The following is a 1,153,433-nucleotide window of genomic DNA, read 5'->3' as shown; positions in this document are numbered from 1 at the left end:
TTTGCTTGCTTTCAAATGAAATGAAATGAAGTAGCACTTGTAAAGCGCATGGTTACCCGAAGGCATCCCAGCGCTAGGGTCGAACCACAGTAGAGTAGGGCAATCATTGTGGAAAGAGCCAGGTCTTAAGCTTCTTATGGAACATAGTGTGGTCTGATTCTTTATGCAGATGGAGTGGCAAGGTGTTCCAAAGTTTGGAAGCATTATAAGAGAAGAGACGTCCCCCACTTCTGGACCTCCTAATTCTGGGACGCTAGATGAAGATCATTAGAGGGTAGCTGTCTACACACTTTATAAGGTCGGACAAAAGATGAAATAATATCCGGTCCCTTCCCCCCCATCATCTAATGGGTAGTACAAAGACCTTTAAAATGAACCCTTTCCTGAATAGGAAACCAATGTAAGGATCTAAGGGCGGGTTTGGCTGATTGACGACTAGGGACTCCCTCAAGGATCCGGGCGGCATAGTTTTGCATAATTTGACGTTTTTTGAAGACCGCACCCGGGGCACCCAGATATATGCCATAGTCCAGGCGAGATAGAATGAGCGCCTGTACTACGGGCTTCTTTACTAAAGGAGGAAGCAGGGGCAGCACTTTGCGCAACAATCTTAAGATGCCAAAGCAAGAGGCAACTACTTTCCAGGCTTGAGTTTTAAAATTGAGTTCAGAGTCAAGCCATAAACCCAAGATCTTTATTTCCTATTTGGGCACCGGCAGAGGGCCCATACATGATGGCCAGATGGAATCAACCTCGAGGGGTTGCCGAGCAACATAAGCCCGGTCTTATCCCCATTCAATTTAAGATGGGAATGACACATCCATCTCATCACCTCCTCGAGGCAGGGGCCCAGACCAGTTAAGGGGGCACTTTATGATTGAATGACACCACTAATTGGGTATCATTGGCATACCTAATTATATGCACCCCAAATGGCAAGACAATCTCTGCAAGGGGGGCCATATAAGCATTAAAAAGAGTAGGACTCAGGGATGACCCCTGAGGCACTCTACAGTGCAAAGGTCTCGGACTTGAGATGGCTTCACCCCTGAAACCTTGTAAGATCTATCCTCCAAGAAGGAATACAACCAATCAAGCGCTGTTCCTGTTACACCCAACTCCTTAAGTCAGTGAATTAAGATACAGTGATTCCCCGTATCAAATGCTATGCTGAGATCTAACAATATCATGGCTAGAGATCCCCCAGCATCAAGGATTCTTCTTGAGTCCTCTACAGCGGACAATAAAGCATTCTCAGTCCCTTGCAAGGAGCGAAATCCAGTTTGGGTTGGATGTAAAAGCTTACCCACTTCCAGGTGCTTGGAGAGAGCCATATTAACAGACTTGTCCCCGATTTTACTCACTCAGGGTAAAAGTAAAATGGGGCGATAATTGGCAAAACAGTCTGGATCTAAACCAGGCTTCTTCAGCAATGCCTTTACCAACGCCTTCTTCCATAAGGGAGGAACCACTCCGGAGGAGAAGGAGAAGTTAATCATATCTATGGGGAATGGGCCAACATGGCCAACTATAGATCTAAGAATTTTAGGGGGGACCGGATCTCGATGTGATCCACTCTTGACCAGAGCAGAGATAGTGAGGAATGCTTCCTCATCCAAGGGAGGAAAAACTTCCAATGTGTGCGTCTCCCCCTTAGCAATGGTTGCTTCGGGTGGAAGATTAAATCAGGTTCGGTAAACAAACTGTGGATTGATTGAATTTTATTATGGAAGTAATCCGCAAGCTCATTACAGCGTTCATCGGGGGGATCAGGGGCATCAGGAACAACTATGCCTTGTGTGAGTTCCTTGACACTACGATAGGTTTCACAAGGTGAATTTGCTGCGCAAGAGATTTTTCTGCTGTAATAGGCAGTTTAAGCTTTTTTAATTTCCGTCTTATATACTTTGACAGTGTCCTAAATTCTTTTTTCTTAGAGGAGGAGATATCTTTCCTCCACACTCTCTCCGCCTTTTTACAAATGTGTTTTAATATCCATAGCAGGGGAGTGTACCAGGCCGATTTATTGGGGCCTTCCTTCACTTTATAGATCTTTTTGGGAAGAACTAGATCTACGGTGTCTTCCATCCAATGATTAAATTGGTCATTGGCCACTTCTGGATTTGGATTTGGATTAATTAAGGGTGTTCTGCCATCTAAGGAAAGGATCCAATGTTCTACCTGCAGTTTCCGCCAACAAGTGGTGGTTTTCATTACAGGTCAAGCTGACGGAATAGACACCTTGGGAGACCAATCAGAGGAAACTAAATGGTGATCAGACCAAGGGATAGGTATAGGTTTATGGCAGTGCAACTCCTGCTGATTTGAGAACATTGGGTCAAGAAGATGCCCTTTCACTTGGGTAGCATGAGATACTCTTTGTACGAGTTGAAGAGCTGCAGGATCAGCAGAACATTCTACAGAACTCTTAGCTGTAAGGTCATCAAAGTGAACATTCAAATCCCCTAAGATAACAAAATTAAAAGCTGTAGTAGCTAGATTGATAATTGCTTCAGTTAAAGAGGACAGAAACTGGGCCGAAGATCCAGAAGGAAGATATATGAGGATACCTGAAAGAGAAAGCGAAGGAGTGAAACCTACCGAAAAATGGAGGTTTTCACACTCCGTCAAAGGGCTTCCAAAAGTTCGACCTGTCAGATAGTTTTTTTTATAAATAATAGCTACTCCACCTCCTACCCCTGTCGGTTTGTCCAACCTTTGTATTAAATAGTCAGGCGGAAGGGTATGGATGATATCAGGACCAGAGTTGGTGTTGATCCAAGTTTCAGTAAGAAACAGCAAATCTGGAGTGTCAGAAGTTAATAGAATGTTCAGTTCAGCAGAATGCTTTGGTAGAGATCTACAATTAAGTAGAAAAATCTTAAATGTTTTTACAGGCAATTCCACAAGAGTTGGAGGAGGGAAAGATGTCTGTGTCCCAATCGGGCAATGCTGGCAGATTAATGCAGAACTATGGGGAGGGAGTGAAGGCAGTTCATCCCAGGGATGGAAATTGAGGGTAGATAACTGGGCTGAGCTATAACAGTATCTTACTGGGGAGGAAGTACCAGGGTTCGTGGGGACGGGCTTGCCTTAGTTGCGCCTTCGGTGCTCCATCGGCGCGCCAGCTGCGCGCGTCTGCTGTGCGGTAGCGACATTGATCAATTTATCCTTTAAGTCGGGTTTCAGCGACTAGAACGCTGACCTGAAAATGGCTGCCAAAGCGGAGCCTAGTCAGCGCTAAAACCCCCCACGAGCATTGAACAGAGCTCGGGACAGAACAGAGGGTGCAATCACATGTTGTGCAAGTAATTTTTTAAAACAGCATAATATTGTCCCTTCAGTTTTTAAAACAATCTATAACAGTGAGCTAACTGGCAATGATTAAAAGTGGCAACGCAATGTTAAGTAATGAGAGTAAGATTCTCCCGCTAAAGCTAAGCGATTTCAGGAACCCAACAAACAATACTAAGTGACTCACCTAAAACCACCTGAAGTGCATCACCTATCGACCGTGGTACAAACTCAATTTGGAATACTTAGAAACACAACTAACATCCAGTACAGCTCTGGAAACAATACATGCTGTTGAAAAACTATATGAGTGACTACAGGAAGCTTTTGATATCCTGATACCACTCAAAACCACACAACAGAAGAAAAGAAAACAAGCACCCTTGAGAAATACAGAAATAAAAGACATAAAACTACAAATTAGAAAGCTGCAACATGCCTGGCTCAAAACAAAAAACAAAGAACACAAACTTCACCTACTGAAAATTAACAGATTATACAAGTTAGCTATCAAAAAGCAAAGACAAGATACTATTCAGACAGAATTCAAGATGCTTAATGTGCAAATAAAGAATTCTATAAATTACTCAATACATTTCGTAAACCAAATTGCCTAGAAGGAACTCATCCCATTACTCAAGATTTCACTGACAAATTGGCAAATAATTACACAGACAAAGCAGACAATTTGGACTTTTACTTAAAACAGAGACAAAGCACAAGCATGACCCTTTTACAAAACAACAATCCAAGAATACTCAGCCTCTCCGTTCCTTCAAACACATTTCACACGATGAATTTATGGACCTGGTCAAATCAAGCAGGCTTGCCGGCAGCCCTTCTGATCTGTGTCCACCACAAACCTTCAAGAGTATTCTTCTAACAACCTCTGCTGCCACTCTAGTAAGAAAAATCATCAACGATTCCTTAACTACCAGAATATTTCCAGAAGAACTCCAAAAGTCATACATATGCCCTTTACTGAAGAAAACAAACTTGGACCCGCTAAACCTTGACAACTACAGACCCATTAGTAATGGACCTTTCCTTGGCAAACTGATATAAAGAGAAGCATTCGTCCAGATGTCACAATTCAATGAAGAGAATGCCATACATTCGGACTTCGAAACAGGATTTCGTCCGGGAAGAGGCACAGAATCTGCCCTCCTTGCCATCTGGGTTGACCTGGAGAACACAGTTGACCACAACAGGGTTGCTGCGTGAATATATGTTCTTTTTCCACAGGTTCTTATTCCTAAGGGAATCACAACATGGTTGTTACAGCGACCGCGTTGTGATTCCACATACCAATACTCCTCAAGTCAGAACAACAACTTGCGGGGGGGGGGGCGCTGGATGTTGGAATAGTATAATTTACTATTCCAACTCCAGTCTGTCCGGATACTAGGGAAGGTGTTGGATTTTAAATCCAACACCTCCCTCCCCCTCCGCAAGTCGTTGTTCTGACTTAAGGAGTAATGGTATGCGGAATCACAACGCGGTCATTATAATGACTGCGTTGTGATTCCCTGCGGGGAAAAAGATTTGTGGTAAATGTTGTTTACCTAGCTGCGCTACTCCTCTTTGACCTCTCGGCTGCCTTTGACATGGTTGACCATGATACTATGATACAAATAATCTACAAAGCCGGCATAGCGGGGACTGCATTATACTGGATCATGTTGCACCTTCAAAACAGAACTAATGTCATCCATACCCCACCTTTCTCGTCCAAACCATACTCCACAAAATCTGGGGTCCCTCAAGGCTCTATCTTCTCGTCCATGCTTTTCAACATCTACATGCACTCTTTAACGGTACTGATAAGTCAATCTCAACTCACGTGCTATAACTATGCATATGACATGCAAATGCTTCTTCAACTGGAATGCCCCAAAGACATTGGAAACTCACCAATTTTCAGTTGTCTCAGAGCCTTGGATTAATGAATGACATGGAGTCATCTCAAATTGAATGCTTCCAAAACGGAAATACTCACGTGTGCCGATTGGAAACATTATGACCCACTTGCCGCTTGGCCTGGTGAACTGGGATTACTGACTAAAGTATCGAAGGAAGTAAGTAACCTTGGAATTACCATGGACTCCAAGCTATTGATGAATGCCCAAGTGGACAACCTAGCACAATCAAGCTTTGTTACTATAAAAACTTTGCGACAAATCTTCCCACCTTTTGGGATTCCCAAACAAGGTCAAAGCTACCATCCCCCTTCTTCTGTCCAAACTCGATTATGACAATAGCCTCTACCAAGGATCACCTTTAACGACTTTGAAAAGACTACAACGTATCCAGAACTCGGCTGCCAGACTACACTTGCATATCAAACAGTGGGACCACATCTCCCCTGCTTTGAAAGCCCTGCATTGGTTACTGGTTGCCAGAAGATCCACGTTCAAGCTGCTTTGTATCACCCACAAAGCCATACATGGAATGGGACCGCTCTTCATCAGGAAAAAAATCACCAAACAAATTCCTCATAGGAACCTCCGCTCTAAAGTGGCACCGCACCTCAAAATCCTAAGATACAAGAAAAAAACATGGGTGGCACATCCTTCTCTGCTCAAGCAGCCAAAATATGGAACTCCTTACCTCCGACATAAGATCCACCCACAACCACCTTATCTTCTGAAAACTACTCAAGAATTGCCTCTTCCCCTCATAAGCACCATACACAAACAGAAATATACAACATATCCCTCTGTATATAAGCATTTATTTCTACTATAGATATGTACCTATATGTGTGTACTGCTTTGTATTAACATGTAGAATAATTATGTTTAAAAAAAAATGTAAGTACAACACTTGAAAACCATAGATTATCGAATGCATCTTTAATCTACTTATACTTGCTTCCTTTATGCATCTATATACCTTCATGTACTTGGATCTTTGTATTTATTACTTTCCTCCCAAATATATATATATGTATATATATATATATATGTATATTATATGCACTACCCTATTTTGCACCTTATACCTCTATCAATATCTTTAATCTACATATATATACTTCCTTCATGCACCTACAAACTTTTCATGTACTTATGGATCTATATATATTTATTAATTTCTTCTAATTCAGCATATCCAATGCACTACCCTATTTCTCACCCTATACCTCTCTCAATATATCTTCTACTTCAACTCTCTGACTCATCTCAAACCTCTTTCTACAACTCTTTCCAATGCACTAGCCTATTTTTCCCCTATACCTCTATCAATATATCCAGTACCTCCACTCTCTCATTCATCTCAAACCCCATGCCACTACTATGATCCCCAAAATAGCCCTTTCTAGACTCTCCTCTCCTCTACCCCTCCTTACAGCACCTGACACTCCTTTTACTAAACTGTTTCCCCAAAACAAGCCTTTTTAAACTCTTCCTTCTGACTCTTCCCTTCCACATCCCTTTTTACTCATCCAAATCCTCCCACTACTGCTATGACCTCCAAACAAAAAGTCTAAATCCTTCACTCTTACCCTCCCTCCACTATCCTTTTCACTCGAAATAACAGTCAAACCTGTCCACTTCTCAAACTTCATTTTTCACTATACTAATTCACCACTGATCCTTAATGGGTTACAGAGTAGCGTGCTACCCACGGAAAAAAGCACTTTAACACCTCATTAGGGGTAGCAAGGGCTATATAAATGCAATCCTTTTCCCTCTTCTATCCCTCCGCTATCCTTCTCAATCCAAATAACCGACTAATATCCACCACTCAATTTACCTTCATACTTCACTATACTAAGGCAACACTAATCCTTTATGGGTTCCGGAGTAGCATGCTACTCGCCGAAAAAGTGCGTCAACACCCCATTAGGTGTAACAAGCGCTATACATATACATATGAATACCTTTGTCCCTCTTCTATCCCTCTGCTACACTTCTCAATCCAAATAACTGACTAACATCCACCACTCAATTACTTTCATATTTGCTATACTAATTCAACACTAATCCTTTAATGGGTTCCAAAGTAGCGTGCTACTCACCAAAAAAAAGCGCTTCAACACCCCATCAAGGGTAACAAGCGCTATAGAAATGCAAACCTTTTCCCTCTGCTATCCCTCCACTATTCTTCTCAATCCAAATAACTAATTAATATCCACTATTGACTTTCATATTTCACTATACTAATTCACCCCTAATCCTTATGGGTTCCAGAGTAGCGTGCTACTCGCCAAGAAAGTGCTTCAACACCCCATATGGGGTAACAAGCACTGTATAAATGCTAACCTTTTTCCCTCTTCTATCCTTCCGCCTTGTCATGGGTAGTAAGTGATAAATAAATGCAATTACAATACAATTACAACAATACAATTCTTTTTTATTTTTTCTCCAAGATGTCATAAAAAATAAAGGTGTTTCTAAATTCAAGCTGTTCAGGAAAACCTAGGTCCTGATTATGATGGCGGTGAACCCGCCACTAACAGCCTGTCGGTGGCGGGTTCACTGCCATCGTGAGGCCATTTCCCACCCGCCAGATTCTGATGGCGGGCGGTCAGATGGTGGGTGGAAAGCCCGACTGCCGCGGGTCCGACAGTAGCAATCATTCCGATTGCCTGTCAGACCACCCGCGTCCCCAGAATGGTGGCGGTGCCTGCCTGATTAGGATCCTGGATCCCCGCCCGCCTTTCCATGGTGGTTCATCTGCCATGGAAAGGCTGACGGGGATGGACTTAGGGGGTCAATAGCGGGCCCCCCTTGCCCCGGACACTTTGATTTTCCACTTGGGGGCACCATATGGTGCCTGCCACTTAGTGCAGTTAAATGTAATACATGCCGTTTTTACATTTACGTGCTAGCAGCACCTGCCGCTATGTAAAATAAGGGGAATTCTACTGCCGTGCAGGCAGTCGCATCATAATTCCCCCTGTGGGACCGCCACTTTGTTGACAGGCGGTCCCACTTCCCGATACGATGGCGGATGGACTGCCATCATAAACACCCCCCTAGTTCCTTTAGTTGTCCTGTTTATTGGGCATCTTTTTAATGTTAGTTCTGAGTCGAGTCATGTGCTGCCGATGACCAGGGAGGCTGCATGTAATGGTCAGGATGGCTGCATTCAGCCCCCGGTCCATACTTTGAGTATCACTGCCTTAGAGTGTTGTGACTTTATAAAAGAGAAAGCCAAATCTGCACAGGATGTGGTCCACTAAGGCTGAGGGTGATAGGCCAGTGTAACAAATTATTTTTACTTTCAAAGGATTAAGGCAGTTGACTTTTTTTGTTTTTGTGGATAGCGGTGGGGTGAACATTACTATTTCCACTCCAATGAGTGCAACAGTAGGGAAAGGGTTGGATAGCGAAGGGATAACATTTACTATTCCCACTCCAGTGAGTGCAACAGTAGGGAAAATGTTGTATAGCGGGGGGTAAAAATTACAATTCCCACTCTAGTGAGTGTAACAGTAGGGGAAGAGTTGGATAAAAGAGGGGTCAAAATTATGATTCTCACTCCAGTGAGTGCAACAGTAGGGAAAGAAAGTGTTGGATAGCGGAGGGCTAAAAATTACTATTACCACTCCAATGGGTGCAACAGTAGGGAAAGTGTTGGTTAGCGGAAGGGTAAAGTGTACTATTCCCACTCCAGTAAGTGCAACAGTAGGGACATTTTTGGATAGCGGAGGGGTAACAGTTACTATTCTCACTCCAGTGAGTGCAACAGTAGGGAAAGTGTGGGATAGCAAAGGGAACACATTTGCTATTCCCACTCCAGTGACTGCAACAGAAGGGAAAGTGTTGGATAGCGGAGGGGTAAAAATTACAATTCCCACTCCAGTGAGTGCAACAGCCGGCAAAGTGTAGGATAGCGGAGGGGTTAAATTATTATTCCAACTCCAATGAGTGCAACAGTAGGGAAAGTGTTGGAAAGTAGAGGGATACAAATTTATAATCCCACTCCAGTAAGTGCAACAGTAGGGAAAATGATGGACAGCGCAGGGGTAAAAATTACAATTACCACTCCAGTGAGTGCAACAGTAAGGAAAGTGTTGGATAGCGGAGGGGTAAATTACAATACCCACTCCAGTGGGTGCAACAGTAGCAAAAGTATTGGAATATCTGAGGGGTAAACATTACTATTCCCACTCCAGTGAGTGCAACAGTAGGGAAAGTGTTGGATAGCAGAGGGGTAAAAATTACTATTCCCACTCCAGTGAGTGCAACAGTAGGGAAAGTGTTGGATAGCGAAGGGGTAAAGATTACTATTCCCACTCCAGTGAGTGCAACAGTAGGGAAAGTGTTGGATAGCGGAGGGGTAAATTACAATTCCCTCTCCAGTCAGTGCAACAGTAGGGAAAGTGTTGGATAGGGGAGGGGTAAAAATTACTAACCCCACTCCAGTGAGTGCAACAGTAGGGAAAGTGTTGGATAGAGGAGGGGTAAAAATTACAATTACCACTCCAGTGAGTGTAACAGTAGGGAAAGTGTTGGATGGCGGAGGGGTAAATTACAATACCCAGTCCAGTGTGTGCAACAGTAGCGAAAGTGTTGGATAGCAGAGGGAAATCAATTACTATTCCCACTCCAGTGAGTGCAACAGTAAGGAAAGTGTTGGATAGCGGAGGGGTAAATTACAATACCCACTCCAGTGGGTGCAACAGTAGCAAAAGTATTGGAATATCTGAGGGGTAAACATTACTATTGCCACTCCAGTGAGTGCAACAGTAGGGAAAGTGTTGGATAGCAGAGGGGTAAAAATTACTATTCCCACTCCAGTGAGTGCAACAGTAGGGAAAGTGTTGGATAGCGAAGGGGTAAAGATTACTATTCCCACTCCAGTGAGTGCAACAGTAGGGAAAGTGTTGGTTAGCGGAGGGGTAAATTACAATTCCCTCTCCAGTCCGTGCAACAGTAGGGAAAGTGTTGGATAGGGGAGGGGTAAAAATTACTAACCCCACTCCAGTGAGTGCAACAGTAGGGAAAGTGTTGGATAGAGGAGGGGTAAAAATTACAATTACCACTCCAGTGAGTGTAACAGTAGGGAAAGTGTTGGATAGCGGAGGGGTAAATTACAATACCCAGTCCAGTGTGTGCAACAGTAGCGAAAGTGTTGGATAGCAGAGGGAAATCAATTACTATTCCCACTCCAGTGAGTGCAACAGTAGGGAAAGTGTTGGATAGTGGAGGGGTAAAAATTACTATTCCCAATTCCAGTGAGTGCAACAGTAGGGAAAGTGTTGGATAGCCGATGGGTAAAAAGTGCTATTCCCATTCCAGTGAGTGCAACAGTAGGGAAAGTGTTGGAAAGCGGAGGGATACAGTTTACTATTCCCACTCCAGTCAGTGCAACAGTAGGGAAAGTGTTGGATAGCGAAGGAATAAAATTTACTATTCCCACACCAGTGAGTGCAACAGTAGGGAAAATGTTGGATAGTGGTAGGATAAAATGTACTATTCCCACTCCAGTCAGTGCAACTGTAGGGAAAGTGTTGGATAGCAGAGTGGTAAAATTGACTATTCCCAACCCAATGAGTGCAACAGCAGGGAAAGTGTTGGATAGCGGAGGGGTAACATTAAAATGTTCACTCCAGTGAGTGCAACAGTAGGGAAAGTGTTGGATAGCAAAGGGATAAAATGTACTGTTTTCACTCCATTGAGTGCAACGGTAGGGAAAGTGTTGGATAGCAGAGGGTTAAATATTACAATTCCCACTCCAGTGAGTGCAACAGTAGGTTAAGTGTTGGACAATGAAGGGGTAAAAATTACTATTTTCACTCAAGTGAGTGCAAAATTAAAAACAAACAAAATACCATCAACAGAATAAAAATATGTAAATATGTAAAAAAAATATGTAATTTTAAAATAATATGTTATCATGTTAAATACATATCACAAATACCTACAAATATTATAATAAATAAAAAAAAATAAACAAATAAGTATTTTATGTAGAAATTATTTAACAAAAACATTAATTATTACATAAATTGAGTCTATTTACTTCATAACTTATAACACCACACAACTCAAAACACACATATAAAAAAATGTATTTGCATAATTACCGTAATTTATTATCAATTAATCAAATATTATTAATTAAAAAACAAATTAAAATGCATAAAATGTAAATACCTTCCCACCCTTTAAACCTACAATCCCCACAACCCACACCTAAAATTAAACTGTAAAAATGAATTACACAATGAAAAATAATTTTCAATTAAATAACTACTTGTATTTAACAGCTAATTATAAAGTAAGTAAAATTAATTTACTCCCCACCCTACCCCCTATAAACCCAAAAAGTAAATATAAAAAAACAATTAAACAATTACCCTAATTAATTCTCAAATAATTAATTATCAACTAATTAGTAATTAATTAAAAATAAAATACTTCCCACCCTGTTCCCATAAAAACCCCACAACATACAACTAACATTAATTACATAATTTTCATATTTAATTGTTAATTAATGAATACATATTTATTAATAACTAATTATTAATTAATTAAAAATGAATTACTTTCCACCCTTTAGCCCTTATAAACCCCACAACCTGCACCTAAAATGAATTACACAATTACCATAATTAATTGTCAATCAATTAATCAATATTAATTAACTACTAATTATTAATTAATTACAAAATAATTACTTCCCATCCTTTACCCCTATAAACCCAACAACCGCACCTAAAATGTACCCATAAAAATTAAAAACACATTTAACATTATAAAATCTCAACTAGAGGCAAGATGCAGCAGCAGCAGTGGCCGTGTGAGGTGCTCAAAGCTATGCTCCGTTTGACTACTCAATAGACCCTCAACAACCCCTCTGGTTTGTCCCGTTCTCGGAGTGAAGCGTTCCTGAGGCGACAGTAATTCGCGGGGGGAGAGCACGGGTGCTTACCGTGCTAATTCAATTCCTGGCAACCTTTAGCAGTGGCGTTCTGTGGCGGTTAGTTGGCCGGCTGGCTCCTCACACCGACCGGTTTGTCGGAAGTCTGTAACGGGCTACAGCTGCGGTGGCTCAGGCTCATTGAGGCACGGCTGTGTTTCGCACGGAGAGAGCCTGGTTCGGCACGTTGAGCAGTATCGGGATTTGGCTGTGGAGCTCCGTGGAGTGTCCGGAGGGGAGCTCGAAAGGTGTTTGGACGCGATTATTTTCTGTGGTCCGTGGTCGGAACTGAACATTTACAGCTGTCAGATTTTTTGACAATGGCAAGGGGGAGAGGAGCCTCGAGAAATCGCTTAGGAACAGCTGTGTCCACCTCCGTGAGTACTCCCGTTGAGGTGATGGCAATGACTGTGGTAGAGGAGCAGGAGAGTGCTGAGGGTGGTGAAGGCATTAATCTCGGCAATGTCCCCCCGGATTGTACTGGAAGTGGCGATAGGAGCTGCAAAGTATCGCAACCAACTGATGTGCTGAATTCAAGAGGGCAGAGCGAGTATCAGGCTCAGAAGGGGGGCCAAATTCAACCAACTCAAGATGCTACATTGAAACAACGGGTTGTACCAGCAATATTTAATAAAAAAGGAGTTAAAGCTAAACCCGGAGTAAGTGCGGAGTCTCAAAACGTTCAAGTGACGGCGGTTGTCCAACATGCGCCGTCAATAGTTGAGAGAGCGAACCCCTCTACCGAACGCTCAATGCAGGTAGCTCCAGTGGACCAAGCAGGGGGAGCAGGGGGAGGGGACTCTCTAAGTGAACCTTCAGGGGAAAATGATGGAGTTACAACAGGAGAGGCCGGTAATTTAGAATTCACTAACGGTCCAGCAACCGAGACTGGTAGTGAGTCTGAGTATACTGGCTCAGACGGCAAGTTTTATTCCATGTCAGACTTAACAATGGTATTTGATAAAGAAAATGATGAAGACAGCCTTAGCAATCCAGGCGATTGGGGGAGCACGCCTGGCGAAGAAGACCAGAAGGATCAGGAGGAGCTTGGATATACATTGTCCCATGGAACAGTAAGGAGAGTCGCAGTGACGGAAGAGATTGTAGAAAACCCAGGGCATGATCAAGGCCCATCAGTGGCCCAGCTTAACTTGAATGAGGAGGTATTTGAGGAAGACTCAATAACTCTTGGAATGGTTTATAAAAGTATAATGGCGCATCGGAATGAGACCAGAGCTGAAGGCTTGCGTACACAAGGAGCAGTGAAAAAGCTCCAGAATACAGTTAGACGTCTGGTGAAAACCATTGCGGAGGTCACTACATGAGTGGTAGAGGTTGAAGAACGCATTTCCTCAGCAGAAGATACTTTGGCTAAACAACAGACAGATATTGAGAACCTGCAAAAATCCAAGTCAGATGTGGACTGGAAGCTCACAGACTTAGAGAACCGGGCAAGGAGCAATAATCTGCACGTATTAGGTATTGCCAAAGGAAAGGAAGGCTCAGACCCACGCAAATTTATCATCCAGTTATTCAAAGAAGCCTTTCCTGAACTTAATGCCTGGAACTGGGACATCGAAGTCATTAGGGCGCACAGGTTCCCATTTGTGATACGGCAACGTGGTAATGAACAAAACGCATATCCTAGGGCAATCATAATCTGCCTCAATAACTACCTATTGAGAGAGGCATTATATGACTTGGCCCGGCCTGAGCGAAAACGGAAAGGTGCTGGATGCGAATTCTTTGTGCGCCCTGACTTCTGCCCTAAGACGGTGCATGAGCGATGGCAATTGCGGAAGTTAATAGCACCTTTTCAAGCAAAGGGGGCTCAATGCTTCTTGCTCAATCCGGCAAAAGTAAAGATGATTTGTAAAGGCCTAACCCGATATTTCACTTCTTGTTCAGAGGCACAGGCGTATTTAAAAGAAATGGATAAACAATCAAAAAGTCCAAGCTCGAGTACTACAAAGAATAGAAAGGGCGCTAAAACAGAAATGGTTGTATTAATATTTGAAATGGATTGCTGGATTGTTGGGTTCCACCCGTACCGGGAATGTTATGTGATGATACAAATATATAACAGGGGCTCTCTCTCTTTCCCATAGGACTTATCTTTCTCTTTTTCTAAAAAGTCTTTCTCGTTTTTTGTTTTTTTTGGTTTGCCTTTTGTACCTAATGGAGAGTATTCGAGGTTGATATATGTAAAGATATGCAAAAGGGGAACAGATTTTCTAATTGATAGAGTGCCTGAGGTAAGGCTTATGATTGGGAGGAGGTTGGAGAGAGCCAGAGGGTGGGGGCCTGGGGAGTCAAACAGAGGGGCATGGGTGTAGGCACGTCCACGTCGCAGAGGACATGGTCCTTAAGCCTCAATGTGGGTGATGGAGGGGTGGGGGGAAGGTGAAGGGTTGGGTGGGCAGGAGAGGGGGGTAGTGGGAGGGAATTGGGTAGGAAAAAGAAAATAATACATGAAGCTAGGTTAGGAAAGAGTATTTTTGATAGAGCAGTCAGTAATGTGGACAAATGGAAAAAAATCAGACATGGCTAGATGGCAGGCAAGGGTATTAGGGTAGGCACGTTGAATGTGAGGGGATTGAACTCACTGGAGAAACGACGACGGGTCGCACAGGAATTGCGAGCTCTTCAATGTGATATAGTATGTCTGCAAGAGACTCACATAGTATGGTCAAAGAGACAAATGTTAGAAGAACTAGGATTTAACTTAATTACCTGTACTAAATACTCCGGTGCCGCAAGAGGAGTAGCAATTCTTGCCAACACATAGCTAATACTGGTAGGATATTATCTGATGGGTTAGGTTGATGGGCAATCGCAGAATGTTATGTGGGCCAGAGTAAATTTACGATTTGTGTAGTATTTGGAGCAAATTTAGATGAAGCAACTACTCTTGAGTTCTTGAATGTCGAATTAGCAACTTGGCCCACACCACTGTTCCTATGTGGGGACTTTAATATAAATTTAGCACCTAATATCCTAAACAACGAACAGCTGAGGTATACAGGCAGGAAACCGCGTGTGTTTAAGGCATTCCAGCATTAACGGGTGATCATGGGCTAGTGGATGCCTATTAAAGGGGGGGGGGCACCTGGATATACTTTTTTTCTTTTCCCCATCGGACGCTTGTCCATTTAGATTATTTTTTTATTTCTCAATCAATGTTACATCAGGCAATGATTCCGGTATATCCGAGAATCACCTCGAACCATGGCCCAGTAGTTCTGTCCATTGCAAGTATAGCATCAATTATGCGGCCAAGGGGCTTCGCTTTTGATAGTAAACTATTATTGGAACAGCAATTTATTGATCATATGAAACAATGGATAATATTTTTTTTTAATACTAACCGAGAAGTAGCAGTGTGGGAGGAGTGTGGGACTGCTTTAAAGCCACCTTTCGTGGAGAGGTGTTTCAGTTTATATAACCAAAAAAAGTAGGCAGCTAAAACAAAAGAATTATATCAGGAGCTGATAACAGCCGAGGAAGCTCCTATGTAAAGTATACAGGCTGGGACAGACCCAACGGACCAGGTTATGGCAGTGGCACGGCTTAAGGCAAGGCTAAATTTGAGTTGGTCTAAAGTGGCAGCAAAAAGGTTTTTTATTAAGAAGAAAATTCATTATGAGTACGGCGAGGCAAGTGGCAGATGTCTCGCCCAAAAAGTTAGATCAAGGGAGACTGCCCAGCGTATAGACGAAGTACTAGATGTGAATGGTGACTCTGTTAAGGACGATCAGGGAATCTTGGAGGTATTTAGACAGTTTTATGAGATTGTGTACCAAAATGAAGCATACGATGAGGTAGGCGCTGCCACTTTGATTACTCAATATTGTAAGCGTGATCTTTTGGTGGAAGAGATCGAACTATTAGAGGTTCCCATTTCATTAGAAGAACTTGAAAAAGCTGTAAATGGGCTAGCGTTAGGGAAGGCGGCGGGGCCAGATAAGTTGCCATTGGAAATATATAAAACCTTTTTCCCTGCTCTAAAGATAGATCTTTTGTTAACAATGTTAGAGGCACAGAAAGGCGTAGCCCCTAAAACATGGAATGAGGCATCTATAGTAGTGTTTCACAAAAAGGGCAAACCGGCGAATATGCCTGGATCATATAGGCCCATCTCGCTTTTAAATGCAGATGGGAAAATATATTCAAAGATTTTAGCCAATAGACTCTCCCTAGTCATTTCAGGATTACTTTCGACAACACAGCATGGGTTTATTCCTCAACGCGGTACAACAAATCACGTAAATCGTGTGATTACTTTTCTTGATTATGTGAAAGTTACTCGGGAACCATTTTGTTTAATTTTATTAGATGCCGAGAAGGCTTTTGACCGCGTTACATGGTGCTTTTTATGGGACGTTATGAGGAGTCGAGGCTTTGGACCACAGTTCATTAAATCATTGCAGACACTTTATCATCGACCTGTTGCTCGTATCAATGCTATTGGACTTGAGTCGGCTGAGGTAAAAATTTACAGAGGTACCAGGCAGGGTTGCCCTTGCTCCCCTCTTTTATTTTCTTTATACATCGAACCTTTTTTGAGGATGCTAGAATCTTGTTCGCGTATACCTCCTTTACTTATAGAGTCCTACCAATTTAAGGTACTAGCATATGCAGAGGATGTGGCTGTGGTCACACCCAATCCAGCTGTAGCAATGCTGGCAATCGACCAATTGGCTACAGTTTTTGGTAGATCATCTGGCTATAAGCTGAATTCTGCCAAGACTCAGTTACTAAGTGCAAATATTCCGAATTATGCTGACCCAAGGTTGTATCAAGAGGTTGTATATTTGGGGGGTTAAATTACGAACATGTATTTCCACTTTGGTCAAAGCAAATTGGGATCAGCTTTTGGTTGGAGTAAAGAAACAATTAGATCGTGCTGAATGCTTCCACCTCTCCTTAGTGGGGCGATGTAATTTATTAAAAATGATAATACTCCCACAAACGTTATATCTTTTTCGTAGCATACCCTTGGAGGTCCCTAAGGTTAGCTTGGCACAACTGCAAGCAACCTGTATGAGCTTCATGTGGTCAGGGCGCAAAGCACGACGGGCTAGGCACTTTATGATATTGCCAAAAGAGCTAGGAGGATGGTCGGTACTGGACTTTGTACTATACTATTATGCATGTAGGTTACAAGGGATGGGCATTTTGCTGATAGGGGCAGCACCGGCACAGCTCGCGGAACGTCCCTCGATATATCAAATGTTATTGGGGGCAAAAGCAAAAAATTGCTTATTCCTGTATCTGGAATGGAGCTATTACAAGAGAACGCGGTTCAAGACCCTGGAAGCAGCGTACAAGGTCTGACGCGCAGTTAGGGATATGTTTGGCTTCGAGAAAATTTCATATTACACACCGTTGGTATCGCCAACATTCCTACCAGTTGATTTATGGGACAGAGTGGTGTATATTTGGAGGGGTAGAGGAATAAGAGTGGTGGGAGATCTGTATTCTGATGGTTCTCTCAAATCTTTTGAACAACTACGGACATAATATCAGCTTCCCAGAGAGAATTTTTCTAAATATCTGCAGATCAGGGAGTATTTGGAGAACAGTGGTATCACTTTTCAACCAAATCCCCTGATCAAGGGTAATATAAGAGGGGCAAAGATTGGCATGCTATATAACCTTATGTTAAGCACTAAAACTAATGATATTGAGCAGCAGAATCTTAAATGGGGGGCTAAATTAGACAGACAGGATATTCAAATTGAAACTTCTCTTGGAATGGCGAAAGATTTATTCCTGTCTGCAAAGCTCTCTGCGCAACACTTTAAATCACTTTTTAATTTATATTACACACCGGATAAGGTGTCAAAATGGCCTGGTGATGCCATAGAGAAATGTTTTCGCTGCGGTTATATTTCCGCAGATGATGTACATATTTTCTTTGCGTGTCCATCTTTGGTACACCTCTTGTCGAAGATAAAAAGATGTCTATCGGAAAATGTAGGTAACCTAATTCAGTTGTCTGCAACACAGATCCTTTTAGGGGTAGAAATGGGTTCATTGGATATTGGAACTTCGAAGCAGCATGCTAAACTAATATTTGTAGCGACATCTGTTTACAGACTATGTATTGCATTGTTCTGGTTACAACAGGAACCACCCTCATTCGAAGAATGGCGGTCTAGGTTTTTTGCAATTCATAACATGGAACATAGTCTCTATGATCTTAAGGGTATACGGAAAAAGAAACTCGGAGATCAAATATGGGTCTTAGTCACACATTATCTTGAGTCTTAAAAATAGGGTATCATTTCTTTTTTTTTTTTTCCTTCTTGTGTCATCTGGTAGAAACAAGTTAAATGTCTGAATTCTTATTGTTCCGTAGATTAATGCGGTGTGCTTATTTCTTTGATCGTTCATAATATACAGTGTTAATGTCCTCTTGGTGGAGAATGCTCTGTTTTGATTTCTGTAGTATTTTAACATTTTATGATATGTTCTGGGATAATTTATATTGTATTAGAATTGACTTATTCCATCGATTCATGTATTTGGCAAAAAAAAAAAACCTCAACGAAATATTTATTAATAAATAAAAAATATTAATTAATTTATTATATTTAAATTACTTCCCACCCTAGTGCCCTGTAAACCCACAACCCACTATGGAACTAAAAAACTAAAAATGTAATTAAAATAAAATTAATAACTACAAAAAATGTAACACATATATTAAAAAGATAAGCAATACTTATACAAAAAAAGACATCACATACATTTAAAATATAAACTAAAACACATAAAACTAATTAAAAAATCTATATTTTTAAGAACTATATTTTTGTAAATGATATTAATGACTTCCATATTTTTAAAATCGATATTTCTTACTTTAAAGTCGATATTCTTGACCACAATATTTTTGCTGTCAAAATTTCTTTGTCACTATATTTAAAACTATATATTAATATAAGTCAACATTTGCAACTCGATATTTTGACTGAATGCCACCTACAGCGTCACTCCCAACTATCTTTATGTCTTTGTCAATCCAATGTGTCCTGGCAACAGATTATCTACCCTATGTTTCTAGTTCAATCAAATCACAATCATTACATTCATACATGCAATACAAAACTCTGTGGCATATTTAAAGCACCTATCGCCCTAGGAACATCTTTTTTAGAGATGCTCCTGTGGCGACATGGGCTTCGCCTTATTTACAAGGCAGCGTTAAGCCATTTTATGTGGTTTAAAGCTGCCTTGTAAACAAGACCCCCTTTCACATTATACTTAGCATGAAAGGGGCGGACAATGGGTGTTGTGGTGGGCGTTCCGCCACAACAGCCATTGATTTTGACACTGTCCCATTTTTAGCGCAAAAATTAAGGAAAGGAAAAACCTGCTCTTAAGCAGGCTGTTTCTATGTGTGCTGCGTTGTACAGCATACATAGAAACAGCAACATTATGCCATTGATTATTTATGTGCAGGAAGGTGACACTTCCTACACATAAACAGTCATTTAAAAAAACCAGAAATTTTGCAACTTCTATGTGTGATGCATTAAACAGCACACATAGAAGTTTCAAAATGCCATTTCAGATTTTTGATGTGCAAAAATAGACACCTTCCTGCACATGAACAATCTTCCCTGGCATTGGCGCCAGGCAGCTGAAATTAGCTCCAGTGCAGGGGGAAATGCAGGGCTGCACCGGATACTTCTAAATACTGTACAGCCCAGCATTTTGGAAGTGGCAGAATGCGGCATTAGCCAAGGTGGCTGACGCTGCACTCCACCACTCCCTAGTAAATATGCCCCTCTGTGTCTTTACACATGAAGGGTGTTGCTAAAAAAACACTTTAACATGGAATTTCAACCCTATCACTTCTTGAGCAAAAACAATCATGTCTATAACCAGGTGTAAGGGTGCCTGCATTGGTGCTAGGCAACAGTCTGTGCACCTTCGTAGGCAGAAGCCCGCTTCTCTTAAGACTGGTAGCAGGTATTTTTTCCTTTGGTCGGAGAAGAAATCGCAAAACATAACAAAATGTAAACTGTCCTGAACAGAAAAATTGTCACAAGTGCAGGGGGGAGCTAACTCAGGTTTCAACCAGGTATTAAAATGGCCCAAATAAAAATGAATAGTATTAAATCTGAATTTTGTTAACAAAAATCTATGGAACGGATTAGTGACGAAACATAAATAGGGTTCAATTGCAGGTGACTGGAGTGACAAATAATGCATTCGAACAGATGGTTTTGATAATTCGACTTCTTCTCGCAACATATATGCCCTAGACATAAACTGTTTTTTTATAAGACTCACATCCTGCTTTGTGATACACGAAGGGGAGGTGAAAAAATCTGGACGACCTAGTTCATTAAAAGATTTGTGCAAATACGCCATCCATGGTATCTTGTGACTATACTCTAAACTCATCACATCCCTCATGATCGTGTGATTTAACAGTAGTTCAGGATTTAACCAGGTCTTAAGCCAGTATATTAATGGGGCCAGTCTCAGTTTGTCCTGGATGTAATCCAAACCAAGTTCTGTATGGATGGAGAAAACCGGGGAGGATTGGGGGAGGGACAGGACTGAACGTAAAAAACTATTTTCGGCTACCTGGATTTCTTCTAGTCGTGCATAACCCCATAAGGAGGCACCATACAAGGCCACGGGAAGGGATTTGCTGATAACGCGCTCGAGCAGCATATCGTACCTGTATGTGCTAAGTATTTTTGATTGATGCCTACATCACATTCCTTGTACGGCAATAAGGTACTAACAGTGCAGTCCCCCTCATAATAATTCTATGTGTAGTAATCTTATGTATATTAGAAACTGCAGATTTACATTCAAGTGGGATTTTATTTGCTCTCGAAGACGTTCAAAACCCACCCAGTCTGCTTTTCAAAAGTGTACATAGCACGGAGGGTCTCCCTTTTAGGAGCAGGAAATGGCATCGTTGATGTTGCCCTTTGCCTAAAGTGATTTACAGGTTTGGTGGCCTAGTCTTTTGACCCTTCTGGGGGTTAGGAAGATGGATGGTCGTAGGGTGCAGTAGGGGCTGTTGGTAGTTTGGCAGACTGTCCTGTCTATGCCAACAATGTAATTCTAGCTCAAGGGCTTTGTTTCACAAACTCCTATTAGCGTTTATTATTGCACACTGCTTTTAAAGCTTACATGGTATAGTAAGCGTTTTTACTATTGTTGTAGGGTCCTATCTTCATATAATGAACAGGTCATAGATGTATTAAAAGCGGACAATCTAAACATGAGCTAGGCAAGGTGATAAAGTGCCTCATCCCAGCGAGTTAGGGCTCCCTCACAGAGGATAGGGTTGAAAGTCTGAGGTCTCTAGGAGCTAAGGATGTCCCAATCTGATGAAAATATACCTTTGCTCTTTCCCAGTCTTTGTGCCAGGAGGAATCCGTTACGGTGAGCATTTTGTTTGCTTGAAGGGCACCCATGCGAGTTGGCAATTTCTTTTCACAATGTGCAAAGCAAAAGAGTGCACCTTTTGGCTGTTTGGTAGATGTGATCTTCACATGAAGCAATTAAGGTGCGCCACTGGAAAAACGGATGGGTGTAGCTTCCATCTCACAATTTGCTTACTCACATTTCCATAATAGGTCACGAATGTCCCTCTAACAGAGTATGCACACTGCTATGATGATTAAGGCATATTATTATTGCATACCAGAACAGATCGGATATCTGGCTTTTGCCTGTTAGAGAGTTCATTGTTTAGGAGTGGAAAATGCGTCTGCGGCTAGTATTATTCTCCACAGAGTCCTTCTCTACAGCCCACAGGGTGGAAAAAGATGGGTCTAAGGCTATACATTGTAAAGGACTTGGACCAGTTGGCAATTACTATCTCACTAATGGATGCTTGGGGGTGGCTTTGGGTTCTCGAACAAAGCTATTCTCAAAAAGTGTCTGTCTTCTAGCCAATAAGGGAGAGGGCCTACGTTTTTAAGCACACTCAGGAAATGATGTATTCTTAAAAATTCAGTCCACTGCTCTGTAGAGGAGCCGTAATAATTGTGTAAACACAAAAAAGACCTGCCCCAAGAAAAATTGTGTTAAGTGATTGAGTTGTGAAAGTTGGAGCTAACAATGAGGCACAAGAATGATATTGAATATATTGCACAGGTGTTTTTCTTAAGGTCTCAGTTTTTTTTAATTTGACCTCTTCGTCAAATTATAAAGAATTAATGTACACTTGGATATTTCCACACAAATTTTCTTGGGTGATCCCATGGCAATGGCACAGTTAACGAACGCAAGTCAGACCCATAGTCGCCATACTCCATAGGAACTGGGATTAATGTATTGAATCACTCTCCTTTTGGACTGGGCCTTGTAAAATCAAGTTAAAAGGCCATTGGGAAGAGTTGCTGTAGACTTGTAGTAGTTCCAGCTCTGTCTTTCATCTTGCACTGCTAACTACGTTCTGTGATCTTAAAATAGGAAAAGATGAACTACGCTGGGCTGGTAAATGCTGTTATAAATACCTATAAAGCAGAGTGAAATTTGAAAGCATAAAAATGTCAATATTAGTGTCAATGGAGGAGCATTGCAAATAGTTTATCTGGACCTAAATTTACAAACTTTACTAAGGATTTTGTATGGTCCCGTTATTTGCCAACTGTGTCCACTAGGGGGAACAGCGTTTACAACGCAACTTTAACAACGCAGTACCTTTACGACGCAACCATTACAACGCAAGTCATTACAACGACTTGCGCTGTGGGGCGCTCTAGGATAGGGAATAGTTTTAATTTACTATCCAACACCTTCCCTACTATCCACGGGGACAGGAGTTGGAATAGTAAATTAAGCTAGTCACTATCCAGCGCCCCCAACGCAAGTCGTTGTAACGACTTGCATTGTAAAAGTTGTGTCGTAAAGGCATGCGTTGTTAAAGCATGCGTTGTAACGACGTACATCCGTCCATTGGCGGACTCGGAGCGGAGGAGGTCCATGCGGTAAGTCGTGAGGGGGTGACACCATGAGTTACCCGCACCGGGTGACACCAACCCTAGTGACGCCACTGGGACAAGTACGGACCAAATTGGATCTGGACAGGACCACCGCAGGTCAGGACCGGCACCCACAGCTAAAGTGCAACGCCAGCATCACACCCCTCTCGGCAGCTAACAGTCGGACCCCAATTGAGTTATCGAACTCTTTCCCAGACCCCGATTGGATTATCAAACTTCTTCTGACAGAGTGCTTTGCCAGCACCTCTGCTCTCGATTGCCTATTGAGTGCATTGGGTCAGTGACAGGCCAGCTATTCGGACAAGTCGGACAATCTAACTAGCTAAGCCTACCTTAGATATACCATTTTCCATGGCAATGCACCATTCCCCAATGTTGCAAGTTTGTGTATTCCCTCAATTTGATTGGTCAAAAGCGAGGAGAGGTCCTCACACCATACCAGTTATGACATCATTTCATTCAAATATTCAAATTAATGTTCCCTCCCATAATTTTATTTTCCCATGCACTTTTATTCCACCCAACAATGGATATTCATTAACAAATACAATGTATAAGAAGAACTGTAAGTTGTCTTCCTTTCTGAGGGTTAAGAGTTAATTTTTTCCAGGCGCATCGCAGGCAAGACAATCACTGGCACGAATTCAATGCCATGGCTTGTGGACTCGAGAGAATTCAGCACATGCGCGATGAGAGTTTCAAGATGGAGTTCAGCAATGACACATCAGGCCCAAATATGAGCTAATAGCAAAGTCAAAGACAAGCAATTTTAGAACAAAGAATAAATGAATGCACTGTATACCACTTATCTCTACTCTATTCCCATCACTTTAATTTAACTATAGCGGTAGTGATTACGCAGAACAAACAGGGTTTAGTGCAAGCAGCAGTGCAAGCATCAGCATGTGAAACATAGAGTAGCCGTCTTTAATTCTAGTGTGCAGAAGCAAAGGTTCCCCACCAAAACAGAGAGTAGGTCATGTCAGGCGAGTGTGACAGACGCACGCGCAGTTAAGATCCCACATTGCGGCGGCCATATTAGGTCACTGGAGTTACTGTTAGTAAAAGCACATAGAAAAGCTTCCCCTAGATACTAGAAATGTTGTGTGGTGCATTATTAGTAATAAGAAACATGTTTATTAATGCATTATTGTTATTTCGAGAGGATTGAATCCGAGTAAGTGTCTTAACGTACGAAACCTTGCTCCATCACAGTGCAGCAAGGTGTCTTGCTGCATTGTGTAAAATAATGATAAATATGGCACACAGCTTCTACTTTAACCACAGATGCGGAGGTAGAATGTATAGGAAAAACGTTTAAGTCCCCAAAGAAACCCATGTGATTTTCCCATCCTGAAAGATGTGAGCTCAGGTTTCCTTTTTGTACAGTGCACATCCTGAACGCATAAATTTCAAATCGCTCTCATATGTGCTAAGGACTTCATTTGCCCGTATGACAGATGTAGGACTTGGCCTTTTTGGCTAAAGTTCCCGTAAACTTTTTGCTTTCACCCTAGACCGTTTTCCTGACATTGAGTTGCCAATTTAGATGCTTTGGCTACTTTGCCACTGCTGATTAATGTCAAAGTACAAGTGTTCACTGTTTAAATGTAATTGGTTGGCCATGATTGGTATGTTTGCCTTACTAGTAAAGTCCCTAGTGATGTGCACTGTGTGTGCCAGGGCTAGTAATGCAAAGGCGTGCGGAGAAGGGAACTCAGGCCTGCAGGGTAGGGCCTGTGTGCAGTTTGCTAAGTTAGCATGTTGTCCTGACAAGTGCAACCACTTGTCAGGCCTTACTTTCCCTTTTTCATACACAATTTGCACCCCTGTGGTAGGTCCCGGGTAACCCCTGAGCAGGGTGCAGTGTAAGTAAAAGGCACGTCCACATCGCAGAGGACATGGTCCTTAAGCCTCGTTGTGGGTGGTGGAGGGGTGGGGGGAAGGTGAAGGGTAGGGTGGACAGGAGAGGGGGGTAGTTGGAGGGAATTGGGTAGGAAAAAGAAAATAATACATGAAGCTAGGTTGGGAAAGAGTCTTTTTGATAGAGCAGTCAGTAATTTTTTTTGATTAAATTGTGGACAAATAGAAAAAAAATCAGATATGGCTAGATGGCAGGCAGGGGGATTAGGGTAGGCATGTTGAATGTGATTGGATTGAACTCACTGGAGTAACGACGACGGGTCGCACAGGAATTACGAGCTCTTCAATGTGATATAGTATGTCTGCCAGAGACTAACATAGTATGGTCAAAGAGACAAATGTTAGAAGAACTAGGATTTAACTTAATTACCTGTACTAAATACTCCGGTGCCGCAAGAGAAGTAGCAATTCTTGCCAAAAAACACATAGCTAATACTGGTAGGATATTATCTGATGGGTTAGGTCGATGGGCAATCGCAGAATGTTATGTGGCCACAGTAGTATATGGAGCAAACTTAGATGAAGCAACTACTCTTTAGTTCTTGAATGTTGAATTAGCAACTTGGCCCACACCACTGATCCTATGTGGGGACTTTGATATAAATTTAGCACCTAATATCCTAAACAACGAACAGCTGAGGTATACAGGCAGGAAACCGCGTGTGTTTAAGGCATTACAGGCATTAATGGGTGATCATGGGCTAGTGGATGCGTGGGCCTATTTAAGGGGGGGCACCTAGATATACTTTTTTTCTTTTCCCCATCGGACTCTTGTCCGTTTAGATTATTTTTTTATTTCTCAATCACTGTTAAATCAGGCAATGATTCAGGTATATCCGAGAATCACCTCGGACCAAGGCCCAGTAGTTCTGTCCATTGCAAGTATAGCATCAATTATGCGGCCAAGGGGCTTCTCTTTTGATCGTAAAGTATTATTGGAACACCAATGTATTGATCATATGAAACAATGGATAATATTTTTTTTTAATACTAACCGATGGAGTAGCAGTGTGGGAGGAGTGTGGGACTGCTTTAAAGCCGCCTTTCGTGGAGAGGCGTTTCGGTTTATATAACCAAAAAAAGCAGGCAGCTAAAACAAAAGAATTATATCAGGAGCTGATAACAGCAGAGGAAGCTTTTATGCAAAGTATACAGGCTTGGACAGACCCAACGGACCAGGTTATGGCAGTGGCTCGGCTTAAGGCAAGGCTAAATTTGAGTTGGTCTAAAGTGGCAGCAAAAAGGTTTTTTATTAAGAAGCAAATTCATTATGAGTACGGCGAGGCAAGTGGCAGATGTCTCGCCCAAAAAGTTAGATCAAGGGAGACAGCCCAGCGTATAGACGAAGTACTAGATGTGAATGGTGACTCTGTTAAGGACGATCAGGGAATCTTGGAGGTATTTAGACAGATTCATGAGATTTTGTACCAAATGAAGCATACGATGAAGTAGGCGCTGCCACTTTGATTAAGCAATATTGTAAGGGTGATCTTTTGGCAGAAGTGATCGAACTATTAGATGCTCCCATTTCATTAGAAGAATTTGAAAAAGCAGTAAATGGGCTAGCGTTAGGGAAGGCGGCGGGGCCAGATAAGTTGCCGTTGGAAATATAAAAAAGCTTTTTCCCTGCTCTAAAGATAGATCTTTTGTTAACAATGTTAGAGGCACAGAAAGGCGTAGCCCCTAAAACATGGAATGAGGCATCTATAGTAGTGTTTCACAAAAAGGGCAAACCGGCGAATATGCGTGGATCATATAGGCCCATCTCGCTTTTATTTATTTTATTTTTATTTTTTTTATTTTTTATTTTTATTAAGTTCACAGCAGTACATGAATACATCATGAAAATAAAGACCAAAACTTTATACAAGCGATATAGACAGTAAAGCGTACTTCGTCCATCAAAGGGAGCAATAATCAAAAACAGTGCATATGCCAAGTTACTAACATATAATAATTCAAGTAAATCATTAATAACAAATATCTTACATGTTTGGCTACAATCTCAAACCTCATAGTAAGCTGAAAAGGCACTCCATATTTTCCTACCCATTTTCTTTTTCCTCCTTGATCCACTAATTGCGAAAAGCCCCCATTCCAATTTATATAAATTATACATTCTTGATTGCCATTGTTGGTAAAGAGGCGGCCTTTCCTGAAGCCACTCCGTTGCTATACATAATCGTGCAACGGTCATATAAAAGAAAATAAAGTGGCGGTGAGGATATAATCTTTCCAAGGGGGAATCTACAGGGATTTTCCCCAGTAGCAACATAGCGGGAGAAATCGTTACGGGGAAGTTAAGAACTAAAGAAATTAATTTTTCGATTCCTCCTATAAATTCATAAAATCTAGGGCATGAGTAAAAAATGTGAACACTGTCTGCATGATCAGCTTTGCATCGAAAGCATTTACCGTCAAGTCCCCCACCCCACTTAGCCATACGTTCAGGAGTGTAATATAAATCAAACAAAGTTTTAAAGAATTGAGCTTTTAAATTTGCAGACATTAATGCCTCTTTTGCCAATAAAAGGAGATCTTCTACCACTATATCTGGGTCTCCTAAATTATTAGTCCACTTTGCCTTCACCTACTCCAGATCATCAGTTTTCCCCCCTGATAATATTCGATACAGAAGACCTATGTTCACATGTCTGTTAATAGCCTCTATGACTGGATTAATCTGTAGGACTAACTTTTTCCTTACAAAAAAATCCCGTATTTGCAAAAATTTTAAAAAATAAGCTCTGGGGAATAAAAACTGCTCTCTCAGCTCTTCAAAAGATTTACATGTGCCATCTGCCAAACAAATATCACCCAACCACCTCACCCCTTTATTCTGCCAATTTTGTGACATCCCATCCGAGAATATCATAGGCAATATCCTAGATGCTTTAAAGGGTGTGTAGTAGGAAAATTTCCCAATACCTGTTGTTCTGACTAACCATCTCCAAATCTTAAAAGCCCCCAATAACACCTTAAAGCGAGTTAGCTTGTAATAGCTGCCATCAATTTCGATAAATAGGCTCTGCTTCGCGCAGGGCCCTAGTAAGAACCAAAAAAAGCAGGCAGCTAAAACAAAAGAATTATATCAGGAGCTGATAACAGCAGAGGAAGCTCTTATGCAAAGTATACAAGCTGGGACAGACCCAACGGACCAGGTTATGGCAGTGGCTCAGCTTAAGGCAAGGCTAAATTTGAGTTGGTCTAAAGTGGCAGCAAAAAGGTTTTTTTATTAAGAAGCAAATTTATTATGAGTACGGCGAGGCAAGTGGCAGATGTCTCGCCCAAAAAGTTAGATCAAGGGAGACTGCCCAGCGTATAGACGAAGTACTAGATGTGAATGGTGACTCTGTTAAGGACGATCAGGGAATCTTGGAGGTATTTAAACAGTTTTATGAGATTGTGTACCAAAATGAAGCATACGATGAGGTAGGCGCTGCCACTTTGATTACTCAATATTGTAAGCGTGATCTTTTGGTGGAAGAGATCGAACTATTAGAGGCTCCCATTTCATTAGAAGAACTTGAAAAAGCTGTAAATGGGCTAGCGTTAGGGAAGGCGGCAGGGCCAGATAAGTTGCCGTTGGAAATATATAAAACCGTTTTCCCTGCTCTAAAGATAGATCTTTTGTTAACAATGTTAGAGGCACAGAAAGGCGTGGCCCCTAAAACATGGAATGAGGCATCTATAGTAGTGTTTCACAAAAAGGGCAAACCGGGGAATATGGCTGGATCATATAGGCCCATCTCGCTTTTAAATGCAGATGGGAAAATATATTCAAAGATTTTAGCCAATAGACTCTCCCTAGTCATTTCAGGATTACTTTCGACAACACAGCATGGGTTTATTCCTCAACGCGGTACAACAAATCACGTAAATCGTGTGATTACTTTTCTTGATTATGTGAAAGTTACTCGGGAACCATTTTGTTTAATTTTATTAGATGCCGAGAAGGCTTTTGACCGCGTTACATGGTGCTTTTTATGGGACGTTATGAGGAGTCGAGGCTTTGGACCACAGTTTATTAAATCATTGCAGACACTATATCATCAACCTGTTGCTCATATCAATGCTATGGGACTTGAGTCGGCTGAGGTAGAAATTTATAGAGGTACTAGGCAGGGTTGCCCTTGCTCCCCTCTTTTATTTTCTTTATACATCAAACCTTTTTTGAGGATGCTAGAATCTTGTTTGCGTATACCTCCTTTACTTATACAGTCCTACCAATTTAAGGTACTAGCATATGCAGACGATGTGGCTGTGGTCACACCAAATCCAGCTGTAGCGATGCTGGCAATCGAACAATTAGCTACAGTTTTTGGTAGGTCATCTGGCTATAAGCTGAATTCTGCCAAGACTCAGTTACTAAGTGCAAATATTCCGAATTATGCTGACCCAAGGTTGTGTCAAGAGGTTGTATATTTGGGGGGTTACATCACAAACATGTATAACCACTTTGGTCAAAGCAAATTGGGATCAGCTTTTGGTTGGAGTAAAGAAACAATTAGATCGTGCTGAATGCTTCCACCTCTCCTTAGTGGGGCGATGTAATTTATTAAAAATGATGATACTCCCACAAATGTTATATCTTTTTCGTAGCATACCCTTGGAGGTCCCTAAGGTTAGCTTGGCACAACTGCAAGCAACCTGTATGAGTTTCATGTGGTCAGGGCGCAAAGCACGACAGGCTAGGCACTTTATGATATTGGCAAAAGAGCTAGGAGGATGGTCGGTACCGGACTTGGTACTATACTATTATGCATGTAGGTTACAAGGGATGGGCATTTTGCTGATAGGGGCAGCACCGGCGCAGCTCGCGGAAAGTCCCCCGATATATCAAATGTTATTGGGGGCAAAAGCAAAAAATTGCTTATTCCTGCATCTGGAATGGAGCTATTACAAGCGAACGCGGTTCAAGACCCTGGAAGCAGCGTACAAGGTCTGGCGCGCATTTAGGGATATGTTTGGCTTCGAGAAAATGTCAAATTACACACCGTTGGTATCGCCAATATTCCTACCAGTTGATTTATGGGACAGAGTGGTTTATAACTAAAGGGGGAGAGGAATAAGAATGGTGGGAGATCTGTATTCTGATGGTTCTCTCAAATCTTTTGAACAACTACGGGCATAATATCAGCTTCCCAGAGAGAATTTTTCTAAATATCTGCAGATCAGGGAGTATTTGGAGAACAGTGGTATCACTTTTCAACCAAATCCCCTGATCGAGGGTAATATAAGAGGGGCAAAGATTGGCATGCTATATAACCTTAAGTTAAGCACTAAAACTAATGATATTGAGCAGCAGAATCCTAAATGGGGGCTAAATTAGACAGACAGGATATTCAAATTGAAACTTCTCTTGGAATGGCGAAAGATTTATTCCTGTCTGCAAAGCTCTCTGCGCAACACTTTAAATCACGTTTTAATTTATATTACACACCTGATAAGGTGTCAAAATAGCCTGGTGATGCGATAGGGAAATGTTTTCGCTGCGGTTATATTTCCGCAGATGATGTACATATTTTCTTTGCGTGCCCATCTTTGGCACCCCTCTTGTCGAAGATAGAAAGATGTCTTTTCTGAAATTGTAGGAAACCTATTTCAGTTGTCTGCAACACAGATCCTTTATGGGGTAGAAATGGGTCCATTGGATATTGGAACTTCGAAGCAGCATGCTAAACTAATATTTGTAGCGACAGCTGGTTACAGACTATGTATTGCATCATTCTGGTTACAACAGGAATGGCGGTCTAGGTTTTTTGCAATTCATAACATGGAACATAGTCTCTATGATCTTAAGGGTATACGGAAAAAGAAACTTGGAGAACAAATATGGGGCTTAGTCACACATTATCTTCAGTCTTAAAAATAGGGTTTCATTTCTTTTTTTTTTTCCCTCCTGTGTCATGTGGTAGAAACAAGTTAAATGTCTGAATTCTTATTGTTCCGTAGATTAATGCGGTGTGCTTATTTCTTTGATCGTTCATAATACACAGTGTTAATGTCCGCTTGGTGGATAATGCTCTGTGTTGATTTCTGTAGTATTTTAACATGTTATGATATGTTCTGTGATAATTTATATTGTATTAGAATTGACTCGTACCAACCGATTCATGTATTTGGCAAAAAAATAAAATAAATAAATAAATAAAATAAAATCTCAACTAAGTAAATATTAATAAATTAAAAATATTCATTAATTTATTATATTTAAATTACTACCCACCATAGTGCCCTGTAAACCCACAACCCACTATGGAACAAAAAAACTAAAAATTTAATTAAAATAATATTAATAACGACAAAAAATGTAACACATATATTAAAAAGATAAGCAATACCTATACAAAAAAGACATCACATACATTTAAAATATATACTAAAACACATAAAACTAATTAAAACAATCTATATTTTTAAGAACTATATTTTTGTAAATGATATTAATGACTTCCATATTTTCAAATCGATATTTCTTACCTTAAAGTCGATATTCTTGACCACAATATTTTTGCTATCAAAATTTCTTTGTCACTATATTTAAAACTCTATATTAGTATAAGTCAACATTTGCAACTCGATATTTTGACTGAATGCCACCTACAGCGTCACTCCCAACTATCTTTATGTCTTTGTCAATCCAATGTGTCCTGGCAACAGATTATCTACCCTATGTTTCTAGTTCAATCAAATCACAATCATTACAATCATACATGCAATACAAAACTCTGGGGCATATTTAAAGCACCTATCGCCCTAGGAACATCTTTTTTAGTGATGCTCCTGTGGCGATATGGGCTTCGCCTTATTTACAAGGCAGCGTTAAGCCATTTTATGTGGTTTAAAGCTGCTTTGTAAACAAGACCCCTTTCACATTATACTTAGCATGAAAGGGGCGGACAATGGGTGTTGTGGTGGGCGTTCCGCCACAATAGCCAATGATTTTGACACTGTCCCATTTTTAGCGCAAAAATTAAGGAAAGGGAAAACCTGCTCTTAAGCAGGCTGTTTCTATGTGTGCTTTGTGGTACAGCATACATAGAAACAGCAAAATGATGCCATTGATTATTTATGTGCAGGAAGGTGACCCTTCCTGCACATAAACAGTCATTTTAAAAAAAAACGAAATTTTGCAACTTCTATGTGTGCTGCATTAAACAGCACACATAGAAGTTTCAAAATGCCATTTCAGATTTTTGATGTGCAAAAATAGACACCTTCCTGCACATGAACAATCTTCCCTGGCATTGGCGCCAGGCAGCTGAAATTAGCTCCAGTGCAGGGGGAAATGCAGGGCAGCAGCGGATACTTCTAAATACTATACAGCCCTGCATTTTGGAAGTGGCAGAATGCGGCATTAGCCAAGGTGGCTGACGCTGCACTCCACCACTCCCTAGTAAATATGCCCCTCTGTGTCTTTACACAAAACAATCATGTCTATAACCAGGTGTAAGGGTGCCTGCATTGGTGCTAGGCAACAGTCTGTGCACCTTCATAGGCAGAGAGACGGAATGCACCATATCTTGATAGATACTGTGCATTCCTGCCCTCTCCATTTCACGTAGCACAGTTGATAGAGCGCGGTCTCACCTGTTCGTTTTACCATACTCACCTGGGACCATAAAACCATACACACTTTGAAAAGGTAATCCTACGCTTAATCAGAATTTTAATTAACCTTTTTAGGACCTATGCCATTGACTTACCAATCCTTGTCACCGGTACCTATAGTCCTAAGGGATCAAGGGAGTTAGCATAATAGGCAGTAAATAAACATTGCATTCATAAAATAACCACAGACTCAAGAAAGGTTTAAACACTTTTTCTATGTAAATTCTTAAATGTCAGAGTCCATACCAATTCAATTAGAGATCGTTCAATTAAGAAGAAATTTTCAAAGCAAGATGATGTGAACATATTACGCAACTTTCTTTAAGCATTGAAACATAGGAAGGGTAAGAAAAGTGAAACAGTACAATGACATACCCACACAAATTTATATTTACCTAGTATGGTGTGAAAACCAACCCTGGCCACGGGCTGGAATAAAGGACAGAACCCCCAATAGTTCAGGTGCCATCAGGACAGGACAGGACAGGTGCAGACCGGAATCAGGACAAGTACGGACCAAATTGGATCTCGACAGGACCACCGCAGGTCAGGACCGGCACTCACAGCTAAAGTGCAACACCAGCATCACACCCCTCTCGGCAGCTAACAGTCGGACCCCGATTGGGTTATCGAACTCTTTCCCAGACCATGATTGGATTATCAAACTTCTTCTGACAGAGTGCTTCGCCAGCACCTCTACTCTTGATCGCCTATTGAGTGCGTTGGGTCAGTGACAGGCCAGCAATTCGGACAAGTCGGACAATCTAACTAGCTAAGCCTACCTTAGATATACCATTTTCCAGGGCAATGCACCATCCCCCAATGTTGCAAGTTTGTGTATTCCCTCAATTTGATTGGTCAAAAGCGAGGAGAGGTCCTCACACCATACCAGTTATGACATCATTTCATTCAAATTTTCAAATTAATGTTCCCTCCCATAATTTTATTTTCCCATGCACTTTTATTCCACCCAACAATGAATGTTTCAGTAACAAATACAATGTATAAGAAGAACTGTAAGTTGTCTTCCTTTCTGAGGGTTAAGAGTTAATTTTTTCCAGGCGCATCGCAGGCAAGACAATCACTGGCACGAATTCAATGCCATGGCTTGTGGACTCGAGAGAATTCAGCACATGCGCGATGAGAGTTTCAAGATGGAGTTCAGCAATGACACATCAGGCCCAAATATGAGCTAATAGCAAAGTCAAAGACAAACAATTTTAGAACAAAGAATAAATGAATGCACTCAATACCACGTATCTCTACTCTATTCCCATCACTTTAATTGAACTATAGCGGTAGTGATTACGCAGAACAAACAGGGTTCAGTGCAAGCATCAGCATGTGAAACATAGAGCAGCCGTCTTTAATTCTAATGCGCTGAAGCAAAGGTTCCCCACCAAAGCAGAGAGTAGGTCATGTCTCGCGAGTGTGACAGACGCACGCGCAGTAAAGATCCCACATTGCGGCGGCCATATTAGGTCACTGGAGTTACTGTTAGTAAAAGCACATAGAAAAGCTTCCCCTAGATACTAGAAATGTCGTGTGGTGGATTATTAGTAATACGAAACATGTTTATTAATGCATTATTGTTATTTCGAGAGGATTGAATCCGAGCACGTCTCTTTACGTACGAAACCTTGCTCCATCACAGTGCAGCAAGGTGTCTTGCTGCATTGTGTAAAATAATGATAAATATGGCACACAGCTTCTACTTTACCCACAGATGCGGAGGTAGAATGTATAGGAAAAACATTTAAGTCCCCAAAGAAACCCATGTGATTTTCCCATCCTGAAAGATGTGAGCACAGGTTTCCTTTTTGTACTGTGCACATCCTGAACACATACATTTCAAATCGCTCTCATATGCGCTAAGAACTTCATTTGCCCATATGACAGATGTAGGACTTGGCCTTTTTGGCTAAAGTTCCCTAAACTTTTTGCTTTCACCCTAGACCGTTTTCCTGACATTGAGTTGGCAATTTAGATGCTGTGGGTACTTTGCCACTGCTGATTAGTGTCAAAGTACAAGTGTTCACTGTTTAAAGTGTAATATAATTGGTTAGCCATGATTGGTATGTTTGCCTTACTAGTAAAGTCCCTAGTGATGTGCACTGTGTGTGCCAGGGCTAGTAATGCAAAGGCGTGCGGAGAAGGGAACTCAGGCTTGCAGGGTAGGGCCTGTGTGCAGTTTGCTAAGTTAGCATGTTGTCCTGACAAGTGCAACTACTTGTCAGGCCTTACTTTCCCTTTTTCATACACAATTTGCACCCCTGTGGTAGGTCCTGGGTAACCCCTGAGCAGGGTGCAGTGTAAGTAAAAGGCAGGACACATACTAGGGTGTGTGTTATGTCCTGACAGTGAAAAACACTCCATTCTGTTTATCACTGCTGAAAGGCCATCCTGCCCATAGGACAGAATGGGGGAGGCTGGGTGTTCGCCTAGTTTCCTATACGTTTGAAATGGAGAGATGAAGTTTAGTATGTATGAACTCACAGTGTCATAACACATCTTTCTGTGAAGGTGGTTTTGTCACTGTGTGTTCAGAAACCACTCTTTTAGAAAATGGCTGAGTTTTATGCTTTAAGTATTTCTGTGTGTCTCTACTGAATGTGGATTGACTGTCTGGATCTGAGAGGTGAGAGGAGCTGGGAGAGGTCTTAACACAGTGAGGGAGTGAGATGGCATCAGGATGTCCTGCATCTGGAGAGTAGGCGGAGGAGAAGCCCGGGAGGTGAAAAGGCCTGGGCTGGTGCTATAAACCAATTGACCCATCTCCTGCTGAATGATTAAGGATCCAGACCCCCAGTATCAAAGGGAGAAAGGTGACACTGGGAGGGAGACACCCAGAACTGATTCAGGGAGGGGTCAGGGACCCCTGAGCACAAAGAACTTCAAAGACATGAAGGGGGTATAACTAAGAGAACTGAAACCCCTAGAATTTGGTGTAGTTTTGAATGACGAAATGGACCGGTCAAGTCTGCAAAGGCTTTGACCTCTTTCGTGTTCAAGGAGAACCTCTACCAAGGCAGAAGTTGCTGAAGAGACTACTGGATAGGACTGACCCTTGCTTTGTGATCTGGGGCTGGCCTGCAGTTTGTAGCTTTTACTAAGGAAGAGGCAGAAGGGTCATTGCAGTGGGTGGTGTCCCCCCTTTGTGATCAGGACTGTGCTTTGTGTTGTGTCCTGAACCCCAAGGGCCCGAGGTGAGCTGGCTCCCTGTTTAGAAACACAGGAACATAAAAGTCCCAAGCAACGCGGTGTGCGCGTGCTTTTGCAGCTTGAGAGCCTCAGAAATTGTACCTTGTGATCATCGGCACACTGGCGTCAACTGAGTCTCGGACACGCAGGGTGCATGTCTTGGTGCAAGCCAAGGCATTGGTGAGTAGCGCCTGGTTGTTGTGTGCACCGGGAGAAGATAGGAGATTCGGGCGCGCAGGGTGTGTGTCGTGGTGCGAGCCAAGGAGCTGGTGAAGAGCGCCAGGTTGTTGTGAGCACCGAGCGAAGAAGTGAGCCTTGGTCACGCAGGGTGCGTGTTGCAGTGCACGCCAATGACATTGGTGAGGAGTGCCTAGTCGTTGTATGCACCTAGCAAAGAAGTGAGTCTCAGGCGTGCAGGGTGTGTGTCGTGGTGCAGCCAAGGCATTGGGGAAGAGCGCCTGATCATCATGTGCACCGGGAGAAGAGGTGAAACTCGGACACGCAGGGTGCGTATCGAGGTGCAAGCCGAGGCGTTGGTGAAGAGTGCCTGGTCATCGTGTGCAACAGAGAAGAGGCGAGTCTCGAACGCGCAGAGTGTGTGTCAAGGTGCAACCAAAGATGCTTGTGAGGAGTGCCTGGGTAGCATGTGCACCGTAATCGAAGTAAGTCTCCACAGTGCTGAGTGTGGGTCTCGGTGTCCACTTAGATTGCCGGAAGGAGGGCAAGTTCATTGGGCCCTCGGAGTGAAACAGTAGCGGTCGCGTAGGAGCTGAGCCACCGGCCCGAGCTCGCCATGCCCATTGATGGATTTCTGGCTCAAGGCCCAAGTCACTGAAGAAGGAAGGGAGAGTGGGGTCTCACCCCTCCAGGTAACGTGGATCACCACCTGGGGTTGGGTGCAGGCCCGGAGGGACACTCTCTTGGCCTCTCGCTTCTGTCAGCTGCGTAAACCTGTTGCTTCAGCTCGGATTGAGGCCCGTGGTGGCCCAAGGAGGGGCAGAACTGGGGCCGGGGTGAAAAGCAGTACTTTTGTGTCATCATTGATCCAGGTTGGGGGCAACTCTTAACAGAGCACCTAAACTGTCGTATTACACTTTGCATTATTGCTGCTAACGAACTATCGAACTGTTGTATGACACCTGACCTTATTTTTCCCCGACGAACTACATGCTTTGTGCGCTACACACAGCGTAATTTTTCCCTTGCAGAGTACATGATTGTAATGTGGCGCATTGCATTATTTCTTCATAGCACAGTACCTGATTATAATGTGGCGCATTACATTATTTCGTCATTCCACAGTACATGATTGCAACGTGACGCATTGCTTTGTTTCTTCCTTGCACAGGGCATGCTGGTAGTGATACGCATTGCACTATTCCTTCTATTGCAAAGTACATGACTGTGGCACAACGTATGGCATTGCTTCTCTATTGCACAGTACAGGAGTATATTGTTACGCACTGCAGTATTTCTTTTCTTTTGCAGCGTGTGTGATTCTAGCAAGACAACCTGCCTCACCTTGTGGAAATGGTTAGAAGTAAGCTTAACTGTTGGCTAGAAGCGGTGGTTGGGATTAGAACCTACCAGTCCACCGGAAGGAATACAACCCATTATTATATGTTGGTTTTGTATCATGTGGTCATATCATATATCTTCTGATATAAAGATTTTTTTTTTAATTTATTTTACTAGCATATAGAAAAGAACATTATAGAAAAAACAAAAAGGAATAAAAACAGGGGCAATCAGCACGGTCCATGGCAGTCCTCATAAATAACATAAAGAGGAGAGCTTGAGCATATAATAAACAATATCAAAAATACACAGGTAATGGAGTGACACATTGGTAGACAGCAAACTGCAGGTTGAGACATCTTTTATCCAGAGACCCTGACTCTGTGGAGATAGCACCATTCACCTTAGCACTCAGCAAGGGCACCTGTGGAACACGTCGCCAAGGTCCAGTACCTCCCTCCCCACCCGAGAGCAGTCAATATTGAATCGTTTAATAGCGGTCTCCGTCGTTGCAGTCAGAGCAGTGTCAGTCAGTGGGGGAGAGGTGTTCTCATCCGACTCATCGTCACCTGTGCGGCGTCTATCAGTAAACAGGGACCAGTAGTTCTTAGGCCTATTGCGCGGCGGGAGTAGGTTGCTATACAGTTCCGTCTGTGTGCAGCAAAAAGTGATTTCCCTAGTACACTGTGTTAATGTAGGGGCCGGGCCACGCATCCAAGTACGCGCAATACACCGTTTAGCAATAAGGAAAGCCATATCTACCAGTCTTCTATACCTGGGGCGAAGGGGTTTGGAGTATCCCAGTATGGCTAACAGGGGGTCAGGAGTCAGCGCGAGTTGCGTGATCTCGTTGACTTCACGGTACACTGAGTTCCAAAAGGCGAGGACACATGGGTAAGCCCAAGCAACATGTATAAAATCGGCTAGTAAAATCCCACATCTCTCTCAGAATCGTCGCGTAGGCTATATCTATGTAGTCTATCGGGGGTGTAGTACACCCTGTTGAGATATTTAAAATGCTGCAGCCTATGTCTGCCATTCAGAGATATTCTCCTCGTACTCGTGCAGCAATACTGCCACATCTCCTCCTCCAGTTCAATTCCCAAGTCAGCCTGCCACGCCAATCTCGGTTTGGTATATTCCGCTGCCCTCTCAGAGAGGGCAATGCGATATAGATTTATGATTAGTTTAGAAGGGGCCTTAGCATTGACAATATAGTCAAATGCTGTCACTATCACAGGTTCCTCCATGTCCTCCCCCAGTAGGCCCCTAAGGGCAAGCCGCACTCTGTGGAACTGGAAGCATGCTAAAAGTGAATGCGACCCATCCTCCGTCTCTATCTCACTCCAACTCCGAGCTGACCCCCCAGTAAAGAGGTCACCCATAGTATGGATCCGCAGCCCCTTCAGTGCCTCCACCAAACGTTTGTCCCTACATGGTGGCAACCAAGCGCACCACTCCACAGGAGCGATAGGGGCGTATAGGAGGCTACACGCCTGTATATCCATCATGTGATGCCAGGCAAGCTTGACAACATTTAGAGAATCAAGGAGACCTGTTCTGCGATCCGGGGGTCTGGATAACAGTGCCGGCAAGGGCGTAGGGTCTGCTACTATGGACTCTATACGTATATGGGGAATGTTCATTGGTCCTTGATTCCAGTGGTAAGCGTGGGCACATTGCGCCACACGGTAGTAAAGCTCCAAATCCGGTGCTCCCAGCTCTCCCGCCTCATATGGACGCACTAATATTTTCCATGCTACTCGGGGCTGCTTCCCGGCCCAGGCCAGTCGCAACATTGATGATTGTATCCGCTGGAAGAAGTGACGTGATAAAACCATAGGTATGTTACTGAATAAAAACAAAAAGCGTGGGAGAATGACCATTTTCATCAGGGAGATTTGTCCCATAAGCGATAGTGGGAACTCTATCCATCTCTCCACATCGTCCTCCAGCTTCGATACAGCCACCCCATAATTATCGAGGAGTACCACTTCCGAGTCCGTGTGGAGACGTATCCCCAAGTACCGAACTTTGTCCATGGACCACTGAATAGGATAGTCGGCTCAAAGGGCCGCGTGGCGGGAGTAAGCGGAAACATAAGGGACTTCTTCCAGTTGACATGTATCCCAGATAGCGAGCTAAACAGGACCACCTCACGGAGTACAGCCGGCACGTGCACCTCCGGGTCCCTAACATAGAGGAGGGTGTCGTCAGCGTACGTAGATACATTCAAATTATAGGTGGGGAAGCGTATCCCTCTGTGGCTATGATATTCCCACAAGGAGCAAGCCAAAGGTTCAGCAACAGGTGCGTACAATATAGGGGAGAGGGGGCATCCCTGCCTCGTGCCTCTGCTGATCCGTATAGGATCAGAGGTGAGAGAACCTATGCGTATGCGGGCAGACGGGTGGGTGTACAGTGTAGCCAGTGACTGCAGAAACAGCTCACCCACCCCCATGCGACTCAGAACATGGCGAAGGAAAGGATCGCCACTAAGATAGCTTCACGTAGAGTAGGCTGCATCGTGCCAGTGTCCGCCATGTCCTCGCAGAGGGAGAGGAGGTGTGGTATCAGTAATTCCGAATAGGCCATATAAAAGTCCACAGATAGGCCATCACTGCCCTATTCAACGATAGCGCCAAAACTATTTCTTCCCGTTCTATTGGCTGCACCAGGAACTCTCGTTCCACGTCAGACAGCCAAGGAAGCTTGATGTGGGTCAGGTAATCTAGTATACGCTCCTCAGATATAGGGTCTTGCGAAGCATATAGTTTTGTATAATACTCCCGAAAACGCTTCACCACTTGCTCATCAGGGAGTGGCTCCTCAGTTTTAGGGGACCTCATTACTGGGATCAACGTACTGTCCGGTCGGCGCTTAGCCAACTGTGCCAGAACCGCGCCCGGGCGATCCCCCTCCCCATACACCTGAGCTGTTGCGTATTTTCCCAGATGTTTTATCTCCGAGTCAGCCTCCTCATTGTATTCACCTAGCATGCTGGCTATCTCCTGAGCTAGTGCTACACTGCCATTGTGGACCTGCTTTCGCTCCAGCTCCTCCAGTTTGGATTCCAAAGTACGCAGCCTTCCCCTGATCGATTTTAGAACTCCCGCATGTTTCAACAGGGTGACCCCTCTAATGTACACCTTGAACGCCTCCCAGACAGTCTGGAACGAGTCCACGGAGCCCACGTTAGTTTAAAAAAAAGTCTCAATGGCCATCGCCAGCTCCTCCTTAAAGGAGGCGTCCAGCAGCGAGTACGGAGGAAAGCGCCAAGCAAACGGTGGGATGCGCTTCGCTGGGGCCACCAGCGTCAACAGAATAGGGGAGTGGTCTGAGTAGGTACGCGGTAAAACCGAGCATGCACGCACCATTCGAGTAAGGCTTGTTGTAGCCAACCAGTAATCTATCCTGGTGTGTATGTTGTGTGGGGCCGAGTAGTGTGTGTAACCACCATGTGTTGGGTGCAAATGTCTCCATATGTCACGCACATCTAAGCGGGCCATTTGAGATTCTAGTGCTCTGGCCGAGGCCGAAGGACGACGGTCGGGTCCATCCGATCTATCTAGGTGCGGTTGCTTAGTCATATTAAAGTCGCCCCCCCACCCCAGAGCATGTCCCCTTTTGAGTACTTCTACGTCGGTCTGAGTGCCTGTGCCAAAGTGCGTGTCTGGATGTACATCTCAACTCTGTGTTGTAGCCAAGATATATGAGGTGACCTAGCAAAGTTGCCCATTCGCAACAAACAAATTACACAGCATGAAAACAAAGCATAGCAACTCCCCACAAAAGTCAGACTGGGCCTACTCAAACTAATATGAACTGTCAGTGCCGTACCCAGAAATCTGAAAAGCATATCAAGCTGACTCAGCATAATCTGTCTAATTTTAGTGCAAATGCCTGTCCTGCCAAACATTCCCCCCCGAACACCCACCCACTCCTGCCCTGCCCCCAACTAGGCCGCGTACACCCTTCCGCCCCCCAAGTCCCGCCCCCTTCCCCCAACCCCTCACCAATGCAACAAGGCTCATAGCCAGAACAACTAAGTCAAACATCCCATCCCCTCCCCCCATAGCGCACATTAGAACTCAGTGGTTATCACGCAAGGGCAAAGGTGGCCCGCAAATGCAGTCTGTATTCAACAAGAAAAAATGAGTGCTATCGCCCCCTGACACCCCCCGTCTCAAAGAGGAAGCAAATTATGAGTTGTAAATACAATACAATCAGTACTAGAAACCCCACATAGCAAAAATATTAGAACAATGAGCCCCTGCAGCAGCAGCCAGGATCCAAGAATAGCACAGACCCCCTAGAGGATATAAAACTGCTATACCATCGATCAATAACCTTCAGTCACTACCCAATGGGCAGTAGAGCGGGGCATCACAACGCACAGCGGCAAGTGAAGTATGAAGGCATCTGCAGCAGCACATCGTACCTATCCTGACCATCAGCGGCGTGGGCAGTTGTTACCAGTCAAATCAGGTATCCCCCCAGAGCACAGACTCCCACAGCAATCTTCTGATATAAAGCTTATACTCGTTTTATAAAAACTTGTGAGGAGTTTATTTGTGTTGAAATCATTGGGTTGCTGTGAGTGTGGTTGCACATACTGTACACTCGTGCCTTGGAGGCAAGCCTGGCTGCTCGTGCCAAGCTACTAAGGGGGTGAGCAGGGCTATCTCATACAGTGTCCTTACTTAGCATAATGTTGATACGAGGGGTCCGGATCGCGCACCTGGTGACAGCGGTATGGGACAGGGACTCCCATCTCCAGCATTTGGTGGCAGCGGTGAAGGATAAGGACCCCCACTTCCAACAAAAGAGCTTTGAAATACATGACCTCAGGAAGTGAGTGTTTTGTACAGCGCACTTCCTGAGCTAGTGTATTTAAATGCACTCTCATTTGTGCAAATGCATTCATTAGCAAATATGACATCACCTACAAAAACAACTTGTCTTTGATTTAATAGAGTGTAGCGTTGTGGCTTGAATAATAAGAATTTTGGCCACGTATGGGATACACAAGAGAGCAAATGTGCATTTTAGTTAACAAATGGCATCTTAGTTAATCTTTAAAAACTATGGCTTGTAATATTCACGGTGCTCCCAAATGGTCTAATGAATTTGTTTGCCTATATAATAGTGCTTTGAAATGCTGTGAGTTCTGGTGGGTTCTGTACGAAAGTAATCCTTCTTTGTACAGCTCACTCCCTGAGATCATATATTGCAAGGAACTTTCATTGGGGCAAATTAAGTCATTAGCACATCTGAGAATGTCTTCAAATATGTGAGTTTAGAATGTGTGCTGTACAAAAAGGAATCCTTTTTGTACTGTGTATTAGTGCATTCGTTCTGGGACGTGTAGGTTTTAAGCTCTTTTAAAAAACTATACACTTTCAGAAATGGAAAATTGTCATGATGTGAAAACTGCCAATGCCAACTGGCCACTACTAGAACTGGGGGTCTCTAGTTGGCAATGGTATACACCTTTGCCCAAATAGGGACCCTTGCTTCTAAGTCAGGGAAAGGGGATTACACTACTGGATAACCCCTGCTCACACCCTTGGTAGCTTGGCACGAGGAGACAGGCTTATCTCAGAGGCAGCGTGTTAAGCATTTGTGAATACACACAGTAATACAGGGTAAACACTACAGATGGACACCACACAGGTTTTATAAAAATAAGTATTCTTTATAAAGACTTAACACAAGACCACAAACAACCAAAATCCACAATACTGTACTTAAAATAGTCTTAAAGATGGTAGAAGTTACATTCAAGTTGATGTTGAATGCAACAAAGTTCTCACAAAAGTACCTAGATGTGTAAGGCAAAACAAAGGTTCGCAGGAAGGGAGATGCGTTGGTTCCTTGCTTCGGGGGAGACAATGCGTTGCCCCTCAATGCTTGCGCATAGTAGAGGATGGGTCTTGATCCTTACCAGAGAGGAAGTGATGCGTAGATTCTCATGATGCATTCTGGTTGCGATGATCCGGTGCATTGCGATAAGATGGCGCCCTTGATACGACAGCGTGAAGACAATGCGTGCACACCGTGACGGCCATGCGGTGAACTCTGTACTTTGGAGCCGCGACAGGCCCTGCGACACGCTTCTCTGGTGATGCGACGGCAAACAGCTGCAATGAAGTCACGCTTCTCAGGAGTTGCGGTGGTGGCACGCTTCTCTGGCGATGCGACGACAACAGCTGCAGCGCCGACACGCTTCTTCTCATTGAGTGGTGCTTCCAGCTCCTATCGACATGCAGGCTTTTGCAATTAGAATTCCCAGTAAGGAAATTCAGAGGGGAGCTGGTGGTGAAGTCTTTTGTCCCTGAGACTTCAGCAGGAGGCAAGCACAAGTTCGGATTGGGGGTCTCTAGTTGGTTGAGGTAGGTACCTTTGACCAAATAGGGACCCATGCTCCTAGTCAGGGAAAGGGGATTACACTCCTGGATAACCCCTGCTCACCCCCTTGGTAGCTTGGCACGAGCAGACAGGCTTATCGCAGAGGCAGTGTGTTAAGCATGTGTAAACACATACAGTAATACAGAGAAAACACTACAGATGGACACCACACAGGTTTTAAAAAAATAAGTATTCTTTATATAGACTTAACACAAGACCATAAACGACAAAAATACTGTACTAAAAATAGACTTAAAGCTAGTAGAAGTTACTTAGTTCAAGTTGATGCTAAATGCGACACGTTTCTCACAACAGTACCTAGGATGCGTAACGCAAAACAAACAAAAGGTTAGCAGGGATGGTGATGAGTCGGTTCCTTGCTTCGGGGGAGGTGATGCATCGTGCCTCATTGCTTGCGTAGAGTAGAGGATGCGTCTGTTCCTTATCGGAGAGGAGGTGATGCGTTGATTCTTGTGCTGCATTCTGGTTGCAATGCGGCAAGATGGTGCCTTGATGTGATGTGACAATCCGGTGCGATGCAATAAGATGGCGCCCTTGATGCGATGCGACGATGTGAAGATGATGCGTGCCCGCTCGACGTCTCGCCGGCTATGCGGCGAACTCTGTAACTTTGGAACCGCGACAGGCCCTGCGACGCGCTTCTCCAGTGATGCGATGACAACCCTTGCGGCGGCGACATGCTTCTCCGAGGATGCGACGTCAAACAGCTGTGATGAAGAAACGCTTCTCTGGTGATGCAGTGGCAGCCTCTGCGGTGGTGACTCACTTCTCCGGTGATGCTACCGCTTCCAGCTCCCAGCGACATGCAGGCTTCTGCAGACAGAATTCCCAGCAAGAAAATTCAGGGGGGAGCTGATGGTGAAGTCTTGTAGCCCTGAGACTTCAGCAGGAGACAAGCACAAGTTCAAGCCCTTGGAGAAATATTCTGCAAGATGATGAAAGTTCTTTAAACTTCATTCTCCTTTCCTTGGCAATGAAGATACCACTGCAGGCCAACCCAGCAAACAGCACACTGGCAGAGGGGCAGTCCAAACTCCTGCAGCTTGCTTTGTTCTTCTCCTTGGCAATGGTTTGTCTTGTTGTTCCAGAAGTGATCTAAAGTCCTGGGGTCTCAGCCCCAATATTTATACTGCTAAATCCTTTGTCCTCTGAAGGCAAAGGTTCCTGTACCTAGTCCAAACCAGTTCTGTGCAGTCCTGGAGCACTTTGTTTACAGGACTCCTTAGTTTCTCTGTCAGGGTGGGCCAGGGTCCTCAGAGACACCACAGGAGGTGGAGCCAGCATTGTGGAAGGGAGGCCCAGCCCTCTTCAAGCCCAGTTGCTACTCCTCCCACCACTCTTCATGCAGATAGGTCTATTCAGCCCTGTGCTGACTCATCCTGTCTCCTGGAGACTCCCATTCCCTGTCACTCACAAAACCAGACATACCATCATCATCATCATGTTCTTTATTCGGCATTTCATTAACACCATAAAAGTATACTATTAAAAATATACAAACATTCCTTAAAAATGACATCCACTATAATACATCTCACTTAGTTCATCAGTCGTATATAAAAACGATATTTTAAATCAAGGTATTACAGTGTCATTTCTCCCGTTTCGATTGTAGCCCTTAATCTAATTGAGGTTCTTAAAACATGTGTCACACAAAATAGAGTCAGGGGATCTCTGGACACTTTTAAAATACAAGAGCATCTTTCACTAATCTAAGGTTGGCCTTTTTAAATAGATCTACTAAAAAGCGACGCCTGGGCATTTGATAAAATGGGTATAGTAGTACAAAATGAAGGGTGTCCTGCGGAGATCGATGATCGCAGCCACAGGGACCCTTTGACTCAACTGAATTAGTGAAACCCGCAGACACAGCTAATAAATGATGGAAGAGGTTGAGCCTAAAACGTGTTAATAAAAACCTATCCTGGGGATTATATATAAGGGCAAGGTAGGGCTCCAACCCGCTCCAGGACCTCACTACAGCATGTGCCTGAACTGACTGCTTGTTTCCCACATCCACTTCCCTTGCTGTAGCTTTATGTTTACAAAGCGAGTTATTTATTTTGGCTAGGTCCTGTTTAATAATACACATTGGGTTTAAAAAAAGATTTGCACAGCAAATACTCTCAAGGCCCACCTTCACATATTTCAGCCAAGGAATAGACATTCCTTTCTCCCTACTCATACAGTCTGTAATTATCTGCTGAGTCAGGTTTGCTTCCTGATTTACCCAAATCTTTAACCAGGCCACAAGGGATCTGTTCCTCACCCTGTCCTCCAGATACACACAGCCTAGTTCCTCATGTACTATGTGTGAAAATACGCATTGAGGAACTTTAAAGAGCCTCCTCAGGTATTTGTTTTCCTCTATCTGTAATTTGGTAACATCCGCCAACCCTGACAGTTCTGCCCCATATAAAACTTTGGTGGAAATGATCGAGTAATACATAGTCAGCATTTGCTCAGGGGACCATAGTCCCAATCTACAGCCAAAATTCATTAGAGCTCCTGAGCTAGCTGCTAACTTATTACAGTGTTCCTCGATCAATGGTTTAAAACTCAAAGTCCTATCAAATAAAATGCCCAAATATAAAAAGGTCTGTACCTTTGCCAAGCTTGCAGAGCCTATTCTATAGTTAACATTTTCCCAGAATGTTTTGGACCCACCTCCAGGAAATATGATTTTGTCAGATTGGCAGATAAGTCTAAACTGTTCAAGAACTCTACAAACCCATCTATCAGACGCTGCAGTCCCAATGGTGTGCGTGCCAGCAGGACCGCGTTGTCCGCGTAGAGCAAGACGGGCACTGATCTGCTTCCAATTCTTGGTGAGTCCACTTTTATATTAGTTAAAAAACTTTCTAAACCATTAATATAAATGGAGAATAGGAAGGGTGCCAATATGCATCCTTGCCTGACCCCACTCGTACATTTAAAAGACTCAGTTGGACCTCCCTCCAAGTTGTATCTCACTTTTGCTATTGTGTTTTGGTGAAGGGCTCTCAAGATATTAATGAGACCGACATCGACCCCAAGACCAGACATTATGGCCCACAGCTTTGTTCTGTTTACACAATCGAATGCTGCTGCCAGGTCCATGAAAGCTAGATATACTATTTCATTACTAGCTACTGTGTACTTTGTGACCAATAAATATAAATTTAAGCACTGGTCTGTCGTGGATCTGCCAGCCCGGAAACCATACTGAACATCTGTAAGGATATGGTGTTCCTCTTCCCAGCTCATGAGACGGTTCAGGATGGCCCTGCCCATTACTTTAGCTGTTACATCTATCAGAGAAATGGGCCTATAACATTGGGGGCTATCCCTACTGCCCTTCTTAAAAATTGGTACTATTGTGGCCGTTGACCATGAGCGGGGTAGGACCGAGACTGTGGCCGCATTTATTACTCTAGTCAATAACGGACCCCATAATTCTACGTTACTTAAAAAGAGGTCTGGCGGGATCCCGTCTGGACCAGGGGCTTTGTTTCAGGTGAGGCCGTTAATACCCCCCTCAATCTCCTTTAGTGTGAATACTGTCGCCTCTGAGCAAAACTCCCTGCTTACATCCTGTTCCCCATTCATCGTGGTCCCTCTATTGTATAGACCACCAAAATGTTCCACCCACTGTTCTGGGAGTACATTTGAAGCTATATTAGGGCTATTTCCGTCTTGGAAGCAGGGTCTGTTGATTATTGACCAGAAAGTGGAAAGATCCCTTCTTTCTGCTGCCTCACGTAGATCTTCCCACGTTTGGATTTGGAGGGCTTTCTTCCGGCGTCTTACTTCTTGTTTGTACTGTAATCTACAGTGAATAACCCTTAGACCATCTCTGGGTTTATGTTTAAGGGTTGCTCTAAGATTACTTTGGGCTAGAGAGCATCCTCCATCAAACCATATGGGATTAGTTATTTTCTTTCCTTTCCCTGTCGTGTGCATTAGGCTATCTACTAGCCGTCCTATTTCTTCAAATGCCTCGACCAGCGGGGACCTATTTATCTCTAAGTTTAGACACACCTCTAGGTGTTGTTTCCCCTCTATCAGTAGTAGTAATAATAATAATAATAATATTCACTTTTGTAAAGCGCACAATCACCCGTTAGGGTCTCTAGGCGCTGGGGGCCGTCGGGAAGATTAAGCAAGCTATTGCCCAGAGTCACATGGTGCTGGGCTAATCTGCCGCCGGTGCCGGGGATCGAACCGTGATCCCCAGATTCCGGAGTCAGTCGCCCTGGCCGCGGCGCCACACCTCTTCCATGTAGTGATTTGTAAAAGCTATATCCATCCAATTTTGCCCATTTTAGACGTCGGCCCTGGTCCGTAACCATCTCCCTAACCTCTGATGTTCTCATCCTTATTTAAGTGATCACCCGTGACACTGCCACTGTCACTGTTAGGGGGTTATAGTCACTGAAACCACTACAGTCAATATTAAATCCCAGAATCCGTTGTCTTAGCAAGTGCGAAACAATTACAAAATCAATGTAGGAACAGTACCCTCTTCCTTTAAAGGTGGGGTTGACCTCTCTATTGGAATTAAAATATAACAGGTCCATAGAATGTTCCAAATCGAAATTTTTCATCATCATGCTGAGTTTGACCCCTTGTACCGTATGGTCAAAATGGGCACCCTCCTCTATATTACAAGAAGACCAATTTTCCATGAAAGGTATCAACTGAGGGCACAAATGACAATTAAAATCCCCTGCAATTAAAATCAGTGGAGCCGAAGCATCCTTCCCCCGCTCTGTCTGTGTCCCTAGTCTTTCCTCCAGCTCCCCCACTCTACAACCGCCCACGTTGTAAAAATTAACTATAATCAGATTTAGATCCTTAGTTTTATACTGTACCGCTAACATATAGTCTGATTTCCAGTTAAGATCCTTCCAGCTCCATTCCAGAGTCAGACAGACCCACAAAGGAGGCCCCCTTTAGCTCTACCTGCCGTGGATCTGACAGCTGGGATTCCGAACATTATATACCCGACCAAATTAAAATTAGTCGGTTCGACTTCCCAGGTTTCTTGGGCACAAATTACATTATATTTATTTACATATTCCAGCCACTCAGTGTTTAGAAATTTGGCTGAAAGCCCCGCCACGTTCCAGGACAATAATTCTAGGGTCGCTCATCGAAATAGAACCAGTGGCAGAGGTGGGTCCGGTAACTATATTAGTATCACTTACTTTCCCTCATGGTATATTGACATGTGCCCCCTGTATCATATTTGGGAACACTCCATTTAGTATCTCATTATCATTTTTCCTTAACTGTGGGTTACTTTCCTTAGCTGTTGTAGTCTTGGATAGTCAGTCCACTTCGCTCAGGTGTGAACCCCAGCTCAGTGGAGCATATTTATTAAGTAGTGATATGGCACAACCTTCCCTTTTTTGGGCTTCCCAGCTCTCAAGTGTCTCTAACCCCTTGGTTTGATATACCGGGTTCTCATTCCTATCTCTATGTATCCAGCCCCTCCCTCTGTTAGATTGCTGTGTCCACCCCTCGGAGTCTCCCCGTTGCCATCCGGTGGTCCCAAGCTGATAGGGCTTTTAAAAATAACTTGGGTCTTGCATTTCTATGCTAGTACGCATATATTTCTGTTGGGCGGTAGTAGCATGCTGGACTGCCCTAGGATCATTAAAGTTTAGCACAATACAGTCACCAGTTTTATTTTTCCTATTATTTCCCACCCTTCCCACTCGCCTTAAGTGCAAGATCTTGCATTTTGCTTCTTGGGGCAGAGGCCTATTACAGTTTAACCAATGTATTGTTTTGTTTTTTAATTGGTCATAGGATTCCTCCACTTCTGCATTCATTTCCGGGACCCCCATTAGGACCGCGACGTAAGGGGCACAATCTGGGGGTACATTTAGATTAGGGTGTAATTTCTTTACACTGATCTTTCCTAGCCCTTCCTTACCTGGGCCCTTCTGTGAGCCCCCCCTGTTTTTTCCTTCAGTGGAGTTTTTACTGCAATGGGGGGTCTAGGTGTTGCATTAAGAGTTAGGTCTATTTCTCCCTCTCTTACATTCCCTCTCCCTATATTTTTCAGGAGGTCACCCCTCGTTAGCTTATCGTTTAGACTTCCTAAGGTGTCCTTTATCACCTCCTCTGACTTCCCAAGTCTATATTCAATAGCTTTAAGTCTGTCCCCCAGCGTTTCTAAGTGAGCTAAAAGAACAGCCTCCAGCTTTCTCCAGAATGAGTCCTCCTTTCCCGCAGAGGGCACCATTGTCTCTAGGGCAGTTCCTTCATCTTATATACCCTGCAGATTGTCCCCAGGTCCATTGTCCTCAATAACGGTTTCTGTCTGGGGACTTTTCCGGCCTTTTTTGCCTTTTTCCCTTTCTGGTCGGGACCTACTCGAGCAGCTCCACGCTTTCTTTTACCAGTTGCCCCCCTCAAACGTTCAACTAGTAATTCTGTTTCCTCAACGGTTTCATCCTCCTGCAATGATGAATTTGCGTCTCAACTCTTAGGGGTTTCAAGGTCCTGAGCGGTCTGGGTGACTGTGTTCTCCTCTTGCGAGACAGTTATTGTGTCACTTTGTCCTTGTTTGACCGGTGTACAGGCACGCTCAATGGCCCCCAAAGAAGATCTTTTTGTAAAAACTGGGTCCATTGAGAGACGACGCTCTGTCAGCTTGATCTCGTGCGCAAGTACTGAGGAAGCTCTTATAATAAATTGATCAAGGTTCCCTGCAACACTTCCTGTTGTTACGCCCTTCCTCCCAATACCAGTTCTCAGCGGCATGTTACTCAGGGGTTTTCTCAGTACCACACCAAGAATAATAGTAAATCCAACAGTCAAATGTACCTACCTGTTACCAAGGGTCTGGGGGGTAAGCCCAGCCCGGCTTCGACGGGCTAAAACAGGCCCGCCCTTGGCCCTCCCGCGCGCGCGTCCCGCGTCGCGGGGGGATGTGGGTAATTAATAAACCCCCACATCAGGGAGGGAGTGGCTGCTTCTCTGGACTCTGCCCCACTGCTGGCTGGGCCATGTAGTCCCGCGGTGCTCCGTTAGCTCAATCCACCTGTTAGATTCCACCGGCCCAGACACTGCAGGTACGTAGTATGGCCCAATCCACTACCCTGACTCAAATGTGACTCATAAGACACACCACCATGAGACAACACCTGAGCCCAGGACAGGGGGTGGGAAACAAAACAAGGGGAATAGACGTCAAGGCAACTTCACCCCACGACTGGACAGCAGATCAAAAACTTGCCACCACCTCCATGCTTCTGTACCTAAAGGAGTAACACACACAATTACTTCTTTAGCCCCAAAGTCTCACTAATAACCTCCCACCTTATCTATGACCACACTCCGCCATAAAACACACAACCTCCTTACTTGTTCAGTAGACAGGATTGGCCTCGGGAAGTGCAGGTGGCAGATACAACAAAGGTCTCCCCATCAATGATCTTCTTTTGTCCAGGGGAAATGTCCAAGACTTATAAAGGGTATTTTAGGGGGAAAAAGCCATATAACCGACAGAAAAAAAACCCTAATGACAGTCTATTAAGATATATGGATCATAGGCCTATCTTCCTTCACCTGTCCCTCTTCCCTAATAGCTACATGAATCCGGGAAAGGGCATCTGATTTCTTCTGCTGCGCAGCGGGTCTATAAGTTATGACAAAGTCATACTCGTTGAAAAATAAGACCCACCGCATTTGGCGAGGTGTTAACGCACGAGCAGATCGGAAGAATTCCAGATTTTTATGGTCCGTATAGATCGTGATGGTATGCCGGGCACCCCATAAATAATGTCGCCATTCTTCAAAGGATAACTTCACCGCCAACAACTCCCTCTCGGCTACCGTGTAATTGCGCTCTGCTGGTAACAGGGTCTTAGAAAAAAAAGCAATGGGGTGCATCTGGCCAGTCTCAACATCCCTCTGGGACAACACCCCACCCACAGCACACAGCGAAGCATCCGTTTCCACAAAAAATGGCAGGGCAGGATCCGGATGCACCAATACAGGTGCCGATGTGAACTTCTCTAACAATAGATGAAAGGCGGTCTGACCCTCAGCTGACCAGACAAAGGGAACCCCCTTCCTCAACAACCTGGTCATGGGAGCCACAATATCGGAAAAATGTGATATAAAGCGCCGATAAAAATTGGCAAATCCCAAAAGAACCTGGATGTGTTCAACAGTAGATGGTATGGGCCAGGTAACAATAGCCTGTATCTTCCTGGGGTCCATTTAAATGCCATCTGCTGAGATGATAAACCCCAAGAACTCCACTGTAGGTGTACTGAACTGACACTTCTCTAAATTGGCATACAGATGATGATCTTGTAACTTCTGTAGCACTTGTGTCACATGTTCTTGATGTTCAGCCCCTGTCTCTGAAAAGATCAAAATATCATCTAGATAGACGATGACACTTCTATCCAGATAATCACGGAGGACTTCGTTTATAAAGAACTGAAAGGCCGCCGGCGCATTGCATAAGCCAAACGGCATTACGCAATACTCGAACAAGCCGTATTTGGTCTTAAAGGCCGTCTACCACTCATCCCCGGGGCGAACACGTATAAGATGGTAGGCGCCCCGCAGATCCAATTTGGTAAACACCGTTGCTTTACGGAGCTGCTCCAGCAACACAGGATGAGTGGAAGAGGGTACTTGTTCTTTATTGTAGCCTTGTTCAGTGCTCTGTAGTCCACACAGGCTCTCAACGTCCCCTCCTTCTTTTTTTTCTTCCATGGTTAATGGGCCTCTCTAGCCACCTATCTCCATGGGTTCAGGAGCAGGCTTATGATCGCCAAGGGTTTTCACTTCAGGTTTCACATAACTCCCCCTGGACACCTGAAAACGGTTCCGTTCCCCACGCCTCTCAGACAACCTATGATTCAATTTTACCACAAGATCTATGAAAGCGGCACAGTCGTCTGGAGGATCTACTACCTGCGATACCACGTCCTTAAGTTCTTCACAAAGGCCCTGGTAAAATAAGGAAGTCCTCTTGGCCATTGGCCAGTGAGTCTCAGACACCAGCCTGTTAAATGTATACACATACGTTAGCAAATCCTGTCTGCCCTGTCTTAACTTTAAGAGTTCGGCATCGCTAGCCTGCATAAAAGCATGCTTCGCGAACAGCCCCCTCATCAACTCTTTGAATCCAGGATAATCGTACAAAACACGGTCATCACTATCTACAAGGGGGATAGACCACTGAGCAGCTGTGCCAGCCAAGTACGATATAGTAAAAGCCACTTTGGCGGTATCATCCGGAAAGGCGTTTGGCCTGCACATAAAATGCAGCTGACATTGGTTCATAATAGTCCCAAACTTATCGCTATTTCCTGAAAACCTCTCCGGGGGGGGGGGCTAAGAGGACAGGAACAGGTGATGTAACTGTAACTGCTATAGGGGCTCCTCCGCCCGAGCCTTGTCCCGTCCCTCCTCCGTACTGAAAAGTAGCTGGATGTATGATAGGACCTGGACCCCTATCTCGTGACTGCTCCCTTACCCTCACTGCCCCAAGCTCTTGTTTAAGCCCTGCATTTTCCTGCCGTAAATCCTGTACCTGAGCCTGTAAAGCCGCCAGAGCCCCCATTGCATCCTGCATAGTAGGCACGCTATGAGCTCCACCCGCATCCTCATCCATACTCATCCAGGCAGTGTATTAATTTGTGGGCTTGGTATTCTGTTAGATTCCACCAGCCCAGACACTGCAGGAACGTAGTATGGCCCAATCCACTACCCTGACTCAAATGTTACTCATAAGACACACCACCATGAGACAACACCTGAGCCCAGGACAGGGGGTGGGAAACAAAACAAGGGGAATAGACGTCAAGGCAACTTCACCCCACGACTGGACAGCAGATCAAAAACTTGCCACCACCTCAGCGCTTCTGTACCTAAAGGAGTAACACACACAATTACTTCTTTAGCCCCAAAGTCTCACTAATAACCTCCCACCTTATCTATGACCACACTCCGCCATAAAACACACAACCTCCTTACTTGTTCAGTAGACAGGATTGGCCTCGGGAAGTGCAGGTGGCAGATAAAACAAAGGTCTCCCCATCAACGATCTTCTTTTGTCCAGGGAAAATGTCCAAGACTTATAAAGGGTATTTTAGGGGGAAAAAGCCATATAACCGGCAGAAAAACCCCCTAATGACAGTCTATTAAGATATATGGGTGCTCGGAGGGAAGGAGGAAACAAACAAACGCCCGGGACGAACTCGCGCTCTTCAGCTGCTGCAGCGCGTCGAAAAACAACCAAGCGGCACACAACGACGTGAACGGGTACACCAAATGCGGAAGCCGATCTCGCTACTCGGCAGACTCGCCGCGTCTTCCTGATGACTCCCGTCTTCAGCCAGGGGAAGTCCAATATGACGCGCTTCTTTGAGTGTCCAAGGGGGCAAGAGCCCCTGCAATCCCTCGGCTGACCCAAAACGGCAGTAAACACAAAACGAGCTCCAAAGGCAGGGTCAACAAACATCCATGTAGAGACGGAGGAGGGAAAATAAACAGGACAAAAATAAGGGGAACAGGGAATCCAAGGAGGGGAACACAGAAACGGGAACCAAAGCACAAGATACTAGAAAGGGAACACGAGCCTGTGAACCCACCTAACTGGAGTCATATAACCCAGAACCTGGAACCCAATACAAAAAGTTACCAAGCACTGGCTCATGGGCAGGGCCATTCTTAAATCACAGCAAGGCAGGTCATGCGATGGCAAAGCGTGGCCATAGAAAGCAGACTGGACCAATTCCTAACACCACCGCACTGCAACATGATGCGTCTCCCGCAGAGCGGGAGACGCGAGAGTTAGATATGCTCCCGGTGTCTGGGAGGGAGGGGCTGCTTCTCTGGACTCTGCCCCACTGCTGGCTGGGCCCTGTAGTCCCGCGGTGCTCTGTTAGCTCAGGCCGCCGCACTGCAACACGATGCGTCTCCTGCGGAGCGGGAGACGCGAGAGGTAGATATGCTCCCGGTGTTTGGGAGGGAGGGTCTGCTTCTCTGGACTCTGCCCCACTGCTGACTGGGCCCTGTAGTCCCGCTGTGCTCCGGTAGCTTAAGCCGCCGCACTGCAACACGATGTGTCTCCCAGACATATAATACACAAGCTAGCAGAGGCAGGCTAGATGGTTAGGCAAGAAAATACCTACTTTCTAAAAGTGGTATTTTTTAAACAGAGAATGTTAAAACCAACTTTACTAAAAGATGTATTTTGTCATCCTGGGTTCAGGCATACTAAACTCGAATTTCTACCATGTTCCCTGGGTCAGTTAGGATTATAAGATGTTATAATCAAACTGCCCATACTGGTCTATGGGGACAGATAGCCTTGCAATAGTGAAAAATGATATAGGCTGTAATTCACTATCAGGTCATGCCACACACATCAGGGCATGACCTACCTTTTACATGCAATGCACCCTGTCCTAGGGGCTATGCTCGGGGTGTCTGATATGTAGAAAAGGGAAGGTTTAGGGACTGGCAAGTGGGTGCACTTGTCAAGTCGACATGGCAGTCACTGACTGCACACAGGCTTTGCAATGGCAGGCCTGAGATACACTTTACAAGCTGCTTCTGTGGGTAGCACAACCAGTGCTGGATTGGTGTCACTACAACGCATGCTTTTACATCGCATGCCTTTACAACGCGGTTTTTACATCGCATACCATTACAACGCATAATGCTTTTAGGCGCTGGATAGTGAATTATTTAATTTACTATTCCAACTCCAGTCCCCGTGGATAGCAGGGAAGGTGTTGGACAGTATATTAAATACATTCCCTATCCTAGAGCGCCCCCCAGCGCATTGCGTTGTAATGGTTTGCGTTGTAATGGTTGCGATGTAATGGTAGTGCGTTGTAAAAAATTCGTTGTAAGTGATGTTCCCCCCAGTGCTGCATGCCCACCAGCAGCAGTGATTTACAGGCCCTAGATGCACATGGTGTACTGTACTAGGGTCTGACAAGAAAATCAAATAAGCCAATCATGGAGTCACTAATCAATACATGGGTTTACAATCGGGAGCAAGCGCACTGTGGCACTGAATAGCAGTGGCACAGTGCCCAAAGCATCTAAACCAGCAAAACATATCAAAAACAGAGAAGGCAAATAGTAAAAAGTAGAAGGGAGACTCACCTCAATGGTACCAGGTCTAACACGTGTTCTCTCCAGCTGAATTGTGGGGAGAACTACCCTTCCCCTTGGAAGTTCTCTTTACTAAGGCGGAAAAATCTGGACAGACCATCAGCATTGGCGTGTTCTGTACCAGGGCGTTGTTTCACCGTGAAGTCCATCCCCCATAGCAAAATGGACCACCCCAACAACTCTGGATTCTCACCCCTCGTCTGCATCAACCAACTGAGGGGCCTGTGGTCTGTCTGACATCAGAAGTAAGTCCCCAACAAGTATGGTCTCAACTTCTTCAGTGCCCAGACCACAGCAAATGCCTCACGCTCAATTGCACTCCACCTCTGTTCCCCTGGAAGTAACCTCCTACTGATGAAGGCTACAGGCTGGTCTAGGCCCTCCTCATTAATCTGTGAAAGAACAGCCCCCACACCATGCTCTGAAGCGTCTGTTTGGACAATAAATACCCTTGAGAAGTTGGGCGCCTGAAGCACAGGTACTGTGCACATGGCAGTCTTCAGGGTATCAAAAGCCTTCTGACAGGTGTCAGTTCAGTTCACTTTCTTGGGCTGCTTCCTGGAAGTAAGCTCAGTCAAGGGTGCAACAATGTTGCCATACCCCTTAACAAACCTGCTGTAGTACCCACTGAATCCTAAAAAGGCTCTCACCTGTGTCTGGGTCTTGGGGTGTTCCCATGCCAGGACGGTGTCAATCTTGGGTTGTAGGGACTCCACCTGGCTGCTCCCTACCTGATGCCCCAAGTACACCACGGAACCCCGCCCGATCTGGCACTTACTTACCTTGATCGTGAGGCCTGCTATTCGCAGTGTCACTTCCCAGAGGTGGTGCAGATGTTCTTCCCAACTGGCGCTGAAAATCGCAATGTCATCCAGGTAGGCTGCACTGAAATCTTCCATTCCAGCCAACACCTGGTTGACCAACCTCTGAAAGGTGGCAGGGGCATTCTTCATCCCAAAGGGCATAACCCGGAACTGGTAGTGCCATCTGGTGTGGAGAATGCTGACATCTCTTTGGCCCCATCAGCTAAGGCGATCTGCCAGTACCCAGACGTCAAATCGAACGTGCAGATGTACCGTACAACCCCTAACCGATCAATAAGCTAATCAGCTCTTGTGATGGGGTGCACGTCAGTCCTGGTGACTGAATTGAGCCCTCGGTAGTCCACACAGAACCGGAGTTTGGCTGTTGGACCAGGCGCAGCAGCCTTTGGGACCAAGACCACTGTGCTGGCCCAAGGGCTGTTAGTGGATTTAATCACCCCTAGGGCAAACATCTTGGATACCTCCTCCTTAACCCAGTCAATCACTGGGTAAGCCTTGTGCTTAACAGGAGGACTGTCCCCAGTTTCCACATCATGGATGCACCACTCAGTGACACCAGGCACCAAGGAGAACAAATCAGAGAATTGTCCCAACAGTTGGCGACAATCTTGCTGCTGTTCAGGGGTCAGTGTCTCAGAGAGGCTGACACCATCCACTGACCCATCTTGCTCTGTTGCAGACAGGAGGTCAGGAAGATGCTCCGTCTCCTCCTCCATTCCATCATCTGTTGCTAGGAGCATGCCCACTTCAGACCTTTCTAAGTGGAGCTTCAAGGAGTTAACATGCAGGACCCGCAAAGAGTTCCTAGGAGACCACAAGTTCACCAGTTCGGTGATATCACTCTTGTCCTGTAGCCCACAAGGCTCTACAGGGGCCATGACCCAAACTTTCTGACCGGGCTGAAGCTCAATCAGAGTGGCATTCTTGTCGTAACACCACTTCATCTCTTCCTGGCTCGCTTCCAGATTCGCCTGAGCGAGTTGTCTGAATCACCGAGTCTGGTTCCTGAAGGCCAGCATGTAACTGTATACATACTCGGGAGGTTTCCTGGGAGATTGCTCCCAGCCTTCCTTGACCAGACTTAAAGGTCCTATTACCGGGTGGCCATACAGTAGTTTAAAGGGGCTGAGCCCTAAGGACTTCTGTGGCACCTCACGGTAAGCAAAAAGAAGGCATTGCAAGAGGAAGTCCCACTTACACCCCATAGGTTCTCAATACCCATAATTTATTTATTTATTTAATAGCATTTGTAGAGCGCGTGCAAATACCCGTAGGCGTCTCGGCGCTAGTAAACAATGCTGTCTATCCCTGATCAAGAAGATGGGGCTAGGTTTACTGATTAAATAACCACGTCTTTAATTTCCTTCTAAACTGAAGGAGGGTGGGGCTTATTTTGATGTGGTTCGGTAAGGTGTTCCAGATCTTGGGGGCAGCAATAGCAAAGCGGCGATCACCCCAAGAGACTGTTCTACTTCGTTGAACCAGCAGTTGGTTAAGTGAAGAGGAGCGAAGTGTTCTGGACGGGTTATAGGGAATTAGTAACTTTTTAAGGAAGCACGGTCCTTGATCCTGCAGGGTCTTATAAACTATGCATAATGCTTTAAATTTGGCCCTGTTTTGGATGGAAAGCCAGTGGTACTCTTTCAAGGTATCCGAAATGGGGGCGAATTTGGGTTTCTTGGATAGCACGCGTGCCGCTGCATTCTGCACAGTCTGATCATGTCTTTAAAGGTCCAGTTGAATCTCTCAACCAGCCCATTACCTTGGGGGTGGTAAGGAGTGGTGAACTTGTATGTAACACCGCACTCATGCTACAGGGACTTCATATAATTAGATATGAAGTTTGTTTCACGGTCTGACACCACCTCTCTGAGAAACCCCACATTGAAGAAAATCCCCATCAGTGCACATCCCACCACGGGGGCCGTCACTGTCCTGAGAGGGATGGCTTCCAGGTACCGGGTAGCATGGTCCACCAAGACCAGGATCAACCTGTTGCCCACGGTTGTCTTGGGGTCCAGTGGCCCCACAATGTCAATGCCCACCCGTTCTAAGGGGGTATTGTCTACAGGGAAAGGTTGTAGGGGAGCCTTGTGCTTCCTTCCACTTTTCCCACTTGCTTGACCAGTTTGACAAGTTCTACAATGGGTATCTGAACTCTTCCCCATCTGGGGCCAATAAAAGTGGGTGACAAGCCTTTCAAAGGTCTTGTCCTGCCCCAGATGTCCAGCTAAAGGTACATCATGAGCCAAACCCAGAAGGAAGGCTCTGAAGCCCTGGGGTACCACCAGAACATGGGCTGACCCAGGCTTAGCAACCTTAGGCTCGTTATACAGGAGCTCGTTCTCCCAGTAGATCCAATGAGATCCAGACTGCTCACCTGCTGCCTGGTTTGTGGCCTGTTGCTTCAAACCCACAAGAGAAGGGAACTTCTTCTGCTCTACACACAATTCTTCCCTGGAGAGTCCTCCATCTTGCTGCCAATGGGTCAGCTCAGGCAGGTCCCCCAGTTCAGCAACTTGTTTCCCTATAGGTTCCAGGGCATCGCCCTCAAGGTCTGCCTCCTCCTTGACTGTGGGAACAATGGCGGCTGGTTTCCTGGGCCCCAACCTCTTGTCTCTAAGGCAGGCTCCTGGACCATACTTTCAGGCTCCAGGACCTCTTGAACACCCTTACTGGCTGCCATAGACTGGGTGGTCACATATGCCCATTCAGGCAGACTCAACACCTCCAAATGAGCCTTTTTCTCCACCTTATCCCAAGGGGAGCTCTCTAAATCATTGCCCAACAGATAATCCCCCGGCATGGCTGGCCTCATATCTACTTGGAGAGTACCTGAGATCCCCCCACTCAAAGGGTAGCTGAGCCACCTTACACTGGCTCTCTGAGTTGTCCCTGGCAACTACAAGGAAGAATGCATGGGGGATAACCTGCTCTTTGGACACTAGCCAGCACCTGACAGCTGTCACACTAGCCCGGTGTCTCTTAGAGCTTCCACCTTATGGCCATTGATGGGCACCCACTGCTTGTACTTCTTAGTGTTATCAGGCAGCTGGGTCTTAGGGACCATGTCGAAGTCTCCTAAAGAGACAAGGGACATTTCTGTGTGACACCACCCACCTTGGGCATATATCTCCTCCCTCCCAGGGCTACACTTGCTGACTGACGGGGTGGTGCACAAAGTGGTGCTTCGGAATCCCTCATAGGACACTGTGCATCATACCAACGGTGGCCCACTTAACCACACAAAGTACTTAGAGGGGCCCCGGGAACAGGTTTACCTGTCGGGTCCTCTTGCTTTTTCTCAGGGGGAGGCTGGGAACCCTTCCCTTGGTTCCCTTAGGAATTACTTTGGGGCCCTTTCTAGAACTCCCTCTCTTTACCCTTGTCCCCCCACTCTTCTGCTGGGGACCCTGCCCACCTTTGGTGAAGTCTCCCACGTGACCCTTGTGGACCCAGGTGCTGACCCAGTGGTCCGCCTCCTCAGCAAGCTTCCTTGGGTTAGTTAATTTGCTATCAATAAGGTGCTGGCATAGCTCTGGAAAACAATTAGTAGACAAGTGCTCCCATGCAAACAAATCATAGAGCGCTTCAAAAGTATCCACTTTGCTACCCTTCAGGCAACCATCCATAGCTCTCAAAAGAAAGACACATACTCCACCCAGGTAGTTGCCTCCAGTTTCTTGCAATTCCTGAATCTCTGTCTGTAGAGTTCTGGGGTCAACCCATAGTTGTCATCAGGGCTTCTTTCATGTGGGCATAAGACATCCTATTCTCACTGGGTAGGTCTAGCAAGGTGTCCCTGCCATCGCTCACAAAGCGATCCCACAACCCCACTCCCCAATCCTTCTCAGGGACCCGGTGGGCCAACATTTCTATCTCATGGGCTGCAAACCACTGCCCAATATCTTCGTGTCTATGGAATTCTCTGATTACATCTTTGGAAATATAGACTCTGCCTTCTGCAGGCACAGATGGTGCGCTGCCACCAGAGGGATTGATTTCTAAGCTTTTTGCTTTGAGCTCTACCTCCCCCAAGATTCTCTCATGTGCGAATCTCATTCTCTCTCTCTCTCTCCAAAGACAAACTGCTATTCTCTAGGTCCCTCTGATCCTCCATCTTGAGCCTAGCCATCTCCAGCTTGTGCAACCCATTTCTCTTCCTGTCCGCCAGCTCTCTTGGGGACCTTGGGAGAGACGCTACTGCCAGGCAGGGACGGTACCCCTTCCCTGGCCGGAACCAATGGCCTATCCAGCTGCCCATCTGCATCCCCTTCTGTCTCCACCACCAGATATGGGGCATTTATTGCTTCCACCCAGGCCTTCAGCACCTTTTGATATTCATCCTTTTTGGCAATGCCTGGGTTAGCAACTTTACATTTTTTGCAGAATTGTTTTAGCTGTTTCACGTTGTAGGTTTCCAACCTCTCTTCCTCAAAATCTAGATCCATAGATGCAATGGATGCTGGTCTGTTCTTGGCAGTAAAGATTGGCAGTTCTCAGAAATCATAACAGTCCAATGGAAAAAAAAATCAACCAAAAATGATGTGGTTGCGTTTGGTCTGCAATCACTAGTAGTGTACACAAATCACTGTATATGAGTCACAAATGCAAGTCTAGAAAGGGGATTACACTCCTGGATAATCCCTGCTCACCCCCTTGGTAGCTTGGCACGAGCAGGCTAGCTTATCTCAGAGGCAGTGAGTTAAGCATTTGTGAACACATACAGTGACTGCTTCCGTGGGTGGAACAACCAGTGCTGCAAGCCCACCAGCAGCATTGATTTACAGGCCCTGGGCACACATGGTGCACTGTACTAGGGTCTGAAGTAAATCAAATAAGCCAATCATGGAGTCAATATCAATACATGGATTTACAATAGGGAGCACTTGCACTGTGGCACTAAATAGCAGTGGCACAGTGCCCAAAGCATCTAAACCATCAAAACATATCAAAACCAGAGGAGGCAATCAGTGGAAAATGGAAGGGAGATTCACACCAATGGTACTAGGTCTAACAATAATGTTTTAAACTAACCAATTCATCTGATCTTTTAATCTGTTTGGAGGACGAAATCTGTGATGACTGAATGATGAGGATTAGACAATCAATGTTCTCAAATTCATATTCTAGTGCAGTGTCGTATTCATAGGAGGCATTTCAAACGACATCAATAGATAATTTTCTGTCTGCTTTCGAAAAGTATTACTTATTTCTGCATTTTAATTTAAACTACTCTAACTTTGTTGCAAAGAAATTATGAATGTTTAGAAAACACAGTTGGAGTTATATGCAGGATAGATAACACTCCCAGTCAGCGAAAGGTTATGGCAAATTTAATTTAATTTAATTTATTTTAATTATAAAGTTTTGTATAGCGCGAACAAGACCCGTGGGTATCAGAGCGCTTAACATAAAAAGTAAGTTACAGATTAACAAATATGCTAATAATTATAAGAACAACAGATATGAGGTAGATGGTATACATTCATAACACATGTGCAGTTTGCGTTAAGAGGTAAGTTGCGGCTTAACTTATATCATAAGCCATATACCCAAAACATAAATGAGGTAGATCATTATAAGGTTTTTGTGGGATGCAGTTTTAAGTTCACATTGACATGAGGCTGCGGTAAGGATACCGTTGAGTCTTATACTTGGGGTCAGTCTCATGTCATCGATTAGCATTCGTATTATCCGTGTCGATGCTTCCCCTTCTGATGACATAAATGTTCTGTATTAGGTCAGCAATAGATCATAACAGTGATCAATAAGCTTCTCTATGTAAAGTATTTACTCATCATAAGGCTCTTCACTTCCCGCTTAAATGTTGCAATATTGTGAATCTTCCTAATGCTTGGAGGGAGGGAGTTCCAGATTCTGGGGGCAGCTCCTGAGAACGCTCTGTCATAAGACTTTTTCTTTCGGAAGATGGCTGGCCGCAACAGCAGCTCCTCGGCACTCCTAGCTGGTCTGTTACCTCCGGATAGCTCAATTTTCTTGGCTAGGTATCTTGGAGTGTTGTAGTGGAGCGCTTTATGGGTGATACATGCTATCTTCATTTGAATTCTGGCTTCATAAGGTAGCCAGTTTAATGCTTTCAGGTGAGGAGATATGTGATCAAATTTCCTTGATCCAGTGATAAGTCTTGCCGCAGCGTTAAGGCAGGCTTTTAGTGGTGCTGTGGACGTTTTTGGTAAGCCAGCTAAGGTGGTGCAACCATATTCAATCCTCGAGATAACTAAGGATTGGATTGCCAGTTTGAGATCCGCCTCTGAGATGAATGATTTCAATTTTCTTAAGTAGTTCAGGTGGAAGCGGGCACTTTTAGCCATTGAATTAATGTGGGCTTTCATGTCCAGGTTCTCATCTAAGGAGATTCCCAGCGATTTAGCTGAGTTGACTAGGGTTGGGGTGCAGTCTAGCGCAGTCACCAACTTGGTCCATTCCTTTATTTCCGTATGGCTCCTTGGTGGTCAAATTAGTAGGAACTCTGTTTTGTGAGCATTTAGCTTCAGATGGTTGGTAGTTAACCATTGCAGTGCCATTTTTAATGTCTCATTCATTAGTTCAATGTCTTCAAGGATTGGCGATCTTTATGTATATTTGCGTGTCGTCTGCATACATGTGGTAGAATATCTGTGATTTTCGGAGAATTTCTGTAAGAAGTTCGACATATAAGTTAAACAGATCAGGGGATGGCGTCGATCCTTGAGGGACTCCTATTGAGTTAGGGCATGGGGTGAGATTGATTGGTTGACCAGGAATCGTTGTTTTCTGTTCTGTATGAAAGAATCGAACCGTTTCAGCACATTTCCAGACAGTCCCTTCCTTTCCTGCAACCTGGTCAGTATGCTTCGTGATTTACCGTGTCAAAAGCCGGACAGGTCAAGGAGAATCAGTAGGCAAGCTTGATTTTGGTCTAGGGCTTGTAGTGCGTCATTAACAATATGGAGGATCGCTGTTTCCGTGCTATGCCCTGCTCTGAATCCTGATTGGCATTCATCTAGTAAGGAGAACTTGGTGATGTGTTGGCTCAGTTGGCCCTGCACGCATTTCTCAATTAGTTTGGCCAGTAAAGGGATGTTGGTCACTGGGCAAAAGTTGTTCGGATCTGTTGCATCCGCTGTAGGTTTTTTGATTATAGGAACAGCTTGACCTATTTTTAGGCAGTCGGGGAGGATTCCTTGTGATAGTGATGCATTTATTATTTTGGTCCAGATTGGAACCACAGTGTGGCTGATTTCTCTTAGGCATTTTGCGGGAAGGGGGTCGTGATAGTGGTTGTTAGGTTTGATTTCCGAGAGCGTTTTGGTGATCATGTACTGGTCATATAATTCGAATGTGTCCCAATTTGCCTTGTTTTTGTCTTAGTACACTCTGTTGTCGAGTTGGCCTCGCTCATAGGCAATGGTAGGATGGGAAGGTTAGCCGCGGCGTTTGTGAGCTCTACTTCAAGCGAGTTGGCCTTCTCGTGAAAAATGTGGAAAATTCCTCGCAGCTTAAGGGTGTTTTTGAGTTCTCTTGAACGGATTTAGCTAGTTTGTTTGATTGTTGCTTTAGGATTTCAAAGAGTTTTCGTGGTCTGTGTTTGGCATTGTCAAGTTCTGATCTTATAAATTCCTTTTTTGAATTGATGATCTTTTTGTTATATTGGTTTCTAATTTTTCTGAGGGCTTTCAGCTCGGGGGATGAAGGGTGTTGTCTCCATTTTCTTTCGGCCATTCTCAATTTGCGTCTGTCTTCTATCAGTGACCCATTAAACCAAGGATTTTTTGTCTTCTCCTAGAATCTTTTCAGTTTTAATGGCATGGTTTTGTTGACGATATTTCCGACTGATGTTATGTAGTGATCAGTCAACTCATTTACATTCTGCAGGTTGCTAGGTGGCTTTAGGTCTCTCTCACAGCTTTCAACCAGTAGCTCAATATTAGCCTCATTTGTGTCTCAAATCCATTTTTTGAACTTGAAGGGTTGCACGGTCATGCCTTTTTTCACTATGGGTATCACAAATGTTATGGCATGATGATCCGACCAGTCACACGGGGTTATGGAGAGGATTGATGTATCTTTGTTTCTTGAAATAATCCAGTCTAACGTCGCTCCTTTCGAGTGTGTAGGTTGCGTGCATGCTTGGGTGAGGTTTAGTTCAACGAGGAAATCTTTAAGCGTGTTGACCAGTTTGTCATTGCAGTCATTCCAATGTAAGTTGAAATCGCCTAAAAATATGTTATTGGCATCATTGTTAGAGTTGGCCGTTATGATCTCCATTAACTGCTCTGTGAACTTTGCGTTATCTCCTGGTGGGTGGTAAAACGCATGCAAGTTGCATCTTTGATTGCTTGCTGATCTTATATTAAGACCTAGATATTCGCAAGATTCTAGAGGGTTGGCTTGAATTTGGTTGACCTCTATATCCGATCGATGAATGCAGGCTATACCTCCCCCTAACTTTCTAAGTCTATCAAGTCTCATAATGTTATATTGCGGTGGTACTAAGAGATCCATGGTTGGAGATGATGATTCCGTTAGCCACGTTTCTGTAAGGATTACCAGATCAATTTCCTTGTTGATGATGAGGGCCGCTATGTCTGATGCATGTTTGGTTGCCGAACGACAATTGAGTAGCAGGCAAGTCAGAGGTTTCCCTGAGTTACTAAGGTTCACATTAATGGATTCGGTTGTTGTTAGCTGGACGTACTGTAAATTGTGAAGGTTGGATTTTCTATCATTCTTTCTGGCTGTTCTATTAGAATCGATTGGTACTGTTTTGATTCTCTCCTCTCTCGCGCGGTCCGGTAGTTCATATGTTCGGAGTATGGCAAGAGTTTCCTCCTTTGACAAAGATTTCGTCCTATCTAGTCGGTTGTGCCTATTTGCAAAAGGCATGGCCATCTCGTTGCTCTTTCTTTGTGAGGAGTGTACGAGATTTTGGATATGCGTGACCTTAGAGTGAGTGCTCACCGTCATCTCCCAAATTTTTTCAATCGCTTATAAGATGTTAATAGTGTCTTGTGCCAGGTTGCCAACTAGTTTCTGAAGCTCTTTAATATCTTTCTGGTTTTGAGGTGATTTCTTAGGGATGATTAACCTGTCTATCCGGGGTTTGCATTTTGCTCTTCTCTGTTTTAGATCTGTTCTCAGTTCCGCAGTCCTTTTCTTTGTATCCCTTGATTGGTTGTCAGTTCCGTTTCTATTTGAGATGTTGAAAGTGTTATCTAAGTTATGTGATGCTAGGAGTGTTTTTGTGGGTGAGGGTCTACAAGAGTCTAGTATTGTATTACAGAGAGGTAAAGGAAGGTTGGTATCTTCTACCTTATCCATTTCCCGGTTATCATAGAGTAATACACTCGTGGCCGATGTACGCTCTACGTGGGAAGTCTCATCGTTTGGAAGTGACGACGACTCTTCCCTTTGGAGCTGGTCCTGCTCTTTGTTCGCATGACTGGTAGACCTCTCCGTTCTTTCTGTCTCGTTCTTAGGTACTGTCATTCCTATTTCAATTATATCTCCCGAATTAGAGGTTTGAACATGGTGGCCCCCAGTTCGATTGGCGCCTCTGGTAGTAATATCGTTGATGCCAGGAGTGTCTACTGGTGGGGTCAGGTGTAGTTGGTATCTAGGGCCCTCTAGTGAGTCTTTTACCGTTTGGAATATCTTGTCAAACTTCTTTAGTTCTCTGTTTGCTGCTTGTATCAACACAATTCCAGATTTATATATGGTAATGCATAGTTCTACTCTGCATCTTTTTGATGGAGAGGTCATTATTTTTGTGCCATGATGGATGTTTTTCATAGCTTTTATGGCAAGCAATCTTGTGAAGGCATTGCGCAATTTAGCTGTTTTATTTGTGTAGAATATCAGGTCGTTCATTATAGTGCCTTTAGTTATATTAAAATATAGGTCAGAGAACAGTGTGTCCGGGTTTTTTCTCAGGGTGTCATGTTTGAACTTTTTAGCTGCATTTTTGGTTGAATTAGATGGATATTTTATGCTCTGGGCATTCGAGCCAACAGCCGCTAGGTATCTTTCGTCCATTTTTGCTCCGTGTTGTATGTCTTATGGTGACTCTTCTCTGTTTGACTCCGGATTGATCCACTACTGGTGCTGTATAGCGGTAGATATAGATTTCTTTTCCAGGTCTTATAGTGACTCTTCTCTGTTTGACTCCTAATTGTTCCAGTGCTGATGTTGAATAGTTGTAGATATAGTTTTCTCTTTCAAGTAATATTCGTCTGTTATCCCTTAGTAGTTGTGGTTCCATATAACAGTAATTAATTAACTGGCCCTTGGTATGCTCTGGGTCATAAGGTGTAGAAACTAGTCATTGCAAGATGTCTGCCGTTTTGGTTGTTCTTCTGTGGGCAGAGGACTTTCTCTCTTTCCACTCTTTGAATTAGCCCGTCTTCCCAGGTCGACTGGTCCTACTTCTCTGTTGATTATTCCCTACCTATTGTTATGTTTTATCCTAACATAAATATTTCCTGGGCTGCTGGGTAGGAGCTTTAGACCTTGTATAAATTAAAGTTAATTATTATTGATTCGTTTCCCACTCCTTTGTTCAATTGTATTGGCCGACGTTTTTTGTGTCAGACAGTGTAGTTCTGTTCATCTCGTCGGATGTATTTACCCTAATCAAAGTATGACTCCTTTTTGTCAGTCTTGTGCTTAGGCCCTCCTTTCATATCATTTCTTGAATGGGAGCGGTCGGTTAGTTGCTCTTTTTCTGTGATATTGCCAATTCCTCAATGTCCTATGTCTGCAAATGAGAAGGACATCCTTTTACACTTTGTTGAAAACAATGTAGATAAGATGAGACACAGAAATAAGGTGAAAGAGATGTATACCAACTCAAAGCAATGAGTGGTGCAGAGATTACCTATTTCCTGCATTTCCACCCAAGATTTTTTGCCTTTTGCTGGTCTGATGTTTTCTGGTATTGGCACTCTGTGCAGATGTAGACTTTGACAAAAAGGATGCTCTGTCACAATGGCGACCCCTTCTGCCAAACTCAAGGTTTTGTCACCTGATTTAAAGATGAAAATGTACCTTTGTAGGAGAAGCTTGTTTCGATGAACATTCATTGCCAAAGCTTCAAGCGTTTTTGAAATCTGGATATTAGGCATATTTTTGTCTTTTTTTTGTGTGTTTGAAAAGCTTTATTGAACAAACAGACAACTAGGTAAAAATACCAGCAACAAAATCAAATATTGAAACAGAAATATAACAAAAGATATGGTTAGAACAATAAAAGAAATAAAATCTATTTTTAAGGTTTTATATGGAATAGGGAGGGGAAGAAGGGAAGGAAGGAAGGAAGAGGGAAGGGAAAATATTAACACATTAATATAAAAGAAGAATGCATATGACATTGCATAACACAGCGAAATGTGAGTGAGGTATTGATCAATTAATAACATATATCAAATCATCTTGGATGGTAAAGAAAGAGAACAGAGAGAAGGTATTCAAGGAGGTTTAAGATTTTCCGAATTGAGGGAGGCGTTATGTTTTAAAACAATCTGCTTCAAATAAGTAGCAAGGGGTAACCAAAAAAGCTCTCTATTAAGTGTTGGTTTACAGGAGGAGGCAAAGGCAACGTCCAGTCTTTAAAAATGGCAAAGGCTATTCCACCAGTGTTGTGTAGAAAGATTAGTGAAAGTATTCCAATTGAGGGTAATGTGCTGAAAGGCTAGAGCAAGCATGAGATCAAAAAGACCGTGATAATGAGAGGGTATGGATAAAGAGTCAGAGAGGCTTCCAGTAAACAGTAGGGGTATAGAATAGGAGATAGAAAGTTTAAAGATATAAGAGATAGAGGACCAAACAGATTTCCAAAAGTTGGAGACTGAGGAGCAGAGAAAAAGAAGATGCATGAGGTTAGCCGCAGAAGAATCACGGGCCCGATTCACAAAACTAACTTAATAAAAAATCCTAAACTTACTGCCATTTTGGTATTCACAGAATGCACTTACTCATTTCGTTATTCACAGAAGTTAGGAGTCCTAACTTTAGGACTCCTAAATGCCTTCTGTGAATACCTAAAGTCATAAAGTTAGGATTTTTCTCAGTTTAGGAGTAGTAAAATTAGGACTCCTAACTTTAGGACTCCTAAATCTCTTTTGTGAGTACCGAAAGTCTTAAAGTTAGGATTTTTCTCAGTTTAGGAGTAGTAAAGTTAGGACTCCTAACTTTAGGACTCCTAAACTGAGAAAAATCCTAACTTTAAGACATTCGGTATTCACAGAAGGCATTTTGGAGTCCTAAAGTTAGGAGTCCTAACTTCTGTGAATACCGAAATGAGTAAGTGCCTTAGGTGAATGCCAAAATGGTACTAAGTTTAGGATTTTGTCTTAAGTTAGTTCTGTGAATCGGGCCCCTAAGGACCAGCAATTAGAATCTGAATCAGAAGAAAAACGGGCAATGGAGACAGTGGTAAGTCAAAGCCTATTATAGAGAAAAAACATAGAATGGGTAAGAAAGGCAGAGCGAGAGATTTTTAAGGATCTAGATCAAAGTTTGTCCCAAAAAGAGATAGTCCATTCGCATCCCAGGTCAGACTCCCAGGAGAGTTCCAATTTAGATTCAACTCGATATGGATTGGGGCTAAGAAATATTTATATATAAGAGAAGCTTTGGGTGAGGAGAGGAGAAGTTCAAGAAGAGAGATTTGGGACTCAGTAGGAGATGAGGGGGGAAGAGAATAGTATATATCAAGAATAATTGCCATGAGAGTGGTAAATTTCTGTAAACAGGAACGAGGACAGTGGAATAAGGCTTGAAATTCGGGAAAAGAATATGGCGAAAGACCATTAAAAAGGTGTTTAACCCAAATTAGGTTCTTTGATCTACAAGAATTCCAGAAAATGGGTCTGTTATTGAGAAGAATAAGATAATTATGCCAAATAGGAGAATCCAAGAAGGCATTACGAGAAATAGTGTTAGGTAAAACGAAAGGCTTCAAAAGGGACCAAGTATGTCTAAACAGGGGAAAGGATACATGAGAAGTTTTGCTAGAAAAAGCCATTACTTCCTTGAAAGAGAATGGTAATAATAGAGTTTGCTCAATGGATAGCCAGAGAGGAGTAAAAGGAGAAGGCTCGGATAAGAGCCATTTAGAGGCTTGACGAAGAGAAAAGGATTTATGATAAAAGCGAAAATCTGGAAAGTTCACCCCATCATTAGATTTGGTCTTGCGAAGAGAAGAAAGGGCAATTCTAGCATTCTTATTCTTCCAAAGAAATTTGCAAAGACATTAATCAATACGTTTCATATATATGGCAGGAATGTGGACGAGAAGCATAGAAAGTATATAAATTAAAATAGGGGTAATCATCATTTTATTTGAATCTAATCAACCCCACCAAGAAAGAAAAAGGGGATTCCAGGAAGAGAGTAATTTATCAATACGAGATAGAGCAGCAGTCATGTTTAGGTTAATCATAGAGGCAATAGATTTGGAAAACCATATACCTAAGTATTTTGTTTTTGAGTCATTACAGTCAAAACCAGTGGATGAAAAAGAATGGGGGAGACAACATTTTGTGAGGGGAAGGATTTCTGTTTTGTCCGAATTGATCTTGTAACCAGAGACCCGGGGAAAGGATTCGAATTCATGTAGCAAAGGAGAGATAGAGGTGTCAGGTTCGGAGATAAATAAAAGGATATCATCCGCATATGCGGAGAGTTTAAGTTGCTGGTCTCCAAATAGAAAACCAGAAATAGAGTCATTGTTACGGATAGAAGGCAGAAAGGGTTCAAGAGCTAGGACAAAAGGGCAACCTTGACGAACTACGCATTGAAGAGGAAAATAGGATGAAATACAACCATTAACTAATACCGAGGCTCTGGGGGCAGAACATAATAGAGAGATAAGTAAAATCAATTTGGGACCAAAACCATGCCAAAGTAACAAGGCAAATAAGAAAGACCAGTCTACTCTATCGAAGGCCTTCTCTGCATCAACAGATATGGCTGTTAGAGAAGTAGATAGAGAGGGAATTTTGTTTAGGACATTAAGGAAAAGTCGAGAATTATGAGAGGTAGGTCTTTCTTTGACAAACCCACACTGTTCTTTCCCAATAAGGTGGAGCATGAGAGGATCTAAACGTAGAGCAAGCATTTTAGCAAACAATTTATAATCAACATTTACCAAAGCTATCGGTCTATAATTTTTACAATATTTAGGATTTTGACCCTCCTTATGAATTAAACAAATTGTTGCTTCCTGAAAGGTACCTTCAGTTTTACCAGTTAAAAAAAAAAAGAATGAAAAAGTATTAAAGGTTTCGGAAGTAATAGATCTGAATAGTCAAATAAAATACAACAGAAAAACCATCTGGTACAGTAGTCTTCCTTTTGGTGAGAGAATTTAGGGCGTTTGATAGTTCTGTAAGGGACAAGTCAGATTCAAGAGCAAGAAGATTAAGATGGGATGAAGGGGGGGTTTATCCAATTTTCCTGTATGGCAGAAACAGAAGGGGGAGATTCTGTTGTGTAAAGATTTTGATAGAAGAGTTTAAATTCATTAAGTATTTCTTGGTCTTTATATAAAAGGGAGTCATTGGAGGAATATATAGCATTTATGAGGGTGCAGTCTTTGCGTGTTTTGAGCCAAAAGCTTCTCTGACTTGTTACGACCACCATAATAGCGAGCACTAATATGTAAAAGCACAGAGGACGCATTATCAGTAGTGGTTTTATTAAAAGCGAGTTTAGCTCGGATTAGCTCTGGCAAAACGGATTGTTTTGAAGAAGTGTAACATTTTTGCTCTAAAAGCTTGATATGTGCAAAGGTAGATTTAATTTGCTGAAGAAAGCGTTTCTTTTTTTTCTAAATGAAATCAATGATAAAGCCCCTTGCAGTAGCTTTAAAGGAGTCCCATATGATATGTGGAGATGAGTTAGGAGCAAAATTAAGATAAAATAATTCAGTTGTAAAAGAGCGAAAGGAAGAAGAGAAGAGAGAGTCTAAGAGGAGAGAGTTATTAAAACGCCAACAAGAAGATTTGAGATGCGGAGGGAGCAAATCAAGATCTGTTACTATTGGGGCATGGTCAGAAATAACAATAGGTTCTATAGAGGAGGATAGAAGATTTTGGGATAGAGGTTGAAAAAGAACGATATAGTCCAAGCAGGAAAGAGAAGCGTGGGGAGGAGAGAAAAAAGAGGAGTCCAAAGAGTCAGGGTGGGGGAGTCTCCAGGAATCAATGAGATGTGTTTGGGAAATAGTTTGTGGGTCTTAGTGCGAATAAAATGAACTTGAGATTGATGATCAAGAAATGGGTCTATAACTTGGTTACAGTCGCCTCCTAGTATGAAAAGATCATCCTGGAATTGGACACATTTTTGCATAACAATAGGCCAGTCAGGCTTTGTAGGACCATAAACATTAAAAACGGTTAAAGGAACATTATTAATTAACAATTTAACTAGTAGCCATCTACCTTCTGCATCAATTTCTTAAGATAAGACTTTGCAGTTCAATTTCTTATGACATAGAGTTCTGACACCATTCTTTTTTTATTAGTAGAAGGAGAGAATAGGACTGTACCCACAAAGCCTCTTTTTAACTTTAACGCTTCAATTTCAGTGATGTGGGTTTCTTGTAGAAGTACTAGATCAGGGTAATAAGAAGCAAAGTGGGAAAGGATTCTCTGTCTCTTAATTAGGTTAGTGAAACCTTTCACATTCCAGGAAATAACTCTGAATGAAAAAACATTAAAGCTTTATATAGAACCAAATATGCATTAATAGAAAAGTGAAAGACGAAACAAATAAAGAATAGGGAAAGAAAAAACAACTCTAAATGCAAAAACATTAAAACTGTACACTGAATCAAATATGCATCAGTAGAAGAATAAAGGGCCAAACAAACATAGAGTAGGGGAAAAGAATTAGGGAAGAGGGGAGATAATATTGGGAATAGAGGAGAAACACAAGGACAGACAGTACATATCCAGGAGTGACGACTGAAAAAACATACCTGAAGGGGAGGGAAACAGGATAAGACTGGTGCAATGGCAACAAACGGAAAATGGGATGTCCGAACAGGGAGTCCGAATCACACCAGGACAAATAGGGCAATGTAGACGGACCAAACAACTTTAAACTTTAAACTTTAAAAGTGATAGACGGAACCTGAATAAATATAAAAGGTGGTTAAACAAACATTGGAAATTAGTAAAAGATGAAAGATAAACATGTATCAAACACAATTTTAAGAAGTACAGAAAACAAATATAAACTGAGTAACCATATTTAGATAAAAGTGAAAGAAAAATAAAGGAGATAACAAAGGAAGAAGTAAGTGAGAGGAGAAGCACAATTAATAGAGCATGGAAATAACGTATAATCCAGAACAGAAAGAGCAAACATATAAGAAATAACATGAAAAACACACTACAAATCAGTGTATCATGGACGAGAAAAAGCGTAAGTGAATATTCCTTATTTAATAACTACAAAACTTTAGGTAAGGGAAGAAGCAGGAATATAGATAAACAAATTTAGGACACATACAACTGCATGAACATTTCATGTAACCAAGAAAAAGATGAGGGCCAATGTTAAATGTCAACTATTGGAGGGACCAGCAGAAGTATCCATGTTGGTTGAAGAATGGAAGTGTATAAACTTCCTAATCTCCGCAGGTTCCTCAAAGGAAAGAGTACGATTTTGGAAAGTCACCTTGAAGATACAGGGTTGAAAGAGGCCACAGCGGGCACCCAAGTGTGTGGTCGAAGATTGAGAAATTCTTTGCTTCTGGCAGCCATGGCGTAGGAGACATCTTGACAGCAGCAAGGACCGAGAGTAAGTCGGTGTATTTCAGGAAAAGGATGATGACACCACGGGGTCTGACTGAAGTTGGAGTTGAAGTTGAAGTTGAGGAAAGTGGAGGACGAGGCCCAAGTCTGTGAGCCCTTTGGATATTGAGAGATGTCGATGGAGACATATCTAGGAGCTTTGGGAGGAAAGAGTTGAAAAAAGCAACAGGGTCATTACCTTCCAAGGCTTCAAGTTGACCAAAAATACGAAGATTATTCCATATGTTGCGATTCTCCAAATCCTCAGTATGATGCTGAAGCCTACGAACCTCTTTCTCCTATGAACTAAGCCTTTGAGAGTCAGCTTGAACAACCGAAAGTTGTTGTTCCATTGTAGATACCCTCCCCTACATTGAGGACCATTTTTCCTCTAGAAATTGCATTTTGTTATTTGTTTCTTCCACAAATGGACGTAATGTGCGTATTTCATCTAGTAACAATTCCAAAGAAATAGTTGGAGATGATTTATCTGGAGGGGGAGAGTCTTGTTTTAGGTGTTTAGGTGTTGATGTAGGTGGGGAGGTGTTATGCTGCAGTGCCTGCGATGGTTGGTTATGATTAGAAGACACACCAGCCATGTCTGTAAGCAATGATGAAGCGTTGTTTATAGCTGGTATGGGAGGTGAAGGGATCACCACGGAGGAAGATTTGGGGTTGAAGATTAATTGAGGTTTACGTATTCTGCCCATTTACGAGTATCCCTCTTGCAAATACCAATATAAGGCAACAACAGAGTTAATATGGGTGAAAAGTATCTTCAAAATTTGAAAAAATTCAGGGAGTAGGAGAGTCTACTGTAAGAGTCCATGAAGAAGACAACTCCCAAAAAGTCAGCATATAAAATAAAAATAAAAATAAACTGTTAAGTGATGAAAAGGATAATCTTAAGATATTAAGGCATCCAGGGAAATCACATAGTGCTCTGTCAGGGTCGGTGACAAAAATATAGCACAGTGCTCCTTAACAGAACGCTTGGTAAACAGCAGCCAAGAGGAGCATTCTGAGGTAATTAGGAAACAAAATGGCGGCCGCTATGAGGAGCAGTGAAATGTGGTGAATATACGCTGAGAAACGCAAGAAACAAAGTACAAAGAGCGGCTCACCATGGTTTGTAAGTGTTTGCCATGGCAATATCCAGAGAGTCAGGATAATGAAGAAGAAGCATGAAAAGGTCTCACTCCGTGCACATAATACAAAATGGCGGTCATTCTGTGACGAGGTAGCAATTCTGAAAGACGAGCAGAAAAACGATGCGCTGACACTTCAAAAGCTGAACCCTAGGCTCACGGCATGCTCTGGTGCAAAGAATGATGAGGTCAGCGTATAAAAGGTGTGAGGGAACGCACATGCGGCTCGTGAGAAGACCCAGTGCGGCGGAGCTCAAAGCTCAGGAGGCCATCTTGAGCGGCGCCGAGACCCCGCCCACCCATATTGTTGTCTTTTTAAACCAAGGATTTTGTTATTGGCCGGTATCAAGTGTAACTTTTAGCCGCATACTGTATTCTGTAATTTCCTAGGTTCTGGGCTTTCACCTGGCAAGATGCACTTATTTTCTAAAAATGTGACAGGGTACCATTGGACAAAGAGAACAAGCAAGTAGTCCATTTATTTGCTTCTAATACTTTATTCTGTATGAATGCCTGGGGTCTTTGATTAAGCCTCCTTTAGCCATTGGTTTCTTTGGCTCAGGAACCTTCAGCATATGGCTTGAGAAACTGTCAAATCACAGCTTGGTTCTGTCCCATAATTATGTTAGTCTCACCTTTTTCCCTTGGTGTTTGGGTGTACTTACTGCTTGCATTAGAATACATGCAGATATATTTCACATCTGAAAAGTACATTATGTAACTACATATGTCGGTTTTATCTCATCCATGCTTTGCATTCACTAAGGAATCTTTTTTTTTATTGTTTTGTACTGATCAGGCATTTATTCAGCACTTACGTTTGAGTTTCAAACATATTGGCTTTGTTGGTGCTTGTCATTAGTTTCTCATTATTAGCATTTTCCCAGTTTGTTTCGAAAAATAAACAAAATGCTCTCAGATCATTTTTAAAGACAAAGTATACCTGCTAACAGCATCTAGCGAAATGTGGGTGTTAGAATTTATTACGTTAACAAGAGCACTAGTTTCTATGAATCACTTCCTTACAACTCACAAAATAATTTTCCTTTTACATTATTTATTCACAGCACAGGAGAATTTATCATTATCATTGCAGAATAAAACACATTGAAATGTCTTTGATGGATTTGAAAAAGCAAACAAAAAACGAAGGTAGCATTATTTAAATATTTGGGGCTAGATGTAGGTAAATGATATTTACAGATTCATAAATACCGAATTTTACCGATTCGGTATTTATGAATCGGTAAATATTAAGGGGGGAGATGTAGGTATTTCCAGATGTGGAAATACCGAATCGTAAAAAATTCGGTATTTACCGATTCGGTAAATACCGAATCGGTATTTCCTATTGGTTCCTATGGGCTGTGAAAACCATAGGAATCAATGGGAAATACCGATTCGGTAATTACCGAATCGGTAAATACTGATTCCAGCAAGGGTGCAGGGGGTGTCACTTTGACACCCTCTGGCACCACAAAAATAGGCATGTGCGCCATGTGGCACACAGACATGCCCTAAGGGCACACATGGATTCGGTATTTTACCACCCAATTGGATTGGATGGTAAAATACCGATTCTTAAAGCCCTGTGGCACTCTGACATGTGCCAGCTACATCTGCATTTACAGAATCTGTATTTTACCGAGTCTGTATTTACCGATTCGGTAATTTTACCGAATCGGTAAATACAGAATCGGTAAAATACCGATTCTGTAAATGCATGCCCTACATCTGAAAACCCTAATACCGGTCGGAAACTGCCAAAATCGGCCGTTTCCGACCGGTATTAGGGCTCCTACATCTGGCCATATGTTCCTATTAGCTGCTGCATTTTGATATAATATTTGCATTTTATATGTTTTCATCACAATCAGTAAAGGTACTGAAACCACATGTTGCAACATGAGAAGTTGTTCTTCAGAAACAATTAGTTCAATATTCTTCTATATTCTTTTTATACCTTACAATATGTTCAACTTTTTGCAGTCAACAAGTAGTGAGGTTAAATATATACCATAAGTGCAAACACCTGCTCACTCTCTCTTTATTTCTGAAATAACTTTTCACAAATACTGTTCCATCACCATAGTCTCCTTCAACTCAAGGCCATATGGAATAGAGGTATTGAATATAATGGAACAGGGTGCCTTCCTAGGTCTACCATACTGGGAAATCTGGGAATGCTTCAAAATCCATGGGTGGCAGGGTGGGAACTGCCACCCTTTACCCATGGACCAACTCCCTGGCGCAAAGAAACACAAGACAGTGACTTGCACTGCCTTAAGTTACTCCAGATGTACCAAGCACCACAAGGTCAACTCACACAGATTTGTAGATCTAGTTATAGGCTGTAAGGCACCCTGTGCTCCTTGATGTGGCACAAGGGTGACACAAACTCCTCTTTAAATATGCCCCTTTATTCTCAAAATGGAAGTCTACCAAGCTGAGAATTAGGTCGTGACAACTTCACTTGCTGAAAGCTTACAGCAAATTTGCACATTGCTTTCTTGTCAGTACCACTTAATTTGTGCTATTGATTAAACCACTGCTTTCCAGCAGGACAAGGAGTAACTCGCTGCATTTCCTGGCAACCATGATTAATTTTCAATCAAGTGCACAATGTCTTCATGCAGTCAAAAGTCTTATTTTTTTCTCTCACTACTACAGAAATGGGTCAGTGTCAGCCAAACCTAGCAAACAGAAAAACAAGAGCCATGAGTCAGTGCTTTCATTTGTATGATGCTACTAAATAACGCCACAGTGACTCGGCCTTAAGATCATATCTTTGGTGGTGGCCTTATTTTGGAAGATTGCTTCATAGCCTAAAAATTCCAAGCTCCCTTGGTGATTTATTTTGCATTGTGAAACAACACGATTATCAGGAGAGGATGATCTCAAGGAGATCAAGCACATATTTTAAGTATGGAGGGGCATATTTATCAAGGTTTTGCATTGTCCTTGCGCCATACAAGGAGTTGCAAGGGCGATGTAAAACCTAAGTGGGATTTATCAAGCCACACAAGGCCACCTTGCATGGCCCTGCATGGCATAATAAATCTAGAGTAACGATAAGCTGCACAAATTACAGCCTTGTGTTACTCTGTCTTGGGAGGTGTTCCATTGGTGAAGCTTGGGTGTTCCCATGCAGCCACCCATAGATTTTTGCACATTTTCATATTTATCATTAGTGGTAGACCTGTGAATGCATCAAAATGCTGCGCCTCCCCTGGTGAGGCGTAACGAGAAGTAATATCTTTATTTCTCCTTATTTTTTTACTCTTCCTATTTGTGCTGCAGAATTCAGCCCTCTCAGTGTTGTTTTGTGCAGGAAGATGATCCTTCCTCCACAAAAATAATCCTTCCTACAATGCATGCACCCTTGCAACATGACGCAAGAGTGCTTGCGTCGGCGCTAGGCAGCCAAATGTGCACCAATGCTAGGAAAGAACAGGAATGCACCATATAATGTTAAATATGGTGTGTTCTTGCCCTTTACCTTTAATGCAGTGCAGCAAGGTGGCTTGCTGCAGTGCACTGCATGAAAGATTGATAAATATGCCCCCCCATTTTACAGACCGTCTCATTTGGAACCTTACGTCTGTGGTTGACTACTCTCACCCTGTGCGTTCTTTACATTGGCTTCCTGTCCATAAAATAACTATTTACAAAATCTGCTCTCTAACACATAACTCACTGATGGGGAAAGGCCCAAGCTACTTATCTTCGAAGCTCACTTACTATTGTCAAGTCAGACTTCTAAGATCCAGTGATAAAGCTCCGCTCACTGTCCTGTGGGTCAGAAGGTACCGAGCTGGTGGTGGGACTTTCTCATATCTAACCCCTCTCTAATGGACTGAGTTTCCTCTTCAACTTTGAATGTGCACTGATTATCTTACATTTAAAAAACAGTTCAAGACAGTTAGGGTAAAGGAGAATGGTCCAGAGATCCTGAATCCAGAGATGAATCCCTAGAGCTCTGGAGGTACTTTGCTCAAGGCTCCGAACATTTTCAGCCTCGAAAGAACAAGTAGGGAAGGGGTTGTGAGCATATGTTCCTCCTTTTCAAAGGTGTATATTCTGGTCAATAGAGTAATTTGGTATTTAAATGCAATACAATACAAGTAGATGTGAGATAGAATAGTGAGAACGAGGCTGCAGGTCTCGTCTCAAGGCACCTCACGTAAAGGCACAGTCAAAGGAAGAAGATAATCGCACTCTCTCTGATTTGGATGCTATAAAAAGAATGTTCCGTTTACAATCTTCAAAATGTACAAATTAAACGTTGAAACAATGTTTGCTGGAACGATGTGACTAGCCTTGAGAAAGCCCTGGTTCTACCCGCCACACAGGGCAAAACACGTCTGCTGTTCTCTTTCCTTAACAACGTTTTCTATTAAAAATGTATAATGAGTGAAATTGATTTAATCAAGTGGTGAATAAAAAGAACTATTCTCACTGAAATCTACTTGTATTGTATTGCATTCAAATAAGGAATTACCCTATTGACCGGAATATACACCTTTGAGAAGGAGGAACATATGCTCACAACCCCTTCCCTACTTTTCAAGACAGTGTTGAAGAGGAGTGGCGCCGCGGCCAGGGTGACTAACTCCGGAATATGGGGATCACGGTCGATCCCCGGCACCGGCGGCAGATTAGCCCAGCACCATGTGACTCTGGGTAATAGCTTGCTTAATCTTCCCGACGGCCCCCAGCGCCTAGAGACCCTAACGGGTGATTGTGCGCTTTACAAATGTGGATATTATTAATTCAGAAGTTCCACTAAGCCTGCGATCTGCCCTGCACTGAGATGCTCAGACCGGCGTGATTTGTGTGCGATATCAAATTAAATTAAGATAACATAACTGTGATTAAATTGTGGTCAACATTTAACTTGGGGATGGCTCAAATCAATAGTAAAGCTGGATAGAAAGTATATAGAAAATGGGTGTTTCCTATTGCTGATCCCCGCAGAATATTTACTTATTTGTATCAGTCTGCGTCCATCTCTTTAAAAATGCCGAAGCAATAGCGAGGTGTGAAAAAGAAGTGTTTGGTGATTGGTGGCAAGTGGAGGTAGGTGCACCTCCACTGTATGAAAGAGAGGCGAGAGCTGACAGGCGGATTGATATAAACTGGTGATGGTTAATGATTCTGGCTTCATTGAATTATTCAATTGTCTGATATCAAATTATAATAATAATATGCAACAACAACATTAGCATGGCCACCATAATACAATAATCACAATGTTTGACTAAATAGAAAACCAGCTGGAATTTACCTGAATACATAGGTTTAATATAACCTTAGAGCCCACCTTAGCAGGCTTCACCAGCCATTAAAGGCCCGCTCTGGCCTTTAATGGCCAGTAGAGCACACTACGTAGTGCTCTAAGGCTATAAGAACACCCCGTTCCTAGAGGGCAGAATGTTCTAATTTGAAAAACAAAGGTCTCACAGAGCCCAAGTGAGTTGAAATCCCCTTTGGCTCCTTGAGGCCTTTGTCCACACCTGTTGCTTTGAACAAACATTGGAATGTTGATCCTTCGGGCTTCTACCAGCCCTTAGAAGCCTGGGGCACTACATTGTCTTCAATAGAGCGCTCAACATTCAAATGTTCTAATAGTTAGAGCGTATATTTTACTTTTCTGTTACGGACTACACTGTACAAATGTGAATGGAAAAAAACACAAATTTAAATCAAGCAGTATCAAAGGAATAGAGAAGATAAAAATTATTGTAATTCACAGAGCCAATATATGCTCATGTAATGAAGAGCGTATGTTAAAGCATTGTGGAATAGGTGCTCGAGTTCTGCAAGCTGGCATACAGAAACACAGTTCCCCCATACAGCAACTGGCAATGAATGTTGGCTTAACAGGATATATTTGGTTGATAAAATACATCAGCACTAAATGTCAACAACTTCTCGAAACCCAGAATATATATTTTTTTTAATTACATACTCAAGAGCCTTATTATATAAAAAGTTGTGTTATGTAAAGCACTCTAATGCTCTTGGGCCATGTTTGTGCTAATCAAAGCCGTAAAAGCAAAAGAGAGAGAATTCTGAGCTAGTGGTAAAACCTTACATCCTTTCTGACTGCAAGGGTCGACCTCATAACAGTCCCCCCCGCAGAAAGAGACGGAGGTATCTTACGCTGTTTGCTGACCCATGACAGATTGCAAACACCTTCCACCTAGTTAACAGCTTTTTTACCTACTGCATTCAAAGCACTAAATTATGTGTGAGTTTTTGTCAAATTAACACAATGCATATCTGACTTGGGTAATCCATTATGGTAGTACGCTAGAAAATAGCTTTAGGTAACCTATACCTTTATTTTAAAAAAAGGTTATTTATGACACATGATAAATGACAATACCATCCTCACATGTGTAGGTCCCCAAAGGAGTTGTTTTTGCTGAAACTTGATTTTTACCCCCAGTCAGGACTAGAGTCTAGATTGTGGCATTGCAGTGGTGTAACAAAATGTGAGTTGGGCCACCCTGCAAGATATGCTGGACAGGTTCCTAACATCAGTAGGGTCTAGGGGTGGCCTCCTCCAGTATGGGTAAGCCTAGGGGGACCTCCCACACCGCAGGGGCTGCGGGAGCCTTTGTTACGCTCCGGCGGCATCGGCCTTCGTTTTCTCATTTAAATATGAAAAACAAACCATAGTCGAAAAGGGAGAGAGACTTGATGCAGCTGTGGCCCTCTAGTTTGAACAAGGGAAGCAACTTTCTATCAAAAAAATCGGGGAGGTGTGTTGTGCATATGGTAGCTGATTTTCTGGCTGGCTTGCACTGTATCACTGAAAACTAATAAAGAAATGATATAAAAAAAACGTACCTACTGAATAGATGTAGTGCAAGGGGGCATGGCGCCACAAGGTGGCAGAGCAGACATACTAGAGGAGAGCTCCCTCGCACCACACTGCTATTCTGTGAGAACCTATTGCATTTTGGAGCTTCAGCTTATCCCTGAACTCACAATTGGGGACCAGCAGGAGAGGTACACTGTGTGGAGACCTTTGGGGCTGTGCCAGTTGCTGGAGCTGCACCTGCTGATGTTTGGCCTGGCAGCCAGGGCCGCGCCACTGCCACAAGTCCTGTGACCTGATCACAGGCTGGACACTGCTTCTCGTCAGGAGTGATGCAAAGCTGCAGGGGCCAACAAGGCCAGTGGCTTGTCACCTCTCTGCATTGGGACAGGCTGCAGTGTGGCTGACAAGCAGACCTGAAAGCAGCGACCCTGATTTGGAGTGCCGGGGTCCCATGACAGAGACAATGCAGCTGCAAGTTTGGGCCCAAGTAGTGTAGGGGTGAAGATGGGCCTGAATTACTGGACTTCCCTGGGAGATGAGCTGAAGGTCACCCCTGGTGGACCCACGGCACAAGGCGCAGACATTTTGGAGATCTGATGACTTGAAGAGGCAAGAGTGGGCTGCATGCAGAGACCATTCTGGAGCATCTGACACAGTAGCTCCCCCGACAGTAAGGAGGAGTGGGCTGCAGAGCTGGGCCCTTGCAATTGCACACCAAGCCCACCCCGGTCCAGGGAATAAATTGAAGTTCTGGTGCTGGTGCCCCATGCCCTGTGGATGCTAGTGTGACTCCTGGACCCTATCTCCTCATTTCTTTATTGGATCACTGCACATTTATTACTTTGGATCTCCTGATAGGAGAGGGCCCCCTGTGTTGTTTGTTCATGGCCTGAAGTTGGAGGAGCCCTGCTTGTAGCCCCTCCTTGATGCTGCATCATATGGGGTAGTTGCCTCCCTCCTCACCAGAGCATGCGTTTTCAGGACTTAAGCATCTTGTTTTGTCCCACATGATACTGCTACTTTCCCCAAAGCCACTCGCTGCATGTACTCGCTTAAGTCCACAGCATACTCTTGGCCCGCTGTGGGTGACTCTTGCAGCTGAATCACTGCAGCAGAGAGGGGTGTGCTGCTGACTTTTTGCTGGAGAAGCAGTCCCAGGGACTAAAGAGGATGATAAACCTAAGGTCTCCCTATTGGTGCCAGCAGCATGGGCAGCCTTTTCATTAACAGGCAAGAGATGCCGCATCGCCCTCTCTGCACTGTTAAGAAGGGCACACTTTGAGGGCATGGAAGTGGGTGCATCCCTGAATCTGCAGGGAACATGCATGTCAGCCGGCATACCCGCAGGGCATGATCCCCACAGCATACCTCTAGCACTTAAGCAGACGCTGGGTAAAATCCTGGTGGTAATTGTGAATTCGAAGGCCTCCCTTCCATTACAGATTGGATTTGTTACGGAAGAAGTTGGCCTCTTGCAGGCCGACCAGTGTAAACTCACAGACAGTTAAAGAAACTGAAGTAGCGTTGGAGGAACTTGAACTGGCCCAATGACTATTGCAGACTCAGGTGACAGACATTACTGCTCGGATGAAGATACTGGAACATTAAGCAAAAGACATCAAAGGCCACAACAGAAAGAACAATGTGCACATTGTGGGTCTACCCGAGGGCACTGAGAGTGCTGACATGCTTGCCTACTTGGAGGAATGGATGAAAACTCAAGTAGTCCTAGGAAAACATTCTCCCTTCTTTGCGCTGGATCGTGCACACTGGTTCCCAACATTGCCCCCACTCTAAGTCACCCCCCACAGCAGATAGAGGCCCAGATGTTGCATTATAGGTAGCATGACATCCTGTTGCAGAGAACCCACATGGCTGGCCCTTTTGAATAGACAATGTAGCAGTGACTCTGTTTCTGGACTTCACCATAGCTGTCCAGGGCAAGTGAGCATCCTTCGTCGAAATTAAATGCAAACTGTGAGAAGCGGTAATCCAGTATTCTTTGCTGTACCCAGCCAAGCTGCAGATAGTATAGGACGGGGTGAATTACAAGGTAGTAGGCACTGCCAATGGGGCACCTGAACAAACACCACCACCAAACCGGTGTCTGCAAGGAGGAAAGAGTGGTAGGCCAACTAACAAGTGCTCAGGTAGACAGAGCCAAAGCAGCACCTTTGATGGCAGCATCAGACCTCTCGGGCCATTGGTCAGCCCCTGATGTAGGATCCACTACTGACAAACACACTATGGACTCTGCCTCTGATGCCCCCTCAATGGACAAATTGAATCTGCCCTAGTCACTACGTGATCTGCGGATGACTTGATTTGACTCCTGATGTGGCTGGTGATAAGAGGAACATGATTGGATGTTACAATGACCTTTGATGTGTGTTATCTGTGTGTTGGAGGGTTTTCTGTTCACTGCTTGTTTTTGCTGTGACTATTTTGGCTGTGGTTTACCCACACAGGGGTGCCCTAACATTACTGATGTGGTAGACCACTTGAAAGGCTGGCTGGGGTTTGTCAGTGGGGGTCCTCGGCTCTGTCTGGCTACCTCGTGTCCTAGGGGAGCCCCTTGTTGAGCTGTACTGCGGAATGATGTGCCATGGAGGGTGCTTGCCTCTGCTCCTCCCTGTCAACCCCAACGCATTGACCTGGCCTGCAAGGTTCAGCTGCATCACTGTGATGGTGCCTGATGGGAGTCAGGGGCAGCTCTAGGGTAGGGCAAGCAGTGCGACCACACCAGGTGATGACTTTGAGTGGAAGGTAGTGTTTTCAAGTATATTATGTTTTTGAAAGCAACTGCTGCGATGATCCTGGCCTCCACCAATTTTCAGGCAATAAAAAAAATGTCAAGATAACTCCAGAGATGAATGTTTTTCCTAGAGTGAAATTTTAGGTTGGTCAGTGAACATTTTGACTCATGGTAAAGAAGCGTAGAGAGTTAATATGCCTGCTGCGGTGTATCATGCAGATCATAAAGTGCATTTTATATAAATAGGTCTGTTGTTGTCTGAGAGATCCTTTTGTTACTTGCAATTTATAAGTTAAAATCCTAACATAGAACAATAAGCTATTAACTGTCATCAAAGACCTACATGCAAACTGCAAAGTATAAATTAGAGCACCATGATTTTTCCCCCAGTCTTTTATTATCTTAATGTTGGAAAAAGGGATCCTTTGTATAGAAACCAATTCTGATTATTAAAGAGAACCCCCACACCATTGTGTTGCATTTTAAATGTGTGCTTCTCCAGACAAAGCACTAATAAACTATGTTATCTACCTGCATGGATGACATGTGACTTGTACACTTGTAGTTACCTGTCTTATGTAACATTTCTCATACTCTGATTTACACACCTATGATTGATTGTCTCTCTGTAGTGAGTGCGATGTAAAGTGCACTGACACCCTACACTGGTATGAGTGACGCTATAAAACGAATTAAATGCATCTGAGCAAGAGGGGCACAGTTAAAGGCTGAAGAAGGCTGGAATGCCAGAAACCGGTCCTCAGAAGCTTGTTTCCGGTCCAGGGAAGACATGGCTTGGCAGTTCGGGCTGGACTGTTCCCATGAGGCACAGGGTCAGACTGATTTGCATATAGCCATGTCTGAACTGGGGTGGCAGAGTGGGCTAAAGAACGGTGATGGATTAAACCCAGATCTTTTGACTGGGTGTGAGTGTTTGATTGATTCAGATGCTCCGTCCATCACCACCCCCTTTTGTACCGCTTTTGGCCGCCATAAGTGTGGCAGGGTATGCTCAGACGTGAGTCCCTTGCTCACTTTGCCACTGGATTCAAGAAAGCCGGGCTGAAGACGGCTGGAATGCCAGAAACCGGTCCTCGGAAGCTTGTTTCCGGTCCAGAGAAGACATGGCTTGGCAGTTCGGGCTGGACTGTTCCCTTGAGGCACAGGGTCAGACTGATTTGCATATAGCCATGTCTGAACTGGGGTGGCAGAGTGGGATAAAGAACGGTGATGGATTAAACCCATATCTTTTGACTGGGTGTGAGTGTTTGATTGATTCAGATGCTCCGTCCATCACCACCCCTTTATGTACTGCTTTTGTCCGCCATAAGTGTGGCTGGGTATGCTTAGACGTGAGTCCCTTGCTCACTTTGCCACTGGATTCAAGCACGCTGGGCTGAAGACGGCTGGAATGCCAGAAACCGGTCCTCGGAAGCTTGTTTCCGGTCCAGGGAAGACATGGCTTGGCAGTTCGGGCTGGACTGTTCCCATGAGGCACAGGGTCAGACTGATTTGCATATAGCCATGTATGAACTGGGGTGGCAGAGTGGGCTAAAGAACGGTGATGGATTGAACCCAGATCTTTTGACTGGGTGTGAGTGTTTGATTGATTCAGATGCTCCGTCCATCACCACCCCCTTTTGTACCGCTTTTGGCCGCCATAAGTGTGGCAGGGTATGCTCAGACGTGAGTCCCTTGCTCACTTTGCCACTGGATTCAAGCAAGCCGGGCTGAAGACGGCTGGAATGCCAGAAACCGGTCCTCGGAAGCTTGTTTCCGGTCCAGGGAAGACATGGCTTGGCAGTTGGGGCTGGACTGTTCCCATGAGGCACAGGGTCAGACTGATTTGCATATAGCCATGTCTGAACTGGGGTGGCAGAGTGGGCTAAAGAACGGTGATGGATTAAACCCAGATATTTTGACTGGGTGTGAGTGTTTGATTGATTCAGATGCTCCGTCCATCACCACCCCCTTTTGTACCGCTTTTGGCCGCCATAAGTGTGGCAAGGTATGCTCAGACGTGAGTCCCTTGCTCACTTTGCCACTGGATTCAAGCAAGCCGGGCTGAAGACGGCTGGAATGCCAGAAACCGGTCCTCGGAAGCTTGTTTCCGGTCCAGGGAAGACATGGCTTGGCAGTTCGGGCTGGACTGTTCCCATGAGGCACAGGGTCAGACTGATTTGCATATAGCCATGTCTGAACTGGGGTGGCAGAGTGGGATAAAGAACGGTGATGGATTAAACCCATATCTTTTGACTGGGTGTGAGTGTTTGATTGATTCAGATGCTCCGTCCATCACCACCCCTTTATGTACTGCTTTTGTCCGCCATAAGTGTGGCTGGGTATGCTTAGACGTGAGTCCCTTGCTCACTTTGCCACTGGATTCAAGCACGCTGGGCTGAAGACGGCTGGAATGCCAGAAACCGGTCCTCGGAAGCTTGTTTCCGGTCCAGGGAAGACATGGCTTGGCAGTTCGGGCTGGACTGTTCCCATGAGGCACAGGGTCAGACTGATTTGCATATAGCCATGTATGAACTGGGGTGGCAGAGTGGGCTAAAGAACGGTGATGGATTGAACCCAGATCTTTTGACTGGGTGTGAGTGTTTGATTGATTCAGATGCTCCGTCCATCACCACCCCCTTTTGTACCGCTTTTGGCCGCCATAAGTGTGGCAGGGTATGCTCAGACGTGAGTCCCTTGCTCACTTTGCCACTGGATTCAAGCAAGCCGGGCTGAAGACGGCTGGAATGCCAGAAACCGGTCCTCGGAAGCTTGTTTCCGGTCCAGGGAAGACATGGCTTGGCAGTTGGGGCTGGACTGTTCCCATGAGGCACAGGGTCAGACTGATTTGCATATAGCCATGTCTGAACTGGGGTGGCAGAGTGGGCTAAAGAACGGTGATGGATTAAACCCAGATATTTTGACTGGGTGTGAGTGTTTGATTGATTCAGATGCTCCGTCCATCACCACCCCCTTTTGTACCGCTTTTGGCCGCCATAAGTGTGGCAAGGTATGCTCAGACGTGAGTCCCTTGCTCACTTTGCCACTGGATTCAAGCAAGCCGGGCTGAAGACGGCTGGAATGCCAGAAACCGGTCCTCGGAAGCTTGTTTCCGGTCCAGGGAAGACATGGCTTGGCAGTTCGGGCTGGACTGTTCCCATGAGGCACAGGGTCAGACTGATTTGCATATAGCCATGTCTGAACTGGGGTGGCAGAGTGGGCTAAAGAACGGTGATGGATTAAACCCAGATCTTTTGACTGGGTGTGAGTGTTTGATTGATTCAGATGCTCCGTCCATCACTACCCCCTTTTGTACCTCAGTTAAAGGGAGGCAGTGAGGAAACCCATGGAGGTCATTGGGGGGTGCCAACAAAGATTGTCACACTGGGCGCCACCAGCACTAATGCCAGCCCTGATGGGAGTGATAACTAGCAAATTATGTTGGTCTAGTTTTTTCTACCCTCTCCCATGGGTTCATGACCGTTGGTTTTTGGGTGATGTGTACATGGTTCTTGTTTTTCTAATTTGTTCAGTGTAAGTTTGGACGGCTGGCATGCCACCGGAGGTCAATTGGGCCCCGTCATTGTTTCGCTATTTAGGCGTACTGGTCTATCATAGTGTAGAAGATCTACAGGTAGGTAATATTGGAGTAGTGGTGCTATCCCTTCAGTGATGTATGACCTTCTGCCGGGCGCATTTACTCCTATTATGGTGCAGATCGCACTGGCAAAGATCTTCATATTGCCTCACTTGCTATATTATTTTATCAACCTGCTGATTTGGGTAGCACCCTCTTTGTTTATGCCTCTAGACGCATTGTCGCAAGACCTTATCTGGGATAGGGAAGAAACAGAGGGGCATATTATCAAGAATGGGCGTTACATTATCGCCGCTTTTATCGGCAGGAAACTGCCGATAAAGCGGTGATAATGTGCTTGATAATATGCTCTATGAATTCCAATCGAAGCCCATGTTAGATGTGAAGACATCTAACATGGGCTTCGATTGGAATTCTTATCGCCGCTTTTATCGGCAGGAAACTGCCGATAAAGCGGCGATAATGTGCTTGATAATATGCTCTATGAATTCCAATCGAAGCCCATGTTAGATGTGAAGACATCTAACATGGGCTTCGATTGGAATTCATAGAGCATATTATCAAGCACATTATCGCCGCTTTATCGGCAGTTTCCTGCCGATAAAAGCGGCGATAATGTAACGCCCATTCTTGATAATATGCCCCAGAGTTTCCTTAGACAAGCTTCAACAGCCTATTTTTGGAGGGGGGATTGGTAGCACCTAACTTCGAGCTTTATTACCTGGCAGCCCGACTTCAATGGATGGCTTACTGGTTGCTTAGTAGTAACCTAGCTGAACTGGGCAGCGAATGTAGCTTCCCTGTTGAATGCCTGGGTAGGGCTTGAGGGAACGCTCTTAGAAACAGCACTCCGGTGTTGGTGGCATTGTGTGACTTGGACTCATGACCACCCGCTGTATGCCCCAGGTGGGGCTTTTCACCACCACCCAGATGGTGCCTTGGACAGAGGCTGGACTAGTTGTGGTGGGTGAGTGTATGAGGCTGACACATTAATGCCCTTGGCGTCCTGGTTGAAATGAGAGACATGTCTCCTGGGCAGTTTCTTGTCTATAAGGCTCTAGTTATGGCCTTTGGAGCTTTATGGGGTGGAGGAGAGCTCAGCCACAGCCACAATCAGTTTTGCAATTGCTGCTAACATTGGACATAGGCCGCCATTTGGTTGGGTGATTATATGGGGCTCTGAATGGGCTTATTCAGAAATCTCCGACTGCTCTCAGAGGCAAATGGGGAGCCCTATGGGTAGGGCCTAGTCAGACAGGGATTGGGCGTTGATGCTGGCGTCTCCTCAGAAGGTATCCTGCAACACCCACTTTAAGGTGACCCAATTTAATTATTTATATTAGAGTTACCTAACTAAAAAGAGACTGATTACTATAAACGGGACATGTCTAGGTGCTGCCCACGCTTCGCTTTCGAGAAAGCAGATTTCTGTCACATGACATGGTCCTGCCCCAATGTACCTGTGTCTCAGACTTCAGTGATACATTGGGTGAATGAGATGCTACATTCAGATCTACCCTGCAACTTGTAGGTTTGTCTGCTGGGTTTGTTTCCGTGCCCTGGGCACAAAAGAGTGGGTAATAGGTTTTTGGACCTGGCATTTATAGTAGCTAAAAGGCTTATTGTACTGACGTGAAAGGCTGCTGCTGGGCCGGCACTGGCGAGATAGGAATCGACAGATAGGGACTGGACTAAAGTAAAAGATCAGCTGCTGTATAGGGAAGAAGAGCGAGGCTTTCATAGACGCCCTAGTGAGCCATTGTGGACAGAGGAGCTAGAAGCATTTGATAATCTGGGAGCTCCTGAAGGATCACCTGGAGGTCTCGGTGTTTGAGAACGGGGATGAGGCATCGCCAGCTGAACCATATTGGAGAGTCAGAAAGGGCAGCTCGATGTATGGGTGCTTATAGATTAATTTTCCAAGGTGGTGAGTGTGCCGTGCCTTGGCGTTGTCACTGTATATCCTGTTATGCCCTGAATGCATGTGAAGTGTGTCTGCGATATCACCATGGGGTGGTCTTGACACATACCTCCCCCGGCTACTCGGCTCCGGCGGCAGGTTAGCCCAGCACCATGTGACTCTGGGCAATAGCTCGCTTAATCTTCCCGACGGCCCCCAGCGCCTAGAGACCCTTACGGGTGATTGTGCGCTTTACAAATGTGGACTTTACTTTACTTTACTCTTGCCCCCACCCTCCCACTGCACATTCTCCTATTTTGAAATCTAAGGACTTTGCCTCTCAGAACTCACTGTTTGTTTGCTTCTTTTATTGTTTGTGATTGTTTTACTCTTCTTTTATTTTTGATACTTTTTATTTAATTATACACTGCCAGCGAAACCACTGTCTTCATGTCATATTCTTATCAAATTCTACCTATGTCAATATTGCATTACATGTAATTCCTATGGTTTTGCTTGAACGGCTCTGTTTTCAATTACTGTATTATGGGGTATGAATAACCGACTCCGACTGGGATAGGAGGAAAATAAGTATGACATGATATTGCAATGTGTATGGTTATACCTGTTCTACTAATTAAAAAATGCTAATAAACATATATTTTTAAAAAACATGAATAGATCTAGTGCATATGGTCCAAAGTTGACTGTGTTTGTGAAGTGCCTAGGCTTGGTCATTTGTCAGCCATTCTAAGAAAATCTGATGGAACCTGAACCTTCCAGCAGTTAAAAAATAATAATAATAATCCACATTTGTAAAGCGTGAACCATCACCCGTTAGGGCAGAGGTCTTCAAACTTTTTGATGCCGAGACCCCCTTGTAAAACCTTTTTAGGCGTAAGGACCCCCTTACGACAAAAGATTCTAGAAACTGGTACTCCTCATCATCAACAACTATCGACAACCATAAATGCGCCTGTTAGACCTCATCACATCCATCCATCCATCATTCATCCACCCACACTTTCACACATCCATCCATCCTTCATCCATCCACCCTTTCATCCTTCCATCCATACGTCCATCCTTTACCTATCCACCCATCTATTCATCCACCCACCTTTTCACACATCCATCCATCATTCATCCATGCAACCTTTTACCCATCCATCCATACATCCATCCTTCATCCATCCACCCTTTCATCCTTCCATCCATACATCCATCCACCATTTCACCTATCCATCCTTCATCCATCCACCCTTTCATTATTCCATCCATACATCCATCCACCCTTTCATCCATACATCCATCCTTCATCCACCCACCCATTCATCCATCCACCCACCCATCATTCATCCCCCCACCTTTTCACACATCCATCCATGCATCCATCATTCATCCATGCAACCTTTTATCCACCCATACATCCATCCTTCATCCATCTACCTTTTTGTCCTTCCATCCATACATACATCCTTCATCCATCCACCCTTTCATCCATCCATCCTTCATCCATCCACCTACCCTTTCATCCATCCATCCACCCATCATTCATCCCCCACCTTTTCACACATCCATCCATACATACATCCATCCTTCATCCAGCCACCCTTTCATCCATCCATTCACCCATCATTCATCAACCCACCTTTTCACACATCCATCATTCATCCATGCAACCTTTTTATCCATCCATACATCCATCCTTCATCCATCTACCTTTTTGTCCTTCCATCCATACATACATCCTTCATCCATCCACCCTTTCATCCATCCATCCTTCATCCATCCACCCTTTCATCCATCCATCCATCATTCATCCATGCAACCTTGTATCCATCCATACATACATCCTTCATCCATCCACCCTTTCATCCATCCATCCACCCACCCACCTTTTCACACATCCACCCATCCTTCATCCATCCATCCACCCTTTCATCTTTACATCCATCCACTCATCATTCATCCACCCACGTTTTCACACATCCATCTATTCATCCCTACATCCACCCATCCATCCTTCATCCTTCCTTCAATCCATCCATCCACCCACCCTTCATCCTTCCATCCACACATACATTCATCCTTCATCCACCCACCTTTTCTGTGCCTCTCTCATGGGGGTGGGGTCAGTATCTCTCTGTGTCTTCTTCCTTCTTCTTCCTCTCTCTTGGGAGGGCATCTCTGTGCTTCCCTGCTTGGGGGGGGGGGGGGCAGACAGGCTGTATAAACACCTCACTGTGAAGAACAGTCTCAGGCACATTTCTCCTGCACAGGCGCCAGGTATGAGAGCTCGTGGGACTTGAACCAATGACTGTAATGTCCTTCTGCTGTTTACTATGTGTGTTTGCAAAGCGCTCTGATACCTACGGGTTAAGCTAGCGCTATATAAAACGTTAAAAATAAAAATAAACCCCACAGCTAAGTCCATTGATTGAACTCAAAGGGCTACAGCCTCCTCCCCCAGACACCCCCCCCCCCCCCCACTCCCCAGCACGTGTAAGTGAGCCCGGCTGAAACAGCTTCGGGACACACAGAAAGGCACACCCAAGTACTTCACAGGTCTTCAGAAGACCTTTACTTGTTAATGAGGCGTGAATTAGGCCTCCGCCGTGATCACCCGGCCTCAATCAGCCTGACGCCAGGAACTGCTGCACGCTCCAACAGAATCTGCGACCCCCTTCCCAGGACTCCACGACCCCCCTGGGGGTCGCGCCCCACAGATTGAAGACCTCTGCGTTAGGGTCTCTAGGCGCGTGGGGCTGTCGGGAAGATTAAGCAAGCTATTGCCCAGAGTCACATGGTGATGTGCTTATCTGCCGCTGGCCACGGGGATCGAACCTTGATCCCCAGATTCCGGAGTCAGTTACCCTGGCCACGGCGCCACACCTCTCCCAGCGAACGGATCTGCCAGTTATGTGTGTGCTCGTCAGCGACAACCCCTTGCACATACTGTGTCTCAGCTAATCAGCAACCCTATGCACCTTAAAGCCCCAGACGCTGACCTGTCATCACTTGCCACTGGGCGTTCACTTGAACACAGAAGACTCAGTTGTTTCACGGGAACAAATTCTTTTGAAAGTCACAGAACTCGCTCATTCTTAGTGTGAAGAGCCATCATGCAAATTTGAAAGTTTACATATGCATGTGACCATGGTTTGGCCTCACCCACCTATTAGAGCTTCACCCACATTTTAAAGTGATATGAGCATTTCTTGCTTTAAAACCTATGTTTTTTTACCACTTTTTAAAAAAAATTGTACCACCATGTTTTCAGATTTTTTATGGGTTGAACACATACCAGTACCCTTGCAAAATATCATATTTGCTAGGCACAACATGAAGCATTGAAATATTTCAGTATTATCTATACTGAACTGCCTGTAAAATATGTGACTTTAAGCAAATCTATTTGAAACTTACATTGGAAGATGCCCCAACAGACCCACGTTTCCAAGCTGTTGTCAGGGTTCAATCACCTCTTCTACCTGATGCAATGTTCTCCACATATGAAATTTACAAGCCACTACTGCTTTACTTAGTGTTCTGTACAAAACAGGCAGCCCGGAAATTATTTGTATAATATCAAGATTGAAGATACCAAACAATGATGACTTTCTGGATGTATTACAACTAAAATATTTTCTAACATAATGCTGCATATAACCTCAGAGTTCTGTGACTTTATTAAGGAGCAAGTCGAAACCGCACTGGGTGTGGTCCAGTAAGGCTGAGGGTGATAGGCCAACTTTAGAAATTATTTTACTTTCAAAAGAGTGAAGAAGTTGGCTTTTTATATGTGGTTTGAGAGCTGCTCATTGACCTGGAATATCATGTTTCTGTAAGGCAGTGCCTTATTTCATATGACACATTTGCTTTAATTTTAGTGTTGTTGATCACCTACAACATCACTCCCAACTACCTTTCATGTCTTTATCAATCAATGGTGTTCTGGCAAACGGATATCTAACCTCTTTTTCTAGTTTAATCAAATCACCATACAATCATACATGCAGTCCTTTAAGACTATGGGGTCCATTAGGATGACGGGCGGACTTTGTCCGCCCTCATCCTAGCGGGGATTGGGACCGCCCGCCATAAGGGCTGGGGTCCCGTGGGGGGCATTAGGATGTGCCCGCCACAGTGGCGGACACATCCTGCATTTGTAGCATTGTGGCGGGCGGTGCTCTCAGCACCGCCCGTCACAATGCTAGAAATGCATTTCAGCATTTGCATATACAAAGCTTTGTTTATGCAAATGTGGGGGGTACCAGAGGTACCCCCCCGTGTGCAGCCCCCACCCCTCCTTCTGTCTGGGGGCCCACAGGGTGAAGACCGCATGCCTTTCTGTGGCGGCATTGCCGCCACGGAAAGGCATTGTAAAATGCCCATGCTAATATGGCTGGCGGTGTCTGATAGACACTGCCACCATATTATTCCTTTTCCGCCCCGGTCGCAAGGTCCCCCCGGGGAAACTAGTGAGGATGTAGGGTGGATTGCACCCGCCAGGTTGGTGGTGGCAACCGCCAGCCTGGCGGGGGCAATCCGCCCGACATCCTAATGGGCCCCTATGTATCAGTACAGATGAGGGGTGTGGCTCAAACCCTTTCATATATGATATCAGCCCAGGCATACTAATTTTCTGTTATATTCGATAGCTCTATTCCATATTGCCTTGAAGTTAAGGAGAATATGGTGATGGCTCAGTATTTGTGAAAAGTGATGCTGTAAATAAAGATAGAGAGAGAGGTATTTGTAATTGAAGTCTATCTTTAACCACACTACTTGCTGGCTGTAAAAATGTAAACATCTGGTAAGTTATAGAAGAAAATACAACCAACTGTTGCTAAAGAACAACATCTTCTCCTTTTGCAACATGTGGGTTCAGTACTTATATTACTGATTGTGACGAGAAAATATAAAATGCAAATAATATATCAAAATGCAGCGGCTAATAGTAACCACATAACTTAAATAATGCAACCTTCATTTTTTGTTTGATTTTTACAAATACATCAAAGTAATTTGAATGCTTTGTTCTACAATGAGAAACCTATACTCTCTCCTCTGTAATGAATAAATAATGAAAACGGAAAATGATTTCACGATTAGTAAGGAAGTTATTCATAGAAAAGCGTGTCATTCTAAAGGGAATACATTCTAACACCCACATTTGGCTGGATGCTGTGAGCAGGTATCACTTCATATGCAAAGCTTAATGAGTTTTTAAAATGTTTTCAGCACCAAAGGAGAAAGAGGCCGAACAGTAGAAGACAATATAAATATGTCAATCAACAGCCAATGCATAATAATATATCTGAATTTAAGAAAACGCAACTTGATAAAGTACAAGCAGCTATCAAATTAAACGTTTTCTTTAAAAATAAAGCGAGGGCATTTTGTTGGGCATTTTGTTGATTACTCGAAAAAAAAGTGAAGAAATGTTAATAACGAAGCCAATAGGTTTGGCATTTGAATTCAAGAGCTTCACAAAATATGTTTAATGCAGTTGAAAACAATAAAAAAATGATTGAGTTGTGAATGTAAAGCATTACAGAGATAAAACTGGAGTATGTACTGGCAGAATGTACGTTTCAGATGTGAAATTGTCCCTAATGTATTCCAGAGCTAGCAGTAGGCAAACCCAAACCGCCTGTAGGGAGAAGGTGAGACTAACATAATAATGGGTGAGAACCAAGCTGTGATTTAACAATGTATCAAGCCACATGCTGAAGGTTCCTGAGCCAAAGATGCCAACGGCTGAAGGAAACTTAACCAAAGCCCCCTAGCGTATCTACAGAATACAGTATTAAAAGGAAAGAAATAGACTACTTGCTTGTTCCCTCTGTACATTAGTACCCTGTCACATTTTTTATAAATTGGTTGTTAGTGCATTTTCCTAGGTGAAAGCCCACAACCTAGGAAATTACAGACTAGGGAATGCAGCTAAAAGGTAAACTTGATATGGGCAAATGACGAAGCCCTCAGTTTGAAAACAGATTTTTTTTTACAGAATAATCCAATTTTGAAAACGTATATAGTTTTGGCAATGAATCAACTGTCTTCAGAAAGTAATCTAAACTGGCGGTTCTGATTCTCCTATTGAAAAATAAGCCTGTGACCCAATCTATAGGAGATGTGCCTGTCTTTTAAGAAGTTAGTGGTAGGACAGTATGATCTGTGACAAGTCCTGTAAGAGCCATATTTTCGCAATCATTCAATCAGGGATTTCTAGAGAGTACTAATCACCCATGAGGGTCTCAAGGTGCTGGGGGGGGGGGTTTCAGCTTTGATTCACCCAAAGAGCCAGGTCTTGAGGCTCTTCCTGAAAGTATGCAGAGAACGTCTGATGTTGAGCAGGAGTTTGTTCCAGGTCTTTGCCATGATGTAGTATGAGTAGGCGCTTCCACCCGCTCTGGCTACGCAGATGTGGGGGGTTTCGGCAAGGGCGAGGTCATCAGATTGGAGGCTTCTCGTGGGTGCGTGGAAGGAGACTCTTTCGTTGAGGTTTTGGGGTCCGGTGTTGTTGAGGTATTTGTAGTCGTGAGTGAGTAGCTTCAAGGTTACTCTCTTCTAGACAGGGAGCCAGTGCAGGTCTCATATGTGCTGGGTGATGTGGTCATGTTGTGGGATGCCGAGGACGAGTCTGGCAGCGGTGTACTGAATGGCCTGGAGGTTTCAAGCAAGGATTTGCTGATTCTGGTTTAGAGGGCATTTCTGTAGTCCAATCTGCTGGTTGTGAGCACGAAGGGTGACGGTTTTTCTGGATTCGGGGGGGATCCATTTGAATGTCTTGCGGAGGATGCAGAGGGTGTTGAAGCACGTTTGTCATTCTCAAAAGTGAAGAAGCTCTTCTACTTGGCATCTCCTCTTTCTGCTTGAAGTCACTGGCACACTTAAGGCTGCCTGCTGGGCTGGAGGCTCAGGCTGAGGTAGCTCCTGCCCTATGGGTCTTGTCCAGTTTGATCAGAGTGCCATCTGATTCATTCAAGAATGCGTTGAAAAGCCATTGCACATTTTTTTCAATGTTTGCCAGTACCCCTTATATTCGAATGTTCTGGAGACAGGACCTATTTTTTAGCTCTTTCAGATGGTTCTGCAGGTTTATATTTAGGTCCTTATCTGAAAAAAAGGATATTTTGCCTATGAGGCTTCCATTTCTTCTTCTCTACATTTTACAGCAAGGATACCCTTCCTCCTATATCTGCTGAGTTGATTCGGAGAACGTGTACATTTCTTGTGAGGTGTGTATTTGGATCTAAAAACCCCTCCTTCTCTACTGCAGGTCACTGGGTGGATCCCTTGTAAGCTTATACTTAATGTCTCTCCAGTGTGGCCTGTGCTCTCAATTCATTGGTTGGGCTGATCTGCTTAGCTGTCCTTGGCAGCCCCCAATATTGTGATCTTGACTAGGGTGCCGGGAATGGACTGTGCTGGAATCCACATGAGCACCGCCTCCTCAGTGTTTGTTCACTCAATTCTTAATTTGAGCCCAGCACAGCACTTAATCATCAACATTGGCGCTTTTCATGAGCACCAGTTAAGAACACATTCATTTATGGGTAGATTAAGTGATTTGCCAAGAATCACAGGATGTTTGGCGATGCTGAGACTCAAACCTATTTCTCCAGTGCTGAGGTCGGCAGCTCTGACCATTAGGCCACATCCTCTCTCTACTTTCATGGTTAGTAGTTAGTTCTGTTTTAGGCAGCACTAACATAAGAAATAAACTGGTGCAAGCTTCCTCCTGACGAGAGCCCCGTTTTTTTTTTTACAAAATAACCACTGCACTCACCACAATGTTTGGTCCATAGCATGGCTCCATAGCTTTGCCTGGAATCATACTGCAATTGTCACACGCTGGTTATCGCTGTCCCTGTCACAGGCCACCATGAGGATCTCTTGTGTTCTTGATGATGCTCACTGGTTGTGCCTTATAACACAGCCCAGGCACACAGCTAAGAGAGAAGGGAAAGCGACTTGCCTTACATTTTTGTGACGAAGGCCCTGCAGGGAAAAGGATGGGATGATCTGGTTTCTGAAATATGATGATTCGAGGCTGGTTTGTGCTGCAAGGCCAGCCTTCAACCCAAAAAGTCAAATCGCCTGCCTCAGGGGTGGGGAGGCAGCTTCTGTTTACCCTGGAGAGAAAGTGGCATCATTTCAATAGCGCCATTTGTGGTGTCCTTGTACCTACGCAAGTCTATCTGTCCTGCCCTGCGGTGCCCTAATTGTGTATATCTGTATACTCCTGCGAAGAAGATGGCAGTCCCCTCTCACAGATGGACAGGCCTCTAACCTTGCCCCTTTACCTCCAGTGTCTGAATACCCCTGTGGAGGATGGAGGCTGGGGGGCGGGGGAAGGGGGGTGTTAATATGGATTTAACGCTCTTCATATAGAAGTACTGCATAAAGGCAAGGTCACGTGCAGATTAGTGGTCACAAGTGGACCAGAGTGGATGATGCATGAGGAGTAGGACTTGGGCGCAGACACGGATTAGTCATGTTACAAGGAGAAATAAGGTTAACCAGAGATACTCGATATTAGCAAAGATTGCATCACTGCGGGCCCAGGAGGGCTGGATCCATGTCACATTTTCAAGATATCCACAGAAGGTAATTGAATAAACAAGGGATCCTAGTGGGAATCCTTTACTTAGCCGTTTATCTGGCTCTCCTGGTCCTAAGTTGGTTACCCCTGACCACATAGTTTATTATTTTTTAGGGCACGTACAGGGGCAGAGGCGCAACTGGAGCCACATTTCGGGGGTCAGGGGGAGGGGGCTAATTTTTCCAGCAATGGGCAGAGTGGAGGTGCAGGGGCTCTAAGAAGGGGTGAAAAAACAACAAAGCCTAGCTAACAAGAAAATGGTCTTATAAAGACCTGTGAAGTACTCGGGTGTGGCTGCAGTAGGACAGACGCCTGACCAGCCAGCCTACAGCAGCTCAAAAACTGTCTCTGTGTGTGCTCGGGAAGCGGTCTCAGCCCGGGCTGACACACAGGAAGGGGCCTGAAGCCCTTTGAGCACTATGGGCGTTGCGTGCCTGTACAGGGGTGTAAGGGCGTGTGTTTTATTTGTTGTAAAGAAGGATGGACTCTTGTAGTGATGGGAGAGGTGATCAGTGTATAAAGCTTTTAAGGTCGACAATGTGTCCACCATGAAAGCGTGGCATTGGGCACTTTTACAAGCATCTGCAGTGCAGTGCATATGCGAGAGTTTAGGCTACTGGCATTGTAAATGGCAATGTCTATTATTTATGTGTTAGTTTTTAAAACATAAATAGAAGGGACTGTTGTTTACAATGCCAGTAGCTTAAATTCTCACAAATGCGAGACCTTTTGCATTGCAAATGCTTGTTTTAATTCAGACAATGAATGACGAAAATAGAGGGTCTCGTCCGGTCATTGTTTAATGTCCATTTTTGGCACACACTGGCCCACTCAGAGGTCTGCTCCTGCTGTATTTTTGCACAGAAAAACATGCTAGCACTTCCTGGTGATTACATCGCTCTGTAAAACACCTGCTGTATTCCCACTACGACCATATCTATAGTCAATGTGTCCCACCCTGGATCCCGTATTCGAATGCAACATAGCCTTGAAATGAGTGCGGGGTAAGACAGGTTCAAGACAAACATCTTCTCTAATTATGTGTGACCCGAAGGCAAGTTCTTAACAGGCATAGGGTGGGTGTGTTTTCATTCACAACTCCAGCCTGTTATTTCAGGAAACTGCCACAGAATTTATACCAGATTATGTTTGTGTGAGCGAAACACGAGCCTCCCAGGGCGCCATGCCTGTGTAAACAGGATAATGATAAATTGAATAGTGAGAAAGTGTCAGTGCTGCTTTGCCTTATTTATAACTCAGCAGAGTCTGGGGAATCTTCACGGCAGCATAAATAATCTATATAAAAAAGCAGCCATGTAAATGAGACCTATCCATTCTTGACAGCTATGAAAAATACGAAAACAAAGGAAAAGCACATTTCTATTTTTCCTCACTAATTATGTTGCGTGCATGGTTAGTGATCCACGCGCACTTATTATTCACACCCCCGTGTCAGTGTTGCCCTCCTGAGCCTCAAAAATGGGGATGGTAGCACAAGTTATTCATATTAATTGCCCATCCGCTAATCAGATTGACTTAAATAAATGGATACATTATGACAGGTTGAAAGGAGACTTGTTGTTTCAATCAGAAAAACTTAATCAACTTGATGTTTCAATTATTCTGACTGGACAACTTTTGACCAATTGGAAGTGGATAACGTGCTTAGGCCATTGAGATTGGCGTCCTGGCTGCCAGTCGGAATGGTTGATATTTCCATGCCCCACAGACCACTTTGAGGTTAGAAAGGGGTGGTGCTTTGCATGAAGGGCGGGCCAGTAGACCAGCGGGCAGCATATCATGGTCTGTGTCATTTCTCTCAGCGGGTGCAGATTCACATCCATCCGGGAACCTATAGAGGCAAACACATAAAACACAATTCTGTCCACTCTTATTGGTACTGATGCACTGTACTGGGCTTTGTGCTGTGAGCTGGGGTGAATATTTACCGAGGGTCAAGGCATCATTCAAATACAGCTTCAACTTGTTCTCATTAGGGATTGGACCAACAACTCATATTTTAACACACAACTGAACCCTGTTCAATGGCTTAGACCGTATATTTTTACAGTAGAATATATTTCTGAATCCTCTTTAATGGCTAGCTTTACAAAGGTTTTTAACTTTGTAAATCTGGCCGTCCTTTCTGGCTTAAATAAATCAGATACAATCCATCATGGTTCTTGCTAAATTTGCGAATGTTTTCATGGTTGACGGTAAAAGGCGGCCTGTGGCTTAGAAAAAATCGCAGTATTTCTCCCTTTTGTTAATTTGTTACTCTAAAACCATTGTTTTCGACAGCTGTGGAAGAAAAGCAAGTTAATACTATATATTCTCAAAAACACAATGAATTACAAACTCCATACACCAGCAAATTCTCCTTGCTTGCTTCATGTTACTTGAGACCGAGAGTCATTTGATCTTTTTTTAAAAGAAGCTTTGGGCCATATTCTCAAGGATCTATTGCCGAGTTATCGGCACTATAGCGCAGCCAAAGTCGAGAAAAATATATCGCCCCATTCACAAGATGGTGATAACAGCCCATATCACCAGTTTACCTGCGATAGCAGCTGCAAAAAAACATCACCACAGATGACCCAGGCAACTAACACTAATGATATGCAGAGTAGGCATTCCCGTGCTTAAAGCAGCGAAAACACCACTTCACAACCTTCTCAACGACCAACCAGATCTACGATGAGAACACAAAACAGGCAATAAGGCTCATTAGCAGCAGGAAATTAACACCTGCTCTTACCTGGTGTAAAGTCGGACCACAACTTGCACCAGAAAAGGGAGCCCAACACAGAGCCACACCTGAAAGGCAACAGATGCCATGGGGCCAAAGATCATGCAGCTCGGACACACAAGAGGGACACACCACCCCCTCCGGACCCCACCCCGGGCCCTACCCCGGGCACCCCCCACCTCCCCCAGACCAAGATATTGAACTTTCAACGTCACAAAATCATGAACAAAGTATTCGCCTGATGTCGCACTTTTACAACAATTAACATTCATGTGAGTACAGAAAATCACCATTGAAAGTCCAAACAAAATATCACAATCAAATTTGTCTCCAAACAACTATTTGGAAGAGTCATGGTGGGGCATCCCTGGACAATATGTTAGACACAGCCTGCAAGACAATATCAAAGATAAGAAGGTGTGTCAGGCACTCATCAAAGGACACAGAGAGAGAGAAAGAGAGAGAGAGAAAGAAAGAGAGAGACTGAACAAGGAGGGCAACGCCAATCGGGCCCTTGGCTCATTCATACATGCCAACTGCAGCGTGTGTTTCGCAATTGGTGCACCCTAAATCTAAGGCCTGGCATGAATGTCAGCGTGAAGGCCACATCACATTTAAGAAATGCAAGCAGTTGTCAGACTAAAATTAGGTATGAAAGCTCCTTTGTCTCAATACACAAGGCGGAAGGACAACCAAACCTCCAACCATGGTCTTGAATGCGGCTGGCACACCCTGAGTGAGACACCATACCAGACCCCTAATGACTCCCACACCACGAACTGCGCTAATGAAAGACCAACTTGTCCACACCCCACACACACTTGTCCTTGCTCGAGGTACACCTGCAAGGGACGCCCTTGACACATTGGTAAAAAACAACCCATACGTCCAAACGTTGCATACACATACGACTCATTGCCCAGAGCCGTGGTATATCGTCCAAAGAACTGCATCCGGTCTGAGAATTGCCAGTGCTACGAGACCAACAAACGCAATGGTAGGCCATCCCGGGCACATGCACAATCCCTGTCACGTGGAACTGTACCATGCACAAATGCTGCATTTGTTGGGATCACTGACAATGGCAGTGTTGCAAATCATTTACCCTCTGAGTTTCCGTCATGCGTACGTCACCTGCGTCCAGCCCTGGTTCCACTATCTATCATGCACATTCGAGTGGTCCATGGAGGTCTGCCTATCCAACGCAACGGTAGGTGAACTGGATTATGACTTGTCTGTGCACCCCCTGTTGGCCCACGAACAGGAGTGTAACCGGGATACCCATGCATGGGATGCCTTGATCTTTGGCATATGTGCTGGCAGTCGTGCATGGGAGATTGCACAACTCCTCATGTGCAGTGGGCACATCGAGACGCTACCCTATTGGTCTGTGTTGCTGATTGGTGAAACGGCGAGGACGGAGAACAGCTGCCCGGACCAGTTGATGGATTGTCTCTCCCTCGTGTTCCTTGAATTCGACAACGACGTACTCTTGGAACAGATTGCCAATGAATCTGAGCTCGCATTGATGGACAAGTAACTACGCTCCTGCAGCCACAACTGATTGTCACCCACAGCACAGGTCCCAACACCTAGTTGCATCTTGGGGAATGGTCAAATATCCCACCACAACAGTGGACATGTCTGCCTTCGCTGGGCTCAGAATGCATGTGCGTGGAACTACGCGTGTGTACACACACCTGTGCAAGGTGATGCAGTCCCATGGGTGGAGCGGCACAGTGTCGTTTGGCAACGTTCCCAATTCAGACATACTGCTGGGGGAGAGTACACACATGGCAATGTAGTACGACATGTGACCTTGTGGGACCCTTTCACCTGCTCACTGTCAGGAGAGCAAAGAGTTGGTGCAGTCTGTTGGTACAGCACTAGGCTGTGAGTCGTGTCCCCTCACACAGGGCACTGAGCGTACGCCAAACATCACATGATTCATCCAGCAAGGCAAGGTGTGCTGAGCGCTATTCCATCCGTAATGATTTGTGTCAAGTTTTTCCTCCCCATTTCTTGCACCTCTACATGTTCCTATGCTGCCTGTTAGTGTCTGAAGCATTGGTCTGCATGTTGTGGCCCATGTCTTGCCCTTACTGACACGCACATGCTAATAGATTCTATGCAACTTCACTAGTGTTCAACTGTGATGAGTGTTGATCAGAATGACAAATTGTGTTCCTCAATGAGCATTGTCCGTACACAGGGAGGGACTGACTGACGCATGTACAATGGGGGTGGGTCCCTTATGACAGCTCCACCTTTGTGAGCCAGGCTTTGTGTTTGGGATAGTTGCTGGCAGACCTGTGCACTTACGTGTTTTCAGCAATGTGAGTATGGTGTCTAACTTTGTGCCTTGTAGAGCAATGTTATCCATCAAAACAGACTGTGTCCACACAAATGTGTGTGAGTAGGTATGCGAAGAGACGTTCTGTTGTCACATGTGATGGGGAACACCACTTCAGGCCTGCTACCGATTTTGTCATTTCTACACACAGCCCTATTTAATACATGGACGTGCGCCTACGTTGGGGGTTTGCAAGATTGTTGTTCATGTGCAATGAGGCCACAGCTAGTTCACACCTTCACAGTCATCTAATTGCGCATGTGTATCTGGGTCAAACATGCGCATTCATGTAATTTACCAGGGTGAACCTGTTAGTGCAATCAATGTCCCTACATTCATCCATACTTTTATACTTAAGTGAACATAGACCTGACACATCTGTGTGATTTGGAATGTTTTATTCACATTCTGGGAATGTCAGAGCTAGAGCAGTACATGGCCATGCCAAGCCCACATTACATGGTTGCCCAGTGGTGGGTCAACCAAAGTCCTTGTTTGAATGAAACCGTAATCTGAAGAGGAAGAGTTCAGTCCGCAGCTGGATTGCTGTGTTATTGGTAACCAGAGCAGATATGGCAGTCCATGTCGGGGTCCAGGTGAATGTCGCAGAGTGCTTCGGGGACAGTAGGAGGTGTTGTTCCAGGGCATGATACATAGGGCTTAACCAGGCAGGGAGAGGCCATATGGTGGGGATGGATGCTACTTCCTCCTTCCTCACACAATCATTACCCTCCACATCTTACTCCTCTGAGACGTCTTCTGTGTCCGGTGTGTCAGGAGTGTGTGGTGGTGTTATGGCTGCATCACTGTATTCCACCGACACATCAGGAGTCGGAGATGTGTGTGTCAAAGTTCCCACAGTAGTTATCTGGGACAGGTTCAGTGGCAGCAATAGCAAGATGAGGAACTGCAAGGCATGGAAGATCCCAGCTACATATCACTGGTGTTCAGCCATGGCAGCCATACTTCCAGCCTGCTTCAGCTCCATGGCCCCCATTGTCCTGTGCATCTGTGCCAACTCTGTGCTGTGATCGGTGGAGCCTGTCTGACTAGACAGTTCTTGTATCCGAGTAATGGCCCCAGCAATGTCAGCCAAGGATTGTTGGAGAGCATGGTGCAGGCAGTGGGTGTTCATTACGGACTGTAAGTGGTCCTTGATGGGACTCAGACACCCACATATGGCATCGAGTTTGGCTGCCATGAGGTCTAACCCCACCCGCAGCTGATCATCCATCTCCTCCTGGCAACACAACACACAGCGTTGGAATTTCATGTGTTGAATGTGGGGGTCCTGGGAGATAGCCATGGTGGTGTGTGCTTCCTGCCGTGTGGTCTGTGCATTGGACGGGGTCACCTCAATGCAACTGGGCTGTCCTGCTCCTGGGGGTGGGGTGCGGAGGGTGTCCATTAGCCGTTGGAGGGTGTCTGAGCAAATGTGCAGAGTGTCACATCACTGAAGAGATGTGTGGTCTGCTCTGCAGGAGGTGTTGATTGTCCCTCTGCAATGTAAAGGGGAGAAGCAGGTTAACAGTGTGTCCCATGTATGTTGACGCTTTGTAGATGTTTACATACAGACTGCATGACAATGTACATTGTGACTGTTTTGGTGGAGCTGGCTATTTGATGGGAGTCAGTGGACATTTCGACTACATGACAGATGTGTGGTTGTACTCATACATTATCATCTCACAGTGTCATGCAATGCCAGATGTGATTGGCCAGTTTCTACTCACAAGCGGCATCAGTTGTGTCCTCTGTCCTGTGGTGCAAGTGTTGGACTTTGTACCACATTGCCGTCAATGATGATGTGCTATGATTGCTATGTGTGTGTGCTGCATTGTGGGAGAGTCACCCCTAAAACTCAGATTTAGCGGCCCCTTATCCCTTTGAGGCAGTGTGCCTTTGAATTGTGTGCTCTTCGGCTGCTGGGATGTTGCGACTTGGCTCATTTGTGCTCTTGGACAGGTTTTGTGCTCTTGTGCATTGTTTGTCTGCAGATGTGTTTTTAACGTCATGGGTTGTAGGTGCACGTGGATGTGTCAGAGTGTGACCTGCTCCTTTACGGATGTGATCCACACTGGGCCACCTCAATGTTGTCTTGTACACTATGTCATGTATTTTGACTGCAGCCATGCTATTGGTCATGCAATGTCACTTGCATTGTCAGTGTGGCTCACAGAGCCGCTGCTTTTCTGGATTCTACACATGTGCATAGGTAGGTTGTGGCATTGGTGATATTGAGGGGGGCCCATTTGTGCACATTGTGCACCTGGACCTACTTGGTGTTTCTATGAGTGCTGCAGTGTGCCTAGGGTATCAGGGACATGTTTCACTATCATTGTGCATGTGCAGTGTGCTACGCATGATTGTGCATGTGTGCCATTGTGCTCATCTCCCTCCATCCACCCAGTCTCTGGTGGTTACTCACCATGTTGCTTGTTGATCAAGCTGTGTACAGACCCCCAACTCCTTGCACCGTCTCCACACTGATGACCGTGGCCACCATTTCCTCCAGCTCATCTAGCTCCTCCTGTGGCGCAGGACTTCCACCTCCTGTCACCTTTGCTGCCTTCCTGTTGGCGGCGAGTTTCTGTTTGGTCTGGCTTTGCACATCATGCCAGCGCCTCTTGATCTCTGCATTGACCTCCTCGCCACTCAGAGTGTATTCGCGTTGTTGACGATGGACTGCCATATTTTCGTTTGTATTGCCAATGACGTAGTGGAGGTGATGAACAGTTGTTGGTAGTGTTCTATCACCTCCGTGACGATGATCTGGTCTTCCTGCGGTGAACCCTGTCTTCCTCTTCCTCTTCTCCTTGCCCTTCCCTGAACACCGGTTTCCTAGCTGGTCCTCCATGGGGCTTGTGGGGTTTTGGTTGTCCTCTGCATTAGGTGCGGGTGCATCCATGGTGCTACGCAGTTTGCTTTGGTTTTGGTGTCGTTTTTTTGTTGCCTTTATAGTGCATTTTCCCGCATGACATGTAGGAATTGCAGGCCTGTTGCTGGATGTCGCTTATTTTTGCATCGCGATTTGGGACATTGCATCTTTTGTCAAGTTCGTGTTTCACATTTTTTCAGTGTCGCGTTAATTTTTAGGCAGGCATTTGGCACGTTATCCAGCTACTATCGCATGGTGCCGCCGGGTTGGGAATGCAACGTTAACACAGCGTTGTTTGGTTGTGATAGACTGCAATGTGAAGAGTTGCGTTAAGTTAATTTGGCGATGTTTATCACAATTTCTTGAGAATACGCCCCTTTATTTATAAGAACAATAAGGACATTATGATATATGTATGTACCTGTAAAGTTGAAACCTAGCTTGAACAACGGTCACATTATCAATTTCAGAAACATCGTTTGACATAAATATCGTGTCTTAAATATTGTTTTGAAAAATATTGTTCCATTGGGGATACATTTTCTATTATTAACCCCTTGCAGGCTGCCGCGATTCTGCGCCTGTGCGGCACTTTTAAAGAGTGGGCGGGTTCATGACGGCCCCCAGCCGTCATCAGCACACGAGCGCCGTAGTGCATGACGGCTGGGGCCGTCATCAGCATGTAAGGGGTTAACAGCAAAGGGACGGGGTTTTTGTAAACAATTTTTAGGGCACAATATTTATGTCATACTATAATATGACGATATTCCAGTACCACGACTGCACGGAAAATTAGAAAATTCAAAGATGATTGCTTTAATGTTTAGTGGTGAGGGGTTTCATGAAGAGGTGGGTCCTCTTTAAAGTAGAGAGCTTTTGATTCACTTTATTGCTGTATGTTGAGAAATGCATTCAGGTTTTGAGAACGAGGCATTGTGCACCTGAGTGTGTTGTATATATAATCATGCAAGAGGCGTTTTTAACATTCAAAAATAAGTTTACTACTATGGCCCTGTGCCATTTATTGTACCTGATAACATCTAACACAATGGGTTTTAGAATTTATTGGGCGCAATATATAACACAGTTTCTGAGTTTTGGGGGAATAACAAGGGGATTTTGGTGGTTAAGGCACCAAAATCCCTATGCTACATTAAAAACCATATTGTTTCCCCTGTTAAATTCTGACAGGTTTGACCTGCCAGAATATAATGAAGGGTGAGGTATTTAATGCTCCCGGTAATTACCAGATGCAGTTAATACCACCCACCACAGAATTCCTAACCATTGTTTGTGCAGGGGTCGGAAAACAGCAAGGCACTCATAAACCTGGCCTTTCTGTGTTATTTGACTGCACCCATTTAATTGTGTGAACATGCTAAGGTCTACCTTCACCATAGTCGGCCACTCACAAGAGGCAACTGCATAAATCTGAATGACCCAAAATGATCAGTGCTGTTATTTGCCTTAAAAAATAATTTGGTTGATTTCTCAATACAGTATATTTCACAATCATTATTGTTGCTGCAGTAGATGTACTTTAAAACAAATGATTTCCTTACAGAATTAAACAGATGTCCCTAACACCCCCTAGCCCCCTTACCGCTCGTGAGGTGATATGATTGAACTTCCAACATCTATTGTTATGTAGTATGTGGCCTAAGTCTCTTGTGCTACTCGGCACTGCGGAAATATGTTACTAAGTTATTTTTGCATCCGGATTCCCGGTGTCTTTTTTGTGCCATAGTATCTCAGTGCATATTTTACTCCTAGTGGCCCATTTATCCCTCAGTGTTATGTTGTCCCGAGTCCACTCCATCTTTCCGGTGCTGTTATTTCCCTTATTCTTAAGAAAATGTTCCTTTTACTCTGTAGACTGATTCGAGTGATCTTTATAGAATTCTAACGATGGCCTGACTCATAGTGAGAGCATTACTGAACATTATTTATTTCTGAATTAAGGTGCACTTTTGCTAAATCATAAGACCAGCAGGAAGGAAAATACTTTTCTGTATCCATGGTTCATTATCCTATTTTACAAACTGGAGTTCAATACATATGAAATTGTATCTCAGTTTCCAGTATTACCTATATTCAATCCGAGGACATATATTTCATAAAGTGCAATCATCATATTTACCAGAGGTACAGATTTAGTCAGGGTTTACTCAGCGAAACCCAGGTTCAAAGTACTTTTGCACGATAAGGCCCCTCACATGATCCACTGAAGTACAGATGCAACTTCCTTGAGCTGTTACTTTGACTGATGCTCTAAGAGTCATGCCTCTGATGCCAAGCTTTGTGTATCTAAAGAGTGTATGAGCACTGACCACGGAGAATAACACAACTGTGAGGAAAAACCATCCGGCCCGTGCCCTCCTTTAGGAACAGAAATCAGCATTAGTCAAAAGACACAGGGGCCTATTTACAAGCCCCTTGTGCAGCCGGTGTGTCACGTTTACTATGTGAAAAAGTGAAAAAGTCACGCACTGGCTGCGCAAGGGGCTTCTAAAAAAACCCTACACAGTCAGCGTGTGATATGGCTCCCTTCCTTTTTCTTTCAATGAGAAGCCTGATGGCCATGTGAGAGCAGGGAAGTCAATGAGAGCGTATTGTCACTACAGGGAGGTTGCAGATCTCAGGCAAACATCATGACCCCACTAATTACCACCTCCAGCAAAAACATTTATGAACTCCCTTTTCGATCACCATAGGTAGGCTCTAAAAGTTCTTCAGCTGGGACATGGCTTGGGCTCCACCATTATTTTCCATTTAATGTAAACTGCACTTAATGCTGTAGAGCACTGCCCACCCATACGAACTGTGCATGACATGGATTATTACCCAATGGGCTTTACAGAACGTTCCTTAATAATAAAATTGCAATCAGGGAATTGGCAACAATGCAAATTATGGATTAGGCTGACTTTGTGCCCTGTGCAATCCTTTGACTAGAACCAACAGTATTCTATTCTCAAATTGTACAGCCTTTGGTAATCCTTCACTTCACTGCCCTTCACCCATCATCAAGTACCTTGTAAAATAATCCACACAATCCACCCAGTTCTGATGGAGCAGCTTCTGGCGGTCCCTAAACTTCCGTCTGTACTTTTCTGGGGAGAAGCCATACTTACTCTTAAGGTTGTCCTTTATGAAAGATACCTTATCCTGTCCCACTTTCCCAGGACCAGCCGGGCATCCCTCCCTTCATTGGGAATGTGCCTCTAGAGACTAGCCCCCCAATCTTCTACAGGAACCCTATGCATCTCCAGAGCAACCTCATATCAATGTCATCCCCCATGGTAAAGTTAGGAACCAGATCCTTGGGAATGTGAGTACTCTTGCTTTCAGAAAGCACTGCGAGTATGCTGCCACCATTATGCTGTCTCTAATGTCCAGCTCTCTGAGGCTCCTTTCATGAGCAAGTTGCTCCAAAGCAAGTTTTTCCTCTATGCCAGTTTTTTTCAGTTAAGTATTTCTCAGCCTCAGCCTTAGCCTCTCCTCTGCATCTTGAGCTCTCTTTCAGCCTTTCTGTCCCCCAGCTCCTCTGGGGACAGACTGTTGGGAGATATACTGCCTCTTGGCATGGCAGGAGGCACTACCCCTATTGGCATGTTGTCCAACTCCTCCAGGTGTTGCAACGTAAGACCTGTGCCTAGCCCTCCTCTTGCTCCTCCACATCATCCTCCTCCTCCTGGTCTTTTGCTGCTGCCAGTGATTGATGAACTTCCACCAAGGCCATAATAGCCTTCAAGAGCTCCAGCATCCAGGTGTTATTTTTCGCTGGAAGTCCCCTCTCCTTACAGGACTCCTTGAGCTCAGCCTCAGTGTAGTTATCCAGGTTGACCAACTCAAACTCCATCCTTGCAAGTATGGCCACAGGCACAGACAGTTAGGTAGAATGAAAGTACATTTAGATAAAGCAAAAGAGCCATTCAAGGAGATTTAAACGAAACTCAAAATGGTGTCAAATTATGTATCTGGGATTTTAGTGTTGCACAAAATCACTGTATGGCACTCAACGAACACAAGTACTGAATCCCACCACTGAGCACCGATGTAGGAACTTGGGTCCCTGGTTAAGGGAGCTGGAACCCTACTCAAGCAGCAATCGCAATTCTTGCCAGGGGGAAATATAATCAAATCCCTAATTAAAATCAACCTGTGCTTAACCCTCTGGTAGCTTGGCACCAAGCAGGCAGGCTTAACTTGGAGGCAATATGTAAAGTATTTTTGCATCACTTCAAACAGTAATTAAGTTAAATCACAACACAAGAAAAATCCCACACCAATTTACAATAACAGAGTTAAACGTAAGAAAATATATAGGACCAAAACAACAAAAATCAAATTAGTAGAGCAGGAGATATGCAATTGTAAACGTTTTGTAGCAATCAGGGACACTATGAAGCAAAAAGGCACCAATCGTGAATGTCTAGCGACCATAGATTGGGACCAAGTCACAAGTTCAGGCAGACTGTGAATGAGAGTAGGTCATATACAGGACTAAGTTCAGTCAGCTGAAAAGTACCTTATCCCCTGGGCATCGAGATGGAAAGTGATTAAGTTGAGCTGCACTGTCCTGCATACAGGAGCTATCTATGCCCCTTGACGAAGAGCTATGATACAATGTCCGCCGTCATGATGCATCAAGCAGAGGTGGAGTCGAGCAGCCATCAATGGGTTTGTCATGTGAAGTCCTGCATCATCATCGACGAAGCCAGTGGAGCTTGTGTAGACATGGGCTGCAATGCATCGGAACCTGGGAAGAGATGCGTTGTCTGGTCCAGTGTCAGCTTCGGGTTACTTCAGTGTAGAAGAAGCCCTTGATTGTGTCAAAGGTAACTCCTCCTAAAATCCTGAAAAACCTGGGACGTAGAAACCTTTTGCTCCAAAAACTTCAGGAGGACCGTAACAAACCTGGTCCAATTAAGGTGCATTGCCACTGAGGTCAAAGATTCAGGCTGTTCCCGCTCAGGTCTTATCTACAGCACCAAAACTGTTTCAGTGTGTTACTGCGAGAGGGTATCGGACCTCGAGGAGGCTTGTTCAACTCCAGCTTGCAGCCCTGCCCCCCTGTAGGAATCCAAGCACTAAAAAAGTGACTAAGTCGGAAAGTAGAAATCTTAACTGGCGAAGGCATCAAAAGTACCGGGCTGGCAAAAGATCTTCCTTGTTCATGAATTTTGAATTTCTGCTACTGAGAGCATTCCCAACAAAAGAAAGTTGCTTCACTGGGACCTTGTTGAATGGGTATTTGGCCAAATTGCGCTGTTCTAAGCCACAGCCTGCAACTTTGCTCTGCTGATGATTTTTGACTTCTGTCTCCGAGAGTAAGTCAGAACATGAAACATCCGACCAGGACAAAATTGGTATCTGTATCCAACCCTGACTCCATTGCAGTCTGACTTCAATTTCACATATGTTCTGGTCTAGCACAACCAGATTACCAGGTTTGGCTCTCAAAACATTTCATGCATTTTTTATATTTAAGTTATATTTAAGTTTTTAAAAACTCATAGCGCAGGATTTTTGTTGTGATGGTGTAATTTTGTTTATTACTTTATTCCTAATTTGTATAAGTTGGAGTGGGATTTTATTCTGTTTTGTTTTACTTTTTAATTATATTTGCACTTTACAAATTTTCTTAAGTTAAGCCTGTCTTCTCTGTACCATATTTGCCAAGGGTTGCAGGGTGCTAGGTGGCGCACGGCCGTAATGGCTGCATGCCTGTGAGGTTCCAGCCCTACTGAGCTGGAAAATATCCGGTAACCTCATCCTACATCATCAATGCCAATAACCAACCTTATCACGAGTTTCCTGAAGTGTTGCTGTATCTAAAGATGCCGACTTTGTACGCCTAATCTGCAGTGCGGCTGAGAACGCATTTGCTGACCCCAGGTCGGACTGGAGCCTGCGGTGCAGAAGCCCTCATCAAGAAAGTCCGGGGCCGCGGGGACTTCAGCGTTGTGGATCCAGGTAGCTATTCACACCAACCTGCTTCCACCGCCCTTCTGCCAGTGAGTGGCGGACTTGCGGAGTGCGTCCCTGAGTCGGAACACCGGGGGCTGGGGCGCTCTTGCTGGGACCGCTATTGGAGCCTCTGGGGCTGGCAACGCAACCTGGGAGTGGGACGTGCCGCGCTGCGGGGAGCTGCAGAAGATTGTCAGTGGGGCTCCTCTGCAGCGGGCGGTCATGTGCCAATGACGGGGGAAGAGCGGACTTGCAACCGCGGCGCACACCAGTCTTCCCGCTATGTGCTAACTATTGAAGACCGATCCCTGGGGTGACGCCATTTACTTGCCATGAATTGTGAAAGTGAAAGCCGCCATTTTGTCCCCCTGGGCCTAAGCGGTGATGGAGCCACCCATACCCTGACCATCAGCTGTCCCTCCTGGGTCATCAGGCAGCAATTTGCCCCCCCTCCGAGGGGCCTGACCACCTGAAGCCCACTTTGCATCTTTGATGCCGCGAGGTACTGCTCCCTCACCCATAAAGGTGGCAGACACGATGCACATACAAGCAGCCTGAGAATATAGCTCCTGCTTAAATTGAATTTTACATTTGGGCACGGTCCCGCTATTACTTATTTCCATCCACCACCCTGTCTGGCGCCGGAGCCATGGGGCGCAGCCATATCAAACAAACCAAAATCCCATTTGAGGCGTGCAAGCCCCCTAAGTTGTGTTTGGAAGAACGCGAAGATTCGGATGCCACGGACCCGCTGGAGGAGGACTGAAAGGTGATCCTACTTCGCATGCAGCAGAGTCTTACATCTATTGATGCCAAAATGGACACGATGAACGCTCGGATGGACTCAGTTTTCACAAAGCTGGTGCAGCATGAACAACGCCTCAAGGAGGCAGAGACCAGAGTATCTGAATTGGAGGACAACGCTACGACAAGCAAAACCCAAATGTTGCAGATGGAAAAATGATTGCAGGTAATTGCTGATTATAATGAGGACTTGGAGGCGTGATCCCGAAGGAACAATTTTCGAATTCTTTGCCTGGTGGAGTCCACAAACACAGGGCGCATGGAAGACTTTATTGAGAAACTGGTGATTGAACTCTTTGGCAGGGAAGCATTCTCGGCACTTCTCACAGTCGAGAGAGCCCATGGATACCTGGCTGCCCGCCCACCTCCAGGGGCAGCGTCGCGCCCTGTGATAGTCCACTTTTTAAACTACCGCGACAGGGACACAGTACTACGCCTTGCCCGGGAAAAGAGACAGGTGCTATACAAAAACAAACATTGTCCTTCTTTCCAGACTTTACCCAATTGGTGCAAGACGCCAGACGAAAGTTTGCAGCAGTCAAGAAGAAACTGCAGTTACAGCAGATCCCCTATGCCATGTTGTACCCGGCGAAGCTGAAGATAACCCACCATGGATCGCAGCACTTCTTCACAAACTCACAACAGGCGGAAGATTACCTCCGACGCCACCACTGCTCGGCTACTACTGAATCAGAAACGAGAGATCGCAGGTCCCCGTTGCCTGGGTTGGACCCCAGCTGAACTGTATTATGGACAATGGTCTTTGTTGGAACTCTCACTACTGCTTTACAGAGGATGCTATGAACTACGTTGGTGATGTATTGACATTTTTTCTTCACTTTGGTGTGATGTCTGGCTCGGCAGCCTGCCTCCGTCCTGCTGCAACTGCTCGCCTATGGGGGGGTGTAGTGGGTGGGTGAGAGTAAGGAGGGAAGTGGGCAGGTCATGAGCCCCTAGCGTGTTCCCGAGAGGGCAAACCCCCAGAAGCTATGTTTTATGGGGAATGTAAAGAATCCCTCAATGTTGGGGTATTGGGAGGGGAGTTGGGGGAGTCGGTGTGGGTGGAGTAGGGGCATTTATCTTTGATTATGTTACAGGTTGTCCAGTCCACTGGAAATGAAATGAATTGAAATGAAATGAATTTGTATTTGTAAAGCGCACTTATACCCCAACAGGGGGTTTCCTGGCGCTGTACGCATACCGCTGTGGAACCCTTCCTGGCTTTTTCCCTGTGAAATGTCCACTCCTGGGCACCCTCAAGGTGAAGCCTGGCATCCCAGCGCTGTTGGGGCCGTTGTGGAGATTAAGCAAGCTATTGTCCAGAGTTGCAGAGTGGGACCCATGATTAGAATAGGCACCGAGACGAGAATTATCAGGTCCAAGGAAATTGAGCCCAAGACCCGCCAAGGTGGGAATTGAACCCTGGTCCCGGGCCAGACCTCTGCATCAGGGTCTGCCACTCTAACCATTGAGCCACACTTCTCCGAAATGTCACCGCATGGGCTTATGCTACATACTACACATGGTACAGTGATTGACGACACGCAAAGTAAAAACAACATTACTGAAGCATCGTGGAACATACAAGGATTAAATAATCCTAGGAAGAAGCGACAGATTCTAGGTTACCTTGATAGGCACCACATTTCGATAGCTCTGCTGCAGGAGACACACTTAAGCCCGGGTGCTGCTCCCCAGTTCGCCTCGAGATGGGCCTCACACCGTAGCTTTGCATCATATTCTGCATATTCCCCAGGAGTGGCTATATTGATTAAGAAATGGGTTGCATTTGTATGCAACGGGTCGAAAGCTGACGCAGAAGGCAGATTATGCCTCCTTGGGGCAGACTTTACTCTCACGATGTGACCATCGCTAATTACTATGGTCCCAATACTGATGACTCACAGGCCCTTCTTCATTTATGGAACAGAATTCAGGAGATAGGATCCACTTACATTATCTGGGGCGGGGATTTTAATACTGCCCTTTGCCCCTGTATGGATAGATCCAGTGCCACCCCCGCACATTACACGACCACCCAGAGAACGCTGCACAATATTGTTGAAGAGGACTATTTACTTGACTCCTGGAGACATATGCAACCCGTGCAGCGAGAAGGCACACATTTTTCGGCATTCCACTCAACCTGGGCCAGACTAGTCTATTTATTCGTATCCAAGGGTATGGCACACTGGTTGGGACGGGTTACTCATTTAGCTCGCACACACTCTGACCATTCCCCGGTTGTTGCTGAACTACAGGCACCCCTCAACCACTCCCCATATAATAGCTGGCGCCTCAATCCGCTGCTCCTTCAAGATGCGGCGTTCAGAACTGAATTAGAACAGGATATAAATGATTTTTTTGACCACAATCTAGACTCTGTTCCCAGCATCACAACTGTTTGGGAAGCATTTAAAGTTTCAATTAGGGGCTGGTGTATATCTAAAGGTGGGGGTATACTTAGGTCACTGTGCACTAGCTTGTCCATATTAGAGAAAGAACTTAAACAATTGGAAAGCAGTCTGGGCTCAGATCCCGACAAGAATGACACCAGAGCCACCACGTGCAGTAAAATTACGCAATATGAGGAACTGGCTGATAGAGAGTGCACATTTCGAGGGAAGCACCATATAGCGAGGATTTATGGCGAGGGGGATCGCCTGGGGAAGGCCTTAGCTACTGCGGTCAGACAACCCACGTTTTCCAACTATATGATGGAATTGCAAGATACACAGGGTACCATGGACAGAAATCTCCCTGACCAGGTGCGTACGCTTAGAGACTACTATAGTGCCCTGTACTCTTTCCATAGAGGCACTCCTATTGACCTGCCCGACTATTTTGAGGATACTGCCCTTGCCTGATTAGGGGACACCCAACGGAAATTTCTTAGTCTGGATCTGGAACTTGATGAAATAACAGAAGATATCATGCAGATGAAATCTGGTTGGACCCCGGATCTGACGGCCTGCCAATAGAATTCTATAAAACATACGTCTCTGTTTTAGCCCCGATACTGAAAGAGGTATACTACCCAGCGCTGGAGGAGGGAGGGCTGCTTATGACGATGCAGGAGGTACTTATAACTTCTCTATTAAAACCGGGGAAACCCTTGCAGTACTGTGACTCCTATCACCCATTCTCCCTCTTAAATTGCGATACTAAGATACTAGCTAAGTTTATGGTGACTCGTCTCAACTTGCTAATGCAACACCTGGCACTACCCGACCAGGCTGGCTTTATCCCAAACAGGGCCACTTCGCATAATCTTCGAACCTTGGCCGCAGTATTACAAGACATTGCTCCGAAGTGCTCGGCGGTAGCCGTATTCCTTGATGCTACAAAGGCGTTTGATTCCCTAGGATTACCTTCTGGGCACTCTGGGATATATGGGGATGCGTGCTACCTTTCTGCAGTGGATCCACTTATTACACGCTCGCCCGGTGGCCTCAGTACTCATAAATGGTACTAAATCCTCTCCTTTCCCTGCATCCAGGGGCACACGGCAGGGATGTCCCCTGTCCCCCAACTTTATTTGCCCTGGCCATTGAGCCCTTATCCGTTAAGCTTCAGCAGCATCACAATCATAGAGCGCTAATTTACCCATATAGGCAATTACTCATCTCGCTATACGCAGACGATATGACACTATATGTACACAAACCCCAAGATAATTTGAACCCTATACTTCGAGAGATAACTAAATTTGGTGCCATTTCTGGTCTAAATCTGCATTTTTTCCTCTTACTGATAAAATACTCCCCGACACCAGCTAGACATTCCCTTGGTCTGGGAAATGGATGAGGTGAAATACTTGGGAATACTTATCACTAGGGAACGATATGTTCTTATGCGACTAAACTATGGCACAGCGATAGATAAAATCACAGACACCATTACGAAGTGGCTGCGCCTTCCACTTTCCATGGCAGGGAGGATTTCTTTAATTAAAATGGTCATATTACCCAAGTTATTGTATCTCTTCATAAACATACCTTATCACCCTGGAGCATGTTTTTTTTAAATGCTCAACTCACAGCTTTTGAGACTTATATGGGGTGGGAAGCAGGCAAGGTTGAGCCTGACCACACTGACTTTGCCATACCGTCAGGGAGGGTATGATGTCCCTAATTTTGAGCTATTTATTACTGCGCACAGGCGCATTATGCTACGTACTGGCTTCACCAGCGGCCTTTTATGCCCCACTTGGCGGTGGAGGATGGCTATATGGCCCGACACCCGCAGCGTGCTATCTCTTCACAGCAGTTAAGAAGCGCGAGAGAGACCCGTCCACTGTAGATTGCACTATAATGGCATGGCAGCACATAACCCATAGGCTAAAGTTACCCGTGTTGTACTCCCCCAAGGTGCCACTACTCCGAAATCCGCTGTTGCAAGTCACTTATGAGGGGGTCTGCCGGAAGGTACTGGTGAAACTCAAATATAGCACTTGGGGGGACCTTTATGTGGGAGGGCAGTTCCGTACCAAGGAGCAGTTCTGTGAGGCCAACGAGCCGATGACGATGGATACATTCATATACACTCATCTTCAGCAGAGTGTCAAGGCCATAACTCCAGATTTCCCAAATGAGCCAGATACATTAGTACCACTACATGCTCTTCTGCAGGCATGTCTCTCCTTTTTCGGCACTCACGCACTTCGCCGTCTCCTGGCCAAACACGTGCTAGGCAGGAGTGGGATACCGACTTAAGTATCACTCTGACTGACGACCAGTGGGAGCTCAGCTGTGCGCAAACGGAAGCAGTGACCGGTGACAACAGGTTAGGCCTCATTCATTTTAATTTTCTGCATCAACTATATCATACCCCAGCCAGGCTATATAGATTCCACCTTCAGAACAGTGATGCATGCACACGATGTGGCCGGGAGGTCGCGGGGTTCCTCCACCTGGCGTGGGACTGCCCCCAGGTGATGGTCTACTGAACCCAAATGTTTCAGGGATTATCGACCATGTTAAATACCCAGATAGAGCCATGTCCTCTCATGGCCCTCCTGGGTCTCATCCAAGGTATACAAACAGTACACAAGAGGTTCCTATCAATGGGATTATTGATAGCGCAACGTCAGGTGGTGTGCAGGTCGGGAAGAGGCCATGGTCAAAATTTAAGGACTGAATTCGGACTATGTCCACGTGGCAAGATCACATGCAATCTTATGCAGATATGTTACCCATCACATCACGCCCAAAGAATATTTAGGGTCCACTCACCGCATATCTACTTGCTCAGGAGGCGGTCTGGGAGGGGGTGGAGGCCACGCCTGAGACTGAGGTTTGCCCCAGACCTCGCAGGAATCTTCCCCAGAGACATGGATACAAGAGACCAAGGAAGCCCTTTGATGGGGAGCTGGGAATGATGAACTGCTCATTGTTGCATTTAGCAGGGGGAGGAAAGGAAAGGGGTGGAATGATCTATGATCTGTATTGATCATGCTTGACTCCCCAGAAAGAAATTGTGGTGACCTCAGGTAAGGCATTATATATTACTACGCTTCTACCGACATATTTGGACAGTAATTCCAGAGACTGGACGATTTCGTTTTCATTGTTCTCTTCAAATCTAAGTTGTTTAGTGGGGTGGACGGGTGGAGGGCAAGTTTTGTTTGTATGTGAATCTGCCTGTTAACCTGTACTGCATATCTGCAGATATTAATGACATTGGTATGCAGATTATGATCTCTCCTTTCTTTGCATTGTAACACTGTGCATAACGACGATAAAGGTTTTTAGACAAAAAAAAAATTGTTGCCAAGGGTTGACCTTAGGTTTAAATCATTGAAACCTTTACTAGAACTAACACGAATAGTTACATTACTTGAGGTGGACTACCATCCATTGCAACAAATAATATACTCTCTCATACTAACCGTGATATAATGATAGTACTTATTAGTGATCTGTGGACATACCCTGCATGATATTTCCCATACTAGGTATAAGGCTGGGCATGGTATAATATTGAAAAGTTTGAGCGCACTGTGGTCTTCTTTTGCATGGGCGTGCTCCATGCCATAATTGTGGATATATATATATATATATATATATATATATATATATATATATATATATATATATATAACGCTCAAAGACTTCTCCGTGTTTGAAAAGAAGAAAGAGCAGCACTCCGGGGAGTTACTTAACAGCGTGCAGTTTATTTAGCACAAACAAACGTTTCGGCAAAAAGCCTTCGTCGGTGTCACAACCCGTTATCCAAAACACACATTTAAATAAGATCATGTGATAATTCATGAACAACAACAAGGGACTCGACCCTCCAGCAATACCATGAGCGCCATCTTAGAATGGTTTTTTAAGATCAAAACCATACAGATTTAAACCATGAATTGGTTAAATCAAAATAGGCAGAGGGCAAAATTCAATAATACATTCCAACAATTGTACAAAAAATACAGCCGTGGATCGGCAGGGGTCCCTTTATTGAAGAAAATAAACAAAATTCATGACCACATACAGTAATGTGCTGGAAAATATATATAGATATGTGCAAAATGGATGTAGCCTACTTCATATATCAGCAATCAAAACGAAATATATTAAGTGCTATAGATCCATCGTGAGTAAGTAGTAAAAAGAAGAAAGAGGTAATAAATCCTGCAACACAGCAAAGCAAACAGCTAGACGTCCGTCCAGCGGGGTACGTTCACTACACACTATATACAACTGGTCACAACTGTACAAAGAAGAATGGTCATATCCATGAAATCCATCCAATCATAAACTTGATTAGTGTAGAGAGTGATCAGGGTCAGAGTATATATACACAAACATACAGATATTAGGACAATGTAAGAGGCGTGAGAATCCGATACGAGACATAAAGTATATACATAATGATGGTAATCAAAGAATATACTATACTAGTGGAATCTAGTGATCACCGTAGGTGTATAACTTGACCATGTAATCTATACACTATATACACTATATGCATTTGTACATTTTCATAGATTGATATTGCTTTCAGATATTCAGACATAGTAGTATAGTGTACGGATGATATAGAGACAAGATAGGATATCCGATGCCAATGACTATGTACTCATATTCAACCCTTCATTTCCCCAGATGGACCACCATATCCTCACCACTATTCATACCCTTGGGGAACTTGGTAGACAGATCGATTATATATCTACACTCAAGGCGTCTAAGCCTTCTCAGTCTGTCTCCACCCCTATATATATCAAACCCTATTTTAAAAAAGTAGGTGTTTCAGGGAATTTCTTTACATTTTTAAGCAAAAGGATGCTTCTCAGTTGGGAACTAGAGTTTATTTTCCGAAATGAAAGATTGTATTTTTATCATAATATGCACATTCCCGTGACCAGACGATCTGATACTTAAGGGTAAATTACCTGGCTTCTAGATGTACATTTAGAGCCTACATTAAAGTACCACTGCTGTGGCACACCTATGTGTAGTTTTAAAACTGGTCTAAACTCTCTTCAGTGATGAATAAAGCCCCACTTGCCTCTCAATTCGTTCCATGACCACAGAACAATTTGGTAAAATTTGCTCTACTGTTTCCTGGTTGTGCATTTTGACTTTGCCAGCCAATGCTCCTTCCTGGCTCCACTGTTAAACTAGCGGCTTTGTTCCCCCGAGGCCTGAATAAGTACTAGAAGTGATGTATTCTTCTCTGTGGTCATGCTTTGGTGTGGTCTGTAGATCTCAGTTGAGAATCTGCTACTAGCTTCATGGGTGCTAATGAGCCTGCTAATCTCATAGTGACAGCTACATCCCCAAGGAGGGCTTATGAGACAAACATAGCATTCCTTAAACTGAGTCATGCCTCAGAAGTGTACTGAGTGTACTGACTTGTTTCATTTGCATTCAGCTAAGCCAAAAGTCATTTTTCCCCCATCATGCCAGCATTTCCGCTTAAGATAAAATGTACTGGAAGATTCAGAATTAATTAGTGCACAATAATGTTGCATTTTCCTCCATACGCTGACACTCAGGCCCATATTTAAAAAAAAATTACACAACACAATGCAATGCAGCAAGACAACTATATTATATGGCTCATTCCTTTTCCTCTCCTTGCACTGGCGCCTTCAGTGCAGCCTAGCACGAACGTAGACACTCTTTCGTCAGGGTGCAGGAGTGCCTTTGTGCAGGAAGGGACATCTTACTGTGGAAAAACAATCCTTAGAGGCAATTTCTTTTTTCTAGGTGTACTGCAGAATCCAGCATGTTTCGAAAGGGGATACAACAAGAATAAAGATATTTCTCCTTGTTGCACCTTTGGTGAGAAGACGTACTATTCTGATGCATTCCCAGATCTATCAGTGTTAGTAAATCTGGGAATGCATGAGAATGCATGGGTGGAAGAGTGAGAACACCCACACTCCATCCAAGTAATGCCTCCACTAAGCATGGGCGTAAAATCCGCTCCGATCGCGGATTTTTCGGATTTTCGGCAAATTCGCAATCCGCGAACTCTCGCGAATTTGTCGAAAATCCGAGAATCCGCTCGCGGCGGATTTTTTGCTTGGTTGCGGCACGCGGCGTGGAGCACGGCGTTCACTTTCCGTCATTAAACGTTTGCCGAGTTGTTTTTCTCGATCATATTTTGCGAGTGCCGCGCCATTTTGGATCTTGCTGCGTGATCCCGCGGGAGTTTGGCGCCCGCGAATACGTAATCGCGGCTTGCCACCTTGCACAGCACACCTCGCGAGAGTTCGCAATTGCGAACACGTAGTTGCGGCGGAAAGGAACAATCTCGCACTCGCGAAATAGAGATTTTGCAATTCTGCACAAGAAAATCACCAGCAAACAGGATAAACCTTCAGAAAATTATGATTTTTATCAGAATCACTCCTCAGGTTGACATTTGCATGGCCTTTTTTTTTGCAAGGAGTCCATTTTGGGGGGGGGAAGGAAGTGCCCCACAGTCTCCAACTTCCTGTTCCTGTCCAGCAGGCTCCTCCCAGTGCTTTGTCCATCTCCTGGTCACTTTCATTTGGATCTGGAGCTGGAAGGATTACTTTTTGTGGGTGCTGCTGGATATTTGGATTTGAGGCCTTTTTGACTTTCTTTGGATCACTTTTGGATTAGAAATCAACTTTCACAAGTAAGTTTGTTTGGGGCATTACAGTTGCTGCAACTACAATTTTGGAACTTTTTCAGAACATTAAATAAATTATATTGTGGGTAGCCACAGTATCCAGTAGGACCAGGGTTGGTTATGGGTGCATGATACAACTGTTTTGTTGAATTTAAACACCATTGAGGCCATGGATGGGCTGGGATTGTGCTGATTTTTGTTGTTTTTGTCGTTTTTTTGGGGCTGCTGGTGGGGCCCTTTGCCCAGGGGTGGTGAGTGTTGCATGGGCCTAGTCTTTCTGTGGGGTGTCCTCTTGAATTTAAACACCATTGAGGCCATGGATGGGCTGGCATTGTGCTGTTTTTTTGTGGTTTTTGTCGTTTTTTGGGGGCTGCTGGTGTGGCCTTTTGCCCAGGGGTGGTGGTGCATGGACTGAGTGTGCCTGTGGTGTGGTCTCACTCTCTTTAATGTAAACATCATGGATGGCATTGGATTGTGGTGATTTTTGGCTGTTTGTCTGTTTTTTGGGGGTGTACTGTTGATGTGGACTGGCCATGTGGGTGGTGGTGGTGGCCATCTTGAGTGCTGGCTGGTACAGGCAACATGTGCTTGGGGTGCAATGGGCCATTTTGAAGAGAGGCAGTGTCTGAGGCCTGCACTTATTTTGCCTACTTTTCATCCATTATGCCCAGGGGTAGTGAGTGTTGCATGGGCCTAGTCTTTCTGAGGGGTGTCTTCTTGAATTTAAACACCATGAGGCCATGGATGGGCTGGGATTGTGCTGTTTTTTGTGTTTTTTGTCGTTTTTTGGGGGCTGCTGGTGTGGCCTTTTGCCCAGGGGTAGTGGTGCATGGGCTGAGTGTGCCTGTAGTGTGGTCTCACTCTCTTTAATGTAAACATCCTGGATGGCATTGGATTGTGGTGATTTGTGGGTGTTTTTCAATTTTTTTGGGGTGTACTGTTGATGTGGACTGGCTTGGGGTGTAGGGGCCATTTTGAAGAGAGGCAGTGTCTGAGGCCTGCACTTATTTTGCCTACTTTTCATCCATTATCCCCAGGGGTAGTGACTCAGTGTTGCATGGGCCTAGTCTTTCTGAGGGGTGTCTTCTTGAATGTAAACACCATTGAGGCCATGGATGGGCTGGGATTGTGCTGATTTTCTTGTTTTTTGTCGTTTTTTTGGGGCTGCTGGTGGGGCCCTTTGCCCAGGGGTGGTGAGTGTTGCATGGGCCTAGTCTTTCTGTGGGGTGTCCTCTTGAATTTAAACACCATGAGGCCATGGATGGGCTGGGATTGTGCTGTTTCTTGTCGTTTTTTGGGGGCTGCTGGTGTGGCCTTTTGCCCAGGGGTAGTGGTGCATGGGCTGAGTGTGCCTGTAGTGTGGTCTCACTCTCTTTAATGTAAACATCCTGGATGGCATTGGATTGTGGTGATTTGTGGGGGTTTTTCAATTTTTTTGGGGTGTACTGTTGATGTGGACTGGCTTGGGGTGTAGGGGCCATTTTGAAGAGAGGCAGTGTCTGAGGCCTGCACTTATTTTGCCTACTTTTCATCCATTATCCCCAGGGGTAGTGACTCAGTGTTGCATGGGCCTAGTCTTTCTGAGGGGTGTCTTCTTGAATGTAAACACCATTGAGGCCATGGTTGGGCTGGGATTGTGCTGATTTTCTTGTTTTTTGTCGTTTTTTTGGGGCTGCTGGTGGGGCCCTTTGCCCAGGGGTGGTGAGTGTTGCATGGGCCTAGTCTTTCTGTGGGGTGTCCTCTTGAATTTAAACACCATTGAGGCCATGGATGGGCTGGGATTGTGCTGTTTTTTGTGGTTTTTGTCGTTTTTTGGGGGCTGCTGGTGTGGCCTTTTGCCCAGGGGTAGTGGTGCATGGACTGAGTGTGCCTGTAGTGTGATCTCACTCTCTTTAATGTAAACATCCTGGATGGCATTGGATTGTGGTGATTTGTGGGTGTTTTTCTGTTTTTTTGGGGTGTACTGTTGATGTGGACTGGCCATGTGGGTGGTGGTGGTGGCCATCTTGAGTGCTGGCTGGTACAGGCAACATGTGCTTGGGGTGCAAGGGGCCATTTTGAAGAGAGGCAGTGTCTGAGGCCTGCACTTATTTTGCCTACTTTTCATCCATTATCCCCAGGGGTAGTGACTCAGTGTTGCATGGGCCTAGTCTTTCTGAGGGGTGTCTTATTGAATTTAAACACCATTGAGGCCATGGATGGGCTGGGATTGTGCTGATTTTCTTGTTTTTGTCGTTTTTTTGGGGCTGCTGGTGGGGCCCTTTGCCCAGGGGTGGTGAGTGTTGCATGGGCCTAGTCTTTCTGTGGGGTGTCCTCTTGGATTTAAACACCATTGAGGCCATGGATGGGCTGGGATTGTGCTGTTTTTTGTGGTTTTTGTCGTTTTTTGGGGGCTGCTGGTGTGGCCTTTTGCCCAGGGGTAGTGGTGCATGGACTGAGTGTGCCTGTAGTGTGGTCTCACTCTCTTTAATGTAAACATCCTGGATGGCATTGGATTGTGGTGATTTGTGGGTGTTTTTCTGTTTTTTTGGGGTGTACTGTTGATGTGGACTGGCTTGGGGTGTAAGGGGCCATTTTGAAGAGAGGCAGTGTCTGAGGCCTGCACTTATTTTGCCTACTTTTCATCCATTATGGCCAGGGTTAGTGAGTGTTGCATACTTGCATGGCCCTAGTCTTTCTGTGGGGTGTCTTCAATGTAAACATCATGGATGGCATGGGATTGTGCTGATTTTTCTGTTTTGTCGATTTTTTGGGGTGTATAACTGAACTGATGTTCCTCTGTCTTCCATTGCTTTTAGGTGCACAAGACTCAAGAGAACCACCAGTGCCAGGAAGAAGTCCTGCAGCGGTGTGTGTGTGCAGCATAACGTCACGCGACGTCACGTCTGGACACAGACAACTCTGCAACTCGTGCAACTGCTGCCTGCTGTTCTGACCTGCTCTGAAGAAGATGGCCCCAAAAAAAGTTACCCGTAGCTCCTCTAGCAAGAAAGGTGCCAGTAAGGAGCAGAAGAAGCAAGTTACCAAGGAGACTGGTGTGCCGCCCGCCACTTTTTTTGGGAGTAAAAAAAAAAGTATGCCTGCAGCAGCAGCGGGATCTGCTGGGGACCAAGCTGGCAGCAGCACCCCCGCTCCATTGGGCTCAGTGCCACCACCACCACCACGCCAACTTAAGTCCAAGCCCTTGAGTGCTGCAGAGGCAGCCAGTATAGTTCTTCAATCACCATCGACCAGTGATGTTGGCTCATCGCAAGAAAGCAGCAGCAATGTCCCTCAATCAACACAGGTTGTTGTAGCTCATCTGACGAGTGTTGAACAACCACAGCCGCAACAACAATCACATGTGCAAGTACAAGCCCAAGTACATGTGGAAGGAGATGCGCAAGCAGAGGTGCATGGAGGGTCACAAGTGCCCACAATAGTTGTTCCTCCCGAAGTAGGGGCACATCAGGAAATCGACAATCAAGGCGAGGTATCATTTGAGGAAGACAATCCTCCTGATGATCATTCATTGGCTTCCACACCCCTAGCAAGGAAGAGATCAAGGGTGGTGTCTACATCTTCTTCAAGCACACCTCCTTCTGATGATACGGATCAAAATTGGGAACCAGCACCACTGCCGTCTGAGAGTGAGGCACACCATGATCTGACAAAGGTAGTTAAGCGTAAAAGGAAGCTCGTCCAAAGTCTCAGACTTATGGAGTGTGATGATGAGGCTCAACAAGAAGTGGCGGATACTGCTGCTGATGAAGACTCTGACAACAACGACCCAGTCATCATAAAGGTCACTGCAGCCCCAGCGGGCATGCAGCAAACAGACATTTTGACCCTAGCCCGAAAAGCTGCTGAGCGTGATGATGATGATGTTGTCGACAAGGAGGCAGTGGAAACACCACCACAATCATTGGAGTTAAGTAGTACACCAACTCGTACCGCTTCCATATTTCTTTCTGGCAAGAAGGGACCTCCATCCACCTCGACCTTAATTAGTGGCGGTGAAAGTGCACAACGTACAAAAGTTGGGCAATCCAGATCCTCCACTTCATCTGGCATTAGCAGCATGACCACCACCACCAGTATCGCCGCCTCCTCCAGGCCCCACAGACACTTCAAGTCCCCAGTTTGGGACTTCTTTACTGTTTGCCCAAAAAGGGAAAAGTTTGCCATTTGTACCCTTTGTAAGCTTGCAGTTAGTCGTGGTAAGTCAGGTACCAACTATGGTACCGGAGGCCAGAGAGGTCATCTTGAGAGACAGCACACTGTCAAATGGTTTGCGCACCTAGATGCGATCAAGGAAGCCCGAATTGGAAGTCAAGAAAACGTTGATGTTGCATCTGATGATGACGAGGAGGAAGAAGACGTGTCAAACACTTCACTTACACCCAGTACCCCTGTCAGCAGCACACCCAATGTGAGGCACACTAAGAGTGTTGGAGCGAGTGAGACACCAACGCGCAAAAGTTCACCAGCGAGCATAATTGGGTCAACGAAGTCATTATCATCCCGTAAATGCTTGGTCCAGGGCAACATTAGAACCATGTTTTCTTCAGACGCGCCATATGAACGCAACCACCCACTGACGCGTCTGTATAACACTAAGCTGGCTAAAATGCTAGCTGTGGACCTTCTCCCTTTTTCTTTTGTAGAAGCGGTAGGTTTTCTAGAATTAGTGGCAACGCTCTGCCCTAAATGGAAGGTTCCTAGCCGGTTCTATTTTGCCAGAGTTGCGGTTCCAGCACTACATGAAGATGTGCTGGAGGCGATTGGGGCAGCTTTGCAGAAGAGTGCTGTTCACACTATACATCTGACAACATACATGTGGACCAGTGGCGCAGGCGCTGATTACATGTGCATCACTGCACACTGGGTCTCTTTTTCAGGTGTTAAAGCAAAGCTAAACGCAGGTGTTGACCCGGACCAAGTTTTTAAAGCTGCTCGGAAACATGCAACACTAGCCATGTTTGGCTTGGAGAAAAGTCACACAGCAGAAAACATTTTGGACGAGTTTAACAAAAAGGTCTTTCACTGGCTGGCCCCAAAAAAACGCCAGATTGGTTATGTTTCCACGGATAATGGCGCCAATGTAGTTAAGGCCATGGATCTGGGTCACTATTTCAGAGTGCCGTCTTTGGCGCACTGTATCAACCTGGTAGTTCAAAAATTCTTGAGTGATACAGACAGTACAGCGTTCGAGGTAATGGCCACCTGCCGCAAAATGTGCAACCATTTCAGCCATTCTTTTAAGGCCCGGAAGCATCTGAGGAGCCTGCTACTTCAACGTCGAATGCCAGTGAAAGCACTCATCCAGGAGGTGGCAACACGTTGGAACTCAACCTTCTACATGCTTGAGCGTCTGTATGAGCAGTATACGGTACTCGATCACTATTTCTTAACAGAGGGTACAGCTCAGAAGGACCTGCGGATGGGTGCGGCGCAATGGGACATAGTTAAAAGCCTGACAGACATGCTTCGTCCTTTTGAGTTCTTCACGCGTGCAGTCAGCCAGGAGGACTGTAATTTGGGAAAAGCTATCCCATTGTTGTGCATGCTGGAGCACCAACTGAAGGCGGTGTCTTCTGAGTTTGAAAAAGATGAAAAAAAAAGACCCTTTTATTTTGTCGGAGAAATTATTAGAGCGCCTGCGTGGTGATAAACGTCTTAAAAAGATCAAGTCAGAACAGCATTACATTTGTGCTACTATTCTGGATCCACGCTACAAAAAGGCGCTGGCAGGCCAAGCATTCTTTCCTTTTGCTGATGAAGATGTTCAAAACTACAAACATTGGCTAGCCTGGTCAGCCAAGAGGTTTGAAAAAGAATGGCAGGATATTGAAGGAGAAGGCAGTACATCAGCATCAGCATCAGCAGGCCATCCCCAGTCAAAAAAATCCACTTCTGCACCTGTGGCTGGGGCACAAGTGACCTCTCAGCCATTAAAGACACCGGCAACCGGATCATCTGCACCACACACAACAGTAACAGTGGCTGCTGTAGAGGATTGGCTAACTTTGCTTGGGTATGGTTCTCGAAAAAATGTCACAGGCACAGCAAAAAGTAAGCAAAGTGGAGGAGCCGTTGCTGACCTTGAGTCGATGGTGCAGGACTATCTGAATGACTCAACATAGGTCTTTCTTAATGATGAGCCATTGCAGTATTGGCATGGGAAAAAACAATTGTGGCCACAGCTCTCCAACCTGGCTATAAACTATTTGTCTTGCCCACTCGCAAGTGTGTCTTCTGAACGTGTTTTCAGTGCTGCTGGTGGCATTGTAACTCCCAAACGGAGCCGCCTCTTGCCCAAAAATGTGGAGCGGCTGACAATGATCAAGATGAATCAGCACCTCATACCACCAGATTACAAAGTACGAGAAAGCACGCCGCATGAAGATGAGGAGGACGGCAACGCAGATGAGGGGATTTGCTCTCTGTTCGGTGACACTGACCTCATCCTGCCTGAATTCGCAGAGTATGATGACGAAATCTTCTTCTTATTCCCTAACACCGAGCCCAGAAAATGAGACAATGAATCAATAACTTTCTTTTTCGTCCTTATTCACTTTTATTCCTGTGTGTCTGTCTTTCTTTGTTTTGCACAGTTAATTTAATTCAAATTTTAATCACCTAATCCCAAAAACAAGCCCATCAGCAGAACTGTCTTCACTTGTTTGCTTATTGATTTGAAGGTGCCGCAGTCTACATTCCTCAGGTTCACAAGTTCTGAAGAACATGCTCCTCTATCCTCCTCCTCCAGACTCCGATTTCCCTCAAAGCAGAGGGCTGGATTACGCCCAATGAAGAAAGACTCAGCACTTGTGGGGGTGTTCTACTTCTTTGCGGGTGAGTTGACGGCTCTGGGCCCATTGCTGTGAAGCTCTAATAACGGATAAAAGTGTTTTGGACCAAATATGAGGCGGAAATATCTTGCCGTTTTTGCTGACTTGCTTGCCTTTGAGGTGCTCTTTGGCGGGGTTCCGGGTGTTTGTGGGTGAGTTTTGGGGTCTGGGAGCACTGCTGCGACAGTCTAATCTTGATTGCATTTGCTTTTCAGGAAATCCGTGGTGGAAAACAGGAGTTATGATGATGACCTAGCTGCACAGCGCGTTAGGACCGAAGGCCGAGAGATATTGTAAGTATGAGAATTTTGCTTTTTTGCTGTTTGGGGGTGTTGTCGCGTGCTTTTTTGCGGGTGGGTTGGCGGGTCTTGGGGCATTCCTGGGAAGGTCTAATACCGGATAGAAGTGTTTTGGACAAAATCCATAAGGAAAAGCCTTTTTTGTGCTATTTCTTCTGACATCTTGCTCAATGTAGCGTTTTGGGGGGCTTCCTGGTGTTTGTGGGTGGGTTGCGGGGTCTCTGTCGAAGCACTGCTGCGACAGTCTAATCTTGATTGCATTTGCTTTTCAGGAAATCCGTGGTGGAAAACAGGAGTTATGATGATGACCTAGCTGCACAGCGCGTTAGGACCGAAGGCCGAGAGATATTGTAAGTATGAGAATTTTGCTTTTTTGCTGTTTGGGGGTGTGGTCGCGTGCTTTTTTGCGGGTGGGTTGGCGGGTCTTGGGGCATTCCTGGGAAGGTCTAATACCGGATAGAAGTGTTTTGGACAAAATCCATAAGGAAAAGCCTTTTTTTTGCTATTTCTTCTGACATCTTGCTCAATGTAGCGTTTTGGGGGGCTTCCTGGTGTTTGTGGGTGGGTTGCGGGGTCTCTGTCGAAGCACTGCTGCGACAGTCTAATCTTGATTGCATTTGCTTTTCAGGAAATCCGTGGTGGAAAACAGGAGTTATGATGATGACCTAGCTGCACAGTGCGTTTGGACCGAAGGCCGAGAGATATTGTAAGTATGAGATTTTGCTTTTTTGCTGTTTGGGGGTGTGGTCGCGTGCTTTTTTGCGGGTGGGTTGGCGGGTCTTGGGGCATTCCTGGGAAGGTCTAATACCGGATAGAAGTGTTTTGGACAAAATCCATAAGGCAAAACCTTTTGCCACTTTTTGTAACTTAGGGTTCGTTAGGGTTAGCCCTAGCAGCAGGATTGCATGTGTTTCGGGGTGTTCTATTGCAACTCAGTTCTGGGGTTTTAGAGCACTCTTGGAGCGATGCTGGCTATGGATACTTTTGCTTGCTTGCAAGTGGTTTGAATACAATCCACGGTGGGTAAGGGTGTATTTGGGCCTACTTTTACTTTTAAAGTACGTTTTGTCACCATTTTTCTGCTAGGCCTCGTTTTTTGAGATCTGATTGGGGGTCTTCTACATTTGCGACTGGCTTTAGTAAGGGTCTTGGTGGGAGCATTGCTGGGAAGGTCAAATTTTGTTCTAAAACACAGTTTACAGTACACCTACCTTGAGGGGAAAGATCCGCTATAATATTTTGGCCATACTTATTTATCCTTAAAAAGGTAACTCAGACAGAGTACGCAATTTCAAAAATATTGTACTGTCTATTAGGGAAATCAAAGTGTGACTTTTTGCACCACACAGCTTACATACCTTATATTTATTTATCAGTGGTATTGTAATAGCACTTCCTGTTTTCCGTTCAATAATTACAGGCCAGGTTTCAGTCGACATCCGCCAGGCAGGCAGTGGACAGGGTGTCTTCTGTCAGTGGTCACCAACATTGATGGACGAAGCGTCAGCTGGAATGGAGGAGTGCCGCTAATAAGAGGAATTGTTTGCTGCATGCAACTTACTTACCAAATTCAACAGGACAACTCCAACAACATACAGAATACAGATACAGTATCCATTGTTTTCTTCTATGAGTGTGACTGCATGTGGTTAGCTTTGTACCGAAAGATTTCTTTATCTTCAATTATTGTTTGTCCATGCTGTGTTTTTTTTTTCTTCTCTCAACAAAACCTACCCAAAAAGAAACCCCCATTCCCATCCATTTTCCAAACCCTAACCCTCTTCCCCCGGGCTGTGTGGTTTTGCTTGATGTCTGACTAAATGACATCAATAATTCCACACACTTGCTGGGGAGGATAAGGTCATAGCAACAGGCTGGTGAAGGAATACGAGGATATCCTCTAGACTTACTCAGCTTCAGTACTATTTCTTGTAGTAGTAGGAGCCAATGTCAACTAAATTCAACGCAAGTACTAGTTATACTTGCAATACTTTACCATTTGTTAGGCTACATTGTGGCACTGTTCTAGTTTACTGTCACCTGCTATATTCTCGATCGTACCGTAACCGTTGTAATGCTACAGTAAGGACAAACCAAGTTTCGTTTTCTTTTTTCCCATAGGCATGCAACTGCCACTGTGTCACACCACTAGTGCCACCGCAATGAGGAAATTTCATCCGCCCAGGATTGCCAACCTTAATCCCCATTTCACGTGGAGCCAGCCCTGGGCCTAGCCCTAATTTCTAACACAAATTACAGGTAAGATAAGCGTTTGGTGGGAGGTAGTATAATGGAGTATTAGGACTAGACGAGACATTGACGGTAGTACTACTAAAGTCCTAGGACTCTTCAGGAAAACAAACTTACTGTTACACCCCCACCCACCAGACTGAAAAGCAATAAAAAACAGGTATGGTCAGATAAAGTTCAAAAAAGTATATTTATGTAGCCCTAACAAAATAATCTCCCTCAAGACCCTCCCTAACCCCAACGATTGTCTTTGAAAAGTCCCAAAAAGAACCCAACTCCCAAATCCCACCCCCCAAAAGTCTCTAAAAAAAGGGCAAGGGACACTCCACTACTGGAGGGTGCTGGTGAATTTTGCGGCCAGGGCATCATACTCCTTGCGGAGGGTGGCAAGTTCGAAGCGGAGGCCCTCCACCAAGTTCTTGTACCTAAGGACCTCCTGCTCCAGGTAAGACATTCGGACTCCTAGGCGGCGCTGGCGTGCCTTGCAGCTCCTGTGGGGGGCAGCTGGTCTTTTTGCTGCTTGGCGGTGGCGGTTGGCTTTGTTAGCCCGGCTCCGTACCGCTGGAGCACTGCGCTGGCTGGCAGCCCGTGGGGTCACAGAGGAGGATGCAGCTGTCCCAGTCGAGGATGTTGTGGTTGCACCGGTCGACTGCGTGTCCTCCTCCTCCTCCAGGGCCACTAGCCGCCGATATTCGGCGACAGTGTCATCCAGCCTCCGTTGCCGGGCCATTCGAGCCTGCTCCCTCCGTGATGTCGATTTGGAAGGAGCAACTATATGAAGAAAGAAAGACATAGTCTGTAACCAATGCTCCTTCACATTAATAACACAAAGTGATTGAGCCGAAAGTTGTGTCACAGTACAAGTAGCAAATTGAAAGCACAGTACATAACTATTGAGGACAGTATCTATCTAACCTCCCACTTCTGCATCCTTGCTCTAACATTAGTGGTAGTTTAATGAACAAATTCTACGACCACTATGGACTTCCATTACAGTCGACTATGACAGTACACCAGTCTTATTCTTCTTCTTCTCTCTTGTTTAGGAAAATTGGTACGTTATCTTATGCAAGCCGGCAGAATGGCAGCGCAGTGAACTTGCACCCGAGAAAAACAGACGCACACCATGATGAGTGAGACAGACTTGCGTTACTGTACCGGTCCAGTACATGCAGGTGGTGAAGCTATTACTTTTCTATTACGGGTGGCACTGAGAATACTCTGTTACAAGGGCTACTGCTTAATTAATTTACCTTTCACCCTACAGTGCAAATGAGTACTAGAAAAGGAAAATGAAGAAGCTAAATAATTAGATTATCTATCACTTCACATGGGATGTATTTGATGACATATGGGATGACTTTAGGTGCTTTGCTTATTATTGAGTGAACAGTGATACACCCACACATGAATGACGTACTACTACTACTAAACTAAAGTTATTAAGAGAGGTACGGAGTGTCCACCGTAATAACCGGATATATGCTGTGCTTGCAGTGCAATACAAACTACTGCTACTATTCATGGTAGTATTGGACAAATTTACAATTTCTTTTCCTTGCCTTCCCTACACTGGAACGGACGTGCGGGTGCGGTGTTACATGCTCTTCAAGGTAACAATTAGTTCATCCAGCGACCATCTACTCTCTCTAGATACACATGTGCTATCTAAGAGTCAGATATTACCATGCTCCAGGCATCCATCCATTCAAAGTATATGCACACATACAGTTTCTGTTTCACCCACCCAGGCTGTTGTCCTTCCACCCATCCATGCTTCATCATTGACCCAGCCATGCACCATACCATATTCTTTCCTTCCCAGCCACCACAGGGACCAAGCAAACACATATCATTCTTCTTTGCCAGCCAAATTTCTCGTCCTTCCACACTTACTTACACCCTTCTTTCACTTTTCGTTCATCCCATCCATCAAGTTCATCTCAGATCTTATTGGGATTCTTCTCGCCAAAAACTTCACAGCTAAGTCGAAGTACATTTAGAGGAGGCTACTACCTGGTTGATTTATAATACACCCGTGCAGAAAGCACACTATGCAGTCTTCAATCTCAATAAGTAAGGAATATATAGCTTACCTCTGCCCGCCACCACCGTGTGAACCCTCACAGGCACATTGGTGTCGTCCGGCACTCGCACCGCCTCCTCCCCAGAAGTGTTGTCCTCCTCATCCACCACCTCCGCGCTGGCCCCGCCACCAGATGTTCCACCTACAAAGTACATTTAAGAATGTTAGAATACACCACTCACTACTATATAATATTTGGTCTAGGAGGAATAAAGAAATAAAAAAAAAAAAGAAATACAATGTAATGATTTGTAACTGTATACTCTACAGTAAAAATGTCCCTTTTTCCAGGGAAGGCTGTTGTCTTCCTGCACTTTTTGGCACAACTGATGAATGCTTGCTTTTTATTTTTAGCACACAACACTTTTTCTCCTAACAGAAGCTTGACTTCTAAGAACACGATCAGGGTCAAGCTCAAGTTCAAACCAGGTGAGAGCTCAGCTCGACCACAAGAAATGTGTCCAATTAATCGTTAGCACTAAGCACTTTTCCATTTTCAGTTAAACGTTTACTTTTATGACAAAGTTGATTTTAATAAATGTGTTTAGTTTTAATAAAGCTTTTAAACTTAAATAGACTCTGTGGTTTTTGGTCCTCCAGACTAGAGTGGATGAGCTAAAGGTTTTGGAATTTTTGCAAGCATGAGTGCCTCTGACACTTCTGGACTGTGACTACGTACTTTTGTCCTGCGTAGGATAATCTAATGATCATTGGGGATCAATCATCGGTGACTTAGGGAGCTAAATGGCTCTGCCACACTATCTAGTCAGTAAGGAGATTGGGGGTTCTTCAAAGTCTGATATCACTGAGGTATGTGGAAAGAAAGTCTACCTGCGCCTATTATAATTGATAAACAATGCACTATTTAGTGTTCATAGTTCGGTTTGTGCAGATTTGTCCCTGCAACAGTAGTAGAATGGATTGTCCTCCTATCCAAACCAAAAGTAAAGTAGTATCTTATTCTTTCTTGGTGGTCATTCACCTTTTTATTGTTGGCAATTGTCAAAGCATAAACATTTAGAAGACTTGAAAAGACATTATGGACAATCCCAGAGGACTGCACTCAGTGCATAGAGCTATTGCTGACTAGAATGGGAGTCCAATGGAATTGCCAAATGTGCAATCTTAGTTAGCTACACAGACAGACTAATAAGAATAATCTAGTAATACCACAGGGAGTCATAGTCGAGGCAGGATAAGAATTTAGATCCAGTCTACAAGAAGATCAAAGACGATTTAGAAAAAATCGAATGAGGAACGCTAGGAAAAAATAGGTACTCTATATTAAAATTAAAACTTACTGGGGCCAGCAAAGGAGCCCTCGCCTGCCCGATCCTGGCCTGCATCCTCCTGAACAGCACCCTCCTCCTCCTCCTCCTGTGTCCTCTTGCCCTTGGGGGGAGCTGATGTACAACATGAAAGAAAGAAAGACCAGAAAACATGGATGAGATTTGTCAACCAAACCAAACATTTCAAAAGAACAATAACAAAATATTTTGGAGAAATAGCAAATAGATAGACAACTATTCCACGGGATATTTCGACCTATCTCATGTGGTATACTACGTTATTCGTATTGCCTGATTTGCGGACGTTGACTTTGAAAGTTCCTATGTAACTCAATAAACAGACTACTAAAAAGGTTTGCCTAGGCCTGGCAGGCAGCAGTCCGCAGCACGCGAAGTGACAGACAAAGTCCATCCTGCTTGCAGATCAGTGAATACTCAAACTATCAATCCACCGACCACCACCACTATTTCTTCTTATAGCCATGTGTCTAAAGGAAGGACTGGACTTCAGTCTGTTGGGGCTGATTTAGAAGTCCCTTGCGGCTCATTTTCCTCCATTGTTGCGTGACTTTTGTGACGCAGCGGCAGAACAAAAGAGTCGCCATGGTGCGGCGTATATATTAAAAAAAAATGCATATGGGAGATGCATCACGTTGTAAAGCCCTGCGCCATCAGGGGGCGTTCCGGCGCAAGGGAGGGCGTTCCTGGGCAGGAACGAATCCTAAAAGTGGCTGAGGGAAATCTACAAGATGTCAACCAGTCACTTTTAGGACAATGATGCGGGACTCAAACCCTGCGCCTGCTTGAAGCCGACGTACGGCTTGATGCAGCATTGGGGAGATAGGGCACCCCAGAGCATTGCTGGAGCTGCGCCATCGTTGGCACGCAACTCCATCAATGCGCCGCCTTTACGGCACAGATGCGTAAGGCTTTTGTGACGTTTTGGGCCAATGGGTGGTGGTGGCATGGCGCACAATTACTGCCGCATCCCTGCTACTTTGCAGGGATGCGCCGGTAATTGAAAATATGACCCTTAGTGTCTAGCATTACGCAGTTCTTATCTTTACACTACACTCATACATAATTTCTCAGGCCAATGAAATGAACACAAAATACAAAACAAATAAGCATAGTAGCAAGCAAGGCTACTGAGAAGGAGAGCAGTGCACCTGAAATGCATAGAAGATTTTGAAATATAATTTACCTACAATGTAATCGGCAGCATTATTGCTCTTGGTAAAGAACAAAGATTTGCAAATAACAGAGCCGGATAAAACAGAGTAGTGATGAATAGCTACTACTACTCACCAAGCCCGGGGACCTCTGCGCCGAGCGCGTCCAGCAAGTCCCGTTCCCGGTCCATGACATCCGTCCAGCGGTGGGTGGTCTGGTTATAGGTGCGCCGGACCCCAGAGAGCTTAAACATGGCCCGGCACAACTTCTCCCACCGCTTCCGGCGCTCCCGGATGCCATAGCCGGTTGCGATCTTGCCGCCTCCCAGGATGGTCTTGGGGAGGCGGCGCTGGACGTAGAAGATTAGTGCGCCCACCTCCTCCGCGCTAAAGATCTCCCGTGGCACCACTTGCTACCCCCTCAAACGCCCGCACGGGAGCCGGGCACGGGGTGCGGGACCCTTCCCCTTCTCAGGGTGCTTCCCGGCTCCCTTTACCATTGTCTGGGCAGAAATAAAGTTAAATGATAAAGAAGAAATAGAATAGTGAAGAAGAAAAGAAAAGAGTTTAAAAAAGTAGTTTAAAATTAACTAAAAGTAGCAGAAAACACAAAAATATAGAGCTAGAAAAATAGAGGGATAGATAATAAGTAAAATAGATCAAATAAACTTCAAACAAGCAAAGGATGGCAGAGATTCAGAGAGGATACAGAAAGCATGCCCAGAACCATAGCAATGAATGAGAAACAAGATGGCCGCGCCCATTCACGACCGCGTGGGTAAGTTCGCGCGAGATTTTCCTCGCGATCACGCGCGAAATTGTACTAGCGAGCAGCACACTTTGCGAGATTACACATAGCGGCCGGAAACGGAATTACGTCACGTAAACAAGATGGCCGCGCCCGTGTACGACCGCGTGGGTAAGTTCGCAAACGTATCACTACAAGCGCCTTGCGAACATGCAAAAAATCACGCGAACATACACGCCGCAAAAAAAAATTAATGTATTCGCACGCATTCGCGGCTTCCGAAATCGATCTCGCATGGATTCGCGCCCCGCGAATCGCGCGAAATTGCAGAAAAACGATTATTGCTAAACTGAAAGCAATCACCAGGTGCAAAAGTTCAAACTTAACATTAGTAACCATTCACTCTAGTGCTTCCTGAGGGGCCCCTCCAGAGTTCAGTTGCCTATTTGCAACTATTCTATGACCCTGGTATGACCCAAACAGCAGGCTCATAGAATAGCTACAAGTAGACCATAAAGGTCCTGTGAAAAAAAATTGCACTGCAACAGAAAGCAAATTACAGATAAGGAAGGAAGCAGGTGCCAGCCAGACTGGAAGTTTCAAAATCACTGACACATTAATCAACCCCAAATTCATTCATGGCAGTTGAAGCAGGGCAGGTGTGCTTGCTTTTTTTCACCCCCATAATATACAGTGATAAACAAACCTAATGGGTGGCAGTGAGGATGTACCAGAGGGTGGCATGGTTGTACCAGAGGGTGGCAGTGGTGAAACAGAGGGTGCTGTGAACCTGTGATGATAAACCAGAAATAGAAACAACATAGTCGCGGCCGTTGCGAGCCGAAAAGTAAGTTCGCAATTGCGAAATGGTCCACAAATCCTCGCGAACGCGCGCCAAAACAAGAAATGTAAAAATCCGCAAATCCGCGAGAGTTCGCGTATTTTTGCGGATTGCGAATCCGTAAATTCGCAAATTCGCGTACGCGAGATCCGCTAGATCCGCCCATACTTAGCCTCCACCACCAGTGTAATGCAAGGCAGAAACTTCCGTTAACTTGCGTTACACCAGACTTTCCAAGACACCCAGGGCCATGCATGGTGTCTTTGCGTGGCTTGGTAAACCTGGTTCTAGGTTTTTCATCAGCCTACGTCACCTTACGTAGGGCAAAGGTGATGCAAAACAATGAGCAAGCTGCCCCTCAATGTATTCAATATTGCAGATCTACCCTACGTGAGCACTTGCATTACATGACATAACCCTTTCTGAATTACCAGAACTGGTGATGCATCATGCCTGCTGGAATCTTGACTGGTGGTGTTGTTCACCTACTGGAGTTATAACAGGTGTTTTGTTCCAGTTACTGGCCTTACAACATCATTTGTAGTGCTGCTGTATGAACTGATGATATTACTGGGTCTTGCAGGTACACAAAAAGCATTACAGTCGGAGTTACTATAATTGCCTGTCCAAACGGGTCAGACCAGGAGATCAAAACAAAAACAAATCACAGAGTCTGTGCCATCCTGCCTCAGGTAGCTGACGGGAACTCAGCTGCTGACTGGAAAGCTGTGAGGATAGGAGATAGCAGGCTTGATTTGAGAGTGATAAAGCTCAAACAATATCTAAGCGGGGACACCCACCTTTTCCTTAAGGCTTTCTTTTGCTATCTTATATTTTGAAGTTTCACCCATGCACCATAAATTACCTTCAGAGAAACGTGTGCGGGAATGTTACAACACAAGCAACAATATAGGTAAATAATAAAGAACTTAAAACTAAAAACAAATTAAACAAAAGAAAATAATTGAATATATAAATAATATATAATATTTTCCACTTCGTATTTGTTTGTATGGCACTGGTGCACACGACAAAATGCTAGCTCACTTCATTTCTTCACGTTACTTGGCACTTTTTTGGGTTACTGGTTTAGGGAGGGGAAACAGTGTTATTAAGTACTATTCAAGCAGCAACCACAATCTTTTGTCAGGGTGAGGCTCACGCCTACCGTAAATCAGCCTGTGTTCAACCCTCGGGTTGCATGGAACAGAGCAGTCAAGCTTAATTTAGAGGCAATGTGTAACGTATTTGTGCAAACCTCAAATACTAATAAAGCAAAAAACACCATACAACAACAATCCCATGCCAGCTTAGAGAAATAGAATTAATTTCATAAATAAAACAAGACCAAAACAACAAAATTCCAATTTGTGGAACTGGACATATGCAATTTCAAATATTTCAATGAAAATAGCTGCATGAAGCACAAAGTGGAAACTGCGGATATCTGGTCTTGCTAGATTGAGACAAAGTCACAAGTTAAGGCTGACCACGATGGAGAGCGGGCCAACCATGGGGAACCAGTTATTCCTGCTGAACAAAGTACATTAAATCCTAGGTTTCAGAGTCTTGCGAGGTTCCGTGCTGAAGATGCGACACGCAGTGGAAGTGAGGTGCCAGTTATGGGATGCCAGCGGCTGCAATGCGAGGGCCTGCACCATTATTGAAGTTCATGTCAGCCGGGCCTGCAAACCAAAGTTCATTGTTGAAGATGTGTTGCACCGTCAGGGCGATGCGTCTGAGGGGCTGAGATGCGGAGTCCGATGTCGAAATCAAGGCTGCCGTTGAAGAGAGATTCAAGGGCCTGCAGCATGAATGGGTTGCACAGTGGTGGTTGCGATGAGGCTGCAGTCTGCAACTAGATGCAGGTCTTTGTGACAGGGTGATCCAGACAGAAGCAGCGTTGTGTTCGTTCTGCTTCGAGTTGTGCTGCATAGAAGATGTGATACAGTGGTGCTGCTGGATCCACAGAGTCTGATGGACATCTTAGGCCCACTTCAAAGGACCCAGGACTAAGCTGGTACCATTTGGCAGCAGTGGCGGCTCGCATGGGGCTGGCTGCAGGGAGGTAGGGCAGGGCAGGATAGGGGCAGGACAGTAAACTCCAACATACGACGGAACAGGGAAAAGTAATGATTGCGTTCCTCTGTTCTGTCGAATGTCCGAGTTTACTTACCCCCTCCGCCCTGCCCCTACCCCACCTCGCCTCACCGCCCGCAGCACACTCTATGCAAGCCACCACTGCTTGGCAGGGTAGACTCACAGATGGCGTGTGGGATCAAGGTTGTATCAGCCTTCTGTCCCTGAGGCTCAAGTCAGAAGGTCAACCAACTAGCCCTTGGAGTCGCTCTGTGGTCCTGGGTTCAACAAATGCAGGTCCAGTCCTTCTCACCAAGGCAAGAGGGCATCAGATCAATGCAGCATGGCAGCAGTCTTTCAAAGCACTAGTGCAGCAGAGTGGCAGTTCTTTCACCAGCACACCAATCCTTCATAGCAGAATATACCCAGGCACAAAGGTGTACTGAAGAGATGGTGTCTGAGGTCCAAAATTTATACCCAGTTGTGCCTTTGAAGTGGGGAGAAGCTTCTAAAGGTTTTGCCTTGAAATCCTCAGGCATCCAGCCTTCCATGACCTAGTAACAGACTAACTACAGGCAGTATTCAGCCCTTTGTGTGGAGGTAGAGCACAGCCTATTCAAGTATAAGTAGGGTAGTACCCAGCTCAGCCCGCCCATCCTGCCGGTGATGACTCATCCAGGCACACCTAAGGTCTCTATTGTGTGGGGCTGTCTAGGAGGAATACACAAAGCCCACCTGCCGACTACATCCAGTCACTTTCTAAAATTGGCATTTTCAAAATTGTAATTTAAACTTCAACTTCACCATAAGTTAGGATTTTTCATTAAAATTTTAAAGACACCAAACTTGATTTGGGTACCTGTTCCAATTTGAAAATGATACCTTATTAAATGTAGTAGGGTAACTCCAATCTTATCATATGGGTGAGGTAGGCATTGCAGTAGTGAAAAAAAAACAAATTTAAGAGTTTTTCACTACCAGGATTTGTAAAACTAAAATGCACATCTCAAACTTTTTAAGTACAATGCACCCTGGCCTCTGGGATGTCCGAGGCCTACCCTAGAGGTGACTAACATATAATAAAAAGGAAGGATTGGACCTGGCAAAGGATTTACTTTGTCAGGCCGAGGTCCTCATGCAGTTTAAAACTGCACACACAGGCTGCAATGGTAGGCCTGAGATATGTTTAAAGTGCTACTTTGGTAGGTGGCACAGTCAGTGCTGCATCTAGAGACTAAGGAGAGAACACAATCACTTTACCACTGTCTAGCAGTCCTAAAGCCAACTAAGATGAAGTCAGCAAACATTTGTGTTGAAGGCAAAACGTTAGGAGGTAAACCACACCAATTATACCAGGTCTAACAGATACATGATACAATTTTGGATATATCAATCTCTCCACAAAATTCATTCATAAATTTCTACACTACTTGAAAGTATTGTCCTGGATTTTTTCAAACACCAGATTTAAAGTGGATGTACATACAAGTAATTCGAAACTGATACTTATTACTCACAGGTAGCCCACTTTTTGAGCGTTGTGTTTCCTTTTTGGAAGGGCTACTACGCCTCATCTCAGCATGCATACAACTGCCAGGGTGGTCCACACTGTAGAGTTAACCTATTGTGTACTTAGCTTGGAATAATTGTTATATTGTTAATTGAATAGCCTATGCTTAAGTGTTTGAAAGTGACAGTATCACGTTAACAGAGGCTACAGTACATTGGAAAATACATTTAAATTAATCAACACAAACTGAGACAGAAACCTTAGCAAGCTTCACACACCAGCACAGGTCAAAAACCAAGGATCCATCAATACACTAATGTGTTCTCTATATTCCTTCTTTTCTCAGCCCCTCACCCTTCACCAGTAGTATGGAGTGACTGTACATACAAAAATGTCTCTATTGGATGCCAGGCAATTACATGCACCTGGACTTTGCCCAAATCACCGCACTGAAGTAGTACTGTAATTTGTTATGATCTGTATATTGGATGATTCAGAATAGTCCAATGGATCTCCTCAGACTATCAACCTATGAAGGCCGTAAAAAAGTCAACCATGGCATCTTTCTTAGTTTACTATGTGTGGGTGGTTTGGATCTCTGGGTTACCGCTGACCACGAGGGAGTGATTCCTCTTCAATCACTTGCACAAAATTAATGCAAACCCTTATTCTCACTCAGTCAATATGCAATGTTCGATACTTATATACATTCTTTGACTGATGCTATCCGGCAGTTTTGCAATATTTTTCCAAATTTGCATGGGTGTCTTGCAATTCAATAAACAATCAATTCAACATAAATCAAAGGCTGAATTTGGACCCCCTTGACATCTGTTAATTTTTCATCTTGCCCCCTAGACGTCAAGTGCAGGATGATTCACAACAAACTTTACTTCCTGACAAGCAAAACTAAATTATCCTCCTTGACACACTTCAACACACCCTTTGCAAAGGAGTGATTCCTTTGAAGTTCACCATGACCAAAGAAACCTCATTGCACTTTACTTGAATCCAAAGGTTACAGAAATAAACTGTAAAAGAGGTGTAAGTATCATCTCAGTTTGTTCTTACCCATATTGTGAAATTCTAAGTTGAGTCATTATGTATAGTAGACATAGCAACGCAGTTTTGTGCAGTTCAGCCTCCCTGCCGTTCTTAGTGCTGGATCGAGCTGCTTCCATAACAAAGCAGCCTTAATGACATATATTCTCACAATTTTCGGATACTCCAACCTAGCTTATACAAATCTAAACTGGGTTTACAGATCAAATCAATGCATCATCAACAAAATACCTCCGTTTGCCAGATCAATCCAGTTACTCACTCCAAACACATGTAGAATCATTGTGTCCATACTGCTGCTACTGCCATGACTGTCCAAACAAAGACATGGATTCCCTCAATGAATGTTGTGCTGGTAAAGAGTAACACCAGAGCCAGAATTACTGATCCAATCGGGTGCTTTAGTTACTTGGGGCCATACTTATAAAAAAAGTTGTGCAGCGCAATAAGTCACTTTGCTGAACTGCCCTGAATCTCTGGGTAAGGGCAGGAATGCACCATATTTAAGGTAATGTAGTCCAATCCTGTCCTTACCCCTGTTCTAGTACACAATGGGTGGCCTAGCACCAACCCAGGTTCCCTTGCACTGTGGTGCAAAGATGCCTGCGTGGCAAACAGGATTGTTTTTATAGAGGAAGGGGGACCTTTCTGCACAATAACAATCCTGAGAGGGGGTTTCCACTTTCTATGTGTGCAACAGAATGCAGCACACATAGAAAGAGGGAAAAAAGAGGAGAAAAAAGATAATTCTCCTTGTTATGCCTTTCCTGGGCAGGCCTACCTTTTTTGGCTCATTCCCAAGTTAACCTGTTCTTGCAAATCTGGGAATGAATCAGAATTCATGGATGTTGTGTGGGACCCACGAAACATCCATTGAAACACTTCCCTGGTGCAGGGTAAAGCAATGCAATGATTTGTGTTGTCTTACATTGCTCTAGATTTATAAAGCCATGCATGGCCACACAAGATGGCCTTCCATGACTTCATGAATCTCATTTTTAATTGACGTTGCTATTGCATCAAGTTGCGTGGTGCAAGATTGAGGTAAAGGGGCTCATAAATATTCCCCTTCGTGCAGTATTACTGCATTATTACAGGTTTTTACCTCTGCAACAGGGAAGACCTGCAGCAATTCATGCTTCAGCACTACATTCTACAAGCTTTTTTCACCCATTTTTCACAGAAGAGGGTTTTCCTACGCAAATCATCATCTGGGTTCAGCTCAAAATTCCCAATTCTACCCAAGTTGGTATCCCGTTTGAAATGGTATGAGAGTGTGTCACTTCAGAGTTCAAGCTTCTGCCTTATTTTGATCCTCATTCTAACCTTGTAAGGAAAAGGCAATTTTGCGACACATTTTTTTACCTCTAACATCCCTTTTTACTTTCCAACAATGCCAGACATTTTTCAATCAGCTAACTGCTTATATGGCCCTACCATCTTAGTTTTTTTACAGCCTCTTGTGCTCTCTCCCCTTCTTCTAGTCTTTTTCTTTCGTATCTTCCCTCAGTTGTATGACAAAATATTGTGATCACAAATATCGTGTGACATGAATATTGTTATAAATTATGATCTTTTGCATGACATTCCCACAGAATGTTGCCTTCTGTAGATGACCTAATTGTTTTAGCATTAGGACTCTTTATCCCTGCTAACGAGTGGTAAAGTGATTATGTTCTCTCTTCCAAACATGGTTCAATTGGTATAGATCTTATTGGAGTCTTCAATTACTTATAAGTGTGCTGCAACACTCATTGTGCCACCCACTAATGTAGCACAGTAGAAATGTCTCAGTCCTGCAATTGCTGCCTCAGTGAAGTTTCAAACTGCCATTTCTACCTGACAAAATAAACCATTTGCCAGGTATAAACATTCTATTTGAACACGTATAAGTCACCCCTAAAATAGACCCATCAGCTCAAAGGGAAGAGTGCATTGTATTTAAAAAGAAGGACATGTATATTTCATGTTTTACCACCTCATTATTTTTTCACTGTGGAAAGAGTGGTCCCCATAGATTAACTCTGTGTTACCATTACATTTAATATGTGGTAACTTCAGTTTGGGATTAGAGAGAAAATACTTTTTCCAATCAATTGAATTGTAATTTAAAATTATTCTCTTTAATGGTAAGGTTAGATTTGAAATTACTATTTTAAAAATCCCACTTTTAGAAAGTTTACCTTTTTCTTTCAAAACCAAACTTGCCTTTCTGCCAATGTACAGGGCCACATGACTGTTAATGGGTATCCTATGATGTGGTGTGTATTCCTTCCAGAAAGAGGACAAAAGGGCTTTGGGTGTGGAAAAGGCTATTCCGCTTTTGAGTGGGATGGCCTGAGGGTAGTTCCTAGCCCCATCCTGAGCTTCAAAGGGTTGCCCAAAGGCTGTGCCCAGCACCTTCCTGACCTCATAATAAGCTTGCCCTGTCACGGGCAAATGCAGCCTACACCTGGGACTGTGAGACATTCACTAGCAAGGCTGGGGCCCGTCCTAGGGGAAATGATTCAGTTTAAGGTCAGACAAAGGTGTGACCCCCACCTACAGGCTGCTACTGGGTATAAAGATGGCACCATCAGAACCTAAAATCAGAACACTTCTGGACATGAGAAGATTCAGAAGATGGACAACCCTGCTATCTGAAGAAGGAAGACTGGCCTGCTTGCCTTGATCCCAGGACCCCCGAAGTGACACTAAGGGTCAGTTGCCTAACTTTCAGGTTGAGCTACAGAGACACAAAGAGCTTACAGAGGTCTTTCCTGCCTTAGAGGTGACCAGACCCAACTGGACCTGATCTGGTGCCTTCTGCTGGAATTTGTCAGAGCCAGTACTGACAACAAAGTGCTGTTCTTAGGGTCCTGGGCCGTTGGCTGAAGTCAGAGTATACTTCTTCCTGCCTATCTGAAGGCTGCATTTGATATTTATTGTGTTTAAAAAGCACTCAGTTAATCCAAGGGGAGTCATGGTGCAGCGGAAATAGAGTGCCTATAAAATACAGAGTGAGGTGCTTGCAAAGGGGGTCTGACTAACTTTTTTGCTCGGAAATGAGCCAGGTTGTGTGGTGTCAGCGGAATCTAGATTAATTCCCTTATGTCCTTATGGAGAGATGCAGCTTGTTTTATTCCGAGAGGACTAGAACTGAAAATGGTCTGCCACCTCTGGTGGTCATCTTATGACTCTGGATGCCCAGTAAATGGGCATTAGGGGAGCATTAAAGTCTTTTGGTATGTGAGGAGCAATTCTCTTTGTGGGGTAGAGTGGCCAGTGCCTCGAAAGGCTTTGTAGGCCAATGTCAAAGGCTTAATTTGGATTCTCTAAGGGCAGGGAGCCAATAAAAGGTCAGAAGGATCCATCAAATCTGACACAAAGGTACACAGGGCCTCGCAGAACGCATAGCTTCAACTCGAAGGCTTCATTGGATCAGACACCAAGCAACACACAGCCCCACAGAACAATGCCACATGGACTTTGCATAAAGGACAGAAAGTACAACTCCCAGCAGGCAAAACTCCGACTTTATCCTGGTGCGGCATGACGAGATACTCGCAGTTTGTGCTTCGCACTTATTGGTGCTATTTCACCTAAAAATAAAAAAAAACCTCATACTTTTGGTTCTACTGATTGCATTTATACCATTTTAGGCTCAATTTATTAAAATAAAGTCTATCTTTCTAAATTGGGTTGGGGCTGTTTTTGTGCAGCATTTCTACTTTACTGCTATTTGAGTACTGCACAAACACTTTACACATTGCCTCCAAATTAGACCTGACTACTTTAGTGCCAAGTTACCAGAGAGTTAAGCACAGATTTTTTTAGTGACTTTTGTGGTTCACCCTGACAAGGATTGTGATAAGTACCAAGGAGTTGCTCTCACCTCTCTTATCTAATAACCCAATTTCTTACAAATATGTTGTCAAAAATAATTTTTACATAAATATCGTCTTATTATATTTATAATGTAAATGACAAAAATATTGTATCAAAAATGTAATGGAAGAGATTATCAACCATAAAATGTAAGACTATTGTTTTGAATAAGGCTTGATTTAAAACAAATGTATTTAAAATCGTTATTTTCAAATTAAATAATATTACTAAATGTTTTTATCATGTATTTAATGCACTATATATAAATATATTTGCATATATATGTATCTATATCCGTCGATGTAGATATATGTACATATATGCATATACATGAATACACATAAATATAATAATTGTGTTAATGTTATAAATATATCAATATGTGCTTTTAAAATAACACAATAGTAACTAAAAATTTGTTACAATAGATTTAATTTCAAACAGTAACAATAAAATAAAACATTACCCAACATCTCTACAAACAAAATAAGTAACCTTAATTAACTATTAAAATAAACATCTAACAGTAGTTTTATTTAATAAATTAAACGAAATATACATTTTATCTACATTATATATATATATATATATTTTAAAATCAACAATTTAAAACATTTACAAAAATAATATTATCAGGTACCGAAAATAAATTAAAAAGTATATATTTTCACAAATAATATTTAAAGTAATATAATGAATATAAAAAATGAAAAATCTAAAAATAATATCAGCATTTGAAAAACTGAAATTTAAAAAGAATAAAAACAAATAAAAATATAAAACGCTATTAAAAGTACTGTAACCAACATTAGGGAAACTGAAACTGCAGTACTTAAGAGGAACTAGATTTACTATTTGGAGGGGTACATTTACTCTCCCCACTTCAGTCTATGCAACGGTAGGAAATGTATTGGACTTCGGCGAAGATATCATTACCGTTTCCATTCACTGTATGCAAGAATAGGGAAAGTGTTGGACTTCGAAGAAATTAGAGTTACCATTCCCACTCCAGTCTAAGCAAGAATTAGGAAAGCGTTATACTTTGGAGGGTTTAAATTTACTATTGCCCCCTACATCCTTAGCAACAGTAGGAAAAGTATTGGACTTTGGAGAGGTTAGATTTACTATTTCCATTCCATTCTAAGCAACAGTATGAACAGTATTCAACATTGGAGGGGTTAGCTTTACTATTCCTTCTCCAGTCTAAGCAACAGTAGGGGAAAAGTTCGACTTTTGAGCTGTTATACTTACTGTTCTCACCCTAATGCAACAGTATGAAAGTGTATGACTTAGGAATTATTACATTAACCATTCCAACAATTTTTTTCTACAAAACTAAAATACCTAGAAAATACCAATTTTTTTTATAAAATTGTATATAAAATGCATGCGAGGTAAAATAAAAAAATTTCAATTGCTAAACAATTTACAAAAAATGATTTCCACTCCTACAATGCAAAAACCCCACAAATTACAAAACAAAATATAAGAAATATAAAATATTTAAATTAAAATTTTACCTAATTAAAACATATATGATTATTACTGTTTATTGTTTCAGCCAAACAAGCCATAACAATTAAAATTCAATATACAACTCAATTTATCATCAACATGTCATCAGATAAAATACGACAATACAATTAATAATCCTTTAAGAACTGTGCAGTTAATTTAAAATCATTTTAGTTCCTACACCAAAAGATTAGCTCCTGTTTCTTACACGCATAAGAATATCTACCACCCTTTCCATTGATACAATATAAAGCAAGATTAAAAGACAAGAAACCTTTTTGCTAGCTAATCATTTTGTCAATACACATACTTTCAACAATAATACCAGTGGCATAACTCGCTAACCTTGGCAAAACAAGCTAATAAATACTTAATATATAAATAGTATGTGTAAAATCTTGCGTGCTAACTTAATCTATGCAACTGCATTAAAAGATTGTCCAACTTGCATATCGACATTCAAATTTAAATGTGCAACTGATCTTTGTTTCCATGCTTCGTATATGTAGGATGAAACGGCCACTATAATAGCTCTGTCTTCAGTTCTCATACAGAGAGCCTCTGTCTCCATGCAAGTTTTAATATTAAATCTTAGAAAGATTGTTCACAGATAATATCTACGGATGCGGTAAGTGAAGTGGCACAGCAAAGGAATGTGTATTAACGTTTCACAGCCTCCAAGAGGGCAGGGACCCTGCTCCATTCTGCCACCTGGTGATTTCAACCACCTTTTCATCACAAAAGCCACTGGTAGACTACCTAATCTGAACTTAAAGTAAAGGGCTCTTTTTCCTGCTGGATAAATGTTGTCAAGACAATTAACTAAACCCAAATCTTGATTAAAAGAAAAATAGCGTTTTGATAATGCACCTAGGTGGCTCACGTTTATTCATTGTTTATAGTGCCAATATGCCTTTATTACCACATCGATGTGATCGTTTGCGATCCTTTGTGATCGTTTTAGGGTGGTGCTAATATTTATTTAGGTCAATACTGGTCATAACATCTGACAAATGAGCAATCCATGGTAGCTTGTGGTAATCTTGCTTCTTCATAATATCTTGCAATATAAGTCCATATGATACCAATTCAGACTTGGACCAAATGTGAACCCAATATCTTAAGGGAGTCAGTGCAATATAGTCTTCAATGTTGACTATACCTAAATCCGTCCTCAAAGCCAACATTGGCATACCAGGTCCATGTTGTAGTAAACGTTAAATAAAATTAACTTGAGTAATTTGTATTTTGGTGCTTTTCTTGTAACGCCAGACCTCAGTGCCAGATGTTCAAGCAGCCCTTGCTTTCATTTTGTAGGCCACAGTTGGTGATTTCACTGAATGTTTGCCCAGTGAATTTGTGAACCTCAATACCACTCAAGTTTGCTGTGCCAATATGATTGTACTTTTTGATTGCGGTTGGGACTGCTTAAGTTTATCATCCAATGGAGGCGTGGCCAAGCCACGGACCAAGAAGGCCACGTAGCTGTGGAGCTCTGTTGAAATCCCCAATTAACATCGGCCGCCTGGCGGTAGCGGCACCCCTAAGATCAAACTAAGCACTGGAGAGTACTGGGCTGATGGGCGTCACCATGATCCTGCCCTGGCTGTGAACGGAGGCATCCTGCCGGAGATACGAGCGCCCGTGTTTGCCTGCCTGGGAGAGCCATGGCGAGCGAGGATCTGGGCACTCGTGTCACTTGGTGACGGCGCTGTGCGTAGTGACTTGGTCCTGGGCTGGCATGGGGGCTTGATGTTTCCAGATCATTGAAATGAACATAGCCGTGCACTAAAATTATTGTGCCATGCACTGAAGCGGCAACTGGAGGCAGGACTGCGCTGACTGAGGCGCTTCCCTCCGGAACAAGTAAGCAAGCAGGGTTCTCCTTTTTCCCCTGGGGCCCTCAGAAGAATTGCAGGTAGTGAGGAGGAGTACTAGATGCCGGATGGCAGAGATGGCGTTGCGCCATCACTGGGCTTCCGGCCTGCATGCAAGCAGGACAAGGAGAGTTGCTCTGACCAGGCAGGGTGCCTCCCAGTATAGCGCACATAGCTGAGGGCATAAGACTGCCCAGTAAGGGTCAAGTCTGTATGCAGAATTCCCCCCCAGAAAGCAGGACACAGCACGCCTAAAGAGGAGAACTGGGCTCGAGGTGAAAACAGGGGGGTTGTGGCGCTTGGCACAAGAGCCCTACCGGAGAGGATGGGTTCATTATTGTGCTGTAGACACATCGACGCGCTGCAAGTGAATACTACAACAAGCCAGGGTGTGTGCGTTGGTCTAACAGATATACTGGACAAGGAGGGTCATAGGCAAAGGAGACCCCATGCAAAGGAAGCTCAACTTTGAGAAGCCGGGTGGTGGAGCGGACGCGACAAGCACATCAATGGAGGAAGGAGAGGACGCTGCAGGTCCCCACAGACAACATCCCAGAGTAACGAAGCCCTTACGTCTGAGTTGCAAGCAGGATTCAATGCGCTGGATACACGCTTCAACTCACTGGACAAATGGCTTGACAAAATGGGGTTGGCTGGATCAACCCGAAGGTAGGCAGGAGAAAGCGGAGGGAAGGATTTCAGACCTGGAGGACGGCACCATGCAAACCACTAAAGAGAGAATGGAAAGGCTGCTTAAAACAATAGCTTTCAAGAACGAGGACTTGGAGGCCAGAGGAAGTCAAAGCATTATGGGAGTGCCAGAGTCCACAAATACAGGCCGGTTGGATGGATTAGTGGAGAGATTGCTAGTAGAGCTGTTTGGCAGAGAATCCTTCACTGCTACATTCGCTGTTGAAAGAGCACATCGCACCCTAGGCACTTGGCCTAATCCTGGGTGTCGTTTGTGCCCCATAATGGCGAGGTTCTCAATTTTAGGGACTGGGAAACTGCATTGCGCATGGCTCGAAAGAAAGGAACGTTGTACTTGCAGGGATTGACTATAGCTTTGTAACCAGACTTTATGGTAATGGTGCAGGATGCACGTAATGGCAATGTATTGAGGATTTTCTGTGCATGACGTCAGAAGATGTTACTTGAGGGATGCAAAATCTGATTAAATTTTGGCTCCGTCCCCTGCGGAAAAAATACATTTATAATTTGAATTGTCCATTTTTTACTTTCCAAATGTGTAATTTGAATATTTGTATTTAGTATGGTGTCATTTGTTTCAACGTTTTTAAGTACAGAATTTCTTATCTATGTATTGAGGTCTCCCACTGGTCTTCCATGTATTTGTTTTGTTGCTGGCAGATGGTTTGTTGAGTAACCATCTAGGTCAATCATGTCTACAGACCACATTTCTTTAAAGCAGCAGATATCTTGCTTTGTAGGAAACGAAAGCCACACCTTGTCCACTACCTCCGATTTTAGACCTGCTTTATTCCAACGCAAACACTTTCAAACACTCTTTTTGACCAGTTTCTGGAGAGAACGTTCCAAATGTATCCTACAGACATCCATTTACTTGATTTATTGAGACAGATGTTAATAACAGTCTTGATGGTGGGTGAAGGACTTGGTGATGTAGGTTCTGAGCCAAGTTATTTACTATACGGAACTTTAGATCCGGTCAGTCAAGATGTTGAGAAAGATTCGTAACAGACCTTAAGGCGTAATGCAACACTGAAGTAGTATTTTTAGTAAGTTTACTTCTGCTCCCAGGACTATGTGGGATTCGTTTTTCCATAAATATGGATGGAGAGAGGTCAAGTTCCAGAGGTGGTATGTTTATGGTCTTCATTAGCATTTTATGACTAAGGATATCCTTTGTTATCGTTGGATTTGACCACGCTGTCTAAGTGGATTCTCTAGAGCTAAGCCTGTTTATTTGAACAAAACTAACCATCGGTAAATCATTGATCTTACATGCTGCATTCCTGGCAAGGAATTTACTAGATGCAAGATATTACTTCTGTTAAGGAAGTCTTGGCTCCCTCTTGAGATGTATTCTGGAGTAAATATGATTGTTGTCTGATCTTTGAGACTAATTGAAATGTCAACGTTGTTAGTATTTTCAGTGAGCCGTTGAACAGTATTTAACATATTTGCGTATAGCGCACTTTCTCTTCTTTTGAGGTTCCAGTCCAAAGCTCTACATCTGTATTCAGTTGATTGCTATGTATATATGTAGGCAGATTTTGTCTATTGGTCAGGGAATTGGTTTGCTTTATATAATTTATACAGTTTGTATAGCTTATATAGTTTTCCCTACTTCGCAGGGCTTCTAAGCCTGATTGCTCATATTGAGGGATTAGATTTGATGAGAACAACTGTTCTAAGGTACCATGAATGGCCTGTCTAAAATTAGATCCAATTTGCTCCAGCGTTGGATTATTTCGTGCACTTGAACATAAATGTACTGCAGTGTTTGTCTGTCCAGGTAGTTTTGGAGCTAAAGGTTGCTTCAGGTTGTTTCATGGTTTTACCTCCTGTTATGCCAGAATTGATGTGTAACTGCTCGGATTGCGGTAAAGAGTTAGTACAAGTACATTGGTTTGATATGTTTTCATGATTCCCCTTGCAGATTAGTCAACACTTGGTTGGTTCCAGATTCAATTATATGCTGCTCGTTTCCAAATTCTTGGTTTTGTATAGGGAAAGTTAGCCTAGATCCTGTTGGCATATGTTTTATATGGGAGTGGAGTGTACAGTCTTTTCTGCACAGCAATCCTGGGGTCTGATTCACAAATTCACCATCTGTATCAATGTTTTCTCTAACAAGGACAGAGCTAGCCATGTCACCTCCTTTTTCTTTCATTTTGTGTTCTACTGCCACTACAGTCCCCAGTTGATGTGGATCTGCTCCTTGTATATTTGGTTCAGAGATGGTGACATGCTTCTGTTTATTCAATGTATTTGTATTTAATCTTAGTCTCCCTCTCTTACTTGAGGTGCTCTTATTGCCTAATGGATTACTTCTTATTAATTTGAAGCTAGAGCTCTTAGTTCTAGTCTTCCTTTTATTTACAGTAGAGACATTTGTTGGAGGCTCTTGTAGGTCACATAATTCATATTTTAAGTCGCCAGTAATCACATGGGGTTTAGATGGAATTGTGACCTTTTTTCTTTTTTGCCCCAAAGACCATCTCTAAGTTGGTATCTGAAAATGTACATATAGAGGGTTCTCCCGAAGTCCATTGGAAGCTGAGTGCCTTTTCTAGATGTTGTCTGCAGTTCACAATCATTTTATTTATGACCGTTGGGACCTCCAGTAGTTTCTCTAATAGTGGAGCACAACTTTGGCACTCCATAGGTGCTTGAGTAGATTGCACTTGTAGCTTCTCTTCTACCGCTTCCTCAACTAGCGCCATCCTATAATCAATATTAATTATTATTGAAGTGAAGTGCCTAGTAAGATCTAGTTGAATATCACATTTTTAGGGATTGCGACGTAATTGCATTTGTGATTGAGTCGAAAGTAGTGCTCTGTCAAATTTGTTTAAAAGATTCTGGATCTCACTGGGTGTCCTTGAGATTAACAGGGTGTCATCAGCAAAGAGTAGACAGGGCACAGAACTGCCTGCTAGTCTTGGGGGATCACCACCACAATTGGACAGTTCTTCTATTAGACCATTGATATAGAGGGTGAATAGTGTCAGGGCCAGGTCGCAACCTTGGCGCACACCTTTCGGTACTAATATAGATTTTGTCAGGCTGCCTTCAGTGTTCCACCTAACCTTTGCATAAGTGTTGTGGTTTAAGCAAATCAAAATGTTAAGTAAATAGGCTGGGAAACGCAGTTCGCTCAGAGCAAGCCAACATTGGTTGCGGTCTATCGAATCACAGGCCGTTTTTAGATCCACAAATACAATGTACAAGTGGCCACCTCTTATGGTCACTTCCTTCCAGATTAGTAGGAGAAATCTGAAGACTTGATCAGTGGTACTTGTGGTGGCCCTGAATCCCGCTTGGAGATCTGACAAGATGTTATTATCCCCGATCCAGTTTTGGATCCTAGTCAAGATTATTTTACAGAAATTTTTTGGAGAGACAACTACAAGGCTGATCGGCCTATAGTTGCAGGGCAACCCCTTATCTCCCTTTTTGTGAATGGGAATGATCTCAGCACCCCTCCAGGTTGCTGGGATTTTGCCACCAGAAAGGATGGCGTTAAAAACTGCTTGTAATAAGGGGTCCCAGATTGATGGTTCAGCCTTGTACAGGTCGGTGATGACTGTCTCCTCAGTTAAAACTGTATTTGGTAGTCTAAGTTGCAAGCCCGGATCAAGAGTAGCACCCTGTATAACTCTTTAAAGTACTCATCCCACAAATGGGGCTGAATATGAAAATCTGTTTCTATTTTCGAGTTTGGGGAACCTTTGGCAAGAAGATGCCAAAATAGCTAGCAATTCTTTAGCATTGCCGCCTCGACGAGCTTGGCTCAGTATTCTGCCTCCCAATCTTTTTGGCCTTGGCTTGGGCTGATTTATATAGCTTCCTGCAGTTCTTGACATCTAGGGGAAGTTTTGATTTTACCGCCATGATTAAGGCAGCTTTGGCTTTGCCACATACCATGTTGTACCAAGGGGCTATGTTCTGTTTTGCGTGTTGGCAGTTTTGTAATTTACAAAAGACTGTTCCAATTATGGCGGTCAATTGAAGGAATAAGGCGAGGATGTCATCTATACTGGTAGCAGTGGTACTCAGATCAACAAGAGTCTGCTCCACCGCAGAATATATTTTAGAAAGGGCAGTTGGATCGACCTGCATCATTGGCCATTTGACTCTTTTGTTATTATTGCTAGTGATGACCAGACCACTCTTAGTCCCGGAATTGAAGTACAGTAAAGCTGGGCCCATGAGTGTAAGGGCCAGGGCATTGTGATCACTGTCTTCCCGTATTAATACGGCCATATCTTTTACACTAGGCCAAAGTTCAGTGTCAATCCTGGTTTTGGTTGCCCCCCTCTTAAACGTTTGGCATGCTTCTCTATCAGAGTCAGTCCTACCATTGCAAGCACGGACCACATGGGTGATGGTAAAAAATAAAAGCTGTTGCCCCACCCTAGTCAGTTTCTTAATGGGGGGTATCTGGAGCTTGGCGATCCCGTTAGCTTTGTCGCCATCTAGTATTAGTTCTTGTACATAGTCTACAGGTTCAAAAACTGTGTTAAAATCACCTGCAACTGTCAGTCGGTGATTCCCTTTGGCAGTCTCAAGGTAATTAGTTAGTGTTGTGTAGTGGGGTTGAGCCTTGCATTCATACAGTGTTAAGTTAGCATGAGCTTATTAGAAGTTTAAATGGCATTTTACCTTTTTGCTTTCTTTTGTGCCCACCACACACGTTAGTTATTGTTTCGCGTTAGGCTGAGAGTTGGCTTCACATGAGAATAACTTGTTTTTCTACATTGCTAGACTTGCTTCGTAAGCATAGTCTGAACAGTGAGTGCCGAGGCCTTCAAGTTTATCAACACTGTTGCTTTTGTTCAAACTGATGAGCGCACGTTCTAGACATAACATATATGCAGCTGTGGACAGCTCAGATACTGGCGCCTTTAATAATACACTGTGTAGGCATGAATAAACACTCTTGGAGAACATTTGTATGCTGAGAGCTTGTGCTGAACTCGATGTGATTCACTCCTGCTAAACTCTGAGATATGGGGTCGCCTATGCAAGCCTAATAGACCTTCTTTAGTTATAAAATAACCTACTAGCAAGGGAGGGTGAAATATAGGTATTTATTTAACATGTTTCCATTTTGCATTATAACATGCTTTCTCCCTTTGTATTTTATGGAATAGTAAGTATGCTGACAATCCTATTTCTTATCATATGTCTGCTTGTATTAGCTAAATGCTGCACCTGAGATCACGGTGTTGAATTACACATTTTAAACTTGCTCTTGTCTCCCTTTACTCCCTGTTCTGGGCTGGTATGAGAGTATAATGAAAGAGTGCTCATGTTTCCCACCTTACCTTACCTGAGGTATCCTAAGTCGCATGTTCGGGTTGTCTAATCATTGGTGACTTTGCTATAGGACGAAGAGCTGATGTGACACTGATGCTAGTCTGGTAGGGGATGTTGGGTACTAGGGTGAGTTTTGGTACACCCTAATTCACTGAGATCCTGAGTCTCTGTGCACAGTTCTGTGACTGAGCAGAATGCCTGCAACAGTTGTTAGTGTACAAGATGGTTTATGAGGAGTCTTAAAGCGATTATAGATATTAAATAACCTAACTTGAATGTTCCCTTTAAGAGGAGAGTTTTATCCCAATTATTTCATCAGAGCCGAGGTTGACAGACTTGATTTTACAGGTCAAGGTATTTTTGGCCCAGATTAAAAGGCCACCAGCTGGACGACCAACATTAGACTGCTTTGCTTCAATACTGTATGTTGTAAAACCAACGCTATGAAGTGGCAGTCATCCACTAGCTTACACCAATCAGGATCAGGTATCTTGGACCTTATGCCTGCCAAATTCCAGGATAGAAGTTTAATTTCCTGGAGTTCAATTATCGATTCCTGGGGGAGACCTGTATTAATAGATACCCCATTGACCTCAGTTTGTTGGTGAGGATGGCTATTCACATTGGCTTGATTACATGGGGCGAGATTATTGTTGAGGATCACTGGGGTGTCAACCTGCTGTGAGATGGATATTTCCTCAATAAAGCTTTTTAGGGGAGGAGGAACTACAGGTAGTCAATCTTGGGAGTCTAAGCCACTTAAAATTTGGAATCTATTTCTAGTTTCCATGGGAGTGCCTTCCAAATGCGTAGAGTGTGGCCTATGGGGTGGCCCATTGGCCGGTGGGTTCTCCCCTCTGTTATCTAGGTGCCTATAAATATACCCAAACGGTAGGATGTCAATCCCCTCGGAGAACCTCTGGTCTCCTAGAGAAGAGTCCCCATTAAGCAACTGACTAGCTAAAGTTGGAGAATTACAATTGATCACAATGCAATCACCAGTGTGGGATTTGCGTAGAGGGCCCACCCAGCTTACCCAGCTAAGAAACAAAATCTCATGACAATGTATGTTGGTAAAGCTTGTGTTTTTTTGCAGCCAGTAACATACTTTATTTTTTAACTGAGTCTGTGATTCATATTGGTTTTATACAGCTGGGGAACATTAGTGAGAATTGCCACATAAGGGCAATACTCTGGTGGGAGATGGAGAATCGCCCTATCATCTCGATTAGCTTGATTAGCAAATTCATTTATACGCGGCAGGTTAGGTGCCGTTTGTGGTTGCTTATAATCTACTGAATCCCATTGGTGAATGCAGGGGGTGGACTACGCCTGGTCTTACTGGGGGGTAAGCATACTGCGCCCGGGTGCCTAGAGCTTGAGGGCCCCAGTTGTTTTTGTTGTGCCACTCTGTCAGTATTTTTGAGGTAAGTAAAGACAGCCGGACAAGATAATGAATTGACACACATAGAAGAATTTCCCTCTTCAGGCCTAGTGTTCCCCCATTGAGTGACCCCCTTATCCCGCTCTTTCCCTTTCGCTCCAACCCCTGTTGTCAAATCAATAAGCAAAGTGTGCATTAGAGTCACTGTGGATTCTAATTTGTCAAGTCTTTCCAAGATAGATAAAAAGTTCTTACAAATATTTCATCAATGAGGTATGCAAATGCAGCCATGGTTTGTGGAGGATTAACCTCAAGGTGAGCCGGCAGCATAGGGTTTGGGCCATCCGGGGTGGAGGGACTTCTTGAAAGTTCAGCTTGGGGTATTGAATTCGATGACAGAGGTTTTTTCCTGGATCTAGTCTGCATGTATCGCATGGGTTCTAAATGTTCAATCTTTTTCCTCCTTTTACTTGGCAAATCTCCTACTACAGGGTCTTGGGGCGTTTTGCCAAGCAATGGGGCCGGTGAGGAGATTCCAGTAGATACATAATTGATTTGACTTATGTCATCAGTTCCATTATTTGGGTCTGCATGAGCGATGGTCACGACGGTCGCAACAGATGGATCGCCCCCCCCACCCCCCACAGAGAGCCATCGGTCCGCAACTTGAATCTCCATATCAATGGCCTTAGCTGCCCGGAGAAGAAAGCAATCAAGTGTAGAGTTGGACATTTTTGGAGTTGCCACCTTCCACCTCGTGTTTTTGTTGTAGCCACAATACTGATGCGAATCAAGATGTATACATAAAAACTTACTTGGACAAAAGGGAGAAACCAGCAATGTTTCTTTACTTGTCTCCAGTGTTACAGGGCCAAGGGACTTGCGCCCAGTCTTTGCCTCCCGGTGATGGGTGCAGACGGGCACACCCACGAGCATCCCGTGCTGCGGGAGCCCTGCTGGAATTTAAAGCGCCTTCAGGCGCGTGATGCGGGCGTCGGGGGCGGAATCATCCGCTGGGGAGCCTGGGAACTGCAGTCCTGTCGCCCTCCTGCTCTCTCCCTTCAAGAAGCGATGGTGATGGCAAAAAGGGCTTCCTATAATTTAAATAATGTCCCCTCCTATTCCCCTTCAAACCCCACAATCCGCTACCAAACCATAAATTACTGCTAAAATGTAAGAAATTACACATTTAAAATTCAAACTATATTAAAAAAAAATAATAACTAATATGCTAACATATACATTTCATATACTAACTAATATGTATTACATTATTAAAGAAAACTATATTTATTGCAACTGAATTAAATTAAAGAAAATTAATAGAACAACATTCTTAAACCCGCTATGACATAAAAAAATAATTTTCATACCTACGATATTGTGCTCCACAGTGTTTTCGTAGTCACTATGCTTTTGACACGATATTCATGTCACAAGATATTTAGGATCCGTTAACTTTGTCATTCACATTCCCTTTTGCACCTTGCACGGAAGCAGCATCTCCTGTGAGAAATGCATTACAAAATTCGCAAGAAATAATTAGATATATATGCATAAAGGTTTGCACCATCAGAAACACAGAAACCAAAAAAAGCATTCAAAAAACAAGCCTGGCGTTTCCCACATTTCCCAACCATTTGCGCAGTGATCTGAGGTAATCATGAAATAACATGCCGTATCTTACAAATCATGGACACAAGACAATGAAATGAAAATAAAATGACCCATAGTTCTCGTAAGCATAATATTTTTGGGGTATTACTTATAATTATATTTAGAAGCATATGGAAAACAAAACAACATGCTGGTCAAAATGGATGCACTATTGTAAACCAGAATATAAAAAGTACAATATACTTAATAAAACCTGAGAGAGTTGAATCTATCCCTTGAGTACACACGTTTGATACTTTTGCACATTCTTTCCTGATCGCCATTGGCTATAACAAAAAATAAATATTAAACAAAAAATAAAAACAAACCTTATTAAGTTAAGAAAAATTGCCCCTGCTAGGACTGTTTTGCAATATCGGCCATTGACACATCTCCCCAGTGGCATTTGATCTGACATTCTTCTGACATTATGGTAAGCGAAGAATCTCATGATGTTTTGTTAAATCAATTTAACCCTGCTTTGAACTTGCAATGACAAACCAGCAGTCTGCTGGTGCTGTGTGATTTCCTGATGCTCAGATGTCAAGAAAGATGTGCTTTAACATACATCATAGCATACTTTGTGTCGTGGTATCAGTGCTGATACCAACATCTGCTGTTTATGGCTCGCACGCACATCTGTCTCTGCAGCTCATTTGACATCTGGGCTCTTTCTTAGGAACTATAGTGTGCAAGGTCGTTATCAATGCTTTGTAGTCTGAAGCGCAATGTAATGTGTTTAGTTTTAGGAAATGTTGCTGTTCATTTAACAAAGCGCCTGCATTACCAGCTACAGCGCGTCTAACCACGCACATTTATAAAACACAATTAGACGGTATGCTCATCTAGGGTTTGACGGAGTGGGTGGGAGCCCTGACAACTTGGTTCATTTAGGGGCAGTAGAGCTGCAGCTTGCTTCCCCGCTGGAAGTACTTGGGGCCTCATTTATGAGGCCGTGCGTCACTTTTACGACGCCGGTGCGTCACTTTTTGTGACGCACCAGCAGTGTAAATAATGTGCCTTGTTGCACCATATTTACAAAGTGACGCATCTAGGTAGATGCGTCACTTTGTAAACCCCTGCACCACATTATACCTGCGCCAGGTATAATGTATGCAAGGGGGGCGTATTGACGCAAGAAAGGGTTGTAGAAGTGACGCAGTGAAATCTATGAGATTTCACTGCGTCACTTTTAGGACGCCGTTGCGTCAAAATCTTGCGTCTGCCTCACAGCAGGCGTAAGACTGACGCAGGCCCTTACACATGGGGCTTGCCCATTGTGAAAGGGTGCATTGCTGGAGTTGCGTCACTTTTGTGACACACTCCAGCAATGCGTCACTTTTGCACCTACAGATACGTCAGAAATACTGACGTATCTGTAACTCCTTGCGACATGATGCGTCATACATTAAATATGACGCATCATTGGTGTCGCAAGGAGTGCGCAGTGAAAAGTGACGCATCGCTGTTTTCACGCAGCGATGCGTCACTTTTCATAAATGAGGCCCTTGAGCTGGCAGCCCGTCCACCACCAGACTGCTGCTTCACAGCAGGGGGGCCCTCAGGATTAGAGGTGGGGCTGCCATCAATGAAGTTTCCTTCATGGGATCGATATGCGAGGCACGGCAATTCAAGGACAGCAAATGTGTGAATGTCCAGACGTGCAAAGAGAAAACGTCTTGCACATCAGGTACCTTTATCTTTTGCTTTTCAAAAACAACTCCCCACTTTTGTTGTCTGCTGCTGGAAAGCATAGGAGAATGCTTGCAGGTAGAAAGTACATAGAAGTCTACATCGTATTTACGTCTGATGAAAGTAGATCCTGGCCAAAGGAGGATGTAGTTTCTTCATAGGGAGTCTTATCAGGAAGACACTTAGACCCCAATTACGAGTCTGGCGGTCCGAGGACCGCCAGACTAGTGAGGGCGCAGCAGTGACAGTCTAGCCACCGCCGCACTGACAGTCTGAGTGCCCCATTACTATGCGGGCGGTAAGACCGCCCTTGGACCAACCGACGTTCCCTGGAGGTGGCATAGCGGTCAGAGGCTGCAATATGCTTGGCGGGAGTTTAGTCTCCATAGGTGGTGACATGGAGGTTTCTACTCCATGTCAAACCTGGTGGAGAGGAAACAAAGGGGGCAGTAGAGGACCCCTGTGCCTCCTCTACTTATAAATGCACACAAGGGGCATAACATATGCCCCCCTGTGTGCAAGCACAACAATTCCTGCACGGCATGGACTTTCGAGTCCATGCTGTGCAGGAACCTTGGGAGGCGTTCCTATTGCAATGATTTTTACAAAGGCACCACTGCCTTTGAATAAGGCATCGCCATGGTATACCCACACTGCCAGCCTGCCTGACCACTTCAGAGTCAAAATCTGGAGGGCGGAAAGTGGCAAGTCTCGAAGGTACAGGGGTTGCAGTGGTGGCGTACTGGCCACACTTGTATTGCTGAAGCTCCTAATAGGGCCTATAGAAGTCTGTTCCACATTTCAGTGTGATGAAAGTACGTCCTTGCCACTGAAGTATGCACTCTCTTCATAGAGAATCGCGCAAGGATATCTAATTGTGGTGGGTACTCCTCACCAGGGCACAAGATTCTGAGGTCTTTCGTGTGTTTCCTACCATGCATTAAACACAATACTCACTTTGGAAAATATACAATTTTTCTCAAGATTGTATTGAGGTGAGTACACTGCCCCCATAGCAGACTTAGATTTCAGTTGTAAGAAATGTGTTGACTATCATTCGTGAAAGAATACTGTACAATTGTTTGCCCCCCTTTGTAATTTAAAACCTCCTTTATTGGATCAGTAAAACAATTCTAAAGTCATTATTTTCCAATTATTTTGTGGTTGGAAGATTACAATTCTAATCTTTTAATAAATTGAGACTTTCATTATAACCACGTATATGTGAATACTGATTTTTTTGATATTCCTATTTTAAGTGACTCAGTACATTTAAAAAAAAGGTGGTGTCATAAAATGTTACATTATATCATGTTCAGCACAGTTGCTAATGGTACAGACATGTTTCTTAAAGTAGAAATTTGTTTTGAGAAAATGATTGCAAAAAAAGGCTTCACATAAGTTCTGCGGAAAGTGATTTGTTTGAACTAGAATGAGGAGGAAAGTGTCCAAAATCCTACTATCTAATTTTTAATAATTGTCTAGATGCCATCTTGTAAAAAGATTTTCTGAAATGTTGAATAACCTAGCACATCTATAAAATTGCATTTGATCACTGTAAAAAATTGAGTTATTAGTTGGGTAGGGGGGCAAATCCTCACAGGGCCAACAACCACAATCCTGACCATAAAAGCCTCTAACTTACCTGTTCTTAACCCTCTGGTAGCTTGACACAAATCAGGCTTAGCTTAGAGACAATATGTAAAGTATTTTTACAGCACGCAAATGGTAATAAAGGGAAAACACAACACAGGACAAATCCCAAATCAATTTAGAAAAATAGAGTAAAATGTAATGAATGAAATGACACCAAAACAAATTACATACAATCAGGAGAACCAGAGTTATGAATCTTTAAAGGTTTTAGTGCAAAATAGCACCTAGAAGACTAAAGTGCCAGCCTTGGGTACATGGTCGTGCAAGACCAGGGCAAAGTTAAAAGATAAGGCCGACTGTGATGGAGTTCAGGTCAGGTACATGAGTTAGATTGGGCCCAGTCTTGTCTTACGTTCAGACTTAAAAGAAATGTTTAACAAAAGTTCCTGAGAAGGTAGAGTTTAGTGGGTCAAGGCAGCAGGCCGTGCCTAAGGAGGAGGATACGTCATCAGGGAGACTCTGGACGAGGTAGCAGTGAAGACCTTTACCTTTGGACTTTGTCACTTTTTTTGGAAGTTAAAAATCTCCAGGGGAACAAAGCTGCTGGTTGTAGTTGATGAGGGCTTTCGAGGCCAGATAACTTCGCCGAGAAGTCCCACTGAACAGGATTTGCTGCTATGGAGTAGAACGCAGCAGGAGCTACCGTCAAATCAGGCCAACCAGCAATGCATCTTAAGTGGATCTGCTGGCAGGTAGGTCCTGGTCTTAAGTCAGTTCTCAAGGCACTTTTTGGAAAAAACTTTCCCATCTTTTAGGGTTAGACAGGAGCAGCACCATATCCAAGGATCCAGGACCTTGGGGGCACCACTTGAGCGAGTGGTGCAGAGGACAGGTCCAGGGTTCAAGGCCTCTGGAACTTTTTATGTCTCTTGAACGTACACAGGAAGGCAGCTAAATAGCCCTTGAAGTCACTTCCGGCCATTCTGGGTTCAAAGAAGTGGTCCAGTTTTCCTTCAAGCAGCAGGGCACTCCTCAGGGGGGCAGGCAGTTCTTCTGAAGTCTTCCACATGTCCAGAATTGTACCGGAGAGGTGTTCAATATTTATAACTGATGCTAGCCTTTGAAGTGGCTTGATTCCCTATGCTACCCCGACAACTGGTTCTGGAAAACTCTATGCTTCCTCTGCCAAGGTTCCAAGAAGACTGGGGCAACAAAATACTTTTTTCAGATTCCTATGTGTGTTCTGGAGGCAAGAACTTTGAAGTGTAATTGGGACAGAGAACACCATCCAGCCAACACCTAGTCACCTTTTGTCTCACTATCTGGGAGGAGTACCCAAAGCTCAACACCAGAGCCATACGCATACAAATAGTGCTGCAGGCCCCCTAGTAGCGTTTAATATGTGGTTAGAAGCAGTAAAGTGCACAGAGTACTAATCCAGCAAAGTACAAATCCAGCAAAAACAGAAGGGGTGAAGGCAAAGGTTTGGGGAAAGACTACACCAAAAATGGCAGGTGTAACAATCACCCTTAGGGAAGACACAAGAGGAAGGCACGCTCTTTTAAATCTGAACCAGAAAATGAAATATTCAAGTATTTGTTACCTATCTATCATAAAAGATAGAACAGGTAGTGGAACATTGTTATTGGGCCCCTAGCGTATTATCAATATCAAAAGTTAATGGATAAGAGTATTTGATAGCTGTAATACAATCATGGTAATAGTATCCAACCATGAGTTTTGAGTGTGAAACAGCAAGGTTCCTCTCAATGATAAGTACTCCAGGCTAATTCATAGTGAAAGTAAACAGAAAGAAATATCGATAATATTAGCAACACTATCTGGCATCTCCATGTTATCTATGAGGACCAGCTCTTTGCAATATTTCTGTCACAAACAGTATTGGTAGAGTGCAGCACTATCACCCTTGAATGTATCTGGGAGCTGGGTTGCGAGGTCTCTATTGAAGAGCCAGGTCCTGAGTTTCTTTCTTAAATCCGCAAGGGTGGGTGCTGTTCAGAGGTTGAGGGTGAAGTAGGAGAAGGAGCGGCCACAGCTGCAGCTGCGACTGATTCAGTGTGTGTGTGCGAGGGCCAGTGAGGTTGAGTGCTGGTGTCTGAAGGGTTGTTGAAGCTCTGTCGGTGGCTGATGTAGGCTGGTCCTTGATCATGTCAGTCCTTATAGGCATGTGTGGGGATTTTAAGCTGGCATCTCTTCTGGATAGAGAGCCAATGGAGGTTTCTGGGGTGGGGGTTAATGTGTGCCAGTTTGGAGGGGTCCCAGACAAGTTTTGCTGCTATGTTCTGTATGGTCTGAGGTCTTTTTCAGCAGTTGGGTGGAGATGCCGGCGTAGAGTGCATTGCTGTATTCGAGCTGGTCACAAGAGCCTGGGTGATAGTTTTCCTGGTGTTTCCTGGGATCTTTCTGAAGATTCTGCAGAGCATGCTCAAGGTGTGGAACCAGGAGGAGGCGACTCCATTAATTTGTAGTTTCATGGTCAGTTTGCTGTAGAGGATGACACAGAGGTTGCGTGCATGGTCTGTCGGCATGGGATCAGAGTTCGGCTGGCAACCAACTGTGGTCCCAAATGGATGTTTATATCCCAAAGATCAGTGCTTCTGTTTTGTCGGAGTTGAGCTTGAGGCAGGTTGCCATCATCCAGATGGCAAAATTGGTCATGGCATTGCAGAAGTTTATTCCGGATGTTGAAGGGGTTTTCGGTGAGTGCCAGGATAAGCTGATGCCAGATTGCTTTTTGATTTGAGGTTATAATCTTCAGAATTAGATTTGCAACATCTCACAAGTTTATACATGGCTCTTAGGATATTCCTTCACTCAAATCAGCAGCTAACACTTGGGACTATTTTTAAACCGATATTAGGGTTCAATTGTGTTTGGCTTTAAAAGATTGTAAATCTGGCTCCCCTTCAGACTGAATAGTTCTATATCTATAAACTCTGGTAATTTGCAAAACAACTATTTATGCCTAACAGTTCATCATGACGTGGGGCTCAGGTTCCTGAGACCTCAAGTAAGGGATCATCAGCCCTCTCCGGAAGAAACCAAGACTTGATCTTTCCATTATTAGCAATTATAGACCCATTACTTTACTACCTGCAGTTGCCAAATGCATGAAACACCATGTTTTTTTACACTTTATTTCTCATTTCACTCAATCACACAACAAAACTGTATTACGTGTAATACTCATTAACAGGGATTTAAATGTCACAGCATGGTAGCCCAAATCCACAATAGGTTGTACCTCTACAGCATCAATATATATATAGATGAAAGCAAATTTACCACATGTGACTACATGGCATGCAGCGCCTTCTTATAGGCCAGGATCAATTTCATATACAATGTGGTTTCACAAATTCACAATGTGAATTTTAGTTGTTTACACGGTTTTGGGCAGGTTTGTGTGCATGCCTTGCCCCGTGCCCTTGAGAAATTTTCTTGGGCGATGCCGGAAATCACTGGGGTGCAATGAAATTGGGCAGAGTTCACTCTGCTCATCACTATATATCATATTTACATGCCATTGTGCTTTTTTGGCAATAAACCTCTACCCTAATGAATGGCTACACACCTCTTCTGCAGTAACACAGCCATAGCTGTGAATCTACAATACGCCTTGGAAATGTTATAGTCATAACCCAAGAATGCCATATTGGGGTCTGATTCAACCCTTTTCTAGTACTAGTGTCCCCATACATACTCTGCCCTCCATTGCAGCCCGCACTATTAGGCAAAATAAAATCCCCCAATTTCTCCAAATCAAAATATGTGGATCTTGTAATGACAACCCTAGTGATCTGGGACTGACCGAGACGCTCAATGTCCCTATGTGTGTCACTACCTTCTCTGGTTACAGTCCCTATGAGATCAGAATCTCAGGCTTTTACCTGATGTTATATTGTCACAGTTGTGTTACAGTCCTGGTCTTGGTGGGCTTGGCAGTTAGAGTACAACCAGTCAATGCATGACTCGGGAATTTAGTGGAAGTGAAGGGCAGGGTTGGCTTGATTGTTTAATGGAGATGTAATGAGGGTTGAATGTAATGTTAATTCCCTTTTCTTTTTAACCTGTTCTCAGATTTCTAGTTTGAAGGTAACCATTATGCATTACCACAAGCCCTACAAGTCTGTCCAATAGAGCTCAACTTTATGGCAGCCCAGTAGACCCTTCACACAATTTATGACGTCTAGTGCCATTTTACCTGTAGCACCCTGGGAGATCAACAGGCATTGGCACCTTCTTTCTGCACCCATGGGGCACTTTGGTATTACTGAAGGGGGCCCCAGATCCTTTTGCAGTCCCTTCTGTTATTGAGATCACACAGGAGCACACATAGCTTGGTGCAATCATAAGGGGTATTATCTTATTTGCATAGGAAAATGGAGCCATGTAAATTAGGGAACTACTTTGCCTCTGTTTTCCTGCTGTATTATGGACGGGGGCATATGCAAAGAGGCTGTCAGAGGGCGCAATGAAATTGTGCTACAAAGAGGTGGTTCCACAGTCAGTGTGCCTTCCATGGGCATCACCTGCAAGGAGAAAAAGGAGTTCCATCGACCCCCACACATCCTCTTTTCAAAAGCCTGCTGGACGTCTGCACTGTTAAAATGCATCTGGGCTGCTTCAAGTAGCCAATCTATCTTTAACTAATGCTCTGTTACCATAGCAAGAGACATTTTGTGAGTGCCCTGGGGAACAGTGCATCTTCTGCAATAGGGCACACTAACCAGCTCAGCAACTTGTGAGCAGCTCAGAACTAGGTTCCCTGTATATAATACCACCCCAGATGTGGTCTGATAAGTCTAAAGTGGCCTTTACCATGGGGCCATGATGTGACTTTGCTTGGACTGCCATTATCCAGATGCTGAGAAAATCACCTAGCAGCTCCCATGCTGATGCCTCCAGACTGCACACTCTGTCCGCCAAAATGCATCACTCCTTTATTTACTTCTCCCGGGGCTTGGAAGCCCTAAATGACAACAGATATTTTTGAGTCCCTTCATCGACCACATGCCTGCATCTGGCTCCTCACAAAACCAGGCCATGCCATTTAGTGTAAAATGTGTATGTAATACTTACCTCTAAGAGTGCAAGTGCTAATGATAGAGGGGGAGGCGGGGCAGGTTGATCGCCGATAGCCAAAAACATGTGGTAGAGGTTGCAGTTATAATATGTATGACAAAATTGTAAAATAGAATGAAATTCCTATTACTGATCATATGTTACTCAGATCTCACTGTTGCAAAAGATGCATGCAACATCCCAGCTGCTTTAAGATTACATCATTTTTCCAATTATTATGAATATCTCCACGAGATAAACAGATGGCCCCTCACTGAGTGAGCCTTTGTTCCAAGAATAAACCTTCTGGTTGCTGAAATATGTATGGTGCTTATTTTGATTTTATATGTGCATCATGCTTGTGTATCTCTTTCAAATCATGGCAAAGTGCAAGTTTACAATGTTTGCAGTCGATAAAATACAGTGTATAATACAATAGTTAATAATGAATACATGTGTTCATTATGACCGGTGTAACATCAGTTCTTTCATATTCATGTTAAGTTGTTGTATTGGATATGCCCCCTAAAGTGCATGTGTTATAAATGTGTGACAAAAATATTGCATACACTTGATAATAAGACGATAAGCATAACAATTATCTTGATGATATACTGGTAGGAGATATACTCAATACATAGAAATAATTAAAGTCGTAGTGATATGCAATCTCTCCAACTAGGCATTGTTGGCATGTGTAAATATGCATCTGCCACTGGCAATAAAGCCACTAAAATACTCCAGGGCTCAAAATAGTGTCATAAAATTATTCCTATGCTCTACCCTTGATAGCTTGGCTGCAAGCAGACAGGCTTAACTTCAGATAGGTATAGAAAGCATTTAAAAACACCAATTCAGTAAATAATTAGGAAACAATACACAATACAAACCCATCACCAATGTATAAAAATAGGAACTATATTTATCTTTAAGATGACACCAAAACAAAACAAAATACAATGTAGAGAACTGACGGTATGAAATTATAAAGATTTAGCACTATATAGCACATAGAAACCTTTAGTTTTAAGCAGCAGACCTGAGAGGCTCTGCCCCTCTCAGACACTTAATCATTATTCTCTGGGATCAAGCGTGAGAGTGCTCCTGTCGAACGAGGTGCAGAGCATCACCACTTCCTCCAAAGTATGGCACAATGGTCTACCGGACAGCACAATTTCTCCAAAATTCAATATGGCTGAATTCTCAGCTAAGGAGCAGGAACTAGTTAAAACATCCTCAGTTTGGCTCATTTCGATTGCTCTCCTCGCCTGACATCTGCAAATTCCTTCCTTAAGCCTGCCATCTAGCTGGGTTCAGAGTGGATGGGGTAGATGGACCTGGCCTACTCTGCATGTCCCATTTTTCCCTTGAAGCTTGTACTTTATGACCCCTCCCCCTTGCATTGGCATTCCTGTGTAACAGAGCCCTCTCCTACTAGATAGCGTGTCTCCCAGGGTGCCTGTTATCAATTCATCAAAGCAGCCTGGCTAATCCTGTTAACTCTGACCAATTCTGGGAAGAGAGCAGGAATGCTGAAATTTGGTTTACAGTCAAGAAAGACTTATAACTTCTTTTCTGTATAGTTGAGGATAAATTCAATATTAGCATATTGTTGGATTTATCAATAGCATTCCCCTAAATACTTGAATGATATTTTTTGGTAATCCCAAGCGATAGTTATGAGTTCATAAACTATTGCATTGTTAACCTAATGTGGCTGGGATCTACAATGGCGAAAATGAAATGTCCAATTTCTCCAACACCATGGCCTACAACATATCATTAATGAGGCCCCTTCTTATAGCTACATGACCCCCTACCCCTGGGGCATCTAGGGGAGACGTTAGAGGTCTTTAGTATGCACAAATAATTTAGATCCTCACTCCACCCACAGTGCTCCTAGCACAAAAGTCGATTTTGGGTAGCACTTTACTACAATGGGGGAAGTGAATTGTGCAATTCCTCTATCCCAAGGGAATATCGCATATCTTTTAGAAGGGTCATCCTTATCTGTACCTGACCACTAAGACACCTAGAGGAGACTCTGGGGGTACCTAATATGCCACAATAGTGTAGTTTATCACTTTTTAAATGTCCCTATCTCCAAAATCTAATTTGAGCACAATTTCCGTTTAATTGCTGCAACACAGGGCTGCTTTTAAAATGACCTCAGACTCTCAGCGGTGCATACATGTAAGTGCAGAAAGGGTTGCTGGCCTCTAAACTCCCATGTCTATTATATAGTTGAGACTTACAGGTTTGCTGTAATCTCCCTGGCCTATTATCCTACTAGGGACTTACAGGGTAGGTCATGCCAATCCTAGGGGCAGGTTAGGTCATGCCAATCCTAGGGGTACCCTAACACATGGTGTACCCTAATGTGTGTGTGTGTTTTCACTTTGTTTTCACCATTGTACTGGTCCTGGGCCTGGATAAGCAGAACCCAGGGACAGTCAGAATCAGATGCCACCAGCACTAGTCAGCAATACATAGGGGTGGCCAGGGCACTGGATGACTTTGTAACAGGCATGTTGCAGATTAGTGTATTTTCATACTAGAGACCAGTTCTTTTCTTCCTTTACACAAGAGACAAAATCAAAATGTTTTACCTTAGCTATACAATAAAACAAATATGAAAGACTTGTAGCATTTAAGATGCACATCCATACAGTCAACAAGCAAAGTAAATATGCTTTTGTTCATGTGTATTTTACCTGAGGTCCAAGAAATAAAATACATGCAAGCATGATGTAAAAAATCTAATTCATAATAGCTCTCCTTAATATTGGGCTCGAATTCTACAAGGATGTGTGAAAAAATTAAACCTTTCAAATGTGTGTTCAATATGCTGTTAAGAAAGACATGTCAGAAAAAATGCAGAAATAATGTAGGTACTTTTCAAAACTGTGAACAATCCTTTCTGTTTGGGAAGGTCCGGTCTAAAGTTTTCTGCATATATAAAAGTCTAGGGCAAAACCGAATTCCAATGGAATGCTGCAGAAGGGAGTTGAAATAAATATTTCTGAACTGCCAAGAAAGTGTAATAGCACAAGTGCATTTATGCTGCACACTCTTATGACAAATGTAGAGTATTAGTCTGATAACTTCTCAATGCCAGTTTAAATATGCCATGCCTCATTTACAAGTCCATTGCACCACCAGTGCGTCACTTTGTCTGATGCACTTACTGCGCAGTGTGCCTGCCCTTATTTACAAGGCCACGCAAAGTCACCCTGCATGAATTTTCATGGCCTTGTAAATATGGTTCTCTTTCACACATTACCCTGCGTGAAAGGGGCGTTCCATGAGTCTTGCTGTGGGTGTTCCCATGCAACATCCATGAAATTTGACATAATCCTATATTTACAAAGATGTGTAAAGCTGGGAACAATGATTTTGCAAAAGCTTTACTCACACCCGTTATCAAAGTAAATATGCTTGCACTGTGCATGCTCACAAGAGGCACCCTCCCCAACCTGATGTCAAACACTCAATGGGGATAGATATGCTTACTAGCACCAAGGCCAACAAACATAGAGACACCAATGTGCACTTTATCCTAAGAAAAGGGAAAAGGTTCAGCCACCTCAGCTCCTTCCCGGAGTGTCGAGATGATCCGTCATGTGGGGCCCAAGAAAAAGGGGAGGTCCCAAAACACATTTTCACCATAAAAATGTCCATAGGTATTTTATCAGTTCTGGAATCGGAGTACAAAGAAATAGCTTGTCACAAATACTTAAGAGTTTTGCAAACAGCTGGAACACCCTTGAGACACAACCTCAGACTGGATGCGAAGGTCCCTGCACTCTGGAAACATGCCATGGTTTCACCTCTTCTTAAGAAACCATCGGCTGATCCGAAAATCTTGGCAAACTTACGTCCAATATCCCTCCTGCCCGTTTTCTCCAAAATTTTGGAGAAACATGTCCACGAACACCTTGCAAGGTTTGCGGAGGCTAATGACATCCTGCACCCTTCCCAATCGGGTTTCCGTCCCGGATTCTCGACAGAGACAACACTACTCGGAGTGATTGAAATCCTCCGCCTTCTGGTTGATAAAGGTGACTCTGCTACGCTGATTCTACTTGACCTCAGCGCAGCGTTCGACACTATTTCCCACAACATACTGCTTGATTCACTTCTTAACATGGGCATCAAAGGAAATGCATTGGACTGGATTGCATCTTTCCTGTCATTGAGGACTTTTCAAATCTCCTCTAGCACCGCGGCATCAAATATCCATCTCTCCCCTTATGGAGTGCCACAAGGATCGGTGCTAAGCCCCCTGCTTTTTAACCTATACGAAACCCCGCTCACCCAGATCGCTGAAGCAGCTGGTCTAATATGTTTACATATGGAGACGACTCACAAATTGTTTTTTCCCTCTCAAGCAGTGACAATGACTCCCCCTCCCTCCTGCAGACGGGCCTCAGGAATATCGCCACCTGGATGAGCACTAATATGCTAAAACTTAATGGCAGCAAGACAGAGGTCCTAATAGTGGGTCCAGATCAAAATCTCCGGAATCCTAGACACTGGCCATCAGAAATGGGCCCCCTACCTATCCCGTTGCAACAAGTCCGTAATCTCGGTATTACCATCGACAATGGCCTAACTATGGAGCCCCAAGTCAACAACCTCACTGCCACCTGCTTTACAATTCTGAGATGGCTTAGAAAAATCATTTGGATGCTCCCGGACGACACACAAAAGACTATAGTCAACGCACCTATCACCTCCCGGTTAGACTATGGTAATGTCCTTTATCTAGGGGCACCACAAGCAGTCTTGCGTCATCTTCAACTGGTGCAAAATGCTGCAGCCAGAATGCTATGCAAATGTCACAGAAGGGAACATATGTCCAGTCATCTAAAGGTGCTCCATTGGTTGAGAATCGACAATAGGATCAAATTTAAAACTCTTAGCCTCATGCACAGAGTAAAATGGGGCAATGCTCCCAGATACCTCCAAACCCTTGTGCAAACCTACACGCCGGCTAGATGCCTGAGATCCTCTACTCAAGGCCTCTTCTGCGTCTCAAATATACGCCAAGTGAGGATGGGAGGGAGATCCTTCTCCCTCCTAGGCACCAAGCTCTGGAACTCCCTCCCGCAATCTCTTCATCTGGAAACTCGATACACTAAGTTCCGCAAAGCCATTAAAACCTGGCTTTTCAACCAATAATCAGCCCACGTCTACTTCCTGAGTTTTTCTTTCTCCCCTCCTGATTCAGTAACTTTTTAGCGCCGGGAAACCCTTTTTGGGTAGCTGTCGTGCTCAATAAGCCCAATAAATAAATAAATAAATGCTGACTGAAATAATCATTTACCCTCCTCTGATGCGGGACATTACTGATGTCTTCATTTTGGAATGCTACACATTACACCGGGATGTACCACAGGTTTGGCGGTACGGGGTGAATTTATTTTAGTAATCTGTTTCATATCGTTTATTGCCACCCAAATTGACTTCCTCTAATGATTAGAAGCTGTGGCATTTTTTTTAAACCTTAAGGCTCTTTTGCCATTAATTTGCATTGTACTAAGTCCCACCACCCTCGTGGTGAAGGTGGGTGCATGTGTTTCTTTACAAAATTAAACCAGCATTGGCATAGCCAATAGGTCTCGCCTTTGTTTAGCCATGCAACAGTTGTTGTTGCACCAAGGATATTGGGCTGCATAGCTAAATATTTATAAGGTCCCAAAAGCTGGACCTATTGGCTAAGCCAATGCTTGTTAAGAATTGCTATTAGGGCACGCAAGACAATGCTCAATCCTTGAGTGTTTAAGCCATGAATGGTTAAGTCCAGAATTTGTTGATAATTATTTTTTACCTTATTTTATCTTAGTTTGTAATACTGTGTTTTGTAATTGTACATTTTTATTATCATTTATTGTTACTCTTCTCCTGTCATCTACATTGTTTTCATTATTTTGTACTGTTATGGATACCATGTTTATCCGAATAATGTTTATGAACTGAACATATCTATGGAAAGTTTGAAAAAGCTCGGCATTGCATCGTAAATATTATATTGTGTCACACTAGTAATATGTTGGTGTCTCAGATTCCTTTGACTATTTTAAAATATGTGCTTAAGTATGGTATTGAAAATGTAAAAAAAAATTATTTTAAGTGGAACCAAACTGTAATACTACATGGAGCAATGTAATCAGCACCCTTTACATTTTGTGCTTAGTATATATTAAATACATCTTACGTAACGACAACTAAAATTGAAGACTGTGAAAATAGAGGAGTGTAAAATGCTTGTCATTTAGCCATTTTATTTCTACACAAGCTTCTCAGATGACTTTGAAAATATTTACTCTGGATATTTATTAAGGTGATTTGTAAGGGCTAATTTCTGTAAAACCTTCAGGAAGTTCAGCAATTTTGGAGGGAAAATAGACAGTAAAACAGAAGATAAGGTTGCAAATAGGGGAGGTGATTAAATGCAATTAAAATTATGTAAATAAAAAATACCAGATTTTCTGGTTTTGGCAGAATGAGAGGAGGTCATTAGTGGCTTATACTTATACAGTACGTGATATGGACTCCAAAGATGATTGCCTCTTACAGAGAACTGTGCCATCTGTGGAGATGAATATGAAAAGTTGATTATAACATATATTATTGTCAGTAGATTGGAGAGCTTTCATTGGTAGATTGGGTGAGATCAAAACTGAAGTGTTTTAGGTGCATTCTTGTGAAGCACCTGGTTTATATGTCTAGTACTTTAAATTGACCATTATATCCAACCAGCAGCCAATGGAGCACAGTAGGGTATATTTAAATATTTATAATGCTCCCATGACCAGCATCACCATGCATAAGTCGCTCAACCAACACTGTAAAAGAGCAAAATAATCCTGGAGAAAATCATCCTCCAAGTCCAAACTCAAGCACTATAGAACTCTTACAATACATTGAAGCTACGTTCACAGCAAATGAAAAACACTTGGAATTTTCTAATTGGGTTTTAGGCATGAAGCACAAAACAAAATCGTTACTACATAAAGGCTAGAAACAGTTATTGAACCCCCAACTAAACAGTACGAATTATATTATCTTTCTATTGCATTAATCCATAATAGCCAGTCTGTTCTAAAATTCGAGTACCCCCATAGCACTATTCATATAGAGAAACCTCATAAGAAATACAAACCACATGGAAGCCAGTTATCCATGTGCCCACACTGACACCAAACAAGTACCTACCGGCGCCAGTTCAAGGGACGTTGCATCAAGGACCCCTACTGACTGAAAATGACAAAACAGCAGATGCAACGTAAGAGGTTCAGGAATGTCAGGTCACAAACACCGAAGTATTTTATATCACGAATAGATGGAAGAGGCCAGTCGGTTTGGTCCTTAGGTTAGCAGGAAGAGAGTTTAAGAAAGCAATTGCGGTGCCTGTGAAAGACTGTTTTAGATGTTATGAATGTTAGCACTTCAATGGAAAGATGTGCTGCTCCTGAATCCTCTGTATCTGTCTGAGATGGGGAGAAGGCTGGACAGATATAAAGGGGTTGTCTGACGGATGGTTTTATGAACCAGGCCATTGATTTGGAAATTAACTCTTACTTTGATGAGTAACTAATGTAAGTTGTTTAGGATTGGGGTGACGTGGTCCTGCTTTCTTGGAGACTTGCTTTGGAATATCATATAGACCTGAGTGGAATGAGGGACGATTGAAGCAGCCCTGCAAAAATGTAATTTCCAAAGTCTAAGTGTTGGATAACCAATGCCTGAGATGGTGTTGTCAGTTAAACAAGTGAAAACAGATGATCTTTTTAGAGTGGAGGTGAAAGTTGGCAGAGGAGCCCAGTTTTAACCCCACACTTTTGAAGAGCGCGATTAAGGTAAATCTTTCAGTAATAGTTAATTGTGCAAAACTGAATCAAATGTGTGTTTGTGCCTCTGTAGGACGACAAGGTATTCTGTTTTCTGAGAGATGGGCATCAAATTGTTGTATGCCATTCACAGCTGCAAATTATGAGACTGGTGTGTGGGTTGGATTTACGTAAAGAAAGTTGGAAGTCATTTATTTTAGTAGATGCAGACTCGGGGACCTCTGAACAATCAACTCTGGGTCCAAGATACAGAGTGGGGGCTAGGATGAAGCTCTAGAGGGAATGCTGCCTGTCACACAAGAATGATTTCCAATCTTTATTAACTGAGATCCGTTTGTTAGAACAAAGTAGAACGAGATCTGAAAGGCTGAGATCAACCCGCCTTGATCTTTTGGATCAAAAGCCCCTGCCAGATTGAGTGAATGACGAGACAGGACTCCCCAATCCAGTAATGAAAGCATCTCTTCTAGGATGTTTATGATTACATTTTTAATATGCCCACAGAGCGGAAACAAGATTGGTGCTCAGCTACAAGTCTGGCTTTGTTAATATAGGTGATAAGCTGGTTTGGAAATGTATCACCTGATGGTTTTTCCAAAGTCATAAGAGGTTAGGCTAGAGTAAAGACTGCTATTTTTCAGGATAGATGTGAGAATGTTCATGGTAGGAAGTACAGACTATTGTTTGTTGGTATGAGGAATTTCAGGTATAAGGTCCTCTATGCTGATAGCAGAAAAGGTACCCCATCTGTTGTTGGTTTAGGGAGTAAGATTTCACTGTTAGTGTAGATGGGGGGGCACAAAAATAAAAGTGGCCTCCATTAGCGAACCAGACAGCTAATAAAGTGGTCCACATTTGCAAATCAGGCCAGTTTTTTACTTCTAAAAAGACACGCTGCATGGGTATTTTGAAAGGTATGGGGAACTGTATGCATTTGTGTTTGCTTCACGCAGTTTTTGTATTACTATATGAGGAAAATCAACAGCAAAAACGTCCCACCTGGCCATAAAACTGGTCCACAAACTGCTAAAAAAAAACAGCCCCCACACTGATCTGTCAGACAAGACCATTGGGCACAGTGTGATTGCCGTATAGGTCAGTCTGACCCTGATTATCTCAGATAGATATGATTTTGTCTGTGAAGAAAAGAAATGTAATTTGTCAGCTGATGAACTTGGTAACGCATTGATTAGGTAGAAGTGTTTGATTGAACTTAAAATCGATTTACCAGGGGGAGGGGAGGAATCAAATACTTCTTGTCAAAAGTTAGCTTTGACATGATGATGCATTAATGATTCATATTCTCGTTTCAGAGCTTTAACCTTGGCCTTTTCTATGTGGAATCTCTTCTTTATTAGTTGATTGCTTCAGTGAATGAAGGCTGACCGCGGAGTTATAGCGCGTGCAACTGATGCGGAGCGAGAGCGCGTGCAACTGATGCGGAGCGAGAGCGTGTGCAACAGTTGCACACGCACATTGAGATGAATATTTTCCTACAATATTTTGGTGAATAGCTGCTAGAGTGTTGTCTGTCCCAGGTTAATTCACTATGAAAAATGTGATATTTTAAGAGGTATTCTGTAGCATTATCATTCAGTGTTTTCACACACCTAAAACGGAAGAAGCACAGGCTAAATATACATAATTTAAATTATGGCCTCATTTCTTGCCAAGCGTACCATGAGACAATATTTTATTTTCTCTAATCGAAACATGCTTTACAACAAAAGGATTACTCTAGCCAGACATAAAAATACAAAGGAAGAGAAATGGAAAAATCGAATACCAATGACCAAATAACGAACAAAAGTGAGTTACCTTCACTGTATATTAGGTAAATAAAAATGTGCATTATAAACTGAAGGAAATGTTTACTTTTTCTATTTGGGTAACCAATAAATAACACATAAAATCTACTGAATTAAATTTTCATGTCTTCACAACATAGGTTTCAATAGATAGTCCAAGTGGAGACGTGACCCGTTTTAAAGGTGCATGCATTTATGAACTGCCCTATTATTCATTATCAGATTGGCTAATCTAGAAGAACAACTCACCAAATGGCCTGCTGTAGTTAAGTAAAAGCATTAAATTAATTCCCTGATACCGCATACCCAATTGACAGAAACACATTAGGGTAATTACTGAACCCCCTAAAACAGTGGTTAAAAGGGAAATTAGTATAAACCGCATGTATATGAATCTGTGCAGCACTAGTTGAACGGTAATTACAATATTTGCTCCTCTTAACCTCTCAGTCAAGAACGGGCTGCAATTAATTCAATATATGAAGTCACTTGAGCAGCACACGGTTTTCTCAATTATCTTCCCTGCAGGAACCCTATTTCTCCACGTGTAGCTGAAACCCACGGGAAAAAAATGCACCTAACCAGGAGCCGTATTACATAAACGTTTTAATATTGCAAATATTTGTCTGTTTATGACAATGTGTAAAGTATTTGTGCAACACTCCGCAGAGTTACACAGTGAAAACACCACACAAAAATTAACCCACACAAAGTTAGAACAATAGAGCAAATTTAATAAATAAAACTAGAACAAAACTACAAAAATCTAATCAATAGAACAAAAGATATGATTTTTTTAAGAATAAAGTGAAAAATAGCACCTAAATACGTAAAGCACCATCCACGGCTATCTGGTTGCACTAGACCCAGGAAAAGTCAGGTGTTCAGGATGACTGCGATGGAGCGCAAGCCGATACAAGCCACGAGGAGCAAGGAAAGCGTTGCAGGAGGCTGTTGGGATGGCGCGAATAGCAGGCCTGTCAAGGTGGACGGGTGGGCAGGAGCGTCATGTTGATGGTCCCGCGTGGGTGGTCAATGCTGCTGTGTGATGAGACGGGCTGGTCGTGGCTCGCGCTGGATTTCAGTCTGAGCAGTGAGGTCTCATTGCAAATGGGCCCATTCAGGGTCACAAAGGTCCCAAAGTTTGACCTAAGAACCTGTCAGCCACACCAAGGGTATAGGACCTCAGAGGCACCACATGGGGCTCAGGCACATGCTACAGCCCGGTCCAGGAGCTTTTTGGAGAGCCTTTATTTTCTCAGCGGCTCAGATCAGAAGGCCAGCAGACTAGCTGTTTGCCTCACTCTGGAGTCCTGGGTTCAAAATGAGGTTGCAGATCCAGTTCTCCCTCCCCAGGCAAGAGGGCAGCAGGCAGCAGGTCAGCACAGAAGGGTAAAAGTTCCTTCAGAATAGCAGTCCACCGGAGTTGTAGTCCTTTTAGCAGCACAGCAATCGTTCTTCCTGGTAGAGTACGCACAGATCCAGTAGCGTACTGAAGATTTGGTGCCTGAGGTCCAGTATTTATGCACAGTTGTGCCTTCGAAATGGTGAAAAACTTCTAGAGCCATGCCTTTGAAGAGCACAGATGCTCTGTCTTCCTGGTCCTGTCTCCAAACTATCTACAGGGGGTATGCAGCCCTTTGTGTGGAGACAGGAAACAACCTATTCAAGTGTAAGTGGGGCTGTGCCTATCTCCTCCTACCAATCCTGCCAGGTGATGACCCATCAACTCACACCAAAACTCCCCATTGTGTGTGGCTATCTAGGAGGAATACATCAAGTCCAACAGTCAAATATACCCAGTCATATGACCCAGAGACAGGCTGCATGCACCAAATGGCTAAGGCTAGAATTTGCCAACTTTTTAAAAGTACAAATGTGGGGAGCGCGGGTTGCACGCTCCACTCCCAGTTGCACAGCTTTCATTGGAACTCCGTTCCACCAATTGCTCAACGTTCACCAGTATTCCATGTTAACTCCATTACTTCAGAAATCTTGTCATTGCTGTTATAAACTTCTCCACACTATTTACATTTTGGGTTTTGGAAACTTTTCATATTTCATGAATGAGGAATAAAATAGACAGAAGATTCCACATTTGAAAAGATCGAGGTTCGAAGCAGCAACAGTTTTAATGTGTTCAAGAATGGGGTGTCTTCACATGCAAAGAAATGAAGAATGTTTCAGAACATTTAATTAACATGTTTCAGGACATTGTTTTGAATATTTGCAAAAGGTTGACAATTAATTGTAAATAAATTAAGCGTTTCCGTCGTCCACAAGAGGACGATGGGTGTTGTAGTTGACTGGGACGCACAAACAGGTGTTGGTAATTAGGAAACTGGAGGGCGGTGCGTCACACATTTAAAGTAAGTTCGAATGCAGGCTACGGCACGAGAGTATTCTTTCAGATACGGATGGCGCACGCTGCGCGGTAGATTGTATATAGAGTAAGCAGGTAAGCGCTATAGAATGCAACTAAGTATGGAAATGTTTGAGTGCATAGAGGAAATATGATGTTTTAAACAGTTAGACAAGGGGAATTCATTTCCCCATTAGTGGAGAGTGGGATACGAAGTTAAAATATACATAAGATAAGGAAGTAGTTAACCTTTAAGCGCTTTGAACTGAATAATCATTCCAAAACATAGTTGTGAGAGGAGCCTAGAATGCCTGCAGGATATAGAGAGACGGATTTTCTGACTTTAGGAAGAACCGGGGAAGTTTAAAGGGGTGGCAATTTGAGCACTAACAGTTAGGATGTTACTTTGAAAGAGGGCAATCACGGTGATTATGGGGATAGGTAACTAGGAATACAGAAATGATTTATACATGTCACTACATACAAATATTGTACGTTTAGAGATAATTATGCGCAACAAATAGTGATGTAATTTTAATATTGTTGACTTTACAGTGACCCCCCGACGAAGGGTTTATAGCCCGAAATGCATTGGGTCTGAAATAAAAGAGATGCTGCTCTGAACCACCTATTGTGTTTGGATTGTATTTCCGACGAAGTCCGGATGGGCACACGAAAATATGAAAAGTTTCCAAAACCCAAAATGTAAATAATGTGGAGAAATTTATAACAGCAATGACAAGATTTCTGAAGTAATGGAGTTAACATGGAATACTGGTGAACGTTGAGCAATTGGTGGAACGGAGTTCCAATGAAAGCTGTGCAACTGGGAGTGGAGCGTGCAACCCGCGCTCCCCACATTTGTATGTTTAATGCAGTGCATTTGGGGCATAGCACTTCCTAGTCTGCACGCAACAGGACAAGACAAAAATACTGGATTGAGTTTGGACAAACAAGGTGTGCACACCACCCCTCTTGTGATATGAATTTAAATGCCCTTTGTTGGTGTTGCACCCGAATTAACAATATGAATAAGGAATAAAATAGACAGAAGATTCCACATTTGAAAAGATCGAGGTTCGAAGCAGCAACAGTTTTAATGTGTTCAAGAATGGGGTGTCTTCACATGCAAAGAAATGAAGAATGTTTCAGGACATTTAATTAACATGTTTCAGGACATTGTTTTGAATATTTGCAAAAGGTTGACAATTAATTGTAAATAAATCAAGCGTTTCCGTCGTCCACAAGAGGACGATGGGTGTTGTAGTTGACTGAGACGCACAAACAGGTGTTGGTAATTAGGAAACTGGAGGGCGGTGCGTCACACATTTAAAGTAAGTTCGAATGCAGGCTACGGCACAAGAGTATTCTTTCAGATACGGATGGCGCACGCTGCGCGGTAGATTGTATATAGAGTAAGCAGGTAAGCGCTATAGAATGCAACTAAGTATGGAAATGTTTGAGTGCATAGAGGAAATATGATGTTTTAAACAGTTAGACAAGGGGAATTCATTTCCGCATTAGTGGAGAGTGGGATACGAAGTTAAAATATACATAAGATAAGGAAGTAGTTAACCTTTAAGCGCTTTGAACTGAATAATCATTCCAAAACATAGTTGTGAGAGGAGCCTAGAATGCCTGCAGGATATAGAGAGACGGATTTTCTGACTTTAGGAAGAACCGGGGAAGTTTAAAGGGGTGGCAATTTGAGCACTAACAGTTAGGATGTTACTTTGAAAGAGGGCAATCGCGGTGATTATGGGGATAGGTAACTAGGAATACAGAAATGATTTATACATGTCACTACATACAAATATTGTACGTTTAGAGATAATTATGCACAATAAATAGTGATGTAATTTTAATATTGTTGACTTTACAGTGACCCCCGACGAAGGGTTTATAGCCCGAAATGCATTGGGTCTAAAATAAAAGAGATGCTGCTCTGAACCATCTATTGTGTTTGGATTGTATTTCCGACGAAGTCCGGATGGACACATGAAAATATGAAAAGTTTCCAAAACCCAAAATGTAAATAATGTGGAGAAGTTTATAACAGCAATGACAAGATTTCTGAAGTAATGGAGTTAACATGGCATACTGGTGAACGTTGAGCAATTGGTGAAACGGAGTTCCAATGAAAGTTGTGCAAATGGGAGTGGAGCGTGCAACCCGCGCTCCCCACATTTGTATGTTTAATGCAGTGCATTTGGGGCATAGCACTTCCTAGTCTGCACGCAACAGGACAAGACACAAATACTAGATTGAGTTTGGACAAACAAGGTGTGCACACCACCCCTCTTGTGAACTTTTTAAAAGTGCCATTTTAAGAATTGCAGTTTAAAATCTGACTTCACCATAAGTTAGGATTTTAAGTTGTGATTCCGGATATAACAAATATGAACTGACTACCGGGTTCCATTTGGAAATTACAGTTGTAAAAATGTAATAAGTCTACTCCAATGTTATCCTATGGGAGAGGTAGGGCTTGCAGTAGCGAAAAATAAATTTTAGAATTTGTCACTACCAGGGTATCTACTACTTAAAAGTACATGTTCTACCTTTTGAATACACTGCACCCTGCTCTCTGGGCTGTCCAGGGCCTACCATGGGGGTGACTTATATGTAGAAAAGGGAAAGGATTGTCAAAAGGTTTACTTTGCCAGGTCGATATGGCAGTTTAAAAACTGCTTACAGAGGCTTCAATGGCAGACTTCAGACATGTTCAAAGGGCTACTTAAGTGGGTGGCATAATCAGTACTGCAGATCCACTAGTAGCTTTTAATTTGCAGGCCCTGGGCACATGTAGTGCCACTTACCCAAGGACTGATAAGTAAATTAAATATGGCAATTGGGTATAAGCAATGTTACAATGTTTTAAGGAGAGAACAGAAGCACTCCATCCGTGGTTAGCAGTGGTAAAGTGTACAGAGTCCTAAGACCACTTAAAAAGAATTCAGCATACATGGAGGAGTGCAGGCAAAAAGTCTAAGGCTGACCCTACAGAAAGGTTCAATTCCAACATCAGTGCTAAGGAGAATCTAATCAGCAGCCCTGAGCAAACAAGGACCTCATTAAATTTCTATCGGTAGTTGTGTTTCCTCTATCTTGATCCTACTTCCTTTAGTGTCTGAGTCTCCACCTCCCTCCACAAGAAAGGAGGCAATACAAAAACAATGTCTGGGGAAGATGTCTACAACCTGAATCTTGTGCCATGTTAAACCAAGCCTTTTCAAAATGGAGCTCACTGGGCAAAGCTTTCACATTCATACCACAAAAAAAGTCCTACTACCATATATACAATCATTGCGTATATACATGCTCAACCTGCTCAGAGAATGCCAGTACAAGTTTCTGGGTTGAACATAACAGTGGATCTTTACACAAGAGCAGAAAGTAAACTTCATTTTTCTTTGGCATAAAGTAAAGGCTCTGATCACATTATTTATTCATAATCATGGTATGCAGGCACCACCACTTTATGTGATACACCTTTGCGATGGACAACAGTCTACTGCCTCCTACCAGGGTACTCTTGCTTCTCCCCCCCAGGTTACAGAACAGGTTCTGGACCTCACAAAACCAGGTAAAGGCCTAGACTACTGAACACATATTTGATTAGCCTTACCCTAGGGCCACAATATAAAGTTTCACATGCAGTTGGGCACTCGCCCAGGAGCATTTTATCCCAACAATAATACATGTAATTTTCCTGAAAATAATATGCAATTTAGCTTTGATCAAACCATTTCTTGAAGAGAATGATACTGGAGGGTGCGCCTAAATTACATATATCAAGCAAGTCACCTCTCTCGCTTTCTTTGTGCCATGGTGCAACCACAATATATTTAGTGTCACATGAATTTAGCATTATTAGTGTTTGCTTGGAACATGATCCAATTGGCATGAACCTTTGAATATGAATTTAAGAGGTGTTTCCCGCCTATTCTGAATTGTCTTTGTGCAATAGACTGCTCTGAATGCCGAAGCACCTATTAAATAAATTAAAGAATACAATTAATTACATGCAATGTGTATTAAATACAATGCTGAATATGTTCTTGCACTCCTTGCAACACTGCAAGTTTTAAGAAACTAATGCTTTGGTGGCTTGGCAAGCCATCATGGCGGCCGCGGGTTGATCATGCTCTGTTCAGCCCTATAATATCCTTCTCATTTATCCTGTTTCCTCGTCGCTGCATCTGCCCCTGAGCAGTCCCGCCGTGTCCTGATTACGGCACCATGCTCCTGAGCCGGATTTGGCCCTGCGAGAAGTCTGCTGATGATCTTGTGGGTGCTGAGAGGAAGACGCAGCCTGTGGGAGGCGTGCCCTTGTTGTAAGCTGGGGAGTCGCGTGATCTCCTGCCCGAGCTGAGGTGCCACCAGGGCGGCTGCGGAGGCGGCGAGTGGCGCATCGGCGACCACGTCAGCCTAGACTGGTGCTAGCAAAGAGGGTATCATCCTGGAGGTGTTGGTGGCCCTTGTCGTGTTTGGGCCCAGCTGTGAGGCGGAACAGCTCGGTAACCGGATCGGATTACGGAGGGGAGAAGTGGCGGCGGGGGTGCGGCGCGGCTGGCCGATCACCATCTTGGGGCCATAGCTATAACTTGTGGGTGGCCCGTTGGACTTCTGGAGGTGTGGGGGGCCCATAGCAGCATCGGAGGCCTCGCTGAACTTGAATGCCATCGATGGCCCAGTGTGCCTTATTAAGATTCTGGGAGGCATCTGCTGGCTGGCTCCCGCTCCCTACCCCCCTTGAGCCAGTGCCTGCTGGAGGTGTAGAGGTTGTGGCGGGCCGTAGGAAAAGCGAGGATTAATGGACTGACGGTGCAGAAGGGGCCCAATGGAGTGTTGGTTGCATTTGTTCTTGCGGGGCCCGGCTTGGGACCATACATTGGTCTGGGAGGTGGCCTCACTGGATCCCTGGGGTGCATGGGTCCCCCAGTGGCATTGGCCCATGAGCACTGACTCCACTCCTCCTTTGAGCCAGGGCCGGTTGGAGTTTCTGTGGTGCTTTTGGGCCGCAGCTAGAGTGGGATTTGTGAACTTGCTGTGTAGCAGGGGCCCCGGATTCCAACGGCAGGAGGGGGACAATCCTGAAGATTGTCCAGCGGGCTGCTCCCGGAGGCCGGGGCCTGCTGCTGCGCACTGTCACACTGCGACATCGGGGCTTGGTGGACAGTACTACTGGGGTGCGTGGCCTGGTTGTGGTTGGTGCCACGCACGGCCCTCGGTGAGGACGCATCTAAGTATCCTAGAGTAAGTCTGCAGTGGCCTTCGCCTGGTCTTGCGACTCCACTGGGGCCATTATGACACGAGACAAACTGGGCAGTGGCTCCGGCAAACGGAGCACGATGGACACATTTACGGTCCAGGGGGACCCCCCGCGGCTGCACCCGGGGGAACACAAAGTGCAGTGCCCGACAATGCGGCCCTCGTGGCCGCTATGAACCACTGGAGGCTAAGATTAGGGCGGTCGGCTCCGATGTCATGCTCTTGTGTCAAGATCTGAGGAACGCAGTCTCCCGCATCACTGAGACGGAGACGAGGATTTCGGGCGTAGAGGAAATGGTTGCCACCCTGCAACAAAAAAAATCATCCTTTAAGACCACGCAGCGGGGCCTGGCATTGAGAGTGGAGGATGTGGAGGGGGGGGCACGACGTAACAACATGCGGTTTGTTGACTTTCCGGAGGGCTGCGAAAATGCTAACATGGAGCGGTTTCTAACAGACTGGCTCAAGGGGTAGCTTCCCATTGAGGAGCTATCGGCATGTTTTGTGATAGATGGGCTCATCGGTCCCTAATGCAAAAGTCCCTACCAGGAGCCCGTCCGTGGCCTGTGATTGCCAAGCTCCCTAATTACCATGACAGGGACGTTGTTCTCAAACAGGCCAGAGCAAAGGAGCCGTTGCTGTTCGACAATTCTCGCATTCTGATCTTTCCGAACTACACAAAGTCAGTGCTGCAACGGCGGCAATCTTTCCTAGCGGCCAAGGCTCGCCTCCCTGAACTTAAGCCTCCCTACACGTTGCTCTACCCGGCCAGGCTGCAAGTGGTATACCGGTCCCGCACCCACTTCTTTGAATCACAGGAAGAGGTGTTCTACAGGACAGACGAGACGGTGCAGCTTCATCCCCACTCGCCGCCGGGACGAGAGTCTGACTCCTCCTCAGGCCGACCCACATGGATTCAACTCAAGCTGAGGGGAAGGGGTGGCAAGCGTTCTAAATCCAGACGTAGCTCTCAGTCGACAGGTGCCTCGGCGCATGATGGATCCACTTCATGACAACCTACCTCGGCGGACTAAGCTCAGGGTGCTTTCATATGGGCTTTGATCGTGATATTTGTATTGACTGGGGAAACACATACGAAGTCCACTCTCCTCGTGGGGCTCCCCGGAAGGAGAGAAGGCTGGTAGACAATGGGTGGTGTGCTGGGGATCCATTGCCAGGTGAGGAATGGGTCCTCCTGTTTGGGTCAGCCTGCTCTGCCTGCCGCAACAGGTACTTCACTGTTTTCGAGGTACAGGGATGGGGGATTGGTAGGGTTGTGTTTGGGGAGAAGGTTTTGTTGGTTTGTAGCGTTTTTGTTCGGGTTTTGGGGATGGTGTTCTGGGGGTCTTGTGGGGTTGCTGCACTGTCTTTGTGTGTTCTGGATTCCTTTCCGTCCTATGGAAGAAGGATGCTTCTGTCGTGGTATTGTGTAGGTTCTGCACAGAGTAGGAATTGCTGTTAGCTCACAGGAGGCCCCGGGACTTATTCGGGTTCTTAGCTGGAATGTTAGGGGGGCGCTAGACAAGATCAAACGGGGGGCCATTTTGAAGTCAGCTAAGCGAGCTCACGCGGACGTGTTATTGTTGCAAGAGACCCACCTAATGAGGACCAAGGCCTTGTGCTTCCAGCGCTTCGGATATGTTCAGGTCTTTCATTCTGGATTTCTAAGGGGGTCTATAGGGGTTGCTATTTTAATACACCGGAGAGTTGCATACACACATGTCTAAACTTGGAGGGATGCACAGGGCAGATACCTGTTCATACAAGGCATTGCAGGGGCTGAGACCCGCATATTAGGGAGTGTTTATGCCCCCGCCTTTTTCCTGGGGGTTGGTTGAAAAGATTCTGACCCTGTGGACAGACATACCGGAGGGCCTCGCAGTGGTCGGTGGTGATTGGAATGATGTAATGGATGTGGCCAGGGATAGATGGAGGTCCGGGGGCGTTGGAGGCCCACCATCCAACTAAGCTGAATTCTTTGGTGACGAGTCTTGATTGGGTTGATCCATGGCATAGGATGCATGGTAGTACACAGGGCTACACGTATCTTTCGGCGGTTCATGGTTCCTTCTCCCGGCTGGATTATCTGTTTATTCCATGGGTTTGCAACAGTGGAGGGGTGGTGGCTGACATACTCCTGCGCGGCCTCTCCGATCACTCCCCGGTGGCGCTTACTATATGAGCGGGGGGCAGTGGGCCATTCCGCTGGCACCTCTCCGTCTGGAATCTTCAGGAGGACTACAGGGAATGGATGGCAGATGCTCTAGATCAATATCTGGCTATTTATGTGGGCACGGTCACATTGGCGGAGTCCTTCTGGGAGGCTTTGAAGCACACCATTCGGGAAGTAGACATTTCGTTCTGTGCTGCGGCCTGGAAACAGTGCAGGGAGGCCCTGGTTCGGGCAGAGCCAGCTATTCTGGAGTTGGAGGTGCACGGCAGGGAAGAGGGTGGGCAGCTTGAGCGTCATCAGCTGCTATTAGTGCAGCAATCAATCAATCAATCAATCAGAGTATTTGTAAAGTGCACTACTTACACGTGAGGGTCTCAAGACGCTGAGGGGAGGGGGGTGCAGCTACTGCTTGAAGAGCCAGGTCTTGAGGAGTCTTCTGAAGGCGAGTAGGTCTTGGGTCTGCCGTAGGTGGGTAGGAAGGGTGTTCCAGGTCTTGGCGGTGAGGTAGGAGAAGGATCTGGGGCCGGAGGTCGTTAGTTGGATGCGGGGGACAGCGGTGAGGGCGAGGCTGGCTGAGCGGAGCTGGCGGGTGGGGCTGTAGAAGCTGAGTCTGCTGTTCAGGTAGGCTGGACCGGCGTTGTGGAGTGCTTTGTGTGCGTGGATGAGGAGCTTGAAGGTGATTGTCTTGTCAACGGGGAGCCAGTGTAGGTCTGTCAGGTGGGGGCTGATGTGGCTGTGGCGGGGGACGTTGACGATCAGTCGGGCGGAGGCGTTTTGGATGCGTTGTAGTCATCGTAGGTGTTTGGCTGGGATTCCTGCGTAGAGTGCGTTGCCGTAGTCCAGTCTGCTACTGACGAGGGCCTGTGTCACCATTCTTCTTGTTTCGGTCGGGATCCACTTGTAGATCCTGAGGAGCGTGCGGAGGGTGTTGTAGCAGGAGGAGGAGATGGCGTTGACCTGCTTAGACATGGAGAGGGAAGAGTCGAGGATGAATCCTAGGTTGCATGCATGGTCTGTGGGTGTCGGTGCTGTTCCCAGTGTGGTCGGCCACCAGGAGTCGTCCCAGGCTGAGGGGGTGGGTCCGAGGATGAGGACCTCCGTCTTCTCCGAGTTCAGTTTCAGACGGCTGCTCCTCATCCAGTCGTCGACGGCCTTCATTCACTTGTGGAGGTTTGTTTTGGCAGTGTGTGGGTCCTTGGTGAGGGAGAGGATGAGCTGGGTGTCGTCGGCGTAGGAGATGATGTTGAGGTCGTGATGGCGGGCCACTTGTGCGAGGGGGGCCATGTAGACGTTGAACAGCGTCGAGCTGAGGGATGAGCCCTGGGGGACGCCGTAGATGATGTCGTTGGCTTCGGATCAGAAGGGTGGGAGGTGGACACTCTGGGTTCTGCCGGAGAGGAAGGACGTGGTCCAGTCAAGGGCCTTCTTTTGGATTCTGACTTCTTGGAGGCGTGTCTTTAGAGTGCAATGGCAGACCATGTCGAAGGCGGCTGACAGGTCCAGGAGGACGAGGGCTGATGTTTCGCCGTTGTTTAGTTGGTGCCTGATGTCATCTGTGGCGGCAATCAGGGCTGTCTCAGTGCTGTGGATCAGCTGAATCTGGACTGGGATGAGACCAAGATGTTGTTGTCTTCGAGGTGGAGGGCCAATTGCATGTTGACAATTTTCTCGATGACCTTCGCCGGGAACAGGAGCAGGGAGATGGGCCGGAAGTTCTTGAGGTTCTTGGGGTCCGCCTTGGGCTTCTTGAGGAGGGTGTTGATTTCGGCATGCTTCCAGCTTTCCAGGAATGCCGCTGTTTCGAAGGAGATGTTGATGACCTTCCGTAGTTGGGGTGCGATGGCTGCGTCTGCTTTGTTGAATACGTGGTGTGGGCACGGGTCTGACGGAGATCCTGAGTGGATGGCGTTCATGACCTCGCGTGTCTCGTCGACGCTGGACCAGGAGGTCAGGCGGTTGGCGCTGGTCGTGTTCGCAGGGGAGGTGGAGTCTAGCGTAGTCGGGCGGTCATGGTGTTGAAGCTGTCGTGGATGTCAGCAATCTTGCGGTGGAAGAAGATGGCCAGTGAGTCGCACAGTTCTTGTGAGGGCGGGATGTTGTTGGCATTGGGGCTGGGGTCGGAGAGTTCTTTTACGATGCTGAAGAGCTCTTTGCTGTCGTGTGCGTTGTTATCCAGGCGGTCTTTGAAGGACTGCCTTCAGCAGGATTATTCTCATATCCTTCTTGATGAGGCCCGTCAGGCCTGGCTTGCTACCCATAGTAGAATTTATCAGTCAACAACAGTCAGACAAATCTGGTAAAATGCTCCACCGAGCCATGGTTCGCTTCGCCCTCAGGTTCTTTCGGGTCGGTGGAGCTGGATGGGCTCCTGGTATTGGGTGCATTGGCGGTCACGAGTAGTTTTGCGGAATATTATGCGCAGCTGTATGCTCCTGCGGAGTGCCTCCCAGCGGCGACCATTGACCGCTTCTTAGATGATCTCCCTCCGAGGGCACTCTCGGATGTCGTTCGGGAGGAACTGCAGGGCCCACTCACTGGTGAGGAACTGGGGACAGCTCTCGGTGACCTTAATTCGGGTAAGGCCTCGGACCCTAATGGCTTTCCATGCGAGTTCTTTAAAAAATATTTTTTGCAGTTGGGTCCGCACTATCGCAGGGTGGTGGAGGAGGTGAGGGACAGGGGGTGGCTGGCCATTGATTGGCGCCACGCGGAGATGGTTGTTTTTCATAAGCCCGGCAGAGCACCGGAACAACATGCCTCATATCGCCCTATCTCCCTCCTGAATGTTGAAGCCAAGATATTGGCTAAGGCATCGGCCAACTGCCTTCGCCCTCATATACTTATGCTGGTTCACCCGGACCAGGCGGGGTTTTGCCTCAGCGTGCAACCCGACACAATATTCGACGGGCGCATGTGGCGGTCTCGACCATTCAGGCTCGGGGGGAACGAGTGGCGCTTTTATTAGCAGATATGGACCGGGCATTTGATTCCCTGAGCTGGGTCTATTTATTTGCGCTCCTGCGGCGGCTACATTTTGGACTGTGTTTCCTGTCCTACCTCACCCTGCTCTACACCAATTTGGCGGCATCAGTGCGAGTGGCGGGCTTCGTATCTTCCTCGTTCTCCATTGGGCGGGGCACCAGGCAGGGGTGTCCACTATCTCCATATATTCGCCTTAGCAATGGAACCCCTGGCGGCCTGGCTTCGGATGGACGCTCAGGTGTCAGGGTTTGAATTGGCGCACGGCCTGTCCGACTGCATCGCCCTCTACTCCGACAATCTGTTGTTTTTTCTTACCAACCTGGAACAAATGGGGCCACGGCTGTTGCGTATCATGCAGGTTTTCGGGAAAACTTCCGGTCTATGCATGAACCCCCTGAAGTCCACTGTGTGGGTACTGGGAGGTCGGGGAGAGCTCGGCTCTTGGGCGTCGTCGGTATGGGTGGTACAGGGGGGCATGAAGTATCTGGGGTATATTTGTCCAATTATCCCTCCACAGCATGGGAGCGTAATCTCTCCCCTGTATGGGAGCGGGTATGCAAGGACATTAGAACCTGGTCCCACATGCCCCTGTCCATCTATGGCCGGTCTGCCATTTTCAAGATGGTGTCGCTTCCGCGATCATTGTATCAACTGCAAAACCATCTGTTATCTGATTCCCCCGCGGTGGTTTCGGCAGGTGAACTCGGTTCTGGGACAGTTTCTCTGGGAGGGAGGCGCGTTTAGGGTGGTGGTCCGGACGTGTTTCCCCTCTACATATTGTGGGGGACTGGCTACCTCTGACATATGGTCCTACTATGCTGCATCGCATCTACTTGTACTTAATGAGTGGTGGTATGGAGTTAGAGCTGACCCAGCATATGCCTTGGAGCAGCACTGCATGGGGGATCACCTCCTGCACATGATCCTTTATTCTGCCCTGTTGAGGTGTCCTCTTCGGCCGGCCACGCGGATTGTGTTCCAGATTTGGAGGCAGGCATTGCATAAGATGGGCTGATGGAGTAGATTAACTAAAGAAACCCCACTGTGGCGCAATGGCCGTTTCCCCGAATTGTTAGGTCTCTCCGGGTTCCATGATTGGGACAACATCGGAATATCCACTCATGCGCGGTACGGTGTTGAAATCTGTTGTAACTACATTTACAGCAGCTCAGCTAGTTTGCATGTGTCTGTGTGTATGGAACCTTGGGTGCATGATGACAGCGTGGAATGTTGGGTATGCCTGGGACTGGAGGAGTGGCAGTTGGATTGAGTGGGTGAGCTATGAAGATCAGCTCCTGGTGGGGCCATGTACTAGCTTGGATTTACTTGATACCATCTTGAATTGATCCTGTAACCAACATGAATTGATCCTGTAACAACTTAATAAATCTCTACTTGGATCTACCTCGTGACTACCATTTATACTTCATTTCAAAATCCTTCCAAGACATCCAGACAGAATTTCAGATGCCAAAGACTCTGTTTTTTAAATACTTACAGTTTCAGCATGCCATTTCTCCCAGCCTGGAGGGTCTGGACTCCTTGCCCGAATTTAGTCCGGTGGAAGTGAAGGTCTTTATGGGAGACCTCCTTGACCGCAAGATCTCAAAATGTATCAATCATTGGTTACGCATTGCTCCCCCACATTGCAGCATCTGCGGGAAGCCTGGGAGAAGGATGTAGGCCAGTTAGATGATGAGGACTGGACAGAAGCTTTGGCTTCCTCACGGGGGCGGCTATTGCGGTGCGCCTGCGACTCATCCAATTTAAAAACCTGCACCTGGTTTACTTTACCAGTGTTAGGCTCTGGAGGGCGGGCTTGGTGGCAACCCCCGAGTGTCTCCAATGCGGGCAGGAAGAGGGGACCCTGATACATTCTATATGGCATTGCACTGCGCTGCCTCGCTTTTGGAGGGGGGTGCTAGCTTGCCTTTCGGAGGTTCTGGGATGGGAGCTTCCGCACTCACTGAAATTTGTTCTCCTCCATGTGATGGAAGGTATCGGAGTCAACATCTATAAGCGACATCTCCTGCTCCTAGGCTTCACATTAGCAAAGAGGGATATAGCTAGGGCCTGGAAGGATGTGGTCACCCCATTGGTCTTTATCTGGACAAATGGCCTAGACTTTAGTATGGGCCTCGAACTCCCCATCTTTGAGGCTAGAGGGTCTCCTAGGAAACATTATAAGATCTGGAGGCGCTGGGCAGAGTATCAAGGTTTGGAGCTGGAGCTGCCGAGGGAGGACTGTGGTCGTGGCCCAGAGTAGCTGGTTGACTTCTCCTGTTCCTTGCGTCTCTCTAGGTTTGGATCATGACTGGTCAATTGATAATGGTGTGGCAACCTTTGAGCTCTTGGGAATACTGAGAGTAGCTTGGGCTAGATGTACGTTGTTTCGGACAATGGAGACGGTGCACTGGGGGGTGGGGAGGGAGGTTGGTGGGTTGTTGCATTGGATTTTATTTGTATTGCCTTTCATATTCTCCTATTTTTCGTTTTGTAAAATGGTCAAAGTCATTATTTTTTGTGTCCTATATGCGGCCGTTGTCTCTGGGATTCAGAAGTCTGCATTAAATGTGCTATTTTGACAAATAAAATCTGTTTTAAAAAAAATAAAAAAATAAAGCAATGCTTTTGTACTGTGTCCATCATTTAGGTAGGGCGCTCTATTGTGGGTTCAACATGTTTCTCGCCAGGTAGTTAATCAATCTGGTGGCTATTCATCAAGACCTAATAAAATAAAATCTATCTACACATGGGTGGTTGTATGGTGGGATCTACCCTTTTAAACAAACATAACACATGCTATGTGTAGTACCTGATAGCATATGACCAATCTGGTAAAGGAATAAAAACAGTTATTAGGATCAGATGTACCAGTAAACAACAACACTCTTGTGTTCCCTCTGACTGTTGGAAATTAGATTTCTGGTAAGCCAGGCAGAAACCACCTCTCTAGTCAGGGCAAGGGAGTTACACACTGAAGATAACCCCTGCTCACTCCCTTGGTAGCTTGGCAGAGCAGTCAGGCTTATCCCAGAGGCAATGTGTAAAGCATTTGCACAACACACTTACATAGTAGCGACACACTAGGCAGACTACAAAAGAAAATTCACACAAGGTTATATAAAAAAGCCTTTGTATTATCAATAAGAACACAATCACATATATCACTATGCCACTGTCACTAGTCATTACTTCACAGGAATTACGTAAATCACTAGGTCAATCAGGCGACTGTCATATAATATCACAATTAGAGCGACCAGTAACTACTGGTCAGCATAACATATTATGCACAAACATCAACACTGGTGCACTAGAGTAAATACTAGTAACGTGCACACAGTAGAAAATCACTTTACACTTAGTGTAACCTGTAACTACTGGTGGGATTGTGCATGTGAGAACACCCTGTATGGTCATAAACACCTGAAATACATGAGGAGGGAAAACACATTACTCACTTTGCCCCTTGACATCGTCACCAACATTACAATGCGTGCATCAAAAGAGCGGTGTTTATATCACCCACGTAGGGCCAGCATTATCCATATCTCCACATCATACAGCCATTGCACATGACACTTGTTACCCTAACAATATCAGCCGGCCTGTGAGGCAGCTGCCCGTAATGCATCAAGGGCACCTGCTGTGGGGTAGCACAGCGCAGTCAGGGAGAGGACCTCATCGGGTTCCCTTTTGCCAATCAGGCAACCAGGCTCACCTGTGGTTTGAGTCTCCTGCAGTTTAGGGAGCTTCACCGCAGTTGCCCTCGACTGCGCTGGTCAATTGCAACCCTTCAGCGACTCCGCCCCCTCACTCAGTGAGTCAGATGCACTGCGGCCCTTCAGACTTCAGCTGGGTCAACCTCAGTTGGTCCAGGCCTCCCGGGTGACCTCCTTCATCGGCCCTCACCGCTTTCTCGCTGCACGTCTCTCCTTCTGGGTGGTTGCTATGGCAACCTGTAGCCTGCAGCCTGGCTCCAAGCAAGTTCCGGGTCCCCCAGAGAATCGAACTGGGCCCCACCCAGCCACAGCATGTTGCTCGGCAATCTTGGAATGCCTAACTCGTGGCCGCGTCGGAGAGAACGAGACAGCGAATTATCCGAGCGGCTTCCGCTCATAAAATGCTGGCCAGGGCAGCCGGTATCACCGCCGCCTTCTTAGCCCCACAGGGACAGCTCTTCCTTGGTCATGAGCGCTGCCCTGAAACATCAGCAATGGGTTCAGGGCAACCTTAGAACCCAAGTTCTCAGCATGCTGGGTGAATAATTAAAGGCACCCAACATGCACTTGGTTTAAAAATAGAATGAGTTGAATAACACAGCTCTCACCATGCACTGTTGCCAATCAGCCAGGGCCAAAACAACAGTTGATGGACAGAATGCAGAACAATGTCATACATTAACCCCAGTACAGAGATCTGGGCCTAAATCCATCGTTTTTTTGCTCACCATGCCATTCCAGTTTGAACTGAGCCATAGGCAAATCAGTCTTGACCCTGTGCCCCATGGTAAAGGTCTAGCCCGAACTGCCAAGCCAGGTCCTCCCTGTACTGGAAACAAGCATCCTAGGACCGGTTTCGGGATTTCAGTCCTCATCAGCCAGGATAGCTTGATTCCAGTGGCATGGAGAGCACGGGACTCACGTCTGTGCATACCCATCCCACTCGGGGTGACAAATGCAAAAACAACAGTTGATGGACAGAATGCAGAACAATGTCATACATTCCCCCAATACAGAGATCTGGACCTAAATCCATAAATATTTTGCTGACCATGCCATTCCAGTTTGAACCGATCCATATGCAAATCAGTCTTGACCCTGTGTCCCAAGGGAACAGTCCAGCCTGAACTGCCAAGCCAGGTCCTCCCTGGACTGGAATCAAGCATCCTAGGACCGGTTTCAGGCTTTCAGCCCTCAGCAGCCAGGATAGCTTGATTCCAGCTCACGGAGCCTCAAAGCCCTGAGGGAACACTTGGGGCCCGAATAGGTGCAGACCCAGGCTGGCACACCAAGACAAAGTCCAGATGGCAGTTTCCTGATCTCCCAGCTATCCTCTGGGGCAGCATACAGAACCAGCAGGGCCTGGTTCCAAGCCCATTCAGTGTCTTCCTTCCCCAAGCCAGCTAAAAAAAACAGGGGGTCACAGCCCCTTATCTTAGAGTTACAGTTTCCTTTTTCACCCAGGCCCAGTTTAAACTATTTCTGGGGGCACTTTCACAACATCACCACAGTGCACAACACTCCCCATTGTAAGTGTAGGCCCTGTCCCCAGACACACCACAGGGGGTAGAACCATCATTGTGGAAGGCAGGCACAGCCCTATTCAGATGCAGGTGCTACTCCTCCACCACTCCAAGGTCAGACCAGGCCTATTCAGCCTAGCGCTGACTCATCCAGACTCTCTGGAGCCACTGCACCTCCCCAGTCTCTGTCACTCCAAGTCCAGACAGTCAATACACAACAAGCAGGCACAAAGACACATAGCACACAGAAATACCTACTTTTCAAAGTGGCATTTCTAAAATAGTAATATTAAATCCACGGACACCAATACGCAGCATTTATCACCACTACTCCAAACATACCAAACTTGATCACCCTACTCCTCTCATGTCAGGAATTACCACTGCAGTATATATAAGGGAATCCCCAATGTTTACCTATGAGAGGACAGCCTCACAGCAGTGGGAAACCAAATAGGATGTTTGTCACTACCAGGCATTCCACATAGTTAAGGCACATGTCCTACCTTTTACCTACACTGCACCCTGCCCATAGGGCTAGCTAGTGCCTACCTTAGGGGTGACTGATATGTAGCAAAAGGGGAGTCACAGATGTGGCTACCACTTTTTGTGCCATGTCACTGTGGCAGTAAACTGCGTGCACGGGCCTGCAGCGGCAAAGGCCTGAAACAGGTTTGAAAGGCTACTTTGGTGGGTGGCACAATCAGCGCTGCAAGCCCATCAGTAGCATTTAATTTACTGGTCCTGGGTATATGGGTTATCACTGTACAAGGGACTGACAGGTAAATTAAATATGCCAAACAGGTGTAGACCAATCTCACCAAGTTTACCATAGAGAGCAGAGAAGTGGAGAAGTGTGGCTCAATGGTTAGAGCGGCAGACCCTGATGCAGAGGTCTGACCCGGGACCTGGGTTCAATTCCTCTGTGCCTATTCTAATCATGGGTCCCACTCTGCAACTCTGGGCAATGGCTTGCTCAGTCTCCACAACAGCGCTGGGATGCCTGGCTTCACCATGGGGGTGACCAGGAGTGGATATTTCACAGGGAAAAGCCAGGAAGGGTTCCACAGTGGTATGCGTTACAGTGCCAGGACACCCCAGTTGGGGTATTAGTGCGCTTTACAGGTACAAATTACAAATTACATGCACTTTAGCACTGATCAGTAGTGAGAAGGTGCCCAGAGCCCTAAAGCCACCAACGACAGGTCAGAAAAAATACAGGAGAAAGGAAAAAAGTTCTGTAAAACGCTGCCAAAAGGGCCAGGTCCAACAGTGACACAGTGCTGTTGTAACAATGCTTTCAGATGAACGTCAGTGCTAAAAAAAACTTTTGCATGTAAAAGTTGGTCGGTACTATAGTTTGCCCTGCTTAGCATTGGACAGCAACACAAAAAATACGATGGACGGAATGCTGAACAATGTCAAACATTCACCCCCAGTCACAGATCTGGGTTTAATCTATAATTATTTTGCCTGCCAAGCCATTCAAATTTGGACCCAGGCATATGCAAATCAGCCTTGACCCTGTTCTCCATTGGAACAATCCAGCCCAAACTGTCAGGCCAGGTCCTTACTGGACCGGAAAAGAAGCATCCTAGACCAGTTTCAGGGCATCACCCCTCACCAGCCAGTCTAACTTGAAACTGGTAGTGTAGCGAGCACGGTCCCATGTCTGGGCATTCCCTTCCCACTTAGGGTAAAAATGCAACACACACAGACGATGGACGTAATGTTGAACATTGTCAAACATTCACCCAAAGCACAGATCTGGGTTTAATCCATCAATATTTTGCTCACCACGCCATTCCAGTTTGGACCCTGCCATATCCAAATCATCCTTAACCTTGTTCCTCAAGGGAACAGTCAAGCCTGAACTGCAAGGCCAGACCCTCCTTGGACCGGAAAACAAGAATCCTGGGACCAGTTTTGAGCATTACTTTGTGTTGGACCACCACTAGTGCCAAACCTTAGTAATTCTGATACCAGAGTTGCTCTTTTTCTAGTTGTATAAATAGTGCAAAATCACTTTGCTATACCTTAACAGCGGACATGCATTGGTCAGGTTGTTCCTTGGTACAACCATATGTGCCACAAAATGCCATTTTATTGTGTTATCTGTGATATATTGTTTGCATTTGTGTCACTATTGATTTTCAGCATTTTAGCAGTGGTGCACATTTTTATTTTAAGATATTAGGGACCATAGCACAATCTATTTGCTCCAGCTTGGAAAACCGTGTAAATGTGCATTATTCAATTTTAGCAATAATTATTATTATAACCTATGCAGATAAATTGCTGGCCCAGGGTGCGCTGCCACATCTCAATTATTAATTAGCAGTGTAATGTGTTAATTTAACAGTGTCGTGTTCTTACAGTGTCTGTATGGTGATAGCAGTGTATAAAAGTCAAGAGCAAAACGTTTAAAGAAGGAAATAATCAAAACCAGTTAATAGACACGAATGAACTGTGCAGTACTACATGTATGCTGGTGGTTGCAGGGGGAATCCCCTGGCACTTGTTTTGGGGTATCAGAACTTATTTTTCCTCATCAGACTTTCACCCATAGAAAGAGAGAGAAAAACACAAAGTGAGAAAGAAAGATGAAGAGAAAAAACAAGCATCTGATATTCTGAAAATCCACGTCTTCATCAATTTCCTGAACTGCCCCTCCTGTTCAATTACTCTAAGTTCCCTAGGCATACTATTCCAAGCCTTTGCTCCCAGAACAGTGGCAGATCTTTTGTCTCTGGTAGCTAATTTGAATGCCGGAACCTTGAGCAAGCTTGCAGTGGGGAACCTCAGTGTTCTTACAGTAGTGTGAGGCCTAAATCTTACTGAAAGATATCTTGGGCCCAGGTGACAATGGGCTCTAAATGTCAACAGTAGGAGTTTGAACAGGATTCTTTTATGGATTGGGAGCCAATGAAGAGCCTTCAATGCAGCCGAGACCGACGCCCTACGCGGCAATCCTAGGACCAGTCTGGCTGCCGCGTGCTTGACCACCTGTAGTCTCCTCAGGATGCGATAGTATAAGAGCCACCGCAACTGTCTTCTTGGCGGCCAGAGGAATCAGGTTAAAAAACCTCAATGTTTTTATAAGCCCAAAACAGGTCCCGGTCATTTTCAGAACATGAGGTTTAAATGAGGGGCAGAGTCAAACCACATGCCGAAATTCTTTGCAACTTCCACCGTCGATGGAAGCGCTGTGGTGTTATCTGTAGTACTGAAAGGTAGGGGTCTCAGTAAGAGAACAAATATACTTATAACTTTAAAGAAGATTCAAACAATACTAAATGAATTCGACATTGTTTTAATTCACAATGAGGAGCAATGTATCGAATACATTAACATTTTAAATGCATAGAATAGGTTGTACGGTGCCCAAAAGGGGAGGGGAGGAAGTGATAGTGTGAGGATGGCGTGGTGGAAACTTGTGACAATAAAAACAAGAATTATCCAAAAATCTTTGCTACAATTGTGTTTTCATTTCATTACACAAAGAATGAGTCGCTTTGACGATATATACATAAACAATGTCATACTCCAATACAGCAATTACTGGCAAAAATGTGGGGAAGGAGTTGACTATATGGATGATGTCGACGTTTCGACCCTCTGAATAGCGCAGGGTTGGTTGAGCCCTTGCCGTGGGGTCTTCTTCAGGACAGGGAAACGGGCAGGCAACCTGATAGATACGTATATATAGAGGATATTAATAATGAGAAGGCGGAATGTATCGGTTAATACAAAAACAGTATTTAAAATCACTATCGCACACATGGAAGAGCATACCGTTGTACTTGGCGCTCTATCTGATCTCTGCAATCGTCTTCCAAGTGGTTTGACGTACTGCAGATATGAGAGAAAATGGAACGTGACTTAGACTGGAATGTGAGCGCATAAGGCACTCCAAAGAAATCATGGTAATTATGATCAAATCTCACCGTTAGGATAAGTAGTCCATCATACATTCGAGATACATAATGGAGAGTTGGAGAGCGCGGCCGGCCGTGAGGCGCTGACACGGTTAAATTCTGAAAAGACGATATGCAAGTGCTTAGGTTATCTGGCCACCAGTCCTTTGGCTGAAAAAAATTGTTTTTACCAATGGGTAGCATTTCTGTTTTTATCAGTGTTGCAGCATAGATGATTATCCCTCATCCAATTTATTACTGTTGTAAAACAGGATTTAAAGTTTTCTTCCACATCGGTAGAATTCTTGTCTCGAGACAGGATCAATTGGGTATCGTCAGCGTACGACGTGATTTCAATCCTATAGTTCGAAATCAACTAAATAAGAGGGGCCACATATATGTTAAATAATCAAGGACTTAAAGAAGCCCCCTGAGGCACCCCAGTGGAGATGGCTTGTACTGGTGACAAGAAGGATCCCAGCGAGATCACCTGCTTCCTATTTGACAGGAAAGATTTGATCCATGCCAATGCGGAATCAGATGTACCGCAAGATATCAGTCTGGCTAGCAGGATGGTATGTGATATAGAATCAAATGCTGCTGACAAGTCTAAAAGGATTAAGACTATCTTCGTGCCATCATGCATTATAAATTTAATGCTGTCTGATATTTCAAGTAACGCCGACTCAGTTGAATGTTTTGTCCTAAAACCGGATTGTCGGGGATGAAAAATCTGTGCTGACTCTGAATAACTAGTGAGTTCCTTGTAAACTATTTTCTCCGTGATTTTGCCTAGAATAGGTAAGAGAGATATGGGCCTATAATTAGTAAGATTTGAGGGATCAATGTTCAATTTCTTCTTCAGAGGTTTTACTATAGCAAATTTCCATTCATCAGGCAGAGTGCCCGTGGCAAGTGAAGAATTCACAATATCGTTGATCACCGGGTTGACAGTGTCAATGATGTGCTGTAATAGCATCAGAGGGCAAGCGTCCAGTGGAGAGCCCGATTTTCAGGCCAATATTGCCTCCTTGGTCTGGGTGAGTGGCCAGTTGAAAAACGTGAAGGCCAGGTCTACCATCTCTTTTTCCAGACACCTGTCCCACAAAAGGCTCCAAGTAATTCTGGGTCACAAAGTTCTTTTGAATTGCCTTGATCTTATCTTCAAAGTACATTGCGATTTCATCACATAGCTTCTGGGAGGGAGGGATTTCTACATGCAGTTATAGTATTCAGCACCCTGATATTCGTAGGACTAACTGGGGTCCTCTGAGCAAAATCTTGGGCCCTGGCACTTCTTGTTTAACAAATTAAGCACAGACTGTGTCCCACTGAATTCACATCAGCAATATCCCCTCCTTCACCACCGCAGCTCTTCCTCACCCTGACCCCCTCCTCGCAAACCCAATGCCCTTCATCCCACTCCCTAACCAAGTAAGTAACACCAGTCCTCTCTCCTGACTCTGCTAGCCCACCCTACTTCATTGACCGTCCTCTAAACCCGTGCATTGAATCCCTTTCTTCCGTGGAGTACTCTATTATTTTGTGGTTTGAGTAACACTGCGATAGTCCACCGACATACACACATACTTAGGTACATTCACACCTGCATCCACAATCATACACACAAGTACGCATGCATTAGCCATTCATAATGAATGCATGCAAACAAAACCCTGTAGAATCACTGCCTGTCTTCACTGAACAGAAGGAAAACAGATGGGCAGGCTTGGATTAGCAGATAAGAATCTCTTCCCAGCATTTTAATCATTGCCATTAATCTCTTAATCTATTAATATCTTTTGGTAAGGTAGACCAATAATTAGTTTCACTGTGCAAAGCCTATTTTTAGCCATTGTTTTCCTGTGTGCAGAGAAAACATCTGTCTCCGGCACTCCTGCTGATCACTGAGAGCGGTGTTCACAAGATTGGTTCTTGAAACACGCTGACAAAGCTTTGATGGCTTGGATTTATAACATTCTCTTAATTATCTCATCTCTGTATTTTCACGAAATACTTTACATTGGTTTTCCTTTTCTTTCTTTTTTTAAGTAAGTGCATGCACTGTTTCCATTCCTGGTGGTTAATGTATGCAAAGCTATAGTTCAAGTGGATTATCGAAGTGCAGCTGATTAATAATCGGTAAAAAAAAGTAGATTGTATTAATTAAAAACTACAAACAAATGGTTAGAATTGCATATTAAACAATAGCTTCATTAAAATGACAGAACCAGCTTTTCCCATAAAACGTAAAAATGACAATTAATATTCATTAGTGGAACATTGTTTCATAGTGGTACACTGAAGGTGACAGTGCACTAATTTTACTGCCTCTTGGTTTAAATTTTGAATTCTCTTCTCCACCTAGATGGAACCTAGAATTTTCAAACTCAGCATTATAGTTATCATAACAAGATTACAAGAAATGTAATCAATGCAATGCTGTTTTAGTTGAAGTGTGGCATTGACCAGGGTGTGAAATATAATTAATTTGTGTAGTCAATCAATCAGTCAATCGTGTAGAGCGCAACTTGTCACCGCGTGGGGTCTCCAGGCGCTGAGGTTCTGTGAGCCTTGGTCGAAAAGCCATGTTTTGAGTTTACTCCTGAAGTCTTCCAGCGAGGGGGAGGTGCGCAGGTGGAGAAGGAGGTCAGTCCAAGATTTGGCAGCGAGGTAGAGGAAGAACGTCCTCCAAAATGGGCTCGACGGATGCGGAGGATGTGCGCTAAGCCGAGGGATGAGGAGTGGAGCTCCCTGGTCAGTCAATGGAAGGTCAGGCGGTGGCTGATGTAGGCAGGCCCAGTGTTGTGGAGGGATTTTTAGGCATGAGTCAGGAGCTTGAAGCGCCATCCGTACCGGACTGGGAGCAAGTGCAGGGTCCTGAGGTGGGGGATGGTGTTGGTTCTTCTTGGAAGGTTGAGAATGAGTCTAGCTGCGTAATAATATGAGATTTCAGAAAAATGATATCAATTTATGCAAAATTATATGAAAAGCAAATCTGTATTTGAAGCTCTATTTGTCTGTGAAGTAAGTCCATGAGGAAACATTTCGCACAAAAAAATAGAACAAAACACACAAGGTCCATGAATCACAGTCGTCCCGTTCTTTCATGTTATTCCCATACTAGTGCCAGCATTTTTAATTAAACAGACTTGAAATTAAGCGACGTGACATCATATGGTAATTTCGTAAATTTCACTTCAGAATCACAATGCGAAATGCTGGAAAACATGAAAGATTAAGCAATATGTTGCTTGGTCCCAAGTATAGTTCCACTGGTGCCTATGTCAATAACTAGCCTGTCTTGGTGGTTTTTAGTGATTACTATGATCTGAACAATAAATACGCTTTGGGTAATTATTTTTGTACAATTTTAGAAATTGGGAAATGCAGATAAATTTTTTTAATTATAAGAATGTAGGTCATGTGCTGATATATATTTGCCGCAATCTTTAAAACGTTTTTCTCTACACAAAATTGCCAGAGTACATGTAATTGCAATCACCATATAGCTGCTGTTTATTTGCAGACACTGAAATGTAATACACAGACATCAGTGTATCAATATTTTTTTATCTTTTTCAGTGAATGTGGCTTTATTACACCCATTTGAAGTGCCTCATTATGTGCCCCATTAAGTGCCGCATATGTGTCTGTGGTTGCCACATGGAACTCCAGCTAAACATGGCTAGATCGATGGCTTTATACAAGTGTTGTATATCTAACATGGCCAAAAAAGAGTAAAACTGTTAGATTAACCTTTACAATTGTGTATGGTATATTTTTTTAAATCACTCAGTTCTTGCAAATTTTAACTCAAACATGAAAGGGGTCGACTTTGGCAAATTCTCAGTTTTTGTGCTGTATTTGCTAAAAACTGTTCCAGTAGTTGTGGCTGTAACAGCAAGAAAAATGTAACGTGGATTTGTGGTATAATTTACAAAAGTTTTTTTTTCTTGACAAACGTTTGGCAACCAAATTAACCAGCCTATCCTGTTTCAAATTTGAAATACTAAACTACACGTAGAAGGACTACACTTATGACAAGAATTAGTAGCAAACAACCCTGAAAAACTTGCATAGCTTATGTAAAGTAGAACTTCATCGTAACCACAGAGGTATAATAATATATCCTTGTAAGAAAGAGGTTTAATAGTTTCTGTGGATTGGTGTCCACCACAAGTGATAAGATCATTATCTTGCTGTGTCCAGTCAAAGGTTTTAGTAATTCAAACCTGAGGTCAATCCGTGGTAGTCTTGTTATATTTATAAAATCATATTCTATTTTTCTAATCTGGTGTGGAGTTTTTTTGTGATGTTTTTACTGTGTTACTGTTTGAAGAGTTGCACAAACACTTTACATGTTGCCTGTTAAGTTAAACTCTGTGCCAAGCTACCAGAGGGTGTGCCCAGGTTAATTTACTGTGTGTATCTAACTTACCGTGATGAGGATTGTGGTTCCTGCTTGGACAGGGTGCATACCTCTGCCAACTAAAAACCCAATTTCTAACACAAAGGTATCATCAAGAAATGGGACGTTTCTGACCTATTCATGAAGGCATGTAAGAGTACATAAAATAGTACTCCTGTAGAACTCCTTTACTTATTTGTGAATACTTTTGTGAATTAGTACCACAGAATTATGTGTATGTGCAGTTACAGATTTACTGCTTTTGGTATTCACCAATATTCCAACTAGACTGCTAGACAAGTTGTACCTGGCTCAGGTATCCATGAATACTACTGGGATTATCAGATAATTCTTTCTGCTGGCTTTTTATCCTGTTGTACAAAGTTCTCCATGGGGAGAAGTCGACACATGGTGAATAGAGCCATATATACAAAAGTACACTATTATGCTCTGCTGGGAAAAGCAACGCCGGCTCCCTCATGACGCGGGGAGCTGGCAGGACCGCGGGGAGATTGGGGAACCCCACGGTCCCCAACAGAGAGGGCCAGCCCCGAGGATGGGGTCCCTGGGGCCATAAGTGACCCGGGAGGGGGGCCATGCAGCCCCCCTCCCCAATTTTAAATAAAATATATATATTTTTTTTTTAAAAAGGAAAGGCCGGCCCCGGGGGATGGGGTCCCCGGGGTCATTAATGGCCTAAGGAGGGCGGCTACACAGCTCCCCCTCCAGTAATTAATTTACATTTTAGAAAATGGCCAGGCCCCAGGGATTGGGTCCACGGGGCCAATTATGGCCTCGGGAGGGGGCCCGTACGGCCCCTTCCAAATTTTTATAAAAAAGGGGTCAGGCTCTGGGGGATGGGGTCCCCAGGGCCAATAAATTAGGAGAAGAAGGGGGGCCACACTGCCCCCCTTCTTAATTTTTTTTTTTAAAAGACCAGCATCGCGCTGGAGGCCCCGCCCCTTCCCTGCAGCACTCTGAAAACGCGCGCCCTGGTGCGTTTACAGATGCGGAACTAATTCCCCTTGAACACTGGGGGTCCCTGGGGGCCAACTAGCCCACCAGGAACCTCCAGTATGCGCCAGGGAGTTGCGTTGCAGAGAGGTGTTCTGAGGCCACGCTCCTTTTTACACCTCTCTGCAACACAGCTCTGTGGCGTTTAATGGAGGTACATGGTGGGCTAGTTACACCCCAGGGACCCTCAGGATTCAAGGGAAGTTAATCCCCCAACTTAAAACTCCCCACGGTGGTGTATTTTAGGTTGAGGAAATAATTCCCCTTCAATCCTGAGGGCCCCTGGGGGACAACTACCCACCAGGTGCTTCCAGTAAGCGCCACAGTGCTGTGTTGCTGAGAGGTGGTCCAGGCCGTGCCCCTTTTTACACCTCTCTGCAACAGCGCTTACTGGAGGTACCTACTGGGCTAGTTTGACCCTAGGGACTGTCAGGATTCAAGGGGACTTAATTTCCCAACTTAAAATAGGCCACAGGGCTTGTTTACACAGTGGGGAAGGGAGGAGACGGGGCCTGAGGTGACATGTGCAAACACACCCTGTGGCATGTTCTTAGTTGGGGAAATAATTCTCCTTCAATCCTGAGGGCCCCTGGGAGCTAAACAGGCCACCAGGTGCTTCCAGTAAGCACCAATGCGCAGCGTTGCAGTGAGATGGTCCAGGCTGTGCCCCTTTTACACCTCTCTGCAACACAGCTCTGTGGTGCTTACTGGAGGTACCTAGTGGGCTAGTTGGACCCTAGGGACCCTCAGGATTCAAGGGGACTTAATCTCGCAACTTAAAACGGCCACAGGGCACATTTGCACAGTGGTGAAGGGAGGGGATGGGGACTGAGGTGACTTGTATAAACACACCCTGTGGCGTGTTTTAAGTTGGCGAAATAATTCCCCTTCAATCCTGAGGGCCCCAGGGGCCAACTAGCCCACCAGGGGCTTCCAGTTAGTGCCACTGCGCTGCGTTGCAGAGAGGTGGTCCAGGAAGTGCCCCTTTGTACACCTCTCTGCAACGCAGCTCTGTGCCGTTAACTGGAGATACCTTGTGGGCTAGTTGGACCCAAGGGACACTCAGGATTCAAGGGGAGTTTATCCCCCAAATGGCCACAGGGAGTTTTTGCACACGCCATCTCAGGCCCCTCACTCCCTTCACCAGTGTGAAAAAGCACACTGTGGTGCATTTTATGAGGTAGTTTTAATCCCTCTGCCCTATTATGTACTAGGGTCTTACAGAGGAGGCTATGGTAATCACAGGGGTACCTCAATGCATAGTGTTCCCTAGTGTATGTAGGTGTTTTCACTGTATTCTAAGTGTCTTTTAGCATAGCACTGGCTCTAGGACTGGTTAGTCAGAGTCAGTTACCTCCAGTACCCATCTGAAAAAGTTGAGGGTACTGGATGATTTTGCAACAAGCCTCTTTTGGCTCCTCTGTTTGTTCTTTCTGCATGTATTCCTTCTTCCTGCTCTTTTATTCGTCTTTGAGTACCTCTGTTGCTTCTTTCTGTATTTCTTTTTTTTTCTTTCTGTGCATTTTTTACATCTTTCTTCACATGTCCTACCTCGGTAGGCATAGTTAGGAATTAGCATTTAAAAAACCTTTGAAATTCACTTAAAAACTATAGGTTTCAGTCACTTTATAGCTAGAAATTAGCATTTAAAAAAACCTTTGAAATTCACTGAAAGAACCATAGGTTTCAGGCACATTACAGTTAGAAATTAGCATTTAAAAAACCTTAGAAATCCACTGAAAAAAACATAGGTTTCAGGGGCGTTATAGTCAGGTGGACATTTCACTCATACAAAACCATAGAAATTCCCCTGTTATAGTTAGTTCCGCTAACTATAACTTGTGCGGCCACAATGCACAGCTGATGACGTCACATATTACATCACTCATGACATGGTCAGTGACATCACTCATGACATCACTGATGACATCATCATTGTGATAGAGTGGCAGACCTCATCTCACTCTAATATAACCTTTGATACACACACTCAAAAATAGATACTAACATTTTCACAAACAAATACCAGTTACAAACAAATACCAGTTACAACACACCCATTCAGTAATTCCAAGATCTACACACACAACCTCTCATTCAGCAACATACCTATACAGTCATTCATACATGTACTCACTCATCATATGTACTCATAGACCTATACATCCTGTTACACACCGCCACTCATCCATAGAGTTACTCACACACATAGTCACACATGCAAATAAAGTATCAAACATCCGTTTACTTGCATATACAGTTATACACACACCGCCACACGTACCTCTACAGAAACTTACACATACTGACTCTCTTTAACAATCACTTATAGAAACACATATTTATTTATACAGAAACTCTTCCAATCTCTCACTCTCACATATACTCACTTATATACACACCAATACTCACATATACTAGTGTAAAAATCATGTAGTTACTTATAAAGACACTATTGAGACAGTCATTCACTCACTGACACACCCATACACACACTCATCCACCCATACAGTCCTCCACACATGCTGTCTTCAACACATAATAAAGTGAGTCACTCATTCATGCATCCATGCGCTAAGTAATACCCCCCCACCGAACCATACAGACACTCATACTGATACTCAAAAAAACAACTAATAACCCATATAGGCACTCTTGTAGCTACTCACCAACCCATTCAGTCACTTTTACACAAAGTGAGAGACAGATACAGATATGTACATATTTAAACATTACTTGCTAACCCATGTATTCACTAAGATACACTTAATCAGTCGCTTATACAATCAACTTTACAAAAAAAATCATCCATTTAGACACTTATATACCCATTTATTCTTCCATCAAGCTTGAGATATACATATATAAACTTATTTAATTTTATGAAAAACACACATTCACTGGATGATGTCATCAGTGATGTCATCAGTGATGTCATTTGAGATGTCATCAGTGATGTCATGGGTGATGTCACTGACCATGTCATGAGTGATGTAATATGTGACGTCATCAGCAGTGCATTGCAGGCGCGCGAGTTATCATTAGCTGAACTGACTATAACAGGGGAATTTCTATGGTTTTGTACGAGTAAAATGTCCAACTGACTATAACGCCTCTGAAACCTATGGTTTTTTCATTAAATATATATATAGATATATAGAGAGAGAGAGGTATGCATTTACAGACATCCATGCATAAATACTGCACTAAAATGTTGTTCCATGTAAGAATCTAGGTCATCTGCAGGGTGAATATGACAAGTGACTTTTCTCTTAATTCAATAATGGCATTTTTTGTCATAACGGGGACTGTGGGACATGAATATTTTCAAGTTCATGTTTAATAAATGCCTAACAATGCAGTGATATAATTTGATGTTCAGAATTGAAATGCTTCTGTCTGTTTAAGAAATAAAAATAAAATAACATTTGAAGCGTTTGTTATATTTTAATATGGTATTTATTGCACAGTTCACATGATTAACAATTTCAGAGCTCAAATTGTGCATTCGTTCTTAAAGGCCAGCCACCCTTTCAGTTAAGCTCTGGCTCAACTCTGAGGGAGAGCAATGTATTGGCTCACCCAACTTTACATACATACATATTTTCACATATACACATATATAATCAGGAACATTAAATACTGCTACCCACAACCGTCAGGCAAATCAATAGAAAACAGACAGAGCGTGAATGCTGAACAAGAAGAAAAATCAAGCAAACTCGAGCTATAGGAACACGTTGAATTGTAGTAGCTTGCCGAAGCATGCATCAGCTAACAGTGAGATATTTATTTACTTCAGGTTCTGAACAAACTCTCTGGTAATACAGGGTTGCAGCACATATATGGGGGCAGAGACAAGAGGTGGATTGAAAGTATTGAGAAAGAGCCTGAAAAAGTTGAGACTGACAAACAAGGGGACATCAGAAAGGTAGAATGTGAGAGTGAAGTAAGACTGAAGGATGGAAAAGAGGGAACTAAAGAACCAATTGTTCGGTGTTCAGTTTTATTTTCTGTGCCAGTGTGGCCCTGTGTTAGAGTAAAACAGAAGGGAAACAGAGCGTGAAACCGAAGAGAAATAATTGCAATAGAAATGAAATGTGGTCGAGAGAAACACAAGGAAAAAGCAAAACAGCCATTTTACACAAGTTTTTGCTCAGGAGATTAATATGAGTATCTTGGTAAACTGTGGACCCCTACCTTATCCTCTGGTAGCATGGTGTACTCTGAGTTCCTGCCTCACAGACACACAGAAGCTGGACTTAGTATGACCCCTGCTTAGACCTGTACAGTGTTAAAGCCTAGGCCCCTTTAAACAAATTTTTCCAAAGGGGGGTCTTTTAGAAGCATGAGAGGTGAAAGGAGAAAACCACTTGTTAGCATCTCTATACAGTGTAACCAATGTGTCCACAAATTAATCCACTCGACTACTTGAGCTGAGTTTAGTTGGGTGTAATTATACATTTGGAAACAAATCAGTGTAGATCAATCTCAGCATAATCATATAAAAGTGCAAACAGTTCAGAATAAGTCCAATGTCCTGAAACAATTTACCCTATAAAGTACAAAGCAAATGACTAACTCTAAGATGATGATGCAGACTATCAGGAAAAATAAATTAAGGTTAAAATGCATCATATGATTCTCTTTAACAAGCAAGAGTAAGCTATCTTTTCCTACACTATCTTAAAGAAAGGTCTCAGCTGTCAGAGTCTTCAGTAGAAGGCACTCCAACCATGGGTCAAGCAGCATAAAGCCACGCAAGCAGAAACATAGGTTGCTCTCTATAAAACCCTAAGATGGACTCCAGTCACTCTATAAGTGCAGTATAATATCAATCGCAGTCACAGTAGAAATCCCATGTCATATTCTCCAGTGAATTTCCATTGCTCTGGCACAACTGGATACTTTCACCACTTTTCCCATGTCAACAAGATACAAGTTCGTTCACCCCTTTCATTCCTCTTCTCACCCTTGAGAACTCGCCTCCTTACTCGATACATCGCTTCTCCTTGCCAAATCCATTTTCTCATACCTTGCTATCTAGAGACACCAGGAAACCCTCCACGTCTAATCTAATGATGCTTTTTCTTTGTACCTGCAGTAGAAATAAAATACAAGCAAAAATGCATTCTACAAAGAAAGTCAAATGTGATATACAGGTCAAGTCTCTAAACGTGAGCATGAACTGATTTGCTTCTCAAAGCCTACACTTTGGATAAGTTAGCAGTGCACAGGGTTACATAATATGTGCACATATCTATACATTCCATAAATGCAGCTTCTTAATTCATGTAAAAAGAATTGCAAAAAACGTCAGTTCACAGGCACTTGTACTAAATTCTCTTTATACAAATAAATGTTTAAACATTAGTTTACACGCATTCTAATTTTATGAATTCACAATAAGACACATTTATATTAGCTTATCCTGTTACATTAACATGTAAATATCATGAGAACATTTAATATTCAAGTTGTTAACATGCATTTCATGTGGAATACTTAAGTATGCAATACTCCACTCCCTTTTGTTACGTTAATAACAGCAGAATATAAGTGCTGACTAAGCTTAAATATGAAGCACTCCTACAATCTCTCAGATGGGATCAAGATTACACTTCTTCAATAACTAGCAGGGCAGCAAAGCACATTAGAATTCTTACCAGGCAGGAGCATCACGTGGCTCCTTTACACACCATCACAATTTCACGACCCTTTTCAATTTGCCACAAAGTGGGGACACTGTATATGAGTGATGTACAGCTTTGATGCTGGGCAGCAGCATTGTAACACCCCAGGTTGGATTAAATCATCCAAGCTACAGTTTAATTTCACTCCTCCCTTTTCTATGAAACCCATGGGCCTCGGAAAGGTAAGCTCCACGTAGTGACGTAATTCCAAATGTTATGTGCACTTGTGCAGCAGTCTGCTGAAGGTGTGTTTCTGACTGCTTTTCTGTCCTTGCCTGTCTCCGGTCTGACAGTGAGGCACAATTATCGTATCACAATCTAATACCTCATCATGCACACAGATATTTATAGAGGCAACAAGCTGACATTGGGAGGAGTGGCGGGTCCGCTCTGCCCTAATACAAAAACCACCCTTGTCTATACTTCAAGCCCCAGATTCCATGTTGCTTTGTGCATAACAATGAAGGCCACCTTGAATTGCCTATCCAACTACAAATGTGCTGAAAACTTAAGGAGAGAAAATGTGTCTTGAGAAAAGGAAACACATTCCTCAGATTTTACTCTGGAGTATTATTCACCTGTGGGAGATGAACTTAACATAGGGTAAACATATGGTTATTCAGCCATTATCAGACCAGGGCAGCTAGTGGGGACATGAGTCTCACGCAAACTACTATGCCTATTTATACAGACCTTTGCAGTTGCATTACTTTGGCAACCTGGCCTTGAATATGGAAGAAAGACTGCAACTGCTGGTAAATCGTTGTTTTGTTACACGTGGGACAAGTTGACTGAGGTAATTTCTGATAGTTAATAAGGATCCAATATTATCCCCTACAACTGAGTTTCACCTATTATCAGAATCTAGGGAAGAGATTAGCGAATTGACCACTCATGTGTTAGTGACCTGAGGGTAGCTACTAATGCACACGGGAATAAGCGCTGGATCTATAACTTTGTGATTATTTAAAATTGATGCCCAGCAGTGTAGAAGATGGAAAACCAGAAGGTGAAAGAAGAATATGTTTCTAAAGACAATAAAATCATATGCTTGGGACTCCCAATCATTCCTGAGCTGGGAAATTGTGGAGAAGAGGTGATATTGAAACTAGACCAAGAGAAAATCAGGCATGGTTACTTTGCACTCCTCAGATTTGAAAAATCTCCTAAGGAAGGTTGCAGAAAAATTGAACTTTTTGCAAGATCCCCCTTTTGTGGATTGATTTTGGACTGATGCTGCTAGCTTTTTTTATATGTACCCTGGGACTTCTCTAACAAGCCCCAGTGCATGTGCTTGGACCTCTAATACATTTTGAAATTGGCTATACTCCTAATTGGCATAATTGACATATTCAACTTAGCTGTAAATCCCTAGTACATGGTTCAAAGTGTACCTAGGAGCTGTAAGTAATTTATATTTTAAAAATATTTTTGTTGCAATTTACTAAAAATACAGACAACACACCTACCCTCCTGTCCACCCACCACACCCCACACGCTTTACAATTAAGATGGTTTCATTTAAGTTAAATACAAAAGATCATACATCTTGACTAATCATTTAATCAGTTGAACCCTGTGTCCATATGATTTAAAGAGCACAGTGCAGAAATAGGGGTGTTCAGATGTCCCCTCCAAGGGACAGAAATCCCATTGAAAATGGCTCATCTCATCCCCTTGGTTAGAGGTGCCCATATTGTTATCCTTTCTTGGTAGCCTGGTTGCCTTTTCTGGCAAACACCACTTTTTCTAGGTTGTAGCTTGTTAATAGCCAGGCCAGCCATTGTTGGAACGATGGGGGTTAAGATCCAGCCATGCAGAGGCGACCGTTAATCTAAGGATAGCCATCAAGACACTGAGAAAGTACTCTACGTCCTGTTCTAGATCTTCTTTTTGGATTCCGAGTAGAATCAAAGTTTGGTTCAATGACACTTTTATCTCTAACTTGGAATACAAAAAGCTTGTGATTTCATTCTTCAAAGGGGTAAGGGTATTACATGTGGTGAACATATGTACTATGCCAGCACAAAACAAAGCACGCCAGGGACAAGTCCCTTTGCCCCCCCCCCACTTTGCAATCCTAGATGGTGTGTAATATAGCAGAAAACAGGTCCTAAGAAACTTGCGTGCAGAATAGCCATTAAAACGGTTTGAGATAAAGTACGAACTCTAAAAAAGTCAGATTCTGTTATTGTCAGTATTTCTTTCTACTATAAAAATGCTTTTCAAGATCATCTTTCATTTCGTAGTTCAGTTTATGATATCATGTCCCAATATCGCTTTTGCTCTGCGTTAATAATTTGTCTATCACATTTCTGAGAAAGACTGCTGGACCACCCCTTTGCATTTTAGATAATTCCAAACTTGAAAGTACTTAAAAAACTTCTTTTGACTAACACCAAACTCTTTCTTAAGATCATCGACTGTTACAATGCTGACAGGGGAATAGAATACACCTAATCCACAAATCCCTGCATTAAACCATCTTTGAGGTCACTAGTCCCTGGCAATCTCTGGTAGATTCACATTATCCTGAAGAGGCATATAGAAGTTCAATGTTACCAGACCCATCAGTCTATGCACCAATGCCCATACCTTATAAGCACACAGAAGGCACTTATATCATAGTTTTTATAATAAATACGTTCTAGTTGCCTCCACAAGCAGACTCAGTCCTCCCTGCCAATTAACAGCTCATATGCAGTGTGGATACATTTTTTCACCTCATCGGTAGGGTAGTTCCTGAAGTAAAATGGTGCTGTACTGCAACATTGTAGCCCAATAATACAGCTTAGGATTTGGTAGGGCCCACCCACCCTTTTCCCTAGGGAGCTGGAGATATTTCTATGCCCTTCTAGGGTTGGAGTAAGCCTAAAGGAACCTGGGAAATATAAGATCAAGGGCCAGATGTAGGTAGGCAAATACCGGTCGGTAACGGCCGAAATTCGGTAATTTCGGCCGTTACCGACCGGTATTTGGAAAATGAGATGTAGGTGGGCATTTTACTGATTTGGTAATTTACCGAATCGGTATTTTAAGGAATCAGTAAATTACCTAGGGCCCGATGTAGGTAGCCCTTTACCGATCGGAATCGGCCGAAAATACCGATTTCCGGCCGTTTCCGATCGGTAAAGGGCTATGGAGATGTAGGGGCACATTTTCGGTAATTTTACCGATTCGTTATCATTACCGAATCGGTAAATTTACCGAGTCGGTAATATTTACCGATTCGGTAATGATAACAATTCGGTAAAATTACCGAAAATGCAATGTAGGTAGCCTATGTTCCGGCAGCACATGGCTTACAGAATCGATATTTTACCATGGAATACAAATCCATGGTAAAAAACCGATTCCTGTGTACATGCACATCTGTGCATGTACACATGTGCCATGTGACAGACAGACGTGCCCTTAGGGCATGTCTGTGTGCCACATTGCACACATGGCCGTTTTGGGGGTGCTAGAGGGTGTCAAAGTGACACCCCCTGCACCCTTGTGAATTCTTAAATTACCGATTTGGTAAATACCGAATCGGTAATGCCTAATCATTCCTATGGGCTTCAAAGCCCATAGGAATGAATGGGCATTACCGATTCGGTATTTACCAAATCGGTAATTTAAGAATTGTTAAGGATTCGGTAACGAATCCAGATGTTGGGACCTACATCCCATTTACCGATTTTTGAATACCGAATCGGTAGGATTCGGTATTTCAAAATCGGTAAATGGGATTTACCTACATCGGGCCCTAATTCCTTAAAATACCGAATCGGTAAATTACCGATTTTGCTATGTAGGGAGCACTCAAATGAGTGCTTTTCCCCTTTTAGGATTCGTTATTTACCACCAGCTACAAGTTGGTGGTAAATAATGAAAACCTTGGAAAAAGCTGTTTTTTTGCTTTTCCAACAGTGCCATGTTGCAGACATGCATGCCCTTAGGGCATGTATGTCTGCAACATGTGCACCCATATACAATTGAGGGGTGCAACAGGGTGTCAAAGTGACACCCTGCCACCCTTCAATGTTTCCCCCTTTTACCGAATCGGTAAATACCGATTCGGTAATTGGCATTCATTCCTATGGGCCTCCATGCCCATAGGAATGAATGGCAATTACTGAATCGGTATTTACCGATTCGGTAATTACCGAAACTTACCGATTCGGTAATTTTTTAGGTAAAATTACCTACATCCCATTTGCCTGTTTTTAAATACCGAATCGGTATGATTCGGTATTTAAGAATCGGTAATCTGGGATTACCTACATCGGGCCCTAAATGTCTTAAGCCAATAGTTCGAAAATTCTAAAGAAATGGCTCTAAGAAAGTATAATACTTTGGGAAAAGAATCATCTTAATTATGTTACATCTTCCCACTATTGTGAGGTGTAAATTGTTCAATCAACAAGCTCTTTTTTATTCTTCAAAATAAAAGGATCCAGATTCTCTTTAACTATTTCATCTAGGTCAGATGAAATGATGATGCCCAGGTATACAGCATTTTTTACCAATTGATTATCTACCATCAAAATCTTAACATTAGTAACTATTTCGGTCATGACTTTGTTCAAAGAGTATCCTGAGATCTCCCCAAATTGTGAAGCTTCCGTCTCAATTATTTCAAGAGTAATTTCTGGTTTTGGGGTCACTAGGGTGATGCCGTCTGCGTATGCTAGGATTTTGGTTTCAGAACCTTGCACAATCACCGGTGGGATTGCTGCATTTCTCCCTAGTTTTCATATAAATGGATCAATATATATTGCAAACAAAAGCGAGAACAGGGAGAACCTTGTGGTGTCCCCCACGCAAACTAAAAACATTTGGTTGTATCACCTGAGACAAAGATATTTGCCACAGGTTTGTAATGAAGGGCTTTTATTGCCGGTATAAACCCTGGCCCAATACCATTCATCTGCATCATCTTCCAGAGAAACTGCTAGGAGACCCTGTCAAAAGCCTTTTCTGCGTCAAGCAGAATTAAGGCCATAGGGTCCGTTGACATAGCGCTGCATTAAAAAGAGAGATAACTCTCCTGGTATGATCTGTGGTGTCTCTACCTGAAAAAAAACAATGTTGTCGATTAGAAACTATCCTTTGTATCACCTGCACTAGACGTATGGCTAAGACTCTAGAATACGTTTTGGACTCTCTAATAATTAATGTTATTGGGCGATATGATCCAAGTTCTACAACAGGTTTGTTCTTTTGTAAAAAGACCACAATTTTGACTGTGGACCAAGAACCTGGGGGGGGAGACACCACAGTAAATTTGTTTGAATATTATCGTCATATTTTCTATCAATTGGGGCGTGAACATTCTCTACAATTTTGACGCGATGGAGTCGGTACCTGTGGCCTTGCCGGAGGGAAGATTGTTTAAGGTGCAATAAATCTCTTCCCATTGAAATGTCCCTTCCAGGGGCCCTCTCTCCTCTATGGTCAATTATTTAGAGGTATTGTCTTTAGAAACTCAGCTATTTTTTGAGAATTGCTTTTAGTGCTTTCAGGGTACAGCTGTTGATAATATGTTTGAAAGATACGCTGTAGTCAGGCGTTGAAGCACACCCGGGGCACGCTAGGTGCCACTAGGTGGGCCCGATGATGAAGCATGCCACCAACCAGGTTGGTGGGTGAGGGCTTTTTGAACACACCTGCTGGGTGTTCACACTCCGTGACAAAACATATCAGAGTCTTCCCCCTCCCCTAAAAGTAACTTGAGCTAGTCTCTTTTTGATTTAATCATATATTAACCGGGGACATGGACTAGCTTTCTGGTCCTACCTCTCTCTCTTGATTACGCATCGTACCTCTGTTGATCCTCATACAAATTCACTTTTCATATTATCTCTGGTCCTCATTCAGGTATCAGATCCCCCCAGCAGTTCCTTTAAATACTCTGGGGCCTCATTTTTGGACACAAAACTGCGAGTACGCCCTTTAATTACAAATTTCAGTTTAGTTGGATTTTGCAAATATAACTTGTCTCCTAAATTCTGAAATGGGGTGAACATTTGTTGCAAACGCCATCTCCGATCCACTGTAGCATCGGCATCGGCAGGTTTTGCGAAAAAGGACACTCCCTTGTGTCCTTGTTTATCATTTGGGCAAGCCTGATCGAACATACACTGTTTCTGAAGGAAGTTGCCAAAATATGCAAGCACAGCTCGTGGCCGTTCTGTGTTACCACCATAGAGATTTTAAAGCATTAGAGGAAAATGATGTGCTCTTTGTATTTGAATGAATGATGTGCATTTGTAAAGCGCACTGCTACTCAGAACGAGTGTCCCGGCACTAGCAGGCTCTGTCTCACAATCCACCAAAAACACCCCTAACCACTGAATAATCAGATTTTTAGAAGCTTCTTGAAAACAGCCAGGTCAGAAATAGATCTCATGGTTGCTGGGAATCACTTCCAAGCTTGGGCTTCTAGGAGCCTGAAGGAACTTTCTCCCGAGCTGGCTCGTTGTATTCTAGGAATACATGCCAGGGGCTCATCGTATTCTAGGAACGCATGCCAAGCACATAGAGGATGACCTCAGAGTTCTGACCGGCATGCAGTAACTAACTCTTTTCTTGAGATAGCCAAAGCCTTTACCATGCAGGGCTTTAAAAAACAGTACCAGTGCCTTGAATTTGATCCTCATTCTAAGCCAGTGCAGTGCCTTCAGGTACGGGGACATATGCATCCTAAGTTTGAGCATTAGAACCAGTCTGGCCACAGCGTTTTGAACCCCCTGCAGGCGCTGGAGAAGACACACTGGGAGGCTCAGGTACAGGATACTGGCATAGTCAAGCTTGGAAGTAGCTAGCACCTGGACCATGGTTTCCTGGTGTCTATTGAAAGTAGCGGAAGAAATTTCCTCAACATTCGTAAAAGGTCAAAGCAGGTGCATACCACAGACTGAAACTGGGATCTAATGGAGAGAGCATTATCAATATAAATGCCCAGATTTTTTACCGTGGTTTGCGCCAAGAGAGTAGAAGACATATCCTCAAGCCACCAGCATCTCCACTCATCTGAGGGCAGGGTACCAAAAAAGATAATCTCAGCCTGCTCAGAAATACATTACAGTTGGTTCCTCTTAAGCCATTTAAACACCGTATTAAAGCAAAATCTGATCTTATTACCCTCAAAGTTAGCTTCCTTTTCACAGGTGAAAATAAGCTGGGTGTCATCAGTGTATAAAATTATTTTAGCACCACAGGCTTTCGCAAGTGGTGCAAGGTGCAACATATATATTTTGAAAAGAGTTGGGCTCAGTACAGATCCCTGAGGGACCGCCACTTTCAAACTAGGAATAGAGGATGCAAACAGAGGAGTCCAAATTTCCTGACTTCTGTCCTCAGGAAAGAAAGTCAGCCATTCTAACGCCGATCCGCCTATACCGAGATCTCTCATCCTATCCACGAGCCCGTCATGGGGGACCGTGTTGAAGTCCGCTGACAGGTCAAAAAGAATTAGAATAACTGTACCTCCCTGGTCAAGTCTTCTCTTTGATCCCAGTCCCATTATGTGAGTTCTTGAAAGGCACCCTTTAAAAGGTTCACCACAAAACCTCTGGCCTTCCCCCCTTCACTGCCGTCGGGTGTCCCCAAAAGTCTCAAGTTATTTCCTGGTCTTCGAATATCATATCAATCTTCCTAGCTTCTTGAGATACCTTCTCGGTTTTCAAAGCAGCAACCTCCATTTCAAGGGTCTCTGTCCGTGCTTCTGCCATTGTCATCCTTTTGTGCTAAGTCAGAGGATGTTTTATTTATCTTCCTTGCCGCACCCTGCAACTTTTTTGATGCTTGTCTGCTCCGACGGCTGTCATTTTTCACCTCTTCCTGCATTTGTTTCTTGAAAGAGATAATTTCAGTAGGGGAATGCTCTACCGTATTAGTCAAATCTGATCCTATTCCACTGACTGCAAGTTGTGACTGACCTTCATTGGCCTCTTTCTCTGTTTTTCCCCCTCTAAGTTAGACAGCTGAATAGCGGAGTAGTCCCATCTCAATTTTGGAGTATCTCTCTGGTCCAATTCATCTTGTCGGGTGCTCCCTTTTTCCCTCTTCTTTTCCTCTCCTTTTCTTGTGATGTTTCTTTTCCTCCCCCACTCTTTCTTCGTGTTGATAACACTGATTCCTCCAAAGAGCTACTATTGCTTGAGTCAATATTGCTAGAGATGATTTCCAATAATTGTTCAATGAAAAGGAGGTTGTCCCCAGGAGGGTGGTAGAAGGTGTGTAGGTTGCAGATCTGAGGGTTCTTACTTGAGCGGCTTAGACCTAAGTATTCACAAGAGGAAGGGGAAAAGGACTCCACGTGAGAGATCGAGAGAGTGTTTCTGTGTATGCAAGCTATCCCTCCACCCATCTTTAGCGCTATATCAAGCGTAATAATTTAATAAGTGGGAGGAACTAGGAGGTCTAAGATAGGAGTGGAGGCGGGATTTAACCAAGTTTCAGTGAGTAAGATAATATTTAGGTCATTGTGTTGGATGTGGTCAAAGATGTCTGATGCATGTTTATTGGCTGATCTGCAGTTTAGTAGTACACATTTGAGACGTAGTGGATTGGGAGAGGCAAGACTCTGGGAGATGTTCACCATGGTGAGGTTGTCAGAGATGATCCATCTCAGATTGCGGGGAGGTTCTCTGTCCGAGTTGGCAAGGATGGAGTGAATTTGCCTTGGCGGGTTCATGTTCGAAATGGCAGTAGACGTAAGGTGGTACTCACTTTTCTTTTGGCAGGGTTGGGAAAATGGGAATAGGGTTCATAATGGGGGGGGTTAAAGGCTGACCTTTGTGCTCCCTATCCATGGTGGCTGCTCTGGGCCAGTTTGTAGAACTGAAAAAAGAGCTGATAAAGGGGAAAATATCATTTGCTACTCCTTTCAAGTCATTTAGCTCCGCTGTGAGAAGGAGCAATTGTCGAGAAATGCCCTCGAAGCGCATCATCAAATCTGAGTAGTGGGCGGGGGGTGTAGAGTGAGACGGCGAGTCTAGCATCGTCGGGGGAACTCGGTGGGAGCCTGTGAGGTTTGTGGTGGTATTGTATAATTCCTGAGTAGGGAACTGATCAGTGGGTACTAGGGGACCAATTGACGCTGAGGTTGTAGACTTCTCGAGACGTGGGAGGTCATTGGGATAAGGTTCTGGTAGAACAGGGGTCGAGGGGGAGCATTGCCCAGATTCTAACCTGACGAGAGGCACGGTTAACGGGATGGGTGATGGGGCATCATCATATAGTCGACGAGACTGTGGTGATTGAGGGGTCCAAACAGCAAGAGAAGCATCCTGTATCGGACAGATAGTCGGTCAGGGGATTGCATCCGGATTAATGTCAGGTGGCTGAGAGGGAGGACTAAATGATAGACCTAATCCTACCATGAGCGATACAATACTGGGGTCGCCAGACGGGGAGGGGTTTATGGAGAGGGGAGAACTCACCACTATTCGGGATGGAGCACTAGACAAACCCATTGTAGAGGTAGTGCTTGGGTAGGGGTCAGTGGCGTTGACATAAACTTCTGTTTTGAGGGTGGGGAAGATATTGGCCATCTTAGCTAGATTGTCATTAGATGCTTGTATTAGGATGATCCCATTATTGTAGAGAGTGATAGTGGTGGTGGTCTTGAGGGATGGCAAGGGTGACGTTAGCTTAATACCATGCGGTGTTTTCTTAGATCCTGTAATTCGCAGTGTGGCGTACAGCACAGTTCTCCAGCAAGCCCTTTCTGCGTGTATAGAAGATGAGGTCATTAACCAGAGTACCCTTGTTTATGCAAAAATAGGGGTCAGAGATTAGAGTATCTGGTCTATTTTCGAGGATTTGATGTTTATGTTTTTTTGCAGCATTTTTAGATAGATTAGATGGGTAGTTTATGATGAAGGCGTTGGGACCATTGGGATTGGGTCTTAAATCTATTTTGAGCAGGAGTGGGGGCACATAGAGGATAATATGGAGGAGAGAGGAAGCCGCAGCAATCCTAAAAGAAATCTCAATGGAGAAAGGAGAGGGGGCGTAAGGACAACACCATTGTAGGCGTAGCGGTCTCGTTAAGAAGATCCAGTGAGACGAACCTCCTATTTAAATCATTAGAAGGTGTGACATGTTTTATATATTAGCAGGCAAAGCATCCAGACCGGTGTTAAGACTGAGAATAGAGCTGGGGCACCCAGGGGGATCTAAAAATAAATATAAATATCACAGCACTTGAATATCTGAGAAAAGTACTGTTTCTAACCTAGCACCCCCTGACTTGCCATAGAGTGACCGAGGATGACTTAATTCTCCTGGGGGTACCGCCAGCTGAAACCCTTGTCCCCCAGTCTTGACCTGACTGTAGTGTGCAGGGTTATATACTAATGCTCTTCATTCACTCCCTCTGATAATATTTCGGGGAACAGCGTCTGTTACACATCTGAGGGTGAAATAATTGCTAAGACATCGTTGTTCTTATAATTTCTCACCTCGCTCTGAAATGCAGCCAGGCCCTCTGCAGGATTGGATTCAACAATGTCCGGGGCTGGTGTTGGGTCCAAGCTTTTTACTCCTGGTGACAGAGAATAAGTTCACTATCAACGGCTGCCCTTCTCCGGGCTCTGCCAAATTAATTCCACGGGCAGGCCGCTGATTCAACTTCTCCTCAGTGTCAAGCTCTGGTTTCCCTTTGCCTGCCACTTTGTCTCCCTTCCTTCCTCCTCTAACTTTGTTGTTAGCTTTGTGGCCACTCAGTACATGCGTTGTGGTGGCCAGGGACGGTGTGGCGGCCAGGGACGGTCTGGCTCCCCCAGTTGCAGACGCAGCCGCATCTGCTGCGGACGGGGTCTCGGCTTCCCCGATTTGGCTCCTCTCCCTTTAATCTCCCCAATCAGACTTCCTCTCTGAGCCAGAGCCTCAGAGAAAAGTCAGAGGAACCTTCAATTTAAATAAAAGGAGCTGTAAGTTAAATGTATGTAGTGGACTACAGCACCCATTGTACCACCCACTACAGTGACAGTGCAAACAGGACTGCAGGCCTACCATTGTAGTACATAAACAAAGGTGGTTCTGTCACATACAAGGTTTCAGCAGTCACCATAAGCAATGGTTGGACAAATACTCAAAACGTCAATTCATAAGTGGAAATAAGTCACAAATCATGTAGGCCCAAACAACAAAGCTATTGAGTGAATGACTTGTGTTTCATCGCCATTGAGCATCACTTAAATAATCAGGGGGATAATTACAAAATGTCTCTAGGGGTAAACAGTTAAAATGAATTTGCCTACCCTTTCAAGATCAACTACTCCTAAATGTGTCTTTGGACAGCCTCTCATAATCCAAATCCATCCATCAGGCCCTTCATTCAGGGATATTTAATGGTCTCAAAACAACTGAAAATCATTTCTCCATGCTGCTGATGTCTAGTCACAGGCATGGGCATCATTTAGTGATCGCCAGGGGTCGGAGCTGTGACAACCTGGCCTGCTCTTTGTAAGCCCTAGCTCTTCCCTCACGGTCACTAGCAGGCAGATACAACAAAATCAAAAACAGAAGGCAAATGGGATGATGATAAGAACTGTGTATTTTTGAAACTCCTTGTGTCATCCACTTTCTGTTTTGTGAAATAAGTGCAATCAGCCTGGCAATGTATATTCTGAACCACTTTGCTCAGTTGGCTGGATTGCACAGATTAATACAATAAATGATCCTTAAAATGTAATGCTTTATTTCACAATGTTGGCCAGATAGATGATAATAATCCAAGTGTAAGATCTCCGCTCTGCTGCTAGGCACAATAAGTTCCCTGATATATATTTATTTATTTATTTATGGAATTTTTAATGCGCAGCTACTACCCTGAGGTGTCTAGGCGCAGTGAGATACTCCAAGATACAGTGGTCAGGACACGATCTTATTGATTGAAGAGCCGGGTCTTCAAAGCCTTGCGGAAGCTAATGAGGGTTGGCGCAGTATTAATGTCTAAGGGGAGTGAGTTCCACAATATTGGAGTTGCTACCAAAAATCGTCTGTCGCCCCATGTTGCCGTTCTTGTGCGGGGTACAGACAGTCGATAGCTTACTGCTGATCTTAGGTTCTTTTTAGGAATGTACACCTGAAATGCCTCCTTTAGGAACTTCGGTCCAGTCTGTTGGATGGCCTTATAGGCAATGCACAAAGCTTTAAATTTGATCCTGCTCTCCACTCTTAGCCAGTGGAGCTGGCGTATGGCTGCCGAAGTGGAGTGACGTCTGGGTATGTTGAGCAGGATCCGTGCTGCCATATTTTGGACCGATTGAAGCTTATTCAGGATGCATTTATGCGTGTTGAAAAAGAGAGCATTTCCATAATCAAGCTTGGAAAACACTAAGGTAGTAATCAGTGTTTTTCCTGCTGATGCTGGTAAATACGGCAGAAGTTTTTTTTATCTTTTTCAGCATGAAGAACGCCGCAGAGACCACCTTGTTAACATGGTATCCGAAGGATAGCTTGCTATCAAAAATCACTCCTAGATTCCTGACCTTGGTGGCTGGGACCGGGGGGGGGGGGCCCATCTGACTGGGCCACCATGTCGGGGGCCACCATGTCGGGGACCACTCTGGAGAGATATTACCGAAGGTCATCACCTCCGTTTTCTCCGCATTAAGCTTCAAGCAGTTACTGTGCATCCATGATTGTATGTCCAGTAACCCCTCCTGAAGCTTAGCTGCTACCACTGGGCAATTCTTATGCACCGCCAGCACAAGCTGGGTGTCATCTGCGTAGGTGGTTAAACGCATCCCATGAGATTTGATGACCCTCGCCAAGTCCGCGACATAAATGTTGAAGAGCGTCGGACTTAACGAGGATCCTTGAGGAACCCCGCAAGGCAGTTTAGAAGTCGGTGAGTAATGGTTACCCAATTTGACTGCCTGCTTACGGTCAACTAAGAAAGAAGCTATAAGCTCTTTAGCCAGATGGTTAATCCCAAGGGCTGCGATACGGTCGACCAAGATGACGTGGTCGACCGTGTCAAAGGCCGCCGATAGGTCCAACAAAATAAGCACTGCCGCTCCTCCCGAGTCCATAATATCTCTGATTTCATCGGAGGCCTTTAACAGTGCTGTCTCGGTTCCGTGTCCCCTCCGGAACCCAAACTGAGTATCATCCAAGAGTCCATTTTGCTCAATAAACTCTGACAGCTGTTGGTTCATGATGGCCTCTACGATTTTAGCCGGGAAGGGAAGGCAAGCAATAGGCCTATAGTTGGCCGTAATGGTGGGGTCTAGGGAAGACTTCTTGAGCAAAGGTTTGACAATAGCCTTCTTCCAAATCTCAGGATAGACACCGGTTTTGAAGATGGAATTACAAATATCGGTGAGCGGCTGGGTGATGGTGTTATGTAAGTGGTTCATTATGGGAGGAGGACATGGATCAAGCGGAGAGCCGGATTTAATCCTAGCAACAAGCGTGCTGACCTGGTCTTCAGTAACTGACTGAAACTGAGCGAAGAAAGGGTGAGTGGGCGCTGGATGGATGGATAGGTCCATGGGTCCTCCCACCGGTTCTTTGGAAAATGTGGAATAGATATCCATTACCTTAGAGGTGAAGAATGTGGCCAGTGAACTACAAAGTTCCTGCGAATTCTCAGTTACAGGTCCAGTTGGAGGATTAGAAAGAGAGCTCACCACTTGAAAAAGCATCCTGGCTGAGTTCTGTGCTTGCTCAATTTGGCCAGTGAAAAAGATATTCTTTTGCGTAAAGACAGCTTTCTTGTATATTGCCAGTGCATTTTTATAGACTTGCTTAGCGGGGGGGCTGTAATGCTTTCTCCAACGCCTTTCTAAGTTTCTGCAATACTGACGTTGGAGTTGCAGCTCCTCTGTATACCACTGGGCAGATGGAGTGTCTCTATTTGATAAAAATTTTCAGGTGCAACTTGATTAGCTGCCTTCAGTATCCAATCCTGAAAATAAGTGGACATGGTTTCAGGATCACATGAACTTTCCGGGGCTGATGTCATTAGGAGATTAGTGAGGTGTGGAATGTCTGCATTTTTCCACCTCCGCGTCCCCACTGACGACCGGATTTTGATCTGAGAGGGTTTGGAGGGTGACGATCTAATCCTGAAAATAATAACTTGGTGGTCAGACCATACCAAAGGTAGCACCGCTGATAGATCAATGCCCGGATTATTGGTAAACAGGCCATCCAGTGTGTGCCCGGCCTCATGCGTAGGGCCCCTCACCAACTGCTGCAGCCCCATTGCCTGCATATCGGTGATGAGTTGGGCTGTGTCTTTATTTTCAAGGTTTTCAAGCGGGAAATTAAAATCCCCTAGAATCGTATAGTCCAAGGATCCTATTACTAGTTCAGTTATTTCTGTAAGTTCAGCTAAGAATTTGGTACGGGAACCCGGTGGCCTGTACACAAGTGTCCCTTTGAAAGCTTGCCTCTGCGTAAGATTGATAACAAATGCAAAAGCTTCGCAGGTAGTGCTTTGAATAGGCTCGAATTTTGCACGATAAGTGTCCTTATGGATATATATATACATTTATGTAATCAACCAAGCTTAGTGCTTTAATTTATTGGGCGCCTGGCAGCCTTCAGAATTGTTGCATGCACATACATAGATGCCAGTGGAACCCTTGTCATATGAAATGCTGGCAAGCAGTCCTAACTTTTTATTCAAAACGATTGTAATCAGGGCCTTGTAGTTTCCATTTTATCCCAAAACGCATGCACATGAAAATCACAGCAAGCAATCAACTGGTGGACAAAAAGTAAGCTCTGCTTGAAAGTACCTCACATGACATTCTGCATCTTTGTATATTTCTACCTCTATTCCTTTTATAATGCTCATAGTGTGAACAGTATTTGTGAGGAGTCTTGAATTGCTCGCTACTTCCCATCCTGTACCTAGTTTGTGAAGGTGACTTGCCCTGCTGCTATATACATTGCAATGTATGACGAGGTTTTCTAAGCTGTTACCCTTGCAGCATCAAAACTGTGAGAGCAGCTTGTACTGATGCTTGCTCCCAGTGCTGTACCTGTTTTTGAGATGTACCCTCCCACACATGGATGTCATTTGGAGGTCACACTTGGCTTTGGTTTCCACTCCCTTCTAGGTTGCTTGTGACCAATGTGCATTCTGGAGACACCATTGACTTGCTCCGAGAGAGGGAGGATTAAAGAAATCTGCTTTCAGGGTTGAGAGAACTATCAATCACAGCCATTGCAGCAGAAGAGTACAGAGGGCCAGCCAAGCCCTGCCTTTTTGCAGGACTTTTGAATGTGTTCAGCAGCACCCCATATTGCAATGCATTAGCTCTGAGGTCATGTCACCAGCTCTGGGGAACATCCTTTACAACGCGGATGTTACACATGTTGAATTTGATCCTCATTCTCATTGGAAGCCAGTGCAGTGCCTTCAGGTATGGGGACATATGCGTCCTAGGTTTGAGCATAAGAACCAGTCTGGCCACAGCGTTTTGAACCCCCTGCAGGCGCTGGAGAAGACACACTGGGAGTCTCAGGTACAGGATACTGGCATAGTCAAGCTTGGAAGTAGCTAGCACCTGGACCATGGTTTCCTGGTGTCTATTGAAAGTAGCGGAAGAACTTTCCTCAACATTCGTAAAAGGTCAAAGCAGGTGCATACCACAGACTGAAACTGGGACAACTTTTACAATGCAAGTTGTAACAACGAATTGCGCTGGGGGGCGCTCCAGGATAGTAAATAGTTTAATTTACTAACCAACTCCTTCCCTACTATCCATGGGGACTGGAGTTGGAATAGTACATTAAACTATTCACTATCCAGCCCCCAATAACACAAGTCGTGGTAACAACTTGTGTTGTAAAACATGCGTCGTAAAGTACTGCGATGTAAAACATCGCGTTGTAACGACGTACATCCCACCAGCTCTACATGTACCACAGCGAAATGAATGCAACAGGTCTGCTGTTTCCTTTAAGGTTCTCTTTTTATAAAGGGTTAATATATGGGGGTAATTTACTGATTACAGCAACATCTTCAAATGAAACAGTTTTGGTATTTCTTACAGGTGGTCTCCTGTGATGTAAATGGAGTACTGGAAGGTGATTTGTGTTTGCAAATCAATGCTGCTAGCTTTCTCGATGTCATTAGGGGTCCCCCTTTTTTTCAAATTACAATGCTTTGTAGAAGGAAAGGATGACTCTCAATAGGGTGTCCACGATGACATTGCCTTTCTGACAATCATGCTAGAAATTACTACCATTTAAGGGGCTGATGAAGAGGAGATTGCCCATCGGATAGATATTGGGAACAGGTCCACACTTGGAAGTTTTCACAACATTTTTCATAATTTCTGCGACACCCTACCAAGGACCAAAACTTCCAAGTCAGCTATGGCATGTTTGACAACTTCAGACAGCCCTGACCTTTGAGCCAATAGCACTTTGCATTTCTGGAGATGCTCTTCACTTCCCTCATATGTATGAGGTTAAAACCCAAAGCATTCAATGTGCTTAGCTGAGGAGCTAGAACTGGCTGAGTGTATCACACTTGCTAAGTATCAATCTCACATAGTTGTACATTTTCCCGCCCTGCCTCTCACTAGACTGCCCACAAAAACAGGCAGGGCATTAGGAATGCCATGATTCTGATGGTGCTGAGTCAAGGGATGCGCCCTGGTTTAGGACTATGCTACTAGGCTTCACAGGTAGGAAGAGACAATGAGGATACAGTGAGGCAAATGAGAGGACAACATAAATGAAGCATATAAAAAGCATGGGGAAACTGAGTGAAGCAGAGATAGAAGGACAGACAAAGAATGGGATAGAAAGACAAAGGAAAAAAGAGAGTTATAGAGGGATAATGAGGAGAACAGAGGAAGTGAAAAAGAAAAAAGAGAGTCGGCAGGTGCACAGAGAGCCAGACAGAGTATGAGAGCGATATAGATAGAGGAATATATAGAGAGGAAAAAAAAAGATGAAGCTGAGCAAGAGAGTGGAGAAGGAGATAAAAAAACAAGCAAGTGGAAAAGATAAAAAAGAACACAAGAATGAGACAAGAGAGACAGGAATAAGAAAGACATGTAGCTACCGACTTAAAGACCTAGTGAGTAGTAGCATAGGACTAATGCTCCCCTCTGGGCACTAATAAAGTCCTCCTAGAACACTCCAATTTTTCTTTTCCTGTCCCCACAGTTCAATGTTCTTAAACTGTATGAAGTGCAGGAACAGGTGCCCCATTACCCCAGTGCCCCCATCGTCTCCCTTTCTCGAAAAAATGTTAAAGGGGTATTTTTATTTCACAGTTAACTTTAAATGGTAATTGTAAACAATTAACACAGGTGATACAGTGCTTGCATTGCACTTACTAGCACAATCATGCAGCCCCAACCCAATGCTGGCATTATTGACCTTTAGGTTGTTTATGCTCTTTTGCACAGCGTGGGCATGTCTAGATGTACTGAGTGTATAACCTTTAGATGGGTAAACAAGGATATATATAAGTGGACATGCTCTTATTCTGGGCATTGATGTCCTTCTATGTGTGTGTGAATGACTGCAATCTCTTCCATGGTCGATGGTCACTGAGACCCTGAGCTGTTTCCAGCCCTTACATTTAGAGCCTACACTCTGCTTTCAAGCTGAACAAGTTGAATAAAAAAACTGGACTCAGACAAGTCTGAATCAGAGCTTTGATTGCCAAGACATTGGTAAAGCAAAAGCCAATTGAGCACATTGTATGTGGGACGTATTATGTTGCTGAGATCTAACATGTATTTCCAGTTTCATTGGAACTGATTACACAAGGCTGTGCCATCTCAAGTACACCCTCACTTATATAAGATAAAGCATATTTGTATAGTCAAACTGTTATAGAAACTTAGATTTATTCAAATATTCACATTATGCATTGTTTAACTGTTCATTTCTAACGTGGTTTCATGCAACTGGCGTCGGCCAAAGCGTTATAGAGACCTTGTCCATTTTGTTCCATGCCAGGCCTGATCACATGGCGGATGTGCGTTGTTACAACGCATGCTTTTACCACGCATGCTTTTACAACGCAGGTTTTTCAACGCAAGTCGTTACAACGACTTGCGTTGGGGGGTGCTGGATAGTGAATAGTTTAATTTACTATTCCAACTCCAGTCCCCGTGGATAGTAGGGAAGGTGTTGAATAGTAAATTAAACTATTACCTATCCTAGAGCGCCCCCAGCGCAATTCGTTGTAATGTCTTGCGTTGAAAAACCTGCGTTGTAAAGGCACTGCGTGGTAAAAGTTGCGTCGTAAAGGATGTTTCCCTCACATGGCTAGCACAGTATGTATTAATAGTCTAGCTTGTAATGGACGAGTTTATTATTGTGTCTGATGGCCAGAGAGATGTCCAGTGCTGATGCTGCAGGGCTGTCCCTGTGCTTGAGAGTATCTGTTTTAGAGACCAGTCGCAGGTTCGTTGGTTAGCACTTTTAACTGATAGTGCCTCCACTGGACAGGTGTGAGTGGCCAGGTGTGACTCAAAATGGAGGGGTAGCCCCCATGATATTATTATTTTCTGCATTTTCAGTTGGGACAATATTCCCTTTTTCACATATAGCATTGAATGCCTGTGCAAGGTATATATTCATATCTAAAAACACATTTATGCTGCTCCATAAGTTTGAATATGAACTGAAAGAAGTGAATGTTTGAGGGTATAAATGAGTGTGCATTAATGTCAACTTATGTTACAGAGTGGGTTTTGGATAGATTGCGCTATATTTCTCAATATGATGTAATTAATGTAAATAAAATTTCATCTCAACTTTTAGTTTCATAGGAATTGATGTAGTTAGTAACAGTATATGCTATTGCCATCCCATCCCACCAGTTTAACCTTCTATGCTGCCTTTGCCTGTGCCTAACACGGCCTTATTGGACACCTAAATCCAATGCTGCCACCTTTTAGGGTCCCCATCTCACCTTTCGCAGTCTAGGGCTTCATTATCTGCTTGCCTGATATGAAATCATGTGGCTTAGGCTTATGGCCTTCTTACGTATTTGTTGACCCTATGCACTGCTCCACTGCCTTTTGGCTGGGTGTGCGCTATATAAATACCATACATGCCTTCAGGCTTTACAAGAACCCTAAATGAATATATGAGTCTGTATAAAGTAGGAAGGTATATCAAAGAGATATGCCTTGGAAACAATGCTATGCGTTAACATGATTGTGGATGGAATGATTTGGGTGTTTTTTGCGACAATGAGAGGAGGTAAACTTCTTGAAAGAATGGAAAACTATACTTTGCTTTATGCTCCATTCACAAGCTGTCTGCATCTGATTATTTATTTTGCATTTTTCTGTGTTTCATTGTCACATCCTGTGATGCTGTCAGTTAAAATTGGCACCTGAGGTCACTTCCTGAGATGTCATCAAGGTTAAAAGTTATGTGATGTCCCTTCCTATAATGTCAAATAGAGTCAAAGTACATGTGTTATTGCTTCCGTTATCCCTTGAATTTTGGTGAATCGAAGCATATGGTCACAGAATGAAAGTTAATTAATGAGATATAAGGAATTACTCATGCAGACTTCCAAGGACTCTTAAAGATCGCGTTAATAAATTGTTGAAACACCCCATTACATAACCTGAATTTCTCCATAATCAAAGCTTTCCATTTACAAAAATGCAAGAATACATGCTCCTAGCTAATTCATCTTTTTAAAGGACTTGCTTTCCGCAACCAATCAAACTATCATCTAATTACCAAAAATGGATCCTTCCAAACAAAATAAACTAGAAGCGCCACCGTGATGCATGAAAGACAAAGTGAATTCTACTTTCCTCTGGAAACCATCCAGACCTATTATCTTTTGATCTGGCTGTAATTCAGATTTAGCCATCTCCTTAATTTTAGTCAAAAGATGCTCACTGTACCAAAAATGTGTTTAAATATTTATTTCAGTCCGCATTGACATACAACTTCAATTAGTTAACAGTTTTCCGATCAATGGGTCGTCATTCAAAATGCTGTCACTTTAGTGATCACACTTTGAGCTCATTGTTTTAATTTAAGAAGTTCTCTCCATTTGGATTAGAGCTGTTGATTTCTGACCAAACATTTCTTAAGCAGGTCTTCAAAATCTTGACATCTTTAATAGGATTGCCATGCAGCTGAACAATCTTAGTGCACATAAAATTATCTCCTAAATTGGCAATAAAGTTGCCACTTTAAATTGCCAATTCGAGAGCATCTTGGTGTTTTGTAAAATGAGCAACATTCCATTGGGACTTTAAAACTGCACATTTGCAGGAACTCTGCACATCAGATAAGGAAAGGGTATGAGCCATTGCCGTTCGTTGGTATTGACATATCATGTACTGCTTTTTAATGCATGAATTGTTATGTTATGGTAACTGCAAGTGTAGAGCTCAAATGACTCACTCCCAAATAAGTATCTTGACTCCTGGCGGAAGAAAACAGAAGGAGCGGCAGCTCTTCAAATGAGCCAAGTGGTCATCATTTTTATTTTAATATCTAAAATCAGAACAGGAGCGAATGTAAAGAGGGAGGGTGTTCCAGTGGCGCTAAATAAGAGAAAGAGCAACCACAGTACCTAGAGATACTAATACGGTTTGGCCTTAAAATGGCTTCATCCATGGTCCTTAAGTCTCAGCTGAGATGATATTAAGAAAGCCTGGCTTGCAAGTAGAAAGGACCAATTACCCTAAGTGAGTGAGACATAGGAATTTAAACAGCGGACATTTTCTGACTTGTAGGCAGTGCAAAGGTATTAGAGCAGGTATCAAAGGGGCACCTTTAGGGGCAAAAGGGCAGGTCTACAGACTATGTAGACCACTGTGTTTTGAACCACCTGAAGTTTGGAGAAGCGTTACATTAACTGCTGCAAAAGCGCATTGCCATTATCCAGATGGCTGGTGATAGCAGCTTGGACCAGTTTTCTCCAGGAGATCATAGGGAGCCAAGGGAATACTTTTTTAGTAGCTACAGTGTATTAAAACAGATTCCACAAATAGAGGTGACTTAACATTTCATGGATAAATGATTATCCACCAGGATGCCCAGGATTTTTTACTGCTGTCTTGGGGCAGGGAACTAGCCCTAGCTCTGTAGGCCACCAGTCATTTGACCAAAGTATCTGCGCTTTGCCTAACAAGAGAATTTCAGTCTTTTCTCCATTCAATTGAAGACAGTTAAGGGTCATACAAGTGGCCACCTTTCACAAGCAGTTGATGAATTTGGCTTTAGACAACTCCGGGTCCTGTCCAAAGGAAATTATCAATTGAGTGTCATCGGCATATGATATAATTTCAATGCTTCAAGCATTAACAATCTTACAAGCAGGGTAACATAAATGTTAAAGATAGTATGGTTCAGGGAAGACCCCTGAAGAACCCCTTTGTCTATTTTCATTGATCTGGAATTGAAAGGATGTAATGCAACCACTTAGGTTCTGTCTGCCAGAAAATCTTTAAACCAATCTAGGGCCTTCCAATCAGTATGAATGGAATGTGAGACCACATCGAAGGCCACTGACATATCAAGTATGACTGGCATGCTTTAGATATGTCTCTCCTGTAGAGTTGGCTAAGCCTTTGGAATACAAATTATCATTGACCACTCTATGTCTGCTATATTAGGTAATGAGTGAGTATTCAACCTATCATACCTGCTTCTCCCTATCAGCGAGTACTTAACAGAATGATTGAATAATTTAAGTCGCTAAAAGTTTGGGTGAAAACATGGTTTGACCTTGCAATGTGTCATTTCTTACTCACACAGAAGCAATATGGACCTTAAGATTTCCAGCAGAACAATCTGCAATGTTACTCTATTGGCTGATAGTCTACGCTCTGCTGTGAAAAAATGCAAACACACATGTGCTAATGTTTTGAAGGAGGTTTAGGGGAAATACTGGGCGCTCAGCTACGTGAGTTAGGGAGTGGAACGTTAAGGGAAGGCCCACGAGGACGAAGGGAGAGCCCTATAACCCTTCTGATAGGATGTGCTGAGCACAACACACCAGTACATAGGTATGGAATGTCCCCTGCACTCAAAAAAGTGGAACAAAACGCAGTGCGTAATAGGTAGTTAAATAAATAACAATCTGAATTGCTGGAGGAAAATGGAGATAAAAAAGAAACAGTGTTGACTTTGAATTGCTGTTGTTTAATGCTTGAGAGGTCAGCTTTTTTTTTTTTTACTTTGAAATTGTGTTGTTTATTGCTTGAGAGGCCAGCCGACACGTGTTTCGTCGCAATGGAACACCATTTCCGCGACTCTTCAGGGCTGGTGGAGATACAAAATTAAAGAGCAATGTACAACATAACATACATTGGATTACAGTAACTTTCAACAAGGGTGCAACATTGTGGGAATTATTAAAAGTATCAATTGCAACCCACGCCGCGGTGACCGGCAAGGTGAACAGGCCATAGTAGAGTGGAGATCAAGAATAGGGACGAAATGTGAATGAATATTAGGCGGTAGTGAAAAGTGAAAAAGATATGTGAGGTGCAAAAAAAGGTTAATATCAATACCAGTAAAACAATGGCTCTGCGAGAGTTCTAGAGCTAATATAGACAAACTCATTATTAGTTGGTAATGACATTCGGCATGAGTAAAAGTCCGCTATATGGTTACCGTGAGATATTTGCAAAAAGCTATCGTGTAGTGTAGGATGAAAGAAAAAACAAAACAAAAAAAAACGGTGAAAACAAAATCAAAAGTCCCTCATTTTCAATATGCATAAAGGTGAGCAAAAGTATGTGATCCCGAGACGTGCATAATATCAATAAATAAAGTGCTTGGTTAAAGAGTGTAGGTGCTAAAAAAAGACTGACGATACCTTTCCAAAAACTTTGTCAGTCAGTAGGGGTCTGTAGTGAAAGGAGGAAACGTAAGAATCTAAACTCATAAATAAAGGAGATTGTCCAATTAGAGATTAAAGGAAAATGAAAAACAGGGCTCACCGCCTAGCCGGTGATAGTTCCAACCCAGCTTGGCCCTTGACCGTAAGATCTGGTATCACAAAAACATGGTTGTCATTACAACTAGCACTGCAATATTAAAAGAAAGTAATCAGACAGGGATGTAGCAGAAAAAGCACGTTCTCTGGGGTACAGCAATGGTTAAGTCATCTTTCTATGACAGCTGTACTGCATGTTATATTTAGGAACATGCGCAGAATATATTGTATTTTAATACACGGACAACTCGAATATGAGTAATGATCCAATTGACTGGTAGTAATCAGGACAGATTCTGTGTAGGCTTATAGGTCTATGTACCCCTCTGTCTCATTGGGACTGGACATATATTATGAACGAGTGTTGTTACAGAATTTTGAAGGGCATCTATGGGAGCAAAGTATACCTGTGGGTCATGACTTACCAGATGTAAGCACTGTTAATCTTTATTTCAAAGGAAGAGTAGGTAGATACGTCGATATAAAGAGATCTGTAATCATAGTGTCAGGGAGGAAACAGAGAAAGATACAACTCAATTAACACATAAGTCAAGTCTACCAAAACCCAAGGAGGTTAACGCAAAGTTTTTTAAGAGGCATAAAATCCATAAAATCACAACACGAAGCAAAAGGAAAAACAGATCCACGTGTTGGGCCGCTTTTGATTGTTACCTTAAAGTTGTAACACTGTAATTTAGTGTTGAGCCCGCAGAGTGCAAACTGCGAAATCACGAAGTCAGTTTAAGGAGCGGGTCCACTCCTATGGGCACGAACGGGGGCCCTGCATAAAAACATGGGATACTCGGAATTACAAAGGGCTTTGCGTGTGAAGCACAATCGAGAAAAGGGGTGATGACCCATAACCGAGATGGTCAAAAAACGGACCGTCGTCGGACAGATTCCCGTATATTCAGGGATGCGGGCTCTTTCCAAACGATAGGTTCAGGGTGCGGACGCTGTCTGTGGTGCAGGAAGTGGGACTAAAGACGTCGGATATGACGTCAAACGTCATGTTTTAAAAAAGGCTGTCTGTAACGCTGATCTGATAAAGTCGTATATGGGAATCACTTTCCTTGTACGAATCCAAGTCTGGAATGAGAGAGATTGGAGGACCCTAACCTTCTAGTCTGCAAGAAAAGTATCCCATCGGGCATTTCAGAAATATATATAAAAGATATATATATATAAAGAAAGGGTTTCTGGACCGAAAAGACTTGGTGCACAGAATAAACGGATGTGCTATTAGTTTAATTGTGGCCGTGTCTCTGTGCAAAAGGCGTGCATTTACTGTTAGCAAGAGTGATTTGAATTAAAATATAAAATATATAAATATTTTCCAGAATATAGAAAACAAGCATTAGTAAGGTAAAGTTATAATAAGTGAGTGCATTTTTCTTCATATTTCCAAAGTGTAAATACCAGGTGTTACCTGGAGATAAAAATACAAATCCACATTTTTTTCTTATTACATAGAATTGTGTCATACTGGATCAAAAACTATATAGAATGCACATACACATATTGGTAAGCAGGCATGTAACATCCTCTTTGAAAACTAAGAAATAGGTGACATTACTGTATTGTGCCAGTGTAGCCACCTGCTATGCCACAGTGTAATATCGATGTCATGTTTTTCATGAAGACTCATCCAAATTTATACACAAGTTCATATCCTGATAACTAAGTAATAAGCATAATTACATAATAGCAAATAAAGGATTCACACATCTGAGATGAACAAATCCCATAACTAAGTAATAAGCATAATTACATGGTAGCAAATAAAAGATTCACAATCTGAGATGAACATACATTAGAAAAGGGATCCTCATTTTGCAAGAGCTAGGTAAACGAAGTATAGCGAACATACATAAGTTGTTCAATGACAAGAAAAACAACAGAGTAAGTGTGTGTTAACATTGAGTCACATTGCAGGGTATCATTTAATCGCCTATGAAGTATTGTAACTCCTGGTCGAAGTTGAGTCCCTGCTCTACAGAGCGAAGATGTAGAATCCACATTGCCTCTAGGCGTCTGAGCTTGAGTTCTCGATTACCACCGCAAGCATTGGCTCCAACAGTGTAAATCCCAAAGAGAGTGACTCTTTTGTCAAGAGTCTGTTCCCCACATGCAGCCGCATGTAGAGCAACAGGATACTTCGGGTTCTGCTTATGTATTGCCCTCATATGTTCAGCTATTATGTTTATGTTTATGTTTATGTTTATGTATTTATTTTTATATAGCGCATAAATCACCATTCGGTCTCAGAGCGCTTGCGAAAGGCTGGACTAGAGATAGACAGACAGACAGACAGGGGATTTTATATCAGTTTAAAAGAGCCAAGTTTTAAGATTTTTACTAAACTTTTTATGATTAAGGTCAGTTCTGATGGACAATGGTAGAGTGTTCCAAGTGGTGGGACCTATTTTGGAAAAGCTTCTATCCCCATCTCTGACCGTCCTAACCTTTGGGACTCTGAAAAGGTGTTTGTTGGATGAACGGAGGGTTCTCCCTGGACAATAACCCTGGAGTTTTCTCTGCAGGTATTTGGGACTATGTCCATTTATAGATTTATGCACCAGGCAACATATATTAAATTTGATACGTTTTCTTATTGGGAGCCAATGTAGTTTCTTGAGACATGGGACAGAGGGAGTGCGAGGTGGAAGATCGAGGGTCAATCTCGCTGCTGAGTTTTGGAGGGTCTGGAGCTTGGTTAAGGAGCTTTCGGTCACATCAGCAAGTAGCGCATTGTCATAGTCAAGGCGACTGATTATAAGGCCCTGAATAAGGGGTTTCCAGGGAGTAAGTGGAATCCACTTGAACATTTTTCTGAGGCTTCTCATTAGCCCAATGCTGGTGTGAACAACTTTATTTATATGTGGGGACATGGACAGTTTGTCATCGATGGTGACTCCAAGGTTCCTAACTAAATTTTTCGGGGCTGGACATGGGCCTAAAGACGGAGGCCACCATTCATCCGTCCAAATTTTATTAGCCATGCCAAACAGCATGATTTCCGTTTTTCCGGCGTTTAACATTAAGTAGTTGTTTGTCATCCACTCACGGATGGAAATCTTGCATTGTTGGAATCTAACTTTAGCTTCTAAAGGGTTGGGGCCTAATGTTATCAAAATCTGGGTATCGTCAGCGTAGGATACCGTATCGAAGCCATAGGCTTTGATTACCTTGGCCAGTGGTGATAAATATACGTTAAATAAAGTTGGACTCAAAATTGAACCCTGAGGGACACCTTTCTCGTTTTCCACATAAGGTGAAGAGAATGAACCAATTTTGACCAGCTATTCTGTCTTTGAGTGGCCGAATGGTGCTGCCCACATATTGTTTCCCGCATAAACATTCAATAATATAAACCACGAACCGTGTTGTACAGTTTATATTATTTCTGATTGTATAAGGTTCACCCTTTGAACCGAAAAATTGTTTTGTTCCATGTTTGCCCCATCTGCACATGGAGCAAAAACCACATTTGTAAAATCCCAAATTGCGTTGTGTTAACCAAGTGGTGGTTATGGTGCCTTGTGGAATGGTGGGACTCAATCTGTTCCTAAGGGTTTTACCCCGTCTATATGTAATTTGGGGGTGTACTGCAATGTGTTCTCGTAAGTTTTTGTCCGCCGTAAGTATGCCCCAGTGTCTGGTGAAGCTCTTGCGAATGGATTGATGTAGATCATTAAAGCCTGTGATCATTCTAATCCGTGATCTGTCATCTGGTTTCTTGACCTTAGCTAAAAGTGTGTCTTGTCTCTTAATGTTCTTGATTCTCTGAGAAGCCTTGTATAGTGTCTGTTCATTGTAGCCCCTCCTAGCAAATCCATCTCTTGTCTCCTGTAGATGTTTGTGGAATTCCGAGTCTTCGTTGCAATTCCTGCGGACTCTGAGGAATTCGCCATAGGGTATGACTCTTATTTGGTGAGGAGGGTGCGAACTGGAAGCGTGTAAAACTGCATTACACGCAGTGTCTTTTATAAAGAGTCTGCTGTGTAATGAGTCATCCTTGACGTAGATTTCCAAATCTAGAAATTCTATCTTGGTGGTACTCGATTGCATTGTGAAACTCATTTCCCAACTATTGTTACTGAGATGTGTAAAAAACTCATTTAACAACTCTTGTATTCCTGCCCATAGGAGGATACAATCATCGATGTATTGTCCCCCAAAAATTATTGCATCTACAAAACGGGCACCTTTAGGTCCCCAAATGAGATCAGCTTCTAGTGAACCCATGAATAGGTTGGCAAAGGATGGCGAGAATTTAGAACCCATTGCCACCCCTTTCTTTTGATTGTACCATTGGTTGTCAAACATGAAGTAGTTGTTGTTCAACATGAGTTCCATCATAGATAATAACATGTTGGTGTGTTGCCATAAAGAGGCCGGTCTGTTCTGCAATGTCTTTGTGAGTACCTGGAGACCCAAATTGGGATTGATGCTGGTATAAAGAGCTATCACATCTAAGGTGGCTAGAATGGTAATGGATTGCCATTGTAGGTCAGACAGGGTGTTGAGTATATGTTTAGTGTCCTGGCTGTATGATGGGAGGTTACGTACTAAAGGCCCTAGAAAAAGATCTACATATTCCGCCATTCTTTCAGTAGGTCCACCTATACCCGAGATAATGGGCCTGCCTGGGGGAAAGGGTTGATTTTTGTGTACTTTCGGTAATGTGTACAACCATGGATGGGAAGGCCTAAAAACCTTAAGGTACATATGTTCTTCATCATTAAGTAAACCCATTTCTTTCCAAGTTCCCAACCTCTTATTGATATAAAAAACTAGGGCCCACATGGGGTTGTGGTCAATGCGTTCATAACAGGTGCTGTCCTCAAATTGGCTAAAGGTTTCGTCAAAATAATCTTTTCTATTCATGACCACCACATTTCCACCCTTGTCTGCCTCCCAAATAATAATGTTGGGGTTTTTGGAAAGTGAGCTAAGTGCTGCCCGCTCACCTTGAGTCAGATTATCATTGTACTTGAAAATGTTTCGATTTCTAGTTAGATCAAGTTTGTCAATATCTTCGAGTACCCGTTTGTGGAAATTGTCAATGGTGTTTCCACCAGGTAGGGTTGGGATCCTTTTTGATTTCGACTTCAGGCCACTGACAATACTGAAGTCGGATTCAATATTTAATTCTTCTAGAAGTCTATCCATCTCGTATGGTGTCTGTTCTAGGTCAGTCAAGGAAAGTAACAGATGAGTAGCCTGTATGTCATTAATGGATAAAGAACCAGAATCAAGCTGAGTCGGGATGTTTTTAGTGCTTTTATTGGATACAGTTTTACCATCAAAATGTTTTTTCAATTTCAAGCCGCGAATGAACTTGAACAAATCAATCTTAAGTTTGCAAATATCTGTAACAGCATAGGGATTAAAATTCAGACCCTTACTAAGTAAAGTGATCAAGTCAGGAGTCAGATTGATGGATGAAAGGTTAATCACCTGTACTTCATCTGTTACAGTATTATTTAGTTCTTCGATGCTCCCGATCTTAGTTTCTTTTTGTACTCTTCTGAGCTTGCCCCTCCCACCACTGCGTGTTTTATGTCCCCAATTCTGTTGCCTCTCCATATGCGTTGAATCTCGCATAAAAAAGAGGACCTGTCATTGCCAGTGAGGTCTAGGCATTTAGGGTCGCTTTCACTGATGCTCGATGTGCTGAGGGTGGTGTTGCTGGATGATACTGAGCTTGGTGCAGTCCCTGTCATCCTAGATTTCTCCTGCTGAGTGGGTTTGTGAACCATATAGTCATATTTTGGGCATAGGGGAACACCCTACCCTCTCTATAATCAGTTGTGTCTCTTTTTAACTGTCTTGCCTTACTATTTTTGATGTCATTCTGGTGTTTTAAGAGAATCTCGTCAAGGATGGTGTAATTTTTCACAGTTGCCTCTGGAAGATTGAGGTCTTTGATCTCTTGTTCTAATGTGAGGATCTCAGATTGAAGTTTTGTAACCTTTCGATCAGCTCTTTCAATGAGGATGTCAATAAGAGTGTTGGAATTATCTGTGAGTGCCTCTTCCCATTTAGTAAGTAGATCTGTGTCCAGATCATCATAGGTAGGGAAGATTTGACCTCTAAGACCTCTAGGGATACGCTTGAGTCTTAGATATTGTTTCAAAGTGGTGCTGTCCCACCATTTGGAATTTTCTTGCTTTTTGAGTTTTTCCAATTTTTCCAATTTGATTTCAAGTCCCTGTATTTTGGGCACAATACCGCTAGTAGTGGCCTGTTGAGTAGACATGCCTTTCGCTAGATTATCGAACATTTCCTCTGCAGCTTTATCTCTGTTCATTATGATGTGTTGAAGAAAGTTGGGTGTGTCCAACCTGCAGATAGTTGAACGCGGCGGCAGCCCCCCCGAAAATATACACGATATCAGTCTATCGATAGGGTTTTGAAGGAGGTTTAGGGGAAATACTGGGCGCTCAGCTACGTGAGTTAGGGAGTGGAACGTTAAGGGAAGGTGCACGAGGACGAAGGGAGAGCCCTAAAACCCTTCTGATAGGGTGTGCTGAGCACAACACACCAGTACATTGGTATAGAATGTCCCCTGCACTCAAAAAAGTGGAACAAAACGCAGTGTGCAATAGGTAGTTAAATAAATAACAATCTCAATTGCTGGAGGAAAATTGAGATAAAAAAGAAACAGTGTTGACTTTGAAATGCTGTTGTTTAATGCTTGAGAGGCCAGCATTTCAAAGACATTCTATACACATGTGCTAATGTACAGCATAGCATGAAACATTCAAAACAAATCAGGTGCGATGACTTAACAAAAGTACTCTTTTGATGACAAACGGATCCTCTCATATACCTGCAATGGCTTGAAACAAAACCCAGTTGTCTGGCAAGAACTAGACCACTTAGCCAGTGTCCTCGCATTTTTCCACAAGTTATCTTCAAATTTCCTACAATATTACCGTGTCAAAGTGCTCTACCCCTTGTAGTATTTGTAAATTCAAGAACAGTACCTTTAACCTTATAGTCTCCAAATATTGTATCTCCAATTTTTATATTTTTATTTAGACCTCGGCGGAGATCAACAATATGAGATAGTTTTATAATCTATATAATTTATATAAATTTTTCGACTATAATACATGAAAACAGTAATTTTCCTTTTAAAATACAGATAAAAAATATTTCAAGAATTTATACATATTATAACAAACAAATTCATTCAGCAGAGAGTTCAGTAACACCATCAAGTCAGTTATAGTTGAAAGATTATACCTAAAACATATGGGTTTTAAAAGACGATTACGAGCCTCTACCAGAACATTATTGGAACAGAAGTAAAGCACACAAGTTAAATCCTCGACTAATCTGTTACATTTGTTACATATTCCAGTCCTTTTCCTTGTGTCACTGCAGCACTTTGTAAAAGCATTTAGGGGTAATATCCCTAGACGAAGCATAATCATGCATCGTCGACACTATGTTCAAGAGTGCATCACAGATGCATGAGAAATGTGTAGTGCCTGTTGACTATATTTGTACCAAATGTGAAACTGATGTGTCTTGCTCATCATGAAAAAGTTTCAATAAAAAGAGATATAGTAAAAAAAGAGTGTATCACAGATGTTTTTGGTGGGTCGTGTACTCAATAGTAGATACAAAAGATAGTTGATAACAGTGTGCCATATCGAGACCAAAGCTTAGTCGTGGAGTAATTTTAAAAAAAAATAGCCTCAAGTGTGCTGGAGACCAGGATTGCAAAATAATTTCAGTACATTGGAAGTACACAGGATGGTATACTTCCTTCTCAAGATTTTTGTTAAGAGTAAAGTGCTTTATTCTAGCCTTAAAAGTTTCATGTTTTATTAAGGCCCTTGAAGAACCTACTTCCACATGTTAAAGGTTAAATGCCCTTCTGATTACATTGGCCAAGGCTCTGAAATAGGCACTAGCAATAGAGAGCTCTCTGCAAAGTGCTTAAAAGGATGTGGCTTGCCTCAATACCTTCATTCATATTCAGAATGTGCCATTTGTTAGTAGGTATATATTTTGTTGCGTAAATTAAGGTAGGAGGAATTTTTGCCCATTACATTTCAAGAAGAGAATGAAAGTGTCTCATCAGAAGTGGAATAAAATCGCTTAAGGGCAATTACATGGGCTACCACTTTTAAATCCATATGCTGGAAGTGGGAAGTGGTTTCGAGAGACTGTGTAAATACTCACCCTAGATGGCTTGGAAATAAACTTAAGAATATCTAAAATGATGGCATTAAACCAGCAAAGCACAAAAAAACTCCCGAAATGGCGGCTGGGTGAGAGCGATCTTGAAGTGCTCAAAGACTACAAATACCTGGGAATAATCTTTGACAACAAGGGGTCGTACAACCAACAAAAAGAGGCAATTTAAAGGCGAGGGACACTCCTAGCAATCACCCTAAAAAATCTTAAAAATTAAATAACTGGCCCAAACCTACTCCCGCTGCTCGAAGTACTCCGAGTGAAACTCTTACCAACGATAACTTATGGCAGTGAGGCCATGCGAGGGAAGAAGACGTGTTGCACCTGCTGTGCATCTGCAATTCTCTAGACCGGGAGAGGAGAAAGTTGTTAAAACCACATTTTAATGAAATGCAGATCCAGACCTGCAGACAGGCAGTGAAGGCATCTTTTGACGGGTCCAATGTCAGACTAGTTTGCAGTTTAGTCTGTTTTATGATAGAAGTACAAACTAAACTAGGCAACGAAACTTGAGACAACCACCCACAAGCCAAGTGACTGTACACAGACTCCTTCTATATCAAGAAGGTCACTATAGGTTTATTACACGTACTTTTAATCAGTTCAAACCCTTCTTTTTAGAATACAGTAACCCTGTTTTAAGGAAAAATGAAATTGTGTTATATATGTGTTTTTTATAATCGTAATGGACTGCTAAGATTTTAATTAATCAAGCTTACTTACTTACTCACCCGAGATCAGTATATGCTCTTTCCGCCTTAACTGAAGTCCCATCTAATTTCCAATCGAAGTGGATATAAAGTTTCATTCCCTTAAATGGTACTACTTTTATTTTGTAGATATTTACTTTAAAAAACACTTTGCTTCTGTATATCTACTAAGGGTGTCTATACTACGCTGCAAACCAATCGGAGTGAGATCAAAAAGAACCACATTGTCGGCATACATTAGTACATGTATGTTTTCGACAGCTATTTTTGGAGGGAAACTCTTTAATCTTGTAAAGCAATCTGGTAAGTCACTTAAAAATAGTGAAAACAAGAAGGGGGCTAATAGGCAACTTTGCTTTAGACCATTCGAGATGGATATCATATGGGTCAAACCCCCCCATCTGGACTTTACACCATGTAGAAGAATAGAGGGTGACAATTAGCCTCAAGAGAGCATCGGGTATCCCGATTTTCTTTTATTTCCTCCACAGGGCCAGTCATCAACCCTATCGAAAGCTATTGAAAAATTGACAAACAGGCTATACACCACCTGTAATTTACTAGTAACATACTTAGCAATAATTAACTGTAAAATGCCAATGTTGTCGGTCACAGAATGGTATACCTTATTATCTATTTTCTTTTAAACAGGAATCTCGTTTTTGTGTTTATTGCTAAAACATGGCTTACGTTCTTGTTGAATAATTATCCCTAAATATGTAAATGGGGCACTTTGGTGCTTTGATATACCCAAACAGATATTGAGTTTCAGTCATTCTCCCTATCATGTATCCTACCGTTTTTTTTATTTTCCATTGTTCAGGTATATCTATGTCTTCATAATAAGGTGCACGTCATAGCTCAAGACCTAAAACCATATTCACAAAGACATTTGTGCGCCTAATATATTTACAAGTGCATGCATGGCCTGTGTTGCCTGTGTTTATTATTGTGTTGTGTTCTCGAGAGGAGAATGTACAATTGTAATGCAATTTAATCCCGTGATATTACATCAACTTGGTGTATTATTAAATGTTAGAATTCTCTGCAACAGGTAATGAGAGGAACTTTCTGGGTGATAATGCCTCTGAAGGCTGGTGAAAATCCACAGACGTGAATTTCTGGATAATTGCAAGCCTTTGTAAAACACATTCTATCAATGCTTTGGTCTGTCATATACTCAAGTTATTGGCACAAAGGTGTCCATAGGTTTGGAATGATGGGGAAACACTGCCAAGATTGGCGAGTGGGGAAATGGAGAACAGTCTCTGCAGGGAAAAACATTTCCCTGTTGAGAAGTAAACTTGTACAACTTGTAAATAGTGGCACAGATTTCCCAGAGTAATTGTGTAATTATAAATGATTCCCAGGTAGACAGAAAGGAGGTGAAATTCCTCAGCAGTCCTAAACCTTTTATACAAATGCAATAAAGAGTTGTAGTATTTTTTCTCTTTTCAATTCACTATGACTTTAAATTTTGAATGTGTTTGTTATGGGATTTGTTAGCACTCCAAAGATGCGCAAATCAGTTGAATCTCTATATTTTTCCTATTGAAGATGGGCATTGATTATGTAGATGAACCCTATGTTAAAAAAAGATAATAATACTTTTTTAGTATTCGGTCTATGCAACAGGCTATAATTTTATAATTTAATGGCCACTTAAATCAGGTAACTTTGCAATGCTAATTCAGCTTCTAAGATCAGTTAGCTAGGTCAGCATGATGACGAATGCACTATCTATCTACAAAGAACCATAAAGCCCAGCAATCGTGAGGAAACTGGTTAAATATCACTTTAATTCAAAGTTCACATAACATGGGGGGGAAATAAAAAAAAGAACAATGTGTTCTTCAACTTGAAAGTGTTACTGAAACAATGATGAATGCTGACATGACTAGGGAAACAATGTAATTAAAGTAAAGGTCCGAAGGCTTCAATAAAGCTCACAAAACCCTCAGTTATAGCATTAGCTGAATATCTACTGTGACTATGTATGAGGCAATTATCAAACAATGAATTATACTACACATTTTTTCATATTTTTGATTTTCCTTCCTAAAATCTGACTGTTTCAATATTTAGCACATTAACAACTTCAGATCTAGTGCCTTCGTTAGATACCCAAACTGGAAAAGCCCCTTCAACTGTGATGTATTATTAAGGAAAATACCATAAAACATGTCTCTCATTACAGGGAGGGCAGCTGTTAATGCTCCCTCAGACGGATGTTCTCTGCAAATTGCTTCGCCGAAAATAAATATCTTACTTGAACGTTCATCCTTCAGGCTATCGCTATCCTGGTGTAACCCCTCCCCCCTCCCCCGTGAGTCTTGATAATGGATGATGCAAAAGAGGTCCTCTGTCATATGCATGGTACAAATGGGTTAGTTAAAAAACAATTCAAGTCAATTCAAATGAAACAAACCACAAATTAAACAAAGAATTGGGCACATTGTTAGTACCACAGAATTTGAGTCACACTATTTGGAGAAGGAGATGGCATTTTGCTCAGCAGCAAAACCATCAGTGAAATATCCAGTGATAAGGATTTGTGGAAACATTTTCTTCATTATCCATATTATATGTCAGTTGCAAAGATGATGGAGCGATGCACTACCAGAGTATTATCGATAATAATGAAGCTTGATCAGTTCCTTCGTAGATAAAAACTTTATTTAGGAAAATCCAAATGCATAGACATACACATCAGCCAAAGTGTTTCTTTCTTGAAAAGAACTTCGTCAGGGCATGAATGTGTAGATGGGTGGTATCGTTGGTAAGTTCGTTCCGAAGATTCTAAGGTGACGTCGCTCAGTAAGGTCACCAAGGTGATGAAAAGGCCGCCATGATAAGGGCCAGCAAAGGAGAGCTAAAAAGTAGTCGTTGCGTAACAGCAAACCGGAAAGTAGCCATTACGCAATGACTACTTTTTAGCTCTCCTTTGCTGGCCCTTATCATGGCGGCCTTTTCATCACCTTGGTGACCTTACTGAGCGACGTGACCTTAGAATCTTCAGAAAAATCCTACCAACGATACCACCCATCTACACATTCATGCCCTGACGAAGTTCTTTTCAAGAAAGAAACACTTTGGCTGATGTTTATGTCTATGCATTTGGATTTACCTAAATAAAGGCTTTCTCTACGAAGGAACTGATCAAGCTTCATTATTATCGCTAATACTCAGCTCTGGTAGTGCTCCGCTCCATCATCTTTGCAGTTTTGTTTCCCGGCCAAGGGCTGTACCCTTCAACGGCGGGTACAGGAGCGGTCTGTGCACAGCATATAACTACGGACATGCAAAGCAACCATTGGGTAATAGATAGAGGTCAGTGCAGCATTTGGAGTCCGCCATTGGCCCTCTGTGTGTAGCGAATGTCCTAATAGGTTTTTGTAAATTCTTTTCAGAATCTTTACAGAACAAGATGGACGCCTCAAACCAGGGTGTGACTTTTAAAAAGTGAGAGCTCTGTGACAGAGAATTGAAATCAAGCGAAGGACATATTAAATCAGAAGGCAGTATCTCCTTTATAGAACAAAAAGCATAATGATACTGCAACCAAAAACCAAGCTAGACAGTGGTAACGAGCATACAAGCAATTTATTAAGCTGCAATCAGATGAAGTGTTATTACATGACATACATGCATATGTTAGCACCCAATAGTGTTTATTAAAGTAGCTGTGTGCAAGTATTATGATTTCTACCATTTAAAATGTAATATCTCGGCTGGCGTGGGATAAAATCACACCCTGGCGACGTTTTAATGATGTTCTGTCCAGAAAATGCGTGGTCGAGTAACATGACATCTGTCCTGACTAGATATGACAATATTCTTCATAGTTAAGCATCAACAACCGACAACAATAGACTCGAGTGCAATTATCAGCTAGAGCTCTAGAGCAAAGCACGGAGATTGGTCACCTACCTATCAAAAACAAATGCTCCAACACAGGTCAATATCTGTTCTTCTCCTGCTCCCGAACGAAGGGCAACTCGTTCCTCCTCTTCCTTGCACAAACACTCCTTTTTTTTTACCCCCAGGCTTAATTCATCCTTCTACCCTGGTAAGGTGTGACAAATCCAGCTTAAGCTTCAGAGGCTGCAGGCTGCTGCAGGTTGTCTGTGTGCAAGGCCTTTTTAGCGCAGTGTGGATCAATCTCAGCTCACTCCCACTAGATAAGTAAGTGGTGCTTTGGCTATTTTCTGTAGCCAAATGGATTTGAATCTCCGGTTATAAGCGTTGCTTCTGTACTCTCCACTGCAACCTATCTTATATCTTCCCTGACTTTATTTTGTGCTTGCTTGCTGACTCCTAGGTCATTCCTGTACCTTGAACAGTGCACTTATTTTGATTTTAGACCACTGTTCTTTTATAAGCCATAAGCTTATTGTCTTCTAATATTTTTCTTTGGGCATAATGGTGGCCTTTAGTGCTTATAACAACAAGGTATTTGTACTACCCTTCATCTTAAATCATGCCAAACCTCGTATCAGATAATAGTCCCTACTTACTTAGGGGCCAGTTCAGTTTGGTGGATCACGTAGTGTTCGTCGGGGTGCTGAGTACATTACCTCTGCCATCCCGAGGGTACTCCTCCTGCCAAATTTACATTTGACAACTAATCCAGCAGACAGCTCTGTACATTGAAGGGAACAGCTGTAACAGTTGTACATTAAAAGGAGCAGTCTTAATGGTGGCTCCTTCCAATGCACCAAAACTGTTTGATGGACATACACCAAACTTTTCAAAACATTTTGTTTTTCAGAAACAAACAAACTAATGACCCCCACACCCAAGGACATTACACTGTCCACCCTAAATCAGGTAGCTGGTTTCTTTTGACAGCTCTCAAAGGTTTAGTTATCCTCGAAAGAACAAAAACCTGTGATCCATAGGTGTCAAATATCTTTACAATACATCTACCAATTCATTGAGGTTAAACAGGGGCTGCCTGAAAAGTGTAACTTACCTTCTGATCATAAATAGAAATCAGGAAAACTATTCTGATTATTAGTCAGAAGGCTAGTATTTTACAATATACTATTTTTCCCGCTCTCTTCATTCTTTCCTATGCTTGAGCACCTCAACAATTTTGTGTACATTTACTCTAATAACCAATAGATCTACAGTTGATGCAGAAATATTTATCATGATATCTCCATAAGCAATTACAGTAAAAGTTATAAAAAGAGAGCAGTCATTTTATTTGGGAATAAAGTGTATGTTTACTGTGTAGGTTTACAGTAATGCATTCCTGCTCTCATACCATAGCATGCATTTTTAATTTCCAATTCACAGACAAAATTGAGCATCTCTTAAACTAACTGTTTATGTATAACTAGCCACACAATCAGGACAAATTAAAAGGAGGTTTAAACATTTAAACAGTCATTTTAGATTCATCTGTCACTTCAAGACCCATCCTTTGTAAATATATCTCATATTTACGAATACTTTATGTTGGTAACTGATTTGATAAAGTTATTATACACCAGCCAAATTCTGCAATCCTCTCATATTGGGAATCTTTCTAATAATTATATTTTTCTTCTTTAATTACAGCTACTTCTCTTCAGCTCCTATTTTCCTCAGTTATATAATTTGCTGTAATCTGTACCTTAGCTAAACAGGTTTATTGTTTCTAATATGCAAAGTATTTCACACCTAGCTCAACTTTGGTCTCGTGGTGTTCCGACTGGTTGTGTTGTATCCTTACGCTGTATACTTAAAGGGATATTTTTACGATTTAGAATTAGCACCTCATGGGAGTGCACGTGTTTCCTATTCCTCCGTACCCCACATTCTCTTCTCACACCTCCTCACTCAGGTCCCATTCTACACACACTGCACCCCATCCTGCTTTCTGCGATGAAATTATTATGTTTCTGTATTCCCTGCCCCATTCACTGATGCTCTCTTCCTTATCCCCGTCTTGCTACCTATCCCGCTCTCTATCTTGCTCCCTGTGTCATGATTATTACATTTTGTTTTTTAACGAAAGGCAGGCAACTGTAAAGTGCTAGTAGGTTTTTCAATTGCTTTTTTTGCTCTTCGCGCGAACTTCTGACTTTTTCTTCATTTTAATATACTGCTTGCTAGAAATGGGAGTCTCTAGTTTGCAGAGGTAGGTACCTTTGTCAAAATAGGGACCCTTGCTTCTAGTCAGGGTAAGGGGGATACACACTTTAGATAACCCCTGCTCACCCCCTTGGTAGCTTGGCACGAGTAGACCGGCTTACCCCAAAGGCAAAGTATAAATTATTTGTACTCAAAACTCACAGTAATACAGTGATAACACCACAAATGGACACCACACCAGTTTAGAAAAATAAAGTATCTTTATCACAAGACCAAAATGACAACAATCCAACATACAAGTAATAAGAAAAATGACTTTAAAAAGGTTTTAGCAACAGAGTCCCTAGAAAACTATGGATGTGTGATTTCTTGCAAAGTACCTGCCGTTGCGACAAAATTCACCAAGCCAAACAGCCGCAGCGATGGGAAGCGTAGAAAAACAAAGAGACATATCGTTTCCTGAGATCTTTGTGGATGGGTTACGACAGTTCTGCTGTTCACAGGGAAGCGATGCACCGGGTCCAGTCTGAAGGGGAAGTGATGCGTCAATTCTGAGACGACTCTGATGTGCGGGTGATGCATCAGGGAAAACTTACCGCACAGGGAATATGCATGGAAATCCATGAGGGACGCTGCTGCATTGATTTCTTCAGCTGCGATCCATCATTGAGTCGATTCTTGCTGTGGCCACAGGCACTGCATCAGTTCTGGCAGTGGAGCAGTGATGCGGGGAGATTCTTCTGCCACCACGGCGTTGCATTGGAAAACTGTTGCAAGAAGAGCAATGCATCAATTTCCTTGTAGTTGCGTTGCTTTTCCAGCACCCAACAGCAGAAACAACCTACAGAGCCCCATGACAGTCACAGGTACTTCCTGGCAAGTCTGAACTCCCAGCAAGGAAGTTCAGGGGAGCTGAGGGGTGATGTATTTTTGTTCCTGAGACTTCAAAACAGGAGACAAGCCCTACTCAAGCCCTTGGAGACTATCCTCAAGCAGGGGACACAGCAAAGTAATTCTACTTTCCTTGGCAGAAAAAGCAACGGCAGGCCAACCCCAGACACACAACAGGGGCAGTACTTCTCCTCAGTTTCTCTAGCTCTTCTGCTTGACAAAGGTTCCTCTTGATTCCAGAAATAGTCTAAAGTTTAGGGGTGTTAGGTCTAATACTTAAACCCCAAAATGTCTCTGTTCTCTTTGTGCAGACAAGCCCTGTGCTCAGTCAAAACCAGTTTTGGGGGCACTTTGCAAGTGTAAAACAACCTCCATTGTCAGTGTAAGCCCTGGTTCCAGGCACATCACAGGGGGGCAGAGCCATCATTGTGGAAGGCAGGCACAGCCCTATTCATGTGCAGGTGCTACTCCTCCCACCACACCAAATGCAGCCAGAGTCTGTTCAGCCCAGCTATGACTCATCCAGTAAAGGCAGGGCACACATCAACCCCCCCCCCCCCGGTGGCCTTTCTAAAAAAATGCCTGTGTCATTCAAAACCAGACAGTCAATACACAAACATCTAGAGGCAGACAGAATGGTTAAACAAGAAAATGCCTACTTTCTAAAAGTGGCATTTTCAAACACACAATTTAAAAACCATCTTTACTAAAAGATGTGTTTTCAATTCTGAGTTCAGAGACCCTAAACTTTATTTCTCTATATTGTCCCAATGGGAAGTTATATTTATAAGATGTTATTAATAAACTCACATTCTATCCTATGGGGCAAGATAGCCTTTCAATAGAGAAAAACGAAATTGGCAGTATTTCACTATCAGGGCATGTCACACACACACCAGTACATATCCTACCTTAACAAGCATTACACCCTGCCCAGGGGGTGCCTTGGGCCTGCCATAGGGGTGCCTTACATGTAGACAAAGGGTAGGTTAGGGCCCGGCAAGTGGGTGCACTTGCCAAGTTGACATGGCAGTTAACAACTGCACACATTCACTGCAGCGGCAAGTCCGAGCTAACCTTTAAGGGTTACTCATGTGGATGGCACAAACAGTGCTGCAGGCCTACTAGTAGCATTTGATTTACAGGCCCTGGCACACTCAGTGCACTCTGATAGGGGCATACCAGTAAATTAAACATGTCAATCATGGATAACCAATTATGATAACAATTTACACAGAGATAATATGCACTTTAGCACTGATTAGAAGTGGTAAAGTGCCCAGAGTCCTAAAACCAACAAACACAGTTCAGGACAAAATAGGAGGGAGAAGCAAATAGTTTGGGGATAACCCTGCAAAAAGGGACACGTCCAATACTGCTCCAATATGGTTGTCCGCCATGTTCGAATGGTAAATAAAAAATGGCTGAATGTGTCATGATGTATGCATGCATGACAACGCACACATATGCATTTGTCACAAAGAATATTTGTGCATAAGAGCACATCTTGAAATAGTTTTTCTTTAATAGAAACCTCATACCAAGACTGGCAGACAGGGGTTAGCATGTGTCTTGATGCATGTGCATAACTGTGATTGCAGCAAAGCATTGAATGTACACATATGTGATTGCATAAAAGTATTCACAAAACCATCAGCTCTGCTTTTGGAGCCAAGACCTATTAGCTTTGTCAATGCATGACCTTTTGTGTATTCCAAACTAACAAGCTTGTCACTGATCCGTAATTTCAATGTTGTTTTATGAGTGTCTTTTTTGTTGCCACACTTAAGAACCCTTGGTAAACCTGTGAGAGAGAAAAATAATGCTTTAAAGAAAAAACAGTAACAGGATAAAAATTCAGCAAACATTTTTTGTGAGAGAATATAACCCATTAATCTACATTTATTTTGTTAACTTCTTTTTAGAAAAATAACCAAAACACCATTGTAATTAATCCACCTATTTTGTTGAAAAAGAACCTTGAAAGTTTATTACAGTGGGAGAATAATGGGGCATATTACCAACGTTAAGCGATATTTATCGCTAACGATGCTTAGCAATGAATTTGTTAACGCTAAGCATCGTCAGAAATTATCGCAGATAAACCTTGCTATTAACAAGGTTTATCGCAAATGCGATAAAAAACGGCATCAATGCATGAATATCGCTGAAAAGTCAGCGATATTCATGCATTATCGAGCTAATGCTCTTAGCCATGTTATCCACCTCCCATTGGATAACATGGCTAAGAACTGCTCAGGGCAGGTGTTAGTTTTTGGAGATATTTGCGCTTAGCGCGAATATCTCCAAAAGTTGGTAATAGGAGATAGCGATGTTAGCGGCTGTTTCCAGTCGCTAACATCTTGGCACGCCCACTTTGCATGTCATTAGTGATAAATATCACTGACATGCAAAGTGGGGCCCAAGATGGTCGCTATCTCCTACTAGCTGTCGCTAACTGGTGTTAGCGACAGCTAGGTAATAGGGAGATAATTTTATCTCCGCTTTCTTGGATTTTAAAGCCAAAAAAGCGGAGATAAACCCCCTTGATAATATGCCCCAATGTTCTCAATAAAGGTTTTCTGTAGGACAAGTTTACAACAGGCATCAACTAAAACAATTTGTAATGATTTTGTTGTTTTGTAATATTCAATATCAAACTCTGATGCTGGAAAAAATCATTTTGAATACTCTTAATTTAATGAGCATGGTGAAGAGTATTTTTATAGCGCTACAAACTACACTTTATTGTATCTCTGGGCTTGTACTGTACCAACATCAGCAACCAAGTTAAGAGTGAAATTGCCATAATATGAGCCTATTACAATACAGCAGGTGGCCATTCATAATGCAGTTCTGTAGATACCTACAAATCCACCTTTGTGGGACATCATTCAAAAGGAGCAGTCACCCGATTTTATATTCTGAATTGAGGGGCTATGTGATGGCCGATAACACCACTGAATATAGAGGGTACATTTATTCATCAGGAAATATCGGACATTTCCAAAAACATCAGACTGACCATGAAAAAATTCTTTAAGAGAACCCCTTTTACCTGTGGAAACAAGAGTAGATGAATGAAAAAGGACAGATAAAGTCAAACTTGGGAGACCCACAAAGGTACTGATCTTTCACTAAATCTTTTACAAGGTCCAGTAGTGGAGACGGGACCACAGAATAGCCATAACTGCAAAGGTTCATCTGTCCAACATCAAATATTGAATCAAACTAAAAATGGAAAGAATGCAGTCACTGCTTTACCATGAAAGCAAAATGGTACCTTGGGATACAATATATAAAAAATACTGGAATGCGTGAAGCAATAAAGTGACAATTAAAACAATAGCATTTTAGGGAAAGGCATTCTTCATAAAAGCTTTAACGTAAAAGGAGATGTGGATTGTCAGACTTGTCAACCTTAGTGTGTTCTTCCCCCAAACCGTTTGCTTTACTTCTCCATTTTTGCTGATCTCATTTGTGCTGGCCTTAGGACTCTGGGCACTTTTCCGCTGCTAACCATTGATACAGAGTGTGTGCTCACTCCCTAAAACATAGTAACACTGGCTTATACCCAATTGGCACATTTAATGTATTTCTTAGTCCCTAGTACGGTGGCACTACATGTACCTAGGGCCTACAATTTAATTGCTACTGGTAAGCCTCAAGCACTTATTGTGCCACCCACTTAGGTAGCCATTTAAACATGTCTCAGGCTTGCCAATGCACCCAGTATGTCCTGCTCTTAAACTGTCATTTCGACATGGCAACATTAACCTTTTGCCAGGCCTATACCTTAATATTTAATGCATATAAATCATCCCTAGCATATGCCCTGAGCAGCCCATAGGATAGGGTGCAGTGCATTTAAAAAGTTGGGCATGTACCTCAAACTTGTACATGTCCTGGTAGTGAAAAGCTCTTACATTCATGTTCAAAACTGCAAGTTCCACCCCTCCCACAGGATATATTACCATATTACATTTAACATGTACTACTTTTTAATTGGAGGCAAGTAGAAATTTCAAGTTTGGAGTCTAAATAATTGTAATTTAAAACTCTCTTTAATGGTGAAGCTGGATTGTAAGTTACAATTCTGAAAATCCCACTTTTAGAAAGTTGTAAACCAAACATAAATTCTAGCTGTCTAATTGTTTTACTGACTCAACAAAAAAGGGACCAGTAACCAAATTTTCATTAGCACCTGTGATTGATTTCACATTTTCCTCATGATTCACTTAAATACTTTTGAAGCTTATTACCACATTTCTTCGAAGAGGAAAACGTTTTTGAATTTATAGCACACACATCAATTCTGTTAAACAATAAACTTAACTGAAAAAATATAAACATATTTAGACATAATAGTAAAGTTGTTTCTTCAAATTGAATCAGTAATGAGATTTACCATTCATAGACCACTACTTCATTTGAAAATATAAATACACGGCAGAATAAACAATTCCCACGTTGACACAGTCTTCTCCTGCAGGTGTACACTGCTGGGGGCCGGTACTTATAAATATATATGCTAGAGGAATAGGCATTCTGCCAGTATTTCCACTATCTAGTTGGTCTCTTGCAGATGTTTTTTACCCCTAGAGGCTAGGCCAACAACTTTCATACCCCCTTGGCAATGGTGGGGTTGTCCTCAGGGCCGAGACTTGGTCAATTCTGCGAATGGTAATGTATGATAATGTATTAATGATCTGAAGCTAAAGGGTCCTGATAAAAGCTCTGAATCAGATATATAGTAGAAGGAGCTTTTAATGGTACAACCATCAACAGTAGAGATCACAGCAAACTGCTCTTACATTAGTTGGAATGTAAACATTCTTAGTGTGATGTCACTGTCCATGACAGCCTTAAAGACACAGCAACATAACACATCCCCTTTACATAATGAATTAACAAATTAAATATTGATGAAAACATAAAACTTTTATATAAGAGGAAAAAGAGTAAAGAGAAACTGTGAACATTAATGCATCACATAATCACTAAACTTTTTGGGAAGTTGAGAAGATCTCTTTGGAGTATCCCTCTGGTGACTGGTGGAAGGAGGAACATTGGGAATGTTGGGAGCACAAGGAAGTTTGGAGTCATTACAGTAATGGTTCCTGACATCATTGCTTTTGGCCAGTTTAGACATGTTCCATGTGCAACCGTTATCTAAAGTGACAACATTCTTCTTTATGGAAATAATGGTGAAAGGTCCCATAAAATTAGAAACACCTTTGTGACCAAATTTCGGTTTTTTCACAAGAACACTGTCACCCACATTCCATTTCCTGTGTTTGACAGCCATCTTAGTATCATAGCGTTGTTTGTATTTCTGCTGATATTCTGTCAACACAAGTCTCCTTCTCACCTCTCTTTCCACACTGTTCTCAACTAATTTCTCTGGAAGCCAAGTTGGATTTAGCTTTGAACAAGCTAATCTACCTCTCAGAGCCTCAAAAGGAGACCTTTGCATAACAGCATTGGGAGTCGTGCGATGTGCCCACCACGTCTCCCTCAACACATTGCTGAATGACATCTTGGATTCTAAAGCCCTTTGTGCACAACTCTTAACAACCCTATTCATCCTCTCCGTGAGACCATTTGCTTGAGGAGAGTAAAGAGCTGTTTTCTGGTGGATAATACCAAGACTTCTCAAGAAGTTGTCCATCTCACCAGAAGTAAATTGTACCCCATTGTCAGTGAGCAAAATTTTGGGAATACCTTCAGACCCAAACACATCTTTTAGGAATTCAATTACAGTTCTTGAGTTAACTACACTCATACATTTAGACACAACCCACTTAGAAGTGTAGTCAACCAGTAAAACAACATATCTCTCATGTGAGGGCATTAGTTCAAAAGGGCCGGCTATGTCTAGACCTAACTTTGTCCAAACAGCTACTGGAACTTCCACAGGTGATAACGGTGAGTGAGTAGTAGTACGTGATTTGTCATTCACTGCACACAGATGGCAATCTTTAACCACCGTTTCCACCATGCGATCCATTCCAGGCCACCAATATCTTTCCCTGATGCGAGCCTTCGTTAAATTTCTTCCCAAATGTCCCTCATGGGCTAGGTTGACAATCTTCTCTCTCAATTCATTAGGAGGCACAACTCTATCACCTCTCATCAAATTCCCTTGGAAAAAAGTTAAATCATCTCTCACGGACCAAAATGGTTTCAATGCATTCTCTAGAGCATGATGATCTGGCCAGCCACTCCTAATCACATTCCTTAGCGATTGAAAAACAACATCTTCATCAACTTTGCGTGACCATTCCTCTTCAGAAATGGTAGACTCCAAAATCCAATTTATATACGTGGTAACCTCAGTGACACAATCTCTATCTATGGGAAGTCGTGACAAGCAATCAGCTGGTTTGTTATTTAGTCCTGGAATGTATTGCACAGAGAAGTTGAATTCTTGTAAACCTTCGCTCCACCTTTTCAATCTTGGCGTCATATGATCACTCTGATGACATGAAAAAATTTGAACTAGAGGACGGTGATCTGATTTAACTATAAATGGTATCCCCCATAAGTAAAATTTGAAATGACAAATAGACCAATATACTGCCAACGCCTCTCTTTCAATACAAGAATAATTATGTTCAGCTTCTTTTAGAGTCCTTGAAGCGAAAGCAACAACAACTTCTTCACCATTAACAACTTGGGAAAGCACAGCACCTAAACCTTTAAGGCTGGCATCGGTCGTCACTATGGTTTTGAGTTTAGCGTCAAAATGACCCAGGGTTGGCATCTCACCTATTTCTTTCTTAACCATAACAAAAGCTTTCTCGCAATCATTAGACCAGGAAAAATGTACACCTTTCTTCAAAAGGGATCTAATGGGCTCAACAAGACTAGCAAAACCTTTAACGAATTTGGAATAAAATTCCGCCATCCCTAAAAATGACTTGACCTGATCTTTATCTATTGGAGTGGGTGCTTTAACTATACTTTCTGCTAGTTCTAATTTGGGTTGAATCCCGTTCCCCGAGATAACGTGTCCCAAATACGTGACGGATTCTAAGCCAATGCGACATTTCTCCCTTTTTACTGTGAGCCCACTCTCGTTTAACTTACCTAATACCAATCTCAATACTTTATCATGTTCACATGTGTCTACACCATGGACTAAAATATCGTCCTGAAAGAACATTACATTGGGAAGACTCCCCAAAACCATCTTCATCACTCTTTGGAAACATGCGGCAGCTGAGGCTAAACCAAACGGCATTCTTAAAAAACGGTAAGCACCTAAAGGTGTAACAAATGATGTCAAGTGCCTGCAGTCTTTATGGAGCACAACTTGATGGTAAGCAGATGAGAGATCAAGAACGCTAAATATTTTTGCTCCCTTTAAAATGCTGATACTCTCAGCTATGTTTGGCAAAGGCTGACGGTCTACCCAGATCCACTCATTCAACCCGCGAAGATCCACACACATCCTAATTGATTTCCCACCATCTTTGGGTGCTAGAACCACTGGACTCAACCATTCTGATGATTCAATTTCTTCAATCACTCCTAAATTTAACAATTTTTCAATTTCAAGTTTTAGTGGCTCTAACATCATGTTGGGTACTTTCCTGACTCTGTGTACACACGGTCTTGCAGATTTCTTAAGAATGATTTTATGTTCGAATCCTTTTAAACATCCTAATTTGTCAGAAAAAACGTTGGGATAATCATCAAAGTATTTACTAGACTCACACACAAGGTCTATTTGGGAATGAAGATAACTGGAAAGAAAATCTTTCATCAACATGACTTGATTTTTTGGATCTTCAGCTCCTGGATTAAGAATAATCCCTAAGTCATGTTGATGTCGCCATCCCAGGAGATTATCACCTCTGACAGCTACATAAACTTTCCCAGATATACACATACCACTAAAAGAAATGTTGGCCACAACATATCCTAAGATCTCTATTCTTGACTTATTGTAGCTAAGGGGAGAAATGTCAGAAGGTAATAATTGAACATTTTCTAACCCAACCACTTCATCCCAAATTTTGTTACCAATTAACGTAAAGGGAGATCCAGAGTCTGCCATGAGTTTAAACACAAATTTGTCAATTTTTACATCACAATATGGCATAAAGATACGTTCTGTGTCAACCATCACATCATTAACATTGGAGACCGAGGTTGGCAAAAAATTGTGCTCTGTGTCGACCATCCCATCCTCGTCGCCAGTGATAAAAGCTCTGAATCAGATATATAGTAGAAGGAGCTTTTAATGGTACAACCATCAACAGTAGAGATCACAGCAAACTGCTCTTACATTAGTTGGAATGTAAACATTCTTAGTGTGATGTCACTGTCCATGACAGCCTTAAAGACACAGCAACATAACAGGTCCCTATCTTTGATTTCCACATTATATTCAAACCATTAAAAAGTACCTCAATTTTCCCAATGCTTATTGAATCCCAGATGCTGATTCTGGAGCAGATTCTTTCCAGGCCAACTTTCACTGTTTCATCTGGGCATGCCTGTAGGACGAATGGAAATTTTAAATTGCCATTTTGTATAACCTGGTTTACGAATAGTAAAATGTTATCACATTTCATATTTGTAAATGTTATTCAACAAGCAACAACACTCATTGCGTTTCCTTTTTGCCGATCTGAAATTCAAAACCACTTTCCTATTGGTTTTATAATGGCTCATGCATAAACTCCTATGGTTGTGCTCTCCTTTGTTTGCGATTTTATTGCCGATCCAGATTGCCAACAGAACACTCTTTATTTGTAGTTTTCAACGAGATAGATCACACAGAAAGAGATTTTAAGTACACTGTTTTAAGTGTGATTAAGTCAAACCCTAGAGGCGGTTACCCTGAAATTGTTTTGAACAGAAAGGAAGCTTATTTCATTATGAAGTTTAAAACAGTAAAACAAGGATTAATTAAGATGACAGAGATCAATAGACTATGGTTATAAGCACGCACTACCTTTCCAACTGTAAATATTTCACACAGATGTCTACTTAGTGCCAGACATTTGCACAAAGTATACTACAAAAACTAACATGCAATTCCGAGTGTCCCAACATGCCAAATCTAACCACGCAGACCCACATGCAATGTATGCTCCAATGGTGCTCAATTCACTTACGCTTGTCAGTTAACCACTGAGAGAACACTCCATGCTGGTTCATCTACAGACCGGAACTGACCGCTAACAGAGAAAAAGAATTCCAATCACTTTGGACTCAGAAGGCAAGTATTGAGACTGCTATTTACACAGGAATTGATTGAGGAGTAGTCACAAACTACAAATACAGAGTGTTCTGTTCTGTTCTGTTGGCAATTGGGATCGATCGGCCAAAAATCGCAAACGAAAGAGAGCACAACTGTAGAAGTTTACGCACAAGCCATTATAAATGGAAAACCAATAAGAAAGTGGTTGTTGAATTTTAGATCGGCAAGAAGGAAACACAGTGAGTGTCAGTGCTTGTTGAATAACGTTTACAAATATGAAACATGATGGCAATATTCTATTCGTAAACCAGGTTATACAGTAAGGCAATTAAAATGTTCCATTTATCCTACAGGCACGCCCATATGAAACAGTGAAAGTTGGCCTGGAAAGAATCTGCTCAGAATCAGCATCTGCGATTCAATAAGCATTGGGAAAATTGAGGTACTTTATAATGGTTTGAATGTAATGTGGAAATTAAAGATAGGGACCCTTTAGCTTCAGATCATTAATACATTATCATACATTACCATTCGCAGAATCAACCAAGTCTCGGTCCTGAGGAGAACCCCATCATTGCCAAGGGGGTACAAAATGTGTTGGCCTAGCCTCTGGGGGAAGAACATCCGCAAGAAACCAACTTGATAGTGGAAATCCTGGCAGAATGTCTATTCCTTTAGCATATATATTCATAAGGAGCAGCCCCCAGTAGTGTACACCTGCAGGAGAAGACTGTGTTAAAGTGCGAATTGTTTATTCCGCCATGTATTCATATTTTCAAACGAAGGACCGGTCTATGAATGGTAAATCTCATAACTGATTCAGTTTGCAGAAACAACTTTATTGTTTTGTAAAAATATGTTTATGTTTTCTCAGTTAAGTTTTTTGTTTAACAGAATTGATGTGCATGCTATAAACCAAAAAAGTGTTGTCCTACAAAGACATGAGGTAATAAGCTTCAAAAGTATTTAAGTAAATCATGAAGAAATGTGAAATAAATCACAAGGTCTAAGGAAAATGAGGTTATTGGTCCTTTTCTTGTTGAGCCAGTACAACAGTTAGGAAGCTAGAATTTCTGTTTAGTTTAGATTGAAAGGAATCACTTTCAAGTTTGCCGTTAAGGACCCAACCCCTTTCTTATATGAAACCTTTTGAAAATTTTAATTTTCTTGTCCCAACCAATTGGTGGCTGCAGCCTATATCCTGGGTCACATGATTAGATGTAGCTTGCAGTTGGTCTTTGTGTATTGCTCGGATCACTGACATAATATCGACGACACAAATATCGAGATACACAAATATCGAGTCAAAAATATCGATTGACAAAATATCGACTCCCTATCTTCAAACAGGTAAGTACCAAAATATCGACTCCAAAATATCGACTTACAAAAATATAGACTGTCAAAATATCGATTTTTTAAAATGTCTTAAAAGTAAGTTAAAACTAATATAGTAATAAATATATTTAATATAAACTTAGAAATAATTATTAAAAAAATATAATTTTAATAAATAATTTATATAATTAAAAAAATTATATCACCAAAAATTACACACACACACACATATATATATATATATATATATATATATATATATATATATATATATATATATATATATATATATATTTAAACATATTATTAAATAAACATATATAACATTTTAGAAAATGTTTAAAATTTATTGTTACAACTATAGTGAGTTCAACATTAGCAAAAGTGTTGGATAGCGTAGAGGTAAAATTTACTACTCCCACTCCAGTGGGTGCAACAGTAGGGAAAGCGCTGGATAGTGTAGAGGTTAAAATTACTATTCCCACTCCAGGGATGTATGACGTTACAACGCATACTTTTACAACGCCTACCATTACAACAAAACTTTTACAACGCAAAAACTTTTACAACGCATACATTTACAACGCAAGATTTTACAACGCATATACCTTTACAACGCATACCATTACAACATAAGTATTGGTAAGTATATAATAATTTTTTGAATATAAATTAATAAAAAATATTATAATATAATTTAATATAATTTAATTTTATTAAATAAATGTAATTTAAATGTAATTTTACTTTATTTTTACAAAGTACCCCTGTACCCCAAAAACCCAAAATTGACCCTGAACCCTAAAAATACCCCTTTACCCATAAACTGAAAACTGACCCTGAACCCTAAAAATACCCCTTTACCCGAAAACTGAAAACTGACCCTGAACCCTAAAAATACCCCTTTACCCAAAAACTGAAAACTGACCCTGAACCCTAAAAATACCCCTTTACCTACAAACTGAAAACTGACCCTGAACCCTAAAAATACCCCTTTACCCCAAAAACTGAAAACTGACCCTGAACCCTAAAAATACCCCTTTACCCAAAAACTGAAAACTGACCCTGAACCCTAAAAATACCCCTTTACCTACAAACTGAAAACTGACCCTGAACCCTAAAAATACCCCTTTACCCCAAAAACTGAAAACTGACCCTGAACCCTAAAAATACCCCTTTACCCAAAAACTGAAAACTGACCCTGAACCCTAAAAATACCCCTTTACCTACAAACTGAAAACTGACCCTGAACCCTAAAAATACCCCTTTACCCCAAAAACTGAAAACTGACCCTGAACCCTAAAAATACCCCTTTACCCAAAAACTGAAAACTGACCCTGAACCCTAAAAATACCCCTTTACCCAAAAACTGAAAACTGACCCTGAACCCTAAAAATACCCCTTTACCCCAAAAACTGAAAACTGACCCTGAACCCTAAAAATACCCCTTTACCCAAAAACTGAAAACTGACCCTGAACCCTAAAAATACCCCTTTACCTACAAACTGAAAACTGACCCTGAACCCTAAAAATACCCCTTTACCTACAAACTGAAAACTGACCCTGAACCCTAAAAATACCCCTTTACCTACAAACTGAAAACTGACCCTGAACCCTAAAAATACCCCTTTACCCCAAAAACTGAAAACTGACCATGAACCCTAAAAATACCCCTTTACCCAAAAACTGAAAACTGACCCTGAACCCTAAAAATACCCCTTTACCCAAAAACTGAAAACTGACCCTGAACCCTAAAAATACCCCTTTACCCAAAAACTGAAAACTGACCCTGAACCCTAAAAATACCCCTTTACCCAAAAACTGACAACTGACCCTGAACCCTAAAATTAAAATATTTATCAATTAATCAATTATAATTAATTACCAATAATATTTTAATTAATTACCAATTAATAATTAATTAACAATTAATTTTTAAAAAATATCAATAAATAAATTAACATATTTAATTAATTATAATTAAATTACTTCCCACCCTATTCCCCTATAAACCCACAACCCGCTACAGAAAATAAATTACTAAAATTAAAATATTTATCAATTAATCAATTATAATTAATTACCAATTATATTTTAATTAATTACCAATTAATAATTAATTAACAATTAATTCTAAATTATTATCAATAAATAAATTAACATATTTAATTAATTATAATTAAATTACTTCCCACCCTATTCCCCTATAAACCCACAACCCGCTACAGAAAATAAATTACTAAAATTAAAATATTTATCAATTAATCAATTATAATTAATTACCAATTATATTTTAATTAATTACCAATTAATAATTAATTAACAATTAATTCTAAATATATATCAATAAATAAATTAACATATTTAATTAATTAGAATTAAATTACTTCCCACCCTATTCCCCTATAAACCCACAACCCGCTACAGACTTATATTACACAAAAAATAAAAATTATTATTAACTTACCTTAAATTCGATATTTTTGTTGTCTATATTATGTCTAGTCGATATTATGTCCATTCTATATTTTTGATTCGATATTATGTCCATTCTATTCGATATTAATTTTCTCTAGTCGATATTTTTGTTGTCTATATTATGTCTAGTCGATATTATGTCCATTCTATATTTTTTACTCGATATTCTGTCCAGTCGAAATAATTGACTCGATATTATGACTGTACACCGTATTGCTCTCAGACAGTGCTAAAAAAGGAAATAGGTGTTGGAAGGATGGGCAATCTCTGACATGAAAGGGGGCAGAGCTGTTGCCGACCAGATTTGCACATCACAAAGGCTCTGCCTGAGCATTGTCACAAAGCATTTGACACTAGTCTTTTATGTCCCCAGTCAACCTCGAGCCAGGGTATGGGGGCAGGAAACTCCAAACACCTCTAGTGGTGGAAGCCTCCAGAGCCTTCTCTGCAGCAAGTATAAATATTGGTTCCTCAGAACCAACTCTTCAGTAGACCTCTAGACTTGTGGATACTACAGAAGGACTGTTGTGCTGCTTTGCTGCCAGAACGCCTTGCTAACCTGCTGCTCTGCTACTATGCTGTCCTGTTGCCTCCTGAGCAGGAAGATTGGACCTGCACCCTTCCTCCCCGGTTGAAAAGACTTCAAGGATCAGCTGACTGACCTCTTATTCTGTCCTACAGAAACATAACAAGCTACAGAGGTCCTCCTGTATCTGCCATGCTGAACTGCTGCCTGGACCTGTTTGTGTCAAAATCTTGCTGGCTGGTCCGTCTGCCAACATGAAGCTCTGACAAACCCGACCCTTAACACCACAGTGACTTCAGGCAATGCAATATCTACAGAATTGGCAACCCACTGTGACGTCAATGTGTATCTCAAGCAACTACTGTCCATGATGCCCAACAGGTTCTTCACACTAAAGAGATAACTATCCATGATGCCCAGCCTGCCCTTCGCACTATATCGATGACCAACCTAGAAAATCTCCCTGCTCCTCCAGCCCCCTAAGCCATAAACGGAACTCTTTGTACCGTATTTTGAAGGGAAATCTGTCAGTGTGACTATCTGGGTCTCTGTATCAGGCCTGTGATCCATTGTGGTCAGCCTGAACTTGTGGACCACGAGTGACGCTTTGTGTTTCTGAAATCTTTGAAATCACATATCTCTGGTTTTTCTAATTGGTTGTTTGTCTTTTTTTGGTTTCAAATATTTTATTAAATTTTTCTAAATTGGTGTGGGGTTTTCCTTGTTTTTTGTTTTGCACTTTATTACTGTTTACAGTGCTACATACATAATTTACACATTTTCTCTAAGTTAAGCTTGACTGATTTTGTGCCAAGCTACAGGAGGGTTAAGCACAGATTAATTCGAGGTTTGCTTGTGACTTTACCCTGACAGAAATTGTGGTTGCTGCTTGAGTAGGATTTCACCCCCTCTTAACCAGTAACCCAATTTCCTACCTGGATAATGAGGATGTATCGAACATTTACCATTCAGAAGTTGGCATAAACATTTTTGTCGATTTTACTCTGTCATCAGACTTTGTGTTTTTCACTAAAACTGATTGGGTGAGGTGGTATGCAGTAATAGTACATACACAATGGAAAAATGTGAGCCACTGCCACCATGAGAAAGCTTGTGTGGCAGGAAATCCTCAGAGTGCAGTGGGAATTTACCCATACATTTTGGCCTAATTTCACCTACAAACCTCTGTACCTGGAGGTAGTATTCAGCAGAAACATTATCAGGTTTTACCATCCAGTATTGCACTGCCCTGTAAATGGGTGACTGTTAAGCGACAATGGTTAATGATGATTATTCCGAACTACTTTTTGTAGCATGGACATTTTCTATAGGTGATATTTAAATTGTGTATTGATAATAGAATAAAATCAAAAAGGTCTTTAAATAGGAGATCTAATATTTTTTCAAAGTCAAGGATGTGAATATACTATGCAAAATACACCTATAATATTGACACAGGCACAGCAATAAAGTGATAAAACAAGTACTTCGTGATGTCACTATTTATGGCCATAGTATGCATCAGCTCTTCTTTAACTTTCTCTGTCCGATGAACCCCAGCAAGAAAGAGTCATTCAGCAAATATCAGGCAAGGAAGAGACAGAAGCAAAGACGAATAGGCACATCCACTGCAGAAAAATCTACCAGCAGTAAATATGGACCTTCAAAGAAGTGCAAATGGGAGTTAGACGAAAAAGCCTTGTGCAAAGACATTTAATAGAAATGGAAATAATATCAATAAATGTATAAACTACTAATATGTAGATAACATTGATGCATATCAAGGAAATGGACAGGTAGGATAACAGTCGAGTATTCGCTCTCCCCAATAAACGTAGCAAAATATCAGTATACTGTTCCGATGTGTGACAACCGCAGAGAAACGATCCCTAGCTGTGTCCGGGTCCCCAAAGAAGCATGAGCTTGTAAGAACAGTTGCCTAAAGGTGACATGCTTCATCATAGGGCGGTGCTACTCACCAGGCTGGCACTGCAATGTCTGTTGAGCCCACGTGAGGGCGCTTTGTTGGAGAACTTTTACGTGAAGCAGATGGAGCACAGTAAGGTCAAGGTGGAAAACCCCACAAAAGTTAGAAGATTGGTGTACAGTAAATCATGTTCACCCATGTGTCGCCAAACTATTTAATGAAGAATCACTGGGTGATGTTGAGGTAAAAAGAATGGCAGGGAACCACAAGAGAAAATGTTGCCGGGCCCTGCAAGTGAGCAGTAAATCTATCACTCATAGGCCTGTCATTTTGCTATGGTCTATTTAATGGCTCAACATGTTTTATGACATGAAGCGGTTTATTGGCATTTCACCAGCATCAAGTGATGTTTTCTGTGACCTAATTTACTCAATAGAGCGAGGAGTGCTACAATATTAACCTCACTCTGGATTTGAGAGGCAAGTTGTCAACTAAAATGTTACCCTTACTTTAGAGCATTCTTCTAATAATGCGCTCCATTATGAGTCACCCTCTTGAGATATTAGGGCCGGCCAACTGCTGGGATGCGAGGTCTCTGAACACCAGAGGCTACTAGTCTCTGTGTGTGTGTGCTCTTGTGCACCTAGCCTCTGCCTCACCACCCATGCAATTGATGTGCAACAACAGAACAAATTACCCAGGACACATTGGGGGTGGTTGGAATATTCCGTTCTGCCCACGGTATTGGTGGAATTTTGGCTACTACGCGTTACTCTTTAATGTGGAGTTCTGGCAAAATACTGCCAATCGCTGCGTGGTACAATTTTTTCATGACCCTCCAGTATATGCGAGCAAAAGTGAGATTTCGCATCCCCTAGCGTGATTTTCTAATGCAAGCTGTCACTGGCGGTCACAACCAATCACGTTCAGTGGGCTGTTATTTGAATAGATTTGCTGCCGCTCAAGTAGATATTCTACTCCAGTGGCAGCAAAATCAACTTAAACGGCTATATGCACTTTCGCAATGCATGGTGCCGTTCACACTGATTTCCAGTGGTGCTCATGCTAACCGCGCTGAATTGCTGTGGGAGCAGCATGAGTTGCACATTTTCTGCACATTGGCAGAATTCCACAAAATCTCACATTGTTTTTCTGGACCTCCGTGAAATTCCAAGGAGTGAAACTCCATGAGTTCCACCCACCCCGTAGGCCACATATTGTGTAATGTATGAGATATTTTATGGGCACCTCCTTGTTTAAAAATAATCTTGTAATTTTTCTACACTATACCCTTTTTAAGTCAAGACAAGAAGCTAGTACAATATACTCCTTTGAAGCTCGTGTAGGAATCTAACATCCGTGCACTCTGCTTAGTTTGGATAGAAGATCCTGAAACCAGCTCAGTGGGAAAATCCTGGAGTTGAAGATATCCGCCAAACCTGACCAGAAAAAAAGCTTTGGATGTCATGGTGCCCTGCTTTAAATGTATCTCATGTGAAAAAGTATCAGCTCAAGCAGGCACACTCACACTGTAAACCCATTATGCTAGAGAAGAATTGAGAAGCCTCCTAAAGTATTTCCAGAGTTGATCAGAGAAAGGGAAAGTAAAAGATTACGCTTTGGAAATTACTCTTTCAGACAAAAAATAACGGGAAACATCCTTTACAACGAAACTTTTACAACGCAGTGCTTTTACAACGTAGGTTTTACAACGAAAACCATTACAACGCATTGCGCTGGGGGGCGCTCTAGGATAGGGAATAGATTTAATTTACTATCCAACACCTTGCCTAGTGTTCACGGGGACTGGAGTTGGAATAGTAAATTAAACTATTCACTATCCAGCACCCCAAAGCGCTATGCGTTGTAATGGTTTGCGTTGTAAAAACTGCGTTGTAACAGCATGCGTTGTAAAAGCATGCGTTGTAACGTCATACATCCAAAAATAACCCATAGGAAAGAAGGAAAATAATTACACAGCTTCCCATGTGGAAGGCTATATTTATCTGGACTGAGATTCAAGACATGTCTTCATCTAGGCAGAATTAAAAACAAAAAACAGTCAGAGCCATGATTTTTAGACCATTCTGCAGGATATAAAACAGGTAAAGGATGACAATTTGAATAAAGTAACTTTAGAAAAAATAAATTAAGAGAACACCTTTATGGAAAACAGAAAATCAGAGCAATATCCCTACTGGAAGAATAGTGATGGACAGGAGGCCTCTTGAGGTAAGTGCTGTTCATGAGGTGGCAGACTACTAGATCCTTCTAAATAAAGAAGGAATTTAAGAGGGGAAGATGAGCAGTGACCACTGAATGGTAAGCATTGACAGCTCAAGGGTTTGGCAAAAATATATGAATAATTCACAGGGACCAAAGGAGAGTCAGCAAAGGAATTTAAACTCTCACCCGTGCCCATTCAAACTTCCTTTAAAAGATTTGTATATGTGTAGATATTTTTTTTAAAGATGTTTATTTGCATTTTTTGTTGTTGTAATTTCAGATTATAGGCTTGTCTGGTTCCTGCCACACAGAACTAATCAGGGTAGCAGCAAGTCCCAAGACTCCCCTGAGACTGTCCAAGTAAGGTGCACCAGGTGACCCTATTTAGTATTTAGTGAACACTTTCCTGATGAGAGAGTGAAACACAGAGGCACAGAGCGATGAAAGTATGTCAACAGCTATAGGGAATGATGGAGCTATGCCTGTCTGTGATGGCAACCCACCTCATAAAGAGGAGTAGTCTGTGAAAGACTGACAGCTAGGGTGAAAAGGTATAATGTAAGAGGTCCAACATGGCCCTGAGAAAAGTATCTATGCAGTCCTAGATTATGGTTATTGTTGTAATCTTCCTCTCTCCTCCTTTGGAACTTTCCTTACTCCCCCGTCTCCTCCTCCCTCTTGGAACGTTCCTCTAGAGTTCACTGTAGAATGTTGGACAGCCTGTCAGTTACGGAGAGTGGGTGACAGAATAAAGACATTTCTACTCACCCTGCCTCAGAGTACTTCATTTTACAACACTGGCGATGAATTGCCAAAGGGGGACATCTCTGTCATCTCCCCTTTTATTACTCTCTCCTTCCTGCACTTCTACATGATGATTCTTCAGTTCTGAATTCCAGAGAAGCGTCTCTCTTAAGAGGTGAAGAAGACTCCAGCATTCTGCCTCAGGGGTTTTCTACCTTTTGTTGCTGTGTTGGTGAAGAGAAAGTGTTGCCCCTGTGCTGTGAGCTTTTCCTACATGATTGATGAGTTGCCCTTGTGCTGTAAGCTTTTCCTACTTGATTGAAGAGTTACCTCTGTGCTGTGAGCTGTTCCTACTTGATCATCTGGGGCCTGTTGGGATGCGGGCACCTATGGCACTCTTGCTGCACCAGTAAATTCCCTGCCATTTGCGGGACCTTTGGTGCATGTCCCCACTCTGTGAGGAAGATTGCCGGAGTGCCCAGCAGGTGTTTCTGGACCATCGCTGATCCCCGGAGCGCTGCGTGACATACCTGAAGGGTGTCACCCGCCGGTATTGCTTCCATCTCTGGCGCTGCACCACGTCCCTGGGGGTGAGTCTCTGCTCCGGTGACAGTGTTGCTGTCGGTGGCCAGTTGTGTTATAGCGCTGCCTGGGTCCTTTGACCTTTCCAGGGCAAGAGGAGTCTAGTCTTGACGGCTCCTCTCACTGAGGTGATTCTCCGGCGCCCAGCTATTTCTCTCTGGCCCTACTCACAGCTCCAGCCATTCCTTCCGGTGCTCCAGCCTGTGTTCTTTACTACGCCACATCTGTGTCTTCGAGAGGCAGTTTCCGGAATCCATGTCTGGCCTGTCTTTGCGTGGGGAAGTCGAAGTTGAATTGCCAAAAGCCTGCATTCTGTCAATTCTTCAGGAGACGTGCCACGGCGTATCGCCTCCCTCAGCCGGCTCTCAACAAACTGATACAAGGGTCAGAGCTATATAAGACCAGCACTCCTAATCACTACTCTGTTCAGCCTTTATACTTATTGTTATTATCTGTGCACGGCATCTGGGATTTGACCCTTAAACATCCCCAATTTAGCGAACAAAAGATCACTTATCACTATAACACACAAGATGACCCAGCACCAGATTACTTATGTCCAAGGTAAATAGAGGTATTATAATATCTTATATTACAAAGTATAGCACAGTATTGAAAAGATGGCTTCTTAAGGATAAGCAATTTCAAACAACTTGATTGTAGATTAATTCATTCTTTATTTTTCAAAATTCATTAAAACATGACAGGATTGCTTGTTGCCAATGCGTTTCATCCCACCAGGGACTTATTCAGGGCTTTGTTGTAGTGTTGCAACAAAAGATGCACGTCAATCTTCCAGTGTTCTCATTGATGATCAAACAAATATATATTATGAACAACGAATGAAAGAAAAGGTATTTCAACGAACAGAAACAGATTCCTTTCTGATCAATCACTGAATTGTCCTCCTGATATCTCAGTATCGCAGTATCTTTACGACCATAGTGTGGTCCATTAGTGGAATTCCCAACATGTGCAGCCCTTCGAGTATACAGCTGTCGTCCGGTCGTGCAACTCCACAAGTTCATCAGTTCCTGTCTGAAAGACGCTCCCGGCGCACCAGCCAACTCACAGCCTTGTCTTCGGTCAGTTTCCTGTCAGGAAGACACTCTCGGCGCCCCAGCCACCTCATGGCCGGGTTCCAGTGAACGATTCCCCTCGACATCACCAGCCTCCTGCTACTTTTACTCCACAAGCTTGTCAGTATCCAGCAATTAATTAGTAAGACCTTTAAATTTAATTATATGTTGCTGAAGTCTGCTCTTCTGATAGTGGGGATAATTTTGTGTGGCTGTACACCTGTTTTTGTGGCGTTCCTTCAGTGATACGCACACCATTTTACACCTTTCAACTTGGCTGCATCTTGTCATTGATGACTAAATCTTCTTCAAGTTAATGACGCATCCTGTCATCTTGTGGACTGTATTCCTCTTTATGGTGTGTTCCTTCGGTGATACGCACACCTTCCTTACAGAAGCTATTTGCACAAATATTTCATGTGGGCACACTCACCCTATATGTGCTACGTGTGTTTCTTACGGTGATACGCACACCTTTCCTACAGAAGACAATCTCTTACGTAATATCTGTATTTGCTATGATACTACTAGTGGTGGCAGTTTTGCTATTTACTTCAGTGACATAGGTATTATACTACAAGTCTGTGTAGTTTAGATTTTACTCAATTTTTACTCATTTGTTATATAATTTTGCATTTGCTTCTTCTTCATTTCTTATCGGCTCCCTGCCCCAGGACTATCTAGGTGACACGCTCACCTTCATCATTGAACCATTAGACATCCTTCTTTGTAATGCATAATGCTCACCCCTCCCTGTCTCTCTGAATTACATTTCACATATTCACTTCATTCCATCGTCTAGGTTTATATCGCTCTTCTTCATAGCTGTGTGGTACCAAATACTGGTAGTACTGCTTTACATGCAAAGTTCCCTTGCATGTTTCACTTAATTAAAGTGGCCAAAAGTGGGACTACTACCACATATGATTTGAGTCTCTTAGATGGTATTAACTTTACTTTAGGAGGTTACTTAAAGAAGTGATCATTTTCAGTAGTCCTGCAAATCTGGTCCCTTTAGTAGTGCACCTACTGCACACCGCCTTACCAGTTGCAGCTGGGAATTGTGTGACCCCTTTCCAGCGATTAAAATTTCCTGTTGCAGCTTAGCAAGGATAGCATACCCTCACCACTATGGCTGGACAAGCTATGACAGTTATACACAAAAAGTATCTAGGAGTCAGATAGTGAAAGAGAAGAAGAGAAAAGAATAAAGCAACAGCTCCATTCATCAAAAGCCCATGGCAAAACTATAAAGATCGAATAACACCACGTGAAATGTTAGAAATCAAAAAGCACGTGATGAATGGGGAAATCAGACCCAAGGGTAGGTGGAAATATTCCCATCAGTTGTCGATCTGTACCGCCACTTTGTCATTATGTGGGTTTCTCCTTACCCAGGAGTTAATGCAATCGCAGTCACCAGAGTGTAAAAGAGACTGTGAGAGCAGAAAGACTCTTATGTCTACGAGATTGGCAATGTAGATTAAAGAGTCAGTGTAGAAAGACAACCGAAAAAAGCAGTGCAAGGAAAATAGAGATAAACTAAAATTAGATGAGACTGAGTAGAAGTGTGATTTTAATGATTTCTCTCAGCCCTCCAAGATTAAAAAATACTTGAAAAACAACAGATTTAACAAAATATCTGTTAGCGGAAATTGGTCAACATGTTTCTGCATAAATGGATAGCGCCAATGCATTCATCAGGACCTAGTTGCTGCTACTGCTTTTCAATAAGTGAAAGAAAATATTTTAAAAGGGAATTACATCACCTGAGTTCCAGGTTAGGTACTCCACCTCAATCTAAAATATCGAGATGCCAAAGAGAAAAAGATGAAAGGAGACAAGGATTTGAATTAAACATAATAAACTCATGTGTAGCTTATATTTCATTACAAGGATTTACATATATCCATGTTGTACCACTCACCCTGTAGTTGTGGGGATGGCGCCTCACCTCACCTGGCTGCAGCTCAGGTACTGAGGAGCACCGCTCTATATCGGAAAAGAAAACTCTCAGTAAATGCTCCACTGTAAATGTGTCCAGAAGAAAATACCCTTTATTCAAAGGAAAACTCGTACAGGGGTATTTCCAAATGAATTCTTAAGACCACATGATATTGTAGGCAGCGTGCGGTTGTTCAGCAATTTAAACAAACCGTCACCTTTGTGTACATGATAGATGAGATAGCTGGTCTTGTGTGTTATTATCAAAACTTAAAAACTCCTCTTTTCACAAGACTGTTTAGGAAAAGGTCGCGGGGATTTAATTTGCTTGCACGGACATGTTCCCTAAAGATACTGTGAAGCATGCTGGTATTTGATCGTGTAATACACGGTATCTATTAGGACCCATGGCGGCGCCTAGAAAAGATAATATCAGAAACTCGCTGTTATTGTTCGAGCAATGCGGCACAATCTTGCATTATCCCGCTTGTGTCTGATAGAACCTAAGCCGCGCTCATCCGAGGTCACGCTAAAGAGGCACCACCTTTCTTCGCGTACGAGCAGTGCCGCTTACCTCTCCGTCGGTGTCTCCCGGCGTTCCTCTGTGCTTACTGGGGAGGCACCAAACGGTTCTCGCAAATACTATTTGTTGTTGGAAAACGCCCTTCCGCACATTTGACCTCGAGGAGGTTTGTGGGAGTTGTTGTCCTAATTGTAGCTAAACGATTATAAGAGCCTATGGATAAACGCCTTTGGGCACAGCTCTGTGCACTAGAAAATGTTTCTATTTCCGATGGAGTTATGATGATTAATAAAAGGAACAATGGGTGTCAGTGTTTGCAATGTTTGGCACAGCTGAGTATTTTGTTTATGTGCCAAGACATAATGTAATGATCTGTAATATTCCTCATTAATGCACTCTATAGCGACATCCAGGGTATTGGTTCGTTCAGACCCTCTTTGTCACTATTGAGTTTATAAACCCATTTTTGTTCCTTTTTAAATAGAAACTTGCTCACATCTGGACAGTGGTCCGGAATCGTAGGTTATTCCAACACAGTCCAAGTAAAATAATTTGGACCATGACCTGATTCTACAAAATGTGCAGTTAAGCGAGTTGCCTGTTTACGACATCGCACTGTACTTTTATGTTCACAGATGCGCGTTTTTATTTTTCTTGTCGTCATCCCTACGTATCTTTTGGGACATGGGCATGTGATGAGGTAGATGGTATTCTCACTATTACAGTTCATAAATTTACGCTGTTGCCATGGTCTACTGGTCCCAATGTCTATAGTTGTTGACTTGGTTGTTTGAGGACAAACAGAGCAGTTACCACAAGGGTGATGACCTGCTACCGGAGGGAGATCCCATAATGTTCCCACTTGTCTGGTATTTTATTTTTGGGTCTCGTGTGTACGAGCTGATCTTTTATTTTCTGCCCTCTCTTGGAGGCAAACAGTGGCATAGGCAATTCGTCACCACCGGTGTTTAAAATAGACCAATGTTTCCTCACAATCTTTTGGACCTGGTTTGATTTGGTATGAAAGGTGTTGACGAATGTTATCCTTTCTGTCTTCTCTTTAGGTACTGCCGCTTCGAGAAGGGCGTTACGGTTGTTGTTAGACGCCCTCTTTTTAGACTGGCGTATAATCTTATTAGGATATTTCCTCTCTCGCAGTTGTTCAGTCAGTTTTGCAGGGTGTACCTCAAAAGCCTCTTTTGTAGAGCAATTTCTTTTGACCCTTAAAAATTGGCCAAAAGGCAAGTTGTTTCTGAGTGCTCTGGGGTGACAGCTTTCATAGCTTAAGAGCGCATTTCGGTCCATGGGCTTTCTGTATAGTTCCGAACTCAGACCATCTGCAGTAGCAGAGATGGTGAGATCCAGGAAAGGTAGTTAGGTTTTGCTGAATTCCACTGTAAATTTCAAATAGATATTGCGTGAGTTCAACCACTGGTGGAACTCCATGAGGTCCAATTCAGAACCCCACCAGACCACAAAGATGTCATCTATGTATCGCTTCCAAACTCGGAGCGATACATAGTATGGGTTGCTGTGGGTGAGAACCTCAGTCTGTTCGAACACATGTAAATAGAGATTCGTCAGACTCGGCGCGAAGACACTACCCATGCTGGTCCCAGATGTTTGTAGGTAGGTAGTGTCTTTGAATTTGAAACAATTTTCTTTCATCGCCAAATCTGCCAAGGACATGATAAAAGGAACAGGTGTCACAGATTGTAAATCTCTGCTTTGTAAGAGATTACTGATAACTTCGAGTGTCTCTGTCTGGGGAATCGACGTGTAGAGCGATTCTACATCGAATGAGACGAGGAGATCAGTTGAAGTATCAAACTCAATTTCAGGAAGGAAACGGAGAACATCCTTTGTGTCTTTGAGAAAAGTAGGCATTTCCCACACCATTGGATTCAGGAAATAGTCGACAAAGGTGGATAAAGGCTCAAGGACTGATCCGATACCAGAGATTATTGGTCTACCCGCAGGGCGTCTCTGTGGTTTATGAACCTTTGGTAGGCAGTAAAAATACGGAATGGACGGGTGAGCAGTTTGTAAGTATTGGCCTTCCTGTGGCGTAATCCATCCTTCGGAGGTGGCTTCTTCCACCAGTTGACCTATCTTAATCTGTAACCTCTCTGTAGGGTCTTCTTTCAGAGAGAGATATGATTTGCGATCCCGAAGCTGCCTCAGACACTCTGTTCGGTAGGATACAGTATCCATCACAACAATAGCACCGCGTTTATCGGCAGGCTTTATTGTGATGTTCTCATTCGATGTTAAGGAGTTAAGAGCCTGTTGTTCTCTTTTAGGTAAGTTCACATAAGTGTTCGTCGGTTTAGTTTTGAGCAGTTTATTTATATCATTTTCAACTGCCTCTTCAAAAGTCTGAACCTTCGCCGGCAAACCAATTGTAGGGGGGTTAAAAGTGGATGGTTTCTTCAAACCAGTGTTTTTGTCCTCAGAATCAACGGCTGTATTGTTTTGTTTGGCAAAGAAATAGTGCAGCCTAATTTTTCTAAAAAACTTGAATAGTTCCACTCGTGCTGTAAAAGGGTCTCCAGTATTCGTGGCTACGAAACCTAGACCTCGATTTAGAAGGTCCTCTTCCTCTCTCGTTAATGTATGGGAACTTAAGTTAATCACGAGGCTATCTGATTTATGCCGCTGCTCGTTGCTGCAGTCTCCTGTGGTATCTTTTTACCGTTCCTCAGGTCCATTGTGGCTAATTGAGTCGGTGTCGCCCAGTGGACCTGTGGCCCTTGTCCCTGTCTTCTTCTGCCCCTGTTGGGTCTGGGGCCAAACCCTAAAAAAGGAGGGATTCCTGGAGCTTGTTGCATCTGTGGTGCGTAAAATGGAGGAGGCCTCAATTGTGGCGGAAAGGATGGACCATACATCCACGGATTGGGCTGCCAGTACGGTTAAAATTGGTTTTGATTTTGACTAGGAAAATTGACGAGAACCCAAGTGTATTAGATTGCATCCCTGTTGTGGTCAGTAATACCGAAGATGGGTGGAATAAGATCTTACTGTTAAAGAAATCCCACTAGAGGACCATAGTTCATGGTATAACAATGGCAGAGTACTTACGCAGTAATTGTGCACCCTCAGGGCTTATAGTGACCAATGTTCCAAGATTGTTCTTGGATGACAAGGAGTTCCTTAAGGACTGGTCGATGATTGCCTGGAGGTGCACAAGGGACTGGCTAGTCCTCATTATAAAAACCGCAAAAAGAGTCGCAGATAAGATATTAGTAGAAATACAGCTTCTAGAGGGAAAAATCAAAGCAACGATTAAATCCACTCTGTTCAAGAGTGGTCAAGAAGACAGCAATAAAAAGAACAGTGAATTTAAAGACTCCATCTTATTGTCAAAACTTGAAAAATTCAAAAAAGATTTGGCTAAATTCGCTACGGAGAAAGTATACCCTTAAACTAGTGAGAGATATGTGGCACCAACATTTAACCATAACGGGCGTCGAGGAGGTTCCACTTATGCCACTTCTAGTTCAGAAGAGATCTCAAGCGATTCGGACACATCACAAAGTAGCAACACGTCCACCACGAACAGAGGGCGTGGTAACAGAAGAGGTCGCAGAGGGAATTTTCCTAGTCAAAATCAAAACCAATTTCAACCGTAATGGCAGCCCAATCCGTGGATGTATGGTCCATCCTTTCCACCACAAATGGGGCCTCCTCCATTTTACGCACCACAGATGCAACAAGCTCCAGGAATCCCTCCTTTTTTAGGGTTTGGCCCCAGGCACAACAGGGGTAGAAGAAGACAGGGACAAGGGCCACAGGTCCACTGGGCGACACCTACTCAATTAGCAACAATGGACCTGAGGAACGGGAAAAAGATACCACAGGTGACTTCAGCAACGAGCAGCGGCATAAATCAGCTAGCCTCGTGATTAACTTAAGTTCCCATACATTAACGAGAGAGGAAGAGGCCCTTCTAAATCGAGGTCTAGGTTTCGTAGCCACGAATACTGGAGACCCTTTTACAGCACAAGTGGAACTATTCAAGTTTTTTAGAAAAATCAGGCTGCACTATTTCTTTGCTAAACAAAAAAATACAGCAATTGATTCTGAGGACAAAAACACTGGTTTGAAGAAACCATCCACTTTTAAACCCCCTACAATTGGTTTGCCGGCGAAGGTTCAGACTTTTGAAGAGGCAGTTGAAAATGATATAAATAAACTGCTCAAAACTAAACCGACTAACACTTCTGTGAACTTACCTAAAAGAGAACAGGCTCTTAACTCCTTAACATTGAATGAGAACATCACAATAAAGCCTGACGATAAAGGCGGTGCCATTGTTGTGATGGACACTGTATCCTACCGAACCGAGTCTCTGAGGCAGCTTCGTGATCGCAAATCATATCTCCCTCTGAAAGAAGACCCTACAGAGAGGTTACAGATTAAGATAGGTCAACTGGTGGAAGAAGCCACCTCTGAAGGATGGATTACTCCACAGGAAGGCCAATACTTACAAACTGCTCACCCGTCCATTCCGTATTTTTACTGCCTACCAAAGGTTCATAAACCACAGAGACCCCCTCCTGGTAGACCAATAATCTCTGGTATCGGATCAGTCCTTGAGCCTTTATCCACCTTTGTAGACTATTTCCTGAATCCACAGCTTGTGTTTTCTTTTAGTGATCACTCTGACACCCATTTTTCCAACTTTTGCAACTGCCTTGCCAACATCTGCTCTTGGATGGCCTCTAACCATCTGGTTTTGAACAGTTTTATTTTTTAACCAAAAAACTGCTCTGCCCGCTACTCTGTGGTGGCCTACTGTTCTGAATCCCCCCCCGATCCCAGTCCAGTCAGCTCGTAACCTGGGCTTCCAATTTGATAATACCATGTCTTGTAAGGCCCAGATCAACAAGGTTACATCTGCCTGCTTCGGCAAACTACGCATGATCAGGAAGATTTTTCCTTACCTCCCTTTGGACTCCCGTAAGACTATTGTCCATGCCCTGATCACGTCGCATCTAGATTATGCCAACAGTCTTTATGCTGGCGCCCCCCTCTACCTCATTGAAAAGTTACAAGTTGTACAAAACGCTGCAGCAAGACTAATTGGAAATATCCCTTTCCGCCACTCTGTAGCAGCTTATCGGAAAGAATTGCATTGGCTTCCCATCTCCCGCCGCATCCAGTTTAAAGTTTTGATCCTTGCCTTCCGTGCTCTTAACCGATCAGGCCCGGTCTATTTGAGTAAAAGACTCAAATTATCCATATCTGTCAGAGCGTTGAGATCAACCAGCCTACGTCTCCTGGTGGTACCCAGATTTTGCTTAGCCGGGAGCGGGGGCAGAACATTTGGAGTGGCTGCTGCCAAGTTTTGGAACAGCCTCCCACTGGATCTTAGGTTCGCTGAGTCGGAGCTAGTGTTCCGCCGCAAACTCAAGACCTGGCTGTTCTCTACCTCTTAAAGCAGTTTTCCCTCTCTGCTGGCATGTATTCTGTAGCGCCGGGACACCCCCTCCGGGGGTAGCTGCGCGCTTTATAAGCTTCTTAAATAAATAAATAAATAAATCCAATGGTGAGGGAAATGCCTACTTTTCTCAAAGACACAAAGGATGTTCTCCATTTCCTTCCTGAAATTGAGTTTGCTACTTCAACTGATCTCCTCGTCTCATTCGATGTAGAATCGCTCTACACGTCGATTCCCCAGACAGAGACACTCGAAGTTATCAGTAATCTCTTACAAAGTAGAGATTTACAATCTGTGACACCTGTTCCTTTTATCATGTCCTTGGCAGATTTGGCGATGAAAGAAAATTATTTCAAATTCGAAGACACTACCTACCTACAAACATCTGGGACCAGCATGGGTAGTGTCTTCGCGCCGAGTCTGGCCAATCTCTATGTCCATGTGTTCGAACAGACTGAGGTTCTCACCCACAGCAACCCACACTATGTATCGCTCCGAGTTTGGAAGCGATACATAGATGACATCTTTGTGGTCTGGCGGGGTTCTGAATTGGACCTCATGGAGTTCCACCAGTGGTTGAACTCACGCAATATATATTTCAAATTTACAGTGGAATTCAGCAAAACCCAACTACCTTTCCTGGATCTCACCATCTCTGCTACTGCAGATGGTCTGAGTTCGGAACTATACAGAAAGCCCATGGCCCAAATTCGCTCTTAAGCTGTCACCCCAGAGAACTCAGAAACAACTTGCCTTTTGGCCAATTTTTAAGGGTCAAAAGAAATTGCTCTACAAAAGAGGTTTTTGAGGTACACTCTGCAAAACTGACTGAACAACTGCAAGAGAGGAAATATCCTAACAAGATTATACGCCAGTCTAAAAAGAGGGCGTCTAACAACAACCGTGACGCCTTTCTCAAAGCGGCAGTACCTAAAGAGAAGACAGAAAGGATAACATTCGTCAACACCTTTCATACCAAATCAAACCAGGTCCAAAAGATTGTGAGGAAACATTGGTCTATTTTAAACACCGGTGGTGACGAATTGCCTATGCCACTGTTTGCCTTCAAGAGAGGGCAGAACATAAAAGATCAGCTCGTACACACGAGACCCAAAAATAAAATAACCAGACAAGTGGGAACATTATGGGATCTCCCTCCGGTAGCAGGCCATCACCCTTGTGGTAACTGCTCTGTTTGTCCTCAAACAACCAAGTCAACAACTATAGACATTGGGACCAGTAGACCATGGCAACAGCGTAAATTTACGAACTGTACTAGTGAGAACACCATCTATCTCATCACATGCCCATGTCTCAAAAGATACGTAGGGATGACGACAAGAAAAATAAAAACGCGCATCTGTGAACATAAAAGTACAGTGCGATGTCGTAAACAGGCAACTCGCTTAACTGCACATTTTTTAGAATCAGGTCATGGTCCAAATGATTTTACTTGGACTGTGTTGGAACAACCTACGATTCCGGACCACTGTCCAGATGTGAGCAAGTTTCTATTTAAAAAGGAACAAAAATGGGTTTATAAACTCAATAGTGACAAAGAGAGTCTGAACGAACCAATACCCTGGATGTCGCTATAGAGTGCATTACTAAGTAATATTACAGATCATTACATTATGTCTTGGCACATAAACAAAATACTCAGCTGTGCCAAACATTGCAAACACTGACACCCATTGTTCCTTTAATTAATCATCATAATTCCATCGGAAATAGAAACATTTTCTAGTGCACAGAGCTGTGCCCAAAAGCGTTTATCCATAGGCTCTTATAATCGTTTAGCTACAATTAGGACTACAACTCCCATAAACCTCCTCGAGGTCACATGTGCGGAAGGGCGTTTTCCAACAACAAATAGTCTTTGCGAGAACCGTTCGGTGCCTCCCCAGTAAGCGCAGAGGAACGCCGGGAGACTCCGACGGAGAGGTAAGCGGCACTGCTCGTACGCGAAGAAAGGTGGTGCCTCTTTAGCGTGACCTCGGATGAGCGCGACTTAGGTTCTATCAGACACGAGCGGGATAATGCAAGATTTTGCCGCATTGCTCGAACACTAACAGCGAGTGTCTGATATTATCTTTTCTAGGCGCCGCCATGGGTCCTAATAGATACCGTGTATTACACGATCGAATACCAGCACACTTCACAGTATCTTTAGTGAACATGTCCGTGCAAGCATATTAAATCCCCGCGACCTTTTCCTAAACAGTCTTGTGAAAAGAGGAGTTTTTAAGTTTTGATAATAACACGCAAGACCAGCTATCTAATCAATTGTGTGCACAAAGGTGACGGTTTGTTTAAATTGCTGAACAACCGCACGCTGCCTACGATATCATGTGGTCTTAAGAATTCATTTGGAAATACCCCTGTACGAGTTTTCCTTTGAATAAAGGGTCTTTTCTTCTGGACACATTTACAGTGGAGCATTTACTGAGAGTTTTCTTTTCCGATATAGAGCGTTGCTCCTCAGTACCTGAGCTGCAGCCAGGTGAGGTGAGGCGCCATCCCCACAACTACAGGGTGAGTGGTACAACATGGATATATGTAAATCCTTGTAATGAAATATAAGCTACACATGAGTTTATTATGTTTAATTCAAATCCTTGTCTCCTTTCATCTTTTTCTCTTTGGCATATCGATATTTTATATTGTGGTGGAGTACTTAACCTGCAACTTAGGTGATGTAATTCCTTTTAAAATATTTTCTTTCACTTATTGAAAAGCAGTAGCAGCAACTAGGTCCTGATGAATGCATTGGCACTATCTATTTATGCAGAAACATGTTGACCAATTTCCGCTAACAGATATTTTGTTAAATCTGTTGTTTTTCAAGTATTTTTTAATCTTGGAGGGCTGAGAGAAATCATTAAAATCACACTTCTACTCAGTCTCATCTAATTGTAGTTTATCACTATTTTCCTTGCACTGCTTTTTTTCAGTTGTCTTTCTACACTGACTCTTTAATCTACATTGCCAATCTCGTAGACATAAGAGTCTTTCTGCTCTCACAGTCTCTTTTACACTCTGGTGACTGCGATTGCATTAACTCCTGGGTAAGGAGAAACCCACATGATGACAAAGTGGCGGTACAGATCGACAACTGATGGGAATATTTCCACCTACCCTTGGGTCTGATTTCCCCAGTCATCACGTGCTTTTTGATTTCTAACATTTCACGTGGTGTTATTCGATCTTTATAGTTTTGCCATGGGCTTTTGATGAATGGAGCTGTTTCTTTTTTCTTTTCTCTGCTTCTCTTTCACTGTCTGACTCCTAGATACTTTTTGTGTATAACTGTTGTAAGCAGGGGCGTGTATCTAGTTAGAGTCTTTAAGCCAGCCCTCGGACCCCCTTCTATGTAGTGTGTGTTGTAGTGGACAAGCTATGAGCCAACCTCCACCATTCCTAAATGAAATCGGGGAAATTCACTGGAAGGAATGGATACATTTATTTGCCTCATACCTCATTTCCATAGGCGGCAAAAGGTATTCAGCAGTTCGCAAACAACACATCTTGTTGCATAACCTAGGCATACAAAGTAGGAAGATATATGACACCTTACCTGAATCGGAGCTAGAAGAGGATGAGGACGGTATGGATGATTTTAAAGTTACCCTTTTAAAATTAGAGGCACATTTTGGTGACAGGGTAAACGTAGTTTTGGAGCGACATAAGTTCCTTACCCGTATCCAAGGTACACAGGAATCTGTCATCAATTACATAGCGGCACTCAGAGGCCTGACAAAACAATGTGACTTTGGTGAACTCACCGATTAACTTATCAGGGACCAACTAGTCAGGTGCACCAATAATAGTCGTATTCAAGAAATGCTCCTGGCAAAAACCCTACCTTAAATGAAGCGGTTAGCATAGTAGTCTCTGTAGAACACACTGCTAATTGTATCAAAGAGATGAAGACTCCCAATGAGCTCATTGACAATGTTCGTAATAGCAGTGATGCGCAGGGCAATTGCATTGATAGTGAGGTATTCAAGGTTAGACCCAGTGAAGTCCAGGATAACCATTCTGTCAGAGAAAAGGAAAGGTTAAAATGCTATAGATGTGGCAGCAGCAATCATCTTGCCAATGATGTGCGTTGCACTGCCCGCAGTGTCACGTGTGTGTACAATGTAATTAGAAGGGGCACCTGGGTAGAGTTAGCAAAAACAGTAAGAACAGTCGAATGAAAGTAGTGAACAGTGAAGGGGACCTGGCCCCTAAGTACATTTACCAAGTAAAAGCTAGGGACTGTCAAGCTTCTCCAATATCTCCTGGGCACTTCAAAGACCACAGGTCTATTGAATATCCTAAATGTACCATTTTTGTGAATAATAAGCCCATAGATGTGTTGGCTGATTCGTGTGCCCCGGTTACCTTATTTAATATTGATGTCATAAATTATATATTTGATACCTCCAGTCTCAACATGCTGGAACTTGACATTTCAGCTCTAGGGTATGCTGATGAGAACATTACATTAGTGGGGATGATAATGGTGTGTATTAAATTCAAAGGGAGAACTACTTGGGGCAAAGTGTACATGGTAAGCAAAGGTTCCAATCTGTTGGGTTGGCATCATCAAAGAGAGTTTGGGATTGTGCTCGATCCTAATAATAAAGATCAAGTTCTCCTTGCTGAGCAGGAAGAGGAAACCAGCAGTGATTTAAATATTTATTCTGATTTGTTCTCTGGAATAGGCCACAATGTAAATAGTACTGCCTGCAGTGTAACTCCCATGGGAGTGAACATCATTACAAATCAAAATGCTAAAACCCCAGTAGAAGGGGGGGTGCCAGGGATATTTCATGCTGTATCAGGAGCTCATGGTGTTAAAAGTTGGCCTGCAGAGAAAATGTGTTCCTTGTCAGTAAATCCTACAGCAGTTCCTAAGATACCATGGACTAAGTTGACATTGGAAATAATCAGCCCCACGGGACAATTGGGAGTCCTGAAGAGATTTTTGATTGTACTCATGGACTACACATCTCACTAGATCAAATACAAGTTTGTTTCATGTGTCTCGACAAAAACCCTCATCGACTTCTTAAGAGACTCATTCGCATGTGAAGGTGTCCCAGCTTGCATACTCACCAACAATGGTATCAAATTCTCTTCTATGGAAATGAAGGCATTCCTTAATGAGCTGGGCATCAAGCATGAGGAATCTACTTTACATTGACATGGGGACAATGACCCCATTCGGATGTCAATTCTCTGGATCAAAAATCTCACACGTCTAGCTTGTACCAACAATATGGATGTGGGTAAAACGTTAAGGGAAGGCATTTGGGCATTCCACACCTCTTCCGACTTGATAACGAGAGTAACCCCTTTTGCTTCCATCAGGGGAAGAGATCTGATTGCCAAATCTATTATCCCCTGATTTACCTCGCATAAAGCCTTCATCATAAATGTAACCCTGTTGTCTTCTTCCCTCCATTTGGCAGCAGTGTGCTCCTCGCACTTCAAGGCCACAGGGGTTTCCCTGTAACTGATACTGTTAATGTTAGTTTTCTTGCACAGGACCCTATTGTTCTTCCACCCCTCTTTTCCTGTTTCCGCCTAGTTTCCCTTGTAAACCCTTCCGTAGGGAGATGTGTTGTAATCTTCCTCTCTTCCCTCCTTTGGAACTTTCCTTACTCCCCTGCCTCCTACTCCCTTTTGGAACGTTCCTCTAGAGTTCACTGTAGAATGTTGGACAGCCTGTCAGTGACGGAGAGTGGATGACAGAATAAGGACGCTTGTACTCACCCTGGCTCAGAGTACTTCATTTTACAACAGTTATAAAGTCCACAAAAACACTTGGGGCTCTGGAAATCAGACATGGTCTTCAAGATTTGAATTTCTAGTTTCCACTAGCTTACATCCCAGAAACGCCACTCACACCATCTATGGTCGATTTAAACACATTCAGAAGGTACTTTGTAATGATCATTAATCTGTTTTGGAAATAGTGCTCCAAGATATCCTTGGAGAGATCTTAATATGGTTTTGACCCTGAACCTCCCCAGCTTGATGTTACCATGGACAAAGTACCCATCTGAAGATGGATATAGCAGAATGACTTGTGCTTTTTAAAATTACATGAAAGGAGTTACAGCAGATTGATCTGGCAGAATCATTTTGTCAAGCACCACTAATTCTGGTGGACAAACAATTCAGGTTGAAATTCCTGACTTACTGATGGTATATGATTCAATGACAAGATCTGGAGTAGGCCAAGTAATGGCCTTACCATTTAAGACCTTAACAACCAACAACAAAGGGTTGAATGGGATGAACCGAAGAAAATCAAGCAAAAATATTGGCTGTTTAGCACTGATCAACTTGGAACATTGAAGAGACTGATAAGATAACTTTGGTTCATACTTGATTAAAACATTTTTTTGGTGGAGGCTTCAGTGGAGAACTGGAAAGATGTTGTCAAGGTAGATGATAAGCAAGACCTTGGTGATGCACCCCGGGGTAGAAAACAGGTCCAAATATAGGCAACAAAATTGATACATCTGACGTTATCCCTCAAATCATAGGAACTGCTGGTGGTCTTTGATGATGTAACTGGAAAAATATTTATATTTCAGGACTAGCCTGACTAACCAGTCCACTGAAAGTGGAGTGTGACTCAAAGAATGGATTTGTTATATTCTGTAGTTATTGCAGACTACCCAGTGGCTGAGGAAATGAAGATTTATGAGCAGTCTGAGGACATTCTACAAGAACATTGCTAAGAAAAGAGAACTCGCAAAGTCCCTTTTCAAGGTAGGCATGGTATCACCATTACTGTATATTTCAGAGAACTCCTGATCTGCTAGAGCAATCTTCTAGTGAAATATTTAAGAAATCATTTGTAATTGAAGGGGTATACTCAAAGATCTATATAGTATGCATCTACAGTCTGCAAACCCCATTGTTCTGAGATAATGGTTTACCATATGAGCAAGGAAATCAGTAATTCAACTTCCCAACTGTGGGGTAGCGAAAGAGGAAAGGAAAACAGGAAAAATCACCTTGGGTGGTCTATGGGAGGGGGTCAGCTTGAAAACGTTTTGGGCATTTCTGAAGGAATTTCTTACTTGCTGGTCGAAGGTTGGCAGAGATTCAAAGGCAATGTAAAAGTCAGGGTGCACGTAAAAGGAGGGCCAGAGGAACTGTCTAAATTGGCAGCTGGATGAGAAGCCCTGTTGGTATCTGACTGGGGCAAAAAATTCAAGACATATGTGTTAGAACCCGGAATCTCAAGTTGGCAACAGTATGCACCTTTGTCAAATAGGGACCCTTCATCTACGTCAGGGCAAGGGAGTTACACTCTGAAGATAACCCCTGCTCACCCCCTTGGTAGCTTGGCACAAGCAGACAGGCTTATCTCAGAGGCAGTGTGTTAAGCATTTGTGAACACGTACAGTAATATAGATGAACCACTACAAACGGACACCACACCGGGATGTATCAAAAATAAGTAAGCTTCACATATTTATCACAAGACCTTAACGACAAAAATCCACAGTACGAATATGCTTTATGGTTGCTCAGAAGTAGGCTTTAGCCTCAAGTGTCTCTGGCAACAGATAACCCCAACGGGAGTTATCACTTCAACGCACAACAGTGTTCTCAGGGTACAGGCTACCTGCGAGAAGGGCAGCGCAGGGCCAGGAGTCACACTTGGATTCTCATGGGATCGTACCTCTAGAATTACAAGTAAAGGCTCTTCTCGGCACCAGGGAGCTGCGATGTCGTGTGGCAGAGGGTAGCATTGGTTCCTTGCTTCAGGGGAAAGCGATGTGGCGGGTTCGGAATGCAGATGCAGGCAGGGGGCGGCTTCGGTCCTTACCGGAGAAGAGGTGACGTTACGGCAGTGCCGGCACCACAGGTCATTGCTGATGTCTTTGAGTCAATGAGTGCTCAGTCACTCTTGTCGATGATCGCTCCGTCCAGATGATGATCTCGGAGTCGGGTGCAGTACAGCGGCAGGCGTTGGTCTATGGGGCGAGTCGGAGCATCGCTCATGCCCTTGTTGCATAAAGCGGCATCATTAGCTGACTGAAGTTGCAGAGTTCCTCTGTAGCAGGTGAAACCGCAGTTCCAGCTCCGCCCAGACAGAAGAGGTGAAGTTGTTGGTGTCCCTGCATCTTCAAATAGGATGCTAGCTCACTCTAGCCCTTGGAGAATGTTTAGCAAGATGATGATATTTTCTTCCTTGGTTCTTTCTACCTCTCCTTGGCACGAGAGACACCACCACAGGCCAACCCACTGCAGTGCTCTGGCAGAGGAGCAGTACAACTCCTGTGGTGTCCGGGTGCTTTTCCTCGGCAGAGGGTCATCTTGTTCATTCCCAAAGTGATACTAATGATCTGGAGTCTGGGCCCCAGTATTTATACTCATAAATCCTTTGTCATCTGATGGCAGAGGCCCTTCGCCTTGGCAGAACCGGTTTCAGGTGCATTCTGCCAGTGCTTGTCCTCTTCCTTTGACGGGGCGGGCCAGGGTCTTCGGACTCACCATGGGGAGTGGAGCCGACATTGTGGGCGATGGCCCAGCCTTACCCAGGTACCTACTCCTCCCCACCACTCTCAGGAGGAACAGCCTAGTGCTGTCGCTCCCTACCTCCTCGAGTCCCCCAAGCCCTATCACTCACAAACCCAGACACACAATACACACGCTAGCAGAAACGGACTGGATGGTCATGCAAGAAAATACCGTCTTTCTAAAAAGGGTATTTTCAAACGGAGAATGTTAAAATCAACTTTCCTAAAAGATGCATCTTGGCAATTTTAGTGCAGGCATACTAAACTTGATTCTCTACCTGGTTCCTTGGGTCAGTTAGGGTTATAGGGTTCTTCAATTGATACTGCCTAGTCTGGCCTACGGGGAACAGGTAGCCTTGCAATAATGAAAAATGCGCTTGGGTGTAATTCACTACCAGGTCATGCCACACTCTTCAGGGCGTGACCTGCCTCCTATATACAATGCACCCTGCCCATAGGCCTTCTGTAGGGGTGACTAACATGTCGCCGAGGGAAGGTTCACAGACCGAACCACTCGCCGAGTCACACAGCGGCACCACTTTTTCTGACAGTTACTTGCTTCTGCTTTTTCCATGTCCTGGATGCCCGGAGGGGACGCAGCTTAGCTAATACAGGAGGGAGACACTACATATCCCAGCACCCTTAGCGGCGCGCACGCCTCCCGATGACATCAAGCTTGCCTGGGGCGCACAAAAGGAGGCCAGGGCTACCGCAGCACGGGACGCTCATTCTGACTCGCTGCCACCAGTTTTCCCGGCAGTTACCTGCTTCTGCTGTTTCTGTGTCCTGGATGCCGGGAGGGGGGCACGGCTTAGGTAATACGGGAGGGAGGCACTACATCTCCCAGCACCCTTAGCAGCACGCATATAGACGACGACATCAAGGGCGGCTGAAGGTGCACAAAAGGAGGCCAGGACTACCGCAGTGTGGGCCGTGCGCTGGCATGCCTGGGCCAAGGGCCGGCTGGTCCGAGCCCGTCAGAGGCTGTAAGAGGCTGGGCTGGGGCCACGTTATCAACACTTCTGCATTGCCTTGGTTTTAACTAAGTGTGGGTTTTTCAAGGTACTGTGATAATATTTTGTTGGCACGTACTTTGTATCAAGAAAAGGGTGAAAATTGATCAGGTCAGAATCTGGTAATGGACAAGGGGTCGTAGGAACACTGGATGCTTTCTTATTGAGAGCCGAATCAGCTCTTATTCATGAATTGAATTTTATGAGTGCAGATTGTCCCTGGATCCACAAAACCCTCAGAATCAACCTGCTGCTGTCACCCCTGCTTCGCAAGTGGGTTTGGAAGCTAACTCATCACAAATAAGTACATCACAATCCCCAGGCCCTGAAATTAATAATGCTTCTGACATAGTTGATCCCGCAGTTATGCCGAAGTTGTCACACAGGGTCAAAAATCCAAGAGTAATCATGGAAATAGCCTTGCGTCGCCGTCAAAGAAAAGGAAGGGGCAGGCACCAAATAAACAAACAAAACAAAGTCATCTTCTGCCTGAACCGCTTGGTCGTAGGAGTAAACCTGCGAACACAGAGTATAACAAGGAGGCTATTTAAGCACTTGCCATAGATGATGAGGTATTATAAGTAGAGTCATCTCGTCAGGAGAGGGAAGCTATGTTGAAACAATTGGACCTCGTGGTTTCAGCTCATTTGAATCCTATATTGAAAAAACTAACTGAAATTGAGGCTAAGATAGAGATCATAGAGAAACCTGTGTGGAGTGCTTTCGAAAACCCTACAGAAAATGGGCAAAGCAGGGGCGGGGCGCTACTGTGAAGGGGGCTGAGCAGCAACCTCAACATTCAGCAAGACCTTCCATGAGACTCACTATGCAGGACAGTCTGCCTCCCCCAAGGGTGGTATTGTTACAGGGATCCTGCTCAGTCACAGAACTGTGCACAGAGACTCAGGACCTCAGTGAATTAGGGTAAAACAAAACTCACCTTAGTACCCAACATCCCCCACCAGACTAGCATCAGTGTCACATTAGCTCTTCGTAATATAGCAAAGTCACCAATGATTAGACAACCCAGAACATGCGACTTAGGATACCTCAGGTAAGGTGGGAAACATGAGCACTCTTTCGTTATACTCTCATACCAGTCCAGAACAGGGAGTAAAGGGAGACACGAGCAAGTTTAAAATGTTTATTTGAACACCTTGATTTGAAGTGCAGCATCTTAGCTAATACAAACAGACATAGGATAAGAAATTAGATTGTCAGCATTCCATAAAATACAAAGGGAGAAAGCATATTATAATTCTAAATGGAAAGAGGTTAAATATATACCTATATTTCACCCTCCCTTGCTATTAGGTTATTTTATAACTAAGGAAGGTCTCTTAGGCTTGCATAGGCGACCCCGTACCTCAGAGGTTAGGAGGAGTGAATCACATCGAGTTCAGCACAAGCTCTCAGCATACGAATGTTCTCCAAGTGTGTTCAATTATGCCTACACAGTGTATTATTAAAGGCGCCAGTATCTGAGCTGTCCACAGCTGCATATATGTTGTGTCTAGAACGTGTGCTGATCTGTTCATACAAAAGCAACAGTGTTGATATAACCTTGAAGTCCTCGGCACTCACTGTTCAGACTTAAGCTTACAAAGCAAGTCTAGCAATGAGGAAAAATAAGTTATTCTCATGTGAAGCAAAACTCTCAGCCTAACACAAAACAATAACTAACATTTGTGCCGTGTGTATAAGAAAGCAAAAGGTAAAATGACGTTTAAACTTCTAAAAAGCTCATGCTACCTTAACACTGTATAAATGTAAGGCTCAGCCCCACTACAGTATACCCCCCTGCAAACGCCACCAAGACCCTACATCAGGTAGAAGGTTCACCTCGCAGGACCGCCCCGACCATACATGTCCCAAGAAGCACACAAGATGATAAGGCAAGTGATAACCTTGAGGAAAGACCCCGTAATACTGGCATCATAAAAGTGCAGATCTGTGATTAAAGATTTTCTAGTGGCTCATACTTTAATTTGCATTTACCCCCAGGAGCAAATCCATACATCGTAGTGTTGGCCAATGTCTCACCATTGCTGCCAGGCGATGTTGAGCACTGGCCAACACTGAGAAACAAATCTTTACACTACTTAAGTACAAGGACAGGAATTAATAATAGATTGTTGTTTTCTGAATTAAAGATGGCACGCAGGACTGAGTGGGTGGGGAAATCTAGCAAGACACTCTCCGGAGATTGTAAGGTACTAACCTTTAGATCACCAGGTTTGGTCAGAACAATATTCACAAGAATGAAAGATTTGTTTTACAAATGAGAAGGGCATTTCCATCCTGCCCTTGGGGTTTTTCTATCAGCCCCCAAGACCACAATGGCATACAGTGGAGGATAATAGAAGTACGTGGTCAAGCTCACACCCCCAGTTTCCCCCTTGGTTTTATCCGAATCATTTTGAGGCCTTAAGTGGTTTTGCAGATATAGACTGACGAACACCAAACTTGAGTGCACCAGGGATTAACGTTACTTCATACGAAGACCCTGAGATTATATCCATCAACGCAGATAGTACAGTTGCCCCACCTTCTTATACCAGACCATTTGAATAGTCCACACTTTCTCCTGCTTCCACATATTGATAGTGCAGAAAATGCAGAGCTAGATATTTTCCTCGTTGAGCCAGTTATTTGTAATACTGTTGGGGAAGCCACAGCAGCTGTGACCCTTAATACCCGCCCACGTAAGCTTATGTCATGGAACATCGGAGGTATCTCTTTAAAACGAACAGATGAGGCATGGGTACATTATGTGAAGTAGTTTGAAATTATTTGTGCACAAGAACCGTGGAGCAGGGAGGATGTTAACCTGGAAGGATATTAATCATTAAACGTCCAAGCATCACCATCACGAGCAGGGAGGGCAAAGAGAGGCTTAGTGACCTTCATTTCTGTCCAATATGAGTCACTAAAGATAGAGAATATAATAGACTCTCCCTGGTAGCAGCTCATCTTGATTTCTAACTTAGTTGAGGCTACACTTTTATTGATTCACTGATACTGCAATATTTCCGACCAACAAAACTGTGGTAACCCTTAAAGAGGAAATCAATAAAGTTGCGGAGAGATGCATCCCACTCTGCATAATTTGGGTGGGAGATTTTAATTGCACACTATGTCAGCACAGTATGCAGAAAGTATGTGGGATAGTAGACATCGCAGACCACCCTTTGCCCCACTTTCAGCACATCCCACAGGGTAAAGCACTAAATACCATCATTGTAGTAAATGACATAGGCATGATCAACACTTTGGTTAGCACTCCTTCTGTCCAGTTTCCAACTTATCAGGATGGAGGGATCGTCAGCACAATTGATTTTATGTTGATATATAACAAGTATGCATATCTTGTAGATACATTTTTGGTTGAACCAAACCCATCTAGCGACCATAATCTCCTTTTGGTCTCCATGCATGTCATTGCACAGAAGTGCAGGGGTAATGACTACAAATTAAAGCCTAATCGTAATCAAGGTGTTAGGTTAAAGTGGAGCTCAATAAATCCCACAAAATTGGAGGAGGATGTCATTAAAACAAGTAAAATCATGCTTTGCTTCACTTTTGACTCACAGACAGACATCATAATACAATGTTCTGAATCAATTTGTGAAGATGTGGCTAGAAATTTGACTAAATCAATAAGGAGTCATGATTACCAGAAAATAAGATGGGTCATTGCTGAATGTTCCAAGGTGCAAAATGATATGAAGAAACTTTGCAGGCAGTTCCTCGTGATAGGGTGTTAATCAAGACAGTGATACAGGCTTATAAAAGTGTGATCAAGCGTTGAAAGGAAGAACTTGAAAGATTGGCCTGGGAAGATCTAGAAAGAGCTAGTGCCCTAAATGATTCGAAAAGCTTCTGGGAAGTTATAAACCATCCACTCTTTTCTAGTGACTCAGGGAGAATGGACTGGACAATAACAGGGGAAGCTTGGAAGTCTCATTTTTTGAGAATATTCAATCCAAAGGGCTACTCATCACAAGAACAAAGGGATGAGCTAGCTATTAATTTACAATCAGCACATCAACATAGCTCTTCCCTGTCCCCAAGGGAGGTTGAGGACGCCCTAGCAAAGGGCATTTCCTCCAAAGCCCTGGGACCGGATGGGGTGCCCTTGGACTTATTGAAAAATAATCCTCAATTTTGGGGTCCCTTGTTGCTAAATGTTTTTAAATCAGTAATAGTGGGCCATATCAGGAATGACCCTACATGTTGCAGGCAAATCTCTTTAATCAATGCTACGTGCAAGATTATGTGGCGAATAATCCTTGCATGTCTGGAGTCATGGGCTAATGCCTCTGGACTCATATTTAATACTCTATACGGCTTCAGAAAGGGGTTAGGAACCAATAAACAGTGCCTCAACAAGTACATGAAGGCCAGGGAGGGGTGGGGGGGGGTTGATGCACCTGGCCTTCATGGACTTGTCCAGTACCTTCGACACAGAAAACCGGGAAAATTTCTGGACACTGATGGAAAACATGGGTTTAAAAAAAAACCTTATTACCCTGTTGCACAGGCTACACTAATCTACTACTATAGCTACTCATTTTGGTCCTTGGGGAGAGAAGACTAGGCCCATTGCTTCTGCTGAAGGGGTACACCAGGGTTGAATTTTTGCCCCATTTTTATTTTTCATATACACAAATGGACTGGAGCAATTCTTGTCAAAACAGAAATTGGAATTCCCAAGCATAGAAGGCAAACAGGTCCCATTACTGTCTTATGCGGAAGATACAGTCTTTTTTTTTTTTTTTCTTTTTTTTTTTGTCCTCATTAGCCTTTACGCGGAAGATACAGTCTTGATGACCTTAACAGCCAATATCCTTCAAAAATGTCTGAATGCGTTTACTGAAAATATTTTGGCACTGGTCCTAAAGGTACATTTTAGCAAATAGTTTATTATGGTATTCTGCCCCAACCAAACAAAAACAAGGACATTTGTAGTAAGGGAAAAAGCTGTTGAGAAATATAAATTTTAACTACTTGGGGAATGTTTTCAATAATAAATTAATCTGGGAACACCTAATTGTGGCTAGGATTCAACAAACAAACTAGCAGAACAATAAAGGAATCTTTTTTGCTTTGCTTGTATGCTTGGACACAAGCCGGTAACTGAAATGATAACTTTATATAAACTAAAATGTTAATCGGTAGCCACCTTTAGTACAGGAGTATGGGGTTACCATAAAAGTACCCAGATTCAGATTTTAGAGAATACATTTTAAAAAATATTATTGATGATTCCCTGCAGTTCTCCAACACGTTTTTGCCACTCTGAAGTAGGCTTGGATTTACTGAAATATAGGATAAATATTGCCCCACTGATTTTTATAAAGTACAATCTGGACTTCAGAGGACCTAATATGTTCAAGGAGTATCCTTAGAGACTATGGGCCAGATGTAGGTAACCTAATACCGGTCGGTAACAGCCGGAAATCGGTAATTTAGGCCGTTACCGACCGGTTTTTGGACATTGAGATGTAGGTCGCCCAAAATATACAGAATCTGCAAAAATTCCGAATCAGTAGATTACCGGCTCGGAAATATTACCGAATCGGTAAAAGTACCGATTCGGAAATTTTACCGATTCGGAAAATATACTGAGTCGGAAAATGTTCAGAATCTGTAAAATTTCCGATTCGGAAATTATACCGAGTCGGTAAATGGACCGAATCGGTAAAATTACCGATTCGGAAATTAGGAAATGGAAAAAACAACACCATTGAGATGTAGGTCACACATAAATTACAGAATTTAACGAAAATTCGGTATTTATGAATCGGTATTTAACATGGATTGAAAGCAGGTGGTAACCAGGTGCAGCCTATAAAAAAGGGCCCCAAAAAGCAACACTGGAACCAGAATGGCGGCTTTCTACGTCATAGCAAGACGGCTACGGCTACAGGCAGCAGGTGAGAGGGAATGGAGAAGGGAGGAACAGGTCTACAGGCAGAGGATTACACTCTTCCAATTGACAGAGCCAGAGGTACTGCAAAGATACAGACTGCACCCCCAAACCATCATGGACCTGATCAGGGACCTGCACCCACTCCTGGACCACCCAAAACCAAGGGCCCACACCATCCCACCCCATGTGCAGGTGCTCTGTAGCATACACCTGCTTGTATCTGGGAGTTACCAGAGTGTTGTTGCTGTGGTAGGTGGGGTGTTCCAGAGCTGCCTGTCGCGTTTATTCTGAAAGTTCCTGGATGCCATGATGCAAAGAATGGAGCATTACATCCACTTCCCAGACACTGATGCGGACTTGCTCGGGACCAAGACTGACTTTTACCTCATGGCAATTTTCCCACACGTGATTGGCTGCATTGATGGGACCCACATCCCAATATGCCCCCCCAGCTGCCACTGAGCACATATACAGGAACAGGAAGTCATCACACACAATTAATGTACAAGTAATCTGTGATGCCAAGTACATGATCACAGATATAGTGGCCAGGTACCCAGGAAGCACCCACGACTCCTACATATTCCAAAACAGTGGGATCTACACCCGCCTGACAGCGGGGGAATTTGGGGAAAGATACCTGCTAGGTAACTTACTGTGTGACACTCCCTGGAAAGATGACGCAGACGTATGTCAATGTGTGCCTGTGAGTAATGTATTATTTTCTTTCGCATCAGGGGATAGTGCATATGCACTCCGTTCCTTCGTCCTGACACCCTACCTCAACCCCACAACCCCCAACCAGAGACAATACAATGTGGCACATAAATCCACCCTGAACATCGTGGAGCGCACCTTTGGCCTCCTGAAGAACCGGTTCCGCTGCCTCCACAAAAGTGGGGGGGCACAGCAGTACTCACCAGTAACATGCTGTAAGATCATTGCAACCTGTGCAATGTTGCACAACCACGCAACTAAGAAGGGCACAGAGGTGGAATTGGAGGACTATGAAGACCATGACGATGATCAGGCACTACCAGCAGCCAACACAGTAGGAGTACCAACACCCACAGATGGAAGACAGAGATGGGCAGAGATCACACACAACTACTTTTGAGTAAGTATAGAGACAAAGCATGTGTTGTACTGCAATGCACGTAGTTTATTTGGCACTACGTTAAATGTCTGAAGACACAATTGTAACATACTAGTGTGCCTAGCACTACTGGGTGGACGGGGGTTACCTCACCCTCACATGTCCAACTGAATTTGCCAGACTCACTGCTTGCGCCCATGAACAGCACTGCTTGATGCGTGAGGTTGGCTTAGTTCCAAGTCTGCTGTGCCAGCGCCGGTACTCTGGCGTCTGCTGCTCCTCCGTATTTCAGGGATAGGGGTGCTGCTCCTGCTACTAGTGTTATCTGTGTCCCCTAAACCTTCTGCTCCTGTGGTGGCTGACTGGTTTGTCAGCAGCACTTTCATTGCTGTAGTGGCTCTCCCCATCCCCCTCGTGAGATCAGTACAGCAGTGCACCAGCCCCTCCTGCATCGCAACTGAACGGCGACACAGCAGTGAAGTCGTAGTTGCAAGACGGTGCATGCCCCTTGTCTGCTGCTGCATGCAATGCCTCTCCCTGCGCCTTTGTGCACGGTCCTCATGTAGTTCCTCACAGAGTGACATCACACACTGTGACATGTCCCTGACTCCATCGGCCATGTCCCTCATGCTGTCCGCCATTGATATAATTCCCTAGTTCATGTTATCAAAATTGTTGTTCATATGGCGCATTTGTCTGTGCACTGCACTAATAGCTTTTGCCTGCAGGCGCTGCACCTTGACCATCGTGGTCTCAAGGCCACGGAAGACACCTTGATTACGGCCACTCACGCTTTCCTCCCGGACCCTATGACGTCTTGTTCCCCCGGATTGACTGACAGGAGTGGATGTAAGACATAGTGCATTTCCTGCCATTGACTCTCTTGACTCCTCACCCTCCCTTTTCTCATCGGAGGATGTTTGTAGGATCCTTTCCGGGGGACCGTCATGCCTCTTGGGCCTGCAGATGTCTGACACCTCTGTGTCTGCTGGTGTGTCAAGTTGTTGTGACTCATGTGGTGATGAGTCAAGGAGCACAGGAGATGCTTCAAGTTGCATGGTGTCTGCCTCTGGTGTGGCAGCTGCTTGTATGCAGGGTGCTGTAGGTGTTGCAGTGCTGGGCCCTGCATCCCTGCCTTCTTGCTCACTCCTATCCCTTTGGGGATGTGTCTTCTCCCTCTCCTGCATTGACTTGCGTGATGTCTCTCCTGTGGACAGATATGGACAGTGTCTTAGTGGTGCTTTCACCGTGTAAATCACTATTAAATCACATTATAATATCACTATTTCCTGCTCCTCCCATTTCTCTAATTGTATTGTGTGGCATGCCTGACATTATTTCATGTTGCCTGCTCTGATGGGTATTCAAATGACTACCACTCCCATAATGCATTGCAGTTGAATACTGAAGTCTGTACTGGATTTCCTCAACACACAGCCACATTGGGGGAGGGACACAGGCAAGGGGTGATGAATGATGGACATGTCCCTTACCTTTCTTTGAAGCAGCTCGGGCTGAGCTGTCTGCATTACCAATCCCCAAAAAGCACTCTGGCTCCCGTGTGGACTCCACAAGCTCTTCCAGATCTGTGAGAGCAGGTGCCCTGTTCTTCCCTCCACCTGTAGCATTGGCCTCTTTACTTCTTGCTGCCAATTTCTTCTTGGTTATGATCCTTAGATCATACCATCTCTTCTTGAGATCGTCCACTTCCCTGGTTGTCACTCCTATATTGTTTACTTTGGTCTGTATCCCCAGCCAGGTGTTCCTCTTGACAGCCTCTGGTACCTGCAGAGACTGCTTTCCAAAGATTTTGGGGTAGTGCTTGACAACCTCCTCCACCAGCACCTGAAGTTCACCAGTGCTGAACTTCATCTTCCTCTTCCTCTCTGCACCTTCCCTCTGGAAGTCTTGGGGATCCATTTGTTTGTCCTGCAGAGCTCAGCTTCACAACAGCCTGTCTCTGTGTAACTGCTCTCCTGTGTGATCAGGTACTCTGCACCTGCATGGGTGTGGCCACTTCCTGGTTGTGGGGTGGATGCACAGGATTGGTAGATTGCTCTGTTGGTTGGCTGAGGGGCGGGGTGGAGGCACGTGATTGGTTGATACATCAACTGCCTGATATTTTGTATCCCTGACTCGGTATTTACTGAATCGGTATTTACCGATTCGGTAAATACCGATTCGGTAAATTCAATTCATTCCTATGGGCATCCGGGCCCATAGGATTGAATGTGAATTTCCGAATCGGTAATTGCCGAGTCGGTAAATACCGATTTGGTAAATACCGGGTTGGGGTTTTCGAATTTTACCGAATCTGTATTTTTTACCGATTTTTTACCTACATCTCATTTCCCTTTTCTAAAATACAGATTGGGTAAAAATCGGTATTTTAGAATCGATAAAAATGAGTTACCTACATCTGGCCCCTATATGAGTCTTGATAACTCAACGTCACTTCCCTGGCTTCGTTATGTTAAGGATACCTTTTACAAAATAGGCTTGGAAAATTATTATGATAATCCCGATGGTATCCAATCAAACATGAAACATGTTATAAAAAAAGCATTCTGAACTGAACTATGTATATCTACTCAGGATAATGGAATACCAGATTGTGAATCTCAGAGCCAACAGCAATTTTATTTGTCTTTTACCATGCATGTTCATTCGCGTTTCCTTATGACCAGACTCCGTCTTTGCACATTGCACTTTCTTGTGGCTTTCCCTAAACAGGCGGGTTGGTGCGAGAGCCTAACCCACTGTCCTTGTAATAATTCAGCACATCAGAGCACAATACACTTTATGCTGCTTTGCACACTTTATGAAGACCCAAGGGCACCTTTTATCAAACCTGTTTTAAAGGAAATTTGTCCCTGCTCATACGAGGAGGGTTTAAATTACCTACGGTCACTATCTTCTTCTGTTTTTTTCAGTGCTGTGCTTAACTTCATCAGAATTACTTTTTTAAAAAGGAAAAACTATAAATCCTAAATGAATTTAAGTTTAAGAGATTTTAGGGTATTTTAATTTTTTTTTATCTTGTATAAATGTGTTGCAAAATGGTACGAGCATCTTTTCCCTTTGTACAAAATTTTCTTAAGCGTTTATTATCCTATTATTCTATGTATGTATGTAAACTTGTATGATACTTATGAATCTAATAACGTTTTTTGAACTGATATATCTTCAATTTTCAGATCTATGGGTAGAAGGATGGTCTAGCCCTCTCTTTTCAGATAATAGAGTGAGCATCTCTCAGAAATACCAGAACACATTGGGAAAAACCTCAGAATTAGTACAGGTCAGCTTCATCAGGCAAGGTTGCAGCCTTTCAAAGGCACCTTGGAGGGGTCTTCGGTTCAGGATCTAGTTCTGACAATTCTTCCTTGCATAGTCAATGCCAGTGGCAGGATCCCATCATGGGCTTTGTAAGAGGTCAAGCAGATATGGATCAACTGCTGAGATGGTGCAGACAATGCTGAGATAGATGGAGAAGTGCACTCTAAATAAGTTGCATCTGGACTGACATCTCACTGGATGCAAGACAGTTCTGGGTAAATTCCTTTACTAGTGCAGAGAACCCATTCAACTGAGTTGGTTTGCCTCAGTTCAGAGAAGGTGATAATAGGCTTGCCTTTATGTTCCAGGACTGAAAACTTAGGATTGGGATAACAGGTAAAAGAGAGAAGGAGAAGAGAGATCTATATGTTTTGTGGAGTTTGACAGAAGATCACTCGTGTCATCATTGCTCAGAAGAAAAGTCTATGTGGAGGGGTCATCTTTAACAACATCACCAATCTCCATGATGTAGGCCTCAAGAGGGTGCCTCTAGCTTTCTTGAGGATATTGTGCCAGATATTTTTGGAGATTTTTACCAAAGGCCTTTATCCTCCTGAAGTGCTCCTGAAAGTGCTGATGCTTGCAGGTAGTTTTTCGTTTTGTTGGAAATGCCAGCTGGACTTGAGTTCTCCTGAGAGTTAGAGTGGTGACAAGGATGTCTGGGGGTGGCAAGAGGTGTTTGAGAGAAGGAAGTCCTAGGGAAGAGATCAGCATTGAGAGATTTACAAAAAGATATGTAGCAGGAGTGAAATTGTATAGGTGCATATTACATTCTGGAATAAGTACAGTAACTGTTCTGTGCAGTATGTACTTGTGTCTGGCTCTAAAAATGGAAATCTCAGCATAGTCCATTCCAAGACACATGTTTCTAATAATATCTGAAAAAGCTGTAGGGAGGTACCTCTTCAATAATACAGGAAAAAACGTTTTTTGCATAGGGTGCAATTATTTACTTGGAATTGTGTTAGAAAGCCAACAGTACTTCTCGGTATGGACTTTACCTCCGCCAAGCGCTACATTATGTACAGCGCAGAATCACTTGCTTTAAATCAAAACAACAACAACCTGTTATAGTTCTTAGTAACTCTGACCCCCATGCTAAAACTGTGGCAGCACAGCACGGGACAAGCTATTCCATCCTAGAGTCATTACTTAATCATTTACCATCTTATTGATGAACTGTTGGGTAATACGGTACTAAGCGCTGTATTAACTTTATACTCTAACTTTGCATGGGACTATGAACATGTGTGTACTTTAGTGCTACTTTGCACCTGTTCTTACAGGATGGCTATCCCATTTTTAGAAGGGAATTTTTATCTAAATGTATATACTATTAGATAACTGTTAAATGTTCATGATTGTGATGGGAGCGGTGCAGTACAGTGCAAAATGTCGAATTAATGTTTTTATACATATTGTAATGATTTTAACTATCAAACAATAAAGTATTTCTAGTTACATCTCTATGTCTTAATGTTGGTGGATTTGCATTGATTATCACTTTTGAAATTATGGCTCAAAGACTCACTCATATAGACACTATCCAAGTGGATGGCCACAAAGTTATTGACAGATCCTTGCATAGATTCCCACATACCCTAACATAGCTTCACAGAGACCCACACAAGCCTTCAAGCATGCCCACACAGATCCAAATAGACCCTCCCAAAGCTTCCAAGAGACCCTTGAACAGCTCCTATCAAGCCCTCACTTAGTTCCATAAAGAGCATTAAATAGCTCTCCCGGTAAACATCACTTACAACAAAACTTTTACAACGCACTACCATTACAACGCGGTCATTACAACGCAAACCATTACAACGCATTGCGCTGGGGGGCGCTCTAGGATAGGGAATATATTTAATTTACTATCCAACACCTTCCCTACTATCCACGGGGACTGGAGTTGGAATAGTAAATTAAATAAATCACTATCCAACGCCTAAAAGCACTATGCGTTGTAATGGTATGCGATGTAAAAAACGCGTTGTAAAGGCAGGCGTTGTAATAGCCTGCGTTGTAACGTCATACATCCCCCTCTCCCAGTTCCTGTCACAGCTTGCAGGGGCTGCTTGATTTTTGACAATGAGAGTGTTTAGTCTGCAACTAAACTTCAAAGTGAGGCTCAGAATTAGACACTTGCTGTTATCTTTTTTTTGTATTTTGCATTTGGTACTTCTAAAGACATGGCCATGTGCCTCAAATACTAATCTGTCCATCTATGAATCGTTGATGGGTCTTAATTACAGCAGACTTCGGAGTGTCCAACGTAGACCATCACGTAGCTCTCAAATGGTGCCTGCTTAGCTCACTAGACCCAGTGCACAGCCCACATCATGGCAGTCTTTCCGCTCTGCATTCTGTCACCCTGTGCATTACTAGACATGGTTTTGTACATTTTGTGTTTGGTATCAAGTCACAAATCACACCAGACTGTTCAGTACATTATAACACTAGATTGTATGTTGGTTCAGTTTACTATCCACTGTGTAACAAAAAAGAGTTGTGGGACATTGGAATGCTGCAAGCTCCATTGAAAACAATAAAGTGTCTCAGTGCTAATATTTGCTGGTATAAGCCTTCTGCTCCAACATTCTAATGTGTGTCCGTCTGTTTCTCCTTTTTTAATTACAACATTCTATAATCAATGGGTGGAATGTTCTAATACCCTGATAGCCTTTTGCTTCAGGCCATTTCGGATTTTAAAGGCCATCTCTCACCGAAACGTGGGTTCAAGACCTTTAATAACCAGTATAGCTCTTGGCAGCAGACTATAAGGCTATATTAATCTGCTTTGGCCAACCTAAAAGGAAAATTCGACATTGGTTCATTTCTGAATATTACATTTTGCTGGTGATGACATTGGATCTCTTAGTCAACACTTGTAAGGTATGTTCACTATGTTTCAGTATAAAATCATCATATTGCAAATGCAATGGGAACATATATGCCAATCTGCAGTAGAGTAAGATTGAGAAATGACAGATTGAAAAACCAATAAGGTGCTACAGTCCCTGTCGGATCCTGCACATGTTTTGCCAGAGCTTCCTGACTAATGAGAGATTGATTTTTGCTCTCATGGTAGAGTCAAGGATATACCTAACTTTTGTTCCTTGCACACCTGTAAAATTAATGAATACCAGAAATAAATATCACATAGAATATTTGTAAAAGGCAATCTATGTGTACTTTAATTCTGAACCCATTTCCCTTTCCTAATCAAAACGAGGACCAAGAAAACTAACCAAGAGACAAAAGCTGAGACAGAAGAGCCACTTAGTCTACTAGAGTAAAATAATCCTTTAATATAATGAGTAAAATGATCTCAAAGTATAAAACAAAATTAAAGTAATTTTTAGTGGAGTTTAATGATCTTAATAATTGATTACCCCCAGGTCCCTCCGTCCTCGACACCTTCATAATAACAAGTGGAGATAACCATCTCCTGACAGAAAAAAAGAACAGAGGTATGCTGGGACCCTAATACTGCCCCTCCCACCGGGAGTACATAAGCAGTACTTACCCAGCATCCCGTCTGTTCTTTTTTTCTGTCTTCGACAGAATGGACTGTAATGGTGTGCTGTTGCTGCCTCTGCTCCTGCTGGGCTGGGGTGGCGTGCTTGCTCTTCTCTGCTCCCCCTGCCCGGCTGCCTGGCTTCGCGGGCAGGGGTGCTGTCTCCTGGTGTGGATGTCTTCCGGCCTGCCTGGCTTGCTGGGAGACTTCGTTTCTTCCTGACGAAATTGCCGGTGTTCCGGGGCTCCTTGCCGGCCCTTTGCAGCTGGTGCGCCGCCTCCCGGTTGCTTCCGGGTCGTGGTGCGTGTCTCCCCGAGCTTGGCCGGGTGGGAGACACACTGCTCCTGCTGTTTGGTGGTGCGGAGCTGGATGGATTCCGGAGCCGGCTGTGTGAGTGGGGGCCTTGTTCGTGGTGCTGCGGCCCCCGCTCCGGGTGAGTCCCACTTTGCGGTGTTGACTCTCTGTCTTTGCCCTATGTGCTGCTTCCGATTGGTGTGTTTGGCTGCCTGTGGGTTTCTGTGGTGTTTTGTCCTGCTGCTGGTGCTTTCAGGTTGCGACCCACTCATCCGCCAGGTGTGTGCTGTGACACTCGTGTACGCTGGTGCCTTTGCACTCAGTGTGGTGTCCCCCGCTGGAGCTTGTGTTCCACTTGGTCTCTGGTTCATGCCCCTTGCTTCCGGCGTCCTGGGGCTGCTCAGCTGAGATCCGCCCTGCCTGAGCTTGGACGTGTCACCTGGGCTGTGGTATCTCTAGTTCGGGGGGGACTTGGGGGCAGATGGGTGGAGGCGTGGGACCATGTGGCGATTGACGGGGGTTTGTGGCCGTCTTTCCTGCTCGCCCTACACCCTGTGCTTGGTTCTTTTTTCCTTCGGCTCTTTTTGGGCTGTGTGTTGGGGGGGGGGCTTTGTTCCTGCGGTTGGCCCTCCTCCTTCTGGGGTGTCCCGCTTGCCTCTTCATGGGGGCCTGCACTCTGTGTGTGTGTGGGGTGCTATTCTGCGGTCCTGTGTGCTCCTGGTTTGGGCGATGCTTGTTCTTGGCGTCTGCGGCTGTTTCTGTGCTTGCTGCATGTACTGCTGTGTTGGGTGCGGACATGTGTGTCAGGCCTGTGCACGCCCTGTGCCGTCCAGGGGGGGCCGGGTGGTCTCCGGCGCCTGTTCTTGTGGGCTTCTTCTGCTGTTTGGCTGGGCCTTCTGGGGTCTCTTCCTTTCGGCGCTGTTCTGGAGCTGTGCTTTCTTCCTCATGGGGGCTGGATCTCTTATCCTGCCCCTCCCCGCGTTCCTGGTCTTGGCTGTGGTTTGGCTGGGCCTCGGGGTTTGCCTTCCGGGGGTTTGCTTCCGTGGCCTCCTTCTTGCATGGCTGTTGCTCTCCATGCTCGCGGCGTGGTTGTTCTGTGTGGTGCTCCTCGCTGATGGCCTGCTGCGCCTGGGGGTCCTCCTGGTCTCCCTCGCCGCTGTGCTTCTTGCTTCTGGCTTGGGTGGCCCTGGTTCGCCTTGGTTTGGGGTGCTCCGGGCTGATTTTCTCCTCCTCTGGGATGCCCTGCTGTGTCGCGCTCCCAGGGATGGCCTGTTTTGGGGTTTGGTGCTCTTTTTTCTGCTCTGCCCCTCTGTTGCCTTTTTGTTTTGGCGCTGGCTTCCTTCACCTGGGTTTGGTTCCCTTCTCTGGTGCCTCCTTTGTGTGTTCCTCGCCCTTGGTCTCCGTGTTGGGGGTTTCTGCCTCCTGGCTTCTCCCCTTGGTTCGCTACCTTCTGGTGGTGTCCCTGCTCCTGGCTGTGTTTTGCTTGCTCCTGGGGTTCCCTGTGTTGTGGGGTTTCTCCTGCCTGCTTGCTTCCCCTTGCCCTCTGCTGCTCTTGGACGGCGCTCGCCTTTCGTTTCCTCCGGACGGCGGTCTGTTGGGGTTTCGCTTCTGTTTCCCCTTCTTCCGGTTCCTTTGCAACTCCCAGCCCCCGGGTTGGTGGGGGGTCGGGGTTTTGGCTGGGGGGGGAGTCCTGTTGCCTCCCCTGGGTTCCTGTTTGCCTGCGGCGGGTTTTCCCGCTTTCTTTCTGCCCCTCTGCTCCTCCTTCTGGAGGTGCCTCCTGGGTGGCGGTCGTGGCTTGGCGTTGGTTGTGCGGCTTCTGCCCCCTTTTTTACCGGGTGGCCTTGCCTCCGCTGCGAGCTGCCTTTTGTGTTCTGGCCTGTGCTCCGCTTGCGGTGCGCCTCCGCTTCCTGGCTTCGGCTTGGTTGGTCGGGGTTTGGTCTGCGGGGGCTTCTGGTTCCTGGTGTTTATTTTTTCTCCCGTCCCTTGGGGGGTGCCTGGTCCCTGTTCGGATTTCGGGTGTCCTTCCTGGTGCTCTCGGGGGCGTTCTGCCTGCTCCTGGGTGGTTGGTGCTGCCTTGGCTGTGGCTGTTCTGTTCTCCTTTGCTTCGGTGGCGTGTGCCTTGGGAGTGTTGCCCCGGGGCCTTTTTTGGTCTTGGTTGCTTCTGGGGTCTGGTTGCTTCTGTTCCTTGCCCCTGCTCTGGCTCTCCCTGTGCTTGCTTTTTTGCTTGCTTTGGGTGTTTTCCTGCCTGCTCCTCCGGGTACTGCCTGGGTTCCTGTCTGGTTTGTTCCCGTTGGGGGCCTCCTGTGGGTATGGCCTCTCTGTCGGGGGTTGTGGGGAGCCTGCTCTTCTTGCCCTGGTGCTTCCTCCCTCCGGGTTGTCTTTCCGGTTGGGGTTTTCCCTTCTGGGCGCTGGTGTTCCTGCTACTGCTGTTTGGGCCTGGATGTCTTTTGCTGGTGCTGCGCCCTTGGCGGGGCTCCTGTTTTTTCCCCTCTCCGGGTCTCCTGTTCTCCCGGTTGGTAGCCTGGGGCTGTGCTGCCTTTCTGTGCTCGGTGTCTGCTGGAGCTTTCTGCTCTTGCGTGTTGGTCTTCTTTTGGGCTCTGCGTCCTTGCCTGGGCTCTCTTTGTGTCCTGGCGGGGCGCTCTGCTGTTGGGACCGCACCCTGGTGGGTCCTTCGGGGCCTTATTTCCTGCTGGCGGTTCTTGGCGGTCTTCTTTCGCCTGTGTTGGGCGTTTGTTGGGCCCTTTGCCTCCGGTGGTCTGCGGGCTTCCTGCTCGTTCTGGTTGTCCTCGGGCTGTGCCTCCTGGGCTTCCTGGCTGTTTTGCCTGCTCTGGGGGTGTTCTGCTGTGTGTTTCCTGTTTTTTGTGTCCGGGTTCGGTTCTGCCTCCCTGGTTTTCTCTGGCCTTGGTTCCCGTTGTGGGGCTGTTGGGTGCCCTCCCCCCACCTCTCTCTAGGTGGGGTGTGGTTCCGTGGTGCACTTGCCTCGGTAGGGTTCTCCCTCCTGGCTGCGGGTTGTCTGGGGTCTTCTGCTTGTGGCCCTCTGCTTCCTCTGGCTTCCGCTTTGGCGGTTTTCTCTGTTCTTTTCCACCCTTCTGTGTGGTTCTGGCGGTGGTGTGCTGGGGTTCCCAGTTTCTCCCTGCCCTTTTTGCTGTGCCGTGGGCTCTGCTTGGGCTCGTTCCCGGGTTTTGTTTGGGCCTGCGGGTCCTCCTGCATGGTCGGGTTGCTTGGCTCTGGTCCTGGCTTCCCGGTTGTGCTGGCGTTTGTTGACCTCTTTTTTGAGGTTTGCTTGGCTCCTCTCCGGCGTTGCTGGGTTGGGGCCTTGTGGTGTTGGTCTGGGTGCTGTGCTCCCTGGGCTTTCTTTTTCCTGCTGCTCCTGTCCTTGCTGCCTGGCTTGGGTGTGGGGTTCCTGGGCGTTCCTGTGTTTTCTGGGCGCCTTCTTTATGCTGCCCTCTGTACTTCGTTGGGCGGCTGCTGGGGTTTCCCGGTTGCTCGGTGCTCCCCTTCTGCCTTGTGTTCCCTCCCTTTGGGGTTGGGGTTTTCTGGGCTTGGGGTCAGTTTCTCTGTTTCCGACCTGGTTTTCTTTTCTTTGTTGGGGTTTCCGGTCTTGTTGGCCTTTCCTTGTTTGGTGGGCTTTTGACTGGGTTGTGGGGTTCTTCCCCGTCCCTGTCTTTTGGGCCGGGTTCTCGGTCCTGTTCGGCTCCTGGGTGCTTGTTGCTTCCTGGGCCTTCTCGGCTGGTTTTTCTCCTCGGCTCTCTTGGGCTCGAGTCCTTTCTTTTTGGGAGTTTGGCCGTGTTTTCGGCCCTGTGCTTCTCCTTCCTTTTGGGCTGGGTGCTTGTGCCTGCGCTCTGTTGGCCTTGTCTTTCTTTGGCTTCTTCAGGTTGTCTCGTCTTCCTGGTGGGTCTGCCTGGTCCTGTGTCCCTTCCTGCTGGTTCTGGCCTTGGCGGTCTTCTCCGGTGGGTTGTTTTGGCTGGTTTTGGTGTCCTGGTCCGGGTTCCGGTTGCTGGTTTCTCTGGTTGGCGGCCTCCTTTCCGTGCCGCCCTGGCCTTTTCTTTGTCTCCGGTCCTTGTCCCTGTTGTCCTGTTCTGGGTTGCGGGCCGGGTGTTTCCTGCGGTCTTCCTTTCCTCCTTCTCGGTGCTCCCTTGGGTGGCTGCTTTTGTTGTGGTTTCCTGGGTGTGCTTGTGCGTGCGGAAGGCCGGGTTTTCTGCTTTGGTATTCTCCACTTGTTATTATGAAGGTGTCGAGGACGGAGGGACCTGGGGGTAATGTCCTTTTACTTACCGGTAATCTTCATTACTCCGGGTCCCGTAGTCCTCGATACCTTCATACGCCCCTCCCTCCCTCCCGGGCGGCCGGCCTTCCTGTCTGGGCTTGGTTGTACAGACGGGATGCTGGGTAAGTACTGCTTAAGTACTCCCGGTGGGAGGGGCAGTATTAGGGTCCCAGCATACCTCTGTTCTTTTTTTCTGTCAGGAGATGGTTATCTCCACTTGTTATTATGAAGGTGTTGAGGACTACGGGACCCGGAGTAATGAAGATTACCGGTAAGTAATAGGACATTGCATTAAAAATATGAGTTGGTGTTACCTCACAGGCACTCACTATTTGCATGACCTGCCAGTTGCAAATTGACCACAATAGACATGTCATACTGGAGACTTGGCCCTCATTACAAGTGGCACTGTTAATTGTGATAAATACGGTAACCCATGTTGCAATTAGGAGTTGGTGGCAAACCAAAACCCTGCCCTTTCCCCTAGTAAATTTCAGCTGGTCAAACCTCAAAATGTAATCCATTAATTATTGTGACATGCAGATTTGGTGCATTGAGCACCAAAATCCAAATGTCTGCCCTCCCAGGGACAAACTGCCAATTGTGAATTATTTATAGGACCTGATAAATCGTATTGGGTCGAAAAACTGAGCCATTCGTAATGATGACTTAAGGTGCGAAGTGACAGTGTGTCAATTGTTGAACACGTTTAACTGCGTTAAACACATGCTCGTCATATAATTAGCTGCAGTTTTCACACACGCCTGTTTCAATGGTTCCTGGGCATTGTGCTGGTGCTTTGGGGTACGTGGGTGCTCCGAAAATGGCCAAATTAAAGAATACAAATCTTAGCGTTGCAAATTGTCCATGCCAGGTTTTCCTTCCAACCCTCTCAGAGCTTGAAGCCTGCAACTGCAGGCAGTTCTAGTGAGCGCAGCAGTCAGGAGCACACACGCTGAAGCATTTGGCGCCAGAGCAACGTGGGGTGATCCAAATGCTGCCGTAAGAACAGCCGCGAGCCTTTTTTGCACCCCCATTTTGCATGCACCTGGGACTGCTTGGCCTTAATTCTCGCCTTTGCAGTCTTGCACCCCGACTGGATTTGGATGCAATGCTCAGGGGAATTATGCCGTTTTAATCTGGACTCATTCACATAATCCGGGGGCTCCTGCAGTCCAGGGAAGGCATGTCATGATGTCAGTGGCATGTAGGACTGGCCAGGGAAGCAATGCCCTGCCCTCTTGTCGTCAATACTGCTCCCTGGATGTCCCACTGCCCCTACACACCAACCTCGCTCAGGAGTAAACGCTCGCGTTGTTACCTTTTATGTGCTTTGTGCACATGGCTGGGGGCGAGCTGTGAAACTACGAGGGTGACAGCTGCCTTTTGTGGATTATAGCCACGCTCTCGCTGGAACTCATCTGGATTGTGCAAGAGGGAAAAAGTGTGTGCATCTGTGCCTCTTGGAAATCTGGCACTAGGCGGTGGGTTCCCCTATGCCACGGAGAGAAGGCATAATGCCCGGCAGGCTGTGAAGGGAATAGCAAGAGCGCGTGAAGACATGACAAAAATGAATCTGGATATAAAGCAGTGATATTCAAGGGGGGCGATGGTGCCGAGACTGGGAAAATATCTGGTAACAGACCACGGAGAGGGGGGAAAGAGCGAGTGGCTGGGGTTCCTGGAAAAAAAATACACGGCGCGTCAGTCACGTTTACACGGATGGCAGTTTTCCTAGGAGTGGGAATGCAATGTGAGCCTGGCAGTGTTGGGAGGCGACTATTTTAATGGAGTTTGAGGCACCCCCGAGCACTGGCGCGTCCCCGAGAGTGATGCGAGGAAAGCCCTGTGCTCCCTGAGCAGGAATTCTGTGACAGGCTGTCTGTGGAGGTTCAGCACCCGGCGCATGGACAGCGGCCGGGCGGTCCCTCCTCCGCCGCTCGAGCTGCCCAGGGAGATGTAGCGGATGCTTCTTTTAAATGAGTTTGCCATTCCCTCTTACGATCATGCTTTATTTCCAGATGGTGATCATGGCCGGGACCGTCATGCTGGCTTATTATTTCGAATACACGGACACGTTCACTGTCAACGTCCAGGGCTTCTTCTGCTACGACAGCTCGTACACCAAGCCCTACCCGGGTCCGGACGAGAACAGCGACATCCCGCCGGCCCTGCTCCTCTCCCTGGTGGCCGGGGTTCCCGTGCTCGTGGTAAGACCTCCCTCACTCTCTCTCTCTATCTGCTTTCCACCGCCTTTTTGAGTGCCTTCCTTCAGCAGCAATAATGTGTTAATGAAATGCCCGGGTGAATTGTGCCTTTCTTCATTTTATTTTCCTCAAAGAAACTTACCGCCAAGTGCTCCCAGGGGGCAGTTCGTCTTCCACGAGGATCTCCTCAGAATATGGAGGGCAGAGGGCACACAGTGGGGATGTAAAGCGGAGGGGTGTTTATTGTTCGGTGCCTGTAGGGCAAGGTTTCAGCTCCTGCAGGAAAATGTGCCTGAGGAAGGTGTCGGATACAATTGTTTGACATTCTATGTGCTCTGATTGTCTGTGCAGGGAGAGATAATGTACTGCCCAGCTTGAGGGATGCTTTTGTGACAATGACACCCCCCCCCGCCTCCTCCGGCTCCTATATGCGAGAGGCTCCTATGCATGTATGACAATTAGCGTCGTTCCACAGGGGCAGTCAGTCACAGGGCTTGCACACGTTTCCTTTGTGGCTTCCCCCCCTCCACCGATGTGAACAGAAGGGGCATTTCACGTTTATTTCAGAAGCCTGTAATTAAAATGTAGGAGCGATACCTTGGAAAAGTATTTCTAGTTGGTGTTTTTCAAGAGCAGTGGTATTGCACTGGTACGGCGTCTCCCCGATTACTGTGTTTTAACCACTGTTCAGTCGTGATGCTCGTGCCTTAGCCCCCATTTCTGTCGGTATTGGCACCGCGTCAGATTCTGTTGACCTTTTGTGGGTGAAACCATTTAATACAGCATGTGTTTTATGTGTTTCACGTGAAAGCATTGAAAAAGAACGCAAACGTCAAGAGGTCTAAATAAATATGAATAATCTATTCAACAGATGTATGTGATATAGAAAATACTTGTTTTGTTTGAGGATGCTGTAAGCTCATCCTTCAAACATCACTAGCACCCCGAGGTGGTATTGAAACACTGGTTATGTCATTTCCTTAACAAATGAAAACGTTCCTTTGAATGGAATGCGTAAAACAGAGGTGTCTATCTATCTATCTATCTATCTATCTATCTATCTATCTATCTATCTATCTATCTATCTATCTATCTTTATATTTTGGAATGTGTTCATGTTTGTGTGTGCATTTAGATATGCACAGCACATATATATAAGTAGCAAGAAGAGCCCATGTTTGATCATATGTTCATATGTATTTCTGCATCCATATCTAACACATGTTTGCGTTTGTGGGCCTTGCCCTACGTGTACTTCTAGGCTGAGACGCATACACTGAATGAAGATATGAAAAAAAATCATAGATGTGCTAAAACAACCCGAGCTGTGAGCAATGAGACAAATGATGATAAGTAATAAATCAGGGATTCATATAGCACTATATTGTCATTCCTATTACCCCGCAGCACTGTTGGGAAGGGGCATCCTGTACCCTAGTCTAAAGGATTTTGTCACAGACCAGAATTTGTTTTATGCTTGAGTAAGACCATCAGCAACGTGGGTGCAGTTAATATGCTCATTTTGTGAGCTGTGGTGGTTGCTGCTTGGTGTCTGTGGTGTATGTGTATCTGAAGGTCTTTACCAATGTCCTTACGTTCCACCTAGAAACCTGATATGTGCATTGCTCATGTTGAAGTATGTGGATAATGTAACTAAGAATAGAGCATTTTGATGTAGTTCACAGTATTCCCTTCAATCAGACTAGCTATGGTGCATTGAGTTGGTGTTTCACATGGTATCTTGCAGAGGCATGTTTATGTGTTCTCTTGGAGGGGTATGTTTAACCGTTGTCTTGGAGATGTGCTTTGCCTCCAAAAGTGGAGATTCCAGCGTGGTGTACCTATATGATGCCTCAAAAGTGTGATGGATGTGTGTGGCTTTTTCTGACTATTGTGTTCTTTTGGAGGTTGTGATTTTTTTTATTATGAAACGATTGTTACTGTCATGAGTTCTGTCACACACAACTATATGGAACAACTAATGACCAGACAAGTAAGTTGAGTAGCTTTCACTTCCATCTTTCATGAACGAAAATTGAATAGGTTGAGTGTGGGAGGGAGTTTAAAAACTTTCTTAAGTGTGTCCTGCATGTATTATGCTCATCCGAGATTTAACTTAATGCATTGTGTGTGCATTATAAACAGAAGTTATCAAGGCTATTAATACATTAAATAGGGAGATTTCGAATTAGGATGATTGGCGATGTTTATTTTGTAATTTTATGCGTTATGATGAATCCAAATAAAGGTCAACATTTGACAAACATGCCCGGGTGATATAATTACAATCAAATGCACAAAGGTTACAAAACCTTGAAGTGAAATTGTAGTATCTGAACCTGCAGCTTCCATTGGTTGTTAAACTTTGAAGGAGGAGGAAGGGAATCCAGATATTCGCATTTGTAAACAAAGTTGAGGGTGAGAGGGTTTAATGCTTAGAGAAAATACAAGAATTATGAGTAAATACCATGGATTGTACAACAGAATATCGGGTATTTTTTAGTTCTTGTTGCATGAATGCTGAAATATATACTTCAACAAAGTAAATACATATAAAGTAAAGAATAGCAAACCCATACTCACCTATGTGTGTAGATGGATGGGTGGATGTACTTCCATTCTCAATACTGAGGTAGTTGATATTCTGGGTATGATATTGTGTAGGAAATATTTACAACATAATATTCTGGTACATTATTGTAAGCAGAATAGTTAAAATGTAATAAACGTTTCACTTTCATTGACAACAGTAGGGAAAGAGCAAGCAAGAGTCAGCTGGGATTAGGGCAACCATTTTGAAAACGTGTTCTACGATAAGAACAATTGAGATCTGATTTCTTGACCTTTCATTTTGAAGGGGAAGGCTATACATATGGTGATCACTCTGTGAATTGCCAAATATCCTAAATGTACATTTCACACATTGGCTGTAACAAAAGAGCTATACTGTAGAGACAGGGTTCCTTGTGTGCAGCAGGTCAAGCAAGGAGCCACTTCTCTTTCCGCAGAACCATGCAGTAATGTCAACTTAATGGAATTCATGTGCTTCAGCAGGAAGTTGGCAAGGGTGACAAAAGAACATGAGTCATTTCTGAGGCCTGTTATCAGCATGTCAGCTGGATTGTGAACCTTCTGCAAATTGCTATGTAGGGTAACTTCAACGCATTAGCAAAAACTGAAATAATCAGAAATCCCATTTGTTGCCAAGAATTGTTGGATACCATTGAATTGTGGTGAGCTGCAGGTCACAAGTTTGAATCCAAGCAAAGGGGACTCAGCCTTTCATCCTTCCAAAGTGGGCATATATAGTACGGGGAAAAATGATTATATTACCACCTGTTACTTACAATGCTTAGAAACTACAGAAGTGTGGTATGAAGTAGTATATAAAAATAGTTATGATAATCTCTGTCAGTGAGAGGAATAAAGCAGGGGTGCAACGCAAAATGATCAGCCCCTCCTGTCGAATGTGGTGAGGGGCTCTGATATTTTCATATCTCACATAGGCTTTGGGATGAATAAGGCCCCCTTGAAAGGTGGAGCCCCACCTGTGCTGTGGGAGTTGCAGTGCCTGCATTATGCACCTTGAATGAATTGATGTCCTTTTAGACATAATACTCTGGAGGTAGTGTTTCCCAATTTGTTTTCTTTTTTCCTCCCTGTTTTTGCTGAATCTCTTTTAGAGGCCTTAGGGCTCCGGCCACCTTCCCATTGTAAATGCAGTGTGAAAGTGCGTGCACCCTTCCTACATGTTAGGAAGTGGTGCTTACTTGATTACAGTTTGGTTTGCCCTGTTCCCATCATGCACTGGGACAGGAACAGACTAATTTGCATATAGCCAGGTTCTGAGCTGGGATGGTGCATTGAGCTAAAAAACGGTGATGGATTAAAACCATGATCTCTTGACTTGGTAAGAGTATTCTGCATCATTCAGAAACTCTGTCCATCACCACCCCCCTTTTCCAAAATCGGTTTATCCACACTATGTGTGGGAGGGTATGCTCAGACGTGAGTCCCTTGCTCATTGCACCATCAGGATTCAAGCCCGGAAGCTTGTTTCCTTACCAGTATAAGAATTGGCTTGGTAGTTTGGTTTGCCCTGTTCCCATCATGCACTGGGACAGGAACAGACTAATTTGCATATAGCCAGGTTCTGAGCTGGGATGGTGCATTGAGCTAAAAAACGGTGATGGATTAAAACCATGATCTCTTGACTTGGTAAGAGTATTCTGCATAATTCAGAAACTCTGTCCATCACCACCCCCTTTTCCAAAATCGGTTTATCCACCCTATGTGTGGGAGGGTATGCTCAGACGTGAGTCCCTTGCTCATTGCACCATCAGGATTCAAGCAAGCCGGGCCGAAGAAGGCTGTGATGCCTGAAACCGGCCCGGAAGCTTGTTTCCTTACCAGTATAAGAATTGGCTTGGTAGTTTGGTTTGCCCTGTTCCCATCATGCACTGAGACAGGAACAGACTAATTTGCATATAGTCAGGTTCTGAGCTGGGATGGTGCATTGAGCTAAAAAACGGTGATGGATTAAAACCATGATCTCTTGACTTGGTAAGAGTATTCTGCATCATTCAGAAACTCTGTCCATCACCACCCCCCTTTTCCAAAATGTGAGCAGCCTAATATCAGGGGGACGGTTGTTTATCTCCAACTTGTGGGCGCAGGTTTGTCGGAGCTAGATGAAAGATGGAGGAGGGCTCGGGCCATGGGGTCTCCATTTGTGTTATCAACTGACCTGCCATATATATTTTGCACCACATTACAGTGCTCTGTGCATATGTGTGCAAGTGTGTTCCATGCGTACCTGCCTGATGTCCGTGGCCTCGCCTATCAGTGCTTCAGTGAGTGTGTGAGAGTGACTGCATGAGGGCTGCCTGTTATTAATGACACCACATGGTGGTGTTGCTTTACACGTTGATTCCTTGCCAAAAGAATACTATATTTGACATTGTTTTTTACCCATGCACCCTTGGCCTACGGTGCTGTTTAAAAGTGTTGTAAATATATGTGTGTGCACATTTCTGATGTTGTGATCAGGGGTTCACCCTATAACTGTGTGGTATTGAATTGCTATACCTGCCAGGTGGACCTAGATCTGACAATGTTTTGCACCGCATAACGGTGCTGGAGGGTACAATAGGATCATTCCCAGTGGTGCATACTACTGATGTAATTTTATCACACTGTGTGTGTTTAAAACAAACTTTATTTACATACACCAAAGGTGAAGTCTCTTTTGTGAAGCTCAATGTATTTATTGTGTGAGAGTGCTGTGCTAATACTTTAACCATTGCCTCTGTGATAAGCCTGACTGCTCAGTGCCAAGCTACCCAAGGGTGAGTGCAGGGTATACAGTGAGTGTACTCACCTATCCCTAATGGGAGTGGTAGGTTCTGCCTGGCTAAGGAAATGCAACAACCAACCAGAAAGTGCCATTTCCAACATGTGCACATAAACACAAAGGCAATCTGTGATAAATTTGTTCCAATACAGTCAAATCTATCTGGAAAGACGAATGCCCATGCATCCAGTGACACTATCATTTACTTCAAATGGAAGGGGTGAGGGCAGTGGCATTTGCTGCAGCGGCTGTGACAAGACTGACTACAAATTCTTAAAAATATACATTTTCACACTGACACTAAGTAACCAAAGATATAGTGCTTGGAATATTCTTTTCTGTGGTAATTTCTTTTGGTGTCATTGAAATATGAGTATGACAGAAATTGTGACAGGGGCTCAAGCATGATCTTACTCAGACAATCAACAGAAGTTCCAGAAAGGAAAAGCAACACTCTTGATTATCCTAGTGAAATATGGTTCTAGATACAGTTCAAATCCATTGACTTTCTGTATTAAAGAAAAACAGCATTACCATAAATTGAGCACTATATACATCTCATACTCGCACTCAGTCCTCCAGATGCAGTGTGGATCACATTGTCCATTCTAATTAAGTGTTTCCTTTTTTTGCATGAAGATTCCTCTTCAGACATTGGGCTAGCAAGTTGCCTCAAAAAAATGTAATTGAACTTTACACTTCAGCCTCCCCCAGATAACAATAGCATTGGAGTAAGGTGATTCTCCAGGCTTCTTTGCACACATAGAGCAGGGAGTGTGGGGGAAACTATATGTTTCACGGAGTACGATCTTCAGGTTTCTTCTGCAACCTCTTCACTCCTGAAGTGCTCCTACATGTGAGCGCTTGTTTGATAAAATGACAGATTGTGTAATATTTAGTGTGCATGCACTCACACCTGCACTCTACACAAGGACATATCAAGAAATATCATACAACAGAATGCATTACTTCAGAACTCATAACATACACCCAACACAACATATGACAATGATTGACTATTAAAGTGCCCATCAGCATGCCTACAATTCTAGAAGATGTGTAAGTGATGTGGTGTTATTCTTCAGTCTCTCCAATGATATACAAAGAACATTCAGCCTCAACTCATTAAAGCTGATTCTTTCACCAAGTATAGGAATATTCACACTATTAATAGCGCATCTTCTCAATTCCAATGGGGCTCTGGTCTGTGATGGAACTATCTGAATTATTTGGTTAGATACCCCAAGACAACTGTAGGAAATTGGGTTACTGGTTGAGGGGGGATGAAATCCTACTCAAACAACAACCATCATTTTTGCCAGAGTAAAGAACCAGCAAACTCCAAATTAGCTTATGCTTAACCCATAGGTAGCTTGGAACAAAATCAGTCAGTCTTAACTTAGGGGCAGTGTTTAAAGTATTTATGCAGCACTTCAATAAAGCGAAAACACTACAGAAGAAAATCCAACACCACTTAGAGAAATTGAGTAAAATGTAATACATTATTTGAGAACAAAACTCTAAACAGTAGAACCAGAGATATTCAAGTTCAAAGATTTCAGGTACGTATAGTACCAAAAAGCACAAAGTGTCACTCATGGTTATCTGGCTCTACAAGACCGAGTGACAGTCACAAGTTGATGCCAACCGCGATGTAGTGTAGCATGGCTCAGATAAATAGACCAGGTTAGTCCTGCTGAGACTGTTACCTTTCAATGTCCAGTACAAAAAGTTCTGTTTATATGTTGCTCTAGTGCGAAGAGCTGGCAGGGCATTGCGGATGGTCATTGTTGCAGTGTGAGGATCCTCTTGGTCGTCGCGGATGGGAGGCGCTGGAGATTTGGTCTGGCAGTCCTACAGACTTTTTCAATGCTGTAGCACAAAATGCAGATCTTGCCTTCCTGGTCGTCAATGGAGGTTGCTTTAATACAAGGAGCTGGGTTCAAAGGAGCTATGTATTGGTGGTTGGCGGAGGCCGCAAGATCTTAATATGAACAGGTCTGTTCATGGTCACAAAGAACCAGGACCTGAGGACCACCTCATGGGGCATCAGGAACTCACCCTGTTAGAGGCCAGCAGGGCAAGGCAGGTACAGCCAGCAGGTCAACTGGGAAGATGCACAGGGGCATCTGGAGCTTGTTATGTCCCTATAGCTCTGAACAAGAGGTCAGTCAACAGACCCCTGCAGTCACTTCAGCCTGGGATGAAGACTGCAATTAAAGTCTTCTTTCTAGGACAGCAGGGCAGCAGAGTAGCTGTCCTTCTTGCAGCAGAGCAGCACAGCAATCCTTCTGCGTCTTCCACAGTTTCAGAGGCCTATTGAAAAGTTGAGCCTGAGGGTCCACTATTTATCCTTGGTGCCAGCTTTGAAGTAGGAGAAGTTTCTAGATGGTTTCAATCCCCAGATGTGCTTGGAATTTCCTGCTTGCCTACCGTGGTCCCAGCTTGCCTTTGGGACAAAACACTAGTGTCAAAACCTTGGAGAGTTTGCCGAGGCAAAGGCTTTGTGATGCACACATGTGGTAGGTGATAGCTCCTCCCCTTTTCAAGTCAAAGATGACCTTTCCTGCCAACATCTTTTCCCCCTTTTTCCCACTGTCTAGGAGCAATACACAAAGACCAACTGCCAGCTATACCTGAGTCAAGTGACCCAGGATACAGGCTCCAAATGGTTGGGACAAGAAAATGCAAACTTTCTAAAAGATTAATTTTCAGAACTGTCACAGCTATTAAAGAGTGTTTTAAATTGCAATTCTTTAGACACCAAACTCAACATTCCAAGGTACTCCCAATACTCCCAATTGAAAGTTATCAATTATTAATGTATTAAGGTAAGCCAAGCTTATATCATGGGAGAGCTAGGCCTTGCAATAGTGAACAACAACTGTAAGAGTTTGCTCTACCAGGATGTGTAAATGATAAAATTACATGTGCAACATTTTAAATGCACTGTACTCTGCCATATGGGCTGTTTAGGTCCTCGTCCTAGGGGTAACTTGTATGTATTAATGTGCAAGGTTTCGGCCCCGCAAAAGGTTTATTTTTCCAGATTGAAATAGCAGTTTAAAACTACACACAACGAATATGATGGGAGGCCTGAGACATGTTTAAAGGGCTACTGAAGTGCAAGGCATAATCAGAGCTGCAGGCCCACTAGAGGCATTTAATTTACAGACCTTAGGTACATGGTGTACTCCTATACTGCGCTAACGATGGAGGGACAATTTGTGCGCAAGGTGAATGCTTCAATCTCTTTCAATTCTTAGCAAATATCTACGCTCTACTTCCTATGACCCACCGTTTAAGCCACTACAATACTGAAAACCACCTAGTGGAAGGAACATACAGGTCATCACATTAATAACAATCAATTATTGAGTCCATGAATAATTGAGATCCAATGCAAGCTTCCTGGTACATGGTATACTACTTTACTAGAGACTTACAAGCACATTAAATGTGTCAATTAGGAGTAAGCCTAGCAGTTCAAAATTGTGCCAAGTGTTAATGCCAACATGAATGAGTTCAGTAGCAAGAAGATGAATGGAAAACATTTGGGAATGACCCTGCAGAGAGGGCAAAGTCTAGGAATAACTGAAAGCAATGGGAACAAATACAGATGCCAGGTTGTGTGCTATACAAATACGAATAAAGCAGTATGTTAGATGCCGAAACTATAAGCAAAATTAAAAAGAGAGTGCATGTGGCACACAAAGTGTCCTTATTTGCCAAAGATTTTGCATGTGTGCTGCAAGCTGTGAATGTTTCACGTTTTTCCTAAGAGTAACAGTCTGAGCAGCACTGAAACAAATTATGCTCGGCTGCCAAATTGAGCTAGTGTATGACAAAGAGTGTGCAACAGATTGACACATTATGTGAGTGCATAGCACTGTGACTCAGAATTGTATGTGTTTGTGTGTTTGTGAGGAAGAGAGAACACTGAGCTAGTGTGAGCATTAAACTGGCTGCATGGAATCATTGAATGCACATATGATATTGAAACTATATGGTACACTGTGTGGGTTCATACCGTTGAATACCTGCTCCTTTGTGGACATGTCACAGCACTTGTTTGCCACACAGGGGCTGCATACATACCAGTAAGAATTTTCAAGAATCTCATAAATTACTTGCTTGTTTGACACTGTGTAACATCAATGAAAGTATGGCAGGTTGCATAAAAGTTCACCACTCTGTGTTGTGTTGGTGCCCCTTCCAACCAGCCTTAGCACACACCAGTCTCCTGCCAGTCTCCCACCATCTGAACTCTTGCTTTACACCTGAAGTCTAAGTCTAGGCCTGAAGTAACACTCAGACCTGAATAAGGCCTATGTATTTTTCTGTCCAGCAATACAAGTTTTGTACAGCCTGTGCTGGACAAAAAGGCAATTTCTCGAAGTGTTGCCATGGAAATAACAAGAAAGAATAAAAACGTGATTTTAAGGGAATTGTGTTTCAGATGCATTCATGTGAAAATGAGCATCCCTCAGAATGGGTCAAGATTGAGAATTGCAAAATCAAAATGAAATCTGGCTCATGCTCTCAGTTGACATGGATTTCCAAAGAGGTGTACAATAGCAATTTGACAGGCAGTGTGAAATTATATAAGTCAGACATAAAAGCTACAGAGTATGATGGGTCACCTATGAAAATATATACATATTTTCTTGGGTGCCTGGAACTCAATGGGAGATTTCTGAAGGCAAAGGTATGTGTATTAAGCAAATGTGATAATTCACTAAGTAGGCCACATCAGGGACAGTTGGGTTCTACTCTTAATTCCAATGCTGTTCCACCAATTCAAGTACAAGAAATAGCAGAAGATGGGAGCAAATATGAGATTATGTTCAAAGATTTCTGATGGATGTATTAGGTTGTCTGCAAGGTTATAAGCATCATATTAAGTTGAAATTGGGTGACAAGCCTGTGATGGCCAGAGTGAGGAAAATATCCATGAATGTTCAAGAAGGGGTTTATCAGCAGATTACAAGGTTAATTGAATTGGGGGTAATAGAGCTGGTGGAAGCCGACAAATGGTTGGATCCCTTTGTTGTGGTGAATAAGTCCAACAATGAGATTCAATTGTGTGCTGACCTCAGGTCACTCAATAAAGAAGTTATAGTGAATAGATTTCCACTTCCCTGCATCAATGAGATGGTGACAACCATGGCTGGTGCTAAATATTTCACAACCTTACACCTGGCTTCCACCTACCATCAGGTGACACTAGATAAATCCTCTCAAGACGTCGCAGCCTTCATTGGCCCTATGGGGGCCTTCAAGTTTCTACGAATGCTGTTTGGCTTGGTATCTGAGCCCTCAGTTTTCCAGAAGATCATGGCCACTGTTTTGAGAGGAATTCAAGGGATTTCTTTGTTATCAGGATGACATACTCATTTCTGGGAAAACTAAACAGGAACGCGATGTCCAGGTAGAAAAATCCTTGGAGAGATTATTAAGAGCAGGCCTAACTTTGTGAAGAGACAAGTGCAGGATCTGTATGATTATTCGGGGCACCGTATTTCAGGAGGAACATGAAGGAACTTATACCAAGGTGTAATTGAAAACTTTTCTAGGAATGGGAGAATACTATAGTAAATTTGTCAAATCATTTGCAGATAAGAGGAGTCACCTCAGATATTTGTTAGGTAAGAAGGTGGAGTTTGTTTGCAGTGAGGCTTGCAAGGAGGAATTTATACAGGTGAAGAATGATCTTGCCAATGCTCCCAACATACAAGCATTTATTCCAAATGAGGACAACTGCATAATCACTGATGCTACTATTAAGGGTTTGGAAGTGCTTGTTTAGAAGAGAGCTGGTGCTGAACAGCAGTTTACTTGTGCTTCGAGATGCTTGAGGGGTGCAAGGTTGATTTACTCATGGACGATTCTTAAAGAAGAATTGGAGGTAAATGATGGAATTTTAACAAGAGTCACAAGATCAATTCTACAAGAAATTTGGAAGAGTAAAATCATTTGTTTAGCATATGAAGGACACATTAATGTTGCTAAAACAAAAAAGCGGAAAAGCTGTTTGGTGTCCAGGTTAAGATCTCCTGGTTGAAAATGCTGTAAGGGATTGAATGCAATGTAATATGAGTGATAAGGTGCACAAAGACAGACAGGTGCCTGTGGTTTGTAAGGAGTTACCTATGTGTCTATGGGAGGAAGTAGGGATTGACATTGTTGGCCTCTTAATGGTGCACATCATTCAATGTATCTTATTGTGCTATTGGATTTGTATTGACAGTGGGTAGAGATAAGTTGTATGTGGGATATCTCTTCTCATAGTGTAATTACATTTTTGAAAGAGGTTTTCAAAAGAGAGAGTTATCAATGTTACATATTGTCTGACAATGGCCCACAATTTCTTTTCATACGGAAAATGCAGACCTGGACTCAGCATGGTTCGCTGAGATGGAGCATCAGTCTCAGTCATGCTTAATTGCCCCCACTTGTCAGGAGAACATACCTCTTTGTCCGTGGGGGCACCATATTTGGTGTGTTTTGTACACTTTGCCTTACCCTATTGAAATTAGGCCTTATTATGGTTAGTTCAATTTTATTTGTAAAGGCCAGCATATATCCTTTGAGGTATTTCCCGGTTTACTCAAGCTTTTTTTGCTGCACTTTCTGTCTGGCAGAGCGATGAGGCATGAACTCTGTGTTCTCTCACAGCCTCCAGAATAAACTTAAGTTATTATTTACTAATTAGTGGCCCTGAAGAAGTCCTTTATAAGGACGAAATGCGTCGGCTGTATCGTTGTGAAAAGTGATGTTTAGGACTTCGTTTTAACAGATATTACAATTGTAATAAAAAGGAAAACTTTAAAGAACTTCCATGTTGGATACAGACTACATAATTGTTCTTTCTGTTTTGAAATTAATGTGTGGTGCACCTGTGCTTATGTTTTAAACTGTTGGATCCTACAGGGACTTGCATTGTGATGGTGAGTGTGACCCAGTGTGCACACCGACCTCAACAAGTATAGAGGGGTTTGAATAATAAAGGAATTTCAGCTCAGGTGCTGTTACTTAGAGGGTTCCACTGTCAGGCTCGTTTGTTCACGTAATTAGTGGGCTGTATTTCATTCTGCCGTGGCAGTAGATGGTTGTACCTCATTTCCCTGTTGGATTACAGCCCATCGTATTTAGAGAGCTCCACCAGAGTCTCTACTACTGACACCACCTAAACAAAAGAGATAGGAAAATAATTGTGCCTTCTTCTCTGTGATATAAGCCAGTCCTCTTCTTGTCATAAAATGCTCACACTAGATGCTCTTTCTATCATCAATCAATCACTGCATTTCTAAAGCGCGCTACATACCCTTGAGGGTCTCAAGGCGCGGGGGGGGCACTACTGATCGAAGAGCCAGGTCTTGAGGGGTCTTCTGAAGGCCAGCAGGTCCTGAGTCTGTCGTAGGCTGGTAGGGAGGGTGTTCCAGGTCTTGCCAGCGAGGTAGAAGAAGGATCTGCCGCCGGCGGTGGTTTTCCAGATACGAGGGACTGTGGCGAGGGCGAGGTTGGATGAGCGGAGGCTTCGGGTGGGGCTGTGGAAGCTGAGTCGGTTGTTGAGGTAAGTAGGTCCGGTGTTGTGTAGTGCTTTGTGTGCGTGGATGAGGAGTTTGAAGGTGATCCTCTTGTTGACGGGGAGCCAGTGCAGGCCTCTCAGGTGGGGTGTGATGTGGCTGCGGCGGGGGATGTCGAGGATCAGTCGAGCCGAGGTGTTCTGGATTCATCGTAGTCGCCTCAGGAGCTTGTTTGTTGTTCCTGAGTAGAGGGCGTTCCCGTAGTCGAGTCTGCTGGTGATGAGGGCCTGGGTGACGGTTTTTCTCGTGTTGAGAGGGATCCATTTGAAGATCCTGTGGAGCATTCGGAGGGTGTTGAAGCAGTACGTGGAGACGGCGTTGACTTGCCTGGTCATGGAGAGGGCAGAGTCGAGGTTGACTCCCAGGTTGCGTGCATGGTCTGTGGGTTCCGGGGCTGTGTGTAGCGATGTGGGCCACCAAGAGTCATCCCAGGCTGATGGGGTGGGTCAGAGAATGAGGACCTCCGTCTTGTCTGAGTTCAGCTTCAGTCTGCTGTCCTTCATCCAGTCGGCTACGGCCTTCATTCCTCTGTGGAGGTTGGCTTTGGCGGTGTGGGGGTCTTCGGTGAGGGATGTGATCAGCTGGGTGTCGTTGGAGTTGATGTTGAGGTTGTGTTGTCGTGCGACGTGGGCGAGGGCGAGGGGTGCCATGTAGTTATTGAACAGCGTCAGGCTGAGGGAGGATCCCTGTGGGACGCCGCAGATGATCTCGGTGGTTTTTGAGCGGAAGGGTGGGAGGCGGATGCTCTGGGTTCTGCCGGAGAGGAAGGATGTGGTCCAGGCCAGGGCCTTCTCTTGAATACCGGCGTCATGGAGGCGTGCTGATAGGGTGCGGTGGCAGACTGTGTCAAAGACTGCTGATAGGTCCAGGAGGATCGCCTTTGTCCATCAGGGTCCTGATGTCGTCAGTGACAGCGATGAGGGCGGTATCGGTGCTGCGGTTGCTGCGAATACCGGATTGGGAAGGGTCCAGGATGTTGTTGTCTTCGAGGTAGCGGGTTAGCTGTTTGTTGACAATCTTCTCAGTCACGTTTGCTGGGAATGGGAGCAGGGAGATCGGGCCGGAAGTTTTTGAGGTCCTTGGGGTCCGCCTTGGGCTGCTTAAGAAGTTCTCGGTGTGCTTCCCGCTTTCCGGGAAGGTGGCTGTTTCGAAGGAACAGTTGATTGTTTTCCGGAGGTGGGACGCGATGGTTGTACTGGCTTTGTTGAAGACGTTGTGAGGGCAGGGGTCCGATGGGGATCCGGAGTGGATGGAGTTCATGGTTTTGACGGTGTCATCGTCACTGACGCTGGACCAGGCGGTCAGGCGACTGGTGCGGGTGGTAGTCGCAGGGGTGGTGGACACGGTGGTGGGTGCGGGGGGGTCGGTGTTGAAGCTGTCGTGGATGTTGGTGATCTTGCGGTGAAAGAAGGTGGCCAGGGAGTCGCACAGGTCTTGTGATGGTGGGATGTCGTTGGTGTTGGAGCTGGGGTTGGAGAGTTCTTCCACGATGTTGAAGAGCTCCTTGGTGTTGTGTGCGTTGTTGTCTAGGCGGTCCTTGAAGGCGGTCCTCTTGGCGGTCCTGATGAGTTGGTGGTGTCTGCGGGTGGCACTCTTGAGGGCTGTGTGGCTGTCTGGTGTTCGGTCGTGGAGCCATTCCTTCTCCAGCTTCCGGCAGGTGTGCTTGGAGATCTGGAGGTCTTCGGTAAACCAGGTGGCTTTCTTGTTGGTGTGGTTGGTTGTGGGGGTCTTGAGAGTGGTGAGGGTTTTGGCGCAGTCGTTGATCCACTGTGTGAGGTTGGTTGCGGCCGTGTCTGGGTCAGTGGGGTCGGTGGGTGGTCTCAGGGCGAGGGTGGTAGTCAGTTGGTCCTCGGTGACCTTGCCCCAGCAGCGGCGCTGCAGCTGTTGGGTGCGGTGGTGTATGGTGGTTTTTTTTAAGGTGAAGTGGACGCATCTGTGGTCGGTCCAGTGGGGTTCGGTGGTGTGGTTGAAGGAGACGTGGGGGCTTGCGGAGAAGATGGGGTCCAGTCAGTGTCCAGCGGCGCAGGTGGGTGTTGTCAAGAGCTGTTTGAGTCCGAGGTTGTCGATTAGGGCGGTGGAGTTGGCGTCGTTGTTATTCTCGAGGTGAAAGTTCAGGTCCCCGAGGAGGATGTAGTCTGTGGAGGCAAGGGCGTGGGTGCTGATGAGGTCGGCGATGGTGTTGCTGAATTTTGGTCGGGGTCCGGGAGGTCTGTAGATAAGTGTTCCTCTGAGGGTGGTGTTGGGGTCAGTGTGGATCTGGAAGTGCATGTACTCAGCGGTGGTGAGGGTGTCGTCGGTGTTAGTTGAGATTCTGATAGTGTCTTTGTGGATGATGGCGATTCCCCCTCACACTCCGTTAATGCGGACTCTGCCGGAGATCTTATAGCCCTGTGGGATGGCTATGGCGATGTCCGGTGCTCAGGTGGCTTTCAGCCAGGTCTTCATCAGGAAGGCGACGTCGGGGGCGTTGGAGTCTAGAAGGTCCCAGATTTCGATGGCGTGCTTGCCAGCGGAGCGGGTGTTGAGTAGGATGCAGCGGAGGTGGTTGGGTTCTCTGGCTGGTGGTTTGGTGGGCTGGATGCTGGTGAATCTGCAGTTCGGGCAGGTGAAGGGTCCTTGGGTGTGCTTCGGGGTGGCCAGGTAGCATGGGTGGACTCGTCTGGTGTTGAGTGCGCTGAGGGTGCTGGAGTCGTAGTGCAGTCTGGCTTTGCGGGGGGCACAGGGTCCAGGGGTTCTGGTGCTGGGCGCGGTCCAGGCACGGATGGGCGCAGACGGGCTTGCCTCTGGCGTGCCTTTGGCGCCCCAGCGGCGAGGCCGCTGCGCGCGGCGTCCATATGAGGCGAAGTGGGAGGGAAGAGCATCTGGGAGGCGGGAGCGGGGCGGCCAATGGGTGAGGGCAGGGGAACCAGAAGGGAAAGGGGGCGGGGCCACGGGGGAGCAGCGGCAGGAAGCGGGTAGCAGGGGGAGCACAGAGGGCTGCAGGGAGCGCCTAAAAGTACAATACAATACAATACAGGGATACAACATCAAATACAGACCACAGCGAGTACAGTGGGGGAAAGACAAAAAACACGGTTACCGGATACCAGGGGCGAGCCCTCGGCAGCGGCGGGGCAGAGGGCAGAGACTCGGATAGACACGAGGAGCCGTGCGTCGTGTGGGTGTCCTGGGGTCAGGTCACACTCACCTTCGCCGCGCGGCCTCCATATGAGGCCAAGTGGGAGGGAAGAGCAGCTGGGAGGCGGGAGCGGGGCGGCCAATGGGCGAGGGCAGGGGAACCAGAAGGGAAAGGGGGCGGGGCCACAGGGGAGTAGCGGCGGGAAGCGGGGAGCAGGGGGGGCACAGAGGGCTGCAGGGAGCGCCTAAAAGTACAATACAATACAGGGATACAAAATCAAATACAGACCAAAGCGAGTACAGTGGGGGGAAGACGAAAAACACGGTTATTGGATACCAGGGGCGAGCCCTCGGCAGCGGTGGGGCAGAGGGTAGAGACTCGGTCAGACACGAGGAGCCGTGCGATGTGGGTGTGACCTGGGGTCAGGTCACACTCACCTTCGCCACGCGGCCTCCATATGAGGCCAAGTGGGAGGGAGGAGCAGCTGGGAGGCGGGAGCGGGGCGGCCAGTGGGTGAGGGCAGGGGAACCAGAAGGGAAAGGAGGTGGGGCCGCGGTGGAGCAGTGGCGGGAAGCGGGGAGCAGGAAGGGCACAGAGGGCTGCAGGGATCACCTAAAAATACAATATAATACAATACAGGGATACAAAATCAAATACAGACCAAAGCGATTACAGTGGGGGAAAGACAAAAAACACGGTTACCGGATACCAGGGGCGAGCCCTCGGCAGCGACGGGGCAGAGGGCAGAGACTCGGATAGACACGAGGAGCCGTGCGTCGTGTGGGTGACCTGGGGTCAGGTCACACTCACCTTCGCTGCGTGGCCTCCATATGAGGCCAAGTGGGAGGGAGGAGCAGCTGTGAGGTGGGAGCTGGGCGGCCAGTGGGCGAGGGCAGGGGAACCAGAAGAGAAAGGGGGCAGGGCCACGGGGGAGCAGCGGCAGGAAGCGGGGAGCAGGGAGGGCACAGAGGGCTGCAGGGAGCGCCTAAAAGTACAATACAATACAGGGATACAAAATCAAATACAGACCACAGCGAGTACAGTGGGGGAAAGCCAAAAAACACGGTTACCGGATACCAGGGGCGAGCCCTCGGCAGCGGTGGGGCAGAGGGTAGAGACTCGGTCAGACACGAGGAGCCGTGCGGATGAGGGTGACCTGGGGTCAGGTCACACTCACCTTCGCCACGCGGCCTCCATATGAGGCCAAGTGGGAGGGAGGAGCAGCTGGGAGGCGGGGCGGCCAGTGGGTGAGGGCAGGGGAACCAGAAGGGAAAAGGGGCGGGCCGAGGGGGAGCAGTGGCGGGAAGCAGGGAGCAGGGGAGGCACAGAGGGCTGCAGGGATCGCCTAAAAATACAATATAATACAATACAGGGATACAAAATCAAATACAGACCACAGCGAGTACAGTGGGGGAAAGACAATAAACACGGTTAGCGGATACCAGGGGTGAGCCCTCGGCAGCGGCGGGGCAGAGGGCAGAGACTCGGTCAGACACGAGGAGCCGTGCGTCGTGTGGGTGGCCTGGGGTCAGGTCACACTCACCTTCGCCACGCGGCCTCCATATGAGGCCAAGTCGGAGGGAGGAGCAGCTGGGAGGCGGGAGCAGGGTGGCCAATGGGCGAGGGCAGGGGAACCAGAAGGGAAAGGGGGTGGGGCCGCGGGGGAGCAGCGGCGGGAAGCGGGGAGCAGGGGGGGCACAGAGGGCTGCAGGGAGCGCCTAAAAATACAATACAATACAATACAGGGATACAAAATCAAATACAGACCACAGCGAGTACAGTAGGGGAAAGACAAAAAACATGGTTACCGGATACCAGGGGCAAGCCCTCGGCAGCGGCGGGGCAGAGGGCAGAGACTCGGTCAGACACGAGGAGCCGTGCAACGTGGGGGTGACCTGGGGACAGGTCACACTCACCTTCGCCGCGCGGCCTCCATTTGAGGCCAAGTGGGAGGGAGGAGCAGCTGGGAGGCGGGAGCGGGGCGGCCAGTGGGCGAGGGCAGGGGAACCAGAAGAGAAAGGGGGCAGGGCCGCGGGGGAGCAGCGGCGGGAAGCGGGGAGCAGGGGGGCACAGAGGGCTGCAGGAAGCGCCTAAAAATACAATACAATACAATACAGGGATACAAAATCAAATACAGACCACAGCGAGTACAGTGGGGGAAAGACAAAAAACACTGTTACCGGATACCAGGGGCGAGCCCTCGGCAGCGGCGGGGCAGAGGGCAGAGACTCGGTAAGACACGAGGAGCCGTGCAGCGTGGGGGTCATACATGACTCAATACACACCACCCTCATATCCTGCAGGTGTACTGGACAGACGGAGAGTCCCAAGAAAGAAAAAATGAGACAAGACTCAGTATTTGTTCAGGTCAGTGGTGACAGTTGGACAAAAAGGTCTTCCTATGATGGTCCTCAGCTCTTATAGCCCCCTGCTGCCTAAACCTAAGAGGCCACGAATGTGCTACAAGTGGGCCTGATATGCTTTTGAAGCCATGTCACTGCAACCCTTCCATTGATCATCTACACTCCCCTCATGGCATGTCGAGTGAACAAAAAGAGCAGACAGAGGGATGGATCTGGCCCCTGCACATGGTACTTGTGTGCACTGCTCCCCATTCAAGGGCCATGGGTAGGGGTGGGTGGCACTCACTGAGTCTATTCCAGAAAAATGACCTAAAAACTCAGTGATATTCTGCAGAGTTCCGCGAGTGACGTAGTTCAGTAAGTCGTGCTGCTCGGGCTGATTTTTAGAGCCAGGAGCTTGTCCCGCCCTGTAAAATCAGCACAAACAGCACCATGAGGCACACCAGAGAGTACTGCTTCTTTCTGCCGGCAGAGAAGATTTTCTACTCGATCTACAGCTTTCACAAAGTAAGCGGTATTGACCTGCCATGACCATCCGTGTTGAGATATCTCTCCGGGAGCCAGTCTAGCCCTCTTTTTGTCTCGCTCGCACTCACCAACTGAACGTTGGTGAGCCACACTTGAGTAAATCTCTGCCACACGGCAGTTGGTTGAGTTAGCCGAACTCCACACACTAAGTGAAGCGCGAAGTGGGCAAAACTTTGTGAAATCCACTGGAGGAGCAGAGTTTACTGCCCACCCCTAGGGTTGACTAGCACATTTATCTTACGCGGACGATATAGTCCTAGCAAGCCACACTAGAATTGTCCTGCAAAGAGCAATAGATGAGTTGGGGAACTTCGTCAAGAAGAACTTGCTGGAGATAGAGGTTCTAAAAACTAAAGCTATGATCAAAGTCAAGCCATCAATAAACAATCATCATTTAAACTTAGCAACGTGAACCTGGAAGTAGTTAGCAGCTACAAATATCTAGTGATATATTTAGATAATAGTCTAACTTTTCAAAAGCAGAATGATGCAACACAAAAAAAGGGAAATGGTCTTACATTTGCATTTTGCTCAATAGCAAAAAGTCTAAAAGGTCCCTCTTCCACCTCACTACTAGCTATTGTGAAAGCAAAACTTCCACCGACTCTAGCATATGGAAGTGAAGTTCAGTATGGGAAAGACCCTGTGATGCTGGATAGTCTCCAAACACGAGCATATAAAAAGGTCTTCTCGCTTCCACATAATGCCTCACCGGTGCAGGTCCAGTTAGAATATGGGCTACAACAGCAACAGCGGCTCAGAAGATATGTCACAATAAAAGTCTGGTACAAAGTCTGGCGCAACCGAGAAAACAAAATCAATAATGCACTCCGGATTGCGTTACAAGGCGACCTCCAAATATCTTCAATCATCTTTACAGTCCACTAATATGGTAGACCTTTGGCAGCAGAATCTTCCATTTACCACCTTTCAGCAAATCCTGAAAATGGAGGCAAAGCAACACTCATTACTGCAGGATAAAGCCAACCTAAGTAAGCGAGCCCACACATGGATGGTCCTACAATTGTATATAAAATTGCAACCACGTCATATTTGGGTCAGCCGTTTTCTTCCTAATTAAAGTTTAAGTTTTTAGCAATATGCTTTAGTAAATTGCCATCTAATGCAGACCAGCCAAGTTGGAAATATCGGGGCCCAACGTCTTTGTGGATAACCAACAGAGGATTTTGTTCATTTAGTTTGCATCTGCCCAGCTCTAAGCCAGGACCACAAGAAATTTCTAAAGGGGCCATTCAACGCAAGAGGCATTCGTTCCTGTAGAACTGTATTATAAAAATGTCTCGATCTGGAAGATCCACAGCTCAACTGTTGTTTAATAAAATGTATAACTAATCACGAGGAAGATTTAAAACAAGGCAAGTGTCATGGCAAACTGGCCCGTTTTTTTCTGTCCACCAAGACAGATCTTTGCAAATGTATCTTATAATTTTACTATCATTGAACATAATATCATATAATGTTAAGAGAGTAGCAGGAAGGCGCTTTAGATACCAGGTTTTATGTACTAGTCAATTCTTATCATATTATTTGTTTATTTGAAACAGAACGTTGTGCAAACTTCTGTGATAAGAAATTGTTTTCTCTTTTAATGAGCAAAAACAAAATGTTATGGACATTTAATGGTGCTATGCACCGCAACTCATTGGCACATTGTTATGGTTTTAATTAACTAAACAATAAACTTTATTCTGAATTCTATTCTGACTGGCAGAGCTGTAATTATGATCTGAGACATATCTCAAAACTGTTCACATTGCACTGCAAATAAATGGACGAAGCATCTAATTGGTTTGTACAGTAGAATGAAATTAGCCGGCAAGTGGCTGCTTTTTAAGATTTTTGCAATTGTTTATTAGTCTTTGCAAAACCGGGACACCTGCAATACAGACAATTTGATCGACGTGATGTGTTCATGAAAACCAGCAAATATTGAGATGGCGAACCAAGGTGAGACATGGTCCTCAACTTTTAATCAATTTCTCAATCATCACTAATAAAATAATGTATCAGAAAATATGTCACTGATTGGGTACCTGGGGCAGAGAGTGGTGAGCAGTGCTTCGAATACAGGAATGAGACCTTGGAAAACGGAACAGAATTATGGAAGAACAGAGAATGAGCGAGAACATTTCTGTGGTCTAACACTAATTAATATGAGCTGATAGCTCGTTTGCAAGCACAACACGTGCTTTCATCTTCTCTAAATAAAGCAAAAGCTACTCTTGTGCAGCTGTGATGGGTGTTAATAATGAACGAGCTTTATGGGGGTTGACAACAAGTACAAGGTGCTGTTTGCTGTCTCTGGCTGGCAGCCGGTGCATTGATTAGGCAGCAGGAGGGTTGTGACTTGTTCCGGCTCCAAGATTCGCCCACTGAAAATATTTCATCACAGGCAAAGAAAAATTCCCAGTCAGAAGGCCTCCGTTCGTGGCATGAGCTGTTGAGGGCAGAGTCGGACGGGCCTTTATTACGCCGGGCATTTCCCCAGTGGCCTGTAACCTCTGGATGCCGCTTTTTAGAGCCTCCGTGACTTTTATCATCTTTCGAGACTATTTGCAATAGGCACTGGGCGTCTTCAGGAGAGAAAGAAAGAGAGGGAGGAATGGGAAAGGTAAAGAGAAAGGTATCACAGAGGGAAAAGGGAGAGAGAAAGAGAAGGAAGGGGAGGATGGATGGATGGATGGCGAGAGAGATTGTGGGAGAGGTTCTGCTTTGAGCTTTTTTGCCAGGGCTGCTCTTGGTTCCCCAGTCCGGCCATGGTCGAGGAGACACTCAATACGCAGACATCACCTTATGGATAACTCTGGTCGAAGGAAAGCCGACACGAATCATTGCTTTTCTGTTTAAAAAATGATATTGCACTGACGCCTTGAGCTAAGAAGCAATTTAGAAATGTGTTGGTGTTTATTTTGTCAAGTTTACGCAAAGTTGTGCAATTAGCGAAAAGCTAATGAAAATTGCCCTTATGTCAATTTAGAGAAAAAGAAAACGCAAGGCACAACAATACGAACTTGGAAGGGCATTTCCAGCTTGATGAATTTACTCGTCCATCATTGTACAGTATGTTCGATGGGAGGCACCTGGATTCAATGCAATACATGAGCAGTCTGAGGTGAGGTGTGGTGTATGGTGACATGACAAGGCTGCAGGAAACTGGACAGTGTGAGATGGTGGTAGCATCGAGGAAGGGCTGAGCTCTTAAATAGCAGTGTCACCATAGGAGAATGACGGGTGCAGGTCTCACTAGACGGGACATTTCGTCTGGAACGCGACTGCACTGGAGAGTAGAGGGTTAAGATTAATACCATAATTGTTCGTTTGCGACTTAGGGCTCCGGTATGATGCCAATGGGAATACCGCTTGGGTATTCACACTCCCCAGTACAGATCCCATGAGTAGTAGTAATTTTGGACGTCAAGAATACCTTTAAATGATAAAATTGATCCTAGTTTCCCCTAAGAATCGGAAATAAGCAAGGAAATGAGAATATTGTACTGATTTGCACAGTAATCTCTCATTTTGTGTCCTATCTCTATAGGGAAATTTCACCAGCTTTTAGCTGCAGAAATATCTAGGCAGCCCTTACCATGAATGTGATAATCCCCTATTCCTCTTAATTCCCACTTCCCAACTCGGCTGATTGACTGACAGTGTCCATATCAAAAATTACACATACCTCATTTTGAGAGTCGTATAGGTAGGAAGTGGCAATGAAAGAATAGTCCATATATCTAATTAAAGCTGTGACTAGATAATTTATTAGAGATGACAATGTAAAGATATTGCTGTGATAGTGCTCGTAGGGGCTGTCCTAAAACTGTATTGAATAACTTGGATGTCAGGAGTTTGCATGTGGCACTTATCATGTGTAAGTCTTTTACCTGCACACTGTGGCCTTTGCTGTGTCCGGCTACGTTCGCAGAGCATGCAGAAAGTTCTTAGCACTGGCTCAATGAACTTTATATCCAATGCCTTATTATGGGAACCGGCAAAGATAAAAATAAAATACATATCTGAATAGATTGTAAATAATTTCTATTTCCATTACAGTAGATGTAATTTACAAGCTATATGATCTCTTACCACCTTGTTTTTACATGGCTATTTTGCAATTGTACTTACGTATGTACATGGTCTTTTACGATTATTTGACAAAACGAAACATTTCCTGCATTGCTGCAATTTGTTTGCAATTTGTGAAACATTCAGACTAGCAGAGGGAAGTTATATGTAGTGAAATTGAAAAGCTTTTCAAACCACTGCAAATATGATAAGCAATATGCCATTCATCTTGAAATTAAATGTAAATGTTAATAACCTATGGAGTATAAACAATATATATAGACCGAAAGACACTTTAATTAAATGTTCATAATTACCCTTAAAATTGAAAAAGATACAGATGACCCATTTAAACGCCATCTGTTGGACCCCCTGGAGAATTAGTGAGCTGTTCTCTGGAAGGGATTTTTATCATTGATGAAAACCCGAAAATGGATTATTACAAGATAAAAGAATCTTGTTTATGGATAAAAGAAAAAAAACATTAACGGCGGCAGCTGTATGAAAAATAATATAGGCAAGCAGCATGCCTGCTCTACAATCAAAAACATTGATATATCTAATCCTCGTCTGCCCCACATATAACAAAATGTGAAACATGGGCCTAAACCCTCATGCGTCAAACGTGAATGAGAGGAGCAGATTAAACTACTACTTACTGCTTAAGGATGATCAACCAGAGATAACTACAAAAGTGGCGGCCTTAATACAGGAGGCCTAGGAGGGAAGACTATATTAACTGGAGCATGACTTTGAACAGGCTGCGAGACAGCATAGAGAAGGGGATCAGGCATGGCAGAAACAGCAGAGCATCCGCCGAAAGTAGTGCAAGATTGCTATGCAAAGACAGGCATTAAGAAAAGAGAAGAAAAGTTTAATGTCAAAAGATAAACATTACATGATACACTCAAAAAATAGCAGTGCTTAACAAACACATTTTATTTTGGTCCTTTGAAAATTGATCTCCTATTTAAATGTTCCCTTCATCCATCTACATACAAATTCTTCCTACTTCTTTAATCTGCCTTTTCCTTGATCACTTCGAAGAGCTAAATGCGTTTTTAATGGGTTTGTTCTGGATTACTTAAGAAAGCAAATACAAAATCAAACCGAAGGAGGAAGTCTGTGAGTTGTAGGATTGACCTAGTGTGTAAAACAAATTACATTTTCTTCAGGCACTGACCATCTCCTTCGACCTGGAAGAGTAACGAGTTAAAGTCTCCATTAGGACGAGACACGTGTGACTGTTAAAAAGAGATGATCTACAAGGATTCTATAGTTTTCTAATTAATTTTATTTAATATTTTAACCATCCCGTACTTGATCCGTTTAGGTTAATCAATTAGGCAATGGCGTACATACTCTGCCCTTGAAGTAACAATGAAGATCTAGCATGGCATTCAGTGGCAACACATTCACATTCTAGACTCTTCACTGAAATTCACGCCATGGACATCCAAATCAGTGCATCATCCAATTTGGTTGGAGGTGGCCAAGATGTGAGTATTGAATTGAGGGAAACAGAGCTTCATGAAGTATACTTTTTTTTCCATTTTAAAACATTATAGGGGGAATGATACCATGTTACACCAATATTTTGAACTATCTCAATACGTTTTGGTTTTTAAGGTTTCAGGAACATTATAGTAAGGAAATAGAAGTCAAAAACGTCCGAAACTAATGGAAAAAAATAACGGTTGCAGGGCCGTTGTAGTTAGGCTCACATTTCACTCGTACACAACTATTGAAATTCAGCAGTTATAGTTACATGAGCCAACTATAACTTACACCCCAGCAATGCACTGCTTATGACCTCACATATTAAATCACTCATGACATGTTCAGTGACATCACTGATGACATCATGGATGATATCATCCACAGAACCACTCACCTTCCTACCCACAAAACCACTTGCACACCCACTCACTCACCCATACACCCACTTGCACACCCACTTACAGAACCACAAGACCACTCACACACCCACTCACAGATCCATACAACCACTCACACAGCCAATCATTCACTCACACAGCTGGTAGCATAGCTACTCACTCACCCATACAACTACTCATGCACCCATTCACTAACCTACACAATCATTTGTAGACCCATTCACACAACAAGCACTCACATGTCCATTCACCCACCTATACAGCAACGCACACATACTCATACTGTGCAATACTGCCACTTACACATCCACTCACTTATCCATAAACACACCCAAGCAGCCACTGACCCATACACCCTAACCCATTGAGCCAACCACAGTCACTCTTACAGCTACCAAGTCACACACCCACTCACCCACTGATAGAGCAACTCACACAGTAACTCAGTCATGCCTACAGCCACTCAAACACCAACTCACCAAAACAACCACTCACACAGCCACTCACTCACCCATATAGCTACTCACACACTCACCCACCCATATACCCTCTCACACACCTAGTCACTAAGCAATACACCCACATGCACACCTAGTCAGTCACCTATGTAGCCACTCACACATGCAGTCAACCACAGCCACAGCCACTAATATCCCTATTAAGCTACTCACAACCACTGACCTATCCATAAAGCTACTCCCACAACCGCCCACTCACCCATACAGTCACTGACACACTCACTCACTAACACATACAGCTTGTCACACACCTACTTACTCAGCCATTGAGCGACTCACCCACCCATACAAACATTTAAAGTCACTCACCCACCCATACAACCACTCACATGCCCACTCACACATCAATGCAGCCACTCAAACAGCCACTCATGTGCTCATTTAGCTACTCACACTCCCACGTATTCAACCATACAGCCACTCACACACCCATACAGCCACCCAGACACCAGCCACATGCAGATTCAGGTAGTCTCACAGCCAATCAGATGACAGATATTTGGAATACTATCACCCTTGCAAATATTGGATGATGTCAACAGTGATGACATCAGTGATGTCCTTTAAGGTGTCATCAGTGATGTCACTGACAATGTCATGAGTGACGTAATATATGAGGTCATAAGTGGTGCATTGGGGGGCATACGTTATTGTTAGCTCAGGTAATTATAACTGCTGAATTTCTCTGGTTTTGTACAAGTGAAATGTGAGCCTAACAACAATATCCCTGTAACCTTTGTGTTTTTCAGTGAATTCAGTGGCTGTGTGAGTGTGTGCATTGGTGTGTGAGTAAATGTATGGGTGGATTTATGGGTAAGAAAGTAAGTGTGTGAGTGGCAGTATATGTTACTAAGTAGTTGTTTGAATGTGTGTATATAAATGTAAGCGTTTGGGTGTCAGCGGTTGTATCGGAGCATGTATGTCTATGTGAGCTGGTGTATGAGTGAGTAAGTGGGTGTGGGGGTGGTTGTATAGATATGTAAATGAGTAAGTAGTTGTGTGAGTGAGTGAGCAGCTATATGAGTGTCTGTATAGATGAGTGTGAAAAGTTGTATGGGTGAGTAGGAGGTTGTGTGATTGGCTGTTTGAGTGAGTGAGTGTGTATTTGAGTGGATCTATGGATGAGTGACAGGGTGTGTGATTGACTATGGGTGACTAAGTGAGTGTGAGAGAGGGTTTTGTGGGAGAGTATGTGGTTGTCTCAGTCACTGTTTAGATGACTGAGGACATGTGTTAATATCTGTATGAGCAAGTGAGTGGTTGTGGGAGAATCGGTATGGGTGAGTGACTGGCTGTGTGGGTGCCTGTATGAGTGAGTCAGTGAGTGGGTGTGTGAGTTGCTCTATAGATGAGTGAGTGGTTGTGTGAGTACTGGTATGGGTCTGTGAATGGGCATGTGAGTGGTCGTGTCAGTATTTGAGTGGGTGTTCCAGAGGTTGAATGCAGGTACGAGTGTTTGGGTAGTTCTGTGGATGATGTCATCAGTGATCTCCTCATTGATGTCACTGGCCATGTCATGAATGATGTAATATAGGAAGTCCTAAGCAGTGCATTGTGGAGTTGTAAGTTATAGTTAGCTCAGGAAACTATAACTGGTGGATTTCTTTGGTTTTGTACGAGTGAAATGCATACCATTATGTCCCTGTAACCATTCGTATTTTCAGTGACTTTCTATGGTTTTTTCAATTCTATAACCTATCTACTATAACATCCGTGTTAACCTTTGTTTTTGCCAGTAAAATATATCTGGAATTAGGAAGGAACATCTATACAAATGTACCTGGCAATATTATGATCCTGAACAATAATGCAACCATTTGATATTCTATCTCCAATATTCCCATGCCATACCTCTTCACTTGAGTATATTAATGTTTTGATGATTTGACTAATAATGTCGACATTACCATAAAAAAGTTAATTGTATTTAATTCCTGTAACAAAAATTTGCCTTGATTCCACTAAAAGACAATAATCGCTTTGTACCATTCCAGATGCAATCACTGACTTAATCATTCATTTTTATTTCAATTTAAGCTATGTACAGGTTCATAAAGATGATCTGCAAGTGTATGTTTAATGTAATGGAGAGGAGAGTATAGTACAATGATACTCTGGTCCACTTGTAGTGTATCTGGCAAGAGGAACATTACAGTGTATTGGCAAGATACAATATTTTATTTCTAATTTAATATAAGCAGAAAATATTTGTTTGAAACCTGAAATGGTAATCCTTTTACTGATTTCTCCGTCTGTCTCACTCTTGACAACAGTTTCTTAAGCACATTTAGTTTTCTGAGCCAGGGACATCCTCGTTCTGGTGGTAAAGCCAGTTTAATTTGTACATGAGTCACCAGCTCTTATCAAGTGTACATTTTATTTCTGCCTCCGCTCATGTTTTTCAAAGCAGCTCCAATTGCTCAGTCGTCTGTGCATCACATATGGGCCAATTTATTATTTGTTGGTCTCTATGTATATTTTATTGTAGTTGAAAATATTATTCAAGTATTCTCATTTCATCATATGACCATTTAATTTGATGGTAAGAGAGAAACCACCAAATAACTGCTAGAAAACAAGACTCATCAGACTAGACCAACATTGTAGTAACAGTTCAACTGATAACAACTTGGGTGCAAACATGGATTAATATCATATACCCACTAGTTATCATTTGTGCAAGTTCTTGTAATTAGCATGTGTCAAATTTGGATCCAGTTCTGAATGGCAGACCCTAAAATGAGAGATAAAGTGGCAAAGGGGGGGTAGGATGTGTAGGGATTTCTCTTCTGAGGTGGCATAAAATGGGAATGTGGGTGATATCGATTTGCAGCCAGTCTCACCTGTTGCAAATCTTGACTGCAAATATAAGGGTTTAGCACATTTTGGAGCTAACTCCCAATAGTGTTTCAGGTGCAAATGGGAATTTTGTTTACCCAAAGCGGGATTAGTGGGCCATTTGTAATCACAGCGTTTATGATGAGGAATCCTACCCAAAATATAAAAAGATAATCTAACATCCAAAGAAAAAGTAAATTAGAGTCTGAAAGAAATGTGTAGAACTACGGCTTTTATAGCAAAATGGTCGAATTTTATGAACTACTTACCAAGGAAATCTAAGTGGAAGAAAAGGCAAAAGTGTATTGACTGTGAAGAACCAGGTGTGACTGTTAAAATATCAAATAGTAAAGAGTTAGAAATTGGGTTAGTGGTTGACTGGGATGTGAGCTGGGTGGTTGACTGGTGAGAGAATGTAGTCTTACGGCTAAAGCGGTTGACTTCAAAGCTGATGAACTGGGTTTGGGTCTCGGCAACGACGCTCAACATCTTGTGATTCTGGGCAAATCACTTAATCTCCCTGTGCCTGACAAAAATGAATGTGTCCATCTGTAAAGAAACTTGCGCTCTTGTAAAGCGCTCTGATACCTGATATCTTCTGGTCTAGTTTGCGCTATATAAATCTCCCAAAAAAATACAAAAACACAATCCTAGTCAGTGTAAGTCATAAGTGCACCCCAAATTAACCTGTTCCTAACCCCCTAGTAGCTTGCCACAGAGCAGTCAGACTTAATATAGAGGCAATGTGTAAATATTTGTCCAACACTTCAAGCCATATAAACAGTGTAAACACTGCACAAATAGGATTCAATATAAGGTTTGAAACAAAGAACAGATTTAACTTAATAAATTATTACCAAAATGACAAAAATCCAAACAGTAAAGTGGAGATATGAATTTTGAAAGAACAAACTGGTCACACTGTACCAGGTAAAATTCTAAAGTTCAAGCCAACTGCGGTACAGGGTGGGTCAGATACAGTCCCAGATTAGTCTCGCTGAAGGCTTACCTTCTCAAGTTTTGTGCCAAGAGTCCCACTCATGTGGAAGAATTTCACCGGGAGCATGGAGAGCGCAGCTGGCCGTGGTTGGCATGGCACAATTAGCAGGCCAGATGTCGGGGACGGACCGGCTGGTGCTTCGCATTGGTGGTCTACATGGACAATCAGTCCTTGCTGTGGAAGCAGACCACTGGTGCTGATGCTTGATGCAAGCGGTGTGATTCTGGTGCAATTGGGCCCAGTCACAAAGCTTTATTTAAGAGCTCAAGACCACAATATTGGTCCAGGACCTGAGAGACAACTCTTGGGGATCAGGAACTCACTGAAGACGGGCCCGGAGCTGTTAGGGATCCAGTTATGTCCCTGAGACTCAGATGAGGAGGCCAGCAGACTAGCCCTTTGAGTCACTCTGTGGTCCTGGGTTCAAGATGGAGTTGCAGGTTCAGTTCTTGTTCCCCAAGGAAGAGGGCAGCAGGTCAACACAACTGGGCAGCAGTTCCTTCAGAGTAGCATCCCAGCAGAGTGGCAGTCCTTGTAGTAGCATAGCAGTCCTTCCTGACAGAGAACCCACAGGTTCAGAAACCTACTTACGTAGTGGTTTCTGAGATTCATCTTTTACACACTGTTGACCTGGTTCTGAAAGGTGTGCTACTGGTAGCTCTCCAGCTCCCAGGAGGAGCTTTTGGAAGGGTAGCCTAGCCCAGTACGTCATAAAGATGGTCTAGGCACATTGAAGGAGGTAGTAAGGGTAGTTTCCGACCCTCACAATAGCACTCAGCCAAACATATGGCAAGTCTTCACACTAACAGATAAACACACTTTGAGAGCGTGTGGCAGTGGGCATGCAACAGGAACATATATCTGTTCTCGTCATCTAGCAAAGTTGCCTAGCAATTGGTCATGTTGCAGGCCTCGCTTTATCAATCACACTGTGCAAATGAATACTCAGCCATGAAAGAATGACAGTAAGATCAAGAGTGGTCATTATTGGTAATCCTAGAAGAACTGGAATCTTATTGGACATGGTCATATTGTAAAAGTGGTAATATTCATGAGTAGCTCAGGGTGACATTTGCTTATCAGAAGAAGCTCCCTTTAAGGAAAAGGTTAGAGAAATCATATCTAGACAGTGTCTTTGAAGTACATGGAATTCCTACCTCCCCTTCCCTGGATCTAAGCTGGCTGAAGTGTCAATGCAGGGTTGTTAAGCCCTTTGTGTGGAGATAGGGTATTCAGACAAAATACTGAATAAAAAATATCATGTAAAATAAATATTGTGTCAAGAATATTGTGACACATAAATATTTTGTACAAAATATCATTTTTTTAGGTATTGCATTTAATATCAATGTATTTAATATCAATGTCGTTTATATCATTGTTAATTATAATACCATTTAATTGAAAACAATTATTCAAATAATAAAAATTTAGGAGTGGGATGTTGGGCTTATAGGGGATAAGGGGAGTATTAAAAAATAATTATTAGTCTTATTTTTGGTTGTGTATTTATTCAATATAAAAAAAGATTTTTTTTTTCCAGAGTAGGGTGTTGGATTTCTAGTGGGTAAAGGTGTGGACAATTTGAAATATTATTTAACGATATTTTTGAAACAAATTGGAATATTTATCATTTTATTTTTTTAATTGAAAACAATTTGAAAGAAGATTGAATATTTATTAAATAAATAAGTATTTTGAAATACGTATTTTGAATTAAATATTGTTATTTGATTTTTCTAAAATTTAAATACATTTGTTTTTTAATGTTCTAGAAATGGAGACATAATTGATATAATGTCACAAAAAAATTGAAAATAGGTTTTTCCATAACAAAAGTATACCCATATTTAGATTTTTTTTTCAATATGAAACTTTTAAATTAAAATAATAATATATTCCTACGTTTTAAGAAAATGGGAATAGTAAATCCAACCCTGTTAGGGCCTGATTTAGAGTTTGGCAGTGCAGGTGGTGGACGGCCACGCCGCCACCCTGCACCACCAAACCCATGTGCGCACCGCCCACCAGATTATGACTTTATTAGTCACTGGTGGGTGGTTCTTTGGTGTTCCCCAGCAGTGCCTAGGCACTGCAATGGGAACATCAAAGGCACTACCTGTATGGCATTGGCTGGTGCAGTACATGCCATTCAGGTACTGGGGTGCATGCACACAAGGGGAACAACATGTGACCCACTCCATGCACTCCAAGGTCCAGAGGCTACAGTTGTTTAATCTCCACCATGGTTTTAATGGAGGATGAACCGCCATGAAACACGTGGCAGAGAGGAAACTCGTAACATGCTTGGCCGGACCACAGAGGTCCCACCAGCCACATTGCAGCCTCAAGACCGCCAGTGATCTCTGATCCCTGGCAGTTGCAGGAGTGCAATGGAGTTCCAACCACCCAACTTGTAGTAAGGGGGCGGTCAGACCGCCGGTGCGGCAGTGGCTGGACTGCCACCACTGCACCACAGTGCGTCTGTGGGCCGTGGACCACCAGACTCATAATCAGGCCCTATTGTCCACCATTTTCACTAAGATCATTTCTATCGCAGTGGGAATTGCCTCTTTAGTGTCCAGCACCTTCCTTGAGTTGTTAGATTAGAGTGGGAACAGTAACCGTTGCATGTTTAGTGTCCAGTACCTTCCTTGAGTTACATTATATTGAAGTGGGAATAGTGAATGTAATCCTTTTAGTGTCCAAACCCTTCCTTAAGATAACTTTTTGGGGGAGTGGGAATTGTAAATGTAACCCTTTTAGTGTTCAAAACCTTCTCTGCAATACGTTTTATTGCAGTGGGAATGGTTAATGTTGCCTTGTTAATGTCCAGAACCTTCCCTGAGTTAAGTTGGATTGGAGTGGGAATAGTAAATGTTGTATATTTAGGGGTCGATTTTGATGTTGGTCGGAAGGGCTCTGAATCGGATTTGGGTTTGCTGAATCCAATCCGGAGCTCTTGTTTCCAACCGACTCGTTCCCAGTTTTGAACAACAAAGTACGATGCCTGAAAGCCGGGCTGACCGAATAAGTTGCGAAAGGCATTTGGACAGGTCCAGCTGAAGGAAATCAAAAATCCCATCTCAGGGGTTTGCACTAACACCTGATCCTTTAAAGCAGCATGAAAAAGTTGGCACAGAATCTGTAATCAAGAGAAACATATTTATTAAATTACAACAAGTGAGGCCATGTCACACAGAAGCCGCAGCACTCTGTATGAGATGGTCTGAGGACTGAAGGCCACAGTATCTCTTATATACCCTCACAGGGGCTAAAAAAAGGGCAGTACAAGTGCACATAAGAAGAGTTACACACATAGATGGTCATACAGAAAATGCACAGTCGACAAGTAGGAGGAGCTAACAGTTTTGCCAATGCTAGCAAGCACATCCTGACAGTTACAGAATATTAGCAGCTGCAAGCACAACTGAGCATGTGCAAAGTAGGAGGAAGAGGCTAAATATACCGAGCAGAGAACAGCAAGATAGGACTGAGTACATGGTGAGCACATGGCCATCTAAAATGGCTGCCAAATACAAAATGGATTCCATAAAAAGACAAGATAGTCTCTAAATACAGGATGTCTTCTGCTAATGCTTAATCTAATCGCTGCTAAATTACGACAGACAACCCTTTCAGCATTAGCTGAAGACATTCCCATGATCCAGTAAGAACATAGAAAATATTTGTACATTCAATTTCACAATTTATCAATATCCTAATTTATTGCTAGGGGAGCATTTTCCAGTCTAAACATTTCACTAAGGGTATCAGCAGGAATCCAAGAAAAACGGGCATTGGATCATAATAAACATACAGACAGTAGGAGAAAGCAATGGCCACTATTATAAACAGAATTATCATTTTTCTTGGCCTAAGCTAAAGCAAATCCTAAAATTATCTAGTAGACATTTTCAGGGCTCCTATGCATTTCAGTGACTATTCATTTTAAATTTCAGAATAGCTAACAGCTCATATCTAATAAAAACATTTTCCAATTGACTGTTACATTTTCCTTTTATGAGGGCTAGAACATCAAGCATATCTGGGACCAGGAGGACCACACAGGGCCATAGGAATTAGGACCAAGAGCTGCAAAGGGCTGCTCTTCAAAAATGGGACAACTAAAGGGATACATTATTGACAAAAAAGAGGAAGTCCTTGGGGAAATTGAAGCCGCTGTACAACCAACCAGAGGGGGAGTCTTCTCCCTGTGTCCGTTTGAGCCTCACAGGCAGGCTCTTGTTGTTTCCACGGTGGAGCTGCACAACTCGCAACTCAAGAATCACAGTCCAGTTTCAAGGAAAAAAAGTCTCTTCTTTCAGGATAGGGCAGTCACCCAACAGGCAAATGCTCTTAGCGATCCTGTCCAGTGTCTCAAACAGTGCACCACTTTTCTTCACTTCAATCTAACAGACACCAGAGACACAGAACTTGAACCCTAATCTCAAGTCCTTCCCTATCTCCTATATTGCTCTGCTGGCGCACTGCTCATTCGTTGGGGCTACACATTTGCATCCAGTGTACCCAGGTATCTCTTGACCAACAAACAAAGGTGCAAACTTGTATTCACTTTAGGACCAGAAATCAGAGGCCTCATTCTAGGATCTCTGAAGCAACCCTTGTTTCAGAAGGGGTCACCTCAAGCAAAACCTCCTTGCCATTCTGGTCGGTCTGTGACTCTCATCTGGGCATGATCCACGATTTCTCCTTTCTGATTTGTGACCCCGTCTTTCGCTCAAAACAGTGGCAGGGGTACACACTTAATCACAGGGCTTCCGCCTTCACTGAGGTCCTAGTTGCCAGAAATGCTTGTGCTGGTTACCTTCACTTTGGTTTCAAGCTGCACTGGTGCTGACGCTGACTCTCCAGGCTGAATCTGATGTCCGGGCCCCTCTGGTAGTGGTTTGTACAGCAGCAAATATCTATTTGTGGACAGAACAAATTGTCTTTAGACAAGGCACAGAAACAGTCTATCAACAGAGTGTTAGAAAATACTTCCTAGTCTTGAGATGCCCCATATATTAGCAAGGCACCCAAGAACCACTTCCATCTATCTATGTGAGAGTAAAGAAAAACACAGGCTGGACCTATTGGCAAGTATACAAAAAACAATTCATTGCAGGGGATTTGCAAGCAGGTGGCCTGCAATCTTCAAAGGAGTGGCCATACACCATGGGACTATAGTGATCTAAAACAAAATACTGTCATTGTCATAGAGTACAAAGACAAAAGGTAGTAGGTAAAACAGCACCTCTAGCCTCTTCAATTGGGTTTCCATGTGAGAGCATACCCTCATCCATCTAAAGGTAGACAACTACATACAAATTCTGTTTGAGTGGATGTTTTCACACATAGTGACATTGTCTAAGGGGGTAAACACACTTTCCTCAATGATTAAGTCTAGGTGTTCCTAAATTCCTTATCTAGAACACCTCAAAAAGAGAAATCACATAATACAGATTATCAGGGACATGTAGACTAATTGTGCGTCAGGTGGACTATACAATACAAAAGCTAATAGCAATGTAGAAACAACAGACAAGAACTAGAGTCCTGGTATTTCCATGATTAGGACACATCTGATCCCACCAAAAATTAAAGCAGCAGGGAAAAAGAACTAAAACCAAATTAGAATAGGCATTTGAATTTGTCATACTAAATACTCGTGAAAGTATCTCCTATTGAGGTGGACAACTGATCTTACTATAATGTATCACTACCCTAACAGTCAGACTAGAAAACATCCGAGTAGGCCTGAAGAAATTTTGAAAACCAGTTTGGTCATACAAAAGGGAATTACACATATTATAGAGGAACCTGATACATCACTGTAGTCTGGAAATGTAAACCTCTAAATGGTGAAAGAAAAACGAAAAAGAAAATAGGACTAGAACACAGCTAAAATCCCCAAAAACTAGGCACAATGTGACATCAATCAGGGGAGAAGCAGCAAAAGAAAAATCCATAGGAAGGACAAAAAATGACTTGGGTGACAATCAAGTTTGTGACATAATGCCAAGAGCATGGGTGATACCAAAAAAGTCAAAAATAGTACACATATTATAACTCTACCGCTGGCCACTACCCATCTACGGTAATCTCAGCTAGTGATCCCATTCCTTCCTTTCTCGGGGAAAATGAAACCTGGTTTCCTTTTAAGACAGAACATCATTTAACTAATACTATATAGAAATTAGGTCACCTTGCATAAGAGTCACAGATCTATAATTGCTTCCTTAGGTCCAATCAAGGAAATATAAATGTGAGGCTGCCTTTTCCTTAAGGGAAAAGAGCAGTAACGTGAGTAAAGGTGACACACTTTGCTGTATATATTATAACCACACAGGCATGCACTTGGTGAAGTGCTGTCTGTTCTTGCTCACAATATAACAATATCATATGTCATAATTTAGTATCAGCAAGTTTTACCACTTAACAAGTTTTAACCACTGTTGCTCAAAGGATATACATAGTCATGTCATCCCTTCACAACACAGCAAAACTTACAAAAGCACCAACATGGATCACAAACATACATAATATAGGACATTTCATGCCAAGCCATCAGATATACTTTGCTATATACCTAAGCACAGAAAAAACACAATAGCATGCAACACCATTTCATGCACTTTCTGCACAATAAACACTCCAATAACATAAAAAAAACCATTCGGGCCCATTTTAATTTTGTCAGACTTATACCTAAATAACACCTTCTTTTAATCCATCCTCACCCTTTTGACAGCAGATCAAGCAGTCAGTGAAGATCAGCTGTCAAATATAACTTACTGTGTCGCGTCAGACACACAGGAAAAGCAGGGAAAATTCATAGAAGAAATGCAAAAAACATAAAAATGCACAGATAATTCATTTCAAAGAAGTCATAAAAACACATCTTTGTTTCATCATACAGCCAATACTTCACATAACACGCAAAATCTCAAGTAGAACCACCCAGTTTTTGTAAATGTACAAAATCTCTTAAGCAAAAACTCTTTCACAGCCTCTGCGTGTCCCTTACACCAACCCCCCAGTTTAGGCCCTGCTGTTTATAAAAAGCCGTGTCAGGAATGCACTCTTCAAATGTCGACGTGAATGGCTCCTTTGCGTGACGCTTTTCCAAGCAATCATTTCACCATTTGTTGTCGCATACTCCTAAGCCCCCACCACACTGACCTAAAGGTCAAAATCTGGCTGGAGCACCAAGCTTTCTTGTAACCTCCCTGGGACCCTCACTGTGAAACTGACAAAGACAATAAGTCTCTGCAAGTCTGTGCAATAATCAACCCTATTTAAAAAAAGACATTTTAAATATATTACTTCTTTTAGAGAACTACAATTTATTTATTCTCAGAGCCTGTGAATAATTATGGAACATAACAACACACCATACCAGCTTCATAATAAATGTGTGTCACTATCCCATGCAATATTGTATCAACCTTAAATAAATGAATGGCTCAGTAGGCCCCGCTGAAGTCAAAACTTTCAACCCTGATATTAAACATAAGCCTCTGCGCTGGGCACATTAACTCACTAAGCTATGAAAAAGCAAACGTGCACATTTGTATTATACTTGAATGTATGCATTCACTGAAGCCTAAGGCACTATAAAACTAGTTTAAATGGCAAGAAAGCCTTTAAAAATGGTCTATTTAACTCAATATCGTTTTTGCAATTTGAGGTACTTAAAAATAAATAACCTATAATTGTGTTACATATTAATCATCCTCAAAATGTTCTTTAGAGATTGCAGAAATCGGACTTAGACATATCTCATGTAAATCTTTAAAAAAATGACTTCTTACGCCTGCGCCAAGTGAAGGTCCCATACATAAATGTCCTCATTATGCAGTACTGCACAACTTAAATTAAATTATAATGCTAGGAGGTCACAGTATGAGTATTAAGCTTTATGAATATCAAAAAACGATTTTAAAAAGCACTTATTTTTTTTTCAAAATATTTTTTTTATGTCATAATTAAAAAATTACTCTCCATATTTCGTTTTTGTAATAATCCTATATCTTAAAACCAAGCTGCATCCCTATTATAAATCTGCCCCTTGCTTATGTTTTTAGAGCAACTATTCACAAGCCTAAGTATATAAGCTCAATTTTAAATATACGACAACTTCGCGCCACTTTTTTTGAAAAGGACAATGATTTTAGCAACAGAGACATAAATGATAAAAGAGAAGGGAAACCGCAATTAAAATGTATGTCTCTGATTCAAATAATTAACCTTATTTTTGTAAACCTTGCTTTCAAAATAACACTCTGAAATGCAAAGTTGCACGTTTAACTAAGGAAGAAATCCTGGCTAAATAAACATGGCCTGCGAAAACAACAGCTGTGTCCTTGACGGCAGGCCCTACCCAGTGTTGAATTTCCTGGTGGCAGCCTTACTAAAAACAGACATTCCAAGCTTTGAAATGCGTGTGCAAGAATACACATTTTAAGTTCAGAAAAACTCACTCCAGCTAAACTGTTTTGTCTGTTAACATCTAATGCGATGTATAGGAGTAAACATGTTATGAGAGTGTCGTCTACAAAAACACACCATTTCATTTTTCTGCTGTAGGCCTTTAATATTCCTAGTGAATAAGAATTTTAAGTTTATCCCTTAAACATTTAACAATTGTACATGTGCGCTATTCCTTACCCTATAACTTTAAGGAGAAACATATAGTTATGTTTAGCACATCACATAGGTCATTCCTGAATTTCTATCGAATTTTTCCCCAACATTAATTAATCTAACATTATGTTTAACAGACTGAAAACATCAAAAATACCCACAAAAATGCATTTGAGCTCAGTACAGACATAAACAGAAAGGGGTAAAACACAAAAGACACACAATACAGCGCGCTTTAGCCATGTTTCGTAAATAGCGACGACGCAATGTACAAGCAAAAGTTACATGAATGGAAAAAACCCACAAACCAGCTAGACATTTAAACACACCTTTTGAACCATGGGTCAACACTAAAGCCAGAAACAAAACACAGCCCACAGACTGCATCCAAACCACCTATGTAAATCCCAGTTGTAAGTCATATTTACAAGGAGAAACCCTATTCTCAACAGTATTCTAAAAACTAAAGTAGAAATACTCTCAATTCACTAATTCAGGCTGGCAGAACACCAAAAACCGCTCTGCATATCTTCATACATAAAATTGCACAGAACAAAGGATCCTCATGTGTATTATGGGCATATTTAAATTCCCTGGGGAAAAATTTCACCAAGGAAGAAATATGTTTTCATACCTAAAACCTATTTTAAGTTTTCCCTCTAGGGGAAGCCGGCTAATTCAATTCATATCTCACTATGGTACCTCTCATAAAACTACACATTTTACATGTGTGTTTGGAACAGGCATGCAAACAAACATAATGCAAAATATGCATTATCATAATCTAAAATGGCACTTAATCATTGCGCCGCTCATAACCATAAATGGAGAAACATCTCCACATTACCTGCCTACATGTGTTGCAACGCATATATCACATAATCCATATCATAAATATGATCGATCATCCATACATATCCATATCCATATCCATAAGCCACAGCAAGCGTATCCTAAAACTGCCTTGCGAGTCACTGGCTACCATAAGCTCACAGTAATTACCATACAATGGTTCTTACCAAGCACGAGCGTCCAGATTCTATCTGCCAAGTTTTGAATGACCTAACAGTCTTTTCTTTTAAAATATTCACGCCAGAAATGTTCTCAGTCAGGGGTGCCATCATGTGGAGGATCAAAAATCAGGAAGGTCAGAAGTAGACTGGGCTACACAGACTAAGAACCCCCAGAATTGGTACCTCCTTTAGTAGAATCCTGCCTTGTCTTCCTCAGTAAATGTCTGTCTCCTGACCAAAAATCGCTCCTGCAGATAGTCACCGCTCTGATGAGCCCCAAGTTGGCGCGCCAAATGAAGGAAATCAAAAATCCCATCTCAGGGGTTTGCACTAACACCTGATCCTTTAAAGCAGCATGAAAAAGTTGGCACAGAATCTGTAATCAAGAGAAACATATTTATTAAATTACAACAAGTGAGGCCATGTCACACAGAAGCCGCAGCACTCTGTATGAGATGGTCTGAGGACTGAAGGCCACAGTATCTCTTATATACCCTCACAGGGGCTAAAAAAAGGGCAGTACAAGTGCACATAAGAAGAGTTACACACATAGATGGTCATACAGAAAATGCACAGTCGACAAGTAGGAGGAGCTAACAGTTTTGCCAATGCTAGCAAGCACATCCTGACAGTTACAGAATATTAGCAGCTGCAAGCACAACTGAGCATGTGCAAAGTAGGAGGAAGAGGCTAAATATACCGAGCAGAGAACAGCAAGATAGGACTGAGTACATGGTGAGCACATGGCCATCTAAAATGGCTGCCAAATACAAAATGGATTCCATAAAAAGACAAGATAGTCTCTAAATACAGGATGTCTTCTGCTAATGCTTAATCTAATCGCTGCTAAATTACGACACAGCCTTTCCTAGGCTGATTGGTAAAGGTCTATGAACTTGGTTTCTGAACAAGCGAGTATGATGACAGATTCGGACAGCCTTTTTGATTTGCCTGGAATGAAAGGACTGCTGGAATCTGTCTTTTGATAACATTTTAAAATATTGTAGGGAGTTAAACCAGTAGCGGCTCGTGGAAGGAGTGCCACGGTGGTGAGGGGGGCAGGAGAGGGCAGGGTGGGGAGTAGTAAACTCCGGCTCACGGCCGACCTGAGATATGTAAATAAATAAATAAATAAAACGTATTTCCATGCATGCACTGAAACACATTTGGCTTTTCAGCGCTCACAATTAAATTCGTTTTATTTATTAATTTATTTACATTACACTGGTTCCGCCGTGAGCCAGAGTGTACTACCCCAACCCTGCCCCTCCCCCACCCCACCCCACCGCCACACAGCACTCCCTCCACGAGCGGCTACTGTGTTAAACATATATATATATATATATATATATATATATATCGTAAGAATCCTTCAAACCTCCACATGCAGCAGTAACAGCAGCGGCGAGAGAAGAGACAGACCCCACGTAGTCCAGGCAAGATGTTGTTTATTTTAAGTGCCTTCCAAAATGTAACGTTTCGAGTACTGACGTACTCTTGTTCACACACCACATTTCAAAACTTGGAAAGTTCTTTTATCTGCTAGGTGAAAGCCCGCCCATTGGGCCACACCTCCCACACGTGAATCATATGGTTGTGTCTGATACCAAATAGCAAGAAATTTAAAGGCATAGTGCATCTATTTACAGTGACTATATACATTGGTTGCATCCAAAAAGAACACACATTGCTTTATGCTGCATGCTTGAATAATTATTGCTGGTGCTTCAGATTGGTTACTGTTTGTGAGTAGTAAAATAACTGCTTAAATGCATTGTTGTTGTACAAAACAAAATAACAATATTCATCATATGCATAAATGCATGGCATATCTCCTATTATCGTAACCCCCAATCTGAACCATAAATCCAAAGACAAGCATAAAAAATATTGAACAGATGCAAATCATAGTCATATCAAACTTAATTGCTAATTGTACAGGCACAGCTTATCTATGAAAGAACCGATTTTTAAAGTACCTATATGTGTAGGTGTCATCCGAAGGGTGGCACCTAAGTGTAAAAACACATTCTCGAGTTTTAGTCCTCTGTCATTATATTTAAAAGATATATATATATATATACAATGATGCATTCATATTAATCAAAATATTATTGCAGAACTATTTACAAGACAATTATGTTTGTGAGAAAAAAGTGCTATAACAATTTTTCAGTGACAAAGAAAATCACCAAAAAAACCATTTCCAAATATAGTAAAAAGACTGCCCTGCTCAGAAACCTGGACAGCCAGCTCTAAGTTAAGAGACGGGAATATATATATATTTTTTTTTTTTTTGTTAAATAATTTTTTATTTAAGAGAAAGAACACAGACTTAAAGAAATACATTACAACCCTCAGAGGAAATATAACAAATACCGTACAATAGTACAATCCATTAAAGGCAAAAGTTATAGGGAAAACATATTATACATGAACATTTTATCCAATTTGGTATGAAATATATTTTAAAAGTCATGTGGATAATAATAATTTAAAATTATGATATTTGGTACAATTTTACAGAGATGTGTTTAACTTTGTTGCTATTCTGGTGGTAATAGTAAATGTTAATTTTGTTTGTGTGCTATATGTTGTGAGAGAGGGTCAGATTCGGAACACAGGTTCCCATTGAAATCAATTGGAGTCCGACCAAATCATATCCGGATGCATACAGTTGCATTGTACTCGTTCGGTTGGACTCCCCCGATCCGAGTCATACGGAAAGCATTCTGGAACCGATTCAGTCGGGATGCTTTCCCAACAAGATTGGAATCAGGCCCTTAGTGTCCAAAACCTTCCCTGACTTTATATTGGAGTGGGAATAGTAAATGTAACCTATAAGTATTCAAAACCTTCTCTGCGATAAGCTTTATTGCAGTGCGAATGGTCAATGTTGCCTCTTTAATGTCCAGCACCTTCCCTGAGTTAAGTTAGATTGGAGTGGGAATAGTAAATGTAGTATGTTTAGTGTCCAACACCATCCGTGGTGTGGGAATAGTAAATTTAAGCCTTTTAGTGTCCAAACTGTTCCCATAGTATTATTTATATGTGTTCACTTTTTTGTAGTGAAGTGGGACTAGTATATGTTATGTTTGGAGCATTAAATACTTTGTAAAAGTTGTTTTTGCATTGGTATAATAGAATAGCCAATGTTTGTGTCATCATTATTTTCACATTAATAAGTATTATAAGAACACAATACACATAAATACACATCATTTTTTAATATTTTTATTTTGAAGACATTTGTAAATAATTTATTAGAAACAAATTGTTAATTTATTATTTAATATATACCAATTTTTTTATTAGTTTTTAAAGAAATATTTTAGTTATCATAAATTATTAATATATATTAAATAATTGTATATACAATACAATATTCAATTTACACTTTACAATCGTTATATTCATTTTTGGGACATAATTGTAAATGTGTGATATAAAAAAAACACATTTTTAAACATTTTATTAGACATTTGTAAAACATTTTTGCTATTTTTTCCATTCAATCTTATGGGGCTATACACCTTTTTTAACTTTTATTAGGGGGCCATTTTGTTATTGCTAACTAAATTAAGTAATCTATCGGTGTTATTTTTGGGTCATTTCTGAAAGGAAAAATGTGTGCTTGGGTGCTGCAGTTCATTCGTAAAGGTAAGTTAATTTTTAACAAATAATAAGGTGTTAGTAAGGTGCGGGAAGTAGGAAGGTTGTGTATATGATGTGTAAAATATAATTGGTAGGTTTATTGTCTGTTTAAGGGCCTTACTATGACTTTGGCGGTCTTGGAGTGGGGCCGCCCTGCGCCAAGACCACCAAAGCCATAAGAAACTGCCTGCCACATTACAACTTTTTTATCTCTGGCAGGTGATTCTTTGGTGGTCCCTCTGCAATGCCAATGAAAAAGGCACTGAAATGGGAGCATCAAAGCCAGTTCCTCCAGGGTATGGACTGTCTAGTCCATGCCCTGCAGGAACAGGGGGGTGTATGAATGAATACAGGGAAGCACACCATGTGCCCCCCTGCATTCATCCTTGAGCGAAGGCATTTGTTTCCTCACGTCACACTTTTTCATGGCGAATTCACCACCATGATAACTGTGGCAGTGAGGAAACTCCTAATATGCTTGGAGGTGCTACAGTGGCATCAACAGCATATTAAGGGCCGCAGACCACTGCAAGACCACCAGGGATTGCAGATTCCTGTCAGCAGCAACGGTCCCATGGTGGTTTACCCGCCATACTTGTAATAGGGCGATCAGACCACTGGAGCAGCGGAAGCAGTACCACCAAACTCACAATAAGGCGCTTATTGGTTTTTTTGTGCCATTTGGTGTTGCATTATTTTATTAGGTGTTTTAGCAAGTAAAGTGTTATGTAATGTAAGTTATGTGTGGTATATGTATTGCTGACCAGTGGAATAGCTAGGGTGGGGTGGTTGGTGGTCCACTCCAGGTGGTATTATTTTTGGGTGTGGAGGAGGTGAGCAAGTCATGTCTGCTGACTACCACCACAACCCCCACGACCAAGTGGTCCATCAGCCGCCAGACCACCCCCACGGGACAAGTCAACTGTCATCCACCACCACAGAACAAGTCGTCCGTCGGCCATACACCAACACCCCAACCCCCCCCACCCCCCGAAAAATCATCCATAAGCAGCCAGCAGTCCCCTTCCCCTCCCCCTTGCTTTTACCTGCACTGGGAGGTAAACATAGGGTCCACCGCGGGTGGCAGAAGTTAATTTGTTGCTGACTATTTTTGTGTAGTTTAATAAGTATGCATACATTTGAATGTAGTGTTTTGTGTGGGAGGGTGTTTCTAATTTTTTGTTGCAGCTTTCCGTTTCTTTTGCATTTCCAAAGAAGTCAGACTTCCATTTTATTTTCTTTTAAGGAAATCTGGATTCGTTTTTTTATACACCAATTTCTTATATATAGATTTCATTGCTTTTCGGGTTTCCTGGAGTGGTTCTTTAAAAAATATATATTTGGGGGTGTTTTATGGAATCTACAGACTTTGGATTGCTTTAAGAAATGGCTTTTTTACGTACATTTATGCTTTTTTGGGTGGGGCTTTTTATTATCATTTTAACTACTTTTTGGTGGATTAATATTTTATACTATGTGGATTTGGAGAGAGATCTGCATCAACACATTCAGAAGTGTATTTAATTAGTTACTGTGGGTAGGAAATGTGAAATATTTAAAATAATGTTATGTTGATATACTTATCGTGTTGTTTCCTTCAAAGTATGTTATGTAGTTATTTAATTATGTGTAGTTACTTTGTTAGTTTTAGTTTTTCATTCATTTTAAATATTTTTATATACTAGTGTATACGATTTTTATTATCTCAGTGAGTAATGAATGCAAAATTGGATTGTTTATTCACTGATATAAGTATACTATTTTATTAGTATTTGAACAAATATAATAAAGAAATGTGTGTACTATATTGTAGTGTCCAAGGTGCCTCTTAGATTTAAAATGTGATTCAGTGGATAGATTTGTCTATTACTTCTAGGTAAATAAGGAAACAAGAGTCCCTCCAAGGAGACAAAAGAGAGATAATAAAGCAACAACACCAACCTCGTCATGGGAGGGAAACATTTTTCTTTTAAGTAACCCTCACCCACCAGGGTTACCTCTTCGTGGCATGCTTCTACATAGGGTCCATCCCTAACCTGCTACGGAAAGGGGTCTGCTACAACCAACAGATCATGGGAGCACTAATTTTGTGACGTTCCTATACAGCTATGCTGGTTGAGATGGTATTGGAGTGGATTCTATAGCGCATAAAAAGGATAAATAGATCTAACTAGGGGGCCTCGAGCCAGTCGAGCACACTGTTTTCTTGCATTCCGTTGTGCAAGTAACACATTGCGTGCTCCAACTTAAAGGCACTAGAGGGCACTACATGAGCACTAGCTACCTTACACATGGGTAAATTAACCCTCAAACCATTACTTTGTCTCATTACCTGCCTTTCTGCTGACTTTTACCTGGAGGTTTTCCATCCTGGAACATGTCGGGTTAATGGCAGGTCTTAATTGGGCTGGCGGTGAGCTGCATGGGAACTCCTTCATGGGTCACCTCTGTTTCTTCAGTAGCAGAAATGTCAGTTGTGGTTGCAGTCCTGAGGCGGTGTTCCCACTCACTTCCTGATCGGGCAGTTGGACACCAAGGAAGCAGGTGAGAAGACTGCCAAAAAGCAACAGTGGTCCTCATTACACCATCATCATAATCTCACCCATGTTCTTGGTTGTCTTGCTCTTTTTGTAAGGTTTCTAGTAAATTGTATAGCAGAGGTTGAGTTCTGCCTAGTGTGGATTTGAAGGCATTATGCCATACTTCTTCTGCATTGTTTATTTTTGCTTCCTGTGCCAAGGTGCTGTCATAGACATTCCACCATGATACCTGGAATTTTGGTTGGCATCTGTGTCTTTACCTATGGCGTCTTCCAACCCCTGTACCCTCAAAGTTGTCCCTTAGGAGAGTTAGTTTGTCTTCATTATTTTGGCAATAGGTACTTTCTATTAGGATGTTGTAGTGGTTGGCTACTTCTGTGACAGGGACGTAGGCTAGTGCAATTGGCTGTTTGTGGCAATGTAAGTAATTGGGTGAAAGCCAACTGTCTAAAGCTCAGCACCGACAAGACAGAAGTAGAGATCTTTGGCATGAATACCTTCTCATGGGACTACAGTTGTGGGCAGGCCAAATCCAGATCCACACCCACACCCAGCATTTACACAAGGAACCTCAGAATCATCATCAACAGCAAACTTGACATGATCGAACCAGGCAATGCTATCACTGCATTCTACTGATCTTTCAATATCTCCAGAGCAACACTGGAAAAACCATCACTCACATTCTAGTTTCCAGCTAGTTGAACTATGGAAACCGCCTCTATGCAGAGATCACCAAGCAACTCATCAGAAGACTACAAATCATGCAGAACATGGCAGCCAGACTCATCCTCAACCTCTTCCACAGAACTCAAATAACATCACACCTAAGAAAGCTTCATTAGCACCCGATACACAAATGTACTAATTTCAAGATTCTCACACACACACTCAAAGCACTACACATCTTAAGCCCCTCTTACCCGAATATTAGCATCTCCTTCCACCAACCAACCAGACACATCGGTTCCACAGGACTTCTTCTCTCACACATTCCACGTATACACAAAAACAAATCAGGAGGACGGGGTTCTCAAAGAGTTTGGAACAACTTCTAACTCTACATCAGAGTCTCCTCCTCTCTTCCTGAATGTCACAAGAAGCTGAAAACCTGGATTTTCAATTTACCAACTTAATCTAGTCAGGGATAGTCACACACATCTGCTCAGTGCCAGAATACCCTCGCAGGAGATAGTTCTCTTTTCCAATGCACATAACATAGCATCAAAATCGCGGACTATATAAGTGAGAAAGAAGCCAGGAAATGTATAAATCTATAGGTAAAGGCCTGTCAGAACATATAAAAGATCTTTGAGGATTGCTTGAATATATTTGACCATCAGGAATCTGCTCACTTATGGCCTCTGGAGATGCATTGTCATTAAGACCTCCTACACTGAACCTTAGGCTTTTGTTGCTGCCTCTTTCTAAAGAATTGGAATTTAAAGCCCTTTTTAATGGCAGCGTCAAATTTTAAGACACAATTCTAAAAATGCTAATTTTAGAATGTTGCCATTTTCCTGTCCCGACCATTTGGTGTCTGCTGCATGTAGCATGGGTCACAAGATTAGGTGTAGCTGGCAGTTAGTCTTTGTGTATTGCTCCCATACAGTGAGATAGTGGGCAATATGTGGAAAATTAGTACGGTTTGGTAAACATTATCTGCGCCATCTTGCCTTTTCCCCTGATGCCACACTTTTTGTCATACGCACCCGCCATTTTAGGTGCCTAGATCAGAACCACCCTCTGCACGCCACTGGCCCCCAGCACAGCCCTTCGCCCTCACAAACTCCCCCACGCACTGGCCACCCCCCCCGCTCTCACATGCCTTGGGTCATAAACCCCTCTTCAGCGCAGCTCTGCCTCAGAACCCCATCCTGTTCCCAGCGCGACACCTCCCTTCATTCCTTTCATGGTCCCAGGCCCTTTGATACAAACCCCCTTTCCTGCGTGCCCGTTTGTCTTCCTCGTTCCCAGGCCGCCACCTGGCCCTGCGGATACTGTTTATTGCCCCCCCCCCGTACAGTAGGAAGCTTCCCCCATTAAAGGACCCTCGAATTGATCAAAGCCCCCACCCTATGAGATCCGATCAACCCCACACATTCCGTGAATCGGCGGAATGTCCAGCTGCGCGATAATCATCACCTATTGTGACCGGGGTGGGGACTTCAACTGTAAATGTGTGTGGGAACGGGCCTGAAGGGGAGATTCCGAGGATGTCCTTTCATACTTCAAAGCATTGTAAGAATGTGTTACCTGCAATAAAGATCATAAAACGGTGTATAAGAGGCCAGGCCTCAGAGATGCGGTTAGAGCACCTCGTGACGATACTGGCTGTCCGAACTGATGTGTTCTCCTCCGGAGAGAATAAACCTTGTTTCCTGCCTTCCAGTCTCCAGCGCCTGCCTCTTCATTGATTAATATTTTGTGGGTTAAAGAGGCGATACCGCCGGGCAAATATTGGTTGTCCTTGACCTGTTTTTACAATTGGCGTCCCAAGCGTGGGGCCCATCAGCGACACGTGGATCCAGTGGGAGAGGTCCTGACGACAGAGTGAACGACTGCAACGATCGGGAGAGCTCTTGCCCAATAGACCCTCGTCTGGCAGCCGATCATCCGAACTTCACTGGTTCCGAACAGACCTCTCTCGAGTGATCTACGGTCCTGACTGGGAACCATCAGGAGTGCCGCAAGGAATACGAGGAAAAGAGGACGATCGGGCGCTGGATTCGGAAGATAAGAAACTGTCCATACGGTCCGGGTAAGGTAGTGTAAACACGACGAATTGCGAAATGATTGTTTAATTGTTCGGAAAATACTAGTATTACTCTTTGTTGACTTGTTTGGAGATTCACTGTCTGCAAACGGAGAAACAACAGGCTCTCTCTCTTTGCAAACAGTGAAGGATAGGTAACGCAGCCAGCGTGCCTATCTTTCTCCCCCACTGATTGATTGTTTTGAACTCTCGGGAGATTTCCCTCTCCCACACTGATTAATTGTTTTTGACCCCGAACTACTGTTCGCGGATTGTTTTCTGGAGATTCTCTGTCTGCAAACAGGAAAGAACAGGTTCCTCTTTGCAGATAGTGAAAGGGTAGAGGACGCAGACCTTTTGCGGGCCTACTTATTCTCCCCACTGATTGTTTATTGACTGTTTGATATTGGTTCATGAGGTATTCACTGCCTGCAAACAACGTAGAATAGAAATATTCTGTCTAGTCTTTGCACGCAGTGATAAGATAGGCAGTGCTGACTTTTGTCCTCGTTGTGAGCCGTCATGTCTGTCTTCTCCCCACTGATTGGTAGTTGGTTCAGCCCGGACCGTTTATTAGAGGTGGACCATCTAGCTCCGCTGGAAGGCACCCCTAATAAAGACATGTTCACAAAGTATGGATTAGTTACCATAGCCTATAGTAAGCTGTGGCACAAGTATACCAAAGAAAATCAAGAGAAACAGTGGCCACTGATAGGATCCTTCGATCTTGATAAAATAGAAACGTTAGAAATAGCCCTTTGTAGTAATAAGACAACGCCTATTATGCTCGACAGTCTCGGTATGTGGCGCAAAGAAGCAATGCAACGAAAGAAAAGAGACGAAGTCAGAGTAGGTAAAGGGATATATCGACAGGACAACCCTAAGACACAACGACCCGAAAGTAATCCCCCGACACTACGCACAGGACGACCAGACTTAGGGCAAAACCAATGTGCTTTTTCTAAATATTCCGGGCACTGGAAAGCCCAATGCCCGACTCTACTGAAAGAGGGTAAGAGCAGAGGGCCGACAGAAATAACAGGCCGGCAGAAAGGGAAAAGGCGTGAGACAAAGATGAATCAGGCTGACACGGACAGGCCAGATAGAACCACCACGTTTGATTATGCCCGATGGCACAGATTTCGCCAGACCGATTACAGCGACATGTTTGAGTCCTCATAGATCGAACAACGCTAAGACGGGAAACCCAGTCTAGCTCTAAGTTATCCGGTGACGAACCCCGTACTACCGCTACTGTTCCCTAACACAAAAAAAAGCCACCCTTTTCGGATAACCTACAGAAACAATACACCGAGTAGTCTCGGACAGATTAGTATACATTCCATTAATGAACTCAAACTTCGAGTGCAATGGGACTGATTACTCTCTGCTGCCCCCCCCCACTCTGTAAAAAGAAAGGAGCAATTACAGGCCTGCATAGACAACCCCCCATTACCCAGACATGCCTGTCCAAACAAAATACCTACCCCCACTCCGGAAGTTCCCGAAATGCCACAGGTCACCGGTCACGCCCATCCGGAAGGTGAAACACACAGCACGTGTGGGGCGGGGCCTGCTGACAGCCATCGATCGAAGAGATCGCCAGTGGGATGTACAGGAGGCACCACGGGCCTGGCATGAAATGGCCGTCCCATCCTCTTCCTCGTGGGGTGGCGTCCCCCGGGCCACGAGTAGGGAGGGGGCGGATGCAGATGACCCCCTCCCTCGTATCTCCTGGTCCGGCCATCACAAATACCTCTGCTGAAATTGGTACAGGGTGGGCTGGGAGGGAGAGGCGACGCGAACGAGCCTCTCCCACCTCCTCGGATAGGAGGTTTCCCAGCCCCGGCCCGGCGCCGAAATCCTCCAGCCGGGCGGCGGCCATACTTGCGCAGCACAGAACATGCACCGCGGCGCCCATACTTGCGCAGCACAGAACATGCACCGCGGCGCACATACTTGCGCAGCACAGGACATGCAACGGCGGCGGCCATACTTCCGCAGCACAGGACATGCACCGCAGGCAGCCATACTTCCGCAGCACAGGACATGGGATGGCGCCGGCCATACTTGCGCAGCACAAGACATACGATGGCCCTCAAGTGTACTTGTGGAGCACGGGATGTGGAGTGGCCATCATGTATGCCCGTGAGAAGGGGCGGCGTGGGGTGCACTGGGAGAGGGAGGCGGCGCGAACGAGTCTCCCTCGCCCCCCCAGGTGGGGGCACCACAGCGGAACCCTAGCCGAATGTCCTGCTCCTACGGCACGGTGTTCCATTTTTTCACCCCAAAAGGTCTCTTCCACTCTTGCAGACTCGACGAAGGGCGGCTGCTGCAGGGTCTCAAAATGGCGTCTGGGCCCCCTGGAAAGCGGGTCTAGGCCGCTAGAGTAACTTTGACCAGCAATGTAACTCGGACGCTTGCCCACCGGGGCACGAGCCCCCACCTCCGACAGCATCCCCACAGCCTTGAAGATTCTACAAAAAGTCCCAGGAGCCCTCGGCCCCTGCAGGCTTCCGATGAGGAACAACTGCCTTGATCGCTAACGAAATAACCACGACATAGCCACCCCTTCTGTTAGCACGAGTTTTTTTGAACTGCTGAAAAGGACTCTGGTCCAACCGCCGGTTGTGGGAAACATTTTGTCCCTGATGCTACTTCCGGACTAACCCGGCCCCGCCCAAAATGGCGCCGGTGTCAATGAGAACTTACGAACACCTCGTGGTGTTTTTAGCTAATAAGACTTGATGTTCTGAGATATGTATATGATCCTTTGTACACTTAACGAAAAAGAGGGAGGGTTCACTCGACGAACATGTAAAAGGACCCCGTTAAAAATGTTGATTTCAATGTACGATTTATTATGATATTATTGTAACTGATACATAACCTCGCTTGTGACACACGCCCACGGTATGCATTTAGGAAATTTGATTGCAACTAGTCTGACTGTGCTTCCAATTATGAAATGAATGCCCCTTGATCCCTCACCTATTGATAGACCTTTTTAGTTTCCTGCATATGACTAAATAAACCCTTTTAAATGTTTTTAATGCTGCAAAATAGCCCCCCCCTTACTGTACGTACTTCAGCCATCGCCGTGTCCGGCCAAATACGATTGCACTCTCATATCTACATGCTGAACGATTGTGCAAATAAAGGTTTTCCAAACTATGAACAGGTATTGCATGCTTTTTTTAAATATGGGATCAGCAGGAGAGTTTTTCTGTGCACCCTGCTTTGCTCTCTTTTTAAGGTTATTAGAAGATGGTTGCTCAGCCCCGGATGGAGGATCGAATCTAAGACACGATACTCTGCCTCCAAGTATGCGACTGGCTCAGGATCTAACGCATGGAGAAGGACCTTGACTTCTGAGGACGGGTAAAGTGAAGCGGTGTAAATGATAGAATGTTATAAAGGTACGGCACTCAAAGGTACTAGGGAACAGAGTTGGCCGAAGAGCTGATATGCCTTAGAACATCACAGCGTTGGAAAAGATTTAAGGACCCCGATAGCTAGATACATCTACAAACTAGATACCTCGCACTAAGTGCCTCTGATTTTTAACGTTTCCCTACACACGGCCTATAAGGACACACTGCCCCCCCCCCTGGCTTCAGAAACCAAGACCCCAGGGATTCTATCCCGAGGAGATAAGACGAGTATGTGGTAAGTAAAGGACTTTCGTGCCCATGCATTTGATATGCTCGAATGTTGTCCCCCTCCCTTCCCCTCTTTTCCTCCCTCTACAGGTTACATTGGAATCACGACTGAGGTATGGTGAAGATCTGAAGCCTCGCCATGTCTGATACATGAAGCGGACTAACGCTGCAAGGTGGCACCTAAACACACCCACAAACTGCTCTTGTAACGAAAGAACCAATAAGTTGTATGATATGATGAAACACGATCACCCCTAATCCGTGTTGCGTGAATGGGCACATGTCACGTATGTCTGAAACTATGAGAAAATGTTTTTGTGCGACTGAAGCGTAGACTTAACTAGTCAAAGGACCGAGAGTGCGAGAAGTGCGACACAATGGTGCCTTTTACTCAATGCATGTCCCCTGTACCCGGCCTAATGCTCGTCCGTCCCAAACTGCATGCTTTCGAAATTCTAACACAGACCCGTAATGTCTCATGTTGTGTAATGCGCTGAATAGCCTATCTTAATACACAGCCACTCCCCATGTCGCACGTGTACTATTTAGCCTATTGTTGCACATCTCTCTCTCTCTCTCTCTCTCTCTCTCTCTCTCTCTCTCTCTCTCTCTCTCCTCCACACTCTCACTCTTCTGAACGACTAGCACCTAATTGGCAAACCGCCACCCCTGGTGCACCACCCAATTGGCTCCAAATACCGCAAGTATTTGCGCAAATTTGTCTTAAATAAAATCACCCTGATGCCGTGTCACTACCTCTCCTTTCTGCTAAAAATTGATGAAACCTAGAATTGGCCAAAAGGGAAAGGACAGGTAAGACGACTGAGGTTCCCTAATCTGACCCGTAATAAGGGAACTACATGTCAGTGGCTTCTATGATAAAAAAAACAAATGCCTCAGATAACGCGACCTTCCCTGGCCCGAATTGTCGCAATACCCAAACAGTAAAGGTGATCGAAACATCCCCATCTTCCCAGAACGCCCTCAGTTTTGTATCAGCTGCCCCGGACGAGAGTTTAAAAAATGTCCCTCACCCCCGGTTGTAAGAGATGGGTCGACTTGCAACTAACACAGGCCAGCCGTTGTTCCTAGAAATGATTTGTTGATGAGCAAGCTACAGAGTTTCGAATTCGAGAAATGTCACTGAACGCTTACCAACTGAACTGTGGCCTCCTGCTAGATAACGCCCTCATGACACAAAGCAAGACGATAGTCCCTCACCACAGTTTGCTATGTCCCTAGTTGTTTTCCATAAGACCCCGGTTTTTAATGAAGTAGTCAGGTTGTAAGAGACTATGAGGAATTAGAATGATGTTTGCAAAGTTAAGATTAGACCGAAATGAAGAAATTGTTGCAATAAACCCTGTTAAAAGTAAAATGTTTAGCTGAAAGGTAGGATGCATTGATAGAATGGAAAATTGTTTAGCCTATGTTCGTTCCTCAGAAAGATACCTATCAGACCATGGTGATAGCACGTTGCACTTTTTCGTAAAATATAAAGCCCTGGAGAACGGTATAGCTTCGTAAGGCTCGTATTAGGAAAGTGGGTCTCTACCAGAAGAACTGACGTAACTATAATAAGCAAAATGCAATGAATAGGTACCAGATCTCGTACCACGACAATGAATGTAACACCAACAAACACCAACGAAATAGTTACGAAGGAAAGTTATAGGAAATCCAGCAAGCCCATCATCAATTATTTATATGTTGGTTGTGAACCCCAATGTAACAGATGTTTCTCATTTGCTTGGAGCTGGGAGAGAAATAGACTTATGTGATTACCTTCCTCTGCCAATTCTCTAAAGACTGTCTTTTTCAAACTCATTTAAGGGTACCACTGTCGGAGGAGAGAGAGACCGGATGTGGGAGCACGCGGCCTGACTACAGATCGTGGAACATCTGCGACATTGGCCAAGGCGAGACCGCAACAGTAAGGCGTCGCAGGACGAGGCACTGTTTCCGACAAAATGAGAGGAAATGGCTGACCTGATGCCCCTGCTCGATGATCAACATGTGCCGAAAAGTCCCCGCTCTCTGAACTCGGTCATGGGCCCACCTACCTAAAATTTTCCGTCCCCCTGGTCTGTTCCCGATCTGGCCCTGCTCCATCCCCTTTTCCTCCGACCTACCCTAAGGACTACTCACACACCCCCTTCTTCCACCTGAACTCTTTGACAATCGACTCAAAAGGACACAGGGCGAAAAGGACCTTTTTGACCAGGAAAGCGAGGAAAAGGTCATGCCCTGCAACGCGGGACCTAGAATAGAGCTGGACACATAGCTCCACCGCCGGTGCTCCACAGTGCCAACAGAAGACGACAAGGAATGCTGAGAACTCACTAATAATGGTCCATGACAATAGGACTTCCCCTTCGAACAATGACACCCCTGATTATCGTTTTTACTACGTCTCATTTCTCTCCCAGCCACCATTGTATTGATTACGCTCCAACCGAATACGAAAAGAACTTACATATGTAATAACCTATCAGTTCATATTCCGAATGACTATAAGCATCTATGAAATGTACTCAACGCTCTCACTACAGAATCGTTTTTGTCCGATATTGCATTACTATGACTTTCCTGCAAACGAGCTTATCGATAGGCCCGCCTCCTAAGGCGAAAGATTTTAAATGTAAATGTTTATAGCTCCTTCACCTGGGTTCCTACTTCTTTACTTATGACCGCCGCAGTAGACATGGATAGGAAATAGGCCAGCAAGATGTCTTGGGAATGTTAAAGGGAGGACTGTGGAAAATTAGTACGGTTTGGTAAACATTATCTGCGCCATCTTGCCTTTTTCCCTGATGCCACACTTTTTGTCATACGCACCCGCCATTTTAGGTGCCTAGATCAGAACCACCCTCTGCACGCCACTGGCCCCCAGCACAGCCCTTCGCCCTCACAAACCCCCCCACGCACTGGCCACCCCCCCCGCTCTCACATGCCTTGGGTCATAAACCCCTCTTCAGTGCAGCTCTGCCTCAGAACCCCATCCTGTTCCCAGCGCGACACCTCCCTTCATTCCTTTCATGGTCCCAGGCCCTTTGATACAAACCCCCTTTCCTGCGTGCCCGTTTGTCTTCCTCGTTCCCAGGCCGCCACCTGGCCCTGCGGATACTGTTTATTGCCCCCCCCGTACAGTAGGAAGCTTCCCCCATTAAAGGACCCTCGAATTGATCAAAGCCCCCACCCTATGAGATCCGATCAACCCCACACATTCCGTGAATCGGCGGAATGTCCAGCTGCGCGATAATCATCACCTATTGTGACCGGGGTGGGGACTTCAACTGTAAATGTGTGTGGGAACGGGCCTGAAGGGGAGATTCCGAGGATGTCCTTTTCATACTTCAAAGCATTGTAAGAATGTGTTACCTGCAATAAAGATCATAAAACGGTGTATAAGAGGCCAGGCCTCAGAGATGCGGTTAGAGCACCTCGTGACGATACTGGCTGTCCGAACTGATGTGTTCTCCTCCGGAGAGAATAAACCTTGTTTCCTGCCTTCCAGTCTCCAGCGCCTGCCTCTTCATTGATTAATATTTTGTGGGTTAAAGAGGCGATACCACCGGGCAAATATTGGTTGTCCTTGACCTGTTTTTACAAATAGGTATTGGCAGGATGGGCCATCTCTGTTTTGATTAGGGGGAGGAGCTGTCACCCACCACATTTACACATCGCAAAGGCCCTGCCTGGGCAAATTCACAAAGGAATAGTCTTTTGTGATCTCAGACAAGCTGGGGCCAGGACAAACCCCTCAGGGCATGCATACTTCTAGAACCTTCACCATTTTTAAAGGTTGCAAAACGTATAATTAAAGGACCCTCTGATCCAAATCAGACCCAACTTTTCAATACACCTCTGGAAGACTCAGAAGGACTGCTGTGCTGCTCTGCAAGAAGTACTGCTACTCTGCTGCTCAGCTGCCTTGCTGCCTGAGTGAAAGGACTGGACCTTCATCTTGAACTCAGGACCACCATAGTGACTCCAGGGGCTAGTTGACTGGCCTTCTGATCAGAGTCTAAGGGACAGAAAATGCTCCAACCGCATTGAAACTAGCACTTGGCTTCTCTCTGCTGTGAGTCCTACCTCTTAAGTGGTGCAACCCCAGTCCTGGATCCTTTGAAGTGGGACGGAACGTGCTCTTCCGGCCCAGCTATGGTCCTTTAAGCCTAACCAACACAGCGTGAATTATCTCTTTACAGCCACATCTGAATAGCTGCAGCATGATGCATCCCCAATGCCGAACATCTTCCCCTCAGAGCTGACACTGTGATGCATCCTCAACGCAGGCTTTCACATCACAAGGATGTTACCATGAAATTGGTCCCAGAATGCTGGACTGTTCCTTCGAGGAAGAGGGTCAAGGTTGATTTGCATTTGACTGGGTCTGAACTGGGTGTCGAAGTGAGCGGAAGAACGATGATGGATTCAACCCAGATCTCTGACTGGGGGTGAGTGTCTGAAACGTTTCAGTGCTCCATCCATCATCCCTTGTTTTTGCTTCACATCACAAGCCCCTTGTTGATGACATCCTTGATGGCAACCCTGGCCCTCTCATTGCTGCCTGCAGCTTCTTCTGAACTATTGTGAGCGACACATCTTCAGTGCAGGACTTCATGTTGCAAGTCCTTCATTGATGGCACCCTCAATGATAATGTAGTACTCTTCATCACAGTCTTGCAGCTCCTCAGAACCGTCGATACGCGACACATTTTGCAATGTGGGATCTGGCAATGCTCCATAAATCAGGATTTAATGTACTCTCTTTAGCGGGCCTAACTTGGTCTCTGTATCTGGCCTGCACTCCATTGCTGTTGTCCTGATCTTGTGACTTTGCCTTGGTCTGGTGTGACTAGATAACCACAGTTGGTGCTTTGTACTTCCAGGCACTATTTCCACTTAAATCTTTAAAATTGCATATCTCCAGTTCTGCTGATTGGAGTGTTATTATTTTGACCTCATATAATTTATTAATACTCTATTTTCCTAAATTGGCCTCAGATTGTCCTTGTGTTGTGTTTTCACATAATTCATTCTTGAACTGCGGTATAAATACTATAACATTGCATCTAAGTTAAGCCTGATTGCCTTTGTGCCAAGTTACCAGACGGTTAAGCACTGGTCAATTTGGGGTTTGCTTCTTTTTCACCGTGACAGAGATTGTGGATGTTGCTTGAGTAAGGTTTCACCCCCTCAACTAGTAACACAATTATCCAGCATGGAGGAAGTGCTAAATACAGAAGAGGAATTTTTCAAGAGTATCTATCTTTAAACAGACCCAGGTTTGAGAAATCAAAGCTACATATCTTTTGCTGTCTGTAGCTGCTATTGAGTTCAATGTAGAATTAATTAGCCAGTATTAAAGTCGTCTTTATTTTTGATCAAAAGTAGTTTTATATTAGTAGTATCTGAATATTGAAATCACAAACATGATTAAACTTCAATGTATGTATTGCCACCTATTTTAATAGCTTGTTCTCTTAGTAGGTTTGGCCAAAGTGGCTTAGATTTTAACAACTTCCTTGTAAATAATGCTAAAAATGTTGCTAGTGCTCAGTTTTGAAAAATGCCTAAAAAGTATTTGCAAGTCCATAAAAAAATATGTGCCAATCCATTTAAAATTCTATCTTATCTCTACTTTATAGAGATAATCTGGTTATTCAATGATTGCAATCATTTTTGAGTTTCAAGTTTAACCTGGATCCTTTTCATCATTCTATATAATAGTTTCTTGGAAGAATAATCAGTATTTCAAAATGTATTTTATCAGGAGGATCCAAATCCATTTTTTAATTTTCTTTTTGTTTACAATTTGACTGTGTTTTTTTTTAACAATCTATGTCACTTTGAGTTTTATAAACACAGCTGCGCTTCTGAATATTTAATGGTAATTTTACGTGAATTTACAAACGTATCTTTATTTCCGTAACCCAGGCCAGATGAATAGGAAGCATCAGAACGCTTCATTTAAAATGCAATCTTGTTTGAAATTGCATCACATTGTAGATCACACACTATGAAAACAGGAGGTAAAAATGCATAGGTTTAGTGGGTCGAGGGGATTCATGCACTATTAACAAAAGAGGGGAGGAGGCGCGTGGAGTGCAGTTCTGAAAGCCAGACGTTGGCTTGGAAATACCTTTCAGAAATAGCTCGTCTTGTCTTGTGAAACCACCTCCAAACAGTACAAGGAAGTATAGTGATTACTGTACAATACTTTTGTACTTCATCATCGAGCCATCTAACCCAAGGGTTAGAAAAAGAAAGCTTCGTTTTTGAATCTGCTGTTTCTTTCGTGAAAACTTGTGCACGCAGGTGGGCCTCCTAGACAGTTGACACCATCTAATTCCAATTTATTTAGCACATCACGTAAACAATAAGTCACTGGAATTGCATGGACTTGCTCAGGGGTCCTAATTATCAAGTTTGTATAAGGATCAAAAGAAAGGGTTTTAATAAAGGTATGCTAGAAGTCTGTGTAAGATTAAACACAGCATTGTATGTAACCAAACTGCATGCGGTCGACAGGTTTCAGCAAATTAATGGTCAAGGAGCATGCGCTACACTCTTCAGGACCAATATCATCTCGCATTAGCTACCCTTTTTACAACGACGTCCATTTCGATTGCTGCCTTCAAAATGTATTTGAAGAATATATTGTTGACAGATGCGGCCCGTGGAGGGAGTTCCGTGGGGCAGACAGGCGGGGCAGGGGAGGGGCAGGGTGGGGGGTGGTAAACACCAGAATATGAATGATTGCAGGTAAGTAAACAATTAAATTAATAAATAGAATTACGTAGCGCGCCCTGCATCGCATTTTGCGATGCAGGGCACGCAACGAAATTTGTTTTTTAAATTTAATTTTTTACTTACCTGCAATCATCCATAGTCCGGTGTTTACCACCCCCCACCCTGCCCCTCCCCCGCCCCGCCTGTCTGCCCCACGGAACTCCCTCCACAGGCCGCGGCTGATTGTTGATCACTGGACGGCACAACAAAGCTCATTTCTGAAAGTTAAAAGCATACGTTTTTCAAGATACAAGCATATGCTTCTTATCAATTGATGAAAGACATCTATAGTACATGAATTCATAACTGGTTTACATTGAGGCCACATTTTTGACACAGGGTGCCCATCTAACCATAGCAATTGTAGGTATAGTTCAGTGCTGCCAGATACCAATGGATGGATGTTTGTGAGTAGATGTAGAGGACCCAAGCAAGTGTATGTATATATTCAAGAAATGTTGATACTAGAATTATTAGGAACACCAAAGGTGGCACACAATGGTCGAAATGTTGAGACTTTTACATGTATGCTTTACTGTAGGCCAAAAATGAGTAAAAGGAACCACTTCACCAGTGTACATGGTTTACCATGCAAATGGGAAGGGTGAAGAATAGTGTAGGGTAATTAACAATGTCAAAGATGGCTGATAAATACTGGAGAACAGCAGCGGTGGCCGGCACCGATCGGGGGTGGAGAGGCAGCGGGGTGGGTGTGACATTAAATAAAAAATGTAAATCAACGTACCTGCTTGCTGCATCCTCCTTGCCGATCCTCCTGGTCGTGTCTCTCCTCTTCCCGCCAGTAGGAACAGGAAGGAGCCTGGAAGCACCCAGCCTCCGCTGAGCCAATCACAATGCTGCAATTCAGGGTTGTGATTTGTCTGAGTGCCGTGACTCTGCACTCAGACATGGAATGGGGGCCTGGACAAGTTCTCCACCCAGGCTGTAATGCAGCCTGGGTGGGGAAGAGGGAAAGTGTGCATGACTGTTATGGTTGGTCCGAGAGGGATGGCCAAACAGTCATGTGCACTTAGGAATGGGGGCAAACCATCCTCGGCTGCTCTGTCAGCCCAGCTCTGCCCCGCAAAGCTGACGCTCAGAAATAGGGAAAAAAAGAAAAAGATAATAACTGAGTTATCATTTTATTTTTTCTTATACTGCTCAAAAAAGCAGTGGAGCGCCGCTCCTCCACCTTAGTGGAAGAGCCACCACTGGTGAACAGGTAGACACCAGTCCCTTATATCTAGGATCTGCAATGCATCATCGCAGACCTGTTTCTGTACTGTTTCAGTGCTGCATTTGGGATGAGAACCGATTGGTATGATTCAAGCAATGTGGTCAACATGGGCTTGTAAGTAAAGAGCTAGTCCTTTCTAGAAATGTGTCTGAGCAGTGGAGTGGGATTTAGGCAAGAGTTAGCAAGGCTGCATGGATCAGTTAAGGTTCACAGAAGAAAGGCAGGATGTGACCTATCCAGTAAAGAATGAAGGTTCCTCTTTCTTGTCAGTAGTTGCATTTTCAAGAAACTGTATTAGTGTTTTTTTGCATGGTGATCCGTCAAAGCTAGGCATTTGTTTTTTTCCCTGACAGTTGAGGCCTGGAAGATTGGGCACATGGGAAAACCCAGCACGATACTGTGAATGTTGATCAGCCTAGCAGAGTCTCTCAGCCTCCCTTCTGCTCTTTGTCTTGCAGCACAAGTTGCCTTGTGGGCACTGCAATGCCACCCTACTAAGTGCCATAACAACACTTGCTGCTTGTCTGCTTTTGTGGTGTCATGCCATTTATGAAGTGGATGATAACAAACTGGAATGTCGGCTTGATAAATGGTACTCTGCACCTACTGTGGTTCAATGTAATCAATTTTTGACCATATTAAAGACATAAATTTGCAGAGAATAAAGAGAGCAGCAATAAAAAGTAACAAAAGGTAGGCGTGCCCTCTGAGACTTGTTTCCTTCCCGCTTTACAGCTAATTAAGAGATGCTTTCACTGGGGTGCTGTTTATTGAATGAAAAAACACAGTAAAGGTCATGATGTTTTAAATCATGGTTGGATCTGACATACTTAAAGGTTGTAGAGACATATTGCCATCAATGAAAACTGTTAACCCAGCAGTTGTTCTTTTAAGCTGGCGGCAAACTGATTTGCTGTCATAGGTTGTAAAAGTAATTCAGACAAACAAATTACCACTCTCAGAGGCCATCATTACAACAAAAAATCTTGAATGTCTCTGTTAGATCAGCGGTTTCCAGCTAGCTGGGGCACATCAAAGCCAGTCAGTAGCCACTGTTCTAGATAGGATGATTATAATATGCGTGTCCAATAACCAGTGCTCACTCTTGAGTAGCTTAGCACTGAGCTGTCAGGCTTATCCTTTGTGCCCCTTTGAAAAGTATTGGCACAACAACACCCTCACAACACACTGCTTATGCCACACCAACGAACGACCTCCGGCGGTAGATCCTTCTCCCACCTTGCCGCCAAGACCTGGAACACCCTCCCTACCCACATACGGCAGACCCAAGATCTTCTCGCCTTCAGAAGACTCCTCAAGACCTGGCTCTTCGAGCAGTAGCCGCACCCCCCTCCCCTCAGCGCCTTGAGACCATCACGGATAAGTAGCACGCTTTACAAGTACTCTGATTGATTGATTGGTGTTTGTAGACACTGAAATCAAAACGAGATACACATTGTATATACACTTCACAGTTATGTGGGATTGTCAAACTTTCCCATTAGCAGGAGAACAGAATGAAAATATATGCGCTAATCAGAAGGATATACGGAAGAGGTGTGGCGCCGCGGCCAGGGCGACTGACTCCGGAATCTGGGGATCACGGTTCGATCCCCGGCACCGGCGGCAGATTAGCCCAGCACCATGTGACTCTGGGCAATAGCTTGCTTAATCTTCCCGACGGCCCCCAGCGCCTAGAGACCCTTACGGGTGATTGTGCGCTTTACAAATGTGGATTGTATTGCATTAATCCAATACAACATTCCCCACTGTTTCAAACGCCCAGCGGTTGCAATGGAAAAGCAATCACAGGTATTTGATAGGCCTTGTTACCCAGGCCCTCACTCAGTCAAGTACACCATCCAACGATATATGTTGCTCCTGCTACCTCCACATGGTTTAGACTGTGTGAACCACCTAAAAAGGAAAGAAACAATTACTTAGAATCCTCCATCTGGATTACACCTCAAGGCTCCCAGCAGCACCTGCACAAATGTGTTATCGATATCTCCCCATAGACACAAGGTTGTGGCCCAGGAAGCTGGCATGCTTCCAAGTCTGGAGAAATGTTTCCCCTCAAATGGAGGTGCGAGGTACCGTAGATTCTGACAGCCAGCCGTAGGTGCCCACAAGGCACAATGAATCCCATTTGGTCTGTAAAAACTGCCTTGTGGCGTGGGTCCATGGAGAGAGGAAGTCAGCAACCTTGGCTGGAGGTCGCAATGTCAGGCACTGTCGTTCTCCCAATTTGGAGGTCGAAGGAAGTCTTAGCTCACAACTTAGATCCCCCAAAACTGCTTGGACACCACATGCTCTGGAGTGCAAGCTAGCACGGGTCCCTTGGTTGCAAGCATGGGTCCTTGGACTCTGCAAGCTTCCCACACATGCGTCAAACTCCTCACTTCCCAGTACCTCAGGTGGCTGCTGATCTTTACAAGCACACTCCTCTGCACAGTGTGATGATAGTGTACAACAGGACGGTCTTGACCCATCTGACGATCACTTCCACCCATTACCGCTGCACCCTGCAAGGTCCTTAAATCTCATGGAAACAAAGAAATCCTTTGCGTCCTTGGGATCCCATAGACAGGAGGCAAGCCAACCCGGCCATTGTAGAGTACTTAGGGACCCGGGCCATAACAGTTGGCATTTAGCTGTAGGCCACCAACATCCTGGCAAAATACAGCAAGCGATTGTCCCCTTCCTGAATGAAAAGCTCCAGCCCACCACAAGTCTTGTCGATGTCTCAGCATGGAACCAGCGTAGTGTTGTTTCAAATTCAAAAGCATCTCTACTTTCGGAGGCCAGAGCCCCAGTAGTTGTACCCACAATGGCCTTTTAAGATATGATCAGTTCAAAATGACACCTTTGAAGTGCACAGGCATTCACAAAATGTTGTCCTGTCTGCCATCATACCCCGGGATGTTTGATCACTATCAGTTGTCGGGCCAAGACTCTGGCCCTTGGGAAGCAGGTGCCAATTCAACCCCCATGAAACCATCTGAGAGAGGCCCTTCAGAGTCTAAAGTCCGCAGTTTTCCTTTAGCCCCTAGTTTATGGACTACATTCAAGAATGCACAGATTTAGCTGTGCCCCTTGCACCCAGTTGTGAATTGGAGACAGGCCAACAGGCACACTGAGACTGTCATGCGCACTTTCCCAAAGTGACATTTCCACATACGCAATGTTGGATCCACTCGCACTACTGGAGAGGATTCACCATTTCAAACTTGTCTATATCAAGCACTATACGGCTACTACTCTGCATATAGGAAATACTGCTCAGTAGCCTTTCCCTACATTCCACCATGCAAATCCAATGCGAGAAGCAGACTCCATCAAGCTGAACAAACCATCAGGTGCCAGTCATGACCCTTGCATGTATCTCACATGCCCTACCTCACTCCAAAACAGCACCCTGTCACCAGGGAGAACTCCAATAGAGCAGGGGAGATGCAGAACCTTGGCACGTAGGTTTTTAAATGCCAAGCCGAGTAACAGTAACCTGTGTACACAGGTCTCACCATTGCAAACCTGTGGCACCATCGATGAGCTACCTCCGTGGATGGCACAACCAATGCTCCAGGCCCACGTAGGAGCATTCAGTCAATCATGTATACACCAATCACCAGTATGCATTTGGTGAGCACAGTGCTTTTGCACTGAATGGCAGTGTCAAGCATGCTCAAAGTCCTAAAGCTGGCACCTAGGTCAGCAGAAAACTGGGAAGGAGAAAAGCAAAAAGTCAAGGGAAAGCACTCTAGAAAGGACAGTGTCCCAGTGGCTTCCTTCATGCGCATAGACTAGTCTTGTATACCTGCTGTTTAGCTAAAACATTTGACTCTTAAAATGTTTGCATATAGAGAACACTAGATTCTTCATGACCTTTGTGCAAACCTGCTTGCAATAATATATCGGCTAACATGCCTCCTGCTGTGCATTGTAAAGATATTACAGGAAACCAAGAAGTTGAATGACAGCATTGAAGCAATGGTACTCAATGTACGGTCCTCAGACCCCTCTGGTGGTCCGGCAGACCTTTCTGTGGGGTCTGCAGACCTTTCCCTGGGAATCTGTAAACCGAAGCATAGAAATAAAAGCTCTTGAATTCCATTTTGTTCATGTTTTTCCATGTTGCCAGGCAACATCGTCTGGTGATTCTGTGCTTCTTTTCAATAGTCATTTCAACTTGTTTTCTGAGCAGGGTTGCACTGCTCAAAGAACAAGCTAAAATGCCTGTAGAAACAAATACGCGACTCAGAAAACACAGAAAACAATGTTGCATGTGTACATTTATTTGTACACTTCGGGTTGTGAGCTTTGATTCTAAAGCCAATAAAGCTTGCATTGTCAATAAGAGAGGCCTGCTCATAAGTGAAAGATGAGTTGAGTGGACTGTAGAAGGACATAGAAAAAGTATGGGAACTTTGAGCAGGTGTATAGCAGGTTTGGGTTAGGTTAGTGAATTTGAGGTGATCCAGTCCAGGTTTTCCACTTTCATACCAGTACCTGCAATCATTTTTCTTTCATTGTATATTCAGGTGTACAGGCAAGTGAGTGCAAAGAATGTCCTGTCATGGCTGATCTCTCTGCATAAGGGCAATACATTTCATGGTGAAGTATCCCTCGAGGTGTCAAACTTCAAATATAAACATGTCACATCTTGGCAAAATGCAATCATGAAAAAGTCAAACATAAGCAGGCTAAACACTTGGCAGACCTTTAATCTGTAGAAATACAATGTTTTTGGTATGAGAGCTCAGTTTTGTCACTAGAAACTTCAAATGTCTGTGTCTAACTGAAGGGACACTTACTTAAATCCTGGTTTGTGCACTGGGGTAAAGCAATGCACATTTATAATGCTGTTGAATCTCATCTTGTGTCAGCAAGCACTGTGAATATGCAAGTCACATGTTTATATTTTTTTACAAACACTATACCATAGGCTAAACATGTTTTAGATTGTATACACTACATATAGTTTAAGATGGGTTGCTGCAAGATGTGCAAAAAGATTTGAAAGAAAGCATTTTCTCATAATGTTTGGAAAATGTGTATTGTTAGACCTGGCATCCTTGGCATGGTTTTCCCTGACTTTTTCCTGTGTTTTTGATGTTGTGCTGGATTTCGTTTTTCCTGTCTTAGATGCTTTGGGCACTTTGCCACTGCTTATCAGTGTCAAAGTGCAAATGCTCCCTGTATAAATTGATATTGTGATTGGTCCTCCCTGATTGGCATATTTGTTTTACCAGTAGTTCCCTAGTAAAGTGCACTAAATGTGATAGGACTGGTAAGTCAAATGCTACTAGTGGGCATGCAGCACTGATTGTGCTACCCACATGAATAGCCCTGAAAAGTTGTCTCAGGCCTGCCTCCGCAGTGCCTACTCGCAGTTTGTTAACTGCCATTTTTACCTGGCCTGTGTACCCACTTGCCATGCTTACCCGTCTCTTTTCTTACACATAGGACACTCCTATGACAGGCCCAAGGTACCCGGCTTATCAGGGGGCCGTGTCTGGGAAAGGTAGGACATGTACTGGTGTGTCTAGTATGTCCTAATAATGAAATACTGCCAATTCCATGTTTCACTATTGAAAGGCTATCTTGCCCATAGTACAGAATCGGGAATGCCCTGTAAACATTTTTACAAGCATATCTCCCATAGGAGTAAGATAAAAATTGGAGTCTGGTATCCCTGAACTCGGAATTTGATAGCACATCTTTTAGTATGGATGGTTATTAAATTCTTTGTTTGAAAATAGCACTTTTAGAAAGTGGCTGTTTTCTTGTTCAACCTTTCTCTGTGCCTCTGCCTGGTTGTGGATTGACTGCCTGGCTTTGGATTGACAGGGGCTGGGGGGCTACAGGTGTCTGGGTGATTCAGCCTAGGCTGAATAGGCCAATCTGCATTTGGAGGGGTGGAACGAGTAGCACCTGTACCTGACTAGGGCTGTGCCTACCTTCCACAAAAGACTGTCTCCACCTCCTACGGTGTGTCTAACGACCCTGGCCCACATTAACAAAGAAAGAAGTTGTGCACTGGCAGAGTGCACCCAGAACTGGTTTGGACCGGGTTCAGGACCCCTTACACATAGAGAACAAAGACATTTTTGGGTATAAATATTAGAGCCGAAACCCCTCACTTTTAGATCATCCTGGAATTAAGAAGAACCTTTGCCAATGAGAAGAGCATAAGAAACTGAGAAGAAGGACTGCCCTAGCTGTGTGTTCTGGGGCTGACTTGCAGTTGCTATTCTGCCAAGGGAAGGACAAGGACTTTGCTGTGTGCTGTATCCTCTACTTAAAGGAAATCTACAAGGACCTGAGGAGAGCTGGCCTCCTGTTGTGGGAACTCAGGAATATCAAAGTTTCCAATGTCGTCTCAAGTGACGCTGCGTGCATGTGTCTGCCGCAGCTCGACCTCACTGAGACCATCGTGCGGTCTACGCTGTGTACGTGTGTCTGCACACAGCCCTACAACCCACAGTGTGACCATCGAAGGGCTGCATGCTTATCAATGCCTCCCGGCCCGAGCCGTGAATTGCGAGGACTGCGAGCTCCATCACCGCCGCCAGCCCGAGGTCACCACCCACGATCAAGAGCGCCCGAGAAGGAGCAGCGCCGTAACCCAATAGGCTACGAGGTGTTGCCTGGCAATAGGGCTTCCCCAGCCAAGATCAGCTGTTGCCAACAGAGCTGCCCAAAAGGACACCAGCCGCGAAGGAGAGAGAGAGAATGCAACCCCCAGGTAACACTCTGACCAAAGTCGAGAGCCGCTGCATGTGTGTGTCGCCTGTCTGGGGCGGGTTGCGTGTCTGCAAGATACCGCTCCAATTCCCCTTTCGCTGCCGAATACCCGCTCTGGGTGATTCCAACAGCCTGTGTTGCACGGTGTACTTGATTTTAAAGCATTTGGCGGCATACTTTGCAATCGCTGACCACAGAGCCAGCAGTTCAGTGGGGGAAAGTTCCCTAACCAGAAGCACTCTGCGTGCAGGTGCTAAAGAGAACTGTGCTGGTGATATTTTGTTTTGATTACCCAACAGAATAACGAACCTACAAGTTATTTTTTATCACAACCTGAAAAGTGATTTATTCTAAATGCGCATATGTTGGATTTTTGTTGTTTTCGTCTTGTGAAACTTAGATAAAAAAACTTTATTTTTCTACTCCTGTGTGATATTAATTTGTGGTGTTATTACTGTATTACAGTGAGTGGTGGCACAAATACTTTAAACATTGCCTTTAAGACGAGCCTGTCTGCTCGTGCCAAGCTACCAAGGGGGTGAGCAGGGGTTATCTAGAGTGTGTTTCCCCCTTACCATGACTAGAAGCAAGGGTCCCTATTTGGTCAAAGGTACCTACCTCTGCCAAATAGAGATCCCCATGTCTAACATGTATGTTTCTTTCCGGTCCCATAATTCCCCACTTGTTACGCTGGGGTTGCCTCACCATTGATGCAGGCCTCAAGCACACCCCACTCTGTACTTTTTGGCCCCAGGAAAATGTTTGTGAGTACCCATAATATGGAGGAATGAGGCTAAAGGCTGAGTCCCATTATAAGGTCATAGAACTCTAAGGTGGCTTGCATTATCCTTATAGGTGTATATCAGTGGGTACTTTATTCCCTATAATAAATGGAACAATATAATCTAAGCCACAGACCACTTTTATCTCTGTTGTTGCGCTTTTTCATATAAAACAGATAAGATATTTTTAAACATGAAGAATACAATTAGAATCTTAAGTGCAAAATTAAACAGACATAGGCAAGTTAGATCGCTGTTGGAAAAAGATATAAGAATCAGATTATTATAAGCCAGCTTTAAAAATAAAGCTGTAACATAGAATAGTAGAAACATGAAGTGAGATTTTATTTTTCCTAAAATTTACCGAAGCCTGGAAAAAGAAACTTGTTGCCATACATTTCACCTTCCAACTTTACAGTGTTCAATTAGAAAAAAACTGAGGACAAGTGCCTTTCATTTTCTTTTTTAAAGTGCAGCTATAATTATTGTGTCTTGACCCCCCTTTCCCGTGGCTGCTGGCAATAGACACTGTAACTCAAAACTTAAAAGCAGTGTTTTACAGTTGAGTGTAGTCTAAAACTGGGCTGTGACAAGAACACTCCTGTACAAGCAAATTGCAGAAAATACACTAAGTGCCCTTTTTAAAGCCAAACAGATAATTCATATGGTAGTCCTAAATAACGTTTAATGAAGCTAAATATAAAAAAAGCTACAATGTTAATTTTGAGAACATCCCTAAAAGATAAATAGTTTTTGCCTTCGATGTACTGCTAGATTGAATGTTCCTTACACAAAGTGGCTTATTGATTAGCCCACTTTCCCGAGCACAATGTGTTTTAACAATTCCATTAAGGGTTTATATTAAATAACCAAAATTGTGCATTAAGGAATGCAGCAATGGCTTACCCCAACGGCTCGTTCATTTTATTTAAGATTGAACTATAGGCTTTGAATTGCAAAATCAGTCTTCTAAAGCATTCTGAAGTTTAATAAAATGTGCTTTACTTTTGAGACAAAATACCCAACGCTTTATAATGTATCATTAGACCTTTAAAGAAAGTAAAAGACAATTTGCTCCATTTCACATTAAGAAACCGTCACAGCGGAGGTGACCAAACGCACCAAATCTGCACGTTTCTGTCACATGAAATACAATTCTAAGGGCCACATTTACGCTTTGACTGAGCAGGTAGAACACAGTTAAGTTATAGTCCCCATCTTTAGTAAACCCTCTGCTCCCCCACCCCATAGAGAGGTGGCAGAAGAACTGGGTAATCCTTGGTGAAGGGCCAGCTGCCACTTTCTGCCATATGCCACGCAGCAAGGGTGTAGAATGACCATGACACCAAGATGGAACACTTCCTGCATTGCAGAGGAATCTCTGGTTAAAAAAAAAAAGAAAAATCTCATTTTGTGAGAGGTCTCACATTGGCACTGTTAGAAGCGGCTGTCTCTAGTTGGCAGAGGTATACACTTCTGACAAATAGGGACACTCCTTTTCTAGTCAGGGCAAGGAGATCACACACTTAGATAACCCCTGCTCACCCCCTTGGTAGCTTGGCAAAGCAGACAGGCTTATCTCAGAGGCAGTGCGTTAAGCATTTATGACCACATACAGTAATAAAGTGAATACACTACAAATGGACACGACACAGTAGTATTATAAAAATAAGTATTTTTATATAAGGTTTAGCACAAGACCAAATAACGACAAAAATATACCACAATCTTAATAAATACTGTTGGAAGGAAAAATAATAGTTCAAGCACGGTTTCTTCTTAGCACAAAGTCTTTAGTATCAAAAGCAACTCTTCTTCTCTAAAACACAGTTCTTGGCAACAATGTAACCCACACGGGAGTCACACGACGTCGAGGCAAAGTTAATCCAAAGGTTCGGCGTCGACCGCGAGGAGCGCTACGTCGAGCCCGGAGTCGCACAGACCCCCACAACACAGTACCTTGGAAAAGTGAAGCACTCGAGGATCAGCGGCGTCGAGATGTCCGGCGTCGCGTCTTCGGCGTCGATCGGGCCTCGGAGTCGGGGCGATCTGCAGTGGCGTCGACCGAAGTCAGGCGGGAGCAGCGCTCACGGGATGAAGCAGGATACGACGTCGTCGATGTCGATGTTGCAAGAGTGAGCAGCGCTCACGGCGTCGAGAGGGCTCGAAGTCGATGCGATCAGCGGCGGTGCAGACACGAGGTCACTTGGAGCTGGAGCCGAACTCACTACTCACTGGCGTTGCTGCTGGCGTCGATCGGGCCCGGCGGCCGGCGTCGAGGAAGCGGGACACTGGAGCCGTTACTCACGATGTCGAGCTGGATTCGGCGGCGTACGTCGGCGTCGAGATTGCTGGATTCTTTCAGAGGTGCTGGATTTACAAGTTCCAGCAAACAGCACTTTAAGCAGATGAAGTCCTTTAGCCCTGTGACTTCAACAGGAGACTGGCACTCTTCCAGCCCTTGGAGATTTTCTTAGCAAAGATTGAGAGTACACACACAGTTCCTCTCTCCTGGTTTCTTGGCAAAAATAAAGAAGCAATGCAGGATTCCCCCAACAAACAGCACTCTGGCAGAAGGGGTAGGCAGTCCTTAGATCAGCAGGCTTCTTGTCCTTGGTTCAGGTTTCCTTGTCAGAAGTGATCTGAATTCTTGGTTCAGGGGTCCTTCTCTTATACCCCTTTTTGGCTTTGATCCCTTTGTCCATGCAGGGGAATTTCCCCCCATCTTGGGTTTGTTGTGGGTGTTGCCAGGCCGAAGCACCTGGCCTATTCACTGGGCAGGGCAGAGTCCTCAGCCGCTCAGCAGGAGCGGAGCCAGCATTGTCACTGGCAGGGGCAGGGCCATCAGCTGCCCGGCAGGAGGCGGGCCAGGAAAGTCCCAGGCAAGCACAGAGTCATCAGTCGCCTGGCAGGGGGGCGGAGCCAACATTGTATCAGGCAGGGCAGGCTATCAGGAGCTACTCTTCCCCTACTCTCAATGCAAATGCCCCACTCATCCCACACTGACTCATTCAGACTCTCTGGAGCCACCCAGCTCCTGTCACACGCACACCAGAACCAGCAGAGACCAGTAGACAGTAAGACAAGAAAATAGCTACTTTCTAAAAGTGCTATTTTCAAACACAGAGTCCAAAAACCATCCACACAAACGGATGCGTTATTAAACCCTGAGTTCAGGGATACCAAACTCGACATTGCACCATGCTCCCCGAGCCCGCTAGGATTATAGCATTAATAATCCTGGCAGCCCATTCTAACTGATGGAGAGCAGGTTACCTTACAATAGTGAAAAACGACTATGGCTGTAATTCACTATTAGGACATGCCAACCTTGTCAGGCTTGTCCTACCTTATGCTTACAATGCACCCTGCCCGTGGGCCTACCATAGGGGTGACTAACATGAAGTTAAGGGAAGGTTTAGGGACTGGCAAGTAGGTGTACTTGCGCAGTCCTCGTGACAGTCAGACTGCACGTGGTCTGGCAATGGCAGACCTTCAGACATACTTTTACTAGGCCGCTCTTGTGGGTGGCACAACATGTGCTGCAAGCCCACTAGCAGCATTTGTATTTACAAGCCCTGGCACTCCTGGTGCACTCTACTAGGGACTGACAGTAAACCAAATAAGCCAAACATGGAAGTCAATCAATACAGCAATTTCACATAGGGAGCACTTGCACTGTGGCACTGATCAGCAGTGGCACCGTGCCCAAAGCATATACCAGCAAAAAACATCGTAAACGGAGGAGGCAAACAGAAAAAATGGAGGAGAGACTCATGCCAATGATGCCAGGTCTAACACGTGTCCCCTCCAGCTGAAATGTGGGGAGAACTACCCTTACCCTAGGGAGTCCTCATCACTAAGGCGGAAAAATCTGGACAGACCATCAGCATTGGCGTGATCTGTGCCAGGGCGGTGTTCCACCGTGAAGTCCATCCCCTGTAGGGTAATGGACCACCTCAACAGCTTTGGATTCTCACCCCTCATCTGCATCAACCATCTGAGGGGCCTGTGGTCTGTCTGAACCCGGAAGTGAGTCCCAAACAGGTAGGGTCTTAGCTTCTTCAGCGCCCAGACCACAGCAAATGCTTCTCTTTCTATCGCACTCCACCTCCGTTCCCTGGGAAGTAACCTCCTGCTGATGAAGGCTACAGGTAAGTCTCGGCCCTCTTCATTCACCTGAGCTAGAACAGCCCCCACGCCATGCTCTGAAGCGTCCGTCTGGACAACAAATTCTTTAGAAAAGTCGGGTGCCTGGAGTATGGGTGCTGTGCACATTGCAGTTTTCAGGGTGTCAAAGGCCGTCTGACAGGCGTCAGTCCAGTTCACAAGTCTTGGCTGCTTCCTGGAAGTCAGCGAAGTCAAGGGGTGCACAATGTTACCATAATCCTTGACAAACCTCCTGTAATAACCCGTGAGACCCAAGAAGGCTCTCACCTGAGTCTGGGTTTTGGGCGGTGCCCATGCCAGGATGGTATCAATCTTGGGTTGCAGGGGGGCCACCTTGCCGCTTCCTACTTGGTGCCCCAAGTACACCACTGAACCCTGCCCAATCTGGCACTTACTGGCTTTGATTGTGAGGCCTGCTCTGCGCAGGGCCAACAACACTTCCTGGAGGTGGCGCAAGTGTTCCTCCCAGCTGGCGCTGAACACTGCGATGTCGTCCAGATAGGCGGCACTGAAATCCTCCAGTCCAGCCAAGACCTGGTTGACCAACCTCTGGAAGGTGGCAGGGGCATTCTTCATCCCAAAGGGCATAACCCGGAACTGGTAGTGCCCATCTGGTGTGGAGAATGCTGACCTCTCTTTTGCCCCATCAGTCAAGGCGATCTGCCAGTACCCAGACGTTAGATCAAACGTACTGAGGTACCGGGCAGCCCCCAACCGATCTATGAGCTCATCAGCTCTGGGGATGGGGTGCGCGTCAGTCTTGGTGACTGAATTGAGTCCTCGGTAATCCACACAGAACCGAAGTTCCGGTGAAGCACCAGGTGCTGCAGCCTTTGGGACCAAGACCACTGGGCTGGCCCAAGGACTGCTAGAGGACTCAACCACCCCTAAGGCAAACATTTTGGAGACCTCCTCCTTGATGTATGCTCTGACCTTGTCAGTCACTCTGTAAGCCTTGTGCTTCACAGGAGTGCTGTCCCCGGTGTCTACGTCATGGACACACCACTGAGTGACACCAGGAATCAAGGAGAACAGATCAGGGAATTGTCCCAACAATTGGCGACAATCCTGCTGCTGTTCAGGGGTCAGTGTGTCAGAGAGGACAACACCATCCACTGACCCATCTTGCTCTTTTGCAGACAGGAGGTCAGGAAGAGGCTCACTCTCCTCCTCCATTCCAGCATCTGTAGCTAGGAGCATGCCCACTTCGGACCTTTCTAAGTGGGGCTTCAAACTGTTGACATGCAGGACCCGCAAGGGCTTCCTGGGAGACTTTAAGTCCACCATGTAGGTGACATCGCTCTTTTTCTCCACAACCTCAAATGGTCCAGTCCACCTGTCCTTGAGCGCACAAGGTTCCACAGGGGACATGACCCAAACTTTCTGTCCAGGCTGAAGCTCTACCAGAGTGGCCTTCTGGTCGTACCACCGCTTCATCTCCTCCTGGCTGGCCTCCAGATTTGCCTGAGCAAGATCTCTGAAGCGCCTAGTCTGGTTCCTAAAGGCCAGCATGTAACTGTATACATCCTGGGGAGGTTTCCTGGGAGATTGCTCCCAGCCTTCTTTGACCAGACTCAAAGGTCCTCTTACCGGGTGACCATACAAAAGCTCAAAGGGGCTGAACCCTAGAGACTTCTGTGGCACCTCACGGTAAGCAAACAACAGGCATGGCAAGAGGACGTCCCATTTACGCCTCATTGGTTCTTCAAGACCCATAATCATGCCTTTAAGGGTACGGTTGAATCTTTCAACCAACCCATTACCTTGAGGGTGGTAAGGAGTGGTGAACTTATAAGTTACCCCACACTCCTTCCACAGAGACTTCATATAGTTGGAAATGAAGTTGGTGCCCCGGTCTGACACCACCTCTCTGGGGAACCCCATTCGGGAGAAAACACCCATCAGTGCCCGTCCCACCACGGGGTCAGTCACTGTTCTGAGAGGGATGGCTTCCGGGTACCGTGTGGCATGGTCCACCAAGACCAGGATGAACCTGTTGCCCAGGGCTGTCTTGGGGTCCAGTGGCCCAACAATGTCAATCCCCACCCGGTCAAAGGGGGTACTGACTACGGGAAAAGGTTGGAGGGGAGCCTTCTGCTTCCGCCCGCTTTTCCCACTTGCCTGGCAAGTTTGACAGGTCTTGCACTGGATGTCTACATCCCTTCTCATCTGAGGCCAATAAAAATGGGTGACAAGCCTGTCATAGGTCTTGTCCTGCCCCAGATGTCCAGCTAACGGAACGTCATGAGCCAAACCCAGTAGGAAGGCTCTGAAGCGCTGGGGTACCACCAGCACACGGGCTGACCCAGGCTCAGCAGCCTTAGGCTCGCTATACAGGAGGTCGTTCTCCCAGTAAACAAAATGTGACCCTGACTGATCACCTGAGGTTTGGGCTGAGGCCTGCTGCCTCATACCCACAAGAGAGGGGCACACTTTCTGTTCTGCACAGAATTCTTCCCTGGAGGGACCACCATCCTGCTGCCAGTGGGTCAGCTCGGGCAGGTCTCCCAGTTCAGCAACTTGTTCACCTGTGGGTTCCAGGGCATACCCCTCAAGGTCTGCCTCCTCCTGGACCACGGGAACTACGGGGGGCGGTTTCCCGCGCCCCCTGCCTCTTCTCTTCACAGCTGGGTCCTGGGCCATATTTTCAGGCTCCAGAACCCCATCAACACCCTTACTTGCTGTCATGGATCGAGTGGTTGCACACACCCACTCTGGCACACCCAACATTTTTAAATGTGTCTCCCTCTCCACCTTAGCCCAAGGGGAGTCTTCTAAATCATTGCCCAGGAGACAATCAACAGGCATGGCGGGCCTTACAGCAACCTGAAGAGTACCTGAAACTCCCCCCCATTCAAAGGAAACTTGAGCTACCTCACACTCTCTCTGGGAGTTGTCAGCAGCTATCACAGGGTAGAATGCGTGGGGAACAACCTGCTCTCTGGACACCAAGTGACACTTGACAGCTGTCACACTCGCTCCGGTGTCTCTGAGAGCTTCCACTCTATGGCTATTAATGGTCACCCACTGCCTATATTTCTTAGTGTTACTAGGCAGAGGGGGTGGAGGGACCAATTCCATGTCTCCTAGGGAGACCAGGGACATCTCTGCGGGGCCCTCCCCACCATGGGCAACCATCTCCTCCCCTCCCAGGGCTACACTCGCCAACTGACGGGGGGCGGCACGTGGTGGTGCACTAGAGTTCTTCAAGGGACACTGAGGATCATAAAAACGGTGTCCCACTTGCTTACAAGCGAAGCAAGTCATGGGGCCCCTACGAACAGGTTTACCTGTCGGGGCCTCTGATTTCTTATCTGGGGGAGGCTGGGAACCCTTCCCTTGGTTCCCTTGGGGATTACTTTGGGGCCCTTTCTGGAACTCCTTCTGTTTACCCTTGTCCCCCCCACTCTTCTGCTGGGGACCCTGCCCACCTTTGGCTGAGTCTCCCACTGGACCCTTGTGGACCCTGGTACTGACCCAGCGGTCTGCCTCTTCAGCAAGTTTTCTAGGGTTAGATATCTTGCTATCAATAAGGTGCTGGCGCAGCTCTGGAAAACAGTTATTAGACAAGTGCTCCCAAGCAAACAAATCATAAAGAGCATCATAACTTTCCACTTTGCTGCCCTTTACCCAACCATCCATGGCTCTGCAAAAATATGACACATACTCCACCCACGTGGTACCAGGCAACTTCTTACATTCTCTAAAGGCCTGTCTGTACTTTTCTGGGGTTAGGCCATACCTTAACATTAAAGCATCTTTCATATGAGCATAAGACGTCCTATCCTCAACAGGCATGTCTAACAGGGTATCTCTTCCCTCATTCACAAAGCGACCCCACAACCCCGCTCCCCAATCCTTCTCAGGGACCCGGTGGGCCAACAATGCTAACTCATATGCTTTAAACCATTGACCAATATCCTCATTCTTCTGAAAATCTTTGATCACATCTTTGGGAAAATAAAACCTACTTTCTGCAGGCACAGATGGGATGCTGCCACCAGAGGGATTCAATTCTAACTCTTTAGCTTTGAGCTCCAACTCCCTCAACTTGGTATCACGCTCAAAAGCTAACTTCTCTCTTTCAAACTCTAACCTTTTGATCTCCATATCAGCTTCTCTCCTGCCTCTTGCATTCTCTATCTCCAACTGCCCATTTATCTTAAGTTTTGCCATTTCCATATTGTATGCTCGCTCCTTCGCCCTTTCTTCTCTTTCTTCAGGGGAAAGACCTTTGGAGGAAACACTGCTGCCAGGAGGGGATACAGGTCCATTCACGGGCACTTCCTCCTCCCCTTCCTCTGTCGGTACCACCACCGGATCAGAGGGATCTCTGGCCTCTAACCATGCCTCCAATGCTTTGAGATAATCTGGTCTCCTTGAAATGCCTGTGGTAGGAACTTTCAACTGCTTGCAAAAGGCTTTCAGCTTCTTTAGCGGATAGTCGTTCATCTTACTCCTATCAAATTCCTCCACAACAACAGCAGGGACAGTGACTCCGGCGTCACTCATGGTCAAAACTGGCAGTTTCAAAAATCAAGCTTCAGGAAATTGGAGAACAAAAATAGAATCCTATCAAATAGCTTGTGGCTGCGCTATGGTCTGCTTTCACTATGTAGCGCACACTAATCACTGCACATGGGTCATAAATGCAAAGTTCAAATCCCACCGCTGACCCACCAATGTTAGAAGCGGCTGTCTCTAGTTGGCAGAGGTATACACTTCTGACAAATAGGGACACACCTTTTCTAATCAGGGCAAGGAGATCACACACTTAGATAACCCCTGCTCACCCCCTTGGTAGCTTGGCAAAGCAGACAGGCTTATCTCAGAGGCAGTGCGTTAAGCATTTATGACCACATACAGTAATAAAGTGAATACACTACAAATGGACACGACACAGTAGTATTATAAAAATAAGTATTTTTATATAAGGTTTAGCACAAGACCAAATAACGACAAAAATATACCACAATCTTAATAAATACTGTTGGAAGGAAAAATAATAGTTCAAGCACGGTTTCTTCTTAGCACAAAGTCTTTAGTATCAAAAGCAACTCTTCTTCTCTAAAACACAGTTCTTGGCAACAATGTAACCCACACGGGAGTCACACGACGTCGAGGCAAAGTTAATCCAAAGGTTCAGCGTCGACCGCGAGGAGCGCTACGTCGAGCCCGGAGTCGCACAGACCCCCACAACACAGTACCTTGGAAAAGTGAAGCACTCGAGGATCAGCGGCGTCGAGATGTCCGGCGTCGCGTCTTCGGCGTCGATCGGGCCTCGGAGTCGGGGCGATCTGCAGCGGCGTCGACCGAAGTCAGGCGGGAGCAGCGCTCACGGGATGAAGCAGGATACGACGTCGTCGATGTCGATGTTGCAAGAGTGAGCAGCGCTCACGGCGTCGAGAGGGCTCGAAGTCGATGCGATCAGCGGCGGTGCAGACACGAGGTCACTTGGAGCTGGAGCCGAACTCACTACTCACTGGCGTTGCTGCTGGCGTCGATTGGGCCCGGCGGCCGGCGTCGAGGAAGCGGGACACTGGAGCCGTTACTCACGATGTCGAGCTGGATTCGGCGGCGTCCGTCGGCGTTGAGATTGCTGGATTCTTTCAGAGGTGCTGGATTTACAAGTTCCAGCAAACAGCACTTTAAGCAGATGAAGTCCTTTAGCCCTGTGACTTCAACAGGAGACTGGCACTCTTCCAGCCCTTGGAGATTTTCTTAGCAAAGATTGAGAGTACACACACAGTTCCTCTCTCCTGGTTCCTTGGCAAAAATAAAGAAGCAATGCAGGATTCCCCCAACAAACAGCACTCTGGCAGAAGGGGTAGGCAGTCCTTAGATCAGCAGGCTTCTTGTCCTTGGTTCAGGTTTCCTTGTCAGAAGTGATCTGAATTCTTGGTTCAGGGGTCCTTCTCTTATACCCCTTTTTGGCTTTGATCCCTTTGTCCATGCAGGGGAATTTCCCCCCATCTTGGGTTTGTTGTGGGTGTTGCCAGGCCGAAGCACCTGGCCTATTCACTGGGCAGGGCAGAGTCCTCAGCCGCTCAGCAGGAGCGGAGCCAGCATTGTCACTGGCAGGGGCAGGGCCATCAGCTGCCCGGCAGGAGGCGGGCCAGGAAAGTCCCAGGCAAGCACAGAGTCATCAGTCGCCTGGCAGGGGGGCGGAGCCAACATTGTATCAGGCAGGGCAGGCTATCAGGAGCTACTCTTCCCCTACTCTCAATGCAAATGCCCCACTCATCCCACACTGACGAATTCAGACTCTCTGGAGCCACCCAGCTCCTGTCACACGCACACCAGAACCAGCAGAGACCGGTAGACAGTTAGACAAGAAAATAGCTACTTTCTAAAAGTGCTATTTTCAAACACAGAGTCCAAAAACCATCCACACAAACGGATGCGTTATTAAACCCTGAGTTCAGGGATACCAAACTCGACATTGCACCATGCTCCCCGAGCCCGCTAGGATTATAGCATTAATAATCCTGGCACCCCATTCTAACTGATGGAGAGCAGGTTACCTTACAATAGTGAAAAACGACTATGGCTGTAATTCACTATTAGGACATGCCAACCTTGTCAGGCTTGTCCTACCTTATGCTTACAATGCACCCTGCCCGTGGGCCTACTATAGGGGTGACTAACATGAAGTTAAGGGAAGGTTTAGGGACTGGCAAGTAGGTGTACTTGCGCAGTCCTCGTGACAGTCAGACTGCACGTGGTCTGGCAATGGCAGACCTTCAGACATACTTTTACTAGGCCGCTCTTGTGGGTGGCACAACATGTGCTGCAAGCCCACTAGCAGCATTTGTATTTACAAGCCCTGGCACTCCTGGTGCACTCTACTAGGGACTGACAGTAAACCAAATAAGCCAAACATGGAAGTCAATCAATACAGCAATTTCACATAGGGAGCACTTGCACTGTGGCACTGATCAGCAGTGGCACCGTGCCCAAAGCATATACCAGCAAAAAACATCGTAAACGGAGGAGGCAAACAGAAAAAATGGAGGAGAGACTCATGCCAATGATGCCAGGTCTAACAGGCACTTTTCCTCTTTAACAAACATGTTTTCCATGCAGGTAATTTAAACATGGTGCCCACTCAGCAAGCCTGCAGTGCTGTGAGTGAAGTTTTATGGACGTGCGTGCAGGGGGTGCGATTAGCTGTACTCCTGTTTTAAAGATTCTGTGCTGCTAGTACTTGATCTGCAACCTGCACAGCTCTGAAACTGGAAGCAGCGGTTGCCACTCATTTCTGAGCTGTGCTGTCTGTGGCCCATGCAACAACTTGTAGAAATACCACTGCAATATTTATGACATTTACACAGTACAGCTCTTCAAAAACAATTTCACAGCTCTGCACTATGAGAGACACTTTTAGGTTTTTCGCCTTTCGTGGCACAAACAGATTTTCCTAATAATAATTGGAAAAAAACCCTAACAGGGAAAGAGAAAACAGAGCCATGTCAGCATTTGGCGCCATCTAGTCTTATAAGCTATTCTAGATGACTCAGCAGTATGAATGTGAGGCCTGAAAAGCCAAAATACCTGGGGAAGAATGCCTCTCTACCCCCTTCTGATGGCCCTTCTCAGCACCAGCACACAAAATCTTCCCATGACTCCTAATATGTTAGGGGTAGCATTTTGGGTACACATTCCTACTTGCACCTAAACCAGGTATACTCTAAGTTGCAAATCACTGATGTTTCAGCCCCTATTAGCAGAGGTAAAAACCTGCTGCAGTTTCTGGACCAAACAATTTAAGTGGCATGTTTGCAGATTATATAATGCATGAATCACGTGGAGATTGCCTGTGATTCTCAATTACTTAGTGCGTTGGTTCTAATCTCGTGCAAAATGGACACCCATTAATTTGCACACACTGTTGTAGCTGCTACGCAATTGGCTCCCAAATTTTACAGTTGTTGAACAGGTCGGCTTGTTAATAATGTTCTGAATCTCAGCAAAGGTGCTAGCAATGAACAGTCAACGTGTTATGCATGCACAATCTTTATCAGTAAGGTAGGAATTTCACAGTCCTCACCCTGTTGTATGTACCATATTGGTATCAGGAATCTTTCTTTACGCCATATAAGGATTCTTTCATATAACAAGGCTGTGGGCTTATTGTCTGTATTACTTCAATAAAACAATGAAATATTACCTATATAAGTATGCAAGCTCTAGTGTTCATGCTATGGGGTGTATACAAGCATATATGCAAGTATGACATGATAGTTTGCGTAAAAGCATTTTTTCTTTTTCTGGATATTGCTATTTTTTTTACTGAAAAAGTCGATGTTTGACTTTATTAGTAGTGCCTCATTGAGTCATTATCAGACCTGAGTATAGTTAAAAATTGAAAAGTTACAGCGGGGATGTAATCTTTGTATTTATGTGAAGTGTGCAGAACCAAATTATGTGTTTGATGATAGATGTATGTAGTACCATTTGTTTTGGTTTCCTGCTGTAGAAAACATGGGCGGGGTGCCCTCCACTAGCCATGAAACTTGAGCCTGCTACTGAGGCAAAATCTCTTGTGAGGATACGGATCACTATCATAGAATTATTCAACTTTGACCAATGAGAGCCATGATTGTGTCAATTTTGATTGAATAACCATTGAATATGTCAATTTTTCCCATTCAAAATCATTGTATACATTTTGGACCTGGTCCTTTCTGCACAATCACTCCAGTTTTATGACTATCCTCGCCTTCCTTTGCAGAACTAATTTTTGTTGGCTTTTATGACTTTTTACTTTTTTCCTGCTAACCTGTGATAAAGTGCTTGTGTTCTACTGTGAAAACATTGCATAGAGAGTTGTGCATGCCACACAGTGCACACATGAAGGTGCAATTCTAGAGGGGCACAACACGTGCTCCCCTGCACGCACCCTCATCGGCAGATTTACCCGGGAGCCCTGTTAAGGCCCCCTTACCTGCATCTTCATCACCCTTTTCATAGTGGCGTCCCCTCCATGAAATGGGCGGTGGAAACACAGGTCGTGTTCTGCTCGGCTATGGTGGCATCTGCACCACCACCATTTTCTGCCCATTTCCACACTGCTACTGCGATGGCATCCTGAATCCTAGCAGAGGTGGTGATGTTGTTGCGGTCCCACCACAACATCGTAATGTGGCTGTCGGACCGCCTGAGTGATGGTGGTCTGGCCGCTACCTCATTTACAGCGGTTACAGGACTGCTGTACTTGTAATAAGGCAGAGAGACTTGAGAAATTGTCAATTACACCTAATCTTGTACCTGTCCCCATGAGTATTTTGATTATACTCTCAGGTAGCTTATGGATGAATTTGACCTGGATGACTCTTACACCATTCATGGTGATCATATTTAATTCTGTACTTTAAGGACTTTTTGGACAGACTCCTTCAACCATCAGCTCTTTCGCTCTTGTACATTTGGCTTGTGACTAGAGACATTGTCAATCACATCTCCTACCATCTCAGTGGAGTATTGTACTCTAAGTATGCAATGAGTCATCATAAACATGATGCCCATCTCGGAATGTTATTCTATAAACTGTATTATTGTTTTACTAGTTCAAGTAGCCCAGTTGAAGGTGTCTTGTTAAAACATAATTTTCTTTGCATCAATAGATTTTGGTACTTACCTTCAATCCCCATGGTGCCACTGAGAAGTCTTCCCATGGGCATACCAACAAAAGCATCTACAAATGCATTCTATGGGAAAGAAACAGCTTCTTTTTTTGTAGCATTAATTTTTTCACAAAACGTAATACATATTAGGCCAACATCTACACATTTACACACACCCTTGAAAAACGATCATTTAACCCAGGGAACAGATACTACACATGGTATTACGGTACTTTTCTGGAATGTTGAAGGGCAACGCTTCAAGCTTTCGAATCATGACTGGTTAAATTTTATTAGCAAATTTGACATACTATGTTTACAGGAAACATGGTCTCGGGAAGAATTACACATCGCCATGGGCCAATCACTCATCTTTGCAGCATTGTGCAAAAGTGTGTGTATGAGTTTAGCATAAGTTTTGTACAGGGAGAAGAGCCTTTCAGTACAAAAGACTAAGATTGGACTAACTTTAAATTATAACCTATGGAATGCCCATTTGTTGTAATGTACTGAATAGCAGCACATAGTTCTACTTTGCATTACTTTTAAGTACATTTCTATTAGAAAATATCTTCTTCCCTGGGAAGTAAATTCTACGTCAACCCTTTGCAGCAGGTTGCATCACTTTTGGTGACTTTGCCTTGATTCAAAATGTTGATAAATATGACCCCTACTTTTTACAGTTGCAAATAGTAGCTGCTTTTGATAGAACAAGCATGCAACACCTAAGCCTTCAGCTTGTTTTCTGGACTTTGTCAGCATATCTGCAAACATTAATGCTTACAGGCCCCACAAAGCCAAAGCCTCTTGGTAACTTTCAACCAGGGATATCCAACCAGTAGCTCGTGAGCTAATGTAGCTCTCCCACTTCCTCTGTGGAGCTTACCTGTGTGCAGCACAGCTTATTAAATTAGAAAGCGTTTGCTTGGTTGACTTAATATACATATAACAACATTGAGATTATACAACACTAATATTAGTAGCTCTCAATGCATTTCATTGAACAAGAACAAGAATAGCTCTCAGTACAGAAAAGGTTGGAGGCCCATGCTTTAAATGACTAGTCTTCATTATCACTGTTATAAATTGGGTTGTTGGTTGACTGTAGTATTAGCCCTGGTTAAGCAGCAACCACATTCCTAGTCAGGGTAAGAGGTTGGCAAACCCTAAATTAACATGTGCTCACCATATGGTAGCTTGGCACAGAGCATTAACTTTTGTGGCTGCGTGTAAAGCATTTGTGCAACACTTCTAACAATAAAGCAGTGAAAACATAACACAAAAAGACTTTGCAACCAAGTTGGAAAAATAATTCTGATTTTAATAAATAAAACAATACCAAAACAAGAGTAATAACAAGCAGGGAAACCGGAGATATGCCATTTTAAAGTTTTAAGGTGAAATAGCGCAAAAAAACAAAAAGCGCCAACAAGGGATATCTTGTGCAAAGACTGCAGGAGGGGGGACTGAGGAGTGCTGCATTAAAGCTGCTAGAATCCTTCTTGGTGAATAGGACTTAAAATGTGAACTGCGGGGACTTCAGGGCAGATTCTTATCAGCTTCCCTTCGGAATTCCACAAGGTTCCTCCCTCAGTCCTACCTTATTTAATCTTTATGTGGCTCCTTTGGCTAAATTGATCCATTTTTTGGGGATTTTGGGAATTGTCCTGTGCACACGATACCCAACTCCTTGTCTCTATATCCAGGGATTGGGCTGGAGCAGGGGGCAAGTTTAGGTCTTACATGGTTGAACTCTTCACTAACATGCAAGTGAACTGGCTTAAAATGAACGCAGAGAAGACAGAGATTGTGGAATTTGGGTGGTTTGGACTGACCGCTAGTGGCCTGAGACATGGTGTGCTACCCATTTCAGAGGCTTCTGTAAAGAATCTGGGGTTGATCTTTGATAATACTCATTTGACTCTCAGGTCAACATAACAGTGAGTTCCTGCTTTTGCATTATTAAGTCACTGAAGAAGATGTTTCTGGTTTTTTTCCCAAGGATTTAAGAGTCTCAATGGTCATTGCAGTTGAAACATCTCGCCTTGACTACTATAATGCCATGTATTGGAATGCCAACCAGTATTTACTTACAAATTACAGGTCATCCAGAATACAGCTGCTAGGTTAGTGTTGAGAGTTACAAGACATCTCTTGTGAGGGAGGGTTTGCAGACCTTTCTCTGGCTCCCAATGAGGAAGTGCTTGTATTATAGATCCCTGTGTTTGGTCTATAAAGCCCTCAACCAGCAGGGCACTTGCTATCTGAGAACCTCCTTGAAATGGTATCTTCCAAATAAACAGATGAGATTGGCAGGTCAGAGGAATGTGTTTGTTTACAGATTCAGGAAGGCAAAATTGGGGGAGGGTGCCTTTTCTGTGGCAGTGGCCAGGCTATGGAACACTCTCCCTGCACAGATTGTGAGTCTTAATTCTTACTCCTTGTTTCATAGGCATGTGAAAAAGTGTCTTTCTCACAAAAATATTTGCTTCTGATTTTCTCCTCCATTTGCTCTTGCTGGTTACAGCAACTTGATGCATTTCTGGTTGTATGCACTATATCTGGTCATGCTTGATCAGAGCAAAGTCACCAGTTGAGAATTATCGCACTGGATCATGAAGCAGCTACAGGGATCCAGTAAGGCCCGCTGCACTAATCCCCTTAAATCCTGGTCGCGGAGTGTTGCATGGATCCATGTTGAAGATACATCACGCAGCAGAGGTAATACATCAGTTCTAAGAAGCAAGGAGGCAGTGGTGCAATGTCCTATTGCGACGATGTTGAAGATCCTGTAGACCAGGCTTGCAATGTGAAGTCGAGTATAAAGGATGTTAGGTGCAGGAGAGGCAATGTGTCTGTTCTGATGAGCAGTGAAGCTGTGATGCAGAGTTTGTTGTCAAGGCTGTCAGCAAAGTAAGATGCTAGTAGCTTGCACCAGAAAGAGCATCCTGCAGCCACAGTTCTTAAGGCAATGCATCATTCACAAGATGTGGGAGGCAGCCGCGATGCAAGACTTCTACTATGGGTCCAATCCACGCAGTAGTGGTGATGAGTCTGTTCTGCTCGGGGATGCGTTGCTCAGCAGTGAAGATCACAGTAGGCCCACTTTCAAGGGTCCAGGACTGGGGTGGCACCACTTGGCAGAGTAGATTTATGGATGGCAGAGTCCTGGTGTAGGTGCTGGAAGCCTGTTATGTCCCTGAACCTTCATATCAAGAGGTGAGCCAGCTAGCCATTGGAGGCACTCTGGGTTCTGGGGTCAAGTGGTGCAGGTCCAGTCCTTCCCGCAGGAGGGCAGCAGACCAGCAAGTCAGCACAGTAAAGCAGGAGTCCAGGAGAGCATCAGAATGGCAGTCCTTCAGCAGCAGAGCAGTCCTTCTTCATAATAGACTATCTACAGGTCAAGAAGAGCACTGAAGTGATGGTGTCTGAGGTCCACCTATACCCAGTGGTGCCTTTGAAGTGAGGAGACTTCAGAAACATGCCTTTGAAGTTCACAGAGTACCCCCTCCTGCCCTGGCTCCATACTCACCACAGAGAGCTATGCAGCCCTGTGTGTGTGAACAGGACACAGTCTATTTAAGTGTAAGTGGGGCTTCTCCCGGCTCCACCCTCCCATCCTGCTGGGAGGGTCCATCAAGTCACACCACCTAAGCTCCCATGGTGTATGGCTGTTTAGGAGGCATACGCAAAGCCCAACTGCCAACTACACCCAGTCATGTGATCAAAGACGGCTATAGGCACCAAATGGGTAAAGCAAGAATATGCAGTCTTTCTATAAGTGCCATTTTCAGCATTGTAATTTAAAATCCAACTTCACAATCTATGGGAGATATAGGTCTTGCAGTAGTGAAAAACGAATTTGGTAGTTTTTCACTACCAGGGAAGACCTGGGCCTGGCAATAGGTTTATTTAGGTCGACATGGCAGTGTAAACTGCACACACAGGTTCCGCAATGGCAGGCCGAGGCATGGATAAAGGGCTGTTTAAGTGGGGCGCCAATCAGTGCTGCATGCCCACCAGTAGCATTTAATTTACAGGCCCTTGGAACAGAGAGTACCACTTTACTAGGGACTGATAAGTAAATTAAACATGCCAATTGGGGATGTTTAGGGGAGAGAGCACAAGCACTTTAGTACTGGTTTGCAGTGGTAAAGAGTGCAGCCTCCTAATACCAGCAAAACAAAGTCAGAAAAGTGGAGGAGGAAGGCAAAGAGTTGGGGGGGAAGACCACCCTGTCAGGTCTAACAATCACCATTGTAACAGATCAGATTGGTGTTAAACTTTTTTTGTGATTTATAATTAAACATATACATCCGCATTAGTTTATCAATAACATGCTTTTGTATAACATCTTCCAAGTAAACATCTTACTAGTTGACCTTTGCGCAATGGTAGCCATCCTTGCAATAATGTGAACATATCTGGAATTTCAGGTTCCAGTCCTGGCATTATGGTGCAGCTAACATAATGGTTTCTATGCTTGGCTTATTGTGGGCATCTTTGGTATTATACTGATAATTGCTACCTTGTTATGTTAACACTTGTGAGAAAGAGTCTGATCATGTGAGGCAGGTGTAGTTGCAGAAACCTGTTGGAAATGACAAACGATGTTTGATGGGACCCACACATATTCTTTTTCATAAATGTACTACATTTTCCTTAGGTACATTTCATTAATTTAGTCCAGGTAAAAAGCTTGCATTTGAAAGAAAATGTTTGAATTTTGTGCAGCTGGTAATCAATAATTGAATGGTAATTCAGTCAGTGGTGTGGCGACATATAGCTGATTTTATTTCCTTGGTGTCAGAAAACACTTGCTTCGGTGGCTGTTGTTTGATCATTCATGTGCCTTCTTTATATATTGATAAAGGTATTGACGCCATTACTAATAAGGGTTCATGTGGGTTTTCTTAGGCATATTAACCACTTTGGGATTAATTTCGGTTGACTAACATCAGGGTGATTGCATCCTTGTGGGAGTAATTCCGCTATTGCCAATTGGGAGGTCACCAGTGTCACATTTGTAAGTGTTGGATCCTACAATAATCTTGTCTGAAGAGGTGACTCTTATAATAGGAGTGATATTTAGAAATAGTTCTGAATGATTGACACTGACCAGAAGTTGCTCTCCTACTAAACAAAGTTAAAGACCCAATAGACGTTCAGTGAAAGCTGCTGTAGCTTTATTAAAATGCATATAACATTATGATTTATAATTGTCGGGTGTTAACACAGACACAATTATTATTTGCCCTTATTTTAGGACTTGTGTGGATTATGCAATTAGTGAAACAACATTAAATGCTTTGTTTGCATGTGTATGCAGCATCAGAGATCTCGTGGTTTTTGCCTTCTAAAATCTGACTGCTATAGAGTAATAACATACTCAAAAATGAACAAAAAACACCTTTTGTCTATTTATTTACCATTTTTTAGCCAGCAGTTATTCATTGGTTGCACAAACAACCCTAGTAACAAACACGGATGTTATCTGCGCAGGGATGCATTAGGACTCTTAATACTGCCTGTGTTTAAATGGCCCCATGTGTGTTTGGCAGATTTAGAAGACACAAACCGAAAACCATCATCATGAATTAATCTACTAATTAGCATTTTGTATCGATCCTCACTTGCTCTAGGTGTTCTCTTGATATATTATCGGCGCATAATAAATCAAATATTGTGAGGCATCCACTCCATCCTATTTTTTTCAAGGTATCTAGCTTTATATCAGCAAAATAAACTATGTTGACTCGCTGTGTCAGGCAGCAGCTTGCCAGCTTTAATTTAAACACTGCCTTGCTCTGACATGATTAACTAGCAAATGCTTTCCCGAGTTTTCTCCTTTTTGGCGGTTTCTTAAACACATGTGACATTGACAGCCTCGAGTAGGAGGCAATAGAAAAGAGCTAAGAAAAGAAACACACAGAGTTATTTTATTTCTGTAGTGCAAGACTGCAGGCTATGTCAGATAAGGGACGGGGGCCAGCTCAACACTGAAGGCAGAGTCATACAAAGATGGCGGCGGGGCAAAGCAAACTTCCGGACTCTGGAGGGTTTGGAGAGAGAAAAAAACAGTTATACTTCATGCTATATTTTTGCTGTAATATGCTGGTCAATTTTTGGTTCTCAGATCGGCATTTGTAAGTATTGTTGGAGACAGCTATGACACCTATCTCATGGTGTCTTCACGTGTGCGTCACATGTTTTTGTGATAAATCTGAATTTGGCAATCTCTGCGATGACAAGTTTTAGGTGGGTCTTTCGCGAAGATTGTGTAGTGTAACTTATGTTGGCATTATGCTTACTGTGGGGAGAGATACAGCATGTGTGAGCCATAAGCTGGAAATGAGTATGCATCAGGTGAAAATAATTATAAAGACTTAGTCTGCAGGAGAAGTGAGAACTATGTCTGTGGTGGGAGGGATAAGGTACCACAATAGTGTAATCAAAATATTATCCAACAGAAATATCATGCCCTAAACATTGTTTACAAAAATATCGCCCCTTTGGAATCAATAATACAAAATCTATATTTCATAGGACCATATTTTTGTAAATTATATTTAGTGCGCAATATTTCTGTCAAATATGTGATCTAATGATATTGGAACAGGCAACATTGGGAAATAATGAGTGAACGAACACTATTTAGGAAATGACAGTGTATTGGAGGAAAAAGAAGATATATTCATAGTATGTTGGAGAAGGGGGAACAAAGACTGTTTTCTTCATGTTTAAGGACAGAAGGGAAAGCCACTTAAGACAACTTAATTTAAAATAATGTTAAATATTTTGGCCAGCGGAAAAGTACAATCCTGTCTTTCTTCTTCAGAATGGCTTATATTAGAGGTAAAGTAGAATGCCAAAGGGAGTTATTGCCTGCTGTTAGAATTGTAGTTGTGCAGACCTTGTACAATAATTGTTATCTTTATGAAAATCGCAAGGATATTTCGAATTTATGGGAACACTACAAACTGGTAACAAGTGCTGAGATTGGACTCACCACCTAACCCACCATGGGACAGCCAACCACCATAGCACACAGTCTTTGTTTGTGTATTTAGGGGATAGGACCCAGACCCTGGTCTATGTCCAGGCCCTGCACCCGACGCTGTGGGTGCCCGGACATGCACAGCAGGGGTTGGCTAGGCCCTTTCCCTATAGGATATCCAAACCGTCTTTTCACACATTTTTTTATTATTATTTTTAGTACTCCTGTAATATTGCATTACTGCTGGAGTACCATGTTACGACATGATTACTCTGCCCCTTATGTGCCTGGTTTCCTTGAAATTCAGTATTCGAGGACCGTGTTCAAGGTTCCTGTATTGGTGGTTGCAACATTTTGTTCAATGCTGCGGCCAGCCAATCAGATCAAAACACAAAACACCAAAAGTCTGGTTGGATTGTTCCATTTTAAATGGCAAAACTTGTCATCAAAGTTAAATATCGCACCTTGTAAATATCGATCCCAAAGGTATCCGATTTTAAAGCCTGTGTTAATTATCAGATCCTTCAGGGGGCTCTCATAATCAGGCCTTTATTGTCAGCAGCTCAGAGGCTCTATCATAAAGGATTGCTGGAGCAAAGCCTAGCTTGGTGCCAGTTTTAAGACACTGAAATGTCTTACATGCATAACCTAATCTGGAAATGTTCTCAGTAGAGTGTTGAGCTCCACACAGCACAGCAGCAACCACTTCTCCTTCTATTTGCGATGTGCCATTCGCACTCATGCACTACCTCATAGCATGTTCTAGTTAAATGTATGTGCTTTAGACCGTACATATATAAAAACACACAGATGATGGACCGAATGCAGAGTAAATCAAAAATTCACCCCCAGTCAAGAGATCTGCATTAAATCTATATTCCTTTTGCTCACCATGCCATCCCAGTTTAGACCCAGCCATAGCCAAATCAGTCTTGAACTTGTGCCTCGTGGGATCCGTCCAGCCCAAAATGCCAAGCCAGGTCCTCCATGGACCGGAAACAACAATCCTGGGACCGGTTTCAGGGCATCACGCCTCATCAGCCTGGCTAGCTTGAGTCCAGTGACACAGTGAGCCCAGGACCCCGCTCCGTCCATCATCTCCTTGTGTTTCCTTTGTTCACCCTAAGTTGGCAGGGTATGCCCAGATGTGGGTCCCTTGCTCACTTTGCCACTGGATTCAAGCTAGGGGGCTCTCATAATCAGGGCTTTTTTGTCAGCAGCTCAGAGGCTGTATCATAAAGGATTGCTGGAGCAAAGCATAGCTGGGTGCCAGTTTTTAGACACTGAAATGTCATACATGCATTCACCTAATCTGGAAATGTTCTCAGATGAGTTTTTAGCTCCACACAGCACAGCAGCAACCACTTCTCCTTCTATTTGCGATGTGACAATTGCACTCATGCACTACCTCATAGCATGTTCTAGTTAAATGTATGTGCTTCAGACCGTACATATGTAAAAACACACAGATGATGGCCAGAATGCAGAGTAAATCAAACATTCACCCCCAGTCAAGAGATCTGCATTAAATCCATATTCCTTTTGCTCACCATGCCATCCCAGTTTAGACCCAGCCATAGCCAAATCAGTCTTGAACTTGTGCCTCGTGGGATCCGTCCAGCCCAAAATGCCAAGCCAGGTCCTCCATGGACCGGAAACAACAATCCTGGGACCGGTTTCAGGGCATCACGCCTCATCAGCCTGGCTAGCTTGAGTCCAGTGACACAGTGAGCCCAGGACCCCGCTCCATCCATCATCTCCTTGTGTTTCCTTTGTTCAGCCTAAGTTGGCAGGGTATGCCCAGATGTGGGTCCCTTGCTCACTTTGCCACTGGATTCAAGCTAGGGGGCTCTCATAATCATGGCTTTTTTGTCAGCAGCTCAGAGGCTGTATCATAAAGGATTGCTGGAGCAAAGCATAGCTGGGTGCCAGTTTTTAGACACTGAAATGTCATACATGCATTCACCTAATCTGGAAATGTTCTCAGTTGAGTTTTTAGCTCCACATAGCACAGCAGCAACCACTTCTCCTTCTATTTGCGATGTGACAATTGCACTCATGCACTACCTCATAGCATGTTCTAGTTAAATGTATGTGCTTCAGACCGTACATATGTAAAAACACACAGATGATGGCCAGAATGCAGAGTAAATCAAACATTCACCCCCAGTCAAGAGATCTGCATTAAATCCATATTTCTTTTGCTCACCATGCCATCCCAGTTTAGACCCAGCCATAGGCAAATCAGTCTTGACCCTGTGCCTCGTGGGATCAGTCCAGCCCGAACTGCCAAGCCAGGTCCTCCATGGACCGGAAACAAGCATCCTGGGACCGGTTTCAGGGCATCACGCCTCATCAGCCAGGCGAGCTTGAATCCAGTGGCACAGTGAGCCCGGGACCCGCTCCGTCCATCATCTCCTTCTGTTTCCTTTGTTCACCCTAATTTGGCAGGGTAGGCCCAGCTGTGGGTCCCTTGCTCACTTTGCCACTGGATCCACGCTAGCCTGCTGATGAGGGTTATGATTGTGGTAGTTAATAGAAAAAATCGATGCTGTGGATTCCTTGGTGGATTGGCTTGAGTTAGAGTTGTTAGTATCTATCCATGGTGGTGCAGTGACTACTGAAGTACAATTTCCTGAAGATATAGTAGCACAAAGGATCATGACATTAGCAGTGATGCCTCACCTGCTAAGGCAGAGGAGCATTGACCCACTGCTCAAAAGAAAAAAGAAAATGATACTAACAGATCATTATTATCATTTTATTTTTCCTACTGAAGTCAATGCTTCTTGGGCGGGATTGGCCAGTGCAGGGGGAGGAGTGGTTTACACTCCTTCGATGTGCATTACTGCTTGGCCAGCACTCTTGGACTGGCCAAACAGTTATGTGCACTTTGCATGCTCCTTGTCAGGCTGCATTACACAGCCTGGTGAGGAACATGCAAAGCCTCCCAATCCCCCATCTCAGCAGTGAACCACAGCTCTCAGACCAATTACAGTGTTGCATTGCAGTGTTGTGATTGTCTTAGGGGAGTATGGGATCCTTGATGCTTCCTGCTGCTTCCTGCTGCCGTCGGAGACAGGAAGAAAGAAGAGGACTGAGAAGAGACGGCTAGGCCGGTCCAGATAAGTGGGTTTTTTTCATTTCTGCGCCCTCCACTCCCGTCTGGTAGCAGCTGCTTCTGGACCTTAGAGGTTAAGTCATGTAAAGGCCTCTCATGGGTGGCTGTGGCACACAGTAGTTATTGCACTCCTCCCATTTCATATTTCAAGTTTTGTAGTCAAGATCTTTCCACTACCTCAGAGTAGAATTACCGCTGACTTTCCAAAGCCATTGTCAATGTTTTGCAGTCCTCAGGTGTGTCATGAGAGGCAAAGACTCTGGTGGGCCATGATGCCTTCTCACTTGTCTCACAAATATAGCACCACTTCCACCCGCCTGCTTAAATGGTTTATGCAGGGTGTTTCTTCGTGTGGAAAAGTTAAAAAAGAAGGTTTTTAACCAAACTACCAATTTATCTCCTTGTGATGTGGGTCTGGTGAAATACATTGACCATGTGAGCGTGCTGCCAAATATTTCCTATGTAAAGTAGTGGTAGTGGGTACTCTATGCGGTAACAATCCGTGATTTTACTAGTTAGTTAAACTGTTCAATGGTAATAACATGAAATTTGACTCTCGCAGTGTAGGGATAAATATGGAAATGCGCGTTTTCCAGTTTATGTACTCCAAGTAACATCCTGTCCGATCTATTTTTACCGGCTTGGCATGAGTGTTTGCCTTTAATGAGATGTAACATCCTTGCAACTCTGTACGCAATTTCAAACAATTTTAGAGGTGAAGTTTGATAAGCATATCTCAACATCCAATGCTAAACTGTTTTTCTTATAACACATACTACCACTGTTATTTAATTTCGTAGCACAGTTGGTGACAGGTGTCTCTGTTTACTAATGTAGTGCTAATCATTGCATCGATCTCAGAAGGGCTAAGGGCCATATGCATGAACACATTTTTCCATAGACACAGAATGAGCAAAACCCTTTGATGCATCTGGCCCTAAACATGCACTTGAACCGACTGGATTATCACTGAGACAAATGATAGCGTCAGTGACCTGGAGCTGTGATCAAATTTAACATTTTCATATTATCTTTAAGAATTTCCAAATAGTTAGAAACCATTTCAAGCTGATGTTTGACTAACACTGCCTCTTTTACTCCTCAAGCGATTACAAAAGTAGTTTAGAATCATTTCACACCCGGGGTTTACCATCACTTATTTAATTACTCCTTAAACTGAAGAAACCTGTCTCTGTGGAACATCACTGCTAAACTGAGGATTCTGATGCGCCTCTAATTTAATTCAGCAACCGTTTAGAATAATTTCACACTCGAGGATTAAGGACATTAGGAATAATTTGCGACTAAAGTGCAAAAATACAATTTCTTGTGGAGGAATTTATTCCAAAAGAAAGGAATTAAATATTTTAACATTATTCCCAGTAGCTGCTTCCCAGGAACAGGGGTGGTGGGACGAGGAAGGGCTGGATTTGAAAAAAAGAAAATGTACCTTTGCTTCGCCGCAGCCGCTGCACCCCTCTCCTCCGTCCTCTTTGTCTTCACTGGCAGCACCTGAAGCATACTCTCCCAGCCAATCACGACGCAGCATGAGCCGCGGTGTGATTGGTCTGAGCAGCCTGTTTGGCCGCTCAAGCAGTGTCTGGAAGCCTCGGCATGTTCTCTGTCAGGGCTGTTCAACCCAGCCAGGTGGAGAACAAGTGTGAATTAATGTTTGGCCGGCCCAAGAGGGCCGGCCGTACATTCATGCCCACTTAGTGAGAGCAAACCACTCCTCACTGTGCTCAGCCCTGCCCCTCACCGACCTGGCTCTGTGGTGTCACGCTCTAGTTGTTGGGCGCGGTACGCAAGGCATGCTGGAACATTAGCGGACGCCATTTGCAGAATGCCGATTGCCCGCGAAAGCGTATGGCTGCTTTCCGACGCTCGGGCTGATTAAAGCTCATTTTGATAAATGTACCACGCCTCTGTCTGAATTTCTATGCCGTGACAGTACATAAATAGGCAACGAGGATCACCGGGTGCCCCCGCTGCTTCACGCCAAGCGGTGCACACCAGAGGGCCCGCAGAGCAGCAATCTCCAGACCCGAGGGCGGCAGAGGAGACGGCCGCTCCCCGGGGGGGGGGGGAGAAGAGCGTGGAGCGCAACTAATCGCCGAAAAACAGCGGGAGACAGTGATACCACCTCAATCCTGTACTAACGCCCAGGGGCACCAAGAGGACGAGTCAGCGCAGCCCCAGGCCTGGGGCATAACGACAGGCAAGCATACCGACCAGTCCAGGTGGAGGGGCAGAATACACACACCACTCAGTCAGACCAGGAGACCCCATACGCAACAGATCACATATGCTGAATGCTTCACCAGCCGTGGGAAGCGAGGAGGAGTCTGCACGGAGAGACTGCACAACATGGACAACAGTAAGTGCCTGGCGAAGCCCCGCTGAGCACCAGTGCATGTGCACAGCGCAGATTAGAAAGACGGACACTTACCCAGCCAGCATTGGTCACCGCTCCCTGCGGAAGGAGCAGAACGCTGGAGCCCCACACCCCAGTCCACGAAAGGGATAACAACCCTTCAGCCACACAAGCACAAGTGGCCAGTGACAGACAAGCCCCAGCGAGCCCGCCAGGTGCCGCAGTACAACCACCTCCAGAACCCCGCATCGCACCCAAAATGTGTTCGCAATCTTCATCCCTCACCAACATGGTCCCCTTCTTGCCCTAAATGGGCAAGCCCGCAATGCCATGGGAGGACTGGAAGCTCTACTTCCTAAATTACCTGTCCACACTAGAAGATGAAGGTGATGGTACCTTCTCAAATGCAAGGAAGAAGAAAATTCTCCTACACAACCTAGGCCCGGAAGGAATCAGGGTGTACGACAACTTGGTGAACAGGACCAGACCCGCAGAAGACACAGATGTGTTCCAACACGCGTGAGAAGATCTAGACTCCCACTTTTGCCCAATAGTATGCACAGCAATCGACAGATACAACTTCTACCAACGGAAACAACACAGCGGAGAGTCGATAGATGAGTATGTAGTGGCACTAAAGAAGCTGGCGGTCACATGCAAGTTTGGCGCACTGCACAACAAACTCATCAGAGACCAGATCATAATGCATACAGTGAACACTGCGATTCAGGAAAAAATGTGGGTCAACGGGGATGCCCCCCTCAAGGAAGTCGTGGCTCTAGTGAAGAAAGCGGAACTGTTAAAAATATGCGCAGAGGCAGCGAAAAGAGAGAACGTCAACAAAACTCCGGTATGTAAGATTTCGGACAAGAACAAACAAGAGGTGACGCAGCAACAAACATCGCAAGGGTTGAGGTACCAGAAGAAATACCCATCCAGATTCTCGAGACCCCAAAGACCACCAGGAGATAGCCAAAACTCCTTCTACAGATGTGGTAGCCTGACTCATGCGGGAGATGATAAAGGGTGCCCAGCCTTCAGAGCCAAATGCTCTCCGGAATAATGGGACACTATGAAAAAGTATGTAGACGCAAGCCCAAGAAAACTGAAGTGAAGTACATTGCTCAGGGATCAGACAGAGACGAAGAAGGTCCCGAAGAAGAAGGTGAAGATGAAGTCCTATGCATAGATGATCAAGTACTAGGAATAGACAGTACAAGGTCCAGGAAACCGGCATTACAAATGACTATAGGAGGCATACAGGTGGACATGGTGGCGGATTCAGGCTCCCCCGTACACAATAATCCAGCGCAACATATGGGAGCGAGACTTTAAACCCCGAGCAGGAACTCACCTGCTCCCCTCAGATATACATCCAGTCACGTTCACTGGGGAACCCATACCAATGGTAGGTGTTAGAACTGGGGGTCTCTAGTTGGCAGAGGTAGGTACCACTGTCCAAATAGGGACCCTTGCTTCTAGTCAGGGCAAGGAGATAACCCTCTGAGATAACCCCTGCTCACCCTCTAGGTAGCTTGGCACGAGCAGGCTAGGCTAACCAGAGGCAATGCGTAAAGTATTTGTACCAACACTCACAGTAACACAGTGAAAACACCACAAACTGACTCCACAACAGTTTAGAAAAATGAAGGTTTTTAATCTAAACTACACAAGACCAAAATGACAAAAATCCAACATACACAGTTCAAGAATATGGTTTCAAAAGAGTTCTTAAGGTTTGCGATAGAATTCGCTACGTTGCGATAGAATTCTCTACAGATGCGTGAAAAGTTCACAGTTGCAACAAAGTTCCAAAAGCAGAAGCTGGTGCGGTGGAAAACAAGTGATGCGTTGCTCCTGAGACCCTGGGGAGGCGATGCGACAGCCCCGCTGCAGCAGCGGGCGTGTTGCGACAAATCCGGTCTGTATGGCGAGGAAGGCCACTTGTATGGATTCCGGTGCGTAGGTTCCGTAGGAAGTTTGTTCTCGCAAAGGCACGATGCGACGATCTCGTAGGGGTTGCGACGATCTCCGGGGCGACGATGCGCGGTCCAGCGGTGATCCTCTCTCTCGCAGCTCCCCGATGCGATGATTCTGCGACGATGCTCGCAGCGACGTGATGCAGTCCGCAAGCAAGCGGTGCGGCGATCTCACCCAGCGACGACAGGCTCTGCGACGACACTCGCAGCGATGTTCGACTTTCCCGCACCGGTCTGGTGTGTCCCGCAAACGAAGGATGCGACAGCTCTGGCAGCGGCGTCAGGCGCTGCGACGATCTCGACCTTCGAAGCAGCGGGAAACTTCTTGCACTGTCGGGGATGAGCTCCGCAAGCGAGCAATGCGGCACTTTTCGATAGCAAAAAGTCTCTCAAGCTTAGTTTCAAGCTTCCCAGCACAGGTACAACTTCCAGAGGCCCCACAACTGGATCAAGCACTCTAGGAAGGACAGAACTCTCTCAGCAGAGTTCAGGGAAGCTGGGGGTGAAGTCCTTTTGTTCCTGAGACTTCAAAACAGGGGGCCAGCTCTACTCAGGCCCTTGGAGATTCCTTCAAGACAGGGGACACAGCTCAACAGCAAAGTCCTTCCCCTCTCCTTGGCAGCAAAGCAACAGCAGGTCAGTCCAGCAGAGCAACAGCAGGACAGTCTATCTTCTTCAGAGTCAGCTTTCTCCTTGGCAGAGGTTCCTTCTTGATTCCAGGATGATCAAATTTTCTGTTATCAGGGGTCCTGTACTTATACCCCTAAAGTCTTTGTTCTCTCTGTGCATGTGGGCCCTGAGCCCGGTCTGAACCAGTTCTGGGTGTTTCCTGAGTACTTTGTTTCGCTGGCTGCTTCTTTCCTTTCAGAGTGAGGGGCAGGGTCCTCAGCCGCCCAGCAGGGGGGTGGAGCCAGCATTGTGGAAAGCAGGCACAGCCCTATTCATCCCCAGGTGCTAACTCCTCCCACCACTCCAGTTACAAATGCAGTCATTCAGCCTAGGGCTGACTCAGCCAGCCTCCTGGGGAATTCCCCAGCCCCTGTCACTCTCAAACCAGACAGTCAATACACAAACAGGCCCAGTCACACAGAAGGGTCAGACAAGAGAACAGCAACTTTCTAAAAGTGCTGTTCTCAACCACAGGATTTAAAAACAACCTTTCCTAAAAGATGTGTTATTAAATTCTGAGTTCAGGGATACTAGATACTTATGTCCTATCTTGTTCCTATGAGAAGAAATGCTGTTAACCACTGTAGCCAGCATCCCCCATGTTAATCTATGGAGCAAGATAGCCTTACAGTAGTGAAAAACGAAAATGGCTGTAATTCACTACCAGAACATGTTACCTGCACCAGTACATGCTCTACCTTTCACATACACTGCACCTTGCCCAGGGGGGTACCTTTGGCCTTCCATAGGGGTGGTTGATGTGCACGAAAAGGGTAGGGTTAGGCCTGGTCAGTGGGGACACTGACCAGGAGGACATGGCAGTTCTAAACTGCCCATAGGCACTGCAGTGGCAGGCCTGAGACACCATTTTAGAGCTACTCCTGTGGGTGGCACAATCAGTGCTGCAGGCCAACCAGTAGCATTTGTCATCACCAGCCCTGGCACACTCAGTGCACTTTACTAGGGACTTCATGGTGATACAAATATGCCAAACAAGTATATCCAATCAGAATAACACTTTACATAGGGAGCACTTACACTCTGGCACTGATCAGCAGTGGCAGAGTGTCCAAAGCATTTAAACCAGCAAAAACGAAATCCAGCACAGCATCAAAAATACAGGAGGTAGAGGCAAAAAGATTGGGGAAACCACGCCATAGATGCCAGGTCTAACACGTGTCCCCTCCAGCTGAAAGTGGGGAGAACTGTCCACCCTCTTGGGAGTTCTCTTCACTAAGGTGGAAAAATCTGGACAGACCATCAGCGTTGGCGTGTTCTGTGCCAGGGCGGTGTTCCACCGTAAAGTCCATTCCCTGTAGGGAGATGGACCACCTCAACAGTTTTGGGTTCTCACCCCTCATCTGCATTAACCATCTGAGGGGCCTGTGGTCGGTCTGAACACGGAAGTGAGTCCCAAACAGGTAGGGCCTCAACTTTTTCAGAGCCCAGACCACAGCAAATGCTTCTCTCTCAATCACACTCCACTTCTGTTCCCTGGGGAGTAGCCTCCCACTAATGAAAGCTACTGGCTGGTCTCCATTCTCCTCAGTGACTTGTGAGAGTACTGCTCCCACACCATGCTCTGAAGCGTCTGTCTGTACTATGAACTCACTGGAAAAGTCAGGTGCCTTGAGCACCGGTGCTGTGCACATTGCAGTTTTCACGGCATCAAAAGCAGTTTGGCAGGCGTCAGTCCAGTCAACTCTTTTGGGCAACTTCTTGGAAGTGAGTTCTGTCAAGGGGGTGACAATGGTGCCATATCCCTTGACAAACCGTCTGTAATACCCGGTGAGTCCTAAAAAGGCTCTCACCTCTGTCTGGGTCTTGGGGGGCTCCCAAGCCAGAATGGTATCAATTTTTGCCTGTAGGGGCGCCACCTGGCCGCTCCCCACCTGGTGTCCCAAATACACCACAGATCCCTGCCCTATCTGGCACTTGCTGGCCTTGATAGTGAGGCCTGCCCTTTGCAGAGCCTTCAACACTTCACAGAGGTGTTACAAGTGTTCCTCCCACGTGGAGCTGAACACAGCAATGTCATCCAGGTATGCGGCGCTGAATTCCTCCAGCCCGGACAGTACCTGGTTAACCAGTCTCTGGAATGTGGCAGGGGCATTTTTCAACCCAAAGGGCATGACTCGGAACTGGAAGTGCCCCTCTGGCGTTGAAAATGCTGACCCCTTTTTGGCTCCATCAGTTAGGGCAATCTGCCAGTACCCAGAAGTCAAATCAAATGTACTGAGGTACTGGGCAGCTCCCAACCGATCCACAAGCTCATCAGCTCTGGGGATGGGGTGTGCATCAGTCTTCGTGACCGCATTGAGCCCACGGTAGTCCACGCAAAACCGGAGTTCTGGAGGGCCACCGGGCGTAGCAGCTTTCTTGGGCACCAAGACCACTGGGCTAGCCCAGGGGCTGCTGGAGGGCTCAATCACCCCTAGCGCCAACATCTTGGAAACTTCTTCCTTGATGCTGGCCCTGACCTTGTCAGCTACCCTGTAAAACTTGTGTTTCACAGGCAGACTGTCTCCAGTGTCCACATCATGGACGCACCAGTTGGTGTCTCCTGGGGTCAGGGAGAACAGGGAGGAGAACTGACACAACACTTGGCGACAGTCACTCTGCTGTTCTGGGGTCAGGGTGGGCGAGAGGACCACACCATCCACTGACCCATCTTGCTCCTTAACTGCCAGGAGGTCAGGGAGAGGATCACTATCCTCTTCCATTCCTGCATCTGTAGCCGTGAGCATTGTCACTTCAGACCTCTCAAAGTGTGGTTTGAGGCAGTTCACATGCAAGACTCTCAGGGGCTGCCTGGGAGTCCTCAGGTTAACCAGGTAGATTACCTCACTCTTCCTTTCCACCACCTCATATGGCCCAGTCCACTTGTCTTGGAGCGCACAAGTCTCCACTGGCGCCATCACCCACACTTTCTGCCCAGGTTGAAATTCAATAAGAGTGGTATTCTGGTCATATCATCTTTTCATTTCTTCCTGGCTTGCTTCCAGGTTCACCTGAGCGAGCTTCCTGAAGCGTTGGGTCTGGTTGCGGATGGCCATCACATAGCTGAACACATCCTGGGGGTTTTCCCACGGGACCTTTCCCAACCCTCCTTCACCAGTGAGAGAGGTCCTCTAACAGGGTGGCCATACAGGAGTTCAAAGGGACTGAACCCTAAGGACTTCTGAGGCACCTCCCTGTAGGCAAACAACAGGCATGGTAACAAGACGTCCCAATTACGTCTCATGGGCTCTGCTAGGCCCATAATCATACCTTTCAGGGTCCGGTTGAACCTTTCAACTAGCCCATTTCCTTGAGGGTGGTAAGGAGTGGTGAACTTATAAGTTACCCCACACTCCTCCCACAGAGACTTCATGTACTTAGATATGAAGTTGGTACCCCGGTCGGAGACCACCTCTCTGGGGAACCCCACACGGGAAAAGATCCCCATCAATGCACGGCCCACCACGGGTGCTGTGATTGTCCTGAGAGGGACTGCTTCCGGGTACCGGGTGGCATGGTCCACCAAGACCAGGATAAACCTGTTGCCTAAGGCTGTCTTGGGGTCCAGGGGCCCTACTATGTCTATGCCCACCCGCTCAAAAGGGGTGCTCACTACTGGGAAGGGTTGAAGGGGTGCCCTCAACTTCATTCCAGTCTTGCCACTGGCTTGACAGGTTTGGCAAGACCTGCAAAAGGAACCAACGTGCTTTCTCATCAGGGGCCAGTGAAAGTGGGTGGCAAGCCGGTTCAGGGTCTTGTCTTGCCCCAGATGTCCTGCAAGAGGCACGTCATGAGCCAGACCCATTAGGAAGTTTCTGAAGCGCTCGGGTACCACCAGCACACGGGCTGCCCCGGGCTCAGCAAACTTAGGCTCACTATACAACAAGTCATCTTCCCAGTAGATAAAGTGATCTCTGGCTGCTCCACCTGCTGCCTGATCTACAGCCTGTTGCCGCAGACCAATGAGGGAAGGGCAGTCTTTCTGCACCTGGCAGAATTCCTCCCTGGAGGGACCACCTTCCTGCTGCCAATGGGTCAGCTCAGGTAGGTCTCCCAGTTTGGCCACCTGCTCCCCTGTAGGTTCCAGGGCATCCCCCTCAGGTTCTGCTTCCTCCTGGACCGTGGGAACGGCTGGGGCTGGTTTCCCGCGCCCTCTGCCTCTTCCTCTCCTGGCAGGTCTCTGGGCCACTGTCTCAGGCTCCAGTTATGCTGAATCACCCTTACTGGCTGCCATAGCACGCGTGGTCACGCAAATCCACGCAGGCAGACCCAACATTTCCCAAATGAGTTCTGTGCTCCACATCCTTCCATGGAGAACTCTCCAGGTCGTTGCCTAACAGACAGTCTACAGGCAAGGCATCACTGACAACTACTTCCAAAAGACCAGAGACTCCCCCCCCCCATTCAAAGGGAACACGCGCCAGCTTGCAGAGGTGCACTGAGCTGTCAGCTGCCACTACAGGGCGGAGTACACCAGGGATGATTTGCTCTTCAGACACCCACTGACACCTCACGGATGTCACGCTGGCCCCTGTGTCTCTCAGAGCCTCAATCTCCCTCCCATTGATGGTCACCTTCTTCCCATACTTCTTAGTGTTAGAGGGCAGTAAGGTTTCCTGGACCATCTCTCGGTCTCCTAGAGAGACAAGGGACATAACTGCTAAGCCCACCTCCCCACTAGAAATCAAATCCCCGCCCAAAGCTACACTTGCTAACCCTGGGGCTGGAGCACCAGTGGGTGCGGGCTTCTTCTTGGGACATTTTGGAGCAATGTGGCCCACCTCATTGCAGTGATAGCAGGTAGGGGGACCTTGGTTATCCCTTCTGTCTCTATTGTCCCGCCTGCCCTTAGAGGGCCATGGCTGTTTAGGTTTGGGGGTTGGGATTCCTTTTCCTGGGAACTATTTTGGGGCCCTTCTGAGAACTCCTTTTGGTTACCCTTGTCCCCCCACTCTTCTGCTGGGGACCCTGCCCACCTTTGGCTGTGGTACCCACAATTCCTCTGTGGACCCTGGTACTGGTCCAGCGGTCCGCCTCCTTAGCAAGCTCAATGGGGCCTGTCAGCTTGCTGTCTAAAAGATGCTGGCGCAGCTCTGGGACACAAAGACTACTCAAGTGCTCCCAACTGATTAAATGCAACAACCCCTTAAAATTAGTTACTTTACTGCCCTTCATCCAACCTTCCAGTGCACGCGAGTACAAATTCACACACTCCATCCAAGTCTCAGACTCTCTCTTCTTGGAGTTTCTAAACTGCAGTCTATTCTGCTCTGGAGTAAGGCCATACCTGAGACATAAGACCTCCTTCAAATTGGGGTAGGTCATGGCACCTGCCAACTCTAAGGGCTCTAGAGCACTCCTCCCGGAAGCCTCAAAATGTTTCCACAGGCCCGCCCCCCAATGCTGATCAGGCACACCATTCATCTTCAATGCAATTTCATACGAAGTGAACCAGGCATAAATATCCTCACTCCTATGGTAATTCTGTACCAGGTCTTTGGGAATATATACTTTACCCCCATGCACTGGCTGCGCGCTGCCACCATTTGAACTGGCATCCACCTCCTTTGCTTTCAGATCCAGTTCTCTCATGCTCAACTCATGAGCCAAAAGCAATTTCTTTTCCTCTAAGGCACGGGCATTTTTGCTCTCCTCCGCTGCCTTCTCTACTTCCAATTACTTCATTTTCATTTTCAAGACCTCCAAGTCATATTCTCTCACTCTCTGATCCTCTTGTAACTCTTCTGGGGAGAGGCCCCTGCTGGAATGGTTGCTGCCAGCTTCTACCCCTACTCTGCCCACTGGCAGATCTGCGCCTTGAAAACTGTTTTCTCCATGCACATCATCATTCCCCTCTTGTGCCTCCCAATGGGCCTTCAAGATTCTTTGCAGCTCCTCCTTTCTGTAGGCACTTTTTATGGGGCACTCAAATCCAAGGCAGAATTTCCTAAGTTGCTCAACTTTGTATGAATACAAATCTCCAATGACAAACTCCATCTCTACTTCTGCCCCCTCACTGAGTGCCTTTCCTTTCGCAGACATGATGCTTTGAAGAGTTACTCAAAAATAGAAAATATCAAAACCCAGTAGTATGCGGTGGCGTAGTGGTCTGCACTCACTAGTGATGTACACCAATTACTGTGGGTCAAGTACAAATACAAGTTCAAATCCCACCGCCTGACCACCAATGTTAGAACTGGGGGTCTCTAGTTGGCAGAGGTAGGTACCACTGTCCAAATAGGGACCCTTGCTTCTAGTCAGGGCAAGGAGATAACCCTCTGAGATAACCCCTGCTCACCATCTAGGTAGCTTGGCACGAGCAGTCTAGGCTAACCATAGGCAATGTGTAAAGTATTTGTACCAACACTCACAGTAACACAGTGAAAACACCACAAACTGACTCCACAACAGTTTAGAAAAATAAAGGTTTTTAATCTAAACTACACAAGACCAAAACGACAAAAATCCAACATACACAGTTCAAGAATATGGTTTCAAAAGAGTTCTTAAGGTTTGCGATAGAATTCTCTACGTTGCGATAGAATTCTCTACAGATGCGTGAAAAGTTCACCGTTGCGTCACGTTTACTCACAGTACCTTTTAGTTGCAACAAAGTTCCAAAAGCAGAAGCTGGTGCGGTGGAAAACAAGCGATGCGTTGCTCCTGAGACCCTGGGGAGGCGATGCGACAGCCCAGCTGCAGCAGCGGGTGTGTTGCGACGAATCCGGTCTGTATGGGGAGGAAGGCCACTTGTATGGATTCCGGTGCGTAGGTTCCGTAGGAAGTTTGTTCTCGCAAAGGCACGATGCGACGATCTTGTAGGGGCTGCGACGATCTCCGGGGCGACGATGCGCGGTCCAGCGGTGATCCTCTCTCTCGCAGCTCCTCGATGCGATAATTCTGCGACAATGCTCGCAGCGACGTGATGCGGTCCGCAAGCAAGCGGTGCGCGATCTCACCCAGCGACGACAGGCTCTGCGACAACACTTGCACCGATGTTCGACTTTCCTGCACCGGTAAAGTAAAGTAAAGCCAGCTCTACTCAGGCCCTTGGAGATTCCTTCAAGACAGGGGACACAGCTCAACAGCAAAGTCCTTCCCCTCTCCTTGGCAGCAAAGCAACAGCAGGGCAGTCCAGCAGAGCAACAGCAGGACAGTCTTCCTTCTTCAGAGTCAGCTTTCTCCTTGGCAGAGGTTCCTTCTTGATTCCAGGATGATCTAATTTTCTGTTGTCAGGGGTCCTGTACTTATACCCCTAAAGTCTTTGTTCTCTCTGTGCATGTGGGCCCTGAGCCCGGTCTGAACAAGTTCTAGGTGTTTCCTGAGTACTTTGTTTTGCTGGCTGCTTCTTTCCTTTCAGAGTGAGGGGCAGGGTCCTCAGCCGCCCAGCAGGGGGGTGGAGCCAGCATTGTGGAAGGCAGGCACAGCCCTATTCATGCCCAGGTGCTAACTCCTCCCACCACTCCAGTTGCAAATGCAGTCATTCAGCCTAGGGCTGACTCAGCCAGCCTCCTGGGGAATTCCCCAGCCCCTGTCACTCTCAAACCAGACAGTCAATACACAAACAGACCCAGTCACACAGAAGGGTCAGACAAGAGAACAGCAACTTTCTAAAAGTGCTGTTCTCAACCACAGGATTTAAAAACAACCTTTCCTAAAAGATGTGTTATTAAATTCTGAGTTCAGGGATACTAGATACTTATGTCCTATCTTGTTCCTATGAGAAGAAATGCTGTTAACCACTGTAGCCAGCATCCCCCATGTTAATCTATGGAGCAAGATAGCCTTACAGTAGTGAAAAACTAAAATGGCTGTAATTCACTACCAGAACATGTTACCTGCACCAGTACATGCTCTACCTTTCACATACACTGCACCCTGCCCAGGGGGGTACCTTGGGCCTTCCATAGGGGTGGCTGATGTGCACGAAAAGGGAAGGGTTAGGCCTGGTCAGTGGGGACACTGACCAGGAGGACATGGCAGTTCTAAACTGCCCATAGGCACTGCAGTGGCAGGCCTGAGACACCATTTTAGAGCTACTCCTGTGGGTGGCACAATCAGTGCTGCAGGCCCACTAGTAGCATTTGTCATCACCAGCCCTGGCACACTCAGTGCACTTTACTAGGGACTTCACGGTGATACAAATATGCCAAACATGTATATCCAATCAGAATAACACTTTACACAGGGAGCACTTACACTCTGGCACTGATCAGCAGTGGCAGAGTGTCCAAAGCATCTAAACCAGCAAAAACGAAACCCAGCACAGCATCAAAAATACAGGAGGTAGAGGCAAAAAGATAGGGGAAACCACGCCAAAGATGCCAGGCCTAACAGTAGGCTATCGTCCATTGATGTTCAAGTTCAAGGGGCGTACCGCAGAAGGAAAATGATATGTTGCGTAGAAGGGACCTTCAGTACTAGGTTGGATGAACCAAGGAGCTTTGGGTATCCAACTGAACCCGGGAGGCACGACCCAAGTGCTCATGGCAGACACGGTCCAATCATAAGAGAAAAATGCATGAAAGGAGGAATACCCAGAAGTCTTCAAAGGCACGATTGGGCCTCTGACAAAATGCACCCACAAGATTTTCCTCAAGGATGGAGCAAAACCTGTAAGCAATAAGGTTTGGAATATTCCCTTCAGGAGCAGAGAGGCAGTGCAAGAAGAGCTACATCGCCTGGAAAAGAATGGAGTCATTGAGGCCATTGATAGCGCGAAATGGCTCGCACCATTAGTAGTGGCGCAGAAACCCGGTGGCAAAGTGCGCCTACGTGTGGACTTAAGGGTACTGAACAAGAACATAGTAGTGGACAAGTTTCCACTACTCCGGATAAACGAGATGTTGGCAAGGACGAAAGGAGTCAAGTGGTTCTCCACGGTGGACCTTACCTCAGCATACCACCAAATCGCCCTGCACCCCTTCGTGCAATCACTACACGTCTTTCATCACACCATTCGGGTGTTACAAGTTCCTAAGGATGCCGTTCGGCCTAGCGTCTGCTGCCGTGGTATTTCAGAAGCTCTTGCACCAGCAGTTCCAGAAGATAGATGGAGTGCAATACTTTCAGGATGACATCCTGATCATGGGAAAATCGAAAAATGATCACAACGCCAAACTGAGGGCGGTCTTGACGGTGTTGGCACAAAATGGACTCACGGCGGAATGGGAGAAGTGTAAATTTGGAGTGGAGTCAGTGACGTACTTGGGGCATGAGATCAGCGGAAGAGGTATAGAACCTAAGCGAGCCAATGTGGCGGCCATCAAAGAGGGGCCCACACCAAAGCAGAAGGAAGACGTTTGTTCCTTCCTTGGGATGGCGGAATTTTACAGCAAATTCGTACCTCACTTTGCATCTAAGACACACCACCTGCGGCAACTCCTAAAGGAGAAGAATACCTTCCAGTGGTCGGAAGGAGAACAAAAGGAATTTGAACGGTTGAAACAGGACATTTACGCCGCAGTGCCTCTCTACGGATTTGATCAGGCAGCTCTGTCTATTCTGACCACCGATGCCAGCGACAAGGGGTTAGGCGCAGTACTGACACAAAAGTCACAGGAAGGGGAAATCACCACCATCAGCTTTGCATCAAGAGCGTTAGCGCCCAATGAGGAGAAGTTCAGTGTGATAGAGAAAGAAATGTTGGCAGCAGTCTGGGCCATGGAGCGGTTCAGATAGTTCATATGGGGATCCAAATTCCTACTCCGCATGGATTACAAACCACTGGTGAGGGTCCTGACATCTAGCGGGCATGCACATGCAACGCCCCGCATAGCGAAGATGACCCTGAGACTCCTGGATTACGTATATGACGTGGAGTACCTCCCAGGCACCAGGAACAATTGTCCATCGGAGACAACCCAGTGTTCCTACTAAGAGGAGACAAAGTGGTTCCCCCACAGCCCCTAATAAACCATCTTCTTACCATCCTACACGAAGGACACCTGGGAATAGTAAAGACCAAGGTGAGAACCAAGCAAGTGTATTGGTGGCCTGCAATAGACAGTCAAGTGGAAAGTCACGTAAGAATGTGTGAACAGTGCAACAACGCAGACAAAACACAGGTCTTGCTACACCCGCCACTAGGGAGATTCGCCTCCCCCTCCAGTCCCTGGGAAGAACTGTCGGTGGATATCTTGGGCCCCATTTTGGATACAAATGGAATACCCAAATATGTGATACTGCTGGTGGATAGGTACTCCAAGTGGCCAGAAGTGGAAGTGTGCGAAGAAGTTGACACAGAAGCGGTGCTGTCCTTCCTCACCGCCACGTTCTTAAGGGAAGGTATCCCAAGAATTGTGACATGCAACAATGGACCGCAATTTGTATCAGCAAAATGGACAGCCTTCATTGAGCGCAATGGAATAGAGGTCAAGCACACTCCAGTGTACCACCCTGCAGGGAACGGACTAGCAGAGATGTTCAATCGTGTGATTATGGGCTCGGTACAAGCTGTGATAAGCGCAGGAAAGAACTAGGAGAAGGAACTCCAATGGATGATTTGGGCCTATCGCATCACCCCGGCGAACACCGGATACAGCCCGTTCAAGGTTTTACATGGCCGTGACCCCTTCACAACAGACAATCTAGCGTGGAAATAACTAGTTACCCAAAGCAAGTGGTCCCCGGCAGTAGTACGGCACAACATAGAAAAAGCGCAGGATCTGTACACGGAATACTTCAACAGACGTCATAAGGTCAAGGAAGTCACCCTAGAAAAAGGTGAATGGGTCAGAGTGAAACAGGCAGTGTAAAAGAGGAAAGGAGACAGTAAGTTCAGCCCACCGCTACAAGTAGTGGATCCCTACGCAAGGTCAGCCTTGCTCAGTGATGGGAAAATATGGTCCCAGGACATGATGGCAAGATGCAACCGGATCATGAGATGGGAGAACGCAAAGGGAACAGAATCCACCGCTCTTGCAGTAAGCAGCCCCCCAGAAACAGCACAAACACTGGAAGTAGCAAGTCAAGGCTCAACTTTGTCCAACCAAGGAAGCGATGATCTGGACGTCCCGGATGGGGACGAGGTCATGAATGAAGCTGATCAGTCAACAACCCAGAGCCCGGGCATGAGTGCAGGAGGAAGACCGAAAATGTCCAAGGATACGAGAGATGGAAGTCTCCCCATGAGTGGTCAACAAGTGGACAATTTCCCGACGTACCCACGCACGAGAGTGGGTAGACTGGTCAAGTTGCCGAAGAGATTCGAGAAATTTGACATGAAGATTAAGTAAGACTACTTTTTCCCTACCTTTCCCTTGTTTCCCTTCCCCACCCTTCCTACTGATCTGTTCCCCTTCATTAAGGGGGGAGATATGTGGTGTCACGCTCTAGTTGTTGGGCGCGGCACGCAAGGCATGCTGGGACATTGGCGGACGCCATATGCAAGGTGGCAATTGCCCGCGAAAGCGTATGGCTGCTTTTTCCAGCCCTCGGGTGAATAAAGCTCATTTTGATAAATGTACCACGTCTCTGGCTGTATTTCTACACCGTGACGGTACAGGCTCCAGTCCCACACAGAAAAATAAAATGATAATAACGTCTTGTTATTATCATTTTATTTTTATTTTTGCACTGCTCAAATAGCAGTGGGGTGGAGGAACTGCCACTCTTGACATTAACAACACTGTATCGCAGGATGTCAGTAAACTAAAATATTCACCTAAACAATAAAGTAATTTGGGAAAATCAACGTTTGATACATTTACAAAAGCATGGAGGGCTCCATTCACGATAACAAATGTAAAAATACGAGCAGAGATTTTCCTCTCCACTTGAGAGGATTTTTACGTTATTTTCTATTCACAAACATTTCCTGCTGTATGCCTGGAAAGGTGCACTAAGCGGAGGTGTCCCGGCGTTCTTCTGCAAATGTCATGTGGCACATTCCCAAGGGTCTTTATTCCCGCTCTCCCATATATATATATGGACTAGATTTCCTCACAGGAGGAACGGAACCCCCGTGCAAATGCGCATTCATTTTCTCCACTTGGAACAGATTTTTCCCTCTAAAGAAAGCTCTTCTGCACCCCGTGCAAATGTGGGGGTGATTCATTCCCTTTCCTATCCAAGGAGAGGAGTGACTCCTGCCTCTGGCTTGGAGAATTTTTTAAGCATTCCGTAGAGGAAAGTGTTAGATCTCAGTTTGTGAATGCTCACTAATGCATATGTTTGTGGGCAGTAACAAATTTACCAGACTAACCACACCTTGTAATTAAAGCCTATTTCTAACCTCTTATATTGGAATCACAACTATGCACTCGTGGAGGAGAAATACACAGTAGTAAAAGAATAGATACTTGGCAGGTATCCTTTTGTGAATCGGGCCGCAAATGTAGGACAAATTATTACAAATGTGTTCCACTAAGTAGAAAGTGTAGCATAAATACTGCTGATAGGAAGTAAAATAATGTCTACAATACAATACCGCTCTGTGGAAAAGGGGTTAACTACAACTATAAATAAGCAGCAACCAAATTGTTTAGTTAGCTATTGTGCTACACTGAAGGTTACTGTATATGTATAGACAATTGTGGTCCCATTGAGCTAAAAAAAAATATATACTACTGTAAAACCGTGGTATTTATTACTATATTACGGTCACCAGGTAAATGGTTTAAATTGGACCAAAAACACCACCATGTGGGTCCATTTGTAGCATAGTTTGAGATGGAAGGGAAGATACACCATGAATGATGCATTCCTATGGACAGTCGGAGCCCCATTGCTTTAGACTGTCCTTCTTGTTTGCATATTAGTTTTAACCATTTTTTTGCTGTCTTTTTACACTTTAAATAGACAGTGACACAGGGAATTCCACACTCTTTATTTTACTAAGGGCCATCCTTATTCAATGACACTACATGCGCTATTGGACATGCACTGCTTTCTGCAGGCATGTTTCAAATAAAAGCAGTATTTTCTGTCCCATATTTTCGGATGTATTATGAGTCTCCCGTGTCCCTAGTTAAGATTGGTCTATGGACTTCATTTTCCATGAAGCCCATGACGTCGCCTGCTGAACGTGTCCTTCTCAATCGTGGCTGCCGCTCCGATCGCCCGCCTCCTCCCCTGTATTTTCAGCCAGCCGTCCGATCACTAATTGTTCGTTGGTAATCTGTTGCATGAAGATTTAGGTTCCAAACAGCATGCACCCGACCTTGAGGAATTAAGTTACTTGGGGCCATATGTATCAAGCTAATTAGCATTCGCAAAGGCCGAAATTCTGCGAATTTCGGCCTTTGCGAATGCTAATTTGACAAATGGTATGTATCAACCATGTTTGATGCAAAATAAGGAATAGCAAAATTTGCAATTCCTTATTTTGTGATTGCACTTAAGAAATCACAAATTTTGCGATTCCTTAAATGCAATGTATCAAACAAAAAATATTCAAAAAATGCCATTAAGGATTCGCAAATTACCACCAACTTCTAGTTTGCTAATCGCAAATTAGGAATGCTAAGGAATCGCTATTGAAAAGCGATTTTGTACATACATACCGTTTTGCATTTCCTAAATAGCGATTCCTTAAGATTCGCTATTTAGGAAATGCAAAATAGTTTGATGATACATATGGCCCTAAGAGGCCACGAACCTTACACTTCAATTATTACTTAGTTGTGACACCCCAGTCCCAGCACGACACATGACTGTGAGGCATTGTATCATCCCATACTAAGGCACCCAGCACCAATTACCACCTCTTGGGTAAGTCCAAGGCAGGGCTACTTTACAGAATTGTTTCCCCATTACAGGGCACGTTTGAAGGGATGGCCCAGTGATTCTATCCACGCATATTGAATAACATAAAGGCGAAAAATAAGCAAGATGAATTTGGTTTCCCAGCACTGACAACCTGTATGCTTGGTGAACACTTCAAATTTATATGCGCCTACATCAATCACGATACCTCAGGGAACTTACAACTGGAGGGAGCTGAATTCAATATATACTAGTCCCACTATTCACATTATCGTGCAACCAACGCAGTGCCATGTGACACATTTTACTATGCCTCTATCAATTAAGTGTGTGCCCACAGAAGCACATGAACCCTGAACCCTCTGAATTTAGGGTAAGAAGTGTTAGAGTGTGGTTTTCCACATGTTCTCCATTTCTTGGTCCTCTGCATGCACACTTGTTTCGTTTTGCTTTGGTTTGTCCCCCACTTTATAGCTTTGGCGAGTAGCATTTACTATATATGTACTAAAAATTATTTACTTATTAAAAAAAATACCAGTCTAGTCTACCAGTCTAGTAATAGTACAGGCACTGTCTTTCCAGTCGGTGGCTCCTTCTGATTCCTCCCAATGGCTAAATGGCTTTTCTAATTATTTTGATAAGAATACTGTTATAGCCAGTCAAAGTCCTTCACATATTAACCTCGTGGTGCACTGAGAGATGATGTTTTTAGGCTCTTTAAGTAAAGTATCCTTACTCAAGGTGAGAGCTATAGGCCTAATTGTTTTGCATAGCATGACTGCTTGGATAGGCAGGGACACTTACCGCCCTGACAAGGCCCAAGACACATGTGGGCTTTAAAGCAAGGCCGAAACATGTTGGCTTTACAAAGTGTTGTTTGAGACATTGATACTCAACTTTAAAACCGCACTCTGTTTTATAGTTATGTCTAGGATACACACCTATTAAAGGAAAATTCCTGGGGTATACCCAAAACATTGTTTATCTCTTACCTTCTGGATCCTGCCACAAATCCAGCTACGATTTATATAAGAACTCTCAGGATTCCTTTTGGTTGAGTCCGCCCTGGTTGTACCATCATATCAGGGTGTGGTTAGGCATCAGTGATGAGGCAAGCCACTATTAAGTGGATACGCTGTCCACTCCAAAATCTTTGGATTTCCCTCTTGACCATCTCTTCTGGCAAGGTTTTCCTAGCTACCCTTTTGTGTTTGTGATTAAATTTGGGAGAACGCAAGTAGGAACCCTTTTTTCTCTCTTTTACACTGTGAATGTGAGTATTTCTGTTCTGCAGCCTACCATAAAACATGAGTGGAAGATTTCAAATAGGTTGTGCTCTTCAATGTGTTAATTTAGTTGACAAAAACGAATGTTTTTGATTTTGAGGACCATTGCCAGAAACAATAGATTGGTTATGGGGTAAAAATTATCCTGGCCTTTGGGATCAGATCCTGATTTTTGAGGAGGGAATTTACCTCCCCAGACCTAAGGCAGTCAGGGATAGTACCTTGCATTAGTGGGGCATTCAGTAAGTTCATCCATAGTGAGCGATAAAGTGGCTTAAATCTTTTATTGCAGCGGCAGTGATGTGGCCTCCTATGTGAGTCATTAGATTCAGATCAGATATTAATGTATTCAGTTCATCTTCTGTTAGTGTTTTGAAGCTATGTCATGCAGAGCTGTTGGGAGTGGAGATGTGGGGTAAATAGTGATCAAACCATCATAGTCCCTTGGAGGGAGAGTTTGTGCAGGGACATTGTATAGCTGTTGTTGTTAGGGTTGTTCAGAGAAAATTAAATCATCGCAATCAAGTCTGGGAAGAAATTTACAAAGGCCAATGAGCTGGGGGCATTTCTGTAGGATGTTTCTTGCTTGATGAATCTGAATATTTTTGGGTGGCAATTTCTGGCCTTATCCAGCTGTGATACCAGAAAGGTGGGATTTGCTTTTAAGATATGTTTTTTGTACCTGTCGCTTTCATGCGGTAGGATGTCGAGGTATGCTAGGAAGGGTTCTCGCCTTCAACTTCTTTATGCCTATTTGAGCTGTCTTCTCTCTTCATTCAATTCTTTGTTGAATCAAAATATGACGTGTTGTTACTAACTCTCTTGAATTTAAGTGGAGTGACTTGTTTGAGTATGTCCAAATTCGTTCGTTTAGGTCTTCAATCTAAAGGGATATCTGATCTTTGCTGGATAGCTTTTCATTAATATCTTAGCCAGCATAGCTATGTAAATCGAGGGCAGATAACTTGGGGTGCTAAACATCATATAATGTTGTAGATGGGTAATAGTTGACAACAAGTGTTATTCAACTCTAAATTGTCAGGGACATCCTCATCAGCTCAATTAACAATGTCATTGTATACTAAATGTTTCACATAAACTCTCAGTAAAATCCCCCTATGTATCACAATTACCAGTCTATGCTTCTGTATATCTTTAAACATAGTGGATTTAGAAAATGATTGATTAGATTGTATTTAGATGAGCTGTTAAGTGATTACTAACATGTTAAATAGATTAAATACTGTTAGAAGTATAGTAGAAATATAGCTGAGACTCCACTCTCAGGAATAAAGCACTCCTCCCATCTCTAATAGTGTGGAGAAGAGTGAGTGTGGCAGAACAGGTTATCTCCCAACTATCAGCAGTTGTCCTACCTGCCACATTCTAAATTGACTTTTCAAAAAATAGTTCTGCATTTTGTGATGGGTGATAGAGGAGATAGACTAGCTTTAGCCACCCTGGATTCACCTTCCAGTAAAGAAACTACCACCTTGAATGTGGAGTATTGCGTACGCATTAACTATATTAGAAACGGTAGATTTGCGATCAAAGCTAAAATTCCAATTCTTCTGTTTTTAATATCAGGTGACCTTGTAATTTAGACTAAACTCATGAACATTAATATAAAAAAGAAGAGCGGTACCTGGTGAACATGTCTATAGGATGCCCATTTTCATAATACTAAGGGGCATATTTACCAGGCCCCTGCATAACCAAAGCATCACTTTTTTTTACGCTCCGGTGGCACATAAGGCTGAGCCATATTTACAAGGCTATTCAAAGCCACCCTGCGTGGCTTTTCATGGCCTGGTAAGTAAAGTCCCATTTAACGCATTACTCTGCATGAAAGGCAAATTTACAAAGGCCAATGAGCTGGGGGCATTTCTGTAGGATGTTTCTTGCTTGATGAATCTGAATATTTTTGGGTGGCAATTTCTGGCCTTATCCAGCTGTGATACCAGAAAGGTGGGATTTGCTTTTAAGATATGGTGGGATTTGCTTTTCAATGCAACACCCATGGATTCTGACATATTTCCAGATTTACAAGGTTTCATAAATCTGGGAATGCATCAGATTCTAACGCCTCCCTAGGGGATGTATTAAAGTGGTGCAACAAGGAAAAATACCTTTACTTCTCCTTGTACTCTGCTCTTTCTATGTGTGTTGCATTCTGCAGCACACATAAAAGGAGGCAAATGCCATCAGTTATTGTTTTTCTACTGGAAAGTGTCCCTTCCTGCACAAACATAATCATCCCTGCAACATAAGCACCCTGCCATAAGTGTGCAAGGGTGCCTGCATTGGTGCTAAGCAGCCAATTGTATAAATATATTTAGAGTTAGAAGACATTCCTCATTGTGGCAATATTGGTTTATTTTGTTTCACTTGATATATGCAGATATCATTCAAAGGATCTGCAATTCTGGGGAAAGTTTCCTGGGTAGTATGAAATATAAAAAGTTGTTTATCTGTAACTTTGCAAAGATTTCCAACTATGGCAGTTGAAATCCACACTGTGAGCATGCATTACAAATGACGATATTATTATTCATTAGGCTGGGCCTGCATGTTCTTGTGCATGCACATTGCTCAAATATGGAAATGCTGATATTTTTCATTTCCTAGCCATGGCACCAGAAGCAAAACCAATTTTAAGTTTACTGGAGATGAGTTTTGCTTTGCCCTTGACACATGGTTATAATACCTTTCATGGTTCACCGTATATGAACACAGTTTCTAAACAGTAAAGCACACTTTTATCTTTTCAGGCTTTAAAAAATATAGAGCACTGAACAAAAAAAGCACAAACAAATAATTTGTCACTTTTAAGGGCAAAAAACAACATACTATAACCAAGAGACATTTCAGTTGCCTTAAAGTTGCCCATCTCTATGGATGTCAAATGTTTTCATACATTGCAGACATAAAAGAAGAAGAGTAACTGTTATTAGGATTATAAAATACATGCAGTATAACATATGTTTACCACTGAATAGAAGTAAATCGTGAACTAAGAAGGAACTGTTTTACCTTTTAATTGTTTGAACAGAGCATACATTAAGTTAAATATGATTCAATTACAATTTAAATCTTAAGTCTGAATTTAATGCAAGGTGTTAACAACTGTGAAAAGAGATAACTATGGAAAACAGTGTGAATGTCATGTTTGGAAGCAGAGTATCAATATCATCTCAAATAAACCAATGCCAGAGACAGGTTCCACCTTTTCAGGTCAATGTTGGAAAAATAACTTCTTTGAATATATTCCCAACGAAAGTACTTAGTTTCTCCTTGACATGAGTGAAGAATCATATGGATAATCCATGTAGTCATTATTAAGTGGATCTATCCCTGGACTTAAGTCTGCCAATGATAGTTAAGACCATCTTTTCTTTGGCTATCTCATGAATCTTAGAAGAATTCTTTCTTTTTTTTCACAAGAAAGTTCTGACAATTATTGCCATTTTTATCTCTACAAAACACAAAGGGATGAGATTATTGGTTTCACTTCGTTATATAAACTGGAAGTCGGAAGTCTGAGTCATGGTTATTGTTGAGAATCTGTAGAAATGACTGGATGAACGAAGTTCAGTTTAAGGCCCTAAGAATGGCTCCGCAAACGTGTCTCCACCTTGAACCACTCCATCTGTTGAGAAGCTTTCCAAAAACATCCCTGAGTGCTTACATAGGGCAGCATCCCTCCTGCTGTCGTTCATACGTTTAGAAATCTATATTAGCTGTCAGGTCTTTCCTGTTGAAGTAAGCAACTTTTGGAACTCCAGACCTGTACACATTTGCCGCAGTTATGCTACACAGCACACACCTGGTCCAAGGCGCAGCAACAGCGACAATTACATGATTTGCAATAATATTTAATCTAGCAAACATTTATCAAAATTCATGAGATAAAACGAGAGCCCATAAAATATTTTAAGTAAGATGAGGCATACAAAAAAGAAATAACACCTTTTAATGTGACAAAACACTATGGGGGTCTTTAGGATGGCGGGCGGACTTTGTCCGCCCGCCATCCTGTCGGGAATTGGGACCGCCCGCCATAAGGGCGGGGGTCCTGTGGGGGGTATTAGGATGTGCCTGCCACAGTGGCATTGTGGCGGGCGGTGCTCTCTGTACCGCCCGCTACAATGCTAAAAATGCATTTCTGCATTTGCATTTAGAAAGCGGCAGGCACCACGTGGTGCCTGCCGCTTTGTAAATGCAAATGAAGGGGGGTACCACAGGTACCCCCTGTGTGCACCCCCCACCTCTCCTTCACTCTGGGGGCCTGCAGGGGCCCCCCAGAGTGAAGACCGCATGCATTCCGTGGCGGCATTGTTAAATGCCCATTGTAATATGGCTGGCGGTGTCTGATAGACACCGCCACCATATTATTCCTTTTCCGCCCCGGCCGCAAGGCGACCGGGGCGGAAAAGAGTCGGACGGTCTTTCCGTCCGACGAGGTCCCCCCCCCGCCATATTAGGAAAACGAGTGAGGATGTCGGGCGGATTGCCCCCGCCAGGCTGGCGGTGGCTACCGCCAGCCAGGCGGGGGCAATCCGCCCGACCTCATAATGTGCCTCTAAGTATCATAAAACCACATGGCACCACGCAACACAACATAAGTTATAGATAAATCCCAAAATGTGCTCTAATAGCACAAAATGTACAGAGTTATACAGAGCAGAATTTATTCCTGTTATTTACCCTTTTTCTTCTTTCAAGGATAGATGCATGTGGTGTCTGCGCTCTACTAAGAAAAAAGTTAAGATTTGTTTAATATGGATTCAGGCAGTTTTAGTGGTTTCAATCCTCTGTGGCAGGCAGCAATCAATGTCTGTCAAATCTGGCTAAACCAGCGTAACCGGAAATAGCATTTTATAAAAGAGAGGACTCTTTGACAAGTTCTGGAAAGTCTATTTATATCTAATGTTTTAGTGAAATGTTCAGATTTAGTATGTTGAATGGAATTGTATGGAATACATGCTCATTTATACGCAGATCCGAGTTCAAGAAAAGCTATTGAAGTAATGAGAGTGATGCGCTTGAATCTTTTTTATAATCTGGCACGTGCAAGATGCTGCATACACAGCCTCTTTGAGATGAGCTACTCATAATTTAGAGGGACCAGTTAGTGGTTCCTTTCCATAGTCAATGAGAAATTACCAATACTTTGACAACAAGCCTGAGATATATTTGGGAATTTAGCACTTGAGCTTACTAAGAAGTATTGTATTGTATTGTAATTGCATTTATATAGCGCTTACTACCCCTGACGAGGCATCAATGTGCTTTTTGGCGAGTGGCACGCCACTTCAAAACCCTAAAGGATTAGTGGTGAATTAGTATAGTGAAATATGAAATTAATTTGAGTGGTGGATATGTTAGTCTGGTATTTGGAATGAGAACAATAGTGGAGGGATAGAAAAAGGAAAGGTTTACATTTATACATCGCTTGCTACCCCCGATGAGGTGTTGCAGCGCTTCACGTCGAATAGCACGAAGTGGTGGTGAATTAGTCTAGGGGAAAATATTAAATTATTTTGAGCAGGTGACATTTTAGTCTGTTATTTGATTGAAAAGGATAGTGATGAGAGGGAAGGCTTTGCATTTATATAGTGCTTGCTACCCCTGATGAGGTGTTTAAGCACTGCTCTGCGAGTATCACTCTATTTGATATGAAAACTGTGCACATATCATACATAGTGACTGAAGGAGCATTAGACTTATCTGCTTTCGGTCCCTTTGCTGCCAGCAGACAGGTATGAAGTTATTGACGTCCTCACTGTAAACACAAGTAAGGAGGCGGCTTAATACAACACACAAGGAGTCCACCTTATGCTACTTGCGGAGACAATCCGCAAAAATGCCTTCTCATTGCCTTTCATCAGGGCAGTGGTTCTGCAAGCTAGTTCCCTTGTCAAAAATAGCATATGGCTACTTATTGCTGAGGATGTGCAAATAGGGGAAATCTTCATGACACTTATAATTAGAAAAGGTAGATGGTCCACCTACCATTCAGTCACTGGAGAACTTAACAGTGTGCTTGCTGAAAGGTTATTTAGTGGTGGAAGCAACCCGCTCAGTAAGGCTTGTCTCCCCACACTGCAATTAACTCATTCAGAATAGTGGTAGCAACTGCAGCAGTTAATCAGGAAATTGATCAAATCTGAAAGGGCCGATAGAACCAATGCATACATAGCCTATATAAAGAAAGACAGGGAACCCAGACAAATGACTAGCAGTGATGTACCCTTGACAGGTAGCAAGAACGAAAAGATCAAGACTTGGATTCATAGCACATTCGTACGTGACAAGTGGGCAAAAATGACTGACATGGAACAACGCAGAACAGTCAATGCCACACACATAGATCACCTGATTCAGGACGCCCAGTATGCTTGCAGCTAGTGGCTGGGGGGGCGCAAATGCCTCATTGACTTGTAAACAAAGGTAGCCTAGAAGTGCCACTGGCGAGTTTACAGGATGTCTTAATTTACATAACAATTCTGCAGTTTGTTGTTTTCATCCTTCAGTTAGCTGCTTATGAAACAGGCACACCTTTAGTTAAAAATAAATGGAATTAATAGATGAGAAATGTATGCTTTAGTCGTGAAAACTCAGGGGCATATTTTCAAGAGGATATCGCCACCAGAACATCACTTTTAGTGACGTTCTAGTGCAATAGCACCTTCTTATTTACAAAGCAGAGCCAAGCCCCCATTGTGGCTTAATGCCGCCTCGAAAATAAGGCAATTTTTTCATGCAGTGAAAGGGGCGTGCAGTGGGTGTTTTACCAGGCATTCCTCAGCAACACCCATTGCTTTTTGACACTGCCTCATATTTATTTTAGTCTTAATTGGAATTCTATATAATTCTTTGGCATGGATGTAAAGATGTAAAATTCTGTAAAGTTTGACAACAAAGGATTTTCCGCAGGTAACAATTTGTAGTGAAATGCCGATATTTTGGAGGAGATTTGGTTTGTTAGAGAACTCCTGACCTCTGTTTAGGGGCCTGGAAGGAGTGAAGAAAAGGAATTCTGATGCCTAATCACAAACTGCACTTTGTAGTGTGTTTAATAGTATTACAATAGTACTACTTATGTACAAAATGCTATTCACAAATCTATGGCAGAGATCCCCAACTCTCTAATATGTTCTATGTGGAGTTCTCATTCCCAGTTGAGTAGGTTTCCGAACATGTAAATATACATTGCAGTAGTAAATGTGGGAGGAAACTATGGAAGTTGCTGGAAAATGGAAACTAATTACTACTAAATTAGGGGGGGGGTTGTTTAGTGATTAGGAGGAATTCTGAAAGGTATAAGGGGGATATTTTAGTGATGTACATGCAAATGCACACATCCACCCAGAAAATAGTAAGACCATTGCTGTACACAAACGGCACTTCTACAGATATTATAGCCACAAAGATCCGAAACTGTAATAAATGTGTGCGAGCCCGTCCTTGCAGTAAGTCCAACACTACACATCACCACTCACAAGTACTTCAACACAACCTCATCAAAAACAATTCATATAGATTTTTAATTTACATATTTTAATTTTAGAAGTTATATTCAATTTACAATTACTCTATTGGAAATTAAATATGTCAAATTAACTAATTAGATAAAATGTTCAAACTTCTAATTATAAAATTAAAATTCTATCGAAGTGATTAAACCAATGTTTTAGTTTTTACCAAATAGGAATTAAATATACAAAATGAAATTGTGGGTGGGCATATTTTTAAATCATTATAAATAAGAGCAAATATGTTGGAACATGTAATTTCTTTGGTTCTAGGTTATTTACACTTATTTTAAGTCAACACTCCTTTATATTTTAAATTGATATATTAGTATGTTTTAATACCTATTACATGTTATTATTTGACAACATGCTTTCCACAGGGAACACTCCACCCAGTGGCAGAGATCTTACCTTTGTTTGAAAAATTACTAGTTGTAACCATATAGTTGTAAATCCCGTTCTAGCATACTTTACCACCGTTTTTTAGGGGATGGAGATGTATAAGTTTGCCTCAAGTAGGATATGTGCAATAAAAAATAGTGAATGCCAAAAAAGTGAGGAGTAGTACTAAGCTTACATTTGTGTATACCTACACATGTAAACTTACTTTTCTGAATAGGGTCTCTGTCTTTTGACAAAATAACCTTTCTACTATATAAGTTGAGATCTATGTGAATCCTCCACAACTAAGTTTCCTTCAGGGAGGAGTGTAGTGTTTTAAGATTGTTGGGACAGTACGTTTTTATACATAATTTGGTGTGATTGGCATACAAGGGAAAGGATATTTCCAGTTTTAACAGCAATTGTCAGGCCGTCAAGGGATTCTACATACAGATCTAACATCCTGTAGAATATTAACATTTCCCTTATTACCAGCAGGCCAGAAAAGCCCTGTAAAGCATACTAGATCTTTTTATGTGCGACTCTGTTGTCTTCCAAAGGACCATAAAAGCTAACTATGCACAAAAGCTGAGATCCCATAACCACCTTTAGTATGATATAGGTAGCCCTAGGTCTCTAAGCACCAATAGAATTTCCACTTTAAAACTCTGTGATAATAGAATAACAACCCCTGTGATTGCTGCACCTGATGAAGCATAGAATGCTTGGGAGATACAGCTCGACAATTTGGGGTTTGAGATAAATTTCTTGTAACAAAATAATCTGTACTTCGGCAGCTACAAGCCATTCGATAGTAAAATTGAGTTTATCCTGGTTATTAGCCCTATTCATATTGCTCAACGCTATTTTTATGATTTTGTTACTCATCCTGTCAAATGGATAAAAATATTTTAACTTGAAGAAAGACCTGGGTTACCTCTAGAATTAAAAAAAAAACTCTCACTTTGGAAACCCTGGTCTTTAAGAAAGCTCCTCTCATACTACCGAGACCCTGAGCCGCGAAAGCTACCTGCTCTTTTACCTATTACCACCCATTGCCTTCCCACCACCCTTCCCTTCCCACCCTCCTGCTCCTGAGGGCCCACCCATCCTAGGCCTTCCTAGTACATTTCCTAACCCACCACTTTCCCTACATGAGTGCTTTAGCATGTTTTGGCATGTCACTCTACGACTCACCACCAGAAAAGTCACACCCCAGGAATGTCTCCACATAGCCAAGCTTTACATAGAGCTCAAAAAGTGAGAAGGAAGCGCTGAAAATAGTTTAAAAGTAAATCCTGCCCCCAACTTGTTTAAATCATTTGAAGTCATTGATTAGAGCGATAAGGAAAGAAACCCAGATTGTTGTGAAGGCTTTGGAGCTGTGTACGTTTCCATTGTCCTTAATCTGCCACACTTGGCTGCATGAAAATTACATTGTTGTCAAGTTGCCAGCACTTTGTTTCAGGGCCTTGATTTATCTTTTAATCAATTCCAGTACCCAATCATTTATAAATTAGCATCTGCAAAACATGTGGAGATAAGGCAATAGATGGGGCTCCATCTCTTCCAACTGAGTAGGAAAAACCTCTGCTTAGTGCTTCTGCTTGGCAGTCTGCTACTCCCAGAGGACTAATACTTTCAACATATATGTACATATGTTACTGTTCATACATGAGAAACTTCCAAAACTAAACATAGTACAACACCACAATGGCAAATTCTGTTGCTGTCACACTCCAGTGAAAGAACTTCCAAGCAGGAGTGAGGCAAAAACCCTTGGAGGGGCTCTGTGATCCCCCTGACCTGGCACAACCACGCCTCTCAGTGTCAAATTATTACCTCTATGATGGCACAGTGTAACCTGCTCATATTTCCGGGCACACTTCCTCCCAATCACCCATGCCTAGTACAGTGCAGCTATGAGGCCAACAGGCGAAGAACTGCATAACAGGAAACAAACAGCACACTGAACTGAACTTTTATCTGATATCAGGATAAAATATTATCTGCAAAGAATGCAAACAGACATAGTAAGTGCCTAAGCTGGGGTGCTGTTAGAAATGGGATTACTGGTTGGCTATGGCAAGCACCTAAGCCAGGCAGAAACCACCATTCTAGTCGGGACAAGAGAGTTACCCCTGCTCACGCCCTTGGAAGCTTGGCAGAGCAGTCAGGCTTATCCCAGAGGCAATGTGTAAAGCATATGTGCAACACACACACACAGCAGCGACACACTAGGCACACCACAAAAGAAACTCCACACAAGGATATGCAACAAAATAGCCCAACAAAATAGCCTTTTTTTTTACTCATAATCACAATAAAATGTAATCACACATGTACACTGTGCCATCTGGCACTAGATGTAACTTTACAGGGGATTATATACATGACAGGGCCAATCAGGCCACTATCAACAGCATTAGAATCACAAGTAGTGAAAACAAAACAACCAGTCACTACTGGTTTTAGCACACATTAGGAATAAAACACATTCTAACTCAGCAGTGGACCACAGTAACACTGGTAGGGGGACCACAGCTCCCGAGGGCCTGAAGCCCCACCAGAACACAAAATGATCCCAGGCCAACTGGTCTTCCTCGGGGGCCCGTCTTGGGCTTCCCCGCAATGCCCCCTGTCCACAAAAGTCAGGGCTCTACGAGCATGTGCCTTCCACTAGCCCTTGCTCTAATGGGGAAGAGGACACAACTCATCCTGGTTTCTCTTGCGCCAAAAAAGAAGAAATGCTCCCATCGTTGCAGCTTCCCCAGCCTTGCGGTGCTGCTGTAGAAATGGTCACTGGCACCAACAGTGCCTTAGGAGCCCCTTCACTGGGCTCCTCCTTGTGTAATCGACACCCTAAACAGGCAGGATGCCTTGCCAGCCCCATTCACCCGGGCTTCTCCCTCGTGGTTGCAGCCACTCTGCCGGGCTTCTGTGATGTCAGGTGGTGCAGCTGGACCAGACGTCTCCCTTTCCAGTGCGGTCCTTAGGTCGCCTCTGCCTCTCCCGGCGACGGTCTCACAAGCCAGCGAGGCACTAGCTCTTACCTGTCGCTAAGCTCCACCTGCAACCAGGCTTTCACTGCCTGACTTCCGGCCCTTGCCTGGGATGTCCGCATATGGAGCAAAGTCTCCTTCTGCTTGGCTCCTTTCTGATTCTGGGATTCAGGCCCCTGGCTTCCTGTACGCCGCTCGTGGTGCGCCCGCTCTTGTTGCTTCCCCCACAAGAGTCCTCTCCTCAGGCTCCATGAGCAGAAGCTGGTGCACTGTACGCTATGCCACTCGGGTGGGGGAATCTTGATGGGAGGTAAATAACAGCTCCCTGTCCTTGCTTGTGGCTCCTGGGCCCGCCAAAAAGTGCCACAACACTGCCATCCGTGAGGGGAGGCAGAAGCACAGCGTTCCCCTTTCGAACATCTCTTACCCAGTACAGAGGCCAGAAACCGAAGCAGGGACATCAATCAAGCGTTCACCATACACTGGTTTATAGGCCACATAGGGCAGAGCTGGGCACAGCAGACAATGGCAGTGCCTCCTGATGCCCAGCAGTCCTTCAGTCCCAAGCAGGTACAAGTAAGCACCAACAACTTACATGGCGTCACAGCCCCCATTTTTATACCAGGTACAGTCTTTGTTCTGCCCTGGCCCAGGGCTGGGGGACCCAGTTTAATCCAGTTCTAGGGGTACTTCAACATTTGTTTACCATGCACACAAGTCCCCATTGACACAGTAGGTCCTGGCCTCCGGCACACCACAGGGGGGTGAAGCCAGCATTGTACAAGGCAGGCACGGATCTATTCAGGGTCAGGAGCTACTCTTCCCATTACTCCAAATGCAGATCAGCCAGCTGCAGCCTAGCGCTGACTCACCCATCCCCTCTGGAGACACTGAACCTCCCCAGTCCCTGTCACTCCAGAGCCAGACATGCAATACACATCAGGCAGGCACAAAGACACATAGCACAAAAAAGGCCCACTTCTAAAAGTGACATTTCTAAAATAGTGATAATAAATCTGTGCGCACCATTATGCAGCATTTATTACCACTATTCCAAACATACCAAACTTAATCACGCTACTCCTCTCATATCAGGAATCCCCACTGACACACATATCAGGGCATCCCCAATGCATTACTATGAGAAGGTAGCCTCACAGTAGTGAGAAACCGAATTGGCTGTATGTAACTACTAGGACATGCCACCCAGTTAAGGCACATTTCCTACCTTTTACCTACAGAGACCCTGCCCATAGGGCTAGCTAGGGCCTACCCTAGGGGTGACTGATATGTAGTAAAAGGGGAGTCACAGACGTGTAACCCACTTTATGTGCCACGTCACAGCAGCAGTAAACTATGCGTGCAGGCCCTGCAGTGGTAGAGGCCTGAGACAGGTTTGAAAGGCCGCGGAGGGTGTTACGATCCGCCGATTTGGCTAAACTGGAGGTGCCCCCGGCTAAGCGTGTTCGGATGGGAGAACGATCCTTTCAATTTGTGGCAGCTCGATGTTGGAATGAGCTCCCTCTCCCCCTACGTAAAGCTACGAACCTCCTGGTTTTCAGGAAAGAGCTGAAGACTCTGCTCTTTTCTGTGTAATCATTGTGACAGCAGTGCTGTTTCCCTTAGCGTTTTTAGGTTTCAGGTCTCTTTGCCAAAGCGCCGGGACGCCCTCTTGGGCAGCCGTGCGCTCTAAAAGTACGGCCTTAACATAACATAACATAACATAACATAACATAACACAACAAGGCTAATTTGGTGGGTGACACAAGCAGCGCTGCAAGCCCACCAGTAGAATTTATTTTACTGGCCCTGGTTATCTGAGATACCACTTTACAAGGGACAGATAGGTAAATTAAATATGCAAACAGGTGTAGACCAATCTTACCTTGTTTTACCATAGAGAGCACCTGCACTTTACACTGGACAGCAGTGATAAAGTGCCCAGAGTCCTAAAACCACCAACTCCAGGTCAGAAAAAATACTAGGAGGAAGGCAAAAAGTTCAGGGATGACCCTGCCAAAAGGGCCAAGTCTAACAGGTGGTCAGTCACAAGTACTGGGAGGAATGTGAAAGACAAATCACTTGTAGCATTCATGTTTCCGTCTTCTGCTATTTGATAGAATCCATGCTTCTGGTGACTAGACACATATATTTCACGTACCGGAAGCTCAATTGCTATGAGCACAAGAGATTGTGGTAATCTTGTTCCCCTTGAAGAGATTGGAGCAATTAATTCAGAAAAGATAGTTACACACCAGAAGTTCCTGCAACTTATGCACATTGAGGGTAAATCAAAACACAGTTATTTCTGCATCAGAGACGTGCACAAATAGTTGCTGCATGATCTGAAACTTCAACCCTACCCTGGTTAAAGTCTCCTAACGAGGCAAAGAGTGAACAGCCTCATTTTAAGGGATTGATAACCTGATCACATGGCCTCATAGTACATCCTCATTTTTTACTTGAACACCTTCTAAAGGTGTGAGATTTGCTGTATGACAGGTAACTTTAATCAGCAGGACTTCCTCTGTCCACTGACCAGCAGGTCCTGTATGCCCTGGGCCAGACACAGAGGGGCTTATATACAAGCCCCATGCGCCACCGGTGCATCACTTTTAATATGGGAAAAAGTGATGTACCGGCAGTGCAAGGGGCTGTAAATATAAGCCCTAGAGTGTTTCATTACTAGAGTAGTACAAATACACTAATGCCACAGTTTTGAGGTTAAGAAAATGTCAATCCCTAAATAAACAAGTTTGCATGAGGTTGGATATCTGAGTAGATATCTGAGTAGTGCAGTAAATGTTGCACCTTTCAATTTCCACCTTGTAAATTATGGCAGGACAAACGTGCTGAAATTGACCCGAGGAAAAGTGCATTACATTTTTACATATGTGGAAAACAGTCTAGAATATACCAATTCTGCATCTTATTGCCAATCTACGGGAACAACTTGCAGTATGAGATATTACTGCATTTGGCAAATATTGCAATCAGTTGGATTGGACTTTACCAGGGGCATTAAATACATCCACTTTACCGGCCCTCATGTAATCAACTTCGGCCAGTTTCAGAGCATTTTCTTAGACACAATTCGCTATTCCATTGAATCCTGTGGTTTATTTTTTTTTTAAATAGTATGAGTCGCCAATTCTTGATTTCTGGGTCTGCCAGTATTTCGCTGATGGAATATTGCAGACGTAAATGAGATACTACTAAACATTTCCCTGCCAGAGCCACTTAAAATACACAGTAGTACGCCAAATGCAAGAGATGGAAAGTGGATGGAACGAGGTGTGATTAGCTGTGTACATTGTGAACTCCCACAAACTAATAAACTAGTGGGCATTCAAAAACTCCGACTACTCTTAACCCCACCGTCGAAATTGTCAGAGATTTACTCTAATAAAGGTCTGGAGTAACTTTCCATCCAGGCTGAAAAGTGGAATGGCTCAACCCCAAACAGGGATGAGATATATAGGAAAGGGTTTTGCTGATAGTGAAAGTTATTTTTTCTCCTGAAGAGGGAAAGTAAACGAAACAAAAGTTGATTAGTACATCAGACGTAATTTCTTCTATGTGTATTTACACACTGGGCAAATGGACAACTGGGGAATATGTCACATGACATTCCAAGTACACACATGGAACCTGCTCCTGGAACAAATTCCCAGCTCTAATTCTGGTAATGTTCGTAAATTTGAAAGAGTAGTAAATCTGCACCCGTTCTCTGGAGTACTTGAATCGGTGAAGACTTTCTTCATGAATTGCTTCGAAGTACTTTTTACTTGACTGATCATATGTTTGTCTTTTATGCCCCATAAACTACAGGGACTTAACCTTGGAATGCCCACAAGCTTTTAAAAGCGAGAAGTTAGCCACATGTGTCTGTGACTGAATGTCCCTGGTTTGTTTTACGCCCTGAGACTACTGATATATGCCCTAGTTTTCCCTGCCAGCTACCTGTGAGTGAAAGTCTTACATCAGTGTTTGCAGACATAGATGGTTGTTTTCCCTTCTCATATAACGGCCTTTCACAGTATATTACAACCTCAGATTAATGCACGTTGTTTTGATAACAGAGATCATTATGAATGCTTGTGTTTTATACAATTTTAGAAGAAGGGAAACTATTAATTTCTAATCAGTGAATTTTAAATTTTGCTCTAATTTGTCATGAATCGGAGAAAATCCTCCAGATTGGGCTGCAGTGTGTATAAAAATAGACGCGCACATCTAGTCCCAACCCCCAAGCAGCTTGAACAGTACTTTCTAAAGCTGTTGCCTACTACATTAATCTGTCACACGCCCTACGCTCCTTCTTTGGCATTTATTGTTTTCGTTTGATTCCTTATATTCCTTGCATGCAGCAATCCAAGATACTTCTTATTGGTACATTTGGAGTGATTTAGCCTGCTAATGACCATAAATCATTTAACGATTTACTTCTCTCTTTAATATTTGATAAATATAATTCAATTACAGCTAATACGTAGTGAGTCCTTAAAAACACCAAGGTCCAAATGTGCTTAGTGATTTAGCAATGGCAAATCCTGCCATTTGATACATTACAGGGTTTGCAACCTGCAAATCACTTTTTCTTATGAACCAAACCCATTGTGCAATGGGTTTAGTACTGTCTACCAATCCGCAGTTTTTAGAGGGGGCCTGTTTTTGGCATTCCTCTGAAACTGTGGCTCAGTAATACATGTTAATGCCCTTGCAACTGTAATCCCAGTCACAAACCTTTTACAAATGACTGACCTCCAAGTTGGGTGGTACTTGACTCGCAAAGGGGAATGGGATCTCTTTAGACCCCATCTTCTTTGAGTATCTGAAAGGCAGCTTCAGTGGTAGCAGGAATGGTTCCAATAGACCACTGCCTGCTCTCATTGAAGTTCTGTAAAATGTTTTTCTTTAAAAGCAGACTGCACTCCTTTAACCCCTTGCATCTGTCAGATGGCCCCTGGCCGTCTGACGCCACTGTGGTCATGTGCGTCGGACGGCCGGGAGCTGTCCGATCTGAGCACGCGTGGAATTTTGCGGCGTAACTCCGGCTGTGCCCAAGGGGTCAAGGAAATGGGCTGCATTTAAAAAAAGTTTCTATTTTATGAAGCAGTCAAAGGGATGGTGGTCTCCTGTCCCTTGCAGACCAGCATCTCTCTGAAGGTAGACAATTGCAGGGGGTTGCAAATTGTGACCTGCCTAATGAATATTAATGTAGCAGGTCAGTATGCAACGCTGCATTTTCCTAAGGTTGGTTGTTAATACCTCTTTTTTGCAACAAGTATCTTAATACATCTGGCCCCAAGAATAATATTTAGAGGGTAGTAGTAATGGTAAAGTTGCCGAAAAGTGGCAGAGTTACAAAAAGCCAACATTTTGGGTTCTCCTCCTACAGGCAGGGAGCCATTTAGGTTCCAGTCATTAAGCTTCACTGGAAGCACCTTTCCAGTGAGCCATTGTCAAAACAATGTAATTCATATGATATTTGAATGCTGATGTTTCTGTCAAACCCGGCACTCAAATTGAACCATAGCAACACGTGGCGCAAGAGATGATCGGTGAAGAGCAGGGCAACTCTAACATATAGTAGAACTTTGGAATGTTTGGAGATCCATTGAAGACAATGGAGTGCTCCCTGCTTCTACGGGCCGGTAAAGTACCCGTCAAGTTTCGAGAAGCCTTTGTTTTATTTGGCAGAATGTTCTAATAGCCTTATAGCCTTTCGTAGCAGGGCTATACCGGCTATTAAAGTCCCTCAACCTTGTTAAAGCGAGAGCGGTCCTTTAATAGCCGGCAGCGGGCCTTTAATAGCCGGTATGGCCCGGCGGGCTATAAGGCTATATTAATAAAACTTACAAGGACAGATCAGATGTCCACTGCAAATCAGTCTCTAGTGTGTCCCAAAAGTTCAAACCTTCAGCCAGCCAGCTACCCAGCCTCGGGCACAATTTTCTTCCTGAGAGCGGAGTCTGGGATTGTGTTATCCTAAGTAGTAATTCCTCTTCCTCCGTCTTAGAAACTCCATCTTTACAATAAGCTAAATGCTCTTGAACAGCTCTGGGTAATCCTAACAATAGGTGTACCAGTTATGATGACAGAGATTTTTACCATGACCCACTTGTCCCAATTTATGCAAATAATTTACATCTCATAATATTCACTAATATCACATGCATTAAAGAAAGTAAACATGAACCATGCCCAAGACACCCCAAGTTTTTGGACATCAATGTGAAATGTGTGCCCAGTGTGCCTCTCAGCAGGGATGGCTATATACCCCTAAATTAAAATCACTTTAAACCTGCTAAGGCCTGAACAGAGGGCTCAATCAAGCGTAGCCCACCTGTGGGGGAGAGGGGGGAGGGGGTAAAAAGGTTCTCACCACTGCCAGGGTACACCAAATGTTATCCTGAGATACACTAAGGGGCATATTTACAAGCCCTCACTGCCACCGGAGTGTCACTTTTTTTAACGCATCGGAGGCGGAACACCATTTTTCATATTTACAAGGTGGTGCTAAGCCACTTTGCATGGCTTAATGTCACCTTGTATATATACTCCTTTCTGTCGTCATTAGTGATTGTTTATGGGCAGGAAGGTTTCTTTCCTGCACATAAAAAATTGTCCCTGCAGCACACTGCCTGCGCTGGCGCTAGGCAGCTTTTTTTGCACTAGCGCTAAGGGAAACACAGGGGTACACTGTATTTTTTGGAATACGGTGCATCCCTGCGTTTTGAAAATGCCGGACCATGGCGATGTTAAATTTGGCGCTGCTCCTTGCTCCGTCATTTTATTGTAAATATGCCCCTAAGTATAAAGTTTGAGTGACACAAATCCAGGGAAGCAGCTCAGGACAATGAAATGAAAGTGACAGAAGTGGCCCTGGTCTTAAACTTTCACCTTAGCCAGTTGACCCTACAACTGTATATCAGCACAATCAATATTCTAACATTATAATGGTAAGAAAATTAAAAGGTGAACACTATGTCGCGAAAATTCGTCTGTTTGAAAGCGAGAGTACCGGACTCGTCTAAACAGAATTGGGACGTCTTCTTAATTGAGGATCTATCGGGTGTGGTGCATATCAGAGTTCACACCTCTACATGACGATGGGTGAAAGCAAATAACGATTTAATCAGACATTATAGTGTTCAATCCACCCAAGCGTTTGGATTGGTATCCTGATCAAGTTGATTTTCTTCATTCTTTACTCTTCTTCATTGGTTGTTGCACAGTATTCATGTGATAACAAGCTGGTGACCTATTAAATCAGCTGAGGCTCGTTCTAATGAGACCGCAATCCACTTTAATTATTTCTGCCCTGAGGAAGCCCATATTGGGCGAAACGCGTTGGCTGTTTCGTGGCTATTTCATTGGTCATCTTATATTGAGAAGCTTGTCTGTATTCTTATCATCGTGTCAAGAAAACTGATTAAAATTGGACTTTTTTCACATTTTTGAAGGACATGTGTTATAGTTTGTGATTTTGATACATTCTATCTACACCTTTCTTTGTTGCCTCTCCATAGGCTTGTTTTGTATCAACACTATGGCCCATAAGCTCTTCAGACATTATCACTATTGCAATCTAGAAACACACAAACAAATCCCCAACTACAGTCATAGAGGTGATAAAAGCCCCATATTCATGCTATGGAAATACCCTACCACCTGGTTTACTGATAGCAAAGCAAACAACCCAGTTCAATCAACTCCAGGAGTCATTGCACTTGCCTGTTCCGTTAGTGAAATTGATACTGCATTTGCTCGTAAATTGAGCTATACATTTTGAAATTTCTATCCATTTAGTCAAACATTTTCTTTAGGTTAAAATGTATTTCCTGAAAGCTCATTCACGTGCAAATTCTACTTTGTGTGTGAGCGAGGAAGGACTATTTGAAGGGAGTTTTTTTAACATATTCAAATAAAAACTCTGGTCTCAAAGGGTATTATAAATGTTCTCAGTAAAAAAAAAAGTGCAAATACAAGGGTAGCGGATTCCATAATGGAAACTTGTCAAGAAAAGCTGTGACGTGCAATATATGATCTTTTGAACTTGAAATGAAAGCGTTTCTGTATTGAGAATGTTCTGAGCTTCAAGCTACAGAACAGGCAGAAACGTGGTACATATAAATGCCGAAGAGAAGCATACATAGAGAGATGTATGATGCAAAGAACTAGAAAAGCAACGCGATCTTCGATGAGCTGCCGAAAGAAGACAGCAGTCATGTATGCCCTGAGGGCACATGTCTCAAGACGTGCAGTCTGGTTTAGAAGCACCTTAAAGCACACAAGAACATATTCTGCTAGCCAAGGTACACCGAATGAACGCAATCTAGCCATTATCCAAAAATTGGAACTACAGCTAGGAACTTGACATTCTTCATTAAGGATATGTCCAACAGTTTCTGGTTGTAGAAGGAGCTGGTAAAACCTGCTAAGAAATTTGCTGAACGGTGGTACATCAGAATCACATTTTATTCAAAGACTTCACTGAAACCAGACAGGGTGCCATCTTCCTGGGAGAGTAACTATTAAATCAGAATTCATCCCCTCAAAGACCCACCACCACCTCAATTTTCCACTGAGTTGAGCCTGAGCAAATGACTCCCAAACCACTCCTTGATGTGCTTAATCTAATGCTAGAACTGTGCTACAAATTGAAGGTAATCTCTCATCCTAATAATATTCTGAAGTATTCAGCATACGTGCACAGGCCAAAAAATAAATTCCTGGGCACTCCGAAGAATGGAGGAGGCAGTCATACACATTGGAAATGATTAGACTGGAAGTGGATGCACATGGAGTGTGCTGAGTCGGTAATTCCCATTGCCCATAACTAAATCAACAAGATGGCGTAAAAAGGTACCGGATCTATATTACTATGAAGGAATTCAGTAGTAACTCTGTTGTTATATACTACGTTTGTTTTTGCTTGGCACTGGAGAAACGTATGTGTGATGCTCTGTTTAAAATGTAATAAAGATATATATACAGTAGCGCCCGGTGGTGGGAATGCTGCGGGCGGTGAGGTGGGGGAGGAGCAGGGTGGGGGGTAGTAAACTACGGCATACAGCCGAACAGAGGTAAGTAAACAAATACATAAAACACATTTAATTGCGCGCGCTGCAGTGCCAAATGTGATGCAGCGCACGCATCAAAATTAGTTTTATTTATTTATTTGTTTACTTACCTCCGTTGGGCCTTATTACAGAGTTTACAACCCCTCACTCTGCTCCACCCCCGCCCTGCCCCATCACCCGCAGCACTCTCACCACCGGCCGCTACTGTATATATAGAAAATAAAAGAATTGGGCAGAAATCGGAGAGGATTAAGGAAGAAAAAGTTCATTTATTTTACGAACATAAAGACAAAATAATAGTTGGGGAGCCTGATTTGATCTTGCCTATAGCTATGTGAAATAGATTATTAGATATATGAGGAGGCTGAGAAGGGATCATTATTGCCAGCGAAAATAGACAGATAATTTCAATATTATTACTAATTTTATGTAATTGTTTGAACATTATTCCACCTTAAGCACTAACCAATCTCATTTGTTTTGGCCACTTTAGCATGTGTTTACAAAAGAAGGCACATTCTGGCTACCTGTGTTTGATCTATTTGAAGACTTACAAAGAAGTTTTTGGCGAGACAGTTGTTAGTCACACTGCAATTGTCCAGGCCATGACATCACCGGAGCTCGTTAGCTTTATTTGATGCTTGTTTGAAGAAGAGGAGATCAGATTAGGTATACTGATTTGATGTGTTGAAACTGTATTATGTTTTGTTGAGCTAGAGGTTGCATTAATGTAAAAGCAGAGAAATAACATTGTTCATATCCCTAAAATGAATCAAAAGGCACGGGAAACTGAAGTGAAGCCACTGAGCAAACTGGGAACTAGAGATAAAGTTTAGGGACAGACAAGACAAGACAAGCTCTTCCAACGATTCAATCACTATTTACATGCTAAGATATATAGGTTTTCATGAACATATGTTTACCATTGCATTCTACTTTAAGGTAATATCACTAAAAAGCAACTTATTCAAGCTGGGGATGGATGCTGGAACAAAGGATGATGGGAAGTGTCAGATGTCAACCTTATTATGGATCACTATGACTATGGACCTGATTAGGATGCCAGTCAGACCACATTCCCTGGCCCTGTCAAATGCAGTCGGACCGCCGAAGGCCTGATCACAAGCGGTCCGTCCGACTGCCAAATTACGATGCATCCAGCAAGTAATCTAACCGTCCGCTGACAGACCTCCAACTCCAACAGCCTTTTTCCGAACGCCAAGATGTCAATCAGAGAGAATCAGCAGGCAGGAAGCTGCACAGGAAGATCCAAACGTCATCCGGTTTACGATGTGCATTTCTGATGACCTGACCATGGCGGTCCGATCGTCTGCCTCGAGTTGTCAGAAAATATAGGGAAAGGGGAGAACACTCAGGCGGTCTGGCATGGATCACTCCATCCAGGTCCGCCCCTTCAGCTAGGCAAATGCCCCCCGAGGTAGGTGGTCCTGTGGGTGGCAGAATCCACGCAAATCCTCATGTCTCATGTATCCTCTTGGACTGGACTGTGCACATATCGCCAGACTCCAGCAATGGGGTACATGGTGCACAAGGCATGTCCCCACATGTGTCATGCATGTGTGAGCAACTGGGATTACAAAGTCAATGTGAAGCTCTTTAATGCATACCACCCTGACAGCAGCCACTTGTAGTGACAATAAGTTATTCCGTTAGTTTGAATGTTCTATTTCAATATTAGATAAGTGTTTCTTAATTCAGAAACATCTGAAAGAGGTGGAACACCTGTGCCTATGAGAAAAAGCGAAATATGGAAACCAATGCCCTATTATAATCATGTTATGATCAAATATAATTGGAAGCCTACATCACAAAGAGGTATTTAGTATTTTTTTATTTCCGTTCTAAGAACAGGCATTTGAAACACAGCAGCATTGTACCCTGCTCAAATTAATTTATTTCAGAGAATTAATTACTATATGCAATTAGACATCCATTTCCTACAGAACTTTCTTATGCTTCTGAATATTAATCAGAAATGTATCTTTTGTTCATCCTTAGAATGGTAGGCTTTCCCTTTTTAATGATTTGAATGTTCACACATATAAACCAATTCAAAACATTGTCCAACTCTCAAATGTCTTAAAGGCCTGGCGAATCGGTGTCACCGCATTAGAAAGGTTTATATAGGGTGATCTATGCAACTTTACTGTGACGTTTGTTGCAAAACAATTTAGGGATAATAATAAACAGCATGTAAGTGTTCTGCACTGTATGTAAAGCAATGTTATAAATCTTTTTGTCATATACGCTCTCAAAAATAGATGGTGCGGTTTATTTATTGAGCAACCATATAAAACACCTGTGAAAGAATGAATTCTTAAACCTCACTATAAACTCTGTCCAATTTATGTTAGCGGTGTCTAAAGTAGACCAAATCAAGCACACATATTAAGTAAATCACTTGACTATGTAAACAAGTTTAATGTATATTATGTGCATGCATAAACTTTTGTTGTGGTTATCCTGAAGTTCTGGCATGGTTCTGGTCCTCCCAGATCCATGCTGAAAAACCCTCTTGTAATATTTTCCCATTTGGCTTCAATTTGAATCAAACATGCGAAAACAGTTGTATGTCTAGAAAGTGTTCCACTGGAATTTGGTCCAAAAATTGCACACCATGCAAAATATTTGCAGCAGTACACTCACAAATTGGTGAGCTTGCCAATTCTCATAGCAAATTTGGCTCTACTCATTCATAGGATTGTGACAGCATTATGTTTTCTTTAAAGTTTAAAAACATTGTAGGATTAATGTCTTAAACTGAAATACTCAAAAGATCAGATATTAAAGAGGATATTTTGCTGTGTGCTCCTGGGACCCTATTTTTGTTGTTGGTAAAAAAGCAACTGCATCCTTGAAGTTATTGTAAAATGCTTTGCAAAATAATTTGAAATTGTCAAGGGGCACTTCTGAGCATGTGCTGCCAATCCAAACCATATAAAAAGTGAGTGAACATGTTTCATTAGTCATGAGGCAAGATTTTGACAACAGAACACTGAATGAACAAGGTGAATCAGTGAAATCAATAATAAGTGATTGCAAGATCTTGGAACGAGTAAGTGATTGGGCAAAGTTCAAAGCTAATACCCAAATAAGGGCTGTGAGAGATGACAGAAAATGCTGTGACTTACCTGTCAGTGAATGGTGAAGATGATAATTACATTCTTAAAATCAAATGATCCGCAGGCAACGCTGGGTACTTCATTTGGAAATATAATTGTGAATTTTTAGAAAACAATTACTATTATAGTTTGATTAATATACCATAGAATAGATCTTCATTGGAAAGTGATAAGAAAGCTTATTGCTAAAATCTTTGGGCTTGATTCACAAAGTTAACTTACACCTTTGAGTAAGTTTACAGTTTTAAGCAAGTTTACTACTTTTAGGTATTCACAAACTGCACATTTGTAGTGAAAGAGCGATTTCTTGGATCTCAATCTCTTAGTAAAATCATCAAAGATAATCCCCCACTGGTAATATGGACCTTTGACTGTTGACTTGAAGTGTAATACAGGAGCTAACATCAGCAATGCATTTCAAATGCAGTAAAACCAATATGGCTCCACAAGAATGACAGAGAGGATGGTGTCTAAACCTTAAAGATTTCATTAACAATTCAGTTCAGATTACAAGTTAAATATGTTAGCAAAATGTAATGAAATGTATTGTAAGAATGAAATCTCCAGCTTAAGGATTTCGTTTCCTAAAATAAAAATAGATGCTGAGTGAGCCACACTAATATGGCAGATGACTCTGCATTCAGTTGTGTCTAAACTAAAGTGCATTTGCAAGAGCAGTGGATATTTTTTAAGCACAGAGTGCCCCATAGGGCAGGCTCAATATCTATAGGGGTGGAGACAGAATTTTCTCAGAGGTTGATTTTCAAGCTGAAAATGATCCCATCAATTTTTTATTCTTCCAAAGATTAGTGAGATGATCAACATATACAGAATATCAAAAATATGAGTGAAACCACACAAATAGCAAATTACTATGAATTGTTTTGCTAAAATGGCACATACAGTTAATTCCTCGAAGTGAAAATATCTGACAAGGTACGTGGATCATTTAAATTGCACCTAATGAGAAACAATAATTTAACAGCTACAGAAACAGTTTGTAAACACGGAAATCTTTTCACCTGTCAAGTTAGACTGGTTGAGTTCCTAGAAATGTATTTTTGCAGGCTTTTTAGCACAACATTGTCTTTAGGCAATAGAGTGATGTCACCCTTAGGGTGGCCTTCCTCCAAATGTTTTGCATTCCTTCCCTTATTTTTGTTGATCTGATTTTGCTGGACTTCGGACTCTGCGCTCTTTACCACTGCTAAACAGTCCTAAAATGAATGTGCTCACTCCTAAAAACATGACAACATTGAATTATACCCAATAGGCATATTCAATTTTCTGGTAAGTTTGTAGTAAAGTGGTACTATATGTACCCTGGGCCTGTAAATTAAAAGCTCCTTGTGGGCTTACAGCACTGATTATGCCACCTTCTTAAGTTGCCCTTTAAACATGTATCAAGCCTGCCATTGCAGCCTGTGTGTGCAGTTGTAAACAGGCATTTCAACCTGGCAAAATAAACCCAAAGCCAGGTCCAAACATTCCTTTTTAGTACATATAAGTCACCCATCAGTTAGGCCCTGGTCAGCCCTGAAGGCAGGCTGCAGTGTATGTAAAAACTAAGACATGAACTTTTAATATTCACATATCCTGATAGTGAAAAACTCTTAAACTTGTTTTTCGCTGCTGCAAGGCCTACCTCTCCAATAAATATATCATGAGAATTACTTTATTAAATTTGATAAGCTGTACCTCCCAAAAGGGAAAGGTAACAACTTTATGTTTGGTGTATTTGGAATTCTAATTAAAAATCCTCTTTCATGGTGAAGTCGGATTTACATTACAATTATAAAATTGCACCTTTAGATAGTTGACATTTTCCTATCTTAGCCATTTAGTGCCTTTTGGCCTGTCTCTGAGTCACATGACTGAGTGTAGCTGATAGCTGGGTTTGTGCATTAGTCATAAACAGCCATACAGGATAGAGAGCTTAGGTGTGCCTAAATGGGCCATTGTTGGCAGGATGGAAGGGCCGATCTGCGTACAGCCCTACTTAGTTGATGTCCTGCTTCCACACAATGGACTGTATACTCTGGAGTTAATCTGGAGTTAAGGTAGGGTAAGCAAGAAGCCTGCACACTTCAAAAAGAATTTAAAGAAGCTTCTTTCGCCTTCCAGAGGAAGGGCATTATATATAAAAATGTTCCTCAGAAACCACCGCTTCAGTACACTTCTGGACCTATGGATACTCTGCCAGGAAGAAGGACTTCTGTGCTGCTGAAATAACTTCCACTCTGCTGGACTGCTGCTCTGAAGGACTGCTGTCCTGCTTTACTGACCTGCTTTCTGCTACCTTCTTGCCTGGGTGAGAAGGACTGGTCCTGAATCTGTTAAACCTAGGAATCTAAAGTGAAACCAGGGGCTAGTTGGTTAGCCTCCTGACTTGAGCTTCAGCGATGGAAGGCTCCAATACCTTTGAACCCAGCACCTAGACTATGCTATCTGTGAGTACTATCCTGCCAAGTGGTGCTACCCCAGTCCTGGACCATTGGAATTGGACCTGAAGTGAGTCACTAGCCCATCTGTGGTTCCAGCAGAACCAACGCATTTCCCAGGCTCCATGGTGCAATTACGAGCAGAACTGATCCATTGCCTCTGCTGCAACAGTTCTCATGCAAGGAATCTGCATCGACCTTCAGGCCTGCATCAGAATCACCGCATGTGCAATGCTTTCCGGACGCGGGCCCCTGCATTGCAAATCCCTCATCGGCTGCAGCCTCACGCATCGCAGTCTCACATCTCCTCAGAACCAATGCATCATATGGACTACGCAAAGCATCTGCAATGCTGGACTTTGCTTTGCAAGCCCTCACCGGCGGGATCCTCGGCAACAATGCAGGACCTCGCATCACAGCTCCACAACACCTAGGAATAGAAGCATCGCCCTGGCTGAGCGAAATAAGGTATTCAGGTTCAGGGGATGAACTGGATCCCTGCACCCCGCTCATACTCCTTTGTGATCAGCCTGAACTTAAGACTCTCTCCTGGTCCGTCATAACCTCATGTCCACATTTGGAGCTTAGTGCTTTTTAGTGCTATTTTCACTAAAATCTTTAAACCTACATGTCTCTGGTTCTACTGATTGGATTTGTTTCATGTTGGACTTGTGGTATATTTATAAAGAGTTGTTTGAGATGACACTTTGAACAAAAGGAACAGGGCTCTGTATTAGATTATAAAATCAAAAAGTATTCCCTTTGGAGTCCTACATCACCACAAGGTCGCATTTACTAAAATTTCAAAAACTCACCGTCTCAATTTGAGCCACAGCTCATACAAACAACCCCCCCATTCAAATATAGTGCCCAAAGATTGCTGGCTATATCAAATATTTAATACTTAATATAAAAATATTATTATGAAAATCAATACACATTTGATATAATCTTGTTCTTCATATGTATAAAATACATTTCATAGGAATAATAAAAACATTCTTTAAAAAATGTTTGTAAACTCTTTCCCAAAGTTAAAAGTACACATCATCAAAACAAATCACACATAAAAAAGAGAGAACGCACAATACAATGTACTTTGTCATTAATAAGTCGGCTAGTTTGTGCAAATAATTAATACAGGCACATGATTGTTGCAGAATTCTCAACTAGAGTGCCATTATGTCCCCCAAATTTAGCCTCATATTTGCTTTGACACATTTTGGTGATATACAACCAATTCAAACCACCTTCTTCAAAATAACAACTATATCACTCTTGTGTCAATATTTATCACTAGCACCTTGTTAGACCCAGGATCCCTGGTTGGCTGAGTTAGGTACCTAAGGCCAAATAGGGACCCGCGGTTCCACGTCAGAGAAAGGAAGGTCACCTTCTGAGATAGCCCCGCCCACCCCTTTGGTAGCTTGGCACGAGCAGCAAGGCTTATCTTCAAGGCAAATGTGTAGAGTATTTGCAACCATGCTCACAGCAACCCAATGATGACACTACAAATAGACTCCACACATGTTTTATAAAAACAAGTATAAACTTTATATAAAAAGATATACGAGAAGACCACACAATATAAATCCAACATATGAGTTTGTTTACTATTTCTCCAGGCTGGATGTTAGGCCTTGTAAGTTCTGGCGATATTAATGAGCACTTCTAAACATTCTCCTGCAATCCTAATATCATGTAATACAGTTCGTAATACTAGAATCAGGCACTTTTGCAAAATAAAAATAATGTAAGGCGTAACGCAGCAATCCGACACTCTGCAATGTAAAAAGAATGCAATGCGTAACGCAACAATCAGCACTTTGCAAGGTAAAAATAATGCAATTCGTAATACAAATACCAGGTATGTTGTTATGCAGAAATAAGGCAATGCTCAGTACACTAATCAGGTAATTCGTTATGCAGGAATAATGCAATGTGTAATATGCTAATCAGGTAGTTTATGTTATGCAGAAACAATGCAATACGTCATACAACAATCAATAATGCAATGAGGAATACTCCAATCAGGTACTCCATTATACAGAAATGATGCAATGTGTAATACGACACTCAGGTACTCCGTTATGTAGAAATGGAATAATGCGTAATACACTCAGGCACCGATCACTGTGCCTTAGGCGGTCTCTCTGCCACTCATTCTGACTTGCAGTCAGCCTCTCAACAATTGCACCCAACACAGGTACGGTGTAATCAAAAAGTGAAGTTCCTGTACTGTCACTCGCTTACGCAATACGGGGCGCGATAAGAGCCAAAGCAGAAGCTCGCGCTGCTGGCATAAGAGAGAGGCCAAGAGCGTCTCCCTCAGAGCCTGCACTCCGCCCCAGGAGTCGACACACATTACCTGGGGGCGTGAACCCAAACTCCGCTCCTCATCCAGCGGCAGGGCTTCCAATGCAATCCTTGTCAATTGGTAACTGCGGGCTCGGGCCGGCGGTTCAGCTCCTCCGGGGCTGCAGGTCTTGGTCGCTACCATTACAAAGATCTCAGGCTGCCACAGGGCACACACACTGCATTGCTGAGACTTCCTTGAGCTTCGGGTGCACAATCACCAGGCACTCCACACGAAGGTCTCATGCTACACGAAGATCACGTGCACAGTGTCTCTGAGACTCACTTAAACTCCGGTGCAAACGATAACAAGGCAAATCCAATCAAAGGTCTCACGGTGCACAAAGCACATGCACACAGCATCAATGAGACTTACTTGGATTCTGGTGCACACAATAACAAGGCAAATCCTCATGAAAGTCTCACGGTGCACCAAGCACACGCACAACGCGTTGAGACTCACTTGGATTCCGGTGCACAAGATAACCAGGCAAATCCTCACAAAAGTCTCATGGTGCACAAAGCACACGCACACAGCATCAATTGACTCACTTGGATTCCGGTGCACACAGTATCTGGACAGTCCTCACAAAGGGGTTCAGGCTAAAAAAAGCACAGGCACACCGCATCGCTGATCCTTGCTTGGACTCAAGGTGCCCACGATCACAGGGCACACCTTACGAGGGTCTCAGGCTGCAACAAGAAGGCACGCACCGCACCGCTGAGACTCACCTGGATACTTTTGTGTTCCTGTGTTACATCAACAGGGAGCCAGCTCACCTCGAGCCCTTGGGGATAAGTTAATTCAGGACACAGCACAGCAAAGTCTATTCAAGCAGGGGGACAGAGCACACAGCAAAGTCCGTTTAGCCTTTCCTTGGTTAAAACAGCAAACTGCAGGCCAGCCCCAGAACACCCAACAAGGGTCAGTCCTTTCCTTCAGTCTCTTCAGTTGTTTATTCCTTGGCAAAGGTTCCTCTTGACCATGAAGAATCTTGATCAAGCCATTCTCCAAAGTTCAGGGGCTTCAGCTCTCATAGTTATACCCCTCAATGGCTTGGAAGTCTTTGTGTTTCAGGGGACACTGACCCCTGTTCAAACCAGTTCTGGTTGCCTCCCTGCCAGTGACACCTTCTTTCTTTGATTAGTGGGGGCTGGATTCTCAATCACTCAGCAGGAGATGGGACAATTGTTTTATAGCAGCAACCCAGGCATCTTCACCTATAGGGGCTACTCCTCCTCCTACACTCCAGATACAGGTCAGCCAATTGCTGTCCAACCTCCTCTTCTGGGTCAAGACATTCCCCGGATTCTATCACTTTCAAATCCAGACAGTCAATCCTTAACCAGGCAGATACACACAGAAATTATTAGAGCACAATACACCTCTAAAAAAGTGGCTTATAAACACACAATGCAAAAACCACCTACATAGAAACATGTGTTATTACATTGTGAGTTCAGGCATACTAAACATCACCTCTCCATCTGAAGCCTTTGGGAAGTTAGGCTGGAAAACATATTACACAGCCATCACATTCTATCCCATGGGCAAGATGGCCTTTCACAGTGAAAAACGAAATGGAGATTATTTCACTGTCAAGACATGCACTGCACCCTGCCCAGGGGGTTCCTTGGGCCTGCCTTAAGGGTGCTTTATATGTAGAAAAAGGGTAGGTTAGGGCCTGTGTTCCCTTTTTAATGCTACTTGTGTGGGTGTCACAATTACTGCTGCAGGCCCACTAGTAGCATTTGCATTACCAGACCTGGCACACATAAGGCACTTTACTAGGGACTTTACTGGTAAGGCAAACATACCAATCATGGACAACCAATTACCATTAGACTTTACGCAGGGGGCACTTGCACTTTGACACTGTTTATTAGTGGCAAAGTGTCCAAAACATCTAAGTCGGCAACACCATGTCAGAAAAAAGGTCTAGGGAGTAAAGCAAAAAGTTTAGGGAACTTTTAGTGCGTTTCCCTTTCATGTCTAATCTACATGCTTTAATAACGGACGTTAGCCAGTCCTCATGTGTCGGTGCTACTGGTTTTACCCAATTTATGCAGATCTCTCTTCGTGCTAGTAGTATCAAGACAAAAATTAGGCTTTCTTGAAGTTTACTTAACCTTAGGACATCTGTTTGGATCCCAAAGATAATTAAAGACGTACTTACAGTTATTGGTGTTCCCAATACCGCCGATAGTGTCTTACCAATCTCTTGCCAATAACACATGAGGGCCGGACATCGATGGAACATGTGAATGTCATCCGCCTTATCTTCACCACATTTACTGCATGCTTTTACTGGTGCACCTTTAAACTTCGATAATCTTTTTGGCGTCCAGTACGCTCTATGAATTGAGAGCAGATGATTTCTTTTTAAAGCTGCCGATTTCACACACGCCCAGCATTTTTCCGACGATTTTTTCCAAATCACTTTCAAGTCAATATCTTCGTTAGGGAATTCTTTTCTCCAGATTTTTTCTGATATTGATAAATCTTCATCTCCAGCCTCAATTAGCGCCCAATACCATTTTGATACTTCTTTTTTTATTGTGGATTCCTTTACCATTTCTTCCTCAAAGTTACCCTTATTTGTTGCTTCTTTTGGTATGGTATTAGCCCAGCTATTCAATTGATAATATTTAAATTTCGAAACCTTCCCTTCCGTTATTGTGTGTAGATGTTCCCAAGATATTAGGGCGTTTTCAAATAGAAGTTGTCCCCATTTTTCAAATCTAGTTGTCTGAATGGTCTTGCTAATGCATCTTTTAAACACTCCGGTGTCCCAGGTGAGTCCCATATTGGGGCCATATTGCTGTAATATGGGATCTTCACTACGTTTCTAATCTGAGTCCACAATTTGACCGCATTATTTAGAATCTTCAGTTTTACTTTCTTGAAAAATTTTGGATTGCCAAACTTGAAGAGAAAATAGTCTTCTCCATTTGTAAGATGTTGTAGGAAGTTTGGGTATACACAGTGTTTTCTTAGCAGCATTCTGAAATTTTTAAACTGAAAAGCTCTATAGTATTCAAACACATCTGGGCTTGCTATGCCGCCTTGTTCTTTTCTTTTCCTAAGTTTGTTCCAAGCAATTCTTGTGCTTTTCTCCGACCAAATAAAGCTGGATATTTCTCCTTGTATTTTTTTAAGAGCTACTTTTTAAAATTCCAATGGAATGGCATTAAAAAGATACGTACATTTAGGGATGATTGTCATTTTGACTGCGTTTGATTTGCCCAAAAAGTTTAATGGTAGACCGGACCAGATTTTAAAAAGTCTTCTCATTTCTTTTACTACTATATTTAAATTTAGTTGTGGTATTTTCTCAAGATCTTTGGTTAGCGTAATTCCTAGATATTTTATTTTATCCTTTGAGAAGGCTGGCTCTGGATTGCTGTTCCAACTCATTGCCTCTGTCTTGCTATTATTTATAAAATATCCTGAAACCTTGCCAAAATTAGTCATTATTTCATTAATTGCTTTTTCTGAGGAGTTATAATTATCCGTGAACACCATAAGGTCATCTGCATATAGTGCCACTTTCTTTGTCCAATTCCGGTATTTAAATGGTGTTATTTGTCTATGGTTTCTGATCGCACAAGCCAGTGGTTAAATATATAAATTGAAGAGCAATGGGGACAGGGGGCAACCTTGCCTCATGCCCCTCTGAATAGTAATATTGTTTGTCAGATTTCCATTCACTATTATTTTTGCTCTGGGGCTCATATAAATTTCCTTCACCATGTGACTGAACTTACTCCCTAGATTGTTTTTTTCTATGATGTTATTTAGAAAGGCCCAATTCACACGGTCAAAGGCTTTCGCCGCATCGTACCTATTCTGGGAGATATGGATAACCTTTACTACCTCTAGTTGACAACCTAGATTCCTTTGTCTTTTTCTTCTTCACTTTCCATACTCTTCTTCGCACTTTTCTTTCTCTTTGTTCCTTTTCCTTTCTTTTTTTTTGTTGTTTTTTTTTGTTTTTTTTCTTGTTTACCAATGATTAAAGCGGAGACAATAATTTCCAGGCAAGATCGGAAATCTGCCGAGTAGCTATATAGCTAGCTCATCTCAGGAACGTTGGAATTATTGTGTAGGATAAAGGTATAAAGGAGTACGTTGACTGGTCCCAAATGATAGCTGGGAATCGTCAACCATATGGAGCAGTGAAGGCACACAACTTGGAAGGACCGTCAAATCTCTCAAATACCTTTTTATCTACTCTCTCGCAAATATGAGGTATAAAAAAAAAAAAAAGTTTAGGGAACTTTAGCCAAAAAGGAACAAGTCCTACACACCTGTATATAAACAAACAAATACAACAATTATCAAGTGTCCATCCATATTCATTGCTTGAGCAATAGCATGTAGTCAACATAACACGTATACATATGAAATAAGCTATTAAAATTAAAAGATCTTTTCAATATAATACCACAGTTTATAATGTGTAAGCAGTGTCCAAGTGGTAGTAAAATCACTCCTCTTTTGGGGTTCACCAATTTACAACCATACCCTAGTTTTACTTCCACAGCTCAAATGCATTACAATTATGTGCATTCAACTTATATTTATGTGTGGTATATGTAGTCTTCAAATCATGAAACCTCACATATCAATTAAACTACTCACTTAAGCAGTTAAATACACTACCACTCATCACAACACCATTGCAAATTTGACTTTACACACCTCCCTGAGTTGGGGCCCCCGGATCCACCCAGGGAGGGCATTGTCTCTCTTGGTGACCTGCCTGAAATTGTGGGTGGCAAGTTGAGGGTGGGCCCACCAGGAAGGGGTTCTGCAAGGTGCAGAGAGAGGGCACAATCCTAGAGGAACTGAGGCGGCAGGCCGAAGCCCAGGAAGCTGGTGACACCTCTGGAGATCACCTGATCTACTGGGAGATTAACCTCTTTTATTGTGAGCCTAATGAACCTGTGCATGGGGCAGCATGCCTGCTTATAGTTCCCCAGTGTTACAGGGTTTTCATCCTGGGCCTGGCTCACAATATATCTTTGGCAGGACATCTGGTGCAGGGCAAAGCTGTGGCAGGCTTGTCACTCACTTGTTTTGTCCTCATATGAGGACAGACTTAGATTTGTTCTGTAAGACTTGCCTCACCTGCCCAGCGAGTGGGAAGACAGGAAGGAAGCTCAAGGCTCCCCTGACTCCCATGCCTGGCATTGGCACCTCCTTTAAGAGGGTGGGTATCAACATTGTTAGGCTCTTGGACCCCAAAATCTCCTTAGACAACATGCTTATCCTGGTTTTGGTGAACAATGCCACATGGTAGCCAGAGACCATCCCTCTGTGGACCATAACTGCATCTACAGTGGCTAGGGCCTTGATATGGATTTCTACCTGAGTAGGTTTCCCCAAGGAAGTGGTGTCAGAGAGAGACACCAACTTCATGTTGGAATACATGAAGGCCATGTGGAAGGAATGCAAAGTAACCTACAAGTTCTCCTCCCCTTACCACTCCCAGACAAATGGGCTTGTTGAGAGGTTCAGCAACACCATCAAGGGCATGATTATGGGCCTACCAGAGCCCATGAGGCGGCGGTGGGATGGCCTCTTGCCCTGTCTACTCTTTCCCTACAGGGAGGTAACACACAAAAGAGTAGGGTTTAGCCATTTTGGAATCCTCTACGATCACCCTGTCAGAGGACCTCTCCGTCAAGTGAAGCAGGGATGGTAGAAACCTCCAAATAAACCCCCTCAGGATGTGGTCAGCTAAAGGCTAGCCCTCTGCAACCAAATGCTAAAGCTCTGTAAGTATGCTTTCCAGAACTTACAAGCTAATGTGATCGTTTGTAACTCTCCTGACAGGACCGACTCCTTGCCTTTACTCTTGAGACTACATTGGCTTCCTATCCCCAAGCGGATCCGCTTTAAAATCTGCTGCATAGCACATAAGTTACTATACGCAACGCCCCCAGCTACCTCACCGACAGAGTCATACTATACCAGCCTTCCAGAATACTCAGATCTGGATCTAAATCACTCCTCTCAGTTCCTCATGTATAGAAATCCCTTTCTGCTGACTCTGTAGCACCTCCATAGCGCAGAGATGCACCGTCGGGGGTGATTCGGGCGCTTAACAAGACAAATAAACAGGAGGTGATATGAAGCAGTGGCATGACCAGAAGGCCACTGGTCGAGGTTCAACCTGGCCAGAAGGTGTGGGTGTTCGAGCCCGTTGAACCCAGGATCCTCCAAGATAATTGGACATGTCCCTCTGAGGTGATTGGAAGGAAGGGTGAGACCAACTACCTTGCGGACCTGAAGACCCCCAGAAGCCCCACACAAGTCCTCCACCTCAATCGCCTGAAGCCCCATTATGAGAGGTCTGAGATCATGTTGGTGACGAATAATAGAGTAGAAGAGGTGAGTAAACCTCTTGTTGATCTCCTTTCATCCAAGGGAGAAAAATGGGTCAGTTGAGTGTGTCAACATCTCCCCAACTCTGACCCCAGAGCAGCAGTGGTACTGTTGCCAGCTATAGGGGCATTTCACCTCTCAGTCCTACCTCACCCCTGGGCTTACACACTTGTGTCCCATGATTTTGACACTGCTGAAAGTCATACTGTCAAAAACAAAATGTACAGAATATCGGACAAGGTGAGGGACAGCATCCAGGTGAAGGTCTTCAAGATGCTGTTGTGGGAGTGATGAGGCACTCTAGTAGCCCCTGGTCCAACCCAATGGAGCTCGTTCCAAAGGCTGTCCCACCAGGCACCATACCAGAACTTGAGTTCTGTGTAGACTACAGGGTTCTCAATTCAGTCACAAAGACTGACACTCACCCCATCCCCCTAGCTGATGAGCTCGTTGATCAGTTGGGGGCCTGCCAAGTTCTCAGTACTTTTGGTTTGACTTCGGGTGCTGGCAGATTGTCCTAATTGAGGGGTCAGCATTTTCCACACCAGAGGGCCACTTCCAATTCAAGGAAATGCCACCTTTTAGAGGTTTGTGAACCAGGTTTTGGCAGGAATGGAGGCCTTCAGCCCTGTTTACTTGGATGACATAATTTTCTTCAGAAGCTGCTGGGAGGGCTCACCTCTTTCACCTCAAGGAAGTGCTTCACGCTCTTCAACAGGCAGGCCTGACTATCAAGGCCAGTAAGTTCCAGTTATGACAAAGTACTGTGGTGCACTTAGGAAATCTGGTCAGTGGGGGTAAGGTGCTGCCCCTCCAGGCCAAGATAGAAGCCATCTTAGCCTAGTAGCCTACCAAAACACAGACAGAAGTGAGGGCCTTCCTGTGCCTCACTAGGTAATACAGGAGGTTTGTCTAGGGGTATGGCACCATTGTTGCTCCATTGACTGAGCTGACTGCGAAAATGCAGCCAAGGAAGGTAATTTGGACTGAGGTCTGTCAGAAAGCCTTTGACTCCCACAAACAGTACAGCCCCTGTATTCAAGGGCCCTGACTTTACCAAGGAATTTATTGTGCAAACTGATGCCTCAGAGCATGATATGGAACATTACTGTCAAATTCAAATGAGGAGGACCTGGACTAGTCTCTATCCTCTGTCAGTAGGGGGTTAGTTTCCCAGGAAAAGTAGTGGAATGCTACTGAGAGAGAAGCCTTTGCTGTGGTCTGGGCACTGAGAAAGCTCACTGAGAAAGCTGAGGCCATACATGTTTGGGCTAACTTCCAGGTTCAGATAGGCCATAGGCCCCTCAAATGGTTGATGCAGATGAGGTAGGAGAATCCCAAATTGTTGAGGTGGTCAATCTCTCTACAGGGAATGGATTCTGCAATGGAACACCGTCCTGGGTCCGACCATGCCAGTGGTGTTGGTCTCTCCAGGTTCTTTCATATTAGTATGGAGAAATCTCAGGAGCACTTTTAGCTGGGGGGTGGCACCTGTTAGACCTGTCAGCCTTAGGGTGCTCTTTCTCCAAACACGTTGCCTTCCTCTCCTTATTTTTACTGATCTCACTTTTGCTGGCCTTAGGATACTGCACCCTTTACCACTGCTAACCAGTGCTCAAGTGCATGTGCTCACTCCCAATTGGTATATTGAATTGCGCTTAAAGGTCCCTAGTAAAGTGGTACTACATGTTTCCTGGGCCTATAAATTAAATGCTACTAGTGGGCCTGCAGCACTCAGTAGGCCTTTTAAATATGTCTCTGTTCTGCCAATGCAGCCAGTATGCAGTTTTTAAACTGCTGATTCAGCTTGACAAAATAAACCATTTGCCAAGACTAAAACTCCTTTTTAAATATATATATGTCGCCCGTAAGGTAGGCCTTAAACAGCAGGATGCATTGGGTTTCTAAAGTTGGACAAGTTTTATATGTCCTGGTATTGAAAAATCCTTAAATTTGTTTTTCACTTTTGCAAAGATTACCTCTCCTATAGGATAACGTTGGGTTACCATATTTCATTTAATAAGTGATAACTTTTGCTTGGGAACAGATGGGAATGTCATGTCTAATGTCCCAGGAATTGTAATTTAAAACCATCTTTAATGGTTGTTGGACCAGGTATCATTGGTGTGAGTCTCCCTTCAATTTTTTACTGATTGCCTCCTCTGTTTTTGATCTGTTTTGCTGGTTAGATGCTTTGGGCACTGTACCACTGCTATTCAGTGCCACAGTGCAAGTGTTCTTTATGTTAAATTGTTGTCCTAATTAGTGACTTCTTGATTGGGTTATTTGATGTACTTGTCAGACCCTAGTGCAGTGCACCATGTGTGCCCAGGGCTTGTAAATCAAATGCTGCTGGTGGGCTTGCAGCACTGTTTGTGCCACCCACAGAAGCAGCTTGTAACGTGTGCCTCAGGTCTGCCATTGCAGAGCCTGTGGGCAGTCTGTGACTGCCATGTCGAATTGGCAAGTGCACCCACTTGCCAGTCCCTAAACCTTCCCTTTTCTTCATATCATACATCCCTACGGTAGGCCCCAGGATAGGGTACATTGTAAGGATAAGGTAGGACATACCCTAGTGTGGGTGGCATGTCCTAATAGTGAATTACAGCCATTTTCGTTTTTCACTATTGCAAGCCTACCTGTTCCCCATAGGCCAGAATGGGCAGTTTGATTATTACATCTTATAATCCTAACTGACTCAGGGAACTACGTAGAAATTTGAGTTTAGTATGCCAGAACTCAGAATGATAAAATACATCTTTTAGTGAAGTTGGATTTAACATTCTGTGTTTGAAAATACAGCTTTTAGAAAGTAGGCATTTTCTTGCCTAACTATCCAAGCCTGCCTCTGCTAGGTTGTGTATTCCTTGTCTGGAGTTTGAGTGTCAGGGGCTGGGAGACTCCAGGAGACAGGGTGAGTCAGCACAAGGCTGAATAGAGAGACCTGCATGTAGATGGGTGAGAGGAGTTGCACCTGGGACCTGAAAAGAGCTGTGCCTTCCCTCCACAATGCTGGCACCACCTCCTGTGGTGTGTCTGATGTCCCTGGCCTACACTGTGAAAAGAAAGAAGGAGTCTTTTCAACAATGTGCTCCAGGACTGACCAGTACTGGTTTGGACTAGATGAAGGCCTCTCTGCCCTCAGAGAACAAGGGGAAAATTAGCATAAATATGGGGACCCAGACCCCAAGGCTTTAGATCACTTCTAGAACAACAAGACAAACCTTTTGCCAAGGAGAAGAACCAAGGAAGCTGCAGGAGTTTCGACTGCCTCCCTGCCAGTGTGCTGTGTTGCTGGGTTGGCCTGCAGTGGTTTCTTTATTGCCAAGGAAAGGAGCAGGAACTTTTAAAGAACTTTCATCTTCTTGCAGAATATTACTCCGAGGGCTTGAACTTGTGCTTGCCTCCTGCTGCAGTCTCAGGGACAAAAGACTTCACTACCAGCTCCCCTCTGAATTTCCTTCCTGGGAATTCTGTCTGCAGAAGCCTGCGTGTCGCTGGGAGCTGGAAGCGCGAAGCAACGAGAAGAAGCGTGTTGCAGTCGCAGCTGTCGCATCACCAGAGAAGCCTGCCTTCGTCAAAGCTGCTACCCGACGCATCACCGGGCCTGTCGCTGCTCCAAAGCTACAGAATTCCCGCACAGTCGATGGGCGTGCACACATCGTCTTCATGTCGTCGCATCGAGGGCGCCATCTTATCACACCGGATCGTCACATCGCATCGAGGCGCCATCTTGTCGCATCACAACTGGAACGCATCACGAGAATCTACGCATCACCTCCTCTCTGGTAAGGACCAAGACACATCCCCTACTCTGTGAAAGCATTGAGGCGCGATGCATCATCTCCCCCGAAGCAAGGAACCGACGCATCTCCCTACCTGCAAACCTTTTGTTTGTTTTGCATTACGCATCCAGGTACTTTTGTGAGAACTTTGTTGCATTCATCACCAACTTGATCACCAGCTTGAATTAAGTAACTTCTACTATCTTTAAGTCTATATTAAGTACAGTATTGTGGATTTTTGTTGTTTGTGGTCTTGTGTTAAGTCTATTTAAAGAATACTTATAAAACCTGTGTGGTGTCCATCTGTAGTGTTTTCACTGTATTACTGTGTGTATTCACAACTGCTTAACACACTGCCTCTGGGATAAGCATGTCTGGTCGTGCAAGCTACCAAGGGGGTGAGCAGGGGTTATCCAGTAGTGTAATCCCCTTTCCCTGACTTAGAAGCAAGGATCCGTATTTGCTCAAAGGTGTATACCATTGCCAACTAGGGACCCCAAGTTCTAACAATGGTAAAGTTTGATTTTAAGTCACAATTCTGAAAATGCCACTTTTAGAAAGTTAGAAAAGCGAGGGAAGTTAGGTCCTGGGACTTGTAGTCAGTTGGACCATATGTACTTGGGTAAAGAAAAAGAATTTACCAACTACAAATTGTTTTAAACCCACTATTCAAGGGAAAAACATACCAAGTGATACTCCTAGGTAATTAGGGTATATCTTATTCGTACCCTTTTAATTTATTTTTATTTTTTAAAGTGTACACGTCTTATATGAAAAGGACACTTTACGTTCTCTCACAATTTTAGCAATTTTTCATTATATATACAAATATACAATACATTAATTCTGTGGTCTACTAAACAACTAATAGCTAATCTTTTTCTGTGTGCCACAGAAAAAGATTAGCTATTAGTTGTTTGTAGCACCACAGAATTAATTTATGGTGTATGAATTGTTTAAAAAACTGCATTTTGTTTGTAGCTGAATCATTTCATGAGTCGAAAGCTTGACCCTTGCCCCTTTTCGAGAAATAATAGTCTGTATATATTGTAACAAAAGTGTGTATAGGTAAGTGTTGTATTGTTTAATTGTATTGTATATTTGTATATATAATGAAAAATTGCTAAAATTGTGAGAGAACGTAAAGTGTCCTTTTCATATAAGACGTGTACACTTTAAAAAATAAAAATAAATTAAAAGGGTACGAATAAGATATACCCTAATTACCTAGGAGTATCACTTGGTATGTTTTTCCCTTGAATAGTGGGTTTAAAACAACTTTTAGAAAGTTTGCATTTTCTTGTCCTAAACCTTTTGGTTCCTGTAACCTGTTTCCTGGGTCACAGGACTCAGTTTAGTTGACACTTGTCCTTTGTGTATACCTCCCAGGCAGTCATACAATAGAGGGTCTGGATGCTGGCAGCATGGGTAGAGCTGTCTCCTGTCACACTTGCACGTCAAATACACTGATTCAGCTCACACAAAGGCCATCACACTAGCTTATTGTGCCTGCAGTCAGATTGGGATAAGGACTGGGGGGCAGGGAATTTCAGACAATTCTGTAGGGGGAAGACTCCAGAAGTTTCTCCTACTTCAAAATGGGCACCAGGCATAAAAAGGGGACCCTCAGACCCACTTCTCAGTACACACCTGAACCTGTGGATACTACAGAAGAAGGATTGCCTTGCTGGCAGAGGACTGCCCTGCTGCTCGAGGCCTGCCCTGCTACCTGAGAGGGAAGACTAGACCTGCACCCTTCATTCCATATTGAAGTGACTCCAAAAGTCAGCTGACTGACCCATTCTGAGTCACAGGAACACAAGCTCCATAGGTCTGTCTGCAACTGCCACACTGGACCTGCCTTGACCTATAACCAGACCAGCCTGAACCTTGCTTGCCTCTGCTGTTATGAGTTCCCAATTCTCAAGAGGTGTATTCCAATTCCTGGACCTTTGGTGCAGCATAGGTTGAGCTCCTCCTAGTTTTGGGTTCTTCACGACCACAAATGGGCAAGTTCACTGCAAGATCTTTCTCCCTGTCCTCACAACCCAACTCAAAGCTCAGGAGAACAAGACTCTTCATGCTGCAGCAACCAGTAGAGATGACCAGCAACCCAAGAATGCCACACTAGCCCGAGGTGACCACTAACATGAAGCTCCAGCAATGACCATCCAAAATGTTCAACAGGACCTTCACACTATAGTGACGACTATCCGAGATGTCTGGTCTGCTCTAAGCACAACAATGACCATCTGCGATGCACTCCCTGATCTTCGCAGCCTCCTTGAGCATGAATGGAACTCTTCGCGCTGGACTTTAGAACGTACAATTTTAATTGGGACTAATCTGGTTCCTGTATCCGGTCCTCGTTCCATCGCGGTCGGCCTAAGCTTGTGACTTTCACCCGGTCTTGCATGACCAGATAACCTCCAGTGGTACTTTGTACTTTGAGCTCTAAACTTACCTTAAATATTTAAAATTACTTATCTCCGGTTCTACTGTTTGGATTGTTGTCATTTTGAGGTCAAATTATTTATTACATTTTACTCTATTTTAATAAATTGCTGTCAGAGTTTTCTTATGTTGTGATTTCACTATATTAGGATTTGTCTGCTGCATAAATACATTACATATTGTCTCTAAGTTAAGCCTAACTGTGTATGTGCCAAGCTACCAGAGCGTTAAGCACAGGTTGCTTTAGTGAGTTTTGTTGTTCAACCTGACAAAAATTGTGGCTGCTTGAGTAGGGTTTTGAACCCCTCTACCAACAACCCAATTTCTCACACCACACTAATTGTATCTCCTAATGTCTTGAGATATAATTTAATACTCTTCTGAGGGCTAGATAACCTAAGGAAGATAATATTTTTTTTAAAACCTACAGAAGATGTTGTGTGAAAAACATGTTATATCCAGAAAAGTTGCTTTTACTGATTCAAAGGTTTCTGAGGAAAAGACAAAAATCCTCATTTCAATTTTGGCAGCTCTATTGAGGGCAGATCCTTTGCTGAGCAGGCAGCCTGCTTGATGCACCATGCTAAAAAAAAAATATGTTATTGTGCAAGAGCAAACTCCAACATAGGAGTTAATTTTTTTATAACACAAAATACCAATAGCACCGAAGAACAGAAAGTGCTCGAAGCGCATTTGGGGCCATTGTTCATTCTTCCTACTCTGAAATCACATGTTTTCATCGTAGTTCGAGGTAGGAAACACAACTGATGGCCAATCGGCCATAAGGAGGATGGACTGACCTTCGGCCTCATTCATATGTTTAAGGAACTCCTCTATGACTTGCAATTTCTTGGATAGGCGGTCTATGTAATATAAAATATGTTGCTATAGGGTCAAACAAAGGATTTGTCAAGAGGTGAAAGCAATTCAGACAGTGGTTACTCAGATCAAAATTGTCAAATTCAAATCATTCATTAACAGTGTTGATTGAAGGTTAAAAAACAGAAGGTTAAAACTTTTAGACCGCAATTTAAAAGCCCAGACAACATAAATAAAATATTAAAAAACATTAAGAAACAACGTGTACATGGTGATTTGTAAGCTGTTCATCTTTACTTGTTTGAATCTCGGGGGCAGAGCTATTGTCGGCTACTTTATCTGTACATACACGTGACCTAAGGCTAAGGTTTCTATAATTGTAAATAAGGGCAGAGACAAATCAGTGGAGCCTACTGTATAATGCTATCTCATTAATCAGCTTAGACAAAGATGCCAGGACAAAAGGAATGACTTTTTAATGACTAGTAAAATCCTCCGTTGAACTAGAAAGGCGTAAAACACGTTGCTGAACTCTGAATGGATAATTGTAAATTTCACATTATTTTGAGTAAAATGAGACATTTTAATTTTTTAGTTAATTCCTTGCACAATGTGCATTGGTGAACTCATTACTGCATAGGGTAAAATTATTTTCTCACAGAAGGAAACATCCAATAGTAATTAACTAAGGCTATCTTGGTTTTGTGAAAACACTGCGGAGATTAATTTGAGGAACAATGTTCACCATCTGTCTCTGATTGATTTGGTGCTTGCTGTATCAGTCTACCCCAATTGTGATTCAGTTCACAAATTGCTCATTTGTCAATCAGGAACAATGATGAAATTACAACTAGGATGGGGGTTTGCAAATATATGTCCAAACCAGGGAATATCAGACAGCTTATTTCAAACAGAGCGGATAACTCTGATCATTTTAATTGTAAGTGATTGCACAAATTATATAGTGCGGTAGGGGTTCAACAGTATAAGTTACCACATTTCCCGAATTACCAGGATATTCTTCCTTTGAGCTGCAAGAGCTTTATAAACCATCATTATAAGGAAGCTAAAAAAGATAACTATTTTCAAGATGTCTAGTGCTTACTCTGCAGACACATTCACCATATTGTGGCCAAAAGGCCCCCACCACTCGCATTGCAGGGCACCACCCAATAACAGGTAGCGCTCTGTAAGGAGGCCTCGATTAAATACATAAATACCCCGAGACACTATTAAGCTCTGCTAAGACTTGATATGGGCTTAAAACTATGAGCATTCGGCCTTTGAGCTTTAAGAATCCAGGCATTGCATATCCTGCCCCTTACAGATCTCTCTGTGCTTAGAACACATTTCTGCCAACACAGAAAGGGAGCGATCTGCCCCGGTTTGTATCCACCACTCAGACAACTCTCCATAGTCTCTTAAAATACATAGCATTATCTCCACAGAAGTATTTTAGTCAACATGCAATAAAGTCAAAGCCTTGCCTCTTGATTCCACTAACCTGACATTCCTTCTGAACAGCATCAACCTCCATGTAAGATTTGTCCTTGGCCCCATTGATCCAGTGAAGTCCTACAGACCCAAACAAGGCTTTAATGACATCCATAATAAATCAAAGGACTTGAGTTCATGAACCCTAAAATTCCATAATGTATTACACCATCTCTACTTCACCAAATCTCACAAGCTACCCATTCACTCTACCACCTCAATTGCTAAACACATTCACTTTCTTCTGACTCCAAAATAGAAGTTCAGAGTTAACCTCACCATTAAACCCAGGCTCCGCAATTTGCCTTAAATGATTCTCACCCTTTATTTCCCTGAATGCTCTGAATTTGATGAATGCCTTCCTCAAATCAGGTATAGTGCCTAATTCTCTAAATCGGGATCCCACACCTAAAAAATCGGAATATGGACCCTGACACTCTGGCAATTTACAAGACCACGACCAAGAGAAATTAAACTTTTTGACTACATGTTGACTGGCCTGTAGGTCTTAGGCTCTCACTATGCATCACCCCAAAAGTCAATAACAAGTGGACAAGCTGTAAAGAGTTAACACCATGCAGCAATAATGTGCCTTCGTAAATAAAATGGCATCAAGTCCGCTGTGTAAGCCATTTGCTTGGCACTTAAAAAAGCCAGCATCAAGTTCACAATACGCCCCAGTTGAATCCACCCACTCATTGGTTGACAACCTGATTCATCAGTGCTTGTTCAAATGCATGGAACACAGAAGATAGCAGAGCATGCAAGGCCCTTGAATGAGCAATGATCTCAACCTTTCCTTGAGATCTGCACTAAAACACTGTTTCAGGTAACTCTTAAAAATGGAACTTCTAAGGCTTTCATTCTAAGGAAGATGCTGGTCTACCATGAGTCACAAACAGAAAATATCAGCTAATGGCACCTATCCTACTGGACTAGACGTCATCCACCTACATAGTCTGGTCTTTTGATACAATAAGTTGCGTTCCTCCTCTCGGATTCTGAAGTTCCAAATTACAGGCAGTGCACTGTAAAATACAAAATAAATATATAAATAAATGAATACTTCGTGCCCAGGTTTGAAGTTGCAAGGCATTCTTGTGTGCCATACCACATTGCAAAAATAACTGCAGTGACTATGTGCATGTATGTCTATACGAAATTGTAATGCATTAGTGTTCTGTATAGCTATAGGAATTCAAACAGCAGTCTGCGAGAATGGTTACTATGTATGAGCAAATAAAATCTGCTTCTTCTGCAATACGTTGGTAAAAGAGCTTTCATGAGCTGGCCCCAGTAGCGGCCTGTGCAGGTAAGAGTGTTAGGGACGGGTTGGAGGGGATTCGACAGATGACCACGAGGTAAAATTAAATAAATAATTAGCTTTTCTCGTCTGTCAAAATACCCATCAACCAGGCCCCACCACTCTTACCTGTACGGGGTGCGGCTATCTGGCCCACCCCAACACTTTGTTGGTGTTGTCAGTAAATAGAATAGTCACATAATAGATTATGAATATGCTATACTGGCCCTGATTCCGAGCTGCATGGTACTCAGGCTGAGGTAAAATCTCACCATTTCTTCTTTATCACTTGGTAATATCTCCCTAATACTGTGAAGCGGTAATAAGGTCCCATGGAACGAAGAATTTCCATGCAGCATCAATTTTTCCAGTCAAAAACTACACAGAATCCAGTCTCCATCCGGTTTTACTGCATGCATTTACCACCTGCTCTTAGCCAGTAACCACCATGTGTTAGCTGATCACATGATTTTTTTATGTAAACTAAAAAGGTTATTACAAGCGTTACAAAAGCTATTGACAGAATGTGAAATCTGAGACTTTGTTTCCTGTGAGTTTTTGATGCAACAGAATTCCTAATGTGTTAAGGGTCTAAAAAAATGACATGCACCCACTGGTGTTACAGCTATTGTCTCTAACAAGGGTTAGAGGCTCTTATATAGGGGCATATTATCAAGAACTGCGTTAAAAATTATTGCCGGTTTAGCGGCAGAAAACTGCTGCTAAAGCGGCGATAATGGGCTTGATAATATGCCCTTGGGAATTCCAATAGAAGTCCATGTTCTGGTGTGAACATGGGCTTCTATTGGAATTCTCCAGGGCATATTATCAAGCCCATTATCGCCGCTTTAGCTGCAGTTTTCTGCTGCTAAACCGGCAATAATTTTAACGCCGTTCTTGATAATATGCCCCTTAGATCGGATGCATAAGTCCACTTCAGAACACTACAGTGGAACTGGTTATTACATTAGCGTGTTTCTCTATCCAATGAGAAATAGTCCATCCGGGTGAGCTGGAATCTTCTTTGGGCAGTTTTGGAGTGCATGGGACTTCCAACCAAGTTGCCTGTGTCCATTGCAGCAATGTATCATGGGCAAATATTGAAACTCATTGTAAATGAAGGCATCTGAGGAATGGACATGATGATCTGGCGGTTGAAGAGGGTGCACCTTAACACACAGACTTTTCTTTTTTTCCTTTGGACCCATACTGAGAGCCATCATGTGCTACCAAAACATCTAGGGGTTTATTTACAAGCCCCTTGAGCCGCCGGTATGTCACTTCTTGTGACGCACCTGCTGCGCAATTTGCTGTCCCATATTTATGGGGACGGAAAAAGCCTTCCTGTCCTTGTAAATAAGGCCCCTTTATACACAGCACTTTCCATGGGTGTTGCTTTGGGTGTTCCCAAGCAACAACCATGGAACCTTTTGAATGCTACGCCTCCCCAGGGGAGGTGTAGCGAGGCGCAACAATGAGAAATGCTTTCATTTCTCCTAGTTCTTTTCCTCTTTCTATGCGTGCTGCATTCTTCAGCACAAACAGGAAAAGTAAATTATCTCTTGTGATTGTTTTTGTGCAGGAAGGTGTACCTTCCTGCACAAAAACCATAATTGGGCAGTATACATAGAAGTTTAAAAACGCCATTTCCAGATAGTTTATTTGCAGGAAGGGACACCTGCATGTACACAATCATTCCCCTTCTGTGCAAGGATGCCTGTATCACTGCATGGCAGCAAATTGAGCACCAGCTCAGGGGAGAGCAAAAAGGATCCATTATATCGTTGTAGACAGGACGCATCCCTGTACTTCGGAATTAATGCAGCACGTCGCAGCCAAATGGCTTGCAGCACAGGGCTGCATAAATTCCTTGTAAATGAGGTCTCTAGTTTTTAATATCGATCCGAGCTTACATTCACTCCACAATATCATCTGCCAACATATCATCAAAGTAAGTAGATGTGAACTTAAGGTAGTAAATCTATACTTCCCTATCTATGCTTACCAAATGATATGCTAATAGCTGATAATCGTAGTCGATATATATGTGCTGAACAATATTATTAACATATCTTTGTATTACAACCATAGCCATAACGATAAATGCTAACACTGAGTGAGTAATGGAGTGGCCCATAATAATAAAACTGCACCTGGAATTACAGTCCGACAGGGAGAAGAATGCGACAGGGATAAGCTTCTACGTGAATTCCAAACCATCTCTGACTACAGGTTGAATTCTGGGTCTGAAATGCATTCAAAAGTACAAAGAATATTTTGTTCAATTCCACCTATTTTGCCTTTTTTGCCAGAACTGCAATTTTAAGGCAATTGCACATCCTGACTAAATAGAGCCAAGCCACCAATAACCGCTGTAGATAAACATTTGTGCAAAGCATACAATCTGACCTCAGCACTGTTTGAACAATAGGTTACTGTCCAGCATCACATAACGCATCGTTCCATTGAATTGTATTGTAACCTCCATGATAACCTGTCTAAAAAGTCACAATGGGCTGTGACAATCAACTCTAACAGTCAATCCCTCTCTACTGAAGGAAGCTCCTCAGTTGAATGGCATACCTAGAAATACACTGCAAGTGTATTCGAAAGCCGTGCACACTTGCAATGAGCCAGGGCTTTCAGAAGGTCCCTGCATTCCTCCTTTATTGGCTCGTTACACGATCACAATGGATGGCGCATCCTTGCACGTGCTCCTGTAGGGAATACAAAGGTTTATAGAGCCCGGCGAACTGAAAGAAACAGCTGCTTCACCGGATGTCACAATTTACTATCTTCCCATTGAGATAATGGATGACTGGTTTCACTCTGCTATTTTTGTACGGGTAGCGTGTGTAGCATGAACAAACATTACAAAGTATGACAAATTAATATTTATGTGCTATGTACAGGTAAGCTGTCACGTGAAACATCCTGCAGTGTGCATCCCAGAGGAAATGCACTCCAAGTAATTTAACCTACAATAGCAAAGGAAGTGTTGTTGTTTTTTCAAAATATTTTTCATTTATTCTTTCTGTGTTCTCTCTTCCACACATACACACTCTTAACACCAACTACACCATCCTCTGTTTGCTCTACTTTATATCCTTGTCGCTCTCTTTTTTTCCTCTTATTCATGCTCGCTCTTCACTCCAGCTCTGTCTAATGCTATTTGGCTCCCATTTCGTTAGCTATCTCTGACCCTCTCTTTCTTTGCGTGTGTCTCCCTCTCTCTGTGTCTCTCTGTCATCCATAGCTGTGATCGCCAATGGCATTTAAAAAAGCAAAATAATATATGTGATGCTTGTTTATTTTACAGTGCCCCTCAAGTCCCCTCCTGTTATTTATTCAGGTAAAACAATATGCACACTTAATACGGAGGAGGAACTGCAAATGACAAAGGTAGTGATGCATCTCTCTCGGTGAAGACAGAAAGAGAGTCATCCACTAAGTCAATAGAAGAATATGAATCTGTGGATTCTAATCTCTTAAGGGGTCATCGGACGAAATGAAAACATTACCCTCTTGCACTATTTCACATCACGAACACATCACCAACAATAACTGCTCGGGATGTTCCTTTGTTTCATGGTGTCTGGTTGGGCTTTAAAAACTATCGTGTCATCATTCCAATGGATGGCCATTTTAAACCCTAGTGTCCTGAGAGGACATCCTGAATAATAAAGGAAAAGGACAGAGACCGTGTCCTATATGCTCATTAAATACTTGCCTAATGTGACCCAATGGTTGAGGCACGACCTTGCAGGAACACAAAGGTGAATTCGGGTGAGACCCTTGGAAATAATGCAGCAAGGTGGCAGACGTTGAATAATGGCATAGTAAACTGTAACCTCCAGCTTCAATAGAACCACTGGATACTTTGCATTGTGCAAAGGCTTTCCTTAAATTGCTCACTAAAAATTGAACTACTGTACCAGTGGTTTAGGAAATGACATAGTTCATAAAGCGTCAGATTAATATTTTTTCGCACAACGCAGCGCAGCAACTGAAAGATGCTGCGCTGCATTCTGCAAGGGGCATAAAGCAGCGTGAACCCATATACATTGAAAAGTATGTCCAGCCGCTGCTCACAAACCCTGCGCTGGTGCACAAACAGGCTGCCTAGTGCCATACACAACCTGATGTTTTTGTGTGCTAACCAGCATAGGACTTGACACATTGACAGCAATATCAACTGATGTTGATAAAAAAATGGTTTCAATTAAATATATTGCTCTAAGGGTATTTGGGAAAGCTGTCTCCTGTATTTAGGGTATAAGGAAAACATGTAGCCTGTATTTTATTAACAATTTTATAAGCGATTTTTCTGTTTATTTGACTTATGCCCTCATAATCCACTACACCAGCGGACAACCAGAGAATCCCAAATGTGTTTGCCTACTGTCAATCTTCTACTATGAGACCACTGGTCCAGAGACTACAGAGAGGGCTTAACATGCTACCTAATGTGCAGAAAGATAGTCAACTAAATATTAGATGGACAGAGGTAAATTAATATACTTTGCATTCATATGTTTATGGGCCACTGTTCAATAAATGCAGGTAGCCTGGCCTCAGTCACACAGGTTAAATATCTAGAAATTTTATTTGACCAGAATATCTCCTATGAGACTTTTTTGTTACCAAGGGAGCAACCGTACTAGGTGCCTCAAACAACTGTTTGCTGAGCTTCAGTAACATATTCAGTGGTTCACAATTCAGACCAGTGAAAAGAGTTCATACTGGCGACGTATCACTATTTTTGAACTATGAATGCCACGTGAAACCACCGCACATTAATAGACCTGTTGATCTAATGAAGGGCTGCTCTTGTTTAAAATTTTAGCTTATGCAAGGATATACCTCTTTTGGCCATGCAGGGGAATTATGCTTGGTGTCAAATTCGGCTAAACCCCTCCTCTTTTAATGTGGCATCATTCAGTACCAGTACATTATGTGACCATGAATAGCATCAACGTGTTTTAAATTATGTCAGACTGGCAAATATTCGAGACTATGCGGAAAAAACAGCTACAATCGCCCACTACTGTTTCATTGTTTTATGATCAATCAACTATCACCAGTTCTTCGAAACGTGTTGAACGAACACTGGTCAAGATGTCTCAGAAAAATTGAAATTAGAACAATGCAACTGAAAACTTCCTACGGAATATGCCTCTTCACTCCTCATACCATTATTCCGCATGCTGTCACAACGCAGTCGTAACAACGACTGCGTTGTGACAACGCATACCATTACTCCGCAAGTCGTTACAAAGACTTGCGGAGGGGGGCGCTGGATGTTGGGATAGTAAAATTTACTATTCCAACTCCAGTCTGTGCAGGCTTTAGGGAAGGTTTTGGATTTTAAATCCAACACTTTCTCTCCCCTCCGCAAGTCGTTGTAACGACTTGCAGGGTAATGGTATGCGTTGTCACAACGTGGTCGTTATAACAACTGCGTTGTGACAGCATGCCGGGTCAAGGATGCGGGGTAAAGGTGCTCTACCCTTCCTAAGGCTTGTACTTCCTACTTTATATATTGGGGTAGCATCAAATCTATGACTGTTTTGCCGATTATTTTGAGTGCAGAGTATCACGCAGATGAGCTTTAGACCTGTGCAGACATTGATTATTGTAGGAAGGTGCCTTGACATCCCAAAGCAGAAACTCGCTCTTGTTTCAGTACAAAATGATTTACAATGCTTGAAACACACGTTTTCTTGTGATGGTCTGAAGGGTCTCTCGTGGGTAAATATTTCACTGACGTTGACAGAAGAAATGAAATAGTTGTGTACATTTCTTCTGAACCCTGTCAATCGGTTGCTAAATCGTGTGCCTCAGATACATATTTTTCTTATAGTTTTTGGTAAAAAAAAAATAACAGTTTGTATGATTAATGCAGGTTGTCCTAAATGTTAATGCACTTCATTCTTTTCACTTTTAAATTGTTTTTCCCCAATCACCTAACAGCATAGAGTATGAATTTAGAAGCTGAACTTTACAGCATTATCACACCTTCAACAGTAGTGCAAGCGATCTTTCTGCACTGAGTGACGTCATTAGGAAAATGCAGGAATGCTTCGCATTTACAGCAATATACAACACATCCCTATGCTTTCCTCTCCACTGGTGCACAATTGGCTGCCTAGTGCCAATGCAGCACCTTTGCACCATGGTACAAGGGTACCTGCTTTGCAGGGATGATTATTTTTCTGGAGAAAGGAACACCTTCCTGCACAAAAGCAATAATTGATGCCGTGTTCCTCCTTTTAGAATGCAGCACTCATAGAAAGAGCCTGGGGAGGCGTTAGAATCTGACGCATGCCCAGGTTCATGAAACCTTGTAAATCTGGGAATGTGTCAGATTCATGGGTGTTGCTGTAACACTCATGGAATGCCCCTTTCACACAGAGTAATGCATGAAAGTGGCCATATTTACAAGGCCAGGAAAAACCACTCAGGGTGGCTTTGCGTAGCCTTGTAAGTGGGGCCCTGCATTGTGTGCCACAGGAGCATCAAAAAAAGTGACTCTCCAGTGGCGCAGGGGCCTTGTAAATGTGCCCCATGGTTTAAAATTAAATACATGAAAGACAGGCATTGAGAATAGTGTTGATGGTGAGTCAGCACAGCGGTAGTCTGCAACTCATCCCACTGATGCCCAAGTAAACTTTGAGCCAAGTACATAAAAACCTGAGATAAGGTATTCAATAACAGTCTACTTTTCAATTTGTGACAGTAAAATGGATGTCTCAAATCATTAAGCGTGATTGGCTCCTAAATTATTTTTGTGAGGAAATTCACATTGAATATCAGGAGTACTCCGGGAAGCGGCTGTCTAGTAGTAATAACATGCACAATTACTTATGCCTATTAAACTGCATCAGTTATATATTCTGTAAAGTGTAGATGTAACACATCAGCACATTTGCACTTGACAGCTTTTATTTCTCCACATACAACATGTTTGTATGTTTGAAAAATCCCTTGACCTATGTCCTTGTCCATTTTGAGTGATTTCCCCTCAGGTTTACCCTGCCACTGACGGGTAAGTTTACAATATCTTTCAGGATGGGAAACTACATGCAAAGTGTTGGTAATAACCACTGATATGTGAACATCTGAGTGCTCACTAGTCGTTACTACTGTTCCAAATCAAAAAAGCCCACAACCTGCCACTGCAAGGCTATATACTCACACATAATATTCCAAAAAACCGAGCGATACATTATCGCCACTTTTATCGGCAGGAAACTGCCGCTAAAGCGGAGATAATGGACTTGATAATAGGCCCTTGTGAATTCCCATAGAAGCCCGGGTTAACACCAGAACCTGGGCTTCTATGGTAATTCACAAGGGCCTAATATCAAGCCCATTAGCGCCGCTTTAGCGTCAGTTTCCTGCCGATAAAAGCGGCGATAATGTATTGCCCTTTCTTAATAATATGGCCCAGTGTGTTTTTGTTTCTACATACATTCATTTAAGAGTGAAAATGTAAAGCAGACTTGGCTTCCAATCTGTATGTGCCATGGAAGGCGATCTACTCAAATTGCAGATTTCAGATGAAGAGAATGGAAGATCTCATAACGTTGTAACCCTTCTTCCTCTGAATACAGCAGTCAAAGAATGCACGCTCACTTGATCAAAGGGCCTTGCCTGCTGCCCAGGCCCAAACTTGAATGTTAATACATTTATAGCAGGTTAATTGACGTTTTTACCAAAAATAAGTGCGGCTTGACTCAGAATAATAATTTAAGACGAAAGGACTTCATTCCAGGGCAAGAAATAGTGAACATATTAAACATATTGTTCATATCATACTTTGTTTGAGGAACCTTAAATAACAGAGAAGATCTTTGCAACATATATTTATCATCAGGAAGTTTTATCAACAGAAACACTTGGACATATATATTTGTAAGTATGTCACATGAGCCGACCTTATTCAATTTCTTAAAACTAATTCCTTTACCCTACTGTGAATATACTCTGAATTTACGTTCCAAATTAATTGGCTTTTCTCACACCGCATCAACCATTTACGTGATTTAAACCAACTCTTAATCAGTTGCATTATTTTGATCCAAATAGGGACATGAATCTCACTGTCAAATCTAGATTTGTGTCTTCCAGGAGCTGGACTGAAATTGTGATGTGTGTTGTTATATTCTACTGGGTAAATCAGGTCTCTTGAGGCTTCTGAGATGGTTTTCAAAATTAATGTTTAAAGAGACTTCAATTAACTTGATGCGTGAATTAAATTATTTAGTTTCTCAAATCCCTGCTGATTTCTGTGTTAGAAAAGAATCTGCTTCATATAGTGATGGCAAATATTCTGATATCAATGTAAAGCAAGCAGACCACTCAATCAAGAGGATAAGCCTACATTAAGTACAGAGTAATGCAAGTAGTGGCCATAGCTTGAACTGCAAAAGATACTAAGCAATCTATAATGTGGTTATTGAGATCAAGATATAATCTACAGAGGATATCCTTTTAAAGACATATCTGGGTTGTATTATTTACCGTGACATTCGAATTCATTTGAGTCTGATAAGTGATAGAAAATAACATTTTGTAAACGATTTATTCAGCTGTGTGTAATTTGCAAAGTGCTACAAGAAGGAAAGAATCTAACACTTTGTTTTTGATTGACCTTTGAGGTCACTTGTTCACCAACAATTAGTTTGTATCAAGAAAAAAGTGAAAATTTAAAGGAACGGAAACGTATTTTTTTGTTAGATCCAAACAAGAATTATATGTACAATGAATCTCTCGAGAAGGCAACATAAATTGATGATTCATCAGTGGCAGTTTTCGTATGCTGGGCTGCACCCTTCTAGTTACTAGGGTTATGGATGGCTAGTCAGCATGTATGTAGGTGGGGTATTTCAAGCAGCCTATGGACTGACATGCTGTCAGCCCGGGTCCCTAGGGACTGCCCATTAATGACGCATTGCAGCATCCTAGTTTTAAAGCAGCCCCGGGTAGTATCAGCCCTGTACTCCCCAGGCTGTTTGCCAACTACAAAGCGGTCACTCACCAACCCCTTCCTTTCCCAAGTCAGCACAGCAGGAAATGCAATAAATACCAGCATTTGTAAAGCACACAGCTACCTCCGGAGAGGTGTCCTGGTGCTGCGGGCCCTCGGGCAGATTAAGCAAGCTATTGCCTAGAGTCACATTGTGCTGGGCTAACCTGCCCCTCCGGCACCGAGGATCAAACCATGAACCCTGTGGTTCGGAGTCAGGTACCCTGCCCGCTGCTCCACAGCCACACCTCTTCCACAATGTCCACTTCCACATGTTAGGAAAGGGAGGGGATACATCCTTTGCAAGGAGGCCTGATATCACAGAATCATGAGACTTAACTCATGGCTCACGCGCTGAAACAGATAAACATCGCAAGCTTCTGCGCCAGGTTATCTGTTTCAGCAGAAGAGCAGAAGTTGACTGCTGGTGAACAGTAGCCCCATGTGCATCATCACCAGCCGAATGGAGCTGCACAGAAGACTGATGAGTGAACAGTTTTATAGCTTTAAAAATCCTACATAGTGCCGCTCTCTTTTCTTCCCATTCTCTCTTCCTCCCCCTTCCTTTTTCTATGTTTTCTCACTGTCCTGTCTCTTTTCCTTTTCCCGGTGGTATTTGCTCTCTCTCCCTTTCTGTAGCGACAGCAACAAATTGGGCATGCATTTGTAAGCATTCTAAACTCTGCCCGCCTGATCGATGCTTGTGAAAAGTGACCGTTTATCCAGCATGTAATTTCTGTGTCTGTGTCTAGAAAGCAAGTTGCCAAATAAGAACGTATGTGCTGGAAACATGCAAGAAATCTGATGTTTTGAACACCAAGGGTAAATACATCACCCCATAGACGTTTTTATGAATGCAGTCTCACATCGACAGTTTTTCAATATTAGCGACATGCATTGGTGTGCATAGACGGGTAAGCTCGCATAACATGTTAATCGCAAATGGAAAATTTAAAACATGCTGTATGGCACATCAACATTAAACAGCACCAGTCGTATGTCCTTACAAAGGCACACAGAGACCACAGTTTTCCAATTCATAAAACTGGTATTGCTGTGCATGTTTTGCCGAAAGATACACGAGGAAGCAACAAACTCATATACATGACTAGTGTGTTTGCTTTCCAAAAGAAGTTTCAGGTAATTTGCCTTATTCATATCTGTAAATTAGCTTCTGTCTCTTTGTTTGCCCATGTCTAAAAGTGTTGAGCAATTTGATAATTCACAAAAGTTCAGTTCGATTTGTGGTTAATAGTTGATGTTTTCAGTATCACGTTATATTGTCACTATCACTCATGTACACAACCAAAACTTGGCAAGTCACAAGTTTAAGCCCCTAGGTTGTTTAGGCAAATGCAATTTTCTCATACTGCTTTTGATCGGAATTATCTTAGTATTAATACTCATAGGGAGCATGGCAGTCAGATCAAAACCTCATTTAAACTGCCCAAATGTGACTGAAGCTTCTAACAAATTAGAAGCCTCTCAAAAAACCTCCAGGTATTTCCATAGTACTACCTACTCATCTCAGAGACAACAAACCGTAAAGGTCATCTTGACGTACAGCTATCCCCTGGCCCAAAATCAAAAGTGCAGCTGTTAACCAGTCCTACCTTTTCAGCAAAAGATATACAGGTGCTTGGATATGTAGTTTCACTTTATCATGGCTTGTGCAATCTTCTAATTATGAATCTCGAATATCAGCCACCCATAGTTTACAAAGAGTGTTTCTTTTTTTACATGTACAGCATAAAATAATTAAAAAGCACATTACTAGCAATGTTGAGAGGTTCTGCAAGTGCCTCGCACAAGGTGCAGTAGGTCAGTTGTAAACTTCTGATAATGTGACATTAGAACTATATCAGTCTATCTGCAAAAGACTGATGCGATCACAATAAAGGAATGATCGCTTCACTTTTGAGAAAGGTCGAAAGGATGACCGTTTAGTGGCAGTAAAATTGCAGGTTATGTTCACAAATTGAAATTCAGATCCTGGTCACAAACGCATGTCTGGTGTATTTATTGCATGTGCAGGTGCCATTCTTGTATTCCATGGTCCTGCCCCTCATGCAGGTGCTTGTATAGTTATTTGTGACACCTAGCTGATGCTCTCCAGTAAGTGGCATGGGAATCGTCAATGCAAATCAGCATCCACAGAGTCATGACTGAGCTGGCGTTCAAAAACACTAGGCGAGGATGCCTTGTTAGGCCAGAGCTGCAGATTTTGGAACTGGGGAACCTGATTCAAGTCTCTACACCGGCTCAAGATCCTGTGATTCTGAGCCAACCACTTAATCTCGCCATGCCTAAAAACAGATTTGTGCAATCTACCTGCTTAGACATGATCCTGTGAAACTCTCACCTGGCATTGCTTGAAACGTACTGATTTGAAGCATTTATGCAATCCTTTGCCTTTCATGACAAATCTGGAGCTGCATCTGTGGGGAGATGAAAGTAGTAGAATTAACTTGAAACAGCATCCAGTTATTTGCTCACATCCTGTGGTTGCAGTCTTGTCTCAGAATATCATACACACAAAAAAGGCAACCAGATGGTATTACAACATGGCATGTGAATGTGAATATCCTAATAAACAAACAAACAAGGGCATTTGCTTTCTAAAGACGAGAACCCTCACTCACCCGTAGGTGACATGCTTCATCATTGGGTTCCCTCTTGCACACAGTGCAAGGTGCATTGTGTGGGCTACAACTCTCCCTTAGGAGAGGAGCGTGAGGTGTTTTATACTCCTATGTTTAAAGTGAGTGAAGGGCAGAGTGCAAAAATTAAATCAAAAAGGTGAGTTAAAACTGCCTCAAAAGGGAAAAATTTGTTTAATGAGTATCCCTGTGGACAGTATTAAAAACAGTGTGAATGACAGGGATAAGGATGTTCCCTATCTGATCAGGTCAACATGTTTCTGCCCAGGTGACCAAAAGGTTCGTGGCATTCATCAGGACCATCTTAATGTCACTCTGCTACAAAATGTGAGAAAAAATTAAATAAAAAACTATACTTGGTTATATGTATTTCTTCAGAACCAACTTCAGTCTGATCTGTTTCTGAAACAAATAACCATATTAGTTTGTCAGAAATCTAATCACAAATCTTACATATTCTCACATGCCCAAATAACCGTGAGAAAAAGTGTCAAAACACCCCCCATGTGTAAACTCACACATAAAGTGAACATTATTTAATCTCACCAAAGTCAGACCGAATGTCTGCTTCTACCTTTACTTGGTCCTCTATATGCGTGATTCACGGGGACCTGGAGGCAACATCACAATCATGTGGATTAAGAATTATGTACAACAAATTATCACGGTACATATCACGCATCACTTCAGAGGTCTAGCAGTCTTATGATTTAGAAAATAAAACATGTGTGCATTAACCTACAAGAACATAAATACATCAGTACTGTGTGTCTGTACTATCGCACACATACATAGTTCACCTCAGGGGACTATGTATTAAAACATATAAATCATTTGCACCTACTAGTGTCCTTTACATATGAACTAAATTCAGCCAAACTCAGTTATTGTAATACTGCCTGACATACCATGAGGAGACATTCCATCTATACATTACCCAGTCGAGTACAACAAAGTTACTGTGCTCCTCATTAGCCAGTCTGCTGAAGTCCACACTTCAAGCCAAACCCGACACTCACCTGCCCAAAGGAAGTGTCTCAGAATATCCCAACTGCAGCAGATAGAAGAAACAAATATGGCAAAATTGCCATTATACACATTTTAAACATTTTCAATGATTACTTGAATCTCTCAATGTGTAGGATGATTTTCAAAATAAAGACACAGCCTTGTAAACAAATCATTTTATTTGAGTACGTTCAGTTTACAGCAGGAGCAGCGCAGGCAATATATATCTGAAGCAGGTGCTGGTAATGTTGGCATACCAGCAATACATTGCCCAATATTTGTGTGCCTTCATTGTGTTAATGACCAACAGGCACGATCGTTATGACCGAGCTTAGGCTTCACAAGTTAGGTAATTATGCACCCGCTTTTCTACATGAAAAAAGACCAGGGGTTGTAGAGGTGCTAAGGAAACTCGCCAAGAGTAGTTTTGGTGCATTTATTACAAAAATAGTGCTGAGAACTATACCAAAATGCACCATTATTTAAATTCAGGGGAAAACTCCATCATAACCATCAGGCTCTCTCACTTCACTTGCTCGAAAAACGTAATTTGATACGCTTATGCCTCTCCATTTTTAAATTCCACCAGCCAACACTGTTATTCCTTCTATGTTTTTCCATGCATACCAGACACTTCACTTCACTTACAGCAGAACGTCTGACAAATAATCTGTTTGCTCTCATTTACATATCTTACTTGTACATTCAATGGCCGGCAGATACATAGTATTCATACAGAATTGAGTATCAGGACGAGGTGATGTATTGTACAGTCAACCTCAAATCTTCCTGCAGCTGATAACACCAAACAACGGATTAATTAACAGGTATTTGAATACAAGACTACAGGAAATGAGGAAAACGGGGTCTGGAAGTCAATAAAACACTGATGTGACGGCAAGCTTCAGAAAGCCTGAAACTCTAGATCCACATATTATAACATCCAATGTTATCAATATTGCTCTTTGCCAATTATCCATTAACATAACATAACATAACATAACATAACATAACATAACATAACATAACATAACATAATATGTCTTGTTACAGTGAATCTCCACAGTACCAGCTGACAGACATCCCACTGCCACTAAGAACCCATGCTTCATTCCTATGCAAGGCCTATAGGAAATTAGCTTACAAACAGATCACATTAAACATAAACACATTGGACCCAATTACGATGTTTGGCGGAATGCCTCCAACCAGCTGTTGGAGGCCTCCCGCTCGACATTGTAGGTTTCCTTCAGACAGCCGTATTACAATGATGGCAGTCGGAGGGAAACCATGAGGGTATTCCGATGCATTTCAGATGGGCTCAAACAGCCCGGTGGTGCATGAGAAAGCCTCACAATCCTTTAAGAACAGTGGAGCCAGCCTCAGCACCACCCTCGGGATAATTCAGACACTTTGTGATAGCCTTCCCATGTCGGCCTTTCCAACATGGGAAGGCTGTCTGAAAGTGTCAGTGGGGGCCCCTAGCAGGGTCCCCGTCCCACCACGTCCTACGCTATGGGGCCAGGGGGCACCAATAGTGCCCCCTAAACATCTATGCACCCTATGGCAGGTGCCACATGGTGCCTGCCCCATTATGCAGGGATGTTTAACAACATCCATTTTTCAATGACAGCTTTTGCTGCAGGCCTTTTCCGCCCACCGCCCAAGCTGCCATTGAAAATTTGATGTTTACGACCGCCCATAGGATGGTCGAATCCAAATTGTGAGGTTGGTACTGCCGACCTATGGTTGGGCGGTTCCAGATCGCAATGGTGTCTACATCATAATGAGCCCCTTAAAAAACAATGATTCTGACAGTGTGGTTTGCAAATAAAAACAACAGAGGACCAGTCACCTCACCATGCTGTTTCTACAACTTAATGCTTTTCTGTTTTTTGTGGCTGAGGAATGTCTCCCATCTGCAAACACAGCAAAATTTGCAATCAGAGAAAAAAAACTTTTAAAGTCAGAGTTAGTTTTCTCAACAGCGAGTCAATGGCTCTGACATACTTGGAGCGTTTTCTCTGTACTTGGGAGCCATTGACTAATTTCCCTTCCTTTTTCATGGTAAGGAAAAGTGAGTGACAGTGGTCCTACCTAGAGCAAGATGCCCATCACTATTAAACAGCGGCCCTATGGAGGACAGACTGCTGAGTTAGGGTTTACCATCTGTGTAGACAACAGACGTTCCTGCATCAGTAACCAAGCAGTTACATTGATTCTAAATAGAGCAAGGAAACTGCAAATTTGAGGGCTGGGACAACCACCATTTACAACATTCCTCACACTCCATAAAACCCTGACTAAAGCCCGAAGTCTAGCAGTCTGAAATAAATGACTTTAACAATTGCTACATTTTGTGGCAGGTCAATTTGAAGAAATAGCCATACTCTCGTGTTTATCATTGATTTTTTATTTCCTTAAAGATGTAGCTTTATAATTCTTTCAAAGTTGTACATTATGCATATTCAAGTTTATAGCTAGGTGGATGATTATGAGTCAGATGGATATAGGTGTGGAGAGGCTAGGTGGCCATATATTTAATTTCTAGTTGGCCTCTCCACACATATATCCACCAATACCGAGTTCAAAACAATGGAATGGGAAATATATATTTGGATATGGCTTTACTGGGCAGAATTCAACACAGATCTCCCAGATCTGTGGGGTTTAAAGGTCACATTGACAACCTGCTATGAGCAAATATTAAATGTGAAAAAAAGCTGGTGCATGGCAGAGGGAATTGGTAAGGGTGGGTGACTGCATTCGGGTTCTTGCTTTTCCTAATGTGGCTGGTCTGAATTGTGTTTTATCCTCACCAAACCACTCGGGTTTGTGGGGATGAAATGTAAGTGATCTCAGCCCTATGCCTCTGCTTTTGTCGCAGTAAGTATTTATTTATTTGTTGATTAATTAAAACCATTACAAGCAAGGAAAGATAAAAACAACCAAGTAAAACAAGCATATACATTGGTAGATGACCATTCCATCAAAACATTCATACATTACGCAAATAATTAAAATACATAAGACTTACTAAAATGCCTTATAATTGCCCAAAAACTATTGTAGCAGCATTTACATAAAGTGACTTGTGTTGGCAGTTGCAACTACAGATACCAATTTTAGCTGTAGCACATATAAAAACGATAATAAAATGCAACATTAATACATTACACAGTAATTAAAATACATAAGACTTACTAAAAATGCCTTATAAATACCCCAAAAGCTAGTATAGCAGCATTTACATAAAGTGACTTTTGTTAGCAGTTGCAATTGCATATGCAAAATTTAGCTGTATTCCATATGCAAGCAATAAGAAAAGTGCAATATGCATGCCTATATTAAAATATACTCCTAATCCCTTAAGCTAAATTAACACTTTGCATCCAATGATCCTTAGGTTATGTTTCTTTACGTATTTTATATCGCAATACAATTATTTATCCGTTCTACTCCCCTGAGTTTCTTCTCTGCAATAATAATAAACTTAACAAAAAGATAAGTAAGTTTAATATTCTCCCCACTCAAACAGGTAATAATTGCTTGTCTACATGTTCTAATTCCTAATTCGTTAAAGATCGATTTTAGGATGGATTTCCGAGCGTCTGCCCATGCTGGGCATAAGGATACTATATGGATTATTGTTTCATCCCTTTGCCTACAGAGCCTGCAAATGCTTGATGGCCATTGATTTTCCCATTTTGGTATGCCATCCTTTGTTGGATATCTTCCCTACCTTAAGTGCATAAATTTGTTCTTGAACCTTGGATTTAAGTGATATGCTAAATAGGGTTGAGGCATCAGCTTACCAAAGTAATTAGCAATTGTCCAGAAATGATTTCTTATTCTTAATTCTTCTTTGTCAGTTATGACCGTTAGTAGTGCGGCCATTTGATTCATTTCTTTTTTAAAAACTACTTTACTCCTCATTTCATTTTCTAAATTAATGCAATCAAAGTTACAGAAGCATTCAGTTAGGTACAGCTGCCAGTTTTTTTAATATTCTCCTTCTGATATTCCGAGCCAACAAAGCTTTGCTATAGATCCTTCCTCCGAGCGGGCTAGTGATATTACGGACTTCAAAAATGCTGATTGACGCGCCACAAATTGGTTTTTAAATCCAAATTCCAATCTTATGTTTGCTCGACTGATATATTTAGGAATTTTAAAAATAGCTTTATAAGTTCTAATTTCTATATTGTCGAGCACTTTCGCGTCTTTACCCCGAAAGATGAGTGAGCAATAGTCCAAAGATGGAATTAACTTTGCTCTCATCACCTTCATCAAATGATCATAATTAGGGCATAATAATTTGTCTCTTAGTTTCCTGAAGGCAAATGCAAGAGAACAACCCTTGGCTTCAAGGTTATTAAAATGTTGTCTAAATTTTAGTCGTCATCAAACGTAATCCCAAGGTAATTATAAGATTTCACATTTTCAATTACCAGGCCATTAATATCCCACTCTTTAATCCTCCGTTTCCCTTTTCCCATAGTCATTATTTTTGTCTTTTTTGTATTAATTGTTGGTCCATTTTGTGTAACATAGCCATTTAAAGAGTCCATTAACCTTTTTAACCCTATTTCTGTTTGGCTCAATAAAATGGTATCATCTGCATATTGCAGGTATTTATTTTTAACCCTATTTCTGTTTGGCTCAATAAAATGGTATCATCTGCATATTGCAGGCTTTTGTCGCAGGGTTGTGATGTTTCTATTTACCTGGGTGTTGAATCATTTGCTGTGGTTGGTTCAAGGACTGAGGGGAAATAGATACCTGCCAGCACCAGCAGTACATACGGCATGGGGCTCTCATTATTTCAGTGGCAGTGGGCAAGTAGAGTGTTGGTGTTATGTAGAAAGGCTGCAGGGAGCACAGACAGCTCCAACGTGGTCCTGAAGGGGTCAGACAGGGGCAGGCAATGCTGCTTCTTCTAAATCTTTCACTCTGCATACATCACCCACCTTGATTTTTCCAGATATGAACTTGCCCCTCATAAAACAGGAATCTGTGCTTCGAAACCTAGGATAACCAGGTGAAGTAAAATTACACCAGGTAATCATAGTTATGTATCTCAAACCAAACATAAATAATGGAGTAAATGGAACCCTGTGCCTAATTGTTGTAAGGGGTGCATAAGTAGTTTTAGAAATTCTAAGCAAGTGTATTGTTATTTGGGGTGGATGAACAACCACCTCAAGGAATAACGACACTAACTTGTCTTGGTGAACCTCACAGTAAATTAACATGAGCTCAATCATCTTGTTACAATGGTACAGAGCAGACAGGCTTAACCTACGGCAAAGTGTAAAGTATTTATGCAGTACAAACACAGTTGCAAAGTCATTATGCCATACCATAAAAATCCCAAATCAAATTAAAAACAAATAGAATAAAATTCATTTGACAAAATGAAATCAAGGTAGCATTTATTAAGTATAAATATAATCTAAAAACACTCAGCACCAATGATGGGCTCTGGAAGTGTTAGACCAGGACCTAGGTGCGATTTAAGGCCAACCATGGTGACACGCTGATTTGATATACCAGGCAGGATTCGTCCCTGTCAAAGATTTTACTTCTGACATGGGCTTTGTTAAAGCTGAAAAGTTTCCAGTGGCCTAACCTTATGCTGCTCACAGCCTTTAGATGTGTGTAGCAGGTTGTTGGCCACAGGGCTTGGCCTGCCTTGAGCCCTGTGGACAAACTTCCAGCAAGCTGCCAACGCCACACCACACACACCCTTTGGAATGCGCAGCGTAGGTTGGCCTTCAGGACACAGATACCCCATTCCCTGGGGCAAAAACATTTATGTGACCCCAAGCCTTAAAAGGCTCTGACTTACCCGGCCACGGCCTGTGTAGGTAAGAATGGTGGGGCAGTAGGGCAGTGTGGGGAGGGATTTCGACAGACGACGAGGGAAAATTAATTATTTATTTCATTTTCCCTCATGGTCGTCTGTCGAATCACCTCCTAAACTGGACCCACTGCTCTTACCTGCAAGGATCGCTGCTGGATTTACCTTTCCCTCGAGGCCAAATGTAATTTATACGGGAAGGCATGCAGCTACACAGACCTCATCCCCTTGAACCCCCACGGAGCACATCCCCTGGGACCACATACAATAAAAAGGGAGAGATGAGCTACATTTCCCCCTCTATAAGCCTTCTTGGGCACAGGGGACCCTATCCTCCACAGCCAGTATAATGAAAAAGGTGGTTGTGGTCCCCCTCCCGAGCCTTATTAGTCCATGAGGATCCTATCTTCCAGGGCCAAACCAATAAAAAATGGGAGGGGAGCCATGTGGCTCCTCTCCCCAAGCCTCATAGTCCCTATCCTCAGAGTCTTTTTTTGTTTAAAAGAGATTGTCCCCAGTTCTTATCAAGTCCTGGGGACTTTCAGCCAACTAAGAAGAGGACAGAGGCATGCGGCACCCCTCCTTGAAGCATCTTGGGCTCTGGGGGCTCCGTCCCTCAGGGCAATTTTTTCTTAAACAGTAGAGAGGGTATGTGGCCCCTCTCGCTGAGCCTTATTAGGCCTCTGGGACACCTTCATCATGAGCCAAAATGTAAATAACAGGAGAAGGGCCACACAGCCTCCCTTCCTGGTCCTTTGTAGGCCACGGGGACCCCATCCCCCAGGGCTATATCTTTATCAGAGGACCCTATATCCTGGGTTCCACATCAGTTACAGGTGGGTTCTCTAGTGCCCACAGTGGGCACCCACTAACCAACATGTTGGGGGTCCTGGGGATCCCCCTTGGCCCCAGCTGGCTCCCTGCATGGTGCAGGAACCGTCATTGCTACCGCCCGGAGGGAGGAACTATCGCTGCATGTTTCCTTCAGGCGGGAGAAATCACTTGTTCTGTTTTCTTGCCTGGATCAGTGTGGGTAGGACATAGAAAACAAGTCTGCTCCCAGCTTCAGGAGCATTTTTAAAGCTCCCCCCGGCTGGGAGCAGACTTATTGTTTGCTTCTCGATTGCCGCGAGATTTTAAAATGGTCCCACCAGACGGGAGCAAAACATGTTTCCTTGCCCTCACCCTTATGGGCAGGGAAATTTCTTTGTGCTGGTTGGCAATCTTCTTGAAAAAGACACAGTAGAGCAGGACTAAATATGTGTTTTGAAAAATTATAGAAAGTTGTGCAAAATTGCACACGCAGATTATTTGAACCTGTAGCTTTAGGCAACAATTTATTGAAGAAAGCATTATACGCCAGACTGGTTTCAATATTTTTGCTTGCACAGGATGGTAATATTGAAATATCTCATGAGCGCACCTTCAACTCACCCTATAAAACGTGTGGTATTTTACACAACTTATTTGAAAGTTGGACTTTAAAATATAGCATTTGGCTCTATTTTCTCAAAATTTCAAAATTTCTTGAGTGCAGTTATCCTTTAACACTGTTGGTCTATCTTGCTTAGTACAATTTGGAGACAATTATACCCCCACCTCTTTAAAATTTCATAAGACACCAGTGGCATTTTGGGATTTGTGGCATGACAAGTCCACCCAAATGAGGCCTGTCCGTCCCTCAAAAAGAATTCCCCAGTGTGACAGTTTTGAAAAGGAAGATCAACGTTTGGAAGTTGTGTTAGAAAATGAAGCATTTCACTTAGGGGCTGATTACAATGTCGGGCGGAAAGCCTCCTTCAGACAGTCGGATACCCCGAGACTGTGTTGGAACTTTTCCAACCGAGTTGGCCGCTTTACAATCCAACCGGCCGATTACAATGTTTGCGGTCAGGTTGTAAACTGCATGGTCTTTCTGAATCCGTTCCGATCAGCACTCGGGGAATTTGTGTTGGTCGGACCCACATTGTACAGCTCTACGGACTGGCTTTCCGACAGAGTGATTACGATGTCGGTTTCCAAAAGCCTTGCCGAGTCGTTCTGTCCGACATGAAAAGGCTTTCGAAAAGTGACCTTTGGGGCCCCTAGCAGGGACCTCTCCATCCTGCAGCCTCCGGTTGGGGGCCGAGGGGTACCTAAGGGACCCCCGTATAAAACCCTGCACTGTATCACAGGCACCATGGGGTGCCTGCGACAGGGTGCTGAGTATTCCGCTCACGCCCCAACAAGGACAGAACACAGACTCCCATAGGAGTCTATGGAAATCCAACCAAACTGTGTCTGGTCACATCATAATCAGTTGGGCGGAACCGCCGACCACGAGTTGGTTCGTTTCAATTTCGAGACAGTGTCGGGCTGAAAGTTCCTGCACAGCATTGGAATCGGCCCATTAGTCTTTCTGCACCATTCATTGTTGAATACATCCACTTCTGTATGTTCAGATTGTATGTCTTTTATTTACCACATACAACATCTGGATGAGGCTTTTCATTTACTTTTGAAACCACACAAATCAGGTATAGCACAACATGTGGCACATTGTTGACATTTAAAAGTTAATAAGGAAATGCTAATGCAGGACTTTCCATGTATTAATGCGTCATTTATCTGCAGCATACACTAGAGCCATCTGGTTGTAAATGAATGATTATAGTGCATTTCTCAGCTGTGAGCACTTGTTATATTTTATAAGCTGAAAAGGGAGGGAACATATTTAATGATTTTCCATAATTGGCAAGCAACAAATTTAAACAGAGGAGATGGAACATGATGGATTCTACACATTTTCTGTTTAGAGATTCAATCTACAACATGCACATCTATATTAGGGATGAGAGAGCACACTAAGGGCCCGATGTAGGTAATCCCAGATTACCGATTCTTAAATACCGAATCATACCGATTCGGTATTTAAGAACTGGCAATCGGGATTTAGGTAATTTTTCCTATTTAATTTCCGAATCGGTAAGATTCGGTAATTACCGATTCGGTAATTACCGAATCGGTATTTGACATTGATTCCTATGGGCCTTAAAGCCCATAGGATTTAATAGCAAATACCGATTCGGTAATTACCGAATCGGTAAAATTACCGATTTTACAAGGGGGACAGGGTGTCACTTTGACACCCCGTTGCACCCCTGTTACTGGCTTGTGTGCCATGTGACACACAGACATGCCCTTAGGGCATGTCTGTGTGCCACATGGCACAGGTGTACATGCACAGATGTGCATGTACACTGGAATCCGTTATTTACCATGGCATAGTAATCCATGGTAAATAACGATTCGGTAATGGCCTGTGGCACTGTTTCCAGTGCCACCTACATCTGTATTTACTGATTCGGTAAATTTACCGATTCGGTATTTTACAGAATCGGTAAATTTACCGAATCGGTAAATATACCGATTCTGTAGATAAAATGCAACCTACATGTCAATTCCCAAGTACCGGTCGGTAACGGCCGAAAACGGCCGTTACCGACCGGTAATTGGCGACCTACATCAGGCCCTAAAAGTTCTATTTCATTGAAACAAATAAAGATAACTCTAAATCAAAGTAAATCAAGGAACAGCGCACAAAGAGTGCATTATGTAGGTGAGGGGAATTAAAGTGGAATGTCAAGTTTAGTGGTGTGAGCTCCTCCTTCTCAAAGTCTTGTGAATGATCTTATGATAAAAGTACTTATAAACGTATTTAGCTTCTCCCTTGAGGAATTTCTGTGTACTCAAACAAAAAGATGGGGAAATCAATCATATTTTGAGTTCTCTTCCTGTAGGTGGAGGTTTCTCCATCAAATATGTATCTGCCATTCAATGGGTCTTTGGACTTACAGAGCACTGGTGGACAATCCACCAAATGCTGTCTTTGCTTCTGGAATTCCATCCCGTATATATGGGCACTGAATATGTACAAAGTGGGGTTATTGCCAGTGCTCACATAACAAGTCCAACACAAATGCCAAGCGCACTATATTTACCCTTCTATGAAAGTCGACCATTCTTTCTGTGGTGGTGTTTCATAAGATAAGTCTTTGATATAAAGTGACAAATCAGCCTCTCTGGAAAGGTAAATCGAGTGGCTGAGTTACCAGAGAAGTTATCACGAGTGGGATATGTACCAAATGCTAATCTCAGATGTCCTTCTGGAAGGGAAACAAGTAAAGATGCTAATTGTTTTAATGGATTAACTATGACATCTCGCATCTAAAGGTGACTCTAAGAGCTGTGAGTCTTTGTTAGGAGCATGTAGGCAAATTTGCCCCACAGTATTTGAATAAGCACATTGCCTATTTCACATTGTTTTTGGAGAAGAGCACTTGGAAACTTTTTCAGCCTTTGCTAAGTAAACCCCCATATAAAAAGTAGTCTCTCTAGTCGGACAGACTGTGAGACAGATACTCCTAGTTCTTAAAACAGTCTTAGGTAACATACTGGAATTCCCATATACAGGACTGCACACAGATCATCCTTCTTTGAATAGGTGCAAAATGATAAAACTCAGAACATGTTTGTGTTAACTGTGGGATCAGGAGAGCAGTGTTCAAGTCATGGCTACAACACTTCTCCAAAATATCAAATGAGGAATAAACAGTGACATTTCTTCTGCATGAATATTCTAAGCTGCTAATGGTGAGAACAATCAGAATGCTCATTGTTAGAAATTGGATTTCTGGTTGGCTAAGGCTTGCACCAAAGCCAGGCAGAAACCACCTCTCTAGTCAGGGCAAGGGAGTTACACGCCAAAGATAACCCCTGCTCACCCCCTTGGTAGCTTGGCATGAGCAGTCAGGCTTATCCCAGAGTCAATGTGTAAAGCGTTTGCGCAACACCCACACAGCAGCAACACACTAGGCACACCACAAAAGTAACCCACACAAGGTTATATCAAAAATAGCTTTTGTATTGTCATAAACACATTAGATCATAATCTAACAATGTACACTGTGCCAACTGGCACTAGGCAGAATTTACAGGGGATTATATACACATGACAGGGCCAATTGGGCCACTTTCAGTACCATCAAAGTGAAAATAGTAGATGTAGAACATGTAATACATGTAGAACACAACCAGTAATTACTGGCAAACACTGTACTCAGTATTCTATCCTGCAACATAAAACATATTATGCAATCAGCATCACATCAGGCGGAAACCCATTATGCGCCAACCTCATGAGCCTAAACATAATAGACAATAACCTCACAATCATGAATCACGCTAGGGGCAGGAATCACAGTAGAAAGTAACCTCATCACATAAACCACAGTAGAGGTATAAATCAGGGTGCATCAATCACATTATACATACACCATAAGCATAAATCCATTATGCGCCATATTAGAGCTCTGCACCCTACCACATAAAACTGACACACCCATGCCAACTGGCCTCCTCTAGGGCTCCAATGCACTATGTCCAGCAAAGTCAGGGCTGGCTGCAAAAGCAGCAAAAACAAAGTGTGCCCTTGCACAACCTAAACGTGGCAGCTGCCCACTACTTGCTGGGCAGCTGGGAAATCAAAAGGATGGGCACGGGCATTCACTGGGCCCTCTTTCCCCCACTGGGATTTTAAAAGCAAATTCCTGCCCAACGTTGCAGCTGCCCGCTCCTGCGGTGCAGCTGTGACCAAGGTGAGCCCCCCTCTGGGACTAAACAGGACAGAAGTAATTGTGCCTAAAAGAAGTAACTGCGGCGCCGCTGTGTAGCAAAAATAGACACTGGCTTCTTACCGCTGCGACCCGGGAGAACACAACCAAAGAAGAAAAAGAAGAGAGGCTCAGCCCCACTCACCACTCCTTGGGGCTGAGCGAAGAAGTCAGCAGCCGTCTGCTGCAGCCAGGGTACAGTGATCTCTGCCGCCAACGTGGAGCAGCCCACTGTCCCTATTGTTAGGTGGGGGCTTGGTGATCAGACACACCACAGGGGGTGGAGCCAGTATTGTGGAGGGAAGGCACAGCCCTTTTCAGGTCCCAGGTGCAACTCCTCCCTCCCATCTGCATGCAGATCTCTCTATTCATCACTTGGCTGACTCACCCTGTCTCCTGGAGCCACCCACACCATCCAGCCCCTGTCACTCACAAGCCAGACATGCAATTCACATCCGGCAGCCAGGCACATTGCACACAGAAATGCCAACTTCTAAAAGTGGCATTTCTAACATAACCACAATAGATCTGCGCACACCATTGCACAGCAATTATTAATACCATTTCACATATACCAGCCTTGACCAAGCTGCGCCTCTCATATCAGGATTTACCACTGACCCACATTTATCAGGGAATCCCCCATGCATTCCTATGGGAGGGCAGGCCAATCTCACTACATGTAACCCCACGCGCACGCACTTTACACTCGACAGCAGTGATAAAGTGCCTAGAGGCCTAAAACCACCCACACTACACAGGGAAAAAGGCTAGGAGACAGGCAAAACGTTTAGGGATGAACCTGTCAAAAGGGCCAAGTCCAACACTCATGTGTTACATAAAATCTGGCCATTGATGTAGTCATCAGCAATAGTAAAATGCTAAATATGAGAACATTGTAAATGTATCACGCAAGATCAGGAACAAAGTCTAAAGCACTCAGAAATGAGACTTTATTGTCCAAAGAATATTCAGAACAATGATATGCAAGGATCAAAGAGATGTGTAACAAACTACCAGTGTAACTCTAATATTCAACTCAAACAGAAATTATGTTGTGAGCTTTAGTAAGCAAGCAATTATTGGAGTACTCCCAACATGTGAGAAAAACAAACTGTGGCTAGTTCTGAAACGTTTTTTCGGCAGAAGTGAAAATTGGGTGCAAATAATTGTAAATCACTATCACTCCTTTACAGTATGATGGTCTGCAGATTTTTATAACTCAATCACTTAGTTCTTCACAATATCCATGAGACGGCCTGGTGTTCTGCAAACCTAAATGTGGTCTTGGGGAGGAAAGTAGATGTTTAATTCTGAGCAACTTGCGAGGTGGTTTCCATAGTGACAGCAGTCATAAGGTAGTAACATTGTGGGTATCTGTAGGAAAGTCGTCCTTTTTGTCCTGATCACCCACCATTTTTGGACTGATGCTGAAGGTTACTGACTCTGAAATTACACCGGGCTCTGCTAAGCAGGCCCACGGCCAGTGCTCTATCCTCTAAAGGAATAGGCTGATTGGTATAATTATAATTGGTAAGGACAACCAACCTATAAGCCCCTATCTATGGTAAGGCATGTAGGTTTGGAGACCCCAGTGGCCTTAATGCACGTAAGTGTGCAGTGCTGCGGTGTCTGATGTCATGTTCAAGTCAGCTCTCTCTTGCAGACTGGATTTAAAATAACTGTGTCCAAATTTGACTTAGGAATTAAAAGCACTAACAAAGTCCAAAAGTAGCTTTTTATCACTTACACATTACCCATAAGGTCTGCCCTATGTACTCCAAGGGTAGAAAGCAGTTATAAACAGCGTGGACATAAAACTTTTTTGTATATGCCTAGTAAAGAAAAACTGTCAAATTTGCTTTTCCCTATGGTAATGCTGCTAGCACCATAGACTAACTTGGTAAGGACTTTATTAAGTATAAGAATTTAATAGAGTCTAACTTTGGATTGAAGTGAGCAGCAAATATCATTAAAGTATCAAATAAATAGTTACATTAAATCCAACAACTTGCCATGGGCAGATTTAGTAGAACTATTATAAGAAAGTGCTTTTAGAACTTACTATACTGAAGTTACCTAAAGCAGCCCTGTAGGAAACTCTTCTGATTGGTCAACCTTCGAAAGCCTGTGGTAAGCTACACCCTGAGTCTTGCACAGCATTTAGTATGCATTGCTGAAGCAATAGCAGTTGTCAGAGATAAAATAATACTGTTGGAATTGGCCCTTTTTGCAGGGTCATCAGGGAACTTTTTGCCTTACTCCTAGTCTTTTTTTCTGACTTGGTGTTGGTGGTTTTAGGACTCTCGGCACTTTAGCACTGCTGTCCAGTGTAAAGTGTGTGTGCTCTCTGAGGGGAACATGGTAATATTAGTCTACACCTGTTTGGCGTATTTAATTTACCTGTCAGTTCCTTGTAAAGTGGTATGGCAGATACCTGGGGCCAGTAACTTAAATGCAACTGGTGGGCTTGCAGTGCCGATTGCTCCACCCACCAAAGTAGCCTTCAAACCTGTCTCAGGCCGCTGCCATTGCACGGCCTGGGCACACAGTTTACTGCTGCTGTGACGTGGCACCTAAAGTGTATGAAACCTCTGTGACCCCTTTCACTGCATGTCAGTCACCCCTAAGGTAGGCCCTAGCTAGCCCTAAGGGCAGGGTGCATTGTAGGTAAAAGGTAGGTCATGTACCTTAAGCGCGTGACATGTCCTGGTAGTGACAAACAGCCATTTTAGTTTCTCACTGCTGTGAGGCTGCCCTCTCATAGGACTGCATTGGGGATTCACTGATAAGTGTTTCAGTGGTAATTCCTGATATGAGAGGAGCAGTGTGGTCAAGTTTGGTATGTTTGGAATAGTGATAATAAATTCTGCGTAATGTAGTGAGCAGATTTATGATCACTATTTTAGAAATGCCACTTTTAAAAGTTGGCATTTCTGTGTGCTATGTGTCTTTGGAGTGACAGGGGATGGTGAGGTGGGTGGCTCCTGAGGGGCTGGGTGAGTTGGCGCTAGGCTGAATGGGCAGATCTGCATTTGGAGTAATGGGAGGAGTAGCCCCTGAGCCTGCCTTGTTCAAGGCTGCCTCCGCCCCCCTGTGGTGTGACTGAGGACGGAGCCCAACCTGACAAAGGAGGGTGTGAGCACTGTAAACAAAGTGCTTCAGTACACCCCAGAGCCAGTTGGGACTGGATCCCCAAGCCCTGTGTCAGGGCTGAACAAAGACAGAATGTAGTATAAATATGGGGTCTGTGACCCCATGTGAGGTGTGCTGCTTTGGGTGCTTGCTGTACCTCCTGGGCCCCTAGAGGAACCACCACGAGGGACAGCCCCTCTGCTGGAAGGCCCTGTGAGCTGGCCTGCCTGGGCCCAGCCTTGCCCAACTCTGCCCTCTGGATTTGGGCTTAACGCCTCTTGAGCGCTATCTGTTTATTCCCAGGACGAGAGGAGCATTTAAGTCCTGTAGCGCTGGGCTGCACAGCGTCCCGAGGGAATCCCGGCATGGGGATTCCTCCGCACTGCATCGGAGTAAAGCAGCAGCCTACCCCGCATTTGTGTGCTTCCTGGAGTGAAACGGGAGCCTACCCCGCATGTTTGTGCTACAGGAGCCTACCCCGCATTCTGGTGCAGGAAAGGAGGTGTAGCGGGAGCCCACCATGCATTTTTAATTGTTGCAAGGAGCCGCCGCACCACGAATGGCGTGTAGTGAGCCAGGCAAGCTTCCTGGTTGTGGGCGGGCCACGTTTGTGTCCAACGGCCTTATCAGGGCAGACGTAGCCACCTAAATCCAGGAGCCTGGAGGTGGGAGGGGCCCCTGTGTGCTGGTGGGAGCCCCGTCTGCGACTTCAAAAGCAGAGGGGAGATACCGCAGAGCCTACATTCAGGTGAGTGCCTACCCCGTGTGGCTGGGTCCGAAGGAGACCAGAGAAGGCTGAGGACTCACCAAAGACTTCGCTCGGTGATAATGGAGGCCGGAGGTCATAAGGAGCCTGCCAGGCACACTGTTGGTGCCTGCATCCGGTCCAAAGGGACTGGAGGAGCCCACGAAGAGCCCCAGTGAGTGGGGCTCAGGTTGGGCAGTGTTGGTGACAGGGCTGCTTTTCCAGCTGCACCACGAGAGCGTGAGCAGTTGCAACGAAGGGGCCATTTCTTTTGGAGTAAGAGGAAGGGGTGAGATGCACCCCCACCCCCCCAGTGCATTGTGCACATTGTCTTTGTTACAGAGGCAGCTAGTGGCACTCCGTTGGTGCCTACTTGCGACCCAGCTGCAGCGCCTGATTGCAGGCAGCTGCAAGATCCAAGGGGGCATTATTTTGGGTCCCAAGAGAGACCAGGGTGAATTACATCGTGGTGCCCCCATTTCAGGTGCCGGCCAGTTGGGCCTGCAACCTGCTGCAGTGGCAGCTTAGCGCTGTGACTTTGGAAGGACATAGGGCATGCAGGGAAGCCCCAGATGGGCCCGAAGAACGCCAGTTGGCCTGTGAGTACCTGCCTTACTGGTAGGGCACAAGGCCCTAATGTGGCGCATAATGAGTTTATGCCTAATGTGATACAGACATAATGTTTGTGTTACTTGTGATGCATAATGTGTTGATGCCTATGGTGATGCATAATGTGTTTTATGCCTAATTTGTTTATGCATAAAATGTTCCCACTAAGTGCAGTATCTTACCAGTAGTTACAGGTTTCGTTATTACCTGTTCTAATGGTTCAGAAAGTGGCCCGATTGGCCCTGTCATGTATATAATCCCCCGTGAAGTATTGCCTAGTGCCAGGTGGCACAGTGTACATTTGTGATGATGAGTCTAATGCGTTTTGGACAATACAAAGGCTATTTTTTATATAATTTTGTGTATAGTTTCTTTTGTGGTGTACCTAGTGTGTCGCTGCTGTGTGTGTGTGTTGCGCAAACGCTTTACACATTGACTCTGGGATAAACCTGACTGCTCATGCCAAGCTACCAAGGGTGTGAGCAGGGATTATCTTCAGTGGGTAACTCCCTTGCCCTGACTAGAGTGGTGGTTGCTGCCTGGTTTAGGCGCTAGCCCTAGCCAACTAGAAATCCCATTCCTAACAAATACAAAATGATTGATAAGGACCCGGCACAAATCATCCCAAGCCCTAATGAGTGGTAGGCTGAAATATATGTGACCTTGCTCAATCTCTTAACACAACTTTACAAGACACAGATCTTTTTCTCCTGCTCTTAATTTATGTAACCACAGTATTTAAGTTACAATTATAAATCCATTGTAGGTGAGCCTTAGACAATATTTTTATTAAATTTATTTCTGCAGGAGCTTATTTACAGGGAGGAGAGTGAGTAAGCTCCTGTAGAAATAACTGCAATAAAAATGACTTTGAAATCTCCACAGGATCCAAGCTAAAGTGTCTCTCTCTTGAAAATAAAAACGGTTCTCCTGCAATTGGAAAGAGAATAGAAAAAAAGTGCAATTTCATTCCTTGATAGTAATCTCCTGCAGCTATAACCACATATTCAATCCTAAGTTTCATTTATCATTAGTTTTATGATTAGGAAGACAATCTATTCTTATTTCAAAATCACACACTGAAACACTATCATTGGTGGTGCATTGAAGAGTACTTTACATATTTTATCCCTGAAAGTGGTTTCTATTATGTGTTGAATCAACGTAAAGCTCAAGAGAAACTAGGCAATTCTGAAAATCAATTTCAGTTTGGGGTATTCTCGGAGGACTTTCTGTCCTTTGGGATCTGGACTTGGAAATCCATGCAAAGTAGTGCCAAACCCTGCCCTAGCACTATAATTAAAGGACTGGTAGCCTCTTTATAGCCTGTTCGCACTACCTTGGTGAACACTTGTGTTAAAATGGCTAGTATGTTTGACTCACTTAAAAAGTCAACGATTACCCCTCTTTTTAAACACGTCATCCTATGCCCTTTTAATGGTGGTGTCATCCAACTTCGTGCTATCTTGTTTCCTAACAAGAGACTAAGTCAAAATAGAAAGCATATATGCTCTGTAAGACATTATGTAAATTAACATGCTATTGAACTCGGAGTATGTACATTGCAAATTATAAATATTCTTCTTAGATTAGTTGGGCATATTTTGGAAACATTTCAGAAACACTGTAGATGCTGTATTTAATCGCATAAATTAATAAAAGGAAAACTGGGCCTCGGGCCAGGCATTGTTAACTCATTTTGAAGTACGTTATTCTAAGAATGGATACATATAACACATATCAGTTTGCTACATTGAGTCAGACCCTAGTTAGGTCAATGGCAATAGTATGATAATTCAAAAGAAGCAGGATGGCCTACACATTTGTAACAGCAGTGCAGCTATCCTACTATCAGCGTTTCAACATATTGGGAAAGGAATTTCCACTCTGTATTTAATAGAGCATTCCACAAGGGTGGAAAGTCTCATGTGGCTGCTAATGCACATATGTGTTTTAGAAGTGCAAGCAGGATAAACATACATTATTAATACATTTGAATATCCGGTCAGAGGCAAGAGAGACTGGGACACTGTAAAAGACCATTGAGGGCAGAAGGAAGAGCCAGTGGCCATGAACAACCATACATGCCAACAGACAGGCAGGCAGGCAGGCAGGAGACTCCCGATGTTTTTAAGCCCAAAAGACCGTTATTTTATTTGTCTCCTGCCTAAAATGTCCTCTTTTTAAATGCAAGTCAATGGGGAAAATCAATTCCCCAATTTATTTTCAAAATCTCCCTCTTACCAAGTTCAAAATGTTGACAAGTATTGTACAGTGGATCACAGAGGGCAGGTGGAATGGGATAGGGACATGGACTTGGATAGGAGAAGATATGGAGAGATGGTCAGGGACACCAAACTGACCTTAAAAGGCAGGCGTCAGTGGTTGCAGCAGCACAATACACCACACAGGGCAAGCGGGATGGCAGTGCAGCACAACGGACCATGGAACGCTCTAGGGAGGAGACAGGACCAGGCACACAGACAACAGAGAGCAAAGAAGAAGAGGTAAGGGCACCAAGGTGACCATACCAGGCAGACAAGAGAGACAGTTGCAGTATAACGAACCATGTTGGGCAGTAGGGAAGGGGCAGGAGTATGGCAAGGGACAAGACAAGACAGGAAGGAGGGGATAGCGGTCTGGAAAGAGGGGCAGGGGGAAAGCAAACAGGGAAGGAGCAACAAGCTGACCATATAGGGCTCGGGAATAACAACTCAGCATGGAGGGAAACAGTGAGACTATAAAGGCATACACACAGACCACAGAGGGAAGTTGGGAGGGGGTCAGGGACAGCAAGATGACCATGAAGTGCAGGTAAAAGGGGTGGTGGCGGCACAGAAGACCATGCAGGGCAAGTGGGAAGGTTAGTGGCAGCACAACAGCTATGGTGGGCAAGAGGGATGGTGTAGTATCATGCACAAAGGACCATTGAAGACAGAAGGGAGGGGTAGAGACACATACAAGAGAGTGCAGGGGAAGGGGATTCACAACAGACCATGAAGGACATGCAGAAGGAGCACTTGCTGCACAGCAGAGCATGGAGGGCAAAAGGGAGTGGCAGTAAAATGGACAATGGGGAACAGAATGGAGGGGGTAAAGGCATAGAATACGGACAGGCAGTAGGTAATGACAGTGGCAGCTTAACAGAAAACTCACAGTAGATAGGAGGGTGGCGAGTCCATGGAAAAGGTCAGAAGAAAGGAGGGAGCAGAGGTATGTACACAGACATTAGAGGGCAGGGGGAAGAATAGAAGAGTCAGCAAGCTAAGCACAGAGGCTAAGCTGGAGGAGGGCAATGATAGGGCATATCATTGGGCAATGGAGGGGAAGAGAATGGGGCAGGGACATCATGTAATATGGAGGACAGTGACAACACATCGGAGCATACACGGCAGGAGGGAGGGGGCTGTACCATGGACGTGGGCAACAGAGGGAAGGGAAGAGGTGGATTGGGCAGGAAACTAAACTGTTTAGGGCAGGCGGGAAAGACAGTGACAGAAGAACGACCATGCACAGCTGTAATGAGGGAGCAGGGGCCTGCACTTGGACAATGGATGGCAAGGAGGAGCAGGGCAGAAGTAGCAAGCTTAGGTCGGAGCATCAAACCACCCTCCACCCAGTGTGAGTTTTAATGGCCAGCTTACTTAACATAAAAAAAACTTACAAATGTACTTAAAAACCAACGGTTACAGGGACGTTATAGTATGGAAAAAAATTAAAAACATTTAGAAATTCACTAAAAAAACAAAGATTACAGGGAATTTATAGTTAGGCTCAGATTTCACCTGTACAAAACCAGTGGAATTCCACAGTTATAGTCACCTGAGCTAACTATAACTTACGCCCTGCTTATGACCTCACATATTACATTACTCAGTAAATGGTCGATGAAGACATCACTGATGACATTATCAAGTGAGTGTACGTGTTTTCTAAGAGTTTATGAGTGTTAAACATATATATTAACCTACTGCAAAAGTTGTTTTAGCATACTAGGTGTACTATTAATGAGTGATACTATTTCTGAAATATGTGATTTGAGTGGCTGTGTGACTGTCTGTATCAGTGTGTGAGTGGGTGTCTGAGTGGCAGTATGAGTGTGTGCGTGGGTGTTTGAGTGGCTGTGTGGGTCTTAATTTATAAATTATATACATTATAATTTATTTTATTTATTTTGAAATGATTAAGACATTATTTTTTGGGGCAGTTCTTCTATTGCATTTCCTTAAACAGCTCTATGGCTTTATAACAAGTTGGCAACTTGATATACCCTGTTGTGCCTTGTGCCGTTTCATTCAGTTTCTGTGATACACCAGGGGTGCTCCTCATGCTTCTAATAATGCCATGTATTTATTATCTGTAAATTTTACCATGTTCATCTTCCCATTCCACTTCATTTCAGGAGGAACACCCACCACCAGCTATTCCTAAAATATAAATCTGAAAATGTACTATATCAGCAGGACTGTTGTTAGAAGTGTCGGCCATATGATAGGATAACCCCAAAAATGTTGATTTCCTCATACCATTTTGCTGATTTTGTTTTGCTGGTCTTAGGGTGGTGCAGTGTACCACTGCTAACCAGTACTAAAGTGCATGTACTCACTCCATAAAACATAATAACATTTGCTTACCTCTAATTGGCATATTTAATTTACTTATAGGTCCCTAGTAAAGAGGCACAGCATGTCCCCAGGGCCTGTAAATGAAATGATACTAGTGGGTCTGAAGCAGTTTTTGTGCCACACACTTGAGTATCTCTTTCAACATGTCTCAAGCCTGCCAAGCAGCCTCGGTGTGTGCAGTTTTAAACTTCCATTTTGACATGGCACAATAATCTTTTTGCCAGGCCCAAAACTTCCTCCTTAATACATAAATGTCAACCCTAGGAAAGGCCCTGGACAGCCCAGCGGGAAGGGTGCAATGTATTTGAAATGTAGGAAACTGTGATTTTAAGTTTTACGTTTTGGTAGTGAAAATATCTTACATTTATTTTTTACTACTGCACAGTCTACAGCTCCCATAAGATAACATTGGAGATACCGTATTAGACTTCATAAGCTGTAATTTCCACATTTGAACAGATACTCAGTGCATGTTTTGTGTCTTTGGAATTGTAATGAAAAACCCTCTCTCATGGTAAAGTGTGATTTTAAGCTACAATTTTGAAAAAGCCACTTTTAAAAAGTTGTCACCTTCCTGCCTTGGCCATTTAATGTCTGTAACCTGCTTCTGGGTCACGACTGGGTGTAGCTGACAGTTGGTCTTTGCGTATTCCTCCTGGACAGCCACACACATTAGCTTAGGTGTGACTGAATGGGCCATCCCTGACAGGATGGGAGGGTGGAGCTGGGCCCAGCCCTACTTGCACTAGAATTGGCTGTGTCCTTCTTCCATACAAAGTGATTCATACCCCCTGTAGTTAGTCTAGAGCCAATACAGGGAAGGATGGATGCCTGGGGACTTCAAAGGGAAACCTCTAGAAGCTTCACCCACCTTCCATGGGGAAGGCCCCAGGTATGAATATTGGACCTCAGACACCAATTACTCAGTACACTTCTGGATCTGTGGATACTCTGCCAAAATGAAGGACTGCTGTGCTGCTGAAAGCACTGCCACTCTGATGGGCTGCTGTTCTGAAGAACTTCTGTACTGCTGTGCTGACCTGCTCCCTACTACCTGCTGCCCTCATCCCTGGGTGAGAAGGACAGAGCCTGCATCTGCTTAACCCAAGACCCCAAAGTGACTCCAAGGGCTAGTTGGCTGGCATCCTGAATAGAGCCTCAGGGACAAACATCTCCAACAACCTTGAATCCAACAGCTTAAATCTACCATCTATGAGTCCTACGTTGCCAAGGGGTGCCACTCCAGTCCTGGACATTTGGAAGTGGGCCTAAAGATGCTCTGCCAGCACATCTCTGGACCCCCGCAGAATCTATGTATCTTCTCTGCGGCGCAATCCCAAGCAGAACAGATGTATCACCTCTGCTGTAAGGGTTCTTTCTATGCAAGGGCTCCTCATGAATTGAGCAGCATCAGAACAACTGCCAGTGCAAAGCCTTCCTGACATAGCCCAACGCATCACAAATCTGTTGTAGACGCAGCTTCGAGAATGACACAGGTTCTTTCATCGCAGCCTCACAGCTCCTTAGAACAGACTAATTTTCTCAAATGCATGATGCATCCTTGATGCCGGGTTTTGCAATACAAGCCCTCATCCAGAGGATCCTCAAAAAACAATGCAGAACCTTTCCTCCCAGCTCCATAGCACTTTGGAACCAATGCACCACCTTGGCTGCCTAACACAATCCTGGCACCGGACCTCACAATGCTCCGCAACCAGGACCAAAGGTACATTGTTCAGTAGCTTAAATGTGTCCTTTTAGCTGGCCCAACTCAATTGCAGTCAGCCTAAGCTTGTGACTTTGTCCCAGTCTGGCGCAACCAGATATCTACAGTTGGCACCTTTTGTTTTTTGCTGATATTGTCACTGACATTTTTAAACCTGAATATCTCCAGTTCTACTTAAAGGTTTTTTTTGTCATTTTGATCTTCTCTTATGTATATTAAAATTACTAATTTTTTCTAAACTGGTGTGCAATCCTTTGCAGTGTGTTTTCACTGTGTTAGTGCTGCATAAATACTTTATGCATTGATTCTGAGTTAAGCCTGAATGCCCTGCACCAAGTTCTCTGACGAATGAGCACAGTTTAATTTAGGGTTTGTTTGTGACTTCACCCCGACAAGGATTGTGGTTCCTGCTTGAATAGGGTTTCACATATCCTCAACCAGTAACCCAATTGCTTACAACTGTGATTTTATGTACTTACAATTCAAGTACCGAACAAGTTCTTTAGAGACTTTTAAGCTTCGATTATTTAGTGAGGGACATTGAAACTCAGTTGAGAAACTATCTTACACCACTTGCATAACTTGGTGCAAAATATAACTGTGTTGTCACATTTCCTTGTTTGACCTAATGTAAATAGTTTTTTTGAACTCCAGTAGCAAAACTATACATTTCCCAACTAATGCATCTATTGTTTTCAGTTTTAACCTGCTGTTTTTAATGGCAATTTTGGAAAGCAGAGAGTTATACTCCAATTGTGACCAAAATGATTTATATTTGTGCAATTACCTATTTTACTACTGCTACTAGGATGCATGCTTGCCAGTCTGTTACTAAGTTTGTGCTTGGATAGGGCGCAACTACAACAAACACATTTTGTAATTGTAAGCCACTGTTGTGGCACACCCGCACATACAGACCATCATTAGCAGTTGACCAGCAATCTTGTTGCAACCGAGAACTCATAATCCAAATATGGCCTCATAATACGGGCCCTGGAATTACCTCAGGGATCAGTAGTTCTGTTCCAGTTATTACTGCCTGGAATTAAGGACCAATTTCTATTGATGGGTTCTCTTTCCCTTCCTACTGAGCATTAGGGTACCATGTAAGACTAATGCATTGGAGAAACGTATATATTTGGGGCAGACCGAGAGCTAAGGATACCCAACTCTTTCCTGTCAACAAATGTGGTAGAATAACTATTACAACTAAAATCAGCATTAACCCTTAATGGTTTTGGGTGCAGTCTGCTTGCACAAAGTTCAGTAGTCTAGGATTGGTCACTATATATATTGGTCAAATTGTTCTTATACAGTGACAGTAGAACTGTAAAAGGGGCCTGACTTTTTAGTTTATAATGTGACATTGCTACTCTAAAAGTAATATTGGAATTTATTATGAACATAATTTTTTTATCTAAGTTGTCTAATAATGTCCTATGGTCTACAACAGATTGAGTCAGAAGTGGCACAACTTTCATTTGATCACTATTTCCAAAGTAAGAAAATATCTTTCAAAACACTTTTTGAAACTTAAAATCTGAACTAATTTGTTCAAAACTCATTTTGTTTTAAAGAATTGTACTGATACCCAGACACCCCTCTCTATTTCCGTTTGAGCCTGGAGTTACACAATCAACACTGAATTCATCAAGGTCAGCTTGTGTTAAATTACAGAAAATAGTCATTCACTCAGTAAAATATGTTAATTTGATGCATTTGAAAACTTACACAGCTTTCGGACATTCTTTGCCTCTTTGAACGTGCACCTTACCATTAGCACATGCATGCGAATTAGGCTACTTAACTTAAAATGTCATGTGACACAGATCATGCACTTTTTACGACCAAAGTTGAGCAGTTATTCCTATGCATAAGGCCATAGGAACACTTGCGATCTTAGCTTCTGATGGACATTGGAAAGGGAAAAAGAACACAAACACACACACACACACACACACTCACGCACACAAACACACAATCTCTCTCTCTCTCTCTCTCTCTCTCTCTGTCTCTCTCTCTATAAGACACATGGATGCAATTAAAGCTCAAATGTCCAAAGCGCTACAACAAACTATCAGAGACAAATGATTTTCCACCTGTATGAGGCACCACAAGTATGGCACTTTCCTGAATATCCAGACACGAAATTCGGGTTCAAAGTTCACATAAATTAGACATTGGATATTAAATATAACATGTTATAAATATCAAATGATGAAAAGTGCCAGTTTCACTTTGTCCATAATCAAAACTACGGCTTGCTCTTTTTAGTTTGTTTTTCCACCTTTTATTCCTTCTCATCTATTTTCCATTCGCTTACTCTTTGTGAAGCAAGCCTAATTTAATTACTGATTTTCTTACTAATCTAATAATGATTTTGCTGGTATTGTTCCAAAAAGGTTAACCTTCTCCAATGCAGCATGCTAATTATCAGTGAATACAAAGGATTTTAAAGATAAAGAAGGAGGTTTGATAATGGTGCACATGTTCCTCGTCCGTTGCCTTCAAAGAAAGCTTAATGCCTACAGGGAAAGGCATGTGCCACTACTCTGTCCTGAACGCGGACCAGATTTACCACTTACTCGCGCAGCGCAGTGCAGTAGCTGCAAATACTGCGCTGTGCTGCATGAAAAGGAGAGAGGAGGAGAGTGTCTTATTTACAGAAATGTGGCACTCTCCTCCCCTTTCTCTAGCACCAGCGCTGAAATCAGCTGCAGTGGGCCACGGAGTCACCTTTGCACCATAGTGCAAGGGTGTATCCTTCCAGTACAAAATACCATGCTTAGACTAACTTTAAGCCTTTTCCCTCTTTGTCAATGTGCTACAAAGTGTAGCGCATGTACAAAGTCAGCATTTCTCCTTCTCTGCACCTACTTCAAAGTGGCACATTTTCTGACGCTAAACCCTATCTAGTTTATTTGGTAAATAGGGTTTAGTGACAAAAACCTTGGGTGGTTGCATGGAAATGCCCATGCTCCAACCATAGTACTCCCCCTCTGCACCAAATAATGCAAAGCAGCAGTATACGCTGCTGTGTGTTACTTTCATGTTATTTCAGTGCTAAGATTTAACCTGGTAAGTAAATTGGAAAAAAGATTTTGCTTCGGTTTAAGTCACTTTTGTGACATGAACGTGCATATAATCTTAGCAAATCTCTCCCAACATGTTTTATATTCCTGTCATTATAATTTGTAAAGCAAATATTTTATGCATCACAGTTGGGGTTATTGAAATATTTTTCACTACAAGAACCTATATTTTTGGCAATGTTATATTATAAACTCTAATTGAAGACTTGACATGATCATATTAGAAGGCAAACCAGTTTAGAAATTTGAGTTCCTGTGTTCCAACTATCTTGTTATGAACTGCAAACGTTCCCACGTACACACCAACATTTTGCCTTAAACCCATTTTATTGTGCTGAGTCTACTAGATGTAGGGTTATGTTATGCTACTTGGTTAGCCACTTGCCTGTCCTCAAAGTGCTGTGAGCAGACAGGAAAGTGCTTTACCATATACTTCTGTTAACCTTGCAGTCTGGGTCCTATTAGTATGCTGTTATCTTCCTACATTTAAGTCCCTCTGCTGGAGTCTTCCAGACAACTGTTCACGTGTCTCTGGCCCAGAGTTGATGCATTCATGCCCAGATCTCGATGTCACCGCTGAGCACCTGCACCGACAACCTCGATCGCTGTCGGTCAGTCAGATTACAAGTATTCTCATTGTCTGGCGAGCGGTCCTTTGGCATTTCCACAGCGGTGTCATTGAAAAAGACACTGTAATTGGAACTCCAGAGCAAGTTCCTGCACAACATGGATTGTTAAGTCCAAGATCAGGAACTGGGCGTGCATGCATGCGGGGTGCACACCATGTGCCCCCCTCCATGCATCCTCATTTCCAGAGGCAACTGGGGCCCCCCTTAGTTTCCTAACCACCTGCAGTTTCATGACATGAACACTGCAATGAGACCGCTGGCAGTAAGGAAACTTGTCTTGGTGGGCAGCAGCGGCCCCACCAAGCATATGACGCCTCACACCGCGGCACCACTCAGTGATCGATGATTCCTGTCAGTTGCTGCGGTCCCAAAACAGTCTGACTGCCGTACTTGTGATACGGCAGTCGGACCACTTGTTCGGTGGACCCCAACTACCACTGCAGTTCTGCCATGGGTTTGACGGTCTGATGGACCACAAAATTCTTAATTAGGCCCCAAGATTTCACTTGCAAACCTAACTATGGTATTTCTCTGTATGGATCAGTTTTTCATGTTTAATTCAGTTGAATAACTAGTGCATATCTATTTCTTCAAAGTAACTGCTGGGTTGTGTGCGTTCAGTATGGACACCATTTCAAAGCTACAACCTGCAGTTTCACAGACCAAGGGCCAGATGTAGGTAACTTCAATTTACCGACTCATGAATACCGAATTTTACCGATTCGGTATTTATGAATCGGTAAATTTGAAGGTTGGAGATGTAGGTAATTTCTAAATGTAAATTACTGAATCGGTAACATTCGGTATTTACCGATTCGGTAAATACCGAATCGGTATTGCCCATTGATTCCTATGGGCCTTGAAGCCCATAGGAATCAATGGGCAATACCGATTCGGTATTTACAGAATCGGTAAATACCGAATCCTGCAAGGGTGCAGGGGGTGTCACTTTGACACCCTCTAGCACCCCAAATACAGGCATGTGTGCCATGTGGCACACAGACATGCCCTAAGGGCATGTCTGTGTGCCACATGGCACAGGTGTGCATGCACAGATGTGCATGCACACCTGAAGTCGGTATTTTACCACCCAATAGGATTGGGTGGTAAAATACCGACTCTTAAGGGCCTGTGGCACTCTTAGGAGTGTCACCTACATGTGGATTTACCGAATCGGTAAAATTACCGATTCGGTATTTTACAGAATCGGTAAATTTACCGATTCGGTAAATCTACCGATTCTGTAAAATGATGGCCCCTACATGCCAAATCCTAAGTACCGGTCGGTAACGGCCGAAATCGGCCGTTACCGACCGGTATTTGCTCTCCTACATCTGGCTCCAAATGTTTATATTTTACAATATCTTTTAATTTCAACATTAGGCTAATCTAGGTGGTTAGATAGGGTCTGTTTTCAGCTCACTCGTCAAACTAGATTGGGTATTCACTTATAATGAGATTTCTGTTTAAGATTTGAGATTTAAGTTTATTTAACATAATAACATTTTAGATACACATTAAAAAAGCCCTGACATTGACAGAAGACGTTTGAACCAATTTTCAAGAACCTCGTTTGAACGTAGGTTAGCTTTCAATTGAGAGGTACTTTATATTTGTCATTGTTTCCTTTCATGAAAACATTGGTTACATTTCTATATTCAGAAGTGTGCTATTGTCTTCATTTGTCTAAAACACTATTTATATCTGAAGGCCATTGAATGTCCGCCTCAAAGTGACTACCTTCCTGATTCAGGTTATGAGTGTGAAAGAGAGCCACCCATATGGGAGAAGGGGGTCACCAAGTGATGCGGAGTAGACAGGTATTCTGTAAAGGAGGAGCATACCAGGTCTGAGCAACACTCAAGATGATGCAACTCTAATAATGACCCTGAAAAGGAGGAACAGACCGATCCAGAGCAACCCCAATGATGACTACAATTGACCAAGATGGCCTACTTTTAGTCATAGTGTATTATCGGCATATGATCGTGACCTCAATAGATAACTTATCCTGACCCATTGAAAAATATACTGCATTAATGCAGAGTTCCACCTAACACCATCAAGATAGTGGTAACCTCCATTTTTGCTACCTAAGTAATGCATACATCAATAATGTGCAACCACTTGGCAGGAAGATTCTGAACACCCATTGAGAGGCAATTAGACGTACATCAGAAAGGAAAAAATACTGATATCATCCTGACGAGGTGTACCTGCAGCTGCATCGCAATGATATCGATATAGTGGCATAAACAGAAGATTTAAAGAGAAGCCACCACATATCCAGGATAGAGACATTATATGTCTCAAAGTACTCAAGGACAGTGCTACCTAGACACCTACGAGTAACCACTGTGACGGAATCCTGACAAAGGCCTAGCTGAAACGCGTTGTTTGTCAACAAGTTGCCAGTCTCTGTGCATAAAGGTTTACGTGATTTATGGGTTTTAATATACACTTCTTTTGACTAAAGTTGAAAAAAGAGAAAAAAATGATGTGTGTACAAATGAATTGAAATTATGACAATCTCGCTACTTGAAACACAGATTCATGATAGCATATGAAATGTATCAACTGTCAAAGGGAGAGAATACATGTGGTTCATAACTTAGTATTAAGATTGTAAATATATTTATCCTTGTCTATACATGATTTCAAAAATATTTCTACAAAAAAGATGTAAGAATATTAATAAGAAAACAATAAACTGCTTCCACTTATTCTGTATTAGTATTTGTGTTTTCACTGATTGAGTAATTAACGTAGTCTAGAGTTGACATGCCAGCCTAACGTAAAACACACCGTGCCCGGTGTTTCCAATTTACAAAGCAGCATTTTTTTAAACTAAACACCCAGGGAACTTCAGGATTGTGTGATTTGTGTGGCTCTCTCCAGGTTCTGTAACCCAAAATCCCATGCAAACTGAAAACTTTGTAAAAAAAAAAAAAACATTTTCCTCACTTTTCTCTGATGGAAAGTTTTGGAATCTGTAGGGATCCATACATTACCACTCACTCAACATTCCCAAGTGTCTCCTGATAAAAATGGTACCTCACTTGTCTGGGTAGGTTTAGAAACAGCAAAAAACGCAACATGGGCACATCACATTTTTCCAGTGAAAACTGGCCCTTTATTTGCAATGGGCCTAGCTGTGGATTTTGGACCTCAGCTCAGTCTGACGTGGGGAAACCTGGCAAACTTATTTATTTTTGAAAACTAGACATCATGCAGAATCCATGATGGATGACTTGTGAGGCTCTCCCTAGTTTGTGTTACCCAGAACCCCTTTAAAACCTTAAACTTTGTAATAAAAAACAAATTTTCCTTATATTTCTGTGATGGAAAGTTCTTGATTCTGTGGGGAGTCACAAACTTCCACGCACCCAGCATTCCCCCAAGTCCCCCAATAAAAATGGAACCTCACTTGTGTAGATATGCCTAGTGCCTGTGACAGAAAATGGCCCAAAACACAACTTGGGCACATCACTTTTTCCAGTGAAACTGAATTTTTTTTTGCAATGTGCGTAGCTATGGATTTTGCACCCTAGCTCAGCCTGCACTTCAGGAAACCTAGCAAACATATACATTTTTGAAAACTAGACATCCTGAGTAATCTGGATGACGAGTGGGAAATATTAAGAGAGATCAAGGTGATGTTGCCTGGGTTGCTGCCCTTCCAAAAAAACAATAACCTTAGGAGGATGTTTATCCTCTTGGGACTGATGTTGGCGAACCATCGGATAGCTATTTCCTGGCTAAGCTGCAAACCACCCAAAATGATGCAATGGGTACGAGACATGAAGGAATGAGCGACGGCTGAGCTGATTCGGATGCAAAAGATCATATATGAAGGAAAAGTAGAGGATGATGTAAGGGTGTGGAGTGCATTGTTGGATGGGATAAAAAATGTAGGCATAGATGACGAGCCAAGGGAGGAAGCCAACGGGACTGTACAACCCAGAGCTGAGCCATAGGGCAACTAACTGAAAGGGGACACATTTGTCAGGGACATAAGGGATAGAATTGATATGAATAAATGCCTAAAGACACAGGTTTACATTGCAGAGATACACGCCAGACATGGGGGGTATGTTTTAATTGTGGGGGATAGACAGTTGGTTTAGTTGATATAGCAATGTTTCCAAGTATACTGAAAACTTGACCTAAAGAATTAGGGGTTGAGGAAACGAGGACTGATGTGGTGGAATACATGGTTATGGGACAATTTTTGTAAATGTTGGCTTAATACATATGCATGGATTGTATCTGATGCAGTTAACCTTGTGATCATGAATAGCTGGGGATTCCTACCGTATAATCTCTGAGAATGCCAACGTTGTACTGTCATAATTGTTGCAAATGCCAATAAAGATATAAAATAAAACCTGAGTAATCTGGAATGTGGTGACCTGTGTGGCTCTCACTAGGTTCTGTTACACAGAATCCCTTGCAAACGTCACACTTTATAAAACAAAACACATTTGCCTCACTTTTCTGTGATGGAAAGTTCTGGAATCTCCGGGGAGCTACAAACTTCCACCCACCCAGCATTTCTCGAAGTCTTCCAATAAAAACTGCACCCCACTTCTGTGGCTAGGTCTAGTACCTGTGACAGGAAACGTCCCTAAAGGCAACGTGGGCACTTCCCATTTTTTTCGTGAAAAATGACCCTTTTGTCGGAACGTGCCTAGCAGTGGGTTTTCGACCCTCGCTCAGCCGGCACCAGAGAAGCCTAGCAAACCTGTACATTTGTTAAAACTAGACAACTTGTCACCTTTTCCCTGCTGCATATTGCCCTTATCTCTTCTCTGATCTGTGTCACCTTGCCATCCGGCACCCTGGACGTCCCTGTTTCTAAGTCTAGCTCTGTTCCTAGCAATGTCAGCTTTGTTGCTGGGCCTACAGTTTTCCGGCCTTCTAGTGGCACACCGAGGTCCTTGGACAGGCCCTGGAAGGCCTTGAGTGTGTCCCTGCTCTCCTTGGTCCCAGCACGCCCCACAAACAAGAAGTCATCAAGGTAGAGTAGTTTGCCTCCGTGTGGATGCCTGTCATGCAAGGCCGATTCCTGGAATGTACTGAAACGCTCTAAGTAGGCACAGGACACCGTGCAGTCCATTGGCATTGCTTTGTCAAAGTACGTTGCACCATTCCAGTGGAAGCCTAGCAAATGAAATCTCACCTTGTGTACAGGGAGGAGACGGAACACTGACTCAATATCTACCTTTGCCATGAGGGCCTCTTTTCCTGTTTCCCTTACTAAGTCAATTGCATTGCTCACAGTGGTGTGGCCCTCTGAATATGTCTTAGGACTGATCCCTTTATTCACTGATGTGCCTTCTGGGACAGAAATGTGGAGGATAAGCCTGAACTGCCCCTCCTCTTTTTCGGTACTACTTAGGGGCGAGTTTACCAATCACTTTGCGGGGGATGTTAGTGTGCCTTCAATACTTTCCAGCTCCTGCTGCTTTTATATTTTGTGTTGCAAAACCTCTGGGTGTTTCAGGGCTGCTGTCAGGTTCTTTGCTCTCCCACTGGGCAGAGGGCCCTCACACGGAATAAGAAATCTTTCTTAAAAACATTTAATTAGTAGGGTGGCATAGTTTTTGTTGTTATATCTGCTGGCTAGCCTCCTGAGCTAGTGGGTCCCCTCAGTGTGTGTTCCACCTGCAACCTGATGCTTGGTGATGCCCCCACAGACTGAGCAGGCATGTTGGCATTTACATGATGTCCCCCATGTGCATTCATTGGCTTCGTACTTCCTGCAGATTGCGCCTGGCCCATTTGAAAGTGGCACCTTCCAGCTGTTGTGGGCTCTGGGCTTGAAAAAAGACATGCGCTCCGAATGGACTGGTTGTCCTTCCCCACCCTCGACCTGACCTCCTTTGCTGCCAACGTCTTGTGGATGAACCCTGACACATCCTCCTCGTTCCATTCCATTTTGGAGTGAGTTTGCATTTTCAGCCTAAAATGCTTATCATACTCCAACCAAGCATCTCCTGGGAACTTCCTATGTGCCCCGTGAATGGTGGCTTCATAGAGCTAAAGATCAGCCATGCAGTGTGGAAACGTCTCCACCGTACTGCAGGCCATTATTCTAAATGTGACGAGCCAATTGTTGAAACTTCTCTCTTTTCTCTCTCTTCTACTTTCTCTCCTATCCTCATCTTTCTTCTCACACATTGCTAGATCCAAACCCTCCATGTGTATTTTGATAAATGAGAATATGTAAATGAATTCCTTCCTCCATATCCTTTCCTTTACTGCTAGGGGGAAGAGGCGCTCTAGTCCTATTGCTCTAGTGGTCGTTGATGGCTGACTTGGTAACAGCCTTGCATATGCCTCAGTAGCCTGAACCACCAGTGTTTGGGTTGCCCGCTCTGCTTGCGCTGCTCCAGGATGTCAGGGGGGGAATAATATCCGCACCTTTACCCTGCCCAGTGGTTGTACCCATTGTGAGCCCTGATGTATTGTTTTCCCTTGTTGGGCTATGCTGCTGCCCCTGCGTGGGTACAAAACATGTGTGCCCTGGGTCTATTAGGTGCCATGGGAGCCAAGACACCTTCCCCTCCTGTGCCGTTGGGCCTGCTATACCCTGGCCCTGCATGCCTAACCCATTCAACAACAAAGGGGCAAATAATTTTAAACGTTCCTGTAAAATTGGGCTAATATGTTCACCCCCTGTTGACCTGCTGCTGTCCTCACCACTGGCTCCCACCATCACTGTGATGGCTGAAGGCTGAGGGTCAGTCTGCCCATGCTCTTTCTTTGCCTCTACTTTGTTTGGTGCTCTTGTGGTGCCTCTCTGGCACTTGCTGGCCACTCATGCTTTACTGGTGCCTGCTGCTCTACCATCTTGCCGGCTGCTTGATCATTCTACTGGGCCCTCCTGCTGGTGTGGGGTGCAGTCAATCTGTGCTGTGTCTCACTGAAGCTGCCTGAATTCTTTGAAGCAGCTCCTCCAATTCACCTGGGCGACCCCTGGTACCCTACTTATCCATGCCTCCTTTTCTGCTCCTTACAATCTGGAAGGTTTGGCCAGCTATTGGGCCTGGGTCGCATCACTCTGACCAGGGCTGTCCCCAGACCTTTCAACGTCCCCCAACTGTTGCTGACACAGAGGCTGGGTCACGTTGCTCCTAAGCGAGCCTTCCCCAGCCCTCCTCTCTACCATGGTAATCAACTGGCCAAAGTTGCTGCCCCTTTAAGAGCTCCTGCTCCCTGCTGCCTGGATGGGGCCAAGTCTCCTCTTGAAGGAGGGGCAGGCCGGGCCCGGCTAGGTATTGTGGAGGAGGAAGCAACCGGCCAGGGCAGATAGTCTAGTGGAACTCTGTTGCTGTCAGTGTGGCCCCAACAATTGCAATGGAGAGGCCTGGGCCTGGAGAGGCCCAGGCCTTCGGTAAGTGTTGTCTTGTCCCCTGTTGTCCCAGCAGTGTTGTGTCACCTTCACATGCAGTGGTTTCTCTCTCGCAGTCTCTGGGCTGCAGTGGTGCCTCGTGGGAAGCCCTCCTGCCGCCAGCATGCCCCATATTATAGGAGGTTGGGAGGGCCCTCCCTGGCGGTCACCACCCACGCAGTGCCTGAGTGGGACTCCTCTCTCCACTGCTGTAAGATTACTCAGGTGCGGGGTGTGCCTAGACACTACCTGGTCTGCGGCTGCAAGAATCCTGCTGTTTGCTGCAGAGAAATGTCGGCCCCGGCTGCTCCTGTCCAGAGTCCACTAGGGGGGGTCGAGAAGTCTCCCGATGTAGATATTCTCAGCAAATATATTCTCCTCTCGATTTTGATCAGCGCATTGCCCCGCTTCTGAAGAGTCCCTATGCTGGGGCAGTCATGACCTTATAGCCCTCCCTTCCACCCCCGTGCAAATGAGGCGGTGTTCCCCCATTGGGGGTTTCAAAGCATCACCTTGCCACCTATTGACCAGGTTTTTTTGTGCCACCTTTTGGCATGCCGAGTTGACCTGGGGGGAATGGGGGCTACCCCCTTATGCTTTTGAGCGCAGCAACTCAAACCAGTATTTAAGGGTCGGCAGAGGTAGTTATGGCACCGACTCATGAGACCCCCTTTAGGAGCAGCCTTTGCTAAAACCATTCAGCAAATTATTATGCTCAAGATTTTCTCAGTTCACTGGGATTCCACAGAGAGTACTCAGAGAGGGTATGAGGAAGAACATGATTTTATTTTGTTTATAGAGACTGAGCAACTGCCCTAGAGAAGTATGTCCTTCTCTGTAATTTAAGGGGCAGTTTAGCAAATAAACAGGTGACATTTGAAGAGGACAACAGGAAAATCACAGGAGCTTCCACAAATATTCTATAGTCACAAGCATAAGAAAACTGTGATCTTTCCTTATTGGGGCTGTCTCCTGACAGCTTCTCTTCCGGCACACAGGGGGAAATTACTATTGTGCAACTGAAAGAACAATCTGTACATTTTTATATAGAATGAGGGTTGAAGATGCGTTAGCCTCGTTTTAATATTGGCTTCTGAAATTTTTTATAGTATTGACTAAAAAGGCTACCCAATATTGATATGATGCACACACTCAATGTCACACATAAGTATGTTGTAGGGAGTTGTTGGAGAAGGGAGTTTAGAGAGTAGAGCACCATCTACCTGAAAAAATAAACACACTGGGGCAGATTTATGTCGGACTTGCGCCACGTTTACGCCGCCGTTGCGTCACGCAACGGTGGCGTAAATGTGGCGCATCCCTGCGACCCATTTACAACGTGACGCATCTAGGCAGATGCGTCACGTTGTAAAGCCCTGCGCCACATGTGGGCATTCCGGCGCAGGGTGGGCGTTCCAGGGCAGGTGCGCCTCGCAAAAGTGCCTGCGTGAAATCTACAAGATTTCATGCAGGCACTTGTACGATGCTGCTACGCCAATTCCTTACGCCTGCTTGAAGCAGGCGTAAGGACTGACGCAGCACGTTAAGTATAGGGCACACCCGAGCATTGCTGGAGTCGCGCTTGCGACACGACTCCAGCGATGCGCCGCTCTTACGTCACGAGATGCGTCACGCATCTGCCTACCCTTGCGCCACGGCACGCCGCATTGTAAATGCGGCACATCCGCCGTGACGCAAGGGTAGTTTTGCGTGACGCATTTGTTCTGGCGCATCCCTGCTGATTTGCAGAGATGCGCCAAAACTCATAAATATGCCCCACTGTTTCTAAATACTTTTGTTATTTCTTATAGACCTTGATGTTTGAGAAGTGACCGCAGAGTAAAAGGAATACGAAAATAAAATAGAAAGGACAGACAATAGGCGCAGAAACAAGATTCAGCTTAAACATCCAATGTCAGACAGTTACTGAATATTCACACATTGCTTGCTTATGAGAAAGCATGACTCACAGTCCGATTATTTTTAGATTTACATAGTCTGTTCTTCAACCTTATTATATGCCTCAAATTCATTGCATAAGTAATACCATTCTAGGTTTTTTTCACCGATGTGCCGTAATTTCTTCGAATGCTGAAAAAAGAAGAAACAACTGTGGCCTTTAGCTGTCATTTTAGCTGCTGAGGAAAGTGCAGAATTTTGACACAGATTGAATGCTTCGTTCTATGACTAACTACTGGCAGCTGCCTTCCTTGGCCAAAAGGTCTAGAAATTTGAAGGACAAGTAGATCGTGTACTTAATTGTCCCTAAATTCTACATGGAATGTAAGAGTTAGTGGGAAAATATTTTTCAAAATTGTAGAAAACAAAGGAAATCTGAGACGTATTTTTGTCAATGTGTGAAAAATCAAGGAAGATAACAGGCTGACCTAGAGATGCATGTTATGTCATGTTAAAGATTTTTATATAGCGCACATTCACTGGCCGGTTTCTTGTCGCATCAGTCGATGATGATTTAATGACATTCTATGCATTTGCAATATCTGCATGGGTTAAACCCTGAAAATATGATGATGACTGTTGGACTTGCGCCTTTTTGCAGGGTCATCCCTGAACTTTTTGCCTTCCTCCTAGCCTTTTTTCTGACTTGGTGTTGGTGGTTCTAGGACTCTGGGCACTTTAGCACTGCTGTCTAGTGTAAAGTGTGTGTGCTCTCTGTGGTAAACATGGTAAGATTGGTCTACACCTGTTTGGCATTATTTAATTTACTTCTCAGTCCCTTGCAAAGTGGTATCTCAGATAGCCAGTGCCAGTAAATTAAATGCTACTGGTGGGCTTCCAGTGCTGATTGCGCCAGCCACCAAAGTAGCCTTTCAAACCTGTCCCAGGCCTCTGCCATTGCAGGGCCTGTGCACGCAGTGTTAATGCCGCTGTGACATGACACCTAAAGTGTGTGCCACGTCTGTGACCTCCCTTTTACTGCATGTCAGTCACCCCTCAGGTAGGCCCTAGCTAGCCCTATGGGTAGGGTGCATTGTCGGTAAAAGGTAGGACATTTACCTTAAGTGTGTGACATGTCCTGGTAGTGACAAAAAGCCATTTTGGTTTCTCACTGCTGTGAGGCTGCCCTCTCGTAGGAATGCATTGGGGATTCCCTGATAAGTGTTTCAGTGGTAATTCCTGATATGAGAGTTATGAGCGTGGTTAAGTTTGGTATGGTTGGAATAGTAATAAATGCTGCACAATGGTATGCGCAGATTTATCATCACTATTTTAGAAATGCCACTTCTAGAAGTTGGCATTTCTGTGTGCATGTGTCTGCCTGCCTGATGTGTATTGCATGTCTGGCTCTGGAGTGACAGGGGCTGGTGAGGTGTGTGTGGTTCCCAGGAGGGCAGGATGAGTCTGTGCTAGGCTGAATGGGTAATCTGCATTTGGAGTAGTGGGAGGAGTAGTCCCCTGACCCTGAATAGGTCGGTGCCTGCTTAGGTGAATACTGGCTCCACCACCCTGTGGTGGTCTGATGACCGAGACCCCACCTGACAAAGGGGGATAGGAGCCTGTATACAGAGAGCTCCAATACCCCCCAGAACCAAATGGGACTGGGTACCCCAGCCCTGTGCCAAAGGCAGAACAAAGGAAAATGTCCTATAAGTACTGGGGCTGTGACCCCATGAAAGTGTGCTTCCTTGTGATTTGGGGGGTACTTGCTGCTGCTGAGCTCCAGGAGGAACCGCCACGGAGGACTGCCTCCCTGCTGGAGGGCCCTGTGAGCTGGCCTGCCTGGGCCCAGCCTTGTGCCCCTGAGACTTTGGGCTTAGCACCTCGAGAGCGCTATATTTTTACTCCAGGAGGAGGGCTGGTGGACTGCAGCACAAGGCTGCAACATGTGGGGATTCCCCCCCATTGCCAGAAATACCAGGAGCCCACCCCGCATTTATGCCTGCTGAGCGGCAGGCCACCCCGCTTTTGTGCTCCTGTCGGCAGGAGCCCACCCCGCATTTGTGTATTTACCGGGGGAGCCCACCCTGCATTTACGTGCTGTCGGGATCAGAGCAGAATCCTACCCTTTTTAGCAGGAAACCACCTCGCATTTATGCTGATTTAAAAGCGGGAGCCTACCCCGCATTGTGGTGTCTCCTGAAGAGCGAGCGCCGCAGAGACTAGCAGAGACCCGGGAGCCAGGCGGAGTTTACCTGACTGTGGGTGGGGCTCCCCGTAAGGAGAAGGAGAGCCCTGTGTGTCTTACCAGCCTTGCTGGAGGCAGAGAGGAAGTCACGCCGCACAAAGGGGGCCGCTGGAGGTGACATCAGAGCCCCCTAAGCCCCAAGAGGAACTGAGAAGGGAACTTCCCTTACCGAGGCCGTGGGAGGCTCCAGACGTGCTGTGCAGCATTGGGGAAGACCGGAAGAGTCCTGCGAAGCCCCAGTGAGCGGGGCTGGGACCGCAACTGGCTGGTGCCTGACGTGTGCTTAGTTCCTTTTCCCCAAAGAGAAGTCCCAGTAAGGGGGCTGAGGAGGCCCTGTGGGCCAGTGCCGAAGCTGATGGGCAATGATTAGGTGCCGATCGAGAGCACAAGCTGCAACGTGGGGGCGATTCTGTTTTGAGAGTCCCAGTGGGGGCTCAGGAGGCACCGCAGTGCCAAAGGTGATTCCACAGCTGACCGTGAGAGCGTGGGCAGCTGCAATGGGGGCATTTCCTCTGGCTTCTTGATGAGGAAGGGGTGAGATGCACCTCAAGGCCCCAGCACATTGCGCAGTATCGTTGCTGCATTGGCAGCCAGAGGGCTACTTGAGAGGCCCTACATTTAAGTCCTGACATTTTGGGAGAGAGGGCTTTTGAGCCCCGGTGAAAGGCCAGTTGGCCTGGGGTCATTTTTGGGTGAAATTGGTAGAGTGCAAGGCTCTACAAAGCTGCATAATGTGTTTATGCTTGTGATTGGTGCATAATGTGTTTATTCTTGTGATTTATGTACAATGTGTTCTATGCCTAATGCTAATGTGGTATGATGCTGAGGTCATTGCTGTGCCAGTAATTACTAGTGGTGTTTTGCATTTGCTACTTGTGTGCTGAGTGATGGTTCTGACAGTGGCCTGATTGGCCCTGTCATGTATATAATCCCATATGAATATTGTCCATTGCCAACTGTGTATATTGTGTGATTATGATTCTAATTTGTTTTGGATAATACAAAGGCTATTGTTTATTTATCCTTGTGTGGAGTTTCTTTGGTGGTGTGCCTAGTGTGTTGCTGCTGTGTGTGTGTGTTGCGCAAACGCTTTACACATTGCCTCTGGGATAAGCCTGACTGCTCGTGCCAAGCTACCAAGGGCATGAGAAGGGGTTATCTTCGATGTGTAACTCCCTTGCCCTGACTACAGTGGGGGTTTCTGCCTGGCTTAGGCACATGCCCTAACCAACCAGAAATCCCATTTCTAACAATGACTGATTGTATTTAGTTGCACAAACATCTTTTAGGCCTTCATTATGAGTGGTCCAGCAATCCTTCTCAGGGGACAATGTTACTGGGGGGTTATGAGTCAGACACTGAGTGTCCCCATATAACTGAGAAACTATTAGGGCAATCAGTCATTCTGTGTCTTGTTTCTCTGTAATTCTTCATTTTTCACTAGCGTTTCAAAGCAGACAAAATCTCCAGCTGTAAGAATGCATATCTGCAGTGTTTCTGTGGATCACTCTGGCCACTTACTAGCATGGCTGACCGTACCACTCCTAGACCATAAATTACTGCTAGCCTGACTGTTATTCAGAGTTCTGGTGCAGAAGGCACAGATGAAGCAGTATTAAAAAGAGATGTATTTAGAGCGTTGCAATAACATTGGAAAGCAGAGGGTGTGCACAAGATGCCCCCACCTCCAGGAGAGGAGAACTAGGAGCTAAGCTGTGGCGAAGACTGACATAGTGTCAGCAAATTCAGCTCCCTGCAAAATGGGCCCCTTCAGAGGCCAGTTGGTGGAAATGCTTCTGGTGGATAGTCCTGGCCACTAGGAGTGAAAGGGGCTCAAAATGAAGAATATCAGCCCAAAGGCATTTGAGATATGCATTGTTAAACATTTGACCTTTCAAAACAAAACAAAGAAAAGTGTTGCATAGTGCTCTGGTGCTCTTTTTTAAAAACCCTCTGGATTGGGCCAGGGCCTCTGGTTGGCATATCATTAACAATTAGCCACTTTTGGGGGTGGCATGTGTGGGCCGCCCTTCCTGTAGTGTACTTTGCTTCCAGAGGATCACATCTCCCCAGGTGTCAGTGCACAGAAGCAAGCAGAACATACTACAGTGAAACTACCACTGGTCCACCAGGACCCCAGTTCCTGGGTACCGAAGACCAATCTGGGGAGGTGTGCCCAGCACTAGGCTGCTGCTCCGGCAGTAAGGGAAGTGCTGCGGCACTGTGCAGGAGCTGAAAACTATAACACTGACTCCTGCGTCTGTGCAGCAAGGCATGGTTTCAGGGGCCTCATAGCTCCCCTCATTATCCCCAATAAGCCCCTGATGCTGTAAGTGCCTCGGTGGATGCAGGAAATAATAAAGGGGAAAACCCTGTCATGGTGCAAAGCTTCTAAAAATAATGAAGAGTAGTTGAATCACTCAGCTAAAATTCACTGCTCCCGACAAGGAGCGCCCTATAATGCCCTGTGAGGATGCCTGCCTACATTTCGACTTGCTCTGGTACACCAAGGAGGAGCAGGGGTAAAACACTTTACATACAGTTATATAAAGTATTGTGAGGTCAGCAGGAAGAGCCACAATCCCCTTCAAAATATTATTTTTTTAAGTAACACTAAATCACCTGGGACCTCAGGGAGGTGACCCCAGGAGAGGTTCCTTCTATATCATACGCTTCCTGGAGCTGGAGCTGTTGCTCTTGAGTTTTAGAGTATGGGGTCTTCTTGTGGGAAATTTTATGACTGCTTTGGGCAACGTTTAGGGGCATGTTATCAAGAACAGGCAATAAAATTATCGCCACTTTATCAGCAGGAAACTGCCACTCAAGCAGCGATAATGGTCTTGATAATATGTCCTTGTGAATTCCCATAGCAGCCCAGGTTTACACCAGAACCTGGGCTGCTATGGGAATTCACAAGGGCCTATTATCAAGCCTATTATCGCCGCTTTAGCGGCGGTTTCCTGCCGATAAAGCGGCGATAATTCTTTTGCCTGTTCTTGATAATATGCCTCTTAGAGAGTAGAGAAAGAATCTTAACACACAGTTTAATTTTAAAGAAATATTCTTAACACACATTTCAATTTTAAATTGAAATGCTCTATCAACAACGTTTGTGATGAACAATGTAGTGCCTAGACTTATAATAAATACATTTGAATATTGTTATTAGTTGTATTGATTTAAATATTGAGACAGTGGTAAATCATAGCAACTGGTTATTATTATTATTGTGGTGACACCCTAACAAAGAAAGTGCACCACCTTATTTAAAATGTAAGCACTGTATAGTGTGATGTTGAATATGTTGTATATGATTAAGATGGGTAGCGTTGTGATTATGGGGTTCAGGACCCATTAGCGGTGAAATGATATATCAGGGTGTCACCAAAGGTATTTCCCTTCTACCGGATGCACACATTTGAAATTTAGTGGCATATTTATAAAAAAGTTGCAGCAGAGTGCAGCGCTGAGTGATATGAAAGGGAAGGAATGCAAAAATATTTGACTTGAAGCACAATGGGGATTATTTACAAGCCCCGTCTGCCCCCGATACATCACTTTTTCCCATATTAAAAGTGACGCACCCGCGGTGCAAGGGTCTTGTAAATAAGCCTCCATGTGCTGCTTGGCACCAAAGCAGGCACCCATGCACCAGAGTGCAAGGGTGCCTGCATTGTAGGCAGGATTGTTTTTGTGCATGAAGAAGCACCTTCCTGCACACAAACAATCTGCAGAGGCATTTTGGACCACGCCCCAGCTACCGCATGACCATTGTGGAATTAATGACACCGTTAGTCATCGACACCAAACACTAAAGCTTCCTCACAGACCTCAACTTTCACCTTGATGACCCTAATGACGCCAGTACAGTCTACCTCCTCTAAAGAAGGAACAACATCGGCCTCACCAAACTGGTCACCAACTCCACTCACAATGCAGAACACATGCTCAACCCCATTTTCACTGCCAGTGACTGAGTCAAGTACAGCCATGTCACCAAGCTCACCTGGACGAACAACTATATCATCCACTTCACCAGCACTGCCACCAAGCCGCCCAGCACCCTACACTACAGCTGGAACAAATTATTCAAAAGCCAATTAACCAATGCCCTCAAAACCTCCCATCCTGACAACACAACCGTCGTCCCCAACAAAGCCACCAAGCTCAGAAGATCCACCAAGCATGTCAGTGGTTCATGTTGGAAATGACCCTTTTTAAAGGGTTATCCCCAACTTTAGTCCTTCTTCCTCCTATTTTTCTTGACCTGTGTTTGTTGGCTTTAGGACTCTGGGTACTTTACCACTGCTAATCAGTGCTAAAGTGCATATGCTTTCTTTGTAAATTATGATTATGATTGGTAATCCATGATTGGCATATTTGATTTACTGGTAAGTCCCTAGTTAAGAGCACTGAGTATGCCAGGGCCCGTAAATCAATTGCTACAAGTGGGTGTGCAACACTGATTATGCCACCCACATGAATATTCCTATAAAGGTATCTCACACCTGCCAATGCAGTGTCTGTGTACAGTTTTAAACTGCCAAGCCGACCTGGCCAGTGCACCCTCTTGCCAGGCCCCACCTTTCCTTTTCATACACGTAAAGCACCTCTTAGGAGGTCCGTCGTAACCTCATGGGCAGGATGCAGTGTAGGTAAAAGGTAGAACATGTGCTGGCATGTTTTAAATGTCCTGATAGTGAAATACGGCCAATTTTGTTTTTCAGTATTGAAAGGCTATCTGTCCTATAAGCTAACATGTGAGTTACTTCGTAAAATCTTCCATGTATGACTTTCTATTGGAACAAGATAGAGGAATGGAGTTTAGGCTCTCAGAACTCAGAATTTAATAACACATCTTTTTAGGGAGATGTTTTTTAAATTGTTTGAAAATGGCACGTTTAGAAAGTAGGCATTTTCTTATTTAACCATTCTGTGTGCCTCTGCTGGTTTGTGTATTGACTGTTGTGTTTTGGAGTAACAGGGTTTGGGGATGTGTAGTTCACTGTAGAATGCCACAAGGGGGGGGTTGATGTGTGTCCTGTCTTTACTGGGTGACTCAGAGCGGAGCTGAATATACCTTAGCTGTATTTAGAGTGCTGGGGAGAGTTTCACTTACACCTTAATAGGCTGTGTCTCCTCTGCACAATGCTGTCTCCACCTTCTGTAGTTATGCTGCACTAGAGAGGACAGAACTGGTTTGGACTAGGCTGAGAGACCCTTGCCAGAAAGAGAACATGGGGTAGAAGTAGTGGACCTTAAACCCCAGAGAATTAGATCACTTCTGGACTCAAGAGGAACCTTTTGCCAAGGATAGGAGCTGGAGAGCTGTAAGGAAGAGTACTGCCCCTTTGCTGTGTGTTGGCCTGCAGTTTGCTGTTTCAGCCCAGGAAGAGAACAAAGACTGGAACTTTTCTGAGAACCTGCTTGAAGAAGAATCTCCAAGGGCTTGGGTGTGCTGGCCTTTGGTTCTGAAGTCTCAGGGACACCAAGACGTCACCACCAGCTAACCTGAACTCTGAGAGCTGCTGACCTGCCAGGGGGTGCCTGTTCCAGTTGTGAGCCTCTGGGGGTTGTTGCTGCTGTTGGGAGCTGGAAGAAATGTAAAGAAAGCAAGAAAAACAATTCTACCGCCACCAGTGATGCCACGACCTGCATCGACACGAGGGGCACCTCTCGTGAATTGCACTGTGCACCTCCCCACCTGCACCGCAGCTCCGATGCCCTTCAAGGCCTGCAGTTATTAGCCTTCATGATGCCAGACTGCCACTGCACTCTCACTACCAGCACCAGCATCCTGGAATCGCAGAGCCAACAACCGATGAGGGTAACCACAAACTTTTCGGTTTCACATAGCAGAGCCAGAATTGATGCCTCACCGCCGATGCCTCCGTCTTCCCCCGTTCTGGATTCAGCACATCGACTCCTCACGGACACAATGCTGTGCCTTCCCCATGGCAACCAGAGAACTGGCCTCGACCTTGGCACCAACGCCTCACCTCCAAATGCTGTGCATCATCCATAGACCTAATCTTCCAAGGTACTGTTCTTTGGGGTCCGCATGACTCTGTGCCCAATGCTTTGCACATCGCAGTTGGTGCGGTACTTTGGATTTATAGCTGTCATGATGTTGCAACAGCCCCAGGTGGAGCTATTTGTTTTTACAAGTGGTATTTCTGCAAGTAACTGTTTTTAAGTGCTATTTTTATATATGTATGTTGGATTTTTGTTGTTTTGATCTTGTTTGTTTTAGATAAAGATACTTTATTTTTCTAAACTTGTGTGTTGTCTTCACTGTTACTGTGCGTTTAAAGTACAAATACTTTACACATTGCCTTCGGGATAAACCTGTCTGCTCGTGCCAAGCAACCAAGGGGGTGAGCAGGGATTATCTAAAGTGTGTATCCCTTCTACCCTGACTAGAAGCAAGGGTTCCTACTTGGAAAAAGGTGCCTACCTTCAAGATATTGGTCAACCACTAACACCAACTCCTGAAAGAAATGAAAAATAATGCCCTAGGCAGCATCATCCAAGCCAGATCCACCCACAGGAATGAATTCTTTAGCATAGTCAAGGATTTCTCAAGCACCTCAGCAAACAATAACATCATCACCCCTTCCCAAGAATTCTGTGACACACTGGCAGACATCTTCCCTGACAAGATCTCCACCATCTACAAACATTTTGAGCCCCAACCCACTGCCTTCGACCTTAGCCTCTTCGCACCCTCAGGCGCAAACTCTGATCACAGGATCACTGCTTGGGACCAGCTCACCACACAGAATACCACAACCATCATGCACTTCTTCCACTCAAAATGACTATCAGCAACAGGTTCACCACTATCTCCAACATATCCATCATCTCGGCCACCTTCCCAGAAGAATGGAAACACGCTGAACTTGAAACCCTCCTCAAGAAGCCATGCGCAGACCACAACGAACTCAAGAACTACCGGCCCATCTCTCTGCTCCGCTTTTCTGCCATTGTCCTCAAAGACCATCAACCACCAACTCACAGAATACCTGTAGAATAACAGTCATCTGGACTCACCCCAATTCAGACTCCATCCGAACCACAGCACCAAAACCACCGTTATCACAGCCACCAACAATATCAGAACCCTCCTAGACTAGTAAGAAAAGGCAGCTCTGATCCTCCTTGACCTCTCAGCAGCCTTTGAAACCGTGTCTCATCACACCCTGATCAAGAGGCTTTATCAGATCAGAAGAGGACACTCTCAAATAGAATGATAGAATGCATCCTTCCGCTCCAGAAGAACTCAGAGAATCTGCCTACCAACTTTCACAATGGTACCCAAGAACCTCTTCTGCAGAGTCCCTCAAGGTTCTTTCCTCAGCACTACTCTGTTCGATGCTCATATGGCCCCCCCTGGACAACATCATTAGAACCCATGAACTGAGCATCATATCCTATGCAGACGACAGCAAGTTCATCCTCTCTTTAGCCAAGCCCCATCCACCACAAGGACCAACTTCCGCCTGTGCATAACCAGCATCATGGACTGGATGCAAAACAACTGCCTCAAACTCAACACAGAGAAAACATGAGTATTGATCTTTGTAAACAATACCTCCCTGTGGAGTGACACCTGGCGGATTGTTGAACTAAAAACCTCAACCACTCCTACAGACCACTCCCAGAACCTCTGCATCATTCCAGACAGTAAACTCACCATGAAAAACCAGATCCACAAATTCTCCTCCACTTCCTTCCTCACTCACTGCATGCTCTGAAATGCCTTCAAATGGCTCCAAGTCAGCACCAGATGTACTGTGACTCAAGCTCTCATTACTATCCACTTGGATCATGGAAACACACTCTATGTGGGAATCACCACACACTTCCTGAATAGACTGCAGACCATACAGAACACAGTGCCAGACTCATCCTCGACCTCCCCAAACATACCCACATCACCCCACACCTCAAGAAACTCCGTTGGCTCACTGTCCACAATGGATGGCAATTCAAGATGCTGATCCACACTTGTAAAGCCCTTCACAATCATGGACCAGCATACATCACCCTCCGTCTGAGCTTCCATCAACCATCTAGACACCTGCACTCCGCCTCCCTCTACCTCACTCACAGCCCCCGCATCCACTGAAACAACAGTGAAGGACGCTCCTTCTGCTACCTCGCTTCAAAGTCCTGTAACATTGTCCTCCTCCACCTCTGGACCTTCCTCTCCCTTCAGTAATTCGGGAAAAGACGCAATACCTGACTGTTCAACGGTTTCCACCGAGCAGAGAGGCTCTCAGTACATGGATACCCTCAAGGGGGATTAGCAGCACTATATGAATCCTGGTTAATTGCCAAGGGCATTGGATGTGGGACACACCCTCTATGATCAAATACAGACATGTATCTCCCCTCTCCCTCTCAATTTAGGCATTACTTTCACATGCATGGTGGGGAAATTGTGTGCTACTTTGTGACTGTGAATTGAACCCTAATTCCTGATTGTTTGAAGGCTTTCTAAACTTTACCAGTTGTATTATGTGCTTCATTTTATTTCCCCCAACCTCTGTCAATCCACTGTAGGAGCTTTGATCAATTCAGAGCTTAAGTAGAATAATGCCCTACATATGGGATTATCTGCTTCAATAATAGAAGCGTATTAAAAATGCTGCTATTGCCCAGGTTTTTGACTTGAAGAATAGTGGTCCATTGTCTGTGCTTTGGTGTTAAACTGTGTGGCTTCTGCTGAGAATAATTGGTTAATTTCAAACACCTCTGTTTGGTTTTGAAGGGTCAACTTTTTTTTAGCAGAATTCAGTTGCTTCTACATCAAATTCTTTTCAATTTTGTCCATAGGTTTTCAGTGCTTGAACTCTACCTTACAATTCCTCACCGCCCACACATTCTCTGCCTGATTGCTTAAGAAACAAAGACAGGCTTTTTCTTTAAGTGATCTTTCTTTTAGCCGTTCAAGTTTGTTTTTCTCTTTTGTTTTCTGTTTACATTATACAGATTATAAATATTTCAAAAAGAAAGTAGGTCAAACAGAATGCATTTGTCTGGAAAAGGTAAATGCATGAAATAGCAACAACGAAACTCTTAACCCCATTGCTTGCAGAATAGGCTTACCTTATATGACACAAATTATTATTGGTTTATATGTGGAAATGTTCTCTTGGGAAGCTCAGATCACGTTTTTTCATCCCCAAGGCACATAAACTCTTTGACTAGAAACTGATGGTTGCATTCTGTTTGATGTGCACATCACGTACATGGCTCTTTAGTTTATCACTTATTTAAATAGATTGATTTACTTAACAACAGTTCGACAAAACATCCATTGGCACAGACACCTATAGAAGTCAAAGGACTCATTTGTAGAAAAGAATGGTGGTATGTAATTAGTTTAATTTAGTTGATTTGAATTTGCACTCTCATTTATGTATGTTAAACTCATTTACAGAAGACAGGACAGCCTTCAATATATATCATTATCATTGTACTTTACTTAGATGATTTTACATGGTGTATTGAGGAACCATACAATTCCATATGGAATCTAGTGCTAAACATATGACTTTTGTTAGTCACCAAAATGAACTTTGTGGTTTCTAGAGATCGAAATGGATTCTATTTAAAGTAGAAATTATTAGGGTCACTGCTTGATTTTGTTAACAAAAATTAGCATTTTAGATGTTTCTGAATAAAGTTCAGACATTTGTCCTGTGAACTGATGCTGTCTTTTTTGGTGTTACAAGTGAACAAATATGTTCAACAGGCAAGTCTTTAAGAAAATTAAATTTTTCACCCCGCGTCTAACCTGGCAATAGTCAATCAACTGTTTTAACATTTTAAACCCTCAAAGGGGAAAAAACATGCAGATTAATTCAATATTACCTAGATTATATGATCTGATTCGAGTAAATATAACAGAAGGTAATGACATTTGGAATTCACGAAGTGGCTTTCACTGAGGTAAACAAATCTAATGTAACCAACAATGGTTACTCAATCGTAACAAAATATGTAGATGAATACATGGGGGCAGATTTATGAGGCCCTTGCGCCACGTTTACGCCGCTGTTGCGTCACGCAAGGCGGCGTAAACGTGGCGCATCCCTACGAACAATTTACAACGTGACGCATCTAGGCAGATGCGTCATGTTGTAAAGCCCTGCGCCGCTTGTGGGCGTTCCGGAGCAGGGTGGGCGTTCCGGGGCAGGTGCGCCTCGCAAAAGTGGCTGAGTGAAATCTATAAGATTTCACTCAGTCACTTTCAGGCCAATGCTGCGTCAAAAGCCTGCGCCTGCTTGAAGCAGGCGTTGGTCTTGACGCAGCATTGTTAAGATGGGGCACCCCCGAGCCTTGCTGGAGCTGCGTCGCGCTTGCGACGCAACTCCAGCAATGCGCCACCTTAACGGCACAGATGCGTCACGCATCTGTGCCGTTTTTGCCCCATGGTGCGCCGCATTGTAAATGAGGCGCACCATGGGTGGCGGAGCTGTGGCGCACTGTGGCGCACGTTAACTGGCGCATCCCTAGGGATGCGCCAGTTAACATAAATCTGCCCCATGAAGTCAATATTGATGTGCCCGTCTAACCTCAGCTAACAATGAACTTTCTAGTGAATAATTACCTAATTTTGCAAATTAGTTTCTTCTTCTGTCATGTGATGTCTCTTTTAGGAAATTAATATTTTCTTTTTGCATAAGTGGAAGGAATGGTGTGGTTTTTAAAGGCTTTTGATATCGTTTTTTGCCTTTTAGTAGTGCTATTTTTGCTGACACACGTTAGCATTGGTTGGTATCTAAATGTGTGCATGTTAGATTTCACTAAAGTTGGACAATCGTTAAAAAGTTCCTTAAATTCTTTACCCGAACGAACAAAGGGAAAAAATCAAACATGAATTTAAAGAAGTGGTTCAAGCACATAATAAGAGATGGTTAAAAGAAACAAGAAAATAATGTTTCATAGATATCCGAAACAGTGACTAATCGTGGCAATATAATAACAAACAAACACGTGTATTTCTGCATGCAAGAAAACACTTGAGTCAAAGTAAGTCACAGAAGTGACAGCAGACGCGTGTCTGGGAGGCCTTTTCCTGGCCTGCCCCTGACACAATAGCCAGAAGATAACTGATGCTGACTTTTTCCTGGCTAGCATCATCTCTGTATATCATATGTCTCGGGATTCTGAACCCAGTTCAGCTCACGTACATTGTAGCTTTATACATTAATGTATGATTTTGTATTTTCTTTCCATTATGAGCCCTAATTTAATACCTAGTTGGTGATGAAATGACCTAGTAGACTCCTTTCTATTGTTTTTATTATTGCATTGTTTGTTCGTTTTTTACATTCTGTTCATTCCCATTAATTACTATGATCATTTTCATTTAAATTTGCATTCTTTTAAGCTAAGACTCTGTGTGTTTTTGTCAATTCCGTTTTTGAGAATTTGTAGATTTGTGTGATCACAACTGTTATTGAACATCTCCAAGACCCCTTGAAATCCATGGCATTTACTAGCAACCAGTGTATTCTGAAATTATCCTATGCATGTCTATGCCATCACAAAGACAATTCTTTGTAATACCTGTTTTTCACATTAACCTACTCCTTGCTTTCAAGTGGTTGATTCTTTTGGCCTAGCCATGATCCATGCAATCAGAAGCTGGTCTTAAATGGAAGTGATTTTGCCATAAGTGAGCGGAATTCTTACTGTAGGTGTAAATAATGCTAGAGCCCACATCTGCATCACATCAATATATTTCTGCAACACAAGTCTCATCTATATATGCACGTGCAACCCAAATTTCATCATAAATCAGTAAAAAGTGCCCAATATTTGTCTAGTTTTCTGGGGGAGGGGCATCCTTTTAGGACTTCAGTGGAAGGGATACAAACCATAAAACTATAAACAACAATGCCCTCAGAGGACTATTGATTATGAATCAAATGATAAGAATGTCAACACTTTTCTTGTGTTGAGTAGTTCAGCTCGGTTCAAAAAACTTTATTTGGTTTAAACAAAAAACATAACATTAGACATATAAATACAAATGAAAAGCAGTAAAACAATCTTTACATGATAAAAAAATCTAATTTAACCATACAATACATCCTAACCAGCCCTGGCCCGTCCAGGTAAGAACAGTAGGGCATTGGGGGTGGGTAGAGGCGGGATTCGACATATGACCACGAGGGAAAATTAAATAAAAACTTAATTTTCCCTCTTCGTCGTCTGTCGAAATCCCCTCCACGGTTCTTACCTGCACGGGCCGCGGCTGATCCTACCGCATTGTGTAGTTAAAGATTATAGTGTCACAATACAGCTATAACATTTTAGTTTAAATACATGACATATAGAAGGCAATATTATTTAAAAGGCATACAAATATAGTACACTGATACGAGTGTTCAGACTGAGAGATATACTTACGTGCCAACAATTCTCCTACTCTAACTACAGTGACTATAAATCTATAAATATTGTGGTGAACTTCCACTGTTTGGAGCAGCTGGAGATACTCCAATGCTTCTTTGCGTTCCAAATATGTAAAAGTCTCAATAATGGTTTCAATATGTGAGTACACGGTGCTTTATTCACAAAAGAAAAACAAATGCAGCTGTGATTGTGATACTGCAGTATTACAGGGGCATGGGAGCAGATCTTTGTTTGTAAATGCATTTGAGGAATACGATACCAAAAGAATTCACTAACCAAAGCCTAAGGCCCTTATTATGAGTCTGGCGGGCCACCGACCGCCAGACTCATGGTTGCAGTCTATCAACTACCCTATTATGACTAGGGCGGTTGGTAGCTTGTCAGAGCAGTCAGGCTTATCCCAGGGGCAATGTGTAAAGTGTTAGTGCAAGACACACAAACACTAGTGTAGGAAGGTGGATATCTGACTATATGGTTACCCCAACTTTTTGCGTAGTGTTTAGCTGTTTTTTGACGTAGTTGGCCCTGGATCCTGCTATTCAGGGCCCCAGGCTGTCTGCTCTCCCTGTGAAATGGACTCCATGTACTGTAGGTATATACCTAATTTGGAATTGGGTCACCTCTGTGAGCACCTGTAGAGTGTACCATAGATACCCAGGGCATAGGTGCATCCAAGGGCCTCCAGGGGCTGCAGCATGTATTATGCCACCCCTGGCTGGCCATCCAAACTGACACCACAGGCTGATCACTCAGCTTGGGTAAGGTGGTGTAATCACCCCTTACTTAGATATAGTATACCTATATCTAGGATGTATGACATTACAACGCATGCTTTTATCACGCATGCCTTTACATCGCAGTTTTTACAACGCATGCTGTTACAACGCATAGCGCTAAGGGGTGCTGGATAGTGAATAGTTTAATTTACTATTCCAACTCCAGTCCCCGTGGATAGTAGGGAAGGTGTTGGATAGTAAATTAAAACTATTCCCTATCCTAGAGCGCCCCCCAGTGCAATGCATTGTAATGGTTTTCGTTGTAAAACCTGCGTTGTAAAAGCACTGCGTGGTAAAAGTTGCGTGGTAAAGGATGTTTCCCCTATATCTACCTTATATATAGACACATATGCACCTATAAGTCACTCCTATGGTAGGCCTTAACAATCCTGGAGGCAGAGTGCTTGGTTTTATGTGAGAGGGTGCTCTAGCATGAGCTGAGCCCTTCTGCAGCTTTCGGAACCATGTCCTTATAGCTGTTCTATGATGTAGCCATACCATATACTCTTAAGTGCATTATAATCAATCAATCAATCAATCAATCATAATATTTGTATAGCGCGCTACTCACCCGGAGGGGTCTCAAGGCGCTGGGGAGAGGGGTCCGTTACTGCTCGAAAATCCAGGTCTCGAGTTGCTTCCTGAAGGAGAGATGGTCCTGGGTTCGCCGGAGGTGGATGGGGAGGGAGTTCCATGTCTTGGCTGCCAGGTAGGAGAAGGATCGTCCTCCGGTGGTGGCTCTGCGGATGCGTGGAACGGCGGCGAGGGCGAGGCTGGTCGATCGTAGCTGGCGGGTGGGAGTGTAGAGGTCAGGCAGTTGTTGAGGTACTTGGGGCCCAGGTCGTGGAGAGCCTTGTGGGTGTGGGTGAGGAGTCTGAACGTGATCCTCTTGCTGACGGGGAGCCAGTGCAGGTCTTTCAGGTGGCCGGAGATGTGGCTGTGTCGGGGGATGTCCAGGACGAGTCGTGCAGAGGCGTTCTGGATGTGTTGGAGTCTTTTCTGAAGTTTGGCTGTGGTTCCGGCGTAGATGGTGTTTCCGTAGTCCAGTCGGCTGGTGACGAGTGCCTGGGTGACCGTCTTCCTGGTTTCAGTGGGGATCCACCGGAAGATCTTGCGGAGAATGCGCAGGGTGTTGAAGCATGATGATAAGACGGCGTTGACTTTTCTGGTCATCGAGAGGGAGGGGTCCAGGATGAAGCCCAGGTTACGTGCGTGGTCCGTTGGCTTGGGAGTGGTGCCCAGGGCAGGGGGCCACCAGGAGTCGTCCCAGGCGGAGGGCGATGATCTCAGGATGAGGACTTCCGTCTTGTCTGAGTTCGGTTTCAGGCGGCTGTTCTTCATCCACTCGGCGACGTCTTTCATCCCTTCGTGTAGGCTGGTTCTGGCGGTGGCGGGGTCATTGGTGAGGGAGAGGATCAGCTGGGTGTCCTCGGCGTAGGAGATGATGTTGAGGTTGTGTTGGCGTGCGATGGCTGCGAGGGGGCTCATGTAGACGTTGAAGAGGGTGGGGCTGAGTGATGATCCTTGTGGTACGCCGCAGATGACTTTGGTGGCCTCGGATCTGAACGGGGGGAGGAGGACTCTCTGGGTTCTTCCGGTGAGGAATGAGATGATTCACTCCAGTGCCTTCTCTTGGATTCCGATGTTCCTGAGGCGCTGCACTAGGGTGCGGTGGCAGACAGTGTCGAATGCTGCGGAGAGGTCCAGGAGGATGAGCGCCGCTGTTTCCCCGTTGTCGAGCAGGGATCTGATGTCGTCAGTGGCTGCGATGAGGGCGGTCTCGGTGCTGTGGTTGGCTCAGAAACCGGACTGCGAGTGGTCGAGGGATCCGTTCATCTCGAGGAAGGCGGCAAGCTGTCTGTTGACGGTCTTCTCGATGACTTTGGCAGGAAAAGGGAGGAGCGAGATGGGGCGGAATTTCTTGAGGTCGGTGGGGTCCGCTGTTGGTTTCTTCAGGAGCGTGCTGAGCTCGGCGTGCTTCCAGCTCTCCGGGAAGGTGGCGGTGTTGAAGGAGGTTAATGCTAACTTTGGTTTGGCTTTATCAAAACATGTCGTGTAAGGTGTCAAACACTTTGAAATACTACTCCCCACCAGTTCTGGCGGCGGGGGTAGCATTCCACCCTTATAGAGGGAGAAGACATGTAGTTACTGCTTTACCCAGTTAAAGTTAAACAGAGCCTCAGCATCACAAAATGGATGTTGCTGCCACAGACACGAGTTTGACCTCCTGCAGCTGGACGAAACACCGGCAAGGGAGGCCTAGACAATAGGTTTACTGTCCAGGGAGGTGCTAGCACCTCCCCAGACAGCCTGTAGTGTATTGGGGCAGGGTGGGTTGAATGGAAAGATGCTTTTCCAGACACTGCCTGGGGTACACAATGTGCTCCATGCATAGCTCGGTTCAAACCAGTTGCTGGGGCACTCCAGCCCCGCTCTGGCGTGAAACTGGACATAGAGAAAGGGCTGTAACCACCCCCTTCTCAGGGTTCACCCATTGGAGGGACCTAGCAGGTAATCCAGCCCCTAAAATCTGTATAAAGATAGGAGCTGTGTCTAGAGACATTAGATTATCCTGGACTGTAAAACTCTGAAACAAAACTCTTGAACCTTCGACGTTCTATACCGACTGGAAGACTGAAGACATCTCCCTTGTGGTCAAGGAGTGACCACCCTTTGCAAACAGGCCCCACCAGTAACTTGCCAGTTTGCTTTGTCGATGCTCCTGCCGGACTCCGAAGACTCAGCGACTCAGAAACTAGACTTCCAGACTTCTCCGAAACCGTTCCACATTCACAGTAAGGCTGAGACCCATGGCGGACACGAGAGACGTGGGACTGGACACCCTGGACTACTTGAACTTTGCTAACAGTGCAACTACCGAGGTACCCTCGCAGTTGTGCATTGGGGTCTGAGAAGCCCCAGACCCGAGCACCATTTGCACCGAAGCTCAGCACTCCCTACTCCACGAGTGCCGCGTGGGGCCTGATCTTGCATTTCAGCTTGACGTGTCTTCCCGGTTGCTAGCCCGTTGGCTAGTTAGCCCTCCAAAGACATTCTTTTAAAACTACACTGCTTGCCTGGTTGCTCCATGCTTGCTTCAGCTTCCCTGTGAAGGAGAAACTCCCCAGACATTGCTGGTTTGAACTGAAGTCCATCTTCTCTTTCTTCATGCATTGTGTTTGCCAAGGCTTGTTGGGTCCAATCCGGATACCGACACCACAGTCAACTAGATCCTTTTTGGCACAGCTCGAATCCAGCTCCTAGTTGTAGTCGATGCCTCCTGGTCCTTGTGGCAGCAGAGACAAGCCTCACCTTCTTCACCTGAAACACTCAACATTGCCTGGGTCCTTCCTGGTTCCTTCCTGGTCACTGGCTAGTGACCCAGACTCTGTACCCTCTGCTTTCAGGTTCTTCTCATCTTTGATCCACCCTTGGATCCATCCAGACACTTTTCTCCTGGTCGCTTGCTGCACTTCTTTGCAGCTCTCCATAGGAAACAGCGATGAAACCCAACACGAAAAGACCTATGCACCCGGCTTACCTGGGTGAGGTAACTCGAGTACTCCGGTGCTCCCGTGGGTGTTGACTCTCGAAGTGTCCTAGTTTAAAAGGGTTTTACGGTAGTCCATCTGGAAGTGTCCTTAATCAATTACTTTGTAACTTTTACGTTCCCATTATAACTCCATGGTAACTCGCGACTGTGTTCCCACACTGCACGCGTCTCCTGTGGGTCTCCTACTTCCTAACCTTTGGTTCTGTAGTGTAGCCCCAACGATTCCCTATGCCCTAGGCCTATTCACTATTCCTGAAGTGGTCCTTATACCACTTACTTAGTATATGGTTCGTATTCCCCTAGGGCAGAATTGTATTTGTGCAACTTATAGTATGCTTAATGAGTAACTTGTAACGTATCTCGAACTCTGACCTCATAAAGAGTGCAGAGGGGTTGAGTTTGTAATAAATAGATATATATTTGATATATACCTTGTGTGGTGTCCTTTCATTAGGTATTCAAGAGATTATATATGGTAAAACAGCTGGCTTCACATGCTCTCTGAAGTTTTAGCCTAAGACTGCTGGTCCATGCTACCACTAGGATAGCTTGTCTATAAGGTTGACTTTACAACCACCATCAATAAGGGTCGTTTAGACTGGTGTAAGGTGCCCACTAGAATAGTGGACATCATATGCCAGGCTAACTTCTCACAACTAGTCACACCACAAAAAGAATCTTTAAACAAGATTATATAAAAATATCTTTTGTATTGTACATACAACACTTTGGACCATAATCACATAAATTACTGATCCACAAGGCACTTGTCATAACATAACATAGATTACATAAACACTTTTCCAATTGGGCAAATGTCATAACAACACAAGTAGTACAATAAAGTAAATTCTTGTAGTTTGCCCACATCATAAATCCACCATCACTGCACCTAAAAGCAACCCCAGAGATAGTACCTGTGATCCTGACCACTCAGGCCTCCATGAAATACATAGTAGATCAGGGCACAAAGGGCAGTAGTTCGGTATGGTAGCACATATAGGAATTTCTCCCCACATATCCATATAATACATAACCAAAACAGCACCAGCGCTTTTAATATAGTTTAGATGGTAGCTCTGTGAACCATGTAAAGTGCAAACGCCTCTGGGCATTTCCTATAAGGATTACAGTAGTCTTAGTGATGTTGTCCCCTAAGCAGCAAGTTCCTAAATGGGTACCCTGTCCTGGGTTCACCCCGCAAAGCCACCAAATGAAAAGCAATGCCCCCAAAGATAGGTTCTCCACAAGAGAGACCTTCCCCGGTCTCCACCCTCCACTGACCTAGGGGCTGTCGCTACCCTGCAGCTCAGGTGCTGACGATACCCTCAGTGGGACTCACTCCCCTCCCTGACAGGAGTGCCGCTCTGGGGAGGGACCCGGTCTCGGGATCAGGCTTGTTACTTTCCCTCCCCGGAGTGAACCCGGTGGCTGGTGCTGGCGGTCATGCCGTGATTTTGGGCTTACGGGAATGCCTTTGTTTTGGCACCACCCCCTAGGCAGGGTCGGTTGCTGGCTGGAGGCTTCCAGTCCTGGCCAACCAGGGATCTGCTGTGTATTTTGGCATTGATGATGCGTCGAGAGGCAGCCCGGGATGGAACCACATGATGAGGGCTGCCACGGCGTCTGTGTTCCCCATGGCTTTTCACAGTGTAGTAGCACCTTGGACTACAAAGAGCGGCTCATTTACTCGCCACGCAGCTCGCGGCATGAATGCTGCCAAAACGGGTGTGCTGACTGCTCTCCAGAGCACTCCTCCCTAAAAATTGGAAGTGAAGAGAAGTCTCCATACGCTCAGTGCCATAAGGGAAGTGCTCTTTACACGCAAGAAGGGAACCACGCCCTCACCCTGCGCTCCACTGGCATGGACAAGTGGCATAAGCGGCCCTTCTGTGAGAGCACTGGGGCAAACCAGCAAGGTGCACATAGGTAGGCTAGCACAGGGGTCCTCCAAGCAAAGTGGTAGTCCTTCTCATAGCCCAACAGGCATGAGGTCAGCTTTTCCAGCAGTCCAGTCCAATGGCGGTTCCGCCTGGCAGTCCACGCAGTGTCTCAATTCATGGTGTCACAACCCCTGTACTTATACACAAAAAGTCTTTGTTCTGTGTGTCACTTCAAACACTGTTTAGAAGTGCACATCACCCCCATTCACATCCGAAGCCCTGGTCAGAGACAGACTACAGGGGGATGGAGACAGCATTGTATAAGGCAGGCAAAGCCCTATTCAGGTGCCGGTGCAACTCCTCCCACCACTCTAAATGCAGAGCTGGCCTATTCATGTGCAAGGGATACTCCTCTCGCCACTCTAAATGAAGCCAAGGTATATTCAGCCTAGTGTTAAATCACCCACGAAAGACAGGACACACCTCAGCCCCACTTGTGGCTGTCCAGAATAAATGTTCATCCCCTCTCACCTGTCAGTCTAAACCAGACGGTGAATAGACAACCAGGCAGGGCACAAAGACTCATAAGCACACAGAAATGCTCACTTCTAAAAGTGGCATTTCCAAAATAGTACTGACAAATCCGCTTTCACCAATACGCAGGATTTATCTCTACTATTACAAACATACCGAACATACCCACGCTACCCGTCTCATTTCAGAAAATACCACTGAAGCATATATTAGGAAATCTTCAATGCAAACCTATAGGAGTGTAGTTTCACATCATTGACAAATGAAATAGTCTGTTTGTCACTACAAGGACATGCCTCGCAGTTAAGACACATATCCTACCTTTTACCTATAGAGCACCCTGACCATTGGGCTAGCTAGAGCCTACCTTAGGGGTAAATGGGGAGTTTCAAATGTAGCAACCACTTTACATAGCACATTCCTGCAGAAGTAAACTGCACACACAGGCCCTGCAGTGGCAGAGGCTTGAGACAGGTTTGAAAGGCTACTTTGGCAGGTGGTGCAATCGGCACTACAAGTCAACTAGTAGCATTTAAATGACAAGCCCTGGGTATATAGGATCACACTGTACAAGGGACTTACAGGTAAATTAAATATGCCAAACAGGTGTAGGTCAATCTTACCAGTGTACACGAGAGGGCACATGCACTTTAGCACTGATAAGCAGTGGTAAAGTGCACAGAATCAAAAACCAACAAAAACAGGTCAGACAAGATACAGGAGGAAGGCAAACAGTTCTGGGATTACTCTGAAAAAAGGGCCAAGTCCAACAGGAGGGTGTAGATTGGATATAAAAGTTAAAAAGTTTTCAAAAACTTTCTGCAAACCCTGACCTATTCTGGCCATCAAGACACTATCGTCAGCATACATGAGCACAGGTAGCAGACAGTTCATTACTTTGGGTGGGTCGGCTAAGGCATTTATCAGTTGGTCATCAAGATCATTAATGTAGAGCCATGAATGCGCTTTGTATATGTGGATAACGCAAATAACGGACCAACTGTATGTCATGCAAAAGGCAATAAAGTTTGTTTAACAAAAAAGATCATTAATGTAGAAACTAAAAAGAAATGGTGCCAACACACTCCTCTGCTTTACCCGTTTTCCAGTCTTTATAGAAGGGGTACATTCTCTGCCTGACCCAAATCTGATGCTACTTTTGACATCCGCATGCAGCTGGGCAAGTAAATAGATCATTTTTTGGTTTGCACCCTTGTTAATGAACATGTTTCAGAGCTCTGATATTATTCCATTATCAAATGCCGCACGGAGGTCCATGAATGGCAGGTTGGGAGAGGATGTGGCCTAATGACTTGAGCGGTCTACCTCAGAGCTGGGGAACGGGGATCGAGTCTCGTGGGGATGCTCAACATCCTGTGATTCTGGGCAAATCACTTAATCTGCCCATGCCTAATGAAAAAATGTGGCCATCAGTAACACAACTGGTGCTTATGTAACCCCCCCCCCCCCCAAAAAGTAAAGACAACCTTTCTTACAGCAACATATGTATTCATAAATAAGTGGAGGTTTAGGCACTTGTCGCCTGCTCCTACACACTGTCCTAAACCACGTTGTGCCGATGATAAGATGCCCTTATCAATAGCCCAGGATTCAAGGTGATCCAGCAACACTCTGCCCAGAACCTTGGCCTTCCAATCAATTAAAGATATTGGCCGATAGCAGTGTGGATCATTTCTATTTTTTGAAATTAGTACAATATTAGCCCTAGACCAGGATTTAGGAGGACCTAGGAAGATCTAAATGATCCGCGCTATCCTTCGCCAGGGCAGGGGCCCAGAATTCCAGATCATTCTTAAGAGATCTACAGGGACTCCATCCGTCCCTGGTGCTTCATTGCTCAGGCATCTATTTACAGCCAAGATGACATCTGTACCAGTAAATGACAGTTTATCAGAGTCATTCAGGCTATTCAAGTCCTCTGTGGGACTACTCACAGTTCTGGCTTAAACCTGCAAATCATACAAATTCATAAAATGGCCAACCCAGATATGCTCAGGAATGTTTACATCAGTATTGGTGGTCGGACTGTTGGAAAAAAGGGAGCATTAACTACCTTCCAGAATTGTGATGAGGTTTTACTGGTGCAGGCTGTGGTAAGCTACTCCCATGCCTCCCTTCTGACCTCCTCTTTTCTCTTTGCAATAAACTCTTGTTGGATGTGGTCCTTTTTGACAGGTTCACCCCTAAAATGTTAGCCTTTTCACTGACATGGTAATGGTGGTTTTAGGCCTCTGGGCACTTTAGCACTGTGGTCCAGTGTAAAGTGTGTGCACTCTCTGTGTTACATTTGTAAGGTTGGCCTGCTCTCCCATAGGAATGCATTGTGAATTCCCTGATCAGTATGTGTCAGTGGTAATTCCTGTTATGGGAGGAGAAGTGATGTCAAGTCTGGTATGTATCAAATTGTGTGACTAAATGCTTTACAATTGTGTGCGCAGATTTATTTTGGTTATTTTAGAAAGGCCACTTTTAGAAGTTGGCATTTCTGTGTGCTATGTGTCTGCCTGCCTGAGGTCAATTGCATGTCTGGCTTGTGAGTGACAGGGGCTGGGAGGTGTGTGTGGCTCCAGGAGGGGCAGGGTGAGTCAGCGCTGGGCTGAATAGGACATCTGGGCTGGGAGTAGTGGGAGGGCTAATCCCCTGACTCTAAATAGGATGGTGCCTTCCCTAGTGAATGCTGGCTCCGCCTCCTGTGGTGCGTCTGATCATCTAGCCCCCACCTGACAAAGGGGAAGAGGAGCTTGCAAAACAAAGTGTTCCAATTCCCCCCTGAATCAGTTGCATCTGGTTCCCCCATGCCCTGCACTAACAGACAAAGAGAATCTCGGTATAAATGTAGGGGCTGTGACCACATGAAAATGTTCAGTTCTTGTTCCTGAATCCTGCTGGGGCGTGCTGCTGCTGGGGCCCAGGAGGAACTGCCATGAGGGCTTGCCTCCCTGGGCCCTGCATTGCCCCCTTGATCCCTAAGGATTTATGGGACCCATGTATTCTTCTTTTGGCTGACCATGACCTTCAGAACTTTGTGCAGCTTTTTGCGTCCTGGGAGCGCTTTATTTTTGATTTCCCCTGGGGCGCTGGAGCTTCGCTGCCCTGGGTTGCAAAGTGCTGTGCAGCCCAGGGCAGCGAAGCTCTAGCGTCCCAGGGGAAATCAAAAACCCAGCGTAGGAAATCAAAAACCCAGCATAGTGATTCCCCCGTAATGCCTTTGATGAGGGTGCCCACCTCGCTTATACTTTTACCCCGCTTCGAGCATTTCAAAAAGCGGGTGCCTACCCCGCATTTGGATTCCTTTCTGGCCTTATGGGTGGAGAGCGGGTGACCACCCCGCTCTCATGTTATTTTTATCGCGGGTGCCCACCCCGCGTTTTATGAGGAAATCACCGCTGTGGCCGGAGTCTTCAAACCGGAAGGCAGGCAAGGCTGCCTGGCGTTAGGCGGAGTGGGGAGAGGAAGTCCCGCCCTGCCACCGAGGAAAGACGTCTGGAGCCTTGCAGGCTCCACTCTGAAGTCCCATGTCCCCAGGAGGCACCGGGTGAAAACCAGGGAAGTCCGAGCCTTGTGGTCTCCCCTGGCAGCTCGACCCGCCAACCCCCGCCTAGCAGAAGGGGTGACAGGTCACAACGACCGGGAGAGGAGCAGAGTCCCCACGCAAGCCCCGGGAGTGGAGCTGCCGCTTGGCACATTGCCCGTGCCAGTTCTTAGTTCTGAGTGGACCAGCGAGAGAGAGTTGGCCGCTCCTTTGAAGGGCCATGTTTGTTTTATGAGGGCCCAGAGGGTCCCGTGCACCTCCCAGTTTTGCCATGGCCAGAGCTGCCCCACCTGCTAGAGGGCAGCTGCGCCGAAGAGGGCAATTATGTTAAGAGACCCGGAGTGGGGCTCAGAGGGTACGTGTAGAGCCAGTGCCATGTCTGCAGTGTTTTGGGGGCAATTTGATTTAGAGAAGCCCAGTGGGGTTGAAGAGGCACAGATGTGCCAGGGCCCCTTCATTTTGTTTTATTCCCAGCTGCGCCGCACCAGCGCGTGCAGCTGCAACACTTGCGCACATTTGTTTAGAAGGCATAGTGAGTACCTGGCCTTTATTTTGATTCACAGCTGCACGGCAAGTACTGTCAGCTGCAATGTTTATGCCACAGTTCTTTGGGGGCATTTTTGATTGCGATAGGAGTGAGGTACACTCCTCTGCCCCAGTACTTTAACTGCTGCACGGTAATTAGCATCAGCTGCCACGTTCAGGTATACGCAATTGCGCACTTTTGATGTTGCTGCATTGGCAGCCACAAGCCCTGACTTTGCTGGGCACAGGGCATTTAAGGCCCCTATGAGAAGGCCAGTTAGCCCAGGGGACTGTTAGGTTTATAGGGCGCCAGGCCCTAATGTGATTTATGTGGTGCTAGGAAAAGTGATTCTTTTATTGTGATTTACACACCTTGATTAATGCCTCTAAATGTGGTTTTATGATTATGAGGTTTTGCATACTGTGTTTATGTTTGAGTTCATTCTCTACTGTGATTTATGCCTCTAAATTTAGGTTTATGATTATGAGGTTTTGCATACAGTGTTTATGTTTGAGTTCATTCTCCACTGTGATTTTTATTTATTTTTTTGTAACTTTTTATTATATAATGCAAAAAAACACTTCAACAAACAATCAAGGCAATATAACAATAGTACATCCATTAGGTCTGTGCTCGAGGAGGACGGGAGACACATATCAACTGGAGAAGAATACTTGGAAGACCGATAAGGGGGGGGCAAAGGCGAGAGTGCACATAAACAGCTCAATGTAACACAGCTAGAAGGAATGCAGGTCAGGGTGACTGAGAAGGACCAGGAATTTCTGTTGGCGGGGGCGTACAGATATCTCCCCGATTGTTCCACTGGTTCCAAATCCTTCCCCATTTCCCGGGTCTACCTCTCGCAATATACACTGTCTTCTCTCTGAACATGCACCAATCCACACTCTCTTTCCAAGCAGTCACTGTAGGCGGACTCGGGGACCCCCACAATTGTGCAATATCACGTTTGGCTACCATATTAGCAAGAGTCACCCACCGAAGCTGCGACACACCATAATCATTCGGACCCCATACATTCAACAAACACTGCCGGGCTTCTGTCATCATCACAACACCCGTCACTTCACTCATCACATCATGTATACGGTTCCAAAAACGCACCACCTCAGGGCATTCCCAGATTATATGTAGGTAGGTTCCTAGGAGACCACAGCCATGCCTACACAAGCCATCCGTAGAATAGCCCATATGGATCAGACGGAGGCCGGTAACATAGATTCTGTGGAGGATCTTGAGTTGGACAAGACGGAGGCGGGCCGGAATCGCAACCTCCCTGGGAGAGGAGATCCCGGATTGCCAGTCCTCATCATCCAGTTCAATACCATCAGCAATCCAGGCTGCACGAAGGCGATCAAGCAGACCCGATCGGTCATTAATCATCTTTTTATAAAACAATGAGATAGTACTATTCGGCACGTAACCATCCAATATGCGATCCTCAAGGGGGGAGGACTCCGGAATATCACTACCCACAGGGAACACAGAAGTCAGAGCATGGCGTACTTGAACATAACGAAAAAAATCCCTGTCACTCAACTTATACTCCGCCTGTAAATTCGAAAAAGTCTTCACCCCTCCTCTAACCCAGAGATCACGCACTTTACTGATACCGATCGTGTCCCATTTGTCAAATCCCTTAGTCTGCCATAGACAACCCAGTTTCGTGGAGGCGTAAAGCGGAGTTGCGCCGGTTAATCTGTCACTCCAGCCCATAGCCGCAGTCGCACTATGCCATACCCGCACGGCTATAGCGGGAGGTCCCGAGAGATGTGGACGGGAGGACCCCGAGTAAAGCGCCCTGTAGTAGTCACCCCCCGGGAGCAGCAACCTATTCATCTCAAAAGCCAGATTCAGTGCTGGGCCATACATCCCATGGTTGATGGCAGCAAGTTGGGTAGCCCAATAGTACCTACGAATATCCGGGAGCGCAATGCCGCCATCATACCAGGGGAGTGTTAATTTTGGAAGAGCGATGCGCGAACGTCTGTCCCATATCAACTGCCTCTGCAACGATTCCACCTCACGAAAATATGTCGACGGTATCACATCCAAACTATTCTGAAGTGCATATAGAAATCGCGGCAAGGACATCATTTTAAAAAGGGCCGCGCGCCCCAAGGGAGACAACGGTAATTTACGCCAGCGCACCACATCCGAGCGCAGCCTTTGGAGTGGGGGGAGTAAATTTCATTCGTAGCGAACCGGCGGGTCCAGTGTGATAAATACACCCAAGTACTTAAAACCAGAGTGTGACAACTGGATGGGACAGCCCCTCGGTAAACGAGGGACATCACCCGCGAGCACGTAGATATAGGATTTTGACCAATTGATAACAAGGCCCGAGTTCCTCCAGAAGGAGGTAAGCACGTCGAACAATACGTTAAGTGATTTGTGGGGAGACGTGAGGTATAACAAAATATCATCCGCATACAAGGAGATACGATCTTCGAATTCCGGTGTCCAACGTATGCCCCTCATTGAAGGCTCCCACCGCAGCCAAGTGGCGAGAGGCTCCAACGCAAGAGCAAAAAGAAGCAGAGACAATGGACAGCCCTGCCGCGTGCCCCTCCCGAGAGCAAAAGGCATGGAGACCCGACAATTAACCACCACTTGCGCCAGTGGCGTTTCATACAGGAGTTTGACCCAACCAATAAAGCCGGCGCCAAATCCAAACTTGGCGAGCGCGGCCCAAAGATACGACCATTCAATAGTGTAGAAGGCCATCGTGGCGTCTAAGGACGCCAAGATGGCCGGTTCACGCAACGTCGGGGCCCTCGCGAGAACACCATGCAAACGTCGTAAATTTAATGCGGTGTTACGATGGGGGATAAAACCCGACTGATCCGGATGGATCATGTCGCTGATCACCGTAATCAGATGATTAGCGAGTAGCTTGGCGAGAATCTTAGGCTCAGCATTTAAGAGCGAAATAGGCCTATAAGACGAGCAGCGATCCCTCGGTTTGCCCTCCTTGTGGATCACCACAATGGTTGCAAGACGCTGATCCCTAGGGAGGGAGCCATTTTCTCGCGCAGCCAAAAACATATCGCGGAGGTAGGGAGCCAGGACATCAGGGCGTAATTTATATAATTCTATAGGAAGACCATTGGGACCTGGAGCCTTGCCGGAACGAATGGAGCGCAACGTGAGAGCCACCTCGTCCACAGAGGGTGCGGCATCCAAACAATCCCGATCCGATTCTGACAAACACGGCAGTGCTATATCTTTAAGCAACAATTGAGAGTCCTCCTCGGGCCTGTCGGACACCGAGGTATAGACCTCTCGGAAATAATCAGCAAAGCATTCAACAATTTCAACAGGGTCCGTCACGCGTACACCATCCAATTTCTCAATCACAGGAACCACACGACTCACACTCTCCCTTCTATCCAGCCAGGCAATCAGTCTTCCTGCTTTATCACCTACATCATATAATCGCCCCTGCTGTTCCCTGCTCATCATCCTGGCCGCATCAGTAACCAAAGTTCTATATTCCAATTGTTTAAGGTGGAGAACATGCAATGCTTCTGGAGTCACATCTCGCTGCAATGCGGTCTCTAAAGCGGTAATTTCCGTCTCGAGATGAACAATTGCCTCATTCTTACATTTCTTGGCACCCCCAATCAAAGACAATGCCTGGCCCCTGATAACAGTTTTGAAGGCTTCCCACAACGAAACAGGTGAAGACACAGAACCCACGTTTTCAGCAAAATACAGATCAAATGATTTAATCAATTCTGTACGGGTTTTGGGGTTAAGAAGATACCAGGGGTTATTCGGGGCCACCCTCCCTGCATTGCCTGTGTTAAGATGGAAATAAAACAAGACAGGGGAATGGTCCGATATACCCCGCTTCAGGTGTTTAATCTCTCCAATCGAAGGGGACAGGGCAGCCGGTATCAGGATATAATCCAGTCTAGAAAGACTACCATGTGCTCCCGAATGGAAGGTAAACTGAGTCTGCTCAGGATGCATTAGCCTCCAACAGTCTACAAGCCCAAATGTCTCCAGAAAGTCACCCAGCCAGGATTGCGCAGCAGGAAGGTCTCTGGGCGGATAGCGATCCGCTCTACCAGAAACAACGGAGTTAAAGTCACCACCCAGTATCAAAACACCCTCAGGGAGACCCAGAACCACCCACCCCAAGTCAGCAAATGTCGTGGATTGCAGGCCAGGAGGAACATACACCAACGAGACCGTTTTCCCCTCCCACCGCAGAACAAGTGCAACATATCGGCCCCTGGCGTCAAGGACCACATCATCAACCTCAAAGGGGAGGGAAGTCCTAAGCAATATGCCCACCCCTCTAGAACTAGATGTAAATCCAGAATGGGCAACAAGACGGAAACCCCGTCTATTAAGGGCGTGGCAAGTATTCCCACTCAAGTGCGTCTCTTGTAGCAAAACAACATCAGGCGAGAGGCGCCGCAAAAGCTGTGCAACTACCCCCCTTTTTATCCGATCACCCAACCCATTCACATTCCAACACAGTACCTTCAACCTCCTACCTCCCATCTGAATCCACCACGAACTCCCATCTCAGAACGAGCACCGCACCAATGTCAGAAATAGTGAAAGTTCTTCGCCTTGAAAAAGAAAAAGAGAAAACGAACAACCCCAACACGTTTACCTCCCTCCCCTCAGTGTTCCCAACACAACTCCCCCCCACCCTGCACCCCTGCACAGACTCAGAAGCCACCCCAATTTGCAGTGTGCCTGTCGCCCTAACAAATACAAACAAACAACTAATCTACACAAAGAATCCCCAGAGGAGGAAAGGGTCCCGCCGTCCCCACTACCCCCCAGGATACGAAGGGAATGATTAAAGAAGACAGTGAGCCTCAGCTGTTCATTAGTAATAATGTTCCGGATACTGACGTTATAGTCATTACTGGTCCGTTAGGCCCCCCTCGGCGCCACCAGTATAATCCTGGCCAGCAGGGCGAGCCGGCCAAGTGTCCAGCCAATCACTTGCGTCCTCAGGCCGGACAAAATAGAAGGTTCGATTGTCATACTCAACACGCAGTCGGGCCGGGAACAACATCGCGTATTTCAACTCCATGTCTCGAAGCCGCCGTTTCACACCTTGAAAACCCATTCGTTGTTTCTGGACCGATTGAGAAAAGTCAGGATAAAAGTTCACAGCAGCGTTCTCGAACTGAGTAGGACCGCCCGTCCGTGCCGCCTGCAAAATGGTGTCGCGATCTCTGAAGTTGAAGATCTGCGCGATAATCGGACGGGGGGGGGACCAGGCTTCGCCTGCCCCCCCGGCACCCTATGCGCACGTTCAATGGCGAAGAATTTGCTCAGGCCCTTGGGAGCAAGATGATTGAGTATAAGGTCCTCCACTCGAAGATCAGTGGAGAGTGAACTGGAGTCTTCCGGGACCCCAATAATACGAACGTTGTTGCGCCGTGCACGGCCCTCAAAATCCTCCAAGTGACGAGCAAAGAAGTCATTGGCAGTTCTGAGGTTACGCACTTTTGTTTGCAAGTCAGACACATCCGTTGTGAGGCTTGATGTTTTAATGTCAAGGGACTTCACCCTCTCGTTCGTTTTAGCCAAATCGGTTCGAATGAGGTTGACATCAATGGCCACCGTGTCCAGCTTCAGAGCCAGGGCTTCATATTGTTGGCCGATAGAGGACTTGATACCAGCAATGGCGCCCATCACGTCCTGTAGCGTTAAGTCAGCTGATACAGCAGAATCATCGGCAGCCTCCTCCCGGGTCTTAGGGGTGCCACCGGGGGATCCTTTAGAAAGTGTGTAGCGGTCCATGACATTCGACTGGGTTGAGCCTCCTCGGAAGTTGGTCTTGCCTTTCCGTCTTTCACCCTCGGGCTTGCCCGTCATGGCGAGCCGGGTGCCCCGAAGGGAGGCTTGGGATCTGGTCCAAATGGCTCCTCAGAATTCACCCACTAGAACACCTGAGGCGAAGTTGAGTCGATTCGAGTCCACAGCCAAACTGTCGCTAGCTCCAAGCCCAATGAACTGGGGCCAGTCCGATCAGCCGTCACCCGACAGAGGGAGATGGTGCGCAGGAGAAACAAAACCGAAAGTGAAGTGAGGCCATGAACTGATCCCCGCCAGCCGCTGTTGTTGAGTTACGACCCGGGTAGAGCCACAACTCAAGGCCCAGGCGATTCCGGGGAGAAGGCCGCAAATTTCAGGATGGCGTAACTCGGGGACCCTGTGTCCGATTCCAACCCAGAAGCCTGCTAGTACATCAGCCGGGCTATGTCTTCAATGACCGTCCATCAAATCAGGATAATATCCAGGATAAATGCGGGAGGCAGCGAGGGTCCTCGGGAGCCCTGTGCTCCTCCCCCTCCACTGTGATTTATGCCTCTAACTGTGGTTTAGGTATGAGGTTATTTGGCTGCTGTGGTTTATTGTAGTGAGATTATTTTCTAATGTGAGTTATGCTTAGGAGGTTATGGTCTGATATGTTTAGGCTTGGGAGGTTGGCGCAGAATGTGTTTCACGCCTAAATGTGATACTGTGCATAATATGGTTTTATTCTGTTTCAGGATGATGCTGAGTACAGTGTTTGCCAGTAATTACTGGTTCTGTTCATTGTTTATTATATGTTCTACATTTACCCTCTTTACTAAGTGATGGTTCTGACAGAGGTCCAAGTGGCCCTGTCATGTGTATATAACCCCCTGTAAATAGTGCCCAATGTCAGTTGGCACAGTGTATATTGTTTGATTACTATTCTAATGTGTTTTATGATAATACAAAGGCTATTTTTGATATAACCTTATGTGGAGTTCCTTTTGTGGTGTGCCTAGTATGTTGTTGCTGTGAGTGTGTTGTGCAAACGCTTTACAAATTGCCTCCAGGCTAAGCCTGACTGCTGTGCCAAGCTATCAAGGGGGTGAGCAGGGGTTATCTTTGGCGTGTAACTCCCTTTGCGCTGACTAGAGTGGTGGTTTCTGCCTGGCTTTGGCGAAAATCTTAGCCATCAAAAACCATTAGACTGGGACATTTTAACAATCTCTATAGTTAGAGATGTTCTGGGGTGATTAATGCCTTACCAGTGATGTTCACAGACCAGTAACTAAAAATTGCCTTGAGAACTAGGACTTTTGGTTTTTGATGACTTATTGAGTGGAGGGCGTCCTAGTTATGTTTTTCCCTCTAGACTCCTATTGTATGTGCGAAAATCTTAGCCAACCAGAAACCCAATTTCTAACATCTCTTAAACAAAAAATTCTACTAATCGTAATTCCAATCACATCCCTCTGGGAGGTTTTTTATACATTGGTAAGATTGCTAGGGGCACCTGAGCAGGATCTGTCGAACCACCTTCTGGGTTTTTGAGGTACTTGACGTTATGGTTCTGTTAGATTCTCAGACATCTTGTGACACGTTCTAGCAAAAAGTGCCCAAAACCTCCTTTGGGTCTGATTCAGTATTAATGCAGGTCTCAAATGGTCCTTCTAATTTATTATGAGCTTAACTGAAATAGCATTTGAATCCACATTCTGACATTTCCTTCACACTCTCCCATTGTTTGGTTATTCAGTCTGTCCCACCACTTTATAAGATACTCCTGCCAGGCCTAGTTTAAGACTTAGGACCAGGGGAATGTGATCACTCAGGAGTGTGTTCAAAATCTGGATGTCACAGACATTCCTTGCCCAGATCTTAGAGTTTATAATATAATCAATCATAGACTTATTCCCTTGACCAGTGAATGTTATCTGATTTTGAACAACATTCAATACCAGGCCTATGCTAAGAACAAGGTCATGAGACTTCAACATACAATTCAGCGTAGCATCAGAAGGATTAAGCTTGAAGTGTGAAAGATCATCAGAATTATTGTTATCCCCGCCACATACTTGATCATCAGCAACAGGGCACTAACTTAGGTTAAAATTGCCCCTCCACAATATTACATAATCATCTTTGAGATCGAGTAACAAAGTATCCAGTTTATAAGCTCAATACTCTATGACTTGGACATTGTGTGTCAGAAAGTTATTATGGTAGAAGTTAATGAGTAATAAAGGTGCCTCTACCATAGACAGACACATGCTCTCAAAATAGGCAGATTCCAGAAGCGTTATCAGAACCTTGGCTCCCAGCATGGTGCTTATTAACAATAACAGGATGCCACTATTGCGACCAGAAGGCCCACAAGGGTGAACACTGAATAGAAGCCATTCATATAAGTGCTGTGTATTGTTTAGCTACACTCAGGAGTCATCACTTTGTTTGTCACTCAGACCCGCAGTATTCCAGCAAAGAATGTTCAGTACAGGGGCAAAGGAACTGGTGTTGCCTTCAAACAGCTTGACTACGTCAATTGAAGAGTAGGTAGATCCGGAGGAGGCACCAAAATTTGAAAAGGCTTTGTCAGTTCTTTGATCATTCCCTTCTTAAAAGGCGTTAATCGATGGAGGCATTCAACTATACTATCTATAGGACAATCGCTAGATTTGTACGGGGTGGCTGTGATGTGTGTTAGATCTGACCTAACAGAAAGTTTGTCAGTGACCCCACGAAAAAAAACAGTCAAAGCATAGGGCAGTCAGTCTACCTCTTCCAGTACCTCAAATCAGTTCTATGTTGAGATGTTGATGTATCTAAAGTTCCCATTGTAACTGCCACAACTAGATGTGGTTTCAGCAATCCCGTGCCTGTATAAAAAGCCCAAGGGAACAAGGGGTGTTTCTTGGTCAAGGCCATGGAGGTTTGATAGACTGATACATTTTAAATCCACCAAATTTGTTTTGAGTATTTCTTTTCAGTTTGTTGATCTTTTGTTTTATGTACCTGCATACCTCGAATCATTCTTCTGAGTAATGTAATACTAATTCAAGCAAGTCTTTAGTGAAGAACACTGCATGTGCTAATGAACATTGTATAACATACAACTCCCTAAAGTTGAACGGTGACAAAACAGAGGTCCTGGTCTTTGGCAAGGACCAGGACATGTGGTCAGGTGAGTGGTGGCCTTCATCTTTAGGCATCTGCCCCACTCCCACACAATCTGCCAGGAATCTATGCGTCATCTTTGATACCTTGCTCTCTATGGAGCTTCAGGTTAACAGGACTGTGGCCACCTGTTGGGGTGTCATCAGGACCCTTAAAAGAATCCTTCACTATCTTTCCCCACAGGCACGCAAGCAGATTGTGATTGCTCTTGTTGGCTCAAGGCTCGATTACTGCAACTCACTTTACGCCGGGGCCAACAAGGGCCTTCTGCAGCGTTTGCAGGTTGTGCAGAATGTGGCGGCGCGATTTGTGTTGGCCCTGCCATGGCTGTATTCCGCCACCATGGCAAGGAAGAGTCTCCACTGGCTCCCCATCACCTCCAGAGTGTCTTTTAAACTCCTCTGCCTCACTTATAGTGCCCTCATGGCTGGCCCTGCCGACGCTCTTGGATCCCTGCTCACTCGGTATGTCCCGAGCAGATGTCTACGCTCTCTAGAGCTAAACCAACTGGTAGTCCCGCGCTCTAGGAAGGTTAGATGGGGGAGTAAGCCCTTCTCCATCTTGGCACCCCAATTATGGAACACACTTCCCCTGGAGATCAAATCACAGCCCTCATTGGATCTCTTTAGGAAAGCTCTTAAAACTTGGTGTTTCATTAAGGCTTATCAGTAAGCTCCTGTCACCTGGTGTTTTCTGCTAGATATTGAGTTAGGCGCCTTGACGCCCACCGGCTAAGTTGCGCATGCATAAATCCCACTTCATTCATTCATTCATTCATATAGTTGCTAAAAGATAAAGTACTATTCAAACTCAATGGTGTATATATTAGACCAAACCCAATGACTAATTCCTTGTGAGGGCAAATGGACTGATATTGATCTATCAGAGTAATCACACATCAACAGCCATCAGCAACATAAAATTGCCTGTATTCCTAGCGGGGGGGGGAGGAGCGTTGGAGGTGCCGCCGAGCTTTTTGCCTCGGCCGGTTTTCCGCTGATTTTGGTACAGGGCCGCTGCAAAGACGTCCCTGTAATAAAAACGGCCCCCAGGGGCCCAAAACCAGCCCCCAACCATGCGGCGAACTGGGGGATCGTCCGGTGCCCGCTATGGCCAGTCCGGCCCTGCTCTCATTGATGTGAGCTGAGTGTCTTTCAGTTAGGTTTCTTGTTTTTGCTGAGTGGCTTTCATTCCTCCACACATCTTTGATTCTCAGTTTTGCATCTGGCATTCTCTCCATGTTTCTATAGGTTTACAATATATGTCTAGGTCATGCCGCTGAAGAATCACACCTGGGTGGTACGTAACATTTTGGGATGGATCCATTGAGATAATTTTTCATCAAGAATTTCAAAACTATTAAGACTTGATCCATTTCACATGCAACACTCTGTGGATGAGACTTCTGTGTCTTACATCAGTGGAGGTATTACCAGAATAAAAGCATTGGCACTTAGCATTAGTAATCATACGACAGTTCATCTTGCTATATGGAATTTGTGCATGATCATATGAGCAGGATGCAGTCAGGGTGGCTTTGACAATGTGACAGTTGATAAATTCATTCATAACAGTAACAAGAGATTTTAGAATGAAATGGTGCATTGTCAACAGACATGCACTTTAAATCAGAGCATTCTGAGCACCTTGAACTTTTTATTGTGTATTACAGCAAGACAGAGTCTACCTGTTATTTAAGGGGCTTCCAGCATGCCTGTTCAAATCTTAACAGTCAATATTAGCAGTAAAGACCATTTTTGGACCTGACTCTATCTGCAGGTTCCTACCATATGTTTACCAGTGGCAAAGTGCGTGTGCTTTCTCTTTTAAACGTGATAAAATAGGAATACACCCAACTGGAACATTTACTTTACTTTAGAGTCCTTAGTAAATGGTACTAAATGTTCTCAGGGTCTGTAAATTAGAGGCTACAAGTGGACCGCAACACACATTGTGCCACCCACTAAAGTTGCACTGTAAAACATGAGTCATGCCTGCCACTACAGCCTGTAGCAGAGTTTTAAACTACTAGTTGACCTGAAAAAATAAAGCTTTTGACAGGCCTTAACCTTTCTATTTATTACTTTTACATCACCGCTAAAGTAGGCGCTAAAATCTCCTAGGGCAAAGTTCACGATCTTTAAAAAAGCAGGAAATATGGGGTTAAGTTTTGCAGATCCTGACAGGGAAAAGCTCCTAAAGTCTTTTTTCAAGGTTGTAGGGCTATTCCTCCTATAGACTAATACTGGCTTACCTACTTATTCTTAATAAGTGATAACTCAAGTCCATAGCTGCCAGGGTTTCAAATTGCTTATGTGTGACATTTTCATAATTTCAGAGTAATTATGAGTGACATTCAACGACTATGAGTGATGCTTTCTCCCATGCAAAGGCAAATTGCAAGGCAGGCGAGCGTGGCAGTTTGATTACGGCTGCTCGTGTCCGCAATCAGGAGTACACTCGGATTCTCCCACGGGCCGCAAAACACAGTGCGGGCAGCATTCAGAGCCAAGCGGCTCAGCTAGGCTGCACAAACAGGACTGTGTTGTGCTGCTCTGGTGGGGGCCTTGAGACTGGAACCACTCCGACCGACAGTACCCTGGTAGGTTCAGTCACTCTCATCTGGCCGCCATTGGTGGGCTGACGGGTCAGGTGGATCTAGTCCAGAATGATATATATTAATTTTAGATTCTTATAATGCCGCAACATTGCCAGCAGCCAACAAACTTGAATTGACGCTCACTGGGCATGTGCCGCGGGCAGCAGGACATCTTGCGTCCTATTAAAGTATGCGGTGCCAAAACTCTTACATTGTTAGCAGCTAGCCTGCCTGCGAGCAGCTTGAGCCAACCCCCAAACCTTCCAGGAGCAGCGCGCCTCGTGTGCCATTCCAGATTTCAGTAATGATCTGCATAACCACTGCTCTGGCTAGACAGCTTCAGAGGCCATATAATGCCTGACTTTGCAAAGCATTTCACTGCGTTGATGCGGACCACCACAGTGAAATGCTTTAGTCTAATGCCTGATGCGTGGTACTTGGCAGGGTTCTAAGTTTGGAACTAGATAAAGAAATGCCATTTCCACTCAAACGAATTGTAATTTAATAACCTTTTTGATTTTGAAGTCAGATTTTAAGTTTCTATTTCGAAAATGCCACCTTTAGCAAAGTTGGCATTTTTCTGCCTAAACCAAATACGCCTTTCTCCCTGTGTTGTGTGTCATAGGACTGTGAAAAGCACTCCTGTGGTGTTTTGTGTATTGCTTCGAGACATGGAGACAAATGAGGCCTAGTTTTGAGGGAAAGAGTTTCCTGAAAAGATAGCTGGGAGGAGTTGTGCCCTACCCTGATTCCATTTCAAAGGACCCTGCCTGCAGCTTACGCAAAGGGACCTTACATCAGGCCTGCTCTTGCCTTTTTCACCCTAGACAGTTTGGGGCCAAGCCCGGGGAAGGGGTAAAACTGGCCAGAACCAAGGAAATGCACACACAAAGGGAGACACTAGGAATAACCTGCGGAACATTCAGAAGGACTATCCTCGCTCTTGGAAGAAGGAAGATTGGACCTATTTGTCTTTAACCCAGGCTCCCCAGATGTGACTCCAGAAAGCAGTTGGTTGATCTCCTGTTTGAGCTACATGGACACAACAAGCTTCCAGCGGCCTTCCTGCTTTCTAGTGGACCAGAGATGGCACAGCATGGCTCAGACCAACACAGGATCTCGTATAGCAACACCACGCAGTCCCTGCACAAAGGACAAAAACAGCTGGTCGAATACAGTCCATTATCTGTCCCGCACTCCATCGCAGTTTGCCTGAACATGTGACTTTGTCCCCATCCAGCGTGATCAGGTAACAGCAGTTGGTGCTATTTTTACTAGAAACTTTAAAAACAGATAACTCCAATTCTACTGATTGGATTTTTTGTTTTGATGCCATTTTAGTTATTACATTTTACTCTTTTTCTACGTTGGTTTAGGATTTTTCTTGAGGAGTATTTTCATGGTATTACTGTTTGATTGCGGCATACATATTTACGCGTTGCCTCTAAGTTAAGCCTGACTTATTTTGTGCCAAACTATCAAAGGGTTAAGCATAGTTTTATGTAGTGACTTTTGTGGTTCACTCTGACAAGGATTGTGTTCACTATTTCAGAGGGGCTTCCGTCCCTCTCAAATAATAACCCAATTGCAGAAAACTCCAGACCATAGTGATGTTTGGGAGACACATGTGCACCGTTTTTAAGAAACAGGACAGCCTTAACTATCTCAAGAAAATTTAAAGGTACTACACAAAAAAATACAATTGCCTAAATTGGTTTCCTTGTCCTACTTATGCTATCAATTGTAGCAGAAAAGAAAGGCATGGTCTTTAAAGAATGGAGAGTTTGTCATTGAAAAAGGGAACATCATGAATACTTTGTGTGTTTCCATAGTTATGAGGCAAAAAGTACATTTCACCTATTGTCATTTTGCTAAATGAAGATCCTGATCGTTTGCTTTGCAGCCAAAGTAATAGAGTGAAACAGACTGAATAAACTCATCATTTAATTAAAAAGTTAGAGAAAAAGTGACCAGCCCCCTTAAATGAACATCATCAGTGAAAGTGATACTACATGGAGTAAATGGCAAAATGGGCAGGAATCTAACACTTTCATCGAGGGCTGGACTGCCCTTATAGGAAAATTCCTGGTAGGCTGGTTAGCAGGGAAATGCTTTTAGAGGTGACCATGAACTATCCTTCCTGGCAAAGAGTACATAGGGACCTCACACCATTTTCCATGACTGAGTTTAGCTCCCAGTCCACTACTGCTTGTGTCCTCATTTGAGGTTGAGAGCTTCTCCCAGAGTGTCCACATAAAGCACATGTCTTGCTCCAATGACTTTAAAACACACTTATAGGCGCATGTTCATCTCACTCGGCTGGATAGCAGCAGCATACCTTTGTAGTCTATATTGAAACTGTATATCCCCCGCCAGTGCTCATGAGTACACAAAAAAGGATGATACAAAGGTAGCTTGGGTATTTTTCTATATAGAAAAACACACAGGATTCTGACAATAATTGCACAGGAGTAGTAGAATCCATGATGAGGTCAAAATGCAGTTCAGAAAAAATGTACGGGATATTATTGGTAACTTACAAAAGATTGCCCTTCTAAAGTTAGAGAATATGAATATCAGAGCTAAACAAAATGGGCCGTATCTATATAAAGTGAGCAATATAAGTATTATTTTAAGGCACAGTCTCTAACTTATTATTAAGCTGACTGGTGTCGTAATTAGGTACCAATTTAGACAGAGGCAAATGGTTGTTTGTCACAGGGACACTAAAGGCATGTGCTTAATTTGGCTGGAAATGTAGCGGTATTTGTTGACTTAACTAAAGTAAACAGCAGAACATAGCACAATAATATTCACAAAGCAACATAGCACAGTGAATATATAATACAGCACAACACAATAAAATAATCAAAACTGAATGCAACATAAAAACTGCAATCCAACAAAACAAGTACTCATTGCAAAAATACAAATAAAAAAAAGAAGGCAACACAAAAAACAACAGAACGCATCACCATCATATCAAAATACCATACAACAAACAGTTACAGACATTTTTGGTACACATTGCCAAACATTAGTGTTAGTTTGACGCACTGCCTAAACTAACTATCAAGGACATGAAATAGCACCCATCAAAAATGTTTGTAATCCAGCTCTAAGTACTGAACGCAATGGCATAAAAGTGGGCATGGGATTATTTATTAAGTTTGTATTGTTTGTAATTTATTACTGAACTTATTTTATAATGTATAAATGTCTTGCAAGGAATGATTTGGATATAATTATCCTTCACCGCAGAAGCCTAATGAAACACTGAAATTTTTTTTTTAAGTTAGGTATTGGTTCTAAAGAATCAGCTGAGACGTTTTGTCTGGCTATCCATGCTTAACTCAGGATATTTGTTATTTATTTCTACACAAGTATGTACTTTTCCACACCTGTACAAACAATGCTGCTTGTTGCTGTTATCCAATATGTTGTTATGTTAAATGCAGGATACCCTTTCTTGAGTTAAGTGGATATAGACCATGAAGGTGTATATTGTCAAGGAATTATAGAAGATTGTTGTGTTTTTTACCAGGGCCTGGTGGTCTTCTGCTGCCACCACACATTAACAATACAAAGTTTCTTCTTGGTATGTTATTTTGAAATAGTATTGATGGGGAAATAAGCAGGAGCATTCCATGCATCTAGTACTCTGCTTAACATATTACATGTAGAAGATAGCACCAGGCATATTTCTTTTAGACAGCCAATATGATTTCCATTGATCTCTTCTCTTCATCAAATCAATGAAGCCAGTTTCCCATAAGAAATCACAGGAATACAGTGACTGGAAATGTAGGGTCCAATTCACAATGGTAAACGTACACTTTTGTGTAAGTTTACTGTATTGTTGTTATTCACAAACGTGGATATAATAGTACGGTTACAACTGCAGAGAACTTCTCAAATAAAAATATAGGACAGGCCTATCTTTTTAATTACAGACTTTTCAATCTCAACTGCAGAGTCTCTGCAGTCTAACATGCTATTAACTCCGAGTTTTTGAAAACAAAAATGCTAAACTTACACCAAGTGTTATTTTACCTTTTTGAATCAGGCCCATAGTCTTCAAATTGTAAATCTCCTCATGCAAGTCATTCGAATTTGTGTTCAATCTCAATGATGAACAAAGCAACCTTACAAGATGTGTGGAAGAACTGTTATCAGTCCAACAGAATATTCATTTTTTCAAATGTAGAAGCTCTTGCTCTTGATAAGGTATATAATAGTGGTTAGAAGCTCACAGTACTGTTCATGAGGGAATTCAACTACTGTAGCTGCTCTTGTACATGTAGGAGCACATTTACTATTATTTCACACAACAGAGTACCGCAAGAGAAGTTGCTGCGTGGCATGAAATGGAGTGAGCAGAAATACTACATATTTCAAAAGATATGGATCATTTCTGCTCACTCCATGCACTGGCGAATTGTGAGCTGCCTGGTGCCACAGCAGACACTGTTGCAACATAGTGCAAGGGTATCTGCATTATGGGCAAGATTGTTTTAGAGCAGGAAAAGACACCCTTTTGGCACAAAGCAAGGTTTAGGTGTCTTTGGGTCTTATTCAGAGTCTGGGAGTTCAAGGACAGCCAGACTCAGAAGGGCACGGCAGTGGCAGTCCAGCCACCACTGTGCCAGCAGTCCGACCGCCTAATTACAACTTTAGCGATTGGACAGCTATTGCACCACTTCAGTTGACAGTTAACCGCCATTCCCTGGCAATAGCGCCTCAGTCAAGGCCTCAGTATTATGCTGGTGGTGCCACTGCGCCATTAAGAGTTGCAGGACTGGCGGTCCTGAAAAAAAGGGCCCCCTCTTGCCCATTTGCATGGGGATGCATACACGGGGGCACAACAGGTGCCCCGCTGTGTGCATGTGCCCCTCTTCCTTCACGGCATGGACTTTACAGTTCATTCCCTGCAGGAACTGTTTTTGGTATTCATATTGCAGTGCTACATTTCAGAGGCACCACTGTGGGACCATAAAAAAACAGCTAGATATGAAGAAACGCGTAGTCTGGGAGGCAGTGGGAACATGGATTTGCTGATGCAGGAGCAGGCCTTCGGCGTGACGGTCTGCTCCTGCACCGCCAAACTCGTAATCAGGCCCTTTGTAAATCTGGGTTTGCCTCAAATACATGGCTGGATGCAGGGGAACACTCATGCTCCACCCATGTAACACCTACCAGACGCAAATCCACACAAGGCAGTACTATGCATTATCTTGCTTTACTTTGTATTTGCTAAATTACGCAAAGTCATGCAGAGTGGATTCGGAGCTGTGCCACAAAAGTAACACAACCTCAATGCAAAGTCATAGGAATTCCGGGCCATAATTTGTTATATGAATTATTTTATGCACAATTTTGCTCCCCACTGCGTTCTCAAAATATAATGTCTAGGTGCATATATATTTATCTTTACAGTATTATGGTGCTTGATATATTTTGATCTTCTTTTTATAACATTTTATACAATTTTTGTAGAACGATATAGGATTTTGTAGGATAATTTTGGGAACAAATTATTCTGGTATAATTCTGCCTGCCTATCACCTATTAAAAGTGAGCCTCACAGGCTGTACAGATCTGAAGAAGTCCTCAGTAGGCAGATATGACTGTTATATTTCTCTTTCTCCTGAAGCTTATAGGTCTGCAACCCTTTTTGCATTTGAGTGCTTTTGCTGCAATTGGCTATCGGAGACTTTCATTTCTGATAACTGCAGTCTTCCAAAATCTATCATCCAGGAAAGAGAGCTCACAGACCTTCTTCAATAGGTCACTGACAGCCTTGTGAAATGTTCACACCAAGGACACAAATGACAGAGAAAATAATAGACATTACTACCTGTATCTCCTGTGACTGGATACGTCAGCTGTGATGTTCCTGCTTTCTCAGTTATTTTTCTGTAGGAAGGTACATTTGTGATTTGTTCTTAATTCTCAGGATCATCATGAACAAAGATTGCATTTTCAAAATGGCGATTATCTGTTATCTTTTGAATGTGTGCCAGAGAAGACATCTGGTGGAAAGGATTCTCTAAATATGTAAAGGAGGTGTATAAATATGTTTAGGGCCATGAATTGAGAGGTGTCTTCACAGGTTGTTGGATTTAAGGGATGTGTTAAATTTGCGTAATGTTGTGCTGTTCAGTGTGAATATCCTGTGGGAAGCAGAAGTATTTTTGTGTGTAATTGAAGGTAGGTATTGAGTGGGGAAAATTTGAGAGAAGGAGCATCACTTGAGGTATAGCAGCAAGGGATTTCAGCCCTTGACATTGTCCTCTCCAACCTTTACCCCAAAAGGCTTGGTTTTAAACCAAGGGCATAAATGGTTTCTGCCATATTCTCAGTTAAGTACTGAACACATACAACGAGATGTAAACTGTGCATCTGCAAAATCTAAAACAGAGTATGCACGCAAACTCTCTGAATTGTGGCTGCACGTACATAAAGGTAGATGTAGACAGCTGCAAAAATGTTTTGTACAAACACACAGTGTACTGATAGGGGGCCTGTTGTGGTTGGCTTTATCAATAAGCCTTTACCCAGTCAGTAGGTCTTAGCTTGACAAAACTGAGCTATTGGCTTTGCCAATGCCTCAGCCACAGCTACGCCGCTGCATGCATCAAGATGAATGAGTACACAAAGGGCGGCAACCTTGCAATGTGTTTTCCATTGAAAAAAAACATTTCACACTAACTGCAGATGTGAGTGCATGCATTGTGACCAGGCCACAGATGGGCATCGGGACGAGTGCACACACATGCATCATGGTTCATGCAGGCATTTTCAGGTCAAGCTGCAGCTCGCATGCGCTGCCCATAAGACCTGTTGTAATCAATGTTAAGAGTGTAATCCCACCTGCTTTTTAAAATTGGTACACTCCTGCTGTCGGTCCTCTTTGGTGGCTCCTAATTGGCTGTTGCCCCCGATATGTCACTTCCTTTTTTCAATCAGGAGCTCCGGGCGAGTACAGTTTTCTTACGCTGTACATGTTCATTTGTTAATTTGGGGACTACGTCAACAAAACAAATGTGTTTGTGTTGAAGCTTGTACTTATAATGTGAGTTCGTCCAACTTAACTAATCTATGTTTTTTTTTTTGCAGTACCCGCTTTGAATTTGGCGGCCACTCTTTTGTTTTTCTGCGGGTGGATTGTACTGCATCCACACCGACTGCAGCATCTGCAGTAACTAATCCTTGCAGGGGGGCTTGATGAAGGGGCTGCTAAAGTTTCAGCCTCCTCAGTCCTCTCTCTTTCATAGGTTATTTTTATGCTCTGGATTTGCGTTCAGCACTCCCACCACCCCAGCACAAATGCAGCATTTCTCTCCCCCACCCTTTCCATGTGCATTGGGTGAGGAACCACCATCCATGCCGTTATATTAAAGAAGGGTAACATTTAGGCTCTATTTTACAGGTGAATTGCCAGGGTATAATGTCATCACCTCGACAGCTCTTTTTGCCAGTTTTTTTAGGCTAGCTGATCTGGGACAATAGCGCACATCCACAAGCGCTTTATTTTCACAACACCACTGGGCGTGTAAAAGTTTCAGGGTCAGTGGTAGGTAGGTATGTCAATGCGGACCCATCCACCGACCACACTTGCCAATGGCATTCTTTCTAAGGCAGACGTGAGGGTCTGCATGAACGTGTTCTATTGGTGGAGGGGGAGTGACAGTAAACTTTATCTTCAGCACTTTTATATATTTTAATGTGGTGACAGTAATCTTCAACACCCAGATCTCGAGAACACTGGTTAGAAAGTGGGCAGATAAACCCTTTTTCAAAAGCATGATGACCCCTTTCTGGGTAGTTTCACATCACTCTTTCACTTAACATGCCTGTCAATACAACAGAGCTAGGAAGGAATCTGGCCTTATTCTTTCTGACTGAAACACAGATCGAAAACACAACCTTTTCTAACATTCCTCTCAACATGCCTTTAATTTCTAAAGGCTGTGTGTCGACTGGGGCAAGAGAAGGAGTGTACGTGACTATCGTCAATCTTGAAGGTTTCAGGCGATGGATCGACGACTGCTCCAACACTCTCGCCCGATCAAGGAACCGTCCAACAGATGCACCAACAAGAAAGCCAGCTGGTTCACCACATACCTCCAGGCCTCCAAGCATACCTGCCGTACACTAGAGAAGAAATGGCACCACAAACAGACACCAGACAGCTACACAGCCTACACGAACACCATCCGCAGACACTAGCCCCTCATCAGATCTGCCAAAAGGGCCTCCTTCAAGGACCGACCGACAACAAAGCGCACAACAGCAAAGAGCTCTTCAACATTGTGAAGGAACTCTCCAACCCAAACTCCAACACCAACGACATCCCACCATCACAAGACCTGTGTGACTCCCTTGCCACCTTCTTCCATCGCAAGATCGCAGACATCCACGACAGCTTCAACAACCTGACCGCCCCGACAACCCCCAACATCTCAGACCCTGCGGCCAATACCAACATCGATCCCCTGCTCACCTAGACCAACATAAACGACGACGACACCATCAAAATGATGAACATCATCCACTCCGGCCCTCCGTCAGACCCATGCCCACACCAAATCTTCAACAAATCTTCAACAAAGCCAGCGCCACCATCGCACACCCCATCTCCGCAAGCCCATCAACATCTCCTTCGTGACTGCGACTTTCCCGGAGAGCTGGAAGCACGCCGAGATTAACGCCTTACTCAAGAAACACAAGGCGGACCCGAGGGACCTTAAGAACTTCTGGCACTCCCTGTTCCCGGCGAAGGTCATCGAGAAGACCGTCAGCAGACAGCTGACCCGCTACCTCGAGGAGAACAACATCCTGGACCCGCCCCAGTCCGTGTTCTGCAGCAACCTCAGTACCGAGACTGCCCTCATCGCTGCCACCGATGACATCAGGGCCCTGCTGGACAATGGCGAAACCGCAGCCCTCATCCTCCTTTACCCATCAGCCGCCTTCGACACTGTCTGCCATCGCACCCTGAGCACACACCTCCACAACGCAGGGATCCGAGACAAGGCTCTGGAATGGACCTCCTCCTTCCTCTCTGGCAGAACCCAGAGGGTCCGCCTCCCCCTGTTCCGTTCTGAAGCCTCCGAAATCTGCGGTGAACCCCAAGGATCATCCCTCAGCTCAAAATTGTTCACCATCTACATGGTACCGCTTGCCCACGTCGCCCGACTACACGACCTCAACATCATCTCCTATGCCGAGGACACCCAGCTGTTCCTCTCCCTCACCAAGGACCCCCTCACCGCCAAAACCAACCTCCACGAAGGACTGAAAGCCGTCGCCGAATGGATAAAGAACAGCTGTCTGAATCTGAACTCGGACAAGACAGAGGTCCTCATCCTCGGCTCCACCCCCTCAGTCTGGGACGACTCCTGGTGGCCGTCCGCACTGGGAGCAGCACCGACACCCACCGACCACTCACTCAACCTGGGGTTTATTCTCGACTCAACACTCTCCATGACCAAGCAAGTCAATGTTGTCTCGTCCTCCTACTTCAACACCCTACGCATTCTCCACAAGATCTAGAGGTGGATCCCCACCGAAACAAGAAGTACGGTCACCTAGGCCCTCCTTAGCAGCAGGCTGGACTACGGAAACACCCTCTACGCAGGAGCCGCTACCAAACTCCTGAAATGACTACAGAGAGCCTCTGCATGCCTGATCATCAACATCCCGCACCACAGCCAAATCACATCACACCTAAGAGACATGCACTGGCTTCCCATCAACAAGAGGATCACCTTTAAGCTCCTCACGCACACAAGGTGATCCACAACACCGGACCGGCATACATCAACAGACAACTCACCTTCTACACCCCGAACCGACAGCTCCGCCGACCTCGCCCTCGCCTCCGTCCCTCACATCTGAAGAGTGACCACCAGTGGCAGATCATTCTTCCACCTCGCCGCCAAGACCTTGAACACCCTCCCCATCCTCCTACAGCAGACCCAGGACCTATTAACCTTCAGGAGGCTTCTCAAGACCTGGCTATTCGAGCAGTAGCAGCACCCCCCACCCCAGGGCCTTGAGGCTCTCACGCGTGAGTAGTGCGCTCTACAAATGTCCTGATTGATTGAATGATTGATTGATTTATTTTTAAAAGTTCACTGTTAGAAGGTCCCTAAGTGAGAAAAGTTCTGCTTTTTTGCTTTCCCCCAATGCCAGTACAATTGCTTCCAGCACAGTGGTGTATCAGCAGCCTGGGCAAGTCTCTAAAAATATGGAACAAATGTTGCTAACCTATATTACAGGACAGATCAAGGGAGCGTCCATCTTCTTTGCCTTGGAAGTCTAACATATAGCTCAATGTCCTGACATTGCCTCCTTAGCGTAATCTGTTGCCATCTTGCGTTACTCTTAATTTTGAAACAATTAGTTACCGACCCTTCCTATGCTACTGGGTACTCATTGCATCTAATATTTGTGTCAAAGGAATGTGTGTCTGATCTCACGTGCTCTCTGGGCAGCTGATCAAGTGTTCTTGTGCCGCAGTTTCTTCTGAAATATTCAGAAGGTTGTTCTCAGCATAGCCTTCCCTCCATTACACACACTGTCCAGGGTTAATTTTCCATCCAACACAAATAACCTAAGTGTGGTCTTACAAGCCTCTGTGTATAGTCTCTCAGAGGAAGCACAAGTCAACAATTATAATCTAAATTCTTCCATCTAATGTGCTGCGTCCATGAATGCCACACTAGAAGCTGTTTTCCAAGGTAAGACACCCTTTGTGCCATGGTATGAATTAATTATTTGCATGTGTATTTTTAAAGAAAACTTGTATACACTGTTAAAGCTCGTAATGTCCCATCACTAGCATTACAGCCTCTCTAAGACATGTAAAGCGCTATGATACCTTCAGGTCTAGCTAGCGCTTCATAAAACTATAAATAATAATTTAACAACATTTATTATAAATTTACATTTATTTTTTACCATGTAGATGTTTTTAAAACACTCCACGCCAAGACTACAACCCAGTTCCCCAGGGCCAGGGTAGGTAGCTTTCTTTCATTACGCTGCAGGCACAGTTACGAATTCCCCCTCCCCCCCACTCTAACACATCGAGTGCTCAACCGCAAATAAAAAAGCAAAAGAAAAAAACATTGTCATTTTAAATGCCAAAAGCTCTAACTTTCACAAATTAGAGACCTATTGCATTGCAAATGCTTGTTTAATTTAGTCTTCTAAATGGTGATCAGCTATTTTACAATTGTAAATTAAAGTGTTAATATAGAAAAAATAAGTGAGAGGGAAAGTGGAAGTGAGAGGTGTGGCAGCACTTTGCAGATGCTGGGCCCTTTAAAAAACGAATAAAACAATAATTTAACATGGGAGAAAGAGGGGAGGTAGAAGTAAAAAGAGATCGATCTGGGGGCATACGTTAGACAGGGGAGAGGTGAAGGAAACTCATGGAGTACTCAATATAAAATAAAAAAGAACCCCTTCAAAGTATGCAGTGGAAGGATACTACTCATCGGATCAGGACACTGTGAGACCGAAATAGTCATGAGCTGGATAAACACAACAATATAGAGGGAGCCATTGATTTGAGAGCAGACAACTGAGATAGATCTTAAAGCCAGTCTATCATGAGGAGGGGATGCATCAAAGCCCTTAATTTTTTGGAGACAATAAGTCTTGCCAACAGATGGCTAAAACTCTCTGTATCCAAGATGTAAAAAGAACATGTCCTATTTACAGCATTTGCATCTCTTCAAAATGGGCAAGTAATCACACACATTGCTAGCAGGTTAATCCAGTGTTAGTATACCTCAATAGCCCCATCTAATATTATGTACACATCATGGGCCATATTATGTATTAGGGCGCACTTTCCACGTTGCGCCTGGTGCACCTTAAAACAGATGTGCTGTTCGCAAACCGAGAAAGTGCACTCTATTACATAGAAAGCTGTGCCCCTCAGAGCAACTGTGAACTCCTGCTGATCTGGAGGCAGTACATTCAAGTGAAATACGAAGTGACTTTGAAGTAGCCGCTCAAAGTTTCACTGTGCAGGCAGGGACCTGCCTGCACTTTGAAGGGGGATTAGAGATCCCTTTGCAGGCGGGTGCAGTCAGTGGGGATGTCGGGGGGTCCATAGGAACTCCTTTACCCACTGCAGAGGGCTGCCCTCAGGAGGAAACAGCGTTTACATCGCATGCGCTACAACGCAAGCCTATACATCACAAGTTGTTTCTACGACTTGCTGTAGGGGGTGTGCTAAACTAAGGAATAGGATAATTTACTATTCCAACACCTTCCCTACTGTTGCACACGCTGGAGTTGGAAAAGTAAATTATACTATTCCTAAGTCCAGGGCACCCCCTACAGCAAGTCGTACAAATGACTTGTGATGTAATCGCATGCTTTGTAGCGCACTGACAGTGCACCACATTTTAGGTGGTGCACTGTCAGTGCACCTCTTGACAGATTCTTTGCCTCTACACCCGCCTCTATAATACAGCCAGGGTGCAGAGGCAAAGGGATTTCCTCATTTGCTTAGGGGACACCCCCACACCAATGAGGGAATGCCTCCAGCAGATAGCGCCGGCACTTTATGTGCACCAGTGCTATCGGCATTATGGAAGTGGCTGTAAAAGCGCCTGTGGCCCCTTCTGTAATACCAAAGTGCCCCAGGAGTGCACAAAGCAGGAGTAAATGTCTGTTGCGCTTCCCGGGGCAAACTCTGTAATACAGCCCTATATACGCTAATATAAACCAGGTGCCATTTTGGTGCAGCACCCAGTTATCATTTCCCTGATTCTTTTCCTTTTTTTGGGTGGGGGGTTGATGTAACACAAACTCGACCTAAAGCTATCAGAGCACTTTACATGAGCACCTGTTGAGTTAAAGATGGGACACATTCATTTTGATAGGCACAGAGAGATTAAGTGATTTACTCAGAATTACAGGATGTCGAGCGTCCCTGCCGAGCCTCGAACCCAGTTCCCCAGCTTCGAGGTCGACCGGTATAGCCATTAGAACACATTGTCTGATGATCCTAGATGGATGAGGCTGCTCATACAGAATCTGTTCTGTCACTCAGAAAGCTTTGCTGCCAGCTTCAGCACTAAGCTGTCATGATTCATAATGCTGTCAGAATGGCTTAGTGTGCTAAACGTTGAAACCCGCGGTTTCTTTAGGTCACGAGTCAAATCAACAAAAAGTAGATTCAGCCATTTATCATTCCTTGTTAGGCAAACTGAGTATCATTGAATAGGGTATTAGTAATCTCTAATAAAATAGCAGAGTTGCAGTATGAAGTGCCATGTACAAAATAGTGTTAGCTTATAAAAGAACAAGGAAAGGACACATTATTCTGTTATTATGGGATGAAATTATAAAATACAGCCGACGTTGATGTATTTGTAGTGAATAAATGGATAATGTGTCATAAAATAAATTCATGGCAGGAAGTACACTTGACAGGATTGATATAAGTTATTTGTGTAAATAGTGTATTTATTTTCAGTACTAGTTGGTCATGTAGTGTCATAAAGCATTTCAGCACTCATTTATGAGAAGTGCAACAAAGCAGCGATGCAACACTTCTCAGTGCACCCTCCTTGTGACACGTCTGATGCATCATATTTACTGAATGACGCATCATGTGACAAGGAATGACAGATAAGTCAGTATTACTGACTTATCTGTTGACGCAAAAGTGGCGCATTGCTGGGGTGTGTATGAAAACATACGCGACTCCAGCAATGTGTCCTTTTACATGGGGCAAGACCCATTTGAAAGGGCCTGCAACACTCTTAGGCCTGCCATGAGGCAGGCATAACGTTTTGACGCATTGGCATCCGAGAAGTGGCGCAGCGAAATCTCATAGATTTCACTGCGCCACTCCTGAGACCCTCTCTTGCGGGGGTACGCCCACCCTGACTAGCTCAGGGTTTTATGAAGTTACGCATCTGCCTAGAGGTGTTATTTCATAAATATGGTGCAACATGGCGCATTATTTACACCGCCGCTGCATCACAAACAGTGACGCAACTGCGACATAAATGTGATAAAGTGCCTCATAAATAAGGCCCGCATAATTTAATATGGATCCAGTTGGTAGGGTTACCAGAAGCAACACTTTCTTATTGTACACGAGATGAGTGGAGAAGTGACTTGATGGAAATTGGCATCAAATGTGCCCACTCATAATTTAAAGGCTGAACGCGGGTCGATGAGGCAATAGGTCTTTGCTTCCAACTATTGGTACCGTAATAAGTGGGCAAGGAAGTGGTCGATTAACTCTGGTGGCATTTTATCACATTCCTCACAATGATGCATACATTGTTGACTTTGGAGCACTGACACTACACTCATCTTTCATCGGTACATACAACTCTTATTGCAGATGAATGCGCAAAATGAACAGCGTACTGATTGCATTTCTCCGTACTCATGTGGTCATGCGGTATTATTTATGAATAATTCTCACAGTACATTCACAGCATAAACACTGCTGCTGAAGGTTAATTAAATAAATCCTGAGATTCAGTGTTAAATCATATAAAATCATAGTGGACATACCAGGGGGGACTGGTATTAAATCCTTCACTGCAAGGTCTCTCCCCCTCCCCGTTCTAAGCCTTTTTTGGGCTATTTGGGGTAGTCCACATAGGGTGTCCATGCCAAATTTGCGTCCTTTTCTTCCAACATCTTGAGGATACTAAAGATACCCAGGGTTTGTGGATTCCCATGGAGGGGACATAGAAATCAGCCAAAATACAGATAATTTTAGTTTTTTGGGGGAAAAATTGGTAAAAGTGCTACAGTAGAAAGCGGTAGTTTTTTTCCCTGCAAAAGGTATCAGCAAAGGGTTTGTGGTGCTTAAGTCACTATCATACCAGCTTTTAGGAACAGGCAGACGTTTTGACATTTTACTGGGACATAGTCTAGTTTTCCTATATTTTGTGCTTTCAATCGCCTTCCAGTTAGTTGTAGTAATGGGTGTGAAAGCAATAATGGATCCTGGAAAACCATACTTGTCTGAAAAATAGACAACATTTTGACTTCAGCAAGGTGTCTGCTTTCTAGATCCTTCAAGGTTTTTCTATAGAAACTAACAATTGAAATAAAAAAATATTTAAATGTATTTGGAAAAAATAAGCTATTTGTGCCAACATTCTCACCTGTAACTTCTTCTAAGTATGGCAAATTTTTTAAAGAAATATACTGTTATGTCAGCTGGACCCTTTTGTTTGCGGGTATATATAGGACTTGTAGGTTCACCAAGAAGTTGAGGTACCCAGAGCCAAAAACTGAGCTGTGTCTTGTAATTGTTTTTCTTTTTGTAGTGGGTTTATAGTAATTTCTGTTATAATAAAAAGAGTGTAAAATAGGTACCAAGGAAACCTATATATTTCCGAAATGGGAAAAAATATAGAGTTTGGAAGCAGTGGTTATTTGCACAACTCCGACATTGTGGGGACCCATACAAGCATGTGAATTTGTTGCAATTTTTCAACATGACTTCCTCTCTACACATTGTCTTACATTTGGAAGGTGGAAATGCAAATAAATGTCAAATGGTAATAACACTTGTTCTACTGTTCTGTATTCCCTAAAGTCTCTCCATAAAAATGGTTCCTCCTTTGTGTGGGTATGCTTAGCGCCTAAGACAGTAAATGGCCCAAGACGCAACATCTACACATCACATTTTTCCAGTAACAACTGGCCCTTTTTGTGCAATGTGCCTAACTGTGAATTTTGGACCCTAGCTCAGCCAGCACCTAGGGAAGCCGGGGAAACGTATACAACTTTGAAAACTGGACACACAGGAAAATTCAGAATGGGGTGGGTTGTGTGGCTCAAACTAGGTTCTGTTACCCAGATTCACTTGCAAACCTCAAACTTTGCCAAAAAGAACACATTTGTATTACATTTCTTGGATGCAAAGTACTGGAATATGCGAGGAGCCACACACTTCCACCCAGCATTCCTCAAACTCTCTTGATAAACATGGTACCTCACTCGTGTGGGTAGACCTAGTACCATTGACAGGAAACGGCCCAAAATGTAACATGGACACATCATGTTTTTCCAGTGAAAACTGACACTTTTTTTCGCAATTTTCCTAGCTGTGTATTTTTCCTCCTAGCTCTGCTGGCACCTAAGGAAACCTAGAAAACCTATAAATTTTTTTAAACTAGACTCCCAAGGGAATGCAGGATGGGGTGGCTTATGTGGCTGTCACCAGTTTCTATTACCCAGAATCTCTTGCAAACCTCAACATCTGTTAAAAAAACATTTCTTCACATTTCTGTGATGGAAAATTCTTGAATCTGCGGTGAACCGAAAACTTCCACCCACCCAGCTTTACTAAAAGTCTACAAAAATGGTACCTCACTTGTGGGGTAGGCCTGGTACCCGCAACAGGAATCGGCCCAAAATGCAACATGAATACATCACGTTTTTCCCCAGAAAACTGATCCTTTTTTTGTAATGTGCCAAGCTGTGGATTTTGGCTCTAGCTCAGCCGGCAACTAGAGAAACCTAGCAAAACTGCACATTTGTGAAAATTAGACATTCAGGGGGATCTAGGAAAACCCTAACTTAGTCAAATAAAACACATGTTTATCACATTTCTGTGATGGAAAGTTTTGGAATCTGCGTGGAGCCACAAACTTCCACCCACCTAGCATTTCCCCAAGTCTCCTGATAAAAATCGTATCTCACTTGTGTGGGTAGGCCCAGGCCCGCGATAGGAAACAGCCCAAAATGCTACATGGACACATCACATTTTTCCAGTGAAAACTGACCCATTTTTTGCAATGTGCCTAACAGTGGGTCCTAGCTCTGCTGACACCTAAGGAAACCTAGCAAACCTATACTTTTAAGAAAACTAGGAACCCAGGGAAATCCAGGATGGGGTGACTTGTGTGGCTGTCACTAGGTTCTGTTAAATTAAAACTCCTCAGGATGTTCAGGAAGCTCTTTCCCACCTCCCTGAGGTAAAACAAAAAAAGGACATCCCTCTGCTGTTTACAGCAGAGGGATTTTGTGCTAGTATGCACACGATGAAATGGTTTCGTCATGAGCACACAAGCACTGGTGTTCATGAAGGAACCATTCCATCACGAGCACCGAAGTGGTAAAGGGGCACAGTGGGTGTTGCCCTACTAAAAATAACACATTGTAAAATCCACCAAGCTTCTGAAACAAAAGGCTCTGTGGATCTCAGCTGCAGTCAGTAATTATCTGAAACTGGAGGGGATGCAGCTACACATGTGCCTGAATGGGCAAGGGTTTACTCGCTCTGGAGGCACAAGGCAGCGTTGTGATGTCAGGGTGGTGGGTGCAACATTTTTTTTATGTTGATGTATTTGCTTGTATTTGGGTGTTCAGTACTGATGCCCAGGGAGGATCCGACAATCTCCATAAACATAGGAGGCAGGGCGGCCCAAGTGTGAACAAAAGTACAAGACCCTCCCCCATCAGATGCTGGTATAGCTGTGAACTTCTGTGTAGAACAGGAAAGGTTGGGGCTGAAGCACACTGTGTATTAGCAACATCAGAGGGAAGAAGCAAACTGCACACTCCAACCCCTAAATACCAAGCAACTCTTTGAAGGCCAATCTATAAAAACTGGCTATATAAGGAACTAGTATTTTTATTTGTATTTTCTTTGTTTTAACTAAAATGTTTGCTCCATATGCACCACTGTTGGATTCCTTCTCACCGGGTGAGTGTACGCGCCACCCGAGGTGTTGCCATTGTCTCCATGAATTCCTCTACTGCAGTACACCTGGAATATTGATATGATTGATTTGATTTGATTGATTTTGATTTGAGGATTTATAAAGCGCAGCGAATGCCCATGGGCATCTTGGCGCTAAGGGACCAAACTGCTCAACATAAACAAAACTAGCCCGAGATGAATAACCATGTTTTTATCTCTTTCAGAAAGGAGAGTAGCGAGGGGCTATTTTTAATTGAAATTGGAAGCTGATTCCAAGCCTTTGCTGTATACAGCAGGAAGCTTCTCCCTCCCCTTCTGACCTGTTTGTATCTTGGAATCTGGATCAGTTTTAGATTAAGGACCTAGTAGGCTGATACCTTTCCAAGTGGATTTTTAGGAACTGCGAGCCTACCCCATGGAGGGCTTTATAGGCCAGACATAAGGATTTCAATTTTATTCTGTTTTTAATGGGGAGCCAGTGCAGAGATCTCAATCTGTGAGCTATTGGCTCGTGTTTGGGTATGTCTAGCACCAACCGCGCTGCTGCATTTTGTAGGCGTTGGAGTTTTGCTAGGTGTTGGGCCTGGATCCCCGCATAGAGTGCATTACGGTAGTCCAGTCTTGATAAAGCCAACATTGTGACTACTGTTTTTTAGGATGTCTGGGGGATGAACGGTAGGAGTTTCCTGATCATTTTCAGGATAAACCAGATTGATGATGACAGTTTGTTGGTTTGTGCATCATAGGACAGTTTGTTGTCAAGGAGCATACCTAAAATATTTACCTTGTGCACTGGAGATGGGCAGTGACCTAGGTTATCTGGACACCAATCCTGGGACCATGATTGCAGGTCGGAACCTAACATCATCACTTCGCTCTTGTCTCCGTTCAGTTTGAGGCAGTTCGTCTGCATCCAGCAGGTGATCTGTTCCATACAGTGTTTGAACCTGGTAGCTGTCTCTAGGGCATTGTTTGCGATTGAGACCACTATTTGAGTGTTGTCTGCGTATGAAACTGGGAGGAAGCCACAATACCTAATTATAGCCGCCAGAGGTGCCACGTAAGGATTAAAAAGAGTGGGGCTTAATGACGACCCCTGGGGCACCCCACAGGGGGATCTAAAGGCTTTAGATTTGGCTTCTCCCAGTTCTACCGTAAAGGTCCTGTTAGATAAAAAAGATGCTAGCAGAGACTGGGCAGTCCTGTGCACTCCAGCCTTCGCAAGACGAATGAGGAGAGTGTCGTGGTTTACCGTGTCGAAGGCCGACGATAGATCTAACAAAATCAAGGCGGCCTTCCCCCCAGCATCCAGAATACTCCTAAGCTCCTCTGTTGCCATCAATAATGCAGTCTCTGTTCTGTGCCCTTCACGGAAACCGAATTGTGAGTGATCCAATATATTTGCTTCTGTAAGGAATTGAGACAGCTGTCTGTTCAGAAGCTTCTCAAGAACTTTTGAGGCAAATGGGATTCTTGCAATCGGTCTGTAATTTCCTGGTTCTTGGGGGTCTGAATTGGATTTTTTGAGTAGGGGTAGTACTGAAGCTGTTTTCTAGAGGTCGGGGAAGTGATTAGATTTAATTATTTCATCGAAAAGTAAGCATAATTGCTCACTCAGTAGGTCATCGAAGACGTGCATCACCTTAGGTGGGCAAGGATCGGATGTACCACCAGATTTTGTTGATCTAACCACCTGGAGGATCTGTTCCATAGACGGTGGGTGAAAGTGGAAGGAGTGATCCTGTATGTGGGGTGAAAGGTCCTCCTGTTTTTGTTGATCGACCTGCTTGTGTATGACCGCCTCTGATCCCTTAAAGGATTCAGATACTGTAGAGACTTTATCTACAAAGAACTGGCCCAGAATGTTGCAAAAGTCTGAGCTCATTTCTATAGGCATGGAGTTGTTTATACTAGTTAATTTTCTGACTGTAGAAAAGAGTTCTTTGCTAGAATTTTTAGCATCTTCTATTTTTTGCGAGAAGTATTTGCTTTTTTCGGTCAGTATTAGTTTTTTATAGATGGCTAGAGAGGTTTTGTATTCCTCTTTTGGTCCCTGTTTGTATGCTGATCTCCATCTTTTTTCAAGCTTTCTGCAGTGCTGTTTTTGTATTTTTAGTGTATGCGAGAACCAAGGTTGGGATGGGGTCAACGTCCTAGATGATTTGTTTTTATAAGGGACTGCTCTTTCCGTGGCTATGTGTATCCAAATCGAAATTTGGTGTGTGGCTGTGTTGCAATCAATATCCAAAACTGGGGTCGAGAGTCTTAGCTGTTCTTTTAGTTTTGAAGCATCGGTTTTCGACCAATCAAGGTAGGTCGACTGCTTGCGGCAAGATGCCGGTGTCCCTACGTTTGTCCCTACCTCTAGTGTAAATATTATTGCCTTATGGTCGGACCAAGGTACTGGTAGAATCTCAAGTGCCCGGGTATTTTTGTTGGACGTGAAGATCCCATCAAGTGTATGCCCTGCCTCGTGTGTGGGTTGCTTAACTATTTGCTCCATGTCTAGATTTGCTAGGGCATCTGACAGCAACGTTACTCTTGAGTCCGCACTGTTCTCTAGGTGTAGGTTAAAGTCACCTAGGATTGTAAAGTCAACATTTCTCACACTATTTTCTAGGAAGGGGCTCAATAGTTGAGTCAGGGGTGTCTTAGCCTTCGAAGGGTCTGTATATCAAAAGACCTCTAAAGGTGTCATTGTTGGAGATATTTATTTGGAAATGTAAAATCTCACAGTCTGGGCTGCTGCTCTGATTTGTACCCTTAGTTCTTAACTCATTCCTATATATTATGGCCATCCCACTCCCTCGTTTTTTCCTTCCTATCGGCTCTGATAATTGAATATCCGTCTGTCATTGCTAATGATAGATTGATATCTGATGCTTCATCCGCCCAGGTCTCTGTGATAAAAAGCAGACCAAGATTTTGTGTTTCTACAAGCTCTGCCGTCTCTAAGTTGTGTTTGATAAGGGACCGTGCATTAATTAAGCCTGCTCTAATGATTTTATTCGCTGGCTTAAACTTCTTCACACGCTGAAGGATAGGGGTCGTGGCCCGTGTATTAATCATCGATAGATGGCATGTATGGCAAGGATTGGCTAATTTAAGGGCGGATCGTGGTGGGCAGACCGGAACCGGCCTGAGTGCAAGTAGCTCGCCTCTAGAGTAGCAAGTTCTCACCAGGCCCGTCTTGGTACATGAAGGGGTTATAGCCCTAGGCCCGGTCCCGGCGCGGACGGGCGCAGACAGGCTTGCCTTAGGCGTGCCTTCTGCGCGCCTGCAGCGTGCCCGCTGCGCGTTCGCCCTGACATTGTCTTAAGTAGCCTAGTGCCTCCGGTCAACTAGACCGCTGAGCGCTCGAAGTGCCGGAAATGCCCCCAGCCGGATGACAGTGTGTCTATCCCCGTTTACACCCTCCGTTCAATCGGCACTTGCCGTGACGAACCGAGGTGTGTGAGGCAGAGCAGCGGCTATGGAGGAGTGAGAATGCACGGTATGGTGTGCACAGCAACGGGAAATAAAATCAAGAAATTGTAGTTGGTATTAAAAGCAAAGTGCAATTTAATCTGCGCAGCCTTACTTTCTGTCGTGCCGCAGGTCTCGTAATCAGATCCGTGCCTTTCCTAGTCAATCCTTAAGTAGCCTAGTGCCTCCGGTCAACTAGACCGCTGAGCGCTCGAAGCGCCGGGAATGCCACCAGCCGGAAGTCAGTACGTCTATCCCTCCATTCAATCGGCACTTGCCGTGACGGACCGGGGTGTGTGAGGCAGAGCAGCGGCTATGGAGGAGTGAGAATGCAAGGTATGGTGTGCACAGCAACGTGAATATAAAATCAAGAAATTGTAGTTGGTATTAAAAGCAACTACTGGCAAAGAATGACACTGTCCAGTAGCAGCTGCGACTGACGAGGGTAGTGGGGTGGGAGCAAGGGGGAACGAGGGAGTAGATAATAATAAAAATAAAACACTTACCTCTTTACCGCCGGCCGCCTACTCCTCTTTCTCCGTCCTCCTGGCAGAAAGCATACAGCCTCCCAGAATCCCCTGACAATCACTCAGCTGCCTTAGCAGCTTTGTGACAGGTCTGAGTGGCATGGTTCAGCACTTGGACAGGGGCTTAGGCTATGCATGTTCTCCAACCAGGCTATATTACAGCCTGGGTGGAGAACATGCAGAGTGTGCACAGCACTTTGGCCGGCCCAAGACCATCAGCCAAAGAGTGCTGCCACCACTCCTTCCCCTGTGATGAGCCCAGCCCTGCCTGCCTGGCTTCAGCTGCAAGCTGCAGTGGGGTGACGCTCCTCTGCCTTAGCAGAGGAGCTGCCACTGTTCTAGTCTGGGAGCTCAGAATACACTCATCCCCAGTCACAGATCTTGGTTGAATCCATCATCAATGCTTAGCACGCTTCGCCACCCCAGTTCAGACACTGCCATATGCAAATCAGTCTTGACCCTGTTCCTCATGGGAACAGTCCAGCCCGAACTGCCAAGCCAGGTCTTCCATGGATCAGAAACAAGCATCATGGCACCGGTTTCGGAGTAACACTCCTCGTCAGCCAGGCTAGCTTGAATCCAGTGGCAAAGTGAGCCTGGGCATACCCTGCCATCTTAGGGTGAACAAACCAAACACAAGTAGATGATAGATGGCGTGCTGAAACTTTTCAGACACTCACCTCCAGTCACAGATCTGGGCTGAATCCATCATCATTTTATAGCTCACTTCACCAACCCAGTTCAGACCCAGCCATAGTAAACACAGCTTGACTCTGTGTCTCATGGGAATAGTCCAGCCCAAACTGTCAAGCCATGTCTTCCTTGAACTGGAAACAAGCATCCTGAGATTGGTTTCAGGGAAACACCTCTCTTCGGCCAGGCTAGCTTGAAACCAGTGCCAAAGTGACCAAGCGACCCTCGTCTGGGCCAACCCTGCCAACTTAGGACAAACAAAGCAAAGACAAGGAGAAGATGGATGGAGCGCTGAAACTTTCAGACACTCACCCCCAGTCACAGATTTGGGTTGGCGCCATCATCATTCTTTAGCTCACTTCACCACCCCAGTTCAGACCCAGCCATTTGCAAATCAGTCTTGATCCATTATCTCATGGGAACAGTCCAGACCAAGCTGTCAAGCCAGGTCTTCCCTGAACCAGAAACAATCATCCTGGGAGCGGTTTAGGGGTAACACCCCGGCTAGCTTGAACCCAGTGGAAAAGTGAGCAAGGGACCCACGTCTGGGCATACCCTGCCAAGATAGGGTGAACAAAGCCAACACAAGGAGATGATGGATGGATTGCTGAAACTTTTCAGACAGTCAACCCCAGTCACAGATCTAGGTTGAATCCATCATTGTTCAGACCCAGCCGTTTGCAAATCAATCTTGACCCTGTTCCACATGGGAACAGGCCAACCCGAAGTGCCAAGCCAGGTCTTCTATGGACCGGAAAGATTTTTCCTGGGACTGGTTTCTCAGAACTCTCCATGCTGTTCCGCAGCAAGTTCCACTCAGGTAAATTGCCCATGCACCCTCACTATACATTGTACTGTAAGATGCCAGTGCTCTGCGGTGCACCCCAGCCATCAAGGACATTAGGTCTAGGGAAGAGCTGTTGGTTGAATTCACAAATCCGTCAGTGCATGCAATTTTATCTTACACCCATAAATATCCAGTTTCTTAAGTTCAAAGACATGCTTATGATTCACAAAGCATCAGGCCTTCATCTTATATTCTATGTTACATTACATTGCAACAGTAATACCAAAAAGCTTCTAAACATAGTATTTTATACAACACTTTTAATGGCTCTCAACAAGCAATGCCTAATTTACCAGAGGTTTGTAGTGCTCAGATGACCTCTGTCAGAAGCCTAAGTTCCGTTGACGTAATTCGAAAGGAGCTGGCAGAGCTCAGCAGATGTCACCCAAAAGTGTTTAACTTGCCTGCCCATTTTTCTGACTGGATTACTAAAATGGCATGTTACATTTTCGTTTGTAGTATGGAGCACAGTACTTTACTGCTAGATTATGTTAGGAGGGGTTTAACGCCACGTGTCATTAAAGGGCTGCTAAAATTAAACTACCACAACTAGTTTAAAACGGCAAAAAATATTGAATGACTAGTCGAAAGTATAAATGATAGAATTATTTTTCATTTTAGGTTCATCCACTCTGCCCTTTTCTCTGCTCCCTGAGGGCTCCTGGCTCTAAATGACACCAGTATTTGCCTTTGCCTACATTTTATTGATCTCAGCATAGTACTTCTTGCAGTGGCCATCGTTGCGCTGTTGTTAGCATGCAGCACCCCGTAGAGAGCAGGTTGCTTGGATTAGGTAAACACATGGAAAAGAGTAGTTGGCGGGCTGGGCTCTGCCAGGGTCAGAGGTCGTGAGGGATGCCTGTTCAGTGTTTCACTAGACTCGAGTTTGTGATCCTTTCTCAAAAAGGCTGGTCTGTCTGAAGTGAGATGCCCTCTCTGCTCTTACTGGGAAGACCTGGGGACATATTTACATGTTCTGGCGCATCTCTGCAAATCAGCAGGGATGCGCCAAAACAGATGCGTCATGCAATTCCCTCCTTCCGCCACCACAGATGCGCCGCATTTACAATGCGGCAGACCATGGTGCAAAGAAGGGATGATGCGTGACGCATCTTGTGGCGTATGGGCGGCGCATTGCTGGAGTTGCGTCACAAGCGCGACGCAACTCCTGCAATCCACAGGGGCCACCCATACTCAACGTGGTGCGTCACTCCTTACGCCTGCTTCAAGCAGGCATAAGGATTTGACGCAGCAGCGTCGTAAAACTGACTCAGTGAAATGATGTAGATTTCCCTGCGCCAGTTTTACGGAGCTTTCCTGCGAGGGAACACCCACCCTAAGACAGAACGCCCACATGAAACCTGACGCAGCCACCACCAGAGCCAGCCTCCAGGAAGGAATGAAAGACGTAGCGGAATGGATGAAGCTCAGCCGTCTGAAACTGAACTCAGACAAGACGGAATTCCTCATCCTCGGACCATCCCCCTCCGCCTGGGACGATTCCTGGTGGCCCCCCGCACTGGGCACCGCCCCCAAGCCCACGGACCAATGCACGCAACCTGGGCTTCATCCTGGACTCCTCCCTCATGATGACCAAGCAAGTCAACGCCGTCTCGTCATCTTGTTTCAACACCCTACGCATGCTCCAAAAGATCTTCCGGTGGATCCCCATCGTAACCAGAAAGACGGTCACCCAGGCCCTCGTCACCAGCCGTCTGGACTACAGGAACGCCCTCTACGTTGGGACCACAGCCAAACTTCAGAAAAGACTCCAGCGCATACAGAACACCTCTGCATGACTCATTCTGGATATCCCCCGCCACAGCCACATATCTGCCCACCTGAGAGACCTGCACTGGCTCCCCGTCAGAAGGAGGATCACGTTCAGGCTCCTCACCCATGCACACAAGGCCCCCCACGACATGGGCCCCAAATACCTCAACAACCGCCTCAAGTTCTACACACCCGCCCGCCAGCTCCGCTCCGCCAGCCTCGCCCTCGCCACCGTCCCACGGATCCGCAGAACCACCACCGGAGGAAGATCCTTCTCCTACCTGGCGGCCAAGACATGGAACTCCCTCCCCACCCACCTAAGGCTAACCCAGGATCATCTCTCCTTCAGGAAGCAACTCAAGACATGGCTCTTCGAGCAGTAGCAGCACCCCCCCTCCTCCCAGCGCCTTGAGACCCTTGCGGGTGAGGAGCACGCTCTACAAATGTGCTTGATTGATTGATTGATTGATGCAACACATTTCACACAAAGTACCTTGGTTGCGCCGCGCACATAAACAAAAAGGGTTGCAGGGAAGGTGATGCATTGGTTCCTTACACTGAGGGAAGGTGATGCGTTAGTTCCTTGTTCCGGGGAAGGTAATGCATCAGTTTCTTACTGCTGCCCAAGGGAGGTGATGTGTCAGTTCCTTCTTGGAGAGGAGGTGATGTGTCGGTTTCTTACTACGTGGGGAGGTGATGCGCCAGTTTCTTACTGCTTCCCTAATGATGCAACAGACTTGGTGCCTTCTATGCGATGTGATGATCCAGGATGATGTGTGGGTTCCTGCAGCTGCAGAGCAGGGCTTGCGTCAGGATTGGTGCGGTAATCTCAGACTTCAGAGATCGGTGCACTCGATGCGGGGTGCAGCGATTTCTCGAGGTGCAAGGATTTCTTCAGTGATACATCAGAAAAAGGTGCAGATGAGTCACGCTTCGCATTGTTGCATTGTTTTTCCAGCTCCCAACAACCAGAATAACCTCCAGGGCTCCCGAACAGATAGAGGCACCTCTTGGCAGGTCAGAACTCCCAGCAAGGTTGACATCTTTGTGTCCCTGAGACTTCAAAACAGGGGACAAGCTCTTCTTCAAGCCCTTGGAGATCTTCCTCAAGCAGGGGACACAGCAAACAGCAAAGTCCTTTTCCCTTTCCTTGTTAGAAAGTAGCCACTGCAGGCCAACCCCAGACAGCAAAGAGCACAGGGGCAGTATCCCTCCTCAGTTTCTCCAGCTTTTCTCCATGGCAAAGGTTCCTTTTTGATTTCCCAGAAGAGATCTAAAGTTCTTGGGTGGGGGCCCCAATATTTATATCACAAAATCCTTTGTTCTCTGGTGGCAGAGAACCCCTGTGCTCAGTCAAAACCAGTTCTGTCCTCTCTGGTGCAGCTTCCTGGCAGGAGGTGGAAACAGCATTGTCCTTGGCAGACCAGGCCCATTCAGGTGAAAGGAAATCTCCTCCCCCTACTCTAAATGCAGTCCATGTCTATTCATGGACTGCCCTGTGAGCTGGCTTGCCTGGGCCCAGCTCTACCCTGCATAATGCTGGGGATGAGAGATATCTTGATTGCCCTGAACCTGGTGTGTTCTCTGTGGTGTAGTTGGGAGCACTTGTGAGTGCAGTCCCTTTCTCCTACAGCAGAGCAGAAGCGGTTTGGAGAGCGCACCCTGATTGCTGGACCCTCGGGTATTGGAGTCCTGACAGGGGCTCATGAGGCATAAGTGCCCGGCCCGCGCAGAACGAGAAGTCACGCCGTTTCTCAGAAATTGATGGAGACCTCGCTCCGTAAATTCCCATTGGGCCCGTAGTCAGGCTGAGACTGTGCGTGACTGTGGGCAGGGCCCGTGCAGTGAGAGCGGATGCCTAGGGTAGGGTTGCCCGTTCCCAGAAGTCAGGCATTGCCCAGCAGGAAGAGAGCATTCAGCACGCAGACCGCACGGTTGAAGAAGCATCTAAGACTTTTTCTGTGAGGGCCCAAAATCGCCAGGGACTCTGCTCTGGGAAATTGCTGCATCCAGGAAGCCAGGCAGCGACAGCGTGGTTGTAGGCGGGACCGGGGCCACAACTAGGACCTTAAAAGGGAAATCAAAAGGAACTGACTCTCACGCAACTTTATATTAGAATACCTAAAGGCCGGTACCATTGCCAGGCCTATTTATTGAGATTAGACAGTTCCCAGAAAAGTGGGCTCTTATCTCTAACAGATGTTCTAGGGACTGGATGATCCTCATAATTGAAACAGCGAGGGAAGTGGTCTCTATTTTAAATAAGGAAATCCAGGACATAGAGGAAACACTGAAACAGAATAACAGCCTAGAGCACGGGTACTCATAGTACGGCCCGCGGGCCGCCAGCGGCCCGGCCGGCCTTCATTGGTGGCCCACGGACCTTGTCTTGCCATATGCCTGTTCCTTCCTGGAAGTACGCAGCATAGTAGTGAATACGTTACTATCCCGAGCCCGTCGCGCACGCGCAGTTTGTCCGTCCGCCTCCCGTGTTGTTTGACTTTTAGAAGCTCAGACTTCAAACCATGTGGCGCTCTGGGGCAGTGCTGTCCATTGGCAGGCGGCAGTGAGTGGGCTTTGCTGTCCCCCCAGCGTGGCTGCTGAAGCTGGCTTGCAAACACATCAATCAATCGATCCTCTCACAAAAGGCATAGCTGTCTTTAGTGCTGCGTCACCGGCGCCCAGGTAGTCGGGGCTCAGATAGCAGGGGAACTATTTCCTCCCAATATGATTATTTTATTTATTTTTTATTTTATTTTATGCGTTTTTGTATAACGCGGACTTTACCCGAAGGTGTCAGAGCACTTCACAATCAGAACAGAATTATCTTTTCCTACCCAAAAGGGATTAAGGGCAGTGGGAAGAGAGGAGGAGAGGGAGGCATTTCCTTGTTCGCATCACGTTTGCTATGCCCCTGCTCCTCACAAGGACCCATGAGGGTTTTCATTTGTTGCGTAGTGTGGTGAATGTCTGGTCTCCAGAATATTCCTTAATGCTTTCTGCTCAGGTAATTGTGAGAAGCACTTAGCGTTCACATCTGCAGGTGACCAGCAGCCACCACAGGTTTGAACACCTGTGGCAGGACCTACTCGGCCTTTCATCACTGTGATCTTCATTCACTATGATTTGCAATATTAGGAGATTGCAGTTGCAAACCGTGTGTAAGTATTTCTTGTGTTTGCAAACAACATGAGCGTCCTGTGCCAGTATTTCATTGGCGGAGAGGTCTTTGCTGTATTATTTTATGCATCTTTATTTTGAAAAAAAAGGTTGCAGAACTGAAACCTTTATGTGTGGTAGACGGAGACAATAGTGTGAGGGTTGATGCTGGAGTGGCATAAACACCCTAAACTAGAGGCAGTCTGTTTGTTCTGGTTAGAGGGGGGTTGGGGCGCAGGCCAATCAGAGATCGCTTGACTTAAAATTGTGACAATTTAAATACTTTATCTCTGGTGTCTCAAAGCCACCTTTCCATTAGGTTCAAAACCGAGCACAAAGTATAAACCCCTTTAGTCCTTGACCCTCAGGGTAGCAAAGCTGAGCAGCCCAAGGCTCACCCAGAGAGGTGGTGTGGGCAATAAAGTTGCAACTCAGTAAAGTACGGGATTTCATGAAATCAAGGTTTGCTTAACCTCTTGGATGCTATGGGAATTCCCCTGCTGTGCTGGGATTTGCCGATCCTCGCACATTCATGACGAGCTGGGCTCGTCATGAGCGTAGCAGGAGGCTACTGCATGACGAGCCCAGCTCGTCATGAGCGTCGAAGGGGTTAAGAAGTACTGTCAGATGCACACCGCTAAATATTGCGCACAAAAATGAAAATACACACAATAAAAGAATATCCAGATGCCTCCGGTGCTCCTTCTAGACGCCTCAGGGGTGAACACAGTGCACCAGTCCCGGGCTACAGCACTTGACAGAAACGTTTCCCAAAATAAGAACCCCACCTACAGAAATCAGCACATTATCAATGAGGACCTCTTTCATACTGGACCAGCCAGGCTTCCTTAGAGTGTTGCACAGGAGATGAGAGTTTGCACACATTACCTTAAGCATCCCATGACTAGCCCATTACTAGCCAAGTTGTGGACTGCCCCCGGTGCCTCCTTAGATCCAGAACAGATTCTCCAGGCCCAGGCACAGGCCTGTTCCCAAAGACAAAAAGAGCCATACCAAGATTTGGTCTAAGTAGCTGAAAGGTCACACTACCACACAAGGTTAGGGAGGCATATGGGAGTCCAATGGAGGGTTACAGCTGACTGCATAGCAAGGATAGTATGGGACCTGGTGCAGGCAAGGAAATTAGTCCATTTTACCGCTGTTGTGTTAGTAAAATTCAGCAATTATCTGGGTTCAGTGGACTCCTTAGAGCCCTAGTACCTGCTGCACCAATGTTGGCTACGCCCCTGCTGCCACTGCGTGCACAATCATGTCCACAGGCTGTGACAATGAACCGGAAAGTGGGCATAACTATAACACTACTGAACGCTTTCATACATTTTCAGTGCTGTGGACTTAAATGTTGTGCACCATGGAAAATATTCCCAGCAGCTGACTTTTTCCCAGCTGGTGGGCCACCAGAGTCAGAGACACATACGGGAAGCAGAAAGGACTCACAAAAGTTGGGATCGTAAAAGTCTTATATTTTTGCAACCACTGCTAATGTGTTCATGCAGTTGGTGGTGTTCTGTTCAGAAAACCTTACCTAGCAACTCTACAGATGTGTCTTCCGGATAAAAGGGAGGCCCATGTTGTAATGAGGTCCCATGTGGGGCAGGAGGGGATGCACTGGAAGTCATGGACATGAAGGGGTGACACTAGTCACTTACAGGTGCCTATCCTGCCCCTGGGTCACTCTCAGAGTAGATGGTGATGCTGGCTTGTAGTCTCTTCTGTACAACTTCTACTCCTGGACTGTGTGCTCCTGCGGCCATCTTCTCTGTTTACTACTTGCCCCTGATTAGCCTGCCTCTATGACGTCACACACGGCACCCAACGGAAAGCACGGGCCCTTTAAAAGTCAGCTGTAAGCACTTTTTTCAGCTGACTTTTAAAGGACCTTTTGTGAAGCTTCCTGTGCTTTTCACCCAGTGCCTTTTCTTAAGATGTTCCTCATCTATCTTTCTCCCCACCTGTCTCACAATGTCCCCCACCACCCTTTCTCTGGGTGTCTGCCATGTTTATCTCCCTCCATATTTTTTATTAATTGTACAGTAACTGCATGGCACAAAAAGCTGCAATGTTTAATGATTGCTATTGTCTGATAATAAAAAAAATCCTAAAAATGTTCTCCTGGTCATTACATCTGCTTTGGAAATACAGCATTTTCTAGTAATGTTTTAAAACGGATAGTGATTTTTTTCCCCTCTGGCCCGCCCCCACTAACACCGCCCCCTCACCAACCCCGCCCCCTCACCAACCCCGCCCCCACTGGTGCGGCCCTCGGCCACAAACCACACTGTAAATTTGGCCCCCGAGAGAAAGTTTGTAAGTACCCATGGCCTAGAGGAAGGAAAGAAGAAACTAGAGGAAATCACCCTAGAGTTGGACTCTTTTTGTGAGTATCTGTTAAAAAGAAAAACTGAAAAATTTAGAAAGGACATACAACTTTTCTCCCAGGAACGTACCTTACCCATACCTCACAGAGAACTTCTACACATCCAAAGGTGAAAATTCCTCAGGGCTGGGGTCATCCAACTTGAGGAACAGATGCGTGACCAATTTCTCAGATACCACTGACTCAGATAGTGAGGACCCCTCACATCACACCAATAATTACCAACCCAGACATGAACAATACGAGAGGCCCCCCACAAACAATAGTTTTTTAGGGAGCTGATTGGCAATTACCGTCCGAGATTTCGGAACCAACAACAGAGAGGATATTACCAAGAGCAGGAACAACCTCAAAAATATCGTCAGACCAACAGTCAATGATACTGGCGAACTTGAATTCCATCCCAGTATTCAGTCTATCCTCCAACAATATTGATATCAATACTGAATCTCTCCTTTCTAGGGGTCTATCATTTGTTACAACCTCCACTCTTAAAAGGTTTGAACTTATTAAAGACTTGTTCTCCTTCTTTTCAAAGGATTTGATTAAAATAGTTCTTCCAGGCCAGGCCCACTACCATTGAAGATAATCCCTCTGGATTGAAACCTCCGTCTAACTTTATTCCGACTCTAGACCTCCTCGGCCCAGAGGTGGAATTCTTTGAAAAGGTGGTGATGTTCACGATTCAAAAGGCCATTAGATTCGTACCCAAACTCCTTTTTAATATAACCAAAGAAGAAAATATAGCCATCCGTTCCCTTAAAGACAACAATCGGCTTACCATCAAGCCTTGTGACAAGGGGGGTGGCATTTTTATCTTTGATACAACACAGTATGTTGCGAAAATGTATGAATTACTGGGATCAGAGAGACACTATAAGAAGATCATTATTAATACAGTACCTAGTCTCAAACACAGGATTGCAAACATCGGGGAAAAAGCCGTAGTGAGTGGCACCATCTGTAAAAAAGAGGCTGAATTCCTCCGCCTGTACACACCCGTTTACCCATCATATACAGTGTCCCAAAAGACTCATAAGGATGAGAAGAACGCCCCCATTGAGACCCACCGTGTCCACCATTGGGGAAGCGACCAAACCCCTATCGAAATATGCTTATTTGTTCCTCAAGCCCATTGTTCACAAGCTTCCATCTTAAGTGAAAGATACCGGTCACTTTATTTCCAAGATAGAGGGCCTACAATGAACAGAGGGAAGTACTAGTCACCATGGATATGAGGCCCTCTATAATTATATTCCCCAAAAGGAAGCTATGAGGGTCATCGGAGAAATCGTAGAATCAGAGACAGCTTGCACCAACTCAATGTTCATCTTGGAATGTCTGGACCCGGTTCTCAGTGAAAACTTCTTTGAATTTAACGGCGATCTTTTCCAACAGATACAGGGGGTTAACATGGGGGCCGCCTGTGTATATTTTTTAGGATACATGTGAATGTATGAGTATGTATTGGTCTGACTGAATGGGTTTGTTGTAGCGTGTCTGTTGCGCATGGGCAATTTGTGAATTTGTTATTATTTATTAATCTTCATACATGCATGTGTTTGTGATTTAATATAATAAACATAATGTTATTGATTTGACACTCTTGTGTTCTGTTCCGTGGGGGTTGGATTCTTGTGCGTGTGTGAATATATATCAGTGTTGATTAGCATTTTAATTATAGTTGTCAGGCAGCGGGGTTTTTCCTTATTGGTATTACCTTGTTTTCCCCTGTTTCCCCTGCCTACTTATCCGATCAGGGGCCCCCTTCTGTGTGATTGGTTGTTCACATGGTTAGGGAGGACAAGGGTGAGTTGCACCCCCTCCCCTACTGTAAGGATTGTGCCCAGACGTAAGTTCTGCATCTGCAGCCAGGAGAGCCTAGACTTTTGGGACAAAGGGCATCTGGGATTGCCCAGGACTGGCCCCCTAGGAAGGGTAGTCGGCCTGAGGTTCATCCAGTGTTTTGGTGGGGCGTAAGGCCCTAACAGGAGGTGTGCGCCTCAGGAGTATACTGTGATGCACTGATCATATAGGACGATGCCCAAGAGGTTATGCATAATGCGTTTATGCTACCTGTAATGTTACCAGTAGTTACTGGTTGTCTTTATTTTTACTGCTTAGGTGTTCTAATGGTGATCAGATGGCACAGTGTACATTGGTGACTATATTCTAATATGTTTTATGGATAATAAAAGGCTATTTGTTATATACCCTTGTGTGGAGTTTCTTTTGTGGTGTGCTTAGTGTGTCGCGGCTGTGTGTGTGTGTGTGTGCGTGTGTGTGCGTGTGTGTGCGTGTGTGTGTGTGTGTGTGTGTGTGTGTGTGTGTGTGTGGGGCGCAAATGCTTTAAACATTGCCTCTGGAATAACCCTGACTGCTCGTGCCAAGCTACCAAAAGGGAGAGCAGCGGTTATCTTCATTCCCATTTCTAACAGTGGGGTACATCTTTAGAGCACATGCACGTGTGCACGCACATGCTCAGTTCTCTCAAGATGTACTCCACATAGGAGAGAGATGGCGAGGAGGAGGAGGGCAGCCCGGGGCGCCACAGGACATGTAAGTGTGATTATTTTTTAATTTTAAAATAATCTTAACTGTTTTTTGTGGCAAGCGGGTTGCGGCACGGAGCGTAGGAGAGTTCCACGGAGTTTCCCCCCAACTCCATGGACCTCCGTGTAGTCTTACTACGCCAGCTCCGCCCAGTATTTAAGAATACAGCATTTAAGAAATGAGTTATCCAACCAGAAATTCCTAAATGCTTGGGTTACCAAACTATATTGCGTTACTAATATAAAACCAGCAAGTGCAATTACATTATTCAATATCCACATGGTCAAAAACATTTTTCGCATCAACATGCAGTACTAAACATTAACATGAAAAAAAATCATCGCATCTAGCAGCATGAAAAATTATCACTGTGCAGCATACTGAATACTAATATACCAAACTACCACTACATAAATCAATATAGTCTGAATGCATTAAATACAAAAAATGATCACAACTAGCAGCACAGAGGTTATTAAAGTTCACATACAGTTAGCAGCATACTGATTACTAATGTGTAGGGGTGCAAAGCATAAATCGATACCATCCAGTTACAATATATTGAATTAATTTATAAAATGAGAGGAGAAACTTTCCCATGTTGCCCTAAATCTTACAGAAGCACCCAACATTTTTGCATAGGCCTCTTCAAATGTATAAGTTCTGCACATCTGATTGATCGCTGGTTGTATATGTGTTCTCCAGTTCTGTAAAATAAGTGACCTTGCCACTGTTATAGATATAGATATAAAATAATGCTGATATTTTTTTTAACATTTTATTTCCTCTGAGGCCTCAAAAAACACCAGCACACAGGATGGAGCAATTGTAATAGACATGCAACGACTAAGAGTTAAAAAAACATCTTTCTTAAATTGCTGTAAATTAATGCAAAAATGTATGCACCCAGCCACCTTTCTCCTGCTTTTTACATCTAAAACATTGGTTACACTTTGCTGGAAACATTTGACATAATCTCAATGGTACATATTATGCCATCTATCTAGATAAAAAGTCATCATTTTAAAATTAGATTCTCGCAATGCTCTGTGACCCATCTCACTAAGTTGCTGCCACTCTTTCATATTAAATTGGCATCCAGTTTCAGTATGAATTTTTTGAAGCCATCCTATAGTATTTTTTGATGCAATAAATGATACCAGCATCCCACGCCAACCATTATGTTTGCCCTTTGCCTGGTGATCTCCGGTGCAGATTCACTCAACATTTAATAATTACTTTTGAGAAAATTAAGTACAGGATAGAAGCTCATACATAAAGCAGCACTTTAATTACTACCTTGTGCCACCCACTATTGCTTCCCATGTGATTAATCTATCATGATTGTAAAAATTCCCAAGCAGGTCAAAGCGTAGGTCTTGCCAGGATCGTAATGGCACTTTAGACACTATTAAACCCCCACCACACAGTCTTGGATAGGGGTGTAGACATGGCATGTCTGGTGATTTTAATATCAGTTGAGCTCATACTAATAATGCCAGTAAAACCTTACATCTAGCTCCTTTGGGTCGTTTTGCCACGGTACAAAAACTGGTAACTAATTTGCACTCTCTTTTAACATATATAATTTAATGAAAAATTGCCTTAGACCGGTGTTGGTTCACCTAGCTGTATTGTCAAATTAACCAAAGTGGCCGGATAGTATGCTACAAAATGTGGTAGAGCTAGACGGCCATACGCTGTGACTGATTGAAGTATAGCTAATTTTACGCTGGGTTGCTTGTTCCAAACTTCCGAATCATTACAGCCAATTCTTTAAAGTACAAACTTGGAGTTTTTAGGAGAAGTTTAATAAAAAGGAAAAAAGCTATGGAATTATTTACATTTATATTATGGATATCCGCCCAATTAGTAATAAGGGCAAAATGGCCCATTTATCTAATAGGATTTAAGCATTCACCAGCATATTTACACAATTTAGTGGAAACGATTGAACATATTCATTAGTTACAAAAATCCCAAGGTATACCTAATAGAGTGTGATGATACAAACTGTAAACAAGCCAGGATCTCAGGGATACTCGAACTAAATGAAAGAATTTCAGTTTCAGCTTGTTTACTCTGCATTCCCTGATTTGCATACATTTCTGAATTTCGTCTAGCGCATTCTGTGTGCTAGAACCCTCAGTTTTAAAATATAAAATATCGTCTGCGAACAATTTAATTTTTACCATCCCATCAATGGGAGGTGTGATCTAAAGATTAGTACGAATGTTTGTCGCAAGAGGTTCAATTATGAGTGAGTTAATTTTTTTTATTTAAAGTTCAGAAAAATAAATTGATTTTAATTTAATATATTTACATTATTTAAATGTTTTTTTCTTTTTTTCTACATTTATATCAAATTAATTTACAATAACATTTATTATACAAATATTTTTACTAATTTATTTTAAAATATAAAAAACTGTTTTAATTTCCCATATACTTTACCATAGGGGGATCATCACCTCAACTATGTCTCCCTACAGCAAAGTATAGGGAAAATTAAAATTGTTTATTTAACACAAAAACGTTGGAAATACATTGTCATGTTATATATGAATGTATTTTAATTTTATGTCATTATTTTGAATGTAAAACAAAAAAAGAACAAAATATAGAATGCTGCAGCACTATTAACTTAATTTTGAATTAGGTATGTTAGTATTGAAACATGTTAAGGCAGACAAAAAGGTTTCAAATAAAAATTTTCACCAAAAGTACAAAATATATATTATGCATGAACAGTTAAAAGTGAGTACATATTTTGTTATAACATATATTTTGAATTAACAATTAATGTTACATTAAAGAATACATTTTATCTGACTCGTTCGGAGCCAAATCGTGCTGCGCAATGGAGCTGGATTCCGAACGAGCGAGTACGATGCAAGATTCCGACAGCCTTATCGACTCGGTCTCAACTAGATGAAACGGCTGTGGGAATCGGACTTCGGGGGGATGTAGCAGGCCCCCTTCACCCTGGGTCCTCCAAATCAGTCAGGGCGTTGCCCATGGGTCCCCCTGTTCCAAGCATGCACAGTGTGACGGCCCACAACAGGGTGTACACTTTTCCCCACCCACCCCTTTTTGCTATTGGAGCCTGTATATGCGTTCAGTGTACAGGCTCCCATAGAGTTCAATGGGAGCCTGACCGAACTGAATCCTTCAGCATATGGATGCATTGTACTCATTTGGTTGGACTCTCACTACGGAATTCCCCAGGAAAGCCCTCTGGATTTAAGTCATATCGGGGGATTTCCTAGAGAGATCGGAATCGGCCCCTTAGTAGTAAGCTTACATGTTTGAGAAGCTCTTGATAGAAATGATAGGTGAGCTGGAGATTTATACTCATATGTTTGTAAATTGCATTTTGCAGTACTTTAGTACCAATACACGTCATATATTGCATGATTCATCTGCAATACTGCAGATAAGAAACAGGCAACCCTGTTCATACATGTAAAAACCAGAGGAAGATGAGAGCAATGCTTTCTACTTAATTTTCATATTTTGCTTACTGAATGCCTGTCCAGGAAGTGTCAATACTGATGCTGATAGCATCAAATCAATAGTCCACAGGATATCAATAGAGAATTTTTTACCAAACTTCAAATGTGCCATTATTGTATTAGAATATTTAAATGAATATGATTTGATGCTACTTTATCAAATTAAGATGCAGCTGTGATGGAGTTATACGAATTAATGCTAAAAAAGAGGTAATTAAACTGAAGATGCTATCTGAAAACAGGTGGTTTCTCATGTCTTAAATTTGTTTTATCCTGGTTTCACTATTTCCAGATACACTGTAAGATTTTTCACAGATGTCCTTTAAACCATTAAAACAGAATTAATCTGTAGTTCACACATTTCTTCCGTAATTGGTGCCTTTTGCATTTTTCTAATGACCTCTGTAACCTCGATGTATGAAGGTAAATTTGCTGGGTTTTTTGCCACTTTTCCAGGGAATGGTTTAACCATCACATTGGCAGCTTTCTATATTTTTTTACTGGAAAAGAAGCATATGTCACATACAAACATAGCATTATCATTAGGCCTGGGCGGAGATCACCGGAGGCCCCAACCTCGTTCGTAACCACTCTGCAAACACTGCTCCTGGCACACTACTTGTTGGGGGATGAAGTTCCCGTGGTTGCTGAGGGTAGTTGGGGGCCAAGAACCCCTCCAGTTACCACCATTAAGTCCCACACAATAGGATTGCTGAGAGCTCGCTGAAGACCCTGTCCCCTTCCTCAACCACTCTGCCAATCACCGTTTTGTGCATTATTTGTTGGGGGATGAAGTTCCCTTGGCTGCTGAGTGTTGTTGGGCGCCAAGAACCCCTCATGTGTCCACCAGTAAGTCCCACACAGCGGAAATGCTGGGAGCTTGCCAGAGGCCCTGCCTCCTTTCTCCACCACTCTTGAAACACTCCTCCTAGTGCACTACTGGTTGGAGAATAAAGTTCCCTTGGATGCTGTGTGTCGTTGGGGAAAGAAAATCCTCTCCTATTTGCACCAGTTAGTCCCACACAGCAGGATTGCTGCAAATTAGTCAGCGGTCCCGTCCCCTTACTCCGCCACTCTGCAAACACACCTCCTGGTGCACTACTTGTTGGGGGATGAAGTCCCATCAGATGCTGAGGATTGATGGGGGGCCAAAAAACTCTCATATTACCACCTGTGAGTCCCTCACAATGGGATTGCTGAGAGTAGGGATGAGTTTGCCTTCAAACTCCGCTCTGCCAGTGGGTGGTGGAGTTTCTATGAACTTCGTGCTCCAAGCGGAGCACGGAGTGTCAAAACAGCGCAAACTCTGCCAGTGAAGCAAATGTTACTGCTCAACCCTAAGTATCATACTTATTGGTAGTTAATTTAACAAAGGAAATGAAGATTAAACATGTTATTCTAATACAGGCATATATACAATTTGAAAATCATTAGCCTAACGTACACTACAATTCCCTCTCCTCCCCACATTTAACATTTCTTCCCAGCTATCCTCTAACAGAGCGCCATATCTTCAACAGTTGTCACCCTCTGCCTGGCTACCATGTTTAGCTTGTGGCTTGTTTTTCTGAACATAAAAGAATTATCGCACCATCATGCTAAAGTCCGAGCTATTGGTTTTGCCACTGCTTGTTATTGTATTGATTACTACAAGGGTAGCAGTGGTACAATTGCTGTTGGACATCCACAACAAATAATGCCTGCAGTACAATTAAAGTTGCTGTTGTTCTTCCTGATTTTACTAGCTCCTTTAAGTGTGCTTTGATTACTTGGCACATTGCTACTAATGGTATCGACTGAAATGGGTGAGAACCAACCATTCAACATACAGCAATAATGTACTACAAAAGAATATAATTGTGTCTTAAATGTGAATACATTGTTTGCATTTAGATGTCAATGTTGTCTGGTCTGGTGTAGCCTAAAACATGATTTTCTAAACAAATGGGAATTCTCACCAGCCTTCTAATGATTCACAAGTGGATTACCTTTTGCTGTACTTATTTTGTCCTATTTGTCCTAAGACAAAACGGTGCCATTTTGTCTTCTGTTCCACTGTTTTTTATCAGTACTTCATACTACATACTCATTATTAATCATCAGTTCTATCTCAATAAATGTCCTGAGAATTCACCAAACGCTCCTGCCTCCTGCAAGGCAAAATCATCATAACTGTCAAGTAGCCTTCCACACCCATTCATTTCGTCTGGATATTTGCCTTGGAGATAATTGCAATTGAGATAAAGTACCAGAAAGCAAAATGTTTGGGTGACAAACAGCACACTGTCTTGGTGCCCTGTATCATTTGAAATCATCCAGATTGTCTGGATATGCTGAGCACTCGAGCAATAAGTGCTTTGTACAACATTTGTTTCCAATAATTTTGAGCTGTTTTTCCTATTGGGGAAACAAATTACCAGGGTAACCTAATACATTTTTGCTTTTTCTTTCCCGACTGTATCAAAGAGAGGGACTGCTATTTTAACATGAGTACAACCCCGGACTACACAGCCATCGGGTCATAATCACACCCCAGAATGGGCACAACAGTCTCTCTGCCCCTAGATTGGGTGGATTGAAGAGTTTACTTCCAATCTGCCTCCAGAATGGGCCGAAACAATATTTAGACAACAGAGGAAAAAACAAGCCCCCAAAAAAGGATGGCATAGCTCAACCAGATACTGGGCTATGTCCTCACCTCAGAAAGGGTGCACGAGTCTTTCTTCTCTGTGGTAGCTGGAATGTTTACCCTTAACCTTCCCCTCAGGTGAAACAGAATGCCCATTAGATGACAGTTTTTTTCAGGGGGAGCAGCCCCCTGTGCATGAGACTCTGCGTCTCCCACACCCCTTAGATCAGAATTTGTGTTTATCCCCAATTAAGAAAGCCCAGTAATCAGGGAATGTTGTATTGAGACAAAAGGGTCGGGGCACCTAGCCCAAATATTGTGTCAATACCCCCACCCCTGGATGGGACCAGTAGTCTATCTGTCCCCTTACAGATACAAGTGTTTGGAAGATGGCAATCTGCTTGCTTCATGTGTGGAAACAATGATGCTCATGATTCTTTCTGCACAGCAAAGCAGATTTACTTGGTGCATGTGTGACACATAGTGTGAGCTTCATAAGGTCACAGACCTAGGCACAGTGAAAGATTTGCACTCTGGGTACTCTGATCCCCATGGTAGACACAACAGAAACTCACAATTATGCCACTATCATGGTGAGTGGCCAAGGGTCATGTGAAAAACGTGCCACCCTGCTCTCCTTGGCACTTCTTTTCTTCTGAGTCAGGTAGCACACTCTGAAATACCTGAGCAAGTAGCCATCCACACATTTAATAAACAGACAATGAAAGAGCTGTTAGCCTGACCTCCAAGGCAAGTCAGTAAGCACAAAAATAGCCTACAAGATGAATTACATTCTAATTCTTTCCTCTCACCTGTAAGCACCAGAGCAAGCCATACAGGGTCAGCTTTATTCGTATTGTAATTGCATGGAAGTAGTCTGTTCTGCAGATCTGTGGATTGGCCATGGAATATATTGCTTTAAATTGCTTCTAAGTCTCCTTGTGATAGAGATATTAGCTAAGTTGTCCATATGGACTTTTGTTAGAACTGCAGCTTCCAGTTGGCAGAGGAATGCACTTTGTCTAAGCCGGAATCACCACTCTAGTCAGAATAAGCTAGATACACACTAGGAGATAACCGGTGCTCACCCACTGGTAGCTTGGCATAGAGCAGTAAGGCTTATCTAAAGAGACAATGTGTATAGGCGCAACACAAACACACAGTAGCACAATGAAAACACTAGGAAAATACTTCACACAGTGTTAGAAAAAAAGATTATGTTTATATGAATAAAACGACCAAAATACTAAAACTCCAATAAGTAGAACCGGGGTTATGAATTTTTAAAGAATAGATCAAAACCTAGTGCTTAGAGTCAAACAGCTCTTACAGGTTACTTCAGGTTGTGTTGAACCGGGTTAACTCCGAAGATCAGGCTCACTGTCATGGAGGGTAGGCTGACTACAGGGCTCACGCAGGTCCCGCTTAAAAAGTACCTGGGATGAAGCTAGTGTTGATGTCCCAAACTCAATGCATTGGTTCTAGTCTGCACAGGCAGTAAAGGCTTCATCAACTAACCCTTTAACGATGCTGGTGCTGCATTGCCATCGAGCAATGCTGTCATGGCCGTCGAGACGTGCAGTCCATTGAAACGATGCTGTCGATCAGCTCCTGTGTCGCTGTCAAAGGGCAATGCATTGGTTCTGATAGGCACAAAGTAATCACTGCATCGATTCTGATGGTTCTGGACAGTTGAAATCACCTTGCAAAGGCCCAGGACTGTATTGGCACCACTAGGCAGGGCGGGACTCAGAATTGGCGGAGTCCAGGTACTGTTGCAGGGTTGAAGAAAGTATTTAATAGCTCTGAGACTTCAGAATAGGGGGCACGCCAACAAGTGAGATGAGTCCAGTCCTTGTCCTCAGCAGGGTAAAGATCAGCAGGCAGCAGGGCAAAGATCAGCAGGCAGCAGGGCAGCATATCAAAGCAGAAAAGCTGTTTTTCCAGAGCAGCAGTCAAACAGAGTGGCAGAGTCAAACCATGTGGCACAGCAGCCGTTACTCCTGACAGAGTACTTCACAGGTCCAGTAGTACAGTACCTTTGTAGGGTCAAGGCCCCGTTACTGATACCTGGTTGTGCTTTTGAAATGGGGGTGACTTCAAAGCAAGCCTTCGAAGTGCACATGCCTTGGCTCCAGACTATCAGCTGGGGGTAATCTGCCCCTTGGACAGAAACAGGACACTGCCTATTCAGGAGTAAGTGAAGGCTCCTCCTCTCTCTTCCTGCCCAGGAAGACACATTAGAATGCAGATGAGCTCTCTGCCCCACCTGCCTGTGTGTGTGGCTGTCCAGAGAGAATGCACAAAGCGTAGCTGTCACCCACCTCAGGCGTGTATTTGAGACAGGCTGCAAGACACACAGAGCAGTAAGAACAGAGAAATGCACACTTTCTAAAAGTGGAATTTCTAAAATAGTAATGTTAAATCCAACTTTACCATTAAAGCGGGTTTATTATTAGCATTAATATCAATTGATATGAAACATGTTGCAGTTACTCCTTTTTAATCAGGAATTACAGGTTAAAAGTGTTTTAAGTAATTCCCAATGTTAGTTTGGGCGCCGAGTAGGCCTCACAGTAGTGAAAAATTAATTTGGGGGTTTATCACTGCCAGGACAAGCAAAACTTAGACGTACATGTTCTACTTTTTAATTACACAGCACCCTGCTCCTATGGCAACCTAGGGCCTACCTTAGTAGTGACATATGTGTAATAAAAGGGCCGTTTACAGTTTGGCAAGTGGGTTTCAATGCCAAGTTGAAGTGGCAATAAACAGCACACACAGGTCCTGCAGTGGCAGGCCTGAGATAGTTTTGAAAGGCTAATTGTGTGGGAGGCACGATTAGTACTGCAGGCCTACAAGTAGCATTTAGGTTACAGACCCTTGGTAGATGGTATACCACTTTACAAGGGACTTACAGGCATACTAAACCAATGTTACCATCTTTAGGAGAGAAGCACATGCACTGTAGCACTGGCCATCAGCGGTAAAATGCTCAGAGTCCTAAGGCCACTAAAAAGAAATTCAGACAAACAGGAGGAGGAACGCAAACAGTTTAGGGTGACCCTTCAGAGAGGGCCATTTCCCGACAATGTATAAGGCTTACGTTTCAGAGTTTGAAAAATAAAGAATACAGTGATTTCTTGGCTATACCTAATGCCTCACAGGGTAGTACTTAAATAATAAACAGGAAACTCCTGTTTCACCTCGCAAACAAGTTAATTTTAGCTCCCTTTCAGAAAATGTATGTATTCTTTTTAAACTTAAGAATAGTTACCTGCCATTTTTAACCTTAAATCACCAATCACTCATCATGAGCTAGGGCGATGGACCAGCCCATCAGGTCCCCTGTGGTTTCCAGTCGACAACAGAAGCCATTGATTAAGGGGAAACCTATATCAGCATAATTTCTTAGTGGTTTTGCCATGCTCCCATTACATTTGCAAGGCCACTTTTGGAGGCACAACAATGAATGTGACCATCACTTAGAAAAACAAGCACCAATTATGAGGAGCATTTGTGTAGTTACTGCTCGTTTCTTTTAAAGTCCATGTCTGAGCTGGGTACTAATTCTAATAGCCGTGGGAGGTAGAAACCACCTATGAAAATAGATTATCTCTCCCTGTCAAGGGAACAAATGGACTATCGTAACGACGGATGTATGACGTTACAACGCATACTTTTACCACGCATACCATTACAACGCGGTTTTTACCACGCATACCATTACAACGCAGAGCGCTTTGGGGTGCTGGATAGTGAATAGTTTAATTTACTATTCCAACTCCAGTCCCCGTGGATACTAGGGAAGGTTATTGGACAGTAAATTAACCTATTCCCTATCCTAGAGCGCCCCCCAGCGCAATGCGTTGTAATGGTTTGCGTTGTAATGACCGCGTTGTAATGGTAGTGCGTGGTAAAAGATTCGTTGTAAAGGTTGTATACCGTAATGACGGACATGGTGCCCAAAAATCATGCCTTATGTTGACTAGAAGTGCGATATGCAAAGACTAAGTACTTGGGAAACCTGTCCGCTATCCTTGAAATATCCTTTAGCTGACAGATAGGCCTGCAAGGAGCACAATTCAAGAGGCATGAGCGCTCCTATAGCTGTACATGGGACAGAAATACTCCATAAAAAGCGCCAAATGTTAGACACAATATACATCCAGCAAATGAGCGTTGTTGAACAGAGGAACAGTGTCCTCCTCTTTACAAATATTTGAAATTTATTTTTCTTTATACCACTGACTAGTAACAAATAGTTCAATAATAGCATGTTTAATTATGTATGTTTTACGTCCCCTTACCTTAAGAGCGTTAGAAAACAAAGTGACTTTTTGGAATGCTGGATCCGATATGTATTGTAAGATACTTCAAGCAGATTGCTACACGTGATACCAATTGTAGTTGTCATTCACGGTTTCAACAATGATTTTTCACCCATTCTATCTCCCTTCTTGCCCTTCCTACCCCCATTGTCTTGCATGAAGTATTGCGTTAAAAGCTAACTTTTGAACTCTTTTGTTAAAAGTGAGGCACACATTTCTTAAAACTTTTGAAATATTTTCTAACCAATTATTATGTCGAAATGGTAGCTTTGACTAATCTGTGTAAAGAAAAATGCCATTGTTACAATGTTTTATGAAACTCAGATATTGGTAATTAGTCTGAGCCCTAGTCCAATCAATTATGTGCATGTTCTCTGTGACAACCGTATGTAATTCCGTTTTGGCCCCACAACAAAAAGGACGATCTAGTCTGAACTGACGTTCCATAAATTGGGACATGGGTGAACTGTAAATTCAAGTTACTTCAGACCCACCAAGCATTGACCCAAAAGAAACACTTGACCAAGTGACTATGGACAATTCATTCTCCCCATTTCCTTTTTGTTGTTACTAAGTTAGATTCTCTAACGGCAAAGGCTATTTACATTTTGCATGTGTACCTCACTGATGAGGCCCAAAGAGGCTGGATCCGGTCTTTGGTGACTTGTGTTTCCATCTAGATGGAAAATGGCCTGGCATTTCGGGATAGATTGTTCCTATAGGAGCAGGATCAAATATGATTTGCATATTATTAGTCTCTGAATGATACAGCATAGCCCGCAAAAAAATATGAACTGTGTTGGGCTATTACTAAAGGCTGATATTAATTCAAGCATTACGCCTTTTCATTAGGTCGAGCATTTGAGACCGCCTGTATATACTTTAGTATATACTTATATGCGTATGTACTTTGTGGGCCCTGGAGATCAGCCCTAGGACTTGTCTGCATCCACTTATGGACTTTTTTTTTTCTTTTCTTCTATTTAACCGTCATGGTAGAAAACGACCAGAGAGATCAGTAAAATACCAGAATTGCTTTCTGCTTAGGGACTTTCTTTTTTTAATTTTTCTGGTGACTGCTTCTATTTAACTTTCTTTATAGAAAACGACCAGCAGAGGTCCGTAAAATACCAGAATCACTATAGCAGTCGCTAGATTCCAGTCCATAGAAATTGTCTTGCACAAGCACCCGTAGACAATAATATTTTTTTCAAATCTTGTATTTTCAGTGATATGACCACCGAAGGCCCTGCTTTTATATTAAAAACAGAGCTTTGGACTATACCATTTCCCGCTGAAAGGCAATATTTCTTTCCATGTGTTCACGTACCTGGCGTGTCACGCAGTTTGGTGCTTACTTTCCCTCCATGTTAGAACAGTAGATGTTTCAGCACCCAGACTAATGTGGTGCATAGCTAAATACATATAAGGTCCCGAAGGCGAGACCGATTGCATTGCAAATGCTTGTTTTTATGCTCCTAATTAAAAGAAAACGAGGTAATACGTGCCATCTCTTGCATGGATGGGGAAGTGTCCATGTTAGTTTGAAACAGCAGTGATTGTATTCTTTGCCCTGATCCATTCACAGGCTAATGCTGATGCGAATGTTTCTCCACTACTGTTGTGCGGTATTAATGGATCCATTGTGCAAGCAGGGTTCAAAGCTCAGATGCGCAGGGCTGCTAGCAGGCACACATCAAGCAGTTCCGTTATGCAAGCATTCCTCCGAGGCTGCTCTGCCTTTAATTGCTTTGTGGTTTAATCTGCGATAACGCAACCTCTACCCCGTGCACAGCTGCCCTCGTCTTTTAACTGGGACGCTCAATGGCCATAAAAATAGAATGGTAGGTATAATTCATGTCAGTGTCATGGTAGGGAGATGTAATTTTAACAACACGATCAGATGACTTTGAAATAAACGAATCACCCGGGAGGAGCATCTCTTCCTCTGGTATGATAGTCCGCATGTGTGCCAGTGCTTCTCTGTAAATGTGCACATCAACCCTGAGACTAATGTGCATTTTGTTCTCATGTTTAAATGCGTCCTTCTGCCAAAAATGGAAGCAAGGGCACATTCTGTGCTAAAATATCGCGTGGAATGACCGATTAGCATTTTCTGTAATTATATATAGTTTCCATTTTGTTGTACTTCCGAGTAATTAACCAAAAGCAAATTATGCTAATTTTGCACACCCCTATTGAAAGTGCCTATCTCTAGGATGATTCAGTTCTATCTGCCCAATAACGGGGGAAGTGATTTCAACCACATGACATCTGTGACAATAATAGCATTAGAATAAGTAAGGTAAGTGCAGAAACTTAAAGACATTGCTAGCCTATTGAATTAGTCTCATTTAACTCATAAACAGGTAAAAATGCAATACATTTGCAATGTATGCATGAAACATAGGCACGCTATTGTAAAAGATTCAAGCTAGTCAAGGAATATAAATATCATGTATTTATCATGCCCAAAAGCACAGGACATACTGTAGAGGTTGAGGGTCAAAGGTCAATACCCCTCATCAGTTACCCCCAAATCGTACAGAAGTCATAGATTTGTGATAATATGACTTTCTATACCAACAGTTAGGAATACAAAACAATGGTCTGATCAAGTATATAGGTACAGAAGACTGTCACTGTAAGGCCATATGTTGTAAAGAAAATATGAAAGGGAGCATAGCTATGAACAGCACCCAATGTCACCCTCAAATAGGAGGTTATCACTTTTGAATCATGGTATATTTGCACCTGCATTAGGATCTATAGAACTGTCACCTTTCCGTTCAGCCTTGCAAGATGGTTTTGCATTTTTGGACTGGTGTTCTGGCTTTGTAACTTTGGGCGCTGCTGTACAGTGGATGTGTACTTTGCCTACACCATGCAGTTACATTGGCTACATCCAATTAGCCTAATTAACTTTTGAGTAATACCTCAATATTTTGGCAAAGAAAGTGCACCAGTGGCATAAAAGCTAAATACCATGTGTAGTGTGGAATATACTTTTACACCGCCCAAATGTATCGCTGAATGGCTTAGTTTCGGGATCTCCCTTGTGTCTTGAATAGTTGAGGTTAAGCTCTGCAATAACAAATGAAAACTAAAGTGCTTTAACAACAAACAAAACTTACTTGTATACATTTGTTTTAGCATTACATGTGCCTTTTTAGCCCAAAGGACTGGGTTCTAAATGTACAAAAGCAGTACATGCTCAATATCAAAGAGATGCAAGTCTCATCAACAAGCAACTAGACAATGCTTCATTTACTGTATATGTAAACCCCTTGATTTGTATAGAGTGGTCTAGCCGTGATAAAAAATGTTTTCCCAATTTCAACCAGGAAATGCTAAAACATTGATCAAAGTATATTTTTAATATTAATAAAAAAGGCAATTTAGTGATGAAGGGATATTCCTGATAACTATATTGGAAACTATGTAAAATTGTATTAATTCTATTGCGCTTTCCTCCTGGCAGTGAAAAAGCCTTGATTAGGAAATACAATGTTTTCTGGCAGTAGAACAGTAAGTCTCACTGGGTACTACTTGCGTATGTGGCACTTTGGAGTGCACAGGTACAGGCGGTCATAGTTGAGACCATAGTTAAAGCCTCATTTTTGACTTTGACGATGGGAAGGAGTGTACTTAACTGCATGGCCTGGCAAGAGAGAGACCTGAATTGCAGCAATTTTATTGGAATAAGCCTTGACGAGGAGCGAAAAGGTGCTCTTCCACTTGAACGGGGGAGGCCTAATTGGATTATGTGTGGGCCCAGGCAAGAGAGCGACCCGAGTCACATCACCTTAACTGGCACACAAGGGAAAGTCAAGGCGTAACCTTTGCACTATTGCCAAGAACATTGGGACAATAGCTGCGCAGAAAGGCGGAGAAGTCTGCCTCATCTTTGGAGCTGTGACTACATTTTCATGGATAAGTTCCAGGAACATTGCATGCATTTCCGTATGCCAGCTTGCAGGGTAACTGACTCTGACCCTGCCATCCTAATGTCTGAGTGAGAGAACAGATTACTGTTAATGTTGTCTTGTTTTCGTCTTTGGTGCAAGAGGGACATCTGGTAGCCGTGTTCGGTAATGCAGCTAGACTAAAATTGATTTTTATAATACCATATAATTCCTCTGCCATTTTAGAATTTAAAAATATGAAAAAACATATCTTGAGTTCTGTTATTCGGATTTCCCCCATTTCTGTGACATATTGTTTATGAAAGTTGTCTTAAAGTTTCAGAATTGGTTTTGGGTTTTATTGTGCTCTGTCTTGACCTGTTGTTTGGTACTTCTTGAACCTATTGGGCACTTTTTTTTGAGAGATGCCTGTTGCTTGTGCTATAGCTACCAGAGATTGAGCAGAGTTTTCTCAGTGAATCGAGTTGAAACCTAACAAGATAGTACTATACTATGTTGGTGTGGCACCCCATCCCCAAAAAATTTGTAATTTTCTCACCCTATCTGCTTTTTTAATATCTCAGTTTGTTAGTCTTTATTTCGACCAATTAGATCATAAAAGACAAGAATATTTACATCATCACATAGTACATATATAAAAAAACAATTTCTCGTCGAAGACTATACAGATAATATCATTATATATAGTTTAAAAACAACAATTTAAAAAGATTTAAAAAAGGAATATAGGCTAAAAAGACCATTCATATAATAATCAACACCATCTGGCCCCAATACAGATATACAGATGTTAAAAATGTATAAATATATATAAAACAGGATATAACAATGCTATAAACTAAGCAGAAGACAGAGCATTAGTAAACACTGTAGCAGTCTGCTGGTTTTCGGACTTTTGTCTTATTCTCCAGGCCCACCCCAAGAACTTCGCTGTAGCTATCACAATTGCCTCTTGGGTGCTAGTCTTAAGTAATCTTAGCACGGTGTCACTCAACCTAGTACCAAGGTTCTGACACATTGGTTTAAGCCATTTTCTCTGTGGCGAACAGTATGCTGGACGAGCAATAAATATGTGGGGAATTGTTTCATCCTTACTGTGACAAAATTGGCATTTACTATTCTGGGAAGGGTGCCAGGTCTTAGTGAAAACTTTGGTTGACAGTGTTCCTATCCGGAACTGAAAATAAAGTTTTCTATCAATGGGCCTCGTTATAAAATCCCCAAATTCTTCATATAATGGTTCTGGTGTCATCTGTACCAGTGTTCCATCTGCATTAGCATATTGACTGGCTTATTTACAAGCCCCTTGCACTGCTGGTACATCATTTTTTATATGAGAAAATGTGGGTGACCGGCACGCAAAGGGCTGGTAAATAAGCCCCTGTATGTCTAATTGTTAGAAATGGGGGTTCTGATTGGTTATGGTATGCTCCTAAAACAGGCAGAACCCATCACTCTAGTCAGAGTAAGGAAATTACACAGTCACGATAACCCCTGTTCACTCTCTTGGTAGCTTGGCAGATCAGGCAGCCTTATCTCAGAGTCAATGTGTAACGTATTAGTGCAACATACACATGAATGAATGAATGAATGAAGCCAGTCTTATAATGCGCAGACTTAGCCCATGGGCATCAAGGCGCCTAACCAAAATGAAAACATGATATGTGAGCCGATGACCAGCTTACAGATACGCCTCTGCGAAAAGCCAGGTTTTTAAAGCTTTCTTGAAGGGTCCAATAGATGGTAGGGTTTTTAGTTCCAGGGGGAGAGTGTTCCACAGCTTAGGGGCCAGCACAGAAAAGGCCCTTCCTCCCCACCTAACTTTCCGAGCCCGAGGAACAGTCAGGAGATTCTTACTGAAGGAGCGTAGGTTTCTGCTGGGAGTGTAGGGAACCAGCAGAGATCGTATACCTTCAGAGCTTTTTCCAAATAGTGCCCCGTAGACAAGGCACAGGATCTTAAAAGAGATCCTGGCCTGAATCGGGAGCCAGAACAAACCTCTCGGCTTTATGACCCCTCCCAGCGGGGTGAAGCTGGTCGGAGAACTGCACTGCGGCTCCTCTAATTCCCGCAGGTATTCTTTCTTGCCAGCATGACCCTTTGGTGCCCTCCTTCTGATGTAGCTGAGCCGTGCTTAGATTGGCTCTTCTTTGGTCTCGGCCCCGCCCATAGGAGGAGTTGGCATTGCCCTAGCAACATGGTGGCCGTGGTCTGGGTTTCCTTAGCATTCATTGTTAGCGGTCACATGCCCCATGGTAAAGAGTGGGGGACAGCACTTTCTTCTCAGCTACCTATCCCCACCCGCTGCTCACAACACAGGGAGCCATGCAGCGCTCAGCACTCACTGGAATCAGGCTCGTACAGCAGTCTCAGTTTGTAGTGCTCCTTGAACTAGGAAGCTCTCTCCCCAACTCTGTGCCTCTAATAGTGCGTTCCACACAGGCTTACCAAAGTAGAGGGGGAATAACACAGCGCTCACATGAGCTGTTGAGACAATGAATAGCAGGACAGTCCAATTCTTTTGCTGCTCCAGGCAGGAGCACTCACTGCAGACCACCCTACCCCACACAAGCAGTGTAGCACTCCTCACACAGCTTCTCCAGCTCCATACCAGGCAGGTTACTTTAAGATCCAGCAAGAATCTTTCTTGAAATCTTTTCTCTCTCTGAGATTTCCAATAGGAGGCCCACACTCACAATGCCTTGGAGAGTCCTTCACAAGCAGGATACCACAGAAGGGTAACATGAGTCAGTCTTTTTCCTCCATCAGACAGAAGCAGCAACTGCAGGCCAAACCACCCCTCAAACAGAAAAGGCAGCGCTCCTCACACAGCCCTTCTCCTCTTCTTCTTGGCAGGGTTCTCTTGTTTCTTGAAGTAACCTAAAGTTCTGGGGTTTTCAATGTAGTACTTATACCCCATTTTGTCATTGTTCTCTTTCCTGTAAGGGTCTCTGAACCCCGTCCAAACGAGTCTTTCTTCCCTGGTACAGCATGACCACAGTGGGCCCAGACAGCATTGTGAAAAAGAAGATACAGCCTATTCAGGTGAAAGAGAAACTCCTCCCACTACTCTCAATTCAAACCAGGTACATTTAGCCATGCGACTAGCCACCCAGGCAATGCAGGGCACACCTCAACCCCCCCCCCCCAGTGACTGTCTAGAGTGAATGCACATCCCAGCTCCTGTCACTCAAACACCAGATGCTGAATACACAAACAGCCAAAGGCACAGAGAATGGTAAAGTAAGAAAATGCCCACTCTCTAAAAGTGGTATTTTCAAACACAGAATTCGAAAACAACCTTTACCAAAAAGGTGCTTTAATACTTTCTTTTCAGAGAGCCTAAACTCTATTTTTCTATCTTGTCCCTATGGAAGCTTACACATGTAAAAATGTTACAACGCAGCCCCCATAATAAACATATGGGACACACAACCTTTCAATAGTGAAAACCAAATTACACAGTATTTCACTATCAGGACATGTCACACATACAACTACATGTCCTATCTTTCACATTCACTGCACCCTGCCCATGGGGGTACATCAGACCTACCTTAGAGGTGCCTTACATGTAACAAAAGGGAAGTTTTGGGCCTGGCAAGTAGGCACATTTGCCAGGTCAACACAGCAGTTTACAACTGCAAACGCAGACATTACTGTGGTAGATCTGAGACACATTTCTACAGGGCTACTTGTGTGGGTGTCAGAACTAGTAATGCTAGCCCACTAGTAGCATTTGATTTACTGGCCCTGACCCACACTGTGCACTTTACTATGGAATTACCAGTACATCAAATATTGCAATCATGGATAACCCATCATTGTCACAATTTAATCAGAAATCATATGCACTTTAGCACTGATCAGCAGTGGTGAAGCGCCCAAAATACTATAGCTAACGAAAATAGGGTAAAAAAATAGGAGGCAAAAGGAAAAACGTTTGGGGGTAAACAAGTCAAATGGGCCATGTCTAACACTAATTAACCAGCATCGTTTGTTTACGTGCAGTGATCTGTTTTGGAACTGTGTACTCTTTGTTTTACAGACCACAAAAATATTGGTTAGCAAAATATTTACTGCTATAGAAGTATGGAAACTGCCTAATAAATAGACCTGTTTTATTATGCATATATGGTCAGAGTAAGGGAACCTAATGTGAACAGCTATGGTCTGAACTCAAATTTGTGGAACATTAACTGTAAACAGTGGTAGTCACTATAAGTCATTTAAGGCTTCATCATGTGAGCCTAACTGCATGAATGTACTGTCCTCTAAAACGCTGTGAACTGTGGCTGAACAGATACATAGAAAGTGCTACAGTCTCTACTGGGGGTATAGGTTTGCAGGGTATAGCTTGGATGGACAACTTCATGCCTAAGGCATAAGATATCAGAACTTAATTTTGGAATGTTTGCTGCACGAGAGAGAAAGTTTTTAAATCACCAAGTAAGGATGTTTAATTAGTTTTTGGAAGCTTAGTTGTATTAGTTTTGAATTATATTGATGTTGTATTGATGATATATCATAGTGCATAACCTTATTATCCTTAATTTCATGGTTTCCTATAAAACCCAAATTAACAAATATTTAAATAGAGGTTCTTTCTCAAAGTGTTCTAAAGACACAAGAGCATTTTTTTAACGGCTTATAGTCTTATGTTAAAATTGGCTAAAGTAGGCCCAGCATGATCTTATTAATGCCAGAGTCTACAAACAAAGTACAAATACATACAATAAATCCTAATAGAACTCATTTACATGGTCAAATGATATCCTGAAGATCTGGTATGTATTAGGCCCCCGCTTCTGCGTTTTGCGTACTTTGCTTGAATAGAGCTTGCGCAACACTACAAAATTGTTCATGATTGAAAAATTGGATATAGTATAATTATAGAGCAGTGGCATCAAGGGGCCCCTGCTTCACCAGCTAAAGCAGGGGGCTGGAGAGCTCCTACTGAGCCCTCTAGACTGGTGACGTAGAAAAAGGGGGCAGAGAACCAACTAGAAGAAGAACAGGAACCTTCAGAGGGTCTTTTAGGGATTTTATTTTAAGAGTGGAGAATGCAGCCGGGTCACACTATTGTTGCCACATTACATGCCACTAGAACTGAGCACCTCCCATTTTCAAAATGTTTTCTCCCTGTTGTATATTAAAGTTAATATGTAATGATTGTAACACACAAAATATACAGGTAGTGCTGCAAAACTGTATCCCTTCACATATAAGGTAAAAGAGTGGTGGGGTAGGGAGTTGGGTGAGAAGGGAGTCGACAGATGCCAACGAGGGAAAATAAAAGAAAAGAAAAGAAAACCACTTACCTTGCGTGCGTTCGCTGCATTGCTGATGCGATGAGACAAGATAAGTGTTTTTATTTTTTTTTTATTCTATTATCCCTCGTGTTCGTGTCGACTCCCAAGTCTCCTGCCCAACTGCAGCCCCTGCCCCACTGCTCTTATCTTGCACCAGTTTGGCTGCGCAAATGTTAATATTTCTACTTTCGCGATTTAGCAGGTGAAGTTGAATGCAGAAAAGGGTTAAAATATGGCTAGCAGATTGTTGAACTTTGCTGTGCAAGCCTGTTTCCGAAAAGCAAAATAGGGGTATATTCACACGAACATGGGATAACTACCACAAGAGTAGGTTACCACAACTTTCAACATCGCAGCCTATCACGGGAAAATAACAGCGTCAACGTGGAATTCACAACGCGGCGGTAGCATGCAATAGGCTGCCAAAACCGCGGACAATGTCCGCGATACAACCACCTCGATGGAGACAAAAACACAAACCGCAATACCAAAAAACCTGCAATGGGCCAAAGCGCGATGAGGAAATCAGCGATAAGCAGCACCAGGTCTGCAACACACACCTGGTAGGTGGGAAACATCACCATAAAAGTAGAAAAAACACTCAAACACAAACTGACCAACACCCAAGCACCATAGAGGCAGCCGGAGCAGGCGCAGTGGACGAGCTCAACCCCACACGCACCCCGGACGGCCAGCCCTGGACCTCAGGCACAGGGAAGGAAAAGGACAAGAAGAAGAGGAAGACAAAGTTCAGTCCGCAGGCAAACAGGATCATAGTCCCAGAGGTGATGGAACACAATTAACAACTGTTTGTCACCTCCAAAGTGTCATTGCCCTTTAAATATGGAATATGGCGGGACATCGTGGATAAGGTGAATGCCGTCGGAGAGCACAAGAGGACAATGGACGAGGTCAAGAGGCAATGGAATGACATGAAGCGGAGAACCAAGGAGAAACTCTCCGTTAACCAGAAGGCAGCAACGCAGACTGGAGGTGGGGACCCAGCGCCACAGCTCGAGCTGGATGACATGGAGGAGCTGGTGTTGACAGTCATCAGTGTGGAGACTGTGGCCGGAGTCGGGGGATCGGACACTGCTCGACAGGGCACAACACAACCGCAACAGGATGAGTAACCACCAGGTACTGAGGGGACGGGTGGAGATGGGCACAATGCACACATGCACAATCAAGCATAGCACAGTGCACACCCAAAATGACTCTGGGTCCTCGCCCAGATCTACAGAATGTCACAATGTACAATGCCATGCTGTCTGAATGTCAACATGTACCATGGCGCTACATACACGTGGACACATAGTAATACACCATCTCCCCTTCACATCGCAGGGGCACGGTCAACAGCTCCTGCAGAGCAGTCCCAGCCACTCTTCACTGATGATGAGGAGGACACCAGCATCGACACCCAAACCATCCAAGAAATCATTGACCTCATCCTCCACTCACCTCCAGAATCAGGCAAGCCCAGCTACATTAAGGAGACCCCACCCACTACCCAAATCCCCCAGCAGGAGGCACACACAGCCCAGCACTCCCTCAAGACCCCCAGGAACAACACATGGCCTTCCAATGCCGTGTGCTGGAGTGCCAAAGGGAGACCACAGAGCAGGTGCGGTTGGGCTTTGGCATCATTGCAACAAAACTTGACGCCATCCTTTTGTGTGTAGCCCGCTCCATGGTCTCCAATGAGCCCTGTTTGACATCGCTAGAGTCATGACACAGAGAGAAGAACACCTGTCCGCTCAGAGTAGCTCCCGCGATACCATCCGTCAGCTGGCACACATATGGAGGCTCATGGCGGACATGGTGCGGATGGAGGCGGAAAGGATGGCAGCCACCGCTGCACATCAGCGGAATGTAGCTGGGATCTACCATGCCCTGTAGATCCTCATCATGGCATTGCTGCCACAAGGCGTGTTGATAATGAATGCTGCTGCCCCCACTCCATCCACATTTCTGCCCACTGTTGTGTCTCTGCCACCCAGTGCGGCAGGCCTAACCACTCAGGCACCTGATGTGTCAGTGGCACACAGTGGTGTAGCCGGTACAGCAACATCCACAGGTGGGGAAGAGCACACATCAGGGGACAAGGACGTGGATGTGCCTGTGATCAGAAGGACACCGTAGCATTCATTTCTGTCACCTGGCCTGTTTCTGCTTGGTCCCGCACATGGCCTTATGGCCTTCCACTGACTCTTGATTTAATCATATGCACTCACCTTGGACAAGGACATGGACTGCCACAACCTGTTTGATGACCAATGACACAGCGACTAGACTGCAGACTGTACCCTTCCTCTTTCGCAGTACTTGTCATCCCCAGCTGGACTCTGGCTGGCTCTCCACATGCCCATATTGTGTAGTGTGTTTGTCATTGTCCTGTACCGCTGCAGCTGCAGAAGTGCACTGGACGTGCACTAAACATCCAGTGACATACTGCTGTGTCATGTCTTTCATCATTCATGTATGTATTTGTGGATGAATGTAGGAACAGTGATTTCCTTGCGTCAATGATGCTCATCCTGTGAGATGCCAGTCAGAGGGTCCTACATAGCAATTTGTGTTACTGGTCCTATGGCCAACACAACAAGGACACACACATCAGCCACTTCCTTGTCCGGACATGGACTGAACCACGCCCAGTGCCCACGTGTCATTTTTGCAAGCCCTGCGCTGTTCCGGCGTACAGCAGGCCAGACCACTCTGCTAACGCTCTGAGGGGGGCCTCATTGCTACCCATCGCAGGCGTACTCGCAGGTGGTGTGCAGGTCACTGGTCTAGTTGTCAGTATCTCACAGCCACTCCCCAAGGGCCGGTTTGCACGCACACCACACACATCCGGCACAGGCGTCACAGGCCATTTGATCCCGCAAACATAAGGGGCCGACGACATTACATACCCCTCTGCCGGTGGTGGCTGGATGACGGATTGAGGCCTTGAGGCTGGCACAGGCCTACCACCACGTGGCGCTGACTGGGGTTGAACAGGGTTTGTGGCACACAGTGCATTTTGGCCGGCACAGGCACCCTGCCACGGGATGGTGATTTTGGGTGCACTGAGTCATTGGCACCTTAAGCTGCTGAGCGGGTGTGCAGCCTGCGATGATGCCCTGTCCTGGCGGTCCAGACTGCTGAGGATTTGTGTGACTTGCTGGACTTCAGTGTAGGCCGAGGCAGCGGGCAGCGCAGGCCTACCGCCAAGTGGCCTCGCTTCCAGGATCACAGAGTTAGTGGCACCCATTGGGCTGAGTGGCTGTGCAGGCTGCGATGGTGCCGGGTGCACTGGTATGTCCCATGTCATGAAGTAATCAAGGCCCAGCATCAGACGTGAGACCTGGTAGCCTGTGCAGCGTGGCTGAATGGTGTGGAGGGTGCCATGTCTGAGAGCCCCTGGAGGTATACCTACATTCTATTGAATTCTTCAGATGATGAGCAATTAGTGTGCACATTAGTACTACCTTTGCAGTGGTAGAGAAGCCCTCTGCATCAGCAGAAATGATAATAGTGACCAATTATTTATAGAATATACTTATCTAATGTGCTCTACAAAGATTTTATATAACATCATTTTTACACCCTATAATTGGTACTCATGTTATCAACTTCGAAAGAATGAACAGCTGACTCTACCTTGCAAGGATTTGAACCTACCGCTTGTAAACAACCTCAAGCATTTGGTTTGTAAGAAATTGCAGATTTCAGTGGTGAAAACAATGCATAAATGTGAGTAACCCAAAGGCTGAAATATGATTTTGAGCTGTAATATTCCCAGTAATTTGCTGTCAGCATGAATCTGTCTGCTTCATGTCTTGGCACGTCGTTCTTATTCTAGTTCTCATTTACAGAACCTTGGCATCACTCCAACTGAGATTATATTCCCTTTCATGGACCCTGACGTCCCTTTAGTACCGATCTCATGAACTAGAAAAGAATGTTGTCTACATTTGGACCTGTTTCAGGACACCTGCACTGGAGCCCCCTGGAGAACACACTCCTGTTTCTGCAGCTTCCACCAAACCTACGTCTTTAATCATTATATAGTATACTGCATTCTGGTATTGTCTTTCACTACAAAGAATCCATCTCGGAAAGGGAAGGAGCTTTGAAAAATCACTACCATTTAATTTCCTGCAAAGATATTCCGCAGAAAATTCCTCAACACTGTGACAGCATTAACGTATGAGAAAACAACCCACGAAAATACAGTAATCAAATTGTGAATAATTTTGCAGTGAGAGTTACACCGTGGAAATGAAGAAGGATTTTTTTTGACATACACATTCAAAATAGGAAGTAGTCTAGGTAACATCATCCAATCTGGCGAAGTTAGTGTGGTGTATGTCATTTGTTACCTACTATGTATGCCTTCTTCATTTTCCATTTTATTTTGAAATGTGTGTACAAGACAAAAATTATGCAGACATTTGGAAGTGTTGAGGCTTAATTTGCAATATCCTCTGAAGTGCCAGTGCTGACGGCTCAAGCCATCTGTTCTAAAGCTCTTTCTGCATATGCCATATTTACATAATGCAATAGTAATTTTAGATTCTGCCCAAATAGCTATAAAACGTTATGTGCTAGGCTAATATTCCTGCTAAAGTATACTATCGGTTATCTCACTCATCCACACGAAATGTGATGTTTAAGATTTTAATACCTACCTGTTTACTATACTGCACAAAACCTTCCTCAACTTTGGTTACTTCACATCAAGTCGATCCTGGGGAGTTTGATGAAGATAAATTAGGAGTTACATGGCTGTCAAAAGTGATTTTTCCTCTTTTGATCCCATAGCAAAAGTAATATTGCATCAGCAGAAAAAAATTGACTTTCCAAGAAAACTAAGCGATGCCTTACGTCCAGGACCGATTTCCAACACCTTACAGATTTTGTGAAAATGTATCTAGTAAATTATGCTAAAAGTCAAAAATAGGTTTGAGAACAGGTAAACATTTCATGCTAGCCATTATGGTTAAACTGGGATTCTGAAATGATAATTTCTGTCAACCAAATACGCATTTTTGAAAAGTGTAATTGGTTGGTAAAAATATATTTTTTTAAATCAGCATTGATGAAATTGAGATTTTAGCCTAGAATTAATATTTTGCAGTGCAGGTAATAATCTCTGGGATCTAGGAACAGCATGATGGCTAGTACTTCAGCACATAGGTGCGGGAAGTCACAAGACAGGTGGTAAAAGTTTCCTGGGATGGTAAAAACTCTTTTGCAGTACGAAAAATACTATAAAAGAAAATAAGATGTTATCAAAACAGACAGTCCATTTTGTAGTTGAGTGCATGGTGTGGTCAATGTCCGGGACCTCCAACCTTAGCCTGTGCAAAAACGTGCACAGATAGTATAGGGACTGGGCACCGTCTGTGGCTGACTGTTATGCCTTGCACTCAGTTTCACTTACCCAGAGCAAACGAGCATGCATAATAGGCACTGTGGGGATGGGGATCGTAATACAAGCCCTGCATCCTGACCTCACTGTGCACAAATTTGGGTTCCATGCAATTGTGTATGAGTTATGTTATGCATGGAAGGGGACTAAGCTATGTTTTGGAGAATTCCTCATATTTGAGAAATTTCAGGTGTTTTTAGTTTTTAGTGTGAAACTATAATTTTAAGTGGATTTCACAGGTTTTTAAAAAATATATATACATTAAAGTGTCATTGACAAAGCTATCCATTATTTCAGATTAACTGTTTTAGAAGTGCAGGTAAAGTGTTTTATTGGTGGTTGTGGGATATATGTGGTTGGTATGTGGTAGATGCAGTGGTAAGTGGTAATACCTCTGTATCAGGTTGCAGGCTACTCTCATTCTGCATAGCCTTCAACTATGTGAAGAATAGAATGAATACTAAGCCTGGCCACTGGCAAAGTCCAGCAATCTCAACTTGAAGCTAACCAGTACGGCACATAGGGGCTGAATAGGATGGCGGTGAATGCGCCACTGACAGGCTATCGGTGGCAGGTTCACCGCCATCGTGAGGCCATATACCGCCTGCTATATTTTTATGGCGGCGGTACCGTGGCAGGCGAAAACTCCAACCGCCAAACATTCGACACGCTCCTTTAGCCCGCCGGTACTGTGGAAGCCCTCAGCATGTAATACAAGCTGGCGGCACGATGCTGACTCCCCACCAGCCTTTCCATGGCGGTTCACCCGCCATGGAAAGGCTGGCGGGGGTCTATCTATCTATCTATCTATCTAGCTAATACACTGGTTATCTATCTATGTATGCGTTTGCATGCGTGTGTTTGTACACATCATATATATATATATAGATATATATATATATATATATATATATATGCCGAGCACTCTTGGTATGGAATGGGATTGAATTGCCACCAGCACAGCATGGAACTATTCCTTGATGCAAGTAAAGATGAGCAATTCTTTTCTCATTTTTATTGACTAAGACATTAATTTTAGATTATTGCAATTTTGGAGGACACAAGAAAGCACTTTCCAACACAATTACAAAGCATTATGGATGTTGCAGTCAAACCACGGATATCACTTGGATTGGAGCATTATAAACGTAGACATTGTTTTAAAAAAAGCTGCACTATGCTAGATATGTTTTTGAAAGTACTATGACAAAGAAGCTCTGACTGCAAGCTGTATTTAATAATGAACACTTTAGTGCAAAGGTTTCACTTTAAATCGATCGTTGGTACATTGTGTCCTCCCTTGCTGTTTACTATTCCAGCATATTTAAGTTGAGAACAGCAGATGTTCTGTGTTGCATATGATTAAGACCTTTATTTTGGTTGAAACCCGTTATGCTATACTACAAGACTTGCCCGCTATGATTAAACACCTAATTTTCGAATGAGGGCTTTTGTTGTACTGGACGTTTGACACTATTCTTCATGCAGTTGACAACATACTGAGAGTCCCTGCTGTTAACATTCTGTGAACATGGCCAAATGGAGAATTGGCCCTATGAAGTCAGATGGGAAACATTTGGATATGGTATATGTTGGAAATGTCTCTTTCTGCAGGGTCAACCCCAAACATTGTGCATTCCTCCTCCCCTTTTTTGCTGAATTTTTTCCTGTTAGCTCCAGGACCCTGGGCACGTTTCCACTGCTAAAAATGCTAAAGTGCATATTCTCTGTACTCTAAACATGGTAACATTGCCTTATCTACAACATATTTAATTCACTTGTAAGTACCTAGTTAAGTGCTCTACATGTGCCCAGGGCCTGTTAATTAAATGCTACTAGTGGGCCTGCAGCACTGATTGTGCCACTCACTCAGTAGCCCTTTAAACATGGCTCAGGCCTGCCACTGCAGAATCTGTGTGTGCAGTTTTAAACTACCATTTTGACCTGTAAATTAACCTACCTGCCAGGCTCAAACCTTCCCTTATATTACATATAAGTCACCCCTAATTTATTTAATAGGTAGGAAATGTACTTTTGAGTTTTGCTTATCCTGGTAGTAAAAACAACTGCTAAATTCCTTTTCACTAATGCAAGGCCTATTTCTCCCATAGGTAAAATTGGGATTGCCGTAAAAAAGTTTGATTTCGAATTGGGAAAAAATAGAAATTTGGAGCTTGGTGTTTCTGGACTCAGAATTTAAAATCATAACTGATGGTTGAGTCAGATTGTAAATTGTAAGTCAGAAAATGTCAGTTTTAGAACATTGGCATGTTATTACTTTAACCATTCTGCGCCTCTCCCTTTCTCTGAATACACACCTGGGTTGGGAGACATCTGGACTTTGTGACTTATCTCTAGACAGTCACAAAAAGGGAGCAGGGGTGTGAAATTTGAAACCTGATTTGCCATTACCATGGGCCTTCCTGAGGTAGATTGGGAGGGAGGAGCTGACACTTTGTACCTGAATAGCGCTGCGCCTGTCCCCACACAAAGAGGTGCATACCACCCTGTAGTGAGTCTGGAGCCAGGACAGTAAAGGTTGTGACTTTGTGATCTTCAAAGGCCCCTTTGATGTCTCCCTCACTTCAAAGTCACATTGGGGATAAGTATGGATCCCTGACACCACTAAATCATAACTCTGCTAGAACCAAGGACATTTTGCCAGGAAGAAGAGCCATTGTGCTGTAGGAGGGCCTACCAATTTGCAGGGCTGTGTTGGCCTACTTCCTTAGAATTGCTGTGCTGTAGGAAGGACTGCCACGTTGCTACCTGTTTTGCTATGTTGGCCTGCTGCCTGCAGCTTCTGTCCTGGGAGTGAGAAGGACTGGACCTGCTCTTTAGATCCTTGAACCCAGGTTCCCTAAGGGTTTGTCTGCTTGCCTCCTGTTCTGAGGTCTCAGGGACATCAAAGACTTCCTGCAACCCTGCAACAGCACTTTGACTCAGCCATATGAGAGCTCTACCCTGCCACAAGGTGTCAACTAGGCCCTGGGTTTTAGGTGCTCTGAGGTCCTCAAAAGAACTACCATGAAGGAATGTGAAGCCCCGCAAAGTCTTGCCGCACAGCTGCCAGCCTCACTGGCATCAGTGCTGGGTGGTGCAAAGCCCTGCAATGCCGCGCTACACACCTGTCAGTCCATCTGAACCGACGCACAGCAACGCCAAGCACTGCAAAGCCTCACCGCACAGCTCCCTGGGAAAGAAATGCCAAGCCCCACAAAGTCGTACTGTGCAGCTCTCCGGAACCCACATGAAGTGATGCTAAGCTCCCCAATGCCTCACCACACAGCTTCTCAGAACTGTTGCCGGATGACTCCAAACCTCGCAAAGCAACACCGGTCAGACCGCGCACTTGGATTTAAGGCACTGTGTTCAGCAGGCCTAAGTGAGTCCCTGTAGCCTAGCGATGCGGTCGGCCTGAAATTGTGACTTTGTCCCAGTCCAGCGTGACCAGATAACCACAGTTGCAGATACACATTTTTATGCTCTATTTTCACCTAAGTCGTTAAAATTGCTTATCTTGATTTATTGCATTTTTGCCATTTTGGTCTGGTTTTTAGTCAGATAAATAAATATTCTCTATTTTTCTAAACTGGTGTGGAGTCTTATTATGGGATTTTCATTGTGTTACTGTATGTTGCACAAATTCTTTACACATTGCTTCTTAAATTAAGCCTGACTGTTCCGTGCAAAGCTACCAAGGGGTGAGCACAGGTTAATTTAGGTTGAGTTTCTGACTTATCCTAACTAGAATTGGGGTGCCTATTTGGACAGGATGCATACTACCAACTAGGGACCCAATTTCTAACAGTATATGATCTAATTCTCCTTATAATTCACTGTAAAACTAAAGAGTAATGTTTGGCTTTATTTATAACACCTAAATGTATCGTAAACAAATTCACAGCCAAAGTGTAAATATGGTTATGAATTAAAACAGATAAACCACTGAAATTCCGAAGTTACGGTTTGGATTAAATTTTATAATTTGAACAACAGCCATGCAAACCATAACTTGCACTTGTTAAAGTCCCAGCAGAGTCACAACACATTCACCTGTGTATTAACAGTAAAGGGAGAAAATGCACAAGCAAGCGCACATCTGCTCTTCTATTTTGGAAAAAACATGGAATGAGAATTCATATAGAAAGTTTGATTTGGTTGGAATTTGAAGTCTATTAAAGAGCATATCAGAAAGAGGGAGGTGGCAAAGGTTGGTCAGGAAAATAAGGCAGTGCAAAATTCCAACTGTAAAAATTTACCCAACTGTAAAAAAAAAATATGGTAGTTATATTAGATGGCAAGCTAATGTTGGAACCACAAGTCTCTGTTGCATTCATGAACTGGCTTTTTTAATGCACATGGTCAAAAAAGGCACACATTTTCAAAGCTACATTAATTTCCTGCTGAGATTGCTGTGCTGTGCTTACACTGGCCTCAAATGTAAATTAATTGAAATTCCAGAGAGCACAGAAACTGAGAGTAATACTAATTTGGACTTTAAATAAAGAGACAGCACGTCTCTTTCAGTTGAATTCTTGTCTGTTGAAGTACTGTGTTAGGCAGATTACATTAGTGCTTAGAATGTCCTTCCATGGGTTCCGGCGCTATCCATATGCAACAAATCAACCAAATCATCTTTAGGAAAGCATGGATAAAACAGGCCAGCCTCTTGTTTTTTTATTATTTTTAAAAACTGGATTATTAATTTGGAAAGTTGGTACCCATGGTAACGTAATTAACAAAACCTGGTACAGTTTCAACACAGTCCTTTTAGCAACTCTGCTCAAACCCTGGTAGCTAAGGCACAAACAGAAAGCAATGCGCCCAGAGAAAAGTGTGTTATTTCAAGCAGTACCAATAATGTTAAGGTAAAAAAAGCATAATAACATTGCCAAATCAAAATAGATTATTATTAATAAGCAAAAGGACACAAAAACATCACAATCATGTAAGGAGAATAGAAGATATGCATTTTAAGACACAAGGCAACACGAAAATACAAAGCCCCAATGAATGCTTGTAGTGGACCAGGACCTATGTGTGATTTCATCCATCATAGAGGCAAACTCTAGTGCAGGAGGAGTTGGGTAATCCAGGTTGGTCATACTAATCATAGTTTTTTCCCTGTGACTTTGTCTACTGTTTGGAATGAAAAGTCTTCCTGAGGGGGAAGAGGCAAATCTGAAGTTGGCAAGAGTCCCTCGAAGTTTGATACACCTTTGTCAAGCTCCAGATAAAGTAATTGACTTTGGTGCCAAAAGGTCCAAGCAGGGCAAGGCTGGATTTATGATCCGCTGAGATGACAGAGTTAATCATTTTTAGGGGTTCCTCGAGATCCACCAGCAGAGCAAGTCTGGAAGAAACTGTAGCTGGGCAGATCTTCATGAGTACGGATGCCTTTGTCACAATGTCTATTGAACCAGTTTTTAGTGGGAGAAAATGATTTTAGTGGGACCAACCTGTTTTTGATCACCAATAGTGTGTTGTACCTGAAGAAGCCTTAGCACCTTCATCACATCATCCAGAGTGGAAATAATTACTAAGGTCCACTTTTCTTCAACTGCTTGAAAAGTTACTCACGTTGACACCTGTAGCCCTCTGGTCCATGGGGCAGGCTTATAGGTAACTGGTCTCTCTCCACCTAGGGATCCCCTGGGCTTCAGCCCTCAGTGCTCAGTTAGGTTCTCCTGGAGTAAAGAGTCCTGCTTTTTGTGGCTCTGTAGCAGGAAGCCAATCCCTAACCTCTTGGGGAGCGCTTATAGTCCTTCTGTGCCATTAGTAATCAGCAGTATTTGATTCTCCTTTTTGCAGCAGCTGGGAACAGTCCTCCCAGGTCCGTGAATGTTGTGAGGAGGTAGGGTTGATGTGTCAGCCTCATTTTGTACACAAGTCAGTGTTTGGAGGATTCCCTACATTCAATGCTGAATATTTATCACGGTGCACAGACATAATATCGACTCCAAAATATCGTTTGGACAGAATATCGAGTTTAAAATATCGTTTGGACAAAATATCTACAGGACAGAATATAGACAGCCAAAATATCGTTTTTAAGGTAAGTGAAGTAATATCGACTGTAAATAATATAGAAAGTGAAAATATGTAAGTATATAATATAGATAGTAAAAAAATTCGTTTTTATTTTTAGGGTTCAGGGTCAGTTTTGGGTTTTTGGGTAAAGGGGTATTTTTAGGGTTCAGGGTCAGTTTTCAGTTTTTGGGTAAAGGGGTATTTTTAGGGTTCAGGGTCAGTTTTCAGTTTTTGGATAAAGGGGTATTTTTAGGGTTCAGGGTCAGTTTTCAGTTTTTGGGTAAAGGGGTATTTTTAGGGTTCAGGGTCAGTTTTCAGTTTTTGGGTAAAGGGGTATTTTTAGGGTTCAGGGTCAGTTTTCAGTTTTTGGGTAAAGGGGTATTTTTAGGGTTCAGGGTCAGTTTTGGGTTTTGGGGTAAAGGGGTATTTTTAGGGTTCAGGGTCAGTTTTCAGTTTTTGGGTATTATTTTATTATATTTTGTTAGTATATATATATGTTTTAATAAATATGAAATAAAAAAATATTTATTTAACTTTCATTAATTATTTAACTATTATAAGTTAATTTAAGTAATTTTAAGTATATTTTAGTAATTAATTATTAATATTAATTTAATTTAACACTGTTTTTAGTAAATACGATATTTTTTACAACTATATTTTTGTAAACGATATTTTTAACTCGATATTTTTGTACTTACCTGTTTGTAGATAGAAACTCGATATTTTGTCTCTCGATATTTTGTCAACGATATTTTTGATGGTCGATATTCTGTCTCTCGATATTATTTCAGTGATCCATTTATCACAGTATCTCCTCCTGCTTTTTTAGTGCTTCCTCTGTTGGATTATAGCAGGCTTTCCCAGCAACTCCAAACCAACAAGGCTCCTGTCAATCTCCACGTGAAGGAGATCTTACCATTACTCTTGCCACTTCTTTGTGGAGATGAGATGTCTTCCCATCTGTCCGGACTAATTTTGCCTCCTGCCAGGGATTCAGCCAGAAAAATGAGGGTGGCTTTGGTAATTAATGGTAGCTGTTCCCCATGTTGGGGGGTCAAAGTCAAATTACGAACTGTGTAAGCTGCCCTGTGTTTTATCAGCTACTCGTGTCCCCTACCCAGATAGCGAATCCCTGGTAAGTGGCCACTTGTTGATCCAAACCCTGCCTTCCTGATGCCAGAGGCCAAGCTGCTTTTACAGGATCAGGGCCCTTATCAATCCAGCCAAGGATGTGTATTGTGTCTCCGTAGTAGGGCTTAGAGTCAAACAGATGCAAACCTTGTTCACTCTCAACCACCACAAAGCACACTTTTTTAAAGTTTTCCCCCACAAAAATTTGGAAACAAAATACTTTCACCATTGAATTACATGTTTTAATCTAAGTGAAAAATAACACCTAATCATCTTCCTAGCATTTCCCTTGTCTAGTTACATACACATGTTTTTATTCACACCAAAGCCTGTTCATGGAAAATATAGCTTTACCTACACCAAGCAAACTATTTGGAAAATATTCATCGTGATGGCATATGTTTCCAAATAACTGGATCTCCCCTTTATATATACAAAGCATTATGCCCTTTGGGCTTAAAAGGCACACGTTAGAGTTGACTTAGTTGTATATAAAAATATTTTTAAAAGGCAATGGAACTTTCTTTTGTCATGTGTCTTTGCTTTTAAAATTAATCCTACCCAGAGCACAATAGTTCTTACTTGATATTTTTGTTCATATTTTTGGGTGGTGTTAATACAGTCTTCAGCGTGAAGTGATATTTTACTTTCATTCCACTGGGCATTTCTTCTACCTTCCATCATGGCCTTAAAGGAAAGTTAAATAAGCCAATTAGGTGAAACCAATATACAGTACATGTTTTAGAGGGAAATCACGTATTGTGCCACTGTTGGGCCACATAGCACACAGAGTTCTATGTGACAGGAGAAGGGGCTAGCCACAACAAAAATAATCAGAATCTCTTTCAGTGGCATATTTAATGACCATGCCTTAAAACAATGCCATTATATTTAAAATCGACATATGTAAAGACTACAGTACACCTATCTTTCTTTCAGGCACATGTGGACAGACATTACTAAAATAAAAAAATTAAATAGATAACAAAGTGGCAGAGTATGTGAAATGCTGACGTCACCTTAGCCAGTCAGAAACTTTAGAATGTTGTAATTCAATAAATTATTGCTATTTACCTGCATTCTAAATTAGAAGTAAAGAAAACAGACAATGGGTGTGGCTATCTACCTGCTTGCATGAGAATATTCAGTGGCATAGCCGGGGGATCTCTTTTTGGCTATGGCGGAGGTGAGCAAGTTGTGTCTGTCGACTACACCCTGCTCCCAGAGAACAAGTCGTCTATTAGCGGCCAAGGCCCCCCCCCCCCATGGCCCCCCCAGAATTAGTCGCCCATCGGCCGGCACCCCCACCCCCCTCTTACCTGCACCGGGTGGCAAACTTAGGGGCCGCCCTGGGTAGCAGTAGGTCTAGCTACGCCACTGAGTTCAGGGGAGGATAATTGCTAGTATCTTGTTCTAGCTATCTTTGTTACAGCAAATACTTTGAGGTACTAACAGCAATTAACAGACCGTCTACAGTGAATGTTAAAAGGTAGCAGCGTCCTTGGGAGGTGAAAAAGAAATGTATTTAACAGCCACAATAGAATGCTGAGATTGTCAGCGAATCCTGAAGTGTAAAGGGCCCATCCAGTGATTGGTACTACAACATATGTCAAATTCCGAGGTGACATTATCAAACAAAGCAACATTTTAGAATGTTAGAGATGGGAGGTCGTGTAAAGAAATCTGCTTTATTTCTGTACACTGGATGGGCTCTTTAAATTTCTGTTCATTATCAATTCCTGAAAGAAAATCTGGGGCCTCATTTATGAAAAGTGACGCATCGCTGCGTGAAAACAGCGATGCGTCACTTTTCACTGTGCTCTCCCTGCGACACTAACGATGCGTCATATTTACAGTATGACGCATCATGTTGGAAGGAGTTACAGATACGTCAGTATTAATGACGTATCTGTAGGCGCAAAAGTGACGCATTGCTGGAGTGTGTCACAAAAGTGAAGCAACTCCAGCAATGTGTACTTTCACATGGGCAAGTCCCATGTTGTTAGTGCCTGCGTTAGTCTTACGCCTGCCATGAGGCAGGCGTAAGATTTTGATGCATTAGCGTCCAAGAAATGGCGCAGTGAAATCTTATAGATTTCACTGCGTCACTTCCCTGACTCTTTCTTGCGACAAAACGCCCCCTTGCACACATTATACCTGGGGCAGGTATAATCTGGCGCAGGGATTTACAAAGTGACGCATCTACCTAGATGAGTCACTTTGTAAATATGGTGCAACAAGGCACATTTTTTACTCCACTGGTGCGTCACAAAAAGTGACGCACCAGCGGCGTAAAAGTGACGCAAGGGCTCATAAATGAGCCCCCTGGAATCTTATTTCATTGAAATGCTTGTCTAGATATTTAGGATTTTCAGGTGAGTACATAATTACATGACGGTTCTACGCATTGTGTGCTTCTTGGGACAAATAGATACAACTGTTATGTTGATAACATTAAAAACACGCCATTTTGTTTGTATTTTTGACCGCCAAATGCTCATCTAGCTCTCTTTTCCCTTCCCTTCAACAGATCATCGTTGGAGAGACTGTAGTGTTTTGCTTACAAGTTGCCACGAGAGACTTCGAAAACCAGGAGAAGACGATCCTAACGGGAGACTGCTGCTACATAAACCCACTGGTGCGCAGAACTGTCCGATTTCTTGGTACGATCCCGTTAAACAGCTTCATTCTTACAGCGACTGCACCTTAGTTTGTCAAATTGCGTGTCTGACGTCACAAACTGGTATCACGTTGATGGTGTATCTTGTACATTGAGAAAAGTGTCCCTTGTGTAGTTGTATATCACAGAAACGTCTACACAAGAGCCACGAGTGACTTTGTATTTTGCGTTGTCGCCCTGCTTGCATAGCAATGCGTTCTAAAAAAGTCCTATTTGCAATCCAAAACAAAATGAAATCTGTGTGTAAAATCTGCAAGGGGTTTAGCAAATCGAAATTTCTCTCTAAAGCATTGTGTTGCATTGATACCTGGAGATCTGAATGACTGAACTGAATGAAGGGCATGGAACTGAGGAAAATTGTGTGTTTGTGTAAATCGAAATTGTGGCGCAAACAGAAGACTATTGCGGAATCGAAGTTCAATGCAGTGCGCTAATTATCGCATCTTGTGGGTCTTTCCCCTGCACCATCTTCAACAGGCAAAACCTGTGGTGCTGATAACATGCAGCATTCTGGGTCTTGCACCTCAGTTGTGGCACAGGCATTTGTTTCACATGCAATCCCAGTTTGGAGGCGCACCCATTGAATAATTCCCCTCCTGGCATTTGTCAGGATAATAAAGAGGCCTGTGAAGTTAGGGGCCAATTCACAGAACTAACATAAGACAAAGTCATAAACGTACTACTTTTGGTATTCACAGAAAGCATTTAGTAGTCTTAAATTAGGATTTTGTCTTAAATTAGGATTTTGTCTTAAATTAGGATTTTGTCTTAAATTACAATTATGTCTTAAGTTAGGATTTTGTCTTAAATTACGATTTTGTCTTGTTTGGACTTTGTTTTAAGTTACGATTTTGTCTTAAATTAGGATTTTGTCTTAAATTAAACTTAAGTTTAACTTAAAATTTGTCTAACTGAAGACAAAATCCTAATTTAAGACAAAATCCTAACTTAAGACAAAATCCTAATTTAAGACTACTAAATGCCTTCCGTGAATATTAAAAGTAGTACGTTTATAATTTTGTCTTGAGTTAGTTCTGTGAATCGGCCCCTTTGAGACTAACAGAGGCCACCAAATCCACATCGTTGCTTGTCCAAAAACAATCATTCCACGGGGCACTGGCTACTAAGTAGAACTCCTTGCAACTGTGTTGTAAAACAGAGCTCGCTCTAGCTGACTTAAGCGGCCATATACAAATTCATCCATATCATCTTTTCCTTAACTAAAGCCTACCGAAAAATGTGCAATTGATTATTCCCGCTACTGCACCTTGAACCTGTGACAAATTAAAGAATATGTGAAGGGCTGTACGTGCTATAGGTTAACTCTTCCATTGATATTTGCATGATAATTTTGACTGAGATCTAGTGATGCCATCTTCATTTATACCTACTGTTTATTTGGCTTATCTGGAAAGGGCTTGTGCCTATTCAATGAGGGTTACCTGCCATGCTCTGTTATACAAAATCATTGTTGTTTTCTATACCTTATGTAATGTCTTGCCACAATCCCCAGTTACATATAGAATCCTGTCTTTTTTGGTTTACTGTGGGACCTACTTTTTTGGCACTCTCATTTGAAGATGGCAGTTGACTGTGTGCACTGCATCACCAAATGCGATGCAGTGCGCACAACGAAATTCGTTTTATTTATTTATATGTTTACTTACCTGTTAAAGTCCGTAATCCATACATTACTACCCCCCACCCTGCCCCTCCCCCTCCCCACGTCACCGCCCTGCAGTTACACCTACTACCGGCCTTGGCTGTTCCATTCAGTTGTTGAGGTATCATCTCTGTTGAACGCAGTTCAAAATCACACAAATCTATATTTTTCACAATCTTCCATAAGATGCAGCCTCCTCAGATTTTTGATGTCGTGGTCTGATGCTATATCAGTTTGGCTATAGGCGACAACTTTTGATAAAAACACAACTTGCTGAAAAGGCAGCAAACACATGTTTCGTTGGATGTATGACATTACAACGCATGCTTTTACTACGCATGCCTTTACAACGCTGTTTTTACAACGCATGCCTTTACAACGCAAACAGCTAGATTCATGAAAGGAAATTGCGCTCGCAAAGGGCCAGATTCTGAGAATCTGGCCCTTTGCGAGCGCAATTTTTGCATTTGGGATTCATCATCCCAAATGCAAAAATCGGTAATTGCGAAATCGCATATTTGCGAGGAATTGCATTTAAGGAATCTCTATTTGAGATTCCTTAAATGCAATTCATCAACCATTTTTAATTTGCGAATTCGCAATATTTGGCCGCAATTTACCACGAATTGTAACTTCGTGGTAAATAGCGAAAACTCAGAAAAATGCACTTTAGTGCATTTTTCTGAGTGGCATGTTACACACACACATGTCCTTTGGACATGTGTGTGCGCAACATCTGGCTACATTTGCTTTTCAGGGGTGCTACAGGGTGTCCTTTGGACACCCCTGGCACCCTTGAAATCGCATCCTTATTTGCGATTAGCAATTTGCTAATCGCAAATAAGGAAGATGTAGGAATCGCAATATTATTTGCAATTCCTACATGAATCCCGTTTTGCAAGTCCTTAATAGCGATTCCTTATGAATCGCTATTACAGACTTGCAAAACGGGACTTGCATGAATCTAGCTGATAGTGCTTTGGGCCGCTGGATAGTGAATAGTTTAATTTACTATTCCAACTCCAGTCCCCGTGGATAGTAGGGAAGGTGTTGGATAGTAAATTAAACCTATTCCCTATCCTAGAGCGCCCCCCAGCGCAATGCATTGTAATGGTTTGCGTTGTAAAAGTTGCGTCGTAAAGGCACTGCGTTGTAAAAGTTGCGTTGTAAAGGATGTTTCCCTGTTTCGTTGTGTGCCTCTAAGCACAAAATACTTCTTCAGGGCTGCAGAAATCCCAAACAAATATACATAATTAAAATATAAACCTTTCCTATATAGATTCAACCTCCACCTATTGTTAGGGGATGGTGAGTATTTAAGTCCACCCAGTGATAATGGATGACTAAAGTGCACTGATGAAAAAACCTTTGTTAGAACTGTGATTTCTGGTTAGCTAAGGCTTGCGCCAACGCCAGGCAGAAACCACCACTCTAGTCAGGGCAAGGGAGTTACACGCCAAAGATAACCCCTTCTCACCCCCTTGGTAGCTTGGCACAAGCAGACAGGCTTATCCCGGAGGCAATGTGTAAAGCATTTGCGCACGCACACAACAAAAACATCCCAGGCACATTACAAAAGGAACTCCACACAAAGATATATAAAAATAACTTTTGTATTCTTAAAACACATCCGATAGTAATCACACAATATACATTGTGCCAACTGGCACGGGCAATATCCACAAGGGATTATTTACACAGGACAGGGCCACGTGGGCCACTGTCAGGATCAAAACTTAGCAGAAATAGCACTTCTAGAATATAGAATAATTGTAGCACAAAATAACAAGTGTAGGACACAACCAGTAACTACTGGTAACAGGTAGTTACACACTACGCAATACTAATCACCAAAGGCATAAATCACGCAGGGACACATAAACTCACTAGTATAAACTATACTAGGCAAAACATCCTCCTAAGCATGAAAACACATCTAGAGGTATCACAGGCATAAAGGCATTGCACATTACGCATAAATCACATTAGACCTATCCAGTATAAATACAGTAGGCAATCTCCTCTCTAGTCTAAACACATTAGACCCTACCTCCTAAGTATAACTCACATTTAGGGGTGTAAATCACAGTGAAGTACAATCCCACTAACACAAACCTCCATAGGTAAAACAATCTAACTAGGTATCAACACTGGGTGCGTAAAACATACTAGATGCATTACATTTTCTAGTACAACATTTAAAGCACATATCAATCACATTAGGGCCTTGCCCCCTATACCTCTACCAGTCCCCCTGGCCAACTGGCCACCAAGAAGGGGCTCAAATGCCCTGTGTCCAGAATGTCAGGGCACGCTGCCGATGCAGCGACAGTCAGGGGTTGCAGCTTCCCACTACTGCTGGGCAGCTGAGAACAATCACTGGGAGGCTTAAACGCTGCAGTTGGCACTAAGTGCTGCACAGATGTAGACGGCCTGGCACCTCTGTGCCACTTCTGTCACTCTCAGGGACTCTCACCCAAATGCGCCTAAACGGTGCAGCTGCCCACTACTTGCTGGGCAGCTGGGAAATAAGAAACTGGAGCATGGGCTCTCAGTAGCCCCTTTCAACACACTGCGCAAAAGGTTGGAGCCATCTAGGCTCTAAAAGACAAATATGGGCCTTGGAGCATGCTGCCTCCTCTCAAATACTGCCACTTTCGTTGGGGCGGCCCGCTCTCTGGTGGGACCACCCAGGCACCGACAATGTGCCTCGGAATGCCCCTCAGACTCTGCGCCACTTGGGGAGCGCACTGGCTCCTTAAAGTAATACATGCCCCATTGCTGGAGCCATCACACAGCTCTGGAAACAGGAGGCGAGAATGTGGGCAAGAACATAGGCCCCTTCTGGACCCCTTTAAGAAATAGATGCCCCCCTGGAGCACACGCGCTCCTAGAACAACTCTGCGCAACTTGTGGAGCGCGCTGCTCCGAATATCCTCATGCCCGCTGGTGGAGCCACTCAGGGCTCTAAGACAGAAGATGCCCCCTTTTGAAGCCATGCAGGCTCAGGAAGTCATTAACAAACTGTTGGGTCAGCCCACTGCCATCCGGGGCCACCCTAAATGCACCCTTGCCATTGTGCCATTCACTGGCACCACCATTAGCCCCTACGGAGCCCACTGGCTCCAAAGATGCCCCCAACGTTGGAGCAGCCTCCCTAGCAGGCGGGGGCCGCTCAAGACAGATGCTACACCTTGGCTGGGGCGGCCCTCTGCCAGACGGGGCCGCCCAGCATCGTCACTGTGCCTGGGACAGGCACCAACACACCAGAGCCCCAGCAGAGCGCCACTCACTTGATCTGGGGGCAGGACACTCCGCGCCGCTCTGTCCTTGGGTGGGATCCTCTTCACCCGGTCTCCCACCCTGGGACCGGGTCTCTTTACCGGAGGTAGGCAGGGCTCTTGTACTCACGAGAGCCTCGCTGGGGGAGCACACGGCATTTCCTTTGTGGTGCGGGGCTTCCCCTGGTTCCTGGGCGCCCCGCGCTGCCACCGTTACTTCTTCACCCGGGCCCCCCTCCTGGGGGACGCGGGTCTTAGCACCAGCTCTCGAGGAGGCGGGGTAGGGTCCTGTCCTCCTCGTATGTACATTGCCCGGCTTCTCCTCGGCGTTCTGCCGCCCTTCTGCTTCCGTCCTGCGGCCCCACTCACAATCAGGCGGACCGTGGGTTGAGGCGGCAGTCCTGGCATTTAATGAGGGGTAGGCTCCCTCGGCAACAAAAATAAACAGCGGGATGGGCACCTGCTTAACCACTGGCATGCGAAACAGGTTGGGCACCCGTGCCTAAATAATTAAATAAGCAGGGTGGCACCCGTATCGATTCCCTACGGGTCAAAACAGGAGGGCATAATGCAGTGTAGGCACCTGCAATTATGATATAGAAAAACTAGCGCTACTTCCGCAGGTTATAGCCACAGCGCTCCTAAGGCAGCAGCAGAGAGCGCTCATAGGGACAAAAGTACCACACTCCCCCAAGCGCTATCATCCCAGTCCAGGGACAATGAGAGGGAGCACAAACAGCTCCTATCCAGGGAAAGTCTTCCAGCCCTCCCAGGCCAGGCAAAAAGGGGTCCAAAAAGAAGTCCTCCAGCATCGGGTCATCCGGGAGCTGGGCATGGCCCAGGGAGGCAAGCCTACCCCTGGGTCCCAGCAGCAGTACACCCCTGGTTGATTCAAGTTGTAAACACAAGAACACTTTCATGGGGTCACAGCCCCTCTTTTATAAGCAAAAATCCTTTGTTTACCCAGGTGCAGGCAATGGGAGAACCAGCTACAGCTGGTTCAGGGGCACTCCCTTTCACTGGCCAGGCTAGGGACATCTAGTTACCCAACACTTCTAGATTAAGCAACTGGCACAAAAAATCTTTGGCTTAGTGACAAATGTACCACAATTGAATTCATAGGGTAAAAAGGATGAGAGCATAAAACTTCAAATTCACTGTAAGTAACCAAGAAGTGACCAAAGGCTTAACTTCAGGTCTTCATAAACACAACTCCTGAATAACCTTGATACCATGGACCCATCTTCTTGCAAAGAACCTCATTGCTCCCTAAAATCTCCAATGGATACCCAGTGAGATTTAAGAGTTGAAAGGGGAAGTTTGAGATGTAAAACTTCCACATATATCTCAGGAATTCCACACTGTAGAGGAATGACATTATGTGAATCACACCTTAATTGGAAGGATTTGCAAAGCCTAGCATAAGGCCTGAAGGTAGAATGTTTTTAGGAGTCCTCGAGAGCTTCTGCTAAGTGGGGGTGCTGCCCTCCTGTTGAAACACCCTCCTTTAGTTTTTGTTTACACCAATACGACTAACATGTATGTAAACAGACACCCTTCACCTCTGCCCCATCAGAAGCCACAGAGGAGAAGGAAAGGGATAAACTCTCCATGGTACTTCTTGTGCCAGGAATCCAGAAGAGGGGACCAAGACCTCCTGGCCCTTAAAAGAATCAACAGTATAATTTCTCACTCTTCCCTCTGTAACCTGGGTAATGTCTGGGTACCAAAGAAAAGTAGCAAGTATACAGATGTTTTGGAGGCCAAACTTCTGAAAGAGTGTACACTACCCAAGTATTCTCTGCATGACTCTTAGAGCAGAAGAGGTGAACGTGGCCACTGGACTTGGCACCCAAGAGATCTGTTTTTGGAGTCTCAACCCTGCTTAAAATAATCTGCAAGGTTCAGGGAGCCAGAGCCAGATCTTAAGTGGATGGAAACGAACGGCTCAAGGCTTCAGAGTATTGTCTACGCCAATATATGAGCTATTTGACATCATGTAAAGTTGTAGCCAACCGCCCACTATCCTAGAGAACTGGTCCTCATACCCCACTGATAATTGATGTGAGAAACCATCACTATATTTTATGTTCTTAACACAACAAAGTGATACAGAATTAATCACTTCAATGGTTTGAAGGCCAGTTAGAATAGTGATGACTCTCCATGGCAGACTGCCCTCCATCAGTCTATATTTCAATGTTGCTTTGCAGATCAGAAAATTGTCACCAAATGTTATATACTTTTGAGAGTCTTGATTTGAAGGAAAACCTTTGCTGATAATTCCCTGATTGACTGGGAAACTGGAATCAAGACTTCACAGATTTTGTTACTGAGGTTGCAGAAGTTCATGCGTGGTTCAACAGGGAACAAAGATGCTGCAGAGCCAATGGTACTGTAAAAAAGCAGAAAGCCATGTGGCTGTGCACTTTCAACCAGAACCTTGCTGTTGCTTGAGAAATTTTGAGCAGGGTTAATATTGACTGATGACTCTTGTTTACTTTTGACTCGAAGAAAAGGACCATGTTTAGGTTTGTTCTGAACCTTGCCCCAAGTGCCCCAATAAAGGTTCTCCCCCGAGAAAGAATCATCTGGTATGGTGGCTCATTGAGATGAAATCTTTGTTTCTTCAGGCAGGTGCAGACTGCTTTCAAACCTTGCCTTCATTGCAGCATGAAGAAGTCTATCATCCAACTATGGTAAAACTGACCAGCCCTGCAGAATTTAAGCCACCTAGGGTGCTACCGCATTTGTAAATACCATGGGTGTCAAACTAAGCAAACCCTGGGTGCCAATCTAAGGCTAAGACAAAGTACCAGAAACTGGTCGGGATTTTTCTAGACACTGAATGGCAGGTATTTCTCATGAGACTGCAAGCCAGCATCTCTCAGATGTACAGTGACTGTATGGTATGCCACTGGAATCTGCTGGATAGTTTTATATCCTTTCGAATAACACCCACACCAGCAGAGTGTGGACCTGCCAAAGAGCACTCTCGCTCCCTCGAGAGGCTCCTCTTTTGAATTCGGGATCCCTGTGCTTGATACTTCAGGCTGATTGACCCCCAACGCTTCTCCCCTCCTGGCTGACTTCTAGCTGTTATCTCCTTGTGCCAATACTTTATTCAGTTCTCTATGACCACGTTGGCTTCAGGCCCTTCTTGGGTCCCCTAAAGATACCATCTTTATGCATTTAGCCTGGAGCCAAGACTCTTCCGCCCGCCCGCACAAGCCTGGCTGGCCATACGACCCATTCCAGACGTGTTCATGCACCAGCAATTTCAAATGATACATGTAATTTCATCCTGATGACGACCTGAAATGAGACATGCTTCAAACTAATTGTAGCCTTACTATTCATGTTATGTTCCAATTTTAATTATGCCTTTTTTCGCTGTCACCCTACCACATGGCACACTTGTACCATTCACCCTATCGTGACCATCATGAGTGCACCTTTTTTCGGTTACACTCACATTGAAGAAAAGATTTGCTGTCACTCTGAACTTAATGTTTTCATTCTACAAGACCTAATACAGACCTTAATATTCAATCAAGGTGTCTCTCCCTTTTTGTCTCCTTTCCAATCTCCTCCCAAGCACAGGCTTGTGGGGAATCGAGATCCAAGTGCAAAGAGCAAAGTCAATGTTCAAGACCTGCAGGGATCTTATAGCTATATGGTATGTTCTTGTCTCAGTTTGAGGCAGGAAAAAAAGAAGCATAGAAATTTAAGCCTCATAAGGGCATCCAGTTTGTTGGGCGGGCTTTCGTTTTCAGCGTATCCTGTTGTTTCCTATCTCCTTGGAGATATGGGATCCCATCATAAGTAATGAGTGAGATAAGGACAAGGGGTGTAGAGGTAATGACATATCACACTACTGCTGCGTGACCTTGCAATAATTTTCCAATACTTGTCAAATTTCATTTACAGATTGCAAGGACCATGAAAAATCATAATTCTCAACGTAAAATCTCAATTAATTGACAACAAATGTACATTAATAAATATATGTGCAGCACATTGAGGGTTACAAGAGTGAACAATAAGAGTCATACGAGTATTTGGCTGCCAGAAAAAGGAAAGGATATATTTCACCTTATAATCACTACTGAACATCATGAACTGCTTTTGCTTTTAATGCAATCAATGAATGATCATTGGCAAAAGTAATTGACTTAGTTTATGGCCCTGACAACAGATTTACATATCTGTCAAACATTATGGGATTATCATTCCTATAGCTTTACTTGTGACTGTTCATTATAGAGAAAAAACACACATTTGTGCTTTAGGGAAATGTGGGATTTTCTAAAGTGTAAAGGCTGCCAGGATTTCAGAGATAAACAGCAGATGGTAACAAATGTACTTTGCTTTTGATTAGTCAATCTGCTATTTCTGAAGCAGAAAAACAATACATGAATGAGCTAATATGCAGACCATGAAATAGCAAAATGAACTGTGAACTTGGAGGAAGAAAATAGAACACTGCCTGCTTTACATGCCTGTCCTATGTGTGACTGTGAAGTGTGTGTCAAATGCTCTCAGTAGCCAAATGTTAGCCACAACTACACTGTTCCGACATTGGCAGTGACTGGTCACTGATGACAGAGACGGCCGGACTGGCGGTAGCAGTGACCAGGTATTTTCCCGATGGGCCTTAAGGGTGGAGGCCAGTTATGGACCCGTGGGGCCTGGTTTTGCATCAGTGCTGCCATATCGGCCCCCGTAACAAAAGAAGGAGCGGTGCTTCTCACTAGCACCGTTCCCCTCTACCTCCCGCGACTGGTTGTTGTTTCCAGTCCGACTGTAATGACAGAGGATGATGCTGGTATGATATAACCTAGTAAGCTGAAGGTGGGGGGCATATTACAGACGTTATAAGCACCAGCAAGTGTGGCGAGCAGGATGAGAACAATAGAAGTGTAACAGTTTATTGTTAATAGTTTCTCTTTCTTAGTGGTTATTAAGTAGCTCTGGCAACCTAGGTGACCCTTATAGGGGAACGAGGGGGATCCAACTATTAATGGAGAACTTAGGATTTTCAAGTTCTGTTATGAGGAAGGATGCTAGAAGAGTCATGTCTGTAGGCAAGGGTGAGGTTGGCTGTACAGGAGGGGGCGTTACAATTGGGAGGAGGAACAGCAGATCTCACGCATGGTTGCAGTAAGTAATTCACTGACTCGTCTCGGTGCATAATGACATGTTGAGTGAGGAATGTCTTACAATGCAGGTGCACACTATATTCTGGAAAGTGAAAGGGATACAAAAGTTGTTAAACGCAACAGAGTATTGTCCTTGCTGAAAAAGAAACATGCTTATTATTATGCTACAGGAGACACAACTGATGACCACGGAACATGATCAATTGCAGGCAAGGTAAGGAAGGGACATTGTGGCATACTAGCTTTATCTCCTCAACTAGAGAAGTGATAATATAGGTGGCCACCTCAGTCCCATCGAATGTTGACACTCCATTCAAGGGTGTGAATGGTAGATTGAGGTGGGGGGTGAACTCTGCAGAGAATATGCTCTCAATATAGATTCCCCAGATTTATTTGGGATGGAAAATTCAACTACTAATGCCATATGCACACTATAATATATTTTGGATGGGAGATTTAAACTGCATACCAGATGTCTTCTAGACAGCTCCTGAGCCACCACTCAGGCATTGAGTAGGTCTTCTATAACATTACAGATTGGGACCGACATGCTGATGTTTATAAAACTGTGGTGGATGAACCACGGAGACAAGAGAGGGTATTCCTTCTACTCACTGGTGCATGGGTCTTTTTCACACATTGATTTTGCCTGTTGTCAGACAATGACAGTAGCGTTACTGGGGAAGAGCTATATTGCACCAATACTACAGTGGTATCTACAGGTGCTGGTGTTGCAGGGCCAGGTATTTAGGGAGCAGATTCAGGAAGCCATCAAGGCATTTTTAATGGTCAATAAAGAGTCAGGGGACTCAACTGGAACCTTATGGGAGTCATTTCAGGTGACTCTCAGGGGATATGTATGGGAATGTACTATGGGGTGCAGAAGTACCTAGGTGATAGAACCCACACCTGGAAGGTAAAATTGCAAGCACATATGGATGCCCTGTGATGAGGCCTGAAGACTGGAACACACAGCAGACTCTGGTATAGGAATTAAATCAGGCCTGGGACAGTCTGAAGAAACATGAATATAGATTATATTCTGAACAATAGCTTGATCAAGGGGACGTGGCTGGACAATTACTAATAATAACGGCTGGTGAATAGAGAGAGATGGGGAGGTACAGTACTGGCAATTAAGAATAAGAAGGGACAGGTTTGTCTGACCAGCATGTCATCCATAAAAGTTTTGATGAGTTCTATACTGAGCTGTACGCTGGGAGAAGCATGGCAGCCAAATATCATATTGCTTCTTTGGAGGGGAGGCCAATTAAATACCTTATCGGGGGAGCTCTTGGAGGTTGTCAATGCCCCAGGGAAGAGGAAGTAGGCATTAAATAGACTATAAATTAAAAATATAGGGAAGGCCTCAGGAAATGATGGCTTACCAGCCACATTTGATCAGAAATACAGTGAACTGCTGATTCCATCGTTGCTTGCTATGTACCAAGAATCACTGGAGATGACAGTTTTGGGAGCCCCTCCCGGATGATCATATAGGTTTCTCACCTAAGCCAAGAAAGATGCACAGGACTGTGAGTGCTGTATACCACTTTCCATCATCAATGTAGATGCCAATATTTCAGGGAAAATACCAGCGACATGGCTAGGAAAAGCCGCTGTGATCCACATGGATCAAGCAGGGTTTGTTGGGGGACCCATGATAACCACAAATGTCAGGAAGGCCTGCCTTATCACAGAGCATGCCAAGAAAAGAGGGCAGGACAGTACCATAGTAATTTTAGATGCTCATAAAGAGTTTGACACAGTGGACTGGACATTCATGAGGCAGACTTTGGGTGGTATGGCCTAGGCCAGGATTTCCTGAAATGAGTGGATCTACTAAACACAGACTGGGTGGCACATGGCAAGGTGGAGTATAGACTTTCAGATTAGTGGATGGTACAGAGAGGCACAAGACAGGGATGCCCCCTCTCCCTGCTGATCTTCAGGCTTATAATTGATTGGTTGACTCAATTGATACGTCTCAAAGATTGCGACGAGGGGAAGACGTGAAAAGGATGCGTACAATTATAGCGCTATATGCTGATGACATCCTTTAGACCACTAGGGACCTGATGGACACCTGGGGGCATCCAGTGCATACAATAACACAGATGGGGAGTCAATCTGTCTTACAAATCAATGTAAAAAATCGATCCTTTGCGGATGAATGGCAGCATCTGAGAAGGAGGAGAGAAACTTTGTTTGCACACACTGTCAACACCGATCCACCACTTAGGGATTCAGATGTGCACTAACCTGGTGCTAGTCTTAAAAAAGCATAGGTATGTGGGTGAGCTTTAAATTGTCCTTAACAAGGTGAATTACTTTAAGTTAAATTATTATATTACTGCATGTGCTATTTGTGCTGTAGCACAAACCTATATGCATTCCACATACCTATTTTCACAATTTGGACCAGCTGCAATGGCTGTTATATAGGGGGGGGCGGTAAGGCAAAGATTTCTCTGGACAATTTGAGGCTCCAATTGGATGCCGGAGGTATGCAGGCTCCAGATTTCAGTGTTTTTTAATCAGGCTACATAATTCCAATACATGGACCCCTGGAGGTGTCTGCGTCAATAGAGTAAGGGGGTACCACCTCTTAAACTGCTGGCTCTTCCATTATTGTCTCAAAGGGCGCTACAACTGTTGGAGTATGGGGTTCCATTGTCGATGGGTCTTTGTTGTCAGCTGAGACATCAAAGTTACATCTCAACACAAATCATTAGCAATTATCATTACTTTAGCTTAGTCCATTTTAGAGAGTTAAGTTAAGTTAAAGGACTTTATTTTAAATCTTTTTGTTATTCATTCATTTTGTTAAGGTATTATTCTCAAAAAATCATCAGTAAAGGTTAACTATCAATGAATTAGTGTTTAGTAATAAGATTAATCAATTCAGTAAAACAAAGCAAGGATTAATATAGTAAAACATAACATGGGGCATCCCAGTAAGAAGAGTCCCTAATCTAAGCAAATCTCAGAGTTCTGTCTCAAATTTGAAAGGTTGATAGGTAATTTCATACATATGTGAAATGCCCCAGAATACATACATTCTGGACAGAGGTAGTTGGAAAACGAATTGAAGTGACAGAAATAGTGCTACAGACAACAATACCATTGTGCCTGTTAGGCTTATACCCAGGGCAAAGCTTACCAAGTCTATGTCCAAGGTGACACAATTGGAACAGGTAGTGGCAAAGAAATGTATAGCAGTGCCTTGATTTCAGGACGGACTAACACAATGGGGAAAAGATGGTTAGGAGGGTTTCTGCTGAATGAAGAGTGCGATAAAAGATGAAATATGCAGACAGGAATCAAATGGGAATGCTAGAGTGTGAAAGAATGAATATCAAACTGGTGCATGATGGGACTGAAGAAGGGGATGATGAAGAGTAAATAAACAAATCCTTTTGAAATTTGTGCCATGATTCATGCAAGTCTAAATTACCTTTGCGAACAACCCTAAATGTATAGTGCTCCTCTATCTCACCCATCACCTATCATCCTCCCAAAAACGAATACTGGGAGCCCTGACAGTCTCAACACTTCCCTCTGTGCTATCACACTGCTCCCTGTTGAAGTGAGTGTGCTACAATTTCATTATGAGAGCAGGCACTTTGCAGACTAAAGTTTTCAGCAATGCTGGTAGCATGAAGAAAAATCCTCTGTCTGCCCCTCATGTCGAGACCTGGAGCTGGCAACAGCAGTGGTGGTTTAAGACAAAAAGAAACATTGGATTGCGTCCAACAATCCCTTGCCTCACTTCAATTTATTTAGACTCGAGTAAGGCAGTGGAAGACAGGATAGTTAAAAGACCATCATATGTCATTACAAAGTCTCATTTGGGGCTTCCAAAATCCATTATCAGAAAGGTTTGAGGCATGTATGAGGTAGCACATGTTTAATGATCTCTTAGTGAAGTAGATACTCAAAGGAGTATACCGCCACATTTTTTCCACTTTTGATACTGAGACCTTTCCAGGTGTTTGGATTCAGCATCCTTGAATGTGCCTTCATTAACAAGATATGTGCTTGAGTGCTTCTAACTTAAGCCAGTTCTATCTCTGGCTGGCTCCATTTCACCATATGTGGTGGGCTAAATGAATTGTTCATGTGAGCAAAAGCAAATTGAGTTCCTGATATAAACGAAGTTCCTATTAGATATATTGAAATCTACTTTATCGATATTTGTCTTAAACTATGATTTAGGTTTTGGCACAACGGATACTCCTTCACAAATGTGATGGATATCTATCATGGCCACCATAATATAGGTGCCAATGAATTTCAGCGCACTTGTAATATGGTGGACAGGATATCTCTCATGCCTTGAGACCTCTTTTGGTGATAAGTGCGCTATATAAAAGCATTTGACATTTGACATTTGACATTTGTGGCAGAATACCCCACCTGCCAAAACTCTAAATCAGGTTCTTGGTTTCTGGACATTGGTCCCACGTGATCAATCCTATGCTATACGGCGTTGTCCCTTCTCCTTTGCAGTAGTTTACAGAAAACTGCATAAGACAGTAAGTGTTTACATAAAACAATGACTTAATTAGTATGCATTTTCGTTTGTGAGAGATCATAGGTGTAAGCATGAATTTTGTTTTAATCAAATTAGGTGGCACTAACCATTGACATATTCCTTTTTTGTACTCATAGGCCTATTTTAATGAAACTCCTTTGAAAGTATTTATTTAGATGGAAGCATTCCAAATGATAACTGATGGAGCAGTCTGTTGCTGATCAATTTGATTTTTCTTACTTAAAATGCCTTTGCCTTATTAATCACACAGTATTACCACTAGCAGATGTATGAGAAAAGAAGCTGATTTTGAACACAATAGGTGTATTTACCCCAACTATATATTAATGTACTTTCAGGGCAAAAAGAGATTCTGAAACAGCACTGAGCACATATTGCAATTAAGACTTAGCAAATCCAGAAGATTTATTTGATCATTGGTTGTGATTGTGAAGAACAGTAATATGTTGACAATAGATAGAGAAGGATCACAGTGTAGAGAGGGTAACATTAGGAAAAATGTATTGTGTCCATCCTTACACATTTTTTGTTTTTCCCTTGATTGTAATAAGACTTGGTGTGAGCTAGACAAGGATTACTGATCCATGGATTTATTTTCCGCATCTAGTATTATTGATTATTAGAACACCCTTTTCAAGCCACACCTAGTGGAACCAAGTACTATATATAGGGCTTAGCGATAAAGCATGAGACAATATGTGGGTGAGAGCTTACCTCTTGTGTGTGAAATACACTATAAAACCCAGGAAGTAGTGATTAAAACTTGGATTTTCAATGACTAACTAGTTGTAATACTGTGTGATGATGTTATTTGAAAGGAAGATAATTGGCGAATATTACTTTCCTCTCATCACCCTTCTCTCTGACGTTAGAAGAATGTAACACATCGGTTTGTCCCAATTAGTCCTAATGACTTTTTCACATTTGACTTCACTGCATTTTGGACTTTTACAGTGAGCGAGTCCCACTACCTGAGTCTCATCTACTGTAAATTTATGGTAATTGGCCTGAGAGCGCTAACCACCAGTATCTGCCTTTTAAGACAAGGTCACTGATGGTAAGAGGTGCAGGACAGATTATAAGTGAACATGTGAGTGCATGCACGTGAGCACTTGTGCAGGTTGTGTGTATTAGACTACCGACTTCCGCAGTCTGGGAACTGCACACAGGTAGACCATTGCAGAAGGAATCATGCAGTATGTTGTACTGAATTGGACTGGGCCTAATGGTGTAGGTGGGCATGCATGCTATCGGTCAGCAATGCTTACTGAAGACCTGTGGTGCTTACAAGCTATTATGTATTATAGGCGAAATCTGCCTTAAGGTACAGTTTTGTTCCATTTAGGCCTACATGGTCCAGCAAGGTATGAAACAGCTGATAAACATTTACCAGGAGATTACATTTACAGTTCCTAAAACCACACCTGCACTTAGTATGGCACTTAAAAGTTTATCAAATTCTCATGACTCAGATCAGAATCAAATTTCAGGCCTTTATTCCTTCCTGCAGGGGGGAATTACTGTTAGAAATTGGGGTCTCTAGTTGGCAAAGGTAGGTACCCTTGCTTCTAGTCAGGGTAAGGGGGATACACTCTTTAGATAACCCCTGCTCACCCCCTCGGTAGCTTGGCACAAGCAGACAGGCTTATCGCAAAGGCAATGTGTAAAGTATTTGTACCAACACTCACAGTAACACAGTGAAAACACCACAAATGAACATCACAACAGTTTAGAAAAATACAGTATCTTTAGCTACACTAAATAAGACCAAAACAACCCAAATCCAACATACACAGTTAAAATATGACTTTCATAAGGTTTCAAGAACTTGTACCATAGAAAACTATGGATGTGTGACTTTTCATCAAAGTACCCTTAGATGCGTTAAAGTTCAAAAAGCCAATCAGCTGCAGAGTCGGAAAACAAAAAGATGTACACTCCTGAGACCTTGGGGAGGTGATGCGACAGTCCCATTGCACCTATAGGTAGGGTTTTGTCAAATCCGGTCTGTATGGGGAGTGATGCGTCGAATCTTCGTGACGGTTTCATTCCGCAGGTGATGCGTCAGACGAACTTACCGCACAGGCACAATGTGTGAAAATCCAGGTTGCGTTGGCGATCGATGCAGCGGTGTTGAGCGCCCCTGCGTCGGTCCTCTTCAGCCGCGATCCCCTGATGCATCGATTTCTGTAGTTCTTTGAGTTTCTTCTTTCTTCCAGCTCCCAAACAGCAGCAACATCCTCCAGAAGTCCAAAACTGGCACAGGCACCTCTTGGCAAGTCAGAACTCACAGCAGCAGATTCAGGGGAGCTGGGGGTGAAGTCTTTGTGTCCCTGAGACTTCAGAACAGGAGGCCAGCACACTTCAGGCCCTAAGAGATCTCCTTCAAGCAGGCTACACAGCACACAGCAAAGTTCTTCTCCTGTCCTTGGCAGAAACAGCAATTGCAGCCCAACCCTAGACACACAGCAGGGCAGTACTTCCAGGAATGATCTAAAGTCTGTGGTTTTGGGTCTGATACTTATACCCCAAAATGTCTTTGTTCTCTTTGTGCAAGGGGCTCAAACTAGTCCTGGGGGCCCTCTGCAAGTACACAACATCATCCCTTGTCAGTGTGAGTCTTGGCTCCAGACACACCACAGGGGGGCGGAGCCAACATTCTGGAAGGTATGCACAGCCCTATTCAGGTACAAGTGCTACTCCTCCCACCACTCCAAATGCAGATCAGGACTATTCAGCCTAATGTTGACTCATTCAGACTTCTGGAGCCACTACACCTCCCCAGCCCCTGTCACTCGAAAGCCAGAAAGGCAATCCACAAACAGGCAGAGGCACACAGGATGAATGAACAAGAAAATAGCCACTTTCTAAAAGTGGTATTTTCAAACACACAATTCAAAAAACATCTTTACTGAAGGATGTGTTATCAAATTCAGGGATACCAAACTCCATTTTTCGATCTTATCCCTATGGGAAGATATACTTTTAAAATGTTACAAAGCATTCCTCTTTACATCCTAAGGGGCAAAATAGCCTTCCTATAGTGAAAAACTAAATTGGAAGTATTTCACTATCAGGACATGTTACACACACCAGTACATGTCATACCTTTCACATACACTGCACCCTGCCCAGGGGTGTACCTTAGGCCTACCATAGGGGTGCCCTATATGGAAGGAAAGGGAATGTTAGGGCCTGGCAAGTGAGTGCACTTGCCAAGTCGAAATGGCAGTTAACAAACTGCACACAGGCACCACGGAGGCGGGCCTGATACCTCGTTTGTGGGCTACTCATTGGGGTGGCAAAATCAGCACTGCAAGCCCACTAGTAGCATTTGATTTACCAGCCCTGGCACACTCCGTGCACTTTACTAGGGACCTACTGGTAAAACAAATAAGCTAATCTGGGAGAACCATTCAAAATAACAATTTACACAGAGATCATATGTACTTTAGCACTGATCAGCACTGGTAAAGTGCCCTGAGTCATAGAGCCAACAAATGCAGTCCAGGAAAAAAGCTAAAGGTTTGGGGATAACCCTGTAAAAAGGGCCATTTCCAACACTTACTATGCTCTCAGTGGGGGGATCAAGGCCTTGTCACATAATACAACAATTAACAATGCTTGACTTAGTACCTGGAAACTGGGAGAGACCAGGCCCATTGGAACAAAGAAGGATGGCCAGACCTTTGAAGCCCACACAGGAGGTTCTCATCTTTGAATTTTGGTGAGAAGGGTTCCTGCATCTATGTCAACTAGGGCCAGATCTGTGGCTCTTAGGGGAGCTATTTCCATTGACAACTTGTAGTCGCCATATTGGATTGTCCCTGAGTGCTGTGCAGGACGGTTGGGGTAGGGGTGGAGTGATAATATGGCATCCTAGGATTGGGCTAGGTTGCCTGGTTCCCAGAAATTTACACACCCGCTCAAAAGCGCCTGCTCAAGGGAGGGATAGATGAGAATACACTGAACCTGGGAGTGACAAAAGTAAAAGAATGCCCATCTAGAAAGAGAAGTCATTTGATGCCTTTCAAGGATGTACTGAGGGATTTAACTCCAGCTGACTGCTAGGACTAGGACGGGTCTGTCCAGACCCATTGGCTCTGACCCCCTTATGTCCTCCCAAGTAATAGTTGGAGGAATAGACCCACCAGAGGACCTTGAATGATTTCTCTGGGCCTTCTGTGGACTGGTCCTGGATCCCATGATGCAGAGGTGTCCTTCAAGAAGCTTGGAGACTCTGAGACATGGGGAGTGTGACAGAGGGGCTGTTTCTATCTGGCTGCAGAGGGACTGTGCAATATGGAAGAGCACCAGGATGAAAGCAGAGGATGACTCTGGGAAACCAAACCCAGATCCCCACAAAGTGTCTTCGGAGCCCAGGAGGCCCCAACAATAAATAATGTTACAGGTGGCTAGGGCTGGTTACCAGGAGCACAAGTAGCCCATATTTGCTAAAATTGATTGAAGGGGGGCGAGAACTGAGCCTGAACATTCCAGGGATAATATAGAAAATGAGCATAAAACACTCCACCCAATTTCTTCCAAATTCCACTGGGGTGGGCAAGTGGAGGGAGTCGATGCAACATTAATCTGACCATTTTCTTGTGGGAGTGGACATGAGTGGGGATCCCATTCGGTTGGGGCCCCAGAGCTCCTTGTGGGCTGGTACATGAACAGGTCGTCTTGGGGACCCCAAAGGACCAGGCTGAGACTTTTCTGTCCACCCTGTATCCATGTCTGGATGGCACAGGTCATGTTGATCTATAATCCCCCTGCCCATGCTCACTATGGGCAGGGGAAAATTCACCATTGCAGCCCGCAGATGGGAGCAGAAGAAAATATTGCTTCTACTGAGGCATGAGCAAGAAGAAAGATGCTGGCTCCTGTACATGGTACAAGAGTTGCAAGCCGGAAGTATCAGGGAGCCTTGATGCTAACTGAAACACTCAAAAGATGATGAGAGGCTGCTTGCAATAAGTCTAATCACTGGCAACAGCTCGAGGTAGCACTCCAATCCATTATTCTTTTGTTCACCGTACCACCTTAGTTTGCAGCCAACTGTATGCAAATCAGTCTTGACCCTGCTCCTCATGAGAACAGTCCAGCCTGAACCTCCACGTCAGGTTCTCCCTGAATCAGAACACAAGCAACCTAGGACTGATTTCACCATAGCCTGCAGCTATCAACAACCCTTGTCCCTTTTGGGTGTCCTGGGTGGGACTGGAAAACCCAAAACAAAAAAAATATAATAAATGAAAATGTGGTGGGAGGCTGCAAAACAGAATAACGAAGAGTTACTCACTGCTTCAGTGCCCCATAATCCCCTGCAAGGGGATTACAATTGACATAACTTCACTTTGTGGTGTCCAAGAGAGGGCATTGGCACCATCAACAATTACTGGAGAGTGTTTGGCAAACTAGCTGCAGAAGTGTAAGAGCTCCCAAAAAAATGGTTTCAGTATACTAACACTCTCTCAAGGGTCCGAAATCCTGAGAGGGTTGTTTGCATTTTCAAGCACTTCTGGAGATGCAGCTTTTGCTCTTGGGCTCTGAAGTGCAAAGACTCCTTGTGTTTGGTCCTATGACTGCAGTGTAGTCTGATAGCAGCAAACGTAACACTCAGCAATGCATAATTTGAGTTAAAATGCTTTATTTAAAATCTCGATGTTGACAATACAATGTTTACCAATATAATTATCGTTCTAAATTATTAATAATGTTCTTAGTGATTTTAATGGTGGTGCAGTGGTGGATCATGACTTGTCGCTGCTTTTACTGATATGGTTATACTCTGACAAAGCCAGTAGGCCTGCCTTATTTGTAATGGCATCTCTTAGTATTGTGATGTTGCATCTAGTATACGTGGGAGATATTGTGATTATAGGGTTCAGGATCTACTAGGGATGTAATGTAATATGAGGGTGTCACCAAAGTTACTTCCATCTACCTGCTGCATATATTTATAACTTAATGCATATTATTTAGTGAGGAGAGTATAATGTAAGTACGGTTTCTCTTTGAAAGAAAGTTCATTGACTGGAGTATGAATTATTGAGTGTTGTGTACCAGAGTGCAAGGGTTACATTTTTTTTTATAGCGCGAACTAGAACCGAACCGAATCAGTTATCAGGGTGCTTTACATAGCACCAGTTACATTACATGAGGACACACTTTCATTTTAGGCACGGGGAGATTAAGTGATTTGCCCAGAATCACAGGGGGTTTTTGGCGTCGTTACCGCGACTTGAACCAAGTTCCCCAGCTCCGAGGTCGAGCGCCTTAGCCGTTAGGCCAATCCCTCTCCCCTTCTTGCCACACCACCTCCCCTAAGCATGCCTTGGAATGCTCTGCGTCACTACCCTTAGTAAGTCAAGTGCTACAATAAAGTAGTTGGTTCCCAGCAAAAGGACAATTGTGGGCTTATTACTTATAAAATCTCACATCCTTCACAATTAAAAACCTAGGGGTATATTATCAAGGGGTTTATCTCCGCTTTTTTGGCTTTAAAAGCCAAGAAAGCGGAGATAAAATTATCTCCCTATTACCAAGCTGTCGCTAACACCAGTTAGTGACAGCTAATAGGAGATAGCGACCATCTTGGGCCCCGCTTTGCATCTCAGTGATATTTATCACTAATGACATGCAAAGTGGGCGTGCCAAGATGTTAGCGACTGGAAACAGTCGCTAACATCGCTATCTCCTATTACCAACTTTTGGAGATATTCGCGCTAAGCGCGAATATCTCCAAAAGCTAACACCTGCCCTGAGCAGTTCTTCACCATGTTATCCAATGGGAGGTGGATAACATGGCTAAGAGCATTTGCTCGATAATGCATGAATATCGCTGACTTTTCAGCGATATACATGCATTGCGGCCGTTTTTTATCGCATTTGCGATAAACCTTGCTAATAGCAAGGTTTATCTGCGATAAAAATCGCCGATGTGCGGCGATAATTTTTGTCTCTAAACAAGTTAGAGACAAAAATTATCGCTAGTTGTTGGTAATATGCCCTATTTCTTACAGTGAATAATACAATGTTATCCTTTTTCCATATAGCATGCTATTTGTGTCTTTGCTTTACAAAACTATTTTACCTTAGTTAATATACATTTGACTGGCTGCAGGTTTACTACATCTTTACATATCATCATATATTAAGGAAAACCAATGATGTAATTTTTTTTCTCTATCTTTATCTGCAGGTATTTATACTTTTGGATTATTTGCTACGGACATATTTGTAAATGCTGGACAAGTAGTGACTGGAAATCTTGCACCACATTTCCTCACAGTTTGCAAACCCAACTATACTGATCTTGGTTGTCAGCAATATACACAGTTTATTACTAATGCACAAGCGTGCACTGGAAACCCTGATCTTGTGCTCAAGGCCAGGAAGACATTTCCATCCAAAGAAGCAGCACTGAGTGTTTATGCCGCACTCTACCTGGCCGTAAGTACACTAATGCATTTCTTCCACCATTCCTTTCAATTTACATTAATATGCAGTGAACAATTTCCAAGTTTCATCCGTAACCTATTTCTATTAAAGGTTTTTTTTTCACATGGTGCATAAATATTTTGTAGCCTGATTAGATACATAATAGCACAATTAGAAAAGCAAGTTCCATTTTCACCCAGTTTGTAACTATGTGAGATCTTTAAGAATACATTCATTAAAATGCCAATTTTGTACACATTCCATTAGGTTTGCCTTTATTAATGACATTTGAATGTAGTAAATTGAATTAAGTGTATTATGACTGGATTTAGGCCTACTTTCACCAGTAAGTTAACGTATGATTGAATTTTCCAACAGCCTTATGGTATTGCTTCATTGACAAAGATGAGCCTGCAATGTGTTATAATAAAATGACACAACCCTTTTAAAAAGATTTTGTAAGCATTGTTTATGTTTGGGTAGGTTTTCTTGTAATTTGATCTTATCTTTCTGTGAACTCATACATGTTTTTCCATTTTAAGAGAACAAATCTCATGATTGGAATATGCTTGCATTCTGAAGCAGTCATGACACATGGTTGTATGACGGAACCATGCGTGCCTTTACCAAGCACGCCTTTACAACACATCCATTACAATGCATGCGTCTTTACCACGCATGTCTTTACCACTAATATTTTTACCACACATATGCCTTTTCAATGAAAATGTACGCATTTTAGAGGTACGTATAAACTCTTTGTATATTACCTACTGGCGGTCGCCAGTAGGTATATATAGTTAGGATTTTTTCCCTATGGGATTTTTGAAAATTCTATGTCTAATAACTTTGGCGTTTGTGGACGGAATTGGCTGAAATTTTCAGGAAAATGGCACATTTTGTTTCTGAGCAGCCCCTGAAAATTGGGCGGGGGTTCGTCCAGGGGGGGTCGAGAAAAAAGGGGGGTCCCAAAACGTGTTTTTAACATTGAGTTTTCCATAGGGCGGTTGGCCTCACTTTTAGCCCGAACGGCTGAATGGATTTGCACGAAACTTGGCAAAATTGTAGGGACTGGTAGCCCGATGTGCCTTTTGTAGGTCTCAATATATGTGCTCCAGTGGATTTTGAGAAATTAACGTTTAAAAAAAGTATATATATATATATTCCCTGAAAAAAATTGTTTCAGGGACGTTATAGTTAGTTGGACATTTCACAAGTACAAAACCAGAGAAATTCGGCCGTTATAGTTAGTTCAGCTAACTATAACTCGCGCCCCCGCAATGCACTGCTGATGACATCACATATTACATCATTCATGACATAGTCAGTGACATCACTGATGACATCTCAAATGACATCTCAATAGACATCACTGATGACATTACTGATGATATCAGCCACGTAATAATCTGATGCAACTCCTCACACTCTAATATAACCTTTGATACACCCACTGTAAAATACAGACAACCATTTTGAAAACCATCGACACACCAATACCAGTTACTAAATACGCACTCACTGATTCCTAGGCCTACATACACATCCACTCATTCACCAATACAATCACTCATACATGCAGTCACTCATCAATACAACACTATCATATGGCCCAGGAGGGGGGCCCCATGGCCCCCCTCCCCCGCAAAAAAAGAAAGTCTGACCTCAGATGATGGGGTCCCTGGGGCCATAAATGGCCTGAGGAGGTGGGCCACGTGGCCCCTACAAATATTGTAAATAAAACTTAAAACCGTGGCCATGCCCCGGGGATGAGGTCCCTGGGGCCGAAAATGGTCCCGGGAGGGGGGCCACGCGGCCCCTTCCATATTTTATTTTTTCAATTAACAAAATAGGGATCAGGCCCTGGGGATGGGGTGTGCAGGGCGCAAAAAATAGGAAAAGAAGAGGGGGGCACACAGCCCCTCTTCTAAAAAATACTAAAAAAGGGCATCTCGCCGGAGGCCCCGCACCCTCAGTGCATCACTCTGCAAAAGCGCTCCATGGCATGTTGTAAGTTGGGGAATTATTTCCCCTTGAATACTGGGGGTCCCTGGGGGCCAACTAGCCCACCAGGTACCTCCAGTATGCGCCACAGAGCTGTGTTGCAGAGAGGTGGTCCTCTGTGGCACTTATTGGAGGTACCTAGTGGGCTAGTTGGACCCAAGGCACCCTCAGGATTTAAACAGACTTAATCCCCCAACTTAAAACGCACCACGGGGCCCGTTTGCACAGTGGTGAAGGGAGGGGGCATGGCCTGGTGTGACATGTGTGCAAATACGTCCTGTGGCGTGTTTTAAGTTGGGGGATTTAGTCCCCTTGAATCCTGGGGGTCCCTGGGGGTCAGCTGGCCCACCAGGTACCTCCAGTAAGCGCCACAGAGTTGCGTTACAGAGAGGTGGTCCGAGACAATATATGTATATATTGACTGAAAAAAACAAGGTTTACATGGACATTATAACTAGGAAGTAGAATTAAACAAACCTTATAAATTCACTGAAAAAACAAAGGTTTAAGGGATGTTATAGTTAGGCTGAGATTTTATTCATACAAAACCAGTAAAGTTCAGCAGTTTTAGTTACCTGTCAGTGATGGCTGTGTTTGATCTCATCTGGTAAGGTTCAGTCAAATTGACAACTATGTCCTACATAGGTGTTTGAAATATGTTTTAGGGGCGCCTAGTCAAGATTACATTGCAGTAGATAATTACAGAGCCCTTGTCACTTCAATAAATTAACTAGTTATGAGAAGATGAAAAACTGTTTGAAAAATTATACTTCAACTACTACACTGATTTGCAGTGGCATAGCAAGGGTACCATCAGCTCTAAGGCATGCATGGCTAAAGAGAGTCTCACCCCCAGTTAGGTAACAAAATAAAATCACTAGGGCTGCAGAGAGCCCCTTGCACCCCTGCCCTGGTGCTACAACATCTTTCACACCAGCATTCCTGTCGACGGAGTACAAAATTGCAATAAGTGATGAATAGAGCTACTATTTTTTTTTGTAGTTTGTTGGAATTGGCAATGGTTAGTTAATGGGTCTTCCTCTAAGAAAAAAGGACTTTGTCCTTCATTGTATTCAAACAGAGGATGCACTGTGGTGGATGTGATCAATGAACTATGAGACATCCGCTTGTGTAAGTCTCCAAGAGGATGTGAATTTGAAACTATTTGAAATATATTTTAAAGTGTACCATGTGTTGCTGTGATATCTATACCTTAATGTACATTTCAGAAATAAAAAGTTCAGTCTAGGGTAAAGTCTGATATCACCTCTACTCTTTCAGTAACCTTGGAAGAATGGGATGTTCTCTTGTTTGGTAGACTCCATAGAGTACAAGGGGCATCACAGCAGCTTGCTTGTCTATATCAAGGAAGAGTAAGAGGTCCTCACAGATTTCTACCAGTGCAGATTCTGTTATTTTTCAGATTATGCTCCAGTTGGTGGCTGTGTAGCATGCAGTTTGGTAGCATGTAGTCTTGTAGTTGCTTGCTAATGACTCATTCATATTTGTTTCTCAACAGACCCACAACATCTGCTAATGTTTTTTCTTAGGATCTTAGGATGGTTAGGAATACATTGTACCTTTCACACTGGATTCATTGATTTATTTAACATGCAGTGAATCAATCTTGCAAGTAAATTGATCACAGGCTTCAGTTTTCTCATACATTGTGCATGTGCGTGTGTGTAGGTGTTTGTGAATGGCTGTATGCGCATTTGCATGTTTGAGTACATGTGTGTGTGTGTGTGTATGTGTGTGGGTGGTTGTATAAGTGTAGTCACTCAATGAGGGACTCCTGTTCACTATCATATTTCCTGCTTGCTCTTGTAAGAGCTGTTCACCCAGGACCCAATAAATATAGTTTTATTAACAATGCTTACAGGTGTATGGCCAGTTCAAGTATGTTTGTCCAAGAATGTAAGGTTATATATAATAAATCCATTCCAGAATGTTTCACTTACAAATCATTAATTTCAGGTCTGTTAGTCCAATTAGTATGGAAGCATAAAAAGGACTACAATGCCCATAAAGCATAAAGCCAGTATATAAATATCCATGACTAGAAACAGGTTCTGTAACAACCTGAAGCTATGTGGTCACCATATATGGAAAGCTTTTAACTCAGCTGTAGCAGCTGAACAACGAACATTCTGTTCCAATGTGATTTTTGCATATAGGATGAGCCTAATAAATGCTGATGCACTTTAACATTACAGTGCTGAAACTCTTGATTGAATTGAAAACATTTCTTACTATGTACAATGTGCTTAGAAAACATGGTGGGATCAGTAAGCTTGTTTTATCTTTCAGCATTTAATGTATGTCAGGTTGTAATTATTTTCAGGGAGTCCTGAATTTCAGTGTGTTTTATTTGGACTGTTTTTATTTATTATGTTAATATGAGAGCTATGTGTTTTTTACTTTTATGTACAGATTTTTGTTATCATGAGTTTTACCTGGATAATACTCACAGAGCACCCTGCATTGCAAATGGCTCTTAAACAATACCTGTCAGCTACCAACATCACTAAGTTCATGGACAAAAGACCAGAAAACCTAGATCATATCTAACTAAATAAGATTCACACGCTAATTGCACATAATGAAAGAAACCATGTTTTATAGGATAAACCAAAATAAACCATCTGAGCAAGTAAAATATCCTCTTGAGGGAGCATTGGATCACAATTTAGATTAGATTACTACGTTCTTTAACAGTGAAATGAATACCCAGAAACCCATATTATTTCACAAGCCCTCTTTAAGAATCTATGGAAATAGCTTTTCCTTAAGATGGAGAACGCCATTGAACAAATGTTCACTTGATTTGTAATTAGTGGTTAATTAGATGCTATTATGCAGAGGTGCATACAACAAATACATCAAAAGTATTCATGCATTCGAAGGGAATGCAAATGACCATAGATTAGGCACAGTATAAAAATGAGTCCCTATCAACCAAAAACTGCAAAATAAGACTTAGATGAGAAATCAGGAAGAGATATACAACCACTATGTAGTTTCTCCATGAAGTCACATGCCTGAATTCATTTTAAATTACATCATAATCAGATTGAGGAAGCAAGGATATTTTATTGAGCATTACAGATAGCCTGTAAAGGCAGAGGGAGGAAAATAAGAGCCCATACTACAAAAGAAGAAAGCTGGCAACCAATGTCTCTGACAGAGTACTTAGAACATATGAAAGTGATATTTAGAACGTTACCCTGCCCACAGCTACATGTGAAGGAAAAATTGTCTGAAACTGTTCATTGCTGATCATACTATTGACAGTTGGATCAGTGTCAGAATATCAGAAACACAAATATCATGTGGACAGAATATTCTGTCAAAAATATAGAGGGCAGGAATATTGAGAAGGTAAGTGCAAATAGGTAAATATAAATTTACTATTCTTAACTTCAAATCTAAGTTCCTTGAAGAACTGGTTCAGTTGAAGGCGGAAGGGCCGAAACGCATAGACCGTCCATGTCTGCACCATGGTTTGTTAAAGAAAAACCTTGTATTGTTGAAAGGCAAATTACCTGTCGAGTCCATTCCTTATGGTGCCACGAAGTCCTCGCCATGTGGAGGTGTGGAGATCGTAGAATTTATATATATATATATATATATATATATATATATATATATATATATATATATATATATATATATATATATATATATATATATATATATATATATATATAATATATATATATATCAGCAACAATCTTCAAAACCTCCTCCACGGCGAAATGAAGAGGCGGACCCCACGGCTTCAGGCAAGGCAATGATTTTATTCTTGCAACCTTTCAAAGATGACGCATTTCAAGCATCAAGTGCTCTTGATCACACAATGAGCACCGCGTCAGCTCTACTTTTTAAAGTTTTCATATGTCACCTCCTTCTGTGAGTCACATGACCACACCCATAGACATTAAGAAAATACTATGCAGAGCATTCTCAAAAGACGTTAAGTAACTTTTAAATATTGTTACTTAAAACGTACAATTGTAACTGTTTCAATACATTATGTAAATAATTAAGATCGTATTTCACAATCTTAAACTAGCCAACTGATATTTCATTTTTAAACCGCTTAAATGCTGGTACCAGTATAGATATACTTAATTGAAGTGCCTGGTGCAATAAATATTTATATTAACCCATAAATACCTATATACACTATATACACTATATACATATAGAGGAGAAGTGTGGCTCACCGGTTAGAGGAGGCAGACCCTGATGCAGAGGTCAGACCCGGGACCAGGGTTCAATTCCTGACGCGGCAGGGTCTTGAGCTCTTAATGTCCACGGACTCGATAATTCTCGCCTTGGTGCCTACTCGAATCGTGGGTTCACACTCTGCAACTCTGGGCAATAGCTTGCTTAATCTCCACTACGGCCCCACCGCGATGGGATGCCTGGTCTTCACCTTGGGGATCCCCAGTAGGGGTAATCTCGCAGGGAACGGCCAGGACGGGTTCCCAAAGCAAGCGCCTTGAGACCTTTCGGTGATAAGGCGCTATACAAGAGCGTATGATCACGATTATATTATTATTTATTACTATTACATATAAAATGCATTTAACAACCAAAAGTGGCACTTAATTAAATATATCTGCATAATGCATAGCATTCGACTTGTTGTTGTAAAACATATTAGAACATATGCTCTGACATTGTATGTTGCAATTCCTTATCGTAGAAATTCATGGAATCATTGTAAAGTATGCAACATACTCAATTAATATCCATACTATATACAATGTTATACTTTAATGCTCTAATTATTGCCACCACTTTGAATTAGCACCGTCCATTTGGTAATTGATTCAACCAATTTACAAAATTCATAATCTATACTTCGGTTTGTATAAAAAAACTATATACACAGTTAACTATGTTATTACATTTTTACAATGTTTGCTTCCTTTTTATCTTACACTTCCTCTTTTTCTCTCCATGGGTTCATGTGGCATGTGCTTTTACTACAAGTGTGATAACCTGTGATACCCTCTAACTAATACCTACAAGGTCTTTAGTATACCAAAAAAATAAAAATAATACAAAAAAATAAACAGACCTTTTCACATTAATCCTCACAACTAAAAAGTGTATGTACATTGTTTTACATGTGATACCTTTAAAAGTATTTGTATATATACACATAGTCTGGTTTTATCGGGACTTCTCTAGCTAGATAAATGTCCATGCTTTATGAATTTCATCTATACCTAATACACAAATCATTGCATCAGGTTTAAAACAATTCATTGCTGAATTCATATATAGAAAAACAGTTTCAGTTAGAGGTAATGAGAATCGTTTTTAATCCAAATGATATAAACTCTCTATAGAAAATTGTGCAGGTCTTCTGTCGTATTTAACCCATTGGGACATTTATTATCCAGTTCTACTATGTATCTTGTCTCCTTTCCCCTTAGCAGTTTTTCCCTATTTCCCCCTTTTCTAAGGGGGGCTACTGCGTCAATCACATTGTATGTAAGGCATGCTAAATCGTTCTTATGTGTAGATTAAAAATGTCGTGCAACTAGATAAGTATTATCGTTATTCACGATTGCCCTGAGATGCTGCAAAATCCTGACGTGCACCTGCAGCTTAGTGCTGCCCACATATCGTAAGCCACAGGTGCACGCCAGGACATATACAGCATACTCAGTCCGACAACTAAAATTGCCTTTGATTGCGGTCTGAACATTGGAGAAAGGTGTATCAAAATGGGTTGTGTTTGTCCCAAATTTGCACGCACGACAGGTTGAGCATTTAAAAAAACATCTTTCATTTTTAACCAGGTACTGCCACTACCTGTTGCGCATGCTGCTCGCCCTCCTATATGTGATGGTAGGGGTATCGGGTAATCTGCTGCCTAGGATTCCATCAGTCATAATGATAGGCCAATTTCTTTTAATGATGGATTTTATCTTTCTCTCCTGCTTACTGAAATACATTATCAGGCGTGGAGCATCATTATCATATATATATATATTATATATTGTCAAGGTACATATATGTAGAGTTATATATAGTAAAACTTTACTTTCCCATAGGAAATGACCAAAAGGATATTCTTGTCCTCGATCTTTGTGACATGATATTCTGTCCCGCAATATTTGTGATTACGATATTTTGTCCAAATACCTGACAGTTCGGATGAGGCAAAAGACCGTGGATGTCTTACTTGAGAAAGGGCAAATTTCTTTAACTCCTCAGTTGTGCATTTGTGGAGTTATATATAGTAGAACTTTACTTACCCATAGAAAATTACCAATTAAATATTATTGTCCTCAATATTTGTGACATGATATTCTGTCCCACGATATTTCTGATTATGATATTTTGTCCAAATACCTGACAGTTTGAATGAAGCAAAATACAGTGGATGTCTTACTTGGGAAAGAGCAAATATCTTTAACGTCTCAGTTGTGCAAGTGTGCTAGACATTATCTAATCACAATTTGTGTTGGCCATCCAGTATTTTGAAGGGGCATGTTTAGGGCATCCTTTCCAAATACCGAATTTGAATGGGATGTATGAATGGTTTGCAACTGAATTATTGTTGCAAAACATTCATATTTTACAGACTCCTTGAAGGATTTGGTAACCAATTCACAAATGGCAAGGGGCCCAGGGGACTCATTCCCCTTTGAAAATGGAACAGAAATTGTTTTGAAGGGCAGGTTGTGGTCCCATGGACAACTGCATACTCTTCAAAAAAAAGAAACAGCAAAGTTTTGTTTGATATTTTTAATTCCATCCTGTTTTCCTTTGAGAAAAACGGGCTGCTTTTAAAAAAAAGAATGCTTTAATAAAAAGGAATAACAGACATAGTGGTCTGCTGACCTCAGTAGGCCTCTATAGCTGTGATGGCTGTTATTCCTAGTGGGTCACAAATGTGACCTACCTCATTAATATGCATGTAGTAGGTCTATTTGCAACCCACTATGAATCGCTAATGAAGCGCAAAAGAGTTGCATGCATTAGGAATACTGATTTCCTAATTGAGATTCAGAGAGTATTGCAACAAGGAAATCAGTTTTCTTAATGTTAGTACATGTGGCCCAAAGCCCTCTTCGTACTTACTGTATGGGAATATTCTCCTAATTATCGTTTTGATGTTTAGCGTCAATTCAAAATCCCCCTTGTAGAATGATTTGAAAGGGTACTACAAGAGTATGAAATACCTTTGTGAATCAGTCCCAAAGTGTGTTTTACAGTACTTTCTGAATTAGTCTTTTATAAGCACATCTCTATTTTATGTTATATTTCTTTTTTCCTAATTTTGTCTGTATTTATCCATATTTATTTTGTGTGTATAGGAGCCTCAATTAGTATATTTCCAAAGTTATTTACCAACAAATATTTAGTCATGTATGAATTCCTAATGAGTTTTAGTCATTTACAGTACAATACAATAATCCAAAATCATTTGCATTGAAGAACAGCTCAAACAGCTTTACTGATTCAGTCATTTAACCCCTTCGGTGCCGATGACGGCTCACGGCCGTCATGAGTTACGGTGGTCGTGTGCTGATGACGGCCGGGAGCTGTCATGACCACGCCCGTGATTGGAATGTGCCGCACAGGCCCGGAATTCCGGCCGCGGCCAGGGGGTTAAGCTTCATTATAATGTTGTATTTAACTCCCCAACCTTTCTGTCTGCCCAGATGTTGACCTAGCACGCATATATAGCAATAGTGTACTCCATACAAAAGAAAACACATTTTCTGTTATTTTCCATATTTAAAAATATAGACAGAAAATTGATTTTTTCCTGAATGTTTTTCTATGTAAATAAAGCAGAAAACTGGAAGCCATATTTATAAGACATTTAGGGTCAGATGTGTGAAATTCCGTTTTTGCATTTCTTAAGTAGCGAATGCTAAGAAATCTCTATTTAAAAAAATGGAATGTACAAAAATAAATATTTACTAATAGCTATTCCTGCTTTGTAGGATTCACTGTTAAGAAATCATTATTTAGGAAGGTCCATAGGCAAGAATGGTTTTGCATTTCCAAAATAGGAAATCCCACATTTGGAAATGCTAAACCAGGTGTGCCTATGGGCCTAAGGTCTCGCTTTATGCACCCTAAAAAAAGGGCTGCACATGTAATGAGCACCAATGCCCTAGGGGCAAGTGTGCACTTTATGGCTCTTTAAAAAAAAGCATTTTGGGGTGCTTTTTTCCAAATTGCACATGGTTACCATCAACTCCAAGTCGATGGTAATTGGATTTCCTAAATGTCTATTATGCATTTAGGAAATGATTTTTACATGTGCTTAGAAAATTGCAAATAGGAAATTCCCATTTGCGATTTCCTACTTAGGAAATCGCTAAATGCGATTTCCACTGGGTAGAAACCTCATTTTCGATCCCCTATCTGCCTTTGCACATATGGAAAGGTAAATTAGCATTTCTTAACGGACTGAAATTGTGATTCTGTCTGTTAGGAAATGTAAAATACTTTGTACATTTGCGGCCACATGCATCATTGTAGGATTTTGCAATTCCTAAATTGCGAAAATTAAGGAATCGCAATTTAGGAATTGCAAAATCCTATGCATCAAGAAATCCTAAAAGTTTTTAGGATTTCTTAATTTTCGGAATTTGCGATTCCTTAATTGCGAATCGCAATTAAGGAATGGCATTACATTGATTCCTATGGGCCGAGAGGCCCATAGGAATCAATGCCGCTTTGCATTTTTTTTTTGTGATTCGCAATTTGTTGATGCATTGCAAGGGTGCTGAGGGGGGTCCAAATGACCCCCCCCTGCACCCTTGAAATGTTTTTTTAAGTGCAAGTTTCACACACACATGTCCAAAGGACATATGTGTGTGTAACATGACACTTTCAAAAAAGCATTTTTGAGCATTTTTGAAAGTTTTCGCAAATTAACACGAGGGTCAACCTCGTGTTAATTTGCACCTCCTAATTCCAAATTCGCAATTTAAAAAAAAATCATGCATTGCATTTAAGGAATCGCACAAATGCGATTCCTTAAATGCAATCGCATTTTTAGGAATGGCAAAAAATTGTGAATTTTGTGGAAATGTTTAATGCATCCCAAAATGTGATTTGGGAATCGCAAACGGCCGATTTTTCCGATTCACACCGTTTGCGACTCCAAAATCACTTGATGCATGTGGGTGATGGCCCCTAGAAACCAAATGTAAGTATTATCATACTTAATTGTATTTGACCGCAGAAGAAGGGAAGTGTAACTTTACCTTGCTGAGACTTAGACTTCACAATGGCATGCTACATCAGGGACCGGAATGCAGAATGTGCCCTGGGATTGAAATGGGCATTTGCATGTGTTTTTTGTGAATCTTGCCACTTTTGTAATTAAAGAAACTACTGCAGTTATTCATGAGGTCTGAAATATTTGAAAACATACCTCACAGAGCTTATATTGCATCTATCGAATCCCAGAGGGGCATTCCCACATTTGCATGGAGCTGGTGAATACCATTGCCCAATGCGTCAGTGCCATATTACAGATGCAGCACCTGGGTTAAACTGACCACCAGGAGAGGTATTAATTACGTATCACATACAAGATGACACATAGTCATTGCACTCTTTGAGAATACTTCTTCTGAGAGGTCCACATGAGTTCGAGGGACCCTAAGGATCCCACCCGCAGGGATGCGGAGTCACACACAGCATTTCCCAGCAGGGAAATCCCTGCCCCGCAATTATTCAATTGGCTACCAGTTCGCTATCTTGAAAGGTGGATTTGTGGTATTAAACCGCAGGTATGCATTTCAATGCTGCACTGCCCCTAGGGCAAGCGCTATTGTGCAACTGTTTAATGTAGTATGGGGTATAGTGTCCCTGTCTACTCTATTTTACACAATAGGGTCTCAGATGTCTTCAATCTGCATGCAATTTACTAAGCCATAGGCCGTCATCACATGTGTAACACGTTTTGATCTATGCTAGTTTCAATGTCTTTGATATTCTTCGCTTGTTCAGCAACATGCAGATAAAACCTCGAACCACACATATGCATCCATATAAGCATCCTGTGGTGGTCCCCTGAACACCATCAGTATTGCCATGAACATAAAGCACGTTTCCTTTAGTGCGTGCAGCAATATGCTCCAATTGTCTATTTTGGATAAATATGTCTTCTTGCAGAGGAAAACCACTCAATAACAAAGTCTACAATATTACAAGGGTTGAAATATATTCGTAGCTATCGGCCACATGCATCATTGTAGGATTTAGCATTTCCTAAATTGCGAAAATTAAGGAATCGGAATTTAGGAATTGCAAAATCCTATGCATCAACAAATCCTAATTTTTTTTAGGATTTCTTAATTTTCGGAATTTGTGATTCCTTAATTGCGAATCGCAATTAAGGAATGGCATTACATTGATTCCTATGGGCCTAGAGGCCCATAGGAATCAATGCCGTTTTGCGTTTTTTTTTTTGCAATTCGCAATTTGTTGATGCATTGCAAGGGTGCAGAGGGGGGTCCAAAGGACCCTGCACCCCTGAAATGTATTTTAAAGTGCATGTTTCAGACACACATGTCCTAAGGACATGTGTGTCTGTAACATGAAAGTTTGAAAAATGCATTTTTGAGCATTTCCATAACTTTTCGCAAATTACCACGAGGTTCAACCTCGTGGTAAATTGCACCCCCTAATTGCTAATTCGCAATTTGAAAAACAATCATACATTGCTTTTAAGGAATCGCAAGTGTGCGATTCCTTAAAAGCAATCGCATTTTTGGAAATCGTTAAAAATAGTGATTTTCACAAAAATTTATAATGCAACCCAAAAACTTATTTAGGAATCGCAAACGGCCGAATTTACCGATTTGCACCGTTTGCACTTCCTAAATAGGTTGATGCATGTGGCTGTATATTTTGTTTTCCATAAATGTGAAAAAATAATATCTGATTGCCTATTTATTTCAGTCTTGATATTACCACGGTCTTCGAAGCACAGAGTTTCAGCGCCCCTCACTTTGTCATTCCTTTACTACTTTGATTGAGATCTGGTGGATATGTCTTGGTGTTTGACCGTTGGCAGTGGGATTTTGTGTTTTATCCCTATTCTTCTGGCAGTGATTTGTAATACCAAGGCATCGTGCAATGAAGATGGTCTGCCCATGTGCTGTATTCCAGCCCCTGAGGTGGGTAGAGCACTATACCAGTGATGCCACTTGAGTTAATTTCTTTGAATCAATAGTAGTTTCTCAGACATCTTATTACTTATCCCCCATTAGAAAGTCATGCAAGCCTTCAGATTACCCATGGGCTGCAATGCAAAATTCAGTGCCTCAAAACGACACAAGAGTTCCAGTGATTGATCTTGGAGATGGCTATCTATGTCTAGTGTCTTTCTAGGCATCTTTATGTTTGAACTCCGGTTTGAGGACTTGTAAGATTAGTAATTGTAGCAAATCTATGTTAGGCATTTCCTGAATACTTGTTGAAGTTCCTTTCTGGATGTTGTGAGGAACCTTTTGGAAAGGTTTCAGAGACCACTGTATTTTGTATGTTTGCATTGTGTAGGGCAACAAGCCTAAGATTGCTTAACTTCTATAATTCAGATTGAGGCTGAACAGAAATATATTTGGGTTCAAAGGTTCAATTATGATTTGGTTCATAAGTTCCATTATGGTTCCTTTAAGGTAAACCTAGTTTCCTCAAATCCATACGTTGGTACATTTTCGTATTACTGTAGTAGGGAGTGAATCCTTCTGGATCTTTTGTTGTGGTCTCCCCTAGTTAGTTGCTTTGATCTACCAAAGGACTTGTTTTCTTGAGGTCTCTAGGATCTGCACTTTCCTCACCAAACGGCCTTTCCATTAATATCCTGCTTTCTTGCCCTATAGATGTTACTGTGGATACTATGGTAGAGCCATTGAATACTGGCCCTGCTATTACGGGAGAGGTTTAGTGAGGAGTTAAATGCAGTTTATTTTCTGCAGGTATAATCTCCAATGCAGAAATCTCCTGTTTTGACTTGTTGGTCAAGTTTCCTCTACATAACGATTACGTTGTCTTTTTTCTTTACTCAACAGAATGGTGTTTGGGGAGGGACGTTACATGTTTGTGTGTGGTCTGTCGCGCATTGAGATGGCTGTGGGTTTATTTAGGAGTTTTGTAATAGCTGCCTTCCAAATTTAGTCTGTCCTCTTGAGAATAAACCTGTTAATTAAAATGTTATTTTCAGAATGTCTTTCAGCATGATGCCGACCATGTTTTATCAATTGATTAAAGGCATTTAAAAAAAAAATAATTAACGGATATGCATTGCATTTAATTTTATTGTAATTGCTAATACATTATATTTCGTTTCCTTAAAAGCTTCGACGTTCATTCCAATAACAAGTGAATCATATTCTGCATTTGATATCACCCATAATCTAATATTTACATGAATAATATGTGATTGGACTAGACAATGGGGAAGAGAAAAGCAGATGGAAACATATATATGGAAATTTCATGTTTATTCTTTTACACAAGAAAGGTTGCAAGGAAATATGCAAAAATAAAAGAAAGTCATGTACATTTTTAATATAATATGAATAAATCTGAACTGCGCTTCGAGAAATTCATGAAAAGAAATGACAGGAGCATGCATACACAATCACCTCCTCTGAATATAGGTGGAAAAAGGTATCTCTGATAATAAATTTAATTAAAACAAATTATTAGTCAAAGAGGATTCTACTGAAGGAGACGCAAAGCAACAATACAGGTATCTATTTAAGACGGCATATTTGAAGGGTGAAGGCAATATCCTAATCAAGTATGCTGTTATACCTTCTACAACAATTACTTAACTTTTGCTGTCTCTTAAGTAAGGGTTTTTGACATTGCAATTGACTTGTTGACACGTGCATTTGGTGCTTGGCTTGATTTTCCACGAAGTTTGGTGTGGATTTATTTCTGGTTCTGTGTTGCGGCTCTGTCTGTCACCTCACACTGTTAGCCTGAGAATATAGGGGCATATTCACAAGTCCCTATCGCCACCACAACGTCACTTTAACCCCTTGTATGCTTGTGACGGAACCGTTCTGTCACAAGCCTGGGGTGAGCTGTGCTTGTGACGGAACCGTTCCGTCACGGCCCGCTCGCCGCGCCTGCGCTGAGCGTTCTATTAGGCGGGCGGGGCCGTGACGGAACCGTTGCGTCATAAGCACAGCTCACCCGAGGCTCGTGACGGAGCGGTTCAGTCACAAGCACGGGAGCGCCGTGTGGCCGCCCCGCCCCCTTAACACTGCGGCAGAATAGCCGCCGCAGTGAAGGGGTTAAGTGACGTTGTGGTGGCGATAGGGCCTTCGTCTTATTCACAAGACAGCGTTAAGCCACTTAACGTGGCTTAACTCTGCCTTGTAAATAGGCCCCCTTTCACGCTGTGTTTAGCGAGAAAGGGGCATGCAGTGGGTGTTGTGGTGGGCGTTCCACTGCAACACCCATTGATATTTACACTGCCCCCTATTCACAAGGGCAGCGTAAATAGGAGCTAAAACCAAAATTTAAGACCAGGAAAACCCTGGTCTTAAGTTTCCGATACGAGGAGAAATGCTTTATTTCTCCACATTTTTGCATTTTCCATGTGTGCTTCCTTGTGCAGCACACATAGAAAATGCAAAATGCCATGGTTTGTTTATGTCCAGGAATGTGTCCCATGCTGTACATAAACAAATCTTTTTAAAAAATGCAATTTTGTAACATGTGTGCTGCATGAAGCAGCACACATGTAAGTTGCAAACTGGCATTTTAGTTTGCTTATGTGCAGGAAGTGACACCTTCCTGTACATAAACAAACCTCCCTGCTTGCAGACACCCTTGCACTCTGGTGCAAGGGAGCCTGCGTTGGCGCTAAGTTGTGAAACTTAGCGCCATCGCAGGGGGGAAAGCAAGGCTGCACCATGTCCTTGTGAATATGGTGCAGCCTTGCTTTTCTGAAGTGGCGCAGAGAGGCGTTAGGCCAAGAAGGCTAACACCTCTCTCCGCCACTTCCTTGTGAATATACCCCATAATATCTTTTGCCTTTCTTTGATTTAGGCCTGTTTCTGTAGATACTTGAGGTTGTTATAAGCTTAACACCTCCACCCCTTTCATAGTGCTTGCAGCTGGGGATTCTAGCTGGATATTATAGATCAATGACTATTTTGCGGCCTTCTACCACAACACATTATAGGTAATTCATAGCTCAGTATTTTCTAACAAGTGGTATTTCTGATGCTGGCTCTGGCACGTGAAAAGAGCAATATGCACAGAATATTATCGGAACAACCCATAGGCTATCTGCTATCTCCTTTTAACATGATATTCATTTGCTAGTATAGAGTCACAAGCAATCCAAGAAAGCAAACAGGTGATGTAAGTTAAGAGGAGACACTCTGAGAAGCACAAGTTACAACTGCGTTTGTGGTCAATCTATAAGAAGACACAATTTGTTTAGGATTGATTCTCTACTGATCATCCCACTTTACATTCTAGCAACTTCTGAGGATTTTGATGTCTTTAATGGATGATACTGGAAAATACAATTGACTGCCATAAGTATATTGATCAATATCGTATCCCCTTCTAATCAATGCATGCTGCAGCTTGACCTTCTTAGAAACAAATGCCTATATTATATATATGCATGGAGAAAGCACACTATAGCATCAGGGAAAGAGTGAACTGAAGACACCAAAATGCAGCAGTTAGGTTTGTTGAGGAGTGATATATAAAGCAATCTAGCATCACACTTTCATGCTCCTTACAGCAGCAAATTTGAATAAAGGACTCCAACTTCAACCATGTGAATCCAGAGCAGGTACCTCATCATAATATCTCCTTCGGAGAATCTGGGCTCCATCTATGCCCTGCTATACACAGGAGAATTGACTGAAATGACAGCAGTCCAGTGGTTCAGTAATAGTTTTTCTACTGATTTCAGCTCTGTTTCCAGAAATTCTAGTCACATAATACTCATTAACCTTCAAACAGTATGGACAGGCTTATGGGGTTTAAGACAATGTGTAAAAACATGAAAGAGTGACTAGGATTGAATTTTGCTCAACCTGACCTTATTTATATATTAAGCTATTATTGCATACCTTATTATGAGACAAGATTTTCTATCATGTACTGAAACATTTAGGATATTTTACAATGATATTGTTTATGTGGTAGTACGAGTTCCATACATTATTCATGAACACTGCTTATTCCCAAGCACTCCTGGGAATACAATGAACCAGTCTTATCTAAGTGCACAGACTTAAACTGAAATGATCTGCAAACTTATCTAGCCCAATGATTTGAAGAACTGTACCACAGAATTAATAAAAATTGTAAAAGTTTGAAGAAATCCTAAGGAACTAGGAAGTCTTCTTGTCAATAGAACTGGAAAAGCTACTCACTGGCAACACTCTTTCAATATAAGCATGCCAAAATGAATTCAGAGAAAATTATCAGACACCTTAAAGGGATTACATTTCAAAAAATTCAAAGTCTTTCATGGGGTATGTTATGTTATAAAGATTTATTAAGCGCAAACTGTTATTCTAAGGTTTCTGGCACTGTGTGAGGTCTTACCCAAAGCTCAGAACGGGAATTAGCCCGTTATCTTGTGAACAGCCAAGTTTTTAGTGCTTTTCTGAAGGCCAATAGGTTGGGCATGCTTCTAAGGTAAAGTGGGAGATCAATCCATGCCTTACCGGCACCCACTACAAAACCTCTGCCACCCCAGGTGGCCTTTTTCACAAATGGCATATATACCAGTTTTGCATCAGATGAGCGCAGTAATCTATTTGGTTTATACCAATACAGCCGCTCTTTTAAATACGCTGATCCTGCCCCATGAAGGGCTTTGTGGACCAGACACAGGGCTTTAAACTTGGTGCGCTTCCTCACTGGCAGCCAGTGGAGCTTCTGTATCTCATTTGAGATTGGTGCATATTTTGGGATACCTGACAACAGTCTAGCAGCCACATTCTGCAGGACTTGCAACTTATACATTAGTCCTTCCTGGATATTATAATACAAACTATTACAATAGTCAAGCCTAGACATACTAAGGGCTGTGATAACAGTTTGATAACATTCCTTAGGTAAAAAAGGCAGTATTTTCTTACATGACCTGAGGGTATAGGATGTTACAGAGGCCACTGTGTTAACTTGCTTTCTGAAGCTGAGCTTATGGTCCACCCACACTCCCAGATTCTTTACCTTTTTGCAAGGCGTGGGGAGGGGACCCATGGTCTCTAGCCACCATTCCGGAGTCCAGAAGTTAGGATCATTGCCAAAGCATACCACCTTTGTTTTCCCGGAATTCAATTTGAGGCAGTTTTTGGGCATCCAGATTCCCACGGCATTCATGCTGTCCTTAAATCGGACCGTTGTACACTGCAACTCATCTGGCGGTAATGACACCACGATTTGGGTGTCATCCGCGTAGGAGGTTAAGCTGTACCCAAATGATTGAATTAGGGGTGCTAATGAGGACACATAAATATTAAAGAGTGTCAGACTCATTGAGGACCCCTGTGGGACACCACATGGCGAAGAAAATTATTCAGATTAAATTCATGGTCTGCCTGAGTGTAATCTCCTGTTGTTGTGATGTCATCTATTAGATACCTTTTGTTGTTTACCTTACCCTTTCCAAGTGCTTACTTCATAAAAACAATACGTGCCAGGCACAAAGAAAATTCTGTGTTCACAGCCAATGCTCCCATCCATTCCATCCACTCCAACTGAGGATGTCACTTCTAATATGTAGACCCTTTCTCTGACATAGCTCAAATATTAGCCCTTTCATTATATCAGTCATCCTATTCCTTTACTATATTTTTCAATTATTTTATATAGGCAATTTGTCGCATGAATGGAGAGATAATTGATCATGAATTATTCCAGCTCTTGTGTGATTAGTTGGTCTAGTGCTATTTTTATTTGTATTTGGTTGATTTGTAGTTTAGTTGGATTGCTTGCATTGTTATATAAAAGTTGTACTTCTCTGTCAATGGATGAATCATAATCCTACCCAAAAATTCCACCTATAGCTGTCTGGACTGAGGGCACTGACCACAACCCTTTAACTCCATTGTGGCTCACAATTTCCTTATCTGCAGTTCATTATGTTTTTTACCAATATCACATGTGCCCAACCCCACTTTTGTCCACCCCTCAAGTTCATCTTTATATGTGCTATTTCCTGAAGATATTTCTTGGTGTACAGCAGGTGTCTCCAACCAGCCAATCGCAAGCCAGAAACCTTCAGAGTTGCTCCCAGTCTTGAGTTAATTTTTAACTAGGAACTGCAATAAATAAGTGTTGCATTGGCACAGAGATTCACAACTGAAGCACTGAGTCGTTCTCATTGCAGTATTGGAAAATGATAACTACATGATATTTCTGAATGCTTTCAAATGATAGAAAATTACAATGAAGAGTGAACTTAATGATTAAGTTTACTCCTCATTTTAATTTTCTCTCTTTTCAAAATGTCACATTTTTCAAACACCATGCATTTTGCTCCCAGTGGCTGCTAGACACAATGCCATATTTATACATTTCTTTTATATGGGAGAAATATAAAGTGACTTTAAATTTAGCCATTTAAGTCCTAATGTTTCATGAAGCATGTTTTTTCACTTTAAATTATTCAAGTTTAAACAAATGACTGTATTTTCCTGTTACAAACATGGCACCATGTGTACTGTAGGTAGAACTGAACTCCCTTTAGATAAATGGTTTGCTCATGAATCAACAGTCGATTGACAAGGAAAGACGCACGCGGAACCGGACAACACTTTGAAAGAGTCCTACCCTTAAAAAGATGCGGGAGGACAAAAATACATGACCTGCAATCTAATATAAAGGACGTGTGAAACGAGCAGGAACTCAGCGTACCCAATAATATTTAATCAGTGGTGCCCCTGTTTAAGGTGGTTTTTGATGAAGCATTTATCAGAGATGGAATGCCTACATAAACTAACTATATTGTGAATGATCTGGGCTTTAAAACATTTTAACCAGACTACCGGCACCATTTAGAAATTACAAAACAGAAGGTGTCTCCTCTCTGATTGAAGGTGACCCCACAAATCATTTTAATTCATGGTAGAGAGTATATAATTTTGTCTTGATAAAGATGGATGTATTATTTTGACCATCGAAACGCGTCGACGCCTCAACTTATATACGCAATCCGCCAGCAAAAAAGCATGGTTCAGAATCATTGAATTATTGATTCTGTGCTACAAATATTGCCACTTGACGGATGTGTATGATCTGAAGACATAGTGTATTTGTCTTTTCTGTTTTTACTCTTCCCCCTTTTTTATGATGTGCTATTGATTGATTTTTAATCTGGTTTTTTTGACATACTGTTTTTTAAGACATACTGTATAAGACATACTGTATTTGGTAGATGTCTTAGACAGAAATTCATATTACAAAAAAATATATATTTTTTATTGATAAATAAATTAATGTATTGATTTTTACTTTGACTTGTGTTATTCCTTGGCTTATATGGTCCAATCGTGTATAAGGGTGGCAATTGAGAGTGGCTAAGTAATGGGATGTGTGCTTGGCAGAAGGATTGACTGTTGATTCATGAGAAATCCATTTATCTAAAGGAAGTTCAGTTCTACCTACTTTACCGTGCCCTATCCCTTAGGGTCTAAGGGGCCCCTCTCCTTTTTTATAAACCTTGTGTACTGGCCACTTGGAGTAATATGCCTGCTCCTTGTAAAGACACTTTGACCTGGTAGAAAATAAAAATTATGATTTTTATGTAATGCATGTAAACATAAAGTTAACTCTTCAGTTTAATTTTCTCTTATTTCAAAGTGTCACATTTACACACAGCAGGCATCTTGATCTCAGTGGCTGTTAGACACGCTGCCATATTTATAACTGAACAATACAGCCATGTTTTTAGATGGGAGAAATTGAAAGAGCAGAATAATGGTCCATCAAGTGCAGAAATTTTTTCCTTATCAGAAACATTTTTGGAGAACATTTTCCTGCACTTTAAATTTCTCCCATTTAAAAATGTTGTTGCGTGTTTGTGTTGTACATGTAATGGTGTCACATATGTTGAAGGGTATGTCCTGTGCCATGAGTAAATATGTTACAGGCTCTGTCACCCACATATCCCATTCATTCACACACATGTTCATACATCCCCACAGAACTTGCTCTCACTGACACACATGGCAGCATTATCATAGTACCCCTAGTCACAGAATGTTGTTCAAACCATAGTATCGGGCTCCATGGACATTAGGTTTAAAGTCATTGAAGCTGGTTGAGGTGGAGTCTGGTAACAATGCATGAGTTATGTGCCCTTCAGTAGCTCACAGCGATTTTCATTGATCAGAAGTTGCTCTCATTACAGCAACGGTTAGAGACCCCTGGCGTAGAGACAAGTGATTCCCTGGTGTGAGAAAGGAGGTTTTGCTGCTTTAAACAATTTTGGAAAAGTAAACACTGGTAGGCATAGATACTCTACTTATACGATATAAGAGAGAGACAATTCTCTACACACCATCCAGACAATCTTTTTGTAACAATTTTAGTGCCATGGTTGAAGAGTCACCGAAACATGTAAGATAAAATATACTCAACTATGAAATGAGTAGTAAAAAATGGTGTCAAAAGATTGATAAAACACTGTACTATATAAATTAAGGTGATCTAGAATCTTACAGCACTTATTTTGACACAGAGGCATACTTTTGCTATTAGCATTTAGAGGGGCTTTATGGATGTGTTTGACTGGATATCTTTTGCATTGATCAGTAAAATTAAAATATACATATTAAAATATAGATTAGGTTATGGCTGTGTTTTTTAGTTAATAATATTAAGGGTCTTTAGGCCAGTTTGTCCCATCACGATGGACCTTGCTCCATTTGTCCAGAAATTAAATCAAAGACATGCCTTCTACTGAAATGCAGAAAGATTCAGCGAAGAACATCAGTATGTTTGTATTTGTTTTTCTGATAGAGAAATAAACCAGCATCTGTTTAGTTGCACGCTATTGTACTGACGCAGATTATGTGTGCAATATATTTCCAATATAATTGATTTGAAGATTGTCCATCTTTGAGCGTTATGCAACATGTCAGTGGACATTTTTCAAAAGTGCATGAGCTAAACGATGGTATGGTAGTAGTACCCTGAATGTGTTTCCTCTTAATGGATTGTGTGTGTGTGTTCAAGTTTGTTTAGCGAACACATTTCCCTTCAATTATGTCTTATATACACAATGGATACTCAAAAAGTATTGTATTTTCAATTATTAATTGAAACAAATGTCTCTTAATTTTATAAGTAATATCCATGTAGATGTGCACTAAAGAAAATATGTAGATAGTAAAGCAAAATACATCAAATCAACTCATGAAAGTCTACAACAGCACAGGTCTAGCTACAAAGCACTGACTACTCTAAGATAAACTGTACATCCTAGAATTTCTATATTTGATCTTTCTAGTTTACGTGAGGGGTACACACAGCTAGATATGTGTCTGCTTGAAAAAATATAGGCAAAGATAACAAATTTAGCTTAAATGTAGCTTATAGCTGAAATTGTTTTTTCATAGGTTGAAATGTTTGTGCGTGTGGATTTGTGCATGGTAAGTGACCACGTTCAAGAATGAGTCAATAGTGGATGTATAAATGCATGAATGCATTGTTGAGTGCATGGACAGCTTCATGTGTGAGTACATTAATGGAAACACCCATTTTTCCTCCCATGTATTCATTCTTGCTTTCACCCACTCACCTATCCACAAACCACACACAATCTCACTAGTCAAGACGCATTTTATATCATAGGGCAGACATTTTGGCTTTACAATGCTTGTTCTATCATTTCATTATAGCAAACTCTTCTAAGATGGACCTTTTTACCATTTTTATTTAGACAAAACCTGATTGGGCAATCTATAAATACTCTACCTCATTTCATGCCTGTGCATACATGGGTCTGAGCACTTAACCAGTTAATGATTAGCACCCTGATTTAGCCCACTACCATCTCTTTAAATCTTCCCTGAAGCTTGACATAGATAACATGACCTGTATTCACTTGAGTGTCAATATAGTTCATGGGAAAAAATAGCATTTTGTATAGTGTTCTGTCTTAGGTTGGTGGTGCCACAGGAGAAGAAACAGAACACCCAAGCGTAGTGTAGAAGAGAAGGTTTATTCAAATATCTCTGAACATAGGAAATGTCCCATCCACAGCAGCTGCCTGCAAGTAACTGGCCTCCTTTTACCTCACCCCCACATTCTACCTTCACCATCAAAGTTCCATAGTTCAGCATTCTGTCACTTTCTCCAATAGCAGGATACCACATTACCTTTGCCAGATGATTTGATAGTAATTGAACTTTCAACTGGGGCAATAATAATTAGCCCATTCTAGATCACATCTCTCTGATGCAAAGTATGCAGCTTAATTCACAGATTCCACAACATCCAGTTTCCATGAGAGTTTGCAGACCATATAAAAACTGCCCACGTTTATAGTAGGTTTTCTGGATCATCCCTAAAAAAAATCAACTTATTATGATGTATGACATTCTCAAAACCCTTAGCTCCCAGTTCTTGAAAACCCTCTCAATAAATTACATCTCCCCCAACATGGTCATTCCCCCACAAATATGTCCATAGATATTTCTCTCTGGACATGTTTCTAAATGTAAGAACAACAGCAAAGCAGTGGATTGACAGCCCTTGAACAAGAGGGAGGGTCAGCAATGGTGGTTTAAAATGTTAAAAGCTTCTTACCATGGTTTCTATTTTTATTTCTCTATGTATCCTGCATCATTAGGGTAGTGGCAGGTAAAAGCACTGCATTTCATGCCTCGGCAAGCTCTTCAGCCCTGGCTCACCCTTCCAGTCTGACTTGGGGACGTTCTTGTGTTAGAGTCACAAGTAGCTTGCTTCCCTTTAAAGCAGGTGGCATACATGTTTATAAGGATGGTGTCTGATTAGCACATATATAGACTGCACAAAGGTAATGTTTATCTGTTGAAGACTCGGTGCCTTATTTTGATATACCCTGTCTGCTCTAATGCGATTCCTACAGGCCATAATACACTTGCAAAACAGAGAGCGAGACAGCTGCACCATTTGTAACAGAGCTTCCAGTGTGCCAAAACTCTAAATGAGACCCTCAGTTTTAAACTGAAAATTATATAATAAAAGTCTGAGAAAACACACCTAGAGGTTCCTTCTCATGGAAAGCCTTGGAGTCTTACAAAGGTCTCAGACCATGCGGGTGTCTGCACACCAACTCATCTGTTTCCGTCTTTTGTGCACTATTGCATATGTTAAAGGCCTGCACAAAGGTCAGCATCTGCTTGCTGTGAGTGATACTGCAGATACATCATAATGTGGGAGTTTTAGTCTGACAAAAGAATAGTGATGATTAATGAGCTGTAAAAAATTAATCTGTTTCACGGAAACATGTTGGCCTTTTCAATGTGTCTTGCACATGATCAGTACAATATATGTCGATAAATAAAATATGTGACCGCGCTCACTTTCTGAAGTCTTTCACTTTTAAGTCAACCCTACATCACCCAGAGCCATAATAAAGTGTTAGTCAAATGTTGTAAAACTAAATTGCCAAACTAAATGGAAAAACCTGATGAGCCCAAATCACAAAACATTGGAAATTATCACCTGCATTTTGCACCTCTGTGTGTTCAAATAGATGACTTGTTTCTATTCACTAATTTTCCTTGAAGAGCACCTGTCTCAGGAGATATAATTTGTCTTTTTCATTGGCTTCAAAATTTCTCCAGTGCCCAACTGTATGCAAAGTACAACGCTGAACTGTGGAAAAAATTGAACTTTATACAATGGCACAATTTTTTCCCTATTGCTCAATCAATTAGAATTTAAAAAGAATGGCTGCTCAACCAATAGGATATCCAGGTGCTTATTGAGAAACCGCTTTCACTACACAGGCACAAAGGGCTATTTTCCTTTACCCACCTGGGAAATGGATCTACTTTAGCACGCAACTAGAGTACATTTCCAACCATTTTCTGAAGTAGAAGGGGTCTGAGAGACTTGACTTTCTGTCGATCTCAACTTCCAAGACTACTCAACCTAAGAAAAGACCATGCTTCAACCTTAACATATGAGTTACCCCTGTACAATATTTCACAAAAGTGGGACAACCTATTACACAAGAGTATGTGGATTTATGATAGCAAAGTCACATTTACAGAATGCCGTACAGTTGTAAATCTACTTGCACTCTTAACACCACTTAGCAAATAGATATGTGAAATGAGCCCCACTTCACACTCTTGCTGCATCCCATTGCGGTCTTTGAACACTCTTTATTTGAGTAACTTTAATATTTGAGTAACTTTTGAAATAATTTTGATTTACTGAAGATAATTCACACTCTCAGATACAATTGTCCACCCGCTCTTTCTCTTCTGAATTACTGCTGAATACTTATTTTACACCTTGTTCTCCTCTCCTCTTCCACATTCCCTTCCTCCATCTTCTGACCTGTCACTCTGTCTACTTATTGTGCTTTAGTTTACATCATGAAACCTCCGTCCTCTGGTGCATTAGTTGACATAGCTTGGAGGCAGGGGCCAGATGTACAAATTCCTTTGTGGCCAGGAGCCCTACGCTTCACAGGGTAACAGGGTTTTGGGACCACACAAGAGCTGTTCACATTCTTTGAATTGTACCACATCTCTTTAACTAGCCACAAAACCTTATGACTCATAAAAGGGTTTTCCCAATACTTTCTGAATCACATACAGGATGGGATATGAATGGAGCATTGCCCTCCTCTTCGTGAGACTCAATGTATGTTTCATTGTTTTGTGATCACAACATTCAGATGAGAAAAAGTAGTATTTATAGCAATATATGTCAGATAAATATGGAATGAAGAACTGGCCTTTCTCACAACATCAGTCAACAATAGGGTGCGTTCAAGGATAACAGATGCTGTACGTTTTGGAAAATTCAAAACTACAAAAAATGTATAACTGAGTTCAGAATAACAATGTATTCAACAATAAAGTGACAGGAATGCTAATATCTGTTTAGAAGTGCATTCGGTGACAACAAGTCTGTCTCTAGAAATACAAGTGATTGCCTCAGAGGATAATTTATTTAGGGCATTTGATGGCATGCAAAGTTGTCTAAGATGCAGGTGTATCCCCAGCTAATCTCGTGGGCAATGTAACCATGACCTGCTTCATGGCCACATTGTCCTTTATACACCTTTTCTTGTCTTGATATCATCTTTTGATGTCTGCTATAATGCAGTTCCTACTGCATATACCTGCGTTATTGTATTCTGTCACTTGGAGAAATGCTCTAAGGTTGATGGAAATATTGTGTTTAAAGTCAAGTAAGAATACTACACTAAGCTCATTTTAGCAGTATTTAGTAAGAACCTCCCCTGTTTAATTTCTTCAAGTAATTATGAATCCATAGTTCATGCAATCTGACATTTCTTCTCGAAGGAATTTACCAGAATAGCGTATGGTTTCATAAAGATTTAGGGGCAGATTTACAAGCGCCTTGCGCCACTTATGCGTCACTTTTCCCATGTTAAAAGTGACGCAAAAGTGGCGCAAGGGGCTTGTAAATCTGCCCCTTAGAATTTTTGAGATATGTTCCTAGCGTCAACATCGGCAGCCTAATTTCTGACACTGGCATTGCAGACAAGGATTGCTAATGATTATGAGTATACAGAGCATCTTTATTTATGGGTTGTTGGTTGACTGGAATCTGAGCATATGTAATACAGACGAACTACCCTGCCCAAACTCATGAGTAAAGTGGAATATCTCACATTTAACTGGGATAATCATTCTCCATCGTTGACCCAGCTAAACATATAAACAACATACATCACACCAGATATAAATACATTTAATATTTAGAATATGATTCAAAATACATACACATACAATATTTATCAGAATTTACATTGATTTTTATTTATACTTTAAATTTTTTCCAACCCAAAAAAATGGCAGAAAAATAAATCAACTCTAAATATCACATCCCCTTCACACATCAGTCAAAAAATCTCCAACCACTTATATCCACAATCACTCAAATATCCACATACCTCTATCATCCAACACACCATAATACATATTAAAAAGATTGCATAGACAGGAACAGAAAATAACACCTGAGATTTAAACATACTGTAGTGCATTTTTAAAATACATATATTATAAAATTCAAGAGACAATTTCTTTAAATATACAGACTACGGAGAACTACATCACGTTCAATTCGATAGGACATGCAAGGCTAATAAACAGCTGTCAGTGTATCTTGCTTTCCAGCATTGTATGTCCTAAGATAATTTCGTCCATCTAGGTATAGCATCCTAATGTTCCTGCTGTAGCCAGCGCTGATGCACATTTCGGTAACCACCCAAATATGGGTAACACCTTCTTCAAGGCACTAAAACAGGATATTTTCAACTTCAAGAGGACTCGAAGTGGTGGGGGGGGGGACTCAACAGCACACTAGTCCTACGTAAAACAATAGCTAGGTCAAAATATATATAAGATAATACATAAACATACAGTCAATTGGAAATCATATTAAGTATCTGACATACCTCTTGTCCCGTGTCCAGAAACAGCCACAGAATTAAGCGTAAGAAATAACGAGCCCTGGTCACGCAGCAACCACAATCCTTGTCAGGGTGAGGCATAAGCTAAGCCTAATTTACCGTGTGTTAGACACTCCTGTAGCTTAGCACAAAGCAGTCAGGCTTAACTTAGAGGCAATGTGTAAAGTAGTTGTGCAACACTTCAAACAGCAATACAGTGAAAACACAGCAAGAAAATTATCTCATACCAAGTTCGAAAAATACAACTTTCTTGAATAAATAAAACAGGACAAAAACAAGCAAAAAATCCATTTTGTAGAACAGTAGCTATTCAATTATAAAGATTTTAGTAAAAATAGCGCCAAAAGGCATAAAGCGCCAACGGTGGACATCTGGTCGCACCGAACTGGGACAATGTCACAAGTACAGGCTGACCGCGATGGAGCGTGGGCCACCTGCAGGATCTCAGTTAGGCCTGCCTTGTCCAGTGTTGTGCGAATATGTGTTGAAGATGCATCATGCAGCCAAAGCTTTGTGGTGAGGCTGTGGTGTGAGGTCCTGTTGCTTTGCTGTTGCAGATTCCGTCAACGAAGGCTTGTGATGCAAAGTCCAGAGTCTGGGATGCGTTGCGCAGTCAGGGCGATGCATTAGTCCAGATAAGCTGTGAGGATGCGATACAGAGTCCTGTGTCGTCGTCGAGTCTGCCATCAATGAGAGAAGCAAGGGACTGTGCTGATGATACGGCAGACAGCAGCAGTTCTGAATGCGACTAGGGCTATGTCGTGATGTGGGCCTTTGCGACTGGGTGAGCAGATTAGATGCATTGGTTCCTCAGAGGCTAGGAAAGCACTTTAAGCCCACTTTCAATGGTCCAGAACTGGGGTGGTACCCTTTGGCAGGTAAACTCACAGACGGCAGAGTCCAGGTGCAGATGCAAGGTTGTAGGAACCCTGTTAGGTCCCTGGGGCTTCAGATCAGGAGGTCAACCAACTGGAGTCACTCTGCATTCTGGGTTCAAGCGATGTAGGTCCAGTCCTCCTTACACATGTATGAGGGCAGCAGACAGCATACCAGCACAGTAAGGCAGCAGAAGAGAAAGGCAGTAGTCTAGCAGAATACAACCCAGTAGAGTGTCAGTCCTTCAGCAGCACAGCAGTCCTTCTTCCTGGTAGAGTATCTGCAGGTCTCATGTGGTGGTGTATGAGGTCTAGTATTTATACCCAAATTGTGCCTTTAAAGTGGCGGAAAAGCTTCTAAAAGTTTCCCTTTAAAGTCCCCAGGCATCCTGTCTTCCCTATCCTGCCTCCAGCCTAACCACAGAGGTATCCCTTTGTGTGGAGGCAGGACGCACCCCAATCAGGTGTAAGTGGGGCTCTAATAAGGTAACTCCAATGTTATCTTATGGGAGAGGGAGTCCTTGCAGCAGTGAAAAACACATATAAGAGTGTTTCACTACCAAGGCATGTTCAACTTAAAAGCACCTGTCCAACATTTTAAATATGCTGCCTCCTGCCCTCTGAGCTGTCCAGAATCTACCCTAGGGGTGACTTATATGTATTAAAAAGGACAATTTGGACCTGGCAAAAGGTTTATTTTACCAGGTCGAAATGGCAGTTTAAAACTGCACACACAAGATGCGATGGCAGGCCTTAGCTATGTTTAAAGGGCTACTTAAGTGGGGGCCAAATTAATGCGGCATGCACACTAGGAGTATTTAATTACAGGCCCCGGACACATGTACTGCACTTTACTAGTTTTGGTGAAGACCACCCTTAGGCTGATCGGTCTAACACTGGGTTGCTATACATGCCTTCCATTGGAAGCCTCTGTTGTTGACACCAGATTCTAAATCTGGTAATTACCTACTATGATGAATCAACAATTAATGACAAAACTCATTACCCCTGATGATACATAATCAAGGCCTTGCAGGCCAGGCTAGGCGGCCTTCTTGAGAGGCTGTTAGCATAGCTCTACTTGTCTGCTTTGAATGAAAGGAAAAACACACCGGCAGGAGGAAGAATGGAAGAGGGAAATTGGTGGGGGTTTGGTGAAGGATGACTGGTAGGTATTTTGTCACATTTAGACAGAGGGCTATATGATACTGGGGGCGTTACAAATCATACAATTATAGATAGGTAACTGTGTTAAGGGGATGTTTTTTCACCCCTGGGTTTGAGTGACATCATAGACAATTCAAGCTTTGCCATTATTGTCTATTACATGCTACTCAAAACCCCCAGATAACATCATTGCTGTAGCTCACAGTTACCCATCTAGAATTCTATATTCTAGTCATCACCTTTAGATCATTTTCCTGCCACTATTATGAACATTTCAATGCCGGTAGTAATGCCTTTTGTGGCTGAAATAAGTCTTGACTGCCTTGTAAGTGGCAAGGTCCCAGCAGGGAGAAATAATAATAGCTATGCAAACTGCATAACTTAGAAAAACTGAGTTTGCCACCGACCCTGCCAATTAATGCCCATCCTACTTTTAATTTGCCCTAGAGGCCTTTGACGTTGTGGTACGCCAGTTGTAACTCAATTAACTGCACTGTTGGATATTAGCTAGTTAGAAAGATGTCTAACCTAATAGATAAAAGCCACCCTAATAAACGTCAGAAGATAAATACTTAGGCATGGATTGGATGGCAGCTGTAGTCCTATGTATATTGGACTTCTATGTCATGAATTGTTATTAGATCTAGAAAAAGAAGAAAGTGAGTAGGAGTGAAGATGTAGGGATTCAGGGCTACAGATAAAGTAGATGTCCAGTAGCTGTGTTTTGAATCCTTAGAAGTCTTTGCATCAGATATGCTGTGCTGATCATAAAACTGTCCATAATAACTATCTAATCTGGATAACACAAGAGCATTTTTGCCTTGTACTCCCTGAGGAAATCCAAGAAATGGGACAATCCTGTGTGAATGTCTCTGCATAAAATGATAACTACTGCTTGTGATGTCAGGCAATGGTCAGTAGGTAATACAACTCCAACGTGGATGACAGAGCTGGCTTACACCACACCCTCTCTTTGTTGCAACATCCATAGTGACAGAGCCTGTATTGAGTTTCAGACACCACAAGTAAAGAGCGATGTTATGCCTATATTGATCTTTAGTAGGTTAACCACTATCTATCTTTTCATTGACAGTATTCATTGTGGTAAACTCCTCTGGTTACTCAAATCTTAGGATGATTAGAGTGACATCAGCATAATTCTAACAGATGATGGCAAAGAATTAGGTTGAACTAAGAACCACGGTGTAAAAGCCATTGTAGAATAATGGAACCATCATTGATTCCTGGTGCACAGTTGAAAGGATTTGAATGGGCTGTAGTGGAAATTTGTGCTAACTTTATTTTATTTTATTTTTATTTAAAGAGTTTTATATAGCGCTGGCTAGACCAGGAGGTATCAGAGCGCTTTACATGAGGTTCAACAGAATTACAAGATTACATCCGTTTCAATATCAAACAGTTGCTAGAAAAACAATTACAAGATCATAGAGAACGAGATAAGTGGAGTATAGAAGGGAAGGGGGTAAGGGGAGATACAGCAGAAAGACAAAGGAAGGTCTGCCCAAAGTCCGGCTGGGTAGGTGAAGGTGGAGGGGGAGTCCCAAAACCCATCTCCTCTATAGCTATCAGGTAGCTCCACTGGGCTTTGGCCAAATAGCTAGGTCTCAAGGGAAACATAAAACGAGCATGGAGAAGGAGAAGGAGAGACATAGAGGGAGGATGTGGGAAGAGATGACAGGAGAGATGAAAGGAAGTCTGGCTGAAGACCGACTGGGTAGGTGACGTCCAAGGATGGAATCCCTAACCTTTCTCCCCTATAGCTAAACCAGGTAGCTCCATCGGGCATCAGGCAAAATAGCTAGATCTTACATGCCAAGGGAAAATTCACGGTAGGTATATTTAACTGACAAAAAAGTTCATAGTATATGGTACCCACAGTGTACTCAGGGCCTGTAAGTTAAATGTTCTAAGTTTACCTGCATCACTCACTGTGCACACTTTCTGAACTCTGAAGTTACAATGCAAACATTACTCCAGGTATGCCACCATTAGCCTGGTTGTGCAGGTTTAACTGCAAATCTGACCTGTGAAAATACCCAAATTTGACCAGCCTAAAACCTGCCTTCAAAAGCAAACCTTTCTGCCCATCAATGCAGGGTACATGGTGTTTAAAGGTTGAGCAGGTAAAAATTAATGCTAAACATTTAATTGCAGTGACCAGGACCTCCAAGTTATTTTCATTGTATCATGGTTGGCTATTCCATAGGAATGAACAGGGATAAAATATTAAGTCTAATAAAGGCTGTCTCCACCTAGGAAAAGGCTACAAATTACATTTTTAGACTTTTGAAATAGTTATCACAAACCAACTCCACTAATGAAGTCATATTTGCTCTGCCAGATGTCCTTGGACTTTGCAATGTTATTCTCTTTCTTCTGCAGCCAGTAATTAGCATTTCAGTGAGCTTGGATGAGGTGTGAACTTTTTCCCAAGACAGGGACAAAGGACTTTGGGGGCAGGGATGCGGTGTTGTGCCCTTGAAAGGATAGCTTGCTGGGTGGATCCAAGTACTTTATTAACTTCAAATAGGCCTACTCTGTCACAGTTAGATGTTGCTAACACCCAGGCCACACCATTCTATTGTCCACCCAGCCAGATGGGGTCTCCATCACAGGTGTTTTCTTGTTAACATCACAGTTTCAGATCCTGCTGGAGTGTCATGACCTGCTTGACAGGTCTGCTGGGGGTTTTCATACGGCATTTGGCACACACTTCAAAGGAGGGAAACAGAATGGCAAAGCAATGAGTTTGTTCCTACTATCTGGCTGCTGAAAACTCAGCTTTGCCCTACCAGACTTCTGTTTCTGAGGTTGTTGTGAGTATAATGACTGCCTAAAACTGGATGTTGGTGTTTAATGTCGGAGGACACTGTTATTACCATAGTACACTTCCCCGCACACCCCAACCCTCAGAGCCCAAGTTTAGTGTGGCTGAAGACTTCAGCTATCATGAAAATGTGCAATGTGGGTAGAGAACCTTTACCCCATTGAATAAGGTGACCCCAAGTATCATTTCTAGCCACTAGCTTGTGCCAGGCATAAATGTGGCATCTCTAGGCACCTGCTTCAGAACACTCTTGGATCTGTGGAAGATAAGAAGAGGTCTGAATCTCCAGTCTGTAACTCGAGAAGAACACTGGAGAACTGGACCTGCTCTCCCCCTCATGTCTTTAGGACAAAGAAGTGAACTCTAAGGGTCATAAAGGTGGATGGCTGTTAAAGTTACAGCGACACAGCAAGCTACAAGAGGTCTTTTCCTGCAACTGCCCCAACTGACCAATGACAACTGGACCTGGACTGAAGACTCCTAGTGCCATTTCCTGTGACACTTTGAGTCTCCCCTGAGGCTCTCGATGGCTTTAGAAGTGTACTCCTATGGTGGCTTGAGACTTAAAGGAAGTCAGAAGGTAAAATTTGACAGGCACTCCATCAAGGTCAGCAACAATTACAAATGTATTGAGTCTCTCTAGTAAGTACAAGAGGTATAACAATTTAATGGATTGCACTTTATTCTGTAGACTTTTGAGGTTCAATCAAACAAGTTCCAAATGGCCTGCTACGTATACTCACCTAGTTCTCTACCACTATCTTACTGCTACGAGGTCATGAAAGCTGAATATAAAATAGATGTCTTTAAAACACATGGCCCACTGAGGCCTACTCCACTAGGAAAAGAAAAGGCTTGCATATTTATGCACAGATATCTGCCTTGCTTTGCACAGGGTTTATTAAGTACCTACAGTGTGGGGAGAGATATATATATCTCTCATTTACACCATCTGAGTCTAAGCTGCATTTTCCTTTTAGCGAGTACCATCTTAGTCCCTGTTGGAGACCAGGGTGGTGAACTGATGGCAGTAAACCTGGGACAATGGGAAAAATGAGAGAGCCATTCACTACACCACCATTCATTCTCGACTGTTCGGTAGTCCAGCAATAGTCAGCAACCTGACGGTGTACAAAGTAGGCTAACATTGGGAGTCGTGGCAGGAGCCCTGAAGATGGCAGCTACCTCAAGGCTTTGACCCTTGTGTACACATTTGGATTCCTGTATTTACACATGCTACAGACCTCGTCAGCAATATTAAGACATACTTTATTTTCTTCCATTCAATATGCCCCACTTGTCAGCTCTATTTGATTTAAGCCATTTAAATGAAATTGCAGCAGAAATACTGCTTATTTGACATAAAACATTTTACGAATGTATTTAGAAACAATACACTATAAAACATGCATATTTAATGAATATATGAATCACGTAATATAGTCATAGTCATAGTCAAAATTTATTTGCATAATTGGTTAAAATTATTACAAAATTCGCATAATAAAATAGCAATACAAAATTGATTAAAAATACTAGAGTTGTAAACTATGACTATGTAATATAATTTTAGAATAAGACTATCCAGAGCAATTGAAATTGGAGACACGTTCAAAATTGCTCATGATGGCCATTTTGTTTCTGAAAGCTAGCAGTCAGTTAAATCTCGTCCAATAAAAAGGGATTAGTGAAAGGGGTATGTTAGGTCAAAGTAAAATTGTTATAATGCCTGCCAAATTCACAGTGTAATTTCAGAGGCGGAGACAACATTACCAAACACCGCATGGCCCTGGATGTGTTACTGTACAAGATTTGCACTGCAAGTCATTGAAAGCCCTTGATATTTTCTGGTCTGACATATTTTGCTATTTATGTGGACACACATGATTTCATGCTGCATGCAGAAGGGCAGTAATTAGATTATAGCAGCTTCCATTACTAGCAACATACATTTTTTTAATATGAGTTTTATATAGTGCGAAGTTGATCCGAAGGTATTGGAGCACTTTACATGAGCACCGGTTGCATTACACAAGGACACCTTCATTTTTGTTAGGCACGAGGAGATTAGGTGATTTGCCCAGAATCGGGGGATGTGGAGTGTCGTTGCCGAGGCTCGAACCCGGTTCCCCATATTTGAGATCGACCGCCCTAGCCCTTAGGCCACATACTCTCCCCTGAGGGTCTCAAGATGGAACTCCTTCTTATTTCAGTTTATGCCGCGTAACTGAACCTTCTACTCCCACAATTTCACAATAAATGCCAGAATTATAATCGAAAATTGAATCCTGGTCACAAAATATCGACTCCCCTGTGCAAAATGCCCATGCATGACAAAACCCCAACAAGCACTTGAGCTGTTAAATAAATAAACTGCATGGAAATGTAAACACGGACTGGGCTAAGATGAGGAATTCGACAAAGACACAGTGCTGAAGATGTTCACTACGGATCCTGCAGTCACAATTATGAAATATCACTTTTAACTGCTGTTGTTCTTCAATGTAAATGTATGTAAATGTATTTGTAGCATTGTGTGCCAATTTTTTGTTAGGTTGTAAGTGCAATTTCACTTTCTAATAATTGCTTCCTTGGCATAAAAGCCTTCTCATCGTGTAGGAGGCTGCCATGGTAACGCTGAATTCATATCGTTGAGAGAAATCTGCCATTTTATCAGCACACTTAACTGAGGTATGAAATATTGTTTATTATTGGAAGGTCTGTGTTAGACCTGGAATCTGTGGAGTGTTTTTCCCCCTAATGTTTTGCCTCCGGACCTCTTCTTTTGCTGATATCGTTTTTGCTGGCCTTAGAACACTGAACACTTTACCAATGCTATCCAGTGCTTAAGTGTTTGTGCTCTCTCCTTAAAGCACGGTAGATTGGCTCATACCAAAATAGCATATTTTATTTCTTTGTACGTCCCTTGTCCAGGTGACCTACTTGTGCCCAGGGCCAGTAAATTATATGCTACTAGTGTGTCTGCTGTGGCAACAATTGATGGACGGAATGCTGAATAAATCAAACATTCACCCCCAGTCAAAAGATCTGGGTTAAGTCCATTGTTCTTTTGCTGATTACGCCACCCAGTTCGGATCCAGCCATATGCAAATCAGTCTTGCCCTGCTCCTCTTGGGAACAGTCCAGCCCGAACTGCCCAGCCGGATCCTCCCTGGACCTGAAACAAGCATCCAGGGACTGGTTTCGGTGTAACACCACATATCAGTTAGGCTGGCATAAATCCATTGGCACAGGGAGCAAGGGACCCACATTTGGGCATACCCATCTCACTTAGGGCAAAATGTGCCGCGCCCACAAATGATGGACGGAATGCTGCATGAATCAAACATTCACCCCCAGTCAAGAGATGTGAGTTAAATCCATCATTCTTTTGCTCATCATGCCATTCCAGTTTATATCCAGCCATATGCAAACCAGTCTTGACCCTGCTCCTCATGGGAACAGTCCAGCCAGAACTGTCAAGCCAGGTCCTCACTGGACCGGAAACAAGCATCCTGGGACCAGTTTTGGGGTTTCATCATCCATCATTTGTGTGTCTTTTGCTTTCTCGCCTAAGCGCACTCGGTATGCCCAAATGAGGATCCCGGGCTCACTGTGCCACTGGATTCAAGCTAGCCTTGATGATGAGGGGTGATGTCCGGAAACCAGTCCCAGGAGGGTTGTTTCTAGTCCAGGGAGGACAAGCTTGACAGTTTGGGCTGGACTCTTCCCATGAGGAGCAGGGTCAAGGCTGATTTGCATATGGTTGGGCTTACCTGGGATGGCATGGTAAGCAAAAGATTGATGTATTTAACCCTGATCTCTTGACTGGCGGTGTATGTTGGATTTGTTCCACATTCTGTCCATCATTTGTCTGTCTTTTGCTTTCTCACTCTAAGTGTGCCAGGTATGCCCAGACATAGGTATTAGGCTCATTGTGGCACTGGATTCAAGTTAGCCTGGCTAATGAGGGGTGATGACCCCAAACCTATCTCAGGATGCTTATTTCTGGGCAAGGGAGCATCTGACCTGGCAGTTTGGGCTGGACTGTTCCCATGAGAAGCATGGTTAAGACTGATTTGCATAGGGCTGTGTCTAAACTGTAATGGCGTAGCGGGCAAAAAACCGATTGACTTAATGCAGATCATTGACTAGGGTTGAATGTTTTATTTATTCAGCATTCCGTCCATATTCTGTTCTTTTTACACTTGAATATGCTATGTCCTCTGTCCATCTCCACACAAAGGGCTGCATACCCCCTGTAGTTAGTCTGGAACCAGGGCCAGGCAGGCAGGGCATCTGTGCACTTCAAAGGCATGCCTCTAGAAGCTTCTCCCCACTTTAAAGACACAACAGTTTATAAATGCTGGACCAGAGACACTACCACTTCAGTACATTTCTGGACCTGTATAAACTCTGCCAGGAAGAAGCACTGCTGTGCTGATACAATGACTTCCACTCTGCTAGACTGCTGCTCTGAAGGAACTTCTTCCCTGCTTGCCTGGAGAGAAAGAACTGGATCCTCAACTTCATTCTGAGCCCAAGGAAGCAGAGTGAATGCAAGAGCAAGTTTGCTGGCCTCCAGATCTGAGCCTCAGGGACATAAATGGCTCCATAACATCCTGCAACAGTCTCTGGATCAAGCTGCAGCAAGTTCCTGACCGCCAAGTGGTGCCCTTCTGAGCCTAAAGCCTTGGTGTGGCTCAGTGAGCTGAAATCAAGCTTTTGGGCTCTTCACAACTAAGAGCGGGCCTGATAGCATTGAGACCTCGCCGCTTGCACCGTGATTATATGTGAAGCTCCGCCAGCCCGACTCTTCGCAATCCAGCATCAACCGCTTGTGGGGGCCGCCAATGTGAAGCTCCAGCCCACCTCTCTGAGACGCCTTGGCCTGCTCTTTGCACTATGCCTACAGACTCCTTCAAGGCTCTCCTTGCTCATCGCGGCCCTTTCCAAAACGTATGGAACTCTTGGCGCTACCTTGGGAAGGTAAAACTTCAGTGGGACTGATTTGGAGACTAGACAACCTGTGCTCCTTCCCTATTCTGCCTGGACTTGTGACTTTGACCGAGTCTAGTATGACTAAATATCCCGAGTTGGTGCTTTGTGCTTTTTGCCACTATTTTCTATAAATTCTTTAAAAATACATATCTTCAGTTCTACTGATTAGATTTTTGTCATTTGAGTCTTGTGCTATTTATTACATGTGTCTCTATATTTCTAACTTGGTATGGGATCCTGTTTGTTAGGTGTTTTTACTTTCCTAATGCTTGTAGTTGTTCTCCTTTTTGCTAAACAAAGTGTTTGCTTTACACATTGCCTCTAGGTTAAGCATGACTGCTCTATGCCAAGCAACCAGGGGTTGAGAATAGGTTATTTTGTGGTTTGCTTGTACCTTACCCTGACAAGTATTGTGGTTGCTGCTACACCAGGTCTCAAACCCTAGTCAACCTTTAATCCAATTCCTCACAGTCTGTAATAAAAAAAAAGCACTCACTTAGCATGTTAACAATGCATTCATGCATGACAGGAACAGATGAAAGTCCCAAAGCACACCCCATAAAAATTTAGAATCACAAATATAAACCGCTTAAAGAGCACTGGCGATATTGTACTATAACTGTAAAAATTGAGACTCGCACTTAAAGAGCAATATTTGCCTTTCACTGGCTGCAGCCCTTTTAAAGATAATGTAGATTATCAACTGATCTGTAAATTAATTGTTTTTCCATGATCATTGCCTGAAGCAACATAGCCCTGTGGGTAAAACTCAGTATCTTTCAAGTTCACATGAATTGATTTATCCTCATGTATATTCATATGTTGAAAAATATAAGGATCATCCAAAGGTTGTTTTAATTGGAAATTGTCCAAACAAGGGAATAGCATTTGCAAATGTCCCCAATTTGTGCAGTGATTAAAGTCGAATCAGAAATAGAATGGATGCAATTAACAGCGTGCAGTAAGATTTTGTTTTATATTGATAATTCCTTGCACTGCATTTGAAACATTATTTCATCAAAGCATTTTAACTGATAAAGTCACCACATTAACAATCTTACCTTTCTTTCTTTTTATCCCATTATAAGAGTGTCGGACAGGACCGGCTTTTGTGCTGTTGCCGCCCGGTGAGACAATGTTTGGTGGCTCCCCCCAAATGACCACCTCCGCAATAGGTTCTCTCACTACCATCCTTTACCAGTGCCCCTCAGGTCTCCAGAACCACTCTCTCTCAGATATATTTAATTAGTTTTATAGCACCACTCATACCAGTGTAGGGTGTCAGAGCATTTTATAGCACACACTTTACACAGAAACAATCAATCATACGTGTCTAAATCAGTGTATAGGAAATGGTACATAAGACAGAGGACTACAAGGTGTAAGAGTCACATGTCATCCATGCTGGTAGGCATTATAGTTTAAGAGTGCTTGGTCTAGAGAAGAGTGGTGGCTGGTGTAGTTTGAAAGTGGTGTGCGTAAAGTGAAAGCATGTCTTCAGCAAAATCAGGTCTCGTGGATCTGAAGATATCCACACTGGAAATAAATATGGCTGAGGATTCCTGCGTCCATATAATTTCATTGTAACAAAATTCACTATTCCAGTCGCACGTCCTGAGCCCTAGGTGGATGCTTCTATGCCGCATACTGCTTAGAAGCTGTTTCAAATTGGGATTTTTTGTAACAAGGTGTGTAGAATAACACTGCAGGCAGTATCTTGCTATAGACATTTTTTTCAACGTACTCAAAGTGAAGATTGACCCGCATAGACGTGACACAAACAAAGTAAAATGAATAAATAATGATTACAATGCAATACTATCAGCTAAGGATGTGCACATTAAATATATATATATATATATATATATATATATATATATATATATATATATATATATATGTATGTATATATATATATATATATATATATATACATACATATATATATATATATATATATATATATTACCTACTGGCGGTCGCCAGTAGGTATATATAGTTAGGATTTTTTCTCTATGGGTTTTTTGAAAATTCTATGTCTAATAACTTTGGCGTTTGTGGACGGAATTGGCTGAAATTTTCAGCAAAATGGAACATTTTGTTTCTGAGCAGCCACTGGAAATTTGGGGGGAGTTGGTCCAGGGGGGGCCGAGAAAAAAGGGGGGTCCCAAAACGTGTTTTTAACATTGAGTTTTCCATAGGGCGGTTAGCCTCACTTTTAGCCCGAACGGCTGAATGGATTTGCACGAAACTTGGCAAAATTGTAGGGACTGGTAGCCCGATGTGCCTTTTGTAGGTCTCAATATATGTGCTGCAGTGGATTTTGAGAAAATAACGTTCAAAAAAAGATATATATCTGTAAGCGCGGACCAGGCAGCGCCCCGGTACGCGTACTTGACGCGTAACGGAACTTCGCGTAGCGAAGTTGATTGGCTCTCCGGTGTCTGTCAACATTCTAAACAGTCCGGAGCGGCCGCCATCTTGTCTCTCGGTAGGATCGAGTGACAAGAGGAGGACAAAACAAAGGGGGAAATGACCATAAGGGGGCATAGTAGATCCTCCCTGACCCCCTAGGTTTGATGTGGAGGCTTTAAAGGGGCCCCGCTAAGCAAAAAAAAAAAAATTTTTTTAGTTTTTTTTCGTGGTTAGCGCCCGGTACGCGAACCGGGAAGCGTTCTGGGGAGCGTATCACAATGAAAAATGAATGATAGACTTTTCAAATGCTGTATGTTAATTGATTGTTGGTTTTGTTGATTATTTTTTTTATTTTTATTTTTTAAGCTTTTTTTATTGTGTTTCATAATTTATTAAACTTTCTAACATTTCATTGTCAGAAATTTCATAATAATCATGGAATATAGATTGTAGTCTCTGAGGTTGTAAAATGTCCTCATTTGCAAGGAGGTTATCTACTGCTTGTACACATTGCAGTAGTTCTTGGTCCCAAGTTTCATCCATAAATTCAATCTCATTTGGATCAATGATTTCTGTGTTGGACTCTGGAAGGACAATTTCAAATGAAATGTTTTGTTCACTTTCCATTTTTCCTGAAATTTGCATAAAAAAAATATATATTAGTAGAGGTAGGGCACTGTTGGGATTAATTTTAGATAGGCAGTTTTTAACAGAGAATTTATCTTTGGGCAGTGTATAGTATCAGAGTGGAAGTAGGAATATAAAAAAGTGTATCTAAATTTATAAGTACTACAGAGGGATAGTATATAACTAACAGAAAAAGTTTGCCATATTAACTTAAAGTGCACAATATACTTCAGTTTTAAAAATAACAACTTACCTTTAAAAAGAAGTTGAAGTTATTAATGAAAATCCTATTGAAATGTACACCAGGAAGTAGTAGTCAAAATGGCTGTGTTTCCTTCTCTTCCTTTATATATATTCGGGTACATAACCAATCAAATGTGAGGTAAAAAAAGTAGAAAATGAAAGTAACATTTTAATTGGTTGTCAATTCCAACATTTCAGATGTGTTTTGTGAAGTAATTTACCTCACGGTATTTAGAGAGGTCTACAGGCTAAATGGCTAAATGGAATTCCAATCAAATTTGTGAAAATGGTAGGGATTGGTATGTAGTATGAGCTAATCTATATTTGGTGAAATTGTCTCCAGTGGCTTTTCTGTGAACTACTTTCCCACCTTTTTTTCCCAGGGAGCGACCCGGTACGCGAACCGTTGAGCGCCCCGGTTCGCGTACCTTAAGCGTTCCGGGAGTCCACCATTTTGTGTTTCGGTCGAATTAAGATACAAGATGGAGGGCAAATAATGTTCAGAATGGGTAGAAGGGGGCACGGTAGACTTATCTTGACCCCCTAGGTTTTCTGAGGGTGGCTGAGGAGGTTTATATGTGCGAAAAAAAAACATTTTTTTAAAAAATTTCGCGAGGTTAGCTCCCGGTACGCGTACCGGGTAGCGCCCCAGGGAGTGTACTTTGTTGAAAATTAGTGAAAAAAGTTAGAGTAAAATAATAATTGTGAGTGATTAGATGTAGGGTAGCTCTGAGAAGAGCTTTTGGGTTTATGGTACATTTTGGTACTTATAAGTAGGTACCAATGCACATTTTTAAATTCAGAGTGAAAACTCTGTTGCCCTCATCTGAGAAGTGAACTCCATCTCCTCTGTAGATATCTTGCATGTAGTAACGCAAGTTATTGTTGTACAGGGAGCCCATTCCATGGTCTCTCATGTAAGCTGAAACAGATTTGTTTACATGCTTCCTCGACTTCTCAATTTGTGGACAAAATTGGTTTGACCACCTCCATTTCTGTCTTTGGCATATATTTGAATATACCAAGGCAGTCTGAGGAAAAAGTGCCATTAATTGCTCAAAGGTGTCCTTTAAAAGCATTTCCAGACCTACACCAGTCAAAGTGCCCAAGTCATTACCTCCACAGTGCACAATTAACAGGTCAGGTTTTGGCAAATGCATAAAGGTTTTCACCAATGGTATCAATTGGTGACATTTTAATCCTCTGTGGCCAAACCACTTAATTTCCACATCTTGTAAATTGAGGTTAGGTAAATTCCTGCTTTCAACGTACCTTTGAGCCCAGTGAATATAACTATGACCAACAATCCAGACAGAAAACATGGTGAGAGAAGGTTCTCCTGCAGTCAGATGAAGTGTGGCAATGAAATGGCAGTTGAAAAAATGTGAGTTTGAAATGAAAAAAACTGTGGAGTTTCTGTGTTCATGAAGTAGTAACAGTGATTGGTGGATTTTGATTGATGAAAACAGAAAGTTAGGGTGTACAGATGTGTTGTTTGAAAGATGTATTTTGAGTGGTCAATAAAAAATCATTAAATGAAAGAAAGCACTGGATATGCAGGTGCACTGAGAGTTCAGAGTTCAATTGCAACATTGTTGTGTGAATTTGCAAACACCAGAGTTTCTCCAAGAGGTGGTTGCTATGGAAAATAGGCAGAAAGGGCAGAGGGGGAAGGGTTTTCATTTGAAAAAAAGTGAGGGAAGAGTTTTGATTGGGTGACATGAGAAATATGTGTGAAGAATTACACCATTTCTGTGCTTTTGATAGCTGCAGACTCTGGAGTGCATACCTTTTGCTCTGCTGAAGACAAATTGGTGTGTTTCTTAGACTGTTTTCAAACTCAAAGTATTTGCTAAGGTGAGAAAATATTTCTTTACTTTAGATAGAGAATAGTGTGCTTTAAGGAGAAAATTATGATTTATGTGGCGCAAATTGCTTGTAAATATGCTCTCACATGTGCATGGAAAATTTTGATTTTGAATGTTTGTGTTACATAGCCATGTTAAAAGTGACGCAACCATGCTGGAAAGCCAATCAAAAAATGATTTCATGTGTTTTAATGACATTTTAAGTCATTTTCTGATGTGCAGTGTTTAGAAATTATGATTTGAAAATCGTTTTTGTGGAAAAGGAATTGTTTTTAAATTCATGACAAGGATATAATGGTGTATGGTTCTTTATAAGGCAATTGACTGTCCTTGATGTTATTTTTCTCATTTTAGTGTAAGACCTTTCTCTGTGGCGCAAATTGCTTGTAAATATGCTCTCACATGTGCATGGAAAATTTAGATTTTGAATGTTTGTGTTAAATAGCCATGTTAAAAGTGACCAAACCATGCTGGGAAGGCAATCAAAAAACGCTTTCATGTGTTTTAATGACATTTTAAGTCATTTTCCCATGTGCAGTGTTTAGAAATTATGATTTTAAAATCGTTTTTGGGGAAAAGGAATTGTTTATAAAATCATGACAAGGACATAATGGTGTATGGTTCTTTATAAGGCAATTGACTGTTCCTGATGTTATTTTTCTCATTTTAGTGTAAGACCTTTCTCTGTGGCGCAAATTGCTTGTAAATATGCTATTACATGTGCATGAAAATTTTAATTATCAATGTTTGTGTTACATAGCCATGATAAAAGTGAACCAACCATGCAGGAAAGCCAATCAAAAAACGCTTTCATGTGTTTCAATGACATTTTAAGTCATTTTCTCATGTGCAGTTTTTTGAAATTATGATTTGAAAATCGTTTTTGGGAAAAAGGAATTGTTTTTAAATTCATGAGAAGGACATAATGGTGTATGGTTCTTTATAAGGCAATTGACTGTCCCTGATGTTATTTTTCCCATTTTAATGTCAGACCTTTCTTTGTGGCGCAAATTGCTTGTAAATATGCTCCCACCTGTACATGGAAAATTTTGATTTTGAATGTTTATGTTACATAGCCATGTTAAAAGTGACCCTACCATGCAGGAAAGCCAATCAAAAAACGCTTTTATGTGTCTTAAGGACAATTTAAGTAATTTTCCCATGTGTAGATTTTTGAAGTTATGATTTGAAAATCGTTTTTGAGGTAAAGGAATGTTGTTAAAATTTATGTTCGCCATATGCCCCCAAATTTCTTTTTCAGGGTTGCAGCAGGGTGTTCTTGAGACACCCCTGCACCTTTGGAATAAATTCCTAATTTGTGATGAGCAAATTGTTAATCGCAAATTGCACCTTCATTTATATGAGCCTCCTAGCCCATGGAAATGAATGGGTAATTTGCAATTAGCAATTTTCTCAAACAAATTTGGAATGGTAAAGAATCGCTATTTATTCCTTAAAATTCGCTTTTTTGGAAATGCAAAATAGTTATATGATACATATGGCGGTTGATGTCTAACAAGATAAGAAGCTTATGGATACATTTATGATGACTGGTGCAATGAAGTAGAAATCACTTACTTCATTGGTAGGCCTTTACAATAAATTATCTCCTCTGTATTCTTCATCAAGCGTAACTTTAATCTGCAATCCTGAGTAGGCCTCACCTTAAACAAACCTCTGGATAGGCCACATCTTATTGTCATCCTGATTTAATCATTTATAATGCTAGGGACAGATTTATGATAGGTGTATACCTCTTTTGTGCCACTTAGAAAACATTGTCCATGGGGAAATGACTTAAAATGTCATTAAGACACATGAATGTTTTTTTTTAAAACGTTTGCAATTTTTTTGGGTCACTTTCAACATGGCTATGTGTCTGAAACAGTCAAAATCTAAATTTGCAATGCACAGGTGGGAGCATATTTACAAGGAATGTGCTTCATGGGGAAAGGTCTTATAATGTAATATGGGAAAAATGACATCAGAGACACTGAAATGCCTTATAGAGAAGCATACACCATTATGTCCTTGTCATAAATTTGCAAACCATTACTTTTCCCCAATTTTTTGTGATTTGTGATTCCTTAAATGCAATGTATCAAAAAAAAATATGTAAAAAATGATATTAAGGATTTGGAAACTACCACCAACTTCTAGTTTGTGGTAACTTGCGAATTCTTTTCAAAAAGCATTTTTTTTTTAAAAAAAAAAAAGGTCCCATATGACGCCCATACATGCCATTAGGGCATGTAGGTGTGCCATGTGCTCCCAAATTTCTTTTTCAGGGGTGCAGCAGGGTGTTCTTGAGATACCCCTGCACGCTTGAAAAAAATCCTATTTTGTGATGAGCTAATTGCTAATCACAACTTGCAACATTAATTCTTATGAGCCTCCTAGCCTATGGAAATGAATGGGTAATTTGCAATTAGCAATTTGCTCATTGCAAATTAGGAATAGTAAAGAATCGCTATTTATTCCTTAAAATTTGCTATTTATAATATGTAAAATATTTTGATGATACATATGGCAGTTCATCTGTAACAAGATAAGAAGCTTAGGGATAGATTTATGATGAGTGGCGCATCACCAGGGATGTGACAGTCATCCTGCGCCACTGTTCCGCCACCCATGTTGTGCTGCATTTACAATGCGGCGCAGCATGGGGCAAAAACGGCACAGATGCGTGACGCATCTGTGCCGTAAAGGTGGCGCATTGCTGGAGTTGTATCGTAAGTGCGATGCAGCTCCAGCAAGGCTCAGGGGTGCCCCATCTCTACAATGCTGCGTCAAGACCTATGCCAGCTTCAAGCAGGCGCAGGGTTTTGAAGCAGCTTTCTCCTATCTGATTGTAAATGCGGCACACCATGGGTGGTAAAGCAGTGGTGCACATTAACTGGTGCATGCCTGGGGATGTGCCATTTAATATAAATCTGCACTTTAACATTTGAGTATGTGCAGGGGACACAGAGTCGTTGAGGCTTATCCAAGGTTAAGAACAGATGAGTCCTGTTCAGTGAAAAATTAGACATAGGCTTCACCTGCTCAGCATCGCTGGACATGGCTAAATAATAGCTGCAAAATGTTACTCTTGTTAAATAATTTTACTATTATAATCTGTGAGATTTGTCTCTTACTCTGCAACATCTCATTGTTGTTATCTTTCTTTAAAGATAAAGACAACCTCAACATGAGCGACAATCTGCAATCAGTTGATTTTGACCTCATCATTGAACTTGTAATTGAAACATCAGTGGATGTTGATCCATTGGATGATTTAAATCCTGAGGATGAAGAAGAGCGTGATGAGGATGCAGATTTGTCCGAATTATATGATATAGGATGGGAAGCTGACCTGCTTGAGCCTTTGGAATTATAAACATTTATTTTTAAAATTTATAATCAATAAAAAGTAAAAAGGTAAACCGTTTAATTTAAAAATAAAGACACCTTCAAAAACAGGTTATGTGTAGTGTCTTCAATAAAATATTAAAATATGCTCATAAAATTAGATCAGATTCACATATAAAATAGCATAGGTAACATAAATATAAATGTCATTTCTTTTCTGGTATTTCTGTATTGTAAAAATGGCAATGACTAAAAAATCTTCAAATTAAAATGTCAAGTAGTGTGTTATGTTTTTGATCACTATTACTGATTTACTGTTTGATAATAATGTTTAATAACATTTTTTATTATATTTTTCCTCAGATTCAACTGCAGATCATTTCAAGATTTCAATATGCCTACAAAAATAAGAGAGATAAAGGCTGCAAAACGTCAAAGACAGCAGGAGAAAAAAAAAACGCAGCAGTCCTCTAACAAAAAGATTTCTCAAGCCATGAAGAAAGCACCGGGTAAGAGCTCTAAATATTTCATAAGAAATATTTCTAATAAAAAAAATATTAGTACAGAAAATGTTTCAATCCATAACATGAGAAGTAAATCAAATGGAAAGAAAAGGACAAATGAAAATGTTACTGCTAGAGCAAGAGATAAATCTGTGCATGATAGTAGAAGGAAACAACAGTTTAGGGAGATTCGTAAACGAATGTTCCGTAACAGGATAATTGGCAATTTGTTAAAAAATATTAAGAAAGGTCAACAGAAATTAGTTTTTTATAGGAGAAAAAAAAAAGTTGAGAAAGTTATTGATCAGGCTTTTGAAATTAAACGTAAGTTATTTATTTTGATAATCAATAGAATTAGGAAGCTAAACAAGGCAATTTTTGATTTCAAAAGAAATAGTAGATGGAAGAGAATAGTTAATCGTAGTAATTTTTGTGAAGTTTTTTCTGGAGAATGGATACATAGTTCAAGCTGTGAGGCATTTTTTAATGAAGAGAGTTATTTCCAGGATAATGATTTGGTGCATGCAGTTGACATCAGTGGTCGTGCTTATGAAGTGAAAGATGGTTGTCCAGTTGAAAAAGAAAAACTTGTGACAACAGAGGCAGAAGAGTTGTTAGGTAATGAGGTTTTAGGAAGACGTGCTAAGGGTCCTGTGTACACCTGGAAGTGTAGTAGTATTTGCAGTGTGCGACAGGATTCCATCAATTTGCTTTGTGATTTTGTACGGACATTTAACAAGAAAAGTTTGAAGCAGAAAATAAGGTTGTTGCAAGAATTAGATCCTTGCAGAGTGAGAGAAGTGACAGGTTTGCATGGTCATTCACTGGCTTGTCTTTCCAGGAGAGTATGCCAGAGTGTTTTTCATCATTTCAGGATGCTAGCAGTGCATCATAACAAAGTGAGGAAGTTAGTTAGACTGTTGTATTATGCTAAGAGTCCAGCAATTATGCTGAAACAATTATGCGCTGCTCTTTTGCATGGTTCTGAAATAGATGTGAAGAATATATGTGAAGAAATTGAGTTTTGTTACTTTGGAAGTAAAGAGGAGAATGTTGAAATTGAGCAAGAAGTAGAGGGTCATTTGGAAGATAGTGTACATGTTTCCAGTACAGATAATTTCCAGAGGGAAATTGCGACGTTTGACATGAAATCAAGTGAGAGGCCTAATTTCACTTGTGTGTGTTGTAGACGCACTTATTATAAGAATCAGACTAAGTTAGTGGATTTATATGCAAAAAGTGAAAGGGAAAATAATAGTGAATGGAAGGATTTTGCAACATACTTGATGGTAGAAAATTGTTTTGATTTGGGATTGGATCAACGTGTGTGTACTTATTGTTGTAACAAATTAAAACAAAACCAGATGCCTGCTAGAGCAGTTCATAATAATCTGGAATTGGTTGAGATTCCTTCTGAATTGAAGGACTTAAATACTTATGAATCTATTTTGATTCAAAGTATCCATCCCTTTCAGGCTATTGTAAGAATGGAGCCAAAGACAGGGAAATTGCCTCCATCAGATTTACAGAGAGGATTAAAGGGAAGAGTTGTTTATTTGCCTCTAGATTTCAAGAAAAACATTAACACAATTGGAGTAGAAAAAGTGGAAGAGGAACCTCTGGTTATCTTAGTTAATGGGGTTCCGACAAAGAATAAGAAAATATGGCAAGATTTAGTAGATGTTAGGAAAGTTAAAAAGGCAACATTGTATTTGAAAAAAAATAATAAATACTATAAGAATGTATATGTTGCAGAAGAGGAAGTAAGTGAGGAAGAGGATAGCGATTTGTGTGCTGGTCAAATTGAGAAAGTAGAACCCTCTACTAGTGAGGAAATATATGAACATTATAGTGTTCATCCTTTGCATTCAAAGGAAGTCATGGGGAATGCTATTGAGTTGTTTCAAATGAAACAAGCCAAAGGGAGTCCCATTAGTGTTTGGGAGGAAAGTTTGGAAGCTCTGTGTTTCCCACAGCTTTTTCCAACAGGTCAGGGAGGAAGATATGATGAGCGACCTCATCAAATTCCTGCTTCTGAATACCGGACTTTGCGATTGTATGCAGGAGATGCTAGGTTTCGACAATGCATTCCTTATTTGTTTCATCTCCTGTTTGAAAGCGATCTGTCTGGACTGTCATATGCAGTGAACCACATCTTGAAAAGTGGTATACACATGCAAAACATCTCGGCAAGTGATTTTATGGATAAAGTGAATGTCCAAGATAGTATTTTGGATTCTCACCTGATTAATCTCATGGCGTGTCAGCGTGGTACTAATGAGTACTCGTACCGTCGTCATGGTGATTTAAAATGTATGCTGAGGAACTTAGGTACTCCCACATGGTTCCTCACTCTGAGTTGTGCCGAGTATGGCTGGGAAGACTTACTTCAATTTCTACGAGAGGCAAATGCTAACGTAGAAAACATCGAATTCAAGACACCCGGAGAACTGTGCTCTTTGGATCCAGTCAATGTATGTAGGTACTTCAATCATAGATTTGAAGCTATGATGTCTTTCATCATGAATAAGAAGAATCCACCTCTTGGAGAGGTGTTGGATTTCTTCTGGAGAAAGGAGTACCAAGCAAGAGGTGCTCCTCATATACATATGTTGCTGTGGATCAAGGATGCACCTAAATTTGGAACGGATCCAGAAGACTCAGTGATGAGTTTCATCCAACAGTATTCTATGTGTGCTGTTCCAAACGCAAAGGAGAAGAAAAGCCTAAGAGAAAAAGTTCTGCGTTTCCAAAGCCATCGATGTGGAAAGTACTGCCGTCGTAAATTCCGAAACAAAGACAAGTTCTACACCAAATGTCGTTTCGGCTTTCCACGACCGGTGATTTCTAAAGGAAGAGTAAACAGTTTGATGTCTTCGCTGCGACATAATGTGATGAAGAAATCACCTAAAAACACTTACAATTTGAAGAGGAACGAAGAGTCCAAGTACATCAACGACTACAACCCGGTGATTTTGTCCATGTGGAATGCTAACATGGATATACAGTTTGTGGCTGATAACTGTATGGCTGTGGCTCGGTATGTGACGTCTTACATCACCAAAAAAGAGAAGACAGAATTGAAGGATATGTGGGAGGACATTTCCCATGAAAAGAGCCTCAGCAAGAAGTTGTACAGTTTCAGTCTGAAGATGTTGTCGCATCGAGAAATCGGAGCGTACGAATGTTCTGACCGGTTGTCTTCAGCAAGTCTCTATGCCAAGTCCAGGAGTATCGTTTGGGCGAGTCTTGGTCTTGCTGCAACGCGTAATCGAGTTCTCAAACCTGTGCGGGAAATTGAGTATTTGGCGGAAAAGGAGCCAAACAGTACCGACATTTTGAAGACAAACATGTTGGATACATATTATCCAAATCGAAGCAGTCACCTAGAGAATGTTTGTCTGTATGAGGTTCTGCAAAATTACATGTTCAAGAGGAACATCAAAGAAGATACTGAGAAAGGAGTGTATGCTGTAATAGGAAGTGAGGGATGTCTGGTCAAGCAAAGAAAATGCCACTTGATAAACCATCGAAAATTGAGTGGCGAATCTCCTGAAAAAAAGGAGTTTTTCTATTTAGCACTTTTGCAACTTTTCAAGCCTTGGCGTGCAGAAGAGGAACTGCTTGGAGATTTCCTCTGTTACGAAGACTCTTTCAATGTCGCCAAGGAGACCATAGAATGTCCTGCTTTTCCCAAATATGTAGAAATGTTGAATGCGGAAATTGAGCAGGAAGCAACGATTGCAGCCGAGATTGCCAGAGACAGTTCTCAGGACAGTCAGAGTTCTGCTTCATTGAGTCAGGATCCACTAGGAGGACCTCTTATTGAAAATGAAGCTGCCACTGCTATGAATGAGGTGGAAAGAGCCATGGCACATGCTCAAGAGGATGCGGTTAACTTAGAAGAGTTGGAAAGGCAACTCAACGTTGAGCAGAGGAAAATATATGTTGAAGTTACCATGCAAATTGATCATGGATTAAGTCATGATAAGAAAGAGTGCTCATGTACGTCGTTGAAGCCTGTCCGACTGTACGTGAGTGGAGAAGCGGGAACTGGAAAAAGTTTCCTCATTAAAGCAATTTCATGCTATTTGCAGGAAAGGACAGAGTCATCGCTGTCTTGTGTTGTCACTGCTCCAACTGGACTGGCAGCACATAATATTAAAGGGATTACTTTACATCGTTTACTGATGCTGCCAGTGGAGCATGACAACAAATTAGAATATCACAAGCTATCTGGAGATGCTTGTTTTGAAGTTTCAAGAATCTTGAGGAAAATGAAACTTCTTATCATTGACGAAGTAAGCATGGTTTCCAATGTCATGCTTGCCTTTGTGCATTTGAGGATGCAAGAAGTTCTCAAAACAGAGTATGATGTGTTATTTGGTGGCAAACACATCATTGTTTTCGGAGATCTTCTGCAGCTGACACCAGTGAAAGGGCAACCTGTGTTCAAAATGCTCACGCATGAAGATACCAGGAAGTGCCTAGGCAGCATTGGCAACGTCAATATATGGTTAAACTTCAATTATGCTGAACTGCATGAAAATATGCGTCAGGCAAAGGATGACGTTTACAAGACTATTCTACAAGATGTTAGAATTGGAAAAGTGACCGAGCATGGGAAAGAAGCTTTACATGCACGATTACTGTCAAATTTATATCCAGAACAAGATGTTGTGCCTGAGAATATTTTTCAGAAAATTACTGATAAGAAATCTGGAATATGTTTGATGCCAACTCTTGCAGAATGTGCCAAATTTAACAACAAAATGTTGCATTTAGAAAAGCAAGAGATTGTGAAAGTGGAAGCTATTGATAGAGTAGAGCATATGGGATCAACAATTATTTTGTCTGAGAATCTGAAAACAAAATTGGATTCATTAGAGAAGAGTATATCTAAAACTGCAGGTTTTGAAAAGACTCTGAATGTGTGCTTGAACTGCCGTATAATTTTAAGAAGGAATTTACATGTTGAAAGAGGTCTGGTAAATGGATCAATGGGTAATGTTGTTGATTTTGTGAAATACAGAAATAGAGATGGAATTGAATTTTTAAAAATTAAATTTGATGGCATTGAGGAAGTACAGCTAATTGCTCGTTGTTCTGCTAGATTTTTGCTTGTAAAAGACTTATATGTTCGCCTTAAGCAGTTCCCTGTTTGCTTGGCATATGCGGTGACAATTCATAAATCGCAAGGTTTAAGTGTAGACACTGCATTGGTGAATATTGGCAGTTCTGTGTTCAAGGAGGGTATGGCATATGTGGCATTGTCACGAGTTAGAACTTTATCGGGATTGTACTTGATTGAGTGTGATGTCAGAAACATTTGTGCAGATCTAGATTGTGTTAAGGAATACAATAGGTTAAGAAGAGAGTATGCGCCACATTTGCCTCAGTTTCCTTTGTTTGAGAAACGTCTGGTAGGCCGGAAACGAAGAAATGAGAACAATACTGGGGAGGTTGTAGCAAAAAGACAAAAAGTGAATGAACCTAAAATTACAAGCAGAAACAAAGAGGATTCTGTTGAAGATGTTGTTGGTTTTCAGTTTGAAAACAGTTCTGGTGTCAACTGCTATGCTAATGTAGTAATTAATGTTTTGTTTTCTCTAAAAAATGTAAAAGAAGAGATTGTGGTCAATTCTGATCAAAGATTTTGCAGTTTGTTAAATTCTGTGTTAGAGAAATGTACCACTGATAGAAGAAACATAGAAAGTGTGTCTGAAATTAGAAATCTGTTAGATAGATGTTCAGGCCAAACACAATTCTCTCAAAATATTCAGCAAGATTGTCAGGAGTTTTTAATGTATATGCTTGATGTATTACATGCTGAAGGTGTAGATGTAGATCAGCTGTTTGGGCTTTCTTATCAATGGCAGCATGACTGCGAGAACTGTATGGTATCAAGTACTACTAGTGTAGACTCAGAAAGATTTATATATTTAACTTTGCCAGACAGTAAATCAGTCTCCTTTAATAAGCTAGTAAAAGCTGCTAATCACAACATGGAGTGTAGCCAATGTAAATCTGAAATGATGTCCACATTATTTATACGAACATATGGCCAGAACGTCATTTTAATGTTCCAACGATGTAGGCCTGATGGAACAAAATTGACAACTTTAATAAAAAAATTTGTAGCTTCGCAGTTGTCAATATCAGGAAGGACTTTTGTAACTACAGCAATTATATATCATGACGGCCCTTCAATATCATCAGGACATTACACAGCTTATTTAAAGTCTAGAAATGGCTGGTCATTCTGCAATGATTCTGTTTTAATTTTCAAAAAAAAATTGCCGTATGACCTTAAAAACTCTTACCTGGTGTTTTTAAAACCAAAATTTTAGGAAAATAATCTCGGGATATGATCTGTGGAATTTCAAGAAGTTCTAATGGCTCCTACACAATTTGGCCTTGAGGATAAGTGTAGTTCAGAGACATAACTTCTAATCATAGGATTGGACATCATGGAGATGTATGTGCACTTTAAATGAGTTCAGAAAAACTGTTTCTTTTCATAAGCTAATTGAAGCAGCCAATCAAAACATGGAGTAGAGGGAATGTAAGTCTGCAATGCTGTCTACTGTTTTACATTGCTTTGTGATTAAAAGTGATGTAGAGAATTAAATAATTGTAGTACTCATAGAGGTAGTGTAAGTCTGCTTCATATTAAGCAGTATCAGTGTCATAGGAAATGAAGAACATGACTGAGCAAGAAGGGGAAGATATTACTATTCCAGGATTGTGAAAATGATCTTCAACATTTTAATTCTGAAAGTTGCGGAAATGCCAAATGATGGGATTGGCTTACAAGAAATCCAAGAGTTATAAATATCTCTGACTAGATTTGGCCTTGTGGAAAATAGTGGTAGAGAGCAAGAAGTCATTTATTGCATGTAACGTGTTTTTAAAAACGATGGAGGTTTTCTTTCAGAAAGTGGCGGGCTGAAAGTAATAACAGCACAAAAGAGTGTAAGCTGTTCATAGGACATCCTTGGACGTCATGGAAAGTAAGTTAACTTTAAGGAGTTCTGAATTTTAATTTCTGATGTTGTATGGGTTTTTTAAACACAATCATTTTGATTGTGTTTTTTTTTCCCCGCTGTTACATGATGAATACCTTCAAGTCACTGTTTTTAGTGAATTTTGATACATTCTGAGAACAGCAAAAATAAACCATTTAACATGTATAATTAATTCTGTACTGTTTGCATTTATGATGTATATGTAGAACTGTGTAGGAGGCATGGAGAAGGTGAGTTTTCTGTAAGTGTTAAATTTATTGTATGCAGTGCTGCACTTCTACGTATTCTTTCATATGCTGGACTACATCTGCACAATGAGATACCTAAGCAAAGGAAACACAAGTGATGTGATTGTGAAATGAGCAAAATAAATTGCACATATTTCAATTACATCACCTGTGTTTCCTATCATTACGAATCACATTGTGCAGATCAAGTTTAGGTCTGTCCAGGGAAACATAGGAGGTTTCTACTTTGTTGAAGAGTGCAGTGGACATGACTCACTTCATTAGTAGACTTTCACAGATATTATCTCCTCTGTACACTTCAACAAGTGTAAATCTCATCTTGAACTCTGAGTAGGCCTCACCTCAAACAAATCTCTGGATAGGAGACATGTTATTGGCATACTGAAGCGACACTTTTCTGAAACAAGAGCAATGCAAAAGATGCACCATGTTTTAAGATAGGCCTCACTTCATCTGCATCAAGATACTGTTAGTTTAAAATGTATATCTTTAGGATTGTGTAGAGGACCTGGAGAAGCAGAAGCTTCTGTCAGTGTCAAAGTTGTTGAAAAACTATTTGTCCTTCAATATTTTCCCTTGTCTTTTGTAATTTTTAAATACATATTTTAATTTTTTTCAAATGTTGGTTCTCTCTTTCACAGATTGAAAGTATAGAAATAAAATGTGATTAATTTAACGGCAATTACAAGGTAAATAGTTGTACTCTTTTCGTTACATTTCTATCACATTCACCTACTATTAGATCCACTGCTTCACTTCTTTAATCCTCAGTTTCCTGCCTTTGCTACTTTCCTCATTCCTTTCTCTATTACCTGTTTACTCAACTCCTTCCACTCTTTTTCTCAGTCCCTCTGTTCTCATAGTTCCTCAGTCTTGTTCACTCACTCCATCTCTATTACTCTTAGTGTCTGTGAATTACTTTCCCAACTTTTTTTTTTTGGACCGCTTCCCGGGAAGTTGCCCGGTTCGCAAACCAGCAGCGTTATGGCAGTCCACCATTTTGTGTTTCGGTCGAATCAAGATACAAGATGGAGGGCAAATAATGTTCAGAATGGGTAGAAGGGGGCACGGTAGATGTATCTTGACCCCCTTGGTTTTCTGAGGGTGGCTGAGGAGGACCATAGTTCTTCACTCTTGTTCACTCTCTCTGTTTCTATTAATGTCACTGTTTATGACTGATCAAAAAAATGTTTTTTAAAAAAGAACAGTAACTATAAGGGAAGGAAATAGACAGTTATGTTAAAAGAAAGACAGCTATAGGGAGTAAACTAAGGATACTGTTACCTACAATCCACTGCTGTTGATGTTACTGACCATGTCATGAATGATGTAATATGTGACATCATCAGCAGTGGATTGTAGGTAACAGTATCCTTAGTTTACTCCCTAGAGCTGTCTTTCTTTTAACATAACTGTCTGTTTGCTTACCTTATACTTACTGTTCTTTTTTTTAAAAAATATTTTTTTTGGTTAGCTTCCGGTACGCGTACCGGGTAGCGCTCCGGGAGCGAACTAAGAGAAATAGAGGTTGGCAGAGTTCCAAATATTCTACCAATTTTTTTATAATGGGGAGTTAGTTCTGAAAAGAACTTTTTTTTATGTTTTTGTTGTTTTATATTTTTTTTAGTATTTTTTGAACATTTTTTTACTTTTTTTGTATTTTCTGAACGTTTTTAAATTTTTTTTGGTTTTTTTGGGGGGGGGGAAACAAAAACGATCCATTATAAAGGGCTCAACAGGAGCAAAAAAAAAAAAAAGAATTTATTTTTTGGTGCGTTTCGTACAAACATTAATATGATTTTGAATTGCTCGCAAAATCAAAGTGATGCTACTTTCTCTGTAGCAGATGAAAGTGCCACATTCCACGCACACTTGCTTTACGTGCCCAAACAACATTTGGATGTTTGCGATCATCTCCCTCGCCTCTGGTCCCGACACCTCTGGAACCACCGATCTTCTTGCCATTGGGAGGGGATTTTGTTGTTCGTCACGTAGCTGGGCAGCACTATAATTATTTGGGTGCCACCTACTCATATGCCGATGCATAGTATGATTGCCATAACTGTATTTTTTATCAGTGCCCCTTGACAATCTATCACCGCATATGCGGCAAAACACGTAACGTGCATTCACTTTCTTTTGCCCCTCAGGAATTCTGTAGAATTGCCAGATGTAATTCTCCTTTCGATTGTACCTCCTGGGCTCCTCTGGCAAAAACTCATGCTCTTCCTCCTCTTCCTCCTCTTCCTGTTCTTCCTCTTCTTGCAAAATTACTTCTGCAGGTGGTCCTCTCTTTCTTGGATTTGGTGGAGGTGGTGGGCTAGCACCAGCTGAAGCTACTAATGAAGCCATCTCAAAGTCTCAATAAAGGGTCTTTCTCTCACCAAGATGAAAGTCAGAGTGATGAAAGAAGGAGGGGTTTTCATCATTTGGGAAAAACAAAAGTTCTAAACCAATGAAAAGTGTCCATTTTAGATCACATGACCTTGTATTACATCATTAGGAAACCAAAAGTGAAATGAACCAATGAAAAGTGTTATTACCGAGTCACATGACCTGCTATGTTTACGTTACGCGGTCGGCGCCGCGCCGCGGATCGCTTCCGGTTCGCGTACCGCTGCGCTTCCGGGTACGCGAACGTAGCACGTAATATGACGTATTACGCGAGAACGCGAAACGTCATGCTGACGCGAAGCGTCACGATGTTGTTTTGTAACGCGAGAGGTGCGCAAAAGGAACGTTTACCAGTTCGCGTACCGGGTCGCGCCTCCGGATTGAGCTAACGGGAAGCTAACCGGTACGCGTACTGGGAGCGAAACAAAAAAAAATAAAAAAAAATTGTATAAAAAACATGTAAAAAATATTTTTCTTTTTAAAGAATAATACATTGTAAAGGTTTTGATATTAGCTATTAAAAAACCAATGAAATTCACTGAAAAAACCATAGGTTATAGACCATATATAGTTAGGAATTAGCATTTACAAAACCTTAAAAATTCACTGACAAAAACCATAGGTTATACACCATATATAGTTAGGAATTAGCATTTAAAAAACCTTATTTTACTCACACAAAACCAATGAAATTCCATATATAGTTAGTTATACTAACTATATATCACGCACCCGCAATCCACTGCTGATGATGTCACATATTACATCATTCATGACATGGTCAGTGACATCACTGATGACATCACTGATGACATCTCAAATGACATCACTGATGACATCACTGATGACAAAATCCAGTGACTGTATTTTTCTGTAAAGTTAAAATATGTCTTACATATTTATGAATGAGTCGATGTATAAGTGTCTGGACGAAGGATTTAGTAGGTGCATGACTGAATGTATGAGTGAGTGATTAAATGTGTCTCACTGAGTGCATGGGTTAGTGACTAAACTGTCTTAATTTGTGCATCATTATGTCTGTTGTTCTGTAAACTGCTGCATGTGTTGATCAGTAGCTATATGAGTAACTATATAGGTTATTGATTGGTTGCCCAAGCATTTGTATGGGAGACTGAGTGTGTGTGTGGGTGGCTGGGAAGTGTATGACTCTGTGCATAGATGTATGGATTCAAAAGTGCATGTTGGAAACAGCTGTATGGGCGGTTGACTGTGTGCATGACTGTATTGGTGAGTGAATAGATATCTCAGTGCTACATGTCAAATTAAGTACATATGTAAAATACAGTACATGTGAGAGTTGACCTATATAAATAACTGTGCATAAGAGCCAGTGAATGTGTGAGTGGCTGTATGGATCATTGTGAACTTGTATCCAGGATTGTATAAGTGAGTAAATATGTTTTAGTATATGTTTGAATAAGTAAGGTGTGTTTAACTGTATAGTTAAGGAAACGGAGGTGTGATTGATTGTTTGCATGACTGTCTAGGTGTGTGTGTAACTTCATGGATGAGTGACAATCTGTGAGTCTGTGTTTACACTGAGTGTATCTAAGGTTATATTAGAGTCTGAAGAGGTTCATCGTATTATCACATGAATGATTTTATCAGTGATGTCATCAGTAATGTCATTTGAGATGTCATCAGTGATGTCATCAGTGATGTCATTTGAGATGTCATCAGTGATGTCATCAGTGATGTCACTGACCATGTCATGAATGATGTAATATGTGACATCATCAGCAGTGGATTGCGGGTGCGTGATATATAGTTAGTACAACTAACTATATATGGAATTTCATTGGTTTTGTGTGAGTAAAATAAGGTTTTTTAAATGCTAATTCCTAACTATATATGGTGTATAACCTATGGTTTTTGTCAGTGAATTTTTAAGGTTTTGTAAATGCTAATTCCTAACTATATATGGTCTATAACCTATGGTTTTTTGAGTGAATATATATATATATATATACATATATATATATACATATATTAATATGTATAACATAACCAAAGGTGTTTGCTGAAATCCTACACATGCCCTCTTAACAATCTGATAGTAGCTTGCCTGCAGTCCTGAGGCAAGGGACCATTTATTACTCCGTGAAACTCTTCCATTATGTAATGTTGATTTTCTTAGCTGTGTGCTCCGGTACTGAGATTGCTGAAGCGGCTTGAAGTCTCTTGGTGTATGCACCATGGTGCCCAATTAATGCACAAAAGACAAATATGTTCTCCCTGTCCCAGAATTACACATTCTAAAAGTTACAGGGGATACAAAAAGTTTCAACCAAAAAAGTATCCCACCTAAGAACTCAAGGGTGTTCCTAACCAAACCAGAGGGACATAGGATAGGAGGGTAGATGAACCCAAGTGAGTACAGTAGCTCCGCATGGCTAGTGCGGAGACCAAAACAAATCCTTTATTTTATATATAACCCTCACGTGCTCTAGTAGTGTCATGCTTCATCATTGGGTTCACTCTGATTCCTAAAGGTCAGGGTGGGCTCAACCATATTCCAGGGAGCACTGCTGAGAAGGGTGACCAGGGGGCTTACTTAGAAATTAAAAATCCTTCACCTTCTCCAATGTAATCCTTCATTAACGGAGGATGTGGGGAAAGTAAAAACAAAATATAATGGGTAATGTGGACTATTATGGTCCTATGACCCTGTTTCAAATTGACATGTTTTAGCCATTCTGTAAGTCCCAAAAAGGTCCAGGCCTTTCATCAGGGTTGTTGAGTGGTACTTCCCTGGGTTTGTTGGTGAAATTCATACGTGGCTAATTTGTGCAAGACAATTGAAAAACCGGGCAATGAAAAGACTCGCCTGAGTGAAGTCTTTTGTGTGGGACTGCCCCTGCTGCAGAAGCACAAACGCTAAATTTAAAATGCAACACCATGTTTGGGGGCTCTCTTTAATGATATGGATTTATTTCTACCCAAATGAACCCTTTCTGCAACATTAGGATAATGATGTATATTTCTGATGCTGGCTCTGCTTGCAGAAATATTTATCTGCTGCTCTGAAGGACATTGGGCCACCGGTCAATATAGATGGCTGTTTCACCATAATTTATCCCTGTTCCATCCATCAAGGGAAAGCCTGTGAGTCCTAATCAGGAAATAGCATAAATTACTCCTAAACACTGGGAGTAGACACCTAGGGCCCGATTTACAAAGGTAATCCAAAATCAGACGTCTAAGTTTAGACCTGAAGTCTAAGTTTAGACTTGAAGTCCGGTCTAACCTTCAACTTCAGGCTACACTTAGGCTTCAGGTCTAAGTTTACTTTAGAACTGAAGGTTTACTTAAGCCCTGAAGTCTAAACCTAGACTTAAGGTCGAATGTTAGATGTCAGGTCTGAACCAAGACTTTAGGTCTAACTTCACTTTGGACCTGAAGTCTAACTTTGGACCTGAAGTCTAAACCTAGACTTTAGGTCGAATGTTAGATGTCAGGTCTGAACCAAGACTTTAGGTCTAACTTCACTTTGGATCTGAAGTCTAACTTTGGACCTGAAGTCTAAACCTAGACTTCAGGTCTAAGTTTACCTTTGTGAATCGAGCCCCTAAAGATTTCTTCGCCTAAAGTTAGACTTCAGGTCTAGAATTAGACCCAAACTTAAAACTTCAGGTGTAAAGATAGACTTCAGGTCTAAACTTAGACTTCAGGTCTAAACTTAGACTTCAGGTCTAAATTTACCTTTGTGAATCATGCCCTAAGTTTGGACTTCAGTTCTAAACTCAGACTTCAGGGCTTAGTTTACCTTTGCAAATCAGGCAACTGAATTCTAAGTTTAGACTTCAGGTCTAAGTTAGACTACTGGTCCAAACTTAGACTTCAGGTCTAAACATAGACTTCAGGTCCAAACTTAAACTTCAGGTATGAACTTAGACCTCTGTGAATCGGGTTTCTAGTGTGTCAGGAACCTCTGGTTTTCAATTTTTTTTACTAATAAACTCCAACTTTGCGAGTTAATGTTTTGAAAAAACAAAACAATTGCTGGACAGCCTCATTGAACACAGTGATCACACAGCAAAGCTTCAGTTTCTTCAGAGACATCAGCATAGCAGCAGTTCATTTGAGGGCACAGAGATCTAAGCCTCCTCGTTAGACCTCAAAATATGTCAGTCTTTAAACCACTAGGAGAGCAAAGTATATCCGTCCACTGTCATGGTGGGGTACAGCCAGCCAATGTCTAAATAAGCCCCTCAGAAACAAAATCTAACTAAATAAATATTGAATGTATTAGTTTCATCGCAAATATACACATTTGGAAATTTGGAAATCACAAACTGTTTTTGCCAAGTAATATTAAATTTATAGTTTTGTGGAGATAAGAAGTACTTTAAAAGAAACACATTTCTGCAGGAACAGAGAGCTCACATGGAAATTATGCACACACCAATAAGTCAGACCTGCTGCAGGCTTTAGTCTTATTATTAGCGTGAAGCTCACATTAAGAGAAGGTCACTAATTTGATGAGTGCATCATGGTAATTTCAACGGAGAAGTCACCACTGACAACATTAAAAATCATTAAAAATGTAATTTGTGATCTGGTACATCTTGTATGAGGCCATGGGCGGTCCAGTGGGGAGTGAGGTATTGTTGCATTGCCCATCATTCCTCATGAACTTCAGTGGTTTGTAGTTTTTTAATTATAACCCTAATTTGATATCAACTGAAAGGACTGAGTATTTTTTAATGATTGTATTGTTTTCTCAGTACTTAGCTGTAATCTCATTTTATGTGAATTTTGGGCTTTAGACCTGATATACATTATCCTCTTTGGCAAAACAACTTACTACTCTACAGATGCTTCAGACGCACTGCAGTGGTTAGACATAAGGTCTTCCAGTAGCCCAAAGGTTCAGAATGAAACCACTGCACACAAGCGGCTTTTCCACAGAGCATGCTTTGGGTGCAAGGTTTGGAAGTGGGCCCAGCAAGAATGGCACAGCTAGATCTCCTGATGAAGAAGGCATCAAAGCATGTCCAAGTTTGCTATTACTGGCATGGTTTCAAGGGCAACTATTATCTCTGTGGAACTAGAGACATAACCGAATAACTATGTTTCCAATTTAGAAGGTAGAACTCCAATTATGATTATAACTCTGTCAGGCATGATCAATGTCTACTTTGCCTGTACTTCAATTATTTCTGTCTACAATGTTAAAAATAGTCCTACGATTATATCTAGCTGTATAATACGGAATATTGGGCTGGTGGGGGTAAGAAAAGGGTTGGGGGAGCAGGGTTGAACCTCGATGATGACGTGCTGTTAGGCCTGTCATACTTGGTGTGGTCTTCCCCAAACAATTTTGCCTTCACCCCTCCTGTTTTCTGAATTTCATTTTTATTGACAGTAGTACTTTTACCACTGCTAACCAGTGCTAAAGGGCTAGTGCTTTCTCCCTAATACTTGTTACAATTGGCTTACACCTGATTAGCATATTTAATTTACTTATAGTCCCTAATATATGATAATATATGAACTGTAAATTAAATGCTACTAATGGACCTGCAGCACTCAGTGTGCCACCTGATCCAGCGGGCTTTTGGAAATATGTCATAAGCAACGCTACCCAACTCCACTATATACACCATCAATCAATAAACTCTCATAAGGCCCATGAATCTAACATGACATATTATAACCAACTGGATCATGTGAACTAATTAACCTATTCACAAATTATATACATTTATATACAACCATGGTAAATGAATTCATCGTACTTTACAACCCTACAAGCTAATTAAGCCACTGTGGCGATAAGATCTAGCTATGAGTAACCTATTCCCATGAAAATAACAAGACCAGCTTGTTTTCCAAAGTAAGAATTTTATTAGCTACTCATTTGGAAAATGTATTAAAAATGTTATTAAAGCAATTTTATTTGAATCATTGCAAATAGTTATGACAATTTTATTATGAATCAAAATCATTATTGCAAATGAGAATTATCAGTTTGGCATTTTTCAAAACCTAAGTCCCTAACTAATGCTAACTATAAGGAAAATTAAAGAGTAAAGTCTTTGAGGGCTCTTACGTGTTCCAAGAGAAGTCCAACAGCATAACGCCCTCATCAAAAGGTCTGCAAGGAGAAGCATAACTCTTCCACGGGGCAAGAGTTTTTATACCTTTCTACGCTAAGCTAATCTAAGAAAAAGTAATTTTTACTGCTGAAATCAGAGCCTCATTGGTCCAAAAGTGACAGGCGACGTGTCACCGCATTTCAGAATCATAGTTCCGTTATCATTCTTAGAGACCATTGTCTCTAGTTTTCGAACAACGCAGTTTCCTCCAGTTCGCAACAATTCCAACAAATAAAGTTTTTAGCTTCCTCGGATGCGTGAATGTCATAAGCCTTTTGCCGGTTCCTGGCCTTGGCCTTGTTCGGCTAAGAGAATGTCATCTCAGCACGACAAACTTTTCAAGCAGGAGAAAAACTGTTGCCATCATGGACTCACTCTGGCTCCAAGCAGATTTTTGCAAACACGGGAAATTTCACTAGGCCCAAAGCCTTTTCATTAACTATTGTATAAACAAACACAAGAAAATAATTAATGCGAGTAATATAATTTGTTCTGTTGCCACCCTCCATTGCTAATAATTAACCAATTAGTCTAAGTTACCTAGCAGAAGCAAACAAATAAAGCAGCATTTTTATATCTACCATTCTTCTTTTTATCCAGCAAGGTTCTTTATGCACCTATAGAGAATAGAGTGACATCACATAGACAGGGAAGCAAAATAAGCACATGCCATTTATTCTAAACAGCTGCAGTTAATTTTTGACATGACAAATAGACACAATTAATTTATTATTTTTCACAAACAAGGAAATGCAACATAATGCACGTTTATGAGCACACATGTTAGTATCCCACGTTTTTCATGTGTAAATGCAACTTAAACTAGGTTGAATTAATACATACACAGCACAACTGTTAATTTTATTATTTTATTTATGGAAGTGTGACTTCACTAGTTGAAATGAAAAACATTTCTGAATCTCGCTCCATCACACCCACTTAAGTAGCCCTCTAAAAGGCCTCTAAGGCCTGCCAATACAGCCTGTTGTTCAGTTTTAAAATGACAACCAAATTGACCTGGAAACATAAACCTTTTTCCCAGGCCCAAATCTTTTTTTAAAACATATAAATCCCCAGTAAGGTAGGCCTTATTCCCCTATAGGATTTGTATTTAAAAGGCACAAATGTGTTTTTAAGTTTTAGATTTCCTGGTCGTAAAAAAGCCATAAATGTGTTTTTCACCACTGTAAGGCTTAAATTTCCTATTGAATAGCGTTGGGCTACCTCAAGAGAGACCTTAACAACTGCATACGAGTCAATCGCCATACTCTGTCGCGCGTCAATGAGATGTTGATGAGTGTGATGGGTGCAAGATATTTTACCCCTCTTGATTTATCGAGTTCCTATCCCCAGGTATGACCTCATCCCAAGTCAAAGCATTTGACATATTTTGTTACTACTGAACGGGCATATCAGGTCATGTGTATGACATCTGACCTTGCCATTGCATCAGCAGTTTTCCAATAGATTATGCAAGGAATTTTGTGGGGTTTTTCGACTGTAATATTTTTCCAAGATGACATTCTGATATGGGGATCCAATTAAAGCCACTATGTACCTATTGTAAACAATGGGTTATGTAAATTGTCGGAAGCTAGTCTTACAGTAGATTTAGATTAATGCAAATTTGGTATCAATGAGATTGAATATTTGGGGCACACGCCATTGTGGGAGGGGGTGAAACCCAAAATATAACTTTTAGAAGCCATTTACAACGCACCAACTCCAAAGGACAAGGAACAATTGCATTTGTTTCTTGGTCTGGCAGTGTAATATTAAACATTCATTGAGTATTTTTCGGACAAAATGTATACACTGCATGTACTGATGAAGAATGGTGTACAATTCCATTGCCCAATTTCATGTCATCAGGCATTTGATATCATCAAAGAATTTATAGTCACAGCTGTTGTGTTAAAACCATTTCATCCCAATGACAAGATTATTGTGGTGACATACCAATTGAAATTGTCTTGATGTGGTGTTGATGCAAGAGTGTGACAGTCAGGAGATTGCTGTGGATTTTACATCACATACTTTGTAGGTGCAGAAAGCACTTTTTTCACCATTGAGATGGAGGTGCTAGCTTGCTGATGAGTGTGCAGCATTTTAAGACTTATGTGTGGGGAAACATGGAATTACGGGCTGATCACAGACCACTTGTAGATTTTTTCACAACCAACGGTGCAGGAAGGTCCCCAGCACATACAGTTAAGTGGCTTGGTCCACAAGAATTCCCTTTTGAGTTAAGGTAGTACCAGATATCCGGAATGAGAATGCGGATTGCTTTAATGTTTACTGTTGAATAGTGATTCCTGTGATTCATATAAGGATGATGATTGTGTGGTAACTGAAGAGATGGAAGCTTGTGAAAGTAGCAATTTTGGAGTAACAATGTAGATGCGCAGTGATGGATAATGAGTTGTTGCAAATGCTCATTTCAAGATTGCCATGTGGTTCCATTCCTAAATGAAAGGACCAAGCGACTTTGGGTCCATTTTGGACGGGTTGGAGAAATTGTCTGTGGTGAATGGTATAGTCAGAAGGAGCGAAAAACCAGTGGTTCCGGCAGACTTACAACAAATGTTGATGAAATTGTTGCACTTTGGGCATGGGGCCATGTCTGCAATGAAGATGAAGGCACACGTGGATTTCTAGTGGCCAGGAATGGACAGAGACATTAGGAAATGTGTTCTTAATTGTGTGCCCTGCACTTCTAGTGACAAATCTAATGTGTTTTCTGAAGCTCCCATTGTAGCATTTGAATTTCGTAAAAGAGCTTGGAAGAAAGTAGCCCTTGACGTTTGTGGTCCATATGACCATTTGGGCTAGTGCTTGGCTTGTAACAAAATAAGTGTCAGGGCCCTCCAGCACACACACACAAGGGGACCTGATGTAAGTCCTTTTTCACCCCAGACTATTTGGAGCTTTGTCTGGGTAAGGAAAGATCTTCCCTGAACAAGATGTGAGGGTAGCTAGGATGTCACCCCCACTTCTAAGGCTCGAACCAGGTACAAATAATGGATCTCCTGAGCCACCGCTTCTACTCCTGGAACTGTAGACTACAGAGGAAGGACTATCTTTTTCCCTAGAGTACTGCCCTGCTGCATGAGGCCTGCCCTATTCTTCAGAAGTCTTCCCTGCTGCTACTACATGGCTGCCTTGCTACTTGAGACCTGCCTTGCTCTCCAGAGGACTTCCCTGCTGCTTAAGGCTTGTTCTGCTCTCCAGGAAGGAATACCGGACTTGCTCTCTTGATCCTAAGCTAACCTGAGTGACTCAAAGGGTCAGTTGGCGGACCTCCTCTTCTGAGTTATAGGGACACAACAAGCTCCGGTCTACCTGCACTGCAACTGCCCAGCTGACCTCCTGCAACTGGGCCTGCCTGAGCCGTGCTGGTCTCTGATAGTGTGAGTCCCTAATCCCCAAGATGTGCCTCTATAGGTTTTGGACCCTTGGCTGGAATCAGAGTGCAGGTAAAGATGCACTCCTAAAATGATGGGCTCCTTGCATCCATGAACAGGCCTGTTAATGCCCAAAGCTCTGGGGAACCTGCCCTCCTCGCAATGCAGCTGCTACAGCCCACAGTGACCTCAAATGCGAAGCTCCAGCACAAACCATCTGCGACGCCCAGATTGATCTTTGCTCTAAAGCAATGACCCTTCGCAATGCCAGGCCAGATCTTTGCACAACAGCGACATTCATCCGCATAGCTCTCTATGCTCTTTGTGACCTCATCCATAGCAAACTGAACTCTTCGTTCCACACTTTGAGAAGGTAACTTTTTTAGTGGACTAACCTAATCCGTCCATCCAGCTCATTCTTCATTGTGGTTGGACTGAATTTTCGACTTTCCCCAAGTCTAGCACCATCAGATAACTACAAGTGGCGCTTGGTGCTTTTACCCTCATATCTACCTAAATATTGGAATTTTAATAGTCGGCTCTACTGATTGGATTATTGTCAATCTGGTATCATTTTATTTAGTAATATTTACTCTATTTTATAACCTAGTTTGGATTTTTTCTTGTTCCGTGTTTTCACTTATTACTGTTTGTGTGCGGCATAAATACTTATTGCAGTGCCTCTAAGTTAAGCCTGACTGCTTTTGTGGCAAGCTACAAGAGGATTAAGCATAGGTTAATTTAGTGACTTTTGTTTTCCGCCCTGAGAAGGATTGCGGTTGTTGCTTGAGAACAGTTTTCACTCCCATCAACCAAAAAACAAGGGCCCCATTCTGAACTGCCAAATTTTCAAAAATATCTGGACTAACTTGTCCCTGTCTGACATTACAGAAGTCCTGAGGGTTTCCAACCTGCTAAATCAATTGAAAATTTGGTTGATTGTTGATTTGTGTTGAACATGTTTTCCATAGTTAAAATGAGCAGTGGAAAATGTGAAAATGTAAAAGAAATGTTGCTTGGGGGTGAAAGTGACACTATGAGACTACTACAGGATTGTGATTGTTAGACCTGACACCCTTGGCGTGGTCTTCCCCTCTCTTTTTGCCGCTGCCTCCTGTATTTTTGATGCTGTGCTGGATTTCGTTTTTGCTGGTTTAGATGCTTTGGACACTCTGCCACTGCTGATCAGTGCCAGAGTGTAAGTGCTCCCTATGTAAATTATCATATTGATTGGGTATACCTGATTGGCATATTTGTATCACCATGAAGTCCCTAGTAAAGTGCACTGTGTTTGCCAGGGCTGGTGATGACAGATGCTACTAGTGGGCCTGCAGCGCTGATTGCGCCACCCACATAAGTAGCCCTAAAATGGTGTCTCAGGCCTGCCACCGCAGTGCCTGTGTGCAGTCAGTGAACTGCCATGTCCTCCTGGCCAGTGTCCCCACTGGCTGGGCCTAACCCTTCCCTTTATGTACACATTGGTCACCCCTATGTAAGGCTCAAGGTACCCCCCTGGGCAGGGTGCAGTGTATATAAGCATGGGCGGATTTTGCGGATCCACGATTCGCGGATTCAGCGGATTCACGGATCGTGGATCCGCAAAATCCGCGGATTCAGCGGATTTGCGGATTTGGGGGCGGGGCTTCCTCGAGCGTGTGGGCGGGGCCAAACGGACGGGGCTTCCACGCGAGCGCACATGCCTCTTGTGTGTCTAAAAGGTCAGAGACCGATCAGAGCAGCAGATTAAGAGACAGAAGCCCCTGGTCACAGGAACAGCACGGGGGTTGCGCTCGTAAAAGTCAAAGATGCCCAGCCTCCCAACGCTCACGTTTTTTTTTGGGCTGCTGAATGAGTCACTGCATTTGCGCTTCAACTAGTTCCAGCGACCAAGTGTGTGTCACTATGCAATCGCGCCGAAGTGCGCAGGGGTCCCTTGAGTGAAATGTCCATCATAGTGGGTAAATGGCGGGAAGACGGTGCACACCTCGAGTGTGTGGGCGGGGCCAAACGGACGGGGCGTCCATGCGAGCATGCCTCTTGTGTGTATAAAAGGTCAGAGACCGATCAGAGCAGCAGATTAATTTTTGGGCTGATGAATGAGTCACTGAATTTAAGCTTCAACTAGGGCACATGCTTTATTGATATTTGCAAGTGTTTCCTGTTGAGGTTTATTTTTTTGTGCCAGGACCGTCGTGCCCGAATGAACCCTGCCCTTCATATTTATTCAAGAAGACACCACTGTTGAAGTAATTTACGATGGCGCCGGCAAGCTGCCAGCGCCATCCTGCAAAAGTTACTTAATTAGCTTCAACAGGAAGCTCCAACTGCTAAAATAAAGCAGGCGCTCGAGCCCCTGCTGTATCTTATCTGTTAGAGCTTCCTGTTGAAGCTAATTAAGTAACTATTGCAGGATGGGCGCTGGCAGCTTGCCGGCGCCATCGTTAATTAGGCGCGCTTGAACTTTTGACCGCAAAATCCGCTCCGATCGCGGATTGCGGATTTTCGGCAAATCCGCGAGAGTTCGCGGATCGCGGATTTGCCGAAAATCCGCAAAATCCGCGATCGGAGCGGATTTTGCGCTCATGAAAGGTAGAGCATGTACTAGTGCAGGTGACGTGCTCTGGTAGTGAGCAGCAGCCATTTTGGGTGCTCACTGCTGCAAGGTTATCTTGCTCCATAGACTAACATGGGCGAGGCTGGTCCCAATGGATACCAGCCTATCTTCTCATAGGAACAAGATGGGACATAAGTGATTGATATCCCTGAACTCAGAATTTAATAACGCATCTTTTAGGAAAGGTTGTTTTTAAATTCTGTGTTTGAGAACAGTACTTTTAGAAAGTGGCTGTTCTCTTGTCTAACCCTTCTGTGTGCCTGGGCCTGCTTGTGGATTGACTGTCTGGTTTGAGGGTGACAGGGGCTGGGGAGCCCCCAGGAGGTTGTCTGAGTCAGCCCATGCTTGAATGACTGCATCTGCAACTAGAGTGGTGGGAGGAGATAGCACCTGGGAGTGAACAGGGCTGTGCCTGCCTGCCACAATGCTGGCTCCACCTCCCGCTGGGCGACTGTCACCTCTGCCCCTTACACTGAAAGGAAGAAGGAAGCCAGGAAGCCCCAGTGCTCCAGCAACACCCAGAACTGGTTTAGACCGGGCTCAGGGTCCACTTGCACAAAGACTTCAAAGAACTTCAAAGAATTTTAGGGGTATAAGAGAAGGGCCCCTGACAACAGAAAATGAGATTCTACAATCAAGAGGAACCTCTGCTGGAAGAAGGACCGCTGAAGAACTGAAGGAAGATTGCCTTGCTGTGTGCTCTAAGGGCTGACCTGTTCTGCTGTTCAACTGAAGCTGAGGAGAGGAGGGACTTTGCTGTGTGCTGTGACCCTGCCTGCTTGACCTACAAAGACTTTGCTGTGTGCTGTGTCTTCAAACTGAATGTCCAAGGGCCTGAGAAGAGCTGGCCTCCTGTTCTGGAACCCAGGGTTAAAAGGTTCCTAAGCATTGCCAAACTGCTGAGAAGATCGTGTGGTGCTTTGCCCCCAGCACGTGTTTCTGACTGCTGGCCATGGGAGAAGATCGCTGTGCTCATCGGCACATATTCAGGGGTTATGGAGGCTTGCGGTGCCTCCCTGCGTGGAGAATCATCCCCGACGATCTGGTGGTTTGAAACGGTCCAGCCGCGACCTGTGGCCCTGAAAATCTCTTGCCGCCACTTCACCGCCGCTGCCCGGGGCCAGAAACACCCTCCAAAGGTTGCCGTCCCTGACCGGAGCTGCGGTAACGAAGAACGAAGCCGCCGCGCTCCCATTGGCCCAGGGGGACGAGCCCCCTCAGTGATCGCCGTGCTAGGATTGGCCTAGCACCGCCGCGTCATCACCGAGGCCGCGTCCTGATTGGCTGTCGGCGTTCGCGTCAGCAAGGGCCTGCCCCCGGAGCCGCACTGCCATTGGCTAACTCCCGGGTGACTGAGGAGGCTCGCCGTGAGGGCCGCGACCGAATTGGTCCAAGTCATCGGGACCTTCGTGAGAGCCGCCGAGAGCCGTGGAGAAGGAAGGACCTCGTGGGAGCTGCAACCGGGCCATCTGTGTGACTCGCTCCCGCCGAGGGAACAACGAGTGTGCCCAGCGCCCCTGGCCTGCGTCCCTGATGAAGAGTGCTGCTCGATCTACCCGCCGCTCGTTGGATTGTCGAGAGCGGCGGGAGAGCAGTCGGGACCGGCCGGGGCTGTTTGTGAAGGCTCCGCCCACGCCGAAGCTCCTAAAGTAAGCTTAACGGTGAGGGGAACGGGGTAGTAACCCGCTAGAGTCAGCGAAGGGCTGATTTGGGCCGATAACACAGTGGCATTGTTTTTAGTACCAATTTGAAGAGACTTGAGACTATTCTTACATTAAAAACTTCCTGATAATAAGTGCAACCATCAAGATTAAGTGCAACCTTATGATTAAGAGCTATCATCGTGTAACTGCTGATTTTTACTGCTGCAACTAGATAAAGCTATATTTTTATATATACTTACCTGTGTGGTCTCAGTTTGTGGTGGATTTGGGGTCATTGTAAGTGTTGAGTGCATATATTAAACACATTGCCTTGGGGATAAGCCTATCTGCTCGTGCCAAGCTACCGAAGGGGGTGAGCAGGGGTTATCTATAGTGTGTATTCCTTCACCCTGACTAGAAGCAAGGGTCCCTACTTGGTCAGAGGTACTTACCTCTGCCAATTAGGGACCCCCAGTTCTAACAGTGATGTCTCAACTGTTCAAATTGCATTGCTTGGTCATAGGGTCTTGGTCCATGGATGCAGAGATGTACAATAAGAATAAAGCCCCCTTGGGTTCAAATATCTGGGAGTTTTTGTCTCCACAGACAAGGCTCTTCTCTACGATAGAAATCTGTTACCGCCCCTGCGACGGCTCCAGCGTGACTCTGCCACTTGGCAGAAACTTCCATTATCCCTGTTGGGCCGGGCGTCCCTCTTCAAAATGATGGCACTGCCTAGGTTCCTCTACGCCCTACAAAACTATCCAGATCTGGTACCGAACTCTTATTTTGTAGCAGTGGAGGCGGCGCAGCGGGCCCTCCTCTGGTCAGGTACACCTAGAATAGCACTCCACAAACTCACGTTGGGATGGTACGACGGAAGGATAGCCCTCCCAGGTATCCGTAAATATTACTGGGCCGCCCACCTGTCTGCGATCAACCAAGGGACTTACAGCAATGGTAATGACCCAGGTTATGGGATGGACAGAACTCTATTTTAGACCTGGTAAACATCAGCTCACTGGACCAACGAAACACTCGGTACAAATATGGCATATAGCGCAGCGTAAGCTTGGCTGGTCCAATACTCTGACCATGGCCACTCCATTATGGGCATCCGAGAAATTAGGAAATCTGGGATGCACGAAGGGGTTCCATAGCTGGGACCTTATTGGCATTTCACAAATTAAAGACTTGTGGGGCCCAAAAGGGGTCAGGCCCTTTACTTACCTACAAGAAACATACGAATTAGCACACACTGAATATTTCAGGTACATGCAAATTAGACACTCCCTCCAATTTAACATACTGCCTGGAACTAAACCCCCACAGGCCTCCCCACTCGAGGACAGGCTGCTAGACGGACACATGCCAGAACACACCATCTCCCTCACATATAAGAAACTAATAAACAACCCCCCTGACCCACTTGTGTCCCTTAAAGAGAAGTGGGTGGCCGACGGGCTGGAGATCGATGATGAAGAATGGTTGAATGCGCTGGCATCTCCTAAAGAGGTGGCGATATCGGCTAGACTTAGGCTCATACAACTGAAAGTACTACATAGAGTGTACATCTCCTGCACTAGACTACAGTCGATGGGAAGAGGGGGGGAGGGTGTGATGTATTCCTATAGGTTCTGTATCGATCCCCCTATTCCTGACCCTGTTCTGGTTAACAAGTTAACTAGCAGCCATCCCATGATGCAGAAACCGTTATCTGATGAAGCCACACCACGGCACAGGAACGTGTTATCTGATTAGGTCATAACGCTTGCCATCTAATTAGACAAGCAATATTCCTCCAGCCCCTGATAAGGCATACGGAGTTCTCAAAACAAATCAAACCTATGACAACCTGGGAAAAACCCTGCGGCCATTGTTTTGATTTCACCGAGAACTTCAGCAAAAGAATGTGCTAACGACCAGCTCGTATGACATCCTTATTGACGTATCTATGTCCATCCTTACGTCAATCTCGGCACCTTACAGGTATAAATATTACCGGTATTGCCTTAAGCAAACACACGCGGTGGTGACGAGATCGGAGCAGCCAGACTTGCCGAAGCCCAGAGCAGAGCAGACCCCGCTGGCGCAGCCCCGCCTTCCTGACGCGCTGAGAACGAGACGCTGCTTTCTCCTGCCGAGAAATCCAGCTCCGGCGCTTCCGGGTAGCCCTCGCAGGCAGCCTGGAATATCGAGACCAGAGACGAGAGATACCATCCCTCATTCATCCTAGATTCCAGGTACAGAACTGAATAACCCCTTGCAGAGAATTCTTGAGTCAGTCACTTGGCAAAACAAACTTAACTTAAACTGCTACTTTCTATTCCGCCCACGTATTAGGCTTAGGTCAGGTACACTGGGGTAGGCGTAGTTAGAAACACCAGTTGAGTACGATTAGTCAAATGTATATGTGTATGTATCTATTTTATCCATTTTAAACCACCTTATGGCTTAGAAACCATATAAATGTTTTTACAGTATTATTTTATACTTCTGCTTTTATTGTATGCACTTTACTTAACCATAAGTATTGCGATAATATCAATCCATTTCTCTTGTATGAGAAAAGAGACTGATCAATAAATACCATCTTTTATTGAACACGCCCGTCTCTTCCTTTTCTCTACAATCTGGTGAGACTAAGAATGCACGTACTGACTGAGTAAAATAAGTTGTCTTTTGTTTTCACACGACTCTAGAGATACACTCTTGATTAGGGGAGAGCAAAGTTGTCATGTTCTATGGTTGTCAGAAACTAAATCCCTTCTTGTCTATCCAGGGAGGTTCAACTCCTCCTTGCCTATTCAAAAAAGTTTCTAGTGAACTCTGAGCTAGCTGGCAAACCCAAAACTTTAAGTCTAATATCGACAATAGAAGACCTAGTTAACGTCTGGTCTAGGCCTATACTATTGAAGGTATTATTCCAATGCGCAGAGCCTATTGGGATAATAGGAACTACACTACAAGGGACTCTGCAGACGGGGATGCGGGGAGACGGGCTCCTTTTTCCACATTCTGTGGGACTGCCCATTGGTGAGGAGGTACTGGAGACGTGTACTGCACTGTATGCGCGAAGTATGGGAGGTAGACATACGCCTGGAAGCGAAGAGGTGCCTCTTGAACATTTGGGAACCCACAGACTTGCCTCCAAAAGGGAAAATCTGGGTTACACTGGGACAAATGGTGGCAAAGAGGAACATCGCCCACCTCTGGGGCGCACCCGCCCCGCCGAAACTAGCCGAATGGCAAAAAGACATGGATTGGTGCATGTTGCAGGAGAAGACTGTATATACTGTGCGAGGATGCCCCAGAAAGTGGGGGGAGGTATGGTCAAGGTGGAACGAATACAGAGGTGGCATATGTGAGCCTCCGCAGACCCGCCGCTCTGGCCTAGAAGATATATAATAACGTGTTGCTCCCCAAGGCTGATTCAATTAATAACATGTATCATACTGTCAATGTACTATACTGGTGTTATGAATGACTCTACTACACATAATGTAATGACCAGTTTCTTTACCTTATTCTGCAAATAAAAAGATTTAAAAAAAAATAAAAAATAAAAAATAAAAAGAATAAAGCCCCCTAGTGGATACTCTGCAGTATCTGAGTAAATGCAATCCGTATGTTGAGTATTGATAGAGGAGTGGACTTGTGCACCGGTTACATTATTTGAGTGTGTGCTGTGAAATACAGGAGTGACAAGAATCTAAGGGGGGCATTTATAGGTTTGCTGATGTGGGACATCTGCAAAAACATTTGATGCTTCGGCCCGAAATGTATGGTTTACACATCACATTTAGAGGAAGGGAAAAACATGGGGGCTTATTTACAAACCCCTCGGGCCGCTGGTGTGTCGCTTTTAATATGGCTGTTTAAGGGGCTTGTAATTAAGCCCCAGCGTTTTTACCAATGGAAGCTTAGCCAACTGAATAATTAACCAACTGCCAATAAGATAGTTTTCCTCAAGCAGAAATGGGTATCCTGGAGAAAAGATTGATGTTTTAGAAGATATCATGCTGGACCAAAATTGTGTGGGGAGAGGAGATTAGGAGAAGGGACCAAGTCTATGTGGAGCTTTGAGTAGGGGATTTAGGATACAGGAGTAAAATACTGGAGGCACATTTTGGCCTTGTGAGTTAGTATAGGCTGCTTCAGCACGTGCCATTGGTAGGATGGAACAAAAGATGCACATAGCAGCTGGAGGAGCTTATTGGATGAGTAACAAAGACAGTCTGATAATGAGTCATTCAAGGGCAGGCACCGCATGTATAATGGAGTAGTGAGGACTGGAATGAAGCGTGAATAGATGTTGTGAAGTCTAAGAACAGTAATAGTTGTGACAGTGATAGGCTTTAGGGCCGGAACAGAGCCAGAAGACCTGGACTACAGTGGAGATTGACTATGTGTGGAAGACATGGCACCATGTTGCTTCTAGGTTATACTACCCGACCTGCTACTTGCGGTTTCTGACACATGTTAAGGCCTCAGGCACTCCATGCCAATTAGGAAAGTATAGGGCGTTGAGTAAGTCAATCAAGTACCCGGAATGCAACTTCTCCTTAGACTACTCTATGACCTACTTAAGGGCCCACATGGCAGCTTGGGCTCAAGTGGAGACTGGCTGCTGGTGGGGGGCACTGCCGATTCTGCTCCTGTAACTTCTGGCCCATGTGCATTTTATATTATCATTACCTTTATATACATTTCTGGCCAGTGTATGTTCGAAATGGTGGATTATGTTTGAGACTAATTACCAGTGTAGGTGCTCTGCATTACATATGTAGGTAGATAAGCTAGTGAGATATCTCAAGTTGGTTACTGGGCTGCCCGCAGAGATAGCCTTTTGGCACTGAATTCATCTGTCCAAGTATGCACACCAGGGATTTCCATTTATTCAGCACCTGCATCTCCAACCGATGGCGGGGAAAAGGTCTTCAGTTCATGAAACGCACCGTGGGCTCCACAACCCACTGGAACACTTGGCAGGTCTTATTCACAGAGTACAAATGGCTATCGTTAAAATGCAGCCTGAAAATGTGTCACGACCAACATGAATACAAGCAATAACAATGCACCATGCTGTCTGACGTTAAGACCGCTTTCACGCTGGAGTCATTACGAAACAACACAAACCAACCAGTACTTAAAGTTGTACTGTGACTCTAATTGGATATCACAGCTTGACATGTGTCCACTTTTCTGTAATTTCATCCCAAAGCATGCAGAGAATTAATTACTAATGGAAAGTGTTTGCAAGCCTTTTCCTTGGCTACCAACTCACTCCCTGTTGTGGGTTCGGAGTGATGTGGATGACACAACGTCACCGGTGATGGTCATTTAGTCAAAAATCAGATTGCTTGTTTGTTCACGTCTGTAGTGTCAGCTATACATTGCTACAATTTGTTTCTGTGCCAGTGAAACAATGCCATGTACACTGTTTCATAATTTGCACCCTCTCCTGCGTTTTGCAAAGCATACTCGCGCCTGGTATTAATGCATTAAAAATCCTGCTTTGCAAAAGTTATGCAGTAAACTATTCAAATGCAGCCCTCTAGGCATTCTGCCACCATCTAGCGATGTCGTTGTTATTTGTGAATTTTTCATACAGTATCAGCAACCATGCACTGCTCCAGTGCACTGCAGGCTCTCCACAGAGTCACCAGGAACCAACATGAGGTTGTCATTTAAGGTATTGCACAAATCTCATCAACCAATTACCTGTGTATGTTGATTATAGACCAGTTAATCACAGGGAAGGAAATAACCAGCAGTGTCATTAGACAGCCAAGATCTCAGCCCTTCCCGAAAGTTGAACTTACTATTTTTGTGGGAGAGGTGTGGCGCCGCGGCCAGGGCGACTGACGCTGGAATCTGGGGATCAGGGTTCGATCCCCGGCTCCGGCGGCAGGTTAGCCCAGCACCATGTGACTCTGGGCAATAGCTCGCTTAATCTTCCCGACGGCCCCCAGCGCCTAGAGACCCTTACGGGTGATTGTGCGCTTTACAAATGTGGATTATTATTATTATTTTTCATGCAAAAAACACTTCCGCAAGCGCGTTCCATGTACATAGTACAGTCAGCACTTCCTATAAAGCGAAGTTCAGGAGCAATTTAATGTTAACACCATTAGTTGGTATTGAATCACAAAAGGCGTATACATGTGCTTTTCATTAGAAGACCTGGAGATACCACAAAGACAAAAATCCATTTTGCATCGACCCTTGCATTTTGCATGTCTTGGTGCAATGTACTTCCAGATTTCTGGTATTTGAGAAGAAAGGCTGTAGCATTTGTGTATTCAGCTGAACATGGATGTCCATTTTGATGAGATCTGCGTGAAAATGTACCTATGTATATTACTGCCTATGTGTTCCATGCACAGACATTTAATTTGCATGTGCACAGTATCTGAAAGCTATCCTAAAGCTGAAAGGTCTTCAGTCACGCCACATTTAGCTCTGCTCCAGAAATGAGGTCCTATAACTCCAACCCTCATTTAACCTCAAATGTGGGACCCACACATTGTTTTTGTCAACAGTCCTTTCAGTGATGAGATAAGAGTGCCCCCCTTACAGATTCCTCACAATTGTCTTTAAGGAAATCAAGCTGTCCGGTACCCTCCTATCACTCAAACCGAACTACTTTCCGTAGCCGAATTGTTGGCTCACAAACCCAGCACCATCCTACCACCACAATCCGCTATGCGGCATCCATATGTTGTTCATTTTTGCTGCCAGCACTATTGCTATGGAAATTCCTCTACATGGACTTAATTATTTTCACTGAAAGGCAGACTTTCAAAATCACTTGCAAGAGCCAAGGCACCAAATTGTCCCTAACAGTGCGCTTTACAATTTCTCGTTACATTACATAGCACCTTTTTCACCAGCACACTCCTGAGAAAATCGGAGTGATCGGGCTTAATGGAGTCACCATGGCTATGATGTATCCCAGTGAACTCTGAGTGCATGTCATAGTGCTGCACTGACCTTTCAGGAAAAGTTGCCACTGTGTCGAATGGATCGGTGAAATTAAATAACCGTGTAAGGGCGGACTCTAGCTCGGACATCATTGGAAATGTGTACTGGCGGTCATTGCTTCTGTAAATGTTTATTGCCATCTAATACTAAGCCAGTTTCCCATTTCAGATGAGCACACTATTTTGGTTTATCTTATCCACCCATTTCATTTTTTATGCACCCTTTTTTAATCTATATGATACAGAAGCATTCAGTGACAAAGAAGTACCTTATAGCAAATACCAATTGAGAGGACTACATAGACTACTAGCCTAGTGGAGTAGAGATAAGCATGAGCATTAGTATGAGTTTGCAACTACTTTGTTACTGATGAGAGAGCACAAGTTTGAAAAAAATGTATAAGTACGCCATATTTACAAGCACGTAGTTAGTTTAAACATGTTTTGCACACGAGTGTTTTATATCCAGGAGTGAAATATACAGAGTGTTTTATATTCAGTAGTGAAACGTATAGAATGTTAAGTAGAGTAACTATAATTATAACGGTGTGAGATTAATGTAGAAATGTTGGAATATATGTGAAAACCTCATGTTCTCATGTTAAAAGAATCATGTCCGAATTAAATGTAACTTTGAAAATCCAGTATTATGTGTAGGCCTTAGGGCAATTCACAGCAAACCTGAACGTGCTGCTAAATTAATGTGAGATAAGGTTGACATGGTTCTTCCAAAATGTACTATTGAACTTAGGGTTAAAAGTATATGCTTTATAGATGTGTTATTTTAGAAACGTATGCTAGTTAAGAATGTTTGCTGTTTAAATCAAGTTAACGTTTTAAGAGTGCAGGGACCTGCTGCATGTAAATCAAGTAGGCCAGAGGAGATAATGTCATGTCGTGTAAATCGTCATGTGCTCGTTAGAGAAGAGGTCGCGAGGTGTCCAGCACAGAGCTTTGAGAGTGTTTTATGACTAAAGATATGGTGGAGTCTGGAATTTGAGGCCCACTGCAGGACGAGCTGTATGCAGGTGCGAGGGTCCTAATCAGCTCGAATGAAAGGGACTTTGTTCAGTGGCGCCTTGCGCAGTCCTGTAGGAGTTTCCAGGAATTTCAGGGGGTATCAGCGCACGGAAGAAGAAGCCTGGGAACCAAGGTCAACTATAACGAGGGTCTTCAAGAGTACCATCATGGAGTTTGCCGCGCAAAGATGTACCACGTGAGGGGCGTCCCAAGGGGCGTTTCTATTGAAAATGTGATTTGGTATTAGGGAAAGAGACCCGGGAGGAGAGCAGAGGAGATGATTTTGGGAGCCTAAGGAAGCGGATGGGTAGGCAGATAGGCTGATCAGGAGAGACCCATTATCAGAGAAAAGACAAAGAGAAGTGCGTGATCTTCTTAGGAAGTCACCACGGCTGACACCTAGAGGGTTAAGATCTTGCTAAGTAGGGATGTCATTTAGTGTAGTGTAGGGACAGACTAACCTTAATTTTCTTTTCTGTAATGACTTTGAGGTTGCAACTTGTATCCATTTTGGCAACCCTGATGGTTTTCGAGCTTGTACTTATTATTCTGTTTTTCAGACTCAGACTATTCAAAAAGTTCATGTTTATAGTGATACCAATTTACCTGTTGAATCTCATTTTGAGAAGTTTGTATCTTCAGTTATCTTTGACTTTATATTAAATCTTTAAAACTTAATTTTGGTCAGTGGTCATTTAGAGTGGTGTAAGTTCTTAAATTGATTGACTTATTGCGAGATTACCTTTTACTCCAAGACAGGTACCAACGATTCAGTCGACATAGTTTGGGATTTGGTAAGATAATTAGTAACCAGTAATCCCGCGTTAGCAGTTGGTAGCAGAGTGAGGATGGTTATCTTCTTGAGGAAGGTAATCTAGAGAGGTTAGTTTACCCCAAGGCCCGAGACGCCGAGAGACGAGCAGCGGAAGGATCGTGTGCCGAGAGGTGCAGACGGTGCGAGAAAAGCAGCAGTATCGGAGAGTGAGTATAAAAAGGGTCATGCGTGAATAGATTGCGGTGTTTTGTGTTGTATTTGTATTGTAATGTCTTGCGGAGTTGAATGCCTGTAGTGTGAATGAGAGAAGGTTGTGAGCGCGCGCAACCTGGTAAGCTGGTAACCTGGTAAACGGGTGAACTGGTGAAATCTTAAGTTCAGGCCAGAGCTTAAGTGGTTTTGGGTGTATCGAACATCCAGGGTAGTTGTCGACCATAGTACGGAGGTCACGAGGTACCATTGACCGCCGTGGATCCAAGATAGGGGGAGTGTAAGAGTGAGTGTATGAGTAACGGACGCTGGTCGAAAGTTACTGCGTGTGAGTAACCTATCGGAGAAGGCGATTGTCTGGAAGGAAACGGAAAGACATTTCGCCAAGTTAAGGTGACAACTACAGAAAGACTGTGGGCGTACAGTCAAGAAAGGTGATCGCTTGGACGGAAGTAATCATTTTTCAGAGTATGAATGGGATGCGTGCATGACCGAGGAGACGAGCTGAGAAAGGAGGGGAACTGCTGCGAAGGGGGACGGGTGACGTCGGCTAGAGCCGCGCAGTGATTGAGCGGTTGGTGTGACGTTAGCTAGAGCCGCGCTCTGGTTGGGCGGCTAGCGTGACGTCGGAGGAAAGTCGCGTACGGATAGGCCAGTTAGTGAGAACGGCGCCGAGATTGGTGGATTGTCATCAGGAAGTAAATAAACGCGGAGAAAAGAGAAATCATGAAGTGTTTTAAGTGTTTGAAAGGGATTTTTAAACGTAAACGAAGTGAACATTATTACGGGGAAGAGGCTCCCCCAGAGGGTACGCCAGCTCATTATATGGCAACGAATGTTGGGCTGCATACGATATTGTGGATTGGGGCTTGGAATAAGCTTACGGAAGGGAATGAGGAAATGCAGTTCCCGAGGTACGGGACGTTTAAATTAGAGGTGTTACATCGGCTAAAAGCAACCATGTCCTCATTGAAACCCTCGCCCAGACCAACACAGTTTGAGGCTCTTAATGCATGGATTAAGGCTGCACACGACCGAAATTTGAACAGGCGTCAACAAAGGCTGACGCGATCGGTAAGGGCAGTGCGAGATTCCAAATGGGATGAGGAGGAAAAGCGTTGGAGAGTACAGACTATTGAGGTGGAGAAAATGTATCCGATGAGGGAGGTGTCAGGAGGAGGAAACCTCATGGAAGAAGACGAGGAAAGCGAGTCGGAGGACAATCTGATAAACAGATTGTTAATGGATAGACCACCTCCGAGAGTGGGGTTAATAGAAGATAGAGGGCTCGCAAGGGAAGATGGAAATGACATAGAGGGATATACACCACTCCCTATATCGGAATGGACACCTAGCAAAGGCGGAGAAACACCTCCAAACAACACTGTACAGAGTGTAGTGGGAAGGTTTGTGGTGCAGAAAACGCCAACCACAGAAAGGGTTGAGTCTGTGGGATTGCCAGACGCTCTTCAAGTGCCTGTTACCATAGGACCCATAGTTTCGATCTATAATTCTGAGAGAGATAGAGGGGAACAACAAAGGCAATTGGATAGGGAAAGGATTGAGATGGAAAGGAGGAATAATGTGACAAATGCATGGAAACAATTGCCAGGTTCGGTAACATGGAACACCCCATTAGACACAACTGTCGGTCCCAATTCAGAACAGGGAGGTCCGAGAGGACCAATGGATCTAAGGGGACCACGGCCAAGATCTTTTTCAGAATTAAGAGCTGATTTGAGGGAATGGGACGGGTCCATAGTATCCCCGAGTAACAGGACAAGAACAGAACCAGAGTGGGAAAGCAGGGGCAATGGGACAGTATCTCATTGTGGGGCCAGCGAGAGTAGTCAGGGCCGGGAAGGCCAAAGTCAAGAGAATAGAGGGGATGCATGTCCTACAAATCAGAGAGAACAGCCGGAACAAAATACTAGGATTGTAGAATGTGAGGAAATGTCCCGTCTCTGGGGGAAAGGAGGAGATGAGGCGGTACGGGCTTTTCAGAATAGGTTTAGGTGCCTTCATCATACACTCGGGGAAGACATTCAACATTGGAGAAAGGAGAACAGCGATAGGTCCCGCCACGCCTCGAATAATCAGGAATCACAGGGAAGTAGGGAGGAAAGAGGGAGTAATGGAACATCTTACCCTGCATCCCGTGAAACTAGCCCGGATGGGGAGAGAGAGGCTAGGAGGCATGAAGGAGTGTTTCACCACCCACCCCGAGAAGATGGAAAGGCATGGGACTTAGAGAGATGGGAACAGGGGAGGACTCCCTATAATTCACCAATACCTAAACGTAGATCTCGGAGCTGGGATGGGAGAGATGCGGATGGAGGAGCTAAATTGAGTGTCTTGAAAGCTGAAATTAAGGCAAAAAGGCTTGATGTTACCAGTTTAAAATCAGATGTTGATGAGATAATAGATGGAACATTGCCTTTGGAAAGGATAGAATTGTATGAACAGGATGAGTTATTGTTCATGGCAAAGGATATTACTAGGAAAGCTAGAGCGTTTCATGAGAAACTGACTGATTTGGCAGATAGATATGCCGTGGATTTGTCTAGGACAAGGGCATTGCAGAGTAACCACAGATTACAGTACGCAGACCAGGATCTAGATGAGAAGAGAACTACTGGATTAAAAACACACATAAGAGAGCTGGTAACAGGGATAAGAGTGTGGAGGGAACTGGATAAATGGGAAGAAAGGTGGTCGAAAAAGGGCACAGTTAGGCGAAGTACAAATGTGATGACCCCTGAGGGAAGGATAATGCAGATGGAGGCATTCCCTTTGCGAGAAATATCAAACGGAAATTATGTACATGTGCCCTGGAGTAGAGGAGATTTAGCTGCATTTACCAACTCATTTCCGAAGTTGCGGGACAATCCAGTCGAATGGTATAAACAGGTAGAGAGGTTTATCAAAATCTCGAAAGTATTGTGGATTGATTTGAACACGTTGTTTGACATCGTGGTCCCATCTGATCTGTGGACCCCTTGTAATACTAGTGTCGAATGGCCAAATGCTGAACCATTGAGGGATGCTCGGACTAATGGACCGTCTGAGATTGTCATGCGAAAGTATGAAAGGGTAATAGCATGGCTGAAAGATAAGGTACCACCACAGGACATAGATTGGGTAAAAATAGACCGAACAAGGCAGGAACCCAAGGAGACAGTTCACGAGTTTTATGAAAGATTATTGAAAACGTTCAAGCAATACAGTGGACTAGATGTAATGGATCCCAAAGATATAGGGCAGTTTGTTTCAAAATTTGTCTTGGGGTTGAGACCTGATATTTGTTTGATGATACAGCAACATTTAATCTGTTGGCAGAACAAACCACTAGATGAGATTTTACGATATGCGAGGTACTGCAGTGACGAGATAGATTCTAAAGCCAAGAATCTAAAGGAGAAATTGATGGTAGTGCAAATGCAGTCCGCTGGGAAGGGTGGCCAGCAGAAGCAGGGGATGGGACGAAAACCAAATGGTCAGAGCAAAGATAATGAAGAAGGGCAGAGACCTAGGATAGACTTTGCCACTTTAAAGAAAACGACAAAGTGTCATCAGTGTCACCAGGTGGGGCATTGGCGACGCGAGTGTCCCTTTAACCCTGAAAATGGAGAGCTAGAAGTAGAAGAACAGGTCCAAGAAGACCCAGTGCAAAAGGTGACAGTCCCAAGTAGTAAGGTGGCCAAAGGGGGGACTTCGGCTCCACGGGCCCAATTCCCACAGCCACCGAAGATAGCAGCTGGAGGAAAGGTCTTTAAACAAATGCCTCTGTTTATCGAGGAAGAAAAATGTTATTACATTGATCCATTGACAGGACAACGGGTGAGCAGTGAAGAGGACTGTACCCTCGGGGCAGTTCTAGAAGTGGATCAGAGAGGGCCATTTGTTGAGGCAGAAGTGGCAGGGTGTCCCACTACGTTCTTAGTGGATACTGGGGCTACTCGTTCGACTCTGAGATCAGCGGTGGTTCCAGACTTGCCGATGTCAGGGGAAACAATTCAGGTGGTAGGAGTCGCGAATAAAAGAATGACTAGTCCGTTGACAGAACCAGTATCTGTAAAAATAGGAAATCATATGAACGAACATCAGTTTGTGGTTTGTGACTCGAGTCCGGTATGTCTGTTAGGAAGGGATTTGTTGTGCAAATTGAACTGCACCATATACTGCACCCCACAAGGAGTGGAGGTACAGACTACCGACGATGATGCTACCTTTAAGGTGGCCAATTCAAAATTCTGTGTAGAACTATATCCTACTCTGACTGTAGAAGATCTTCCCCAAGATTTAAGAGATGCAGTGGCGTCAGAGGTATGGGATTTCACAGGAGAAGATATAGGATTGATTAAAGGGGTAGAACCGGTAAAAATTCTGGTAAAACCAAATGTCGAGTTTCCAAGAACGCCTCAATACAAATTGTCCCAGGAAACGATTGCGGGAATAAAACCTGTGATCGAGTCAATGATACAACAGGGAATACTGAAAGAAATCGTGGGTAGTCCTTGTAACTCCCCGATTATGGGTTTGCAGAAACCTAGCGGGAAATTCAGGATAGTGCAGGATTTACGAAAAATTAACAACATAGTCGTTTCATGTTGTCCCGTGGTACCGAATCCATCAGTGATATTGTTTCAAATACCATGTCAAGCAGAATGGTTCACAGTGATAGATCTTTGTCAGGCTTTCTTTTCAATCCCATTGGATGAAGAGAGCAGGTACCTTTTCGCTTTTAAAATGGAAGATCGCGTTTTAACATGGTGTCGAATCCCACAAGGATTCACAGATAGCCCATCCATCTTTAATCAGTTGCTGAAGAAGAATCTTGAGAATCTAGTACTGCCACAGAACTCGGTTCTGGTACAGTACATAGATGACCTACTTGTTGCGTCAGAAACAGAGGAAGCTTGTAAAGTAGATTCAATTGCCTTACTGAATCATTTAGCTGAAAATGGACATAAGGTATCTCCGAGCAAGTTGCAGTACTGTCTGACAGAAGTACAGTATCTAGGGCACAGGTTAGAAAAAGGGAAACGTAAGGTGTCCCCAGAGAGGATTGAGGCAATAATGAAAATGAATGCGCCTACAACACAGAGAGAAGTTAGAATGTTCCTAGGAATGGTGGGTTACTGCCGACAGTGGATAGTTAACTTCTCACTGAAAGCAAAGCCCTTACAGAAACTGACGCACAAGGAGGTGAGTGATCCGGTACCATGGGATGAAGAATGTCTGGTGGCGTTTTTACAGCTGAGAGACGATTTATGCCGTGCTCCAGCTTTGGGAATGCCCGATTACGAGAAGTCCTTTTCACTCTATTGCTGTGAGAGAGAGGGATGTGCTTTGTCAGTCTTGGCACAGACCCACGGAAATGCCCGTAGACCAGTTGCATATTTTTCGGCTACATTAGATCCAGTAGCCGCAGCGTTGCCCGGATGTCTCAAATCCGTTGCTGCAACGGGTGTCAGCATTGAAAGGAGCGAGAGTATTGTGATGGGACATCCAGTAGTGGTGTATGTACCACATTCAGTTGAATTGTTAATGACCAGGACGAAGACGCAGCATCTGACCAATAGCAGGCTCACGCGTTACGAGCAAGTTATACTTGCCGCAGAAAACGTGACTCTCAGGAGATGCTCTGTCTTGAATCCTGCTACTTTGATGCCATTACCTACGGTAATAGAAGGCGAAGGATGTGAAGACCACGATTGCCTTGATGTGACTGAACTATGCACGAAACCCAGACCAGATATTGTGGATGAGCCATTGTCAGACCCCGATGAAATTTATTTTGTTGATGGCTCATGTTTAAGAGATGATACTGGTCGGTTGAGAGCAGCTTATGCTGTTTGTACTATTACTGGAGTTGTAGAAGCCGCTTGCCTGGAAGGAGTACATTCCGCACAGGTAGCAGAAATTATTGCCCTAACTCGTGCCTGCATAGCAGGAAATGGAAAGAGAGTCACCATCTACACGGACAGCCAATATGGTTTCGGTGTGGTTCATGATTTCGGGCAGTTGTGGTCTCAGAGGGGTTACATGACCTCCTCTGGTTCGCCCATTCGAAATGGAGAATTTGTGCGATTGCTGATAGAAGCGTTACAAGGTCCTGTTGACATCGCGGTAGTGAAGTGTGTAGCTCATACTAAGAATACAGATTTTGTGTCACAAGGTAATAGATATGCTGATGAAGTCGCACGCTATTGTGCTGAACAAAGTTATTCTTTCTCAAAGGTGGAAATAGAAGGTGCAGAAGAAAAGACTGAATTAAGTATGATGTTAGAAACTGTAGACACTTGGGAGGATTTAAGAATAATGCAGGAGAACGCACCTGAAACAGAGAAAAAGGCATGGGAAATAGCAGGTTGTGTGCGAAGTGAAATGGATTTTTGGGTTTCAGCAGATGGGAGAGCTGTGTTACCTGAAGAATTAGCTAATCCCATGGCGAGAGAAATACATGGTCCAGTACATCTAGGAAGGGATGCTATGATGAGAGTTTTTAGGCAAACTTGGTATTGCCCTAAATTTAGAATAGCAGCGGAATCAGTATGTAAGCGATGTGTTACCTGCCAACAGCTGAACGTAGGCAAACGAACACCAGTCACACTGAGTCACATTGGGAGGTCGGGGGGGCCTTTCAATAGAATGCAACTAGATTTCATCGAAATGCCAAGAGTCAATCGCCTTAGGTATGTGTTGGTGATTGTATGCGTATTTTCCAGATGGGTTGAAGCGTACCCTACACGTAGGTGCGATACACTCACAGTGGCTAAATTGTTGCTCAGGGAGTTGATACCGCGCTTCGGGGTGCCTGCCTCTTTGGAATCTGACAGAGGAAAACATTTTAACAGCGAAATAGTGAAGATGTTGTGCTCCACACTGAATATCGATCAAAAGCTGCATTGTAGTTATCGACCAGAAGCTTCAGGAATTGTGGAACAAGTGAATGGCACTTTGAAGAATAGATTGGCTAAAGTAGTGGCATCCACATCCTTGAGTTGGCCAGATGCTCTTCCTTTAGTGCTCATGAGCATGCGCAGCACACCTGATAGGAGGACAGGTCTCTCTCCTCACGAGATCCTGATGGGGAGGGCCATGAGACTTCCTACAGTTCCAACTAGTGCTCTATTGAATATTACAGATGATCTGATCTTGGATTATTGTAAAGGACTGTCTGACGCCATCCATTCTGTGTCCCTTCAGGTGCATGCGGCTGAAGTTCCAGCAGCGAGGAACCTGTGTCATGACCTGAACCCAGGGGACTGGGTCTTAGTTAAAAAACACGTCCGGAAGAACTGCCTAGATGTTCGCTGGCGTGGGCCCTTTCAGGTAATCCTGATCACGAACACCGCGGTGAAGTGCGGGGGGCTGCCAAATTGGATCCATGCATCCCATACTAGAAGAGTTCCAGCACCCCTAGAAGGAACAGCTCCCATCCCAGACGAAAGCCCGGAAGTGGAAGAAGAGTCGCAAGAAGGGATTGAGGCAGCTGAGGGGGTGTCGGAAGAAGTTGGGAACGCAACGGATTCAGAAGAAGAGCGAAGGCAGGACGGCAGTGAGACAGAAGACGCAACTGAAGGAGAGAGCAGAAGTGAATACGACTCAGACTCAGATCCGTATCGGAGCGACCAAGAACCAAGTGGGAGGACAAGGAATAGGAGAATAAGGCTTGGAGCTGCCACTTGGCCAACTAGGAGAAGAAGGCTAAGTTTGAGGTCGGCCCAGGAAGAAACGCTTACTCCTATATCCGAAGACTCAGATCCAGAAGAAGATATCCAGGATCAAGCCGAGGAGGGTCTTAGAAGATCAAGGAGGGTGCGAGTGCCTAGTAGAAGATACTCTACTCCCGACTGGACCTACCTCGTTGCAGATGTCTGGGAGACACAGAACAGGGAGGATCAGGGAAGTGGAACTGATCAGAACTGACCCGATCATCACAGTGCAAATAAGGTTTCTACTGCCAGGAGCGGAGACCGAAAGGTTGCTGACACTCAACATCGTTCATCCTGCTCTCCTGAGTGGAATAAGAAAATTGATTTTAGAGACAGTTGAGTTTCCAGTTTGCTGTTCACGATATCCAATATTGGAGGGAACTCTTCTTCGTTTGGAAATGCTTGAGCGAGTAGTAGAAATGCTAGGAGCGCTTATTGTTGTGGATTAATACCATATTGTGAATGTCTTCAAAGGGGCGCAGAACTGGAAAGGTGAAGAAAGTGATCTTGATTAGAACGGACCCCTTTGTAATTGTGGATGTAGAACTGATAGTACCAGGAGTGGAAATTGAAAAAACGCTAACTCTCAATTTTGTCCGTCCACTTGTCTTGAGCGAAATAAGGAGAATAATCCTAGAAAAAGTTGACTTTCCATGTTGTGGTACGAACTGCCCAGAACCTGAGGGAATGATACTTCGGATGGACATTTATGAAGAAGTAGTGTCACTCCTTGAGTCATACATAACTTCAGACGAAAATAAGACTGTTGAAAAGAAATTGTAAAAACTTGTTGCAAGATAACCTAGCGCCGAGTGGAAGAAGAAAAATGGTAGGGGTTTCATTTTAGTGGATGGAGAAGGGCTAGGGTTGTCTATTTTCTACTGGACTTTGAACTGTTTTGCGGAAACAAATTGTCAAGCTTCCAAGTGTTCAAAGAAAGACATTGCAAGAGAGAAAGACTTTGTTTGAAAAGAAGAGGAAGTGAATGCTGGAAGAAAGTCAAAAACTACACTGTTTGAGAACATGGAGGCTGGCAACCCGAACCGCAGGGCAAAATGTATAGCTGTTATACTTTTAGGAGTAGTGGTTTCTCTTATAATTTTAGTGGTAACTGTTTCATTCCTAGCGGGACACGAAGGGGATGAAACCGCAGTTAAGGAGGATAAGGGAGTGTCAACACCGAAAACTACCATTATTAAAGAGAAGGGAAACATCAATGAGAAAGACAAAGCATTGTTAGATGCAGAGATAAAAAGGCTTCACACCGACGAGTCACAGGGAAATTACAAGTCAAATGCTTATGCTAAATTGCTTTATGAATATGTTGATGCCATGGAAGTAAAGGATTGTTATGTTTGTATGCAATTACCAGCTTCAGTGGAGGAGGGTATCAGATACCATCATCTTCCGTTGACATATGGAATAACGTGCAGTTTATTGTTGAGCATGTTTTATGGACGAGAAGGATTCGAGTATTATTTCTCGAATTTCGACTCGACATTGCCAGAGGTTCCGAATTTCAAGCATTTGAACAAATGGGACTACTACAAAAGCGAAGACAGATTACACAAATGGTTTATTCCATGGAAAACGTTAGATACTTCACATGCTCGAAGGAATAATCTGACTTGTCAAATATCAGAAGTTGAGAAAAAGTTTATAGCACAGGTAGATACTAGATACAGGAGGCAGAAGATTTTGAAAGCTTAATGCGTGAATATCGCTGGAAATCCAGCGATATTCAGGCATTAACGCCAATAGGGTCTTAACCTGAATATCCAACTCCCATTGGATATACAGGTTAAGAAGTGGTCTGAGCAGGCATTAGATTTCAGCGATATTCACGCTTAGCGTGAATTTTATCATCGCTATGCCTGCGTTGAAAATAGGCGATAGCGATGTTAGCGACTGCTTTCAGTCGCTAACAGGTTGGGTACTCCCAATTTGCATGTCATTAGCGAGAAATATCGCTGACATGCAAAGCGGGCCCCAAACCGCTCGCTATCGCCTAAAAGCTGTCGCTAACTGATGTTAGTGACAGCTTGCGAATAGGGCAATGAAATTATCACCGCTTTGCGGCCGAAAACGGCCACCAAAGCGGCGATAATTTCATATCGCCTGCCTTGGTAATATGCCCCATAGTTTCTACAGTTAATAGGTACAAGATGAGATTAAAGATAACACCTGATTAGATAGTTTTGTGTTTAAGGTCATACACTAACTTTTTCGTGTGATTTTAATTCCAGAATAGTGTCTATGGTATCAGGCCAAAGTGTAAGTGACGACAACTGACTGAGTAAAATCAAGAGAAAAAGGGCATATCTCCAGAATTAGAGAATACAAGTAATCAATCAGTCAGTCAAATAAATCTTTATTTAGACCATTGCCCCTTAAACACATATCATATACAACCATATCAACTCTTAATATTACATCACATTAAAACAGCTATTAAAAATATTGGTGAAAAAATATCGAAGAAGACTTATGAACATCAAACTACATTAAAATGTACCTTATTTTCACTTCTGCTTTGTTCAATCAAACACTATTAATAAATCTATCATAAGATACTTACATTTAAAAAAATCTATATGTCTGTAAAAACCTTTTTAGTAGCCATCGTTAACCTCTCTATGAAGCTTGTTATATGCAAAAATCTAATTTCAGTTAAAAGTTCCATAGCTTGTACACAATTTCTGATATCGTAATTTAAAATGATTGGGAGCCAGCGTTTCTTTGTATTTCCTGCAAGCCCGCATCCAGCCAGCAGGCAGTGGCGCTTCCAGGGAGGCGCCGACGCTTGTCTCCAGCACCAGGAGGCGCTTAAAGAGAGGCTGGGACTCCTGCAGTGCGGAAGCCCTTGTTTCTTTGTGTCTTACCTGCAAGCCCGCATCCAGCCAGCACGCAGTGGGGACTCCAACACCCACAGCTCTTCGCGCTGAGGCTGTGCCGGCGCTCGTCTCCAGCGCCAGGAAGCGCTTAAAGGGCGGCCGGGACTCCGGCAGCACGGGAGCCCTTGTTTCTTTGTGTCTTACTTGCAAGCCCACATCCATCTAGCAAGCAGTGGGGACTCCAACACCCATAGCTCTTTGCGCCAGGGAGGCGCTGACGCTTGTCTCCAGCACCAGGAGGCGCTTAAAGGGCGGCTGGGACACCCGCAGGGTGGGACTCACATGGGCCTCGGACAGGCCCACCTGAGCCCGTCCGCGACTGGTTGAGGCTGGGTTGGGCCTATCCCATCGCTGGCTTTTAGCATTTATTGTCCCTGGCCACCTGGAAAATCAGGTCTTGTGGCATGGGAGGAGGTAGGATTGACTATTCTTGCTGCTCGGTATTCCATTTTGGACATAATATCCTCATAAAGAATCCTGGTGGGGACTGTGGTGGGAGTGCTGGACTAATTTTAAGAGCAGCCTTTACATTCGGGGTTAAATATTTGTTAATCTTGCACGTATTCTGCTTTGACACTGTATTGGCTCCACGATAGTTTTAAAGTTATGGGAAGGCGGAAGTTACAAACAGTCTCTGCAGGGGCTAAGGCTAGTTCTAATGCTACTGTCACGAATATGAACTCTTTTCTGCTGAGGGCGGCAGCTGTATTGATAAAGATATTGAGCTAGTGAATAGACGCCTTTCAAGGTCGCCATCCAACAGCTTGTATCCAACATCTTTTGGCCCTAGAGTACCCTTAGTGGAGGCTCTCGTTGAACCCTTGTGTGTATCCATCGGTTCTGGGTCGTGTGACGGCTCCCTGGCCAAGGTTGGGTTACTCTCTTTGCCGGAAGCCCCTCTTAAGGCTAGGCACAGGCCTCTTTCTACAGTTATCATAATAGAAAACAAGGAGAGTAGTGATTCTCACTCATCACAAGGGAAAGCTGGTAATTTAATTTAAAAAACAACCGAAAATACATCTAGCACCAAGTAGTGAGGGTACTCAAGTGCCCGCAAAGGGTACTCTTAGGCCTGATGTGGGCATAAAAAGGAAACTTCAAGCTATTGGGAGTAAAGCAAAGAAACCTAAATCAAACCCAGTTATTAAGCCCATGGCATCTGTGCCGGCTGCTTCGAATATAGATCCCTAAATGGTATTAGAAGCTTTCCAAGCAATAATGACTTCCTTGCTGGACACAAAGCTGGGTCCCATCTATGAGAGACGAACCTTGATTGAGAAATGTTTAGCAGTGCGGAATCGGTCTGATCAACTCGCAACTCCAGGCGGGCCAAGTGAAAATTTGATATTCGGTACTGTAGTTGATCCAGGTTTACCAACACATCGACCGATTAGCAACAGGGAACAGTCACGTACCCAGCACCAGACAAATCACTTAGCTCAGAGGGAGGCAGATACAATGAGTGAAAGCCAGGTAACCAGTAGGGTTTTGCCTGCCCATCAGCAGGGCCTGGAAGATCCCCAAATTACCGGTGGTTGGCTGCAGGGGCTGCAGGGGTACTCAGTGGTCGAACCTCAGCGCTTACCAGCTATTCATCTTCCACAGGAATCTACTCCCTATGTAGTGAGCCTGGGGTATGTGCTGCCCTCTCACTGGGTATTAAAGAGGATTTTAGCCAGCTAAAAAATAAAGTTCCTCATCGGTTATCTAATAATACCACCGTGGGTTTAAGGGCAGAACAAAACATTATCATGGTGCACCGAGTGAGCTGGATAGGTAGCTTGTGGAAAACTGGTGGGGGTGACTGTGTTATTGTGAATTTTAACAGATCGTATCTCGCTGAAAGACTTCTGTCCAGGGATTTATGTTTTGGCCCCCCGAATTTTGGGTCTGCAGTACAGGTTATACCGTTGGGCTTCTTTTATAAGGCAGATACACAAAGGTACACTTCAGGGACTAGCAATATGGGTGCTCTCCTTGATAGGTGGACACAAAGACCTCCTGCGGTAAAAGGACAATGTCTCACACCAGCAGCACGCAGTCTAAATAAGTCAGTTCAGCACCACCTTGCCCTTCCCCTAGAGTTATCTAATAGATATTCTACACTATCAAAGTCCCAGCAGAAGGCTCCAACTGTACAAAGTGTGGTGGCCCCTCATGTATATAACAATACGGTCCTGTCGTGGAACATTGCAGGCATGGCAGATAAGTTTCAAGATCCCATTTGGGTGCAGTTTGTTGAACAATTCTCGGTGATCTGTTTCCAAGAGACTTGGTTGGTGGACTGCAATTTATTCCTGGAGGGATTCAAGGCCTGCTTTGTCCCAGCTTCCCCGTCAGCATGTGGCAGAGCCAAGGGTGGTCTGCTCATCTTTGGCAGTGGACTGCCAGATTCTGATCCTCCCATCTTCAAGTTTGGGTCTCCAGGCTCTGGTATTAAAGAGGGGGACTACTAGTATGGGCCTTATTAACTTTTACAAGGCGACAACGAGTACCCAGGGGGAATGTAACATCACTCTGCTGTGTTCCTACACAAGACAGTCTTCTGGTTTTATATCACATATCTTAATGGTGCTGGGCGATTTTAACATCCACCCTTGTGGAGATCCGAGGCATACAAGTATGGCTGATCTGGCTGCCCCCGTATGCAGGCGTTTGATTTTGAGCACCTTACTCAGGGGGAATTATTGAATAACATATTCAATAAATTTGAACTGAAGTCGCATATGTCTCTTACTGCTCCACATAGTAAAGCCCATGTTCCCTCTTTTAAAGGGAGAGGTATCTGTTATTTATAGACTACATTTTTATTTCATCTACCCTCCAGTCTTTATTTTCTGGGTTTACTATCATGGAAAGTGTTTACAGTGACCACAATCCGCTTTGTGTGCAATTGAGTGCCCCACTTTTATTTAAAAATTCTTGGGTGGTGACACCGGGCACGCTAAGACCAATGGACGGTAGGCACTGTCTCAAATGGTCGCAGGTCTCCCCCGACGCCTTTTATGGTGAAATAAGAGATTCTTGTGCTGCCGAATAAGCACTCTGTATCTTGCTGGTTACTTCTTAGAGGGATGGCCTTAGCGCCTTTAACGTTATCACCATTAAGGTAGGGGAACTCTTAAGTGCCCCGGCACGTGTGGTAGTCACTCCAACTCCCAGATGGTTAGATTCATCTTGTTCTCAGGCGGCTCAGAAGCTGAGGGAGGCTTTGAAAGTTACTCTGCGAAAACAACTACTGATACCCACCTGCCGTAATGAATACAAACAGTCACTGGCCATACGCAAGGGTGCCTTGAAGGAGGAGGCATGGAGGGAGTTGTTAGAGACGAGCACCCTTGGGAACAGTTCATGGTTCTGGAGTATTGTCAATAGACAGCTTTTTGAGTATGATGCAGAAGGGGAGATTTGGGTTCCCTTATTACTGAGGAAGGTTGGGTGTCCCATTTTAAAGTTATGTTTAAGGGCCCTACAGAGCAATCTCACCAGATAGACAGGGTTATCAATACCCCCGCTGTGTTTTTGAGTAGAAAGAGGTTGAGGCAGGGATTGCCAGGTTGACATGTAATAAAGCTCCAGGCCCTGACGGCATTCCACCGGACCATTTTAAATCGGACCCACTATTTCGGGCACCGGTTCTTGCGGCTGTGCTTAATGCAGCAGCCAGGGACGGTTGTCCTGAGTCCTGGGCCACTTCAACTATCGTGCCAGTGTTTAAAAAGGGGGACCGCGCAATAGCACTTTTTGTTATAGGCCGATCTCCCTTCTTGACTCAGTGGTAAAGGTTGTGAATGGGGTGTTATTAGAAAGATGATCTTCCTGGGCAGAGGAGCAAAAGATAATGTCTGATATTCAATATGGATTTCGGCCAGGGCTGTCAACTGTGGCCCAATGCCTCAATCTTTACATGATCCTTGGTAAGGACATGATTGCTCGCCCAGGTACGATCTATTTGGCCTTCATGGACCTTTCGTCCGCGTTTGATTGTGTCAACCGGGACAAACTGTGGCAGTCCATGAGGGCCATGAGAGTGGAGAGCAATATTGTTAACTTCCTAGAAGATCTGCACAGGGCCACTAAGGCCAACGTTAGATTCTCTCAGGATCTTCGTGTCTCTAGGGATTTTGACATTGGGAGGGGGGTACAGCAAGGCTGTATTTTGGCCCCATATTTGTTCAACCTCTATATAAACGATCTGGATAGAGTTTTAGCAGACACAGGGGCAGATTTTCCGCATGTTGGGCGACAGGAGCTTCAAGTCCTACAATATGCAAATGATGCTGTCCTTATAGCCAGAACTCCTAGGGGTCTTCAATCCATGCTTGACTCCGCTCGATTTATTGGGGCTCAAGATTTAGCAATTAATAACGCTAAATCCTATATATTGCAGGTAGGGATACGGCCCAAGAAAAAGCTTCTCTTTACAGTAGGTTCAGAGAAGGTTCCTCTGATGACCGTCTTTTTATACTTGGTGGTTTTATTGGACGCCCGTTTGAACTGGGGGCCTGGTATTCAGTATAAAAAGGGGAAGCTGGCGAGGGTAAATAGTGCTATTTTCAACTTTGCTACAAAGATAGGTAGGCGCCCAACTGCAGCCATGCTGAAAGTCTATCAGGCTAAAAGCATAGCAACAGCTTGCTATGGTAGTGAAATTTGGGGGCATACTGCCACAGGTGGCTTGCAGGTGGTTAAGAACACTTTTCCGAAGCACTTGTTGGGCGCGCCAATCGGCTTGTCGAAATTGGTGGCTCATGAGGAATTGGGAGTGCCTTATCTATGAGATACCCTGGCTTTGTGCCCCCTACTGTTCTGGCTCAACTTCTGGCTGAATAAGGATTTAGCCCTCAGTCAGCAGATCATAAATTAATGCATGAGCCTTTACAACATGTCCCGTTTACCATGGCCTAAATATATAAAATGTTGTTTTGATGAGGTGGGGCGCTCTGAACTTTTCTCAAAGCCTGATTCTATTGTACAAAAGGATGTGGAGTTTGTTAAGAAAGCTTTTAGTAGCTTAAGAAAACTAGAAAGAGACGAGCAAGAAGTGCCAAAACCTAGTGTCCTCAAATTCTTGATACACAAACCCATCCACTGAGCCTTATCTCCTGGGGTCGCTGTCTACGTACGAGCAGTTTTTATTGTCTAGGTACCGCCTGGATCTTTATCATCTGTTACTCGCTGTTCCAAAAGGGTGCAGTAGAGGTCAGGTGTTAGCACCCTCTGGCTGCAATGGAGTGTTATAAAGTCATGAAAATTTACTCCAACTGACCAGTCGATGGTCAATTAAAATGCACTTAAATGGGTGGACATGAAGAATGAAGTGTAAGGGAAAATGTGTAACTTCACCATCAGGTGAGCAAGGAAGCTATTCCTTTTTGTTTAGTTACCCTCACACACCCTAGTGGTCTCATGCTTCATTATCGGGTCACCCCGACGCCCATAGGCCGAGGTGGGTTCAACCACAGTGTTGGGAGCTCTTTGAAGTTATAGAAGACCAGGGGGACTATAAAGATAAAAAACCTCCAACAGATCCCCAGTTTCCCTTTATTCTTGGGTCTGCCAGGGTTATTAAAAACTCTTAAAAAGTGGGTCAGAATAGGAGTATTATGGTCCTAAGACCCTTGTGCCAACATGTTTCAGTCCATATGTGGCCATAAAGATCCAGGACTTTTTTCAGGGCAATGGTCGGCCTCCCTGTGGTACAGAAAGCGGGCTTCCTGTCCTGTCAGTAAATGAAGGGCAGAGTAGCTGCTCCTTGTGTGTGTGAGACAAACAAGTTTATCTGTCATATGTGGTTCTCCATCTGTAATAAATGAAGCAAAGAAGGAAAAAACAACATACAAAATTGTATGAGCAAAACAATTGTATTACCATGTTCTTGTTTCCCAAATTCGTGCAAATCGAAAGAGACCGAGCCCACGAGTGCCCAAGGGCTGTGCAACTAAGTAGTGTTAAATCTTTTCCAACCATGTGCCACTCGCATCAAAATCTTTACATGACATTGCTATGTGACAGAATATAGAGCGGTGGCGATGTTGCTAGCTTACCGACATTAACTGCATCAATCAACACACAGAGCAACACCAGAGGCCAGCAACAACCAGGCTTGAGCAACATGAGGGACTAGTGGTGAACCTGACTGACATTACACTCACTACAGATGAGCTAACGGTCCTGGAGAAAGGACTGGGCGTTGTCCCCACCACCTATATCCTGGAGAAAGGACTGGACTTTGTCCCCACCACCTATCTAGACAAATTCCGTCTACGCTGCGAAATGGGGGAGTTCTTCAGAAAAATGTGTTTGAAGACATTTTTCAGGGAGAGAGACCCATAGACGGTGGCAGCCATACAAACCTAAGACCCAAGTCCACGTTTTTTCCCCCCTCAAACATGATGCCCCCTGAAGTCCTGTCCTTTGAGGAAGCAGTGGTCAAAGAAATTGAAGAGTTACAACCTAAAAAAGAAGGGTTCAATAACCTGAGTAACAAAGAACGCATAGCCCTTGAATCTCTTAAGTCTAGAAAGGACATAGTAATAAAGCCGGGGCACAAGGGAGGGGCCACGGTAATTCAGAGCACAAACGCATACAGGACTGCATGTCTGAAACTAATTGCAGATACACAGTATTACAAGAAGATCAACAGAGACCCGATACAACGTGTAAAGACAGCCATCTGTGCATTCACGGCGGATGCCCTAGAGAGAGAATGGATCACTAAAAAGGAACACGATTTCTTGAACCAAGTAGACCCCAGAACCCCACTGTTCTATACGATCCCCAAGATTCATTAAGGCAAAACTTCGCCTCCAGGCCGGCCTATTGTCTCCGGCATTGGACCACTCCTGGAGCCACTATGAAAATATGTAGACTGGTTCTTACGTCCTCTGGTGACACAAATTAAGTCGTATGTACAAGACACCAAACAACCCTTCAGTCTTTTAACGGATGTAGAATACAACCCTGAAGAAAACATCCTGGTTTGTCCTGACGTGGAGACTCTGTACACTAATATACCGCAAACAGAGAGCATCAGAGTAGTGGAAGAAATTCTAAAACTAGACGAGTGGATGTGGGCAGCTCCAATTGAGTGGATTATCACTCTTATACACCTGACTCTCACAGAAAACTTTTTTAAGTTTGAAAATCAACTATACCTCCTAGTGCATGGTACTTCAATGGGCAGCACATTCGCCCCAAGCTTAGCCTGCCTGTATGTGAGCTATTTTGAAGACCAGCACATATGGACCCATAATCCATACACAACAAATATATGCAAATGGTATTGGTACATTGACAATATCCTCATGATCTGTAAAGGAGATATGGTGGAAATATAATGAGTTTCAGAACTGGATTGATAATTTGAATCCCCACCTTCATTTTACCATGACGACACACAAACAGCAAATCTCTTTCCTGGATGTCACCTTCACAGCTTTAGAGGGTACACTCGTCAGCTCCCTTAATACAAAACCTACAGATAAACCACGCACCCTCCTGAGGCGGAAGCAGGGAGAACTACGATCCTCTTTAAAAATTGTCTGTCACGAATTGCTCTGTGTTTTTAAATATCACCCTGTCTCCTGGCACCTTAGGACTCTGTTGCTCGAACCCTAAGCTCACCGCACAGCGGATTTAACACTGTCTGCGGACTCGAGCTACAAAACAAACCAGATCGCCATTGCCGGCGAGGCGCGAGGCCACGCCCACTCCGAGGCCACGCCCCCCACCCACCTGCATAAAAACACTGAATACGAGTGTTTTCACTAGAACCATGCACCCTCCTGAGGCGGAAGCCGGGAGCACTACGATCCTTTTTAAAAATTGTCTGTCACGAATTGCTCTGTGTTTTTAAATATCACCCTGTCTCCTGGCACCTTAGGACTCTGTTGCTCAAACCCTAAGCTCACCGCACAGCGGATTTAACGCTGTCTGCGGACTCGAGCTACAAAACAAACCAGATCGCCATTGCCGGCGAGGCGCGAGGCCACGCCCACTCCGAGGCCACGCCCCCCGCCCACCTGCATAAAAACACTGAATACGAGTGTTTTCACTAGAACCACGCACCCTCCTGAGGCGGAAGCCGGGAGCACTACGATCCTTTTTAAAAATTGTCTGTCACGAATTGCTCTGTGTTTTTAAATATCACCCTGTCTCCTGGCACCTTAGGACTCTGTTCCTCGAACCCTAAGCTCACCGCGCAGCGGATTTAATGCTGTCTGCGGACTCGAGCTACAAAACAAACCAGATCGCCATTGCCGGCGAGGCGCGAGGCCACGCCCACTCCGAGGCCACGCCCCCCGCCCACCTGCATAAAAACACTGAATACGAGTGTTTTCACTAGAACCACGCACCCTCCAGAGGCGGAAGCCGGGAGCACTACGATCCTTTTTTAAAATTGTCTGTCACGAATTGCTCTGTGTTTTTAAATATCACCCTGTCTCCTGGCACCTTAGGACTCTGTTGCTCGAACCCTAAGCTCACCGCACAGCGGATTTAACGCTGTCTGCGGACTCGAGCTACAAAACAAACCAAATCGCCATTGCCGGCGAGGCGCGAGGCCACGCCCACTCCGAGGCCACGCCCCCCGCCCTCTTTACCCCCTTGAAATCATGTGCATCCATCGTAAGCGCAGCGGACGGGCGCAGTGGGCGCGCCGTTTGCGCGCCGAAGGCGCGCCTAAGGCATGCCCGTCTTCGCCCGTCATCGCCAAGACATCGCCTCTGGCCAGTCCCCCTGCTCGAATTACTCGGATGGCGTACCGTTATGATAAAAACAGCCTCCTTGCACTTAACCCAGGCCAACGATGTGACAAGTTAGTGGGCTACATTGGACAGACCAATCTACATTGTAGTTCCTGCAACTATGTCATATCTAAACCGAGCCTACCTCGATGCAAAGCCAGCACGAGAAAATACACTCCCCTCACGATCTTTCAGCTTAATGTCAGGTCATTGGTAAAACACCACCCTGAGGTCTACACTCTACTGAACGATGAGAACCCTGACATACTGTTCCTGTGCGAAACTTGGCTTGGACCGATCACTTCCTCATAAAATTTGTGATATCAGCTGACATCCAACACAACAAGGATTCGCCTCCTTCCTGTCTTAAACGGCCCTGGCATAAATTACAAAATCAGGATCTCTTTGCTATCTTAGGGGAACCAACTCTCGTAACCACTAACGACATTAACACGTCTTACGCCTCTTTTCAGGACTGGATCACTAAAGGACTTGACGCCCTCATACCTGCCAAATGGACTAGAGGACGTAGCACCCCCTCTAACCCATGGTATGATAATCTGAAACTTCTTAGAAAGGAATGCAAGGTAGCAGAACGCAACTGGAGAAAGGACTATACGGACATGGATAAAGCTCTTACCTGTCCAAACTAAAAACATATCATAAATCTATACGCGCGGCCCGCGCATCCTTTTACGCTAAGGAAATCAATAACAGCCCCAACCCCACGAAAACCATTTTCAAATTGGTTCAAAAACTGCAAAATTGTGGTAATCCTGTCTCGCACATTTCTTCTACGCAGCAGTGTGAGGAGCTCGCTACCTTTTTCATCGAAAAGGTAAGGAAAATGTACAACACCTTTCCACAGATTCCCCCCGACCCCACCAATTCTTCCTACTCCCCCCTTAAAGACACTAGACTTACATGCCTGCCAGCAATATCCCACAGTGACTTAGCCAAACTCTGTAGAAAGGTGAAATCAGGTGCCCCTTCAGACCCCATGAGACCAGCCCGATTTCTAGAGGCCCTGGACTTCTTTCTTCCATCCTTGGCCACACTCCTCAACCTCTCCTTCTCCTCGGCAACTGTTCCTACCTGTTGAAAACAAGCTTGGGTTACCCCCATTATCAAAAAAACGACCCTGGACCCTACAAAACCGGAGAACTACAAGCCCATCTCACTGCTTCCCTGGGTGTCCAAACTAGCAGAGGCCCATGCCAATACAGTACTTTCAAACCATATGGCCCAATATAACATTCTGGACCCCACCCAACACGGGTTCCGGCCAGGGCATAGCACGGAGTCCGCCCTTCTATCCACCACCGAACATCTCCGGAAGGTACTCGACGCCGGTCAAAGTGCTGCGCTGATATTACTTGATCTCAGCGCGGCCTTTGACACGGTCTCCCATAACATCCTGCTAGGTCGCCTGGAAGATATAGGGATCAGCGGCCTGGCCCTCGATTCGTTCCGCTCGTTCCTGACGGGCAGATCCTTCCGTGTCTCAGCTCCCCCGTTCACCTCGCAACCGTACTCTATCGGCCAAGGAGTCCCGCAGGGTTCGTCTCTCAGTCCATCCCTTTTTTACCTATATGTACAGCCCCTCGCGGCATTCGCCAGAGAATGGGACCTCACGCTGGTGTCGTATGCCGACGACACACAGCTGGTAATCACCCTCACTCAGGCCCCCTCAGCCTCTGCCAAGAAATTCAGGGATGGACTGACTGCAGTCGCCCAGTGGATGACAGGTAACTGTCTACAACTGAACGCAGGGAAAACCGAGGTTCTGCTCCTTGGCAGGAACACCAGTTGTTGGAACGACCACTGGTGGCCATCATTATTAGGCCCCATTCCTTCCCCTAAATCCTTGGTAAAAAACCTGGGAGTCTGGTTGGACTCCTCGTTGAGCTACCAAACTCACACTAAAAGAGTAGCAGCTACGTGTGTGGGCCTACTAAGAAGCCTCTATCCCATCCTTGGGTTCTTTGATCCCAAAACGTGCCAGATCATAGTCCAATCCATCATTCTCTCCCGGCTGGACTATGCTAGCGTCCTACTACTGGGCGCTAACAAAGCAGAAACAACGAGGCTTCAACGGATTCAGCCTGGATCATAGAGGATCTCGGTAGGGACAGTTGGGTGCACATGCATCAACATAGGCAATTACTTAATTGCGATTATTAAGGAATCGCAATTAAGTAATCGCAATTGCCAATGCATGTAGGAATCGCTAAAAAAAGTGTGATTCCTACACATTCCTTAATTGAGACTCGCAAATTGCAAGTCGCAATTAAGGAATGGCTTCCCATTCATTCCTATGGGCCTAGAGACCCATAGGAATAAATGGGAATCGCATGCCCAATGCAATAGGTACTCGCAAATTGTGCATGCAATTTCAAGGGACCAAAAGGACACCCTGTGGCACCCCTGAGATTTCCATTTTACCATATGATGCGCACACACATGTCCCAATGGCAATCATAGCCATAAAAGCTTTCAAAACAGGCCTATCTGAAGTCTTACCCTAATCATTATTACATTTCCTCAGTCAGCTAACTGAAGTATTCTCAGTGATTCCATATGGACACCCTATTTAGGGACTTTACAAACCAGACCCGGAAATAATGATATTCCTTTACTGTCTCCAATTTAGTGGGCCAATTAACCAGGTATATGTCATGGTTTTATTACCAAAGCACAATATTTTAGATTTTTCCATATTCACTAATAATGTACTATACTTACAATACTCCATGAACATGTCCAGCTTCCTTTGAAGGCCTATCTCTGTCTGATCTACAATTACAAGGTCATCTGCATACAGAAGACATGCAGCATGTTTGCCATCTATTTTGGAGCTGACACTGTTGGCCCCCACCCAGTAATGATGGCAAATCAGCTATAAATAATGAGAAGAGGAGGGAGCCAAGATGCACCCCTGTCTTAGTCCGCTTTTTCTATTAATATTTTCTGTATTAAGGTACCCTCAGTGTCCATAATAACTTGTACTCAGTTATAGCTAAGTAGCTCCTGAATTATAGCGAGGAGGTCCTATGGGATGTCCCATCTCATCAATGCCTCCCATAAACGTTTTCGGCCCACTATGTCAAAAGCCGCCCAGATGTTGATAAAACAACAGTACAGGCTGACCCTCATCTCCACTGACTTCCGTGGAATGGACCAGACAGAGAAGCAATGAACGATGATGGAGTGCTCTTCATTAAATCCCTCCTGTTCAGGGGGCACAATATGATTTACTTCTGCCCAATCTTTTAGCCTTCCCAACACCAACATAAGTAGAACTAGAGTTATGTTTTTTTAAAGGATAAATGGTAAAATAGCTCCTAGAAACAGAAAACGCTAACTGTGACGTTATGGACGGGCTAGACCTTGTAAAAGACAAACATTCAGGCTGACCGCGGCTGAAATAGATCAAGGTTTGTGTCAAGAGTCCTGTTCAGGGGGAAAAAGTTTGCTGGGAACAAGGAGTGGCTGGGCCCAAAGGGCAGGCCAAGTGTTGTGGGCGGCCGGGATGGAGCCTCGCAGTGATGATCCACGCAGACAGATGATGCTTGCTGTGCAAAGAGATGAACTTGCGGTGGCTCACACTGATTTCTGGTGCACGTGGGATGGTTCTGGTGCAAACAGGCCTGTTCACAGTTGCAAAGAGCCTAAAAGCTTGACTTTAAAAGCTCAAGGGCCACCAAGGGCCTAGGACCTGAGAGGTGCCTCTTGGGGGTCAGAAACACATTGACAATGGGTCCAGGGGCTGTGGGGAGTCTGTTACGCCCCCTGAGGCTCAGATCAGGGGGCCAGCAGACTAGTCCTTTGAGTCATTCTGGGGTCCTTTGTTCAAGATAGGTTCCAGGTCCAATTCTTCCTTCCCAGGCAAGAGGGAAGCAGGTCAGAACTGCAATGCAGCAGCATCATTAGAGTGGCGGTCCAGCAGAGTGGCAGTCCTTTTCCGTGTCAGAATATCCACAGGTCTGGTAGTGTACTGAATTGGTGGTGTCTGACGTCCAGTATGTATACCCAGTGGTGCCCTTGAAGTTGTTGAGACTTTAAAGACAGGGCTTTGAAGTGCTCAGATATCCTCCCTTCCTGCCCAGGCCCCAGACTCACTACAGGGGGGGTATGCATGTGTGTGGACAGGATGCTGCCCATTTAGGTCTAAGTGAGGCTGTGCCAAGCTCCTCCCTCCCATCCTGCCAGAAATGGCCCATTGAGATACACGTGAGCTCCCACTCTATGTGGCTGTCTAAGGCATACACAAAGCCCAGCTGCCAGCTACAGGCAGTCATGTGATCAGAGACAGGTTAAAGGCACAAAATGGCTAAAGCAAGAAAATGCCAACTTTCGAAAAGTGGCATTTGCAGAATTGCAATTTAAAATATGACTTCACCATAAGTTTAGATTTTAAATTGTGTTTCCAGGGACACAAAACATGAAAGGATTATATCTTTCAAATTGGAAAGTACTTATAAAATGTAATAAGGTAATCCCACTGTTATCCTATGGGAGAGATATGGCTTGCATTAATGAAAAATGAATTTGAGTGTTTGTCACTATCAGGAAATGTAAAACTTAAAAGCACACATCCGGCCTTTTAAATAAATTGCACGGAGCCCTCTGGGTTGTCCAGGGCATACCTAAAGGGTAACTTATTTGTATAAAAAGGGAAGATTTGGGCCTGGCAAAAGGTTTATTTTGCTAGGTCGACATGCCAGTGTGAAAAGCACACACAGGCTCTGCAATGGCAAGCCAGAGACCTGGTTAAGGGGTACTTAAGGGGGTGGCACAACCAGTGCTGCAGGCCCACTAGTAGCATTATATAAACAGGCCCTGGGCAAATGTAGTGCCCTTTACTGGGGACGTATAAGCAAATTAAATATTCCAATTGGGTATAAGCCAATATTACCATGTTTAGAGGAGCGAGCACATGCACCTAAGCACAGGTTAGCAGAGGTAAAGTGCTAAAAGTACTAAGCCCAACAAAAACGATGCCAGCAAAAAATACTAGAAGGAAGGCAAAAAGTTTGGGGATGGCCATGCAATAGGGACCATTTCCAACACCAGTAAACCTGGGATTGTGATGAATTGGAGAATATCTTTATTTATCATCGTTACTTCCTCCTTACAGGTGTGCTGAATTCTACAGCATACATACAAAAAGGAATAAGCCTATAAGGATTTCGTTTTTGCAGGAAGGTATCCTTTCCTGAACAAAAACAATTCTGCCCACAACGCAGGAACCCTTGTACCATGGGGCAAAGATGGCTTTGTTGGTGCTAGGCAGCCATGAGTGTGCCACCGCAGAGAGAGAGTTGAACAGTGCCATATCTTTGGAAATATGGTGCAGTGCAGCTAGCTCTCTTCCTTTGGTGAAAGGCAGTGCAACAACTTTCCTGCTGCGTTGTGTTGCGTGAACTGATTCTCATGACTATTAATTGTTAATGTAAAGTCCAGCACTCGATAATTGTTCTTCCTGATGACATAAAGCCATATATTACCCTAACTTTATTCTAGCCCTGCCCCTTGGTCTAATGTGCCCCTTGGATGTGGTACTAATGTGTTTTTCTCCCATTCTCATCTATTTCCTTTCTGCAGTAGCACCAGGGGCAGTCTCAATTTGCTAAATTGTTTAGCCTCTGTCCAAGGGGAAATAAACTTAATGGAATCCAGAGCAGATTCAATTACACATGCATTTGTTTGGCTAGGTGTCACCGGGAGAGCAGTCTGCTTACAGTAAAAATCTGTGAAAGAAAAACAATGAATACCAGAAGCCACATTTCACCATCTCTGCTGAAAGCTCCCATTTGGGAACTCTTGGCTAATTTTAAAAAATGGGATTAGTTATCCAACTGAGTAGAGAAGTACCCTTCTTAATAATAACTATAGATATATAGAAATAAGAATTTAAATGCTACTCAGACCCTCAAAGAAAATGTCTGTGTAATTATTTTCGCAACAAATGTAACATTATATCTTCAAAGCAGGATAAGAGCCAGAAGATGAAGAAGACTATGATGGGTGATGCCTGAATCTAAGGAAATAGATAACACAATTTCAATAATTGTGTTTGAAACTAGATGCAGGAACCATTAAGGCTCTATGACGAGATGTGAGGAAAAAAGAGTGGTGAGGGCAAAGATTAGACAGTTACAATGGGCTGCAACTGTTTGTAAGTCCTATAAGGTAATGTACAACAACTTTAAACAAAAATATTTATTTTCTATTCCACTAATGAAGTCTATAATTTAAGTGGACTTCCTTCAAATTAAATAAGTGAATTGTGGTGTAAATGTATTATAGTTTCCTTGCATAATAGGCATTGATATCTAATATATATTATATAATATATATTACATTATATATATATATATGTATATATATATATATATATATATATATTTACTTACATATATTTATATATATTTATATATGTATATGTATGCTATGATAGCGGCAGCATACATAAATCTTTAGAAACCGCACACGGCGTTGTCATCTTTGAAGTTGATTTATTTATACATGGTAACATTTTCAGTAACAACAAATTTTAAACTCAAAAATCCACAGAAATTTACCAGTTATAGCTATCTCGAATAACTATAATTTAAACCCTAAGGTAACTATAACTCACCCTGCCATGCACAGTTTTCCCATCAATAATTTAATTGCAAATGTTGCAGTGGTATTATCAATGATGTCGTAGACGATGTCATAAGTGATATAATAAGTGGGGTAACAGTTCATAGTGACATCACAAGTTATACTTACCTAAGGACATGAGTTATACTTACTTGAGAAAACTATAACTGGTGAAGTTCTGTCGTTTTTAGAGTTTAAAACGTTACATTGTACCTGAACATTTTACCTAACTGTAATGTTATTTTAACTTCTGCTTTTTTCAGTGAATGTCCATTTTTTTTAATGTGAAGTAATATTGTATTACCATACATAAATCCAACCCCCTTTGCCCAGGCATGGCGGGAGGTTGGCTGCCGGGACTAGCTGCAGGCCAGGTCTTGCCAACCCACCACATGCAACCAACCCCTGCAAAGGCAGCCACCCTCATGTTGTGCAGGGCCTGCCACATGCACCCAACCCCAAGCTGTGGCCAGTTGGCCTGTGACCAACCCTCTCAAAACAGCCATTCCTACCCTGTGCAGGGCCGTCAGTTGTGCATGGCAGGCAGTTGGCCACATGTTCTGCCTGTGCTGCCCCCTCATTGAGCCTTATGAGGCCCCAGGGACCCATCCGCCAGGGCTGAGTAATTAATAAAGGGAGGGGGCACCTGGCCCCACACCCTGAGCCAAATTAGGCCTCCGGAGTCCCCATCCCTCGGGGGCCAAAAAATAAATAAAAGAGGAGGAGGACTGCATGGCCCCCCTTCCTGACTTTTTATGGGCCCCAGGTACTGCATCCCCAGGTTAAATTGTTTTAAAAGGGGAAGTTGGCCATGTGCCTCCCTCACTGATCCTATTTTGCCCATGGGGACCCCATCCCCCATGGTCATATTTTTTTTAATGGGAGGAGGGCTGTGTGGGTCCCCTTCCCGAGCCCCATCAGGCCCTGGGTACCCCATCCTTCAGGCCATATATATTTTGAAGAGGAGCTGAGCTTGATTAGGCCCTGGGGACGCCACCCCAAGGACCTTATTTATTTTAAAGGGGAGGTGAGCTGCATTGACCCCACCATGAGCCTTATTAGGCCCTGGGAACCAAACCCCTATGCCCACTACTTCACATAAAAAGAATGGGGCCTTCTGGCCCCTCCCTGAGCTGTTATCAGCCCGAGGACCCCGGGCCAGCACTAATTAAAGGTGGGTGCCCTAGTGCCCACCCAACGCACCCACAATACACTCATTGGGGAGTGCAGGGGAGCGCAAGGCCCCTCGTCCCCAGCACATGCAGCCGGATTTGGGACTGCTTCCACGTGCAAGGAGAAGCTAAATATGCTGTTCATCCCAACAAAAGTGTGAGCAAGAAAATAGATGCTCCCAGCTAGTGAAAGCATTTTTAAAGCTCCCGCTGGCTGGGAGCAAACTTTGTGTTTGCTCCCGCGTGGTGGGAGATTAAAAATGCTCTTTCCAAATGGGAATCAATAAAGGTTTCCCTGCCTGCCACGGTGAAGACAAGGAAACTGCTGTGTCCTGTGGTATGGGCTTCCTGGGACACAGCATGGCTCAGGGAGGGGGACTTTTTTAAATGTGTTACAGCCTTTGGGATGGGGTCCCCTTGACCTCTTTGCGTCTCAGGGAGGGGGGAACCCCCTCTCCTTCCTTGCATATTTTGACCCCTGGGATAGCCTCCTTTGGTCCTATGATAGCTTAGGGAGGAGAGCCTTGCAGCCCCTTCCTTTTTTAAATGTATTCTTACCCCAGCAGATGGGTCTCCAGGGCCTCAGTGATGTTCGGAGGCTACCTGCCCACCCTCACCTTAAACTTACATTTCGTGGGGTCCCTGGTGCCATATTAGGCTTGGGAGGGGTGCCTCGTGTCCCCTCCCTTATTATTTTGCACTGGCCCTGGGGAATGGAGTCCCAGGTGCCTCTCAGTGGCTAACTTCAGATGCAGCAATGCTCATCTCTCATTTTAGTGAAAATTTGTATGTATTTTATTTATTTGTTTTGAAGGTTTTATATAATGCGAACAACACTCTTGCGAGTAACAGAGCGCTTTACAAGTCATACGTGGAAAGCACGAAATAACATAACACGATCTAGGCGAAAAAAAAGTTATACAAAGCTCATACAAACACACAAGAGGGTGCTATTGGTCTACAAGGACTGGAAAGTGTCAAGCTTCCTCTAAACTGGAGTAAGCTTGACACTTTCCAGTCCTTGTAGACCAATAGCACCCTCTTGTGTGTTTGTACTAGTTAGATTTGGGGATATGGTGCTTTTTGGTCGTTAATCCTGTTTCCCCTACAGACCCCCCTCCATTCTTATGTTTTTGTTAGTATACAAAGCTCATATTCATACAGACTAAACTAACAGAAGGTCGACTATGGAGCGTAAAAAACAGCATATGTGTAGGAGGACTTATTAATGTCTTTTATTACTATTTTAATGTACTTTTGCATAACAAATATGTAAATCAATGTCAATATATAGTTGGAAAATACTTTCCATATCTGTGGCACAGGGTACAACCGTGTCAATCCCACTAATCAATGAAATTAATTTGGTGGTGCTGAGAATTAGTTCCAAAGTGAGAAGTCACAGAGATACCAAAAATCTGAACAATTAAATGATGTACACATTAATTGATGCAAAATTCTGAAATATGGACGCCATTCTCCCTTTTCCCAAGGAAGCAAACTAAAGTGTGTGTATATAAAGCAACCAGCCATATAAGTGACCAGTGAAAACATATACCCATATCTTAAGACCCAATACCCTTACAACAATATTTACGCTCTATCACACCGAAGACAAAACAATTCTTTTTCACCATCTCTACACTCTCCTTAGGATCCTTTCATCATCTATGATCAAATGTCTGCCTCCCAATGCCTTTACATCAATCTTTGACATCATCAACTCATCTGTCTTCTCACAGACAGATTCCCCTCATCATTATAAACTGGTCAACTGTGATGCTCTTCGCAAAAACACAATCTTGACCTGGACAAGGTTCGAAGTCGTGCTGCATTGCATGCCTTTTCACGCTTGGAATCATTCTAGTGAGGGTAGTGACAAACCAGCACCAGAGCACGTGAGTACCTACACAGGAATTGCCAGCAGAACATTTCATTCAGTCAGGTTGCCACGTAAATGGTGATAGGACCTAAAAGTGTTTCCATTGTACTGTAGGACCTGCCTGCAAAAACCAACTTGGCATACCAGGCATTATGTGTATGTTCCTATGGCCCTTCAGCAGAAGATCTTGAACAATAGTAGAAGCTGAATAGCTCTGTATTGAACCTGGAAGTTTGCTTCATGGGTAGGGGTCCATCAGGAAATCATTTGCTGGGTATGTGCAACATTCACAGGGAAAGAGGATCACAGAGTCCCTAACCAGGAAGATGAAAGTGCTTTCAGCAGTATGAGAGCATCTGCATGCAGAAGTGATTGCCAGGACTGTCTGTTGGAGCAAAGCATATGTGGTGAGAGTTGTTCATGGAAACAATCAGCATATATATCTGCTCTGTGGGTAACTGTCAACCAACCTTTAGAGAAGATGCACCTAGCCATCGTTCTAAGGCCAGATACCGCAACTGCATACAAAGGGTTCTGAGCCTGTGCTATCATCTTATACGGTGGGTACTGCAGGCTCATAGACTGGGGGAGTATGTGACTCGAGGGTGCATCGCACTCTCCTGACTAAGGCTGGGGTTCAGTAAACAGGGGTAAGAGAAGGAATTACATAACCGAGTCACCCGTAAACTCTGGAATTGCAGCCAATCGTGGAGGCCACTTAGCTGTATGTAGCTGGCACCCCGCTCTTTACTCCTACCCTGCGGCGCCTAATATTCTAGTTGCTGTTGGCGCCCCTCTAGTTCTCAGCTTCCATGAGACCCAAGTTAGGCCAAACTGTCTCTGCTTTAGTCCCTCTCCATGCCCATCATGCCTTGACATACATCATACTCTGCTGTGTGCTTTGTTCAATGACTACTGCTTTTCTGCTGCCAACCTCTTTTACAGGTCGCTGCTGTCAGGCAGTGTTCCTCTCTCAAGCACACCACACAAAGCACAAAGACAGCTCCGGCAATAGCCAATCACCACGGAATGATGACGTGCAAGGGGGCCTATTTGGGAAGTTTTTTTTTTTTTTTAATGGCTACATTTATAATGCTATCTAGCGATTAGGTGCTGCTTTTAAACATGCAGTGGACTGAAGATAAGTAGGGGTTAGAACACAAGAGCTTTATACCTATTTGTTATTGTGTATTGTTTGAAGAGTGTGAAATTTGAATGTGGCAGATGCGGGAGGCTATGCATGATGAATATTGTAATGCACTTCTGTGTGTGTATATGTTTTGGACCTTTGTTTTGCTATAGTCGCCCTAAGTGGGAAGAGTATGCCCAGACCTGAGTCCCGTGCTCACTGCGCCACTGGATTCAAGCTAGCCTGGCTGATGAGGGGGATACCCCGAAAAAGTTCCCAGGATGCTTGTTTTTCGGTCCAGGGAAGAACTGGCCCGGCAGTTCCGGATGGACTGGTCCAATGGGGACAGGGTGAAGACTGATTTGCATCCAAACTAGAATGGCGTGGCAAGCAACACAAATTTGGGTTTAGGCCCCGATCTGTGACTGGGGGAGAATGTTTGACAATGTTCAGCATTACGTCCATCGTCTTTTTTGTGCCTCTATGTTCTATACAGTCCAACTAGTGGCAACATAAAATAGCGCGGCATCCACACAAACGCACATATTATTCCAACCACGTGTCTAATTAACGACTAACTGCACACCATGGAAGCCGGTGAGGTGCAGATTAATAACATAATTATTTTGAAAAAGGAGTCATCTTACTTCCTTTGTTAGGATCGTTCCATGCCAGCACCAGAGCTTCTCATTGTCTAGTCACAAAGATTTAGAGTGAAGCTAAAGGGTAAAATTAATTACAAAAAAATCCTTTTTTGCACTGTGCATAATTACAAAATGAAAAGCTTTTCATATCGACAGTTTATTATCTCCTTGTTAAATTCAGACTCGTCAAAAGCCACAAAATGTCACCCTCACACCATTAAATGTTTAACATATTAAGCATTTGCTCAGGCTGTAGTTTTTCGATTTGATAGCTTCCTAGACTGCATTAGAGCTCGTTTTCCTGCTGGCAGTGGGGGTGTTTGTGATTTTATGATTTAATTAATCAATTCATGTGAAAGTCACTGTCAAACGATAACAGCTTTGCTTTTTAGCTGGGTATATATATAATTTGTAGCGTAGACGTCCTGTATTTCAAGATCGTTCTTGTCCTTACACAATGTTCAAATGGGGTTGATAAGGCTTTTCAATTCAATTAACCCATCCTATACAATTCCCACAATGCAATTCATTTTACAGTAAGTTACACAAGTACGTCAATTTATCTCCAAAAGTAACCAAACACAGTCGCAGTAAGCAGGTGCTCCTAGCAACTCTCTATACCTTACCTGTGCCAGATCCTCTGACCAGGGAAGGCCCTTGCAGACCCCGCTCCTGTAGGTGTGGCTCCCCCTTCGCTCCTTCTACTCTGACGCTCTCTTCCTCTCTCTCTCCTTGCTGCGTCTCTCCTTCAGGTCTATTTTCTGCCTTTGGTACTGTTCTTTATTGTTTAAACCACGGATTCTGCTCGTCACTGTTGCTTTGATTTGCCACTTTCACTCACTTCTGGTCATATCTGCTATTTTTATTTTTCATTATTTTTTTGCTTTTTTCTGCCGTTTCTCTATTACAACTTTCGCCCGTTCTCTGCTCATTTCTGCTGCCACTTTCACCCTTTTTCTCATCATTTCTGTTGTTTCTCTACTGCAACGTTCACCCATTCTCTACTCATTTCTGCTGCCTCATTCATCCGTTCTCTGCTCATTTTTGTTGTTTCCCCTCTTGCAAGCTCTCATGTACTCTCCCACATGTACCATTCTCAGCTGCTGCACCAACAGCACCCAACACCACACTCTCTAACACGTATCAGCCTCCATCCATCCACTCAACACCCCACACTCTCATAAATGCTCCTTAACTCCTGCTCACTGACCAAAGACACCACGGAGGTCTGGGACCTGCTGCACAACCACACTTCAGACCTGCTGTTCCTCATTGGAACTTGTCTGATTACTGCATCAGCACCCAACATCACCACACCCATCCCTTCTTGCTACAAAATGTGCAGGCATGACTGACAGCACGAACCTGAAGGCAGAGTTGCTATCATCTTCTAGGATGTTATTAGTTGCACCACCTTCACAGACACATTCACCAGCAACATGGAACACCTGTCACTCAAAATTCACATCACAGTCAGATTTACCCTGAGTGCAACACTCATCTACAGACCACCAGGGCCTCACATCGACTTCACCACCACGATCAAAGACTGCATCACTCCCCACATCCTCAACTCCATCGTCTTCATTCTCCTAGAAGACCTGAAATTTCAATTGAAGGCCTCACTGATCCAAACCCAGCAACAATGCTAGGAGGCCTTTTAACCCTTAGTCTTACCTATGTGAATAGACTCACACACTCTGCCGGACATCTCCTGGATCCAATCTTCACCTCAACCACAATGATCTCCTGGACACATCATACTCTTATCAAGTTTAGCATTCCTGTCCTGCACCATCGCAGAATGACCACCACCAGATCTGCACACAGAAACTGGAACAAAATCCAACAGGATGATTGAACTACCACTCTCACTGTACACCGGCCAAAAAACAGCAGAAGCCTGTCTAAATCCATCAACAACTTTACCAACTGGATCACTTCCTATGCCGCCACTGTGCCTCCTTCAGGTACAACAAAACCACAAGATCTGGACCACAAGTCAGGTGGTACTCAGAGGATGACGAAGCACCACTGCAAACTACTCAAATACTGACAGAGAAGGCGCCAAGACAACACAGACAAAAAAAGTCCTTCAACTCCTCTCTAAGATGCTACCACCAAGAGACCTGGAATGCTAAACATACCACACTTGCAGAGCAGACCATATTGACACCATCATTAACAGTACCAAAGCGATTTTTGCCGTCATGAAAGATTTCACCTGCCTACAACTGCATCAAACAGTACCCCACCCTCACAGGACAGCTGCAACAAGCTCTATTAATTCTTCTGCAGCAAGATATCCTCAACATACTGCAACTTTGACCCTCAACTGGACCCAGTAGACCTTGCAACATGATTCTCCATTTTGTCCAGGAAGACGCCTATGACTACATGGCCTGCCATCACTGTCGGGAAAAACTGCTGCCACCATGCAGTCCATCCACTCTGTGGCCCCATCGGATCCCTGCCCCCACTGCACCTTCAGCAGAGAACTTCAGTCCATCTGTGAAATGCTCACATCTATCCTGAACATCTGCAGCTGATCAGTATCCTTCCCAGACACATGGAAAAATGCTGTAGTACTCACCCTGCTTCAGAAGCCCTCCATGGGCCTATCAACCGTTGCCAACCACAGACCTATCTCTCTGGTACCGTACCCAGCATACGTCCGTGAGAAACTTATCAACAGGCACCTTGGCAACCATCTTAGTGACCACCAACTCCTAAACACCACACAATCCAGATTCAGACCAATCAAAAAACAGAAATAGACCCCATTACTGTCACTTTCAGCTCCACATGATCCTGGACAGATGAGACATGGCAGCCCTCATCCTCTTGGATCTCCACCGATTTAATACAGTTTCCCACTTTATCCTCATCCAATGTTTACAATCCATATCCAAATCCAAGGACATGCTGTCTGCTAGATTTGATCCTTCCTGCCTGGCAAGACACAAGCAGTCAGACTGGGCCCGTACTCTTAGCCACCAACAACCTCATTTGTGGAGTACCACAAGGTTATTCACTCAGTCTGACCCTCGTCAATGCGTACATGATTCCTCTAGCTAGCATCATCTTTACCCACAACATCTATGTATTTTCCTACACCGATGCCCCATATCTCATACTCTTCCTCTCTGACAGAACTTCTGACACCTAGAACAAGATCAACGACTGCACGACTTAAGTCACTAACTGTCTAAAACTCAACATTGGCACGAAAGAAGTTGTAAACTTTCAGAAGAACACCTCACTGTACAACTCCTCCTGGTGGTCTTCTGGACTTGGACCCACACCCTCACCCAGCAGTTATCTCAGTTTAGGAGCCCTAAAGTTAGGAGTCCTAACTTTACTACTCCTATACTGAGAATAATCCTAACTTTAAGACTTTCGGTATTCACAGAAGGTATTTAGGAGTCCTAAAGTTAGGACTCCTAACTTCTGTGAATACCGAAATGAGTAAGTGCCTTTTGTGAATACCAAAATGAGTAAGTGCCTTCTGTGAATACCACAATGGTAGTAAGTTTAGGATTTAGTCTTAAGTTAGTTCTGTGAATCGGGCCTTGTGAATTCGATGGTGAGCAAGAATTATGTCATAATAAAGCTCACAGTAGATTGATGTTGTTGGAAAATGGGGTCTCTAGTTGTCAGAGGTATACAACCTGTTCTAGTAGGGACCACCACTCTAGTCAGGATAAATAAGATACACACCCTAAATTAACCTGTACTTCCCATCTGGTAGGTTCGCACAGAGCAGTCAGGCTTAACTTAAGAGGCAATTTGTAAAGTATTTGTACAATACTTAATACAGTAAAGCAGTGCAAAACACCACACAAAAATACTCCACAACAAGTTAGAACAATAGAGCTAAATTTAAAGAAGAAAAACAAGGCCAAAACGCCAAAAAGCCAATAAGTAGGACCTGGTTATGAATCTTTAAAGATTACATTGAAATATAGTGCTTAAAAGTAAATAGGGCTTAGGGGTTACTTGAGGCCGCACTGGACGGGGTCAAATCTGAAAATTAAAGCAGACTGCCAATGCAGCATGGGTCAAATACAGAAGCCATGCAGGTCTGCTGAAAAGAGTACCTTTCTAGATGTGTCAACGTCGAGGAACAACTGCGTGGATTCCGAATCAAACAGTCAGGTCCTGCATCGTCGTTGAGCCCCTTTTACGATGATGGCACTGCGTTGTTGTTGAGCCACGCAGTCGGGTCCCAGATTGTCATCAAACCCCTTACTATGAAGGTGCTGCATCGTGGTCCTGCCCTGCTGATGGTGCCGTGGAATCTCCGAAGTGGCACTGCTTCAGTATCGAAGGCGAATGTGTCGGTTAAGGCTGGCGCAAAGCTGGCGATGGTTGGCTTTTGGCACATAACTGCTGCAGAACCCCTCTGGAAGCCTAGGACTGGAGTGGCGCCTCTTGGCAGTGCAGGACTCACAGTTGGCAGAGTTCAGTGTCTGATGAAGAGTTGAATGAAGTCTTTTTTTTTTTTTTTGTTAAGACGTTTATTAATATTTCTTAATGCAGTACACTCAGCATAGCCTACAACCCATAGAGTTGAATGAAGTCTTTGATGTGCCTTAGATTTAAGAACAGGAGGCAAGCCAGCAAGCTCTTGGAGTCATTTGGTTCTGTGGATGTAGAGAGTCAGGTCCTGTCCTTCTCACCACCAGGCAAGGGGGCAGCAGGCAGCAGGGCAGGCACAGCAGAGCAGGAGTTCAGCAGACCAAGCAGAGTACAGCAGAGTGTCAGTCCTTTCAACAGCACAACTGTCCTTCTTTCTGACAGAGTATCTCAGGTCCAGAGTGTACTGATTTGGTTGTCTCAGGGGTGCAGAAATTAGACCAAGTTGAGCCTTTAAACAGAAGGAAGACTTCAAAAAGGCCTTTGAAGAAAATATGGTCTCTGCCCTTTATGCCCTTGCTCCAGACTCACTATAGGGAGTATGGAGCTCATTTTTTTTAGATAGACACAGCCCTATTCCGGTGCAAGTGTCAACTCCTCCGGCCCATCTAGGCCAGGACGACCCACCAGCCTCGTTATAGGCCATCAGGATGTGAATGTCACAAGTGAGCTCCCTTCGTGTGTGACTTTCTAGAGGGAATGCACAAAGTCAGGGCGTCTATTCTGAGACAGGCAGAGGCACAGAACAGTTAAAGTGAGAAAATGGCAGATTTCTAACAGTGCCATTTTCAGAAAATTTAAAATCTGACCTCACCATGAGTTCTGATTTTAAATTGTGACTCCAGAGACACCAAACCCAAAATTTCCATTTTGTCCCAATTGGAAATTTCCCTTATGGGATAAAATAAGGTAATCCCAATGTTAACCTATGGGCAAGATAAGCTTTGCAATAGTGAGAACCGAATTCAAGAGTTTTTCACTACCTGGACTTGTAAAACTCAAAAGTACTTGTCCAACTTTTTAAAAACACTGTACCCTGCCATTTGGGCTGTCTATGGCCTACCTTAAAAGTTACTTATTTGTATTAAAAAGGAGAAAGGTGTGGGCGTAGCAAGTGGGTTACCATGCCAGGTCGACATGGCAGTTTAAACTGCAAAAGCAGGCTCTGCAATGGCAGGCCTGAGGCATGTTTAAAGGGCTACCTAAGTGGGTGGCACATCAGTGCTGCAGGCCCACTAGTGGCATTGAATTTAGAGGCCCTTGGCACATGTAGTGCACTTTACCAGGGACTTATAAGAAGTTAGATATACCAATTATGGATAAGCCAATGTTACCATGGTTTAGGAACAGAGCATTTGCACTTTAGCACTGGTCAGCGGTGGTAAGATGCACAGCAAAAATGAAGAAATGAAGAAAGCAAAGAAGTCAGGGGAAACAACACCAAGGCTGTCAGGTCTAACAGACATACATATATATATATATATATATTCACTGAAAAAACCATAGGTTATAGACCATATATAGTTAGGAATTAGCATTTAAAAAACCTTATTTTACTCACACAAAACCATTGAAATTCCATATATAGTTAGTTGCACTAACTATATATCGCGCACCCGCAATCCACTGCTGATCATGTCACATATTACATCATTCATGACATGGTCAGTGACATCACTGATGACATCACTGATGACATCTCAAATGACATCACTGATGACATCACTGATGACATCTCATTTGACATCATTCTTGTGCTAATACGATAAACCTCTTCAGACTCTAATATAACCTTAGATACACTCAGTGTATACAGACACTCACACACTGCCACTCATCCATGGAGTTACTCACACACCCAGTCAGTCATGCAAAGAAACAATCTCACCTCCATTTCTTCAACTATACAGTTAAACACACCTTACTTATTGAAACATATACTAACACATATTTACTCTCTTATACAATCCCTGATACAAGTTCACAATGATCGATACAACCACTCACTCATTCAGTGGCTCTCATGCACAGTTATTTATATATGCCAACTCTCACATGTACTGTGTTTTACATATGTACTTACTATGACATGTAGCATTGAGATATCCATTCACTCATCAATACACTCATGCACACAGTCAACTGCCCATGTAGCTCTTTCCACATGCACTCTTGAACTCATACACCTAGTGAATAAACTGCTCACACATCTATGCATAGAGTCACACACCTTCCAGCCACCCCCACACAAACTCAATCTCCCATAGAAATACTTGGGCAACCAATTAATAACACATATAGCCTCTCGTATAGCTAATGATCAACACATGCAGCAGTTTACAGAACAACAGACATAATGATGCACAAATTAAGACAGTTTAGTCACTAACCCATGCATTCAGTGAGACACATTTAATCACTCACTCATACAGTCAGTCACGCACCTACTAAATCCTTCATCCAGACACTTATACATCCACTCATTCTTCAATATGTAAGACATATTTTAACTTTACAGAAACATACAGTCACTGGATGTTGTCATCAGTGATGTCATCAGTGATGTCATTTGAGATGTCATCAGTGATGTCATCAGTGATGTCACTGACCATGTCATGAATGATGTAATATGTGACATGATCAGCAGTGGATTGCGGGTGCGCGATATATAGTTAGTGCAACTAACTATATATGGAATTTCAATGGTTTTGTGTGAGTAAAATAAGGTTTTTTAAATGCTAATTCCTAACTATATATGGTCTATAACCTATGGTTTTTTCAGTGAATTTTCAAGGTTTTGTAAATGCTAATTCCTAACTATATATGGTCTATAACCTATGGTTTTTTCAGTGAATTTCATTGGTTTTTTAACAGCTAATATCTGTAGCTGTAAAATGTATTCTTCTTTAAATCCAAAAATATATTTTATATGTTTATTAATAACTTTTTTTTAAAATATTTTTTTTTCTTCGTTCCCGCTTCGCGAATCGGGAAGCTTCCCGTTAGCTGACCTTGATGCCGCGAAATAGACCACGAGCCGGTAAACGTTTCTTTACCGCAACTGCCGCGTTAGAAAACAACATCGTGACGCCTCCCGTCCGCATGACGTTTCGCGTTGTCGCGTGATACGTCATATGACGTGCTACGTTAGCGAACTCGTACGCTTACCGAGTCGCAAAGCACAGGTTTCTGGAAGCAAACCGGGAGGCCCTGCAAAGCGCGTAACATACAAACAGCAGGTCATGTGACTTGGTAATAACACTTTTCATTGGTTCATTTCACTTTCGGTTTCCTAATGATGTAAGACTAGGTCATATGATCTAAAATGAACACTTTTCATTGGTTGAGAACTATTTTTTTTCCCAAATGGTGAAAATCCCTCCTTCTTTCCTCACTCTGACTTTCATCATTGTGAGAGAAAGACCCTTTGTTACCAGTGAGCAATGGCTTCTTTACTAGCTTCAGCTGGTGCTTCCCCACCACCTCCACCACATCCAAGGAAGAGTGGACCACCTGCTAAAGTTATAATTCAGCAAGAAGACGAAGAAGAGGAACAGGACGACCTAGATAATCTCCCTATTATGGCCAGAAGATCTGTTGTACCGGAAGTAACGGGACCAGAGGGCAGGGAGATGGTGCCAAATATACAAACGAGATTTCGTGAAGTAAAACAAGTCTGCCTACATTGCAGTGGATTCATTTGCTACGCAGAAAGTAGCATCACTCTGATCAACAGAGCTATTGACAATCATGCTCATGTTTGTCCGAAACTCCCCAAACAATAAATTCTTTTTTTTTGTTTTCTTGCTCCTGTTGAGCCCTTTACAATGAATCGTTTTCGTTGCCCCCTCCGAAAAAAAAACAAAAAAATTATAAAACTGTTCAGAAAAATTCAAAAAAAGTAAAAAAATGTTCAGAAAAATAATAAAAAAAATATAAAACAACAAAAACAATTTAAAAAAAAGTTCTTTTCCGAACTACCTCCCCGTTATTAAAAAATTGGTACAATATTTGCAACTGTGCCAACCTCTATTTCTCTTAGTTCGCTTCCCAGTTCGCTCCCCAGTACGCGAACCGGAAGCGAACCCAAAAATTTTTTTTTAAAAAAAGAACAGTAAGTATAAGGGAAGGAAACAGACACTTATGTTAAAAGAAAGACAGCTATAAGGGAGTAAACTAGAGATACTATTACCCGTAATCCACTGCTGATGATGTCACATATTACATCATTCATGACATGCTCAGTGACATCATCAGCAGAGGATTGCGGGTAACAGTATCCCTAGTTTATTCCCTATAGCTGTGTTTCTTTTAACATAACTGTCTGTTTCCTTCCCTTATACTTACTGTTCTTTTTTAAAAAAAATTTTTAGATCAGTCAGAAACAGTGAAAGTAATGAAATATAAAAGACTACGTAGAATATGAGGACTGTATGCAACAACTTTGACACTTACAGAAGCCTCACCTTCTCCATGCCTCCTACACAGTTCTACATGTACATCATAAATGCAAACAGAACAGAATTAATTATACATGTTAAATGGTTTATTTTTGCTGTTCTCAGAATGTATCAAATTTCACTAAAACAGTGACTTGAAGGTATTCATCATATAACAGCGGGGAAAAAACCACAATCAAAATGATTGTGTTTAAAAAACCCATACAACATTAAAAATCAGAATTCAGAACTCCTTAAAGTTAACTTACTTTCCATGACGGCCAAGGATGTCCTATGAACAGCTTACACTCTGTTGTGCTGTTATTACTTTCAACCCGCCACTTCCTGAAAGAAAACCTCCATCGTTTTCAAAAACATGTTACATACAATAAATGACTTCTTGCTCTCTACCACAAGATTCCACAAGGCCAAATCTTGTCAGAGCCATGTATAACTCTTGGATTTCTTGTTAGCCAATCCCGTCTTTTCGCATTTCCACAACTTTCAGAATTAAAATGTTGAAGATCATTTACACAATCCTGGACTAGTAATATCTTCCCCTTCTTCCTCAATCATGTTCTACATTTCCTATCACACTGATACTGCTTACTATGAAGCAGACTTACACTACCTTTATGACTAGTACAATTATTTAATTCTCTACATCACTTTTAATCACAAAGCAATGTAAAACAGTAGACAGCATTGCAGACTTACATTCCCTCTACTCCATGTTTTGATTGGCTGCTTCAATTAGCTTATAAAAAGAAACAGTTTTTCTGAACTCATTCAAAGTGCACGTATTTCTCCATAAAGTCCAGTGTTATGGTAAGAAGTTATGTCTCTGTACTACACTTATCCTCAAGGCCAAATCGTGTAGGAGCCCTGAGAACTTCTTGAAATTCCTCAGAGCACATCCCGAGATTCTTTCCCTAAAATTTTGGTTTTAAAAACACCAGGTAAGAGTTTTTAAGGTCAAACGGCAATTTTTTTTTGAAAATTAAAACAGAATCATTGCAGAATGACCAGCCATTTCTACACTTTAAATAAGCTGTATAATGTCCTGATGTTATTGAAGGACCATCATGATATATAATTGCTACAGTTACAAAAGTCCTTCCTGATATTGACAACTGTGAAGCCACAAAATTTTTAATTAAAGTTGTCAATTTTGTTCCATCAGGCCTACATCGTTGGAACATTAAAATGACATACTGGCCATATGTTCGTATAAATAATGTGGACATCATTTCAGATTTACATTGGCTACACTCCATGTTGTGATCAGCTGCTTTTACTAGCTTATTAAAAGAGACTGATTTACTGTCTGGCAAAGTTAAATATATAAATCTTTCTGAGTCTACACTAGTAGTACTTGATACCCTACAGTTCTCGCAGTCATGCTGCCATTGATAAGAAAGCCCAAACAGGTGATCTACATCTACACCTTCATCATGCAATACATCAAGCATGTACATTAAAAACTCCTGACAATCTTGCTGACTATTTTGAGAGAATTGTGTTTGGCCTGAACATCTGTCTAACAGATTTCGAATTTCAGACACACTTTCTATGTTTGTTCTATCAGTGCTACATTTCTCTAACACAGAATTTAACAAACTGCAAAATCTTTGATCAGAATTGACCACAATCTCTTCTTTTACATTTTCTAGAGAAAACAAAACATTAACTACTACATTAGCATAACAGTTGACACCAGAACTGTTTTCAAATTGAAAACCAACAACATCTTCAACAGAATCCTTTTTGTTTCTGCTTGTAATTTCAGGTTCATCGACTTTTCGTCTTTTTGCTACAACCTCCCCAGTATTGGTCACATTTCTTCGTTTCCGGCCTACCACACGTTTCTCAAACAAAGGATACTGAGGCAAATGTGGCGCATACTCTCTTCTCAACCTATTGTATTCCTTAACACAATCTAGATCCGCACAAATGTTTGTGACATCACACTCAATCAAGTACAATCCCGATAAAGTCCTAACTCGTGACAATGCCACATATGCCATACCCTCCTTGAACACAGAACTGCCAATATTCACCAATGCACAGTCTACACTTAAACCTTGCGATTTATGAATTGTCACCGCATATGCCAAGCAAACAGGAAACTGCTTACGACGAACATATAAGTCTTTTACAAGCAAAAATCTAGCAGAACAACGAGCAATTAGCTGTACTTCCTCAATGCCATCAAATTTAATTTTTAAAAATTCAATTCCATCTCTATTTCTGTATTTCACAAAATCAACAACATTACCCATTGATCCATTTACCAGACCTCTTTCAACATGTAAATTCCTTCTTAAAATTATACGGCAGTTCAAGCACACATTCAGAGTCTTTTCAAAACCCGCAGTTTTAGATATACTCTTCTCTAATGAATCCAATTTTGTTTTCAGATTCTCAGACAAAATAATTGTTGATCCCATATGCTCTACTCTGTCAATAGCTTCCAATTTTACAATCTCTTGCTTTTCTAAATGCAACATTTTGTTGTTGAATTTGGCACATTCTGCAAGAGTTGGCATCAAACATATTCCAGATTTTTTCTCAGTAACTTTCTGAAAAATATTCTCAGGCACAACATCTTCGTCTGGATATAAATTTGTCAGTAATCGTGCATGTAAAGCTTCTTTCCCATGCTCGGTCACTTTTCCAATTCTAACATCTTGTAGAATAGTCTTGTAAACTTCATCCTTTGCCTGACGCATATTTTCATGCAGTTCAGCATAATTGAAGTTTAACCATATATTGACGTTGCCAATACTCCCTAAGCACTTCCTGGTATCTTCATGCGTGAGCATTTTGAACACAGGTTGCCCTTTCACTGGTGTCAGCTGCAGAAGATCTCCGAAAACAATGATGTGTTTGCCACCAAATAACACATCATACTCTGTTTTGAGAACTTCTTGCATTCTCAAATGCACAAAGGCAAGCATGACATTGGAAACCATGCTTACTTCGTCAATGATAAGAAGTTTCATTTTCCTCAAGACTCTTGAAACTTCAAAACAAGCATCTCCAGATAGCTTGTGATATTCTAATTTGTTGTCATGCTCCACTGGCAGCATCAGTAAACGATGTAAAGTAATCCCTTTAATGTTATGTGCTGCCAGTCCAGTTGGAGCGGTGACAACACAAGACAGCGATGACTCTGTCCTTTCCTGCAAATAACATGAAATTGCTTTAATAAGGAAACTTTTTCCAGTTCCCGCTTCTCCACTCACGTACAGTCGGACAGGCTTCAACGCCGTACATGAGCACTCTTTCTTGTCATGACTTAATCCATGATCAATTTGCATGGTAAGTTCGTCATATATTTTCCTCTGCTCAACGTTGAGTTGTCTTTCCAACTCTTCTAAGTTAACCGCATCCTCCTGAGCATGTGCCATGGCTCTTTCCACTTCATTCATAGCAGAGGCAGCTTCATTTTCTATAAGAGGTCCTCCTAGTGGATCCTGACTCAATGAAGCAGAACTCTGACTGTCCTGAGAACTGTCTCTGGCAATCTCGGCTGCAATCGTTGCTTCCTGCTCAATTTCCACATTCAACATTTCTACATATTTGGGAAAAGCAGGACATTCTATGGTCTCCTTGGCAGTATTGAATGAGTCTTCGTAACAAAGGAAATCTCCAAGCAGTTCCTCTTCTGCACGCCAAGGCTTAAAAAGTTGCAAAAGTGCTAAATAGAAAAACTCCTTTTTTTCAGGAGATTCGCCACTCAATTTTCGATGGTTTATCAAGTGGCATTTTCTTTGCTTGACCAGACATCCCTCACTTCCTATTACAGCATACACTCCTTTCTCAGTATCTTCTTTGATGTTCCTCTTGAATATGTAATTTTGCAGAACCTCATACAGACAAACATTCTCGAGGTGACTGCTTCGATTTGGATAATATGTATCCAACATGTTGCTCTTCAAAATGTCGGTACTGTTTGGCTCCTTTTCCGCCAAATACTCAATTTCCCGCACAGGTTTCAGAACTCGATTACGCGTTGCAGCAAGACCAACACTCGCCCAAACGATACTCCTGGACTTGGCATAGAGACTTGCTGAAGACAACCGGTCAGAACATTCGTAAGCTCCGATTTCTCGATGCGACAACATCTTCAGACTGAAACTGTACAACTTCTTGCTGAGGCTCTTTTCATGGGAAATGTCCTCCCACATATCCTTCAATTCTGTCTTCTCTTTTTTGGTGATGTAAGATGTCACATACCGAGCCACAGCCATACAGTTATCAGCCACAAACTGTATATCCATGTTAGCATTCCACATGGACAAAATCACCGGGTTGTAGTCGTTAATGTACTTAGACTCTTCGTTCCTCTTCAAATTGTATGTGTTTTTAGGTGATTTCTTCATCACATTATGTTGCAGCGAAGACATCAAACTGTTCACTCTTCCTTTAGAAATCACCGGTCGTGGAAAGCCGAAACGACATTTGGTGTAGAACTTGTCTTTGTTCCGGAATTTACGACGACAGTACTTTCCACATCGATGGCTTTGGAAACGTAGAACTTTTTCTCGTAGGCTTTTTTTCTCCTTTGCGTTTGGAACAGCACACGTAGAATACTGTTCTATGAAACTCATCACTGAGTCTTCTGCATCCGTTCCAAATTTAGGTGCATCCTTGATCCACAGCAACATATGTATATGAGGAGCACCTCTTGCTTGGTACTCCTTCCTCCAGAAGAAATCCAACACCTCTCCAAGAGGTGGATTCTTCTTATTCATGATGAAAGACATCATACCTTCAAATCTATGATTGAAGTACCTACATACATTGACTGGATCCAAAGAGCACAGTTCTCCGGGTGTCTTGAATTCGATGTTTTCTACGTTAGCATTTGCCTCTCGTAGAAATTCAAGTAAGTCTTCCCAGCCATACTCAGCACAGCTCAAAGTGAGGAACCATGTGGGAGTTCCTAAGTTCCTTAGCATACATTTTAAATCACCATGACGACGGTACCAGTACTCATTAGTACCACGCTGACACGCCATGAGATTAATCAGGTGAGAATCCAAAATACTGTCTTGGACATTGACTTTATCCATAAAGTCACTTGCCGAGATGTTTTGCATGTGTATACCACTTTTCAAGATGTCGTTCACTGCATATGACAGTCCAGACAGATCGCTTTCAAACAGGAGATGAAACAAATAAGGAATGCATTGTCGAAACCTAGGATCTCCTGCATACAATCGCAAAGTCCGGTATTCAGAAGCAGGAATTTGATGAGGTCGCTCATCATATCTTCCTCCCAGACCTGTTGGAAAAAGCTGTGGGAAACACCGAGCTTCCAAACTTTCCTCCCAAACACTAATGGGACTCCCTTTCGCTTGTTTCATTTGAAACAACTCAATAGCATTCCCCATGACTTCCTTGGAATGCAAAGGATGAACACTATAATGTTCATATATTTCTTCACTAGTACAGGGTTCTACTTTCTCAATTTGACCAGCACACAAATCGTTATCCTCTTCCTCACTTACTTCCTCTTCTGCAACATATACATTTTTATAGTACTTATTATATTTTTTCAAATACAATGTTGCCCTTTTGACTTTCCTAACATCTACTAAATCTTGCCATATTTTCTTATTCTTTGTCGGAACCCCATTAACTAAGATAACAAGAGGTTCCTCTTCCACTTTTTCTACTCCAATTGTGTTAATGTTTTTCTTCAAATCTAGAGGCAAATAAACAACTCTTCCCTTTAATCCTCTCTGTAAATCTGATGGAGGCAATTTCCCTGTCTTTGGCTCCATTCTTACAATAGCCTGAAAGGGATGGATACTTTGAATCAAAATAGATTCATAAGTATTTAAATCCTTCAATTCAGAAGGAATCTCAACCAATTCCAGATTATTATGAACTGCTCTAGCAGGCATCTGGTTTTGATTTAATTTGTTACAACAATAAGTACACACACGTTGATCCAATCCCAAATCAAAACAATTTTCTACCATCAAGTATGTTGTAAAATCCTTCCATTCACTATTATTTTCCCTTTCACTTTTTCCATATAAATCCACTAACTTAGTCTGATTCTTATAATAACTGCGTCGACAACACACACAAGTGAAATTTGGCCTCTCACTTGATTTCACCTCAAACGTCGCAATTTCCCTCTGGAAATTATCTGTACTGGAAACCTGTACACTATCTTCCACATTACTCTCTTCTTCTTGGTCAATTTCAACATTCTCCTCTTTACTTCCAAAGTAACAAAACTCAATTTCTTCACATATATTCTTCACATCTATTTCAGAACCATGCAAAAGAGCAGCGCATAATTGTTTAAGCATAATTGCTGGACTCTTAGCATAATACAACATTCTAACTAATTTCCTCACTTTATTATGATGCACTGCTAGCATCCTGAAATGATGAAAAACACTCTGGCATACTCTCCTGGAAAGACAAGCCAGTGAATGACCATGCAAACCTATCACTTCTCTCACTCTGCAAGGATCTAATTCTTGCAACAACTTCATTTTCTGCTTCAAACTGTTCTTACTAAATGACGTATAAAATCACAAAGCAAATTGATGGAATCCTGTCGTACACTGCAAATACTACTACACTTCCAGGTGTACACAGGACCCTTAGGACGTCTCCCTAAAACCTCATTACCTAACACCTCTTCTATCTCTGTTGTCACAAGTTTTTCTTTTTCAACTGGACAACCATCTTTCACTTCATAAGCTCGACCACTGGTGTCAACTGCATGCACCAAATCATTATCCTGGAAATAACTCTCCTCATTAAAAAATGCCTCAGAGCTTGAACTATGCATCCATTCTCCAGAAAAAACTTCACAAAAATTACTACGATTAACTATTCTCTTCCATCTACTATTTCTTTTGAAATCATAAATTACCTTGTTTAGCTTCCGAATTCTATTGATTGTCAAAATAAATAACTTACGTTTAATTTCAAATGCCTGATCAATAACTTTCTCAACAATTTTTTTTCTCTTATAAAAAACCACTTTCTGCTGACCTTTCTTAATATTTTTTAACAAATTTCCAATTATCCTGTTGCGGAACATTCGTTTACGAATATCCCTAAACTCTTGTTTCCTTCTACTTTCATGCATAGAGTTATCTCTTACTCTAGCAGTAACATTTCTCATTGGCCTTTCCTTACCATTTGATTTCTGTCTCCTTTTCTGGACTGAAACATTTTCTGTAGTAATATTTTTTTTACTACACATATTTCTTATGACTGTTTTTCGACTCTTACCCGGTGCTTTCTTGGTGACTTGACAAATCTTTTTGTTAGAGGACTGCTGCATTCTTCCATGGTCCTGCTGTCTTTGACGTTTTGCAGCCTTTCTTACTCTTTCTTTGCTAGGCATCCTAAAATCTTGAAATAATCTGCAGTTGAATCTGTGGTAAAATATAATAAAAAATGTTATTAACCACTATTACCCAACAGTAAATTAATAACAGTCATCAAAAACTTAACACACTACTTAAGTATATAATATACTGAAGCCTATCTCCAATTTTTCACTGAACAGGACTCATCTCTTCTTAACCTTGGATAAACCTCACCTACTCTGTGTCCCCTGCACATAATTAAATGTAAAGGGGCAGATTTATATTAACTAGCACATCCCCAGGGATGCACCAGTTAACGTGCACCGCTGCTCTGCCACCCACGGTGTGCCGCATTTACAATCAGATAGGACAAAGCTACATCAAAACCCTGCGCCTGCTTGAAGCAGGCATAGATCTTGACGCAGGTAGGCTGAAAGCTAAAGCAACAACTAAGTATCGTGTGCAGAAAATACAAAAAAAGGAAAAATGGCGTTTAAACCAGTAATGAGCCCATGCTAACGTAACACAGTGTAAAAATATCCAGGATCTACATCAGTTTGGGGTTCACGAACCTGGCAGGTACAAGGCACTGAGGCTTTCCACCGTGCATGTCTCATCCCAAATCATATGTTGTTTGTGAATGAAACAATTTCCCAGACCAAATGCTTTGGATTGGCTACTTCTAAAAAATTAAACACCCCTACTATCCCGGAGTTAGAGGAATATGATGGTTGGAGTAATTTTACTCGTTGTCCATTAAAGATTTACAGGCCCTACTCCGTAATTCTTCCTTTAACATTTCCAGTATAAATCCAAAAGGTTCACTGCTTTGGCAACGTGCCTTATCCACGGTTTAATAACGCTGCCTTTTGCTTTATATAAGTTTTCAAATTGTATGAAATATATACCAATAGGTCGTTATTAACCTTTAGGTAGTGGTTTTCTTCATGAGGTCTGGTCGCTTCCATACACATACAGATTTTCAAAGATGATCAAGACCTTTATCTGAATGGAGAGGAATGCACTGAGACGCCAGATCATTCACTAATGTGTAGGCACATACAGTTACACGGTTCATGCAACAAACACCGACCAAATATGGCTTGCGTGTTGCAAGGCACGCCAGTTCCTGCTATCATCCCCACGTTCAAGTTCTTGGAAAATGGTAGTTATTTGATGCTCAATAATGAAGATTGTTCTGGGTTAATTAAAAGTATTCATTTTATCGTAACAGTAAATGAACGGGTTATTTGCTGCAGAAATGTTCTATTTCCTCCCACACATGAACATAGGGAGTTTTCAATCTGGCCACAAATACCAACCTTGGGAGCACATTTCAACAGCATGGCAAGAATAAGAGCTCTTTTGTCTCAGAGAGAGGTGGCCTTGAGTTCGGCCCGTGAAACTTTCGTGCTTCACATAGCGAACACCCGTACAGAGGTGCAGACCCTTTTAAATACAGATTCGACTTTGCATTTCAGCAAGATTACCCATTCATTTCCATGCAGCAGGAGGCCCATAGGAATGAAGGTGCAATTTGCGATTAGCAATTACCTCATCGCAAATTACGAATTTTTCCGACGGTGCAGGGGTGTCTCAAGAACACCCTGCTGCACCCCTGAAAAAAAAATTTGGGGTCATATGGCGCACATAAATTTTGAAAACATTCCTTTACCTCAAAAACGATTTTCAACTCATAATTTGAAAACACTGCACATTGGGAAATGACTTAAAATGTCCTTAAGACACATAAAAGCATTTTTTGATTGCCTTTGCAGCATGTTTCAGTCACCTTTAACATGCCTATGTAACGGAAACATTCAAAATCTAAATTTGCCATGCACAGGTGGGAGCATATTTACAAGCAATTTGCTCCACAGACAAACTTCTTACATTGAAATGGGAAAAATAACATCAGAGACTCTCAATTACCTTATAAAGAAGCAGACACCATTATGTCCTTCTCATCAATATTAAAACCATTGCTTTTTCTCAAAAACGATTTACAAGTCATAATTTGAAAACACTCCACAGCTCCTATGCACATAAAAGCCCTGTCAGTACTAATACTTCACATGTTCTCCAATTACAATTTCTCAAAGAAACAAAATCTATTTCTGAAACACTTGAGACAAAGCAACATTTGAAAAACACAACTTTCTTCATAATTTTCTCCTTAAAGCACACTATTTTCTATCTAAATTAAAGAAATTTTTTCTCACCTTAGCAAATACTTTGAGTTTCAAAACAGTCTCAGAAACACACCAATTTGTCTTCAGCAGAGCAAAAGGTATGCACTCCAGAGTCTGCAGCTATCAAAAGCACAGAAATGCTGTAATTCCTCACACAGATCTCTCATGTCACCCAATCAAAACTCTTCCCTCACTTTTTTTCAAAGCAAATCCCTTCCCCCCTCTGCCCCCTCTCTGCTTTTTCTGCATAGCAACCACCTCTTGCAAGACCTCTCACACAACAATGTTGCAATTGAACTCTGAACTCTCAGTGCACCTGCATATCCAAAGCATTCTTTCATTTAATAATTTTTTCTTCGCCACTCAAAATACATCTTTCAACGAACTCATCCATGCACACTAACTTTCTGTTTTCAGCAATCAAAATCCACCAATCACTCTTACTGCTTCATTAACACAGAAACTCCTCAGTTTTTTTCATTTTACACTCTCATTTTTTCAACTGCCATTTCATTGCCACACTTCATCTGACTGCAGGAGAACCTTCTCTCGCCATGTTTTCTGTCTGGATTGTTGGACATAGCTACATCTATTGGGCTCAAAGGTACGCTGAAAACAGGAATTTACCTAACCTCAATTTACAAGATGTGGAAATTAAGTGGTTTGGCCACAGAGGATTAAAATGTCACCAATTGATACCATTGGTGAAAACCTTTATGCATTTGCCAAAACCTGACCTGTTAATTGTGCACTGTGGAGGTAATGATTTGGGCACTTTGACTGGGGTAGGTCTGGAAATGCTTTTAAAGGACACCTTTGAGCAATTGATGGCACTTTTTCCTCAGACTGCCTTGGTATATTCAAATATATGCCAAAGACAGAAATGGAGGTGGTCGAACCAATTTTGTCCACAAATTGAGAAATCGAGGAAGCATGTAAACAAATCTGTTTCAGCTTACATGAGAGACCATGGAATGGGCTCCCTGTACAACAATAACTTGCGTTACTACATGCAAGATATCTACAGAGCAGATGGAGTTCACTTCTCAGATGAGGGCAACAGAGTTTTCACTCTGAATTTAAGACTGTGCATTGGTACCTACTTATAAGTACCTAAATGTACCATAAACCCAAAAGCTCTTCTCAGAGCTACCCTACATCTGATCACTCACAATTATTATTTTACTCTAACTTTTTTCACTAATTTTCAAGAAAGTACGCTCCCCAGTTCGCGAACCGGGCGCACTCCACGCAAAAAAAACTAAAAAAACGGTATATATTTTTTTTGCCCTGCGAGACCCTTTCAAAGCCTCCACATCAAACCTAGGGGGTCAGGGAGGATCTACTATGCCCCCTTATGGTCATTTGCCCCTTCGCTTTGGCCTCCTCTTGTCTCTCGATCCTACCGAGAGACAAGATGGCGGCCGCTACGGACTGTTTGGAATGTTTACAGATGCCGAAAAACCAATCAGCTTCGCAAACCTCCGTAACGCGAAAAGTACGAGAAGCGGAGCGCTGTTACAGATATATATCTTTTTTTGAACGTTAATTTCTCAAAATCCACTAGAGCACATATATTGAGACCTAGCAAAGGCACATCGGGCTACCAGTCCCTACAATTTTGCCAAGTTTCGTGCAAATCCATTCAGCCGTTCGATTATTATTATTATTATTTTTTTTGCCCCGCGGTGCCCTTTTAAAACCTCCACATCAAACGTAGGGGGTCACCGACGATCTACTATTCCCCCTTATGGTCATTTGCCCCTTCGCTTTGGCCTCCTCTTGTCTCTTGATCCTACCGAGAGACAAGATGGCGGCCGCTACGGACTGTTTGGAATGTTTACAGACGCCGGAGAGCCAATCAGCTTCGCTTCGCAAAGCTCCGTAACGCAAAAAGTACGCGAAGCGGTGCGCTGTTACAGATATATATCTTTTTTTGAACGTTAATTTCTCAAAATCCACTGGAGCACATATATTGAGATCTAGCAAAGGCACATCGGGCTACCAGTCCCTACAATTTTGCCAACTTTCGTGCAAATCCATTCAGCTGTTCGATTATTATTATTTTTATTTTTTTTTGCCCCGCGGGGCCCTTTTAAAACCTCCACATCAAACCTAGGGGGTGAGCGACAATGTACTATGCCCCCTTATGGTCATTTGCCCCTTCGCTTCGGCCTCCTCTTGTCTCTCGATCCTACCGAGAGACAAGATGGCGGCCGCTACGGACTGTTTGGAATGTTGACAGACGCCGGAGAACCAATCAGCTTCGCTTCACAAAGCTCCGTTGCGTGAAAAGTCCGCGAACCAGAGCGCTGCCCGGTCCGCTGTTACAGATATATATATTTTTTTAAACGTTAATTTCTCAAAATCCACTGGAGCACATATATTGAGACCTACAAAAGGCACATCGGGCTACCAGTCCCTACAATTTTGCCAAGTTTCGTGCAAATCCATTCAGCCGTTCGGGCTAAAAGTGAGGCCAACCGCCCTATGGAAAACTCAATGTTAAAAACACGTTTTGGGACCCCCCTTTTTTCTCGGCCCCCACTGGACGAACCCCCCCCAAATTTTCAAGGGCTGCTCAGAAACAAAATGTGCCATTTTCCTGAAAATTTCAGCCAATTCCGTCCACAAACGCCAAAGTTATTAGACATAGAATTTTCAAAAAACCCATAGAGAAAAAATCCTAACTATATATACCTACTGGCGACCGCCAGTAGGTAATATATATATATATATATATATATATATTAATGAACATGTATGAGTGGTGCTGAGGCTGGGGTATATGGCAAATCTGAATGAGGAGTCATAGAATAGAAATCTGGGAAGTAATCATGGCTGAATTAGAAACCAAACACTTCTGAGCATTACACATTCTTCCATGTGGCTGTAGCGGTTTAGGTGCATTGTTGATATTAAAATCATCATTGACCGCAAAACCAGCATGACCGCCCAAGTGAACATCATTACAGCTTTCTGCTTCCACAACTCCAAGATGCTGAGGAAAATCTTCAAATGACTGCTGATCGGCACAAGAAAATCATCAGACAAGCCCTCATCATAAGCTAGCTGTTTTAGAAACACCTCATATGCCAGGTGCAGCAAACAATTCATCAGATGACTTCAAACCATTGAGAACTCGACAGCCAGACCCGGAGTTGACAGTCAAGCCTTTTCCTACATGGTTTCTAAAGTATGGAACAACCCGCTGCTAAACATCAAAGCCTCCTCCTCGCTTCTACAGTTCCACAAGAATCTAAACACCTAGTACTTATTTATTTATTCAAAGTTTTATATAGCGCGAACAAGATCTTTACAGATATCAGAGCGCTTCACAGAGACAGGGGTAGGGGCAACAGGACTAAACAGAACTAGTGGGAACAGTATAATAGTCAGTAACATAATAGGATAGCAGTAATGTACAGAAAACATAACATTATACAATCAGGTAGCCAGTGATATAAGACGGCGCAAAGTCATTGATCCCGCTACAATAGAGTTCAGGAAAACTTTGGGTGTAGGGATGGCTTATATCATTATCTTAGGAAAGGGAGAACAAGGGGTGGGGGCATCAAGAGGGTGGTTAACAAACTAAAGTGTACCCTATAGTGGTCGGTAGTAGGCGAATAGCATAATAGTGTCGCAATCAAGTAAGAATATAATGCCAAGTGACAATCAGGTAATCAAAAATACAAAGCAATGCAAGGTCTCTGATCCAACACCCATAAAGTTCAGGTGAACTTGGCCATAAGGATGGTTTTCACCTCTTTCTTGAAGAATGCAGTGGAGGAGATAAGCCTGGGTACAGGAGGGAGTGCATTCCAGATCCTGGGAGCCATTCCTGAGAAGGGGCGTTTGTATGTTTTTTCCTTCCGGAATCTACGAGGCTTCAGGAGTAGACTTTTTGTGCTTCTGTTGGCTCTCGAGCCTCCTGATAAAGACAACTTTTGAGCGAGGTAGTTGGGTGCCTTGTGGTGCACGGCCGAGTGTGTCATAACGGCAATTTTTAGCTGTATTCTGGCTTCAAAAGGCAGCCATTTCAGGGATTTTAAGTCTGGGGATATATGCGAGTGTTTTCTTGAGCCAGTAATGAGTCTCGCGGCAGCGTTCAGGGAGGCTCTTAGGGGTGCTGTTGTGGATAGCGGGAGTCCGCTGAGGGACACAATTCCATAGTCTATGCGCGGGATGACTAAAGCTTGTACAGCAGTTTGGAAGTCCTTGGCTGGGAGGAAGGGTTTAAGTTTCCTCAGTGTGTTGATTTGCAAATTAGCTCCTTTTGTTGCTTTGCTAACGTGCTGTTGCATGTTGAGCTTGGTGTCGAGTGTGATGCCTAGGGATTTCGCAGAATCCACGATGGTAGGTTGGACATTGAGTGCTGTTAGGTTATTAAGCCAGATTTGGGTGGTGGTAATTTTCGCAGGAGGTGAGATGAGTAGGAACTCAGTTTTCAGAGCATTTAGTTTGAGGTGATTATCGGCCAACCAAGATTGAGTGTTACTAAGTGTGGAGTTCAGAAGTTTGATATCTTCCGGGGATCGTAGCTTTAAGTAAAGTTGTGTGTCATCAGTGTACATATGGAATTGTACATTGGATGCATGGAGCAAGGTGGCGAGAGGTTCCATGGCGAGGTTGAACAGTGTGGGGGAGAGGGAAGATCCTTGTGGGACACCTAGATCTACTGGCACAGGTGTGGACAGCACATTGTCAATCTTGAACTTCTGAGACCGGTTATGAAGGAAGGAAGTAAACCAATTGAGAACAGTTCCCGATAGACCCATTCTAGTACTTAGCAGCTCCAGTAGTTTCTCGTGTTTGACCGTGTCAAATGCTGAGGAGAGGTCAAGAAGGATGAGGAGGCAGGAATCATTGCGATCAAGGATTTGGAGGGCGTCATCAATTATGTGCGTCATAGCCGTTTCCGTGCTATGTTTCGCTCGGAAGCCTGATTGATGAGGGTTGAGGAGGTCAAACTGATCAATGTGTTTTGTTAGTTGGAGTTGTACACATTTTTCCAGCAGTTTGGCCAGTGTGGGGATATTGGTGATAGGGCGGTAATTGTTCAGGTCAGACGGGTCAGCTGTAGGTTTCTTGAGTATAGGCGTGACTTGCCCCACCTTGAGGGAGTCTGGGATGAGACCTTGTTGAAGGGAGCTGTTGATGATTTTGGTCCAAAGCGGGAGAAGCAGGGGGATGAAGTCTTTTACAGCATTAGCAGGTAGGGGGTCTATGAGGTGATTAGAGGGCTTCAAGGTGCCGAGCAATTTGTGTATTGCTTCTTCAGAGTAGGTGTCGAAGGACAACCATGATGCATTATTTTTGGGTTGAGTGTTAGACAGTCTGGTGTGGCTGGGGTATCGCCTTACATCAAAGATGAGGTCACTTCTTATGTTGTCGGTCTTTAGCTTAAAGAAGGCAGAAAAGTCTTCACAGTGTGGGGTATCGCTTGTTGTGCTGTTTGATTGTGAGGGTTGTGTCTTTGTTTGAGTTTTGATTAGTTTGAATAGTTTTTTTGGCCTGTTTTTTGCTTGGTCCAGCTGGCGGCTAAAGAAGTGAGACTTCCCGCGCTTTATTTTCCTAAAGTAGGCATTTCTCTTGTTCTTAAGCGTTTTGAGATGCAGTGATGAGCGGTCAGATCTCCAGGTGCGCTCTGCCATTCGCATAGCACGCCTTTCATCATTGAGTCTGCCGTCATACCAAGGCTTAGAGATCTTGGTGGAGACTCTCTTCAATTGCAATGGGGCGGCTTCGTTGACTATTGAGTTCATAGAGTCAAGGTAGTGATCGGTCAGTGATTGAACATCCGAGGCGCCCGAGGGGGGAAGGAGGAGACTGCGGATGTGGGGAGGCAGGGAATTGGGGTTACGATTCTTCATGTCCCTTTTCCAGATCTTGGATTTGGCAGGTTGAGCCGGGTTAAGTTTAACTTTTTTGTTGATAAAGAAGGTGATAATGTGGTGGTCTGACCAGTCACAGGGTTGGATCGCCTCCAGTTGGGTGGAATCCTCTTTGGCGATGATGAGATCGAGTATCGAACCTTTGTCGTGTGTTGGTCTATCGCATATTTGGGTGAGGTCAAGCGCATTGAGGAAAGTTTTGAGACTATTCACCACTGCGTCTCTCTGATCGTTCCAGTGGCGATTAAAGTCACCCAGGTAGACTTGAGTGGTCTGCCGACCGGCATTGGATGTGATCATGTCCATGAGTTGTTGAGTGAAAGTGAGGTTGTCACCAGGCGGGTGATAGATGAGATGTAAAGCACAGACTTGTTTGCCCTCGCTGGTGATATCGAGGCAGAGGAGCTCACAGGAAGTAAGGGAGGGGGAGGTGGCTTTAGTAACGGAGAGGTTGTTCCTAAAGATGCATGCAATTCCCCCGCCCGTCTTGCCGGGCCTGTCAAGTCTAATGATGTGATAATTGGGGGGGACTAGTATGTCCATTATCGGTGTAGAAGCTTCAGTTAGCCACGTTTCAGTCAGAATGGCTAGGTCCAGATCCATTGTTGCGACGAGATCCGCGATGTCGGAGGAGTGTCTCTGGGCCGATCTGCAGTTGAGTAGGATGCATTTGAGTCTGGGAGTGAGAAGGGAGGTCGAGCCTTCTAGAGAGAGGGGGATTTTTCTGAGGTTGTTAGGGACGGAACCTCTGTTGCTTAGGGTTGGGGGCTAAGGGTATTTGTGAGAATTGTGGGTATGGGGAGGTGTGTGATGGATATGCGTTTTACAGGACCTGGGCCAAAAGAGCGAAGGGAGCATAAGTCGCGGTCCGACAGGGTGTTGAGGGCACGACGGGGGCGGTGGGAGTTATTGCGCGCGGGGATAGTCGGCCAGCGCGGTGAGCGTTGGAAGCGAGGGTATGAGGGGAGGGTGGGACGTTTGTAGGGTAGCGGAATGGTGGGACTGGGCTGTGAGAAGAGAAGATCTTTGAAGGCGTGGAGATCTTCTTTGACTTGTAGGAGATCCTCCTTGACTTGTTGGAGGGTGGATAAGATCAGGTCCAGAGGTGGATTGGGGATGGTGTTGGTGATGGGAGCTGTTGGCGAGTGGTTGAGTAGTGGGCTGGAAAGCGAGCAGGGTACCGAGGGGGGGGATATGCTGGCGTTGTTGGAGGGTTCTGCGGTAATATTGAGTGGGGTGGCATTCGATGCGAGGGAGAATTTGTGGGCGAGGGGTGTTAGTGAGGTAGGGGGAGGGTGGGCGGCATAGGTAGAGACGTCGGTGGGAGGCGGTGCCGGAGAATTGAAGAGTGAATGAAGGCTGAAGGCAATGGGGGTGGCAGGATGGAAGTGGGGGCTGAGAATGGGGGGGAGAGAGGGGGGATGCTAAGGTAAGGGAGGTGGTATGTTCTGTGGATCTAGTTGGGAGAGTGGGGAGGTGGGGAGTGAGAGTGGGGGGGGGGCTTGGGAGGGAGAAGGATCTGCCGCGGGGAGGGGGGAAGGGGGGGAGATAAGCTCCGGACAGTGGTGCGTTCGGAGGTATTCGTGGGGGGTGTAAGGTGGGGGGAAGGGAGGGTGGGGGTATGGAGGATGGATAAGGGGGAGTGTTCTCCGACAGTAGATGTGGGGTGAGGAGGTGTTTGGACAGGTGTGCGATTGACTATAGCGCTGGGGGATGGGAGAGGTGGGTGTCAATCCGCTGTTGAGATGGGTAAGGCAAGTTAGCTAGAGTATTGGCGTTGGAGGGTGTTGTGTAGCTTGATGTGTTCGGAGTGGAGGTCCGCCGTTTGGCGATGTTATCTAAGAAGGTAGGGAACAGGTTGTCGAGACGATCGAGGTTCCTATCAGTGGCTTGGAATAGTATGGTCCCGTTGTTGTAGAATGGTGATGGTGGCTTTGCCTGGGAAAACTTGTGATGACGTAATAGACAGCGTTAGGCCATGAGCGGATTTACTGGTGGAGAAGCTAGTGAGAATGGAGAGGAGCGCTTTCCTCCACTGTGCTCTACGCAGTGTGTAGAAGATGATATCGGTGCTTGTGGCTCCATTGGTCAGTGAGAAGTAGGTGTCCACAAACGGTGTTTCAGGGTGTGCTTTCAGGAAGTTGTGTTTGTAGCGTTTGGCGTTTTTCTTGGACAGTTCGGGTGGGTTATTTATTTTGTATGTGTGTTCACCCATGCGTTCCATAGTGGAAGAAGCGTAGGTAGGAGAGGGAGGTGCACGTGGGTGAGTGGGTGAGATTGCAGAGCTGTAGACCCACTTAGACTTACGTATGGGCAGTTGGTAGGGATGACTAGTCTAAGATGGCCACCCCAATGAGGGACTAGTCAAAGATGGCCGCCAGAATAGCATAGGTGGAAACAAGAGTAATAGTCCTTTCTCTGTTGTTGGTGTGCCTTAGAGAGACAGTTTCCCTTTCTGCTTAGGGGCAGGTCGCGTTAGTCCATCTTCTGTGTTGTTAGGTGGGAGGAGAGAGATTAGCTTCCCAGTTGCTTGGAGGCGAGGAGAGAGTCTTATCTCTGTTTTGTTGACCTTTGACCACACTTCGAATAGCCCTTTCTGAACCCCTCCCTCCACATGGCGAGGCTAGGCTCACACCAACCCCGGTTCAGGATACCCTCTCAGGTGATACTGCGCTCTAAAAATCAATGTGACATGACATGACTTAACATCTTCTGTAAATTAACAAATAGAATGAATCAGTTCTTAATTGAGCAACAGGTAACAACATTACAGAATATTACATTTCCAAAAGATGCCGAAGCGTGGTTAGAGCATGTTTACAAAAGGTAATATGACCACCCAGAGGGCTGAAAAAAACAAAGAGCGTTCTGTGTGCCAGCTTATTTCTCTGTAGTGCTTCACAGACGAACTAGGTGGAAATTGTTCTACTGAGAAAAAGTGACCAATGAGATGTCACTGGGAATGTAGCAGAAACAGATAATCATAGGGGAAAGCCAATGCAAGTACTTTCCTGAATTAAACGATTCCTAGCTGACCAGAGGAACCGAGTGCAATTTATTATACACCATTGGCAAACATTTTATTGTGGGTAGTCCTGATCTCCTGTTTATGTTTTGTTTGAGTCCCCCAACAATAAATATCTCATGTTACACGAATCTGATATCATAAGATACAGGCATTTTACACTAAAATGTCAACTGAGTGACATATTTAGAGAGCCTAATTGCATTTTACTGCTGTTACGTCTCCAGAATAACTATACAAAATGTCTAAACTATGAAGCTAAAGAGAATTGCATATTGTGTTTGAATTCTTTATTCTAATCCATTATATTGATATGTCATTCAGATTTCGGATCTGGGGAAATGTTTTTGCTTTAAGGTTGTGCAGTTTATCTAGGAGCAGACTATAAAAGCAATTATAGACCTAGGAGAGTAATCTTTTCGGAAAGATTACAGCCGCAGAGAGGCTGGAGGCTGTGGAGCATTCAGCAAATATGTGATATGCACGTTTTCACAGCAGGCATTGGAAAAAGAGTCTGCCTTCAGTGGTGAGTAAGAATTAAAAATAAAGCTCACCACAGATGAATATATATCAAGGAACAATTACCGGTGGTGCTGAGGCTGGGCAATAGGACAAATCTGAATGGGAAGTCTTGGAATGGAAAGCTGGAAAGTAATCATGATTCAGGATTAGAAACTATACACTCCAAAGCATATCACATGCTTCCAGGTGGCTGTAGGGGTTTAGGTGCGTTGCTGATATACAAATCAGAGAAATAGAGGTTAGTAATCTGGTAGCTATGGTATTTCAATTACTCTCTGCGGTACATATGTATAGGCAACTTGATAATATTAAGCAATGATAATTGAGGCCCTGTTGAAATGTGCAGTCCCACGTATCTGCGTGTAATGTTGGTCAAGTAACTCATACGCATACGCACTACTAGATTTTGGCAATGCAAGAAGTTTCTTATGCGAGTGCTGACGCTATTTTATCAGATAATCTAAAAGAAAGTGGCTAACTGCAGGATCGGAGACATGTTAACCTCAAGAACACATGAGGCAATTTCCCCCAACAGGCATCTTATTACCAGTAATCAATTCAGCATAGTGAATTGAATATTCTCTGAATCAAGAAGGTACTAGAGCCTTCTTAAAGTTCTGAAAACATGAAGGTTTATTAATTCATAAAGTGCAGTACAGAAGGCAAAAATAATGGTGCAAAATTCAGGATAAGTCAATATAGGGAATTAATGTAAGCCTCAATTAGATGCAGCAACAAGTCTGACATGAAGTCAAGTCTCAGAGCAAACATATTGTAATTCCATCATCATCATCAAAGCTTTATTCAATATCCAAAATATCATAAAAGCACATAAAATATAAAATCACAGTTCATCAACAATATATTTTTAAAAGGTTACAATAAAAGTCATTTATGATACAATAAATAATTTAAAAATACATTAAACTATAGCAGCTTTGTGAAAATGTATCGATGTAAAAGGTCAGTTAAAAGTTGATTCATCTAGTAGCCTTCAGCCTAATCAACCAGGCCCAACTAAGAAATGTGGCCACCCCACACACTAAGGTTGTGCTAGTATCAGCCTTAAGAATTCTGAGTGCAGTGGAGTGGTCCCTGGTTACAAGCAGTAGACACACAGGTTTAAGCCACTTTTGTCTAGGTTTAACATAGGCTGGGCATACAAGAAAGACATGGGAGATATTGTAATTCAAAATCAAGAGGCAGACTGATGCAGTGCTGCTGTCAAAGAGTCGGGGAAACCAGACTGGCTAACCTCCAATTTCAGGGTTTTTTATAGGAAAGTGAAAATTAAAAATCGCATTGTCAGCATAACAGTGATCGTTCCTCATTACAATATTAACAAATCAGAATACAAAATGTAATACAGCACCCTATAGCACTATAGCAAGTACAATCCCTAATATGAATATGGTGTCTACTCCTTAGACCTAATGTCATCAGACGAGTGAGTACAAATCTGATTACAGTCAAAACAATGACAGTGTCATAAATGTCTATTCTTACAGTAATGCTGTCAGGGAGAGGTTTGAATGTTGCAAAGGTTTTCTCTAGAGTTCTTCGAGAACAGCATGCCAACACAAAGCACTACCGTGTGCACGTTTTGCTATGTGCAAGAAGAGGAGAAGTGTGTTGGGGTTCAAGGTGTCGTTTAGGCATAGTTCTGCCTTGTTGAGTGAAGCACGGGAAAACACAGGTTTGCAAAGTGCATTTTTTTTGTTTTAAGGCAAGGATATTATTAACGTAAGGCCCACCATTTTCAGTAGATCATAATCAGCTCCCTCAAGAGATACAAATGATATCTCTCTATCATACAGTTGTCAGCTAAGTAAGAGGACCCTGTAGAGTGATGGTGTAACATATGCCACATCGGTTTTGGTCCACTTTGCTCTTTGTAATAAAGGTTTATTGGCCGCCACCAAACAATTGCTTACTTCCACTGTGCAGACTCTGAACTATATGCACCACTGCACAAGCGCAAAGAATTACGGTGCCTCTCCTGGGAAGGTAGAAATATCTTTAAATTAAATATTTCTTCGACATCTTGTCCCTTAGTCTTTGGTGGATTTGCTGCTATCGAGTGAAGCAACCACCTACTTCATACTTGGTTTAGGGTCACAGCAGCCACAGAGGGGAGAAGGAGACATGCATTAGACAACAATGTGTAAACTTGAAAATATCTCACTGGGAGGTAATAACCACATAGGCCCCTATATAAACTGTTGCAAAGGGAGGTGGCAGGTGTTGCAGCGGGCAGAGTTTGCTTCATCTCTGCTTGGTGTTGTAGAGTACCACACAACAGTGGCACAATGTCCATGTGTCAGAATGCTGCCACACTGCCACTCAAAGATGATAACAAAGGACCGTAGGGTAATGCTCCACCTTTGCTTGCTATAGAACACTCAATGCTATGCTTCAATCTTTGATTTCATGCTACCATACTGATGCTTTCTGGTTATGTAGTCGTTTCACACCTTGCTGAGATCTCATCTTGAGGTGAAGCTTTGTCTGTCCTGTTGCTTCCTTATCCCTACTAATTCACTGACATAAATATTTCTCGATATTTCAGAGTCTGCTCTGATCTGTGCTTTCTAAGGTGATCACCTGTTTCACTTTAAATACCTTCTGACTTCTTTAGTATTTCCATCTACATGTTCATATGCAACCTTCACTGTCTACGTGGGCAGTGATTTCCTCCACCAGCTAATTGCTCACCTTTGCTCTCTGCCTAGCCCTGATTTATATGTCACAGAATCTCTGTGACTGTACCACTATTTATTATTGTGCTCGAACTTCTGTGCCATAGGGAAGCTTCTTGATCCTGTGGCTTTACAGATTTATAGGGCTAGATGTACGTAGGTAAGTGTTTGCAATTACCAAATTTCGAATTTTTATGACTCACTATTTTGTAACCGCAAAGTACCAATGTGTGTTTAACACATTTTGCGATTCCCAGTGGGTCGCAAATAGATCCGCGTTATTCATATTCATGAGGCAGGTCTCGGTATGGGACTGATTGGGAATCGCAAAAATCACAGGGTTGGTGGCCTGCTGGGGACAGCAGACCACCATGTCTATAATTGCTTTATAATAAAGTATTTACTTTTTTTTTAAAGCAGGCCATTTTCCTTAAACAGAAAAATGAAAAGTTTTCACTTTTTAAGAGTAGGCAGTGCTCTGTGGGACCATTGCCTGCTCTTAAGAACTGTTTTTGCAAATATTCCCTAAGGAGAAGGGGTCCCTTGGGGAACCCTTCCCATTTTCGAATGGGTTATTACCAACTTGAAGTTGGTGGTAAAATACAAGTGTTTTGAGGACATATTTCAGTCGCAAAATATCCATACATACCCTTGTGATTTGTATTAGGGAGGGACTCCCTAGACACGTCTCTTCCTAATACCAAATCGCGAACTCAAAATAAAATTATTTGATTGATATAATGTTGGGTGCTGAACCAATATATGCTGATCAACTCGCAAACCCAATTTGCGATTTGGTAATAAGTTTCCGAAGTGCAAATAGTGCTTTGTACATTAAAAAAAGGTTTTTTTCAGCTGCAAACAGCCCAATTCTGCAAATTGGGCACTTTGAGACCTCAAAAAAGCTTTGTACTTCTGGCCCCTAATTCCTAGATTCCACGTTCTTACTTTAGTCCTAATGCTGTTTCTATTTCAAAAACAGGTTCTGGTGCATTACTCTTTTTGCTCCTCCATTTTTGTGTCGTGCTAAATCTTTTTAATTTAATGAAAAATATCGAGATTCCATAGATGTTTTTTAAGCACTTCTGTGCGTATTTCAAGTTCACATATTTTTTTTTTACTCCCTGCTTAGTATGCAGATGCTTTAGCCCACATTCTAAAGTCTCATCTTCTTTTGGTATACCTAGAAACATTGCTCTGATCACTTGTCTGTCTTTCCTAGTTATATTTGCCTGCCTTGGATTCCCAATTGTTTATTTAGGTGTTGTCTGCCTGCACTTTCTGTATTCTGATATTCTTGCTTTGATCTTTGCTTGTGAGTATACAGCCCTTCGTTCACCATAGCCTTGTATTGTTAAAATGGATCTATGACGAGTTTGCAAATCCCAGTATTGCTGTTACATGAATCCTTTTCCTTTTTAGATCGAGCATTCAAGACCTCTGGTATAATATACTTTAGTATATACTTATATGTGTATGTACATTGTGGGCTCTAGAGATCAGCCCTAGGACTTGTCTGCTTCCGCTTAGGGACTTTTTTCCTGTTCAACTGCCTCTATTTAACTGTCTTGTTAGAAAACGACCAGCAGAGGTAAGCAAAATACCAGAATTGCTTCCTGCAGAGTACTTTATATATATTTTTTTCTGGCAACTCCCTCTATTTAAATTTCTTGATAGAAAACGACCAGCAGAGGTCAGTAAAATACCAGAATCACTTTAGCATTCTCTAGATTCCAGTCCATAGAACTTGTCTTCCACAAGACCCGTATACAATAATATTTTTTTCAAATCTTGTATTTTCAGTGATATGACCACCGAAGGCCCTGCTTTTATATTAAAAACAAAGCTTTGGACTATACCATTTCCCGCTGAATGGCAATATACTTCTATCCATGTGTTCCCATACCTTGTGTGTCACACAGTTTGGTGCTTACTTTCCCACCATGTTACAGAACAGTAGTTGTTTCAGCACCCAGGATAATGTGCTGCATAGCTAAATACATATAAGGTCCCAAAGGCGAGACCGGTTGCATTGCAAATGCTTGTTTCTGTTATTGTTGTTTTGTTCAATGATTTCAAGATTTTGGTTCTGCTTCTCTCTAAGCCCTTTTTCTATATGTTATTCCCCTTACTCTGGTTCCTCAGGATTCTCTTCTGTTTTGGCTAAAGAATTTCCTATATACGGAGACACATCTTAGTCTGCTTGTTACATAACTATGGCTGGGTATCTTCTAAGACTCTTTGTGAATATTTGTTATGTGCCTTTATGTGATTTATTTTAGATACAAACATAGGGGTGTATTTACAAGCCCCTTGAGCCGCTGCTGCTTCATGTTTTTATGATGCACCAGTGGCACAATGGGCATGCCCATATTTACATGGCCACATAGAGTCATCCTGCATGACTTTTCAAGGCCCTGTAAATATATGCTCCTTTCAGGCATTACTCTGCATGAAAGGGACATTCCATGGGTGTTGTTGTGGGTGTTTCCACGCAACTACCATGGACTTGACGCATTCCCAGATGTACAACATTTTGTAAACCTGAAAATGCATCAAAATCCTACCAAATTCCTAAGCCTCACCAAGGGGAGGCGTAGGAATGGCGCAACTAGGAGAAATATGTTAATTTCTCCTCATTTTTTCCTATTTCTATACGGGAGGAAGATGCCCCCTTGCAAAGCTTGCCTGTACATGGCAGCCAATTGTGTGCCAGCGCAGGGGAAAGCAGAGGGATGCATCGTATTGTTGTTAATATGATGCATCCTGTTCTTTGAAAATGAAACAGCACAGTGCCGCTAAATGGCTTGCGGAGCCATGCTGCATAATTTTCCTGTAGATGAGGCCCATATTTTTTCCCATCGAGCCTACAAACTATTAGTCATGATAGTTCGGTTATCACTCTTCAGCTTTGTAATTTTCTATAGTATTTGTCAGCATTTTTGTTAGTTCTTGTAGTGTACATTTGTCTTCTGTCTAGTTTTCATCCTTGCAGGCATTATCCAGTTTCGGTCCATTGACCAGCTCCACATCCTCACCACCCTTTTCATGTCTTTAGCTCCAGTCACATCATTACTCTTCCAGACCTGTAGGTATTGCTTGGTATATGCTATATTTTCTTGTGTCAAATCTACTTATTTCTGCAGTGGGCAAGCTCTCCATATTAGCAGTAGCACTCCCAGGGACAGACGGGGTGCAATACCACAACCTTGCTTCCCTGAAGTTTTATTTAAAGCAGTGAAACAATCCTGGTGAAACAGCAACATCAGGACAAGACCCCTGAAAATTCAACTCCAAAGTTATGTGCAGGCTTGTCTTACAACCAGGTGAAATAAAGTGAGAAAGATGTTTCAAAGGTAAGAAGTTATAAAAACATCAAAGGCAAGTAGGTGCAAGTATATACAGCAATGACTTCTTAGACATGATTGAAATTGTTCAGTAAATGATCTCAGCCACAAACATCAGGCAGCAGAACAGTGTCAAAGATAAGGGAACATAACAAGAACCAAAATAGTGTCCAGATCACGAAACGGGCACATGCGAGATGACGTGTTGCAGTCTAAGATCCAGGACACCTTTATTATGGTAATTGTTGAGCTGTATAAATTATCATTAACTCATTCATGAATTTCAGGCAAACAAGAGGAATTGTGAGTCGTACTTTTTCCACCGCGTAGCGTGTTCCCCAGGCCGGGTACTCACCAATGACTACGCCACACACAGAGTCAATTATAACACATCTTTATTCTTCTGCGTGTAACCACAAACTTAGCATTCTAAACCTGCATTCACTTCACTACACTCTAACGATTACATCATAGTTCTAAGGAGTCCAGTAGGAGTGTTCTGCCATTGCTATGTGTGTAACCGCGAACACTCGAACGCTAACGTAATGGTTCTACAGAGTCCAGTAGGAGTGTTATGTGGTTGCTTTCTCACACGACACTACATCTCTCCCTCTGTTAAATAAAAAAGGTAAAATAAATTTAAAAATATATACACATTCAAGGCTCTTCAATCAGTTTTTGTGGCGTCTTTGTTCACTCGTCCCGACCGTGTGTTCGGAAACTGAGGGCAGGCAGTGGAATTGTCCATGATCTACCCTGGAGATGTAGCAGTCAGGGGGTTTTCACTTGTCCTTTCAGACTCAGTCTATACATTGACATCAGTGCCTAATGAGCGATGAGACACATGTTGGAGATGCGAGGAATCTCATGTAATGTACTTCCTAAGGCATTCAGCAGTCACTGTGTGTCCTTTGCTGGTTACAACATGAAAGGGCTCAGCATTGAAGGCAGCATCAGATATTTGTTTTTTAGATTGACAAACAAGCACTCAATCTCCTTTAGAGAAAGCAATGTCTTTTATATGTTGCCGTTTGACTGCATAGGCCTTCATTTTACTTTTAGATGTTTTTTTTAACAGTACTTGATCTTCTGTTGGTCCATTGAAATAACATGGTCATCATGGCTTTCCCAAACATCAAGATTACAGTACTTTCATCTGTGGTCGAGTGAGGGGTCAAACAGGAAGCTTGAAGATGAGAATTCAGGACAGTTTTAAGATCGAGCTTTTCCAATACACCATGGTACACAGCTTTCTTAAAAGTACTCATGAAACTTGCAACAAGGCCATTGGCCTGTGGTCAAAGAGGTGTGCTTTTCTGATGTTTCACATTAAGATGGCTGAGAAAGTCTCTGCATTCTTGACTGTTGAATGACGGGCCATCATCAGATTTTAAGATCGCACAAACACCGCATGTTGCAAAGATGCTATCTAATCTCTCAATGACTTTCTAGAGTGATAAATGAGAGATCCTCTATCTGTGGAAAACAAGAGTACTCATCAACAATCACCATCATGTAATGTCCATTGTCAAGAGGGCCAACGATATCAACAGCAATTCTTCCCTAGACATGGTGTGGCAACTCTGACATGTTTAAGGTGTTTTGAGTCTTTTTTGATGCATTGCAGTTGCATAAATAACGGGCCTTCAATTTGTGTTTAACTTTCTCATCGAGATGTGCAAACCAGACTCCGTCTCGGAGAGCTCATTGTGTGGCAACGATCCCACTAGGTACTTCATGAGCCACTTCAATTATTTGCTGTTGTAGACTCTCCTGGTTGACATGTCTCAAACCTCTAAGAATAATGCCTTTCTGAGTAACGCACAGTTCATCTTTGACAATTTTAAACTTCTGGTGTTCATTGTCACTGCTAAGAGGACAAGGATGCTTATACCAAGACTGGTGTGTATTAATATCTTTCAGTTTCAACATGTCACTATCTTGACTCATGGCAGTGACACTTTGTTCCAACGAAATGGCAGCTGGTGTGCTTGATTTAACAATGAAATTTATGTATGCTTCAGCCGTCTTGGAAGTGGCGCGAGGGCACTATAGAGGCACTCATGAGAAGTAGTCAGCACGGTTTTGATCTTTCCCAGGACGATGCACAATAGTGTCATTGTATTCATCCAATCACAGACCCCAATGTTCAATGCAAGGAGCTGTTTTTGCCTTTGGATTGCCAAAGATGGTCAACAATGCTTGATGATCTGTCACAATTGTGAGAGTCGTCTCGTACAAGAATAGGTGGAAATGTTCACAAGCCTACACCACTGCTAAGTTTTCGTTCTTAGGTTGTGAATAAACATGTTCGGTTTGGGAAAACTTCTGATGGCATATGCCACAATCCATCTTCGAGCATTTGGGTGTCCACTGTGCTGTGCAAGTATGGTGCCTAACCCAACAGGGCAAGCGTCAACAACAACCTCAGTATGATGCTTTGGATTGTTGCAGGGTTTCTGTACTCACACAGAACTGTGCACAGAGGAGTGGAACCTCGGCAAATTAGGGTGTCCCAAAACTTACCTTAGCAACCAACTCACCCCTTACCGAGCTAGCTACAGTGTCTCATTGGACATATCAAACTCCCAATGTTTAGACAAACCAGAACATGAACTTACAGTACCTCAGGGTACGTGGGACTCATGAACACTCTTTCGTTATATTATCATTACAAACCAGAACATGGAGTAAAGAAGACACATGTGCATTTGAAATGTTTATTTACTAATGCCGTCTTCTCAGGCGCAGTATCTTAGATAATACAAGTATACTTATTATCAGTATCAAAATTATCAGCATAGTTACTAAGACATAAAAAGCGAATGGTGACAGCATGTTAACATGCTGTAATGAATAAGAGTTAACAACACTTATATCTCACCCTCCCTAACACATATATTATATTATTAGCTAAGAAGGTCTCTTTGGGTTGTTTTAGGGCGGGCCCATACCTTAGTGTCCTAGCATGAAGGAATCACATCAGCATACATCAGCTCTCTCTGCATGTGCACCGCATCAAGTGTGTTAACAATTCTCGTGCAAAGCAATATCAATCCCGCCTCAAGCCCAAGTTGGCAAAGGCTGCACTTGTGTTATGACTATGAAGGCGTGGAGATCAGACCTCATAACAATTCCATATCGTGTTGCTCCTGAAACTTCAGCACTCTCCGTGCAGACATGGTTTATTAAACAAAACTGATATCAGAGCAATAACATATTATTCTCACATACACCACGGCAAACCACTAGGTTGAAAGCTAAGTCAACAATTAAGGGTCGTGTGCAGAAGTTGCAAGAAAGGAAAAATGGCGTTTAAATCTCAAATGTACCTATGCTAACTTAACACGATATAAGGATATATAGGAGCTATACAACACCCCCCCATGATCCGAGAACGGACTAAATAAGATAACAGAAGTGCCATCACATGAGAGCAGAATCCAATTATAAACGAGCATGAATAAAAATTCAATTTATAAAAACTAATGCTAAAAAATAGCCCACAAGTATAATGTGGCTCAAGCCAATAGGCAAGCAAAAATAAAATGTCGTGACCAAAAGTCAATAAAATCAAGGAAATGCTATCAATCAGCATGTCAATTTGAGGCAGTGTCTATGATAAGACTGTATATGAAAAGTAAGCCGCAACAGCCTCCAGGAGGAAGTCACTGTCCTCATCCGAAAACAGTTCAGCCATCCAATTTAAAAGATGAAAGGAACATACGTGATCTTCCAGCACCGGATCCTCTATAACCATCAGAGGACAGCTCGGTGGGTTTTCAAGAAAACTTCGTTCCAAGAAATTTCGCGCTGCCGACAACACATCCCAGGGACCCATTAGTCCATGTGCCACCGCCAAGGCCATAATCCTTTCGTCAGAACAAACCAACTCGTGAGCAATGATAGGACTCATCAGTTGATCAAAATCGACGTCAGAAGATATTGGTCCGCAGAGACACAAATCAATGGCCCAAAGGAAATCACAGGTCAGGCAGCGAAATACAGGCTGGACACAGGTGAAATAGGAGAACCGAAAAGATAATCCAAACGCCGTGCTCAGAGTCGCCAACGGCAGTGTGCCATAATAATCAAGCATGCGGTTGCGAAACCGCGTCAGTAGCAGCTGAGCGTGGTCTTGCACAGGAAGGGCATCCATATTTAAAAAGGCAGAAAACCACCAATGCGCCAGCCGCTAATGCAAGTAAAAACGGGAACCCTCCAAATAAGGATGAAAAAATAGAATGGAAGAAGGCAGGGATGACTCCAAAAATCTTCTCAAAGGAAGTCACGAGACCACCGCTAACAACTTTAAAAAAATGTGCTAGGCCCGTTGTGGAGGATGCGTTAAAGATAGAACGGACCATGGCTCCGAAATGCAAAGGCAAATCAGTATTTAAAAGAGCCTGAACCTCCGTACGGGTGTTAGCAATGTGAAGCACGAAAGCTTCACGGGCCGAGCTCAAGGCCACCTCTTTCTGGGACAATAGAGCTCTTATTCTAGCCATGCCGCTGAATTCTGCTCCCAAGGTCGGTATCTGTGGCCAAATGGAAGACTCCCTATGTTCACGTGTGGGAGGATAAAGAACATTTCTGCAGCAAATAACTCGCTCACTAACTGTTACTATGAAAGCTATACCTTTAATTAAACCACAACAGTTTTTATTATTGAGCATTAAATAACTACCATTCTCTAACAATTTAAACGTGGGGATGATAGCAGGAACTGGCGTGCCCTGTAAAACGCAAGCCATATTCGGTCGGTCCTTGTTACATGAACCGTGTAACTGTATGTGTCTGCACATTAAAGAATGATCTGGCGTCTCAGTACACTCATCCCCTGTTAGATAAACTTCTTGTTCATCCTTGAAACATCTGTATGTGTATGGGAGTGACCAGACCTCATGAAGAAAACCGCTACCTAAGGGTTCAAAACGACCTATTGGCACATATTTCATACAATTTGAAAACTTATATAAAGCAAAAGGCAGTGTTATTAAACCGTGGATAAGCCACGTAGCAGTAGTGGCTTCTGCCACAGAAAAAGGTAAAGACTCCAATCTTTCAATATGGAGCATAGAAAAGGAAGCATCACACATTGAAAGCAAGCGTTGTTTGTCTGTCAAATTAAACGGGGAAAATAAAGAGGAAACGTTCATGTATCCCCAGGGAACTTTACCCATTTTCAGAGTCTGAAGTGTCCATGCAAACTGCATGATTGACCGTAATTGATTTTGACCATGGTATAATACTGACACTTCATCATGCACAATATCAACAACAGACGACACAATATTATCTAATGTGTAAATTCTAGAGGAAAGCACGTTAATGCTATTGTCAACAACTGCAAGCACTTTCTCAAGATTCGCCTGATCAATAGCCCTAAGGCGTGAAGCGGCCTCAATCTGTGAGAGTTTCCAAATTTCATTGTAAACCCCATATAACCACCTTTTCGACCTGCCACTAGCTGGGCCTTTAATGAAATCATTCAAATCCACGTCTGCATTCAGTTTGGAAAGGTGATACTTAACCGCAGGTAAAGTTGAATGTTTCAGCCAAGCTTGACACAACTTGCCCACAGAGTAAGAGGTGACAGTATGACTCAAATCAAACCGGGGATCAGATCTAACAGTCTTAAAACCGTCAGATATATTCAAAAATCTTTTTTGGCAAGAATCAGCACCACGGTGCCAAAGCAGCCAACCCCTGGGATTCATACTGGAAATGTTAAAGGAGGAATTAAGAAGCAGAGCCTGTATATCTTTAATGGACAATTGAGTAAAATTACTCCAATTCTCATATTCCTCCAACTCCGGGAAAGACGGGGTGTTTAACCTTTTAGACGTAGCCAATCCAAAGCATGTGGTCTGGGAAATGGTTTCATTTAAAAACAACATATGATTTGGGATGAGACATGCACGGTGCAAAGCCTCAGTGCCTCGTACCTGCCAGGCCCTTGAACCCCAAACTGATTTAAGGTCTATTGTTTCCTTCCATAACTCATAGCCCCCAGTAACTAATTGATCTAGGAAGGTCTTCGAGTACAACAATTTTGTATCGGTAAGTCTAACCTTGGACAGTGGCTGTTTGTGAAATTTAAAATAAAAGGACTCGGGATTGGACTGGTTAAAGTCAGTGAAATAAGTATACTTTTTAAGAAACGTTTCTGAACTCCCTTGTGTAGGAGCTGGGCAATGTTCCCACTGAGTAAAATTAACAGCCTCCCTTCGGGAAGATGTTTTGTGTAAGAAGTGATTGCCATAATGTTGGTAACAGAACAATTCACCATAATTAGCAGATTCTAAATATAAATCCTCAGCATCAAAAGCAGCATAGTATTTCAAATCAGAAAACAAACTTTCCACAGCATTAACATCCCAATCATCAGAACGAATGTTTTGTTTGACCACATCCCCCATATTAACTCTTAGTACATTAGGAACATTAACGACTTCCGTTGGGCCATGAATCTGAAAACGAACTGCATCCCACGCGATTCCATCCAGAACAGGCCATGCTGTGATGTTAACCAAAGTCAAGTCTCTTTTTAATCTGTGTGTAGAATGTGAAGAGGAAAGTGGGGCCAATGTTCCATTTAAATGAGTAATGCAAGTTCTCTCCTCGACATAGTGTCCATTCATAATCCGAAAAAAATAAAACACAAAACCAATTGACATAAAAAGGTAAACCGAAAAAAGGACCAGCCAAATGTATATCCAAGGAGGAATCAAAAAATGTTTTTTAAACAGGCTAGCATATACCGCAATTTGAGAGGGTTTTTTCGAGGCAAGAGAAGCAGAGTCAAATGAAAATCTGGATTCCGTGGCTAAACGAGCTTGCAGGTCAGGCATGGACAAATCAGTGGGGTATGTATAGTCTGTCTCATCCATGTTAGTTCCGGGCAAATTATTTAATAATGGACTGGAAACAGCAGGTAATTCGATGGCCACTTCAGGTTCAATATTAGAGGCAGTGGGCATAATTGAATTTCTCACAATGGAAGGACAGGAAACAGCCGGTGTCATGCTAAGAAGAATCGGCCACTCTGTGTATCTTGACATTGTCAATAGAAATAAACCTGTTTTCCTTACGACCTGGAAGTGGTGGTAAAATGACTGTTCTTGTGCCCTTCACTCCAAGCACTGGGACTGGAGCTCGATAGGAGGGACCAAACTCTTTCTTGTTGTCGATCTTCTCTCGAACCAGTTCTCCAACTTGGGGTAGCCAGCCAACTACCGGGATCTGCAACGCATCATCCGGTGTGGAGGGCAAATGTTCCTTTGCAAGAGTGTCTCTGGTCTTTTGTAGATTCTGTAAAACATTGCAATGTTCATCTGCGTCAAAGGAAGTGGCGCGAACCACAGAGTCTAGACCGTCAAGGTCAGGGACGTACATCTTGATGCCAAAGAGCATTTCGTATGGGGTCCGCCCACCCAGAGACCTTCTAGGGAGATTATTAAGAGCACGCTGCACGCCATAGAGGTGAGCCAGCCAGTTTCTGCCAGTGCCTATAACTCGGGCTGTCAAAGATTGCTTTAAATCACGGTTCATTCGTTCAACTACACTATTACCCTCAGGTCTGTAGGGTGACGAAAACTTGACTTGGACCCCCATCGAAGTCATGGCATCCTTATACGCCTTAGAGGCGAAAGCCGGACCCTGATCCGAATGGAAGGTACCACAGGCAAAAATCCCTATAAAGATACGCAAATCTCTAATGACAGTCCGTGAATCAGCGCTGCGATGTGGCCATACCCACACAAAGCGTGTGCATGAGTCAACTGCTACTAAGATGTACTTATACGCAGTATCAGATGAAAAAGGACCGCAGTGATCTAAATAAACACAGCCTAGTGGTTTATTAGAAATGTACAACTGAGTCTGTGGCGGACGCGTAGCAGTTGAAGGTTTAATCTGCTAGCATATGTCACAAAGAAGGACATAATCACGCGTCTGTTTGTACAGTCCCCGCCACCAGAAACGTTGTTGTAGTTGCGTTACAGTGGCTGAGACGCCCGCATGCGCAGACGCCACACCTTCATGAGCCGCTGTAATCAAGTCTGTTCTGCGATCCGAGTTGGGAATCAGCCGTTCCCCAACATCAGGAATTGTCACAAAAGGAACCTTTTCGGGACTTAAGTGGTATTTATACTTCGAAGGGAATCCAGCAGGATGTTTACTTCCCTTCTCAGAGGCAGCAATCGCTGCCAAGATGTCGCTATCAATCTTGGTTTTAGACCTAGTAACTGCTGCAACTAAGTATGTAGATACTGCTGATTTTGCTGCTTCATCAGCAAGCGAGTTGCCAACAGCGTGAACTCCTACGCGCTGATGACCGAGAGTATGAATCACATAAACGAGTGGCAACATAGCCTTAAGCTCTGCCACTCGAACCCAGATCATTTTATGTTTTATTGTGCTACCCTTGGAATCATGAAAATCATTTTGAATCCAAAAGAACAAGTTTTCATTGTAAGACTGGACACAGTAGTAAGAATCACTTACAATTAGAGTAGTAACACTTGGATCTGCGTACTCCAAAGCTAGTAAGAGAGCACGAAGCTCTGCCAATTGTGCGGTGCAATCGCCCAGGGGCAACGTGTGTACCTCCCTGGAAATGAACTCATCATTCAACATAGCACCGACTACAATGGCGCATGCGGAAACGTAGGCATGTTTAGAGCCATGCGCAACCTGCGCCGACCCATCAGTGTAAATGATGCAATGGAAGTCCTCCAAAGGTCGCATCGCCAGAGGAGCCGGATGAACGAATTCATACTGCAAGTACTCCTGCGACCGTAAGGAAGCGTCAAAAATAAACATGACATCCGTGGATGACAATGACGCTGCCCACTGAATCCACCGAGGGAGCAAAGCCTTTGAATTCGGTACACTGGCTTTCGTGACTGCCTCCAAGTGAGGACAGGGTGTTACCACTAGCATGCGTTTCCCCTGAGACAGTGCTCGTTCTTTTAGAATTGCCATCTGTACAGCAGTTAAAACCTTTCCCACTGTGGGAAACCGCATCTCAGCCGAAGTGTACAAGTGTGACTTGTAAGCAATAGGTACCGTGTCACCTTCATTAAAAGTGAGGTACGTGAAACCCACCGTCCCAGGAATTATTCTTATTACCAGGTTGGTGTGGTTATCACGAGTCAGTAAATATTTAGAAGCGAGCAGATCAGCCTGCAAGGATTGCAAAATGGCTGAATGCTCAGGCAGCCAGCATGATTTCGAGAAAGTTGGTTGTATCAAAGCATACAAAGGCTTGATACGCTGGGCATATTCCGGAATGTAAGTCCTGCCGAAATTCAAAAAGCCCAGTAAAGACTGTAATTTTTTCAGTGTTGTTGGAGCGCGCAATTGTGCGCACTTCTCTAAGAAGTGAGGAGCCAAACCTCTACCTTCATTGTTGAGCTCATAGCCCAAAAACAACACTGTGTGTTCAGCAATGTGCGATTTTGCAAAGTTAAATTTGTAACCCATGTCTGCAAAGTTGCAAACAACAGAATTTACACGACACAGATGCTCCCAAATATCGTCGTCTGTGAGATATATGTCATCCACATACGAAAAAGCATCAGGGTCGAGTGCCTCCAGAATAGAGACAATTCGAGCGGTAAATATACCAGGACTATTCTTGTAGCCCATTGGAAGACGCCGGAATTGCTTTTGGACTCCAGCGCTCGTAAAACTGGTCCATTGGGAGCTAAAGCTGTCCAATCTGTGGGCATAAAAACCATTGGATATGTCAAGCGTTGTCTTGAAACGCTTACGCACGAGACTATCCACTAGGGCAGAGCCGTGGGTATTCTGTACAGCACAGTTACGGCAATGCGAGTTTAAATGCCGGTAATCCAAAACCAAACGATATGATCCGTCAGGTTTGTTCACAGTAAAAAGGGGATTATTCATCGGTGACACACACGTTTCAATAACTCCCTGATATTCCAATTGTTCAAGGATTTCCGCGACGGAAGATTTAGCTTCACGCCGAATGGGATATTGAGGTTGAGGCTGCGGCTGAGACCGCAACGGAATTTCGTGGCAAGGCGACAATCTATCCCAACCACATTGGTTACGGTACAGAGCCGGCGCGAGAGCCCGAGCCCACTCTTCTGCAAAATGCTGCGCATGCTCTTTCGAGACAGTGTTCGCGAAACTGGGTAGGATCACCTCCTCCCCTCGCGGCGCCGCGAGCACAAAAGGTGGGGGCCAGTCAGCCTCCGAAAGTAAAATATCATATGTAGAAGATAGATTCTCCCAAAATACACCTTTAACGGTACGCTGTATGTCACCTTCAATTAACAGGACAATTTCATATAGTCTTTCAGGGGGAGCAAGTCTCGTATCCGCTGTTTCTATTACAACGTAGACATCAGTCGCTGTCACCCTCAGTAGTGGACGCAGCGCCTCTCTGACTATGGTTATCTCCGCCGCGCAGTCCAGCAAGGTCAGAGCCCACGTCAGATTCCGAAGCCGCGTTCTCACTATCTGTGGCATATCGATGCGCTGTTAAGGCTGCGACTTTCTTTTTCGCAAACTGCGGACGCCTAGGCGTAGAATCCTCCTGCTTCACTGCGCCGTCCGTCTGGCGGGACTGACCACGTCCTTGTTGGCCACCACGTCCACGTCCACCCCCTCCTCCTCCACCGGTCTTCGGGGCCGATGTGTCCTGAAAGGAACAAGGAGAGCGTTGATCAGAACCCTGAAAACGATCAGGCGATTTAATCATCGCGCGGTCGCGCAAATCATAAACTTTTTCGGGTGGCGCAGGAGCTTGTATTGCAGGAAAAGGACCCTGAGCCTGCGTTGTCTGCTTCCCCTGTGTCTGTTTTTTAGGCCAATTCGTTTTCTTGGACTTGGGCTGGGCATCTGTCACTGCAGATTGTCCCTGTGGTTGTTTTTTCTCCTTTACCGGAAAATATTTCAGACCTCTACTTGTGCGGCCAATTGTTTTATAAGCGGCCACTACAATCTTTGCTAACTGGCGGGGTTTGTCGGCATCGGGCAGAGCAGCCAAAGCATTCGACACCTGAAAGTTAACTGCATCTCCTTTAACATTGGCGAGAATGAGATCACTTACAATCTCAAAAGAACCACACAGGCGCATACCCAATTCAACCGCTGCCTCTGGACCGTGATCATTCTGAACACGTCTAATGATTTCAGGCAGGGCAGTCATAGACGGGGTGCCGAAGCACCTTGTATAAACAGCCGCAAATGTTTTTCCCCAGCTTTCACAGTCAGCAAGTTCAGGAGTAATATCCTTCGGTAGAGTAATCGTTAACATTCTATGTTTATCAGCAGGAGTAGAATTCGGAAAAACCGCCTCCAGTTGATCAAACTTCTCTGCTAGCCAGAATGGGAAGTCATCGTTGTCAACAGGACGCGCACCAAAAACCGAATTTACCATCACTGGATTGAGACGCATTCCGCCTCGTTCCATGGGAGCGGCCGCACCCCCCTGGGGACCACCAGGAAGATGTCGACCGATGTATTGCACTAAAGCACGAATCACGGAAATGGAAACTACATGTAGCCTGCGAATTTCTGCCAGGGTACAAGCCCCGTGATTCGGGTGCGGGGTAAAGCCACCCAACGCAGGCCAATTAGTACCTGGAATTGAGAGTGGACCTAACCTCGCAGGGGACAAAGAGTGGGGGAGGGCGCCATCAAACCAAACTCGATGCTGCCAATGATCAATAGGTATTTCCAATGCCCTGTACGGCGTATATTCAGCCGGGACATCCGAGGCGGTGTAGGAGTGGAACAAACCAGAATAAGCGTCCACAGCCGGAAACGTAACCCAAGAGTAAAACAACTCGTAAGGAAACGCCGGATCTGCACATACCACGAAAATCACAGCCATCCCATCTACTGGGACCTGGTACGTCTGAAGATGGTTGCGTACCGCTACGCGACTATGCTGCCGCTGCCGCCATTACAGAATTGGAAACAAGAAAAAACAAAGAATACTTTGTAGCACAACTGGGTAGGAATTCAAAGAAACCGTTTAGGTAAGAATCAAGCTTGAATAAAGACCTATTTCAAAAAATAGGTAGGTTTCACCAACACCCCGTTTTCCGGAAACGGACGTGAAGGGGTTAAGGCATGAACGATAAACTACTCGAGTGTCATGATATAAGACCACCGAAACCGTTGGGCGCCATGTTGCAGGGTTTCTGTACTCACACAGAACTGTGCACAGAGGAGTGGAACCTCGGCAAATTAGGGTGTCCCAAAACTTACCTTAGCAACCAACTCACCCCTTACCGAGCTAGCTACAGTGTCTCATTGGACATATCAAACTCCCAATGTTTAGACAAACCAGAACATGAACTTACAGTACCTCAGGGTACGTGGGACTCATGAACACTCTTTCGTTATATTATCATTACAAACCAGAACATGGAGTAAAGAAGACACATGTGCATTTGAAATGTTTATTTACTAATGCCGTCTTCTCAGGCGCAGTATCTTAGATAATACAAGTATACTTATTATCAGTATCAAAATTATCAGCATAGTTACTAAGACATAAAAAGCGAATGGTGACAGCATGTTAACATGCTGTAATGAATAAGAGTTAACAACACTTATATCTCACCCTCCCTAACACATATATTATATTATTAGCTAAGAAGGTCTCTTTGGGTTGTTTTAGGGCGGGCCCATACCTTAGTGTCCTAGCATGAAGGAATCACATCAGCATACATCAGCTCTCTCTGCATGTGCACCGCATCAAGTGTGTTAACAATTCTCGTGCAAAGCAATATCAATCCCGCCTCAAGCCCAAGTTGGCAAAGGCTGCACTTGTGTTATGACTATGAAGGCGTGGAGATCAGACCTCATAACAATTCCATATCGTGTTGCTCCTGAAACTTCAGCACTCTCCGTGCAGACATGGTTTATTAAACAAAACTGATATCAGAGCAATAACATATTATTCTCACATACACCACGGCAAACCACTAGGTTGAAAGCTAAGTCAACAATTAAGGGTCGTGTGCAGAAGTTGCAAGAAAGGAAAAATGGCGTTTAAATCTCAAATGTACCTATGCTAACTTAACACGATATAAGGATATATAGGAGCTATACAACAGGATCAAAGATGTCCATTTCAGTACTGTCTGATACCTGGTTAATCTGGTTAATCTATGCCTTTGTTGTTATTACTCTATATGATGCATGGCTTTAGGTTGCATAGCAGTGTTGTAACTTTCTTTGCGGCCTTCACAGTTGGTTTTCAGTCAATACTGTGTACACTTCTCAGCAAAACTTTAGTTATTATCAAATGTTTCACACTTGCTGGAGTTAAGCTTTAACTCCACATATGGCAAGTGTTGAATCCGCACTTTGGCGGGGGCACGGGGTGCATGCAAAAGCAGTTTTCTGGGCCACGACAAACTCTCTGGGAGAGCACTGTTAATCTTTGAGTTCCATCATCTCCTACCATGTCACCAGTTGTAGCATCCTCTCCAGCCCATGTACTCACCAAAGACTACGCTACACATGGAGGTTATTATTATTATTCTGCGTGTAACCGCTAACTCAACATTCTAAACCTGCATTCCCTTCACTACGCTTTAACACTTACACTATAGTTCCGCCGTAGTCCATCAGGAACCACAAGGAAAACCAGCTAATTATGGTGCACCAACCACAATTATTTGAAAAAAAAATACTATACTGACTGCACAGCACCCTAAAGAAAGAGAGAAAAGGCCAAGACTGTTAGAAAAATGCCCTGGATCCATAGTCTTCAAGTAGGAAATACGGAACCATGTTGAATTCTACAGGGTAAATGAACAGCACTAGAATGCAAATGCTTTATATTGCACAGAATGTGCAGCAAATGGTAGCTCTGTGCACTTAACTGAGGAGTATTAATTTCCTTCTTAAGCCTTCTCTGCCTAAATTTTCTTTATGTTTCTTCAAAATGCAGCATTTACAAATCTGCAAATTAAAACGACAGAAAAAAGACTAGATCTTAGGGCATTCTATTCAAATAAGTTTAAGATTCCCTACGCACTGTGCCCATTTTTCATATAAATGTTCCTTTTTAATGTAATTTCGTTGCGTATTGATAGCTAAAAAGACATAACACTTACAAATTGTGATAAAACAATTAAATATCCTCTTATAACTTTGTATTTCGTTAGGAGTTATCGTACAATAAAGACATGGAGGTGTCAAAGTTATTGAACCCATAAAATAGCTATGATTTTTACATAATGCTAGATGTGTTTCTAGTGAATATTAATAGTTGCCCTACTTTTGCTTAAATGCAAACCCGTCCATAAACCACACATTATCAAATCACAGAGCGAGCATGATAAAATTCCTCTATTAATCCCATATTGCAACTCAAAACACTTTTATTTAATGTCCTGCGTTTTTATTTCGTTGGCCCTTTTTGGCGCTCAAAATACTCCCAGCCCTTCTGACAATTACTTTGAAATCACTCTTTACTCTCGTTCCTTTTTTAGTGTTTCCTTTCATATTCATGTCAACTTACTCTGGCATATTTTATTCATTTGTTAAACTCTCATGGGATCGAGCAAAATGGTAGGGCAAACTAACATGTAAAAATCGGGAAACATGCATTCACCATATAACTCATATAAATATTTTAAAAGTGTTCTTTAAAAAAAATATTCAAAATGTGAGATACAGAGCAGAAAAATATATTGAAAATCAAGTCATCTCGATGTTTAGAGTTCACATCACCAATTAAACGATGCAGAAAAGCAATCTTTTAATTCATTCAATTAGACAGCATGAATAATAACAAGCATATTAGATTGTGTTATGGTATGCTGGGGTCGCTCTTTTGCACTTCTTATAATAATCATGAGAAATGTGCTAAAAGATGATTGGCTATCCATGTAATAACCACATCTGCATATGTTTTCTAAATAGTTTCATAATGTGTATGGTTGCTAGATAGGGGAAAGGCGTGTTACACGTCTGGGTAGGCAAGCTCTGTGCACTGTTCGAGATTAAGGGTAAATGGGCTCATGTAAAAAGTCTGTTAACTGTTGAATACGGGTCGGCAAAGTCGCATGGGTAATTTTTAACCTACACATTTACATAAGTCTCATTAAAGCTACAGATTATGCTAAGTATCAGTATTTTGGCGCGTGGCGTGCTTCCACGTGCAATTCAGGACTTCCACAACACGCATTTGTATACAAGTGTTATTTGTGTTGAGTCACTGGTGGGGAAAAAGTAAGCAAGGTATGCACTTACACATGAAATGCTGACGTGTTACCAGCATGACTCGGTGTCGGAGTACTCTCAAGAAAAAGCTAAGCAAGAAATGCCCAGCATACAAAATGGTCGTCGTGAGTTACTTCCTCCAACTAACACTTACAAGAGAATATTACCTGAGAGTTTAGGCCTAGAAGAAACAGGAAAGTCTGCAAGCTACGAGTGGGGATACATAGGAACACTGGAAGAGTTATTTCCTCATTACTAACGGATTTCAAGGTTTACAAAGCACTGCCACATTCGGACACCCACACTTGAAGCAACAGATTTGTTACTTAGTATACCACACGGTTCTTCACACTTTGGGGCAACAGTATCTACATGCCAGGCTCCAAAAGTGCCACTGACCCCTTCCGGCATCCACCTAAATCTATACATCTGTGCCACTGCACATTGCCAGAGCTGTGGACGAGGGCTCAGCTCTCAGGTTGTTCACCATCACTCTTGCAGGTAAGGACATAGGGGGCCTCCTTTTGAGATACTCAGTGAGAAGAAGGTGAGATACTTGAGCCGGATTTAGTAAATCCAGCTGCTACTCCTCCGCTCCCCCTTCAGTTAGTGGACATTACAGGATGGGGACCGGATAAGTTAGCCAGACATAGAAGATGTAGAGTTAGAAGGGCCATATGTGCATGCTTTTCCCAATTAGGGAACACACACTGTCCTCATACTTTCAGTAGACTTGCAATGGGGCCCTATGTTGCTGAACCTCAATGAATCCACCATTATGCATGGTTGTTGTGTGTCATGTCCTATGTGTGACTTAAAGATGTAAGCTTCACATTTTCGGAGAACCTGGGGAAAAAAGCTAATTGGGCCTAATAAAATTAAATATGTTGCAATGCAATAAGAAAACACACTAATTCAATGTCATAATACTAAATACTAAAACACTATATACTATACCCAAAGAATGTATTTAATAGACTCATGGATGGGAGGGTTTTCTGTCGTTATTTAAAAAACCACAAGGCATAATTGGCTGCAGAATAACAGAACTTGAATTATTGTAACATCAGCATTGGATGAAGAAATGGAATAGAAAGGCAAATGAGAACAATTATCTCAGTTACAAGCAGTCATTGGATGCGAAACCATTTGAAGTCAATATAAAAAAAGTTTACAAAGCTAGTACATTTCTCTCTTTGAAAAGAACCCATTTACATGCCCTTAAAAAGCTGCAATTGGTGCTTTGCCAATGAAGGTTGCAGTACCCTACACCATTAATACATGTCCTTTGAGTCAGGTAAAAGCCTCTTGTTTATCAGACTGTGGTAACATAGCTGTAACTAGAATTTCCTTGAGTAAGCAACAAATGCTTAATGTGCAGGGTGTTGAATTCTCAAGCCACTACAAGTGGTCCCTTCAGAGGCCCACAACTGAAATAGGCACCTCCTGGCAGGTCAGAACTCCGAGAAGTGGCGTTTAGAGGAGCTGGTGGTGAAGTCTGTGTGTCCCTGAGACTTCGGGACAGGAGGCCAGTACACCCAAGCCCTTGGAGATTCTTCAAGCAGGTTCTCAGCAAAGTTCCTGTCTTTGTCCTTTTCCTTGGTAGAAGTAGCCACTGCAGGCCAGCCCAGCAAAGCACACAGCAAAGGGGCAGTACTCCGCCTTACAGCTCTTTAGTGCTTCTCATTGACAAAGGTTCCTCTTAAGTCCAGAAGTGATCTAATTCTCTGGGATTTAAGGTCCTCTACGTATACCCCATTGTATCTTTGTTCTCTTTGTGGCAAGGGTCTCTGAGCCCAGCCCAACCAGTTCTGTCCTCTCTAGTGCTGCATCACTACATGGGGTGGAGACGGCATTGTGCAGAGGAGACACTGCCTATTTAGATGTAAGTGAAACTCCTCCCACCACACTTCATACAGCCAAGGTCTATTCAGCCCAGCTCTGAGTCACCCATGAAAGTCAGGACACAACTCACCAATGTGGCTATCTACAGTGAATGCACATCCTCAGCCCCTGTCACTCCAAAACCAGACAGTCAATACACAAACAGTAGAGGCACACAGAATGGTTTAAAAAAGAAAATGCATACCTTCTGAAAGTGGCATTTTCAACCCTACAATTAAAAAAACATCTCCCTAAAAATATGTGTTATTAAAGTCTGAGTTCAGAAAACCTAAACTCCATTTCTCTATCTTGCCCCAATGGAAAGTAATACTTGTAAGATGTCACAAAGTAACTCCCATGTTAGCCTATGAAACTGATAGTCTTCCAATAGTGAAAAACGAAATACACAGTATTTCACTATCAGTACAAGTCACACATGCCAGTACATAGCCTACCTTTCACATACACTGCACCCTGCCCATGTGGGTACTACCATAGGCACTACCTGAGGGGTGTTTTACATGTAGGAAAATGAAAGGTGTGGGCCTGGCAAGTGGGTGCACTTGCAGGTCGACATGGCAGTAAAAGCTGCACACAGACACTACAGTGGCAAATCTGAAATACCTTTTAAAGGCTACTTGTGTGGGTGGCACAAACAGTGCTGTAGGCCCACTGGTAGCATTTGATTTACAGTCCCTGGCACACTCAGTGCGTAGTAAATCAAATATGCCAATCAGGGATAACCAATCATAGTAACTATTTATAAAGGGAGCACTTGCACTTTGACACTGATCAGCAGCGGCAAAGTGCCCAAAGCATCTACGCCAGCAAAAACGAAATCCAGCACAGCATCAAAAATACTGGAGTTAAAGGCAAAAAGTCAGGGGAAACCACACTAAGGGTGCCAAGTCTAACCACATATAAAAGATCTCTAAACATTTTCTAAATTCTGTAAATTTGATCAATTATATCAAGAAGGGAGGCTACCATATTACTCATTGAACATTTCATTGGCACTGACTAAACATACATTGATATGAACTTACTCTAGGGTGGATGACTATGCTACATCAACCTTAGTATCTATGTAATGGTTGACCATTAAGTATCATTCATACACCTACAGTGTGCCTTCTTGGGACCATATTATGCATTGTAATTATTTGTGCTCAGGATCCTTTTAAAAGGTGTGCCGGGCGCAAACAATTACAATGCGCCCTATTATGATGTATGCGCTGCCTCCCAGGGCAGCGCATTCATGTGAAAACACGGACCAGCTGCTCCTTCTTTTCACAGTGTTTCCATCGTGGTCTCTACCCATGAGGAACCTGATTGCTGATGGTGTTTTCTGGTGAGGGCATGGATTTAAATGTATACACATTTACACTCACCACCCCTCTCTGAGTTGAAAATAGGGTATCTAGGTCCTGACGAAATGCCATGATCGCTATGGCAAATTAGGCACGAAGCATGTTGACCACTATCCTGACTCTCAATGCTTGAAGAGACCATTGACAAATCTCCAGCAACAAGCATCACAGGTTTTAAATCATAACAGGGAACCTGCAAAATAAAGCCAACTTAGCGAGTTCCTATAGGTACTTTTAATTTTGTTCACCCCACCCTCTACAATAACGAGAAAGATGGAAAACTGCCACAAGGGGAAAAAGCAGGAATCTGTAAGAGTGAGATACAGAAGCAGGTGTTATCTGATAGTTGATTAAAGAGACATGAGGCATATTCCTGACTATGCAGCAGTGGTATTCGACGTGCTGACATATAATAGCGCTGACCACGAGTTTATGACCAGAGCTTCAGGCATCAGCAGTCCTGCAAATACAAATTAAACACTGTGTAAATGTGTGAACAAGTCACTGCTGACATTTGCTCATTTAATGTATCAGACTGTATAATGAACTGTGCGCTGGTGCCCGGAATAGCTCTGCTTTCGTTTTAAAGCCAATTGCATTTTGTAACTCGGAAAGTCTCTGGGTTTGGGCACGGGCTGAGGGCAACTCTGAGTGTAAACAGGAACAGTGGCTGCCGCATTAATTTGCCCTTGAAAGTGGCTAATTAAATTAGTCAGGTCTGAGTTGAAGGATCAGCCCACGGCATGTAGGTAATTGTTTGAACTGACAAGAAGGTAGATTAAAATACCAGTAAGTTAAATTAAGGATACATTTGATTAGACCTTTTTGGCAGTGGAGAGAATAGTAGGTCATATTCCAGGAGCTCCAGGGCTACCAAATGGGAAATATTGTTATAAAAGAATTTCTCATTCAGAGTAAGTAAAATGATAGTCTCAAGGCTAAATGGTTCAAGAGCTAGCATACTAATCACACAGACAGAATTCCAAATGACTGTCTTAATTCCTTCGATCAGAGGTATGAAAAATATGGCCTTGTTTAAATACAGGCTGTAAAATCGAGCTGTTTACTGAAATATTAGTAGACATGATGAGTTTTACACAGCTTTCTGCATTTATGTTACAGATCGCTGACAATACTGGGTATGTGGCTTTTAGAAAAGCATGAGTGTTTCACTAATCCATCCTCGATTGAGTGCTTCATCAGTGAACGTGTGACTGTGCTTTGGTGTCTGGTGTAGGGTTGTACACTTGTAGTGGCTTTTCTTACAGTGAAAATTGTTCCCTAGATGTTCAGGTTGGAGGAAACATTCATGTTTTGCATGGTGTACCCCCAGATGTCTTCTCTATCTTCTTTTGCTGAGTGTAGAGCCCAGGGCACTTTACACCTGATAACAAGCAGTAAAGTGACTGTGCTCCCTCTTCTAGAATGGTTGAATTGGTATTCTCCTAAATAGCATAGTGAACTTACATTTAAGTCCCTAGTGTATGGTGCATGGTGTTCTAAGTGACTACAAGTAAATGTCACTAGTGTACTTTAGCACCTACTGTGCTATCCAATATAGTGGCAAAGTAAACATGGCTTTAGGCGTACCATTGCAGCCTGGTGTGGCAGTTCACAAACTTCAAAATTTCAGAAATTCGATGTGTCAAAATAAACCCTTTTGACAGATGTAAACCTTCCTTTTAAATAATAATATGTCACTCATATGTAGGCCTTGTAGACCACAAGGTATGGTGTGTGGTATTGAAAAGTTAAATTAATGTTAAATATGACTTTACAATGACTAGCCCTCAAAAGCTATTTTCATAGTAGCAAGGCTGGATATTCCATAGAGAAATACTGAGATGATCTATTACATTTATTAATGTTATCAGAGGCTAAGAAACCACTACATAACTCATTCTTAGAGTCTTTGTAAAACAATTGAAAGTCCAATTCATGAGTGAAGTCAGAGTTGTAATAAACAATAAGGAAAATGTACTTTTAGAAAGTTACCTTTTCTGTGCCTATAGCTTTTAGAGGCTAATTTGAATGCATTAGCTTCCAGCTGGATCCCTGTGAGTACTCAAGTCCTGAATGAGCTGTGAAAACCTCTCCCAAAGCAGAGACAAAGTCTTAGAGGTGTAGAGAGGAGTTATGTTTCTCTGGCAGGATTATCAATTGGACAGTTCCCAGAAATGTAATGTACTTCAAATGGGTCATCCCTGTCACATAAAGATGTCAGATGACACCTTGGCAGGTCCCTTCATTTTCCCCCTATTCAGGAAGGCACCAACATCAGGGAGCTGCCCCCAGGACTGGTGTGAAGTGCCACAGGGTAGGAGTTGCTTATTTCCCTGTACACTCCTTTAGGGTGGGCACAGAGGCCCTGCAGAGGGGGAAAATTACTTCATCATCTTGGGATTAGGTAGAGAGGGAGGCTGTGGAATTGTTTGCAGGAGGGCACACATGACTTACTGTAAATATGGGTATAATAACCACTGGAACTTTCACCCCATTGATTGGGAAGGAGCCAGGATTCAACCCTACCCACAATCTGCTTTCAGGCATAAATGTGGTATCTACATTACCCTTCTCAGAATTCAACTGGGTCAGAGGAAGATCAGAAGAGGACTAACCCTGCTGTTTGGGACTCTAGAAAAACTTGAAAGACTGGACCTGCTCTTGTACCCAGGACAAAGAAGTGTACTCCAAGGGTCATAAGACTCCCGTTCAAGCTACAGGTTTCAACAAGCTACATTAGGCCTTCCCTGAAGATTTCCAGCTGACGGGTACCAACTAAATCTGCCATGGACCCTGCTGTTTGCCTCTGAATGACTCCTGATCCCCAAGTGCTGTTCCTAAAGTCCTATCACTCATGGCTGGGTCTAAGTGAACTTCTCCTACCACCGTTGAAAACCCCTGAAAACCTGAGACTTGGAAACTCTTTGGCTCCAAAGACCTCTAGATGACCGTGGAAAACATGGCAAGCAAATCCGACCCAGCTGCACTGCCATTGTGCTGAAGGTTCTCGTTCGCCTGCTCGATGCTTTTTCATGAAGGCAAATCCTAAACTTTGGGATCCGAGCTCAAATAAAGTGACTACATGCGAATAAAGAAATCTTGACAGGGTGAAGGCATCAAATGTGGGGACCTTTCCTGGGCACACAATTTGATTTTCTCCCACTCCGAGCTCCATCCAAAAACTCCAGCCAAAAAACAACTACTTCATCAGGACCTTGCTCAACGGCTGTCCGACCTCGTGCAGACTTCCTCATCTACAGCCTTCAGCCTTGCACCACTATAGATTTTAGACTTCCTCTTACTGTGTTTTATGTAACTCCATGGAATTGCATAGAGTGGAACTCTGTGAGTTCCACCTACCCTACATTTAGTGAGTGATGTGATGCTACTTCTTTTTTGCTCTTGAACATTACTGACAATGCAACAGCACTATTCATCTTACTTACTGGCTTCTGAAAAATGTGCCATACACAGTTTTAGGCAAAACCTTAACTAAAATGTTCATCAACATTTTAGAATTGGGAGTACTGGGAATCAGACACATGAATGTAATGGATACACTTTCTGAGGTGGCTTTCACTGGTGGTTGCAAATTTCTAATCAGGCAAAAAGTAATTGGGGGCATGTTATGTTCTGAATACAGAATGACCGCTGATTCGAGAATGATCTGATAAGTCTATATTACACCAGTGGATATTCCTATCTGTCAAAGGAAGCTTTAATAACAGAAACTTGTTTTTACAGGGAAGATCATTAAGACCGGGTATCTCAATCACAGGATCTTTAAAAGGTCACTTTAGAACATATATCCCAGGTGTATTCACTCTGCTGTATATATTGTAAACTTAAATAGATAAATAAGAATATTTGATTGGCTTGGTGCGACAATTGATTGTATCCAACCCGAATTTCAAAGTTGGAAATAAAAGAAGGACTTGGAGTAAATTTGTCGTTTTATGAAGAGGCAATGCTAAAGATGACATTAGAGAATTTGCTTCTCATAAAACAAACATGGAAACATTAATTGAGCAAACTAGCATGGTTGCAACCTGGCAGATTAGTACATTTGTTTTCATGCGGAGGAGGGTGTCCAGTCGAAATGAATGCATGAAGTGTAATCTGACCCACCTCCTGGGGGATATCTTTGAAACCCATACAGCGTTTGAATCAGGATGATTAGTTTCAGAGAATAAGGAGTTAAGTTTGCAAATGTTTTAGACAACTTCTGCTAGTGGAGATTCCTTAAGTTACATATAAGTTCTGCACATGTAGGATAAGGTCCCCAAGGAGACTAAAACATGGCTCAAGCAAGCATTAAGGGTGCCGAAAACATATTTTGCTCCTTTTTATTTGTTACCTGTTGAGATTCCGGTGTGGTACAATTTAGTCGATATTTGGTTAAAAAAACAGACAGTGTTTGCTATTTATTTCCAACCAGATTTTTTTAGAATGTGTGGCTTTGGTTGAGTCTCTATATTTTGCTTGCGTTTCTCTGTATGTTGTGTCGAAAATCATAGGTTTATGTTTCTTAGTTGTGCACTTTAAGAAATGCCTGTATTCCTATGGCATTTGAAGCTGACTAATAATTCTGAAAAATAGTATTCTTTGGTTGAGTTTATTTCATGTTCAGTCTTAAATTAAAACCCGAGTAAGTCCTAATAGATCAGTGAATATTTTAACATGTCTAATGTGATTATGTAACTACATTTTGACTGTAGCAATGCAGCCAGTTTGTATGCCTGATGTGCATAATCTCGACTAATAACACTTCATCATATGTCCTTTCTTGCAATGTAGTTGCTATGCTTCTGAAAACAAACCAAATTCATGTTGATACGAGCAATGGTCGGACATATAGTCAGGTTACTCATGCATGTGTTCAAGATCCAGTAGAAACCTACCTGTATAATCTTGAGAGATAATGTCAGTCGCTCTTGCATGGTGCATCCTGACACATAAGCAACATCTAAGATTTTCTTGCTACACTGCATGTCGTGAGTTGTTTGTCCTCTGGTGTGAGAAATTAAACTCTTCAAAAAATAATTCCAGTTTGTTAAGCTTTACCACACACCAACAGATAAATGTATATGGTAAATGAGCAGCATCTAAAAAATAATGCAAGTTTCCAAAGGGGGGTTATCAAAGTGAAAACATAGTATATATGTACTTAACCAGAATTGCAAAAATTATATTCGGAATATAGTACAGAAGTCCTAATGGGCTGCACCTATTTTCACCCATAAATAGGAAACACTGCATTCAAGACTTCTGCATGTGCATGTCCATATCAGAGTTATTAGTAATTTCACTTGTTTTACCACATTGAACACCAAATAGGAAGATTGAATTTACAATTGGTTCCTGTGGCCGAGAATTACATCGGCGCCTCGCTGCAGATCGCGCTGGTCGCGCGCTCGTTTTGCCTTAAATTAATTTTAAAATCCCCGTTTTTGTGGATATAATTTTATCTTTAATACTGCCTTCTCCCCTGCTCTGAAGTGCGCGCTGGCCCTTACCTGCACATAATCTGTGAAAGATCACCGCTGTTTGGCGGGTCCGGGTTACCGGGAGGCTGTGGGTGTGAGCGCCATTTTAGTTTGGGAAGTAGCGCGAGCGCCATCTTGGAGCGTCCAGGTCACCTGGGACGCCGAGAAGACGCTATTTAAAGCTCGCCTGAGGAGCGCAGCGGTAACGCGCAGCGGTCGCGCCTTACCTGCGCCTGAGTCGCGCCAGAGTCCTGCCCGTCTGCGCTCGTCAGCGTCTCGGAGGCGTACGAGGCGGGGCTCTGGCCGCTGGCTCATTTACTGACCAGGTGCTACTTGGCTCCGGAGGCCTGTTTTACCTGCCACCTCTCGGGATGATTACCTATAGCGCGGAGGTTTTGTTAGCCTTGTGGTCTCATCCTCCGGGTTGTAAATATCTATTCCCCGGAGGTCGCCTTTTGGGGAAAGGCTGTCCTGCGTGTGGGTGGCGCCCAACGGCTTCGTCAACTCCTGCCTTTTCATCGTCCATTCAGAACTATCGCTGTGCCCTATTGAACACCAGGTCCCTGGCCCGCCACGCTACGGACATTTGGAATCTCTTAGTAGACTCCAATATATCATGTCTTTTTCTAACAGAGACGTGGCTGGGGGCTGGTTCTGCACCGGATGTTGCCTGTGCCCTTCCCTCCAACTATACCATCTTGAGGAAAGACAGAGCTGGGGGCAGAGGTGGAGGGGTGGCTTTAATAGTGGATAAGGCCTTGGGATGCTCTTCCTTCCCTGTGGAGAATATCGCAGGATGTGAAGCCTTAGGCTTTTCACTGAGTCTGGCTGCCACTCAGACTTGCACAGGGATTCTCGTCTATAGACCGCCTGGGCCCATTGGCTCTTTCTTTGAAGACCTGCAGGCGGCTCTCTCTGTACCCTGTTTGCGATCAGCACACTGTATGCTGTTGGGCGATCTAAAATTACACATGGACTCGATTCTGGATGCTGACGCATCTAAGCTGCGGGATATTACTGCGCTGTTGGGGCTGGTCCCTTTTATTGATAGTCCTACTCACATCAAGGGCCACACGCTAGACCTTATCTTTCCCACGGTGCCGATTGAGGCGTCCCCGCCGCTCCCAGTTCTTTGGTCTGACCATTTTTTGATAAACTTCGCTATATTGTACGAGATTAGAACTAGCCATAGAACACAGAAGGAGGTGTTTTGTCAGTCCAGAGCGTTTCATTTGGTGACAGCAGATATGCTATCGGAAGCTCTTTGTCAGCACCCATGTAAACTTACAGGGAACTTAGATGCTGACCTGACTTTGGTTCAGGAATGGCTGCAAACGAGATTTGTAGAACTAGCTCCAGTAAAGTCAACTAGAACAGTCCCCTGCCATAATTCCGCACCATGGTTTACTTCCTTTTTACGAGACATGCGCCAAGACTGTAAAAAAGCGGAAAGACTTTGGCGGCGTAAATATGACCCAGTGGAGAAACTAAAATATCGAGATGCTATAAAACAGTACCATAAACATATCTCCGTAGCCAAAAGGGAACATCTGGAGCATAGGATAGATCGGGCGGACAATACGAGCAGGGAACTTTTTAGAATTGTGAAAGAGTTTGTTGATCCTGCCACAGGCACCCTCTCATACTCCCATACAGAAGGGTGGATCAGGCAGTTGGCAGACTTCTTTGTCACAAAAATTAAAATCATTCAAGATTCTTTCCCCCCCGTGGCTCGCTCTGCGGTTGCGGACGACTCATGTCCTACTTGGAGCCCAGTTCCATCCTTGGAGCAAGAGACTAGACCTACATTATCGGTCTTTCCGCAGATGTCCTGTGGAGCGTCGCTGGAGCTACTGTCTCGACTTCAATCTGGTTCACCCCTGGATGCATGTCCAGCAAAGTGTTTGGGCAGGGTGGCATCGGCAGTAAACAGCTTGCTGAACCCCCTGCTCAATTTGTCTTTGAGTTCTGGAGTGGTGCCCGGGGAATGGAAACACGCGCTTATTCTGCCGCTGATCAAAAAACCTCTGTTAGATCCTTTGCTGCCGGCTAACTACAGACCAATCTCCCTCCTCCCTGCTTTGGCGAAGGTGGTTGAGAAGCATGTTCAGCTTACACTTACCACCTTTATTGAGAATAACAACCTCCTCCATGATTCTCAATCGGGCTTCCGTGCCAATTATAGCACGGAGACAGCCCTAGTGGAGGTTACCGATGCCATCAGGGAGACGCTCGATCGAGGGGGAAAGGCGATGTTGGTCATGTTGGACCTATCGGCGGCATTTGACACCGTCCCTCACGCCGGTCTCCTTTTAAGACTCAGAGAGATCGGACTGCGGGGGACGGTGTTGGATTGGTTCCAATCCTTTCTATCTGGCCGCCGGCAGGTGATCTGGGCTCCACCGTTCTCAGCTGAAATGCCATCGCTAGAGGTCGGGGTTCCTCAAGGTTCCATTCTGAGCCCCACCATATTTAACATCTATATGGCTCCTCTGGCGGTGGTAGCGGAGGCTTTTGGGGCCCGGGTCATCTCATATGCTGGTGATACCCAGCTTCTGTTCACGTGCAGCAAAGGAGAGGTCTTTGACGGCGACAGGATCAAAGAGTGTCTGAGTGCAGTCTTTGCGTGGTTTCAGCGGCACAGCCTGAAATGCAACTCGGACAAGTCTGAGCTGCTTTTCTTCGGCTGTGCCCCCGACCAGAGCTGGAAGTCATGGTGGCCCCAGGACATGTTCCCTCCCGAGAAGTCATCCTCCCAAGTGAAAAATCTGGGTGTGGTTTTTGACGATGATCTTTCGTTTCGTCCCCACATTATGGGGCTAGCAGGGAAATGCTTCGGCATTCTTAAAATGCTGAGGAAATTTTTGCCATTTCTTTCCCTGCAATATCGAAAGACTATAGTCCAGGCTTTAGTGGGGTCACGGCTAGATTACGCAAATGCGCTTTTTGCAGGTCTGCCCAAGTATCTACTGGCCAGACTGCAAATTGTTCAAAACTCGGCGGCCCGAGCTATTTTTGGTCTGCCAAGAAGAGCCGGTGCTTCTCTGCTTTTGAATAGGCTGCATTGGCTGCCTATTTCTAAAAGAATTAAGTTTAAAATCCTCACGCTGGCATTTAAAGCCCTTCATGATGTAGGTCCCAACTACATAAGAAAGCGTACTGCTTTCTATGTCCCACGGAGGCTACTGCGATCAGCAGACTTGGCTAAAATGGAGGTGCCTACTGTCAAACGAGTCCGGATGGGAGGAAGGTCCTTCCAATATATGGCAGCGTGCCTCTGGAATGAGCTCCCTCTCTCCCTCCGCAAAGCTAACAGCCTCTTAGCTTTCAGGAAAGAGCTGAAGACCATGCTCTTTTCCGCGTAATCACTGTGACTGTATCGTGTGTTTGTTGTTGTGTTCTTGGATTTCAGGTCTCTTTGTTAAAGCGCCGGGACACCTCCTGGGGTAGCCGTGCGCTCTAAAAGTACAGCCTTAACATAACATAACAATGTCACTGCACTGAGAAATGCTGAAGGACAAGCTGTAAGATATCATTGTGTTTCGTGAACTGTGCTAAGTTTATAAATGAGGTAACAAATAAACAATAAAAAACAGAGACATCTCGGGACAGTCAGTCCCAAGGCCCCCATCAATGCCAGTCTGGAGATACAGGACGACACAATCCACAAAACATGAATTTTAGCACAATGACTCTTAGCAATGCTAGACTTTTCCAAGTTGTAAAAGTAGGTAGCATTTATATCCACAATGTTGTCTATTGCGTATTTGTTTGATGTAATTCTGTGATGACCTGAATGAAACTTCAAGCTAAGAGAAAAGCATGTGCAAGGTAATGTACCTCTACTCTGTTGACGTATTTAGTGATTCGCCCAGGCGTGGTCCTCCGTAACAGCGGAGGACCATTGCCCCACTGCCTGCAGATGCAAAATAAAATGATTTTATTTACCCCTGCCTGAGAAGCCCGATGTATGGAGTCTTGAGTGGGGCGTGGACGGGCCATGGCAGGGAGGAGAAGTGTTTGGCGATCACCTTTGGCCCATGTACTGCCAGGAGCTGGGGAGGTGCATCCCTTAGGGCGTGGGGTTATTGACCCACTTTTATTTTGTCCACCCTGGCCCCCCAATTGAATGAAAGTAAAGTCCTAAACTTTGTGTTTTGTTTGCATACTGCCACAGGCCGGTTGCAGCATTGAGGCATGAGGCGGGTCTCTTAAGAAGTAAGTGCGGGGCTGAGCCTGAGGGGGTGGGGCTTAACAAGAATTTATCACAGACATTACCTCCTCGTCACACCTCCCCATCACAGTTGTTAACACATGAGCTCCTCCCCACAGAAATTCTAAGCAAAACTCCCCTGGCCCCATCCCTACCCTCCAGGCCACTCCCACATTCTGTGGCTCATAACCCCTGACGCACGGCAGCACATCCTGTTGTTTTTTTCTGCAAGTGGTCGAGCGAAGCTCTCTGCTGCAGGTGACTGCTTTGTCCAGTTTATGATTTAAGGTAGGTGTGGGGCGGTCTGCTATAGCAACAGTTGTGTTAGAGTTTGCTTGGAGTCCCTGCTATAGCGGGACAATGCAATCCTCATTGGGTAGCCTGTTCTCCCTTCGGGTCGTCTGGGGTGTGCTTAATGGGGAGTGGGGGAGAGGTTTGGCTTCCCGGGGTTTTTCCGAATTAATAATGTGATGTTACAACCTGGCAAGTACAGTTCCTGCTTCCGCTGGACCTCCTGGAGGGTTTTTCTTACATCATGTCGGCGGCGCATTGACTGCACCCCTGAGACGTGGCCCCTCATCTGGCAGGGGGGCCCTCACCGTTTGCTGGTATTGATGGCTTGTTGAGGCGCGGGTCCCGTAGATGTGGGATCGCGGTATCCTCAGTGTGGGCTGGAGTCTCGACTGAGTCACAAGCTCCAGTGTGGAATGTCAGGCCTGCTTTGACATAGCTGGGCTCTTGGATCCGGCCGCATGGTGCAGTTTGTGCTCTCTCCTGCACGAGACAGGGCTGATGAATTCGACTCAGGTATTTGGACTGGTCCAAGCCGGCTTGGAGGCCCGATTAAAGGGCTGCTTTTAGGGTCTCAAGGCTTTTTGTTGGAGTCTGAGGGGGCTCGGGAGCATTGCAGGGTCTCCTGGCAATGGAATACTGTTGGGGTATTCTGCTTACTTGTGGCTGCCGCTTATTGTAGATGGTCTGAGATTTGTGGTTCATCCGGTGCTCTGCCTCTTGCACATAGGGACTGGACCTGGTTGTGTCACTGGTTTTTAGATATGTTTTGGAGATTGACTAGGGGTGGCTGCTTCCTGGGCTTGTTTTCAGGGGGCATCTATGGCAGATATCTGCAAGGCTGCTACTTGGAGTACTCCTCACACCTTTACATCCCATTATTGTTTGGTGGTGGGTGGCATGGGGTCTGCTGGCTTTGGGGATGCTGTGTTGCATTCTGTACAGGTGAAGTGACTTTCTGCTTTTTGTCCTAATAAAGTCTGTTTACTGCTCTATGGTGAAGCCGATTCTTGCTTTGGTATCTGCTCATGCGTTAATGACTCTGACAGGGAGGTCTGACGAGGAGGTAACGACTGGTTACTTACCGGTAATAATTATTACTCTGAGTCGTAGACCTCCCCATCACAGTCCTGGTTCCCATCCCTTCCTCCCTGTTTGGCTTCTGTGGTTGGTGGTACAGGATGTGCTGCAGTGGGTCAGGGGTTATGAGCCACAGGATGTGGGAATGAGCTCGAGGTTAGGGATGGGGCCAAGGGAGTTTTGCTTCGAATTTCTGTGGGGAGGAGCTATCGCTCATGCGTTAATGACCGTGATGGGAGGTCTATGTCTCGGAGTAATAAATAGTACCGTTAAGTACCCAGTCATCATCAGAGTCAGAGGGGTCCAAGTGCGCATGTCTGGTCAGATGGCTGCTTCTCTCAGGCCAGCCCGACATGCACACTAGACGCTACTCAGAGTCTCTTCCCCTGTGCATACTGGAGCCTGGAGTGACTTATAGCTGCAGCCTTCAGTTGTCTACCCAAGCCAATCCAGGCTCTGCTGCACAGCAGGTGCAGTGTCTGGATTGGCTGAGAGAGACGCTGGTGTGGTTACTTAGGGCTTCTGTGACAGTGTGTGGGAGGCAGCGTGGGGTAGGAGGAGGCAGTCTCTCTCATGCTCCCCTTTTCACAAAGAGAGACAAACTGCAGCGTATGTTGCAGGCCAACCCTCTGGATGTCTGGAGACTGCTATAATGCAGAGTCACAGGGCCTCTGAAGTACCCTCACATGACCGGAGGAGAGCGTTCACCTGTCAAGGATAGGAGGGCTACCACAGCCCTACTTCCAGCGAAAGGTGCCTTCCCATCGGAAGCGGTTGGGTGCAGTTGCACAGATGACATGACAGGTACGTACTGTACACAAGACTGTATGTAGACCAGGAATCACCCGTACACGAGGAAGTTCGGCAGCATAGATGATTATTGTGAAATAGAGCAAGGCTTGCGAGTAGCAATGTTACTAGTAGGTGAGTCAGAAACGTTCAGGTATTTCATTAATTTCATGATACATGTGGTGCATATATTCCCTGATTATAACTGACAGTTAACCATTTATCTGGTGCGTAGCGCCCTGGATGTGAATTCCATCCAAGTGCACAGACAGCAGGGGGAAAGGGATGTCCAGTGCAGGTGAAGCTTTTCCTTTGTAAATTAATTCCTGCTGGCGTCATAGCCCAGGGTTTGCTGTCTGTGCACTTGTATGGAATACACATTCATCATACAAGTGCACAGACAGCAAACCCTGTGGTTTGACGCCAGCAGGAATTCCTATACAAAGGAAAAGCGTCACCTGCACTGGCCGTCCCTTTCCCCCTGCTGTGTGCATCTTCCCACTCCCACCGCATGCTGAACACATCAAGTGCTTAGGTGAAATCCCTGCCTTCAGGCAAGAATATCACCTCGGCGCCAGTAAAGGAAAACATGAGGTGGGGGAAGGGGGTTCACTGAAACTGTTCAGAGGCTGGCTGGCTCGGGCTGCTGGGCCTCTTAGAAAGCATCATAAAAATGACATTCTCAGCTCCGCAGTCATTTCAGTGCATGTCAAATTAGCCCGGCTGACGAAGGGGGGGGGGGGCTGAAGCCCGGTGAGCCCAATGGGTGTGCGCGCCTGGTCAGTTGTGGATGATCCAGTCGCACATGACCTATGGCGCGCTCACAGCTAGAGCCTGCCTCGCTCTTTGTATGGCTACTTGCCCATGAGATTTGAGAGTAGGCTCGTAGCAGGTCGCGAGGCTTCCTGCTCTCTTTTCTCTCTCCCAAATATCCGTTGTTCCGGCTGATATAATGCTTTTGACAGCAGGGCTTTAGTTTTATTACAAATGCTAACGCGGGATTACTGGTTACTAGTTACCTTACCAAATCCCAAACTATGTCGACTGAATCGTTGGTACCTGTCATTGAGTAAAAGGTAATCTTACAATAAATCAATCAATTTAAGAACTTACACCACTCTAAATGACCACTGACCAAATTTTAAGTTTCAAAGATTTAATATAAAGTCAAAGATAACTGAAGATACAAACTTCTCAAAATGAGATTAAGAAGATAAATCGGTATCACTATGAACATGAACTTTTTGAATAGTCTGAGTCTGAAAAACAAAATAATAAGTACAAGCTCAAAAACCATAAGGGTTGCCAAAATGGATACAAGTTGCAACCTCAAAGTCATTACAGAAAAGAAAATTAAGGTTAGTCTGTCCCTACACTATACTAAGTGACATCCCTACTTAGCAAGATCTTTACCCCTCTAGGTGTCAGCCGTGGTGACTTCCTAAGAAGATCACGCACTTCTCTTTGTCTCTTCTCTGATAATGGGTCTCTCCTGATCAGCCTATCTGCCTACCCATCCGCTTCCTTAGGCTCCCAAAATCATCTGCTCTGCTCTCCTCCCGGGTCTCTTTCCCTAATACCAAATCACATTTCCAAAATAAACGCCCCTTGGGACGCCCCTCACGTGGTACATCTTTGCGCGGTAAACTCCATGATGGTACTCTTGAAGACCCTTGTTAAAGTTGACCTTGGTTCCCAGGCTTCTTCTCCAGTGCGCTGATACCCCCTGAAATTCCTGGAAACTCCTACAGGCCTGCGCAAGGCGCCACTGAACAAAGCCCCTTTCATTCTAGCTGATTAAGACCCTTGCACCTGCATACAGCTCGTCCTGCAGTGGGCCTCAAATTCCAAACTCCACCATATCTATAGGTCATAAAATATAAGTGAAGCTCTGTACTTGGCACCTCTCGACTTCTCCTCTAACGAGCACATGGCACATCAAAGGAGATGACATTATCAGTTCAGGCCTACTTGATTTACATGAAGCAGGTCCCTGCACTCTTAAAACGTTAACTTGATTTAAACAGTAAACATTCTTAACTAGCATACGTTTCTAAAATAACACATCTATAAAGCATATACTTTTAACCCTAAGTTCAATAGTACATTTAGAAGAACCATGTCAACCTTGTCTCACATTATTTTAGCAGCACGTTTAGATTTGCTTGTGAATTGCCATGAGGCCTACACAATATACTGGTTTTGTAAAGCTCTATTCAACTCTAACATGATTCCTTTAACATGAGAACATGAGGTTTTCATATTCATTCCAACATTTCTACATTAATCTCACACAGTTATGATTATTGTTACTCTACTTAAACATTCTATACATTTCACTACTGAATATAAGACACTCTGTGTATTTCACTCCTAAATATAAAACACTCGTGTGCAAAAGCATGTTTAAACTAACTACGTGCTTGTAAATATGGTACACTTATACATTTTTTTCCAAACTTGTGCTCTCTCAGTCCCCCCTTTGATGACCTTCAGGGGTCATCACCATCAAGACACTAAAAATGTAGAACCCTTCAAAGTGAAGTCATAGCTGTGCCACTTCTTTTCATACCCTCTAATGCTTTCAGACTCTTGTATTGAGTGTCCTGCATCGCTGTCAACTCTTCCTCCTGTTTCCTCATAGTTCTCTGCAACCTATTTGCTCTATAACATTGATACAAACGCACCAATCCCCACAAAGTGATTACGCAAATCACAATTATGATGATGGGTTTCAGTATGTACCAAACGATACCCTTTCCTAAGTTGGCAAACCAACCTCCAACTTTACCCATTCCATGACCTACTTTTTCCCACACATTTACTTTTGCCAGGTCCTCAATTTCGTAGTGTATGGCAGTGATGTTTCGTATATACTTCTCTAGAGGTTTTGAATTGTCTGGAATGTAAGTGCAGCATTCCTGGACCTTCAAAGCCTTACAGACTCCTCCCTCTTTAGCTAACAGAACGTCTAAAGCAAGTCGGTTCTGAAGAACCATTGCCCTAATCGATTGCATCTCCCCTTCTATCAGCATCAATGATCTTGCAGTACTGGCAGATAGCCTATCTACGACTGTAGCTAACCTCCTGATCTTAATGTCATTCAGTATCAGTCCTAAGAAAGGGAATGCAGCACCGAGTACATCTCCAACTACTTCTGCTGCACCCAGCCCTCGCTTCCATCTAGTTGGTATTTCTTTCTTTGGCGTGTCTAAATTCTCAACATGATATATTTTAGGGAAGACAACAGCCAGATAGAATGATCCGTACCAATTATCTGGTAGCTTCACATAGGCATTTCTTCCACATACAAAATATACATTTGGAATTGCTTGCATCCCTTTCAAAAAGTCCTTAGAGTAATACTCCAATTGAAAGGCATGTTCACAATTGACTTGACCTACATAAAAGTTTTCATAATAAGAGTAACTCCTGTGAATGCACAGTTTCCCCCGTTTCTCCTTATCCAAAGCAATTGGACCAATACTACCTTTTCTTTGATGTGCCCTTTCCTCCTTGGTCCAATCTGTTTCCCATTGTCCTGATGCCTTCAAAATCTTCTGCCTCCTGTATCTAGTATCTACCTGTCCTATAAACTTTTTCTCAACTTCTGATATTTGACAAGTCAGATTGTTTCTTCGAGCATGTGAAGTGTCTAGCGTTTTCCATGGAATAAACCATTTGTGTAATCTGTCTTCGCTTTTGTAATAGTCCCATTTGTTCAAATGCTTGAAATTCGGGACCTCTGGCAATGTCGAGTCGAAATTCGAGAAATAATACTCAAATCCATCTCGTCCATAAAATATGCTCAACAACAAACTGCATGTGATTCCATATGTCAATGGAAGATGATGGTATCTGATACCCTCCTCCACAGAAGCTGGTAATTGCATACAAACGTAACAATCCTTCACTTCCATGGCATCAACATATTCATAAAGCAATTTAGCATAAGCATTTGACTTGTAATTTCCCTGTGACTCATCTGTATGTAGCCTTTTTATTTCTGCATCTAACAACGCTTTGTCTTTATCATTGATGTTTCCCTTTTCCTTAATAATGGTAGTTTTCGGTGTTGACACTCCCTTGACCTCCTTGACTGCAGTTTCATCCCTTTCGTGTCCCACTAGGAATGAAACAGTTACCACTAAAATTATAAGAGAAACCACTACTCCTAAAAATGTAACAACTATACATTTTGCCCTGCGGTTCGGGTTGCCAGCCTCCATGTTCTCAAACAGTGTAGTTCTTGACTTTCTTCCAGCATTCACTTCTTCTCTTTTCTGAGCCAAAAGTCTTTCTTTCTCGCAATGTCTTTCTTTTGAACACTTGGAAGCTTGACAATTTATTCCGCAAAGCAGTTCAAAGTCCCGTAGAAATTAGACAACCCTAGCCCTTCTCCATCCACTAAAAGGAAACCCCTATCACTTTTCTTCTTCCACTCGGCGCTAGGTTATCTTGCAACAAGTTTACAATTTCTTTTCAAAAGTCTTATTTTCATCTAAAGTTATGTATGGCTCAAGGAGGGACACTACGTCTTCATAAATGTCCATCCGAAGTATCATTCCCTCAGGTTCTGGGCAGTTCGTACCACAACATGGAAAGTCAACTGTTTCTAGGATTATTCTCCTTATTTCGCTTTGGACAAGTGGACGGACGAAATTGAGAGTTAGCGTTTTTTCAATTTCTACTCCTGGTACTATCAGTTCTACATCCACAATCACAAAGGGGTCCGTTCTAATCAGGATCACTTTCTTCACCTTTCCAGTTCTGCGCCCCCTTGAAGACATTCGCAATATGGTATTAATCCACAACAATGAGTGCTCCTAGAATTTCTACTACTCGCTCAAGCATTTCCAAACGAAGAAGAGTTCCCTCCAATATTGGATATCGTGAACAGCAAACTGGAAACTCAACTGTCTCTAAAATCTATTTTCGTATTCCGCTCAGGAGAGCAGGATGAACGATGTTGAGTGTCAGCAACCTTTCGGTCTCCGCTCCTGGCAGTAGAAACCTTATTTGCACTGTGATGATCGGGTCAGTTCTGACCAGGTCCACTTCCCGGATCCTCCCGGTTCTGTGCCCCCCAGACATCTGCAACAAGGTAGGTCCAGTCGGGAGTAGAGTATCTTCTACTAGGCACTCGCACCCTCCTTGATCTTCTAGGACCCTCCTCGGCTTGATCCTGGATATCTTCTTCTGGATCTGAGTCTTCGGATATAGGAGCAAGCGTTTCTTCCTGGGCCGACCTCAAACTTAGCCTTCTTCTCCTTGCTGGCCAAGTGGCAGCTCCAAGCCTTATTCTCCTATTCCTTGTCCTCTCACTTGGTTCTTGGTCGCTCTGATACGGATCTGAGTCTGAGTCGTATTCACTTCTGCTCTCTCCTTCAGTTGCGTCTTCCGTCTCACTGCCGTCCTGCCTTCGCTCTTCTTCTGAATCCGTTGCGTTCCCAACTTCTTCCGACACCTCCTCAGCTGCTGCAATCCCTTCTTGCGACCCTTCTTCCACTTCCGGGCTTTCGTCTGGGATAGGAGCTGTTCCTTCTAGAGGTGCTGGAACTCTTCGAGTATGGGATGCATGGATCCAATTTGGCAGCCCCCCGCACTTCACCGCGGTGTTCGTTATCAGGATTACCTGAAAGGGCCCACGCCAGCGAACATCTAGGCAGTTCTTCCGGACGTGTTTTTTAACCAACACCCAGTCCCCTGGGTTCAGGTCATGACACAGGTTCCTCGATGCTGGAACTTCAGCCGCATGCACCTGAAGGGACACAGAATGGATGGCGTCAGACAGTCCTTTACAATAATCCAAGATCAGATCATCTGTAATATTCAATAGGGCAGTAGTTGGAACTGTGGGAAGTCTCATGGCCCTCCCCATCAGGATCTCGTGGGGAGAGAGACCTGTCCTCCTGTCAGGTGTGCTGCGCATGCTCATGAGCACTAGAGGAAGAGCATCTGGCCAACTCAAAGATGTGGATGCCACTACTTTAGCCAATCTATTCTTCAATGTGCCATTCACTTGTTCCACAATTCCTGAAGCTTCTGGTCGATAACTACAATGCAGCTTTTGATCGATATTCAGTGTGGAGCACAACATCTTCACTATTTCGCTGTTAAAATGTTTTCCTCTGTCCGATTCCAGAGAGGCAGGCACCCCGAAGCGCGGTATCAACTCCCTGAGCAACAATTTAGCCACTGTGAGTGTATCGCACCTACGTGTAGGGTACGCTTCAACCCATCTGGAAAATACGCATACAATCACCAACACATACCGAAGGCGATTAACTCCTGGCATTTCGATGAAATCTAGTTGCATCCTATTGAAAGGCCCCCCCGACCTCCCAATGTGACTCAGTGTGACTGGTGTTCGTTTGCCTACGTTCAGTTGTTGGCAGGTGACACATCGCTTACATACTGATTCTGCTGCTATTCTAAATTTAGGGCAATACCAAGTTTGCCTAAACACTCTCATCATAGCATCCCTTCCTAGATGTACTGGACCATGTATTTCTCTCGCCATGGGATTTGCTAATTCTTCAGGTAACACAGCCCTCCCATCTGCTGAAACCCAAAAATCCATTTCACTTCGCACACAACCTGCTATTTCCCATGCCTTTTTCTCTGTTTCAGGTGCGTTCTCCTGCATTATTCTTAAATCCTCCCAAGTGTCTACAGTTTCTAACATCATACTTAATTCAGTCTTTTCTTCTGCACCTTCTATTTCCACCTTTGAGAAAGAATAATTTTGTTCCGCACAATAGCGTGCGACTTCATCAGCGTATCTGTTGCCTTGTGACACAAAATCTGTGTTTTTAGTATGAGCTACACACTTTACTATTGCGATGTCCACTGGACCTTGTAATGCTTCTAACAACAGCCGCACAAATTCTCCATTTCGAATGGGCGAACCAGAGGAGGTCATGTAACCTCTCTGAGACCACAACTGCCCGAAATCATGAACCACACCGAAACCATATTGGCTGTCCGTGTAGATGGTGACTCTCTTTCCGTTTCCTGCTATGCAGGCACGAGTTAGGGCAATAATTTCTGCTACCTGTGCGGAATGTACTCCTTCCAGGCAAGCGGCTTCCACAACTCCAGTAATAGTACAAACAGCATAAGCTGCTCTCAACCGACCAGTATCGTCTCTTAAACATGAGCCATCAACAAAGTAAATTTCATCGGGGTCAGACAACGGCTCATCCACAATATCTGGTCTGGGTTTAGTGCATAGTTCAGTCACATCAAGGCAATCGTGGTCTTCACATCCTTCGCCTTCTATTACAGTAGGTAATGGCATCAAAGTAGCAGGATTCAAGACAGAGCATCTCCTAAGAGTCACGTTCTCCGCAGCAAGGATAACTTGCTCGTAGCGCGTGAGCCTACTATTGGTCAGATGCTGCGTCTTCGTCCTGGTCATTAGCAATTCAACTGAATGTGGTACATACACCACCACTGGATGTCCCATCACAATACTCTCGCTCCTTTCAATGCTGACACCCGTTGCAGCAACGGATTTGAGACATCCGGGCAACGCTGCGGCTACTGGATCTAAAAATATGCAACTGGTCTACGGGCATTTCCGTGGGTCTGTGCCAAGACTGACAAAGCACATCCCTCTCTCTCACAACAATAGAGTGAAAATGACTTCTCGTAATCGGGCATTCCCAGAGCCGGAGCACGACGCAAATCGTCTCTCAGCTGCAAGAACGCCACCAAGCATTCTTCGTCCCATGGTACCGGATCACTCACCTCCTTGTGCGTCAGTTTCTGTAAGGGCTTTGCTTTCAGTGAAAAGTTAACTATCCACTGTCGGCAGTAACCCACCATTCCTAGGAACATTCTAACTTCTCTCTGTGTTGTAGGCGCATTCATCTTCATTATCGCCTCAATCCTCTCTGGTGACACCTTACGTTTTCCTTTCTCTAACCGGTGCCCTAAATACTGTACTTCCGTCAGACAGTACTGCAACTTGCTCGGAGATACCTTATGTCCATTTTCGGCTAAATGGTTCAGTAAGGCAATTGAATCTGCTTTACAGGCTTCCTCTGTCTCTGACGCAACAAGTAGGTCATCTATGTACCGGACCAGAACCGAGTTCTGCGGCAGTACTAGATTTTCGAGATTCTTCTTCAACAACTGGTTGAAGATGGATGGGCTGTCTGTGAATCCTTGTGGGATTCGACACCATGTTAAAACGCGATCTTCCATTTTAAAAGCAAAAAGATACCTGCTCTCTTCATCCAATGGGATTGAAAAGAAAGCCTGGCAAAGATCTATCACTGTGAACCATTCTGCTTGACATGGTATTTGAAACAATATCACTGAAGGATTCGGTACCACGGGACAACATGAAACGACTATGTTGTTAATTTTTCGTAAATCCTGCACTATCCTGAATTTCCCGCTAGGTTTCTGCAAACCCATAATCGGGGAGTTACAAGGACTACCCACGATTTCTTTCAGTATTCCCTGTTGTATCATTGACTCGATCACAGGTTTTATTCCCGCAATCGTTTCCTGGGACAATTTGTATTGAGGCGTTCTTGGAAACTCAACATTTGGTTTTACCAAAATTTTTACCGGTTCTACCCCTTTAATCAATCCTATATCTTCTCCTGTGAAATCCCACACCTCTGACGCCACTGCATCTCTTAAATCTTGGGGAAGATCTTCTACAGTCAGAGTAGGATATAGTTCTACACAGAATTTTGAATTGGCCACCTTAAAGGTAGCATCATCGTCGGTAGTCTGTACCTCCACTCCTTGTGGGGTGCAGTATATGGTGCAATTCAATTTGCACAACAAATCCCTTCCTAACAGACATACCGGACTCGAGTCACAAACCACAAACTGATGTTCGTTCATGTGGTTTCCAATTTTCACAGACACTGGTTCTGTCAAAGGACTAGTCATTCTTTTATTTGCGACTCCTACCACCTGAATAGTTTCCCCTGACATTGGCAAGTCTGGAACCACCGCTGATCTCAGAGTCGAACGAGTAGCCCCAGTATCCACTAAGAACGTAGTGGGACACCCTGCCACTTCTGCCTCAACAAATGGCCCTCTTTGATCCACTTCTAGGACTGCCCCGAGGGTACAGTCCTCTTCACTGCTCACACGTTGTCCTGTCAATGGATCAATGTAGTAACACTTGTCTTCCTCGATGAAGAGAGGCATCTGCTTAAAGACCTTACCCCCTGTCGCTACCTTCGGTGGCTGTGGGAACTGGGCCCGTGGGGCCGAAGTCCCCCCTTTGGCCACCTTGCCTCCTGGAACTGTCACCTTTGGTGTTGGGACTTCTTGAACCTGCTCTTCTACTTCTAGCTCTCCATTTTCGGGGTTAAAGGGACACTCGCGTCGCCAATGCCCCACCTGGTGACACTAATGGCACTTTGTCGTTTTCTTTAAAGTGGCAAAGTCTATCCTAGGTCTCTGCCCTTCTTCATTATCTTTGCTCTGACCGTTTGGTTTTCGTCCCATCCCCTGCTTCTGCTGGCCACCCTTCCCAGCGGACTGCATTTGCACCACCATCAATTTCTCCTTTAGATTCTTGGCTTTAGAATCTATCTCGTCACTGCAGTACCTCGCATAACGTAAAATCTCATCTAGTGGTTTGTTCTGCCAACAGATTAAATGTTGCTGTATCATCAAACAAATATCAGGTCTCAACCCCAAGACAAACTTTGACACAAACTGCCCTATATCTTTGGGATCCATTACATCTAGTCCACTGTATTGCTTGAATGTTTTCAATAATCTTTCATAAAACTCGTGAACTGTCTCCTTGGGTTCCTGCCTTGTTCGGTCTATTTTCACCCAATCTATGTCCTGTGGTGGTACCTTATCTTTCAGCCATGCTATTACCCTTTCATACTTTCGCATGACAATCTCGGACGGTCCATTAGTCCGAGCATCCCTCACTGGTTCAGTATTTGGCCATTCAACACTAGTCTTACAAGGGGTCCACAGATCAGATGGGACCACGATGTCAAACAACGTGTTCAAATCAATCCACAATACCTTCGAAATTTTAACAAACCTCTCTACCTGCTTATACCACTCTACTGGATTGTCCCGCAACTTCGGAAATGAGTTGGTAAATGCAGCTAAATCTCCTCTACTCCAGGGTACATGTACATAATTTCCGTTTGATATTTCTCGCAAAGGGAATGCCTCCATATGCATTACCCTTCCCTCGGGGGTCATCACATTTGCACTTCGTCTAACTGTGCCCTTTTTTGACCACCTTTCTTCCCATTTGTCCAATTCTCTCCACACTCTTATCCCTGATACCAGCTCTCTTATGTGTGTTTTTAATCCAGTAGTTCTCTTCTCATCTAGATCCTGGTCTGCGTACTGTAATCTGTGGTTACTCTGTAATGCCCTTGTCCTAGATAAATCCACGGCATACCTGTCTGCCAAATCAGTCAGTTTCTCATGAAACGCTCTAGCTTTCCTAGTAATATCCTTTGCCATGAACAATAACTCATCCTGTTCATACAATTCTATCCTTTCCAAAGGCAATGTTCCATCTATTATCTCATCAACATCTGATTTTAAACTAGTAACATCAAGCCTTTTTGCCTTAATTTCAGCTTTCAAGACACTCAATTTAGCTCCTCCATCCGCATCTCTCCCATCCCAGCTCCGAGATCTACGTTTAGGTATTGGTGAGTTATAGGGAGTCCTCCCCTGTTCCCATCTCTCTAGGTCCCATGCCTTTCCATCTTCTCGGGGTGGGTGGTGAAACACTCCTTCCTGCCTCCTAGCCTCTCTCTCCCCATCCTGGCTAGTTTCACGGGATGCAGGGTAAGATGTTCCATTACTCCCTCTTTCTTCCCTACTTCCCTGTGATTCCTGATTATTCGAGGCGTGGCGGGACCTATCGCTGTTCTCCTTTCTCCAATGTTGAACATCTTCTCCGAGTACATGATGAAGGCACCTAAACCTATTCTGAAAAGCTCGTACCATTTCATCTCCTCCTTTCTCCCAGAGACGGGACATCTCCTCACACTCTACACTCCTACTATTTTGCTCCTGCTGTTCCCTCTCCTCCGTAGGACGTGTAACTCCTCTATTCTCCTGACTTTGGCCTTCCCGCCCCTGACTACTTTCGCTGGCCCCACAATGAGATACAGTCCCGTTACCTCTACTTTCCCACTCTGGTTCCGTTCTCGACCTATTATTCGGGGATACTATGGACCCGTCCCATTCCCTCAAATCAGCTCTTAATTCTGAATAGGGTCTTGGCCGCGGTCCCCTTAGATCCATTGGTCCTCTCGGACCTCCCTGTTCTGAATTGGGACCGACAGTTGTGTCTAATGGGGTATTCCATGTTACCGATCCTGGCAATTGCTTCCATGCATTTGTCACGTTATTCCTCCTTTCCATCTCGATCCTTTCTTTATCCAATTGCCTCTGTTGTTCCTCTCTATCTCTCTCAGGGTTATAGATCGAAACTATGGGTCCTATGGTAACAGGCACTTGAAGAGCATCTGGCAATCCAAAGGACTCAACCCTTTCGGTGGCTGGCGTTTTCTGCACCACAAACCTTCCCACTACACTCTGTGCTGTACTAGGTTGAGGTGTCTCCCCACCTTTGATAGGTGTCCATTCCGATATAGGGAGTGGTGTATACCCCTCTATGGCATTCCCATCTTCCCTTGCAAGCCCTCTATCTTCAATTTCCTCAACTCTCGGAGGTGGTCTATCCATTAACAATCTATTTATCAGATTGTCTTTCGACTCGCTTTCCTCGTCTTCTTCCATGAGGTTTCCTCCTCCTGCCACCTCCCTCATCGGATACATTTTTTCCACCTCAATAACCTGTACCCTCCACCGCTTTGCTTCCTCATCCCATTTAGAATCTCGCACTGCTCTTACCGATCGCGTCAGCCTTTGTTGACGCCTGTTCAAATTTCTGTCGTGTGCCGCCCTAATCCATGCATTAAGGGCCTCAAACTGTGTTGGTCTGGGCGAGGGTTTCAATGAGGACATGGTTGCTTTTAGCCGATGTAACACCTCTAATTTAAACGTCCCGTACCTCGGGAACTGCATTTCCTCATTCCCTTCCGTAAGCTTATTCCAAGCCCCAATCCATAATATCGTATGCAGCCCCACATTCGTTGCCATATAATGAGCTGGTGTACCCTCTGGCGGAGCCTCTTCCCCGTAATAATGTTCACTTCGTTTACGTTTAAAAATCCCTTTCAAACACTTAAAACACTTCATGATTTCTCTTTTCTCTGCGTTTGTTTACTTCCTGATGACACTCCACCAATCTCAGCGCCGTTCTCACTAACTGGCCTATCCGTACGCGACTTTCCTCCGACGTCACTCTAGCCGCCCAACCAGAGCGCGGCTCTAGCTAACGTCACACCAACCGCTCAATCACAGCGCGGCTCTAGCCGACGTCACCCGTCCCCCTTCGCAGCAGTTCCCCTCCTTTCTCAGCTCGTCTCCTCGGTCATGCACGCGTCCCATTCATACTCTGAAACATGATTACTTCCGTCCAAGCGATCACCTTTCTTGACTGTACGCCCACAGTCTTTCTGTAGTTGTCACCTTAACTTGGCGAAATATCTTTCCGTTTACTTCCAGACAATCGCCTTCTCCGATAGGTTACTCACACACAGTAACTTTCGACCAGCGTCCGTTACTCATACACTCACTCTTACACTCCCCCTATCTTGGATCCACGGCGGTCAATGGTACCTCGTGACCTCCGTACTATGGTCGACAACTACCCTGGATGTTCGATACACCCAAAACCACTTAAGCTCTGGCCTGAACTTAAGATTTCACCAGTTCACCCGTTTACCAGGTAACCAGCTTACCAGGTTGCGCGCGCTCACAACCTTCTCTCATTCACACTACAGGCATTCAACTCCGCAAGACATTACAATACAAATACAACACAAAACACCGCAATCTGTTCACGCATGACCCTTTTTATACTCACTCTCCGATACTGCTGCTTTTCTCGCACCGTCTGCACCTTTCGGCACACGATTCTTCCGCTGCTCGTCTCTCGATGTCTGGGGGCCTTGGGGTAAACTAACCTCTCTAGATTACCTTCCTCAAGAAGATAACCATCCTCACTCTGCTACCAACTGCTAACGCGGGATTACTGGTTACTAGTTACCTTACCAAATCCCAAACTATGTCGACTGAATCGTTGGTACCTGTCATTGAGTAAAAGGTAATCTTACAATAAATCAATCAATTTAAGAACTTACACCACTCTAAATGACCACTGACCAAATTTTAAGTTTCAAAGATTTAATATAAAGTCAAAGATAACTGAAGATACAAACTTCTCAAAATGAGATTAAGAAGATAAATCGGTATCACTATGAACATGAACTTTTTGAATAGTCTGAGTCTGAAAAACAAAATAATAAGTACAAGCTCAAAAACCATAAGGGTTGCCAAAATGGATACAAGTTGCAACCTCAAAGTCATTACAGAAAAGAAAATTAAGGTTAGTCTGTCCCTACACTATACTAAGTGACATCCCTACTTAGCAAGATCTTTACCCCTCTAGGTGTCAGCCGTGGTGACTTCCTAAGAAGATCACGCACTTCTCTTTGTCTCTTCTCTGATAATGGGTCTCTCCTGATCAGCCTATCTGCCTACCCATCCGCTTCCTTAGGCTCCCAAAATCATCTGCTCTGCTCTCCTCCCGGGTCTCTTTCCCTAATACCAAATCACATTTCCAAAAGAAACGCCCCTTGGGACGCCCCTCACGTGGTACATCTTTGCGCGGTAAACTCCATGATGGTACTCTTGAAGACCCTTGTTAAAGTTGACCTTGGTTCCCAGGCTTCTTCTCCAGTGCGCTGATACCCCCTGAAATTCCTGGAAACTCCTACAGGCCTGCGCAAGGTGCCACTGAACAAAGCCCCTTTCATTCTAGCTGATTAAGACCCTTGCACCTGCATACAGCTCGTCCTGCAGTGGGCCTCAAATTCCAAACTCCACCATATCTATAGGTCATAAAATATAAGTGAAGCTCTGTACTTGGCACCTCTCGACTTCTCCTCTAACGAGCACATGGCACATCAAAGGAGATGACATTATCAGTTCAGGCCTACTTGATTTACATGAAGCAGGTCCCTGCACTCTTAAAACGTTAACTTGATTTAAACAGTAAACATTCTTAACTAGCATACGTTTCTAAAATAACACATCTATAAAGCATATACTTTTAACCCTAAGTTCAATAGTACATTTAGGAGAACCATGTCAACCTTGTCTCACATTATTTTAGCAGCACGTTTAGATTTGCTTGTGAATTGCCATGAGGCCTACACAATATACTGGTTTTGTAAAGCTCTATTCAACTCTAACATGATTCCTTTAACATGAGAACATGAGGTTTTCATATTCATTCCAACATTTCTACATTAATCTCACACAGTTATGATTATTGTTACTCTACTTAAACATTCTATACATTTCACTACTGAATATAAGACACTCTGTGTATTTCACTCCTAAATATAAAACACTCGTGTGCAAAAGCATGTTTAAACTAACTACGTGCTTGTAAATATGGTACACTTATACATTTTTTTCCAAACTTGTGCTCTCTCACAAACATTCCGTAAATAAGCTCCAGCAGGTTAACCTGTTTTTATTCTGGGTCGGCACAGTGGTATTTACCGGGATCTCTGCACTTTTGCTGAAACTCGTCAAGCTAAGGCCCTAGGAGAAGTTGAAATGTGAAAAGGCCTGCTTGAGTAATAATCACTATGGCCGTGGCGTTTTGTCTGTTGCTCAAGAAAATGTCCTTGCCGTTTTGTATGTGCGAAGAAGTCACTGTGTCGTTGTGTGAGGGAATGGTCAAGGCGATTTGTCTGTTCCATAAAACGATCCCAGCCATGTACCTGCTCTTTAAAAAGCTTGTCTACTCACGGCAACCTTGACTCGTGTTTCTTTTTATTATTAAACTTTATAGCCCCCCTCCCACAACCACCACCAGGAACAGTAATGGTTTTGGCGTACAAAACGGAGCATCCACTACCTGCCCCTGGTACCAGAGGCATATGCAAAACCCCCAGCTGCACGTGACAAGCGCCGCACTTTCTCTAATAAGAGACGTGGAATTCGAATTAAAAAAATCATAAAAAAGCTCTGTTTGGATGAGTTTGCGTAAATTACACCGTTTGAGATATGCCCTCCAAGAATTAGAACAAATGAGGTGGGTGAACTATCAGAGCGGAGGCTGGGCCCACCCACCGCAGTTAGCGCTTTAATCCCAAGTGTTAGTTTTGCATTAATCCAGCCTCTCAAGGTGACAGCTTTTGATAAATTGCTTCTCTTCGTGGCCGGCCGCGCTCCTGGCCTAACATGTTATGTCCATGTGATGCTCTCCACCTCACGTCAACATGTCAGCTACTGTTCAGATATGGCCGTGATTACAGCAATGCGCCCACCTGGCTCCAATTAGAGGCCATATTACCTGTAAAGACGCGTTTGGCAGCAGTGCTACTGTGTCTCAATGATCTGTTTGTGAAATACCCGAGTCCTGAAATTTAACTAGATGGTTTTGGGATGGATTGGGGAACAAGAGATAATCGGCAGCGTCGATTACAAAACTAAAGACAGAGAACGAAGAGTTCAGAGTGCGGTGTTATAGTCATCGCAGTGTAGTCCATTATTAGATCATATTGTTAAACCCCACCCCTTTTTCACATCCAATAGCATTTATTGACATGATGAATACACTTTTTGCTGGTAATAATCTGTAAATCTGCATGTAAAAGAGTTATCTTTTTAATAATAAACGCTTTTATTGGGGATCATATCCTGCCATAGTGTACATTTCCTTGTTTTGCAGTTGCAGTTTTATTTCAGCACTTTTCTTTTTTGGAAATGCCCATTCTCACTACCCACACACTAAAAATCCCTCCAATGGCAATGCATATCAGTGACAGAGAAATCTGTCCCTAGACAAGAGTAGCAGGCAGCAGCGGGCTCCTAGGAACATTTTTGAGCCCCTACACACATTTTTCAACAAATTAATCTCTGGTTTTTATTTTCTAAAATCTGTTTGTATTTTCCTTCCTGGTAAACCCGTCGGACAGTACTACCCTTGTAGCAGAAGGACCATACATATTTAACCTCCAGGGTCGGCAGTGCTTAATTTGTAAAATATTAAGTCCAGGTGCTCAGATTTTTGTAGGAGGCCACACCCACTCCGCCAGCTCCACCCACTTCTTCCACTGGCCCCACCCACTTAATCAATTCGTCGGAGACACATTGATATTACTAGTGTAACCCAGCAATCAGAATTGTACGGCAGGCCATTTACATAAAAACAAACGCAGGCAATAATTAAGAAGTGCACTTTTCCAGGCACGTACCTCAACCGTTAAACAAACATACTTGCTTTGCACTACATAACTAACGCATGTTAAAATGAAATCATTACTTACTTTGCCTTTTGGTTTTAATTAGAGGCCTGTTTCTGCCAGAGTCAATGTGACACACACTGCTTGCTTCTTGAGTCAATTTGACTGACTATCACTGCTGCAGCTGTGCAGTACTCTGGGGTGGGTGAAAAGTGGGAACACTGGTCTGATCTGCATTGGTCCGACTTCTCAAGAGGAAAGACGATTGAACACCAAGGAGGAACGGACGGGAGGCATGCTCCCATTCCCTAACAGAGGAGCTGCTAATCTCCTGTGGGTTGGATGGCACCAAAGAGGAGGATTCCAGTTTTGTGTTAATCCCTGTTAATACATTTTGAAATCCTGGTGGCCTGAGTTTCCCGCCTCTTGCCTCGTTCTGACAAGCTACCTTAATCAACTAGAAGCCTATCTTTGGTTGACCTATAGCCACAGGCTAGTCAGGTAGTTAACACGTTCCTTTCTACTTTGAAGTGGACAATACTTGCATCTTCTGTGCTAACTGGCCATATGTTTCTATTTAGTGAGCAAGACCTTGCTATCCATCTTGTGATTAAGTCACAGTTGCTGGGATGAACACTGTAAGTGCCAATAAAGTATTAAGGTCCCCATGAGACAGCATTATGATCACTGGCATCCATATGAATACATTTGATGTTATTCGGGTTACTCAGGGTCATTACGAGAATCAGCTGAATCAATGCCACACCCTAGGACAATTAAATAATTCTTTCACAGCTTCCAACCGCTGTGACCTCGCCCTGGCTGGAACATGCTATTTCTACAACAAAAAAGACAACCTGGGTATTTCCTTGACAATAGCCGGACGGAAAAGAGTAAATGTTCACAATTGATGGTCCAAGTGCACTTAAGACCTATTTGAGGCAGTCAGAGGCTGAGAGGCTCTCAAATGGGTGGAAATAACAACCAATGACAAGTGCAGCCTCAAAATCAGGACTATGTAATAAAACAGAATCTGGCCAGAGTGACTGGAGCCTCCAAGGCTCTTTTAAGAGGTTGGCTCCGGGGACTTCCTGAAGAAATATCTTTGTGTTCTTGTCCTAGCAGACAGTTACTATGAAACCTGAAGCTTGGTTATCATCTGTAGGGTTTTTTCCTGCTCAAACGAGGAAGTGTGCATTTGAAATGCTGTGAGCTAGCTTTAAAGCATCTATACAGATATATATTGCTACCACAGACTAGAAGTATTTGAACTCAGAATATTAGGCCTTTTTCCCAGATGGAGTCCCTAACCAATGAATATATGAGAAAAATCAACTAAATGGACTTTCAGAAAATATGAGTCTGCCATGCAGCCTCCCACTGGACTTTTTATTGTGGTCCTAAGTGTCGATATTTATTTCTGACACTGCTTCAAAAAAATAGAGCTGACCACCATCCTTAATGTCTTAAAGGGGAGCAGGGGAGTCTCCAGTTGCAATGCTAAATGACGAAGCAGTGCTGATTTTCACAGAAGGAACCCATTCTCCTTTAGAGCACAATAAAGGAAGGCTCCTCCATAAACTCCCATCATCCTCCACTCTAACGGGAAGCAGACTCTCATACCAGGATACCTTGGATACTAATCAAGGATGCTGATGCCCTCCATGCTTCCTTAAATATCCCCTTGCAGTTGGCTCACAAAAATGACAAACGTGGAGGCTACATGACTACGTGAGCAAAGGTATGTGCTCCAGCAATAAACTATGCATTTGGCTGTTGTATAAACAGGTTTTTTTCAAAGCTTAATGCACAACACTGTAATGACTGGTCTAGTCAACAGAGTGTGGGTTAAGTATATGCATACACACACACACACACACACACCGCAGCAGCAGTGCAAGCTTCCCTCCCATACACAGACAAAATAGGGCACACTTCCTCACACACAGAAAACCCGTCGAGCAGCAGTACATGCTTATCCTGCTTAAAAATACCAGTTCCAGCTAACAATACAACAGTGCACACGTCTTTACACACACACAAAGCTATAGGTCCAACAGCAGTGCAGGCTTTTCTGCCACAAACAAAGCAGTTAAAACACAGACAGCAGCAGTGACCACTTATTCAAACACATATAGTAAAGTGTTCAGCACCAATGCAAGCTTTTCCTACATAAATGCAACAGTTACCGAACAGGCTGCAGCAGTGGGCGTTTCTACACACACACAGTAAGTGCGCCAACTGTCAGAGCTGGCCTCAGTGTATGTTAGGGTGTGACTGAGATTGAGTGGTGGGGCGTGGTACTAAGATAATATGAATACATGGTGTGTTTGTGTGTCTCGTAGTGAGTGTAGGATACTGAAACGGTGTATGTTTTTGTTGTGAGGTGAAGGTGGTTGTAGCTAGTAAGATGTTTTTACATGTATATAAAATACAGATATATTCCAGGGCGGACCATGGTGTCAGTCAGATGTTCTAGGAGTTCCCAAGTACAGAGTAGCACTGGAACAAGGGAAATCAACGATTTTCAGTAACAGGCCCTTGAATATGAGTCTCATTACTAGAGGATCCGAAGCAAAAGTTAAACTTTTCACAGTTCAGGAAGGCACTAAAAACTTTTTGTTCATACCATGAATCTGGACCGTTGTGAATCCCACTATGGTAATTAATTCTACTCTCTGTTGTTTTTTTGTAGTTTTTCTTGAGCCAAGAGATATTTGTAGCGTTCGTATCATAGATCAATGGTGTATGTGTGAGTGCTGTCGTGTTGGTAGGGAGGTATGCCAGTGACTGCCAGTCTGTTGGGATGGTGTGATGGTGACTGTGGGTTTGATCTGGTTCCCGTCACTGCAGTATACACTTCTCCTTGGGGGCACGCCTTCTTTCCCTTCAGGACAGAACTGGGATGCAGTCTCTCACCCTGTCCACTCAAATCATATTATGACGGCAATCGGGATTGTATGGCAGGTGAGGCCATTTACATAAAGACACCGCACACTAAATGAGAGGTGCACTTTTCCAGGCATGTACGTCCTCAGCCAATAAAACAACATACTTGCTTCACTTCACTCACACTACAGTACTACTAGAATGCTACAATGAAATAATGACTTACTTTGCCTTTTGGATTGATGGAGAAGCCTGCTGCTGCTTGAGTCATCGGGACCCACGCTGCTTGCTTTTTGAGATGACTCGACTCATTCGACTGACTAGCGCTGCTGCAACTGCGCAGTACGGCATGGTCAGCGACTAGCTGCCGCCTCCCCCCCCAATCCGGCACCCAACACCCAGGAACGTGGACACGAGACGTCTTTACTTTTTGGAAGGCGGGCGCTAGTCGCCCGGCCGTATTTATTAAAGTATGAAATTAAAAAAGGTTTTTAATTGCATAATCAACAATGAAAACAAAAATCAGCAGGACATTTAGTTCACATTCTTATCAACAAGTTTGAGAGCCTGACCTTAACAAAACTCTAATACATGTTGTTCCTAACTTAGACTAAACATCCTAACTTGATTTTTGTACATTTCTGGCCATATGGCAGGGTCACTACCGGTGTCAGGTCCTACAAGCTGCGCCTCCCCCCTAGAAGTGCGCATGCGCAGTGTTACCCCGGGAATTGCCCGGTCTACGCCCTAAACTCCATTTACCCACTAAAGGAGGGCCCTTACTCTGCGCCGGTGGCGTCATGAGTCCACGCGCGCGGGGTGGCTACCAGCCTAAGGAAAGCGTGAACTACTCCTACCCGCGCTCCTTTGCCTATTACCTTGCCCCTGGAGTTGTGGGAGTGGCCCGCAGGCCCCTCCCCCTGGGCGGGAACCTCCATAGGATGATGCCCGCCCCCTCAGACCTCAAATATGTGCTCACCGTTAATGACCTTACCGCATGCCCCATACCTAATAAATACGACGACCTATGGGAAAAATTCTAAAGGACAGCTACACTGGCTAATAAATAACAGTATCAACGTATAACTAAAAGGGAAAAAAGGCCTAACGACACATGGCATTAAAATACAATTCGCTTACACATGTTACACTCAATAACAGTACAATGTATAGCTAAAAAGGGAAAAAAGGCCTAAAGACACATGCTTCAAAATACAATTCACTTCACACATGTTTTGCTAAAAAGGGGAAAAAATTCCTAAACAAACTTATCACAACATACACCAACAGATCCGTCTCTCCTGTGGACCGTACCTTCGAAATTCACCATTGAACCAGACATAAAACTACTCAAAACTTTGTTCCAAGGGATGGTGGGTGGGAAAACAAAGAGGCCCCGAACGCGGGGCACAACGTACAGCGGGGGAGCGTCCAGGGACAAGGGGGTCTCCTGGGCGCTCCCCACCTCTTATTCCCGAGGGGCCGGTTGGCCCCTCCTATCGCCCGTCCCCCCTGACCCGGAACCACTAATTTGGATCCGGGTCAGGACGGCCGCCGGCCAATCGGCGGTGGGCCGCACCCCCGGGGCACGCCCCCACCGCCGAATGACGAAAGGAAATAGGGGGGGGCGGCGGTCGCCGCGCCGCCATGCGTGCGGGGGGGCCGAGGGCCCCCCCTTTTCACATGGTCAGCGACTAGCTGCCGCCTCCCCCCCCAATCCGGCACCCAACACCCAGGAACGTGGACACGAGACGTCTTTACTTTTTGGAAGGCGGGCGCTAGTCGCCCGGCCGTATTTATTAAAGTATGAAATTAAAAAAGGTTTTTAATTGCATAATCAACAATGAAAACAAAAATCAGCAGGACATTTAGTTCACATTCTTATCAACAAGTTTGAGAGCCTGACCTTAACAAAACTCTAATACATGTTGTTCCTAACTTAGACTAAACATCCTAACTTGATTTTTGTACATTTCTGGCCATATGGCAGGGTCACTACCGGTGTCAGGTCCTACAAGCTGCGCCTCCCCCCTAGAAGTGCGCATGCGCAGTGTTACCCCGGGAATTGCCCGGTCTACGCCCTAAACTCCATTTACCCACTAAAGGAGGGCCCTTACTCTGCGCCGGTGGCGTCATGAGTCCACGCGCGCGGGGTGGCTACCAGCCTAAGGAAAGCGTGAACTACTCCTACCCGCGCTCCTTTGCCTATTACCTTGCCCCTGGAGTTGTGGGAGTGGCCCGCAGGCCCCTCCCCCTGGGCGGGAACCTCCATAGGATGATGCCCGCCCCCTCAGACCTCAAATATGTGCTCACCGATAATGACCTTACCGCCACAGGCCAGCATTGTTAACCGACGATCTGGCCTCCCCCTTCTAACCCCTACTCATGGCAGCCCCCTACTCACAAATCCCTCTAGCCAAGCCCAGATATTGTCAGACCACAAGACATTCCCTTCCTGAGTTAAATGAACCCCGTCCCTCAAGTAATACTTGTCGCCCCAGATACACCCGTGAGGTATTGACTGTAACAGGGGGGATCGAAACAACCTATCCAACCGTGTGTTGATCCTCTTTACCGAGTGATTCAACGCCCTGACCGAATGTCCCCCCCGCCACTGTAGTCGAGGAATGAGTTGTGACCATACCAATGTGCAACCGGGGCAGGTCCTAGCCATCCATCCCGCCGTTGAAATAATCTCCTCAATCAGAATGCGTCTACCCAGTGTTGCCAAATCATTCTCCCCAAGGTGAAGTATCACCACTGCCGGTGGAGATTGTTGGCGTGCTAGAAGCCCCTGGAAAAATCCCCTAAACTCGTGAAGACACAACCCCCCTCTGCCAAAGAACGTGATGTCCAACCCTAGTTGTGCCGCCCTTCTCCTCTTGTCACCTGACATAAAGACACATTCTGCCCGCTTCACATATGAATGACCAACAATCCAGACATTGCTCTTCATTGTTTCCTGGTCGCCGCTCCGTGCTGATGAATGTTGCCGGTGCCCGACGACAGATTCCTCCCCTGCGTAACAGGTCTGAGAAACTGTAAGAGAGCGGAAAGAAACCAAGCGTGAGTGACATGTAATCATAGCATGTCAATCCGAACATAACGTTTATAGCATTCTGAAGACCACCTCCCAATTGTCTTCACTCTTTCCACTGGAAGGCCCCCCGCCACCGCCTCAGTTGCTGCCCCAATCCTGAAGGAATGAGAACCAAACTCTTTAGGGTCAAGACCTGCTTTCCCAACCCCCATCTCCAACACTTTCCTGAATTGATACCTGGTCAAGGGGCTCCCGTCAGCGTGACAGAGCAATGTCCTGACCGCTGCGCCTACCAAGAGTCCGAGAAATAATTCCACGTGCCTGACCGGGCAGCACGGGTTGGCGGGGGCCCGTTGCAGAACTATGGTGTGACCCCTAGCCTCCTGGTCTGTTTTAGACTTCTGGATAATCACCCACATGGTGTCCCCCCTTATCGTCACACTAGCCCTTTGCAGGCCGCCCAGTAGGTCCGACTTCGAACCTGCCACAAGTTCGCTAATTCTCAGCGCCCCATAGAATGCCAAAGAGAATGCCGCCCTAAAAAGAAGCACCTCCCACTCCGAGCTACAAACAGTCTCCAGCGTGCCCAGTAGGGCAGTCAGCCGGGCCAATCCAATAGGCTTTCTCTTATCCTTCTGGTGTCCCTGAATACGTCGCCATCCCCTTAAAGCCTTACGTATCATAAAGGTATTAGTGGGATCCCGGAAGCCCCTAGCTTGAGCGAAGAATGACACAGTTGCCCTATGTCTGTTTGCAGCTGCCACCGAGCGCCCCTCCCTATGCATCCATTCTAAATAGGCTGCAAAGCCATCTTCCTCCGCCCAAAGCGCTTCCCACTGTGGCCCCAAAAAGGAACAATAAGACAGAAACGCCCCTTCGTAAGCCGTCTTGGGCCTGGGGGCTAGGCTAGCGACCACGAGGTCCTGTAATCTGGGGCACCAATCTGCCAAAGTGCTGCTGGGAAGTGTGCTGGCGAGGGGTCTGCTGAGGGGAGATGCTCCCTGAAAACCTGCATTTTGAAGCGAGAGAGGGAGTCAGCTGCATTATTTAGAACACCAGGGACATGTTTGGCCCTAAAATTCGCATTCAGTTTAAGGCACCGCAGAACAATTTCTTTGATCAGACGAAGTATGAAAGGACACCGCGCCCCCTGCTGGTTGATACATTCCACCACCGTCATGTTATCTGACCAAAACACCACTGATTGGTTACATAGGTGTTCGGGCCAGACCATCAGTGCCACCCATATTGGGAAGAGTTCAAGGAAGCCAATGTTGCTGGTCAGACCCCATGTCGTCCATTCTTCCGGCCACTGTTGGGCGACCCACCTGTTCCCTAGGATGGCGCCAAAGCCCACACTACCGGCCGCGTCAGTCCATAAGCCCAACTCCGCTGCTGTTGTGAGCGGGCCGGGCCAGACCACCCTACCGTTAAAATCCTCCAGGAATGCCATCCAAATAAGCATATCCTGGCGAATTTCAGCCGATAGGCGAGTGCGGTGGTGCTTTTCCCTCAGGCCCCTCATCGCGTGGGCGATGGAGCGAGAGAAAGGGCGAGCCATGGGGATGATTCTCAGTGCGAAATTCAATTGCCCTACCACCTCCTGTAATTGCTGCAAAGTGACCTTCTCCTTCCGGAGGCATAACTGTAGCGATGTCTTGAATTTGCACACCTTGTCCTTAGGTAATCTAAAACATCCCTCCATTGAGTCAATCTCGATGCCAAGGAACTCTAAGCAGGTGGTCGGGCCCACAGTCTTCCCGGGCGCAAGAGGGACCCCAAAAGCCCGCATGAGCACGCAAAATTCCTGCAATGCCAGTGCGCACTCCTGAGATCCCGCCGTACCGAGGAAGAGGAAATCATCTAAATAATGCATGACCCCTTGATGGCCCGTCACTTGTCTCATGGCCCATTCAAGAAAGGAACTAAACATCTCAAAGTAGGCGCAAGAAATAGAACAACCCATAGGCATGCATTTGTCCATGTAGAACCTATCCCCAAAGGTGAAACCTAAAAGATGTTGGTCCGCCGGGTGGACTGGGAGGAGGCGAAAGGCCGATTCTATGTCTGATTTCGCCATCAGCGCCCCGGGTCCCGTGGCCTGCAATAAGTTAACAGCCTGATCAAAAGAGGCGTACTTAACACTACAGATACCCTTGTCAATGGCATCATTCAGTGACGTCCCCCTAGGTGCTGACAGGTTATGAATCAATCTGAATTGCCCCTTCTCTTTCTTGGGGACAACTCCCAGTGGGGAACACACAAAATTGGGTACTGGCACTTCAGAAAAAGGGCCAGCTATCCTGCCTAATGAAAGCTCCTTGTCAATTTTGGCGGCCACAACAGCCGGATTGTGTTTGACTGACAATTGATTTCTACAGTGCGCACTGCCTGTGTATCCCCCGGCCGGGATCCTAAAACCTTTAGAAAAACCTTCTTGGAGTAGGGTGGCCAAGTGTGGTCTGGGTATCTGTTCAACCATGGAATCATTGCCGCCACATCCACTGGTGTGGGGGGGCCTGACCTGTTTGAATTATAATGGCCTTCCCCTACCCCTCTGACCTGTGTTACCTTGCTTGGACCTACAGGTAGTTTCTGGATGGGAGGGGTGCCCACAGGAGGAACATGCATGTCTAAACTTACACGCGGCCCTTGTGCAGGTGCGCCTATTAAAATCCCAGCACACCCCTTTTTTCTCTGGCCCACCTGCCCTAAACTTCCCAGGTACCTCACTCGTTTGGGGGGGCCGAAAGGGCTGCTGCGGTCTAGTGAACACCTTGCCCGCACCGAACTGAGGGGGAGGTGCAGTATCGGAGAACTGTTTGTGCCACGCCATGGAATCTACCGTGTCCCATGGCAATGATCTGTTGAATTCCAATGCCTTCCTGAAATTGACATCATAACCCTTCCATGCTTCCCCCGAATACTGTTGACTCCACCCCACAATCCTGCTCGAGTAGCATGCCAATGCTGCCTGTAAATCTGGAGGACGCTCCGCTTTAACTGCAGTGAATACAGCCCATGCTTGCATCCAGTTGTTGAGATTTTCCTCAACCCTAAATCTAGTACACTGCGCCCTCCATTCACTTGGGAGCATCCACTCCTTCAGTGCTTTTGCCTGCTCCATTTCCCTATTATCTAACAACAAAGAATAAATGTACACGTATTTATCCGCCCAAATCATCTCTTTCACAGCTAATGACACATGCTGAGCCAGATTCTCGCTCCTGGAAGGTACAACACCGTCCCCCAAGAGTGGCAATGCCACTTCCTTACCAAGTGCGGGCACCGGGGGCGGCTGCCCATTCAATCCGTCCAGCTGGGGAACACTTGGACCTGCAAGGGGAGAAGATACTGGCAAGACAACACTGTTGGCGACCGCCGCCAATCTGATTTTTTCCACAAACTTCGCCGCCTCTGCTGCATGGTCTGCAGAATTCGGAAAAGCTCCCCCTTTTTGGAGCCATGGCATCAAGGCCGTTATCTGGGATACCAATTCAGGGGGCGTTGACTCGAAATTACCCACAGGGACAACAGGTACCACAGGGGCTATGCCCTGTGGTACCGACACAGCTGGCAGGGCGGGTGCCGGGTGTGGCACACCTGTACCCGGGATTGTGGGCACCGGTGGGGAAGCAGGCCCAGCGTCTACTGGTTGACCCGCAGGCACCGGTACCACGGGGGCAAGGGGTGTAGGCATAGGTATATGCGGGGGTGGCACGACTGCCGACGGCACGGAAGGTACCGGCCCTACTGGCCCTGGGGTGGGGGTTTCATCCCTGGGTCTCTTGGACTTAGACTTCGTAAGTGGGGTGATAAAATCCCCCCTTGGCACTGGTGCAACCCTCTTGCGGATAGGCCTACCCGATGGGCCTGGGGCGTCACCAAGACTCTCATTAAACCGTGCTTCCAGCTCATTTACTTTCCCTAGCTGCTGTTTCATTTCTTTCATGTCACGCATCATGGCCAGCATCATAGCCTCCATGTTGGGCCCCCTCTTTCCACCCCGTGGACCTGGCATGATGCTACCCCAAACAACTGCAGCCTACTCTCTCAATATCACGACAGGCCAACTCTGTGTACCTTTTTCTTGATGGAGGGTCACCAGGGGGCTTTCAGCACCATGCAACGGCGACCGCAACACTAGCGGCTTGTCCGCTTATGTAAGGGGTGAGTAAACCTAATGTAGACCCACCCGGCGGCCACCAGGAGCGATGAATGCCAGCCCCCCTTTCCTCTCTTACCGACCAGTCCTGCGTCCTCGCCGGCGGTAATGATCAGCGGTCCCCGTCCACACCACGTTGCGTGCTGGATGGCCTTAGGTCCTGTCCGTTAGAGAATCGCACCCCAAAATCTCGTTAAATTGCCTGGAATTGAGGCATGTATTAGTACAGTGTAATGACACAAGGGCAGATTTAGGCAAACCAAGTGTGAGTACAAGGAGACAATTGAAAACCCCCCGTTAACCTCCCCGCTGCTGTGCACCACAAAACAGTAATACCAGCATGAATTACCACAATATCCCTCCTAAACTGACACTTATTTTCATAGGTCGCATAACAATTCACACCCCACTGTAGTGAAAACACTTAAAGAAATGCCACCTTATTTGTATCCTAAAAACAGCTCATTCCGTTGTTAAATAACACACAGTAGTTAAACTCTTAAAGAAATGCAATCCTGTCTTTTTTATATAAACTTCATGCACCACAAAAACGACTCATGAAATGCTAACCAGTAGTGAGAAAAACAATTGCAGAATTCATCAGCAGTCTCCCCTCCAGGTGCTGCCCTGGTAACCCCTGCTTCTCTCCCCCTTTGTTCTACGCGTTCGAGTGGCCTCCGCCCTCGTGTTATTTCAAAATTGCCCCCCCCCCACACAGTCTTGCCTCCGATCGTAGGTAGTGCGGGTTTGCTGGTCCACAATTAAGAAAAACGGGCTGTATGCTTGTTTACAAAAAACCCCGCTGTAATCACCAATTCTCGCAGCACTCCCCACCGTGTGGCCGAGAAACCGAAACCAGTAGCGATCCTGCGATCACAAAGCAAGATACCGCTCCCCCAGAGCCCTGCCCGAGTCCTCTACTACCCGCTCCCGCTACCTGAAGGAGCCGGCCGCTCCCCGTTCGCCTGATGAACGCGACCACGCTCACACGCGGCTGGTCCAAGCACCCCGACCCGTGCTTTACACCGCTCGTTCTCCGGACACCGAACTGCACTGCTCCCGACCTCCTCACGATGGTCAACAGCGCACCCGGAAAAAGAGACGAGACAAGAAACCACGCTGTCTCCTCGCACGATGGTCAACAGCGCACCTGGAAAAAGAGACGAGACAAGAAACCACGCTGTCTCCTCGCGACCTCGGTGCTCCGCGCCGCAACGTATCCGCTTTTCACCTGAAATAGAAAAGGAAAATATTTAAAAAACAAAGAGGCCCCGAACGCGGGGCACAACGTACAGCGGGGGAGCGTCCAGGGACAAGGGGGTCTCCTGGGCGCTCCCCACCTCTTATTCCCGAGGGGCCGGTTGGCCCCTCCTATCGCCCGTCCCCCCTGACCCGGAACCACTAATTTGGATCCGGGTCAGGACGGCCGCCGGCCAATCGGCGGTGGGCCGCACCCCCGGGGCACGCCCCCACCGCCGAATGACGAAAGGAAATAGGGGGGGGCGGCGGTCGCCGCGCCGCCATGCGTGCGGGGGGGCCGAGGGCCCCCCCTTTTCATATGGTGGGCAAAAAGTGGAAACACTCTTCTAATCGGCATTTGTCCGGCTCGAGGGGAAACTGACGATTCAGTGCCAAGGAGGAACAGAGGGGGCCGGGTTAATCCCGTCTTTGATACAGCACTAACGCTACTAATATTACTGTTTGTTAGGCTTGAGGCAGGGACCTCACCCGGGCAGTTAAAGGCAGGCGGCCGTGGCCTCAAATTTAAATATTTTACAAACAAATGGAAATCTGTGTACACCCAGCCCTAAGAAATAAGTGCCAGTGCTAAGCACCAGAAAGCACTGCCACAAATTAAGCACTGACTGGGTCGGATTGGTAAACCGGGCATTTGAGCAGCGGGCTATGGACTGGTGGTTGAGGTCCAGTGGTGGGCTGATTTATTTTTTATTTTTTTGCGGTTGAGTGGTAGACGTTTTGAACAGTTTCGCGGTTAACTGTGTTGTACAGCATAGCCACACTGTAGAGCCTAAACTCCCTCTTTGAAAGACCACAGGAGAGGCAGATGGATTCTTGTCTCCTCCCCATGTCCAGCGGGCCTGGCAGTGTTCTTACCAGTCCCCTGTAGGACTGTCTTCTGGCCGGCAACGGGCACACTATGACTGTAAATTCATCCAGGTGGGAGAGGGAAGGGGGGATGAGGAAAAGCAGCTGCACTGGAGCCCCAATGTGATGAGCCACTTTTACCCTCTCATCTCCCTGTAGGAGACAGGCAGAGCTCTTCATCTGACACCTCTGCTCCCAGGCCTGCAGAACCCTTCATCTGACACCGCCCCTCCCAGGCCTGCTGAGCCCTTCATATGACGCCTCCCCCTCCAGGTCTGCACACGATGGGCATTGGTGGGCCAGTTGTCCTGAGCAGTCTCATTGGATCCCAGGTGAGATAGGCCATTTGACACCCTCGTCTCCCAATAGGAGACCCCCTTTGTTCTACCCTGATCTCTGTTCTGCCAGGTTCTTTGAACTTACACAGGACCCCGTAGAGCTGTCCCTGAGAGCCCATGGGACTACCTGTAGACGAGAGAGTGAAGGTGAACCAGGATAAAGAGGTCAACAAGGTAGGGGACAGAAAAAGGGTAGAGGCAGAGACAAGGCTATGGAAAGGCACAGAGAAGCACCAAGAGTGAAGATTAGAAAGAGAATTGTGCTGGATGGGGAGTCATAGTGTACAATTGTGGTGAAGGCAGTGCTTTAAATGAGCAGGTAGTGTCCGGCACTGAGTACCTGTACTCCTTCAGTTTGAAAAGGAGAGTACCTGCAAATCTCAGCACTTCTGCAATACATTTAGTGCAAGGTTAGTGGCACTGTTATGGAGCACACAATTAATCTAGATAGTGCCAAAACCTCTGTATTGTCTTTTAAAGCACTGGGTGAAAGTGGGGAAGAAAGAAAGTTGCAAAAGAGAGGAGAGGGAAATGCAAGTGGTATGCATTAACCTTCTGGGATGCAAACGCTGCATCTGGGTCTGGACATGATATGTATACCTATTTATCTATAGTGTATAATCATAGATGGCCGAGACCTTTCATATGGTGCTTCACTTTAATTTTTCTAAGCACTGTCTGTACAAAGTCAATTTTTACCTAATTTAAAAGTACTCCACATTTCTGCCTCAGAAGGATTATTTAGTTTTGCCTTTATTTGAACTCTTGACTTACAGGTCACAGCATATGTCAGCAGAAGTCACAACTCATTGAGCCCTCCTGCTGGACCCCATTACTAGTAAGATAGCAAATGTACCCAGAGCCTTCGTGGAGCTATTTGCAAGGCATGTATACTGCATATTTCAAATGGTTGGATGCACTTGTGTGGTTCTGAAATTCTGGACCCTACTGTTATCACGATATCGAGATCCAATACCCGTGCCACAAAATATCAATATCCCATGACGAATTTGGTATCAACAGACCGGTAATGATTAGGACATCATTCCTATGCATTTGCGTCATGATCGAGGAATGCCAACGCCCCTAAATCGTAGTTTCCGTTCCGACCCCTCAGACTCCATTTTGTAAACGGCATCCATCTTGTGTCTTGCCCTCATGATAAGTCAATTGAGTAAGGTCGAGCTTGATCTAAAAGGACACGTCCACCTCTCCCTGACTTCCCCCTGACCTGTCTCAACTGACTCCCTTGCCTCCAGCCAAACCTGTTTGGGCAGCTCCTCGCCCAGTGGCCGAATACGATAGCATCAATGCATAACATACCACAAACCATTCACCGCGTACAGATCATGTTTTCTACACACACACACCTGTCCACGCACCCTGTTTATGGCCATTTTTATGACTAGGAGGTGCCCTTCTTTATTGGGGTTTCGTCGATATCTGATGGGAGTTCCGGGCCTGACCGGGTAATCTATCACGAACTGGACGTCTAAAATATGGGCTTGCCTACATGACTTCGCTCTTTGTATTATTGTAGAAATATGTGTACAGCCATATCATAAACTCAAGAATTCTTGCTTGCAGCTATTATTTCTGTATATAAGGAGAAGGCTTGTTCTGTAAAAACGAACAGTCTCCTGAGAACACACGATCCGCGTTTGTCGTGCTTCTAGGACACATGTTACTTGGTAGCTGCCAATAAAACTTGATCTCTGACTGCGACTAGAAGACTCCGTGTTTCTGTGGTCCGGAACAAGGGAGAACTCAGAGGTCTTCGGGTGTTATCCCCTGGCACCACCGGGTTCTTAAAAACCCGGCACCTCAGTTGGCACCCAACTCGGGGCGGTAGCAAGCGGCGACGGTCCAAGCCAGATATTCGTGAGGAGCTTCGTGTGAAAATTCCAGAGGACGGCCAGCCACTTCAGCGACCCCTGTATGTCGACGTGGTTCCGAAGGTCTTTGCTGCGAGGTTCCCCGCGTCCCGACGGCTACGAAGGACTGCTGCCCTGACTATCGCCTTGTTTTGGACCCAGTGATCCTTGGTAGAGCGAAACGATAGACGAGTCTTCTAGCGACGTCACTGATCTTCAAATACTTCAGTTAAGTATAAGTGGAGCGTCTCCCAGTCCTTAGTTTGATCCTTAGTTTTTGGTATCCTTGAGATACGCTTTGATTTGGTACTTGCAAGCCCCAAAGCCGAAGGACTCGTGTTTTCACGAGAAATATCGTAACAGATAATCCTTTGAAGTTTGAAGCTAGACTAGTGAGCGAAGATGCCTGGTTTTAGCAGACTTGGAAACTTGTTTTGTCTTGGTTGTAGTAAGGACTCCCGATTAGAGGATTCTTGTCCGGTTCCTCCGATTGGAACTCCAACGTATGAGCTCTATGTGAAGCATGGCGTAGGTCCCATCACATATAATGAAGTGTGGATAAAATACACCCGCAAGGATGGTGTTTTAAAATGGCCCCAATATGGTAGTTTTGACTCAGAAATATTAGACAACCTAGAGGTCAAATTGTTCAAGAAAAAAGCCCGGCCGGCGATGTTTGACTCTTTTCGCTTATGGCGCAAACAAGCCAAACAGAAAGAAATAAAATTAGCAAAAAGCAATAAAAGAGGTATGTCAATGGTGCAAGCTGCCGTTGCATACAGGGATAACGAGGAAGAGCAGGAAAGCGAACAAATACTTAGGAGCAAGAAACTAGCAGTAGATAAATGTTACCCGATGTTACCAAATAAGGGACAAGGTCAAGAGGAAAGATCCGAGAAAGATCCGTTAATGTCCCAATTATTGAACACGCCACCACCGTATGCGTTAGACGCTACCGCACCACTGAAGCATTTTACTATACCGCGCCCCGGCGCACGTAACCCAGCTCTTGCACGAACGCCAGCTCCTCTTCAGCTGGTTTCTACTTCTCCGGCGCAGCCTTCTCAAGGGCCGCCATCTTTGCTACATACTCCATCTACTTCTATCACTTTGCCTACAGCTCCAACTGTTCCCTATGATACTACGTCTGCCACTGTTTCAACTTCCTCTGCTATGGCCTCGATTTCTTCTTTGCCTCAGCCTGTCTTTTCCGATGCACTTGCCCCTCCGCAAGGTTCTCCTTCTATTAGACAAAGAGTGACAGGTACCGTCACTGGTCTGCTTTCACCTTTCTTCGGGTCGCCTAAAACGACCCCTAAAACAAAAGATAGACAGTTACGTAGTCAACTGCCTGATTACGAGGAAAGAAAAGTGCTGAATGAACTAGCACGCCAATGGATTGCGGATACTGTTAGATATGATGTTCAGTCTGTTATGGAAGTTTTCCGTCAATGGAATGCACCCACTCAGAGATACGTATTCGAAGAGATGTGTGTATATATGTGCGAAGATTTGGAGACGAATGATCCCAAATACACAATGGACGAACTATGGCGTACGCGTTTTAAGTTCCATGAAGGTATGATTATAGGTGCAGATGTTGAGAAAGCGATAGAGTTGTTGTTCTCTTATAGGAGTAAGGGAAACGTCTCTAGATCATTGCACGAAGACGACGTATCAGGTAGGAAAAGAGCGAGACAGTACCCCATGAGAGAGGTTCCTCCGGTTTGGAGGGAAGGCGATGCAAATGTAGTACCGCCAATTCTGCCACATTTCCAGCGTGTATGGGTACATGTCCCCTGGAAAAGATCAGAAGTTTTAGCGCTCAAGCAGACACTACCTGATCCCCGTAAAAACCCAACTGGGTATTATAAGGAGTTATCGCAAACTGCAAGCTCATGTATAATGAATTTAGCGGATGTAGACATGTTGTTTGGGAATGTTGTTCCACATCCTTTATGGAGTAAAATTCGTCATACGGACCATGACCAAGAACTAGGTGATTCATGGGCTAATATTACCGCTATAGATGCTAGACAAATTGGTGGTTCTAAACCTGAGCCGTTAATAGCCGAACTTCCCGGTAGGATTATAGCGTACATGAAAACAATAATGCCTGAAGTACGCGTAAACTGGGACAAGCTATCTGCGTGCAAGCAGAAGAAAGATGAGAATGTGTCTGACTTTTTCACGAGATTTGAGGAGACTTTCACCGATCATAGTGGTCAAGATATGGCTACCGAGGGTGGTCAAAGATTGTTTGTAGACAAATTCGTACATAATTTGCTTCCTGAACTGTGTACTAAACTAAAAGATTCAGAGAGTGCTTGGGCTGTCTCTACGTCAGCGCAGATTTTAGCTACAGCCCAGTACTATGAAAATAGGTGCAAAGACGAGCTAGATAAGGTAGACAAAAAGACTAAAGATTTGAAAACTAAGGTTCTTCTCCAGCAGGCCTATCCGCCTCGTATGGCTAGTCAGCCCAATTATCAACCACAACAGCAGTATTCGAGAAACGCGCAAGGAAACGAGTTTTCCCATCAGCGTCTTCCGTATGGCCCGAATCAATGTGCGTATTGCAAGGAAGAGGGTCATTTTAAAAGTAATTGTCCGGCTCTTGCGCGACGTTTAAACGGTGTTTCAGGTGTAAGGGGAAGAGGTGTTCAACATGCCGTGGAAATTTCTCCCAGAACACAGCTTCTTTTCCGCCTCAGAATTCCATGAACAGCTTTGACCAACAGACTAATGCATCGTCTAGGTCAGCTCAGTACTATGCTGACGACTATTACACCGAACACGAAAATGAGGGTAATGATTGCTAGGACAGCCATGGACAAAGAGAGGGAGTCGTTTCAGTTCCAGTAGATCAGAATGGACCTTATGTCGAGGTAATTACCTCAGGAGTGTCAGAGCCATTTCTGCTGGATACTGGTGCTACAAAAAGTTCTATTATGCACTCAAAACTTCCTGGCGCACCTTTGTCTGGCAAAATGAATGTCTCAGTAGGTTTCTCTGGCGCCCCTGTTAGAAACCCGATCTCTAGTCCCATGTCCCTTTCTGTTGGCCCATGCGAATTAGAAGCACCCCTCATTTTGACAACAGGTTGCGGTGAAAATTTGTTAGGTTTGGATTTACTAAAGAGGTTGTATGCGACTTTGTACTGTTCTCCCTTGGGAGTACAGCTTACTTTAGGTAAGAAAGTCGTTATCTCCAATGTATGTGTCAAAAGAAAATATTGCAACTAAATTGTCGTGTCTTCCTGATATACTTTGGGCTAATGGTTCTAATGATGTAGGTCGTTTGGAGATAGCACCGTATGTCATAACATTGAAAGCCAACGTTAGGTTGCCACGTATTCCCCAATACAAAATATCCAGCGAATGCGAAAAAGCGTTGTTGACGATTGTTTATGATCTGATTGACAAAGATGTCATCGAAGTAACAACAGGAAATGTTTGTAACAGTCCAGTTTTACCAGTCTTAAAGCGTACTGATCCTTCACAGCCCCCTGTGTACAGGTTTGTGATTGACCTCAGAGAAGTGAACAAGGTAGTTATCCCACAGTTTCCAGTTGTCCCCGACATTACTGCTTTATTGACAATGGTTCCAGCTTCAGCAGCTTGGTTCTCGGTGATTGACCTGAAGAACGCTTTCTTCAGCATCCCGATTGCTGAGGAGAGTAGAGATATTTTTGGATTCAATTTAGGAGGACGAAGCTTCCGCTTCAAGTGCGCTCCTCAAGGCTACTGCGAAAGCCCATCAATATTCAGTCAGGCCCTGAAAACACAACTGGACACTATTGTTCTGCCAGATGGGTCAACTCTGATTCAGTATGTGGACGATCTGCTGATCGCTGCAGACACTGAAGAAATTTGCAAACAAGCCACGTTGTCATTATTGCGTCACTTATGTGACATGAAGCACAAAGTCTCTCTTTCCAAACTACAATTTTGTCGACAAGAAGTAACCTACCTAGGTCACATCTTATCGAAGGAGGGAAGGAGACTGACACCAGAAAGAATACAGGCAATTGCAGAACTGAGTGCCCCAAGGACACAGAGAGAGGTTCGAGCCTTCTTGGGCATTACATCGTACTGTAGACAATGGATACCGAATTTCTCACTACTAGCTAAACCCTTACTGGCACTACTCTGTAAAGATACGCCCAATCCTATGCCCTGGTCTGAAGATTGTCAGACGAGTTTCCACGAGTTGCGTGATGCATTGTGTTCGGCTCCGGTGTTGGGAAACCCCAACTACAGTAAGCCTTTTACATTATATGTCCATGAGAAGGAAGGTTGTGCATTATCAGTCCTAACACAACACTTTGGGGACAAGCAGCGCCCATGCGCGTATTTTTCGGCAACTCTAGACCCTGTGGCTAAAGCCCTACCAAGTTGTCTGAGGGCTACCGCCGCAGCAGCTGTCTGCATTCGACAGTCCGCTGGATTAGTCATGAATATTACTCTGATCGTTATGGTCCCGCATGCAGTAGACATTTTGCTAAACAGGACGAAGACACAACATCTCACTAGCGCTCGACTATCCAGTTACGAACTTACACTGTTAGCAAGTCACATCCACATAAAGAGGTGTGATACACTCAACCCCGCTACGCTACTACCCATCCCGACAGAAACAGACGAGATTGATAAACATGACTGCTGCTTTAGGACAGAAGAAGAGACAAAAGGGAGAGTAGACTTGCAGGACACTCCCCTTCCTGAATGCAATGATACTTTAACACCCCGTACTGCTTGACTATTTGTGCGAATTGACAACTAAATTGCGTGTTTTACACCAACAGGTTCACAGTTCCTCTCCGCCAGCCTCTGACGATCCAGGTCACTCCATCGAACCCGGCACGTGGGTCTTGGTGCGGAATTTCCAGCACACAAACAACGGACAGCCGAGGTGGACCGGACCATACCTGGTACTTCTTTCCACGAGATCAGCCGTTCGGGTGGAAGGCAAAAAGAACTGGGTGCACGGGACCCATTGTAAACGGGTCCCTCTACCCCTCCCATACGACCGGTGGGTCAATGAAGGACTTGCCGACTCTGAGACAGAATCCATACCTCGCTTCATCCCTTTCAGCGATGCACGTTTAAAAGAAACTGGTACCGAAAAGGAGAGTGATCATATTTTACAAGGACTTGTGCCACCGTCAATGCAGTTGGACACTACCAAACCTGAGACATTGTTTGAAGACCACACCGTACCTGGGAAACGACGATACAATCTACGGTCTAGACAAAGAGACTAATAAAAAGCAAATTAATGTGATTTCCCTTCCTCTAAGAACTATTTTTGATTTTTCAGCTCTCTCGCCCAGGGAACTTGCTCATTTTTGATTTTCGAACCGCCATCCGGTTCTGCTGCTAGGGTCGCGGTTGAAGTCTGGGGAGTGCAACTGGGGACATTTAGGTCAACGGTTCTGGTTGGTCCAAGGGAGTTACCCCGGACTGAACAGAGCGCACTCCCTGGCAGAATCAATCTACCACCGCGGGCAGCAACTAGAGGATGGAGTTTCCTAGGGTAAAGAGACCTATCAGATTCACGAACATTGAAAGACAACTATGCACTGTACTGGCCAAAAGAAGGTTTCTGATAACATGTATTTTAATGTTGTGTAGCATAACGATGTTTTTGACTGGTTATACTCTATTCGTATTCCAATTTACTTTTTCAAATGACACCCGGCCACCACCTCCTCCTACTATCTCTCCACACTCCTTTCACCCTCTACCTGAACACGAGTCTGCCAGAAGACTCGAATTTGTAAACAACTCATTCATTCAACTCCTACACCAACACCAGTCCATAATGAACACATCGAACTGTTGGATATGTGGACTCATGCCACAACCCATACTTCATCCTGCCATTCAGTTATTATGGTTCTCTGTGGGCTTTACAGACCATGTTCCTATTCGCCCTAGAACCATACCCGACCCGTTCCACTGAGAGCGATTCCAGTCACAAGGCACTAGTAGCAGGGATAAGAAATATGAGTAGGGAGTTCGACACATATCAAACGATCCCCAAAGATGAACTCACTCCATACAGTCGTTGGAACATAACTATGAATGGGATTTCCCTGAGTAAGGGGCAGACAGCAAAGAAATCCCGCCCAGTTTGGATAGTGCCCCACAAAGGTCCCTTATGTTTACAAGGTATCGGTAGGGATCCCAAAGCACAATTAGGAAAGAGCATATGCACGGAAATATATGTGTTCGCTTCCCGAACTTCCCCTATATTCTTAGCAGCCAAAGGCACGTATTTCGTCTGCCACGACCAAGCCTATACATGGTTGCCCCTTGACTTCTGAGGTACATGCTTCATCTCATTTCTGCTGCCTCCCACCTACACGGCCAGAGCAGATTACCATCGGACAAGGACAGCTAGAGGTGTTGTGAGTAAAGACGACACCGCGAGTCAGGAATTTGCGGACTTCGCAAAGGGTTTTCTGCCATTTTGGGGGCCTATGGTGAACAGCAGGAATATTCGCCAGTTATCGAGGATAGTTGAATCCGCCGTGATTACAACGGCCGGAGCCCTTGACAACTTGACAACCGAGCTTCAGTCGGATCGACTTATGACCCTTCAGAACCGAGTTGCCCTAGATATCATACTCGCCGATCGTGGTGGTGTATGCAGAGTGATCCAATCTAGTTGCTGTATTTTCATCCCTGATAATGCACCGACAGTGTACCAGGCCATCTCCAAACTACACGAAATATCTGGTTCCCTTCACGTGGAAAAAGGAGATTGGTCCCTTCTAGGGTGGTTCTGGGGCCTGATCACTGCCTGGGGATGGAAAACACTGATCTTCGTTGGGATGATCTTAGCCCTTCTGTTTATGTTCTGCCTGTGTGTACAGTGAGCTCCTGCACTATGTGGCCTCTGTGCTACCTCATGTGTAAGGAAGCCTGTGTCAAGGGACGAACTGAGCAACAGAATGATGCTACAGCAACATCTCCACGAATTCATTAATACAGATTTAGACTCAGATTAACATGAGTTATTGCCTTACATAAGGGCAAAAGGAGGGTCTGTGGTTCTGAAATTCTGGACCCTACTGTTATCACGATATCGAGATCCAATACCCGTGCCACAAAATATCAATATCCCATGACGAATTTGGTATCAACAGACCGGTAATGATTAGGACATCATTCCTATGCATTTGCGTCATGATCGAGGAATGCCAACGCCCCTAAATCGTAGTTTCCGTTCCGACCCCTCAGACTCCATTTTGTAAACGGCATCCATCTTGTGTCTTGCCCTCATGATAAGTCAATTGAGTAAGGTCGAGCTTGATCTAAAAGGACACGTCCACCTCTCCCTGACTTCCCCCTGACCTGTCTCAACTGACTCCCTTGCCTCCAGCCAAACCTGTTTGGGCAGCTCCTCGCCCAGTGGCCGAATACGATAGCATCAATGCATAACATACCACAAACCATTCACCGCGTACAGATCATGTTTTCTACACACACACACCTGTCCACGCACCCTGTTTATGGCCATTTTTATGACTAGGAGGTGCCCTTCTTTATTGGGGTTTCGTCGATATCTGATGGGAGTTCCGGGCCTGACCGGGTAATCTATCACGAACTGGACGTCTAAAATATGGGCTTGCCTACATGACTTCGCTCTTTGTATTATTGTAGAAATATGTGTACAGCCATATCATAAACTCAAGAATTCTTGCTTGCAGCTATTATTTCTGTATATAAGGAGAAGGCTTGTTCTGTAAAAACGAACAGTCTCCTGAGAACACACGATCCGCGTTTGTCGTGCTTCTAGGACACATGTTACTTGGTAGCTGCCAATAAAACTTGATCTCTGACTGCGACTAGAAGACTCCGTGTTTCTGTGGTCCGGAACAAGGGAGAACTCAGAGGTCTTCGGGTGTTATCCCCTGGCACCACCGGGTTCTTAAAAACCCGGCACCTCACTTGGCTCAGGGGTCAGTTTGCAACAGCCCAGTTTGAGGATTGGATACATATTTGATTTCTTTCTAAAGTTTTCTTCACACTTGTGCTTTGATATACTATATTTGGATCCCGTTTTTTCAACAATTGTTAGTAAATATGTGATGTAAAAGCCACCATTTGAATACATTTTTGTCAAAATTTTCCAGCACCCTCATTTTGCACTTTGGGCTCGGTCGCTCACTTGTTCATGATATTGTGATACAATATTTTCACCCCCCTCCACTTTCAAAATCCAGCTCCCGCCACTGGCCGGGAGGAGAGCTGGAGAGGAGCACAGAGGCATCCAGCAGTGTCGCAGGCAGGCAAGTCTAATAATATGCCCCTAAATTCCCCTTACTCGCGTGCCGCCTCACCACTTCAGATTGGCGGTGGCCACCACTGGAATCGCCTCTTTCAAGTGCACCATGGCCGTTGAACTAACAGTCTTTTCTGAGACTTCAAATAAAGTACTGCCTAAATCGAAGCTTCCCGTTTGAAAAGCAATTTACTTTACACACATTCAGATGCAGGAATTTCTATCCCCCTTAAGAGTGCTATGGTCAGTTAAAATGAAAACACGTCTTTAGATATTATAAATATATCATGCAAACCAGCCTCTATCAGGATTGCCTTGAGAAATATAATTGAAGAAAGTGTAGAAATTAATTTGCATTGCTTTCGGATGTCACTGTCAGATGAATCAAGCAGACCTCCCATAAACCTGCAAATAAAATTAATACCCAGATTACAAGCTTAAACCAAAACCTGTGATACATTTCTTTCTCTCTCGCTCTTTTGCTCCCTTCATCTGCTTTTTTTGCACTTCAAGTCTTTCACCTAAAAATCCTTAAAAAAATATATTGAGCTAATATTGTGGGAAAAATATTGAGGACAGAAATATAATCAAAATGAGAATATATATATAATTGCATAGAAGCCCACAATCCCCATATAAAATCCAGTCTCTAATTTCCCTATTACTGGTGACTTGTGACGGACTTAGGTGCCTGCAATAAAGAACTGAGTTAGCCACTCAAATCTAATACTTTACGCTCTGACCTCACAATACCTGCTGCCAGACTCAGCACAAAAGGCGAAAGGCACGGCTGGAGCATATTTAAAGATTCTGTTCAAAAAACAAAAAGGAAACCCAGATTTTCCTTCTGCTATGCTTTTCTCAGATGAGCATTTCTAAGTAGAAATGAAATATTTATGTCAAAATGTTTATTTTTTGCATGTAAGTATAGGAAGGACAGAATCTCTCTGCAGGTTTTTATACTTACTGAGCTAGAACATTTTCTAACTGAATTGTATTAAACTGATTCTAAAAACTTTTTGCAACAAATATCTGTTTTTTAATGTGCTTACTTTTACTCTAGAAATTCTAATATTGTTTTTCCTTTCTTTAAACTGGATATCTCTTTCATTTGATAGAGCAAGACACCAAGGATGTAAGTGGTTTGTGGTAAAGGAGATGGTGTGACCCCTGTATTATACTGAATTAAGTACCCCTCGCCATCCATTATATGGATACTGCTAGTCACTACAGACTAGTTCCATGACCTTATACAGGAACTTGGCCTTTAGTGTTGTTCTATCTAAGAAATTGGGGTCGCTGGTTGAGGTGGCTAAAACCTTACTCAAGCAGAAACCCTCTGGTAGCTTAGCACAGAGCAGTCAAGCTAAACTTAGAGGCAATATGTAAAGTATTTATGCAACACTTCCAGCATCAATAAAGCCTAGTGAGAAAATCCCACACCAATTTAGAAAAGAGAGTACATTTTAGTAACTAATTTAAGTCCAAAGCAACTGGGTAGTTCTCACCACGTTCACCTGGTGGAGACACGTGTTTGACCTGTCAGTCTTAGTGTGGTCATCCTCCCAAACATTTTGCCTTCACCCCTCCTATTTTTGCTGATCATATTTTTGATGGCCTTGGGCACTATACCACTGCTAACCAGTGCTAAATTTCTTGTATTCTCTCTTTAAAACATGGTGGAAGTGGTTTATACCAAACTGGTACAAAGACCCTAGTAAAGTGATACCTCATGTACCCAAGAGCTGTAAATTAAATGCTTCTAGTCAGCCTGCAAACACAAGGAGATGATGGACAGAGCACTGAAAATTTTCAGACACTCACCCCCAGTAACAGATCTGGGTTTAATCCATCATCACTCTTTAGGTCACTTCACCACCTCAGTTCAGACCCAGTTATATGCAAATCATTCTTGACCCTGTGCCTCATGGGAACAGTCCAGCCCGAACTGCCAAGCCAGGTCTTCCCGGAACTGGAAACAAGCTTCACGGGACCGGTTTCTGGGTTACATCCTTCATCAGCCAGGCTAGCTTGAGTCCAGTGGCAAAGTGAGCAAGATACCCACGTCTGGGCATACCCTGCCAACTTAGGGTGAACAAAGCAAACACAAAGAGATGATGGACGGAGCGTTGAAACTTTTCAGACACTCACTCCCAGTCACAGGGCTGGGTTGAATCCATCATCATTATTTAGCTCACTTCCCCATCTCAGTTCAGACCCAGTTGTATGCAAATCAGACTTGACCATGTGCCCCATGGGAACAATCCAGCTCGAACTGCCAAGCCAGTTCTTCCCTGAACCGGAAACAAGCATCCTGGGATGGGCTTCTGGGTAACACCCTTCATCAGCCAGGCTAGCTTGAATCCAGTGGCAAGGTGAGCAAGGGAACCACTTCTGGGCATACCCTGCCAACTTAGGGCAAACAGAGCAAACGCAAGGAGAGGATGGACGGAGCGCTGAAACCTTTCAGACACTCACCCACAGTCACAAATCTGGGTTGAATCCCAGATGCTGCTTTTTATCCTATCTGACTCACAGGGAACTAATTTATCCCTCTTTCCATGGATTTGTCTTGTTAAACAGTGACTCTTGTACCAATGGCTAATGTTATGGTTTGTTTATTTATATTGAACTTAAGTTCTGATCCATTTCTTTCTAATACCACTCAGTTGTCTAATTTTCTTCATTAGTACCTCACAGGACTAAAGGCCAGTTTGGTCCACGTGCCTGGCGCAGCTCCTATGAGGCTTCTGCCAAATTAGTATGTCGAGCGGCAGTCAAGGAATATCATAAGCTCATCCGCAAAACGCAGGCAGAGTTTGTAGCCAATAAAATCTTGGCTAGCTCTAATCCCGCCAAGACCATTTTTTCCTTACTTAAAAATATGAAGAGTGCAGGAGTGATTAGTGCCTCCACCGTAGCCTCGAACCATCAATGCGAGGCTTTAGCACTCCACTTTGTGAATAAAGTTGAGTTGATCTATCAGGACCTCTCCAAAGGGACTACCCCTGTTGAGAATGATGTGCCTGTAGGGATGGACATCATGGAGGACAACTGTTTGTCAGCCTTCCCTTTGTTGTCGCCCCAGGAATTTGAGGCCTTATGCGTTAAAATTAAGTCGGGTTCTCCAGCTGACCCGCTGTCATCGACCCACTTTCGCCAGCTCCAGCCACTTATTTCCCCTGTGGGTCTAGAAGTGGCCAATTTGTCCCTCAAACTAGCTTCCGTCCCTATGGCGTGGAAGCATGCAAAAGTCATCCCATTGATAAAAAAGTCATCATTAGATCCGGAAGACCCTGGCTTCATATCCCAGCTGCCTTTCATGGCCAAGTTGGTGGAGGCACATGTGAATTCCATCCTGTCCAAATATATCGAAGAGCGTAATATGACTCCTCCCAACATGGGTTTCGACCCCGTCATAGTACTGAGTCAGCTCTCCTGGCTGTAACGGAATCCATTCGGGGCAGGCTGGATGTGGGAGACTCCGCGGCCTTGGTCCTACTGGACCTAAGTGCCGCTTTTGATACAGTGTCCCATGCGATCCTCCTCGAACGCCTCTGAGCGGCTGGAATCAGGGGCGGTGCTCTGGATTGGATTTGTTCCTTCTTGGCAGGGCGGTCTTTCCAAGTCTCAGTGCCACCTTTTCACTCTAAGGACCACGCCTTGCCCCATGGGGTACCTCAAGGCTCTATCCTCAGCCCGCTTTTATTTAACCTTTATGTGAATCCCTTGGCGGAGGTGGCTAGAGACAGGGGGTTGTCCTTAGTGTCGTACGCAGACGACACCCAGCTGGTGATCGCCTTCTCCAAAAACTGCCGTGCAAACTTGGAGAAGTTTAAGGAGGATCTGTTGGTTATCTCGGATTGGATGAAGGCCAATTGTCTTCAACTAAACGCCATGCAAACCCGAGATCCTACTGTTCGGGAAGGACCAGGAGCTCTGGTCTGAAGAGTGGTGGCCTGACCATCTTAAACCTGCCCCGTCACCCAAGGAGGCTGTAAAGGACTTGGATGTTTGGCTCGATAATGGACTGACATTTGAGAAACGGACAAGAGTTGTTGCCGCTGTTTGCTTTGGGCTCTTGAGAGGACTGAGGCCCTTGCTTGGTTTTTTTCCTCCCAGAGTGTGCCAAACCATCTTGTAGGCCTCCATTCTTGCTAGGCTTGATTACGGTAACTCTTTATATCTGGGTGCCAACAAAGCTAGTATCAAACGCCTGCAGAGGGTTCAGAACGCGGCAGCACGTATGTTAGTGGCTCTACCTAGATCTCAGTCGGTGGCACATGTGCTTCCCAAGCTGCACTGGCTGCCCATTGAAGAACGTATTCAGTTCAAGGTGCTGTGCATCTCTCATAAAATTCTTGATGCACCATGCCCCTATTGGGCTATCTGGCTTATTGAAGCCCTATATGCCGAGGCGTGCTCTGAGATCCTGCAAATCATGGGCTTGTCTGTGTCCCTCGAGTCTGGAGAGCGAGGGCTGGGGGCCGTTCGTTTGGCCTCTTGGCTGCCAAACTCTGGAACTCTCTCCCAGCGCACATTCGAGACATCCCTAATCTCTTGACATTTCGTAAGTCTCTAAAAACCTGGCTGTTTCCCACTAACTGAAGTTTAGGTGCTTATGGGTCTTTCTGCTCTTTCCTTGGTTCTCTGGTTGCGCTGGGATGCCTCGTTGCTGAGGCAGCCATGCGCATTACAAATCTTTTATAAATAAATATAAATGAATAAATACATTTGTTTGTAGATTCCCTAGAAGAAGGGTGATTTTGGCAAACAAAATGCATTGGGATTCATATGATCCATGCTCGACATGTGTTGATATTTGAACATTCATGAACTTTTGCTGAGATCTCATTTGTGAATAAACAACAATTAAGAAGCAACAGAGTCACAGAATCACATACACTCATTGGTACAATTGGGAGCCAACATCAGCTACTCAGAGTGTAATACATGTGAGACACTCAGCTGAGTGTAAATGGTAGTGCATGTTATGTCTAAGACTTTCAGTCCTAGTTTACTTTTTCACCTTTAGAAAGATGGCATTTTCTTGTCCCAACATTCGGTGTATGCTGCCTGAGTTTTGAGTCACACGACCAGGTGTAGTTGGCAGTTGGTCTTTATGTATTGCTCCCAGACAGTGAGACAAAGGAAAGCTAGATGTTGGGAGGATGGGCCACTCTGAGTTAACGAGGGGGAGGAGCTGTCACCTACCACATTTGCACATCACAAAGGCCCTCACAAAGGGATTTGACACTAGTCTATTGTGACCCCAGACAATCTTGGGCCAGGGCATGGAGGCAAGAAATTCCAAGCACATCTGGGGTGTGGAAACCTCTGGAAACTTCAAAGTGGGCTCCATGTATAAATATTGGACCTCAGACATCAAATCCTCGGTACACTTCTAGACCTGTGGACTCTGCCAAAAGTAGGACTGCTGTGCTGCTGAATGAACTGCCAATCTGCTGGAATTCTCATTTGAAGGACTGCTGCCCTGCTGTGCTGATGTACTGTCTGTCTGCCTTATTGTCTGGGTGAGACGGACTGGACCTGGGATTCTCAACCCAGTACCCCAGAGTGACTCCAAGGGCTTGCTGGCTGGTCTTCTGATATGAAGCCTCAGGGGCATGATAGGCCTCCAACAACATTGAATCTCGCACCTGAACTCTGCCATCTGTGACACTACCCTGCCAAGTGGTGCGACCCCAGTCTTGAATCACGGGCAGTTGGCCGAAGGTGCTTGCCAGTCTCTTTGGATCCAGCGAAAGTGATGCATTTCCTCTTCTCGGCAGCACAATCACTAGCAGAACCTAAGCATCTCCTGTGGTGCGTGAATTGGACCGTTTGCAAATAACCACATCCCCTTCGCAGTCCACAACACCTTCTGAACCGCCGCTGCATGGTGCATCTTAGGTGCAGTCTCTAGCATTATTTATTGACGGCAGCCTCGATGACAACACTGGACTCCACATCACAGCCTCACTTCTCTTTGGAATCGATGCATCACCCCAACTAGTCACCGCGTCCTCTACACTGGACTTTGCATCGCAAGCCCTGTTGATGGGATCCTCAACAATGCAGGCTCTAATCATTGCAGCCTCACCATACCTCAGAACTGATGCATTGCCTCAACTGCACTTCACATCTTTGCCGTGAATCATCACAACACCCCATAAACCAGGATTTGAGGTACTTCGTTCAGTGTTCCTAACTGGGTCCCTGTAACCGGCCAATCTATATCGCAGACAACCTGACCTTGTGACTTTGTCTCGGTCCGGCACAGCCACATATCCACAGCTGGGCCTTTGTGCTTTTTGGCCCTATTGTCCCTAAAATCTTTAAAATTGCATATTTCCTGTTCTACAGACAGGATTTCTGTTATTTTGGTCTTGCTTTTTTTACTAAAGAAAACTCTTTTTTGTACCTTTGTGAGGGACTTTTTTTGTGCAGTGTTTTCACTTTATTACTGTTTGAAGTGTTGAACAAATACCTCACCCATTGTCCATAAGTTAAGCCTGACTGGTCTGTGCCAAGGTACTAGAGGGTTGAGCACAGGTTAATTTAGCGTTGGCTTGTGCATCATCCTGACAAGGATTGTGGTTGAAGGATTGTGGGTGCTGCTTGACCAGGGTTCACAAAACAGTCAAACAGCAACCACATTTTTAGCAGTAGCTCTACTCTTTTTGTAATACTTCTATAAATGTATAGCGGGTAGGTTGGTTTCTACCTAGTGTGAAGGCATTGTGCCATCCTTCCACTGTGTTGTTTGTTTTGGCTTCTTGTGCCCAGGTGCTGTCATAGACATTCCACCACGGTTTTTGGAATTTTGGGAAGCATTTGTGTCCAGAATTGTGTAGTCTGCAAAGTCTAGCATCTTCAAAAATGATTTATTAAGCAGCTTAGTTTGTCTTGGCTTCGTTGGTAGAAAGGGCTTTCTATTAATCAATAGTTGTCAACTCACTCACCGTACTATAAGAACTATAACTCGCAGATTTACCATGCACTGCTTATACCCTTTGATATTTCATCACTAATACAATGTAAAGTACTTTGCATTGATAACAACACTTATACAATATCGAATGACATAATTTGTAAGAATATAATGTAAGGTAGAGTGGCGAGTTATAGTTAATGTAGTGTGGAGAGCGAGTTGACAACACAGTGGGCTGAACATAATGTTGGTAGGGAGGGAACTACATTACAACAGAGTTTCCTCTCCAACAACATATAATCAGGCTCATAGTCATGTAAAGCCACCAAAGCCAAACTGTCAGATCTTATATTAGGTTGAAAAAGCACGGACAAAAGTGTGGGCCTTTTCCACAAATGTCAAAGCAGCCATTCAATATACAACAGCAGCCACAATTGTCTTGGCTGGCCTCTGCTGTATCAAAATTTTATTTTCAGTCTGCACTATCTTATATACCACACATACAATTCTCCATAACAACAGTTAGCCCTTCCTATTCTATGATACAGCACATGAACTAGATCCTCCTGTTATTATCAACAAGGCCATTGCCAAGCATCTCAATATTCTCAATAAATGTGGGGGACACATTGACAGTTTTGTAGCAAGTCCTCGCAATGCATTATGGTATATGCAGTTCTCAATGGTATTCATACTCAGTTAATTGTTTGCTTTCCAATATCAATGCAGCCAGTGCTGGACATTCCTTGACGTATTTCAGGTGGATTGGCACTATTCAGCATGGAAGAGCCCTTTAGTACTGGGGTGCTTAACAAGCGTGAAAAACTAGAAGCTGCTTACTTTCAACAATGCTTGAAGCACATCCCAACATTTGTCAACCAAGCATCTACAGAATTTAAAGCAGTGGTGGTGGGGAGCAAATGGCCAGCCCACTAGCACCTAAACAATGAATTGTAGTACATGCAGTTCTCAATAAGGGCTGTGCTCAAAGTCAGTTCAATGAACTCCACTTAATGTCAGCTCAGGCAGTGTTAAACATCCCTGCACACGTGTTTCATGCTGATTGAAATTCCTCCATAGGGACCAATCCTTCATGTAGGAGGCTGGAATTATGGCTCCAACCCCACAACATACCATTCTCAGATGTGTCCATATGTATGAAGACTCCTTGTAGGTAAGACACTTCAGAAATAGGAATGGACCATGAGACATGCAGCATAATTAAATAGTCAGACAACAATGTCATCAAGTGACCCTGATCTGCACCACTTAAGGTCTAAACTTCACATTCTCTGTTGGGCCAAATACTGTTAAGGCATCTTTGAATATGGTGAGCACACCTGCACACACCCACATGCACACACCTAAATAGCACTTGTAAATAATTTTAGCCATAATCTTGCAACCTTGCAATCGCTTTGTAGGTAGAATATCTGGGGACCCTGACAAGCTTACGAATGGGATCAACTTGCTCTAATCACTGCCATTTCAGTAAAAATGTTCCTCCAGACACCAAGAAGACACTGTTATATACAGGAAGCGGGTCGGTCTGGTAATAACACAGTTCATCCAGATGCTCATCTATTTTCCTCCCTCCTGGTCACCTAATGTCCTTTTTGGATTTTTCTGGCTTAAAACTCAAACACAAAATAAGAAGTCTGTTTGTTTAATTGATAAACAGGTAAAACCTGTTATCGCCTGTGTGCATGTGTGCGCTTGTGCATGTGTGTGTTGTGTGTTGTGCGTGTGTAATTTGTGTGTGTGTGCGTGAGAGGAGAGCAAGAGAGGGAGAGAGACCTTGGCTAACATGACTACCTTGCTTAAATTTTCTTAGCACTGATATTATTTATGATTGGTAAAAGAAAACACTTGAGTCTCTGACAACTTCTCGGAAAGTGGTCCAATCTCAGCCCCTTAAGGCAGGACTGGGAACCACAGCACCCCTGGCAAAATTTGTCGGACCTCCCACCAGTTGGCATGTAGTGGGTGCAGCGAACAAGCCTGATTACTTCAAGGAGGAGTTAGGGGGAGGGCTCTCCTCCACAGACATTAAAAAAAGAAATTGCAAATATGATGTGTTTTACAGCATATTTCTCATAATCAAACCACGTCAAGTCATTGAATGGATGGACGGAGATTGGAGACATGGCTACATGGCTCACTGAATGAATAGTTGAATGGCAAGTAGTGGGTGGATTACTTATTTAAAGAATGAGGCATATTCTCAAGAACGTGTGATAACCATTGAAAACGTAACTTAACGCAATACTCAACATCGCAGTCTATCACCGGAAATTCATGCTGTGTTAACCAAGTTTTCACAACACGACGGTACCATGCGATAGTCCCCAGATAGCACGTCAACTGATCGTGTGAAAATCAATGCCACGCCGCAAAATTGCGAAACACGAATGCAAAAAAAGTTGCGATGAAGCCAATTGCGTTACAAAAGGCACCGAAAACCAGCAACCAGCCTGCAAATCCCACACGTGTGGTGGGAAAATGCATCATAAAAGCAGATTAAATAAACGGTGAGATGACAGCGTGTTAGCACAACCCCACAGCTGTGACGCAGAACAAATGACCAATGTCCAAATAAGATAGTTCAGTTCAAAGACCTTTATTTTGGTCAATAAGACCGTAAAAGTATACGTACATTACAGTAAAAAATATAACATTATAAAGTTAAGACACACCAAACACAGGTATAAAAGTTTGAATGCAATGACTATTTCAACAAGGGCAAATTGGCTACACGGACCAGCATGGCGTTTGATTCAGTGAAAGTGCAAATGCAATGGTGGCACACAAGAAAAAAGAAAAGTACGCAGCAAGAATGCAAGCTGGCAAATCAATTCATTAAAAAGATCAAGCAGTGCAAAGCAAAATTACTAGAGTCAATACAATAAATAAAATTGTAGAGGATTGTACATGATGTACCTCAATTAAAAATCATCATTTCATATTAAAAGATTAAAAGACCATTAAAAGTAATATAAAGAGAATTATTTTCTTCTCTCCATTATTGCAACGGTAAAATAATCTATGCACTAGTAGCTTGAGTTATTGTAGTTATGTGCCTCTCTTTTTTCTTTTTCTAAGAGAGCCCATCGCCTGCGCCACATTACATTTAAGAACCGGGAGACCGAAAAGACAATGGGCTTAGAGGTATCGTGCTTCAGAACTCTAAATGCCACCTTGCATTGCACAACCCCAAATTCCGACACAACTGTATAAGCCTACATCGCCTAGCCACTTTTTATCCAGGGCAAAGATTAGAACATACAACTCTGACTCCTCCTGATGATCACATGCTGGGCACCCACGTTGTGCCGTTCCAGACCATTTAGCAGTAAAGGCCCGAAGGGGAAGGGTTCTATATCTGAACTGAAGGTATAGTTTTCTTGCTGAGAACGGTAAATTGTCATCCAAAAAGGGTTCTTTTTATACTCCTCTTTTACAGTGAGAAATTCTACTGTCAGAACACCTAAGTTCGGATTTCCATAAAGGGCTTCCAATTTTTGGATTCGATAAATAAGTTCTCACCGTTCAGCTTGTGAAACTGCGGAGCAAGTTTCTTCGGGATTACTCCAGAGGGTTGGTTTGCCTATCCTTGCACTATCGTCCCTTATGTGTGCAAACCAAGCAATTTTTTTCCACCCCTGAGAAAGATAATAGCTCTTTGGTTTCTACCTGAAACTCTACCAGTTCCGGGGTCACCCACATCCTACGCCAAAAAAGGTTATGGGTCGTAAAGCAACCTCATCTTCAATCGATCGTATACCTAGATTGAGCCGCAGTGGGGTTAATGGGGTGCTAAGCGGAAGGCCCAGAATTTTTCTTAGACAACTGTTATTGACTTTGCTTAGGAGGGTAGGAGAACAGTGGCTCCATAGTTCAGCCCCATACAACGTGGCTCCCTTTGCTTGAGCCCTATAAATTTCAATAGCAGGGCCAATAAGTTTGAGAGTTGATTCCCTAAGCAATTTGGATATTCCCCGGAGGTCTGTGCTAATTTAAGCTTAGCTTTGGCTATTTGAGGCCCCCAGTCAATGTTTTCAGTGAGGGTAACCCCCAAATAGTCAAACACAGGAACCCTTTCCAGTGCTATACCATTTAGGTGCGGATTTGAGCGTGCTTTCTTGGCTGGATTGACTACCATAAACCTGGTTTTCATGGTGTTAATCTCCAGGCCTCTGTTATTACAAAAGATGACAAAGCTGTCCTGTATCCTCGGGATTCCCATTGGCATCTTGGACAGCAGAAGGGTGTCATCTGCAAACATCAATGCTGGAACCTTTGAGTTTGCTAGCTTGGGGGCATCATTGTCCTTAACATCTGTAAGTTGGGCAATAAGAGCGTTGACAAAGAGGCAAAACAGGGTTGGTGCAAGCACACAACCCTGCATCTCTCCTCTGCCAACAGGGAGTCTGGTGGTTAATTCTCCCCCTTACTCGGGCATAGTTGGCGTCATGCAGCTTGATAAGCTTGCTTAGCAAGTAAGAGGGAATCCCAATTCTCTAAGTACCCCCCAAAGTTTAATTGTAAGATAGGCATTTCCCCACAAACAGCCACACTGTACATTGACATGCATTCAGTATGTAACTTGCGCCAATGCGGAAACAAACATGGAACACACTGTGAAATTGCATCTCACCTTCACATTGCAGAGGGATAAACAACACCCACGTGCTATGTCCATGATCAAACAAGAATGTAAGCATGGACCAATGTAGAGGCAGTGACTCCTCCTTACGTACATGTCGCCCATGTCAAGGGACCTGAGCCACAGGGTACATCCCTGCATCAAGGCAGCACATATCAGAGCCCAAAAGAATCCCTGTTGTCACTTGTACGCCAAAAATGACAGCCAAAATGGAATGAATTTGGACACATATGAAACGCTGAATAGTGGGATACCGTAACAACTGTGATACACAGAACTGGCAGTTCGAATACGTGACACCGTAAATAGCCTCACTGCACAGAGGTGACACACCCACCATTCATTAACAAATTCCTAAAGTGACAGCACAACATGTCGCACCCACACTTGTCTGCGTGAAGTGCCTGTACAGATGAGTAACATGCACACAGGGAAAGTGTATTGGAATGCTTTGATTAGCACATGCTGTGCCTGTGGTCAGTCAATATACTGTGCCATTACTGCTAAGGACCCACACAATGTGACGTCAACCAGAGAAGAAATTGTCATTGATGTAGTCCCTACGGGCTCTTCCTGCTGTGGCTGCAGTGGGGTGTGGTCCACCTGTCTCATCTTCATCATCAACGTCCGGTGCATCTGGGACTTATATCCATAGGGCTTTGCTGCGTACACATATCTTGTACAACACACAACATGAAATGATCATCTTGCACACGAGGTCTGGGCTGTGCAGGAGCTTACCACCTGTGACGTCCTGGCACCTGAAACGTGACTTCAACACACCAAATGTGCACTCCACGATGCCCGTGGTGCATTTGTGGGCCGAATTGTACTGCTTCTGGGCCTGTGTCTTCGGGGCTCGGAGGGTGTCATCATCCAAGCGCAGCGTCTATATCCTTGGTCACCTGTGACAGTGCAGAGAGACATGAGTCAAGACTACGTACTGCATGATGTGTTGGCAGGCTCACTGGTTCATTGGTGTGTGATATGTGTGACGTAGTGATTCCTGTATGACATGTACTGCATGTTGCAAATGAGCAGCATCACTTTGTATCATGTAGCCTGACTGCGGCACCTCCCCCCGAGCACATTCACTAGTGTGTGCAGCGCGATTTTATCACATGCACCCCTACGGCACACCATTGACATGCCTGTCTGCTCATGTCCACAAGCCTGATATGACACAGTTATGATGCCGCGCAGAATGTGGCTGGACACATGTGTGTAGGCCCATTGCAAGGACAGGGCTGACACAGATGTAGAGCACCTGCCTGGCTGAACTCAACATGCAGTTGAGGATACATCTTTGGCTCATGCTGCGCTTATAGCGACACACACAACAGTTGGCATGTGTAATCCCTGACACCGAGCGAGCATGCCCTCCCCCATGTACCCCTTCGGCTGACCACGCACAAGGGGGGCATGCCACAGAGCAACATTGTTGATTGCATGACGGGTGGCGGAGAGACTATAACAGAGACACACACATCAGCCACACCCTTGGCAAGGCCCACAATGAACCACACCCAGATCCACGTGTGGAAGAGCCACACCCCTAGGCAGTTCTGTCATACGCCTGCCCATCCCGCTTATGCTCACATGGAGATACGACACGGTTACAAGTCCCAGGTCTACTCCACTGCCTGTGGTGACATGGTTACGCATGCTGTACACAGCACAATGTAATGTGGAATGGCCCCGGTCCCACATGCATACATAATGACCACAAGGACACACTGAGTGAGTTTGTGGGACTGTTTACGGCCATGTGCACCTGGGCCCTTTTATTGCCATGGTCACATTTCTAGTGACGTCTGTGCTGGATGGGTGCTGGGTAGTGTAAGCCACCACTCAGGAGTTGGTTGGTGCTGGCAAAAACCACAACAGAGAGCAGACAATCAGCAGTACAAGGTACAGACATCATGGGTCCCTGACTTGAGCAGCACAGTTTGTGGCCCCCGATGCACAGCGGCCGGCACAGGCACACCGGCACGGAATGGTGACTTGGGGTGCACTGAGGTAGGGCTATGCGAACTGAACGTGTACTCGTCGATGTCCAAGGGGAATGTCACAGAGGGTTGCAGGGGACAGTGGAAGGTGTCCTTCCAGGGCATGATGCAGAGGGCAGAAGCAAGCAGAAACAGGCAAATGGCAGAATTGAATGCTACAGACTCCACTTTTCCACCTTGTCAGTATCAGCTACATGTAGATGAAGACAACCTCCAGCCCATGGCCTTAGACGCCACCAATGTACAAACAGAGATCGGCCATCAATTTCAGGGCACACACTCAGGGGCAACAGAGCTGGAAGGGGAAGCTGTCTGCGATGAGGCCTGTACAATGACATGGACTCTGCCATGTAGAGAGCAAGACTCAGTTAAAATTGTGTGACCTACTCCACCGCAGTGTGTTCCAGAGGCAGTAGTCAGCAGGGACCCACAGACACGTGTGGTAGGCATGCGCTGCATAGAATTAGTGACACCAGTGCAGTTGCTGGTAGTGTCCCATCACCTCCATAAAGGTGAGCCTTTTCTCCTTTGGACTGAAGTGCCTCTTCCTCTTACTCCTCTCCTTGCGTACTGTGACATGTACACTGCCATGAAGAAATCAAGACTCGGTTCCAAAAGTGCGACCTAGTTGGCCGCAGTGTCGGACGGAGGCTGTGGTCAGTGTGGGTTAACCGCTGTCCAGCCATCTTCTCCTGGATCTCTACCACACAGCGTTGGAATGGCATGTGGATTAGATTTGTGGCTGACAGAGGTAGTGGCATCAGAGCTGAGCGGTTGTGCAGCTGGCGATGATGCCGTGTCCTGCCTGTGACGGACTGCATTGGATTGGTGTGAGGCCTGCAGGAACGCAGTGTAGGTCGATGGCTGCAGTCAGCAAGGGCCCACAGACACATTTGGTGGGAGCCCTATGCACAGCCTTGGTGGCACCACATTGAAGGACGTATAGTGACATAACCTCAGCCTTAAATAATGTACTCTGCCATGGTATAATCAAGACTCAGTTCCAAATGTGTGTCCTACTTGTCCGCTGGGTATGCCGCTGGAGTACTTCAATGAGAATGGAGTTCAGCGGGCCTGTGTCGCGAAGGCCGAAAAGGCTGCCAAGGTTGGGGGCCATGGGCTTGGAGCTTGCACCGGCACGTGGTGGGCTCTCTTCGACACACGCCGATGGTGGCAGTTGGGCATTGAGGCCTGGGTGCACAGGGGCGGGCGAACTGGGTTCAGGGACCAGCGGCCTGGGCTGTATCAGGCCCACAGGATCACAAGCAACACCACTCACAGCGACGACCTCGTGTCAGGGTGAGAGGCGCCGCCCTGTCAGAGACGTTCGGCATTCCGGAACAGAACCACGCCCAGACCTACATGCTTTTTATTCTTATTCACACCCCTATGCTGGCCTGGCGTATGCCCAGCCAGCCCACTCCGCTCACGCTTACAGGGGGGGGCGTAGCAGTCTACATTTCCACAATCTTCCCCAATGGCTGGCATGAGATGGTTGTGTCCACTGTCCACTACACTCCAAAAACCAGCATTTTGTGTCGACATGGATATGTGTGTGGTCTGCATACTGCAGTCTGGCCATCACATCCACGCGACACTTGGTATTGTGTACATGCTTATTCATGGGTCACTTGCCTCCTTCGCACATGCCTTGTTCCCAACCCTCCCCACAATCTGCTATCGTGTGCCGTTTATGGCTTGTGTACATGGCTAGCCCTGCTTACCACAGTAAGTTGTGCTGTCGTGTCTGGTAGGTGGGCATGTTGTTTGGCATGTTGTATGTGAGTTTGTAATGTGTGCATTCCCAGAGTTGTGAGTTGCATGATTGTGAAGTTGAGGTGTGTGGTGTGTTCATTTGGTACTTACCACCGAGCAATGCATTTTCGTAGGTGCCAGGCTCAAAACGCTGGTTAATGATGGACTGTCGGAAGATGAAGGAATGATGCACACTGCCTGGGTAGTTGGTGACAATATAGGTGAAGAGCCCCCGGTTGTCCACTATTGCCTGCACATTTATGGAATGTGTGTGCTTTCTGTTGCGTTAATTGTGTGCAGTGTCGGCATGGGGCACAAGTAGAACATGTGTGCAGTCAATTGCCCCCAACACGTGCGGGAATCCAGTTATGGCGTAGAAGCCTTGCTTGGTCTCTAGCTGTTCCTGCGCAGTGTGGGGGAAGTAGAGGTACTGGGGTGCCAAGCTGATGATGGCATCCAGGACAAATTTGAGGAACTTACATCTGGCTGGCTGTGAGACTCCTTCAACTCTGGCGGTTGTTGGTTGGAAGGTACACCCTTATTAATTTATTTTCAGTTTAATTTTGCGTTATTAGTTCCGTAGCGGGCTGTGGGTTTATAGGGAATAGGGTGGGAAGTAATTTAATTATGTACAATTAATTTATTAATTAATGTGTTCATTTATTAATTGATTATAAAGTTGTTAATTAATTTCAATTAGTCAATTAATAATTAATTATGTTAATATGTTAATTGTTTAATTTATTTTAGGTGTGTGTTGTGGTGTTTATATATGTAAATGGTGTGAAGGGTGGTAAGTAATTGATTTTTAATTGATTAATTATTAAATAGTTTAAAATCAATTTCTATTAATTATTTTGTAATTATTAATTGTAATTGTGTAATTAAATTTAGGTGTATATTGTGGTGTATATATATGTGTAAATGGTGTGAAAGCTGGTAAGTAATTGTTAAATTAATAAATAATAAGATTAATTTTTAATAATTAATTAGTAATTATTAATTGTAATTGTGTAATTAATTTTAGGTGTGTTTTGTGGTGTATATATGTGTAAATGGTGTGAATGCTGGTAAGTAATTAATTGTTTAATTAATAAATAATAAACAATTAATTTACATTAATTATTTAGTAATTATTAATTGTAATTGTGTAATAAATTTTAGGTGTGTGTTGTGGTGTATATATGTGTAAATGATGTGAAAGCTGGTAATTATTGTTTAATTAATGAATAATAATAAATAATTGTAAATAATTAATTAGTAATTAGTAATTGTAATTGTGTAATTAATTGTAGGTGTGTGTTGTGGTGTATATATGTGTAAATGGTTTGTAAGCTGGTAAGTAATTAATTTTTTAATTAATAAATAATAAAAAATTTATTTTCATTAATTAATTAGTAAATATTAAATGTAATTGTGTAATTAATTGTAGGTGTTTCTTGTGGATTTTATAGTGCTCAATACATATTTTTTATCTTTCTTAATAATAATATATTTATATTTATATATTAATTATGTTAAAATTAGAAATTACATTTATTGACAATGTTCATATTTTTATTTTTTATTGTTTTGGGATCCTGGGCTTTCCCTACTGTTGCACTCACTGGAGTGGGAATAGTAATTTTTACCCCTCCGCTATCCTGCGCTTTCCCTACTGTTGCACTCATTGGAGTTGGAATAGTAATTTTTACCCCTAAGCTATCCAGCGCTTTCCCTACTGTTGCACTCACTGGAGTGGGAATAGTAATTTTTACCCCTACGCTATCCAGCGCTTTCCCTACTGTTGCACTCTCTGGAGTGGGAATAGTACATTTTACCCCTACGCTATCCAGCGCTTTCCCTACTGTTGCACTCACTGGAGTGAGAATAGTAATGTTTGCCCCTATGCTATCCAGCGTTTTCCCTACTGTTGCACCCACTGGAGTGAGAATAGTAATTTTTACTCTGCCGCTATCTAATGTTTTAACTATTAATGTTTTTATTTTGTTATTAAATGTATTTACTTTTTTTAATAGTTTAATGTGTTAATTAAATATAGAATATATTAAATATTTTGATTTATTTTTATTATTTATATATGTTTTTATTTTATTTTTATATAATTAATAAAGTTTATAAATTAAATAAAGATAATAGTTATTACAATGTATTTAAGTAAATATATGTATTTGTACACTTTTTTGTGTTTATAATAATTAAATTTAGTTTATTTGTTATAATTAGTTAAAATATATATTAAAATTAATTTAATTTGTTAAGAATATTTTATTAATTTAATTTAAGTTATGTTATTTTGTAAAGTCGATATTTTTCACATCAATATTTTCTAGTCAATATAACTGTACTTAACTTTTTAACCCCTTCCATGCTAATGACAAGGTCAGCTCGTCATGCAGTACCACTGGAGCTGTGCTTATGACGAGCTGGCCTTGTCATGTAAAGTGGGGAATGTCAAAGCTCAGCACCCAGCGGGAATTGCCTGTAGCATTGAAGGGAGGCGATATTATTGTTATCGATATTTTTACATCGATATTTTCATCGATATTTTTTATATCGATATTTTAACATGGATCCGTTCGCCGATCTGGCTGGTCATTGAGAATGTTGCGGGGTGGTGTTGTCGCGCCTTTTTGCACGGGAACACCTACTCCGCATCTCATTTGCAATAGTTCCATGGGTCATCTGTGGCGATGTTTTGTGCGGCTGCTATCACAGGTAAACAGGTGCTATGGGCTGTTAGCACCAGCTTTTGAATGCAGTGGTAAATTTACCGCGACTTTAATTTAAGTTATGTTATTTTGTAAAGTCGATATTTTTCACATCAGTATTTTTTAGTCAATATAACTGTACTTAACTTTTTAAGTATAGGGAGGCGATATTATTGTTATCGATATTTTTACATCGATATTTCCATCGATATTTTTTATATCGATATTTTAACATGGATCCGTTCGCCGATCTGGCTGGTCATTGAGAATGTTGCGGGGTGGTGTTGTCTCGCCTTTTTGCACGGGAACACCTACTCTGCATCTCATTTGAGATAGTTCCAGGGGTCATCTGTGGCGATGTTTTTTGCGGCTGCTATCACAGGTAAACATGTGCTATGGGCTGTTAGCACCAGCTTGTGAACGCAGTGGTAAATTTACCGCGACTTTGGCTGCGATAAAGTGCTGTTAACTCGGCGATAACTCCTGGAGAATATGCCCCACTGACTTGGGGTAACATGGAGAAAATGGGCTGACCAAGGGTGGATACCTTGATTTTATTTTTAGTTTCCATATTAAAACATCACACTCCCTAAACACTACTAACACAAATCCTAATTAAAAATGTATATCCTGGATGTATTTAACACAGTGCACTAATTTAGTGCCTGAAATAATTAAACACAAAGCATTAAGCTTCATTATAAAATGGGAAAGCGAATGGGATAATCTAGTAATGGCTGAATTTCACAAAACCTTGGATCAATCCCAACTTCCATTTGACCACATTATGTGATCCGAACCAATTACTTTCTTTGTACAGTGCCTCCTTCTCCTCCATCGTGACATCAAAGCACCTTGAAATACATCAGTTCGGAGTGCGGCTGCAAAAATGCAAAATACCATAATGTTGCTTCATTTATAGTAGCACCCTAAGCCACTAATACATGACCAAAGCCAGCTTTCCTCTTGGTTTACTAATAGCATCGTTGTCAGAATGATGATGGGGGCATCATGTTCCTAAGTCCATGATAAGAATCTATCACTTCTATCAAATACCACTCAAACACCCTACCTCCTGTCACGGCCGGAGCAGGTAAGGGCGGTGGAGCAGTGGAGCGCTGCGGGTGGGGGAAGTAGACAGACGACGGAATAAGTTTTATTTAATTTTAATGTAATTTTACCTATTCTGTTGTCTGTCGACTTCCCCCTCCCACCGTGCCCCGCCCCGCCCCGCCCCACCGTGCTTACCTGCACAAGCCACCTCTTCCTACTTCCCCAAAATCCCTAAAGGTCAGACTCAGAGCTGCTTGTGGCACCCCTGCTAGGGACAAGAACCACCAAAATAGAAAAACAAATGATTTTGAAACAGCTTTAAAACCATTCGTTTTGCATTGTTCTTCTTTAAAGTGACTACGTGCTGTAGACAGGAAACTCAGCCGTCCTGACCCCAGCAATAAAACCGTCCACCATCAGCAGTGAAACCTTTCCCCCACCTTGCCAGACCACCGATAAAATGCCCGGTGCCAGCACCGCCAGTCCAGGCCTGCCAGCCGTCTGGCAAATACATGCCTCTCCGCATCTGATACTGGAGCTGTGAATAGGAAAAGCTTCTTATTTGTGGCCTGCACACATGCTGTGTGAGTAGACGTCTTGTACATGTCAAAGTCAAAAGAAACTCAATGTCTGTCAATGTCAGTTTCCAGAATGGAGCACACTAGGTAGCTGTTCGTGCAGCCATTGTAAACGAGATTCTGTTAAATTGATCACAGGCTAAACGAAGAACTTCCAGCTCTTGCAGCAATTTCGTCGAACGTGACTTTCACAAGTCATTGCTTTCACTCACTCTGACTGACTAGACACCACTTTGGATCAGCGTTTTTCTGAAGAAACTCTTCATCCGAAAATTCTGTTTGTTCAGGAGATTCACTAACTTTCGAACACTATTAGCGTTGAGAGCATTGTCTTTCCACGAAACGTTGCAATAATTATGCAGTCTATTTACAATGGCATTTTGGAATGTAAATTAGTAATCATGTATATAAGTCACTCTGTTTTCATGCCATTAAATACCTTTGTGAATTGGCCTCCACACATCTAAAATGGGAATAAAATTGGAATATTTATAGACAATTAGTAAAAATAGAAAGGCCTGTGCTCTTTTTGCACTTTTACTTCCTAAAATAGTTCCTGAAGCACAAAAATCGTTATGGCCAGCCTGTCCGGACATACTTCCAACAGAGGTTTCTCACTATGGTATCTGACAAAGTCATAATTTGCCTTGTTTGTTCTTTCTGCAGGCGAAGGCTGTTCTACTCAGTATTTCTATATCCAATAAATATAGTGCTGGAAGTGAACATTTCTCGCCTGGATGTTTGGAATTACTTGGATGTTCCTCTCTAGCGCATTGTGCAAATGGTTGCTTAAGGTTACAGTAAAAAAAATCCTTCTCTTGGGAAATTCAAATTTAAGAAACATTACATTGCTTAAAATAGAGGTCGTAAAAGCAGTAATCTGTAAGCAAAAAGTGAAGAGTTCCAGCAGAAAGGTGATATACACTGAAGAAAAATGGGACAATGTAATTGTATTCAACATTACAGACATCAAAATATGCTATTCACGGAGTAGATTGGAATGTTACGGACAGACATCATGAGTCATTCACAGGCATAATATTACAAATATGTCAGGCGCAATATTGAATAATCTCAATAATTTTAGAGCGCTGAGAGCAGTGATAAATTGCCTGTGGCTAAGAATTCCAAGTAATTGAATACAATAAATACAACAAAGAAGAGTGCAATCCAATGTATTGAGTAGGATTTAATTTATTAGCAGATTGCAAATAATAAGGTATTATATATTTTAATTCTGCAAAATATTTAGATCTCCGCAAGGAACTTTTTTCCACAGCAGGTCACTTCAACTGCTGCTAAATATCTGTTAAATAAGGTTTCTGATCAAAATGCCAGCAGATTATATGCCTCTAAATTAATATTCTAGCATTCAAGCAAGGTCATATTTCTGACAACACCCATGTAACAATTGAAGACAGATTATAACTAATGTAAATAAAAAATACAAAGAGATAAAATGGTGAAAAATAGAATGATAAGGTAGAAGCTACTGTCAGATTTCAAGACGTTAAACTCAAGGAAATTGAAAACAGGTGCTCTGGAGACAAACATAAAATATGAAATGGGAATAATGGGAGACATTCCGCATAGACAGTTGGCATTCCAAATATATATGAATGTGGAAACAGGAAAATTGAATTCTAATGAAAGTTTGTTGACATTCCGTGGATCCCATGAATGTTTTTGTTCCTTTTATGACTCTGGGCACTTTACCACTGCTGATCAGAGCCACAGTGCATATGATATCCCTATTGTAAATTGATGTATGGATTAGTGACTCCATGATTTACTTATTTGATTTACTGTCAGACCCTAGTACAGTGCACTGCGGGTGCCCAGGGCTGGAAAATAAAATGCTGCTGGTGGGCTTGCAGCACTGGTTGTGCGACCCACAGAAGCAGCCTGTAAAGTGTGTCTCAGGTCTGCCATTGCAGAGCCTGTGTGCAGTCTAGTACTGCCATGTTGACTTGGAAAGTGCACCCACTCGCCAGTCCCTAAACCTTCCCTTTCCTGCATATTAGTCACCCCTATGGTAGGCCCAAGGGCAGGGCGCATTGTAAGTAAAAGGTAGGACATGCCCTGATGTGTCTGGCATGTCCTAATAGTGAATTACAGCCAATTTCGTTTTTCACTATTCCAAGGCTACCTGTTCCCCATAGGCCAGACTGGGCAGTTTGACTATAACATCCTATATCCTAACTGACTCAGGGAACTAGGTAGAAATTCGAGTTCAGTATGCCTGAACTCAGAATGATAAAATACATCTTTTAGTGAAGTTGGTTTGAACATTCTATGTTTGAAAATACCACTTTTAGAAAGTAGGTATTTTCTTGCCTAACTATCTAAGTCTGCCTCTGCTAGGTTGTGTATTCCTTGTCTGAAGTCAGTGACAGGGGCTGGGGGATTCAAGGCGGCAGGGTGAGTCAGCACATGGCTGAATAGAGCTATCTGCATGTAGATGGGTGGGAGGAGTTGCACCTGGGACCTGAATAGTGCTGTGCCTGCCTTCCACTATGCTAGCTCCACCCCTTAGGGTGCGTCTGATGTCCCTTGTCCACACTGTCACTGGAAAGAAGGAGTCTTATCAACAAAGTGCTCCAGGACTGCACAGAACTGGTTTGGACTAGGCACAGACACTCTCTGCCTCCAAAGCCAAAGGATTTGCTTGTATAAATATGGGGACCCAGACCCCAGAACTTTAGATCACTTTTGGGAAACAAGAAGAACCTTTGCTGAGGAGAGGCACCAGAGAAACTGAGGAGGAGACTATCCCTAAGCTGAGTGCTGTTTTGGGGATTGGCCTGCAGTGGTTGCCTGACTGCCACATGAAGGGGAAAGGACTTTGTGCTACTTTCAAATCAACTTGCAAAGGATCTCAATCAATCAATCAATCAATCAAGAACATTTATAGGGTGCGCAACTCACCCGTGAGGGTCTCAAGGCGCTGGGGGCAGGGGGTGCTGCTACTGCTCGAATAGCCAGGTCTTGAGTTGCTTCCTGAAGGAGAGATGGTCCTGGGTCAGACGTAGGTGGGTGGGGAGGGAGTTCCACATCTTGGCAGCCAGGTAGGAGAAGGATCTTCCTCCGGTGGTGGTTCTGCGGATCCGTGGGACGGTGACGAGGGCGAGGCTGGCGGACCGGAGCTGGCGGGTAGGTGTGTAGAACTTGAGGCGGTTGTTGAGGTATTCGGGGCCCATGTCGTGGAGAGCTTTGTGTGCGTGGGTAAGGAGCCTGAACGTGATCCTCTTGTTTACGGGGTCTCTCAGGTGGGAGGAGATGTGGCTGTGTCGGGGGGTGTCCAGGATGAGTCGTGCCGATGCGTTCTGTATGCGCTGAAGTCTTTTCTGTAGCTTGACTGTGGTTCCAGCATAGAGGGCGTTCCCGTAGTCCAGTCGGCTGGTAACCAGGAACTGGGTGACAGCCTTCCTGGTTCTAGTGGGGATCCAGCGGAAGATCTTATGGAGCATTCGAAGGGTGTTGAAGCAGGAAGAAGTAACGGCGTTGACTTGCTTGGTCATCGTGAGGGAGGAGTCAAGGATGACTCCCAGGTTGCGTGCGTGGTCTGTGGGCTTGGGGGCGATGCCCAGAGCCGGGGGGCCACCAGGAGTCGTCCCAGGCAGAGGGGGATGGTCCGAGGATGAGGACCTCCGTCTTGTCTGAGTTCAGTTTCAGACGGCTGAACTTCATCCATTCCTCGACGTCTATCTCAAAGGGATTGAAATAGAGCTTGCCTCCTGCTGAAGTCTGAGGGACAATAGACTTCACCAACCAGCTCCCCTGCCTTCCCTTGCTGGGAATTGAAGTGCCTTCTGTTGAGAGACTGCGTGTCGCTGGGAGCTGGAAACGCGACTCAAGACAAAGAAGCGTGTCGCCACCGCAGCTGTTGTCGTCCCATCACCGGAGAAGAGTGTCAGCTTTGCAGCCGATACCGTCACATCACCGGAGAAGCGTGACGCTGGTGTCGACATTTGCATCACCGGAAGCACCCCCCATCACCGGAGAAGAGGGACGCAGTCGCAGCAGACGCCATTGCATCACCAGAGAAGTGTGTCGCAGGGCCTGTCGGGCGTGCACGCATCGCTGTCGCATGCCCGACAGGCACCAAAGAAGACACCATTTTGTTTCATTGCACCGGATCTTCATCGCATCACAGCGCTGCTTGTCGATGTGCAACGGAAGCGCAGTAAGAAACAGATGCATCACCTCCCCTCACGGAGAAGAACCAATGCATTCCCTACGCAGCAGTAGGGATCCGATGCATCACTGTTCTTGCGTGTAAGGAACCGACGCATCACCTTTCCTGCAACACTTTCGTTGTATAGTGATACGCATCCAAAGGTATATTAAACTTAAAGGGGCCGATTCCGATTCGAGAAAAAAAGCGTCCGTCCGAATCGTATCCGGAGCCCTTTCCGTACGAATCGTACACGTCCGTCCGAATCGCGTAGTACAATCCGTATCTCGTCAATCCGTCCGAATCGTCGCGAACCGTATGAATTGCAAGGCTGAAAACATACGACACGGACACTCACAGTGAACCGTACGATTCGTAAACATGCCGTTTGACCCGACGAGTACGATCCGGACCGGGGTATGAGGACGCAATTCGTACGGTCCACGTCAGGTAAGGGCGATTCGTACAGACAATCACACAATCATATACACACCGTACGGTGCGTACAGCCCATGTCTGCAGGGGTACGGTTTGTACCCCTGCGATCATGGGGTGTACGCACTGTACCCGATGATCGCAGGGTGTACGCACCGTACACCCTGCGATCATGGGGTATGGTGCGTACACCCCATGATCGTGAGGTACAGTGCGTACACCCCATGATCGCAGAGGTACGACCCGTACCCCTGCAGACATGGGGTGTACGCACCATACCCGGGGGGGAGTTCCGTACCTGTTTCGAGGCGTACTCTGCTACTCCGGATGTTTTGGGGATCCCGTAAAAAAAGCGTGTACTGTGTGTACCCGACACAAATCGTACTTGCTGCGTCGGGAAAACCTGCTTTGAACCATACAGATGTCGCGTACAGCGGGTTCCGAGGGAGAATCGTACGGAGATTAGAGTCGTACGGTCTTTGTGCGATTCGTACGGAGTCCTGCTCCTGGTATGAATCGTACTTCATCGTACGTACGGGAGAGGCTGCAGGGTATGATTCGTATGGGAAAAACGCTCCGTACGGCTATTCAAAGTGGTTTTTCCCGAATCAGAATCGGCCCCAAAGTGTCGGATTTTACATCTAATGAGAACTAAGCTAGTTCTACCATTTTTAAGTACAGTATTGTGGATTTTTGTTGTTTGTGGTCTTGTGTTAAGTCTATATAAAAATACTTATTTTTATATTACAACTTGTGTGGTGTCTATCTGTAGTGTTGTCACTGGGTTACTGTATGTGTTCACAAATGCTTTACACACTACCTCTGAGATGAGCCTGTCTGCTCGTGCCAAGCTACCAAGGGGGTGAGCAGGGGTTATTTAGGAGTGTATCCCCTTACCTGACTAGACGCAAGGGTCCCTATTTGGATAAAGGTACCTACCTCTGCCAAATAGAGACCCCCAAATCTAACAGTGTGGGGTTTATGTCACTAAAGAGAAAGAGAAGACCTCCACCTCATTTTCAAAAGACATTTAGTTTCCATAGAAGGGTCAGTGGAAAAACTGGGTGGGCCATTCCTTTTTGTAGCAGATGCAGCCTGCTGAAGAGGCTTTCTCTCCACGCCGAGTTGCAGCCTCATGTATGAAAGTCCATTTTCTTTGCATATATGCTATAACTTAAAACATATATATTGAATTTTTAGTAAATCAAATTACACATCTATTCTTTGTATTTTACATACTCAAAGCACATTTAAAAGAAAAGCGCCATTTTGGATCTAACGCAGTACTTTATTATTTATAACAATCTCATCACGTTATTATTCCCACATCAACCATAATGTCTACTACAAATTTAAATTTTTCTCTTGTGTCTCAAAATGTATACCTATTTGCATTCAGGGCAGGTGTCAGTATTTATAAAATATTAGTTTGGTACAATTGTCAATTATCCAACCTGTGACCTCCCCCAGTATTCTACTCAGTAGCACAACAAAGGCCCTAGCACCCCCTGCAGTGCTGGGGGACAAGCTCGAGAGGACCCCTTAGCACTGCACCCTGCCCTAAGTGCTCCTAAGTGAGTCCAGTGGGGGGCCCATCCATGTACTTTTAGGGGGGGCCTGTAAAGTTTTGTTACACCACAGATGCTACTTATGCTCTTCCAGCTGGGTTTGTTACTTGGACATCACCCAGATACTGTGAAGTAGACTGCCTGCGTCCCATTTGTAAACAGTTTAGAGATGTGACCTTCTGATTGTTCAGAATTTGTGTTGGGAGATGTATGTTTTGTGCAGGTATTTAAGTTGAATAATTTGCAAATGGATGGCAATAGAACACTCCTTTGGTGCCATCCTCGCTTCTTGACATCTCTCACTTAAGTGTGCTGTTAGACCAGGGATCCCTAGTTGGCTGAGGTAGGTACCTTAGGCTAAGTAGGGACCCGCGTTCCAATGTCAAGGAAAGGAAGTTCACCTTCTTAGATAGCCCCACTCACCCCCTCGGTAGCTTGGCATGATCAGCCAGGCTTATCTTCAAGGCAAATGTGTAAAGTATTTGCAACCAATCTCACAATAACCCAATGATGACACCACAAATAGACTGCACACGAGTTTTATTAAAACAAGTATAGACTTCATATAAAAAGATATACGATAAGACCACACAATATAAATCCAACATATGAGGTTGTGTGCTATTTCTCCTGGCCGTTGTTAGGCCGGCCAGCCCTTGTAAGTTCTGGTGGTAATAATGGGCACTTCTAAACATTCTCCTGTAATCCTAATACCATGTCATACAGTTCGTAATGCTAGAATGTGGCACTTAAGCAATGTAAAAATACTGTAAGACATAATGCAGCAATCAGACACTCTGCAACTAAAAGAATGCAAAGCGTAACGCAACAATCAGGCACTTTGCAAGGTAAAATAATGCAATGCGTAATACAACCACCAGGTATGTCGTTATGCAAAAATAAGGCAATACGTAATACAGTAATCAGGTAATTTGTTATGCAGGAACGATGCAATGTGCAATACGCTAATCAGGTAGTTCATTATGCAGAAACAATACAATGCGTCATACGACAATAAGGTAGCTCGTTATGCAGATCAAATGCATGCGTCATACACTGATCAGGTAGTTCGTTATGCAGGAATAATGCAATGCATAATACTTTAATCAGGTGCTCTGTTATGCAGAAATGATTCAAAGCGTAAGATGACAGTCAGGCACTCCGTTCTGCCGAAATGGAATGATGCGTAATACACTCAAGCCCCAATCACCGGGCCTTAGGTTGTCTCTCTGCCTCTCCTTCTGACTTACAGTCAGCCTCTCAATAGTTGCCCCCAACATGGGTATGACGGACTCAAAAGTGCAGCTCCGCACTCGCGTCGCTGAGTCTTCCTTAAGCTTCGGGTGCACGATCACTGGGCACTCCACACACAGGTCTCATGCTGAATGAAGATCACGCGCACAGCATCGCTGAGACTCAATTTAAATCTGGTGCACATGATAACAAGGCAAATCCTCCCGGTGCACAACGCACCCGCACACAGAGGCGATGAGACTCACTTGAATTCTGTTGCACACGGTCAATAGACAATCCTCACAAAGGGGTTCAGGCTGCGCAAAGCACACACACACTGTGTCGCTGATCCTTGCTTGGACTCCAGGTGCCCACGATCAAAGGGAACACCTTAAGAGGGTCTCAGCTCCATCAGGCACACACTCACAGTGTCGCTGAGACTCTCATGGAAACTTTTATGTTCCTCTGTTTCCGAACATGGAGCCAGCTCACATCAGGCCCTTGGGGATAAGTTACTTTAGGACACAGCACACAGCACACAGCAAAGTCCCTTTAGCCTTTCCTTGGTTAAAACAGAAAACTGCCGGCCAGACCCAGAACACACAGCAAGGGTCAGTCCTATCCTTCAGTCTCTTCAGTTGTTTCTTCCTTGGCAAAGGTCCTCTTGACCACAAAGTAGCTCCGGTCTTGTTAACACTTGATCAAGCCATTCTTCAAAGTTCAGGGACTTCAGCTCTCATAGTTATACCCCTCAATGGCTTTGAAGTCTTTGTGCTTCAGGGGGCACTGACCCGTGTTCAAACCAGTTCTGGGTGCCTCCCTGCCAGTGACACCTTTCTTCCTTTGATTCGTGGGCGTCTGATTTCTCAATCACTGAGCAGGAGATGGGACAATTGTTTTATAGCAGCAACCCAGGCCTCTTCACCTCTAGGGGCTTCTCCTCCCCCTACACTCCAGATGCAGGTCAGCCTGTTGCTGTCTCACCTACTCCCCTAGGTCAAGACATTCCCCAGATCCTATTGCTTTCAAATCCATATAGTCAATCCACAGCCAGGCAGAGACACACAGAAATGTTAGAGCACAAAAACTCAGCCACTTCTAAAAGAGTGGCTTCTAAACACACAATGCAAAAACCACCTTCATAAAAAGATGTGTTATTACATTGTGAGTGCAGGCTTACTAAGCTTCACCTTTCCATCTTAAGCCTTTGGGAAGATAGGCTGGAAAATATATTACATAGCCTTCCCATTCTATCCTATGGGCAAGATGGCCTCTCCACACTGAACAACGAAACAGAGATTATTTCACTGTGAGGACATGGCACACACCTTAGTACATCTCCTACCTTTCACATACACTGCACCCTGCCCAGGGGGTACCCCGGACCTACCATAGGGGTGTCTGATGTGCATAGAAAGTGAAGGGTAAGGTCTGGCAAGTGAGTGCACTTAACAGAACAACATAGCAGTTTAACAAACTGCGTGCAGGCCCTGCAATGGCAGGCCTGAGTTTTAAGGCTACTGGTGTGGGTGGCAAAATAATGCTGCAGGTCGACTAGTAGCAGTTGCCTTACCAGCCCTGGCACACATAGTGCACTTTACTAGGGACTTTACTTAGTAAGGCAAACATATCAATTATGGACAACTAATTACTATTTCACTTTATACAGGGAGCACTTGCACTTTGACACTGTTTAGCAGTGGCAAAGTGTCCAAAGCATCTAAGTTGGCAACACCATGTGAGAAAAAAGGTCTAGGGGGAAAGCAAAAGGTTAAGGGACTTTAGCCAAAAATTGCCAAGTCCTACATGTGCCAACATCACTTTGGCATGCCTTGAATGTGTCTAGGGAATGAATCACTAGTGATTATACAGGCTGGAGAATGCTCCTTCTCTTAGTACCATCAGCAGTTTTTCCTCTAGTGTAAGTCTGGATGTTCTGTATTTTCTGTATTTTCCGATTCGATATTTAACGATTCGGTATTTTCTGAATCAGTAATACAGATTCAGTAATACCGATCTGTATTGAGAAATTGGTAATTTGTTTTCTGTATTTTACCGATTCAGTAAAAATTACCGATTTTTTACCTACATCACAAGTTCCGATTTCTTAATACCGAATCAGTAATATTCGGTATTTGGCAATTACCTACATATGGCCCTTAGTGCTTCCTTGCACTTTGCGATTGCTGCTTATGGTGCTTCTCTGTTCCTGGTTGTCACTACATTTATCTTTGTCATACTGTATGAATGATGGCTCTGTGTTATGATGTGATGCAGTATATCTTGCCTCAAATTTACTAGCAAGTTTCTAGCCAATAACAAACAAACTTTCTGTAAAGCCTTCACAGACTTTGTACCGGATAAAGTTGCACTTTGACTCAGTTATACCAACTGCCGATTTTCACTTCGACTGAGGCACATGTGGCATGTGTGAGCAGTTTGCTGGACCACGGTAAACTCTATGGGAGAGCACTTATAGTTCTTCGGGTTGTGGAGCTTGGTATTACACATCATTTTTCCTCAGCATGTAACTGTTAACTGACATTATACAGCATGAATTCTATCCCCCACATCCAAGTACTTGTGTCATTCTTCCACAGAGTCCGTCATGGACCATAAGGGTCCCATCTTCTCTAACTCACAAGACGCCATAATGTCCACAGCTCTGAGTTTTCATAGAGATTCACAGTTTGCCCACAAATTTGGTGGCCAGCCTGGTCCACCTGCTGCCTTCCCGTGCTCCACTAAACGGTTGTACATGCTACACTACCATGCACTTATAAGTGTTCATGGGACCTTAGAAACTAACCATCCACTATTTCATGTTATAGGATGTCCCACATCCCGGAGAGAGAAATTTTGAAGCGAGATGCAGACAGACCTGTGCATCCATTTTTAATTACATCACCCTGAACTGAAACTGAATTACATCACCCTTTTTAAAACACATGTTGTAACTCAGTAGTGCCATGAGTTAAATCATGAGCAGGACACAGCACAGAAACACTGAGCAGTGACTGCCTCTGACTGTTTCTGCATGTCTGGTGTTTTCTGCTTGCAGCTCAAGTTTTAACTAGCAATCTTACTAAGTTAGAACATGCACCTTAAACACCAATTCAAAACACACTCAACCCCCCTTTCTGCACCAGTATATGTTTACAATACAGCTCCTGCTTAAGAATATTGGGGCTGTCTCATGAACATATTAACGTTCGACTTAGGTGTCTGCCTGTTTTAAGACATTACATTGTCTAACATGAACACACCGAACGTGGACATTCTTCGAGGTAGAATGTGAACTGCAGACAGCACCGCTTGGACACACGAAGTTCTAGCTTTAGAGGGACATTTTCATTTTAAATTCTCTTACACAGTAAATAAATATATTTATTTTAATTATGTACTGCAAAATTATAGTCAGGCGCTTCTGGTGCATTACTAACCATAGCCCCAAGATCATAACAACACTGAAAACTGTAGCAAAAATGGGAAATATACTGAATTATGGAGTGCACATGTTAAATATCCATGTTTAAAAAATACAATATGAACTGTCTGTCTGCCCCAGTTCAAAAAAAGTGGAAAGAAATAGTGATACCAGAGAAAGAGGGCGAGAATTAAGGGGCACCTCAAGTAATTTGGAAACTGTGTGAATAAACAATTTGAAACAAATGATATGTTCATATAAATAACAATGGAAATATTTAAATTAGAAAGAAATCAATGAAAAGAGAATATTTATACCCTTTTGAAACTTTGCTTATTTGGATTGTCATACTGGCACTTGATTGATGTTGTTAGTTTAATTATACAATTTGCTAAGTAACATGTGAAGTTTTTTTTCTGGTATGTTGTTGAGGACAAATGCATAGAAAGTAAATTATATTATGTGAAGCCTCGGTACAGCAGGGACCTAGGAGGAAGCGCATACTGAGATAAGCAACAACATGTACATCCTCTATACGTTAATTGGATGTTACCATAAATATCATTTTATAATTATTTAGTTACATCTTTTCTTGTTACATTTTTCAGATGTACATTACAAACACGGTAAAGGCCAAAGGAACAAGACTTGCAAAGCCTGTCTTATGTTTGGGAATGATGTGTTTGGCATTTCTTACCGGAGTCAACAGAGTAGCGGAATATCGAAATCATTGGTCAGATGTGATAGCAGGATTCCTTATTGGAATGTCGATAGCAGTGTTTTTGGTAGGTATATGTTAAATCTGTCTTAAAAAGGATATTTTTTTGTTCAGTTGAATTTCCTAACTCCTAAGACAAACCACAAGTTGACTTTACAAAGTAGCAGCAATCAAAAATTGATATATTGTAATTCTTCAAATGAATACAACTTTCTGTTGCTACTTCAAAGCTTACAAATATCTTTCTGACACTCTGATGCCAAAAGAGTAGGTATTCAGACGAAGAACATGGACAAATTCTTTATGTGACCATTTCTTCGATTAACCCTCACTTTGAGTTTGTAGATTTACCATAGTAAATTCAATTCTTTGATAATTTAGGTGAAATTATTTTATCTGAATAATGTTTATTCAAATTACTGATCAAGTCAAAGTAAACATCAAGCCAGGAAATTCTCATATAGAAGAGACAGAGATCTCGGTTATTGGGTTGGGAAGGTCCTGGGAATAGCACCTCCATTTAAAGTTGTATCTTCCAACTTTTAAATAGGGGATGGAACCCACAGAAATTTGTGGATAAGGGCAAATCACCAAGTAGATTTGTGATGCTTAATTGTGGCAAACTAATCTGGTGATGTAAATATTATAGCATGAATGGAAGTAAACACTTTGAGGTACTGTGAAACAGAGCCTGAATAAGGGTTTCTGAGTGGGTAAACAAACCTCTTTTATAGTAGACATCCATTATACTGCTGCCTAGCAATAGCATTTGCAATGAAGTGTTCGGATAGTGTAATTTTCTCTTATTTGTCTTTCAAAGTAGCACTTCTATTTAATAAACTAACCATAGAAACCAATTAATAGACTAAATTAGGGTGGAAACAGTGTGTTTAATAAAAATGAAAATGTTTGGTCAAATAGATGCGCCCTTTTACATCGAACATCCATTTCCATGGTTAGATGGAAAACGTGTAATTTTGATGGTAAATCCTAAACTGTAAGATCCCAAATATTAAGGATTATTGACTAAAAAGCGGAACTGAAAGAAGGTCTCACAAATGAACTCTTGCCAGCTATAAAAGGATATGTGAAATTATCTATCATAGTACAAATTTTGTAAAGGGGAATAAGGAATTTGGGGCCAGATGTAGGTGGCCATTTACCAACCGGTAACGGCCGATTTCGGCCGTTACCGACCGGTAAATGGGCATTTGGGATGTAGGGGGCCAATTTTACTGATTCGGTAAATTTACCGAATCAGTAAAATACAGAATCGGTATTTTTACCGATTCGGTAACTGCCAGATGTAGGTGGGACTCTTCTGAGTCCCAAAGGCCTTACAGATTCGGTATTTTACCACCCAATCCAATTGGGTGGTAAAATACCGAATCCAGGTGTGCATGCACATGTGTGCATGCACACCTATGCCATGTGACAGACAGACATGCCCTTAGGGCATGTCTGAGTGCCACATGGCACACATGCCTGTATTTGGGGTGCTAGAGGGTGTCAAAGTGACACTCCCTGCACCCTGGCAGAAATCGGTATTTACCGATTCGGTAATTACCGAATCGGTATTTCCCATTGATTCCTATGGGCTTCACAGCCCATAGGAATCAATAGGAAATACCGATTCGGTATTTGCCGAATCGGTAAATACCGATTTCTGCCAGGGTGCAGGGTGTCATCGAATCGGTAAATACCGAATATTAACGATTCGGTATTTTTATTTTTAAAAATACCTACATCTCCCACATTCATATTTACTGATTCATAAATACCGAATCGGTAAAATTCGGTATTTATGAATCGGTAAATACGAATTACCTACATCTGGCCCATAGTTGCATGTGGTCCCCTTCTGTCCATTACTACTATGATCTGAAGTATGAGATTATGGAACACAAATTTGATTCACAGAGTGTGCAACTCTGGGCCTGTGATGGCTTCCATGCTAGTGTTTGTAAACTCTGTGCCATGTTCACAAACTATAAAACTTGTGAACCCAGGTTGAAGACTGTTACAGCAGATCACAAACTCTGAGCTGAGTTTCCATTGCAGAGGTTCGATTGTATAAAACTCATGGGCCTATGGTGGTTCTTCACCCATAGTCCACAGACTCTTTACATAGTTTTAAGACTATAAATGTGATTTTATTGCATCAATTCCACAAATCTGGGTTTAGGTTTGTGAACAATCATCACATTTGAGCACTGTGTAAAATGTTCATTAAATTATTAATTAAGGAAAGCCCAGGTGTCAGATTGTTATTTAGGTAGCATGTTGATAGAGAACTCAAACGTATTTAAACGGTACTGGGTACTCAGACACAACATTGAGTGAATTTAATAACTTGGACTCTATTAGAACTTTCAATCCTTTCGCCTGGGCCATGCTATGCATTTTATGATGTACTAATGTTTTTATTTTTATGAAGTTTATTACTGTATTGCAATGGTTGTAATTAACTTATGCAAGAAATACATGAATACAAATGAATACAAATTTGAGTCTATCAATCTGACACACTAGCAATGAGAACACACAGAACTATTGCGATATAAAATTATTGGATACACACAGCGAAAATTCCTGCATCTCATTTTATACAAAATTCTTGGATATAAATCGCAAGAATTGCTGCAACCATGGTCTATTGTATCATGACAATTTGGATAATAATGCACATTTACTCACATCATTAGTAGCATATTTTGCATTATATAGTAAATGTTTAAAAAAGATATGTGCAAAGTGACCCCTCCTTGTGAACAAAAACAACAACCAAACATGAAGTTAAACAAGTGGTGAAAAAGTCGTAGTTACATTGGTTTGAAAACAACCATGCAATAAAGTCTTATTAGACTAAGCACATAGTTGCCTAACCACACATAGTTATGGAGTATCAGAAGATTCATCTACAAACACTGGGGCATATTACCAAGCAATAGCGATAATTCTCGCTATTGCTTGGTTAAAGACAAAATTTTACCGCTGAGCTGCGGCGATTTTTTTCGCAAATAAACCTTGGTATTACCAAGGTTTATCGCAAATGCGATAAAAATCGGCCGCAATGCATGAATATCGCTGAAAAGTCAGCGATATTTATGCATTACCGAGCTAATGCTCTTAGCCATGTTATCCACCTCCCATTGGATAACATGGCTAAGAACTGCTCAGGGCAGGTGTTAGCTTTTGGAGATATTCGCGCTTAGCGCGAATATCTCCATAAGTTGGTAATAGGAGATAGTGATGTTAGCGACTGTTTCCAGTCGCTAACATCCTGGCACGCCCACTTTGCATGTCATTAGTGATAAATATCACTGACATGCAAAGTGGGGCCCAAGATGGTCGCTATCTCCTACTAGCTGTCGCTAACTGGTGTTAGCAACAGCTAGGTAATAGGGAGATAATTTTATCTCCGCTTTCTTGGCTTTTAAAGCCAAAAAAGCGGAGATAAACCCCCTTGATAATATGCCCCACTGTTTTTGGGGTTGTAGAAGAAAAAGAAAAGAACACGCTCCAGCGAAACTGGGGGATGTAGTAACTCCATGAAATGTTCCTGCACAGGTGCTGCAACAGGCAGGGGAGATAACTACTTCTTATTTAAAATCTTTCTTGCTATATTGCATAGAATATAAAACTAATGCACAGTGGAGGAGGCAGAACTAGGGGATAGGAAATTAAATGATGGAAGGTCAACACAAAAAATCTTATCAGTTGGAAAGTAAATGTTTAAGACATATAAATGACTGTTTGTCAAAATGATACTTAAGAAAACCATCCACATAACTTGATAAAAGAGCTTGGTGATTAGTTAGAGTTTGGTAGTCAAAATAGAAATGTTGCAGGGTGTTCTCTCTACCAAACTCTGAACTCACTCTCTGTATTCATATCAGGTAAACTGTCACATTTCACCGGTGGAGCACCTGCTGTCTCCACCAGATTCGTCCTTGGATCGAAGGCCCCACGACCATTGCGCCATCTGTCTAATTACCTCAGACCGTTTTAGAGTGGATATTCTTAAATACTTTTTTCCTGTGCAGGATTGCCAGGAAAAACGTGGAGACCACAAACTAAAATAAAAACGCCATGAATCCCCTGGGAGGAATGTCCCATGTATCATAGCTGTTAATTTTCTAGGTTTAAAAAATAAACCCCTATAGTGCGGCAAGTTAAGTTGCTGCAGTACATTGCACGAACAGGAGAGAGCAGTTCTGTGAAATATCTTCAATGAAACAGTTTAGCTCTCTCCATGAGATGATGCACTTGTGACTGCCGAGCATCAATGCAGGCACCATTAAGCTATAGTGCAGGGGTAACTGCGTTAAGGTCAGCATAATTTTGGCCAGGAAGTAATAGCTATCATTATCTTTGGAGGCTATTTCCTCTTTGTATTTGTGCTACAGAATGCAGCACACATGCAAAGAGTATATAACGTAGAGAAATAAAGATATTCCTAATTTTACAGCAAACCCAAGAAGGGGCTCCATTCTGGTGCAAAACCATATGCAAAAGTCTTTGAATATACGGGTTTGCGTCAATATCTATTGGTATACGCACAAGAACGCCCATTTACCACCCTTGAAATGCGTCCCTGATACAAAATAACACAAGACAGACAATGAGCTGCCTTGTGCTACTTTTTCTTTTTTACATACAAAAGCAAATAGCGATTTGCACTGCTTTGTAAATACCAAAAAGGACTTTGAATTAGGCCTTCATTAAATAAGTAAATCAAACCTGACACAAAACCTTTGTAATCTGGGCCTAAATAACCTCCTTTTTTCTCTATTAAAACTTAGGTCCTGCATTGCCACCCTCCATGGTTTTAAAACTGGCTTGTAGCTGCTGGTCAGATCTGGGTTTAATCCATCATCATTCTGTAACTCACTTCACCACCTCAGTTCAAACCCAGCAGTATGCAATTCAGTCTTGACCCTGTTCCTCGTGGAAACAGTCCAGCCCGAACTGCCAAGCCAGGTCTTCTCTGGACCAGTTTCGGGGTAATACCCCTCATCAGCCAGGCTAGCTTGAATCCAGTGGCAAAGCGAGCAAGGGTCCCACAATGATAGATTCAACCAAGATCTGTGACTGGGGGTGAGTGTCTGAAAAGTTTTAGTGCTCCGTCCATTATCTCCTTGTGTTTGCATTGTTTGCCCTAAGTTGGCCGGTTATGCCCAGATGTGGGACCCGTGCTCACTTTGCCACTGGATTCAAGCCAGCCTAGATGATTAATGGGGTTACCCCAAACTGGTCCCAGGATGCTTGTTTCTTGTCGAGAGAAGACCTGCTTGGCAGTTCGGGCTGGACTGTTCCCATGAGGAAAAGGGTCAAGACTGATTTGCATATGGCTGGGTCTGAACTGGGGTGTCAAAGTGAGCTAAAGAACAATGATGGATTCAACCCAGGTCTGTGACTAGTGGTGAGTGTCTGAAAAGTTTCAGGGCTCCGTCCATCATCTCCTTGTGTTTGCTTTGTTTGTTTGCTTTGGTCACATAATAATAGTCACCTGTTAAACTGTTATTTATCAGGCAGGTAACAAAAAGAAAGCAAAACAAAAGACCTATCTTAATTTAAAGTGACTTAATGAGCTTAAAGAAGTAACACATTTTTAGGAAACTCTTTATTAACCAGCATTCTACTTTTATATGCAAGTTCAAAAATATTACACAGCAATCAACTATACAGCTCCATACAGTCTCTGAAAGATCTTTATAGATAGTGCTATGGTACGGAATCAATATGTAACGTAACATTATAGATGAGAGGCTCTAATATCAGAGATGATTTTGACCATGGGTTCAGAGTGACATCATAAACAATATCAGAACCACTCAGTCACCTACCTATAATTATTTATATGGTGCTAGCTACGGCATAGGAATTACATGTTTATTCTAGATTTTGACTAATTTTCAATACATCTTTGATACCTCATGTACAAATTTAATTGGGTTGCAATGTAACTTATTTTATATGCTGAGAGTGTTATGGTTGATGTTTGCCTGTTTAATGTTCTTCTATATTTTCCAGGTAGTTTGTGTGATAAATAACTTCAAAGGAAAACGAAAGCAAACTGAAAACTCACCTATAGACAACTTGGCCCAGATGCCAGCAATCAGTATCCCCCGAGTAGAGAGCCCACTAGAGAAGGTAACATGTTCATATCAAATGTTATGATGTGTGAAAAGGACAGGATCATATTATGAGCTCTCCCTGCGGTAACAATTAATGCAAGTTATCATCATTTCAGTTAGTTAATTGTATAATATTTTCTTAAAGTTACAAAACACATCATGAGCTAGTGATCAGGATGTACAGAAGAACATTGTGACAGAACAGGCGAGTCTCTTAAAACTGGTATGATATGAGAACTAATGTTTTGTACCTCTTCTAAAATGGCACTGGAAAGCTACAAATAAGTGAAGTACATTCACCTTTTTGGGATCTTCCTCCTGTATAAAGACTCAAACTACACCTAACAAATACAGCATTGCAAGTTTAAATCATGGCTAGAACTGATTGTTATGCATAGAGGATGTTGCACACCAGTTTCAGTTACACTTGGAATCTTAGGGTGGTGATGGACTGATTTGCTCAAGACATAAAAGTGGTGTAAATACAGTCCCAAGAATTGCCAAGTAGTTTAGCAGCATAGGTTCAACCATTTTGTCTGTTTTTATTATCAATCGATCTATCTCCTAATGTTTTACTTCTTCTCAAGCAACACAACCCATGCTTCGGACTTGACTAGTCTGTGTCCTGTATTTGGTGGTTATGCTTCAGCCTTTACTGTTTTTGTACAGTCACTTTCACCTTTGGAACATATTGGACAAGATTTACTTTTTTCTGAGACCATCCCATCAATTGCATGACTCAATGCAAAGGAAGACAACCGAATGTGAAGGAGATTAAGAAAACGTGTAACAAATGTATGCATAGTTAGAGGTTTTGGTCACACATAATCATCTATAACAATGTGCATGATAATAATAGATATCAACTGAATGTTGCATGGCATTTAGGACTGGACTATTCATACCAGAGCAAGACACAGTCTGATTTGCCTATAATTGGTCTTTGTTTGGAGTGACGCAGTGGGCAAAAAAAGTTGGACTGAATTGTTGCCTGAGAAATTAGCCGCAGCTGTGATAAATTTGAGTCTTCCACTTATCGCCTTTTTGTTTTTCTAATCGTATGTAAGCAATTTATGTCAGAAGTTGGTCATGTACTCACTACACCACTGAATTCAAGCTACCTCTCACTGATGTTACCCAAATAACAAAGAAATTGTCTGGAGTTGCTTGGGTTCCTGTTCAAAAGACTACATGCTTGGAACATTGAGCTGGACTGTTTCTCTTAGAGCAGTGAACTTGAATGTGTCTTGAGTAATGACCAACTTTCTGTGATATCTAACTTGTGGTCTTTGCCCACTCTGCATGGTCACCCCAAGCATTTTCCCTTTGCCCTCCACTTCTTAAGAAATTTGTTTCTTGTTGGCTCTAGCACTCTGTGCACCTTTCCACACTAACCAGTGCTAAAGTGTGTGTGTCCTCTTCTTTAATAATGGTAAAATTGGCTTACACCTGATTGGAATATTTTATTTACCTATAACTCCCCTGTAGAGTGGCATACATAAACCCAGGGCTTGTAAATTAAATGCTATTAGTGAGCCTGCAAGTAAGATATGAAAAATGCTCCAGGAGGAATAATTTACACATCATTTCAATAGTTAGACTAGCCCTAACATTGATCCCAGTTCCATGGGGGAAGATTCGATTGCCATGTGGTATCAAAATACTAATAATCCTGCAGCACTAATTGCTGCACCCACAGAAATTGACCCTTAAAACATGTCACAGGCCTGCCATTGCAGCCTGAATCTAGTTCTAAACTGGCAATTCAACTAGGCAATATACTTTGCCAACCTTGAAACTCGCCTTTTATTACATATAAGTGACTTCAAAGGTACCCAGAGGGAAGAGTGCATTGTAATTAAAAGGTTGGGCATGTATTTTCAAGTTTTACATGTCCTGGTAGTAAAAAAGCCCTTAAGTTTGTTTTCCACTACTGGGAGGCTTACCGCTACCAAATGCTAACATTTGACTGGAAACATGTAAGTATTCTGTGTTCGGTGTGTGAGAAATTGTAATTCAAAATCCTCCTTAATGGGCAAGTCGTATTTTAGGTTATGATTTCGAAAATGTCACTTTAAGAAAGCTGTTATTTTCCTGCCCAAAACTTTTTGGTGCATGCAGTTTATCCTGTGTCACATGTCCGGGTGTAGTTGGCAGTTGAACTTTGTTCATTCCTCTCAGACAGCCACACAATAGAGAGATACATGTACACATAATACCTGGCTTTAGGGACTGGCCTGGGCACCGCCCTCCTTACAACTGAATAGGCTGTGCCCTGTTTTCACACAAATAACTTGTCACCGTACATTGTTCATGCAGCCAGCTTGGAACCAGGACATAGGAGTCAGGAAACTTCAAGCATTTGAAAGGGAATTGTCCAGAAACTTCTCCTACTTCAAAGAAGGTATCATGTATAAAAGGAGGACCCTTAATCTCACGCTTCAGTTCACTTGCTAGTCCTGCGGAAGGTTTCTCAGAAGACTGCCTGCTGTGTATTCAACAAGACTACTTCGCTGCACCTGGAATGACTGCATTGCTACCTTGAGCCTGCCTTCAACCCTCCGAGGACTGACCTGCTGCTTTTAGGCTTGCTTCATCACCTGCATCCAGGACTACCAGCTTGACTTCACAGGCTAGCTTGCTGGCATCCGGTTCAGAGCCTCAGGGACAGAAGAGGCAACTTCCCTCTTGAACCCTCACCTGGACCCAGCCTGAATGAGTCCTAATCCCCCAAGTGGTGCCCATCCAGTCCTGTACCCTTGGTGGTGGTGCTAAAGGTGCCTAGATAGCCAGAATCCAAAACTAGTGAATTTTTTGATAAATCAGTCAGTCAGTCAAAAGCTTTATTATCGGTTAAAACCCATAAAAGCACAATATACAAGATACAAGTAAGAAACATTTAAAATATTATACAACATTTATAAAGACCTGAATTCATAAAATGAATAACAAATAACTGTGAAGGTACATTCAAATTAAAAAGTAGGGCAATCAATGAGTAGACCCAGGGCGATTTAATTTTAAAGTAGTGTAATCAATGTGTAGACACAGGGTGATTTAGATTGTGAGCAACCTGCTGGGTTACAATAATTATGCCAGCACAGGAGCAACTGATTAACAGTTAATTAGATTGATTTTTGCTCTTCTTATACACCACATTGACATCAAATATCTGGCGGTCGCAAACACAATCACAGGAGTGGTATTATATTTTGGTAATCTAAAAACCTCCCTGAAATCCCTAAGTGCCCTTAATTTACAAAGTTGGATGATCCATTTATCCCTTGCCCTAGAGTAGGAAGGGCAGAAGAGTAGAACGTGCAGATCTGTCTCTTCCCCAACCTTCACACCCAGGACAAGAAGCTGGTATCTGGGGAGCATTAGACTACTTATTTGTCACTGCCTTCAGAGGCAATGTTCCATGTCTAAACTGGACATTTAGTTTCTTGGCCAGTGAGGGCTGAATATCATTCAGAAATTTCTCAAAGTGAGGAGCAACCTTGATATCCAGGAAGGTATTGGTCAACCTACCCAAAGAGGAATTCATTAGTGTGAGTTCCGTTCGATATTGCTTAAGTGCAGAGCTCAACGACCCTTTTGGTGAACAAGACACAGGTCTCCTCAGGGGAAGACCAGATGTCTCCCCTGACAAGTGCGTAGCACAACTGTTTAATGTACCTAAGCCAGGGGATTTTTCCCAAGCCTCCTCTGGACAGAAGGTCCCTAAGGTCCTCCCTATAGCTCGAGAGCTCAGGGGTGGCCCAAAGGCGCCTCCAGTACAACAGTGGACGATTTGAGATAATCTCATGTAGAGGGACCAAACCTAGATCTAACCGTAAAGGAGTCAGCGGGGTACTCTTAGGAAGTCTCAAGAGGCGCCTAATAAAGCTGTTCTCAGTAGAAGATAAAGAGGTTGCGCCTACATGGCCCCATAGTTCTACGCCATAAAGCGCTCCCCCTCTCGCCTGCGCTTTGTAGATTTCAACCGGCGGTCCCAAGGATCTAAGGGAACTCTCATTGTAAACCTTTAGAATCCCGCCAGAGGATTGGGCCAGTTTCAGGTTTGCCTTGGCCATATGGGACCCCCAGTTCATACTATCATTTAGAGTTACCCCCAAGTACTCAAAAGTAGAGAGGCGCTCCAAAACCACACCATCCAAGTGAGGGAGGGGACAGTTAGAAGATTTGGCGTTATAGACCATAAACTTGGTTTTGGAGAGGTTAATCTCAAGGTTCCTTAACTGCAGAAGGAGCAAAACGCCTCCAATGTTCGCTGGATACCCGACGATGATTTTGATAAGAGAAGGGTGTCATCAGGGAACATCAGGGCTGGTATTTTGCGGCCCGCCAGGGCGAAAGAATCTAGGTCCCTAGCACCCAATAGATGCTCAATCAGGCCGTTGAGGAAGAGAGAGAAGAGCGTGGGAGCCAGCACACACCCCTGCCTTACACCCCTATCCACTGGGAATGGGGCCGAAAGCTCCCCATACCTCCCGTATCTCACCCTTGCAAAGGTACCTTGGTGCATACGTTGGAATAGGTGACACAAATACACCGGGACACCCATCTCTGCTAGAATTGACCAAAGCTTATCCCTCTGAACCAGGTCGAATGCGGAGCGAAGATCCACAAAGATCAAACAAAACTACCCGCCTCCAAAAATACCGTCTTCCAGTAAACCAGGTGAAGTCTAAACAGTTGGTCAATCAATCAATCAATCAATCAGGCATTTATAAAGCGTGCTACATACCCGTGAGGGTCCCAAAGCGCTGAGGGGGGGGCTGCAGCTAGAGGTCGAAGAGCCAGGTCTTGAGTAGTCTCCTGAAGGTCTGAGGGTCCTCTGTCTGCCGAAGGTGGAGGGGGAGGGAGTTCCAAGTCTTGGCGGCGCGGTATGAGAAGGATCTGCCTCCGGCGGTTGTTCTGTTGATGCGTGGGATGGCGGCCAGGGGAGGTCGGCGGAGCAGAGTCTCCTGTTGGGTGCGTAGAATGATAGTCGGTTGTTAAGGAAGGCCGGGCCGGTGTAGTGGAGTGCCTTGTGTGCGTGGGTGAGGAGCTTGAAGGTGATTCTTCTGTCGATGGGAAGCCAGTGCAGGTTTCTCAGGTGGGGGGTGATGTGGTCTCGGCGGGGGCGTTGGTGATCAGGCGGGCGGAGGCGTTCTGGATTCTTTGAAGTCTGCTGATGAGTTTGGCCGGGGCTTCGGCGTAGAGGGCGTTGCCGTAGTCGAGTCTACTGCTGATGAGGGCGTGTGTGACGGACTTTCACGTGTCGGTCGGGATGCATTTGTAGATCTTGCGCAGCATGCTGAGGGTGTAGAAGCAGGTTGAGGAGACGGCGTTGATCTGGTTGGTCATGGAGAGTTTTGAGTCGAGGAGGACTCCCAGATTACGTGCGTGCTTTGTTGGTGTAGGGGCGATGCCCAGGGAGGTGGGCCACCATGAGTCGTCCCAGGCTGAAGGGTTGGGTCCGAGAATGAGGATCTCTGTCTTGTCTGTGTTGAGCTTGAGCCGGCTTTCTTCCATCCAGTCGGCGACAGCCTTCATGCCGCGGTGGAGGTTGGCTTTGGCGGTGCGGGGTTCATTGGTGAGGGAGAGGATCAGTTGGGTGTCGTCGGCGTAGGAGATAATGTTGAGGGTAAACAGTCAAAATATCGACTACAAAATATCGAATGGACATAATATCGAGTTTTAAATATAGAATGGACAAAATATCGAATGGACAGAATATAGACATCAAAAATATCATTTTTAAGGTAAGTAATGTAATATCGAATGTTAAAAATATAGAAAGTTAAAATATCGAAGTATATAATATAGGTTATTAAAAATATCGAATTTTTAATAATATCGAATTTTTTATAGTGTTTTTTATGTTATTATATGTGTGAAAAGTGTGTATTTATGTTATAATTTATTTTAATTAATGAATTTTGTGTTTTTAAATTTTTGCGTAATTTAATTCTGTACCGGGTTGTGGGTTTATAGGGGAATAGGGTGGGAAGTAATTTAATTATAATTAATTAAATATGTAAATTTATTTATTGGTATTCACTTTTAATTAATTGTTAATTAATTTATATTTGGTAATTAATTCAATTTTAATTGGCAATACATTTTTATTAATTGATTAATTGCTAATTATGTTAATTTTACTAATTTATTTTCTGTAGCGGGTTGTGGGTTTATAGGGGATTTGGGTGGGAAGTAATTTATTTATAATTAATTAAATATGTAAAGTTATTTATTGGTATTTATTTAGAATTAATTGTTAATTAATTTTTTATGGGTAATTAATTAAATTTCAATTGCCAATTAATTTTATTTCATTGATTAATTGCTAATTATGTTATTTTTAATAATTTATTTTCTGTAGCGGGTTGTGGGTTTATAGGGGAATTGGGTGGGAAGTAATTTATTTATAATTAATTAAATATGTACATTTATTTATTGTTATTTATTTAGAATTAATTGTTAATTAATTTTTTATGGGTAATTAATTAAATTTCAATTGCCAATTAATTTTATTTCATTGATTAATTGCTAATTATGTTATTTTTAATAATTTATTTTCTTTAGCGGGTTGTGGGTTTATAGGGGAATAGGGTGGGAAGTAATGTATTTATAATTAATTAAATACATCGATTTATTTAATTGTATTTAATTTGAATTAATTGTAAATTAATTTTTAAATAATAAATTATTAATTGTTAATTTGTAAATAATTTGTATTATTAGGTAATTAATATTAATAAATAATTTTAATTTGTATTTTTAATTGATTAATTATTATATTATATTGAATTGGTAATTACTTTTAATTAATTTTTTATCGGTATTAATTTATATATTTTTTAAATAATATATGAAGTATTTACTTTCCCTACTCTTTCACTCTCTGGAGTGGTAATACTAATTTTTACCTCTACGCTATCCAACGCTTTCCCTACTGTTGCACTCACTGGAGTGGGAATAGTAATTTTTACCTCTACGCTATCCAACGCTTTCCTCAATGTTGCATCCACTGGAGTGGGAATAGTAATTTTTACCTCTACGCTATCCAACGCTTTCCCTACTGTTGCACTCACTGGAGTGGGAATAGTAATTTTTACCCCTACGCTATCCAACGCTTTCCCTACTGTTGCACTCTTTGGAGTGGGAATAGTAATTTTAACCCCTACGCTATCCAAACCTTTCCCTACTGTTGCACTATTTGGAGTGGGAATAGTAATTTTTACCCCTACGCTATCCAACGCTTTCCCTACTGTTGCACTCTTTGGAGTGGGAATAGTAATTTTTACCCCTACGCTATCCAACGCTTTCCCTACTGTTGCACTCTTTGGAGTTGGAATAGTAATTTTTACCCCTACGCTATCCAACGCTTTCCTTACTGTTGCACCCACTGGTGTGGGAATGGTAATTTTTTCCCCTACGCTATCCAACGCTTTCCCTACTGTTGTACTCACTGGAGTAGGAATAGTAATTTTGATCCCTACGCTATCCAACGCTTTCCCTACTGTTGCACTCTCTGGAGTGGGAATAGTAATTTTTACACTTCCGCTATCGTACGGTAATAATATTGGATATTATTTAATTATATTATGTTACTATATATATATGTTTTAACAAATATGATTGTAAAAAAATTTTTATATAACTTTCATTAATTATTTAATTATTATAAGTTAATTTAAGTATTTTTAAGTATATTTTAGTAATTAATGTTTAATATTAATTTTATTTAACACTGTTTTTATTAAAGTCGATATTTTTATAAACTATATTTTTGTAAACGATATTTTTAACTCGATATTTTTGTACTTACCTGTTTCTAGATACAAACTCGATATTCTGTCTGTCGATATTTTGTCAACGATATTTTTGCTAGTCGATAATATGTCCCTCGATATTATGTCAGTGATCCAATGTTGAGGTCGTGGAGTCTGGCGATGCGTGCGAGCGGGCCATGTAGACGTTGAAGAGCGTTGGGCTAAGGGATGATCCTTGAGGGACACCACAGATCGTCTTGGTGACTCCGGAGTGGAACGGGGGGAGGCGGACTCTTTGGGTTCTGTCTGAGAGGAAGGAGGTGATCTAGTCCAGGGCCTTGTCGCGAATCCCTGCATTGAAGAGGCGTGTACGCAGAGTGTGGTGGCATACTGTGTGGAAGGCAGCGGAGAGGTCGAGGAGGATGAGGGCTGCTGTCTCTCCGTTGTCGAGCAGGAGTCTGATGGCGTCCGGGGCGGCGATGAGGGCGGTCTCAGGGCTATGGTTCTTGCGGAAGCCTGACTGGGAGGGGTCGAGGATGTTGTTGTCTTCTAGGTAGCGGGTGAGCTGGGTGTTGACGATCTGTTCGATGACCTTAGCAGGGAACGGAAGAAGGGAGATGGGCCGGAAATTATTAAGGTCGCTCGGGTCCGCCTTGGGTTTCTTCAGTAGGGCGTTGATCTCGGCGTGTTTCCAGCTCTCAGGGAAGGTTGCGGTCTTGAAGGAGAGGTTGATGATGTTGCATTGGTGGGGTGCGATGGAGCTGTCGGCCTGGGGAAGAGGGTCTGATGGGGCGCCTGAGTGGATGGAGTTGATAGTCTTGCAGGTGTCCTCGGTGGTAGTGCTGGTCCATACGGTGAGGTGCTCGTGGTCGGAGGGTAACGGAGGGGCCGGGGTGGTGAGGTTGGGCAGGTCTGAGCGTGGATTGAAGCTGTCGTGAAGGTCGGTGATCTTGCGGTGAAAGAAGGCAGCGGGGGCGTCGCAAAGGGCTTGTGACGGGGGATGTCGTTGGTGTAGGAGCTGGGGTTGGAGAGTTCACTCACGACGTTGAAGAGTTCCTTGCTATTGTGTGCGTTGTTGTCTAGGCGGTTCTTGAAGGCGGCTTTCTTGGTGGTCCTGATGAGGTGGTGGTGGTTCTGGATGTCGTCTTTTAGGGCGGCGTGGCTGTCGGGTGTTTTCTCCTTGTGCCAGGTGTTTTCCAGTCTCCGACAGGTGCGTTTGGAGGCTAGGAACTCTGGGGTGAACCAACTGGCTCTCTGGCTGGTGTCTCTGTGGGCAGTATGTCTAGTTGGGGCGAGGGTGTTGGCGAAGTCTTCCATCCAGAGTCTGAGGGTGCGGGCCCCTTCCTCTGGGTCGGTGGGGTTGGTCGGGGGTTGAGTGCGAGGTGTGTTTGCAGTGATTCCTTGGTGATTTTGCTCCAGTGGCGTCCGGGGGTCTGTAGGGTGCGGTGCTGTGAGACGGGTTTCTGGAAGGTGAAGTGGATGCAGTGGTGGTCAGACCAGGTGAGTTCGGAGGCGTGGCTGAAGACAACGTGGGGACTGGAGGAGAAGATAGCATCGAGCGATGTGGGTAGGCGTCTATAGTAGAGAACTTCACTCGAAAGCCCGCTTGGAGGGAGGTTAAGATGTGATGTTCGTCCATCCAGCACTGCAGCCTTGATAGTAAATGGCGGGCGAATAAGTTCTGGAGGACATCAATGAGACTAATTGGGTGGTAGTTAGCCGGGTCCAGAGGGGAAGCCTTTTTGTGGATGGGAATGATTTTAGCACCCAGCCAGGATAGGGGGATCTCCATGCCCTGTAGTATGGCGTTAAAGTACACCCAAATGTAGGGGACCCATACCTTCTGTTCACTCAGGTATAAGTCTCCAGGGTTCCTGTCCAGGCCCGGTGCTTTCCCAGAAGACAAACTTTTAAGGGCCGCCTGAATTTCAAGTATTGTACATGGTGGGCAATCGAGGCCCATTGCTTCCAGAAACATTGGATCAACAGTATTATTTAGGGGGACTAGCTCTACTAGGGGTACGGGATCATTAAGGGAATAGAGGGGTCTAAAATGGGCTAACCAAACCTCCTCGCTTAAGTTAGGGATAAAAGCTAACGACCCCTCTGCTGTTCCTGATCTCACTAGATTCCAAAAGGCCCTATAATCATGACCTATAATCATGACCGTCCAAGGCTACTTTTAGACTTTCCCACCTTGAGGCCTCCCATTCCGCCCTGGCCTCCGTAATCATTCTTTTATAGATTTGCCTTGCCAATCTAATACTCGACACAGACCCAGATTTTACTTCTTTTAAAAGGGTTTGTTTAGCCGCCCTGGAATTTTTATTATACCAGTGGGCGTGGTTTGTTACCCGTAGCTGCCCATTATCAGTGGTGTAAAAGTAATCTGCTACAGTGGAAAAGAGCTTATTATGTAAATGCTGTAACTCCTGGGTGTAAGATAAGTCACAATTAGAACCCACAAGATCGCTAACCTCTGCTAGAAACCAGGCAACAGAGTCGTATAGCTCGGCTAGCTTGTCTGGGGCTTGCACGACCGTTGCCCACCTAATGCGTCTGCCAACCGCCATTGTGACTAAATTGGAGTTGGTATGAGTCACCGATAACCCCAAAGCATTAGATTGTCCCACTGTACAGTTTAATGCTAGAGACATGAGGTTGTGGTCACTATCTACTCTAGGGGTAATGGTGAATGCTCTCGTTTGGGCCCAGTATTCCACGTTAACCAAGATGTAATCAATGGTCGTGCATTTCCCTGGTCTATTGAAGGTACTTGAGCCGGGAATGTCAGGGGAGCAATCTACCATTGCAGGCCCTAAGGGAGTGGGTTACTACTAGCTTACTAATCAGGAGCGCCAGAGGCGATATACGCTTAACCGGATACATAGAGCACTCCAGAATGTGCCAACTGGAATCCTCGTCTGAGGTTAAGGAGGGGATCCCAGCAAGCGGTTCAAAGTGGCAATTAAAATCACCCCCAATAATTTTGGGGGTCAGAGACGGATATAAGAGAAGAAGTTCCTCAAGGGCCTCTAACACAGAAACAGCTAGTTGGTATGGTGTCGGGCGTAAATATATGTTGATCACTACCAACGATGAACCATCCAAAAATGTAAGCGCGGTGCACAAAATGTCTGGAGAATGGGAGTCTATTACCTTAGCTGAACACCCCAAATGTGAGGCCACCCAGGTGCACAACCCACCCGAAGGTCTACCCCTAGGACCCTGCGCAGCTGGAGAGTGTAAAGTCGCGTAGCCCACCCTAGCAGGGGCAGACAATGACCAGGTCTCTTGAAACAAGCACAGGTCATGCCTGTCCATCAGTTCTCCCCATTTTGGGTTATCCAGCTTAGAACCTATCCCTGCTATATTCCAGGAACCGATTAGAGATCTACGTATCTCAGCTCCATCAGTGGTGGACATAATGGAGTGGGACTCATTGGGGGAAGGTGGGCCTATGTGTGTATAGGTGTCCAACTCCCTTCCGACACCTCTCTGGCTAATAGTTGGGTTTGGAGGAGAAGTTGCCAGACCCGCCGCCTACTTCCTAGAGGCCAACACCGGTAGCCCCACCTCGGTGCTCACACCCATCTCCGAATTCCTCCAAGCTGTAATTGGGACCGTCTCGACAGGCCCCGGTAAAGGGGATAGTCAATCTACATTGCTCAGAACACTGTAGCTTTTAGCTACAGGTATATTATATTCCAGCTCCTGTCCATCCTGGTAGACGTAGGATTGGACAGGCCCCCCTAGATCTGATGCATGTGAGTAAAAATACCCCAAGTGGAGGGTGTTGATTGGCCCTGCGTTGAAGGGACCTCCATATCTAAGATGTGGGCAACCACTCCGGGGTCCCTAAAACTAACTTTTCTCGCGAATAAGATTTCCCCCTGGCCTGCACCCATTAATGGTCTAAATTTATTGAGCCAGAAGATGATTTTATTCTTCAACTCTAGGAAAGTTTCCCCTCGTTTACCGCCCAGCAAAGGAACTCCTGCTAAAACCACCACGTAAGGAGATGCTTCGGGTGGAAGCTGGGGGCAAGGAGGGGTATTTTGAGTTCCATTTTCAGTCGATTTTATAGTGGTGTTGTACAAGGGCCTACCAGAATCTGACCGTACACCAGGGGCTTTAGCAATAAGCGGTGGAGCTCGGGGAAACGCACTAGAAGTATCTGGAGGCACAGTGGATAGCGTAGCTGGACCAGGTACAAGCGTGGCAAGGGTAGATGTACTTGTATGCGTATTCAGAGGGACCTGACCCTGTGCTTGATTGTCTAGACCATGGGTACTCACAAACTTTCTCTCGGGGCCATATTTACAGTGTGGTTTGTGGCCGAGGGTCACACCAGTGGGGGCGGCTCAGAGGGGGAGGGGGCGGGGCTAAAACAAAAAGAAAACTTGTGACCATGAGGTTGCACACAGGTCCCTGCAGCAGATACCTTCATCCACTGAGCCACCAGACCCAGCATACACACATCTCTCTCTCCCTCCTGCCCTCCCTCTCCATCTCTCCCCCTCCTGCCCTCCCTCTCCATCTCTCTCCCTCCTGCCCTCCCTCTCCATCTCCCTCTCCCTCTCCCTCCTGCCCTCCCTCTCCCTCCTGCCCTCCCTATCCCTCCTGCCCTCCCTCTCCACCCTGCCCTCTCTCTCCCTACTGCCCTCCTGCCCTCCCTCTACCTCCTGCCCTCCCTCCTGCCCTCCCTCTTCCTCCTGCCCTCCCTCTTGCCCTCTCTCCCTCCTGCCCTCCCTCTCCATCTCTCTCCCTCCTGCCCTCCCTCTCCCTCCTGCCATCCCTCTCCCTCCTGCCATCCCTCTCCATCTCTCTCTCCCTCCTGCCCTCCCTCTCCCTCTTGCCCTCCCTCTCCCTCTCTCCCTCCCTCCCTCCTGCCCTCACTCTCCCTCCCTCTCCCTCCCACCCTCCCTCTCCCTCCTGCCCTTCCTCTCCATCTCTCTCCCTCCTGCCCTCCCTCTTCCTCCTGCCCTCCCTCTCCCTCCTGCCCTCCCTCTCCGTCCTGCCCTCCCTCTCCCTCCTGCTCTCCCTCTTGCCCTCCCTCTCCATCTCTCTCCCCTCCTGCCCTCCCTCTCCCTCCTGCCCTTCCTCTCCCTCCTGCCCTCCCTCTCCATCTCTCTCCCTCCTGCCCTCTCTCCCTCCTGCCCTCCCTCTCCCTCCTGCCCTCCCTCTCCCTCCTGCTCTCCCTCTCCCTCCTGCCCTCCCTCTCCATCCTGCCCTCCCTCTCCATCCTGCCCTCCCTCTCCCTTCTGCCCTCCCTCTCCCTCCTGCCCTCCCTCTCCATCTCTCTCTCCCTCCTGCCCTCCCTCTCCCTCCTGCCCTCTCTCTCCCTCCTGCCCTCCCTCTCCATCCTGCCCTCCCTCCTGCCCTCCCTCTCCATCCTGCCCTCCCTCCTGCCCTCCCTCCTGCCCTCCCTCTCCCTCCTGCCCTCCCTCTTGCCCTCCCTCTTGCCCTCCCTCTCCATCTCTCTCTTCCTCCTGCCCTCCCTCTCCATTTCTCTCTCCTTCCTGCCCTCCCTCTCCATTTCTCTCTCCCGCCTGCCCTCCCTCTTCCTCCTGCCCTCCCTCTCCCTCCTGCCCTCCCTCTCCATCTCTCTCTCCCTCCTGCCCTCTCTCCCTCCTGCCCTCCCTCTGCCTCCTTCCCTCCCTCTCCCTCCTGCCCTCCCTCTCGCCCTCCCTCTCCCTCCTGCCCTCCCTCTCCAACTCTCTCTCCCTCCTGCCCTCCCTCTCCATTTCTCTCTCTCTCCCTCCTGCCCTCCCTCTTCCTCCTGCCCTCCCTCTCCCTCCTGCCCTCCCTCTCCATCTCTCTCTCCCTCCTGCCCTCCCTCCCCCTCTCCATCTCTCTCTCCCTCATGCCCTCCCTCTCCCTCCTGACCTCCCTCTCCCTCCCCCTCTGTCATCTCACTGTGTGTGTCTGTCTGTCTGTGTCAGCCTTCAGCCCTGGCTGAGACAGCTTCCTCAGCCCGCACACCCAGACAGCCGCACCAAAGTACTTAGCAGGTCTTTAAAAGACCATTTACATATTATTGAGGCTTTGTTGTAGCGCCCCTGCATCTCCACTCTGACAATTACCGCTCGCCCGGCCCCACAGAGCAGAGGCTTTGTCGTATTTCACCTCTTAGCGCCCCTGCATCTCCACTCTGCTCTGTGGGGGATGGGGGAGAAGTGATTGTCAGAGTGGAGATGCAGGGGCGCTTAGAGGTGAAATACAACAAAGCCTCTGCTCTGTGGGGGCCGGGGGAGCGGTGATTATCAAAGTCTCCGAGTCTAGCGCTGCTGCGGCGGTGTTTGCCAACACTAATAAATTATTTTTTTAGGCACAGGTACGATTGTCTGCAAGGTCCGCGGGCCGCCAAGGAAGGCTTGCCGGGCCGCTGGCGGCTCGCGGGCCATACTATGAGTACCCCTGGTCTAGACGAACGCCTGTACTAGGGATAGAGTTTTTAGCTGCCTGCTTGGTTTTACCAGCGGCCGGTTTCGCGGCATTATTCCCTGCTGGAGTTGGTGGTTGTACTCCCCCTGCGCCTTTATTATTTATCAATGAGACTAGCTTATCAATTCTACATAACAAGATTTTAAAATGAGAGATGATAAGCTGTTCCATTTGCGCCCAAAAGTCAATTAGTAGGTGGGTAGCCCAGAACGGTGGTGCTAGGGAGGTAAAGAGTGGGCCTGGATCGGGCAATGTATGATCAGGTGTAGGTACGGGTCTTTTAAGTTTAAGTTTAAAATATTTGTTAAGCGCAACATACACCTGAGCGGTTTCTTGGCGCTGAGATAGCAACAGCCTACGAGGCAGAGTCAATCGCTAAGACATAAGCTGAAGAGGGGGACAAAGGTTTAAGACAGAAAGGCCTGAGTGAATAAAAATGTTTTCAGTGATTTGCGGAAAATGGAATACTGGGTGAGAGACCTAAGGTGGAAGGGAAGGGAATTCCAGAACATGGGGGCGAGGGTAGAAAATTTGGAGCCGCCCTGTTTTTTTTTCCTGTAGCGAGGGACTGCTAAAAGATGTTGGGCCGAGGAACGAAGGTCTCTGCCAGGGACGTAAGATTTGATGGCTGAAGATATAAAGAGAGGGGCCAGGCCAGTCCTGGCCTGAAACGCCATGCAGCCTAATTTGAACAAGGCGCGTTCCCGAACGGGGAGCCAGTGGAGGGTCTTCAGGAGGGGAGAGGTATGATGGAATTTGGGGAGACCAAAGGCTAGGCGGGCCGCCTGGTTCTGCACCAGTTGTAGTTTGCGCAGGCTGTACTGTGGGATGCCATTGAACAGGATGTTCCCGTAGTCCAGGCGGGACAGGACCAGTGCGGACATAATTGATTTGAGTGCAGAGAAGGAAAAAAAGCGAGAAATAGAGCGGATAGTACGAAGAGTGAGAAAACAGGAAGAAACCACCGAACCTATCTGGGAGTGAATAGTGAGTTTGTCATTTAGCTTGATGCCAAGGGTCTTAACAGAGGGAGCTGGGATGGGGGGAGGACCAAAGGAAGGGTGCCAAAAAAGAGAGTTCCAGGGACTGGAGCAACCACCCGTAACCACTAGTTCCGTCTTATCGGGATTGAGCTTCAGGTGGTTGAAGTTCATCCAGTCCCTGATGAAGGATAGAGTAGATTGGAAGTTAGAAATAGAGTCAGAGGAAGAGGACAGATTAAAGATGAGCTGGAGGTCATCGGCATAGTTATATACCGTGACCTCCAGCTGCTGTAGAGAAAAGATGAGGGGAGAGATGTAAAGATTAAACAGTAAAGGAGACAGAGAGGAGCCCTGGGGAACACCGCACTGGACCTGGCAGGGGGTAGCTGAAAACTCCCCAAGATTTTAGCTACTTTATTAGCAGGTTTCGACTTCTTAGATTTACAATGGGGTTTATGTACCTTTTTACATACCTGAGGGACTGGGGGCGTTGCAGGAGTAATAGAATCACTTTCATCTGGTACAATCTGAGCACATGGCAGATCAACAAAAGAGGACATTAATAATGATTAGGGAGAGTTAACCGTAGCCAAGGAAAAATCCCCAGTAGGCAACCGGGGGATGGCGGGGGTGAGAAAAAGACGTCTTTGGGTGTTCACTATAGCCGACGCCACTACCCCTATTATCTTTTGGAGCATCGTATCAATAGCTGTTAGGCTCGCCAATGGTTGTGATGTTGCCGCTTTTTGCCTTGTCACAGGACCAGGAATTAGGGGATTTGATTTGCCCATTGTGCTCTGAGTAAATTGCCAAATCTATTTTATATGTCGAACACTTGGGTCTATTTAAAAGACAATCAAAGATAATAACATTGTCAGGCCTATTAAAGATTCTATTAACAAGAACAAGGCCAAACACTATAAGGCCTAGCTTTGACTGAATGGAGTAGGAAAAGTTACCACATCAAATGAGGAAGGAATAAAAGGAGTCCCAGTGTTCGCTTTCACAAGAGCCAAATGGGGTGGCCCGACCCGGCCTCGTCCGGCCCCGGACACCACAGACGGCCCTTTGCCCGGGCTTAGCCCGGCGCTTGCTCGGGCGTGTCCCACAACGCGGGAACTCCGGCGTCCTTATGTGCGCCACCTGGCGCGAAATCAGCGAGGGTGCAGCGTCCAGCCGCAAGGAGCCCTGGGGAATGTAGTCTCCCCCCACGCGCCCGCGCACTGGAATGCGGGAGGCGGCAGCAGCATGGGCGACCAGCAAAATCCCTCGTAGAATAGTTCAGCCGGTCCGCGCCCCAAAGCGAGGGTAGAATCCCCGGTCGGAAGTCTGGAGCAGCAATGGCAGTATCAGGTAGGTATGAAATAATAGGACTTTTTGATAAATACCGCTCTGACAACTAAGGGAAGACTGGGACCAACCTGCTTATCTTTCTATCCAAGGTGCATCACCAGTCGGCCTAGCTTCATGGCAGCTCCCGCTACGTTCAGTAGTCCCTGCCAAAGGGGTATCCCGCCTTGTGAAGCTCTCGTCAGCTGAAGTCCAAGCACAGAAATCTTCACCGCGACTTCGTCCAGTGGCTCCTCTATGACTATGCTTCCTTCTCAGATATTTCTGAACTTTACCATCTCAGAACCTTTCCTTCAAAATACTTTCAAAGTAAGAAGGTAATTGCCGACCAGGCCCAAACCACTTTTTGTATCTGGTCCAGGCTCCCTCTCGTTTGGCCATATTTTGCAACTTTGACCGGCCTCGCGTGACTAGATGTTCACGGTTGGCACTTTGATTATTTAGGCACTAGATTTTACATAAAACTTCTAAAATTCGTCACTCGGGTTCTACTTATTGGATTATTGTCTTTTTGATGTCAAATAATTTATCAAAATGTACTCTATTTTCCTAAATTGGTGTGGGATTCTTCTTGTGTGCTGCGTAAATACTTTACACATTGCCTCTAAATTAAGCCTGTCTGCTTTCATACCAAGCTATCAGAGGATTTAAGCACAGGTTAATTTAGGACATTTTGTGGTTCACTCTTACTGGGATTGTGGCTGTTGCTTGAACAGGGGTCAACCCTTTTCAACCAACAATCCAATTTCTCACACTAAATATATATATAATAAGGTTTTTTTGTTCTTTGACCATGTGGTGATATGGACTTCTACAACACAAATAAAGTTTCTAAGTTTGTACAGTGGAGTGATTACTTCCACATCACTGTTTAGTTTTATGCGTGGTTAACACATAACAATACGGGCTATAAATTTACATGATGAATGCTTGACCTGATAACACACTCAGTTTTGACTAATATTCTTGCTGATTTATAACAAAAAGAATATGAGAACTTAAAAAATCTATTGGAGTGCAGTCCATTTATAAAGTTTTCATAGCCCTACTCTAAAGAACTGTAGAGTTCTGTTAGTAATGCTTTGGCTATATAACTTTTTAAGGAGAACACTTTTGGTTCCATTGTCGATCAAATGTATTTTTAAACATAGAATGCACAAGTTTGTTATCATTAAGGCCAACAGACTCTAATAGCATTGGGACCGCGGAAACATTTGAAAAAAAACAAAGCTCCCGATACACATTCATTGGAATATATCCCAGTAAAGGAGATAATGAACTTCATTCAATTAATTTGTCGGTCTGTTGTTCTATATTGATTTTAGCATTTAAGTATGAAGAGCATGGAGAATGGAAAATACTTTTTATTCAGAATATCTTCACCTCTTTATTTTTTTTTAATTAAATGAGCATAATGGTTGCTAAATCTCAAAGAAACTATATAATATGAAGAAGACGCTTTTTTCTGTCTGTCTCCAATCTCTTCTCAGAATCCTTTAAGAAAAAATCATCAACCTGATTAACTACCACCTATGGTGGAATAAACCATGGAGAGGGGCAAGGGATGAAAGGTGGGAGTTGGGCCAGTGGCGTAACATAGGCTCCCGTAGCCCCTGCGGTGCGGTGGTCCCTAAGTTCCAGGGGCCCGTCAGCACAGTATCCTGACCTGAGAGTTCCTAATTAAGCCTGAAGGGGGGTTCTCTATGATCCTTGGGGGGGACTCCACTGAGTAGGAAATATTAAACATATAATTCCACATAATGCCATAAAATCAAGTGGCTTCATATTTCAGCCATGTGGTTTGTTGATGTTTCATCTAGAGAATAGGTATTACAACAATGATTTAAGAGACAAAAACATCCACAATTAACAACCATAATAGCAAAAGAAAGGCATATTGCAGGTTAGTCAATTTCACTGATGTGACCTGATATTGAATCTACCTCAACATTTGAAGCTAGAAAAATAGACAGGTATCTTTGGAACTCAACACCCTTTCCACCTCGAGTCTTCAAGCACTGGTTCAATGTTTTCAGGTATTTTATAATTGTCCCCTTATCACCTCCCTTCTTCCTGATTCAGATGCAGCCATTACCTCCAGCATGTTACTACTGGTTAGCAGGGATAAGGTGTGCAGAATCCTAAAGCTAATAAAAACAGGTTCAGCCAACAAAATAGGGTAGTGAAGGCAAAAACCTGAGGGAATTCCACGTAAACGATGTCCATTTCCATCAGTATAGCTTTGCATTAATGAGGAACCAAGATTGGTCCCAGGCTTCACACCAGCAAAGGATTTATGGAACAGATTGCTGGTGTCAATATAACACATCCATTGATCCCTTACAAACCTTGCATGTGTACTTAGTTCCTGGTCCTGATGGGACTGAATACAGCATTGGAGATCTGCATGGAGCACCAGGACCTTAGGCTTTCTGTGCACTGTTTGTGTTTATAGTCTGATTAATGATGCTCCCATCACTTAAGGTCTTGTATGGTTATATTGTAATCTGCAACCTAAACTATTTCAAGTGGTCTTGTTGGTCCTTGCTCTTTCATCCCTTCTGATTTTCTTTAACTGGGATTGGACTCAGTATCATTAGTCTGTTAAGAACATCCCTTAGCATTTACTTAGACGGAGAAGGATTATCCACAGAGTGAGAAAGTCGATTATTAAATGGTGTGTATGGTAGTCCACTACAAGGATAATGTTTTTGTTAGATCCAGAAAAAGCTCAACTCATGGTACCCATGGAACAGAACAGAGGTTTATCGTAAAACAATGTGAAAAGCATTTAGAAGTTCAAAACAATTAAAATGCCAAAAACATAACACAATAAAAGACTCAATCCAATTTATAAATCTGGAGAACTTGTTAATGAACAAAATGACACTAAAATGAATCCAATAAAGAGAACCAGAGATATACATCTTTAAGGATTAAATGAAAATAGCAACATAAAATGCAAAGCACAAACCACAGGCTACAGGTCACATTACACATGGGCAAGAGTATGGTTTAAGGCCAACCATGATGAAGTGAGCATGGGTCAGATTTGTCCCAGTCTGAAAGTTGCTTTCACACTAAGAAAATTCTCAAGAAGGTAAAGCCTTTAGTGGCGCAGAGAGGCAGACTTGATCGAAGATATGCTCATTGACGATGGGTAGACAAAGACAAGATCTCATTAATGCTGTTAACAAAGGCAGAAAAAGTTTTAAGCAGGCAGTGCCCAGAAATTGGTCTACATTGAGGAAATGATGCTCGGTGTTTGTCTTGGTTAATCTTTTTACTTTCAAACTTGGGCTCATTTCTGGAAGGTGAATTTCCCAAGTGGAGCAAGGCTGTAGACTGTAGCCAAAGAGGGTTCGAAATTGTTGGATGTCACTTGTATGGCGATTTGCTGCTATGACAATGAACATAACAGATTTTCAGCAAAGTCAACTCCGCTGGTGATGCGCCCTCTGTGGATCGGCTAGCAGGTTTTTCCCTATCACTCTCTGGTTCTCCAGGCAAAAAGTTAGCAAAAAGTCCCAGGTGTTTTAGCTTAGGCAGGAGAATTACACTCTGACACCAGCCAAAGTTTCAAGGACCTCAGGCACAGCACTGAAAATCAGGATTCATTCCAACAGAAGCCACCAGCAGGGTGCATTGCAGGTCAGTTGGAACTGGTCAGCTCAGCTCTTCCAGAAAAGCAGTGACCCTGCAGCTTAACTCAAGGTCAGCCAACTGACCCTTGGAATCTTGGAATCTACTTTTTTGTCCTGGGTACAAATGGAAGCATATCCAGACTTTAGGGTTCCCCTCACATGTCTCAACAGTAGATGCATTCCTTCTTCTATCCTCCACAGTTCCGGCAGGGTTCTATAGAGGGTGCCCACTGGATGTCACATTTATGACAGACACTAGTATATGAATAGGGGAGACTCCTGGGCCCACGCTAACCAGTAGGAAACATGTTCCCAGGAGTAACCTTTCCATATTTGGAGCAATTCCTGTGTGCCCTACTGAAAACAATCCCATAGTGCCCTTTTGTACCTACCTACAACATGGAATAACCTTTTTTCCCCTGTGCAGTGCTCCTCTGCCCACCCTAGTGGTGTAGCCAGGAAAATGAGCAACACTTCCTCTGTAGTCGCTCAAAGATGGTTCTGGGATCAGCTCCTCTCCTACTGGGATTGGTATCAGGCTGGCTAGGTGAAGTAAAGATAGGGTGCTTCACCTGCCTATGACAGGATTGGCCTGTTTCAAGTTAAGTTTCTGGCACAGCCCAGATGGTCAAGCTGTGAGAGGAACAGGATACCTGTCCATGTCCAAGGCCTTTGACTCAGCTCTGGGAGCACATTCAAACCTCATCAAGGGGTTATTCAACTCCTGGTTGACAGTTTGAAGGTGATGAAAATGAGCATCTAAAGGCTTTAGGAAGGTACAATGTGGCTTTCTATAAGTACTTTATATAAAATGTATGTTACAAACTTGACATAACCAATGAATTGGGTTTGTAATAAACATTTTTTAAAGTCCAAGAATTAACTTTGCAGCTGGTTCCTAGGCAGAGATAACTTTACTTACTTTAACATTGTATCCCAATGCTTTCATATGAAACAACTAATCCTGCTACAGTGAAACACTTTTAGGGCATTGCCATTGTAAGGTTTTCAAACACTAAACTTTCATAAGTCCTATTTTTAAATGCCCTGTACTTAGCCTATAGCCTTTTAGCCCTACGTGGGGGCGTCTTATTAATATAATTTATTAATATTTAAAAAGAGGGTATAGGCCTCTCAAAGGGATTATTTTGGCAGGTCGAAGTTACAGTTTTAAAACTGGACAGATAGGCTAAAGTGGCAGGCCTGCAGTCGTTTTTCATTTTCACTCCAATGGTGGCAGACTGTGTGCTGCAGTACACTAATGACATTTAACGTACAGGCCCTGGGTATACTTTGTACTATATACTAGGGACTTATAGGTGTATGTAAATATGCCAATAGGCGTATAGCCTATATGAATGTTTTAGGGGCCATATAACTTATACTGGGGACTGGGGTTAGCAGAATTCCAGTGCAGAGTCATAAAACTAGCACTATCAGTCCGAACAATGGTGGTGATCATATAAAAAGACAAATTCCTACACTCACCATCACCCACATGAAGTTCAACTTAACAAGGCTGGAAAGAGGGAAAGATTCAAAGGATGTTTAAAGTGGTCAGTAACTGTCCTCTGCAACTAACAACACTTCTGCAAGATCCATTCATCTGATTCTGGAGACCTCACACAAACTCATACAAATTCCATAAATTGTGTGAACTAAAATCTCTTTCCAATCCGGCCAGATAGTTGCAGCACTTAAATGTGATCTCCTGCACCACAAAATGAAACTTTATATTTCTGCTCTTTGTAGACAGTGATGGAACGACAGACGGCTTTGAACTAGCTGCAGCTTGGTGACAGAGATGTCAACAGTTGCTACTCTGACAGATATATTGTGCTTGTAGTTGTGGCCAATGTCCTAGTTATGGTTATTGGCTGCAATGCACCACAGATTGCATAAAAGGAATAATAATGCAATTGCCTGGATTGAGAAACATCAATTTGTTTGGACAAAAGTATATATTTTTAACAAGCTCAATCACATTTTAGGAAATGCTCTCAAATGTCAACGAGGCTAACACTGGTGTAAAAACAAAAACGTATAGTTGTCACAGTATCCATCACATTTAGGAAAGCTGTTCGAAAGCCAAAGATGCTGATGGTGTTATCATGAATGAAGTCTTGTGATCAATTCTATACAAAACAGAGGCAATGAAAAATTCACATGCTGTTGCAAAGTAAGCATGGCAATTAGTACTTTGATGAACATCTTCTTTCTACTGCCATCATTGAATTCCACGTAATTAGCCATCTAACTAGGGCTCACTTAATGAGGATACACTAAATGCTACAGTGAACAGGGAACCCGTGAACAACCGAGTCATCTAGACACCAAAGGGAACTTTACAAAAGTTGAACCTGAACAGTGCCAAGTATCTAGCCTCCCACAAAGGGCCTGCAATCTCACAAAGAGCAGAAGCTCATTAAAATAATTGACTGGAACACTGCATATGGTGCAAACGTGGATGTGAAAGCTTTCACAGAGACTCTTGCAAATGCCTTTGGAGCCTTAGGGAAGCTGCTTGCAGTGAACAAATTAACCTGAAGAATCATGCACAACAGGAGCCTCATGCCATGTGACTTGTATCTCACATGCTGCACAATAAATTAACACAGCAACTGATCCTCTCCCAGAGAATAATCAAAGAGTTGACTGTTCCTTATCTGGTGTGATATAGGTAAAAAACAACAGTCGAACTCATAAGAGAAAAGCTTACCCTCCATAAAGTAGCTGTACATACACTCTTCATCCAAGAGACATATAGAATGTGAAGCTTTCTCCAGGTGGTCAGCAACAAAGTAATGAGTACACTGACGGCATCAGGATGTCGAAAAGTGTCAACAAACCTAGCCTAGAATACAGAAAGTTCAATGCTTGCAAAGCTGCCACACATTCCTTCTCAAGTGCAGCTCCCGCCATCTGAAACTCACTATCAGTCGATATGAGACCTCCTCTCGTTTCACAAAGATAAAAACGTGCTCATGTTAAACTGTATCTGAGTTAATCTCCTCCACAGTATTCTACTTCTACCTTGATCTCCCTTTACACCAATTCTCTTATTGTCTGCTTGACTCCACAGACACAACCTTTCAACCTTTCGGCTATGTCTCTCTTCGTAGCCTACTTAATTTCGCCCTCTTTCTTAAGGCAAACCAGTGGCTATGTTCTACCTGAGGTTTCCAACTCAAAATTCCCCTTTTTTCTAATGTCTCTAGAGCTCATCTCCCCACCACCCAGTTTTCTTGTAGGTCCCCTGGTCTCACTTAACTTGCCGTTACTTAAAATAATAGCTGTTTCTCTCCTGTCCACCCTGCTCAGACACCTTCTGCCTCATTTTTGTTTTGTTGATTTTACTTCTCTCATTCCTCACCGCACTGTGATTAGACGGATTTGTTCCTTTGTCATTATCTCTCTTGCAATCTTGCAGCATTTCATTATTGTTGGTTCTATCTATTTAGGGATTATCCAAACCCTCTAGTTGCTCTATTCTGTAACGTGCTTACAGCTCCAGGTGGAGTTGCACTTTAAAACAAGCATTGGCAAAAACCATTAAGTCTCCGCAATCCGGGGGGGGGGCGCTAGAGGGCGCACAGCGGGATGGTTGACTCGTGAGTCGGCTCCGCCGGACAGGGGCCTTACATGTGACAAAAACCCGTGTGTACCGCCGTGAAACCTCCGAAAATGACACCGAGGAGGTAGGAGGGACATATCTGCAAACTGGTGCGGAGAAACCGGGAGAATGATCGACGACAGTACAATTATGCCACAAAAACGGCTCCGGACGGAGCGAGATGCCAAGATGGCGGACGCGAGAAATCTGAACGTCCGGACCTCGAGCCCAACAGCGACACCAGGGTGCGATTATTAACACACTGCTGACTGCTCCAAGGCGGAGGGACGAATCGAGTGAGGCACACGAGCACAACGTTAGCCCAGGAGCGCCAAGGAGTCGGTGAGTTGGCGTGCGTTCCAAACGAAGGCAAGATGGCGGCTGCAGTGGAACGCAATATTGCAAGCGTTCACGGAGCCCGGTCCAGAGCCTGCCTCTGAACAAGAAACGACGTACATCGCCAGTAAGCGGAAATAATCGACGGGGAGGTGGAGACAGGCGGCACTTTGGGAATACTTGCGGGCACTGAGACTGAGACGGCAGGAAACGCACAAAGCAAGGCTGTGTCGCCAGAAATGAGGGGGGAGGGGCACCAGTTTTGTCGTTAAATGGAGGGAAAACCACAATAAGGACGCCAAACACAACCAAACGGGCAGGCAGCGGCCAACTCTAGAGGTGACACAGCTGTGACTACTACCGCGCTGACCCTCCACCTACTCGGGGAAACAGAGGGAGTAGGCTTTCAGGGCAGATTCCGGCTACACAACATACTACAAGCCAGGTGCCCATCCAGGGAGACTCGCACAAACAAGGGTCTACTCAAGAGAATTAAACGCCAGAGGGACGACTCACTCAACTGGTGTGCAACAGATGAACAACATAGGACCTAACAGGTCGACTACACCCAGGAACCGGCAGCAGCAGACAACTAACGAGTTAACAAGTGGCACCACGGAAAAAACGCGACGCAACGCTCCACCTCGTTCCTGCGCTATGGGTAAACCAGAGAAGCAACAATCGAAACTGCAATTCGAGGCGAAAAAACAACAAAGCGGCGCTACGAGGCTGTCAGACGCAGAGGGAGACGGCGAGTCCGGAGAGGGATCAGGCATGGAAAAGATTCTACGTGCTGTCCAACAAAGCCTTCACGACATGAACAACAAATTAGACAATGTAGTGCTGCGGGTGGACAACATGGCCGCCAAACTTGATAAGCACGGTGAGAGGTTGGTGGAGGCGGAACAACGCATATCAAGTGTAGAAGATGCCTCAGCCCACACTTCAAAGGTATGTGGAGGTCTGGAAAAGACCGTGGAGATATTACGCGCAAAGGTGGAAGACCAGGAAGCCAGGTCCAGGCGCAACAACGTACGGATAGCGGGCCTGCCGGAGACCACCAACACGGGGAAAATGGAGGATTACGTAGAGACACTGCTGAAGGAATTGTTCGGAGCGGATAGTTTATCGTCAGTCTTTCTTGTCGAAAGAGCACATCGCTCTCTAGCGCCTGTTCCTAAACCGGGAGCGCCGCCTCGGGTGATAATAGCCCGAATGTTAAACTACAGAGATAGAGACACTGTCCTGCGACTGGCAAGAGAAAAGGGCGTCATCAACCATCAAGGCAACGCACTACAATTTTATCCAGATCACACCATGGCAGTTCAGCTGGCCAGGAAAGAATTCGCACCGATAAAGAAGAAGTTGCGGGACCTGGGTGTTGAGTATGCGATGCTTTACCCAACAAAACTCAGGGTAGTCACGGAGGGTAAGCCCACTGTCTTACTCACAGTCCAAGCAGCGCATGAATATGTTAAAAAACTGGGCAAACGGAGAAAATCGCAGGAGCGGGAAAACCACGGTAGCGACGATGAATAACTGCAAGACGGCGGCAACATGAGACACTGGAATATGTGACACGCTGCTACCACCTGGCCAACTTCAAATGCAACGGAATATACGTGTCCCACGGACTCCTACAGCGACGGGATGACGACAGTGAGCGAGACACGATGTGGGAATTGAAAGGACTATGGTCAATGGACAGCAGCAAGCAGACTTGTGAAATGATCTGTTGCCGCCCAAAAGCTTGGAGCAGTGAGTAACTGAATCGATGGTCACAGGTACCGGAGAAATGGGGGGAGGGGGTGAGCGGGAAGTAGCCCAAGACTGTGACCACTGGGATACATATGGTGTAACATGTACTGAAAGACTCCAGAGCTGGTGGTATAAAACTAAGAGGTAACGGGGGGGGCGGAGAGTGCTACCACGGGTTAAACAAACAAAAGTATTAATTTTGACATAGGCACCTGTCCACATCCACCATGTGGATGGAGAAGTGTGCACCTGGCGACACCTCCAAGCGGGTGCGCCCCTATTACAGTTCTACAGGTTATTTAGTTGTATTAAAGGGATGGCTTTGGCAAAGTTTGGGCGCTGAAGTGGGTGGGGGAGAGATGGGAAAATTAGAGTTGTTCGACAGTTGTCAGTGTGTCTGAGAAGCATTGCGACCTCCGTAATTATCAGGGCAAATGATTGGCGAGATACGCCACGTTCCGAAACAGAGCGTAACCAAATGTATGCACCAAGGGGATTTTGTATCTCACTACACCAAGATGCCTTCCACTAGCACTAACATGACATCATCGGACACCCTTACATGCATGACATGGAACATTCGGGGACTGGGGAATCCAAAGAAGATACGACAGATTTTTGCCTACTTGGATAGGTTACATGTAGACATAGTGTTCTTGCAAGAGACGCACCAGGCGGCTGGCATGGACAGTAAGATAGGGGCAAGGTGGGCGGAGTCGATCTCTAGCTCAAACTATTCCACATATTCTCGTGGGGTCAGCATTCTCATACGTAAAGGAGTGCACTTTGAGATTTCGACAATACAGCGAGATGCAGAGGGGAGGAGCATCATAGTGGTTGGGTTGGTGAGACGCCAACGATTAGCGTTGGTAAACACATATGGCCCCAACGTAGATGACCCTGGATTCTACACAAAACTATGGCAGGAGATAACACGACTCCAGGTAGAGCACGTACTGTGGGGTGGAGACTTCAACATAGCATTACACGACGAATTGGACAGATCACACAACACAATAGAACCACACAAACGTGCGAGACTGAAGCTTACAGACGCACTTACGGACTTACAAATGTCGGATATATGGAGAACGTGGAACCCGGGGGTGATGGCGGCAACACATATGACTGCAGCGCACAATAGCTGGTCCAGATTGGACTATTGGCTAGGCACGAGTGAACTACTAACATGGACAGTCGGGATAAGTCACTTACCTAGAACATTATCGGACCATAGTCCGGTGCTCTTAGAGCTGCAGATACCACGCTACACACCTCCGCCCTACACGTGGAGATTTAATGCAGGAGCTCTGAAAGACCCGTTATACACGGACACACTGCAAAAGGCAATTGTGGAATACTTTGAAATAAACTGCCCTACTTCGGATGATCCTTGTCTCATATGGGAAGCATTCAAGGCCACAATACGGGGGGTATGTATCAGCACCACAGCGGGGATTTTGAGGGACATACGACAACAGCTGACATCGCGAGAAAAAGCAATACAACTGCTTGAACAGGAATACGCGCAATCAAGGGACGTCACACTATTAGCTCGCATCAAAACATTATTGCAGGAGCACCAACAATTCGCGACAGACGAGCTAAACTATCTTTCCAAACGTATTACAGCGAGAGCATATGGAGAAGGAGGGAGGCCGGGCAAGACACTTGCGGAGAAAATATGCCAGGGTAGACCACAGCACCATATCACAGAGATTAAGACACAAGAGGGAGCACTCATTAGAGACGTAAATGGGATTCTGGGGGAATTCATGTCCACATATGGTACTCTTTATGAAGCGAGACCCACACCGACACAGGCAGACATGCAGACATATATGGCTGACATTGAAATTGCATGGCTATCGAACGCTCATAGGGATTATTTAGCCCGCCCTGTAACAGTGGAGGATGTTCTAGACACGATAAAACTATTACCAAACAACAAGGCACCGGGGCCAGACGGATACACGGCAGAATTCTACAAAACTTTCGCTGACACACTGGCGCCACATCTGGTCAGGCTATATGGGGCAGCACACGAAGCACAAACATTACCGACATCCATGAGGGAAGCAATGCTCATAGCCCTGCTAAAACCGGGTAAGGACGAGAAGCACTGTGACTCATACCGCCCCTTGTCCCTAATTAACGTAGACACGAAAATCATAGCAAGTCTACTGGCCGCGAGACTTAAGCCACTGATGCCATTACTGATCAGGCCGGACCAGTCAGGTTTTATTCCGGACAGATCCACTGCGCACAACACAAGGACGCTATTTGCCCTGGCACATTATCTGGCACCTAACATCAAAGCTGTAGCGGTGCTATTAGATGCGGCTAAAGCATTCGACACAATAGCCTGGCCTTTTCTACACGCGGTACTGGTAAGGATGGGTTTCCCAACCATATTCACGCAATGGATAGTGATGCTGTATACGAACCTGTCGGCCCGTATTCGGGTAAACAGGTACGTTTCAGAGCCGATTGCCATATGTCGGGGAACAAGACAAGGTTGCCCGTTATCTCCCATGTTATTCGCGTTAGTGTTGGAGCCTCTAGCCTGCAAAATTAGACAACACCATCACGAATCTGCAATTCAACTCCCGTCCCGTCCGATTCACATTTCACTATACGCAGACGACATGGTGGTATATGTCAAAAACCCTGCACAACACCTCAACCCATTAATACGCGAATACATTACATTCGGGCAACACTCTGGACTACAAATAAACTGGTCGAAATCCCTAGTCTTGGCTATGACAGACAGCACTGCCCCGATTACACTAGATTACCCACTGGAATGGCAAGAAGAACCCACTAAATATCTAGGGGTGTGGTTCCACAGGGACCCAGAACTAGTAATAAGAACCAATTACGGCAGAGTGATATCATCTCTAGATGACAAAATCAAACGTTGGAACAGGCTGCCATTGTCATTAGCAGATAGAGCTGCAATAGTGAAGATGGTAATACTGCCCAAACTTCTGTACCTATTTACAAACATCCCCATTAGACCTCCAACAGAGGTATTTCGAAATATTACTAAAATGATTTTGAGTCTACTCTGGGCAGGTAAGCATGCTAGAATACAATTACAAACGATGACACTACCTTACGAAAGGGGAGGTTTTAAGATCCCAAATATGTATTTGTATTACCTCTGTGCCCAAGCTCAATTTGCACATCACTGGTTTCATGAAATACCATTTCTGTCTCATGTAGTAGTGGAGTCGGGGGATGCTGATCCGATACCATTGATTAACATACTGACACACAGGCGACCTAGAATACATGATCGAGACATCAATCCAGTGAACACTACGATTGAGGCCTGGAGACAGATGGGGAGGGCTTCCGGAAAGTTGCCGATATATGCGCCGAAACTTCCACTGGCTAATCACCCAGCTCTATCGGTCACACAGGAACAGGTGGGGATGGATCTCTTGCGGCGTGCAGGCATCGACACATTGGGGGACCTATACGAAGACAGGGTTTTCCGAACACTAAACAGCCTACATTACATAAGCCACCCGACGTTACTATTCAGCTTCACATATTACAGATTGCAGAGAGCGGTCAAAGATCATTTTCCTGCGTTCCCGGAAGAGCCTAAAACACTAGACACACTACAACTGCTTCTTACGGCCCCGGCGGCCACACACCTGGTGTCCAGACTTTACACGAGTTTACAGAGAGACGTGGGGGGCAACACTGAACATATGAGAAATAAATGGAATGCGCAACTGAATGATGCAGTGTCTGAGAAAGATTGGGAGATGACATGCTCTCTTACCAGTATGCTGACACCCAACGGGAACCTCAGGATTATACACTATAAATACATACACCAGGTGTACTATACACCTGAGAGGCTCCACAGATATGGATTACGGGAAGATTCGAATTGTGTGCGTTGCAGGCAGGAACACGCGGATTTCCTACACCTAGCCTGGCGCTGCCCCCTAGTTGTAGAGTACTGGGAGAAGGTGGTGCGAGAGGTTGGTGTGATGATTGGGGAAACACTGGACTGCACGATACTGGTCTGTCTTTTGGGACTGGTGCCGCAGCTCAGAGCGAAAAAGAGAACGTTTTGCGTGATTGCTTTATTAATGGCTAAGAGGAGGGTGGCAATGCATTGGAATGTAAAACAGGGGCCAAGAGTGAAAGACTGGCTAACAGATTTGACTTACTGTCAAGATACACTAGCAACTTACGGGGAGGAATTGCCGACTGGATCTCGCCCCACGGACTTTTGGATGTATCTAAAGGATTATCTGCAGGTGCAGGCATCGGCAGGTACTGATTGATGTTAATGGTGCACTTTGTGATCTTAAAGTTTGAGAGAATGTGGATGTATTGGAAGCGTTGATATACGGAGTGGAGAATGCTGTGACACAGGGACTACATTTGTAGGGTTACTTGGTTTGGTTAAGGTCCTTAAAGTTCTGAATGAGGACAAGAAAAAGCAAAATGTAAGGGTAAATATATGCTATGGGAAACAAGATGCACTGTGTGAACATTTAAACATGTCTGCTGCTAATGTGCCGCCGGTCCGGAGGATGTTGGCTAAATGGCTGTGTACAACACAAGGCAGCTCCTACTGGGACAGTGTAAGGCCGGCCCGCTGAGGTTGTAGGCATAACACCTGTAATTCTAATAGCTGTATGTGCAATAAACGACTTACACAATTAAAAAAAAAAAAAGTCTCCGCAATCCGGGATGTATTGGCGTCGTCAATGTTATTGTCTTTTAGCCGTGTATTATGTAGTGGCTATTTAGCCGTAGTTTCATTAATTTATTAAAACATCCGCTATGGGCTCCAAGATAGCACTTCAATCTGAAAAGCTTATTGAGCTGTGTGTTGGGTTGGGACTGCTGTCAAAGGCAAAGCATGTTTATTGTGTTGCCATAGCAGTGTTGCTCGTGTGGTCACAGTAGGTTTACTGTGGAGCTGGCACTGATAGTAGGATTACATTGCCTTTATTGTGTGGCATTGTGGCTGTGTTATGTTTACTGAATGGCCGACACTGCTGTCTGGGACAGAGGATGTTACTTGTGTAAGGGACTGCAGTCATGTTGAGTGTGAAGATACTCATTTTGGAGTTGTGGCAGGTACTACAAAAGCAGTCAAGTGTGTGCAGTGAAGAGTTGTGCTTGTGGCAACGGATGATTTCAGGATTATGTGTTTGTTGTGTTGTGCAGCACAATTTGTTTGGTACATACACATGTTGTGCTGCTGTTTGGGGAGGAAGAATCTGGGTGAAGGGGATACTGGCACGGGATGTTTTGGTGAGGGTTATGAAAGAAGGGGTTTCTGTTGGAGGGTTGTTCTCAGGTTGTTCTGACAGGCTTACAGTAGACACGTTTTTGCAGAAATCTTGTGTCTGTGTGTGTATGTGTATTGTGACCATTACAATAAAAGCGGTAACCCTGTTATGTCAAAGGACCTGGGTGTTGATCAATATAGAAAACAGTGGTCCTAGACACTCCTTATCTATACTCAGTTCTGTAACAGTAATGGAATATACTTCTGTAAAAGATTCATAGAGGCTATAGGCACATTCAAATTCAATGTGCCTATAGCCTCTATGAATCACTTACAGAAGTATATTCTATTACTGTTATAGAACTGAGTATAGATAAGGAGTGATTCTGCTAGGCGATTAATAGGCTACTGATGAATGTCAGGAAGTTGTTGGGGTTAGGGAAGAGGGTTACTGAGTTGCTCTGATGTGCTGATGAGTAGCAGCCACTGAGTAGCTGGGTGGGTGGTGCTGCTATGGAAATGATGTGGTCTATCAAAGGACTGTGGGTGGATTCTGCCATAAGTAAGCCTGTAGTGGAATTATTGACAAATGGAGCATACTTGTAAGGGCGTTCTGTTTTGGGAATGGCGTTAGGAGGTCATTGGAGACTGATGCTGTAAGTGGTCACCATTTGTAATATTTGCAATATGCTAGAAAAACTACCGTAAACTGCATCCAACACAGCAAGAGGGCTGCCAACCAATCAGGAGCTCCCTAAATAAACGTGTCAAAAAAAGTCCATAAAAGTAAAAATTGACACCCTTCTCAATTTGTGAATCCACCTCAGGGACAGCTGGGAACTGCAGTTTTGTAAATAGCTCCAGATTAAAGAAACCCATTGGTTTGGGTGCCAAGCAAACCACAACGCCCTGCATGACCCTAGCACTTTGACCAACTCACTTACAACAATTCTAGTCCCTGACTGGGGCCGATCACGGTGTCTATGGCCTGGAAGGGGAACTGGGTGGGTTTCAGATTCCAAATGCCAAGAGGAACTGCAGGTGTAGCAACCTGGTGCCCAGACATGAGTGTGGCCTGCAGGTGCCAGGACAGCAGAGGGCCTAGGAGGTGGAGGGGGCGACACATGCAAGTGGTGTTTGGCCAGAATTTTGCAACCTACTAATGCTGCCTGACAGTGCATTGTTATAGGGAAATAGGTACCACAGAAAATTGCAACGTGCTGCATGGCAGAGCCATGTTGGGGTAAAGTGCCGCTGAGCGGTGCTTTACAATGGAAAGGGAGTGCAGGTCAGTGCTTAGTTGTACAGTAAAGTGCTACAGAGCATTGTTCTCTATAGTGCAACATGCAGCAGGACAGTGCAGAATTCTTAAATTTAAGGAGATGTTAGAGTAGATCATCCATTCAAGGTTTACCTTCGCAATCTGGAACTTGCAGCCCTGTTAATCCAAATATAAAATCTCATTTTAAATTTGTAATTTCTCCCTAATTGGCATTTTTTGCTTTTCCCCCAAAATCATATCTCTAGCTGGAGGTTCTATCACTGCACCTGCAAAAATTGATTTTGATCTGGTCCAACTCAAATATTTCTGCAAGGGTTTTGGGCTTCTTGTCAAGAATGCCAACAGGAAGGTGAAGCTTCAAAAGGCACTGTGTGCCTGGCCAGAAGCCCATACTGCAATGAATGAGGCCCCAGAAGAGGATGAGGAGGAGCTGGATTAGGAGGATGATTTGGACAAGTTCCTGGAAAAGGGTCTTGGTTTGCTGCCTGTGGATGTGGGTGGAACATCCTTCCAGGATTTGAGATTTCACCCTAGACAGGGAGCAGTGTATCATCCAGTGGCTGGTCCCCAGAGTAGCTGTAGGACAGGGGAGGAAAGAAAACTGATATTGTAATGGGCCAAGCTCTAGTTAGAGAAGGAACGAGCTTTGAGGGAGAAAAGATTGGCCATAGAGGAGAAGAACATGATGTTGGTTCAGGAACTGAGCTTGAGAGAGCTGGACATCAAAACCAGGAGGGCTGAGTCCAGCCAAGATGCTGGCAACATTTCTTTAGTGTCCTATTACAGGAGGGTCCACATTCCCTAAGATTTGCTTTCTGATTTTGTGGTGGGAGACGAGATGGACAGATGGTTTGAGGCCTATGCAATTGCTCTGCAGTTTTACAAGGTCCCTGAGAAGGATTGGGGAGCTATTCTGTGGCGGCACATCCCTAGAGGAGGATGACAAGATGTGGTATTGTGCCATGAAAGAGGCCATGATCAGGAAGTTTGGTATGACCCCAGAGAAGTTCAGACAGAAGTTCAGGGAGAGTCAGAAGCTTTCACAATAGACCTAGGGGGATTGTGTGTATTCCTTTTGCAAGGCACTGGATGGTTGGGTGAAGGGCAGTGAGGTCAAGTATTACCAAGGGCTGAATAACTTGATTGCCAAAGAGCACATGTTTGTTTTCCAGATCTGCTTCAAAACCTGGTTGACAGTAGGCTTTCTGACCCCAGGGAGCTTGCTAAGGAGCCAGACCTTTAGATCAGCATCAGGATCCAATGCAATGGTTCTGTGTGGTGACCCCCAAGGGAGTTGGTTCAGGCTCCACCTCAGCATGAGGGGAGGTCAAGGGAGACACAGACAAGTCCCAGGGTAAGTGGGGAGAGAAGGATTCCCATGCCCCTTCCGAGCAACAGGAAGGAGGTTCTGGTGAGCAGTGGCCGAGAGCACCCCATTTCCAGCCCCACTGCTTTGAATGCTTCCACCTAGGACACAAACAGGGGGGCTCTGCCTGTCCTAAGAAACCACCCACTGGTGGTACTTCTACAGGGGTGGCTAACGTGGCCATAAAGGTAAACAGTCCTCAGGTGCATGTCATAGACCATACAATTATCTCCCTTATTTGGGAGGTGAACTCAGAGGGTGAGGTGGTGATTCATGAGGGTGGGAGTCTTCACTAGGGGACTGAATGGGGTCCCAGTCTCTGCTCTGAGGAACACTGGTGCTAGCCATACCATGGTTACGGAAAGGCTAGTTTCCCCAGAGCAGTACACCTCCGAGGTGTGTATTGTAAATCAGGCCCATGGGCAGGACGTCTCCTGCCCTATGGCCATTGTATCCCTAGAGTGGGTTGGTAGGTGACCAAGAGGAGGTTCATAGTTAGCCTCCAGCCTTCTGGGGAATGAGTTGCTCCAGGTGTCAGGGGAAGGGGGGCGGCTGCCACAGGTGCACTAAGTTCAGTCTTCTGGTGTACCACTCCCAAGAAGATGTACAGGACCCCGGAGGGAGGAACAGGGTGAGGGAGAGCTCACCCATGTCTCCTGTTCAGCTTCGGCATGCAGACCCTGGGCTTATTGACCAGTCTCAGGATACCACCCCTGAATTGGTGGGGGATAAAGTAGAAAAAGGGAGCATGGCACCTGGGGCTATTGCACCCACTTTGAAAAACTAAAAAGAATGGAGACCTTTGGATGGCGTGGGGCCTGTCTCTGGCAACGGACAGATGTCAGTGGCTTCTATTGGCTGCTGTTCTTGTGACAGAGTTTTCCTTGGGTTGGGGACAGAAGTTGAACCCAAGGGGTGGAATGCGCCACATCACATTGTTGGCCATGGTACTTTTTGCCTACCAGGATTCATCAAGTAAGGTTAGGTACTGCACAGATGGGGTTCCCCATGGGTCAGTTCAGTAGGTCAGGACAACATAGACATAGTGGCCAATTATCCACAATCTATTGCCTAAGCAGAGAAGTCCATTAAGGTATTGATTAGTCTACCCTGGCTTTAGGATGGAGAGGGGTCGTGTTTGAAATGGCCCTTTCTGCACGGTCACCCCCCTAACATTTTGGCTTCCTCCTCCCCTTTTTGCTGAATTTGTTTCTGTTGGATCTAGGACTCTGGAAACTTTACCACTGCTAACCAGTGCTAAAATGCGAGTGCTCTCTCCCTAAAACATGGTAACATTGCTTTATCCATAATTGGCCTATTTAATTTACTTATAAGTCCCTAGTAAAGTGCACTATATATGCCCAGGGTCTGTAAGTTAAATGCTACTAGTGGGCCTGCAGCACTAATTGTGCCACCCACTTCAGTAGCCCTTTAAACATGTCTAAGGCCTTCGATTGCAAAGACTATGTGTGCAGTTTAAACCATGTCGACCTGGAAAATCTTGCCAGGCCTAAACCTTTCTTTTTAATACGTATACGTCACCCCTAAGGTAGGCCCTAGACAGCTCCAAAGGCAGGATGCAGTGTATTTAAAAAGAAGAACATGTACTTTTAAAGTTTTACCTAGGGTGAGTAGTCTGCCCTTCCTCTCATTTTGTATCTCTTCAGCCTTTTTAGCAACTCAACAAGTTACAACACGCGCCTCTTTTCATTTTTAGGCTGTCACTGCCCCCTCTGATCCCCCACCTTGTCCTGATGAAGACCCTATGTGACTTCCGAATGGGCTACACTAATGGTTAAAACGTCGACGATCACGCAAGGCCCAGATTGACCAAGGCTCCGCACATAGCTAAAGAAAATTATTAGTGCAAAGAGCTATTGGTGTTACATGATCGTCTGGCCTTTTCCTCACATGTACATAAAACCCTGACCACTTTGTATATATTGCACACTTCTTGAGCACTGAGCACTTATGTCACTTGATCAACCGTCTATGTAAATATTTTTTGTATGTTGACAGCCTCTAACTACTAAATTTGTGAATATCTATGAATGATTTAAATTCTGATAAACAAAAACAGTAAAAAGTATCTTGAGTCACGTTTCAGTTATTTACAAATAAATTGTTTCTTTGTCCAGGCGGCAGAGACACTGTTGTTATACATGGAAATTAAGTCATTTATTGTTCCAGAAAGTAACCACCTTCTACCCGACAGAACCGTCTTTTTCTTATTTACATATATCCAGGTTCGGAGGGACACAGGGTCACCCCATTTTTGTTAAACCAGAACGATATAGCATCACAGAGAAAAAGACAAATGAAGTTGATTAAAAGATCTTCAACACGTGTCAACCAGCTTTACTAAGGGTTGAAAGACACAAGCGACACTGGTGATGGTCAGAGTACACTACATCTCCAGCCAGTACCATGTTAAATTAAACAATGACCAGATCACGTATAGTAGATCCTGTCTCGGGGTCTTGCATCTCCAGTAGGGTTCATCAAGCGCTAGCTTTGTTCTGTGTAGTCTGAAATGGTCCAATTCCAATTTTGCAAAAGTTTGAACTAAGAACGTTTGAACTGTGCTTCCCTGAGTTCTTTGTCGTGTCTGTCTAGCCCACTTTTCTGTGACTTCTAGTGATAATTATGCTTAGCAGCATAGCTGAATTTCCCATAAGACTGGCTTTGAGATTAGGTCTAAAACAGAATGTCAAATATGCCTAACACCACTACTCTGAATTTGCCCCACTGTAATACTTATGGGAATATTGAGATGATGGTAGCTTAAATTCTTCACAAAGTGTGCCATAATGTTTCCAACAGGCCTTCCACAGTGTTTACAGTGTAGAACAACTACATAGGCAGCCTCTCTAATCAAGACATCGTTATAGTGCCACAATGGAACATCACTTGAATTTACCTACACATTTTAATTTTCTTATGTGCCATGGAGCATGAGTCCAGTGTGGCCTTGACTGTTGAAGTCATGGTAGAACCCCTAAGAGGACTATATTATACAGCATATTAAAACCTTCATGTTCAAGCATTAAATGAAGGCCCACATTGGAGGATCATGCCCAGTCAGGGGTTAAGTAGATCAATTGTAGTAGTTGGTGAGCCAAGTGGTATAAGCTTGCATTCGACTGCCGCACATCTCCCGAGGTGGTAGCTACATGTAATAGCCAGCTTAAGGCTTGGTCTCCCACCTGGTGTATATGAAGTCTTTTACACCCTTGTTCATAGTCAGAAGTATATGTCTAGGTCTGGAAAATGTCAGCATGCTTAGTAAATAATTATACCTTGATGCAACCACCATCATAGCCACTTGTATTTGACACCTTAGCAATAGTTGCAGCAATAACCACTCACAAAGTCGCTTTCTGTCTTTGGAATAAGAGGCTGAAAGTTATCAGATTCTTCCCTAACAAACTCCGGTTGACCAATTCTCACAGGTATTTCAAGTTTGACAATAAACATCAAAATATGTGCCCCCCATCAGTTGCCCTTGTGTTGCCCTTGGAGAGAAGGAGAACTTTGCTCATGTACCATTTGAATCTACAGCATGAAAACAATGAGAAGTTGGTGATCAGTGAAATCAATTCAGGTATTGATCCTAGGTGAGAAGAATGTCATCTGCATACAGCAGGAGCTTGGAGTATCATGCAGTAGTGTCACAGTTGTGACTGTATCAGAAGGCAGGCAGGCCAGCATGGGTCTTCCATCTTGGTTATGATGGACCTATCAGCAGCCTTCAATACAGTCTCACCATGCTCATGGTCCACTGTTTACAGCATCTCAGTGTAAACTCCAAAGCACTTTGTCTTCTTCAATCTTTTCTTACTGACAGAGCTCACGTCATCAGCTGCGGACAGTTCAGAGCTAAGGCTTTCATCCACTCTTGTGGGGTGCTGCATGAATCCTCACTTAGTTCTACTCTTTTTAATCTTTATGTCTCCGCTCTATTGGCATTGATGCGATCCTTAAGTTTCCAGGTTCTGTCACATGCTGATTACACCCAAATTATTGTGTCAATTACCAACAGTATACCAATGACAGCAGATACATCCCAACACTGTGAGGGTAGTAGAGTATCTGGATGAAAGGCACCTTTTTAAAGTTGAATGCAGATAAAACCGAGATTGTAGTCTTTGGTGCCTAGTAGTCCATCTGGACCAAACTATGGTGGCCTGAATCATGTGGCCCTTTATCAACTCCTGTGGAGTCAGCCAAAAATCCTTGTTATTTGTTTTTTGATAACTCTTTGAATTTTAATACGAAGGTCAACTTATTACCAGTAGCTGCTTTTAAATTATTAGAACCTTGAATTACGTCATCTGTATGCCCACAGTGGGACTGATGTGACCACTTGTGGCTCCAGTGCCAGTAAGAATAGAAGAGGTAAAAGAGGACAACACTGCCTAATGCCTCTAGCAATGTGGAACGTGTAAGAAGGAAACCCACCACTTTCTAGCTGGGTTGATAAATCTAAATATAGATACTTCACTGCTTTCCAGGGAAAAGTTACTCAGTTTCAGCTTTGGTAAAAGACCTTCAGGAGTCACTATTATCTTTCACCTGCCAAAGAATGTTGGAAAGTTGCCTCATGTGGTTCCTAGTTGTGCGACATAACACACAGCCCACTTGAGGGTCCATAATGAGGCATTGTGATAACCTTTCTCTGGCAATTTGCTAATTCTCTCACCAGAATCCTCATGCACGCATTGATAAAATAGATGGGCCTGTAGCAAGCACAAAGAAGAGAGTACCTACCCAATCTGGATAAATGCCTTATTATTACATTATTGAGCACACCAGAGGCCTGCCCATGACTTCTATCTCTGTGAACATCTCATAAACAATAGGGGGTTTCTGGGTCTTGTTAATTATGCATAAATTGTGTGGAACGCCATTTTCCTCCGGTGCTTTACTGTTTGGCAGTTTTCAAATTACTCTATTAATCTCCTCAATAGCAATTTCTCCTTCTAACAAAGCCCCACCCTCAGGCAGAGGGCACATGAAGAGGAACCCTGGACAAAAGTTATGTTTGCACCAATGAAGTATTGCTATCATTTGAATGGTAAAGCTGACATAAGTAGGTCACAAAAGTCTTTGTTATTGCAACCAAGTGACTACAAATTATTTTGAGATTCATCCATATAAGCAGGGAGAGTATTTACTAAAACATTATGCAGCGCGGCACCGCAAGCCATTTTGATGTGCCAAGCAGCATCTTTTTATAAGCACAGGGATGCGTCATATTAACCCGTTGCGTGTTGCCGTCGGCCGTGGGCCGTCGCGAGCACTACCTTCATAGTACTGCGCATGTCCAACGGCCGACGCGGCCCCTCCCGTGCACGGAAACGCCCGCACCGTGGCGGAATTACTGCCGCGGTTAACGGGTTAACAACAATACAACGCATCCGGGTGGTTTCCCCTGCGCTGGTGCACAATTGGCTGCCATGCACCAGCGCAGGCCCTCTTGCATTATGTTGCAAGGGAGCCTGCATTGTTGGGATGACTGTTTTTGTTCAGGAAGGGACACCTTCCTGCACAAAAACAATAATTGATGCCATTTTCCTCTTACTATGCATGCCGCATAATGCAGCACACACAGAAAGAGGAAAAACGAGGAGAAATAAAAGTATTTCTCCTGTTTTGCCACTCCTGCGCCTCCCCTGGGAAGGCGTAGGATTCAGATGCATTCTCTAAAACTTTGTAAATCTGAGAATGTGTCAGGTTATATGGATGTTGCGTGGGTACAGCAACACCCATGGAACACCCCTATCACGCAGTGTAATGCGTGAAAGGGGCCTATATGTACAAGGCTATGAAAAGGCATGCTTTACGTGGTCTTGTAAATATAGGCAGGCACACTGCGTCGCCGGTGAATCAAAAAAAGTAATGCTCTTTTGGCGTAATGGCCTTGTAAATGAGGGACTGAGTTTTTTTCAAACTCAAGCCCATGTTCCCATGAATTCTTATGAGGGCATTCCATGCTGGCTGTTGGCATCTCATCATATTCAATTGAACAACGTAGGGCAGCTTTAATTCTAGTAGTATTGGCAAATGCGCCCATACATCACCCTCCAGAATAGAAAAGTAAAACAGTAGTGGCAAACCTGTTTACGAGGTGGGAAAAGAGCCATATACACGTCACTTAGCTATAATCTGTATATGGTGGTATAATCTGTAGACGGTGGGTTAGGCATCATGGAACTAGGAGAACAAGCAGTAGGGCCCTGTCCTTTCCCTTAGTCTTATCTTTGGGGACAGATTGATCCAATATGAGGTCTGGAGTGATGTTCCAATCCCTTCCAATGACTACCCACATGGAGCCGAAGTCAGTGAGGAGTCTGGAGAGTGTTGCCGGACAGTGGGATTCAGTATTGTTTGGTATCTATATGGAGCCTACTAAGAGTGTGAAATTAAGAGTCACAAGTTTTCCAAACATATACCTCCCCAATGGATGTATCCATGTCTTTCTGATTGTGTACTTCAGGGTTTATAGGAATAGTTTCTCCACTCCAAATCTTTTAGGGCAGGATGAAGGGGGACTAGCCTAGTCTGCATGTCTCGGCGGCCTGCTATTGATTACCACTCTGCAACCCAGATTCGGTTGAGTAAAGGCCTGTCTCTTATACTAAGTGTATGTCAAGTGCCTTAATGGCTAAATAGGACACTATTTTCTTGTGTTTCACATAGTGGCTTAAACCATTCATCAGTGATGCATATTCACAGGTACAGTCAGTGAACGAGCACTTAGCAGTACAGTGAAACGTTGCACCCAAGCCTCTCTCCTTATCCGATCACTAGTGACAGGGGATCTCCCCATAACCCATGACGATGGAAAGGGGATATGAGGGCGGGAATGAGAATGTATCGAGCTGTGATTATAGACCTCCAGCAGACGGGTGCTATGTAGGGGGAAATCAACTAGACGAGAGATTCAGCCCTAAAAGGCTCACCAGGGCAGAGCGAGACAAAAGAAGGGTCTGTCAATATAATATGAACAATATCCCTAGTCGAACTTTTCAACCAAACGTTTTAAAGGAGGACATCACTTCCATGATCACACCACCCACCTGTTTCCTTCTAAAAACACGCATTAGACTAAACACGGACTAAACACAGACATCATACGGCATGTGCAGTATCTCAAAGGTCCTAAAGGTCAGAAAAGCACACTTTGGTGCAACAAAACCTCCAGAAAGCACAATTCTTTGTGACCAACCCTAGTGCCTACATTCTGAATACTAGGACTCAGGAGCAGTGTCAGTGTTCCATTCATGCGGATGTGCTGTCACATTCATTGCCTGTAACAGTACCTGACGTGTTCATGACTGATGTTGTCGCTGTATCCAGAAATGTACCCAGATCTCCAGGTGTATGAACATCTGTTTAGTCCCTTACTTGTAATAAGCATAGAGACTAATTCCAGCAACCAGTATTTGATGTCCAACTTGTTGAGGACAGAAACTAGTGAAGGAAACCTTTTCTTTTATATTCCTTTCTTGGGAGAAATCAGATGATTTGTAGATGTTATGTTTTTTGTAGTGGGTGGACTATTTTGTTTCCCAGTAAAGGAATTTACCTGTGGGGCCTGGAGGTGATACCAAAACCAGGCTACTTTAGGTCTTGAGTGTCGAACTTCACAGCATTTATAGAGAGGATCCTGTGTGCTTTTTGAACTTTAGGTGAGGTTTGAAATCATGCTTTGTGAGTTTCAGAAGTAACATTATCTGGAAAGTGAACATGCCATCTGCCTAAATAGATTTAACCCTAAGGCTTTCAGGCACACCTGAAAAATCAAACATTGTTTAGATAACTTCTGTCTTCCAGGTCAATTGTCTTGCTCTGTAAATTGCACTGTTTTTCCATATATAATCGTTCGCAATCTTTTGAAAAAGTGTATCAAGACAACACGTAGACATCTATCCACTAAGCCTTAAGTGCTCATGACAAGCTACCATTCTGCACAAAAAAATGATAAAACAGTAAAACACAGGGGGGATCTACAGTTGTTGGCTAACTTGGCAAAATTAATTGCTTAGTCGACAAAAAAACTGTAACACTGATTAGAAAGGAGAAAGGCCACTACAGCTGTGTGAGAAATCTGCCTAATTTGTTTTTGCATAAATACGCAATTTTTTGGGCAAAATTGTACAAACTTACAGGAAATATCTAATTACATAAACTGCAAATCCTTCACTTTGCGCTACGTTTTAACACCAACTCCGTCCCTGTGCCAATTTTTGATGCAAGGGCCCATTTCGTGCTAAAAAAATAGTGCAAAAAACAAAACTGCTGGAAATAACAGTCACTCGTGTTCTGTTGTTCTCCTGTGTTGACAGTATATTTTGATTGCGAATGGTGTGAAATTATGCAAAGTGGGTAATGGTGTATTTTCAGGAATTTGGCGTTAGAAGCATAAGAAGTATTTTCCTAAATTAAATGAATTCCGCCTGCATGGTTTAGATTTTCCCCAAGCCTACTTTCATAGGACAATGTGGCTCACAACAGAACGACATATGGGAGTTTTTTCCTTCCATTCTAAGAGGTTTCTGATAGATCAGGTATTTTAATTAATGTGAAAGAATGCCATGGCTGATGTATTTCTACTTTTTGAAATGATTTTAGCTAATCAATAAAATATAATTCTGAAAGCGAATTTGTTTACACAGCATCAATTTACACTCATAAATGTATTTGTTCACAGCTAAAATCCCACCATTTCCATTCTTAATAGGTTTGAGGATTCAATGGTCTGATTAACTAAGGTCATTTTACAGTGAAGTTGGCGTTTTTTCACACCAAACTAATTTGCAAGCTTACTTTAATTTTGCACTGCGTCAGATGTACTATCAGTCATAGCACATAATGCCATTCACACAATGCCTTAAAACCTCCTGGCTCATTACTGAGACAAGCGCCATTCTGGGACCTGCTGGGGATGACTGTGAAAGCAGGAATGGAGGCCAAAGAGAGAGAGCAGACCTCCCTCCATGAACCTCCATTGCCTGAATGTCATTATTTAGAAGCCGCACTGTCCGTTGCATAGACATGGTTGCTTTCAAAAATAAAAAGTTGAGATTCATGGAAGGGGTTGGGAGAGCACGTAGCAGATCGCTGCATCTCCAATTTCACCCACAATAGCAGCGCCCACCATTGACAAAGTGAAAGCTGTCACTCAGCTTCCACTTATTACATCTGTTATTACCCCCTTTCAGGCCGGTAAAAGATGATCAATCAATCAGTCAATCAGGCAATTTAAAGCACGCTACTCACCTGTGAGGGTCACATGGTGCTGGTGGGGAGAGGGGGTTTGCAGCTCGGAGTCAGTCGAAAAGCCAGGTCTTGAGGCTCTTCCTGAAGGTGTGCTGAGTAGGGGAGCATCTGATGTTGACCGGGAGTTTGTTCCAGGCTTTAGCTGTGATATAGGAGAAGGCTCTTCCACCCGCTTGGGTTCTGCAGATGAGCGGGGTTTCTGCTAGGGCGAGGTCCGTGGAGCAGAGGTTTCTTTTGGGTACGTGGAAGGAGACTCTTCTGCTGAGGTATTTTGGTCTAGTGGTGTGGAGGGATTTTTAGGCATGAGTGAGTAGCTTGAAGGTTACTCTCTACTCGACGGGGAGTCAGTGGAGGTCTTGCACGTGTTGGGTGATGTGCTCATGTCATGGAATGCCGAGGACAAGTCTGGCCGCAGTGTTCTGGATGGTCTGGATTTTGCATAGCAAGGATTTGTTGATTCCAGCATGGACGGCATTTCCGTAGTTCAGTCTGCTTGTCATGAATGTGTGGGTGACGGCCTTTCTGGCTTCGGGGGGGATCCACTTGAAGGTCTTGTGGAGGATGTGGAGGGTGTTGAATCAGGTGGAGTTGGCGGAGTTGATCTGGCGGGTCATTGTAAGGGAGGAGTCGAGTATGATGCTGAGGTTCTGGGCCTGAAACATGGGGGTAGGCGGGTTGCTGAAGGCGGTGGGCCTTCAGTTTTTTTCCCAAGCTGAGGGGGTGTGTCCAAGGATAAGGACTTCTGTCTTCTCAGAGTTGAGTTTCAGACAGCTGCTGCTCTTCCAAACTGCAATGTCTTTCATTCCTTCCTGGAAGCAGAGTCTGGTGGTTTCGGGGTCCTTCATGAGGGAGAGGATGAGCTGGGTGTTGTTGGCATAGGATACTTGCTGAGTCCATGCTGTCTGACGATGGCGGCGACGGTGGCCATGTAGATGTTGAAGAGCATGGGACTGAGCAATGATCCTTGGGATGTCCGCAGTTGAACTCTGTGGGTTTGGAGAGGAAGGCGGGAGTCTGATCCTTCGGGTTTTGCCGGTGAGGAAGGAGCAGAGCTAGTTGAGGGCAGTTATCTGTATACTGGTGTCATGGAGTCTGGCTGCGAGAATGCGGTGGGAGATGGTGTCGAAGTCTGAGGAGAGGTCCGGCAGGATGAGGGCTGCTGTGTTGCCTTGGTCGATGAGCATGCGGATGTCATCTCTGAAAGCAAGGAGGATGGTCTTGGTGCTGTGGTTACTGCCGGAATTTAGATTGGGAAGAGTCGAGGAAGGCATTTTCATCGATGAAGATTGTCAGCTGGGAATTAACAATCTTCTCTGTGACTTTGGCTGCAAAGGGAAGGCGAGAGATGGGTGGGTAGTTCTTCAGGTCCACCGGGTCTGCAGAGGGTTTCTTGAGAAGAGGCTTGACTTCTGCGTGTTTCCAGTCAAAGGGGAAAGTGCCGGATTCTAAGGAGGTGTTGATGGTGCGTCGTAGCTCAGCTGCTATGGTGGTGGCGGCTCTGTAGAAGCGATGGTTTGAATACGACAATTGTAGTTGTAAACAATTTATACATTGCATGTTGACTAACAAAGCAGAGGAGGAAGCCCAATACATGCGCCTCTTTTTTGCAAGCGAGTAATAGTTGTAATAGATGGTGCATGACTAAGAACAATGTTTCCGACTCAGAATGTGTCTTTGGAACAGTGAGACAAACACTGCTATTCATTGTGTGAATTACACACATTGCAACCGCTAAACAGTTTCATACTTCTTGACTTACATGTATTAACGGCAGGGCTTAAGGTTCCTTAATAGCTTTGTAGTACTGGAAATGCTGTAAACTGGTGGTTCTTCCACCACACCAACCTACAATCCTTCTGCCTCCTTTACATTTGGGAGAACCACGGACTAACTGCCACTGGAGTCTGAGTGAGCTCTGCAAGATGCCAATGAAAGGAGTCTGCTGGTCTACCGCAGGATACCTACTCTATTTTAAGCGGACCCTCAAGTGCATACTTTTTCTTCCTAGATCTGAAATGCAATAACTGGTTGAAATTTACTGTGCATCAGGCCATTGCTACTTTAGTTTTTATATGCAAGACCTTCGTTGGTCGTTTTCTATTAAAAAAAAAGAATACCAAGCGAGCGAAAAAAAAATACCACTGGTTCACAAAATCATTTTCCAATGAAAGTGCACCCTGTGAGTTTTCTAAAGCACATTTACCAAAAGTAGATCACTGTTTTAACAGTCGGTTCTATGTCCGAACCACGACTAGCATTACAAGGAATTGCTTACAACGAAGGTTTTACACCAAACATGCATTTAACTCAATAGTATTTTACAACAAATGATTTTACAATGGCTATGCCTTTATCATGAATGACTTTACCAAGAGAATAAGAGAATTTGAGTACTTTACAGGTAATTATAAACCCTTCTTTTCTTTAATATATATATATATATATACACACACACACTTACATATATTATATATATAAACACACATACATATATATTATATATATGTATTCCTATATATAATGGGTTGATTCCTGTAAAATACTTACATGTGTGTTGTAAAGGCATACATGATAACCCATCTGGTACATAAGGGTAGACATCCGCTTAAACAGTTAGGTTATAAAGTAATTCATTGTACATCTCAAAATGTATCCAACAGAAGGGTTGCTGTCTTGGTCGCTAAGTCATTTGACTGCACTCTCCTTAGGGCTTCTCACTATCAATGGGGAAGGTGGGCAATCATACAGGTCTTAATTCAGGATATAAAATAAGTGCTCTGCATTATCTACGGGCCTAATATTGATGACTCTGAAATTTTTGATACTCTAACATTAGAGCTATTAGATTGGCAAGGGGAGTTATTATTCATGGGTGATTTCAGCTGTACTATGGATCTTACCATAGACTCATCTAATAGACATGCTTCAGCAAGGATGTCGAAAGTAAGGACTTCAATATTAGAGATGGCTCATTTGCACTGTTGCACATTCTATTAACCCACAAACCCTAAAATTTCCATAGCCATCCAAAAATTCACTTGCCACCCAAAAATCCATATCCACCCTAAACCCTAAAAATTCCTCTGCCACCCAAAAGATCATACCCACGCTAAACACTGAAAAACTCCCATACCACCCAAAACCCAATACCCACCCCAAACCCCCAAAAATTCCCTTCCACAAAAAAACCATACCCCCTAAACCCTAAAAATGTCCCTACCACACAAAAACCCATACCCACCCTAAACCCTAAAAATCCCCGTACCACTCAAAACTCCATACCCACCTTAAACCCTAAAAATGTCCTTAGTACCCACAATCCCACACCCACCGTAAATTCTAAGAATTCCCTTGCCGCCCAAAAACCCACACACAACCTAAATCCTAAAAATACCCTTGCCACCCAACAACCCATACCCACTCTTAACTCTAAAAGTACCCTTGCCACCCAAAAACCCATACCCACCCTGAACCCTAAAAATACCTCACATGGACACATAACTTCTTCAATTAGAGAAAAATAAAGAAAAAGTATCAGAGTTGAAAAATACTTTTGTGAAATAATTATACATCCATAAATATGATCCGGCTGCATTTAGGCTCGCAAAACATATCTACAGGTGAGTAAATTGGAATTTGCATTACATTTCAGATCTACTGATGGGAATCTATGACTATCATAGCTTCCCAAGAGTATTCCTGGAATTATCTGAAAAGTCCAAAAAGTTGCAGATTGAATCCAAATGTCGGAATACCACATAGCACTACAACAGTAAATGTAAAGAAAAATGGAATCAGGACAATAGGTGAGAATTATCCTCTTAAGAGAATTACCATGGCTGTTTATTGCTTTCATTTGGAATTTATGTTTATATGTTTATATGCCACATGGTAATTTGAAACAGATTTCTTAAACAAAAAATTTGCATCCTTAAGAGGAGATGTTGAGATTTACTTTTTGTTAAGCCTACTTGTTTTATTGCTTATCATTTGTGTGAAATGTAGGTGAGACAGAACCTGGCTAGTGAAAGTTTTCAAGAAGAACCTGTGCCATCAAATTCGTTTAGAGCTCGACTCCGTAGACTTTTCTCCTGGGTGACTGGAGCCAACCGCTTTGAACAGCTTCACAAAACAAGGCAATAAACGTATGTGCGCACATGCGCACCTGTGTATTGGAGTGGTGGTTTGCAGTGTATCGATATGTGCTCTCCTTCTGTGCAAGTCTCTGTAGAGTACGAGAATAAGTACCTATAAATGCTGACAAAAGACTACATTAGTTGGAAGAAACACAACACAAAATGGCTTTTGGTGGGGACTGGCTAAAGACAGGATTTATCCTGAGCAATGCCTATGTGCTACATTGCTAAACTGAGTGCTTTGCTATTTCTAGTTCAAATAAATCTCAATCTTCACTGTGACTCTTTTGCAATCCAAGCCATTCCACTACTTACATTCCAGAAGAACTGAATCATTTAATATTTTCAATAAAGATTGGTAACCAGGCACAGAACCAAGAGACCGGGCGCACAACTAAAGTATTGGGCGATGTAAATCTACAGGAATTAGTAAATGTTGGTGCTCCAAGGCGAGAGGGGTTGATTACCAATTAAACCTCATAATTCTCCACAGCAGAGGGGATATAACAGAAACAAAAGGTCTACCCTGGGCACACAAGTTAATGTTTTGATTCCAATAAGTTTGAAAAAATCTTGATGTATTGTTTCAAGTTCCGATTCTTTATTCCAATTTAATCAGGTAGTATTTCCACAGCTTGATGCAATGGTACATTCATATAACCAGCCAACACGTGTTTCGCCGTGTGTTGTAACGCACAATTGACTTCTTCATAAACATCCAGGTAAAGATCAAGAGTTCATGACCGTGCACGCCAATGGAAGGGATTTTCTAACGGGGAACCTCCATAAATACGGTCATGAACTTGTGATCTGTATATGAACTTACATCATTTTCATCTTTACCTGGATGTTTATGTTGTACACTTTTTGGAATATATGTGGTGTTGTACCACGTATGTAATAAGCAAGTGGAAGACTTGACACAGTAAATAAGTCTCACAAACATTATATATCTACCTCACTTGCAAGGATCTAATTGAGCAAGTTAGAAGGTCTTCATATACTTTTTTATTACAGCAATTTTTTGGGATTGAATATTGTAACGAACTGGCAAAACTATCAGCCCTGAAGAAGTCAGTTGTGCGTTACAACACACGACGAAACACGTGTTGGCTGGTTTTGTGAATGTTCCATTGCATCAAGCTGTGGATATACTACCTGATTAAATTGGTATAAAGAATCAGGACTTGAAACAATACTTAAAGACTGTTTCAAACTTATTGGACTGAAAACATTAATTTGTGTGCTCAAGGTAGACGTTTTGTTTCATTTAATATTTTCAGTTCTATTTTTGCCATTTGACTAATGTCCCTTTGAAGCCTACCAGCATGAACATTATACTAGGGGGCATATTTATCAAAGGACCCAATGGGGTGCAAACGCAATGAAAGACTTTAGATGAGATTTATCAAGTCCTGCAAGGGTCCTCGCATGTCCGGGAGTGGCTTGATAAATCCAGAGTAACGCAAGGCAGTGCAAATCAATTTGCTGTATTACTCTGCCCTGGGAGGGGTTCCATCGGTGGTGTTTGGGTGCTCCCACGAATCCACCCATGGATTTTGAAGCATTCTCATATTTGCCATAAGTGGTAGACCTGGGAATGCGCTATAACTGATATGCCATCCCTCTTTCTATGTGTGCTGCATTCTGTAGCACACATAGAAAGAGGAAAATGCCTCTCAGGATTGTTTTTGTGCAGAAAGGAGTCCCTTCCTGCGCAAAACAATCCTGCTTGCAAGGTGCAAGGGTGCCTGCGTTGGCGCTAGGCAGAACATTGTGACCCAGCATTAGGCAAAGGCAGGAATACGCCGTATTATGTTAAATAGAGCACATTCCTGCCCTTTCTCTTTCATGCAGTACAGAAAGGTAACTTGCTGGACTGCGCTGATAACTTCTTCATAAATATGCCCCCTAACTCCTGATTTAAAAAAATGTGCCATCAAGAGACTCCCGTTACAAATGGTAAGCATCACCAGCTGTCTCTGCACTCCAGGCATGCAGGTGAAAGCCTACACCCAAAATGTCAGCCTGGATCAGCACTTACATGAGCCATGGTAAAGTAGCAGTCTCACAAACTGTGTTTTGGTGGCACAAAAGTATAATCAAATTAATATAAAACTCTAGTCTTTTTTTACAGGATCGGAGCATCAGAGGAAATATGGTAAAGTGATGATCATCTTGGCATTATATCCTGATGTTAATGTACAGGCATTACATTTGAGCAGCCGCCTTCAAAATTCTTTAAAGACAAGTGGAAAAGGAAAGAAAATAATATACCATCTCAGCAGCAGTAGATACTACCCTCTTAGTAACAACATTAAGCAACCTCACCTTGTTAGCAGCCATCATACTATCCTTTGGCCGGCCCAGTCAGGTTCCTACCTTAAGTAAAATGCAGAAAAAAGACATCAAAACTAAGTTATGAAGCTTCCCCCAGTCTCATCTTCCATAAATATCTCCATGAAAAGTAAAGGATATTAAATGATTACTAGCAATTAAATACATACCTCCTATTGTAATCAGCGTGCGTGTTCCAGTATCATGGAGGCCAAGACAGCATAATAGACCTGCACTCAAGGTTTCTCCACAGCACTTTTTCTAACTTCTTTTAAAGGTGTGAAGTGATCAATCAGAGACAAACTTTGTGTGAAATATGAACTATGCATTGACTTAAATTGCTAGTGCTGATTAAATGTACATAAATTTTCAAAGGCAAGCATTATGTACCAAAAATAATTTTGACAACTGTCCCTGGAGAAACATTTCCTTTGTCTATGTGATAATGTGCTACTCTGTTGTGCATGGAGGTTTGCTTGCTTCTCTTTGTGCACTTTTTTCAACTATATTTCTTTGTTTTTCTTCTTTGCCAAGCACGCATATGAATTGGTGCTTTTATTTTGAGTGCAACTTACGTCCTAGAGGAATTTATGATTTGTTGTGTTGTAGTTGTAATGAACCAATGTAGCACCAGGCATAGGGCGTATGGGCAGGTAGTTGAAACTCTTATAGCTTTTCGAATACTTAGGAGTTTTACGAGGTTTTGCATGTGGGCACAGATAAAAAATGCATGGGCCCATACTTCAAAGTCAAAAAAGTTATTTCTTGACAAACAGAACTAAGCTGCATTAAAATTCGTAATAAAAGGTGCGCTCTCACATGCTCCGCTTATTGTAGCATGGCAACTCCTGCAGAGATGTACTGAATGTTGGCTAATTGGGCATATTTACAAAGAGTTCAGGAAACCCAGAGCATCAGGTAAAGTTGCTGTACTGCTCTGTGTGAACAGAAGAGAGTATAACTGTGTATATATATCAGATCAGAAGACTTTGAGTTGGGTTGCTTTAAAAAAGTGAATGCAAACCAGACACAAACTCTTTGTGAAACTTGCTCTCATTGAATAAGCCTTCTGTTCAACCCTCCACCCCAAACAATATAAAATGATTACTGTTTAAATTCTTAAAATATTAATCGTTTTAAAAGTTAGATTAGTTAAGGAAGGAAGCATATATAAAAGAAAGCAATTAGCGAGTGTGTGGCTTCGGGCTTATTATTAATATTTGAAGATTTTACATGACATTACAAATCACATGCTTTTACAGTGACACATGTTTGCACGTCATGTTTCTATATAAAAATGTGTTGCTCACAGTTTTTCTTTTACCTGAAACTCATGCTGTTAAAATGATTTCTGCCAGAGTTTTTCATTGCTAGTGCTAATTTAGTTTACTAGCAGAGAAATTTCGAAAATGCTGTATGAACTTTTACTTTAAAATTAAATTTACTTTGGTCTTATAAATTTGTTGCAATGCAATGTACATATTATTTGTGTAAGAAATTGGTCAACTGGTTGAGGCAACTTAGAATCTAAAAATTGAAGCCAGCAACCTTCAACATCCATACATGGGTTTTCCAGTCTTGAAAAAGATAGTGATTCAATCCGTGCCACGCACATCCCCATTGAAGCACTTTTTTTCTAACCCCAAAGACTTTGTCTGTCTCCAGCCTGCTAGATACTTGCATTAGTACTTTTTATTAATGGGTCCACCTGCAACGTTCTTAAAAACCCATGAAATGGCAATTTGGACTCTGCTGCCTGCTAAGATTCTGCAATAGGACTTTGCAGTTTGAGATGATACCCCTTTCTTCTTTTAAGACTTTTAACTCATTCTAACTCATTCTAAGTCTTCAAGGCAGTGCTGCTAACTGCTTCGCTGGTCTCATTGGTCATTCCTCATTCTAAGTCCTCCAGGCAGAGCTGCTATCTGCTTCTCTGGTCCCGTCAGTAATGTCGCCATTTTAACTCCTCTAGGCAGTGCTGCAGCTGTGTCTCTGTTACCCGTGGTAATTCATCATTTAAGTCCTCCAGACAGTACTTCTACCTGCTTCTCTGGTCCCGTTGGTAACTCCTCCATTCCAAGTCCTCTATGCAGTGCTGCAGCTATGTCTCTGTTCCCAGAGTTAATTCACCTTTCTTAGTCATCTAGACAGTGCTGCTAGCTGCTTCTCTCTTCCCAGTGGCAATTCCTCCTTCTAAGTTCTCTAGATAGTGCTGCAGCTGCTTCTCTGGTCCCCATGGCAATTGCTCATTCTATGTCCTCTAGGCAGTGCTGCTATCTGCTTCTCAGGTCACAGGGCTAATTATTCCTTCTAATTCATCTAGACAGTGCTGCTGGTCCTGTTGATAATTTCGTATTCTAAGTCATCTAGGCAGTGCTGCAGCTGTGTCTCTGGTCACAGTGGTAATTCCTCCTTGTAAGTCCTATAAACAGTGCTGCTAGCTGCTACTCTGGTCCAGTTGGGCATTCCTCATTCTAAGTCCTCCAGATAGTGTTGCTAGCTGCTCCTCTGGTCCCATCAGTAATTCCTCATTCTTAGTCATCTAGGCATTGCTACAGCTACTTATCTGGTTCTGTCAGTAACTTCCCCATTCTAAATCCTCTAGGCAGTGCAGCAGCTGTGTCTCTGGTTACAGTGGTGATGCCTCATTCTGAGATCTCTAGGTAGAGCTGCTAGCTTCTTCTCTGGTCCCTTCGAATAATTCCTCTTTCTAAAGTCTTCTAGACAGTGCTGATAGCTGCTCCTCTGGTCTCATCAGTAATTTCTCATTCTAAGTCTGTCCTCTAGACAGTGCTGTTTCTCTGGTCCGTTGGTGAGTTCCACTTTTTAAGATCTCTAGGCAGTGCTGCAGCTTTGTCTCTGTTCCCAGTGGTAATTCCTCATTCTTAGTCCTCTAGGCAGGGCTGCTAGCTGCTTTTCTGTTCCCAGTGGCAATTCCTTATTCTAAGTCCTCTAGACAGTGCTGCAGCTGCTTCTCTGGTCCCCGTGGTAAATGCCTATTCTATGTCCTCTAGGCAGTGCATCTAGCTGCTTCTCTGAGCCCAGTGATAAATCCGCATTCTAAATCATTTAGACAGTGCTGCTAATCTGGTCCTGTTGGTAATTTCTTCTTCTAAGTCCTCTCGGCAGAGCTCCGGCTGTGTCTCTGGTCACAGTGGTAATTCCCCATTCTAAGTGCTCTTGACAGTGCTGCTAGCTGCTACTCTGGCAGTGTTGATAATTCCTCATTCTAAGTCTTCCAGACAGTGCTGCCAGCTACTACTCCGATCCTGTTGGAAATTCCTCATTCTCAGTCCTTTAGACAGTGCGCTAGATGCTTCTCTGATCTCATTGGTAATTACTTATTCTAAGTCCTCTAGGCAGTGCTGCAGTTGTGTCTCTGTTCCCAGTGGTAATTCCTAATTCTTAGTCCTCTATGAAATACTGCTAGCTGCTTCTCTGGTCCTGTTGGTAATTCCTCAATCTAAGTCCTCCAGACAGTGCTGCTAGCAACTACTCTGGTTCTGTTGGTAATTCCTCAATCTAAGTCCTCTAGACAGAGCTGCTAGCTGCTTCTCTGATCTCATCAGTAATTCCCAATTCTAAGTCCTCTAGAAAGTACTGCTAGCATTCTTAATCCTCCATGCAGTGCTGTTAGCTGCTTCTCTTGTCCCATCAGTAATTCCTAATTTTTAGTCCTTTGGACAGTTCTGCTAGCTGCTTCTCTGGTCCCGTCAGTAACTCCTCCATTCTAGGTTTCTACGCCTTGCTGCAGCTGTATCTATGTTCCCAAGTGTAATTTCGCATTCTCAGTCCTCTAGACAGTGCTGCTTTCTACTTCTCTGGTCCGGTCAGTAACTCCCCTATTCTAAGTCCTCCACGCAATGCTGCAGCTTTTCCTCTGCGCACAATGGTAATTCCTCATTTTTAGTCCTCAAGCCAGTTCTTCAGCTGTGTCTCTGTTCCCAATGGTAATTCCTTAATCTTAGTCCCCTGGACAATGCTGCAGCTCCTACTCTGGTCCCGTCGTTAACTACACTATTCTAAGTCTTTCTTGGCAGTGCTGACCCGTGTCTATGTTCCCCTGTGGTAATTCCCCATTCTTAGTACTCTAGACAGTGCTGCAGCTGCGTCTCTGTTCATACATCCACGACACTCAAAACCAAAACTCACAGGTAACAGATATTGTCATTTACAAAGCAATAGTTCTAACTTTCACAAATGCGAGACCTATTCCATTGCAAATGCTTGTTAGAACATATTATAGCAAGAACATATTCTCTGTGATCTCTGCTTTGTTATGTCATCCATTTAGTTTTTAATCTGTGATTGATATTTTTCATGTTTTTAAGATTCAAATTAAATCAAGAAGCAGTTTAGAAATGGAATCTCGATTTACACTATGGGATCGATTCCGATTCGGGAAAAACCACTCCGAATAGCCGTACCGAGCGTTTTTCCCATATGAATCGTACCCTGCAACGTCCCCCGTCCGTACGATGAAGTGAAGAACTGGGATTTCAAGTACCCAGCGGCGCCAGGGACACGCCCAAAGTCCTCTGGGTTCCCTTGCCTTGGTATACAGAGACACGGAATACTTCTAGGTGGCGTCAGAGATCAAATTTATTAGCTGCAGCTAGTAGCATAAATCCCAGCAATACAACACGGTGTACAACTCAAGAAACTGCTCAATCTTCATAGAGCAAGACATCACCTTTTATACACAATATTCTCATTATAAATGTACACCCATTGCACCAAATTCTGTCCAATAGGACACATTTTCTAACTGAGTATCACATTAACAAAAAACCCAATTTACAGTAACCCAACCCAAAAGTTAATTATTAGGACTGTCCCAAATTCAATTTCCACAAGCCGGACAAACCCATAATTGAAAGCACTACCCATGTAATGAAAAGTCGTAAGGAAAGAAACAATTTAGATGCTGATTAGGATAAGATATGTGCAAGGAAACTTAAGGTTAACGAGGTCCTGAACAGTGATTGCCAATTTCAGACAACGATCAGCTAGTGAAACTGGTTCTGCAAAAGGTCGGTTTCATGTGAAAAGGGTCACTCTCTCTGCAGTTCATTCAGAGTCAGAAAAACTCAAGTTAATAAATGCACAAACTCAGAAGGCCAGGCCACTTGTTCGTTGGGCCTACTTCACAGGCCTACGTGAGGGCAAGACTAAAATGGAGTCAGGTTTGAGAATTACAGAACCACAGACCCTCCTTTTGCCATTACGTAGGCAATAACCTAAACTCACGTCAATCTGAATCTAGGTCTATATCTATTCTCATCAGGTCATCAAGGTGTTGCTGTAGCATCATCCTATTATCCTCTACTTCTCTCGGGACGGGTCTTCTCACACAGATTGCAGCACAAAGACTACAAATGGCGGGACCACACTGGATACATAAACAACACGAGAGAAGGATAGCTAACGCCATACCAAGGAACATCAGAATCTTCCATCCCCATTTGGACAGCGATTCCCATAACCATCCCATCAACGACCAGTTACCTTCGTCCACATGAATAGACTCAGAGATCTTATGTAGTCTAGAGATGGCTTGGTACACTGTCGGGGCATTATCTGGTATGAAAACGGAGCAACTAGATCTAATCAATTTGCATACCCCACCTCTATCTGCAAGTATAATATCTAAAACAAAGCGGTCTGTAATGTCATAAAGCGATCCGCTTGAAGCTCAGCTGTAATATTGCTAAGGGCACCTGCAGTCTCATTTATAGTGGCCTCAACCACTCTCGTAAGCTGACGAATATTCCTACTATTAGCCATAGGACCCCAAAAGGGTAGGAAACCCTTAAAGAAGTCTCCATCTTCTTGTGCGACAGTATCTTTCGCATCGATTACACCTCTACCATATCTTGTCTTATGGTAATCGGAAACAGCAGTGTATGTAGGGGGAAGCAAAAATGCCACGTAACATGTGCCAGAAAAATCAGATGGCAACCATGTGTATGCTCTATCGTGACAAACAAAATACGTGCCTTTAGCTGGCACGAACAGAGGAGATTTCTGTGACGTATAAATGTATGTGTGAACACACACACTCTTACCAAGCTGAGCTCTCGGATTCTGACCATTACCTTGCAAACAAAGATGACCTCGGTGGGGTACAATCCAAATAGGAGGAGACCTTCGCTGTCTTTCTTTCTCCGTCAAGCTAACACTATATGTCGTCTTATTTCAACCGACATATGCTCGTACCTCATTTTTAGGGATAGCATTATACGCGTCAATATCTCTAATCATATCGACTATTCCCCGTATCAAAGCATTCTTGCTCACGTTATCATTAACAGAACGCACTGGAGAGGCTTCGTTCGCAGAGTTAAACATCGATTGGAGTGCCCAAACTGACCCATTAGGTGAAAAAATGCAAAACCAAATATGGCATTCCCTTGTCTGTAGTATGTGGCATAAGACCACACACCCAACAATTCGTGGTATTTATGACTAGCTGATGCAACATCTGTATAAACGAATTGTTCACAAATTCTGATCTTCGTGTCTGTTCATGTTCAGGTAACGTATGAAACTCATGTGGAGAAACAGTAGAAAAAGAAAGAGTAGGTTGGGAGGTAGATGTGAGCGGCAATTGTGTGACATAGAAAATCCAACCCACACAAGCTAACGTAATATTCACAAGCATAAGAAAACACATTATTAAAAAACATTTGCTACGAATCAATATACATATTCGGACTTTAGAACCCACTTTCCTAACACTCTGGTCAGCATCAAAAAACTCCATCCTCTAACGTGCTGCTCACGGTTGTTACCTTCTTCACTTAAGTGTGTGCCAAGATCGTACTAACGACTCTGGACCATGGACCTTGTGTCACTGCGCGGTTCACCCCTTAAGAACTTCCTGCCGTGACCCTGCAGCGGAGTCCAGATGGTGACTCGAAAAAGGAAAAAGCCCAAAAAAAGTTTCTGATCTGCCAAAGTGTAAATTCACTATCTAAAAAAATATTTCAGTTTCACTTTATTTGTCCATATGTACAAGCTTTCTTGGTCTCAAATCATAGCGTTCTTTATCAGGTACAGTCTGGTCCTTGAATAGAAGATCCGGATTGGTGGTGTCAATCTTTCGATGAGGAGGCACAGCAGCTTGCAGAACATCATCATCCTCGCGTTCTGACCGTGTCCATGTCAAATGAGCATCATTAAAGGGCACGAATCTGGGGACTTTCTCACAATCTGTGTCAGCTATACCATCCCTCACCCACTGATCATATGGTAAAGGCAAAGGAACTTTTTTACAGTAGGTGTCATGCACCCAGTTCTTTTTGCCAGCTACTCTAACAGCGGTTCTAGTAACCAAAATGACTAAGTAAGGACCAGTCCATCTAGGTTTCAAGTTCTTGGTAAACTGAAAGTTATTGATGAGGACGTATTGACCAGGTTGGATTGAATGTCCTGGATCTGTAGTAGCTGTCGGCAAACTATCATAGACTTGTTGGTGGAGAACATGTAATTTAGCAGTCAAGTCATGTAAGTAATCCACCAACATAGGGTACTCAATACTGCTGTATTCTTTAAGACGAGGCACACCCCAAACATTGGCCGGACGACCAAACACAATTTCATACGGACTAAGTCCCACTCGAGAATGCACAGTCGTCCTTGTTGACAAAAGAGCCAACGGCAAGGCATCCGGCCATGTAAGACCAGTGCTCGCTTGTAGCTTAGCTAATTTCAGCTTCAAGGTACCATTGTAACATTCAACAAGTCCAGCAGACTGGGGGTGATTCGCTGCATGGAACTTCTGATTTATCCCCAAACCAGAGCATACTTTCTTCATGATTTGACCCACAAATTCACTCCCATTGTCCGACCATACAATTCTGGGCAAACCATACTTATTTATTTATTTATTTATTTATTGACACTTATAAAGCGCAGCATAGACCCGAAGGTGTCTTGGCGCTGATTAATTTGCAAGCTGCAGGTGATACTAAGCTTAAATGCTGTAACCCAGTGCCCCAAAAATGAAACTTATTTGGTAAACAGCCATGTCTTCAGTTTTTTGCGAAATTGGAGCAATGTAGGACATGCTTTTATGTCCTGAGGCAGGGTGTTCCAGAGTTTGGAAGCTGCTACCACAAAACGACGATCTCCCCAGGCGACTGTCCTGGTGCGAGGCACCGTCAATTGGTTGCTGTTGGAGGATCGAAGATGACGAGATGGTTGATAAAGACGCAGCTGGTCTGTTAAAAAATGCGGACCTTGTCTATTTAGTGCCTTATAAACTATACACTGTGATTTGAATCTGGTTCTGTTCTGAATCGTCAGCCAGTGCAGTCTTGTTATTGCGTCTGATATGGGTGCAAACTTTGGAATTCCAAAGAGCAAGCGGGCTGCCGCATTTTGTATTGTCTGCATTTTTTTATGACTCTAACTTGGGAATTTAGGAAGAGCCCATTACAATAGTCCAGTGATGTGAGGACCAACGAACTCACCAATGTTTTGATGGCAGTTGTTGGGAGGTAAGGGCTTATTTTCCGAATCATGCGCAGTTTGTAGTGGGCTGTGGAAGCAACTTTATTGGCATGATCCATGAAATTTAGACGGTCGTCAAAAATAACTCCCAGGTTTCTTACTTTAGTCACAGGTTTAGGAGGGGCACCAAACGTTTGGGGCCACCAAGAAGAGGGCCAATCCGGTGAAAGTTGTCCAAAAATCATAACCTCAGTTTTTTCTGAGTTGAGTTTCAGGCAATTTACGGCCATCCACTCACCTATCTCTATCAATCCTTTTTGGAAACGTTGGGCGACCTCCCCTCCGTCACCTCTTATGGCCATGACCAGTTGTGTGTCATCCGCGTAGGAGGTTAGGCTCATCCCATGTGCCTTGATGACATTGGCCAGGTCTGACACATAGATATTAAACAGTGTCGGACTCAGGGATGAGCCTTGAGGTACCCCACACGGTTGTGTCAACTTGGCAGATTGATAGGGGCCAAGAGTGACGGCCTGCGTTCTATCAGTAAGAAAGGAGGCGAGGAGATCTCTTGCCGTGGAGGAGATGCCCATCTTCCCGACACGGTCGACCAGAATACTGTGGTCGACCGTGTCGAAGGCCGCCGAAAGGTCCAGCAATACCAGGACTGCTGTCCCGCCCTGATCTCTTATTGATCTGACATCATCAGATGCTTTAATGAGGGCGGTCTCGGTCCCATGATATTTACGAAAACCGTACTGAGTGTCATCTAGCAGTCTGTGTGTCTCTATATACTCGGATAGCTGTATATTCATGGCTTTTTCCACCACTTTGGCTATGAACGGAAGACTGGCAATTGGCCGATAGTTTTTTAACTCAGTCTTATCGGCGCCAGGTTTCTTTAAAAGTGGTTTGAGCAGTGTAGTTTTTAAATTATGGGGGTATGTCCCTGAAAGCAGGATGGAATTGCATACTTGCGTCAAAACTGGTATAATCGAGTCCATCACTGGTAAAAGAGCCGACAGCGGGCAAGGATCCAGCATGGATCCAGTTTTAACTGTCGCAACGATGTTTGATATATGGTCTTCGGTTAGTGGAGTGAAGCCAGTGAAAGATGGTGCTCAGAGGGATTTTGGGACCTCAGGAATAACGATAGTAGCCTTGACATGGGTGGTTTTAGCAGTGAAGGCATAATAAATGTCATCAACCTTAGAAAAGAAAAAGTTGGCTAGAGCGTCGCACATGTCTTGGGAAGGGGGTGGAGTCAGGTCAGGGGTGTTGCCTGAGAGAGATTTAGTAATGTCATATAGTTTTTTGCTGGAGTTCTTTGCCTGCTCAATTTGAGTCAAGTAGAAGGATTTTTTCGCCTTAATAATCATGGTTTTGTATACCGCCAATGCGTCTTTATATCGAGTCTTGCTCGCTGGGCTGTAAGTCTTTCTCCATTGTCTTTCCCAGTGTCTGTTCTGTTGTTTTTGATATTTTAGTTCGTCCGTATACCGTGGTGCAGTTGGGATAGATCTATTCTTAGATATTGTCTTGATGGGAGCCAAAAGATTCATGGCATATCCCACCCAATCCTGGAATAGTTGAGTGGCCATATTCGAGTTAGACGTGATTAGCGGGCGAGTATTGTCCAGCTGGTTTGTTAAATCTGACTGGTTGATATTATGCCATGCTTTAAAAGAAACTGACTCAGGGGGGGTGGTGACTTTTGCTGGGATTTTATTTATAGCCAAGGTACAGAAAACCGCGTAGTGGTCTGTCCATGGCATACCTAGGGAAATATTCTTTGAGCAAAACCTTGGCTGTAGACAAGGCAGTATTATCCTTTAGGGGGTAGGCCTCTATCCACCTGGAAAAGGTACAAACAACCACAAGGACATACTTCAAATTATTGCATCTCTCCATATGTATATAATCTAGCTGTATCACCTCAAACGGATACGTCGGAGGAGCAAAATGACCAGCTGGAGTTGGAGTTCCCTTACCAGGATTATACTTCAGACAAATCATACAATGTTTCACCACGTTCTCTGCACATTTCGGAATTCCAGCATTCTGCCAAACTGGAGCCAACAACTTGCATATTCCCTTCAAACTTATATGAGCCATTCCATGAGCCATTGTAACCACTGGGAGCACATACGCATCAGGCAACAGCCATTGCTGGTGTTCTGACAACTCAACCCAACAACCTGTTGAATCCAACATACCCGTAGTTTCTCTCCAAACACTCACTTCTTTCTCAGTCGCTTCAGCCTGAATCATTTTCAAACTTTCTATTGTGTCTTCACACATTCCACCAGCCATAACCCAATTAGCTGGGCCTGCAACATACATACTGCTCATCATGTCTTTCGCCGTTTCCTTCGCAACTTCATCCACAAACGCATTCCCTCGACCAACATCGTCCACAACTTTCTTATGCGCACTACACTTCACAATTGCAATCTGCTTTGGGAGAGTGAGAGATTCCAAAAGTTCATTCACCAAGTGCCCATGCTGTATTTTTGTCCCATGCGAAGTAAGGAACCCACGCTCTCTCCACAAACGCCCAAAACTATGGGCAACACCAAACGCATACTGGCTATCGGTGTAAACATTCACTCGCTTTCCTTCTGAAAACACGCACGCTCTAGTCAGTGCAATCAACTCTGCTGCTTGCGCAGAATTCTGTGGTATGCGTGCTGTCTCAACAACTGTATGTAAAGTTGGAATAGCATACGCTGCAGTCGTTTCACCATTCGGAAGCTTAAAACACGAACCATCTACCCATAGGGTACCATCAACATCTGTAAGGGGAGTATCCCTCAGGTCAACTCTAGCTTTCGTTTCTTCCTCTGTACGAAGAAAACAATCATGCTGTTCCTGAGGATCCGTCTCTGTAGAGATCGGTAACGACGTAGCTGGATTCAGCACATTACATCTTTTAATGTGAACATGACTAGCCAACAATGTCAACTCGTAACCTGACAGACGTGCACTAGTAAAGTGATGTGTCTTAGTCCTGTTTAATAAGGTATCTACTGCATGTGGGACCATCACAATCAACGTATTATCCAATACCAAACCAGCAGACTGTCGGATAGAAACAGCCGCTGCAGCTGTAGCTCTCAGACAACTCGGCAACGCCTTAGCAACTGGGTTTAACGTTGCTGAAAAATATGCACATGGACGCTGCTTGTCCCCAAATGGTTGTGTCAACACTGACAACGCACAACCTTCTCTCTCGTGCACGTACAACGTGAAAGGCTTACTATAGTCTGGAGTACCCAACACAGGAGCAAAACACAATGCATCGCGTAGTTCAGAAAAACTTTTCTGACATTCGTCAGACCAAGGAAGAGGATGCGGAGTATCTTTCAGAGTCAATGCTAACAGAGGTTTCGCCAACAAGGATAAATTGGGAATCCACTGTCTACAATACGATGTAATACCTAAAAAGGCACGCACTTCTCTCTGTGTGGATGGTACATTCATTTGCGCAATCGCTTGAATTCGTTCTGGGGTCAATCTCCTTCCCTCCTTCGACAAAAGATGACCTAAGTAGGTCACTTCTTGGCGACAATATTGCAACTTTGAAGGTGACACTTTATGATGAAGGTCAGATAAATACCGCAACAAAGAAAGAGTAGCCTCTTTACAAATCTTTTCATCATCAGCAGTAATCAACAAATCATCGACGTACTGAATAAGAGTAGCACCAACAGGTAACACAAAACCGTCAAGCTGAGTTTTCAACGCCTGACTATAGATGGAGGGACTTTCACAATAACCTTGGGAAACTCTCTTAAACCAGAAGCTTCGGCCTCCTAATGAGAAGCCAAAAATATCCCTGCTCTCCTCAGCAATAGGAATACTGAAGAAAGCATTCTTCAAATCGATGACAGAAAACCAAGCTGCCGAAGCAGGAATCAAAGTCAACAAAGCAGTGATATCAGGTACCACAAGAAACTGTGGCAAGACTATCTTATTGACCTCTCGAGGGCCAATGGTAAGGGACAAAGGACTAGAAACCGGATTACGAACTGGGGCGCCTGAAAATCCTACTGAAACATTGGTCAAGCCAGACAAAGGTGCGCCAGGAAGTTTAGAGTGCATAATAGAACTCTTCATCGCACCAGTATCCAAAAGAAAAGGTTCTACCACACCTGATGTAATCCACTCTGATCTACTGGAACTGACACTACTCCCTCACTTTGTCCTTGGCTGTCCTAGTTATCATTAAAACCTGAACTCTCACCTTCGACATAGTAATCCTCAACATAATACTGAGCGGACTGACCACTCGGAACATTCTGTCTGTCAAAATAATTCTCAGAATTCTGTAGGGAAGAGGAACGCTCATTCTGAGGGATCACACCACGTCCCCTACCCCTAGGAGCTTGCTGAAAACTACCACAACCTCTCTGACCAGATACACAATTCGCACGCTGTAACAAAGCCGGGCAACTATTCTTGTAATGACCTTTCTCTTTGCAATAAGCACACTGATTAGGGCCAGGAAAGAATCGCTGAACATAAGGCTCAGGCTTCTGTAACAATCTCTGAAATTGTGGAGGTTGCTGAAACTGAGGCTGATTCTGACGAGGCGGATAAGCTTGCTGCAAAAGAACTTTAGTCTTTAACTCTTTAGTTTTCTTCTCCACTTTATCCTTCTCATCTTTATCCCTATTCTCATAATATTGTGCGGTAGCCAATATCTGGGCCGACGAAGAAACAGCCCATGAACTCTCAGAGTCCTTTAACTTATTAGAAAGTTCGGGAAGCAAATTAAAGACAAATTTATCCACAAACAACCTTTGACCACCTTCCGTACTCATATCCTGACCACTATGATCAATAAACGTCTCTTCAAACCTGGTGAAGAAATCAGATACACTCTCGTCTTTCTTCTGCTTACATGCTGCTAACTTATCCCAATTCACTCGTAAAGCGGGCATCATTGTTTTCATCAGATTAATAATCCTACCTGGTAATTCTGAAACTAGAGGTTCAGGTTTAGCACCTCCCTCCTGTCTACCATCTGCAGCAACAATATTCACCCAGGTGTCACCTAATTCAGCAGCATGATTCTCATGACGAATCTTCGCCCACAAAGGTTGAGGGACTACATTACCCATCAACATATCGATGTCAGCTAAATTCATAATACATGCTTCAACTGTCTGGGACAACTCCTTGTAATAACCAGCAGGATTATTACGAGGGTCAGGTAAGGTCTGCTTAAGAGCCAAGACCTCTGCTTTATTCCAAGGGTCATGTACCCATACTCGTTGAAAATGAGCCGGAGCGGCCTGAATACCCTGATTTACATTAGCCTGAACTGCTTCTTTCCATACAGGAGGAACTTCTCTCATAGGGTACTGTTTCACTTTCCTCCTAATAGAGGAATCAGGTTCATACAATGTCTGAGGCGAAAGTCTAGATCTGAAAGCAAGTATTGTCTCTACGGCATCTGTAATATCAGATTCCACTATCATCCCTTTAGCAAAATCCGACTGAACATCGAGCACATCCTGCGGAATCGGACCCAACTCATTATCTTCCCATTCCTGACGCAGAAAAGTACACATTACATCAAAAACATACCTTTGCTTAGGGGGTTCCCACTGAAAGAAAACATCCATAACTGCTGGCAAATCATACCTCAGAGCATTTAAAATCCACCTACGAGCCAACAAATCCAACACTGTCCGTTCTTCAGAACTAGGAAGCTGACTACGACTCTGCTTACGTTCCGAAACAGGGGTCATATTCAGTGACCCAAACAATGGTGACAACAAATTAACAACAGTCTCGGTCATTCGTTTTTGAGCAGAAGGGGAAGAAGTAGACATAAGAACAGGAGAATAAGTATTCTGAGGCAAAGAAGGTGTAGGGACAAGAACAGTAGAAGTCGAAGATGCCGAAGCAGAAGGCAAAGGAGTTTGAGGCAAAGCTGGTAGCAAGGCTGGCGACCCTAGAATGGGTTGCGCAGGAGGAGGCAAAACCATCTGTGGAGCACCGGGTGGCTGAACAACAGCAGGAGGTTGAACAACAAAGGGTGGAACAACTGGGGGTAATGGAGGCGCAGTAGCACCCTGCACATAGGGAGGTGGCAATCTCAGTAAATGAGAGATCAAAGGATCTTTTTCAAAGTCTTCATTCACTTTTGGAGGAGAAGATGGCAAGGCCGGATAACATTTATCTATGGCCATACAACGCTGCCTATCTGAGACTTCATTCACACGCTCTTCTCCATCTTCCTTAAACTGCCTAGCAGCTTGTAATACTGACATATTCTTATCTTTCCTATCTCTTTTTGCTTGCTTAATTTCTCTCTGTTTGGCTTCCTTACTCCAAAGGAGGAAAGAGTCAAACATTGCCGGCCGGGCTTTCTTCTTAAATAGCCTAACTTCTAGATTGTCTAAAATCTCTGTTTCAAAACTACCATGTGGGGGCCATTGCAAAACACCATCTTTTTTTGTGTAGCGGACCCATACTTCATTATAAGTAATAGGGCCCACTCCGTGTTTAGAATAGAGCTCATAAGTCGGAGTTCCAACCGGAGGTATCGGACACGAATCCTCCAATCGGGAATCCCTGTTACTACCACAAACAAACCAATTACCAAATTTACCAAGAACAGGCATCTTGCTCACTAGTCTGGTTTCAAACTTCAAAGGGAATCAAAAAATGATACACTCGTAAATATACAAGCCCTTCGGCTTTGGGTACTGCAGCAACCAAATAAAAACCAAGGAACCAAACAAAGTTGTGGGAGCGACCCACTAATACTTAACCAAATATCTGTCACGCCACCAGAAGACCGTCTATCGTCTCGCTTTACATACATCAATCGGAAGGTCCAAGACAAGGCGACAGTCAGGGCAGCAGTCCTTCGTAGCCGTTGGAAAGCGGGAAGCCTCGCAGAAAAAACCTTCGTTCCACGTCGACATGCAGGGGTCGATGAAGTGGGGGCCCTCCTCTAGAGTTTCCTCACGTGGCTCCTCGCAATCTTCGGGCTTGGACCGGTACCACTGAAGTCGCCCCACGTTGGCCGCGCCAACTGAAAAACTGGGATTTCAAGTACCCAGCGGCGCCAGGGACTCGCCCGAAGTCCTCTGGGTTCCCTTGCCTTGGTATACAGAGACACGGAATACTTCTAGGTGGCGTCAGAGATCAAATTTATTAGCTGCAGCTAGTAGCACAAATCCCAGCAATACAACACGGTGTACAACTCAAGAAACTGCTCAATCTTCATAGAGCAAGACATCACCTTTTATACACAATATTCTCATTATAAATGTACACCCACTGCACCAAATTCTGACCAATAGGACACATTTTCTAACTGAGTATCACATTAACAAAAAACCCAATTTACAGTAACCCAACCCAAAAGTTAATTATTAGGACTGTCCCAAATTCAATTTCCACAAGCCGGACAAACCCATAATTGAAAGCACTACCCATGTAATGAAAAGTCGTAAGGAAAGAAACAATTTAGATGCTGATTAGGATAAGATATGTGCAAGGAAACTAAAGGTTAACGAGGTCCTGAACAGTGATTGCCAATTTCAGACAACGATTAGCTAGTGAAACTGGTTCTGCAAAAGGTCGGTTTCAGGTGAAAAGGGTCACTCTCTCTGCAGTTCATTCAGAGTCAGAAAAACCCAAGTTAATATATGCACGAACTCAGAAGGCCAGGCCACGTGTTGGTTGGGCCTACTTCACAGGCCTATGTGAGGGCAAGACTAAAATGGAGTCAGGTTTGAGGATTACAGAACCACAGAAGTACGATTCGTACCCGGAGCAGGACTCCGTACAAATCGGACAGAGTCCATATGAATCAAATCCCCGTACGAATCTCCCTCGGAACCCGCTGTACGCCACATCCGTACGGTTCGCGGCTGGTTTTTCCGACCCAGCAAGTATGAATCGTGTCGGGTACGCACCGTACACCGCTTTTTTCACGGGAGCCGAAAACGTCCGGAGAAGCAGAGTTCGCCTCGAAAAAGGTACGGAACGCCCCCCCTCCGGTACGGTGCGTACACCCCATGATCGCAGGGATACTGTGCGTACCCCTGTGATCATGGGGTGTATGCACCGTACCCCGCAACGCAGGGTGTACGCACCATACCCCATGTTCGCTGGGTGTACGGTGCGTACACCCTGCGATCGCGGGGTACGGTACGTACACTGCTAGGTTAATCAAAAAAGGGAATGGACACTGGTATCTACTTAACCATTGGTCAAGTATTGACAACCCTCATAGAACACCTGGTCTAGATCGTTGCGGTATATCTTTTTTCCGCCCCGCCAGGGATCTTGGCATAGTCATAGGGTTGTCAAATAACGTGCGGTATGCCTGCCTCACCCGAGGCTACCTCTGGTTCAGGTAGAAGTGTCCAGAAATCAAAAGAGGAAAAAAGGGGGGATTTTTCTCTAAAAACAGTGTGTCACCTTCGTAGTTTTTAATAAAAATAGGTTGACACTGTGTTAAAAGTTAGCGATATATAAGGTATAATCGGGTTACTTGATTACCATATATCAATCAGTATATGGGGGTGTCGACATGTTTCAGCTCTTGTGGCCCAGCCGGGTCTAGCGAGCTTTCGTCAGGACAGTAGACAAACAAACAACATATAAAGGTACTCACACAGTTAGTGTTGGGTCCTAATTAGCTTATTGAGCTGAAATGTTACCTATAATGGGGACACAAAATACCACATTGAAAGTATACAGTATAGGTGATTAGGCATTTTCCTGTTAAGTAAAAAGCACAAACTAGAATTACTAGTAAAAAGAAGAATGGTATATATCTAATTTAGAGTACATACAATTACGCAAGATAGGAAGGTAGGAAGGAAATGGAGTAAGGTTTCAGCAAGGGGTGTCGCTTTTAAGGTTAAGAGTCGGTAATTTATAACTTGAAAGCCCCTGCGCATTGTTGTTTATATGCGTGGAAGCCATTGGGTAATGTATGTTACAGCATTGTCTAGTCGCATTCAATTCTAAAAGTAAAAACATGAAAGACCCTTCGCATTGCTGTTCACATGCGCGGAAGCGATTGATAAAATATGGCCACTGATAGCTCGAACGTTGTCTCCTCGCTTTAATTTCTTAAAGTTGAAACAATAAAGCCCCAGCGCATTACTGTTTACATGCGCGGTAGCCTTAGGGCAAATGTGAAGGCACCGTTTGTATATGGGCAGCGTTAGTTGTAAATGACATGCTTCCCACCGGTACGCTGATTTTAAAGTGCGCGCTAAAGCAAATACGCCGACATACAACCACACACCACAACAGTGCTACATAAAAGTACCTTAATAGGTTTAGTTTGTCAGCATCAGCAGGAGTGCGGAGTCGCTGTACGCGGTCCTTGCTATGAAATATACACACAATTAGGCAAAGGTTGCTATGCACTCTTACCAGTTTTCCGACGTGTTTGAAGAGAGATCTCTTACCCGCATGGACCGGCTTGCAGTCCTTGTGCTGACTCCGCTCCTGGTTACGGGCGGGGCTCAACATCCGGGTTTAAGACTGGTGTCTCTGACACTGAAAAGGGACTAAGAGAATTCATCTAAACACCAACTACAAGATGGCTGCCAATCAGTCTTACCTTGTAGTCACATTCTCAGTATGAAAACTAGATGGAATGTTGGTAAAGAGTGTTACTGGTTACCGTTACCTCTAATGAATGCCAAGTAATCATAGTTCATTACCCCCAAATTTCATAAGAACGAATACAGATACCGGTATTCATCTGGTTTGTTAATGTATGGTATTCAATGTTGATCTCAAAGGGTGCCACTTAATTGAACTGGTTCCAAGGAACATTGTCATTCATTCCCCGTACATGGGTGCCAAGGCGGTCCACCCATCTTTGCTCCTTTTCAAACAAAACTTGCTCGGCGTTGTCATTCTTGTTCTTTAACATCTCTATTACTGTCCAGCGTAGGTCCTCGCAGGAATGACCTGCTTCCACAAAATGTGTACAAAGCTTGGTGTTGTTTTTCTTTGTCCTGACATTACTCCTGTGTTCACCAATTCTCAACTTGATTTTTCTACAGGTCATGCCTATATATTGGCGTTCACAGGGGCAAGTGACCATGTAGATTACGTGTGTTGAATTACAATTGGTGTGTTGCCTTTGAGTCCATTTCAGGGTAGATGTCAGTTGTAGAGTCTTTTTGGGTTTTGTTAGTTTGCATACTCCACATGTGCCACACGGATAGTGTCCTACTATCGGTTCCATTCTGATGTCTCTGATCACAGGAATAGTCTGTTTTTTCTGTGGTCTTGTATGGACCAGGACATCTCTGATATTTTTTGTTCTTTTATTGGCAAATCTGGGTTTCGGCGTAATCGCTGGTTAGATCCCATTTTCCATGAAAAAGGAAAATTGGAGACTAGAACCTTTACAAAGCCAACGGCAAAGAACAGCTTGCTTTCCTATCGACCTTTGCGAGATAACCTCCCATTCAGCCAATTCCTTCGCCACAAAAGGAACTGTAGCAAGAACAGCGATTACGCAATACAGGCACAGGAATTGAGTCTGAAACTACAAAAGAGAAACTACACCACCACCGTGATCAAGAAATGTATGAAAAGGGCTAAAAATCAACCACGTGATTGCCTCTTGCAAATCAATGAAAAGGAACCGATAAAAGATCTGGTAATGTGCGTAACCACTTACTGTCCAGCTACCAACGATGTACAAAAGCTTATCAGAAAAAATTGGCAAATAATTACATCTGGACAATTGAACTGGCCGAAACCCAGATTTGCCAATAAAAGAACAAAAAATATCAGAGATGTCCTGGTCCATACAAGACCACAGAAAAAACAGACTATTCCTGTGATCAGAGACATCAGAATGGAACCGATAGTAGGACACTATCCGTGTGGCACATGTGGAGTATGCAAACTAACAAAACCCACAAAGACTCTACAACTGACATCTACCCTGAAATGGACTCAAAGGCAACACACCAATTGTAATTCAACACACGTAATCTACATGGTCACTTGCCCCTGTGAACGCCAATATATAGGCATGACCTGTAGAAAAATCAAGTTGAGAATTGGTGAACACAGGAGTAATGTCAGGACAAAGAAAAACAACACCAAGCTTTGTACACATTTTGTGGAAGCAGGTCATTCCTGCGAGGACCTACGCTGGACAGTAATAGAGATGTTAAAGAACAAGAATGACAACGCCGAGCAAGTTTTGTTTGAAAAGGAGCAAAGATGGGTGGACCGCCTTGGCACCCATGTACGGGGAATGAATGACAATGTTCCTTGGAACCAGTTCAATTAAGTGGCACCCTTTGAGATCAACATTGAATACCATACATTAACAAACCAGATGAATACCGGTATCTGTATTCGTTCTTATGAAATTTGGGGGTAATGAACTATGATTACTTGGCATTCATTAGAGGTAACGGTAACCAGTAACACTCTTTACCAACATTCCATCTAGTTTTCATACTGAGAATGTGACTACAAGGTAAGACTGATTGGCAGCCATCTTGTAGTTGGTGTTTAGATGAATTCTCTTAGTCCCTTTTCAGTGTCAGAGACACCAGTCTTAAACCCGGATGTTGAGCCCCGCCCGTAACCAGGAGCGGAGTCAGCACAAGGACTGCAAGCCGGTCCATGCGGGTAAGAGATCTCTCTTCAAACACGTCGGAAAACTGGTAAGAGTGCATAGCAACCTTTGCCTAATTGTGTGTATATTTCATAGCAAGGACCGCGTACAGCGACTCCGCACTCCTGCTGATGCTGACAAACTAAACCTATTAAGGTACTTTTATGTAGCACTGTTGTGGTGTGTGGTTGTATGTCGGCGTATTTGCTTTAGCGCGCACTTTAAAATCAGCGTACCGGTGGGAAGCATGTCATTTACAACTAACGCTGCCCATATACAAACGGTGCCTTCACATTTGCCCTAAGGCTACCGCGCATGTAAACAGTAATGCGCTGGGGCTTTATTGTTTCAACTTTAAGAAATTAAAGCGAGGAGACAACGTTCGAGCTATCAGTGGCCATATTTTATCAATCGCTTCCGCGCATGTGAACAGCAATGCGAAGGGTCTTTCATGTTTTTACTTTTAGAATTGAATGCGACTAGACAATGCTGTAACATACATTACCCAATGGCTTCCACGCATATAAACAACAATGCGCAGGGGCTTTCAAGTTATAAATTACCGACTCTTAACCTTAAAAGCGACACCCCTTGCTGAAACCTTACTCCATTTCCTTCCTACCTTCCTATCTTGCGTAATTGTATGTACTCTAAATTAGATATATACCATTCTTCTTTTTACTAGTAATTCTAGTTTGTGCTTTTTACTTAACAGGAAAATGCCTAATCACCTATACTGTATACTTTCAATGTGGTATTTTGTGTCCCCATTATAGGTAACATTTCAGCTCAATAAGCTAATTAGGACCCAACACTAACTGTGTGAGTACCTTTATATGTTGTTTGTTTGTCTACTGTCCTGACGAAAGCTCGCTAGACCCGGCTGGGCCACAAGAGCTGAAACATGTCGACACCCCCATATACTGATTGATATATGGTAATCAAGTAACCCAATTATACCTTATATATCGCTAACTTTTAACACAGTGTCAACCTATTTTTATTAAAAACTACGAAGGTGACACACTGTTTTTAGAGAAAAATCCCCCCTTTTTTCCTCTTTTGATTTCTGGACACTTCTACCTGAACCAGAGGTAGCCTCGGGTGAGGCAGGCATACCGCACGTTATTTGACAACCCTATGACTATGCCAAGATCCCTGGCGGGGCGGAAAAAAGATATACCGCAACGATCTAGACCAGGTGTTCTATGAGGGTTGTCAATACTTGACCAATGGTTAAGTAGATACCAGTGTCCATTCCCTTTTTTGATTAACCTAGCATTGAACCAGGGGAACCGAATGGACGGTGAATCCTCTTCCCTCCTTTTTGATATAAGTACGGTACGTACACCCCACGATCGCAGGGGTACGCACCGTACCCCTGTGATCATGGGGTGTACGCACCGTCCGGTGTGTATGTGAATGTGTGCTTTTCCGTACGAATCGCCCTTACATGATGTGGACCGTACGAATTGCGTCCTCATCCCCCGGTCCGGATCGTATTCGTCGGTTCGTACGGCATGTTCACGATTTGTACGGAGAGGGCTCCGGAAAAGAATCGTATGGACGATTTTTTTCCCGAATCGGAATCGACCCCCTAATGTTTATCAAGCTTACTTGGGTTCAGGGATGTTTCTTTTTAAATTATTTGAATTATTACTTCAAGATAGTTTGATCATCTTTACTTTAGGTGCAGGTGTAGTGTGGAGGAATTTGTCTGCCCATACAACTGGAAGTTGAACAAGAAATTAGAATATGGGTGTAATCATTTGGATGAAGATGCTAATATTTTTTCCAAAGATAACATCAAGAAAATGACCATTGAGTGCACGATCTGTTACCACTTTTCTGAAATGCTAGATTCAATGGGTTTTAGTCGCTGATTGCTGCCCTCCTGTAAGACCAAACAATTTGCACTGTATGCACTATGAGCCTGATTCACAAAGGCAATCTGAGACAAAAGTCAAATTTTACAACTTTGGTATTCACAGAGGTTGTTTACGAGTCATATTTTTCCATCCGCAGTCGGGCCGTACTCTCTGGCTCAAGCCATACTCTGCGGCTTGGGCCGTAATCTCCTCTCCCGGGCTGGAATCTCCGGCATGGGCCAGATGAAGTGTAATAAATGGGTTGGAATGCAATTTTTAAATAAATGAACAACGGGAATGTAGATAAATCGTAGAGGAGGTCATGAAAATCAGTTTGGGCAGGGAAAAGTGTGTGGCCCAATAAAGCATCACATCCCAGAAAAGTTAGCTCCTTTGCATCATGGTACATTGCAGTCCACAATTTGCTCTCCCCTCAGTGTTTACTGAAGTGCTACACTACACTCAGTGTTATCGGCAGAATTACACCTTACAAAAATCCATCTGTGTTTGCCAATTACTGTATTTGGGTGAGTCCCTGAGCTCCACCTTTGCATAATATCACGTTTTGCCACCATGCTTCCCATATTTGTCAGGAGTTTTTGGTACCATGTGTGATCAGTTGGGTCCCGTGCCCCCAGGATACCAGTTTTAGCATCAGTCCCAACTGGACCACTTTTGCTTCTTCCTGTGATGTGGCTATTGCCTCCCAGTATGTTTCAATGTGGGAGTTGCTCCATAGTGTGTGCCAGAATGTGCCCTCCAAATGACATCCCTTAAGGCTGTCCGCACTATCTATTCATTCCATCTTGTGTAGAAATTGTGCATGTAGTATACCCTATGTAATATTTTTATCTGGCTCAACTAAAGATGGCCTTTATTGCTACATTTCCTGGAAATTCCAGCACCTCCTACCAATCTTTCTTCTCCAGGACTCCCAGGTCTCGAACCCATTTACCTTGCAAGCATGTGGGGTGGGCTGGGTATCCTCATTAATGTACTGTATATCAGTGAAATCAGTTTCTTATCCACCCACCGTCTGATAGCCTAGTGTCCAGAAATGAGTTCTCTTGTGTTTCCTCCTCTAGAGGTACACAGCCTCTAAAAGTGTGGTGCAGCCATGCATAATTCAGCCACTGTTTTTCAGACATTTAGTACTCTTGCCGTAGGTGGGAGAAGGGACCCACTCCAGTTACATCCCATACATTTGCCATGGTAGATAAGCTAATTGCGTCGCAGCCCGAAAACCCCTGCAGCACTGTCACTGGCCTAAGTCTGCACCCCTCCCATAGTGGTGTTTTGGGAGTCAATCAGTGTCACTACCAAATTTCCTTAGTCAGAGTTTTCCAAATACCCACTACCGTCACGTACCTTCATATGGTGCGTTTCAGTAACTCTTCCTACCCATTTCCGCCCTATCATGTCTGAATGATGGGTCTTCCCAGTCTACGTCCATCCAGTCATTTACCACACTCACTTGCGCCACCTCATAGTATTTTCATATGTTGGGCAGGGCAATACCCCCTCATATTTGGACCGTTTCAGTACCCTCAAGGCTCTCTAGGGTTGTCCTCCCACCCAGCGCAAAGACTGAACCATTGAGTCTAGTCTCTTAAAAAATCCCTCCAGAATCGTGTAGAGGCTATTTTGGAGACTATATACAAATCTCTGGAGCGCTACCATCTTGAACATTGCCACCTTCCCCAGAAATAAGATAGGCAGCGATTGCCAATACTTCACTTCCTCTTCTAACTTCCTATGTTGGTGTTCAAGGTTGGTCTCATAGAATAAAGTTAGAGTGTGGGTTATTCTGAGCCCCAGGTATCTGAATTGGACTGCCTTTACCCTTAATGGTAGGGGAAGTGTACCTTCCTACCGATACCCCCGCAGCAGGAACAACAATGTTTTTTCCCAGTGAACTGCAAATCCTAAGTGATCCCTACATATGCAGAATATCTCTCCCAGTCTGTTCGGGGACTGGCTGGTGTTAGTCAAATATAGAACAATATCATCTGCGTATAGTGAGATGATTTTGTCTTCACCCCCAACTCTGGGCCATCCCCACACCTGTACATCCGCGCGTATCCAGGCCGCCAGAACCACTATAGTCAGCGCAAACAGCATTGGTGAAAGTGGGCAACCTTGCCTAGTGCCCCAATATATGTTGAATTCCCTCAACATGTGGCCATTCACTCTCACTCTCACCTTAGGTTGGTCATTTAGCAGCCTAACCCTTTTAGGAAATTTGGAGCCAGATCCAATTTTGGTCTGTAACCAGAAGATGTAGGTCCATTCAACTGACTCCAAAGCCTTGTTTGCATCCAAGGAAACAATCATTTTCCCTATTGATTAGTGACAGACAAACGCAGGTTATTATGCATTCTTCTTAAGTTTACCTTACTGGATCGGCCCAGCAAAAACCTGTTTTGATCTGGGTGTACCAGCTCCTGCATGACACCCTTCAGTCTATTCTCTAATAGCTTTGCCAGTATTTTCATATCAGAATTCAGTGGTGATATGGGCCTATATGATGCATGCCTGTCTGCGGGCTTGCCTTTCTTTGGGATCAGTATAACTGTTCCAGCGCACATATCGTTTGGTAGCTTTCCATTGTGATACGCCGTTTTATATGCCATGTGGAGTGGAGCCACCACCCTGCCTTTTAGTTTTTATAACAGCTCAATCGGGAAGCCATTCAGTCCATGGCCTTACTGGATTGCCTTTGGATCATCTCTGTGGAAATCTCGTCGGCCATAATATCCTTTTCTAGAACTACCACATTGTACCATCCTTACTGTCTTAAATAGCAGTCATTTACGAAGTCTAGCACCACACGCCGTGAGGCACACAAATGGGAGGCACAAAAGGACTCTGGGTACCTGTCGAACTCTTCTGCAACCCTGCCTTTACCTCTCACTAGTTCTTCATATTCTGTGTACACTTCTCTCATAACCATTCTTTCCCTCTCCCTACTCCCCAGCCATGCTAACAGTTTACCCATTTTGTTCACCCCTATATATATATATATATGCGTTTTTGTTTTGCTAAATAGAGCAATCTTGTCTTGTGCTTAGCAACCGATTGGTACTCTGCCCTTTTAAGTTTCATGCCTGTCTTGGGATGTCTGCATTGTCTCGCTCAAAGTTGCTTCATTCTTCTTCCAGTGTGGATAGCCTGGACAGTCTCATCCTTCTGTCCCCTATTTACGCAGTAATGATGATACCTCTAATCGTGGCTTTATACCCTTCCCACACTACCACTAGGCTCCCCACTGAGGTCGCATTTTTTCCATATAGTAATACTTAATCATCCTATTTAATCGCTTAACTTCCTGCTTATTTTCCAGACGCCAGTATTCCATTTTCCAGGACCCTTTAGATTTCGATGCTGTAGTGGTAAATGTCGCCAGTAGGAGGGAGTGTTCGATAAGACTCCTGGCCAGGTACATTTCCTCTCTAAATCTATTATATGAGTCCCCCGTGGTGAAGAGATAGGCAATCTGTGAATCCATATTATGCGCCAAGGATTAACAAGAGTAACCTATCTCCGAGGAATATAGGGCTCGCTACACATCACTCAAGCCTAACGCCTTCATGAAGCCAATTTGTTTCCCTCTGGTTGAGTCCCCCTCCACCTTTGCACTCATCCTATCAAGGCCATTGTCTAACACCAGGTTGAAGTCTCTGCCCAGCAGAATTAGACCCAGGTTCCAAGCAGTATATTGCTCACTTTCCGTAATGTGGCCATCCCAATGTATCTGCCCAGGTGTGTTTCATGTGGAATGCGAGAGTTTTCCTTATCAATATCATTACCCTTCTAGAGCAGGACCTATATTGAGCATATGCCATCAATCTATACGTCCCTTGTCCCATTATGCAGTGTTGCATGTTAGTGAGCTGTGCCTTATGCAGGTACACAATATCTGGTTTGATTCTATTAGGCCCTTCTGCACCAGACTCCATTTAACATTATCCCCCAGGCCATTCACATTCCATGATGTTAACGTCAATGAGTGTGTGTGTGTCATGGTGGAAACAAACAACCCTTCCACTGTGTAGCGTTACTACCCCTAGGAGGCAGTTGTGACCAATCTCTTCGATCATGGGTGTGTTTGTTGCCGTAAACTTCCCATAACCTAACCCCATCCTACCTCACCGTGCAGTGTTTTCAGAACTAACCACTGCCCCAATTACGATATGTGTGGATCTCAAACGTAAACATTATAACTAACTCCTGCAATCCTCGCTGGGGCTTGGCTGTCTGCCTCCCATGTGCTGCATTTCCCACAATAATGTCCCTCAACTTATAGTCTCCTTCCTGAGAGCCATGTACAAGTTATTTCCCGGGTCCTCTCTTCCAAGGCCTTCTGCCTCCTTACCAGACCCTGCCCTCCATCATGATCCATGCCACCCCAATTTGTCCAAAGTCATGAGTGGCACCAGTGGCACCTGGTCATTCTCCATCTCATGCTCGGTTTCTGTATGCTCCGATCCGCTGCCACCCCCCTCATAAGCGAGGCTCTACACCTGTTTGCGGTGAGAACATTTGTGTATTGTATTTATTTTATTATTATTTATTAGGAGTTTTATAAAGCGCATGGTTACGCGCACCGGCGTGTCCCCACGCTGAGAGTAGACAAGTGAGAAGACATGAGTTTACAGCAGTGCTAGGCGGAAGAGATGAGTTTTGAGGGCTCTACGGAATTTGGTCTCGGAGGGTTCGAGACGTAATTCGGTGGGTAGCATATTCCAATTCTTGGCTGCAAGGAGCCTAAATGATCTGCCCCCCATCCGAGCTTTATGGATTTTGGATACAACAGCCAGACCCGTGCCAGAGGATCTAAGCATCCGCTCTGGTCTATAGGGGGTGATGAGGCTGTTGAAAGGGCTGGGTGCTCTACCTCCAAAGATGCGATGGCACATGCATAAAGTTTTGAAGGTAATCCTTTCACGGATTGGAAGCCAGTGAAGGGACCTTAGCGCAGCTTTGGAGGGTGCTCTCCTGGGAAGCCTCAGCACCAGGCGGGCTGTGGCATTTTGCAGTACCTGGAGACGATTGAGACTTTTGGCCGTGTTACCCAGGTATAGTAGGTTGGCATAATCAAGTCTCGATGTGACCAAGGCATGCACAAGCGTTTGTCTGGCACCAACTGGAAGCAGATCAAGAACTTTGCGTAGGCTCTTAAGTATCCCGAAACACATTCCAACCACCCTGTTTACTTGAGGGATAAAAGACAGGTCAGAATCGAATAGAACCCCAAGATTTTTAGCCTGTTGACCCGGTACGGGAATTGGGCCAAGGCAGTCCGGCCACCATGCCGAGGTCCACACAGACGAGCCCCCCCCCCCCACCACAAGCACTTCCGTTTTGGAGCCGTTCAACTTCAGGCAGTTGTTAGACATCCAGGAGGCAAGCTCCTGCATGCAAGCACTGAAGTTGAGTGCCGCAGTTTCGGGTGCCCGCGATAGAGAGATGACCAGTTGTGTGTCGTCGGCATATGATACCAGTTGGATGCCGTACCTTTCAACAATGGTGGCTACAGGGGAGGCGTAAAGGTTAAACAGGGTGGGGCTGAGGGCCGAGCCCTGAGGGACCCCTTGATCGAGATTGAACACACGAGAGTAGTGTTCTCCCTGTCTAACCTGAAAACCCCTCTCAGTCAGAAAGGACTGCATCCAACTGAGTGCCATCCCCTTCACACCACCATTGTTAAGACACTGTAGCAAGGTGGAGTGTGCTACAGTGTCGAATGCGGCACTTAGGTCGAGTAAGACAAGAGCCATGGTATGCCCCTCTTCTACCCCTTGCCTAATGGTTTCGGTGGCCAGGAGCATCGCAGACTCCGTAGAGTGACGTGCACGAAAACCAAACTGGGTGGGATGAAGAAGGTTGGCTTCCTCCACAAAAGTCATAAGTTGGCGATTGGCCACCTTCTCTGCCACTTTGGCCAAATATGGAAGAAGGGAGATGGGCCGGAGATTGTCTAACCTAATTGCTGCAGCTCCTTGACCATTTGTTCCTGTGTTGCCTTCATTTCAACCTTCATTGGAGAGTCATTACCCGCCCCCTTGGTGCTCCTCCACCTCCACTGTTCAGTTCTCCATCCTCCATCCCCCTCGTCCACCGGTGGTCGGCCTGACCACAGCCCTTGGTGTTCAAGCCAGGACCCACGCATCCTGCACAGCTAGGAAGAAATGAGCCTTCGCCTAGTGTTCCACCCTCAGCTTGGCTGGTTAGAGGAGTGAGTATCAGAGTCATTTTTGTCTCAACACTCTTTTTACAGGCAAAAACATACCTCACTGTCTTTAAACCTGAATCGAATAGTCTGGGTATAAATGTACTTCATGGCCTTCTATAGACCAGGGCCCATGTTTTCTTGCAGCCTGGAGATTAACGTCCATGTCCCTGAAGTTTATGAGTCGCACACTAATAGGCTATAGGGGTGACCCTGGCAGTGGCGGGTAGGACGGAACTCTATGTGCCCGCTCCAAGAAAATGAACCGGGACGACTTAAAACAGTTTTGTCCAGTTACTCCTCTACAAAGAGCTTATCATTCGGTGTCTTTGTTTTCTTTGCCATCCCTACAATTCGAACAGGACATTCCTCCTGCATCTTTCAGTCTATTTGTTATCTGTTTAATCTCCTCAGCCATGTCCGTGCACTTCCTGGTAAGTTCTTGCACTTGTGACACAGTGGTGCCTAGATGGTCCTCGGATTCTTTCACCTGGTCAATCAGTTTCCTGTGATCATCTCTCAGGAGCCCCAACTCAATCACCACTGCTGCTATTTGTGTCTCCATTCATAATTTCGTATCTTTAATGGCTTGTAAGATGGTGGCCATATGTGCTGACAACGATGTCCCATCATCTGGCTTCCCAAATTCTTCCTTCCCTGAGCCACGGGCCCCTATGTCCAAGTGGGCCTCCTTCGACTGTTGGGAGCGTATCATGTTCGTGACTAACACTCTCCACTCTCCCTCTGTTTGTGTGGTGCTTTTACTAATTAAGATGATGAACCCGCTACCCAGAGGCCCATAAGGAATGAAAGGAGTCCTCTTATATAAGGGGGAAAAGGATTCCACCGCCTCTGCCAAGACAGTCTGCACACCTGCAAGGCCAGTCACCGCAGCTGTGTCTCACTTCCCCGCACCCAGCATGTCCCCTCTCATGGTACCTCTTTCCTTGTTCCCACCTTGTGAGGGTCATCCACCGCAGTGACAGATGCCACAGGCAGCACCTCACAGTAGTCCACATAGTCCCCTGGGCAGTATACACGCCCCTTTCCTTCTTCCACATGGGGGAACCCCCCCACCGTCTCAGTGACACCCCGGCACCTCCATGTACTACTGCACACCCTCATGGCTGCCTCCCCTCATCCCCCATCACAGCAGGTCCCCAGCCGGCCTTATGGCCTCCCGTGTCGCCTGCAGAATCCCAGCGGCCATCAGATTTCCTGTCAACACCACTCACCACCTATTTGTTACCCCAGCTGCCTCCTGACCAGCATGGACTGAATCCAGTCTCCCCTCATTTCTGTGGCCTGAGTGGCACTTGTGGTCTTCAGCCTGGCTGCGTCCATTCCCAGGACCATGTTGCCTTCCCAGGCGAGGAAGGGTAGCTGGTGAACCCTTGGTCTTGAGCCCACCAGCAATCTTCTGACTCCTATGTGGGGGGACAGGGGGCCGTGAGCTGCCCAGGTGGCCCCAGGGCCAGAGCAAAGGCTTTGGTCGCCGCTAGACACCCCTAGCCACTGCTACTTGCTCCTGTGTGCTGCAGTGGAATTGCTGCTGGGGGGGACCATTTTGCTGGCTTCTTCAGTCGCGGGTACTTGCTTTTGTTGCAACCCGATCAAGGTTGGGGGCCAGCGGACGCCAAGTCCTCCCTTTACCAGGTCACGGGGGTCAATCTCTCCACAGCCAGGGCAACATGCAGGTGAAAATTAGAATATTTAAAGGCCTCGGAACACCGAGGGAACCGGGAGCTCTAAGATGTACATCCTACACCATGGACATACCTACACAGTTACTGAAAGGCCCAAGGGTTTATGTACAGAGCAAAAAATTAAAGCATTCTAAAAATATCGACCTAGATTGCGTCAGTGCGTTAACCTCATATATCTATGTATGGAGTGCAAAGGCTTGGATTGATGCTATTCCAATTTGAAGAAGAACAGTGTACTTTTTTTGAATAGCTTTGAGGAACAGAAACCAGTTTTCCATTTTCAGTTTTCAAGACAGGACAGCTGGAAAGTATAGGTCCACCTCAACAGAATCAAATTCCGAGCTCACAGTTGTTTTTTAAGTGTACCTATTAATCTGGAAATTTAGAAGTGACATTTGTGCAATGAAACGAACCAAAGATGGTTCCGAGGCAGCTTAGTGATTGTAGATGAAGGATTGTTTCTACCCTCTCCAAGCTACTATTTCTCTTACAAATGTCCAGTGATGGTTTTTTGACCCACATTTAGTTGTTAAAACGCTCCCTGTATTCATCAGGGATTGTACGTTTTAGCACGATCATGGTGTCTGTTTCTGGTCTTTGGGGATCATTTCTCATTTTTCTGCTTGAACACATAACTGCTGTAAGGATTTTAAAACGTTCTGAACATCTTTTAAAAAGGATGTGTTGGGTATGCTAGCCCTCTGTTTGAGTAACTCTTAAAACGAGTACCCCGACTATTTTTTAAAAAGAGCGCTCTGCTTCATTTTAGTTATTGTGCCCTCATGTTACCAAAGTTTCCACAATAAAAGCATGAAGCAGCAGTTTCCTAAACAGTCTTATCTGTGCAGCCTTCCTTATTCTGAGTATCTCACTTTTCCTATTGTTGAAAATTCTTCAGCACAGATGGTTCAATGTTTCAAGCTCGGGTCTTATACAAATGTAACCCCGTGCCGCTCTAGTTTGTCAAATATATGTGCTCAAAGTAATGAACTAACCTGTGCCCGGGTTTCGGAGGCAATAGCACACAATGACGAGGGCTCTGACTTGCAGAGCTGGTGTGATTTGCCAAGAGCAGCCTTAATGGATTTCATGGCTGAGAGTATGGGAGTGTTACCTGGGCCCTGATGAGTCAGGCTCATGTGGTCACCCACGAGAGGGGTGTTTCTGCAACTCCCCCGATAATCACGCATGTGACCTAGGGACGTGACCATTTAATTAAAGGAACTCGTGCGTTAACGAGTTTGTTATTGCCACCCCACTACTGTGTGTATGCGTGACTTATTTGCACGGTCAGCTTTGGGCCTAGCCTCTATACATTTACTGCCACGGCGGAGCATGGCCTTTGAATAGAACACTGAGGTACATGTTTTCAATAGGCATGAAGGTTTGGCACTCATGAAATGGGCAACAAACCCGTCTCTTGTGATAAGAAAAGAAGTGGGACCCCCATTCTTTTTTCTCAAAAGTTAACTCTTTTGGTCTTATTGATAAAGGAATTTTCGGCTGTAAACTTACTTTTATGCCTCAAATACTGCATTGACTCCTGCCGGAAATTCAAAAAAGGATTCCTGGGAAGCCAACATATATTAAGGCACAAGTGCAGTACAATCCACAATGGGATATCCAGTTGGGAAGTGAGTGTTACAAGGCTTGGCTTTCCTTGTACGTTTGTGAAGGCATTCTCAAACTGCAATTTTTCCCCGTTCTTGAAATGATAAGAATATTACATAAAATTTCTGGCTGGTGTGACTCCCCTTCAGATAGGGGGAGAGGAACAGATGAGCCCACATTTAAAGGAGTTTAATGAAAGGACTTTGTTCCTGGGGAAATATGTTTCCCAGCAGAGAAGAAGGAGAAATAAAAGTGCATTTGTACAGCAGGGTCCACTCATCCTGTGCTGAAATATACGCATGCAGATTTCTACAGCTGGAGAATAAAAGTCCGCAGGAGATGTCACGTGGCATTTCCAGTAGAATGTTTGAAACCCTGCACATGAAGTACCGTTTCAATGGTATTATATGAATCTTTAGAGATTGATTGAAAAAGTATCAATGTACGTTCAGGAGTACATGTAAGAAACTTTACCAAAACCTTTAAATATTTTGACGGGAATTATTTTTAAGCGAGCTAGTTAATTTTTGGTTTGAATAAAAAAACATGAAACACTTGTACCTTAAAACACTTACAATGATGTAAACTTCAAAATAAAGCAACACCAATTGTTGTGGCAATTGAAAATAATGACACTGAAATAGCCGACTGTGTTACAATGTTGATAAAATATAACAGTACTCAATAAGTAACCATGTGGTAAACAGAAACAATTCCTTAATTGACAGTTGCCTACACCACCAAACGTTCAACAAACACCTGGGTACCAACCCATAGAACAGCAATGTAAACAATGTCATGATCTGCCAAAGAAAAAAACCTGATTATTAAATGTGTGTGTAATAACCACAACAATCCGAAGCACAGGAAAACCAGAAATCTCCAGCAGTATTTAGCAACTAAAGAGACTCAAAGCAGGGTTGTACACTCCCTATTCTTTAAGAAAAACATGATCAATGTCATGACGCTATCAAGAAACATAACCTGGAACGGGTAGAGCTACCTGAGGTGGTTTATCTACAGCTACACCCTAATCCTGATTGTCATACTCCTAAAAGACTTTAAAACCCCTTCTAAGAATGGAATTTCCAAAACAGGTAGAGGAATTCAATAAGTCACACAAAGGAGGGTGATTTACATTCAAGCAGCTGCAGTCACCGTGAGTAAAAGCCAGTTGAGACGGAGGGTGAATTTCACTTACAAGTAACCTGGCTTTGTTAATCACCTCCCTGAATACCGCTATTTACTATCTTTTAGGTTGCTGACTGGGCAACGAGAAGTGATACCCCCAATACTACGCTAAGGCTCATGGGGCCATCCGCATTTTGAACCTAAGTAAGCTTGTACCACTGCAAAAAACCAACTTTTCATTTTTCATTCCCATTTATACCAGGGAGATTGCATGTATGTATGTGCGAATGTGTTAAGAATTGTATGTCCCCCTTAAATGTCTTTCTCTCACAAGGTACCAGATCCACAGTGGAATTCTGCATACTTACCATTGTTATAATAGGAATTCCCCTTTTTTTCATGTTTCCTGGACATCCGACTAGCAAGTTTATTATGTTCCTGGACATCCGACTAGTTTATTTTACTATGTTTTTCTTTTACAGATATTTCATACGCCAATTGGGCGCAACGAACATACCATCACTTAAAACATTGATAGGTACATTACATATTGTTTTTATAAAAAACTTTTTTGAACACTTTCACATTCCATGTGAGTAAGGTGAGGATCATAGTGCATATCCTCGTCCTGAAGAAGGAGTCTTGCGCTCCGAAACATGTTGACACTGTTGTTGGTTGATATACCCTAGCACGTATTTTTCAACCAGTCTTTGCACTTTTTACCAATACCAGCCAGGGACGGAATAACATTTTCTTTTTATCCTTAGTGCCAGGTATTTTTTATTCACCTTTTCACCTCACCTCACTCACATCACGCAAATACACACCCTCACATAGCTCACTGCCAAGTGCTCCTACGTAGTCGTTCTGTCGTAGCACGCCGCATCCCGTAGAGGGGTGCGAAGGCCCCGATGATGAAGCATGACACCAAGGGGCCTGTTGGTGTGTGAGGGGCATTTAAAAAACACGGTGTGCTCCCCATCCTTTAGGGACCACTGAATAACCACCTTGTGGATTCTATTTTGTTTATTCATGATGCCTAGGGAGACTGAATCCACTTCTCTCTCTCTCTCCCCCCTATTGTTATCTCTCCATGTATTTCCACATGCCTGATGCTAGTTAGGAAAAGACAATACACTTATGGTTGCTCAAATTCTCAGGTTATTATTTTTCCTGGAAACGTAGATTCTACATGGAAAACATGAAAAGAAACTATAGGACAGCCTCTGAAGAATTTTTAGGAGAGAAGCCCTTCCCACCTTCATAGTAGCATGGCTGTTGTGCCAGGCCCTGAACAGACATTACACCAAGGCAGAAGACAGCCAGCCAGGAAGAACCAGCCTTCACAACATCAAGTAACTAAACATAATAGAAGTTTAGTATTCTGTGGAGGAGAGGGAGGTAAGTCTCCTAAAGATAAGGGTATGAGAAAGGAAGTAACCTGTCTTATAGAGAACCCCCTACTCTATAGTAGGCACAAGGGCAGGGTGCATTGTCAGTATAAGGTAGGACAAGCCCTGATGTTTGTGGCATGTCCTAACAGTGAATTACAACCATTTTCGTTTTTTCACTATTCCAAGGCTACCTGTTCTCCATAGGCCAGAGTGGGCTATTGGACTTGTTACATTTTATAATCCTAACAGGCTCAGAGAACATGGTAGAAATTCGAGCTTAGTATGCCTGAACTCAGAATAATAAAATACATCTTGTAGTAAAGTTTATTTTAATATTCTGTGTTTGCAAATACCACTTTTACAAAGTAGATATTTGCTTGTCTAACCATTCGAACCTGTCTCTGCTAGGTTGTGTATTCCTATGTCTGGTTTCTGTGAGTGACAGGGCTGGGGAATTCCAAGAGACAGGCTGAGTCACCCAGTGGTGAATAGAGAGATCTGCATCTAGATGGGAGGGAGGAATGCACCTGAACTCTGTGTAGGGCTGTGCCTGCCTTCCACAATGCTGGCTCCACCCCCCGGGGAGCGGCTGATGTCTCTGCCCTGCACACTGAAAGAAGAGAAGGAGTCCTGTAAACAAAGTGCTCCAGGAATGTACTTGCCTTTCACACTGCTGGCTCCACCTCCTGTGGAGCGTCTGATGTGCATGCCCTGCACTGTGAAAGGAAAGAGGAAGTCTGGTAAACAGAGTGCTTCAGAACTGGTTTGGACTGATCAAAGGCCCCTCTCCTCTCAGAGAACAAAGGATTTCTGGGTATAAATATTGGGGTCCTGATCCCATGAAATTAGATCACTTTGGACTACAAGAAGAAACCTTTACTGAGGAGAGGAACCTGAAGAAACTGTGGAGAGACTATTCCCAAGCTGAAGTGCTGCTTGGGGGATTGGCCTGCAGTGGTTGCCTTACTGCCAAAGGAAGGAGAAAGGAACTTTGTGTGCTTTGCTTTCAACTTGTGAAGGATCTCAAAGGGCTTGGAAAAGAGCTTGCCTCCTTCTGAAGTCTCAGGGACAACAGACTTCACCCCCCAGCTCCCCAGAGCTCTTGTGGAAGTGCCTGCTGCTGTTTTGGGCCTTCTGAGGAACTGCGTGTCACAAGGTGCTGGAAGCGCGACTCAACGAGAAGAAGCATGTCGCCTTCGCTGTGCCTGCCGTCGCAACTCCGAAGCAGGAGGGTGTCTCCACTAGAACTGTCGCATTGCACCGCATCGACCAAGAGCACCTCGCATCCTCGAGAAGTGCGCTGCCGTCGGAGCTGCTGCCGTCGCATCTTGGACATCTTGGATGTCGCCACTGTAGTTGTCGCATCGAGTGGAAGCTTCATGCATCGTGAAGAAGAGCATCGCCGCTGGAGCCTTTGCCGCCGCATCGTAAGGGTGTCGCCGCTGCAGTCCACGCATCGAACCGAGGACTTCTCGCATCCCCGAGAAGCGTGCCGCATCTGGAAGATCTTCAAGTCTTCATTTCTTTGCACCTGACTTTGCGGCATTAACCATCGCTGCGACATTGCTTGTCGTGGAAGCGCAACGCAACTCAAGGTACATTGACGCAGAATGTCGCATCTAAGAACTGAACTGAACTAAGCTTAAATCTACCATCTTAAAGTAACCATAGTGTGTTTTATTGTCGTTTATGGTCTTGTGGTAACTCTATATAAAGTCTACTTATTTTTTATATAAAACCTGCGTGGTGTCCATTTGTAGTGTTGTCACTGGGTTACTGTATGTGGTCACAACTGCTTAACTTACAACGCCTATGAAATAAGCCTTGACTGCTCGCGCCACGCAACCTAGAGGGTAAGCAGGGGTTATTTTAGGTGTGTAACACTCTTGTCCTGACTAGAGGAGAGGGTCCCTACTTGTCACAAGTATCTACCTGTGCCAACTAGAGACCCCAAATCTAACAAGGGGCAACACCAGAGTCAAGCCTTCAGGGATATGGGTTCGGCCCATAGCCCTCAGAGAATTTGAGAATTGTAATAGCAAACAATCGCACTGAGGAGTGTAGAGGGTCAACCCATAGCTATGACCTAAAGGATCAGTTATCCCCATTGATGCAGTATTGGGGCACGTAAGAGTGGTACAACTAGTTGAATGTAGCATGAAGGGCGGTGCCCTCTTGCAACCTTAATACCACTTAGTGTTCCTGCAGGAGGACTGGTTGCACAATGACAAAGCCATTGAGGACTTTGCAGCCATTAACAGTAAAGGTATTAAGCGAGGGAAGTGTAGAGTCTCTGCAGGGGTGCTGACTTTAATTTCCACTAAGGTAGATAAAAAAACGTTTAACATAATTAACCTTTCCATTGGAGTGCACATTTCAGTGGTAGAGTTAAGGGTGAAGAGCAATGAATGTAGGGAGTTTATGTTGATAAACGCACATCCATAAAGAAGAGCATTTCAGAATAAATCAATGAGTGGAGGATTTCGATCAATCTTTTCAGAAGGTGAAGGTAACATTTCTGGAGGCTATGATAATTATGGGTGGGGATTTTAATGTACGTCTCTGTCGTAGACAATCAGACAAATTACTACAGGAGGTATTAGTCTATTATAATCTATAATCAGCCTCTTTCCCAGTGGGTCAATGGTTGGCAAATAATCGGTTGGGTGCCACAGAGTACAACAGGCAACATCTGTACTAAAGCTCTGTGTTTCAGTATTACAATTATGTTAATTGATGCTGTCAACATATTCTTTACTTAATACTATAAAATTGACATCAGAGGAGAATACTGGATATTTTTATTACATACAATGCTTTTTTAATTAATGACAAGTCATAAAAGCACAACAAATTGCTTACAGAAAACATTGGCATTTTGAACGGTTGCACATAAAGGATTTTCCAACACTTTCAATGTGTATATGAGACCCTGTGGTCCTGGTTGTTGGAATCATGTAAACTATGTATACGGCATAAGTTTAGTCCATTTTTCTCTAAAAAGATGTAACACATAAACCTTCACGGATACTAGAAGACGTTTGCAACATGCAAGGAAAATCTCAGGGCACAAAAGGTTTAAAATCAATAGTCTTCGGGTGAATAAGGGTCTTATTATGAGTCTGGCCATCCTCCTGTAGGACCGCCACTACTGCGCCCAAAGGAGGACCACCAAGGCCGCGGTGCACCTGCCGGCTGGATTCCGAGATTAATCTAGGGCAGGCACGTGGTGCGGAAGTGGTCTCACAGCTGTGGTATGTTAGGCTCATGGGAGAGCCTAACATGAAGTCTGCTACCATGAGAGTGCTGACTGCACATTCCTGCACGGTGTGGCATGCACCATGTCATGCATGCCACATTGTGCAGGAACGAAGGTGCGATTGTAAGGGGGCACAACATGTGCTCTGAGGATACACCCCATGTCCAGATGTGGCTAGGAACCCTGTCAGGGCCCCCTTACCTTTATCTCCACCATCTTTTCATGGCAGGCACCCCACCATGGAAAGGGCGGTGGAGAGACAAGTCGCAATATGCTTAGTGGTGCCGGCATCAGAACCGTCAGGATATTACTTCCCCTGACCCCACCGCCAGCACCATGGGATCCTGGATCCCGGCGGAGGTGGCAGTCCTGTGGCAGTATGACTCGAAATACTGCAGGCGGGCCCGCAGTCGGGGCTGTGGTCGGACTGCCACTGCAAGTATGGCGGCCCTCAGGACCGCTGTACTCATAATAAGGCCCTAAGTGTTTTTTCAGCCTTAAAGTCAGCTATGGATTGCGTTTAATTCTTGAATCTGATGTGTAGTGAAGGAACACATTTATCATTGTGAGACACCAGTTGAATTGTCTCTTTAACTAAGTTGCTATTTTAGAATACGTTAGTCTCAGATTTTGAGCTTTCGTTTCAGACAGTTTAAGCTGCCTGTCACAGACCATGCCAGCCCTTGCTCATGATTCAACGCTTTCTCGTCAATTTAAGTTTCCTGCTCTTTATAGGATGGCTTTCCTTCCTATTCTCTTTTTCTCTGCACTTGAAGCACAGCTGGTTTTTCGTTACTTATGATAGGATAAGGAGTGTCTTCCCACTGCTGACGTCTTGAACTGCTTGTTTTTTTCTTTCATGTGTTGTTTAGCATTAGATGGGAGTGCATGTCTTGCTCCTTTTCTTCACAGACCAGACGGTGGCCTTGGTGATGCCCCGGATGTTGTCCTACTGCTCGTCCACATGCCTCTTCGTTCCACCTTGTTAATCTTATCTTCCTCTCCCACCGCCACACTCATACTCCATGGTGGTGGCTGCTATTGGATTTGCCAATGCAGGATGCCCGTGAAATGCGTCAGCTTTAAAGAAGCATTTAATTGATAGACACACTGCAAACTTTACTCACATAATGGCTGCCGCATTGCATTGCGCAACAAGATGACACAACACACATTGCTAACAGGAGTAAGTGAATTGCTGCTCAGCCATGGAAAGAAATACTCCATTACTTTATATCTGAGTGTGTAATTTAGGGGTTGCTTCATATTTGACTTAATTTACTGATGTGGATTTTCCAACTTGTCGACAATCTGCATCATCACGTATAGGGAAATATTAGCACCGGAAATAAGCAACTGTCATGCATTTGTGGTAGTAATCTTAGGATGCTTATTAACTAACCAACCAGTAAATACATCTGTTTGAAATGCAGGAGGAACACTAGAGTAGATGTTTACATTTTGCAAACTGTACCCTTGGAATTGGGCCACACAGATATTTCACAGCTGGGAAAGGCCAGGTTTTGGCATCAATGCAAGGTCTTACATTAAATTAATGTTCTATTCACGCTCCTGCACAGTAGATTATACCGATGTAAACAAAACAATTACACTTGAACTAACGGCCTACGTCTTGCACGTGGAGAGATAAGTGCAGTAGCTGACAATCAGAGGCTGACGTGTCTTTTTTCTGTTTTTGTGTCTACAGAACCACATCACCGCCTTTGCAGAAATCACATGATGTCGAAGCGGATGTGTGCTCTCTGCACTGGACCTCTTCCCTCTTCACTGTCCACTCAACAACACCACCGAAAGATAATTGATTCTACAAGAACAACTTTTCTGCTCCATCTTAGTGCTTTTTTCAGCGTTGAAAATATTGTCTACACTCGAAGGTTGTTTTTTAATGAAAAAATGTAATTGTTTTCTTAACATTCCCCAAGAGCCACTGGACCATGTGTAAAATAACGTGGATTAGTCAGATTTGTAAAACTCCTATTTTTGGTTAATAGAGCTTTTCAATGAATTTTGTGTTCAGCTGTACAAGTCATGTTTGGTTCACTTTTTGATTCCGTAACACACCTTCACCTGGACTCAGATGTTTAGTTCGCATGACATCGATGAAACTTCAGCATTTCTCACTATGTACAAACTGATTTATGTTCTTGCCTTCGGTATTTTAATACGATTCACTTTAAATATAATTTATATTGTTATTTAAGACTGGTGCTTCTGTTTTTGAATAAAAACGCCAATTTTTACTGTAATAAGTAATGTATCATAATTAAAAGTTTATTTATTTGGATTCTTTTTCTGACTCGGTGGTAATTTACTTAGCATTAAAGAGTGTTCATTTTCCCCGGAACGGAAAAATTAGGCATTAATAGGCTGATAATAGGAAGTTCGCAGGTGCACATTGAGACAGGTACCTTTTAGACAGTGGCTACCGATTTAGAAAAATGAAACACCTAGCTTAACAGCTACAATGGGTGGTTGCACGGAGGCCAATGGGCTGGAAATGTTTGCTATGCTAAAGCTCAGATTACTTATCCAAGGCTCTCTTCTGTTCCCTAAGCGAATACCAGGACAGGACTTAAGGGCGTAGGCCAAGGGTTGCTAAATGAGCAAGTACAAAAAATGAGATAGGGAAAGAGTAATACTGAAAATGGACCAAAAGGACAGAGGGGCATATTACCAAGAATAAGCAATAATTATCGCTAAGCTTGGTTAGAGGCAATAATTTTATCGCCGTGCTTCGCCTATTTTTATCGCTTAGAAACCTTGCAATTATCAAGGTTTATCTCCTAAGCGATAAAAATCGGCCGAAATGCATGAATATCGCTATAAAGTCAGCGATATTCATGCATTACCGAGCAAATTCTCTTAGCCATGTTATTCACCTACCATTGGATAACATGGCTAAGAACTGCTCTGGACAGGCGTTAGCTTTTGGAGATAATCGCGCTTAGCGCGATTATTTCCAAAAGTAGGTAATAGGAGATAGCGATGTTAGCGACTGTTTCCAGTCGCTAACATCTTGGCACGTCCACTTTGCATGTCATTAGCGATAAATATCGCTGACATGCAAAGTGGGCCCCAAGATGATCGCTATCTCCTACTAGCTGTCGCTAACTGGTGTTAGCAACAGCTAGGTAATAGGGCAATAAAATTATCGCCGCTTTAGCGGGAAAAATTCCCGCTAAAGCTGCGATAAGGCCCTTGGTAATGTGCCCCAGAGTTTGAGGAAAACTGGAGACGAGAGAGAAAAGTAAGAAAAAATAGGCGAGGAATAAAGATGATTGGGTGCTATGGAAAAAGGGGAAAATGAAGGTAAGAAGGACGGTTGAAAGGAGAGTAGGAGTGACTTACTGTGCCAGCTGTGCCCGACATGTTGAGAGAATTTACATTGCAAAGAGATCCTCTCGGGTAAGGGGTAATACCATAGGTAGGTTTTATTACCTCATAATAGCTCTGGTGCAAGCCTGTTAGCCTATGGATATCACAGTTTCTTTCAGGTTTCAAATTGTTCAATCAATGGTTCCATAAAAACACTCGATGAAGACTAGGACACATCACTAAATAGCATACAAAACAAAAAATGCATGTAAGATGGTAGGTGAAAGCACCAATTGACACCTCGTCCCTCAATAAGACTCACAACATAACATGGGTGCAAATCACATACCCTAAAGAAAGTGACCTCGATAAATCTAAACCATTAGATGTGAATTACCTTAAACCATCTTCTGTCAAAAACAGCAATACCCTATAAACTTTCATATTAAACCATTGAAAGAGATCTAAAATTTGAGAGACAAGCCTATTTATTGGCTTCATCAGCACATTCACAATCACAATATATCAGATGCCATTTATGAAAAAATTGCACATTTCAATCAATCAATCATCACAAAACATTTGTCTTTCATCATATTTAAGAATCAAGCTTAATAGTGTGCCTGCGGGATGGAAGCCACTATACTTGCAGTCTCCTCACCTGGAACACAAGCCATGCTTATCAACGGAATAAAAAAACAACGCCAACCCCTCCGACTACATCTACTCAATTGCTACGTCAATCCTGCACTGCACTAGAAAAACCATGCACTTAATAACCAGGCGGCCATCATTGGAGACCTCCTTATTAAATAACCCCATCACAATCCACTCATAGTCGGGGACTTTCAACAGATTGCTCGGTAAGCCGGCAAAGGATAACAGACCACCAAAGGAGGGCACTTTATTGCAAACTCTATTTGACAACTGCTCAATATTTTCCGCTCATAGTCTCAACAAAGTAATGGTTCAAACATGGCGTCTGCTCCCAACATACAGGAATATTTCTACAATCGGCTACCTATTTGTCAGCAACCCACTATCCCTGCAGCTGAGAACTCAATATTTTCCGCTCATAGTCTCAACAAAGTAATGGTTCAAACATGGCGTCTGCTCCCAGCATACAGGAATATTTCTACAATCGGCTACCTATTTGTCAGCAACCCACTATCCCTGCAGCTGAGAGTTTCGACATAGATGATCGGGCAGAGAGTGACCATAGCCCCTCAGAGCATCTTTTAGACTATCCACAGCTGCATCCCACAAGTTCTCATCAATAGGTGAACCCACAGGGGAAAAACGCAACAAAGTCCTCCGCAGAATAAAATATTCTGCCAAGCTTGGCTCAGATTGTCTACCTGGATAGCTAAAAACAACCAACCAGAATCTTCATGCAGCCCGGAGGCTCTCTTAGGTCACTGGCCCACTCTTTACACTGACCTACACCTGGTGCTGGGCGGAAAAAGGACGCCCGCCCTAAGCAGGGGCAAAACCATTAAAATAGGCACCAGAACAAGGAAGTCCAAGAGATATTTTCATGCAAGTGGTAGCTTTGAAAGGCCTTACAAGCAAAACAGAGAGGAGACAATACACTGCAGAGTGACACCATTGGACCCTTTCGAGCTGCATACAAGAACACACATGGGAGCAACGTACCAAACGGAAAGAAGCCTCCTGGCTCAAGATATTTTCCCTTCTCAAAGGAAAAAACCCTGCCCCATTCTGGAAAAACATGAATCAAATTAGCAATCACTACCAGTCTAGGGAGAACGGAGTATCCGAGAGTGTATGGGTCAACTACATTAAATAGTTTTACAGCGGGGAGATGGGTGCAATGTAAGCCTTCCACCCTACCCAGACATCTAATCCTCAAAACATCCTGGGCCGAGATATTCTAAAAGCTGAAGTAATTAAAATTGTCAATCAAATGAGGAGTGACAGTGCACAGGGACCTAATGGTATACCTGCAGCAGTTTTTAAATCAAATCAAACCTTCTGGGCAGGGCTCCTCAAGCCTCTCTTTAAACATGTCATTCTTACAGCCACCATTCCACCTACGTCGCAGGGCCCAATACTGCATCTAGTCCAGAAAAAATAGGGGATCTGCACAAATCCAGCCAACTACCAGCTAATAGCGTTACTGGATGCTGAAGGTAAGGCCTATGCCCGCATCCTACAAGCCGAGCTAGAAACGTAGGCAACAAATAAAAGTATCCTTCCTGTTAGACGGGGACCCAGAGGGTCGGCCGAATACTGGGGGAGAGGCCTCCGATGAGGGCCGTCTCCGGCGATCGTACAGACAAGTCACTTCCCTCCCCACAGATAGACACCACACCAGGATGAGATCGACACTCTTTATATAGGGTTCTTGCGGCAAGGTTATCAGCGGTACCGGAGATTCAGGACTCGAGGGTCCTCTCAATTCTAGTCTCTGTAGGGAAAGGGGTAGCGGGACAGTCTTGGTACCGGGTCGGTACAGGGGGTGGTAAGAGAGAAGCTCACAATCCTCGAGCTTAGGAGTCTGCAAGGTCGGGCCGCGGCAGCGCCAGCCGGCTAAGATGAAGGTCGACAACGAAGGGGCCGCGGCAGCGCCAGCAGGCCAAGGCGATGGTTCAAGTACAGAGGGCCGCGGCAGCGCCAGCAGGCTAAGGCGATGGTTCAAGTACAGAGGGCCGCGGCAGCGCCAGCAGGCTAAGGCGATGGTTTAAGTACAGAGGGCCGCGGCAGCGCCAGCAGGCTAAGGCGATGGTTCAATGGGCAGAGGGCCGCGGCAGCGCCAGCAGGCCAAGGTGGTAGTTCACGTTGCAGAGGGCCGCGGCAGCGCCAGCAGGCCAAGACGATGGTTTCACGAGGGTGGGCCGCGGCAGCGCCAGCAGGCCAAGACGAAGGGTTCACAGGGCAGGGCTGCGGCAGCGCCAGCAGTCCGTCAAGGATGAGTTCTTCTCGGTGTCTCTCGACTCCAGGATACAACTGCCCTCCTGGTCTGGGGCTTCCCCAGTTATAGGTCTGGATCCCTTTGATGCCCGGACCCTCGCGCCTTGAGGTCGGGAGGTCCGGAATGAGGGGGTCCCGACACCCAGCAGGGGGTTGGAGCCAGCGCCCAGGGAGGCCGGGGGTGATCGACACCCGGCGGAGGAGAGCCGTTGACGCCTTCTCCTTTCATTGACCTGCCAAGTGGTCTCTTTACCTCCTGTGTGGAGGTTGGTGCCTCGATGTCGGGGCCGGGCCAGGCCCAGGGTTGGGGTCGAGTCGAGGCCATGCGGCCTCGTGCTGTAGTGTCCAAAGATGGCGGCTGGGCCGTGGCCATGGTGCTGACGGGGACCAGGGCCAGCCGGTACGGGAGGGTTCAGGAGCTGGCGTCCCGTTGTGGACGGGTTGTGGGTTGCCTCGGGGGGTTGCCGGGGTGGCTCTTGCTGGGGATTCAGGGAGAGCCGGGGTCCGGGCCCCGTTGTGCGGAGGGGGGACGGCCCAGCCACGAGGCCTGTCCAACATGCGTCCCCCCCAGCTGAAGGCAGGGAGAGTCAGCCATCCTCTTGGGGACTCTCCTCGCCGAGGCGGAAAAAGCGTGACAGGCCGTCTGCGTTGGCGTGGTCCTGGCCTGGACGATGCTCCACAGTGAAGTCCATCCCCTGTAAGGAGATGGACCAGCGCAACAGTTTCGGGTTCTCCCCCCGCATCTGCATCAGCCATTGCAGGGGTCGGTGGTCCGTCTGCACCCGAAAGGGGGTGCCGAAGAGGTAGGGCCGGAGCTTCTTGAGGGCCCATACTACGGCGAAGGCCTCCCTCTCGATGGTGCTCCAGCGCTGTTCCCGGGCCAGCAGGCGTCGGCTGATGAATGCCACTGGCTGATCGACTCCCTCGGTGTTGAGTTGGGAGAGGACCGCCCCCACGCCATGATCGGAGGCGTCCGTCTGCACGATGAATTCCCGGCCGTAGTCGGGAGCCTGGAGCACGGGGGCAGTGCACATGGCGGCCTTCAGCTTCTCGAAGGCCGATTGGCAGTCCGGAGTCCAGTTGATCGTTTTGGGGCTCTTCTTGGATGTGAGCTCCGTGAGGGGCCCCACGATGCTGCCATAGTCCTTCACAAACCGCCGGTAGTACCCGGTGAGCCCCAGGAAGGCCCGGACCTCGGTTTGGGTCGTAGGGGGTTGCCAGGCCTGGATGGCAGCGATCTTGAGCTGGAGGGGGGCCACCAGACCGCTTCCCACCTGGTGTCCTAGGTAGGTCACGGACCCTTGGCCCACCTGACATTTGCTGGCCTTGAGGGTGAGCCCGGCCTGCTGGAGGGCGTGTAGAACTTCCCGCAGGTGGCGGAGGTGGTCGGTCCAGTGGTGACTGTACACAGCGATGTCGTCCAGGTAGGCGGCGCTGAATCCTTCGAGGCCCGCCAGTACCTGGTTCACGAGTCGTTGAAATGTTGCCGGAGCGTTTTTCATGCCGAATGGCATCACCCTGAAGTGGTAGTGACCGTCCGGGGTAGAGAAGGCGGATCGTTCTTGGGCCCTGGGGGTGAGGCCGATTTGCCAGTAGCCCGCTGTTAAATCGAAGATGCTCAGGTAGCGGGCGGCCCCCATACGGTCAATTAGGTCATCTGCCCGGGGGATAGGGTGAGCATCGGTCCTGGTAACGGCATTCAGTCCCCGGTAGTCCACACAGAACCGGAGCTCAGGGGCAACGCCCGGGGCGGCGGCCTTGGGGACCAGGACGACGGGGCTGGCCCAGGGGCTGTCCGAGGGTTCGATCACTCCCAGTGTTAGCATCTTGGACACCTCGGTCTGGATGCAGGCGCGCACCCGATCTGGTACGCGGTACGCCCTGTGGCGAATAGGGGGGCTGTCCCCGGTGTCCACATCGTGAAGGCACCAGGGGGTGACCCCAGGGGTGAGAGAGAACAAGGATGCGAATCGTGTCAGGAGAGCTTGACAGTCTTGACGTTGCTCCGGGGCCAAGGCCTCGGAGAGTCTGACCCCTTCCACGGAGCCATCCTGCTCGAGGGTCCTCAGCAGGTCCGGAAGGGGCTCGGAGTCTTCTTCCGTCCCATTATCGGTAGCCATCAGGAGACTGAGTTCTGAACGTACAAAATGGGGCTTGAGTCTGTTGGCGTGGAGGACCCGTAGGGGGTTCCAGGAGGTTTCCATGTCGATTAAGTAGGTGACGGGCCCCTTGCGTTCGATCACCTTGAAGGGCCCGGACCATTTGTCCTGTAGAGCACAGGGTTCAACCGGGGACATCACCCAGACCTGCTGTCCCGGCTCGAACTCGAGGGAGGAGGCGTGCTGGTCATACCATTTCTTCATGTCTTCCTGACTGGCTTCAAGGTTGACTTTGGCGCTCTCCCTGAATCGCCGAGTCTGGTTGCGAAGGGCCAAGAGGTATTTGTACACATCCGGGGGAGTTTTCTGGGGGGGCCTCTCCCAACCTTCTTTGACTAGGCTGAGGGGACCCCGGACGGGGTGCCCGTACAGGAGTTCAAATGGGCTGAAGCCTAGGGATTTTTGAGGGACCTCTCGGTAGGCGAACAGGAGGCACGGGAGTAGCACGTCCCCCTGGCGACGGAGGGGCTCTTCTAGGCCCATGATCATTCCTTTGAGAGTGCGGTTAAACCGCTCGACCAATCCATTTCCTTGTGGGTGATAGGGGGTCGTGAATTTGTAGGTGACCCCGCACTGTTGCCAGAGAGACTTCATGTATTTCGAGATGAAGTTCGTGCCCCTGTCGCTGACGACCTCCCGGGGAAAGCCCACCCGGGAGAAGATCCCCATCAGGGCTCGGCCTACCACAGGCGCCGTCACGGTTCGAAGAGGGATAGCCTCGGGATAGCGGGTGGCGTGGTCCACCAGGACCAGGATGAACCGGTGTCCTTGGGCGGTTCGGGGGTCCAGGGGCCCCACAATGTCTATTCCCACCCGTTCGAACGGGGTGGTGACGATGGGAAAAGGCTGCAAGGGTGCTTTGGTTTTTCGGCCACTTTTTCCGCTGGCCTGGCAGGTGGGGCAGGCCCTGCAGTGGTTGGTGACATCTTTTCGCATTCGGGGCCAGTAAAAGTGGGTCACCAGGCGGTCGTACGTTTTGTCCTGTCCCAGGTGTCCGGCAAGGGGTATATCGTGGGCTAAGTTCAAGAGGAAATCTCTGAAGCGGAGGGGCACCACCAGCACCCGACTGGCCCCCAGTTCTGCAATCCTTTGCTCACTGTAGAGCAGGTCATTGTCCCAGTAGATCCAGTGGGCCCCCGAGGTGTCCCCTGCGCTCTGGGCAAGGGCTTGCTGCCGGAGTCCCTCGAGGGAGGGACAGGTTCTTTGTTCTTGTTGGAATTGTTCCTGGGTGGGGCCCCCCTCTTGACGCCACTGGGCCAGGTCGGGGAGGTCCGGGAGCCGACCGGGTCCTTCTTCGGTTTGGGCCGGGAGACTTGCTTCTGGGGTGGCCACCTCCGGGACAATCGTGGGAGGAGGTTCCGGCCACTCGGGTTCTTCTGGACTGGGGACGGCACGGGCGGTCATGGACCGGGTCGTAGCACAGACCCATTCGGGGAGGCCCAGCATCCCCAGGTGCTCTCTCCGTTCGACTGCTGCCCAGGGAGAACTTTCGAGATCGTTCCCCAGGAGGCAATCCACGGGGGCATCATCGCGGACAGTTACTTTCAGCATCCCTGATACTCCTCCCCATTCTAAGGGGACGTAGGCCATTTGACATAGACTTTCTGAGTTGTCGGCCGACCGGACAGGGCAAAGAATGTTCGGCAAGATCTGGTCCGGGGCCACCAGATGACAGCGGACCGCGGTCACGCTGGCCCCGGTGTCGCGGAGGGCTTCCGCCCGGCGGCCATTAATGTTGACCCACTGGCTGTACTTCTGCGTGTTGGCGGGAAGGGGGGCCCGAGGGATCAGGTCTCGTTCCCCTAAGCAAACCAGGGACATGGCGGCCGGTTCCCACTCAGGCTGGTCGTTTTCGTACTCTTCTTGGTCTTCTGGGTGCTGCTCTTCCCCCAGGGCTGCAGCAGCGACCTGGCGGGGTAAAGGGTTCGGGTTCTTTGGGCAATTGGGATCATTTGCGTAGTGGCCGGGTCGCTGGCATCGGTGGCAAGTGATGTTGGCTCGGAAGCCGGGTCGCATCGGGGGGTTTCCCCTGCCGGCCGGGGGCGGGGTGTTGCTGGCGGGAGTCACCGGGCCGGTGTCCCTACCCCGGCCCTGGCCTCCTCCTCCACGGGGGCGATGGGGCCCTTGGGCAGTTCTGTGCGCTTCGCTGGGTCCGTTTCGGCCAACTCGGGTGCTTTCCCATCGGTCAGCTTCGGCGGCGAGTTGCCGAGGTTCCGTTAGTTTACTGTCCAGGAGGTGCTGCCTGAGTTCGATGAAGCAGTTGTTAGAAAGGTGCTCCCACACAACAAGGTCAAAGAGCTGTTCGTAGGTGGTCACGTTGCTGCCCTTGATCCACCCCTCGAAGGCCCGGCTAAAGAAGTTCACGTATTCCACCCAAGTTGTACCCGGGATCCGTTTGCAGTCGCGGAACTGCTGGCGGTACATCTCGGGTGTGAGTCCGTATCGAGTGAGGAGGGCGGCCTTCATGTGGTCGTAGGATGTCATCAGATGGTCCGGGAGTTGCAGCAGGGCGTCTCGCCCTTCGTTGACAAACCTCCCCCATAACCCGGCTCCCCAGTCGCTTCGGGGAATCCGGTGGGAGGTCATGACTACTTCGTACGCTTTGAACCATTGCTGGATGTCATCGTTCTTGTAGTACTCTCTGACGACATCTTTGGGTATGTGGACCTTGGGGTCTGTAGGGGCAGGAGTGTTCGGGGACCCCGAGTTCCTTGTTCTGCTTCCGAATCTCTAGTTCTTTGAGGTTGCGCTCATGTTCGTAGGTTAGCTTCTTCTCTTCTAGCTCTCTCTGCCTTTGTTTCTCTTCTCGCTCCTCTCGGAGCCGTAAGTGTTCCAACATTATTTTTTTGTTCCGCCAATTTGAGCTCTCCATCTAAGCGAAGTCGTGCCAGTTCTAATTCATGGAGCCTGCTTTTTTCCCGTTCCCGGACCTCTTCTGGGGAGAGACCCGATCTTCTTTCTTCCGTCGGCGTGGGGCTTGTTTCAGGTGTCTCGTGGCTTTGTGTTTGGGGTACGGTCGTACCCGTCTCCGCCCAAGATTCCAGGGCTCGTTTGAAGTCCTCTTTCGTGCTCAGTCCTGTGGTTGAAATGCCTAATTCCATGCAAAATTGTTTCAGTTCTCTGTGGTTGTATTCGTCCAGCTTTTCCATCTGGAATTTTTCTGTTGCTCCGCTCTCTTTTGTTGTCATGGTGGTTGTGTGTCGTGGGGCGAGTGACCCTCTGTACGATTATGCGTAGGTTCGGATTGCGCCGCTGGCCACCAATGTTAGACGGGGACCCAGAGGGTCGGCTGAATACTGGGGGAGAGGCCTCCGATGAGGGCCGTCTCCGGCGATCGTACAGACAAGTCACTTCCCTCCCCACAGATAGACACCACACCAGGATGAGATCGACACTCTTTATATAGGGTTCTTGCGGCAAGGTTATCAGCGGTACAGGAGATTCAGGACTCGAGGGTCCTCTCAATTCTAGTCTCTGTAGGGAAAGGGGTAGCGGGACAGTCTTGGTACCGGGTCGGTACAGGGGGTGGTAAGAGAGAAGCTCACAATCCTCGAGCTTAGGAGTCTGCAAGGTCGGGCCGCGGCAGCGCCAGCCGGCTAAGATGAAGGGGCCGCGGCAGCGCCAGCAGGCCAAGGCGATGGTTCAAGTACAGAGGGCCGCGGCAGCGCCAGCAGGCTAAGGCGATGGTTCAAGTACAGAGGGCCGCGGCAGCGCCAGCAGGCTAAGGCGACGGTTCAAGTACAGAGGGCCGCGGCAGCGCCAGCAGGCTAAGGCGATGGTTCAATGGGCAGAGGGCCGCGGCAGAGCCAGCAGGCCAAGGTGGTTGTTAGAAACGGGACCCCCGGCCGGCCAAGACTCGCGTCGAGGTCAGTCAGGGATCACCATTTCCAAGGTCAGGGCTAGGGAGTCACACACCAAGATAACCCCCGCTCACCCTCTAGGTAACGTGGCGCGAGCAGCAAGGCTAATCTCAGAGGCGATGTGTAAAGCGTTTGCGCGCGCACCCCAGCGACAACAACCAAAGGCCCACCACAAAGGAAACTCCACACAAGGTTATATCAGAAATAGCCTTTGTATTATAATAATAAGAACACATTAGATAACACACACACTTTACAATGTGCCAACAGGCACGGGCAAGATTTACAAGGGATTATGTACAGGACAGGGCCACCTGGACCACTGTCAGGGGTATGCACTTGTTAGAAATAATACTTGTAGGTATAACACTTTAGCACATAAACATACAATGACTGTAACACAGAAATAGTAAATGTAGCATACAACCAGTAACTACTGGTAAAGAGAAAATACCTCCTACGCCACCCTAGTCTCTGTAGGGAAATCACGCAGGGAGCTAGGACCTATGGAAGGAAAACCTATCACCTACTACGCCACCCTAGTCTCTGTAGGGAAATCACGCAGGGAGCTAGGACCTTATCATCAGGACCTATGGAAGGAAAACCTATCACCTCCTACGCCACCCTAGTCTCTGTAGGGAAATCACGCAGGGGGAAGGAAACCTAAAATAATCACCTAGGCAAGTAACATTTAGCAAAGGCAATCAAACATCAACATTCCTCTAAGCAGGTTACTTTTAGCAAAGGGGAATAAAAGAACAAGGCATTACCTAAGCAGGTCACTTTTAGCAAAGGTAATGACACCAACAATCCTCTAATCAGGTCACTTTTAGCAAAGGGGATAAACACATAAAGAATTACCTAAGCAGGTCACTTTTAGCAAAGGTAATAATAAACAAGAATTGCACATGTAACATTAAAACACATTCAGAGGTGCAGGTAGAACATTTGCGCACAAATCAAATGAGCAGTAATCATAAATTGCGCAGGGTGCACATGGCACAACACTCAAAATGTCCCTCAGGCCAACTGGCCTCGAAAGGGGCGGAATGCCCTGAGTCTCAGTGTCAGGGAGGTCTGCGCAGGCAGCACAGACACAAAAGCCTAAACGTAGCAACTGTCCACTAAGTGCTGGACAGTTGTAAATATCAGGTAGGCAGACGTTGGAGCCAGGTGGGCTCAAGAACAATGGTGGGGAGACACAGCGTGGGAGCCTCGGGGCTGCAACCAACTCACTGCCTGTGTCCCCCTAGAGCCTCTGAAGCTCGCAAAGCAAATGGGCACTAGTGTAGAGCTTCAGCGCTCTCAAACAATTAAAATGGCCCCAGAGCCTCTCGGGGCTCAAAGATCAATAACATGCCCCCTCGAGCCTCGGGGCTTCAAGCACCAAAAATGCGGCCACGTGGGAGTCCCTCACGGGGGACTCAGGAATCAATAATGCCCCCGGAGCCTATCGAGGCTCCACACAACAGCGCGCGCGAAATCGCGCTACGGGGGAGGGGCGGACACCGGCAATGTGTCCCGCGGCCCCTCTCCCTCCCCGGCACTGCTGCACTCACCGGGTGTTTTGTGGCGGGCGGAGCTCCTCTTCACACGGGGAGCCTCCTAGCAGCGCGGGGCTCCTCTCCAAACGGGGAGCCTCGGCGAGACGCGCCAAGCTGCTTCCTGGTTCCGCTCTCCTCCCCCGATGACGCGGCGGGAGGCTCGACCGCCTGGGCCAATCCCAGCGCGGCCGGGCTATGACGCTGGCGGCTGCTTCTGCTCGGCCCGGGACTGCGGCGGTGATCACGGGGCAATGCGGCGTGGGCAGCCGCTCTTCAAAATAAATATAACGGGGCAATGCCGGGTGGCACCGGCTCTCCGAAAATAAAGGTAAAGCGAGGTAGGCACTCGCTCGGTCCTGGCAAAGCGCTCCAAAGCGCTAGAATCAAAATAAAGCGCACCCAGCGCTTAGGGGGAAATAAAGCGCTCTTAGCGCTAAAAGCAAAACGAAGCGCTCCCAGCGCTGGGGACAAGGGAGAGCGCTCCCCCAGCACAGCAAAGCTCCAGCAAGGTCTGGAGGCAGACAGGGGGGCAGGGCAGGGCCAGAGCCAGCACACTGGGTCTCCAGGCAGGGAGACAAGCCAAGTGGCGGTCCTCCTGGCCCCAGCAGCAGCAGCAGCCCCCTCTGGCAAGGATCCACAAGCAGAACAATTTCTGTGGGGACACAGCCCCATATTTATACAGAGAAATCCTTTGTTAGGAGGTGCAGGGTGGGGGGAAACCAGTTGCAGCTGGCTTGGGAGTACCCTTGATGGCCCAACCACCCCTTTCATTCACTGGGGAGGCTTGGGTCATTAGACAAACCACAGGGGGGCGGAGCCAGCATTGTGTGGGGAAAAACCCAGCCCATCCAGGACACAGATCTACTCCTCCCACACATCACTCATGCTGATCTCACACTCACCACCGGGCAGACCCATCCAGACTTCCTGGAGCCTGGCATGCCAGCCAGCTCCAGCCAATCACGCTCCAGCACCCTCACTGCACACATACATCAATGTCCAGAAGTAGCACTTCCCTTCTAGACACATACATGCCGCAGACACCATCTTGCAGCATTCGCTCTCACGAGTTCATACATACTAAACTCGAGCCTGCACTCCCCACACATCAGGAACTACCAGGGCACACACATTCCCCATGCATTCCTATGGGAGGGCAGGCCAGCCATACTACACGCACGCACTTTCACTCTGGGACACAGGGAAAAAGTGCGCCAAGACCCAAAAATCACTACACAGGGTCACAAATAAAGGCAAAAAGATTAGGGGTGAACCTGCCCTAAGGCCCAAGTCTAACACGACCCCCTTCCAGCCAAAACGCAGGGCAGACCGATCACCACCGTGATGGGCTTCCCTGCTTGGGGCGATAAAACAAGGACGCGGGCCCACAACTGCAGGGACACCCTCCTGTTTTACGCCACGGTGAACCCCTAGGGTTCCTTCTAAAACTACTGTAGGGACTAACTGGGGTACCCCACTGATACTCTCCAGCTGCCCTCGGCCAGGACCAGGCCCTAGGCCATCCAGGTACCACTGGATCCTGTATACTCACAAAGTGGGGGGTAGTAACCCCTGGCACATAACAGCCATTTTCCACTCTTCCTGTCTGCAAGACAGGGCTAGACTTCCACTGGTTCTCCAGCCTAGGGTCTACAACCTTAGGTGGACCAGGAGCCTCAGGGAAGGCTCTCCTCCCCTTACCTCTTCTCCTAGGGTTCCTCCTCCTCCTGCGAGGGGTCCCCTCTAAACAACATTCTCCCAACCTAGGGTTTAACCCCTCAGGTGGTCCCGGGGTCAGAGGTGGGCTCTCCCACCCTCTGCACCCCCTTCCAGAGTCCTGCTCCCTCCCAACCGGGGCGGTACCTCTGGAGAAAGAACTGGTTAGGACACTGATTACAGTAGTCCCACCCTTCAGGTCAGGCGGATCCTGAACCTGGCCATCCAACCTCTGGTCTAAAACCTTCGGTGGAACCAATGCCTGGCACTCCAGGACTTCTGGGGACTCACATCCTATCCCCAAATCACTCCTTTCACTGGACTTCTGTACTCTCCCTCCTGGAGCGGTACTGCCAGACTCTAGAGCCGTGGAAGCTCCGCTTACAGATGCTCCAGGTTCTCTACACACTAGGAGATCTCCCTCAAGTGAACTAACAGGCAAGTCTAGGTTCCTTTCCTGGTGTTCCCTAAAGAAACCATCCAGGCTCTGTGACAGGGCTTCGGGCGTCTGGGGACTCTCGGTCACACACTCACTCCCGCTCCACTGAGACAGGCAGTCAGCCCCTACACCCTTCTCACTAACCAAGGACCTAGCTGGGCTACTCTCACCCTCCTCCACCACACTGGGCTGGAAGACACCTGACCCACTATTGTTGGAATCACTCACTAGTGACTCAAAAGAACCTCTCGCCCTGTCCCATCGGTCTGCTTCCTCTGCAAGCTCCCATGCAATAAACGATCCAAACTTCAACAGGTGCTGGCGTAACTCTGGCGAACAATAACTGAGCAGGTGCTCTGTGACAACCATGCAAAATAAACTGCCAGACTTGTCGTTCACGTGAGCCTTTTCCCAATCACGCAGTGCTCCACAACATTCGTCCTCAAAGTCTTCCCAAGACTGATGAGGCTGTTTCCTAAGTCTCCTGAACTTCAACCCAAACTCTTCTGCGGGGGAAGCAGGCAACATACTCGGGGAACTGGGAGTGGGACTGTCTACACTTATATTTAAAAAGCTGCCACCACTGGACTCCACCCTCCCTGGGGAATCCAGACAATTACAATTATGCGCAGGGAAGAGTCTATCCTCTAGGGCTGCTCTCTCACGGATGATGGCCCTTCTCTCCACCTCTATCCTCTCCTGCGCTAAGAGTCTTTCGATCTCTAGCTGCGCCATAGCCTGGGCATGCTCCAACATGAGCTTTTCCATCGCTAACTGATGCTCCCTCTCTTCCTTCCTATCTAACCAATCCTCTGGGGACAGGACAAGGGATGTGGCGCTGGTACTGACACTGGACTCAGCAAGGGACTCCCTACCTATGGGGTCCTCACTATCTGCTGACATCCATCCACTGTCATCCTCATACAACTCACATTCTTCAGGGCTCTCCACAGACTCACCATCCTCATGACGTGCGGCCCGGGCCCTCTCTCTGTCACTGTACTCAAGATCCCACTGACCCTTTTGCCATTGGATCAGGCTGTCCCTAAGCTGGGACTGAGTATCCGACACACTCACCTCCATGCCTCCCTCTTCACAGAATCTGACCAGCTCTGACCTACTGTACCTAAAAAGACAACAGAGATCAAAAACAGGCTCCATTTTGGCGGACGTTCTCAAGAAGAGTTTGACACAGGGAACCTGGGGGTCTGAGCTAAACAGGAGTATACAATCACACAATTCAGCAAGATTCCTATCTCAGAACTTGCACTCCACTGTCCAGTGTAACACACCACTCATTCACACACAACCCTCCCCTCGGACTGGTAAGGCAGTTTCTACCACCCCTGATTATCTCAACCTGACCACTAGCGACACAGGTACCAAACTCTGGGAGCAGGGCGGGGAACAAGGTACTGGACAAAATACAAATGACACCTTTCAGGAGAAGCAAAACTGAACTTCCCTAAAAAACAATAATCCCCAAAATGTGGTTATCTAAAATTGCAGAGTTTTGAAGTGTGGCCTGTCGCCACTGTGGTACAACGCAAACGCAAGTCCAATCCCACCGCTGCCACCAATGTTAGAAACGGGACCCCCGGCCGGCCAAGACTCGCGTCGAGGTCAGTCAGGGATCACCATTTCCAAGGTCAGGGCTAGGGAGTCACACACCAAGATAACCCCCGCTCACCCTCTAGGTAACGTGGCGCGAGCAGCAAGGCTAATCTCAGAGGCGATGTGTAAAGCGTTTGCGCGCGCACCCCAGCGACAACAACCAAAGGCCCACCACAAAGGAAACTCCACACAAGGTTATATCAGAAATAGCCTTTGTATTATAATAATAAGAACACATTAGATAACACACACACTTTACAATGTGCCAACAGGCACGGGCAAGATTTACAAGGGATTATGTACAGGACAGGGCCACCTGGACCACTGTCAGGGGTATGCACTTGTTAGAAATAATACTTGTAGGTATAACACTTTAGCACATAAACATACAATGACTGTAACACAGAAATAGTAAATGTAGCATACAACCAGTAACTACTGGTAAAGAGAAAATACCTCCTACGCCACCCTAGTCTCTGTAGGGAAATCACGCAGGGAGCTAGGACCTATGGAAGGAAAACCTATCACCTACTACGCCACCCTAGTCTCTGTAGGGAAATCACGCAGGGAGCTAGGACCTTATCATCAGGACCTATGGAAGGAAAACCTATCACCTCCTACGCCACCCAAGTCTCTGTAGGGAAATCACGCAGGGGGAAGGAAACCTAAAATAATCACCTAGGCAAGTAACATTTAGCAAAGGCAATCAAACATCAACATTCCTCTAAGCAGGTTACTTTTAGCAAAGGGGAATAAAAGAACAAGGCATTACCTAAGCAGGTCACTTTTAGCAAAGGTAATGACACCAACAATCCTCTAATCAGGTCACTTTTAGCAAAGGGGATAAACACATAAAGAATTACCTAAGCAGGTCACTTTTAGCAAAGGTAATAATAAACAAGAATTGCACATGTAACATTAAAACACATTCAGAGGTGCAGGTAGAACATTTGCGCACAAATCAAATGAGCAGTAATCATAAATTGCGCAGGGTGCACATGGCACAACACTCAAAATGTCCCTCAGGCCAACTGGCCTCGAAAGGGGCGGAATGCCCTGAGTCTCAGTGTCAGGGAGGTCTGCGCAGGCAGCACAGACACAAAAGCCTAAACGTAGCAACTGTCCACTAAGTGCTGGACAGTTGTAAATATCAGGTAGGCAGACGTTGGAGCCAGGTGGGCTCAAGAACAATGGTGGGGAGACACAGCGTGGGAGCCTCGGGGCTGCAACCAACTCACTGCCTGTGTCCCCCTAGAGCCTCTGTGGCTCGCAAAGCAAATGGGCACTAGTGTAGAGCTTCAGCGCTCTCAAACAATTAAAATGGCCCCAGAGCCTCTCGGGGCTCAAAGATCAATAACATGCCCCCTCGAGCCTCGGGGCTTCAAGCACCAAAAATGCGGCCACGTGGGAGTCCCTCACGGGGGACTCAGGAATCAATAATGCCCCCGGAGCCTATCGAGGCTCCACACAACAGCGCGCGCGAAATCGCGCTACGGGGGAGGGGCGGACACCGGCAATGTGTCCCGCGGCCCCTCTCCCTCCCCGGCACTGCTGCACTCACCGGGTGTTTTGTGGCGGGCGGAGCTCCTCTTCACACGGGGAGCCTCCTAGCAGCGCGGGGCTCCTCTCCAAACGGGGAGCCTCGGCGAGACGCGCCAAGCTGCTTCCTGGTTCCGCTCTCCTCCCCCGATGACGCGGCGGGAGGCTCGACCGCCTGGGCCAATCCCAGCGCGGCCGGGCTATGACGCTGGCGGCTGCTTCTGCTCGGCCCGGGACTGCGGCGGTGATCACGGGGCAATGCGGCGTGGGCAGCCGCTCTTCAAAATAAATATAACGGGGCAATGCCGGGTGGCACCGGCTCTCCGAAAATAAAGGTAAAGCGAGGTAGGCACTCGCTCGGTCCTGGCAAAGCGCTCCAAAGCGCTAGAATCAAAATAAAGCGCACCCAGCGCTTAGGGGGAAATAAAGCGCTCTTAGCGCTAAAAGCAAAACGAAGCGCTCCCAGCGCTGGGGACAAGGGAGAGCGCTCCCCCAGCACAGCAAAGCTCCAGCAAGGTCTGGAGGCAGACAGGGGGGCAGGGCAGGGCCAGAGCCAGCACACTGGGTCTCCAGGCAGGGAGACAAGCCAAGTGGCGGTCCTCCTGGCCCCAGCAGCAGCAGCAGCCCCCTCTGGCAAGGATCCACAAGCAGAACAATTTCTGTGGGGACACAGCCCCATATTTATACAGAGAAATCCTTTGTTAGGAGGTGCAGGGTGGGGGGAAACCAGTTGCAGCTGGCTTGGGAGTACCCTTGATGGCCCAACCACCCCTTTCATTCACTGGGGAGGCTTGGGTCATTAGACAAACCACAGGGGGGCGGAGCCAGCATTGTGTGGGGAAAAACCCAGCCCATCCAGGACACAGATCTACTCCTCCCACACATCACTCATGCTGATCTCACACTCACCACCGGGCAGACCCATCCAGACTTCCTGGAGCCTGGCATGCCAGCCAGCTCCAGCCAATCACGCTCCAGCACCCTCACTGCACACATACATCAATGTCCAGAAGTAGCACTTCCCTTCTAGACACATACATGCCGCAGACACCATCTTGCAGCATTCGCTCTCACGAGTTCATACATACTAAACTCGAGCCTGCACTCCCCACACATCAGGAACTACCAGGGCACACACATTCCCCATGCATTCCTATGGGAGGGCAGGCCAGCCATACTACACGCACGCACTTTCACTCTGGGACACAGGGAAAAAGTGCGCCAAGACCCAAAAATCACTACACAGGGTCACAAATAAAGGCAAAAAGATTAGGGGTGAACCTGCCCTAAGGCCCAAGTCTAACAGTGGTAGTTCACGTTGCAGAGGGCCGCGGCAGCGCCAGCAGGCCAAGACGATGGTTTCACGAGGGTGGGCCGCGGCAGCGCCAGCAGGCCAAGACGAAGGGTTCACAGGGCAGGGCTGCGGCAGCGCCAGCAGTCCGTCAAGGATGAGTTCTTCTCGGTGTCTCTCGACTCCAGGATACAACTGCCCTCCTGGTCTGGGGCTTCCCCAGTTATAGGTCTGGATCCCTTTGATGCCCGGACCCTCGCGCCTTGAGGTCGGGAGGTCCGGAATGAGGGGGTCCCGACACCCAGCAGGGGGTTGGAGCCAGCGCCCAGGGAGGCCGGGGGTGATCGACACCCGGCGGAGGAGAGCCGTTGACTCCTTCTCCTTTCATTGACCTGCCAAGTGGTCTCTTTACCTCCTGTGTGGAGGTTGGTGCCTCGATGTCGGGGCCGGGCCAGGCCCAGGGTTGGGGTCGAGTCGAGGCCATGCGGCCTCGTGCTGTAGTGTCCAAAGATGGCGGCTGGGCCGGGGCCATGGTGCTGACGGGGACCAGGGCCAGCCGGTACGGGAGGGTTCAGGAGCTGGCGTCCCGTTGTGGACGGGTTGTGGGTTGCCTCGGGGGGTTGCCGGGGTGGCTCTTGCTGGGGATTCAGGGAGAGCCGGGGTCCGGGCCCCGTTGTGCGGAGGGGGGACGGCCCAGCCACGAGGCCTGTCCAACACTTCCCCACACCCAGTCAGGATTCAGTTTGGTCTGATTAACAACAGACAAAAAATAACAGTGCTGGTATACTTATCTTGGAGAGCTACTCAGGACATACAGCTACCTCTATTTTGCTGCTTTATGGACTATAGCGGGACTTTTGAAAGAGTCGACTGGGGAACTCTAAAAACTAAACTGCTGGGGGATACCCTCCATACTTCATTCTATACTGTCACTGCATCAGGAGACCTGGGTGAGGATCAAACAAAGTGCCACTACAGTATCCGCCAAAATTCCATTAAAAAAACTGCCTAAAACAAGGCTGCGTATTAGGCCCGCTACTCTTCAACCTCTACACCACCGATCTGCCAAAATCATTGGCAGGCACAAGCCTGGTTGCCCTAAAACTAGGGGGTGTATGTCTCCAGACCATGCAATATGCTGAATACAGCGTATTCATGGACCAAACAAGAACAGGTCTACAAAGAGTGCTCAACACCCTCGAAATGTACAACACAACAAATAAAATATTGGTGAACAAATCAAAAGCCAAAGTTATTGTCTTCAAGAACCATCCAAGAAAGAAAACCCTGCGCTGGCGAATGGGCGGATTGGGAATCACACCATGTACCAGTTACAACTATCTGGGAGAGACAATGCAAGTCTTCCACAAAAAAACCCTCCTTACAGCCCTGGACACCTTGTAGATCAAGGGGAAAGCTGCTAGCCCTCCCAATTCACCATGTCAACCTGCTCTGGGCACGGAGGAACAGGAAGCTAATGTGCAGGCTTTGTAACTACGAGCATGAGTCTTGGCTGCACCTGCTGTGCTGTTGACCTCACCTTGCCACCGACCGATGCCGCCTTCTGATCCCACTTTGTTGGGGCAAATCCCTTAGATGCTGCTGGGAAGTTTCAGACATGTGCTTCACTAACAACACCTGTCAAGCTCTAGCGAGGGCAGGGAAGCTCACTAACATCATTTTAACCACATTGCACACAGCTCAGCTCGAAGAACTCTGCTAAAGACTACATGAGGGCCCTTCCGGGAGCTAAATTGAAAACTTCCAACATGTGATGACTTTAGTAGCTGAATACGAACAATGGTAGCTCAGCAGTGAACAGCAGCAGTCTTGAGCAACATATCAGAAATGCAGACCTTAAAAATGCTTTTTAGTACCACAGTATTTTAATATAATGTCTTTAACATGTCGTCTTTTACAATTATTGTTTTATGTTTCTTTTCACGTAAAGCTTTAAAACATTGGCACTTAGTGAAAAGGTTTTAATTAACTGTGCACTTAACAATAACAAACTGATGCTTAATAGCGTTGACATATGTTTTTATTTAAAAAGAAGAAAGACCCCCCAACTTTGACAATAATATTATTTTTGCTTTGAATAGGTTCCCTTAGAACAATCCCTTAACCCCACTACATACAAAATCAAACTCTACCAAGATCTTCACAAAAAGTATGTCACATTAAGGGGTCTATTAGGATGGTGGGTGGATAGCCGCCGCCGGACCGGCGGTGGCAACTGCCGTACCGGCGCTGGCTATCCGCCCGCCATCGAAACCCGGAAAACCACCGGTCCGATTAGGATCGCAGTTGTGATCGCGGCCGTGTGATTTTCGCCCCCCACTTTTCTGCTGGTTGCAGTCTGCCCGTTTGCCTGGTGGGCGGAGCTGGACCGCTACAATTATGGCAGATCAGTGTCAAGCACCGCCGGTAAGATTATGATGCCGGCGGTAGCCAGTCTCTCCGCAGCGGTGGAACCGCCATGGAAAGGCATGCTTAGAAATGTTCCGGGAGCCCATTGAAGGCCCCCTATGTGTTGAAGGGGGTGTGGGTTCACTGGGGGATACCATGGGTATCCCCTACAGTTCCCTGTGCCATGTGGAAAGCACTGTGCAGTGCCTGACATGCAGTGCAGGGAGATGCAGGACATGCTCCTTTTCACGTCGCGGGGGTGCTGCTGGCAGCAGGGAGCGCTGCAATGGTAATCACCAGAAGCCGACCGCCACGGTCGGATTTCGACTGCGTAGCATCCCAATTGGACCCGCGGTTATGCTGCGGTCCTTGCAGGTGCTCTTTTACTGCTACCTTGGTGGACGGGGGAGGTTTTCCGACCACCATCCTAATAGATCCCTACGCGTTTAAAATAGTAGTGCTGCTTATTATCGTGGACATCTGCATTCTCTCTCCTGGAGGACTTTATGCTACAATACTTTCTACATGCCCAAGGTGCCCTATGAGATTTGCAGTAAATTCAGGTGTCTTTCAGAATACTTTTAAGGTAATGTAGGTGCGCCGTGTCCTTTGAATAGCACAAAAGAAATAGGCAAATGGTGCCTTTTCAAAGGCTTATGGGGCACACTGCTGCTCTTCAGCAGCACAGGCATTGTTTCATTGTCCGTAGCTGTTTCTCTACGCCCAGAAGGTCTTTCATTTTGGATGCAGCCTGAGAAAACTGTGCATTTTTTACAGAGTGGGTGCATAACTTAAGTACATTGGTTGTAGCATTCTGAACCATATCTCTTTATGATTGTTAAGGATATAGCAGGATAGGAAGTGTGTATGGCCTGCATAGTGACTTTCCCAATGCATAATAGATTGCACCTCTCCCAGCAATCTGTTACCTGTTTTTTCAGCTTCTCAACAGAAGATATATACACGGAATAGTGCCTAATATTACACCAACCGTACATACATTGAAGGAAATGCAGAAGTGCAATTCCTAAGAAATCCAATCGTATATGACAATAGCTCTATCCATCATGCTTCGTCTTTTTATCTAATTACCCCTAAAATGACTAAAAAGGAAAAAGAGGGCTGCCAACATTGTCCATGAAGAAGCGAATATTGGAGGACTTCAAAAAGTTCCTTCAGATACACATGTGACCCACTACTGAACTGAGCAACAACAAACGTGGCAAAGCATAGAGTTATCACATGGGAGTGCACTGCAGTGAGAGTTGGACTTGTCACTAGAAAATATCAGGATAATAACAACCTCTAAGAGGACTTCTTTCGCTGGTCCAGGATCAAAGATCTGGTCATGCTTTGGAGGTCCACCCAGCATCAAATGAAGATCAACTCCCATCCCGTGTAAAAGAATGTTGAACTCACGCTCTGTTGAACATACACATTGCTAATGTTATGGCATAAATTCTTTCTAAGTAAAGAAGTTGGACGTCAGGATGGTACCAGTGTTGTACATTGTGACATTGTGCCACTAGGCAATAGAGTTCCAAGTCTGACACTTCCTGTCCTCCTTTGTCACATTTATTTTATTTTGAAAGTTTTATAGAGCGCGAACAAGATCCTTATGGATATCAGAGCACTTTACACACAAATGGGATAAAAAGACAAAAGAATAATAATTAAACAAAGCATTTTGTGCAAAGATGAGCAAATGGTTATCAATAGAGGCAAGGTAGCAACGGTGCATAGGTGGTCTGGCTGGACATAGTCATGAAAGGAAAAATAATGAGTCACGAGATTTCTTTAGTCTATATTCATGGGAATTTAGCTAAGAGGAGCGTTTTACTTCTTTTTTGAAGGATGCCGTGGATGAGATAAGTCTGGTTTCTGGAGGGAGGGCATTCCAGATCCTGGGCGCCATCCCTGAGAAGGAGCATTTATATGTTTTTTTCTTGTGGAATCTTTGAGGTTTCAAAAGAAGATTTTCTGCGCTTCTTGTGGCTCTTCAGCCACCCGAGATTGTCAATTTCTGAGCTAGCTAACTGGGCTAGTTGTGGTGTATAGCCTTGTGTGTCATGCATGCGATTTTCAGGTGTATTCTAGCTTCGTATGGCAGCCAGTTCAAGGATTTTAAGTCAGGAGAGATGTGTGAGCGTTTTTTGGAGCAGTGATGAGTCTCACTGCAGCATTAATAGTGGCTCTTAGGGGTGCGGTTGTCGATATGGGGAGGCCACAGAGGGCGACACTTCCATAATCTACTCAAGGGGTAACTAGGGCTTGGACTGCAGACCTGAAGTCATTGGCTGGGAGGAAGGGTTTCAGCTTCCTCAATGTGTTGATTTGGAAATTACCTCCCTTCGTTGCATTGCTGATATGATGCTGCATATTGAGATTGCAGTCGAGGGATATGCCTAAATATTTCGCTGAGTCCACGATGGTAGGTTGAACGTTGAGTGCAGTGAGAAGTTTAAGCCAAGTCTGAGTGATGGGGACTTTGGCGGGAGGTGCTATTAGGAGGAAGTCCATTTTTAGAGAGTTACGTTTGAGATGATTCTCTGCCAGCCGAGTCTGTGTGTTCCTAAGTGTTGTGTTGAGTAGTTTGATGTCTTCAGGGGTGTGTATTTTAAGGTAGAGTTGGGTATCGTCTGCGTACATGTGAAATTGCACATTAGATGCTTGAAGCAGTGCAGTGAGTAGTTCCATGACTAGATTGAACAATGTTGGGGATAGGGAGGATCCTTGTGGGACACCTAGTGTTACAGGAACGGGTGTGGACACAGTATTGTTTTTTTTTTTTTTCGAAAACCTTTATTGAGACAAAATTAAGAGATACATGCGCAAGCCCACAACCATCACGGCCGGCTGCAAAAACAGATAAGAAAAAACAGGAGAACAATAAGTCAATTTACAATCAGGATATTGCGAAATACGCCAGAAGTGAGAACGGGGTGCGCAACACAGGATAAAGGGTTTCCATTTTAAAGTTTAGATGAAGCGAGGGGGCTGCAATAGGAAGGACTGCACGTCTCACATAACGGGACACAAAGGAAATGTAGCAAGAGGGACGTACCCCATATAATATCGAAGTTAGACTAAAATTACAGCAACTATATCGGCTAAATAACCGCAGCAATAGGACCGGATAACAAACAGTATCACGAAAAGCAACAATTCCAAGCATATTCCCGGAGAACCCATCCTAAGGACAAGAAACCAAAATTTATTGAGACTCAGGAAGAGAAAAAGTGCAAGACCCAGAAACCGCCACCCCCCTGAAGAGGAAAGAACCCTCCCAAAGCCGGAAAAGAGCGATAGGGACCATAGAACAAAACAAACTAAAATAACAAACCCCCCCCATACCCGCCACCCTGCACCCCTGTAATGGCTACGGCCAATCCCACTAACAGTGTGCCTGTCGCCCCGGAACTGCCCCACAGTAGGGAAAAGTATAATGTGGAAGATAGGTAAAGAGAAGATAAAGAAGAAGAAAGAGAGGAGGAGAAGGACAACCAACACATGTATTCTCAGCCGCCCAACCCCGGACCCCCGACCCAATGTAATACCAACGTTCATCTCAGTCCAAATATCGTTCGTCCGTCACAATCCCAGCAGTGCAGGCAACAGTAAGCAAAGAAACGTCCTCATCCTTGCCCCCTTCGATCCGGTGTGTCGACGAAGTCCAGCCGTGCAGACGCCATCTTAGATGAGTTAGGCGTCCGGGAAGGCCACAAAAGAACGGGGTGCTGTCCGACAAAGTCTATCCAAACCAACGCCATACATCCAGGAACAGTACAGAGAGAACCGAAACACAGCAGCAAACCCCCAAGGCCGGCAGGCCAGAACAGCAGCAGCCGCTCCAGGAAAGGGCGGGGAGGCACGCCATCATACCACAAAGGAGTCGCCAAAGATGGTGTCCAAAGACGAGTCTCTAGTAATCGCACGGAGCCACGTACACAAGACCTCTGCACAATCATCGCGGTCAACACTGCGGCTGAATCAAGTCCCTTCTCCTCCAACGCCTCCGCAAATACCCGGATAGGTAGTTCACCGCAAGCGGACACAGGATGTGGCGCAGTGCCCCGCATTCGAGAACAAGCACCACCAGACGAGGGCACACCACGGAGAATGGCATCCAGTCGGCCCCCCAGGTTCAGGGCATTATCGTGCAGGGCATCTCGCAAATCACCCAGCGCATCCAGGATATCCCCGGTTACCAACGGCGCCCCAGGAAGAAAGGATGCAGCATTCGACTCCACCCAGGGCTCACAGGCTTGTAATGGCCCTCGAAGCGGACCTTCAGCACCTCCTGCGATCATCCGGTCACCCCGCCAACGTCCCTCATAGCACATCAGGGCCAGATGCTTAGGTACAGCAAACTCCATATCGCCACCACCCACGGCGCTGATCAATGCCGGCCGTCACTCGGACCTTCAATCGTGCCCAGGATCATCAAAGACATGTGCCGAGTATGCGAGGCATAAAATGGCGTCCACCATGGCGGAGGGAGAGATAAAAGAACTGGCCGAGTCTTCTACAGGCTGGGGAGATGATACATTGTATCCCGCTCAGCAGCAACACCTTCCAGACGTGCCGACTCAAGGAACAACGCAGGTCTCGGCAGCGGAAAACGCAGTACGGCAACTTTTCTCCAGCCGTCCGACTCCTCCCCGCCCACGATGGCCGCCGCCGCCGTGATCTGGGCCGGCCGTCTCTCACGGACAAAGACCCGGTCTCACCGCCAGTAGGAGCCGGGGAAGGAACGAGGACATTACACCCCCTCCGCCGCTGGAAACACGCCGGGGAATACACCATCAGGATCGGAGTCACCTCCCCAGTCCGAAAACGCGGCTCACAAGCAGGATAAATTCCAGGAGAGATTACACACAGTATTGTTAATCTTGAATTTATGAGTCCGGTTATGCAGAAAGGAGGTAAACCACTTGAGTACTGTCCCTGATAGACGCATTCTGAGATTCAGCAGATCGAGTAAGTTCTCGTGTTTGACCGTATCAGAGGTTGATGAGAGGTCGAGTAGGATGAGGAGGCAAGTACCGTTCTGATCAAGAATTTAAAGCGCGCCATCAATTATGTGTGTCATGGCTGATTCCGTGCTGTGGCCTGCTCGTAAGCCTGATTGGTGTGAGTTGAGGAGGTCAAAGTGCTCGATGTGTTTTGTCAGTTAGAGGTGTACACATTTTTCTAACAATTTGGCCAAGGTAGGGATATTGGAGATAGGGCGATAGTTGTTCAGGTCAGTGGGGTCTGCTGTGGGTTTCTTTAGTATGGGCGATACTTGTCCCACTTTGAGGGAGTCCGGGATGCATCCTTGTTGAAGTGAGCTGTTAATGATTTTGGTCCAGAGCGGGAGAAGCAATGGGATAAAGTCCTTTACAGCGTTTGCGGGTAGAGGATCAGTGAGGTGATTGGAGGGCTTCAGTGTGCTGAGAATCTTGCCTATAGTTTCTTCCAAGTAAGTTTTGAAGGACGACCACGTAGCCTTGTTTTTTAGATCAAAGGGCGTTTTGCTGTGGGGTGAGAGTATAGGCTTAGATCAGTGAGGAGATCTTTCCTGATGTTCTCTGTCTTTAGATTAAAGAAAGTAGAGAATTATTCACAGGTCGGAAGTGTGCTAGTAGTGTTTTGCAGTCGTTGAGGTTCTTCCTTGGATTGAGTTTTGATTAACTCGAACAGTTTTTTTGGCCAGTTTCTTGCTTGGTAAAGCTGGTGGCTAAAGAAATCTGCTTTCAAGCAATTGATTTTTCTAACGTAAGCGTTTCTTTTTTTCTTTAGTGTTTTGAGGTGCATAGCCGAAGGGACTGATCTCCAATTGCGTTCAGCCATCTCATAGCTAGTCTGTCTTCGTTAAGCAGCCCGTCGTACCATGGTTTAGAGTTTTTAGAGGAAACTCTCTTTAACTGAAGGCGGCAACCTCATTGATAATAGAGGTCATCGACTTGAGGTAGTGGTCGGTGAGAACCTGTACATCAGAGGCGCCGGTAGGGGGTAGGAGAAGATTGTAGCTGGGAGAAGGTAATGAGTCGGGATTGAGTTTCTTCAGGTCTCCCTTCCAGAACTTTGGTTTGGTGGATTGAACCGGGTTAGATTTCACGTTTTCATTGATGAAGAATGTGATAATGTGGTGGTCAGACCAGTCACAGGGTTGGATTGACTCGAGTTGGATGGAGTCGCCTTTGGAAATGATTAGATCCACGAAAAGGTCTTCATCTTGAGTAGGGCTGTTGCAAATTTGGGTGAGGTCTAGAGCGCTGAGGAAGACTATTGACCACAGAGTCGTTGTGATCGCTCCAGTGGAGGTTGAAATCACCAAGGAATATTTGTGTGTTTTGTCATCCAGAGATCGTTGTGATCATGTCAAGAAGGTGTTCAGTAAAGGTGAGGTTGTCCCCTGGTGGGTGGTAGATAGTATGTAGAGAGCATACAGGATTGCTTTCGCTGTTGATGTCGAGGCAGAAGTGTTCACAGGAGGAGAATATAGGGGATATGGCTCTAATTACTGAGAGGTTGCTCCGGTGAATACATGAGATTCCACTCCCTGTCTTGCCACTCCTATCCAGTCTGATGATGTGGTAATTAGGGGGTACTAGAATGTCAATTAGTGGTAAGGTTAAAATGTTCCAACTAATGCAGGGTTGTTTTTCAGGCCAAATCTGTTTAATTAGTGTGCTGTGGAGCGTGTTAAAGAAGGTCTTGGCCGTTGAATGGGAATATTCATAAAGAGGTATTAAAATGGGAGAGGACCATCATCCTAATAATGGCTTCCCTGCCGGCAAGCAATAGGGGGGGGTCTTAATCCAGATCGCTGCCTGTGCCTCCAGGAATTTCATTACTGGGCCATAGTTTTGTTGCAATAAAGTATCCTTATTTCGGGTAAGTATTATGCCTAGGTATCTGATTGAATTGGTAACCCAGCCTATGGGGAAGTCTAGCTGAGTTAGCCTTATGAAGTATGTGAGGGGGAGGATTTTGATCAATCAGTGACCAGGCCAGAGTGGAGCCCCAATCATATTATGTCTAGAATAATTGCTGAGTGGTTGGTCGGTGTGTCTCTTACAAACAGCAAAATATCATCACCATACGAGAAGATGTTGTGTGGAGAACACCAGACCTCTACGTGAATGACGCTCCTGCAAAAGACTTGCAAGGAGATCCATGGCTAGCACGAATACTAGAAGGGGAGAGGTCATCACTATCTTGCACCGCTATATATTGGTATGCCATTGATCAAGATGTGGGCCACTGGTTCCACATAAAGAATTTTGATGAGTGCAAGAAAGTTAGGGGGATGCCCACTGTAGCTAATATTTGAAAGAGAAAAGGCCACTGTAAAGAACCAAAGGCCTTCTCTGCGTCAAGGAGTACCACCGCAGCTGGCACATGTGGAGCCATCTGATCCAGCACCTTAAATAAAGTACGAAGGTTAATCAATGTGGATCTGTGGGGCACACAGATAATGAGCCCCATTACTACAGTACATTTGGATGTAAGCACCTTTGCCATTATCTTACTATCAAGATTGTTCAGAAAAAGCGGTCTATAAGTGACACATACAATGAGCTCTTTCCCTGGTTTAGGTAATGGCATCATCAGCACTTCACTGGGTAAAGGAAGAAGGATGACTGTCTGCACTGCTTCAGTATAGACATTTAGGAGATGGGGCTAGAAGGGTTTTGTAAATTTTATAAAATTCACAAGTAAGTCAGACCAGCGCAGGTAAGCTTTCAATAGCAGCCAGAATCTCCTTGAGTGTAAGAGAAGCACTTAGGAATTGTTGGCTTCTCTGGTCTAGCCATACCAGAGCAATTTTGTGAAGGTACTCCTCAGTGGGGGATTAGTCTGGACGGTTGGTGTATAGTTGCCCACAGTAGCAGACAAGTTCCGGGTGATATGCCCTCAGTGATGAAGAGTGTCTCCCCTGTTTCGGTATGGATGTGAGCTATGTGTGTTCAATGCTAACAACTTTTCAGTAATCTGGCCAGTGCTCTACCTGATCTCACTCCCTCACTATACCAATGAACTTGTGCATGTTTATCTAGGAATGCTACCTCACTCTCTGCAAATTGTGGGCCCGATTCACAAAGGTAATCTGTGACAAAATCCAAATTTTCCGACTTTCGGTATTCACAAAAGGCATTTAGGAGTAGTAAAGTTAGAAATCCTAGCTTTACTACTCCTAAATGCCTTTTGTGAATACCAAAAGTCGTAAAGTTAGGATTTTATCTCAGATTAATTTTGTGAATCGGGCTTCCCTGTATTGCAGTGGTGTTTTAGATGATATGGATGTGTGCTGCATTTGGACGAATCTAACTGTGTGAGGTCGGTATCAATTTTAGAGAGTTGAGTGCCTATAGCTTTCAGGACGCCTGCCGTCTTATATAGAAATTGCCATGCCCCTAATGTATACCTTTAAACGGCTCCGAGAACATAGTGTGCGTGAAAACCGATCCTTCATTTAAACTGAAATATTCCACAATTGCTTTATGGATCTTACCCCTAAAGAGTTTGTTGGTGAGGGATTCACTAGGGAATCACCAAGGGTGCAGATCGACTCTATGGCAAGGGCCGTTTCTGCCATTAGGCAGGACTAGGCGGCCGCCTAGGGCGGCAAAAGGTCGAGGGCGGCAAAAAACACGTGGGCAGCAGCACCTATAGGTGGAGTGCAAGCGCACCTGCTTTATGCTTGTACTACTACATTGTTGCTGCGCAGCGCTGAGCGCACCCTAGCTTAGTGGTGGATAGTGGTGCTGTGGAGAGGAGCGGGTGAGCGGTACACACTAGTATTGTATCATGTGCGGGTCCCTCCCCAGGGCCGTCAATCTAGTAGCGCGGGATAGCGCTACCAATGATAATTGTGTCCAATCCCCGAGCGGTGCTTCAGCAGCCACTGACGGTGACAGCGTGAAGCGCACCACCCTCTCGCTGTCGGTGCGGGGTTAACGTCTGGACTGTGTGTGTGGCGGTGCTGGCTAATGGAGAATTGACTGCCAGGCCCGACCTGTTGTCTTCTGCCAGTGCCCCACTACAACACAGACCTGTCCCGGCCGGCAGACGTCTACTCCGAGTCCTCGGCTCCCACTGGCCTGGCTTGAGACCCCAGAGTCTCACAGTAGTAGTGCCGGTGGTAGCGCAGAGCATCTGACAGAGGCCAGCAGTGCATGAGCCTCGGACTGCACAGAACTTGCGCGTGGACGTGACTTCCTTTCCCCCGAGCACAGTCCAGAACGTTACCACCCAATTAGAGCAAAGCGACTATTACAAACATCACGCAGGCCTGCTGCGAATGTGCAAAAAGTGTACAGTACTTACTCTTAATTTAAAAAAGAGGCCTGTGAGTCTGAGTCAGTCTCTGAGCTCGTCCCGGTCCTCACTGCTCCAGAGACGGGTGCACAACTGTGAGAGATACGTCTGCGTGGGTTTTGTTATTGTTTGTTTGTTTGTTGCAGCAGCAGCAGGCCCTAATCCAAAAGTCATAAAATGGCAGGCATTGTTATTGGCGTTCCCGGCCCCATGTCCAGGCGGCAGGCCTCTGCTCCAGTCAGTAAGGTGATAGAATCCTTATCTTGCCACAACTGTGCATGTGGGCAAGGCTGGGTGGAGGTCAGGGTACGGGAGAGGGGGTCAAGGAAGGCCGCGAAGAGCGTGTGCCTTCCACTAGTTTAAAGTCTGAGGCCCCCCTTTCCTTGAGCTGCTTGCATTCCAGCAGTGTTTAACTGTCTGTGCTTGGGCCTGGTGTCAAGAGCGTGGAGCGCCAGTGCCAGGCTGGGTGGAGGTCTGCCATTTATTGCAGTATTATAACTCTACTTGTACTTTGTACGCTTTTGTGACTTGCACACATGTCCCTTTATCCTCCTGTAATGTACCCTTTGCTACTTCTTGTATTTTGTTTGCTCACACTTGTCACTTCTGCCTCATGTAACTTAACGTATGCCTTTGTAATCTGTTCACTTGTAATTTTCTCCTCATGTATCATTACTGTTCCTATTGTGAAACGCTCTGACACCTTCGGGTAAAGTCTGCGCTATATAAAAACGCATAAAATAAAAGGAAGACCACGAAGCTCTTATATAATGAGATTGCAGCCATAATTTTTCGCTGCACTACATGACACCAAATGGACAAGTGAATTTTTTTACAGGACAAGTAAATTTATGAAGCAACCTGTCCCATGGACAAGTAGTAATTTTATTAAATTCCACACCCCTGTTTCAAATATCATAAATGGTGCTTATTCAGTTATTTAATGTTTGATGTGTTTTATTGTTTAATGTTGAATACAAGTTCTTTTATATCTGATGCATTAATTCTTCTATCCTGGATGATGGGGGCGAGAGTGATCGTAGTAAAAGGGAGGGAGCCGCATTTTTCAATTCTCGCCTAGGGCGGCAAAACACCTAAAAATGGCCCTGTCTATGGCAAGGCACATAATGTGTCAGGTTGAAAGGGGAGTGGTCTGATAAGGTGCGAGAAAGATGTGCAATATTGGCACCATGTCATGACATATTGGGTGAGGATCCAGTAGCCTATACGGGGCTGAGTAAAACGTGTTCTCCCGGGCATAAGCATGTCATAATCGCCATGCGTGTAGAAGGTCGTTAATATCCATGATTCTCTCCAGTGATGTGTTTGAAGTATATTATGGTTTTAAAAGCACCTGCTGCCACGTTCCTGGCCTCCAGCAAGTTTTAGACAGCAATACAAATGTTAAGATAACTCCGGTGATTACTCTTCTTCCTAGAGAGATATTGTGAGGTTTGTCTAATGTAAGTTATGACCACTGGTAAGGTACCACAGAGGGTTAATATGCCTGATGCCAAGAACATGTACCATTCAGATCACAAAATGCATATAAATGTATATAGGTAAGTAGGTTGCTGCTTTTGTCTAAGAGTTCCTTTGTTACTTGCAGTTTATATATTATAATCCTGACACTGAAAAGCGAGCTATTAACTGTCATCAAAGAGCAGCATGCAAACTGCAAGGTATAGATTAGAGCGTTATGATTGTTTCCTACATCTTTTGTTATCCTAATGTTGGAAAAGGTGTTCATTTGGATAGAAACCATTCTAATTATTAAAAAGAACCCCCAACCATGGTGTTAATTTTAAATTCTTAGTCAGTGCATATCCAGACCAAGCACTTTAAAACATTCTTGTCTACCGGTTTGGATGACAAGTGACACCTACACCTTGTAGTCTTTTGTCTTATGTAGCATTTCCTATATACTGATTTACACACTTACGACTGATTGTCTCTGTGTAGTGTGTGTGATGTAAAGTGCTCTGACACCCTAAACTGGTATGAGTAGTGGCCGCATTATAAAACTAAATAAATTCATCTGAGAGACAGCGGATATGGAGACTTTATGGTCACTGTTAAAGGGTGGTAGTGAGGGAATCTGTGGCCGAGGCGGTCATTGGAGGAAGCCAGCAAACACTGTCGCACTTTGTGCCACCAGCTCTAAAGCTGGCCCTACTTCTAGTACCAGTGTTGTCCTTACCAGGGTCAAGCATCAAGTTAAGGTACCTGCCCCAAAAGACTGGAGCAGCATCGATGCACTGTAGGGCTAGATTGACTGGGTGGAAGAACCCAGGTGTATATACATTTGCGGCATAAGTATTAAGAAATATTACTTTCTGGCTCTCAAGTATACCCTCCAACACAATAAATCTCCCTTCTTGGCTGGTATGAGCTTATGAGAGAACAAGACTTATTAATTTATGCATGAATTTATGCATGAGGATACAGATGCCCCTTGAGTATGTAATGTAGAAGTAAAACCTGTGAGTCCCACACCTCCCAGGCGCCAGGTGTGTTTCCTGAAGATAAGCTATATATCCACACTATAACTGTCCCTGTAGGATAACACCATTTTACATTTATGTGGATTATGGATGAATTGTTTGTAACCTGTGCTCATTATTTCACAAAAGTAAGCAAGGTAGTAGACGACCAGCAAAACGGGCTGTGTGTATGTCATTTATTGTGCAAGCAAGGTGCCTGCATCTTTCAAAACTGAACAGAAAAGCAGAACTGAAACATTTTCCCATTCTCCCCACCCCCTCAATTTGAACTTCATATGTTATTCGTGCCCTCTATCCTGACACCAGATCCAACATCTAAATCAGGTGGTAGTCCATTGTCATCTCTGCCAGGGGTACATCCGGCTGCAGATTCAGCGCTCCTTCTCCAGCTCCTATATTTGAAGTGCTTTTTGCAAAAGGAACTGGCATCCATGGGGTTGGTGAAGATATGCGTTTTGTAGTGCATGGCAATCTTCAACTGTGCCAGGTAAAGCATGCTCCATTTTATCCCCTTGGTAACCAACAACTTCATACAGGCCTCCTGCACCATCTGTGTGAAATCTGGAATAATAGATATGGCAGAACCTTGTTAATGAAGCAGTCCCTTCACATGGGCTAGAGGAAGAACTAAGATACACTTTTTGAATTTAAGCTGGTGTGCTATCAGAGAGCTCCAGGAGGTGGACACTCCGAGGGACCTATGCGCCCTCCGAACCAAGACGGTCAAGGAGAACTCTTCCACACAAAAGAGTGCAATGAATAGCTGCTTCAATAATGTTTCAGGATGGACGATAGCCACGGTCTCAGCAATCGCAGAAATCCGTATGTCAGTACTATGCAAGCAGGCCTCTAAATTTTCAGTTTTTGCTTCCACTTTGAACAGCAGATGTGAGAAGTTGGCCTGGCATATGATGTCCACTATTCTAGTGGGCACCTTGCATCAGTTCAAACGACCCTTGTTGATGGTAGGTTTAAGACAACCTTATAGAAAGCTATCCTAGTGGTAGCTGTGGAGAGCAGCCTTCAGGCTAAGTCTTGAAGGAATGTAAAGAAGCTTGTTTTACCAGTGTATAATCTCTTGAATAATCAAATGAAAGTACGCCACACAAGGTATATATCAAATATATATGTATTTATTCGAAACACAACCCCTCTAGTCTCTTTATGAGGCTAGAGGCAAAAGTACAATACAAGAACTTTAAATAGTACACAGTAAATAGCACAGTATACGTTTTGCCCTAGGGGCCTCACAAACCATCTACTAAAATAGTGTTATAAGAACTACGTAGGAATAGCAGCCTGTTGAACCGCTGCGGCAACCAGGAACTACCCAAGGTAGGGATGCAGGAGACCCACGGGGGACGCGTGCAGTGTTTAAACACAGCCGAGAATCACCATTGACTTCTGTGGCGGAAATTAAAGTTACAGTTTTAAAGATTAAGGACACTTAGGAGTGAACTGCGGTGAAACCCCTTCAGACTAAGACACTTCGAGAGTCAAGACCCATGGGAGCACCGGAGCACTCATGTTACCTCGCCCAGGGAAGCCGGGTGCATAGGTGTCTTTTTGTGTTGGGTTTTGTCGTCGATTCCAATGGAGAGCTGCGAAGAAGTGCTGCAGGTGACCAGAGGAAAAGTGTCCGGGTGTATCCAAGGGTGGATCGGAAATCTGAAGAACCTGAAAGCAGAGGGGACAGAGTCTGGGTCACTAGCCAGTGACCAAGATGGTGACAAGAAGATGCCGGCCGATGTCGTGTGCTTTCAAGTGAAGTAGGTGAATTTGACTCTTCAGCCAAGAGGACCAGGAGGTGTCGACAGCAACCAGTAGCTGGATTCGAGCTGTCCCACAAAGGATGTGGAGTGCTGCAGTGTAGGAAGCCGGATTGGACCCAACAAGCCTTGGCAACAGCAACCCATGCAAGATGCAGAAATTGGCTTTGGTGCAGACGAGCAAGGCCTGAAGGACTCACCCGTTGGAGGGGAGTCAGAGCACATCTGTAGCAACCAGGAAAGCTCAAGAAACAAAGGATTGTCCTTCGTGGGGACCAACTAGCCAACAGACTAGAGATTGCGAAGGAGCCTCGAGCAGCGGTGAAGAAAGCAGGCCCACGGAACACTCGTGGAGTGTAGGCCTCTCAGCGTCGGTGCAAAAGGTGCTCGGGGCAAGGGCAACAAATAGCCCAATGCACAACTTTGGGAAACTTCGGGAAGTAGGTGCACTTGCAAATGTACAGGATGTCCAGGAGTTCCGGTCCCACGTCTCTCGTCTCGGCTACAGGTCTCAGCTTTGCTGGGATCTCATGTCGGCCTCAGAGATGTCTGGAAGTCTATGTCCTGTGTCGCAGATCCTCGGGATCCGGTGGGAGCCTCGAAAGTGCAGACCAGCAAGATGCTCTTTGGTGCCTGTTTGAACAGGGAAGTCACTCCTTGACCTCAAGGCAGATTTCTTCCGTCTTCCAGTCGATATGGAATGTCGAAGGTCCAGGATTTCATCTTCAGAGTTTCGTCCAGGGTAATATAAAGTCTCAGGGACTGGGTTCCTATACTTATACTAAGTGTAGGGGATGGACTAACTCTAGGGTCTCACCTATTTGACGATCTGGGGAGGGGGTGGTTCACCCCTTCCGCTTTGTCCAGTTTCGCGCCAGAGCTGGGGCTGAATGCCCCAGGAACCGGATTGAGCTGGGAAATGCATGGAGCACCTTGTGTGCCCCAGAAAGTGTCTGAAAAGCATTCACTGAATGCAACCCACCCTGCCCCAATACACTAAAGCCTGTCTGGGGAGGTGCTAGCACCTCCCTGGGCTGAAAACCTATTGTCCAGGCCTCCCCTGTTGAAGTTTCGTCCAGCAGCAGGAGGTCAGACTCGTGTCTGTGGCAGCAGCATCCATTTTGTGTTAGCATTAACCGTGAGGATTATAATGCACTTAAGAGTATATGGTATGGCCATATCACAGAACAGCTATAATGAAGGGATTCCGAAAGCTGCAGAGGGGTTCAGCTCATGCTAGGTCAACCCTCTCCCACAAAACCAAGCACTCTGCCTTCAGGATTGTCAAGGCCTGCCATAGGAGTGACTTATAGGTTAATATGTGTCTGTTTAAAATGGTGGATATAAGAAATGGGAGAACTGTTTCTTCCTCAAGTGATAGTCTTTCCCCTACTCAACACAACAATTTAAAGGCAAAATATTAAGGGAGAACACAGCCTACAGCCCTATAGGTTGAATAAACCTTCACTCGTTCCCTTTTAAAGGCTTCGGCCCCGCACCACCACTGGAGCTATGGCGAGTTATCTCCTGTTCGGTGAGATCACCTTGTGTGGAGTTCTAATCCCTTCTGATGCTGCTTAGACCTCCTGCCGGGACATGAAAGTCTCCAGGCCCGCTCCAACTCCTTCCAGTAAGGGAGAACACAGCCTACAGCCCTATTGTTTGTGTGGTGTGGCTCGGATGTGAAAAGCTACCACACTTGAAGAAGAAACAGTTCTCCCATTTCTCACAACGGATTATATGAGAGACACTGAAACGCGTCGCTCTGTGTTCATTGAGCACCCAAGCATGCCTAGGGTCACTAAAAAAGATAATAACATGAAAATATGCTGACCTAGGTCTACCACAGTTGTAAGACTTGGTGTGCCAATGTGTTTAGATTGAGTTTTATGTCTCCAGTTATTGTAACAATCTTCTAGATTGTGGGTTTTAAATACAATTGGAAACTTTGATCATTTGATGTACATTGATGATGTGTATCTTTTTATGAATTTGTTTTTATTTATACACTGTGCAATATAACAAAATATAAATAACTTTTTATATTATTGTTTTGGTTATGCATGAATGTTGTGGGTCTGAATGAAGTGTATATGAAGTGTATATGACAACTGTGGGTATGCTTTGAACAAAAAGGAGCCCAAAGGATCTTGTTGTTGACATAAGTGTCTATTATATAACTGGTGCACACTTTGAAGTTAGAGAAACTTTGGTAGTTGCCACCCCGCTCCACCCCCTCCCACCCCCAAGGGAGTGTCTGGAATTTCCTGCCTCCCTGCCCTGGTCCCAGTCTGTCTGTAGGTATAATAGGCTCGTGTGAAGCTCTTTGTGTGTAAGCTGAGGCACTGTTTTTGAAGTGAAAGTAGGGTTCTGCACAGCTCTAAGCCCCCTCCCCCCATCCTGCCTTGGATGCCCCATTCTGCCAAGACATAGTCTCTCTGTTGTGTGGCTGTGTGGGAGGAATACACAAACGCCAACTGTACCTAGTTATCTCACCCAAAAAACAGGCTGCAGGTACCAAATGGTTTAGACAGGAAAATTCGATCTTTCTAAAAGCAGCATTTTCAGAACTGTGACAAAGTCCAGCTTTACCATTAAAGAGGGTTTTACATTACAATTCCCTAGGCACCAAACATGACATTTTAACCTGCTCCCAACCAAAAGATATAACTTATTACATGTAATAAAATAACCCAATGTTATCTTATGGGAGAAGTAGTACTCACAATAGTGAAAAAATGATTTGCGAGTTTTTCACTGCCAGGACATATAAAACTTAAAAGTACATGTCCAACATTTTAATTACAATGAACCCTGCCTCATCGGTTTACTGAGTCTACATTAGGGGTGACTTATATGTAATAAAAGGAAGTTTTAGGCTTGGCTAGAGTATTATTTTGTAAAGTCAAAGTGGCAGTTTAAAACTGAATACAGGCTGCAACGGCAGCCCTGGGACATGTTTTAAGAAGACTACTCAAGTGGGTGGCAGAATACATGCTGCAAGCCCACTGGTATTTTTAGGAACAAGGGTCCCTTAACAAAGATGGAAAAGTAATCAACCTTGGATACAATAATAAGTTCCATGAATAGTTTTGATAAACAAAATCTAAAATATTAATTTTCAACACAATAGTTCAAACCCCAAAAAATATATATGTGAATTACCCCTACCGGATTAATTTCAAGAAACAAAGAAAAAAAGCAAGTTTAAAAAAAGCAGGTTTAAAAAAAGACGAAACAAAACATTTAGACACATATACGCAAAAAAACAAGAGACAGTGACTAACATTTGTGTATAATACTCAATTATTGCATAGCACAACACACTACTGCACCCTGAGAAGAAGTAATTGCAAACATAGGGGGCATATTATCAAGGACCAGTGATAAAATTCTCGCCTTTTTATAGGCAGGAAACTGCAGAGAAAACGGCGATAATGGGCTTGATAATACGCCTTGTTCATTCCCATAGAAGCCCATGTTAACACCATAACATGGGCTTCTATGGGAATTAACAAGGGCGTATTATCAAGCCCATTATCGCCGTGAACCTGCCGATAAAACAGCGATAATTTTTTTCACTGGTCCTTGATAATATGCCCCATAGTTTTAAAGGGTCAGAGTGCATGTTGACACCGTTTCGATCCCTTGAAGATATGGGATCATCATCAGGACTGGGGGCCAGTTGCCTGACCACATCCCAATGTTGTATTTACAGTAAACACCAGTTTTTGTAACAATCTGTAATAGCATACAACAGGTCACATATAATTTGTGCCTGTGAGAAATTCTTTATAAATATAAACCACCAGAAATTAAAGGAAGAAAAGGAACAAGACAAATTACAGTTGAGAAGGTTCAATTACACTATATGGCCCAAATATCATGGTGAGCCCACTGGTAGCATTTAATTTATAGTCCTTGGGTACATGTAGTTACACTTTACTAAGGACTTATAACTAAACTAAATGTGCCAGCTGGGTACAAGCCAATTTTACCATGTTTAAAGGAGAGAGCACACACACTTCATCACTTGTTAACAGTGGTAAAGAGCACAAAGTCCTAAGGCCAAAAAAACAAATTCAGCAAAACAGGAGGGGTGAAGGCAACATGTTTGCAGGTGACGCTCCAGAGAGGACCAACTCCAACAGAAACAAACTATGAGGAAGTAATATACTTTATCTTGCATATACCTAATTTTTGAGAAACATACACCTTTACCCAGCTATGCTTTTTGGGGTGAAAATCTCAAATGATCAACACCAGCTTTACCTCTATAAAATGATGAAACTCCCGGGGCGTGGCCATGATGGCGAGCGTGTAGGACGTGTGTTGCTTCATCTACCCGCCCGCCGAAGCCCAACTCGGCACCAATCTAACGTATTTCTCCCCCTAAAGCACCCAGGGAGCGGCAGATCTGCTCCCCACCCAAACTAAAGCTTGCAGTCTGCGATGAAGTGAGGCCGGGCTGCTCCTTAGCGACTACTCCTGTCGGGGGACGCAAGCTGCGCCACTAATGGCAACCCATATGATCACAGGCAAGGGCACCAGTGCAGCAAACTGCTGACGGGCTTGGAGGAGGGTCCCCAACACAGCCAGCTGGGTAAGAGGCCCACGAGGCTGCAATGCGGGAGGAGCTCCAGAGCAGAGAGGAGCGGAGGCCTGTGCTCCTTGTGGGCAGAGTAGATTGGAGGCGGGCGGCCGGTGAAGTCCAGCTGTCACACTGGTGCTGCGGGTGCGATGGCCCGGAGCCCCTGCTCTCACCTGCGAGTCCGGAGGCATTACCCCGAGGGACGGAGGAGCTGGGGAGCGCAGAGGGACGCTTAGACATGTGGAGGCCTTCTGGCTGGATGAAGGTGACAGTGAGCAGCACCTCCGGCTTGGAGGGGGAACCGGTGTGCGGCCCGTCCACGCAGCTTCTGGCCCCGCAAACTCAGTTTGAAGCGGGCAATGGCGCTAAAGACCCGGGGGACTGTAACACACACGGGCCTACCAAAGTGGTGCGGTGTAGCAGTGTGGCAGATTGGCGCACTGGAAGGAATCGGGACAGCACTGCACAGTTGGAGGTATCGGCCAGGGCGACTTGGCTGGCATTGAGGGGAGGTAGAGGTGTTCCAGCAGACGTAGACCCCCATTGTTCCCTCTGGTGAGGCTTGCAAGGTGGCGCAGGTCAGCCCTGATTGTTTGCAGAGGCCTCCCATTCTGAAGCCGGTGGTTATCAGTGGCAAGGCAGTCCCCAGCTTGCACCTAACCCTCCATTTCTCATTGCTCGGAGGAGACGCGGCTGGGACCCGAGGGTCCTGGTTTGTTGGCGAGGGCTTCTTCATCGTCACTAATGGTGGCAACTGGAGCTTGGCCCTGAGCGGGGGCCTGCATTCGGATTTCAGGAACCTAATCATCATTGGCTACAGGGGGCTTAACATTCCGGCTGCCCACCTGTCACGATCACCGGGGGCTGCAATACTCTCCTGGGCGACTATTGAATCTCTCTGGGGTGCGTTCCCTCCCAGACCGCAGCATAGCCCTAGGTTAGCTTGCACAGAGCCTTGGGCCGACAAGCACCCAGTGAACTCTCAGCTGTCCAACCAAAGGGGGAGGAAGGAGCGCACATTGAAAAAGATGCTCACCAAGGGTCCTCAAGCTAGTACAGATCACGAAGATGAAAATACTCCCATAACCAAATCTTTCCTGGAGTCATTATTTAATAAACTTCGCAAAGACTTTCACACCCTGAAAAGCAAAGTAGCGGGAGAGGTGTGTGAACTTCGGAGGGAGGTGGATACCCTTGGAGACAGGGTGGCGGCCATCGAGGACCAGGAGAGGGCCAAGGATGAGGAAGTCACAAAACTACAACAAGAGGTGATACGCTTGAGGGACCAACAGCTTGACTTGCAGGCTCACGCCGAGGATCTAGAGAACCGCTCTCGGCGGAATAACATTCGAGTCCGGGGGTACCATCGGATGCAGAAGGGACCAACATCACCACTTTTCTGCAGGGAATGTTCTGAGACATTCTGGGAGCACCCCAGGAGACAGAGATCCGCATTGATAGAGCTCACAGGGTGGACTTGCGACGGCGAGCCAATGCTCCACCACAGGACATACTGGCCTTCCATCTGGACTATCCACTGAAAGAATGCATTATCAGGGAAACTAGGTCAAAACATCCAGTCCAATATCAGGGTCTGAATATCACCTTTTATCAAGACCTGGCGGCGGGCACTTTGCAGAAAAGAAGAGACTTCAAGGAAGTCACAGTGTACCTGCGTGATAAAGAGGTGGCATACTCCTGGGGACACCCCTTTCATATAATCTTTAAATGGCAAGGACGATTGCATCAGATACTGTCCCTTTTTGAGGCATGTAAGCTGTTGGGTCTGCCGCACCAGAGTCCAGCAACGGAGAGTACACCTGATCGAAGCCAGTCCCCGGTGCGTTGGCAGACGGTCAGGAGGAGACGCTCTGGGGGGGCTGCCCAAAGGCCTGGCGTTAGCGCAGGAATGAAGAGCAGCAATCAACGCAGTCACTACGGACACATCCCCCCAAGAAGACTCAGGAGGGCTCTTGGTGCCATGCGTGTGTTCCTGTGAGGATGGGGACGGGCGGTGAGGTGGGGGGGCGGAGGGTTTAGCTACATTCCCCAAGCCACAGGATGCCCCGGACGTCGTACTTCACCACGAACGCACTACTGGACATGGTGTGTGCGGGACTATAGTGGTGGGGACTGTTTTGGGAGTTGGGGTTGGGGTTAGGGAGGGGGAGGGGAACTGGTGTGCTTGGGTGGGGTGTTTGCGTCTCCTAGGTTGTGTCTTCATGAATCTCACTCACACGGGTGTGGCCCGGGGTTTATTTCACCAGCTAGCAAGGCGGGCTTGGGAGCGCTCTGTTTCACTGCCCAAACATGCAGGACACTGACCTAACCATCCTCACACTTAACGTTAAAGGCCTCAATAGCCCCAATGAGAGATGAGCCATTTCATCCTTCTTAGAGAATACAGGAGCGGATATCTGCCTGCTGCAGGAAACGCATCTGCTAACATGTGACTGGCATAGGTTGACGTCCAGGGGGTACCCTTATCAATATCTCTCCTCTACAACTGATAAGAGGGCGGGGTGGCAATTCCGGTAGCGAGGAAGTTTCGAGGGTCGGTCGGATACAAAGTAGCGGAAATTAAGGGAAGGCTACTGGCACACCACTTTTGGATTAAGGCCTTGCTCTAATGATTGGAACGATATACGCTCCGAATGCGGGCCAAGAGGTGTTCCTTAGAACAGCCCTTTCAAAAGTTTTAGAACCACAAGACTGCTTCATTATGGTGGGAAGCGATCGGAACTTAGTCAGGGACACAGTAGCGGACGGATCTGATAGCCGACTGTCCCGGGGAGGGTCTGAAGAGAGGGTAAGAAATGGCTGGAAGAGAGGGGCTTGATTGATCTATGGCGAGCGTCTCACCCTCGGGCCTCCCAATTTTCATACTACTCGTACATACATCGCACCTATGCGAGATTAGACCTCTTTTTGGGCTCCGTAGAGGTCCAAGAGACGATTAAAGATATTTATATCGCTGCAGCGGCCTTGTAAGATCATGATGCGGTAGTGGTCACAGTGGGGGCCCCTCGCATAACTCGACCCGCGGGGAGCTGGAAACTATGGGAGACCATGCTTCACAAACCGGCGGTTCAGGAGCAAATCCTCAAGTGTATCAAGGACTACCAGGAGATTAATGATACCCCAGACACTTCCGTGGCTACACTTTGGAGGGCGCTCAAGGCAATTGTGAGGGGTGAGCTGATCGCTTTGTCAGCGGCAGAAAATAGGGAGCACAAAGCCAAGAGGGAAGAATTCACAGCCCAAGTGCTTGAGCTGGAGAGAGCACACAGCCGAACTGGAGCTCCCCAGATTTGGCAACAACTGAAGAATGCGTGAGCCCTGTTGGTGGGGCTCGACCTTGATAGAGCAGAATATGCAGCTCTTCACTTAAAGCATTCTTATTATATCGGAGGGGATGAAACAGGCCAGATGTTAGCTAGCAGGTTGAGGGCGAAGACACAACAGGGCAAGGTTAAAGACATCACCAACCCAGAGGGAGGCCAGATCACTGATGATGTGGGAATAGCTCAGGCTTTTTTGGACTTTTATGCATCTCTATACGAGGGGGAGTCGTCGTCCACCCCTCAGATAGATGCCTACCTTCAACAGGCACACACGACAGCGCTAAACCAGTCAAATGACGAAGCGCTCGACGATCCCATATGCATCAAGGAAGTATTGGGAGCCTTTTCCTGCCTTAAACTCCTGAAATCCCTCGGACGGATGCATTTTCGGCTGGGTTTTATAAGAGGTTTTGCACCGTCACAGCTCCAGTACTTACCAGACTCTCCAGTTCCTTCACGGGCCCTGGTACGATACCCCCGGAAATGCTATTGGCCTCAATAGTGGTACTGCCCAAACCGGGTAAGGACGCTTCCAAGTGCAAGTCCTACCGGCCCATTTTGTTGCTTAACATCGATCTAAAACTGTTTACAGGGATATTAGCAGCGCGTCTGGGTCCCCTTATTCCGGGTATAACTGATCCATATCAGTTTGGTTTTATACAGACCCGGCAATCTAGAGACAACACAAAACGTATATGCCATCTTATAGATAAAGCTCACTGCAGTAAAATGGACGCTTATCTCTTATCAGTGGATGCCGAAAAGGCATTCAATCGGGTGGATTGGCACTTCTTGGACCGAACCCTGATACATTGTGGATTTGGGGACAGGTTCCGGGCGTGAATATCGAGCTGCTACACTAACCCCAAAGCTGTGCTTAAGGTGAATGGGGTAACTTCCACACTTTTTGAGATACAACGGAGAACCAGGCAAGGATGCCCCGTGTTCCCCCTCCTCTTCGCCTTGTATATAGAACCGCTGGCGCAGAGGATTAGGGACAATCGGGAGATAAAGGGCATCCCATTTGGGGGAGAACAGCATACTGTTAGTCTATACGCTGATCATATCATTGCCTCCCTAGAGTCACCGGCACGCTTGGTCCCTGCCTTCTTGCAGGAACGGGAGGACTTTGGCCAGGTTTCGGGCCTGCGGGTTAATATCGGGAAGGCCTTGGTCCACTGGTTCTGTGAGGAGGGTTCAGTTTTAGAGTATTTCCGCGCAGTGCAATTGAGATATCTAGTGGAGTGGAAGCGTCCCGAATGTGAGAAAACCTTGCTTTTCCAAGATAGGTCAATAGAAAGCATGGGCGGATTTTGCGAATTGGCAATCCGCGAAATTGCGTATTTACGGATTCGCAATCCGCAAAATCCGCGAACTCTCGCGAATTTGCGGATTTTTTTTTGTGTGTTTGCAAGGATTTCTGCCAGTTCGTGAGGATTTTGTACCAGTTCGCAAACGCGAACTTACTTTTCGGGTAGCAACGGTCGCGAACATGTTGTTTCTACATCTGGTTCATCACAGCACCCTCTGTTTCACCACTGCCACCCTCTGTTTCACCACTGCCACCCTCTGGCTCACCCATGCCACCCTCTGGCTCACCCATGCCACCCTCTAGTTCATCACTGTAGATTATGGGTGGAAAACACACCTGCCCTGCCTCAACTGACATAAATGAATTAGGGGCTGATTAATGTGTTACTGAATTTGAACTTCCTCGCTGGAACCTGCTTCCTTATCTGTAATTGCTTTCTCTGAGCCTGCTGTGAGGGTCAGAGGAGGGTCATAGAATAGTTGCAAGTAGGCAACTGAACTCTGGAGGGGCCCCTCAGGAAGCACTACAGGGAATGGTTACTAATGATAAGATTGAACTTTTGCACCTGCTGAGTGCTTTCAGTTTTGCAAAAATCCAAATATCCAGCAGCATCCACAAAAAGTAATCCTTCCAGGTCAAGATCCCTGGCACCTGCTTCCTTATCTGTAATTGCTTTCTGTTGCAGTGTAATTTTTTTAACAGGACCTTTGTTGTATACTTGTAGCTATTCTCTGAGCCTGCTGTGAGGGTCAGAGCAGGGTCATAGAATAGTTGCAAGTAGGCAACTGAACTCTGGGGGGGCCCCTCAGGAAGCACTACAGGGAATGGTTACTAATGATGAGTTTGAACTTTTGCACCTGCTGAGTGCTTCCAGGTCAAGATCCAAATCAAAGTGACCAGCACATGAAGAAAGCACTGAGAGGAGCCTGCTGGACAGGAACAGGAAGTTGGAGACTGTGGGGCACTTCCTTCCTCCCACCCCCCCCCCCCCAAAATGGACTCCTTGCAAATAAAAAGTGCAGGCAAATGTCAACCTGAGGAGTTATTCTAATAAAAATCATAATTTTCAAGGTTTATGCTGCCTGCTGGTGGATTTCTTGTGCGAAATTGCAAATTTTGCAATCTCGCAATTGCAAGATTGTCGCTGCCCGCCGCATCTACGTTTTCGCGAGTGTTTACTCCCGCGAAATTGTATAGTATTCTAGTTGGCAAGTGCGACCAAGCAAAAAAATCCGCTTCGCACGGATTTACGAATTTTCGGTAAGTTCGCGAGAGTTCGCGGATTGCGAATTTACCGAAAATCCGCAAAATCTGCGAGCGGAACAGATTTTACGCCCATGCTTAGTCAATAGCCCAAATGGATCTCTGGAAAGTCACCTTTGTTAACCGGACTCACAGACCACCCGGCCTTCAGGTCTCCCCTGTCACAAAGACTATGCTGCGAGCGTGGGACGGGGTGGCGGTAAGACGAGGCTTGACAACATTCCCTTCTCCCATGACACCTCTTTTTGATAATAAGGAGTTTTCCCCAGGTGTGGACACTAGGGCTTTTTCTTTCTGGAGGGCATCTGATTGCCGGTCGGCAGGCTATTTCTTTGACCTCGAGGGCATCATCCCCTTTCAGAACCTCAAGAGCGATTATGGATTTCCGGACACAGAGCATTTTCGCTATTTCCAGCTCAGACACTGGCTCCTCCACACTGATGATCACCCTAAAGTAGCTAGGAAGCTAACTAAGTTTGAGAAGTGGTTATATACCAAAAATACGGACAAAGCAATGATAACTGACTGCAGGCCAGAGGAGGTGGGAGAGGGAACTGGGGAGACGACTAACGAGCAAAGAGTGGGAGGACATTTATTTTTTCGCAAATCACACAGCGCGCAATATGGCTAGCAGGAAAGCATCAGGTAAGTTAGCCATGTATTGGCATCAGACCCCGGCCCGCTTGCATAGGGGGAATCCAGCTCGTAGTCCGCTGTGTTGGCGCAGCTACGGGGAGGATGGCACTCTGGTACATATTTTATGGGAATGCGGAGAGCTTCAGAGCTACTGGAAAAAGGTTCTAGATTATATCGATCGCCAATTTGATACTGAGAGTCAGCGTTTCCCCGCTGACGTGATTTTCGGACTGCCCAACCCCATAAAATATCCACTCAAGTCCAGGCGGGGCAGGTTAATGGGATAGCTTTAGGAGCTGCCACGCAGAACATCCTATCATACTGGGGCTCACTTATGAGACCGACACGGCTGGGGTGGCTACATAGACTATGGTATGTCTTAGGAATGGAACGCATACAGGCCTCTCTATCCAATACTATGGCCAGCTTGACTGATGCCTGGCAGCCACTGTTTGCTTTACGGTCGCTGGAGATGAATGAGATTACATGCCCTAGATATATTCGCCTTCTCCGGCTCTCAAGCTTGTCCCTCACACCATAACATACGGACATCTACCAGGGACTTTCCCTATCACCATAGCATATCTCGGTACACCAGGAAGGCACACAAGTTCGGGGTGTGTGAGGGCGTTGGGGACTGGGGGCAGGAGAGCGGGGGGTTCTTTTACTCCCTTAAAAGTCAATATACCAACATTCCTTACAGTTTGACTGCTTCCAAGATAGTTGGTGCGGCAGCATCGGGGGGGGCTTTTGAGGCGGTTATATGGATCATAGATTCTGGCCAACTGGAGGGGGCTTATCTCCAATTTGATTTTTTATTGGAGTTCAAAATCCTCCTGAGAGTCAAGCCTGGAGCTGTCTCCAATAAAGATGAAATGGAAGGAGCGTCACATTTGTAAATAATTCCTCAGTCCAGTACTGTAGTCCATGTAGATTTTTTTTATTGTTCAAAATCCTTTTCCAAATTAAGTTAATTTCCAACAGAGTTTCCAAATCAAGTTAATTTCCAACAGAAAGGAATATTTGTATCCAATCCAATGTTATTACAAGATGAATTCTTCCTACATCAATGCTTCCTTGTACGTGCAGATTCACAGTGCAAATTCACAACTCAAAACAGCCTACGCGTTTTATCCGTTAGGACATCATCAGGGCAGTGAAATAAAACAGAAAAAGATATCATGATGTGCTCCTAGTCAAACACATTCAGACAACACAAATGTACTATTTAAAATACATTTTTGAACAGTTCACTTTAACCTAAAATTTAATTACACATATAACTACTGGCTCATGATTGTCCTGCCTATATTCCATTCTAACTTACATCATGCATGAGTTTACAAGAAATATTTAGAACATCGCATCTAGTGAACGAATCCACCTTACCCTCGACAACAATAACTACTAGTTCCACAAAACATACTTCATGATAACTTCAACAATAATTAAAGTAACATAACTCATCCAAACTTAAATTCTGAAATATGCTATTGACCACTTCCTAAATAAAGGAAAGGGATGTCTGGCTGGACCGTACTCCCCTGTTGTCTGACTGTACTGGACTGAGGAATTCTTTACAAATGTGACGCTCCTTCCATTTCATCTTCATATTTCTGAAACGTTGTGGCCTGAACGGTAGACCATTGGAGGAAGTGCGTCTGCAATTGAGACATTTTAGTTTGAACTGCTTATAAAATTTCTCCCGGTGCATACCTGGTAAAACCCTTCGCGTTGTTGTTTGATTTACTGTCTCCAATAAAGTTCTCTCAAATTCCTGTAGCAGTTCCTCCTGGTGTCTTCTGAAGCTCCCTGAACCTCAGGGACAAAACTTAGCAGGCAGGGCTAACTCCAGCAAAAAAAGCAACAAGACCATTCCAGGTCCAGTTGCTACTAGTCAGCTGAGCACTCAAGGAAAAAGGTCTCTTGTGGTTTGGTTTCTCCTAGGAGGCACACACGAGGTCAACCAACTGAATGCTGTTTGCTGTTTTACTGCAAACAATCCCACAATGCACTAATCTGAGCCAGTTCTAACATGGCAGCACACTTCTGCCCTCGGAGGTTTCTGGTGTGCCAGCCAGGGGTGTGTTCAGGAAAATGTGTAGTACCCTCCTCCTCAACTAAACTTGAAATCTGCTACCTATCTCCTCATGCCAGTACCGAGCTGGCAACAGATGGTCTAGGGAACGAAGGCTTCTATTCCCCAAGTCTTCTTTTAAACTGAATGATGCAAGTTATTGAAGTTTCTAAATCCACCCCAGTTGCCCATATTGAGCTGCAATGATTCACACACCTCATACCCAGGTCTTTCTGCCAAAGGGCCTAAGCCATTGTTTCTTCTCTGGTTCAACTGACAGGGGCAGCTGCTTGCAGTCTCTTGTAAAATTAGCCCACTGGAGAGTCAGGCAGACAAAGTCTAACTTTTTATTTTTACTGCATATTTATTAAAAATCTGACCACATCAGTAAATTGTATTTTTATAAAATATTAAACATAGTGGTTGACATTAGTGGGGCGCAAAATGTGCGTAATTTGCTCTTGTGTTATGGAAAATGTTGGCAAAATATGTGAAATTACGTGTATGTAGGTAAAATCCAGATCTGTCACTTTGCACTATATTTAAGCTCAAAATGCTTGCTCTTGTCTTTTTTGTCATGAGAATGCATTTTCAAGAAAGCACAACAGCAACAGCCACGTGTTCTGTTGTCCGTGCACATTTGCAGTAAATATTTACTATGGATGGCACCTTTTGCAGTCCATTTCTATTGCAAATGGTGCATAATCACACAAAGGTATGTAATGATATAAGTTCGGTAATTTCACATAAGATGCATAACGTGAATTTCCCAACATTACAAGAATGATACCAAAGTAATTTAGGTTTTACCCAGGCCTCGTTGAAATATCTCTGTAGCTTTTCCTAAACTAAATATCTCGACCGCTGGTAATTACTCTGGGTGGCAATCTAGTTGATTGTTTTTTGCCCACCATGCCATGTTATACAGGAACCAGCCATATGCAAATAATCTTTGGTCCTGCTTAAATAGAAACAGTACACCCCTAACTGCCAAGCTATGTCCCATCTGAGCAAGAACACATGCAACCACAGATCAGTTTTTGTCTATTTGGGCTTCATTAGTAAGGGGGTGCTTTAGTCCGGTGGAAAATTGAGTATGAAACCTATATATGTTGCAGTTCAGGCTGTAAGTGCGACAGGTATGCACAGATCTGGGTCCTGTGGTCACTGTAGCACACTGACAAAAACTCTGATAGGCCAAAACCAGTCTGGAGTTGCTTGTTTTTCCCATCTGCCAGTTTGTGTTGCCCTGTTCATACTGGAGCAGGACCAAGGCCGATTTGCAACTGGCAGGTCTCTGTCTTCAGTGGTACAGAGTGCAGAAAATGAACTGGAACACAGCCGAGTGATCACCAGTGGCTACGAATAATTCACCCATTACGACCATCACTTGTTATTTAAGATGAGCATGCATTAAGAGGGACAGGTATGCCCAAACGTTCTCACTGTGTCATATGTCTTAAGTAATATTCCACTGACAAGGCCTCAGAAGGCCAAAACCATTCAAAGTGGTTTGTATCTGCAGGGGATCTGGCCAGGCAGCTTGAGCTGGGACCGGGATCAAGTCTTACACAGATGTGCATATGGAAAGTCTCTGTCTGGGAGGCAAAGAGGATGAAAAAAGATGGATTGAAATGCAGTTCCAATTGATTGCCAGTGGCTGAGATGATTTTGGGCATTCCATGTATTATTTGTTTTTTTTTGTTGTTCGCTCCCTAAGTGATGTGGGTCGCATGTTCGATCAAGCTGTGCCAAAGCTGAATTAGGTCAAAACCAGGTCCGATGTTGGTTTTGTTCCTGTCTGGAAGTGTGCTGGCCTGGAAGTTTTGGCTGACCTATTGCTACTAGAGCAGGACCAAGAAAATGTGAATATATGGCTGGTCTCTTTCTAGTGTTGTATATTGGCCAAACCATGATGGTTGGAATATGGCCCAAGCAATCAAGAGTGGCTGAAAATAATGCAACCATTCCATCCATCATTTTTTTGTTGTTGCTGTAACTGTGAAGGGGTATGCCCAGATGTGTATCCCATGCTTATGGTGCCACAGAACTAAATCTGTACCTCATTGATGAGGCCTCATTCGCATCCCATCCTCGTCACCAAAATGTAGTAAAGGAAGATACACAGTCCATCTGTATTTGTAGAGTAATCCTTTATTGTAGCTTGATTCTAGGATAAGTGAATAAGAGAAGATTGAAGATACAGATACAGCCCCACCAGGAGCAGGCTCCTAGCTGCTCAGCCTGGGTTGACCAACTGACGCTCTAGACACAGAGAGGCACTCAGGCATTCTATGATGTCATGGTACACTCCAACAGAGCAGTACGGTGGGGAATAGTAGAGAAGTAGTTTACTATAGTAAGCTAAACCAGTCTAGGGTTGCTCACGTCCTTGAATGCGGAGAGGATGTGTAGTGACAGTTTGGCCTGCATTGTTCCTACTGGAGCAGGACCTATAATACTTTGCGTATGAAAGGCCTCTGTCTAGAGTGGCATTGTGGGTAGAAAACGATGAACATGAATGCTGCCAGAGAAATAGCAAGCAGTTGAGATTAAATCAAGCATTACATTTAGTACTTCTTGTTTGTTGCTGCTTGACATTTATGATACTTCAGCACAGTTGTCCTTTTCACTTGTGTCAATCTGAATGGTTTGGTGAGTATGAGTAAACTGAAAAGTCATTTATGACAGAGTTGCCAATGAACAAAAGGTCAAACAAGCATAAACATTTGTGGAGTTATTTACAAACCCCTTGAGCCACCCGTACGTCATTTTCCCATGTTAAATATGAAACAAAAGTGGCTTGTAAATAAGCCCCTTGGTCTTCACTTAAGCCTAACCTTCCAATAACTTTGAAACTGTATGCTTCCCCGATCTTGATCAGACAGGGCACCTTTCAACTGGCGTCATTGCACTTTACTTTTGGTGGTCTGAGTAAGTACCGAATAATTTCTAGTAAGATTTGTGGGGTAGATATTCATGATGGTATTTTTAAGCATGCTGTCATTCCACTGTCATTCTGTGTTTTAAATTGTTACACTACAAATTCGGGATTGAGTTAGTGCTAGGATTTTTTTTTTTTTAAATCAACAAAAATTTAGATAAGCAAAGCCTTTCAAACACATCTTTGGTTGAGGCAAACTAGTGGTGGCTCCTCCACTAAGGTGGCAGAGCATAGCCTCACAGGAAAGCTAAAATGATAGTAACACTACTGGCTCTGTAGGTGCGGGTCTGGGTTGCCCACAGAGCAGGAGGAGAAGTGATGGACACTTTCTAAGTGTGCACAATAGTTTGGCTAGCCATATTGGGTCGGCCAAACAGTCATGCACACTTAGCATTTCCTAAGCCAGCTGTATTGCACAGCATGGGTGGAGAACATGCGCAGCCTCCCACTACCTGTCTGAGCGCCGAGCCACAAGAGGATGGAGGCCGGCAGGTAAGAGAATTTTTCTTTTAATTTGTTTCGCCCCCTCCCCAGCACTACTGCCCCGTAGCAGCAGCTTACTACTTTTAAGGTGGCTTGTTATTTGACCTTCTAGTGTAAGGTTTATGTTATACATACAGTCAATCAGTCAGTCAGTCTGTGGAAACTTCAATCACTATGGTAAGTTTGAGAATACCACAAAACTATTATATCCAGCTTGGCTGTCGATGAACGAGTCAACAAAGACATCACATGACTTTACACTGAATTTAAGCCCAAACCTTACATAATGTGGCATCACAGCACAATTGATAGGGCAATAATGAGGCAGTGATAGTTGAATGTTTATATTCCTACCGACTCCATTCTCTGAATCCCAAAATCTTTCTTTGGGGAAGAATGTTTGGCCTGGGAGCACGACTCCCAAATTTCATGAATGTATGAAGAAAAGGAAGATTTTCGAGAATAATTGAATTGCTTGCACTAAGCTCCAGTTCTCGCTAAAAAAGACTGCACCAACTGCAAAGGGGCAAATTCTCCATTTTCCTCTGGTGGGAAACACTACTGTAATTGATCTACAGTTTAAATGGTGCAGGCAGTCTCGTCAAACACACTTCAACTTCTGAGTAGGCCTAGGCGGTAAATTCCGTTCCGCTCGCGGAAATTGCGGAATTTGGGTAATTTCGCGTTCTGCAGAGAACGCAAAATTGCCCAAAAATCTGCGTTCCGCGATTTCGTGAAATTTTTTGCTTGTTCGCGTTCTCAAATGCGTGTTCACGAGATATTTCCCCCCGAGCACGCAAACGGCGATTGCGAACAGAAAAAAGCATCGCAAACAAGCAATTCCGTGTGTTCGCGGAATGTCTGCGTGTTCGCAGAGATTTTTTACCATTTCACAGAGATTTGCGTAACGCAATTCCTCAAATTCCACCCACCCCTACTTCTGAGCTGAGAATCCAAGAGATAAATTTTATAGCATAGATAAGGTTAATGCGGGCTTTCCTTCCAGTTTCTGTGCTTTGCTGCAAAATATGAGGAATACCTATGGTGACATTTTCATAGTTTCCCCCCAAAATTACCAGAAGTTATTCGCTGACACACTGGAACACATTTTTTCTGTTTTGTGATGCGATTTTAACAAATTATGCCAGCAGTAAAGACATCTGCTTCAATGCCAAATCGACATACATAAACTAGAAAATGTGATGCGACTGACTTACTACATACTTTGCAATGTATGCTGTGCTCTGAAGGAGAACCACATTGTGGTGGTGCCTGGCCAACTTTACCACATCTATCCCCAGATTGTTCCCTGACAACATGACAATAATACATCTCAAACGGCGGTTGTTATCATATATAAGCATAGTATAAAACTTTCCACAGCCAAAATCAGAAAATGCTACTTTGAAATACATAATTCAGGCTCATGTGTCTATAATTAAAATAAAGTTTAGGCTGACGTTTTCTTATACTTCTACAGTGTCAAAGACATAACAAGCAAAGCTCTGAATTTACTTGAGAAGCCAACTGTTACTGTGAAATAATGTGCAGCTGATTTCAGCTTCTCTTTCTTGGGTTTTTGTGCAATACTAAAAAGATATTTATATGTTCTTGCAAATTAACAGGTGTAATGCCAGTCTCAACATGCGATTATCAGTCACTTCCTGGAAGATGTCCAATGTAATTCTTCCAAAAATTATTTTGGGACATGTACATACACCAATACAAGAAATCAGTCTATTCAGTGCCTATGATAAATATTATTGTTCCTAATGGAAATCATATTGTTTATATCTTTGCATAGCTTCTTTATACGTTTTATTGATAACTATATGTAGAAACTTTTACAACTATTAATATTGTTAGTTGGAATAATCTTCAAAAAAAATTGTTTTTGAATTTCGCATGTTGATTTAGCCTTGTCTTTTTCTTTATGTCGTCGTCTCCCATAACCTTTAACACATCACCAAAAGTGATGAGGTTTTCTGAGGGTACCACCGCATCACTTTCATATAGTTGCCTTCCAGAGAAAGGTCCAGTGGCGTGGCATCTGTCTGCTGTAAAATGTCTCTGTATGAAAACAAAATCGAAAAGAATGATTTGCATTGCAGACTTTTCTGACGAGTATGATTACTGATTTATTTTTTTCTTCACATAAACAGGTAGTGATTATTCATGAAAACCTTCATAAAATTAGGAACCTATGCAAGCAGGTTTTACATTGTTTTATGCATTTGTGGATGATTCATCAAAATCCCAAAGTAATATGTCTGGAAAGGCATGTGAGCGATAGACTTGTTATGAAAACTCAGAAAATATGCTCATCATATTGTTTCTTCGCTTGAAGATATTTTTCTTTCTGAAGAAATAAGAAAATAACTGCGCCCCAGATAACAGTCCCTATTTTTCCTCATAAGTACCTGCTTTTTTTATTTTTTTTAAAAGTCATCAAAATTGCAAGTTGTCTTGATTGTCTCCTATCTATCACGGTTAGTTAAGGTTATCACATAATCCAAGCAGTAGCCTTCTATATTTTTCAGAGCGTTCAACATGGACAGCTGAATGAATATGATGTGATTTAAATGCTGAAACAATGTTAAATATTGGAATATTTCCCTCCATAACGTTAATGGTACACTGTTTGATTCTCCACACAATTCTGTTATTTGGCTTGGTGGAGAATTTACTGTCCTTTGATACTCAGAAAATGTGTGATTTTTCACCCCTAATTTCCACAGAGATCCGAGTCTTTTTAAGTACTGAGGTTAGGTGTACCCGCTGGGTGTGGTAATCAATTGAAAACTTGTGTAAATACCATACAAGTTATGACTTTTTGGGTTTTAACCTCCTTCTTTATCGTAAAACGAATGGAGCACACCTGCGAAATAGGTCTCTGATAGAATATTGATTCCAACAATATCGAGAGACATACATTTAGAGTGAAAAAATATTGATTACAAAAATATTTTTCCTTATAATTATAATGGCAAATACAAACGTATTGAAAAAATAGTAAGGCTTAAGTATTTTAATATTTTAATATATAACATAAATGTAATATAAGTATAATACAATAAATAAAGATAAGTACAAATATATTTATATGTAATTTTGTAAAAAAAAAAATACTTATATAAACATACACACAAACATATATATGTGTGTGGCATATTTATATATACATATATACAATACAACACTGTTATTAGAAAATATATTTGCCCTTATATAGAGTTTTTGAATTTGCAACTCTAAAAACCATACATATATATAAAATAACAATTCAAATGCAAAACTTTAAAAACATTACAAAATTAAATAATTATAAAAAGCATACTAAAATATTCAAAAACAAAATTGTACAATATAATACATATATGTATATGTATCCTTCAAGAGAAAGCTCCTTCCGTGATACTGGGACCCGAGAGGGGTGGCGCACATTCCGGCGGAGCGGCCGGTAATCACAATTCCAAGTTCAAAAACAAAGTTTGTGCGCTCTCAGGAAAAAGAGTCAGAAAACACCAGTTGGTACGAACACAGGTTTAATCCACACAACGCGTTTCGCCTTGCAGCTTGTTCACGTGTGATATGTATATATATATATATGTATATATAAATATTATAAAAGTAAACAAATAAAATAATAATAATATTGGATATATTTAAACACTAACAACATTAAAATCTGAGAATCATACATATACTATCCCGATTCTAGTCAGTGCAACAGTACAGAAAGTGCTGGACTCCAGAGGGGTAAAACTTACTATTTCCACTCCAAACTGTGCAACGGTTGGGAAAGCATTGTATTCCAGAGGGGTAAAATGTACTATTACCATTACAATCTAATAATAATAATAATAATCCACATTTGTAAAGCGCACAATCACCCGTTAGGGTCTCTAGGCGCTGGGGGCCGTCGGGAAGATTAAGCAAGCTATTGCCCAGAGTCACATGGTGCTGGGCTAACCTGCCGCCGGAGCCGGGGATCGAACCCTGATCCCCAGATTCCAGCGTCAGTCGCCCTGGCCGCGGCGCCACACCTCTTCCACCTGTGAATGAGTAGGGAAAGCAGTGGACTCCAAAGGGATAACATTTACTATTAGCCCTCCAGTCTATGCAACAGTACAGAAAGCGTTGGACTCCGGATGGGTAAAATGTACTATTCTCACACCACTCTGTGGAAGAGTACAGAAAGCTTTGGGCTTTGGAGGGCTACAATGTACTATTCCAACTCCAGTCTGTGCAACAGTAGGGAAAGTGTTGGACTTCAGTGAGTTAAAATTTACTATACCCACTCCAGTCTGTGTAACATTAGAGAAAGCGTTGGACTCTGGAAGGGAAATATGTACTATTCCTACTCCAGTCTGTAAAACGGTAGAGAAAATCTTGGACTCTGGAGGGGTAACATTTGCTATTTCCACTCCAGTCTGTGCAACAGAAGTAAATGCGTTAGACTCCGGAGGGTAACATTTACTATTCCCACTCCAGACTGTGCAACAGAAGGGAAAGAGTTGGACTTTAGAGGGGGTAAAATTTACTATTACTACTCCAGTTTTTGCAACCGTAGGTACAGTGCTGGACTTCGGGAATGGTTACATTTACTATCCCCACTCAGTCTATACAGAAGTAGAATAGTGTTGGGCTGCAGAGGTGTAAAATGTATTATTCCATCTCCAGTCTTTACAACAGTAGGGAAAGTGTTGGACTCCGGAGAGGTAACATTTACCATTCCCACTCCAGTCTGTGTGACAGTAGGAAAAGTACTTTACTTCAAACACATAACATATATAAAACATAGCCCTATTATTTTAAAACAAATATAAAGTTCCTAAGCTTAACTTTATTAATTAACCAGCCATTAGATAAATAAATATATTGCACCAAGCTATGAGAATCCAAATCCAAGTATGATGAAGGAATGGGCGGAGTTCAACGTGGAGTCATCAAAACGACTAGTACAGATCCTAGTCAAATACGTCGAAATGTACCAAATGGAGTTGCAGAAACAGAGGGACAACATTTATGAAGAATTAAGAAACATGGGTCAGACAGATGAAATAATGAAAATGCGCGAGGAAATGACAAAGAAATTGTGAAAGGAGGAAGAGAAAATAAAAGAAAGGGAAATCTACAAATTCCAAAGGGACAAGACAGGTTATGAAACTGGACAGGTATTTACATTCTCAAAAAAGTATGATTTGTTAAAGATGTCCAAATGTAAAACTAGGAATGAACAGACTGCAAGTACATCTACCAATAGAGAAAGATTAATAAATACTTCAAACTCTGATTTGTGCTCAGCGGTGGAAAGTGATTCTGAGTCTGACCAAAAGCATCCTAGAGATAGACAGTGGCCACAGAAGCTCTCATTTCTAGAGGAATTAGATTTTATATGCCAAGATCGGCGGCAAACCCTCCACCCCAGGACCCAGAGAACCAGAGCAGAACAAACAGAAACATCAAACGAAGGCAGAGGAGGAAAGCAAACAGGAAACATATCTAATACCAAAAAACAAACAATCGGCAGATGGAAACGCAGTATATGGAAACCCCCAAACCAGCCAGACCATCATCAACTTGGCCAACAATGATTTAACAAAAGCAGAAGAACAACTTTTAAGTCTGGCCTTGTCCTGCTACTCAGAGAGAAATTTTAATTATGCAAAAACAAGGATGGATGTCTATAAATGTGTCAGGAGCAGTTTGGACGAGTGAGGAGAGCAGAGGAGACCAGAGGAGGCAGAGATAGGTTGCGTGCAGGTGTGAGCGCTGAGTCAGCGCTGTAAGAACAACACCGCTGCAGCCTGCAACCGGCAAAACCTGAAGCCGGCGAGTCCGCAGTCCCTGTGACCCCCGCAGCTCAGGGGAGCGCCTAAACGGAGAAAACCTCGGGAGAAGCCGCCGGGGGAAGCCGCGAAGCCACGGGGGGGCCGTCAGCCGCAGATACAGGTGGTAAGTTGGCGAGCTGGGGCCGACGGCATCAAACAAGGCTGGAGGAGGAGTGAGGTGTTCACCATTATCAGGTGCTCACCTGTACGGCCCGTGAGGGCCCCAATTGAAAACGCGACAGAAGAAGTCGCTATGCAACCATAAAAACAGCAGAACACGGCGGGAGCCGCCAACAATAAAAGACACAGTAAAAAATACAAAAACGAATGTGTAAAACGAACAAACGCAGCAGGGGCCACCATTGCTCGAGGCAGCCTCGGATGTAGCAGAAGCTTCCATAGACGAAGCTGAGTTTTCTCCATGCTTTTGCTACGCTGCGCAACGCTGTGTGGTGCATTGTGGGACTTGCAGTACTGGAGTCCTGTCGAGTTTAGCAGTAGCAGCAAGACTAAGAGACCAGCCTGTGGTGACCTACAAGCCAACGAGGAGACCAGTAGATGTGGTGGTAAGGAGGTAGAGAAATCGGCCAAACCAGTGTGCTGCTCTGACCAGGCGGAAGGCAGGATCAGGCAGCATCAACCAAGCCTCGACCAAGCATCCAGCCCCGCGGAGCACAGCTAGAGTGCACCCATAGAACACCAGCAGGCAGCTAGACTACAGCTCCAAGGTGAAGCCAAATCCAGAGAGGGCAGCAGCGAGTAGTGAGCAAGCATCAAGCGGCGAGCAAGCCGTGAGCGGTGAGCCATGGGGGGGGTGTCGCAAGACATAAGAGGATGCAGGAGAACACAAGCGCCTCTACGGTAGCAGCAGAAACCTCGGAAAACCCTCCGGTTCTGCAGCGGTTCCAGTGAGAGGCAAGCAGTGATCGCGAATACCTCTCCTGCGGCGTCTGAACTCGCAAAAAAAAACCAATTCTTCTGCAGCAAGAGGAGGCAGGCAGTAGGAGACCGGCAGCTATCCCCATAATAAGACATACCCCGCAAGAGAACTGTGGGCGATCAGTTTTTGTTACAGCTTTGATGCTGAAAAGATGCTAAAAAAGACTCTGTAACCACGGAGAATCTGCGCTTTGGTGCTTAAGTACCATTAAGGAGCATTAAGGAGCATTAAAGAAGCATACAAGAACCGCGATTTGCGAACTGCAAGAAGCGAGAAAGGAGAAGCGGGACCCAGCAGAGGGTATTGTGGCCGCAGTACAAAACCACACAGTGCTCACAGCAGACAAGTGAAAGATCCGTGTACTCGGTGCACCGGGTCACCGGGTCACTACCCACTCTCAGCATAGCAGACACCATGAGATCGGGCAAAGAAAGACGGAGTGTCTCATCACTAGTGAACAACCGGAAGAAGAAAAACAAGATACTTAAGGTGTCCTCTGACAGCCAGGAGAAACCAACAAGTCAATCAAGATCTGGCCTAAATCCTGAGGATGATACCCTAGTTACTCTGGTCAGGGACGCAGAAGGAGAGGGATTAGTGTTAGATCAATCTAACCCACAAACCCACACCAAACAAAACCTAAAAAGACCTCTTTTTCAACGAAAAATCTATTCCAAATTTGCCTTTGTTAAAGATGCTGGAGCAGTGCTAAACTACATGAACTTCACGCAGAGAGACCTTCCCTCCCCTCGGCTTCCGGAGAAAACTGTCTCGACAAAACCAGAAGGCATAGAGCCAGGAAGAAGCTCTCCACCGGTAACGACGTTGGCAACTCACTCGGACAATGAAAATCCTACACAGCCCCGTCGGGCCCCTACGTCCAACTCGTCTATGTCTATGTCTACGCACTATTTATTCACAACAGCTATTATTCACCAAAATACTGATAAAGACGGAGCAAACCCCATAAGGCAACCCAAACGACCAGAAACCAATAAGGACGTGAGCACAAAAAGAGGTCTTGGAGCAGGTGAGCATGACGACCAAGGCAAAGAGTCATCCTTCTATGAGCACCTAAAACAACTCCCACTACAAAATCAATCGCACTACTCTACACCAGTTAAAAAATCAGAGTCGGAGCCCCTAGAGCTAGCTCTGGAGAAAATAACTCCACCCCAACCTAGCCTCCTTGGCACAACTCTAACTGAGCAGGCCGCAAATTAGCAACAAACCAAAACTCCTACTCAACAGAATAATGTCATCAACAAACAGCAGGCTTGTTCCCCGGGGACAGTTGGAGCCAATTCATTCTCCCTAACAACGGAAGAATGGGAAAAGATGGTGGACACATACTCCCAGGGAAAAGGGGTGAAGCTACCTCAAGACAAAGAAAGCAAACCTGACGACTCAGCAAAGATTCAAAGGATAGAATAGAGTGGTCTATGGGCGTCACTTCTAAATACCATGAACCTCGTGACAAAAGCAATGGAATACCATTCGGACAAAATGGACATTCAATTAAACCTGCTAACTCACTTAACAACCCATGTCATTAACATTGACACTAAGTTATTGGATTTGAATGAGTTAATTAAAAGAGTTCAATCACAAACCACAATCAATCCGCCCAGCTGTACATGTTACCCTATCATCGACAAGTTATCCACCTTACCTAATGCAATGAGCGATCTTTTAACAGACCTCAAGTCCGTAAATAACTTGCAAAGAGAGGCGTGGGTAGCAGCAAGCAACGAGAGAAACAACCCATGTAATGAAATAAGGGACAGAACTGAGGTCGTGACCATTCCCAACTCTATCATGGACCTAAATAAATTTATTGATCAGCCTAAGGACTCGAACAAACCGAGATCCCAACAAGCAGGATGCTTATCCGCTCAACTGCCAGAAGAACATCAGCAGGTCCAGACAATTGTCAAAGCCCAGGATCAACCGGGCAATAGACAACTGACGGCTAAACAAAGAAGGAAAATGAAGAGAAAGGGGAAAAACAAGACAGGCTCCATTAAAACTTATTTCCTAGAAGTAAACAATACACTGGCAGAAATAAAGGAGGAACAAAGGAGCACAAAGGAGGAATTAAGCCCCAGGTCCGGGGAGAACTCCTTTCCTGCTCCCGATCCCAAGTGTCCAGAACCAACTCCTTCCAAGATCAATCATACAGAAGCACAGCCCACGAAGGGGATAGATGAAGAAGGGCTAAAATGGGACGAGTTGGGGGCGACAAACAAAAGTGTAAAAAAACCCTCATTTCCCCAGTTAGCGGCCTCACTTACAGCACAAAATCTGGTCGCCCAACCGACTGGAGGCACCAACCCCTGGAATCCTGTCACTTGTATCTTCTCAACAGCCAGTAAAAAAGAACTCAAAGTAAAATTTGACATGGAATCTCAGACTCGGAGAATTCAAGTCTCTGGACCAGCTGAAAACACAGCACCCGAGATCGATCCTGGTCCATCGCCGGAGAACAACAAGTATGACCCCTGCGATCCCATAGTTAACTCGGGTCCCTTGACCGAGAGAGAGCAAGGTTTACAAGCCCAGAAAGTGCAGGGCTTACAAGCCTACGATATACATCAAAGTATGGGACAGGTAACAAATCAAGAACTATCACAGGAGACCACCACTGATGATGAGTATAAAACAATACTCTTCATTCCTGACTATAGATCCAAAGGCCATGAGGATATTTTAAACCGAAGCAACATCCTTCGAGTGTTGAACTCAATTATATCCTTAAGCACGCTTACTAGCAAAAACTTGGAATCTATTGAATTTATTACTATGAAACATCAATCCGAGCAGGAAATAACAAAAACAATCTGGAACACAGGAGAACAGGGGAAGAATATTCTAAAAGAAGAAAAACAACTGAAAGAATGGGGGATTCGAATCAAAACATATCTCATCCCCGGCCACCCGGCTCCTCTACTCCGTAAGCCCCAAGAAAAGATTATATCGACCCTGAGTAAACCATAGCGGGGCACACTCAAAAAAACTATACTAAGAGGAGCACGTGGAACCTCAATCGAAAGAAAGGCCGGTGCATCCTTCCAGCAAAAAAACAGGATCCCACATCAAGAATGGGATTGGATCGCTAAAACAATCAACACCAGACAGCATGACCAATGACATTTTAACGAAAGAAACAGCTCCTCCCCAAATACAAGGCCGCCACTAAAATTATGTTCCTGGAACATAAATGGACTAGGAGCAAAGACCCTTAACAAAGACTTACTGTCATACTCAGCAGTATGACTTAATTTTGTTACAGGAAACATGGTTAGCAGAACCATTCCATCTTCAGGGGTATAAAACATTCTACCTCCCAGCAAAGAGAACCTCAAAATTTGGTCACGAGAAAGGCGGCTTAACCATGTACACCTCGATACAAACAATAAACCATGCAAATGAACTCCTTAATAAAAATACTTCGGGGATTGAAAACGGGATCATTGCAGTCCAGCTGGAAATATCAACACCGGGAACCACCAAGCAGGAATTAATCCTGGTGAACACTTATTTACACCCAAAAGGCAAAAAAAAGCGGGGCTAAACATCTAGTGACAGAATTGACTAAACTAATAACGGAAGCGGAAAATGCGAACATTATTGTCTCAGGAGACTTTAACATGTTCCTTTCGAAGTCATCTGGGAAGAATCCGCTAATGGAAGATCATCTGCTTGTCAGGGGGATTCCCCCACTGGAAGTTTGTCCATGGGGCAATTCGACGAACCTATCAAAAAGGTTAATGGAAGATTTATCAAACCTGGGCCTGATTTCGATAAATGGCAGGTCCCTGGGGGACAGACCCCAGGCGGCAACTTTCCACAACACCATGGCCAGCTCGGCGATCGACTACACCATCCTATCTTTTTCAATGTTCACATTAGTACAAGCCTTTAGAATTGGCACATTTGACTGCAGTGACCATCTCCCGCAAGAACTGACACTATGGGCTCAAGGAACAGCTCTGACATTTCCCACCTACTGCCCAAAGCTATCGGCAACTACAAAATGTAAAAGAATCAAGTGTAACATCAGCGACCCGGAGCGATTAGCAAAAGATGCGAAGATGCGCTGGGAAAGTGCTGCAAATCTGAATGTAGGTAACATTACCGCCTGGGAGTCTTTCTTGAAATCTTTTGCTCTCTTGAATTTCAAGTCTAAATTGCCTCAAGAAATTGAAGTACAGATAGGCCAAAAAACATCAGTACGGCCCATCAGCGACTCAAAAAAACACCCTCAGAGTCGGTTATCTCCCGATTTAGGGGCAATAAAAACGGCCATAAATAGAACACTCCGCGAGCTGCGGAAAGCCGGGAGTGATAACAATCTAATCACCAAACTGAGAGCATAAAAGTGCCAAAAGAACAAAATCCTGTGGCGAATTAGGCAAGAGTCCACTGAACAAATCTGGGCGAAACTGCTCTATGACTCAAAAAACAACAATAGCGCAAGAGTTTGGAAAACCATCAATAAAATAGAGAATCCGAATGCCCATGGTGTGAACTCTTACATCACTGAGGACACCTGGGCACATTTTCTGTTTAGTCACTTTAATGCTGAAGGCCCATGCAGAAACCAACAAAGCCCTAAATCTTGTCAAGCGACACAGACGGCTTCAAAACCCTTAATTGAGGAGTCCAATTTCCGAGGTTCAACAATCCAGCTGAAGGGTCGAATTGCAAAAGGCCGGAAGGAGGGAGCTCCAGGCCCAAATGGAATTCCACCCATCCTTTACAAGCAAGATCCAACCTATTGGGCCGATCAATTGCTCCCTCTTTTTGTAGAAATCTGGAGGGCCGAACAAATTCCATCTTCTTGGAGGGGTTCAATAATTGCCCCAATTTACAAAAAGGGCAATAAGAACGAGGCAAAGAACTATAGGCTCATAGCCCTTATAGATATTGACGCTAAATACTTTTCGGGGCTTCTCTTGGAAGAATTAACTGCATGGGTGTCACGCAAAAAATTAATCCCCATTAATTAAACCGGTTTCCAAAAAAATATAGGGACCACGACAAATATTTTAGCCCTTTCCTTGATGACAGATGCTATAATCAAACACAAAAAACAACAATTTGTGTGTTACATCGATTTTTCCGCTGCATTTGACAGCGTTGACAGAGGAAAATTGTCAGGCAAAACTCTCAATGTGGGGAGTTGACCCCAAATTGCTGAAACTTCTGATGGTACTGCATACAGATACCTGGATCCAAGTAAAACTGGGGGCCGGCAACTGTCTGTCAAAAGAAATTCCAACCACAAAAGGGTTGAAACAGGGGTGCGTTCTCGCACCGACCCTGTTCAACCTTTTTATGTCCGACCTCTCCAAAGATCTGGATAACTGTAACCCTCATGCCCCAAAGTTAGGGGGTTTTACGCTGTCCAACCTACTATACGCAGACGATCTCCTACTAATCAGTCAAACACCAGTAGGCCTGCAACATCTCATTAACACCACGAGTAAATTTGCTGAAAAGAATGGGCTAAGCGTAAACATTGAAAAATCAAAGGGGATGGTACTAAATCAAAAATCAAAAAGGCCTCCCTTCAAATGGTCTCTCCAAGACAAAAAAATTGAAATAGTCCAAGAATATAAGCATCTGGGCATAATTTTTGACTCAAATGGCTCCTTTAAGCAACAACAAACATCAATAAGGAACAGAGGGATCTCATTGGCCATTGCATTAAAAAACATAAAAAATAAAATAGCGGGCCCAAATTTAATCCCCTTGCTAGATATATTTCGTGCGAAATTGCTGCCGTCAATTACATACGGCAGTGAATGTATGAGAAGGAAGGATGAGACCATCTTAGACAACGTGGTCAGTAAAACATTGCAAATTTTATTCGCGCTTCCTCCATACACTTCCCCAGCACAGCTAAGCCTCGAGTTTGGCCTACAGAAGCAGCAAATTGCACGCAAAGGTGCATATGTAAAATGCTGGCACAAAGTAAAGAATGCGGAAAAAGACTCTTTGAATGCCCATCTTTGGAAAGAATTGGAATCAAACAAGGACTCCCTTGCAATGGTCTACCTCCAAGCGGCCATAAATTCCCTTGTGCTAAAAGATCTTTGGGACTCGAGTTGCACTCACAACTGCTTCAAGCGGCTTGTCAATAAATCTGTAAAAAACAATTGCCTTGGAAGTGGACAAAACATCACTAACCAAGAGGTCTCATGGGTGGTTTGTGATTCAAGGCTATATCAGCGCCTCACCACAGCCATACCTTAGCACCGGCTTTTCAAGGAAGGCGAAGGAAGACTTTTTGCGGCTGAGGATGGGGGTAATATCATCCCAACCACATCTTGCCCCCTGGATGCGCCTGGACTGCAACCCCAAGTGTAGGCTTTGCAAAAATGCTAAGGACGATGTTCTGCACCTGCTGTGCAGTTGTAAAGCTCTAGATAGCATCCGAAAGAGCCTACTAACACAGCTTTGGAATCACAGACATGTGCGAACTCGCAGACAAGCTCTGTTGATGTGCTTTAAGGGAGAAGACATCCAACTAGCATGTAGGCTAGTGCGCTTTATGAAATTAGTAAACACGGCCTTAAACCCAGCGGTTAGTAATTGAATTTGTCTTTCTTTCACGTTTTTAACTTTCCTAAATGTTTTTTTTTTATTTGCTTTTTTTAAAGGCTTTATTCATGTACTCTTCTCTTTGCAAAGATTTTAATTAATCATGCAATAAAGATTATTATTATTATTATTGTTATAAATGTGTCATAAAATTGAAATTAAAAAATACCATCAATTAAGAAAGAAAGACAATATGGCAAATAAATGGGACGATGTGAATGCCCACTCATCAGCGTTTAATTGTCAGAAATGCCATCATCTAAGGGATAAGCAAGAACTGGCGGAAGAGAATGATGCTTCTAGTTCACAATCGGAGGAACTGGATAATAAAAGGAATAGTAGTTTGGATAGTATTCCCGAAAGCCCAACAAAGGTGCATACTGCACATTATTCAAACCAAAGTCAACATTTAATACAATCACCCCAAGGGATTCAATTGGCATTTCTAATGAGCAAGTAGTATCTCAAATTAAACAACTCAATCATAGAGTACAGAACACCAAGCTCAAATATAACAGGCGAAACCACCAATACAAACATTGATGAACAAATTACAGACCAACATCCAGATTGTAATTTGTAATTCTGACAAGGGTGGTAACATTGTAATTTGGTCAAAGGAGTAGTACACAAAAGATGCCCTTTTGCAACTAAATGACAGGACGTGCTATAAAAAGAGCAATGCACTAAACCTGAAAGCTATTTACAACAAATACTATTCTAAAGTACTAGCCTGTAAAAGGGCGGGCCTGATCAGCATGCAGGAATACAAATTCCTTAAAAAGGATAGCCCCACTGTGCCTACAATATATTTTATCCCAAAGGTACACAAAAACCCCTCCAAGCCACCTGGAAGACTCATTATTTCTGCATTAGACAGTCTACTGGGGCACATTTATTTATTTATTTACTTATTTTTATTTTCAAAAGCTAGAGGTATCAGAGCGCTTTACATGAGCATCAGATCATAGTTACAGGTTACATCATTACAAAGGTTACATAGTTCTTAGAGCATGGCCACATAGTTACTTGTAAGGTCGAGATAAACAATAAGCACAAATACGTAAGGGGAAAAGCAGGCACGGTGAGAGATTCAGGGGAGGGGGGGTTGGAGCAGGGGAAGTAGACAGACAATGAAGGCGGGAAAGAGGAGGGCAGGGTGAGAGACACAGCATGGTAAGAGGAGGGGAAGGGTGATGGGTACACAAACCGGTAGACGAGTGAAGGCAAACGTCCAAACTCCAGTAAGCTGTGATCCCAGGGGAAGTGGTATCACTTCCCTATCTCTGTTGCGAGAGGCTCCCTTTGCGCAGTGGACTCTCTCAGAGGGGTCTCTGAGACTCCAAGGCCTACATACTGGATCCTTCCCCAGAAAGGGGAGAGGGAGTGCTTTGGCAAGGGGTGCCATACCATACCTCAAGTGTGAGTGGCTACCTTGGCGCAGTGGACTCACTCAGCGGGTTCGCTGAGACTCCAGAGTATAAATATTGGATCTTTCCCCAACAAGGGGAGAAGGAGTGCTTAGTCAAAGGGCACAAAGGACAGGGGGGTAGGCAGAGTAGCAGGCAAGGGGAGAGATTCGGGGGAGAGGGGATAGGAGCTAGTGACGAGAGAATATGGAGAGACGAAAAGAAGTCTGTCTAAAGACCGACTGGGTAGGTGACGACCAAGGAGGGAATCCACAGCCCATCTCCCCTATAGCTAAACTAAGTAGCTCCATTGGGCGCCAGACAAAATAGTTCAGTCTCAATACATTGAGAGAGGAGGGAAGGTGAGACATAAATAGAGGGCGGAAGCGGTAGGAGACGGCAGGAGAGACGAAAGTAAGTGCAACAATGTGGTTCAACAATATATCAGGAAAATATCAAACAAGTAAACATTATATCAAACAATCAGCAATACATTAGGGGAGGAGAGAGAGGAGCGAGAAAGTAGTGGGGGGTAGGGGAGGAGGGAAAGTGAGGATAAGGGAAGAGACAACCGTAGAGACAAAAGGAAGTCTGTCAAAAGACCAACTGGTTAGGTGACGACCAAGGAGGGAATCCACGGCCCATCTCCCATATAGCTAAACCAAGTAGCTCCATCAGGCATCAGACAAAATAGTTCAGTCTCAAGTGGCAAGGGAAGAGGTTCACAGAAGAACAGGGTGGGGAGCAAGGGCATGTGAGTAGACTATTTTCTGCAGGAGTATGTCCAGACATTGCCTTCGTACATCAAGGACACCAGTGACTTTTTGAGAAAATTAAAACACTTCAGGTGGAAATGCAACTATTTACTCATAGCCCTTGATGTAACGTCATTATACACAAGTATAAATCACAAAGATGGACTAAGAGCATTGGAACACAATCTGAGCAACAGACCAGCTCAAATGTCACAACATAGCAAAATGCTGGTCGCTATGGTCAACTTCTGTCTCAATAACAATGATTTTATGTTCCATAATATGTTGTATCAGCAAATGCGTGATGTGGCCATGGGAGCCAGCTTCTCCCCCAGCTACGCATGTCTTTACATGGGCTGGTGGGAGGAGCTGGTTCTCGGAACCACACACAGTATGTATATGAAAGACAATGTCAAGCTATGGCTTCTTTATATATATGATCTATTTATTATTTAGAGAGGCACAAAAGATAAGGCATTAAAATTTGTAACAGAAATCAACAACAATGAGAGTCAAAGTCAAAGTCAAAAAGGCCTTTTTTTCGATTGAAATTTTCACAATCATAAAAAGTACATAAAAAAAAGAAACACATCAACTTCTAAAAAAGGTTGTCACATACAAATTTCTTGCAAATCAATTAATAACATTTCAGTTTAAGAAGACAATTGGTGTCTGCTAGCAAAAATCGGGGAAAATCTCTGGTATACAACTATATTGTTTGTGAGCGGATTTTCAAACACGCTTTTAAAAAACAGGCTATGCTTTTAGCAGCAAATTGGGTTTCTAGAGACTGTAACGCCAGAAGCGCAGGTCTACATCTTCTCAAGCCCATTTGTCGGAGGAGAGGGATAATCCAACGCTTGCGGGGAATCACATAGTAATTGCAAAACAATGTTACATGCAAAGTTGACTGGTGTGCGATTCCATCACAGGGACATTTAATCAGTTCGCGAGACCAATTTGAAACCTCAGGAAAAGAAACAAGACGGAAAAAGGAATCAAAACGAAACCTAGTTAAAACAAACTTTTCATAATTAGACAAAAAGAAAGACAAATACAACTGAATACCAGGAGAGGTTTGTACCATCAGTAGGTGAGTATTTGTTTGTTTGCCTACCTCTGTGCATAAACGCAGATCTCTAAGATGGGCTAGACACAGGTTTTTCAAAGCCTTCCTGGAGATATCAGAAAGTGATGGGGGGTCTGTGAAAAATATTAAACAGTTTAAGTCTTTCAAAAAGTTGAAAACATACAATAACCATGGAATCTTTTTCCAATGAGCCAAGGATAAGCAATCGGTAATTAAGGAGCGAGTAAGATGACATTGCTGTTTAGTCCAAATACGGTGCCATAAGAGGATCGGCTGGTAACTGATGGTATCCGATAAATAATCAATGCCTAACTCAATATGGCAACCGTAAATTGGGGCGCTTTGAGGGAGGGCAAGAATGTATTTTAAAAACCTATTTTGAGTTTTTTGGAGCTCACCAGTAGGAACGTAGCCCCAAACTCCTGCACCGTAAGTTGCAACGCTATGACATTTGGCGTTATAGATTTTAAGCAACTCGGCGGGAGCTGGTTTGCCCAGTTTCATAGAAAAAGAAACCAGCGCCGCAGTTGTTCGTTGAAATAATAACTTTTTGCTCGCCATGGCAGGTTTCCAGGTTACTTGGTCGTCGATGAGAATGCCCAAGTAGGGATATTCTCTAGCACAATCCAGCCTAACCTTTTCAACAAAAAGGGGTTTCGGTTTCTTCACTTTCGGGCCGGTATGCATCACAAAGGTCTTGGTCTTATTGACTTTTAACCCTAACGAGAGCATAAACAGGTAGTACTTGTCCAGTTGTAATTGGAGCTGTTTTAGTGTTCTCGCCAAGATAACAGAATCGTCGGCGTACAGTAGGGCAGGAATAGGCCGTGTATTTATACAAGGAAGGTCTTGGCTACCTTCCAACATCGCCCGTTCCAACCCATTCGTGTAAATATTAAATAAAAACGGGGCGAGGACGCACCCCTGTCTGACACCTTTGGTTACACTAAATGACTGGGATAGTTCGCCATTTATTCCATGCCTCACGCACGCGTTGGTGTCAGTATAAAGCTCTCGGAGGAATTTTAAAAGAGGGGGATCAACCCCTATGTCCCTCAGGATTTCCCACAATTTTGAGTGGATCACACAATCAAATGCGGCACTGAGGTTGACGTATACTAAATACAAGTTGCCTCCTTTTGCCCCTACATACTTGCCCATTAGTAGAGTCAGGTTAAGGGCCTGTTCTACAGTGCCCAATCCCACTTGGAACCCATACTGTAGGTCGGTTAGAATGTTGTTCTCCGTAGCCCAATCCTGGAGGCGCTCCAGGATTAGCCGGCCAGCAACCTTCCCCAATGAGTCCAAGAGTGAGATGGGCCTGTAGCAGGCGGGGTTGTCCCGTTCACCCTTTTTAAAAATTGGCAGCAGTACTGACGAGGACCAAGATTCTATTAGGCCGGCCTGTAAAACTGCAAACATAACCTGGGTGACTATTGGAGACCAGAGATCGAGGTTACTCACAAAAATATCGAGTGGAACTCCGTCGGGGCCAGGCGCTTTGCCAGTTTTTGATGACAATAAAGCAGCTGAGACCTCTTTAAGGTCGAAGGAGAGTAACTTACACTTTACAGCCACAATCAGTGATGAATCTGTAAACTTCCTTGATGTACCAGTGTATTTTTTATATGACAAAATTGAGACCAGTGTTCACTGCAAAGAGACTGCAGGCAATCACTATTGCATGCAAACAGTACCAACCCCAGGCACATGGTTAAAAACATCCCCTATGGGAAAATGCTGAGATTAAAAAGAATCTGCAGCAACAGTGAGGAGCTGAAAGCAGCCCAAATAGCAAGCAAATCAAGATTTTTAGAAAGAGACTACTCACTGAAAACAGTAAATGATGCAATCGCCAAGCCCTTGACACTAGAGAGGGCAGAGCTGCTAAGGGAAAAACAAAGTAACCCTATGGGTGGCTCCAGTCGGGCTACAGGCAGCAATTACCCTAGAAAAGACAAAAAAGCAGCCAATGAATTTCGAATAATGCTAGACTTCAGTAATCAGGAGAAAATCCTTAGGAATATAATAAAACATAACTGCCCCCTAGTGCTCAGTGATCGAGTGATTGGGCACGTTTTACCCAAGAATGTGTCCTTATGTAACCCAACTGGTGCTATGTATAGCGCTCTGATACCCAAAGCCGGGTCAAATTTGAACTATATAAAACTTCGTAAAAAAAAAAAGAATTTAGCAATTACTCATAGTAGGGGACCCACTATGAGAGAAAGCCTAGTCAAAACCAGGCCTGAGGTGATTGAGGGAACAAGTTGGCTGATGCAACGTAAAGGCTTTTACAAATGCAAAACTTGCACAGCCTGCCAACAGGGTCTTAACAAAACAACTTTCATGACCCCGTTTGGCAACAAGGTACGTAAAATCACAAATATCTTGACTTGCAAAACCGACCATGTGGTCTATGTGTTGGAGTGCCCGTGTAGTTTACTGTACATAGGGAGTACCAAACTCCAAGCACATAAAAGAATACTCTGACACATGAGAGCAATCACCAACCAAGACAACACATACCCGGTGGCGCAACTTTCAAGGACTACCATAGCTCAAATGTACAAGATCTCAAATGTTGACTCATTGATGCAGTGCCACCGAGCAGGAGAGGGGAGATAGGGAAAGCAAACCAGGTAAATAAGAAACACGCTACATTTTATAGCAAGAGTCCAAACACCCAGTGGCCTCAATATATAGTTAGAAATTAGCATTTAAAAAACCTTAGAAATTCACTGAAAAAACCATGGATTTCAGGGACGTCATAGTTAGTTGGACATTTCACTCGCACAAAATCAGAGAAATTCTGCAGTTATAGTTAGTTCAGCTAACTATAACTCTCGCCCCCGCAATGCACTGCTGAAGACATCACATATTACATCATTCATGACATGGTCAGTGACATCACTGATGACATCTCAAATGACGTCACTGATGACATCATCCAGTGACTGTGTGTTTCTATAAAGTTTAAATATGTTTTATATATATGCCAAGGTGTATTGAAGAATGAGTGGGCGTATAAGTGTCTGGATGGATGATTTAGTAGGTGCGTGACTGACTGTATAAGTGAGTGAATACATCCTACTGAATGCATGGGTTAGTGACTGATACAGACATTCACACAGTTTAGTTTGTCAGTTGGTGTGTAGGCGGTTGCATGGGTTGGTGAGTAGCTAAATGAGGATCTATGTGGGTCATTGATTGGTTGTCAGAGTGTCTGTATGGGTGCCTAAGTGTCTGTGTGGGTGGGTGTGACTCTGTGCATAGATGTGTAAGTGGATGATTCACTGGGTGTATGGGTTCAAGAGTGCATCTGTGACGGGCTGTATGGGTGGGTAAGTGTGTGTATGGGTGTGTTGGTGAGTGAATGGATGCCTCTGTGGTACATGTGTGAGTAACTGCATATGTGAAAGGCAATATATGTGAGTGTTGGAGTGTATAATCGACTACATGTCAGAGTGAGTGATTGTGAGAGTGGCTGTATGGATCAGTGTGTGCTTGTATTAATTATCGTATACGAGCGTAAGTATGTCTTAGTATATGTTTGAATAAGTGAGGTGGTGTGTGTTTAACTGTATAGGTGAGTAAATGGGAGTGTGATTGATTCTTTTCATGACTGAGTAGGTGTGTGAATAACTCTATGGATGAGTGGCGGTGTGTGAGTGTCTGTATAGATTGTGAGTGTATATGATAATGCTGTATTGATGGTTGACTGCATGTATGAGTGACTGTATGGGTGAATAAGTGGATGTGTGTGTGTGTAGACCTAGGAATTAGTGAGTGGGTATGTATTAACTGGTATTGGTGTGTCTATGGTTTAGAAAATGCTAGTCTGTATTTTAGAGTGGGTGTATCAAAGGTTATATTAGGGTATGAGGAGGTGCATCAGATTATCACGTGGATGATGTCACCAGTGATGTCATTTGAGAATTCATTACTGATGTCACTGACCATGTCATGACTGATGTAATATGTGATATCATCAGCAGAGCATTGCGGGGGCGCAAGTTATAGTTAGCTGAACTAACTATAACGGCCGAATTTCTCTGGTTTGAAATGTCCAACTAACTATAACGTCCCTGAAACCTATCGCTTTTTCAGTGAATGTCTAAGGTTTTTTAAATCCTAATTTCTAACTATAATGTCCCTGAAACCTATGTTTTTTTCAGTGAATTTCAAAGCTTTTTTAAATGCTAATTTCTAATTAAGCCTACAAAGGTAGGACATGTGAATAAAGAGGAAGAAAAGCGCAGAAAGAAGCAAGACAAATGCAGAAAGAGGCAACAGAAGTCTAGAAAGATGAAGAAACATGCAGGAAGAAGCAAGAGATGTGCAGAAAGAACTAACAGAGGAACAGAAAGTCCTCCTGTGTCCCCAACTTTTTGCTGACGGGTACTGGTGGTAACTGACTCTGACAAACCAGGCCTCCTAGAGGCAGAGCTATGCTAAAAGACACTTAGAATACAGTGAAAACACCTACATACATTAGGGGACACTATGCTGTTGGGTACCCCTGTGATTAGCATGACTACCTCTGGGTACCGACTGGATGATTAGAGTACTGCAAGGAGAGCGCATGGTGAATTTATAAGTGCTTGGGTTTTGGTGGAGTGATTGGATATGAACATGGTGCTTGCTGGGTGATTGGAGGAGTGCATGGTTAGTGACAAGGTGATGGCTGGATTGCATCAGTAGTGCTCAGGGGATTATAGCAGTGCATGAGTTAGTGCCTGGGTCATTGCATGAGTACATGGGTAGTGACTGGATGATTACAGTGCTGCAAGGACAGTGCATGGTGATTTTATAACTGCTTGGGTTTTAGCCGACTGATTGGATAAGTACATGATGCTGGATGGGTGATTGGAGGAGTGCATGGGTAGTGACAGAGGGATTTCCGGAGTGAATGGGTACTACCTGGGTATTTGGAGGAGTGAATCAGTAGTGTGTAGGTGGTTAAAGGTCTGCATGGGAAGTGCTTAGGGGATTGTAGCAGTGCATGTGTTAGTGCCTGAGCCATTGCATAAGTACTTGATGCTGGCGGGGTGATTGGAGGAGTGCATGGGTAGTGAAAGGGTAAGAGCTGGACTGCATGGGTATTGCTCAGGGGATTGTAGCAGTGCATGAGTTAATGCTTGGGTCATTGCATGAGTGCATGGGTAGTCACATGATGATTAGAGTACTGCAAGGAGATTGCATGGTGAATTTATAAGTGCTTGAGTTTTGGCGGAGTGACTGGATACATACATGGTGCTGGCTTGGTGATTGGAAGACTGCATGGGCAGTGCCCAGGTGATTGTACCACTGCATGTGTTAGTGCCTGGGTCATTGCATGAGTACATGGGTAGTGACTGGATGTTAAAGTGCTGCAAAGAGAGTACTTGGTGAATTTATAAATGCTTGGGTATTGGCGCAGTGATTGGATAAGTACATGGTGCTGGCAGGGTGATTGGATGAGTACTCAGGGAGTGACAGAGGGATTGCTGGAGTAAGTAGGTGGTGCTCTGGGGATTGTAGCAGTGCATGTGTTTGTGCCTAGGCCATTGCATGACTACACGGGTAGTGACTGCATGATTAGAGTACTGCAAAGACAGTGCATTGTGGTCTTTATGAATTTATAACCTCTTTGGTTTTGGTGAAGTTATTAGATAAGTAAATGGTTCTGATGGAGTAATTGGAAGAGTGCACAGGGTGTAACAGGGGATTGCTGGAATGTATGGGTAGTGTTCTGGAGATTTTAGCACTGCATGAGTAAGTGTCTTGGCCATTGCATGAGTACATACATAGTGACTGGATGATTAGAGTACTGCAAGGAGAGTGCATGGTCTTTTTTATATTCTTGGGTTTGGGCAGAGTGATCGGATAAGTACATGCTGCTGGATGGGTGATTGGAGGAGTGCATGGGTACTGACAGGGAGATTGCTGGAGTGCATTGGTACCACCTGGTTAATTGCAGGAGTGAATCAGTACTGTGTAGGTGGTTAGAGGTCTGCATGGGTAGTGCAGAGGGGATAGTAGCAGTGCATGTTTAGTGCCTGGGTCATTGCATAAGTACATGGGTACTGACTGGATGAAGAGAGTACTGCAAGGAGAGTGCATGGTGAATTTATACGTACTTGGGTTTTAGCAGAGTGATTGGATAAGTACATGGTTGTGACTGGGTGATTGGAGGAGTGCATAAGCAGTGGCAAGGAGATGGCTGGACTGCATGGGTAGTGCTCAGGTAATTGTAGCAGTGCATGTCTTAGTGCCTGGGCCACTGCATGTGTACATGGGTAGCGACTGGATTATTAGAGTACTGCCAGGAGAGTGGACGGTGAGTTTATAAGTGCTCGGCTTTTGGCAGAGTGATTGGATAAGTACATGGTGCTGGCTTGGTGATTGGAAGACTGTATGGGGAGTGCACAGATGATTGTACCACTACGTGTGTTAGTTCCTGGGTCATTGCATGATTACATGGGTGGGGACAGGATGCTTAGAGTACTGCAAGGAGAGTGCATGGTGAATTTATAAGTGCTTGGGTTTTGGTGGAGCAACTGGATAAGAACATGGTGCTGGCTGGGTGATTGAAGGAGTGCATGGGTACTGACATGCAATGGCTGGACTGCATGGGTAGTGCTCAGGGTATTGTAGCAGTGCATAAGTTTGTGCATGTGTCATTGCATGAGTGCATGGGTAGTGACTGGATGATTAGAGTGCTGCAAGGAGAGTGCATGGTGAATTTATAAGTGCTTGGGCTTTGGGGAGTGATTTCATAAGTACACACATTTCACATCAAGCCCTGCCCCCAACCTTCAGCACAGTGCAAAAACACCCCCTGGCGGATTGTAGGTTGGGGGATCAATTCCCCTTGAATCCTGAGGGTCCCTGGGGGCCAACTAGACCACCAGGTACCTCCAGTAAGCGCCACAGAGCTGCGTTGCAGAGAGGTGTAAAAAAGGGGCGTGGCCTCGGACCACCTCTCTGTAACGCAGCTCTATGGCTCTTACTGGAGGTACCTGGTGGTCTAATTGGCCACCAGGGACCCTCAGGATTCAAAGGGACCTAATACCCCAACTTAAAACGCGCCACAGGGCACGTTTTTACACTTGTCACATCAGGCCACACCCCTTCCCTGCACCACTGTGCAAACGCACCCCTTGTGCGTTGTAAATTGTGGGATTAATCCCCTTGAGTCCTGAGGGTCCCTGGGGGCCAACTCGACTAGCCACCCAGCTACTTCTGGTAAGTACTACAGAGCTGCATTGCAGAGTGGTGTAAAAAGGAGGCATGGCCTTGGACTACCTGTCTGCAACACAGCCCTGTGACGCTTACTGGAGGTACATGGTGGGCTATTTGGCCCCCCCGGGGACCCTCAGTATTGAAGGGTAATTAATCCCCCAATTTAAAATGCACCATGGGACACGTTTGCACAGTGGTGCAGGGAGGGGGCGGGGCCTGATGTGACAAGTGTGAAAACGCGCCCCAGTGCACGTTTTAAGTTGGGGGAATAAGTCCCCTTGAATCCTGAGTGTCCCTACGGTCCAACTAGCCCATAAGGTATCTCCAGTAAGCACCACAGTGCTGCGTTGCAGGGAGGAGTTAAAATGGGCATGGCCTCAGACCACCTCTCTGCAACACAGCTCTGTGGTGCTTACTGGTGGTACCTGGTGGGCTAGTTCGCCCCCAGGGACCCTCAGGATTGAAGGGGACTTAATCCCCCAATTTACAATGTGCCAGGGGGTGGGTTTGCACACTTGCTATTTCAGGCCCCGCCCCCTCCCTGAACCTCTGTGCAAACGCACCCCCTGGCGCAATGTAAATTAGTGTTTATAACAACAAGGGAGCCCCAATGAGTCAGCACAGGACCTCGGGGAACATGATCATTTCAAACAACATTGGTCCCATGCACACTTTATGTACAGACAAATGAATATAGACAAGATTGATCTATATTAGTTTTGACATGTCCAGCCGGACAGAGGTCGCAATCTTTACTGGATCAAAAGGATAAAACAAAGAATTCCTTCAACAATTCACCGTAGTGGGGCACATGCCTGTACCCAAACACATACAGGTAATTACTGTTTACAGAAAAAAGAAAGAACAGGGCTATTAGGCAAGAACGAGGGTTTCTGTGAATTACAGTTAAACAGAAAATCCAAAAGGCACCTTTACACATACATAGTACATATTATCCAATCTGTATAGGGTGCACATATAGGTCGACGGTGTTTCGATCCCGCTAAGAAATCACAGGGATCATCATCTGGACAACGGAATGAAGCCTAATAATTATTAGCCTCTATTGCCTCCGGGGCAAGAGCAGGTCTGCTCCAAATTGTGGGAGAAGGGATGGAGCTACCCAGTTACGGGGGCTCAGGAAGGACGCGTCTGCTTGATCGCGTAAAGTTAGGGGGCCCCGGGTCAGTCGGGGTGTGTTCCTCCCTGGGGATGCAGAAGCGATTCCGCTTCTGCATCCGCAGGGATATTTGAGACAATAAAAAACTACTATTTGTGAAAAGATTGGAGTTTGAAAAGTTAAAAAACATGACAAATTATCAAATAGCTTTTAACCACAGATTCAGGTAACATATAAAGTATCATTTTGATAGGCAATGGATAAATCAAACAAAAGACATAATACAAGACCATGAAAAAATTCAGTGACTGTTTGAGGCAACTAGAAAATGCAGTATAAGGGGAATTGGCCGGAAAATATATATATATTGTTTACACTATAGTGGGAAGGAAGAACCGAAAAACATCGATTTTTCGAATTCTTAAGGTATAGGCGGCAAATTTGAACATCAAGCATGCATGTAAGGGGAAAACATGACAAAGTCTGTATTCTCTATATAAAAATGAGAGCTTAATCCAAAAACAAAAACTAAAAAATGTGAGTGAATATAATGTGTAGGGCTAGAAAAAGAGGCTTTCCATGAAACAACTGAAGTATAAGGACATCTATGTGTGAAACCACTGTGGACATTTATACAAAGGGTGCAGAGTAAAGATTGACATCTTAATTCAACTCCTGAAAGCATGGATATATCTAAAAGAATTTCATATGAAAAATTGCCACTCCCGGCTTGATGAATACTAAGAAATGGAAAAAAAAGAGTCATTTCAGAAAGACCAAGAGGTCTAAATCAAGATGAAGAAAAAGTGTCTAAGGTATGTGTATGTATGCAAAACAAATTCCGAAGGTGGACAAAGCGCTTTCAATATTCGGAAAAGGAATGGCTGAATTAGACAAGATGGGACATATGGATGGAAAGAGCAGATAGCATGCATCATTTAGTGGCTTTTGCAACAATTGACAACAGGAAGATTAGTTGGCATTACTCTACACTAAGACGCAGTATATAATTTGTAAATGTAATTTCTGAACTTGCTTTGGCCCTTGAGTAATACTACAACCCCAACTCCAAGCCAGTATTTCAGTAATTTATTTCAGTCTTCAAACAATAAGGATGCAAAGATAAAAATAAGTATGCTTTGTTTGGTAAATTTAAATACATATCATGCCTGTTGCCCTTGAAGCAACTCTAAAAGGAGGGCCTTTTACCTTGGCAAGCACACAATATCAAATTCCTAACTCCGCTTCTTTCTCATCTCTGCAACACCCATTACCTTGACACGCATTGCTCAAGTGATAAGTAGCGTGAACTAGGTTTGAGTGTGGCACAAAGAGGAGCAAGGCAATAAAAAGCAGTGCATCAGTTTAGTTACCACTATAAAACCCTGCAGTTCAATGCCTAGTTGTCTCGCACTGTGCAAGAGCCCAAGCAACCCTTAGTGAATCACCTCCATAGCTTTAATTATTCAGCTGTGACTGTTTTACTAGCCATTAAATGAGGTGATGAACAATCAGTCCTATAAATTATTAATTTTCATCTTTTTATTCACAATCATATTCACCATTTCTAAGGAATTTCCCTTCTCCAAAGATGAATAGTAGCACTATAAAGAACATGCCCTGTAAGTAACTATTTTACAACTACATGTTAAAAGGATTTCTTTTTTTTTTCCAATGTTACAGCACATTTGTATGGATTATAACATACCATATCTTATTTCTATATTAAACATTCTATGATCAACTCTTTATACATGCACTTTGTACTCCTTATGGCATTTAAAGTTGAGTTATAAACACAAACATGCTCATGAACCTTTGGAGTCTTTATTACATCCACCCTAGCCATAGTTTCTAAACAATATGAACATCTGAAAAAAAAAAAAACCTTCGCTAATCAATACACCAGTTCCCTCTTCCATCGCTCTATAGGGTTCCATATCTTCTCCCCCAATACTCTAGCTCTCCGCCCCTTCTTATCGTATATTGCCTTCTCCAGATTATATGTAGCAAGTATCCTAGCAATCCAAGTTTGAAACGTTGGCGGGCCTTATCCAACCAAGCCTTAGCAATGCATATTCGATGCACTGCCATCGCAACAAATAAAAACTCTGTGAACTGGGTCTCACCCTCCTGCGAAAGCCCCAACATTATTAGTTCTGGTGTCATTACTGCTTCAATCGCTAATGATCTTTGTATGAAGGCATTAATTGCCATTATTAATGAGTGCAGTTGTGGACATTCTGCGAACATATGAACTATATCAGCATTTGTTGAATTGCAGCGTGGGCAAGTTATTCCCGAGGTGCTGCCCCATTGTGCTATTCTAGCAGGAGTATGATATAGGGAGAACAACGTCTTGTAGTGCTGTGCCTGTAGCGTTGCTGAGCATAACACAGTGCAGCCTAGATCTAAAGACTCTTGAAAAATCTCAATAGAGGAGCCTAATTTCTCTCTCCATTTTGTAGCAAATTTTTCCCTATCATCTTTTTTAAGTGAATGTAGTTCTGTGTACAGGTACCGAATCGTACACTGTTGGCTACGCTCTATATATTCCATTATCTGGGAATGCCCAAACCCTAATGTGCCTCCCTTTTTATTCATAAAATAACTCCTCAGCTGCAAATATTTGAAAAAACTCCCACCGGGTAGCTTAAATTTTGTTTGTAGCTCCTGAAACTGGAGGATACCTTCCTGGTCATACAGATCTCCTATTTTCTTAACACCCTTCTCCTCCCAATCTCTCACAACTGAATCCCTAAAGATATCCGCAGGGAGTGACTGATTAGTGTATAGACGAGTATATCTGTTAAACCTTCCCAGACCTCGTTTTTTTGCGACTGCCATCCACACTTTGTATGCCGCCCTCAATGTCTTAAACCTTGTATGCTTAAAATAGCTAAAGTCAATTGTATTTAAGAAACCATTCACAGCGTCTCCCCCATCAGTGCACTATATACATTTGTGAGCATAGGTCCATTGCCCCCGTGCTCTTCCCCACCTCCCCCTATCATCCCCTGGAAGTATTGTAGGGCCGCCGCCCAGTAGTATATTCTAAAATCTGGGGCACCCCAACCCCCTTTCCCTCTTGGCAGTGTGATGTGTCGATATGCTCTCCTTGTTTTCCCTTGTGCCCATATAAGTCTGTTGAGGATTGACTCTATTTTGGAGAACCACAATTGATCAAAGAGAAGGGGAATGGCTCTAAAAATATACAGAAATTTGGGGAAGGTAACCATTTTAATAAAATTTATGCGGCCCATTAAAGTTAAAGGCAAATTGTGGATTCTCTCTGTATTTTTCTTCACCTTGGCTATTAGAGGTTCCATATTTATTCCCACCACCCTTTCTAAATCCGCAGTCACCTTTATCCCTAAATAGGTTGCCTCGGGGACCACCCTGACGTCCTGATGTACTGTGTTATTATTCTGTACTATCTGTGTTTTCCCCTTATTAATCGAATATCCTGAAATTCCCCCGAAGTGTATTGCCTCCTGCTCAATTTCGACCATAGCCCTCCCTGGATCTGGTGTAATAATAGCCACATCATCTGCGTAGGCGAATACCTTAAATTCCATATTGTGCAGTTTGACGGGGAGAATAGAGATGTTGCCTGCCAGCCTACGTAGTAGAGGGTCCAGGTTTAAAGCGAAAAGAAGTGGGGATGCGGGGCAGCCCTGTCGCGTCCCACGCCTTATTCGTACTACTTCAGTATATCCTTTGTTAATCATAACCCTAGCTGTTGGATTTATATATGGGGCCTGAATTGCTTTAATAAATCCCTGTCCAATACCAAACCAGGCCATCACACTCCAGAGGTAGTTCCAGGAGACCCTGTCGAAAGCCTTCTCGGCATCAAGAAAAATGGCCGCGACAGGGTCTCCTGCTACCTCTGCTGCGTCCAGTATAGTTATCATCTGTCTTGTGTGTTGGGTGGTTCCCTTCCCTGGAATAAACCCGTGCTGTGAACTAATGACCAGATTCTCTATCATCCTACCTAATCTTTGGGCCAGTGATTTAGAATAAATTTTGGCGTCTGCGTTCATGAGCGTGATTGGCCTGTAGGATCCAGGGTCTAGTTGTGGCTTATCTTTTTTTAAAATGACTATTATATCTGCCCCTGCCCAGGAGTATGGAACAGACAGCCCTCCTTGTGCCTGCCTAAAGGTCTCGTGCATATCCTTCCCCAGAATGTTCCAGAAAGTTCTATAAAATTCTCCTGGGATTTGGTCCGGGACCGAGGCTTTTCCAAGGGGGAGTTTCTTCAGAGCGTCATAAATTTCTTGCATAGTGAGTTCATGATCTAACTCATCTTTTTCCTCTACTGACAATTCTGGGTGTGGCAACTCAGATAGATATTCCTGGGATTCTGTGTTGTTGTCAGCGGGGTCCTGATCATATAATTTTTCGTAAAAGGTCCTAAAGACCTCTCTAACTTCTTCCACCTTGTTTACAATCCCGCCTAACCCATCCTTTATTTCTTTTATTTCTCCCAGTGCCGAGCTTTGCCTTGCTCTGACTGCTAGCAAATAACCAATCCTCTCACTATATTCGTAGCATTTTTCTTTCTTAGAAAGATAGTTTCCCGCAGCCTTCCTTACTATACTTTCGCTCGCTTCTGCCCTAGATATCTCAATCTTTAGTAAGATGTCCTCTAGCGGATCCTGCCTGACTATAGCCTCAATAAGTAGTTCTTCCAGCTCTGCCACCTTTTTAATCCTTTCGTCTATCTTTTCCCTTTCCATCCTATCCCTATGTAGAGTGTAGCTCAGCGTCTCCCCCCTTACTGCGGCATTGAAGGCATCCCAAGTTGTACCTGCCGAAGCTGTTCCTCTATTTGTCTCCCAAAAGAATGCAATCCATTCCTGAATGTGCTTAAGATACCTTTCTTCCTTAAGAAGCCCTCTCTCAAAGGTCCACGTTTGTTCCTTCCTCATTATCTTATTGCAGGCTATTGTTAGAATGAGAGGGTTGTGGTCTGACAGAATTCTTGGTGCCCTGACCAACTGACTGCAGCTAACCAGGGAGCTTGAAATAAAAAAATAATCTAACCTAGCCACCATCCTATGGGGTGCTGAGTAATACGTGCTCCCTGTGCCGGATGGGTTATTCTGTGCCCATAAATCCACAAGTGCATTGTTGCGTGACAAATTCCCAATCGCCTGACAGGACTTCTTCTTTCTTCCCCTATATACACCCCACCCCCCGATGTACCTAGCCCATCAATACCATTGATGTTAAAGTCCCCACAGCAAATGATGGGTTCTGGCCACAGTGACAATTCTGCGTATAAAAATTCAAAGATTTCTGGTTCGTCATCTGTGGAACCATAAACAGAGACTATAGTACATCTCCCCACATCCGTTTCACCCTCCACCATCACCCATCTTCCCCATTGATCTTCATTTTTCCTGATAACCTTGACCCCCCCTTTCTTAGCTAATATGGCCACCCCTCTTGTCTTTGTACATTGTCTTGTGTAGGCCAGTACCTCAAAACCTATCTGGTCCAGCATAAATGTGTTCTTTCCCTCAACATGAGTCTCCTGTAGGCAGAGCACATCTAATTTTAACATTCTAAGCATAGCAGCCACCTTCAGCCTTTTTCCTTGGTCATTCAGACCGCAAATATTTATAGAGGCAATCCTCAGCGCCATATTTGTTTATTAAACTTTTCCTTTCTTACTATCAGCATCCTTCTGATACTACAATGTGCTTTCACCCCCAGGTAAATACGATATCCATCCTTGTGCTGTAACAGTCCCAACAAAACCACCAGCCCCACCACCAACCCTCCCGCCTCCCACCCCTGACCCCCCTCCCTGTTAGAGACCCTCCCCCCCTGCTACGGGCAAATAGGTCATACATGACCTATGTGTGACTGCCGTAGTCTGTAGTGTCGCCTCCCTCTCCTTCCCTTTTACCAATATACAAAAATGACCTCATCTTTTATTTGTGTTGCATCCTCCCTACGTTGTCCTGACCCTTTCGACTTTCTGTAAGCTCCGCTAATAATTGGTTGGCTTTTATTTCTGACTGAAACATCTTGACCTCTCCTCTGGTTATAACTTTTAGTCTGGCTGGATATAAGAGGTATGCCTCTGAGCCTTGAGCTTGAAAGGGTGCAATTAGCTGTCTAAGGCGCCACCTCCTCTCAACCGTGACGTGGCAGAAATCCGGTCTTGAGAAAAAGGTGACCCCCTCAACTGTTTTCTTGGCATCTGGTCTGGCCTTGTCCATAATCTCCTGCCTTGCCAGGAAGTTACCCAGAAAAACTAGCATTGCCCTGGGTAGGTTATCCTGGTTGCCATCCCTTCTCTTCTTGAGTGTAAGCGGGAACCTATGTGCCCGCTGGACCTCGGTCTCCCACTGCCAATGTGAATCAGGGAAGGCTCCCTTAAGTAGCTTAATAACATAACCTCTGGGATCCTGCCCTTCCACCCCTTCTGCCAGACCTAGAAGTCTAATGTTATTCCGCCTCTGGCGGTTCTCAAAATCCTCCATCTTCCATTGGAGATCCTCCACCACTTTTTCCTGGTCTGCTTTGAAAGTCTGCCATTCCGTCGCGTCGTCCTCCAACCTGCCCGTCCTCTCCTCCACTTGGGTCACTCTTTGTTACCACTATAAAACCCTGCAGTTCAATGCCTAGTTGTCTGGCACTGTGCAAGAGCCCAAGCAACCCTTAGTGAATCACCTCCATAGCTTTAATTATTCAGCTGTGACTGTTTTACTAGCCATTAAATGAGGTGATGAACTATCAGTCCTATAAATTATTAATTTTCATCTTCTTATTCACAATCATATTCACCATTTCTAAGGAATTTCCCTTCTCCAAAGATGAATAGTAGCACTGTAAAGAACATGCCCTGTAAGTAACTATTTTACAACTACATTTTAAAAGGATTTCTAATCTGTATTGTTTTGGCAGTTCTTCACTTTTGCCTGTGCATCATTCTGGTGCCTGCAAACCAATGGATTAAAGGAAGAATATCAGGATTTTGTGTGCAATGAAGCATACCTTCCTTCAGAATGGGTATTTATCAAAATTTGCACACAGGTTTATCGCGAGGCCCATTGCGGCAGAAGAGACCGCCTCCATTGAGGGAAAAGGAACTTAACCCAAGGCATCTTCAGCATTGAGTTGGCTTTGCAAGCTGGCTTGCAAGTATGCTAAAGAGTGCACACAGGAAAGCCAGTTGCGTATGTCAAAAGAGGGTGGTGATGGACATCACCACCCTCTTTTGTACCGCTTTGTTTGCCATAAGTTGGCAGGGTATGCTCAGACTTGAGTCCCTTGCTCACTTTGCCACTGGATTCAAGCAAGCCTGGCTGATGACGGTTGTAATGACAGAAACCGGTCCTAGGAAGCTTGTATCTGGTCCAGGGAAGACATGGCTTGGCAGTTCGGGCTGGACTGTTCCCATGAGGCACAGGGTCAGACTGATTTGCATATGGCCATGTCTGAACTGGGGTGGCAGAGTGGGCTAAAGAACGGTGATGGATTAAACCCAGATCTGTTGACTGGGTGTGAGTGTTTGATTGGTTCAGATGCTCCGTCCATCACCGCCCCCTTTTGTACCACTTTGCTTGCCATAAGTTGGCAGGGTATGCTCAGACGTGAGCCCCTTGCTCACTTTGCCACTGGAATCAAGCAAGCCAGGCTGAAGAAGCTGAAATGCCAGAAACCGTTCCTCGGAAGCTTGTTTCCGGTCCAGGGAAGGCATGGCTTGGCAGTTCGGGCTGGACTGTTCCCATGAGGCACAGGGTCAGACTGATTTGTATATGACAATGTCTGAACTGGGGTGGCAGAGTGAGCTAAAGAACGGTGATGGATTAAACCCAGATCTGTTGACTGGGTGTGAGTGTTTGATTGGTTCAGATGCTCTGTCCATCACCACCCCCTTTTGTACCACTTTGTTCGCCATAAGTTGGCAGGGTATGCTCCCACGTGAGTCCCTTGCTCACTTTGCCACTGGATTCAAGCAAGCCGGGCTGAAGACGGCTGAAATGCCAGAAACCGGTCCTCGGAAGCTTGTTTCCGGTCCAGGGAAGGCATGGCTTGGCAGTTCGGGCTGGACTGTTCCCATGAGGCACAGGGTCAGACTGATTTCCATATGACCATGTCTGAACTGGGGTGGCAGAGTGGGCTAAAGAACGGTGATGGTTTAAACCCAGATCTGTTGACTGGGTGTGAGTGTTTGATTGGTTCAGATGCTCCGTCCAACACCACCCTCTTTTGTACCACTTTGTTCGCCATAAGTTGGCAGGGTATGCTCAGACGTGAGTCCCTTTCTCACTTTGCCACTGGATTCAAGCAAGCCGGGCTGAAGACGGCTGAAATGCCAGAAACCGGTCCTCGGAAGCTTGTTTCCGGTCCAGGGAAGGCATGGCTTGGCAGTTCGGGCTGGACTGTTCCCATGAGGCACAGGGTCAGACTGATTTGCATATGACCATTTCTGAACTGGGGTGGCAGAGTGGGATAAAGAACGGTGATGGATTAAAACCAGATCTGTTGACTGGGTATGAGTGTTTGATTGGTTCAGATGCTTCGTCCATCACCACCCCCTTTTGTACCACTTTGTTCGCCATAAGTTGGCAGGGTAAGCTCAGACGTGAGTCCCTTGCTCACTTTGCCACTGGATTCAAGCAAGCTGGGCTGAAGACGGCTGAAATGCCAGAAACCGGTCCTCGGAAGCTTGTTTCCGGTCCAGGGAAGGCATGGCTTGGCAGTTCAGGATGGACTGTTCCCATGAGGCACATGGTCAGACTGATTTGCATATGACCATGTCTGAACTGGGGTGGCAGAGTGGGCTAAAGAACGGTGATGGATTAAACCCAGATCTGTTGACTGGGTGTGAGTGTTTGATTGGTTCAGATGCTCCGTCCATCACCACCCCCTTGTGTACCACATAGATTGGATTGGTTGCATTCCCAAGCATAAATCAAGTGCACAGCTGACTGTGAAATACAGGCTGCACACAGTGTAGCCTGATAGGTCGAAAGGACAAGAACCAGTTGTCATTTAGTTCTTAAAGCAAGGGTGTGCCATAAGACTGCATCACTCGACACAGTGGCACAAGTGGTAGCACACGTGGTAGTGCCATCCCCATATGGCTGCATAATGGAACATGCATTGCGGAGGAAATAAAAAAAAAGTGTCCCGACAACCAGGAACAGGACAAGCGATAACACTCCAAAAATGCTTCCAATGCGGAGTATATGAAAGATGGAATAACTCTGAAGACAATCTGGAGAGTATTAACCAACCGGTGAAAAAGTGTGCTATCCCTACAGTATTTGAGATATTAAAAATGCGGTGCACTAGTTCCCCAAAATTATATGAGAAGTCAGTGCGTAGTAACAACGGTAACTCAGAAGAGGACCTTGAAACTTAAAGATCAAACATCTTCCGTACAGATGATAATGCTTGTCCTTCTGTAACAATAAGGCTTTCTGTCTGCTTAAGGCATGAAAGTTCACTTTCAAAATTTCAATCGATGGCCAAATTGTCGCATTCCTAACTGTACAGGCAGGCGGGAAAAGCTCTTGTGTACAACAAATCATGACCATAGTAACCGTTGCCTGATATCGTATTCCCAGCTTCATCCTTCCAGCCACGGCCCGTGCCGCCCGTTATACTGGGGCGGTGACGTCAGGCAGGGGAGGGTCAGGGTGGGTGATTGTAAAATGCGGGATATGGACCATTAGAGGTAAGTACCGAAAAAAAAACGAATTTCGTTGCCCACGCTGCATCGCCAAATGTGATGCAGCGTGGGCAACAAAATTCTTTCTTTTTTTTCGGTACTTACTTCTAATGGTCCATATCCCGCATTTTACAACCCCCCACCCTGACCCTCGCCTGCCTGATGTCACCGCCCCAGTATAACGGCCGGGAAGGGCCGTGCCTGCATTCTGCAGTAACCCTGATCATACAACATCAAATAACTCCCATTACAAATTTGTTTGAATGTTGGACGAATTACAACAGCTAGGAAACCTTTCAGATAACATGACAAGTTCGCCTTGGATGCAGAACATGCACAAGAGAGTGCCACCTCCCTGTTAAACAAAGAATGGCCTAAAGTATTTTAGCAGAGGGTGCAGCTAATAAATACCTCAGTGGCACCATTCCTACAACAACAAGTGAAAGGTAGGGTCCATGACTTATGTGCAAACCCCTCCCCTAATGCTTCATATCTGCCTACTTGATGGTGTTGGAAGTAGTATTTAAAGTGAAAAGTTGAAATTGGCAGAGAAATAAACCCATGTATTATCCAATCTGCTGATGGTACCTCAGCAATAGTAAACATTAATCTTTCTACTTTTCTATGTGCAACATAGTGTATGTCACGTCCTTTCTGACCATGGTGTTCTGTTCTTTTGTTAAGCTGTATGGACGAAAACAAACTAGTGGCATTTAAGTGCTTCCATGGAATGCAACCAGTGCATGAAGTCCGTAGAATCCAGCTTAGCAGCATAATAGTCCTAAGCTGTGATTGCCTATGTTGCAAAAAGGACAGGTCACTCAGTATGATGTCAATAACAGATGATGCGTTACCCAGAGAATATATCCTACTGGATAATGTAGTCATACCATTTTCAGCAACTTCTATGTGTACTGCACAATGCAGCACACATAGGAGTTAACAAATTACCATTCTGGATTGTTTATGTACAGAAAGGGACACTTCCTGCACATAAATAATCATTCCCCCAACTCAGGCACCTTTACACTATGGTGCAAGGGTGTCTGCGTTGGTGGTAGGCAGCAGATTTTAGAAACCAGCGCAGGGAGAAACACAGGTGCGAACGTATTATTGAAAATACTGCGCATCTCTGCGTTTCTAAAGATAAGGAGAGCTGTATTAGCAATTTTGGAACTAACCCACGCTCTGCCACTTCCTTGTAAATATTCCCCATAGACTTTATCCTGTCGGTAAAGACCTGGCCACCAACAGCGTTGCTGCAATAGTGAAATTGTAGCACCACTCCTGCACGAGCAGATGATAGACCTTAATGTGCAGCTAGGATCCATCCTTACCTACGATCTGAATAAAGGGTTCTACTCTACCCCCACTTAACTGGTAGGTGTATCTTAGTGGAAAACCTTTCGGTAAGAGGGTGCAATTGCATGCAGCATTGACAACCGTAATGATGTCCCCATCTAGTCTCGCACTGAAATGAGTTATTGGAGCAACCACAGCAGTTGGCATTGTTGCTTTTGCAGCTTCATCGGCCATTTAATTCCCTGCAGCCTTTATTCCTACAAGCTGTTGGCCAAGTGGGTGAATGACATAAGCCTGTGGAAGACTTGCTTTAAGTTTAGCTACTTGTCCGCAAAGCATTGTATGCTAGAGCATGTACCCTTTAGAGTCTCTGAATCTTTACTGGCTCCAGTAGTGTAAATACTCATTGTAGGACTGGACATATCCAGGACAATACAAATCCCACACTATAAGTGTAGGGAACTCAGGATCTGTATTTTCAAGACCCAGAATTAGAGCTTTCAGCTCAGCCAGGTATGCAGTGCAATCACCAAGTAAATATGGGTATGTTTTAGGGGTTGAAATTCTCCACCCCTCATTCTACCCTTTACCGGTGGGCAAGCAGAATTGTATTTGTGTTTTGTCCCTACAGCAGGCTGGGCAGAACCATCAGTGTTCATTATCAAATCATACTGATCCAGAGGTAATATTTCATTAAGCAGAGGATATTCCTGTTTGTATTGAAGGCATGCTTGTATTTGTAGTGTTGAGTCAAAGACATAATCTACATCAGTTGCTATGAGTGAGTTGTCCCCATTGTATCCATCTTTGATGTAAAACAGTTGCTTCGGAAACACTGCCCTTTATGAAAGCCTGTAAGGCTGGAATGGGAGTCACTACAATTGTTCAGTTTCCCTGACACAATGATCATTCTTTCACTACAGCTGTCTGTTCTGCCATGAGGATCTTGTCTGTTTGTGCAGAATTCTTTCAGCATTTGTACATACATATTATTTTTATTCAATTGAGATAGTATCTCCTGCATTGAATTGACAATTGTGTAAGCTGATGTTCCTTTAATTATGCGGATCACCACATTCGTCATGTTGACATGTATGAAGAAGTGTTTCAAACCTCACTTGTCAGCTTGTACTGAAAGTAAAACCTGTGTGTGTGTATTCAGATGTCCAATGTGTACTTGAAAAGTTTGGATGCATTAAGTCATAAATGGTTTTAAGTATTGTGAATATTCAGGTATGTAAGTTCTGCCAAAATTTTAAAAATCCAATACTGATAACAGTATTTTCCAATGTATTTCGGGGTTTAAAAAAAAATGCACACTTCTCTGACAAATGTGTCACCAGACTTTTGCCTTCACTTGACAACTCGTACCCCAAGAACATGACACTGAGATAAGCAGTCTTTGATTTTTTTAAAGTTACATTTGTAGCCCATGTGAGCAAATCCCAAAATTATGCGATCTAATCTGGCTAGGTGTTTTGATAAATCATCATCCATTAGGTATACATCATCAACATGGGACAATACTTGGTCATCAAATTGTTGTAACCGTTCTGCTACATGAGCTGAAAACAGCCCTGGGCTATTCTTATACCCTTGGAGAAATAAACATAATAGCTTTTGAGAGCCTAAAGTGATGAATCTGGCCAAGCACCTGCTTTCAGGGTCTATGTTTTGGCCGAAAAACCCATTTGGATTGTCTAATGTGGTTTTATATTTCTTGCACACTATGGGGCCGATTCCGATCCTGGAAAAACGCTGTACAAATCGTGGTATGGAGCGTTTTCCCCATACAACTCGTACTTGTAAGGAGGCCGCTACAACCTAGGAAGTACGATCCGTACAAATAGATGCACTCCATACAAATTTTAAAAAGACCATACAACTCGTATACACAAGCGATTCCGATTCGGATTGCTCTTTAGGCGACGTGCCCATGTATTCCCGGCAGCAGTTTACAACCCGGCAAGTACGATTCGTACAAACGGCACTCGGTACGGCTCTTTTTTTACAAGAGCCAAAAAGTGCTGGAAAAACCTTGTACGCCCCGAAAACAGTACGAAACAGACCCCCTCATGTACGCGTCGTACACCCCATGAATACAGGGGTACGGTGCGTATGTATGGTGCGTACGGATGACACGGAAAGTGGGGTACGTGCGTACATACGCGATGAAGGGGTACTGGTCGTGTACGCACTGTACAAGCACAGTACCCCAGAATCAAGTACGTACGCACCATACCCCAAAATCACGTACATACGCATCGTACCCCAAATCGCGTATGTACCCCAAAATCGCGTACGTACGGTGCGTACATGTGCGATGTTGGGGTACGCACCATACACACGCCTCGCATGTGAGGGGACCCCTGTACGCCTCATACCCCTATATGACCCGTACCCCGGTATGAGTCATACCCCCAGAACGAGTCATACCAGGGTACGAGGCGTATAGGGGTTCGCTTCGTTGCCCGGTACAAGACACTCCCCGTATACAGGCCATTTTCCATACAAATCGTATGCTGACAACCCGGTACGAATCGTACTTGACGGGTTGGACAGCCTTTTTACAAATTGTATGGTCTTTTTTACAAGTCCGTGTCGTACAGCTTTTCCCGATCCGATTTGTAAGGATCGGGCCGATCTGTATGTATTTTTCCCGTACGAATCGTACTACACGGGTTGGAAGGGACTGTTACAATTTGTATGGAAAAAAATACAAATCCTATTTGTATGGAAAATAAAAATCCAGGATCAGAATCGGCCCCTATATTGTTCATTAGTACCTCTCGGTATACACTCAAAATATCGAGTTATTAATATCGATTTGAATTAATATTGAATTAAAAATATAGAATTGACACAATATCGAATGGACAGAATATAGACTACAAAAATATCGAATTTGATGTAAGTAAGGTAATATCAATTTTTTAATAATATCCCAATTTTTAAAGTGATTTTTTATGTTAGTATATGTGTGAAAAGTGTATATTTACTTTATAATTTATTTAAATTAATTAATTTAATGGTATTTAATTTTTGCGTAATATAATTTTGTAGCGGGTTGTGAGTTTATAGGGGAATAGGGTGGGAAGTAATTTAATTATAATTAATTAAATGTGTTAATTTATTTTTGGGTAATTATTTTGAATTAATGGTTAATATCTTGTTAATTGGTAATTAATTAAAATATAATTGGTAATTAATTGTAATTAATTGATGAATTGATAATTATGTTACTATTATTAATTTATTTTCTGTAGCGGGTTGTGGGTTTATAGGGGAATAGGGTGGGAAGTAATTTAATTATAAATAATTTAGTTTTTTAATTTATTGATTGGTATTTATTTTGAATTAATTGTTATTTACATTTTTAATTGGTAATTTATTAAAATATAATTGGTAATTAATTTTAATTAATTGATTAATTGATAATTATGTTAATTTTATTAATGTATTTTCTGTTGCGGGTTGTGTGTTTATAGGGGATTAGGTTGGGAAGTAATTTAATTGTAATTAATTAAATATTTTAATGTATTTATTGTTTTTTGTTGTTGTTTGTTAATTGTTAATTGGTAAATAATGTATATTAATAGGTAATACTTTTTCTAATAATTAAATTGTATTTGTATTTTTAATGAATTAATTATTATATTATATAAAATTGTTATTTACTTTTTAATTAATTTGTAATTGTTATTAATATATATATTTTTTTTATTCATATATGAAGTATTTACTTTCCCTACTGTTGCACTCACTGGAGCGGGATAGTAATTTTTATCTCTACATTATCCAACGCTTTCCCTACTGTTGCACTCTCTGGAGTGGAAATAGTAATTTTTACTCTCCCGCTATCCAATGCTTTCCCTACTGTTGCACTCACTGGAGTGGGAATAGTAATTTTTACCTCTACATTATCCAAAGCTTTCCCTACTGTTGCACTCTCTGGAGTGGGAATAGTAATTTTTACCCTCCCGCTATCCAATGCTTTCCCTACTGTTGCACTCATTGGAGTGGGAATAGTCAATTTTATGTCCACGCTATCCAACGCTTTCCCTACTGTTGCACTCTATGGAGTGGGAATAGTAATTTTTACCCCTACGCTATCCAACTCTTTCCCTACTGTTGCACTCACTGGAGTGGGAATAGTAATTTTTACCCTCCCGCTATCCAACGCTTTCCCTACTGTTGCACTCACTGGAGTGGGAATAGTCATTTTATCCCTGCCGTTATGCAATGTTTTCACCATTGTTATATTTAATGTACTGTAAAATTTTAAAATAAAAAATATGTTTTTAATGTTTTAACTTATTATATATAATTTATTTTTATATTTGTATTATAGGTTTATTTATATATATATGTAATTCTATTTTAAAATATGTTTCAAAGTTTTCAAATTATCAATAATAATTACGTTTTAATATCATTAAATTTATATATATATATTATAAAGATTAAAATGTGTTTATTTTTTAGATTACATGTTTTATTTATTATTGTGAACTTTTTAAAGTAATTTTGAGTATGTTTTACTTGATTATATTTATTATTTAATTAATGTTATATTACTTTTAAGACATTTAAAAAATTTGATATTTTGGTATACTATATTTTTAACATCGATATTTTGTATTCAATATTTTTGCACTTACCTGTTTGCAGATAGGTAGTCGATATTCTGTCATTCTATATTTCTACCTCGATATTCTGGTAAGTCGATATTCTTGTATTCTATATTCTGTCAGTGATCCGTACCTCGAAATCTGTGTTTTGAACAGCAACTGTGCATGCAGTAGTTTTCAAGTGTCTGTATTTTAAGACTATACGATATGAATGGTCCAGTTTCATTACAGGCAACAAGGTATTATTCATTGGTGAGGTGTAACTTTCCATTACACCTTGATATTCAACTTTTGTGAGTATCTCCCTAATTTGTTTTTTGGCCTCATATTTAATGGGATATTGTCTTTGAGGTTGTGAGCTGGATCTCACAGGTACAATGTGGCAGGGGGAACCTTCATCCCAACTCATGTGGTTACAGTAAAATGCCAGAGCTTGAGCTAAGATCCCACTCCTTGGCATATGTGTATTTTACTGATTTTGAAACGAGTTCAGGAAAAGCTGGTAAAATTATTGTTTCTCCTAATGGGCTATCTCTAACAAACTCAAGTGGCAAATCTTTTTCAGCCAAGAGAATGTCGCAGCCGAATGACAAGTTGTCCTGAAAGAGTTGCTCCAGCTTCCTCCATGGTGCTTCTCAGCTGTTTGGGTTTTGTTTATTTTTATTTTTTTTTGCAGCTTTTATGGTGAATTTTTCCTCCTGACGTGGGAACAGCAAGCCTGGCGCTGATTATCGCTGACATTTTTTTCACTGTTGGGCCCATCGCAACTTTTTTCACATTCTGGTTTCCTATTTTATCGGTGTCCCAGTCATTTTAACTTGGACATTTGACGCGTTATCGGGAAACTATCGCCTGTTGCCGGCGTGTGGAGAATACGCCGCTAACTCAGCGTTAGTTTCCCGCGATAGACGACGGTATGTAAAATTGCGTTAACCTAGGTTGGGGATGATTATCGCCCATTCTTGAGAATATGTCCCTATGTTTCCCGCACAACGTGGATCCGTATCAACGGTTGACTCACCCTCTCAATCTCTGTACACAGGGCACAAGGCAGGGATGCTCGCTCTCTCCCCTCCTCTTTGCCCTTGCAATAGAACCCCTAGCCATTGCACTATGACAATCAGCAGACATAACCAGCATTTCTTTTGGAGCCCACAAACGAAAAGTGTCCTTATTTGCGGACGATCTCCTACTCTCATTAACTGCCCCAAGCTCATTCATACCACTCCTAGCCTCCCTCCTTTGCACCTTTGAAAATGCCTCAGGCTTCAAAATTAACATGGCCAAATCCCATGACCTAAACCTAACCCTCCCAATCTCAGAGGAACAACAGCTTCAAACCCCTGTTCTTTTGCACTGGGCCGAACACTCGATCCGATATTTGGGCCTTAACCTGACCCCGTCCTTGTCCTCATGGACTCGGGCCAACTGGCTGACCTGAAGGCGAAATGTCCGGAAAGACGTGCGCTGCTGGAAAAAACTCCAAATTTCCCGGCTTGGCCACCTTAATGTGGTCAAAATGTCACTCTTACCAAAAATAATATACCTGTTGTAAACCCTACCCACGTCAATTCCTCAGGTGGACATTCAATGCCTTCAACGTAATCTAAACTCCTTTATATAGGGGAAAGATTGCCCATGCTTCTCTAACAAACTGCTCATGCTGCCCGAGACTGTGGGGGCCTTGCTTGCTCCAATCTCCTAGAATACTACTGGGCATCTCACCTTCGATATATATCAGAATGGGCTGTTCGCAAAAGCAAAAAAACATGGGTTCCTTATGGACCGCAGCGGTGCCTGCAGGCCCCTTTGGGATCTGGCCTAGATCCCCAGATCGGCTTGACCCCGTAGCGCATATATATCCACCCCCACAAAAACACTACTGGACATCTGGGACAAAATAGCAATCCCCAGAGGCCTCACATTCTTCCCTTCCCCCATAACACCTGTGGTTCGCAACCCCATGTTTCCACCAGCCCTACAACCACATTCATTTCCTTCCTGGGGGATGGGGAATGTTGCACAATTCATGATCTTTTTGAGGGACATACCTTTAAAACGTTTGAGCAATGCAAGAAATCCTTCCATATCATCGAATCCTCTAGGCTACAATACACACCCACTACCTAATCTCCCCCACATATAAAGTACAACAGCACTCACCCCCAAATCAGCCACACACATACCAGAGGCAATGGCTAGTGGACACGCAGGAGGAGATAACTCCAGAAAGCTGGGAACAACTATGGTGTGAAATCAGCAAAATCTACAGGAGTATCCCCTAACGCGAATCAGCTTTCAAATTAATGACACGTTGGTATTACACTCCTGCGCGCCTAAAGAGAGTGCTCCTGACCCTCTTTGCTGGCATTGCCAGACAGCAGTGAATGACTTCATCCACATCTGGTGGACCTGTCCAACCCTAACAATGTTTTGGAAGGAGGTCTTAAGCCACATCAAGGATACTGTGGGCTTCCCCATATCAAGCTCCCCCACAGTGAACTTATTGGGCATCAGACCATCTTGGTTCGCCACCGTGACTCACTCTGACTGGTGCCTCATTGCACAGATGCTAGGGGAAGTAAGACCAACCATTGCTCTTCGTTGGAAGAAACCGTCCGTCCCCCCATCTCAGCATGGTTCTTGGGCCTTTTGCATGTCATGGCAATGGATTTCTGAAAGCCGCCTTGCCAATATGGACACCAAATTCCCCCACACCTGGATGCCGCTAATCCACCACTTCTCCAAACTATAACACTTCCGCTACACTCCCCCTCGGCTGCGAGCCCTTCAGCTATTTGAGAACACTCTCCTGCCATACACTTGAGGGACTCCTTAATCGGACTCTCTGCCCCATGGACCTGATAAGGGTCCCCCTTCCCCATAGACACCACACATGACGTAATCGATCCTGCTCTGGGCTCTTTCCTACCCCCTCCCCCTTCCCCCACATTGAAATTTCTTCTCCCCCTGTCCTATTTTGTCGCGCAAAGTTGTGTTGTTTAGTCATCACAGTAGAACTATTGTCACCTGCTGCTGTAAATACGCTTATGCCACTGGTGTAATGTTGAGCTCTCAACTCAAATGTGCCTTATGATACATGATATCTGTACACTGTTCATGTCACAGCTACTGTATAAAGGAATATAACCTTGCTATGCCAGTTCAAGGTCTTAAACTGTTTATATAATGACGACTGTTCCCCCCGAAAATCTATTTTAAACAGATTTGACAGAAAAATTAATACATGTTCCACACTATTTTCTTAATATTTATTTCATGGAAAGGATTGTTTAAAAAAAATCTAAATATTTTGACTAAGGCTCCAATCATGTATAATATTTAAAAATGAAAAAATAAAATTGTTTTAATCAATTGAGAGGTCTTTTTTTGTTTTTTGCTCAGTTTATTAGCCCTTATGCAAACACATACAGGCCCTGTTTCTACATGCCAGTACTACAAGGGTGACAATTTAACGAGAGTCACGAGCTGTGTCTCTTATACTACTTCCACACAGATGTGTTGCTCTATTTTTCTTACTGGATGCCAAACAGCAGAACAAGAAAGGATTATGTTATTTAAATATGTCTAGGAGTTTAAATACAGTTCCGGGTGTGTCTGCAATGAAAACTAGTAGTCTCACATTAAATATTATCTTTGTTATTACTTAAACTAAACCATATTTTTCTTTCGTCTCGCTATACAGTACACTGTCAAGGTATGGGATCTTATCAGATCTTGTGATCTTATCTGAAAAAAAATAACTGAGTTTAAAGCCATAACAGGGATCATTGGAACTAAAATTGATGGACAGGCTCTACCATACAGGTGTTACACTTTAACTATACTTACACATTCAGATATCATCAACACAGGATGCTGCTAAAAGGGACTGAGTAGTACATGACCTATTGCCTACATATAAAATGCATTGTATCAACACACTTTCAGTTGCTATGTAACAAATGTAGAACATATGATAGATATTTTTATTTGTTTAATAACAATACTTAATAAACTACTACAAGGACTAAGATATAACAACACTGTTTGTCACAAAAATCAGTTTAATTAGGTTTTGCAGGCCCTGGCGTAACCAAACTTGAAGCCCCCCCCCTGCAAGGTATGTGGAGGAGCCCTCTCTGGACTCAATTAGGAGCTCTTCAGCCAGAGTATTGGGCTGAAGGGGCCCCCTGGAGATTGGAGGCCCCCGCACCGCTCGGGCTGAGGGGGCCTGTGCTAAGCCACTGTAAGCAGGTAATATTACTTTTCAGCGATCTTACATTCTTCTATATAGGCCTCTGACAATGCCTCCATGACACCTTACTGTGAGAACTTCAAAAAATATTAACCTGAGATAATTGTTCAGTCACTGCAGGCATTAACATAATTTGAAAAAAAAACATATCTTATGTATGTATTTAATAGTCAAAATATTACTTTGAAGATATACAAAATAAAATAACTGATATTATTAACATAAACTAATGTATACTTGTTCATATTGTAACGACTTGTTAGGTCGATACAATGATGAAAATCAACCTATGGCTCAATATGAAAGCCTTTGAGTCGTGGAGCCATCCCTGCCCTCAAAGGATCAATATAAATGATTCCACTTGATGGATATTTATTTTTCTCTCCTCACCAGTCTAGAAATAAAGCATTTTGACTGTTAGGTGAATATCTTCACTGCAAGCAGATATCATAAGAATATTTAGATGCGTATATATGTGTAAAAACGTAATATTATCCTTTATATGTTCCTTGAGAATATAGAATCACTTTGTTTCAATGGAATAAAATAAAAATGTAAATATGTGTAGGAAATAATGTTTGGCTAAATAACACATTTTTAAGTGGGATGGCCACAAGGCAGCTGATTTGGTATCTTTTACAACTAAAGCAGACATCTCTAAGTAGATCAATTAACAAAGATAAACGCTAAAGAAATGTAAATGGAAGATTTTGGCTGAATCAACATTTTAAAATACATTTTTGGGCTTTGAATATTATGACTACATTAAAACAACAATTTTGAAAATATAATAATACACTGCCTATACCCCAGCATCCAGTAGATCTCTAAGAGTCATAATGAAGGACTACAATAAAATTGGTTCATCAAACCACTTTTAGGGAGACACTGTGTAGGAATCTGGATTTCTGTTTCAGTAACATTCCCACTTTTTGCCAGATTACTGATGCACTTTGACTTAATGTGTCCTGGGTCCCTGCCAATCAGGTTCCCAGGGCCTGTGTTCTTTCTCAAAACTGTACCTTGTACCCCCAAATGGCACCTCTCTGGCCACATGTCAGTCCCTTGTAAAAGGATCCATGAGTACCAAGGGCACTGTGGCCAGGAAAGGCCTCTAAGGACTGTAGTACTTATTATGCTACCCTTAAAGGCCCTGTACCTTTTCACACACACACACTGCCAGTGCAGGCTGCGTGTTTTGGTGCAAAACAAAGTGAAGAGTCAACATGGCACACATCCATGCGTGCCATGCCTACAGCCCACTGCCCTAGGATAGGTCAGCTACCCCTCTAGCTGGATGCACTATAAAAGTGCTGATGGTACAGGTGCATGAGCCCTGCACCCCTACAGTGTCTAGACCAATTCTTATACAGTATAAGTGCAGGAATGTCATTAAGAGTATATGGTGCTGGGAGTCTGTCATTACAAACTCCACAGCACCATAATGGCTTTACTGAAAACTGGGAAGTTTGGTATCAAACTTCTCAAGATATTAAACCCACACTGATGCCAGTGTGGGATTTAAAGAATCATACACTCAGAGGGCATCTTAGAGATGCCCCCTTGGATTTAATGAAAAATGCACCAGCTTCTGTGGGTTCCCTGGCTGGTACACACCAGCCTGCCACCAGGAGACTTTCTGAACCCCTAGGGTCAGAGCCTTCACTCCCTGAGCCAAGAAAAGAAGCCTTTCCTGGGTGGAGGTGGTCACACCTCCCCCAGGAAGAGCCATCAGTGGCAGGGGAGCATCAAAGGCCTTTGCTGCCTTTTTAACATGACCCTAGCCTTTCCTGCTATCAGGAGCAGGCCCCCTTCCTGTCTCCCCTGCTTTTCGGCAGGAAGACAGAAGGGAACAAGTAGCACAACCGGAAGGTGTGCACACTTCTGCCAAACCCACCCCTCAGATGGGGGAGGCAAGGTGAAGCCCACTCTTCAGTGCCTGCCATCTTGCTAATGCAGGCACTCTCCAATCAGGATTAGGAATTGTGCCTACTCCCCCATGAGGGGTGAGCACACCAAGGGTGTAGTCACCCTAAGGTCGGTAGCTACTGACCTCAACACCCCTAAAACACCCCCTAAATACAGTATTTAGAGGGCAGCCCTTAACAAAGAAGACAGATTCCTGCAAACTATGAAAAGGAAGAATGAAAGAAGATGTCCAGCAGAGGAGACTGCGGAGAAACTGACTTGGCTCAAGCCCTACCAGCCCGTCTGCAGTTCCCAGAGATCCTGCGCCAAAAGCCATCTTGCCCTGCAGCCAGCGACCCACAGAACCCCTGAGAGGACTGACTGCCTTCAACAAAGACTCAATCTCCTGTGAACAGCAGCTCTGTTCAAAAGAAACTCCCAAGACAGACTCTGAGCCTGTTGAGGACAAAGAACACAGATGCCTGGAACCACCACTGCACCCGATGCCTACGGCCAGAGTCTGAGTGGCCCACCAGTCCCAGCGAGATGCCCCAGCGATCCAGAGTCCGAGTCCACCATCAGTTGACCCCTCCAGGACTCCCTGACGTCACCTATTGCCTCTGCTCGGAACTCCCCCCCCAATAACCACTGGCCCGGTAAGGTGAAATCTGCCCTCAAAAGACAAACCTGCATCCAGCGCCCCGCACCCTGGAGAAGAGAACCCAAGGTGCACTTACATCCCCGAGCCCTCCAACTTACCTGCCCAGCTATTGGTTCCTCCAGGAAGTCTTAGTCGACCGAGCCTGCAGCCAAAATCCAAAACCAGCAACTTTGTTGAAAACAACAGGGCCCCCAATGCCAAAACAGCACCCTACACCCGGCCACCACTGTGCCGCTGTGGGTGCACCTTGATTGCTAAAATGGATCTCCCTTCGCCCTGAGCTCAAGTCCAGGTGCTTTCCTCTCACAACCTTGTGGCCTGCTCATGAGCAGCCAACAACTTGAGGCCCCCTATCCCCCATTGGATAACATTGGGCTTCAGCACTCTGCACCCAGCTGCCCTAGTACAGAGTGCCCCAGAATACCAACCCCCGCAAACAAGTACTTAGCATTGACTGATTTTCCTTGAAAAGTGTAGAGTTTGTTTGAATGAAAACTTTAAAATCTGCAAATGTATCAAAACTGTTCTCTGGGAAATGCCTCAGTGTGAGATATAGGCATATCACAGTGATTAGCAAAAGTAAATTCAAATGTATTCCAAGAAGTAACACGTATTGTAATCTACAAAGTAACTGAAAAGCAACTATGATTATTGACTTACCGGTAAATCAACCAACTGCATTTGGACCTGCATTCAGCTGTAATTAATTACATAAGTATTTCACCCCCCTGCACCAGGCCTGGCTTGGTTCTAGAAATAAAATAACTAAATAATATTTTTATACAAAGAAATTGGTCTGAGTTCAGTCTTTGAGTGTGAAATCATTTATTGCCTGGATTTGTACAATAAATGCTTAACAATACCCTCTGATAAAGCCTTACTGCTCACACACACTACCACAAATAGAGAGTAAGGTGCTATCTACTTTTATCTCTGCCTGCCTTTGGATTTCCCCTGGACACTGCACAATATACCTCTTTTTGATATCGTATATACAGAGCCAGCTTCCTACACACTTTCCGACATTCCAGTTATCCATAATTATTTGGAAACATAGGCTGGTGCATTGCTTTAGCTCATGTTGTTATGAAATATATAGTGAACCTTGGATTGATTAATAAGTGTTCTTATGACTTTATTCCATGTGCATTATATTTTATAATTCCTAATGGATTATTCCCTTGGCTTACATTGTGAGTGTTTTAGTGTTACCACAGTCCATTGTCGCAAGAACATGTGGAAATGGGGCTATCTAATAAAATATTTGCTCCATCTGTAGCTGTTTCTGTCTAGGTTTTGGGAATTGTAACTATTGTTATGTCAATTTCTTCAAAACACCTAGGACAGATGGCAGGAATGAATATATCTGCCACATTGGCACATGTGTTCTAGAGGCAAATAGGTGGTATCCTGGCAAAAGCTTCACTTGACTTTGTATGGCTTGTGACTATTCGAAGGTGCTCCTATTTTGTCCGACAAATGCTTAACAATGTTCCTAACAGTCTATAATTCCACATCTCTCTGGTAAAGAAGTGGCATTTTTTTTGCCTGAAGATCCTCACCTTTGTTTGACCTCTTCTCCTACCAAGTCGAGATAGGTATTGACGGTGTCTCAGGTCTCTCAGGAATTCTTGTATGAGGATTATTGTTGTTTTATACTGCTAGTAGTGTTAGCCTTGAGTTTGAACCTGCTCTTAATCTGTGTTATTTGTCAGTACAAATTAACTGTGGTGCTACATTGCATGCTGACAAATAAAGAGCACTTTACAATAGTTTTGCCCTTACACACCCACCTTGCAGTCTTAAAAAATTTAAACAGTTTTTGCACCAGACACTTGTAACAAATAACAACACAATTAATATATCACACTACATAATTTCTATATTGCACTGCTTAGTAAATACTGATTTATCAACTGCACTGGTTTGTATGATAAAATACCAACAAAATAGCATAGTGAATCTAGGCCTCTCTCTCTCTTTCTCTCATCCTCCATCTCTCTCTCTTTCTCTTTCACTCACTCTCTCTCTGTCTTTCTCTCTCCCTTACTCTCTAATGTAATTTTCTCATCTACAAAGATATACATTATAAAAAGATTTAAAAATTGAAAGTTAATATTTTCGAAAAACTCACTACCAAACAATCATCGGCAAAGTTAACGGTTATGGCCTTTTCATTAAAAATAGCACACATACAATATCTAATCTCTCTCTCTCTCTCTCTCTCTCTCTCTTTCACACACAACACACACACACACTACTGTCAAACACACAATGGTTTTACTCACACAAACACACAAGAACATTTTGGTGCTACTGGAAAAAGTGGTGGTGGTAGTGGTTATTTTCGTGATGTTGCTAGTGGTGAGGCTGATGTTGGCAATAGTAGTTGTGATGATGGTGATTATAGGGTGATTATAGTGATACCTAGAGTTGTAATGATAGTGAGGGTGGCAGAGATGATCATGGTGGTGATAGAAGCATTGACGATAGTGGAGATGATAGGTGTAGGTATAGTGTTAGTGGTTGTGATAATGTTCACGAAGGTGGTGATCGAGTTGCCCATTACCGTAGATGTGCTAATGGTGGTAGTGGGGATCATGCCAGTGGTAGCTATGGTGATGGCTGTAATGGGGTATAATGCTGCTGGTAGTAATGGTGGTGGTGAAAGTAATGTTGGTGGTGGTAATGTTGCTGGTTGTGGTGATCGTAATGGCACTGGTTGTGGTAATGGTGGAGCTGCTAATGGTTGTTATTGTAGTGGTGGCAGTAATATTGGTGGTAAAAGTGTTGTGGTAGTGGTATTGGTTGTATTAAGGCCGGCCCTGGTTGTTATGGTTGTGAGTGTATTGATAGTAATGGTGGTGTTGGTCGTAGTGGCAATGTAGAAGTGGCAATGGTGGTAATGATGTTAATAGCAGAGGTATTGGCAATGCTGGTGATGGTGGTAATACTAGTGATGGTCGTAACAGTGGTGGTAGTTGTATGGCAGTGGTGGTAATGGTGGTTTTGCTATTGGTGATTGTGATGGTAATGCGAGTCCTAATGATAATGGTAGTAATGTTGGTGGAAAATTTGCTGTTGGTAATAATGTAGGTGGTTGTGATGGCTGTGCCAATGGTGTTTGTCGCAATGGTGGTGGTGGTGACATTGATGGTAATGATGATGTTAGTGATGGCAGGGATAGTAGTGTTAATGATCCTGGTTGTGGTAATGGCAGTGGTAATGGTAATTGTAATTGTGGTGGTGGTACTGGTGGTGGTGATAATAGTGGCGGTAGTATTAGTTGAGGACTTTATTTTCAAGATCTGTAAAGGTTATGTATTGGCACAGTATAACCTTCTGATGAACATTACTGTGCAGCATGTCTGCTATGCCACCTTTATACGAAATGAGCATTCCAGCAAAAATATATAAGGAGGTTTTAAGCATTTCACTTTTAAAAACAAACATGAATCCTCCACTAATACAAGAAGAGCTGCTTGGTATGTCTGCGGAAAATGATGTGACCCACATGAAGTGTTCATGAAAGGAGGGTGTGACAGAGAAAAAACCTAGAGTACTACATGCTAAATGAGAAACTCTATACGCATGTCGGAGGTGCTGTTGAGCACTCCCCAATGAAAAAGGATTAAGGGCCAGATGTAGGTTTACCGACTCATAAATACCGATTCATACCGAATCGGTACTTCAGAATCGGAAAACGGGATGTAGGAATAAAATCAGTAAAATGTACTGATTCGGTAACAGTCGGAATTTCACACTGGTATAGGAATGAATGGGAATTACCGAAGCGGTATTTACCGAATTGGTATTTACCGATTCGGTAAATACCGAATCAGTAAATACCGAATCGGTAAATTCAAAAAGACCCATGTGAGCCTGTCAACCAATCAGGAACACCCACCACACCCCACAACAAAGCAACAGAGAAACCAACCAATCAGATGCAACCACCCCCACCCCAGTACCTGGAAGTGGCAACACCCATGCAGGTGCAGAGCAACAGAACTGTTTGGAGAGCTGGAGGAAACACAGAGGAGCAGGCAGTCCTGAGCATAGCTGAGTAGCAGAATGGAGTCCCAGGATGGCCAGAAGGATGCAGCTGAGCGCAAGAGGAATAGTGAAATTCAGCCCACCAGAACTGCAGCTGCCGGTTGAGGAGGTCGTCAAACACCACACCCAGCTCTTTGGCAAGCAGTCTCTGCATGTAGCAGAGTCAGTCAAAAGGAACACCTGGCTGGAGATCCAGTCCAAGGTCACTGCCATTGGGGTCATACACAGGGACATAGAAGACCTCAAAAAAAGGTGGTATGATCTGCGTATCATTACCAAAAAAAAAATGGAGCACAGAGGAAAGAAGCCGGAGCCACAGGTGGAGGGAGGAACAGAGCACCAAGACTGACAGACCTAGAGCAGCTGGTGGAATCTACCCTGGAGCCTGAAAGTATCGATGGGATCGGGGATGCTGACAGCTCAGCCAGAGGTGGGAAAAAAAGGTAAGATGGATGGACTTGAATCCCCACCCTTTTCCCTGATTCCCTTCCCCAATGTGGTTGTCAGCATCACACTCCAGAACTGGTTTTAGTTATTTCCAGCAATGCATCATGGGAGACGTAGTCATAGGAAAATACATCAATGCAGTCAACATAGAAATCAGCAAGGTATGCCACACACTACATACACAAGCTTTTGAGGACTAGGCAATTGTGTGATAGGAATGTGATTTAATAATGACACACAGGTGAACAACACCACTGACCCAATGTTCATATCTGTCCACAGGAGAGTCATCACGCAGTACAGCGCAGGAAAGGGAGGAGAGGGCACCAGCAACGGAGAGGAGTGAAAAAACAACCAATAGAGCAGGTCAAAGCACTGTTCTGCAAAACACACCCACAGCGCAGGCAGCCACTACCCTGGAGGGACCCACCACAACACAGCCTCTGTTACCTCTGCTGTTTGGGTCACAACATTTGGAGCCACCAGCACTCTCCCCCACACCAACCTCAGAGTCATCTGTGCTGGGAAGACCAAGGAGGCATGATGTGCCCCCTCTCAGGATTCTTGAGACATCAGATGAGGAAGATGTGGAGGGTCTCACACCAACAAATCCAGCTCAGACTGACAACGCTGGGCAGCAGACTTCATCTGGAGCTGTGTGGGCCGGTGTCCGGGGCCGAAGGCTGTGGGAGAGAGGCAAAGGCGAGGATGGAGAGGGGGGTCTTCTGTGGTCTTGAGGCCACCATGGTTAAAGTCCAGCGCCTGCAAGCAAAGGGCATTTTAGCAGTTCATAGACAGGTACGCACTTTAAATAGCAGGATGTCCATCATAGACCGGGGGATTGGCGCCATGACAGAGTGTATGCAGTCCATGGCAAAGGGAATGAGGGACATGACACAGAGCATGAGTGCTCTATGCGAAAAACTAGACAGTGACCACTCCGAGAGGCGCAGGGATCGTCAGTGCAAGCGGCAACAGACCAAAGCCATGAACCAGCTTGCTGCAGCAACCTCCCTGCTATGCCGGCGCTCTATCAACATGCAGTATGGCATTGTGCACTGCTGCACTGATTTGTCGAGGGGGATAGGGAGAGTCACCTCTGCCATGGAGCTTTTGCTCACACAACAGGCAGCCACTGCTGGAGACACAGGTGTCGGAGACACAGAAGACTCCACCAGCAGGAGTGGCTCTAGCACTCCTGTTCCTGACATTTGAAGGAGCAGCAGGTGGCAATTTGCTGACCCAGGCACCTCTGCAACCGGTGACACACAGCCTCGTGCATCCCACACTGTAGTGCGTGGGCGCAGACATTGATGATGCCCTCAACCCACAGGATAGGTCACAGTGAGGGAAACTGTGACCACCCAGCGTGGAATACAGACATTGTAGTACCATGGTGTGGTGTCAGTGAAGTTTGGTAGTGACTATTAAACTACGTACTTCAAATACTAAGCCTGTCTGTGTCTCCTTACTTACTTAGAAATATCTATGTGTGATCTCTGCCCGTCTCAGTCTCCCATCTGTTGCTGGTGCTGCTGCTGTAGCATAGGGCTCTGCCTGTTCTGTGTCATCATCAATGTCCTCATGATGTGTGATCTCCACCTCTGTTGCCTTCCTTGGTGGCAAGATTGTGCAGCATGGCACAGGTCGCTATCATTTTGCAGCAGATGATTGGAGTGTACTGCCGTGCACCTCCGCTCTTGTGGAGGCAGCGAAACCTGCTTTTCAGGAGTCCAAATGTGCGTTCGACAACATTGGGAGTTGCTCTGTGTGCCACATTGTAACGACTCTCACTCCTGGTAGATGGATTGAGGTAGGGGGTAAGCACAAAGGACCGCAGGGCATAAGCGCTATCGCCTATGGGGTAAAAGAGAGTGCCATTAGTTACATACTCGTGATACGTTCATCTGCTATAACTATCAGGGTGTGTCACAGTTATTTACCTAGCAGGTATCCGTCCCCAAAATCTCCAGCAACAAGGCGTGTGTATATACCACTGTTCTGGAATATGTACGAGTCGTGGGTACTCCCAGGGAATTTGGCCACAATGTCTGTTATGATGTTGCCAGCGTTGCATATCACCTGCACATTGATTGAGTGCGTTGACTTCCGGTTCCTGTAAATGTGTTCTGTGGCTGCAGGTGGGTAGAGTAGGATGTGGGTGCCATCTATGCAGCCTATGACGTGAGGGAAGTGTGCCAGTTGATATAAATCTGTTTTGGTCTTCGCAAGTTCCGCAGGTGTGTCAGGGAACCTAATATAATGATGCATTCTCTGCATCATGGCCTCAAGGAACATTCTGAAGAAACGGGACAGGCAGCTCTGGGACACCCCACCAACTGCAGCGATCACACTCTGGTAACTCCTAGAGGCAAGCAGGTGTAGGCTACACAGCAGCTGCACATGGGGTGGGATGGCGTGGGCCCTTGGTGTTGGGTGCTCCAGGAGTGGGTGCAGGTCCCTGATCAAGTCCAGGATGGTGTGGGGGTGTAGCCTGTACCTTTGCAGTATCTCTGGCTCAGTCAGTTAGAAGAGTGTTATCCTCTGCGTGTAGACTTGCTCCTCTCTTCTCCATACCCTCTCTCCTGCTGCCTGTAGCCGTAGCCACCTTGCTATGATGTAGAATGCCACCATTCTGGTAACACTGTTGCATTTTGGGGCCTTATTTTATAGCCTGCACCAAGTTATCACCTGCTTTCAATCCATGGTAAATACCGACTCTTAAATACCGAATTTCATGGAATTCGGTATTTTTTAGGTTTCCTACATCTCAATAGACATTTTTTACCATTTCTTATTTACCGATTTGGTAAATAAGAATTCGGTATATAAGGATTCGGTAAATTCCGATTCGGTAGAATACCGACTCATATTTACCGAATCGGTAGATTTTTGACTCCTACATCTCATTTTCCAAATACCGTTCAGTAACGGACGAAATTACAGAATTTCGGCTGTTACCGACCGGTATTTGGCTACCTACATCTGGCCCTAAGTGCCTGTCATTTCTAGGTGCAGAAGCAGACAATAAGCATGTAAAATGCATTCACTGATGTAGTCTGACACACAATCAGGCTGAAATAACCTGCAAACCAATGGCTGTAGGGGTTCCATGTAGTCTCTCACTGTGTGTATGCTGTCCTCTGTACTAAACTATAGTATGTATGATACTCCAACAGGGCAGTGGTTAAAGCAGGTTGGCCCAAATCCTCGTTCTCTGTGTAGCGTAACTATGGATATGATGTATCAGTTTTCCAGATTACAGTCATACAGTAAAAATACAAACAAATAAATGTGTTAGAGTAAGTCTTGGATTATTCCCAATATGTCAACCAGTATTAAAATCATATTTTGAATAAATGAGTACCTAAATAATTGATGGTTAAACAACAGTGTCTGAAATGGAGTGAACCCAATTTAAAGGAACATTGACTAGAACAAATGCCTATGAGTTCAGAACATGTATAAGATGGAAAGAACAAAAGACCAGATCTGCCCTCGTGATGAGGCTTTTATGGAGTCCTAGGCCACATTCATGAGGCGTGGCTACATCTTTGTGAGGGGCATTTAGGCCCTTCATTATAAGAGGTGACAATTTCTAAGATCCTGTGTCTGAACGTGTGAATAAGGACCTCAGAAAGAATGAAGCCCTAACAGCAAGGCCTCCATTTTCAACTTTGAACCAACAGTTCAACATGGCAGCGCACAAAATCCCATTGAACTGGTTCCCATAGGTTAAGTGACTGAAGTTAGCCACTGCTAGCAGGTCCTGGCCCTTATAACTAACTCGTTCATGGAAACAACATTGCCATGCACGGGCATTAGTAGTTTCATATGTGAAATGGTTAGACACACATCCCCTCATAAAGTAGAGAAATTAATATAATCTGTACTCACAGGTCATGTAGATTATGTATGGTGGGTACAAGATCTGCAATGCAGTCAGTTCACAGTTCTTGCCCCGGTCACCCTTAAATGAACCTTCCTTTGCACAGCCCCTCACAATGTCTGAAATGCCACAGAGGAATGGGAGGCGCACAGTCACAGATTCCAGTGCACCTCATTATGTGTAAAGTACTGGAATCTGAACCTGTCACACTCCTGGCACAAACCTGAAAATAACATATTCAGGAGAGCAAGAAACTTTGCGCTCATATAATGGATGAGAATTCATAAGTGTACACACAGAGCTATCTACAGTCTTCTGATCTGAGACTCTACAGAGATGCAACTAGCTAAGAACCTCTTCCAGGGATCTTGAATTCGTAAAACTCCTCTCCATGATAAAACAGTTTTGAAAACCTAAAACCTTCCAGCTTATGTTCTTGATTTTAGTTCACCGAGCACCTCAAAACATGACTGCAAAGTTTAATAGTTATCCTGGGAGTGACAGTAGCTCACTGGTGACCACCAGATGGTGCACTGTTGGCCTTCTTTTAATTGATTGCCTCGTTCCTCTTTGAGCTATCTCTGAAAGCTTCTTAAACTTGTGTTTCATTTCCTGTTTCTCTCCCTCACTTCATATTTATATATATATTCACAAAAAAACAAAGGTTACAGGGACGTTATAGTTAGGGGCCGATTTTACTCATACAAAATCAGAGAAATTCAACCTTTATAGTTAGCCGAGTTAACTATACCTCATTTCCCCCTCAATGCACTGCTTATGACCGCACATATTACATCACTGATGACATGGTCAGTGACATCACTGATTACATCTCAAATGACATCACTAATGACATCACTGATAACATCATCCCGTGACTGTGAGTATTTTTAAAACATTTAGGAATGTTAACATTTGTTCCAATGTGTATTGGTGAATCAGTGGGTGTATGAGTGTCTGTATGGATGACTCAGCGGGTGTGTGACTGACTGCATAAGTGAGTGATTAGGTGTCTCAGTGAATGTGTGGGTGAGTGACTGGTTGTGTTAATGTTGATGTATAAGTGGGTTTATGAGTGTGTTAGTGGGTACATGAATGGCGTGATTGATTGGTTGTCTGACAACCTCTATGGTTGTCTGGGTGTCTAGGTGTGTGGGTGAGAAGGTGTGTGACTGCCTGTTTGGAGGAGTGAGTGAGTGAGTCAGTGGCTGTAAGGGGTACTGTGTGCGTGTGTGAGAAGCTGTATGAGTGAGTGAGTACCTGTATGGCTGTGTTGGTGATTGAGTGCATGTGTCATATGGGTGAGTAACAGGATATGTGAAAGGCAGTATAGATGAGTGATGGGGTATATGAGTGACTGTATGAATGAGTGAGTGCTTTTTTGAGAGTGGCTATATGGATGAGTGCATGCTTGTGTCAGTGACTGTTTACATGAGTGAGTATGTGTTACTGTTTGTATGAGTAAGAAAGTAGGCGTGTGTGTACCTGTTGGAGTGAGTGATTGGCTGTGTGAATGACTGTATCAGTGAGTGTCTAGGTGCATGAGTAGTTCTATGGGTGACTCACTCAGTGCGTGAGTGCCTGTATGGGTGTGTGAGTATATGTCAATGGCTGTATTCATGAGTGAGTAGGTGTATGAGTGACAGTATGGGTGAGTGAGTGGATGTGTGTTGATCTATGAATAAGTGAGTGGGGGTGTAAGTACTGGTCTGGCTCTGTGAATCATTTTGTGAATGTTGTGTGGGAGTGGCAGTGGGTGTGGGTGTATAAAAGATTCTGTAGGGGGATAAATGGGTGCGTCAGAGATGCTGTGGATGATGTCATCACTGATTTAATCAGTGAGGTCATTTGAGATGTCCTCTGTGATGTCACTGACCACGTTATGAGTGATTTAATATATGAGTTCATAAGTAGTACATTGCAGGGCGTAAGTTATTGTTAACTGAATTTCACTGGTTTTGAACAAGTGAAATCTGAGCCTAACTATAATGTCCCTGTAACCTGTGTTTTTTTCAGTGAATTTCTATGGTTTTTTAATACTATTTCCTAACTATAAAAACCCTGTAACCTTTGGTATTTTGGGTGAATTTCTAAGGTTTTTCAAATTCTATTTCCTAATTATAACGTCCCTGTAAACATTGGTTTTATTAAGTGAGTTTCTATGATTTCTTAACTAGTATTCACATTAGCAGAGTGGTCGAGTAATGGGACTGGGCCTCCGACCTGCTTTCTGGAATCCTGCTGTGTCAGACTTGCTGAAGGTATCAGGAGGGCTGCTTGGCCCCCAAGAGGACGTAATCCCCCAACCAGAAGTGCACCAAGAGGACAAAACGGGACATCATCCCCCAGCCAGCAGTGTGCAGGGAGTAGCATTTGCAGAGTGGCGGAGAAAGGGTGTGTGGTCTCCAACAACCTCTCAGCAGTCCCACTGTGTAGGACTTATTATAGATAACAGGAAGGATAGTTGGCCCCAAGGACCCCCGGAGTCAGGAGGATGTCACCCCACAACAAGAGTGCGCCAGGAGAAGAGTTTGCTGAGTGGTGGTAAAATGAGGCAGGCCTCTGGTGTCTTGCTGGACATTTTTTTTCTTTTTATGTTTTTTATTTATCAGGGAATGTGGCCCCCTCTTCCCAGGACCTTTTTTGCCTCCGAGGACCTCATGCCCCGGTGCCAGGCCTTGTTTTTAATGGGGAGGGACTGCACAGCACCCCTCCCTGGGCGAATTTCAGCCCCTGGGACTTCATTCCCTGTGCCCGGCCTTTTTAAAAATCAATTTTACTAAATTAAAGGAAAAGGGGTCGAGTTGCCCCCCACTTCGGGGACAGTTTCGGCCCTGGGGATCCATCCCTTGGGGCTCGACCTTTGTTTTCTTTCTTTAAACAATAAGGGTAGGGGGCCAAGCAGCCCCCCTCTCACGCCGATTTAATTATCTGGGACCCCATCCACTGAGGCCAGGCCTCTCTTCAGGGTGCCCATCTCCCACCCAGGACACCCAGTATCTTTTGTTGGGGACCATGGGTGAGCCTCAATGCCCCCGCAGGACCTGCCTGCTCCGTGCCCGCCAGCTTAGCTTTTACAGAGAGGTAGCCATTAACATGCAGCTCCCGCTCTGTAAAAGCAATTTTGCTCCACATCTAGCAAGCAAGAGCATTTTTTATGCTCTCACTTATTATAAGCTGAGCACCTTTTGTATTGCTGGGCGGGAGCGGTAAAGCTCATGCCAAGCCATAGAAAACAGCTATATCAAGGGGTTTGGAATCCCAGAACTTAGCAGGAGCTGGCCCTGAGGGGTGGCAGTCATCAGGGCCATCTATGGCTCTAGAAGGGGGACCTTTCTTCAATGTTGTCCTGGAGAGGTGGTGGTGGCTGCAGGGGGCCATGCAGCCTCCTTGCATTACATTTTTTAAAAGCCTTGAAAAAGAAGAAGCAGTCCCTGGGGCTGCAGTGGGTCTGCATGGCCCCCTGCATTAATTACAATTAAAGCCATGGGAAGGTGGCAGCCCCCTGTGCTGCAGGGAGGTCCTTGCGACCCCCTGCATTGCTTAAACATATAGTCACAGGTAGGTGGCAGTCCCCAGGGTCAGGGGGGTCCAAGCAGCCCCCATTTATATAAATGAGAAAGCCCCAGGGAGGTGGTGCTCCCCAGGGAATCAGTAGGCCCCAGGAGGGGGGCCCATACGCCCCCCTCCTTTATTAAAATGCCCCCGGATGCTGACCCACCCAGAGGCTGATTAGTAACAAAGCGCAGGTGCCAGGGCTTCACTTTTTAAAAGATTTTCGGGTGGGATCTGTGGATCCGGCACAGCTCCAGCTGAAATTGTGTTACACACATGCTTTTTTGGCCCTGCAGGATTCCTGTGGGACCCTCTGAAGAGGCCTAGGGGTCAGAGTATTTTTACCCGGCCACCCTTTTCTTTTTTTTTAACTTTATTTCTGTGACTTGATTCAAGCGAGTCACAAGATGGCTGCCAACACTTCCTGCTTTGAAGTGCTGGCAGCCAATCAGATCTTAGCATGAGATCGGGAGGAGTCGCAGATCCTCCGCGTCCCTATATACAAGTGGGAAATACTTTAAATTACTTAGCAACTACTAAATCACAAAAAAGGCACTTCCCTGACCCAACATCTATCTTTCTGTAATTCCGTTCAGCAGTTCGGGCTATAGTATTAAAGTTCCTATGGAAATTAACATGGGCAAAACGCAGACCCTGCTACCGCTTGACAGATCACACTGAACATTTCAAGACAACAGCTGAATTGAGCAGCAAACTAGTTTTGAAAATGTGGTGACAATTCATCGAACAACGCCAAAGGTATTGGCAAAACAAAAAACTCTCTACCTATGGAAACTACATCCTAACCACAACTACCCACTGGTGATTTGAAATGTTTACTGAGAGTGCGGTGTACGAAAAATTAATGAGTATGCCACTTCACCCCAGCAGGGAACATGAGAGTGATCCACAGCAATTGGTGAGAGACCTAGAACAATTAAGAGGTGCAGAAACGAACAAGCGTTGGGAGAGTGCAACTCTAAAAAGGTATATAGAATGTCAGCGAATACCCAGGGGTATGCGAATCCTAGTCCTACCCATTTTGAATGACTTGGACCCGGATCTTCTCACACAGTGGCGAAGAGATACAACAGAATGCTCAATAAAACTGATGAAGGTCCTCATCGTACATGCAGAAAGGAAATTGTCTGAAATATTGAACAAAGTGAAAGAAGTGGCAAAACTATTAAAGAAATTTGCTGCCACAGAAGATGGAAAGAAAACTTTGGAAGAACTAGAAAGGAAAATGGACAAATATAAAAAGAGGTCCAGATGAAGAAACTTAGAAAGTTTAACAGGGACAAAACTTACTATGCAGTAGGCAGAGTGTATACGTTTGCCAGACGATTTGATGCTCTCAACACTAGACAAAGAATGAAATAAGGGGTAGAGGGGACCCCCCCAACCAGTGTGGAAAGCTCGGAAGTAAGCTCCGGAGATGAGGGTGCATCTGGAAATTTACAAAAAACTGATTTTTCCATGGAGCGCCGGCTGCTCCAAAAGACAATGAGGGGGAGAGGCAGAGGTCTAAATCAAACAAATGCCAAAGAACATGTCTCCTCCCTCTTCCGGCAGAACATGGCACGTATTTCAGTAATAGGGGGATCCTTATAAACAGGGATAATGGTTTCTTGGTTCACATTTGTTTAGAACAATAGTGCCCTCTTCTTTTGTCACCAGGTTCATGGTAAGAATGGGAGTCTTCTATAATAAATGTCTGTTTTAAATTCATTAAATGGCATTTTTATACAGTACATCTTTTTATTGTGCATCTTGTTCCATAGTTTTATCTATGCAGGATCCGCATGGCCTATTCTTCTTTGCACATTGTACTTTGATGAACTTTAGGAGCTAATATGTTGATATATGTCTTTGGTGCTTTATTTTGCTGCCTAGTCATATTTGCACGTTGCACTTTGATCAACCATAAAATGCTGCCCGATATTTATATTTTATGTGTTTCACATTGTTGCCCTCGTGCTATTTGAATGCCCTATTTATTATTGCACACTGCACTTTGATGAAGCTCTTGATGTTGCTATATTTGTAGTACTTATTCCATCTCAGTCTTTGGCTGCTAGTTAGACACGTAGCACTTTATGGAAACTCGGTGTCAACTTTGACATGTATTTCAGGTTCCGTAACTTTTTAGCATATCAGCAAAGCGTAATAATATTTGACTAAGGGGTGCCCTTGAGATGGACTCCAGATATAATCAATAGTTAGCAGCCCATCAATATACAAATGTAATGTCCTCATGGAAACTCTGGAGCAGCTAGACCGTGGAACGTAGTGGGTCTCATTTATGAGCCCCAGCGTCACTTTTGTGACACTGGTGTGTCACTTTTTGTGATGCACCATTGGCGTAGAAAATGTGTCATGTTGCGCCATATTTACGAAGTGACGCATCTAGGTAGATGCGTCATTTCGTAAACTCATGCGCTACATTATACCTGCGCCAGGTATAATATATGCAGGGTGGGCATTCTCCCACAACGAAGGGTCGTAGGAGTGGTGCAGCGAAATCTATGAGATTTCCCTGCACCACTTCTAGGACGCCAATGCATCAAAACCTTACGCCTCATGGCAGGCGTAAGGGTGACGCAGGCCCTTTCACATGGGGCTTGCCCCATGTGAAAGGAACATTGCTGGAGTTGTGTCAGGCTTCCGACACAACTCCAGCAATGTGCCACTTTTTGCACTGACAGATAAATCAGTTATGCTGATGTATCTGTCCTTCCTTGCGACATGATGAATCTTTTTGTAAATATGACGCCTCATTGGTGTCACAAGGAGGGCGCACTGAGAAGTGACGCATTGCTGCTTCCACGCAGCGATGCACCACTTCTCATAAATGAGGCCCAGTGTATTTATATTCGGGCAAAGAGCAATGTTTAGATTAGGAGAACTGTCACTAGAGGTTTAAGCATAAGTTGAAGCACCACACAATTTAGTAACAATCTATGTAAGGTACTGAATAAAGTTCGATGTCAGTTGGATGTTGAAACTGCAGGGATGACCAGCTAGACACTTTCACAAATCAACTTCGATGAGGGGTTGGTAACATAAAATGTTTGTTTGAGATTTGCGTTAAATAACATTTAAGGATAGGAAAGAGGGAATCCCTTGCTTCTTTCAGGTCATGTGGTCGCGGTTCAAGTGCATATACATTTTGGGATGCAAACATAGATGCAAACCCAAGTGTGCATGAGAAAATGTATTTTATGGAAAATACTTTATGAATTTGTTGGAAGAATGCATTCCCCGAAGGCTCGCACATTAAGAGGGTACTTTACCATTGATTACTTAGTTTTCATTGTCATCTGTATTTTCTACTTCATATATTCTCTCTTTCTTTTCTGACACAAAGTGCACATCTAAGGTGTCACCAATGAAATAATTTGAAAATAAAAAAGAGAAAAAAAATTCCTTGTCACTTATGTAGATGTTTGTAACATATTCAACAGGCTTGTGTCCCATTTTTGGTTGATAAAGTTTTTGTTGAGGTTTGGGTGGGACGTCTGTCCCTTCACAAAGTACACTCTAGACCATGTCTCTATGGCCCTGCCGAAGGCTATGGTTGAAACGTGTAGGCCATTTCACCTTGATGCTATGTAAATACTTAATAAATCAATATCTTGAGGAATTACCTCATTGGTGGTGCCATCTCCTTCTGTGTGCAAAGTGGATGCTGTGCGAGCGCTCCGACCGCTGCAGTAAGTATCAATTACACACACACACATTTATATATAGATATATATAGGTATAAATATCTATCTATCTAGATATATCTACATATCTATATAGATATATAGATTTAGATATAGATATTTCTATATATCTAATTCACAGTCTCACTCTTTCTTAGTTGCATTCCTCTTGTCTCTGTCTCTCACTCTCTGCAAAACAATGCGGCTAACAACTGATTTGTGCAAAAGTTTAAATTGTTTACTTATATTCCCTACTGGCGGTCACCAGTAGGTAGTTATAGTTAGGACCTAGTTTCCATAGGAAAAGCGTTTTTATGTTTTGCCAATATCTTTGGCGCCATTTGATGAATCGTCGTTTCGGGGTGATTCGTCAAGCGGGGGCCGAGAAAAAGGGGGGTCGTAAAATGCATTTTAAAATTTCAAAAGGAAAATTTAGACACGGCTACAACCTGAACTGCTGAACGGAATTACACAAAATGTGTCAAAAATGTAGCTTTTGTTTCAGAATGGTGTAAATCTGTTCAGTAGTTGCTGAGAAATTCAAACAAGCATTTACAATGCAACGGTTTCGCCTTTGCAAAAGTTAGAGCTATTGGCATTGTAAATGACAAAATTGTCATTTATGTGTTGGTTATGAAAACGGATAAATAAATGGCATTGTCATTTACAATGCCAATAGCTTAATCTCTCGCAAATGCCACACACAGACCCACACCTACACACACACAGACCCACACCTACACACACACAGAGCCACCCCACACACAGAGCCCCCCCCGCACACACAGAGCCCGCCCCCCACACACACAGAGCCAGACTTAGGTCTACTATAGTCAACAAAAACGTGTCCCATCAAAACAAAGATAGAAGGGCTCATGTCAAAATAGAGGATGCTCTTCCAAAACGACTACTCAGTTTTTAAAATTTCAACCATTATAGCTTTGAAACATGTTTGACATCTTAGTACACGGTACTTCAACTGACAGAACAAGTTCAGGTTGCCCAAAAGAGGGAGGCACCTTTTCGCTTCAGAAATGCGCCCAAAATGACAGCCTCTAGCACTTGTGACACGCTGAGGTCGCGGCCTCAGCAATTAGCATATAAACTGATAGAAAACTGCATGAATTAAAAAGCTTTCCAGAAATGCCGTATGATAGCGTGGAAAGCCTGGTCAAATGCGGTGTCAGCGGAAACAGGCCGCAGTGACAGCAGTGGGAAGAGCCCGGGGGAGGGAGGCTGACAGTGCCAGGAACGGCAGCTCAAGAAACGAAACCTAGTGCCAGTGACAGCTACCCACGTGTGAGTGCCGGTGGGGGTGCGGTTATCAACTGGTAAGATCCACGGTCGGAGGCTACAGAGCTACCTTTAGGCACACACGTCTGCTAGAGGCGCCAGGCCCACTCTCTCTCAGCTGTCATGAGTCACACGTGACAGCTGACACCACTTAACCGGACCCTGAACATGGTCAGCCGTGCCAATATGACCAAAAGACGAAAACCCTAGAGATCTCCACGTTAATTCAATGACTTGATGAAATTCACCCCCTCAGTAGTCAAACTCTTACCCCTGCAGGCCTCGACTGTAGTTGCCACTCCTCCTCCTCCAAGGGGCCCCGTGCGGCAGCAGGTAATTCATGCCATAGGTGCTTGCCTTGTTCTCGCGCTTCCGGCGGCCAGGGTGTACTGGTGAAGGTGGTCATAGTAGTTTGGGTGGTGTAAGGGAGTGGCGGGCGCGGGTTCTGGCCGGGTACAGCCCAGACAGTGCAACGAGCGCCGATGCCGTGGGAGCTGCCGCAGCGGGCAGTGCGCCCGATGAGAGTTGATGTAGCCGGGCGGGGGGGCTGTCATGATCCGGGGAAGAAACGGGGGAGGGCGGAGGGCTTATATCGGCAGGGGTATTCAAGCAAAGATAGTGCGGGTAACAGCAGTCTGGACCCTCAGGGGCACGGGAGCCCCCGGCGGAGGACCCACGCAAGCCTTGCTGGGAGGTTTCCCATATTTGCATCCAGAAGGCATTGGCAGGGCCCTTCTGCTCCGGCTGAATCCAGCCTACTCTGGGATCCATGCAGAGGCCGCGCAGGGGCTTCACAGAGGCACGGGTGCCATTCCGGGGCTGTTAGGCGCGCGCAGGGAGGGAAGGTTATGGATGAACGTGATGTTAGGGGCGAGCTGTTGCTGTCTCAAGGATCCGCTCTCTGGCTCCTTCAAACTGAAACGCTGGACCAATGTGGCAGCGTCCTATCGCTCGAGCCGGGAGAGGAAGGAACTGCACATACGCGCGATGAACACACAAATGAAGGAAATGTGAAGACTTACCAAACTGCCAGGAATTAAATACGAGTACCAAAATAAAAGGGAAACTAATAAAGACAAACAGAAAGCAATACATTGAAGAAAGGCGAGAGAAGAAAACAAATAAAATGAAACTACCATGGACGGGGCGCCGGAGGGGGGAGCGGAGCACGGGAGGTGCTGGATGACACCGAGGCTCATGGCGTTCGGGCACAGAGGGGGAGACCACACCACCGGCATCATGGAGACATCCTCGGGGGCTGCCGAAGCCAAACAAGAGAAAAGGGTCCGAGCTGCGGAGCTTCCCAAGTAAGCTACTGCCCGGCCGCCATCTTCGGAGGAATGAAAAAAAAAAACCTTGGAGAAAAAAAAACCACCCGCCCACCGCCGCAATGACGTTCTTAAAGGGGCGGGATGAGTAAAAATCGCCAGAATGCCCACGAATCTGCTCCGACAATAACGGACAGATCTCTCTTCCAATGGCTAGCCTCCATTTATGGAGCTAGCCAATGGAAGAGAAGGCGGGACAAAGCCCCATACTGGTAAAAACATATGATTATGCAGTGCTATGCCAGGCGAAACCTAAAAATTAAAAAGTATATATCTGAGCACCGAGGAGTCGCAACTCCTCCTGAGCACAAGCTCTATCCTGATTGGCTGCCAATACTCCAAACCACATTTGTTGGCAGCCATCTTGTGACTCAGTAACTGAATCACAAGAAAAAAGGTGAAACAAGAAAAGGGGGCAGGGTAGAAAGACCCTGACCCCCTAGGCCTCTTCTTTCTATAATTGTTTTCCCATTGCCTATGTACATCAAGTTGTACCTAGTAGGATATGTGCCCCGTGCTTGTGGGAAATTGTCCTCTTGAATAAATGCACAAAGCGGCAGAAATAGCTTTGATCGCGGCAGTAATTATCGCCCCCGCTTTCCGGATGGTCTCTAGGCGCACTTCTGTGATATTTGCAGGCTTCTGTGAGTCTCTGTCGCTGTGCACGAGTCTATGGTTTGAGTTGGCTGCGGTGTCTCTTGTTGCCTGTAGTTGTTGCAGCTCCCTGCAGTAGGTGCCCTTTGCTGCAGTGCAAGCTGTCTCTGCAGCTGCTGCAGCTCTCTGTCAGCTGTCTCTGCTGCTCTCAGGGATGAAGTAGCAGGGTAGGATGCCTCGGTCCACAGCAGCCAACCCACAAGGGGATCCGTGCTGTGCAGCACTAATAGTGTGGTACCTGAGAGGGTCGCGCTGTTTGGACAGCCTCACCTGCCCAAAGGTTGGGAAGGGCATTAAGAGAGCGGGATATGTTTTGGAAGAGCTGGACCGGAGCATGTGCAGAGAGCAGGAGGCAGGGCTAAGGGGCGGGGCAGGGGCAGAGCCCAGCTGAAGAGGATGAGGAGCAGCCGAGCAATGCCCGCCTATAGCCGCTGGCTTCTGTCCCACCTCCAACGGACATAGCGGCGGTGGACTGACCTGGACACGGGCTGAACGATGAGAGAGAAAGAGAAAGAAAGGGGGTGGTGGGGTTGGGGGGTCTACATAGAGACAAATATTAAATAAAAAGTGAGGGACGGTTAGAGCTAGATGATAAAACAGCAATGAAAGAAAGCTGGGAAGGAGTAGGAGGAAAGGGGAAACAAGGAATGAAAGAAATAATTAAAGAGACCAGACAAAGGGGAAGCATGAGAGAAAGAGAAAAAGATGGATGATAAAAAGGAGGAGGGGATGGAAGAGGGTATAAGTAGGGAGGAAGAGAAGAAAACAAGACAGATACAGACATAACAGAAGAGGCAAAAGGGAGAGATGAAATAAGAGGCAGGAAGAAACCGAGCCAGACAGAGAGGAAGAATAAATGAAATGGAGAAGTAAGGAACGTCAAGGAGAAAGAAAAAACAAAGAGTGGGAAAAAGAAAAGGAAATGAGTACAAGCGGAAATACAATACATTGAAAAACTGAAGCTCGAGGAGAGGAGCGGGCGACTGGGATTGGGAAAGAAGAGAGAGAGTTAGAGAGGCATACTGGAAGCAGAGAGAATAGAAGTGGAGAGTGAGAGAAAACAGCAAAATACGACATGAGAAGTAAAAAATAGGAAGAGAACGAAGGAAGAAAGACACAAAAAAGACCGATAAAAACAATAAGTCAACTCAAGAGACCGAATCAACGGATCAGAGGAACAAGGGGAAAATTAAAAAAAAAAAAAGAGTGAAACCTAAGAATGAAGTAGAAAATGAATAAAGGAAAGAAAGAGAAGATTTAGAAAACATAGAAAATGAAACACATTAAAGAAAAAGTAGACGGAAACGTAACAGCTGTCAGCATAAATATATAGACAAAGGAAAATTATATGGTAAAAAAAATGTAAGAAATTATTAAACAACTGCAAAATGATGAAAGAGTCGCTGATGCTGGAAGAAATAAAGAGATGTTGAGAGAGCAAACAGGGAAAGAAACACAAAGTGGAAGGGAAGAACTAAAAGGGGAAAGAGAAGAGGAGTTAGAGAGAGTGAAGGGCAAGAGGAAACAAGAAAGACGGAAATAGAAGAAATAACAATGAAAGGCTTAAATCGATCAACGACAGGAAAGAAGAGAATGAAAAAAAGAGAAACGAAAGAGAACAAAGAAGAAGAAAACATAAACGAAGAAGAAGCAAAAACGAAGAAATAAAGTAAAATAAATGAATGGAGAGAAAGGAGGCGGTGGACAGAGGAGAGGAAATAAAAAAGTAATAAAGAAATGCTGTCGCATTTGCATAGATGGTACTAGTAATTTAGCGCTCTGAAGATGAGACAAGCGTTTTACCATCCAAATCAATGCCCTTTCTATAAAAAGTAGTGCTGAGAACTAAATTCCACACACTCGCACACGACACACTAGGATACAACACACATGGAGAGGCAAGATGGCTGCCGTGGGGAAGGCTGTGTAGTCAGCTTGCTCCCTCGCTCCTGGCGTCCCACCGTTTTGCCGTCAAAGAAGGAGAAATCTAGCTATCTTTTGCGCTGCTATGGACAATTGCAGCTAAACAAGCTTTATTTTACCTGGTAAACCGTGGAATAATATCGGTCGGCTGCTGGTATCATTATCTCCGCTGTGGCTACCGCCCGGGTTGAGTCGGGCTGGGCTGCTCGGAGAGACGGAAAAACGGAGCTCCGCGGAACCTGAAAGCGGCTTTTCTTTTCTCCATTTCCCGACCGGAGGGCTGGATCCGGAAGCTCCGCGCTCTGCGCTGGTAGTGAGGCGTTGACCATTTCTGACCACTTTCGAGCGGATCCTAGCAGAGGGGAAAGTGCTTGACAGACTTGATTATATTGGAGTTGGCTCGTGCAAGTCAATAAAAGCCACAGAAGCACGGCGAATAAAACGTTTTCAAAAAAAGAACAGGGAAGAAATAATTACATCGTGTTTTCCTAGCACACAGTAATAGCAATCCGCTACAAACTATCCTTGCATTAGGCGGAGCTACGAATGTTGCTAAACTTCCTTGAGTTCAATCGGCGGTCTCCGCTGTGGCGTGCTACACTTTGCCTGTGCTGGGCACAGAGTAACGTTTTTCCCGGCAGAGGTGGCTCACGGAAGAAAAAGAGGACGCCACTTCCATCCTCTATCGCCACACGCAGCAACAGAAAAACCGGCCCTGGGCCTGAACTCAATAACGTGGGGCAAGAGAAGGAGGAGACTGAGATGGCAGAGGCAACGCCATTGATCCCTGGCAAAAAAACCACCAAACAGGGTAAGAACTCTAATAAAGGGGCTATTGTTAAATCTAATGAAATACTCGGCTTAAAAAGCCCAGCATTACAGACTTTACCAGACCTATTTGAAAAGCATGCTGCAAAAAAGAAAGTAATTGACAATGATAATCGAAGCATTGATATAATTGATATAACTGCAGCACAGGTCACTAATCAACTATCTGCAAGCGGTGACAATCAGCTTAACCCTAATAATTCTTCTACTTTAGTACCCACTCAGGTACCGACCGACTCATCAAGGAAGGGTATTACGGGACTTGTAGTTCCAACTTCGGGTGGCGCAACTACGAACAGAGCATGCTCTCTTCCATCGCTGGCATTGTATTCGAGCGAAGCCCCAAGCGAAACACGAATTGTAAAAGAAATTACTGTGCAGCAGCATAATCAAGAGCATAATCAAGAGCTCTCTGAAAAATTTTATTCACTATCAGAACTTTCATCCGATGAAGCGAATAAAGATTGGGCAGACCTCAGCGGCGAGAGTCTATCTTCTGAGGGTGAGATTAGCATGAGTCCTGATAATTCTAATCTGGTTACTACTATAAAGAAAAAGCGGAGAAAGAAGAGATCTTCTCGTACAATGAGCCAAGAGGTTGCCTCTAATTCACCAAATAACACGAATCCTCTATCTTCTAAATTCACTGCTTCAGTGGTCAATGATATCCCGGGGTCTAGTCACAACGGTATATATGATCATAGTCCACAGCAAGAGAACAATGATGAGATCACACTGAAAACAATATTTGATACCATGATGTGTCACAGAGCAGAGAGCAAGGCCGAGAATCAACGCACGCAACTGACATGTGCTAAAGTCAAAAACGTAGTAAGACGTGCAATCAAATTATGCTCAGAGACTGCTGATAGGGTCACGGAAGCAGAGGCCAGGATATCTGTACTTGAAGAAGAATGTATGGCTCAAAGACAAGAAGTTGGAGACTTTAAAGTGCAAAAGGATGACCTATCCGACAAACTAGCCAGTTTGGAAAACCAGGCCCGTAGAAGCAACCTGCGTTTTTTGGGGATCCCTGAAAACAAAGAAGGAGGAGACCCGAGGAAGTTTATTATCAATTTACTAAACGATGCTTTTCCTGAAATTACTGATTGGGATTGGGCTCGGGAAATACAACGAGCACATAGATTCCCATTTACAACAAGGAAACCACGACAAGGCCAGGAAAATTATCCCAGGGCCATTTTGGTGTCATTTAATAATTTCCTTGCCCGTGAAGCGATATTTGTAAACGCTAGACCAGATAAGAAAGCAGATGGTCTAGGTTGTCAGTTTTTTGTGAGACCAGATTACTGCCAAGCCACTGTGGCTCAACGATGGCAACTGAAGCAACTAATTCCTGACTTTCAGAAGAAGGAGGTAGCAGTATTTTTGCAGGGTCCTGCAAAATTAAAGACTATATACAAGGGCCAAACAAAATACTTTATTTCTACTATCAAAGCTAAGGAGTACTTGGAATCCCTCTGAACAATAAGAAGAATCTCAAATGTATAGTTTGTCAAATCTAGAATTTGGGCGTAATAATTACTCTGTTTAATAATTATTCAAATACAGGATCATTATGTTGCGTAATCTTTATACTCTCTTCTCTGCCTTTCTGAACTTTCTGAATTTTCTTCTTCGTTCGCTCTTTTTTCTCCTCTTTTCTCCTTTTTTTTTCTTCTTTTCTTTTTCTTTCTTTTTCTTTAAGTAAGGACGCCATGGGTTAGGGACACGGCATCCATACGCTCCAGGAACTGATAGTTCCTGTGCCTCATATAGTGGGGAGGGTGGGGGGAGGGGTTCAGGGTATAAGGGTGGGGGTGGGCGAGGGTCAGGGTTGGTGGTGGGGGTGTAAGGCAGAGGTGTTCAACACAGGGATGATTATAAGGCATCTAAATGATATCATCGAAGAACAAATACTTGTGATGTTGGTCGATAATTTTTTTCTATCATTTTTGTTATGTATAAAAAGGTGAAAATATGTACTATTAATATTAATGGTCTTAATGGCTTAAAGAAAATTGCTATGTTTCGAACAATGCTCCAGGTATTGAATATCGATTTACTATGCATACAGGAAACTCATATTTCGTGGGATAAACGTTTTCTTTTGAATAATTTGGGATTGGAAGTTTTGATTACTTCCAAACAAATGGGTATTAAAAGAGGCGTAGCAATCTGCATGCGAAAAGGAGTAGGGAAATGTTTAAAAACACTTTCCGATAAATGGGGCAGATGGGGACTGGTCGAGCTAAAAATCGGAAGCTGTAAATTTACCTTATGTTGTATCTATGGTCCCAATCTGGATGATGCCGAATTGTTTAACACCATGAATACAGAGCTATCTACCTGGACAGAACCGATTATTATCTGTGGAGATTTAAATATACACATGTCAGCTGACTGGAATATTAGATCAGAGAAGAGGTATACGGGCCGAAAGGTTAAAACTTATAAAGCGCTTAGAGACCTGGTACTAAGTAATGGGTTAACTGATGTCTGGAATAAATTCCATTATAATGACCCCGGATATACTTTTTTTTCCACTCCTTATCACAAATTTGTTCGTTTAGATTATTTTTTTGTATCCTCAATTTTTCTGGAGAAAATTCGTATTGAGATATTACCACAAGTCATCTCAGATCATAATCCCATAATCGCTGAGATACAATTTTCTACTGATCATCTAAACTCCACTAGATCCTGGTCATTTCAAAGAAATGTATTATTAGATGAAGAATATCTTCAATTTATGGTTAATATTATTAAAGATTACTTTCTAATAAATAACGATACTGCCTCTCCACAAGTAGTTTGGGACTCTTTTAAATCCATTGTACGGGGTGAGACATTCAGCTTTGCAAACTATAAAAGGAAAAAAAATCAAACAGATTTTAGGGACAGGTTAAATAAGATTAGGCAGGTCGAGTTGGATTTATCTATCGCATGCAAAAATAATGCTAACATAGAGGATGTACAAACACGATTAACTATTGAACGCTCAGGTCTCCGAACACATATTGCTGAGGAAGTAGCCGCAAAATTTAAACAATACAAAACGGAACGGTACGAATTTAGCGAACGTACAGGGAAAATTTTAGCACAGCGCCTACGACAAAAATCGTCTTACAATACAATACAATGTGTTAAAGATACAAATGGAATCCTTCACGAAAATAGGGAAGGCATATTAGAGGCATTTCAGAGTTTCTATAAGATGCTCTATAATGACTTCAACAATGAAGTTGACAAGACTCTCAACCCCACAGATTATTTTCAAACCATTAACCAACTTTCTTTGAGCACAGATGATATAGATTTATTTGCCAGGTCAATAAGCTGGGAAGAGATTGAAAGGGCTATTACGAGCCTTGCAGCTGGTAAAGCCATGGGGCCCGACCAGATTCCTCTTGAATTTTATCGGACATTCAGATTCTTGTTGAAACCAGAGTTGCTTAAAATCTTTAATATAGCATTTCAAGACAAAGCTCCCGATTCCTGGTCTACGGCCACTATAGTCGTTTTTGTCAAAAAGAACAAGGATCCAAAGGAATTAGGCTCGTACCGGCCCATTTCCCTGATTACAGCTGACAGCAAAATTTATTCCAAAATTCTCGCAAATAGACTAAACGATGTGATGCCGGTTTTGGTTTCTAATATCCAACACGGGTTTATTAAACACAGGGACACCACAGATCACGTTAAACGTGTTATTGCACTGTTGGACTGGGCTCAGGCAAAGGAATCCCCAGTCGGAGTTATTCTACTTGATGCTGAAAAAGCATTCGACAGAGTCGATTGGGGGTTCCTTTGGTCTGTGCTAAAATGGAAGGGTTTTCCACTACAATTTATTCAAGCTGTACAGTCACTTTATTCAAATGCAAAGGGCGTAATAAGATTAGGTGCGGATACTTCTAGTCCATTTTCAATCACCAGGGGGACCAGGCAAGGGTGCCCCTGTTCTCCACTTTTATTTGCACTTTATTTAGAACCTTATTTGAATAGATTAACTACAGAACCTGGTATTCTACCTGTCCGACTCCATGAGATTGACCATAAAGTCCTAGCTTACGCAGACGACGTGGCCATCGTAACCCCTGATTCTTCTTCCGCCCTACCTAAAATAATAGAAATTGCCAGTGAATTTGGAAAGTTTTCTGGATACAAATTAAATATTTCAAAAACCCAAATTGTACATTCTAAAACTGGTACACCTACCGATATCCCAATAAATGATACTGCTACATACCTTGGTGTAACTATATCATCTAAAGTAGATGACATCGTTGGACTAAATCTGGATCCATTACTTATATCCACTAACAGAACCTTAGAAAGGATAAATAATCTACATTTATCTTTATTTGGACGGACTAATGTTATTAAGATGTTGATTTTTTCAAAATGTCTTTATTTTTTTCGAACCATTCCCCTATTTTTCTCTATGTTTCTTTTTAATAAAATAGATAGGATGTTGTCTAGATTTCTTTGGGGGTACCGCCGTTCAAGAAGATCTTTAAAATGGTGTATCTTACCGCAAGGGCGTGGTGGGCTGGGAGTCCCGAATTTTAGAATGTACTACTGGGCTATAACTCTTAAAACAATTAAGGTTTTATTATTTCATGATTATGTCAATGAAACCTTCTTGTCACCATCCATTTTTGAAATGCTTATGGGAGCTCATGTGCGCCAATGTTTATTAATATTTATTGAGCCGAGCTACTATAAAAAAACAAAATTTAAGGTTCTACTTTCTGCTTTTTTGGTTTGGAGACAAATTAATAAAGCTCTACGGTTAATCCCAAAATTTAACTTTTATACACCCATTTGTTGTAATATTTCGTTATTTGGTACCCTTCAAGATATCCCCACGATTCGATTTCGCTTAGGACAGATTCACTCAATTGGACAATTGTATCAAAATGGGGCTCTAATGTCTTTTATCGAACTTCAAGATATATTTGGTCTCTCCAGAAACGAATTTTTTAAATATCTACAAATTCGTAGCTTTTTGGAAAAAAAAAATCTCTTATATAGCGACGAAATGGAGACCAATTTTGTTATGGAGAGCGGTAGGAGGGATAGCCGCATCGGTACAATTTATCAGCTAATGGTCAACAGGCTGCATGATGATCTCGACCAACAAGCCCAGAAATGGGAAAGGAAACTGGGTATAGAAGGGATAGATCTGGTAAGGGCGTTTGAGATCAGCAATAAAACATTAATTAACAGTTCTCTTAAAAGTCAACACTATATGGCATCTTTAGATCTTTACTACACACCGGCAAAACTGGCCAAATGGAAAGCCACGAAAGGTATTAACTGTAGTCGATGTGGTGTTTTAGCAGCAGACTCATGTCACATGTTTTTTAGCTGTTCTAAACTATCTGTATATATAGATAGGATAGAAAAGTTTTTGACTAATTTGCTTAATACTAATATCAAGTTATGTCCATCTGTGATTATTTTTGGCTTATATGTTCCTCCTGAGAGTTTATCTGTTGACCAAGAACATTTTTTGTTTATTGGAATGTCTATTTACCGTTTCTGTATCACTTCAAGATGGCTTGATGTTGACCCACCATCATTTGAGCAATGGTTGGGAAAGTTACTAAACGTATATAGAATGGATAAAGCAGTGTATAAATTGAAAGGACACAGAAAGAAGATATTTGCTAGGAAATTATGGTCTCCTATTGATAATTGGATTTAATTTTTTAATGACCACATCTGTAAAAAGAGATATCTCATGTTTTTTATATTTCATTGGTTTATTTTCTCTTCTTTTTCATCTAATTTTTATCTGGTTTTGTCAATAATGTATTATCAACAATGCGAATGATTATCATAGCTTTAAATGTTTTTTTTGTTGTTCTTTTTTTTTCATCCTTGTGTTCTGTATGCCTCTGCCATTGAAAATAAAAAAAAAATTAAAAAAAAATTAAAAAAAAAAAGGATACAACACACATGCACACTCACGCACATAGCCACGCACAGACAACAAATGCGCTCACCTCTCTCTCTCTCCTGTTCCACAGAATCACATTTACTTCAACTAATGCTGAGCACACATTTTCACATTTTAATTGCCCACATACACCTATGCTTTTCCACGGACAGCATGCACCAGCTATTGTGCGCAGTCACCCTACGTCTAAGCAGCTAGTGACGCATCATGCGTTCACATTTGTGCTAAGACAAGGCGTGCAGCGCCTAGACACGTAAAGTGCTTCTAAAACAGTGGCATATACTCACCGACGACCTCTCCGGTGCAGCACTGCATTGTCGCGTGCACAACGTCTTCAACCTCTTTTTTCTAGATAATGTAAACAAACGTGGTGTTTGGGGAGGTGGTTACTTTTCTAGAAAGGACAGACCTACGTTTCTTTATAATGCACATTTATTCCGATTGTATCGCTTTGTCTGCAAACCCAGCACCACGCTGCGTGCCTGCAGACACTACAGCTTTTATTATGAGACACTATTGTGGTGCAGTAGAGTTACTTTATGATGAAAGATAAACCCATTGTTTATAATTTTTCTAGAGCTACCATCCCCTAAACCTGCGCAGGAGACAATATTGAACAGAAATGTGTTTAGATGATGCATCGATGTGTCTGAAGTATGTCTCCCCTCCAACTTCGGGGCTACCCCACCAGTCCTCAATGCACCACTGTCGAGGCCCTGTGCTGGACAGCCCTGTACTGACAGTATACACTGTATGGCACAAACAACACGCTTTTGTGCCATACACATCAGCCTGAAAAAGAATGCTGGCACGGTGTGTGTGTGTGTTTATATATAACACCATGGTTGTGATGCTCGGGTACACACAGGCTCAGGAGGACTTGCTCTTAAACTCACAAGGCCTTCGCCCTGAGTGCACAACAAAGCCCCTGCCTCCTTTAATTAAGTGTGGAGGACTGGGGTTGGATGTGAGGTGTTTTGTTGTGCCTTTGTTGTAGTTACACAACTCCTTTAAACGATCTGGGAAGCAATTGTAGTCACGTGTTCCCTTTACTCCCCAGCAAGCCCCGGACGACGATTCACTGAACAAAAAACACTAAAGGAAAGAACCATGTAAAACAAACAGACAACCGTAGGGCACTGCTGCCCCTCCCAGAAACCTGTTTGTGGTACTTGTTGAGGCATGGATGGTATTGGAGGAGCCTGACCCATAAACGAGTGTAACCCCCCCCCCCCATCCCCCCAGACACCCAGACAATTCACAACAAACCAAACCTGAATGGTGCCTGGAATCCAGCACTTCCCCTAACACAGGCGTTATCCTGGGCCCGTTCCTGGTTCCACCACCAGCTGTAGTGCTTGCTCTGCTCCTCAGCTTCAGCACTGCTTAAATTGTTACACTGAACATCTCTGCAGCATTCACATCACACAGGGGTCCTATGCTGCACTAACATGGTCGTACTGCTCCCTGGCTCTAGCACTACCAGGATGCTCTTGCACCTTTAAGTGTTTGCAGGAGTTCCCAATATGCACCACTCCATCATCTTCTCCAGCCTCACGCTAGTACGCACTCATAAACCCACCAGTGGAGCATTCACTAACATTTTGAGAGACCAAGTAAGGGGGCTGTGTGGGAACAAGAGTGATCTATGCAATGAATGCTCAGAGAAGCTTGTGCAATAATGAAGTCCTACTCTAGTGTGATTTATACATCTTGCAAGTTCATCTGCAACCACTAATTTACAAGAACACAGTTTAGGTGGTGGCAAGAAAGAACAATAGTGCAAGGTGAAGGCGCAGATGACGCTGCGAGCAATGGTTGGGCTGACAATATGTGCATATATAAGTTGATACATTCAATTTGTTAATGGACCCTGCAGTATTTACAATGCTGAATTATTTCTCAGCACATCTGCAAGGTTTAGGAGATGTTCCTCTGATTTGAAAACCTGGGACTGGTGCATATTTCTCTACATGACACAGGTCCGGTCTACCTTTCAAAAATTTTCACCCCATATTGCCTAGCGTTAGCCTCCTTCAACCATCTCATTTGACACCAATTTAAATTAAAATAGATTAAAATGGTTTGGAAGAAAATCTCTGCTGCGTCAAGGTTACTCCCTATGGAGCTCCTTCCCAGGATCACATTGGAATGATCTAAACATCAGCTCCTTTCAAAAGTATTTGAACAGACACCTCTTGCTCCATGCATTTAACCCTGAATGACTCTGTCACCCTACTTGCCAATCCGCCATTTCTGGAGGTATCTAGTACTATTTTGTGCTCTTTGGTCTTATGAACATGTTACAAAAATGTTCAAAAAATAAAGAAAGTAGATGGAGAGTCATAGTCTTTTTAAGACTAACAAGAGATCCTTGCCTTTTGATTTTTCTGCAATTTGGCTAAATTTTGACAAGACAGGAGTGGTATTTTCAGATTCTGTTTTACAAATTTTAAATTAGACAATTTATTGTTAGGATAGTCATGATGAATCAATTCCGTGTGCCACTCATCCATTTGCTTGTACAAATATACTTGGCTAAGCTATTTGGAGATCCCAATAATATCTCCTAGGCCAGCTAAAACTATACCTTTTCTTTTATGGATTAAAGTATACACAAAAGTGATGGGTGGAATGCTTGAATTAAGTTCAGCCACTGGTAATTACTATGGCCCTATCCCAATCCATTGCTATTTTGCACACCATGCCACCTCAGTTTGGCACCAGCCATATGTAAATCAGTCTTGACCCTGCTCCAATAGGGACAGTCTAGTCCAAACTGCCAAGCAAAGTCCTCCCTGAACCAGAACACAAGCAACCCTGGGCTGGTTTTGCCCAACTTAGGGTTCACCAGCCAAGTTTGCAACAGGCTTGATGTAATGAGTGGGAGGCCAGAGTGGCAGTGAGCCTAGGCTACAATTCTTTTGTTGTCCGCAAACGGTTAATTTAGATTGAGGCTGGAGTAGACCACAAGATTGTCATCTCAGTCTTGTGCTGATAGTTGCAAAACTAGTCCCTTATCATTTTTGTGCAGCTAAATCACAGCAAATATTCGGTTATCTCAGCAAGCAGAAATTCTATCCTCAAACATCACTTCTTCCTGCCCAGGAAAATCCCTTTTCATCACAAGAATGGCTACACACTTTTCTTCAGAGATATAAATCTTCCAGGAATTTTTCATTTCTAAGTGGAGTGCTACAAATTCATCAGCGCAACAATGATCAACCAATAAGCTTCTTTCTGGAGATCCAGCTAACCTGCGACCTTTCTTCCTTTTTCTGTACCTCACTGTCTTCTTTCTGCACTTCTCTTGCTTCTTTCTGCACCTCTCTTGCTTCTTTCTGCACCCTTCTTCCCTTTTTGCATCCCTCTTGTCTCTTTCTGCTGTTCTCTTGCCATTTTCTGTACCTTTCTTGCCTCTTTCTGTACTTCTCTTACTTCGTTCCACACCTCTGTTGCTTCTTTCAGCAATTCTTTTGCCTCTTTCTGCAATTCTCTTGCTTGTTTCTGTATCTCTCTTGTGTCTTTCTGCACTTCTGTTGCATCTTTCTGTACTTCTGTTGCATCTTTCTGCACCTGACTTGCCTCTTTCTGCACCTCACTTGCCTCTTTCTGCACCTTTCTTGCGTCTTTCTGCACCCTTCTTCCCTCTTTGTGCAACTCTATTGCCTCTTTCAACACCTCTCTTCCCTCTTTCTGCACCACTCTTGCCTCTTTCTATACCGCTGTTGCTTCTTTCTGCACTTTTCTTGCCTCTTTCTGCACCCTTTGTGCCTGCACCTCTGTTGCTTCTTTCTGCACTTCTCTTCCTTCTTTCTGTACTTCTCTTCCTTCTTTCTGCACCCTTGTGCACTTTCTGCACCCTTCTTACTTTTCCTGCACATCTCTTGGTTATTTTTACACTGCTCTTGCCTCTTTCTGCACCCCTCTTGCCTCCTTCTATACCTCTGTTGTTTCTTACTGCACTGGTCTTGCTTCTATCTGCACCTCTCTTGCAAATTTCTGCACCTCTTTCGGCACCCCTCTTCTCTCTTTCTGCACCCCGTTCCCTCTTTCTGCACCTCTTCTGCCTTATTCTGCACCTCTGCTGCCTCTTTCTGAAATTCGCTTGCCTCTTTGTGCACCTCTTTTGCTTCTTTCTGCACTTCTCTTGCCTCTTTCTGCACCCCTCTTGCCTCTTTCTGCACCTCTGTTGGTCCTTTCTGCACAGCTCTTGCTTCCTAATGCACCTCTGTTATTTCTTTCTGCACTTCTCTTGCTTCTTTCTATACCTCTCTTGTTTCTTTCTGCACCCCACTTGCCTCTTTCTGCATCCTTCTTCCCTCTTTCTACACCTCTCTTGCCTCTTTCTGCACCACTCTTTTCGCATCTCTTTTGCTTGTTTCTGCTCTTCTTTTGCCTTTTTCTGTACTCCTCTTGCCTCCTTCCGCACCTCTATTGTTTTTTACTGCACTGCTCTTGCTTCCTTCTGCAGCTGTCTTGAAAATGTCTGCCCCCCTTTTACCTCTTTCGGCATCACTCTACTCTCTTTCTGTACCCATGTAACCCTCTTTCTGCACCTATTCTGCCTTTTTCTGCACCTCTGTTTCCTATTTCTGAACTTTTCTTGCATCTTTCTGCACCACTGTTGCTTCTTTTTACACTTTTCTTGCCTCTTTCTGCAACTCTCTTCCCACTTGCTGCACCTTTGTTGCTTCTTCTTGTCCTTCTCTTGCCTCCTTCTGCACCTCTCTTGCCTCTTTCTGCACACACATGGATACTTTTAAACTGACCTAAGGCTCTGCAGTGCACACATGTAAGGGCAGAAAAGGGCTGCTGGCCTCTAAACTGCCATGCCCTGTTATATGCTAGGGACTTAGAGATAGTTTTAATCCCCCTGCCCTATTATGCACTAGGGCCTTACTGGGGCGGTCATGTCAATCACAGGGGTACCCAAACCCATAGTGTACCCTAGTGTATGTAGGGGTTTTCACTGTATACTTAGTGTCTTTCAGCATAGCACTAGCTCTGGGACTGGTTAGGCAGAGCCCAAGGTTGATCAGAGTCAGTTAACACCAGTGCCAGTCAGCAAAAGGTTGGGGGTACTCCGGGCACTGGATGACTTTGCAACAAGGCCTCTTTATGCATCTCTGTTGGTTATTTCTGCATATCTCCAGCTTCTTTCTGTACCTCCCTTCCACTTTCTGGACTTCTGTTGCCTCTTTCTACATTTCTCTTGCCTCTTTCTGTGCCTATCTTCCTCTTTCTGCACCTGTCCTACCTCTGTAGGCATAGTTAGAAATTAGCATTTAAAAAACCTTAGAAATTCACTAAAAAAGCCAGAGGTTTCAGGGATGTTATAGTTAGAAATTTTCATTAAAAAAACCTTAGAAATTCACTGAGAAAAACTTAGGTTTCAGGGACATTATAATTAGAAATTAGCATTTAAAAAAACCTTAGAAATTCACTGAAAAAAACACAGGTTTCAGGGACGTTATAGTTAGTTGGACATTTCACTTGTACAACACCAGAGAAATTCAGATAACATACGCCCCCGCAATGCACTGCTGATGATGTCACATATTACATCATTCATGACATGGTCAGTGACATTTCTAATGACATCACTGATTACATCTCAATTGACATCACTGATGACATCTCTGAGACCTTAGTTTTTTTCAGTGAAAAAAAGAAATAAAATATATATATATATATATATATTCACTGAAAAAACCATAGGTTTCACACCAGTTATAGTTAGGTGGAAATTTTACTCACATAGAACCATTGAAATTCCCACGTTATAGTTAGTTGGACTCACTATAACTTGCGCGTGCAATGCACTGCTGATGACGTCACATATTACATCACTCATGACATGGTCAGTGACATCACTCATCGCCAGTAGGTAGTTATAGTTAGGACCCATCATTCATGACATGGTCAGTGACATTACTAATGACATCACTGATTACATATCAATTGACATCACTGATGACATCTCTGAGACCTTAGTTTTTTTCAGTGAAAAAAAAGAAAAAAAAAATATATATATATATATATATATATATATATACACATATATTGGTACAACAAGTCCGCTTTCACTTTATGTGAGGGCGTGTACTAATACGAGCCGCGCGCAGCATTTCATTGACACTGAGGAAGGACTTTGTGTTTGAAACGCGTCTGTCATCTTTCGCCTGCTGTAAGCCGCAATAAATCTTTTTTGCTGTACCCGGAGTGCTTAAGTTTTTCCTTGGAATTGGGAGAACCACGGAGCTTTTATATATACATATATATATATATATATATATATACATATATTACCTACTGGCGGTCGCCAGTAGGTATATATAGTTAGGATTTTTTTCCTATGGGATTTTAGAAAATTCTATGTCTAATAACTTTGGCGTTTGTGGACGGAATTGGCTGAAATTTTCTGGAAAATGGAACATTTTGTTTCTGAGCAGCCCCTGGAAATTTGGGGGGGTTCGTCAAGGGGGGGCCGAGAAAAAAGGGGGGTCCCAAAACGTGTTTTTAACATTGAGTTTTCCATAGGGCGGTTGGCCTCACTTTTAGCCCGAACGGCTGAATGGATTTCCACGAAACTTGGCAAAATTGTAGGGACTGGTAGCCCGATGTGCCTTTGCTAGGTCTCAATATATGTGCTCCAGTGGATTTTGAGAAATTAACGTTCAAGAAAAGATATATATCTGTAACAGCGGACCGGGCAGCGCTCCGGTTCGCGTACTTTACGCGTAACGGAACTTCGCGTAGCGAAGCTGATTGGCTCTCCGGTGTCTGTCAACATTCTAAACAGTCCGGAGCGGCCGCCATCTTGTCTCTCGGTAGGATTGAGAGACAAGAGGAGGCCAAAACAAAGGGGGAAATGACCATAAGGGGGCATAGTAGATCCTCCCTGACCCCCTAGGTTTAATGTGGAGGCTTTAAAAGGGCCCCGCGGGGCAAAAAAAAAAAAAAAAAAATTTTTGTTTTTTTTTGCGTGGGTAGCGCCCGGTTCGCGAACCGGGAAGCGTTCTGGGCAGCGTACTATAAGGAAAAAAGAATGATAGACTTTTCAAATACTGTATGTTAATTGATTGTTGGTTTTGTTGATTATTTTTTAATTTTTTTAATTTTTTAAGCAATTATTTATTATTGTGATTGTGTTTGAAAATTTAATAACATTTCTAACATTTAACTAGTTTATGAATTACATATAAAAATGATTAAAGACTCAAACAATTTTTTAATATTACATACAATTTTATTTTTCGGATTGTTTTTCAAAATTTAATAGAACGTCTAGCATTTGACTGTCCGATATGTCCTCTTGTTGAGTGAACATAAGTTCCCACATTTGACCGTCATCATAATGAAGTAAATGATCCACAGATTCTACACATTGAACTAATTCATGGTCCCGTGATTCATCCATGAAATCTGAGTCATCATTGTCCTCAATATCTTTTTCTGTGTTGTTCTCCAGAACAATTTCGAAGGAAACATTCTGCTCACCTTCCATTTTATTGCTGTAATTTGCATAAAAAAAAAAAATATATCAGCAGAGATAGGGCACTGTTGGGTTTAAGTTCAGACAGGTACTTGTGAGTTTATAACAGAGAAGTAATCTATGGGCACTGTATGGTTTCAGGCGTGAAGTAGTACTATTAAAAAGTGCCTGTGAAGAAGCCTAAGTAAATTCATAATTATACCACAGAAACCTAAATCAATCCATAATTATAATAAAGAAGCCTTTCTCAATGTCTAACTCTTACAGAGGGATAGTATTTAACTATCTGAAAATGTTTTCAAATTTATAAAATAATATCTCACCTTCTAAAAAGAAGTTTAAGTTGTGAGTGAAAATGATCTTGCAATGTAGTTCAGGAAGTAGTAGTCAAAATGGCTGTGTTTCTCTCTCTTCCTTTATATATATTCAGGTAGATAACCAATCAAATGTCAGGTAAAAAAAGTAGAAAATGAAAGTAATATTTTAATTGGTTGTGAATTCCAACACTTCAGATGTGTTTTGTGAAGTAATTTACCTCAGGGTATTTAGAGAGGTCTACAGGCTAAATGGTTAAATGGAATTTCAATCAAATTTGTGAAAATGGTAGGCATTGGTATGTAGTATGAGCTAATCTATATTTGGTGAAATTGTCTCCAGTCGCTTTTCTGTAAACTACTTTCCCACCTTTTTTGATGGTGCGCTTCCCAGGGAGCGACCCGGTACGCGAACTGGCGAGCGCCCCGGTTCGCGAACCTTAAGCGTTTCGGGAGTCCACCATTTTGTGTTTCGGTCGAATTAAGATACAAGATGGAGGGCAAATAATGTTCAGAATGGGTAGAAGGGGGCACGGTAGACTTATCTTGACCCCCTAGGTTTTCTGAGGGTGGCTGAGGAGGCCCATATGTGCGAAAAAAACACATTTTAAAAAACATTTAGCGAGGTTAGCTCCCGGTTCGCGTACCGGGTAGCGCCCCAGGGAGCGTACTTTGTTGAAAATTAGTGAAAAATGTTAGAGTAAAATAATAATTGTGAGTTATCAGATGTAGGGTAGCTCTGAGAAGAGCTTTTGGGTTTATGGTACATTTAGGTACTTATAAGTAGGTACCAATGCACAGTCTTAAATTCAGAATGAAAATTCTGTTGCCCTCATCTGAGAAGTGAACTCCATCTCCTCTGTAGATATCTTGCATGTAGTAACGCAAGTTATTGTTGTACAGGGAGCCCATTCCATGGTCTCTCATGTAAGCTGAAACAGATTTGTTTACATGCTTCCTCGACTTCTCAATTTGTGGACAAAATTGGTTTGACCACCTCCATTTCTGTCTTTGGCATATATTTGAATATACCAAGGCAGTCTGAGGAAAAAGTGCCATCAATTGCTCAAAGGTGTCCTTTAAAAGCATTTCCAGACCTACCCCAGTCAAAGTGCCCAAATCATTACCTCCACAGTGCACAATTAACAGGTCAGGTTTTGGCAAATGCATAAAGGTTTTCACCAATGGTATCAATTGGTGACATTTTAATCCTCTGTGGCCAAACCACTTAATTTCCACATCTTGTAAATTGAGGTTAGGTAAATTCCTGTTCTCAGCATACCTCTGAGCCCAATAGATGTAACTATGTCCAACAATCCAGACAGAAAACATGGTGAGAGAAGGTTCTCCTGCAGTCAGATGAAGTGTGGCAATGAAATGGCAGTTGAAAAAATAAGAGTTTAAAATGAAAAAAACTGTGGAGTTTCTGTGTTAATGAAGCAGTAACAGTGATTGGTGGATTTTGATTGCTGAAAACAGAAATTTAGGGTGCATGGATGAGTTGTTTGAAAGATGTATTTTGAGTGGTCAAGAAAAAATCATTAAATGAAAGAATGCACTGGATATGAGGTGCACTGAGAGTTCAGAGTTCAATTGCAACATTGTTGTGTGAACTTGCAAACACCAGAAGTCTTCCAAGAGGTGGTTGCCATGCAGAAAAGGCATGAAATGGCAGAGGGGGGAAGGGTTTTCATTTGAAAAAAAGTGAGGGAAGAGTTTTGATTGGGTGACATGAGAGATATGTGTGAAGAATTACAGCATTTCTGTGCTTTTGATAGCTGCAGACTCTGGAGTGCATACCTTTTGCTCTGCTGAAGACAAATTGGTGTGTTTCTGAGACTGTTTTGAAACTCAAAGTATTTGCTAAGGTGAGAAAATATTTCTTTAATTTAGATAGAGAATAGTGTGCTTTAAGGAGAAAATTATGAAGAAAGTTGTGTTCTTCAAATGTTGCTTTGTCTCAAGTGTTTTACAAATAGATTTTGTTTCTTTGAGAAAATGTAATTGGAGAAAATGTGAAGTATTAGTACTGACAGGGTGTTATTGTGCATAGGAGCTGTGGAGTCTTTTCAAATTATGATTTGAAAATCGTTTTTGAGGAAAATGAATGGTTATAATATTTATGACAAGGACATAATGGTGTATGCTTCATTATAAGGCAATTGAGTGTCTCTGATGTTATTTTTCCCATTTTAATGTAAGACCTTTCTCTGTGGAGCAAATTGCTTGTAAATATGCTCCCACCTGTGCATGGCAAATTTAGATTTTGAATGTTTGTGTTACATAGCTATGTTAAAGGTGACCCAACCATGCTGCAAAGGCAATCAAAAAACGCTTTCATGTGTCTTAAGGACATTTTAAGTCATTTCCCTATGTGCAGTGTTTTCAAATTATGATTTGAAAATCGTTTTTGGGGAAAAGGAATGGTTTGTAAATTTAGGACAAGGATATAATGGTGTATGCTTCTTTATAAGGCATTTCAGTGTCTCTGATGTCATTTTTCCCATATTACATTAAAAGACCTTTCCCCGTGGGGCACATTCCTTGTAAATATGGTCCCACCTGTGCATGGTAAATTTAGATTTTGACTGTTTGAGTTACATAGCCATGTTAAAAGTGACCCAAAAACTTGCAAAGGCTTTAAAAAAACACTTTCATGTGTCTTAAGGACATTTTAAGTCATTTCCCCCCGGGTGCAGTGTTTTCAAATTATGACTTGAAAATCGTTTTTGACGTAAAGGAATGTTGTTAAAATTTATGTGCGCCATATGCCCCCAAATTTCTTTTTCAGGGGTGCAGCAGGGTGTTATTGAGACACCCCTGCGGAAAAATTCCTAATTTGCGATGAGCTAATTGCTAATCGCAAATTGCACCTTCATTCCTATGGGCCTCCTGGCCCATGGAAATGAATGGGTAATTTGCAATTAGCAATTTGCTCATCGCAAATTAAGAATGGTAAAGAATCGCTATTTATTCCTTAAAATTTGCTATTTTGGAAATGCAAAATAGTTTGATGATACATATGGCGGTTCATCTCTAACAAGATAAGAAGCTTAGGGATACATTTATGATGACTGGCGCAAAGAAGTGGACATCACTTACTTCATTGGTAGAGCTTTACATGTATTATCTCCTCTGTATTCTTCGTCAAGCGTAACTTTCATCTGCAATCCTGAGTAGGCCTCACCTTAAACAAACCTCTGGATAGGGCACACCTTATCGTCATCCTGAATTAATCATTTAAAATGCTAGGGACAGATTTATGATAGGTGTATGCCTCTTTTGCGCCACTGTGCATCACTTTTGTGATGCAGCGGCGGTGCAAAAGATTTGCTATGAGGCGACAAAATTACAAATTGATGCATTTAGGCAGATGTGTCATGGTGTAAAAAACACCGTGCCACATGAAACTGATGCAGCAGTGATGCAAAAGATGCACCATGTTGCAAGACAGGCCTCACTTGGGGCCATATGTATGAAGCTAATTAGCATTTGCAAAGGTCGAAGTTCTGTGAATTTTGGCCTTTGCGAATGCTAATTAGACAAATGGTATGTATCAAACAAGTTTGATGCAAAATAAGGAATAGCAAAATTTGCTATTCTTTATTTTGCGATTGCACTGAAGGATTTGCAAATTTTGTGATTTCTTAAATGCAATGTATCAAACAAAAAATATGCAAAAAATGCCATTAAGGATTTGCAAATTACCACCAACTTCTAGTTGGTGGTAATTTGCGAATTCTTTTCAAAAAGCTTTTTTTCCAAAAAACAAAAGGTGCCATATGACGCCCATACATGCCCTTAGGGCATGTATGTGCGCCATATGCCCCCAAATTTCTTTTTCAGGGGGTGCAGCAGGGTGTTCTTGAGACACCCATGCACCCTTGGAAAAATTCCTAATTTGCGATGAGCTAATTGCTAATCGCAAATTGCACCTTCATTCCTATGGGCCTCCTGGCCCATGGAAATGAATGAGTAATTTGCAATTAGCAATTTGCTCATTGCAAATTAGGAATGGTAAAGAATCGCTATTTATTCCTTAAAATTCGCTATTTAGGAAATGCAAAATAGTTTGATGATACATATGGCAGTTCATCTCTAACAAGATAAGAAGCATAGGGATAGATTTATGATGACTGGCACAATGAAGTGGACATAACTTTCTTCATTGGTAGGCCTTTACATGTATTATCTCCTCTGTATTGTTCATCAAGTGTAACTTTGATCTGAAATCCTGAGTAGGCCTCACCTTAAACAAACCTCTGGATAGGCCACACCTTATCGTCATCCTGAATTAATCATTTAAAATGCTAGGGACAGATTTATGATAGGTGTATGCCTCTTTTGCGCCACTTACAAAACACTGCCCACGGGGAAATGACTTAAAATGTCCTTAAGACACATGAAAGTGTTTTTTTAAAGCCTTTGCAACTTTTTTGGGTCACTTTTAACATGGCTATGTAACTCAAACAGTCAAAATCTAAATTTACCATGCACAGGTGGGAGCATATTTACAAGGAATGTGCTCCACGGGGAAAGGTCTTTTAATGTAATATGGGAAAAATGACATCAGAGAGACTGAAATGCCTTATAAAGAAGCATACACCATTATGTCCTTGTCATAAATTTACAAACCATTCCTTTTCCCCAAAAACGATTTTCAAATCATAATTTGAAAACACTGCACATAGGGAAATGACTTAAAATGTCCTTAATTCAAAATTTGCTATTCCTTATTTTGCGATTGCATTGAAGGATTTGCAAATTTTGCGATTCCTTAAATGCAATGTATCAAACAAAAAATATGCAAAAAATGCCATTAAGGATTTGCAAATTACCACCAACTTCTAGTTGGTGGTAATTTGCGAATTCTTTTCAAAAAGCTTTTTTTCCAAAAAACAAAAGGTGACATATGACGCCCATACATGCCCTTAGGGCATGTATGTGCGCCATATGCCCCCAAATTTCTTTTTGAGGGGTGCAGCAGGGTGTTCTTGAGACACCCCTGCACCCTTGGAAAAATTCCTAATTTGCGATGAGCTAATTGCTAATCGCAAATTGCACCTTCATTCCTATGGGCCTCCTGGCCCATGGAAATGAATGGGTAATTTGCAATTAGCAATTTGCTCATTGCAAATTAGGAATGGTAAAGAATCGCTATTTATTTCTTAAAATTCGCTATTTAGGAAATGCAAAATAGTTTGATGATACATATGGCGGTTCATCTGTAACAAGATAAGAAGCTTAGGGATACATTTATGATGACTGGCGCAATAAAGTGGACATTACTTACTTCATTGGTAGGCCTTTACATGTATTATCTCCTCTGTATTCTTCATCAAGCGTAACTTTAATCTGCAATCCTGAGTAGGCCTCACCTTAAACAAACCTCTGGATAGGCCACACCTTATCGTCATCCTGAATTAATCATTTAAAATGCTAGGGACAGATTTATGATAGGTGTATGCCTCTTTTGCGCCACTGTGCGTCACTTTTGTGATGCAGCGGTGGTGCAAAAGATTTGCTATGAGGCGACAAAATTACAAATTGATGCATTTAGGCAGATGTGTCATGGTGTAAAAAAAACGTGCCACATGAAACCGATGCAGCAGTGATGCAAAAGATGCACCATGTTGCAAGACAGGCCTCACTTGGGGCCATATGTATCAAGCTAATTACCATTCGCAAAGGTCAAAATTCTGCGAATTTCGGCCTTTGCGAATGCTAATTAGACAAATGGTATGTATCAAACAAGTTTGATGCAAAATAAGGAATAGCAAAATTTGCTATTCCTTATTTTGCGATTGCACTGAAGGATTTGCAAATTTTGCGATTCCTTAAATGCAATGTATCAAACAAAAAATATGCAAAAAATGCCATTAAGGATTTGCAAACTACCACCAACTTCTAGTTGGTGGTAATTTGCGAATTCTTTTCAAAAAGCTTTTTTTCAAAAAAACAAAAGGTGCCATATGACGCCCATATATGCCCTTAGGGCATGTATGTGCGCCACATGCCCCCAAATTTCTTTTTCAGGGGTGCAGCAGGGTGTTCTTGAGACACCCCTGCACCCTTGGAAAAATTCCTAATTTGCGATGAGCTAATTGCTAATCGCAAATTGCACCTTCATTCCTATGGGCCTCCTGGCCCATGGAAATGAATGGGTAATTTGCAATTAGCAATTTGCTCATCGCAAATTAGGAATGGTAAAGAATCGCTATTTATTCCTTAAAATTCGCTATTTAGGAAATGCAAAATAGTTTGATGATACATAAGGCGGTTCATCTCTAACAAGATAAGAAGCTTAGGGATAGATTTATGATGACTGGCGCATCACCAGGGATGTGCCAGTCATCCTGCGCCGCTGTTCCGCCACCCATGGTGTGCTGCATTTACAATGCGGCGCACCATGGGGCAAAAACGGCACAGATGCGTGACGCATCTGTGCCGTAAAGGTGGTGCATTGCTGGAGTTGTATCGCAAGTGCGATGCAGCTCCAGCAAGGCTCAGGGGTGCCCCATCTCCACAATGTTGCGTCAAGACCTATGCCTGCTTCAAGCAGGCGCAGGGTTTTGACGCAGCTTTGTCCTATCTGATTGTAAATGCGGCACACCATGGGTGGCAGAGCAGGTGCACGTTAACTGGTGCATGCCTGGGGATGTGCCATTTAACATAAATCTGCCCCTTTACATTTAAGTATGTGCAGGGGACACAGAGTCGGTGAGGCTTATCCAAGGTTAAGAAGAGATGAGTGTTGTTCACTGAAAAATTAGACATAGGCTTCACCTGCTCAGCATCGCTGGACATGGCTAAATAATAGCTGCAAAATGTTACTCTTGTAAAACAATTTTACTATTATAATCTCTGAGATTTGTCTCTTACTCTGCAACATCTCATTGTTGTTATCTTTCTTTAAAGATAAAGACAACATCAACATGAGCGACAATCAGCAATCAGTTGATTTTGACCTCATCATTGAACTCGTAATTGAAACATCAGTGGATGTTGATCCCTTGGATGATTTAAATCCTGAGGATGAAGAAGAACGTGATGAGGATGCAGATTTGTCCGAATTATATGACATAGGGTGGGAAGCTGACCTGCTTGAGCCTATGGAACTATAAACATTTATTTTTTAAATTTATAATAAATAAAAAGTAAAAATGTAAACCGTTTAATTTAAAAATAAAGACACCTTCAAAAACAGGTTATGTGTAGTGTCTTCAATAAAATATTAAAATATGCTCATAAAATTAGATCAGATTCACATATAAAATAGCACAGGTAACATGAATATAAATTCCATTTCTTTTCTGCTATTTTTGTATTCTAAATTTGCCAAGCACTAAAAAATCTTCTATGTAAAAATGTCAAGTAGTGTTTTAAGTTTTTGATTACTGTTATTGATGTACTGTTGGGTAATAGTGGTTAATAACATTTTTTAATATATTTTACCACAGATTCAACTGCAGATCATTTCAACATTTCACCATGCCAACGAAAGAAAGACTGAGAAAGGCTGGAAAACGTCAAAGACAGCAGGTGAATGAAAAAAAGCAGCAGTCCTCTAACAAAAAGATTTGTAAAGTCACCAAGAAAGCACCGGGTAAGAGTACAAAAACATTCATAAGAAATATTTGTAGTAAAAAAAATATTACTACAGAAAATGTTTCAGTCCAGAAAAAGAGAAGCAATTCAAACGGAAAGGAAAGGCCAATCAAAAATGTTACTGCTAGAGCAAGAGATAACTCTGTGCATGATAGTAGAAGGAAACAACAGTTTAGGGACATTCGTAAACGAATGTTCCGCAACAGGATAATTGGCAATTTGTTAAAAAATATTAAGAAAGGTCAACAGAAAGTGCTTTTTTATAAGAGAAAAAAAAAAGTTGAGAAAGTTATTGATCAGGCATTTGAAATTAAACGTAAGTTATTTATTTTGATAATCAATAGAATTAGGAAGCTAAACAAGGCAATTTATGATTTCAAAAGAATTAGTAGATGGAAGAGAATAGTTAATCGTAGTAATTTTTGTGAAGTTTTTTCTGGAGAATGGATGCATAGTTCAAGCTGTGAGGCATTTTTTAATGAGGAGAGTTATTTCCAGGATAATGATTTGGTGCATGCAGTTGACACCAGTGGTCGTGCTTATGAAGTGAAAGATGGTTGTCCAGTTGAAAAAGAAAAACTTGTGACAACAGAGGCAGAAGAGGTGTTAGGTAATGAGGTTTTAGGAAGATGTGCTAAGGGTCCTGTGTACACCTGGAAGTGTAGTAGTATTTGCAGTGTGCGACAGGATTCCATCAATTTGCTTTGTGATTTTGTACGGTCATTTAATAAGAAAAGTTTGAAGCAGAAAATGAGGTTGTTGCAAGAATTAGATCCTTGCAGAGTGAGAGAAGTGACAGGTTTGCATGGTCATTCACTGGCTTGTCTTTCCAGGAGAGTATGCCAGAGTGTTTTTCATCATTTCAGGATGCTAGCAGTGCATCATAATAAAGTGAGGAAATTAGTTAGAATGTTGTATTATGCTAAGAGTCCAGCAATTATGCTTAAACAATTATGCGCTGCTCTTTTGCATGGTTCTGAAATAGATGTGAAGAATATATGTGAAGAAATTGAGTTTTGTTACTTTGGAAGTAAAGAGGAGAATGTTGAAATTGACCAAGAAGAAGCAGGTAATGTGGAAGATAGTGTACAGGTTTCCAGTACAGATAATTTCCAGAGGGAAATTGCGACGTTTCAGGTCAAATCAAGTGAGAGGCCAAATTTCACTTGTGTGTGTTGTCGACGCACTTATTATAAGAATCAGACTAAGTTAGTGGATTTATATGCAAAAAGTGAAAGGGAAAATAATAGTGAATGGAAGGATTTCACAACATACTTGATAGTAGAAAATTGTTTTGATTTGGGATTGGATCAACGTGTGTGTACTTATTGTTGTAACAAATTAAATCAAAACCAGATGCCTGCTAGAGCAGTTCATAATAATCTGGAATTGGTTGAGATTCCTTCTGAATTGAAGGATTTAAATACTTATGAATCTATTTTGATTCAAAGTATCCATCCCTTTCAGGCTATTGTAAGAATGGAGCCAAAGACAGGGAAATTGCCTCCATCAGATTTACAGAGAGGATTAAAGGGAAGAGTTGTTTATTTACCTCTAGATTTGAAGAAAAACATTAACACAATTGGAGTAGAAAAAGTGGAAGAGGAACCTCTGGTTATCTTAGTTAATGGGGTTCCGACAAAGAATAAGAAAATATAGCAAGATTTAGTGGATGTTAGGAAAGTTAAAAAGGCAACATTGTATTTGAAAAAAAATAATAAATACTATAAGAATGTATATGTTGCAGAAGAGGAAGTAAGTGAGGAAGAGGATAGCGATTTGTGTGCTGGTCAAATTGAGAAAGTAGAACCCTCTACTAGTGAAGAAATATATGAACATTATAGTGTTCATCCTTTGCATTCCAAGGAAGTCATGGGGAATGCTATTGAGTTGTTTCAAATGAAACAAGCCAAAGGGAGTCCCATTAGTGTTTGGGAGGAAAGTTTGGAAGCTCGGTGTTTCCCACAGCTTTTTCCAACAGGTCAGGGAGGAAGATATGATGAGCGACCTCATCAAATTCCTGCTTCTGAATACCGGACTTTGCGATTGTATGCAGGAGATGCTAGGTTTCGACAATGCATTCCTTATTTGTTTCATCTCCTGTTTGAAAGCGATCTGTCTGGACTGTCATATGCAGTGAACCACATCTTGAAAAGTGGTATACACATGCAAAACATCTCGGCAAGTGACTTTATGGATAAAGTCAATGTCCAAGACAGTATTTTGGATTCTCACCTGATTAATCTCATGGCGTGTCAGCGTGGTACTAATGAGTACTGGTACCGTCGTCATGGTGATTTAAAATGTATGCTGAGGAACTTAGGAACTCCCACATGGTTCCTCACTCTGAGCTGTGCCGAGTATGGCTGGGAAGACTTACTTGAATTTCTACGAAAGGCAAATGCTAACGTAGAAAACATCGAATTCAAGACACCTGGAGAACTGTGCTCTTTGGATCCAGTCAATGTATGTAGGTACTTCAATCATAGATTTGAAGCTATGATGTCTTTCATCATGAATAAGAAGAATCCACCTCTTGGAGAGGTGTTGGATTTCTTCTGGAGAAAGGAGTACCAAGCAAGAGGTGCTCCTCATATACATATGTTGCTGTGGATCAAGGATGCACCTAAATTTGGAACGGATCCAGAAGACTCAGTGATGAGTTTTATACAACAGTATTCTACGTGTGCTGTTCCAAACGCAAAGGAGAAGAAAAGCCTAAGAGAAAAAGTTCTGCGTTTCCAAAGCCATCGATGTGGAAAGTACTGTCGTCGTAAATTCCGAAACAAGGACAAGTTCTACACCAAATGTCGTTTCGGCTTTCCACGACCGGTGATTTCTAAAGGAAGAGTAAACAGTTTGATGTCTTCGCTGAGACATAATGTGATGAAGAAATCACCTAAAAACACATACAATTTGAAGAGGAACGAAGAGTCCAAGTACATCAACGACTACAACCCGGTGATTTTGTCCATGTGGAATGCTAACATGGATATACAGTTTGTGGCTGATAACTGTATGGCTGTGGCTCGGTATGTGACGTCTTACATCACCAAAAAAGAGAAGACAGAATTGAAGGATATGTGGGAGGACATTTCCCATGAAAAGAGCCTCAGCAAGAAGTTGTACAGTTTCAGTCTGAAGATGTTGTCGCATCGAGAAATTGGAGCGTACGAATGTTCTGACCGGTTGTTTTCAGCAAGTCTCTATGCCAAGTCCAGGAGTATCGTTTGGGCGAGTCTTGGTCTTGCTGCAACGCGTAATCGAGTTCTCAAACCTGTGCGGGAAATTGAGTATTTGGCGGAAAAGGAGCCAAACAGTACCGACATTTTGAAGACCAACATGTTGGATACATATTATCCAAATCGAAGCATTCACCTCGAGAATGTTTGTTTATATGAGGTTCTTCAAAATTACATATTCAAGAGGAACATCAAAGAAGATACTGAGAAAGGAGTGTATGCTGTAATAGGAAGTGAGGGATGTCTGGTCAAGCAAAGAAAATGCCACTTGGTAAACCATCGAAAATTGAGTGGCGAATCTCCTGAAAATAAGGAGTTTTTCTATTTAGCACTTTTGCAACTTTTCAAGCCTTGGCGTGCAGAAGAGGAACTGCTTGGAGATTTTCTCTGTTACGAAGACTCTTTCAATGCCGCCAAGTAGACCATAGAATGTCCTGCTTTTCCCAAATATGTAGAAATGTTGAATGCGGAAATTGAGCAGGAAGCAATGATTGCAGCCGAGATTGCCAGAGACAGTTCTCAGGACAGTCAGAGTTCTGCTTCATTGAGTCAGGATCCACTAGGAGGACCTGTTATCGAAAATGAAGCTGCCACTGCTATGAATGAAGTGGAAAGAGCCATGGCACATGCTCAGGAGGATGCGGATAACTTAGAAGAGTTGGAAAGACAACTCAACGTTGAGCAGAGGAAAATATATGACGAAGTTACCATGCAAATTGATCATGGATTAAGTCATGACAAGAAAGAGTGCTCATGTACGTCGTTGAAGCCTGTCCGACTGTACGTGAGTGGAGAAGCGGGAACTGGAAAAAGTTTCCTTATTAAAGCAATTTCATGTTATTTGCAGGAAAGGACAGAGTCATCGCTCTCTTGTGTTGTCACCGCTCCAACTGGACTGGCAGCACATAACATTAAAGGGATTACTTTACATCGTTTACTGATGCTGCCAGTGGAGCATGACAACAAATTACAATATCACAAGCTATCTGGAGATGCTTGTTTTGAAGTTTCAAGAATCTTGAGGAAAATGAAACTTCTTATCATTGACGAAGTAAGCATGGTTTCCAATGTCATGCTTGCCTTTGTGCATTTGAGAATGCAAGAAGTTCTCAAAACAGAGTATGATGTGTTATTTGGTGGCAAACACATCATTGTTTTCGGAGATCTTCTGCAGCTGACACCAGTGAAAGGGCAACCTGTGTTCAAAATGCTCACGCATGAAGATACCAGGAAGTGCCTAGGCAGCATTGGCAACGTCAATATATGGTTAAACTTCAATTATGCTGAACTGCATGAAAATATGCGTCAGGCGAAGGATGAAGTTTACAAGACTATTCTACAAGATGTTAGAATTGGAAAAGTGACCGAGCATGGGAAAGAAGCTTTACATGCACGATTACTGTCAAATTTATATCCAGAACAAGATGTTGTGCCTGAGAATATTTTTCAGAAAATTACTGAGAAGAAATCTGGAATATGTTTGATGCCAACTCTTGCAGAATGTGCCAAATTCAACAACAAAATGTTGCATTTAGAAAAGCAAGAGATTGTGAAACTTGAAGCTATTGACAGAGTAGAGCATATGGGATCAACAATTATTTTGTCTGAGAATCTGAAAACAAAATTGGATTCATTAGAGAAGAGTATATCTAAAACTGCAGGTTTGAAAAGACTCTGAATGTGTGCTTGAACTGCCGTATAATTTTAAGAAGGAATTTACATGTTGAAAGAGGTCTGGTAAATGGATCAATGGGTAATGTTGTTGATTTTGTAAAATACAGAAATAGAGATGGAATTGAATTTTTAAAAATTAAATTTGATGGCATTGAGGAAGTACAGCTAATTGGTCGTTGTTCTGCTAGATTTTTGCTTGTAAAAGACTTATATGTTCGCCGTAAGCAGTTTCCTGTTTGCTTAGCATATGCGGTGACAATCTATAAATCGCAAGGTTTAAGTGTAGACAGTGCATTGGTGAATATTGGCAGTTCTGTGTTCAAGGAGGGTATGGCATATGTGGCATTGTCACGAGTTAGAACTTTATCGGGATTGTACTTGATTGAGTGTGATGTCACAAGCATTTGTGCGGATCTAGATTGTGTTAAGGAATACAATAGGTTAAGAAGAGAGTATGCGCCACATTTGCCTCAATATCCTTTGTTTGAGAAACGTGTGGTAGGCCGGAAACGAAGAAATGTGACCAATACTGGGGAGGTTGTAGCAAAAAGACGAAAAGTCGATGAACCTGAAATTATAAGCAGAAACAAAAAGGATTCTGTTGAAGATGTTGTTGGTTTTCAATTTGAAAACAGTTCTGGTGTCAACTGCTATGCTAATGTAGTGGTTAATGTTTTGTTTTCTCTAGAAAATGTAAAAGAAGAGATTGTGGTCAATTCTGATCAAAGATTTTGCAGTTTGTTAAATTCTGTCTTAGAAAAATGTAGCACTGATAGAACAAACATAGAAAGTGTGTCTGAAATTCGAAATCTGTTAGACAGATGTTCAGGCCAAACACAATTCTCTCAAAATATTCAGCAAGATTGTCAGGAGTTTTTAATGTATATGCTTGATGTATTGCATGCTGAAGGTGTAGATGTAGATCAGCTGTTTGGGCTTTCTTATCAATGGCAGCATGACTGCGAGAACTGTATGGTATCAAGTACTACTAGTGTAGACTCAGAAAGATTTATATATTTAACTTTGCCAGACAGTAAATCAGTCTCCTTTAATAAGCTAGTAAAAGCAGCTGATCACAACATGGAGTGTAGCCAATGTAAATCTGAAATGATGTCCACATTATTTATACGAACATATGGCCAGTATGTCATTTTAATGTTCCAACGATGTAGGCCTGATGGAACAAAATTGACAACTTTAATTAAAAATGTTGTGGCTTCGCAGTTGTCAATATCAGGAAGGACTTTTGTAACTGCAGCAATTATATATCATGACGGTCCTTCAATAACATCAGGACATTACACAGCTTATTTAAAGTCTAGAAATGGCTGGTCATTCTGCAATGATTCTGTTTTCATTTTCAAAAAAAAATTGCCGTATGACCTTAAAAACTCTTACCTGGTGTTTTTAAAACCAAAATTTTAGGGAAAGAATCTCGGGATGTGCTCTGAGGAATTTCAAGAAGTTCTAATGGCTCCTACACGATTTGGCCTTGAGGATAAGTGTAGTTCAGAGACATAACTTCTAACCATAAGACTGGACGTCATGGAGAAATAAGTGCACTTTGAATGAGTTCAGAAAACTATTTCTTTTTATAAGCTAATTGAAGCAGCCAATCAAAACATAGAGTAGAGAGAATGTAAGTCTGCAATGCTGTCTACTGTTTTACATTGCTTTGTGATTAAAAGTGATGTAGAGAATTAAATAATTGTAGTAGTCATAGAGGTAGTGTAAGTCTGCTTCATAGTAAGCAGTATCAGTGTCATAGGAAATGTAGAACATGACTGAGGAAGAAGGGGAAGATATTACTAGTCCAGGATTGTGAAAATGATCTTCAACATTTTAATTCTGAAAGTTGCAGAGATGCCAAATGACGGGATTGGCTTACAAGAAATCCAAGAGTTATAAATGGCTCTGACAAGATTTGGCCTTGTGGAAACTTGTGGTAGAGAGCAAGAAGTCATTTATTGTATGTAACATGTTTTTCAAAACGATGGAGGTTTTCTTTCAGAAAGTGGCGGGCTGAAAGTAATAACAGCACAACAGAGTGTAAGCTGTTCATAGGACATCCTTTGACGTCATGGAAAGTAAGTTAACTTTAAAGAGTTCTGAATTCTGATTTGTTATGTTGTATGGGTTTTTTAAACACAATCATTTTGTTTGTGTTTTTTTTTCCCCGCTGTTATATGATGAATACCTTCAAGTCACTGTTTTTAGTGAAATTTGATACATTCTGAGAACAGCAAAAATAAACCATTTAACATGTATAATTAATTCTGTACTGTTTCCATTTATGATGTACATTTAGAACTGTGTAGGAGGCATGGAGAAGGAGAGGCTTCTGTAAGTGTCAAAGTTCTTGCATACAGTGCTCATATTCTACGTAGTCTTTCATATGATAGACTACATTTCCACAATGAGATACCTAAGCAAAGGAAACACAGGTCATATGATTGTGGAATGAGCAAAAAAATGTGCATGTTTTTCAATTATATTACCTGTGTTTCCTAACATTACACACCACATTGTGTAGATGAGGTTTAGGCCTGTTCCTGGAGACAGAGGAGGTCTGACATTTGTTCAAGAGTGCAGTGGACATTAATCACTTCGTTGGTAGGCCTCCACATGTATTATGTCCTCTGTTCTCCTCAAAAAACTCGAAATTTCATTTGGAACCCTGAGTAGGTCTCACCTCAAACAAACCTCTGGATAGGACACATCTTATTGGCATCCTGAAGCAATCATTTAAAATGTTAGTGTCTTGCGACACTTTTCTGAGACAACAGCAGTGCAAAAGATGCACCATGTTTTAAGATAGGCCTCACTTCATCTGCATCAAGATACTGTTAGTTTAAAATGTATATCTTTAGGACTGTGTAGGGGGCCTGGAGAAGCAGAAGCTTCTGTCAGTGTCAAAGTTGTTGAAAAACTGTTTGTCCTTCAATCTTTTCCCTTGTCTTTTGTAATTTTTAAATACATGTTTTAATATTTTTCAAATGTCTGTTCTCTCTTTCACAGATTGAAAGTATAAAAACAAAAAGTGACTAATTTAACGACAATTATAAGGTAAATGTTTTGTATTCTTTTCGTTACATTTCTATCACATTCACCTACTATTAGTTCCACAGCTTTATTTCTTTAACCCTCAGTTTCCTGCCTTTGCTACTTTCCTCATTCCTTTCTCTTTTACCTACTTACTCAACTCCTTCCACTCTTTTTCTCAGTCCCTCTCTTCTCATAGTTCCTCACTCTTGTTCACTCACTCCGTCTCTATTACTCTTAGTGTCTTTGACTGATCACTTTTTCACTACTTCTTCATAATGCTTTCTCTGTGTAGTTGAAGCACACTAAGGGGCATATTATGAACACAGCCAATAAAATTATTGCTGTTTTTATTGGCAGAAAACTGGTGCAAAAGTGGTTTTAGCGGCAGTTTTCTGCCGCAAAAGCGGCTTTGGTGACATATTTCTGCCGATAAAAGCTGCAAAACTTTTATTGCCTATGTTGATGATATGGCTCTATGTTATTTACATTTCTTTGCTGTTTCAATTAATCTTTTTCTGTTATTTTTTGTTTTCTGTTTTCTATTTTTTCTCTCTGTTATTCCCCATGTTTTAATCTTATTTTGAACATTCACTCACATTCTCCAAGAAACTCTTCTTTGTTATTGTTCTACTCTCTTTTTTTTCTTTCACTTCCTTATCTATTTTGTTTTCCACAATTATACCCTCTTCCGTCTTTTCTTCGGTAAATAGATCTATTAAACAGTATCTCTGGTTTACTCCCTATAGCTGTCTTTCTTTTAACATCACTCTCTGTTTACGTTCCTTATACTTACTCTTCTTTTTTTTTTTTTTTTTTTTTTTGGTTCGCTCCCGGTTCGCGAACTGGGAAGCGAACTAAAAGAAATAGAGCTTGCTAGAGTGCTAAACATTCTAGCAATTTTTTTTGAAAGGGGAGGTAGTTCTGAAAAGAACTTTTTTTTAATGTTTTTGTTGTTTTATATATTTTTTTTATTTTTTGAACATTTTTTGTTTTTTTTGTATTTTTTGAACAATTTTATATTTTTTTTGGTTTTTTTTGGGGGGGGAAACAACAAAAAACAGGCATTGAAAAGGGCTCAACGGGAGCAAAAAAAAAATTACTGTGTGGGGCGGTTAGGGCAATTATGATTGTTATAAGCCAGGTTGATGGAATTAATACTCATGTTGCCACATGATATCAATGCACCGCAGTGCAGACAAGTAAATTTCATATGCCCAAAATTATCCTGGATGTTTGGCACGGTTTCCCGTGCCTCTGCTGCTGTCAATGATATTAACGAGGTGGACCTGGCCACAGGAGTTGCTGTTGGGTTTTGTTCCATGTCACGAATTTCGGTCCGGCTGTAATTGAGTGGATGCCACCTGCTCATGTGCCTATGCATGGTATAGTTCCCATAGCTATACTTTTTATCAGTCCCTCTTGATAATTTCTCTTTGCAAATGAGGCAGGTGACATACCTCGCATTCACTTTCTTCTGCCCTGGAGGCATTGAAAAAAACTGCCAAATGAAACTGGCTTTCCTATGGGAAACCCGGGGCACCTCTTCCAAGAACTGTGGTCCTTCTCTCTCCTCTTCCTCTATTTCTTCCTCTTCCTCCTCTGTGTTGGTGATGACCTGGGGAGGTGGTCCTCTCTTCCCATGAGGAGGTGGAGGTGGTGTGGGGGTGCACCAGCTGAAGCAAGTACTGAAGCCATTGCTCTATTATGAATAAAGGTCTTCCTCTCACAATGATGAAAGTCAGAGTGAGGAAAGAAGGAGGGGTTTTCATCATTTGGGAAAAACAATAGTTCTAAACCAATGAAAAGTGTTATGTTTAGGTCACCTGACCTAGTCTTACATGATTATGAAACCAAAAGTTAAATGAACCAATGAAAAGTTTTATTAACAAGTCACATGACCTCTCACGCTTATGTTACGCGCTGCGGAACGCGCCCCGGATCGCTTCCGGGTCGCTGCGCTTTGCGCCTCGGTTCGCGCACCGGAGCACTTCCGGGTGCGCTAACGCGGTGCGTCATAAGACGCATTACGCGGCAATGCGATACGTCGCGCTTTCGCGCCGCGGCGCGGATCGCTTCCGGGGAGCTGCGCTTCGCGCCTCGGTTCGCGCCCCGGAGCACTTCCGGGTGCGCTAACGCAGCGCGTCATAAGACGCATTACGCGACAACGTGATACATCGCGCTTCCGCGACGCGTCACGATGTTGATTTCTAACGCGGCAGTTGCGCTAACGGAACGTTTACCGGTTCGCGGACCGGGTCGCGGCATCAAATTGAGCTAACGGAAAGCTTCCCGGTTCGCGAACCGGGAGCGAAACAAAAAAAATATTTAAAAAAAAATTATTAATAAACATATAAAATATATTTTTGGATTTAAAGAAGAATACATTTTACAGCTACAGATATTAGCTTTTAAAAAACCAATGAAATTCACTGAAAAAACCATAGGTTATAGACCATATATAGTTAGGAATTAGCATTTACAAAACCTTGAAAATTCACTGAAAAAACCATAGGTTATAGACCATATATAGTTAGGAATTAGCATTTAAAAAACTTTATTTTACTCACACAAAACCATTGAAATTCCATATATAGTTAGTTGCACTAACTATATATCGCGCACCCGCAATCCACTGCTGATGATGTCACATATTACATCATTCATGACATGGTCAGTGACATCACTGATGACATCACTGATGACATCTCAAATGACATCACGGATGACATCACTGATGACATCTTATTTGACATCAATGACCACATCACTGATGATATCATTCATGTGACAATACAATGCATCTCCTCACATTTTAATATAACCTCTGTTACACTCAGTGTTAAATACAGAGTATAATTTTTGAAACCATTGACCCACCAATACTAGTTACTACATACGCACTCACTGATTCCTACGTCTACACACACATTCACTCATTCACCCATACAATCATTCATACATACAATCAATCATCTTTACAACACTATCATATGCACTCATACGCCTATACAGACACTCACACTCTGCCACTCATCCATGGAGTTACTCACACACCTAGTCAGTCCTGTAAAGAATCAATCACACTTCCATTTTCTAATCTATACAGTTAAACATAGAGCACCTTACGTTTTCAACCATATACTAACACATACTTAGTCTCTTATACAATCATTGATACAAGTACACATTGATCTGCACAGAGTCACACACCTCCCAGCCAGCCACACACACACTCAGTCTCCCAAGCAAATACTTGGGCAATCAATCAATAACCCATATAGTTACTCATATAGCTACTGATCAACACATGCTGCAGTTTACAGAACAACAGACATAATGATGCACAAATTAAGACAGTTTAGTCACTAACCCATGCACTCAGTGAGACACATGTAATCACTCACTCATACATTCAGTCATGCACCTACTAAATCCTTCGTCCAGACACTTATACTTCCACTCATTCTTCAATATGTAAGACATATTTTAACTTTACAGAAACACACAGTCACTGGATGTTGTCATCAGTGATGTCATCCGTGATGTCATTTGAGATGTCATCAGTGATGTCATCAGTGATGTCACTGACCATGTCATGAATGATGTAATATGTGACATCATCAGCAGTGGATTGCGGGTGCGCGATATATAGTTAGTGCAACTAACTATATATGGAATTTCAATGGTTTTGTGTGAGTAAAATAAGGTTTTTTAAATGCTAATTCCTAACTATATATGGTCTATAACCTATGGTTTTTTCAGTGAATATATATATATATATGTATATATATATATATATATATATATATATATATATATATATATATATATATCTCGAGCTCCGTGGTTTGCAAAACCCTCCAGAAAAAGCACTCGCAGCAGGTTAACTCCGTTAGAAAGTTTATTGCGCAAAGTAAAACAAACGCGTTTCAGCTATTGCCTTCGTCAGTGTCAGCTGGCGGTGGCAAGGCGGAAGCAAAATAAAGCAGCGTCCACTGAAACAAACAATGGACTACTAACTCAGATGTATGGGCGCCATCTTACAGTGGTGAATTGCCCAACAATTCTAATGCAAACAAATCATGCAATGTTTAGACTGGTCAACACAGTACTAATAATCAAAACAGCTCTATTTCATAAGAAAGAGCAATTATCTATGCATATATTACAATATTATACAAAATTGAGCCCTGGATGGGCTGATTCATCTTGTATATCAACAATCCAATCGGTATATGCCGACCTGACCCTCATTGCAATCGATCATCACAAGTTCCCAAATTATGGAGGGACATGTCTAGGCTGAATAAAACACTATAGCCTAGAGCCAATATTTTAATTAACAGAAATGCTGTGTACCAATGATGACATGCATCCTCGTACCTATTCTTACTAAACACCTAGTGTCATTACTATACTATTATAGTTAGATGCCCCTCCGCAAACAGAAATTCCAGGTTAATTTCCAAAACAAACAAATAATTCTTAGGGAAGACACAGTCCATTTCCAATACATCATAACAATTGATGCAACTCAAAGGTGTGATAGGAGTTCCTCTCCTGCATTAAGGCCCCCAGGTGATTTTGTCTGCAAGTCCACAATGTATCTGGACTCGAGTCGCCTTAATTTCATTTTCAGATCCCCGCCCCTTATACTATGTGGGACACAGTCTAGGCTGAAAAAACTGAGGAGGTTCCTATCACTGTTGTGACACAAGGCAAAATGTCGGGCCATCGGGTAGCTTTCATCTCTGTTAGCGATGGCCCGTTGATGTTCCAATATATATATATATATTTGTGGCGCTGACGACGGCCAAACACCGGCTAGAAATACATCCGCCAAACCTGTCCATTAAAGAGCCTCCAAATGTTCCCCTGGGTCTCTGCTCTTCTTTACTGGGAGGAGTACTGTGGCAAGTAATTATGCGTCGGCCAGGGATGCATTCCAGAGATCCCTGCTTCGTTTGGGCTTGAACGACACTGGCACACATTGTGGCAGCTCCCTGCCACAATAACTTTCCTTCATTTGCGTTTTGAACAGTTCAAAGTCCGCCTTGGAGCCCGGGGAATCAAGTTGGTGGTGACAAGGGTATTCAAACCTCGCTTTGGGCTGCCTGCACTATCAGTGTAGTCCCTGCCGCAAGTACCCTCTGGAATCCGAGGCTGAGGTGGTATTGGGGAGCTGAGGAGGACACTTGATGGACTACAAACCTGGGAAAATTTAAACCGTTACATTTTGGTTTTTTTTCTTTTTTTGGGCACACTTTGCTGTAACTCTGCCGAGCACAGTGGATCTCTACTCATCGATCCCTCCCCCCGAGCAACATCCCCGGGGACCTTCTACACATGCTTCTGGGACATGTAGTGTCCTTCAACGCATAGGACACTGCACAGGTGTGCTGCACAGTGAAGGGGACGGTGCGAACTCGCTACCACGAGTTCTGATAAGGCGGCGCTCAGCAGCAGAGTGCATCTCATCAATGGAGGCTTGTGGCGCTGACGACGGCCAAACACCGGCTAGAAATGCATCTGCCAAACCTGTCCATTAAAGAGCCTCCAAATGTTCCCCTGGGTCTCTGCTCTTCTTTACTGGGAGGAGTTCTGTGGCAAGTAATTATGCGTCGGCCAGGGATGCATTCCAGAGATCCCTGCTTCGTTTGGGCTTGAATGACACTGGCACACATTGTGGCAGCTCCCTGCCACAATAACTTTCCTTCATTTGCGTTTTGAAAAGTTCAAAGTCCGCCTTGGAGCCCGGGGAATCAAGTTGGTGGTGACAAGGGTATTCAAACCTCGCTTTGGGCTGCCTGCACTGTCAGTGTAGTCCCTGCCGCAAGTACCCTCTGGAATCCGAGGCTGAGGTGGTATTGGGGAGCTGAGGAGGACACTTGATGGACTACAAACCTGGGAAAATTTAAACCGTTACATTGGTTTTTTTTCTCTTTTTTGGGCACACTTTGCTGTAACTCTGCCGAGCACAGTGGATCTCTACTCATCGATCCCTCCCCCCGAGCAACACCCCCGGGGACCTTCTACACAGGCTTCTGGGACATGTAGTTTCCTTCAACGCATAGGACACTGCACAGGTGTGCTGCACTGTGAAGGGGGCGGTGCGAACTCGCTACCACGAGTTCTGATAAGGCGGCGCTCAGCAGCAGAGTGCATCTCATCAATGGAGGCTTGTGGCGCTGACGACGGCCAAACACCGGCTAGAAATGCATCCGCCAAACCTGTCCATTAAAGAGCCTCCAAATGTTCCCCTGGGTCTCTGCTCTTCTTTACTGGGAGGAGTTCTGTGGCAAGTAATTATGCGTCGGCCAGGGATGCATTCCAGAGATCCCTGCTTCGTTTGGGCTTGAACGACACTGGCACACATTGTGGCAGCTCCCTGCCACAATAACTTTCCTTCATTTGCGTTTTGAACAGTTCAAAGTCCGCCTTGGAGCCCGGGGAATCAAGTTGGTGGTGACGAGGGTATTCAAACCTCGCTTTGGGCTGCCTGCACTGTCAGTGTAGTCCCTGCCGCAAGTACCCTCTGGAATCCGAGGCTGAGGTGGTATTGGGGAGCTGAGGAGGACACTTGATGGACTACAAACCTGGGAAAATTTAAACCGTTACATTTTGTTTTTTTTTGTTCCCCTGGGTCTCTGCTCTTCTTTACTGGGAGGAGTTCTGTGGCATATATATATATATATATATATATATATATATATATATATATATATATATATTACCTAGTTATAGTTAGGACCTAGCTACCATAGGAAATCCGCAACATTCTATTGAGAATAACTCTGGCGCCAGTTGAGGAATTTGTGTGTAATTTTCCAAAATTTTGCCCAGCTCCGCTCCCCTCCTTTCCTGTAAGTTTCGGGGGGATTCGTGAAGTGGGGGCTGAGAAAAAAGGGGGGTCCTAAAACGTGTTTTCTCTATGTTAATTTCCATAGGACGTTCTGACAAGTCTACAGCCCGAACCGCTGAACGGAATTACACCAAACTTGCCAAAATTGTAGGGACTGGTACGCAGCTGTGCCTTTGCTATATTTGGTGAAAATTGCTCCAGTGGTTTTTATGAAAATTAACTTCAAAAACACATATATATCTATAGGCGCGTTACGAGCGCTCACCAGTGCGCGTACCGGGGAGCGCACCCGGCGTGCTACGGGAGTGCGCGAGCGGAAAGCTGATTGGCTCTCGGGTGTCTGTCAACATTCTAAACAGTCCGGAGAGTCCGCCATCTTGTGTCTCCGTAGAATTGAGACACAAGGAGTGAAAAAAAAGGGGGAAATGATTAAAAGGGGGCAGGGTAGACACCCCCTGACCCCCTAGGTTGTCTGAGGGGGGCCTAGAAGGACCCTGAAGGGCAAAAAAACTATTTTTTTTAAAAAACATTTTTGCGGGGTAAGCGCTGGGCGCGTTCTCATGTGCGCTCTCCGGTACGCGCACCCTGAGCGCACCACGGGGAAAAACAGTGTAAAAAAATATAGTAAAAAAATAATTTAGAGTGCTTAGAGGTAGGGTAGCTCTGAAAAGAGCTGTTGTGTTATGTGGGTGTTTTTTGTACCTACAAGCAGGTACCAATGCAAAGTCTCAAATTCAAGAGGAAGACTCTATTCCCCTCATCTGTAAAATGTACAGCATCTCTCCTATAGATGGCTTGCATGTTGTAACGCAAGTTGTTGTGGTAAATGGAACCCATACCATAGTCTCTGAGGAAAGCAGAAACAGATTTATTCACATGTTTCCTTGCTTTCTCAATCTGTGGACAAAATTGGTTGGACCAGTTCCATTTTTGCCTTTGGCATATATTATAAAATACCAAGGCAGTTTTTGGAAAAAGTGACATCAATTGCCCAAAGATGTCCTTTAAAAGCATTTCCAGACCTACCTCAGTCAAAGTGCCCAGGTCATTGCCACCACAGTGCACAATAATAAGGTCAGGCTGTGGTAGATGCAAAAAGATTTTATCAATGGTATCAATTGGTGACTTCTCAATCCTCTCTGTCCAATCCACACAATGTCCACATTTGGTAAATCAAGGTTGTAAATACCTCTGTTACTTGCAAATTTTTCACTCCAGTAGACAAAGCTATGACCCACAAACCAGACTTATGGCATCTTGAAGGTAGATGTGCTTATATTCAGATGAGTTGTGGAAATGAAATGGCAGTTTGAAAGTAGGAGTTATGAAAAGAAAAGTGGTTGAGATTCAATGCACTTGAAAAACAAGAAATGATTGGTGCTTTCTTAACATTCTCCACTGAAAATTAGGGTGCATGCTTTTGTTTCTTGAAAGAAGTCATTTTAATGGGAAAAAGTAATTGAAAGAAACATTGCATATGATTAGCTAGTACATTGAGAGGTCAAACACCCTTGCTGGATTCTTTTGCAACATACTATGTTGAACTTTTGAACTAGGAGGGAGTTACCATGGTAACAGGGTGAATGAGCACTGGAGGGATGGGTGAATATTATGTGAGTTCCAAAGTGTTGAAATGTACAACCAATTAAAATGTGCGGTTTGGTTTTGAATTTGTGTGGGAAGAATTTTGATTGGTTATGTACAAGAATATGGCGGACACAGAAATAAAAGTCTCACTCCTCCCCCCTAACCCAATTCCATCTTATCTCTAGTGATGAGGCTCTGAGTGAACTAAATAAATGCAAATCTGGAGGCCCTGACGATCCTTGCCCACCTAAACTCTGGAAAACTATGTCGGACTTGATTGTAGCACCACTCCTTCATATATGGAACACATCCATTGTAACTGGCATGTTCCCCGATTGCTGGAAACATGCCACACTCCTCCCTCTAAAAAAAAAGCCTAGTGGTGCCACCGACGACTTGAGCAACCTCCGTCCGATCTCCCTGTTAGCTGCCCCAGGAAAAATGCTCGAAAAACTGATTTAGCGTCAACTGAACAGTTTTATCGAGAAAAATGAAACCCTACCTGAACCGCAATCAGGTTTCAGGACCGGCTTTAGCACCGAGACGGCCCTTATTGAGGTTGCTGAGTCGATTAGATGGTCTTTAGACTCAGGAGCATCAGCTATGCTGGTGCTCCTGGATCTATCGGCCGCATTTGATACGGTGGATCACGAAAGATTAATGGTAAGGCTGAGGGACACAGGTCTGGAGGACAAGGCACTGAACTGGCTTCAATCCTATTTAACAGATCGCTCACAGAAAGTCGTATTGGGCGCCTTTTCCTCCAAACCAAAACGGCTGTGGTGTGGCGTTCCCCAGGGGTCGGCACTCAGCCCGCTGCTTTTTAATGTCTATCTAGCCCCACTTTTTACCTTGATCGCCAACTGGGGGGGTCAAGGCAATTTCATATGCAGACGATACACAACTAGTTTTCCCCTATGTTGGAGTATCAAAGGCAGCTTTTAGTAAAATAAGGGGCTGCCTTCAAGATGTGGCCAAGTGGATGAATACCAACAAACTTAAGTTGAATGCATCCAAAACGGAGGTATTATTCTTTGGGAAAAATACGCATCTTCCACCAGACCTATGGTGGCCTTCCGAATTGGGTCCTGCCCCAGTCCCTGGAACCACTGCCAAGAATCTGGGACTAAGATAGGACGTGATTCTCTCTTTCTCCTCGCACGCGCAGCAGGTTACCACTGGATGTCTTCACAAACTCAGGAACCTTCATAAATTTCTGTCTCTTCTACCTGTTGAGTGCCGCAAAATGGTAGTCCATGCGACAGTCACTTCTAGACTGGACTACTCAAACGGCCTCTACCTTGGCCTGCCCAAATATCTGATGCAGCGCCTACAGATCGTGCAGAATGCGGCTGCGAGATTAATAAAACCAATTCCTTTCAGACATCATATCTCTCCGCATCTGCGCGAACTGCACTGGCTTCAAGTAGCAAGCAGAGTTAAATTCAAAGTTCTCACCCTGGCGTTTAGAGCATTGAAAGGTACCTGCCCTACCTACTTAAAACTCAGACTCCCCCGCTACCATCAGGAGAGACATCTACGCTCTAACTCTCTGCTTCAGCTAACCATTCCACGAGTTAGGAAGGCCAGACTTGGGGGCAGATCCTTCTCTGCTGGCACGGCGAAACTCTGGAACGCCCTGCCTCTGGCCATTCAATCGACCTCGACAGAAGCAAGTTTTAAGAAGCTACTAAAAACCTGGCTTTTTATGCAAAAAACCTAAACCATTTCACCAAGCTTCCTGCTCAGCTGAAAGCACTCTCTTAGCGCCGGGACACCTCCTTGTGAGGTTGCTGTTTGCGCTTTATAAGCATCAGTATTATTATTATTATTATGTATTGAGAAAGAATCTGTGCCATTATTGTGAGGCTCCAGTGACAGAAGCCACTCTCCCACACTCACCTTCTTTCAGACCTTCTCCTTTAATTTCCTTCCTCTCTCTTCCCTTCCTTCGCTCCTTTACTCTTTTCCCTTCCCTTACTCTCCTTACTCCACTTCACTAACTCCTTCTCTTACTCCCTCTGTCCTCTTACTTCTACACTCCCCTTCCCTCATTCTCTCTCTATTAGCCTCATTATCTCCATCCCCTTAGTCTCTCACTCCTCTTCTGTTACGCTCACTCCCTGTAACTCAGCCATACTCCCACAGTCACCTTCTTTCAGACCTTCTCCTTTACTTTCCTTCCTCTCTTCCCTTCTTTCACTCCTTCACTCTTTTTCATTCCCTTACTCTCCTTACTCCACTTTACTAACTCCTTCTCTTACTCCCTCTATATTCTTAGTTGTAAACTCCCCTTCCCTCATTCTCTCTCTGTTAGTCTCATTATCTCTGTCCTCTTAGTCTCTCACTCCTCTTCTATCACGCTCACTGCCTATAACTCAGCCATACTCCCACACTCACCTTCTTTCAGACTTTCTCCTTTACTTTCCTTCCTCTCTTCCCTTCTTTCACTCATTCACTCTTTTTCATTCCCTTACTCTCCTTACTCCACTTTACTAACTCCTTCTCTTACTCCCTCTATATTCTTAGTTGTAAACTCCCCTTCCCTCATTCTCTCTCTGTTAGCCTCATTCTTTCCGTCCCCTTAGTCTCTCACTCCTCTTCTGTCACACTCACTCCCTATAACTCAGCCATACTCCCACACTCAACTTTTTTCAGACCTTCTCCTTTACTTTCCTTCCTCTCTCTTCCCTTCTTTTGCTCCTTCACTCTTTTCCCTTCCTTTATTCTCCTTACTCCACTTTACTAACTCCTTCTCTTACTCCCTGTGTCCTCTTAGTTCTACACTCCTCTTCCCTCATTCTCTCTCTGTTAGCCTTATTCTCTCCGTCCCCTTAGTCTCTCACTGCTCTTCTGTCATACTCACTCCGTATAACTCAGCCATACTCCCACACTCACCTTCTTTCAGACTTTCTCCTTCACTTTTCTTCCTCTCTTTCCTTCTTTCACTCCTTCACTCTTTTCCCTTCCCTTACTCTTCTTACTCCACTTCACTAACTCCCTCTCTTACTCCCTCTGTCCTCTTACTTCTACACTCCCCTTCCCTCATTCTCTCTCTGTTAGCCTCATTCTCTTCATCCCCTTAGTCTCTCACTCCTCGTCTGTCACGCTCACACCCTATAATTCAGCCATACTCCCACACTCACATTCTTTCAGACCTTCTCCTTTACTTTCCTTCCTCTCTCTTCCCTTCTTTTGCTCCTTCACTCTTTTCCCTTCCTTTATTCTCCTTACTCCACTTCACTAACTCCTTCTCTTACTCCCTGTGTCCTCTTAGTTCTACACTCCCCTTCCCTCATTCTCTCTCTGTTAGCCTTATTCTCTCCGTCCCCTTAGTCTCTCACTCCTCTTCTGTCACACTCACTCCCTATAACTCAGCCATACTCCCACACTCAACTTCTTTCAGACTTTCTCCTTTACTTTCCTTCCTGTCCCTTCCTTTCGTTCGCTCCTTCACTCTTTTCCCTTCCCTTACTTTCCTTACTCCACTTCACTAACTCCTTCTCTTACTCCCTCTGTCCTCTTAGTTCTACACTCCCCTTCCTTCATTCTCTCTCTGTTAGCCTCATTCTTTCCGTCCCCTTAGTCTCTCACTCCTCTTCTGTCACACTCACTCCCTATAACTCAGCCATACTTCCACACTCAACTTCTTTCAGACCTTCTCCTTTACTTTCCTTCCTCTCTCTTCCCTTCCTTCGCTCCTTCACTCTTTTCCCTTCCCTTACTCTCCTTACTCCACTTCACTAACTCCTTCTCTTACTCCCTCTGTCCTCTTAGTTCTACACTCCCCTTCCCTCATTCTCTCTCTGTTAGTCTCATTCTCTTCATCCCCTTAGTCTCTCACTCCTCTTCTGTCACGCTCACTCCCTATAACTCAGCCATACTCCCACACTCACCTTCTTTCAGACCTTCTCCTTTACTTTCCTTCCTCTCTCTTCCCTTCTTTCACTCTCTCACTCTTTTCCCTTCTCTTACTCTCCGTACTCAACTACACTAACTCTTTCTCTTACTCCCTCTGTATTCTTAGTTCTACACTTCCTTTCCCTCATTGTCTCTCTGTTAGTCTTATTCTCTCCATCCCCTTACTCTCACTCCTCTTCTATTACGTTCACTCCCTGTAACTCAGCCATACTCCCACAGTCACCTTCTTTCAGACCTTCTCCTTTACTTTCCTTCCTCTCTCTTCCCTTCCTTCACTCTTTTTCATGCCCTTACTCTCCTTACTCCACTTTACTAACTCCTTCTCTTACTCCCTCAATCCTCTTAGTTCTACACTCCCCTTCCCTCATTCTCTCTCTGTTATTGTCATTCTCTCCGTCCTCTTAAAATCTCACTCCTCTTCTATCACGCTCACTGCCTATAACTCAGCCATACTCCCACACTCACCTTCTTTCAGACGTTCTCCTTTACTGTTCTTCCTCTCTCTTCCCTTCTTTCACTCCTTCACTCTTTTCCCTTCCCTTACTCTCCTTAGTCCACTTTACTAACTCCTTGTCTTACTCCCTCTGTCCTCTTAGTTCTACACTCCCATACCCTCATTCTCTCTCTGTTAGTCTCATTCTCTTCATCCCCTTAGTCTCTCACTCCTCTTCTGTCACGCTCACTCCCTATAACTCAGCCATACTCCCACACTCACCTTCTTTCAGACCTTCTTTTACTTTCCTTCCTGTCCCTTCCCTTCTTTCGCTCCTTCACTCTTTTCCCTTCCCTTACTTTCCTTACTCCACTTCACTAACTCCTTCTCTTACTCCCTCTGTCCTCTTAGTTCTATACTCCCCTTCCTTCATTCTCTCTCTGTTAGCCTCATTATTTCCGTCCCCTTAGAGTCTCACTCCTCTTCTGTCACACTCACTCCCTATAACTCAGCCATACTCCCACACTCACCTTCTTTCAGACCTTCTCCTTTACTTTCCTTCCTCTCTCTTCCCTTCTTTCACTCTCTCACTCTTTTCCATTCTCTTACTCCCCGTACTCCACTACACTAACTCTTTCTCTTACTCCCTCTGTATTCTTAGTTCTACACTTCCTTTCCCTCATTGTCTCTCTGTTAGTCTCATTCTCTCCATCCCCTTACTCTCACTCCTCTTCTATTACGTTCACTCCTGTAACTCAGCCATACTCCCACAGTCACCTTCTTTCAGACCTTCTCCTTTACTTTCCTTCCTCTCTCTTCCCTTCCTTCACTCCTTCACTCTTTTTCATTCCCTTACTCTCCTTACTCCACTTTACTAACTCCTTGTCTTACTCCCTCTGTCCTCTTAGTTCTACACTCCCCTTCCCTCATTCTCTCTCTATTAGCCTCATTCTCTCCCTCCCCTTAGTGTCTCACTCCTCTTCTGTCACGCTCACACCCTATAACTCAGCCATACTCCCACACTCACCTTCTTTCAATCCCCCTACTTCACTTCCCTTCCCCTCTCGTCCCTTTGTTTGCTCCCTTACTCATTTTCCTTACTTCTCTCACTGAACTCCACTCCACTTCACTCACTCCTTTTGAATTTGTTAAGAATACAGCTCTTTTTGGAGAATTGGAGGTAGTTCTAAAAATAACTGTTTTTTTCTTCTTTTTTAGGTTTTCTTTGTGAACAAAAACAAAAACAGGGAATGTCAAACTGCTCAACAGGAGCAAAAAAAGAGTAAAAATTAGGGCTGGGGACGGCAACGGTGGTTTTCCTTTGTACGTACAATGTTCATGATACTTTGTTCTCCGTAACAAAGGAGTTCATCACAGTCCTTACATTTTATAGTGATGCCATCAAAAATAGGCTGAATGTTAGGAATCAGCTGCTCAGGTCTCCCTCTCACGGATGATGTAGTTGGTCCTCCAGTAGATGTTGGAGCACCATCCCTTGGGGGATTTCGTGCCAGGGCCCTGACACTCTCCCGGGCATAGTTCTGGGGGTGCCTCCTCTGAACATGTCGAATCATCGTTTTGCTGCCAAAACTATACTTCCTTGTAGGGTCACCCCGTGAAAGCACAGTTTGGCAAATTCTACACTCCACCTTTGGAGCATTCACCTTTTTTTAACCTGCTGGTATGGTAAAAAACTTCCATATAAAGTGCTCCTTTACCTTGGGCTGAGGAGCCTCTTCCTGAATGAACTCATCCGAGTCCTCACTGCTACTAGGGGGTCTAGCAGCCATTCTTTTCACAAAAAGGTAGAACAGAAAAAAACAGGTCTTGCTGTCTCCAAAGTGAAAGAAGAAGTGAAGGAAATGGGTGGGGTTTTCATTATTTGTAAAAAAAACTGTTAACAACCAATGAAAAGAGTTATTTTAAGGTCACATGACTTGACGCGCTTACGCTGCGCGCACCGGAGCGCTTCCGGGAGCGCTTACACAGCACGAACGTAGGCGCTTCCGTGGGCGCTTACGCGGCGCGCCTAAATGACGTTTTGCTAGCTTTACGGAAATGCAAAATCATTTTAATTCGGAAAATCAAAAATACTACTTTTATAAGTATGGTACTGAATGTCTTGAATTATTATTTAGTTTAAATACATATTTTTTTACGCACACAGAAATAGCGCTCTCGCTGCGCTCTCGGGTGAGATTACCGGTGCGCGCACCCTGAGCGCTCCAGGACAAAATGATAAAAAAAAAAAAAAACATGAAAAATACATTGAAAAAATAATTTTTGAAAAAAAATTAATTATTATTAATAGTTATAAAAAACAGCTACTAAAAAAAAACTTTAAAAATCGTAGGTTACAAACTCGATATACAAAGGAATTAGCTTTTAAAAAACCTTTGAAATTCACTGAAAAAAACATAGGTTTCACAATCGTTATAGTTAGGAATTAGCTTTTAAAAAACCTTTGAAATTCACTGAAAAAACCATAGGTTTCACACTCGTTATAGTTAGGAATTAGCATTTAAAAAACCTTTGAAATTCACAGAAAAAAACATAGGTTTCACACCAGTTATAGTTAGCTGAACATTTTACTCATACAAAACCATTGAAATCCCACGTTATTGTTAGTTGGACTCACTATAACTCGCGCGCCCGCAATCCACTGCTGATGATGTCACATATTACATCATTCATGACATGGTCAGTGACATCACTGATGACATCACTTTTGACATCTCAAATGACATCACAATGACATCGTTATGTATTCGAGCAACTCTTCCCTTGTTCCCTTCCATAATAGGAAGAGATCGTCAATAAATCTCAGCCAGAGAATTGTCTTGGAGGTGTATGGCTCGTTCTCCTCTCTCCAAGCTATGTGTTTCTCCCACCAACCCATGGTGAGATTAGCATAGCTTGGAGAGAAGGAAACTCCCATGGCAGTTCCACGATTTTGGGAATAAATTCCATTATTAAAGAGAAACACATTGTGTGTTAGACATGTCTGTATCATGTCCAACAGCATTGCTGAGTGATTGAGTTCTCCTATTGGTCTCTGCCTGAGAAAATATGCAATGGCTTCTAGACCCAATTGATGTTCAATAGATGTATAGAGTGATACCACATCTATTGTGGCCAGTAAATACGTGGGCTGCCATTCTGTGTCCATGATGATACGTAAAAAATCTCCAGTATCTTTAATGAAGGAGTTTAGTGTTGGCACTATGGGAGCTAAGAAAAAATCCACATATGAGGCAATGTTTTCATATAGCGATCCGCAACTGGATATTATTGGTCGAGCTGGGGGTTTGTGCAATGTTTTGTGCACTTTCGGCAGAAAGTAAATTGTCGGTGTTATTGGATTATGGACTGTTAGAAAGTTTGTTTCTTCTTGAGTCAACAAGCCCTTTTCCTGCCATAGTTTTATTTGTTGGTGTATAGTTGTTGTCATTGTCGCTATTGGGTTGTCTTTTAGTTTTGTGTAGTTGTTAACATCATCTAATTGTCGATTAGCCTCTTCTATGTAGTCTGTTTTGTTTAGTATCACAATATTTCCGCCTTTGTCGGCTGGTTTGATTTCGATTTTCAGGTTTTCTTTTAGAGACTTGAGTGCTTGACGTTCTTCCCAGGATACATTTTCCTTCTCTCTGTTGTTATTATTTTTCATTTTGTCTAATTCAATGTTAATCAGGTCTTGAAACGCATCTATTTTGTTGCCAGGATGTAAGACTGGACAAAATTTTGATGGATTTTTGAAACTTGTTTTTGGATGCGTGTTATATGGAATTTCCATTTGTCTCAGTATCTGTGTTTCTGTTACTGATATGTCGATTTCATCATTGGCCAAATCATGAGCTACCTTTAGTGCAGGTATGTCAGAGATAGTATGTCCTTCTTCTTCAAGGCTATTATCAATACTGGACTCCTCTCCAGTTTTCTTGGTTGATTTAGCAAAGAATGTTTTCAATTTTAATTTTCTGATGTACTTGTACATATCTATTTTGGTTTCCACATTGTCCTGATGCTTATCCGGGCTAAATGTTAAACCTTTGTTCAATAAAGTTTTTTCATTGGTTGTTAAAGTATAGTTGGAAAGGTTTATAATTAGATCGGGACCCGGATCATTTCCTTTTTTGTTTTTCGTTACTACTTTTTTGACAGAGTGCGATTGCGCAATGGATATCTTGGAGTGTTTGGCTCTTCTGGTTTTGCGCTTGGATTTGGGTTTGAGAATTGACCTCTCCCTCGTCCTCTCTGTCTGCCTCTTCCACGTCCTCTCCATTGTGTTTTTGGAGTTTGTTGATCGTGATATAACATTTCCATTTCCTCTAAAAAAGAAAACCTTTTATGAGCGGATGTTTTTTCTCTCCCTCTTTGTTCTCCTTCACTGGCGTCAGATTCAGTTTCGCTTGCACCCGGTGTTATTCCTGTTGATTTTGGGTTGTTAGTTCCCTGTTGTTTTAAAGCATCAAACCTTTTGGCAAACGTGAATATTTGGCAATTTTGGATAATCATATTGATCCCTTCTGAATTTGCGCTGTTTTCTTTCTTCTATCTCATTCTCGTGTTTGTCCAAATTATTTTCCATTATGGTTCTTAGTTTTTTCATTTCCTCTTCCCCTTCTTGTGAGGCTTTAATTTGTTGTTCCATGTCCTCTATTTTTATGTGTAGATCAGCTACTCCTATTTTAGCGTGTTTTATGATTATCAATATCATATTTTTAGAACATTGCATGTTGTTATGTCCCCATTCTTCCAGCATTGCTGCGCTTGTATCTGGATGATTTGGTAAGGTAAATATACGTAGACCTCTGGGTACAAGTCCTAATTCCAGGTATTTTTCGAGTGTTATTATTTCCCAGGAGCGCGATATCTCTTTGCGCAGTAGTTTTTCTAACTGTTGGAATAATTGTTTTAATGTTACTTGAGGACTCTTGGAGGTCGTTGCTTTGGGGTCAGAGGTTACATTTGTAGCAGTTTGTTGGGAATGTGAGAACAAACTTTCTGCTTTTTCTAAGCGCTTTGCCGCTCTCTTTTCCATTTTGTCAGGAATATCTTGGGTCAACAACAACACGTTATTTACGTGTTCGTGTTTATATTCAATTGTCTGTTTGTTTACTGTCGTTGGCGAACGAGTTGTATGCTGAACGTGGGAAGTTTTCGATGTAATTGTAAGGCTCTATGCCTTTAAAAGATGGATGCTTGTCCGAGAAAATTACACGTTTATTTTAGTTTAGTTTACCAAGTGACAAGTAGTCTATCACTCGATATTATCATACGCTGCAACACCATAAGTTTTACGGGCTCGCACACACACTTCTCTTGGCGTTCACCTACCCGGGAGTCTCCTGGACCGTTGAATGCCCTCCGGCACTTTCGCGTCAGCGCTCGACCGAGTCCTGAGAGGGTGTGTTTTCCGTTCCGCCGTAGACTTTGTTTGTTTGTATTCCGCTCGTGGTTTGCGCTGATATTTTAGTTTAATCCACTTCAGTAAGGGCGTCTTTACTTCAGTTTGTCTGTGCACCCTTTGGATTACTCATTAGCGTTTCTCTTTGCATGCCACGATGTCATCAGTTCAAATATGCGGTTTATTAGGGTGCTGGGCTCTCTCCTCGTGTATCAATTGTATTCAGAGCAAACGTCCCTTGCTGGAGGAGGAGCGGCCAGCCAGCTGGTGCAGGTGACGAGTCAAGGACCAGACTCGTAAATTATTCCGAGCAATTTCAAAAAAGACACCGCACTCTTCTCGGATGTTTTCAAGCTTGTTTAATCCAACTTTAAGAAAAACTTTCTCACCTACGCGTTTCGAACACAACTGTTCTTGATCACGGTAGTAACAAGTCCGTTTTTACTTTTCAGTATTTATACCCTTACTACCCAATTGGCAATTAGGATGCATTATGGGAGGGGTAGTTTGATTCTAGGTTGAGTATCAACCTATCAATTTCCCTATCACCAAAGTTATAAGCCACATATTCATGACCTTTTTAATTGTTACTGGGCTTAGTGCCTCATGGATTTAGGAAAATAATTTTTCTAATGTACATGATGTAAGTTTTGTACATACTTACATCGCTATGTATGTTTAAATACATATGTTGGGGTGATATATATATATATATGTGGCAGAGGGATGTCTTCTTGGACAATTGGCATTAAAGACGAAGCGAGACCCAGAACTGGTGCGGTATGCATTTATTTGTGCTCAACACCATGCCACCATTACGCGTTTCAGTCTGAAGAGGCCTTGATCACATGACAATGTACAAAGGGCGGAGTGCTCATTTATACTTAAGGTGCAACATGCCATAATAAGTAACATAGAAGACATACTGTCATACTATTTACAAAGGAAGAAAGATTTACCATCCACTTGATTTAAACTATTTCAATGAATCAAAAGTGTAAGGGTTGAGTGACTAATAACATCACTAGCAGCAATTAAGAATAAATATAAAACATATAAATAAATAAATAAATATGTTAGAATATAAATATTCAAAACATTGCTGTTAAAACCCTTTACGCACACATTACTGCATAATTACATTACTAAGAGAAGACTGTGTAAAATCCTGGAAAACCAATAAATAGCTAGGATCTACAAAAATTAATCTTAGAATGAACAAGTACAATTGTGTCTCCTGTTGGATAAAACCCCCGTGTTCATTTGAATAAACAAAGGGAGCTTCCTTCTGCGCCTATCTTCCTCTTTCTGCACATGCCCTGCCTCTGTAGGTATAGTTAGAAATTAGCATATAAAAAACGTTAGAAATTCACTAAAAAAGCCACAGGTTTCAGGGATGTTATAGTTGGAGATTTTCATTTAAAAAAACCTTAGAAATTCACTGAAAAAAACATAGGTTTCAGGGACATTATAATTAGAAATTAGCATTTAAAAAAACCTAAGAAATTCACTGAAAAAACCACAGGTTTCAGGGACGTTATAGTTAGTTGGACATTTCACTTGTACAACACCAGAGAAATTCAGATAATTCGCGCCCCCGCAATGCACTGCTGATGATGTCACATATTACATCACATCACCTGTAGTTTTTCAGTGAATTATGTATAATGTATAGTATTGTTTAAAAGCACAGTGTAAACAACAAAAGATAACAATCAGTCAAAAATACACAAAAGTTATAAAGCGCGTGGGTCAATAGAATAAAAAATAAACTAGTCATCAATGAAACAGAATAGCATGCAACTGTCAGAAAACATAAAGTTGAATAGGTGTCACATATGACCTATGGGCACGCAGTTGTTAACTGCACGCTCATGACAACTCAGCTGTTCTCTTCCCACATGTTGGCAGAATTGTACTATTGGCAGAAGCACAAGAATCTGATCCTCCTGAGATAAACATGTAGCTGCTCTTTTTGGCAGTAGGTTTGTCGCTGTTCTGCTCTGGCAAGGGATCACACTAGGCTTCGGATGAGTAGTGAGAGCTTCCGAGAATGGCACATCAGGGACGTTTCCTACACTAACTTACAATTAAACATGTGAATACTGATGAGACAAACATCCTTCCGGTTGTTCCCAAGCCTCTATACCTCATATTACCCACATAAGTCTCAAAGAGGTTTGTACATGAAAAATACTATCAAGCTTTGGCAAAACCAATAGATCATGCTTTAATGTAATAAAAAATGCAAACACAGGCATGCAGAAATGAAGGTTATGTGTAATAGCACATTAAAGTCAGTCCTTTTGGCTTCATAGAGTTGTGTAGTTCTATCACTTCATTTTTTCAGAGTATAAAATGTAGAAAACTTTTCTTGTTTTCCTGCATATGTTTGCATTTCTGTGTGTTTGTTTTTTTTAAAGTATTTTAAAGCAGGAAAACCAACCAGCTGACCAATTTGCGTTAGTATTCAATTAAATTAGGTTGATCAAAACAGGAATATTTAATTGGGTGCATTCATTTAGCAATCAGATTCCACTGTAGTTAAAACCGAGAAAGATGCATCAAAGGCTAATAATGCACTAACTGCTTTCATTAAGTGATGTATTTATTAGCAAAGGGGTGCATGTTTAAACTTCTTTTTTTTGGTTATCCTTTTGTTTTCTTCCATGGTGGAAAAACATATGATAGACCAACTCCCAGCGAGATTTCTCAATGCAGGAGGTCACGGCAGGTCGCTACTGCTCGCGTTGAGAAACCTGTTGCTTGCATTGAGGAAGCTTGCCGCTCTAGTAGAACATCTACTTGAGTGACAGATAGAAGCAGCGCCCGCTTGCACTGCATGTGGTGCCATTGGCGGGGACAAATTCCAGGCGCAAAAGTCAGGGAGAGCAACATGAGTTACCCGAACTTCGGAGAGCGCTGGGGAGTGTTTTCGAAGTATCACGAAGCAGAACTCTGTGAACCCAAGCCTACTTCTGATGTCTTTCAAAGAGCGCACTTTGTGTGTACTCGTGTTTTGCAAGTTTCATTATCTACGTCATCAGTTTGCACGCTGTGATGATACATCCATACTTATGATGATTAATGCAACACTGCACATTCCAGAAATACATATTGCTTTTATCTAAGTAGGAAGAACAAGGGAAGGTGTCACATGCAGCCATTTAGCACCAGCACCTGCCCCACTGGCCCCTTTTGATCACAAGCCTCTTGTTGTGGTGCCTTCTCCCAAACCCCACACTGCAGAATTTTGTTTATAAAAATATTCAGAGTTGAATTTAATGCCAAGTGCTGCACTGTCGTGCCAGTTGCGCAATCACCTTGCAAATACACAACTGCCCTCAATTATTGTATCTCACTATTGTCCCGAATCTGCTTCCGACTCATGCGCACACACCAAGACAGCATGATACACCACTAATCAGCTGCTATCAGCACAGCTTTCACCTTCTTGAAATGACCATCAAAGTGTAAACATGAAAATGGTTTCAGTATCTTTGGCAACCGTACACTCTAGAGGGTCAAAATCACATTAAATTGCAAGTTCAAAAGCACGATTTATGTACTCTTTCACAGAGCTCCTATTTGTCAACAACCCTGTGGGTCAAAATAATGATATTGCTCAGTGCAAGTTAACTGATATGTTTGTTCATTTTGAACTGCCAGTACATAATAAATTAAACTTTGGCATGACAACTCCAAACCTTCAAGACTTGAAATACTAAAACTGGTACTAAAACTGACATAGAAAATAGAAGTGTTGGCGAGATCTCTGGCTGTCACTTTAAAGTAGTTTCTTGTCATAAAATTCTGCTGTGGAAGAAAGCCTCCTCCCACACACCTCGCAAAGATGCCCCACTGTACCACATTCATCAGTGCAGTCTGGATGATCAATGTAAGGTTTTCTCACAATGTATTTCAGTGTTGCTGGTTCTCAAGCTACTGGAGAATGTGTCTGGTTTTGGCTGTCAGCATGAGAAGCAGCCATGGGTTCCACTTGTACCTCTAGCCACGAAGAAAACAGCAACCCATGGCAGCAAAGAGAATAAGCTTAAGACTTCAATGTGAGTGGGAATTTAACAAAGGATCAAGGCCAAGCATTTTAACCATTTTTGTTCTCTTGCTCATTTTGAGTTTGAAGAAAGGGAATGGGTTCACATCCAAGGTGTGGTGAGAACGAGCAAAACAATATTAGCACAGATGGTACAAAAAGGATTGTGAAGTGGCTTCCATTATCCTTACTGTTCAAACGGTGGATAGGGGAATATGAACAGGCACCAAGATGCGGTGGTAGTTGTTGGAAATTACCCTTTCTGCAGGGTTAGCCTAAACTGTTGGCCTACTTCCTCCTATTATTCTGACACTCATTTTGTTGGCTTTAGGACACTGATCACTTTACCACTGCTGACCTGTGCTAAAGTGCATATGCTCTCTCCTCTAATCATGGTATAATTAGTTTACACCTGTTTGGCATAGTTAGTCTACCTGTAAGTCCCTTGTAAAGATATATGCCCTATACCCAGGGCCTGTAATCTAAATGCTGCTGGCGGGCCTGCAGCACTGGCTGTGAAGCCAACACAAGTAGCCTTTTAAAACTGTCTCAGGCCTGCAATTGCAAGGCCTGTGTGTGCAGTTTACTCCCACTCGACTTGGCATTTAATCCACTTGACAAGCCATAAACCTGCCTTCTATGACACATAGTTCACCCCTAAGGTAGGCCCTAAGTGACCCTAAGCTCAGGGTGCTGTTTAAATGAAAGGCAAGACATGTACTACATGTACTGCTTTACATGTCCTGACAGTGAAATGCACCTAATTTAGGGGTCGATTAGGATGGCGGACGGAAACGGGTACCGTCCGGTATTGTCGCGGCAACATCACTCCCGCCCGCAATGCGGAGAATCCGCAGTTACGATTAGGATATTCATGTCAAGAAACTCCGACCGCCGCGGACGGATCACATCAAACACCGTCCGCGGCGGATGGAACCAAAAGAACACCCACCGCCGCGGACGGACATGACCGCCGGAACAGGCCCAACCGCCGCTATACCTGCGGAGTGTCCGTCCACGCGATTAGGATAATGCCGCCATTCCAACGGAACTCACCGCCGACCTCCACCGCCAACTCACCGCCGTCCTCCACCGCCGCGGGAACAATACCTCCGAAAATGGACCATGACTGCGGAAGGACCACACAAACACCACCCCTGCCGTCAAACAAAATGGCAGACGGAAGTAAATAGAAAATACACTATACAGAACACCCAACCACCTGAAACACCCACCCCCAGCAACTACACGCCCCAATGACACCCCCCCCAAGCTCCGAAAAATGCACCTAAATCACCACACCCACAGAACACCTGATTGCCAACAACCATTGGGACACCACCACCACAAAGAGTATAAAATGAATCCCTCCCACTACCACAGTCCTTTGCATCACAGCATAGCTGCAAGCAAAAGTCACATTACCACAAACAGCAGACACACACAAACACACATACAACCTGCTCACAAACACACACACCACACAAACCAACACAACACCATCCTTACACACCACACACCTGCACATCCCACCCCACCACACCAACACCTTGCACATCACACACCATGGCACCAAAGAAAAATCCAAAATTCACTGACACTGAGTTGAAGGTCATGGTGGATGAAATCATCCGTGTCGAACCACATCTCTTCGGCAACCTAGTCCAGCAGACAACCTTGGCAACCAAAAACCACATGTGGGACAGGATAATGACCAGAGTGAATGCGTCAGGGACCGTGCCACGAACCAAACACGACATCCAGAGGCGGTGGCACGACCTCAAGGCAAGGGTGAAAGGCATCAGGGCGAAGAACCACCTGCGGGCACACCACACTGGCGGCGGCACTCCCCCGGAGCCCTTACCATTTGCGGAATGGGAGGAGAAGGTGCTGGGCATACTGCACCCTGAGAGCCTGGAAGGAATTGAGGAGGGAGAAGAGGCTGGTAAGTACATACCAATGACCACGATCACACTGCCATGGTCTGCCATGCACAACTGCCAACACACATCTCCCTGGCCCCAATCCATGCATGTGGACCACACAGTGACCCAAATGTGAATTCCTGGCCACAAATGCACCCACCATGACCAAACACAAATGTTGCCTCCTACGTTCCCAGGCTTGCATGTTGTCAAAGCAGCCAGTACCACAACTCTCAACAGGCCCCCATGTCCACAGGGAGGGTGGCGGTGGGTGGGGGGTGTGAGAGACTAGCACTACAACTCCCAACTGGCCCCCATGTCCACAGGTAGGGTGGCGGTGGGTGGGGGGTGTGAGAGACCAGCACTACAACTCCCAACTGGCCCCCATGTCCACAGGGAAGGTGGCGGTGGGTAGGGTGTGTGAGAGACCAGCACTACAACTACCAACAGGCCCCCATGTCCACAGGGAGGGTGGCGGTGGGTGGGGGGGGGGAGTGCGAGAGGTGTGTGGGGCGTGTGAGAGACCAGCACTACAACTCCCAACAGGCCCCCATGTCCACAGGGAGGGTGGCGGTGGGTGGGGGGGATTGCGAGAGGTGTGTGGGGTGTGTGAGAGACCAGCACTACAACTACCAACAGGCCCCCATGTCCACAGGGAGGGTGGTGGTGGGTGGGGTGTGTGAGAGACCAGCACTACAACTCCCAACAGGCCCCCATGTCCACAGGGTGGGTGGTGGTGGGTGGGGTGTGTGAGAGACCAGCACTACAACTCCCAACAGGCCCCCATGTCCACAGGGAGGGTGGCGGTGGGTGGGGTGTGTGAGAGACCAGCACTACAACTCCCAACAGGCCCCCATGTCCACAGGGAGGGTGGCGGTGGGTGGGGTGTGTGAGAGACCAGCACTACAACTCCCAACAGGCCCCCATGTCCACAGGGAGGGTGGTGGTGGGTGGGGTGTGTGAGAGACCAGCACTACAACTCCCAACAGGCCCCCATGTCCACAGGGAGGGTAGCGGTGGGTGGGGTGTGTGAGAGACCAGCACTACAACTCCCAACAGGCCCCCACTCCCAACAGGCCCCCATGTCCACAGGTAGGGTGGTGGTGGGTGGGGTGTGTGAGAGACCAGCACTACAACTCCCAACAGGCCCCCATGTCCACAAGGAGGGTGGTGGTGGGTGGGGTGTGTGAGAGACCAGCACTTCAACTCCCAACAGGCCCCCATGTCCACAGGGAGGGTGGCGGTGGGTGGGGGGAGTGCGAGAGGTGGGTGGGGTGTGTGAGAGAGGTAATTGATTTGTAATGTTGTTACCAAAAACATGTCATGTCCACAGCATTGATCATGATAATCTTGTCCCTCAGGTGATCGCAACTTGACTGGCGAAAGCAGCAACCGCCAGCACCAGTCGCCCCCCTCACAGCGTCGACTCTCTGGGGACGAGCCCATTGCCAGCTCAGACGCAGAGGACGATGCGGGACCAAGCAGACTTCCAGGGCCATCAGGCTCCCAGGACATCACTGCCTCCACCACCTCAGCCTGTGTCACCACACCCACACCTGCCATAGTGAGCTGTGCAGCCACCACCACCACCACCACCACCAACACCACCAACACCACCGCTCCTGCCTGTGCCACCCTGCCTGATCCATCAGCCCATGATGGACCATCAAGATCCCAGGCAAGCAGGGAGAGTGGACGTGAGAGGACACAGGTGAGGGCACAGCTCACAACCAGGAGTGCAGTTGTCCGGCGAGGTGGGGAAGGACACCCACCCCATCCTGGCACCGAAACCCTGGAATCCATCGCAAGAGTCAATGCCTCCCATCAGCGGGCGCAGGAACAGTCTGATCGGGCCCACCAAGACTCACAAGAGAGCAGTCATCGCTTGCGGTCAATTGATACCCGCATAGGCCAAATTGTGGACCTCATGGGCCAGCAAACTGCTCTGTGGAGGGACTGGCTATCCCGTGCCACACCACCACCCCCTCACCCTAGTGTCCAGCGGGACCGCTCACCAACACCACCGCCACCCACACCTGAGCCCACGGACAGGGAGGTGGCCCCTGACCAACCTGCCCCCACAGCTGCCTCCGCTCCGGCTACAAGACGGAGGGGCCGTCCGAGGCTGGATGCAGGTGGGAGCAGTGGTGTTGCTCCATCTACCCTCTCCAAGAGGGGGCGCCAATGACTTCACCCTTGTCTGAGCCTGCCATTCACCCTGCAAACTATCCTGTCCCTCAATGACAACCATTGCCACACATCTGTTGGACTAGCTGGACATCACACATTGTGGTGTCCCCACGGTGTTTTCATCTGCCATGACCTTCAACTGTCACTCTCCCACATACACTTCTTTGTAATTTTGCACCACCATCAATCCTCAACCTGTAAATAAACATCACGTACACACTCAATGATGTGTGGCCTCCATGTTTTAATCACATGATTGACTTAGAATGTAACGTTACCAGGTGCAGGGATCAATGTAGTTGAGAATCATGCCTCTGTGGGAGTGACCGAGGGATAATGAGAAAACAACAAACACAGATCAGGAAAGAGATTCACAGCCATCACAACACACTGTACTGCAACATCCCACAAACCACAC

At 43.9% G+C, this 1,153,433-nt stretch overlaps 1 protein-coding gene across 1 annotated transcript; it reads left to right on the top strand.

Annotated features, from left to right (window-relative positions):
- The first annotated feature begins 305,796 nt into the window (after positions 1–305,796).
- Positions 305,797–977,381, top strand: PLPPR5 (phospholipid phosphatase related 5). Its single transcript, XM_078644256.1, has 6 exons — positions 305,797–307,017; positions 615,376–615,508; positions 637,397–637,647; positions 881,958–882,138; positions 888,108–888,223; positions 976,793–977,381. The coding sequence occupies exons 1-6, from the start codon at positions 306,787–306,789 to the stop codon at positions 976,823–976,825; spliced, it is 945 nt and encodes a 314-aa protein (XP_078500382.1). The 5' UTR covers positions 305,797–306,786; the 3' UTR covers positions 976,826–977,381.
- The last annotated feature ends 176,052 nt before the right edge of the window (positions 977,382–1,153,433 follow it).

This window comes from Lissotriton helveticus, chromosome 1_1 (genome assembly GCF_964261635.1).
Source record: "Lissotriton helveticus chromosome 1_1, aLisHel1.1, whole genome shotgun sequence".
NCBI classification, from domain to species: Eukaryota; Metazoa; Chordata; class Amphibia; order Caudata; family Salamandridae; genus Lissotriton; species Lissotriton helveticus.
This window is presented reverse-complemented; position numbering and strand designations above follow the sequence as displayed.

Bases quoted from the DNA above. Each gene is read 5' to 3' on its own strand.
- PLPPR5 (XM_078644256.1), top strand. From the start codon at position 306,787: ATGAGTTTGCCATTCCCTCTTACGATCATGCTTTATTTCCAGATGGTG. The intron at 307,018-615,375 runs GTAAGACCTCCC...TCCCTTCAACAG, and splicing joins CCGGGGTTCCCGTGCTCGTG to ATCATCGTTGGAGAGACTGT. The intron at 637,648-881,957 runs GTAAGTACACTA...TACATTTTTCAG, and splicing joins ATGCCGCACTCTACCTGGCC to ATGTACATTACAAACACGGT.